The sequence below is a fragment of the Ambystoma mexicanum genome, chromosome 2p, assembly GCF_040938575.1.
Source record: "Ambystoma mexicanum isolate Mex_15411 chromosome 2p, UKY_AmexF1_1, whole genome shotgun sequence".
NCBI lineage: Eukaryota > Metazoa > Chordata > Amphibia > Caudata > Ambystomatidae > Ambystoma > Ambystoma mexicanum.
Window position 1 is genome coordinate 104,210,104 of NC_090923.1, and position 1,032,614 is coordinate 105,242,717.

The 1,032,614-nt window shown below is 45.3% G+C and overlaps 1 protein-coding gene across 1 annotated transcript; it reads left to right on the forward strand.

The window, feature by feature from the left end:
* Nucleotides 1-192,452: 192,452 nt before the first annotated feature.
* Nucleotides 192,453-974,533, forward strand: COL7A1 (collagen type VII alpha 1 chain). The gene is made up of 118 exons (XM_069646196.1): nucleotides 192,453-192,866; nucleotides 323,671-323,755; nucleotides 329,819-329,999; nucleotides 332,492-332,651; nucleotides 338,299-338,392; nucleotides 342,712-342,873; nucleotides 352,217-352,380; nucleotides 358,648-358,777; nucleotides 367,906-368,025; nucleotides 416,203-416,352; nucleotides 434,130-434,249; nucleotides 444,105-444,251; nucleotides 453,051-453,167; nucleotides 454,166-454,315; nucleotides 456,820-456,933; nucleotides 462,401-462,547; nucleotides 469,540-469,665; nucleotides 481,746-481,892; nucleotides 483,887-484,012; nucleotides 485,572-485,715; nucleotides 486,409-486,534; nucleotides 487,678-487,821; nucleotides 495,513-495,638; nucleotides 496,915-497,064; nucleotides 514,993-515,121; nucleotides 517,464-517,610; nucleotides 522,046-522,165; nucleotides 522,309-522,455; nucleotides 528,980-529,116; nucleotides 529,676-529,802; nucleotides 529,932-530,075; nucleotides 533,135-533,298; nucleotides 534,658-534,693; nucleotides 535,204-535,230; nucleotides 541,365-541,409; nucleotides 541,775-541,867; nucleotides 547,011-547,082; nucleotides 551,121-551,156; nucleotides 551,236-551,289; nucleotides 555,237-555,305; nucleotides 558,340-558,453; nucleotides 558,657-558,683; nucleotides 559,923-559,976; nucleotides 561,779-561,850; nucleotides 563,700-563,759; nucleotides 567,730-567,765; nucleotides 567,960-568,004; nucleotides 584,607-584,642; nucleotides 584,978-585,022; nucleotides 591,813-591,848; nucleotides 604,405-604,440; nucleotides 613,791-613,823; nucleotides 622,560-622,631; nucleotides 624,907-624,966; nucleotides 629,143-629,178; nucleotides 631,617-631,697; nucleotides 637,365-637,400; nucleotides 637,500-637,544; nucleotides 641,963-642,034; nucleotides 642,119-642,163; nucleotides 646,125-646,160; nucleotides 650,202-650,243; nucleotides 655,278-655,358; nucleotides 656,680-656,715; nucleotides 656,868-656,903; nucleotides 660,330-660,410; nucleotides 663,700-663,735; nucleotides 670,198-670,269; nucleotides 689,797-689,841; nucleotides 691,129-691,164; nucleotides 695,211-695,246; nucleotides 698,852-698,956; nucleotides 711,264-711,299; nucleotides 716,520-716,555; nucleotides 719,630-719,677; nucleotides 720,302-720,337; nucleotides 725,813-725,932; nucleotides 736,129-736,338; nucleotides 740,363-740,398; nucleotides 750,312-750,356; nucleotides 750,679-750,750; nucleotides 756,386-756,430; nucleotides 763,564-763,626; nucleotides 773,776-773,820; nucleotides 783,016-783,051; nucleotides 786,396-786,431; nucleotides 787,370-787,414; nucleotides 789,035-789,067; nucleotides 805,828-805,890; nucleotides 808,932-808,967; nucleotides 827,205-827,285; nucleotides 828,651-828,719; nucleotides 829,035-829,070; nucleotides 829,813-829,854; nucleotides 830,061-830,105; nucleotides 833,817-833,861; nucleotides 844,267-844,302; nucleotides 846,195-846,254; nucleotides 850,286-850,411; nucleotides 855,368-855,439; nucleotides 857,732-857,767; nucleotides 860,527-860,586; nucleotides 860,857-860,901; nucleotides 860,994-861,029; nucleotides 864,255-864,290; nucleotides 865,796-865,852; nucleotides 873,363-873,434; nucleotides 888,177-888,248; nucleotides 905,760-905,795; nucleotides 905,883-905,963; nucleotides 907,385-907,438; nucleotides 908,758-908,811; nucleotides 908,908-908,970; nucleotides 920,268-920,330; nucleotides 924,046-924,162; nucleotides 950,470-950,547; nucleotides 955,960-956,013; nucleotides 974,477-974,533. Exons 2-118 carry the CDS (start codon nucleotides 323,680-323,682, stop codon nucleotides 974,531-974,533), a joined length of 9,075 nt encoding a protein of 3,024 aa, XP_069502297.1. The 5' UTR covers nucleotides 192,453-192,866; nucleotides 323,671-323,679.
* Nucleotides 974,534-1,032,614: the final 58,081 nt, after the last annotated feature.

Below are 1,032,614 nucleotides of genomic sequence, written 5' to 3' on the forward strand. Positions count from 1 at the left end.
GCAGCGGCCACATGGTCTGTTCTAAGTAGACCTTCAACTATGCACACTGCATTGTTCTGGATAATATGGAGCCGAGATAAATCCCTTCTGGTGATGCCAAGCAGGAGACTGGCACAATAGTCAAGTCTTGATCCAATGATGGCATGCGCCAACATTGCACATTTGTTGACAGTCAAGAACGGCCGTACTTGTGCGAGCTACTTCAGGTGATATGAGGTGCCTGCCACCAGACTATTCGCCTGTGCCCTCATTGTCAGGTTCTGATCCAATCCAACATTTTACTTTGGATTGCGTTTTAAGTAGACAGCCGGCAACATCAAATTGCTGATTTGCTTGCCCTAGTTTCCGAATTTGTGGACCAGTACGACCACCATGAGTTCAGTCTTGGAGTCGTTAAGTGCTAACTTGTTCGCCAGCATCCACGTTTGGATCAGTCTGTAGGTGCTATTGAGAGAGGAGGAGTCGACATCATAATCACGGACAATGGCACAAGGCACTTCATGTCTTCAACATAGTTTGCATAAATTATGCCCGCAGCATCCAATTGGTGAAATAATGGGCACGTAAATATATTAAATAAAGTAGGAGACACGGAGGACCCCTGAGGCACACCACAAGAAACGAGAATCTCCTCTGCACAGATGTCTTGGAAAAAAACTCTGGCCTCAGATAGGAATAGGTGTACCCAGCATGACGCGGCAGCTGAAAAATGTGCTGTGATACGCAATCTATCCATGAGGATGGTATGATCAACGAGATCAAACGCCGCAGACAGATCTAGCAGCACCAACAGAGCTGTGCCCCCCTTATCAAAGATGTTTAAGATGTTGAATTTAAGATCTAACATGGTGGACTCTGTACTATAGGCCCGGTGGAAGCCAGATTGTTTATGTCCCAAAATGTGAAATTGGCAAAATAACTCTTCAGTTTGTTGTTGTGCTACTTTATACAAAATCCTTAGTAGAAAAGGGACATTAGTAATTGGCCGATAGTTCCCAGACAAATGTGCTTTCCCTGAAAGAGAAATTAATACATTTTGTGATCACCGGGACCAGATGTGGCCGCATTCCTTAATGGTAAGGGCAGGGCAAATGTCTCCCTTGCAGTTTGTGGATTTTATCTGCCTTAGAATGTTCGCAAGATGCTCCTCGCTAATGGCCTGAAAGTCAAATTTAGGGTGCGCCACACAGGTGCCGCAACGTGAGGTGGTCAGATGGTCTCCCTGTGCCTGATAGGTTTTAAAACAGATGTCCTTTTGGATATTCGTCAATTTGTTACACATGGTGTCTTGGATGGCTTGATACCACTTAGCATCCTTTGTGAGCTGCGATGGAATAGGACATTGGTCCTTCAGTTCTTTGAGAATCCTAAACAATGTCCTCGTACTCGAGGTTGCCCCTTCAATCTTCAGGTTATAGAAGCATATTTTTGCTGTTAAAATGGCATTTATGTCTTTTGCTTGCCACAGTTTAGGCGGTTTCATGTTCTGCTGCCTGGTTTTTTTCCCATTGTGAATCTCAGGGCAATACCATTTTTTGTTAGGTTGGGGTTTGAGCAGCCTAGTTTTTATTGGGGCTAGCACATGGGCTGCCTTCTCAAGTGTGTTACCAAAGGCCCGTGCCAATTCATCTCATGTATTTAAATTGGTTAGATTGTCTGTAATTGGAGAGAGAAGGAGTGTCATTGCCACCGGAGCGAGCTTGCGCAAGTTTCTATACAACGTCCATACCTTTTCAGGCTTGATTTTGTACTGCGCAGGTAGTGACATATTCCTCTCCAAGAGGAAATGGTCAGACCACAGACAGGAAGAGCTCTTAACGTTATTTATAGACAGGTTCTGTGTGAGAACCCCAGTCCAATATTCTCCCTTTCATGTGGGTCGGTGAGTTCACAAGTTGAGTGAAACCACCGTCCCCTAGGGTCAAATTCACAAGTGTGGCCTGAAAGTCTGCCTCATCATTAAACCCCAGATTGAAATCACCCATGATGAGAACCCTAGAATTTGGCTTACGGTTGGGTGAGATCTGATCACCTAGATTCAGCAGAAAGTCTGGCATGTTCTGAGGGGGTCTGTAAAGGAGGAAGATCTTCACTGTGGTGATGGGATTCATTTCCAGTTTGGTCCATGGTCATTTCCACTCTGCTATTGTGGCATTCAGTGATTCCCTGATCTGCAAGGATGAGCGTAAGATAATAGCCACTCCACCACCTTTCCCCAGTCAGACGGTCAGCCCTTGAAATGCTAAAGTCATTTGGAACAGCCAGCGTGAGAGCAGGTCCTGCTGCATCATGCAGCCAGGTCTCAGTAATAGCACACAGGTCTATTTCGCGCGAGATGATATAATCCGCTACCTCAGAAGAGTGTTTAATAAGGGATCTAGTGTTGAGCAACATACATTTTAATTCCTTGACATGAGCTAAGTTGCCCACATCCTTCACAGTCCCTGGGTGCAATTGCTCTGCATTTTGTATAGTGTGAATGCAGGCCACATTGGGAGCTTGGACCGCCAATGGCTCTGTATCAAAAATCAACAGAGGTTCACATTTTACGTCCTGCCGAACACGAGTAAGAGTTCAGGGCCATTGGATCCCTTCCGACACAAGTTCAAGCCTCCTCACACCCCTTCTTCGCTTTCCCTGTTAAGAGACAGGCCTATGTCAGGACAGGAGGTGGGGATGTAACTAAAGTCAGGGCTTCACCCCTCTTTCTTCCCCTCTGGCACCCACCGCACTGGTGTCAGGCTGCACATAAAGGTACAAGTATTTTAACGTTACCGGGTGTGCAGGGTTCAATCCTAGTGCTTGTTATTTCTGGAAGATCTCGGCAGCTGTAGTTCTCTGCACTGGTGGGGCAGCATGTCTGAGTCGGCGACAGGCAGTCAAGTACCACAACGCTGTGATCCGCCGTGTACCAGCGCTAACTGGCCTTGCAGAATGCACCGGCGCTGACGCACTGATGCCGGGTTTAAGAGCCCTAAAGGATATCGGGACATGTAGTTCCCAGTAAGCCACCTACTCTGCAAGCAGTTTTAAATCACTGAAACAGTGTGCTGATTAGCTGAGAGTACCTCTAGCACAGATACATATACAGATACAAAGCAGACCAGAGCTGCTCCCACCAGTAAACAAGCAACAGTTCAATTCAAATTTATTCTTATTCAATCCATTGACTGTAGAAGTTCTGCTGTGTGATGTCGTATAGAGGGTTATTCAATTGCTGTGTGTGAGTGCATTAGTTGGTATGTGTGCAGTCTTTTTGAGCATTGAGTTTGGGAAAGATAGTCGAGGGCCTGGTTGGCAACCTGGAGCATCTATGTGGCGTGTCCATGGCGATGTCTCATGGTGTTGACTTTCAGGTAAGGTAATTGTGAGGGGCTGTCCTGAGGCATTCTGGAGCGATCTGGCAACTCTGGCAGTGGACATCATGCAGTGGCAGCGTGCAATGGCGTACACAGGAACGAGCGGATAACGTAGGGAGCATGAAGCTTTGGGTACTGCCTAGACACTTGGAGAGAACAGTTCCGAAGGAAGTTCAGAGTAGATATTCTAGCGAGGACAAATTCCTGGAGGGCGCCTATGAACAACTCAGCATGTCAAGGTTCAAGGTGTAATATCTAGGAGTCAGTCATGTGAATTGCATTGGGCATCGGAGAGTAAAACAGATTATTGCTCAAATTGCCTTGGGCACCAAGGGACAACTCTGAGAGGGTAAAACGGACAGTGGGACACGCAGGAGCACAATTGCAGTGGGACACATGATAGCAAAACGCGGTAAAGAGAAGGAGAGTGGCATACCTTGGAGCAGTAAAGAATAAGGTACAATGTCAATTGGTGCAGCGGTTTGCGAGGGACGCAATAAATCAAGCCATATGTCAAGGCATAACATGGCATACCCTGTCATAAGGGCATGATAAGGCATTAAGAAAATTAGAGGTTGCAACAAAAAATGAAAATACCTAACAACGGGAAACATGTGAGGGTGTCAAATGTCACTATAGGAGATGGGATGAAGACCAGGTAACATGGATACAGAACATTTGGCATGATATTGTCACATGCCAACACAGGATAAGCAGACGCGGGTGAAGGACAGTGTTATTAGAGAATGTCCATACTTGACACGTGAGGGTGGCATATGCCAACACACAGGATAAGCAGATGGGGGGACCAAAGACAAGATCAGAGCACTTGAACAAACCTGACATGTGAGAGAGTAATATACCAACACAGGAAATGCAGATATGTGTGAAGAACAGAGATCACACCTATCATGTGAGCATGTCATACGCCAACACAAGGGATAAGCAAAAAAAGGACCTTGGCTATGAAGCCAGCTGTGTAGGATGCACTCCCAATGTCCACATAAGTGGCTAATAATTCTTTGCAATGTTCAATAATGAGTAACTCAATTCTTCCAATAGTGCCTTGATGTATTCGTTAATTCTGTTGGTAAATGGTTAGTGTTTCACATTTCTACGCAGATGCGTAAAAGGGCCAATGCATTTTGGACATATCTGCAACTGCGTAGAATGTTCATTATTGAACATTGCAAATAATTATTAATCACTTATGTGAACATTGGGAGTGAAGCCCACACCGCTGGCTTGATAGCCAAGGTCCTTTTTTTGCATTTTTCGTGTGCTTTCCACAGAGGCAGCTTTTCTCACTGCGTTTGCACCCCACGCAGAGACTTACACGTTTCAATTAAGGAAACATAAACATAACTATTGCTGTGTACACTCACCGCTCCGCAACACACAGGATTGATCATAAGGATTGCACACACCTGACATTTGAGGGTATCAGTTGCCAACACATAGTCAAGGCAAATATAGGTAAAGTGCAGAGTTGAAAGGGCTTGGCCACATCTATCATGTGAGGGTGGCATATGCCAACTTACAGGATAATCAGATGGGGAGGCGGCAGCGATCATAAGGATTGCATACACCTTACATGTGAGGGTGGCATATGCCAACACAGGATAAACAAATAGTGGTGAAGGACTGCGATCATAGGGCTGGAACACACCTGACATGTGAGGGTGTTATATGCCAACACATAAGATAAGCATATATGGATGAAGGGCAGCGATGAAAGAACTCGCCCTCACTTGGCATGCCATGGTGCCACCAGGCAACACAGGATCAGGAGCTAAGGGTTAAAGAGAGGGGCCAGAGACCTAGACACTCAGCACACCTGGCATATGAGGGAGTCACACACAGCTCTGCAAAGCTGCTCTTTGCCTTGAAAGGCTAGGAATTCTTGTACATTTCGATAACTTTCTAGGGTCTGGCATATGTGCCCTTAGCGCTAAGGTCTGACAACGGAACCAGGGCTTCTCAGTTCTAATCCCAGTATGGACTTGACCAGAGGTGTGAGTTTGGACAAGTCATTTCTTCTGCCTTTGGTGTGCTGCAGTGTGTGTTTAGGTGAAACTGTCACACGTCGAGTCTCTTCACACTTTCTACTCCTGAAGGAGGCGGCTTCCAGTTTATAAACTTCCTGTCCGGTGGGGCGCAGCCGTGTGCTGCAGTGTGTGTTTAGGTGTTTGGGAGACGTGGAGCGTGGTTGCCTCAGTTTGGACAACAGCCTTAGCAACTGGGATAAGCGGTTCCATGGATCAGCAGCGCTGTGGCCCCTTAATCCCATGATTGGCTCTCCGTTCTACGGTAAGCACACACCTTGCTAACAGTAGTGTGCGGTGTATTCCCCTTATTTACTGCTCGAGTTGCTGCAATCCCTGCAATTGCCATTTTTACTTTAGAACCGTGCCCTCGAGTGCTGCACTTCTACGAGGTGCTGGCATCTCTACAAAGATAAATCCATAACGGTAGCCTTCAAAAGGATCTTTTCGGTGAGGGCAATTTCCTGTGCTTTTGCCACAAACTAAGTCTTGAGTGTGGGATTACCTGTGACAAGCCTGATTGTCTTCACCTTAGGGGAGTCGCTCAATTATGCCTCCGAAAGTGCCCTATAAACAAAGAACTTACAACCTTCGAAAAGATAAAAATAAAATGCCGGGTAAGGAGAATGGCTAGAAGAGAGCAGCGACCCCGGTGCTGCCACCCCCCCTTGCGACAGACTGTGCCGGAGTACAGGTTGCAGAAAAGGTCAACACACTAGCTGGGGCCACAACGCCATGCCCGGGGCATATCACAAAGTACTTTCAATCGAAACGTGCCAAGCCGGCAAGAGTACCAGTGGAACCTGCCCCAGTGGTTGAGAGACTTAATAGGTCAACTGGAGTTCTCTCGCTGGGGGCAGTCTCTAACACGACGTTTGGAGATATTGATAACAACTCCCTCTTCAGATTATGTTATCAGATGTGCTCAGGGGGAAGTGTTCAGGTCGAAGGTGTCGACCTGCCCCAGGCTATCTTGAACTCTACAGGAATGGAACTCTCAAATAGCAGCTCTGCTACGCAGGGTGCTCTCTACACGGTCTCTGGCCACGAGCAGCCGCAACCTTGTTCTTTGCACTCTGCTTCTGCTCTTCTTCGACCTAATCCTCCTACAATGGTTCAAGTCCCATCACAGCGGCTCTCAGCCTCCCCTAACATATTTCACTCCCCAAACCCTACCTCTCAGGTAACTGGTGAGGAGAACTGGCGGTGGAAAGATCAGTTGGGAGGGGCGACTCTTCCGGTAGCGGGGCCTAATGGACCTGCCATGGGTGACCACTCAACGCAACTGGAGGTGGGTGCCTCTTGGGACGTTCTGAACTTTGCTTTTAAAATCCTGCTCATATTATTCAGCAGGATACATACTGAGGTACTAAAACAAAGTTAACATATGGTAGTACTGCAGCCCGCTGTTGAGAGTTGCTTGGATCACGCACCGCGAAACTCGACGGATCCGGGAGTTGCCCGTCAACCTGATGATCTGGCTGCTCTACCTGAGGTCTGCCCTAATATTACTCCCTCTCAAAGTATGGTTATAAACAGCAGCCTGTTGGACTGTTCGGCACACTCGCCGCTCAATTATCCAACCCGAAAGCAGAGACGACTGCAGAACAAACTAAAGAAAGCGTTCCCAAAAAAAGGCAGATCCCGTTGTGCCTGAAATTACCCAGTCCCCGCTACTTAGCTCCACTATCGTATTAAGGACTAGCCAGGGAAAATTGATGAAGCGCCGAAAGAAAAGGAATAGTCGTCAAAAGAAGAGCCGCCTGGTGAGCGAGGGAACTCTGACAAGTTGGCTACTCAAAGATGCAGAGGAGGAAATTCCGCAATTGCCAGAGCCAATGATATGCAGGCCAGTTCTGGATGCTCCCAGCATTGAGGTACCCAAAGATGCTCCGATCCAGCAGAGGGCTGATTCTAGGGTCCTACCAAAACTGACAAAGTGGCACAAAAGGATTTAGATGTCCCCCCGGCTGTAGTACCTGCTTCCATCAGATTAAGGCAGAAAAAGGGCCAGATTGGGCGTCCGTCTGGTGGGCTTGAACCGCGGTTAGCTACGAGCTTGAGTCACGTTTTTTTTCCCAGCGTTCCAGAAGGAAACGTGTTGTTGGTTGAGGTGCTACTAAAGGGGTCATCCACTGTGAAGCGATAGTTATTGATTAACATCTATGACCCTCCCAGTGGCTCCTTGATGGACGACATATTTTCCTTTGTGGACACGACGATCTCTAGCTGGGGTTTTGTTCATGAAGAGGATGGAATTATTTTGTGTGGTGATCTGAATGCTACATGTGGGGACCACCTGATCGAGGAGAACTTTTCCTGAATATGCTCCGGTAGTAGAATGGAGCGAAAGGATGCAAACAAGAAAGGGAAAAAGTGGTTAAAGTTTATGGCTGAGTGGGAACTGGTAATTCTTAACGGCAGAACATCTGGGGACATCCCGGGCAAAACAACCTGGCAGGCTGAGACCCGCCAGGCAACCTTGGACTACGTGTCCCATAATGTTGCTATGGAAATGACTGAAAAGGCATTGGTTGAAACCCAAACAGCGAGTGACCACGTGGGGTTGAGTGCCACATGGTCTCTGAGCTGACTGGGACCGTCTCCAATGGATCCTTCCAACTTGTCAGCCTCTCAGGCTGTCAATAGATTGGCTTGGACAGAATATAACGACTTGAGGGCCGGTTCTAAAATGTGGTATGAGCTTAATAAGCTAAAGGTTGCCTTGCCACAGTGGTCCCCCAACGAGATCGAGCAGTGGCTGGGGGCGAATGCCAGCACTACTGGGGTAAAGGGTGACAAGACAATCATAAAGGCAGCAAAAAGGTTTATCCACCATTAGGACCCTGAAATTAACATGGCAAAAAGAACTCTCAAGAGACAGCTCTGAGGTTTAAAGAATGCAGTTTTTCTGCCTCTTTTCTGAAACACGAGACTGCCAGGCTAAGGAACCAATACAGAAACTGGGTGAGGAGGCGGAAATTGGAAGTCCAGATTGGAAATTGGCAAAGGATGATATAGGCATTGATGAGTAAAAATGCAGGCAATATGTGGAGGATATTATCATCTGAAATAAAGTCTGCTGATCAGTCAATGCTGAATCCTATAGGTGAGAGGGTCTGGCTTGAGTTTGTAGAGGACAAAATGTTTAGCGAACTTGATTCAGTTGTGCCAGCCTGGCACCTAGCTCCCCATTGGCCTATGAAGTTTAACATCAGCAACGTTTGTGCCCATCTAAGGAAACTCAAAAACTCCAGAGCACCAGGCCCAAATGGTTTGTCAGAGGCGGTCGTTAAGGGGGACATTGATATGTGGGCTGGTGGATTTTGCCCTTTGTTTACAAAAGTCTGTTTGACCAGAGCCATCCCGGACTCCTGGAAGAAGTCAATTTTGGTCCCAGTATATAAAGCTGGGGACCGTCTGGTTCTAGAAAATTACAGGCTGTTATGCCTCCTTGATATTACTAGTACAGTGTTCACCCTGTACGTTTTGGAGCACCTACAGGCCCGGGTGAATTCCAATAACATAGTACACCCTTTTAGACAGGTTTCCGACCTGGGTCGAGCATCGTTCACATCAGGGTGCTGGACACCATTATAACTCAGGCAAAAACCAATTCTAGTACCTCGGTCTACATTGTATTTGTGTATTTCAAGTCTGCTTTTGACCAGGTTGACCGCATTCTGTGGAGCAAGAGGCAGACTTGGCTGTGTCCAGGATGGCTCCTTAAGGTCATTGTGGCCCTGTATACAGACAATTTGACTCAGAATCGACTTGGTGACATGAGTCAGCTATGTTAGGAGATGCGTGTTAGCAGGGGGGTGAGAGAGGGATGTAAGCTAGCCGCCCTGCTTTCTAACATCAACATAGCAGACGTATTAGGCAGGTTGCTGGCTGAAGCAGGCTCTACGCCTAAGATCGGCGCCATCCCTTTTGGCGGAATGCCTTATGCCGGCGATTTTGTTATATTTGTCCATCTTTTGACTGGGATAAAGGAAAGCTGACTGAACTGGGGGTATATGCTAATGAAAATCGTCTTGCTATAAATCTATCCAAACTCAAAGTAATCCAGGTGGCGCCCAAAAAAATGAATCGAACTAAGATACCGACTTCTGTGGGCACTGTAGAATATACTGACACCTATAAATACTTGGGGCTGGAGATGCCAACAACATCAGGCTACACTGACATAATTGAGGCCCAGATCAGAAAAGCAAGACAAATTATATTTATCTCCAAGACGTTTTTAGCCGAACATGTTGGTTTTACACTCAAGGGGGTTGTGGTACTATATAAACAATGGTTGTGCCCTACAATCCTACATGGGCTTGAAGCCCTGGCCTTGATTGTCTTGCGATGATTAGAGAGTGTGGAATCCTGTTTCTGGAAAGCAGTACTGGGTCTAACAAGATCGACTTTGATCGGGCATGTGCGATTAGAGTTTGGTCTCCTGTCACTGAGAGCACAACTTCTGTCCTGTACGGGATCCCTGATGCTGAAGGCAAAAGCAGCCCCTAGCTGCACGCTTTTGGGAAAATTGGGCGTGAGTTATGATCTTGGTCAGGTCGGGAAAGTCCCCCCCACAAAAGTTGAACTTTTTCGTTATTTGTGCATTGCAATCGACTGGTTTTCAGATTTTAGTCGTCGTTCCGTTTTTGCCACATTAAAACGGGCCCTTACTCAGAGGCTGATGAAATGGGACTGGCTATGCAATTGTGATCACCTTTCCACACTCAAGAGTTATAGTAGCGTGGTGGCAGTGGCACACCGTTTCTTGAAACCTGAAAGGTACTTATGGCTGTGCCCTAACCCAGCTGTCCGTAGCTTTCGACTAAAACTCCGGACTAACCAACTCCCATTCTTAGCATTGTATGGCCCGAAACACAATATACCGGTAGAAGCAAGATTCTGCAGAATGTGTAGAGTTAAGTTTAATCAAGAGATGGCCAGACATGTGCGATCACAATGCCCGGTCATGGGCTTCCTCTACATGGTGCTGCTTGCCCCATTTGTTTATGATTATAACTCCATTAAATCATCTCAATTTTGGGTGTTTTGCTGAAACACAGAATTCATCAAAGTTCTTTTGGCCTGATTTGGGGTGCAGCAAAGGATTAATCCGTTATTAAGTAAATAAGGCCTGGGCTAGTAACTCAATACAAAAATAAAAAGCACGGTGGGGCTTTAGCATAGGCTGAAAAGAAGAAACAGGTTGTCTTTTTAGATAAATGAGATTAATGTTTCGCGCATACTTGTGAATATGATCATGAAATTTGGGATTTTACTGTAAATAGATAATTTTATTGTACTGTATCTGAATATGTATTTGTTTTTTATTGTTTCCGGACATCTAATAAGTATTTTTACTGATTTAATAATTATGATTAGAAAAATTATTTTACGAACTATGTACAATTAAATATAATAAATACATTTGTTCTGCCTTTTCAATTCTCTGCGCAACAGGGCAGTGCTTAGAAAGATGCATGTTTAACACCCGAACAAGCACTTTACATCCTCAGTGGTCAGTTACATCTGGTTCCCATTTGCGTAAAGAGTGCGGCTACGAGAAAAGATTCCGCGAGACTTTCACTGAATCGAATAAAGCTTGAAATGGGAAGCACCGCATTTATGTTTCACTTCCCCCTGCACATGGGGCGGAAAGGGGGGTTTGGTCACCATTGCTTACCCTGTAATCTAGTGCCTAAGAGGCGAGATGATGAAACAATGGCGTTGCTAATTGGTTGAGGGGGCGCTTTGCTCCCTCAAACCACAAAGCAGCTGCACCAGCCCACACCTAATGTCTGTGGCAGTGAGGTCACTGGAATATGTGTCTGTGTGGGTTGGGGGATACACAGAGGACATTAGCAAAGATAAGCAGCAGGTGTTGCTGGGTCGGGAAAAGATCCGGGGCTACGCTAATTTTCGTAGTGTCGGGTCTGGGGGCTAGCTAGCCTTTTTGGTTGTAACCCCTGAGTTTATATCCGGGGCTACAACCAAAAGACCTGGTGCTATAGCCCCCTCAACCTCCTCAAAGCCCCCACCCCCCTCATTCCCCCACGCCTAGCAACACCTCTGAGTGGTTGATTGTTGCAAAGCACTCTGTTATGAACTGGGTTCATTCCCGTTTGAAATGGGATTGTCTCAGCCACCACTCCTCGCCAAGTGATTCTCACAAGGGTGGACTGGCCTATAGGGAACTCTGGAGATTTCCCGGTAGGCCTCTGCACCCTGGGCAGGAGTGGACTGGGTTATAGGGAACTCTGGAGATTTCCCAGAGGGCCTCTGTACCCTAGGCAGGGGTGGACTGGCCAATAGGGAACTCTGGAGATTTCCCGGTAGGCCTCTGCACCCTGGGCAGGAGTGGACTGGGTTATAGGGAACTCTGGAGATTTCCCAGAGGGCCTCTGTACCCTAGGCAGGGGTGGACTGGCCAATAGGGAACTCTGGAGATTTCCCGGTAGGCCTCTGCACCCTGGGCAGGGTTGGACTGGCCTATAGGGAACTCTGGAGATTTCCCGGTAGGCCTCTGCACCCTGGGCAGGAGTGGACTGGCTTATAGGGGGTTCTACGTTATTTTTCCACAGGATTTTTCGTCGCGGGACTTTTCATCGCCGTTCTTTTATAGAAAAAAACTTGTATTTTTTTTTATTATTCCCTTTCACCCACAAATATTTATTTAATTTTTAAACCCCCCCCCCAACAAAAAAAACATGATTTTTTTTCGATAAAAAACGGTGATGAAAAGTCCCGCGATGAAAAATTCTGCGGCAAAAGAACGGTATACTCTTATGGGGAACTCTGGAGATTTCCTGGTGGGCCTCTACACCCTATGCAGGGTTGGACTGGCCTACAGGGAACTCTGGAGATTTCCCGGTGGGCCCCTACACCCAGGTCCTCTTTTGTGGGGCAATCTATTTTATTTCCAAATGTTCTCATAGGAAAAGGTTGAGGCTTGCTAGAAATGTAGAATATGGGGCCACTTTGAAAAATATTTCCAGGGCTTCTTTGGGTTTCCAGTCCAGCCCTGGATTCTCAGTAGCATTTAATGAAATAGGTGTTGTTTTTTAATAGTTTTGCTGGACTGGGATAACTGCCGGCTCTGGATTTCCTTAATTGCAGGGCCTGTTGGGAGCGGATCTGATGGGTTGGGTTATTGAGAGCTAACTTATCTGTTCAAAACTAGGACATCTGCCATGGTAAAACCAGAGACTAATGCACATGGCTTTAAACACAATTCTTCTACAAAATGGCCGCCGGTGTAATGTGCTGAACTGACGCATTTGTATTTGTTTGGGTGAGCCTGTGTGCGGCCGTAATTAGAAGGCTTTGCAATTCTGTCAGTAAATATTCTGGAAAACCTACGTACATAGAAACATTCTATTCTAAAGACGGAGAAAGTCAAAGCAAGACAATAGCAAGGCCAGTGAGTGGGCGAGAGGTGTTGAAACATTCTATTCAAAAGACGGAGAAAGTCAAAGCAAGACAATAGCAAGGCCAGTGAGTGGGCGAGAGGTATTGAAACATTCTATTCTAAAGACGGAGAAAGTCAAAGCAAGACAATAGCAAGGCCAGTGAGTGGGCGAGAGGTATTGAAACATTCTATTCAAAAGACGGAGAAAGTCAAAGCAAGACAATAGCAAGGCCAGTGACTGGGCGAGAGGAATAGAAACATTCTATTCAAAAGACAGAAGAAGTAGAAGCAAGACAATAGCAAGGACAGTGAGTGGGCGAGAGGAATAAAAACATTCTATTCAAAAGACAGAAGAAGTAGAAGCAAGACAATAGCAAGGCCAGTGAGTGGGCGGGAGGAATTGAAACATTCTATTCAAAAGAAGGAAGAAGTAGAAGAAAGACAATAGCAAAGCCAGTGAGTGGGCGAGAGGAATAGAAACATTCTATTCAAAAGACAGAAAAAGTAGAAGCAAGACAATAGCAAGGCCAGTGAGTGGGCGAGAGGAATAAAAACATTCTATTCAAAAGACAGAAGAAGTAGAAGCAAGACAATAGCAAGGCCAGTGAGTGGGCGAGAGGAATAGAAACATTCTATTCAAAAGACAGAAAAAGTAGAAGCAAGACAATAGCAAGGCCAGTGAGTGGGCGAGAGGAATAAAAACATTCTATTCAAAAGACAGAAGAAGTAGAAGCAAGACAATAGCAAGGCCAGTGAGTGGGCGAGAGGAATAAAAACATTCTATTCAAAAGACAGAAGAAATAGAAGCAAGACAATAGCAAGGCCAGTGAGTGGGCGAGAGGAATTGAAACATTCTATTCAAAAGACGGAAAAAGTAGAAGCAAGACAATAGCAAGGCCAGTGAGTGGGCGAGAGGAATAGAAACATTCTATTCAAAAGACGGAAGAAATAGAAGCTAGACAATAGCAAGGCCAGTGAGTGGGCGAGAGGAATAGAAACATTCTATTCAAAAGACGGAAGAAGTAGAAGCAAGACAATAGCAAGGCCAGTGAGTGGGCGGGAGGAATAGAAACATTCTATTCAAAAGACAAAGTAGAAGCAAGACAATAGCAAGGCCAGTGAGTGGGCGAGAGGAATAGAAACATTCTATTCAAAAGAAGGAAGAAGTAGAAGCAAGACAATAGCAAGGCCAGTGAGTGGGCGAGAGGAATTGAAACATTCTATTCAAAAGACGGAAAAAGTAGAAGCAAGACAATAGCAAGGCCAGTGAGTGGGCGAGAGGAATAAAAACATTCTATTCAAAAGACAAAGTAGAAGCAAGACAATAGCAAGGCCAGTGAGTGGGCGAGAGGAATAGAAACATTCTATTCAAAAGACGGAAGAAATAGAAGCTAGACAATAGCAAGGCCAGTGAGTGGGCGAGAGGAATAAAAACATTCTATTCAAAAGACAAAGTAGAAGCAAGACAATAGCAAGGCCAGTGAGTGGGCGAGAGGAATAGAAACATTCTATTCAAAAGACGGAAGAAGTAGAAGCAAGACAATAGCAAGGCCAGTGAGTGGGCGGGAGGAATAGAAACATTCTATTCAAAAGACAAAGTAGAAGCAAGACAATAGCAAGGCCAGTGAGTGGGCGAGAGGAATAGAAACATTCTATTCAAAAGACGGAAGAAGTAGAAGCAAGACAATAGCAAGGCCAGTGAGTGGGCGAGAGGAATTGAAACATTCTATTCAAAAGACGGAAAAAGTAGAAGCAAGACAATAGCAAGGCCAGTGAGTGGGCGGGAGGAATAGAAACATTCTATTCAAAAGACAAAGTAGAAGCAAGACAATAGCAAGGCCAGTGAGTGGGCGAGAGGAATAGAAACATTCTATTCAAAAGAAGGAAGAAGTAGAAGCAAGACAATAGCAAGGCCAGTGAGTGGGCGAGAGGAATTGAAACATTCTATTCAAAAGACGGAAAAAGTAGAAGCAAGACAATAGCAAGGCCAGTGAGTGGGCGAGAGGAATAGAAACATTCTATTCAAAAGACGGAAGAAATAGAAGCTAGACAATAGCAAGGCCAGTGAGTGGGCGAGAGGAATAGAAACATTCTATTCAAAAGACGGAAGAAGTAGAAGCAAGACAATAGCAGGGCCAGTGAGTGGGCGGGAGGAATAGAAACATTCTATTCAAAAGACAAAGTAGAAGCAAGACAATAGCAAAGCCAGTGAGTGGGCGAGAGGAATAGAAACATTCTATTCAAAAGACAGAAGAAGTAGAAGCAAGACAATAGCAAGGCCAGTGAGTGGGCGAGAGGAATAAAAACATTCTATTAAAAAGACAGAAGAAGTAGAAGCAAGACAATAGCAAGGCCAGTGAGTGGGCGAGAGGAATTGAAACATTCTATTCAAAAGACAGAAAAAGTAGAAGCAAGACAATAGCAAAGCCAGTGAGTGGGCGAGAGGAATAGAAACATTCTATTCAAAAGACAGAAGAAGTAGAAGCAAGACAATAGCAAGGCCAGTGAGTGGGCGAGAGGAATAAAAACATTCTATTCAAAAGACAGAAGAAATAGAAGCAAGACAATAGCAAGGCCAGTGAGTGGGCGAGAGGAATTGAAACATTCTATTCAAAAGAAGGAAGAAGTAGAAGCAAGACAATAGCAAGGCCAGTGAGTGGGCGAGAGGAATAGAAACATTCTATTCAAAAGACAGAAGAAGTAGAAGCAAGACAATAGCAAGGCCAGTGACTGGGCGAGAGGAATTGAAACATTCTATTCAAAAGACAAAGTAGAAGCAAGACAATAGCAAGGCCAGTGACTGGGCGAGAGGAATAGAAGCATTCTATTCAAAAGACAGAAGAAGTAGAAGCAAGACAATAGCAAGGCCAGTGACTGGGCGAGAGGAATAGAAACATTCTATTCAAAAGACAGAAGAAGTAGAAGCAAGACAATAGCAAGGCCAGTGAGTGGGCGAGAGGAATAGAAACATTCTATTCAAAAGACAGAAGAAGTAGAAGCAAGACAATAGCAAGGCCAGTGACTGGGCGAGAGGAATAGAAACATTCTATTCAAAAGACAGAAGAAGTAGAAGCAAGACAATAGCAAGGCCAGTGAGTGGGCGAGAGGAATAAAAACATTCTATTCAAAAGACAGAAGAAATAGAAGCAAGACAATAGCAAGGCCAGTGAGTGGGCGAGAGGAATTGAAACATTCTATTCAAAAGAAGGAAGAAGTAGAAGCAAGACAATAGCAAGGCCAGTGAGTGGGCGAGAGGAATAGAAACATTCTATTCAAAAGACAGAAGAAGTAGAAGCAAGACAATAGCAAGGCCAGTGACTGGGCGAGAGGAATTGAAACATTCTATTCAAAAGACAAAGTAGAAGCAAGACAATAGCAAGGCCAGTGACTGGGCGAGAGGAATAGAAGCATTCTATTCAAAAGACAGAAGAAGTAGAAGCAAGACAATAGCAAGGCCAGTGACTGGGCGAGAGGAATAGAAACATTCTATTCAAAAGACAGAAGAAGTAGAAGCAAGACAATAGCAAGGCCAGTGAGTGGGCGAGAGGAATAGAAACATTCTATTCAAAAGACAGAAGAAGTAGAAGCAAGACAATAGCAAGGCCAGTGACTGGGCGAGAGGAATAGAAACATTCTATTCAAGACAGAGAAAGTAAAAGCTTGTTTTAAGGGCTGCGTGAACTTGAGTTCTATAGTTTGGATTGGAGTCCATCAAGATGGGCAGATTGCAACTCGAGTGACAAAGTCTGGGCAAGGACTTAGCAAACTAGGCCACATTTCCTTTGGCCACTTGTGTGGAGGTGCCTGAGACCATAATCTCCATTTCACTGGTGTTCTGTTGAATCATATATGTTGGCTTCTATTGGTCTGCTTCAATTATACGAGCTATGAAGTCACACAGTTCTTCCGTAGGGGATGGGCCTATCTTGCTCGACATCTGTGTATCATCATCATTGTTTAAATAGGAGATTGTGAACAGTGTTAGAACTTTAACAGTGGCTGAATGTAGAGATTAAACAAGGATAACGTTCACAGGGCAGAACCCTGGGGTACACCAGGAAAGAAGTATATAACAGAGACTGCAAGGCTTGGATTGCTACTGCAAAAGAGCATTTGTCTAAGAACGACATGATCCATTCAAGTAAGGAGTCCATTATCTCTGTATAATCTATTGACATGTCTAATGAAAGGATGGTTCCGACACTGCCCATCACTACAAGGTTCCTCATATCATTCAGCAGCGAGAACACCTCTGATTTAGTGTTGTCTGCTGTCCGACTTACGGCTTGGTATGGGACTCATTACGAGTTGGTCAGTATTCCATGGAATTACTGTTACCGCCAGTAGGTCCGGCGGATTTTCCATCAAATTATAAGTAGGGGTGGCGGTGTTAGTCCCTAATAATTAGCAATCCATAGGACTGCATTAGGGATTGTTGCTGATTTTTCAGTGGAAATTGGGAGGATTTACCTCCAGCATGGGAGGCTCGTGCCTCATTATGATCTGGGCAGTATATGATCCGGGCAGTATTCCATAGGAATCCATTGGGGATTTTGGCAGAATTACCGCCACAGTAATTCAGTCAATTTTGCTGAGTTTTCTACGGAAAGTGGGTGGGTTTACCTCCAGCATAATGCTAGAGGTAAATCCCCAACTATAGGGCGAAACGTGTTGTATGGCGGAGAGGGAAATGTGATGGTAATTCCATACCACCACTTTTTACCCCCACCGCCATACTCGTTGAAGCAGTCACAGGATTCAAACCCATTTTCGCCATTGGATCAACTATGTAAAGTATATTTCATGCAGATCAATAATTGGCTAAGACTTCTGGGTCTGAGGATTTTTAAGCAAAGGTGTCACGAATTGGAATGGTGTCACAATTCGCTGTTTCGTGCTATGTGATAAGGTTGTGATTTTAATTATGCAAATAATCAGATTTAAGAGCCAAACACGTATCTCTGGAACTTGCACTTTTTTATTAAATCTGTTTGGCAAGCAAGGCTCTACCGGGGAACCCAGGTTTCTGCCCTGAATAATCAGTATCAGATCCAGTGATGTCATCATCTCGAAGCAGCTAAGGGACTGCTCAGGGCTATGTGATTTGTCAGTAGTAATCCTCTGTGGTAATAATCTTGAAAACTATCATCAACCATAACTTGATTTGCCAAAATTGGCATTGTGTGACAAATTCAGAGCGCTAATTTTATCCCAAAGGCAAGTGGTGTCCCTTCGCCTAAACTAGCTGGCCCCCTTCGGCTATCCAGCCAGATCCATGAGCTACTCCAGGCTAGGCACTGACTAAGCTCACAAGACGGATCCATAGGTTCATGGTGTGTGGCCAGTACCTCGGCCCCACTGCTTGTAGGCAGATCCCAGGCAGATCCCAGGAAGTACGGTCACTTCCAAAGAGCTTTGGCCTGTGGCGATTTGGTGGATTTTTGGCACATGATGGAGCGGGTCATCGTGAGGTGAAAGACACCCGACTACTGCTGTACTCAGACGCCGGTGAGAGGAAGAGAGTAATGGAGCACATGCATAGAGAGGTCCGAGCTGCAAGCTGGGAACCCATCAGGAACTTACCACGACTATTACAGAGATTCGATGTCTGCCTAGGGCTGATTGGGAATGGCGACGCACAGAACTGAATCCAGAGCTCTTATTAAGAACGTGTGGACTGAGAGGGTTGGGCAGGACTGTTGTTGGATAAAAAGATGGCCATCTGGCCGTTTAGGACTTTTCAGAGCCACAGACCTACAGCAAAAGGGGCAAGTAACATTGACATATAAACTGACTAAGTGATAATGACAAACAGATTAACATTACGGGTGGTGTGGGTGGGGTCAATCTGAGCACTGGAAAGACTAAGGGGCTGTGGTATCGCTAGGGTAGGGCCAGGGAGGGAACCGGCCTCCCCTCCGAAATCCCTTGCCCCTCATTCTGCCCCCCTCCATGAGAGCAGCCCAAGAGCAGGGGGAACGCCTACTCGCCCTGCTGCCCCACCACCTGCATAGCAGGGCCCTACCGCAGCCCCTGTGGTGTGGGGGTCCCAGGGCACAAGTCAAGGAAACACACGGGGGGATGGAGTCCACCCACTTTATTCAGAGGGTGGACTCAGTCCCCCCACAGATAAAATGAGAAACATTGAATGTCCTCTTTGAATTTATGAAATAAAGCCAACCTCAGGGAGCAAACCACAGTCATCAGGTTTGGAGGCCGGACACTTCACCACTGCACTATACAGCCTGAAGAAAAATAATATTGACGGTAACACAATTAAGGTGATGCCCGTAGTAAAAACGCTAGGATGCTACCTTTACACTCAAGAATCAAGTCAACTCTCTAGCTTCCTCGACTGCCTATACCTGTAAACTTATTAGAGCCTGTAGACCTCTCCTCTCCCTCCGAAACCAGCTGCATCCCTCTCGCCAATGCACTAATAATGTCCAAAATGGACTACTGCAACGCCCTGCACCTAGGTGCCAATAAATACTTCCTAGACAAAATTCATAGGTTACAAAATAACACCCTAAGAGCAGCCCTGAACATTCCCAATAGCGAGTACATCTCCAATTTCAGAAGTGATGTCCGCTGGCTAAAATTAAACGACAGGATTCTTCTCAAAACAGTATCTCTCACATCCAAGTGTCTGAATAACATAGCACCCCCATATCTTACAGCAAGAATAAATAGGAGAACTTCAACACGTCCTACTAGATCAGCCAATGCTGACCTTCTAGAGATCCCTAGATTCAAACGAACCAAAGCAGACGGCTCCAGCTTCCCAGTCAAAGCGGCCATATATTTTGGAATGCACCCCCACCAGCCTTGAGAACTGAACAACCCTACCTAAAATTCAGACGTAATATGCTGAACTGGCTATGAATAAATGACCACTAACTCCTGACTTTATTCCGGCCCAGACCTCTTCCCGACTCAGGGATACCCTATCTCTGTTTTATTGTAAATTCCTAATCAACCTTTAGTATCACTGTTTCACTGTAACTGTCATGTGGTAACCCTGGCCTATGGCTTTACTGCAATTTTGTATCTATTGTAACCAAGTCATCAACCCCTCTGCACTATGTGACCGCGCTTTGTGCTTTGTGACCTATAGTACTACTGCATCACTGTAACCCGCACGCGGTAACTAAGGTCTATGTCCATGTTGTATTGATTGTATCTGTTGAAACTAAGCTTCAAGTATACTCGTCTCTGCTGCGCCCAGTTACCTAAGGGTTTGGTGCGCATTACCAAATAAATAAACAAACAAAAACAAACAAATAAAGGTGAAATGTCCCATTTCGGTACTGCAAGTCCCAGGGAAAACATTTGTATTGGTTCTTGGAGTTTAAAACATGCACACCTTTTAACTGTTTCAAACACACTATTAGAAGAAAATATCCTTATTCATCCCGTGCAATTTGGGTTGTTATGCAAATCCAATTTAATGGAATGTGCATATTTCACCTTGATATGCTAATTTCTGGCGACTTCACATCCCATTGCATTTGTTGATGAGTCCCCCCACTTTAATTTTTATGACTTGACCCCCAGGGGGTCCCCGCCACACCAGTTTTAGAGGGGCCGGGCCTACGATCCAAAGGCGGTGGGGGAAAGAGGCGCTCCACCTCTGGCTTCCTCACACCGTGTCATACAGGAACCAGGAAGCTCTCCCAACAGCCTGGATCTTATCTGCATGCAGCACAGCAGACCAGCGAACCAAAGCCGCACTGGCCATCAGGTAAGAGAGCTTTCTTTTGTATGTGTAATGTAAAAGTGTAATATGGGTATTTTGCGTGTGGGAGGTGCATGTAGGATGTATGTATATGGTATGGGAGAGCGACTTTTGGGTGAATGTGTATGGATGTGATTATGTGGGTGTTTGAATGTTCTAGGTGGGTGCGCAAGTGGAGAATGCAGTGTGAGTGGATGTGAGAGAAGGTAAATGGGTGAGTGACTGGTGGGTGAATGAGTACAAATGTGACTTTGTGTGTGTGTGTGTATGTTCTGGGTGGGTGCCTGTGGGAAGAAAGCAGTTTAAGTGGATATATTAGAGAAGGTATATGGGTGAGTGACTGGTGGGTTAATGGGTATGAATGTGATTTTGTGTGAATATTCGGGGTGGGTGGGTGGGTGAGTGCCTGTGTGGAGAATGCAGTGTGAGTGGGTGTGAGAGAAGATTATGGGTGAGTGACTGATGGATGAATGTGATTATGTGTGTGTGCGAGGATCTGGGAGGCCAGGGATCACTGGAGCATTTTTGACCTTTCCTTATGTGACATGGGATGTTTACTGTCATTTTCAGGTAACTCCAACTTGTGTTTCATTACATGGCTGGGCAGCTACTGTCAAGCAAGCATGATAAGTGTTATTACGTGGATAGACTGTCATTTTGGTGAGCTAGTTTAGCCATTTCCTACTGTGGCATGGCATTTATTACTGGGCATCTTTGATGAAGAAGGCATTATAAGTGTCATTACGTTGATAGACTGGTGTTTTGGTGCATCCAGCCCAGCTATTTCGTATGATGGCATGACTTTTTTTTACTGACCAGCTATGATAAAGCAAACGTGATAAGTGGTGTTACGTGGCTAGACTGGTCTACATTGGAACAATTTTGGACATGTTTTTTTATTGTGGCATAACACTATTAGCGGCCAATCGAACAGGATTATGTTCTGATACATTTTTTATAGTAAAATTGCTGGCATTATGCACAAAGCAAACATGAGTCTGTTTGTATACGGGAATACTGGCATATATTGGTGGAGCCGGCAAGGAAATGTATGGTCTCAGCGAGCATGAAAATGTTTTTTATACTGTTTATATTGCAAGGAAAGGCATTACAATGCATTGGGAAATGCTCCTGTTCACTTTTGGTGAATTGCAGCTATTGGTTTATTCAATGAGTTAACCTAAGACACCGATTGCAAACTGCATGGCCTTTTATCCATTGTTTCACAGAAGGAGACTGTACGATGCACAATTTTAACCCATTATTTAATATATTTTCTCGGGGAGGAAAGGGGGGAGAATCGCACCGACTCCCAAACCCATTTTTGTTGTTTCGTCTCGGTCGCTACGCTCGGTCACAATTGCATACCTCCAGAAAATATTTACACCCGCCAATAAAACAACTCAGGCTGGTATATTTGGGGGCCATGCACCGCCCCCTACTTTCGACGCTAGGTGAAAATGTTAAGCTTTGACTACGAAACATACTTACATCTGGCACCTAGAGTAGTGCGTTCCCCTACAGCGGCATGATCATCCTGGGCATTGCGCACACGTGGTGGTCCCGGCCAGCCCAGAAGGTGGCGTGCCCCGTGCTTTGTTAAGGAGCTTGGGGTGGGGGGGCTACATCATAGCTCACAGGGGGGGCTACATTACGTACTACAGTTGATACCCCAGCGCCAAAAGTATTAGACTATTTAATGTGTTTCGAACAGAATTGCTTGCTGTATAAATGCACGATTTTTATGTCCTCTGGGCCACTTTGCACTACTTTGCCCGCATCAATTTGGGAAAAACATACACATATTCCTTTTAGATGTTTATAAAATACCACAGGCACGAGAAGTAAGAACGCGGCGTTGGAGAACAGTGCCATTAAGGAAAAGCAGACGGAACTCGGCCTTGGAAGCTGCCAATATGCTCAGAAAGGAGACCTCAAAAGCGTCTTAAATTGGTTGCTGTGCCAGTGCTCTGTGGAACTGCCTTAGGCAAGAGCCCGGGATTGGACGTTGAGGATCTTGGCAACGGCTGCAATGCTTGCTGGGGCAAAGAGGTTTTAACTCCCTTGCAAATAGTGGGTAGGGCACTACAGCCCATATAGAATAAGAAGGGCACCATATTCCGCATAATATAGAAAGGTGGAGTGAGATATTGAAGAGCGCTATATACCTAAGGTGCTGGGAAGGGTACTATAGCCTTCAAAGACCATCAGGGCACTATAGGCCTAGATCAAGAAGCAAGGCAATACCCTTCTGGTGTGTATTACACATAGTGAGCATGGCGCTATATCCCTGCGACGAGGGCCTATCGCTATGCAGCGGCTGACTGCTGTGGCTGGAATCTGGTGCAAGCAGTGGCTGGCTGCTGTGGCTGGAATCTGGTGCAAGCAACGGCTGACTGCTGTGGCTGGAATTTGGTGCAAGCAGTGGCGGGCTGATGTGTCTGGAATCTGGTGCAAACAGTGGCGGGCTGCTGTGTCTGGAATCTGGTGCAAACAGCGGCTGGCTGCTGTGTCTGGAATCTGGTGCAAGCAGTGGCGGGCTGCTGTGGCTGGAATCTGGTGCAAGCAGCGGCTGGCTGCTGTGGCTGGAATCTGGTGCAAGCAGTGGCTGGCTGCTGTGGCTGGAATCTGGTGCAAGCAGCGGCTGGCTGCTGTGACTGAAATCTGGTGCAAGCAGTGGCGGACTGCTGTGTCTGGAATCTGGTGCAAGCAGCGGCTGGCTGCTGTGGCTGGAATCTGGTGCAAGCAACGGCTGACTGCTGTGGCTGGAATCTGGTGCAAGCAGCGGCTGGCTGCTGTGGCTGGAATCTGGTGCAAGCAGCGGCTGGCTGCTGTGGCTGGAATCTGGTGCAAGCAGCGGCGGGCTGCTGTGGCTGGAATCTGGTGCAAACAGTGGCGGGCTGCTGTGTCTGGAATCTGGTGCAAACAGCGGCAGGCTGTTGTGGCTGGAATCTGGTGCAAGCAGTGGCGGGCTGCTGTGGCTGGAATCTGGTGCAAGCAGTGGCGGGCTGCTGTGGCTGGAATCTGGTGCAAGCAGTGGCTGGCTGCTGTGGCTGGAATCTGGTGCAAGCAGTGGCTGGCTGCTGTGGCTGGAATCTGGTGCAAGCAGCGGCTGGCTGCTGTGGCTGAAATCTGGTGCAAGCAGTGGCGGGCTGCTGTGTCTGGAATCTGGTGCAAGCAGCGGCTGGCTGCTGTGGCTGGAATCTGGTGCAAGCAACGGCTGACTGCTGTGGCTGGAATCTGGTGCAAGCAGCGGCTGGCTGCTGTGGCTGGAATCTGGTGCAAGCAGCGGCTGGCTGCTGTGGCTGGAATCTGGTGCAAGCAGTGGCTGGCTGCTGCGGCTGAAATCTGGTGCAAGCAGTGGCTGGCTGCTGTGGCTGGAATCTGGTGCAAGCAGCGGCTGGCTGCTGTGACTGAAATCTGGTGCAAGCAGTGGTGGGCTGCTGTGTCTGGAATCTGGTGCAAGCAGCGGCTGGCTGCTGTGTCTGCAATCTGGTGCAAGCAGTGGCGGGCTGCTGTGGCTGGAATCTGGTGGAAGCAGCGGCTGGCTGCTGTGGCTGGAATCTGGTGCAAGCAGCGGCTGGCTGCTGTGACTGAAATCTGGTGCAAGCAGCGGCGGGCTGCTGTGTCTGGAATCTGGTGCAAGCAGCGGCTGGCTGCTGTGTCTGCAATCTGGTGCAATCAGTGGCGGGCTGCTGTGTCTGGAATCTGGTGCAAGCAGCGGCAGGCTGCTGTGGCTGGAATCTGGTGCAAGCAGCAGCTGGCTGCTGTGGCTGGAATCTGGTGCAAGCAGTGGCTGGCTGCTGTGGCTGGAATCTGGTGCAAGCAGCGGCTGACTGCTGTGACTGAAATCGGGTGCAAGCAGTGGCGGGCTGCTGTGTCTGGAATCTGGTGCAAGCAGCGGCTGGCTGCTGTGTCTGCAATCTGGTGCAAGCAGTGGCTGGCTGCTGTGTCTGGAATCTCGTGCAAGCAGTGGCGGGCAGCTGTGGTTGGAATCTGGTGCAAGCAGTGGCGGGCTGCTGTGGGTGGAATCTGGTGCAAGCAGCGGCTGACTGCTGTGGCTGGAATCGGGTGCAAGCAGTGGCTGGCTGCTGTGGCTGGAATCTGGTGCAAGCTGCGGCTGACTGCTGTGACTGAAATCTGGTGCAAGCAGTGGCGGGCGGCTGTGGCTGGAATCTGGTGCAAGCAGCAGCGGGGTGCTGTGGCTGGAATCTGGTGCAAGCAGCGGCGGGCTACTGTGGCTGTAATCTGGTGCAAGCAGTGGCGGGCTGCTGTGGCTGTAATCTGGTGCAAGCAGCGGCTGGCTGCTGTGGCTGGAATCTGGTGCAAGCAGTGGCGGGCTGCTGTGGCTGGAATCTGGTGCAAGCAGTGGCTGGATGCTGTGCCCTGTGACTGTGAGTTGCCTCATTTGCTGCTAACGGCCTATTCACTGCTCACTGCCTCATTACCTACTCACTGCCTATTCACTGCTCACTGCCTCATTAACTGCTCACTGCCTATACACTGGTTCATAACCGCTCACTTCCATTGGCGTGTCCAAACTCTTTGGACTGGGGTGGCCCAAGTGGGGCACTGACTTTTGCAGGGGTGCCATGAAGTACGAGCACCCACACACATACAATGATCATAGTTTAGGATAATGGCGTGGTATCTGGGGTGGGCAATCAGAATCCAGGGGTTGCACGTGCCACCCCAGGCCACTGCATGAACACGCCTAGGCTCACTGCCTATTCACTGCTCATTGCCTCATTAACGGCCCACTGCCTCATTAACTGCTCACTGCATACTCACGGCTCACTGCCTCATTAACTGCTCACTGCCTCATTAACTGGTCACTGCCTATTCACTGCCTCACGAACTGTTCACTGCCTATTCACTGCTCACTGCCTCATTAACTGTTCACTGACTATTCAAAGCTCACTGCCTCATTAACTGCTCACTGCCTCATTAACGACTCACTGTCTAGTCACTGCTCACTGCCTCATTAACTGTTCACTGCCTATTCGCTGCTCACTGCCTCATTAACTGCTCACTGCCTCATTAACGACCCACTGCCTAGTCACTGCTCACTGCCTCATTAACTGTTTACTGCCTATTCGCTGCTCACTGCCTCATTAACTGTTCACTGCCTATTCGCTGCTCACTGCCTCATTAACTGTTCACTGCCTATTCACTGCTCACTGCCTCATTAACTGTTCACTGACTATTTACTGCTCACTGCCTCATTAACTGCTCACTGCCTCATTAACGACTCACTGCCTAGTCACTGCTCACTGCCTCATTAACTGTTCACTGCCTATTCGCTGCTCACTGCCTCATTAACTGCTCATTGCATATTCACTGTTCATTGCCTCATTAACTGCTCGCTGCCTCATGCATGGGCCACTGGCTGGTTCATGGCAATGCCTAATTCGCTCACTGCTCAGTGTGCCGTTCTCTGCTCGCTGTCACATGCGCTGGCTACTGACTCATCACAACGTTGTCTGCCCCTGGTCACTACTTCATTCACTTTCCATTGCCTGTGTCCCTGCTTATAGCCTTGCTCACTGCTCAGCCTGCCCCATTCACTGCTCACCCTACCTCAGTCGCCACACGCTGGTCGCCGTACCTTAGTCACCAGCCACTCGATCCCAGTCACTGGTAACCAGGCCTCAGTCTCCGCTCAGAGTCTCATTCTCTCATCACCCATATATTTCAATGGTCACTTTGCTTCCCCTGGTGGCCGCCCGGCTCACTTATCTCATCCACTGGTCAATCTGCTTGTAGACTGGTCACCCTTTCTCAATTGGTGATCACACTGCCTCATTTACTCATCCCCTTGCCTTTCTCCCCGGTACTCTTGTTTCGCGTATTACTTTATTTCACCCTCATTATTCACTGGTCACCATTGCATGCAGTAGCAGAATCTCAATGGCATCCAACCGGTAGTATAGCTCAGCGAGCTGCGCGTTTGCTGCTGCAATCTATCTGTGATCTGCAGGTGGCAGGTTCGAATCCCGGCAAGGACTGGGTAGTCTTTCGTTCATTCCGAGCTTGAAAAATGAACACGACTTTTGGTTGGGGGATATTATATGTAAATATGTTCTATGTAAAGTACTTTGGCGAAAGTGCTATATATGTATTCAACTTCATTATCATGATCAGATATAGGGCTCCTTTGAAACATTACGATGGATGCAAGTTGTAGTGTTCAGGAGTGGCGTTGCTACAGTTATCAATTGGACAATAGTCCCATGCTTTTTAGGATCATGTAAGAACAATGGGCTCACATGTTCCATTTCCATTCGAAACGTGGGTGCATCACTTTTCTTAGAATGGTACAAACCTCTACATTGCTCAGCAAATTCCAGGGGAAATATTTTCAGAGAACAAAGTGCACCTCGCTTAGGATTAGGGCACCCCAACTACTGAAAAGTGACCTCCACTGTGTTACTAACACAAGTGCACCTCACAAAGGGGTGACCATAACTACAAAACTGAAACCAGAGCACCTGACAGCATCTGGAACACCATCCCTAAAAGATGACACTCCATGCGGCGCTTACACAAAAGCACTTCACAATGCAGAGAGCACCTCCACTGCAATGCTGAAAAGATAACTCTCTGTGCATGTGTTGGGAAGGAGAGAGGGTCTTCCCACCCCCCTAAGGGATTCCGAATGAGAAAAAACTGTAGGCTGCACATCGAGGCAGCAAGGGGCAGGGGGGTGTATGCATAGAAGTATTTATGGTTGCGTAGTGCATGCATTGGGATCGATATAACGGGTGTGAGTGAAACGCCATTTTATTTAGCGGCAGTCATTTTCGTAGTTAGGCCCAAACGCGGCAAAAAGCACCAAACGTGTTAGTAGTAGGTCTGCATGGCCCACACAGACATAACCCCCACCATGAGTAAGCTTCGTCGAATTACCCGCCTGCCATTATCTCAGAGGCTGTAGCCCTTGCGCCCCGGAAAGAATGTGCCCTGGAAGGCCACGAGAAGGGGCAGAGTACATCCTGGCAGTTACTATTCTGCGATACAGATAGCATGCTTTGAACGCAAGACCCCCACATACCATGGCAGCCAGGCCCAGACCACTGACCACAAAGCTTTAAGACCCCCGATCGATCAGAAAGATCAGAAAGCAAGGCTATCTTGCCTTCACATTTGGGTCACGTGATTTGTGCTGCGAGGTGCCAGGGAGGGATGAAATTATAGCTCAAAACGAGGATGGGGGACCTTGGAGGCTGCTGGCGCTTCTGGGAGTGAGTGAAGTATGCAAGTTGGTACGCCCTTGGCCCATCTCTGTACCTGCCAGCTGCACCATTACACTGATAGAGTAGCATTGTAATTGATTGATAGGCCCTGTTTTATCACGGATGATGAGTCCAGCAGCACCCACGTGGACGAAGACAGACAAGAGGGCTGCGACCAATGGCCTACTATCCCTTATGGAGTGGGCCGCCCATGTATAGGGTCAATCTAACCAGCCTCTCAGGTTTTTACTGTATACGACGAGAGTAATGACGCCAGGCGTCCTTTTAACTTGCTGAATATCCTTAATTGGGCAGAACGTTCGGCGGCGGCAGCAGAGTTCTTTGCTAATGCATTCATATTTTGTAGAAATAAATACTTGTTACCCTTGCGAGCGGTGACTTGGGCTTTCTTTCCATAGCGGGTTGTATTTTTTCTGGAGTGAACGTGCAGGGGCGTTATGTTATGTTTTTGCTCGTATGGCGCCGGCAGCCCGAGGGCATCAGGGCGCGTTAACGAACGCAACACTTAGACAAACAGTGGCGGATATTACATATCCACATATTCCCCTTCAAGCTCATAGTTCAAGACTAGACCGGACAGATTGTAAGGGCTCACCTAAACAGGAAGGTTTTCAAGTCTTTCCTACATGTGCCTTCACATGCCTGACACAACTACACCTGGCATGAAACAAGACACCACCAGTGCAAAGGTGACAATGGATGCATCACCGAAAGAAGTGTACATCACACACAGGACAAGACATCAACACTGGCAGACTGAAAGGTGCCCCCTTCTTGAATCCTGAAAGTGAACCACACAAGTGCATCTCATGCAAGGCCAGACCACTGTCATTCTGAAAGTTGTTCCTCCGGGAAGGGCATGTGCCCCACAAAGAACACAGAATTCCACCATTGCAATACTGAAAGATGACCCTTCATGCAGGCCCAAAACAAGGGGATCTAACACGAGACAGGGCCCTACCACTGTCTGTCATACTGCATGGTGAGCCTCTCTGCAGATCTCAGTCCAGTGCACCTCATGCAAGGCACCACCACTCGGTGACTATCAAAACTACAGGACACCAGCTCTGAAGCACTGAAAGGGACCTTCAGTGAAAGGCATTTGCCCTCATAACGAGCCGGAAACCACTACTATAATACTGAAAAGTGACCATCACTGTAAGACTGAAACAAGTGTGCCTTGCAAGGAACAGGACTCATACACCCTCAGTGAAAAGCTGAGACCTGTGCACCTCACAAAATTACAGGACACCATCTCTGCAACACTGAAAGGGACCATCAGTGAAGGGCATTTGCCCCTCATAACGAGCCGGAAACACTACTATAATACCGAAAGGTGACCATTACTGTAAGGCAAGTGTGCCTTGCAAGGAACAAGACTCATGCAAGACACCACCACTCGTATACCGAAAGGTGACAATCAAAACTACAGGACACCAGCTCTGAAGCACTGAAAGGGACCCTCAGTGAAGGGCATTTGCCCCTCATAACGAGCCGGAAACCACTACTATAATACTGAAAAGTGACCATCACTGTAAGACTGAAACAAGTGTGCCTTGCAAGGAACAGGACTCATGCACCCTCAGTGAAAAGCTGAGACCTGTGCACCTCACAAAATTACAGGACACCATCTCTGCAACACTGAAAGGGACCATCAGTGAAGGGCATTTGCCCCTCATAACGAGCCGGAAACACTACTATAATACCGAAAGGTGACCATTACTGTAAGACAAGTGTGCCTTGCAAGGAACAGGACTCATATACCCTCAGTGAAAAGCTGAGACCTGTGCACCTCACAAAATTACAGGACACCATCTCTGCAACACTGAAAGGGACCATCAGTGAAGGGCATTTGCCCCTCATAACGAGCCGGAAACACTACTATAATACCGAAAGGTGACCATTACTGTAAGGCAAGTGTGCCTTGCAAGGAACAGGACTCATGCAAGACACCACCACTCGTATACCGAAAGGTGACAATCAAAACTACAGGACACCAGCTCTGAAGCACTGAAAGGGACCCTCACTGAAGGGCATTTGCCCCTCATAACGAGCCGGAAACCACTACTATAATACTGAAAAGTGACCATCACTGTAAGACTGAAACAAGTGTGCCTTGCAAGGAACAGGACTCATGCACCCTCAGTGAAACGCTGACACCTCACCATAATACAGGACACCATCTCTGCAACAGTGAAAGGGACCCGCAGTGAAGGGCATTTGCCCCTCATAACAAGCAGAAAACCATTACTTTAATACTGAAAGGCAACTTTTAGAAAAGTACTGAAACAAACACACGACTGGTCATCACCACCGTAATAGTGAAAGGTGAACCACCTCACTTTTTTGTCAATTCTCTCTGTATTTTTGGCTCCTCTTCCCCCAGAATGGCAGTGGAAAAGGGGGTTATGGCAAAGAGAAGAAACAACATGAAAGGGCAGGTGCCTCACATTAAAGACACCTGGGGTGGGGTGTAAGGGACATCACATAGGGAGGGGATGACAAGTGTTCTGCAGGGGGGTGGCAGAGGCAATGGCTATTGCACTTGGAGGTGACGATGAACAGTGAGGGAAGGACACACAGAGAGCAGAGAAGGGGATACCAGTGCATCACCCCATCCATAGAAGCACAGCTGAAAAGGGGGTGATGGTGGGGAGCGGGTACAAGTCCAAAATGGCAAAAGACAGCAGGAGGGTGCGAGTGGAAGCAGCAGTGGTGTGTTTGTGGAGTGGTAACAGAAGAGAAGCATGGAATGGCTGCGCAGGAAACAGACCGTGTGGTACTCATGGGGGATGGAGTGGGCATAGCAAAACACAAGGTATGATGGCTGGAAGGTGTTGAATTCATCTCAACTTCTGGCATTGGTCTGGGCAACCCTCTAGACCATCACTCTTCAGCCTGCCAATCCTATACAGAAAGCTGAAAGGCTTGGCCGCATCTGTTCTGCACAAGCCCACACAGAGGTGCAGCTTGGGTTCCTAGGCCCAGCAGGCTTTGGACCCACATGTGGCCGTACTCGACCTACTTCGGGTGACCTAGACCAATATTGGATCATAGGGGTAAATGCAGAGTCTATCAGGCCTGTGTCTTCTGCACCCACCCTTCCTTTTATTCACTTTTCATTGCGTTCTTGCGCAATTTCCATTTTTGCACTTCTGCACCATCCCATCACTTCTTCCATCTCTTCTGCTCTCTAGTTTCTGAGCCATCGGATCTTCTGACAGCAACAAGAAATGCTTATTATACCGTCTCTGCCTCATGCAGCCTTCCCCTGCAGCTGGGACATTAAAAGCCAGGCCGTGTGTTAACGTGCTTAATACCAAGAGATTTCAAAGCACGGACCTGGGGATCGAACCTGTGCTGCTTCGCATCATCTTGCTTCCTAGACGAGCGCCGTGCCCCTGAGCTATCCTCCCGAGACAGTTCAGTCTCTGCCTCTGGTATGACTGAAGTAAGGGTGGCCAAGGACTGTGCTATGATGTTAATAAATACTGGGGAATGCTGTGTTGGTCTCTAGATGTCTGTGAGGGCCTGTCAATGTGTGCACCGCAGGGGGCGGTTAATGAGTGTAGCATGGTGTGTAGCTTTAGTGTGGGAGGGGGCTGATAAACAGCATTCGAGGGCTGCACTTAATGACTAACGAGGCGCGTGTGCAGCAAGGGTAAGGAGGGGGAGACTCATGAAGGGGGGCTTTTTCGCAAGCCTTGCAAGAATGCCATGTTTAACAGCCAAAAAAAGAGGGAGAGCCTGTACAAACAACGAGCGCGCAAACACCGACAGGACTTTGACAGGAAAAGTTCGCACCTGAAGGGTGGGGCACACAGGCTGGTATCCAGGGTGCATAAGTGAGCGGAGGGGCCTGGAAGAGGGAATGAAACAATCTCACCGGAAGTTGGGGAGGAGAAGTTCTCATTCAGGTCTTCCGGGTGTGCTCAGGTAAAGGCGCCTGCGGCTCTGGGATTCCAAGCCAACCTAAATGTAATCACTGCGCATCCCAACATGTCGACAGCCGCATTTCACAGCACATATATGTGGGGGGTGGGTAAAGTAATAATAAATATGGGGGCTCTGGAGGGATTTGGGGGGTCTCCCCCCACATATATATGCAACAAAATGCTGTAACAAATCTGCAGTGAACACACAGATCCAATGTAATGTTGTAAGGCCTGTCCAGAAAAATCATCTAATGTATTGCCATTTATCTGACGCAGGTTCGAATCCCGGCAGGGCCAAACTCAGCCTTTCATCCTTCCGAGGTCGGTAAATGAGCACCACACACGTGGGTAATAATAATAAGCAGCGCTCAGATACCTGAGGGTTCGTAGCGCTATATAAATGCTAAATTATTATTATTAGGTACATTTCTCCATTGCTTCCCGGCGCTAGATAGGCGCTCAATAAATAACCAAAATAAAATGAATATGGTGACATACCTTTGCAAGTCTGTTTTGGCATCAGTGTGCAAAGCGCGGGTGTAAAACATTGGCAAAGAGCGAGAATATTAAGGAGATCAGAGTGATCGGCAGCGTCAAAGACAGCTGCATGGAGGATGAAGCTGGAGACATTCACGAGAGCAGTTTCGGTGGAGTGACAGAAGCGGGCACCCGCCTGTAGGGGATCTCGAAGAGTGTGGATGCCAAAGAAATTGGTAAGATGGTTGAACACAACCCTTTTGAGTGCTATAGCGTGGAAGGAGAGACACCGGGCATAAGTTAGCCGGTAGGTTCGGGTCAGCCCCTTGCTTTTTTAGGAGAGACCATGGCTGTTTTGAAAATAGAGGGAAAGCAAGCAGGGTCGAAGGACAGGTTAAAAAGAGGTCAGAGGGAAAAAAAGCTCCTCTAACTAAGGAGCTCTTGCTCCTGATGTGGCACAAGAGGGGATAGCCTTCATCAGCAGAGATTTGATTTGGATATTATTTTCGTATTTGTAATGTGCATATACCATTAGGGAACCTGGCAGAAACTGCATCTGGGCGAAGATGGGGAAAAAAGTATGCAGACTTTAATGACTTGCTTTTGATTGGCCAGGGGATGTACTTAAACAGATATGTTTTCAGTTGGTTCCTGAAAATCGTTAAGGATTCAATTTGCTGTAACTTTAGCGGAATGGAGTTCCAGGCTTGAGGACCCGCAAGGGATAAACGTCTGTCCTCCAATGTAGTGATCCTGCAGGGGGAATCACAAACAGGCCTTGTACCATAGATCGTAGAGGGCGGCTAGGACGGTGGATTACAATGTTAGATGACAGATAGGCTGGGGCGAGGCCACGGATACATTTCAAAACCAAACATGGAATTCTAAACTGGATCTTCTGCTGCATTGGGAGCCAATGAAAGATTTTCCGGAACTCTGAGATAGCTGTTTTCCTGGGTAGAATAAAACTAAATTGCACCACAGAATTCTGGGCAACCTGAAACCGCTGAAGCTGGTATTGCGGTATGCCCATCAGGAGAGCATTGCAATAATCTAATTTAACTACAGTTGGGTAATCCTTCTCAGAAATGAGCAGAAGTAGAGGCTTGAGAAGTTTTAGTTGGAAGTATACAGACGTAATGATCTGATTGACCACGTTTGTTACCTTCTGAAAGTATTTGGTTGGAGTTCCAAATAAAATTTGGCATGGAACAATATGTAACACATTAGCTAGTTTCTTTTTTGGACCAAGAACGATGATCTCCGTTTCGGATGGATTCAAAGGGAGCTTATTTTACAATATCCAGCTTTGCTTTGGATTTTACATGCACATATTAAGACTCGCTCTTTACCTCCAGTGGTTGCTTTAACCGGACATAGATCTGTGTATCATCCACAGATGAGTAATAACATAAATCAAACTGGGCAACAATATTGAGCAGTGGGTGGATATATACATTAAACAATAGTGGAGACAAAGAAGAACCCTGAGGCACTCCACAGGTAACTGGTAATGAGTCAGACAGGTATGGACCTGCTTTAACCTGCTGAAAGCACTCGGTCAGAAACGATGTGAACCATTTCAGTGCTTCATCAGATATATGTGCCAGTGATGATAATCTTGACCTAAGAATGGCAAAATCGACTGTGTCAAAGGCTGTCGATAAGTCTAGCCTGACAAGAATGCGGATGTCACCATTGTCGGCAGTCTCGTGTAGGTCATCCCAGATGGAAATCAGTACCGTCTCGCTGCCATGGCCAGGTCTAAATACTGACTGGTAAGAATATAAGATGTTATGTCGTTCCAGGAAATCCTGTAGCTGCCTGATTTATGTTTTCTAAATGTTTAGCAGGCCACAGGAGACCTGCAACATGGCGATAATTGGACAGTGTTTTATGGACTTTTTTTTAAAAGAGGAGTGAGACAGGATTTATTTAATTCCATAGGCACACAACCTTGGGCTAAGGAGGCATTCCCCAATGCCTGGATAATGCCACTAAGCGGGCGTGCGTGATGTTTAGCCAAATAGGCAGGGATAGAATCATAACTGTGATTAGTAGGTTTATTGGCAATGCTTTCTGTGGCAACTGGTCAAAAGGAACATGTAGACAAGGTTGCTTGATTGTCTAGGTATACACTCTCAATAAGCACTTTGGAATGAGAGACCACCACTTGAACGTCAATTTTAGTCCTAATTAGGTCCATATTTTTTTTAAAAAAAGACTTTGAATTCATTGACCATCTTTTGAGATGCAGGAAGACTTGCATTAGTGCAATTGGGTCTGGTAAAGTTTATAATAGCCTAAAACATGGATTTATAATAGCCTAAAACATGGATTCTGCATTTTTGAAGGCATAGTGATTTTGCTAACCTGATTTCATCCTTGTATGTCTTCAAGGCGAAGTAGGACTTCTTTACTATTAGAGTGACTAAAGTGGAAGAAAGAGGCAGAGGATGATGGACGGCTAGGTGGAGTGTGGAATGGGGAAGTAGGGAGTGTGAGGTAGGTCAGGAGAGAGTATCTAATTTCGGAAATGTTTGTAGCAAAGTATTCCGCTAGGTCATTAGCTGTGAGAGTGGAGCTGATAGTCCTAGGTTTAGGTGGAGTGAGGAGTGAGTTTAGGGTGCCATGAACCAGGCGAGGATGGTTGGAGTGAGAGTCGATGAGGGTGAGGTACAATTACCCTTTTGCTCTCTCAAGAAAGATCTTGAGAGAGTACGGAGCATGCGAGTGGGTCTGACTCCATTTGCGCAGCAGCCGACGCATGTCTGCGCAGAGACAGCATATGAATGGGATGAGCCATGGCTGAGGATGCTGAGACTTAGAAGTGAAATTCTGCAGTGGGAAATGAGTGGAAAATGAGTCATGTAGTAGGTACTGGAGGCTGAAGAGGGTAGTGTTGGTGGACAAGGCATCATGCGTAAAGGAATAGAGAACTGACGGTCAGAAGGAAAGGGAGGAATGGTAGAAGGTCTTAATCTCTTTTTAGTATTAGGTAAGGCCACTGGTAAGGAGAGGTAGAAGCAGTAATAAAAATATTTATTGAGCCCTACAATGGCCAGATAAAACCAGTTTCAAGGCATTATTCACACAAACAACAAATACCAAACAACATGCAAGGCATTTTACAGATTGTAAATAAATAACATTAAATATACTATGTCAAAGGTAAAAAAAGAAAAGGAAAAGAGTCCTGGCTCACTCTATATATGGCACAGGGAAGAAACAGAGATGCTGTTTCAGGCGATGTTTGAAAGTACTCATTCTAGTGGATGTTGGGAGCATGTTCCACATATGGCAACCAAACAAATGCATCATTTTTCCTCCATATGTTGATTTGTGGAACCTGCCCTCAACCAAACGTTCTCTGAACGAGGATCTGAGAGGCCTGCTAGGAAGATATTTTTGGACCATGCAAGATAGGTACTCGGGTGCTAGCCCATTGATGATCTTTCAGATATATATTAGCATCCGTTCTTGGATGGGTGACTCAAGTGGCAATTAGACTAACACTTGCATTGCTTGTGTAATGTGGTCACATTTCGTTACACCAAAAACTACACACGCTGTGCGTTTTTGCGCTGCTTGTAATTTAGCAATAGAATTCTTGGACATGCCCAGGAACAAAATCACGCAATAGTACAATCTTGAGACGATGATTGCCTGGACTAATATCTTCAAATGGACTGAGTCAAGTAAGTATCTGCATCTATAAAAAGATGCAGATGACTGCTTTTTTACCATAGCATCAAAGTGTGGACCAAATGAGAGATGATTTTCAAATAAGCCTGCCAAATTCCTTACCACATTCACAAGAATCGGTGGTGTCCTTAAATTAGATGGCCACGAAAAAGGGAGGACAGGTTCATCAGGACATCCCAAAAGTCGGATTTCTGTTTTGTCTCCATTAAAGCAGAGGTAATTATCTTGCATCTGTTGAGGAACGGCTCATAAACAGTTCTTCACTGTATTGCATTCATTGCAATCCCCTTGGAGGTCAACCAATATGTGGGTGTCGTCAGCATATAGCTGACATTGAAGACTCCATCTTTCTATTATCTGAGCCAAGGGGTACATGTACACATTAAATGAGAGAGGTGACAGGGCTGATCCTTGCTGGACCCCACATGTGAGATGACAACTGACCGAGATGTAATTTCCCAGCTGTGCTCTCTGTTTCGTGTCACTCAGGAAGAATTCTTCAAAGACCAGAGCTGATCCTGACATATTGACCATAGTTTTGAGGCATTGAATTAAGATGTTGATCGATCGTATCGAACGCCGCCGATAGGTCAAGGAGGACCAGTGTAGTCGGGGCACCTCTATCTCTGAGTTCCAAAGTTTTTCCTGCACATAAAGTACTGTTGTCTCTGTGCTATGCAGGTGTCAGAAGTCTGATTGTACTTTAGCTAGGACTGCACCCTTTTCAAGATATTGTGAAAGCTGAAAGGATGTCCTTCCTTCCATGATTATTCTTAGGAAGGGGAGGTTAGATATTGACCAGAGATTTACTGGCTGTCCTGGATCTAAGTGAGCCATCTTTAGTAAAGGCCAGAGGGTGGAAAGGAGATGGTGGTGGAAACAATGGAGTGATCAGATAGGGATGGTGTGACAGTAGTTTTAGTGGCTGAGAAAGAGTTGGAGATGAATAGAAAATCCAAAGAGTTACTCTCTGTGTATGTGGGCAGGTTATGGATAGAGTGGAGAGCGTGGTCGTTAAGTAAAGACTGAAGATCAGATTTTTGAGAAGTGGTTGTAGAGGGAAAGTTAAAGTCACCTGAATGAGGTGATGTTTGGTGGAAAAAGAATGAAGGAGTTGCCCAGGTTCATCAAAGGATGGCACAGTGGGACCATGAGGGCAATATATGGAGATGAAGTGTACTGAGTGAGGTTGATAAATAGTAGAGATGGTGAATTCCAAAGAGGTAGGAGAGGACGGGGCATTAGAGATTTGTGAAGCATTGAGGCGGGAAGAGAGTAAGTGTCCGACGCCTCCACCTCTGCCAGACAGTCAAGGAGAATGAATGAAGGATAGTTTGGGGTTGTGTAGGGCTTCCAGGGTGGCAGTGGCAGATGGAGAAATCCAGATTTCAGTAATAACAAGAAGGTCTAGGGGAGCTGAAGTGAAAGTAATCATTGATGAAGAAAGTTTACTTGCATAAAGACTGAGCATTCCAGAGGGCAATGTCCAGTTGATGCAGTAGGGAACAGTGTAGACGTTGTGTCTCTGAGGAAGAGAGGCAAGTCGGATAGGTGTTAGGAGAGTTGTGGTTTGCTTGTCGGCTTTGTTTGAACTAAGAGTTACAATAGAGATGGGGAAGTGTTAGTTTTGAGACATGAGTTTTATGATAGGGATAGGAAAGGAGAAAGCAGTAGTGTGATTGGAGAAAGCGTAGGGAGAGGTGAGTAGGAGGAGCAGTAGGAGCCCAGCTGGGAATTCCCAGCTAACTCATTGAAAGGACAGACTGCAAAAAGATACATCTGGGAATGCCCAGCAAATTGCTAGATACATCTGGGAATGCCCAGCTGACTGCTAGATACATCTGGAAATGCCCAGCTGACTGCTAGAATTGACAGACTCTAAAGAGATAAATCTGGGAATACGCAGCTGACTCAGAAGGGACAGACCCTGGAGAGAGAAATCTGGCAATGCTCAACTGACTGCCAGAAGGGACAGACTCCAGAGATATAAATCTGGGAATGCCCAGCTGACTCCAAGAAGGGAAAGACCCTGGAGAAAGAAATCTGGGAATGCCCAAGTGACTGCAGAAGGGACAGACTCGTTAGAGAAATATCTGGGAGTGCTCAGCTGACTGCTAGAAGGGACAGACTCCAGAGATAAATCTGGGAATGCGCTGCTGACTGTCCGAAGGGACAGACCCTGGAGAGAGAAATCCAGGAATGCCGAGCTGACTGCCAGAAGGGGTAGACTCCAGAGGGATACATCTGGGAATGCCCAGCTGACTGCTCGAAGGGACAGACTCCAGAGAGATCAATCTGGGAACGCGCTGCTGACTGTCAGAAGGGACAGGCCCTGGAGAGAGAAATCTGGGAATGCCCAATTGACTGAAGGGGCAGATTCAAGAGGGATACATCTGGGAATGCCCAACCGACTGCCAGAAGTGACAGAGCCCAGAGAGAGAAAAATGGGAATGCCCAGCTGACTACTAGAAGTGACAGGGACCAGAGTGGGCTGAATGACTGAATATTAATCTCATTAAATGAGGCTTGTGTTGATTTTCTATATAAAACTTTGATTGCCCGAAAAGAACAAGACAGAATTATGGCGTTCCATCTAAAAGGGTCCAACGTTAGCATCCAGTCCCGTATTTGCATATGATATGAGAGGTTATTTATTACGCGCTTAATAACCAGAGGTTTCTAAGCTTCTAAGCGCGGAGGGGGGGGGGGGGGATCGAACCTGAGGTACTCCATGTCCTCATGTTTCCAACGCGAGCACGTTGCCCCTGAGCAATGCGCCCTTTACAGAAGCAGTTTGGTCTTTGAGGGGCGCCATTAGTTTTTCAGGATGCGCACCCACAAGGAGGCGTTAGCTTCATGGTGAAGTCTCAGTGCCAAGCCGAGGGGCTGCCCATGTTACACGCTCACTGCAGGGATTCCAGGCGGAACTGGAAAACTCACATAACTGCTTGCCTCTTTTAAAATAAAAAAATACATGTTTTACGTTGCACGAGGAACAGCACACCTTATTCCCCAAATGTGAACAACACGCCAAATGCCTGTTTCAAACATGTATGCAAGTTGTTTTCTTTTGATAATAAAACATTGATTCAGAAACTGATTTTTATTAGTAATACTTTCGGGCCCACAAGCCTTTTGTGACAGAGAGCATGAAATAATAATGAAGTATGTCCTATATAGCACTACACACCCAGAGGTCTCAGACCTGAAATAACAGATGAAATTGTGCTCTTGCGTCTCGTGTGCTAGATGGAATTACCAATAACGATCTCGGACCCAAATAAGCGGACGGACTCAAAGAATATGGCAAAATACTACTTTACTATCAGCATAAAATAAAGTAGGGCAATCTGGCGAACAATGAGCTGTAGCCCACACATTCACACCCACAATTGGTTACACAAAGGTTTTATACCTCAATGTGCGTCAGCTATGACGTTGTAGAGGGGGAGCCATCTACGTCATCAGTAAGCTCCTCCTCCTCCCCTCTGCCTTATTGGGAAAAGACCAGAGTCATACCGTGTCTGACACCTGCCATAATGCCAATACTGCAGCGAGTGTTCGAGAGACGTTTCCCATTGAGACAACCATATTGAATGTCTCCTCGAATCGATACAAGAGACATAGGCCTGGAGGAACCACTACGTGAGGATGTCCTGTAGTCAGAAGCCAGGCCAGAGTGACGTCATGAAGAGCCACGATGAGGATGCACTGGCAGAAAGGGATGAGGACATAATGAGACGATATATAGATAGCCTGAAGGCATGAAGATGTAACTCAAAGTGAATGCAAATACAAATATGAAGAAGTCACATGAAACTAAAGAAGGCAAAGTGGCAAGAAGTTTAACTGCTGTACATATGCTGAAACGCAAGTAGCTGCGAAGACATGTAGGCTTCCAAAGATTGGAAATAGGAAGTAGGCAAAGCTGCCATCATTAGAAGATGGACGTCGGATCGTATAAATTGTAAGCATGAAACTTAAAGGAGAAAGGCTGAAAGCTGCAGAACTGACAAGGACACAGGAATACATATTCTTGCAAGCACAGGAAAGGCTGTTTGGCATGGAGTCCAGGAAATCGCAGCAAGGGCGACTGTGTGCCTTCAAAGAGCAGAAGGAGGGCTCATATGCGCAGGACACATTCTTCTTAGATTAGGTACAGAGAGAACAGTGTGAATGCAAATATCGGACATTCAAAGCTCCAGAAGGGCATATGAAGATGGAGTGAGCAAGTCTCCAGAGGCTAAAATAGGTAATGGCACCTGTAGTAAATGAAATCAAATAAGGCTAAATAAGAGACAAAATGTACAAAACTGTGGTCTCTTCACATGGGACTCATAAGCTCAAAATAGGTCCTATTCATGGGGCTCCGGACGTAGATATGGTGTGTCTTCACTCCCATGAATGTCCAAGGAAGAAGACATGCAGCGAGGTCAAGAACAATGAGAATTCCTTGGTTTGAAGCCTAGGCGATGAGAGATGACTGCCTAGTTGGCTGAGAAGGCAGTTATCTAACGTGGTTCTCCCGCACCTACGTGCTGCTAACGAGCTGCATGTCTAGGATTGGTGCGAACGTGCCAAACCAATCATAAGGGCTTATGTGATGGTGGACAATACAATGTTGTATTCACCAATTAGATGCTCGTATATATGTAGACATGTCCCTTAAAGGAATGGTTCTCCCAAACATTTTTATTTCAAAAATAGATAGGCAATATAAAAAAAAACGATTGGCATTTTTTTTTTCAAAGTCCCTATGTAAAATTTTGAGCAATTCAAGCTCAAAAATTGAAAAAGCAAGCAAATGGGCGCATCCATTTTGTGAAATGGCTGCCCGCCTGTGCTGGCTTTTGCTTTTGCGGCACTAATGAAGGAAAAGCCATCCAGCTGTAGTAAACAAAAGCTACCACTGGGTGGCTTTTCCTTCATTGGTGCCGGGCCTCGGAGGACGCGGACCGCAGACTACAGGCAGAAAAGCTACAGCTGCATCTCGGTAAGTGCTATTTATTTATTTTTTTAAATAAGCACTAGCTGCGGTTTTTTTTCTAAGTTTTCCGGGCTCCTCCAGCCTGGAAAACTTAGAAATAAAACCACAGCTTTAAAAACGTTGTATTTATGTTTGCGGTCGCTTTTGAAGCGACCGCAAACATAAATATAACGTTATTGTGTTTGAAAACGCTGCGGTTTTTCTTTCTACGTTTCTCAGGCTCAGAGGAGCCTGAGAAACTTAGAAAGAAAAACCGCAGCGTTTTCAAACACAACCGCGTTATGTTTCTGCCTAAATCTGCTTTCCCAACACAGCGGCATGTAAACACAACCATGTTGTGTTTCTCTCTGCCTTTGCTTTCACTTTGGGTCTCCGGTGCTCTCTTGGAGGAGCACCGGAGACCCAAAGTGATAGCCACGGCAGGCAGAAACACAATGCGGTTGTGTTTGAAAACGCTGCGGTTTTTCTTTCTGAGTTTCTCAGGCTCCTCCGAGCCTGAGAAACTTAGAAAGAAAAACAACAGCATTTTCAAACACAACCGCGTTGTGTTTCTGCCTAAATCTGCTTTCCCAACACAGCGGCATGTAAACACAACCATGGGGAGCCCTAAAGCCCCAAATGGGAAATCAGATTTAGGCAGAAACACTGCGGCATGTAAACACAACCGCGTTGTGTTTCTGCCTGCCTTGGCTTTCACTTTGGGTCTCCGGTGCTCCCATGGGGGAGCGCCGGAGACCCAAAGTGATAGCCACGGCAGGCAGAAACACAACGCGGTTGTGTTTGAAAACGCTGCGGTTTTTCTTTCTGAGTTTCTCAGGCTCCTCCGAGCCGGAGGATCCTGAGAAACTTAGAAAGAAAAACCGCACCATTTTCAAACACAATAACGTTGTATTTATGTTTGCGGCCGCTTCAAAAGTGACCGCACACATAAATACAACGTTTTTAAAGTTGCGGTTTTATTTCTAAGTTTTCTGGGCTCCTCCAGCCCGGAAAACTTAGAAAAAGAAACGCAGCTAGTGCTTATATTAAAAAAATAAATAAATAGCACTTACCGAGATGCAGCTGCAGCTTTTCTGCCTGTAGTCTCCGGTCCGCGTCCTCTGAGTCCCGGCACCAATGAAGGAAAAGCCACCCAGAAAAGGATATCTCGGTTCCCTGTTTCAAGGAAATAGAAGGTAAAGCATCAAACTCCGTAAAGGAGTAGATTTTAAGATGAGAGACCTGAGGCAAGGCCAATATGAAGTATGCTTTACACACCCCTGAATGGGGTAAGAGTGAGATGAGGATATGCTTAGCAAGAGGATAGAGCAAGAACGATTGTAGTTGGTGGTGCACTTTTGTGTTTTGAGATTTTGTTGTTTGACACGTGTCTTCATTAATTGTGAAGTGAAGAGTGCAGAGCGATAGTCAAAATCTGACTAATTATCAAGCTTTTAGACAGTGATTGGCGCCAATCGTAGCTTGTTGCGGTGAACTATTGTCAGTTGTAAAAGAAATAAATTGTTGAAAAAGTGAATGTTTCTGGAAATGGGTAGCGATTGATGGTGTGAATCAATTAGTGTAGCATATCAAACATTGTAAAGTGAAGGAAAGAATAAACACTGAAGGATTATTAAGTAATTAATTAAAAATAAGTAGCACGATAAAGAAACGTCGCGTAAGTATCAACAGTCGAACTCGACTTTTTTTCACCATTGAGGATACTCCTCTCATACATTTATGCAATACATTACCAAGACGTGCACCCAAGAACAAGAAATACAGTGCAGAATTGGTAAAAGGCACAGTGGATAAAATGTATATGCCGTGGCCACAGAGCGCGTCATTAGCGAGGCTAATATTGCAAAATATGATGACATAATTGCATGCTGCATACACAGGGAAGAAGGTAGATAAAAGATTGGCTGTTTGAGAGTTGCAGAAAATGTATCAGGATGAGAAAGAGGACTAACCCAAGAAAGTCTGGATGCTTAGTCAGCAGGAAGGGGAGCACATAGAGCCCTCGGCTCTTGTTTCTCCTCCTGAAGACAAAAGCGCAACCACAGAAGAGCTGGGAATTTATCCTCTAAAGGAATTAAAAGCAGCAGCAGGGTTTAGTAATCTGATATATGCACCCCACCTTTTCAATAGCAAAGACAGTATGGAAGACAGTAAGACCCAAGAAGGAGTATATAGGTCAGGACGCGATAGATATGAGGAGCGCAGTGAAAGAAAGAATACATTATTAGAACTAGAAGATGAGACCCAAAAAAAAAAGGGATAGGAAAGATAGTGCCAGCGAAATGAAGCTAGTACAGACTGAATGGATCTGGATGGGAGAACAAATATTACTTAAGTGAGACGGAAGAACCATGCATTGATGAGGTCATAAGTAAAGAGAATATGGACGAACAGGAAAGGATAGAGAATCAACAGGGGGAGAGCATAAAGAAGAGAAGGAAGTAGAGAGGAAATAAGTAAAAGAATGAAGGAGATACGAAGAACTAAAGAGTCTAAAGGAAAGAAAGAATAGAGAATACAAAAGGTGTGAGGAAGAAGAAGTGAAGAAATTAAAGGAGAAGAGGATACAGATAAAGAAGGATGAAGAAATGGGAAAACAAGACAAGAGAAAGAAGATAGAATGAAGAATGGAGCATGAAGCATGAAGACAGGAGGAAGATAACAAAATGAAAAGGGAATCCAGGAAAAGAGAAGAGGAGTAAATGAAGAAAGAAGTGAGAAGACGATAAGCAGCAGAAGATGAAATAAGAAGAGAAAGACAACAAAGTGATAGCAAGTTAGATTATCCTGTTCGCAGTTGTGAAATGCCAAGCGAAGATCGTGAGCGATGGGAGAATGAGAGACGGTCACAACTGCCCTGCAGGCAGCTGCATGAGATACCTAGGGTACCAACACGGGCTGATGAAAATAAAGCAGAAGATATAGGGAAAAGGATTGGGGAACTATATAGATGGAAGCGTGAAGAAGATGGATACAAGACTAGGGGGAGCATTCAAGGATCTCAGCCAAGATAGACAGAAGGCAGATCGTATGAATTAATGATGGATAAACATAGACCACTGTCTTTTAGAAGTCTGAATCGAGATGATGAGGAAGGGGACAATAGCCATATTAGTTGGGGTATATTGATGTCAGTTGAAGAGAGAGAACAAAACAAAAAAACACAAGAAGAGGGTGCATGCAGCTTTTCAATAGACCGAAGCTCAGACAGGGAGATAAAATGGTCAGATTTGGAAGAACCAAAGGAGAGGACACCAGACCCAGTATTGTATCAAGAGCGACCATATGGACACTTGCGTAGTATAAGCAAAGTATCCACACCTTGCTTAAGTTTGATAAGGTCACTGCCAGGACGAAAGAAAATGGGCGAAATCAGCCCGCCTCAAAGACAAAAAATGCAGGTTTTGATTGAGAAGTATGTTACACACAGTTCCAATTATTGGAGAAAGGGGGAGGACGACCACAATATATGCCATGGCCGCAAATGGATAAAGATCATTTGAAATGTAAGCTGCCTAGTTTGCGCTCAGGGGCTGGTATATGGATTAGTGAGTTAGAAAGGATGAGGGGGAATTACATTAGCTATAGGTGAGATAAAAGGTCTATTAGCAGTTATTCTGGGAGAGAGAGCTGGTGACATTTGGAGGCGAGCAGGTTATGGGAGTATGACAGCACAAAACACTGGACACAATGGAGTGCCATTTAATCATTGACGAGCAGACATATGGCGAGCGCTTAGAGTACAGTAACTGGACACATCGGATATGGGTGCGACTATGACACAGAGAATGAGTGAAAAGGACCTTGTTGCATTTATTCAAGAAATTCAAGAGCTTTGGCACCAGGAGACGTGTGAGCCTTGGGATAATATAATAGCATTATTTTACCACATCTTATGTCAGGGACTACCAGAGCCAGTGCAAAGGCAGATGAAGATGCAGGTTGGAATGGAAGCAAAGCCATGGCCAGAAATAGACTTGACTATTCTACATCACTGTCAGAGAAGAATAAGAACAAAGATGAGATTTGAAAGCTTGAGGAAGCAAAGCTAGTTCAGAAGAAATTGTTAAAATTCGCTATAGAAAGAGCAGTACTGACACGTAGAAAAGGAATGACTGCACAAGAGCCATTGTACGCACCACAAACTAACATAATACACCCCATGAATCAAATAGGGTATAATTTTTGGCCAAGAGGTAGAGGAAACAGATCAAGTGGATGAGGGGGTTGATTTCAAACTACACAGGGAGGATTTAATGGGGGATTTAAGGATGGGTCCACAGGACTGCCGCAGCAATGTTGCAATTGTGAGATAACAATGCATATTGTGCACAAATGTAGAAGTAGAGGGATCATGCAACAGAACTGGGAAAATTAGAGAGGGGGGGATGAGCTATCCACCACCCTATAGCACAGAGCCACAGGAATACTATGCCCAAGATCACACGCAGTATCAACCACTGCAAGTTCCACATCCACAGCAGACACAGCAGATTTTACTGCAGTCACAAACACAGCAAGGGCAGCCGCAGCAAGCACCAATGCAAACACAACATGTAAAGACATAACAGTATGCTCTGATGCAACAAGCAGCTGTGCCACAATGGAATACAGATACATGGACACAGCAGGCACCTACACCCAGGATAGTGAATGTAACAGTGGTAGAAGGGAATCCTTCCACAGGCACAGGGATGCATTTATATCCACACTAGGAGCTGATGTGTTCAGTACTATCTGTGACACTAGACCCCCAAGAGAAACCAAGGGTTAAGGTGATGATAGGAGTCAAGACATTTTCATTTCTTGTGTCCGAGAGGGAAAGTACCCAATGCCAGGCATTGCCATGAATGTGCAGGGCTTTTCTGGGGTGACAAATTTAGTTCCATTTACTGACAATATACCAATATGGATAGGAGAACAGATATGTCTATGCCAATATTATATTCACCGCAGACACCATTTAATATACTGGCCCGTGACCTGATGACAAAACTCAATATGAACATATCTTTTACTGACGAAGGGATAGTGTGTTCCACTCTAGGGATACACTACATGAATGTGAGGTAATTCATACTAGCATTTACAGGCCAGCAAGCATCACAAGGAGTTCCTTTATACCCAAAAGGGTTTATAAATGGAGTAAGCATTTGTTGACATGGTTTCCTGGATTGGTTGGCAAAAAACTGATGGATTTTTATTTGGACCAGATGTTCCCATGGACGATGAGGAAGGACACGGTAGTTCCATATAATTGGAAGCAGCCATAGTAAGAGAAGAAAGTTTGATCATTCACTGGACAGATGACAAAGGAAGAAGATAGAAAGCAGTAATGTGTTTCAGCGAGGGGTGCAGACTGACGGATTTATCAGACGAAGAGTTGTTTAGAGATGAGTACTCAGAAAATTAGTTAGTGTTTTGATAAGCCTTATTTATTGGATAAAAATCGAGAAAAGGGAAATACTGCAGAGAATGGCACAGATTACCAAAAAGCTGCCATTTATTCAGGAAGATTTAGACAAAGTGCCAGGTGTTTTATGGACCATTAGCCCATATGATTCGGGCCTTTTAAGTGGACTAGGAACAGTTAAAATAAAGCTCAAGCCAAGAGCAATTTTGCCACATGCGAAACAATACCACTTCTCCAGAGAGGAGGATGAAGACAAATTCAAAACCATTTCTGCTTTCATGAAGCAAGGAATACTGGTACCGTCAGACTCCTCATGCAACACGGCTGTGTATCCTATTAAGAAATCAAGAGGGGGGTTGTGGCGATTCATCCAGGATCTCTGCTCCCCTAAGCCATATTGTAGAAGCAGAATTTCTGCTGGTTACAAATCTAACTAATATATTATAGTATTCCCATCTCAGCCAAATATTTTACCATTATAGATTTGAAGAATGCCTTATTTTCAATTCCCCTCCATGAGGACTTCCAAGATGTCACTTTCTTTTCATACAGAAATCTGAGATTAAAACATACAAGATTACCCCAGGAGTACTGTGAGTCCCAATCGATCTTTAACAGGGTCCTTCAGATGGATCTGGGCGACATTCAGCTCGCGAGCACAATTATACAGTACATAGATAATATTTTAATCTGTAGTGAGACAGAAGAAGAATGCAGGGAAGACTCAGTTCAGTTGATGACAATATTGGCAGGAAAAGGATACAAGGTAGATAAACAGAAATTGCAATATTGTAATTTATATAGGACAGCTGATCTCTTAAGACGGGAGAAAAGTCACTCCTGAAAGGGCAGAGGTGGTTATGAATACTCCAAGACCAAAATCAGTGGGCCTCATTACAAGCTTGCTGGTCCAGATACAACGGTACCGGTAAGCTTGCCGGTACCGTTGTATCCGGACCGAAAAACTCTGAGTTGTGCTTGCGGGTGCCTTTCATTCCGCCAGGTCTGACCTGAATGAAAGGCACCCACGGGCACAGCATGTCCGATGCACAGGCACTGTTATAAACTGTTCCCTATGGGGCTCAAATGGGAATGGGGAAGAATATTTTCCGTCACCCAGGAATGGGCAAATACCGGGTCCGGCAAGGCCATAATGACCCGGTAAATGCCCATTTCTGGGTGCCGGAAAAAAATTATTACTGGCAGCAGCCGTGCCTGTGTTACAGGTACGGCTACCGCCAACTTCGTAATGAGGCCCAATGAAGGAAATGCAACAATTTGTAGGCCTATGTAATTATTGTAGGGCCTGGGTCTTTGACAACAGTACATATATAAGACTACTGTTACCAGAACTTATGGAAGCACAAACAGGCAAAAACAGAATAACGTGTACAGATGAAATGACAGAAGGATTTGAAGAATTAAAACAGGCGGTATGCACAGCACCTGCATTAGGGATCCCTGATTATAATGAGTTTTATTTATTCTCGAATTCAAATGGAGAAGTAATGACAGCAGTTCTTGCACAGAACACAACATTAGGTTACAAACCATTGGCATATTACAGTGGGATTTTAGACCCAGTAATGAGAGGACACTATCCTTGTGAACAATCATTGGCGGCTGCCTCCTTTGGGATTGAAAAAGCTGCATATATTTCCATGGGTTGTTCAATGACTCTATACGTCGAGCATGCTCTGTTTGCCATCTTAGAGAAACCCAAAAGCACGTTGACTGCACAAAAGGCGTCTGCATATGAAGTGATTGCTTCAAATCCAGCAATCAAAATAGTGAGGTGCAGAGTAGTGAACCCAGCCACATTCATTGCTGAACCGGTAGAAGAAGGTGATCATGTACATGACTGCACAGGATATACTCAATTTCATGACGCTATTCCCTGCATTAAAGAAAACGCTCTAGGAGGGGGGAGAAATCCTATTTATTTGATGGGTCTTCAAAATTTGATTAGATAACTGGGGAAAGGCATACGGGATCAGCTGTGATAAGATATTGACTAAATGGTGAATTTGAGGTAGTGGCAAGTGCAAGATTGCCTTTGCATTTCTCCACACAGGCTGCAGAATTAGTGCCGCTTATTGCCGCACTTGAGAAACATAAAGATCTGAGAGTAACATGCACAGTGACTCTGCCTATGTGATGTCAACCACGGAAAAGGAGGGGCTACCTCCATGCAGACTGCACTCTAGTGCAACATGCATCCCCCTTGGACAGACTTATTAAGGCCCTACAACTCCCAGTGGCTATCGCAGGAATAAATGCGCCGCCCGCACTAAAAGGGCCGGCATCGATTTCTCACGGAAAAGAAGGCACAGACTTGGAAGCCAAGAGTGTAGCATAATCTCCCGATATTTCTAGCTTTGAGACGGAAGATGTTAGGAGAGTGCCAGACAGGTGTATGTTAGTGAGAGAAGGTTTTAATATGTTGTTGATTGTCCAAATGATTGTATTGCAAGACAGAGATTCACAGGAACAACAAGATTTCTGGAATCGGAGGGTGTGTTCTTTATCCCCCACCAAAGCCATATGGAGGTAAGATAGTGCTGGAAAGCCAGTGAAGCCTCTAACATTATAGAAAATGGTGTTAGATAAGCTCTACAAGCCCCCGCACCTAACAAGAGAAAGTGTTGCTGCCATGATTGCAGATGATTGGTTCTCGCCAAACCTGTTAGAGCAAATTGCACAATTTATTGTGAGCTGCATTGTGTGCCAGAAGTTCACAGCAGGGCATACCCTACGAACAGTGAGAGGACCAATAACCCCATCCAAATGGTCCCTTTTAGCATCTACATACAGAGCTTGTGGATATGTTACAGACAAGCAATGGATATAGGTATCTATCAGTGGTAGTGTGCCCCTTTTCCCGCTGGAACAAAAAGCTGGACCATGAACGCATCCCGATACCATACGCACAGCCAACTTCTTAGTGCATGAACTATTTCCAAAACGGAGTGTGTGCGAAGTGCTACGATCCGATAATGGGCCACACTTCTTAAACGAGTTGTTTGAAAAGATAAACATTTTATTGGGCATAAAGCATACGTTTTCCTGCACTTACCACCCACAAGCAAACGGGATGGTGACTGGATGCTATATGAAAGAACCCCTTGCTCCTCCCACTAGAATTAAGAGTGACGCGCATAGTGTAGCAAGTACGCTAGGAGATGAAATGCATGAATATCTTACAAATATGACTGCTAGTGTTTCTTTCATTTCTCAACAGATCAAACATAGGAGGACAGGGTTTAAGAAGAGCAAAGACAGCCAAATCACTGAACTAAGTACGTTGTTAACACAGCCTAACACAGCCTAGCCTGCACCTAAGTGATGTGAGACTCTGGTACATCCGGCACCCGTTGACATTGATGCAAGAGAAGAACGTTCAGTAACCACAGACGGTGAAATAAGAGGAGACGTCCCTCGAATGACGACAAGATCGGCAGCCATGAGCAAACAGGAGCAACAAAAATAAGGACATATTTTGAACTGTGAGCAAAGGACATTCCCAAACAAAAAAGGAAATGAAAACTCTTTTTCCTGATATTTAAAGGAATGCCTTTTATTAAAGTTGAAGCACAAAGTATTTTGAAACGTTGAACATTGCATAAAGCATGTCCTAATGACCCCTGAAGAAAATCTTATGTTCTATCGTGCTATTTTCGTGTATATATATTATGTTCTTACCCAGCGTTAATAAGAAAAGACATAGATGTTACCACCTTCTGAGGGAATCAGTGAAACTATTTGGTGAATTATCATTGCTGTATTGTTGCAGGTTTTCCAGTAAGAGCTAATATTAAAAGAAAGTGAGGAAAAGTTGAATTATTAAAATGGATGCGGCTGTTCCAATACCTTTGGGTATTACTTAGAAAGCCAACCACTCAACAAGAGATAGAAATACATTTTAAAACTATGGTGATTCTTCTTACAGTCAGGGTTATTTTGATGTGTTGCCTTTATTTTCACATGCTGATAATGTTTCATGGTATATTGGTCCATTATACAAGTGATGAATCCCAAAATGAGACAGATATTGTCACTATGAAAAGCACAAGAGCTGTTTTTCCTGATATTGTTGAGGAAATTGTTCAACTTAAAAGGGACATTGGAGAAAATCATGAAGGTATAAATACGTACCTTGATAACTCAGCACATTTAAAGAATAACATGCGGTACCAGCACATGAAAGAAGTGGGGAGGAGTACGTCAGATGACAGTCGTTTTGTATGTTCTCTCATCCCCTATGCTATGAGCACAGCCAGAACAATCATAGCAAGAGAAATACCTGCACATGATGCAAAGTGTCACAGCCAACCTAGTAGCATATATGACAAGAGGACAGTTCGAAGGGAAATCGGCGACCCTGAGGTGGAGGTCAAAGAAAATATTTCCATTTGAAGATGCTTACATAAAGACACAGAAAATGGAAAAGGATCCAGAAAGGGAGAGCAAGATGCTTTTGTATTTGCTTGATGAGTTGACTGGAGAACAAATGAGGATAGTTGAACAGAAAAGACTGGAGTGTGCAGACACATGGGAGAAGCCAGGATTCCCAGGGTGCTGGGAAAGACCTCAGATATTGGTGTATGGAAATGTTGCTACCACAACAGTGTGGGAAGCAGGAATGCTTGTATGCAGTGCATAATTATTGATGACAGCACCAGTGAGTGTACTACAAATTGTAAATGATCAATGCCTAAAATCGTGGGCCAAGTATTCAAGGAGGGTAACATGAGTGAAGTTGAAGCAGGACCCGTGTCCATACTACCCATGAAGAATATGACAGTGTGCTTCAGAAACAGAGACAAGATCAAGGTTGGGGAAAATGTTGGATGTGTGCACACAATTAATGTTCCTGGGCTGAGAAATGGAACAGCTGTCCTGATGGACCACTACTGGACTTGCAGATCCAAAGCTTACATGCAACTGCCGAAACATTGGGGAGAAACGTGTCTTGAGGTGTTGCACCATGTTCCTGCGTGGTGATCCCACAAAGTGAAATAAATATCAAAAATGGATGCACACCTAAGAAAGAAGAGGTTGTTTGCCTTCATGTTAAAAAGAAGAGCGAATGACTTTTCTGCAAAATCAGAAAACGCATTTGAGGATATTCGAGACGAACACAGACTGTTCAGCAAACAGCAGTGGTACTCACTGCCATATTCATGCCAGGACTCCAGACTGCAGTGAATGCCACATGGATACAGCTAACCCGATGGGAGCTGTTATTGACAAGCAATACAAAAATAAAGGGGTTCAATGTGATTAGAGAAGAATTAAGGGCCATAAGGCTGATGACTCTCCAGAAAAGGTATGTCCTGGACTTAATTACAGCAATGGAAGGAGGTGTGTGTGGCAAGGTTGGGCCTTCTTGCTGTACATACCTACCTGCCCATGATGAAGGGAATGGAATCTTGACAGAAGCAATAACTCTGTTGATGACATTGCATGCAAAGATTGAAGATGAAGCAGATGAATCCAAGGATGACGGTTGGTTCACAGATATGTTCTCATGGATCCCAGCATGGCTTGCAGATGCATTCAATATTCTAGGAGCAATATTATTGTTGATATTGCTAGGAATCTGTGTCATAAAGATGATAATTGGACAATGTAAGAAAACAGAAAAGAAAGCAGTTGGAATAATGATAATGATCAATGTGAATACTGCAGATGGGAAGACACAGACAGAACCTACTACTCGTGAGCATCTTAGGAAGATCCCTCTGGTACCGCCAGGAATGATGTTCTACTATCCCAGAGACCGGTAGATCTACATGGGACGTTGTGTGTTCTGCACGCCGACTGGAAGGTGTAGCCACATGACCTGGAGGGTGTAAGAACATATAAGGTGACTGGGTAACCTGAGGGGTGAGGGGTGATGAAGATATGGATAGCGAAGAAACCATCCTTTGGAGACCAAGTCAAGAAGGTTGAGGAGATCGAGAAGATGGAGACAACTGAGGAAGAGGTGGTCGAGGACTCGACCAGAGGGGGGAATGTAGAGGAGGAGCCACCTACATCATCAGTAAGCTCTACTCCCTCTCCTCTGTCATATTGTGAAAATACCAGAGTCATACCATGTCTGACACCTGCTATAATGCCAATACTGCAGCAAGTGTTCGAGAGACATTTTCAATTGAGACAACCTTATCGAATGTATCCTCAAATCAATACAAGAAACATAGGCCTGCAGGAACCACTACTTGAGGATGTTCTGTAATCAGAAGTCAGGCTAGAGTGACATCATGAAGATCCACCACGAGGACGCACTGGCAGAAAGGGATGAGGACATAATGAGACAATATATAAATAGCCTTAAGGAATGAAGATGTAACTCAGAGTGAATGCACATGCGAATATGAAATAATCACATGAAACTAATGAAGACAAAAAGTGCAAGAAGTTTAACTGGTGTACATATTGTGAAAATACACAGGGTGCTTCACAGCGTAGTCTCTAGAGATCCTGTACTCAGGTTGGCAGGGAAAGGCCATTACTTTTGGATCCCGACCTTGGGGATGGACACGCGTGGGAGGATAACCTGGGTAGCAGGTCCTCGGGTAGTGGGGGAGAAGCACCTGATAGTGAGACATGGTATCCCCCTTTTTGCACAACTCATCTAACCTCTATTCCTGCGGATTTTATGGGAAACTACAACTCCCATAATTCCTTCCCACTTCACATTGACAACACTTCTGAGCTGAGGAAGATGAAGAATGAGGCCAGGGAGATTACCTCTACTTGCAATGGCTCTGTCCCTTCAATGAGACCAGGCAGAGTCAGGCACATGATCCTAACTACACACAACTGCCTCTTGTTAACACTCCCTGTCAGGATAAAAGGTGGTGTGCACAGGCACACTCTGAGCGAGGCTAGGTACGAGAATGAGCAGCTTTTTCAGGGCTGATGCGAACCAGTCTATGGAAGTTGTAAAGGCAAAGGGGCTGATAGGCAGTTGTGAAGAACGAGAGAAAGCCAGGTGAGAATTCCACACTTTCGGGAAGCCATAAGCGTTCCAAAACTAAAACCTTCAAGGTGCTTCAAAGCAGCCCGCTACCCTCCTTGGTGAATGACGGAGTTGGGTTGGAGCAGAGGAGATGTTGATAACAGCCTTGACTGATACATGAAAGGCTTTGAAGAAAGAAGCCCAATTAACACGACCAGTGAGTTATCGAAGGCAACAAAAGCCGGTTTGTGTTAAAAGCAAAAGTAACCAAAAGTTGAACGTTGCGCATGTGCCGATAAAAAGCATAATGGAAAGGACAATTGCTGAATTGTGACGAAAGTATTCAAAGTAAGAGAGTAGTCCTGCGAGGCGGAATCGCACATTCGAAAGTCTCTATGAGTTGAAGTGGATTAAAACTGGAACCGAAGACAAGAAAGTAACCGTGATCCAGAACAAAAGTTGAATAAGTGAAAAGTAAAGTATGTGAAATCTGAATATGCCAAAAGGGAAAACTATACGAACTTTGATTGCGGCCAAGAGGGCAAAGTAAAGAGAATAAGAAACTACAAGCTCTTTCAGCTCGCCTCTTTGTTTTTCTCAGTTCAAGGATATTATCAGTAAACCAAGTTTTACCTACAGTTTCAGGTTTACTCCATTTGGTCACAACTGGTGCTAAGGCATCAATAGCTCAAGTTGTGATGTCCAGAAATGTATTGTTGAGGGAACAAACCTCATCCGAGTAAGTAAGATTATCAATCAAGGAGTGAATGGTTAAGGAACGTTTCAGAGGATATCTTATAAATATTTCTAGCTTTAGTAGAAATTCTCAGAGTGGTATTAATTGTTTCTATCTTACCAGGAGATAGAAGGGAAAAGGAGAACAAGAAGTGATCAGACAAGGGACAAGCCGAAATATCTGATAAAGTGATAGTTAGGTTAAAGGTAAGAACTCAGTCCAGGATGTGTCCTTCCTTGTGGGTAGGAGCTGTAATCCATTGGGTAAGTCAAATGGCTATCAAGGAATCAAGAAGAGACCCGGACACATGGTCATCATCATGATAAGCTCAATTGTTAAAATCACCAAGTATTAAACGGTGAGAGGAGGGTTTCATAAAATCTCCAATAAGCGACAAACAGCTGTTCTTCAAATAGGGGCGTGGACATAGGAGGTCTGTATAAGGTAAGTATTCCTATTGTGTTGTTGCAATTAACCTTTATTTTGATGAATGTATATAGACATTCATCTAAGGGTGATGTAGTTTGAGTAAATATGTCAAAGGTATCTTTGAGGATAATGGCCATACCCCCTCTTTTTCCATGTTGGCGGTCGGTCCTAAAAGATTTAATTTCTGACGGTACAGGCAAAAAAGACACATAAGAGCAAAACAGGCTTGAGCCCGGCAGAGGGAAGCCTGTGCTGAACTGTGATAAAGGGAAAAGGGGAATGTGAAAAGGGAGGCAGGCTCGAGCCCGGCGCAGGGAAGTCTGTGTTGAATTGTGACTAAATAAAAGTCAAGGACAGAACTGTGTATTTATGGCAAGGCGGGCGAAGCCTAAGGAACTGATTGAACTGACAAAAGCGTGAAGCCCATACCTGAACTGTTGAATTGTAGCAGCAAGCCAAAGTGTCCAACACTGATAAAACTGTACCATCCACCTATCCTTTTTAAGAAATTCTTGGACCCTGTGCTGCTGAACGTGGGAAGGGAGTTGTTACCTATGCCATTCTGACATTTCTTTTAAGATGCTATTTGTTTTTACTTTTAATGTATTCCCTTAACACATTTGTCATTTGAGAAGGAGGGTAAGGTTAGTTATTTTTTAGTATAGGCCTTTTATTTTGAATAGACTGACTTGCACTTGTTTGTTATTTGTTTAATGATCAAGACTACTCACATTCTAGAGTTAGCGCCAGTTAGGAATTCTACCATCCGAACAAAAATACCAAAATAAAGTAGCTGAGAAGACATATAGGCTTGCTAAATCAGGAAATAGGAAGTATGCTAAACTACCATTATTAGAAGATGGACGTCAGATGTATAACTTGAAAGCATAAAACTTAAAAGAGAAAGGCTGAAAGTTGCACAACCGACAAGGACACAGGAATACATATTCTTGAAAGGACAGGAAAGGCTGTTTGGCATGGAGTCCAGGAAATCGGAGCAAGGACAACTGTGGGTGCCTTCAAAGAGCATAAGGAGTGATCATATGCATAGGACATATTCTTCTTAGATTAGGTACAAGAGAGAACAGTGTGAATGCCAAATATCTGACAATTCAAAGCTGCAGAAGGGCACATGAAGATGGAGTGAGCAAGTCTCCAGAGGCCAAAGTGGTAATGGCACCTGTAGTAAATGAAATCAAATAAGAGACAAAATGTACAAAATTGTGGTCTCTTCACACGTGATTCAGAAGTTGAAAATAGGTCCTATTCATAGAGCAGCAGACATAAATAGCAGTGTGCCTTCACGCCCGTGAATGTCCAAATAAGAAGACGTTCGGCAAGGTCATGAACAAAGAGAAAATCCTGGCTTGAGGCCTAGGTGATGAGAGATGATTGCCTAATTGGCTGAGAAGGCAGTTATCTGGCGTGGTTCTCCCGCACCTGTTTTTATAGCTTATGTGCTGCTAACAAGCCAAATGTCTTGATTGGTGTGAGCGTGCCAAACCAATCATAGGGGCTTATGTGAAGGTCAACAATACAATGTTGCATCCATCAATTAGATGCTAGTAAGTCTACTAATTCTGTACCTCATGTTGTTTAGAGTTAGTCTGAGGCGTGCCTATTATTATGAAGGGCAGGTCGAAATGTACTAATCCATATGTGAAAATGTGTGTAGACATATATGTAGACCTGTCCCTAAACCAATCTCCCCATCTGATAGGTTTTCTATATAATGCCATGTAGGATGATATCATAGTGGACGCACTGAGGGGCATAAATCCATCAGCTGAAGTGAAGTTCTGTGAGGATGGGTTGACTTTGTATAAGGTTCGCTATGGTTTGCTGTTGAATTTGTAACTGATATTAAAACAGTGGGCCTCATTAGGAGTTTGGAAGTAGCCATGCCATTCTTTCCGGCATGGCTACACCCAAACCGGGTACCGGGTCCAGGTCCCAAAAATGGGGTATTACCGGGCCATGCCGACTTTAGCGGGCCCGGTAATTCCAGACGTGCATACCGTCATTCGTGAGGAAACCCGTAATGTGGTGGCCCGTAATGACCGGTGATGGTACCTTACCAGCAATGTTCATTCCACGGCGCCAGTCTCCTAATGATGCCCTGTATCTTTTTGCCAACTTCCTTGAAATTATCCAGTTGTTTGGGCCCAGAGTTATTTCTATGGTAATCCCATCTCACTTCTAATTGCCCTCCAATGTACTACTAAGACTACAATGTCATCCTACGTGACAAAATGTAAAATCTATTGAATGGATGGATTGGTTAAGGGAACATTTATACCTATAGTATATATAAGTGTTAGTGACACCATTGGCCGCTTCTTATTTGTTAGGCACGCCTCAAACTACCTCTAAATATGTATAATACTGAATATAGCAAACTAATGGCAGCAATTTGGTCTTTGCAACATTGTATAGCATGTGGCTACAGAGACGCTCTGATTCGTTGCCATGCTTTCCCACCCTTGGACTTTTGGCCCGTTAGCAACACGTGAGCAAAATGTACCCCAAGTGCCGAGAATAATGTCTGACTACTCCCAACTTCACCAATTAGTCCATCATCTCTCATCGAGCCGGAATCAAGCCAAGGCTTCTCCTTTGTATTTGGCCTTGCAGCCTGTTCTCTATTCGGGGTCTTTTAAGGTAGTGTAGGTACACCATTATCTTGGTCTAGAGCTTAATGAACAGCCCTTGTTTTCGATGTCGGAATCACATCTGAGGAGACCATGAATTTGTCCATTTCAACATTCTATTAACTGCTATTTGATTCAATTTTCCTGGGTGTCGTGACTCCTTGTGGCCTCTAGAGACTTGCTCACTAGACCTAGTCTATTTGCATCTTTAATTGTTCCGTACTTTGCTCTTGCAGATGTTTTTCTCTTTACTTAATCTAAGAGAAATATGACTTACATACATGGCTTATCCTTTTGATTCCCCTTGTGCCTTGCAATTATTCTTTGAAGTAGCATCCTTGATCCTAGGCCAATAGACTCCTCTTTATTCCTGACACAAAGCTGTTTTTCCAGCATCTCTTGACTCTGCATCCCTGGTCTGTCTCTGAGGTAGCTTGATTGGTTTCAACACAAGTCCGACGTCCATCTTTCCATCATTGCTACCCTAGCCGCATAATGTTTTCTTCTGTATCAAGCTTCTATATGTCTCATCTACCTTCCTTTGCTGCGTATTTACACTTATTAGTCAGCAGGTTACTTTATCTTCTTTGCATATATGATTTCTTCATATTCGATTTCTTACATGTTTCTCTTCTTACTCCAGTTACACTTTGTCCTTTCCATATAATTTCAGTGCCTCTTCGTATGTCTCCTTCATGATGTCACTCTACCTTTGTCGTATTTCACTTATAACTCTATGATGTCCAATGGTGTGTGCCGACATCCTTCCACCCTTTCAGTACAAGGGTATAGTCGATTCAGTTGTCTGAGTGCATATCAGCTCTCATACAATTGATGTGGCATTGGGATGATGCCTGGTGTCCCCCAGAGGGCCTTTCTCCTGCTATTCCAGTAGGACAGAGGTGAGGAGGCATGAGTTAGGGATGACGTGTCCACCTGCTCCTCTGCATTCCCCCCTCTGGTGGAGTTCTCGATGACCTCCTCAATCTTCTCCATCTTCTCTCCATACCATGGTATCTTTGAGATCCATATCTTTGTCACCCCCCTCAGGGGGACTGCATTATTTATATGTTCATCCACATTCCAGGTAATATGGCAGCAATCCCCTGATGGTGGACAGAATATCTAATGTCCTAAATACTTCTTGTGATCCTTAGGATAGTAGCTAAGTAGTTTGAAGGCATTTGCCAGCCCGGTTGCAATCCATGAAAACAGAGACAAAAACCAGTCATCTCCTGCTCTCTCATCAACTTCATCCTCCATCTTCCTATGCAGGGTTTTCAGCATAGTTATTGCTTCTGTCAAGGTCCCATTTTCTCCATCGTGGGAAGGTTTGAAAGTGCAACACGACGGCCCATCCTTGGTGCACACGCCTCCTTCCATTGTTGTTATTAAGTTCACGACATACCTGTTCCGGAGGGTCATAAACCTAATGGCCATCAGTTCTACTCTGATTGCATTAAATCCTTTTATTGTTGTGTTAATCGTCTGTAGCAGCTCCCATCTGGTAATCTGCAACCATTTGGCATCCGATGCAGTCTGAATTCCTAGCATAAATAAAGATGTCATTATCATTGCTGTCTTGCTGAATAATTTATGCTCATCTGGTATATTGTTATAGGCTTCTAGTGACTTCAATGAGAAATAGTTCTCCCTCTTCAGCCGGCAGAGGTTGAGCAACCTCTTCTTCCTCTGGTGTTGTTTTCATTTTTGGAAAGTCATCAATATGGAGGTCACTTTTACCACAATGGAGCACACTCCTCCACAATCTTTAGGCAGCTACATGTAAGCTCTGGATCAACAAACCCAATATCGACCCATCAGCACAGCAGTTCCTGCATTCATTCGTGGTACTTCGGGCACCTTCTTACATCCTTTATTTTATCCAATCAGAACCAGGCCTACATACTCGAAGCATATGGTTGCATTTTTTAGTGGTATTATAGATACTGGTCATGCTTCATTGTTAACACATGTAAGTAGCTTAGAGTACTTGGCCCATGAGTCTAGGCACACATCATTCACTATTTGCATTACGCTTACTGGTTCCTTCTTCAGTTAGTGTGTAGGGCAGGATAACATTCTTTCTTCCCATCCTGTACTGGTGGCAACTCACCCATACACCAATAGCTGAGGTCTCTCCCAGCATCCTGGTACTGCTGTTTTTTCCACTATGTCTAAACAGTCCACCCTCCTCATTTCCACAACCTTTATTTGTTCTCTGATCTGGGTGGATACATATGTTTGTTGCTTGTCCAACCCATCCCTTTTTTCATTCTTTGTGTTATCACATAAGTATATTCATATGGAAATGTTCTCTTTGATCACCATCATAGGGTTGCCCATTTTCCTTCGAATTGCCTCTGGTGGTGCACGCTGCTTGATGGCTAAGGCACATTTGCATCATGTGCAGGCACATCATGTGCAGGCATCTCTTTTACAATAAATGTTCTGGGTGCATTCATGGCATAGGGGATGAGATAACATATGCAGCAGCTTTCATCTGACGTTCTCTATCCCACCTCCATGTGCTGGTACCAGAGGTTATTCTTTAAATTAGCTAAATTATCAAGATATGTATTTATATCTTCATGATCCTCCCCAGTATCTCTTTTAAGTCGAACAATGTGTTTAGTAAAATCAGGAACAATGCTACTTGTGCTTTTATTGGGGCTTATACAAACTGTTTCATTGTCACCCATTGTATCTGTGTTTTTAATTGTCATAATAAGAAAGAATAGGCAAATCATAATACAGAATAAAATCACAATTATTATTCCCCAAAAAACATCGATTTTCCTGGTAATGCATCTCTCATATTCTGGAACCTTCCCATTTTGTTTTTAATTCAATATGTAATTTTATTATTTTTTATAAATCCTTACTTTTATATAAAAAAATGTCAAATAATTGCCACTATGATTCTGAAAATAATATGATTGTTTTTAGGATTGCCGAGAAATAAAACAATGTCCACATGTCGTCTTATCAGGTCTTGGTAAGACTGTGGTATATAGGTGAAAACAGCATACGGGAATGTGTGCAATGTTAATACGATGGGTAGCATAAACAATGCAGTGTGCTCCTTTTCTTTCAGCTCCAGTACATCAACACATTGGGCCTCATTACGAGTTTGCCAATCCGGAAACAACGGTACTGGTAAACTTGCCGGTACCGTTGTTTCTGGACTGGCAAACTACGAGTTCTGCAAGCGGGTGCCAGACCGGCACCCGCTCGTAGAACTCGACGGATGCACCAGCACCATTCATGACACCATTCATGAATGGTGCCGGTGCTTCCGTCCTCTCCATTCCCATTGAGTCCGATCTGACTCAAATGGGAATGGAGAGTAATAATTGTCAGCACTCGGCAATGGGGATTTACCGGGTCCGCCGGGGCCGTAATGCCCGGTAAGTCCCCATTGCCGGGTGCGGGTAAATTTATGACTCTGGCAGCAGTATTTACTGGCACGGCTACTGGTCCAGGATAGGTCCAGGATAGCTGCAAGTCCATTCATTCCTTGTTAGATATAGGAAATTCCATTTTTTTATTTAAAGGTTTTTGTTTTGCCAAAGACTATTTTTCTTTGCTCTTGGTTGCTGCTCTTGGTTGCTGCTCTTGTCTGCATGCTCAGAACTTCTTCTCTTGCTTCACTGTCAGTAGCTGCAGGAGGGGTCGAAGTTTCTCCCTTGTATGGTTTGATGTCATGCAGATGCTGCCAGGCCCGCCTTCCTTGTTATGTGATGTGATGTTATGTTGATTTATACCATGCACCGATACCAGCCTAGGGCAGTCAGTCTCCCGGCGCTCGCGTGGCTCTGCAAGAAAGAGGACGGGTTGGTTAGTGGGGGAAGAATGAAAGAATAGGTCCAGAACCAGGAGAAACTGGCATCTGTGAGTTGGCTTGCAGATAGTATGTTGCGTGCACTGGCTTGCTGTATCCGTACAGGTATGGTCCAATGACTGGGATGGTTTCTGTATGGCTGTTTGTTGTGTTGGGGTGTGCATGTGTTGTATGTGTAGATTGGCAGGCATTAAAGGTGGTGCGTACTTGCTTGTTGTGTCCGTACGGTTAAGGTCTGGTGTCTGGGTTTGTTTGTTGTAAGTGTGTGTTTAGGTATAGGCTGGCTAGCCCAGAGGGCGTGTATAATGTTTGGGTGGTGTGTTTGTGGAAGTATAAGTGGGATGTGCTTTGGCCTCTCGCTAAATTCTTCTATTTGGAAAATCTACACTGTCATATCTCTTGTGACAAATGACTAATCTCCATAATTCTATCTAAGTGTGACGCACGGTTAATCTTCATATTGCACTCTAAGTTCGATGCATGACTAAACTTCACAATTCTATTCAAGTTTGGTGCATGGATAAACTTCACAATTCTATCTAAGTGTGGCGCAACTTCACCTGGCCAGAGGGCAAACTCCTAAATTGGAGGCACAGCAGTAAATCCTAAACACATAGATTTGAAATATCTGAGATGCCTACGTCTGGGACACAACAGTAAAATAAAACCACCTAAAGGTTGGTACACAGCAGTGATAGAAATAATATTTACTAGCTGGCTAATTTTGTTCTTCTATGTCATGTAGGTAAGAAGAGTGGCAGGGCGTTTTGGAATACAATGATTGATGTACTCCCCACCCAGACCACACTTCCCTTGTCAGTCACTGTTGGTTGATGACTGGCTACTGGCTTCCCAGGTGAACACGGTAGAAATGGGCAAAAACGGACTGGAGTTGCCTCTTCGGGAGCTGCCCTTTGCCTTGGGGCCCTTTTATTTTTTATTTATTTATTATTATTATTATTATTATTATTATTATTATTATTATTATTATTATTATTATTTACATGTTTTATTGGTTAAATAATAAGAAATTTCAACCTTTAACATAAACATATATCCTCTGAAACATAATGAAACATAAGTCCGGAAGATAAGCCCTAAGAGGCCACGCTCTACTTTCAGTCTAATATCCTAATCCTTGTTGGAGTTAGAGCAGAGGAAACTGTAGGAGGAGAAGATAGGAAATGTAAGGTCAGGTTCAGGCCGAGCCAGAGGCCAAATGCGGGCATAGACCACTCTCTGACCTTCCATAGTTCTATGACCCATTAAAGAATATTAGGGAGTAGGATCTGTTCTATGAACTTTAGGGTGTCGAGTGTCCTGCCAATTTCTTTCACAGTTATCAGCATTTCACAATATTCCTCCTCTGTATTCAAGTCAATTAGACAGACATATGTTCCCAGGCGCTTTCTCTGTTGAGGTAGGAGTTTTGGACAAGGCAATGTCAAATGCCTGGTTGTTTCCAAGATGTTGGGATTTCCACAATATCGACATCCTGCGTCTATGAGTGGGTTCTGTTTTCTTTGGAATTGTACTTCTCTGTTTCGAAGGATATTTAACTTACACCGCATCAGTAAATCCCTATAGCGGGGTGAAGGACATTTCCTCAGATACAGAGGCAGGTCATTCACTGCTTTGCGCTGCCATATGATGGTGTGGCAAATTTTACTCTATTGCTTTAGAGTGTTAGAGTGGCTCGTTTCGTCCCAATCATTTTCTCGCAAGATTTTCTTTGCCTAGTCAGGATTTGTTTGTAATATCTCTTCTTTGATGTTGTAGTGCGATAGAACTTCCTGACATTTCATTTTCCAAAGTTAGAGATTTTTATCCCGCTTTCCAACCGTTATTTTTGCCATGATCTCAAAAGGGGCTGGTGGCGGGTCAATGATACATTTCCTGTAGAATGAGATAGTCTTCCTGAGCACTGTCGCTCATAAGGACTGGAGCCTGAGTGTGTGCCTTATTGTCGAGATAGACAAGCAATTTGGGAGTCTTAGGATTTTCCGCCAAAAAAAGGCTTCGACTATGTCCCAGGTTTCCCATCGAAGGTTTAACAGGCACTCCGCTGCATAAGTCAGAACCTCCACCACTTTCTGCTTGTAGAATTTCAATATTGGGATCATTGAATATGTCCCATATCTTCGATGGAGAGCTTGCCCTTGGTTTGTCAACTTTACCAGTTTTTCTCTGATAACAGCATATTGGCCTTGTTCATTTACACTCCTATTTATTCTTACCCCCAGGTAGATCGTAGAGTCAACTATGCCCAGTTTTTGGTTGTTGATGGTCCACACAAAATTCTTTTTTTTCGACTTTTGTCCCTGAGCAGAATTCATTATTAGGATAACTGATTTCTTAATACTTATCTTCATATGATTTCTATCCAAATAATGTTTTAATTCCGTGATGCGGCGCTGCAGACCTATAGCCATTTGGTCTATATAGACCACATCATCAGCATATAGGATCCAGGACAGCTTGTCATCTTCGATTATTGGTGGAAAGGCTCTGATCTTGCGCTGGAACTCGACCATGTCAGCCAGGTATAGGATAAATAAGAAGGGTGCCAAGGCACAGCCTTGCTTAATTCCCTTAAATGTCAGGATCTTTTCAGTGGTGACTCCTCCTTTGTAGTTATTATTTGAATTGATGTAACTGTATATAAATCTTGAATATCTTCAATGAGATCTACTGGGCAGTTCCAGTTCTTCAATTTTGCCCAAAGGAGATCTCTACTGACTCAGTCGAACGCCTGCTCTAGGACGATGAAGCCCAGGTAGATGTTTGTTTTTGTTTCAAGGGCCCGTAGCTTTAAAATATTCAGAATGAATGAATTCAGGGAGATTACAACTCCACTCACGAAAGCCATTTGGCGTTTGTCCAAAAGACCTTCCTTTATGGCCCACTTTTTTAGATCTCTCAGAAGGATGGAGGCAAAGATTTTTTCAATGGAGTCCAGTAAAGCAATCGGTCTTTAATTCTTAGGGTCTCCATGATCCCCTTTTTGAATATTCGGTCAATCAATGCCTTCTTCCATGATAAAGGGATGTTTTGAGTTTTCTTTATTTTGTTAAAGAGCTGTAAAATGAAGCTGGCCCAGGCGTCTCCATTTTCTTTGAGCATATGATTTGATATGATCTGGCCCAGCAGCTCTTGAAGGGCTTAACTTTTTTTATTTTCCCCAGGATATCATCATAGTCACATTCGATGTGCCAGGGAGTTTTTCTCCTTAAGTATGTGTTTGTTTCCACTGCATGGCTATGCTGGAACAGATTTGTATAATGCTTTACTCATAGATCTTTTGAGACTTGTTGAGAAATGGTTAAGGTTGGTTGGAATTCATTGCCTTTATTAATAATTTCCCATAGGCTGTAAGCGTTTGCTGTTTGAATTGCAGCCAACATCTTCTCTGCATCACATTGAGCTCTCCAAACCTTTGATGAAATCAGCCAATTTTTGTATGATTCTTTACAATTCCGCATCAGTTACTCTTTGTTGGGCAGTAAGCTTTGTCTTATGCCTCTTAATTCAGCACAATGTTTCTTTCTCTTGGCCACCAATTCGGCATTACACGCATGTTTCCTTGAGATTGATGGGTTTTATTTCCATCGCAATGTACTTCATACTCCTTTAGTAACCATTCATATTCTATTTACTCTAGATTTCTTTGTACCTGATTATTGAAGCAATGCGTTAATTTTGCAATAGCCTCCGGTTCTATTCTAAGCCGATTTCTTCCCCATGTCACTCCTAGAGTGGGAAGGGTGAGATTTGTTGTGACTCCAGACTCCCAATGGAGTTCAATCTCCAATAAAGCATGGTCACTGGCCATCTGTTTCTTAACTCTAAATGTGTTTATCCACCTTTGGGTGTTTCTGGCTACGAAGAAACAGTCTAAGAATGCACTACTTATGTTGTTAGACCACATATTGGTTCCTTTGAGATCTTCTTTCGTCCGCCCATTTAAGATTTTCATCTCTCTAATTTCCATTTCTTCTGTCCATCATTTATCTTTTCCCTCCAGCTGCGATTTTGGTTTCAGTTTGTTTTCATTATCAAGCAGCTTTAGATTCAGGTCTCCACATATAATGATAAGTTGATTTTTTTCTTCTAGCATAGATTCATCTATTGCCTCCATAATGTCGAACAAGTATTTTTCATTTTCACAGTCAGTTGGACTCCAATATGTATTAATTAAAAGGAGCTTGATATCCTGGGATTCTGTTATTTTCTGGATCTTTAAAATCTGGACACATGGATTTGGGATACGATGGCTCAGGACGTGGAGGTCACAATTACCTTTTAATAGCATCAGCAATCCAGCATGCGGTCTACCTAGCAAGCCTTTCTTTGCAGGATTCATGAACACGTTGTAGCCCTCACATAGCGGGACCGTTCTTATCCAAGATTCCTGTAGGCAGATTATTTCGAATTTCCCCAAAAAGGCACTGTCTCTAGACTAGAGGTGATTAAAGCCCCTTGTGTTCCATGAGGACAGTAGGGTCTTTTCCCACACTGCCTCAATGTTAGCCTATTGTTTCTTTTTCTCTGGTTTTAACTCATGCACTCCTTGTTTCAATCCTGTGTTTCGACCTCCTCATATTATTGCCTTTGAGTTAGAGTTATCCACCGTGAATCTAAATTTTCCCGATTGGCTATTGGCCAGTGGTCTGAGACCATCTCTCGCTCTTTTGGGATCCACAATGTTTCTATCTTCCCCTCTTGCTCTCTGAATTTCTTTCGGCCTTTGCTTAAGGTATTCCCGTTGTGACTGGTTGTAGTGTTTGGTCCGCGAGTTTGCCTTAGCAAATTTAGTTTTTGGAGCCTATCTCTCGGTAGTTTAATCGACAAGCCTTTTTTCCCTTTTACTTTCCACGGGCCTGGTTTTAAGGTGCTCTCTTTCTGGATTTTTATGATATTTTCATTGGGAATTTGAGTTCGACACTTTGGGTCTTGGTTTGTATCTTTCACTTATTTATCGTGCATGATTTTCCTTTCTTCAGCTCCCTTCAGCTGACTCTTTTTAACCTAAAGCCAGCATTCGCCAGCTTTCCCTTTGCACTTAGTATTGTGTCTTTAGTCCTTTGCGATCTCAGATGGAGTATTATGACGTCAGGCCTTTTTTCATCTGGAAATTCGACTATCACAATGTCGTCCAATGAGACCTTTTTTAGTGATGAGAGTTGGTTTAGTATAGTCATCAAGTTCTTTCTATTCAAGACTATCCTTTTCAAGTCTTTTGTTACTCTCTCCAACTTGAGTTTATATGTTCAGTGAGTGAACTTTCTTCCACCAGCATTCACCATCTGATTTTCATATGTCCTTAGATTTTTTTCATTTCTTTGACGCTAAGACTTGATTCTGGAGTCCCTCTCTCGAGCCGCTCGCGCTGATTGGAGTCTAGTCTCTCTTCTTTCTTCTAGGCAGTACAAAAAGTCCATTCTTTTTTGTTCTTTTTCCTTTTTCTTTTCCTCATTGCGAGATCGATTCCTGAGTTTGTGGGTACTCGAGTCCTCAACCTTTCCCTCCCCCTCTCAGCTCTTTTGCATATTTCGCACCTTTTCTCTTTTTTTCCCTTTCATAATGATGTGATTGGTTATCTATGGCTTGCCAATCTGACAAGCTGATGTTTTGCCAGTTTTCATCTTCATTGTTCTCTTCAATTATTTCAATTAGATCACTCCGAAATCCATTTGACTCTGTTTCACTTTCAATTTCAATAGAGACTGAATTCTTAGGAATTTCGTTGTCTTTTGATGAGTTGCATATTTTCATTTCCATCCTTGGCTTCTTTGCTGGGTGGATCTGCTCCTCACCCACTGGTATTTTAATGTTTCTTGGAAAGGATCTTGAGCCACATTCCTTCCGTTTAGTCGTTTGGTTTTTATTTTTATTTTGCGGTTTGTTTTGCGAGTCTTTTTGAGACATCATAGTGACAGTTACTGATGGTTTCTTGATCACGTTTAGTGACTCTTGAAATATTGCATAACTTGATTTAGAGCTTTCGCAGTGGGCCGTTTCCCATGTAGGTCCTCGAGGAACCTCAATAGGTAGGGTTTCTTTTCCCTCTTGATTTGTTTAAGTTATACCAAGACCCGTTCCGAATACCAAAGGGCCCCCTTTTGTCAGTCCCTGGATTTTTTTCCCCAGGGGGACCGATCTTTGTTCCTTCGATTCTTCATTTTCCCCTCTTGTATCTCTGCTTTCTTCAGTCATAGGACATTGGGAAGTGTTTTGTTGACAGACCTTCCTAGCCACTCATACTCTACTAACACCGCTGTTTAAGTAGTTGTTTGTCATTGGAGTCGCGACGTGCTATGTCGCTTAGTCGGTCTTGCCATTTGTTTGATTGATCCGATTCCTTGTCCATTCTCAGATCTAATCTTTTCATGAAACCTTCGATTTAGTTTATCTGTTCCCTTGTTTTCGAGTTTAGCGAGGGAACCGTTTGCAGGGATTCGTTGATATTTTCATAGAGCTTAATGAATGGGGCAATTGCAATATTCAGGGTCGCCATCACCACATTCTGAGTATGCACAAAGTCATCTATTATCCCCTTACTGCACAGCTCTCTTATTTTTTCCAAGGAGTTTTCGTAAATCATCATTTCCAATTCCTCTCTTGACACCGGACGAGTATCTTCACAAGTTTATTGGCAGGAGCGCTTGTGCTCATTTCCCTTTGCCTACAATGTCTTTGGCTAGCCACTGCAAAGGGGTCTTCTACGTCAAGGGCAGCTATTTTTTCTGTAATAAAGAATAGGCTTCTCCTTTTTTCCGTTGTAATTTTGCCGGTTAAATTAGATATGTCCTGAATGCGTTTCTCTGCCAGGCTTGAATTGCGTTGTTGTTCTTTTCCTGTAGTTTTCCATCCCGTTAGGACATTCCCATTAGGGGTACCCATTGAGCCCCCCAAGTCGGTTCCCACCATAGGAGGCCAAGGTGTCTCCACCATCCGGGCATTCGTTGGTGTTCTCTGTATGGAAGAAAAAGGCATTTCATCATCTGCCCCTTGTCCTTTTTCTGAGTCCGAGTTTTCACTTTTGTGCTTTCATTGTGCCTTGCGTTGTTAGTTAGAGCCAGAATCTGAGATGATTTATCTATGTCCACCCAAAAGGACTCGTCCTGCCAGGTCATTATCTCTGCTTCGCTGATTTCTCCTGTTCGACTTTCATAATGTTCATCTGATTTCCTTCAAAATACGAGGGTCTGGATCACCTAGTCCTTGGATCTTGGGTGGGCTTGGTAGAGGCTCTGGCATAAGTACATATGATTCAGAATTTGATCTGGCTTCTTTCGATAAACTGACAGTTGTTTTCTCTCTTTCAGGCACCTTCAACAACCTTGGTATAAGTGCTGGTACTGGGAGATTCCAATCCACTTTTTCCTCAGCTTCTGGGACCATTCCGGCAACGTCTTTGACTGTTTCCAAACGGTTCTATGACCAGCCCTAGTGCACATGGGCTGATCGACGGGGTGGAAACAGCATAGTCCTTTTTTCCCACTTTGTTGCTTTTAGCTAAGTTATTCTCGGGCTTCTCTACCCCATCTCCCATCCAGTTCCTCATCCGTACATCTATTGTGTCTACTTGGGCGGCATAACTGACCTCCTCAGTGTTCTCACAGGTCTCCTGTTCCCCTGAGGTTTTCATCGCAGTTTCTGATGTTTTGGACAAGTCACTTATACCCAACACCCCTTGTGAGACCTCCATGGACGATGTCTGTGGAGGGGACTGTCCACCTACTCCCACCCCAGGAGTTTCCATGTCTTTATTAGTTGTTTGGGTCGAGTCCTAGGGTTCCGTCCCCTCTTTCACTACATCCGCCCTCTCGGATGGTATAGATGTACATATTGACTCTGGGGGGGGCTGGACTCCGTTCTGTCTCCATGGGGAGTTTATCTTTGACAAATGGGAGTCGTGATTGCTTCAAAGGCGGCATGAGTTTAGGCTTCAAAGTCCTAGAGGGTGATGCGGACATCGGTAGGGCGGGGTGGGAGGCTAGCCTCTGTCTTACCTGATGTTCTGTTTTCACCACCGGCTCAGCTCCTGAGTCAGTTGGATCACTTGTCAGTCAGCCCATTAGTGAGCGTTGAAGAGCTCCTCTAGGATGGCAGCAGTTAATTGCGGTTGCGGCGCTGTGTTTTGCCCTCTTTGGATGCAGTATTCTTTTTGTGTCCTACGTCCCAGCAAAGCAGCAAACAGTCAAACAGCAGTTCTTGTTGACTGCAACTCGCCTTTTGCACACTCTTGCTTAGCGCCACAAGGGTGCCTGGGAGATTCTTTTATCCCCTTCCACTTCCTGCTTGGGCGGGACCGCACAGTGGTGGGCGGGGCCAGATAGCACTACAGCGCTCAGCTTTTCCTCACATCTTGTCCGGCTCTTCAAACAAACCGCTGATCTCAATGCCTCCGCAGCACAGTCAAACAGCAGTTCTTGTTGACTGCAACTCGCCCTTTGCACACTCGGCTTATTTGAGTATTTGTAATGCACCAGAGCATCAGTGTGCAACAATTAGACGTAGACAACAAGGGGAGAAGACAACAATTAAGGTTACTGAGACTAATCGGATACTTTTAGCAGTTCTTTGACACAGTGGAAAGGTCATTTACTTGAACAGAAGTGTTTTCAATTTTTTTCAGAATATCATGTATTTGGATTCTAGTCTTAGGGAGTTAGGTAACTCATTCCACTTGGTTGTCGCTTTTGTGGTGAATGAGCGACCAAGTCTGTTTGCTTTTTGCCTAGGCAGAGGCTTTCCTCTGGTTCCTGCATGTGAACTGTTTCCAGATCACTCAGGAAAACTTCGAGCTCCAATCACCGGCCATTGTGCAGAGGGAAAAGGCGGGAAGGGGCTGGACATCGGAGCTAGCATGGAGGGAAACAGGAAAGGAGCTAAGCAGATCGGCACTAATTAACTAAGCAAACAAGAACATAATATGAAGTTCGTAGTAAAAATAATGAAAAGGAAGTCGCAGGGCCAGGGCCTGCAGCAGTGGATTTAGCCTCTGGATGGTCAAGCAGGGATGTAGTTGCAGTTTAACAGCTGTTGTGGTAACTACTTCCACCTTGTAAGGTCCATCTGAACAGGGTTTATTCCAAGTGCGGACAACTTTAAGCACCAGAACCCGGTCCCCTGGATATATGCTAAGTGGTTTTAAAAGGCTATCTGGATCAGCTGGCTGGCTTTCTTCTTCAATCTTCTTTTACCCTCTGGTTCTTGATCTGTTGAGAAAAAAAAGAAACACTAGCGGTCATAGTTGTCAAATAATCATGCATCTCGTCACTTAACGTCTTCGCTGCACTGTGAGCATCAGATTCTAACCTGATTGGAGGAACAAGAGGTGTTCTCATTCGGCATCCAGTCACCAACTCATGAGGAGTTGAGTGGCGATCTGAGCCAGGGTGATTTTGCAGTGCATATAGCGCAAGGGGTATGCAATGTAGCCACCCCTTCTTTAAGGTGATTTTGATCTTGGCTATGCTCTCTTTTAGAAATCTGTTTAAACGTTCACAAATTTCATTTGTCTGTGGGTGATAGACAGAAAAGAACTCGGTTCACCTTCACTCCTGCTTATCCAGTATGCCTTTTGCCAGTTGTTTGAAGACCCGTCAATAAAGAGAATTTCCTCCATCCTAGAGCATTTTCTCTAACACAGAGAATATCGTCCTGAAATTCATTATACGTAGTACAGTCATGTACATAATCATCCTCCCCTACTGGTTCTACTATTAACATTGCTGTGTTCACTGATCTGCATCTAACAATCTGTATCGCACCAGCGCTTCAAGAAGGTGATCAAAACCTGGCCTTTTGACAAAGTTGACTAATGCCTTAACCAACACTGTTACTGTCTCAACATGCTGTAACTGAATGTATGTAGAAAGTATCCCTAAGTCTGTAACAAGTATTTTATAAGTAACCAACACTGTGATACCGTTGGGTTTGGGCATATGACAAATGCAATAAATAAATAAAAAATAAATAAACAATCTTAATCGCAGGGTTTGAGATAATTACCTTGTACCATGATGCTCTTTGTGTGGTCAATGTAACTTTTGGATTTCTCTAAAATAGCAGATAATGCATTGCTCAACAAACCAATGTCACTGAACACCCCATTGTAATACTTGAAGCTTTTTCAATAGCAAGTGCAGAGGCAGCTAAAGCTTGTTCACAAGTGCAATGTCCATTCATAACTGTTTATTCAATCTGACTGTAATAAGCCAATGGTTTATGTTACTGTTGTCGGGGGGAAATTCTCCCGGGGCCGGCTGGGCAGTCCGCGGACCTCCGGGCAGGGAAGCCCCAACTCCTCCCGTATATCCCAAAGAGATAGAGTATGAGACACACGCAAGAAGCAAGGTGATTCTGCTGTTTATTAAACAAAACGGCAGGGATGGCCAAGGATCGTACGCGTCCGTCCTGACACTCTCTCAGCAGCGTGGGGCTCGCAGGCCCTTTTTACCTTAGCATGACGCGCTACTTGCGTCACCTTAGCAAAATTTGCAAAAAACCTATCGCCACTCTGGATTGGTTCCCCGAGTGGTAGGGTTAGTATAGTATACATATAGAGGATGTGGTTATTGGTTAAGGGTCAGTCAGGTGGTATACTTGGGTTGTCCCTTCAGTTTGATACATAAAAATTGTTACATGAAGACCCCTGAGGATTGGTCAATGTTAATGGCGTCAGTGATAAGGGTCCCATGTTCTGATTGGTTCACCCGCGAGCCCCCCAGTCTGGGACCATCGCTGTTCCCAGCTCGCGGTGTACCTGTCATTTGCAACAATGTTTCACTATGGGTATGTGCAGACAATGTGAGGATTTATTCATAAGCAGGAAGGACGACTACTCCCACCGCCGCAGATGTCCGTTGAGTCGCTTAATTGTATCTGCCTGTGTCTTGAGACGGGGGATCCAGGCGCCTTCTTCCTCCTGGGCTTGGCACCCTATCAAGTTCGGCTTGGTCACGTGAGGTGGGGACCGTGGTTGAGGCAGAATTCTGCACAATTAATATTGCATTTCTCACTGTGTGCCTGGCATATCTAGCAGTTGCGACCTTGGCGTCGGCTTGCGGAATGAGAGTTTGCAACGTTGTGCCCTTGACTGTCTGCTTTCACTGGGCTCATTCTGCAGGGTCAGCAACCGAACCCTTGCTCATTCAACATTCATGGAAGCTTTTACTTGCGGCCTACTTGGGCCTGGTGCATAGGTGGAACCATTTGAGGCAGAGCGCTTTAGGTTATGGTATCATATTGCTCTATCCCCAGTATCGTGTCTTCGTTATATTTCTCAATATGGTACATGGTTTTGGAAGTTCATTATGCGTCTTGCGTTTCGGCATTTGAAAAGCCTATGTTAAAAATAATAAAGATGCACGTCCGTGGGTGTGTCCGTCGCCTACGTCATAGCACTGAGTATGTTCTTCGTGTGGATTGGTGTGGGAGTGTCCGGTGTGTATGTTGCACGAGTGTGCTGACCGTTAGCTAAGTCGTCATGGCATCTCTAACGATGTGTTGATTTGGTGCTGGATGGTTTAGTCAAGTTCATCCATGCTGCAGGTGTCGGCATGTGCAGGGCAGGCTGGTGGGCATGCGGGTGGGCATGCGAGTGGGCACATCCGTATGTTCTTGTACCAGGGTATTTGGTCGTCTGGGAGATGGGCAAACTCCTCTCGTGGTGGGTGTCTGGGCCGTGATCCTCTAGGCCAGGGTTGAGAGGGGATTGGTGGGAGCCTTTTATTCGCTTTTCCCACTTCAGTCCCCCCTCTGGTCGACTTGTCGACCACAAACATATCCTTTTCCTTATCTCCTCTCACTCTCCATATTTTAGTTACTCCTCCCAAATGTCCATAGTGGTTGACATGATCCTCAAACGACCAGTACGTATATACACAGGTTCCTCCAGGTGTGCTGTATACCCATTTCCCTATGTAGCTCCTTGGGTTTCTTGGGTTTTCGAGCTTCACAGATGGTGGGTCCAGGTGGTTAGTGATGATCTGGTTGCGCAGCCTTTCTCTCTCTTTTATTATTGTGCCTGTGTGTTGACCGTCATCTGCTGGCATCAAGGGGTGCATACCGACCATTTCGATCATCTCATCTGTGGTGCATGCCTTCCGGGCCTTCCAAAATCTTATTATGATAAGTGCAGCTCCAGCCAAAATAATGCATCCAACTATGATCTTCAGTCCATCTGACAGCCAAGATGGCATCCATGACCATAGCGTCGAAAACCAGCTCTCATCCTTTTTTACACCTTTACTTTCATCCATCATTTTGGAGTGCATCTGGGCCAATTGTGATACTGCTTCTGTCAGTGTACCATTGTCAGCATCGTTAGCAGGAATGAATGTGCAGCATGATTGTCCTATCTTTGCGCAAACTCCTCCTTCCATTGCTGTGAGGAGGTCCAGTACATATCTGTTCTGTAGTGCTACCATCCTCACTGCTCGCAATTCCTCTTTTATTGCGTTGAATGCATTTACTGTAGAGTTAATTGTCATCATTAGTTCCCACCTAGTTATCTGGAGCCATTTTGCGTTTGCGTAGGCCTGTAGTCCAGGATGTATTATTGAGGAGAAGAACATAGCTGCTCTGCTGAATAGTCTGTGTTCTGGCGGGATTGAGGTGAGTGCTGTTTCCGACCTTCCCCACAGGTAATTTCCTGTCAGAGGTTCTCCTTGTCTTTTCCGTCTGTTCTGGACGGTGTTGTTGCCGTTGTTTCTGTTCTCTGGCCCTTTCTGAAGCTGTGCAGATCTCTTCTTCCTTTTGTTTCCTTCATCCATTTTGGGGAAGTTCGCCACATTCACATGTTTCTGGGGCACCACTAGTGATGGTACATTAACGTGTACTATTGTGCATACACCATTCCACAGAGGGGGCAGTGTGTGGTATGCCTTGTCTCCACAGGCCCAGTAATGGTCCATTACTACTGCTGTTCCTGCTCCCCCCTCAGGTAGCTCTGTCACACTTGCACAGTTGGTGTTGTATCCTACGTCCACTTCTCCTTTGTGTTGGTAGCATATCTTAGGTGCAGTCATCGGCAGTATTGTTATTGGGTCCTCATCCTTCTCTATCCATGTTAGCATGGGTACGTACTTGACCCAAGTCATCCAACATCTGTTGTTGTGCTCTGCAATAGTTGTAGTATCTTCTCTCGTTATCATGTTGCTGCCAACCACTCCTATGTCCCATTTGTCACCCAGGTACACCTTCCATGTTATTATTATCAGTGGTCTTTCCCAACATCCTTGTTTACCAGGAGCTTCAGTGGCGTACCAATCACATGGTAGGTACTGTAGTGTAACTTTCTTCGTTTCTCCTTTTTCAGGGCCACTTGTTATGTATCTGAATGCTTCGGCATGTAAACTGGCCTTGTGGTAGCTCAAATAACTCTTAAGGAAGTTATTTTCGTACGGGTATGTGTCTCGTGATTTCCATACCAGGTGCACCGTGTTCCCTTGAAATCTCCCTTTTGTTTGGAACAGTGCCAGGTATATTATACATCGTGCTGTTTTTTCATCTATTTCCGTGGCAACGAAAGTTCGGGAAGCACTCATGGCGTACGGGATCAATGAGCAGACGTAGCAGCTGTCTTCTGTTGTTTGTTTACCTATTTTGGTCATGTGTTGGTACCACATGTTGTTAGAGACGTGTGCGAAATTTTGTATGTAGTTGTCAATATCTTTATTCTCTGAGTATGTGCTGCGTTTAACTCTATTTCCCTTGTGTGGAATTTCGCTAGTACCACCTGACGTAACACCTGTTGCAGCTGGGGGTGGGGGTATATTAGGTTTGGGTACAGCAAAAATATTGATAGCATAACTGTACCGCCATACAGAGGCAGCCACAAACCCGGTGATCATCAAAATCCCTATCATCTTTATTACAAAGGCTAGTTTCACCGGCATTTTGCTCTTACCTTGCTGCAGTCCGGCAGCTAATTCTTGCGACGTTAAAGTTGCCCGCCTGAAAATTCTCAATATGCTTGTTATTAGTGTTAGTTGTTGTTTTCAAGCTCTCCCTATCAGGTAGTCGTTCAGTGCCCAGGCGAAGAGCTGTTCCCACGCCAATCTAAGCGATCTATCTCTTAGGACAGGCAAGTATGGTTGGATGTGGGGCATTGATTGTTCTATGGCCAAGAGAAGTGCTGTGTAGTAGACACGTACCCTCCTCCTTTTCAGGTGCTTTGGCCTTTTTATTTAATAGACAAATTGGTGCGATAATTCTTCAGGGTAGTTATTGTCTGAGGGTATCATCTACTCCTCCTGGGCAGTGAACTTTGTTAGTTATCTGCTTTCTTAACAGTACAATAATACGCCGTACCTGCATGTGTGAGAGAAAAAAAAGAGAACATTCACATGTTTACATGTGTATGTGCAAAACAATGTCCTTCAGTTGGGTTATTATTGCAGTGGGTAGGGGGTCAATGGGCAGAGGGTTTGGGGTTCAACTGGTAGAGGTTTCTTTACTCTTTGAACGTGTGACCATGGGGTGGGTGGTATGGTAATTACCCCTCTTTATTTTGGTAGTTGTCTCTGGGGAATCAGGGGGGTGGCAGGGTATGGGGACACTTTGGCCGTTAGTTGCGGTAGAAGTCCCTTCCTCTGTTGGCGACGCTGTTGCTGCTCTTCCAATGGCCCTGTCGGTGACGCTAGGGCGGGTCTGGAGTTTGCAGATCTTTACGTCGTGTAGGTGATTCCAAGCACGTTTGTCCTGTAGCTTTACTGCTCTCGTTGATACCTCCTCTACCAGGTGGGGGCCAGTGAAGCGTGGGCTGTTCCACTCTCTGTTGAAATTGCGGAGTAGTACGTGGTCACCTTTGGCAATTTTGCACAGTTTCCCCTTTTCCAATTCTTCATCCGCGTCTTCTTGTTGATCACTCTTAGACCCGCCCCGCGTGCGCTCGAGCTGTTGAGACACAAACACTACACTAGTAATCAAAGAAGACACATATTGGTACATTTCATCACCAAGGACATTTGCAGTACTCTCATGGTCGGTGAATGCTCTTGATGTTGGCGTCAGAGGTAGGCGCATTTGGCGTCCGGTCACCACCTCGTGAGGGGTGAGGTGGTGGTCGGAGCCTGGTCTATTCCTTAACTCAAATAGGGCTAGCGGAAGGCAATACAGCCAACTCTCCTTTGTTGTTTGCTGTATTTTTGCAATTGCCTCTTTTAATAGGCCATTCAGGCGTTCGCATACACCGTTGGCCTGCGGGTGATATGCACATGCAAATTTATGCTTGATGTTCAGTAAGGACGTGATATGCTGGAACATTTCATTGGCGAAATGCGGCCCATTGTCTGACCGCAGTATTTCGCACACTCCCCACCTGGGAAAGACCTCCCTCACTAGGAATTTAGCTGCTCAGAATGCATCTGGGTGTGAGCAGGGCCCTGCCTCGATCCACCTCGAGAATGGGCACACAACTACAATCATATACCTATTTCCTTGACATACGTTGATCATATCAACATAGTCAATATGGATGTGTCGGAAAGGTCCCTCTGGCCGGGGTATAGTACCTTTTATCACCTTCAGCGTGTGACCGGCCGTGAACTGCTGACATGTGAGACAATTGCTGACAAAATTTGACACATGGGAATTTAACTCGGGGCAGAACCAATCTTCCCTAATTCGTGCTGCGATGACTTCCTTGCCTGTGTGGGCTGGATGGTGTAGTTGGCTCAGGGCGATGTTCAATAGTGCCAATGGCATTACCATCTTTTCAGTGCTACCCTGGCGCCATAGTGCGTCAGTTGGTGACATTGTACATCCTCTTTTTACCCATATTTCTTTTTCTGCCATTGGTGCAGCCAATAATTGTAGCTCCATTATCTGTGTGGCTGGGAGATGGGTGTACCCTTCTCTTTTTAACAGCTCCTTAGCTATTCCCCTCCCTCTCCCTCTCTCTGACTCTGGGGGGTTCCATATCTCGCCAAAATATGCAGCATACTTCGCGTGTGCGTCTGCTGCTGCATTCCCTTTTGAAATATGATCTTCTCCATTAGTGTGTGCGGTGCATTTTACCAAGGCTAATTCTTGGGGGTCATTTATTACTTCAATTAGTTCAGCTAATAAGAGGGCATGTTGCACTTGGGTGCCGTCAGCTCTCCTAAACCCTCTTCTCCTCCACTTGGACAACCCGGAATGGACAGTAGATGTGACATATGCACTGTCGGAATATATGGTCACTCGCTTGTCAAAGCTTTCCTTCAACGCCAAGATCAGTGCGACCAATTCCGCTGCTTGGGCAGAGTAATGCTGTGGTAATTGTACGCATTTCATCGCCACACACACCAGCACCTCTGTCATTTTTACCACTGCTGCCCCAGTTCTCCTAATCCCGTCACTTTGGTCAATTGTTGATGACCCATCAATGAACAAGAGATCACCTCCCTCTAGTGCATTCTCTTCAACCCTTCTAGTGCATGAATACATTTCAGTAACCTTTGTACAATCGTGTGCATACTCTCCTTCCTCAATTACTTCTGCTATACACCTTGCAGGGTTGACTGTGCTGCATCTAACAATTGATAATTCAGCTCTAGATAATATAATCTCATAACCTGACGCCCTCTGCGTTGTTAGTGTGGACTTAGGCTTGTTCAATATTGCAAATAGTGCATGTTCCACAAATAGTGTGGTTGGGCACCCCATGGTGATTGCTGATGCTTTCTCTACCGCAAAGGCAGCTGCGGCGAGACCTTGTTCGCAAGGGAAATGACCCAGCATCACAGGATCTAAGTGACCGCTGTAAAACGCTACTGGTTTGTAGGCCATGCTTGTTTTTTGAGCCAACACTGCTTTCATTACTGTTGAGTCGCAATGTGAAAATATAAAAAATTGTCGTTCATAATCTGGGGTGGCCAGTACTGGAGCGGTTGATATTGCATCTTTCAGTTCATCAAAAGCCTCTTTCATTTCCATTGTCCACCCCAACTTTTTCTCCCCTTTGTTAGCTTCTTTTAACCCCTCAAGTAGGGGTCCTATGTATGAGCTGTAATCAAATACCCATGCTCTGCAGTAGTTGCACAGGCCAATGAACTGCTGTAATTCTCTCACTGTTTGTGGCAATGGTGTTTTTAAAATTGCCTGTGCTCTTTGTGGTGCAATCTGTCTTCCATATTGGGATATGAGCTGTCCAATGTAAAGTACTTGTTCCTGACAGTATTGTAGCTTTTCCTTGTCTACTTTGTAACTTTTTCAGCCAATATTGTCAGCATCTTTAATGAGTCCTCTCTGCATCTTTTTTCGTTTGTGCTGCAAATGATTATGTCGTCAACATACTGTAACACTGTGCTTTCTACCTCAATGTTACCCAAATCCATCTGTATTACTCTGTTGAATATTGAGGGTGACTCGCAGTACCCTTGTGGCAATCTGGTGTGTTTCCACTTTGTGTTTCTGTAAGTGAAGCTTGTCAGATCTTGTGAGTCTGGGTGCAGTGGTATTGAGAAAAAGGCATTTTTAAGGTTGATCACTGTAAACCTTGATGCCTCTGCCAGAATGCCGCACCATATTGTGGCCGGGTTTGCTGCTATGGGGTATTCTGCTTCCACTATGTTGTTCAAAGGCCTGAGGTCCTGTATGAAGCGCCAAGATCCACCTTTAGCCTTGCGCACTGGGTATACAGCTGTGTTGCATGGAGATTCTGATGGGACCAATATGCCATTATTTATAAGGGCCATTATTGTTTCACATATGCCCTCATCTGCCTCTTTTGATAGTGGGTACTGTTTTACTCTGGGGAGTATTGCACCCTTTTTCAATGTTATTCTTACCCCCCCTATGCTTTTTATGCACCCCACGTCATAGGGGCTAGTAGTCCATAATGATGTGGGTACTTTTGCCATGTCTTCCTCAAAAAAGGGAACTGGGGTGGACGTGGGTGCCTCAAGTGCCATTGCAATTTTCTGTGCCACTTGTTTGTATGTCACCCTTAGCCATATTTCCACACTCATCATAAATACCATTTCACCTTCTTCCTTTTCACCTGAGAAGAGCTCCTCATCTGACACCTGGGTGAGTCTACATCCCTATGCTAGTGCTATCACTGCCCTCCACGCTCTTCCTTCTCTGTCTTGGGCATGCACTGCAATGTAATCAGCGGTTGCTATAATGCTCTCTATGTCCACTGAAATCACCTTTCCTTCTGGTTCGTTAGCTGGCATTTCTGGTCTAAACAAGTAGGCTGCTGGCCTCCTCCAGATCTTTCCCTCTATCCCTGGCATCCATGCAAATGCCATGTCTGTCCCGTACTGGAACAGTTCACCATATACTGGCTCAGCCCTAATCACTGTCTGTCCACAGTATGCCTGCATGATCTGTCGCGCAGTGAGCATGTTAATTCCTGGAGTGGAGCAAATTATGCCGTCCTCCGTAAAGGAGATCGTCATATTCAACCTGCTCATTATGTCTCTCCCCATTATATTTACTGGTGACGCCCTAGAATATAAGAGTGGGACTGACATGTCATAATCCCCTATTGATAAGGGAATGTTATCAGTAAAAGGAACCATCCCCCTAGCCCCAGAGAATCCTTGGGTGTTCATGGCTTCACCTGACATCTTAAATTTACCTTCCCTTATGCAAGACCGGGTCGCCCCGGTGTCAACAAGGAATGATAATTTTTTGTCACCTATCGTTACCTCTATGCGTGGTTCCTCCGCACTATTAGGTGTTACCGACAGGATGGGACACACCAAGGTCGACTGTGGGCTGTCCTATTGGGGGTATAATGATTGACCACTTCCCGTGTAAGGGTTGTGTCCCAGCACTGTCACCCTACCCAGTTGTGTTTGCTGTAGTTGGGTATTGGTGGAGGTTATGTTATGGTCTTGGACTTGTGCAGGTGGCTGTACTTGCTGTGCTAGGGGTTGTTGTGTAATCGCTACCTGTTGTTGAGGCAGTGGGTATGTCCGTGGCTGTTGTTGTGTTACTAGTTGTTGCTGTCCATTTCCCTGTTGCAATGTCTGCTGTTGCTGGATGCCCTGCTGTTCCTGTGGGAGCTCTTGTTGTCCCTGTTCATTCCACAACGGTGTGCCTGGTCTCACTCTACACGTACGTGACATGTGACCCACCAATCCACAAATCCAACACACCGGTGGTTCCCTGTTCTGCCATGGAAAGCTTCATGTGTTGTCCTGGTATACTGGGTGCCCGGTGGGGTAGGAATTTCTAAGTCCCCCCACCTGTTGTTGTGTGTTAAATCCGTATCCTCTCCCTCTCATTACTCCTCCCCTTCCCCAGTTGTAATTATAATACCCAGCTCCTTGCGTTGAGTATCCTCCTCCCATGTTAGTCGTGTATGGTTGGAGTGGCGGCATCTGTTGTGTTACATTCTGCGATGATTGTATTTGGGAGGGGTCTTGTGCAGCCACTACTTGTGTGGGGCTTTGAGTTATTGTGGCAGGTGTAGTTATTAGTGCACCTTCCATCGTGTATTTAGTGAGTTTCTTCTGTACTAGTTTAGCCTCTTCCGTTTTCCTATCCTCTTCCTTTTTTTTCATTTTTTCTTGCCATGTCCTGCAATGATGCACTATAGTAAGTTGTATTTCTGGCCATGCTTTTGCTTCCATCCCCACTACTTTCTTCAGTTGTTTCTGGACTGCTTCTGGGAGCCCCTGTACTAGTATATGATAGAATATTGCTGGTGTTTTGTCCCATTGTTCTCTAGTTTCCATACGCCACTTCTCTTGAATTTCCTGGATATAATCAACAGGATCTTCGTTCTCACGCATCTTGCGCGAGGTAATAGCTCCTATGTCCGATGTGTCCGGATACTGTACCCTCAGTGCCTGCCATAATGCATGTCTGCAGTTTGCGAATGGTGCCCCATCGTGAGATGTGTTTGTTATTGTTACCCCAGGGAAGCCTGCTCTCTTCCAGATGTCATCCGCAGCATCACCTAATATTGATATGAGAAGGCCCTTTACATCTCCCACTGCCAACTTCTGTCCTGCGGTGTGTTTTTCCATTTCATATATCCATTTACCCGCACCTCCACTTAAAGATGGGAGTCTGCATTTTATATTTTCCTTGTCTGCATGCTTCCAAGGGACGTATTGTGGTCTAACCCCTCCCCTCTCTAGAAGAGGCATTAAGTTGTGTCCCGTTTTACCCCCTGGGTTCCACAAAATCGAGTCCTCACACCCCTCCTCTTCTTCCGTCTCTTCTACATCGTCAGCTTCGTCCATATTTCTCCTGGTCTCTACTCTTTCTCCTCCACCACTTCCCCTTCTTTCACCATTTCCTTTATTTATTGTGGGCGTGTGTATTCGTTCTCCCTGCCTGCGTCCAGGGAGGTCTCTAAGCCTTCCTGCATAGGGTGTCAGTTCTCTTGTGAAGGGCGCTAGTTTAGATGGGCATGTTGCACGCAATGGGTGTGGGGTGGTGGAGCATGCATGACGGGACGGTGACGGCGTGGCTTCACGTGTATGGCCCTCCGCCATTCCATGCTCCTCCTCCTCACTTCTCTGCAGTTCTTCCTTTCTCCTGCAGATATATGGTGAGTCTTTATTTGTTCGGGTGGTGTATAGTTTATCTAGGCTTTCCCTTTCACTATTTCTTCCTTCCTTCTCCATTCCTTCTTCTTCCTCACTACAAAAGTCATTCATAAATGGCAACCCCCAAACTGTCTTTTTCCCCCCAATCGTTACTGTTCTTAAGTCTATTAGGTCCGTTCCTCCCTTTTCTTCTTTGCTAATCGCTCCCCTTTGTGCCGATGTTGTTGCTACTTCTGTGCCTCTATATACATTCCTCCTTACTTCACTCTCCCCCCTCCTATCTTCTCTTTCCCCTTCGTTTCTCTCCGCTATTCCTCTACCGATTTCCTCTCTTTTCTTTTTTAATTCTTCCATTACTTCACAACTCATTTTTTCCAATATCTTTTCATCTTCTTTCTTCCTTTCCCATCTCTCCCTCTCCCTTTCTATTATACTCTCTATCATCCTCCCTTCTTCGTATTTCCTTGTCGTTTCTGACAGTAATCTCCTCTTCCATATTGCCATTTCTTTTTCTTTCTCCTCTTCCTCTTTTTTCCTGTCGCGCAGTGCTGCTCTTGATACCCTTTCTGCCGCTGCCTTTAACCTTTCGGCTTCTCTCCTTTGCTCCTCAGTTCGTTCTCTCATTTTTCCCAACTCATTCTTACCTTCTTTCCTTTCCCGTGCTCTCTCTCGTTCCCCCCTCTCGAGCTGCTTTATCAGTGCATTCTGTTCGTCCCTTAATTCTGCTAATCGTTCCTCCAAGGTCTCTTCCTTTTTTCTTAACGGCTCTTCCCCCTTTCCTTTCCCCTCTTCCCCTTCCATTTCACTCTCCCTTGCATTATCCTCGTCCATTTTCCTCACCACCTCCTTCTCTTCTCCTGTTAATGAACCTCGTAATTTTAATAGTATCTGCGCAGCTACCCACTCATCATTTCCTACGTCCGTATTCTGCTCTTCTTCAGTCCTCCCCTCCCCTGCTAGCATCTTCCTATGGGCTGATCCCGTTGTACTAGTCCGCTCCCCTCCCGTGTAGCCACCTGTAGCTGTATATGGAGGCGGGCTGTATACCGGGTTCGAGTACCCCTCAGCCGCCCTTGATTGTTCTCTTGCTATTTCTCCTAGTTCTCTTAAAGGATACAACCCCCCTCCCTCTGTTTTCACTACTTTCGCTAGAGGTATATCGTCGCTCTGTTCCTTTTTTATTTCATTTTCGGTTGAGTTGTTACTCTTTTCTCCTCCCTCCTGTCCTTTCCCCGTGTACTGTGTTCCTTCACTTTCCTTTTCCCCATTCTCTCCCTCCTCCTTGATCTCCTTATCTCCCGTTGTCTCCCCTACAATGAACATTTCGTTTGGTCCTGGTCGGGACCCTTGGAACATCCTCCATAAGTTGAACACCTCCACGTGGTGCGTTAACTTCTTCCACTTGTATGTATTGTGCAGATGGTTTAATAGTGAGTGTTGGGTATATGGATCGAAGCTACCATTAGGCGGCCATGGTGTCGTCATTTTGTTGTCCGTCCCCTGTGTCCATTCTATGCTGTACTTGATCAATTTCTCTCTATGGGGTGATAGTGTTTTACATATGTGTTGCAGCGGGGTAGTGAGGGTGTTCCCCCACCCTCCCGATCCTGTCCCGTGTGACATAGTAGCGCTCCACTTGTTACCCTTCCCCTATTTGGTCGCGGTTATCTCACTAGCAGTTTACAATATACAGCCTTGTATCTTTACCTGGCCCCGTAAGTTTGGGGACTTGCAATAGTCCGCTAAGGAAAAATTAGTAAAATATAGTATTTACATTTGTATATTCTTTCCTTTAGTTTCTTCCTTTATACAACACCCTTACGGCCCCCTGCGGCCGGAGCGCACGCAGCCCCCTGCGGCTGCGTGCCCCTTGTGACGTTCTTATACCGCCGTCCTACTTTCACTTGCTCCTCCTCCCTCCTCTGCACTTGCCGTGGCCGGCGTTCTCCGTGCGCAGCCACGTACCTCCTTTCGCCTTCCCCCGATCAACTCATTACCGTGTACCTCTGTTTCCACGCTCGTACCACAGCTCTCCTCCCCGCCACTCAAAAATAAAAGATGCCTGGTTCTCGAGATGTCCTATGTAAGCCCTGCTGGTGACGTCACTGATCCCTTCAGACTACTGGTAAGTTCTTCATATATTCTTTAAGTCCAAAATACACTTGCAATCTACCCCCGTTAACCCCACAGCTGTCTTCCTGTCACTCCTGGAACAAGGTAATCAATAATATAATCGGACTGCGCACACTGCGTCGCCTCGCGTGTGATACGCCCCTCGACAGGAGGGCTTAACCAGCCAATTATCTTCCGTATTGGGCAACTAGCTAGCTACCGCCTACAGGGAAACGTCATCTATCTATCGAGTTTCCTGCTCGAACAATAGGGATCCTCATCTACTCATTGATCAATAATTGCCAAATCGTAGGAAACCGCACACACACACCCCTACACGTGGTCGCGACCTAGGCCAATCAGTGTCTATGAGCGGCCGCACATGATGTTTTCGTGCTCCGCCCCCTTTTCTCCCGTAACGTAGCGGACTGCTCTTGCACTCGTCCGGCTACCATTCATTTCATTTTCAACACTAAATTATCAAACCTTCGCCGCGCACCTGTGCAACACCTCCCACCTCCCGTATTCAATTCCTCCCCCCTCCCTCACAATTTCACATTGCTTGTTGGGCGTGGCATACTCACCAAGTTCTCTTGATGCAGGGCCGCTTGACTGCGTGCACCCCTCCAAGCGGCTCGCCACCTCCCCTCGTCTGGACTACGTCTGGACACTCGCCAACCGCGGGCGGGATACTTCTCAACCGGCTCCCGAGGGCCAATATCCGGATTGCGCTGTCCAGTCCTCTCGCAGTTCCGCGATGGTCCTGTAGTCCTCAAAAAGGGGGCAGCGGCAGAGGGGGCCGCGCCGCCGGGCCTCCTCGCAACGGGAGTACTTGGAAAAATAAAAATAAAAGCGGACCTTAAACAGATCTCAGCAGTGCCTCCAACTTGTCGGGGGGAAATTCTCCCGGGGCCGGCTGGGCCGTCCGCGGACCTCTGGGCAGGGAGGCCCCAACTCCTCCCGTATATCCCAAAGAGATAGAGTATGAGACACACGCAAGAAGCAAGGTGATTCTGCTGTTTATTCAAAAAAACGGCAGGGATGGCCAAGGATCGTACGCGTCCGTCCTGACACTCTCTCAGCAGCGTGGGGCTCGCAGGCCCTTTTTACCTTAGCATGACGCGCTACTTGCGTCACCTTAGCAAAATTTGCAAAAAACCTATCGCCACTCTGGATTGGTTCCCCGAGTGGTAGGGTTAGTATAGCATACATATAGAGGACGTGGTTATTGGTTAAGGGTCAGTCAGGTGGTATACTTGGGTTGTCCCTTCAGTTTGATACATAAAAATTGTTACATGAAGACCCCTGAGGATTGGTCAATGTTAATGGCGTCAGTGATAAGGGTCCCATGTTCTGATTGGTTCACGCGCGAGCCCCCCAGTCTGGGACCATCGCTGTTCCCAGCTCGCGGTGCACCTGTCATTTGCAACAATGTTTCTTCAATGTTTTGAGACGGGGGATCCAGGCGCCTTCTTCCTCCTGGGCTTGGCACCCTATCAAGTTCGGCTTGGTCACGTAAGGTGGGGACCGTGGTTGAGGCAGAATTCTGCACAATTAATATTGCATTTCTCACTGTGTGCCTGGCTTATCTTGCAGGTGCGACCTTGGCGTCGGCTTGCGGAATGAGAGTTTGCAACATTGTGCCCTTGACTGTCTGCTTTCACTGGGCTCATTCTGCAGGGTCAGCAACCGAACCCTTGCTCATTCAACGTTCATGGAAGCTTTTACTTGCGGCCTACTTGGGCCTGGTGCATAGGTGGAACCATTTTATGCAGAGCGCTTTAGGTTATGGTATCATATTGCTCTATCCCCAGTATCGTGTCTTCGTTATATTTCTCATTATGGTACATGGTTTTAGAAGAAGCGTGAGCAAGCCTTTTTTAGATAAGTTCATTATGCGTCTTGCGTTTCTGCATTTGAAAAGCCTATGTTAAAAATAATAAAGATGCACGTCCGTGGGTGTGTCCGTCGCCTACGTCATAGCACTGAGTATGTTCTTCGTGTGGATTGGTGTGGGAGTGTCCGGTGTGTATGTTGCACGAGTGTGCTGACCGTTAGCTAAGTCGTCATGGCATCTCTAACGATGTGTTGATTTGGTGCTGGATGGTTTAGTCGAGTTCATCCATGCTGCAGGTGTCGGCATGTGCAGGGCAGGCTGGTGGGCATGTGGGTGGGCATGCGAGTGGGCACATCCGTATGTTCTTGTACCAGGGTATTTGGTCGTCTGGGAGATGGGCAAACTCCTCTCGTGGCGGGTGTCTGGGCCGTGATCCTCTAGGCCAGGGTTGAGAGGGGATTGGTGGGAGCCTTTTATTCGATTTTCCCACTTCACTGTCCTAATGTAATTTCCTGTTTCAGGACTGCTGTCATGACCTCTCCATTTGAATGTGAAAATAGGTAAAAGTCTTCATGATAATCTCGAATTCCTAACAGAGGGGCTGTACTGATTGCCTTTTTTTAATTCCTCAAATCCTTCAGTCATTTCATATGTCCATGTTATCTTACTCTTGTCCACCTGTGCTTCTTTAAGTCCTTTTAAAAGTGGTTGAATATATGTGCTGTAATCAAAAACCCTGTTTTAGGTTCTAAGGTCTTCATAATTGCTTCTGCTCTTTTGGGTGTCACTTTTCTCCCTTGTTGAGAGATTAACTGCCCTATATACAGGACCTCTTCCTGACAATATTGTAACTTTGTCCAGCTTGTATCCTTGCTCTAATATTATAGCCATGAGCTGAACTGAGTCTTCGCTGCATCTTTTTTCTGTCTCACTGCCCACTAAAATGTCATCCATGTACTGAATTATTGCACTCTCAAGCTGTAGATTGCCCAAATCCATTTGAAGGACTCTGTTAAAGATTGAGAGGGACTCACAGTACCCCTGGGACAAACGAGTATGTTTCAGGCAGATATTTCTATATGAAAAGGAAGTCAAATCTTGTGAGTCCTCATGGAGGGGAATTGAGAAGAACATGTTTTTTAAATCTATAACTGTAAAATATTTGGCCTTGGATGGGATATTGCATGAAATTGTAGCGGGATTTAGAACTAAAGGAAACTCTGCTTCAACAATATTGTTTGGTGGCCGGAGATCCTGAACAAATCTCCACAACCCCCCAGTTTATTTCTTCACTGGACACAGCCGTGTTACATGGGGACTCTGATGGCTTCTCTGGACATGGGATATTATTTTGCTCATGGCAAAATTGCTCCTGGTTTAAGCTTAATTTGAACTGCTCCTATTCTTTTTAATAAACCCACATCATATGGACTAGTAGTCCATAAGATATTTGCCACTTTCTGCAAATCCTACTGGAAAAAGGACGGTTTCTTTTTTACCATTGCCATTCTCTGCTGTATTTCTCTAGTCTCCACTGTAATCCAATAAGTGGGATTTATGAAAAATATTAATTCATCACCTGGATACTCGTCCCTGAAAAGTTCCTCGTCAGTCAAGTCTGTCAACCTTCACTGAGGGCTATCACTGCTCTCCATCCTCTCTGCTCATCTGTTCCATGGACAACCACCACTGCTCTGACCACTGCTGCTTCTAGCTATAAGGGGATCTCTTGTCCTTCTTCATCATCCATAGGTAACTCTGGTCGGAACAAAAATTCTTCAGGTATTCTCAATATTTTACTAACCAACTTTTGTAACCACAATAATAAAACAGTCACTCCATACAAAAATACTTCTGGATCTAAATGGACTCCTCGTAATGCCTTCTGGCCTGTAAAGGCTAATATAAACGTGTTCACATTCATGTAGTGTATTGCTGGAGTGGAGCACGGTGTTCCTTTGTCAGTAAAAGATATTGTCATGTTAAGTTTTGTCCTCAAGTCATGCCCTGACATGTTAACTGGTGTCTGCCGAATATATAATAATGGCATCGACATGTTGTGTTCTCCTATAGAGATTGGTAATTCATCTGTAAAAGAAAATAAGCTCATCATCTCAGAGAATCCTTGCGCATTCATGGCAATGATTGACATTGGGTATTTTCCCTCATGGACACAGGAACGAGTTGCTCCAGTGTCTACAAGGAATGAAAATGTCTTGCCTCCTATCGTTATCTTGACCCTTGGTCCCTCTTGTGGGTCCGGTGTCTCTGATAGTACTGAACACATCAGGTCACTCTGTGGGGTGTCCTATTGTGGATATAAATGTATCCCAGTACATGTGAAAGGATTTCCTCCTACCACGTTCACACTCCCTAGTTTAGGTGTGGACAGGCCTCCAGATAAGGGTCATACTAGGCCTTCTTATGCATGAAAATCTTGCAAATACTACAGCTTTATCACTTTCCTGTATACATTTACGCAAAGGTTTAGAGCAGAGGGCAGGCCAGGTTACTTGACAGAAACCATAGCACTTCTTTTGATTTTTATCTACATGGATGTAATTACAAGCCATGGAGAAAAGCCTCTGAAAAAGATTTTGGGACTGATTCATGGAATAAAATTGCGCCGAAAAAAGGGCGCTTGCGTGCAAAACGTGCGCAAGCAACCGTGTGTTGATGCATGGAACACAATGAGCGGGGCTTACCCGACACTTGCGCTAAATCCTTGTGGGTCAAACACGTCACTGCCACACCACGAACGCCTTGCGCAAGCCTTCCAGTGAAGGTGCATACGGTCTTGCGCAGTCACCTAAAAAGGGGGCGAAACAGGTGGAATGGGGACCAACAAGCATAAATGTGGGTGTTACGTGGGAAGTACCACAGTAAAATACTTGCAAAGCCCACATGCGCGCTAACAACAGGCATTCATGAAATGTAACAAGGCTCACTGGCGCTTGGAAAAAGATGTGCCAATCCTGAAACATGTCCGCCACGCGAAAGCTGCCGTAAGAGTCATTGCACACTAAAAACAATGCATAAAAAGGGCATGCGAAAAACCAACACGGCCACAGAGCACATCTATGGGAATCACAAGCACTGGCATTACATCAACGTGCAGGTTGTATGTGATGCCAAGGGAATCATTACCTCCGTATATGCCAACTATCCAGGGTCCACACATGATAGTTTCATATTCAGAATGTCACCCCTACACCAGGCCGTGGAAGCTGGGAGGCATGGCAACACAATGCTCATGGTGAGTACAAATGGCCCTGCAAATGCATGTATGTCTCACACAGACAAACCCACACCACTGACAAACCATGTCACCTCCACAGTGGACAATGCCTACCCTCTGAGCACCATGATGACGCCAATACAGAACCCCACCACCCCAGCCCAGGTAAGATACAATGCATCCCATATTGCAAATAGGGCCATAGTGGAGCGCACATTCGGAGTGCTAAAGTCACGCTTCTGCTCCCATGACCACTCTGGTGGTGAGCTACTATAAGAACCACCAGTAGCGTGCAGGATCATTGTGGCAGCATGTGTCCTGCACAACGTTGCATCACGGTGTGGCGTACCAGTGGACATGGTGATGCCCCCACATCCCCAACCACATGCACTTGGCAAAGCTGCCCGTACCCAGCTTGTGGCACAATTTGTCACCTAAAATCTAACCCCTGCTGAGTGCATACAGCCCTGGCACTTCCAGGTGACAATCAATGATGACAAAGGGACATTCATCTGTCCCAACCTTACCACCCTGGGAATCTGTCCTTGGAAGTGCTACATTGTGTGCATCCCTTAGAACTTAAACTAACAAAAAAGGAACACATGGAAGATGGAGTGTGCCACTAACACCATGCTAAAGTACACATCCAAATGCCAGTATAACACCTAAACCTTCCCACACTTCATGTCACCGGTAGACACTCCATGCCATGGCATGCAATGTCAAAAGAGACAAAGAAATGGCCAACACATAACACTACTGTCACAAAGCCTACAACGATCAACGAAACAAGTTCAGAAATAACTCACTCTCACGCAACAAAATAATAATGTACACAGGAACATCAATTGGCCAGTACCAGAAACACAGGACCCAAGAGTGAATCTGTCTGACACTGACCATTCATAATTACACATGTGCCTCAATGTGTCGTAACATGCGCATGGCACCCTTGTATTTTTGTGTGGCACTGCTAATTTAAGGGGGCAGGGAAGTGCATACAGCAGGAAGGCTAACAATAATGGAGATAGTCAAGCTAATACATGAAGATAGAACATGAACAAAGGATGGATCTCAATGTCCAAACAAAAGGGGATGCTAACCATGCACTGGACAAACAATCATGAATCCCACTAGGGGTGTATACACAGGTCGGACTTGAGACTGCCCACAGATATAATGGAAGCCCAATGCCTCTGTGTAAGTTACTTTTACACACTGCACTCCTTGCAAGCCCATGGAAAGGGGAAGCAGGAGTGGCAAATGTGTCTGGACCCTAAGGCACAAACAAGGAGTGTACCAACACGAGACAAGCCTGCATGGGTCCAGGTGGAACCTACAGTGGATGCCCTTGGATGCCACACAAAGCAACACACTGTCACATAAATGCACAATAGACAAAAAACAAGTTAAAAAATAATAAAATGCCCATGGGGGCCCGGCGGGATGAGGGGGGGCGGGGTTGGTGGGTGTACCCAGGAGGGAGGAGGTGCAGGGTGCATGTCAAATGTGTGGATGTTGAGAAGGAAAAAAAATCCATGGGTTAATGGGCCGCACGGCTAGCATGGATCGGGAGACCTGTCGCTGCTGTAGCCTCCCCCTGGTGTAGCATCAGAATGTGGTAGTGGGAAGGGAGGATGACCACGCATAGCCATGGCCTAGTCCTCCATGGCAGTGGCCATGTGGGACTGAGATGATTGCATCTGCAACATGATGGCTCGGAGGTCCCCATGCAACACCTCAAGGGATGCACAGAGTTCCTCCGTGATGGTATGAGTCAACTGTTGCATCTGCTGTTCAGACCGTCTACTGTGGGCTGCCTTGAGTGCAGCCAGTGTAGTTCTCAGGGACCTATACTCTAACCTCAGGGTGCCCCTGTGGGTCCGACCCTCTGCAACCAGGGATGCCTGTAGAGCACTCAGATCCGCCCATCGGCTTCTGTTGCTGGCTTCCATGTGCATCCTGTGTGAGTGGCATGTAGACCGCAATGCCTGCAGCTGGTGCTCCACCTGTCTTTCTGGGGGGATCATGGAATTGGCCACCCTATCCATGTCCTGAGCCAACATATCATATGAAGCACCCTGTTGTTGTGCAACAGTATACATGGACTGATCCCACACAGTATTACCAGCTAATACACGGCCACCGCGTTGGCGGACCCCACATATGCCTGGGCCAAGAGAACCTGGCCCTTGATGTGATGGCGCTGTCTGTGGCTGCAGGACGACTGCATCCCTCCCTTGATCAGCTGGCCCAGGACCAGGTGTCAATACTGTGGAGCGTGACCCTGCAGCTGTAACCACCACAAACGGACGTACCAACACTGACTGGCCATGTGAGGGGTCCCCACCCCTTCGGATGTTTGGGATACAACAGCACCTACACTCGATGCACTCACCTGCGACAGCACAGAGGAATAAAATTCCGGTTCACCACCAGAGCCATAGGTATCATCAGAGGCGGACTCATACAGAGTGAGGCCCGGGATGGACTGTAGCACCAGTGGTTCATCATGGGCTGCCACACCACGTCCTCCACTGGTGCCTGTTTGCAGATCAGTATCCTGTTCATCCTCCAACTCCTCCTCCTCTGCATCCAGTGCCTCATCACCTGCACATGGACAGAAAAATACATGAGGACCCATGTAAATAGCATAGCCCACACACATAGGCATCACAATGTTGTCACGCTGCACATTAACCTGCCATGTCACAAACTCCTGCACGTACGCAGTGTCAATAGAAGGGAAGGGTAGCATGAAAGCAGACATAGACGTGTGTGGAATAGCACAATGCCACATGTAGTGCATGTTGCATAGCACCTGCTTCACACACGAGCACCTGACTGTCATAGTTCAGTCACCAACATCACTGATGCAAATACACAGATGCCACGTAGCATAGCCATGCCTGAACTGTCAAACTGCATGAGATGGAACTTGCCGACTACTGTCCCAGAGCCATGTACAAAGGATGTGACATGACATGTAATTCACAAACTCAAAACACAAGGTGCAACGATGCAAGGGTAGTGGAATAGAGTGAAGCCAGACACACCCATCCCATAAGGCCAGGTCACATTGAGTTCACGCAAGTGAATAGGCACGGTGAAGGGGAGACCTGGGGTTGGAAGTGGGAGTTGGCAGTGCAGTACATGGGAACGGCACCCACATAAAATACAACTACATAATCAGTAATGAAAAAGCGACTGGTGGCAGTGGAAGTGGAAGTGCAGACATCAGGTGTCAATTGCTGGTAGTGGGTTGTAGAGATACAGGAAACAGCCACTGAGTGCGGGGGTGGCAGGGAGGCAGTGCATCGGTTCAACTGGTGGCTCTGAGGCCCGTGTCAGAGATCAGAGTGTGGGCAGGTTACTAGTGCATTCTCTCAGTCATCCAGAACTCCAGCAGGGGAGAGGAGGAGAGAAAGCACAACACAGGAGGAAGCATAAGAAGTGCCTCCAGACCCGGAGAAGGTTCACCTTAAGTTCCATTGAGGCAGGGAGGCTGTACCAGAGGGAGGCCCCAGCCGACGATAGAGATTAACCACCAACTAATTGCTATGAGAAGCTACTGACCCTGGGGGAGTAGGAAAGGGATGATTAAAGACCATGAGAAGGAAGTGAATTTGGAAGATGAAGTTGAAGGAATTGCAGCCCCAGAATCCATAAGGCCTTGTGGACAATGCACAGGGTTTGGAAATGAACAGTCGTAGCCACTGGGAGCCAGTGCCATCATCACAGTCCCACAGAGATACAATACCTAGCCCCAAGACAAAAGGACAATTCCCACAGTCCAGTTCTGAATGAGCTGCATAGGGAACAGAGTAGAAGCACAGATATCTTGGTAGAGGCCATTGCAGTAGCCCACCATAGGAATGACCAGTCCTCTGGATTCAGTGAGCTGCTGGGTGAAGGAGAGGAAATGAAGAATACCTCTCAGGAGGTGCAGCTGGCAGGGTGACCTCTCAGAGACGTCAGAGATATTAGGAGAGAAGGTGAGTGTGGAGTGGAAGATTATCATAGTCTATCTGCCGTCAGAGGTTGGAGCAGGAAGAGGGCCAAGAGACGCTGGCAGAGAGTGACATGGAAGGAGTGAGAAGGTGTGGTGATGAGGACTCTCACGGTGTGAAGCACATCGTTCGTATGCAGTCTGCAGGACAACAAGCACGTGTCAGTCGACCATGACTGACTTACATGACAGTCATGTAAATGCAGGCAGAACTGCCAGACAATTACACTTCATCCAAGCAACATACACATGTCCTGGACTCACACGCAGCACCACTCAATGGACATTCCCTCACAATGGACAGGTCTCCCATGCCTTGGATCTGCTCCACATCAATCATATCATTAATGATCTCTTCATGTGGAGTGAGTTCCTCGTTCTCTCATGGTGACCCACCTCCAGTCACCTGAGTAGAGGCGTAGGCGGCCCCCAGCTTATCTTTTGGCTCTGCAGCAGAGGTAATTCCAACGCTTCACTGCCTCAGGAGCTGTGCGCCTCTCATTGCCCAAGGCATTGATTAGATCCATGAGGCCCTGCCAGTAGGCCATGCGCTGGGCAGGCGTATGTGTGCTTCCTGCCCGCACGAGCATGTCACATTCGTGTTCCCGCATGTAGTCCAGGAGGATCTGGAGTTTCCTCATCACTGAAGCTCCTCTTCCTCGACGTGTGGGTCTCATGTGCTGTGTCTTGGGTTTGAGCCTGTTCCCTTACTGCACGCTTTGCCTTCTTGCAAGGTCATGCAGCCCCTGAGTGTCTGGGACCACTTGGGTCAGTAGGGGCTGGAGCACTGGTGGCCTGGGCTGTGGCATCACCCACTGATGCTGGGACAGTAGGTTGCCTTGTAGGCATCCGTACCTGGGTGCTGGTGCCAGGACATTTCTGTGCACATCGCTTGCCCTTAGAGACAAGGACATCTGCCCATGGGTCCACTACAAGCCTGGCTGGGTGACCCTGAGCGGTTCCATGTCATTTCATCGCGGGATGTGTTTTTGCATTTTTTTACTGCTAATTTCTTAACGAAAAAACCCACCCACATCCCATATATATAATTTTGTAACCCCCCATGTGATGGTTTCTTTTCATAAAAAAAAATCACGGTAAAAAACCCTGTGAATAAAATGAAAGGACGTTGTACCCCCTGAGCCTGGGTGGTGGTTGCTAAAGCTGCCCCTGCAGCTTCCTGACCTTGGCAAGTGTGGACAGCAGATGGCAATGCTGCTCCAGGACCCTGGGTGCTGGTGCCAGGACCTTTCTCTGCACATCTCTTGCCCTTAGAGACAAGGACATCTGCCCCCGGGTCTCTGTGGGCCTGGCCCGGGACCACTACATGCCTGGCAGGGTGACCCTCAGCCTGGGTGGTGGTTGCTGCAGCTGCCCTTGCAGCTCCATGACCCTGGCCGGTGTGGACCGCAGATGACAATGCTGCTCCTGGACCCCGGATGCTGGGGACATCGGCATCAGCTGTATCTCCCTGACCCTGTTGGGTGGGGGGCATAGCTCTCCCTGAATGGCCGCGAACACCTCGGACACCTCATACACCTCAGCGACCTCGGTCACCTTGTCCACTTCGGCCACCCTACCCACTTATTGCCCTCCCAACCATGGCACTGATGGAATGGTGCAATGGGAGGCGCAGATATCAATTGTCGTGGTCAATTTCAGTGAGGGGGCAATGTACATGATGTTAACGTACCAGTGTGCTCCTGCAAGGCTCAAAGTAACCCCTGGGAAAAATAAATGGGGCGCGTAACGCACAGGCACCCCAAAAATGAAGAAACATGTGCACGATCCCTCAGTAGCTAAACATTACACAGAATGCTGTGGCACCCAGCAACACAAAAAATGCATACGCGAATGACACGTAAGGTAGTGTGATGAAATGAAAGGGGGTATGCGACGCACGGGGACACCCACAGAATGCAAATTGTGTACGCAACTCACCATCATCCTCAAAGGTACACGCGCTGAGGCAAATCCCCCACCAAAACAAAAAGCACTCACAGTCGCAGTAGTGAAGATATCGCGTGGACACAAAATCCACACGTCCGCCCGCTATAACTCGCACAAGCGTTTTCCTTCTCAAGTTCTTGCTCATCCGCCTCCAACTCCCTCAGGGTCAGTCACTTTTCCAAGCAACGAGTTGGTGGTAGATCTCTTTCCTTGGCTGGGGCCTCTCTCTGGAACAGCTTCCCTGCCCCCCTGAAACTTGAGGAGAATCATCTCCGTTTCTGGAAGCACTTCAAAATCTTTCTCTTTACTTCTGCTTTTGCTCCTCCTCTGCCCTGCTGACTCCCTGGCTGAAACTGAAACTGCACTGGTTACCTGGCCACACTCTGATCTCCGGACCAGGTGCCCTCCCCCGCCAGTCGCACACCTGCACTGTCTTCCTGGCAACCCCTGCACTGGGGGACTGTTTCTGTATCCCTACAGTCCCACTACGAGCACTTGTCACCTGACGCCTGCACTTACCCTTTACCCTTGCACTTGCCACCTCCTGGCCGTACTTTACTTATTGTTACTTATTGTTATTTATTCTATTATTCAATGTACTACACCATCCGCTCGCCCCGCACTTTCACCCTTGCCCCCTTCCCTTGCATGATCTGAATGACACCAGGCCTAGTAGGATCATTGTCTGTCTTCCCTCTGTTCCCCCTCCCTTGCCTCGTCTCGCCTTGAAACACTTGTCTACCGGCGCATTATGAATGCCATATCATATCATATCATATTATATCATATAAATTCATGGTCTCCTATGCACTACCCGATCCTGAATGCCACGTCCAATGTTCAGCGCGTGTCATGTAACTTATGAGTCATGCTTCAGGGAGTGAGGAGACTGGTGCCGCGTCAGTGACATCGGTCGCTGCTGATGAGGGGAGCTCCAAGAGGGTGAAGGTGGTGTTGGAGTCCTCGGCAGTGGGAAGGAGAGGTGAGCTCACACAGGCGCAATCCACTGCAGAAGACGCTGGGGAGTCATCCAGGTTGGCGGGGGAGGAGGAGGAGGCTGCATTAGCCCAGCCCATGGGGTCCGGCGGGGGTGATGAGGTGGATGTGACTGGTGCAGTCCAGACTCAGGGTCAGGAGGCAGTGCAGGTCGCCGTGGAGGGGCCTGTGCATAATCCTGCCCCTGGGCCTGCGACTGCACCAGTATGCACCTGCGGGCATGCCCCAGGCCGGACCCATCCGTAGGTGGCGGATGTTTCCACACAAATAGAAACACCAATGCCTGCGGATCTCGCTTTTCGAGACAGACATTGCTAGCCGGTATCATGAGGTGTACAGGCATCATTCGTGATGATGTGCAGGCTTCCAATTGTGGACTTGCACATCATCACAATGAGGGCTTGCGTCTCATCAACTGGCTAGCTCAGTTCCTGGTCTCGAGTTGGGTGTGTGGGCTGGCCACTTATGCGACCCCCTCCTCGTCTTCCTCCCTGGCGCCTTCCTGCCCACATACCACCTGTCCTGTCCCATCCCTGGCGGCTCGTCTGGTGGAGATCACATCCATGCCAGAGTCAGGAGTTGACGTAGGATCAGCTGAGGTGGTCACCACACCGATCCAGCCAACGACAGCAGCTGTGGCAATGGAGGTAGAGCAGGCACCAAATAGCAGGACGGACACGTGCACGATGGCCCCGGGTGTTGCCATCAAACCGGAGGCTTTCCTTAAGGATCAGGTACCGGGCAATTTGGCAGCAGCAGGCTCAGAGTAAGAGGCTACAAGACTCAGGGCATACCATCCCAGAGAGGCAGGTATCGGGCGTCAGGCAGGATGGCAATGTGGACCTTCGGCAAAGGATGTCTTCCGTGTTGGAGTGTTTGGGGCAGCAAATCGGGGCAGAGAGGCAGCAGGCACAGGAGGCTAGACTCACCGTAGCCAGGGCAGAGATTACACTGCGTCAGGCAGAGAGGCGGGCTGAGGTCCTCAAGGAGGCACTTCAGGGAGTGGGAGGGTATGCAGAGGACCATGTTGGAGTCCCTGCAAACCCTCAAGGAGAGAGCGGAGGCCAGCCTAGCGGAATTGGATGCAGTGTTTGATGGTGCCCTGGCCAAAACATTGAGGGAGCATGGTGAGGAGAAGGACTAGCCCAGTGCCTTTGTAAATAGTTCTTTAGAAATAGGTTTCCTTTATTTTTTTATGATTTGGAGTTTTTGGAATATACTCCACGTTTTGTACATTGTTGTTTGTGTGTGATTTCGCTTTTCTTGATTTTATGATTTGGAGTGCTATTCGGACTTTGCTCCATGTTTATTTGTACATAGTTTACTTGTGTTTTGTATTTTTTCAAATCAGAAATAAGCCCGGAATGCATTTTTGTTTCTCGTTTTGATTATTATTTTGAAACACTTTTATGGACATGGACCTCTTTTCAGACTTTTATTTTTTCATGTACATGATTGCAAGTTTAGTTTTGGACAATTGAACATTATTTTAATTTCTTATTGAACATATTTTTATTTATGATTTGCAGTTTGTATGGCTCAATATAACGGTATAATATAATTTATCTTGATTCCTCAGACTAATTGCTTCTCTGACTTTTTTTTCCAAAATGTACTTATTTGTTACTCGGTTTGGTGTTCCTGGTGAGGGCCATTGTTGCTCTTGGGTGTGCTTACTTGCCTGCATGTGTCATGTGTGCAATTCAATTGCGTGGGGCATATACACATGTGGATGACCAGTGGATGTGTGTGAATAGGGAGTTTGTGTGTGCACAGTGAAGTGTCATTTGCTTTCACATGATCAGCATCACTGTGTATTGGTCCTCACTGAGTTTTGGGGGGGTTTGGGAATGTCACTGATTGGAGTGTAAAATGTTCACCATATTTGACCAGGATTTGCTTGATGCAGTGTAACGCACATGTTGTGCTTTCACCTTCACCAGCATGTGTTTGTGCTGTTATCATTGTCTCTGGTGTTGTTGTGCATCCTGCACTGGTAGGCAATTTTGAAGTTATTTTGTTTTTACACATCGCCAGACCAATGCAGCAATCTTGGTGGGTCTGATTGCCATGTACTGAATCAAAATTTGAGTAATTCCTCTTTCATTGGGCTTGTGGTACTCCTCTGCCCTGATGAACTCATGTCTGAATCTGAAATGGTCGCCTGGATACTCTGTGAACTTGTCCAAAGGTCCCCTCACCTGCCACTTGCATGCCAGCACTGCCTCCCTGGCATCCCACAAACTTGGACTTTGTTTATGTATGCCAACAGACACCTGCCGGCACTTCACAACTGCTGACTGCACTTAGGCTTGCACTTGACACCAGCTGGCCACAGTTTGTTCATTTCCTTTCATGTTTTATTTGTTATGATATCCTTCACATGAACTACACTGCCACCCCCACACCCTTTTCTCCTTCCCCACTTCCCATGCATTGGCGCCATCCAATTGGCACCTGCAGTAACACGTTTGTTGTCTCTGTCTTCACTGTCTTCCCCCTCCACAGACTCTTTGGGCCTTTGGACACTTGTGTATATGTACATTATAAATGACATGTGATTTGATTAAATGTCATATCATTCACACATGGAAGGAACAGTGATGTGTTCATTAGGTTATCTGTTCAGGTAATGTCGCCTCATTGAGGCTCAGGCCGTGACACACCTCGGCAGTGTCTGTTCATGTGGCACACATTGAGGGTGCTTAAGAATCTGTCACTGTGTGACTATTTCTACATCGGGAATATTGAGATGACTTTGTCACATGGACTGCAAGGCCTTACTTTACCATTCACTTGTGTGATGTGTATGTGGGATATGGTTGCAGACAGCAATTGTGTTTGAGCAGCTGGCATACTCAAGGATGTGGCCCAGGTGTATGATTTTGTTTCTGTTTGCAGGATATATGTTCACCAGGAGGTTCAGGGTGGTGTCACTACATGACAGTCAAGGTGCTCAACACGCCATAGATGGAGCTAACATGTGTCACCATGTCAGCATCCAGCATGCAGGTGATGTCTGGTCTGGAGGGGGCTGTCTGCAGGGTGGCGTCATGGGTGATGGGGGCTGGGGTGTCCTATGTGTTGGGGGCTGCCTGCAGGGTGGTGTCATGGATGATGGGGGTTGGGGTATCCCATGTAGTGGGGGCTACCTGCAGGGTGAGGTGATGGGGGCTGGGGTGTCACAGGTGTTGTGAGCTGCCTGCAGACTGGGGTTATGGGGGCTGGGGTGTCCCATGTAGTGGGGGCTGCCTGCAGGCTGTGGTGATGGGGACTGGGGTGTGGGTGACCTGTCAGGAGGGGTATGCTTCCTGTGGATTTGTGCGGGTATTGGGGGTTGTTTTGGCACGAATAGGGGGCGGACGATTGGCTGTGGTGCAGATGGGGTACATGCTGTGTTTTCTTGTGATTTGGCTGGGGTGTGGACTGGTAATCGCGTAAAATCTCAGCGTGTACCCTGTCTGCACCTCAGCCAAATCATGTGAAAACCCAGCATGTATCCTGACCGCACCCCAGCCAAATCATGTGAAAACTCAGCGCATAACCCGTCTGCACCCCAGCCAAATCGAATGTAAACTCAACGCGTACCCCATCCGCACTCCAGCCAAATCGTGTGATAACTCAGTGCGTGCCCCGTCCGCACTGAGCTTTCACACGATTTGGCTGGGGGGACTGTATGCTGGTCCAGGGATGGCACAGGGGCTTGCGCCGTGTTCGGTATTTTACTTGCTTTTTACTGCTCGTGGGGGCGTATTGGGGGCGTTACTGGCGCTGCTTGATGTTCCCTGCGCCATGGCTAGTGATGCCTCGGGAAATCCATGAATACGCGTGCCACGCAATTGTTTCTTTGCGCCACGGCTGGCGCACGCTCCTTCTCGGCACACATCCCTTGTGCTTTTTCTGCGCTAGATTCTATGAATCGGCTAAATTTCTCTGCAGCATTTTTAAAAAACTGCAAACCGTTCAGCTTCTGCTCTGTTGAATGTTGATTCTCATGGAGCAAACAGAAACACTGTGCATATTTATTTCCTAGCATTTTAAGATTGTATAATTAATCAGATGGAGAACTAAGATGCAATTGAGAATGTATCTTTTGTAACAATATATGTTTTTTATTCCAGTGAAAGGAAACCATTATTGGACAATTATTTTTTCAGCATTCCTGTGCTGTGTGCATAATCATGCAGAGGAAGTTCATTTTTACATTTATAATTTAATGTACAACCTAATTATAAAAACTCTTGTGTAAAATGATGAGTATGCACAGTCTAGTTTAAATCTATTCAAACATGAGGTCAATGGGGTACATTGCTATAAATGGTCAGTGGCAGCAAAGTCTTTGCTCAAAGGAGAGTGCTTGTCATTACACCAAGCAAATGTGTTATACCCTCTCAAATCTTCAAGACTCTCTAATTGAAATGGAAACTTAGCAAAACCTGTCACTGTGATAATCCAGATAGGTATTTAACTTTACGTAGCGCTTCATGCATGGTTTGTCCAACATCTAGGCACTGTAAATATTATACCTCAGTCGATACTCAGTTTACCGACTTCTGAAGGATGTTAGCGAATGAGATAGATCAGCCGGTTGAGCACTCATTGCTGCGATCTGTAGGTTGCAGGTTCGAATCTTGGCAAGGCAAACTCAGCCTTTCATCCTTTCGCGGTCAATAAAGGCGTACCAACTTTGGTTTGGTGATAATTGTGATAAATATGTTCTATGCACAGCGCTCTGCCAAAAGTGCTACATAAAAAACCATTTGACCATGAAATTAGGTATAGAATTTAGCATGGAGTCCTTGCTCCTCTGCACTGTTGTATCATAACATTGGCATACCATTAGATAGTAATAGTTCCAGGAAATGAGGAATTTCATTAACATCATAGGACAATTGTACTATCGAACCTCAAAACACACAATACAATTCATGCTTGCTTTACCAGGTAATTGGCTAGGTTTTTGTGTTTTCAACATTTAAATATTTACAGAAGAGATCAAATGGCCAGACCATAGAGAAATAATGAAGGCTGTATTCTGTCACAATGCAGAATGCTGCCGCATGATAATGATTTCCATACAGTTTTTGTACACGTTGGTTGGATGTCATATACATTTTACTCTCTTGCAAATGAGGTAAGTCATTTCTACTATCTTGAAATCACATTTACTCTCAAAGTTTATAAAGAAGGTGTAAAAAACATCCACCTCTAAATCTTATCTAGAGCACTGGGGGTGGGTATTTGTGGGAATCCTGCATCCATGTTCCATTGTGGCACCATGGCCTGTTGTGTCTGCGCTTGCTGGGTTTGTATCTGTTGTGCTTGCATAGGCACTTGCTGTGGTTGCCCTTGTGGCGATTGCATTTGAAATGGAGCTTGCTGTGTGTGTTGCGGTTGTGGCGCACACACCTGATTCTGCGTGTGATCTTGGGCCTAATACTCCTTCGGTTTTGTATTATATTGTGGAACATAGCCTATCCCCCCTCTTGGAGCTTACTAATTTTGCTGCATACCTCTTCTACTTCTGCATGTTCTGGCTATGTGTCCTATCCTTCCACAATTCCAACATTGTTGTGGCTGTCTGCCATTAATTCCTCCTCCACCCTGGGGGTTCTGAAATCCACCTCGTCCTCCTCCCCTTGGTCCATTCCGTCTCCCTCTTGGCCAAAGCTTTTACCCATTTTGATCCATAGGGTATACTACGTTGCTTTGCTGCACTGGTCGCATCTCTTGTGTCGCGACACCTTCACTACTTATCAGTACTGCTCCCTCTATGGCTAGTTTTGAAAAACTATTCTAAACTTACTTCCTCTTGCTTTCTACTCTGAGCTTTCTTCCTATTAATCTCCTATAACAATTGGCAATGGTGCATGATAGCCAATTGTATTTGTGGCCATGACTTTGCTTCCATCACTACCTGTTTCTTCATATGCCTTTGCACTGCCTCCGGCAGTCCCTGCCATAAAATGTGGTAAAATAATGTCACTGTTTTGTCCTACCGCTCTCTCATTTCAAGACGCATTGCTCTTGAATATCTTGAATAAAGGCAACAGGATCTTCACCCTCACCCATTTTCTTAGTCATAATAGCAGCCATGTCTGATGTATCGGGATATTGTACTCTGAGCGCCCGCCATACTTCTGCTCTGCAAATGGAGATCCATCGTGTCTTGTGTTTTGTGCAGTCACACCAGCATACCCTGCTCGCTTCCAAATGTCATCAGCCCGTTCTCCAAGAATGGCTGTCAGCAGGTCTTTTATGTCACCTATGGCTAACGTCATTCCTGATGTCATTTGTTCTAACTCATAAAACCATTTCCCCGCATATGATGTCAAACTAGGTAATTTACATTTCAAATTATCCTTATCCATTTGTGGCCACAGAATATATTATGGCTGTCCTCCCCTGTTCACTAATACTGGGAATTGTGAAAACCCTGATCCATAATCGTACACAGGTGGGGCTAGTCTCGCCCATTTGTCTCCGTTCTGGTAGTGACCTTAATCCGCTTACATAAGACGGAGATACATCCCCTGCACTGTGCAATCGTGCTTGTGGTTGTTCAGTGTATGGGGTCGGTTCTGGTGTTTTTTCCTTAGGGTTCTCTAGGTCTGACCTTTTTATCCCTTTCCCTATACTTGAATCTTTTGAAAACCGCATGCGCCCTTTCTTTGCGCTCTTTCATTTTCTTCCGATTCTTCGTCTTGCATCATTATGCACCAGCTTGTATGGCTTTCGTCTCTTTCTACATCATCAAGATCTAGTCTACTTAAAGATAGCGTTCTATACTCATATTTTATGACGTCATCTGTCCTGCCTCCTGTTTACCTTAATAAAGATCCTTCGAAATTCTCTTTGGTTTTACACCCATCCTTATCATTCATTTTCCAATATAAATCCCCAACCTATTTCCCTATATCCTCTGCTTCATGCCCGTCAGCCCATGTTTGTATTCTCGGTATCCCTTGCAGCTCCCTGTGGGGTTGTTGTGACCTTCTCTCTTCCTCAGATCATTCTCGCGCTTCAATCGGCACTATGCTTCTATGAAATAGATAATATGTCTCGTCATCTTTTAGTCTACTTTTGTTCATCTGTTCTTCCCTTCTCCTCATCTCTCTCATCTCCTCTTGCCTTCTTTGCAACCTTTGTACTTTCAATCTTTGTATTTCTATCTCCTCTCGTTTCTTCTCCTCTAGTCTCTCCTTTTCTTTCCTAGACTCATACCTTCTTTGTTCTTCCTTTTGCCTCCTCTCTTTTTCCTTCTCTTCTTTGCATGCTCTCTTGTGCTCTCTTTCTTTTACAGGCTTTTCTCTTTCTTCTCTTTTTCGAACCCCACCAATGCCCTTATCATTTAACTTGAGTAATAGCTCTCCTCCTATCCATTTATTGTGTACTATCGCTACTCCCTTAACCTTGTCTTTCACTTCCCTTTGTCTCTTTGCTTCTTCCTCTGTCTCCATCTGTCTGTCCTGCCGGGCTTTTCTCTCATCGCGCTGTTTACTTTCATCGCGTGTTGACATATATTTATGTTCTCTACTTTCGCTTTCTTCTGCATTATCCTCACTGTTATAAGCGGGGTTCTCGTATACCGGATTAACATACCCTCCGCAGCTTTCAATTTCATTAAAGAATAAAATCTGTGCTCCTCAGTATCTGCGCTATTATTTTCAGAAGGGGGAAAGAGAAACTGAAGGCGTTACAGCCTCCTTTTTATGCTGCTTAAGCATCGACTCCTTCTCAGGCGGATCTTCTGTCTCACTCTGATACATTTTCAACAATTCTAAAATGGCCAAACTTTTCTGTAACTTCTTCCCCTTATATGTAGCATGCAAATATGTTGTCATATGTCACAGTACTGTTTTTGACAATGAACACTCTTGAGGCCACGGCATGAGTGTTTTATTAGTCGTGCCTCTGACCCACTCCACATAATGCTGCCTTACCTCAGATGTATATCTCGGCAGTGTCCTGGATAGGTGTAGAAGTGTCCCTCATGATGACAAGTCAATCTCGACTGTCAATACTTAACAGATGTTTTATTCTTTTATTTATTTTATCAAGTATACCAAACTGATTAATTTGAACAGGCACCATCAATCGTTGCTTATTACCAAAAAAACATTTTCTAACCACTATGCAATGTTGTTCTTTTTGTTCCTTCGTTTACTCGTTCTATCAATTTTAAACATCTCGTTGTTTCATTATTGATGTTTTACGAATCTCTTCTTTATTTATTTATTCTTCTATGTACCCTTGCACTGAAAGGTTGGAAGGATGTCAGCACACACAATTGGACATCGTAGAATTATAAGTGAAATCTGACAAAGATAGATAGGTGACAGATGAAGACGCACTGAAATGATATGAAAATACTTAATGGACAAAGTATAACTGCAGTAACAAGAGAAACATGTAATCGAATATGAAGAAATCATATATGCAAAGAAGATAAGGCAACCTGCTGACCACTTTGATGTTTTGCTGATTTCAGGCAAACGTCTCATGTGTGAAGGAGCTGAAAAGAAAGGACTGTCCAAATGTCAAGTAGACAGTATTGTCCGAGGGTCCTAACAGGTAACTATGCAAAATGTGGTGCAGATTGGTGAAACGGTGTGCAAATGTATAAGGAACAACGCTTCACCAAGCCACAAACCACAAACAAATGTTCACTTTTGCTGAAATCTGGGTAATGGGGTGGGGTGTCCAAATGTCATGTAGCCAGTAATGTCTGGAGGGTCCTAACAGGTAATTATGCAAAACTTGGTTCCGATTGGTGAAATAGTGTAGAATTATATAAGGAACAACGCTTCGCCAAGCCACAGACCCACAAACTAATTTTGACTTTTATATATATAGGTGTGGAGAAGAACACACTCATTTTTAAAGCACAGACTCTGCCTGGTTGCCTTGGAATCATTTTACAAACACACTCTACTGTGTTGTTTGTCCTTTCAGACTGAATGATATTTGATTTGCTTCATATTTCTGTCGGGGGGAAATTCTGCCGGGGTCGGCCGGCCCGTCCGCAGACCTCCGGGCAGGGAGGCCCCAACTCCTCCCGTATATCCCAAAAGAGATAGAGTATGAGACACACACAAGAAGCAAGGTGACTCTGCTGTTTATTAAACACACACGGCAGGGATGGGTCAAGGATCATACGCGTCTGACCTGACACACACACAATCGTGGGGCTCGCAGGCCCTTTTTACTGTAGTATGACGCGCTACTTGCGTCACTTTTAGAAAGTTAACAAAAAACCTATCGCCACTCTTAATTGGTTGCTCGAGTGGTAGGATTAGTATAGCATACGTATAGAGAATAATATGAGTGGACAAGGGTTAGTCAGGTGATATATCTGGGTTGTCCCTACAATTAGATACATGAGAATTGTTACATGAAGACTCCTAATGATTGGTTAATGTTAATGGCGTCAGTGATAAGAGCGCCATGTTCTGATTGGTGCGCCCGTGAGCTTCCCAGCCTGGGACCATCGCTGTTCCCAGCTCTCGGTGTACCTGCAATTTGCAACAATGTTTCACTATGGGTACATGCAGACAATGTGAAGACTTATTCATGAGCTGGACGGCCGACTACTCCCACTGTCGCAGATGTCCATTGATCCTTTCAAGTGTATCTGCCTGTGTCTTGTAACGAGGGATCCAGACGCCTCCTTCCTCCTGAGCTTGGCATCTTGTCAGGTTCGGCTTGGTCACGTGAGGTGGGACCGTGTTTGAGGCAGAATTCTGCACAATTAATAATGTTTTTCCACTTTGTGCCTGGTTTAATTTGCAGGTGCGACTTTGATGTTGGTGCACGGGGTGCGAGGTTGCAACATCGTGCCCTTGATGGTCTGCTTTTGGAATGTGGGTTTGCAACATTACGACCTTGGCTGTCTGCTTTCGCCAAGCTCATTCTGCAGGATCAGCAACCTGACTCTTGTCTGTTAACGTCCACGGGAGCTCTTGCTTGCGGCCTACTTAGGCCTGGTGTATAGGTGGAACCGTTTGGTGCACAGGCGCTTTAGGTTATAGTCTCATATTGTCTTATGACCAGTATCGTGTCTTTGTTATAATTCTCATTATGGCACCTAGGTTTAGAAGAAGCATAAGCAAGCTCTTTAGATGAGTTCATGGTGCGTCTTGCATTTCTGCATTGTGAGAGCCTATGTGGAAAATAATAAAGATGCACGTCCGTGAGTATGTCTGTCGCCTACGTCATAGCACTGAGTATATTCTTCGTGTAGATTGGTGCGGGAGTGTTCAGTGTGTATATTGGCACAGGTGTGCTATCTGTTGGCTAGGTCGTCATGGCATCTCTAACGACGTATAGGTTTTAGTCTAGTTGATCCATGCCGCAGGCATCCGCATGGGCAGGGCGGGCTGCTGGGCAGGCAGATGGACACATCCTTATGTTCCTGTACCAGGGTATCTGGTCGTCTGGTAGATGGGCAAACTCTTCTCGTGGCGGGTACTTGGGCCGTGAACCTTTAGGCCAAGCGTGAGAGGGGGAAGATGGGAGCCTGTTTTTCCATTTTCCCACTTCAGTCCCCCCTCTGGTCGACTTGTCGACCACAAACATATCCTTTTCGTTATCTCCTCTTACTCTCCATATTTTAGTTATTCCTCCTAAATGTCCATAATGGTTGACATGATCTTCAAATGACCAATACATATATTCACAGGTTCCTCCAGGAGTACAGTATACCCATTTCCCTATGTAACTGCTGGGGTTTCTTGGGTTCTCGACCTTCACCGATGGTGGGTCCAGGTGGTTGGTGACGATCTGGTTGCGTAATTTCTCTCTCTCTTGTATGATTATGCCTGTGTGTTGGCCATCATCTGCTGGCATCAGTGGGTGCATACCGACCATTTCAAGCAACTCGTCAGTGGTGCCTGCCTTCCGGGCTTTCCAAAATCTTATTATGATCAATGTAGCAACTATAATTTTCAGTCCATCTGACAGCCAAGATGGCATCCATGACCATAATAGCGAAAACCAGCTCTCATCCTTTTTTACACCTTTACTTTCATCCACCATTTTGGAGTGCAACTGGGCCAATTGTGAAACTGCTTCTGTCAGTGTACCGTTGTCAGCATCGTTGGCAGGAATGAATGTGCAGCATGATTGTCCTATCTTTGTGCAAACAACTCCTTCCATGGCAGTGAGGAGGTCCAATACATATCTGTTCTGCAGTGCTACCATCCTTATTGCTCGCAGCTCCTCTTTTATCGCGTTGAATCCGTTTACTGTAGAATTGATGGTCATCATAAGTTGCCATCTAGTTATCTGGAGCCATTTTGCGTTTGCGTAAGCCTGTAGTCCTGGATGTATTATTGAGGAGAAGAACATTGCTGCTCTGCTGAATAGTCTGTGTTCTGGCGGGATTGAAGTGAGTGCCGTTTCCGACCTTCCCCATAGGTAATTTCCTGTCAGAGGTTCTCTTTGTCTTTTCCGTCTATTTAGGACAGTATCATTGCCGCTGGTCCTGTTCCCTGGCTCCTCCTGAGATGGTGCAGATCTCTTATTCCTCTTGTCCCCTTCATCCATTTTGGGAAAGTTCGCCACATTCACATGCTTCTGGGGTACCACTAGCGATGGTACATTGACGTGCACCATCGTGCATACACCATTCCACAGAGGGGGCAGTGTGTGATATGCCTTTTCTCCACAGGCCCAGTAATGATCCATTATCCCTGCTGTTCCTGCTCCCCCCTCAGGTAACTCCATCACGCTTCCACAATTGGTGTTGTATCCTACGTCCACCTCTCCTTTATGTTGGTAGCAAAGTTTAGGCGCAGTTAGCGGCAGTATTGTTATCGGGTCTTCATCCGTTTCTATCCATGTGAGCATAGGCACGTATTTGATCCAAGTCGTCCAACATCTGTGGTTGTGTGCATCGATAGTTGAAATAGTTTCCTTTGTTACCATGTTGCTGCCAACCACTCCTATCTCCCATTTGTTGTCTAAGTACACTTTCCCCGTTATCGTCACCAGTGGCCTCTCCCAGCATCCTAGTTTACCAGGAACTTCAGTGGCGTACCAATCACATGATAAATACTGCAGTGTTACTTTCTTTGTTTCTCCTTTTGCAGGACCACTTGTTATGTATCTGAATGCTTCAGCATGTAAACTGCTCTTGTGGTAACTCAAATAAGTCTTGAGGAAGTTGTTTTCGTATGGGTATGAGTCTCGTGTTTTCCACGTCATATGCACCACTGTCCCTTGAAATCTCCCTTTCGTTTGGAACAGTGCCAAGTATATTATGCATTGTGCTGTTTTTTCGTCTATTTCTGTGGCAACAAAGGTTCGAGAAGCGCTCATGGCGTATGGCATTAATGAGCAAACGTAGCAGCTGTCTTCTGTTATCTGCTTACCAATGCGGGTCATGTGTTGATACCATATGTTGTTTGAGACGTGTGCTGAATCTTGTATATAATTGTCAATACCTTTATTATCTGAGTATGTGCTGCGTTGAACTCTATTTTGCTTGTGCGCAATTTTACTAATATCACCTGACGTAACACCTGTTGCAGCTGGGGATGGGGGTGTGTTAGGTTTGGGTACAGCAATAATATTGATAGCACAGCTGTACTGCCATACAGAGGCAGCTACGAACCCGGTGATTATCAAAATCCCTATTACTTTTATTACATATGCTAATTTCACCGGCATTTTGCTCTTACCTTGCTGCAGTCCGGCAGCGTATTCTTGCGACGTTAGAGTTGCCCGCCTGAAAATTCTCAATATGCTGGTTATTAAATGTTAGTTGTTGTTCTTTAAGCTCTCCCTATCAAATAGTCATTCAGTGCCCAGGCGAAGAGCTGTTCCCACGCTAATCTAAGCGATCTATCTCTTAGGGCGGGCAAGTATGGGTGGAGGTGGGGCATCGAGTATTCTATGGCCAAGAGGAATGCTGTGTAGTAGACACGTACCCTTTTCCTTTTCAGGTACGTTGGCCTTTTTATTTCATATACAAATTGGTGTGACAATTCTTCTGGGTAATTATCGTCTGAGGGTACCATCTACTCCTGGGCAGTGAATTTGTTAGTTATCTACTTTCTTAGCAATACAATAATACGCGGTTCCTGCATGTGCGAGAGAAAAGAGAGCATTCACGTGTTTACATGTGTATTTGTGCAAGGCAATGTCCTTTAGTTCAGTTACTACTGTAATGGGGACAGGGGTCAGTGGATGGTGGGCAGGGGGTTTTTGGGCTCAACTGGTGGGCGTGGCTTTTACTCTTTGAGCGTGTGATCATGGGGTGGGCTGTATGGGGATCACCCCTTTCTTCTTCAGTTATTGTCTCTGGGGAGTCTGGGGAGTGACAAGGTATGGGAATACTCGGGCCGCTTACTGTGGTAGAACTTCCTTCCTCCGTTGTCGATGTTGTTGCTGTTATCTCAATGGACCTGTCGGTGGCGCTGGGGCGGGTCTGTTGTTTGTAGATCTTTACGTCGTGTAGGTGGTTCCAGGCACGCTTGTCCTGTAGCTTTATTGCTCTTGTTGATACCTCCTCTACCAGATGGGGACCAGTAAAGCGTGGGCTGTTCCACTTCCTATTGAAGTTGCGAAGTAGTACGTGGTCACCTTTAGCAATCTTACACAGTCCTTCCTTTTCCAGTTCTTTATCCGCGTCTTCTTGCTGGCTTCTATTAGACCCGCCCCGTGTGCGCTCGAGCTGTTGAGACACAAACACTACACTAGTAATCAAAGAAGACACATATTGGTACATTTCATCACCAAGAACACTTGCAGTGCTTTCGTGGTCGGTAAATGCTCTTGACGTTGGCGTTAGGGGAAGGCGCATTTGACGTCCGGTAACCACCTCATGGGGAGTGAGGTAGTGGTCGGACCCTGGCCTATTCCTTAGCTCAAATAAGGCTAATGGAAGACAATATAACCAACTCCTCTTAGTTGTTTGTTGTATCTTTGCAATTGCCTCCTTTAGTAGGCCATTCAGGCGTTCACATATACCGTTGGCCTGTGGGTGGTATGCACATGCAAATTTATGTTTAATGTTCAGCAGTGATGTAATGTGCTGAAACATCTCGTTTGCGAAATGTGAGCCATTGTCTGACCTTAACACCTCGCACAATCCCCACCTGGGAAAGACCTCCCTCACTAGGAATTTAGCTGCTCTAAATGCATGTGGGTGTGAACAAGGCCCTGCCTCAATCCACCTAGAAAATGGGCATACTACTACAATCATATACCTATTTCCTTGACATATATTGATCATATCAACATAGTCAATATGGAGATGCCGGAAAGGTCCCTCTGGCCGGGGTATAGTACCTCTTATCACCTTTAGAGTGTGGCCGGCCGTAAACTGTTGACATGTGAGACAATTACTGATAAAATTTGACACATGCGAATTTAACTCGGGGCAGAACCAGTCTTCCCTAATTCGTGCTGCAATTACTTCCTTGCCTGTGTGGGCTGGATGATGTAGTTGGTTCAGGGCGGTGTTCAAAAGTGCCAATGGTATTACAACCTTTCCAGTGCCACCCTGGCGCCATAGTGCGTCGGTTGGTGACATTGTACATCCTCTTTTTACCCATATTTCTTTTTCGGCCATTGGTGCAGCCGCTTGTAACTCCATAATCTGTGTGGCTGGGAGATGGGTGTACCCTTCTCTTATCAACATCTCCTTAGCCATTCCCCTCCCTCTCCCTCTCTGTGACTCTGGGGGGTTCCATATCTCACCAAAGTATGCAGCATACTTCGCATGTGCGTCCGCTGCTGCGTTTCCCTTCGAGACGTGGTCCTCACCATTGGTGTGTGCGGTGCATATCACTAAAGCTAATTCTTGGGGGTCATTAATTACTTCAATTAGTTCAGCCAATAAGAGGGCATGTTGCACTGGAGTGCCATCAGCTCGCCTAAACCCTCTTCTTCTCCATTTTGACAACCCTGAGTGGACAGTGGATGTAACATATGCGCTGTCGGAATATATGGTCACCTGTTTGTCAAAGCTTTCCTTCAACGCCAAGATCAGTGCGACCAGTTCAGCTGCTTGAGCGGAGTAATGCTGTGGTAATTGTACACATTTCATTGCCACACACACCGGTACCTCCATCATTTTAACCACCGCAGCCCCAGTTCTCCTCACACCATCCTTCTGATCGATAGTTGATGAGCCATCAATAAATAAGAGCTCACCCCCATCTAGTGTGTTTTCCTCAACTTTTCTAGTACATGAGTACATTTCAGTTATTTGTGTACAGTCATGGGCATAATCTCCCTCCTCAATTACTTCTGCTAGGAACCTTGCAGGGTTGACCGTGCTGCATCTAACAATTAATAGTTCGGGTCTGGATAGAATGATCTCATAACCTGATGCTCTTTGCGTGGTTAGGGTGGATTTAGGTTTATTTAATATCGCAAAAAGTGCATGTTCCACAAATAGTGTAGTCGGGCACCCCATGGTGATTGCTGATGCTTTTTCCACCGCAAAAGCAGCTGTGGCGAGACCTTGTTCGCAGGGGAAGTGGCCTAACATTACAGGATCTAAGTGGCCACTGTAAAATGCTACGGGTTTGTAGCTCATGCTTGTTTTTTGAGCCAACACTGCTTTCATTACTGCTGAGTCGCAATGTGAAAATATAAAAAATTGCCGCTCATAGTCTGGGGATGCCAGTACCGGAGCAGTTGATATCGCATCTTTTAATTCATCAAAAGCTTCTTTCATTTCCATCGTCCACCCCAGTTTTTTCTCCCCTTTATTAGCTTCCCGTAACGCCTCAAGCAGGGGTCCTATGTATGAACTGTAATCAAATACCCAAGCTCTACAGTAGTTGCAGAGCCCCAGGAACTGCTGCAGTTCCCTTACAGTTTGTGGCATTGGAGTGGTCGAAATAGCTTGTGCTCTTTGTGGTGCAATCTTTTTTCAATGTTGGGATATAAGCTGACCAATGTAAAGTACCTGTTCTTGACAGTACTGTATCTTTTCCATGTCTACCTTGTAACCTTTTTATTATGTCATCCACATACTGCAACACCGTGCTTTCTACTTCAATGTTACCCAAATCCATCTGTATCACTCTATTGAAAATTGAAGGTGATTCACAATACCCTTGTGGCAATCTGGTGTGCTTCCACTTAGTGTTTCTGTAAGTGAAGCTCGTCAGATCTTGAGAGTCTGGGTGTAATGGTATTGAGAAAAAAGCATTTTTAAGGTCGATCACTGTAAATCGTGATGCTTCTGCTGGAATGCCACACAAAATTGTGGCCGGGTTTGCAGCTACGGGATATTCCGCTTCTACTATGTTGTTCAAGGGCCTGAGATCCTGTATAAAGCGCCAAGATCCCCCTTTAGCCTTGCGCACTGGGTACACAGCCATATTACATGGTGATTCTGAGGGGACCAATATACCATTATTTATAAGGGCCGTTATGGTTTCATATATGCCCTCATCTGCCTCTTTTGATAGTGGGTACTGTTTTACTCTGGGGAGTATTGCACCTTTTTTCAATTTTATTTTTACTCCCCCTATACTTTTTATGCAGCCCACGTCATAGGGGCCAGTAGTCCACAATGATTTGGGTACTTTTGACATATCGTCCTTAAAGAAAGGGACCGGGGTGCATGCGGGTGCCTCAAATGCCATTGCAATTTTCTGTGCTACCTGTTTGTAGGCCACTCTTAGCCATATTTCCACACTCATCATAAACACCATTTCACCTTCCTCCTTTTCATCTGAAAACAGCTCCTCATCTGACACCTGGGTGAGCCTACATCCTTCTGCTAATGCTATCACTGCCCTCCATGCTCTTCCTTCTCTGTCTTGGGCATGTACAGCAATATAATCAGCTGTTGCAATAATGCTCTCAATATCCATTGAAACCACCTTCCCTTCTTGTTCATTAACAGGTGTTTCTGGTCTGAACAGATAGGCTGCTGGCCTTCTCCATATTTTCCCTTCTATCCCTGGCATCCATGCAATTGCCATGTCCGTTCCATACTGGAAGAGTTCACCATCTACTGGCTCCGCCCTAATCGCTGTCTGTCCACAGTATGCTTGCATAATCTGTCGTGCCGTGAGCATGTTAATCCCCGGAGTAGAGCAAATTATGCCGTCCTCAGTAAAGGAGATCGTCATATTCAACCTGTTCATTATATCTCTCCCCAGTATATTTACTGGTGAGGCACTATAATATAAAAGTGGAACTGACAGATCGTAATCTCCAATAGATAAGGGAATGTTATCAGTAAAGGGAACCAACCCTCTAGCCCCAGAGAATCCTTGGGTGTTCATGGTCTCGCCTGACATCTTAAATTTACCTTCCCTTATGCAAGACCGGGTCGCCCCGGTGTCAACAAGGAATGATAATTTTTTGTCACCTATCGTTACCTCTATGCGTGGTTCCTCCGCACTATTAGGTGTTACTGACAGGATGGGACACACCAAGGCCGTCTGTGGGCTGTCCTATTGGGGGTACAACGACTGGCCATTTCCGGTATAAGGGTTGTGTCCCAAAACCGTCACCCTACCCAGTTGTGTTTGTGGTATTTGTGGTTGTTGTGTCATCGCTACCTGTTGTTGTGGCGGTGTTTGGGGCTGTTGTTGTGTTAATTGTTGTTGTTGTTCATTTCCTTGTGGCAACATTTGCTGTTGTGGTATGCCCTGCTGTACCTGTGCGGGCCGTGGTTGTCCCTGATCAATCCATGATGGTGTTCCTGGTCTAACTCTACACGTGCGTGACATGTGCCCCAATAGTCCACAGCTCCAACACACCGGTGGTTCCCTATTCTGCCATGGAAAGCTCCCTGTGTTGTCCTGGTATACTGGTTGCCCTAAGGGGTAGGAATTTCTAAGTCCTCCCACCTGCGGTTGGGTGCCATATCCGTACCCTCTCCCTCTCATAATTCCTCCTCTCCCCCTGTTATAATTATAATACCCAGCTCCTGGCATTGGGTATCCTCCTCCCATGTTGGACGTGTATGGTTGGAGTGGCGGCACCTGTTGTGTTGTAGTCTGTGAAGGTGGTATTAGGGAGGAATCTTGTGCAGCCACTACTTGTGTGGGGCTTTGGGTCATTGTTGTAGGTGTAGTTATTAGTGCCCCTTCCATTGTGTATTAAGTAAGCTTTTTCTGTACTAATTTACCCTCTTCCGTTTTCCTGTCCTCTTCCTTTTGTTTCATTTTTCCTTGCCATGTCCTACAATGATGCACTATAGTCAGTTGTATTTCGGGCCATGGTTTTGCTTCCATTCCCACTACTTTCCTTAGTTGTTTCTGAACTCCTTCTGGGAGCCCTTGTACCAGTATATGGTAAACTATTGCTGGTGTTTTATCCCATTGTTCTCTAGTTTCCATACGCCACTTCTCTTGGATTTCCTGGATATAATCAACAGGATCTTCATTCTCATGCATCTTGCGGGATGTAATTGCTCCTATATCTGATGTGTCTGGGTACTGTACCCTCAGTGCCTGCCATAGTGCATGTCTGCAGTTTGCGAACGGTGCCCCATCGTGCGATGTATTTGTTATTGTTACCCCATGAAATCCCGCTCTCTTCCAGATGTCATCCGCTCTATCCCCTAATATTGATATTAAAAGGCCCTTTACATCTCCTACTGCCAGCTTCTGTCCTGCGGTGTGTTTTTCCATTTCATATATCCATTTACCCACACCTCCACTTAATGATGGGAGCCTACATTTTATATTTTCTTTATCGGTATGCTTCCAAGGAACATACTGTGGTCTAACCCCACCTCTCTCCAAAAGTGGCATTAAATTATGTCTCGTTTCACCCTTTGTGTTCCATAATATTGAGTCCTCACACCCTTCCTCCTCTTCCCTTTCTTCCACATTTTCACTTTCGTTTGTATTTCCCCTGCTCATACCTCTTTCTTCTCCATCTTTTCCCCTTCTTCCATCTTTCTCTGTATTTAATGTGGGCATGTGTATACCTCTTTCCTGCCTGCGACTAGGGAGGTCTCTAAGCCACCATGTGTAGGGTGTCAGTTCGTCGGTGAAGGGCGCTAGTTTTATTTTGCGTAACGAACGTGAGGTGGTTGAGCATGTAGGGTGCGATAGGGGAGGGCGTGATGGGGATGGGGATGTTGCGGCCTCATGTGCCTGTCTTTCCTCTATTCCTTTCTTTCCCTCCTCACTTCTCTCCATCTCATCCTTTCTCCTACTGATCCATGGCGAGTCTATGTTGGTCCGGGTGATGTATAGTTTATCTAAGCTTTCCCTTTCACTGTTTCTTCCTTCATTTTCCACTCCCTCTTCCTCACTACAAAAGCTAGTCATAAACGGCACCCCCCACTCAGTCTTTTTCCCCTTGATCGTTACTGTTTGTAAATCTATCAGGTCCAGTTCTCCTCTTTCTCCTTTATCAACCGCTCCCCTTTGTGCTGATGTTGTTGCTACTTCTGTGTCATCATATACATCCCCCCACGTTCCACTCTCCCTTCCCCTATCTCCTCTTTCTCCTTCATACCTTTCCTCCATCTCCTTACTATTTTCCTCCCTTTTCCTTTTCAATTCCTCCATCACTTCACTTCTCATCTGTTCTAATAGTCTTTCATCCTCTTTCTTCCTTTCCCATTTCGCCCTTTCTTTTTCTACTATACTCTCCATCACCCTCCCTTCTTCGTATTTCTTAGTTGATTCTGATAGTAACCTCCTCCTCCATATTGCCGTTTCTTTTTCTTTTTCTTCTTCTTCCCTTTTCTTTTCCCGCAGTACTACTCTTGATACCCTTTCTGCTGCTGCTTTTACCCTGTCAGCTTCTCTCCTTTGCTCCTCAGTTCGTTCCCTTATTTTTTCCAATTCGTTCTTACCTTCTTTCCTTTTCCTCGCTCTCTCTCTCTTCTCCCTCTCAAGCTGCTTGATCAATTCATTCTGTTCATCCCTTAATTTTGCTAATCGTTCCTCCAAAATCTCTTCTTTTTGTCTTAACAGCTCAATTCACTCTCCCTGGCATTATCCTCGTCTGTTTTCTTTACTACCTCCTTCTCTTCTCCTGTTAATGAACCTCGTAATTTTAATAATATCTGTGCAGCTACCCATTCATCATTTCCTATTTCCACAGTCTGGTCTTCTCCAGTCCTCCCCTCCCCTGCTGGCATTTTCCTATGAGCCACATATGGTGGAGGGCTGTATGCCGGGTTCGAGTATCCCTCAGCCGCCCTTAACTGTCCTCTTTCTATTTCTCCCAATTCTCTTAAAGGGTACAACCCCCCTCCCTCTGTTTTCACTCCCGTTGCTATGGGTATATCATTGCTCGGTTCCTTTTTTATTTCATCTGCTTTATTATTCTTTTCTCCTCCCTCACCTCTGTTTCCCGTGTTCTTTGGGTCCTCATTCCCCTGTTTCCCATCCTCTCCTTCCTCCTTAATCTCTGTTTCTTCTTGTATTTCCCCCATAGTGAATATTCCATTTGGTCCTGGTCGGGACCCCTGGAACATCCTCCATAAGTTAAACACTTCCACGTGGTTTGCCGACTTCTTCCCTTTATATGTATTGTGCAGATGATTTAATAGTGAATGTTGGGCATATGGATCGAAGCTACCGTTAGGCGGCCACGGTGTTAGCATTTTGTTATCCGTCCCCTGGGTCCATTCTATGCTATACTTAATCAGTTTCTCCCTATGGGGTGGCAGTGTTGTGCATATGTATTGTAGTGGCGTGGTGAGGGTGTTCCCCCACCCTCCCGATCCTGTTCCGTATGACATAGTAGCGCTCCACTTGCTACCCTTCCCTAATCTGGTATCAGTTTATCCCACTAATAATTTACAATATGCAGCCTTATATCGTTACCTGGCCCCGTAAGTTTTGGGACTTACGATAGTCCGCTTAAGGAAAATTATAAAAATATAGTATGTTACATTTGTAGATTTTCCACTGCCTTTCTTCCTTTATACAACACCCTTATGGCCCCCTGCGGCCGAGGTGTACGCAGCCCCCTGCGGCTGCGTACCCCTTATTACGATCCTATACAGTCGTCCTGTTTTCACGTGCTCCTCCCCCTCCTACACTTGCCGTGGCCGGCGTTCTCCGTGCGCAGCCACGTTCCCCGTTTCGCCTTTCCTCGATCAACTCGTTTACCGTTTATCTCCGTTTCCACTCCCTTACCACAGTTCTCTTCCCCACCACTTTCAAAACGAGGATGCCTCGTGCTTGCGATATCCTATTAAAACCCTACTGGTGACGTCATCGATCTGTTAGAGCTACTGGTAAGTTCTTCATATATTCTTTAAATCCAAAATACACCTCCAATCTACCCCCGTTAACCCCACAGCTGTCTTCCTGTCACTCCTGGAACAAGGTAATCAAATCAAAAATATAATCGGACTGCGCACACTGCGTCGCCTCGCGTGTGATACGCCCCTCGACAGGAGGGCTTAACCAGCCAATTATCTTCCGTATTGGGCAACTGACTAGCTACCGCCTACAGGGAAACGTCATCTACCTATCGAGTGTCTTGCTCGAACAATAGGGATCCTCATCTACTCATTGATCAATAAATGCCAAATCGTAGGAAACCACACACACCCTTACACGTAGTCACGACCTAGGCCAATCAGTGTCTACGAGCGGCCGCACGTGATGTCTTCGTGCTCCGCCCCTTCTCTCGCGTTACGTAGCCAACTGCTCTCGCGCTTGTTCAACTACCATTCATTCTATTTCTAAAACTAAATTGTCAAACCTTCGCCGCTCACCTGTGCAACACCTCCCGCCTCCCGTATTTAATTCCTCCCCCCTCCCTCACAATTTCACATTGTTTGTTGTGCGTGGCATGCTCACCAAGTTCCCTTGATGCGGGGCCGCTCGACTGCGTGCACCCCTCCGAGCGGCTCATCACCTCCCTCGTCTGGACCACGTCTGGACACTCGCCAACCGCGGGCGGGATACTTCTCAACCGACTTCCGAGGGCCAATATCCGGATTGCGCTGTCCGGTCTTCTCGCAGTTCCGCGATGGTCCTGTAGTCCTCAGAAGGGGGCAACGGCAGAGGGGGCCGCGCCGCCGGGCCTCCTCGCAACTGGAGTGCTTGGAAAAAGTAAAAAAATAAAAATGCCGATCCTAAACAGATCTCAGCAGTGCCTCCAACTTGTCGGGGGGAAATTCTGCCGGGGTCGGCCGGGCCGTCCGCAGACCTCCGGGCAGGGAGGCCCCAACTCCTCCCGTATATCCCAAAAAAGATAGAGTATGAGACACACACAAGAAGCAAGGTGACTCTGCTGTTTATTAAACACAAACGGCAGGGATGGGCCAAGGATCATACGCGTCTGACCTGACACACACACAATCGTGGGGCTCGCAGGCCCTTTTTACTGTAGTATGACGCGCTACTTGCGTCACTTTTAGAAAGTTAACAAAAAACCTATCGCCACTCTTAATTGGTTGCTCGAGTGGTAGGGTTAGTATAGCATACGTATAGAGAATAATATGAGTGGACAAGGGTTAGTCAGGTGATATATCTGGGTTGTCCCTACAATTAGATACATGAGAATTGTTACATGAAGACTCCTAATGATTGGTTAATGTTAATGGCGTCAGTGATAAGAGCCCCATGTTCTGATTGGTGCGCCCGTGAGCTTCCCAGCCTGGGACCATCGCTGTTCCCAGCTCTCGGTGTACCTGCAATTTGCAACAATGTTTCACTATGGGTACATGCAGACAATGTGAAGACTTATTCATGAGCTGGACGGCCGACTACTCCCACTGTCGCAGATGTCCATTGATCCTTTCAAGTGTATCTGCCTGTGTCTTGTAACGAGGGATCCAGACGCCTCCTTCCTCCTGAGCTTGGCATCTTGTCAGGTTCGGCTTGGTCACGTGAGGTGGGACCGTGTTTGAGGCAGAATTCTGCACAATTAATAATGTTTTTCCACTGTGTGCCTGGTTTAATTTGCAGGTGCGACTTTGATGTTGGTGCACGGGGTGCGAGGTTGCAACATCGTGCCCTTGATGGTCTGCTTTTGGAATGTGGGTTTGCAACATTACGACCTTGGCTGTCTGCTTTCGCCAAGCTCATTCTGCAGGATCAGCAACCTGACTCTTGTCTGTTAACGTCCACGGGAGCTCTTGCTTGCGGCCTACTTAGGCCTGGTGTATAGGTGGAACCGTTTGGTGCACAGGCGCTTTAGGTTATAGTCTCATATTGTCTTATGACCAGTATCGTGTCTTCGTTATAATTCTCATTATGGCACCTAGGTTTAGAAGAAGCATAAGCAAGCTCTTTAGATGAGTTCATGGTGCGTCTTGCGTTTCTGCATTTTGAGAGCCTATGTGGAAAATAATAAAGATGCACGTCCGTGAGTATGTCTGTCGCCTACGTCGTAGCACTGAGTATATTCTTCGTGTAGATTGGTGCGGGAGTGTCCAGTGTGTATATTGGCACAGATGTGCTATCTGTTGGCTAGGTCGTCATGACATCTCTAACGACGTATAGGTTTTAGTCTAGTTGATCCATGCCGCAGGCATCGGCATGGGCAGGGCGGGCTGCTGGGCAGGCAGATGGACACATCCTTATGTTCCTGTACCAGGGTATCTGGTCGTCTGGTAGATGGGCAAACTCTTCTCGTGGCGGGTGCTTGGGCCGTGAACCTTTAGGCCAAGCGCGAGAGGGGGAAGATGGGAGCCTGTTTTTCCATTTTCCCACTTCATTTCTATGGAACATTCTTAAATATTGTTAATTTGGTTTACCTTGTGGTTTAGATTAATTAAACATAGGATAGCTTTTGAAGTACAACTATGCAGTATGGCGCATTGGTCCGCAACCACATTTGGGATAAGGTGTAGACTACACTATTACTTAAATTGAAAAATGTGTCACCAAGAAACATGAGCGCACATTCCAGCTCATTCATGCACAAAGCATGTGATCCTGGACAAATCACTTTAACGGTGTCTTGTTTACGGTCACGGAGAAGTGACTTTCTTAAATGTGTATTATAGAAAACGACTCCCTCATACATGGGTTATTGGACCACAGGGTTGCTATATCGATAGTAATATTGACTATATAGTGCATACAACAGGCTACATTTTCTCTTAACCAACTCACAGAGGGTCACTAGCCATGGCTCTCTCTGCACACAGATAACTTAAGTATTTCGGGAGGACTGTTCTCTCCGGTGTGCCCTCTCGAGCGCCCAGATCCCCTCGGACCTTAGTTAGCGCTTTATGAATACTGTTACATTACAAATACATTTACTTCGCAGTATCATTATATTACAATGTTCGGTGGGTGGACAGGTCACATAGTGAGTCACATTCCGGATTCTGGCAGGACCATGAAAGGATGGGATTGTGTCTATGGGTGTTAGAATCACTCCACTAGTGATCCATGAATATTCAACGTTCACCCGCTCAAAATTCTAGCAGCCCACAAATATTTGTGCGTCATCCCATGAGGGCGAGAACTTGCCCAAACCCTTCCCTTGCCCATTCTGATGTTTTGCCCCTGAGGGATGGTGCCAGATGGTGCCAGACTGCTGCTCAGAAATAGTAAAGTACTACTTTAGTGCCATAGGGTGCCCCCACCTGAAAAAGAAAAAAGGTCAGAGCTAGAAACAGACAAAATACCTTTTCTGTTTCTAGCTAGGGAAGGTGCTAGGAATGGGAACGATTTGTTGTTTCTATTTCTACAGCAAGCTTGTGCTGGAAAAAGATGAACGTTTTATTCTTTTTTCAATGCGGGCGGCTTGCTCTCAATATAGATATTTCTAATGCTAGGTCCTTCGAGGGAAGGGGGCCTGCCCTCCTCTGCAGGGCCCGCGTCTGCTTTGAACTCTTGACCTTTAACAATATAATAGAAGACATGAGGGCACAGTAGGATATAAATATTGATCTGTTTAAAAGTGTATATAGGGCCTCATTACACGGTAGGCGGTAAGGGTTTGCCGGTACCGGTATTTTACCGTACCGGTAAATCTTACCGCCTTACTACGAGGTCCCTTTGCGGGTTGGGGAATTTAACGCCTGCTTTTTGCAGGCGTTAAAAACCAACCCGCAAAGGGACCAGTGGAGCTAATTACGGTACCGCAATTTGCGGTACCGTAATTAGCGTCTTCCCCATTCCCATAGAGCCCTATGAGGCAAAAATGGGAATGGGGAAGGGCAATGGTGGAAGAGGGAATTACTGCCCCGCCAACCTTGGAATTGGGCGGTAATTCCCCTTTCCACCAAGGCGTTGCCGGTATTTTACCGGCAATGAGGCAGTGTAATGAGGCCCATTATGACAGCATGCCAGTGTCCAACTCGCCACACCATCATTTTTGGTTGTATGCCCCCCATTGCTTGTTCAGAAATCTCACAATCCCTGGGTGGCAGAAAATACTGAGCTTTTTTGATTTTTAGCAATAAAATGACGTGGGCGACTCCGTTTCTGAACATGAGGTCTGTTAACCAGGCCCCCCGTGGTCCCTAGTCATTGCATTGAATGTCAAACCGTCGAATGCCTTACCATAGTAAAAAATGCATCGAAAAAAAAGCATCAAATGCAGTTCCTTTTTTTCTTTAATCGGGGGTTCCCCCACCAAATCCCCCTTTTTTAACCTTTAAAAGCCATTATAATTAAAATAAACCCTTTACCATTTAAAAAAATGCATTCAATGCTTTTTTTAATGCATTTTTTCTATGATTTGGCATTCGACGGTTTGGTATTCTATGCAATGACCAGATACTGTCCCCGCCTATTACAATGCCCCATTCTTGAAAAACATAGTGCACACATGTGACTTTGCTGAGTTTGTCTAATGCCATCCCTAAGCAGCTGCTTTGTGGTCTGGACACATGGAGATCACACAGTGGCATGTACATTCCTGCCAGCGCTGTTGTAACCAAATATCCAGCGTGGCAGGATTTACCACGAGATGTAGACAATCCTGAGCCTAAATTAAACTATATAATTGTGATCCCAGGATCTGGTGGAAGATGACTAATCAGAATATAAGCCACATCTGGTTATGTCATGGTGATCTCTGTGGATTTACAATAATATTGGTCAAACCTTATTGATGTCATTTTATTATCAGCCTGGATTACTTGTGACCATCCTGGTCACAGGCTCCTGTCTATTCCCTGGGTGGGGCTGAGTTTCACCCAAAACAAGCTATTCGGGCTCTTCCTCAGCAAAAGCCTGTCCTCCCTGGAAAAGGGTTGTCACCTCCTATGACAACAGGAACTGCCCCAGGAGTCAGGGATGGGTCAGGGGCAGGCTCTACAAGGCCAAGGGAAGTCACACAGGGGTGTCCATTAATACACAATGTTGGTATAGGCAGATATAGGAAGGGGCAGGAGTATAGTAACCCAGGGGAGGACATTCCATTAGGGAGGGGTACCACCATCTTGGATTTTCATAGGGCTCCCTAACTTCCTGTACCCGTCCCCATGTGCTGCAGACAAAGCACTCTGGGTATGAAATTACAAGGTAGGAAGACCCTGAACCAGCAGTCAGGATTGGACCCCTTACAGACGGCTGTGGTTGTTTGCCCATGTGAGGGTGGAAGGCAGGGGAGTTGCTAGGTCTGGAAAGGACCCGAGGCTAAGCTGATGTCGGAACTGTTGGGACTGGGGGCTAGCTGGTCTTTTGGCTGTAGCTCCTGAGATTCTATCAGGGGCTACAACCAAAAGATCAGGGGCTATAGCCCCCTTAGCCCCCCCCCTAGCAACGCCCCTGGTGGAAGGCCCTCCCTTTAGTCGATTTGTCTGGTTATTTGGAACCTGGTTAGGAGTACTGTCTGCTCCAATGTCCTTCACTGTAGAGGTGAAGACCAAGATATCCAGGGAAGATGCCTGCTGTTCTCCCTAATCATTCCAGGGATATTTTTGGAGTGACTGCTGGTTGGACAAGACTTACTGCAGCTGAGACCCCTGGTCCCCAGGACATACTGACTACAAGTGACAGAACCCTGCAAGTGTGCTGTACAAACCGTCCTGGTTGGGAAGTGCAAAAGAAAGGGCTTACCTTCTCTCGGATGACCCAGCACGGGGTCCCCCCAGCACCCAGAAGTCACGAATCAGCTACCTGCTCTGTTTTCCATCTTCAATCCCTTTTTCAAATTAGCTCAACCGCTTCGGGATGCTTTTTGAGCCGCTGCAAGAACCTGGAGTCAATGACGGATGGTAAACATTTTAATTGGATCTATGTGATTACTACGACCCCAATAATTGTGACAGCCGAAAATGCTGGCTTTCTTCAAATTTTATTTGTAATCCCCCTTTACAGCACATACATTTGTGTGGGGAGACCCTCGCAATCCCCCCATATTACTATTACATCATATACCCCCCACATATAAATGTGGTGTAAGGAGGGGTCTTTAAAAAAATTGGAATTTCGACCGTCGCAATTATGAGGGTGACATTTTGGGTCATTACCTTTTAATTGGAGCAGAGTAAATATTTCCCACCAATATGCATGAGAGGCAGAGCGTAGTGCGGGAGCCAAACCAACCAACGGTGGTTCGGCGGAGTTCTCCCCCGAAGAAAACGTTTTGAATAATGTAATACATTGGGTAAAAAGCCAAACAGTTTGCAATCAGTTTTATAGGGTAACGCCTGAAAATATCCAATAGACGCAAATCACCAACAGGGCTCCGGAACATTTCCCAATGCATTTGCCTACAATGTATGGCAGTATATTTCCATGCTCGCTGCACTTATAGATGCCACATACAAGAACATACTCATGTTTGCTTTGCACATACTTCCAGTAATTATATAATAAGAAAACATGTCCGAAGTGGGCTTTACCAGTACATGCCAGTTCCTGCATATGGTTACCCTTTGCCATTAAAAATGCCATGCCACAGAAAGAAAATATCCAACACGTACTAACAACTATGTTTGCGTTATCAAAGATGCTGATTAAAAATGCCATGCCACAGTAAGAAATGGCCAGACTGGCTGCACCAGAAGGCCAGTCTAGTAACGCAATAACACTTATCATGCTTGCTTTAGCACCGCTCACAATTATGGGCCCAGAGTGCTCGTAAGCGGGCATCTGATTTTGGGGCACCTCCTTGCATCGCACCCCCAAATCAGAGGCCCGCCCTAGTGTAGGTAAGACAAGGCTGCAGAAGGAAAATGTCCCTCACATTGCATGGCCCATTGGGCATGTGCGGCTGGGGTATGAACTGTCAAAGGGAAAACAAATGTCCCTTTGACATTTCAAGCCAGCCCACGAGCACTTCCTCAGCTTCTTGTTAGTGTTTTCACTGGGCTGGCGTGGCAGCTCATCCAAATGGGTGAGCCGCCCCTGCCCAGCGCTGCCTTTAACTATTACTGATTTTCAGTGCACCGTCAAACTGCTGATGCGCCCAATTGCCTGCATCGATGGCGTTTCAAGATGACTCCAATTCGAGACACCGACTTGGCCATCTCTGCCTGATTTCTTCATTGTAATTCGCACCAATCATCACTACACGTTTGCATCGCCTCGTTGCACCATCTAGAGCCGGCGAGACTGTCTCGATGCATGCGATCACTGAGTTAAAAATTCTCAAGATGCTGACTCAACACATTTGAAGCACCTGAAAAACTGCCTTCATGCTACTGATCCCCAAAGATAGCGTTTGAAGTGGTCTGGTCACACTGACCCGCCTAGAAACTTGTAAGGCGCACGCTGTGCCTTGATGAAGAGATATTCAATAACTTTGCCAATTGCTGCTGAAATGATCGCCTGTGCACCTCTGTCTACAATATGATCCTAAGCCTACATTTCCTTACAAGGATTGGTTCCGGGTCTGAACACAGTGGAGCACTGCCAGAATTTTGCTCTAACCCATGGCCAGAGTCTAGCCCAGGACTCTCCCATATATGTTCCCAAAGCCAAGCTCTAACACAGGAGCAGCCCATGCTTCAAAAGACTCAACATGGTAGACTAGATGCAGAAACAGCAAAAAAAATCTCACACCCTCCTCAAAAGCCGTCAACATTGGTAGGTATGTCTTGCAATTTACAGACTTTTTTTGTTATGGTGATAACTGTGACCAATGGAAAGAGAAGAGTCTAACTTCCATTATTCACTCAAAAGGGTTTCTTGATGAATCACTATCAGACATGTTTCAAATTTAAATTTGTGGGCAGTTTTATGTTCCCATAATGCTCTTTGCTTTTAATGCAAATCCGCAGGCATGGGTTCCATGATGAAGAGATACTGTGTCCTGTGACCTGGCCTGGGGCCACATCCCTTGGTGCCACTCCCATCACCCACAACCTCACCCTCCCCAAAGAGGAGAGGGGTCCCATAGTCATGTATTTCCATTCCCAGGAATGGTGGGTTCAAGTGTTTTTGATTAGTTTGTTGGTATTATACGTTTAATTAAAGTACCCCCTTTTTTGTAGAACCTTGGTTCGACCCTCTGTTATTTTGGTAACACAGTACTATTGGTGCTTGTTGTGCTTCTGTACTAGTTCCTCCAAATCCTACCCTAGGCCTGAGCAACCCACAGAGGCCTAGGAGGTATTCTCCATTTGCACCCTTGCATTTTCTCGCAGCTTCGACACGAAACGTTCGCCTCCCGTGCAGTAGCTGTCCTTTTATAAAAGCACTATTTCATCGCAAGCGGACAGCTGGAATTCTGCTGCAGGGCCCCTGCGGCCTTTCCAGCTCCCTTCGGAATCGAGACCCGTCTTGCCTCTCAGACACTCCAGAAGGTAGCGCCTTGGGGGTGTGACTCAGCCGCGGTGAATGGGAGAGAGATGCCTCCGGCACGGGGAGGTGGGGGAGGGAGATGGCTTCGAGGGATGAATGGGAGCCCCATTCACTCAGGCTGGGAGGGGCCCCAGGCCTCTCTCACACCCCGAGCAGCTGTTCTCGTGTCAGTGCTGGTGACTCAGGCCAGCAGAGTGTGTCTAGGGGTGAGAAGGGGCAACGCTTCTCAGCCACTGAGGTCAGACACCAAAAAAGACATCTATCCATTTAGCGTGTTGGGCCCTCGGCAGAGACAGGGGCGGTCTATATGGAAAGCGGTTCTGTTCTGTAGGTTATTGGAGCCAGAATCACCCAAGCTTTAAGCTTTAGGGTCGGTGTTCCTGAAACTGAGCGGGCGGAGTCTGTACATGTCAGCCACAGTGTTTCTTAAAACCTTAATAGGACTGGGGCGGAGTCAGTCACATAAGGCACCGGGTTTTGGAACGCTCTGATTTTGTGAAGGTGCCAGCTTTTTGATAGGAGTGTATTCTACATTCTTTTTTGTCCCACTCCTGGCATTCCGGTATGAAACCCCTCAAGACACTCCACATTTCCTGTAATAGACAAGGACAACAAACATCTCCTCCACAGGGAGTGAGATGTGGGTGCAAGTACTGTGACGAGGGAGGGTAGAACTAGGAGTCAGCAAGATTACTCATAAGCAACCAGCGTATTACCCATCTTCCTTGTCCCAGTCCTTACTTGTGAAAAGTACCAGAGACCAAAGACTGACCCTCAAATACACTCAAAGAAGACACTGACCAGTCAGTACTCCAAACCCAGAGCAGTGCTTACCGCTAATGCTAGTCGGAAAGTGAGTGCAGCCTGAAGTAACCCCGTTCCGGAGGAACCATTGCCCTCCTCGGATATATGGAGCAGATAGTGGTGAATAAAAGTTCTCCGGGTGGCCCAAGTGCCTGTCCTGCAAAGCTCCGGCAGAGAGATCTCCTTGACCTCGGCCCATGGCGTTGCCATCGCCCTGGTCAATTGTACGTTAATCCCGGGAAACTGGATCTCGGAGATGGTGTAGGGAAGGGAACTTGAGCCCTCTGCTGATGGATACAGGTGTGGCCAGTGAGCTGCTCGATGTTCAATAGGAGGCCGTTCCCCGGACGGGTGACCTAACATCCAGTGATGCTGGAATGACCACCCCCCAAAGGAGAGTCGTTTAGGTTAGAGGGGAAGACAATGATCTATGAAATGTAGAACCGACATACCACCTTCGGGCAGAATGTGGGGATGAAAACAAGAGTGATTGCCACAGGGGTGATAACCAGGAATGGCGGGCACCAAGCTCAGCAGTCATTCGGGCTCAGGTGCTGGCAACTATGAGCATGGTCTTCACTGTTGCATATGTGTCCTCCGATATGTCGTGGCCTCGAAAGAAGGATCCTGTAGGGCACTGAGTACCAAGAGGAGATTCCAAGATGGAAACACGTATCTAAGCATTGGTCAGGAAATGCCAAAGCTCGGACGGGTAAAGTAATCACTGCATCACTTCCTGCACCCTCAGGGTTCGCTAAAGATTCTAAAGACCGCCCACTGAGTTCTAAGTGAAGGGTGTGCTGTTAGAAACCCTGCATTAGAGAGTGAACAAGGAGTTTCTACCACACCATGCAGTGAATGTATTCCAATGCCAGATGTAGGACTTTCTTGTGGTGGGCTGACAGGAATACTGAGTGCTAAGAGCTTCATCCACTAGAGGGTGTTGTCTTAAAACCCCTTTCTTTTAAATTAGCACTGCCACCGAAGACCATCTGGTTGGCTGCTGAGGCCCAGAACTGGAGTGGGAACTTTGTGGACTGCTTTGCTTTACAGGGGTGGAACAAAGTACCTCAGGGTCCTGAAGATAGCTTCCAGATCTCAACCAGTTCGATGGCATGTGGGCTTTCAGAGGTGACCAATAGTCCAGTATCACCTGTCCCCCCAGAGGCCTTGACCTGTCCGCCTTGACCACTGTTGGGATGGAAGGTTAAGAGAGAAGGTTTGAACAGTTAGGGGCAGCAGGGCTTTGAAATTTCCCCACAAGGAAATGGCATATGCTGGTTTTATCTGAGAAGTTACTCGCTCTGCTGCATAGAGTTCAAAATGGCATGGCTAGACTCCTGCTAAAAGTAAAAAAAACATGGACATTCCTCCCCTGGCTTAGCCTCATTGCATTGGCTGCCAAGTAAGAAGAGAATAGTGTTCTCCTGGACCCGCAGGTGCTTCTCCTGGCGAATGGCTGTGCGGTATTCAACCATCCGCACTGGCGGAGCACGCTTGCCTGGGCTTATTTTGTTTGTTTAAAAGAATGAATGATGGGAGATCAACCTCCGAAAATATGTGGGACCATTCCAGCACATATTTTCCACGCTCACCGCACAGCAGAAAAATTGTCATGTACCCAGGGAGGACACAGTTTACCAGCGACACCCTCCCCTGTCATGTGTAGCTGACACCTGACAGCCACAGGTACATCAAAAGCCTTTGGCCGTGGGCAGCCTTATTTGAATTTCAATGCCCCATGGATTTGCATCTCCATTGTCAAACATTGCTGGTGGCGGCAAATACTGAAGATTGTTAATTAGCAGGCCTCAGGGAAGGCCTGGGTACAGGGAGTGATAATGGAGACCAGACCACAACACCTCTTTGTAATGCAATGTTTCAACTTGGTATGAACACCCCTCCTTCGCATGAAAGGGCCGTGACTGTCCTGTCTGGAACCACTCCTTTCAGAGCAGGGAAGTATGTGAATTGTAGGAGACGAAAGTCTGCCTGCAACCCGCTACTTCAAAGGAGGCCCATGTTGTGATCAAGCGCTGCATAGGGCTTAGTTAATTAGGGAGACACTTTGGTGTACAGCAGACAGGAAGATGGGTGTGACTTAGAAGTATATGTTGTCATCCTTCCCCTGTATGTTGCCAAGCGCTCTGATTCTGACCTGAAGGATCACTGAAGATTGTTGGTAGAGACCCATGCTTGGCTCACTGAAGTTAGGTTTGGCCTACACCAATCCCTGGGCCCCTCACTGATCAGATCATCTGAAGACTTCACAAGGAGTAGGAAGAAGGCCTCATTTGACCCTAAGTCTACCTTACATCTTCCGCCAGTGAAGGAAGGCCAGGAGTCCCAAGAGGAAAGCAAAATCCCTCCCCTAAACATCTCCAGGGAACAGAGGGAGATACTGGACTCAGAGGCCCCATCCAGCAGCTCCAGAACCAGTACCCAGCCAGCAGATAGCGTGCCCCGCTAGGTTCTGACAGCAAACTTCCTAGGTGGGAAGTGCCAGAGAGTCTCTGGACAAAGGGCAAGGTTGTTGCCTACTAAAACCTTTCTGAGCTTTGAGCCCTCCGCCTTGAAAGGACACAAGCCCTGCGAACAAGCTAGGATGAGTGCCACACAAGCATCATCCAGTGTCCATCTTTTTAAGGATAATTTCGAGACAGTCGAGGCCTCCAACCACATCCGGCTGCATCGCTCACTGTTGTCATGCCGAAGTCACCAGAGCTGTCCCAGATGCCTGAACCAGCATTCCAGATCCACCAACCAGCACAGAGTGAATTATTCTTGGCACAGAGCCGAAAGCACTGGCCAGCCTTCAGACGTTGGTCCAGCCTTGCTTGCAAAACTGCCTGCCACCTGGTACCCGCAGCTGTCTCCTGCCACTAACTCTGTCTCACAGGCTGCGAATCCCACTGGAACCGCCTCGAGGCTGTCAAGCACCAAGAACTTCAGCATCAGGTACAAAATCTGGTTCTGCCCCCCTGGTCCTTCTCTGAAGGCACCTAGAGACAGTTACAACCCTTTGCCCCTTTGGTGTTGAAACCAAATAACCTTGAACAGTAAGACTGATTGCTTTATCAACTACCCTCCTGTCAGTATCCAGAGTGCATCCCTTTCCTTTGTGAAACTATCTTTCCTCTGTGTTCCCTTACAGTCTGAGTTGTAATTGTAGTGTGCTAGAACTGTCTGTTTGTAGTAATAATAAAGTAGATATTTTGATACAACCTTGACTGGACAGTTCCTTTTATCAGTGGGTAATAATTGGATTTTCGCTGTGTTGCAACTAACCAACGATCCACAACCTTGCAGAGATAAGGAGAGGTCTTATAATTCACTTGTATTACAATCTGTTCGGATCCCTACTGGTGTACTAACAGTGTGGGGCTTATTGATGGTTTAGAAACTGATATTCATCCCTGGACCACTGGTGCCCTGGAAGTTGATACGTCACAATGGCTCCCCACAGTAAGCTTCTTCAGGCCAGATTTATCTACAATTCAGCGCAATCGGCACTCTAATCTTTCAGCACGCTTGCCCCTCCCTGGGCCCACCTTCCTCCTCTTCTTTAGCCAGTCCTCGGAAAAGATTGGGAAGAAGCACACTTAGTGACTGAATACAGATTAAGGCGCACAGACAGTGAGCGCTGACCCTGCGGAATTAAAAGAAGGGAAGTCCTAAGTGCCTACATTCAAGCTGAAGAAGCAGGGCTGTGCAACAACGCTCTAAAGTGGTTGAGATAATTTCTCATGGACTTAGCAGAAACAACCTGGTTACCCTTCTACAGTTCAGACTCAAGCAACGTAGCCCATACTGTGCCGCAAGGACCACGTTTATCACCAATGCTCTTCACTCAATACACTCGATAGGATGAATAACGCCGATCCTCATATTCCCACACAGGGCCCTTTCTGTCATATCACTGGTTTTCACAAGCATGGACTCCACAAACAGCCTACACCTCGACAGGAGTAAACACTCCACCGGTTACCAAGAAAGAATCAATTTCACAGCACTCTGCATCACACACAGAGCCCTTCAGGTCCATGAAGCCGAACTCCTCCAAGGAAAGATTAACCGGTGCCACCCAAGAAGAACATGGACATCTCATCAATTGCCAACGGGACTACACACCTGTGTGCGCCCGCTCTTAGGTGCCCAATCTTGATTAGTTCCCATTGTGTTTTACCCAATTATAATTAATGTGCCACAGTGAGTTTGCCGGCAAGTACCAAATGTAATATGAGTTTGCCCGTATGCCCACTGCAGTCAGTATGCTACAGGAATTTGCTCCCAATGCCCAACGCAAAGTTCCATGAATGTCTCCTAGATATCGCGTGTTGACCTTGTAGCATGAAAGGTTGTTCCTACAGACTGCATCAGGATTCTACTCATTCCCTACTCTGAATCCCTACTCTGAACTCTCCCTGTGAATAATTCTCAACAACTGTCTACTTGGTGCCCACTGATGCATGTTCCCTAGGTTTCCCCTTCACCAGTGTTCCCCCACTCTCATCCAAAACCAGGGCCATCACAATCTCAACTGCCAGACATACCAGAGAACCCAGCCAATTATGCCTCTGCACAAGTACCTTACATGAAGGGCACCACTAACACATTGCCACCCAAGGGGTGCCACCACTGAGACATCACCATGGGCACGTCGGCTGGATGCTCTACCTTGCTCTTCGGGTCCTCCCATAACCTCATATTCTATTCCCAAACACACTGCACACAGACCAACTAAGCTACTTGCACAGAGCAACATAATATCTCTCCGAGCAGATTTCAAACAACAGAACATTACACCTCACATCAACCACCTCAGACACCCCGGCCACATCCATTGTATCATAGCACCTTGGGCACATCTCCAACTATCTGGAACGCAATTCCCTTTAGCATCTGCCGCTTAGGGAATCCCCTTGCTTTCCGGAAGGCCCTCAAGACCTCCCCTGCCCTGCACCCTGACGAACCCGTACTTTGGGTTATTTAACCCCCCATCAGATAGGTCGAGGCAGCAACTAATCTCTCATAGAAGGAACTGAGCGTCGGGAGGCTATACTCCAGTAGACCACAGTAAGGAATTTTCACTTGCCTATGAAAACAAGAAACCAGCCAGGCCACACAGGTACGTATCGCACTCCATGTCAATGGAAGGGAGCCGCAGGCATGGCCAACGATTACACGTGTCTGCTATCACACACTATTTGAAGACACAATCGGACAACACCTCTGCCATTAGAATGCAGCTACGCCCCACAACAAAAAATCAGTCTAGCTGGACACATAATCAGTCTCCTGCACTTGCATACACACCTGACTATCTCATAGCACCCATCCACACGCCAGCTTGACATGTGTTGCTAGCAGGGACTTGGCCACCCTTACCAGCCTTTGCATTGGCTAAAATGTACACATGCATTCTAAACTCCTCGGGCGAATCTCACATACTTTGGACTTTGGCCTGAGGGCGTTTACCTACAACCCATTGAAGCCATACCAATGGGGAAAGGTGCTATACAAATGACAAATTACATTAGAATACATTACATTAAATCTGGCCTCCACATGTGGCTTCCCTCTGGACATAAACGCCAATATGACATTCAGGCAGGACACCTAGAAACCGACCACCATGCAGAGCTCAGGGCAGTGCCAGTTTGCAGAAATCAAGGGAACCGCAAAGCTATGTTACAAAACGAATCTCCCACAAACGAACCTCATCTGCGTTCCTATTTAAGATCTGCCTGAGTCCCAAAAGACCATGCAAATGGACGTGGTGTGCGCTATAAATCCCATTAACATAACATAAGATTTTCAGCGGAGGAAACAGGTGCAGGACAGTGAGTGAGAGAGGAAGGCCTGGGCGGGGCTCTCCACATTGTGGGCAGGCCATCAACCACAGTGATCTCAGCCTTTTTGCTGTTGAGCTTCAAAAAGAGTTGCAATTCATCCAAATGGATGCTTCCAGGAGACAGGCCTGTTAGCGGGAATTAGATGTGCCATGGCTCCACCCCGTCACATGAGACGCTGTCTATCATTAGCAAAAGTGTGAAATAATCATCCAAAAGAGTGAATATGTTGAGCCAGGGCATTAGACATACAGATTCAACAAGAGGGGGTGCAGAGGAGAACCCTGGGGAACACAAGAGGGAGAAATGGGGAAGGGAAAGGGGGAAGAGATACAGCCTGCAAATGCCCCTGTGCAAAGGATGCAATCCTGTCAAGGACGGAGGAGAGCACAGGGGCAACCTGCTGGTCTTGGATGCAAGGCAACGCAGAGCAACAGAGGTTTGAATCCTGAATCTGCGCTTAGAAACCTAACTCGGGTATTAAGCGTGTTATAAAAAAAAACGATTAAATAAATAAATAAATCCAGGATCATGAAAGGCTGCAATCACATCCGGCTCCAGGCGGCTGAGAAGGATGCTTGCATCAGATGCTGCTGGCAGGTCCCGCCTCACCATTGCCAAGATATCGCCGGCATTATTTGCCCCACGCACAAAGAAACAAACCCTCCTCCTGCCTGTTTCCCTGAACACTGTCATATTACAGCCCTTACCTGGTCTCTGGCTTTACCCTGTTTTTGCTATAATCTGTCGCTATTTTTTATTCTAGACCCCATTCCAAAAGGTGGGCTAATTTACTTTACTTTAATACTTATAAAGTGCCACACGCCCGAAGGCCGCCGGGAGCACATAGAACAAATACAGACAAAGAAAGCAAAGGACAAAAAGAAGGACCCGGAAAGGATCATGAGCAAAGGACAGCTAGTCAACTCCTTTGTTGAAAAGATGTCTTCATCGATCTTTTAAAGCTAGTCAGACGAGGAATAATCCTCAATGTAGCTGGGAGCTCATTCCAAGCACAGGAGTCCAGGTATCAAATCTGACAACTCTGTACTTAGCCATGGCTGGAAGAGCAATTTGTTGTCGTTGGAGCAAAGTACTCTCCTGCATGATGCTTCCTTCGGCCGATCGGCCAAATATCGAAGTGCTTTATCAGTCAGGCTTTTATATGTCAAGGTGAGGGCTTTATGTGGAATTCTGTGCTTCACAGGCAGCCAATGAAGAGCGGCCTGGCTGCGGCAATGTGACCCTGCCTGCCAAGCCCACACACAGCCGCACAGCCCCATTCTGAATGGTCTGGAGTGTGTTCAGATCAGATGAGGAAGGCCCTACCAGCAAGCTATTGCAGTAATCCAACCTGGAGTTAATCAGAGCTGAGGCGACAATGGCTCTATTCTGATAGCAGCGTGGTGATGTAAGCACAGGAGGAGCGCAAGTGAGCAGTTTGCTCATTGAATGACAGCTGGGAGTCAAAAAATACTCCCAGAGCTTTAACATGAGGGGCCACTGAAAAAGGACAGCCGGCTATCGCAAATTGATTGTAACGAAGATCTCGTTTCCTTAACCTGAGGCCAGAACCACCCATCAAACATTCGGTTTTGTTGTCATTCAGTGCAAGCGGGTTCCGCGCCATCCAAGACTGGAACGAGGAATAGATCTTATTGATGCCTACAGAGTCCTGGGCACGATCACCCGAAAGTCCTAATAAAATCTGGGTGTCACCCGCGTTAGTTTGTGTAACTGACCCCCTGGCTGTCCAGCAGGTCAAACAGGAGCCGTGTATAGATATTAAAATGACTGTGTAGAACACCCGTTCTGTTTGCAAGGTTCCATGTGTCTCCCACTACTATCCTTCACCTCCCACCCGTCCCTTCTGCTGTCCTGGCCCCTCCTGCAGCCTTTCTCTTCCTCATACTGAATGTGTACCTTTGACCCAGGAAGTGAATGTCTCAATCAGATCTGCAGGTCAATGGGCAAAGTAGATGCACACAAAGCTCTCATAGCTTTAAGAGGGATACAAAATCACGCAGGGGGACCAATCAAGTCGAGAAACCATATTTGGGGACATGGCCTAAGAAGTGGCTGGTGCGGCTTCAGAATTACAAGCGGCTAAGGAACCTTTATAAACCACGCGGCCTATATATCTAAAGGAGTAGACTAACAGACCTGAGTACACTTTCATACATGGAAGGAAAGTGAGTATGATCTGTTTGACAATGGGTGTTAAAAAATATCAATAATTTGCAAAATGCCAGAGTCCCTCTGAGAGCAAAACCAGACAAATAACCTTTTATATTGAACTAGTATACAGGCCCATGTACCCGTTGGGCCAATGACCAGGTTTTCATAAACACAGTAGGACCACTATATATCCTAAAACAACAGCTCCCTCTAGCGGTGACAACAGGCGAAGCTATACAAATTCAACCACTGCATATCCTAATGCAAAAGCTCCCTCTAGTGGTGAGAACTGTCAAAGCTACGCAAATTCAACGCACGTATATAGTAAGGCAACAGCTTCCTCTAGCGGTGACAACAGGCAAAGCTACTCAAATTGGACCACTATATATCGTAAGGCAACAGCTCCCTCTAGCCGACCATTCTGTACGTTCAGGCAGCCTCCACTGCGCATGACGGCATCGGACAAACATACATCTGACCTTTTATATTATCTAGATGGTTCCCACTCAGGATGTTCTGCAACCATGTTTCTGTTCACTGTATCTTTCACTGAGAAATATCAATTTCCATATCAATATGACTAATACGCAGTTGAAAAAATCTACTAAAATAACAATATTCAAATATAAAATCTCAATCAAAATAGGTCAATTCAGATTCCAAAACCTCAGTCTTTTTGAAGGAAATCCGCTATTTGTACGTTATAATTGTATGAAATCATTATAATGACAAGACCTGAATGTTAGATTTTGCAAAAAAGAAATAATGTATCCTCCACATTATGTTTTCCCTTCAAAGATTCAGTAAACAAATGAACGGAACAACAAATGTATGTACCTGATGCAACCATTTCTGATAGTGACATCTACTGGGCAAGCACAGTATTGACACTCACCATCTTCTCATTGATTATTTTCTGTAGGGAAATCAGGTCAGGAAGTCAGTTCAGTTAGCCCTGCTAAGGGTGACTTCGGACACTGCTGGGGTTGAGCCCAGGCTACCCCGGCCCACTTAAAGCCCTGGGAGTGCTCCTGTTAAGCCAGTTGGGCTGTGCAGAGACGGTTGCATGTAAGTGATGGCTGTCATGTGACTGTTTCTTCCCCAGCCCTGCCTACCTTTCAAACATACTAGCCTGCCTGGTGATACCCCATTTTCCCTGAAGGCTAAGCCAGGCACACAGATGCCTAAATTTACAGCAGAGTGCGATACCCTGCCCCATCCACTTATAATAATAATAATACTTAATTTCTTATGTAGCGCTACACACCTATAGGTCTCCAAGCGCTGAAATAACAGAAGACATTATTATGCCACAGAGAGGTACTCCATTTATCGACCTCAGAAGGATGAAAGGCTAAGTGGACCCTGCTGGGAATTCCAACCTGCCACAGCAGGCTGCACATAGAAGTCAGTGCTGAGCGCTTAGCTCACTGCGCTATTTAACTGGCTCATGATGTCAGCCTTAGATTTTGCCAGGTTGTTGCCAAGCACATGGGCACTCACGACCCAGGCACTTCTGAGCTGCACCCCAATTCCTGCATTTGCCTCTCTCACTGCCCTACTAGACATCCCTCCCCCTTTTTCTTACAGAGCCATGTGCTGCGAGGCCTACGCTAGTGGCTGTAGGGCGCTACTGAAGACCACTCGTCATCACATAACCTGTTGGCACCTGTCCTTTGGACAGCCTCTGATGTTTCTTAATCGGCCAGGGCTTATCAATAGGATTACACAGATTCTCAACATGTGAAGCCCCTCTCTCTGAATGACAAAGCTACAAAGCACTGATCTGGGGCCCGCGTTTGGGGCACAGAACGCAAGAAATTCTGCAAGGATCTTGGGTTGACAATGGAATGTCAGGCGTTTTACTAAATCATTCAAAGACGGATTCAGGAATGCGCCGGCTGCCTTTCGCTGTGTCATGACTCAAGGACGGGTCTCCTTGGTCAGGGCCCTGGAATTTGGTTTTTAACAAAGGAATTCGATGCGCTTCTATCACAGCCACCTCTCCCCGTGTCCATTCCTGTGCAAAACAGAAGTGAGCCAAAAGCAGGGAAGGAAGGGAAAGGCGCGCCCATGACGTGGCATTCGCCTGTTAGCGGCCTAACCGCTCCCTCAGCGCCAAGAAGCCACAGAAATGACCAATGCTGTGCTTTGCAGGTACCACTACACATGAGCACACCGGAGCGATTCAAGTGTTTGCAGCCGAGCTGCCCCCAGTGACTTAGATGCATGTTTGACCAGCGCCACTTATTTAGTTATAACACCAACATCAGCGCTTCGAAGCCATAACAATGGCAGCAGGCGCTATACAAATAACGTAGCAAAATACACCTATACAATGCAGCCTGCAGTACCCGCATAAACTCTGGTAAACAATGTTCTTAATACAGGCTAGTTGTGACATCACTACTGACCTCTAACAAGAAAATAACATCATTACTACTCTGTGATCAGTTATTGCACTTCACTTCTGACGTCACGATGCCTGGTACTTGCGCCAGCATGGAACAGGATTCCAGCTGCCACTGCAGCACTTGATTAAACCAATGACAAGCTTTTCAAATTGGTTTCTTGTAAAGTCGCTTTCTTTGACATTTTACAGCCAGTAACTGACAAGGAACGGTGGATAGCACAGGGGCAACGCGCTGGTCTTGGAAGCAAAACCATGCAACGCAACAGAGGCTTGAATCCCGGATCTGTGCTTCGATATTAATGCATTTATTTAAAAATACAATTAAATGAATCAATTATGGCAGTATGTTCATTCTAGAGTTTAACACCTGAGAGTAAGAATATGCATGTTACTGCTTATTTTTAAAGCACCAAATGAAAGGTTTTAAGATACAGCTTATTTTGACACTGCTTAATTTACTTTTCTGAAACACAGTAGAAGCTGCATATTTTTTTTGCCAAACTGATTCGACAAAAAACATCACCTGTAGCATACCACAAGGATCAAGCTTCGCCCCACTTCTCTTCATTGTTTACATGACGCCCTATTAAAAATCACGGACTGACATTGATATGATATGTTATTTATAAAGCACTTAATACCCAGAGGTTTCTAAGCACGGACGTGGAGATTGAACCTGTGTTGCTCTGTGTCATCTTGCTTCCCAGGCGAGCACGTTGCCCCTGAGCTATCCTCCCAAGACATTGTACAACTATGCAGACGACACCCAGCTTATTTTCAAGATGACTTCTAAGACTGACCCTGGCAATGTCCTCAATAAAGACCTCACCAATATAATCGATTGGATGGCAAATAAGAACTTCAAACATAACCCAACCAAAACATCAAGAAATGAGAATCCCACGAGATGACAACCTAACACAGACATCCCTCACCTGGCCCCCATGTAAAGGAACCTGAATCCTCAACAGTGATTAAAAACGTGCACTACTCATGGACAACGGTCTCATACTGAAAACACAGGTCAATGCAATTTCAAAAAGAAATACTACCACGTTAGATTAACAAGAGGGATCCTGCTTAACTCAACTTCCCACAGCGAAACAACGTTATCATTTTCTTGGTAGTATCTAGAATAGTCAGCACAAATAGCCTCTATCTAACAATGCCCGAACACCTCACCAAAAAACTAAAATGCATCCAAAATAAAGCGGCAACACGACTCCTGAGACTAAATGGAAATGACCACATCACCCCAGTCCTGAGAATTCCACATTGGCTACCAGTCAAGGAACAAGTCAATTTCAAAGCCCTCTGCATTGCCAACCAATCACTTCACAGTCAAGGAGCCATAATCCTCCAGGCAAAAATCACCCGATACATAGCCAGAAGATCCTTAAAATCTAGCACAGATCTCCAAGTAGAAACAAGATGCTAAGAGAAAACTAAACTCAATGCCTTCTCCATTCTCATAGCCAAACTAAGGAACTCGATTGCAAAGGAAATCAGGACGACGGAAGGCCATCTGACCTTCCGGAAATGGTTAAAATCCTGGTCGTTCAACTCGTTGAGATGAAAATGGGTCAATAACTACTAGAGAACCATCTATCCTACGGAGAAGCCACTCTCGAGCAGTGCTGGATCTGTGGACCCGTTCCAGTCACAGGCCTGTGGTTTCAGCACTAAGAGCAAACCACACTCAGCAGTTGGCCTCTCTGTGTCAGAGGCCAGGTTCTGTGTGTAACTGCTTTATTCTCTGTCAGTACCGGACCTGTGGTCCTATTATAGTCACAGGCCATTGGCTCCAGCAGTAGGAGCAAAGCTTGCCTAGCAGTTGGCCTCTCTGTGTCACAGGCCTGATTCTGTGAGTGGTTTTGCTGTCTGTGCCAGATCTGAACTCCTGTTGCAGTCACAGGCCAGGGGCCCCAGCACTAAAAGCGGAGTGCTCTCACCAGTTGGCCTCTCTGTGTTAGAGGCCAGGTTCTAGCGTGTCTTTACTCTCTGTCAGTGCTGGGCTTATGGACCTGTTACGGTCACAGGCCTGCGGTCTCGGCACTAGGAGCAAAGCGCACTCACCAGTAAGCCTCTCTGTGTCACCGGACAGGTTCTGCGTGTGGGTTTACTCTCTGTCAGTGCTGAACGTGTGGTAGTGTTACAGTCACAGGCCAACGGTTCCGGCACTAGGAGCAAAGTTTGTCTAGCAGTTGATATCTCTGTGTCACAGGCCTGATTCCGAGGGACTGATACATGGAAATATTTGCACGCTGAATAGTGGCTTTGCGCACCATTCAGCAGGCAAAACCCCTTTCGTCGGTTCATGGAATTGACTTCGCTTGCCTTTTTGGGACACTGTAGGGACTTTGTGCAGGTCTGGCATGTCGCTGCGTGCGTCGAGTGCATTGCGCTAGACTCCATGCAAGGTGTGGTTCGGGCCTGCGATGAGCTTTAAATAGGGGGGAAACATGCAAATTCCCCATGCTCCACACAGAATGAGGAAGAACAAGGTATAATGGGGGTATGTTGTGGGACGACCTGCGTGAGGGAATTGTACGCCATGGACCACGCAAAACCAAGCGTATTCATGGGTCTGACCACACAACATCACTTTAGGGAAATCAGCACGCAGAGCTCCCAAGACCACCACCAGGTAAAAGTTTATGGGGGTTTGAATGCATATTTACCGGGGACTGACTACAGTTACGAAAATTGTACGCATATTGACAGGGTGCGGTAAATAGTTACGGGAGACCCCGCGTCATGTCGCTGGGGTGTGCCCTTGGTTGTGGAGGTTTGTATGGAGTACTGCTGGGGTGCATTCATTCATGGATGAGAAGGGTGCAAAGTTTGGTATACATGGCAGTAATTGCTATGCGTGGGGGCGTTTTGTGGGCGTTCTGGCCGCTACTTGCGCATAGGGGTACTTTGCGCTCAAAATTCCATTAATACGTGGAGCGCGCATAGGAAACTTTGCACATAGGGACGTGCAAAGTCGTTTTCAGGCCAGGGACTTTTTGCGAGATCAATGCACACCTTTCTATGAATCGGGCCCTGTGAATGGTGTTGCTGTCTGCACCAGATTTGGGATCCCATCTCCATCTTGGACACCAGTCCACAAACCTGCTGTGACAACTAGCTCTTCATCGTGCCATTCCATAGTGGCCCGTCAGGTCTGTATTTACTAAACCGTACCGTGATTTTTATAAGGCACTGTTCAAATCTATAGAACTTCAACACTCTCTTAAACATCCAAATATTCCTTAAAATGGAAACATGACAGAGTTCGCTGACGAAGTTATCCTTTGTTTGATGTTTAAATCTTTTCTATCTTCTGGATTTTTCCATGTTCTTCTTTTTTAGTTTTTTGTTGGAATTGTCGTTTTTGGGCTGTTTATGTTTTGGGTACTTTTCTGAGTTTATATACCATTTTTTCACTGTTGATTGTTTATTATTTGCCAATGAACCCCGTGTTTCACTGATTTCACAGCACTCCACCACCTGCAGATTAGTACTGCCCATTTACAATCCAATAAACTACCCTCTGCAACCTATGCAAACAATGCATGTTATCTACATAGCAACATACGTAACTGAACACCTTGCAAGCTACATATTGCAACGTTTGTATCCTATCACCATTGCAAACAACGCTTGTAACCAACTCTCTTAAGAAAAGCGCCTGGTTGTCTCCGGGCTTGGTGTGCTATACACGTGACAAAATAAATAAATAAATAAACGATTTTCTTTTTAGACTTTTTGATATACCAATAACCTGACTAAAAGGACCCGCGCAGCGCTTCAGGAAGTGCATTCGCCGAGCCCTTTGACATGGGGTGCCCCTACAAGAGTATGCTGTGGGTTGGGGGCAGGGGTCCAGGTGAGACCACATTACAGAAACCAGGCTGTGCATTTTAAAAGACAGATTTCTATTTAAACACATTTGCAATGTGAGGCAAAAAGAAAATATTGTTGGGTTGTAAAATCCTTATGATTTAAAAAATAGGTAAAATGCTTAAACTGTTAACCTCTCTGGTGTTTCTTCCTGTTGCAGGTTTTCTGGAAACAGAAGCTGGTGGAATTCCTGGAATTAGGAGTGCGGATATTGGGATGGATTTTGAAGAAGGATAGTCCAGCCGCTATGTTTGTGTGTGTTTTTCTAGGTATTTTCTGATAGGGGTTCATCTGGCCTTCAGTTGAACCCTAAATATGGCAAACTGTTGGGACTTGTGTGCGGGTTTCGGGTTTCGTAGGGTATAACCGTTTGCTGGTGCGCTATGGCCCTTGTCTTAGTGGTGTTGGCTAGCTGCGTTCGCCTGCATCTAGAGGTATTACCCTAACCTCGAACAATAAAAGTTCAAGCTAATGGTGTTGCGCTGGTGATTCGTGCTTTGCCACAAAGGTATTTCCTCTTATATAGTAAACTATTATTCACAGTCCGTTTAGTTGTGCTTGTGATTTATTTTCTAATTGTCAGCCGACACGTGTTTCGACACTTGGTCGCTCTTGATGGCAAGTCCCATGTGTTGGTGTTGCCTAATCCTTGCTCTCCATTGCTAGCTTACGCGACTGATGTTCAGTCCGATTTATTGTAGTTCCTTCTCAAATAGTTGTTCTTATTGGCATACCCTTCGGCCATGCAAAGCCTGTTCTAGCTCGTTTCTTCTCCTTGTTAGGTACAATCAGTGCTTCGGGGTCAATCCCAGTCACCGCGCGTTTGCCAGAACCTTGGGACTTGTGGGTTCATAGCAATCCTTGAACGGAGTCCAGTCCTAGCATGATGGGAATGTGCACCCCTTTGCTTGCGGGACATTTGCTACATTGTGCCGGCCTGCCCTATATCTCTGAGAGGTTGCCTTTAAATCTTTACTGTAAACATTCCAAAAAACAGCCGTTCAGCCCACAAGAAGGGTGATGTTTGGTTTGGAGGGTGGCGGGGAACAGCAGAGGGTTCTCTTGCTCACCTGCTGGGGCTGTCTGAGGGGCTATCATCATGTGCTAACCCTTGGAAGATGCAAGAGACAGGGAATGCAAGTTATTGTCCAATCAGACTCCAGTACTTGCCACACTGATGGCTTATCCAGGACTTTGATTGGTGAGTGCATTTACATACATGCATATGCTTATGGAGGGCAGAGTTCTGACCATACGTTTGACGGGAGGGGGCAACATGACCATAGGATAGTCATTCTCCCTGGATAGTTGCACAGGGGCCATACCCCCTTACAGGAGCCAGCAGTATCAAGCATCATGTGTACCCCCACCCATGTAAACCCTGGCTAGCTTCATGAAAGACCAAGGTGTGCGATTAGCGTGTGCCAGGGACCCCAGCTCAGGGCAAAGGACACCTCCAGGTTAGCTGCACTGGGATCTTGGAAGTCGCTGGCACCAATAGTGCCCACCGCTTCAAAATCCTGTGGGGGTGGGGGGCTAGCAATGGGTATGTTCAAGGTGACCTCACCTTACGGGATGCAGCCAGGAGAAGGTGTTCCACCTCAATGCTGCTGGAGTCGTGCTTCCTGCTTTCCTGGAAGATTGCACGAAGGGAAATGTTACTTCAAGTAAGAAGACGCCAAAGGTAGCTCGAGCCCTCCTGACCTCTGCCCCCTTGTCAGGGGAGGATTGTTGTTTAAGTGGAATCTACTGCTACTGGGATGAGGTTTCCTTGCTGAGTCTCCCCCCTGAGGACTGGTGAGCTGCATTCTTGTCAACTTCATATGCTGGCCAGGGTGCAGGGTCTCTTCACAGTTTTTGAAGGTGTGCATTCATTTGTAGTTTGCATCCATGAGTGTATCCTGTGATTCTGCAATTTTGCAGCATGAATTCTAGTTCTACTAGGTTGCCCCCCACGCTCTCTCTCTACTAATTTGCATCTTGAGGTCTAATTCTGTTGGTTTGCACTGTGAGGTTTAATTACACAGTGCAGTTAAATTAGGATGATTTGCACTGTATTACTCCTGCTAATTTGCCAGCGATTAATTCCTTGCACCGCCTGTTACTCTCCCCTGCTTTCAAATGTGCTTCTCTGCACCCTGTGACATTGTGCTGGTACCAAAATTATACCCTAGTAACATTTTCTGTGTCCTACCATAACTCGGATCAAGTCTTACAACACAACATAACACGCAACACCAAACACAACCACCAGAAACAACAGAAGGCGTTCACCCGATATGCATTAAAAGATGTGGCTCGCCACTAGCCAACAGACCATCCCACATTTATTTTATTTAATTTTATAGTTCATTTATAACACGCTTACTACCAGCGCGTGGTTTCTAAGTGAGGGATCGGGATTCGAACCTGTGTTGCTAATATAATTATTATAATGCCTTGATAATGCTCAAACGTACCAAAACAAACATGGATAGGGCGCACAAGGTGTGTAGCCAATGGACATTGGCCCTCATTACAAGTCAGGCGCTGGACCATGGTGCTGTTAGCACCATGGTCCATGCCGGATTCCGCCATAGTGGATGGCGGAATTACCGCCCCATTCCAAGGTGAGTGTGGCGGTAATTTCCCATTCACCATTTGCCCTTCCCCATTCCCATTTTTGCCCCATAGGGCATAATGGGGATGGGGAAGGCGCTAATTACGGCACCGTAAATTACGGTGCCGTAATTAGCACCAAGGTCGCTTAGGGCCTTGGACTTTAACGCCTGCAAAAAGCCTGACTTGTAATGAGGGCCATTGTCATGAAACGGACAAAAGTGAAATTGGAAAATGTGTGTCTCCCTTCTCCTGGCGATACCATATCAGTTCCAATAAGTTGGTGTGATTTCTGGGGCGCAGCGATCAGATCTAGGGCTCAGAGTAAGTGTTCTGCTACCTGTGGTAGTGGGTAGATATGCATTGAATATCAAGGACGCAGCTGTCCTGAAGCTGGTGACTAGAAGAACTGATATCGATGTTTTAGGGCTACGAGTAAGAATGTGAAACACTACTTCATGACACACTTTAACACCTGGGAGCGCAGCAGAATTAACAATACATTTGCAGGGCCAGAAATAGGCATAAAGGCATAATGGGAAGAAACCCCAAGTAAAAGAGATTGAGAAGCAGTCAGTGCAACATAAACACACAAGCCCCTGTACTCCTGGCCACAGCTGTACACCGCCTATGTGCCCCTCTTTATCCTACCCCCCTTTATAGCTGTTGTTTTGTTACCTCTGAAAATGCTCCATTATACATCTGTACTGTTGTGTACCTCTGTAAAGCGCTCTGTTATGCTCCTGTACTGTTGTACACCTCTGTAAAGTGCTCTGTTATGCATCTGTACTGTTTTACACCTCTATAAAGCGCTCCCTTATGTATCTGCACTGTTGTATACCTCTGTAAAGCGCCCTGTTATGCATCTGTTCTGTTGTACACCTCTGTAAAACGCTTTATTATGCATCTGTTCTGTTGCACACCTCTGTAAATTGCTCCGTTATGCATCTGCTCTGTTGTATACCTCTTTAAAGCTCTCTGTTATGCAACTGTTCTGTTGTATATCTCTGTTAAGTGCTCTGTTATGCATCTGTACGGTTGTACAGCTCTGTAAAGCGATCTGTGATGGGCAAGGATGCAGGGACGCCCAAAGCGAGGCAGGGTAACCACATGCCCCTCAAAGACTACATAATATCATCACTAGGACTGGTCCTTAAAAAAGAACCTGGAAAATGAGGCTAATTCATCATTTATCCTATCCCAAAGGCCAATCACTGAACAACGGCATTCCACACATGGAATCCGCAGTATCCTACACACACTTCCAGGAGGCGGTAAGACTCATACAGGAATGTGGCAGGAACGCCCTGATGGCCAAACTAGACATCGAATCTGCTTTCAGACTTTTGCCAGTCCATCCAGATTCCCAGCAATGGCTAGGTTTTACTTTTAACAACAAATTTTATGTAGACAGATGCCTCCCCATGGGGTGCACAGTATCCTACGCCCTATTCGAGCAATTCAGCTCCTTTTTCAATGGGCTTGGACACACGCCGCCCCCTGGATTTCAACAAACATGTACAAATTGCAAACCAGCTGGAAGCCATATTCTGGCATCCATACGAGATCTTGTTGTTCAAAACAGATTTTTTCTTGGCGTACTTCGGGGCTTCCCGTGCAGGAGAGCTCATTGCTTCCAGCACCAAGGCCACCAACGGTCTGGGCGTCATGGAGGTCAGGGTCAGACAGGAGAGCGTCAGCATAGAAATCCAACAATCTAAAACTGGGGCAAAAAGAACTATCAACATTTGTTGCATTGATGAGGCAGTAAACTCTCCAATCAGCATGAATAGTCGGCCACTCTTTTATCTTCAGGATGGGCCGATGGGCAGAGGAGACCAAAGAAAGGCCACCTTTCAGAAACACCATTTCCTCATGGTGGGGATACAGAGGCCTACGATGGGCAGAAATCCATGAAACACTAGCAGAGCTGGTCGCATACAGAGACCTGCCAGAATTTCTGGTCATACACCTAGGGGGCAATGACCTAGTGTCCATTGGAAGGAGAAATTTATATGAGAACATGTGTTCCTCCCTTGCAGGCATTTCACACAATTGGAAAGGAACGGAAATATATTTCTCGGCCATCCTACCCAGGAAGAAATGGCAAGGGGCCAACCGCTACAAATCTGTAGACATATCTAGAAGTAAACTCAACAGGGGGCTAGAAGAATTCTGTATAGCAAGAGGACTGGGCTTCAAAAAGCACCCAGCCATTACACTGGGTGACCCAGACCATTTTCACAAAGACGGCACCCATCTATTAAAACAGGGCATGGAACATTTCTTTCGAGAAATCACAATAACTCTAGCCTCCAAGGGTTTGCTAGGAGGAGATACTTTTGGGGGAACGCGGTCAGCCGTCAACCTGCCCACGTGTGGCAGCACGGGCCAGAGTGGGTAACCTCAGGACTTGGTGCCCAAAAGTATGTTACTATCATGATATGTGATTATTGTTATCTCCATAACCATATCTGTGCAATAAACACCTACAGCCTTTTATTGCCAACACTTGACAAACAATGTGTGAGCCAATTTTATTCTGGGTGAGGGTATGGGATCGGCAAACAAATGTATGCACGCATATGGGTGCAGCAGTTATGCATCTGCACTGTTGTATACCTCTATACATCTCCCTGTTATGCATCTGTTCTGTTGTATATCACTGTTAAGCGCTCTGTTATGCATCTATACGGTTGTACAGCTCTGTAAAGCTCTCTTTTATGCATCTGTACTGTTGTATATCTCTGTTAAGCGCTCTGTTATGCATCTGTACGGTTGTACAGCTCTGTAAAGCTCTCTTTTATGCATCTGTACTGTTGTATATCTCTGTTAAGCGCTCTGTTATGCATCTGTACGGTTGTACAGCTCTGTAAAGCTCTCTGTTATGCATCTGTACTGTTGTATATCTCTGTTAAGCGCTCTGTTATGCATCTGTACGGTTGTACAGCTCTGTAAAGCTCTCTTTTATGCATCTGTACTGTTGTACATCTCTGTTAAGCGCTCTGTTATGCATCTGTACGGTTGTATATCTCTGTAAAGCTCTCTGTTATGCATCTGCACTGTTCTATATCTCTGTTAAGCGCTCTGGTGCTTTTCTAAGCTAGGTCTGCAGTCAATAAGTATAATAATGAAAGAGCTAATGCATAATAATGCAATCCAGACCCCAGAAGGAAAGATAGTCACAAACTACCGGTGCTGTTAAAATCTGAATCAAAGGCTCACAAAATGCTCCTCAGAGGAGCAGATTCGGAAAATCGTGCACATAAAGGACATTTTGCTGAAAGTTAATATGGAAAGGTTATCCCGAGAAGACCAGGCCATTGAAGGTGGTCATGAAAGTTCCATGGCATGTTTCCAGAGATGTCCTTCATCAGTGCAAGTCACTACACATTGAAAATTAGAGAATTCCAGCAAAATTCCAAATCAACAATGGAGCTGAAAGGAATATCTCCCCAGGGCCAGAATACTGGGCGACCTCCTGGATAGCAACACACCTGCAAGAAGAACAACACACACATGTGAGACAGGGGAGACGAGAAGGGCCTGTAAACAGCAAAAATCGGTATTATGAGGGCAATTCATCGCTTCCAACAGAGCCTCACACGGGTCCACAAACCCACATACTAAAACCCCAACACACTCACGCAATTCCCAACAGATCCTCAACACCTTCAGCAGGCTTGCATAGGCCAATAAGTCAATAGGACAATGCCCAAAGGGTCGGCCGGACAGACCAATGAGGAATAGTTTTGTTGGTCGGTGTGATGACTTCGTACTCAGTGTCTCTGCTGGTATTGACGAATGATATTGTCCCAATACATTCGTAAACATATAATTTGCCTTTAATGTTCCCAAAAATGCTACCTCTATTCAGTAACATTACTCATTTGGTATTTAATACCAGATTTTTATCAATTCTAAGCTCTGCAGTAATTGTAGCCAGTTTAATTACTCCCGAATAGCACTCAATTTATCAACCGCGGGAGGATGAAAGACGAAATTGCCCCGGCTAGGGTATCATACATATACAAAATAAATATATATCGCACCGGACCAGCATTCAACCCCGTGATTCTCTGCATTCGAACCAGTGACTCTCTGCAATGCCTTCATCCCAATTGCCCCTGAGCTATCCTCCCTGCTGTAGATTTCACAGCACGGACCTGTTCCCATAGTGAGCACGTTGGGCTTTATCTATCCGCCAGTGCGCCAATAGCTTGTTGATAAAAGTCACAAACAGAAGTTCACGTAAGTGGGTCTCATTTATTTATTCGGGTCGATGTTGTCTCCTATTCCGTCCCTGCTCAGCAGAAGCACGTGCTGCCATCAACCTTGCTATCATGCACGAAGAGACCCCACTCACTTCATTGACGCCTGTTCCCTCTTTCCTTGCCTTCTTGAATGTCACCACCCCCCGCAGACCGAGGGTCGTATAACTATTATACAGGCAACTAGCGTGACATATTGAGATGGTACAAAGTAACAAAAAAGTATGCAAAAATGAAGACTATGGATAATAAACATGTAAAACACATACTTTACTGACAATAAAAGTGCTAACCAAGAGGAAATGAAAAATAACCTCCGTTTAAATATTTATTTTGAAAATGATAACATTGATTGAAACAAAAAGAAAAACACTCCCCCACAGGAGCAGAATGGTTTGGACCAAGTGATAAGGGCAGAAAAAGAGTTAGAATGGTGTTCGCTCTGGGGTCCCCCCACTTTTTCACCAGGTAAGTAGGGCTGATAAGAGGTAGAATGCTGTGTGGTCGGGGGCCCCCAGGTCAGGGGAGCTGAGAAAAGTTAGAATGTTGTGTGGTTGGTCCCCACCTTTATACCATGTCAGGGGAGCTGAGAAGAGTTAGAATGGTGTGTGGTCGGTCCCCACCTTTACACCAGGTGAGGAGGGCTGAGAAGAGTTAGAATGCTGTGTGGTCCTTGGTCCTTCCACCTTTACACCAGATTAGGGTGGCTGAAAAGAGTTAGAAGGTTGTTGGTTGGTCCCCACCTTTACACCAGGTCAGTGGGCCTGAGAAGAGTTAGAATGGTGTGTGGTTGGTCTCCACCATTACACCAGTTGAGAAGGGCTGAGATGAGTTATAATGATATGTGGTCCGGCGTCCTTCCACCTTTGCACCAGGTAAGGGGGACAGATAAGAGTAGAATGGTGTGTGGTCGGTCTCCACCATTACACCAGTAGAGAAGGGCAGAGAAGAGTTAGAAGGTTGTGTGGAAGGTCCCCGCCTTACACCAGGTGAGGAAGGCCGAGAAGAGTTATAATGATGTGTGGTCCGGGGTCCTTCCACCTTTTCACCAGTTCAGTGGGCCTGAGAAGAGTTAGAATGGTGTGTGTTTCGGTCTCCACCATTACACCAGTTGAGAAGGGCCGAGAAGAGTTAGAAGGTTGTGTGGAAGGTCCCCGCCTTACACCAGGTGGGGAGGGCCGAGAAGAGTTATAATGATGTGTGGTCTGGGGTCCTTCCACCTTTACACCAGGTCAGTGGGCCTGAGAAGCGTTAGAATGGTGTGTGGTCGGTCTCCACCATTACACCAGTTGAGAAGGGCCGAGAAGAGTTATAATAATGTGTGGTCTGGGGTCCTTCCACCTTTGCACCAGGTAAGGGGGCAGAGAAGAGTTAGAAGGTTGTTTGGTCGGTCCCCACCTTACACAAGGTGAGGAGGGCCGAGAAGAGTTCGAAAGTTGTGTGGAAGGTCCCCGCCTTACACCAGGTGAGGAGGGCCGAGAAGAGTTATAGTGATGTGTGGTCCGGGGTCCTTACACCTTTACACCAGGTAAGGGGGACAGAGAAGAGTTAGAAGGTTGTTTGGTCGGTCCCCACCTTACACAAGGTGAGGAGGGCCGAGAAGAGTTAGAAGGTTGTTTGGTCGGTCCCCACCTTACACAAGGTGAGGAGGTCCGAGAAGAGTTAGAAGGTTATGTGGAAGGTCCCCGCCTTACACCAGGTGAGGAGGGCCGAGAAGAGTTATAATGATGTGTGGTCCAGGGTACTTCCACCTTTACACCAGGTGAGGAGGGCCGAGAAGTGTTATAATGATGTGTGCTCCGGGGTCCTTCCACCTTTACACCAGGTAAGGGGGATAGAGAAGAGTTATAATGATGTGTGGTCCGGGGTCCTTCCACCTTTACACCAGGTAAGGGGGACAGAGAAGAGTTAGAAGGTTGTTTGGTTGGTCCCCACCTTACACCAGGTGAGGAGGGCCGAGAAGAGTTATAATGATGTGTGGTCCGGGGTCCTTCCACCTTTACACCAGGTAAGGGGGACAGAGAAGAGTTAGAAGGTTGTTTGGTTGGTCCCCACCTTACACCAGGTGAGGAGGGCTAGAATAGTGTTTCGGCTTCCTCTTCCTCACGGCTGGGCAAATGAAGCTGTTCTGAGTTGTGCAGGGGCCAGGTAACTTGTAGTTTGACTTTTCCCCTGATACTGCTAAATCAAAAACATTTATAAATAAACAAATACAATGGTGAAATTCATTATTTGAATTGTCTTCGTTTTTAAACTGCCTCTATTTTTACTGCTTACTTTACTTTAACTGTAAAATGAATGATTTCTTCCTCTACATTTTGACCACTTGTTCATTTGGATTTGGATAATATTTCTGGGATATTATAACAAAAAAACAATATAACATTGAATGACATTACAAAATATGGCCTATATTTTTGTCATAGAAAAACCCCTCTGTTACGCTGGGCCTCAGAAAATGACAGAATATAGTAGGGAATTGTAGTGGCTTGGGAATGTGGACAGTGCAGACGGGTAGCCGATCATTTCAATCATGAGTTGGAGAGTCACAAAGAAGTTACTACAAATAACACCCACTCACTCTTTACTTAAACTTCGAAGGGGCTATTTGATTCACAGAAGAAAGTACTATGAGTAAATCTTGCTCACTATTGCCTAAAATCTGGAGGGGAATATTCGATTCACAGAAGAAGTTACTGTGAGAAAGTCTCGCTCACTATGGACTTAAAACTGGACGGGGCTTGTAACGGAGCAGGTGGATATGTCATCTCCAGCTCCCGCCCCTCACCTCCATCATACTATTACAGCAGGAGAAGAGTTCTATGTGGGACACCAGGTATCGTCCCAGCACCATATTGAGTGTATGATAGATGATATGTACTCAGACAACCGTACCAAATGTACCCTCACACTGAAGGGGTGGAAGGATGTCGGCACACACCATTGGACATCATGGAGTTATAAGTGAAATCTAACAAAGGCAGAGTGACGTCATGAAGGTGACATACGAATATGCACTGAAACGGTATGAAAATACTTAAAAGGCAAAGTGTACCTGGAGTAACAAGAGAAACATGTAATCGAATGTGAAGAAATCATATATGCCAAGTAGATAAAGTAACCTGCTGGCTAATAAGTGTATATACGCAGAAACGTCAGGTAGATGAGACATATAGAAGCTTGCTGCAGAAGAAAACATAATGTGGCTAGGGCAGCCATGATGGAAAGATGGACGTCGGACTTGTGTTGAAACTAATCAAGCTACCTCAGAGACAGACCAGGGTTGCAGAGTCAGGAGACTCTGGAAAACAGCTTTGTGTGAGGAATAAAGAGGAGTCTATTGGCCTGGGATCAAGGATGCTACTTCAAGGAATAATTGTAAGGCACAAGGGGAGTTAAACTGATAAACCATGTTTGTAAGACATTTTTCTCTTAGATTAAACACAGAAGAAAACCTCTGTAAGAGCCAAGCATTGAACAATTAAAGATGTGAAAAGCCTATACAATGTAGAGTGAGCAAGTCTCTTGAGGCCACAAAGAGTCACAGCATCCAACACAAATATATCAAATAGCCCTACATAGAAGGTTGAGATGGACAAATTCATGGTCTCCTGACACGTGAGTCAGAAGTAAAAAAACAAGGGTAATTCAATAAGCTTTAGACAAAGATAGTGGTGTACCTACACTCCCTTAAAAATCCCAGAATAGAAAACAGGCTGCAAGGTCAGATACAAAGGAGAAGCCTTGGCTTGGGGCCAGACTGACGAGAGATGATGGACTAATTGTGAAAGTGGGAAGTATTCTGACGTTACTCGTAGCACCTGGGGTGCATTCTGCTTATGTGTTGCTAAACAAGTCAAAAGTCCAAGGTTGGGAAAGCATGCCAACCAATCAGAGGGTCTATGTAGCAACATGCTATACAATGTTGCAAAGGCCAACCCGCTGCCGTTAGGTTGCTATAATCAGTATTATACATATTTAGAGGTAGGTTGGGGCGTGCCTAACAGACAGGAGGCAGCCAATGGGTTCACTAACACTTATACATATTATTTATATATATATGTTCCCTTAACCAATCCCTCCCTCCGATAGGTTTTACAATTTGCCACATAGCAGGACATCATAGCTGACGCACATTGAAGTATAAAACCTTTGTGTAATCAAATTTGGTTGTGAATGTGTGGACTACAGCGTGTCGTTCGCCAGATTGCCCTACTTTATTTTATGCTAATAATAAAGTAGTACTTTGTATATTTTTGAGTCTGTCTGGTAATTTGGGTCAGAGATCTTTATTGGTAATTCCATCTAGCACATGAGACTCTTCAAGGTGCTAGTGCACAGGCTATTCGATTCACATAAGAAGTTACTGTGAGTAAATCGCTCACTATTGACTTAAGCCTGAAGGGGTCTATCTGATTCATAGAAGTTACTATGAGTAAATCCTGCTCACTGTTGACTTAAACCTGGAGTGAGCCATTCCATTCCCACAAGAGTTTACTATGAGTAACTCTCTCTTACCCTTGACATAAACCTAGATGGGGCTATTCTATTCACAGATGACGTTACTATGAGCAAAACCCACTCACTAGTAACTTAAACCTGGATAGGGCATTTATTTTCACAGAAGAGGTCACTATGGGTAAATCTCACATACTCTTGATTTAAACCTGGAGGGGGCTATTCGATACACAGAAGAAGTTACTATGAGTAAATCTTGCTCACTATTGATTTAAAGCTGGAAGGGCCTATTCGATTCACAGAAAATGTTACTGTGTGTAAATTGCTCACTATTGACTTAAACCTGCAGGCGGTTATTTGATTCACAGATGAGGTTACTATGTGTGAATCTCGCTCACTATTTACTTAAATCTGAAGGGGGATACGCTATTCACAGAAGAAGTCACTATGAGTAAATCTTGCTCACTATTGACTTAAAACTGGAAAGGGCTTTTCTATTCACAAAAGGAGTTACTGTGAGTAAATCGCTCACTATTGACTTACACCGGAGGGGGCTATTTGATTCATAGAATGACTTACTATGAGTAAATCTTGCTCACTATTGACTTAAAACTGGAAAGGGCTATTCTATTCACATAAGAAGTCACTGTGAGTAAATCACTCACTATTGACTTAAACCTGGAGAAACCTATTTGATTCAACTTACTATGAGTAAATCTCACTCACTATTGACTTAAACCTGTAGGGGACTATTCAATTAACTGAAGATGTTACTGTAAGTAAATCTCATTTACTATTGACTTAAACCTGTAGGGGCACTATTTGATTCAGAGTAGAAGATGCTAAGAGTAAATCTTGCTCACTATTGACTTTATCCTGGAGGGGGATACTCACAGAAACCTCTACTACTGTGAATATATCTTGCGCACTATTGAGATAAACCTGTAGGGGGCTACTCGATTCACAGAAGAAGTTGCTATGTGTAAATTCCACTCACTATTGATATAAAGCTGGAGTGAGCATTTGATTCCATAAGAGGTTACTATGAGTAACTCTCACTTACCCTTGACTTAAACCTGGAAGGGGCTATTTTATCCACAGATGAACTTACTATGAGCACATCTCACTCACTATTGACTTAAAACTGGAGGGAACTTTTCCATCCACAGAAGAGGTTTCTATGAGTAATTCTTGACCACTATTCATTTAAACCTGGAGTGGGCTATTTTATTCACAGAAGAAGTTAAAATTAGTAAATTGCTCACTATTGGCTTAACCTTGTGGTGGAGGCTGTTCGATTCACAGATGGAGTTTCTGTAAGTAAATATCACTCACTTTTGACTTAAACCTGGATGGGGCTATTCTATTCACAGAAGAAATTACTATGAGTAAATTTCTCACCATTGGCATAAACCTGGTGGGGCTGTTCGATTTTCGATTCACAGTAGAGGATTCTATGCGTAAATCTTGCTCACTATTGACTTATACATGGAGGGGATGATAGATTCACAGAAGAAGTTACTATTAGTAATTGTCACTCACCGTCGGATTAAACTTTGAGAGGACTATTTGAGTCACAAAAGATGTTAACATGAGTAGATCGATTGTATACTCCTAATTTACCCAGTGTAAGTCACTTTTATTTGTATTATTTTTATTGTTTACATGTGTTTATTTTATTATTTATGTTATATTTTATATATTTTTTTTATTTTATTGTTTAAAGCACTGACCTAGCTCGAGGGCAGCAGAGCGCTGTACAGAGTGAGGCAAGCATTATTTACCCATCATCCTTAATCTATTGCAGTATCCAACCCAAAGAAAAAGTAAGCAGTCCTACTTAGCAACCTGTAACATAAAACCACTGACTGCTGAAGAAGATGTGGTGCAAAAAATGCCCTCAAGAAAGAAATAAGATGGTTTGAAAAGAGAGCACAGTACTGTCTTCTTTTTTTAAAAAAACTATTTGCGAAGCAAGAAAGCATTGGTCAAACGTCTCTTCGTTGAATTGATAGGAAGTACAAACATCAGCACATACACATTCAAATAAATTGTTATACCACTTAATCAGTAATTGATTTAAAAGGTTAATGGTTTTCACAATGTAAGAGGCAGAAACCTCAACCATTATCCCCCCCAAGCCTCCATCAGATTTCACAATAGGAGGAATCCCTAATTTGCAAACTTTTGTGCTTCGCTGGCGCAGGCAAGCCCTACTTGCATACTGGAACCCTTTATCTCAAACCCACCCCTATACCCATAGATAGTGACGCCTTGGACCAGAAAAGGCACAAGTGCACCATGGTCTCCTCTGGTCTGAGAATGTGTGCACACCTTGATCTGTGCCTGTTTTCCTGCCCAAGCCACTACCAACTCGTGAAGAGGAGGAAAACCTAATTGCCACTTCACATGCAGCTGGTGAGAGTCTAGTGGCAATTTTTACTGCAGATAATGTTCAAAGACTTACCCCTCCTTGGCCTCAAAATACATACCACTTGAAGGCCCCAAAGTGTTACAAAGAGGCTTAGTTTTGCACCCAGGTGCTACCCATGCCTCAAGAAACCCAGACGATAAAGGAGCATCTTTACAAGCAAGCCAGGGTCTGGACTCAGCCCTCTCCAAAACCACAAAGATCCATACTAGTATCTCCAAAACACAAAGATCCATACTAGTGTTCTGGTATCGCCAAAACCACAAAGATCCATACTAGGGTTCTGGTATCTTCGAAACCACAAAGATCTATACTAGGGTTCTTGTATCTCCAAAACCACAAACATCCATACTAGGGTTCTGGTATCTTTGAAACCACAAAGATCCATACTAGGGTTCTGGTATCGCCAAAACCACAAAGATCCATACTAGTGTTCTGGGATAGGGAGCCGTTTGGTTTACTGTTAGCGTTTCCCAGACAATCAATGTCTTAATGACAAACTGATATGAAATGGGGAGGAGGGCAGTCTCAACCTGTGACACCACCTCCAGGTTTCCCATGCCAACCTCCACATCTGTATAAAAAATGTAGTTTTCAGAAAGCTCCTGAAAGGAGCTGGACAGATATCACAGACCTCAGAAGCATAGGCGGATATTTAAAATACCTTTGCCTGATAAACTACTAGGAATCTGTTCGCTACATTACCCACACGTCTTTGGTGAAATCGCAGTGAGCCCCACTGACTGCCGCTCGCCCATTGGAGAAACAAGTAGCAAAGGATGCCAAAGTCAGTGATGCTGTGCATTGGGGCAGTCATCAGAATATGTATCAAGTTACTTACCCTGACAAATCTGCACCATAAAACATCATTAGAAAGTACCCACCAAAGAGATGATGCTTTCAAAGCCAGCTCTGCATAATTGATGCTCACACTGGCACCTGGGAACTTGTAGATTTCCTCACATCCCAACTCACTGAGTTCCGCTCCACTGCTTTTTTGTAGCAATTTTTTCTGCAAAATGCGAGTGGAGATCTCCGCACCACCCTCTACTAAATCTCCCCACTCCTCCTTTCTATATGCCTAATCCCAACCTGCTGTCTACAGAGTTGCGGAAAAATTGTTAAAAAACATTCTTCAAAACAGGATTAGGTGCGTTGGGATGAGTACATTGAAAGTAGGGGATTCTTGCTGCAACGTCATTTCACCAAAATGCCAGGGCTAGCGGAGGTGACATCACATGACCCTTGACCTCTGATGACATCACAGGAAGTGATATTATTTGCCCCGACCCCAAAGTGACATCATGGGAAGCGATGGAACACGACCTTTCACCCAATGACAAAACAGAAGTGGCACCACATAGCAATTTTTCTGAGTGCACTACTATAAATATGGTTCTGATATCACTGTAAAGTGATATCCATTTCATACAAGAATGGATCACCATATGTTTCGTTAATATCAGTGTGTATACGCCGATATTATCAAATTACTGTGAATGCAAGCAGACGTCTAAGGCCAAATGATAATGATGTGTTATTATATAGCACTTACACCACTGAGCTATTGTACTCGCTATAGCCAATTAGAAAACCAGCCACTCCAGAAACAAAGAGCCACATGCTCGTGAGCCTCGATGTAAAACCCCTTTTAAGGGTATGATATGATATGGCATTTTGGTAGCAAGGGAGACCTCATGCAGGAGATAAACCTAGTGGATTTAGCAGGCGGATTGCACAAGCTGGCCGTACCGTACGTTCAGCTTCACCGATCTCCCTGTGAAATCCAGGAACCTCCCTGCAGACCTGAAAAAGCGGTAGTAAAGGTTTACTGCCACATTGACCTCCACTTTCATTCATCCGCTGGATCTGCAAGATCAGGCCCACTGGGGATTCTCCTAAATAGAGTTTGTTTTTCTCATGGTGAAGTATGAAAGGAATGCATAAGAATTATTGAACAATCTTTGCAGGTAAGTATCTTAGACCTCGTCGAATCGTGCAGAGAGAGTGAGGCAGATAGAAATCCTCAACGACATCTCGTTCGCTAGGGGTTTGAATGACCCAGGGGACTGTGGGCCTGCGGCCACAGGGTGGAATCCTTTGACCACGTGATATGGGAATGCAGTAAAGTAAGAACATTTTTGACTGAAGTAACTGAAACCACGAATATTGTCCTATTGTTAGACCTGGATTTTTATTTTCAGACCATTCATTTGGGCGAAGACGTTCTCCTGAAAGATCTGTCATATCCCCAGAAATGTTAGTTTTTCAGGGCTACACTATCTGCTAAGATGGTAAGAGTGACACTTTTGGGTGGTCTGAGGATCTTCGCAAAATGTCCTTGTTGGAAAGAGTTTGTTTGTGTAAATTGAAGAAGAATCTGTGTCAAGGTTTCTGGGGAAAGTTCGTGAATCTGCTGTAATTTGTTTCTCTAATCTCTTGTTATTTCCTGGCCTCTGCTTGATGAAGAATCAGTGTGAAGGAATCCGAGGAAAGCTCTTGAATCTGCTGTAATTTGTTTTTCTATTCTCCTGTTTTTTCCTGGCCTCTGCTTGATGAAGAATCAGTGTGAAGGAATCCGGGGAAAGCTCTTGAATCTGCTGTAATTCGTTTCTCTATTCTCTTGTTATTTCCTGGCCTCTGCTTGATGAAGAATCAGTGTGAAGGAATCTGGGGAAAGCTCTTGAATCTGCTGTAATTCGTTTCTCTATTCTCTTGTTATTTCCTGGCCTCTGCTTGATGAAGAATCAGTGTGAAGGAATCTGGGGAAAGCTCTTGAATCTGCTGTAATTCGTTTCTCTAATCTCTTGTTATTTCCTGGCCTCTGCTTGATGAAGAATCAGTGTGAAAGAATTCGAGGAAAGCTCTTGAATCTGCTGTAATTTGTTTTTCTATTCTCTTGTTATTTCCTGGCCTCTGCTTGATGAAGAATCAGTGTGAAGGAATCCGGGGAAAGCTCTTGAATCTGCTGTAATTCGTTTCTGTATTCTCTTGTTATTTCCTGGCCTCTGCTTGATGAAGAATCAGTGTGAAGGAATCCGGGGAAAGCTCTTGAATCTGCTGTAATTCGTTTCTCTATTCTCTTGTTATTTCCTGGCCTGTGCTTGTCGTGTTGTATTGTTATAAACAGTGGTTTAATAAAAATGAGAATACTAAAAAAAAAAAAAGCTTTTACGCATGCGTTTACACTTCGCCAGATTTGTCTTTTATTTGTATGGCACAGCGGCGGCACAGAGCAGGATTAACACTTCTGCTATCCTCATCCACCTGGCCATACAAATCCACAAGCATTGCCGCCAGTGTCTGATGTCTATGCTGGCGGTAATGCATGGGATTCCTGCAGAATGTGCCTGCTTTTACGCCTGCTAAAAACAGGCGGATTCCCTGGAGTTCCATTGCAAAAGCTGCCTACAGAGGAGGCAGTGTACACACAATTTGCAAAAAGTAGGCGTAAAGGTGACTCTGCCTGCTTCTGAACCCCTCTATTTATGCTTTGTAGTGCAAATGACAACAATTGCACACACGGGATCTGTTTTCAATTAAGTACAAATATAACAAGGCCCCACTATGTGTAAGTTACAAGGTTTGGCAGCCGCGGTATGCAAATGGCATTTGAAGATTGCACTGAACATGAGAGAAATCTCTCTGCAACAATGACTGGGAAATATGTAAATGTTGGTATAAAATAAATACAAACTGCTGTGAGCGAAGGGTACTTCTTTAGATGTTTAATCACCTAAGGATGTTTCATGCTGCATCCAAAGAAGGCATGGGCTTTCAACAATATGAAGAACAAACATCAAGAAAGAGACTAGGTCTGAAGGGGGCCCTTTTCTATAACACATCAACATTCCCACATGGCACTGGTCAGCAGGCAGCTCCCCTTCACACTTATTGAGGCAGGATGACAGCTCGATTTGGGACTAGAACAAACAAAAGAGGTCAGTTTGCACAAAACAAAATGGATGATGAGTTAACAGGTAGGCGAAACCTCAATGTGTGCCTACGAGTTTCCTGAATAATGGAACATAAATGAAATGAGGTGCAGGCTCTTCAAATGATTTGTCCAAGGTCACAAGATTTGTCCTACTGTTGTGCAGGGGTAAGGAGCTGAAACTCAAGGATTCTGAGTCCAAAGAGGAGAACCTAAACTGTGCATATGGCGTTCTTCAGATGAACACATCCTGCGCCGGCTGGTTGTTGTATTACCAGCAAAGTGCCCTATGCAAAGCACACAATAACAGAGGCGAATTCTATATATGCCAGACTTGTGAAAGGAATGTTGGCTATTGCCAATGGTGACCAAACATTTCACTGGTACTCTGTGGCATATGGAGAACCTAGGAACAGGCCGGTGCCAATGAAAGATCAATAGGGCTGTGCAGAGTCCGAAATCATGCATTGAAGCTGAGGAGCCCAGCAGCAGTTTATATCATTTATGCTATGTTAATATGCTTTTAGACTGTGCCACATTACAACCATAGTAGTCTCACGGCGCCTAGGCTTGTCTTTGGAGTGGCGTTCTGTGCACCCGCCAGCAGAAGTCAGACGATTGTCGGCTAGAAGAAAGAAAATGAGGAAGGAGAAAATGAGAGGATGGAAAAGTGGGAAATAGATGCTACAAACTCAGGGAGGGAGGGGTACAGTGGGGAAGAATGTTTTGTGATGGCATGCTGCGTGTCAGTCCTGTTAGGTGGACTATAGTTCTTTAAAAGGCAGGCAGCGGGTGTTGTGTCCTGTTGTGTGTTGTTCAGTGAAGTAAGGGAGATGTGTTATGTCCTGTCTAGAGTGTCTGCAGGGTCTGAATGAGGTCACATGTTGAATGTTCTGTTAGTGTTGGAATGCTGTTGTGGATGACTGTTCCACCCGTGGCAGTTAGAGATGTGGCCTGGGTGGGGGGAGCCCGTGCCCCCCACCCCCTCTCTCTCTGTTCCTGTCCTAGGTCCTTATCATCTCATGTACTCACATGAAGAATAAGAATAAAGGAACTGCCCCGTCTGACCCTGCTGCCTCGAGCACCTTCATTCGTAACAGTGGGTATGCCCGCAAGTGTTGTAATAATCAGGTTGTGATTTGGAAATAGCTTTGGAGAATTGTAAGTTACTGCACAATGTGCTCTCAGGCAATCTTGGACCTTTGGAGGTTTTGCATTTTGCCTGGGCAACTTTCTACTCTGTACTCCAGGTGAAACTTCAGAATGTTCATTATGTGACTGCCAATCCTGAGCCAAGAGTGGTGTAGTCAAGGATTCTGTGACGGTGCAGTCAAGAATTCTGTGACTGCCAATCCTGAGCCAAGAGTGGTGTAGTCAAGGATTCTGTGACGGCGCAGTCAAGGATTCTGTGACTGCCAATCCTGAGCCAAGAGTGGTATAGTCAATAATTCTGCCAATCCTGAGCCAAGAGTGGTGTAGTCAAGGATTCTGTGACGGTGCAGTCAAGGATTCTGTGACTGCCAATCCTGAGCCAAGAGTGGTGTAGTCAAGGATTCTGTGACGGTGCAGTCAAGGATTCTGTGACTGCCAATCCTGAGCCAAGAGTGGTGTAGTCAAGGATTCTGTTACAGTGTAGTCAAGGATTCTGTGACTGCCAATCCTGAGCCAAGAGTGGTGTAGTCAAGGATTCTGTGACGGTGCAGTCAAGGATTCTGTGACTGCCAATCCTGAGCCAAGAGTGGTGTAGTCAATAATTCTGCCAATCCTGAGCCAAGAGTGGTGTAGTCAAGGATTCTGTGACGGTGCAGTCAAGGATTCTGTGACTGCCAATCCTGAGCCAAGAGTGGTGTAGTCAAGGATTCTGTTACAGTGTAGTCAAGGATTCTGGAACTGCCAATCCTGAGCCAAGAGTGGTGTAGTCAAAGATTCTGTGACTGTCAATACTGAGCCAAGACTGGTGTAGACAAGGATTCTGTGACACTGTAGTCAAGGATTCTGTGACTGACAATCCTGAGCCAAGAGTGGTGTAGTCAAGGATTCTGTGACTGCCAATACTGAGCCAAGACTGGTGTAGTCAAGGATTGAGTGACAGTGTAGTCAAGGATTCTGTGACTGCCAATCCTGAGCCAAGAGTGGTGTAGTCAAGGATTCTGTGACTGCCAATACTGAGCCAAGACAGGTGTAGTCAAGGATTGTGTGACTGTCAATCCTGAGCCAGGAGTGGTGTAGTCAAGGATTCTGTGACAGTGCAGTCGAGGATTCTGTGACTGACAATCCTGAGCCAAGACTGGTGTAGTCAAGGATTCTGTGACTGCCAATACTGAGCCAAGACTGGTGTAGTCAAGGATTCTGTGACAGTGTAGTAAAGGATTCTGTGACTGCCAATCCTGAGCCAAGAGTGGTGTAGTCAAGGATTCTGTGATTGCCAATCCTGAACCAAGAGTGGTGTAGTCAAGGATTCTGTGACTGCCAATCCTGAGCTAAGAGTGGTGTAGTCAAGGATTCTGTGATGGTGCAGTCAAAGATTCTTTGCATGCTAATCCTGAGCCAAGAGTGGTGTAGTCAAGGATTCTGTGACTGCCAATACTGCACCAACACTGGTGTAGTTAAACATTCTGTGACAGTGTAGTCAAGGATTCTGTGACTGCCAAGAATGGTGTAGTCAAGGATTCTGTGACTGCCAATCCTGAACCAAGAGTGGTGTAGCCAAGGATTCTGTGACTGCCAATACTGAGCCAAGCCTGGTGTGGCCAAGGAAAGACAGCGCCTGAAGGTGAATGTTGTAGTAACAGAAGGTGGGGGAATAGAGTGGTCAAATTTATATAATTCAATTGAACAAGCCTGACATCTTGATGTCAAAATGGTTATTAACAAGATCTTGCTTGATGTCATGTCGCACTAGACTTTACTGGAAGCCTTTGGAAAATATTGGGGCAAGCTCCTGTGGCGACTGCCCCACCTCATTCTCAAACGAAAGGGAAGATGGCATTGCCACAGTGTCTATTGCGTGTATTTTATTTATGTGTATTTTAATGAATCGTGTTACTGTGTTATATTACACTGCGCTTATGCACTCCGGTGCTATGTTCGCAACAAATAAGAACCAATCAGCCAACCAATAAATAAATATTACTGGGGCAAGTGACCAGTAATATTGGTGTGCAGGTTCTCCAGAATTATCAGGCTTTCTCTGTTCTACACGACAAAGACCCCCACAGTTACCCTTCAGCCCAGCGTACCAAAGGAATTACCCAAATCTGCCACTTTCCTTAACACTGGTCAAGAGGAGCAAGATTGGACCCATCTAACACTCCTTGGAATGTGGCAGAAGGACAGGCCTCATTATGAGGTTGGCAGCCATTCATCAACATGGCCACCAACATTGATTACTGTTACAGCCACTCGGTCCTACAGAATTACTGCCAGATTACAAGTGATTGTATTGGTGGTGTAAATCCCTATATTTTGGAGTCCACAGGACTCCATGTAGATATTTGTCGGGTCTACTGTGAGCGGTAATTCCGCAGTGGTAAAACCAGCCATGTTTGACCTTAAAGTGAAGGATTTACCTCCAGCATCTTCCTAGAGATAAATCCTTCAGTTTTGGGATAATACTCATGACTGTGATTAAATGACTGCCAAAACAATTGTCTGTAATGAATAACCGCCACATCGCTATCACACCGCTGAACTTGTGGAGCTATGGCCCACTAGACGCACATATTAGTTAAACTTTTCAACCTCTTCTGTGGGGGCTCTTAATCCATTAGGAGAGAAGTGCAAGAGCAGCTGCAATGGAGTCAGCAAGATTTAGTATATACTTTTCGCATAAAGTGTAGTATATTTGTTTCGGATACACATAGGGACGTTTATTGGCTACCTATTTAAATTACACATAAATGCATCCACGTGTTCAGATTTGTGCCACAATATTTTGCTATTCTTTTCACAAAATGTTGCGTCCTGTGGGTTTTGAAAAGAAGATATGTTGAAGGAAAAGATAATTTTGGTCTAATGAAAACAGCTGACCACATACCGGGACATCTCACACTTGTAATATCAATAATGGGTGAATACAATTCTGGTACCAGAGGAACCTGCTTGGTAAAGGATTGCCATGAGGGGAAGACCACAAAAATGGATTTCAGGGCATGCTGGTGATTTTTGTAAACGGAAAAATCATGATCATTGTTATAATGACAAATTAACTTTGATGTGGAGCCCTGATGAAGACAGCGGTTCTAAATATGTTCGCCCCATAAAGTCGAAACTACAGTCAACATGTTTGCATTGCTTTTGTTGCAATCAGTGTAAATTAAGTACATATTGACCTATGTAAAATGATTAAAATTATATTCAACTTGTTTATATGGGGTATATATTTTTTCAATCTCATAATTTACTGTGTTGTACATTCACTATGGTTTGAATTTTTGTAAAATGCTCTCACTTTTTTGTCTTTTTACATCTGAACACATTTTTAAAAATGAAGTTTTTGCAAATACTCTACTCTTTATGCAGACGGATGGATTTAGGTTAATATTCATTACCCAATTTGACCAAGGAAATAACTATTTTCTAATATGTGTATGACCCTTGGTTTCGGCCTAAGATTCTGCGGTATAACTCTCTTTTGGATGCCACAAGCAGCTGCAAGAGCAGATTCACCAGGAAATGTGGTTATTGCTCTTTTCGGGTGAAGAACATGTGGTTTCTCCCTGAGTTGACAGACTTCCCCAAAGATGTAGAAGGCATGCTAATAGAAGTTGATTTAGTAGTGAGATTTTGAAAGATCAAGAGGAAAGAGCTGTAGCTTTGCAAGGTGATCAGCTGGCTGCAATTCACAGAGTCATTCCTTTTCCAGTATTCCATTCAACAAGCCAATGCTGTCTGGGAATTGTAGTCTTGATAAACTTCACCTGAACAGATTAGCAATAAACCCCTGACAGCAGCAATTTGCAAAACGAAACCACTCGACAAGAGACTTGGTTTGCCACGGAATTAGGTAGTGGGGTCGCCTAACCTTGGAGCCTTTCCACTCCATTCTGGAGTGAGTGGCCAGAGAGATCTCATTTTTACAGCTAGGATCATCTTGCAACTCATGACATGTTTCAACCGTGCTGCATTAAGAGCGCATGCGTTTAATGAGCTGCATTAAGAGCGCATGCGTTTAATGAGCTGCAACCAGCATCATGGGTCTTTACTGCAAAAAAGCATGTCTCAGGCAGAAGCGGGTGCAGATGAGGTGTGGAGGTGGGGACAAGGATGGCGTCAGGGCCTTTTAACCTTGAGTTGAAAAGGGCCTAAAGCCTCAGGGTGGTCCCCAGCAACTGCCACCATGTTGCAAGTCAGCAGTCTTATAACACGGCAATATATTCCTTTAAATATTCCTTTCGTTCTGGGGCTTACAATGAGGACTTACCTTACAAGATGGGTTTGCTGAAGCCCTTCTGGTCATCACTTCCTTGGGGTATACTGAAATGTTATCACCTTGTTGCCTTTTAATAAGGGTTCCTCCACATCAGCCACTTGCTGACAAAGAAGGATGTGTAGCTTTTCGGTGGGCATTTAGTGTTTCAGCTCCCTGCTGGCTGTCCGTCTCGTGATAATCGGCAGCTATTGACCCCCGGCTTTATTTCTTTGTTTGCATACATTTGTTAGCCAATCCCTTGCCCTCACCCAGAATAAATTGGCTCACACATTGTTTGTCAAGTGTTGGCAATAAAAGGCCATAGGTTTTTATTGTACAGATATGGTTATGGAGATAACAATAATCACATATCATGATAGTAACATACTTTTGGGCACCGGGTCCTGAGGTTACCCCCTCTGGCCCCTGCTGCCACACGTGGGCAGGTTGACGGCTGACCACGTTCCCCCAAAATATCTCCTACTAACAAACCCCTGGAGGCTAGAGTTGTTGTGATTTCTCAAAAGAAATGTTCCATGCCCTGTTTTGATAGATGGGTGGCGTCTTTGTGAAAATGGTCCGGGTCACCCAGTGTAATGGCTGGTTGCTTTTTGAAGCCCAGTCCTCTTGCTATACAGAACTTTTCTAGCCACTGTTGAGTTTTCTTCTAGAATTGTCTACAGCTTTGTAGCAGTTGGCCCCTTGCCATTTCTTCCTGGGTAGGATGGCCCAGAAGTATGTTTCCGTTCCTTTCTAATTGTGTGAAAAGCCTGCAAGGGAAGAACACGTCCTCATATAAATTTCTCCTCCCAATGGAAACTAGGTCATTGCCCCCTAGGTGTATGACCAGAAATTCAGGTGGTTCTCTGTATGCGACCGGCTCTGCTAGTCTTTCGTGGATCTTGGCCCATCGTAGGCCTCTGTATCCCCACCATGAGGAAATGGTGTTTCTGAAAGGTGGCCTTTCTTTGGTCTCTTCCGCCCGTCGGCCCGTCCTGAAAATAAGGGTGGTCGACTATCCTTGCTGCTTGGAGAGTGTCCTCCCTTCGCCTGGTGTTTCTGTATGAAGGGAGGGAGAAAGAAAAAGTGGGGGTGGCTGGCTATGTTGGCTGTGGTCTGATGTATCTTTTGTAATAATCTGACTTCCAAACCCCTATGTTGTTTAGTTGTTGAGGAGCTAAAACTCTTTGCCATGCTGAGGTGGCGGCACCTGTTCTGAAGGAGTGGGTGCCAAAACCCTTGGGGTCCCACCCTGCATTTTTGATTGCTTTCAACAGTACCTCTTTGAATTGGTTGTGGCTTAGTGCCGAGGCGTCCTTGTGGATCAAAAAACCTCCCCCCAACCTTGGGTCTTTGTGTGTAAAAGCGGTTGGTAATACATACCGGGCAGTTTACTGCCTCATTAATACAACAGATGTTGATGGTTCTTTAGACCCCCGTTTTTGATTGTTGGATTTCTATGCTGACGCTCTCCTGTCTGACCCTGACCTCCATGATGCCCAGACCGTTGGTGGCCTTGGTGCTGGAGGCAATGGGTTCTCCCACACGGAAAGCCCCGAACTATGCCAGGAAGAAAGCTGCTTTGAACAATAAGATCTCATACGGATGCCAGCATATGGCTTCCAGCTGGTTTGCAATTTGTACCAGTTTGTTGAAATCAAGGGGGCGGTGGGTGTCCACCTAGGGGCCCTCTATTCTGCCCCAAACTTTCAAAGCATAGGAAATGAGGGCACTTTGGGTGGGGTCTGAAACACCCCGTATTTTTGAGAAATATGAGATTGCAACTAGGTGTCTTTTCGCCCAATCCTCTTAGAGCCCTGTTCATGCACCCATTTTAAAAATATTTCTATGTCTTTAATCGTTATTAACTCTATTGGTTTACGCCTGTGGCTTTAAATACTGTTTGTAAGAACTTACTGTACTGTGCTCCGGTGGTGCTTGCCAGCGCTTTCCCTGCCATCTCTGTGAGTAAGCCTAGATTGTTCTTGGCCCGTCTTTGAGGTGCCTAGTTCTTGTTGGACATCCCGGCCTTGGCTCTCTGGCACTGGCGTTGATGCGGTTATTTTGTTGGCACCCGATTTTGAGGCACCTGGTTCTTGTTGGGCATCCCGGCCTGGGCTCCCTGGCACTGGCGTTGATGCCGTTATTTTGTTGACACCCGTTTTTGAGGCGCCTGGTTCTTGTTGGGCATCCTGGCCTGGGCTCTCTGGCACTGGCGTTGATGCCGTTATTTTTTGATTTCCCATAATTTTCCAGCATTCTGCCGGTATTGGGGTCATCTGTTCCCGGGCGTGCAGCGCTAGCTCCCGGAATCTTGGCCACTGAAAGCGGGATAACGCATCGGCATTGATATTATCTGCCCCAGCGATGTGCTTTGCTTTGCCCACAATGTTTTCTTGTAGTGTGAGTGCTGTGATGGCTCGTAGGACTTTTAGTACTAAAAGGCATTTGTTAGACGTTCTGTTTATGGAGCCTACTACTGCCATGTTGTCGCACCAGACCAAGAGTTCCGTGTTAGCTAGCTGCCTGCCCCAGATGTATAATGTTAGCCAGATGGGAAATATTTCTAAGAGGGTGATGTCTTTAGTCCACCCTGCCTGTTGCCATGAGTTTGGCCAGTGTCCTGCCACCCACACTGTGTCTAGTATGGCTCCAAACCTCTTGCTCCCGGCTGCATCCGTGAAAAGGACCCTTTTTGTCCATGTATTCAAAGGCGTTCGCCAAAGTGAGGTCCCGTTGAAATCTTTGAGGCAATTCCCCCAAATTTCTAGATCTTGTTTCACCTCTGCGCCTAGTCGGATGTGTGGGTGGGGTTTGGTGTATGATTTGATGTTTAGTTCCAGGCTTCTGGAAAATACCCTCCCTTGAGGGATTATTCTGGCAGCGAAGTTGAGACTGCCTGCTAAAGATTGAATTTCTTTAACTGTGCCCTTGTCTTTTGTTGTCAGGGCTTGTATTTTCACCAAGAGTTCTGCAATTTTTGTTTTCGGGCTCTTGCATAATCCCTGTGCAGAGTCAATTTCAATGCCCAGTAATATTATTTTGTTGGCTGGCTTAGTCGTTTTCTCTTTTGCTACGGGGATGCCCCAGTATGCGGCCATTCCTTCTAATTTTGCCAGGGCCCCGTTGCATTCTTCTGAGTTTGCTGGGCCCATTACCATAAAATCATCTAGGTAGTGTACTACTTTGGTCTCTGGTCTCTGTTTTTGGAATGCCCATTGGAAAAAGGAGCTGAATTGCTTGAATAGGGCGCAGGATACTGTGCACCCCATTGGGAGGCATCTGTCTACATAGAATTTGCAAAACCTAACCATTGTTTGGGAGTCTGGGTGGACTGTTAAAAGTATGAAAGTGGATTCGATGTCTAGTTTGGCCGTCAGGGCGTTCCTGCCACATTCCTGTATGAGTCTTACCGCCTCCTGGAATTGTGTGTAGGATACTGCGGATTCCGTGAGTGGAATGCCCTCGTTTTGTGATTGGCCTTTGGGGTAGGATAGATGGTGAATTAGCCTCATTTTCCTTGGTTCATTTTTGGGGTCCAGTCCTAGTATTTATATTATATAATCCTTGAGGGGCATGTGTTCCCAGGGTCCTGCAATCCTGCCTAAAAAGCAGTTATTTCTTGATTTTGGTCTCCACTATTTGGGGGTTGTCCCTGGTCGACTTTAGGTTCAAAGGGATGCTCTGCGACCCTGTACCCTTAAAGGGGATGATAAAGCCCTTGGTAAGGCCCAGCCAGATTGCCTCGCTGGTTTCCCTGTCTGGGAATTTCATGAGTGCATCTTTAAAATTGATTGGGTTGATGGGAGTTCTGCCTGGTGCCGGGTCTGGGGTTGAAATTGAATGGGTGATGCTAATCTTTAGAATTTTTGGCTGGCAGTCTGGTGCAGTTGCTTGCTGCGTAATCACCGTTGCAATTTGTGCAAACTTGTTTGTACCAGCATTCCTTACCGCAGGTGCACTGTTTTTTTCCAAAATTCCTGCATGGAATGTTGGCTTTTGCCAAGTGGTTTTTGTTCTGCCTGTGGGTATTAGACTTAGCCGCCCATGGGTGGTTCTTCCGAAAGGGCTGTTCGCCCTTTTTGTGCTTATCATTATCATTGTTTCTGGGACCTTGTGTATTTTTGTTATTTTTGGAGGAGTTCTGTGAGGCCTCTTCCTCCGCTGGAGGCTCAGTGTTTAACATATATAAGTCATTTTGGACCTCGTCCCATTCTATGGCTGGTCTCTCTGACATGTTTCTCTTAAATCTGATGTCATATGCTAGCTAGGTCTTCCCTTTCTGAGCGATTTTCACTTCTCTTATTTTATCTATGTAAGCCCATAGTTTTCTGCCATCATTGGGATTTTACTCCTCATATCTTGTTGCCAAGATGGCGAAAGCCTGTACCCAGTTGTCCCAATTCTGTTCTGGGCGTTTCTGGCTATGGCTTTCTCTTCTATTTTTTGGGATCCCTGAATGTATCTTTCCTTTTGCGTTGGGCTTTTATCAGTAAAAAGATTTCTATGAACTCTTTGGCCCAACTGGCTTCCTTGATAGTGGTGTCAATATTCCATGCTAGGCTTCCTTTATATCTATTCAGTATTTCAGTCTGAAAGGATTTTATTTTTAATTCTAATTGGGCATTGCAAATTATTGCTGTCTGTTGAGTTGCTGCTGCTTTGCCCAGTTTGCCCCGCTGGTTCTGTACTGGGGCTTAACCATGTTTTTAAAGCACCTGTTGGGTCTGCAGTGATTGCGGTTGGCGCAATTATGCTGGCAGTTACTGGCATTGTTGGCACTTGTGGCAGTGGTGCGGCTGCTGGTGTTTGGATTGATGCTAAGTGTGCTGGGTTCCCGCAATTTCGTTTGGGACCCATGTTTTCCTTTCAGCCTGTTTTGATTAAAGTAATAATTTAGCATTTACATAACGCTACAAACCCTCAGTTATCGGAGTGCGGCTTATTATTACCCACGGTGTGTGGTGCTCATTTATTGACCTCAAAGGCTGAGTTTGGCCCTGCCGGGATTAGAAACTGCGTCAGCAGGCTGTGCACAGGTGTCAAAACGAGCACTCTACTCGCTGTGCTATCGGGCCGGCTGGAAAAATATTGAAAAGGTTGTGTTTGGCCCTGTAGAGGTTTGCACCCGTGTCAGCAGTCTCTGTTAATATGTCAAAATTGAGCTTTCTAGTTGCTGCGCAAATGCAACGGCTTTCATGCACTTATTTGTGTAATAATATTGGCATTTAAAACGCTGTGAATGATGGGCTGAGTTTGGTCCTGCCAGGATCCGAACTTGGGTCAGCAGGCTTTGTACGGATGTCGAACGAGAGCTCTACTTGTTGTGATATCTAGACCAGCTGGATTTGGAAATGACGTTACCCATGATGGGTAACTGACTACTGTTGACATAAGGATTTATCCCAGTTTAATTCAAAAATAAAATGTCATGCATGGATTTTGGGAGCAGTATTACTTCTTGTGCCTAGATTCGCTTTCTTTCGCTGAACTGTAATTATTCATGATTGCCCGTTGGGCCTGGACCTTTAAGAATGTCCCAGTTGCATTATGCGAGGCCAAATTGTATCACTCTGGACCAAATCTATGCCTGCTATGAACAGTACACACAATCAACTCAGAGAGACTAGAGGTAATATTTTCTATGACCAATAGTGAACAGCCCTCTAAAAAACAAGAACTTTTAAACAATACACAATGTTCACTTGGTCCCTTGCTTCCCCAAGTCCATAGGAAAGTTTAGTCACCATTAAATTCTCATAAACTGCACCACATTTTATCAAAAATAGTTATTTATTTTTCATATTTCAACAAGTAAAAAAGCTTTTTATCTTTTTTTTCTTTTTTTCACAGCTCCATTTGTATGGAGAGTTTTTCAAGTGTTATACAAAATCACCAAATCTACAACATTGCGAAACAATATCGCTGTGTACATTTAATCTCATGTATCTTTTGACCAATTAACATTTCACAGAATTCATTTCTTAACCTGGATCTTCAAGGTGCTTACCTCTATCATAGAGCCAAGCAGCTTAGTCCGTAAAAACCTTTCACTCCATCTTCATAAAACCCATGCTTACTTTCATCCCACATTCAAACCATACGCGACATGTTTCATTCCTTCCACACTTCCACACTAATCACAAGGAAATTCTTCAGGGGTAAAAATTTAAACAACATTCAATTAAATGTACAATCATAATAGTCTTCTTATAGACTTAATCTTCTGTGGGAAACCGCTTTCTATAGGATTCCATCAAGCTTTTCTTTAGGGTCCAACCTTCACAATGGAAAAGCTGTGGGAAGCAAGTGTGGGATAGACGAAATGTAGTATTTGAAATAATGTCCCGGTTGATATTTTTATTATGCACAACCTGCTATGTATCGATCATCAGCAGAAGGGTATCATTTTTTAGATTATCACCTTCTTTACATCTAACATGGCATCAACTCCCTGCCCCTTGTAGCATCTAGGTTTGTCTAAAACACAATTCAGCAAGTTATCGACCTTTATGTCTCACAACAATGGTTAACAACATTATAATTTGCCACACTGTTGTCTCTTATGATGAAAATCTTTAACACCTCACTGAGTATCTCGCCAATCTATAGTGAGTAACCAGGTTAATACATAGGATAACAGGGTGTATCTCAATATTTTTACCTTTAATTAGCTGACTTCTTTTAGTGTGTCTTCTTTTTGGGGTCCTTCTGATTTTAAAATTCAATTTCCAAGGCCCTCTAATAGTGGAGTTGCATGACTCTCAAACGGATGGAAATCACTAGGATCACTGGGAGGCGTTCCTAATCACAAATAAATCGCTAGTGAGCCAGTTTACACACCATAAATTGGTCATTATTCTATTACCCAAAATATCATGCTATACACCCACATGCACCCCTTTATACTAACCTACTTTAGTAGTTTGGCGAATTTCTGTTTTATATCTTCATTTGCTTACGACGTGTGGCACTTCTTTTGGAACCAGTCTTCTTCCTTTGTCCCGGGGAAAACCACAACTCCGTATAGTGTGTTCTAAAGCAATAAGAAAGGGGGGGGGGGAGAAACACATCAGGTGTTTTGCCTTTAATCTATGTCCCATTTTTACTTCTAAAATGGGTTTGACATGTCCCCTGGGGTTTTCTGCTCTTACCTTTACATGGGATGCCCTTGCCCCTTGTCTTGAGTTTAGACGGCTGCTTTCCTCAGGCTGTCCACCACTCTATCTGTCGGGCCACACTCCTGTCTCTGATCGTCAGCCGTTTCCCACTATCTCCTTTGCTTTGTCCTGCTTTTTATTGGAAAAGCTTCTCACGTGACCAATAGATCACGTGATCGGGAGGCGGAGTTCTGATAGTCTCTCTCTCCTTTAAAACAGCGAATCTGCCTTCCCTGCCTCCGGCCCCCATCTGGCCCTGTCACTTACATTCGCTGTGAAAAACCACCACACGGCGGGACCATCACGATCCCCGGCACGATTGACAGTGCACCTGCCAGCGGCATCAACCGTACACGTTTCCCGCTCCGTGAGTAGTGCTGATTTTACTTGTTAGTTCCCAAAATGACAGCGCGCCTGACTTTGCGCTAACGTTCCCTTTACCTCATTCGAGCTCTATAGTTGGAATAAATCACGGTTTCATTAACAGGTCTCCAACACAGCTCAGCCTTTGCTTTGCCGACTATGCATGTAATGAGGATCTGTGTGGCTTACGTCCACGTGGGGAACGCGGCTTTTCTAAGTAAGGGAATCACCTTTCCATAGTCCATGCATCCCCCACAGAAGGGGGTACTTGTACTTGGCTCTCCCTGCGTGAAAACAAAGTGTTATCATTGTTCAAATGGATGAGGAAAGCGGCATGTTTGGATGGAGCAAATGTTTTGAAAGCTCTTCATAGGGATATATGCCAAACAGCACACTCAAGCAGTATCTCCTCCTAGGGTTATCTCAGTGCATAAAGTGACCCATATGTATCAAAATCCCTAGGGTTACCTCACTCAGCACGTCAAGCCCAAAAGTCCAATACTTACTACCGGCTTCTACTCACTCTAGGTCATGTTTCATCCTGAGTCTTCTTAGCCAAAATGTGTTTTAAAGCAGAGCACAGAGTTGGTTTTGTTATTCACTCTTTTCATTAAGTCCCAATTCTGCACTTTTTGTGAGAAAGATTAATTCTTTTTCTTTCTGGGCTAACTTCCTCCTGTCAAGATTCGCATTGTTTGTGGTTCTAACCATGTAGACCACAGACCATCGTAGCTCTTCTACGTTGTGTATCATTTCTATGAAGTGACCCACCAGAGGGGCCGAATGCACTCTATTTCTTATGCAACTCTTGTGATCTGTAATCCGGGTTTTAATTTTTCTTTCCGTCTTCCTATATATATCTTATTACAGGGGCACAGTAGCCTGTTTTAGAATTTCGTTTAAGGATTGAAATTAATGTTCCCCGGCCCGGGGTTTCCCCGTGGCCTCTGTGTTGCAAGTTGCAGCTTTACTATGAATGTGATAAGAAGGTTTCAGAGCAGGAGATTTGGTAGAAGCCAAATCCATCCAAGCTTTTCAGCCGAATTTGGCTGCAAATATATGTGGGAGTGGGTAAGGGTAATAATTAAAGTGGAGGGGCGTGCGGGGGTCTCGCTCCGCATATATTTGTGACCAAATGGCTTAAAAGAAAAAAAGAAATTAGATGGATTAGGATTCGACCAAATCTCCTCGATAAAATGACATAGAACTGCAGTAAACAACTTTACAGGTAAGACATGGAAGCACGGGTAAGACATGGAAGCGTTCTAATGCAGTAAGGGTAAGACATGGAAGCGTGCTAAAGCAGTAAACAACTGCAAAGGTTATACATGGAAGCGTGCTAATGCAGTAAACAACTGCTCTGGTAAGACATGGAAGTGTGTTGATCCAGTTAACAAATGCATGGCTAAGACATGAAAGCGTGCTAATGCAGTAAACAACTGCTTGGGTAAGACATGGAAGCATGCTAATGCAGTGAACAACTGCACAGGTAAGACAGGGAAGCGTGCTAATGCAGTAAACAACTGCTCAGGTAAGACATGGAAGAGATAATGCAGTAAACAACTTCACTGGTAAGACATGGAAGTGTGCTAATGTAGTAAACAACTTCACGGTTAAGACATGGAAGCGTGCTAATGTAGTAAACAACTGCACGGTTAAGACAGGGACGTGTGCTAATGCAGTATACAACTATTCAGGTAAGACATGGACGTGTGCTAAGTAAACAACTGCACGGGTAAGACACGGAAGCGGCTAATGAAGTAAACAACTGCTCGGGTAAGACATGGAAGTGTGCTAGTGCAGTAGCAACTGCACAGGTAAAACATGTAAGTGTTACTGCTCGGGTAAGACTTCGAAGCCTGCTAATGCAGTAAACAACTGCACAGGTAAGGCATGGAAGCGTGCTAATGCAGTAAACAACTGCACGGGTAAGACACGGAAGCGTGCTAATGTAAACAACTGCACATGTAAGACATGGAAGCGTGCTAATGCAGTAAACAACTGCATGGGTAAGACAGTAAGAATCACCCTGTATTTCTAGCGAGGTCTAAAACCATCTTCTCTGATAAACGCGCTCCATAGGTCAGCATCTAAACTTTGATATTAGTACGGAAAGGTTGGTGCTTGGGGAGCCTTCAAATTCATAGGTAGAGCCAACCAGGGACGAGCCTGAGGGTCTGGCCTGACTGTAAGGGCCAAACCCAAGTTGGACCAGGACAGTGGCTGTGAAAGACATGGCATCAATTATTTGCCATTCGCACACATATTTGTACAAACTAGAGCCAGTCCTGGGAATGCAGGTGATTATGTGCCAAAATCACAGACTGGGCTCATACCCTAGTTTACCACTTTAACCAACGTGTGATCCTGGGATAATCTTTCCAACTCACTCTATTATCTGCCAAAATTGGTAGCCCGTAGAAGTGATTCAGTATTAAAAAAGAGAGTCACATATGGTTTAATAGACAGTAGTGTTGCGCCAACTGTACATAATATTGACCTAACTTATATTGCCCACCCCAAAGTTCTCTTACTCATGGCAACTTCTTGTATCATTGAATTGCTCACACGCCTAAAAGTGTGCAGAAAGAGACATGGATGCCGCTGTACCAGGAGTTGGTGAAGCAGGGATGGGGTGGGGAACAGGGATGGGCTGATGTTTGTGTCGCGGGTTGGAACCCTCTTCCTCTCTTTTTAGGTACCATTGAGGACCATCTGCCTCTCTGTCGGGCTTTGAAAACTTCCCTTTTCTAGTCCTCTGGCTCTCTGGTTGGCCTTACCTCTGTAGCTCCAGCGCCATGATGCCCTCGGGCTTACGCTGCACTTTATACGTTCGGATAAGATAAGAAATTCAGGGTGAATTCCAGATGGGGAGATGAAATGGGGTGGGAGCGTATTTTTGGATGATGTTGGGGGAGAGAAGAAACACATGGATGGTGCTGGAACAGGGGGTGGTAAGTGGCAGCGTTTCAATAGACCGGATCTTGAAGTTGGGATGAGGGGCAATGGAGACCGGGCCAAGGTGATCAGATGTTGGTGGTGAGGGGGAAGGGGGGACAGGTGAGCACGGAATAGTGGGGTGGTCAATCAGATTCCAGAGGTAGCATGTGCCAACCCAGGCCACTCCCTAGACATACGTGCTGGGGGAGTCGCGGCGCTAGATGATGAGACGTGACACGGCCTGCAGCCAGTGGTACACCAGACTGGATTCCTACACACTGGTCCCAAAGGACCATCACTCCACTCAACTCGACTCCACGCCCACAAGCCAAACCCCTCCTGAACCAGGAGAGAATCAGTCCCAAGGAGAGCTGTTGGGTTAAAGGCAAATTCCTCTACCATCAACGTATTTATCAATGACCCGCAGACTGCCTGTCCTGCTCCAGCCAATTCTGCTTCATTATAGTGGCAGAGGGGCGCAATAGGAAGTCAGGAGGCAGTATGAGTGTGGTTGGCACTTTCCTAAAACTGGGCAGAACTTTACCTGCCAGTGGATGCAGCAAACATTTGGGATCTTAAGTCAGATGGGCAGCTAGGGTGTGGGTCCTGCGTCAGCCGTGCCTTGGGCATGAAACAGCCCTGAATGGGGGTCGGGCTAGAACCACTGTTTTGGCCTGGGCAGGCCCGAGTCACACCTGGCTCACCCAGATCTGGCAATAGGGGTCAGACAATAACTGCCCTTGCCTGGTCGCCTCCATATTCCTGTGTGCTTTCACTGCATATGGCTTTGCCCCGAAAACAGGGCCTCCTGCCTGAGGGGCATGTTTTATAAAACCCTGTAGACCGAGTGAAGAGGGTGGAAATATCTTGTGGCTGAGAAAATTCCAGGCTCACGGCCATAGGTTACCCGAGCCTGCTCCGCCCACTTGGGGTGTTGATTGCGGTCTAGTGTGACCTAGACATTTGAGCTGGACTGCTTCTTTTGGGGTGGGTCCAAGACTGATTTCCATATGGGTTTTCCCCTTCTATAATGGACAGCTGAACAACAATGGTTTGCCTGGATTATGAGAACTGCGCCAGTGGTAATGATTTTCAAAACCCTCCCTCCATCACTCTACAGCTGTTTATATGTTCAGCTGGCCAGGTGCCTAACGCCAGGTCCCCAAAGCGCTCTGTCACTTCACCCAGTTAGGTATGGGTGCCTTGGGGCAAGGCACAGTACGGTCAAGATTCCACACTCTGGATCTCTCCTCCACTGCAACACCAGACAGCAACCCCAGACTTGCCCCAACACCTCTGCCATTAGCGTACAGCGACAACCTATGACAAATTCGGTCGAGCTAGTTACAATCGAGTCTCCTGCACTAGCGTTCTGTTATGACCACCCGTCCATGTACCTGACCTCTTCAGTTGCTTACTGGAGCCTAGCCAGCACTCCTCAGTCCTAATCTCGGCCAACTGCTCACATGCATCTTAAAGTCCACTCTTAGAACATTTTCCCATACGTGGACTTCGGTCCCTGTGGGTGTTCCAACCATAAAGCGCATTGAGGCCATGCAAATGGGAAAATGGTGCTATATAAATGACGACTAAATTACAATACAATACTTCACGTCCCCTTGAAGCCTTACCACTTGCGCCCCTGCAGAGGTCTGACAACGTTCCATTTTCTTAGGCCGAAGCATTATCATTGCTTTATGTTCCTGCATCGGCACTCCTACCACCAAGCTTTGCACTTGCAGATCCGACCCCCCCCCCCTCATGCTTTTTTCTCTCCCCTCTTGTAAGGTGCTTTGGACAGACTTTGGAGGTGTGAACACTATTTACGCTACACAACAAAATACCCGGAATTAAAGACATTTTTACATTGGATAGGCCCGGCACAGGATCTCTACCACGATTCTGTGGCCTTCTTAAACAGTTGCTTTGATTGTTTCATTAAATAACATAGTGTGTACTATGTGCCAAGTGTTAAATTATGTCTTTACAACAAATTGCCTAACCGGAAGCACAACTCTTGCGCATTTGCGAGTGCAGCGGAACCATTTACATATCAGTCTGGTCGCACCCACCTGGGCAATTTTCCTCTGAGCAAGAGTACAAGCAGCAACCCCAGACACGTGTTTTGGCCTAGTCGGCCTCATCAGTGAGGTGAAGCTGAGCCTCTCTAAGCACAGCGAGCAAGAGGTCCACGTCTGGGTAACACTGGGTAACTTAGCGTGAAACCCCAAGTTCCTAGAAATTCACAAAAAGGTCTGGGTGCCCCTCTACCGAGAATTGTCTAACTGGAAGCCCAACTCGGCCGCATGTGGGAGTGCAGCGTTTTCTACATCTATGAGCCCCTCCATCCTACACTTTGGGAAGCACCCGAAGAGCCTACTCTTCAAAGCACATCTCGCCAAACACTGATCGCTCCACTCAACCCCATTCTCCCCCAGTGTTCCTCCACACGCTCCCCCTTTCCACTTCACCCCCTCTGTTACCCCTGCATCCTACCGGCAACACCCTGAGCGCATCGGCCATGTACAGTCCTATGCTGCTTCCCAGCTAAGTTTGCCCTTTATGAATACCATACATACATGCATGCAATAACATTTTTTTACCGCAAACGCGGATCGTGATGCAGCAATGAGGGCTTCCATGATCACCGGGTAGGACCCTCGTCTTTAAAGGTTTGGGCCCATTTAATAACATTTACAGCTGCATTTTGTGAAAAGTCATAAACCATGCAGAATGCTCTTTTCTACATCTTTTACCATACACATATTTATGTATTTATTTATTTATTTGCACGGCCCCTATGGCCCATCGGCATAGAGCTGCAGATGAAAAGTACAAAATGAACGACAACCTGCATATGCTGTTACCCACTGAAACGGTGTGCAGATTTGCTGCATGGAATATACCCAAGGAAAGTTTGACGGACAACAGCCGGTGGAACCGCACAGGGGGCCTCATTACAGGGTCGGCAGTAAAACCCACCAGTAGGTGTCCCATTGGACTCCATGGGAATTGGGACGCAGAAGCACCGGCACCGTTAAGCTTCAGTGAAAACACTGCCGGTAGGGGCCTGAACTCCTGGCAGGTCAGGTCTGCCGGGAGTATCGTGCCTCTGCCAGCAGACTCGTAGTGTGGTGGTCCGGAAAGGTCCGTTGCCAGGGGGGAACAACATGAAAATGCACCAGGAAGGCTGCCAATGACCACAGGTGCACGCGAGCAGAGCATTGCAGGTGGATTTTCCGCCTCCATCGAAATGAGGCAGTTGGGGGATTTCAACATTTTAAGGAATCCATTACCCAATCAGTGATCAGATTTAAGGCCCGCATTACGATTGTAACAACAGACGCTAATGAATTTAACTCCACTTTTACAAAACTGCCATATTCCGAGGGTTGAGGTAATTTGGGAGAAAAAACTTCCAGCACTCGACTGGTGGTATTTCCTGCACAAAACAGAGGAATGATCACCCACAAATTGACCACTGGTGGCAATTCCTCCAGACCGCAGAGGGACTGCATGATGGGGAATAACACGGCCTTCCCAAAACTCTTAATTTTGCAGATTTCCGGCCAACACGAGCAGCTGTAGCCGAGTTTGACAGAATTGCCACAGCTAACGGCCAAACTTGAAATGAGGCCCCAACATCTTATTTTAACAATATACCTAGTATAATGCCGTCAGGCCTGCCTCCACTGGGAACTGCTTTGTGCAAGCCTGCCCCACCCCCAAATCTGTTGAAATCAGGACACTGGGCTTTAGGTGGGCTGGGGCTAGCCGGGCCTAAGCCCTGGCAGGCTCTGAAAATTGTATCTGAGACAGGGCCCTGCTGGGTCCCCATAAGGCCCCTGCTAGCCCCAGCGCACCAGGCTGCTATACGGTACAGCTTTTTTTCTAAAGCTTGACGCTCTCACGTGTAAGCGAGAACTTCAGGGTTTAGAAAAATAAGCCTCACCTTTCGCTTGTTGTGCCGACTCCGCTGCCAGCCACCACCTTCATCAGAGATGCAGGGGTCTTGATCCCTGCATCTCCAATGAAAGGAGTGACTGGCAGGGGTCTGCGACTCAGTAAAAAGGTGATGCTTTTTTGTTTTGTAAAGCCTGAAGCTCTCATGCAATAGTTTCAGTCTTCACAAAAAAAAGTCTCGCCTTTTGATTGTGTTGCTGACCCCGTGCCAGACACCCCTTTCATTAAAGATGCAGGAATAATCACCCTGCACCACAGGTGACAGGGTGATGATCCCCCCATCTCTAGTGAAAGGTGTCCCTGGCAGGAGGTCAGGGCCCCAATAAAAAACGACACTTACCTGACCTGAATGCTAGCTGTTAGGGGCATCGAGTATGCCGGGAAAGGTTATTTTCGTCAAAGTCCCTATACTTGTAATGAGACGTTCTTTTTTTTTCCCGTCACTGAACCCTACCTCCCCAACACCCCCCAAGCCCCCTGGGTCCCTGCGGGCAAACAAAAGGCTATGCCCCTGGCCCTGGCTCTTTTGCAAAAAATCGAGCGGGGGCTCTTTGGCGCATGGCTTAATAGGCGCGGAGCCGTCCCAGAGCCATAGCAGCCTCTGCAGTCACCGCACTCCTTCTACTGAGACCCAGTACTGAGTCTTTTCATTGTGTCTATCAAGGGGGAAGGCTCTTAACCCCATCCAGGCCACAGAGCGGCCGCGGAGCCGTCGCAGAGCCATAGCACTCTCTGCAGTCTATGACAGCGACGGCAAGACGCCGAGCCCTGGATGGTGAGGACGAGGGAAGAAGTACGAGAAGCAAGAGAGCTTGCCTACCAAGTATGGAGGAGACCAGGCATCCAGTAACAACTTTGCCAAGGAAACTCAAGTGCTCTCTCTAAATCATCTTAATAGAGAACTGCATAGAGAACTGCAAGCACAACATAATCCACAACAGCCGAACAAGAACGATGTCGGCGAGCACGCAGTTGAAGTCCTGCCCCTCACCATGGAACTGAGAACTACCGCTTCCGAAGTCCCAGCAGTTAACTCCCCGCACAGGACGGCAGTAAGCCCCACAGAAAATGAAGCGCCAACAGTGCCACTGACAGCTGTGAACACACAGCCGAAAAAGTTGGAGGAGACAAAGCAACCCCAACGTGCGGCTGCTGTGATGGAAGTAACAACTTTTAAGTCCCCTGAGACTACATCAGGATCTTTCCCAACAGAACTGATACACACGCCCACCAAGGTTCAATGTTGAAAAACTATGCTGCCAAGAAATCTCACCTTGTGGGATGACTAGAGAGATCCCGCGGCGGCGCCCGTGGCGTCGGTGTGATGCTGGAAATGCATCAGAGGGACAGGGCCTCCGTATCCTTGTCCTTTACTGCCTTTTTATCGTGTGTTCTGTCGTATTTTCCACGCAGGAGTTCATGTGGGACTCCTGGCGGTGCAGCTCTCTCTCTTTTGGTTTGGTGAACAGACCCGTGGGATACCCTTATGGTACCCATGGGTGGGGGTACAACCCTGTGCCCCTAGTGTATGTTTTTGGGCACCTGTGGGTGGCCCGCAGAGCAGGGTATGGGCTGGTGGCAGCTCCATGCTGAATTTGATAGGTGCGCTGAGTATCCTCCATTTTGGGATCCCCAGGCCCTGCCATTGGAATCAGTTGATTCCTGATGGAAAACAAGATGGACCCTGTGGCCTCTTGCTTTCTATTACCTATTACCTTGTTTTCCCAAAGTCCTGGGAAGCCCTGACTCTGTCCCTTCCCCCTGCCTGACTGTTGGGTGGAGGTTCCATATATGGTGTTGTTGTGAAGTCCAGTCCAGACTGACTGGAGCCTTCCCAGTGACTTTATGTTGTGGGTACGCCCTGTGGGTGGGACCTGGGTGAATGGAGTGTGTGACCAATATGCACTTCTTGTTGTGGCTGTCTGGTTTCTGGTATGAGAGACAAAGACTGAGACAACCCTGCCCGAAACCGGCCTGAATGAAGTGTGTAGTGTTGAATGGCTGGGTACTTGTCCCAATCCTGCCTGAATGCACTGTGTGCCTGATTGGCTGACTGACTGCATGAATGCCCTTCTACATGATTGGCTGCTGAGAGTGACCCAGCAGTGTGGATGAGAGACAAGATAGCATATCTGGGGACCTCTCACCACTGAAAATTGTTCAGAAGCATTCAGAAGCTGTGTCTACACTCGAAGAATGACTGGAACTGCTGATCCTCGACGCCCAGCTGGAAGACGAAGACTTGCTGTTGCATTTGCTTCGTCCTGATCTGAAAGCTGCCAAACTCGTCAAGGACTGATCCGAGAGAGGACCTCGTAAAGCGCCCTCTTCCTGTGCTCCGAGGGACCATCGAGCACCGCTAACCTTTGCCAAAGTTCCCTGGAAATCAGACCCTCGAAAGGCTGCCGACCCGAAACGGGACCGCTGAGGAGAACGAAGCAAAGCACCCGGACTATGCCGCTGTCGAAGTCCATTGCCGTCGACCAGGGTTTGCAGGTTTGTGTAACCGCTGGAGGCCCGTTGAAGTTGTGTTGCCCAGCCATGGGGACCGCTTGACGCCGTGCCGCTGATGACCAGAGCCGCCTGCTCCTTTGCATAAGAACATTTGAATCCAAGGATTCCCTTGTCCGCAATGTCGACCGCTTTGTCCCGCCGGAGAAAGTTGAGGACGACCGACGCGCCGAGGAGAATCCGCCGGTGGGTTTCCCGCCACCTGAAGGCCACAAAGACTTTGACGACTCAACGCCCTTGTTGGGCCACAGTTCTTCTGAAACTCTTTGTGGTCCTGAACAATCCGTCGCCGAGGTGCCCCGCATACCTCATCCTCGCAGGACGTCGCTGCCGAGCACCGCCTGGATCGACATTAAGGTTTCGGCACCCTTGAACTTCTCATCGCCGCCGTCGACGACAAGTTCACCATCTTCGCCGCCTCTCAACGATCCGTGACTCCTGCTTTAAAGGGAGTCACTCAAGAAGGATCCTTCGATGCGTCTTCGAAGAACTCTACTCCATCAGGTACATGGGGGGGGGGTAAAACCGTAATAGGAGGAAATAAGGCTATTGAACAACATATGTATAGGTTGCCCAGGTGGGGGGATCTCCACACAGAACTGTGTCTATCGGTATAGGCCAGCATTCTTCCTATTGTTTCAACCATCTTACGTTCCTTCTTATCTCTATTGCTTGTTTCTGCGTTATTGATCTGTGTGACATTTTAACCGTACAGTTGATGCACTTTAATGAGATTTGATAACATTGGTGGTACCACTTTAGAATTGTATATATTTATCATTGTTGATTTCCGAGTACAAAGCATGTTATTGTGATCGTGTACATACCTTTGAATATTAATTATATAAAGACTGTGTTTTCAGTAATACAGTGTGTGGACATTCCTTTGTGGGGGTTCGGGGACTACGCTGTACTTAAGAACCAGCCTGCATCACCTCTCGAGAAGCTAGGCCTTGATTGCTCGTCCATTGCTACCGAATAGAGAATCTTGGCTGTGGTCCTCTGTGCCTGTCCTCTACCATATAGAGAGCGGAAGTACAGGCACCCCGCACCAGTATCTTCACAGTCGGCTCCAATCCTCTTGGAGGCGAGCCCCGCGATCAACCTCGTGAGCATTCTTTCCACGGTCCACTCTCACACGGAGATCGGCGACCTTGCCTCACCTCCTGGCGTGGCCTCCCCGCCTTCTCTGCTCTCGTCCTCTCCATCGCTGTCCACTACGCGGGGAGAGGGGTCCCAGCTTCGAGGCGTCTCTCTCCCGTGGTGGGGTCTGGAGGTGCAGCGGCAGCTGAGCGGGGACAGAGGACAGGCCTCCCCACTGAGTGACATCTTGGCCCTAACTTTGGGTATGGGAGGCCTGAATGCGTTCACCACTTCAGCAGTGGGGGACTCCCCTAGCAAGGAGGAAGGAATCCCATCAGGACAGCACCCAACATTGAAGACAGTGGGCAATAGTCAGAAAATGACAGCCCAAAAGGTAACAAGATCTAAAGCACCATACAGAAGAACAACTAAAAATCAAAGAAAACTGAGCGTTTCTAAACCAGCTACATCCATGACCATGCTCAAAGAGTACTTTGGCTGGGAATGGCGCCAACTGGGAGCTACCCACTAAGACATCACAGACTCTCGATTATAGAAGACACTGCGATGCACCTAACAGGCCTAAACATTCCTCCCATACTTCCCCCAAGTAAAGAAGCCCCCTCATTCCAAAACAATCCTGACGCAGCGTCACAATCAACCAGTATAAAGGTTTTATTGGGGTGCCCACGCCAACCAATGACAACAGGGGATGAGTATAACAAGACTCTCACCCCCACCAACAGCGCCTAAAACTCACCCAGGGAGTCTCCAAATGCTCCACTCGCCTCTGCAGGAGACGGCAATGGCTCTGCCTCAGCCGCAAGGACAACAGTACCCAGGCACCCTCCAAAGGACCCAAGGGACTTATTAAAATCCTACAGAGAAGAGAGGGCCCAGAGAGAGAGACAGAAAACAACCAATACGCCAACGAAGAGGCAGTCACCTCTGACGCACTTTACCTCCAGCTCGCCAATGTTTGAAGCTACAGAAAAGAGAAAAAGTGACGACAAAGCAACGTCCACAAGTACCAGAGACTTATAGTGCACACACTCCAATGGCAAACAGGCGGTTGAGCGAGATCTCTAGCAAACCGATTCAGGATTCTCCCCAAAAGAAAATAGATCAGATGACAATCCTTTCCACAGTGACAATTGCCTTGGCACCATTCGGAAAATTGTGCGAATCTCTTAATGACTCACTGAAAGATCAAAACACACTCATAGCTTTGATGCACACCAAGCTAATTTACTTAGAGGGATTCGTGATGGCTAAGTTAAAAAACCTTCAGTGGGAGCAGCCAACCAATAGAGACAAAGGTCAACACACAGTGAAACCAAGCATGGAATCTAACACCAGAGAATACGAGACCAAGACAACACGATCCCAACACACCCAAACGGAGGCCACACTGGCTCCCATTTCAAGTCCCACACCCAAAGCGGCAAATACTGCTACACCGTGTGCACCAGGCTGCACCATCAAACCCCATATTGAAGACCCGCACTCAGTCATCGTCTCATTACCTACGACCTCACAGATTGGCCAATCAGGTGGAAATCGGCCAAATCCTGGCCACAAAAAAAGAAAAGGAAAAGTGAACGCAAGCCCGAAACAGAAATCCACTCTAGCAACTTTCACCTTCACGGCTGACCACACTTTTCCTACATTCAACATCTTTTCTCATAAGGGCTTAACCCAAAAGGACTTCAAGAAGAAGATAGCTTCTAGTCAAAATATTGTAACTATCGACCAAAGGGGGACACCACCAGCCAGGAGAAGACTGATCAACATGAAATCTAAAGTCACTCAAAAGAACAAGGTATCCAGTCACAATACCCTCACGTGGAAGAACTCCCCCCTCCTCCAGGCCATGGGTGATCAAGGAGATAAGGAGCTATCAGTAGAGGAGCCCTCACAGGACTCAATCGGCTTAATGAACCTGAGTCTATATACAGTCGAAGATTCCGAATCGTAGATCCCTGAAGATCTGCAACAAAAAAGCACAAAACCATAACTTGCGGAACCTCGCCTGGCACCCAACGGAAAGAAGAGGGTGCTTTTCACAAGCACCTTGCATTCACCGCAATCACTCCGGACACAGGTCAGGAAAACGAAGACCAAAAGCACCCTAGGAGGCCCAGAGTCGACAAATTCCAAAGGCTTAAAGCAGAGACACTCCTCGTCTGGACGAGACCAGTCCCCAACTAAGCCCCACACTAAGAAAAAAACACGATTTATGTGGCATGAAGGGACAAACTAGAAAAAGACGAAGATACCCACTATCACTCAAGTGGACGGAAGGACCCCAGACGGCCACCCAACAAATCGAAAATGCATTACAAGTCACAGGTCCACGACTCCAACAAGTGTTTTAGTCCTCGTCCCCAGAAAGAAAACTCCCGGCTTGCTGACCAAAACAACAGCTGCAAACCCATACCTACCCGAACATTGAAGCTCCAAAGACGCTGAGAAGAGCACAACAATTGGACCCTAAACTATAGAGGAATCACAAACATCTTCAAGCAAGTCAAATCCCTCCAATCTTCCTCACCAAACATCATTGATATACTGGAACCCAACCCTAATAGAAGAAAGGACAGCTCTTACTTACACATCAACTCGAGCAAAGCTCAAAAACTTCTCTGGAGCACGAAAGATGATCTGAGTAACCTTAGACTAAACCTTAGCTTGGCAACAAAAGAGACGCCAACCAACAGCGAAAAGGCAAAGCAGGAGACTTTTCCTCGAAGTCCACGATCATCACTGCGAGGAAGAAATACGAGATGTCTTCCGGACTCGCTGTCACCAAGAAGACCCCCCTCAAGGCAACCGTACGGGCCCCTTGAGAGATCAAACTCATTCCGGGATGAAAAAGGGAAAATCACAGTAAAGGGAACCTGGACCAACAACGCACAATCTCCGCCACGAGACCAGACAAAAGAAAAGCAACATCACTCTGCGGACAGACACTGTCAGAGAGAAAACAGTGCGGACAAACTGGACTGCAAAAGACAACACAACATGACTGAAAGCATTTGGGACCCCAAAGGCGAAAAAAGGTGGAACCTCAGGGAGGACATGCATGCAACTCCAAATGAAAATAACAGCGACTGGTTCAAGACTCAAGTGGACAAGCTGAGAATCAAATAGCTACCACTTAAGGAAACACAAGTTCTGAGGCACAAGAAAACTTCCCGGGGAACTGATAACACATCGACACTGTTACTGGCCTCTTGGAATACAAGGAGCTTCTTCCACTTCACTTAAGCACAAAATCCGACATGCATCTACCTGACTTTGGTGTATTATGTCTGCAGGACACGTGGCTCATTCTAAAACCCTCTCTGGACAGATTCGAGCTGGCCCACTCCCCACCCACAAGGGCCCAAAAGGAAGACCACGCTCGGGTCTAATAACAACGATAAAATCAGGAAGCACCCTGACTCTGACAAAAGTCATCAAAGGAGCCAAATTCATTCTGGCATCCATCATCAACTGGTCCACCCCCTCTTCAAGTCTTAAGAGAAAGATGCAAGAGAAGATCTTAATTCTAAACATTTAATGGAACCCGTTGCAAATACCAAAAGAGAGATTTCTGACGGAGCTGGAATCGACAAACGACTTGGCCTTAATTGAGGAAGATGTCAGACACATAATGATCGCAGTAGATTTGAATGTCGACTTACTCACTCGTCAGGCAAATCCGGGTGGCCGGGCTGCATTGTGGTCCAAATTAATGGAATCAAGAGACCTGCACAACTTGCATCTTATAACCGACACAAAGCTCAGTCATACCCCAACGTGGGAGAGAAATGGGGAAGGGGCAGCCATAGATTACATCCATGTGTCCAGAAGCCTGTTGAAATACTTTATCTCTTTCAAAGTGACAGGAACAGCCCACAGTGACCATAATTTACTGTCCTACGAGTGGCACACAAACAGAAGGGAAAAACGGGTAATGAACACCACCTAAGACGTCAACTTCTATGGCACCCATCTTTGACTCCCAGATTCCGCAATCAACGCACTGACGCAAGACTACGTAGCTCGTACGACTCTAAACAACACATGCTCAAGGAACATCGCAGACTATTCGACAGCCCTGGCAGTCTTCAAAACGACTGCAAAAAAATCATCTAACCGCCCAACTTCGACAGTTCACGTCTTTAATAGACAACTGGTGGAAACAAGGAAGAACATCAGAAAATTAAAAAGAGAAACAAACAAATCAGGCTTCAAAGCAAAAACAGAGGAAGTAACGAAAGCAGTTAAACAGTACCAATCCTGGCTGAGAGCCACCAAACACCAGAGAAATCAAGACGACATAGAAACGATGCTGCAGACAATCTGCAGCAAGAAAACAAGGGACTTCTGGTCGTTAGTCAACGCCAATGCAAAGGGCGATAACCAGCTACTAACCAACAAAGTGGGAGAACTGAGGTGGATCAAACGCTTTGAGCAACAGTACAGAGCCCCCAAGAAACCTCCAGCACCCCAACCATTAACAACAAAAGTCTAATGGCAGATCCCCACGGATCGAGAAACCATCATCAACAAAATTAAAAAACTTAATGGCTCGCGTGCGGTGTGGCCGGACAGCATCACTAACTTTGATCTAAAACAAAGGGCTGAAAGCTGGGCAAAGTTCGTCAGGGAAGTATTCAAAAACTGCAACACATCGGCAGCCATCACACCATCCTGGAAGAAGGCTATAGTCGTACCATTCTTAAGAGACAATCCAAGCCACTACCGCCCTATAGCCTTACTAGACTCAATCAGGATACTTTTCGCATCATTCATTCTGGCTTGTTTCCAAGGCTGGGCAGCCAACGCCAAAAGGATCAACCCATTACAAGCAGGTTTTGTAAAAAACCTAGGGTTGCCAGCCAACATCCTTGCCGTGAGTGTCCTGAAAGCTAAAGTAATAGAGGGCCATCCTAAAATCTACATTGTGTTCATCGACCTGACTCAGGCCTTTGACTGCATGGACAGGACACTTCTATGGGAAAAATTGGACAACTACTCCTGTCCACCAGTAATCCTGAACGCCATCAAGGAACTGTACAGCAGAACACCGATGTGTGTACGACTGAACGAGCAAGGCCTACTGTCATCTTGGATAGAAACGGATCGAGGAGTGAAGCAAGGATGCCCCATCTCCCCGGCACTCTACAATGCATACATAGCGGATTACAAAGAGCAGGAGACCAAAGTTCGCACTTTTCCAGCAAGGTTGGGAGAAGAGAGAATATCGAGAATGCTATACGCAGATGATATTATCTTGATGGACCAAATGCTGATAGGCCTTCAAAGACAACTCATGGACCTTGACTCCTACCTGCAAGCCAACCATCTACAGATGAACCGAGAAAAAACTAAAATCTTGATCTTGGGAAAATGCACGAGAAAAAGAGAGAATTTTGCCTGGACGATACGAGACGAGACGCTGGAGATCATGAACAAATTGAAATACCTCAGAGTAACACTGAACAAAAATGACAAAGAAATCCCCATGTGCGAAACCCTTCTGAAAAAACTACGTCTTCTGATAAAACAGACTAGAATCTTATCCAACAAGTACGGCCGCTTCTCCCTGTCTCCCGTCCTGACATTCTACAGGATGAAAGTCATCCCCACAATAGCGTACGGTGCAGAAGCAATGCTTTACATCCTGGAAACCTTCTGGCAGAGCGTAGAAGGTCTGAACTGGCAAAAAGTACTAATTTTACCACTGTCTACACCAGTGGAGTTCATCAGGAGAGAACTAACACTTCAATCATTAAGCTCCATCGTAACTCGGAACGAGCTCCTGCTCTTTAGAAAGACGCTTCTGCCGCACCCACCATTGATACTGAAGGCAATAGATAAGAAACTAGGGCAGGAACGTGCAAGATGCTTCAACACTGGGCAGAGAAAAACAAACAACAACTAGAGTGGGCAGGCTGCTCCCAAGAGGACCTCATCTCCAATCCAGGAAAAGTAAAGAGGCGTGTGATGGAGAGAGACTGGATCCAAACCCTGGATGAAGCACAAGTGGCAAAATCTACAAAGGACGGACCTGACAATCCGGCAAAAGTTAACAGAACCAGATCCTACCTACTAAAGTGCCCATCCAGGAAGCTCTGTGAAAACTTCCTGCGTATTCGACTGAACATCCTATACACAAAGGAAATACTGGCTAGACGAAAACAAGCAAACACCAGCCTCTGCCGATTCTGCACTGAACAGGACATGATCGAAACACTCAAGCATTTGCTCTTAAGATGCAGAGGGGTGGACACGGCACGCACCCTCCACTTGGGCCGCCTTTTCGGAAATGCTTACTGTTTTGATGAAGAGGCGAGATGGAACAATCTGATGAGTGGAGAAAATACCAGATGGACCATAGCAGTGGTGGGCGGCTTCTTTGCAAGCCTAGACCTATTGAAACGGCTGGAACCTAAAAAATAAAATATACAACCTGAGGGGAACAAACTTCTTCTCTAGATGTGGGGGGCTGGTACGATCAGGATTTATTGCGAAGACTCCAGACCGAGAGACCGATCCTTAACAAGGAATCTTGTAAAAATTGTTTTTTTCGTTTTAACAATTGAATCAAGAAGAAAAAAAAAACGCATTCAGGTGAGGAGAGTGTTGCCTTAATTGAGGTGTCGACCCCCTGCTAGGCCACGACCCCTGAGAGCCCCGGTTCGAGTCTGCAGGCCACTTAAGGCACTGTGGAGATATAAGACAGGTCGCATTGAGCCCCTAAGAAAGTCATCAAATGCAAAGACTTAGGGGTTTTTCCAACATTAAGGAAGTTGATCTATGGGAATTCAGCAGTTTCTTAAACCTGTGCACATTAAATTAAATGGCAATGACCAAGGTACCCAGTTTTCAGTTTTTCCTGGTTTTTACACATAAATGCAGACAGAAATCACTCTGTTTCCTTTCAAAAAAGTGAAAGCGTGGAAATGAAGCTCTCGTACTAGATCTCCGGGTTGTCACCCACGCCTTCCAGTCCAAGGTCTCTGGAAAGTAACACAATGCAGGGGCTTTAAACATGAATTTCTTTCCATTTCAAGATCTTTAAATGGCTGAGCAGATGTTCCTCGGGTCAGCAGCAGTAGCAGGTCAGATGCTTTTTTATGGTGAAAATTGATTGTTGCTTGATGTGCAAGAACCCAACGCTGCGAGACTCCCATTACAGGCATCAAAGCACTACATTGTTTTCATTTTAATATAAATGGAAAAATACTGGTTGCAACTTGTTTTTCCACATCAATAAAATGAATCCGGATAAATACAGATGAAAATAGCAAAAAGTAAATATGGAAACATTCAAAATGAAATTTTGAAAAATATACCATAAAACCGTGAGCTTTTATATGATATGATTGTTTATTTATATAGCGCCTATACACTCCTCCTCTTCCACATACCTGCCAAAGTAGAAACTCAACAAATGCCCCCCATGCCAGCCGCTATGGCCAGATCTAGAAAATTGCTCCCTAAGGACAGAATTCCCCCCCTCCTCGAAGCATCAGCGCTAGCACTCCCACTCCCTAACAACCCGATTGAACTAATCGAGCTCTATAACACAACTCTTAGAGAATCTGTAGACGCCATTGCCCCATTAGAAAAGAAAGGATCTAAAAGTATCAAACATACCAACTCCTGGTATAATCAAGACCTTCTTAATCTGAAAGTCATTAAAAAGCAAGCCCTGAAATAATGGCAATCTAACCCCTCCGGCCCCACAAATGATGCCTACCTTATAATAGCTAAACAATACAAAATATCGATGGGAGGAGGATAGCTGAAGGCCAAGGGCGGCCCTGTAGCCGCTGAGACTGTGTGAGACCCACCGAAAGGGAAATATTGACTCTGTTAAGAGAACCCTGTCTCATGAATTTATTTTATTTATTTCACATTTATAAAGCGCTCACACAGCCCGCAGGCATCGAGGCGCTGTTACAGGAATTGTCTTTTTTGTTTTTCTTAGTTGCGTAATTGTGTGTTTTTTTTTACTTAGTTACGTATTTATAACGCGCTTCAACACCCAAAGGTTTCTAAGCGCGGACCCGGGGATCGAACCTGTTGTTGCTCCGTGTCGTCTTGCTTCCAAGACGCGCACGCTGCCGCTGAGCTATCCTCCCGGGACATTCGACGGTCCGTCTGACCATGGTCCCTGAAGCTGAGTTTGTCATTGTTATTGTTTCTTCTTTTGATTCTTTTGCTCTCTCCCCACCACTACCTTTCCCTGGCCTTTGCCCCCCCCCTCTCTCTTCCCTCTCTTCCCCCTTTCCCCCCCTGACCTCCCGTGTCCCCTCCCTGGAATGTAGAGAGATGAATGTAATGTTGTTTTAACCTTGAAAACCAATAAAATCTTTGATTAAAAAAGAAGAAACAATACAAAATATCCATTGCCGCTATCAAAGCTGCCGCCGATGATATCCCAATTGACAATGCAAAATCCCAATCTAAGGAATTATTTGCCATCTACAAGGAACTGAGCGTCCCTCCCTCATCAACACAGCAAACTGTAAAAGATGAGAAATGGTGCAACAACATCCAACATGCACTGCTTAACAAAATTGACCTATTGCAAGAAAAAATCAAAGCTAACTTCAACAACCTGCCAATGCTACGCCCCCAATAGTTAATGACCCAATACCAGTCTTACCTACCCATCAAGACTTGAAACAACCAACACCTTTTACTTTCAGGGAAGTAACCATACCTGAGGTCCTTCTAACCATGAAACGCATAAAACCATCGCTATGCAAAGGTGGCATCTGCCCAGCAGCAACACTAGCCCCCTTCATCACAGCCTTTACTAATGCTTCCTTCACTTCCGGTATTGTACCCGCCTCCCTTAAGGAAGCCTGGGTCTGGCCTCTTCTGAAAAAGCCTACACTAGACCCAGACTCCCCAAATAACTATATGCCGGTCACCACGGTGCCTTTCCTGCTGAAGATCCTGGACAAGGCTGCATACCTACAGATCCAGTCTTACCTGGAAATGCATAACATCCTGGGAAAAAGACAATCTGGCTTTTGCCCCCGGCACGGCACAGAGTCAGGTCTGCTAGACCTACAAAATAAGCTTCTACAAAACATGGACAAAGGCAAGGCTGCACTTCTCCTACTCCTCTGCCTCTCTGCAGCATTTGACCTAGTCGACCACGAGATCCTAACAAGACACCTCATACACTCTGCTCACTTCTCCCAAGAAGCCACCATCTGGATAACATTCTTTCTGGAGGGCTGGGCCATGAGGGTTTTCTCCGACCAGGCTTCAGCCAACCCATCTCCCATTGGCTGTGGAGTGCCACAAGGCTTGTGCACCTCTCCTACCCTCTACAACCACTTCACTCTACCTCTATTCAAGGACTTAGAAGAAATCGGCATAACTTTCACCAATTATCCCGATGACACACAAATTCTTCTCCCACTATCCGGTGACTACGAGGAAGACCTTAAAACCCTACAGCATATCTACGCTATCATCCAGGCCTGGATGCCAGCTAACGGCCTTTGTCTCAATGGGGACAAAACTGAAATCCTACTTGTAGGCCCCAAGGAGATATTTAAAAAACTAGACACCAAATACTGCAACTTCCAAATTGAAAGTACTATAATCCCTGCTCTAACCGCGGTGAAAACATTAGGACTCTTCCTGGACTCAACCCTCTCCATGGACAGACAAGTCAGCTATATCAGGTCCTCTGCAGCACTCACAACCAAAATTATGAATGCCATCAAACCTCTCATCCAAAAACTGCCTCAATATTGCAAGAGCCACCATAGGCACAACATTAGACTACTGTAATGTCCTCCTTCTAGGTACCTCATCCAAAAACATTAATAGACTACAAATAACCCAAAACAAAGCTCTCAGGGCCGCTCTCAGCATCCCTAAGAGAGAGCATATTTCTCAGGCCAGACAAGACGCCCATTGGCTCCCCATCAAAGAGCGCATTCTTTTCAAGGCTCTCACAATCACTCACAAATGCCTATCACAATCTGCACCACCATATCTCTCCGAACAAATCCACCAAGCACCTACCATCAGACCCAAACGTGACTTATACTCACACCAACTCAAAAGCCCTGCCTTTAACAGAATCAAAGCAGGAGGCTCAAGTTTTGAAGTGCTAGCACCAGAATCTTGGAACGCTCTTCCGCTCAGACTTAGGAAAGAAACCTCTCTCATGGCCTTCAGAAAGGCCTTGAAATCCATGCCCTTTAAGTAGACCATACTCTCTCCGCTGTTATGCCTGTAACCTCACTACTTTACTGTATAACATATATGCTAACCAACAAGTACTTAACGCGTAAATTGCATGTATGTAACAGATATACGTTATGCTTAACCTAATACCAAGACTTGCTCCCATGTTACCAGCACCTAAATAAATATTCCTGTAACAGCGCCACGTTGCCCGAGGGCCGTTGTGCGCTTTATAAATGGAAATAAATAAATGTGTTTCAAAGCGCTTGTATTGCCCAATGATCTAACTGGAAGTGGCTATATAAGCACAAGTGTCTACAAGCACAGGCCTAAAGGCTATATCACATGGGTGCACTGCATTTTCAGAACTAATAAAATATTTGCTATCATGCACTGCGTTGAAGATCCGCTCTTCTTTCTTTCTAAAGTAACACGCTTTCTTCTAAGCCAAGACAGCATAAATCTGACTCAGAGTAAAGAATGCTCGCGTGTTGTTCTTGGAGGCCCATTAAAAGGTGCCCATCAAAAAAGACAGAGAGCCGGGGGTATAGTCTGCACTCCGAATAATGCAGCAGCCCCGCGCCAAACAAACACCGCCAAGCCCCTTCTTTTCACCTGGCAGAGGCGGAGGGGAGGGCTGGGAAAAGGCTAGATTTGCATAGGACCATGACTATTGGCTGCTGGGGGGCGCCGGGGGTGGGCCGGAGGTGCTGCTCAAACTTAATTAGCCTAGCAAAGCTTGAAGCTTTTGTGCGCCTCTTGGGGGCATAAATCAAAAAGCAGTCCTTTAAGCAGTGAGGCGCAAAGCGGAGAGGAGGGGAGAAAGGAGGAAAGAAAGGAGGAAAGAAGGGGGAGAAAAGGAGAAAGAAAGCAAGGAAGAAGGAAGAAAGACAAAGAAAAGAAGAACACCAACAAAGAGAGAGAAACAAAGGAAAAAGAACAACAAAAAAGACAGAAAACGGTCCAACTTTTTAAACTCTTCAGGGCGTTCGTCCGGGACCTCTCCCGCTTCTGTAAACCAAGTACATCTCCCGCCCCCACCGTGCCCTGCAGAGGGACCAGAACACGAGCGCCGAGACGGGAGGAGGGACCGGGCACCCAGCGGCCGGCCGGGGCAGCGAGGAGGACCCCCCGGACTGTGTATTATGCTGGTGCTACCAAGGTAATTATAGCTCCCCGTGCCGGCCCTGCCTTGCGCTCCTTCCAGCACGCACCGGCGCGGGCAGCCCGGGCTCGCCTGAGCGCCCGGGGCTACATTTAAATCCGCACCGATCACATTTCACACGTGCAAGGGGGTTCTGTGCAAGGCTGCCACATGGCCTGGGTGCGGCCGGGGTGCATGCTGGGCGTGTGCAGAAAGGACCGCTTGTGATCATATAACCGCATTTACATGTCCCTGGGCTCGATAACACTCATTCATACAGTCAATCATGCTTACTTTTTAATCTAGACAACAATATTTGCCGCGGCGACCTGACAACTCTGTAAACGACAGGTGTCACGAGTTTAAACGTGCGTGTGTGTTATGTAGCGCTTAGCAATAGAAGTTAGCCGCTTTCTAAGTGCTATATGGGCGATAAGGCAACCGGGGATCGGGGACATTACGTGACTCCCACCCGAAGGAAAACAGAATTAGAGCGAATGTTAGCGCAACTCAACGGTCCTGATTGTATCTGCCTTGAAAGGATGAAATGCGGAGTCCTCCATTATCAAATAGAAATGGACACCTCTCTAAATGATGCATTGCTATTCTAATTGTTATGAGCGTATGTTATTCACATGACCAGTGCCCCCCGGACGGATTATAGCGCCAGTAATAGACTTCCACCTGCGTTGGAAGATGTCACTTACGCTTTCAATCCTGCGCTCGTTCTTTCCCGTGAAGGGTCCCTTGCCTCCTGACAGCCCGCTGGGGGCACTCCCTGCGCCCCCTGCTCCGCAGAGCCCCAGCCACCCCTTGCCCACACACGGCTAAGCCCTTCCGTCTGCACTCTGCCTCAGGGGGCTGTCTCTTTCGCATTTCGCCAGCTGTCAAACACGTTTAGCATTGGACGGCTTCCCGGCCACTCTTCTTCCCGCGTAAAAAAAAAGAAGCTGGCAGAGCGCAGAGGCGGGCACCGCAGGCTGCTGCCTTCGGAATGGTTGTGAGCGAGTGTGTGTGGCAAGCTGCCAGCCTCTGCCAGTGCAGTCTTGCTCCGCTGCGGCCACGCTACCCCCCGCCCCCCATGTTTGTAAACTGGGCTCTGAACCCGAAGCGCATCTGTTCCGTTGTTTCTCCGGGAGAGCCTCTTGGCCGTCTTTCCGAGGGAGGTTGTGACCAGAGAACAAAGCTGGAGACAGCGTGGAGTCCACGGCGCTGCAGCGATGCTAGAAGGGGCAGGATGTCTCCGTATGTTGAGCCATTTGTGCAACTTCAGAACTAGGCTGCGAGGTCTGGGCGTGGTCTCCCCCTAGAGGCCAGAGGCAGGTAGGAGGCTGGGAAGGAGTCAGTCCCGTGTGACTGACTCCATCCCAGCCCTAGCCTACTTTTTAGAGACACTGATCTGCCCACCGTTGGGCTAATTCACATTGCGCCTCATAAGAGGGGTGGGCGATGTCTCTGCCAGTCCTTATCCGTCGGTAACACCTAAATGATAATGGGCCTCATTACGCGGTAGGAGGCTACCCCCTTACCGCATTCCGGGTCCGGGTTTTCGGAATAGGGACTTACCGGGTCATTCCAACCTTGGAGGACCTGGTAAGTCCCCCTTCTGAGAACCATTCCCCATTCCCATTCGAGCTCCCATAGGGCCCAATGTGAATGGGGATGGAGCTAATAACGGGGCCAGTAATAGCGGGCCCGTTATTAGCTCCCTGGTCCCTTAGCGGGACCCGCTAAGGGACCTCGTAATGCAGCGGTAAGGGGTTAACGGCAACAGCACCCTTACCGTTGCCGTTAACCCCTTACCGCCGACCTCGTAATGAGGCCCAATGAGTTATTTATATAGTGAGTGCTTTACAGAGAACATATGTACATAACAATATCATCCAGGGGTGTTGCTAGATCTGGAAAAGATCCGGGGCTATGCAAATTTAGGGACTGTCAGGACTGGGGGCTAACTAGCCTTTTTGGTTGTTACCCCTGAGCTTCTATCCAGGGCTACAACCAAAAGACCCGGGGCTATAGCCCCCTGATCCCCCCCTAGTTGGTGCTCATGTATCGCCCTTGGAAGGATGAAAGGCTGTGTTGGCCTTGCCAGAATTCAAACCTGCGACCTGCAGATCACACACATGTCACAGCAGTGAGCGCTCAACCCACTGAGCTATCTCACCAGCTGTTGTCAAGACATTTTGTGCCAGTCATGGGTTTTCAGAATTGAGAATCAGTGCACACGGCCCACCTTCGAGGCACGCACTCATCACAGTCGCTTTTCTGGCCCTATCTCCTTCCTGCCAACACAAGGGAGAGTGTGGCGAAGGGTTTGAAGACCCTGGGAAAGATGGATGGGCATTACAAAAAAAGTGTGTTAAAAGGAGGTGGAAGCAGAAAAGAGAAATCCCTAGCTTTTTGGGGATTTCTGGTGATTTAAAAAAAAATGGGGTTCTTATATAGCACCTCTTGCCAAAGTCTACCCTCTAAGTGCGGAACCGGGTTTCAAACCTGTGCTGATCCTAGGGCGGAGCAGAGCATGTGGGAACAAGCTATAAGCACTTGCTTCTTGCTCCAATCCCAGGTGTACCACTTTCCAATAGTCCACCCTAGAGGCAGGGCTGTCGCAAGATGTGGTGCGACCCGGGGCAAAACATTTGGTGAGGCCCCCTTTTGATGTTACGCACTGGGCCAGCGGCGGCACCTTTCCAAACAGGGCACTCGAGAAATCTCCCCTTGAGTTTGTGTGGAGGAGCCCACATATGGTTTATTACTACAACTGCAAATCAACTACAGCAAAGTTAGATTTCTGTACTGAAGAAAGGTTTATGCCAGACTAACTTTTGTATCATAGGCATAAACATATTTAGGATGGCATGACGCCATGTGGTGCATGATGCCAGCATTAAGGAGCACGCTTCCCCTGTGTGCGCATCAAATCACACATCATACACAGTGATAGATAGATATCGTACAGTGGAGGCTGGTGAATTTCTGAACCGAAGTTCATAAATGGCACAAACTGCATAGTTTGTGCCAATTATGCAGGATCTACAGACCACAGTGAGGGTGCCCAAACCAAACTAGGGTTATTTGATGGGGTTTCTCACTCCAAAGAAAATGTTTGAAATACTGGGTTACAATTATGCATTTTACAGCTCTTTCTTTGTAAAATTGGGTAGAAATCCATAGTTTGCAATCGGTTTTGTATGGAAGTACATGGAAAAACCCAATAGGTATAAATCGCCAGCCGTGCAGAGGAACATTTTCCAATACATTTCATGCCGGTGTTGCACACAACATATGCTAGTGTAAAGATATATTCATGCTGGTTGTTCACATGTGGTTCATGCAGGCTGCACCAATATATGCCATTATTACCATGTACGCACTCCCAGCCAGTAAACATGCCATGCCACAGAAAGTATGCTCGGGCTGACTGTGCACCATATGTGTTATTACTGGCTCGATTGGCCTAAATTCTATGTGGGTCAATTTAGCGAAGTAGTAGGTTTGCTTTAACCTTGATGCATGGTCCTGTACAACATAGGTAAAGAAAAACAAGCATTGGAAATGCTAACAGTCTGGGATTTCATGTAGGCATGGTGAAGGCACTGCTGTATTGGTATTAACTGGCCGTTGATGGTAGCATGTGCAAACTGGTTTGAGTACCTGAGCATCTAATAGCAGTGCCTGGCAAATGCCTAATACTTATACACAGCCAAAATGGTTGGCTTTGCCAATGTTTGTTTTTAACAGGACTTCAGTGAAAAACATGTAGGGTGCAACACCATTGAGCAGATCTGGCTCTAGCCCACTCCCGAAATGTTGTGTTTTGGTGACTTGACCTGGCTGCATGGGTGGAGCCAGCCACTGGCTAGGGAGGGCTGAAGCCCTCTCACTTTGAGGAAGAAGGAATTTTTCGATGTGTCATTACTTATCCAGCAGCAGCATCAAACATGCAGAGTACACATGCCTATCCATGCGATATCAACAGACTCACTTTGATAAAGCTAAAGTCTTAACTTCCAATCTCAGTTTTTAGATGGCACACCTCTCTAGAGATTAGCTTAGCATTATGAAATTAAAGAGCCTCTGAATTGGGGTGATAGGTACAACTAGTAGCCATAGCGAAGGTGAACTAGCTATTTAGCTTTCAGGCTCGGCTCAGGGTATTGTGAGGCAAGTGGGAGCAGGGCTGGTTGAAGATGTGTCAAGGCTGGTGCTGGCCCATTTGTGTTGTTTTTGGGGCACCCCAGGCCTTACAGATTGGAAAAATAGGCCAAGGCACCTGTGGGGTGCTTAAATAAAAATGAAGTGAAAACAATACAGTGAGGTGGTTAAAAGCTGCAGATTATCAGTAGGTATCTGTGTCATAAAACTGCCAACATAGGTGCAGCTGCTTGGGGGCCCATTTCAACTGCAAAAGCTGAAAGACCCAGACGTTAACCCTCAGTGGGGAGACCGACAGCTTGTAACATTGAAGCTTCATCAGAATAGTCTCATTCTAATGTGGAAAGATGTTAGATGTGCCCACACAAGTAAGTTTGCCACCACCGCCCCACACAGGCTTTGACGTTAGCGCCCCTCCCAACATTTGAAGTGTTAGTCCCACTCCGTCACCCCCCAAAAATTTAGCCCAGATGCACCTCTGATTCCATGACCCCACCCCTTAATTAAGTGGCCCACAGGTCTTCTAAATTTAGGAGTGGGGCTGGCGCACCTACTCACATGCAACACTTTCACCCATGCATTCAACCACCAGTCATACAACTCCTTGCATGCGCGCATACAGAAAACTAAACATAGCATTGACACCAACATAAACACCAACATACAAGCACACATTCATGCACGTATACATACTCTATATATATATATATCTCAATGAAAAAACTTTGTTAAAGGGACGTTATGGTTAAGTTGCGCTACTAAAAACCTAGGAAATTCAGTAAAGAAACATTGTTAAAAGGAGGTTATGGTTACAAGTAAAATCGAAAACCCCCTGAAATTTGCGAGTTATGGTAAGCTAAGCCACCATAACTCGCACCACCACCGTGCACTGCTAAGACTAACACCCAGGACATCAAAGATGACATCACAAATATCATTGATGACATCACTGATGACATCACATGTTTAGCCCCTTCTTTTTTGTTCACTGCCATATCTGAGCCAGGTGGTTTTATTTACTGACAGAAACCTAACATTCAAAAGGTATTACATTTATAGATATTGTTATTCTCACATGTTCTCACACTACTTTCCTTAGAATTTAATCGCATCTTATGATGTACATATATAGAGGAAGACCCAGGCCTGAAACACAGCAATCATTTTTGTGCGTGAATACAATCATGTAGATTATACACAGTTGCTAATGATGCTGCCTCTTGTTTGCTTACTTTACTCTCCATATATAAGTCCCATATCTGTATGCATTGTAGTCTATTTATGTTTTGTGTGTATTAGTAGAAATATGTAGTAGGTGATGCATTATTAGTTACTTAGTACATGTTTCACAGTACGGAAAAGTCTGATACAGAACATTCACCGTTTTATTATATAGCTTTGGAAAATTACAAATGTAGCTCCTCTATGGTGTATGCTGCAGCCAATACCTACATTTCTGTATAAGTAGGTTCCTATACTAGAAAGAACACTGCAATGGAATGTTCTTTAGAACACTAAATTGCGTAATGGCGTCTGTATTTTATTACACATTTCCTGATAATCCCTGATACTTTTTTGCCAACATTACATTCACAACCCCTTGTATGAAATATGAAAAGTAAATGCACATGTGATGTCATCAGTGATGTCATCAATGATATTTGTGATGTCATCTCTGATCTCCTGGGTGTTAGTCTTAGCAGTGCACTGTGGTGGCGCGAGTTATGGTATCTTAGCTTACCATAACTGGCGAATTTCAGGGTTTTTTCAATTTTACTTGTAACCATAACGTCCTTTTAACAATGTTTTTTTACTGATTTTCATAGGTTTTTAGTAGAGCAACTTAACCATAACGTCCCTTTAACCAAGTTTTTTCATTGAATTTCATAGGTTTTTATTAGTGCAACTTAACCTTAACGTCCCCATAACAACATTTTTTACTGAATTTCATAGGTTTTTATTAGTGCAACTTAACCACAACGTCCCCTTAACAACGTTTTTTCATTGAATTTCATGGGTTTTCATTAGTGCAACTTAACCATAACGTCCCTTTAACAAATTTTCTCATTGAATTTCATAGGTTTTTATTAGTGCAACTTAACCATAACGTCCCCTTAACAACGTTTTTTCATTGAATTTCATAGGTTTTCATTAGTGCAACTTAACCATAACGTCCCTTTAACAACGTTTTTTCAGTGAATTTCATAGGTTTTCATTAGTGCAACTTAACCATAACGTCACCTTAACAACGTTTTTTCAGTGAATTTCATAGGTTTTCATTAGTGCAACTTAACCATAACGTCCCCTTAACAACGTTTTTTCATTGAATTTCATAGGTTTTCATTAGTGCAACTTAACCATAACGTCCCCTTAACAACGTTTTTTCATTGAATTTCATAGGTTTTCATTAGTGCAACTTAACCATAACGTCCCCTTAACAACGTTTTTTCATTGAATTTCATAGGTTTTCATTAGTGCAACTTAACCATAACGTCCCTTTAACAGATTTTCTCAATGAATTTCATAGGTTTTTATTAGTGCAACTTAACCACAACGTCACCTTAACAAAGTTTTTTCATTGAATTTCATAGGTTTTTATTAGTCCAACTTAACCATAACGTCCCTTTAACAACGTTTTTTCAGTGAATTTCATGTGTTTTTACCAGTGTGTGCAATTTTCTTACAACTCACTAATATCATACTTAACAAATATAACAATATTTCTGGATATTCTGTTTTACCTTGATTTTTACGATGTGGTTTGGTACATGGGGATTGGATGGTGCATTTATTATTTTCACTTATGATGGGTCATAATTAGATAAGCCCTGATTTGAGAAAGGCACCTTGCCGAAACACATGTAATCTATAGGGCAGATCAATTAAACTTTCTTATCACACAACAGCAATTGGACTTAGTCTCCAGCATAATTTTTTTTCTTGCGCAGTAATAAGGTGTGACCACAGCAGCCTGGTTTCCTAACAATATTTGTGTCCAATTTGAAAAGTGTCACCTTAAAACTCTGCCATTTCCCACCTTCTAGAATCATTTTTAACACTTCTATACCCTGTTTGCAACTATTTCAACTAGTTTTGCATCCGTAGACGTCTACGAACATCTGACTTCATTGCAGACCTTCCGGACAGTGCCACATCACCATACGCTGGTGCGCAGCATGATGACGTGTCCGAGAACCCATACGCACTTCACAATAAGATCTGTCCTTCGCGTACAGTTCGGAACTGCATTTTCTACTGATCTAGGAACTTTCAACTTCAAAATTTCCCTTGCACACCTCCTACACCTTTTCGTACTCATTATCCATCACCAATCTAGTACACAGTACATACTTGGAAGAATTTTATCAAAACTGCTATTTATCTTAAAAATGGCATCAGTTATTGCCATCCCTCTTCCCCCAGAGCCACCACCACCACCAGCTGGAGGACCTTCACAACAAAAAAGTGCAGTACTTTCAAAAACAATGAAGAGGACCAAGAAGATGAGATAGAGGAAGTGCCTACCTCTAGCACCAAGATCGAATCATGGGTGTGCCAGTTCTTTGCTACTGTTGGGAGTGTACCAAAGGCTAAAGCTACCAAAGTGAAATACACTGAGTGCAATTTTGTACTCAGTCGCAGACTACCTGGACAGTACTCTTACGGGACCACCTCCATGCGCCGCCACACCAAATCCAACCACTACAATGCTCTCAGAAAGGTTGTTCCTTTCTCAGCAAGTAGTAGGCTGTCTTCCTGCACCTCATCTTCCTCAACAAATACTGTAACCACACAGTCTGATGTCTGCGGGTGTTGGTGTGTTATGAATAAATAAATAAATAAATAAATAAATAAATAAATAAATAATAATAAAAAAAAAAATAAGGAGGGCTATGGGCCATTATCATCCATTGCAGCCCCTGAAATGGGGGATAAAGGCCATTAGCACCCCTGGTTCCCAAAGCGGGAACCCAGGGTGGTAAAACAAAGATTTTTCATCCTATAGCGGGGACCCGCTGTAAGGAGGAAGGAAAATCCTTTTCCAAGACAGCCAACATGGAAAGAGAAGGCGGGGATCTGTACACAGCCCCTCCTCCCTTGCCATGGCAGCCTGCAAAACCCTATTACCACAAGCACTTTTTTCCCCATTCAAACTTATCCTTTCAGGTCCTTGCCAATGCTCCTCACGAGTTTGCTCGAAATCCGACCATGTTTTGTTTTTTTAAAAATTGTCAAAATGTATGTACATACAATATTCATATAACTTAGTCCCCACTTGACAAAATCCATTCATTCTTTACACGAACATTGAAGGTTGGGTCTATAATCTTTCTCAAAACTTTTGTCCACATTCGTCAAATAGCAACAAAGTTATAAGCCATCTAAACATGTTAAGACCCCCCCTCTAATTTCGCCCCCTCTTGAGAAAATCCCACCAAACTTTAGAAAACCATTTATATCTAGATCCAAAATCGTTTTGCCAAATGTTGTGCAGATTCGTCAAATGACACCACATTTATATGCCTTTGCAATATAATTTGGGACCCCCCTCTAATTTTTTCCCCTCTTGACAGAATCCCACAAAACATTGCAAAACCCTAAAGATTAGTTCTAAAATAAAATTGCTAAATTACATGCAGTTTCATGGAGTGGCGCAAAAGTTATAAGCCATCCAAAAACTGCTGTTTCTCAACCCTGTAATGCAGAAATAGGTACAGATGTCCTAGGACAACTGTGTGTTCGCGAACACCACAGGACTCCCCCAGGACATCTGGAGTGTTTGCGGACTTTCGAGGGGTGAAACAATCTGTTTTTTGGCTTCTTATGGCCATATCCAATCCAATCCTCGTCCCCCCACATCCCCAGAGATTGTTTGTGAAGTCCACAAAAGCACGCTTTCGGGACGCAAATTTGGTGAACATCCGTCCAGCAGTTTGGGCTGTAGGCATGAGCAAAGTTTTTTCCCATTATGCTATGGGAAAAACAGAAGTTTTGGGACCCCCCCATATAACTTTACCCCCCGGGAAAGAGTGGGCCACATACATAACTGCAAAGTTTGATGAGGATTCGCCCATGGGGAGCGAAGTTATAAACCGCCCAAAAGTGCTCTTCCTATGGGATTAGCAACGTAACCATAACTACACGGCCCCTACTGTGGGCCGTGTAATACATATATACATATATACATATACACACATTTAAATTAAAATAAAAAACACTTACCTCACCTCCATGCACCCTTGAAAAGCCTCTGCGCAGCCACGGGGGAACGGGTGGCCCTCACTGCGACACGTAGACATGCTGCCTGACAGGAGAGGACTCCTCTACTATCAGTCAGCGTGTTCCCACTGAGTAACGTGAACACACTGACTGACAGGAGAGGAGCCCTCTCTTGTCATTCAGCATGTGCACGTTGTCAGCTGAATAACGGGAAGCAGCAGAGCTCACTTCTGAGCCCTGCTGCCTCCCATTATGTTGCTGTTTGTTGCAGAGCCAAACGGCTTCGCAACAAACAGCAAAATCATTGAAGTGGCAGAGAGGAGACAGCACAGTCCCCCGTGTGAATAATGGACACGGGTGGACTGTGCTGCCTGCTACTTAGAAGAGGGGACCGCAAGGCTCCCTGCAAGCGTGAGGCCCGGGGCCGTTTGCCCCTCCTGCCGTCCCTCATGACGGCCCTGCCTAGAGGATCCAAACACATGGTCCTCTATCACACAGCAAGGAAAGAAGTAGATGCAAGAAGCAGGTCCTAGGCACAGCTTCTGACTGTTCTCTAAGGACAGCTTATGATCAAATGGCATGAGCAGGTTTCGTCCCTCTGTCCCTGCCTCAGGGCACTGGTCTAGGGATCACGTCAGAACTGATTCCCCCATTTGAATTTCTGTGGCGCATGTCAAGATCCACACAGTAAGATTCCATGTGTCCTGGGGTTGAGCTTTCATCTGTAAACGGAGCATAGCACAGGGCACGCAGAGCAACAGAGGTTCAAATCCCGGATCCGCACTCAGAAACCAAACTCAGGTACGCTATTAGGAACGTTAGAAAAAAACAAATAAATAAATAAATTAATCGACTTTGGTTCACCCACTGGCATACTTGAAATCTAATGTGATATGAAATGCCTTATTTCGATACCAGGCGGCTCTACTCTGGCATTATGGCATCCCCAGTGATATGCCAGGTAGACATCTTAAAACTTCATGAGACTCTCCGCAGTGGTCATGCAGCCCGTCCATGACACCAATGGTGCTAGTTTGATGTCACATGCTCATTGTAATGTCAAGCCACGCAACTGTGATGTCAGAAAACAGGGAAGTCTGCACTGAATCACAATTCCACACCGTGAAGCTACGGTAGCATCGCAATGTCAGGGCGGCAAACCGCCATGTGTTGAATGTTCATTGTGACATCAATCGACTTGTCATGTCAAAGTGATGGGTGTGAGCTCAACAGTGGCAATACGGCGGCCTGCTTTGATGTGTCCAGTGGAGGCCCACTTTGGTGTGGTCAGGACACACTGTGTGGTGTGTATAATTGAGGCTCTTTGTGATGTCAGTCCTCCACAATGTGATGTGCCCTTTGGAAGCTAATTGTGAGGCCAGAACAAGCGATTGTGATGTGTCCACCGTGGACCATTGTGGAGTCAGTGAGAGGTATTTCCATGTGCACCAAGTACCAAGGGATTGTATTGTGTGTGATGTGTCCCGTAAATGCCTTTTGTCATGTCAGAGTGAAGTATTGTGATATTTGCTCTTCCTCCAGCTGTGTTCGAACCAACGTAGGGTATCGTACTCTGAGGCTTATTGTGATGTTAGCGGGAAACACAATGATGTTGTGTCATGTTATTGGTTCTTATCCTGCGCACCGCTGCAAGTGTGCCATTGAGGCCAATTGGGAGGTCAACCTCGTGATGATCTGCGCGGTGGCTCATGGTGTGAAACCATGTAGCGTCCTTGTTCTCACTACAACAGCATCAGGTATTCTGCATCAGGTATTGTGAGGCCGTTTGTGATATCAGATTGAGGTCTTTGGATAAGTGGTCGCTGGTGGGGGTCCCATGGAGGCCCACCTCGATGTCAGTAGGATGTAATGTGATTGGTCACAGACACTTTGTGATGTTAAATATTTTTGCTAAATGCTGAACTGATGGTATATTAATTGTCGAATACTAGCTATCACAGCCACATTCTGTGTAGTAAACACATACCACACAATATAGCCACCAACCAATACGCAGATGATACATGAGAGTAAATAGCATGCAGGACATCATTCGTCTCTGCGATAACCTGAACATCATCCAGTCCTGGATGTTGACTGCATAAGTCAAACGAAAACCATCCAAGACTGAATTCGTCCTCATCGGCCCGCCCACTAAAAAACAACTTGTCGAACAATTTTTTTATGCAGCGCCACTGCATGGGTTTGATGCAATTGCTTCAAGCTATGTGTTGCCAGTGCAACATATGGATATGTAAATGGTAGTGATAATATGCACCTAAAACGATATGATCCACAACTCTCTGACTCAGCAAAATCCTTAGGCTTCAGCATTGACAGCTGTCTGTCCTTCCAGAAACACATTGCCAAGAAGGCCCAAATAGCCTGGCTAGAAACTCTACCCTTTCTTAAAATGGAACACTTCATCCTGCAGCATGACTTCCGGTCCATAGTGCACGCCCTTGTCGTCTCACACATCGATGGGAGAAATGCTCCCCTGACAGCGCTCGCAGCTGATCACTTGGCATTTCTAAAAGCAGTCCACCACGCTGCAGCACGTCTTATTACGGGAGCACAGAAATTTGACAGAATTACCCCATCCCACGTGAACTACATTGGCTTCCACTGCAAGCCAGGATACTGTTCAAGACTGCATGTCTCACCTACAAAGCAGCCATGAGTAACACACCAGCGTACCTGGCGGCTATACTCCACATATCTGGTTGCACATGCTCCTCACGCAGCAAATTGACCAACCGGCTTCCATCACAACTCAACTGCAAAGAGACGACCCGCAAGCAATCGTCTCTTATCATGCACCCACCCTCTGAAACTTTATTCCCGTCTTTGGCTCGGAATACGCCCACAATTCTCTAATTTAGCAAATCTCTCAAACATGGCTCTTTCTACAACACCTGACCGAGGACTAATTCCAATGGGCACACATACCTACGCACAGACCTCACAGTACAGCGCTACTGTTAAAGGATGCCAGCTACCCACACCCTGTACAGCGCTCCACTGCTCCCCAGCTAGGTCTGCGCTTTAAACAATAAAAGAAAACAATATAAAATAAAAATATACTAATACATGTAATGAAAGGTGCCCTGACCGACGTTTCACTTTTCATTGTACAGTGTAACTTTGAAAGGTATGTGCAAATCCTAGGTCAGGATGAAACATCCTATCCTCTGAGGATGACATCATAAAGCAGCAGAGTACTGAGGTGATGAACTAAAGGGTGTGAAAAGTGCATTAGCATCAGAGTAACTACAAAAGCCCATTATGATCAGGCAATGCACCAATGTGTGTGCAAAGCGCAAAGTGAGCAACACCTCAATGTGACCTTGAGCCTATAGTGACGCAATGATGCACACATGTGAGGAGAAGGGCTTATTGTGAGCACAATGCCCACTATCAGGTACAAGCTCTCGAGTGACCATTGCACATGGTGACCTCGGCAGTTCATTACACTAGGAACTGTGGTTTTCACAGAGCGCACCACTCTTGACCTCTGATGCTCCTGGCCTTCCAAACACCACCTTCTAGCCCTTAGTAATTCCACAAAATACTAGCGTTGCTACCATCAACCTTCCACAAGACCAGGACTGCCATTCATACCACAATCATCATCCTGCAGATCATTGGACTTGGTACCCGCCACTTTCCACAAGACTGACCCTGGTATTCATACCACCATCACCCTGCAGATCATTGAACTTGGTACCATCAACCTTGCACAAGACCGGGCCTGGTATTCATACCACCATCACACCACAGAACACTGGACTTGGTACGCACCACCTTCCACAAGAATGAGCCTGGTATTCATACCACCATCACGCAGCAGAACGCTGGACTTGGCACCCTCAAACTTCCACACGACCAAGCCTGGTATTCATACCAGCACCACGCAGCAGAATAATGGGTCTGGCACCCTCAACCTTCCACAAGACCAGGCCTGGTATTCAGACCACATTTTGCTGCCAAACACTGGACCTGGCACCCTCAATATTCCAGAAGACCAGGCTTGGCATTCACCCTCAACCTTCTGCAAAACCGAGCCTGGTATTCATACCACCACCACGCCACAGAAAAGGGGACTTGGTACCCACCACCTTCCACAAGATTGAGCCTGGTATTCATACCACCATCATGCAGCAGAACACTGGGTCTGGCACCCTCAACCTTCCACAAGACCAGGCCTGCTAGTCATACCACATTTTGCTGCCGAACACTGGACCTGGCACCCTCAATATTCCAGAAGACCAGGCTTAGTATTCATACTATCACCATGCCGCAGAAAACTGGACTTGATATCCACAACCTTCCACAAAACAGAGCCTGGTATTCATGTTCCCATCATGTTGTGGAACGCTGTACTCGGTGCCCATAACCTTCCACATGACTGAGTGTTGTACTCATACCATTCAATTTTGGAGCGGAACGTGTTGTTCCCCTCCTTTGCCTCGTCGTGCTCTAGATCACTTGTGTATGAGCGCGATACAAATAAAATATCACATCATATCATAACGCTAGGATTAGGACCTACAATCTACGACAAAACCAAGTCCAAGTCTATTATATGTACACCTGCATTGCGCAGTAGAGCACTGGACTTGAATGATGCTGGAGACATCACATTTTACTCGCAGTATTCTGGAAGGCAAGATAACATGTCCTAATTCTTGCAATATTGCGGAGGGCCAGATAACATCCCACCCCCTGGTTTCTCTGCTCTCTAGCCTTGTCCTTCCCCCTATGATTGTAAATGACTCTGTTGCTTCCCAAAGCCAGTTCCAAGCTCAATACATGCCCTAATAATAATAATAATAATAATACCGTCATTCATAATATTCCTCGAGGCCAGAGAGCATCCCCTGATGCTTGTAATACTTCTGAAGGCCAGACTACATCCTGTGGTGCATGCAATATTCCTGAAGGCCACACAACATCCCCTTATACTAACTACAGTCCTAAAGACCATTTATCATCCCCTGGTACTTTCAATGTTCTGGAAGGCCAGGAAATATCCCCTGGCACTTGCAATATTCCCGAAGGACACATAACATCTCTTGATAATTTAAATATTCATGAAGGCCAGATGCCATCCCCTCGTACTTGCAATATTGTGGAGGGACAGATAATATCCCCTGGCACTTGCAATATTCCTGAAGGGTAGATAATATCCCCTGGTACTTGCAATATTGTGGAGGGACAGATAATATCCCCTGGCACTTGCAGTATTCCTGAAGGCCAGATAACATCCCCTCGCACTTGCAATGTTGTGAAGGGCCAGATAATATTCCCTGGTACTTGCAATATTCCTGAAGGCCACATAAAATTCACTCGCACTTGCCGTTTGTGAAGGGCCAGATAATATTCCCTGGCACTTGCAGTATTCCTGAAGGCCAGATAACATCCCCTCGCACTGGCAATGTTGCGAAGAGCCAGATAACATCCCCTTGCACTTGCCGTTTGTGGAGGGCCAGATAATATCTCCTGGCACTTGCAATATTCTTGAAAGCCACATTACATCCCCTGATAATTTCAGTAATACTAAAGGCCAGATAACATCCCCAAATACGTTCAGTATTCCTGAAGGCCAGGTAACATCCCCTGGTGCTTGTAGTATTTCAGAAGATCAGATCACATCACCTGGGTCTTGTATTATTCTGGAAGGCCGGATTGCATCCCCTGGTGCTTGCACTATTCAAGAAGGTCAGGTCATATGTACTCAAAGTTTTGTTACAATACTACATTTGACAGCTCCTGGTACTTACATCTCCCACAGGACTGGTATCCAACTCTGCCGATAGGGCTGCTGTTGACCCCTGAGTAACATCCCACACCTTTGCCTTTGAGCTGAGGCCATTTTACCAGATTGCAGAAGAATGAACATTGATCTAAAACTGAACCCACTGAGCTGCTGAACCAAACCCCGATGCTACCTACATGGCCAGAGTGTAAGATCTGGAAGCACTGTGCTTGCCGTGCCTAGTTCACACATTTTAGCTTTGAGGCTAGAGGATGAGTGGCTTTGCATGGTGCCCAAGGCTGCCTGTGAACAGCAAGCTGGCTAATTGTTTGGGGGCACCGACCAGTGTGTTGGAACTTGAAGAAAGATCTCCTCCATTGAAACATATCTGAAAGGCTTCATAGCATAATTGGCAATTTACTAAGTGTCTCCCGAGACACCCAATGGGCCTTCAGAATGTGGGTGGTAGACGGAATGGCCAGACTTTTACTTATAAAGGCCTCGCTGTATTTGCGTCATGTCCCGATGATGATGTGGTGCTGAATCATCAAAACAAGTGCTTTCGGGGACCCTAGCATCTAAACGACCCCACCTCAAGCAGGTGGAAGACCCCCATAATCCCATTCAGTGTTTATTGGCCCGTGGCTCGTTGGCCAACTCCAGGCCTTGATGGCCGGGATCCTGACGGGTTTTCAGGCTATCCCTCATTAATATTCATGAGGGAAAATGTGCATACACTGTTACAACTCCAAAGATAGACTTAACACTAGACCACACCTTTGCTGTACATCTGCAATGTGCAATCAGATCCAAGACAACCTCTGTATAGATTTAACGCCCCCCTTCATTCCTACAAATGGCATCTATAAATAGTCACCAATTATCCGGGAAGTATTCAAATAAGTCTTGGACCCCTAATTGCACAGGTGCAAAACAAGAAAAGACCAATTGCTCTGCATAGGTTCCCACTGGTCTAGTCGGCCTTTGACCCCAACGAGGCCCCATTTGCCATTGTACATTGTTGCATCATCATTCTGTGTTGATTGCAATAAGCTCGTGACCTCGGATTGCTTAAATCCCCATCAATTCATCGACATAGTGTGGTGGCAAATGCCTACATTGTTAATTAGTGTGGTAGTTATCTGATGGCGGCGCATTAACAAAGGAAACAGTGTTTCTCAACAATTCGTCATGGACTGGCAGACGTATGCCAACATGTTTCGGCAGTGCCCGATGAAGGTCGGTCAAGAAGCTGCAATGGATGATTATAGGGAGGGAATGGGTAGTTCCTTCCCTGCAAACGGGCACCACTTAGACCCAGCGTTTCCCTCTTTACCACCTTAACTGCACATTAACTTGCGTGACATGACTGGAGCTCCTCACCCACACACTGCTCATTAACTTGCCTGACATAGCTGGAAGTCCGAACCCTCACACTGCACATTACCTTGCCTGACATAGCTGGAGGTCCTTACCCTCACACTGCACATTAACTTGCGTGACATGACTGGAGCTCCTCACCCACACACTGCACATTAACGTGCCTGACATAGCTGGAAGTCCGAACCCTCACACTGCACATTACCGTGCCTGACATAGCTGGAGGTCCTTCCCCTCACACTGCACATTACCTTGCCTGACATGGCTGGAGGTCCTTACCCTCACACTGCACATTACCTTGCCTGACATGGCTGGAGGTCTTTACCCTCACACTGCACATTACCTTGCCTGACATAGCTGGAGGTTCTTCCCCTCACACTGCACATTACCTTGCCTGACATAGCTGGAGGTCCTTACCCTCACACTGCACATTACCTTGCCTGACATGGCTGGAGGTCTTTACCCTCACACTGCACATTACCTTGCCTGACATAGCTGGAGGTTCTTCCCCTCACACTGCACATTACCTTGCCTGACATAGCTGGAGGTCCTTACCCTCACACTGCACATTAACGTGCCTGACATAGCTGGAGGTCCTTCCCCTAACACTGCACATTAACGTGCCTGACATAGCTGGAGGTCCTTACCCACACACTGCACATTAACGTGCCTGACATAGCTGGAGGTCCTTACCCACACACTGCACATTAACGTGCCTGACATAGCTGGAGGTCCTTGCCCACACACTGCACATTAACGTGCCTGACATAGCTGGAGGTCCTTACCCACACACTGCACATTAACGTGCCTGACATAGCTGGAGGTCCTTACCAACACACTGCACATTAACGCGCCTGACATAGCTGGAGGTCCTTATCCTCACAGTGCACATTAACTTGAGTGACACAACTGGAGCTCCTTACCCACACACTGCACATTAACGTGCCTGACATAGCTGGAGGTCCTTACCCTCACACTGCACATTAACGTGCCTGACATAGCTGGAGGTCCTTACCCACACACTGCACATTAACGTGCCTGACATAGCTGGAGGTCCTTACCAACACACTGCACATTAACGTGCCTGACATAGCTGGAGGTCCTTACCAACACACTGCACATTAACGTGCCTGACATAGCTGGAGGTCCTTATCCTCACACTGCACATTAACTTGAGTGACATGACTGGAGCTCCTTACCCACACACTGCACATTAACGTGCCTGACATAGCTGGAGGTCCTTATCCTCACACTGCTCATTAACTTGCCTGACATAGCTGGAGGTCCTTAGCCTCACACTGCACATTAACGTGCCTGACATAGCTGGAGGTCCTTACCCACACACTGCACATTAACGTGTCTGACATAGCTGGAGGTCCTTACCCACACACACTGCACATTACCTTGCCTGACATAGCTGGAGGTCCCTACCCACACACTGCACATTAACGTGCCTGATATAGCTGGAGGTCCTTATCCTCGCACTGCTCATTAACGTGCCTGACGTAGCTGGAGGTCCTTATCCTCACACTGCTCATTAACTTGCCTGACATAGCTGGAAGTCCGAATCCTCACACTGCACATTACCTTGCCTGACATAGCTGGAGGTCCTTACCCTCACACTGCACATTAACTTGCCTGACATAGCTGGAACTCTGAACCCTCACACTGCACATTACCTTGCCTGACATAGCTGGAGGTACTTACCCTCACACTGCACATTAACTTGCCTGACCTGGCTGGAAGTCCTTACTCTCACACTGCAAATTAACTTGCCTGACATAGCTGGAAGTCCGAACCCTCACACTGCACATTACCTTGCCTGACGTAGCTGGAGGTCCTTACCATCACACTGCACATTAACTTGCCTGACATAGGTGGAGGTGCTTACCCACACACTGCACATTAACGTGCCTGACATAGCTGGAGGTCCTTACCCTCACACTGTACATTAACTTGCCTGACACAGCTGGAGGTCCTTACCCTCACACTGCACATTAACGTGCCTGACATAGCTGTAGGTCCTTACCCACACACTGCACATTAACGTGCCTGACATAGCTGGAGGTCCTTATCCTCACACTGCTCATTAACTTGCCTGACATAGCTGGAAGTCCGAACCCTCACACTGCACATTACCTTGCCTGACATAGCTGGAGGTCCTTACCCTCACACTGCACATTAACTTGCCTGACATGGCTGGAGGTCCTTACTCTCACACTGTAAATTAACTTGCCTGACATAGCTGGAAGTCCGAACCCTCACACTACACATTACCTTGCCTAACATAGCTGGAGGTCCTTACCATCACACTGCACATTAACTTGCCTGACATAGGTGGAGGTCCTTACCCACACACTGCACATTAACGTGCCTGACATAGCTGGAGGTCCTTACCCTCACACTGTACATTAACTTGCCTGACATAGCTGGAGGTCCTTACCCTCACACTGCACATTAACGTGCCAGACATAGCTGTAGGTCCTTACCCACACACTGCACATTAACGTGCCTGACATAGCTGGAAGTCCGAACCCTCACACTGCACATTACCTTGCTTGACATAGCTGGAGGTCCTTACCATCACACTGCAAATTAACTTGCCTGACATAGCTGGAGGTCCTTACCCACACACTGCACATTAACGTGCCTGACATATCTGGAGGTCCTTACCCTCATACTGCACATTGACTTGCCTGACATAGCTGGAGGTCCTTACCTCACACTTCACATTACCTTGCCTGACATAGCTGGAGGTCCTTAACCACACAATGCATATTAACTTGCCTGACATAGCTGGAGGTCCTTACCCACACATTGCACATTAACTTGCCTGACATAGCTGGAGGTCCTTACCCACAGACTGCACATTAACGTGCCTGACATAGCTGGAGGCCCTTACCCTCACACTGCACATTAACTTGCCTGGCATAGCTGGAGGTCCTTACCCACAGACTGCACATTAACATGCCTGACATAGCTGAGGTCCTTACCCTCACACTGCACATTAACTTGCCTGACATAGCTGGAGGTCCTTACCCACACACTGCACATTAACGTGCCTGACATAGCTGGAGGTCCTTACCCTCACACTGCACATTAACGTGCCTGACATAACGGGAGGTCCTTACCCTCACACTGCACATTACCTTGCCTGACATAGCTGGAAGTCCTTACCCTCACACTGCACATTAACGTGCCTGACAGAGCTGGAGGTCCTTACCCACACACTGCACATTAACGTGCCTGACATAGCTGGAGGTCCTTACTCTCACACTGCACATTAACTTGCCTGACATAGCTGGAAGTCTGAACCCTCACACTGCATATTACCTTGCCTGACATAGCTGGAGGTCCTTACCCTCACACTGCACATTAACTTGCCTGACATAGCTGGAGGTCCTTACCCTCACACTGCACATCAACTTGCCTGTCATAGCTGGAGGTCCTAACCCTCACACTGCACATTAGCTTGCTTGACATAGCTGGAGGTCCTTATCCTCACACTGCTCATTAACTTGCCTGACATAGCTGGAGGTCCTCACCCTCACACTGCACATCAACTTGCCTGTAATAGCTGGGGGTCCTCACACTGCAAATTAACTTGCCTGACATAGCTGGATGTCCTTATCCTCACACTGCTCATTAACCTGCCTGACATAGCTGGAGGTCCTTACCCTCACACTACATATTAACCTGCCTGATATAGCTCTGGGTCCTCACCCTCACACTGCACATTAACTTGCCTGACATGGCAGGAGGTCCTTACCCTCACACTGCACATTAACTTGCCTGACATAGTTGGAGGTTCTTGCCCACACACTGCACATTAGCTTGCCTGACATGGCTGTAGGTCCTCACCCTCACAGTGCACATTGACTTTCCTGAAATAGCTCCAGGTCCTCACCCTCACACTGCACATTAACCTGCCTGACATGGCTGGAGGTCCTTACCCACACACTACACATTAACTTCCCTGACATAGCTGGAGGTCCTCACCCTCACACTGCACATTATCCTGCCTGACATGGCTGGAGGTCCTTAGCCACACACTACATATTAACTTCCCTGACATAGCTATAGGTCCTTACCCTCACACTGCACATTAACTTGCCTGACATATCTGGAGGTCCTCACCCTCACACTGCACATTAACTTGCCTGACATAGCTGGAGGTCCTCATCCTCACACTGCTCATTATCATGCCCGACATAGCCGGAGGTCCTTACCCTCACACTGCACATTAACTTCACTGACTTATCTGGAGGTCCTTACGCTCACACTGCATATTAACGTGCCTGACATAGCTGGAGGTCCTCACCCTCATACTGCACATTAACTTGCCTGACATAGCTGGAGGTCCTCACCCTCACACTGCACATTAACGTGCCTGACATAGCTGGAGGTCCTCAACCTCACACTGAACATTAACTTGCCTGACAAGCTGGAGGTCCGTACCTTCACACTGCATATTAACGTGCCTGACATAGCTGGAGGTCCTCACCCTCACACTGCGCATTAACTTGCCTGACATAGCTGGAAGTCCTCACCCTCACACTGCTTATTAACTTGCCTGGCATAGCTGGAGGTCCTTATCCTCACACTGCTCGTTAACATGCCTGACATAGCCGGAGGTCCTTACCCTCACACTGCACATTAACTTGCCTGACATAGCTCAGGGTCCTCACCCTCACACTGCTCCGCGCAGGGACCCTCTAGTTACTCTAAAACAAATCAACTGTGTGCTTGAATTGTATAGACTTGGAATGGCTTTTTAATGTAATTAATATATCATATTTTGTAGTGGTGCAGCATAGGTAATTGGAAGGACCCTAATTACACAAGATTTAATGAATCTCATAAATAATGAAAAAGAGATTAAATTGTTCTTTCATTATTTTCATTTCTACTATTGGCTGGTGAGTTATTATCTGCTTACATTTTCAGTAGTTAATGAAAATCACTAAACATATTTAGGAGTATTAAGATATAATAACATAAAATAATAATCAAATAAATAAAATTATATAGTGATTTAACACTCATTTACTTCATTCTCTTTTCTGCTTAAAATATTAAGTATATAATTATAACAACAATTAAATAATGGATGACAGTAACCAATAGTAATATTAATACTATTGTTATTACTTCCTGCATGCTGCCTGCAGTTTATTGCTGTTAAGGGGTACAAGGCATTCAAATTTTTGTTCAAACACCAATAAATAATTGCAATGATAACTATAAGCAGCGTTAACTACAGTTAAGATAGTAACTTCATTAATCATAATATTCACATTATAACATTACTGTGGCTGCTACGATTACTAATAATAATTATTATAATAATAGCATAATTATTTAGACTTTATTTGATGCACAATTAGGTCAGAGTTCAGAAGGTCCCATCTTGGAGTCAGATACATGACTACAGACTCCCATGCAGCCCGGAATGATTGATCTTTCACACCCAGAGCATCCAGGACCGCCGCATTTTCGATTACATTTTAAACTAGAAGTCTAAGAGCCCCATTACCGTTTTTTCCGGTCTGGAAAAATTGCTGGTAAAATTGCTGGTAATTCCATCACTGCCAATTTTTCCAATCTGCCAAAACACAAGTTTGCCGGTGGGGCCACTGATTTACCCACTGGCCTGAAGTGTCGGTAAATGAAGCCCCCACTGGCAAAAAATACCACAATTACCGGTGCCGGTATTGCCGGTATTGCAACCATCCCCTCTATGGAGTCCTATAAACACGTTTTATATAGGCGCTATATAAATAAAAAATCATATCATTTATCTATGGGCCTTCATGGAATGGGGATTTACCCGCGTTGCTGCCACCTGGAATATCCCGGCAATGGCGGTAAATCAGGCAGCGGAAACGGTAGGGGCAGTTTGCTGGTATCCCACCACAAGTACTGGCGTGAAGTATTCCTACCTCCCTGCGCTTAATGCTAACCATCAAACCCCAAATTCCTGCGCATCTAGGCAGCCTCTCTTTCCGAAATCCTTAAGGATCTCATAACAAGTTGGACGGTAACGGTAAAAGAGGTTGTCTCATCCATATAACAATTTAGTAGTTATGTACCCCCGGTGGTAGCCCAGGAAGCACAGCCCTATAAAGAGTTGGGTTTTTACTCTGGAAATCCGAATATTTTTACCTGTACCCCAGAGTAGGATTTAAAAATGCTAACTAGTACTTTGACGTCTTTTTACCGTTTTTTCATATAGAGGAGTGAAAACACTTTTTGAACGGAGACATGGTAAGAGGTGAAACAGTGAGCAGCTCTGTGATTTACCCTTTATGTTCATTACCAAAAATTCACATTTGTGGAATGAATTACTATTGTACGCTATCCACACCCACCATCATATCTAGGGTGGAAATGGATGGAAAAAGACATAAAAAATACAGAAAGTGTTATTGCTGGAAGACCACTGGCAATATTCCGGCCATGCCACAACCATCACCACTGGGGTAGTGATAACCTGGAAACTGGGTGAATTTGTAGGATTACCACCAGAGACAACGGTATTTACCTCTTGCATTATTCCTGCTAAACAATCTACCAACATCATTACAATGCCTTAAATCTGACCTCCTCCCCTTCTGGCACCTGATGCTTCCCATATCAAGTGAGCCACAATGCCTTCCATTAACGTCACGCCAAATTTTCTGTCATTTGTATGGCAGAGAGGAGGGGAAAAACGCAACTTGCAATTCTGCCACCTTCCTTCCTCTCCGCCATACAAATGCTCCAGCATTTGCACCGGCATGGATTTTCATGCCAGCGCAAATGCTGGAGATCCCTTTGGAGTCTGCATTTTATGCACCAGCATAAAGCCGGCGGACCACATAGGTATCCATTGTACATGCTGCCTGTCATGCTGGAATGGCAGACAGTTTTTACAATTACAATTAAACGCTGTCTGACATGCTTGCATGTTGGGCAGCATTTCAGTGTAACTGTGAACGCTGCTTACCATGCAACCATGGTAAGCAGAGCTCACAAGTAAAATTAAATGCTGTCCAACATGCGAGAATGTCAGGCAACATTTAATTATAATTGCGAACGTTGCCTGCCATATGAGCACGGTAAGCAGCTTTCACAATTAAAAGTAAACGCTGCCTGGTATGCAACCATGCCAGGGAGCGTTTACTCCTTCTGCATGGTGGATTTCAAAAATACAGGGCAAAAGGCGGCGTACATGTGTACTCTGCAATGCAAATAACGAACATTTAGTAGTGGGTGCCTCGCTACACCTGAGTGCAAATGTACCAGGTCCCCTCTGTCAAGTTACAAATAGGAGCAACATGAGCTTCTATGTGTGTGAACATTTCCATAAAGCCCTCTTTGTACTCTCCTGTGCACTTCAAGTGTGTTACACAAAGAGAGCAGCCATCTGGCCAACACACACATCATCCTTACGTCCCAAAGACAATTATAGAGTCATGATTTCCTCACCCTCTCCCATTTTTGACCCTCGCACATTGGTGTAATTTTAGGGGTGGAAAGGGTGTTTGTTCCCCCAACTTTTTTGGCACACCATTTTGTCCCACTCATTTGGCAGGGGCTCCTTCCATTTAGATGTCAGCGACCCACCACCCCAACATTTTCAGCAAAGTTACTCCACTGCTCTCACAGATGGCATTAGACACACTCCAATCACAAACTCTTCTATGAATCCTCCCTTGCCACAGCCAAAACACCCCCAAACAGCCTGCAGCGTTGCAGTTCAATGATATGCAAAATATAATTAACATAGGATATCTTCAGTGGGGTCTCTGGGACACGTTTCCTGTGCCACCCACAAAAAAGGAAACGCGCCCCACAGAAGAGGAGGGCAAATGAATGCACCGCGGGAACAGAGTAAGGCACAGTGGCGAAAGGTAAGCACGTTAGGCAGGCAGGGTTCCGTTAGGTGTAGAAGCGGGAAAAAGAACATGGAACAGCCCAGCACGTGACTTGGGTAGAAAAAAGTGGCAAGTGTGGGCAGGGATGACCAGGGCTGGATGGGGCGGGTGAGGTAATGCTGGGAGAGGAATGCCAGGATGAGGTGGGTGTCTGCTGGTACCCACAAGAGGCCATTCCTGACATAGCTGGAGGTCCTTACCCTCACACTGCACATTAACTTGCCTGACATGACTGGACACACACTGCACATTAACGTGCCTGACATAGCTGGAGGTCCTTACCCACACACTGCACATTAACGTGCCTGACATAGCTGGAGGTCCTTACCCACACACTGCACATTAACGTGCCTGACATGACTGGACACACACTGCACATTAACGTGCCTGACATGACTGGACACACACTGCACATTAACGTGCCTGACATAGCTGGAGGTCCTTACCCACACACTGCACATTAACTTGCCTGACATGACTGGACACACACTGCACATTAACGTGCCTGACATAGCTGGAGGTCCTTACCCACACACTGCACATTAACGTGCCTGACATAGCTGGAGGTCCTTACCCACACACTGCACATTAACGTGCCTGACATGACTGGACACACACTGCACATTAACGTGCCTGACATGACTGGACACACACTGCACATTAACGTGCCTGACATAGCTGGAGGTCCTTACCCACACACTGCACATTAACTTGCCTGACATGACTGGACACACACTGCACATTAACGTGCCTGACATAGCTGGAGGTCCTTACCCACACACTTTACATTAACGTGCCTGACATAGCTGGAGGTCCTTACCCACACACTGCACATTAACGTGCCTGACATGACTGGACACACACTGCACATTAACGTGCCTGACATGACTGGACACACACTGCACATTAACGTGCCTGACATAGCTGGAGGTCCTTACCCACACACTGCACATTAACTTGCCTGACATGACTGGACACACACTGCACATTAACGTGCCTGACATAGCTGGAGGTCCTTACCCACACACTGCACATTAACGTGCCTGACATAGCTGGAGGTTCTTACCCACACACTGCACATTAACGTGCCTGACATGACTGGACACACACTGCACATTAACGTGCCTGACATGACTGGACACACACTGCACATTAACGTGCCTGACATAGCTGGAGGTCCTTACCCACACACTGCACATTAACTTGCCTGACATGACTGGACACACACTGCACATTAACGTGCCTGACATAGCTGGAGGTCCTTACCCACACACTGCACATTAACGTGCCTGACATAGCTGGAGGTCCTTACCCACACACTGCACATTAACGTGCCTGACTTAGCTGGAGGTCCTTACTCTTGTATTGAAAACACAGAACTCTCACTGGAAGAAAGTTAATCTAGGAAGGGGCAGTTTCTGGGGGCGGAGCATGGAGAACAGTGCAAGAGTGGTGCCCGACCCAATTTCCAGGATGGTACACACCCATCCCTCAAATTTCACAATGGGGTTTTAAAACTTAAAAAACTCCCTGGGCAAAGGGGCAAATACTTGGACAGTCCTGGCAAAACGGGGACGTCTGATCAACGTGGATTAGGGGCATTACAGCACTCTCAGTACAGGAGAAATCTGTGCTCTGAGAGCTTTCCTCCTTTACTGGTCTCCCAATGTGACGTTGTCTGGTGAAGCGCGGTGATTCTCGGTGAGGGGCCACACTCTCTGGAAAATCCTCTCTTTTTCTATTGATCACTTGTGACGACACTTCACTGGTGTTCTTCCTTCTCTATCCTCATCCTTCTGCAGTGCTCTCAAAGATATGGAACTATTAGTGCACAGGAGTCCCCTAGATCATTGTGAGACAGATACAGACAACTCAAGAATTGACATGGTAAATTGAATGTGTGGATCAGTGACAGTCACACCACTATGGGGGAGAAGGACTGGCTCCTATCTTCTGAATGCCCCATGGTTGCAACGGTGGGTTGGCACTAGCAGGCACAGACTTTGGGAGTCAGCTTAAATGACTGATTCAGGGTCAATGAGCCGTCTGAAGCACGCACAGGAACTTACACATGGAAATGTTAGTGCTGTGCAAGTCCATTCACTCACATAAGCACTCACTCTCTTCTATAGTCCATCAGACTCTCTGTAGCCCTGGCCTGGAATTTCCATCAAATGCAGAATTGATGGAGTTTGGCACTGTCCGGCCGGCAAGAATTCCAGTATTTAGTTCAGAATTCCGTCTGGGCGTAACAGATCTTCTCTCCCCATTCCTGCTAAAAAAGCTTAAGTTTCAAATGCTCACCCCAAACCTTTATCAGATTATGTTTTTAAAGACATAAAGCTACAAGTCTTGGGGAGGATACCTCAGGGGCAACGTGCTCGCCTTGGTAGCAAGACGACGCGGAGCAACACATGTTCGTCCCCACGTCTGCACTTAGAAACCTCTGGGTATTAAGCGTGTTATAAATAACCAATCACAAAAGAGAATTTGTTTTCTGCCGGAAACTTTGAAAATGTGGAAATTGGACAAAAGTGGAATGGCAGCGAAAAGGTACTAAATTAAGAAGGAAGAGGGAACACATCAGGCTGTTTGACAGGGAAAGAAAACACGTCAGCAGCCTGACTCCAACACCTTTTGCCCCGAGGGTACAAACTTCTCGCTGAGACACGCCAGCCGTGGGCAGGACGCGGCAGGATCCGGAGTGCTGTTTGCCTGCCAACACTGTAGAAAACGTGCTCTGCGTGAGCGCAGGAGAGCTTCTTCTTCTCATGGATAGAAGACAGCTGTCATGGGCTGGTCAGAACTCCCCCGGAAAGAGGAATTGGGAAAAAGAAGCATAAATAGGTCAGGCTATACAGAGAATTACCTCCCTGGGACGGACTGATGTTAAGGCAATTGGAATGGAGTCATAAGAGGAGCACTTGCCCACATGACAGGAAGTCCTAAAAGTAATACTAAAGATCACATGGGAGGAAGTCCCTAGATGTACCATGCCTTGTCAGTATGTTCTTCTCCCTATACTTCTCACCTGATTCAAACAGTACAGTATTTACAACCTGCCTTTGGGCCTGTCTAGGCAGGAAGTGGACCAGAAAATGATAACGAAGTAAAGTCTGAGCCAGACCTCTGGACATGGTCAGTGTTTCTGTGATAGCTCTGACCATTTAGGGTGTGGGAATACCCTGTGAAGGATCTGGTCTTTTCAGCTAGGTTTTAGAAAGCTGTATGATAGCTCACTCAGTGATGTAAGTGATTGGCAACCTGCAGGCAAAGGCAGAAATCTCGGTAGGGACAACTCAGCATTTCATCATTCCAGTGAATTTACTGGTAATACCCAAAAAGATCAAGGACGAAAACACAGAATCCCAAAGGACTGAATTTGGGATGCCCAAATTGACTGTATATATGTGGGGTGGAAAGGAAATGTTCATAAAAATTGTTGACGGTTAAGGGGATAAAGAGGGAGTAAAAAAATGTTGGTCTTTTGGAATTCGTTTTTTTTTCTTCCAGACAATTGATGGTAAATCGAATTTAGTACCATCATATTGTAAAATGATGACAGTAATTGTTCCAGCATGTAGAAACAGGAGGAATCTGGTGTGAAGCGCTATGTAAAAAATGTGAATTATTATTATCATTTTGTAATCACCAGAGATATAAACATTGTTGAGAATGTTACAGTGATGTGGCACTTTACGGTGTGTTGAGTTTGGGTGCTTTTTGTAAGTCGCCTCTTTTCTTATATATATTTTGTTTCTGTTTCTTTTGTTTTGTCCCTGGTATACGGCCCACTTTTTACCCCCTCATAACATTACTCACCACTTGTTCTTATCTTTGTGCTACTGCGCAGGCTTGGGAATGACTCAACCATATGTAAATATGTTATTGTAAGTCATTTCTGTTCGAAATTGACATCCCTGATATTCAAATACATACAAATGCAAATATTTGACTGCCATTGTTAGTATTGCCTTAGACACAGTAGCTGGAAGGCTTCCTCACATAATCTAGAGTTATATCAGCATGTTGGGAGCCCATATATGCACGTATATGATGTCCAGTGAGATGGTACATCATGTATGGGTTGCCAGGTATAGTAATAGCAACATCTAAGCATTCTGCAGTTCCTACAAGCACCATTTCATTCAGAAGAAGCAAGTCCAGTCCTGTATATTTCTTAGCATTCTGGAACTTGTAGTTCTGGATTTATGATCGCAAAATCTCTGAAATGCTAAAGTCCAGGCCTGAATTACACCTCCATAGATCATATGATATGTTTGTGCAAGCCCTTAGGATGGGGGGTGGTGCCCACGCGTGGGTGGAGCAGGCATGTGGAGGCTGTGTCACCTATGCACCTGAGGGATTTTGAGTGGAAGGTTTGAATGATGCTGGTTTGGCCGCGGAGGTCTGAGATAGAGAAAATGAATGTGGATGCCCCCTGCCTTCATTATTCCTTTGCGACATGGTGACGTGCTCTACTATTTCACAGGTCTTACATATGTGGTTAATAGATATGTAACTATGACAGATGTTATATATTATGCATTTACCCCATATATGTTATGTTATATTGCTATGCTTTTGTAATGCGCCAAATCACTGCTGTATTAGAAGCAAAGCACTGGCCTAAATTTAGGGTCTCAAGAATGTGCTTTGGCAATCTTGGCAGGTAATTAGCTGTGCCAGTTTAACATATAGTATATGTTTTACATGTGTCAGATCTGTATTTATCACATACATTTCACATATAGCACAGAGAAGATCCACATGTGAAATACACTGATTGCATGCATGTTCTACCGCAGTGTATATTTAAATATAACAATTTTCTGTCTCATGCTGCTCTAATTTGTTATCTTATTTTGGAATCATTTGTTGTCTAATATTGGAATCGCTTTTGTCTCATGGAGGGATCTTTTGTTATCTCATGTTGTGGTAGTTTGTTGTCTCAGGTTGGGATCGTTTTCTGCCTTATGTTGGAACTGTTTGTTGTCTAATGTTATGATTGTTTGTTGTCTCATGATGGAAACATTTCTTGTCTCATGATGGCATCATTTCTTGTCTCCTGTTGGGATTGCTTGTTGTCTGTGGTTGGGATTGTTTGCTGTCTCAAGTTGGAATTGTTTGCTGCCTCATGTTGGGATCATTTGAAGTCTGATGTTGCGATAGTTTGTTGTCTCAAGTTGGAGTAGTCTTCTGCCGTATGTTGGAACTGTTTGTTGTCCAATGTTATGATGATTTGCTGTCTCGTGATGGGATTTTTGTCGTCTCATATTGGGATCAATTCTTGTCTTGCATTGTGATCATGTCTCATAGGTACGTCATCCTTTCATCGTGGGATGTTTTTTCGCTGTTTTTTTACCGCAGATTATTTAGGGAAAAAAAACGAATTGAAATTTTTAGGGGGGTTAGAAAAATATATATTTGGGGTGTGGGTGTTTGGCAATATATAAAACATTAAAAGGGATGATGGGTTTGATGGGGGACACTCTCAAAAAAAATGTGATGAGTTTTTTCATTAAAAACTCTGCAGTAAAAAACATCCCACAATGAAATGACATGGAACTGTCTCGTATTGGGATAATTTCTTGTCTCATGGTGGGATCATTGGTTGCCTAGTGTTTGGATCATTTGTTGACTTATTTTGCAATAGCTTGTTGTCTCAGGTTGGGATAGTTTTCTGCATTATGTTGGAATTGTTGTCCAATGTTATGATGGTGTTCTGTGTCGTGATGGGATTGTTTGTTGTTGCATACTGGGGTCATTTCTTGTCTCGTATTGGGATAATTTTTTGTATCATATTGGGATCATTTCGTGTCTCATGGTGGGTTCATTTGTTGCCTCATGTTGGGATAATTTGTTATCTCATTTTGTGATAGTTTCCTGTCTCAGGTTGGGATAGTTTTCTGCCTTAAATTGTAACTGTTTGTTGTCTAATGTTATGAGTGTTTGTTGTCTCATGATGGGATACATTCTTGTCTCATGTCGGAAGTGTTTGTTGTCTGTGGTTGGGATTGTTTGCTGTCTCAGGTTGGGATTGTGTGTTGCCTCATGTTGGGATCGTTTGAAGTCTGATGTTGCAATAGTTTGTTGTCTCAGGTTGGGACAGTTTTCTGCCTTATCTTTGAAACCTCTTTTGTCCGATGTTATGACGGTTTGCTGTCTCGTGATGGTATTCTTAGTTGTCTCATATTGGGATAATTTCTTGTCTCCCATTGGGATAATTTCTTGTCTGGTTTTGGGAGCATTTCTTGTCTCATGGTGGGATAATTTGCTGTGTCATTTAGCGATAGTTTGTTTTCTCAGGTTGGGGTATTTTTCTGCCTTATGTTGGAACTGTTTGTTGTCTTGTGATGGAAACATTTCTTGTCTCATGATGGGATCATTTCTTGGCCCATGTTGTTTTTTTTCGTTGTCTGTTTTTGGGATTGTTTGCTGTCTCAGGTTGGGTTTGTTTGTTGCTTCATGTTGGGATCATTTGAAGTTGGATGTTACGATAGTTTGTTGTCTCAGGTTGGGGAAATGTTCTGCCTTTTATTGGAACTGTGTGCTGTCCAATGTTATGATGGTTTGCTGTCTCGTGATGGGATTTTTTGTTGTCTCATATTGGGATAATTTATTGTCTCTCATTGGGAATATTTCTTGTCTCATGCTAGGATAATTTGCTGTCTCATGTTGTGATAGTTTGTTGTCTCTTGTTGGGATCGTTTTCTGCCTCATGTTGGAACTGTTTGCTTTCCAATGCTATGATGGTTTGCTGTCTCGTAATTGAATAGCTTGTTGTCGCATATTGAATCATTTCTTGTCTCGCATTGGCATAATTTCTTGTCTCATGGTGGGATAATTTGCTGCCGCATGTTGGGGTTGTTTGTTGTCCTAGGTTGGGATTGTTTGCTGTCTCAGGTTGGGATTGATTGTTGCCCCATGTTGGGATCATTTGATGTCTCATGCTGCATCAGTTTTTGATCTCATTTTGGGATCATTTCCTGACATGTTGGGACATATTGTGTCTAATGTTGCGATTGTTCGTTATGTCAGATTTGGATAATGTCTAGTCGTGTGGTTTGATCATTTCCAGTGTTGTTTACGAATTGTTTCTTTCAAGATTAAATTGTTTTCTTCCTTATGTTTGCACTGTTTGTTGTACAAAGTTGGGATTAATTGTTGTTTCACATCTGGGATCATTTCTTGTGTTGGATTCGGATAACGTCTTGTCTCATTGTGGGATAATTTGTGGCCTCATGTTGGGATCATTTGTTGCCTCATGTTGCAATACTTTTTTGTCTAAGGTTGGAATAGTTTTCTGCCTTATGTTGGAACTGGTTGTTGTCCAATGTTATGATGGTTTGTTATCTCATGATGGGATTGTTTGTTGTTGCATATTGGGATAATTTCTTGTCTCGTATTGAGATAATTTCTTGTCTCATGGTGGGATGGTTTGTTGGATCCTTTGTTATCTCATGTTGTGATAGTTTGTTATCTCGGGTTGGGATAGTTTTCTGCTTTATGTTGGAACTGTTTTTTGTACAATGTTCTGATGGTTTGCTGTCTCGTGATTGGGATTTTTAGTTGTCTCATATTGGGATAATTTCTTGTCTCTCATTGGGATAATTTTTTGTTTCGTATTGGGAGCATTTATTGTCTCATGGTGGGATAATTTGCTGTCTCATTTAGCAATAGTTTGTTGTTTCAGGTTGGGGTCGTTTTCTGTGTTATGTTGGAACTATTTGTTGTCTAATGTTATGATTGTTTGTCGTCTCGTGATGGAAATATATCTTGTCTCATGATGGGATTATTTGTTGTCCCATGTTAGGGTTTTTTGTTTTCTGTGGTTGGGATTGTTTGCTGTCTCAGGTTGGGATTGTTTGTTGCCTCATGTTGGGATTGTTTGTTGTCTGTGATTGGGTTTGTTTGCTGTCTCAGGTTGGGATTGTTTGTTGTCTCATGTTGGGATCATTTAAAGTCTGATGTTGCGATAGTTTGTTGTCTCGGGTTGGGATAGTTTTCTGCCCTATGTTGGAACTGTTTGTTTTCCAAGGCTATGATAGTTTGCTGTCTCGTGATTGAATAGCTTGTTGTTGCATATTGTATCATTTCCTGTCTTGAATTGGCATAATTTCTTGTCTCATGGTGGGTTAATTTGCTTCACATGTTGGGGTTGTGTGTTGTCCTAGGTTGGGATCATGTGATGTCACATGCTGCAACAGTTTTTGATCTCAGGCTGGGATCATTTCCTGACGTGTTGGGATCATTTCCTGACATGTTGGAACTGTGTGTTGTCTAATGTTGGGATTGTTCGTTATGTCAGATTCGGATAATGTCTAGTCTCGTGGTGTGATCATTTACTGTGTTGTTTAGGAATTGTTTCTTTCAAGTTGAAATCGTTTTCTGACTTGTGTTTGCACTGTTTGTTGTACATTGTTGGGATTGTTTGTTGTTTCACATTTGGGATAATTTCTTGTGTTGTATTGGGATAACTTCTTGTCCCATTGTGGGATCATTTGCTGTCTCATGTTGGTATTGTTTGTTGTCTCATATTGGCGTGTTTTGTCTTGTGATTGGATGATTTGTTGTCTCATATTGGGATCATTTGCTGTTGCATGTTGGTATTGCTGTCTCGATTCCTTCATCTCAGCCCATATGATCGATGGGCCCTCCGTGTGATGTGAATGTCCTGCAGGACTCACACGATAACAATGCAGGTCTCCAAATACCAGACTGGCACACACCTCAGGAGATGCCCTTATCTCTGCTTCTCTTATACCACGTTTAGCTAATCATGCAGCCGCCGCTTGACCCTTTGAGATATATGGGTTTTTCTCTGATAACGCTACTCGGTGCAATGACTGGGGTGGTCCCTCCAAACACGAATCAGACAAAATGACTCTCACCCACAGAGTAAGAGAAAGACAGAGAGAAAAAAAAGAGAAATACAGTGCTGAGAGCTGGTTCAGCATATGATACCCCAGGTACAGCTAGTGCAGTAGTAAAGCACAGTGATTTATTTAGGAACAGAAAACCTTGTATGCTGTGAAATGCAGGGTCTCATTCAGGAGATGGAAAATAAAGTTACAAGTATACTCTTTTTGCTAGTTTTTGATTATCTGTTTCATTCAGTTTATTATGTGATTTGCACACTTTTCAAGTAATCTCTACAAAGATTGCTGTTTCAGTCCTTTATTCCCTTTGTGCAAGCCTATCACTTTTAATACATGACTCCAACCCTAACCCATAGTGCTCTAGTCATTCCCTCACTGTCCCCATACCGCAAAGCAGAATTTCAAGCCATTTTATTTTCAGTTTCCAAAGCAGCATCAACTCTATGCCTCTCTGTTATAGCATGAGTGATACCTGTTGGCGATAAGGATCTTCACAGCAGGCTAGCCGAACCAGTAACAATGCCAGGTTGCCCGCTAACTGCCAGACTATTATGCAAGTGTATGCAAAAAGGAGGAGCATACTGGTCTTTGGCACTTAAGGGGTTAAGGGCCCTCACCGTGCTCGGGCCATTACCACCAGTGGTGGCTGGGACAGCACCCCCCCCCCCACACACACGTGCTAGCGGTTATCACCAGAATAAAGTCTGTAAAAATAAGGCCTTGCATTCGTGCCATAATAAAGAGTGTGTCATATGTTGGTCCTGTGCTTGTGCAGAACAAAAGCAATGCTTAATACATGACAGCTGTACCTCACCAGAAGGGTTACTATAGATGCCCCAGCCTGTTGCTATGGTGCTGCGTCAAAATAAATGAGAAAATGGCGTCATTACAGTATGCGTTGATACTGCAGTGGCAATATCCCATGACAATGAGGGACGCATTTCGGAGAGGCTAGGCACAAAAAGGGCCTAATTCATGGAACATTTAGCACAGTGCAAAGTGACTTTGCACTGCCATCACACATGTAGAACCGGGTCTAATTCACAGAGCGGTGCAAAGGTTATTTGCTGAGCAAAGTCACTTTGCACTGCAAAAGTACTCTTTGCACACCGCTAAATGGTCCTAATTCACAAAAAAAGCACCAAGTCCACGCTACATAGTGCTTTTGTTTTCACTAGGCCCATTTAGCCCGGTGCAAAGAGTGCTTTTGGGGTGCCGCGTGACTTTGCTCTGCAAAAATACACCCTGCACTGCTCTGTGAATTAGGGCTGGTTCAACGTGTTTCTTGGCAGAACAAGGTCAGTTTGCAAAGCACTAAACCTTCCATGAATTAGGCTCAAAGGCCGCAGACCCTAAGACGACCCACAGCCTATTTCTCCTGTGCACCCGGTTCTTCGCTGGGCACAGAGTTTTCCGATGAATGGTGTTAGATCCTTCCTGGGACTGCAGCTCAGGGTGTTTCTCTGCTGGATCTTGCCTGGAGGACTTCAGCCCAACCGACGTATACTCTGCATGGGCTGGCGCTAGTGATCGTTCCTAATCTTGATGACTGTTTTGATCAGTTAGCAGGGTTGTTGGATACTGAGGCTGAGCCTCATTACTCCAATTTCTCTGGTTGAAAGTGTAGTCACGGTTTGGGTTGTTTCTTGATCTGTGCTATTTTGCCAGAGTAAAGTTGGTTTTACAGAGTCAGTTCTGTGTTGGGCTGCAGGTAGAGGTCAAAAGGATTGATCCGTGGGTTTGCGTTCTGATGCAGTCCTTGGCAGAAAGTCCTGTTTAGCTTTGCTAGATGTTCGTCCAACATCTCGATGCCCAGCTCCCTGTGCAGGTCTGCTTTTCTTGTAACAAGGTGGGCTCCAGCCTCCATCCTCAGGCCTTTGTTTGCAGCTTTCCAAGAGTCCCCTGATGTGTTTCGGCGCAGCCGCTCAATGCCAGGGAGGCATATTTATTTATTTTGCATTTTTAAAGCGCTCATACAGCCCGCAGGCATCGAGGCACTGTTACAGGGATTGTTCGCTTTTTAGTTGCGTAATTGTGTTTTTTGTCTTAGGTGCGTATTTATAACGCGCTTAAATACCAAGAGGTTTCTAAGCGTGGGCACGGGGATTGAACCTGTGTTGCTTCATGTCATCTTGCTTCCAAGGCGAGCACGTTGCCGCTGAGCTATCCTCCCGGGGCATATAGGTCATGTGGGTCTGATAATCACCTTGTAGATATTGACTTTACTCCGGATAGGCATGGACCTTGGCGCTAGTGCTGTCAACCCATGCCATATATTAATCGTGGTGGCATTCTATGTCGTCACCGCATGTATAAATGTGTGAGGGGTGCACAGCACTCCTGCCAGGCCATAACAAACAGCACCATGATTCCTGCTGCGGAGCTCATGGAGACAGGGGGCCACTTTCTAGCGATGGATTACTTCTTGAATTAGACAGCAGAATCGTTTATAAACCTTGTGAAATGGAGACAATCTGCTCGGGAAATAGGCTTTAAAATACATACTTACCTAACTCTATTTTTGACTCTTTTTATGATGTGAGTAAACCTTTTGAAACCCTCACTGATAAACGCTTGTTTGACCACAAAGGCGGCTTGCTGTGAAGCTGATCAGTTCTTCGCCACCCCCTATCACCTCGGTGAAATGACGTCAGTGACTACAGCACCCACCGTGTTTTAAAACACTTCCCATAAACATTGAAGCAAAGTCCTACTCGCTCAGCGGTCGGCTCCTCGTGGCCGCACCCACGTTGCTTCATTGGGTCATTGCCGTTATTTTAGCAGCGAGCGAAGCCAACGCTGCCATTCAGATCACACCCCCATTGTCCTTAAACAATGGGCCCAGACAAGGGAACCGTCGACCTGGAAGGCACTGGTTTATTCTGTCGGGAGCCGTCCATTGTGTTTGCAGGCATAGAGAGGGAAGAAAGACTTGTCTTCGGCGCTGGTGGGCTTCATTGAGATGGTAACTCCCAGGTCACTGAGGGCAGGGACCCCGTTGGGGGGTGGGGGGTTACTGTGACATTGAACAGTTAAGGAGACTCTGGAAACATCATTAGGGCGATTATTCTTGGGCAAGCCATGGTAAACTTCACGGACAAGGTATGGTCAACTCTGCAGAAACCACGAAGATGCCATTCAGTTAAGAAGACAATATCAGTGTCTGCTTCCTTTCAATATGCCAGTCACTTGCCCTTCTAAACATCCATCATTTGAGCAGAGAGTGTCAACAGCTCCTTCTTTTATACTAATCTTCATGAAGTTCTTTAACTCATTAACGAGGTTCCACTATGGTACAGGCAATAATGTCACGCCCTTCTTAGATGTCCAATCATAGCAGTGCAATAATACCTGTTATTAATACTCAACTCATCAACCTCAGAAAGTATGAAGGGCCGAGTTGCCCTACCAGAATCAAACGTGTGGTTGCAAGCCTTGCATAGATACCAAAAGGTAGGCAGGCAACTAACTCACTGAGCTATCTTATTTTGCCTTCAGTCGCTGTCCTGCAGTTCAATTAACCTTTGAGTCACACCGCATTTCAGAGGAGTCGAAACTCATTGAAAACGAACCATTTACAGTGATTTCCACGAAAAATGTTTGATCAGAGGCTGAAGCACTACATTGAGTGCCACCTGCCTCCACCGCAAGGCCACAAATCATACTCCACTGCCCAGCACCATCTTGTTGCAGCCATGCAGGGCAAATGGGGTAATTTTGAGTTCCGCTATACTCGAAACCGAAATAGTGTTTTCTTTATTTCTATCATGGGTTGGGTAAAGAAAGTTCCAGTATTGCTGGAACTCACACTAGAAATAGCAGTATAAGAGCTTTCTTTTGCTATTGGAGGCGTGGGTGGTGCTGACTCGAGCTCGAGAAACAGAAGAAATACTTGCCAGAAATAGTTTTCATTCCATTTCTACTTCGACTTCGGGCACACTCCTTAAGCTCCCGAATTCCACTGAGAATTTCTGGTGAGCTTTAGGAGTCACAACTGATGTGCAAATATTTGCAGGTCATCGAGTTTTGTAGGGTAGCGGGTCCGGTGGACATTCAGTGGTCGCTTTCTTAGGAGTTGGAGCAAGAATACTCATTTGCAGGCCTTCGTCTTACACCGTCTGACCAAGCCACGTGGCTTCTTTAGGCTTCCATCCGATTATCCGTACAGAAAATCCACCTTCCAATGAATGGTTTCCCTCCATTGACATCATGGAAACACTTTCCAGAAGATGTTTATGTTATGTTTTGTTAGTTGGATTTATACTGCACACCACTGACCTTAGCATGGTCTCCAGGTGCTCTGGCAGAGCTGAAAGGTTACGATTAATTCTAAACCTTCCGGCCATCAACTCTTTTGCTCTACTGTAGTTACCCCAAGTGGAACGGCATGTACAGACATGGGTCTCGTGTCTGCTGGGACGAGAGACCCAAGCTACTCCTCACTGATGAGGCCCAACAAGGCCGAAACATGTTTGGGGATGCTTGTGGTCTCCTGAAGAAGGGATGTGAACTAGTAGTTCGGGCTGAACTGCCCTTTTTGGGAGGAGACCAAACCTGATTTGCACATGGGCTTACCCCTTTTGTAATGGCTTGGCAGGTGAAGAACGATGGTCTGGAGGGTTGCCCAGAGAAACGCCAGAGGTTAAGATTTATTCTCAACCATCCAGCCATCACCTCTTTTGTTTTGTATAAGTAACCGTCAGTAGGACGGATATGCCCAGATGTGGGTGCCATGCCTGTTGTGCATAGAGACCCAGTTACTCCTCACTGATGATGCCCAATGAGGCCGAAACATGTCTGGGAATGTGTGTGGTCTTGTGCAGAAGGGATGTGACCTAGCAGTTCGGGCTGGCCTGCCCCTTTTGGGGTGGGACCAAGCCTGATTTGCATATGGTCTTTCCCCTTCTGTAATGGCTTGGCAAGTGAAGAACGATGGTCTGGAGGGTTGCCCAGAGCAATGCCAGAGGATATGATTAATTGTAAACCTTCCAGCCATGTCCTCTTTTTTCTGGCGGTGCTGAAAGACAGGTGTGGAAAAGTGGAGGGAGATGGAAAACGCAAGGTGGCTTTGATGCTGTGTTGATGTGTGCACTACGGAAGAGCTCGGGTGCTGTGTTGGGTCTGTTCTTAGGTGGTCTGTGTCAAGGGCATAGAGGCGTTTGTGTCACATGGGAGACTCGTGCTCATGGTGCTAGGATGAATGTGCTAGGGTGGTGATATTTAGCATTCATAGAGAGCGAAAAGTTGAAAAGCATTTTTTTTATATAGGGGGTGTCCTGAAGACCTAACCTGGGAGCTAATCTAGGCCATGGGGGATAGAGATAGCATGTTGCTGGTTACATAGCTCAGTGAGGTAAGTATCTGCTTTTGTAATGTATGTAAATATGTCCTATGTACGTTCCAATCCAGTCCACCAGAAATCAGCACGTGTCAACCCCTTTGTCTTACTTAACCTTAGATGACCCTTATGTACCAACTCCACCAGCTTGTCTCTCATTCCTTCTGGAACAACCCAACGATGACCCCTGAATAAGTAATCCCCCTTCCTTCCCATTCTTCCACCCAATGGGTCTCTGCCAAATCTTTGACTTTCTTGTAGACCTCCTTGTCCAGAGCACAAGCCTGAAGCCAGTCCTCCTGATTTTCACACTGCTGTACTTGAACAATATGCCTAATCTCGTAATCTCCACAACTCCCACAATCCGTTTCACCATTCTTCACCATCGACAGCCTGGACAGGCCATTTTCAATAACAATATTCTGACCAAGGATATGGGTCACTAAAAACTGCAAACCTTGCACGCTGCTCACCCACCTAATAATCCTTCTGGATACTCCCTCATGACCTTCCTCGTTCAATAAACTAGCCAAAGGCCTATGATCTGTCCTCATTAGGCCACAAATAGTTCTTGAATTTTCCTCTGGCCCACACACACATTAGCGCCTCCTCTCAACTACAGAATGCCTCACTTCTGCACTCCTGAGCATTCTGGAGGCAAGCCCAATAATGTAAATCTGTCCTGCCTCTTCCTGCATAAGGACAGCTCCCAGACCTGAATCGCTGGCATCAGTGTACACTATGGTCGTGTGATTTCACCTAAATCCTGTCAAACAATGATGCTTGCAAAACATTCAGCTTCACACCCAGAAAACCCTTCCTGCATGTCCCATCCCACATGAAATGTACTACCCTCCTTGTGAGCCTACTCAAACTCTTATATTTTTCTGACAGATCCCTACCGAATTTACTGTAGAACTCAATGAGAGCTGGAAAAGCAGCTACTTCAGTCTTATTCTAAGGTTCGGGCATGACCCGAATAGCCACTATCGCATCATGCTTGGTCTGAACACCACTCCCTGAAACCACATGCCCCAAATAGGTCACTCTGTCCCTCTTGAACTTGCATTCATTCAGTGCAGTGGTGAGCCCTGCACCTTTCAGTACCTACAACACCCTCCTAAGTATGCAATCATGTTCCTTTCTGCTCATCCTCAAAACCAGTAGATCATCCTGATAAAACATTACTCCACTCATACAGCCCATTAACCTGTACATGACGCACACTTGTGGCAGACATCAAACCAAACGGCATGCACCGGCATCGATAAAGTCAAAATGGTGTAATAAACTCTGTGAAGTTTATGGAATCAGCATGCAGTTCTACTGGATGGTACGCAGACTTAAAGTGCAACAATAAAAACATTTGCACCCCGAAACACTTGATAGCAGTTCATCGATCTTCAGAAGAGGAAATCTCTCTGCCACCACATTCTTGTTCATGCTCCTCAAATCTATACACAGCTACACAGCTCCATTGGTCTTCCTCACTACATCGATGGGGCTGACCCACTGTGATGTTTCAATGGCTTTAATTATACCCTCGTTTTCAATCCTCCTCAAATCTTGATCCAGCTCACTCCTCAAAGCCAAAGGTACCAGCATCTCTTGCCAGGTGATTGAGACTCCCACAGCGATAACATCTTCTTGCACCTGCAGCTAGTATATCTCCCCTGGGTGCTACGGTCCACCCACGCGAGTCTCCTTTAATTCCTCGAGACTGGGGGCTATCTTCTCTCTCTGTCCACCCCTTCTGTTCTATACCTCTTCTATTGGGGTTTCTTCTTTGCAGGGTCACTGCTTGAAGGTCGATTTTATTAACAGAGCTATCCTCACATTTGTTAGTTTGCGGCATCTACTAGAAGTTGCTTGATGCATCCTTCCATATGTTCAATGTTCTTGGATATTTTTATACAGCCATCAAGAGCTGGATATCTCTCCCTCTAAAGTTCTCTCTCATCTTGTTAACATCAACCGGTCGCGTATGTTCTCCTCCTGGCTATGTCCAAAATGACACTTTATGGGCAAACCCCTTAAGCTCACCTTGTTTCTGTTCCCTGACTGCAAAGTGCTAGCGTGCTAAGATCTTTTTTTCCTTCACCTCATAGTGCTTATCATGCTTGGCAAAACTCACATCAAATTGGTTCATGTCGCCCATCTCCACAGGGACTGGCAGTCTCTTCACAACCTCTTGTCTGGCAGATCCTAAGTAATGGAATAGTAATGCTTTCTTCCACCCACTGGAAGAGATGAGTCCAAATACTACCAACACGTACTTAAGAAAACCTTCTCTCCACTCGTTCCATTTGACAGGAGGCTCTCCAGGGGAGGGAAGGAATAAAATGAGGCCTAGTATATTTGCCATTGTTGACCAGAAAAATGTGTTAATATCACGTCTTTGTTAAGTCGCCTTCTTCTCCCCTCTGCTCTTTGCAGGCTTCCTATAACAAAGTGTTTTATTGTAACCATGAAGATGCTCTCCCTACCTCTCAAGAGACTGAGCAGCAAACGCTCTCTGGGTGGCTGCTCAACTCTGCAACAACTGTCTTGCTCTCGCCATCTGCGATGCCCCACGTTGCTTGGCAACCACCTGAGGCTGGGCGGCTCACCACCACATTCTGAGGTGCTTTCCTCAAATGTGTGGCTCACTCTGCTTCAGGCCGCCACTGCCACTGTGTGCGTGAGCTTCTAGCCATACCGGAAACCCTCTGCTCACCAGAGTTGTAGTCAGGATTATCTAACAAGTGGGGCCTCAAGCTAATGTAGTGGGGCTCACAGCAGTGACATTAACATCTGCGAAGGCCAGCACAGGGCTGCTGAGTGGGCATTTACAGATTTTGGGTGGCCCTTGCCCGCTCAGGCCCTACACTGTCTATGCCTCTACTGCTCGCCACTTCACCAGGGCGACCTCTCGCACTCGCATTGCTCTCTCTGAGAAGAGTTGCACCACGTGACTCCAGATGACGGCTGCGGTTGTGGGTCCATTTGGTCACCTTCTGTCCCCGGGCCATTGCTGCTCCTAGACCACTCCTCACCAGTTGTTATGTTTAAGTCACAGGAGGTCACAACCAATCACAGCACAACAGTTAATATTATAATATATTATAATATCTTTTCCTTTATCGGCATACTGAATCACCTCTCAACAACGACCCTCGGCCCTCCCTCCTTCATCTCCAACCATCAACCATCGCCCATTCCAGACCATGCCTCGCCATTCTATCGCTCGTCACAGTCTCCAGAGCTACGTCACCATTCCTAAAACGTTTCTCTGGACAACTGCAGAGATGTGCTCAAGTGGTCAAATGCTCTTTGTGTGGATCTAAATACTCGCCTTTGAATCCCGCTTACTGAACTGACCGTTCTGTGACCCTGGGCACAATGCTTTATCTGTCCAAGTTGGGAATGACCCCAAACAGAGGAAGCCTCAGTATTAACTGTCATATGGGGGGGTTTGTATAACTGAGACTGCACAAGACTAGTTCACCTACATTCTTCACCAAACCCCCTCATCACCATAGCAACACAAAGCTCCTTACAAAGATTGGCCCATTCACTGTTTTATTATGTGGATTAAACTGTGAGAAATACTAGGTCTGGAAGTAGACAAAATAAAGTGGCTTGCATTCCCAAATTGCCACTTGTGGCTATTTGTGATGAACTTAGTAACATGTGTAGGGGCTTTGGAAATGTTTGAGTCAAATGGTAACAGGGCATTAGCACATTGAGGTAAGTCCTCAAATATTGGCCCTAAAGAAACCACACTACCCTATTGGACTGGCAGTTCACGCATTGCCCTATTTCCCGATAGGCCAGTCCGAGTCTTTTTAACATAGACCGCCTGGCAATGTAGACCTCGACGCCCAATGTTGCTTTAAAATCATTTCAAAATTGAAATGACGAAACTTACCAGATACCAAAAGGCAGACACTTACTCAAAAATGCTGTTAAAGAAACTTCGACAGTTCCTGACTAAAAAGAAAAGGCCACCCCCATGGTGACATTACAGACAACAGCTTTTAAGCCAGTTCTGGAAGATATGTTTTTAACGTTGATAAGTGTCAACGTTCGGGGGAAACAGAAGTCTATCACTTCCAACCACTTCCGCTGGGAGATGATGGTAAATGGTTCCATGTTAAGTGTATGGCCACAGCCTATCACTTTGAAAGTGATATGGAAAGATGAGAAAGGTCAGGAGGCTTTGTTGTGTAAACATGTAGACTGCATGTAGCAGGCTGCCAGTGTCCCCCAGGGCTCAGCTCCATGACTGTTCTTCATTGACACTCGCCCTATAAGATCTGTCTTCGCCTCTTTTGGCCTGTCCTTCTCTGCTGGGTTCTCACAGCTCTGTATTCTCCACCTTGTGTGACTCAATAAAGTCTGCCTGTCCCTCAGTCCTACCTCTGTCAGTAGGCAGAAGCCCACTGTTCCACGGGAACCTGTGCTAAAATGTGTGTAAGGCTCGTGTGAATAGATCCTACTAACCCCAGTTGGGCTGTATGATCATTTAGATCAGAAGGGAGAATGGAATGATACATATGGGCAATAAAAAAGTTATCCTCTGTCTACAGTCTTCAAAACTGCATTGTGTACAGTCTGAATATTTACATTGCGAGTTACTGAACAAGTTCAGCGTTCTAGGGCTGAGGGTTCATTGCAGCTTCTGACAGTTCTGTGACCATTTCATTAATTCTAAGCAGGGGCGTTGCAAGGGGGGGGGCTAAGGGGGCTATAGCCCCTGATCTTTTGGTTGTAGCCCCGGATAGAATCTCAGGAGCTACAGCCAAAAGACTAGCTAGCCCCCAGTCCCAACAGTTCCGACAGCAGCGTAGCCCCGGGTCTTTTCCAGACCTAGCAACTCCCCTGATTCTAAGGCACACATAAGGGGTCATTACGACCTGGGCGCAAAGGGATACCGGCCACCGGTAATGACACTGGTGCCGGTAATCCCTTTGCGCCTTATTCCGAGGTCCCTTTGCGGGTCCCTCCCTTAACACCTGGTTTTACCAGGCATTGTGGATGGAACCCGCAAAGGGATACGAGGTCAATAACGGTACCGCAATTCACGGTACCGTTATTGACACCTTCCCCCTTCCCATTGAGCCCTATGGGGGCTCAAATGGGAATGGGGAATGGCTTTGCAAATGGGGACTTACCGGTCCCGCAATGTTCGGAATAGACCAGTAAGTCCCCATACCACCAAGTCGGTGGCGGTACCGGTATTGGCGCTAATAGCGCCATGACTAGCACCAACCTCGGAATGAGGCCCATAGTGTCATGTGAAGGACTAAGTTGTCCAAAGCCTATGGCGTTGTAAAGGTGTCGACAATGTTTCATATGTAGATTATTTAATAGATGGCCTTCTGCAGGACAGTGGACTCTACCTGCTCCATTCGCAACCAATATTTATAACATGTAATAAGGTTGTAGGTGGAATAAATAACTGTTTACATGGTGCAATGGCTCAAGCATTCATGCCCACGGGTGTGTATATATGAGTCCATCAACTGCTACAGTTGTAATAAGTGGGGTTCAATTACCAATGATTTTTCATCAAGTGTTATATTTGGACCAGCCTGATGAAAACACAGGTGATGATGCCATGCTGACTAGGGCTGCGGCTCACTCAACACCAGTCAGACACGCAAGAAGGCATGGAATGACCCTCTGCAAAAAGCAAGGTGATTTTACAATGTAATCTGTACATTTCACAATATCAAGTCAGGTAATGGTATTGAGGACAGCAACATGGTCCATAAAATATACAGGCTCATTAAAAAACACACATACACAATAAAACAATGTAAGTTCACAAAGATCATAAAATCTACTACATATACAAAGGAATATTTATAAAAACTGTTGGTAAAGTGCATAGCATTGTAGTGCACAACTTGTACATCGCTTGTAATTATTCATGATATACATACTTCCACATGTACTCTACTGAATGTATCATCACACTCTCATTGCTCAAGGACCCACATAGACCACCTTGTTCTGCCCCCAAACATGTAACTACTTCCCCATTATTTGAGCTGCTAGAAATTCATTTTTCAATGTTCAACTGCCTACGCTTTGTGGGGCGTCGAAGTAGCTGAAAAGTAGGCGGAGTCTTCTCAATGCCTTAGCGTTGATTGACTCTTTGCATTCCTACACTATTAATAGCATGCGATTGCCACCATCTTTGTCAGCAACACTGATGATGTCACGTCCCCACCCTCTGATGACATTTCATTGCTGCTCACCCAATCGTATCCCTTGCCGTTTAGGTCCGTTCGCCTGTTGCCTGGCAGCTCCTCCTTTAGATCCGTACTGCATCTATTGAAGATGATGGGCCTCATTACACTTTAGGCGGTAAGGGTTTACCGGTAAGGGCACCGGTACCGGTAAACCCTCACCGCCTTACTACGAGTTCCCTTTGCGGGACCCGACCTTGACGGCTGGTTTTACCAGCCGTTAAAGTAGGGTGCCGCAAAGGGACCTTGGAGCTAATTACGGTATGACAATTTGCGGTACCATAATTAGCGCCTTCCCCATTCCCATTATGCCCTATGGGGGCAAAAATGGGAATGGGGAAGTGCCTTGGTGAATGGGGAATTACCGCCCCCGCTCACCTTGGAGTAGGGCGGTAATTCCGCCATCCACCAAGGGGGACACAGTAAAATACCAGCGGCAACCATGGCGCTAATAGCGCCATGGTTACCGCCTACCGTGTAATGAGGCCCGATGTTTCTTAAGCACACATATTTTTGGTTAAGGTACTGGCTAATTCTTCTTGTATTGCCTCTAAATGCACCATTAATAGCAAGGCAGGTTATTTGCAAAAGCATTTTTAGCAAGATACCTCCAAACAAATCTTGGGTTGCTAAAATCTCATTGGGCCAACACCACGCATAGTGCCTTCAAGTATTTGCATATGTATGCCATTAGGCAAAAGAAAGCAGAAACCATGTACTAAATGAGCACACATTTAACATGAATTATACACAATATGTCTTCACGGCGCTAGTTCCGGGTGGCTTCACTGCCTGGACAGAATGTGAGTGCTCCATTCCACTCCCTGCACTTGTGGCATCACAGGAAGGGTCGGACTCGGGCAAAGGTAGGACTTTGGGGGATACAATTAATAAGTGGCCCAGAGTCGCGGGAAGCATTTCATTCATTTGGAGACAGACCGCCTGATTGGTACTCAAGAGGGTGTTTTGGGGTGAAATGTGCGCAATTTGTGCATTTCAAAGAATATTTGTTTAGTAACTCTAGTCAAAACTACAATGGCTGGACATTGAAGTAACTCAGCAAACTGCCCCACTTTGGGCTAGTGACTGGCCTACTTTGGGCTAGTGTAAAATAAATATACAAACAAAATGGCTGCCATGGAAATAGACAAGGGACTACACGTAGTCCCATTTCCTTTTCCATGGCGGTCAGTGGCGAAAGAACCCCGAGCTGCGGCGGTGTTTCCGAGCCTTGTCGTTCTGGTAAGGCCCGTGCGAGGGCCAATGAGCTTGCTTTTTGCAAACTCATTGTCCCTCGCCGGGTACTAATGTGTTATAGGTCACTCTAAGCCCGGTTACAAGTTATGTCAATACATATGTATTTATGAAACCCTTCTGCCTTTTTAAAGTTATTTTTTTACCTTTCAATTAAAATTCAAATATAGCCAGCTTGAGCGAGCAGCAAAGCGTGTGCCCATCAACGCTGCACATCTTATGTTTTCTACATCAGCGCCTCAAGCAACACAAAGCATAGTAAACCAAATATATGCCAACAGGGGCTAGTGGGGTAAATATTCACACCAGCAACAATATACCTCTCTGCCACAATATATCTTATTGTTGCTGGGTAGATTGCCTTCCATCTTGGCAAGTATCCCACAAGTGTTGAAATTGTAGTCAATCAGCCACATTATGAGTTTGGTGGTATCTCAGCAGTAATACCACAGAGATTACCACCAAACAGTATTACCGTTACCATCCCTTGGGTATTGCCACTAGTGGTATTACCAACGGATTACAAGTGGTGGTAGGCGGTGTTAGTCCCAATAACTTTGAGTCCACAGTATTAAAACCTCTACAGTCATAAAAAGTACCAGGAGGTCACGAAACACGCGGTAGCTATCTTCACTATGTTAACATATTCCCTCTACTGATGGACGTGCGCTTTGTTGTTACATGGACACAAAGTACATAATGTTAAAAAGACTAAAGAAATGTAACAATTGTCTTTAAAAAATTGCAAAATAACATGGCACACCATTTTTGAAAAGGCAAATTATATGTAGCAATAGAACAGGAAGACCGCAGGACCAGTCCCAATAAGTGTGCACTTTTATTCTTTCCATATACACCTAGATAGACAGGCAGACAGATAGAGAGAGAGAGAGAGAGAGAGATGGATAGGCAGACAGATAGAGAGAGAGAGAGAGAGAGAGAGAGAGAGAGAGAGAGAGAGAGAGAGAGAGATAGGTGGAAAGAAAGAAAGAAAGAAAGAAAGAAAGAAAGAAAGAAAGAAAGAAAGAAAGAAAGAGAGAAAGAAAGAGAGAAAGAAAGAAAGAAAGAAAGAAAGAAAGAAAGAAAGAAAGAAAGAAAGAAAGAAAGAAAGAAAGAAAGAAAGAAAGAAAGAAAGAAAGAAAGAAAGAAAGAAAGAGAGAGAGAGACAGGCAGATGGAAAGATAGATAGATAGATAGATAGATAGATAGATAGATAGATAGATAGATAGATAGATAGATAGATAGATAGATAGATATAGACAGGCAGATAGACAGATAGGTAGATAGATAGACAGACAGATAGACAGACAGACAGACAGATAGACAGAACACATACAGATAGATAGATAGATAGATAGATAGATAGATAGATAGATAGATAGATAGATAGATAGATATAGACAGGAAGATAGACAGATAGGTAGATAGATAGACAGACAGACAGACAGACAGACAGATAGATAGATAGATAGATAGATAGATAGATAGATAGATAGATAGATAGACAGACAGACACTTAGGTAAGACGTGTGTTTGTTTTACTTTCCTCTCCCTGGGGCCACTATAATACCTATAAAGTGGTCCTGAAATGCTGGCATGCATCTGGAAAGTACTGCGCAAGCGCATTGCAGGGAGCTGTCATCTCTGAACATTAAGAACATCCAGCCTGAAGAAGGCCTATCAAAGTGATGTGCGGGCAACTCACTGTGGACGCCCTCCTACTGTTGCGGACTAAGGAATTGTGGGTCCAACACGTGGCATTGTGCATCGAGTAACTGAAGGGAGTGGCCAGCTGCTACACTGTGGTACAACACCACAGCCAAATACTCCTGCAATGTACAGCCAACCCACATTACGCCATCCTTCATACTGATAACATCCTGAAGTCATTAAAATAGTGCTTCTCTGCGTATTCAGTCGTTGCATAATCCTGCTTTGAAGCGTGGAGATAGCAGATCCTTCGTTTTATTTCTACTCATTCATTGCAATCTCCAACTTTTCTAAATTATCAATCACCCAGCTTAACAAACCTGGCAGGGCACACTGCATTGTGGTCACACTTATCCTTTCAGCCCTTTTTGCACTAGATCTACTTTTGGAAACCCTATTTTCAATAAAGAATGACTCACGGCTGTCCGTCCTCTTTTTCTCTCCATTGGAGCCACTGATCTTTTTTTTGGAGCCACTGATCAGCATTTTGTTTCCTGTTGCCCAACACCTTGATTCCCACCTGCCTAGATTTATGGTACACTGTCAATCATTACCTCATGCGCCTGTGTGGAGGATTGTTGGACTTGTTTTAGTCCCATCCTGTTCTACTTTCCTCACCTCTACCTTCTCCTGCAATTAGCGCGGGTTTGTTTGTGAATGTGCCTTCTACTGCGTAAGGCACGGGTCTGCAACCTTTGGCTCGCCAGATGGTTTGTACTACAGCTCCCATCATCCCTAGCCAGCATAGTCAATAGCCAGATATCATGGGAATTGTAGTCCGGAACTTCTAAAGAGCCAAAGGTTGATGAAGAAAAAAGTAAGCAATATCATTGAATATGTGCTTTCCGCTCAAATAGCAGATGGCCAGAATCCAAAACACAGAAAGCATGGCCATCTGTCTTGCATCTGTATGAACAGAAATGACCATTTCACCCCTTACCCACATAATGGGAAGTGGCTCCCAGTGAGGGCCAGTACGAAAGCCAAGATTCCCTGTACCATGAGAAGTGCATTTCCGGCCTGGAACAACCCTACCTCTTCCTCAAGACTACACTCCATGCCTCTAACACACCCTTCTCCGACTAGTCAATCTAAGGCACACAGACCCCTCTGCTCCCCATTGAAACACGAACGCAGGCGCAACCAACTTGTGTATGACAAATTCTTGATAAGTACCAGCAGAAGTGACCAAACAATTGGGAAGCGGGAGAAACATATAGAAAGAGTACAATACACTGTTGATTATAGGTTTGCCCTTCAAAACCTTATAACTGCTGAACATACATTTGTTGTTTAGCTTTGTCCTGCTCACCTGGAGCTCGAGACGTATCAATTATCAAGTATGATAATTTCTACTTGTACTTCTCAGCCTTAGAATGTGTCATATGCAAGTTGTATTATTGTCTAAATATAAGAGCAAATGAAGCAGTCAAGCATTTATAAATGTTCATTTGTGTTGCCTACTCATGTGATATTAGCCTTGATAAAGCGCGGAGGGCGAAACACATGGCTGTGTTCTTGGTAATTATGTCAATTAAATATATGGCAATTAGTCAATTAGCAATTTACCTAGTCTATGACTCGTTGCTTGCATGAACTTGTTTACTGTAATATACGTACATAAGGTTATTTTAAGTAATGTAATTGATGTAATTGCTATCAAATGTGATTGAAACCAGCACTAATCGATCTTCTTGTAAAAATGCATATAGAATATATGTGATCATTTTGTACTGGAAAGATTTTGTATGAGCATTTTGATGTATTCAATTTAATGGGACAAGAATGCAGGATAAAGGATTTGGGGTTCTTTGTTGAAATACCAAATTTAAAACTACGAGGCTGAAAACCTCTTAGTCAAATTTCCAAATTGCCTTTTCTTTTTATCACTTTTTTAAATTTTTTAAATGTGTGGTGCTCCCCAAATTCCCCCTCACTTAATTTATTCTCTTACCCAAACCGCCGCCCATGTTGTGACAAAAAAAGTAAAAAAATCTAAACATTCGATTTAAAAAAACAATACCGAATTTTGCACTTGCAAAATCTAAATGACATTAGCAAAGGGCCAGTGGCAGCTGGGGTCAAGCCCCTTTTCCACATTGCCCTCCCGGCATTGGCCCAAACACTATTCAGTATGTGTCTCCCTCCCAATGGCTTCCTACTCCATAGCATTGGCTCAGAGGTGGAATTAAAGCGCTACCATAAGAGCCGAAACTAAAACCGGATGGCTCTCCGAGGCTCGGCGAGTCCGCAGACACCCCTACAAGAAATCATTAACATAACATGATGAGGTACCCTGGGAGCGCTCGTCTAGGTATCTAGAGACAAATATTTGGGAATTCCACATCTGTGGGAAGGCTCCGTGGCTTTTTTTTGTGGGGCTTTGCACATTTTTATGGGGCTGGATTTCTATAAACGAACCTCACACTGTGTAAACGGACGGTGCAGTTACGCTGGAGAGACGCTGCTGTTTATAGCTGTTTATATGTGGAACGTGCTTGCATGCTCGCCAAGCGGTAACTGATCGCCACCACCTCCTCCCCTCCAAGGGCGACACTGACCCCCGCCCTCCCTCCTTTCCCTACTTCGGAAGCCCCTCGCTCTTCTTGACTTGGGTGACCATATGCTCTCAGGTGGACTGGGCCATAGGGAAGTGTTTAGACTTCTCGCCAGGCCAAAGTCTCTGGAGAATCAGGGCTGGGGCAGAGTCGCACCTTTTCAGGCACAGCCTTAAGTCCCAGCAAGCATCCAGGTTCCTATGCTTCTTGATTTCACACATGTCAGCTTCATAAACGGAAAACCTCCGATCATCCATACTGCACTGAAAAACACAGGTGCCAGTTTAATAGCAGAGTGGGTTCTGCTCCTGCTGCAGACAGATGTGCTTAACCTGCAGTTCACTGGTTCAAATTCCTGCAGCCTTGACTCAGCCTTTCATTTTTAGAGTTCGATCAAATCAGTGCCGACTGAGAGTTGGGCAGTAATAAGGTTTCATGCGTGAGACACAATTAACTTTGATGTGTCGCTTCTATAATCGAGGAACACCACTATGCCTTTTAATGCACCCTTAATAAGTTACTATATTGTAATCAATCTCACCAGGGAAGAGGGGAAACGTGCAGAGGGGAAATGAGGTCTAGTGGCGAAGTTGTCCACTCTGAAACTAGCAGACCTGATCTCTAGTCCCAGCGCCCCAGCTGATCAAACCGTGTGATTCTGAGCAAATCCCTCCATAACCCTGTGCTCAGATCCTTCATCTGTCGTAAATAGGAAGGCTTGCAAACAGGCCAGAGACACATTGTAACATTGTGACAGTCACCGCAGCATCCACGGACCCCTTACGAATAAAGTTCACAAGATTACAGACAATGGGCCTCATTACGACCCTGGCGGTACGGAGTGAACGGTGCCGTAAAAGGTGCCGGCGCCGTTCACCCCGTACCGCCGCATTACGAGTTACCCTGCGGGACACGGTAAGCACTCCTGGGAAAACCAGGCGTGCCTACCGGGTCCCGCGAGGGGAAGAGGGAGCAAACAACGGGCCAACTCATAATGGCCCGTTGTTTGCTCCCTCTCCCATTCCCATTCAGCCCTATGGGGGCTGAAATGGGAATGGGGAAGGACTGTGTCCGGGTCCTTGGAGGGAGGAATTACGCTTCTATAATCGAGGAACACCACTAAGCCTTTTAATGCACCCTTAATAAGTTACTATATTGTAATCAATCTCACCAGGGAAGGGGGGAAACGTGCAGAGGGGAAATGAGGTCTAGTGGCGAAGTTGTCCACTCTGAAACTAGCAGACCTGATCTCTAGTCCCAGCGCCCCAGCTGATCAAACCGTGTGATTCTGAGCAAATCCCTCCATATCCCTGTGCTCAGATCCTTCATCTGTCGTAAATAGGAAGGCTCGCAAACAGGCCAGAGACACATTGTAACATTGTGACAGTCACCGCAGCATCCACGGACCCCTTACGAATAAAGTTCACAAGATTACAGACAATGGGCCTCATTACGACCCTGGCGGTACGGAGTGAACGGTGCCGTAAAAGGTGCCGGCGCCGTTCACCCCGTACCGCCGCATTACGAGTTACCCTCGCGGGACACGGTAAGCACTCCTGGGAAAACCAGGCGTGCCTACCGGGTCCCGCGAGGGGAAGAGGGAGCAAACAACGGGCCAACTCATAATGGCCCGTTGTTTGTTCCCTCTCCCATTCCCATTCAGCCCTATGGGGGCTGAAATGGGAATGGGGAAGGACTGTGTCCGGGTCCTTGGAGGGAGGAATTGCCGGCCCTTCCGATCTCGGAATGGCCCGGTAAGTACTCATTCCGAGGACCCGGACCTGATGCGATTTCGGCGGCAGCCATGCCGCCACGGCATGGTTACCGCCGAACTCGTAATGAGGGCCAATATGTGTCACTGTGAGCAGAGGAAGTAAACACACCAGCAGCCATATTACAGATCCGGTGCAAGTGCAAAGTTGCATGGTATTAACACCAGTGTAAAATGCATTGAACATTTATCTTTTTTGCACTCTGGCAATTTTTGCTTTGGTGCTTATACCATGCCAAACTGCACTTGTCATGGATACCCTCTCTTGACCATGCACTTGCTGATTTCGGCAATCACTCTTTTGACACTGAATCGTAACCCTACTCCCTTGTGCACCCACTCCGGAACTAACTTCATCAGACCCTACCTACCCTGCCAACTACCACCCTATTCCATCACCCCATTCCTGGGTAAGCTGCTGGAGAAACTGGCATTGCCCCAACTCAACTCGCACACTGAACTTGTTGGTCGTCTCCACAACCATTAATCTGGATTCCGAGTATCCGGAGGCACGGAAACTGCTCCTCTGAACACCTGTGAAGATCTGCTTGCATCCCTGGACTCCAGCTCCCCAGCTGCCCTTATCCTTCTCGAAATCTCCTCTGCCTTTGACACAGTGAACCATTTCATCCTCATACAAAGGCTCCATGATGCCCTTGGTATCTCGAAACGGGTAGTGGACTGGCTGTCATCCTTCCTTACTGACCGCTCTTCCCAAGTCATCCTGGGCACCTTCTCTTCTCCTACTTCCTTCTCCACCTGTGATGTCCCCCAGGGTTCTATCCTCTCCCTTTGGCTCTTTAACATCTACCTTGCTCCGCTTGCATGCCTCATCTCCTTCTTCTCCTCTAACCTCCAGTGTTACGCAGATGACACACAGTTCTTTTTCAAACTTTCTGCTGACCCTCCTGCACCCTCCATCATCCCTGAATGCCTATCTGCCATCCAGTCCTGGTGCACCTCCTACGATCTCTGCCGCAATGACTGTAAAACTGAGATCCTTCTCATTGGGACCCCTGCTCCCTGCTTCTCCCCTTCACTCTGGCCTTCCTCCTTGGGCTCTCCCCCTGCTCCATCTTCTGAAGCCAAACACCTTGTAGTCATCCTTAACTCCTCTCTCTCCTTCCTCTCTCACACTCAGGACATTGCCAAAAAGTCCTACTTTCAGGTCTTCCTTCTCAAAGGAATTCTCAATTTTCTCACCTTCCACCAGAGGCTCAATGTTACCCGAGCCCTGGTTCTATCTAGGCTTGACTATTGCAAGAGCCTCCTACTGAATCTACAATCTTCCACTCTGCGACCTCTCCAGCTAATCCAGAATAGGCCAGCAAGATTTATCATTGGCCTTAAATCCAGGGACTGCATCTCTCCTGCCCTAAAAAGTCTTCACTGGCTCCCGGTTGCTGCACGGATTAAATTCAAATCCCTCTGCATCATCCACAAGGCTGGGCCGGGGACCACACTAGCTTCAACTTTATCTTACTAAATACTCTCTCTCTCTAGACCACTACGTTCCTCTGACACCAACTCTTTGTGTGTAAAGCGTTTTGCTAAAAAGAGGGTAGGTGGTCGTTCTCTTTTTTCAGCTGGCTCCCTCCTATGGAACAGCCTCCCCGTCCCTCTACGCCTTGAGCAGGACTTTCTAAAATTCCGGAAGCTCCTTGAGACTTTCCTGTTGACCTCCTACTTCCCTTCTTCTCTCCTATGCTAATCCCACAGTTGCTGTGATTGGTGTCCGGGCCCTTATGCATCCTGAGGGCCCCTGACGACTTACACGCAATTAGCCCCGTTCCTGTTTACCCTCAGCACTTGCATTGGCACACGCTCCGCCCTGGAGGTTCGCACTTACACCTAACACGGCTCCAGGCCGTGTAGCTCTCAACAATCCTAGCACTTCATCTGTGGCTCACCCATGAGCTTGGACTCCCCAGCACTTACCCCCTTTGCCCTATTTCTTGCTGCACTTGCATGTTCAGAATAAGCACAAGGCATAGCAGGTTCTTTCTTGTTCCTTTTGTTCCTCCCACAGCTGTTAGATATAGTGTTTTGTAATGTATTTCACTTCCCTTGTTCCCTCCCTACGCCCTGTGGGCGCTTTGAAACAGTATTTTACTTGCTGTATAAGCTCCTAACAAGCAAACAATAGATAAATAAATAAAACGGTCCTATGAATTTGTAATATGTGGCTAATATGTGGCCACGGGCTACCCCCGTGAGCTTCCTGTGTATGTAAGATGGCATATAGGTAGGGAGTCCTGTTTTAACCTGCCTTGTAGTCAGGGTCGGACTGGTGCATGAAATTGTAATTAAAAAAGGGCCACAGTTGCAAATATCAATTCATTTCTTTGTGCCAGACTGTTTGAGTAGTACACAAAGGGGAGGTTTTTGATAGAATGGGATGCAAATTGTGCATTTCAAAGAATATTTATTCAGTAACACTCGTCAAAACTACTAGCTGCATCGTGATTTACCTTATGAAATGGCCTGCCTCATTGTCCGTGGAGTTATTAGTACCATTAGTGAGTATGTTGATCAGGAGCGAGATAACATTCGCAAAATGAAATTGGGTTCACTTGTGTAACTTGATTTTGTCCAATACCTTGGAACTCTAAATATGTATGCCATCGGAAGTGCATAGTGACAAGGACACATATATTGGCTGTAATGAGCCTTTGGCATGATAGATCATGTTGAGAGTGGATATGCCGTACTGGCATCCACTTAAAAAGGAAGAAATTATGACTCTCTAAGATGGCCGCCGGTTTCGTGACTGACTCTCACCAGTCATGTGTATCCTAAACAGGAGACGAACAATGTTTTAAATATACGGACGCGGGGCACCTGACCGGGAATGCCGGTCTGCTGCCTCGCTGCCCATGGAGCGATTACTGTACATCAGTGAGTACTGTAAACATGAGGGTGACACTGCTAGCTATATTGAATTAAGCGCAGAATTGTGACGCGATTCTTTCTAATATTATCGCATAGATGGTTTTGTAACCTTAAGGACCAGTAGAACACCTGAAGTGCCCCATGTGGTTTGACTCAATGGATTTGGGAGAGCATCCTTCTGTTCCGTTTATTGTATTTGAGTATTGTCAGCACTCAAGTAACAGCAAATCAAGTGACAGCAGAGTTTGTCTTGTTTTTTGCATATATAAAGGGTGACTCTAGGGGAACAGAAGAGGTTGGTGACATGATTTAATGCATTACTTAAGAGTGTAAGAAACATGACAATATTAGTGTAACACAGTGTTATTGTTATAGGAATAGTGAAGAAAATTCTAGTCTACTTAAGAAAAATAAGGCACTGCTATAAAGCCTTTGAAGAAGGATAAGGAGATTTATACGAAACGCACCGGCAAAATGGATAGTCAATTGTTTAATGTTCTTTTGACTCAACATATTAAGCTGTTCTACGTCTAAAATCTTTTGAGGTGAGGTATTGATGTGAAATCACAAAAGTGTTGATGACTATGTTTTTCTAACTTGAGAACTCTATTAAGTACTTGTTATATATTTGTAAACACTTACAATTAAAAGTCTTTGTCATGAAACCTGTTTATTCAACGTCAGTAATTCTCTTTGAACTTGATAACAGATTTCCAAAGACATAGGGCCTCATTACGACCCTGGCAGTACGGAGTGAACAGCGCCGTAAAAGGTGAGAAAACCAGACGTGCTTACCGGGTCCCGCGAGGGGAAGATGGAGCAAACAACGGGCCATCTCGTAATGGCCCGTTGTTTGCTCTCTCTCCCATTCCCATTCAGCCCTATGGGGGCTGAATGGGAATGGGGAAGGACCGGGTCCGGGTCCTTGGAGGGAAGAATTACCGGGCCTTCCGAAATCAGAATGTCCCGGTAAGTCCTCATTCCGAGGACCCGGACCCCGACGCGATTTCGGCGGCAGCCATGCCGCCAATAGCGGCATGGTTACCGCCGAACTCGTAATGAGGGCCATAGTCCTGTAGGAGTGCATTTGGGTTACCTGTTGGCAACACCAGGCTGTTTTGGTTAGAATCTCTATTATGTCTCCCTAGGCCGGGTAACGATACCCAATTGCACCTGAAGTATTCATGAATCTATAAAATTACATATTGCGATTATTAAGATCAAATTCATAAAAGTCTGTTAGCGCACCTCACCCCCCTTTTTTTCTAATATGTCCCAGTATTTTTATAAATAGGCCAATCTTTCTCTAGTGCTAATACCTTGCACCTTTGCCTTTGCACTGGTGCACATTTTCTTGTAATCTGGACCGTAGATATAAAGGGCCTGATTTACAGAAGTGTTTTACAATGGTGCAATCCCATTGAAAAAACTTTGTAAGTCAGGCCCAACATCTCTTCAATGCTCCATGCCTCCCTCAACATGGAAACGGAAATAACCCAGCATTCAAAAGAGCCAGGAACCTTGTTAAAATCGAGTTTAATAAAACGCCAATTGAATTAAAAACATCAAAAATGCAAAAAGGAAATATATTCAGCCTACAATATTGTGATGTTAGTGTTGCTAAAAAAATGTTTTTCACACAAATAAGTCCAAAAACACTGTATAGACCCGAGCCCTGTCAGGATGCTGCAGTGCCATGCACTTCTTTTCACATTTCACCAAGATGCTTCACTGGACTTTTCCTGACAAGCTCTAATATTAGTGCTTGACATGGCTTTGCAAGTCTGGGAGTTCTGGGGCTGCACAGGTAGGGGATATAACCAGTATAAATGGGATTCTAGCATGAGTACACATCTTGAGAGTTTTCCCACAGAGAAACAAGTTGACATTGGTAGTCTCCACTGATTGGGTGGCTGCTAAACATCTCTATCCCTTGTCTTGGCAAGACCACCCTTGAAACAAGCATCATCTTGCATGTCCTAAGATTCCCGCTAACCAGATCTCACTGTTGACTGTGTGACAAGGACACAAGAACTGAGACACCTGCCTGCTGGCAGAGCTTACATGATCTGTGACCCACACCTCGGATGCCGCTTGCTGCATCCATCCTGATCCCCTCCCTCTGCCCCGGAGCTGCACCTCTGCCGTACCTGAGGGATTTGCTATTTACCCCAGGTTTGGGAAGTCCCATCTCCTTTATTCACAAGCTGCTGCCTCACTGTGAGGCACTATGTGCAGTGAGTCCTCCTGTCACCAGTTCCCCAGCGACTCACAGAGCATGACCCCAGAGGTCTCTAATCCTAACTCACACTGGGAATTTGACAGCAGGAATCGAAAATAGCCACCTGAGCGTGTGCGAGTCGAGTTGACCCCACCAGAGAAGACCTGACTGAGAGGGGCCATCAGTAAACCACATTCTGCTTAAAAGTGTAAATCTTCTTAATTTTGTAACTATTGTTTTTTAAATTTCTTTTATTGTATTTCATATTTGGTTAATATCAAATCTTACCCTTTCAAGTAGTACACATAGAAAAGAAGAGATATTCATCAAATCCCTCACCAATAAATAATATTAAAAATCAATTGCAGCTATTTAAAATCATTACCATAGTTCCCATAAAAATATTACAATTCATCCATTTAAATAAAAGAGATCCTTAGAACTGAATCCCCTGACTTACAATTGTGATAACAGACAAATAACATCATAAATAAGTTATGTTTATCAGGATTTACCAATTTCTATAAAAATATCTTGAAAAAAAGCAACAACCGCCACAGTCAAAGATACCCGTTTGCCTTCTAATATACTCGACCACATATTTTCAGATATGATGCAGTGGTTGAAGGAAAGAATTTTCATAAATAAAAAATCCACCTCTGTACTAGTGATGGGCATTTATTTAATTATAAGACGATAAAGCATCTCCAAACAACTGGATTTACATATTCTGCATGTACGGTCGCTCCTTAATATCCCTGGTCTAGAACCCACTACCGCCAATGTGTAAAACAGTTTAAGCGAAACCTCAAGTATCGGGCCCAGGTTTTCTCTGAAGGAAACGGCATGAGATACAGCCTGAGGGATCTCTGGTTGGATTATTGGGACAGCAAGGTCTTATATAATTTCAGTCCAAACAGATCTTCTTCATCTTTAATCTTGTCCCAATTTTCATTTTCGCTGTGAGGGAATCGGCATAGATCCTATCCTCGTGCAGATTCCCTTTGCATGAGTTCCCCATGTCAGGCAGTATCTTGACTGACTTAACAGGTAATACATCTCTCGGCTCACCATACAGGGTGCCTTCCAAACCATCTATGATTTTGAGATAAGTAACCAGTCTCCGACACTTACAGGTATACCACCACGAGTGGAGACACATGTCCAACTTGATTACACTAATAGGAACTGACTTGGGGAGGCCTAAAACAGCTCTCCAAATCTTCGGTTCTTGTGTGTTGAAACATTTGTTCTTCTTAAGATCGATCAGATCAAGGTCATACATCAGGTACGGGGTAACGTTTGTTGGATACAATTCAATAAGGGCCCTAATGAATATGCACATTTCTTAAGTGTAATCATTTTCATAATAGGGATGAAAGCTGCAACCTTAATTTCTACTCTTTCTTTGGTCAATTTTATCATTGAGAGTTTTGCTATTATAAAACCCAGATATTTGAAGTGATAAACGTCCTCTACCACCTGACCATTTATTACTCAACTGGGCCGAGAGCCCTTTTTGGTCTTCTGTAGAGGTAAAGTTCTGGATTTACTCAGATTGATATCCAGCTTATTCTCGGTAATGTAGTCTACACCCCTATTTAATCTATGTTGTAGACCTCGCGGTGTTTGGTCTAGAAGTAAAATATCACCTGCATAGGCAATACAGCCCACTATAAGCATAGCAAGCCTGGGAAGAAGTATGCCTGCTCACGTATCCATGCACCACAAATCTGAGATGTATAGATTACACAAGGTCGGGCCACAAAACAGCCCTGTTTTAGGCCCCTTCCCACCATCACAGCCCTTGAGGATTCCCCCTCCTGGTTTAATCGAACTCTAATATTTATATCCTGATGGAATAATATTAACATATTGAAAAGGCCAGGGTTAATACCACCAATTATCCAGAGCAGCCCCAGGTCATCACTACTTCTCTGCACAGTGCCTGCTCATTGGTTTGGAGCCAGGACACAGCACCTGCATGCCAGTGCGCTCTTACAAATGGGCATTAACACTACTGCTGCACGCCAGTGCGCTCTTACAAATGGACATTAACACTACTGCTGCACGCCAGTGTGCTCTAACAAACGTGCATGAATGCTACTGCTGGATGGCAGTGTGCTCCAGCAAATGGGCATTAATGCACCTGCTGGACGCCAGTGTGCTCTTACAAATGGACATTGATGCAACTGCTGGTCACCAGTGTGCTCCTACCGGTGGGCATTAATGCTACTGCTGAATTCCAGTGTTCTCCTACAAATGGGCATTAATGCGCCTGCTGGACGCCAGTGTGCTCTTACAAATGGACATTAATGCAACTGCTGGACACCAGTGTGCTCCTGCCGGTGGGCATTAATGCTACTGCTGAATTCCAGTGTTCTCCTACAAATGGGCATTAATGCAACCGCTGGACACCAGTGTGCTCCTACAAATGGACATGAATACAACTTCTGGACGCCAGTGTGCGCTAATGCAACTGCTGGACAACATTGGATGCCATTGTGCTCTTGCAAATGGGCATTAATGCAACGGCTGGACAAAAGTGGGCTCCTACAAATGCCCATAAATGCAACTGCTGGACTCCAGTGTGCTCCTGCACATGAGCATTAATACTGCTGCTGGATGCCAATATAAAAATATAAAGGTAAGATAAATACATAGCTTGATAATTCAGCTAATTTAAAAAATAACATGTGGTATCAGCACATGAGAGAGATGGGGAAGAGAATGTCAGGTGACAGCTGATTCGCATGTTCTGTCATCCCTTATGCCATGAACGCATCTAGAACATTAATTGCAAGAGAAATAACTGCACACAACGCAAAGTGCCTCATCCATCTGGCAGCGTGCACAACAAGAGGACAATACGAGGGAAGATGGGCCACCTTACGATGGCGATCGAAGAAATCATTTCCATATAAAGATGCTTAAATGAAAAGTCAGAAAATGAAAAAATACATAAATTGGTATATGCTCATATATTCAACCAAGACGGGAGAACAAATAAGGGTTGCTGAACCGAAGAGGGTGGGATGTGCAGATATACAGGAAACACCGGGATTGCCAGGATGCTGGGAGAGACCTCAGCTATTGGTATATGGACGAGTTGCCACCTGCACAGGATGGGAAGAAGGAATTCTATCCTGCAGTGCACATTTATCAATGAAAGAAACAGTGGACATTGTGCAAATTGTAAACGACGGATGCCTAAAGTCATGGGCCAAGTATTACACGTTACTAACATGGGTTGATAATGAAGCAGGACCGGTGTCCATAACACCAATAAATAATGCAACAACATTCTTCAGGAACAAGGGGCTGGTTCTAGTTGGAGAAAATAATGGATGCAAGCGGATACTTGAAGTACCAGGAATGAATGGAGGAACTGCTGTGCTAATGGATCGCTATTGGGCCTCTGGATCCAGAGCTTATATGGAGCTGCCTAAAAATTGGGGAGTAATATGTTCTATTGTGGTCATACATGGTCCTGCATTAGTGATTCTCCAAAGTGACCTAAATATGAAAGAGTTCGCAAAAATGGATGTACACAAGAGAAAGAAGAGGTCGCTTAACCTCCTTCGGCTGAAGAGGGAGAACTGTTTCTCAGAAAAAATCAATAGCAGCCTTTGACGATATCCCAGCGGACCATACATTATTCAGCAAGACAGCAGTGATATTTACAGCCATATTCATGCCAAGAATCCAGACTGCAGTAAATGCCAAATGGTTACAGATCACTAGGTGGGAGCTGCTACAAACGATCAACATGAAAATAAAAGGATTTAATGTGATCAAGGAAGAACTGAGGGCAATCAGGCTCATGACCCTGCTGAACAAGTATGTCCTGGACTTAATTACAGCAGTGGAAGGAGGCTTGTGTGCCAAGATCGAGCCTTCTTGCTGTACAATCACACCTGCCCATGAAGGAGAAAATGGAAACCTGACCGAGGCAATAACTATGCCGACAACCCTGCATACGAAGATAGAGGATGAAGTTGATGAGTCAGAGGAAGATGATTGGTTTTCATCTCTGTTTTCATGGATTCCAACTTGTCTGGCAAATGCCTTCACACTACTTGGAGCAATATTAGTGTAGGTATTGCTAGGTTTCTGTATTGCAAGGATCATTATAGGACAATGCAAGAAGACAGCGATAAAAGCTATTAGGATGAAGATAATGAATGATGTGAACAGTGACCATACACCAAAGACTGAAGACACCACCCGTGATGACATAAAGAAGCGTTCGCTGGCACACCCAGGAATTAAGTTTCATTACCCAAAGGATCATAAGAACTATATTGGGCATTGGGTATTCTGTCTACCAACTGGATAACGCTGTCACATGACCTGCAGTGTGTATGAGCATATAAAGAATGCAGGTGACCTGAGGGGGGTGACAAAGGTATGGAACCCGTGGGAAACCAAGATATGGAAAAAAGATGAAGAAAATTGAAAAAGAGGAGCTGGTCGAGGACTCGACCAGTGGGGGGAATGTAGAGGAGCAGGTGTACATGTCACATGTATCTCCTATGCCCTCACCTCCATTATACAGGAACAACAGTAGAAGAGCTCTGTGTGACACAAGGTATTGTCACAATACTGCATCAAGTGTATGAGAGATGATATTTACTCAGACAACCATATTGAATGTACCCATGAACTAAAAGGTTAGTGGGAGACTTGCATGAACCACTAAGCTTTGAAGAGCTGTAAAGAAAATCTGACAGCTGCAAAGCAATGTCATGAAGAGAAAACATAATGACACACTGAAACGATATGCAAACATTTAAAGAATGAAGATGTAATTGAAGTAAGAAGAGAAACGTGTAATCAAATATGAAGAAATCATGTGCACCAAAGAAATAAGCGAGTAGAGACCAAGTGAATGTACATACGTGGAAACGCAAGGTATATGAGACATATAGAATCTTGCTGCAGTAGAAAATGTACCAGGACTAAAGCGGCCATGAGAAAAAATGGACAACGGACTCGTGTTGAAACCAATCCAGCTACCTCAGACACAGACCAGTGCTGCAGAGTCCGGAGACGCTGGAAAAATAGCTTTGTGTGAGGAATAAAGAGGTGTCTATTGGCCTGGGATGAAGGATGCCACATCAAGTAATAACTGCAAGGCACAAAGGGAGTCAAGAGGATAAACCATGTACGTAAGACATATTTCTCTTAAATTAAGCTAAGAAGAAAGTATTTGTAAGTGGCAAGTACTGGACAGTCAAGGATGCAGAAAGCTTATGTGAGGTAGAGCAACCAAGTCTGCAGAGGCCAAGAGGAGTAGAAGTGATTCAGAAGTAAAAAATAAGAGGTATTCATTAAGCTCCAGACAAAGATAATGGTATACCTCCAGAACAGGGAACAGGTTGCAAGGTAAACTATAAAGAAGAAACCTTGGCTTGGGGCCTGACTGATGACAAATGATGTACTAATTGGGCAAGTGGGTAGTAGTCTGACGTTGTACACTGCAACTGAGTTTCATTTAGCTAACATGCTGCTAACCAGCCAAACGTCCAAGGATGGGAGAGATGTCAACCAATCAGAGGGTCTATATAGCAACATACTATACAATGTTTCACAGGCAAACCTGCTGCTGTTATTCTGCTATAATCTGTATTATATGTATTAAGAGGTGGTTCAAGGCATGCCTACTAGATAAGGGGCATCCAGTGATATTACCAATAGTTATATAATATATCGTTACATATGTTCCCTTAACCAATCCCTCCCCTCAATAGGTTTTTACAGCTTGCCACGTAGGATGATGTCATAGATTACACTTGTTGAGGTATAAAGCCTTTGTATAATCAAAACTTTGGGTGTGAGTGCGTGGACTACATTTCATTGTTCGCCAGATTGCCCTACTTTATTTGAGCTGATAATAAAGTAGTATTTTGCCATATTCTTTGAGTCTGTCCAGTTATTTGTTTCTGAGGTCATTATAGGTAATTTCATAGAGCACATGAGATGCTCCAAGGTGCTAGTGCACTTTATGAAGAAGAAGTCCTAGGATCAAGGAGAAGGATGAAGGACTAGAACATAGTACTAGGATTGAGGAGGAGGACTTGGTTGATGGAGGATGGAGGATCAGGACAATGGAGGACTCCGGTGGTGGAGGACTAGAGAGGGAAGGACTGGGACTAAAGACTGGATGAAGGATTTAGACAAATGACTAAAAAAACGGAGAAGCTCTAGGATGTAGGTGATTGATTAGAGTGAAGGTGAAAGACTTGTACTAAAGATTATGATGAAGGAAAAGGACTGTAGTGAACGTCTATAACTAAGGTCTAGTTTGAAGGAAGACTAGGATGAAGGAGAAATGACTGGGAAAAAGGACCAGAATCATGTACTAGAACAAAGGACCAGGATGAAATCCTGGAACAAAGGACTAGGACTAGGAGAAAAACTAGGATGATGGATTAAGGATTTGGATGAAGGGGAAGCACTAGGACACACAAGAAGGAGAAGGACTAGGAAAAGGAGCAGGAATAAGGAGAAAGACTAAAATAAATAAATCATAAAATGAAGGCAAATGAGAAGGACTAAAATGAAGGATTAACGACTACGATGAAGGGAAAGGATGTAGTAGAAGAACCTGGATGAAGGAGGAGTAGAGAAATGGAGAAGGATTATGATGAAGGAAAAGGACAGTGACAAAAGACTATGATGAAGTACTATGATGAAGGAAAAGGACTATGCCGAAGGACTATGATGAACGATAAGGGCTTTGACAATGGACAAAGCAGAAGAACTTGGATAAAAGACTATCATGAAGGAAAAGGTTGAGAATGAAAGACTATAATGAAGGAGAAGTCCTATAATAAAGGCAAAGAATTAAGATGAGGGAAAGAGACTACAACAAAGGAGCAGAATTATGATAAAGGACTATGATGAAGGATAAGGCCCAGAACTAAGGACACAGACTATGAGAAAACAATGTGATTAAGAACAAAGTGCTGGACAAAGGAGAATGACTATGATGAAGGAGAAGGTCAAAGAAAAAGTGCTATTATAAAGAAAAGGGGAATAACTAAAATGAGGGATAAAGGAGAAGTACTATGATGAAGAACTGGGATCAGCGACTAGAAGATATAATGGTGAACAACGATGCAGCCAGCACACACCAACAACATTGCCGGTTCCATGTCAACTACATTTTCAGCTTTTCAACACCCTTTCTCTGCTCTAACAATGGTCTGGCCACAAGGGACCTCATTACGAGTTAGGCGGTAGCCATGGTGCTATTAGCACCATGGCTACCCCCTTACCGCATTCCGGGTCCGGATTGGCGAAATAGGGACTTACCGGGTCATTCCAACCTTGGAGGACCCGGTAAATCCCCATTCCGAGAACCATTCCCCATTCCCATTTGAGCCCCTATAGGGCTCAATGGGAATGGGGATGGAGCTAATAACGGGCCCGCTAATAGCGGGCCCGTTATTAGCTCCCTGGTTCCTTAGCGGCTCCCGCTAAGGGCGCCTGCTAAAACCAGGCGCCCATAGCGGGACCCACCAAGGGACCTCGGAATAGAGCGGTAAGGGTTTACCAGCACCGGTCTCCTTACCGGTGCCTGTTAACCCTTACCGCCCACCTCGTAATGAGGCCTAAGGTGTCTCTAAATCACCTCTATATGTGCCAGAATCAAAGATACAGTTCATTTAATCTATGCATTAACTCTAAGCAGCATCTTCTCCTGGCTGTACTGAGCTCCATTGGCTACTAGGTGACTCATTACACCTACAGCTGTGCGCAATAAACAGCAGTGATGCAGTGGTAACTTTGTTACCACTGCATCACTGCTGCATTAAACGCACTGCTGCACTATAACTTTGGTGGTGAGGGAGTTGAAAAACCTCCAGGAAATGGAATAATTCCACCACCTTATCTCCAAAAAACAGCCAAATTAGCGGAATTACCACTGGTGGAATTACAGCCGGTGGTAATTCCGCCAGAATCCCCATGGAGTACAAATGGGGGCTAATACCGCCATACCACCATACCACCACTTCCGACCAAGTGGAAGTATGGGTAATTCTGTTTAGACATTTTACCAGTTTAGTGGTATTCTGACAGATTTGCTACAGGAATACCACCAAATCTATGATAAGGCCCTTTCAGAGACTGTGAGTTGCACAAGGAGCAACCCACAATCATGGATATATACCTTGCATTACTAGATTTAATTGTTAACATCTTGTTGGTGAACTTCAGTCAACAGATGATGATGATAGCAGAAATGTGCCCTCTTCAAACACCTCAAACAAAGGACAAAGCATCACAGAGCATGGCATGTCGGTATGCGGGCCTTAACAAATGCATGCCTTCTGTCCCATTTGCGCTCGAGGGGCACCTTTTTGTATCTCCCTCTGTGTGCCTGCTTCTTATCGGTGGGTTCATTCATAAAAAGGGAATTCACAGACATGCTCCCTGAAAATGGGGCTGTGGTGGTGGAAATGCCTTTAGGAGGGACAGGGCCTCCTAATCCTTGTCCTACCACTTTTCTTTGTGTGTTTTCTCTATTTTTTCTGCCACAGAGGGCCAGCCTGGACCTCTGGCAGTACAGTTCCTCATGTTTTTCCTTTGCTAAACAACACCCATGGGATACCCCTATGGCACCCATGGGTGGGGGTACACCATTGTACCCCTTATGTGTGTTTTTGGGGCACTTTGTATGTTTCCTACAGAGGAGGGTATGGTCTGGTGGCAGCTAGATGTTGACTTGGCAGTGGCTCTGAGTGTCCTCCATTTTTGGGACACTCAGACCCTGCATAGGAATGAATCAATGGATTCCTGATAGAAGGCAAGATGGCCACTGTGACCCCTTGGTTTCTATTACCTTTTGCCTTGTTTCCCAAAGTCCTGGGAAGCCCTGACACTGTCCATTCCTCTTGATTGGCAGTTGGGTGGAAATGCCACATATGGCTCTGGGGCTGCCTCCTGTCAGACTGACTGGGCGCAGGGGCAGTGTGTTGTGGGTACAACCTATGGGTGGGACATGTGTGCATGGAGTCTGAAGCTAACTCACACTCTGTGTTGTGGGTGTCTGGGTCTGGTGTGTGTGACACAATGCCTGTGACAGCCCTGACTGAAACTGGAGTGAATGCAGTGTAGAGTGCTGAAAGGCTGGGTACCTACCTCAATCCACATTCTTTGTTATTGGTGTCTGGGTGGAGCGAATAGCCTGAATGCCTTTGAGCCTGATTGGCTTCCCGCCTGCATGAATGCCCTTCTGTGTGGTTGACTGAGCCTGACTCAGTCTAAGTGAATGGGGACCAAATGTGTATAACAGGGGGTCACTCACTCACCAATTTGTTCAGAAGCTGAAGTCGAAGCTGAAGCAAGAAGAAGCTGTTCCTTGAAGCCCAGCTGCAGGAGAAGTCTACTGCTGCATTTTGTATTTGTGTAGAGGACTTGCGAAGGAGCCCTCTCCCTTGAGCTACAAGGGTCCATCGTGCAACCTGCTACTCTTCATCCGTAGTGCCCTGGAAGCCAGTCCTGGGTGCCTGCCATCCGCCATAGACATCTCGAGTTCAATAAGTCCATTGGTGTCACCCAGTGTCCGGAGGAGCGCTTGTGACTGGAAGCCCATTGATGTCTACTGCCCAGAACAGAGGGAACCCTGGCATAGTGCTGCTCGACACCCAGAGCTGCAAAAGTTCCAAACTGCCAAAGAATACTTCAAGGGATATCCTTACCATCATCACTGACCACTTTTTCCACCTGGAGAAGGTCCAGGGTCGCTGAGTGCAGAGGAAGGTCCGCCGGTGGGCTTCACACCACCAGAATCCAACGAAGCTGTCCAAAGGGTCCAGACTTGGCAAGGTTCCATGCTCCACTCCACTGGTCGAGTCGAGGTTACCAAAAGCCGTCCAGATGTTCGTGCTGTGGCTGCAGCACCGAAGAACTGAATTTCCTAAAACAGCGTTATTTCCGCAACCCGACATCAAAAGTGGCCTATGCACCTGTCGCCAGCAGAACTCATTGAAGTGTCCCAGAGGTCTTACTCTTGTGCGCCAAGCCTTTAAGGAGCCCACAGCAAATTTCATCTTTCCAGGACTTCTACAGTCAGAGAAACCATTGACCAACGGAGATCACCACGAAGCGCCAAACTGCTGCAATTGAGAAAGATTTTGGTTCCATTTTCTTCATAGACCAACATCCCAGTGGCTCCTTTTCCAAGGGGGGTCCATCCTCGGAGGGAATCATCGACTGAACCGAGAAACTCTGCCACTTGGCCTGACAAGGCACCAAAGGTACTGTGACGAGGAAGAGCATCTTCTAGCCTCAGGAGTCATCCAGGTGTCCCAGATTCATCTTGGAACCTGTTCTCCGGCAGCCTCTCTGGTACTTAGGGATGGTAGAACCTTTAAGAAAAAAGCAGAGGGTTATTGCACATTTTTGGACTGGGCTGTAAAAGACAAGATAAGTTACTCCCTAACCTTTCTATTATAGGTTGCCCAGGTGGGGGGTTCGTCACACAGAATTGTGTATCTCGTCTAAAGAAAGCATTTTGCCCCTGTTCATCACTAAGCTGCCATTCTTACCTATGCTATGCTGTTACACCGACTTAAGAATGAATTCACATGCCTATTTAAAACTGTCTGCAGTTGGTGCATTTATTACTGAATTAGTTTTGTGTGGTACCACATAGAGTGCATACATTTGCCATCCTTCGAATAGAACGGCCTAAGTACACAGTGTTATGATTTATATGTATGTATAGTACTGAACCTTATTTTATATAAAGAAGTTGGGTTATCACCTAACATAGTGTGTGGACATTCCTTTGTGGAGCTTGAGGGCTCACTGTTCTTAAGAACCTTCCTGCATCACCTCCTGAGTGCTTAAGCCTTGGTTGCTCGTCCGAGCTACCATATAGAGAACCTTGGCTGGGGTGCTCTGTGCCTCTGTCCCAACCAAAACAAGAGGACAGAAGTACAGATACCCCCCTCCAGTCTTTACGTGGACAAACTGATTGTCAAGTTGCATGGTTTGTTTTAACAAATCTTAAGAACAATTGGGCACCCTGTATGTGTCACCCTGATGGTAGTGCACTGATTTTGAAGGGGGGGGCAGGGTGGCCACTGCGTTGGTGCATTTATAGACTGTGGACCTGGTCCCATCTAGAGTCAAGTCGGCTATGGCTCACTTTTTCTTGTGCGATTTCAGATTTTCGAACCAAGGGGAGGAAATCCGCTGGCTGCACTTGGCGTAGTCCCTGGTTGCACTTGGGGTAGTCCCTCTGTGCTGCACCAAGTGCAGCTAGGGACTGAATAATCCTGACTGTGAGGTTCAGCACTGACCTCCCTGCCCCCCCCCCACAATTATCAGCACAATCGACGGATCGACTAGAAGTGTAACTTCTCAGAGTTTTGTCATTTCTATGGTTCATTTCTTAAGTATTCTTGTTTCGACTTTCAACAATAGTTGGGTCTGCGAATTGGTAGAGTGAAAGCATGGGTGCCATTTTAGGAGGGGACAGGGGTATTTACCCCCACCTCCCCTCCCAACGTTTGTGGCACACCATTTTGTTCCACTCATCTGGCATGCGCCCCTTTCATTGAGATGTCATGTCCCTCCCCCCAAACATTTTCAGCAAAGTTATTCCACTGAGAGCGAGTAGTTTGAGATGAGTGTGGAAAGAGACTGTAGCATAGCAGTGTGTGAAGAGACTGCGGCATGACAGTGTGGGAGGACACTGCAGCATAGCAGTGTGAGAAAAGATTGCAGCAGAGCAGTGTGGGAAGAGACTGTGGCATAGTAGTGGGGGAAGAGACTGTGGCATAGCAGTTTGGGAGGACACTGCAGCATAGCAGTGTGAGAAAAGATTGCAGCAGAGCAGTGTGGCAAGAGACTGTGGCATAGTAGTGGGGGAAGAGACTGCAGCATAGCAGTGTGGGAAGAGACTGCAGCATGACAGTGTGGGAGGAGACTGCAGCATAGCAGTGTGAAAAGAGACTGCGGCCTGGCAGTGTGGGCAGCGACTGCGGCATGATAGTGTGGGAAGAGACTGCATCATAGCAGTGTGGGAAAAGACTGCAGCAGAGCAGTGTGGGAACATTAGGAAGGAAACATAAGCAGGATTCCCAGGAGCAGCCAACTATGCAGGATGGACCAGTGATTCTCTCCCTCTATCCTTGTGTTCTATATCATCTTTTTTGCTTTTCAAGACTCAATTTAAAACCTATCTTCTGACTTTGTAATCTGTTGGTTCCCTTCGCTTTTATTTGCTTATGTGATTGTACCGTTGGTACTTTTGTACAGCGCTTGTACACAAATGTGTGGTCTCGGGAGAACGAAGGCACGAGTCAGACTGGCAGAGTGTCTCAGTAGCATCGCCCCCTCATCAGAGATGCACGTACTCTACCTATATGTACACGTGTGTGCACGAATTATAGCAGCGGCAAGTCATCAGAATGCAGATATCCTGGCCACGTTGTGGCACGAGTGTTGAGTATATGTGTGCATGGTGCGACAGGAAGGCAGGGCTAGCACAGAGCAGTGATCTGGCAGCAGTAGTTTCAGGAGGTGTGCGGAAGTTAGAAGTAGGGTGTGTGTCTGAAAAGGAACATTCCCTTAGGGAGGGGTCCAGCAGAAGCTGATGGGTTTTCAGGCTAAGCCTCATGAATATTCATGAGAGAAAATGTGCATACGCTTATTTATTTTATGTATTGTTAATTTGTAAAGCACCTATACACAAGGGTTTCGTGGCACTGCAAGGCAAGGGGGGTAACAGGAAGGAGGAAAGTAGCGATCTTAATAGGCCATGAAACATTCAGATCGAGCAAGTGCGGTAGCGAGAAGTGCAGGGGAAAGGGAGGTGGGAAGTGCAGGAGTTGGGTAGAAGAGGGCCCATGAGAAGCAGAGCGCCATGGGGGCCAGGTGTACAGGACCAGGGGGGGGGGAGAACAGAAGGAAGGGGGGTTCACAACTAAGTGCAATGTAAAGGGGCTAGAATGCTACAAGGGTGCAAGCCGAACAGCTAAGTGTAAGCAGGGGCCTGTGAGGGCAAGTGCAGGATAAGGGTTGGGATGGTAGGGGGAATAAGTGCAGAGGTAGACTGGGCACGGGAGGGCCTGATTTATAGTCATTTGATGCAAATTTATCTCAGAAATATTAATGAGAGGTATCCTGAAAATCCGACCTGGATCTTGCTCTCGAGACCTGGACTTGGACAATGCTGCAGACTGTCTTGAGAGACAAGGCACATCCACCAGCAACTGAGACGACCAAAGTAATTTCCAAAAGTACCTCAGAGAAAGCAATTTCAACCTGTGTGATCCAAGTTGGAGAGCTAACACTGTACAATGGTACTGCTTCTCTATTTATCCACGGAGCCACCTTGAGTATATGGTGGGAAGATGAACTCAGGTGTGGACTGGCTCACAGGAAGCTCTGGAGATTTCTCAGTGGGCCTCTGCACTTTGGGCCTCTTTTGCACGTGAACCCCGGTTTTCTGCTCTGCTTCACTTCCCTTCACGCTGTCCCCCTCCTTCCAGCTCTCGGCCACATCCCCTTCCAAAATGTTTTGTGAGAACCCCTTCAAACCCAAGTTAGAGGGCTTGAGCTTGCTTGCAATATACAATATGGGGCCACTTTGGAAAATATTACGGGGCCTCTTTTGATTCCCAGTCCACCCCTTGATTAACAGATTCATTCTCAACTTTAGGTAGGGAGAAATAATCCAGGAAAAGTAACGCAATGGTAATGGAAATTCATTTGGATAAGGAAAGGGCAGGCACTGGAGTGCAGACAAGTTACATAGAGGTGGTAATGGACCAGAAATGACCAGGATCTGGGTCCATATGGGTGTGCATATAGTATTAGAAGTAGGTTGCCAAGCCATTGCGACTCATATCACACTCTACATCACATCCTTTAGAGAGCACCAGGGCTTGACCCGGTTACCTCAGGCTTGGCTTTGATAGTGCAGATAAGGTACGTAGAGGTGGTAATGGACCAGAAATGACGAGGATCTGGGTCCATATGGGTGTGCATATAGTATTAGAAGTAGATTGCCAAGCCATTGCGACTCATATCACACTCTACATTACATCCTTTAGAGAGCACCAGGGCTTGACCCGGCCACCTAAGGCTTGGCATTGATAGTGCAGACAAGGTATATAGAGATGGTAATGGACCAGAAATGACAAGGATCTGGGTCCATATGGGTGTGCATATAGTATTAGAAGTAGATTGCCAAGCCATTGCGACTCATATCACACTCTACATCACATCCTTTAGAGTGCACCAGGGCTTGAGCCGGCTACCTAAGGCTTGACATTGATAGTGCAGACAAGGTACATAGAGGTGGTAATGGACCAGAAACGACCAGGATCTGGGTCCATATGGGTGTGCATATAGTATTAGAAGTAGGTTGCCAAGCCATTGCGACTCATATCACACTCTACATTACATCCTTCAGAGATCACCAGGGCTTGACCTGCTACCTAAGGCTTGGCATTGATAGTATAATGCCATCAAGGTGCTCACCTTTCTATTGAATCATCTCCCAAGTTCCCACCGCCTTCGGTGGCAGAGATTTGAGCCCTTTGCGGTCCACACTTCTCCAGCATGAGGCATTATTGTTACAGCCAGCAGTGGCTGCATGAGCAGGGACTACATCTGTCACGCCCATGCTTCCCTTGTGGATCCCTGCGCCTGCCTTTTACCGGCCTCCGCAAGACTTCCACCTTCAAGCTCTGTCTTGTCAGAAGCAGGTTGGCACCAAAATACTGAGAACTCGCCCACAGTTTTTCTATTCCTTGACTTGTTACAGTTCATTCAAGGTCCTACTTGATCCGGGATGGTGTGCGTACAGAGCATGCAGAATACCGAATAAACATAATTCTGGTTACTTAATCATCCATGAGACATTTAAATTGCCTGAGAATCTTTGGCACCGTCTCAGGCACTACAAACATGACAATCGAAGAAAGACCTCTCCACTACCGGCTTGGCAATGACGTTTAAGGCAGGAGAAACTAACGCATCACAATGTCGGTGATTTTTGAGAATTCTCTAAAAAGTTACAGTTTTACCCTCTGCCTGCCCTTTACAGAGTCCTTATTCGTAAAATAGGATTATGGACAGAAACACGTATGACGAGGTCACCCATGATTCAATGAAGCAAGCATGTGTACCGTGACAATGTCAACACAAGTCAATAAACTCAGTCCCGGATTCTTGTGGTTTTCATTAGGGGCAATAATTAGAGATAGCTAAAGGGAGTAGCTGTGTCTATGTTGCTGTTTACAGCCAGTATGGACCACGATCTGTCTGTGTCCAATGATTGAACTAATCTATGTAGCAAGCTATTAAAAGAAAGTCAGACTACAGATTTTGGTTGTTTTAATAACTGGTTATTTGTGCTGGCATTCGATCAATGTTCATTAACATCTTGCAACATCCAGATTTTGAAAATATAAAAATATGTAGTCAGCCTCCTATGGGAAATATATTCTTTGGGATTCAACTTGACGGAGACATTCTTTCTTGTGGTGTTTCCCAGTATCTGTTACTTGAGAAAACAAATAATTTAATAAAAAGTCAATATTCCTAAAAATAATCATCCCCTCCTTTTCTAAAACAACATTAGAAATTTTGATTTCCCAGACCATAGTTGAATTATTAAACCTAACAGTAAGCTTGGTGCAACCTGGGAGATCCTGAATTTTAATCAGTGCCATCACTTATCAAGTATCTCCAGAACAAGGTTTCCGGGAGATGTCAAATCTGCTGAGTTAAGAAGGGAGTTAGGGATGTACTGGGACAGCATCCTTTGAACTCTCCTTCCCTGTTTAGTATGTTAGGTGTCCATCATTTACTCCATTAAATATTAAGATAACAGTCCTGGATGAGAGACCATTGAAAGCAGGACACCTGTGAGAGCTGGACGTCCCCCTGCACAATTGCTTCAAGGAGCACCCTAACCCATTAGAAATCTGGGGCTTCAGCTGTCCTGTTATAAACACACAAAATATCAACAACAACAGTGGCCTGATGACATTATTATGTCTCTGAAGGTCTTCCACCAAAAGTAGGACTCTATTTCAAAACATAGCCAAATAAGGGTCTGGCTAACCACGGCCTACAGAATCCCTCAGCGACAAACCTTATGTGCAGTTTAGTCAATGGTTGCGTCATTTCACGTATGGCTCATTGGCCTCACTCAAGGACGCCACACAAAACAACACAAGATATCAAAAGAAATTTTGAGAACAGAGTCTGAAGTACCTTAAAAGGATGATGTTAGAGACGGCTGTCTCACCAACAAATGTATTATTGGCTATTGATACCATTTTAAGGGGATTGGATCGATAGAATCTAAATTTGAAAAAACAGTAACAACCAAGCACTTTGATTAAACAAAAAGAAGTCCTGAACAGTGTAGAATGAATGAATACCAGAAGGGAATATCCTCTCTACGAGTCAGATATCCACACACAGAAGATTCAAATTCCTAGATGAAAATCTGGAAGATCTGGAAAAAAGATTGCAGCGAGATAACATTGAAGGTCGACTTGATCCTGATATTGCCAATGCCGGAGGACTTGATGCATGTCTGTGAGATCCTTCTCCACTCCTACTTAAAACCTCATTGCAAGAACCATGGGGGAATCACCAAAGGGAGTCTTCTAGAGTTCTTTTTAAATTAAATATAGGTGGTCATTACGAGTCGGGTGGTAGGAGTCGGACCACACGTCCCTTACGGGTCCCGTTAGGGGACTAGGCCGCTAATTACGGGCCTGCCATTAGCAGGCCTGTAAATAGCGCCTTCCCCATTCCCATTGAGCCCTATGGAGGCTCAATGGGAATGGGCAATGGTTGGTGCAATGGGGACTTACCGGTACCGCCAGGGTCAGACTAGACCAGTAAGTCCCCATTGCACCATTGCACCACACCGGACTCGGTCCCGTTATTGGAGGCAGTCATGGCGCAAGTATCTTTTTATTTAAAGGATAAAATGTACTCACCACCAATGTTGCTCCTGCCAGAAGAGCGCCCCCATGCTACAAATAATGTTGAGATCCTGCAGAAGAGACTCTGGAAAGCAATGTGTGAGCGTCTGAGAGTGCACTATGAAAAAGAGCTAGCTGTCACATCAAGCAAGGGCAGCCTTTTCCTTGTGACAGCAGCGAATCGTCCATGATATAATTGTTCGGCTATCCATCGAACGCCTAACGTTGAAGTCTATCCAATTTCTAAGTCTTCCCAATTATTTGCAGGAAAGGCACAGGGAAATTAGATGGTTTGTTCAGGATCACACAATTTGATCAAGATGGGAATCAAGTCATTACAACCAAAGTCTTCTTTTTAACTTTGGCTGAACGTGTGCAACACCACGCTACTTTGCCAAAGTATTCATATGTATATGGGTTGTTGGCTTTGTGTAAGGATACTGTTACGTTTGGCTGCAATGATCACAGCACAGGAGGTAAGTCGTCAACAGTTTTATTCAAGTTGCATGGTAAGGAGACCCCCCTCCACCACAACCAGGGCAACTGACCGGCGCTCATTGTGCAGGCACATATATATCCTCATGGAATAGAGAATAATGCGCCATCACCCCAACAACCATGAAAACATTCCTGAGCACCAGGTCCAACAGTACAACAGAAACGAAAGTAAACACACCTTTATACACAAACAATGAATATACAAATGGCCGACATACACAGGTACAACACTGTTAAACCTTATGTGAGAGTTAATGAACGCCTAACTGATCCAACATAGTTGTGCTTGCTGTGCCCTTCCTGTAGAGCAATCTTTCTATTATGTGTGCGCCCAAATCTCAGACAGTCTCCGGCACATAGTGGCTGAATGCTGCTGTCACTGAATCATAGCGCTACCTCTGGTTCCTCCTCTCCCTCCAAACCCCACACCTTGAATAAAGTGCCCCCCTTCCATGTAAAACCATCCTCCCTCAAACTGTCAAGAGTGGGAGTTATGAGGTATGAATGGAGTAGCTCGCGTGGAAGATACATGTTCGCCAGTGTGGACATATTACACACATCTTTCCTGGCATATATTTGTGTCAGGCGCACGCCTTTGACACTAATGCATGAAAGGGAGCTGGCTAAGGATTCATTTGTGATGCCGCACAGCCCCCCCTGAAATGTGCAGGTCTCTTTTGTAGCTAAGATGAGCTGGGCACTTCTAAAATGAAAGAAAATAAAAAAAAATGGCGTCCTCTGCACTTATTTCATTTGCGTTCATTTTCATGTCCCTATTGTATCATTTGCTTAGCAGGAAGTAATACTGAAATTGTGGGTACTGGTCCAACACCCTAGAGAAATTCAGTATCACCAAAGAGCTGCATTCGAGCCGAACCAATCCATCATATCCAAGAGCAGCTCAAATTCTGATTCTAACCATTTCCAGCTCAGCTCCAATTGTTTCGAATCTTTCGAACTACCATTTATAGATTCGCCCAGCTCCAATTGACAGACAATTCAGTAGGGGGTGCATTTTTGGGATCCTTGATCCAGCAGACTCCATGACGAAGCACGGAGTTTTGAACCCCACTCTTTGTTTAATCGGAAGCCACTATAGAGATTTGAAAGCTGTGCTAACATGGTCACCATTCTTTAGGAAGGGGATTAGCCAAGCTTCACTGATAAGGATAGGTTGAAGATGCTTCGCTGTTGAAATAGTCCATACAGAAGGACCTCAGCACCTTCGTCTTGTGATGGAAGTCAAGTCGGAGTGGAATAACCCTCAGAATGTCCATCTGAGGATTAAGCATCAGTTTTGCATTCAAGGTGACACCCAGGTTCCTTTGGGAGCTGGCGATGGACCCATCGACAAAGCCAGGAGGGAGGGAAACGGCATGTGACATTTGAATTCCCCATAAAAGGATTTCAGTTTTCTGCATCTTGAGGCTAAACACTACTGCGGCTCATCCAGTCTTTGAACCAGCACCCCCCGCGCCCATTTGCTCACTTTGCTCATTCCACTGGAATGCTCTTCCTCTTTCTCTACGGTCTATCAGTGTCTACTCCTCATGTCATAAATCGTTGAAATCTCATCTGATCCAGCAGGGTTGATCCCAGGCTTCTCATGTCAATTTTAATGACCTATTATTGTACCATGTATATATTGTTGCTATGTACAACGCTTTGGATTAAGGTGCTATATAAGTCTCAAATAAAATACATATACAAAGAAATACTGTCTTGTACCCTTCTTAGGTCTTGGGTTATGATTGAGGAGTTGCTGTTTCCACCTTGTAGGCGCTTCATTATTTGGGATTCATACTGAAAGGCTGTTGCATATGATAGGACAAGCGGTGTCCCCGCACTCTTGTTCACTATACTGTGTGTCGGGGTTCCAGGGGTATCCCCCGCAGCTGTTCCCGTAAGAAGTAGCAAAAATAAAGAAATGAAAGGAAAGGAAAGGACCTTGTGGCACCGGTTCCCGATCACGGAAGTGAAAGGGAACAGGCATCGCAGGGACACAGCGAGTGGGTGGCACACAGCAAAGTGTGCTGCCGCAAGGTAAGTAAAAGGTGGGGGTGAGGGCAAGGGCAAAGTCTGAAATGTTTAGGGGAGAGAAGACTGAAAGTTCTTTTCAGAAAAATAACTTTCAGTCTTTTCTACCTTGAACATTTCAATCACGGGCTTGCAACCCAAATCCGAATTCCTATGAAATCTGCCTCGCTTTGTATACCAGCTAAAGTCAGGCATGTTTTAAATGTCGCGTGCCATGCACAAATGGCAGGTGATTATTACTTAATTTCTATTATAAAGTCCCAAAAAAAAAGTTGTACATTTGATTAGACCTGCATTTATACTTCCAAAATGTTCAAATTTCACGATGGGGACCACCAGATTGTGACTTGCTGGCACTCCAGTTCCCAAGGGCAACGTTGATTGGTTCCGCTATGACGTAGAGAAACTGCATGCAAATCCATGCGGGGATAGGTTTAGGTGCATTATTTGCACTTGTACTGCACACAAGAGTAAATGCGCGTCTCGCGATGCACGCGTGGCCGCAGCATTTTACATGGATTTCTATGGGAACCGCCAGCTTTTGGTGGTGCAAAAAGCTGTCGGGTTCCATAAGAATAACCAAAAAAGTGATGGGTGGAAGGTTTTGAATTAATCTGAACCACTGTCACTGCTCTGGGCACACCACTGTTTTCTATCCCGCTTGTGCTCTTGCAAAAGCGGTCTAGCCATCTGCAAATCAGCCAAGTACTGAAGCCAATTGGTGCAGCCCTGACTGAACTGCTAGGCCAGGTCCCCTCTGCATGGAAACACAAGCAACCCCAGACATGTTTCGGGCCTACGCGTTCACGCCAGTGTCAAAATCAGATGCCGGCATAAATGCATTCTTTTCTGTAGATGGAGCAGCCGGGGCGGCGGAAACATTATTTTGGTTCCATGTGTCCGCTCCGCCTGAATTGTTTAACAAATAGTTGTACACATGCTTTAACACTCTGGCTACTTCCAAAATGAGCCCCAAGTCTTTCTAGCAAGTGAGCCACAGTCCCCCCTTTTTCAGGGGGTGAACTCCCAAATGCAGCATTCTCTTTCTTAGCCTGTAATACGGCAGCATGGTGATTCTTTTGCTGTGGGTTCGTCTGATGTTTGAGAATTTTAGCAACACCCAATTATCATTTTGTAAGACAGTACTACAATCAAGCATTGTTATAGAACCTGGGCGATCAAGTCACCTGTGACTCTGTTCCAGTGCACAGTTTGTATTTACACGACATTGCCAGCTAAGCCGTGCTCCGCGTCTTTGTGGCAGCTCTGTGCTCCGTGCTTAAGCACAGGTGTTTAGTCCTTTCTGCAAAGCCTATGTGTAATCCAGTAAAGCCCTAAGGATCAAGAGTGCTCTCTCCCTTCCAGTTGATACCAAGGCCACACACAGCCAGGTACTAGCAGGAAAGGAGCCATGGGTGGCTTTTGTTCTGTTGCAAAAGTAGGGGCAAGGGCCTGAACCGGGGTGCCTGGAAGTTCCAGAGCCCTGCTTGGAGCTATGCGGGGATGGTAATGGTGGTGTGGGAGGCTGGAGTTCTCTGGGCTCTCCTGGGAGTTAATCAGCAAAATACATTCTTGTCTCCTCTTCTCAGCCTTATCTGCTGGTACCCTGTCCTGTTGCAAGAGGGCAGCAGGGTGATGTAAGGTTTAGAAAAAGGTTGCAGAGTCTGTTCTTGCAGGTCCACATTGAGCAATGTGACCCTTTGCCTGAAATGAGTGACGCTAATGTGGCAATAAGACCCGAGGCTGCGGGCCAATACCGCTCAAGGTAATGCCCCTGCCTCGGGTCTTATTGCCATTAGTACCCCGGCCCGTTAGACCGGGGTACTAATGGCATTTGCTTCTGTTTAGAAATGCTGCCGCGTTTCAAAATAGGAAAAAAGTGAAAAAAAATGGCCACCGGGAAAGGGAAAATGTAGTCCATTTTCCCTTTCCATGGCGGCCATTGGGAGAGGATGCGCTGGGAACAAAATTGTTTCCAGCGCGTTCGCTCCCAAGAAAAGAAGAAAAAAGAAGGTAAGTGGGGTTGGGAGGGGAAAAAAAAAAAAAAAAAAAAAGTACCGCTTTGAGTCTCCACACGCCTCACGCCTGGAGGCTGCTATCGGCCTCTGCTGGAGACCAAGGGATAGAAGGTAAGTGGGGTGGGAAGGGCAGGGAGGTGGAAGGAGAGAAAAAAAAAAGTCTTACCTGAGTCACCGGCGGGGGACGAAGGCCGCCTCCAGCCATGGGGAGGCTCGGAGCGGGGATTGCCCCGTTTCGAGCCTCCTCATTGGCTGAGTGGCTGCCACGCCCCTTGCCAGGAACAGAGAACCCGGCACGCACAACATACACGGGAATACCGTTTGGTATGGCTCGGAAAAGAGCCAATCACCACATTGGATTCCCGGTGCGCCCCGCGTGCCGGGTACTAATGTGTAATATTTAATTATCTGGACTTTGTGGAGTGCAACATATCACTTTCCTGCTGCTTCGCAACCCCTGTCAGCCATGGACAAAGCGACATGACATTGCAAATACAATATAACACAACATGACTTAATATGGAATGCCATAAAAAAAATGCATCATACATGCTTGCATAAGAACACGTTGGCATGTCCACAAATGGAAGCGTGGTATAGTAAGAAAATATGCACCTCGATAAAAAAAGAAAAATTAGAAAAACTCCATTAAAAACAAAAGCATGGCATTCTGTAATAAAAATCGAAATTTGATAGAAAGAATTCAAATGAACTCAAGTCTAGAAAGGAGTGTCTGTGTGGGGGGAGGTGGTGGGGCAGGGAGGGGGTCGGTTTGAACGGGTAACACCCCCATCAAGGCAGACAAAAGGAGTCCATAAACTAACAGGGATAAAGAAATGAGGATTCTTGTTCTGAATGTAAGCCAGTGGGATTGCATTAAAACCTGTCAAAACCAACATTAAATGACCCCATAGCAGGCTCCAAGACCTGGGCACTGGACCAGCAGCAGTCTGGATGGGGAATTCGGCAGTCCAAATGCAGGAGAATCAAATCCTTTCAAAACTCTTTTGGGATAACATTAAAACCTGTGGAAGCCCAAATTCATTTTCAGCAACACACACTCCTAGAATAGGAATTTTTCAAGCAGCAAATATTTGCAAGTACCTCTTTCTTTCATGGGGTTTCCAGGGGAAGCTGGAATTATGGCAATAGTGTTTTGAGTACAATTTGAATGCATTGTTTATTCAGAGTGAATACTTAAGTGTAGCATACTACAAATAGTACTCTAGTCTGTGAGTGTAAAATTCAGAACTTCAATGGCATCCAGAGCTTTTTTCAAAAATCGAATTTAAATGTGAGGAAACAAAGATGCCGTAATATTTGAAAATGTGATTCTATGGGTTGAATAACTGTGTCTGTTATAATTGCTATGTTTTGGTATGTTATGTTATGTTACTGGGACCTGCTATAGAACACACATTGCAGTGTGGTGACAGTATTCTTTTTCACCATTTCAATTGTACACCTGTGCTTAACGTTACATAGATGACTGTTTTCTATGAGGAAAATAGTGTAAGAAATGTCGACAAATGGGTTGGTTCAACTCATTAGTGCATATAGGCCTTCTTCTGGACAGGCTTTTTGTCACATTTTGTAAAATATTTAATATATGATTATCCCATCTCAAGGCATTGCCAGCTCACTGTCCCCCGCCTTACATTAGAGGTGCTGGGTGCATCAGGAGTACGTTATCCTTTATAACGAAGCACGCATCATTCTGTGTTTACTAAGGTACAAGGTCCGAATGGGGCCACTAAAAAAGCCAAACATTCTGGTGTTCATGAGCTCTGAGCTTGATCTCCAAGAACATGGGACAATTTGGGGGCTGAAAAGCTGTGCTCATTCAATTTTGCAGGACATCGCCACAGATATGTGCAGTCCTCGTGGACATGCAGCGACTTTGGGTGGGATGTTTAAAGTTTTGTATAATGTAACTGGTCTGCAACAGCACCCTGATGCCCCAGGGTTTAGGCGCTTTACAAGAGTATTAAATAAATAAATAAATAGCATTCCTCTTGGCTGCTGCCTATTAGGGTGTCCCTGGCCGCTGTGCTGCCTTTCCAAGGATACATGCTAGCTCTGCAGAGTCACCATCTGTAAATGGAAGGTTGTGATGGTCTAGTGAAAGGCATGAGTAAAAGAAGGTGGGGACTCTTTTCATGGGCTGCACCCTCTGAAAGGCTGGAAAGGCTAAGGGCAGAGTCACATCCTGGGAAAACTGTGGTAACTATCATGGACACATCATGACCATCCTCTGGCAGGGCTCTGCAACCGGCGGCTTATCACACGTCTTGGACTACAGTACCCATGATTCCCTCACCATTGACTATGCTCTCTTGGTCTGAGGTGAGGTCTGGAGAGCTAGGGTTTGGAGGCCCCTTTCCCAGGCAAAACATCGAAAATTCAGAAATCCCTGTCTTTGTCACTAATCATAAAACCAATGCATATATGACTTCCAGTTGTGTCTTGTGAAAAGGACAGTGAGGGTAATTAGGACTCTGGTGGTAAATAGCCAGAAAAAGGAAAATCCACATTCCCATCGAGTTCCATTGGACTCAATGGGAATGGGGAGGCCTGATGCACCGGCACCATTCATGCATGGTGCCGGTGCATCCGTCAAGGTCTGCTAGCGGTTGCCATTCCATCCTCCAAGTCAGATCTGGCAGGCTGAAAGGCACCCGCTTGCAGAACTCGTAGTTTGCCGGTCCTGAAACAATGGTACCGGCAAGCTTTCCGGTACTGTTGTTTCCGGACCTGCAAAATAATGAGGCCCAGTCTCTCTTTGAGGAATGTGCACCAAAACATAGACATTACTACAGGAAAGAGGGTCAGAGCATACCTCACACCCATTGCACAATAACTTGTCTTGTGTCTCATCCAAAATGCTGTGTTTTGTGCTCCGGCGTTAATGCCAGCGTCTTCAGCCACACACCGACAATGCTCGCATTGTCTGCCATTGTCGGAACCTGTCCCACCCGTCTGATTTTCCATGCATTTACCGTCGGATGTTCCAGCATGCCTGCAAGGCTCAGCCCACATGTAGCTGTGAATCGTGGCCTCTGCATGAATGGGAGCGAGCAGCTGTGCCAAAATCCATTTTATGATTTGTTCTGTTTATAGAGGAATACATTGCGGGGCACATGTCAGCACTTCACGACTGTGCCCCTGAGGCCGGTATAGCATCTTATGAGCCCCGGCTGCTTTCAAGCCTCTTTCATGAGCATTTAATGCATCTCTGTGGTTAGCGCACATCCATGCATCAAGGGACTTTTTCACATTGTGCTTTGCAAAGAAAGGTTTTAAGTCTGTTGGTCCATTTTCAAAAACATCACCGCTTGTATTTAGTGTGATTGCCTCACAGTGGTGTTTAGATGGCGTGGGAAACCCCCAAATTACACAGAAGATCAGGAGCCAAATCAATCCAGACTCAATGACGGAAAAGTGCAAGGCAAACCCCAGCTTTATCAATATCCAAAAAAAGCAGGGACAACGTACAAGCATGTGTTAGGCAGAATCACCTGCAGTACCCTTTAGGAACACTACATACAATTAAGACTACAAGTGTAAGCACAATTTCACCTTTGGTACAAGCCTGTACTACACAGTAAAGTGGTAGTGATGGCTGAGCAGCCAGACTTATCTCAAGAGTTTAAGTGAGCAGTAGAACAAGTTACACAAAGGACCAACAAATACAGTGATTCAAATATACACTTACCCAAGGTTTCTTGGTAAAAGAATATACATTTATTTACTCAGTCAGTTCCAAAACATTACACTAGCAAGAGCAGCTCAATATCACACATTAATAAACCACAAATACACAACCAGTAAGTAAATTAACAAGTTTAGCTCCCCTGAAGTGGGAGCAAAATGGCACTTCAAATACTTACTAAAGGGGTAAAGAGACAAGGTTATAAGAATAGACAGACCAAATACATTTATAGGCAGGGCAAAGGCTTTCAGTTAAATACAACCAGCAATTCTTCTCAATAGGCCTGGGCCAAAGTCAATGGTTCAGAGTCTTTGTATAAGATAGCAGAGTTCTGGTAGATAACGGATAAGTCTTTGCCACGGAGATTAGAAGAATCTGGCTAGGTGAAACGTTTGATGAATGTTACGGGAAGGACAAGCCTTCGTAGTTGAGGAAAGTTTCATGCACTTTCTTAATGGCCAAAAAGTTTTCCGGACCGTGTTTGCACAGTACCTTGTTAATGAAGAAGAGCTGTGGCTGACGCAGTTGTACCTGGCAGTTCGAGCAGATCTCGCTGTTCCTGTGCTTCAGTCGTGGGGACAAGAAGGAGGATGGCGGGAGGTTCCTGCACTGCCCAGGGATGAGGCCAAAAGCTTTAGCAAGACGTCAGTTTATGGTGTGAGTGCCTTAAAATCCACGAGCTGGTTTCCTTCCCTCTGGCTATCCGGTTTTCAACAGCACTCTGATGAAAATTCGACCAGATGGGGACAGTGTCGAGGTGGCTTACGAGTTGGTTGTTCCCACCAAACTCAAGGGAAGAAGTTAACCTTGAAGGGCTTCTCTGTCGATGGAGTTTCAGGCAATTCGGACCTGCAGCAGGGCTTCACCGGTCGTCCAGGAGTTGCAGCAGTCTTCTTCCTTCATCTCGTCTTCAGTTCTTTCGTACCAGTGGTCGACTCTGCTTTCCAAGTGCCAGAGACATGCTTTTAAACAGTTTTCCCCCATTCATCCCAGCCTGGCTGTCACTCACACAGCAGGGTGGCTGTCCTTGCCAGACAGCCAGCCGGCCAATTACACGAGAGTGCATTCAGGTCTCCCAGGAGACTAAGCACAGGAAGTTTCGGGCACCTCCCTCACATCCTGTCCACCCCAGACACCCTGGCGCCAGCGGAGGGTTTCAGCACTGAAGCCCGCCAAAGGTCAACGAACAAAGGGACCAAACCTGGTTTGGCACGCAGAGACAAACAAAAGAAGGACCTTTCCCAAAAGAAATGGCGAAAGAAAGTCGACCGGAGTCTGTTTTTACAGATAGGTCTTGGGCGCCCTATTGAAAAACATGGCTGACCTGATTTTTAGCTACCGTTGTTAAAAATCATGGTAGTTTAATCTAAACCACTGCTACCAGCCATTTAAAGTAGGAAAGGGTATCATTTGACTGTTACATGAGTGTTTTGACTCAGGGGAAGCAAGTCAACCCCTCCAGCACTCTATAGTAAGATAGTGAGTGCTCGGTCAGTAAATTTAAAGAGACTAGTAAAGTCAATTTAACTTTACATGCTGTGGGAAACAGTAGTCAGTCCCAGAGAAGGTATTTAAACCTTGGGAAGTCTGAAAGACATCCCTGTGTCACGGCACTGAAGGTGCTGTGTGACACACAGAAAACAATGATGCCCATGGAGTTGTTTTAAAACTCCATAACCAAAGAACACAAAAGTAAAACACATTTAAAATGAAAAGTTCAAAGCCCCATAATATAGCAAAAGATCTGGAGAGCTCTAAGGTAGAGAGAATGTAGCACTTGTGTGAGAATTCCCCCTAACAGCATGCAATTCTTGATACTTTCAGTGTGCTTATCAAAAACAACAGTTTTTGTACTATGAATGTGTCATCAACAACATCATCATACATTCACAGTTACCAAAACCTATGGGTTGAGTGTATTGGTTAAGGGGATTGACTATGTATACATCCCATAAGGGTTAAACCTTTGATTGGGTAACAATAATCTGATGTCTCCTTCTGAGACCACCTATAAATTCAAAATAATAACAAGACATCATCTCTACAACTGGTTGGCCTGATTTGCACTGGGCGGCCTACCATTGGGGTTGTTGATTGGTTGGATTCCTGCTGATCAACATTGAACAACTGACAGGTCGTCAAGACATGAGCCAGACAGGAGAAGGAGGAGAGAGGTCCATGGGCTGCTTTCCCTTCATTTAACGAAAGTGCCATCCCTTATTCCTAGGCCATGAACCACAGTGATTTCTTTGTATTTGACCATGTGTTGGCCTTCATGTCTGGGAATATGTGCGAGGCGTGAGGCAGGTGCCCTATCTGTGTTTGTTACCAATGAAAAGACAGTGTTCTTCAATTATGAGCCATGTGTGATGAGACCGCATTTGAAATTATTTCACCCTGCATTTATTGGGATTTTAGCTAATATTCATGTGAATGTTATGGTTCCTTTTACCACTAGGGACACTCTTAAGTTATTCATTTGGGGTCTTCTTAGGTTATGGTCTACTTGCACCTGCCACACAACAATGGTTGACTGTGCTCTTCCATACTGTAATTAGACAGGAAGTATTTTTCTTAATGTTGGGAATTATTATCTTGTGCCTTTCCTGCAACATTCTGACCCTCCCTAATTTCTAAATAACGTTGGCTCTGATTCCTAGCTACTGCATGGGCTCTGCACAAATCTGTATTTCTGTCATTTCAACATTTTAAGTTCTCATAAAGTCTTAAGGCCTTTCATTTACATGGAAGTGTGCTACGGCTTCCATTTTGGAAAAGTTGACTGTCCATTACTCTCACGTCTCTATGTCAGTGAGCAATATTCACGTATCGTTCATGTTTCATTCAACATATACATTGCTTATGTTAGTATTCTTCATATCTTTATGGTTGCCATGTTAATATTCTTTGCATATAAATGCATATATTACCACATTGAGCGCATTTTTGCCTTGTGCCTAATGCATGCACATGTAATGTCACACCATTAGTTTGGTTTTGCTCTGCCATCTTCAGGTTATATTGTGTTCATCTCTTGTTGTACCTGCCTGGGATCAGGGTGATACGGATAGTGGATTGGTGGATCAACAGTAGCTATGGGTGACATATTCATCTGCCTCTTAACATTCCCCCTCTCTTGTTGAGTCTTCGACCACACCTTTTTTCATGCCCTCCCCCGTAAAGTGCTCTTTGGGTATCCATACTTAAAACACCCTCCTCAGGGTGTCTGTATATCTGACATGTTCGTCCATGCTCCAGGTCATATAGAAGCATTCCCCATTGGAATCACAATATACCCATTGCTCAGTGTAATTGTGAGGGTCCTGAGGACAAGTACACATTGATCCCAGAGTGACGATAGTACTTTCCAATGCCTGGTTAAGAGGCACATGATCTGTTTGGGTATGCTCATCCATGTGAGTATTCAAATGTTTAACTTTTTCCATTCCAACTGCCCCTTTGGCAGCCTTTGCACAACTGGTTATTGCTATTATTAGAACATTGAAAGCCAGAAGTTTTAATACTACTGTGGCTATTCATATTTTGAATGCATTAGCTAGCCAGGTGGGTATCCACGAGAACAGGTAGTTGAACCAGTCATCGTTTCAATCTGTTCCACCTCCTCCACCATTGTTGTGTGTAGTCCTGTCAAGGTGGCTATAACCTCTGTGAGGGTTCCATTTTCCCCATCATGGATAGGTGTGTTTGTGCAGCAAGAAGGCCCAATTATTGCACATACTCCCCCCTCCATGGCGGTTATCAGATCGAGAATGTATCTGTTCTGGAGGGTCATAAACCGTATCGCCCTCACCTCTTCTTTTATGGCATTAAAGCCTTTCACAGTTGCATTTGTTGTTTGCAACAACTACCGTTAATCCCTTTGCATTCGTAGATGCCTGAAAACCGTGAGCAAAGAAGGATGTAAAAAGAATTGCCGTCCTACTGAAAAATTAGAATATTTATAAGGCGCCCATACAACAAATGGTGTTTCGAGGTGCCAGACGACAAAAGTGGAGGTCAGGGGAGATAATAACAATAACGGTCCTACTAGGCCTTGTGACATTCGGATTGTGCATGTGTAGTAATAAAGTGCAAAAATTGCAGTGGGAAGAGAACTGCATACAATGCAGGGGGCAGGGTATAGGCAAGTGCTGAGGGGAGCCCAAGGGAGGTAAGGGCCAGGGAATGCTGGAGTTGGACCACAATCTAAGTGTGAGGAAGTTGGTGGACTCCAGAGGGGCACCCAACCCAGCAGGCTAATTAGGGAATGGGTCCCAGAAGGGCAGTGCTGGTTTGGGGGAGTGCTGGTATACACTGGTCAAGGAGGGCCTGGAACCTGTAAGACACGTAAGGGACCAGGCTGCAAGGTAGTGAAAGGAAGCATGAAGGAGAGCTGTGTGTCATCGGCTAACACTGTAACACTGGTAGTGAGGAGAGAAGTAGGAGATCAAGTGGGCCAGAGTAGATGTTGAAGAGCCACAGTGATAGGATAGAGCCCTGAGGAGCGCCATAGGTAGAGAGTGAGGTGGCAGAGAGCAAATGGCATAGTTGCACCTGGGAAGATCGATTAGATAGGAAGGAAGTCAGCCAATCCAGTGTCAGGTCGATGTTGCCAAGGGTATCACAAAGCTGTTTATTGAGGATGGAATGATTGACTGTGTCAAAGACAGAGGAAAGATCGAGGAGAATGAGAATGGAAGGAGAGCTGGAATCAAGATCTGAGAGCAGGTCTTTTTGGGTGTTCAGGAGAGCAGTTTCCATGCCTCTGGATGCTCTGAAACCAGACTGGTGTTCATGGAGACAACCGACAGATTAAGTTTGTTGGATCAATTGGGAGATGACCAACTTCTCCAAGAGTTTGCCCAGGGAGGGGGTAGTGGAGATAGGGTGATAGTTATCCGGGTAGGGAGGGTCGGCAGATGGCTTTTTTAGTAGAGGGTGCACAAGGGAGTGCTTGAGGGGTAGTGGGAAGGAGCCAGTGGCAAAGGAATGGTTACAGAGGTCAGCCGCAAGAGATTAAAGGGGCGCACCTGTTTGGAGGAGACTTTCATAAAGCGCACTTTAGAGACCTCATTCCGTGCTATGGGCAAGAAGGAGGAGAGTTTTAGGGAGGGAGCGAGGTGGGCCAAGGAAGGCCTGTAAACAGGTGGGGAAGTAGGGAGGGGGGGTAGAGGAGAGAGAGACAAGATGTCCTGTGTTTTAGTTGTGAAATGGGAGGCAAGTGCACTACAGAAAGCCTGGAATGGAAGAGCGGAGATCTAAAATGCGGAAGGATTGGCGAGTTGTGCATAAAACAATCATAAATAAGTAACTATAGGTACAGAAAATGAGAACCAGCTGCATTGCCATCCTGCAACCAACAAATGCATCAGAGACTGGCATTGGCTGATGTGATCTATATCCACATAGAGTATGCAAAATGGGTAAATTTGATTATTGGCCATAATCCATCAGGGCATTCTGCTGAAGTAGTAAACCAAATGTCCAAAGATAGGATACTATCTTAACCTAAGGTTGTTAAATTCACAGACGGAATACCACGATTAGCGATCAAACTCCTTTTTTTGGTCTGAATACAGGGTAGTCCAGAGAACAGAGTGAACATCTGGATAAACTTAAGTTCAATGGTTTAGCGTCATGAAAGCATTTTATAAGACTGTCGCATTGACAACATTAGTTAGTGGATAACTTCATTAACCATAGTCCCACTCTTACTCATCACAGTACTCACATTAGAGGTACCCACTATCCCCTAGCAGGAACTCTGAACTGTTTTATTTAAATTTCTGCTCCACCCCTTCTAGGGAAGAGTATAATATTCCCCACAGCCCATAATGCCTCAGTTAATGTTCCCAATTCAGATAATTCCATCCATTAAATGGAGGGAGAGGATGATTGTGGATACAGTGACGAGGAAGAGTATGACTGGGAATAATAAACGTTACTGGTAATCGTTTCATTACCTCCAAGTGCCTCTTCCTCATCCCAGTACTCATTTAAGAGAAATATCAAATGCTCGATAATGGTCTCAAGAAAGCCACAGGCCACCATAAATGCTGCTAGCACTCACAAATGTCAATTTTAATTACACATGAATCTGTGCATATCTCCTCCTGGATATCAGAATTCAATGTACAGACAGGTCCCTGCTAGTGGAAGTTCAAGCGATAGTGTTAGCCTAACAGGTTCTGGTCAGCCCAATTAGTTGCTCTTAAAATGCCCTAGACGGGCACTCCCAGAGCTTCTGCCCAATATGACACTTGCTACTGGTAGCTCTCTCCTTAATCTCTCCTGGCAATGAATATGCCATAGCAAAGGCCTGCCTAATCCATCGACTGATGGTAGCACCAGAAGCTCTATCCACGGACCTCCACCGTCAAAGGTTATGGACAGATTCTCTGACTGCCTGAAAGCCACCATTTTGTCTAAGTTTGTCAATACAGCCCACTTGACATCCTAGATAAACCAGCTCTTATCCTCTGGAGAGGAGAGATTCGTGAAGAAAGCCACAAGGACAACATACAGAGACTGGTGAAACGTATAATTGACATATCAAATCTAATAATTAAGGACACCGATTTGATCTGAAGAAAGAGAGATCTTCACAAAAGTTCCCCAATCTCCAATTACTGCTGAGCCGAAGCAATTGCCACCAAAGAAATGTTTAGGGTAAGCATCTTGAGGTCAACCGAGGTAAAAAGTTCAAAAGGAGGAACTACAAGGACTAAAAACCCAACAGAAGGCCCAATGGAGGAATTTCCGAGTAGATCAGTAGCTTAAAAGCAAAAAGCTCTTCTGAAGTTCTACCACGAGGGTCCTTTGCGCCAAGAGATTGGTGATCTTTAAAGTCCTGAATCGCTGGCGATTGACCCTTCTAAGAGAAAACGATCAATGCTAGATCAAAGCTCTCCTGGAGGAATTGCATGATGACCGGTACAGGACAAATAGCCGCATACTGCGAATTTCCATAACACCATGGAGCAAAAAAAAAGCCTTAAGGGTGGCAGGCCTTCCCTGAGATGAGATACTCCACCTTCCACTGTTACCTGAGTCAGGGTGTGGAGTTGGACCTTAACACTGGGAGTGTTGTGCACCAGGTCCTTTTAGCCTCGCTTTCCATGGTCGTCGAGGCCTTGATCTCAGCCCGTTAGCCCCAAGCAGATTTCACTGGGTCTGAGCCATAGTCGTCCACCAAAGTGCAGTACAGAGGGCCACTCCACAGAGACTCTGGGTGTCTTCACCCTGCATCGCTTCCTCCTGCCCTGCAGAGAAACAATGTGAGGGTAGGAGATAAATCTTTGTTCCCCCTTCTGGCTTAGCTCCAAGAGGATCTTGCAAATAGGAGCACGGTTACTTACTGGAGTGCCTGACAGCTGGCTGAGAAAATGAATTGTGGCATTATGCACTGCAGGCCTGTATTATACTCTCCACAGAAGGGGGCGGGGCAAAAATAGCAAAAATGGTTCCATGTGAGAGCTAAACTAGTGAAAACATTTGTGAGCAATTCTAGTGACACCATGTGAGTACTATACTTTTGAACCTAAATAAAAGCAGAACGCAGAACGGAAGAAGACATGTCAGAGCAGAACTCGTGAAACTATGTGAAAGCTATACTAGAGAAATCATGTGGGAGCTAGACTACTGAAACCATGTGAGAGCTAGACTACTGAAACCATGTAGGAGCTACACTACTGACACCATGTGAGAGCTAGACTACTGAAACCATGTGAGAGCTAGACTAGTGAAACCATGTGAGAGCTAGACTACTGAAACCATGTGAGAGCTAGACTAGTGAAATCATGTGAGAGCTATACTACTCAAACCATGTGACACCATGTGAGAGCTAGACTACTGAAACCATGTGGGAGCTAGACTACTGAAACCATGTGGGAGCTAGACTAGTGAAACCATGTGAGAGCTAGACTAGTGAAACCATGTGAGAGCTAGACTACTGAAACCATGTGAGAGCTAGACTAGTGAAACCATGTGGGAGCTAGACTAGTGAAACCATGTGAGAGCTAGACTAGTGAAACCATGTGAGAGCTAGACTACTGAAACCATGTGGGAGCTAGACTACTGAAACCATGTGAGAGCTAGACTAGTGAAACCATGTGAGAGCTAGACTAGTGAGACCATGTGGGAGCTAGACTACTGAAACCATGTGAGAGCTAGACTACTGAAACCATGTGAGAGCTAGACTGCTGAAACCATGTGAGAGCTAGACTGCTGAAACCATGTGAGAGCTAGACTAGTGAAACCATGTGAGAGCTAGACTGCTGAAACCATGTGAGAGCTATACTAGTTAAAGCATGTAAGGACTATACTAGTGAAACCATGTGCAAGCTATGCTGTGAGAGCCATACTAGTGAACCCATGTGAAAGCTATATTGGTGAAACAGTGTGAGCGCACAACAGAAGAGCTTGTGTCAGAGCACAGCCAGTGGAAGCATGTAAGGGATATACTAGCGAAAGTGTTTGAGTTATCCCAGAGCCTTTATAGTAAAGTAGATTAGTGAACCAAAGTGAGGTATGACAGCAAATCCATAGGAGATCTAGAAGTGAATCCATGAGACTGGCCGGTAAAGCCACATGAGAGGGTTACTGGTGAAACCATACAGTTATACTAGAGCAGCCTGGAAGAGCTACATTTGTGAAATCATGGCAGGACCCAGTAATACCATGTGAGAACTGTAATAGTGAAACCGTGTGAGCTATACCAGTGAACCAAAGGTAGAGTTATACTAGTGAAATCATGCTATGTACAGAAGTGAACTCTGGTGATAAACATACTAGTGAAGCTATGTGAGAGCAGTACTTATGAAACTATGAGCAGAACTAATGAAACTATGTAAGCATATACCAATAAAACCACACATGATCTTCATTAGTGTAACTACACGACTGCAGAACCAGTGATATACTTGAGCACTATAATAATGAAAGCACATTATTATTATTATTATTATTATTATTATTATTATTATTATTATTATTATTATTATTATTATTATTATTATTTTTGGCGCTGAAGAGAATGCAAACTGTCCATAAAAGGGAAAAGCCAACAAGTACAGATTTAGAAGAGAAAGGTCTTTATCGCTTTCCTAAAAGCTAGATGGCCAGGTAGTTTCTTTATATGAAGTGGCAGCTCATTCCATGCAATGGCAGCAGCCCCGGAGAAAGAGCAACCTCCTATCCTTGCACTTTTATATGGCGGTACCACGAGCAGATCGCCAGTGGTAGAGCGAAGCTGGTGGCTAGGGAGATAGCGCACAAAGTTGGCTTGCAAAAACTCCCAAATTGTGTATCACCCAATGGACGATACACAGAGCTTTGAATCTAATATGCTGATACACTGGCAGCCAGTGGAGGAGGCACAGAACAGGGCAGTTATGTGCTCCATAGGGGGAGCTAGTAGCTACTCTAGCTGCCAGATTTTGTAGGCGCTGTAGTCTCTGGATGAGGCCCCTTGGTTGTGCTAAATATAGAGAATTACAATAATCCAGCTGTGATAGAATAAGGGCAGCTACAACCGGGGGGACGAAGATGTTCAGAGATTAGAGGCAGCACTTTTTTTAGAACTTTCAGCTGCAGATAACCAGTTTGACATCCAGTAGCAAAATGACTCTCCATAGAAAGAGAAGCTGTTAGCGTAACACCTAGGTTTTTTACCTTCCCTGTGGGAGTGGGAAGGTTACCCAAGGATGCAGGCCAGAAAGAAGACACCCAAGTGACGGATACGGAGGACACCCCACCACCAGAACCTCAGTCTTATCTCTGTTCAATTTGAGCCAATTGTGGTTCATCCACTTACCCACGGCCATCAGGCATTCTCACACGCACAACGCCATCTCAGCCTGATCCAGATCTAAACGAATCAGAATCTGAGTGTCGTCGGCATACAAATAACACCTGACGCCGAAGGAGCGGATGAGACCGACTAATACCCAAATATAGATGTTAAAAAGAATCGGGGATAAGGAGGAACCCTGCGGCCATCCACAGCTAAAGGGGCACGGGGTAAATCGAAAAGGTGGCATAGAGAGAGTCTGGGTACGATCCACCAGGAACAAGGTGAACCATGCCAGTACTTGACCAGATATACCCATCTGGGCAAGACGGGACACCAGGATGGGGTGGTCGACAGTGTCATAGGCCGCTGACAGATCTAATAGAATCAGGGTCCCCACCCGAGTCCACCAGCCTGGCCATATCATCCTGGACGGAGGTCAGAACACTCTCTGTGCCTCTGCCAGGTCTAAAGCCGACCTACGCGGGGTCAAGAAGAAAAGATGATTCCAGGTAGGAGGAGAGTAAAGTAGCTAAAGTAGAGAGCTGTCAGAGCGAAGCAATGAAACCATGTGACAGGTGGCAGTCACTCAATCAATGTTAACATGATTTCTACACCTGTAAAGCTTCTCAGCTGGGCCTATGTGTCAGAGTGACAGATTTATATGCTATGCATTACAGAGAAAAGAGAGGCAAATTTAGAGGCAAATTTGTCTGGGGGGGAACTTGAAAGTAGGGTTGCTTTCAACGGTTAAAAATCAATTTAATCTTAAATAAATGCACACATATAAACATTTGCAAACATCCTAAAACAATTTAGAATAAAAAAGAAAAGCCATTGATTTGGTAGAGACAGCTAATGGTCATATAAACATGCAAATACAAATTCCCACTAGTGTAGCTGGGGTGTAGTTGCACACATTAATTATGAAACATTATAGCCCTCTGCTTAGATATTTCTTTTCTTAGATCAGAGGGTTTGCACAGTAGTTTGTCATTGAGTGTCTAGATATGGCAACTGTAGTGGCATTAAAGAGTAAAAAGTCTCAACATGTTTCAGTTCTTAATGGTTTGAATCAAGAACATTCACCAGGATTAGGATCTTGGTGTTTGTACAAGCGTCTCACCTGTGCTAGTGTTATAATGGAGGGGTTTCAGTGGAGTGGTTTCATTCCCTTACCAAACATATACAATAAAACAAAAAACTGAAGTGAGTTGCTAATTCTCTCTTTTTCAGTTTCACTCGTACAGTGAGTATCACTCCCAATAAAGTTGTAGTTAATTACCTGTATCGGAGTGCTTAGAGGGGGACCTTGTACGTTGTGACAAGAAGGGAGATGCTCATGACGTCTTCCTTTGCTCTAATAAATAAAAAAGCATATATCACTTATGCTTTCAATGTTGCGGCAAAACATCCCCAAAAAGGGGAGAGATCCGGTCCCTGGGCTTGAGGCCAAGGATAAGTCTTGCAAGTTCTCGTTCATGCTTCCTCAGACTTTGGCTCTAGCTCTTGCCGCACCCCATGAAACTCACATACGTTGGTCCCGGAAAGGAGATTCCATAGGTTCATTCCACATTGCCCCTCAGTATCACAAGTCACCCTGTTCATTTGCTGGTAGGCTGCCAGTCAGTTCCAGTTGGTACTTGTTGCTCCGGCTGGCCATTAGACAGATACTGAGTGCTGACCTGTGCTATTTTCTGGGCCTGTTCAGTCCATCACACCCCTTTTGGTTCATGGTGCTTTTGTCGCCATGTTCCAGGCCGCTGTTTCGTCAAAGCTTGCGCCACACATTTCCCATCTGTACTTGGTTCCTTAGGTCTGCCATTTTTCCACGTGCACACCGAGGCGTACAGCTAATTTGGACTCACTCCATCGCCTGTCGTGTGTCTCCCACGCCATTCAGGAGTCCTCACTACTTTGTGTTTCCCTTGTAAACCTTCTGGAATGCCTTGCCCATCAAACACACACCTCTTGGTACTGGCTGTTCCTAGCATGGTTGACCATTAGGGATGAAGTCCATGTAGTCATGGCACAGGGTACTCTAACACAAGTACCCTCTGGAACACGCCTCCTTACAGAGTGGCCTAATATGTCGCACCACCATGCTTCCAACATAGCTGAGGGTGCAGCCTAGATCCCAGCTTTATACAAGCTGGGGTGAATGGGCTCAGACTAGCCATTGAACTAAAAGCAGATGTAGTGAATGTAGAAATACCTCTTATAGGAATACATTGTACACTTCTTAGCCCAAAGGCAGAGAAGCCGACAGATGTTGCAGGCATTTTGTCCTCACATCCAAATTCTGTGGTGGCCCGAATGGGTATATATGGCCCATCATGACACATTTTTCAATGTTAGATGGAGTTAATGAAAAATTAAATGTGCACCAAGCCTAGTGTGCATTATGTACTGAAGCCTCATTATGAGGTTGGTGGTATCTCAGCAGTAAATCTGCTGAAATACCACCAAATGGATTTACTGTTACCACCACTTGGTCCGGGTTAATTACTGCCAGATTACAAGTGGCGGTATGGTAGTGTTAGTCCTCATTTATGATAGGACTCCATGGGAATTTCGGTGGAAATATTCCGCCGTAATGAATGTTTCTTGGCGGTAAGGTGGCGGACTTACCTCGAGCATTTTGCTGTAGGTTTTTGATCCACCTTAGCTCTGAACCCCATAGCAAACAAAGCTTTGTCACAGGCATATTTGCCAAATATAATGATCTGGTCATTCTTATGTTCCTAAAATACTCAATGATTTTATGCAAATCAACTGACAACCCTCATTTGTACTATTTGTAGCCACTCCTTTTGCATATGAGTATTTTGAAAGAGTACAAAAGGATTGATTCAGGCCTGGAATGGTAACATTGTATCATAAAGTAATGAATTTGTTTTTTCTAGTTTTTCATAAGCTGTTTCACTCTCATACTTGATGTGATCATTAGAAATGACTGGTATAACATGTTGCAAGTGCCAGTTTACAATGTTAATACAATGAAAAACGTTCTTGTTTTAAAACCTTATTTTGCATCTGTTGCTACTGCAGTACTTCTCTTATTAACCATAAAAAAAGACACAACTCAACTCCTCCCTTGAATATAGCTCACAGAGAAAGAGAAAGGGAGAGAGAGAGAGAGAGAGAGAGAGAGAGAGAGTTCGAGAGAGAGAGAGAGAGAGAGAGAGATTGGCATATGATAAACTGGATTCAGCTAGTTGTCTTGTAATTTGCAATTGATCAAATATTTTGATCCAATTCATAAGCATAGATGCTGTGCATGGCTACTCTAGCTCTCTCCCTTTCCCTCTCTACATTCTATTTCGCTTTCGGCCTTACTCTTTGCCTCTGTTTCTCTCTGTTCCTGAGACAGAGTGTCATTGTCAGGGGAAAGTTTGCTAAAGTCACCACAGCCATTGCTAACACCAGCACGACCAAACAGAGAGCAAACACCCATATTGTTAAGGGGGAGAGGTGCTGAGATTTCTATGGTTCAAAATAGAACAAGAGCTGCAGTGACAGAGGCAACTGCAAGGCGGGCATTGGCCTGGTATTCGGAGGAATACATCGTCATCATGTGGGTCCTGTAGGAATGTCGCCATCACACTGAGGGCACGTTGGCATATGGAGAAAGGAGAATGAGATGCCAATATTCTCTCTGAGGGGTGTTATGGGACCGCTGGTTCAGGCATTATGAGGGACCACCGGTTCAGGCTTGAGGGTCTACAATTCTGCTGTTATTTTCTAATTTTTGGTAGCTAATATGGTTTTTGCATACTGTAATAAATGTGCAGGTTCAGCAGCACTAACAAACAATCTCTGGCCAGCACAAAAAACGAAACATTGCCTTTGTGCTCACTGAAGAAGCTCATCATTGGTTTTAATCTTAGTGTGTCCCTTTCTACGAAGAGAGGCCATTTGGGGTGAAAAGATGCATCTTTGCTGCAAAACAAACTATTATAAAAGAAAGGAAATTATTTAATTATTTTAACATTATAAACTGGACCTCTAGAAAATGTTACAATATTCATTTCTATTGATCACTTCTAGTGCATAAGTGAGTTATAAACAGAAAATTAAGCTTGTCTTAAAGAACCAAGCGCAATATAAAAAACCGAATAACCATATACATTATTTTCTAATAGAAGGTTCTTATTCCAAGATGGACAGTCTTGTATACTCAGATTATGCTCTTTCAAAATACTCCAATAAGGAAGTGGAATGGGAGGAATAGGACCACTGAGGATTCATGCCTGCTTTGCATAAAATCAAATAGTATTTTGGGACCAGACGAATTACCACATTTCTTTATACTTGACAAATATGACTGTGATAAAAGTGTTGTTTGTGCAAATTACTAAGTACACAATACACACTGGGATAGGTGATCATTTCATTTTTGAGAACACTCAGACTAACACCGAAGTGTTTGTAACTATAAACTATATATACTCATTCAGATACCTTGATGATTGTAAGACGAGTTAGATAAATGTAAATAGCTGAAACATCTGTTTCTCATTACTAAATAAAAATGTTCCTTGTCCCAAAATCAAGACCTTTCAGAATTTTCGTAGATAAGTGGGTGAGAGTGTGCATATGGGACTGTGAGCACACCCTTCTCCCAATGCATAGACATCCTAAGAGAATTATGTACATGTAGGCTAATCTGACATTTTATGCTTACAGTCACAAATTGCAATTTCCACCCGTCTTCTGAAAACACCTTGTCTCCAAAGTCAGATTTAACTCTTCTTGTAGATAGTCTTTCTTTCAAGTTAGATTTTGTTTTAAGATGATTGTCTCTTTTTGTACTTTGTTTTTCTTCAATTTGTTATTACTTGATTCTAATGCGGCGCGCGCAAGCCTCTGCGGACATGATACGCTCCGCTGCAAAGAACTCGCTATAAAATCATTCTTGTAAATAACACTTCTACTGTACTAGGCCCTCAATTCCCTCCACAAACAACGACAATGAAAGTGCTTTGCAATTTCCTTTTGCAGCCCGCTTTAACCGTTTCCAAAGAACTTTTAATAGTAACACATTTCATTGCTTTAAAAAAAAGAAAAAATGATTGAATGAGGATTCTTTCATATCCGTAAAATTATAAATATAAAATAGCCATTTCTAAATTGTTTTATCCTTATAAATTATATCCTTGAAAATTTGACATCACAGAAAATACTAATCAACATGCAAACATAGAAAATACACCCAACAGCACTTAGCACAGAACGGAAGATAAGCACACCTAATATCGTAAGATAAGCACACCTAATAAAGTAAACTAAGCACACTGAATAAAGTAAGGTAAGCACACCTAGTGGTAAAATAATGTCCTTTTCAGATCACCATGGACCATCCGGTAAGTAAGGTTCTGATTAACTGGTTGTAGCTATGACTTACTTTTGAATTTCTCCCAAAGAGAGCTTATTCAATTCACAAAGACATCATCAGGTGTAACCCTGAGTTTCTCCTGACAATAGAAGTGTAAGTCTGGAGTTACTAGAAAGCAGAAATTAGAGCCATATCGTCCTCTTTTTTAGGGGGCTGTGTGGTGGAGGACAAGCAGCAACCTGGTGTGTTCAATTGCAAAAAGTCCCACGTTTCATGACAATCAATATATGCAGACAGAGAAATAGAGATACACATATTTTAATTCATAAATCCAAAATGATCAAGAAATTGTTTTTTAAAAAGAGAAGAAAACATCACTTACAAAAAACATCACATAAAAACATTCAATTAAAGCAATTTTTGGACCAACGAAAAAATCAACCCTTCATTGGGCTAGACACAACCGTCTTTTTATCACAGAATCGTGTCGTTAGTAGGGATGTGAGGTAAACATTTTGGTATTTCATGTATCCTCAAATCATGGTGTACTTGACATAGTCAATTATTTCGTTGGTCCAAAAATGACTTTCACTGAATGTTTTTATGTGATGTTTTTTGTAAGTGATGTTTTCTTCTCTTGCACCCCTCTTGCACTGCTGCTTCTGTGATGCAGGATGCACCCCGACCCCCGCATCGTTTCCTGGGACCAGCGAGGAATCCCAACCAAATGAGTCCCATTGGGAATAGCCCAAGCTGTGGAGCCTGCTTGAAGTTGCAGGCGATGGCTTCGGTGAACAGCGTCTGCTTCACTGGGATTTCTGAAATGTTCACATGAAGATGGGGTGCAATGGGGATGCGCAACCGAGGATGTGAAATGCCAGGAAAGGCGTCCACCCTCTGCTGTTTCTGTATTCTGTTTAATATTTTCCGGGCCTGTCCATATGTGACAAATACACGGCAGTTGCTTTGGGCAACAGCCATGAATTTCCAATAGATTGTTTTTCGAAAACAACTATGAAGCGGATCCATAAAGACTTTAGGGGTACACCAGGCATAAATTACTCATAGGTCTGGCCGGGACTTACACCCAAATACTGCTGACAAATCTATGTGACTTGCGCCTCTTTTGAAAGATGGTGCTAGCTGATCCCAGAATTGGTGGCCTGGTTGTTGGAACCTTGCTCCTTGAAATCTATTTGGTGTCAAACAAAAATAAAACGAACATTTTATGAAAGCCTTTTTTGCAATATTTTCTCACACTCCAAAAACAATTTTCCAGCCACTATTCATATTTACTCCAAACATTCAACAAATTTCAAACACTTGCATTCACAGTTATACCTCACATGTAGCACTTACACGCAGAACATTCAGATCTAGGTTAAGTGTGTTCACCAATGTTAGTAAGACAATTGTGAAGTTGTGTAGATACACGTAAAGTTAGGCTTTTATGGCCATGCAGTGCTTCCTCAATCATCAGCCACTTGACATGCTTACAACCTCGCATCATGCCCCTGGCGATGCCCACACTAGCTCTACATTATGCCTGCACACATTACGCAAAAGTAAGTAATGTAGGACAACAGCAAAGCCCTAAATCCTCTGTAAGCCCGTTTGTGAATTCATAGCAACTCACTCATGAGAGAGTCACTGCTTTGTGAACTTGACCCTACATTTTCGAATTTGAAATGACGTCATCCAAACATAGGTCTGAAAGACTGAGGGTAGCGGACGTCATTGTAGGACCCCCATTTGAGGATTACTTCTTATTACAGTAAATTGCACAATTCTGTTAGCCCAATATGAAGTATTCAAGACGCCATATTTTATATTTAAATGTGGTCCCAGTTTAACAACTTAGGTTGTATATATCCTTAATCTTCTATTGCCCTGAGCAAACCATGATGTTATGCTCACAAGGTTAAACCTATAACATGGACTCCATCTTCCTTAAGCAGCCACAATGTGTTTTCCTCATTCTCCTGGTTCACAAATCCATCCACAGTAAAGCACCACTGTAGCTACCCTCCTCTATCCAACTCCATAAGCATTGTCATGGTCTGCGCTCTGCCTCCTCGACTACCCTTGGGGCTCCTCGCCCGCCCCGTGCATCCTCTCGCTTCCGCCCTTTCTCTCTTCTTGCTCCACTTGCATGGAATTCTCCTCCTCCAGACATCCAGAGAAACAGTCTACACTGATTTGTTCAAAACCAAACTAAAAGCATACCTCCTGGCCTCCGAGTTACCCTCTTAATCTTCCTCTCACCTGCCCGCTAGGTAACATTGTTCCCTCGCCTCTAACCTACCTCTCACTTCCTCTGCCTCCATTCTAGCACTTCACCCATCATGGTCACGTCCCGAGCACAGCTGGCCGTACCGCCTACCTGCACTTAGAAATGTCTACTGTTGGTTGTCCTTAATCTATGTATGTCCACGTATGTATTGTCCCTTTGACTGTTCCATTTACTCCCATCCACGACTTGGTCAGAAAGTCCCTCTAACTCACCCCATTATAAGAAGCTCACTGCTTCCCAACAAAGGTGATTTCTTATCTATTGTACGTTCTTTTGTGAACAAAAGAGTTTTGTTCCTCCTGTGCATGAATACATTTAATAAATAAATAAACACATAAATAAATAAAGCAAAATAAGAAAAATAAATAGATGTTTATCCTGAAGCTGGAATTCACGGATTTCACTAACTCGTATCAGCAATAGTCAAGACAGTGCAGCAGGAACCCACTGACCACTTGATATTAGTGAAGTGAATGGAAACCCATTTACTTGGTTTCACTGATAGTATCAAATTTTGGCTATGTGGGTTGAGGCCATAGCAACGTTCGAAAGCGACCAATGGCGAAACTGTGGTATGGGATGGTATTATACAGGGATTTATAAAGGATGCTATCACTCAAGAACATCTTGGCACTAAGGCTGCAGAAGAAGGGGGCGGGGGCAGCATTGAGAACTGGTGGTCCGAGATGGAGCAAACCAGGTAGGCGGGAAAAAATGTGAGTGTTACGTTGGAGAAGGCTCTCCCTCCCCAGCGTCTATAATGAAAGGAAGGTTGGGAATGGCCATCAGATTAAGATGAGTAGATCAGGAATGGCAAGAGGGAGAGTGCAGGAAGGCCTATCACTGTGAAAGGAGAGCCTCCCCTAGAGAGAACATGATATCCAATGCAAGGTGGGGGGAAGGATGCAAGAATGTTGAAAGGAAGCCAATGCAATGAGCACAGAAGGGAGCGGGACATTTCCCTACATGGACATTAAGACATTACCCTATTAACTCTTACGCCTGGAAAGAAAAGAGCAAGTCAGGAGTAAGTTACAGTTCCCCCTATAAATCAGTGATTCACTTGGTATGCGTCTATTGGTGGAGATGGGTGGGGGTGCAGTTTTCTGGATAATACACGTCTCGATTTATTTCAAGCCTTTGAAATAAATGATCTCTCCCCATTCCTCCAATAGGTTTTATATAACATGATTAAATTACATAATGATGCAATCATGTAACACATAGAACAATATACATTCAAAATGTTTAAGGCCTAATTCATCATTGGCGTATAGATTTTGATTATTATTTTGAAATGGATCAATAACCAAATAGTGATACTCAATTGCCCTATTTAACTTACACCAGTATAGGTTGTTCACATGGACACCAGGTGCAACTTACTACCGTTAGAAATGTGTGTAAGTTTTGCCCAGTTCCAGAAAAAGGTTCACTTGCAACTGATAAGTAACTTACTCCATTGGCAGACAAAAAAACGACTGCTACAAAAAACATTTATAACATTTTCTTTCTCTGACCAATATATCACAAAAAATACATTTATTAATACAATTCCATTGCATATCACTGGCTACATTTCCCTGCAGTAAAGCTCATTCTCTCTGCCTGCATCACCTTTTCCTAGAAAGAAGTTGTGTGCTGTTGTGATGCTGGAAATACATCGGAGGGACAGGGCCTCTGTATCCTTGTCCTTTACTGCTTTTTATCATGTGTTCTGTTGTGTTTTCCGCGCAGGATTTCATATGGGACTCCTGGCGGTGCAGCTCTCTCTCTTTTGGTTTGGTGAACAGACCCGTGGGATACCCTTATGACACCCATGGGTAGGGGTGCAACCCTGCACCCCTAGTGTATGTTTTTGGGCACCTGTGTGTGACCCACAGAGCAGGGTACGTGCTGGTGGCAGCTCCGTGCTGAAATGACTGGTGCCCTGAGAATCCTCCATTTTGGGATGCCCAGGCCCTTTTATTGGAATCGGTAGATTCCGGATGGAGACAAAATGGCCCCCATGGCCTCTTGCCTTCCATCATCTGTTACCTTGATCTTCCCGAAGTCCTGGGAAGCCCTGCCTCTGCCCCTTCCCCCTGACTGGCTGTTGGGTGGAAGATCCGTATATGGTAGTGTGGGGAAGTGCCGACCAGACTGGCTGGAACCTTCTCAATGACCGTATGTTGTGGGTACGGCTGTGGGTGGGAACTGGGTGAATGGAGTGTGTGACGAATATACATTCTATGTCGTGGCTGTCTAGTATCTGGTGGTTGACACAATTGTTGAGACAGCCCTGCCCGAAACTGGTATGAATGCAGCTTGGAGTGTTGAATGGCTCGGTACGTGTCCCAATACACATAACTTGTTGTGAGTGTCTGAAAAGAAGAGAATGGCCTGAATGCCCCATGTGCCTGATTGGCTGCCTGCCTGCATGAATGACCGTAGTCATGGTTGGATGCTTGAGTATGACCCAGCGGAATGAATGGGAGATCAACAGTATATCTGGGGACCTCTCACTGCTAGGAATCATGTTAAGAAGCTGAAGTCCACTACGACGAGTAACTAGAGTAACTGAAGCTTCATCCTGAAGCCGTGCGGGACGAGAAGAATTGCTGTTGCTCTCCTTCACAATCTGAAAGCTGCTCTGCTTCAAGAACTGACCCAGAGAGGACCTGGTAAGGCGCCCTCTTCCCGAGCTACGAGGGACCATCGTGCACAGCTGATCTTTGCCTAAGGTCCCTGGTAGACAGACCTTTGACAGGCTACCGACCCGATACAGGGATTGCTGCGGAACTACAAGGAGAAGCGCATGGAGTGTTGTCCGCCACTGTCGCCGACCGCTGTCGCCGACTGGAGTCGCCGGGCTCCCATTGCCTAAGAACTTCATTGATCCAAGGATGCTCTTGTTTGCATCATCGCCGCTGTATCCTGCTGGAGAAGGCCTGCTCGTCGACGCGCCCAGGAGCATCCACCGTGGGTTTCCCGCTACCCAAAGACCACAGAGACATCAACGACTCGACGCTATTGCTGGGCCGCAGTTCTTCAACACTTTGTGGTCCAGAACTATCGACACCGAGGTGCACCGCACGCCTCTTCCTTGCAGGACATTTACGCTTCCCCGTCAACGAGCACTGCTAGAAACGACGCGGCCACTTCACCTTCGTAGCTCGACCTGTTCTCCGTCGGACGTTTGACGACCCGTGACTCATGCCTGAAAGGGAGGACACTCAAAAAGTGTTGTCGATTTCCCCAATGCAGGAACGCTACAACGCCAAGGTACTTTGGGGATGCAGAACTATTGGAAAGTCTAGTGTGAACAATATATGGACTGGGCTTGTATCTTTCTTCTACATGTTGCCCAGGTGGGGGGATCTCCACACAGAACTGTGTTTAATGGTAGTTAACAGTAGTCTGCCAATTGTTCAACCATCTTGCTTTCCTTCCTCTCTCTACTGCTGGTTTCCTCTTTATTTTGATCTGTGCATCATTCTGACCGTATGCACTTTAAGGAGATCTAATAACGTCAGTGGTACCACTTTAGAATTGTACATATTTACCATTGTTGATTTTCAGACTACAAAGTGAGTTATCGTGATCGTGTATATGACTTTGAATATTAATTTTATAAAGACTGTTTTAACCGATACAGTGTGTGGACATTCCTTCGTGGGTGCTCAGGGACTACACTGTACTTAAGAACCAGCTCACATCACCTCCCGAGAAGGTAGGCCTTGTTTGCTCGACCACAACTACCAATACTAGAGAATCTTGGCAGGGGTCTCTGTGTTTCTCCTCTATATGATATGATATGATATGATTGTTTATTTATATAGCGCCTATACACAATGTATTTCAAAGCGCTTCAAGGCAAGGGAGGGAACAAGGGAAAATACAACCACATTCTTACAGGCCATGAACAGTAAAGATGTGAAATTAACTATCGTACTCGGCCTGACGACATTTCAGATTGTGCAAGAGCTAAAACATAGATAAGGAAGGGAGGGGTAGAGTGGGAAGGAAATGGAAACAGACAGGCGATTACCGTACTAGGCCTGACGACATTTCTGGTAGAGCCGGAGAAAAAAAAAGGTGAGGGAGAGGGGTGCAGAAAGGGAGGGGAGGAACAAAACAAGCGACTATCATACTAGGCCTGACGACATTTCAGATAGTGCTGGATGGGTAGTGGGTAGGATAAAAACAGTAATCGGAGGGTGGAGGAAACAGACGAGGTTGCTATCATATTAGGTCCAGGGACAATTCTGATAGAGTAATTGCATAGAAGAAAGTAAGGGGAGGAGATAGGAAAAGGGAGAAGGGAAAGGAGGAGAGAAAAGAGAGTAAGCAGTCAAAAAGAGTGGAGAAGCAAGAGTGGAGAGCGAATACAATTGCAGAAGTCAGTAGTAACACATAATGTTGCAAGCCAGGATACAAGATGAAGATGGGAACAGCATGATTCAGGGTCATCATGAATACAAGATGCAAAGGAAGTCCAGCATGAGAGTTGAGAAAGAGTGACACACCGTGAATGAAATGGAGTCCATAAAAGTCAAATCCAGCATTGGCCACAAGACAGTGATAGTGAAGGAAGGCACCAGGTGGCCGGGGCTTGCTAAGTGATGAAAAAGAGCAGCAGGCAGGAAGGTACCAGGTGGGCGGGGCTTAGGCCAGGTGACCTAGATCCACTTGCACCTGCTCCCCATCTGCAAAGGAAAAGAAGCTGGAGGGCTCCTTAAGTAGGGAAACAGAGTGGCAAGCAGGAAGGCACCAGGTGGGCGGGGCTTGCTAAGTGGTGAAAAAGAGTGGGAAGCAGGAAGGCACCAGGTGGGCGGGGCTTGCTAAGTGGTGAAAAAGAGCAGCAAGCAGGAAGGCACCAGTTGGGCGGGGCTCGCTAAGTGGTGAAAAAGAGCCGCAGGCAGGAAGGCACCAGGTGGGCGGGGCTTAGGCCAGGTGACCTAGATCCACTTGCACCTGCTCCCCATCTGCAAAGGAAAAGAAGCTGGAGGGCTCCTTAAGTAGGGAAACAGAGCGGCAAGCAGGAAGGCACCAGGTGGGCGTGGCTTGCTAAGTGGTGAAAAAGAGCGGGAAGCAGGAAGGCACCAGGTGGGCGGGACTTGCTAAGTGGTGAAAAAGAGCGGCAGGCAGGAAGGCACCAGGTGGGCGGGGCTTAGGCCAGGTGACCTAGATCCACTTGCACCTGCTCCCCATCTCTCTACCATATAGAGAGCGGAAGTACAGCCCCCTCTCCAGTCTTTACAGCTGTCTATTAGAAAAAAGGACAGAGCAGAAGAGGTGAGCCTACCTTATCAGGTACTATGTATATTCGTAGTGCTCCCAGGTGTATATACATCACCAATTCTTTGTATGTGCATATAACCACAACCATCGTTCTTTCTGGAACCATTAAAAAGCTACAGCATCTACTGCAGAGTTCTAAACAGGTGTGAAATTAAACAATGGTATTGCTCCCCCTCATCTGTAAAGCAAGTTAAAAAACCTACAAAATGAGAGCAACTAAGAACAAATTACCGTCAAGTGAACCAAGGTATCCTCTCTAAATGAATTATATTCCTTAGGTTCACTATAAGGAATCCAAGGTCGACCGGTTTCAGCCTCTCATCATGTTATTGTTGCTGCATTCTTCAGGACTGATGAATTCCAAATACGCAAATATTTCAATCAATTTATCAAAAACTGGGGGTATTGATGTATCATTGACCCCAATTCATGATTGTGCACTAAATGAGTGCAAGGGTCCCCGAAATCTCCTTCCATTTTGCTTCGATGCAAGGACTGGAAAATGACACGCTTCTTATTAGTGGCATTAATGATATAGTTATCACCCTGTCGCTCCTTAGATGCCAAGGGTTCCAAAGCCTGCACACATTCTCAGGCCGGCTGTATTGTGTAAGGAGATGAGACGCAAGTTAACTGCACCTCCTAGTAGAAAGCTGCCCATCTATAATTGTATGTTTTGTATGGCTGGCCTGAGGCCCTTTAACAAACCCCTGTGCTGCCCATTATGGATCAGCATTGCAGGCGTTGTAGCGTGCGGGAATCAGGGCTTATACGCAAGATAAAAAATATCCAAGCCCTCATTACGAGTCTGGCAGATGCTGTCATTGTGAATCCTTTCTCTTATAATATGTATGTGCTCATGGGCTTTGCAACAGAAACGTGCAGAGTTAAGCTAGTCATGACTTCCCAGGTCCGCTGAATTTCAAGGGTTTTGTTGTGTTGATTCTGCACAACCTAACTGCACCTTAATTAAGGTTTTCTTTCAGTGAATTCGAAGGATTTTGTTATATGATAGCTTTGCCCCTCAGCCACGTCCACTGTACATGTTCCCCCAATATGTTTGCTTTCGACCCACGAGTTGGCCATGTGGGTGCCGCACTATAATATATATTTATATATAAAGAGTACAGGAAAGAGGGACGCAGTCTGGTTCCCTACACAGTTAACCTACTCAGCCACTGATTTTCTCCTCCTACCGGCTTCTGTGCTCTTCACATCCTCAGTGAGGCAGTCTTTGCTTGCAGCTCACAGCCAGTGCAGGTGTTATCAATCAGTGATGATTCACCAGGGTGCGCCCCTCTTTCCTGGACTGTATATATATATATATAGTGACCATTCTGCAGCAATCATATCATCACATTCAAATCCTCATACTGTCAGAATAATAGGGTTCATGGTTGTAAACATTTTAGTCTTATGGTGAGTGTTTGGAAAAAATCAATTGAGCGGCAAACTCAGTGTGCATTATGTACTTGTGATTTAAGCATACAACCCTCTTATCTAAGATAGGTTTTTCACACATGACGCTCTGTGGCCCTTTTCATGCTCCCATGATGCTTCTTTTATTTAGCACCTAGGAACACCCATTACTGCTGTTACACCCATTTCCCTTTTAAAGAGGTAATTTGAAAGAGTACACTAGGAGTGCACCAAACTTTCCATCTTGTTATGATAACCTACTTTGAGTATATAATGTATATTGTTAGTCAAGGTTTTTATAATATGCTTTGGCTCAGTATGGTGAGTGTAAAAAAGAAGTTTAGTTTGCTGTTGCCCTACTGTACAGCTTTTAACAAGTCCGGTTTGTGGCTGACCTTTGCAAGTCAGCATCAGACGCACCCTAATTAGATGGATGCTCCTCTCTCCTTCCCCTACAATCCCATACCTGAGAAAAACAGCAATTCTGCCTTCTGCTTCTTTGTCCTGTAGTCCTCTTCAGGGACACCATTTCACCAATATGCTTGGGGTAGTGGAAGTGACATCACATGACCATTGACCTCTGGTGACATCACAGGAAGTGATGTCATTTGACTCTACCCCTCGAGTGACCACTGGAAGTTATGGCACACGACCTTTCACCCCTTGACAAAACAGGAAGTGGCATTACATAGCATTGTTCCTCAGAACACTAAGAAAAACATGGTTACGATATCACTATAATGTGATATACATTTCATACAAGAATGGATCACCATATGTATCTTTAATATCAGTGCGTATAGGGCCCATTTTACCAAATTACTGTGAATGTAAACAGACCTGCAAGGCCAAAGGATGCCATGCAATGGAAAGAAAATACATGTGGCTGTTGCACGAAATGAAAGAAAGTGTGTCAGCACATTCAACCCTTAGAAACGAATCCAGAACCAAGCAAAGAACCTGTCAAGATATGCAAAAAGAAAAAAACGGATTGGAGCAGGTTATATTTATTTACTCGTTTTTTAAGTTTTCTGAAGCATTTTGATTTGTTAAACAGGTCTCACCTATTGAGTGTGACAAGGAACCCTCATTTACTTCCTCCCAAAGGCCTGCCACAAGCCCACGTTCATCACTAGCAGTGGTCCATGGTGGCTGCACAAATATGTGCTGTGTTCCCATATAAGAACATACTTATGGTTGCTTCAATGCCAGTAATGATAGCATAAGAACACATCTCCAAGCTGGCTCTGCCAGTATGCCAGTAGCCCCACATAACATACGCCTGTTGCCATCAAAAATGCAATACCATAAGGAAGAAGGCGCTTCAAGAACAGAGGAGAACAGGAACCTGTCGGGGGGAAATTCTCCCGGGGTCGGCTGGGCCGTCCGCGGACCTCCGGGCAGGGAGGCCCCAACTCCTCCCGTATATCCCAAAAAATTGATTATGAGACACACGCAAGAAGCAAGGTGATTCTGCTGTTTATTAAACAAAACGGCAGGGATGGGTCAAGGATCGTACGCGTCCGTCCTGACACTCTCTCTCCAATCGTGGGGCTCGCAGGCCCTTTTTACCTTAGTATGACGCGCTACTTGCGTCACCTGGGAAAGTTAGCAAAAAACCTATCGCCACTCTGGATTGGCTCCTCGAGTGGTAGGGTTAGTATAGCATACGTATAGAGAGCGTTATTAGTGGTCGAGGGTTAGTCAGGTGGTATACTTGGGTTGTCCCTTCAATTTGATACATGAAAATTGTTACATGAAGACCCCTGTGGATTGGTCAATGTTAATGGCGTCAGTGATAAGAGCCCCATGTTCTGATTGGTCCACTCGCGAGCCCCCCAGTCTGGGACCATCGCTGTTCCCAGCTCGCGGTGCACCTGTCATTTGCAACAATGTATCACTATGGGTATGTGCAGCCAATGTGAGGATTTATTCATATGCTGGAAGGCAGACTACTCCCACCGCCGCATATGTCCATTGAGTCGTTTAATTGTATCTGCCTATGTCTTGAAATGTGGGATCCAGGCGCCTCCCTCCTCCTGGGCCTGGCACCCTGTCAGGTTCGGCTTGGTCACGTGAGGTGAGACCGTGGTTGAGGCAGAATTCTGCACAATTAATATTGCATTTTCCACTGTGTGCCTGGCTTAATTTGCAGGTGTGACCTTGGCGTCGGCTTGCGGCATGCGAGTTTGCAACATTGTGCCCTTGACTGTCTGCTCTCGCCGGGCTCATTCTGCAGGATCAGCAACTGTACTCTTGCTCATTCAATGTTCATGGAAGTTCTTGCTTGCGGCCTACTTGGGCCTGGTGCATAGGTGGAGCCGTTTGATACACAGGCGCTTTAGGTTATGGTATCATATTGCTTTATCCCCAGTATCGTGTCTTCGTTATATTTCTCATTATGATGCATGGGTTTAGGAGAAGCGTGAGCAAGCTTTTTAGATGAGTTCATTGTGCGTCTTGCATTTCTGCATTTTGAAAAGCCTATGTGAAAAATAATAAAGATGCGTGTCAGTGGGTTTGTCCGTCACCTACGTCATAGCACTGAGTATGTTCTTCGTGTGGATTGGTGTGGGAATGTCCAGTGTGCATGTTTGCACGGGTGTGCTGACCGTTGGCTAGGTCGTCATGGCATCTCTAACGATGTGTTGATTTAGTGTTGGATGGTTCAGTCGAGTCCATCCATGCCGCAGGTGTCGGCATGGGCAGGGCAGGCTGGTGGGCAGGCGGGTGGGCACGCGGGTGGGCACATCCGTATGTTCCTGTACCAGGGTATTTGGTCGTCTGGTAGATGGGCAAACTCCTCTCGTGGCGGGTGCCTGGGCCGTGATCCTCTAGGCCAGGGGTGTGAGGGGATTAGTGGGAGCCTTTTGTTCCATTCTCCCACTTCAGTCCCCCCTCTGGTCGACTTGTCGACCACAAACATATCCTTTTCCTTATCTCCTCTCATTCTTCATATTTTAGTTACTCCTCCAAAAGGTACATAGTGGTTAACATGGTCTTCAAATGACCAATACATATATACACAGGTTCCTCCAGGTGTGCAGTATACCCATTTCCCTATGTAGCTCCTTGGGTTTCTTGGGTTTTCGAGCTTCACAGATGGTGGGTCCAGGTGGTTGGTGATGATCTGGTTGCGCAATTTCTCTCTCTCTTTTATTATTGTGCCTGTGTGTTGGCCGTCATCTGCAGGCATCAAGGGGTGCATACCAACCATTTCGATCATCTCGTCTGTGGTGCGTGCCTTCCGGGCCTTCCAAAATCTTATTATGATCAGTGCAGCTCCAGCCAAAATAATGCATCCAACTATAATCTTCAGTCCATCCGACAGCCAAGATGGCATCCATGACCATAATATCGAAAACCAGCTGTCATCCTTTTTTACACCTTTACTTTCATCCATCATTTTGGAGTGCATCTGGACCAATTGTGATACTGCTTCTGTCAGTGTACCATTGTCAGCATCGTTAGCAGGAATGAATGTGCAGCATGATTGTCCTATCTTTGCGCAAACTCCTCCTTCCATTGCTGTGAGGAGGTCCAGTACATATCTGTTCTGTAGTGCTACCATCCTCACTGCTCGCAGTTCCTCTTTTATTGCGTTGAATCCATTTACTGTAGAATGAATTGTCATCATTAGTTCCCATCGAGTTATCTGGAGCCATTTTGCGTTTGCGTAAGCCTGTAGTCCCGGATGTATTATTGAGGAGAAGAACATTGCTGCTCTGCTGAATAGTCTGTGTTCTGGCGGGATTGAAGTGAGTGCTGTTTCCGACCTTCCCCATAGATAATTTCCTGTCAGAGGTTCTCCTTGTCTTTTCTTTTTCAGGACAGTGTTGTTGCCGTTGTTTTGGTTTTCTGGCCCCTTCTGAGGTTGTACAGATCTCTTCTTCCTCTTGTTTCCTTCATCCATTTTGGGGAAGTTCGCCACATTCACATGTTTCTGGGGCACCACTAGTGATGGTACATTAACGTGTACCATTGTGCATATACCATTCCACAGAGGGGGCAGTGTGTGGTATGCCTTGTCTCCGCAGGCCCAGTAATGGTCCATTACCACTGCTGTTCCTGCTCCCCCATCAGGTAACTCTGTCACACTTTCACAGTTGGTGTTGTATCCCACATCCACTTCTCCTCTATGTTGGTAGCATACCTTAGGTGCAGACAGCGGCAGTATTGTTATTGGGTCTTCATCCTTCTCTATCCACGTTAGCATGGGTACGTACTTGACCCAAGTCATCCAACATCTGTTGTTGTGTTCAGCAATAGTTGTAGTATCCTCTCTCGTTACCATGTTGCTACCAACCACTCCTATGTCCCATTTGTTACCCAGGTACACCTTCCCTGTTATTATTATCAGTGGTCTTTCCCAACATCCTTGTTTACCAGGAACTTCAGTGGCGTACCAATCACATGGTAGGTATTGTAGTGTTACTTTCTTTGTTTCTCCTTTTTCAGGGCCACTTGTTATGTATCTGAATGCTTCAGCATGCAAACTGGTCTTGTGGTAACTCAAATAAACCTTGAGGAAGTTGTTTTCGTACGGGTATGTGTCTCGCGTTTTCCATACCAGGTGCACCGTTTTCCCTTGAAATCTCCCTTTCGTTTGGAACAGTGCCAGGTATATTATACATCGTGCTGTCTTTTCATCTATTTCCGTGGCAACGAAAGTTCGGGAAGCGCTCATGGCGTATGGGATCAATGAGCAGATGTAGCAGCTGTCTTCTGTTGTCTGCTTACCTATTTGAGTCATGTGCTGGTACCACATGTTGTTCGAGACGTGTGCTGAATCTTGTATGTAGTTGTCAATACCTTTATTATCTGAGTATGTGCTGCGTTTAACTCTATTTCCCTTGTGTGGAATTTTGCTAGTACCACCTGACGTAACACCTGTTGCAGCCGTGGGTGGGGGTATATTAGTTTTGGGTACAGCCAAAATACTGATAGCATAACTGTTCTGCCATACAGAGGCAGCCAAGAACCCGGTGATCATCAAAATCCCTATCATCTTTATTACAGAGGCTAATCTCACCGGCATTTTGCTCTTACCTTGCTGCAGTCCGGCAGCTAATTCTTGCGACGTTAAAGTTGCCCGCCTGAAAATTCTCAATATGCTTGTTATTAGTGTTAGTTGTTGTTTTCAAGCTCTCCCTATCAAGTAGTCGTTCAGTGCCCAAGCGAAGAGCTGTTCCCACGCCAATCTAAGCGATCTATCTCTTAGGACAGGCAAGTATTGGTGAAGATGGGGCATTGATTGTTCTATGGCCAAGAGAAATGCTGTGTAGTAGACACGTACCCTCCTCCTTTTCAGGTACTTTGGCCTTTTTATGTGATAGACAAATTGGTGTGATAGTCTTCAGGGTAGTTATCGTCTGAGGGTAGGATCTACTCCTGGGCAGTGAACCTTGTTAGTTATCTGTTTCCTTAGCAGTACAATAATACACGGTTCCTGCATGTGCGAGAGAAAAAAAAAGAGAACATTCAAGTGTTTACATGTGTATATGTGCAAGATAATGTCCTTCAGTTGGGTTATTACTGCAGTGGGTAGGACGTCGATAGGCAGAGGGTTTAGAGCTCAACTGGCGGAAGTCTCTTTACTCTTTGATCGTGTGACCATGGGGTGGGCGGTATGGGAATTACCCTTCTCTATTTCAGTAGTAGTCTCTGGGGAATCTGGGGGGTGGTAGGGTAGGGAGACACTTAGGCCGTTGGCTGTGGTAGAAGTCTCTTCCTCCGTGGGTGACGCTGTTGTTGTTCTTCCAATGGCCCTGTCGGTGACGCTAGGGCGGGTCTGGAGTTTGCAGATCTTTACGTCGTGTAGGTGATTCCAGGCACGTTTGTCCTGTAGCTTTACTGCTCTCGTTGATACTTCCTCTACCAGGTGGGGGCCAGTGAAGCGTGGGCTGTTCCACTTTCTGTTGAAATTGCGGAGTAGTACGTGGTCACCTTTAGCAATTTTGCACAGTTTTTCTTTTTCCAATTTTTTATCCTCATCTTCTTGTTGATCACTCTTAGACCCGCCCCGCGTGCGCTCGAGCTGTTGAGACACAAACACTACACTAGTAATCAAAGAAGACACATATTGGTACATTTCATCACCAAGAACGGTTGCAGTGTTTTCATAATCAGTGAATGCTCTTGATGTTGGCGTTAGAGGAAGGTGCATTTGACGTCCGGTCACCACCTCGTGAGGGGTGAGGTGGTGATCGGAGCCTGGTCTATTCCTTAGCTCAAATAGGGCTAGCGGAAGGCAATACAACCAACTCTTCTTTGTTGTTTGCTGTATTTTTGCAATTGCCTCCTACAGTAGGCCATTCAGGCGTTCGCATCAACCGTTGGCCTGCGAGTGATATGCACATGCAAATTTATGCTTGATGTTCAGTAAGGATGTGATGTGCTGGAACATTTCATTGGCGAAATGCGGGCCATTATCCGACCGCAGTACCTCGCACACTCCCCACCTGGGGAAGACCTCCCTCACTAGAAATTTAGCTGCTCTGAATGCATCTGGGTGTGAGCAGGGCCCTGCCTCAATCCACCTGGAGAATGGGCATACTACTACAATCATATACCTATTTCCTTGACATACGTTGATCATATCAACATAGTCAATGTGAATGTGTAGGAAGGGTCCCTCTGGCCGGGGTATAGTACCTTTTATCACCTTCAGCGTGTGACCGGCCGTGAACTGTTGACATGTGAGACAATTGCTGATAAAATTTGTCACATGTGAATTTAACTCGGGGCAGAACCAATCTTCCCTAATTCGTGCTGCAATAACTTCCTTGCCTGTGTGGGCTGGGTGGTGTAGCTGGCTCAGGGCAGTGTTCAATAGTGCCAATGGCATTACCATCTTTCCAGTGTTACCCTGGCGCCATAGTGCGTCAGTTGGTGACATTGTACATCCTCTTTTTACCCATATTTCTTTTTCTGCCATTGGTGCAGCCGCTTGTAGCTCCATTACCTGTGTGGCTGGGAGATGGGTGTACCCTTCCCTTATCAACATCTCCTTAGCTATTCCCCTCCCTCTCCCTCTCTCTGACTCTGGGGGGTTCCATATCTCACCAAAATATGCAGCATACTTTGCATGTGCGTCTGCTGCTGCATTCCCTTTTGAGATATGATCTTCTCCATTAGTGTGTGCGGTACATTTGACTAAAGCTAATTCTTGGGGGTCATTTATTACTTCAATTAGTTCAGCCAACAAGAGAGCATGTTGCACTGGGGTGCCGTCAGCTCTCCTAAACCCTCTTCTCCTCCATTTGGACAACCCTGAGTGGACAGTAGACGTGACATATGCGCTGTCAGAATATATAGTCACTCGTTTGTCAAAGCTTTCCTTCAACGCCAAGATCAGTGCAACTAATTCAGCTGCTTGAGCAGAGTAATGCTGTGGTAATTGTATGCATTTCATCGCCTCACACACCGTTACCTCTGTCATTTTTACCACTGCTGCCCCAGTTCTCCTTATCCCATCACTTTGGTCTATTGTTGATGACCCATCAATGAACAAGAGCTCACCTCCATCTAGTGCGTTCTCTTCAACCTTTCTAGTACATGAGTACATTTCGGTAGTCTGCGTACAATCGTGTGCATAGTCTCCTTCCTCAATTACTTCTGCTATAAACCTTGCAGGGTTAACCGTGCTGCATCTAACAATTGATAGTTCTGGTCTAGATAAGATGATCTCATAACCTGACGCCCTCTGCGTGGTTAGTGTGGACTTAGGCTTGTTCAATATTGCAAATAGTGCATGTTCCACAAATAGTGTGGTTGGGCACCCCATGGTTATTGCTGATGCTTTCTCTACCGCAAAGGCAGCTGCGGCGAGACCTTGTTCGCAAGGGAAATGTCCTAACATTACAGGATCCAAGTGACCACTGTAAAACGCTACTGGTTTGTAGCCCATGCTTGTTTTTTGAGCCAACACTGCTTTCATTACTGCTGAGTCGGAATGTGAAAATATAAAGAATTGTCGTTCATAATCTGGGGTGGCCAGTACCGGAGCAGTTGATATTGCGTCTTTCAGTTCATCAAAAGCCTCTTTCATTTCCATTGTCCACCCCAAGTTTTTCTCCCCTTTGTTAGCTTCTCTTAATGCCTCAAGTAGGGGTCCTATGTATGAGCTATAATCAAATACCCAGGCTCTACAGTAGTTGCACAGTCCCAGGAACTGCTGCAGTTCCCTCACTGTTTGTGGCAATGGCGTTTTTGATATGGCCTGTGCTCTTTGTGGTGCAATCTTTCTCCCGTATTGGGATATGAGCTGACCAATGTAAAGTACCTGTTCCTGACAGTACTGTAACTTTTCCTTGTCTACCTTGTAACCCTTTTCAGCCAATATTGTCAGCATCTTCAATGAGTCCTCTCTGCATCTTCTTTCGTTTGTGCTGCAAATTATTATGTCATCAACATACTGCAACACTGTGCTTTCCACTTCAATGTTACCCAAGTCCATCTGTATTACTCTGTTGAAGATTGAGGGTGACTCGCAGTACCCTTGTGGCAACCTGGTGTGTTTCCACTTTGTGTTTCTGTAAGTGAAGCTTGTCAGATCCTGTGAGTCTGGGTGCAGGGGTATTGAGAAAAAGGCATTTTTGAGGTCTATCACTGTAAATCGTGATGCCTCTGCTGGAATGCCGCACAATATTTTGGCCGGGTCTGCTGCTATGGGGTATTCTGCTTCCACTATGTTGATCAAAGGCCTGAGGTCCTGTATGAAGCGCCAAGACCCCCCTTTAGCCTTGCGCACTGGGTATACAGCTGTGTTGCATGGTGATTCTGATGGTACCAATATGCCATTATTTATAAGGGCCGTTATTGTTTCATATATGCCCTCATCTGCCTCTTTTGATAGTGGGTACTGTTTCACTGTGGGGAGTATTGCACCCTTTTTCAATTTTATTCTTACTCCCCCTATGCTTTTTATGCACCCCACGTCATAGGGACTAGTAGTCCATAATGATGTGGGTACTTTTGCCATATCCTCCTCAAAGAAGGGAACTGGGGTGGATGTGGGTGATTCAAGTGCCATTGCAATTTTCTGTGCCACTTGTTTGTACGTCACTCTTAGCCATATTTCTACACTCATCATAAACACCATTTCCCCTTCTTCCTTTTCTTCTGAGAAGAGCTCCTCATCTGACACCTGGGTGAGTCTACATCCCTCTGCTAGTGCTATCACTGCCCTCCATGCTCTTCCTTCTCTGTCTTGGGCATGTACTGCAATGTAATAAGCGGTTGCTATAATGCTCTCTATGTTCACTGAAATCACCTTTCCTTCGGGTTCATTGGCTGGTGTTTCTGGTCTAAACAAATAGGCTGCTGGCCTCCTCCAGATCTTTCCTTCTATCCCTGGCATCCATGCAAATGCCATGTCTGTCCCGTACTAGAACAGTTCACCATCTACTGGCTCAGCCCTAATCACTGACTGTCCACAGTATGCTTGCATAATTTGTCGTGCAGTGAGCATGTTAATTCCTGGAGTGGAGCAAATTATGCCGTCCTCCATAAAGGAGATCGTCATATTCAATCTGCTCATTATGTCTCTCCCCAGTATATTTACTGGTGAGGCCCTAGAATATAAAAGTGGGACTGACATGTCATAATCCCCTATTGATAAGGGAATGTTATCAGTAAAGGGAACCAACCCCCTAGCCCCAGAGAATCCTTGGGTGTTCATGGCTTCACCTGACATCTTAAATTTACCTTCCCTTATGCAAGACCGGGTCGCCCCGGTGTCAACAAGGAATGATCATTTTTTGTCACCTATCGTTACCTCTATGCGTGGTTCCTCCGCACTATTAGGTGTTACTGACAGGATGAGACACACCAAGGACGTCTGTGGGCTGTCCTATTGAGGGTATAATGATTGACCACTTCCTGTGTAAGGGTTGTGTCCCAGGACCGTCACCCTTCCCAGTTGTGTTTGCTGTAGTTGTGTATTGGTAGAGGTTATGTTATGATCTTGGATTTGGGCAGGTTGCTGTACATGCTGTACTTGGGGTTGTTGTGCTATTGCTACCTGTTGTTGTGGCAGTGAATATGTCTGTGGCTGTTGTTGTGTTACTAGTTGTTGCTGTCCATTTCCCTGTTGCAATGTCTGCTGTTGCTGGATGCCCTGCTGTTCCTGTGTGGGCCCTTGTTGTCCCTGTTCACTCCATGATGGTGTGCCTGGTCTCACTCTACACGTGCGTGACATGTGCCCTACTAATCCACAAATCCAACACACCGGTGGTTCCCTGTTCTGCCATGGAAAGCTTCCTGTGTTGTCCTGGTATACTGGTTGCCCGGTGGGGTAGAAATTTCTAAGTCCTCCCACCTGCTGTTGTGTGTTATATCCGTATCCTCTCCCTCTCATTATTCCTCCCCTTCCCCTGTTGTAATTATAATACCCAGCTCCTGGCGTTGAGCATCCTCCTCCCATGTTAGTCGTGTATGGTTGGAGTGGCGGCAGCTGTTGTGTTACAGTCTGTGATGATTGTATTTGGGAGGGATCTTGTGCAGCCACTACTTGTGTGGGGCTTTGAGTCATTGTTGCAGGTGTAGTTATTAGTGCGTCTTCCATCGTGTATTTAGTAAGTTTTTTCTGTACTAATTTAGCCTCTTCCGTTTTTCTATCCTCTTCTTTTTGTTTCATTTTTTCTTGCCATGTCCTACAATGATGCACTATTGTCGGTTGTATTTCTGGCCATGCTTTTGCTTCCATCCCCACTACTTTCTTCAGTTGTTTCTGAACTGCTTCTGGGAGCCCTTGTACTAGTATATGGTAGAATATTGCTGGTGTCTTGTCCCATTGTTCTCTAGTTTCCATGCGCCACTTCTCTTGAATTTCCTGGATATAATCAACAGGATCTTCGTTCTCACGCATCTTGCGTGAGGTAATTGCTCCTATGTCTGATGTGTCTGGATACTGTACCCTCAGTGCCTGCCATAATGCATGTCTGCAGTTTGCGAATGGTGCCCCATCGTGTGATGTGTTTGTTATTGTGACCCCGGGGAAGCCCGCTCTCTTCCAGATGTCATCCGCTGCATCCCCTAATATTGATATTAGAAGGCCCTTTACATCCCCCACTGCCAATTTCTGTCCTGCGGTGTGTTTTTCCATTTCATATATCCATTTACCCGCACCTCCACTTAATGATGGGAGCCTGCACTTTATATTTTCCTTGTCTTCATGCTTCCAGGGGACGTATTGTGGTCTAACCCCTCCCCTCTCCAGAAGTGGCATTAGGTTGTGTCCTGGTTGGCCCTTTGGGTCCCACACAATCGAATCCGTACACCCCTCCTCATCTTCCCTGTCTTCTACATCGTCAATGGGGTCCATATTTCCCCTGCTCGTAACTGTTTCTCCTCCATCTCTTCCCTTTCTTTTATCGTTTAATGTGGGCGTGTGTATTTGTTCTCCCTACCTGCGTCCAGGGAGGTCTCTAAGCCTACCTGCATAGGGTGTCAGTTCGTGTGGGAAGGGCGCGAGTTTAGATGGGCATGTCGCACATAATGAGCGTGAGGTAGTGGAGCATGTAGGACGGGATGGTGATGGTGTGGCTGCACGTGTCTGCCTTTCCGCTATTCCTTGCTCTTCCTCCTCACTTCCCTCCAGTTCTTCCTTTCTCCTGCAGATCCATGGTGATTCTCCATTTGTCCGGGTGATGTATAATTTATCTAAGCTTTCCCTTTCACTGTCTCTCCCTTCCTTCTCTATCCCTTCTCCTTCCTCACTGCAAAAGTCCTCCATTAATGGCAACCCCCAATCTGTCTTTTTCCCCCTAATCGTTACTGTTTTTAAGTCTATTAGATCCATTCCTCCATTATCTTCTTTGCCAATTGCTCCCCTTTGTGCTGATGTTGTTGCTAATTCTGTGTCTCTGTATACATAGCTCCTTACTTCACTCCCCCCTCTCCTTTCTTCTCTTTCCCCTTCAATTTTCTCCGCTATTTCTCTACCAACTTCCTCTCTTTTCTTTTTCAATTCCTCCATTACTTCAATACTCATCTTTTCCATTATCCTTTCTTCTTCTTTCTTCCTTTCCCATTTCGCTCTTTCCCGCTCTAATATACCCTCTATCATCCTTCCTTCTTCGTATTTCCTTGTCGTTTCTGATAGTAATCTCCTTCTCCATATTTCCATTTCCTTTTCTTTCTCTTCTTCTTCCCTTTTCTTGTCACGCAGTGCTGCTCTGGATACCCTCTCTGCTACTGCCTTCACCCTTTCTGCTTCTCTCTTTTTCTCCTCAGTTCGTTCCCTCATTTTGTCCAACTCATCCTTGCTTTCTTTCCTTTTCCGTGCTCTCTCTGTTTCCTTTCTCTCGAGTTGCTTGATCAGTGTATTCTGCTCATCCCTTAATTCTGCTAATCGTTCTTCCAAAATCTCTTCCTTCTGTCGTAACAGCTCTTCCCCCTTTCTTTTCCCCTCTTCCCCTTTCCTTTCACTCTTCCTGGTGTTGTCCTCGTCCATTTTCCTTACTACCTCCTCCTCTTCTTCTGTTAATGAACCTCGTAATTTTAATAATACCTGCGCAGCTACCCACTCATCCTGTCCTATTCCTGCGATCTGTTCCTCGCCAATCCCCCTTCCCCTGCGGGCATTTTCGTGCGAGCTGATCCCGTCGTGCTACTCTGCTCCCTTCCTGTGTGGCCACCTGTGGCTGTATATGGTGGCGGGCTGTATGCCGGGTTCGAGTACCCCTCAGCCGCCCTTAATTGAACCATGTCTCGTAGTTCTGTCAAAGGATATAACCCCCCTTCCTCCTTTTTCACTACCTTCGCCAGGGGTATATCGCCATTCTGTTCCTTTTTTATTTCCTTTTCGCTTATGTTGTTACTCTTCTCTCCTCCCTCTTCTCCGTTCCCCGTGTTTTGTGTGCCTTCACTCTTTTCTCCCCATTCTCTCCTTCCTCCTTAATCTTCTCTTCCTCTGGTGTTCCCCCCATAATAAACATTCCGTTTGGTCCTGGTCGGGACCCTTGGAACATCCTCCATAAGTTAAACACCTCCACGTGGTGCGTCAACTTCTTCCCCTTGTATGTGTTATGCAGATGGTTTAATAGTGAATGTTGGGTATATGGATCGAAGCTACCATTAGGCGGCCATGGTGTCGTCATTTTGTTGTCCGTCCCCTGTGTCCATTCTATGCTATACTTGATCAGTTTCTCCCTATGGGGTGACAGTGTTTTACATATGTGCTGTAGCGGGGTAGTGAGGGTGTTCCCCCACCCTCCCGATCCTGCCCCGTATGACACAGTAGCGCTTCACTTGTTATCCTTCCCCTATTTGTTAGTGGTTATCTTACTAACAGTTTACACTATACAGCCTTATATCTTTACCTGGCCCCGTAAGTTTGGGGACTTGCGATAGTCCGCTAAGGAAAATTAGTAAAATATAGCATTTACATTTGTATATTCTTTTCTTTCTTTTCTTCCTTTATCGAACACCTTTACGGCCCCCTGCGGCCGAGGCGCACATAGCCCCCTGCGGCTGCGTGCCCCTTGTGACTTTCTTATACAGCCGTCCAACTTTCGCTTGCTCCTCCTCCTTTTTCTACACTTGCCGTGGCCGGCGTTCTCCGTGCGCAGCCACGTCCCCCTTTTCACCTTCCCCCGATCAACTCATTACCGTTTACCTCCGTTTCAACTCCCTTACCACAACTCTCTTCCCCACCACTCTCAAAAATAAAGATGCCTTGTGCTCGAGATATCCTATGAAAGCCCTACTGGTAACGTCACCGATCTCTTCAAACTACTGGTAAGTTCTTCATATGTTTTTAAAAGTTCAAAATACACTTGCAATCTACCCCCGTTAACCCCACAGCTGTCTTCCTGTCACGCCTGGAACAAGGTAATCAACAATATAATCGGACTGCGCACACTGCGTCGCCTCGCGTGTGATACACCCCTCGACAGGAGGGCTTAACCAGCCAATTATCTTCCGTATTGGGCAACCAGCTAGCTACCGCCTACAGGGAAACGTCATCTATCTATCGAGTTTCTTGCCCGATCAATAGGGATCCTCATCTACTCATTGATCAGTAATTACCAAATCGTAGGAAACCGCACACACACACACCCTTACACGTGGTCGCGACCTAGGCCAATCAGTGTCTACGAGCGGCCGCACGTGATGTTTTCGTGCTCCGCCCCCCTCTCTCCCGTAACGTAACAGACTGCTCTCTCACTTGTCCGGCTACCATTCATTTCATCGCCAACACTAATTTATAAAACCTTCGCCCCGCACCTGTGCAACCCCTCCCGCCTCCCGTATTCAATTCCTCCCCCTCCCTCACAATTTCACATTGCTTGTTGTGCGTGGCATACTCACCAAGTTCTCTTGATGCGGGGTCGCTCGACTGCGTGCACCCCTCCAAGCGGCTCTCCACCTCCCCTCGTCTGGACCACGTCTGGACACTCGCCAACCACGGGCGGGATACTTCTCAACCGGCTCCCGAAGGCCAATATCCGGATTGCGCTGTCCGGTCTTCTCGCAGTTCCGCGATGGTCCTGTAGTCCTCAAAAGGGGGCAGCGGAAGAGGGGGCCGCGCCGCCGGGCCTCCTCGCAACAGGAGTACTCGGAAAAAATAAAATAAAAGCAGACCTCAAACAGATCTCAGCAGTGCCTCCAACTTGTCGGGGGGAAATTCTCTCGGGGTCGGCTGGGCCGACCGCGGACCTCCGGGCAGAGAGGCCCCAACTCCTCCCGTATATCCCAAAAAATTGAGTATGAGACACACGCAAGAAGCAAGGTGATTCTGCTGTTTATTAAACAAAACGGCAGGGATGGGTCAAGGATCTTACGCGTCCGTCCTGACACTCTCTCTCCAATCGTGGGGCGCGCAGGCCCTTTTTACCTTAGTATGACGTGCTACTTTAGCAAAAAACCTATCGCCACTCTGGATTGACTCCTCGAGTGGTAGGGTTAGTATAGCATACGTATAGAGAGCGTTATTAGTGGTCGAGGGTTAGTCAGGTGGTATACTTGGGTTGTCCCTTCAATTTGATACATGAAAATTGTTACATGAAGACCCCTGAGGATTGGTCAATGTTAATGGCGTCAGTGATAAGAGCCCCATGTTCTGATTGGTCCACTCGCAAGCCCCCCAGTCTGGGACCATCGCTGTTCCCAGCTCGCGGTGCACCTGTCATTTGCAACAATGTATCACTATGGGTATGTGCAGACAATGTGAGGATTTATTCATATGCTGGAAGGCAGACTACTCCCACCGGCGCAGATGTCCATTGAGTCGTTTAATTGTATCTGCCTGTGTCTTGAAACGTGGGATCCAGGCGCCTCCCTCCTCCTGGGCCTGGCACCCTGTCAGGTTCGGCTTGGTCACGTGAGGTGAGACCGTGGTTGAGGCAGAATTCTGCACAATTAATATTGCATTTTCCACTGTGTGCCTGGCTTAATTTGCAGGTGTGACCTTGGCGTCGGCTTGCGGCATGCGAGTTTGCAACATTGTGCCCTTGACTGTCTGCTCTCGCCGGGCTCATTCTGCAGGGTCAGCAACTGTACTCTTGCTCATTCAATGTTCATGGAAGTTCTTGCTTGCGGCCTACTTGGGCCTGGTGCATAGGTGGAGCCGTTTGATACACAGGCGCTTTAGGTTATGGTATCATATTGCTTTATCCCCAGTATCGTGTCTTCGTTATATTTCTCATTATGATGCATGGGTTTAGGAGAAGCGTGAGCAAGCTTTTTAGATGAGTTCATTGTGCGTCTTGCATTTCTGCATTTTGAAAAGCCTATGTGAAAAATAATAAAGATGCGTGTCAGTGGGTTTGTCCGTCACCTACGTCATAGCACTGAGTATGTTCTTCGTGTGGATTGGTGTGGGAATGTCCAGTGTGCATGTTTGCACGGGTGTGCTGACCGTTGGCTAGGTCGTCATGGCATCTCTAACGATGTGTTGATTTAGTGTTGGATGGTTCAGTCGAGTCCATCCATGCCGCAGGTGTCGGCATGGGCAGGGTAGGCTGGTGGGCAGGCGGGTGGGCACGCGGGTGGGCACATCCGTATGTTCCTGTACCAGGGTATTTGGTCGTCTGGTAGATGGGCAAACTCCTCTCGTGGCGGGTGCCTGGGCCGTGATCCTCTAGGCCAGGGGTCTGAGGGGATTGGTGGGAGCCTTTTGTTCCATTCTCCCACTTCAAACCCCAACCTGGAGACAAGCACTTCAAGCTCAGGGGGGACCACAGTAATGAACGCACACAAGAAACACAGCCTGAAGAGTAACTCTTAAAGACACAGTAAACCACAGCACGCAGACAAACACTTCCAGAATAGGGTCCATACACAGCCTCGCACAGGCCCTTTAGGTCGCACGAGAAGCACATCCGTTAGGACGACACTTTAAGCACACAAGATGGGCACATTTCTTGTTAGACTACTGGTAGGGGTTGACTGGAAACGAGCTATCAACACAGGCCCCAGCCCCTTTAGCAATGGACCAGGCTTCACCTTGACCGGTTAATCAGCCATGACAGCTGTGCAGCTATAACTGCAGTTGAGCAAACCAGGCACATTATGTGTTACTAATGACTACTGCAATTGTATTCACTCTCCACTCTTGCTTCTCCACTCTTTTTGACTGCTTACTCTCTTTTCTCTCCTCCTTTCCCTTCTCCCTTTTCCTATCTCCTCCCCTTACTTTCTTCTATGCACTTACTCTATCAGAATTGTCCCTGCACCTAATATGATAGCAACCTCGTCTGTTTCCTCCACCCTCCTATTACTGTTTTTTACTCCCCACCAGGCCTTCAGCACTAACTGAAATGTCGTCAGGCCTAGTATGATAGTCGCTTGTTTTGTTCCTCCCCTCCCTTTCTGCATCCCTCTCCCTCACCTTTTGTTGTTCTCCGGCTCTACCAGAAATGTCGTCAGGCCTAGTACGGTAGTTGCCTGTCTGTTTCCATTTCCTTCCCACTCTTCCCCTCCCTTCCTTATCTATGTCTTAGCTCTTGCACTATCTGAAATGTCGTCAGGCCGAGTACCATAGTTAATTTCACATCCTTACTGTTCATGGCCTGTAAGAATGTGGTTGTATTTTCCCTTGTTCCCTCCCTTGCCTTGAAGCACTTTGAAACACATTGTGTATAGGCGCTATATAAATAAACGATCATATCATATCACAATGCGATATTGCCTCTTGTCCTGGATCACACTGTCTGTCAGTGGTAAGCCTAAATAAAAAAATCCTCCAATCTTAATATCGTAATCACACCTTCAGCTCTTGCGTGCTAGTTGGTGTGTGGCAATCTCACCGTGGCATTTCCCATTTCCCACCCTCTCTCATGCAGCTGGTACATGCCATGTACTCACACTCATTTGCCGATGTCACCCTGTGCTGATTGGCACAGGACAACCCAACCCAGCACAGCACTGCCATCAATGGACCGGTGTCCAGTCAATTCGTCGGAAAAAAACTGGTCGACTGCAATTTGATCGACGCAATTTGGTCGAAAACCAAATGGTCGAATTTTTTTTTTATTTATATATTTATTTTTCGGGTTTTCGTTTAGTAAAAAAAGGGGTTTTTAGAGAAAAAAAGGGGGTTGGGGGGGGACCCCCCCAAAAAAATAAAAAAAAGGGTTAAAATAAAAAAATAAAAAAATTCGACCATTTGGTTTTCGACCAAATTGGTTCGACCATTTGTCTGGTCGACCAATTTTTTTCGACCAAATGTCTGGCAACCCAATGGACCTAGCGGCACCGCCCGCATGGCATCTGCGGGGCAGTTATATGGCAGTTCAGTGCCAAGATGTGTGTATGTTTCTGTTGATATCCCTACACATGTAGGTAATGTTGTGGGCACAGGTGTCAAGAGCCGAGCCGTGCCACCCCGTGAGAGGCTGCATCAATGTGTGGGCCTTTGCTTGTTTGCAACTCGATGCCTCTGTGTGCGGGATGTTTCCATCAATAGGAGTACGCCAGGGTACAGCTGGAGACCACAAAAGGCAATGACAATGGGGTGCCCTCTCGCTTAATATCGAGCCGGCTTCCGCTAGAGGACGCCATGTATGTGTACTGCCTTGAGCCTCCAGTCTGTGCTCCTAATGTTACGTACACCGCAATGGTGTCTATACTTGCACTCCATTGCAGCCTATAATTCTAAAATGAAGAGTTGTTTGGACAAATCTAGCCAAGGAACCTTGCACGGGCTTATTCTCGGGCTATCCTTTAACTAGTACTCCAGTGTGTTTAGGGCATCGAATCCCATTAAGCCCTTTAACGTGGAACAATTAAACTCCTGAAACCGGTTGCCAGGAATTAGTCAGCCTTCCGCTATCAAGGTTTAAGGTGGACAAGAAGACAGTATAAGATTGGCTCTTGAGAACTGATCACCCAGCATAAAATAAAGCTATCAAAGGCGGTCTTAGCAGTATGTGTGTGGCTGAAGAGCTTAATACCATCTGGGTTGATGGATGGACTCCCAAGGGAGTACAGAAGATTTTACAGAACAGCCCTGCTGGGTATCAAAGAGGAGCAACAGCGAACTTCCTGTCTGAGTGCTCTGCACAGGCTCTCCTGGAGGAAATATAAACCTGTAACATGTAAATGATGGTTGCACTCGGGAGAATTTTAAAGGGATGTGGCAAAGTAGAGAAAAGTTAGGTCTCAATGTGAGACCCAAAGAAGACAAGACCTTAAGCGCTTCACCCTTCTACCAACATGTGTTCTTATTTACATAGTAAACAGTAACATAGCAATACATCAATAAATTACAAACACAGCAAACACTGACGAGCCGACCCGAAGGCCCCCACGCCTCTGCCTTTGACCATGTCAATGTTAATGAAATGTACGCTATTAGTAGAGAATGTAAATCTCAGCACTTTGCGATAGGTATCACAACTTCTCAGTCCATATCAATAGCGGCACAGGCACTGTGGGCCGTGCGTGCCTGTGGCGGAAGCTGGTTTTCGTTCTCGAGAGTTTGCACTTGACCGGTTAGGTTTTGAACCGCTGCAACCAGTTCGGTTCTTGTATTCGATCCATCCCTTTGGCGATTGCCCTGCCTCGTCGCGCGAGCCATTGTTAAGATGGTGCCTGGCATACGTAGCTGCACGTAAGAGCAAAGCTTATCGCCGGCGGTCCGAGCTTTCAGTATTGAAAATGTGATTCTCTCTTGACACCAGGTGATCTCCCTAGCCTCTTTCCTGATTGCTTTTTGTGAAAAGTAGTGTGAATTCCATATTGTGCACACTGCTCACCACCTTAAATTTATTGGGCCATATAGTGCATCACCCTCACGCACAGAAAGATCAGGCTGGGGCAGCTCCTCAGAACTGTTCTGATCCATTGAAAACTTCGCCGCATGCAGCCACCAGCTCGATATAAAATGGAAGAGGTGCGCTCCTCCGTCGGTGGTGTCAGGGGTGAAGCTGGGTTTTTGAGGCTCAGGCAAGGCTTCCCTTCTCACCTAAGCTGTGGATGTGTGCAGCGTATGCATGCAGCAATGTGAAAGGCAGGCGGAAGGCAGCCCTGACCCTCATGGCCTCACCCTGCTGGTGCTGTGTCTGCTGGCGGCGTGGGCTCTGGGGGCCACTGGTGTGGGCTGCAGGACCCCCGGGCCCTGCTACGCCGCTGCCCACCCCTCAGCCTAGGTGCATCCAGTTTTTTGAAAACAAATGTACAAAAACATGTTTTAGGAGACCACAGGGGTCGCGCCTGTGACCCACAGGTGTTGCAGCTGTGACCCCCAGCGACCCCCAAATGACAACCACGGTTCATTTGCTTCTATGCAACAATCCCCTTTCACCAGTCTTTCTTCTTCATCACAGTCTTTCCACATCACAGTCCTGCTTGGGCATAGGTCTTCATCGTCACAGCCTTTCCTTGCAGTTCTTTGTCACCGTCCTCCATCACAGTCCTTCTCATTGGGCACAGCTCATCTCCTTTGTCACAGTCCTTCTCTTTCGTCAAACCCCTTCATCAGTCGTACTTTGCCATAGGCATCTTATTCTTCATCTTCACAGTCCCCGTTCTCCTACAACACTGTGCAACTCCTGCATCATCGGCCTCCTACTTCTTCGTCACAGTCTTTCTCCTTGATCACAGTCCTCCTCCTCCTTCATCATGGTCCTTCTACCTTATTGCAGTTCTTCTCTACGATCTCCTCTTTCATTCATTCATCGGTTCACACATATATATGCATTCACCCACCCCTTCTGCACCCTCTGTCCACCCTCTCTGCTTTCACCTCAACAAATCCCCATCTGCCTAAATGTGTCTCTGTGCATTTACTCAGAAATTATTTACACCATTGGCTTTCTGAATGCCTGTTTTTAGTAGCTTCTTTTGCCAAAATACACACCATGTCATCTCTCACATTTTCTTTATTCTAGGAAATGGTTGTGCTTGGATTAGAGTTGATGATTGGGTTCTTCCGGATGATAAAATGTGCAGCAACTTTGGTTTAAGGGAAGGAAGTTCATAGACCAGGTTGGAAGTGGGGATGGTCGAAATTTGGCTGGAGGTGTGAGTCACCTCAAGACACAGCAACTGAAGTGTCCATCACAGCTACGTGGTTCAGGGTGTGCAGACCATTGGTTGTAAGGGCAGACCCAGAGTGTAGCTATGTGCCCCAGACATCATGGTTGAGATAGCTCTACTGGGCCAGTATACCCAAATGTTCTTTGGGAAATCCCCCCGAACTACTCCATGCAGTCATACCCTAAATGCTTAAAAAACACTTGATCTGAATTTCAACAAATCATTAATTCATTAATCTTTTACTACACACACTTAACACCGGAGACCAGTCTCTAAGCGTGGGACTGGGATCTGAACCCTGATGCTCTGTGTTGTTTTGCTTCCAAGAGCTATACTTCCAGCCAATGGCCAGGCAATGGGAATTAGAACAGCACATTCATCTTACTAGACTATTTAGTGGGAGAGCTTAAATATTTCTGCTACATTGCATTTGCTATTCAAACCTCAGTTCTATTAGCATTGCCAGGTTGTGAGTCTGGAGTACATGGATCTTATCCATTCCCCCAAGGGGAGTCTGGCAAAACCATGGAAACAACTATACTTGTTTCCATGGTTCCCAGGGTTTGTTGATATCATTATTACCATACTGTTTATAGTTTAATCACTTTTCAATCCTTCTTCACTGATGCATACAATCATAACAATTAATGTGATGTAATTATGATTCACAAAAATCTAACACCAATTACAGAAGTTAGGACATCCTCTCCCCCTTCAATACCATCAACCTGATGGAACCATGCTAAAAGTCATGGACACGCCATGGTCATTATAGTCACATCATGGAGAAGCCTAGGATTACCATGGAAACATCTATGATAACCATGGATCAGTCTAGGGTAACCATGGGGAAGCCTAGGATAACCAAGGATAAGTCTGTGATAACCACAGAGACGACTAGGGTATCCATGGAGAAGCCTATGATAACCATGGAAACATCTATGATAACCATGGATCAGTCTAGGGTATCCATGGAGAAACCTAGGATAACCATGGAAACATCTATGATAACCATGGAGCAGTCTAGGGTATCCATGGAGAAACCTAGGATAACCATGGAAACATCTATGATAACCATGGATCAGTCTAGGGTAACCATGGGCAAGCCTAGGATAACCAAGGAGAAGTCTATGATAACCACAGAGAAGTCTAGAGTATCCATGAAGAAGCCTATGATAACCATGGAAACAACTATGATAAACATGGAGCAGTCTAGGATAACCAAAGAGAAGTCTCTGATACCCACAGAGAAGTCTAGGGTAACCATGGACAAGTCTAGTTTAACCATGGAGAAGCCTAGTATAACCAAGGAGAAGTCCGTGATAACCACAGAGAAGTCTAGGGTATCCATGGAGAAACCTATGATAACAATGGAAACATCTACGATAACCATGGAGAAGTCTATGGTAACCATGTAGAAGCCTAGGATAACCAAGGAGAAGTCTATGATAACCACAGAGAAGTCTAGGGTATCCATGAAGAAGCCTATGATAACCATGGAAACATCTATGATAACCATAGAGCAGTCTAGGGAAACCATAGAGAAGTCTAGGATAACCAAGGAGAAGTCTATGATAACCACAGAGAAGTCTAGGGTATCCATGGAGAAGTCTAGGGTAACCATGGACAAGTCTAGGGTAACCATGGAGAAGCCTAGTATAACCAAGGAGAAGTCTGTGATAACCACAGAGAAGTCTAGGGTATCCATGGAGAAGCCTATGATAACCATGGAAACATCTATGAGAACCATGGAGCAGTCTACGGTAACCATGGAGAAGCCTAGTATAACCAAGGAGAAGTCTATGATAACCACAGAGAAGTCTAGGGTATCCATGGAGAAGCCTATGATAACCATGGAAACATCTATGAGAACCATGGAGCAGTCTACAGTAACCACGGAGAAGCCTAGTATAACCAAGGAGAAGTCTATGATAACCACAGAGAAGTCTAGGGTATCCATGGAGAAGCCTATGATAACCATGGAAACATCTATGAGAACCATGGAGCAGTATAGGGTAACCATTGAGAAGCCTAGTATAACCAAGGAGAAGTCTATGATAACCACAGAGAAGTCTAGGGTATCCATGGAGAAGCCTATGATAACCATGGAAACATCTATGATAACCATGGAGCAGTCTAGGGTAACCATGGGGAAGCCTAGGATAACCAAGGCGAAGTCTATGATAACCACAGAGAAGTCTAGGGTATCCATGGAGTAGTCTAGGGTAACCATGGACAAGTCGAGGGTAACCATGGAGAAGCCTATTATAACCAAGGAGAAGTCTGTGATAACCACAGCAAAGTCTAGGGTATCCATGGAGAAGCCTATGATAACCATGGAAACATCTATGAGAACCATGGAGCAGTCTACGGTAACTATGGAGAAGCCTAGTATAACCAAGGAGAAGTCTATGATAACCACAGAGAAGTCTAGGGTATCCATGGAGAAGTCTAGGGTAACCATGGACAAGTCATGGGTAACAATGGAGAAGCCTAGCATAACCAAGGAGAAGTCTGTGATAACCACAGTGAAGTCTAGGGTATCCATGGAGAAGCCTATGATAACCATGGAAACATCTACGAGAACCATGGAGCAGTCTAGGGTAGCCATGGAGAAGCCTAGTATAAGCAAGGAGAAGTCTATGATAAGCACAGAGTAGTCTAGTGTATCCACGGAGAAGCCTATGATAACCATGGAAACATCTATGAGAACCATGGAGCAGTCTAGGGTAACCACGGAGAAGCCTAGTATAACCAAGGAGAAGTCTATGATAACCACAGAGAAGTCTAGGGTATCCATGGAGAAGTCTAGGGTAACCATGGACAAGTCTAGGGTAACAATGGAGAAGCCTAGCATAACCAAGGAGAAGTCTGTGATAACCACAGTGAAGTCCAGGGTATCCATGCTGAAGTCTAGGGTAACAATGGAAAAGTCTAGGGTAACCATTGAGAAGCCTAGTATAACCAACGAGAAGTCTATGATAACCACAGAGAAGTCTAGGGTATCCATGGAGAAGCCTATGATAACCATTGAAACATCTATGATAACAATGGAGCAGTCTAGGGTAACCATGGGGAAGCCTAGGATAACCAAGGCGAAGTCTATGATAACCACAGAGTAGTCTATGGTAACCATAGACTACTCAATGGAGTAGTCTATGGTAACCATAGACAAGTCGAGGGTAACCGTGGAGAAGCCTAGTATAACCAAGGAGAAGTCTGTGATAACCACAGCGAAATCTAGGGTATCCATGGAGAAGCCTATGATAACCATGGAAACATCTATGAGAACCATGGAGCAGTCTACGGTAACTATGGAGAAGCCTAGTATAACCAAGCAGAAGTCTATGATAACCACAGAGAAGTCCAGGGTATCCATGCTGAAGTCTAGGGTAACAATGGAAAAGTCTAGGGTAACCATTGAGAAGCCTAGTATAACCAAAGAGAAGTTTGTGATAACCATGGAGAACCCCAGGATAATCGGAATGTGTTAATGATCATAAATATCAGGACTCTTGCACAGCCCCCTCGAATCCATAGAACAACGTGGGGAGGGGGACAGTGAATATTTGGGGGTAGTAGGAAAGCCAAGGTTTAAGCCTATTCAGGCATCCCATGCACTCTCTCAGCAGGATTCTAATGCCCCATCTTTTTTCTTCCTCCTTCTCTAGGCTCCGACGATGAAGGCGTGGATCCTGTTATTCACGGTGCTCTACAGTGTGCTATTCTCACCAGCAGGAGTGGAAGGCCAGCGAGGTAAGGGCATGGGACTCAAGCTGGTTATATTTCCTTGATGTTAGTATGTGTTGGAGGGGTGCTCAGGGAATATTCGGGCACCCGGACACAAATGTTATCATTTTCCAAGCATTCATTTCTCCTTACATTACAATGTAATTAATAGAAACCTAGTTTATTGGGTGGCTTATTAATAAAAGCCTGCTCGAGACAGTCATAAGGCCTTTAAATATCTGTACTTTGTAGAATAAAGACACTTTCATGTAGAGTATCGTCCTTATAGATCTACAGTTACTTCAGTCCGGAAGCCATCCATGTCACGCAGGCTTGTTCCTTCAAATAAAAGGAGCCTTCTATAATTCTGATCCTGTCTCAAATTCCCTTGATAAATGTTTGGGAGAGTATGGAACATTCTTTCAAAAGAGTCCCTGGAGGAGTGAATGTCTGATCCTAAAGTTAGCAAACAAATGAATGGACAGAGATCAACCGTTGTAAATTTTGTGGAATGGTTTATGGAAAGAGACTAAAGTGCATTGCAAAATGACCAAAGACGACATTGTCGAACACCTCCTCCAAAAATCTCTCCTAGTAACATTAGATTTCCATCAGCAGATCTAAAAGTGCATTATACGTTATCCCAGCTCTCCATCCAGATTGTAAAATCTGGAGTCCTTCACAACTCTTGCTGCCTTAAAAGGGCTGCAAATTGCCTTGGCAAGAGATCTGCAACTCTGGAGGTCTCCAGATGTTTTGACTACAACTCCCATGCCTCCTAACCATTGGCTAGGCTGGCTCAGGGGTGATGCGAGTTGTAGTCCAAAACGTCTGGGGATCCAAAGGTTGGAGACCCCTGGCTTAGGGATTTTCAGGCCATTGATACAAGGCCGATAATCAGATAAAACACTTCTGAAATATCCAGCCATTCCAGACATGCCCCAGGATCAGATCTGCCTGTGAACTGCCAGCAACTCACTGTGTGAGCCAAAAGTGGCGCGGGTCTGGGCATGCATATAGCCACTGCCTGCATTGTGACTCAGATGAGAGATGCTGATCAAGCCGGAATGTGTGCCCAGCCACAGCGTCATAGAGTATTTGTCAGTACTGTGTAAATGTGGCATCAACCTGTGACATATCAAAGATCGCCCTCCTCGCTGCTTCACGGACAGAGGTTCTACAGATGTTAGCCCTCTATCGGCGTATTCATTGAGCATAAATACGATGGTTTGAAGTTTAGTGTACCACTAAGAAACATTACAGAATTTTTTGCCAGTGACCAGATACATTTGAAGGAGGGCCGGTGGTCTGGGGTGTAAGCAAATGGCCTGTGATGGGTTAGAGGATGCAGAAGACCTCAATATTGTGGTCTGTGGCTTCGTAGACCCCAAGACCCACCATGCCGATACTTTTCCTTCCACTGGAGCAAACACTAACAATCTCAAAATATCAGCTTTTGGGGTGCTGCACCGGGAGCTGCAGAATGCTCTGAGCCCGTTGTTTAGGGATAGTCCTTCGAGTGCTCCGTGCAGTCCATGGGAACAATGAGGCAGGTGCAGAAGCCTTGCAACTGTCCAAACTATTATTACTGATGATCTTGTTTCAGGTTTAGTGTCACCATCAGCACAGTGTTTTCGATCAAGAATTGACCAAGAATTCCACTAAGAAGCCTCTTCTGCTGCCCAATGTTTGACAGTGTAGGAATGGATTACAGTGGATCAGCCAAAAGACCAGAATGTAATGGAGTCACGCAACGATCGAGCCGCAGCCTTCACGGCCATAGTGAATTGTGTAATAGATACTTAATTTGAGATGCTTCATTCATTCACCCTCAATATTGGGACATTTATAATTTCTGTTTAAAGTAATCCTTGTTTGCACAAGTGTGTGGTTTTAAAGGTTCCATGTGATTTTGCTGAAAACATTTTCAATGGAACCTTTTTCAACGAAACATAAACAACGAAAAAATATAGATTATTTTTTATTTGGCCCCCCAAAAAACCCCACACTAACCCGCTCCCTACCAGTTTTAACCCCTTACCCCACCCCCCACATATATTCTTTTTAAAGTTTCACGATTTTTTCATTGTTTCTATTCGCAGACATTTTTTTCAGTATTATATATTCGGTAAAATCACTTGACACCAGTGTTAAAGGGTTTGGGGTTGACAGGCCCCGATATTGGGAGGTAAATTTAAATCGGGTGCAAGAGGCAGACGATCTGCAGGAGAGGATCAGGTATTTTCTGGGCAATGTCCAAAGAGGAAGGAGATTGGAATCTCAAATGGGAGAAAGATTAGAGTAGCTAAAAACCATGAAAAATGCAGCACAAGATTCAGAGATAACAATCAAGGTTAGACTCCAGGTCTGTGACCATGTCTAGGGTCAGGGCTACGGCCATGGCTAGGATTAGCCCATGGTTAGGCTCAGGACTAGGGCTCTTACTGTACGGGTTGATATCTAGAATCGATTTATACAGGGTTGTCCAACCTCAGGCCTCGAAGGCCAAATCCATTCCGGCTTTTCAGGATACTCTCTCATCAATATTCATGACATAAATTTGCATACAATGATTCTAAATGTATGCACATTTTCACTCATGAATATTAATTAGGGATATCCTGAAAACCCACCAGGATTCCGGTCCTCGAGGCCCAGCGTTGGACAACCTATCCTATTTGTAAAAGAATGAGCCTCAAATTGTGGTGAGGGTTTCTCTAAAGGAGAGGTTGCAAGGGTCAAGAACGATTGTATTGTGGAAGTTGTAGTTCAAGTGCCAACACTTGTAAGATAAAAGACATATAAATAGGTTGTGGCTCTACGGAACTGGATGAAATGAAGCCTCGGTTCCCTAATTCCTGAAATACCACACAGGGAACCCAAACATCAATCCCCAGAAACCAGAATTTATTGCCTTGTCTAACATCATCATCTATTGCTTATCACATAACTACAGTATGTTATAAGTTAGGTAATGTGCTAAATTCTGAACCTTACCTTACTTTATCTTTGGATGTTTAACTGGCTAGCATCTCACCAACCTTTAAGGCACAGAAACGCAGTGACAGATTGAGGGCGTACTAGTCATAGAGCCTGTAGAGTATAAAGCCCCCCCCCCCAAAAAGCTGAAACAAATGTACAGTTTTAGAAGCTCATTAAAGGCTTGTCGAATGCTCTGAAGCCGATCATTCTGCCCATAGGGTGCGATAAGGGAGGGAATGATAAGGTCGATGAAGCACAGTCTGCAGATCTTCCAAGCTGTAATGTTCTTGGAGAGCTGCAGGTCAACGGCAGATAATAAGGTCATGTTTATTAATTAACCATGTCTACACCTTCTACCAACCTACCAGTGTAATTTTTAATACACCCTGGCAGCAACAATCTGTCTCCTGCAGGTTTATCCAACTAAACTGGCAAAAACCAAAAAAAACATTTGAATTGTTCCATAATGATGGTTTACTTCTGTTTTGTCATGTGATTCATGTATATAGTGTGAATGTTTTGTCTTATGTTTTTTCTTTTTTCAATATTTCTACTAAGTTTATGTAAAAAAGATTTATAAGTTTTAAGAATTTAAATATAAAAAAACACTCTGTCTTTGTATTAAATTAAGCTTGCACTCTGAGGACGTCTCTGGTTTCATGTGACTCTTGAAGCACATTGTTCTCAACTTTTAAAGAAATAACTGCAATAAATGACAAGAATGATGATTGTCATAAGCGTGGGTATTTTGTTGTCTGTTTAATAAGTATACTCTGCCTCGTCTCACGTTTGCACAAAGGGGAACCCCTATTGCTTGTATAAATGCAGGTCATAGAATAGCAGTTCTTTGGTAGTTCTTTGGTAGTTCAGTTCATAGAATGGAACATTCGTCTAAATGAGGGAGACGCCGGGTCATAATCACAGAAAACACTTTGGAAACCTTGAGGGTGAACATGATTTCATTCAGTGAGAGGTTTTTGCAGATTGTGATTTGCATGATTGTATTGATAAGTGAGTGAAAGAAAGGCAAAGGTTACATTTCATCCATAGGTTCTTGGGATGTAAGTTGGCCATGCCACCAATTAGTTATTGGATAAAATACCGCTAATCTACACAGTTATTGATGTTATGGCATTGAACACCATTCAGCAGTTTTGGTTCATCAGAGGTCATTTTTTCTAAATGTTTGTGATAAACATTGATTGAGCACTGAGTCAGCCTGATGAGGTAAACCCCAACTGGCGGTCACTGCTGTGGATAGGTTGAGTCCCATTAAAGTCCCATTAAAGTTGTATGAGCAAGGATCTTACGTGGAGCGTACTGTGAAAAGGCAGAATCCTGGGTATTGGGTTGGACCATAGGACTCTATCTTTCCAGATCTCCGAAACTACCAGAGCCTCTCTGGCTCCTCCTTCCCACCAGGATCATATTTAAAACTGCATGTATCACCTACAAAGCACCCTCAAGGGGAACAGCAAAATACTTGGTGGCTAAACTCTACACCTCTGAGAGGCCTTTGCACCCCACACAGCAAAACTATGAAAAGGTTGGAGTCTAAGGTAGGCAGCAAAGAGAGGACACACAAGCAGTCGTTCTCCTGCCATGCCCCAAACATCTGGAACTCAATCCAGGCAGAGGCTTGAAATGACCTCACCAACTTCCAGTTCCACAAATCACTAAAAATGTGACTATTTTAACTGTAACTGCCAGACAAATAAAGTGGCCCCCTTCCCTCCACCAGCAGTGCTGTGCTACTGAATGAAATGCGCAACCCGATTTTGGACTTTTTATTGCACGTGAGCTAGGTTTGCGCTATTAGCAATAAAATAAAAATGAAATAAATGGGGAACTTTTGTGAACTTGTTGGCACGCACAGTGGAGAAAGATGGTTGATCAGCTACCGTGATTTAATAAGCCCATGGTGGCATCGTGGTTTTGCTGACCACTCAGATCCAGGGGTGGCAAGTGACTGTAATAATCCCAGGCTTTGCCTGGACTGCAGGCTGAGCGGCGTCTCACTATATTCCAATTGGGCTCGAAAGTGGATGAGCACCACCTTTTTATGAGTTCATTCACGAATAGAAAAGGAATATTTGAGAGCAGGCAATAGCTGACAAATTAATTGGAGGCCTAGTCAAATACTTTACTATCTAGTTTAAGAGATGTTAAGAAAGGAGGTGCTAGCTTTAGCATGTGTTACGATGTGGGCACGCAGTCCTGCTGGAGCGTCCTCGTGATACATTGAATGCATTGGAGTGCTCAAGGCCTCTAGGTACAGAACATGGGCAGAAAGAAGTGGGTTATCTAGATTTACATGTTTTAATGTTTCTTTGATTATTTCCATATATAGCGGCTTCTGTTCCGAACTGGGATTTGTGTAGGTATTTCCATGGCCTTCTTGCATTGGTCTAGAGGGTCTCCAACATGGGGCTCTCCAGAAGTTTTGGACTATGTCTCCCATGATCACCCACCCATTGATTCTGTTAGGAAGGGCTGATGAGATTTGCAGTCCAAAACATCTGGAGAGGTGGCAGACCCCTAGATCTAGCGAATTTGTATCCCTTCATTTTCCATCGCACTCAGAAAGTTTCACCGAGAAGTGACACGACCAAGGATCCAGTGTGCATGTGAAAGGTCCTGTAAATAAATAAATAAATAAATAAATAAATAAATAAATAAATAAGTGAATGGGAATGTTGTAGATACCAATCGTGCTAATATTGACTTAAAATGACTGGGAGATAAAGGGAGTGTAGGACTATCCCATGAAATACCAATTCGATGGGTTTGTGTAGTCTTTAGGTACTTTTGATTTACACATCCTTGATTCAATTTGCAAAATGAAAATCTCTTTGTGGGAGTAAAGCAATGGGTCTCATTTTAAGTATCTATAAGAAGGCATCATTAAACCGAAATCCAACCCTAGTCAATCTCGCAAACGTCAAAGGATGGACTATTGCAATCTCACCGCATAGTACACTCAAAAAACCTGCATCCTGTGTATGTAAGATGACAGAGGACGAGGATATGAGATGGGTCAAAGCTATCATCAATTTTACGAATTGCAACCAGTTGACTAGCCATGTTCTTCTCACCTCTTGGTTTCAGCGACATGCACCAATGTCTACTCCTCGGATGTCGTGTTCGTGGTGGACGGATCCTCAAGCATTGGAAGGGCCAACTTCCTGATGATCAAGAATTTCATGGAAGGATTGGTGCTCCCATTTGTAAACGTGGTCAGTGAGGATGGGGTGCGTGTTGGAGTGGTGCAGTACAGCGACGACCCCAGGTAAGCTTGTTAATATCTGCCAAGTTAGTGCTCGTCTTCAATGGCGCTGTTCAGTACCAGGTCTCTTCATTGACTCTAGTGAATGCTTTTGAGTTTGTGATTATATATAGTGATTATATAGTGCATCCCAGATCCCTTTGTCTCAATGAGCCTTTTTTGTACCTTGGGCCTCTGCCCCAAGTTCACTGTATTATAAATGCAGGAGGGTGGTCTAGAGTTCCTTTGGGGTCCCCATCCCTATAACTGCAACTAGACACAATATACAACATGGCCGCGACATTCCTCAGGAATATTAATCTGACCAATGGCCAGGGCTCATTCAAAACAACTAGTTGTCACACTATAATATCCCTACATCTATAGGTCTGGACAAACCACCCTTATGGTGGCAGTACTAGAGTGTACAGGGACATTGTTGCCCTGGTCTTGTTGCTATATGCATGTGGCTATATGTACCACTGACCCACAGTTTGTCTAAAAAAGCCTTGCAGGGCTCTCGGCTCTCCTTATGTAGTCACAGTGCTATACCACACAGGGACAGCATTTCCCTGGTCTTCTGGGTATATGTTCCTCTGGACCTCAGTCTGTCTAGTAGCATCTTGCAGGGCTCTCAACACTCTTCATATTTGGGAATGCCACAGTAGAGTGTGACACACTTCACAGGTCCAGAATACCAGGGTCTCTGCCTCCTTCCCCCTTACCAGTGTGGTCAAAGGACTGATGCATCCGCTGCAGTGATTTATGTGTGATCTGATGGCAGGTCCACTCAGCTCATCATGCTTCTGATGTTGATAAAATGAGTTGGATAACAATAAACACCTGTTATCAGTGCCAAGATGCCCGACTGGGGTTATCATGCATTCTATACATACAGCTGGTGGGTTTTATTCTGTGGCACTACACTAGTGCTTGCTGGAGACCGCCCATACAGAGCCACATTGAGGTTTGGGATTCACAGGCTGTCCTTTGCATTACATTTTTAGTCCCTTCCGTGTTCTGATTGACACATTCCCACTTGACAATTAATGTCCGCCATCCTTAGCAAAATACACTTTGCCACTAACCAAGCTCAGATTTCTGTTTCCTTTCCAGCTGACACCCACATTTGTGTATTATCATTTCTTGCCAGAACTAAAAGCGCACTCTTCTCCTTTCCCATCAGCCTGCTTCTATTTCCTGTGTGCCCGATTACATGCCAATGTCCAATGCAGTGCACACTTCCTGCAACAGGTTGCTCCCTTCATTCACCACTGAATGAATGTTGCTCACCTATTTTCACCTGCTTTTCAATCTCTAAACCAACCAAAATTGATCAGATCCGCTCAGCCGGAGGAGGTTATTGCACTCCTTAATTTCTCCCTCTGATGCATTCAGGATGCTATCAAAGCATTTGCCGGTCATTCAATATATATCCTGACACGTTTCTGAGATTAACTTGTACTTGGCACACAGGTGATATCAGCTATAAACCTTTCTTTGGGTGCATGATAGATCTCCTACAATAAATGGTTAAATGGATATGTACTAACTAAGGAACTAGGCGCTTCCTTTATCAAGATTATTTTGTAGACAATGTTTAGTGACTTGTTCGGCAGTAAAGAAATCAGCCCATTTGAACTCTAAACTCTTAGTAATAGTAGTAATAGTTTGGCATTTACATAGTGCCTTTATCCCATTAGTATGGCCTCAACACGCTTGTTGTGGCGACGTGCTTGGGGGAGCTCTCGTGGTAGCTGAGCATAAAGTAAATCAAGTGATGGGGAACACGGAAAGCAAACCTCCTAGAGAACTGTGCCTGCAAAACACAAAAAACATGTTATCATTTTTACAAACCTCCTGCAAAGATGTAAAATTCCTATAAATGTAAACAAAGGTGTTTACTAGTGTCAGAGAATGGCTGGATATATCATGTGTGTACATGTTTTATTAAAGAGGCTTTAATCTGAAAAATAAAAGTTCAATTAAGCAAAGAAACCACTTCCTCAGTGAAGGCAAGACGTGCAAGACAAGAAAACATATCTTTATCATGATAAAACCAATTGTTTTAAATTATTTGCCTCATTTGTGCCTGCTGGATACAGTGTATATAGGCATACAATCCACTTTTTATTTTATAGTGTTTTGATTTCTCCCTTCTGCGGTGTGTGCACATTCTATATCCCGAAAGGTGAATACATCCATGTCAGTTTTATGCATTCCTTATATTCATTGTCTGGATAGCCTCAGATCCATCTAACAACAGATTAATGTGCAGTCGATTTGTGCATTAAAATGTGAATGTCACTAGTCAACTGAGCTGACACGTATGCAGCTTGATGGCATGATTTAAACAGAAGAAAAATGTATCACAGAAGAGTCCCTGTCAGGTATTCTTTTGCGATTAATAGCTTACAACGATACATAAGAATGAGGCCTGGGGCTCAGTAATTTAGCATCATCCAGCGTTCCCTAGGCATTGATGAACAGCTGCCTGATGTTCTTTTGCATTTCAGGATCGAGTTTACATTCACCCGGTACAGAAATGGCACACAAGTGATGCAGGCCATCCGTAACATGAGCTACAAAGGAGGAAATACCAGGACAGGAGCCGGCTTGAGGTACACAGCTGATAACTTCTTTGGACCCACCACAATTCGAAGGGATGTGCCAAAGGTAACAATTTGCTTCTTCCCCATCACTTTCAGTTCCACCCAAGAGTCATTGATCCATCACATTTGGTCACATTAATACCCTCTGATCATGATGATAACATTTGGGCTTTCTTAGTGGCTGTGGAAAAAGGGGATGCGCGCTCTAGTCCTGGCTTCTTCGCTTGGCCAAACTGTTTGATCTTGGGTGCATTACAATACCTCCCCATCTCCCATTGTTTTTTTTTTCATTCCTTAGCCATAAGCTGAGACGCCTGCATGCTACCAGTACCCACCGCACCCATTGCCACCTATAATAAAACTCCTCTTTCACCTTAATGGAATTTGCTACAATTGACCAACTTAATATGAGTCAACCCGGTTTTCTTGGCGGATGCCTCTGTGGACCCTGCATCCAGGATGGTCAAATTTCTATTTTTAGCCTTTCGTAAAGCTGGGGTGGGCTTGGATGGATTGAGGGGGTTTAAGGCGTTATTTCACATAAGGGCTAACCAGCTTGGCACGGTGAAGAGATGTTCCTGTTTTACTTTCCTGGGTTGAATAAATGTGGCATCAGATTGTACAGAATGGGTCAATTTCATAATAATAATAATAATTTGGCATTTATATAGCGCTACGAACCCTCAGGTATCTGAGCGCTGCTTATTATTACCCACGGTGTGTGGTGCTCATTTATCGACCTCTGAAGGATGAAAGGCTGAGTTTGGCCCCGCCGGGAGTTAGCAGGCTCTGCACGGATGTCAAAGCAAGCGCTCTACTCGCTGTGCTACTTGACCAGCTGTGCCACTTGATCATGGCAGAAGGTAAATCCCAGATATTCAGGGCCAGGATGAAAATTGTTAAAGGAAACGGGGTGGTCAAGGTTATAGCGGGAAGGACTCATTCCCTGCTGAGAATATTTATTTATTTAATTGTTTTCTTACAATGCACCTAATACCATACCTGAGTTCGGTTTCTAAGCGCGGATCCGGGATTGAAACCTCTGTTGCTCTGTGTGGTCTTGCTTCCAAGAACAGGGCCCTGCCCCTGTTCTGTCCTCCACTCTACTATAGCTAATTTAATTGATGTGAATTACAGATAATTCCAAGAGGTGGGCTTCACCTCATGTCCCTATTCAAAATGTCCTAGGAGATTATCATGACCCCTCCCGTCTCCTCTAGCCGCTGTGCTCTTCATCTCTGTAGGAGTGGATGTGCTGTTCTTGACAGCCCTACCTCCCCTCGCAGTGAGGAGGGCTCTCACTGAGTTGATGTGAGGTCAAAAGCAGCTCTCAGCCAACGCCAAATGCATGCATTTTAAGAAACCCTGGGGCTCGTAGCTTAAGGGTACTCACGGCGGCCACTGTATGCTGTCCAACATTTCCATCAATCCCATGGTAAGTGTTGTGTAGTGCTTCCAACGCTGGAGCAGAAATGGGGATGCGTCTTTGCAGTGCCAGTGCGTTCTGTGCGCGACAGACCCTCTGCCCGCAGAGGTCCCCTATAGAATCGATGACATCTCTTTAGCCAACCAATACTAGGGTATATACCCGCTTATACCCTCAATGCTCAATGCAGACCAAATGGGATGGGGATCTAGATTGTTCATCGCCCCCAGGGGTTATTTCGTGAGGTAGAAGGGATTGTCCTCTGCACCCTCCTGGCCCATTCCTTTGCTGAGGGTCCTCCTGGCCAACACCCATGAGGAACAGCCTGGCATGAAAGATGCTCCTACACTAAGGATCCCCATCATTTGGCTTGTGAGGTGGGGTGCAGCCAGAGACTGGACTTAGGTCCTCGCCTTTGCATACCTGGGAGTCACACATGGACACCCCGGAAAGGGGTGGATACGGTTCCTGCTGTCACAGTGAGCACCCCAGATCGAACCGCCACCCCCAGCATTATTGGGGATTGGCCACAGGAGAGGGATACATGCTAATACCCAGTGCTCTATATAAGCAAGGCATGATCAAAAACAAAACTCCTCAGCACATGAAGGAGATAGGAGCTTAGCATGGCTTAGTGCAGATTCCAGGGTGTGGCAAGTGGCAACCAATCGGAATACGTGGGGGCTTCCATTAGAAGGAGGCGGGAAATGCTCATTTTGAAACTGAAATTCAGGAATAACCTTTTCTTTGATGGGCAGACCTGTTTAAGGCCATAGTTTGGCAAAAATGACCACAATTTGTGTGGAAATATACATATATTTTTTTCATCAACAGAAAATGATGTATCTTGTTTCTCGTTTAATATTTAATGTTTTTTGCTTTAAGACCTTGTTGTATTAGTGTCTCACTCGAGATTGTTCAATTAGTGTCACTATATTTTCATTGACTTCATATGTTTTTTCACTGACTTTTGCAATACAATACTTATTGAAACAAATGTTGTCCCCTTTTTTCTTCTTTTTTGAATACTCTCTTGATTGCTTCTAAAGTCGGACAGAGCCACGAAACTCGCTTTACAAGTGACATCAGTATATGAGACACTATACATCAAAAAATATTATTTTCAAAAATATTTTGACAAATTAATTAACCAGCAGTTTGGACCTTATTGTTAATGATATATTGTAGCCCCGCTCCACTGCTGACTTTGGGGCACTCCCCCTATTTTTTACTTTAAACATAGATGGGTTTCTAACAGCTGCTTTAGTTTGGAGATGTGAGTATGAAGGCCCAGGGGCATAAAAGGCTGGAGAGGATAGCTCAGGGGCATCAAGGCTACTCTTGGAAACAGTCAGTGCTAAATTGCATGGGTTTGATACCTGCTCCTGCCCTTAGAAGGAATTTCATTTAATATTTCTGAATGGGTTGGTTGGACAGTAAAAGAAAAACGTAAAATACTTTCATGTTTTACGCCTGCATGAGATTTTCATTCAGATGTAAAACCAATGGATTCCAATGGAATATGCCTCACAAATTAGCACCCGATAATGGGAAGGGCGGATTCCATGGGAATTCATTATATAACACCACCTGTATCTGCTGCCTGTCTTATATATCACTCAAAGCGATGTCACCTCGTTTAAGACTTCTGTTTATCTCTCTGCTGTGAGAGTCATGATAAATGCAAGCAGGCAACCCAACAGCACATACATTGACATCCTTTGCTAGATGAGCCGCTGAGTGATTTGCCCAGGATCACATCATGTTGGTGAAATCAGCCGGCAGGATACAAACGCCATAGTCTGTAACTTACCCACTAGAGCACACAATCTCCTGCTTAAACCTAATTACAAAATGCACCCTTGCCAATCTGTAGGTGCGTTTCCAGTCCTGGTTTTTTCTCTGCATTCTGGGACATGTAGTCCGAGTTTTAGAATCGGAAAAGTGGAACTACAAATTCCTGAATGCAAAAAAGAAAAAAAACAGACTGGATAAGCAGCTACAGATTGGAATGGCTCATGTTGGTAAGTATGACAATGTCTACATTACAAGTGAACACAGGGTCGTGGGGTTTACTTAAATGCTGTTTGGTTTGCTTTCCCTTCACTCTCTGTCAAACGGAGCCACTGGTGGACTGGAGTGAACCGGAGCAAGCTTTATTGAGGGAGTGACACATGCAAACTTTGTATCCACGGCACTTATCTGTGTGTTTGAGACATCCTGTCCAGAGCACACAGCCCAAGATCACCTCCCCACAACCATTCCTTTGGGGTGGAGAAACAAAACAGAAGGCGTCCGGTTGTGGCTGGGCCTGAGAGTCTTCATGCAATGACTGTCAATGTTGTGTTTGAAAGATTCATGGAATGCTGCCATGTTCTTCCTGAACCAAATGCAACACATGTGTTCTCCACTGGCTGATGATATCAAATCACCAATGACATAATGAGAGCAGTCAGCCCCGTGCAGTGCAGGTGGGCTGGGGGCTTTCACTGCAAGGATGGATTCACTCATACATTGAATTGTACATAGTGAGGAGGAGGACCAATAACTTGATTAAAGGTTATATCTTGGGGTAATATAAATTAAAGGGGGGCTGATTGTCCTCACAACATTTGCTTAAATGATATCTTGTGAATCCAAATAGAGAGTGATGTGGCCTGGAAATTGAGACTGGGCTGAAAATTAATGTCTCATAGGTGGGCCTTAAGTTTAGTTTTCCAAAAATAATGGTAAGACATGAGGGCGGCCACGGACACATGGCTGTTCGCTTTGGGCTGCCACCTACCAGATGGTCTGAACCACAAACAAGGCTGTGCCAGAGATCCATCCAGCCTGTCTGAAAGGCCTGCCGTCTCTGGAGCTCCTCCAAGGCACTGGACGCGGCGGGACAATTGTCCCTCAAGAATTGAAGAGATGCGGGCAGGGAAGAAGAAGCAGAAACACACATTCTGCTGTCACTCATCAGGGTAGTCGCCTCTCTCCCACACTTCAGGAAAGAACTAGAGCCCTTGCTCTTTAAGGAACACCTCGTTACCCTCACGATTGGAGTTACCGCTCCTTTTCTCCCCCACCTCCTCATCCTTTCTCAATGTATTCTTCCATTCCTTTTGTAGAGAGCTCCATCGCCTTCTAGCGACATTTACACTACATAAATACCATAAATACACATATGACACACGGGGTGATCCCATGAAGAGATTATCCTAAAGAGTAGGATTAACATTATTAGATGTGAAAAATAGAAAATCTTTAATGCATGTATTGGGCATTTAGACAAAGTTTAGCACAGGGGCAATGCGCTGGTCTTGGAAACAAGACCATACAGAGCAACAGAGGTTTGAATCCCGGATCTGCGCTTAGAAACCCAACTCAGGTATTAAGCGCGTAATAAAAAACAATTAAATAAAAAATGAAATGGTTGAATTGTCCAAGACTTAAGCTTTGTAGGCTGGGCCACGACAGCAGACCTTCCACCATATTGCAGAAAAATATTGTGTTATGGTTAATAAAAATTGATATAATTCATGTATTTGAGAAAACAGGAGAAATTTTACATTTGAGGTATTTAAATATAGCACGGACCTAGCTCCAAGAAACAGCAGAGCTCTTTATAGAGAGCATGAGCACTGCGCAAAGTGGCACTGTTTGTAGGACAGGAAGATGTATAAGGGTATGGTAAAACCAGATTACAGACCCAGCATTTTCAGGGAAGGAGGTGAGAACATATAGGGTGGACAGTAGTAGTTGTCACACTTCTAGGCACTAGAAAACAAACTGATTTTTCAAACTCAAAACATGTTTTGGGGGGTTTAGAAAACATGGTTTTAGTTTCAAAGGTCAGTCATTTATCCAGGAGACCAAGTCTCGCCCAGCACATCACGGTAGACTCAGAGTACCCACACGTCTACACTGGAGAAAAAGCGCAATTTGGTAGGGCTTGGAACAATCAAATATCGATGTCATCCTATACCCCACTCGGCCAATGATAATGTCTACTACAAAAGAATAACCTACCACTGTATTCCCTTCGATACATAGTTGGTGGCGTGAGCAAATTCTTGTTGACTTGAATCCCAAACATGCATCATCCAGTTGTTGGTTCTTAAAACGCATCTCGCAAGAGGACGCAGAGTTATGTTGAGTCAGCGGCAACTAATGAGACTTGGCTGGTGTCCATGGCATGTGGGATAGTGCACAAAGCATTTCCACATGGACCCAGCACAGGCCAGGAGGTCTGTGTTGAATGAAGCTGCACTTGACACTGTCTCTCTTTCCCGCTTTCTAGGTCGCCATTTTGATAACCGATGGCAAGTCGCAAGATGACGTGGATCCGCCTTCCCAGAAACTCAAGAGCCTGGGCATTAAAGTATTTGCAGTGGGTAAGGAGCCATCTTGGTGAAGTCAGATCCCAATCCCAATGAGTGACTTCCGAAGGTGGGTGCGGTGGCACGTCCCTGGGTCTCAGCCACAGCCCCTTTTCTATGTCTACACATGCTACTCGATATCATAGATATCATACAAACTTCCTACCAATAAGGACCGCTGCATCAGGCCAATCTGCAGTGTCCCTTTGCCTTCCTGATTTAACATAGTACACTCTGCTTCACCCACACTTCAGCCATGCATCAGCCTCAGATGTCCCCCGATAATCCTGCCGGACGTCAATGCCAGGTGTTGCCCACAGTTGCCCGAAACATTTCTTTATGTTGCTCTTCCTCGTCCCCAAGGTACAGCAACATTACGATGATCTCAGACATTGAGGAAACCCATGCAAAACGTGTGTGTGTGGCATTCCTACTCTTGCAGCATTTAATCTCCATGCCACAAATCTACACCAGAGTTCACAAGAGCAATTTGTATGTCGCAGTGGTTTGCATCATTCCGGTTAGTGCGGAATTCGTGAGTTTACACAGATGGTGCCTGGTTTTCCTGCATCGTAAAGAACCTGCCACGCTCCGTGTAAACTAAGGGGGCGATGAGGGCCACCATGTTTGCTCGGTTTGTTTATGTGTTTGCTAGGGTACCAGGCGGTGAATCCCTGATCTGTCACTGCTCTATGTGCAGACATATCAGCATGGGGGACTGGGAGAAAGTGCTTGAGCGAGCTGAGAGCATATCAGAGAAACTCTTTTATATAATATGTCTATCATCGTCAGAACTAGGCTGTAGGCCTCATATCAAGTCCTCTTGGTCTAAAAAAAGCACCGCCTCCCCTCCATTTATATATATCCTTTAGATGTCCTGTCCCCTTGTCCAGACAAGACCGAAATCAGTCCTTGGCAATCTTCTGATAATATTCCCTGAGTGGGCTTGCTGCCAGCTTGGTAGTACTCCCCAGTTCGCCTCTAGATGGCTGCAGCCTGCAGCTTTCCCGATGTGTTGGATCGCGACTCTCATGATCCACCATCATTGACCACGCTAGCTAGGGTTGATGGGTGATGTAGTTCACAGACCCTATGCAAGCCTCGTCTATCTGTTCCCTTCAGGACCTTGGTTCTACTCTTGGGGTAGTAGCCTTGGAAGCCTTTTCCAACTCTCACAGGGTCTCTGAGAATAAGGTCTGTCGTCAAGACCTCATCCAGGCCGCAATAAAACCAATATTGCCCATTTTCACTTCTGTCCAAATTTATCATGCAATATGGGTAAAAAATGTGAACATTTAGCTTCTCTTTAAGTACCACGGTGGTGATTTGTTGCAGTGCAAAAGTACATTACCGTATTACCGAGGGGCACATTTTTGTGAATGTTAGGTTGTTCTACATCTCTGCAAAAGTTCAAATCATATCACAGAAGTCCCGCATGGTTGAAACTTTTTCAAATTTGAGGGCAATCTGCAATCAAAGATGGCAGCACCCACTCCCTAAACATGTGTAAAAATAAAATGCGTGGAGAACAACAGATGTGTACAGACACGCGCACCACTGGAGAGCACAAACCCAGCCATGTTTACACTTTGTACATATTCCAGTATCAGTGTTTCCTGACAATACACCCAGCGCATCTGGGAATGTTTGAGGCGGTGGGCGAGGGGTGTAAACACCACTTCCTCAATATGCTGCTATTCATTTAAGTGATGTATGCTTTCTATATTGTACTGGAAAAAGATACATTTTGTTATGTTTGTGTGTTTCCTGTGAGGTCTCATCTCTATGGTCACAGGAAGCACACTGTCCATCTGCCTGCCTGGCAACAAGCCACCGACCTGATAAACGGGGAACCCCCCTAACTGGAGCTGGCTCTGGGGGTCTGCCAGGAGATGGGTTCACACCTCATCCTGTTAGAACACAGAAACATGACTCCATTACCCCAGCATGACTGCAATCCGAAGTATGCAGCCTCTTTCCAGATCTTTCACTAGCATGTATTAATTCAAGATGGCCGCCGCCTGGGACTAATGATGTCATTGACACTTTAAAGGCTGATGACAGAGCGGCCATTCCAGCTAACAGGATGATGCCAGTCCCTAGGGCAGTCTGTACTGTAATCCCAGAACCAAAATTAATACAGATCTACAGTAGACATCATTTTCGGTCCTCTCCCCAGAATCTCATTGGTGGTTTATGGTGCAATAGCTCAATGTTTAAACCATAGGTCTTCAAATCCGGTCCTCGAGAACCAAACGTACTCCATGTTTTCAGGCTGCCCAAACACAAAGGAAATCTGAATACAGTGAATCTTAAATGCAGGCATTTAAATAGTCAGTGATTATACTGAAAGTCTGGCGTGCTTGAGCTCACTAGGACTGGATTCAAGAGTTCTGCTGGAAGATCTGCAGGCCACAGATTGTAATCCTGGTTTGCCAATTCAGCTTTTCATCCTACCCGTGCAATTAAACGAGTACCTTTGAGTTAGGCAACAAACGCACACTTTTTACAGTACTGCAAAGTTGGAAGACTGTGAGTGGAAGCAAGTGCTTTATGCAAATGTGACCCAACATCCCGTTTGCTATCGCATATGTTCCTTGGTATGAGAATCACCATATGTAATAAAGGAGAGCATTTGCGAGACACCCCATTGAAAAAACATATTTAAGCCCAAGGTGAGCAGTAGCATATGGAAATGAGTCTTAAATTGCACCCAAAGAGAGCAATCCAGCTACATTTGCTAGAATGCATCTCAAGCTCACTGGGCCTTCGACTCAAAATGCACTTCGTCCATGTTGCGCACTAGCGGCAAAGCGTGCTGGTGATTGCCCGTGTTTCGATGCTCTGATGAGAGGGGGCAAGCAGTGCGGGCGTGAACATTCCACGTGGGAGCGGGGTCATAGCAGACTTACATGTTCCGGGATTTTATCCTCCGGATGCCGACAAGCTACAAAACAATGGGCCTCATTATGAGTTGGGCGGTATTCTAGTGGTAAATCCACCAGAAAAACACACAACGGAATTACCCTTACCTCCACTCAGCCCGGTGGAATTACTGCAGGATTACAAGTGGCAGTGGCAGAGCTAAGCCCCATTTTCTGAGAGCCCATTGGATTCTATGGGGCATTTTTGGCAGAATGTCTGCTCCCTGAATTACTGCTGCTGTAATCATGCCGGTTTTGCCAATTCACAGCGGAATGTGGGAATGTGGGCCTAATGCTGGAGGTAAATGCCCCACTCCAGGGCCATACTCGTAGTATGGTGGAGCATACCAGTCCATTACCGCCAGTTTTTTCCCACACCTCCATACTCGTAATGAGCCCCATTTAAAGGGAATGTGGCCCAGATGAATTAACCGTGGTTCTGAGATGTTATCTCACAAATGATCACCCGTCCCCCTTTGGTTATCATCATGCAGTCATGCCACAGTCATGTGAGAGAGTCACACTCTGGTTGATTGTGAGCCCAGCATTCTCAGTGCATTAACTGACAGCGAGAAGACCTTACCTAAGCAACTCAGCTTCCTATTGCTGTAACCATCACTAAGGCCTGTAACATGGTCTATTTCCTGAGGGAAAGAAAAATAGGTAGAGTGATAAGGAGCACCAAGGGACAAATAAAGAGGAACGGTGGAACAAGAAGATATATTCTCCTTTAAATAAGTGGAGGCTGAAGTGAAGGGCTACTGTTGACTCAACGCTGAAGCATTGCCCTTGTTCAGTATTCAATTCCAAAGTCAACAATTAGGGCAGGGGTCTGCTTCAAGATAAAAATTGATCATGTGGGATTTAGGTTCGCAGATTAAATGGATCCTGTGGGGTCCATGAATGCAGAGGACAGTGCTCATGTAGGATCCATACTTGCAGATGACAGGGTTCGTGTGGGATCCATGCTTGCAGATGACAGGGATGATGTGGGATCCATGCTTTCAGATGGCCATGATCATTGCAGAATAAAATTGAGTCCTAGCTTTTTTCCCCCCTCAGTAAAACAAGACTCGCCCCTACTTCCAATCGCCCGATTCCAGGTATGCCACAGTCAGTAGACCAGTGTCGGCGTGCATGCTCTTAACACACTAAAGCACAACCTTGAGCCAGGACAAAGCCACAGAACTCATTGGATCTCTATGTAAAGAGTTGGTGAGCCATAGGCAAACCGGGTTTGCATTTGATGTTCTTAATCTTGGTATTTCTGTGACCTAGATCTGCCTCTGGTGATCATGCAAGACTCCCGCATTAACTCAGGGTTAGAAATGGATGGGTCCATAAAGTCTCCCACAGGGTTCTGATCTCCTCGGCTTCCTCGGACTCATTCTTCTTCTCTCTCCTTCGCAGGAATTAAGAATGCTGACCGCCAAGAGCTCATCCGGGTGGCGTCCACACCCTCCGATGATTACTTCTTCTACGTCAACGACTTCAAAATCCTGGGGACGCTCCTGCCGCTGGTCTCTCGGAGGGTCTGTACAAGCACTGGTGGGATCCTCGTTACCGACGGCAGTAAGCACCCAATTTTTACAATTAATGCTGTACTTTGACACCCATTAAAAACGTATTCCTTATAATATTTGTTTTTTCATGCTGTCATTTTACTTTGCGGGTTGTGAGGCAAACTGTGCAGATTAATAGATTTTGTTGCAATCACATAATAAAATTACTCTGCAGTGTTTAAGATAACCTTCTGGGCCTTAAATGTGGGTGTATATTTTACTCATGTGTTGTGAATCTGGTCTGTGTGTAATGGTCATCAATGGAGGGCAAAGTGGTTTGCACCCTTAAGTGCTACAGTTTGTTAGCAGAGGAGGATCACCAGCTGCCCCCCTCCATTGGATGGTAAGGTTGAAAGGACAGCAAAGAATAGAGCATGATTTAGAACCCACCGTGGTCAAAGAGGTAGAGCAGACAGACAACAACACCCGGCCGTACCGATCTGCAGCTGCAAGAGGTGCCTTGTAGTCGAAAGATCAGTAAAGCTTGATCAGGAGCAAAGGATCAAGGAACACTGTCTGAAAATTGTCACGGTAGCTGAGAGGAATAAGGCTAGGACCAAGAACAGGGTCTAGAATTCTGACAGAGAGCAGGTGGTACCCTGAGGCAGCGCACCATATAGAATTGACTGCGACCCAAAAGACTTAGGGATCCAACAGCGGTCTCAAAAATCCAATGCATGAAGTTGGATGCGAAATCAAAGGGGGCACATCGGGCGAGGCCTAAGCACTCGATTGAGGGGCACAGGGGCAGAGAGACCAGAGGTAGCAGTTTTTTTTTTTAAGAGATCAATAGGAGAGGCGGGCTCATTCAGTTTGCTGGATCCACCCCTCCTTTTGTTTTTTAATCTGGGAGCAGACACCTGCAGTCAGCCCTTTCACCCCAGTACAAGAAAAACGTTCTGCCACAAATTGGCTCCCTAGCCTACCCCTAACTCTCCCACTACACATGTGGTCCTCTTTCCCCCTCCCCACTGCTACCCTGATGCAAAACCACCTCTTTTCCTCCTCCAAATATTATTTTGAGCACTTCTCGTTTTGGGCTTCCCTAGGGATTAACACAGGAATTGCTCGCATCGAGGAAAACAAATGGCGGATTTGCATTTCTGAAAAGCTTCACTGATGCAATGCACCTAGAGAGCTATATAAACGTTCTTCATCAAATTATTTCTGCTGCACATTTTAACCCAAACCCCAAAACAGGCCCATGTACACTTGTGGCCATATTGTTTCTTATTTGGTGGAAATCCGTCCAATGTTTTTCACGCTACGGGTGTTCAATATTGGCAGCTTTTTTTCTATGGAAATATGAATGGGAGTAGGCTTAAAACAGCTTTTTATTGTTTTCTTAATAATGTTTCAACTGTTTCACACATTTTCCCCATGATTTCAATTTTGGAGCGGCCCACCCAATACATGTTCTTTGGAAAATGTCATACACCAAAAATGTTATGGTGGGTTTTAAAAGTTTTGAAAAAAATCTTTGACCTGAAATGTGAAAGAAGGATAGTCCATTTGAGCCAAGTCACAAGGCTTACATTTGGGCTAATTTGCATATCTACAATGCCTTACTGATGTGGCTCAGAACTTGAGGTGAACTTCCAGTGATGGCTACTAGGTGCCGTGTGACTTGGTTACTATATATGGACTACCCTAGTATATAAATATTTCAGTTCGCTTGTACCGTGTTAGCCAAGAGTTGAATAGAATGTTGATGCACAAAATAAATCGAGTGGATACCTTATTTAGGCTAACAAAGTCATTTATTTTGCTTATTTGGAAGCTTTTATGGAATGTCTCCACTTCCTCAGACAGGGATAGAATTAAGCCTTTGACAAACAGCACATAACTACAGCTTACATAGCCCCTTGAAGGCACACCCCTAAACGCTCACACCAGAAAAAATACAAACCGCTAAGGGAAAAAGGCCATGAGATTCTAGCAAGGATAACAAGTATTAATTATACAAAAAATAGGAGTGCCAGAAAAGAACTATGCTGCCCAGGAACGTTCCGAGCAAAAAGGGTGCAAGCAAAAGCTTAAACGGGGACACAGCGTCATTTGTATACAGTAAAAACCTGCACGGCTGGTTGGTCCGACCCTATACATGGTCGGCCTATTCCATAGGGGATGCCAGGCCATTGGTCCCAGCCCCGTCCATCCCTCTTCGATCACGTGGGGTCAGCTGGGCTCATTGTCTCAAGGGAACCAAAGTCAAAAAGACAATTAGCTTCATTACACTAACAGTGCTAGTCTATCATTTTACAGGGCCGCTGGAATGATCATAGACTAGTACAGGGGGAGTCTCGAGGTCACTCTGACCCACACACATTTCACTCATCCCAATAGCGTCTTCTGGCTTTCAAGGCTTCCACCCTCGCCTTTGAACTATAATTTATCACTCCCCTTGCTCTCCAGTTCCACAGACCCCTTTCCCACTCAACACAGTCCCAACCCCTTCACTAACCTCATCCTCAACCATAAAAGATCTAAGATAGGTGACCATTCTCTTAGATCTTTTATGGTTGACTAGTTTATGGTCAGTGGCCATGGGGCAGCTGGTATCTCGGGAATTCAGGGGTCTTGGGACTCTGACAGTTGTAGGGGCTATAACTCGTAGTTGGCTGGGTGGGGGTCGGAGGCTTGCTCTGGCCTGTTTGTGATAACACGTGCAGCGAGGCACCTAGCACTGTCTCATGGGCTTGCATGATACATTCTTTCTCTGGATAAACGTATTGGTAACAGTTTTAGAACAAAGGAGGGTTTTTGTGGAAATTAGCAGTGTGGCCCTCTCTCTCTCATCAGCGTTTGGGCCTTTTCAGATTTCTTCACCAGGTTTGCGGCTTGTGACTACCACGCTGCCATGCAGGTCCTATGTTTCTGCGATAGCTATAAAATGACATCTGTTTATATGCCCGCACAAAGTCTAAACATCTCAAATGTGCATAATATTATGACTGTGCAGGGCCCCTTAGTACACCTTCCTGCATTCTGGCACATGCAGGTCTACAATTGGGACTCACCTAGGGGGGTGAGATGTGGTCATTCCCTTCCCAACACCGTCCTGAAAATACCCCATTATCTGCGCCCGTCTTTACTTGATTTGCAGTTTTACTCAGAGAGGCATGTATGGATATTCAATGCCTCAACACATTGCGATCTTCAATGTCTAAATGGCACATTGTGTTAAGTGGGGCAGGCGTCGGTGGAACTGGGAAGCAGGGAAAGAAAAAATAGCCCAACCTCTCAGAGTGCTCTCAGGAAGGAAGGAAAGGATGGGTTACTGGAGGGGATGGGACTGTGTTAAGTGGGGTGGGGGCGGTAGAACTGGAGAGCAAGGAAAGAAATAACAGCCCAACGTCTCAGAGTGCTCTCAGCAAGGCAGGAGTGGGTGAGTTAGGGTCAGTCATTGTATTTGCAGTCCAGTTAAACCTTGGTATGTCAGTACAGTGCCTTTACAAGATCAGTGGTAGCACAAACATCAACATATCAGGCTTGAGCCTCTAGAAGTCTGAAAAAGGGGATACAGAGCCAGTTATGTGTTAGGTTTGTGACTCATGGAGCCCAGTGTGGTAACTTTGTGTCAAACACCATATCAGGATTGTGATACATCACAATCATGGGGAAAGGGTGGGGTTCGACAAGAGGCAGGGGACCTGACAAGTCTCGGGGAAGCTTTTCAGCTGTGGCATTTTGTGGGCAGATGTGACTGGGTTTGAGGGAGTCTGACGGCGATTCATTGCCTCGAGAGGCAGGTGTGGCTGGTGCAGTGACATCTGAATGGCTTTGGAAAAAATGATGGAAAGGGTCAGGTCTGAATGTAGTGACTCATGAAGCTGCGATGTTTGTTCATGTCCCCTGCCAGTGGATTGTAAATGTGACGCATTTGAATTCATAGGTTTTCCTGGTTTTGTCAGTCCAGAAATTACGCAGCACTACAACAATTTCGAGATCTTCAAGGTTATGAATTGCTTCTGAAAAATGCTCACCAATTGCACTCTCGTTGGTGTATCGCTTGACACTCTGACGATGGCGGTGCTTGCGTTTATGTAGAAGTTGGCTCGTTTCTCTAACACAATAGTCTAATGCACACAATCAAGTAAACAATATTGCTGGATGCAGATGTATAATGCCCCATAATTGTGTAGCCCTGCCCCATGTGGGGTATCTTGATTGTGTCGAAAATGTTGTTAGGCGGGCTGGCTAGGCATCTTTGGTTTCTGCAAGACGCAGTGCCATAACCTGTGCAATTTGTGTGTAATTTGCTTCTGACCATCATTCCCTTCAGATTGGCTGATTGTCTGAAAGCAAACAGGGGCATCTCAGAAGAAACGTCTCTCAAACGTTCATCCTGTTTCAGGATGGGCTGGAGTTCCTTAGCAATCTTGTGGAGGGCTTCCAACTCAGGATTGTGACTACCAGTGGCCCCCGTGTTTGTGTCTCTTTCGGTCTGTGTTCCAAGAGGTTGCCCTGTTGCCCTGTGACTTCTGTGGTTGTATCCACGGTTTATGAAGTCTGATCTCAAAGTTTGCATGTTTATATCCCGGTCCCTTGTGTCTGAGTATATTCAATTGTATCTTAATGCTCGGCTGAATATTGTAGCATGTGTTGCGTTCACTAGGTGGTAGTTGTCACTCTTCAAGTAGCTGGCACGGCCGGTTGGTTTGCGACATACTTTGGTCTGCAGCTGGGTATTTTAAATTGTTACGGTGGTGTCGAGGAAATATACTTTTTCAGGAGTGTGGGCGAGCTTGATGTTGATGATTGCGTGGAATTCATGATATCTTCTGTGGAAGTTTAGGAGATCCTGTTCCCTAGCAGTACAAATCAGGACAATATCATTGATTATCTCATAGGTCTGCAGTAACAGGTGCCAAGGAAATCCATCTATAATTGTGCTATGAGTAAACGTGCATAATACAGCACCATTCGAGTGCATACGTCCGTCCGCATCATTTGGAGATAAGTATCAGTACCAACTATACATGTATATAGTTGCAGAACTGGTGCGCGAGCACCCTGCTAGTGCACTCCACCGCCTCCTCCAGTAACGATGCATTAATCAGCGATCAAAACCGTGCAGTACACAAATGCTTTAATAAATCCCCAGTCCAGAGTGATAAAAACAGCACAATATTTCACGTTTCTCCACAAACGTGTGACTTGTTCACATACAAAAATCCTGCGGGCTCTTTGTGTTTTCATACCAACTCTATGGTTACACCCAAAGTCATGGAAGTCCATCATTAGTGTCCATGGTTGTTGCCACATCATAGCAGGGCAGCAATCTTTGCACTTTGCACTGTTATGTTGCATGTATAGTGTCAATAAATATATATATTTACTAAAAAAAAAACTTTGTTAAAGGGACGTTATGGTTAAGTTGCCCTATTAAAAACGTATTCCATTCTGTACAAAAAATGTGTAAAAAGGACTTTATGATTACAAGTAAAATCTAAAAACCCCTGAAATTCGGCAGTTATGGTAGGCTAAGCACCAATTTTTCCCATCAGTACTCTGCACTGGTAAACTAAGTCCCCAACCCTGCCACCACCCCTGTGCACTGCTAACACTAACACCCAGACCATGAAAGATGTCATCTCAAATGTCAATGATGACATCAATGACAACATCACTTCTTTAGCCACTGTCTTTTCCTTCCCTGCCATACATATATATATGTGCATTCAGTGAAAACATTTCACTAAAGGAATGTTATACTTCACAGTGCAACCAAACACCACTGCACATTCCCCCATTATAGTAAGCTAAGCAACCATAACTCGCACCATCTACGTGCATTGCTAAGACTAACACCCAGGACATCAAAGATGACATCACAAATATCATTGATGACATCACTGATGACATCACATGTGAAAGTAATATTCCTAAAAAGTCATTTTGCAACAATATATAAGCAGTCAATAATGAGAATCGTTACTCCTGACCACGGGTAAACACGCTGTGTTGACGAATCCGTGCAGGTGGCTGCCTCAGATTCCAAAACATAGGACGCCAGTCTAACCGCCCTACTTTTGGTGGTGGCTTCTTACATAGATGCATTAACGGCTTGTTGTACGTTGCCTGCCAAGTTTCAATGTACGGGAGGATATTGGTAACAAGAATAAAGCACTGTTTCACTTTGTACCTCCACATATAACTAATGTTTACCTTTCGACACAGTGTTTCATGAAGGTATGTTTGCGGGAATTTCGGCGTTGAACACAAAAACTAAATGACCATGACGGCCGTATCAAAAGAATGCTACACACTTGACACTGAGGCAGAACCAATCGGTGAAAGCGATTCATCTTGATGTACAGCATGCCATAGATTAGCCAATAGAAATCTGCTCCACTGAGCAAACAGGGAAGTGGGACCGCGGAGCAGACATAGATATCACTACTTTTTAAACTTCTACTTTTTGATCGTTTTAAAGGAAAGTACATTATGATTTCTCACAAAATTTACAAAAGCACGCTTTGGGGAACACGCCCCTGCTGCAAAATTGAGGACAATCTGTCCAGTGGTTTGCCCTGTAGCCGAGCGCAATGTTGTTGCCCCATTCAGTATATGGGAAAAAATAAGTTTTGGGACCCCCCCTATAACTTTGCCCCCCCTGGACGAATCCTTACCAAACTTTGGGGAAGAATTCAGAGTGGCATATACTTTTTTTGCAAACTTTGGTAATGATTCGTCCAAGGGGAACCGAGTTATAAGCCGCCCAAAAAGTGCTCTTCCTATGGAAACAGCAACTTAACCATAACTACATGGCCACTACCGTGGCCATGTGATATATATATATATATATATATATCAAAATAAAAGAACAAGAACCGCTTTCTGGACGGCACTCTCCTCAATGAAAAAATCACCCAGAAACGTTTAAAAAAAGGATCTCCATAAAACGTCCTTTATTCAACAGGTACAGTGGACAAGTTGCTCAGGAGAGAACAAAACAACTACGCGTTTCACCCTAACGGGCTTCGTCTGGTTGTAAACATAAATGACAGGCTTCTCTTTTTAAACACTTTTACATACAAGAAAAAGTCCTTCTTTGCTTTTCATTGGCTAAACCTCTCATTCCCAGTACATGTTTCTGTGAGTGACATCTTGGAACGGTTAAACCATGTATTCACAAATACTGATAGAGCCAAATACTTTCTATGTTTTACATGAAATGTATGGTTTTAGAAATGTAACACATATTGACAAAGATACTGATAGTACAGTCATATTTCCCAACGTGTAAATCTTGATTGTATATTCTTATTTACATTTCTACATCAAGCATTGCACTTCCTGGATTATTAACAGTAACCCATGTTTTTAAAGAGGTTTCTCACATCATGCCCATATTGCACTTTCCATTTCGCTTAAGTGCCTAGTGCTTTCAATAAAGTGCATTATGCATTGTAATGGTAAGTATTTCCACTTTTCCAAAGTGTCTAAAGCTTTGAATACGGTGCATAGTGCACAGAGGAAATACTAGCATAACAATAAATATGTCTAATCTTGCTGGTATAGCAAATGACATGTTATGCACTTGTGAAATTTCAAACTTTAGCCATTACCTAAGGAAATGTCTTTCCTATGTCATTGCCATAATGCATTTTCCAGATTACCAAAGTGCCAAGTGCTTTTAACAAAGTGCATTGTGTGTTATAGCTGCCGGGATTCCCATATTTCCAAAGTATCTAGTGCTTTGAATAAAGTGCATAGTGCACAATGGCAATAATCATGCTAATATGGCAACAAACATACCTAATCGTTTCAAGGAATGTAACAATCATTTCTAACTCTTTGTATAAAGTGTAATGTGCATTATGGCAACAGATATTCCACAGCATCCAAAGTATCTAAGGCCCTGGATAAAGTGCATTACGCATAATAGCAGCAAATGTTCCACATTTCCAAAGTGACTAGTACTACAGATAAAGTGCAGTATATATATGTTATGGTGGGTTTTAAAAGGCTGGAAAAACCCTTTCACCCTTTCACCTGAAATATGAAAGTAGGATAGTCCATTTGAGCCAAGTTACACAATGTGTGACTTGGCTCAAATGGGCATCTTCCATGTGGCCGGTCAGATGTATGCAACACCATGTTATGCTCCATGTGGCCGGTCAGGTATATGCACCACCATGTTATGCTCCATGTGGCGGATCAAGTATATGCACCACCATGTTATGCTCCATGTGGCGGATCAAGTATATGCACCACCATGTTATCCTCCATGTGGCGGATCAAGTATATGCACCACCATGTTATCCTCCATGTGGCCGGTCAGGTATATGCACCACCATGTTATCCTCCATGTGGCCGGTCAGGTATATGCACCACCATGTTATCCTCCATGTGGCCGGTCAGGTATATGCACCACCATGTTATCCTCCATGTGGCCGGTCAGGTATATGCACCACCATGTTTGCCTCCATGTGACGGGTCAGGTATATGCTCCTCCTTGTTTCGGGGGCAGGTGTATGCATATTGTCACTCCATTTGAGAAAGCCAAGACTTGGGGCAATCACCCCTCTTGTATTTTATTCTGGGGTCCATACACAGAGCCCTTCCCAAGAAGACACATGAAACAGTCAGGCCCACCACAGGTGGACTGACCTATTGGGAAGGTGGGACTTCTCTTCACAGGACAATGCTAAGGAAAGACCACACGCGCAGGAGGAAGGTGCCAGTCACAAGCCAAACACTGCCGCGGCCTCACCACCTCTCCTGGCATTAGAGAGGACCCAGCCTCCTGGCATATCTACCGTTTTCCCAAAGGGCCAGTGGGCTCAAACTTGCTAGGTAGTAGCTTTATGGGAGCAATAGTGCCATGTTTGTTTGTTTGTTTATTTGTTTTATTTATTTGTAGAGCGCTCCGGACCCGTGGGTAGAAGGGCGCTTAAGAAGGCGGATACAGGCAAAACATATACATTACATTTACAAAGTACAATAATTTACAAAGCAAGGGTTTACATACAACAATTTACATATAATACAAGTATGGTTGCAGCTGTTATCTAATTAGAGGTGGGGTAAATGCTACTCTACTCTATGTACGTATAATGGCATGGTAGTGTCTGTGTTTTTGTGTGTGTGTGCAGACAAACTTAACTACTTATCTAATCATTGTCATTCATGCGCTAGACAAAAGTAATATTCCTTTGTGAGACTTGATGAAGTCCTCTCGTGGTAAGAGTTCTGCATTCAGGGCAGCTCATCTTTCTGAATGTTGGCCTGTACCATGTAGCCCATCTTGCAGATAGAGTACAACACTTTGTCTGCAGTGGCGGCCATTTTGGAAAGGCATTGACTCATTTTACACCAGGAATCTCAGTGAATTGTTATTTCAGCTTCAGGTACATACAAAGGACCCAGCAACCTGGTCATCTCTGAGAGCACATCCGAGTCCATGAGGATTCGCTGGACGGCGGCAAGCGGTCCACTGACGGGGTACAAAGTGCAGTACCTTCCTCTCACGGCTCTGGGGCAGCAGATCACCGCTGAGCTACAGGAGGTAAGTGCCAGAATTGGCGGGACGTTAATGCTGAGTGAATTCTTTGACGTGAGCAATGCGCTTAGTTCCTATACTTTATCCTTTAAGAGTATACAAACAATATAGAATATTGTTGCGCACCCCATACAGCCAGAGAATTTAACGGTGAATGTAACTATTTTTATGTGTATTTTATTAAATTTTATAAAGCGCCTTTCGACAAAAATGCTTTGTTTAGTGTGTATTATTCTTTGTAATACAAAGAAAGAATGTCACATTCTCTGGCGTGGTTATCCAATCCAGATGTCACTACTAGCTCATTAGAATTAGAATTATTATTATTATTATTATTATTATTATTATTATTATTAGAGTAGTTATTGAGCGTGGACCTAGCTGCGCGAAGCAATGGAGCGCTTTACAATTCTTGCATCAGTGTTCCAGCTGTCTTCAGCGCCCTCGTTCTCCACCCCGGACCTCAGGCATCACTAGTGACAGAATGACTTCACTAGTGACAAACCAAAAGAGCCTTTAATGAAGCACCCCTCCCCTGTGGTCCCTAAGTGCCCAAGCTCTTCACATACTTATTTATTTATATATTTATATATACACATTGTGTATAGGCGCTATATAAATAAACTATCATATCAAACTATCATATCATTTAGTTTTCCATTTGTATGAGTGTGCATGGCCCAAGGGGCCTCTAGGCGCTGGTTGCAGCCATGTTAGGTGCAGTTGTCTTAGATCATGTAGTTTTCAGTTAGTTAAAGAAATGGTTAGTTATATTTTGGACTAGCGCAAGCCCTACCACTTCACTGGCTGTGGTGCGGGCCCACTCCAGAGCTTCTTGCAAGTGCCTTATGCCGCGGGCCTTAAGTAGCGGTTTCAGCCCCCCGCTCCTTAGTGCAGAGTAGAAAGGGCAGGAAAACGGGTGGGCAGTTGTTTCAAGGGAGCGCAATCGCACAGATCGGACCGCATCCACCTCCCTACCGCCCGACCCAAAGGGAGAGAACCTATGTGAAAGTTGACAGAAAGGGCGCTCATTTTAGAAGGTATCCAGTGAGTTTAACGAATAAAAAACAGAGAAAGCCTTTAATAACGAAACAATAATAACGAAAAAATATAGAATTAAAAAAATATATGTGGTGGGATTAAGGGGTTAAAACAGATGGGGAGGAGGATGGTGTGGCTTTAAATACATAGGGAAACAGGAGACTTGAGGGGGAACCCCCCCAAACAAATTTCTTTTTCAAATCGATATTTTTTCTTTATAAAGGTTTCGTTGTAAAATCATTCTCTGTAATTTAATTCTCTAGTAATTTAATTCGGTAAAATCACATAGAAGCTTTTAGAATTCTATAGTTCATCCGGATACTAGCCCCATCCTAGTGAACATTTTATTTTTAGATATTGAGGGAGTCTCGGAGTTGTGAGCTCTGTGACTGCAATATGTCAATGCAACACTCATTTTAAAATGATTTCTCATCAGTCCAGAGATATTCGCATGTGGCTGTGGTGTCTTAAAATAAGCATTTCGAGCTGCTTACATCAGTGTGGGCTTTCATGGCACTGGCTAATGATATTTCGCTGCCTTGTGTAAAGTGATGCGCCTGGCATGTTCCTTCGCTCACCTTGGGTGCGGTGCCCATACTCGTCCAGCTCAAGAAGGGGGTTCCAAATATTGAAGAGCAATTAATCTGCTGACAGCAGGGAGATGCGATGAGGCGAGGAGGCCATCTTTTCATGCGGTATTACTCATATGGATGTGAGAAGCGGGGGCGACCTTGGGGCGCCTGGGCAGCAGTGGGCATGTGTCATGGGAGAAATCAGGAAATAAAGGAAGAAGGGATAAAAGAAACGAAGGGGAAGAAAGGGGGTGAGGTAAAAAAAGAGAAAATGAAAGAATAACAGGGATAAAGATAGAAAAGACAGGAATGTGAGAAGAAAGAAAGGAGCGAGATATGATATGATATGATATGATATGATATGATATGGCATTTGTAACGCGCCTATACACAGGTGTTTCAAGGCGCGAAAGATAGAAATAAGGCAAGAACTGGTCTGATATAAAATAAAAAGAAAGAAAAGTAGGAAGATTGAGAAAAAAGAAGAAAGATAAAGAAAAGACAGGCATGTAAGAAAAAATAAAGAAAGGGAGCGAGAAAGAAAGAAGGAAAGAAATGACGTGATATAATAGATAAAGAGATAAAAAAAGGAACGTAAGAAAAATTGAGATGGAAGAAAAGAGATTAAGAAACAAAATAAAGAAAAGAAACAAAGGGAGCAAGAGGAAGAAAGAAGCAAAGGAGGAAAGAAAGCAAGAAAGTAAGCAACCAAGAAAGAAAATGAACAATAGATTGAGGAGAATAAGAGCGGGAGAGTGAGAAAAATAAAAACTGAGGAGAGAAATAAATGGAGGAAGAGAAAGAACGACAGTTAAAATGATTCAGGAAGACATGAAAATATAGTGAGAATACAAAATATGGGCACAGAAAGAAAGACAGGAAGATGCAAAATGAATCAATCAGATCGAAAACAAGGACAAGGAACAAGTGGGGGCAAAAAATGAAACAAGGAGAGAGTAAGGTATATGGCCATGGCAGAAGCACAAAAAAGGCATTGAACCGAAAGAAATGGAAAAATAGGGAATTAACAGGAAATTGGCGAAGAGGGGTAAAAAGAGAAGGGAATGTCCAGATGGCTATAAGAGACGGAAAGAAAGACAAAAAAACCGCCAGTGACAGGTTCATATAGAGCAGGGGTCTGCAAACTGAGGCTCTCTAGATATTTTGACTTATGACTCCAATGATCCCTCACCATGGAATGGGGCTGATGGGAGCTGTAGTTCAAATCAGCTGGACACCTAAAGGTAGCAGATCCCTGAAATTGAGGGAATAGGCAGAAGGTGGAGAAAGGAGAAAGAGTGATAGGAAATGCGAGGAAGAAATGGATTGGGGTAAGAATTAGAACAAAGGAAATATGAAAGAAAGGGAGTAGGATAAACGCGTGTCACTGAGGCAGGGCAGGAGAGTGAGATACAGCGAAATAAAAGCAATACAGGATAGACGAAGGGACATTAAGACGAGGAGCGGAAGAGCTATCATCGATTAGGCAAATAGAAGAGGGGAGCAAAAGAAAGAGGGAAGGAGAGAAAAGGAATGACAGACTTGAAAGGCTGTGATATGTGCACACAGAGACAGGGTTAGAGTGATACAGAAGAGAAGAGCGGTAGAGAGAAACAATGACAAAAAGGCAGGAAGAGAAATGAGAGAAACAGTGCCAGGGAGAGAGGTGGTGAACAAGGGGTGGGGGTGAATACATGAAAAGAGGGAAGTGATGAAGAGAGCAGACATGGGAGAAGATGAAGCAATGAGAGGATGTCAGAGGCGGAGGGCAGCAGCAGTGGAAGAAGGAGCATTCATGGAGGCAGAGAGGGGAAGAGGTAGAGGATACAGAAGAGGAATGAGAGATGGACAGAAAGTGAAGGGAGAGAACAACAGACCAGGGGAGAAATGGATGAGAGGAGGGCAGCGGCAAAAGAAAGAATACAGCATAAACATGAGGACAGAGACTGAGTGACAAAGGAATAGGGTGGGAGAAGAGAGGAGGGAGGAAGAGAAGGAAAGAGGGGAGAGAAAGAAAAAGGGGAAGAAAAAGAAAGAAAGAAAGAAAGAAAGAAAGAAAGAAAGAAAGAAAGAAAGAAAGAAAGAAAGAAAGAAAGAAAGAAAGAAAGAAGGAAAGAAAGAAAGAAAGAAAGAAAAAGCATTCAGTCACTCATTTTCTCTAAAAGTCCGATCTATGCCATTCTGCTGGTGGAACCACGCAGCTGCACCGTATGCCAGCAGTGGCATATGCCAGGTGGAATGTGCCACTCTGTTTTTTTGTCTCCACACACCCTGGCTCCAAACGCCATAAGGTTTGTGTGCTGCTGGCACAGCTGCCTCCTGGCTCTTCCCCATAACCTACCCTTTTACCCCTGCTGCTCACCCCTCACTGCCCACCCTCACCAGTGCCCCACTCACCCTGCCTTGCAATCTCTCCGACCCTGGTGCAGGCAATCATGGGAGAACCCAGACAGTATGATTTGCTGCCTTCTCAGGAAAAAAAGCATGTCACCCTTCCCCCAACAAACCGAGTAATTAAAAACCACGTTCCACTTCTACGGTAATTTTAATTCTACACCAACTCGATTAAGAAGATCCGTACTCTATTTTCAATTCTACTCTAAATCAACTATACTTCTAATCTACACTATTCCAAACGAATTCCCTTCTTTTCATTTGCCTGGACAGAAAAAAACCCTATTGCCTCTATGGGGGATTCCCCCACTTAGTTGGGATCTAGTGCCGAGAAGAACCTTGTGATCTCGGAAGCATTAACCATCCTACGGTTCTAACCACACACATGACGTTCGACCACATACAAGCCTAAACTTGTTGAGTACGCTGCCTGGTCGAGTATGCTGGCTCAGTGAGTGTGGTGACTGGTCGAGTGTGCTACCTAGTCGAGTATGTTGGCTGAGCGAGTATGCTGGATGAGCGAGTTTGCTGCCTGGTCGAGAAAGCTGCCTGGTCGAGTATACTGCCTGGTCGAGTATGCTGCCTGGTCAAGTATGCTGACTGAGAGGGTATGCTGGCTGAGCGAATATGGAGCCTGGTCGGGTGTGCTGCCTGCCGAGTATGCTGACTGAGCGGGTATGCTGGCTGAGCGAATATGGAGCCTGGTCGGGTGTGCTGCCTGCCGAGTATGCTGACTGAGCGGGTATGCTGGCTGAGCCAATATGGAGCCTGGTCAGGTGTGCTGCCTGCCGAGTATGCTGACTGAGCGGGTATGGTGGCTGAGCCAATATGGAGCCTGGTCAGGTGTGCTGCCTAAGTCAAGTATGCTGTCTCGGTTAGTATGGTGCCTGGTCGAGTGTGCTAGCTAGTCGAGTATGTTGGCTGAGCGAGTATGCTTGCAGAGCCAGTATTCTGCCTGGTTGAGTATGCTGTCTGGCCGAGTATTCTGGCTGAGCGAGTATGCTTGCTGGTTGAGAGTGTTGCCTAGTTGTGTATGCTGGCTGAGGGAGTATGCTATCTGAACGAGTATGCAGCCTTGTTGAGTATGCTGTCTGGCCGGGTATGCTGACTGAACAAGTATGGTGCCTGGTCGAGTATGCTGCCTAGTTGAGTATGCTGGCTGAGAGAGTATGCTGGCTGGGAGAGTTATGTGCCTGGTTGAGAATGCTGTCTGGTCGAGTATGCTGTCTGAGTGAGTATGCGTCCTGGTTGAGAATGCTGTCTGGTCGAGTATGCTGTCTGAGGGAGTATGCTTCCTGGTTGAGAATGCTGTCTGGTCGAGTATGCTGTCTGAGGGAGTATGCTTCCTGGTTGAGAATGCTGTCTGGTCGAGTATGCTGGATGAGCGAGTATGCTTGCTGGTCGAGTATGCTGTCTGTGGGAGTATGCTTCTGGTTGAGCATGCAGGAGTCAGGTGGGATGCCCCGAACGTGCCATCATCACCTTTGTGTCATTTTTTTCATTGTGACCTGCCAAGGTCCTGTAATTAAGTGCCTAGGACGAGTACATCCTTTTTGTATAGACTTGCACAATAGCCTGGCAGATTAAACCTCCACATGCAGAAGGGATGTGACTTAGCAGTTCGGGCTGGACTGCCCCTTTTGGGGTGGAGTCAAGCCTGATTTGCATATGGTCTTTCCCCTTCTGTAATGGCTTGGCAGGTGAAGAATGGTGGTCTGGAGGGTTGCCCAGAGCAATGCCAGTGGTTAAGATTCACTCTAAACCTTCCAGCCATCACCTCTTTGTTTTTGCTTAAACCTCCACATTTGACAGTACTACCTCTTGCTTGCATGCAATGCTGAGTTTTTAATGTAAAGCTTTAAATAAAGCACATCCTTAGCTATAGGCAGTAAATAGCGTAACGCCGTTGCCTGCCTGCATGCAATGTTGAACAATGTCTACCCATACAAAATAGACCTACATTTCTTAAACTTCCTAGACTTGCTTTCAGCAGGTTTAGGTCTTAATGAATAGGTTGCTTGCTTCATACCCAACTCAGCTGTGCATTTGGGGTGACACTTGTGTAATTTTCTGTATATGCTGGTGAGGCACACAACGCTCACGCGCCCCTTTAGAGTCGAGCCAAAGGCTTCTCATCTGCACTACCCCAATGAAACGCTGACCACAGATCGACTTTTTCCAATGGTGTCTTTTTTTGGGGGTAAGCGGGAATTGCTTTGGCGCTCAAAGTTAATTGAAATCTACTGCTTTTGAAATCTTTCAACAGCTTAATGTCAGATCCGGAGAGACGACAACCCTACTGCGCGGGTTGAGGCCTGGCACGGAATACGCCATTACTGTGATCGCGCAGTACGCTAACAGCATCGGCGAGTCGGTGTCCGCCAATGGACGAACACGTAAGTTACAGGCTACCTGAGTGGTATGGGGGAGAGGGCATGCAGGACGTGCCTCGACAATGGAGGGCGGAAACGCTCATACACGCAATTGTGAGATTGCTGTCCGGGAAGATGGATCCGGGCCAGCATGCTCTCAGGCCATTCCGTGCAGCATGGATGCAATCCCTGGTACGGTGCTTAGAAGCTGGAGTCTGACATTAAATGTGATATAAAACACGAATAAAACAATTTCATAAGCTTGTCCAAAACAATATACACAATGATAATAAAATGATTAACAACGTAGATCGGCTTTACTTGGAATCTCTCCTTTTAAATGCTTTTGTAGGTTTCTTCCTGTGTGTTTTTTTAAATAAACCCTATTACCTTTGCTTTAACCCCTCAAGTACCTAGAAAATAGTTATAAACCCTGCCTGCTACTGTTGTCGCAGTTGCCTTCTTGGCCACCTTCCTTGTCTCAAGAGGATAGCTCAGGGGCAACGTGCTCGCCGGTGAAACAAGACGACACAGAGCAACACAGGTTCGATCCCCGGGCCTCCGTTTAGAAACCTCTGGGTAATAGGTGTGTTATAAATATCATGTTGCAGCTCTGAGTGCCTGCCACAATACACACCATTTGTCGACACTGCTGCAAAGCGAGGCAACGATCCGCTAATTCCTACACACAATACATTTCCCTTCACACTGGTTGGTTTGATCTCATTTTAGACTTGGTAAATGAAAAATGCCAAAGTTGTATGCATTACTGACTGGGCTGCTTCCACGTCTTTGTTTTCACTGTTCAAGTTCCTACACTGTTGGAGTTTTTATTGGTTGCCAATTTAGGGAGGAATTTCTTACTAGATGTCCTTAATAACAGAAATCCTTCTAAATTCCAATAAGCTGATCAAACTATCGCTATATCACGAGCTTTATAACAAGGCAATACCCCAGAACCTCGGCATAATCCCTTGCATGTCATCGGCCTTATGTTATGTTATAGTTCATTTATGTAGCGGAAGCCTAGATAGAAAGCAATGGAGCACTGCACGATAAAGGGAGTTGCACTTAGTAGGGGAGGTGGGGGAGGGGGAGTCTTGTCGGTCTAGGGACCTCATTTGTCAGTGAATTGTACCTTGAAGAGTAGGGTCTTCAGACAATAACTAAATAAGAGACGTGAGGCAATTTTAGGACATACAGATTAGACCCCAAACAAAACTATGGACATTCGAAGACTACAGAACCCTCTTGTCACTGTGTTTTCTCCTCCTAACCTGGACCCAACACTCGCTGTTCATATAACAAATAAAGAAATGAAAAACCATATCGTAAATGTAATACCTTACATTTTATTCAAATACATTGTTTACACAATAGTATAAAAACACATCAAATTTCATCCTAAATATCTAAATATCTAAAAAAAATACCATACAAAATATCACAAACAACCTTAAAAAACAATTGTACAAACAGATCAAATACCTAATGGCTATTTACAGCCAATAAAGTGCAAAACGTGTAAGCTAAGTCGGTTAGCGGATAAAGAACCACTATTAATGATGGTAACTTTCCCCTCTCATGTGTAGAGACAAGTGGGTGAATCCTTTGGCGCAAAAAAGGTTCTTCTTAAACTTAATACTTTATTACATACACTGTTTACTAATCCAGCGTTACTAAAAGCCCTAGGGGTCTTCAGACCTTTCAAGAATCACAGGTGGGAGGGAGCCAGCTTGGTGTTATGTTATGTCTGCAATGTATACAGGCCCTGCTGCCATTTTAGGTGCACTGCTGGATCTGAAAGAGGAGGGGGAGGTTAGAATAGTGTGGAGAGAAGGAAAACGCAACCTCCCTTCCTGCAACATAGACCTGCTACCTGTATGCTGTTCCAAAGCCCAATGCATGGGGTGGGAGGATTTAGGAGGGCACAATGTGGCAATACAACTGAGCTATACAGGGTTGCATCCAAAACCTTGCCTGTAGTTCTTATGTTAAACCTGAGCACAGCTGTACTTACAAAAAGACTTAATAGGCCCAGTCCAGCCGATTGCCAGAGGAGCAGCATTTTATTGCAGTTTTTGTCATTTACTGGATATCATTTTTAAAATATAAAGGCAATTGTGCTTTTTTTGGCTGATCCACACAACTGCAGATGAGCATGACCTGTTAGCTGTCAGTCCACAATTTTTGATGGCCAAACGTGTATTTATGTATGATATTTACAAAGGATTTACTGTTAGGGTGACTTTTGTTTTAAAAAACAAAAGCACAAAAAAAGGAAATGTTTACCAAACTCAGCGTGCTTTAGGTATTTAGTGATACAGTCATACAACTCTCACAGACATATATGATAGATATTAAGCTCTTTGGTCATTCTTATCTTCCCAAAATGCTCTTTGGTATGCAAAACAGCCAAAACCTCATTGGTTTTATTGGTGCCACTTTATCTTTGGAGGATAGCTTAACGGCAACATGCGCGCCTTGGAAGCAAAACGACATGAAGCAACACAGGTTCGATCCCTGGGTCCACGCTTAGAAACCTCTGGGTGTTTAAGCGCGTTATAAATACGCAACTAAGATTAACAAAAAAAGAATTATGCAACTAAAAAAAAAAAAAAATTCCTGTAACAGCGCCTCGATGCCTGCGGGCTGTGTGAGCGCTTTAAAAATGCTAAATACATTTTTAAAAAATTAATCTTTGGAGTTATTACTAATCAATAAACAAATACACTATGTTAAGCAATCACTTTTATATTCAAATACAGGGCACAGGTTTTCTCTTCAGAAAAGTAAAGGTTAAAAATGATCCATCAATTTTACAATATTAAATGCATGCCCATGCTTAAGTCAAGCACAGAGCTTCCACAGGTGGCACTAAAACAATGTTCAGAAGCTAGCACTTATTTCCATCCCCGGCCCCACATTTCAGAGCTCTGTGACCGCGAGTAAGGTGCAAGCTTGAAAAAGATCATAGAGAAGTTTAAATGGCGAAGAGTAATTCTGAAAGCGCAAGTGCATCTAGAAACCTGTGAAAGGATACCCAATGCGGTAGAAGGGTGAGAACAAAAACTGTGTGTCAGAGGTGCACACTGTTTCACAGCTGTACAGCTGTCCCGTAAAGATATCCATTCAGCCATCTTTACAGAAGCTGCTCACTGCTAAGCAGGCAAATGGCATCCCTGCTGGGTTTATCATGTGTCTTTGATGACATTCTGCTGCACGCTCACTACTACCAGGAGAACCAACTGCAAAGTATGTCACAGCATGCATGATGCTTATAAGTCATCTTTACATTAATTATATTTTAGATACAAGATAGCAATTTTACTGTGAAACAGTACTTCCAACGACAGCAGAACATCTATATCTATACCCACGAATCTCAAAATATTCCTATGTATTGCACAGTCCAAGTCTACAGAGTCAACAAACATTTTAAATGACCTGAAACACAAGCTGGCAAGACACATCACCTAAACCACACGCACAAAGGTATTATTGTGCTGGAACGTACGTTCCATTGCTCAATTTTAATTTTGGAGAGCTGGGTATTTTGAGCAATTGCACAAACAATAATGATGTAAAAGGTATGTACCACTCCATTTGTTATAAATGGTGCCTGCTTTGTGCAGCTATGAGTAATGCTGTTGCTTCCCACGCATGAATGCTCAGCGTCGCCATTATACATTACTCCACCGTGAGAATGCACAGCCAAAGAGTCCAAGAACCTTCTCCAACTGCCTTTACTCTTCTGGGGTGCTCATGCCCAGGCAGAGTTTACAAACTTCATGTGTGAATTTGCCATATATTAATGGGGTTCCCGCCCAAGGGATTGGAGGTGCATTGCTGCAGCAGGTAAGGTTGAGTTCGTTTTATTCCAAATTTTTATTAGCTGTGCCTGTACCACTTGCTTATATTTCACATGTAAACTTTACCATTTGACAAGACCGGTTATAGAAATGTAGTAATGTTGCATGGATATTACAGACCAGTCCAGGTGCTTTTCAAAGAGGGAGAGCAGGCAATTTGTGAGAGAAACCAGATATTAGCATTCCTCTAAAAGATTGTTTTCAGAGCTAAACGAAAGTAGACAATCAGCCTGTAACAATTACCTCTAGTGCACTCAACTGTAGAACACACACCCTTGGCAAATTCCTAGGCAGCAGAGGTCAGAAAACACTCTTTCAACTAACATAGCATAGAAGATGACAGGCTTGAATTAATAGAGAGGAAGCAATAACTTTCTAATCGCTGCAACCTTAATAACATCCTTGTAATGTTATGGAGACAAAATGGGGGACACAATGGAGGTAAAGGGACGCAGTTTGGACAATGCGGACAGAGTTGGTTGAAGGGGTACAATCTGGTGAAGGTGCAGAGCCCGGCAGAGGTGGAGTAAAGATAGGGGAGGGGGCACATGCACTTATTTGGGCCTAGGACATCGGAAAGCCTAAATGCCCCACTGTACCGGAGACGGGCAGAAGCGAGGACCTCCAAAGCGCTAAGGCGTGTTCATGAAGGGACCTACGTCACAGAAATGGCTCAAACCCAAGCATGCAGGTGATTATATCCCGATGAAGCCTTGCCAAAGTGCATACATCCCCATACATCCCACGTCATTCGGAAGATCTTATGCATTGCTGGATTTTCCTCAGCATCCTGGGACTTGTAGTCTGGGATTTATAATGGGGAAAAAGCCAAATGGCAACTGCCGGAATGCAAAGAAAAACCAAGGGCAGGATGAGGATCTGCCAGATGACATGTAGAAAGTTGTCTGGTACCCCAAAGTCAAAGCTCGTTTTCTAAACATTTTACAAGGCGGAGCAATTCACCTTTGCTTCGCTAGTAGGAGGGTCCTGCAAAAATTGGTTTGAGCCCCCCCGTCACATATAGTAACTTCCAGGTAAAGAAACCTCCTCAAAAGTTCTAAATCAAAACCATGAGGGTGGCAGTAACAGTTAAACAGGCAGCATTTCCTTATGCCACCTGTTTTACCACTACACCCGATTATGGGCTTCTAAACCCATTTGCAAGAAAAATCTCTGCTTGGAATGGCTGTCTAACATCCACATAAAATGATGGTAATGATAGCGGCGGTATCATCGATTATGGTAATACTGCCATTCCCCAATGAAGTCCACTAGGACTTCAGAATATTGAGTAACCACAACTCCGAAATCATTTGGACTATCCACTTTTACTGCAGGTGGTGACAATAACTCAGTTTGGTGGTATTAGCACGGTTAATACCGACAGACTCGTAGTGTGTGCCCAGGTCTCTTCATTTTGTTCCCACAATGTCAGACATAATGGTCAGGATAAACAGAACAGTTTTACAAATTGGCTCATGTGCAAACAGGCTGTAAATCATAGTCCTTTGAGTTCTTCATTGAGATAATTCAAGTGAAAAAAGGCCATCTCGATACTTTTAATTCCCTGCAGAAGAAGACAGCCATATTAACCAAAAATGAGTGATTTCAGAACGCCATCCATATTATCAAAGACACCATGGGCCTGATTTACAAAACACTTTTGAATTGGAAAACCCACTTGAAGAAGGCTGTGTCAATCAGGCCCCATGTACTTACAAAGAAAACCTGTGCAATTCAGCTGAGCACAGGAATCCTGCTAGCAATGCTGAGCTGTCAACTGTCTTTATGCTACGTTATGTTACTTGATATTTGTATAATGCTTCACTGCCAATTGTATGGCTTCAAAGCTCTTTTGGTGTGTGGCCTTTGGAAGACAGTAGTCTGGACATACGTGAAAATAAACAGAGTAATTACATTGCATACGACAATATAATTTAGAAGTACAGAGAAATGGGCAATTACCAGTAGGCATGAATAGTGTAGATACATTAAATTTGTTGTAGTGTGTAAAGTGTTTGTGATGACAGTCATTGCCTACTAGCCCTGTCTTTTTAAACAAGCATTGGCAAATCCAACGGTTTGGCTTTTTGTGTAGGTACTGGGTAGGCATTTGCCAGGCAGTGCCATACTAGTTCTACTGATTATAAGATTGTAACAGCTGTAAAATGATGTGGTTACTCGGGCATGTGATAGCAGTGCCAGGCTAATGCCTGTCTAATGCCTGTCTGATACCTAACACACGCCAAAGCTGCTGCCCTTAACAGTACTTGTTCTTAACTGGACTTCAGTGGAAGGGCATGCATACTGCTTATAAATCAAGTGGCTGAATGCACACTTCGTTATGACATGTCTATTACACAATTAGCGCATTTTTAGCTGCATTGAACTCTCGCAAGTCTGCCTTGAAATAACACTGGCAGGCACCATAAAGTTTGAAATTACCGTAAAATGATCGAAAACATGACCTACTGAAAAATGACAGAATTTCTTGATCACAATCTTTTTTTTTAATAATGTGGGGGAGACCTCTACAACGCTTCCCCCAGTTCTCCGGACCTTAACCTATCCCCTCAGCCCACCCCCATCTATTTTTAATAAAAATGAACAAAAATCCCTAACGAATTCGACCCACAAAAAATCAGTCATTTCGCATTAGGTATGTTTGTATTGGGCATTTCTGCAGATACCTGAAGTTTGATGCAACCCTTTGATAAAGGTAGCTCAAACAGATCCTAGGGGGAGCTGTATTGGGCCAGGAGGGACATAATGTGAGTGGGAATGGTCATTGGGATTAGTGTAGCCAGGGGCAGTGAATGAGTGGGTAAATACCAAAACAACACCCACAAGCTGTGTGCGTTCCTGCCAATATCCCATCTCCTTTCTAACTGTAATTAGAGCCAGTTAATCGCCAAAACTAAAGGCAGCACTTTGAATGCTTTTCATTGCAATTCTGATTTACTGTAATAAGTGTGGCGCTCTATGTAGGTCCCTGTATCCTGCTTGCTAAAAAATAAGACATTTTAGAGTTTAATATGCATATGAGTAACACACACCCAGCACATGCACCAGAACCACTAACCATGAGTCCCTAGGTTCAAACAAAAAAAAAAGCTGGGGCAGTAGCTTTCCAGTCATGGCTGCGCAACTCTGGAACTCCTTACCATCCCCCCTAAGAGTTACTCAATCCTTCTATAAATTTAGGGACAATACCAAGCGCTGGCTCACATCCAAAGACCTCGCGCACCAGTAGCACCTTCAATTCGGTCTATCTATTCACGCCTCAGTCTTACTTGTATAGATGTATTTTATTGCTGCACACTCTCTGTATAGATAACTTGTATTATGTATTATGTATTTTTCTCTGTCATGTACCATAGCTTGGAATTCCTATGGATCATAACTTGTGGGCTGCTTGCGCGCTATATACATTTAAATAAATAAATAAATAAATAAATAAGAAACTGCATATTCTTTTAGCGCCCAGATACCCCTGGGTGAGGAGTGCTTTACAAATAAACAAACAAACAAGACATTCTCCCCTTGTAGGATAGGTTAAAGGTCATCTTCTTTGAAATGGTTAAACCAATTTTCATAGTTTTTGCAGTGTGCCGATTTCAACACTGCTCCTGTGTGGTTTAACTGACATCTCGGGCAATGACAAGAAGAATATACGGTGCCAGACTTATTTCACCTGCCATATGTGGTTTCTGGGACTTGAAGTTCAATATTCTAAAATTATACGTAGGTCTAGAATCTCCAGGGCGCTGTTATTATAATTATAATTGTTCTTTTATAACGTGCTTAATACCAGCAAGTGCTTTCTAAGCACGGAATCAGGATTCAAACCTGTGTTACGTTGTCTTGCATCCACGGCAAACGTGTTGCCCCTGAGCTATCCTTCCTCCGGGATAACTGAAATTTGGCTAAATAAACAGAATAGGGTGATGGCGAGTATTATAACTTGTGACCTGTTAACAGTGCCTTACTGGCAACGTCGCGGAATTGCACATATCTCCCCTGTTCTGATCCTTGGATGTATATGAAAAATGACTTTGTATTTTGTAGCACACATGCTGTTGTTAACAACCTGCGCTCAGTCCTGCCTCTCATCTTCCAATTGCAGAGAGCGCAAACTTTCCCTAAACCCAATGCCATTCAGGCTAACTCCATCCCAAAGCCGGGAAACATTAATTACCAAGAATTTTACAAAGGAGTTCCCGTACTTATTCTACACATCATTTCTATTATTATGTAAACTCAACAAAATTCTCCCCCACCATGACACCACTTTTTGCCGGTAGCTTTGTGTTGTTAATTTTATTTTTGTATTTTTGTATTTGTAAAGCACACTGCAGCCCAAGGGCATCGAGGCGCTGGCTCGTGGGTTACAGTGAGCAGAAGCCTAGGCATAATGAACAGGAAGCAGGTACATGGAAAAATTGCAAAGTCATAACTCCTAGAATAGCCAAAAGGTTACAGTGCATGGGTACAGTGATAAAGAGAAGATGAGAGACAACAGAAATCTAGGAGGCCCCTTTATACAAATAACAGCATTTTCATGGCTTTCCTGAAGGCTGTGTGTGATCCAATGCTCCTTAGGTGCAGTGGTAGGGAGTTCCATTGAGTGGCAGCGATGAAAGGGAAGCTAGAACCTCCTGCACGAGTCCTCAGGGTTTTGGGAATGGTGACCTTGTTAGAGTAGGCCGTTTTTGTAGGTCTGTCCGGGATGGGTTTAGTAAATCTCTGGAAGAGGTACAATTGTTGAATATCTTTCCTCCGGAAATCGAGATGTTATCCAGAAGGTAATTATAGACACCTATGTTTAATTGCCATTCCTTTGTGTGTAGTTAGTTATTTAATTTTTTTTTGTGTATGATTAATTCCCTTTACATTTTTCCTCTTGTTCTACTTTTAATTTTCGGTTTTGTAATATAGTTTATTCATTTTGATACATAAATATATATATATATATATATATATATATATATATATATATATATATATATATATATATATATATATATATGTATATATTTTTTCCGTGTATCTTGTAATGCCATTTGAATGCTGTTAAACGGTCTGTGCAAAGCATTGCTGTCCTTTTTGGGTGGGTGGCCACTAAATATTAAAATACCGTCCATTCAAAGGTACAAGTGTTTCTAAAATCACAAATGTCGCGACTGACTAGAGTCCTCCCGTCCATGATGCTAATCCTTGCAGGCAAAGTCCTCGATTTTCCGAATAACAGAGTACTACTTTGTGTGTTCTTTTCTGCAGAGAGCCTGGCTGGAGTCTCGAACTTTCGCGTGGTGGAGGCGGGTCCCACCTCGTTGCGGCTGGCCTGGGCTGTGGGCGCAGAGACCCCGCTGACCTACAGGATCACCTACACGGCTAGAGGTAGGGGCTAAGAGCCAGAATTTCCAAACGGATTAACCCCCCAAGATATGGGGGGGTCTGCCACTTAGGGGTACGGGTTGGCCCCCACACTCGCTGGCTGGGTCTTTGCCTTGAAGTGGGCCTCTTCAGGGGGTTCTCAGGAGGTGGCACGAGCTGAAAGCAGCACTAAGAAGCAAGGAGTGGCGCTCTTCCACAGGGACTTGGTGGAGGGATGTTAAGCCAAGTCACAGACCTTGCCCCTAGCGACCATTGCTCTTACCCAGGCTATGATAAGTGACCAAAGCTGTCTGATTCTGGGAAAAGTATCTCCCTGTGCTTCGAATTTTGAAATGTGTATGTTTACATTTTTTTCCTTTTCTGAATACTGTCTGCCCCTGCTGTGGTGGTCAGTCATAATGTAGAATGCAATAATGTCGACAGTCAAAATGTCGAATTTTTTTTTTAGAAAACAATAATGTCGAAAACCAATAATGTCGAATTTATTCTAAATGTTTTCGAATTTTTTGAAAAAAATAAATATATATATATCATTAAAATGTGTTGAGTATGAGGGGTGAGAGGGTGGTGGGGGGGTGGGGGGTGAGTTGGGTGAGGGGGGTCGGGGGGCCCCCCCAGTAAATGATACTCTTCTTGTTTATTTATTTATTGATAGTGCTAATTGACATTTTTTTCGACATTTTTTTTTCTAAAAAATTGACTCTTTTCATTATATGTATAGGTTTTCGACATTATTGTTTTCTACATTTTTTTTTCTACATTTTTGTAAGTCACATTTTTTTTTTCTACATTATGTCTATAAACCCCCTGCTGTGATGTAATTGCAAAGGATTTTGAAATTCATCAATTGCCATCATGACATGACAGCAGGGGCCTGTGGCATTTTCTCTGCCGGGTATTTCACTTTTCATTTTTGGGGTTGTGGTGCGGGAAGGTGTTGGGGAATGTGGTCTTTTTTATGTTTTTTACAGTTGACTCATCCCTCTTCACCTGCTGCAAAGCCGGTCTATGGAGATGGCACAGAGGTTATTGCAGGGGCGAGGAGGCATACACAACACAAAAAGCTTGCTGCGATGGTGTGTATTCCAAGTGAGTCTTCTGGGTGACATGGTACACAAACCTTGCCCTGGACACTCAGTGAATGATATAGCCCCCTATATGAAAGGTATGCATCTATAATTCTATAGTTAGTGTTGTCTAGTATGGTTCTATGTTGTTTCATCCCCAGTTGTTTTAATATTTTTTTTGTGGAAACTTTTTAACCAAAATAACGAATTCAAATGTTTAGATTTGCGGGGATCCCCAAGTGCCCTTCCCCTATTATATATTTACGATTCCCCTCCCCCTACCCGTTATATCCCCTTACCTACCCCCAAGCCCCTATATTTTTTATGAGGTTTATTTTCGTTCTAAAACCTTCGGCAAAAAACTCATAGAAAAATATACTGGCATTGAAACAACTGTATACCATCTAGTACTGTCTCAATTAAATATTCACCTGCTCGCATCCACAACACCCTGGCCCTCGAGCCACACACACAGCTCCACCTCTTGTAGAGTTGCTGGATCAGCAATAATGTTCGCTGCAAAGTACTCTGCAGCTCCTCAGAACTAGTTCTGCGCTATATCAAAGACCCATCAAGGGGTTAAAATCAACATTTCACCTATCTAAAGCTCATTTTGTATTTGTATTTTTGTATTTTATTTATATTTTTTTAGTGCCTTAAGCCAAAGCGCTGTACATAGGATACAAACGGTTACAAAATAAATGTATAAATATTAAAATCCAGAGAACAATCACTCAAATGTTTTGAAGCAGATGGGAATTCAGAGAACCATGAAATAAAGATAGGTTGGAATAGAGTGAAGAGAAAGCGGAAGAGTGTTCCAATTGAGAGTAGCAAGAAGCTCAAAGGAATGAAAACGGGTCTGAGCACACTGGGGCCAAGAGTAAAAAGTAAGAAGAAGAACGAAGCGAGCGGGCAGGGATATAGAAAGATATTAGTGCAGCAAGGTAGCTGGAAGAAAGACCATGAAGAGATTTAAATACAAGACAAAAAAAGTAAAAATTAATTTGAGAGTGAAAAGATAACCAACCAAGTGTTTTAAGAGATGGAGTAATAGAGTCCCGCGATGAGAGAAGACACAAAAGACAAATGGAAGAGTTGAACATTAATTTAAGTGAGACAAGATGAGAGTTAGGGAGGCCAAAGAGGACAGAGGAGCAATAGAAAAGTCAAGAAATAATCAAAGAAGAGATTAGAAGTTTGGATGCCTGAAAATTAAGAAATGGACGAGACATACGAATATTATAGAGGTGAAAGCGTGAATATTATAGAGGTGACAGCGACAAAAACAGGCAGTTAGTGAGATGTGGTGAGAAAAGGAGAGATTTGTATGAAAATGGAGACCCAGATTATGAGCTGTAGGTGAAATTGCAAGCTTAGAAGGTTGAAAGGATATAAATGAGGGATAAAGATGAGGAGAAAGTTTGTTGCCAGGGAAAAACAGTACCTCAGTCTTTGCAGCATTAAGGGTGAGATAATGGGAGGACATCTAAGATTTGATTGCAACGAGGCAAGCAGAAAGATTAAGGTGGATTTCAGGAGAGAAAGAGGAGAAGTAAAGAAATAGTTGGGTGTTGTCCGCATAGAAATGGTGGGACAGCCCAAAGCAGGAAATGACAGCTGCAAGCAGAAAGGTTAAAGTGGATTTCAGGAGAGAAAGAGGAGAAAATGACAGCCGCAAGATGTGATGTGTAGAGCGAGAATTGAAAAGGGCCCAGAACTGATCCTTGAGGCACACAGTGGGCAAGCGAGAATGATTCAGAAGACTTGCCGGGCCAAGAGACCAAAAATGTTCTGTTAGAGAGATAAGAATGAAACCAGGACAGAACAGGACCTGAGAGGCCAAAAGAAGAAAGTGAGGCTAGGAGTAAGGAGTAATCAACCGTGTCGAATGCCGCCGATAGATCTAGACGAATAAAGAAAGAGTGATTAGAATAGCGCTCCGAAAGGAGAGGGCTCAACACCGAAAGGAGGGAAGCTTCTGCGGAATGAAAAGGATAGAACCCAGACTGAATTTCTGGGGAGAACAGAAGAATCATAAACAAAGGTGTTGATCTGAGAATAGACGTGCCGTTCTAGAAGTTTAGAGGGATGGGGCAACAGAGAAATAGGACGAAAAAGTGAAACAAGCAAAGGATCAGCAGTGGGTTTCTTCAGATTTGGAATAATAGAAGCATGCTTAAATGATTTGGCAAAAGCAGAGGGAGAGAGACAGATATTGAAGAAAGAGACAAGATAGGGTGCAAGAAAAGGGTACACCTTAGAGATTAGCATAGAGGGAATACGATCAGTAGGATGAGCTTTAGCAAGTAGGAGAAAAACCTCAGAATTGAAGACAGGGGTACAGTGAGTGATAGTGGCTCAACGTGGACCACATAATTTAAGATTCGAATTTTCAAAAATGCTGAGTAGATGTGCCGGAATCCCATTGAGACCTCTGCAAAAGAGTGTGTGTATGTGTGTGTGTTGTGCCTGGGTCACTCAATATTTCATCATTCCGAGATAGACGTAATGGGCACCATTGAGTTGAATGATATGAACACCTGTTACTTGATCACTAGAGACGGGTTTGCTGGTGGTGTGCACTTTGTCAACAGTTCACGCTATAAAAACACTTACTGTTATGCCTGAAAACAGACACCCACGTGCATATGATGTCGGTGCTAGAATATGGGTCTCGGGCATTCAACACAATGAAGCTGCGATTTTCAGGCAGCACAACAATCACCATTTACTTAGAAGAGCTTTCATGCCTCCCTGTCTGCTTCCATGACATCTACTCTTTTATTATTTAAAGTGCTGACCTAGTGGGAGAACAGCAGAGCGCTGTACAGAGTGTTGTTGGCCACTGTTTGGACTGACAGGTACAGTAGCGTAGTAATTGTAATTCGTTATTTATAAAGCGCTTAATGCAAAGAGGTTCTGAAGCGCGGACCCGGGGATTGAACCTGTGCTGCTCAGCATCATCTTGCTTCTAAGGTGAGCACTCTGCCCCTGAGCTATCCTCCCAGGTCGAGTACTGTGAGTTGAGGTCAGTGTGTCGGTATGGGTGTCCATCGGAAATAGTCCTTGGTCAGGTGTTGTTGAAAGAACCAGTTTTTGAGAGATTCGCGAAACTGGAGAATTTTGGGGACCTTCCAAGCAAAAATCAGAATTTTCCTAAATGGGACTATTTTTCTAATTTGAGTCTAGCATATGTAGGCTCCCCATTGGCTATTTGGGGAACAGTCGAAGCAACGCTGGCGCCCTGGCCTGTATCGTCTCCCACCACCCGCGGACCGTCAACCATCACTGGAACACTTTGGGCATCTACGGGAGGAGTGGAAGGAAAAAATGTTGCCTCTAAATTGATTTCAATGAAATGAGTAAAAAAAAAACTATAAAAAACGCAAGTTGCCATAAAATTGTGAGATAAGCGATCCTTTCAGGCAGGAAACTTTCAATGCATGAAACGCCTAACGACCAAAAAAGGTGGAGTACAAATTGTGGAAAAAAGTTCTGTACTCGGTGGTGGACTGGGAACCAAAAGAGGCCCAGGAAATAATATTCAAGTGGCCCCAAATTGCACATATTCAGCAAGCCCAACCCTTTCCCTATGAGGACATTTTAAATGCCACACAAAAAAGGCGTAGAGGCCTACCGGGAAATCTCCAGAGCGCCCTGTAGGCCAGTCCACGCCTGGCTGTACCTAGGATGTTGGGTGTGTACCACACAGTAAAATAAATAGGCAGCATGGGTGCGATAAGTACCATGTATGTCCCTGAAGGCAGGACCTTTGCTATGTCAGTGCTTTCCTAAAGTGGGATGCTGCCTGGTGACACCGCCAGCCAAGTATCACAGAGGCCAATCCATGCAGCCAACAGACAGGCCAGTGATTCGGGAAACACTTAAGCCCTTCTAGGACAAAATGCAAAGCCGATAGACCAGGCTTCTTGAAACACGACTGCAGACCCGTATGTCCAGAAACAGCCTTATGCTGCCCAGGGAAGCCGATAGACCAGGCTTCTTGAAACACGACTGCAGACCCGTATGTCCAGAAACAGCCTTATGCTGCCCAGGGAAACCCTTGCACATCCATATATTGTCGTCTTAGGCTAAATGCGGCATAAACAACTCAGATGCAGGCCTTTTATGCCAGGTAAAGCATATATTCCCATCTACAGCCAGCATATGCCCATGTCAAGTACCACATTAAGGAAAATGGCTCATTGATGTCTCATATAGTGCTGTTAAATTGCCATTAGGTAACGGAACTGAGCACCCGGTCAAATCTGCAGAGACGTATATTCTCATTGTGAAAATGGGTCTGTGTGTATATTTTATAATAATGATGTATTTCTTATATAGCGCTACACACCCATAGGTTTCAGACTGCTCAAATAACAGAAGACATTATACCACATAGTGGTACTCATTTTATCGACCTCGGACGGATGAAAGGCTGAGTTGATCCTGCCGGGATTCGAACTGCCACAGCAGGACTGCACACAGCTTTAGGAAGCAGTTTGCAGAGCCCAGAATCACAAGAGGCAGGGTGCCCTGGAGAGGAGGAAAGAGAAGGCGGAGGTATGGTGGGGGTGGGGTGCAGGTGGTAGTTCGGCACATATTATAACTGAAAAAGAGCATTGTGTCAGTGGAGAGGCAGCACGGGTATGTTTTCACTTCCTTGGTAGACAGGGGAGGGGAGTGTTCCACAGGACTGGAGCCTGCGCTGCAAATCTGTGACGTCGCAGATGTTCTTTGACCTTGGAACAGCTGAGAGAATACCTCTGGGGTGTCCAGAGTACTTGAGGGCCTACATCTCTTCACCCAAGCATGACTGTAGGAGGGCTCCCAAAATATAGGCCAGTTCACATACTGCAGGTGCCCCATAGCACTACAGTTCCCAGAATTAACACTTCTACTCTCATTATAGATGATGCGATTGCATGTCCATAGGACATTCTGCATAACTCGGTGCAGTGGTCCTAGTGGACTACAAATTCCACAATGCATTAGCCTTGGGAAAGACGATCCATAAGACTACATTTCCCATAATATATTCTTTCTTAACTAAGTGCAGGAGACCCAACAGGACTACATATACTAAAAGGCACACATACACACTCAGAAGAGTGCATCTTATAAGACTACTTGTCCAATAACACACTGTCTCAAAGAAGAACGGTGGACCACTTCCATGTCCTCAGTTCCTTAATCCTCTCTGCCCTACTCCTGCGCCCACACTCTTTGACTCAGGACTTGGGGTGAGTGGGTGGGTTAAGTAGCAGGTTAGGGATAGTTACAATGGTGCTGAATGACTGGGCAAGACAGGAGGCAGCGCACAACAGCTGACGGCCCCTTCCTGCCTTCTTAAACCCGACATATAGATACCTTAAAGGAATGGCATACACAAAACTACCTGAACCACCTAGCATCACGTGACTGCCTTTGTGCTCTCTAGGGTCCTATTTGATGTGTTTATTTGCTCAGAGGCATTACCTCTGGCTGGAAAGTAAATTATTCTAGACTTTATGAAAACAGAGCTCTGAAGTTGTCCCATGTCAGTCTTGAGTAGCCATCTAGTCCTGTTTTCTCATTTGCATTCTGGGACTTGTAGTTGTGCGCATATAATTTTAAATACAGATCTACATGTCACAGAATCTACAGCGAAACAGGCTGACATGGGGGACATGGGTGCTCTGGACGCCATGTGTTAGTGTGATTGGGCTGTTCGCTGTGTACCCCTTAGAACCAGGCCCTATCCCCAACGCTCCCCGCTATCCCTCATTGTGCCATCCAGCAAAAGCCCCATATCTCTTCGTTTCTAATTACTTAGAAGCAGGCCGACAGGAAAACCTGGAAACTGGGAGTATTTTACTATCTATTTCTTAATATTGGGAATAGAACTGTGCTTTGGCTAGTAGAAAAGTATTTCCCATTCAAAATGATGGTATTTTTAGGGGAGTATATTTCAGCTGAGAAACGGATTTCGTTCTGAAGCCATACTTGTTTGCACCTAGTAATTCCTGCAAATAACAGATACATGTTTACTGTGAAGCTCCACTTTGGAAGGGCCAGTAACAGCATTAGAGCTCCTTCCTGCGGCCCTTCTCAGCTAGTACCACAGATCCAAGCTGGGTGACTCGAGGCGGGGGGCCGCCTCCTGGCCACTACAATACCGGCGGTAGCCGTGCCGTATCATTTTTTTTCCGATGCCCAGGAATGGGCAATTACCAGGTCATTACTGCCCCGCCGGACCCGGTAATTGCCCATTCCTGGGTGCCGGAAAAAAATGCTCCCCACTCCCATTAGCCGTCTGGGCATTCAGAATGGTGCCGGTGCATCCGGCATGCTCTGCTCACGGGTGCCGGCCTGCCCGGCAAGCCAGTCCTGGCGTGCGAGAAGGCACCCGCGAGCAGAACTTGTAGTCTGCCGGTACAGTAACAACGGTACCGGCAAGTGTACCGGTACCGTTGTTAATTTACCAGCAAACTTGGAATGAGGCCCATTGTCTATTTGTTGTTGGGAGTATTTTTTAGGGCGTGAAAGTATCGGGCGTGCTGCTTCTCAGTGGGGCTGCTTTTAAATAACCTCGCAGAATAAACGGCAAAAGCAGAAGTCATGAGAGGCCTCCTCAGGTCCCGAAACAATCTCCTGAGGACGCCTTTTTCGGTAAATTTCAAGCGCTTATGTGCACCAACCCCATGAGGGAATATTTTAAAGGGCATTTCAAGGAGATCTGTCCACCGGCGCCTCCGGCTCCAACATGTCCACGTGCTCCTCTAGAAGTTAATAATTTGCACACATATGTTCTGCGGAAGCCCATGGACAGGTGGTTAGTATTTGGATGACAAAGCGCCTTTCTGTTTCTCATACTTCACACAGTCCCAGCGTTTCCTTCTGGCATAGCTCTCTTCCAGGCACGTGCCAGGCAGATGGAGTCCATTCAGTCACGTGCTGCACTTATGTTTGAAAAAAAAAGCTACATTAAAACCACCAGAATTCAAGATAAGAAAAAATGGGAGAAGATTCGTCACAACCGCCTGACATGGAGCTAGGTGAGAGATCCGACTTGCTCTTGTGTGATTATAAATTTGAGACGGCAGGTAGAGAGTTCAGAAAGGGCAGGGCTGGAGGAGCTACTCACATCGTGGCACTTGAAGTGCTGCACTGATGCCGGGAAAAGTAAACCTGCAGACACTAGATTCAGAAAGTTGCATGGGCTGGACCACTCACACCTGCTCTTTGACAGACGCAGATATGAGTACAAATTCTGCATGTTACAGCTCTAGAGAGAGCAGAACAATATGCGAGGGTCCAGTAGAAAGATGCATATCTAAATGCACTCATTCAGTGGGCGAGGTGTACGAAAAGAAGTAGTGGGGCTCCCCACAACCCTGCCCACCCACAATGCAAACCCCCAAAAAAAACACACCTGCTCTTTAATGGAATGTTCAGTACAAGTTTCAACTTCCTCCTACACTTTTATTTTAAAACTAAAAACCATTCCGGAGCAGTTTCTTTTTTAGATAAAAGTATAGGTACAGTACAACTAAGCAGAGGAGCCCCACTCCTGCCCACTTCGACCACTGCATTCATTCCGTCTAGAAGAAAGTGTGTTTAGTATTACATGCCTATACATTTATAGAAAGAGAAGAAAAGCCTTGGTACATTTTACAGTGTAAAGCAATGTGCTGGTTTCTCCATTGTTTGCTCCGTTTTGAAAGTCAACCTGGAGGTGAGGAGGGGGTTAAAGTTGGGAGTCGCAATCAAGTAATTAAGATTACACTATTTGCCAGGATGATCAGGCAACATGACCATTTTAAACATCCGCTAATATGCTTATGAAGCTCTTTCAAGGTTACCCATGACATGCATGAGTCATTCAGTCCAGTTTATTGGGGGGGGGATTCCGGGGTATGCAGTTTTTCCTTCCCATTTTAAATTTAGAGCTACACATCCCAGAATTCCAAGGAAAAAACAGGACATGCTGACTTCCTCACGCATGGGGAAACCCTGACAGCGCTGCGTAGAAACTGCTGTTTTTCATCTTACCTGTACACAGACTGCTGAAAAGAGGCAACATGGTATCCTAACTGGCTGCTGTATTTAAGACATAATCCCAGGACCAGACGATCAAAGCAGGAAAAATGTAAAAATACACAACTTTTGTGCTAGTGGAAAGCCAATTGCTAAACAATACATTTGACTTGGAGAGTGGGACATTACATGGGGGATCAGAGTGGCCCTCCTTAAACAATAACCAGTTATACATTTTCAAAGATATGCTTTATTTCTTTCCTTTTTTTAATTAAAACTGATATTGGGAGAGTTAGACAAATACAATATAACACATACACTCTAAGCTTCTGAGAAGACACACTAGATATGAAGGCCACCGTTAGTTATTCCGCTCATTTTCAGCAGTAAACCTCTCTTTCAACACTCACCATCAGGAGGGAAACACAGTAGCAAAGGAGGTTCAAAGGAAGCGCAGTACAGACCACACATTAAAAGTAAGCAGAATTATAACACATTCAAAACATTGTTTTAATTGTGTTACAGTCCATTACGAACTTTTCACAAATTAACAGAAAAAGCAAATATAATAATTAAGAAATAAGATACACAATTACATTCAGCAACATTCGATTAAATTCTATATATCACATAGATCTAATCAATTAAAAGGAGAATCGTATAATACAAAACATTCACCATAAAAACAGTAAAATCAACCAGTACATATTACATGATTTCATTCCCATCATTGTCGGGGCATATCGGACAGCACTACGGATTGGCTTACTACATTCCACTAATATATACTTCACAATAAGATAAGACATACATCTCTTAATAACATTTTAGCCCTGATCCAGGGTCACTCCAAATGAGGAAAAGTTAATTGCAAGGTTCCCTCCGGCCCATAAGATCAGTCAAAAAGGCCTGCCATACCTTGACAAGTCTAGCCAAGTTACATCCCGAGAGGCTGTTTAACCAGAACACTTTGCCCTGAATATCGAACCGGTCATCGGCCAAATGCACGTAGTATTTCATATAATACTTAATCGTGGATCTATATGCCGTAAGGACATGTCTGAGGGATTCAGTTATACCCTCTTCCGTAATAATGCGACAAACACGATTCTCCTTGGGGATACGCAACCATGCCCCTTTAACAGCCCTAACCGGGAGTACATTCATTCTCACCTGCATGAAGGTATGCCTAATAGATGGACTAGAAACTGATGGATGGATTTCTGCACCTTTCGATAAGGGAAATAAAGCTTATAGTACGTACACAGAGACGATAACTTTCCTATATGGCCGTGGTTCTAGGCCCAGACCCATTGCAGGGCTTTCTTTTTAAATCCAGTCCGGATTCCAGGCCATTTTAGAGAAGAACCTATCATTACTAATTCTGAACTCCGTGAGGGAGCAACACGCACCCCGCCGCATTTCCTCCCTCAACATTCTAACCACTGGTCGAGAGTCGTCACAGATTATTTTCATGATCAGATCAACTTCATTCGTACTTATGATCGTGCTGAGGCAGGTTAGGCAAAGCTCCATTTGAATGGCATGTGTTGGAGTTGCGTTAGAAAGACCTTGGATGCGGCGCCAAAGATAACCTTTCGGAATATTGTCCCATTGCTCATAGTAAGAATAAGAGCCTTCCAAAGCATATGCGATGTTGGTGACTCATTTTTGCCGGTATAGTGGAACTATGCCGATCACGCTGAATCCTGCACTATTCATTTCAAACTTTTTTTATCAAAAACATTATTGCAATTGCTTTGCAACGACATTTATTTTGGGCAATTAATTCTGTCTTGTGAGATTCGACCTCATACCCCAAGTGGAGATAGGAATAGACTCTGTGTATGGTTCCACCTGTGGTAACAATTCTCACTTTGGCCGTCACTGCTTTACCAAAATGCATGAATTTGGGTTTATCCAAGTTAAGGACCAAATTGTTAGACTTTGCATATTCCATCACTGCATTAGCAATTCTACATATGCTGACATAGGAGGTATCAAATGTAGCTGGGTCATCTGCATGTGCAAGATATCAAATGTTCGATTCACCCCCAACTTGGGTGGAAACCTATTGCTGTTTGATAGAAACTCTCCAATGTCTGACATAAACAATTTAAATAAAGCAGGGGCGGATATGCACCCCTGTTTTACACCCATTGCAATGGGGGTGGGGGCAGATAACTCCACAGCACTATTCAGCTTTACACGTGCTGTATTATTTTCATGCAACCGCTGACAGGTAGTAAGGCTATCCTTCAGCATTTTTAGAATTGTTTAGTTTGTCCCTCAGTAACAGGCTGTCAATTGTATCAAAGGAGGAGGCAAAATACACAAATAATATATACAGGGCGAAGGCAGATTTCATTTGGGCTCGCCTGATAAGAATCCCACTTGGAAACAGATTAGAATCCGATTATAACTTATCCACCTCTCAATATTCAATAATAAACATTTAGCAAACGTTTTCTAGGACCGTCTAATAATGACAGGATCCTGTAATTCAAGGGATCGTTCGTCTTGCCTCGCTTGGACATTGGTACAAAGTCAGAATGTTTCCATGAGTCTTGGATTTGACCAGAATCTTCAATTTGTTTGAAGAGTATTAACAATATATATGCCCAGAGCTCTGGTTTGGCTCTCATCACCATATTGGAGATGCCGTCCGGGAAGGGCACTCTAGATTTTTTAAGATTTGTATAATTGTCCCCAAATTCTCTTGATCAAATATCAGATTCAAAGTGAAATAAAAGGCCATTGGGAAGGGAGTTTTAATACTAGATTTGTTACTCAGGTATGATTCCCAGATTTTGCTTGCAGTAGGACCTGTGGCGGAGGGTTCCTGCTGTTAAATGTGTGTCACATCCGTTTAGTATCATGCTTTTCAAAAACCTTGCATAAATCCCTCCAAGCACCGGTACCACATGAAAGATGATACCACTTCAACCATGATCTATACTGATTTTTTAAATTTCCTAATTAGCACATATTTAATCTTCCGGTCCCTGCAATAATAATTTACCTTTTTAATCTAACTGCCTTAAAATATTTTTTTCTTGTATTATATGTTTGTCGTATGGATGAGCACACTTATTCCCCGACCGAACTGCCCTACATGACCTTCTGGTCAGGAAGCGGGTAGTGATGGAGCTAATCCAATCTATTATTTGGTTCAGGGATGTATAATTTTGTAGGCATCATCTAGATAACCCATATATTTTGTGATTGCCTCGATATTTCTATCCGACCAGCCCATTCTTTTTTGTGCATTATTCAGTTTCACTTCGCCAACCCTCTTCTGAACACATAACCTACCTTGCTGTAGACCTAGCTTGAATTTCAGAATAGCATGATCGCCAAACTCAGTAAATGTTGTCGTCATGTCATGAGCATAACTACATTTGTTGACAATTCCAAAGAAATAATCAATAGCCGGTTGGCTAGCACCGTTTGACCATGTCTTGGCTGTAGGAACGTCACCATTGATGGAACCATCAAACATTTCTAGCACTAGATCAGAACATAATATAGACCATGAACCTGCCATTATATTTGGTTTGTGGTGATTTTTCCCACTTGTTATTACTAAAACCATCCCTTTTTGTTTGCCACAAAATCTATTCATGGAGAATTGAAATCACCACCAATTAAAAGATCCATAGCTAGATTGGTATTAGTATCTGTCATAATGGACTCATAAATAGCCAATTGGAAGGCGTCAGTACTGGCTCCCCAGAGGGTTTGGGGGAGGAGATCATATAAATGTAGGACCAATATATGGTGACCGCCATACAGCTCTACACCCACCAATAGAAAGTTAGGATTATTTTCAGAGGTAAAAATCTGTCTTGCCAACTAGGTGTTTGAGCGTAGGGTCTGTAGACCCCATTATGGGAGGCCTTGGCCACCTTTTCTGCCAGGATTTGTAAAGCCTGTATACCCATCAAACATGGCCACACCAATCCGCCATGTTTCCTAGAATAGTATTATATCTGAATCTTGAAAATAATTAGAAGAGCCTCCTTTTTAAAATAGATGAGTAGCCCCTTGTATTCCAGGAAGAGATTGGTAAATGATTTTTAGGAATTTTGGCTAAGCACTGGTAAAAATGAGAGGAGCCATTCCCAATGGGAGTTTGCCAAACTATCACCAGTGTGCAGTATTGCCTGATGCTTGGGCTGCTGCAGAGATGTAGGTTTACCCAAATGATACCTAATACTCATACACTTTTAGGGCGGATTCTCGCTCAGGAGAGCTACGGATAACACACGCGGAAGATTGAGTCCTTTCATTCCCTCAGTCACTCATTCCTAGACATTAACCATTCCATTAATGGAGGACGATGGAGTGGGCTTGGTGCCATGGATGGGAGGGTAGCTGAAGAGTCGACTCATTTAGAAAGTTAGGAGCAGGTGGACAGCGGTTAACTTCCTCCAGCTGCCTTCCAACCTTTCCACTGTCAAACTCCAATGTTCCCATGGCCATATGTGAGAAAGACAACCAGTCCTGTTTTTCCCTTTGGATTCTGGGACCGTTTTTGTTTCCTAATTTAAAGTTCAGGAAAAACTACAGGTCTCGGAATTCCAAGAAAAACCGGACTGGATGGCCTTCTCACGCACGGCTACGGATACTCTGCCACAAGGACTCGTTCGTGGGTCCTGTGTTATTTTTTCGACAGGATTTCTGCCAAAGTACTTTACTTCGCTGGAATTTGCTGAAAACATACTGGCCCTCATTACAACTGTGGCGGTAGCCCTGCCGTTAAAAACAGCACGGCTGCCACCGGAGTTGCATTTTTTCCGGCACCCGTGAATGGGCAAGAACCGGGTCATGCCGAGTTAGGCGGACCCGGTACTTGCCCATTTTCGGGTGCCGGAATCAAGGGCCTCCTCATCCCCATTCTGTCCCGTAGGGCTGAATGAGGATGGGGTCATGCGATGCACCGGCACAACTCTGCATGTGCCGGTGCATCCGACGTGCTTTGTTCGCGGGTGCCGTTAAACCTGCCAGGAAAAACCTGGTGGGTGAAACGATTCCCGCGAGCAGAACCCATAGTATGGCGGTCCGGGAAGTACAGTACTGCCATGCTCGTAATGAGGGCCACTGATTTTCTTTTTTTTTATTTGGGAGAGTGGTTCCCTCCCAATCCCCCCTTTCCCCTACACTAATCCCCCTACCCCACGCACCTCGCCACCCGTTTTAACCCTACTTCCCTCCTCCCATGAACCCCCACATAATTCAATTCGTTTTTTTCGACAGAATTCTGTCGAAGTAAAAGCACTGAGGCAGAATTCCTGTCGATGAAATGACTGGATAGCCTTTCATAGAAGGAGTCACACTGAACAACCAGTGGAAATTGACGCACCACCGTCATGGCGCTTTTCTATTTTTCAAATTTTTATCTAATGATAGCTCTAGTTAACTTCTGCCAGACCTAAAAATAGTGCCAGAAAATAAATCAAAGACTTCCGTAGATGGCACAGTATTTCCAACAGGACTTCCAGTTATGAAGCCTTAGAAGTACTTGAACACACTCTGTGTTTTTTGTATGTTCCTTGAACGTCTTCCAAAGACCAAGCCCAGAAGCCAGGTTTTTTTTATAAATCTAATTGCTAATTTGGCTTCAGTGTTGCTCCCAGACTTGAGAAACAGAAGGCCGTGGAATACTGCTTGAATTCTTACCATCACATTAACTGCCATTTTTTGGTTCACTTGAGTCAGTTACTCCAAAACACTTAATTATTGTGTATTTTGACTTCACAAAAGAATTAGAAGGACTTGTAAAATGTGTAGGCATGGGATTTGAGGACTTCCTCTTACAAACATTTAAATGGCCCTCTGTGCAGAACAATATCAGGATAAATTCTGAGCTGATGGTATGAGCTTTAAATATTAGTTGATAAATTAAGTTTGTTTAAACCGCGGCATCAGGTAGAATAAGACTGCACAAGCACGGTTGCCACTCTCCGCGCATGGCGAGTGCTTCTGAAGTTCTCTTCCCTGTTGAGACAACCCGTCAAGTAAAGAGAAAATTGATCTTGTGGGCACATTGCCACACCAGAAGAACCCACCTTTATAGAGGCCAACATGAGCAAGTCCATTGGCGAGACGCTACTCCACTCCTTTTCCTATGATGAGGAAATCAAGGGATATAAGGTCCTGAATACAAAGAAAAGAGCCTGGACCGCACCAGCATCTCCCAAACGGAATGTTCGTGTTGGCACGAGAGCACTTTTCATGAGCCCAGAGCGGCCACAAACAGTGGTACCTCACAATGGTTGGAACTAGTAATCCCAGCCTTCCATTCATCACAACTACACAGAAATGCACAAATGCAGTCACTGAGCATTGCTGTGTGGTTGCAATTTTAACCAACGTGAATGGAAGCCTGGGATTACTAGTCCCAGGATATACCACTTTTTGTGGCCACTCTGGGCTTGTGACAAGCGCTCACACGCCAACACGACGGCTCCATTTGGAAGATGCTTGTCCAGACCAGCCACTTTTGTGCAATTCCCACCAGTTTTAAGTTGCAAGTTGTTGTCAGAAATAGAAATATAGGATTACTGTGAGTGCCTACTCTAGAATGACCCTTGGGGATAGAAAAAGCTATGAGACCCTCTGTACATGAGTGTCATTGTGGATGACGCTTCTTCCGTATCAATATTGACCATGTATATTTATTTATTTTATTGTTTTTTTATAACACGCTTAATACCGTACCTGAGTTCAGTTTCTAAGCGCACATCCGGGATTCAAACCTCGGTTTTTCTGTGTGCTCTTGTTTCCAAGACCAACGCTTTGCCCCTGTGCTATCCTGCGTACACACCTGCCTGCCACCAACAGGGTAATCTGTTGATGCTTAAAGCGGCAGACAGCTCAGTCTGAGGCTGCCACCATCCCCAGAGCACTCATTTCCAGAGATGCACTTTGTCATGCAGAGTTTTCTGTGCCAGGGTGTTTCAGAAGCAATCTGTGGTGTGCATGGTTCCATCTGGCGTCTTGTGCGCCCTTCTTTTCCCTGTAACCACATTTTTGGCAACGTTAGTGGCAAGTGTCATTAAACATGTACACAATACAATAATATACTAAAACACCGTAAAACTGTTAAGCTACAGGGCACTGACTGACATGTTAGTTTTCACTCCAGAGCTAGGTCTGGGATTTCCAATGCACTATGCCGCAAAAGACATGCAAACCTCCTCATTTGCATATGTACTGACATAATCAGGCGTAACGTCACAGAAAAGGACATCACAAGGAGTGTAATGAGTCCTTGACACTCAAGGGCGTCATGGGATGTGACAATACAAGAGATTACTGTGAGTAAACCAAGGGATTCATAATTTAGTGTTGTGCAATATATAAAGGTTTAATAGTCTATGGCAACTCTGTAGTCTAGTAAACCATGAGTCAGGCTTCTTTTTAAAAGCAAAAGATGCAAACTGAACCACGGAAGTGTACTCAGCTAGAGCACAGAGAGCTGTAAGGATTTTGCCAGAACCACACACTTCGGTCAAGTGGTGAAGCAATGTGGGCCCAATAAGTGAGTTAAGCACTTCAGTGGTGACCCGTCACTATGAGCGGGTAGGGGCGACCACCCCGTCTCTCTGTCAAAGTGGCAGGCCACCACCATGTCTGAGTGACAGGCAGCACAGTCCCAGTGTGCTTTATTTTCTTGGGGGACGGTGCTGCCTGTCTCTTAGCAACCCTCGTGGCACACTTTTATTTCATTTGTATGCAGAGCTCTTTGGGCTGCACAACAAACATATTGCAGAATAATGGGAGCCGGTGGGTTACAGGAATCTGGCACCGCCGGCTTTCATTAGTCTGCGCTTGCAGAATAAACACATTGCCTGACAGGAGAGGGGTCCCCTTCTGTTAGTTAATGTGTTCACATTGTGGGTCACTGCGTGTTTTTTGTTTTGCTATAATGTGTATGTATGCATGTTGATGTGTTTGTTTTTGTTAATGCATGCAAGCAAGGATTTGTATGAATGATGTGGGAATGCATGAATGAAGTGTGTGTGTGTGTGTGTGTGCGTGTGTGTGTTTGTTTCTGTCCCCACCCCTAAATTTGGCGGCCCCGCTCAGTGGGCCCAGTCTATGCATCAAGGGTAGTCTACCCACATGCTAACGCATCACTTTTGTTTGCTTTGCCTTTGATGCATGGTACTGTGTATCAAGGGGAAAGCAAACACATGATAAGTGTTGGTATGTGGGGATATTGCCCTACAACGAATGTGGGCCAGCCTAGCCAGTTAATAAAACATATGTTTGTTTTACCTTTAATGTACAAGGGTAAAGTAAACATAAGTGTTACCACTGTCCCACATTCAATGTAGGCTAGTCTAGCCAGGTAACAACACTTATCATTTTTGTGTTACCCTTGATGCACAGTAACTATGCATCAAGGTTAAGGCAAGCATACGTGTTATTACCTGTGTAGACTGGTCTACATGTTATGTAGGCCAGTCTTGTCAGGTAATAACACTTACGTTTGCTTTTACCCCTGGTGCCAACTAAAACATGCCATGCCACATTAAGAAGGCATGTGCAGACTGGCTACTACTGTCAGTCTGCATATAATGAGGCATGGCTTTTTTCTTGGTATCAAGGGAAAACAAAATATAAGTGCTATTACTTGTCTAGACTGATCTATATTAGAAGTGATAGTCTGCATTTACTTTCTTAAGGTAGCATGACATGTTTTGTTTGCCATCAATAGTAAAGCAAACATAATAAGTGGTATTACATGGCTATCTTAGCCTATGGTATCAGTGTGCATTTACTTTCTTATTGTGGCATGACATGTGTTACTTTTTACCTGCCATCAAGGGTAAAGCAAAGGTGATGAGTGTTATTACATGGCTAGACTTGCTTACATTGGTGGCTCCAGTCTAACCATATATTCTTTGTGTGTCAAGGCAAGGGTAAACGTGAACATTTTGGTATAGCCAGTCTGGACGTACTTTCTTTCTGTTGCATGGCAATTGTTTACGGAATCGGAGGCCTTATATGGTAATACTGCCATAAATTGGTGCAGCATGCTTGAACATGTATGGGAACAGCCAGCATGAACATGTTTTATATACTGGCATATGTTGTGGGCAAAGGCATCATGAAAAAGTTATTGCAAAATGGTCCTTTGCATCTATTGTGTTTTTCATGTGCTACCATACACCTCTGATTGCCAACTGTGTGGCTTTTTACCTATTTTTTCAAATCAAGTTCTGTAAAATGCACGATTTTAACCCATTATTTAAAAAAAGTTCTCAGGGGGTGAACCCCCCAAACCCTCCTGGTTTGGAGCAGGCTCCCTTGATGCACTTGGTCGCTCGCACATATTAGTCTTGTACATTTACGCCCCTCGAGTTCAAAAATTCACCAGCCAGCAGTGCACTTGAGCACATATCTTCTCTGATGTATTTCATATGAATATTTGTTTAGGTTTGGGGGTCATCAACTTTTATAAGTACGCAAATGAACTAACCTGACAATATATAAATATTTATAGAAACCTGAGGCGCAAAAAGAGTATGGCTTTAACTTTATTAGAAGTTGATAGCCTGGTCAAAGTAGTGAATTGGCCATAGAGGGTGTGGGGGGGCTTTTTGTTCCCAAAAGAGATGAATGGGAGGGCATGGGAACAGTACATAATGCAGCATCTTATGTGAAATAATGACTACATGTTTTAGCACCAGTGTTTGTCCCTAGGTCTTATCCCGGTGTTTGGGGTCATGCAGTGAAGTAGTCAGGCAAGCGCTCAGCAGTAGGTTCTGAGCTGATAGGTGCCACAGGAACAGGAAGAGCAGGGTCAATCAAGCGACATCCATCCAGTTTCCTGGTATCGCTCCCAGGACGTAGCGGGGAGATTGGTTCCACCCATCCGTACTTGCCAACGTGACCCATTCCAAACTGTAGGTGCTCATCCATTCCTGTTTTATTTCTTTGCATTCTGGGATTTGTAGTTCCACCTTTCCCATTATAAAACTCGGACTACAAGTCCCACAATGCAAAGAAAAAAACAGGACTGGACAAGCACAGATTGGAATGGGTCATGTTGGCAATTATGCACAGCTCCACCCCAAACAATGTTTGAAGGATTGTAATGATGTTATGATATGTGTTGAATTGTAATGAATAATTTGTGTGACGTGAAGTTACCCTGATTACCTGTTGCGTTTTGTGATTAAATGCACCCAAGTTATTCCAAAAGAGAAGCTGGTCCAGTGTCTTCTTGGCGGGGCCTGAAGCCTGCGCGGCTCAGTGACTATAAATTTAAAACCCAATTAATGTGTGTAGGCTCACACATAGCTTGGATGCTGACAGTGCAATCTTTCATTCAGAATGGGGAAAATAAAGCTAAAGTCATACTCTTTTTGCTCTACATATTTCCATAAATATTTATATATGTGGTCGGGTTAGTTTACATGTCATTCGTGCACTTTTCGGGGTGCACTATAACATGTATTATTAAAGCTTTTGAAACGCAATCCTAAACACATATTCATATGAAATAAATCAGGGAAGGTTTGCGCTCAAGTGGAAAGGAAATGAGGCGAGGGAATTCGATGTATAGGGACTCCGGGAAGGAGAGGAGAGGAAGCTCGGCTGCTCAGATTGAATTCCCAGCTTCTCCCAGTCAGGCGGAGCTCTCAAGCAGCCATGCACCTGGCGAGGCTCCCGCCTTCGCCCGAAGCAAACTTGTGCGTGCCTCCATCCGGCGTGCAAGGCCACACCCGGCCCAGGTAATGCAGCTTCCCAGAGCAGGAATGTCGGGCCCGGGGCGCGGCCGTGGAAACATCAGCCCTGTACCGGCGTCAGGCCGCCTAACAAAGGGCCACAGGCGTTATCCAAGCAAGGATTAGGCGGGGCTAAAGATCCCCAGAGTCTCAGATCTGATGAACGCTTCCAATAGCTTACAACCACGAACAAACAAGCATAATAGGAAGACAAAAGGGAGACTGCGAGGGACCGCCCAGTCAGCCCAGACCAACTTCTGTTACCCAAAAGTAGGGTTACCAGATGACTCCATGTCGCCAGGACACCTGCTGTGTAGTCCTGGATGTGAGTTTAGCGCATAAGGTGATGTGTTTCATCTGAAATGAACTAAGACTACAGCTCCCAGAATGCATTAGTTAAATAATAGCCTATGACTGACAATGCAGTGTCCTGATTAAATGAAGCCCCCTTCACAGGCCCTTAAATAGACGCCAGCTTTAGTCAGTTCACCAAGAACCTATAACCTATATATAGCTGCACTACTCTACTGCCTTACCTACGCACTACTAACCTACACAGTCCTATCAAAACGTATGCAGTACTAATAACCTCTGCGGTCACATTTTAGCCTTAATTTTTTTAACAGAGTAATAATACCCTGTGTGGTCACACTCCTGGTACACCCACACTAACGCAGTACTAATAACCAACATTGCCATATGTATTAATTCTCTAGCTAACTGAATACTTACTAGTAACCCCTATGGTAACGTTCAGGGTTTAGCTTACACTAGTAGCCCCTATGGTAATATGTGGTACTGACTTTACTCTAGTAACCCCAATGGTCACGTTTGGGACTTAGCTTACTGAATATTAGTAACCCCTACGGTAATGTTTGGGTCTTTGCTTACTGAAAACTAGTTGCCCATATGGTAAAATTCGGGACTTAGCTTACTCGAGTAACCCCTATGGTAAAGTTTGGGACTGAGCTTACTTTAATAACCCCAATGGTAACGTTTGGGACTTAGCTTACTGAGTACTAGTAACACCTACGGTGACATTCAGGATTTAGCTTACTCTAGTAACGCCTATGGTAATGTTTGGGACTGAGCTTACTCTAGTAAACCCAATGGTAACATTTGGGACTTAGCTTACTGAATACTATGGTCATGTTTGGGACTTAGCTTACTCTAGGAACTTGATGGTAACACTTGGGACTTAGATGACTCTAGTAACCTCTATGGTAAGGTTCAGAATTTAGCTTACTCTAGTAACCCCTATGGTAACATTTGGAATTTAGTTTACTGAATACTAGTAACCCCTATGACAAGATTCAGGACTTACCTACTCTAGTAACCCCTATGGTAGCATGTGGGACTTAGTTTACTGAATACTAATAACCCCTATGTTAGCATTTGGGATTTAGCTTACTGAATACTAATAACCCTATGGTAACGTTTGGGATTTAGCTTACTGAATACTAGTAACCCCTATGGTAATGTTCGGGACTAAGCTTACTCTAGTAACCCCTATGGAAATGTTTTAAATTTAGTTTACTCTTGTAACCCCTTTGTTAACGTTCAAAATGTAGCTTACTCTAGTAACTCCTATGTTAACGTTTGGGACTTAGCTTACTGAACACTAGTCACCCCTATGGTAATGTTCGGGACTTAGCTTACTGTAGTAACCCCTATGGTAATGTTTGGGACTGAGTTTACTCGAGTGCCCCAATGGTAACATTTGGGACTTAGCTTACTGAATACTAGTAACACCTATGGTAATGTTTGGGATTTAGCTTACTCTAGTAACTTGATGGTAATGCTTGGGACTTAGATTACTCTAGTAAACTCTATGGTAAGGTTCAGGACTTAGCTTACTCTAGTATCCCCTATGGTAACATTTGGAATCTAGCTTACTGAATACTAGTAACCCCTATGGTAAGGTTCAGGACTTACCTACTCTAGTAACCCCTATGGTAGCATTTGGGACTTAGCTTACTGAATACTAATAACCCCTATGGTAATGATTGGGACTTAGTTTACTGAATACTAGTAACCCCTATGGTAACATTTGGAATTTAGCTTACTGAATAGTAGTAACCCCTATGGTAAGGTTCAGGACTTACCTACTCTAGTAACCCCTATGGTCGAATTTGGGACTTAGCTTACTGAAAACTAATAACCCCTATGGTAATGATTGGGACTTAGTTTACTGAATACTAGTAACCCCTATGGTAACATTGGGAATTTAGCTTACTGAATACTAGTAACCCCTATGGTAAGGTTCAGGACTTACCTACTCTAGTAACCCCTATGGTAGAATTTGGGACTTAGCTAACTGAATATTAATAACCCTATGGTAACGTTTGGGATTTAGCTTACTGAGTGCTAGTAACCCCTATGGTAATGTCCCGGACTTAGCTTACTGTAGTTATCCCTATGGAAATGTTTTAAATTTAGCTTACTCTTGTAAGCCCTTTGGTAACGTTCAGGACTTCGCTTACTCTAGTAACTCCTATAATAACGTTTGTGATTTAGCTTACTGAAAACTAGTAACTCCTATTGTAAGTTTTGGCACTATGCTTACTGAATACTAGCAATCCCTAGGGTAACATTTGGAACTTAGCCTACTGAAAAATAGTAGCCCCTATGATAACGTTCAGGATTTAGTTTACTCTAGTAACCCCTATGGTAATGTTTGGGACTGACTTTACTCTAGTAACCCCAATGGTAACGTTTGGAACTTAGCTTACTGAATATTAGTAACCCCTATGGTAATGTTTGGGACTTAGCTTACTGAAAACTAGTTACCTCCATGGTAACATTCGGGACTTAGCTTTCTCAAGTAACCCCAACGGTAATGTTTGGGACTTAGTTTACTGAATACTAGTAACCCCTACGGTGACATTCGGGAATTAGCTTACTCTAGTAACCCCTATGGTAATGTTTGGGACTGGGCTTACTCTAGTAACCCCAATGGTAACATTTGGGCTTTAGCTTACTGAACACCAGTAACCGCCATGGTAATTTTTGGGACTTAGCTTACTGTAGTTACCCCTATGGTAATGTTTGGGACTGAGCTTACTCTAGTAACCCCAATGGTAACATTTGGGACGTAGCTTACTGAACACTAGTAACCCCTATGGTAATGTTTGGGAGTTAGCTCACTGTACTAACCGCTATGGTAATGTTTGGACTGAGCGTACTCTAATGCCCCAATGGTAACATTTGGGACTTAGCATACTGAATACTAGTAACACCTATGGTAATGTTTGGGACTTAGCTTACTCTAGTAACTCGATGGTAACGATTGGGACTTAGATTACTCTAATAACCTCTAGTGTAAGGTTCAGGACTTAGCTCACTCTAGTAACCCCTATGGTAACACTTGAAATTTAGCTTACTGAATACTAGCAACCCCAATGGTAAGGTTCAGGACTTACCTACTCTAGTAACCCCTATGGTAGCATTTGGGATTTTGCTTACTGAATACTAATAACCCCTATGCTAATGATTGGGAATTAGTTTACTGAATACTAGTAACCCATATGTTAGCATTTGGGATTTAGCTTACTGAATACTAATAACCCCATGGTAACGTTTGAGATTTAGCTTACTGAATACTAGTAACCCCTATGGTAATGTTCGGGACTTACTTTACTCTAGTAACCCCCATGGAAACGTTTTAAATTTAGCTTACTCTTGTAACCCCTTTGGTAACGTTCAGGATTTAGCTTACTCTAGCAACTCCTATGGTAACATTTGTCATTTAGCTTACTGAAAACTAGTAACTCCTACGGTAAATGTTGGCACTATGCTTACTGAATACTAGTAATCCCTATGATAACATTTGGAACTTAGCCTACTGAAAACTAGTAGCCCTATGGTAACGTTCAGGATTTTGCTTACTCTAGTAACCCCTATGGTTATGTTTGGGACTGACTTTACTCTAGTAACCCCAATGGTAACGTTTGGAACTTAGCTTAATGAATATTAGTAACCCCTATGGTAATGTTTGGGACTTAGCTAACTGAAAACTAGTTACCCATATTGTAAAATTCAGGACTTAGATACTCTAATAACCCCTATGGTAATATTTGGGACTGAGCTTACTCTAGTAACCCCAATGATAACATTTGGGACTTAGCTTACTGAAAACTAGTATCCACTATGGTAACATTCATTACTTAGCTTACTCTAGTAACCCCTATGGTAATACATGGGACTGAGTTTACTCTAGTAACCCCAATGGTAACATTTGGAACTTAGCTTACTGAAATCTAGTAACCCCCATGGTAATGTTTGGGACTTAGCTTACTGAAAACGAGTTACCCCTATGGTAACTTTCAGGATGTAGCTTACTCTAGTAACCTCTATGGTAATGTTTGGGACTGAGCTTACTCTAGTAACCCCAATGGTAATGTTTGGGACAGATTTTACTCTAGTAACCCCAATGGTAACATTTGGGACTTAGCTTAACGAACACTAGTAACCCCTACGGTACCATTTGGAGCTTAGCTTACTGAATATTAGGAACCCCTATGGTAATGTTTGGGACTTAGCTTACTGAAAACTAGTTACACCTATGGTAACATTCGGGACTTAGCTTACTCTAGTAACCCTTATGGTAATGTTTGGGACTTAGCTTACTCTAGTAACTCGATGGTAACGCTTGGGACTTAGATTACTCTAATAACCTCTATTGTAAGGTTCAGGATTTAGCTCACTCTAGTAACTCCTATGGTAACATTTGAAATTTAGCTTTCTGAATACTAGTTACCTCAATGGTAAGGTTCAGGACTTACCTACTCTAGTAACCCCTATGGTAGCATTTGGGACTTCGCTTACTGAATACTAATAACCCCTATGCTAATGATTGGGACTTAGTTTACTGAAGACTAGTAACCCCTATGTTAGCATTTGGGATTTAGCTTACTGAATACTAATAAACCTATGGTAACGTTTGGGATTTAGCTTACTGAATACTAGTAACCCCTATGGTAATGTTCGGGACTTACCTTACTCTAGTAACTCCTATGGAAACTTTTTAAATTTAGCTTACTCTTGTAACCCCTTTGGTAACATTCAGGACTTAGCTTACCCTAGCAACTCCTATGGTAACGTTTGTGATTTAGCTTACTGAAAACTAGTAACTCCTATGGTAAATGTTGGCACTATGCTTACTGAATACTAGTAATCCCTATGGTAACATTTGGAACTTAGCCTACTGAAAACTAGTAGCCCTATGGTAACATTCAGGATTTAGCTTACTCTAGTAACCCCTATGTTAATGTTTGGGACTGACTTTACTCTAGTAACCCCAATGGTAACGTTTGGAACTTAGCTTAATGAATATTAGTAACCCCCATGGTAATGTTTGGGACTTAGCTAACTCAAAACTAGTTACCCATATTGTAACATTCAGGACTTAGTTACTCTAATAATCCCTATGGTAATATGTGGGACTGAGCTTACTCTAGTAACCCCAATGATAACATTTGGGACTTAGCTTACTGAATACTAGTATCCCCTATCTTAACATTCAGCACTTAGCCTACTCTAGTAACCCCTATGGTAATGTTTGGGACTTAGCTTTCTGAAAACGAGTTACCCCTATGGTAACTTTCAGTACGTAGCTTACTCTAGTAACCCCTATGGTAATGTTTGGGACTGAGCTTACTCTAGTAACCCCAATGGTAACGTTTAGGACAGACATTACTCTAGTAACCCCAATGGTAACATTTGGGACTTAGCTTAATGAACACTAGTAACCCCTACGGTAACATTTGGAACTTAGCTTACTGAATATTAGTAACCCCTATGGTAATGTTTGGGACTTAGCTTACTGAAAACTAGTTACCCCTATGGTAACATTCGGGACTTAGCTTACTCTAGTAACTCCAATGGTAAGGTTTGGGACTTAGTTTACTGAATACTAGTAACCCCTATGGTAACGTTCGGAACTGAGTTTACTCAAGTAACTCAATGGTAACGTTTGGGACTTACATTACTCTAGTAACCCCGATGGTAACGTTTGAGATTTAGCTTGATGTATACTAGTAACCCCCAATGGTAACGTTCAAGACTTGCCTACTCTCGTAACCCCTATGGTAGCATTTGGGACTTAGCTTACTGAAAACCAATAACCCCTATGGTAATGTTTGGGACTTAGCTTACTGAATATTAGTAACCGCTATGGTAGCATTTGGGATTTAACCTACTGAATACTAATAACCCCTATGGTAAGGTTCGGGACTTAGCTTACTCTAGTAAACCCTATGGTGACATTTGGGATTTAGCTCACTGAATACTAGTAACTGCTATGGTAAAGGTTGGAACTTAGCTTACTGAAAACTAGTAACCCCTATGGTAACGTTCGGGATTTAGCTTACTGTAGTAACCCCTATGGTAATTAATGGGACTGAGCTTACTCTAGTAACCCCAATGGTAACATTTGGGACTTAGGTTACTGAATACTTGTTCTGACTTGATGGGTCCGACTTGATGGTCGTGCAGTTATAAAATGCCTCCGTCCCCAAATACCGCTCGAGCAGAATATAAACACTGCCCGAGCAATCTTTGAGGCCACAGGAAGGAGTGTTGTCGTCAGCCTGGTATTGAGAACGCCGGAAGGACCCCTGAGTGCTGTAAGGCAAAAGGTTAATATCAGGAATGTACTCTATAATGGCAATGGGCAATGGACAGAAAGGGTTAAACAAGATGCAGTGACACCAGCTTACCTAGTAGAGATGGAATGTAGGTAGAACACCTACGCAGGGAAATCCACGGCAGGCTGGAATGATGTAATAGGCACTCCTTCCCAGTACCTCGTGGAGCGTGGCAGGATGTGTAACAAGGCTTGAAGCAATCCGAAGGTTGCAAAACAGAAGGGCAATCCAAGAGCAAGTCCAGAGTATAACAGGGGTCGGATGTCCAGAAAATCAGAGAGCACGCCAAAATCCAAGGATAATCCAATAGCAAATCCGAAAAGAGTTCCAAGGTCGAAGCAAACAAGAGCAAGGGTAATGCGTGACAGTCCTCCGTAGCAGTTGAAGTAGCTGTGAAGCAAAGAATCTTGTTTGCCGGCTTCTTTTGAAGGGGCGAGTGGTATCACGTGACGTATCACGTGACTGCTCGCGTACGTTGCATGGCGCACAACGCGGCCAGCGATTGGAGCTGCCGGCACTTCCTGGTATTCTGATGTTGCCGGCTGTGTAAGAGGCGCCATGGCAGACGCCACCGCGGAAAAGGGCGAAACGAGGCAGAACCGCCCAACATGGTATTCCGCCTGCCGTGTTTTCCCTGCTGGTGGTGTGAACGGGAAATACTACGGCGCGAGGCGCCTGAGGAGGAGGGGTGCGAAGAGGGAAAGGCCGTGTGAGAGGGCGTGACAGAGCCCCCCCTCAAAGGCCCACGACCGCGTGGGCTGGAAGGATGCTCTCGATGAAACTTGGCCACCAGGCGAGAAGCATGAACATCCCGAGCAGCAACCCAGGAGCGATCTTCAGGGCCATAACCCCGCCAATCCACCAGATATTGTAACCCACCTCTGTGTACACGGGAACCCAGTATTCTCCGGACCTCAAAAACATCAGGAGAAGAGACAGAGACCGGAGCAGGAGGGGCAACTAATCGGGTAGGACCAGGGCAGGGCTTAAGCAGGGAGACATGGAAAACTGGGTGGATTCGCCAAGCAGGAGGTACCGCCAGACGCATAGCCACCGGATTCAGAACCTTGGCCACCTTGTAAGGACCCACAAAGTGAGGGAGAAGCTTGCGACAACCAGGAATGTGTAAATGACGAGAGGAGAGCCAAACCCTGTCCCCCACCTTGTACGCAGGAGCATCCGCCCTCTTCCTGTCAGCTGTGGATTTCATGGAAGATTGGGCCTCACGCAAATGGATCAAAGTCTGGGCATGTACTGACACTAAATCCCTAGCGCAGGCCGAGGCAGCGGGGTTATCAGAAGAGGGGTAATCTGGCAGAGGAAGAGTACGAGGATGTTGGCCATAGAGAGCGAAGAAAGGCGAAAAACCAGTAGCAGAATGCAAAGAGTTGTTATAAGCAAATTCGGCAAGATGCAATAAATTAAGCCAAGCGTCCTGATATTGTAACGTTAGGCAACGTAGGTATTGCTCCAATAACTGGTTAACCCTCTCAGTTTGCCCGTCACTCTCTGGATGGTAAGCAGAGGAATAATGAGCATCAATTCCCAACAGAGAGGTGAGGGCCCGCCAGAAACGAGAGGTGAACTGTGTGCCTCGATCGGACACCAAAACATGAGGCAGGCCAAAGAGACAGAAGACAGACTTAAAGAAATGCCTGGCCAAAACCGGGGCTGAGGGTACTCCCTTACATGGTACAAAACGAGCCATTTTGGTATAGGAGTCGACAACAACCCATATCGTATCGAAACCCTGTGTGCGTGGCAAATCAGTAATTAAGTCCATTGAGACCGTGTGCCAGGGACGTGGAGGAACCGGGAGAGGAAGAAGAAGACCCAAAGGCCGGCCCCTACGTGACTTGCCCTGAGCACAGATTGGACAGGTATTGACATAATTCTGTACGTCTCGTTTCATAGCCGGCCACCAACACCATCGTTTGAGTAATTCCAGGGTACGATGCTGCCCGGGGTGACCATTAATGGCAGCATCATGAGACCATTCCAACGCCAAATTCCTGGTTTCACTCGTGGGAAGGAAAAGCTTCCCATGTACAAAGGGCAGCCCATCCTGCATAACGGGATCCCATTCTGTTAGTGACTGTGGATATCGGGAGACCCATTGTCGTATGGTGGACTGCAATGAAGGAGATGGTGTGCAAACGCATACTACGTGAGAATCACTCAACATGGTTTCAGGGAAGGATGGTAGAACTTCCCCCCCAGGAGAGCGAGACAGGGCGTCTGCTTTCCCATGCCCTACACCAGGTCTATGTTTGACCACGAAGTCGAACGCAGCAAAGAAAAGATGCCAACGTACTTGTCGACTATTGGTACATTTCAAGGAGGCAAGGTCTTGGAGATTCTTATGGTCTGAGAACACCACCGTCTGGTGTTTTGCTCCTAGAAGGTGATGTCTCCAGGTCTGTAGGGCGTCCTTAATGGCCAATAGTTCTTTTTCTGTGACTGTGTAGTGTAATTCACTTGTTGTGAATTTGCGAGAGTGGAATGCCACCGGATGTAGCCGACCAGTGGCAGGACATGGCTGGGACAGTACAGCTCCAAGTGCATAAGAGGATGCGTCTGCCTCAAGGACAAATGGGAGTTCAGGGTCAGGGTGTTGTAACACCGGAGCAGTAGTAAACATAGTTTTCAGAGAATCGAAAGCATTTTGTTGTTTTTCGGACCAGACATAGGGAACTGAAGGACTAGTGAGCGCAGTGAGTGGTGTTACAATAGAAGAAAACCCAGCTATGAACCGTCGGTAAAAGTTGGCAAAACCCAAAAACGACTGTAACTGCTTGAGTGTGGTCGGAACCGGCCAATCGTTTATTGCCCGAACTTTGGACTGATTCATGGAGAGGCCTCCAGGAGAGATATGGAACCCCAAGAACTCAACCTGGCTGGTGTGGAAAATACACTTTTCGGGTTTAGCGAATAGTGCATTGGCTTGCAGACGTAACAACACTTCCTTAACGTGTCTGATGTGTTCATCGAGAGAGGAAGAGAAGACCAATATGTCATCTAAATACACCACTACGTATGCGTTCAGGATATCGCCAAATATGTCATCCATGAAGCGCTGGAACGTAGCAGGAGCATTACAGAGACCAAACGGCATAACTGTATACTCAAACAGCCCTTGTCGTGAGCAGAAAGCCGTCTTCCATTCGTCTCCCTCTCGTATGCGTATGAGATTGTATGCACCCCGTAGATCCAATTTGGTGTAAATTGTGGCATGAGTAAGTCTGTCCAACAACGGGGTAATAAGAGGAATAGGATAGCGGTTTTTTACTGTGATGGCGTTCAAACGCCTGTAATCAATGCAGGGACGGAGATCCCCTTCCTTCTTTGGCACAAAGAAGATGGGACTTGCAGCTGGAGAGGTTGATGGGCGAACATGACCTAGACGCAGAGCCTGCTGTATGTATTCCTGAAGGACCCGCTCCTCTGTTTGGGTTAAAGAGTATATCCGCCCCTTTGGGATAGGGGCGTCCGGGATTAAATCAATGGGGCAGTCGTAAGATCGATGTGGAGGAAGGCCTTCTGCAGAGCCTTTATCAAACACCGCCCGAAATTCATAATACTCAGGAGGTATGTTATGTGTGACCGCCCCTATCATGTGTGTGTCTGGGGAATCGGACCTGTCTTCTATGTCTAATGAAGCGACTATCCCTAGGATGCCTGCGGGACTGGAAACCTGAGGTGTCTCAAGCAGGCAGTAGTATTGACATGTTTCGGATTCAAAGAGTACCTGACCTGTACCCCAGTTAATCAAAGGATTATGCCTCTTTAGCCAAGGAATGCCCAGGATAACACCAAACTGAGGCGTAGCTATGAGGTCAAAAGCCATGGTCTCTCTATGGACTTCCTGTATGACTAATTCCAAAGGGGCTGTCTGGTGTAAGATCGGCCCAGAGGTCAATGACGTCCCATCTACTGCATGAACTGGTTCGGGGTGTTTCTTTTGGACCAGAGGTAAGTTTAGAGCATTGGCTAGCGCTATGTCTATAAAGCAACCAGTAGCACCAGAGTCGATCACTATTTGTATTGCATGGGAAACTCCTGCAGCTAGGTTTAAGGAAGCTTGCACCACCACAGGTCGAACGGGACCAAAAGTAAGATCAGAGGTATTAGGTATAGGACTCGCCCCAACCCCTGATCTCAAGGGCGAGTCTTCGGAAAACCCGGAGCTTTGTTTCTTGGTCGACGGGGACACTCCTTTACAAAGTGCCCATTGAGTCCGCAGTAGTAGCAAGCGTTGTCTGCCCTCCTGCGCTCCCGTTCGGCATGTGTAATAGGACTGCGTACCCCGCCGATCTGCATGGGTTCAGGTAAGGTGCTAGATGAGGTTGAAGGTGAGCTCTGGGAGATCCCTGCTTCCCCCTTACGTTCTGCCCGCCTGGCGTCGATTTGCAAGGTTAAATCCACCAGATCAAGATAAAGCGAGGGAAGGGAGGGCACTACAGACAAAGCATCCTTCATGGAACCACACAGACCCCGATAATAGATCACTGCCTTCTTATTCTCTGGCCATGAAGTCTCGGTGGCGAGTTGATTAAACTTGGTAATATACTCAATGAGAGTAGATCGACCTTGAGTGAGATCTAAGAGCTCCATGTCTCTGGATTGGGCTTTATATCTAGTGTCAAAAACCTTAGCCATTTCTTGAGTCAATAATTCGAAATCGTACAGAGCGGGATGATTGCTCTCCAAAAACGGATTAGCCCATGTGGCTGCTACACCCGACAAATGGGAGAGTAGAAAAGCCGCTTTAGAGACTGGATCAGAGAAAGCTTGAGGTCGGCATAAGAAATGTAGTTTGCACTGATTTATAAAAGTGCGATATTTCAAAGGATCTCCCTGGTACCTCTCAGGGGCTGCTAGAGGAAATGGAGTCTGAACCACCACAGACGGGACTGGCAAAGTAAGTGGAGAGATGGGGATGTTCTGGGATGTGGTAGCATCGCCGAACTCAGCGTCAGCAGGTAAGGGATGTCGGGTGCTTTGCATGGCATCAAGACGATGGTTCAGTGCAGTGGTGGCAGAGGCTAAATCAGTGCGGAGGGCAGTGGTAGCAACTGCCATATCTGTCCTAAGCGATGTCACTGCTTGCATTAAAGCAGTCACAGGGTCCCCGGCTGAAACATCCATAACTGGACGACCATAAGGCTTCACAGTCTGTTCTGACTTGATGGGTCCGACTTGATGGTCGTGCAGTTATAAAATGCCTCCGTCCCCAAGTACCGCTCGAGCAGAATATAAACACTGCCCGAGCAATCTTTGAGGCCACAGGAAGGAGTGTTGTCGTCAGCCTGGTATTGAGAACGCCGGAAGGACCCCTGAGTGCTGTAAGGCAAAAGGTTAATATCAGGAATGTACTCTATAATGGCAATGGGCAATGGACAGAAAGGGTTAAACAAGATGCAGTGACACCAGCTTACCTAGTAGAGATGGAATGTAGGTAGAACACCTACGCAGGGAAATCCACGGCAGGCTGGAATGATGTAATAGGCACTCCTTCCCAGTACCTCGTGGAGCGTGGCAGGATGTGTAACAAGGCTTGAAGCAATCCGAAGGTTGCAAAACAGAAGGGCAATCCAAGAGCAAGTCCAGAGTATAACAGGGGTCGGATGTCCAGAAAATCAGAGAGCACGCCAAAATCCAAGGATAATCCAATAGCAAATCCGAAAAGAGTTCCAAGGTCGAAGCAAACAAGAGCAAGGGTAATGCGTGACAGTCCTCCGTAGCAGTTGAAGTAGCTGTGAAGCAAAGAATCTTGTTTGCCGGCTTCTTTTGAAGGGGCGAGTGGTATCACGTGACGTATCACGTGACTGCTCGCGTACGTTGCATGGCGCGCAACGCGGCCAGCGATTGGAGCTGCCGGCACTTCCTGGTATTCTGATGTTGCCGGCTGTGTAAGAGGCGCCATGGCAGACGCCAACGCGGAAAAGGGCGAAACGAGGCAGAACCGCCCAACATGGTATTCCGCCTGCCGTGTTTTCCCTGCTGGTGGTGTGAACGGGAAATACTACGGCGCGAGGCGCCTGAGGAGGAGGGGTGCGAAGAGGGAAAGGCCGTGTGAGAGGGCGTGACAATACTAGTAATCCCTATGTGAGCATTTGGGATTTATCTTACTGAATACTAATAACCCCTATGGTAAGGTTCGGGACTTAGCTTACTCTAGTAACCCCTATGGTAACATTTGGGACTTAGCTTACTGAATACTAGTAACCCCTATAGTAATGTTTGGAACTTAGCTTACTGAAAACTAATAACCCCTATGGTAAAGTTTGGGACTTAGCTTACTGTAGTAACCCCTATGGTAACGAATGCGACTGAGCTTACTCTAGTAACCCCAATGGTAACATTTGGGACTTAGTTTACTGAATACTAGTAACCCCTATGTAATCATTTGGGATTTATCTTACTGAATACTAATAACCCGTATGGTAATGTTTGGGACTTACATTACTCTAGTAACCCCGATGGTAACATTTGAGATTTAGCTTAATGGATAGTAGTTACCCCCAATGGTAACATTCAAGACTTGCCTACTCTCGTAACCCCTATGGTAGCATTTGGGACTTAGCTTACTGAAAACCAATAACCCCTATGGTAATGTTTGGGACTTAGCTCACTGAATATTAGTAACCGCTATGGTAGCATTTGGGATTTAGCTTACTGAATACTAATAACCCCTATGGTATGGTTCAGGATTAGCTTACTCTATTAAACCCAATGGTAACATTTGGGACTTAGCTTAATGAACACTAGTAACCCCTATGGTAACATTTGGAACTTAGCTTACTGAATATTAGTAACCCCTATGGTAATGTTTGGGACTTAGCTTACTGAAAACTAGTTACCCCTATGGTAACATTCGGGATTTAGCTTACTCTAGTAACTCCAATGGTAAGGTTTGGGACTTAGTTTACTGAATACTAGTAACCCCTATGGTAACGTTCAGAACTGAGTTTACTCAAGTAACTCAATGGTAACGTTTGGGACTTACATTACTCTAGTAACCCCGATGGTAACGTTTGAGATTTAGCTTGATGTATACTAGTAACCCCCAATGGTAACGTTCAAGACTTGCCTACTCTCGTAACCCCTATGGTAGCATTTGGGACTTAGCTTACTGAAAACCAATAACCCCTATGGTAATGTTTGGGACTTAGCTTACTGAATATTAGTAACCGCTATGGTAGCATTTGGGATTTAACCTACTGAATACTAATAACCCCTATGGTAAGGTTCGGGACTTAGCTTACTCTAGTAAACCCTATGGTGACATTTGGGATTTAGCTCACTGAATACTAGTAACTGCTATGGTAAAGGTTGGAACTTAGCTTACTGAAAACTAGTAACCCCTATGGTAACGTTCGGGATTTAGCTTACTGTAGTAACCCCTATGGTAATTAATGGGACTGAGCTTACTCTAGTAACCCCAATGGTAACATTTGGGACTTAGGTTACTGAATACTAGTAATCCCTATGTGAGCATTTGGGATTTATCTTACTGAATACTAATAACCCCTATGGTAAGGTTCGGGACTTAGCTTACTCTAGTAACCCCTATGGTAACATTTGGGACTTAGCTTACTGAATACTAGTAACCCCTATAGTAATGTTTGGAACTTAGCTTACTGAAAACTAATAACCCCTATGGTAAAGTTTGGGACTTAGCTTACTGTAGTAACCCCTATGGTAACGAATGCGACTGAGCTTACTCTAGTAACCCCAATGGTAACATTTGGGACTTAGTTTACTGAATACTAGTAACCCCTATGTAATCATTTGGGATTTATCTTACTGAATACTAATAACCCGTATGGTAATGTTTGGGACTTACATTACTCTAGTAACCCCGATGGTAACATTTGAGATTTAGCTTAATGGATACTAGTAACCCCCAATGGTAACATTCAAGACTTGCCTACTCTCGTAACCCCTATGGTAGCATTTGGGACTTAGCTTACTGAAAACCAATAACCCCTATGGTAATGTTTGGGACTTAGCTCACTGAATATTAGTAACCGCTATGGTAGCATTTGGGATTTAGCTTACTGAATACTAATAACCCCTATGGTATGGTTCAGGATTAGCTTACTCTAGTAAACCCTATGGTGACATTTGGGATTTAGCTCACTGAATACTAGTAACCGCTATGGTAAAGATTGGAACTTAGCTTACTGAAAACTAGTAACCCCTATGATAACGTTCGGGATTTAGCTTACTGTAGTAACCCCTATGGTAATTAATGGGACTGAGCTTACTCTAGTAACCCCAATGGTAACATTTGGGACTTAGGTTACTGAATACTAGTAACCCCTATGTGTGCATTTGGGATTTAGCTTACTCTAGTAACCCCTATGGTAACATTTGGGACTTAGCTTACTGAATACTAGTAACCCCTATGGTAATTTTTGGAACTTAGCTTACTGAAAACGAATAACCCCTATGGTAAAGTTCGGGACTTAGTTTACTGTAGTAACCCCTATAGTAACAAATGCGACTGAGCTTACTCTAGTAACCCCAATGGTAATTCATGGGACTGAGCTTACTCTAGTAACCCCAATGGTAACATTTGGGACTTAGTTTACTGAATACTAGTAACCCATATGTAAGCATTTGGGATTTGTCTTACTGAATACTAATAACCCCTATGGTAAGGTTCAGGACTTAGCTTACACTAGTAACCCCCTTGGTAATGTTTGGGATTTAGCTTACTGAATACTAGTAACCCCTATGGTAATGTTTGGGACTTATCTTACTCTAGTAAACTGTATGGTAATGTTTGGGACTTAGCTTACTGAATACTAATAACTGCCATGGTAACGTTTGGGACTTAGCTTACTGAATACTAGTAACCCCTATGGTAATGTTTGGGACTTATCTTACTCTAGTAAACCCTATGGTAACGTTTGGGACTTAATTTACTGAATACTTGTTATCCCTATGGCAATGTGCTGTAGCACCTTGAAGTGTCTCTTGTGCTAGATGGAATTACCAATAAAAATCTCAGACCAAATTACCGGACAGATTCAAAGAATATGGCAAAGCACTACTTTATTCTCCATTTAATAAAGAAGGGCAAACTGGCAGACATCGAACTTATGCCTGCACACTCACACACAAACTTGATTACACAGAGGTTTTATACCTCAATATGCGTCATCTTTGACATCATCCAATGTAGCAAACTGTAAAACCTATCAACGGGAGGGACTGGTTAGGAGAACATATCGATTTATATAAATACATATCAGTTAGTACTTCATTGGCTGTCTATTATCTATAAGACATGATTCAAACTTCATCTAAATACTGATTATAGCAGTCAAAATGGCAGCGGATTGGTCTATGCAACATTGTATTGCAGGTTGCCCGATCGACTCACTGATTGGTTGGCATTCACACCCAACCTTGGACTTTCGGCTCGGCTAGCAGCATGTAAATAAAACAAAACCCAGCTGCTTGAGTCAGGTCAGATTACTCCCCACTTTCCCAATTAGTCCATCATCTCTCATCACCCTGACCATGAGCCAAGGTTTCCCATCTGTAGTTTACCTTGTAGTCTTCTCTCTGTTCTGGGACATTCAAGGGAGTGTAAGTACATCACTGTCTTTATCCACAGCTTAATGAATAGCCCTTGTATTTGACTTCTGAATCACATGCGAGGAGACTGCAAATGTGTCAATTTTCACCTCTTATTTACAGCTATTTGATTCAATTATGCTGGCTGTCATTGCTTCTCTTGGCCTCTAGAGACTTGCTCACTCCATCTTGTAGGAGCCTTATCTCTTGCAAATGTTTTCTTCTTCTTTAATATAAGAGAAATATGTCTCACGTCCATGGCTTATCTGTATGGCTCCCTTTGTGCTTAGCAGCTATTCCAAAAATTGCCTCCTTCATCCCAGGCCAACATAGACTCCTCTTCTTGCTGCACACAAAGCAAATTCTCCAAAGTCTTCTAACTCAGCACCCCTGGTCTATTTCTGAGGTAGCTGGATTGAATCTTTACACGAGCCAATGTCCATGTTCCTATCATGGCTGTCTTTGCAACGTTATATTTTCCTCTATAGCAAGCTTCTATATGTCTCATTTATCTTGTGTTACTGCATATTTACACTTATTGGTCAGCAAGTTACTTTATCTTCTTTTCCATACATGATTACTTTGTAATTTTGTAATTTTGTACATGTTTCTCTTGTCAATTCAGTTACATCATCACTCTTAAGTATTTTCATATTGTTTCTGAATGTCTTCATGCATCTTCATGCATCTTCTTATGACATCATTCTACCGTTGTCAGATTTCTCTCAGCACTACATGATATCCAATGGTGCGTGCTAACATTCTTCTACACAATATCCTTCCACTCTCTCAGTGACTCGATGCAGTATAGGCATAACACATGGGTCCCCATTTAGGGCCCTTCTCCTGATGTTCCAGCATGATGGCGTTGAGAGGTACAGTAATGAAGAAGGAAAATCGGAATGTCCCTTCCCTCTGCATGGAGCCCCTAACAGGAAGAAGCACTCCTGACATAACAACAGTCAGCCATGCGAAACTGCATCCAGCCCAACTGCTCCCAACACGAGTTTGCATCACGCACGGCACCTAGATATTAGACCACACAACCCCACAATGGCACAAGCCCTCTCCAACCTAAGCAACGACAACCAATACTGAGCCAGACATGACTATATGGATCAAATCGATTAACGTTCCTACAAGCCATGCTGCAGGTCATTAGAGACTCCATGACGACATAGCCGCGTTAGACAGGAAGCACTCGTGCAGCCTGCACAATCGGGACACTCACACATCAACCCACATGAAGAACACATACGTACAGCCCTATGAGTTAGAGGACAGTGACACCCATACCATCAGCACATTTATTGTTTTTCATATAGGCTTGTTACAGCACAGGAGAAATGCAAGACGCTAGAAGAGCTTCTGTAAATGCTTGCAGATGCTACATGCTACTAACCCTATGGATGGACCAGAGCACACAGCTCAGCATCAATTAATCCAATAGGGAGACAGGCAGCAAAGGCAGAAACATGTTTTATTTCCATAAAGCTGTGCAGAAGTGGGCCTGGAAACCAGCATCCCCATCTCGAAATTGTGGCCCCCAAGCACAGAAACCTTGCAGGTTTTATCCAGTTTTATACAATGGGCCTCTTTACAAGGTTGGCGGTAGCCATGCCGGTAAAACCGGCAGGCTGCCTCCGAACTTGCACATTTTTCCGGTGCACAGAAATGAGCAATTACCGGGGTATTACAACCCTGGTGTACCCGGTAATTGCCAATTCCCGGCCGGCAGAAAATAATCTTCCCCATTCCCATTGGGAATGGGGAAGCCAGATGCACTGGCACCATTCATGAATGGTGCCGGTGCATCCGACATGGTCTGCTCACGGGTGTCGGTACGGCCGCCAGGTCAGACTTGGCGGCCGCAAAGGCACCCACGAGCAGACCTCGTAGTTTGCCAGACCGGTAACTACGGTACCGGCAAGCTCAACGGTACTGTACTTACCAGCCCAGCAAACTTGTAAGGAGGCCCAATGAACTCCTTCCATAAAGGACAGTATGATACATTTAGTCAGTTACATTACCAATCAACTTCCTAACAGTACAACCTGGGGGCATGGCTCCACAGGACCATCTGATCTCCTGGTAAGACTGCTCAGCCAACCCACGTGGCTCAGACCACCTCCTCTCCATGAGCTTTGTAGCACGTGTAATGGTACCAAAACCAGCAGTTATAAGATCACTATTCTGGTTCTCAGGCAGCTGACCTGCCTCCATGATCTGATCCGGGCTGCGTAGGTAGGGGAACCGGAGCATCGGACAGTGGCTTACTTCATCCGGGCACAGCCTTATGGGTATTTGTGCACTTTCCATCCAATCGTCATTTAGTCCTCATCACTACCCCTTGACATGTCTGTGAGTTCTACGTCTACTGCTACAATAATGACTTCTGTTCTGCCCTTTCTGTGGCTTATGTATATCCGCTGACCTAAAGAAAAATCTCACTGGCTTCCACAAATGCCTTGGATTTGGCAGCCATCTTTGTATCTACCCGAAGTCCACTGCTAGAACATTTTGCAGATTTTAAGAAGGCCTTCCTGAAAATCTCCCAGTCTCCAAATCAGGAATCTAGTGCACAAAACCAGCTGGTGGATAGCCACAAAGGCCAGCATGGCCTGGTTCAGTATATCGGCCCCTTTTGTAAATTGGCAGCTGACTCGTTATGGCAAGACATCACGCAGCCTTCATTCTTTCGATGAGGGTTAGGGGAAGAGCACAAGGATGAATCGGATTATGATCTGGAAAATAATTCCTTGCAGGTGATTCAGAGCAAAACGCAGAAGCCGGAGCAGCCACGAGAAGTCTTCAGATGTCCACCAATGTTTTCCACCACTCGTCTTCTCACTGAGTCCTTGCCTGAGCCCAGTGCTTTAAGTGGGCCGGGGCCTGCCGGGGCCGGGCCCCGCCAGTCTCCAAAAAGTGGGTCTGAGCCGGGACCCTGCCGGGGCCCCCCGGTCCCACCACGCCATGGCAGGACGCATTATCCCGCCACGGCCGCAGCCGTGACGGGAGATGCGCCCGCCAGTGTAACGTTAGGCAAGTGGACAGAAGTCCCAGCCAGCCACAGCATCGCTGAGGCTGGCTGGCACTTCTGTCAGTCACTGTAACTTCCCTGATGACCCCCCATCTGAGGGGTCATCAGGGAAGTTACAGTTCCTTTGTTTGCCCTCGCCAGGTCACTGACCCTCCGTGAACCTGCAGGCTCCATGATCTAATATGTAGATTAGATCACGGAGCCCGCGGGTTCCCAGAGGGTGAAAGACGCCTTGGGCTCTGTGATCTCTGCTCAGAGCAGCGATCACTGAGCCCGAGGTGCCTGTCTCCTTTGGCAAATCTTTATAAAAGATGCCTTGAAATGTGTACATTTCAAGCCATCTTTTATAAACGTAGAAATATTTCTAGGTTTATAAAGACCGCTTGAAACGTGCACAGTTCAAGGCATCTTTTATAAAGCTTTGTCGACAGACAAAACCACCTTGGGTTTTGTCCGTCCTCAACGCTTTATAAAAGATGGCTTGTACGTTTCAAGCCATCTTTTATGAACATAGAAATATGTTACAAATGTCTATGTTTATAAAGGTGGCTTGAAAAGTACACAAACCATAGTACGGTAAGCACACAAGTGTGCGTAACTTACTATGGTTTGTACACTTTCAAGCCACCTTTTATAAACATAGAAATATGTAACATTGCTATGTTTATAAAAGAAGGCTAGAAAAATACACAAACCATACTAGTACGCATACAAATATATAAATGCTCTACTACATTTATATATTTGTTTGCGCACCCTACTATGATTTGTGCACTTTTAGGCCACGCCCACAGCGGATGCCACGCCCCCAAACGAGGGCCCCCCTTCAATTTCTTACCCCACTTAAAGCACTGCCTGAGCCCATGCAAAGGGAGCCCTATGAGGCTTATCAGAGGTCGAAACAAAGAGGACTTGGCAGCGTAGACACTGCCGATACTGTGGTGGCTCCGGCACTTCCACAACAGCCACTGGAATTCTGAGGAAACAGATGGGTTGGCTGATAAAGAGTGTAAATGGAATCAGCAGGCCTACTTTCCCCCGACAACCTGTAACCGGATAGCACCGATACAGACTCAATATCAACGTTCTACCAGAGAAATGATTACATGCCAAAGCCAAATCCAAAGCCACACTAATTGAGGTAATTGATAGCAACCCTTTGGCTTCAGGACTAATCATGAAGCTTTCCCTTCTACTTCTTCTCCTATTCGTGCCTTCATAACGCTTCCTACCACTCTTGTAGTGGAGCTGCCTTGGCTGGTGCATCGTAACCCATATATAAACTTGTCTTCTCAAACCCGCATCTTCGTTTCTAACTTGTGTATCATTACTTGTTGCAAGGGTTATTATTGTTCCTGAATGTCTCCAGGAACCTTCTATAACTGGTCCTATTCTGCACAAGGGGTGAATGCGTATATGAATATTCATGCTTGTTATCTGGAACATCAGCCTGTCATTTCTTATTCACAGAAACATAAATCAGAATGTTTGGTAAAAAGATTTCATAGCACCTTCCTGCTCTCCCATCATGGCTCCTCGCTTTTTTTGTATCCAAGAAAGAGGGACCCTTAGACCATGCATTGATGACTGATCGTTGAATAAAATCCTCATGAATGACAAGTGCTTATTATTCCTCATCTGAGAAATGTTAGAATCTCTACAGGTCTCTTTGGTGTATACCAAGTTAAACCTCTGTTGGGCATACCATCTTCATGAATAAAAAGTAGAGATGAATGTAGGACGCCCTTTAAAACACCTTTGGGGCACTTTGAATACCAAGTTATTCCCTTCGGGGTGTGCAGTGCCCTGGTCTTCTTCCAAGTTTTCAAGGACTTCATTTGTTTGACCTCATTACACTTTCTCTCTGCCCTTTCTGGTGTCCTTCTTGTTTCCCCTGTCTCCCTGGAAGAACATGTGGTACACATCGAGGAAGCCATGTCACTTTTCCAGCACAACCATCTCCATGCTAAAGCAGAAAATATGCATGTTCCATCAGGCCCGTGTTGGCTATCTGGGCCATGTGATCCGTGGAACTGGCCTCCCTATGCATCACAGGGAAATCCAACCCATCCTGGATTGGCCTATCCCCCAGGATCTTACATCCACACACCGCTTCCTTTGTTTCACTAATTGCTACCTCCAATTCATTAACAACTATGTCCAATTATCTGTAGAAATATTCTGTCTTCTATGAGCCTTTGATTGGGATCGCAAGCTGTAGTTGCGTTCAGTGAGCTGAATACAACTTTTACCTAGGCACATATACTGCAACATCCTTAAGATACCGTTCCATTCATAGTAGAAGCCTGTGCCTCTAACTTCACTGTTGGAAATGTCCTTTTGCAACACAAAGACCCTGTTCACACAAACATTCCGTGGCCTATTTTTGCTGTAAACTATCGTTCAGTGAGCACAATTTGGCAGTCACAGATAAATAGCTACTGGCTTCAAAAAAGGAATGGTGATCACACCTGCAGAGTGAGCCTTTCCTAGTTAAAGTTCGTCCAGAGCATTGCAACCTTCAATACCTTTGCACCTTTGCAAGCAAGAACAATCACCAGGCCAGGATGGCCTACTTATTTTCTCAGTATGAATTGATTATCATATGTTTACCTGGCACAGGGAATATGCAATCGGGTGCCCCCATCACACTCCCTTGAGTCTGCAGACAGACCTGAATCTATTGAGGAACCCCTAACAGTCAAGAAACATTTCCTGGATGTGATCATGCCTTATCCCCAATGAATACAACGAGAAACCAGACTCGACCAAGAAACACCAAAGAGACACCAAAGTTGATGATGACACATCCTGTCTCTTTTTGGGATGATCTATTATTTCACCATGGCCGTATGTACATCCTCACACTTGCTCTCAGACGGTCCATCCTCTCCGGTCTTCATGACTCCCATATAGCAGGTCATTGTGGTATCAAGATCACACTGGAACTTTGATCTCATCAAGGCTGGTGGCCTGGAATGAACAGTCAGGTAACAAGTAATATGACTTCAAGTCCCTCCCGTGCCAACGTGAAATCCCTGACAATACGATCATTTGGATCCTTGTTTCTACTGCATACTATTGCCATGGACGCCATTTTGAAGCTGCGACCTTCCTGTGGTCACAGGCTGTTTGAGCAAAATGGTGCATTTTATCCCCCTGCATGTCTTGCCTACCACTAACCAAACAGCTCAAACCTTCTTGCATGAGATCTATAAGGCCTTTCGGGTAGATCCGAAAATATTATATCTGAAAGAGGGGTTGCAATTCCTCTTACATTTCTCGACCACCATCTGCAAACACCTGGGTATTCAGAAGAAACTGAATTCTGGATACCGGACCAATGGCCAAACAAAACGCATCAATAAAATGCTTGAACATTGTTTCTCAACTTAAAACAAAAACACTATTAGTACAACGTGCCAGGGTACTAATAGAAATATTAACCTCACAAGGGGGCATTACCATGGCAGGTAATGTCCCGGGCTATCGTTAAAGCCTTCTAACTGGCCCGGTAACAGCGCCCCCCCTACTTGGGTAATATTGCTTACGTATTATGCCCACCTGGCCAGACCAGCTGACTACAGCCAAATTAGCATTAAATAATACCCAGCGAGCCCAGCATTCCGCTTCCAAGGACATCCCATTACACTGCATTTACTGAATCCATCCACGCCTACTATCTCTGATGCTGGTGTCCTCAAGCCCTGTGCTGATGATTTAGTGCAAGGATACAAGAAGTCCATCACCCAGTCCTCCCCATCCTTCAGGCCACCAATACCAAACAAAAGAAACGAGAGGAGCTTGCCAGTCCCGAATATCGAGAATGCAACCATGTGTGGTTGTATACAAAGAATCTTCCCTTGCTGCCGCAGAAATTAGCACCACGCAAATTACGACCCTTTTGCGTCACCAAATAGTTTTGACTATTGGTACCCGCTGCCGGCCTGTCCATCCCGTATTCCATTTGTTGTTACTAAAATACTATCAAACTTTCCCCAAGCATCGACTGCACAGGTAGAGCCCAGCACCTATCCCAGTAGTAGATGGCCAACTGGAATACAAGCTTGAGGTGCGCTGTGATTTCAAGCTCAGGTCATGGAGTCTGGACAGTCCCATCAATTGGAAAGGGTCCATCTTGTGCACGATTTCTATCGACGATTCCTATGGAAACCTGGGGCCCCTGCTGTCTAGTGGGAGAGCAGTGTGTTCCATTTTTCCACCGGCAGCGGACACCGGGATACTGTTCGTTGTATACTCACTGTTGTTAACCTTGCTATATGCAAAACAATGGGCCTCATTACGCGGTAGGCGGTAAGGGATTACCGGCACTGGTAAGGGCACCGGTGCCAGTAATCCCTTACCGCCCTACTACGAGGTCCCTTAGTGGGTCCCTTCCATACCGCCTGGTTTTACCAGGCGTTATGGAAGGGACCCGTTGAGGGACTTCAGAGCTAATAGCGGGCCCGTTATTAGCTCCATCCCCATTCCCATTTGAGCCCTATGAGGGCTCAAATGGGAATGGGGAATGGTTCCCGGAATGGGGACTTACCGGGTCCTCCAAGGTCGGAATGACCCAGTAAGTCCCTATTCCGGGAACACGGACCCGGAATGCGGTAAGGGGGTAGCCATGGCGCTAATAGCGCCATGGCTACCGCCTACCGCGTAATGAGGCCCAATGTCCGAAGTTTCTCTCTCTGTCGCACCACTTCCTCCACGGGCACTGCCATGTTGATACGCAGGGTGCAAGTGCAGAGGAGCGCTTTCTTACCCAATGCCTACCCGCTTTTCTGCGAAAATATTTTTAGATAATACAGATTGGAACAAAACCTGTCTGCGCCATTTTGAGCTTGTTAAGAAGGAACACGGGTGCTAAATTAATTTGCTCAATGTTTTTAAACAAGGGCAAAGTTTAGATAATCTGTCCCCAGGACAGTCTTTTAACCTCTTAAGTGCCAAGGACTGGTATGCGCGTCCTTTTTGCATAGACTTACATAATAGCCTGCCACGTACAAATAAACCTTGCACACAGTTCCCTTTTAGACGAGCGCAGGGCACGAGCGAAAGGAAAACAATACCTCTCTCCAGAAGAGATGTCTGGGCCACACAAGTGAATCTATCCTGCATGTACTCGGAGTGAGTAAGGCAGAGAGGTGTGTGGATGAGGTGCACACTGTAAACTGCCCCAGCCCTCAAACCTTGTTTTAGTGCAGTTCAGCCAAATAACACGGGGTGTGTTAGGCGATCAAGTCCTAAAAATATAAGTGGGGGCGGGGGGTTCATCAGCAAACGCAATGTGATATGACGTTATCAGATATTAGCATATCAGAAGCAATGTGCACATTTCATTAAATTGGCTTTGCATAACGACCCACATTGCACAGGACACGAATGGCATGTGCCTTTCATAAAATCAACGCACATAAAACACACATACAAAACCAAGAGAGGATATTTTCTTCTAATAGTGTTTTTGAAAACGTTAAAAGGTGTGCATGAACCAATACAAATGTTTTGCCTAGAACTTGCAGTACTGAAATGGGACATTTCACCTTTAGGTGTTTGTTACTTCTCATCAGGTTATATAGTGCAGTGGTGAAGTGACCAACCAGCAAACCTCAGGTTGGCTTTAATTTATAAATTCACAGAGGACATTCAATGTTTCTCATTTTAGCTGGGAGGAGGGGGTGGACGAGTCCACCCTCTTGTCCAACCGCGTGTACCCTCGACTTGAGCCCTGGGTGTCTTACAAACAAACATTGATAATGGAAAGATTGACTCCTTTGTTTATTGTAATTAATGTTTTCATTTCAATTATTTGTGTTTGAGATTACGACTAGATAACCTGCACATTACATTCATGCCTGGGTGCTGGTGTCAGAGGTAAGTAAGTGCAGGGGTCTGCAACCTGCGGATGTTCAGAAATTTTGGACTACGACTCCCATGATCCCTCACCATTAAGTGCTAGCAGGGGCTGATGGGAATTACTTTGGGAGAGCCAAATCACACAAGACCACTAGTGTATGGATACTCTCAAAACATGCTTGGTAGGTAGGGTTAGCAGACATCTCGGTTTAGCCGGGTTGTCCCGGATTTTGGTCCTCTACGCCCTCCCCCCCGCTCCTCCCCCACACAGGCGTCCTGATTTTTTAAAATTTAATAACACGGTCCTAGTTTTGGCCACAGGGAGGGTGACCCCTAGAACAATCACAGTTGCAAAAAGAAATCTTCACAATCACCCAAAATGTAACGTTCATAAAACAAATAAACAATTTAATAGTTTCCTAATTTTACACCACATCTCTGCTATCCTTTGATGGTCTCAAGCTGCCAATCCATTCAACAGGTAGCAGCGACATCCAGTGGCAGCTGGTGAATTTTTGCAACAGGGCATAAATATTTCTTGCAGATATTCCCTAGCAACCGAGCGTAGCTAAGGAGTCTGAACCATTCAAATTGGGGTTTGGGTGGTTTCTTCCCCCAATAATTGTTTTTAAAATAATTGATTCAAATGTCACATTTTAGAGCACACTCTGTAGAAAAATTGGGTCAAAAGCCAAACAGTTTGCAATTGGCTGTGTAGTATAACTCATGAAAAAATCCAATCGATGCAAGTCACCAACAGTGCACAGGAGCATTTGTCCAACACATTTTCATGATGCCTTTGCCTACAATATGTGCCAGTATAAAACATCACGCTGGATGTGACTATACATTTCCATGCGGACTGCACAGGAATATGCTACTTTTCCCATACAAGAACGTACTCATGTATGCTTTGCGCATAATGCCGGTAATAATACTATAAGAAAACCTGCCCATGTTTGTTCTGCCAATATATGGCAGTATCCCCACATAAGAACATACTCCACTTGGCTCTACCATCACAAATGCATGCCAAAGTATGGCAACATGTCCAAAATGCCAGTCTTGCTACATAATAACACTTATCATGCTAGCTTTATCAAAGATGTCCAATATAACATGTCATGCCATAGTAAGACATTTATAGACTGGCGGCACCAAAATGTCAGTCCAGCCATGTAATAACACTTATCATGCTTGCTTGATCAAATATTCCCAATGCAAAATGTCTTGCCACTTCAAGAATAATGCTACGGATCATGCTTGCTTTATGAAAGATGCTCAATACAAAATGTCATGCCACATTAAGAAATGGCTAAACTGGTTGTATAAACATGCCAGTCTAACTACATAATAGAACTTATCATGCCATGCCATTGTAAGACTAATACCACTGACCGTGCTTGCTTTATCAAAGATGCCCAATACAAAATGTCATGCCACAGTAATAAATGGCTAGACTGGCTGCATTAAAATGCCAGTCTAGCTCCATTATAACACTTATCATGCTTGCCTTATCATTGCTTTATTATCTGTGCCCAGTAAAACATTTAAAATGCCATGCCTGCCTTTCTGCCGCACCAGCACCTTGCACTAGGACATAATCACATTAAATGTGAATGTAATTATGTGTGAGAGCGAGGCGGTGGGGGACCAAGCGACAGATGTGTGTGAGGCCCTGGGGTCCCATGGTACAGCCATGGCATTTTTTTTACTGGGAATAGATGCCCATTAGTAAATGGCTTGCCTTCCCCCTGGGCCCTCCACACCTCACATGCACAGATAATCAAATATGTGTGCATGCAAGGCAAAGTGGGTGTTAGGGGTCAGGCATGAGATTGCATGTGAGGCGCTAGGAGTCTTAGGGGACTAGACTGACAATCTTTACCTGGCATACTCAGCAAAAAAAACAAAAAATGCTATGCCTGCCACCTGGGCACCAGCACCTCACATGCACACAATCACATTGATTGTGTGCACATGAGACATTGGGAGCCCAGTAGACAGACATTTATGATGTCCAGGAAAAAAATACCATGCCTGCCCCCTGGGTCCCACAGTGCCACAAAAGGCGATTTGATTTTGGCCAGTGGGGAGGAGGGGTTGTACAACAATTGCATTTGCATTTTTAAAATGCTGTTGTACAAACTTCACCAACCCCACTCGCCAAAATTAGCTCCACGGACCAGCACAAACACACAAATACTACACAATATTCATTTCACACACAGCATGCCCTCGCCACTCGCTCATTCACACAAGCACCATCATTATACAGTCACTCATAACACAAGCATCCATACACATATTTAAAATAATTAACGTACCTTCTGCCCGGTCGGTCCTGAAGTGTGTTTCCTCCTAGCGCTCCAGCTCCGTCGTAGCAAGAACAGGAGCCAAAGTTCTGGCTCCTGCACATGTGCACAGGATTCAGTGTTGGTAAGGGAGCTCCACTCTCTGCCTATATGTGTGGAAAGGTGCAGTTGCGCCCCCTCGCACATACAGATGTGCAGTTCTCCAGTCAGCGGTTCAAGTGAACTATGCAAAAGCTCCCCAGCCTTGCAAAGCTCATTGAGCATGTGCCGCAGGAGAAAAGAACTGTCAAAGGGAAACGGCCTTTCTCTTTGACGATGCAGCAGCGTGTTTCCCTTTGACAGTTCAGCCAGCCCTGGGAAACGCAGCGAGGGGAGCACTCAGTGTTTACAGCGAGCTGGCTCCTCAGGCCTTCCATAATGGAACGAGTGGGCCGGTAGGTCGACGTCCCCTCGCCCATTATGGACGAGCTGCCCTTGGGCGCACCCATTAAATGGTTGTGCAATAGTGGGAAATGCATTTAATGTATAGCAAGGCATGTAACAGCAATAAGGGAAAAGGCTCATTTCATTTTTTATTTTTTTACATTCTTTCATTGACAGCCAAATAAGCAAAGTTTATGAGCAGGAGCAGTGCTGGAAATTGACATTATTTATTATTTACTGTGTGAACCCACCACAATGGAAGAGGTCGTGGGACGAGGGAGATGCAGTCCTACTTTTATGTTTGTGGCTCTCCTGTTTAATTATTTTTTTTATCTTGGCACCCCGGGTTTATATTATTTATATTTATTTGGGGTGCATTGTTAAGTGCCACATAAATAAGGAACTACTTCAAAGCACTATACTTTATACATCTTTATATTTCTGTTTTTGTTGTCAATGAAGGTGATGCCCTAACCGAGGAGAAGACCCTGGGGGCCAGCGTTCTTTCCGATACTCTCAGCGACCTGCTCCCCAACAGCGAGTATGCCATCACCATCTACCCCCAGTATCTGCGGCAGACTGGCGCTTCTTCCACCATCACAGGCCGGACCCGTGAGTACTGAATGTTATAATAACCTCTCCACTAACATGTCTAGGGTGAACAGATGGGCCCATGTCACCAAGTCTCCAATTCTGCACTTTCTCAAACCAATGCATTCTATGCCTTGCACACTTGGTCCACGAATGAACCTCTTGCGTATAAGGGTCCTGCATGCAGTGGTCTATCATAGGAAAGCCCAGGACTGGAAGCAGGGGACCACCCAATCATGACGATGACCGTCAAAGAACAAGTCAAGGAAATACAAAGGGTTGATTGGTGCACTACCTGGGCGGATATATTGTGATTTATGCCCATCTGCCAGAGAGCCATTTTGTCCCCCTCCTTTACTATGGGTCTAGAGTTGATCTTTTTTTTAGTTAAAATCTTTGTCCTGGTGCACTTCCCCTGGGGGATCGCTCAGCAGCCATCTTGAATTGCCTTATTTTAGCACTGGCCCTGGGCCCTGGCTCCAGGGATGGGATTCATGGTTTCCCCTCTGGATGCACTGAGCAGCCATCTTGAATTGGTTTATTTTAGCACTGGCCCTGGGCCCTGGCTCCAGGGATGGGATTCATGGTTTCCCCTCTGGAAGCACTGAGCAGCCATCTTGAATTGCCTTATTTTAGCACTGGCCCTGGGCCCTGGTTCCAGGGATGGGATTCATGATTTCCCCTGGGGTAGCGCTGAGCAGCCATCTTGAATTGGCTTATTCTAGTACTGGCCCTGTGCCCTGGCTCCTGGGATGGGATTCATGATTTCCATGGGAATACCTCAAAGCGTAAGCAATACAGTGGGAGTGAGTCTTCCACCATAGTCTTAAGGACGTATTCCTCTTTTGAAACGATGAAGGTGAGGAAAGGTATGACTCATGAGACAACCACATATGTTACATTGGCCCTCTTTACGACCCTGGCGGTAAGTGAAAAAGATGCCGGTAAAGGATAACCGGCATCGCTTACCGCTAGGTCCTATTATGATCTGAGGAAGTGCAATTAGCGGCACCGTAGTAAACGGTGTCGCTAACAGCACCAAGGGCGCGGGCACGCGACCCCCCATGCCGTAAATAGCGGTATGGCGCAAATTGGGGAACATCATGAGTCGAGCGGACATGCTCATAACGCCCTTGCAAAGGCCGTAAAGTACCTTACCGCCATGGTGCTACCGCCGTCGCGGACCACCCATAAATGGCCATGTGCAGTGTTCCCAGCTGTCACAGGTGCACACAATCAGCACAGGTGGAGGCAATACAGACTGGCCAAGTACAAAAGGACACCCCACCCCTTCCCACACTCCACAATGATTCCAATACGACTAGCAATGTTGGGGCTGGAGGACCTGATTGCAATGGAAGCGCTACAGCAACAACAACTACTACTACAACAGGCAGCACACAGGAGACGCAGGAGGAGAAGGAGGGCAAGGCAGGGCCAGCAAGCCCCACCAGCACAGCCAGTGCTACCACGCAGGCAGCCCCCAATCCCACGCATCAGAGCCAGTCCATTCAACCTCACTGCTGAGCAGATCCACACCCTGTACCGTTTGGACCGGGACACCATCACCACCATCGTGGACAGGATACACAACAACATCGTCAGCATGATAGAAACACCCACCTTCATCCCCCCCTACTGAAGGTAGTGTACGTGCTCCACTTCCTGGCCACAGGCACCTACCAGTATACAGTGGGGCACTTGCATGGCATTTCACAACCATTATTCTCACGTACGCTCAACCAAGTGCTCAATGCCCTCCTCAAGCACACAGACGACTACATTACCTTACCACGGACTGCCCATGAGATGGCAAACACCAAAGTGGGTTTCCATGCACTGGCCGGCATACCTGGCTGCATTGGTGCCATCGACTGCATCCATGTGGAATTGTTGGTCCCACATGCCATGCAGGTAGCGTACTGCAACCGTAAGCAATACCACTCAATCAACGTACAAATGGTATGTGACTCAAACAAGATCATCACACATCGTTGTGCCCGATACCCCGGATCAACCCATGATTCAATGGTCCTGTGGAACTCCACAATGCCACGCTACATGGAGCGACATGCAGGGCCGAGATCCTGGCTACTTGGTGAGTCTCATGTCATGGCCATGGAATTGTGAAGTGGATAGGTGATTGACGTACCAATGCATGCTTTACCTGGCTGCCGGGGGGGATGCATACTTCATCTGGCTGACAGGGGGGGAGGATGCATACTTCATCTGGCTGACAGGGGGGGGAGGATGCATACTTCATCTGGCTGACAGGGGGGGGGATGCATACTTCATGTGGCTGCGAGTAGCAGAGGTAATGGAGCCAGCTCACACCCTAAAGCAGTCCAGACTTTAGCTGACACCTGACCACATAATGCCAGATGTAGGCAGCCCCACCATGTGAATGAAGATGTGTCCCAACCATGACCCAACCAAATGCATGTGCACTGTACAAAATCAGACCGCATCCACCTCAAAGAAATGCACCTACATGCAATGACTTCAGCCAATACACGGCACCAAACACCATCAACTGGAAGGGCAGTCCATCATGACTGTACACAAAGGAGCCACATGACGGACATGAACATCCAAACACCAATACATGGACACAGAGGCCCAAATGAATTGCATAACAACATTTGAAGTGCTCAGTGAGGTCATCATGAGGCTGACAGCAATGGTGCCATGATGAGAGCATTGATAACACATGGACATCGGTCAGATCACCAAAACAACCGCTATGTACTAACACAGTGAATGGGCACTCATAAGGTACTGGACCCCCCTGCATACAGTGGTTGAAGGCATGCAAAACAGTCCATAAGAGGAATACACATATAGCGGTCACATCGTGTGACTCCATTCGTGCATGGAAATGGGGCTCAAAGTAAGAGATGAATGCATGCCATGGTGTCACGTCATGATTTGAAATCTGATGTCATGACTGACACATACATTGTTGCCCACATACAGGTGATGCAGGCTATCCCTTGAGGAGGTGGCTCCTTACCCCAGTCCGGAACCCACAGAACCGGCACAAGGAGGACTTTAATCGTGCACATATGGGAACCCGTGTGGTGATTGAGCAGACATTTGGCCTCTTGAAGGCACGGTTTCGCTGCCTCAGCAGGTCTGGTGGGGCACTCCTGTACCGCCATGAGAAGGTGGCAAAGATCGTCATGGCATGTGTAATGCTACACAATATGTGCATCAGACGGAATGTGCCCCTGCCCCCTGACGCTGAACTGCAACCACCTGACGATGAGGATGAGGAGGGTGGGGATGGGGCAGCACCTCAGGGAGGAAGCGATGCACAGGAGGGACGTGCCATGCGTCAGACTCTCATTAACCAATGCTTCTAGCACACATGGACGGTGGGTGTCACATGGAGATGGCACTTGGGGCACTGTGTGTGTCTGGGACATGCACACTGTGGACTGTTCAGCAATAAAGCACACGTACACAATGAGCAATGTCCACACATGTGATTTATGCATAACCAAAAAGTGTATTGAAATTGTGATTTGAATGAACGCACCCCATCCCCCTCCCCCCTTAAGTCCCCAACACACCCCATTCCCCCTCCCCCCTCAAGTACCCAACACCCCCTAACCCCCCTCCCCCTCAAGTCCCCAACACACCCATCCCCTCTCCCCCCTCAAGTCCCCAACACACCCATCCCCCGTCCCCCTCAAGTCCCCAAAACACCCCATCCCCCCTCCCCCCTCAACTTCCACCAAAAGTGTGTGGTGTAACGCTCACCTGCTTCCCACGGGGGCGCTGGTCTAGTCTGGATTGCAGTGGCCTCTTCTAGCGTGATGCGCAGGACCCGGAACACCGATTGGACAGGACCTCCAAATCGTGCTTGTCTGGCCCATAGGAATATCCTTCTTATGGTTTGGAAGGATGAACTCTCCATCCTGCTTCTGGTGCAGGGGCGTGTGTTCGTCCAGTTACTTCACTGGTTTTCAGAATAGCGCTGGCAAAATCCACTTCACTTTCCTGAGCGATGTGCCGTACGTATGAAAGTTCAAAGTTCAAGTGAGGCCCCCTTTATGTTGTCTTTCTAACCTGTTATCTGTCCTTTATTTCAGGTGCAGAATGAAGGCGATGCGTCGAGGGGTTAAACTGCCGAGGTGAGTAGTGATGAGGGCGATCCCTCTAAATGTCCTTATCATTCCCCAGAAATGTCTCTTGTCCTTTCCCCATAGGGGCCGGGGTACGGTACCTGCCAACGGGGCGGCGCCGACCCGAAATGTGGAAGAAAAGCCGGTAAGTATTATGGCTGTTAATCAGGCTTTCCTTCTGTGTTCCTTCTGCTCACCTTTTGTTTCTTCCTCTCTCCCCTAGGTGCAGAGATGGGGCGTCCGATGCTGACAGCTGCGATGGAGCCGGGAGATGTCTCGAGGACAGGTGAGTGAAGCGTGGTGCTGCAGGGAGCAACGCGATGCTTTTAAATGGAAGTCTTTCTTCAGGGATGCTGGCGAGAAGATTCCGGTTGCAGGTAAGAAGTTTGAAATAGTCCTTGGTTTTCACCTTTCTCTTCTCTTCCTTCCTTGCAGGTCTTCCAGGTTCGAGGCGGGCGTGGCTGGAGTCCAGGAGCAGGAGCAGACACGGTGAGCGTTAAGCTGCAGGAAGCAGAACAACGCGAAGCATGAGCTGCTGTCTGGGCGTGGCTTAAATAGCCTCCAAAGAAGTCCCAGGTATGTATCCTTACCCAACTAGGTATGTATCCTTCCCTGGCCACGCCCGAGTGAAAAAATAGTCCCTATGAAAAAAGAGTCCCTTTCAGGTCTCAGGGAGGCCTGAAGCGTGCAGCATGGTCTGCATCAGGTAAGTGCACAAAACACCTCCCTTTATGAGCCTGGCGCCAAAGGCGCCAGGACTGAGTCCAAAGAGCCCCTATAAGGGGCCGCTGGGCTTTTACCCGAGGGCATGATGCCTGCTTCCGGGGGTGCTGGGCCTGGCCTGGTGCTCCGGGGATAGGCATCATGACATCACTCCCCCCCCAAGGCCCCTCCAAAGGTCGTTCCTTCTGGAGGTTTCGGTTTGTTTGGGAAATTCCGATGGAACCTTTTTACCAGCCGAGGTGCATGTACGTGATCACTGGGTTCCCAAGACCTTTCCTGAGGCCCGTACCCTTTCCAATCAATTAGAAAGAAAAGTTTTGATTTTGAGATCTTAGAATCCAAAATGTTCTTCACCTCGAATTCATGCTCCCCATCTATCTGAATCGGATCTGGTGGCTTTGTTAATCTGGTTCCTGGGTGCACTGGTTTCAAAAGTGACACATGAAAAACGGGGTGAATCCGCATGTTAGCTGGTAGATCGAGCTTGACTGCCACTGGGTTGATTATAGCTTTGATCGAGTAAGGGCCTAAATACCTTGGATTAAAAGTTCGAGGACCCTTGAGTGATAGGTGTTTGGTAGCCAACCATACTTGATCCCCTATTTGGTATGGAGGCGCCTCTCTTCGATGCAGATCCGCATTCTTTTTGTATTTCCCTTTCGCATGTTGCAAATGTGCAGTTGCATCCTTGAAGGCTTGAGTAATCGTAGAATGCAAATGGTCCACTGCGGGCATTTCAAGGCTCAGAGGTGAGTCCAAGTCTGAAGTACGAGGGTGATGTCCATATAGGGTATAAAAGGGGCTCTGACCAGTTCCAGAGTGTATCGAGTTATTGTATGCATATTCTGCCACCCATAAAATGTCCTTCCAATTACCCTCCGATTGGTGCAACATACATCGTAGATATTGTTCAAGGGTCTAGTTCGTTCTCTCCGTCTGACCATCGGTCTGTGGGTGGTGGCTGGTCGAGAGTCTTACGTCGATTTGTGCCAGTTGACAACACTTTTTCCAAAAATGAGAAATAAACTGGCTTCCCCGATCGGAGACTAGTATGGACGGGAATCCATGCAAACGGATGATATTTTCGAGGAATTCTTTGGCAAGAACAAAGGCTGAAGGTAATCCTTTCAACGGAATAAAGTGGGCCATTTTGGAAAATAAATCCACCACGACCAGAATAGTATTGTAACCATTACAAGAGGGCAGGTCCGTGATAAAATCTAGCGACAGGGTGTGCCAAGGTGCTGGTGGAATGTCTAAGGGCTGAAGAAGACCGGCGTTTCTTGTCTTTTGACCTTTGTTTTGGGCACAAACTCCACAGGACATCACGAAAGATTTAATATCCTTTCGCCAGGAAGGCCACCAGAATTGTCGTTTAACCTTTTCCTCTGTTTTGGCAATGCCAGGATGTCCTTCCATCAGGGTATCATGATGACGGGAAATAACCAGTTCTTGCAATTCCTTTTCTGGCAAAAATAAGCGTCCTTGGAAGTAAGGTAAGCCATCCTTGACTGAAAAGTTAGACCCCCTTTTGATCCAATCCTGCAAGGCTGAAGAGTCCAGGAATTGTTTCACTCGTGCTTGAATGTCTTCAAGGGTTTGTAAAGTGGTTATCCCCAAAATTCTTTGTTCGGGAATTATCGGCACAGGTTCTGAGTTTGTGTCTATTTCTTCCATTCCAATTCGGGATAGAGCGTCCACCTTACCATTCTTATAGCCGGGGCGGTAGGTGATTACAAAATCGAACTCAGCAAAGAACAAAGCCCATCGGAGCTGTCGAGACGATTGAGCCTTGGCAGTTTTTAAATATTGTAAATTTCGGTGATCAGTGATCACGGTGATGGTATGCCGGGCGCGAGGAGATAATGCCGCCAAGCCTTGAAGGCGGACTTAATGGCTAATAGTTCCTTATCGGTGATCGCATAATTTATCTCCGGCGGCGAGAACTTTCTGGACCAAAATGCTACGGGGTGCAGTTGGTTGGTTTCAGGGCCTCTCTGAGACAGGACAGCTCCCATGGCTAAGCTGGACGCGTCGGTTTCGACTATATATGGGAGATCGGGACGCGGGTGCTTCAAAATAGGTGCGGACGTGAACTTAGCTTTCAACTCCTGAAAGGCCTGTTCGGCTTCCTCGGTCCATTCAAAACGTTTATTTTTTCGCAAGAGTGCAGTGATGGGTTGCACCACACGTGAAAACTCCGGGATAAACCTGCGATAAAAGTTGGCAAAACCAAGCATGCTTTGGACACCTTTCACCGAACTAGGTGATGGCCATTTGAGGATGGCATCCACTTTCCGTGAATCCATTCGGACCCCTTTAGGTGTCAGGATGAATCCGAGAAACTCAACCTCGGTGGTATGGAAAACACATTTTTCCAGCTTGGCAAACAGTTTGTGCTGGCGCAGTTTCTCTAGGACGGCCCTGACATGCTTTCTGTGATCAGATTCCGAAGAGGAGTACACAAGAATGTCATCGATATACACGACAATACAGACATCGATGAGTTCCCGAAGGACATCGTTCATTAAGAATTGGAAGGCTGCAGGCGCGTTGCACAACCCGAAAGGCATTACCTGGTATTCGAATAGTCCATATTTTGTACGGAAGGCCGTTTTCCATTCGTCGCCTTCTTTTACTCGTACCAGATGATAAGCCCCCCGGAGATCTAACTTGGTGTATACGCAAGCGTCCTTCACCTGGTCAAGGAGTTCAGGAATCAGAGGCAGAGGGTAACGATTTTTAACAGTTATCTGGTTCAATGCGCGGTAATCGATACAAGTTCTAAGGTCGCCTTCTGTTTTAGGCACGAAGAACAAAGCTGAGAATGCCGGGGACTTTGACGGGCGAATGAAACCATTGGCGAGGTATTGATCTAAATATTGTCTCAAATGCAGATTCTCTGGTTCAGTAAGGGCGTAAATCCTGCTACAAGGGGGTTGTGCACCGGGCACCAGATCGATTTGGCAATCGTACGATCTGTGGGTAGGTAACGTGTTGGCCTGTTCCTTTTGGAAGACGTCCTGAAAGTCTTGGTACTTTGGAGGTAGTTGCACGGGGACAAAGGTTACTGATGCTAGATTAATCTTTGGATTTTCTGGGTAGCAGGTTTGTGCACAATCCGGGAAGGTTATTCTCTTCGCTCGCCAATCAATTCGAGGATTATGTGTCTCTAACCAAGGGATTCCGAGAATAAGCTGAAACTGTGGAGCCTTGATTACATCAAACACAACTGCCTCCCGATGGCCATCCGGACCTAGAAGTGTCACCTCAGCTGTGGAATGTGTTACCGGTCCAGAGGCAATTTCGGTTCCATCTACTGTGGTGATGACATCTTTGTTGGTTTTAGGACGCAGAGGGGGGTTTATCCTAGAGACCAATTCTCGATCCACATAGTTTCCTATAGCCCCGCTATCGATGTATGCATTTATAGCATGAAACCGGTTAGGCTGTTCCGGATCTACGAAGACCATTGGCACAATGAAATGCGAGGTCTGAGAGTTAGTTTTCAAGCTCGGCAAGCGGACCCCTACGCTTGCCGGGCGTGGTCGTTTCCCGATACAGAGTTTCCATGGATTTTATCAGCGGCTCCTACCACCTTCTTGGGCGGCTTAACCGGGCAATCTCGTAGAAAGTGTCCAGAGGACCCACAATAAAGGCATAATTGCATCTGTCGTCTTCTTTCCCGTTCTTTTTGAGTTAGGGGTCCTTTAACACCTCCGATTTGCATAGGCTGCGAGGCATCAGCCCCCTTGGGGTTAGCGTGGGTATTGGCCAACACCCGGGTTTCAAACTTGGACCGATCTGCTTTTCTGTTTTGCAGCCTGTGATCCAATTGTACCACTAAGTCTATATATTCAGTGCATTCTTGGGGCGGATTTACAACTTGTGCCAGGACATCTTTAAGTTCTCCGCGTAGACCTCCATAGAATAACGTGATTCTTTTATCCTCTGGCCAACCAGTTTCCACAATTAGTCTATTGAAGGTTGCAATGTAGGATAGAAGGTCTTGATTGCCCTGTCGCAGAGATAGAAGTTCGTCATCCAGAGCCTGTCCCTGGGAGTGTTGAGCAAATAACCTTTCCATGCTTGTTTGAAATCCTTGAAAATCACGAAGAATCGGGTCATCTTGAGTTACCAGTGGGACTGACCAATCGGCAGCACAGCCGCTGAGATATGACAACACAAAGGCTACCTTGGTCTGATCATTAGGGAAGGCCCCAGGTCTGCATAGGAAGTGCAAACGACACTGATTCATGAATACGGCAAATTGTTTGGGGTCCCCAGCAAAGTGTTCAGGTGGGGCCAGCGGCATGTTTCCAGGTAGATTAATCTGCACCGGGTTACTGGAAACCACAGGAGCGGGGTTCCCCCCGGAACCGGGTAAAGGAGTTTGTCCAGCTTGACCTTGCAAAAGCTGTCTAGCCAGGTCATCAGCTCTATCCTTTATTACAATCACTTCCCTCCTGAGGGCACTAGTCTCTTGATGAGCGGCGTGTACTTCGGCCCGTAATTCCCCCAGTAATTGGGCCAACTGGTCAGTTTCGGAAGTTTCCATAGCGCCTGGGTGGGAATTTGTAGGAAGGCATCGCGTTCTGTAACGCTCACCTGGTTCCCACGGGGGCACTGGTCTAGTCTGGATTGCTGTGGCCTCTTCTAGAGTGATGCGCAGGACCCGGAACACCGATTGGACAGGACCTCCAAATCGTGCTTGCCTGGCCCGTAGGAATATCCTTCTTATGGTTTGTAAGGATGAACTCTCCATCCTGCTTCTGGTGCAGGGGCGTGTGTTCGTCCAGTTACTTCACTGGTTTTCAGAATGGCGCTGGCAAAATCCACTTGACTTTCCTGAGCGATGTGCCGTAAGTATGAAAGTTCAAAGTTCAAGTGAGGCCCCCTTTATGTTGTCTTTCTAACCTGTGATCTGTCCTTTATTTCAGGTGCAGAATGAAGGCGATGCGTCGAAGGGTTAAACTGCCGAGGCGAATAGTGATGAGGGCGATCCCTCTAAATGTCCTTATCATTCCCCAGAAATGTCTCTTGTCCTTTCCCCATAGGGGCCGGGGTACAGTACCTGCCAACGGGCCGGCGCCGACCCGAAATGTGGAAGAAAAGCCGGTAAGTATTATGGCTGTTAATCAGGCTTTCCTTCTGTGTTCCTTCTGCTCACCTTTTGTTTCTTCCTCTCTCCCCTAGGTGCAGAGATGTGGCGTCCGATGCTGACAGCCGCGATGGAGCCGGGAGATGTCTCGAGGACAGGTGAGTGAAGCGTGGCGCTGCAGCGAGCAACGCGATGCTTTTAAATGGAAGTCTTTCTTCAGGGATGCTGGCGAGAAGATTCCGGTTGCAGGTAAGAAGTTTGAAATAGTCCTTGGTTTTCACCTTTCTCTTCTCTTCCTTCCTTGCAGGTCTTCCAGGTTCGAGGCGGGCGTGGCTGGAGTCCAGGAGCAGGAGCAGAGCGTTAAGCTGCAGGAAGCAGAACAACGCGAAGCATGAGCTGCTGTCTGGGCGTGGCTTAAATAGCCTCCAAAGAAGTCCCAGGTATGTATCCTTACCCAACTAGGTATGTATCCTTCCCTGGCCACGCCCGAGTGAAAAAATAGTCCCTATGAAAAAATAGTCCCTTTCAGGTCTCAGGGAGGCCTGAAGCGTGCAGCATGGTCTGCATCAGGTAAGTGCACAAAACACCTCCCTTTATGAGCCTGGCGCCTATGGCGCCAGGACTGATGTCCAACATGAGCCTGGCGCCAAAGGCGCCAGGACTGAGTCCAAAGAGCCCCTATAAGGGGCCGCTGGGCTTTTACCCGAGGGCATGATGCCTGCTTCCGGGGGTGCTGGGCCTGGCCTGGTGCTCCGGGGGTAGGCATCATGACATGTGGATGCATCATGTGGGATTGTCTCACTGGGCGGACTCTTTTGCCCCCCCTCTCCCTGCACCCGGGGCACCCCTGCCTGTACTCCGCAGGTTCCTGGCAGATCTGCGGACGGGGCTGGATGGGGCAGAACTGGCAGCCGAGGAGGTACTTGGCCCCTCACAAGGACGCATGTCCCTCAGAACCTGAACAAAGTCTGTGAGCACGTGCCGCACCGCGACTAATTCAGTACATATGTCCTTGGTTGAGGATTACCGCCTTCACTGTATCAGCACATTTTTGCATTTCGGCCCTAGCACTCCCACATTCGGCCACATGCTGGTTCATCAGTGAGGACAGTTGTTGCCGCTGGATTATCTGTTCCATTGATTCTTGGTTTCTCTGGGCCAACGAGGATGCCAGTGGCGTGTCGAATGTGCTGCTCCCCTCTTGCACAATTTCAACTGGGGATGGAGTGGCTGGCCAAGAGTTATCAGGGGATTGACCCTGTATGGCTTCATCATGCAGGCTGCATGGCGACAGGTAGGGGGAATGAAGGTGGCCAGTGGGCGGACCTACAAATACATCTGCATTCCCTGCATCATCGTCCGAGCCACCTGTGGTGGCAGCAGTCTCGCCCATTGTGCTGCTTCCGGCAAAACCAGTGCCTTCGGTGGGCAACACCTGCTGGGTGTCTGATGATGGTGCAACCATGGTGCTTGGCCTGGTGGACATCTGTGCCCCGGCCTGTGTTGTCACCGATGATTTTAGCTGATGAGGGATTTTGTGTTTTACAGCAGAGGTGGAGGGTTGCTGTGTGGGGACATCGGGCCTGGCTTCCTTTGCAGGTGTGGTGGCAGTGTCTTCATCGTCACTGTCCGAATGAGAGCCTGTGGTGGAGCAAAGGGGGGAAAGGGTTAGTGATGCCTCTGTGGACCTTGAGCAGGCATTGTGATGGCTGCATTCAATTTGATTTCTACATGTTGCACGTTGGAGGCAGTGACATAATTGTAGGTGGTATAAGCATGGAGGCATGTGTGTGGCTACGGGAAGGGTGTACATACTGCATGTGTACAAGGTGGAGGTCAGAACGGCCAGTTGGCAGTATTGTGCAGATGTGTTGTGTTAACCCTGTCAGGCTTCATTGCAATTCCCATCAAAGTGGACTTCAGTCACTTTGGCATGGCTGGATTTGAGGCACCTACCTGCGTCACATGAGGTCGGGGCTCCTCTCTCCATGTCTCTGACCCCCTCGATGCTTTTGGTGCCAATGAGTGCGGCACATGTCTCCTCCCATGGCTGCATTTTTATTGGGGACTGTGCTCCTCCACCAGTTTCCATGGCCAGGTTCCTGTTGGCAGAAAGAATGCTCCTTAGGCGGAGCCGTAGGTCATCCCATCTCTTCCTGCACTGTCGTGCATTGCAGGGTGTAGCGCCAACTGCACTTACCCTCTGTGCAACCATGGCCCATATTGCCTTCTTACGGGCTATTGCTGGCCTTGTCATCTCAGTGGAGAACACCACATCTGCGTGTTCCTGAAGTGTGTCGTCCAACATGTTCAGAAGGATTGAGGTAGAGGAAGGTTTGCCGAGGTTGTGGGGGTCAGGTGTCCACTGGTTGCGGCAGATGGCAATGTATTGTGTTTTTGAAGATGGCCGCCGTGCTCTTTCCCGTTCCTGTGCATTGACGCAACTTCCGGATCCGCTTATTTGGCGGTGAACGTTGATATCGATGGCTGAGGTGGCGGACATGCTATTTGCATGGCATAAGATGCCGGTAAGTGGTGTTTTTAGTGCCTTACCGCCATGGCGGTTGTTACATTACCGGCATGGCGCAATGCTCGTGCCCGAGAGGTCGTAATGTGCCCCTTTTAGCGTATATGGCCAGCACGGACACGTTGATTGCGCCATGCCGGTAATGTCCGCAAATTACCGCCAGGGTCGTAATGAGGGCCATTGTCTTATAAGGACTAGGAAGGGAGATTCCAATAGGTTCCATCACAGGACCTCACAAGAAGTCCCTGCACTTTAATGGTATATGGAGATGGGCTGGAACTTCAAAGGTTACATAAGGCTCGTGTGTGGGCGTTATAGGTTCACGGGTACTTATATGCATGAAGGATCATGCTGGTAATTGCAATTTTTTTAATCCTTGCTCGTAGTGTTCTAAAAAATATATGAGCACTAACACCCAAGAGCAGGTCATGGCTTTTGCAGCCAGTGAGTGGTCAATTGTGGTGGTGGGCATGGGTTGGCTCATCGAGCGGCCCACAACAAATCTCTATTGTATTTTACCCCAGCAATCACACGCTGGTGGTGGCAGAGTGTATTGCTATTTGATTAATTAATTCTTATTGATTTATTGATTTTTTTTGCCTGATGTATTTTTTCTTTTTAGGGAAAATATCACAAAAAACACTCACCAAATTTCTTTCATTTTTGTAGGACTGTGGTTTGACTGACAACCTAAGATGGAACTTTCAATATTAGAACTATAATGCACAATTTCTGAAATCTCTAAAAACAGATATTTCATGGAAGTGATTAAAACTTTGAACAAGATTTAAGATTAAAAAGCCTTGAAGTTCAGTAAAGATGATCTGAAAATATAAATGGTTTAAATTGCTAAAACAATGCATCATAAACACAAAAGATTACAATACCGAACAAGGGAAATGCCACATTAACATAATTCAAGTTTCAACTTCTGGGAATCAGGAAAATGACACCAAAAGGGCGATGTCCAAGTTGAACCATTGTAAACCCATCAATCAGAATGAATGAAGCAAACAGCGGTATACTCTGCCACCACCTGTGTGTGATTGCCTGGGTGCAAAAACACACAGACTTTGGTGGGCCGCCGATGACCAAGCAATGGCCACCACCAAAATTTAAAAATCAATAACGCTATTGTGATGACAAAAGTCCCCTGAAGAAGTTCCCATATCAAAAACTACCTGTCAAGAGGGAACGAAACATGTTGGGGTATGAGCTTTAAGTGCTACTAGATTAGCTTGATATGAATGGACTACAACCATATATAAGCCACATTGCAGTGGTCTTTATATAATATAAACTGTATAAAGAGAAGCAATCATACCACACACAATATTGTGTTATATTCAAAATCTGTTCAAATTTTTGTAAAAACATTTGATTATTAATTGAGTTTGTCACTTTATTGGGATGCACATATCACTTTGTTTGATTAATACATATATGTTTTATTTTTTAATATATTGTTTGTGAATACAAATTCCTTTTTGTATGATATTCTGGTTTCTGCCTTTTGTTGATAAAATCAACAACCTATCTGATCTGATTAAGTAAGACTTGTTGTTCATTAGTATTCTATAGTAGTACAACATCACGTTATATACTTGTAGAAAACTGCTGCATTGTTTGCTCAAGTGGGTCCACTAAGTTTATATGACCACCACAAATGACCACTGGCTGTAAAAGGTGTGAACTGTTCTTGGGTGTCAGCGCCCATATCTTCTTTTACAGCACTATGAGCAAGGCTATAAAATGCAATTACTTACTTGATCCTGGATGCACATAAGTGCACGTACACCTGCGTTACCATGAACCATGAACCTATAAACCCCTAACTCCAAAAAGCACCCTTTAAAGTGGCAGCCCTTCTCCATGCACCCTTGCATGCAAGATCTGCACCAGACTTAAATCCAAATCCGCTCAGTAGAGGGAAATGCGCATGTTGCACAGCACTGAGCTCCGAAGCCTCTGCCTTCAAACAGGCTCAGGAAGTGGATTATCAGACAGTGGGGGTCATTAGAAATTTGGCAGTATCCTGCTGGTAATTCCAGCGGGAACCCGGCAAACTGTCCTACCGTGTCCGCCATCTGATATCCCGATATTACTGGGATATTACAGGCAGTGGAAAGGGCGGTAAATCCCCATTCCGGACTCCATGAATGGGAATGCCCGTATAACTGGCAACAATATTACCAGTACCGTTAATCCCAGCAGTCTTTTGCTGGTGTGGACCTGATTTACCTCCAGCCCTTGGCTGCAAGTAAAACTCATAACAAAAAGAGGGGTATACTCCTGGTGATGCAGCTTTCGGTGGGGTACTACAATATACATACATTGGGTTTCCAAAAGTCTGCAAGCGAAATTATTATTTTGCCCACATAGTGAAATAAATTCAATTCATTTTTGTGTTGAGTATCGTTAGATATCTCAAATATTTCAATACCTTTGTAGTTGAAGTGAACAGTCTGGCTGCAAGTAAATCAGTGACCCCCATCGGCAAACATGCAGTTTAGGGTTGCAGTAAAAGTGCCGTAACGGAATTACCGGCACTTTTACTGGCACTTTGTCCGCACCGCCAAACATGTGATGACCCACTGTGTCTCCCATGTGGTCGCCTGCTTAGAGCTGCCCTGCAATTACAAGTTTCTACTGCACATGCTCAGGGTGGAGGTAAACAAAGGGACACCATTTTGTAACCTGACAAGTAAACAAATGTCATTGTGTGGCACTCAGACTTCACAGCTCCACGCGTCCATGTGTGCAGCTTTTCTCGTGCACAGCTTCATGCATGGTGAGAGAGGGATGTTTTTTTTAAAGATAACATTCAGTTCCAGGACACACATCCTCATTATTGCCACAGTCTCCACACGCATACCTCTGAAATCTGGCGATGAGAGGGAGCCAGGTCTCTTACTCTGAAACCCCTGACCCCTGCTAGTTTCTTCTTCTCCTCTTAACCTGCAAAACCTGCTCCCCTTTCAAATGGGCTGGCCACCTGGCCTGGTAAGGTAATGACCATGTAAAGACATTGATAATTCCATTGGATAGCTCCCTTATCGACGATCTGGACCATACCCTTTCCAATCGATTCAATAATATGATTTCCTGAAAATCAGACCCAGAGCTCGGCTTCCGTCATCACTGGATTATGCATAAGGACTACAGGATCTTGTGCATTCTCCCCGTCACAATCAGACATGCCCCCTCGATTCTACTGTTCAGGATCTTAAGACACTCCTCTTCAATTAATGGACCCTCCCTAACACAAACAGAACTATGCGAGTTTTCTATACAACAGCTGCAGCAGATCCCATCCCTATTACAGGCTCCTTTGTCTCCCCCACTTTGTATAACAAAGCCACTATTTGACCAACTAGACCGTCTGGGTGTCAGCCAACCCGAATTACGCAGATGACACCCAGATACTCCTCACCATCACAGGTAACGACGTCACCCGGATTAATTAAATATTCTCCATCATTCAGGCGTGGATGGCCTCTCATGGCCTCTGCCTGAATGATGAGAAAACGGAGCTCCTCCTTGTTGGCTCTCCCAACAACCAGTCTAAGTTTAATCCTAAATATAACAACATCATTATTGATGGTCATACCATCCCTATTGCTAAAAGCGTAAAAACTCCCGGCTTTTACTTTGATGCCAACTCTAACCTCATTAAGCAAACTAACATGATCGCCTCAGCCTCCGCCTCCGCCTACACCGGCAAACTTATTAGGGCCAGTAGACCCTTCCTATCACCTAATCATTGCCTCACTCTTGCCAGAGCCCTCATACAGTCCAAACTGGACTATTGCAATAGCCTGTACCTAGGTGCTAACCAATCTATAATTAACAAATTACAGGTACTTCAAAACAACGCACTACGTGCAGCACTTAACATCCCCAGGTGAGAGTACATCTCCACTGCCAGGAAATCGTGCAAATGGCTTTCCATACGTCAAAAAATGTACTTGCAAACCATCTGCCTCACATACAAGGCACTAAACCACCTAGCCCCACCTTACCTCACTAATAAATTTACCATGAAACCCGCCACCAGAACCACAAGATCCTCCAACACCATATGCTTGACATTGCCTAGATTCTCCTTAAAGAGAGCTGGAGGTGCCAGCTTCCCAGTACTTGCCGCCCAACTTTGGAACACCTTACCAATCAACATTAAAACCATTGAGTCCTTCCAGATCTTCAGGAAACATGTTATCGGTTGGCTCCTGAACAAAGAGTAGCACGTACCCCCCCCTCAGATATGTGTGCACACCTCCTCTGCCTAACTATGTTTATGAGCGTTGTAAATCATGTATATTGTAACTGTATATATCATGCCATTTAACCGTCTTCTTTAAGTGCCCTTCTGCCTCCGGGTTTGGAGCGCTATACAAATAAATAAATAAACAAACAAACAAACAAACAGAGGTCCTTACACCTCCACTGCCCACCCTATCTGAGACTGGGTGATCTGGTCCCCACTGTTTCCTCCCCTGGTCTCTTGTAGATCCCCTGCTGCCAAACTGCTCACCCTCTCTTCGTTGTTAGCTCCCCGCTCCCTTGTGCATCTGTTTCCCGTATGGTGTACTTCTTCATATACCTTGTGAAGCACTCCTTCGCTTCCCCAGGCTAGGTCTGTGCTCTATAAATACCCTAGTCATAATGATAATAATAATTCTTAATAGCGTGGGATCTTCCTTCCCATCTATTCACATACAGGGTTAGATGTTGTTTCAACAGCATCAGCATCCTCCCAGTGGGCAAGTCCTGGCAGCACTGCCCTTTCCACTTAGCAAAATGGGCTCTAGGCCAAGTCCCCGCTCTTTTTAAAGCTGGTATCTGTACGAATTAACTTCAAAGTGATCATGATTGCCCCCTTCTTGCTCGCCTTGAGCTGACTCCTCCTGTCCCATAATGCAAGAGCGGATATAGCTAGTCCTCAGGCATGTAAAGACTCTGAACTAAAGGCAGGTCCTGGCAGATCAGTGGATTAAGTGTTGAACGAGTGAAGAGGATACAGTGCCACTTATGGACTGCCCCGTCTTAAAGCAATTTGAGGGGGCCTCATACACAAGCAAGGTATAGCGGTGAAGAGTAAGCAAGGGTATAGCTGGAGACTATGCAGAATCTGTAAGTAAAATGATGACTAAAGAAATTGGTAATCTGGATGATCCTGGTGGTCATTCATTACAACTCCATCTTCAGTTTCTATGGTTTGGTCACGCTTGTTCCTGCCCGCTTTTCGCATTGACTCTAATACATGTATTTTATGAAGTCTTAATTTTGATTTTTTGGTATTTTATCTTAATTCTAGTGCGTTTGGAAGGGGTCCAAGGACTGTCTGCGCAGAACATCTCCTCCCAAAGTGCGCTGATGTCATGGAGAGGCGTGAGTGGTGCGACTGGCTACCGCATCTCCTGGGGACTATTGTCAGGTGGGTTATCCGGCAGGTGGACACTAGAGTTGTGTCTGGTAGTTCCTCCGTTATGCATACATGAGCCATGAGTCTGGTGGGTTATCTGGCAGGCAAACTCTAGTTGTGTGGCTATCACCAAAATGCCAGGGGTGGTGGAAGTGACATCACACAGCCCTTGACCTCCGATGACATCACAGGAAATGACCCCACCCTCAAGTGACATCACAGGAAGTGAGGGCACACAACCTTCAGATGTGTTTAACAGCTGTGTTTCCAGGTGCTCTAATTTGAGCCATATGTTAATGTTAATGTTAAAGGATATTTGTACCGCGCACTATCACCACCGGAGTGGTCCCCTGGCACTCTGGTGGCTCTGAAAGAGGGAGGGGAAGTGAGTTAGTGAGAATGAGCTGGAAAAGTGCAAGATAGCGGTGATGTGCTGTTTGCAGCCTCAGCCCGGTGGGTCCGTTGGCTGGGCTTGGGGTGTTATACGGTCGATAGTCGTTGTGTACTGTTGTGCAAGTCTATGTGCGGTTTGTTTTGTTGTTGCAGTGTAGTGAAGTTTGTGCGGTTTGCTACGGTTTAGGCTTGTGGTTGTGTTTGGTTAGAGTTTGAGAGGTGTATGCAGAGGGATGAAATTGATAGTGGATTGGTTAGCTGGCATTGCTGTCCTTGCAATTATGCCTAGGTGTGATGCCTGCTATCATTCACTATTACATCGGAGTGTGGCGCTAGCAAATTTTCAATATTCTGTCTAGATGTGAGGCAGGCTAGTGAGCAGGATTCCATTCTAGTGTTGCATTTGTCATCGTTCACAGTTTCATTTTAGTGTTGTAACATTCACAATTTTTGTCTCGATGCGACGCAGGCTGAGGTTAAGAATTCCATCTAAGTGTGCACATGCTAACATTCACATTTCCATCTAGATGTGACGCAAGTTAAGGCTAAGGATTCCCTCTAAGGTTGGCGCCTGCTAACATTTACATTTCTATCTCGATGTGACGCAAGCTAAGGCTAAGAAATCCATCTAAGTGCGGCACATGCTAACATTCACATTTCCATCTAGATGTGACGCAAGCTAAGGTTCAGAATTCCATCTAAGTGTGGCACATGCTAACATTCATAATTCTGTCTAGATGTGACGCAAGCTAAGGCTAAGAATTCCATCCACAGTGCGAGGGGAGATTTGTCTAGAATCACACATTTGGGGAATGTCATTTTCCAGATTCGACATGGAGCCTATATGTAAAACATACATAATGCAGTACTTCTAACAGGGTACCCAAAGTCTCTAAAGCAGGCTACAGCTAGTGTATGAAACATCTGTAGATCAATGGACAGATAAGTATTCATTATCTGTGGCATTGATGTGTTAAACAAGCCAAACAAACAGTGACCTGGGGAAGTATGCACTGTCTGTGTACCCAGGAGCAAAATGCCGCACGAGCAAGGCCTGAAAATTAAATCATTGACCAGGATTTAGTATCAACAACATTCCCTGGTTATAAATGTATCTACGAGTCAGCTACCACTACGATAGAGGAAACCTATTGTTCGAGTGTAAACTGGGACCATCTGTCTCCGTGGGCATTTATCTTTAAGTTTTGTGACAAGCAACCACATGTCCCCCACAACCCAGAGCCGAACATAACACCTTAATCTCCTAATCTTTTATACATGACTCTTCTTCAATCTTTTTTAACGGAGTGAGGTATGGGGACGGGGGAGCTGCACTTCCCTCAAGAGTGGGTCTCAATGCAGCTACGATTTTCAGAGCTGAATGTGTGAGGTGCATTATTCAATGTCCCACCCCAACCCCAGGATCTATCAGTGAATGAAGCTTCCATAAAGCCCTTTCTAAGAAGGAGCTTGAGTGGGGAGGGATGGGACACTCCATGGCTCTCTCACTTCTGAGACTCTGTGTCCAACCCTTATTTTCACAGTGTTGCAACGGTGCAGGGTCCTGGTCGTGTTTGCTGCCCCTATCAACCATTCACATCACACTTGAAGGCGTTCAAGGTGAGCAGAGCCCAATCAGTGGCATAGCACAAAATGTACCCCCCCCCCCGCGAACCATGCTGAGGGGCCTTCCCCCAAGCTCCTTAACAAAGCACAGGGCACGCCACACCCTGGGCCGGCCCGGCCCACCATGTGTGCACAATGGCCATGATGGTTATGCCGCTGCAGGTGCCTGCACTTATCCAAGTGAAAGAAGTAAATATGTTTTTTTAATCAACACTTAAATGTTTCACCTAGTGCAGAAAGAAGGGGGCAGTGGCTGGTCCCAAAATATACCAGCCACCAGTGGTGGCTGGTGAGTTGTTTTATTGCAGGGTGTAAATATTTGCCATAAATATGTGATTGCAACTGAGCATAGCGAGGGGGCCCGAACAAAAAAAAAACAGGTTGAGGGGGATCTGGGGAATTCTTCCACCTCCCATGAGAACATGTTTTGAATAATGGGTTAAAATGAGGCATTACGCAGCACACTTTCTGTGAAAAATTGGGTAGAAGGCCAGACAGTTTGCAATCGGTTTTGTACGGTGTAGGGTAACTCATGGAAAAAAGTACAATAGATGCAAGTCACCAAAAGTGCAGAGGTGCATTTCCCAAAGCATTGTGATGCCGGTCCCTTCAATATATGCCAGAATAGAAAACATTTTCATGCTGGCTGTGCCCATACATTTTCATGCTGGCTCAACCAACATGCCAACATATGCAAGCATTGCCTTATAAGAACATACTCATGTTCGCTTTGAGATGTTTCTGATATCATCATTACTGGCACGGGGCGCAAAGTTGGCTCTGCCAATATATGCCACTACTTCTATGTAAGACAATACTCCCATTGGTTTGGCCATTAAAAGTGACATGTCACAATAAGAAAACATGTCCAAACTGGTTCCAATGTAAGCCAGTCTAGATGCATAAGAACACGTATCATCCTTGCCTCCTCATAGGAATGCATCCACCCACCCAGAACACACAAACACACACTATCACATTCCTACTCTTTCACCCACCACTCACTGATGCATACACCTGCTCTCACGTACACTCACACTGCATTCTCAAAACAGACACATACCCATCCATAACATTGAAACATGCTATCACATTCATACTCGCTCACCCACCAAACACTCACTCATACACCTTCTCTTACATACACTTTCACTGCAATCTCTACACACGCACGCACCCACGCACCCACACACCCAGAACATTCAAACATACACTATCACATTCATACTCATTCACTCACCGGTCACTCACACACCTTCTCTTACATTCACTCTCACTGCATTATCTACACATGCACACACCTACCCAGAACATTCAAACACACCATCACATTTCATCGCAGTCACCCATAGCTCATCAAACATCTGACACCCACTTCAAACATGCAAACTACACATGAAATCACTTTACTGTTTTTCCAGCTTCAGCCTGTCGCTCCAGGCCACTCTCGGCTCCTTCGTGCTGCTCACAAACAGGAACAAGGAAGCTGAGAGAGCTTCCTGGTTCCTGTATATGAGCCACGAGGAAACCGGAGGAAAGGGGGTGGGGTCTGAACGTGGCATGTGACATGTTCCATATGTCACAGGCAGATCCAACCCCTGCTGAGCTCTTCCTTCTCGCGCTGCAAGGCATGGCCCAAACCTTCACCCTAATGGATGAAGAAAGCACTAGGGCACCCCCAGACCTGGGGTTTTTAGGGCTAGCAAGGGAGAACACAGGGGTCACAGCTGCGACCCCTGGCGACCCCCAAATTACGTCCCTGACTGCATTCATGGTCTGAATCCTGAGTTAGGACCTTTATTGGAGGACATGGACCAGTGGATGGGTCTTTTCTAAGCATGCAGTTCTACTGAATTGTGGCAGATTTAGAATCCTTGAGAGTGACACCTTCAAGATCAGGTATAGTATGGTTAAGGACAGGGTTACCTTTCCTGGACTATCCTGCCCTACCTGGAGGATTCTTGAAATGGATTTGAAAATATACACATTGGTCTAGATGTATGCACATTTTTCTTCATGATTTTTAAAGAGGGATATCCTGAAAACCCGTCTGGATTCCGGCCCTCCAGAACTTGGGTTGGACAACCCTGGTCTAGGATTTGCGATGAAACTATAAGTCCCAATATGCAAAGTGCTATTGACCAAAAAGCCAAGATTGGAGAAAGGGGACCTTGATGAAATGCGGCCAGTTGATCACTGTGCCTGTGTTTTGTCCTTCTTCATCTGGAATCTTGGTAATTCAAATGTTTAAGTAGTTTCCTCTTATATCAAATCATGTGTTACAGAAATAAAGGGTGGTGGTATGTCCCATGGCTGTAAAGGGTGCTCACTGAAATCATGTACATACATCTTACCAGTACGTGCATTCTGGGTAAGATGTAAGTGTAGTCCATGCCCTTTACCATTCCCCTAAAATTACACACAAGCCTCTGCACAACTCTCCTGGACAGTGGCAGAGCCACGGAAGATGGCGTGGTCGCTCCTCTGCAGTGGTGGCTGGTGAATTGTTTCAATGGAGGGGCACAAACATTTCTTGCAGATATGCCCTAGTGACAGCGCGTAGCAAGAGAGCCTGAACCAATCAACGGCGGTTCGTGGGGCTTCTCCCAGCCCAATTATTTTTTAAATAATGGGTTAAAATTGAGCATTTTAGAAAAAGTCGGTAAAAAGCCAAACAGTTTGAAATTGGTTTGTACGGTAACTCATGAAAAAATCTGATCGATGAAAGCGCACAGGAGCATTTCACCAACACATTTTCATGATGCCTTTCCCTGCAATATTTGCCAGTATAAAACATTTTAACACTGGCCATGCCTATACATTTCCATGCTGACTGCACCATTAGACCCTATTATTCCCAAATAAGAACATGCTCATGTTTGCATTGCGCATAATGCCAGCAATGATACTATAAGGAAATCTGTCCATGCTTGTTCAGCCAATATATTGGCAGTATCCCCATTGTTCAGCCAATATATGGCAGTATCCCCGCGTGGGAACATACTGCATTTGGCTCTACCATTAAAAATGCATGCCATAGTATGTAAATATGTCCAAACTGGCGGCACTATAATGCCAGTCGAGCTACATAATAACACTTATCATGCTTGCTTATCAAAGATGCTCAATGCAAAATGTCATGCCACAGTAAGAATTATACTATTGATTATGCTTGCTTTATCAAAGATGCTCAATACAAAATGTCATGACACAGAAAGCAATGGCTAGACTGGGTGCATAAAAATGCCAGTCTAACTACATAATAACACTTATCCTGCTTGCTTTATCGAAGTTGTCCAATACAAAAGGTCATGTCATAGTAAGACTAATTCCACTGATCATGCTTGCCTTATCAATGATACCCAATACAGAATATATACTACCATAAGAAATGGCTAGACTGGTTGTATTAGAATGCCACTCTAGCTACAAAATTAGACTTATTATGCTTTCTTTATCATAGATGCTCAATAAATAATGTAAAAAGGCCATGCCTGCCTCCCTGGTGCTCCAGTGCCTCACAATCAAACATAATCACATTAATCATGAATGTGATTATGTGTGAGTGCTGGACGCTGGGGGGACCAAGGGCCAGATGTGTGTGAGGCGCTGATGTCTCATTAATAAATGGCATGCATTCCCCCCGGGCCCTACATGCATCACATGCACAGATAATCAATTATGTGTTCATACGAGGCGAAGGGGGGCTTAGGAGTCAGGCATGACATTGCATGTGAAGTGCTAGGAATCCCAGGGGATTGGACTGGCATTCATTACTGGGCATACATATAAATAAATGCCATGCTTGCTCCCTGGGCCCCAGCCACTCGCATGCACACAATGAATTTGATTGTGTGTATGCGAGGCGCTGGGGGCACAGGGGTCAGGCATGATATTTTTTTACTGGACATCGACGCCCTGTAAAAAAATGACATGCCTGCCCCATGGGTCCCCAACTCCGCACACACACACACACACACACACACACACACACACACACACACACACACACACACACACACACACACACACACACACACACACACACACACACACACACACACACACACACACACACACACACACACACACACACACACACACACACACACACACACACACACACACACACACACACACACACACACACACACACACACACACACACACACACACACACACACACACACACACACACACACACACACACACACACACACAATTAATGTGATTATGTATGAAGCCAGGTGCTAGAGACACAGGGGGCAGGCATGGTATTTTTTTACTGGACATCAATGATAGATGTCCATTAGAAAAATGATATGTCTGCCCCATGGGTCCCCAACTCCACACACACACACACACACACACAATTAATGTGATTGCGTGTGTGCAAGATGCTGGCGGGCAAATGCGGCAGGTAAGGTATTCTTTTACTGGCAATCTATCATAGATGTCCAGCAAAAAAATACCATGCCTGTCCCCTGGGCCCCCAGTGCCTCACATGCATACAATCAATGTGATTGTGTGTATGCAAGGCGCTGGGAGGCACAGGAGGCAGACATGGTGTTTTCTTTACTGAACATCTATGTCCAGTAAATAAATACCATGCCCGTTCCCTGGCACCCCAGCGCCACAGAAGGGATATTGATGTTGGCCAGAGGAGGCGGGGGGGGGGGGTTTGTACAACAATGGCATTTTTGAAATGCCATTGTTGAACACATTTCCTCACCACCGCTCACCAAAATCAACTCCCTGGCCGAGCACAAACACACATACTCACACTACACAACATTAATTTCACACAAAGCATGCACTGGCCACTTTTTCGTTCACACAAGCACCCATCATCGTACGCTCACTCATAACACAAGCATACACGCATCCATACACATATTTAAATAATGAATATAATAAAAGTACCTTCTGCCCAGCAGGTCCTGAAGTTTGTTTCTTCCTAGTGCTCCAGCTCCCTCGTAGCACGAACAGGAGCCATAATCCAGGCTCCTGCACATGCACGCAGAAGCTAGAGCATTGGTTAGGAAGTCTCCCTCGCACACACAGACAAGCAATACCCCAGCCAGCCTTTCCAATGTGCTAAACAAGGTTGGGAAATCAAAACACCCCCAGCCTTGCAAGGCTCATTGAGCTTGTGCGGCTGGAGAACAGAACTGTCAAAGATAAATCACATGCAAAAAGCAGCTCAGTGTTAAGACTGGGCTGGCTCCTCGACTACTCCATATTAGGCGATAGCTGCTGCTCGGTTGATGCCCTCTCACTCATTATGGACAGGCCACCCCAGCTCCTCTAGGACATTCCTCATTGCCAGGTTCCCCAATCCCCATTTGCCTTATCTCGCTCAAAAAGAGCACTACATTTATGCACTTAAATTAGGTAAACAAAAATGACAGAATGTCATTTACAGAATGTGTGGCACAGCACACTCCCGCCCAGGTAGCTAAGCAATCAGGTTAGAACAGCTGTCACCCAGCAAGATCCTCACTTGTTCAAATTTAATCCAGAATGCCACCTACTCACAAATTGCTTCCTGCTGCCTCCGCACCAAAAATGAAGAACAAGCAGAATACCTTATAGGTACATTTTTTTAAGTATTTGTATTGTATGATGGCATGAGTGTTTGAATGCAATGCATGCAGTGTGTGTAGGTGTGTGTGTGCGCACACTAGTTTTGTGTAAGTCTGCAGTTAGGTATATCTGTATGTTACTGTCATAGTGTGTGTGTCTGTTTGTGTGTGTATGAGCGTGCAGGTGTCTAAGTATAATCATGTGAATGCAATGCGTATGTGTTTGAATGATGGAGGACCATCCTAAACGCTGTTTAGAGTCACAGTGCTGTGAATGCCATCATATACTGTGTGCAGGACATCATCAAAGCGATATACTGTCTGTGACAATGGCTGCACATAATGAGGATACTTCTGTATCTGCGTGCTATGCAGGGAGCAGCAATGCTGATATCCATTTTGGCCGCAGCTTCATGAACGTGATCTACTGTGGCCATAAAGGCATGGATAGATTGTGGATACAGTTTTGTGCAAGTGATTTACAAACTGTAACTTGCATGAAGCTGAAAGCACAGTCTGTCTATGTCATTAATGGGTGCTGTAAATCACTTGAATGAGACTGAGACAATAATCTCTCTATGCCAGTAATGATCACTATAATTCATTTCCATATATCTGTAGCCACAAACTATCTTTGCAGTAAGTGTCCTTGCAAATCACTTGCATGAGTCTGTAGCAAACATAAGATCTAATATTACAGTGCTTAAAAGCCAGAGTATTATGTTTGTGCAGATGGGCCTTTAATCACTTCAACCCAAACAGGCCCACCACTTAAGAAGAGAGTACAAAGTTGTACATAAAGCAATTCTATTGTGCAGAACTCTGGGGAGCGGTTAGATGGTGTTGCAGGACCAAACTAACCCAAGTATCAACAATACCACATCAATTCACATCTTTTATACAGTTTTCAAAACAGCTTAAACACTCCCAAATACTTTATTGCAGTCCACTCCCCAAACATGATTGGAGTGAAACCACTTAAAAGAAATTTCCTCGTTTCCCAATTCTTCAATTTTCATTGGCCAGTCTTATCTTAATAGTCATCTTCAAATAATATTCAGAACACACCTCTCCTTAGAATCCGTCCGTAGTAGGCCATGATATTGAAACATAATTCATGACTAGCAATAACAGGCCTAGGCCTTTAACTTTAAGATTGCACATGGCCTGCTTACATATTTTAGCAAATATGAGGAAGGCCTGAATAACAAGATCTTCTCTGAACGTCTGATTGCAATCTCAACTACCCAAGACGCCTAGCGCTTTTGAAGTTATACTAATTTATGAACATACAGCCTCTGGTGACATGTAAAAAAATTAACCACAGATAACCTGGCATCAGGCCCCATTTTTATTACCAGCCCAATAAATGATCAACCCCATCTACATGTTTTCAATACAATGAGCGAGAAAACATCTGTTCCCTTGCAGGACTCTTAAATCATAAACTTTGTCTTATTTGCAAGCTGTCCTTTTTACTAGATGAACTCCTTCTTCTTTCTGTCAACAAATGTTCCTGCTACTTAAACATCATGTGCAACAGCTAACCAGAGAGATTAAAATGACTGATTTACTCACATTCTGCTATCTGAAAACCTGAGAAAGTAATTTTAAAAGTCAACATGCATTTTGTAAGAGAGTCCCAACTACCACGTTTTTTGCAAAGCACCCTGTGGGTAGATTATGTTCATGTTTCATTTGGAGTTGCAATATTGTATCTGTCGACATGTATGAAGATCTAATATGTGTATATTCTAAACAACAGTAACATTAAAAGTATCCCATCCATAATTAACTGCACTCGATGCATATGAATTTGCAACATTGCGCCCAGTTCGCTGCCATCCCCTTGTCATCAATACGGTGCATGCAACATGAACCCCTAACAATCATGGGGACCCTTCCTGACCACCCCAAGAAGTCATACGGCACTACATAATAGTTGTTAGTATTATAACATTAATCCAAGCAAGGCGACACCACAGCAGTTGTCCATTCAACTCCACCATGAATCCCACCACTGGTCTACCTACAGTGCTTATGCCCCCTTCTGACCTCCATAATTTGTAGGGTGGAGTCCCACAAATTATGTGGCATGTCTCACTCTGCTGGGCCCCACCCTTTAAAACCAGGGAATTGCTCATGATTGACAAGCAAGGAATGTTCTCATAACACCTACTTTTCCTATATGCTACCCTGTCTTCTACAATGCTCACATTTCTTTTTCACCTCAAACTAATCCAACTTTAATGCTCTGTTTCAGGCCAGGATGTGCAGGACGACGAAGTCGAAGGGAACCAGAACGCCTACTTTATCGAGAGCCTCCTGCCCAGCACCGACTACCGCGTCACTGTCACGCCACTTTATGGTGCAAACGAAGGCCTGCCAGCCACAGCGGGGATCAAAACAGGTAGGAAGGGGTTCCATGATGGACTAGGACATGGCAGTGGGATGCCATGCCAGCCCCAAAAAGTGCCAGCAGTAATCAATCTTAAAGTAATGATTCTTTCTTTAGCTCGCAGTAAAAAATATCGGATTTTATGAGCTTTCAGGAGAAAACAGATGCCTTTTCAGTCATTTCTATGAACAACCGGAGTCACAGTGCATGGCTCCCATGATAAAGGTGATGATTGTGCTATCATAATTTAGATCTCCCTCATCTGGCGCGAGATGGGGCCACATGCATCCTGCCAGATGTGCATACAGTCCTGTTATTTGTTACCTTCTTGTGCTTTTTGTCCTTGAATTATCCTGGGACACACAAAACACTAAGTCCCGGAATACAAAGAAATCACACAAGCAGTTTTGGCTTTTGCCTAGGCACGGGGTAGGGGTGTGCCAGGCGCTGCCATAATGTTGCACTGTGGCAATAAGATCGCAAGTGAGTACCTGGACATACAATGGCAATGACTGGCAAATGTACCCAAAGTTGTCTCAGGTGAGGCGTGAGTGCATTTTTTGCATTCTGAGACTAAAACATTGGTGTTGCTGCTTGTAATGTTGTGCATACTAGTTACCTGGCTATCCTCTGAACTTACGGGACCAGGCTCCTGCACGACCGGTTGCACTTGCATTGCCTCTGTGTTTCCCAACCACTTAGGGACTGTATCTGCAACCCTTCATTCTCCTGACTCTCTGCACTTATGAGCCACCTCCCAGGCGGCACTTATGATATTCTTTGCACTCTCCCCCACCCTCCTCCCTCTGGCACTTCTCCCCCTCCGCCCCCCTGGTCTTGTCGTGCCTAGAAACACTTGTTTACAGGCGCGTTATAAATGACTTATCATATCATATATCATATCATGTAAATGAAGAACTACAATTCCCAGACTGAAAAGCAAAAACTGCAGTTACCAGAATACAAAGCAAAACCCAGGACTGGCTGAGCTAATCACAAATGGCTTGGGACAACTTGAGCCCTTGGTTTTCTGGCACTAGAGATGTGTCAATTCTTCTCCAAAACGGTTATTTGATGGTTTGTCTCACACAGGCTCCAGATCAGTGCTTTGCTTGGTGTGAAATTGACATACTAGCCTGTCATCATGAATGGCCAATGCAAAGCAAGATGCTGGTGCGTAGACCACGCACTGTGATGATGCTTTAGTGACATACTTGGTACCTCATGATATCCGTGCAGATTATTCAATGCGTACATTTTTCTGTGCAGAAAAATATTTGCAAAGAAAGTCACTTGCAATATATATTTGTAAGAAAGGCAATTGTGACACGACCCTAATGAGTGAGTGTGCACCGACCCGCCGGTACCCTCGCCTTGCTGCAGCTGAGGGAGCGCTCTTGGGCTCGCTTAAACTGTCATGATCCGTCTTGTGAATCTGCACTGGCAACTGGTACTTCGCTCAGTTTAAATGTGACATAAACTTTGTAAAAAAATATGGTGAGATAAATGCTTAGAATTTTTTTATAAATAAAACATATGAAAAGAGTTGTTTGGTTGGCAAATTGGCGGAAGAAATGTATGCGTCCTTTAGTACAAGTTTGCAGGGACATGGCCCGCTCGTTCTGCGGCACCATTTGGTGAATCTGAGGGTGACTGTGCACAACCTACATTGCTACTAGGATCTGAACCTCACTGTGCCAAGGGTGCTTCACCTGACTCCTGGGACCACGCCTCCTCGAGTGCTCCTCCAGAGATTTGGAATGCTGTCGGGCTTCCACATGTTTCGAATGCTGTTGCCCTTCCAGAGATTTGGAATGCCTCTACTCTTCCAGAGGTTAAGAATGCTTTTGCACTTCAAGAGTTTTGGAAAGCCATTCCGCTTCCAGAGGTTGGGAATTCTTTTATGCTTTTAGAGATTTGGAATGCTGCTGCTTTTAGAGATTTGGAATGCTGCTGCACTTCTAGAGATTCGGAATCGTATTATGCTTCGAGAGATTTGGAATGCTGTTGTGCTTCCAGAGATTTGGACGTCTGCTGCACTTCTAGAGATTACGAATGGTATTGCATTTCCAGAGGTTTGGAATGCTATTGCGCTTCCAGAGATTTTGAAGGCTATTGCGCTTCCAGAGATTTGGACTGCTGTTGCACTTCTGGAGATTTGGAATAGTGTTGTGCTTCCAGAGATACAGACGTTTGCTGCACTTCTAGAGATCAGGAATGGGTTTGCATTTTCAGAGGTTTAGAATGCTATTAAGCTTCCAGAGATTTGGAAAGCTGTTGCGCTTCCAGAGATATAAACTGCTGCTGCACTTCTAGAGATTTGGAATGGTATTATATTACCAGAAGTTAGGAATACTGTTGCCTTTCTAGAGATTTGGAATACTGCTGCACTTCTAGAGATTTGGAATGACATTGCAATTCCAGAGGTTTGGAATTCTGTTTCGCTTTTAGAGATTTGGAATGCTGCTGCACTCCTAGAGACTTGGAATAGTAGTGTGCTTCCAGATGTTTGGAATGTTGTTGCGCTTTTAGAGATTTGGACTGGTGTGCACTTCTGGAGATTTGGACTGCTGCTGCACTTCTAGAGATTTTGAATGGTCTTGCATTTCAAGAGTTTTGGAATGCTGTTGTGCTTTCAGAGATTTGGAAGACTGTTGCACTTCCAGAGATTTGGAAGGCTGTTGCGCTTTCAGAGATTTGGACTGCTGCTGCACTTCCAGAGATTTGGAATGCCATTGCGCTTCCAGAGATTTGGAATGCTGTTGCACTTCTGCAGATTTGGAATGTTGTTGCACTTCCACAGATTTGGACGTCTACTGCACTTCTAGATATTAGGAATGGTATTGCATTTCCTGAGGTTTGGAATGCTGTTGCGCTTCCAGAAATTCGGAAGGCTCTTGCGCTTCCAGTGATATGGACCGCTGCTGCACTTCTAGAGATTTGGAATGGTATTGTATTTCCAGAGGTTTGGAATGCTGTTTCCTTTCTAGAGATTTGGAATGCTGCTGCACTTCTGGAGATGTGGAATGGTTGTGTGCTTCCAGAGGTTTAGAATGCTGTTGCGCTTTTAGTGATTTGGAATGCCGTTGCACGTCTGGTATTTTGGAAAGGTGTTGCGTTTCCAGGGCTTCTGCACTTCTAGAGATATGTAATAGTATTGTATTTCAAGAGGTTTGGAATGTTGTTGTGCTTCTAAACATTTGGAAGACTGTTGCGCTTCCAGAGGTTTGGCATGCCTACCCTCCACTTTAAGACACATTCCGATGGTATGCTTGTTCCCGACTCTGCTAATTTGAAATGACGCCAGCCATGTTTTTTATGGCAGCCGCCATTTCTGATCTCTGCCATGTACGCATGGCACCGTTCCCCAGAGCTTCCACCCGCGGAGCGGAGGGAGGCAGTGAATTCCACTCCCTGCACTGCTTCATGAGGTTCAGCGGGCAGCGGAGAGAGGGCCTGACCTGCAGAACCAGATGCCATTACATTTTCTGTGATGCCCGGGCCTCAAGAAAAAATGTAAATCTTTATTCATTATTTATAAAACTTTTTTTTTTTTTAAGAATGAAACATAAGTGATTCGTTCTTCTTGGTGGAGGAGTTCCTATCAAAAGACATTATTTTTACTTTGCAATTTTTCTGAATTATTTTTCCTATGAACAGTTCTTCAGCACCATCCAGCTAATTAGACAGGAGAACTATTGACCGCCTAAAGGCATATTCGGTTTAATTATTCCTATGAATGGCCGTATTAATAGTGCCCTCATAAGGGGGAGCAATTATTCCAGCACTGCCAGAAGGATTAAAGGGATCTTTCTTTCCTTGATGGTCGTCTGGATTCTGCGGACAGCCCTCGCAAGCTTTGCGGTGAATCATTTTCCAGCGGTATCTATCCATTTGCGCTGCCTCCTGCGATGACTCTGACCCATGTCAGCGAGACAGGCAGACACATTGTTGGGAAATGGCTGATGAGGGTGGTCCGAGTATAGAAGGGGGTCTTTGTGGTCCCATGAATCATGGGGAAAGAATGCCAGAGGTGAGGCTGGGATCTCTCAGAGGATCTGCTGACCCTGTCTTAGATACCAGATCCTGCTGCCCAGGACACTGTCACATAAGCCTGAGTGTCATTCCCAGCAGGCAAAATAGACACTGTATAAAAGCAGATATTAATAAGGACAGGAGGGATCGAGGGGGGGGGGCAGAGGGACCAGCAGAGATCGCGAAAGGCAACTTTAGTGGCACATGAGTTGGACTCACAGGCAACTAACTGGTCATGGTGACATTTGATCACAGCCTATGAAGAAGCATGTGATTAACAATGTTATCAAATGCCACCAAGAGGCCCACCTTGACCACCGAAACAGCCTCTCTCGTCCAAAATAGCAAGAGCATCATCCCAAAACACAGCCAGGCCAAGGGGACAGTGCGGATCGCGACACAGTGAGGGATAAAGAAGACATGAGGGACGAGAGGCATTGAGGGACAAGTGAAGATTCAGGAATGAGGACAATTCCAATTGGGATGCATTGATGGATGATAGCCGTTGAGGGATAAGAGGAGAGCCAAGAATAGGAGGCAGCGCAGGATGGGAGACATTGATACATGAGAGAGATTGAGGGATAAGAAGACAATCAGGAATGAAAGGCAAAGCGGAATTAGAGGCATTGAAGAGTGAGAGGCGTCGAGGAATGAGAGACTTTGAGGGATAAGAGGCGAGTGAAGAATGGGAGGCAGTGCAGGATGGGAGACATTGGCAAATGAAAGACATTGAGGGATAATAGGACAATCGGGAATGAGAAGCAAAGCCGAATGGGAGGCATTGAGGACTTAGAGGCACTGAGGAATAAGAGGAGAGTGGAGAATGAGAGGCATTGAGAAAAGAGGGATTGCAGGGAAAGAGAATGTTGAAGGGTGATAGGGCAATGGATGACGAGAAGAAGATGCTTAACAACAATAAGAGGATAATGGAGGGTGAGTGGGCAATGAAGGATGGAAGGAGACTTGGGATGAGAGGGCCACACCAGCAGCAGGTTTAAAGGCATGCAACACCTCCTTCCTGTTAGCACATAGTCCTGGGGAGACTTGCGTGGAAAACGTAGGATATCCTTAGTGTAAATGGGCCTATGTATGCCACCGCTTGCAGTATACGTTAAGCTATACGGTGCGGGGCAGTGGGGGCAGACAATCACATGGATATTTTGATGTCCCTGTTGTAAATCTCTTGTGATTTTTTACCCCTGCTCCCTATATTCAGAGAGAGCACCCACAAGGCTAACTCGGTGTGGCACACTCCACTCTGGATTCTAAGCATCAGTGATGGGGCCCAAGGTGGGCCACATCATGGTTAGTTTAGTTTATCCTCACAACTATATCCTCTCAATGCAAGGACTGTTAAGAGGGCAGCCACTCTGATTACACTAGGGGATGCAGTTTGGGATCCTGTTACATCATCACCCTAACGTAACAACAAAACGTACAATATGTACACAAAGCAGGAGTCTAAGATTAATGTTATGGTATGTTAGCTAGACTTCTTATGACCTAGGGGTATCTTGGGGCTATAGATCTCCTAAGCCAGAAAAGGGAAGAGATGCCACCAAAGAAGGTGAAGAAACACAGAAAGGCTATTTAAAAAGATGCGTTTTATGTGTTTTCCGAAAGGCCAAGTTCTCGACAATGGCTTTCAATGTCAGAGGAAGTAGGTTCCACAGAGTCGGAGCTGCGACCAAAAAAGCTTGCTCCTTGATGGTAGCTATCGAAAAGCAGGGGACACACAACAGAAGTTGATTTGCTGAAGGAGGTTCTGTGTTGGGGCATACTTAATACGTTTCTCGCTGAGATAAAGTGCTCCAAAGCCATAGTAGGCCCAATGGATACGTTTCTCGCTGAGGTAAAGTGCTCCGAAGCCATAGTAGGCCCGATGGACAAGGCACAAGGTCTTAAATGTAATTCTCGCCGCCACGGGCAGCCAATGAAGGCTATGCAGTAGTAGGGAGACATGGGCACATTTATGGAGGCCAACAGCCAGATGAGCGGCAGAATTTTGCACCACCTGAAGACTCTGTATGAGAAACCTCAGCTGGGCAAGCAACGTAGCGTTGCAATAATCCAGAGTCCCTGAAATGGATGCTGACACTACCAGGCTCCAGAATTGTAATGGAATAAACGGACACATTTTCCTCAGCATACTGAGCTTTGCATGGCACGAGCTGCATCTCGCCTTAACCTGGGATGATGCTGAAAAGGATGATACGGTTTTGACTCCTAGATTTTTTACCACTGAAACCGGGGCAGGTAAGAGGCCCTGTGAAGAGGGCCAGGAGTCAGTAGTGCAGAGGGCCTGGGCAGCTGGAGAACGGCTGAGAACCATAACCTTTAGTTTAGTTTTAACCAATTTATATTCATCAAGCTGCCAATGTCTACTAGACCGTTTTTCTAGCCGAGCCACCATCATACCCTGCTCCCGATCTATTCCCAAAATAAGTTGAGTGTCGTCTGCGTAAGCGTACAACTGACACCCATGGGAGTGTATCAACTTCACCAGAGGAAGAATGTAAATGTTCAATAACGGGGGAAATGGCCCATCCCTGGGGGACTCCACAGGTCAGGATGGAGGGAGCAGAAAGAAAAGGTGGACGAAAGCACATGCGTGAAGTCAGCCAAAAAGGATCTGAACCATTCAAGGGCCGCTCCACCAATACCAATTTCCAGGCGGTGACACAGAATAGATTGGTCTATTTTGTCAAGTGCTGAGGGGAGGTCTAACAAAATGAACACGACCCAACTCCACCTTGATCCAGGTACATGGTCAGGTCACCAAGGGCATAAGTCCTTGTTTTAGAAATATGGCCAGAGAAGTATCTGCTTTTCGCCTTTAATATTGCTTTGTGATACTCAAGGCTGCAGCCTTCAAACAAAGCTTGTCGCTATCAGAGGAAGCTCGGCGCCAGTGCTACTCAGCTTGTCTATATTGCAGCCTAAGAGCCTGCACCTGGGGGAAGCCTAAGGGGCAGATGTTCTGGTAGGTTTCTTCCGCTTCTTAAAGGCAGAGGATTGTGCCAAATAGGGTCCATAGAAGACCTAATCTGATGAGCATCACGGTGTTCATAGATAGTATCGAGCAAAAAGGGAAGGTTCCACACTCGGGAGAGACACCAAGTAGGTTTACAGCTGTGCAGGGCTGCAGGGACTGAAAGAGAAAAAGAGATGACATAATGGTCAGTCCACTCAACCTGAAAAGCAGAGTGAGCCGAAGTCGCATTGTCTTCAGAAAAGATTAGGTCTAAGGTGTGGCACAAACGATGTGTCGGGCCAGCAATCTGCTGACCTAAATTTAGATCAGCCATAGCAGTCAATAGATTGACTCCAAGTGATTCAGAAGGGTCATCAACCCGTAGGTCAAAATCACCCAGGATAGTTTGATGGGGGTGTTTCAACTACTGAGAAGCTACAAAATCAGTAGGGTCTGTTCAAAAGAGAGCCTCATAAGATGGTGGATGTTAAACTATTAGAAAATGAACAGTAAAAGCAGGTAAGAGTGAAATCTGCACTAGCAGAGATTCAAATGTGTCACTCCAGGTGGCGGGGATGATAGTGCATAAGTTGCCTCCCACCGCGTGTATGCCTATCCTCCCGCACCACATGCATGGTAGAATACTCCACGGGAACGGCATGAGATAAGTCAGGGGCCGATGCTTCCGACAACCAGGTCTCGGTGAAAAACCGAAGGTCTGGGTCATAGGTGCCAAGCAGATCATAAATATCAAACGTATGCTGCACCAGTGACCGGGCGTTACATAGAAGACCGAACACAGATGGGTTGTTATTACTAGGGATAGAGGGAGAAAGCTTCGGTTGCCAGTTGCCGGCCAAACATTGACACTGGGGGGAAACTGAGTTAAGGCTTCTCTAGAGTAGGGACTTACCTCAGGAAGCACCAATGGGGGAGCCGCCCCACTCCAGCCGGAACACAGACGCACACAGGCAGGCTCCACTTTGGGGAGACTTCGGTGATCACCCGCTGCGCGTGACCGCTGTACGCTCGCTAATGTCTACATTTAACTCCACCCATTACCATACTGCCTGGGTACCCAAACAGAAACCAGCAATTTTCGGGGTGTCCAGTGATAAAGTCGACAGAAAAAATCCTGCGGCCGAAAATGGCATTAAATAAAATTCACTTTTCAACGCATATATATGCGGAGAGTGGATTAGGGTAATCTTTTATTGTCAGGGGAGTGGGGGTGCTACAGGGGTCTTGCATATAAATGTGTTGAAAAGATCACACACAAAAATCGTGATTTTAGGCTGCCGGATTTTTCCAGCAACCATATCACATAGATCCCAATTTTCCACATACCACATTCACCCGGTTGGTGACCACCATTGCCCTTTGATTTCTTGCCCTTGTGGTGGTGGTTTCAGTCTTTTGCCTCTATCTGTCAGGTAACATTTGTTCTTATAAATGTGGGGAACCGCAGAGCTCAGGTAGACAATGGTGTATGGGAGGGGTGAGGGGCATGCGCAGAAGACGGCACTGGCTAGAGTTATGGGGGAATCTTGACTTCACTCTTCTGAGCCAGAGTCACCATAATGACTGCCTCGGCTTAGGGAGTTTGAATGATGAAGAGGGGAGGAACTCAGCCACTGCCACTATGTTGACCCAAAACCTTGGGTGAAGGTGTAATAACTTGGGTTGATTGTGCACCTGTCTGTATGGGACTCACCACACAGTGTATTCCCTTGATTCCTCAATGCAGTGCCCGTAGGGTGAGCTGACAATGAATATGTAAATTCCTACTTTTTTTTACGCAGAATCTGGAATCATCCAGACCCTCCGAACCTTCATCGTTGGACCCACAACCATCCGTGTGAATTGGAACATTATTCCAGAGGCGCGGGGCTACCGGCTGGAGTGGAGGCGGGCCACGGGTAAGTGGAGTCAAGTCGCTGCGTCCATGTGCCGGTGGCATGCTGCCGGTCGCTACGCTCCACGCAGAGCCTGCCCTGCAGGCCTTTGCTATTTATTGTTGATTTAGAAAGGCACTAGCTGGAAGGGCCAGAATTCTTCATGGCGCCCCGCATATTGGTGTTGGCTTTGATTCTGGGGGAAATCCCTGCATAAGGCACTTGACGCTGTGTGCCCTGAATGTGGGGTGATCTTTCCCAATGTACATTGCGGTGGAAGCACTTAACATGCTTTGGGAGGCAAGGTAATAAACCAAGGAAAGGTACCCCCATTTCCCAAACATTGGACACAAACATGAAAACTCTCCCCTAATGATCTGGCACACTGTTAGAGGGAGAACATGCTAGTGCTCACGGTTGAAAAATCTTTTTTCTTTTTTAATAGCAGGTGTCATTTTATATTTCGGCATCCTGCAGCTACTTCCGGGTGTATTCGTTCCTTAACACTGTAGCAGGAGTGACATGGTTGTTTCCTTCTTTTTTGGAAATTCACTAACTGCTGAGATTTGATCAAGTCTATGCAAAAAGGACGAGCATACTCCTCCTCGGCATTTAAGGGGTTGATATGTGTATTGAGTAAGTAGCATGAGAGCGGTAGACACATATGAACATTGCAGAGAGTCACTCCCTCCAGAGCCCACACGAACAAAAAACTATAATCTCCCCAAAAATACAATCTCTTCCCTTTTCTCCCTTCCTGATAATGCCCACAAGTTGGTTTCTTGTTGGAGACTTTGTTGAACGGGTCTCAAGGGGGTAGAAAAGAAGTCTTGAAGACAAAAAGGGGCGCGAAGGTAAGGCGGGAGGCAATATGTGTTGGTCATGGGGGATAAAACATTTATTGAAACACAAATCGAAGTTAATGTTGGAAGAAGGGAGGGAGGCAGACATTTGACATAGAGAAGATCAGGGACCAAGGACCCATGACGCCAATGCTTTCTCCTCTTGTGTCTCCATCTCAGGCTCAAAGTCACCGCAGACTGTTGAAATGTCGACCAACACAGACAGCTATGAGATCACTGGCCTGAGGCCAGGCACAGAGTACCGAATCACGCTCTTCACCTTGTATGATGGACGGGAGGTGGCCACACCTGCAACAACTTCTCCGACAGGTAAGATGGTCCCTGCTACAAGACTACTCCAGTAGGTGTGGAAGAGCTGGATTTTATATAGCAGGACTTAGCTGTGACGCGACAGAGCACTCTGCAGGAGGATAGTATTTTATTTTATTTTTTCTTTTTTACATTTGTATAGCGCACAAACAGCCCTTGGTCATCGTGGCACTGTTACGTATGGGGAACTTAGTTACAGGGCAAGTAAAGGTTGGGTATATATTTAAATGTTATACATTTATACAATTTGAGCACAGGTTATACATACATTTACAGGTTAAATAATGTTTACAATATGCAATCATGTGTGGTTAGTACAGGGGTTGGTCAGGCGAAAAGCATGGTTTTCGTAGCCTTTCGGAATGTCATGTGTGATTCATCAGCTCATAGTGGTGGTGGTAGGGCATTCCATTGTCAGGATGCTAGATACGGGAAGCTAGCGCCACCTGCTCTAACTCTTTTTACCAAGGGCACAGTGAGCATGTTTGAGTATGGCGTTCTGGTCGGTCTTACAGAGGGGGAGGGGTAAATCCTTTGTGACAGGTAGACAGGTGCGGTGAGGTGGATGCACTTGTGGGTCAGTGCAAGGGTATACACGCATTTCATCGACCACTTTTTCATCGTGGGACTTTTCATCGCCGACCCTTTCATCGCCAACATTTTTTTTTAAAACATTTTTTTAGGGGGGGGGGGTGTTTGTGCGGGTTGGGGTATGATTATTTAAGTAAGGGGGAGTTTGGGGGGGCACAGCCCCCCCATAAATAAAAAAAAAGAAATAAATAATAATGTTGGCGATGAAAGGGTCGGCGATGAAAAGTACCACGACCAAAAATAGGTCGGCGAAATCACGTAGAACCGTGCCAAGGTTTTGAATATTACAGGTTCTTTTATTGGGAGCCAGTGGGCTTCTTTCCTGGCGGCAGTGCTATATTCCCTTTTGGGGATGCCTATAGCTGCACATAGTGCGCTGTTCTGGATGACTTGCAATTTCTCAAGGTTTTTAGCAGATGTCCCTAAGAGTACATTGCATTAGTCTAGCCTTGAGCCGGTGCCTTGGAGAGGAATGGTCTAGCTGCATTCAGAAGCTTGGCATGGTACGCTGCCGAGGAGGCGATCGCATGAACTTGCCTGGTCATGGTTAGGTTGGAGTCCAGGTAGACTCCCAGTGTTTTCACTGTTTCCGATACTGGGATTCTGATGAAGTGGCAGAATTAAGTGTCAAGATTCTTGAGTGTGTCAGTGAATCCTACCAAGAGAAGTTCAGTCTTGGCTGAGTTCAGGCACATTCCATTGGCCGGTATCCAGGCTGGATGGTGTTGTAGATGTTGCTGAGGGTTTTAGAGTCCGTGTCATAATTGCCTGTGAGTGTGAGGAGGATCTGAGTATTGTCCGTGTAATTGGTGTAGGGTACAGTAATGGGGATACACTTAGAAGCGTAGACTTTTAAGGGTACACGTCGAACGTCATGTAAGGAAGTGATACAGAGGGTTACAGGCAGACGATGCACGCTAAGGAGGCTATGAGGACTTAGTCACAAGTAATTAGTTAGTGGCACTGCAGCGGTGCTCTCCTTGAAGCAAGCTTCACTCACTATGACTATCCTAGGGTTTCAGTTGAGTCTCCAGGTCTGCACCAGAGATTCACTCTCTTGACTTCTTCTGCTTGAAAGGTTTCTGACCTCAAGAGGAAGCAAACCCTCATTCAGAGGAGGCCCTGTCCCATGAACTTATTCTGGATTTTCCTTGGTCACTTTTGAACTTTAATCTAAGATCCCTGGACTTCTTCTGCTTGAAAGGTTTCTGACCTCAAGAGGAAGCGAACCCTCATTAAGAGGTGGCCCCGTTCTGTGAACTTATTCTGGATTTTCCTTGGTTCCTTTTGAACTTTACTCTATTAGAAAAGGTGTAAATATCCCAAGACAATTAAGCTCTTGACAGATTTTGTAATACTGCAAAAATGGATTACATGAGCTTAGTGGGGCATCATTTAATCCATTTCCATGTGAACAGAGGAAACCCAACCTAAGGGAAAACATGGCTAATTTGCCACGGGCAGGTGTCTTTTGTAGGCTCCACCACAGCTAGTCGCATGTGAGACAAGCCACGCATTTATCCCACCCTGGAACCTTACTAGTGTCCTGGTGGTCTTGGCTATGTCACCAGGAACCCACGCCTTCACCTTTCTCTGAATAATTGTCTATAACAAAGCCGTACAATTTGTCGACAGGTCAGCCCACCTATACTTTTGAGTTCTGAAGAAGAGGGCCCGCGCAATAACGCACAACGCGTTACCAGGAAACGCCTACTTGCTGTCAAAGTAGTCAAAAGCACTATGATCAAGGCAGACTTCATCCCCCGCCCTGCTTTCCTCTTCATATTGTGTTTTTACTTACCGATTCCTACTCACGCTGCAACCAGGAATATATTTTGGTGCATTTTACATGAAAGATCACCAGACGACACAGAGGTGTCATGTGAGAAATTAACCTCTTCTTGTCGTTGCAGTGGGTATCATCACCAACTTCCGAGTGACAGAATCGGTGGGCAAAAAAATCCGCCTTGCATGGACCGGGGTGCCCGAAGCCAACGAGTACAAGATTGTGATCCGAAGCGCAGATGGTAAGGTTCTCTTTTTGTATGTATTTAACAAAAAAATGTACATAATAAGTAGCGCATTTTTCAAAGCTTGGACATTTAAGAGGGGAAAGTTATTGCAGAGATCTTCGAAAGGACCCCAAAAGGTTGAGTTTTGTGGGGAGGCCCTAATAATCGATTTATTTTCAGGCAAACCGTGTGTTCATATTGTCCAGTTACTTGTTTAGATGCTGCATAGGTACACACAGCTGCTAATGGCTCATTTGTCCTCCAAACCAACACAACTGTGAGAAACTAAGTGGCGACTTAGTTTGAAGTGAGCGCTTAATACGTGGTCCATCCATACACATGACCCAATATTGTAAGATAACAGAGAGGAGCTGTGGTTAAGATACATCTGAAACCACAGTAGCAAGGAAGAGCCTGTATCCCCCTTGTAAACTGGCTCAACTCATCACATAGTGATGCTGTATTTCGATTGGCTGATGATTAGCCAATGTTCAGCAGGACATGGCTGAAGGCTGCTGCATTCGTAGGACCCCATCTCCTCAAAGCATGCAACACTCTCTGTTTTCGCAAAATACACAGAGGGGGGGGCTTTCGTTGACCGGCGAGCAGTGCAATGACTTACCAACAGCATCAGAGTAAAGTGACCTTGTGTTGCCTCTGTACTTAACTTTCTGTTTCACAAGAGCTAAGGCGGTCAGTGTATATAATAGCAGAGTGTATACTGACCACAGGAAGAGCAGCTTCCAAGGCACTGGTTGGATGGACGTTGTGTAGGCATTGCCTCGTCATCCTTGTACCTCTTGCCATTACACCGGTCCATAACTAGAGACTTGATCTTCCTTGGCAAATATTGCTTACCTATAATATGGAGAGGCATAGGTGTGTCCAGGGAGTGGCCTGGGGTGGCACGAGCTAACCCTGGAATCTGATTGGCCACCCCATTATCCTAAACTATGATCATTATGTGTGTTTGGCGCGCTCGTACTTCATGCCACCCCTGCATAAATCAGTGCCCCACTTGGGCCACCCCAGTCAAAAGAGTCTGGACACGCCACTTTGGGGAGGTGAGAAAAATGTTCAAGGTTATAAATAAATGAAATGGGTGATAATGATCAAACTGTCGGTTGCCATGAATGTGCCCCATCACAAATTGGATATACCGTAATGCTTTCACTCCTATAGGGGCTATGGGGACTACAGCAAGCCGTTCCTGGGTGGCCCACATGGCTTGCAATAGTGCTATTACATTCTAGTTCATATCAGCACTCATGAACAGCCGCAGTACATATGTGTTTCCAAAATGGTGTAAGTCAGAAAAAGAGGTTTGAAGAAATCACTTCAAGGGGTTCTGGGTGGTCTTTCCTCTTTATAAAGGCAGTGCATCAAAAAGACAGATTTATTTCCGCTGCTTTGTGCGCGGCCTTCAAAAGCAGAAATGGCACCCTAGAACAGGGGGTGTCACCCTCTGCAATGCCGCTCGGGAAGCCGTTCGTCTGCCCACCTGCACCCCAGTCACAAAGGTCACGAGGCAATCCCCACAAACTTGCATGCACACTCACGTTTACCTGCTCCACCCCTCCCTTTCACATGCCACTCAAGCCACAAACATTCCTCCGCTCCTCCACAGACACACACATACACACACACACATCAAAACTCCCAAAAGACTTACCTCGGGCACCCGTGTCTCCACTCTTCCAGCCGGTCATACCTGTCAGCCCCTGTAGACACTCATGTGCGTCGCAGGGGCTGACCGTGCCCTTTAGAAAGACCCGTCAGAGCAGTTTTAGAGCAGTCTTTCTAAATCAAAAATTCACTCCACACCCAGTCAGGTGTCTGTATTATGTAGTGAACAAGCTGCATCACTGTACCCCCATGCACTGGACTGCACTGGACTGCATCTTTCAGTAGACTTCCCCAACAGGTGGCTGCTGTGGGCACATACAATTCAGTGAAGACTATGAGTTGGGGCACAAAATAGGTTCCCCTACACACTGTTTCAGGATAATTAACAAAAGCTGAGAGATTGACAGGGTAAGTAGTTCAGTTCAAGCCTTCAGTTCAGTGAAGTCTCTTTGAAGTGGATCATACAATTGTCAACAACAACCCTTCAAGGTATGAACGATGTTAATTTACAGGTCTCAATGTGATCATAAATTGTCTGTTCGTTTCCCTGTTGCATTTTGTAGGGAACAGGAGGGAGAGGGAGCCAAGTTCCACTTTTCTTACTACTTGCTGTCAGAGTGAGTGACTATACATATCTATATGTGTGAGTACATATGCATATGTATAAGAGTATCAACAAACACTTGAGTCTTTCCAAGCATTTATACCTGCCCTGGTTTTTATTAACAAGCCTGCATCTTCTCCTGTTCCTTACTTGGACTCAAGTTCGAAAATTTAAATTACAAAATCGTATAATTCAAAAATTAAAGTGAGGAAGATTAATAGTTCGAACCCTTAAATGTCACGTGTGCAAGAGCATTTTTTTTTTAAAACGGGTACATCAGGCAGGTGAGAGCGGGGGTAGGGAGGAAATGGGGTTTGTGGACCCTTCATTAAAAAGAAAAGGCCCTTGGTGTTGAGGGCAGAAAGAGAGGCGGGTCAGTGGGGCAGCAGGGTGTAATGGGGACAGTAACCCAAACAAAGCAAAGTAAGGGGCCGGGGAGCAGGAATAACAAAACAAGATGTGGAAGGCACAGGAGTGCCAGGAGGCTTCAAAGCACAGTAGTGACAGGTGGGCTGCAAGGCACAAGGAGTGTCAGGGGGCTGAAAGGTACGGGTGTGACAGGCGAATAATAGGCTCGGGAGTGACAGTAGGCAGCTAGACAAAAGGAGAGACAGGTGGGCTGCTAAGCAAAGGAGTGACAGTAGGCTGAAAGGTACAGGTGTGACAGGTGGATAGAAGGCACGCGAGTAACTGTCGGCTGCTAGGCAAAGGAGAGACAGTAGGCTGCTGGGCGAAGGAGTGACAGGTGGGCTGCAAGGCACAAGGAGTGTCAGGGGGCTGAAAGGTACGGGTGTGACAGGCGAATAATAGGCTCGGGAGTGACAGTAGGCAGCTAGACAAAGGAGAGACAGGTGGGCTGCTAAGCAAAGGAGTGACAGTAGGCTGAAAGGTACAGGTGTGACAGGTGGATAGAAGGCACTAGAGTAACTGTCGGCTGCGAGGCAAAGGGCAGACAGTAGGCTGCTGGGCGAAGGAGTGACAGGTGGGCTGCTAGGAAAAGGAGTGACAGGTGGGCTGCTAGGCAAAGAAGTGACAGCAGGCTGAAAGGTACGGGTGTGACAGGTGGATAGAAGGCACGCGAGTAACTGTCGACTGCTAAGCAAAGGAGAGACAGTAGGCTGCTGGGCGAAGGAGTGACAGGTGGGCTGCTAGGAAAAGGAGTGACAGGTGGGCTGCTAGGGAAAGGAGTGACGGTAGGCCGAAAGGTACAGGTGTGACATGTGGGTAGAAGGCACGGGAGTTACAGTATGCCGCTAGACAAAGGAGTGACAGGTGGGCTGCTAGGCAAAGGAGTGACAGGTGGGCTGCTAGGCAAAGTAGTGACAGATGGGCTGCCAGGGAAAGGAGTGACGGTAGGCTGAAAGGTACAGGTGTGACAGGTGGGTAGAAGGCACGGGAGTTACAGTAGGCTGCTAGACAAAGGAGTGTCAGGTGGGCTGCTAGGTAAAGGAGTGTCAGGTGGGCTGCTAGGGAAAGGAGTGTCAGGTAGGCTGCTAGGCAAAGGAGTGACAGGTGGGCTGCTAGGCAAAGGAGTGACAGCAAGCTGACATGTACGGGTGTGACAGGTGGTAGAAGGCAAGGGAGTGACAGTAGGCTGCTAGACAAAGGAGAGACAGTAGGCTGCTAGGGAAAGGAGTGTCAGGGTGGGCTGCTAAGCAAAGGAGTGAGAGGTGCGCTGCTAGGCAAAGAAGTGACAAGCATGTTGCCAGGCACGGAGTGGCAGGTAGGCTGCCAGGTACAAATGTGATAGTGTGTTGCCTGGCACAGGGGTGACAGGTAGGCTACAGAGGCAACACATATTTGAACTAAAACTGCTCAATAAACATGCATGAATATATAATTTTCGAACGTCTGGCAAAAAGAAAGCAAAGCTGTAAGTTCAAACTTTGAGGTTTGATAAAATATTTTCGAACTTAGGTATAGAGTAACTAATGTTTTCTCGTCTAACACCTATAAATCTACTTCAAGTCCATATATTAGACTGACTAGAAATCTAGACATATTGCAGTAACAATATGTCCTCGGACACGAGAGGGTCATTAACTTTAGCCCCTTCCCACTCTATCTGATCTGGAATGAGTTAGGAAACTCAAGGGTTAAGCTGATCATCACCTCTTCTGATCAAGACTTTCATGTTAGACCTCCAAAATGGCCGATCGGATTGTCCAATCAAAGTCCTGTGGATAGTGCCCTTTCTAGTATATCAAGCTTAGACCTTTTCCCATCTAGTCCCTCTGCTTTATTCTATCCTGGGGTAGGAGTGCAGGGTTTCTGGTTCTGTTGACTTGTAAGGCCTATGCCCACCTTCTCTGACTAACAGACTCCCCTCTAAGATCTCCTACCACTTTACACTACACACACAAACCCCCCACACGTCAGCACTAACCAAGTCACGACTAAGCTCTCCTGTGTAGCCCTACCATACTCGCAAACATTGGCAGCGAACCAGACCCAAAACGCTTTAGTCTGTCAGATGGGGCTCTTCACTATGGATAACATACTCCCAGGTTTCCCTGCAAACCCCTAAACAGCAGATCTGCACACAGGAACTGGGTACTTCTGACATGCATCCATCAACACCACACGTTTCTCCTCTGCCTTTGCCACTGTCCCTCCCATGACCCCCGATTCCTTTTATTTTTTACAGCACCACGTTCAGACAGGCCACTAGTAGTGGTGGAAGGCCACCATACAAGACCACTTACATAGATGTAGCCTGAAGACTTTAGCTTGGTTCTAGTGACAGCCAGAGCCCTGTCCCTGTACACTCCATGTATGATATGATAGGTTATTTCTAACGAGCATAATACCCAGAGGTTTCTAAGCGCGGACCCGGGGATCAAACCTGTGCTGCTCTGTGTCATCCTGCTTCCAAGGTGAGCACGTTGCCCCTGAGCTATCCTCCCGGGTCAGGTCTGATATGCTCCCATGATATATGAAGGGTTTATAGGCGCTATAAAAATAACAATAATGTGACATTGAAATCGCTTTTGTACACTCATACCCTCATTCTAAACTAGTTGGATGCGGCTAAAATGTTGGTTTAAAGGCCTTCCCTGCTGTTTAATTCCATATGACACTCTATTTCCTAGCTCCGGCACCTGTGCAGAGAACCCGCCCTTTGGGAGCAAGTTGTCTCTATGAGAAGAATTTGATAACATTTATACTAATCCTGTCTGATAGCCAGGGTTAGCGCACCACAGAGATTACAACAGACTTGCAGAATGATAGCACCTTGTATGTTCTTTTTAGGTACTTTCGAAAGGACGAGGAGGATCCCGGGATCACAAAACACCGTTGAAATTGACGACCTGACCGAGGAAGTGATTTACACCATACGAGTGTCTGCTGTGGTTGGGCGGAGAGAAGGCGATGCTGTTCCCCTCACCGTGCGTATAGGTATGGTCCGGACCATCGCTGTAAAGACCACCGCTATTAAACTCTTATACCTTCCGTAAGAAAGCACGACGCTGGCTCGGAATAGATTGATGGGCACTAATATTATAACTAGTCACTGTGAGCGTGAGTTATTTAGTCATTGAGTAAGTGAGTCATCTGGTCAATGAGTCAGTCAGTGAGTGTGTGGTTGAGGGAGCGAGTGTGTGTGTCAGTGAGTGCATAGGTGAGTTGGTTATTCTCTTCTAATCTCTCCATTCGCTCATACTCTTGCCTCTTGGGCTGGTGACACCACACGTTTTCTCCCCTTGAGATCTAGGGTCCCACAATCTTTCGTCCTTCTCCCTTTGTCATTCTCTCTCTACACCATTCCTCTCGCTTGCATTATTCTTTTTTCCTGCTCACACCCTCACTTTGATGCCAATAATTCCGACAGCTTGATCCACCTTTCCCAATTAGCAGCACTCTTCTCTCTCTCACTCTCTCGGCCCTTCCGCATTAAGCCATTGTTGCTTAAACACTCTCTTCATCTTAACTCTACTCACACTCTACTCAAACCAACATTCCTTGTAGTGTGCCCTTCCCCTCATGACAGCCCTCGTTCTCCCTCTATTTGTTTTCCTCTCGGCGTTCCTCCTCTGCCCAGGATCTTTGTGTCACTTTTCACCTCTCACCTTACTTTGCGGACCTCTCTTCTTCATTAATAAAATCTATCCTTCTCCCACCGGCTCTGATCCTAAAACTCTTACCCTCACACGGCTTATGACTGCTCCTCACTCCTCAGGGGCCTCCCTGCTATTGCTCCCCCATCTTCAGTCTCTTAACTTTGCCATTTCTTTTCCTTCCTCATATCTCCCCCTTCTTTTACTAGCTTTATTTCTCTGCCCATCTCCCCACTCTTGTTTCTTTTTATTATTCTAGTCACCCACCCTCGTCTCTTCATTTTCTATTTCTATTGACTGTCCCGTATACTCCTTGTGCTTAATTCTGCTTCCGCTCTTTTCTCTTCTCTCCCCCAAACTCTAGAGTGCCCTTTATCTCAGCTCCCGCCCTGCTTCCTCTCACTCTCTTTGAAAGCTCCTCCCTGACTTTATAATTGTTTTTTTATAATAAGCTTAACACCGAAGATGTTTCTAAGCGCAGACCCAGGATTCGAACCTGTATTGCTCTGCGTGGTCTTGCTGTACTACCCGTGCCAGGGGATATTAAAAATGGAGCATATGTTGATTGTTTTTTGTTGATGTTGATTGTTTTTTAATTGTCACCGCTGATTTTTCTCCCTTTTATTCAAATTTGCCATACAGCGCCTTGGTGAAATTAATTTGAATAAGTAAATAAACCGAGACAGTCAGTCATTTAGTAATTGAGTGAGTTGTCGAGTCAGCCAGTAGGATCAGGAAGGGGGGCTTAGAAGTTTCTTGGCCACTGGTTGCTCTATCCGGTTTAAGGTGATCCTTTTCATGGGGAACAGGTAGGCCTTTGAAAACTGTTCGGTGAGAGCCTTGCTACGTAGGTGTGCGTTAATCCAGACCTTGAGAGATTCACCACACGGCATCTCTCGCTCCAACCTTTGTGATTACCAGTGAGTATGTTCATAAGGGTAGGATATTCCTTCATTGACAGTGTTTGTTTAATGTTTTTTTTCTGAATTGTTTTTTTCTGAAAAAAACTCATCAAAACAGATAGGGGTTATGGATAAGGTGGGGGGTAGGGTAAAGTGTAAAATTAATAGGGGAGGGCGGTTGGGGGGAATCCCCCAAAAATAAAAATGTTCAATGAGTTTTTCAGCAAACATTTTTTGTCAAAACACCCATCGAAAACAACACAGTAGATGAATGAACATAGAACCGTTCAAAAGTAGGGGCTGGAGCAAAGCAGGTCTCTCGGAGGTGGGCAGTTGAATTCATTATCAGCTGGGCTCGTGCCGGCACAGCTGCGCTGGCGCAGCTTTTCTGTGCGCGGCACAGCTTGTCCATTATGATCCTGACTCTGACCTATGGCCATTGTTATCTTTCTGGAACAGGCTATTCATGGTCTTGGCTTTTTGCACCAGAAGCTAGAGTGAAGACAGCATGTTCAGTGTCTTTTCAGAAGTCTCCCCAGTTGGTATTTGAGATGCCTGAGAAGAGGTAATTGGCATACCTCAGTTAGGCTTTGGGTTTGTTGCAGCCTACTAGTGGGGGTTGTTCAGGGACAGTGTAGGCAAGAGTGTCCCTGAGTCAGTAAAAGGTTCCTGTCTCTGTTGAACTGATGTTCAGGTCTCTGTAGACTCCCAAGTTCTCGGCAGTGATGGAGAAAGTGATAGGTTGGCCAGAGCGGGTGCTCGTGGAAGGGTGCTGATTGCGGGTGCACAGTACCTAGCATGGGCTGAGCAGAGCAGCCTCTGTCATTGTAGGTCACCCATACCCATTCATTGCTTTGTGGTGGCCAATGCTTGCAGAACCTCTCAGAAGGAGTCTTACGGACTGAGGACCTTGGGGTAAATCTGGATGCCGTCATTGAAAGGGTGGTAGGTGAGGCCCAGGGTTTCAGTGTTAGCTGGGTGAGGAATGCATATGTCTAATGGGAAGAGGGAAAGTGGAGAGCTTGCAGCCCTCCACCGGTGACTGGTAAAGGTTTGGCTAGTCAGCCACCTAGCTTGACCCGTTGTCATCAACATGAACAAAACGAGCAGAACCGTTCGAGGGGCATGCCTGTGACACCCATGGTGTTCTGCATTCTACCTGGCATAGTGGGCTGAGGGACAGTTTTGAAGACGGCAGGGTTAGAAAGGAGTGCCAGTATGCATAGAGAGTCGCTAGGCTATGCTAGCATGTCATGTGGGAAGTGTGTTTTACATATGTGAGTGGGAAGTAGTATTGGTATGTGTTGAGGCCCTTGCACGTTTTGAACACTTGGTGGAGAGTGTTCACTGAGGTTGGGAAAGGTCAGTAATAGGGCAATAGTTCTTGAAGAATCCTGATTTGATTGGTGGTCTTTTGAGTAGGGGAGTGAAAGTAGAATGGCTGAAGGCTTGGGTGCATAACCTTTGGCTATAGAGCAATGGAGGTGTGAAATAACATTGGTGAAGTGCTTACCCATTGATGGATGGGAATGGCTGTGATTCAGAAGGTTTTCAGTGGGCATAGGGCAGTCTCCAATAGAACAGTGTTGTCTGAGTTGTAGAACCATTAGAGGGGATGAGCATCTGGAAACTGATACTAATCTGGTGGGTTTGGGAGTTGATATGGGACCTGTCAACAATATATAATTGCCAAAGCCCCACTCCTATAATGGTGCTTGAGCCAAAAGAAAGCCATGAGACCTGTCCCAATAGTATATGCCAGCATTGCCACTAGAACATGTACGTTGCTGCTGCCTGAGTTCCAAGCTGACAATGAGGCCTGTCAACAATATAATTCAGTGCAGCTATTTTCATTCTGGCTGTGACAAAATAACATCTTTTGGCTTGCCACAGCAAGATATGCCATTGCTGACATGAGAACTGTCCCAATAGTATATGCCAGCATTGCCACGAGAACATATATGTTCCTGCTGCTTGAGTTCAAAGCTGACAATAAGGCCTGTCAACTATATATTCCAGTGCAGATCCTTTCATTCTGGCTGTGACAAAATATAATCTTATGGCTTGCCACAGCAAGATATGCCAGTGCTAACAGCAGAACTGTCCCAATAGTATATGCCAGCATTGCCACGAGAACATATATGTTCCTGCTGCCTGAGTTCAAAGCTGATAATGAGGCCTTTCAACTATATATTCCAGTGCAGATCCTTTCATTCTGGCTGTGACAAAATATAATCTTATGGCTTGCCCTAGCAAGATATGCCAGTGCTAACAGCAGAACTGTCCCAAGAGTATATGCCAGCATTGCCACGAGAACATATATGTTCCTGCTGCCTGAGTTCAAAGCTGATAATGAGGCCTGTCAACTATATATTCCAGTGCAGATCCTTTCATTCTGGCTGTGACAAAATAAAATCGTATGGCTTGCCACAGCAAGCTATGTCAGTGCTGACATGAGACCTGTTGCAACATAATATACCAGAGCAGCCTCCTTTCATGTAGTCTATGCACAAAACAAATCATTAGGCTTGTCAGAACAATTTATCGCAACAGAGAGTATGGTGGAACCAGCACAAAAGGTGGACAGAACAGGTCATGTTAGCTCCATGATCTGCATGGACGCATCTGGCTTGAAACCGGGGCAATGCTGGCATATATTGTTGTGACAGGCTTTGAGGTTTCCTTTGGGCTGACCAAACCTCACATTTTGTTGCAAAATGCTACTGCGTAATGTTGGTGATCCGACATGTACTATATTGGAGTATTTCATATGTTCACCCTACATAACTAATTGTAAATTCTATGCACCTTTTCACCCAATATTTTTATTTTTAAAAGTCTGGAGGGAGGGTCCAAAAGGCATCTGAATTTGGGAGAATCGTTTACACCCCACCACTTTTTTAGCCACATCATGGTATTGGCCGGTCTCTGAGAACCCTGATGAGCAGAAAGCCGCCATCTTGTCTACTGTGTGACTATATAGCTTCGGCCACCCCTCTTCCGCATTACCCCAAGCACCACCCCTCTTGCACACTCCCCCAATTCGACCTACTGCGAAGATGCTCCACTCAGCCTGTAAGGTCTTTGCCTATCCCCTGGTTACGCTCCAGGTACTCCTTCCAGCCGTTCCGCTGACCACCGTGGAAAGGAAGAAGGGACTATGAGTATTTCCCTCCTGATTTTTTCTTTGGTTGGCATTTTCAATTGCTGAACGGCATGCCATAGTTTTAATAGCTATAACCTCCTCTGAGAGGGGGTAGGGGGCATTACCACTAGGTGATGGTGTAGGGGCCCACGCCAACCTGGGGCCCAGGCCATTATGTGGCAAGAATAACCCCTCTCCCCCCAGCTGGGGTGGGAGGGCCAGGAGGGTTCTTGTTTGAGTCTGGCCATTAGCCTATGAGAACATGCTCATTGGCAGGAATCGACTTGCTCTGATGGCTTGAATTTAAAATAAGGTGCACGTGACTGTCTTTCTGCCTGACGTGTTTGGTGGCCGGTATGTGGAGTGGGAGCATAAGGAGTACCTTCTGGTGGAGTGGGAGCATAAGGAGTACCTTCAGGTGGAGTGGGAGCATAAGGAGTACCTTCTGGTGGAGTGGGAGCATAAGGAGTACCTTCAGGTGGAGTGGGAGCATAAGGAGTACCTTCTGGTGGAGTGGGAGCATAAGGAGTACCTTCTGGTGGAGTGGGAGCATAAGGAGTACCTTCAGGTGGAGTGGGAGCATAAGGAGTACCTTCTGGTGGAGTGGGAGCATAAGGAGTACCTTCTGGTGGAGTGGGAGCATAAGGAGTACCTTCAGGTGGAGTGGGAGCATAAGGAGTACCTTCTGGTGGAGTGGGAGCATAAGGAGTACCTTCTGGTGGAGTGGGAGCATAAGGAGTACCTTCTGGTGGAGTGGGAGCAGAACGAGTACCTTCTGGTGGAGTGGGAGCATAAGGAGTACCTTCTGGTGGAGTGGGAGCATAAGGAGTACCTTCTGGTGGAGTGGGAGCATAAGGAGTACCTTCTGGTGGAGTGGGAGCATAAGGAGTACCTTCAGGAGAGCCTGCAAGCAGCAGTAGAGGCAGATGGGTCCTCAGTGGCAAATGGAGCATAATGACACCCCGTGACTCAGAAGTGTGGCAAACAGACCGTCATTCAATGCTCTCTCACTATGTTGTGTCTGTTCTATAATCACTGGCCTATTTCTCACTCTTGATTTGTATTTTCTTGCTAAAAATTCTGAAATAAAAGGTCACATTTCTCATTTCGCTTGAATCTGATGGAAGCTTCACAACACTCAGGGACGTCATTTAGGGGTCGCCAGAGGTCGCAACTGCAACCTCTGAGGTCTCCCTTGCGATCTCTGTGGTGTCCCTTGCGACCACTAAAAAAACAAAATGTTTTTTTTTTGGGTTTTTTTTTGGTCATGTGGCCAGCACCATGTGGCTCTTTACGTCTGGAGTGGCTGGCTTTCTTGTTCAGGCCCTTTAAAAAAAAGAAGAAAATAAGAACAGGAGTGCCACAAGTCTAACACTTTCAGCACTGACCCTAACTAAGAAAGCATAGGAATACCAAATAATATGTCTTTCTGGAATTCTATACAATAATTGCTAGACTCATTAAAGGTTTATTTCAAGCACACTTGAGAGGGCGAGTCACTGATTTGGTCTGCTCTTAAACGCCTCAACTCAGCCTTTCATCCTTCTGAGGTCAATAAATTAGTACCAACACAGGTTGGGTGATATTGGGTGTATATATTTTCTATATAAAGCGCTTAAGAGTAAGTGCTATATAATAACACATCATTACCATTTGGTCATGGACGTCTGCTTGCATTCACAGTAATTTGGTAATAGGGGCCTATACACCCTGATCTTAACGATACATATGGCGATTCATTCTTGTATGAAATGTACATGATATGATATATGATATGGCATTTATAACGCGCCTATACACAAGTGTGTTATAAATGGCTGTGTGTCCACATTATAGTGATATCGTAACCATATTCTTTGTAGTGTACAATGGTATGTGATGCCACTTCCTGTTTGTCAACGAGTGAAAGGTTGTGTTCCATCGCTCCCCGCAATATCACTTCCGGGTCCGGTCAAATGACATCACTTCCTGTGATGTCATCAGGGGGTCAAGGGTTGTGTGATGTCACTTCCGCTACCCCTGGCATTTTGGTGAAATGACCTCCCTGACAACACTTCTGGCAGTTAGGAAAGCTGTTCTCTAAGGTGCTTCAGGAAAATAACTTTTTTTTGTTTTTCTTTACACAGCTTTCCATAAAAGTAATATTACACTGCCCCGACACATGCAGTTGCTTGTGAATGCACTTTTGTCCTGCTACTGCCCTGCAATGGCAACGTCACCTTGTTCTTCTGAAACACGCCATTTGGTGATAACGTGTCATGGTCTCTCTTGCCGCCCCCATTGCAGAGCCGTCCCCCATAGGGACAGTGACCAACCTGCGGGTGCTGGACATGCGAGGGGGCCGGATACGCCTCTCGTGGAACGGAGTGGCCGGCGCTACAGAGTACTTGATCGTGGTCCGAAACACAGTGGGTAAGATGGCATTTGGGGGGTGGGTATGGCATCATCTGGTAAGGCGCTTTACTGACACATTTTATCATTTTGAAATGTTTTCCCTAAAACCTTTTTTTCCACATTTAAGATCATACCTAGCATAGAATAAAATTATTATTTCGGGTAAGTTGACTCAGCTGCTTAAAAAAATAATTTGAATATTCCCTGCCAATCAAAATAGCTAAAAAAAACATCTTAGTCGAGTGGCCCACAGTTTGCCACTGAACCTGTGTGAGAATGTTATGTTGTTACTATGGTTACATCTTCGTGTATGATTCCAGAATGTTGATGGGATCATACACGAAGATGTGGCTTTGTTGAGAAGGCCCGCTCGGGGGCTCCTCCGAATAAATCTACCAATAAGAGAAAGATACATCGATATACGTGTGTCATTACATTAAACTAAACACTACAATTGGCGACGAGGATGCAGCTAAGTGGAGGGAGCCCCCGGACATGAGTAGGAGAGATGTGTAGCGTCACGCGACGTGTGTGTCGATGAAGAGCGAGTCGCTGAGCTGAAATATATATGTATGGCGAGGAACAGGTGAGCGGCATGACATTGAGGAGAGTAATAAAAAAAAAAAAGAAAGAAAAATCACCTGGCAAAGCTACAGTGGGCTGCGCGCGAGTGTGGATCAACCGTCGTTGAAGGTTAGAGGAAAGGACCTTCGTGCGTGAGATACGTGCCGCCATTTTAGGAGGAACAAAGCTGATTTCGTACGTTTCACGCTTACGACGAACAGCTGTTTGGGTTTACATCAACGATGTATGTAAAGGAGATAAACAAACGCTAATATGTGTTACATGGAGAAACTGACATTGTGTTTCTTGAGTGTTTGATTTTGCCGGATGCTCGAGGAGTTTAAGTGACATTGTGAAGCATTAGATAAAAACGGTTGTGGAAGAGCAAATAAAATAATTATATAAAGGAGCGTACAAACGACCTACTGGAGCATACCACATATGAGTAGGACATTGCATACTAACCAACATCAAGCTCTAGCCATGCAAAACACGGCTGCTCCAATAAAATTCTTACCAGCTCCTGGGAATCCAACATGCCCTTGGGAGCAGTGGCAAGACAATTTTCAAGTATATTTGAGAGCGATAGGAGGAGCAAAATTTAATGATGATCAGAAGGAAGCAACTCTGTTGCACTGCATTGGTACAGAAGCATTGAGAATATTCAGATCATTGCCCGATCTAGAGCAGGATGAAGAAACATGGGGTGAAGCATCGAGTGGGTCAAGGAAGTATGATATAGCAGTCGCTAAATTGTATAAACATTTTGGAAATAAGTCCAACATTGTATTGGAAAGATACAGGTTTTTCACAAGGAAACAGGGCAAAGAGGAGAGTATTGATTCATATTTGGCTGCATTGAGAGGATTAATGGCCACATGTGCATTCACAGGTGTTACGGATGAATATTTGCGTGATCAGATAGTGTTGCATGTGGCTGACCTGCGCATTCAGCAACGACTATGGCAGGCGAAGAATCCTACATTGGAAAAAACTGTTGGGATAGCCAGGTCAATTGAAATGGGTGAAAAATGTATGAGAGAAGTTCAAAGTAAACCGGAGTACACTGGAATTAAGTCAGTCCAAGAGATAGATGATGAACAGCAAAACAACCAAGAAGAAAAATTGATTGCCATGGTCAAGAGAATGGTCAGGTCAGATGCATCTGGTGTATACAGACAAGACGGAGGAGGTGCATTCAAGCAAAGTAATAAATGTACATATTGTGGATGGTATAAACATGAAAACATGGAAAAGGAGTGTCCGGCATTCTCGGCAGAGTGTTTTAGGTGTGGACATACAGGACATTTTGGAAAGATGTGTCGCAGCAACAGAGGAAGAGGCAGATATAATGGCAGATTTGGTAGAAATACTGGTCGATTTTATAGAAGCAGAGGTGTAACTACAATGGGCGTGAGAGCTGTGGAGGAAATTGCTGGTCCCAGTAATTTGGTAGCAATAACAGATCGAGCGGAAGATAGAGTCCAGATACTTACTGTCACACCAAGAGATGATGGGGTAGGATCTTGGGTTCCTATGGATATTGATGGTATAACTTTACAAGTGATGGTGGATACAGGTTCCCCATATACTATGGTTGATGTGCAGACGTATGTCAATGTTTTAAAGAAGAAATGGAAGATTTACAGATGACAAACACCAGAGCAACAGGTTATGGAAAGACACCTATCAATATTATAGGTTGTGTTTGGGTGAAATTGAAATTTGAAGGACGCAAGACCTACTGCAGGTTGTATGTGGCGGAGAATGGTTTTTCAATAGTAGGATGGTGGGAGCAAGCTTCATTGAATATCAAGATTCATCCAGGAGAGAGTGTACCCATTCTTTGCATTTCTGAGAAGGTGTGTGACAATGCAGAGAGTTTGGCAAGAACTTTTCCAAATGTCTTCAATGACAAAATTGGTTTGCTTAAAGGATTTGAGCATCGCATCATTCTCAAAAGAGGTGTGACACCAGTTGTACATAAAGTGAGAAGTATACCCATCGGCACCAGGGATGCATTAAAGGCTGAGTTAGAAAAACTATGCAGGCAAGATGTAATAGAACCAATTGAAAGTTCGGAGTGGTTATCGCCTATTGTATTAGTTAAAAAAACAGATGGATCTATCAGGATGTGTGTCGATTTAAGAGATTTAAACACCAACATATGGATAGATCGACATCCTTTACCGAATATTGGAGAGATGTTGTCCACCATGAGTCCTGCGAAATATTTCACGACTTTGGATTTATCGTCGGCCTACCATCAGGTGGTACTTGAGGAAGGATCGAGACATTTGACATCCTTTGTGACGCCGTTGGGAGCTTTTAGGTACAAGAGAATGCCGTTTGGGTTAGCTTCGGCTGCTGCAGTGTTCCAGAGGTTAATGCATCATCTATTTGAAGGTCTACAAGGAGTGTATTACTTCCAAGACGATATCTTGGTGTCAGGAATGTCTCAAGAGGAGCATGATGCAAAATTGTTAGCTGTTCTGCAAGTGTTACAGCAGAAAGGAATGACACTCAAAATTGAAAAGTGTAAAGTGAAAAAAAATGAAGTGACATACTTGGGACATCGAATAAATGCCAAGGGCATCATGCCTAAAGAATCTTTAGTAGACACCATTCTCAAAATTCCAGAACCAAATAACAAAGACCAGCTGAGGAGTTTTTTGGGTCTCACAGAATATTATTCCAAATTTATTGATCACTACTCTGATAACACTGAAAGTATGAGGAATTTAATGTGTAAAGGAATGAGATATGATTGTTCGGAAGAATGCAAAAAGGAATTTGAACAGATAAAGACTATGATTAATAGGGCACCGGCTTTGAAAATGTTTGACTCAAGTGCCAGAACAAGGATAGCAGTTGATGCAAGCAATGTAGGTTTAGGTGGTGTTTTAGAACAAGTTCAAAATGGTGAAGTTGTTCCCATAGCGTTTGCATCAAGGACATTAAGAGGTGCTGAGCGAAGTTATTCGACAATAGAAAAAGAAGCCCTTGGAGTGAAGTGGATATTAGAACATTTCAAGAGTCTCATTTGGGGTATTCCTGTAGATGTCAGAACAGACCACAAGCCTCTTGTTCATGTTTTGAACTCGAAAAATTCTCACATGATGTCTCCACGCATAAGAAGATGGACTTTGATTATTATGCAATTTAATGTGACCATAAAGTACACTCCGGGAAGAAACAATGTGGTTGCGGATTGTTTCTCCAGATTGCCATGTGAAGATGGTGTAAAGGACTGTGAGGTTGAACAAGTGTTCATAGAGGAACAGAACATGGATTGTATTATAGCTCAAGTGCATCCCAGTTTCTCAAAAAAAGATTGGATAGAAGCAAAGGACAGTAACATTGAACAAGAAATGTTGAGAAAGGCTATTGAAGCTGGTTGGAGAGATACTGATGACAAGTTAAGGCACTGGGAAAGATTTAAGGATGAATTGTCCAGTGATGAAATATGTGTTTATAGAGGAGATCGTATAATACCACCGACAACTTTAAGAAAGAGGATCATGGACATTGCACATGAGGGCCATGTGGGTAGAATGGTGACTAAAAGAAGAGTAAGAGAGGCTTACTGGTGGCCCAACATGTGGAGTGATATGGAAACCTTGGTTAAGAATTGTACTGCTTGTGCTGTAAGCGATAAAAGCAAATCCATACGAGCGACTCCATTACAACCTGTGAACATTCCTGTTACCGTTTGGACTAAATTGGCTATTGATATAGCTGGTCCTTATGAATCTTTGGAGTCTCAGAAGATCTATCTTATTGTGTTGGTTGATTATACATCCAAATGGGTGGAATGTGGCATAGTAGAAGAGTCAGTGTCAGCTGTTAAAGTTGTGAAGTTCTTGGATGAAATTTTTAGTAGAGAAGGAGACCCGCAAGAAATTGTATCAGATAATGGAGCCCAGTTCTTGTCGTCAGAGATTCAAGGATTTTTAAAGGACAGATCTATTAAACACAGTACTACCGCATTGTACCACCCAATGGGAAATGGGCTTGTAGAAAGAATGAATCGTTTCATTAAAGGAATTATACAGTTAGCTTGTGTAAATGGGTTACCATGGAAGGAGACACTTAAGGAAGCTCTCACTACATATAAAGTCACGCCGCATTCAATAACCGAGGAGGTGCCATTTACGTTGATGAGAGGGAGACTTTTCACCAATAGGTTGAGGCCTGCTTGGATGATGAGCAATGAGAGTAAAAAAATTAACATGGATGACATTGTTGACAAAGTGAAAAGGAAACAAGAGAAGTATAAAAGTTATTATGACAAGCAGAGAAATGTTCAAGAGAGTAAAATAAGAGAAGGTGATCTGGTGAGAGTGAGGGAACCAAAACGTGTGATGAAAGGGGAGTCTAAGTTTCGTGCTCCTCAGAGAGTAATGGAGTGCTCAAGAAAGTCCGTGATACTAGAAGATGGCAAGAAATGGTCATGTGATGATGTTGTTTTGGCAAAGGAGAAGGAAGTGATGAGATATGGAGGAGATGGATTAGTTGAAGTTGAGAATTTCAAGAATGGTCTTGATGAACCCAGAGTATTGGTCAAAGGAAGTTCACAAGGAAAGAATGTACAGGAAAGTTCTATTGAAGGAAGAAATGACAGTGTTCAGTCAGGATCAAAATGTAGGAAAAGAGTATGGAACTACAAACAAGACTATGTATATTATTGAAGAGTTCGACACGGTGACAGGTTCCAACACTGGCTGTATATTCAAAAAGAAAAAAAAAACATGGAAGAAATTGTATCCTTTATTGGTTGTTAAGATACAGTGTTATGTTCATTTCATATATTATTAAGTGTTTTTAGTTAAAGTTAAAAAAAAAAAATGTTTTATACAAATTGTATTGGATTTGTTTAGATGGGGAGATGTGAGAATGTTATGTTGTTACTATGGTTACATCTTCGTGTATGATTCCAGAATGTTGATGGGATCATACACGAAGATGTGGCTTTGTTGAGAAGGCTCGCTCGGGGGCTCCTCCGAATAAATCTACCAATAAGAGAAAGATACATCGATATACGTGTGTCATTACATTAAACTAAACACTACAACCTGCTCCATCGAGTTGTGTCTAACATGCAGATGACAACTTTGAATCGCTTTTGCTTGGCTCAGCCTTTCATCCTTAAGGTTAATAAATGGGTAGGCACAATTGCGTCGGTTAACCCGTTCCTTCTCTACAAAGTGGCAAGAGCAGGTCTGTAATTCATTCATTAATGCCCTTTTATAATACCACCGTAGTGAACAGAGAGCAACACATGGATGAGTTACTGTGATGGTGGTGGAAAACCCTGAGCTCCACCTTCCATATTACAGACTATTTATGACCTCAGAGGGGGCCTGTGACGTCACAAAGCCCCGTGGGATCTATGGTAGATCCACCACAGAGGCAGCGCTTCGGTGCTTGGACACAGAGAGGCCTGTGCTGGCACTGCAGGAGCTCTGCCATCTGAAGAAAGGAGGGCGTGAGGGCATAAGAAAAAGAAACAGGACATGAAAGTGGTAAGAGATGAAATGCTGAAATGGTGGCAGACCTACAAAAAGAAAAGACTGGAAGCGAGCAAAAGAAATGGAAAGGGAGGCAAAGGCAGGCAAGGAGAGACGGACAAGAAGAGCAACGTTTAGGCGAAAAAAGCAGAGCGATGGCGGAAAAGGAGGGAAAAGAAACTTTGACAGGAAACAGATAAAGGGGGACAATGAGGGAAAGAAGACAGCTCTGCAAAACGAAATACAACAGATGGGAAAAGCAAAGAATCAAAGAAGAAAAAAACTGTGGCCAAAAGAAAAATTCAGGTACACAAATTAAAAGCGGGATTTTCTTTTGGGGATTAGTGGCCTGGACTCTTGTGGCGTATTTATCACCCATATGTAATTCCCAATCACACACCATACATAAGCGTACTGTTATTATTAGCAGTAGCTGAATTTCACTGAACAGTGGGGCACACTGGACCATTGTGTTTGCCAGCATCTCTCCTGCTCACAGACCCCTGCCATATTACAGATGTTGCAGTGGAACTGCTGTAAATGTGGGCCACCGTTTCCTCTCGCTAGAACAAACATCTTACCCATGGCAACCCAGTCCCCAGTGGCCCATGAAACAGCTGGTAAAGCCTGAGCATCCAGCAATGTGCTATTAAGCCCACCCACCCACAGTCAAACCATTCCCCCACATCACCTGGCCTGCACCACCAATAAACCTCAGACATCAGCCTAACTGCGGTCAACAGTCCACCATCCCATCTCCCACCCTACTACCTGGCCTCCAATACACGCTCCTTGACATCTAATTGGCCATCCTTCCCACCCAATTCATTAAAGTTCTTAGAACAGACTTCTTCATCGTCGAGACCTGTCCGGCACCTGATAGCGCCCCGGTTATTCTCTCCAGGCTTCTGCTAGATACTGTAAAGAGGCACCCCACCTCTGCAGGGACCACCACCCCAACATCTGCCGCATTGTAACCTGACGTAAACACCTGACGTAAACACTGAAACCCTGACAGCCGGGATCCGCCTCTCCCTCTTGTCATTCGGACACACAATTGTTAACTCTATATATGTATATACTGCTTGCTTTCCTTCATTATTACTGTGTATATGCCTTGTATATATTTTACTGTCTGCAACTAAGTTTCGCAAATTCTTGTATCTGCTGCGCCCTGTTACCCTAGGGTATTCCGGCGCATTACAAATAATAAACAAACAAACAAACCCTAAACACTGCAGAGTCCCCCACTTGCCATCATATCTTGGGATACTGCTTCCAAGATGCTGGTGGGTCTTCCCCCTTCTTCTCTGACCTTGTACACCACTTGATCCACACCAATGACCATATACTGACTGCAGATGCCTGAACCTAACACACAACCCCAGCTTCTCCCCCCCACCAATCAATGAACCACTCTCTCGGAAGATATGAAAACCAACTTGCAACCTTTGCTTTGCAACGCAGGCCTCCAGGATGTGTCTGGACTACACTCTCATCGTCTTTTCCACCATGTCCATCCCCAAGGACATGTAACCTAACAAATCCCAATTCGCACCAGAGGCAACAATGTTTGGCACCACATCAAAGCCGCTCTTGCACACCACTTACTCACCAATACCCTCCAACCACCTGCAACTCCACTGTCTCTGATCCTCTGATATGCCGTGTGTGAGGGATCTAACCCCATTCCGTACCCCATTTCTTAAATCCATTCCGGTTCTAGCCGGACCTAACCAAACCTATATATGTAAGTGGCATACAAATGCAGGGCGCTTTGAAACACAATTCCTTGATGTATAAGAGCGTTACAAATGACAATAACTAAATAAATAAATAAACATAAGAGTTAATGTATGTGTACATGAAACTACTCCTAACTGGAACCCCTAATCAACAAGCCATCAGAGCAGCCCCTCTCACGTAAGCAAAGAGTCCCTTTTACAAAAATGTATTTTTATCAAAAGCAAAATCAGCCGATCTGTGGACGTGCCCCATAAGCTATCCGAAACCGCTCACTAGGACTACTTCTCAAACTGGTATTAGTGAATCCCTCCCCGCACCTAGCTTAAACCATCTTCAGTGAATAAGTAGGGGATTCAATTCAAAAGGCACCTGGGGAATGCAGTGACTTCCTATTCCACAGACTGAGCAACTCTTTTGCACCCTATTTCCCCCACGCATCCGGCTCAACATTACAGTGGGTCTAGCCAAAGAACTTGTTAAAAATCCAAGTCTCCATCTCAACATTACAGTGGGTCTAGCAAAAGACGAGTGAATGCCCCAAGCATCCAACTCAACATTACAGTGGGTTTAGCCAAAGAACGTAGAACGTGTTAATGCCCCAAGTATCCGGCTCAACATTACAGTGGGCTTAGCCAAAGAACGTGTTAATGCTCCAAGTATCCAGCTCAACATTACAGCCAGTCTGGCCAAAGAATGTGTTAATGCCCCAAGTATCCGGCTCAACATTACAGTGGGTCTAGCCAAAGAACGTGTTAATGCCCCAAGCATCCAGCTCAACATTACAGTGGGTTTAGCCAAAGAACGTAGAATGTGTTAATGCCCCAACTATCCAGCTCAACATTACAGTGGATCTAGCCAAAGAACGTAGAACGTGTTAATGCCCCAAGTATCCGGCTCAACATTGCAGTGGGTTTAGCCAAAGAACGTGTTAATGTCCCAAGTTTCAAGCTCAACATTCCAGTGGGTCTAGCCACAGAACGTAGAACGTGTTAAAGCCCCAAGTATCAGGCTCAACATTGCAGTGAGTCTAGCCAAAGAACGTGTATCCAGATCAACATTGCAGTGGGTCAAGCCAAAGAACGTGTTAATGCCCCAAGTATCCGGCTCAACATTACAGTGGGTCTAGCCAAAGAACGTGTTAATGCCCCAATCATCCAGCTCAACATTACAGTGGGTCTAGCCAAAGAACGTGTATCCAGCTCAACATTACAGTTGGTCTGGCCAAATAACGTGTTAATGCCCCAAGTATCCGGCTCAACATTACAGTGGGTCTAGCCAAAGAACTTGTTAAAAATCCAAGTCTCCAGCTCAACATTACAGTGGGTCTAGCAAAAGACGAGTGAATGCCCCAAGCATCCAACTCAACATTACAGTGGGTTTAGCCAAAGAACGTAGAACGTGTTAATGCCCCAAGTATCCGGCTCAACATTACAGTGGGCTTAGCCAAAGAACGTGTTAATGCTCCAAGTATCCAGCTCAACATTACAGCCAGTCTGGCCAAAGAATGTGTTAATGCCCCAAGTATCCGGATCAACATTACAGTGGGTCTAGCCAAAGAACGTGTTAATGCCCCAAGCATCCAGCTCAACATTACAGTGGGTTTAGCCAAAGAACGTAGAATGTGTTAATGCCCCAACTATCCAGCTCAACATTACAGTGGATCTAGCCAAAGAACGTAGAACGTGTTAATGCCCCAAGTATCCGGCTCAACATTGCAGTGGGTTTAGCCAAAGAACGTGTTAATGTCCCAAGTTTCAAGCTCAACATTCCAGTGGGTCTAGCCACAGAACGTAGAACGTGTTAAAGCCCCAAGTATCAGGCTCAACATTGCAGTGAGTCTAGCCAAAGAACGTGTATCCAGATCAACATTGCAGTGGGTCAAGCCAAAGAACGTGTTAATGCCCCAAGTATCCGGCTCAACATTACAGTGGGTCTAGCCAAAGAACGTGTTAATGCCCCAATCATCCAGCTCAACATTACAGTGGGTCTAGCCAAAGAACGTGTATCCAGCTCAACATTACAGTTGGTCTGGCCAAATAACGTGTTAATGCCCCAAGTATCCGGCTCAACATTACAGTGGGTTTAGCCAAAGAACGTGCTAATGCCCCAATCATCCAGCTCAACATTACAGTGGGTCTAGCCAAAGAACGTGTATCCAGCTCAACATTACAGTGGGTTTAGCCAAAGAACGTGTTAATGCCCCAAGTATCCGGCTCAACATTGCAGTGGGTCAAGACAAAGAACGTGTTAATGTCCCGCATTATCGAGATTTCCAAAAACAGCCTTTACATCCAAGTCCTTTCAACTGCCAGTACTCAAATACCTAAAAAAAATCTGTGGATGCCACAACCGTAGTACATGACTGGCCCATCACGAGCACCCTAGTTCCTGGAATGTAAGCTCATCCTCCACCAGTGGCAAGCCGACATGGCACAGAAACCGTCCAATGAGCATTGTTGTACTATATTTCAAGTCTGGCCAATGCCCGCTCCATTTCTGTTTTCATCCACCTTCGGCCTCTCTGCTGCCATCTCCTAAAACACCCGCAGGGAACAGCAGGTGAGCATCGCTAGTGTCAGTGGACCCCACCAGACTGGAGCACTACTTCCTGAGTAATCCGACAATATCAGGTTGAATTGTCGACTTCCTTCTAGAATTAACCAGGGTCACATGAGGAGTGTTATACGGTTGAGAGGTAGTCTCTTGAAAGTCCCCTTGTTACGGCGTGTGCAGCTCCGTCCGTACCTTGGGAACACAGTATACAGGGGAATTAGAAATGCCACTGAGTCCACACTTTAAATGATAAATAACGCAATATTTTACCATGTAATCACTTTTGCCCCAAGTAGTCCAAGTAAGGATACATTACGTTGGCCCTCACACCACTGAACGCAGTACATTTGACTACATTTTGCAGCAAGACCAATTGCCGGGATTACGACACTTGAGCATGTATCCCCCAAGCTTAGCAATATGCATTGGCCACCATTACCAGCCTAGATTACCTCCAAAGCATCTTGCATTGCATTCAGGGCAAAGACATCACAAGCTCCACCTCACTTACCTAGAAGCTAGCAATTTGCAGGGATCGCCCCATCTCTAGAATGGAAACCAAGAAATGCTGTAAAATGAAAACAAAGAAACAGGACTTCTCCTTCTACGTGCCATCACTGTGGAACAATAACCCACCAGAACTCTGTACACTTCTAATGCTCCTAGAGTTCAAGAAAGAATGGAAACACTACTTTGTAAACGGTTCCTCAACTAGTGCTGTTAACATTAGTTCAACGGTCACCGTACTGTCTATCACCTGTTGCTTCCCATTCAGGTCTGCGCTTTAGAAAACCTTTACATCTATATAGACAGTCGTAGAGTGTTGAGAAAGGTGTGTGTTTGTTGGTTCCTCTGTTGGACAAGTGTATCGAGTTCCCTGAAGAATTCTTCAGTTCTACAGATTGTGAAATGTATCTGGTCTGGCCTCATTCATTCCTACACTTCAGCAGGATGTGGGTATTCTATCTCGTGAACTGCTCTGGGCTAGGCCTTTCCTTCACTTAAAAGGTCCATGGGCCATGAGGCCAGTTCCCTCGCAATTCCCTTGCCTTACACCGAATGGCACCAAGACCAAGGTTGGGCAACAGCGATTGTCACTCAAACAAGGACCAAGTTAATCTATCAAAAGCCTTTATGGCATTCAGCATGAGCCTATAGTGCAGCAACTCCAGAGGTGCCAAGGAGCATCGGGCAGGATAGAAGCGAGCTTAATAAAAGGAGATTCTGTCCCTCACCCCTTGTGGAATCTCCACTGGCGAGATGGGGGTTCAAGTTTCAACTCCTCTGCATAACATACCAATGAACTTACAGGACTTTTGCATCTGCAAAGCAAGATTGTGTCATGCACACCCAGTTACACCTTGCTGGCTGCCAAGACCTTCTACTGTCCAATGCTGTCTTCAGGTTCATGTGCCAGTCTGACCATCTAAGCCCCATTATTTTGCATTCCACTCGCCCTAAAAAACATCTTGGAAACTAATCTTTGGCATCGTCCTGCCCCATTGCCTTCCTCCTCTTTGTCTGTGTGTGCCTAGTAAGGGTTCGATTGAGTGCAGCCATTATGATCTCTCCACCAAAACATTTAAATGGACTAACCTTGGATCCCCAATAACATTCAACACAGCCCAGCACCATGTCCTCGCAGATAGGTTCTTTGTCTCTGACTTAGTATTTTCCCGAACTGTCCCTTGACTCGATGTCTGTGTTTTTTGTTCTCTTTCGCAGATGGCTCAGAAGTGACCAGCCGAGTCCGGGGCGATCAGACCCTCTTCGACCTCCAGGATCTGAAGGAAGGTGTCCTTTATAACGTGAGACTGACCGCACTGGTGGGCACAAGGGAAGGGAACGCTGTCACCATCACTGTCCGGACAGGTAGGCAATCCGCCAATCGAACACAATAGCACATGCTAGTGCAAAAACAAAGGCTTCCATTGAAGGTGTCTCAGGTATAAAAAAACGCCCGATTAAATGTGAGCCCCATTTCTAATGTGCTTTGATTTCGCCAACAATGTTTCCATGTAATGTTTTATTATTATTTTTTAAGAAAACTGCTTGCATGGAATATTGCTAGAACCAATTTCTTTTTTATTGAAATGGACCAATACACCACACACATGTCAGTCCCTGCAGTAATTGTCAACAATTGTAATTGGTTATTTATAACGCGCTTAATACCCAGAGGTTTCTAAGCGGGATCGAACCTGTGTTGCTTCGTGTCGTCTTGCCTCCAAGGAGAGCACATTGCCCCTGAACTATCCTCACGAGTAGCATGGCTCTTGGCAAACAGGAAATCAGATCAAACATCATTCATACCTAGTGGCGCTAACTGCCTCTTGCTAACAATCCACAATGCGTTCAAGAAGCATTGTGATGTCCTGTGTTCTTTCAATAGCTCTATTTCTATGACCAGGGGCCCTGGCAACTATCAATACATATTAGTATTATAGAAGGCATGGCAGAAAACAAGTGCAGGGTCATGGATAATACAGAAAGTAATACATCTGAAACTGTGGAGTCTTTGAGAACCTTGCAGAATTTTGTGTTGCAATTTGCTCAACTCTTGCAGATCTAAGGAGCAGGGCTACATATGGGGGAAAAGCCGAGCCCGTGCATCAGGGCCAGATAGGTGTCCCACAATCACTCCATCTGCCCCGGCAATAATGGATGCCGCGGCCTGTTGGCTAATTTCCATCTCCTCAAGAATGTGGCCAGTACTTTGCTTTCCTCCCTTGTACGTGACGCAACGTTGAAGAATCAGGGAGGCAATTCATGTCACATTGTCACCTGCACTAAATCATATGGGTTCCCAGTGTTTGGCCCCAGCTGAAAGGGGCATTGATAAAGTTCAAGGTCCTGGCCTTTACTATAGCGCTTTCTGACCCTTTGGATTCCATGCATACATTTCAGAGGTGTTCCGCAAAGAGAGTCTCGCTAATTTATTATCATTATTATTATTATTGGGGTATTTATTGAGTGTGGACCTAGCATCGCAAAGCGACAGAGCACTTTACTCTGTTCCCGGCGAGGGGCGTGGCAGCCCCTTAGCCAATGAGGAGGCTCGAAACAGGTCAATCCCCACTCCGAGCCTCCTCATGGCTGGAGGCTGCCTTCATCCCCTGCCGGGGACTCAGGTAAGTTTTTTGTTCTCCACTCCCCTACCAAAAACTATCCCCTCCCCTATCCCCCAACCCCACTTACCTTCTTTTTTCTTCTTTTCTTGGGAGCGAACGCGCTGGAAACACTTCTGTTCCCAGCGCGTCCGCTCCCGATGGCCGCCATGGAAAGGGAAAACGGACTACGTTTTCACTTTCCCGGCAGCCATTTTTTTCACCTTTTTTTTTCTGTTATAAGACCCCAGGGGCATTACTTGCGGTGGTATTGGCCCGCCGCCTCCAGTCTTCTTGCCACAATTAACTGTTTCTTTGATAGCCTGACAATATGCTCCAAGGTCATGCAATATCACATCTTGTGATCTCATCGCAGTCTTGAAGGCAGGTGATGTGAGTTTGCGGCTACCCCTCGGATGTTGGTGCCACTGCAATTTTCCTTCAACAGGAGGAGCGATTCCTAAGCCGTAAAATGTGCGTTCACCCTAGCCGTTGGCAGGTGGCAAGTAAAATAGGGTGTGCTCTGTGCATGTGGAGAGCTGGCATTCATTTCAGGGGGCGAGTGACCTGAATACTTGGCTATTAGCTGGCAGCTTGATAATGACCACCTGTTTTTGAAGTTGCTCTCTAGACACTCACTCCCCTTTCCAAGTCAACGCACCAGTAGGAGAAATCGCTGCCTGCCACATCTACTGTGTATTCCCAGTATTGACCCTAATTCCTGAACTGGTCTGTTTCTACTCTATTATCCCTCTACAGAAGAAACCGCTGTACCTGTCATCAGCAACTTGCGCGTCGTCAATGCAGAAGCCAACCGCTTACGAGTTACGTGGACCGGAATCGCCCGGGCGACTGGTTACAAGATCATCTGGCGGCACAGTGATGGTAATGTTATATAATTGTGACCATGTGGACAGCCTCTTGGCGATATGGTTTTTGTAGCTCTAAACATGCATCCAGCAAATGTCGCATAGAGTAGATCATTCGAGTGATCAGACCCGAAGTGCAACGCTTACAGTCCTGATCCCAATGTTTCACACATGACGTTTACGCCACGTCCTTCTAATTTGTACCGATTGACACAAGAATGAGATGTATATCTCGGCCTTTTTTCATTTGTGCTCATTGGGCAAAATGTAGTATTGTCTATTGGCCAATGGGATGTGTGCACCGTTAGGGGAAGAATACCTAGCCATTTTTCGGCAAAAAGAAAACAGGGGCTGAATGAAAATAGAACCGTCTATAGCAATTCTAATGCGAACGACCTAAAATAATTTCACTCACACGTATTCAGATTTATCAAAGATAATTTATCCCAAAATATATTATGGTGCCTTAGTTGCAGCACCATAATTCAAGTCAGTGGGCCTCATTACAAGTTTGACGGTACAGCAACAATGGTACCGGTAAGCTTGCCGGTACCGTTGTTATCGTACCAGCAAACCACGAGTTCTGCTCGCGGGTGCCTTTGCAGCCACCAGGTCTGACCTGGTGGCCATACTGGCATCCGTGAGCAGAACATGACGGTAGCACCGGTACCAGTATTAACAGTACTGCTGCTACCACCCTCCCCATTCCCATTGAGCCCTATTGGGGTAATATTTTTTTCTGGCGCCCAGAGAAGGACAATTACCGGGTCCGACAAGGTCGTAATGACCCGGTAATTGCCCTTTTCTGGGTGCCGGAAAAAAATGAATACCAGCGGCAGCTGTACCTGTACTACCGCCAGCCTCGTAATGAGGCCCAGTGTTTCCATGTCAAACCCTCTTTTTGGAGTTTCTAAAGATTTCTCCATCTTTCACCAATCACCATTGACTTTTCCACTCACTTTAAATATTAGATAGTTTAGATCTATACTACATTTGAAGGGAGTCTTTCGAAGTTGTGTAGTGTAAGATAAATCTGTTCTGCAACCTGTTGCTCTACGGATATTTGAAACAATGGCTCCCATGATCCCTCGCCATTCACCCTGCTGGCTAAAGCTGATGGGAGTTGTAGTCCAAAACATCTAGAGCCAAAAGTTACCGAACATTACTTTGTAGTGGGATCTACTTTATTTGTATTAAGATATCATTTGATTTGAACTGAATGTTTGAACCCTAATGTTGGCAATCCCAAGGCTTGTAGATGTTATTTTTTTTTGTTGGTTCAGAGTTTTGGTAGTAACCTTAATGTTGGCCTTCTCAGCATTCGTAGACTTAAACTTTTTATAGAAAGTAAATGTAACTGTATTAGAAGAAAAAGGTCCACAGATATACATATGGTCCCTGAGGGCGGCTCTACCTTGTTCTTTCAATGTAACATCATGTGTTCTTATGTACCCCATGTAAATGGTAGTCACTACATAACTATGTTATTTCCCCCCTTCGCTAGTTCCATCTGATTGATTTTACTGAAGTCATGTACTGTTTTATAATTGTTTTGTTTTTCTGGGTTACGACCAGGACGCGAGTTTTCCAGATTTTTGCCGGCTGACGCCTCCACATTTGACATCGAAGGCCTGGAAGCCAACACAGCCTACGCGATCGCCGTGTCTGCTCAGATTGGGAGCAAGGAGAGCTCGCCTGTCACTATCACAGCCAGGACAGGTGAGGGATAGCCGTCACGACATCTGGCCTGTGGCGCCAACCAAAAACACCTGGGGGAGAGTCTGATATATTAAGGAAACCCTGGAGAAGGGTTCCTGCACCTCTAGTGGTTGTACTTCCTTTCATTAGATTCCATTGCATCTACTGACCTGTCTCCCCAAAGAACATTCAGAAAGACCAACTATGGTCCATTATAAATTATTTATAAGGCATCGTGTAAGGGAACTACCTAGGAGTAAAGGCGGAGCAAGGATGGCTCTGGAAAGAGCTCAAGGTGGTGATGTAGAAAGGCAGCCGCTCCAGAGTTTAGAAGCAAGGAGTATTAATGATGGTGGACTCGGTTAGTATGAAGAACAGCCCAACCCACCGCATGGGCAGCAAGAACAGAATCCAAAGAGGGGAGAACAAGCAGGGGGCAAACTTGAAAACAATACGGATTCGAGGAAACTGAAGATGTTCTTCGAATAATAAGTAGCAGAGACACACACGTGTGTTGTTGTTACACACGTGTGTCGTTGTTTGTAGTGGCGGCCAGTTTAAAGAGCAGACCAGAGGCGGAAATATAAATAGACTGGTGAGGGGGCAGATAGAGGGGGCATGGTGCAATGGGCAAGATGAGAAAAGACAAGAGTGACAATGCAAGTATGTTATGTCTTGGAAAGCTCAGAAGGGATGGATTTTGTGCCCACTTAGGTGATGTGGCTGTGGGCCGAGTTACCAATCTGAGAGTGACCAGCAGCGAAGACACCAAGATCAGGATCGCGTGGGCGGCGGTCCCGCGGGTCACGGGCTACAGGGTCACGTGGAGACGCAGCGATGGTAAGCAACACTTCTTGGTTGTTAAGGTTTGATGAAATTGTTGTATACGCTGAAGCCTTTGGACATGTATCGCTCCTGCCTGGTGGGAGTGGGAGGAGGAGGTTGAAGGAACAGGATGTCCTGTGTTACTGACTAACCGACCCCTGACCTGTTGAATTTATCCGGCATCGGTAGGAAGAGGGGTCTTTTTTTAGAGGGTTAATTGCATCCTAGCAAGAAACTGGAAGCAGCAATTTGGTAACAAACAGAAACTAAACACAAAATGGATCTACTCATTCCTAATGGATTCCAACTGTGCAAGACAAATGAAATAAAAATCAAACAAAGCTGGTATAGCAGGGCACTATGTCAAAGCTGGTGTAGCAGGGCACTATGTCAAAGCTGGTGTAGCAGGGCACTATGTCAAAGCTGGTATAGCAGGGCACTATGTCAAAGCTGGTGTAGCAGGGCACTATGTCAAAGCTGGTATAGCAGGGCACTAGGTCAAAGCTGGTATAGCAGGGCACTAGGTCAAAGCTGGTGTAGCAGGGCACTATGTCAAAGCTGGTATAGCAGGGCACTAGGTCAAAGCTGGTATAGCAGGGCACTAGGTCAAAGCTGGTATAGCAGGGCACTAGGTCAAAGCTGGTGTAGCAGGGCACTATGTCAAAGCTGGTATAGCAGGGCACTAGGTCAAAGCTGGTATAGCAGGGCACTAGGTCAAAGCTGGTATAGCAGGGCACTAGGTCAAAGCTGGTATAGCAGGGCACTAGGTCAAAGCTGGCATAGCAGGGCACTATGTTATTTAATCACACACATTTGAAATTGGTAAATTTGGTTGACGTAGATATGGTTGTTGCTTGTTGTCCTTTTTTCTTTTAATAAGGGGTATCCCAATGCCCCTCTGCCTCAGCCCTGCCCACCTTCCCACCCACCCTTCTCACCCCCTCTAGATATATATATTTTACTGCCACAACCAAATGTAGGTTGACCACATATGTTGCTTTCATATTTGTGTCAATGAAAGCATCATATTCCGCATAGCAAATGCTCCCATGGTGCCTGATACCACCAAGGGCTTCAAAAACACCGCCCTGACACCCGGCCAATGGCACGCCTGGTTCAGCGGAAGATCTACCTAACTGCTTCTCTTTGCATCTTCAGGCGTTGAGGTCTCAAGGACAGTGACGAGCGACATCCTGACGGCCGACCTTGGCGATCTGGAGCCAGACACCGCCTACACCATACGGGTCGTGGCGCTGGTCGGAAGCAGGGAAGGAAGTCCAACAACCATCAATGCCCGCACAGGTAGGCCCCGGCGCCCGGTCTAGGAGAGAACGTCATTCCATTTGGATGTAAGAAAGAGCGCCTGACATGATTGAGACACTTGCTGCCAGAATGAGAACTGAGAATTCTCAGTATGAAGATCAGACATGTAATCAGACTGTTAAGATTCCTTTATCTGTTCACTGCCCATCAGCCTGAGGTGGCAGCATATCCTGGTGTCTGAAATGGAGTTTAATTCAGTACTTTAGGTGCACCTGCCAAAGGACTCCAATTAAATAATTCATCCTTCCTCCTGCTCCGGTAGATAACTGGGAGTTAATGGGTTAACCCCACAATAATTTCTTTCTTTATTTATTTAATTTATTATTTATATTGCAATAGAGACAAAGCCCAGAGGCATTAGAGCGCTAACAAGACATAACAAAACACATAACACGACCTAACTATTCCAGTCCATAATACTGCACGGTTCCCTTCATCAAATAGCTCTCCACCTACCCAGGGCCCCCATATTGCCGCTACATGTAGGGCACTGGCCCACAGCTTTTCTTTCCATGCAGTGTAGAGGTGGAGTCAAACGTGGGGATGAATGTGTATTGCATTGCATTAAACCACACACATGACAAAAGATGGTGTTATATATTTGCTTAATACAAAAATGTTAACCTGGTGTGTAGAAAAGCTCTCTTCCAACAACTGCCCTTCCTTAAGTGGTGTCTTAAGAAAACCAAATATACTTATAGACAGATAGTTGTTACTATAATAGCATATAATAGCATGTAATAATTTAAAAAATGATTTATTCTAATGAATACATATAAACATGATTACATTCATTCTGAATTCTGTCATTGTTTGTACCAACATGTAAATTGCAAACACCAAGTAATTATGAGAATTGCTTGCATCCGGATACTGTGGATCCTTGCACCCTAAAAAACAATAATGTCAAAATTAATAAAACTATACAAAAATTGCTAACATAGAAAAATAGGAACTGTTGCATAATATTGCAAGGCACAATTGTGTGATTGAAAATCCTACTACACTGCCCGACATGTTTCAATCCCCAGATGGTTGGTGGGATTTTCTTCAGGTGCTCTGATAAGCTGGTGGTGCAAGGTGCCTCTCTGGGCTGTCTATCCACACAAGTGGTGATGGGGTGGAGTATTCACCTCTAATTCTGGCAGCGGCAGCCATTCATTCCCAAATTAAGGTGGGACCATGAGCAGAGGCTAATGTCAGCTGCAAAGTACTGGTGTGCAAAAAATGAACGAGTCTAAGTCCCATCGGATACAGAGGACTGTGTGTTGTCCTTGTAGCCGAAGGGCCTGTTCTATTCGAATAAAAATTGCTTGTCTGCTTGCTGTGAATATATCGCCAATTGTTGCTTAGCTACTGACATTTATTCTTTGCTGCTGTTTCAGCGGTCCTACATTTCTTATGTGTCTCCCATTTCTTTTGATTCTTTTTCTGTTATTCCCTCTGTGCTACATGGGACCCAGGAGTTAAACACCAAACACATGGGTGGAAAAGATTAATAAATTGTGCGCGGAGAGAAACATGTATTTCCTACAAAGGACAAATCTATGTGTATTTACTTTTGCATTGAAGTTGTACGTGCAGAGATGTACTGCAAATCATGGTAACGTCATATATGTAATTCTCTTTGAGATCATGCAATGATTTACTGCAATCATGGAGTCCAAAGAAAGAGGCTTTCAGCTGTCCCAGATCTCCCTTCAAATGGAGCAGGGAGCAGGGTGTCAACGGGAAAGGCCTACAAGTGCATTCTATGGGAGTGATGAACATTTTCTAGAGCCTGTAAATAAACATATAAGCAACAGAACCTGAGGTGGGGGGCATTACTGGTGGGGTAATGCCCCTGTGGCTATAGTTAGAAGCCCAAGCGAAGCAAGGTCTTTAACATAGCTGCAGGGGAATTACCTGACTGCTAATGCCCCCCCCTCCTTCGAGGGTTCTATTGCTATTAGTAGCCCCGGCACGTACTAATGGCAGTTTTTCTCGAATTGAGACACAGCGCTGCAACCGTTTCTCAACTCGAGGAAAAATGGCCCGCAGGGATCAGGGAGAAGGCATTACATGTAATCCTTTGTCCCTTTCCATGGCGGCCATTAAAAACATAGGGGAAAAAAGTAAACAAACAAAATGGCCAACATGGAATAGGGAGAAGGGACTGCTTGTAGTTCCTTCTCTCTTTCCATGGTGGCCTAACGAGAAAACAGATGGAACCGAGAAGGACGCAGAGTGGCAAACTTTCAGCGTTGAGTCTTTGTGGGCCTGGTAACAACCCGGCAAGGGCCAATCAGATTAATTGTTGCAATCTGATTGTCAGTCGTCGGGTACTAATGAATGATAAATTGGGGCAGGACAGAGCCCTCTTGTACTGCCCAGCTAATGGAGTGTTAGCAGATTCAAAGGGCTCAGAGTGACTGCATCCCACTGCAGAGAAACGGTGAAGAGTGGATGCAGAGCAGAGTGGATGAAGAGTTATCTCTCTCTGGGAGATAACTACATCCTGCCCCCATAGCTCTTTAACACCACTCTCTTCTTGCTGAACTCATCTCTTCTTTGTCCTGCTCTGACCACCATGATCTGGTGGCACCCAAATCACCTTCATGTTGGCTGGAGACTCCTGATTTCATCCTGCATCTCGATTAGCCAGGTGTGGATGTGCGATGATAACCTGTGTCGCAGTGCCTCGAAGACTTTAACCATCTAAATATGCCCACCATCCCCCCTTTGCTAACATTTCTGTGGCCTCCTATAAGGGGCTCCCTCCCATCCAGGTTCCTTCTGCAACCAACATGGGGGTTATCTTCACTAGCTCTCTAAGTACTCCCATTTACAGCTTCACCTCCTCAAGTGTATTCTGCCTTTCCTCGACTTCCTTCATAAGGTTGAGGTGACCAGGGCCCTAGTTCCCCTACGGTTTTACTATCATGATAACCTCTATCTTGGACTCCTGAAGTTCCTACTTTAAATGCTGCAGGTCATCAGGAACAAGGCTGCAAGGTACAACCTTGGCCTCAGACCCAGAGAGCACATCATTACAACATCGCCACTGCCTTCAATGTGCTTTGTGTCATTCACTAGGCCTGTGACACGTCATCAAGAACAAGGCAGCAATGCTCATTCCTGGCCTCAGACCCAGACACCACATCATTACAATATCTCCATTGGCTCTCTGTTGGCGCCATTAGATTCTTCAACGTTCTGTGTGTCATTCACCAGGCCTGCGGCAGGTCATCAAGATCAAGGCGACAAAGCTCAGCCTTGCACTCAGACCCAGAGACCACATTTCCATTGGACTTCAATTACGATTTATGTTATTCACCAGGCCTGCTTCGGTTGTAGGGAAGGAGTGGCATATCTCCATAGGAAGGTGTCCAAATACCACCTGTCTAGGGCCTTAAGCTTACTTGTCACCTGGTGGCCAAAGAAGAAAAGTTAGGGGTGACACCCTTGGAGCTGCTCAAGCCCTTCTCTGGATTCATTTACCTGTAGCTCTGGGGGAAGAATAAAATCTCCCCTCATTTTAGGAGGCTACTCAATACTATCCTAAATATTGTCTTACTCAAAGGACTTGTTGACCCATAGTTCTGGTTGCCTGGTCCGAGGGCGTCGTCCTCGGCGGTGAACGGCCTGTCCCAGAAGTGCTCCTGGTATTGGCTCTCTCCTGCCACCTTTTGATCTGCTCTTGCCCTTACCCCTAGGCACGGGCTAGCTCCTACTCTATTTGGCCTTCTACCACTGTTATCTTAGGTACCTGTACGTTTCACTCTTGCTGTCGATCCGGCGTCCCTTACAGCACTTCCCCACCCTACAGTACTTGGTTCCTTCCACTGGTGGTAACAGCCTTATAAATGTACTATAAATAAATGAATAAATATATCTCCAGTGTACCGGTTTATCAAGCAATACATTATGTAAATACTATTATAATTGACAGGTGTCCGGACATTTCGTCGAAAGACATTTCGTCGAAAGACATTTGGTCGACGTAATTTGGTCGAAAACCAAAAGGTCGAATTTTTATTTTTATTTTTATATATATTTTTTAGGTTGTAGTTTAGGGAAAAAATGGTTTTTTAGAAAAAAAGAGGGCTGGGGGGGACCCCCCCTAAAAAAAAAAGTGAAAATAAAAAAAATAAAAAATTCGACCATTTGGTTTTCGACCAAATGGTTTCGACCAAATGTCCTGTCGACAAATTTTTTTCAACGAAATGTCTGGCAACCTAATGACACATACTCATTCCTCAGCCCAGTGTTAGCCCATGTCACTCTCCTGTACCCCTCCAGTTTCCCCGCCTGCTCTAACATCAGAACAGTCCCTCCCTCTCTCGTGTGGCTCACAGGAGGGAGTCAGGCCCATGCTATTTGTCATTAGCATGAGGAGAGACTCCCTTCCTGGGCTAACAAAAAGTGGGAGGGGACCTGTGTGCCCCAAAATGGTCCCATCAGGAATGATTTAGGGATGTGCACACATTTATAACACTCGTTTTTTTTGTGTGGCACTGTGTGCTAGTAAGTCAATCGGAGCAACCCTTCTGGTTCTGATGGCCCGTACACCAAGAGCTCTGCACGCCCTCAATTCGGAATATGCCGTCTTTATGGAGGGGTTGAACCTGGTGGTAAATGCAGCGAAGTCGGCGGTGATGGCATGCTGGAAGGGGAGACGGAGGATTACATTTAGAGCCATACACTGTAGGAATAGTGTTACCCCCGGGGTGGATTAGGCGCCGCGGCCCATGTAACCAAACAGGCCTCAATTCCTTAAGAACCTTTTGGGGCTACCAGCTTCGACTCCAAACTTTGGAGTACATATGGAATTGGGTTATACTCCAATTGGGGACATCGGGCCTCATTATAAGTATGGCGGTACAGTAACAACAGTGCCGATAGCATTACCGGCACTGTTGCTACCGTACCGCCATACTACGAGCTGTGCTCGCGCGTGCCTTTCAGCCCGCCAGGTCTGACCAGGCGGGCGAGCGGCACCCACGAGCACAGCAAGTTGGATGCACCGGCACCGTTGTAAACGGTGCCGGTGCATCTGACGTCCACATTCCCATTGAGCCCTATGGGGCTCAATTGGGAATGGGGATGTACCGCTTCCGGTCCCCGGTAATTGCCCATTCGCGGGTGCCGGACCCGGTTGGGAGTTTGGAGGTAGCCTTGCCGGTTTTACCAGCAAGGCTACCTTCAACCTCATAATGAGGCCGATGGTCTTACTGCAGCCAGTATTGCACTGCCTCAGGTTATGGGGTAATGGTAAAGTGTCACTCACCCATGAACTGATATCTTCCTGATAGACAAGGGCTCGAGGGATAATGTCCCATGGCTGTCTCACATTAAGGAACAGCTGAAGGTGATCAATACTACGCATCTGTTCCCACCCAGTTGTATGCTCTCTCGGGGAGAAATTAGCAGATGGATGGCATGCTTTTGTGAATCTGTGAGAATGGACAGAGAAAGTATGGAAATAATGAAGCCAAAGAATCGTGGGCTGATGACAATTATGTACCCGGGTGTCCAGCGCTATCTGCTGTGGGCAGAATTCCCTGTGAACTGTGTCTTCGTATCCAGAGCAAGTTTCAACTGCATCCACCTACGGGCTGTTGTGGCAGCATGGTCCGGGGTGGGGTGTGGGGGGCGGGGGGATGCAGATCACTCTTATCCAGGGTGTGAAGCCTCATATGAGGACCTAGAAAATGTGATTTTCTTTTGCCCTGCCTATGCACAAGCCAGAAGATGTCGTATATGATCCCTATTGTAGGAACTGGGTTTTGTACAACACCGGCCTGCCCTAATATATTTGCTGTGGGTGGACTCACCACATGTGGGTTGGTCCTTACATATCTGAAAACAGCACTTTATCTCGGGAAAAGACTGCTAAGTATACTGCCCTGAACTGAATTTCTGCACATTGTTTTATGAATTGTATTTGTAAACCTGTTTAGCTGTTATCTTTGGTGAGGTTTTTTATGATCATATGATTACTGTGTAATAATTGATATGCATTTTGTATTTTGTACTGTTTTTATGGATTGTTTTATGCATATCCGAAATAAACACGATGATGATAGAATCGTCATTTATGACATTCTCAGAAATAAACAAAAAAGGTTATGTTAAATCTAGTACAAGTCAAGATTTTAATAATTCATAGAAAATCTCACAAAGATTTTGTTTTACAAAAAACAAATCAACAAAACTCATACATACAAACACAACAATTATTTACAGAAAAGTAGAAGTCATGTCTAAAACACATAATGACAAATTAAGGACCAATGGGTCCTTAATATGTTTCCTAGCAGGCTTTATATATATCAATATGTAATCAAATACATCTGTAGGACTTTGCAGATGCATCCGCTGCTAACTCACCGGGCCATATGTTTCGGCGGGTTGACAAATGACTCCACCTTCTTCAGGACTGGACAGGAAAAACCTGGGGACAAATGCATTTGGTATCTTTTAAAATGCTACAACAAGAGTAAACCTACACAAGGTTGCAAGCAAACTAACACCAACTAGAGTGAGACACTGCCCGTTACCATAACACCCATAAATACTATATGGAGTTGTCTTATCACCAAAGAGTGAAAGGACAAAAGTCCTAAGTCAAGAGGAAAAAGCTCATACCACACGAACAGGAGGCAAACAACGTACCCTATCCACTCACTAATGAATCATGTTGTGTAAGGGATCGACCATGGTGATGTGGAAGTTGCGCCTAGGTTCCCAGGGAAGGTACTTAAAGAATTAACTTTGACCTGTAGATAATACAAATGGTGTCAATTCAATCTCTTGCAATGAATCGGGTATCTCATAGTCCCCGGTTAACAAGAATGTGAGTGACATTTTCCCTCAATAACTACCTGACACTTTTTAAAGAGTTATTCAGGAGGGAAAATGTTGTTTATGAAAATAGTCTTCAAAATCATCATTGTTCACTGCTGTGTGGGTTCTTCAATTTTAATTGTTTGTAACACAATGTGCTTCTCTCAGTCTGAAGGCCAGCACTGCATTTAGACTGTTCCAAGCTCTAAGAATGATTGACTTACTATTTAGAGAGAGTCCGCCTCTCTAAAAACCTAGTTCTCTTCTAATTTTGGATCGCTGCTATGAGACATCTTCCATTACATCTTAAGGACTCTCGGCCTGTGAGACATTGTCCATCTCCTTTCTGTTAAATGTTTGAATGTGCCTTATATTAAATGATCAAATAAAATAAGTAATATATTGGTTGGCTGCTTGGACAGTCCTTCAGTAAATTGTATTTGGTAAATGTGTGTATGCCCAAAGAGATAGTGAACTCGTACAACAATGGTTGTGTTTCTCTTCCTTTCATCGTCTCATCGCACGTCAAATTTACATTACGGTCTGACTTTATCTCTTGTTGACCTGTTGTCTCCCACAAGCCTTCAGGGATGGAGAGCTGTGATACGGGTATGTATGTATGGATGTTGTGTCTGAGGGAGTGGTGAAACGAGGATCGAAGAGATGATTTGTTCCGACACCTTCTGCGGATCAGGGGACTTTCAATGAACAGAGAGACCATGTGCTCCTTTGGTGTCTCTGCAGCCATTGGGTGTTGACCTAACTGCACCCGCTCCCCCTTGCTTTGCTCCTGTATGTAAATCTTTGCACTCTTCTGCACTTCCACCCCTGTTCCATTACAGGTTTTCGAGAGGTGGGCACTGTCAGCCGGCTGCAGATCTTTGAGTCGACCAGAAATCGTATCCGAGTGACGTGGATTGGGATCCCTGGAGCCACGTCCTACAAGATCATATGGACCCGTGCAGATGGTAAGGATGCATCCAACTCTGGCAGGGGAAGTTTGATGACTGATGGAGCGCGAGGGCGCGCACTCTGCACATCCACACCGTCAATGAAGAAAGGCTATAGCTATGGCATTCCTTGCTGTCTGTGCGTGTGAATGCCTCCATCAAGCACATAATACATTAAGCATGAGACACACGCAGCACTGTTTCAATCTGTTAATGTTGCTTCCTACACTAAACACATGCTATGATATGAGAAGTGCAGTGTTTACAGTTTGTAGGTGTGTTTGCTTACTCTAATTTCAGGATGCCTATAAAGCAGTGATAATCTGTCTGCTTGTTTAAATTAAGCATGAGACACGCAAGGCACTGCTTCAATCTGTTAATGTCCGTTCCTACACTAAACACATGCTATGATATGAGACGTGCAGTGTTTAGAGGCAAGTGTCTGGGTGCACTAATCGTATGATACAAGTAGTGCATGTTTGCTGCCGTTGTCCAGCTTACACCAACCGCATGATACATATAGTCCAGTACTTGCAGTCTGCATGTTTGCTTTAACTAATGGCATTAGGCAAATAGTGCAGTGTTTACATTCTGTGGGTTTGCTTAATTTAGTATTATAATTAAATCAGTTCAGTATGTATAGCCTGTATGTCGCCACAGCACTAATCATATGATACGAGCATATCAGGGTCTTAACGGCTCATGCACTCACCACAATACAAATAGTGCAGTGTTAGCAATCTTTCTGTGTATCTACCTATGTAAAGAGCATGACACAAATAGCTCTCATGGGAAGATTTGTAAAAACAAACATCACCCAGTGGCTTTCCTCAATGCTTGCTGCTATTGCCTACACAATGTTAAATGCATGCAAGCTGTGCATGCACACACTATGCACAATTTTAATAGAAAGGAAAGACTCCTGCAAATCATTCCATATCATCATCATCGTCCGTCATTGGTATTGCCCCTTTCACCATTGGTATGGTCCCAAGGTGCTGTAGGTTGAACGCCCTTGAGGGACCGAAGTCCAGGTATGGGAAATTGGTAAGAGGGGTATAGAATGCGTGTGTGCATTTTAGCCAATATGAAGGTCGGAAGGGATGGCCAAGTCCCTGCTAGATACCCATGTCGATTTGGCGTGTGAATGGGTGCTGAGAGGTAATCTGGAGAGTATGCGAGAGCAGGAGATTCATTTTGTGTGCAGCTAGCATATACACAATTTAATGTCTACTGCCACCAGTTGCTCACCTGCCTGACTCTGCCATCTATTGTCCTCTTTCTGTTTCTTAAGGGGTTGGGACCGAAAACACTGAAGAGGTACCCGGGAGCATCAGTTCCTTCGACCTGGTCGACTTGGATGGAGGCGTGAACTACATAGTAAAGGTCGTCGCAGTGATTGGGAACCGAGAGGGAAACCCAGTCTCCATCAACGTCAAGACACGTGAGTTCTCAGCACTCCTTATGGGCGCAGAATATGTTTTTCGGCCTCGTTGTTTTGTGTGGAATTTCAGTTACACTATCACGGATTACTTTTATTGTTTGAAACCAACGAAAGCACGGTAACTAAGATATCATCTTTTCATTTAGAGAAGAATCGACCAGTTACGGCACACAGAAGCAGAAAATACATATTATTGGATATCTGTTTGAGTCTATAATACAGCGACTTCTCATGTATTCCTGGCATTTTTTTTCCATCAATTTCCCTTTTCGTTGGGAGTGAAGGGCTCATAAGTGGTGGGCTCATAAATCACACGACTGACAGTGCCACAGGCAAACAGGAATTGCTGAAAGCCAAGCTCCAGCCTAGGTTGCAGCCAAAATATCTCATAGATCTTCTGAGCTTAGTCCAAAGTCAAGTCTGTGCCTTTATTCTGTCATTTGCCCAAAAGAAAGAATTCTGGGAAGTTGTTGAGATCATGTCTCACTCCATATTTTCCCTTACAGTCCGCAGGGGCCATCGGCTGAGCACCATCCTTAAAGGTCACACCACTTAGATCAGGTCAACATATAGCAGAGAACTCTGTAGGACACCAATGCCAGTCTTCACGTCAGGCCCAAGAGGCTCAGCACGGGTGATGTAGCATTCCAGCAGCCAATGGGTCCCAGGATGGCTGCCATAAGAGAGCATATTTGGAGAGATGATGAGGCCAGACCATCTGGCCCTTATTCCGTCATAATCCTATGCCACAGGAGGGAAAAGGAATGCTTTAGCTGACTGGCAAGAGGCAGGACAGTTGGTAACAGTTTAAAAACAGCAAGACAATAAAGCACTATCTTGCTTCAACTAAGTAAAGATGGAAAGTGAGACATGACAAAACCAACCCACCATCAAAGAACTCTTCGAATCCAAGCAGTCGATCGAAAGGAGGATCTAGTTATGAAACAATTACGGATCCAGCTTTGGGGAGAACTGGAGAGAATATCAGCAAACTCTATAGTTGAGTTGCAGTCCAGTTGCTAGCAATACTTTCTGTTTGAAAATTCGGCTCCCCTGGATTTGATGAAAAGTTGTCCTGGCGGTCTTCATGAGTGCATGATGGGATATTTGGAGGAATGTTTTGACCCTGTACTGTGCACAAAATTTCAAGGATAACTGAGGAATGGGGACCGAGAGATAATACCAACAAGATCTCTGGACAATGAGCTAGCACCAATCCAGGAACTTATTGAAGGAAGATGGCCCCACTGTCAACCAGGCACAAGGCGAAGCAATCTGTAATTCAGGCCTTGGTCCAAACGCTGCCCGTACTCAAGATCGTATAAAAGGGTACGTCCTGAACATATCAACATACATACCAGCAGAAAAACCGCAAAAGCAATAGCCACAATGATCCTCTCCAGCGAATTTGAGTGATTATATATAAGAAGCAGTCACAGGCCCGGCCAATGGGTAGATCCCAGCTTTCTGTGCCTGTTACCTCTCCAGGCTATGGTATGTTATGTTAGTAGGCATTTGCATTGATCCCATCACCAACTCATTGATTTAATGTTATGTATAACCGGAACCAAAATTCTGAAAGCATTGTACTGTACTCTGTAAGAATTCTTCTGTACTCTGTAACAGCGCTTCGATGCCCAGTCTGTGGTGCACTTTATAAATGAATAAAAGAAAATAAACAAATAAATAACTAATGCCTGAGGGTTGTCGAGATAGCAGTGCATTTTGTCCCCAACTGGGGTAAACCAGACTGCGGTCTGTGGGGAGAAAGGTAAAGGTGAAAAGGGGTCCAGATCCTGAAGAAATCCGCAGAAGCTGCTGGCCCCTTTGAAACCCCTGAAGTGTTTAGCCCACTGCCTAATATAAACAGACAGTGCGCTTCCCACCAGGGAAAGGGGAATGGGATAAAATAATAGACCAGGTCCACGTCTTCTACACTCCAGAAATACTCTGAAGACCTGAAATGAGAAGGACATTACATTGTGAACTGTCCTCAACTCTTCTTCACAAAAACCGTTTCCCCCCTTACTGTTCTTCCATACCCGAAAACCCCTGCTGACTTGCCTAGATGTTAGCAAAACAGAAGGGTGATGGCTGGAAGGTTTTGAATTAATCATAAGCACAGGCAAAGCTCTGGGCAACACTCCAGACCATCGTTTTTCAGCCTGCCAAGCCATTACAGAAGGGGAAAAACCATAAGCAAATCAGGCTTGGTCCTACCCCAAAAGGGGCAGTCCAGCCAGAACTGCTAGGTCACATCCCTTCTGCACGAGACCACATGCATCCCCAGACATGTTTCAGCCTTGTTGGGCGTCATCAGTGAGGAGTAGCTTGGGTCTCTAGGCCCGGCAGACTCGGGACCCACATCTGGGCATACCCGTCCCACTTGGGGTGACTTTAGCAAAACAGAAGGGTGATGGCTGGAAGGTTTTGAATTAATCATAAGCACAGGCAAAGCTCTGCGCAACCCTCCAGACCATCGTTTTTCAGCCTGCCAAGCCATTACAGAAAGGGAAAAACCATAAGCAAATCAGGCTTGGTCCTACCCCAAAAGGGGCAGTCCAGCCAGAACTGCTAGGTCACATCCCTTCTGCACGAGACCACACGCATCCCCAGACATGCTTCAGCCTTGTTGGGCGTCATCAGTGAGGAGTAGCTTGGGTCTCTAGGCCCGGCAGACTCGGGACCCACGTCTGGGCATACCCGTCCCACTTGGGGTGACTTTAGCAAAACAGAAGGGTGATGGCTGGAAGGTTTTGAATTAATCATAAGCACATGCAAAGCTCTGGGCAACCCTCCAGACCATCGTTTTTCAGCCTGCCAAGCCATTACAGAAGGGGAAAAACCATAAGCAAATCAGGCTTGGTCCTACCCCAAAAGGGGCAGTCCAGCCAGAACTGCTAGGTCACATCCCTTCTGCACGAGACCACAAGCATCCCCAGACATGCTTCAGCCTTGTTGGGCGTCATCAGTGAGGAGTAGCTTGGGTCTCTAGGCCCGGCAGACTCGGGACCCACGTCTGGGCATACCCGTCCCACTTGGGGTGACTTTAGCAAAACAGAAGGGTGATGGCTGGAAGGTTTTGAATTAATCATAAGCACAGGCAAAGCTCTGGGCAACCCTCAAGACCATTGTTTTTCAGCCTGCCAAGCCATTACAGAAGGGGAAAAACCATAAGCAAATCAGGCTTGGTCCTACCCCAAAAGGGGCAGTCCAGCCAGAACTGCTAGGTCACATCCCTTCTGCACGAGACCACAAGCATCCCCAGACATGTTTCAGCCTTCACCTCTTTGTTTTTGCTTTATCACCCCGAGTGGGACGGGTATGCCCCGACGTGGGTCCCGTGCCTGCTGGGCCTAGAGACCCAAGCTACTCCTCACTGATGAGCCCCAACAAGGGTGGTCTCGTGCAGAAGGGATGTGACTTTTGGGGTGGGGCCAAGCCTGATTTGCATATGGTCTTTTCCCTTCTGTAATGGCTTGGCAGGCGAAGAACGGTGGTCTGGGGGGTTGCCCAGAGCAACGCCAGTGGTTAAGATTCATTCTAAACCTTCCAGCCATCACCTCTTTGTTTTTGCTTTGTCACCCCGAGTGGGACGGGTATGCCCCGACGTGGGTCCCGTGCCTGCTGGGCCTAGAGACCCAAGCTACTCCTCACTGATGAGCCCCAACAAGGGTGAAACATGTTTGGGGATGCTTGTGGTCTCGTGCAGAAGGGATGTGACCTAGCAGTTCGGGCTGGACTGCCCCTTTTGGGGTGGGGCCAAGCCTGATTTGCATATGGTCTTTTCCCTTCTGTAATGGCTTGGCAGGCGAAGAACAGTGGTCTGGAGGGTTGCCCAGAGCAACGCCAGTGGTTAAGATTCATTCTAAACCTTCCAGCCATCACCTCTTTGTTTTTGGCTTGCCTAGATGTTGCCTTCAAAAGTCTTCACTGTTCTTCAAAGTGACTAAGTTCTCTCTTCTCTTCTAGAGAACATTCATGTAAATTGTCTCCTTTCTTCTTTTTTGGTTCTCTCCTTAAAAGAACTGTCTTTTTAACTTTCTTTCTATATTTTGCCAGATTTTTTTTTAGAAAGATTTTATTATGTATTGCTGTGTTTCTAAACCTGCATGTAAAACCCTACCTATTTAACTTAAATGCAACACTGAGTCTTCGTTGAGTAACTTTAAAAGGGAAATAACGAATTACAGACTTTGCCTCTCTACATGCTTCAGTGTTTATTATTTTACTTTAATTTTGGTCTGAGGCTTTTCTGGGTAAAGTTTGTGACATGTTTTCTAAACAGCTGATGCAGCCTTGGGCGCACGTGAGAGAATGCTCTCTTCCTTTTATTTAACTGAAGAGATGACACGACACTCCTCGCGTTGAAGCGGTTGCCTTCGATTCAGAGCATATGCACGCGGGAAGACCTTCCTTTGTATAGACGCGCGGACGCTGGGTCGCGTCGGGAAGAAACTAAGCTTCTGCCCCGAGTCAGTGTACTTGCGGAAACTAGCAATCACTCCAGTTCGCAAATTGCCAGCTCACGCATCTGCACTGCACTCCTCACCCCACCGACCCCTAAAGTGGGTTTATTTCAAAGGTCAATGCACACGCTGTCTCAGATTAGGACAATGTTATATACAATGGTGCTTTCATGGTTGCACGCTCCTTCACACATGCGGCCAAGCTCTGTTACCTTAATAACAAACAAAATTGCAAACAGAATTATGCTGGGCTCTCTGTAATTCACAACGCTATCTCCAAATTCTAAATTAGAAAATGATTTACTTTGAACACCTAATTACCAGACTAGACTAGAACTTTAGGAAATACTTAAAGTTTCTCCTTAGTAAAAGTCTCTTTTTACAGCCTTGCTTTTAAATCAAAAGGAATCTTCCATCAAGCTGCTTGATCATGTCCCAGGTAGTGCTGGTGTTTCTTAATTGGGAAATAGGTCTAAAACTGGAGCTTCTTCAAAACAGGTCCTGCCTCTTGGTTTTCAGTCAATGAAAGGCAGTTTAGAAAACTTGACAAGAATCTAAGTAGCCTCAGGATTCCAGACTGACCTCATCATTAGAATCTTCAATTGCTCCTTCCATCTTGCCTTTGGCTCAGCACATCTTCCTGAAACAATCAATTAAGGACAAAAAGGGGAAAGTATATCTGCCTAGCTTAACCATAATAATATATTTAAAGGGAAAAAATATGATTGTTATAGTAGGGGTGCATGTGAAACCATTTGGTAGTGGAGCAACCAAATGTTGAACGTGAAAAGAGAGAATACAAACCATTCATGATTGTAAAGACTGGAGGAGGGTATGTGTACTTCTGCCTTCTATATGAATGGTACAAAAAAGCACAGAGCACCCAGCAAAGGTTCTCTCTATGAGATCTTGGACGAGCAACCAAGGCTTAAGCACTCAGGTGGTGATTCAGGCTAGTTCAGAGTCCCCAAGCCCCCCACAAGGAATGTCTACACACTATGTTAGGTGATAACCCAACTTCTTTATATAAAATAAGGTTCAATACTATATATACATATAAATAATAACACTGTGTACATAGGCAGTTCTATTCAAAAGAATGGCAAATATTTACACTCTATGTGGTACCCCTCACAACTTGAATTCAGTAATAAATGCACCAACTGCAGACAGTTTTAAATAGGCATGTGAATTTGTAAGTGAGGTGTAACAGCATACATTAGGGTAAGAATGGCAGGTTAGTTGTGAACAGTGGCAGAATGCTTTTTTAGACTAGATACACAATTCTGTGTGACGATCCCCCCACCTGGGCAACCTGAAATGGAAAAGTTAAGTAGTAACATATCTTCTCTTTTACAGCCCAGTCCAAACATGTTCAATAACCCTCTACTTTCTTTTTAAAGGTTCTACCATCCCAAAGTATTTGAGAGGCCACAGGAGAACAGGATCCAAGACAAATCTTGGACCCGTGGGTGACTCCTGCAGTGGAAAGATGCTCTTCCTCGTCACAGTGCCTTTGGTGCCTTGGCAGGTGAAGTGTGCAGAGTTTCTTGGTTTCACTGGATGATTCCCCTTGAGGATGGACCCTCCTTGGAGAAGGATCCACTGGGATGCTGAGTCCAAGAAGAAGAATGGAACCAAAATCTCTCTGAAGTACAGCAGTTTTACTCTTCGCGGTGCTCTCCGTTGGTCGATGATTCCTCCCACTGTAGGAGTCCTGTTAAGATGACACTTGCTGTGGACTCCTAAAAGGCTAAGACCCCTGGGGACCCTCAATGACTTCTAGCGGCGACAGGTGCAAAGGTCACTTTTGTTGTCGGGTTTCAGAATATTGTGGTTTTCCACCTTCCGGTTCTTCGGTGCTGCAGCCGCAGCATGGACCTCTGGATGTGTTCTGGCAACCTGGACTTGACCACTGGAGTGGACCACGGACCATTACCAAGTCTGTCCCCCCGGACATCTTTAGATTCTGGTGGTGGGAAACCCACTGGCAGACCTTCCTCTGCACTCAGCGATCCTGGACCTTCTCTGGCAGGAACAATTGGTCAGTGATGATGGCAAGGATGTCCCTTGAAGTATTCTTCAGCAGTTTGGAACTTTCACAGTTCTGGGTGTCAAGCAGCACTATACCAGGGTAGACTCTCTTATGGGTGCTACACTGCAATGGGCTTCCGGACCCTGGGTGACACCAATGGACTTCTTCGACTTGAGATGTCCAGGCACCTCTCTTCTGAATTCACGAACACCCCTTCTCCGGATGGCAGGCACACAGGACTGGCTTCCAGGGTACTTCTGATGAAGAGCAGCAGGTTGCACAGTGGTCTCCCATAGCTCGGTGTTAGGTCTCTTATGCAGGTCCTCTATTGGATCAGTCCTTGGTGCAGCACAGCTGCTTTTGGCTTTCAATGAATAGTGACAGCCGCAATCTTCTTCCTCCTGCTGGACTCCAGGGATCAGCTTCGACTTCAGCTTCTGAACAAATTGGTGAGTGCATGGACCCTAGATATACAGATGTGTTCCCCATTCACTCAGGCTGAGCCAGGCTCAGTCAACTAGTCATGCAGAAGGGCATTTGTGATTGGCAGTAGCCTGTCAGGCTCACAGGCATTCAAGCCATTCACTCCACCCAGACACCCATAACAAAGAATGTGGAGTGGGGTAAGCACCCAGCCTTTCAGCACACTACACTGCATTTGTGTCAGTTTCAGTCAGGGCTGTCTCAGGCATTGTGTCACACACAGAAACCAGACACGCACAACGCAGATTGTGAGCTCACTTCAGACTCCATTCACACAGGTCCCACCCCAAGGATGTACCCACAACACACAGCCTCTTGGAAGGCTCCAGTTAGTTTGACAGAAGGCAGCCCCAGAGCCATATTTTTGGTATTTCCACCGAACAGCCAGTCAAGAGAAAAGGGACAAAGGCAGGGCTTCCCAAGACTTTGGGAAACAAGTTAAAGGCAATAGAAACCAAGAGGCCACAGTGGTCATCTTGCCTTTCTTCATTGAGTCCTATGGCAGGGCCTGGGTGTCCCAAAAATGAAGCACACTCAGAGTCGCTGCCAAGTCAGCATGTATCTGCCACCAGCCCATACCCTGCTCTGTGGGCAACACACTGGTGCCCAAAAACACACCTAAGTGGTACAAGGGTGTACCTCAACCCATAGGTGCCATAACGGTATCCCATGGGTGTTGTTCACCAAAAGGAAAACAGGATGCTGCACTGCCAGAGGTCTAGGCTGGACCTCATTGGCAGAAAACATAAAGAAAACACACCTAGAGAAGTGGTAGGACGAGGACTAGGATGCCCTGTCCGCCCCAAAAGGCATTTCCAGCATCACAATAATGCTGCGTCACTTTTAGTGTAGACCACTTCTAGTGTGTTTATTCAGTGGTACTAGTGTAGTGAGCACAATATGTCAAGATTGCAGCAATAATGGAACTCATTGTGAAATAACATGGTCGCTGCCATTACAATTGATCCTCATGTACTGCGCCTGCAAAACATTCCAGTGCAACGAATAAGTATCACGTCCATCTACAGGGATCAGAATACTTCGAAGGATTCAGATTTCCTCTATAGCGCAGGACAACTTGCTGTTAAACATCAGATCCGAGAACCCTCTCCATATGAGAAATTAGGTTGGGGTGGTCTCCTCTTTATGGGGTATCCTGGAAGCCTTTCAGACAAAACAAAGGAGCAGATCAGTCTCTTTCCACACTGATAACCATGTGTGAGCTTGGGCCACTGTCGTCTTCATGGAGTAGCCTGGCCATCTTTTCAGACATCACAGAGGAGTAAACCATTCTATTTACTGATGGTATTGGTCTGTTCTCATCTTCATGGGTTTGCCTGGCTGCCTTTCAGAGGTGATGCAGGAGTACATCATTATCATTCACCCCTGCAGTCAAATGTGCTTTGGGGGTGGTCTTATATTCACACACCAGCATGGCACCCTTCCAAACGCCACACAGGAGAACACAAGTCCTATTCACAGATGACTGTGCTCGGGGGTATGTCTCACACTGGTAAAGCTGCCTGACAGCCAACAGCGGTTCACACAGGAGCACACACCCCTCATCTGCTGCTTCTCACACCTCTGCCGCCGCCGTGTGTGGTCTGGTGCAGATCCACCTGCCTGGCAGCCAACAGCGGTTCACACAGGAGCACACACCCCTCATCTGCTGCTTCTCACACCTCTGCCGCCGCCGTGTGTGGTCTGGTGCAGATCCACCTGCCTGGCACCCAACAGCGGTTCACACAGGAGCACACACCCCTCATCTGCTGCTTCTCACACCTCTGCCGCCGCCGTGTGTGGTCTGGTGCAGATCCACCTGCCTGGCAGCCAACAGCGGTTCACACAGGAGCACACACCCCTCATCTGCTGCTTCTCACACCTCTGCCGCCGCCGTGTGTGGTCTGGTGCAGATCCACCTGCCTGGCAGCCAACAGCGGTTCACACAGGAGCACACACCCCTCATCTGCTGCTTCTCACACCTCTGCCGCCGCCGTGTGTGGTCTGGTGCAGACCCACCTGCCTGGCAGCCAACAGCGGTTCACACAGGAGCACACACCCCTCATCTGCTGCTTCTCACACCTCTGCCGCCGCCGTGTGTGGTCTGGTGCAGATCCACCTGCCTGGCAGCCAACAGCGGTTCACACAGGAGCACACACCCCTCATCTGCTGCTTCTCACACCTCTGCCGCCGCCGTGTGTGGTCTGGTGCAGATCCACCTGCCTGGCAGCCAACAGCGGTTCACACAGGAGCACACACCCCTCATCTGCTGCTTCTCACACCTCTGCCGCCGCCGTGTGTGGTCTAGTGCAGATCCACCTGCCTGGCAGCCAACAGCGGTTCACACAAGAGCACACACCCCTCATCTGCTGCTTCTCACACCCCTGCCGCCGTGTGTGGTCTGGTGCAGATCCACACCTGCCTGACAGCCAACAGCGGTTCACACAGGAGCACACACCCCTCATCTGCTGCTTCTCACACCTCTGTCGCCGCCGTGTGTGGTCTGGTGCAGATCCACCTGCCTGGCAGCCAACAGCAGTTCACACAGGAGCACACACCCCTCATCTGCTGCTTCTCACACCTCTGCCGCCGCCGTGTGTGGTCTGGTGCAGACCCACCTGCCTGACAGCCAACAGCGGTTCACACAGGAGCACACACCCCTCATCTGCTGCTTCTCACACCTCTGCCGCCGCCGTGTGTGGTCTGGTGCAGACCCACCTGCCTGGCAGTCAATCAGACGCAAAACACGAACACATTACTCGTCTTCACCAGAACACCATAGGGGTCACTTTCGAAACCCACGGGAAGGAAACAGCGGTGGTATAAGTGGCAGTAATCATTATGCCACTTTAACGATCTGTGGGTTTCACATGATTTTGCCAGGTGGACTTTGCATGTCGACCCCTCCGTTCAAACGCCACCTGGCAAATCCGTCAGAATGAGATTTTAATGCTGCCACTAAATTAATGAATTGCAATTGAATCTGGCTGTTTTTACCACTTGGTAAAGCAGGCGGATTACATTGGGATCCACTGTAAATGTCTGCCGCCAGCGATGACGGCCGCATGCACACACAATCATTGGTATTAGAAAGTGTAAAAGAAAGGTGTAAGAACATTTGTGCCTATTTGTACACCATTCTTAGCAGAAGAGCTGTGGAGACTGGAATATAGGAAACAGCATAGTGGATTGCGCTCTGAAACAATCTCTCGACTTCCATGAGTCTGTAACAACAAACAAAGAAACAATGCCAAAGGTGGACCAGATTGGGCTATCTAAGTACCCAACGCCTGCTTGCAAGAGAAGAAACATAACAATTTCTATTCTCAGGCTTTCATTAAGAAGAAGCACAGTAATTGCGAGCCTCTGAAGCTGAATTGAGTGGGCCTCAGCAAGAAGGAACAGAGCAATTGCAAGCCTCTGAAGCTTCACTGAGCTGGCCTTCATTAAGAAGCACAGTAGTTGCACGCCTCTGAAGCTGAATTGAGTGGGCCTCAGCAAGAAGGAACAAAGCAATTGCAAGCCTCTGAAGCTTCACTGAGCTGGCCTTCATTAAGAAGCACAGTAGTTGCACGCCTCTGAAGCTGCATTGAATGGGCCTCAGCAAGAAGAAACACAGTAATTGCAAGCATCTGAAGCTGCACTGAGTGGGCCTTCAGTAAGCAGAAACACAGAAATTGCAAGACCATGAAGCTGCACAGAGCAGACCTTCAGTAGGAAGAACAAAGCAATTCAAGCCTCTGAAGCTTCACTGAGCTGGCCTTCATTAAGAAGAAGCACAGCAATGTCAAGCCCCTGCAGCTGCACTGAATGGGCTTTCAGTGAGGAGAAACACAGCAATGGCAAGTCTCTGAAGCTGTACCAATCTGGCCTTGAGTAAAAAGAAACACAGCAATTCCAAGCTTCTGAAGGTGCACTGAGTAGGCCTTCAGTAAGAAGGAACACAGCAATTGCAAGCCTCTAAAGCTGCACCGAGTGGGCCTTTAGCAAGAAGAAACACAACCATTTCAAGCCTGTGAAGCTGCACAGATCGGGCCTTCACTAAAAAGAAACACAGAAATTTCAAGCCTCTGAAGATGCACTGAACAGGCATCAGTAACAAGAAACATACCAATTGCAAGCCTCTGAAGCTGTGCTGAGCAACTCTATTTAAGAAGAAGCACAGCAATTGCAAGCCTCTGAAGCTGTATCTTGTGGGCCATCATTAAGAAGAAACACAGCAATTGCATGCATCTGAAGCTTCACAGAGCGGCCCTTCAGTAAGAAACAACATAGCAATTCCAATCCTCTGAAGCTGCACTTGTCGGCCTTCAGTAAGAAGGAACACAGCAATCACAAGCCACCGAAGCTGCACTGGGTGGGCCTAAAGCAAGAGGAAACACAGCAATTACAAGCCCCTAAAGCTACACCAAGCGAGCTTTCAGTAAGAAGAAACAGAGCCATTGCAAGCTTCCGAAACTTCAGTGAGCAGGCCTTCAGTAAGAAGAAGCACAGCCATTGCAAGCCTATGAAGCTGCAGCAAGCAGATCTTCTGTAAGAAGAAACACAGCCTTTGCCAACCCCTAAATCTGCACCACGTGGGTTTTCAGTAAGACGAAACACAGCAATTACAAGCCTCGGAAGTTGCAGCGAGCGGGCCTTCTGTAAGAAGAAATAGAGCTATTGCAAGCCTCGGAAGCTGCACCCAGCGGGCCTTCAGTAAGAAGAAACACATCCATTACAAGCCTCTGAAGTAGCACAGAGATGGCCTTCGGTAAGAAGAAACACAATAATTACAAGCCTCTGAATCTGCGCTGAGCGGGCCTTACTGTAAGAAGATATAGCAATTACAATCCTCGCAATCTGCACTGAGTGGGACTTCAGTAAGAAGAAACCACGCAATTGGATGCCTTTGAAGCTACACATAGCAGGCCTTCAGTAAGAAGAAACACAGCAATTGGGCACCTCTGAAAGTGCACCAGGCTGGGCTCCAGTCACTTGGGAGAAGATCATTCTGCCATCACTTAGGTGCTGTCCTCCGACACGCTGATTCATCTATAAGATGATGGCTCTGTGATGCAACCAGAGCAACCCTAGGCACGACCTCTCAGATAGTTCCCGAAAACTGAACCCTGGGTAATGATGAAAGTAATATTACTCTGCAGATACGTTATTTCCCACTGGTCTTCCAGGCTCCAGCACTGGTGAACGTTATGGCCATGTCCAGTCTACTACTAGCAAGGTTTCTCACAAGAAGGCCTAACATGGAGTAAAAGAAACACAGAACCGATTGGCACTCTGGAGAGCAAGAGAAGCAGACAAACACAATATAACAGACCTTTGCTTACATTTCTACAGCAGCGGCTTGTTTATAGGCATCTCCTACAATGTTTGCATTCAACAAAATATAGACATGCAACACAACCATGGCCACACAGTGGCTTATTTCCAGGGCTCTAGACCAGTAATGAGACCGACCCAAGACCAGTAATAAGACCGAGCCATGGCCACACAGTGGCTTATTTCCAGGGCTCTAGACCAGTAATGAGACCGAGCCATGGCCACACAGTGCCTTATTTCCAGGGCTCTAGACCAGTAATGAGACCGAGCCATGGCCACACAGTGGCTTATTTCCAGGGCTCTAGACCAGTAATGAGACCGAGCCTTGGCCACACAGTGGCTTATTTCCAGGGCTCTAGACCAGCAATGAGACCGAGCCATGGCCACACAGTGCCTTAGTTCCAGGGCTCTAGACCAGTAATGAGACCGAGCCATGGCCACACAGTGCCTTATTTCCAGGGCTCTAGACCAGTAATGAGACCGAGCCATGGCCACACAGTGCCTTATTTCCAGGGCTCTAGACCAGTAATGAGACCGAGCCTTGGCCACACAGTGGCTTATTTCCAGGGCTCTAGACCAGTAATGAGACCGAGCCATGGCCACACAGTGCCTTATTTCCAGGGCTCTAGACCAGTAATGAGACCGAGCCATGGCCACACAGTGCCTTATTTCCAGGGCTCTAGACTAGTAATGAGACCGAGCCATGGCCACACAGTGGCTTATTTCCAGGGCTCTAGACCAGTAATGAGACCTAGCCATTGCTGCACAGTGCCTCATTTTGGGGTCTTTAGAAAGGTGACCTTTACGTGACTGCACAGTGCATCATTTCAAGGGCTTTAGAAGTGGGACTATCTATGTCAGCACTTGCATAATTTGAAGGGCGTTATCAATGGGCCCTAGCCTGGGCAGTGCAGTGCAGCATATCAAGGGCTTTAGAAATGGGAATATCCATAGGCACACAGTGCATCATTTGAAGGGGTTTGGAAAAGGGACCTATCCATGGCCGTGACGTACCCATCCCAGGGTGTGCATCATTTTACAAGCCTTTGAAGTGCGACTTTTCATGGCCATGAAGTGCATGCATCATGTAAAGGGTTTTTGAAATTAGTCCTATCCATGGTCCTGCAAAGCATCATTGCAATGGGTTTAGACGTAGGACCTATCCATGGCGGCAGTGCTTCATTTCACAGGTAATGAAATGGGACCTATCCTGGCCGCACATTGCCTCAATTCAAGGGCTTTAGACATGAAACATACCTATGGCTGCACAGTGCTTCATTTAAAGGTCTTAGAAAACTAGCTCTAAACTTGACTACACAGTACATCATTTCAGGGGCTTTAGTAGTTGGACCTATCCATGGCGGTAGAGCTTCATTTCAGAGGCTTTAGAAGTGTGACCTATCAATGGCGGCAGAGCTTCATTTCAGGGGCTTTAGAAGTGGGACCTATCCATGGCGGCAGAGCTTCATTTCAGAGGCTTTAGAAGTGGGACCTATCCATGGTGGCAGAGCTTCATTTCAGGGGCTTTAGAAGTGGGGCCTATCCATGGCGGCAGAGCTTCATTTCAGTGGCTTTAGAAGTGCGACCTATCCATGGTGGCAGAGCTTCATTTCAGGGGCTTTAGAAGTGGGACCTATCCATGGTGGCAGAGCTTCATTTCAGGGACTTTGGAAGTGGGACCTATCCGTGGCCGCAGAGCTTCATTTCAGGGTCTTTGGGTGTGGGACCTATCCGTGGCGGCAGAGCTTCATTTCAGGGGCTTTAGAAGTAGGACCTATCCATGGTGGCAGAGCTTCATTTCAGGGGCTTTGGGTGTGGGACCTATCCATGGCGGCAGAGCTTCATTTCAGGGTCTTTAGGTGTGGGACGTATCCATGGCGGCAGAGCTTCATTTCAGGGTCTTTGGGTGTGGGACCTATCCATGGCGGCAGAGCTTCATTTCAGGGTCTTTGGAAGTGGGACCTATCCATGGCGGCAGAGCTTCATTTCAGGGGCTTTGGGTGTGGGACCTATCCATGGTGGCAGAGCTTCATTTCAGGGGCTTTGGAAGTGGGACCTATCCATGGCGGCAGAGCTTCATTTCAGGGGCTTTAGAAGTGGGACCTATCCATGGCGGCAGAGCTTCATTTCAGGGACTTTGGAAGTGGGACCTATCCATGGCCGCAGAGCTTCATTTCCGGGTCTTTGGGTGTGGGACCTATCCATGGCGGCAGAGCTTCATTTCAGGGGCTTTAGAAGTAGGACCTATCCATGGTGGCAGAGCTTCATTTCAGGGACTTTGGGTGTGGGACCTATCCATGGCGGCAGAGCTTCATTTCAGGGTCTTTGGGTGTGGGATCTATCCATGGCGGCAGAGCTTCATTTCAGGGGCTTTGGAAGTGGGACCTATCCATGGCGGCAGAGCTTCATTTCAGGGGCTTTAGAGGTAGGACCTATCCATGGTGGCTGAGCTTCATTTCAGGGACTTTGGAAGTGGGACCTATCCATGGCGGCAGAGCTTCATTTCAGGGTCTTTGGGTGTGGGACCTATCCATGGCGGCAGAGCTTCATTTCAGGGGCTTTGGAAGTGGGACCTATCCATGGCCACATACAGTGCTTCCTTGCATGGGTTTTGGCTGTGAGGTCCAGTCATGGCTGGAAAGTACAACATTTCAAGATCCGTGCAATCTTGGCCACAACACTATTGGGCAAATTGGGCTCCAGCCTCCCTGCCCTAGCCCTCCACCCCTGAAATGCTCGGCCATTCATATGGGACCTGCTGACCTTCAGTCATGAGCAGGATGAAAATGCAGGCAGTCAACAGAGTCCAGGTTTGATAAATGGCTTTCCTTTTATTCTCAGCAGTGCTGGTCCAAGGCATGCATTTTTAGGCAAAAGGAACTGCCATGGGGCATTTCCAACTGAAAGACCCCCATTACAGCTCCAATCAATTAGCAATTCTGCGTCTGCTTCTAAGACAAAGGGCCGGATACAAAAGCGTTTTCAAAGGGAAAAATGCTTTCATAATTCAGGCTCAATGGGTGCACAACAAAAAAGCGACCTTTTAAATATTAGATTGTACCCATGATGTTGAATTGTTGGAAATGCATCAAAAGGGGGGCGCTTTTATGTGAATATGAAATGTTCTTAACATCCTGTATTACAGCAGCTAGCTGGAGGTGTGTGACATATACTGGGTGAATTTTTTACACAACTTCTTTTAGAGTGGGGTGCATGTTTCTTATGACGAAGTGCACAAAGCATTTATAAAATGTATGTTTTTTAGCGCGGCCGTGATTTCTTTTATTTGTTTGGCGCAGAGGGCGCACGGAACGAAATTGCTTTTTCTGAGGCCTTCATCCTCTCGGTCTTACAAAGGCAAAAGCACTTACGCCAGCATGAGATTTACCTGCTACCGCAAATGCTTTGAAGTGTTATGGACTCTAACTGCTTTTTACACCAGAGAAAAGCAAGCTGATTCCAAAGGAATCCATTGCAAACACTGCCTACCAGGCATAAAGGGCTAGAGGTTTTTCCTCAATTTCCACTACAACGTGAACAAACCAGGCGTGCAGGCGATTACGTCTGCGTTTACACCTTCGATTTGCACCTCATAGTGCAAATGACTAAACGTGCATGCGGGGGACCTGTTTGCATGTAAGGGAAAATGTGAAAGGTCCCCTCTGTGCAATTTAGATTTTTAAGTAAAACGACCACCTGCTTTTTCAAGTGCTAAAAGCACACAGCTGTGCAATAGAAGATTTTTCAGGATAATATTGTTTTGCATTCTAGGACTTGTAGTTATCCATTTATGTGGACATAAAAGCACAATGATATTCTTTTCTTTATTATTTATTTATTTATAGATTTTTAACAACATCATAACAAGCAATAAGTAGAAAATGAATTACAGCGCAGATGCCATTAAATTAAATTAAATCACTATATTGAACAATATGACCCTACAGTTAAAAAATAAGATCATAAATTCAATGAGCTGGATAAAATATTCACAAATAGAAACAGAGATAATGAAGAGAAAAGAAGAGATAAAAGAGAGAAAGAAGAAAGAAAAAATATAAATACACAAATACATGAATAAAGTGAAATGTTTTATAAATATTTGTTCCTTTACTATGGAATTTGCGTATTTTTTAATTCAACATTATAAGACAATATTACTGTAGTCCTTGAAAGCTAAAAACTAAATATATGTAGCAAATTGAGCTCAGAAGGTATTTGGACAAAAGCCTAATGTGCAAAGGGGGTTAAAATCCCAGGTTCACTGCTTAAACATAGTGCGTAATCTCACTGTGACTTAACTGCAGAGAATGGAGCCCTTAGAAGTGGTTTAGTTCACACTATTAAAAAAGGTCTGTCTTACAGTGGGGCATAAATACTGATTTTAGGGACAAAACGGTGTCTTCTTGTGCACCTCCATTAGCAGTCTCAAGACTGCCACCTAGAATTGTGTTATTGCTGCGGTGACCATCCCTCAGTTCCCATATAACTGGATTTGACAGGAAGAAATGTATTCTTCCCAGCCCTTCACAGCCCAAAGAGTGTAGCATCGCAGACTGGCATTCATTTCCTGCCCTCTTGCTGCCAGTCACCTAGGTTGCCTGGGCCACTCAGTGTTCTACCACAAATGAGAATGAGTGCAGCTCTTGGCTGTGCCCGGTTGTGCTCTGTTGTTGAGTCTTACACACCTTCTCCCTTTTCCACGGTTTCCTGGAGCTTCAGGATCTGTAAGGCTTGGGCTATGGGAGTAAGACAGGGCAGGGCCAGGATGCCTTTTTGCAATGTTGATCTGGGCAGATGTGAAAAGATAAGGATGTCTACAGTGTGTAAGCTTAAGCAAGTTTGTCGAAAGAATTGGCTAATTTGTGCTTCAGGTTGCTAACGTACGTTGTTTGTGTGGGTGACTGACAGAGTGGTGTTTAAGGAGTGGGGAGAGTTGTGTTGGTTTATCTGTGGTGGGTTAATGTGGTGTTAGCGAACTTTAGTGCAGACATTGGCCTACATTGCATTGGGTTACCTTTGTTGTATTGCTGCTGGAATTGTGTGTCGAGATGTGCTGTGAGGTTTGGGAATCTATGTCAGATAACACTATGCCATGACAAAAATTCAGGGACCACATTAACTAGTCATTTTCCTGGGATGGCCCACTGATACCTCAAAAACACTCAGTCTGATATGGTACGATGCAGGTGGATATGCATCATGAACTAACTGACTAATCCAACCATGCACCACAACACAACCACAGCAATCCCATGTATGCAGATACCATCAAGATGTGCATTTAGTATTCAAGTAAATTTGCTCACCCACACAAAGTCTCTGAAGGTAGCCCTTCCCCTACCATGTGACATGTTAGTATCCCCACCCAACCAAAGTTACGGTTTAGTTGCACCCCTGAATGCAATTAAGATGAGCGATGACGATCAGTGGAATTAGGTCGCGCACAATTGTAAGCGTATGCAGTTTATACGCAAACCTTGAGGTGCCTCAGGTGAGATGTTCTCAATAAGCCAGCGTATGTTCATTGGTTTCCTCTCTGCTATTGGCGCCCCTCTAAATGATGTCCGCGCCCCTTTCCCTTCTTCTCTTCTCTCTCTTTCATGTTGGATGTCCCTGCAGCGGAGATCCCTCAAGTAAGCAGCATTGGGAATCTGCGCGTCACAGAATCATCCGGGCAACGTATACGGCTCACGTGGACCCCGGTAGCAGGAAGTTCTGGCTATAGGGTGAGCTGGCGATCGGCTGAAGGTAAGTGTGTTTACAAAAATAGCCTCTCACATGTTATGTGTACATGGCTTGCTTTCCACATGTTTCATTGGGTTTTTATAATGAGTGGAGACAGTATTTCCCACTCTACCAACTTGATGTTGTCATTAAAATGTCTAATGTGCAACCATATGCTCTGAATTCAATGAACAAACGCCAATAAACATCTTACTAAGACCCATGGCAGTATTCTAGAGCTTTAAACATGCTCTCTCCCTCTTCTCTCAACCCCTGCCCCACTACCCAATGACTTAGAAACCGAACTCGGGTATGGTATTAGGCGCGTTATAAAAAAACAATAAATAAAATAAATAAATAAACAACCCAGGTCCCTCCTTGCGAACCAGTTAGCAACGGAACTTTGTCTTATCCAACACCCTGAAGGTATGTTACTAATTTTTTTACAAAGCATGCCCAGAAAAATTGTAAGCATGTTTGGCCATGTGATAATGGTTATATTATTTGGAGAAATGTAATCACATAAGGTAAAACTGATGGAAAGAGGAAGCTCGTGCATGTTGCACAGCCTCCACTCGTCTTGCTGCCCTGCTTTCCTTCCTTTCCAGCCCACTCTATCTTTCCACTTTCATTCTCTTCAGCCACAGACTTCCTGTCCCGCTTTCCTTTCAATCTGTACAAGTCTACTTTCACTGCTTTCTTTCTCTTTCACCAGTCTACAGTACACTTTTATTCTCCTCTGCCCAAGTCTGTCTGTCCTGCTTTCCTTTGCATGTGCCCAGTCTACCTACCCCAGTTGTCTTTCAATCTGCCCAAGTCTGTCTGTCCTACCTTCCTTCCCACCTGCACCAATTTGTCAGTCCCTGATTCCTTCGCATCTGCCCCAGTCTGTCTGTACCACTTTTCTTCCCACGTGTCCGTCTGCCTGTCTTGGCTTATTCCCATGTGCCCCAGTCTGCCTGTTCTGCTTTACTTCCCACCTACCCCAGTCTGCCTGTTCTGCCCCCCATCTGTCTGTCTTACCTTTCTACCCATTTGCACAATGAGCCCGTCCCGCTTTCCTGTCTACTTACCCCAATATGTCTGTCCCAGCGTCCTTCCCATCTGCCCCAATCTGGCTGTCTCGGCTTATTCCCATGTGCTCCACTGTGCCTGTTCCACTTTCCTTCTCGCCAGTACCAATCTGCCTGTCTCGGCTTATTCTTTTGTGCCCCAGTCTGGATGTTCCATCACGCTAAGTCTGACTGTCCTACCTTCCTTCCCCTCTGCACATTTTCCCTGTGGCGCTTTCCTTCCCACCCGCTCCAATCTGTCTATTTTTCTGCTTTGCCATGTTTGTACCATTCTTGCTGCCCTCTTCACCAACCCGTACCCTCATTCTATCTCTTCTTTCCCTGTTCATCTGAGAACGTTCTGTTCAGAGGGCGCCATCCTCAAGAATGGTGTGAGGTTAACAAGTCACCCTCCAAATATGACTGCTACAAGCTGACCATCCCAAAGGTCGACTGACCACAACTAATCTAATAGGCAGAGGTTGGCCATTGCAACAAATTGGAGTTCGGAGTTGGCGGCTATGGTTAGATGCAGGGTGTTAGAGGTTGTACCTAAATGCTAGGGTGGTTGGAGCACAATGGTTGAGTAGTCAGAGGGTGTGGGTGGAGGGTGAAGTTGGGGTAGAGGCTGGAATTTAGAGAAAATAATCTGAGGTTAGAGAATAGGGGTTAGGATAGGAGCCGGGAAAGAAGAGAAGCAAATAGGGGAAAGAGGTGTGCGGAAGAAAAAGGGGGTTAGGAAGTAGAGGGTCCCTCCATTTTAATACGTTTTTCTTTTAAAAATTATAATTTGATAAAACAATCAATCTTCAGAAGTCGACTACTAAGAAACTTACATTATCAAACTGTAATTTCGATTTTGGAGGAAACGAAGACTCACAATCGAACATCAAGGCCATGTGAGCAGTGTTTTCTTGGGTAATGCTAGACTCTTGGGTTATGCTAGACTCTTGGGTTATGCTAGACTCTTGGGATATGCTAGACTCTTGGGTTATGCTAGACTCTTGGATTATGCTAGACTCTTGGGTTATGCTAGACTCTTGGGTTATGCTAGACCCTTGGGTTATGCTAGACTCTTGGTTTATGCTAGAGTTGGGTTATGCTAGACTCTAGGGTTATGCTAGACTTACTTATTCAGATTAGTTGACGCTTGAATCTAGTCCTTTCAGTTGTCCCCAGTCCTTTCTAATAAGATAACTTGCCTAGCTGCCCAGCAAGAGAGGGGTGAGTTCTGTATGGGCTGTGATGAAAGTAACATGTACACACCATGTGGTCAGCTCTCCAGTGAAAGCCATACTTGTTCTTGTTTGGCAGGTGGTCCTGAGACAACGCGTGAGATTGGTGGAGATTCCAGCTCCTACGAGATTGGTAGCCTTCAGTCTGGCGGTCGTTACGTGATCCGTATCGTAACCCTGCTTGGAGGCAGAGAAAGTGAACCCGCGTCCATCACCACCACCACTGGTAAGTATGAACTACACAGCAGAGCAACATTCTGCACCCATCCATTAATATCATGGTGTAGGCGTTCTCGTTTGTTTAGTAGTTCTTGCTGCTCAACAAAACCCTCTCTCGCCCCTCCTTTTGGGGTGCTCATCCCAAAGAGAGCAGGGTGACCTGAGGTCTACAGCAGGGTAGTTTGAGGGAAAGGATCTGCACCCTTCTGTGTAAGGGAAAGAGTGAGTGATCCTCCTCTGTTAAAACAGGGGGACTTTACATGGTGTGGCCAAAGGAGATGGGGGTCTGAGCAATAAATCTGTTAAGGAATGATAGAAACACCTGGCCTTCCCACTCGACACCACATAACCCAATAAACCGACCAGTGCAATAACCTAATCTACATTGTAAATACAACAGAGAACCCAGTTTTCACAATATCTATAGGTAATGCATGAATTAGGAATGAGTACAAACCATATGTATAGACTCGGAGAGGTGATTCTGTGTTTGGGGAGGTGGAAGCTCCTTTTAAACTATTCCGGAGTCCCCTATTCTTTGAGGAGCGCATTCCTCAAAAGGCCATATTGGTGCTTCTCATTGGCATGGCAGAGAGTGGTGTACGCTCTGGTAGAAAATTGGCTACAAATGTAATGACGGTGGCAATGATGTTGAAGAGATGACTAGCCACATCCCACATTTTCAGTGGTGGGTGTTGTTGACAGGATCTGATGTGTCACCACACACGGGGCAGCCAATATAGTGGCAGAAAATAACTGTTTTAGAGACAACCTCTCCCTTCCTGAATGACAAATAGGTTGGGACTGTTGTGTCCCCTGTAGGGACCTGTACTGTGGAGCAGGGACCTGTCCCCGCAGGGGACCCATAGACAGGAAGAGTGGAGCCAATGGACCGTCATTGTCTTCATGATTGAGAACAGCCTGTGCCCTGTGGTGTATGCAGAAAGGGATTTGTCTCCTGAGTTTTACCCTGAGTGCCAGCCAATAGCTGGCAACAAGGGGTATTTTTTACCCACCACCTGTTGCCAAAGATTCCTATTGTGGCTGATATTCCACAGGCGTAGTTTGGGTCAGAGTTGCCACTTGTCCCACGCCAGACACCGGACACAGCACCTCCTGATGGTTCGAACACTGTTTGTTGTGCTCCATCCCCCCGTACCAGACAACCTAAAAGACAGTCCTGGTCCACTGACAAAAGTTCTAGCATCATCTTACTGTGTTTCCATGTCATGGCCTACTAATCCCCTCGCAAAAACAAGGGGGGTTCTGGGAGTTTCTCTACTACCGCCCTATATCCTGGGTCAGAGTATCAACCAGAGTTTTTAGCTCACCATCCTTTCACAGAAGAGAAATGTCCACTACATATCAGTCTTTGTCCTGCCCAAGGGCAGTCAAGCACCAAAAATGCCTGGCAATTCTCTTCTGCACAAGAGTACCAACAGCAACCCCAGACACATGTTTCAGCCTGGTTGGGCCTCGTCAGTGAGGTGGAGCTGTGCCTCTCTAAGAACAGCGAACAAGGGTTCCATGTCTGGATTACCCTCGTAATTTAGGGAGGAAACCCAAAGCTACTTAATACGCAAAAACAAGGGGTGTTCTGGGAGTTTCTCTACTACCGGCCTATATCCTGGGTCAGAGTCTCAACCAGAGTCTTTAGCTCACCATCCTTTCACAGAAGAAAAATGTCCACTACAAATCAGTCTTTGACCTGCCCAAGGGCAGTCCAACACCAAAATGCCTGGCAATTCTCTTCTGAACAAGAGTACCAACAGCAACCCCAGACACGTATTTCGGCCTGGTTGGGCCTTGTCAGTGAGGTGGAGCTGTGCCTCTCTAATAACAGCGAGCAAGGGTTCTACGTCTGGATTACCCTCGTAATTTAGGGAGGAAACCCAAAGCTACTTAATACACAAAAACAAGGGGTGTTCTGGGAGTTTCTCTACTACCAGCCTATATCCCAGGTCTATATCCCAGGTCCCCTCCCCACCCGCAGATAGATTCTCTGGCCTCTGTTTCTGACCACCAGGTAATTAGACAGTCTCCTGCCTGCTGTGGAATAGCCACGCCCATAGAAAAGAGGCCTTCGCCTGCTGCCAACGAATGAGTGCCTGCCCCGCTCCTCTCATGCAAGTTCTCTAGGTGCCGCTCTACTTGCCGCCAAAAGTAGCCTTTACTACCCACATCAGACCACAATCTCCAGAATTCAGCAGGCCGAGAAAATGCCCCTCACTTTAAATACAAATGTAAATGAATTATCACAGTGAACAACATGTTTAAATAGAGCCTTACTAACACCTGACACCCGCCTACATTAACTATTCACATATCTGGTTTCTATTGGTCGTAGTGTCAAGCTCTTCCACAGTCCCTTATTGTTTGCCACCTGCTAGGAAGAGCACTCTACTGCAAGCCAGGCGGTTTCAAAGCCAACTTCCATGTCGGATGAAGAAATATCTACTGGAGAAGCGGAAGACTGGGCTAAATCTTCCTGGGCATAATTCGATGAATATCCTCTGCCAGTCGATATGGCATATCCTCAAAACAGATGGCCAAGAGGGGCAGAATGGACAGAAGAATTTGAAGGTGTTCAAAATGTTTCCACAAGAGAAGAACCTCACAGCACAGCTAGGAATCCAACTAAACATGGTTGGCAAAGCCATCAAAATAGTTATTGAAACCCTACCCTACAGTGACATCCAATCGGTATGAAGTGATTGGACAAATCTCCTATTGTTACAGTTAGCACATTTGATATTGTAGCCTAATGAGAAACCCTCATGAATGACGGGAGATTGGTAACTGGCATGAAGGCATGCATTACCGAAGAGTTAATTAAGCTGAACGCTAAGTATGCGAGCAGATGTCCAAGTCCATGACATTGTAATTGCAGGCAGGCAAAGTGAGGCAATCTAGCTTTAAGCAAGATATGCAGGCACGCTTGGTGTGTCTCCCTTGCTTAATGGCTCAGTATGCAATGCAGAAACAGTTAAGTGTGCAAATTCTTTGCCACAGTTTCGGGGGTGGATTTATGAGAATTACTGTTAGGGATCCAGAGCACCTTCCTTTAATAAGTACTGGGACAAGGAAGAGTAGGACAAGGAGCAGTGACGATTACCAGTAAGCAATCCAGGCATCAGTGCCCAAACTGTGCATGAAACCTTTGGAGTCCAGTCACTCCGAACACACAGTTGGCAAAGGGGTATCAGCAGTGGCATAACGTGTCCCATGGCTGAGCGACATAACGGGAAGGGAAATCACATGAACTTTGACCCGAGTGAAATTATAGAAAATGATACCACGTGACCATTGATAGGCCACTCTCTTTTTTTTGTTTTTTAAAAGCCTTATTGAAGGCTGATTGATGGAACCTTTTGAAAAGAAACACTCAATTACAAAACCAGGAAACTCTTAGGATAGTGAGATTGGTTAAACCACAAGTCTTCCCAGAAAGCCAACCAAGGTTACAAGCAGCAATGAAGCAGGAGTGATCACTAGCACTAACTAACTTAAATTCTACCAACCGCCATGTTGCATACGATTGCACATGTTTATATACATTTGTGAAGGTTACACACGGTCCACCTATAGCTGTTCCTTTCCTGAACGCTCTTGGAATATGAGCTCCTTTCCCCGACTCTTGCAGACACCTGTATAACTAACTGCGATATCCCTTTGCTAGGAAGCAAAGCTTCAGGTCAGCACTATCACTCCAGAGTAAATTAGCCTGGGTGGAAATGAGTACCCAAAGTAGAAGCCGTACCTGATCTTTCATCTGTACCAGGATCCTGCTGTAAAGCCCACATCCTGTACAATGCAGCAATGTTTTACAAACCACATTCCACAAATTGCCAGCTGGATCCTGCACCAGAAAGACACTATCCAATAGAATCAAGAGATTCATGCTCTGGAAATCAGTTGGGAAAATTCCAATCCTGATGGAATTCAAGAGCTTAAGGTTTCTGGGAAGATTTCACGTTATCCCAATTAGTTCATTCCATGGATAATTCAGGACAAAAAAGGAAATTGATTGCAGTCTCAGGTGTGATCTTCCCATGCCCGCTCTCCCATGAACTCATATTGCAACCGCTTGGTGACTCCATTTAAGAGACACTACTAAAGTAATTTAAATTGACAGAGACTTTTAATATCAGTGTTTTTTATTTATTTCTGGAGCAGGGCCAGCAACCCGCAGCTCTCCAGACTTTTGAAACTCCGACTCCCTTGATCCTTCATCATTGACTATGCTGGCCAGGGACAATGGGAGCTGTAGTCCAAAATGTTGTGAGCTCCACATAATGAGTAATCATGTTAGAGTAGCAGCACTCAGCAGCTTTGGCATCTTTATAATTGGATGACAGTGCATGCTTTTCAGAGACATATGCATTAACTATGGGAATGTAGGTGTAGATGGAAGCATTCATTTTTGGTTGACTCCCTCTTAGCCCAGTTGCTGCCAGTGACCAACCTCCGAGTAACAGAAGTTCAAAAAGATGCTGTAACACTGACCTGGACCCCAGCGGCTGGAGCTACAAACTACATCCTAACATGGAAACTCCCAACAGGTAACGCGTGATATAACTGGTGTTCCAGATGGACTGATCAGGGAGAGCACCAAGTCCTTTACCAAGATGCTGGTGCAAAGCTCTGAGCAGTAGCAGCTTTACGTCTTTACTCAACCCCCTCCGTTGCTTTCTTTCTTACCCAGAGCGAGAAGAGACCCAGAGGACCCTGTCTGGAGCGAGGAGCTTCTACCAGGTTACAGGCCTTCGACTGGGGCGGCAGTACACCTTCACTATCCGCCCGGTCTATGATGGAGGGCGAGGCCCAGAGTCATCGGTCACCGAGCGGACAGGTGAGCAGAATGGAAGCTTGACAAGTGATAATTAGCTCCTGCTCCCTCATTGGTCATCATTCCATTTTGTATCACTTGGGGACCTTGTCACTCCATTTCACATACTGTTAAAGTCAACCTGAAGGCCATCCAGATTATGGGATGTTTTCAGTGGGGTGTTTGCGGGCCACAAGTATAACAATGGAACATCAGACCATCATGGCTCTTAGGCTATGGAAAGACTGAACATGCGTTCTATTCACGTGCTGCCACTTGTATACAAAGAAATGTGGGCACGATTTGGTTATATGGAGCGCTGTGTTGTCACTAGCACTCTTAAATGGCCTGCGTGTTTCTGTGTTGCCCCTGTAATGCTTTTGCAGTCATTATCGTTTCCAGCTGCTCTTCTCCTTCTCTGATTTGATCTCCAGATATCCACGATTTCGCCAAATAACTTCACTAATTTATTTGAAATTGAACGACACAAAATTCTAGTTCGGCCTCCAGGCTGTCCAGAGATTGGATCTAAAACTTTGAGTTTTATAACTCACACATGTCATGCATTCAACACTGTAAATGTCACTGTTGTACCTTGAAATTCTCATGCAACCTATCTATTCCACAGATTGTCACTGGTATTGCATAAAATGATTTCCCGGATAGACGTCATCCCTCATTTTGTCTCATTGGGTCACTTTAATCTTTGGGATAGTTGTGTATCTCCAGAATGACACTGCTCTTTCCCTTGTGCAACTCCTGTGGAAGCATTTGTGATGGATTAGCAATTCTCACGTACCATCCCTTTCAGTCCCACAATAGGGACACCCTCCTATTGGATGAAAACGGACCGGGTGGACTAACTACTGTTACACAGATGTAGAATTTAGAATAATTTGTTTCAGAGGTCTGAGCTGGTCCCGGGGCACTCCCAAACTATGTCGATAACAAGGATCTGTCTACCTTCTTTCTAATCCAACTTCCTACAGTATAAACCCTAGTCACTGATTTAAGTGAGATATACAATCGATAGGGCGGCCTTTAACAAGAGGGCGTAGCCTAAATGTTGGCCTTGCCTAAATATATATAGGTTGGGGCTAACCAGGGGGCCACCTGAGTAAATAGAAGAGTGTGTGTTCTCCTGGTGAGCATCCCATGAACACACCTAGACAGTGCAGAAGGGCATCAGCGCCTGTGTCTAAGGTGCCATACAGCCTCTGCAATACGCCTTATCATGGACATTTGCCCTCCTAGGGTGTTGCTCTTAATGTGAATGTGCCCTTTGACCTCGCAAGATTGCCATTATATGACAACTTCACCTCTAACTTCACCATCATACTGCACTCCAGTGGCTTATTCACCAATTCTCTACCTACAAGGGCGACACTTGTCTCTTCTCCACTCAAGGCCAGTCTGGATTGCTCAGAGGCAGGGAGATACCTGTTGTCAAAACTCTACTTTCAGTCCCCCAGCACTCATTCTGCACGCATCTAACTTTTGGTTCTTACATGTCTTTCCGGGGGTGCAGCTTTACCCGTCCCTCCCGGCTATCAGCAGGAGGGACTCCAAGTCTCGGGAGTATAGCCCAGGGGAAACACACTCGCCTTGGACGCAAGACGTAGTGGAGCAACACAGGTTCGATCGGCAGGTCCGTGCTTAGAAACCTCTGGGTATTAAGCGCATTATAAATAACCAATTATAATAATGTCGAGTTATTACACCCCGTTATTGCGAGGTACACTTGAGCACGTCTCAAGGCCATCATCACGCACCCCCAACATGATTTAACATAATATCGCCACCACACTAGTAATTGATCCACGTAGGTTCTGCTCATTAAGTGAGGCTTCAGAGCAATCATGGCTGAGGGCAATGTGGACGCCTTGGCATTTATCCTCAATGGCATATCTATAACTAACAGTCCTCCTTCCTATCCTTTCCTGAACTAACAGTCCTCCTTCCTATCCTTCCCTGAACTAACAGTCCTCCTTCCTATCCTTCCCTGAACTAACAGTCCTCCTTCCTATCCTTCCCTGAACTAACTGTCCTCTTTCCTTTCCTTTCCTGAACTAACAGTCCTCCTCCCTATCCTTCCCTGAACTAACAGTCCTCCTTCCTATCCTTCCCAAACAGTCCTCCTTCCTATCCTTCCCTAACAGTCCTCCTTCCTATCCTTCCCAAACAGTCCTCCTTCCTATCCTTCCCTAACAGTCCTCCTTCCTAACCTTCCCTGAACTCACAGTCCTCCTTCCTAGCCTTCCCTGAACTAACAGTCCTCCTTCCTGTCCTTCCCTAACAGTCCTCCTTCCTATCCTTCCCTAACAGTCCTCCTTCCTATCCTTCCCTGAACTAACAGTCCTCCTTCCTATCCTTCCCTGAAATAACAGTCCTCCTTCCTAACCTTCCCTGAACTAACAGTCCTCCTTCCTATCCTTCCCTGAACTAGCAGTCCTCCTTCCTATCCTTCCTGGAAAACATTTTGCAACTTCTTTTTCCAACTCCCACCTTTTCAATATTCGTACCATGTAAGGCGCTCCAACACGCTCTGGGTAGGGCCAGCGCTAAACAAAATATTCAAGTAAATAAACAATCATTAGCAAGGCCAATACACCTGGCTCCGCAAATATAGGAAATGCACCTTTCTTGTGCAGTGTGTGCTTTACTGAAAGGTCACACCCTCTACATTTGCAAAGCCGGGTCTATAGGCTTTGGCAATGCTTGTTCCCTATCCAGATCTCTGAGACTAGTTGTGCTTGTGCGCTATTTTAGGGCACTTGCCTTTAACGTAGGGGGGTGGAGCGACAGCGCAGTTTTCAGAGGAGTCCCGCAGCATCCTTTCCCCTGGTCCCTCAATGCCATGTTGGACTTTCACTCGGCCTGGACTTCAGGGATCGACATATCTAGGATCTGGGAGCCAAAGGTCCTGTTAGCTTAATACAGACTGCTACCCGACAATATGAGTGACATCAAGACCACATGTGGCAATAACATACGCATACATGTCACATTATACCCCTGTTGGGCCTTTGGAATTCCCGTAAAGGTGCAGCTTAATCACATTTCTAATTGTGGTTACTTCTAAACTCTGCGCAGTGATGCAATATGATTAATGGGCTACTTTGTGTCTTCATGGAATACACAGTTCCTCATAATCACCTGGTAATCATAGACCTAATACCGATCCGATGTTGATTCTTTCTCTCAGTTTCTACAGCGCATACTCTTCCCTTCGCTTTTTCATCACTGCCTTTCGAGTTCTCTGTGTCCATCTCTCTGTTGTCCCACACGATGGAGTAAAGTGCCATTGCTTAACTCTCAAGTGACGCCCGATTCTTTATACTGGGGAATGTCCTATACACCCGAGGCCCTCCTGCATATCAACCCTTTCTTGTGATCCTCGAGGGACTGGACAGCGATGCCTTAACGGCGGGACCTCCAGCATCAGCACCGGTACAGACTGGCAGCGGTCGCTAGGAATGCGCTCATAAGAGCCCATTGCCTGCTGCATGTGGGAAGACTACCTGAGTGGTGCCAGTCTACAGTCAAGTCACACTTGGCAAAATGCTGAGAATGAAACCAAACCCATTACAAAACCTGCCCCCGCCCCCGTAGGCGTGGTTTGCTATTTTCTTCCACGCGCGGCTGGAAAAAACGGCTGTTTGTAATGAATAATATATATATATATATATATATATACATTTTTTATTAAGTATTATACAGTTATAATAAATAACTTTTAATACATGCCATATCATCAAAGAAAAGATAAAACGAAGTCCCTCAGGAACAGGAATGAATAACATTGCACATAAGCTAGGTGTCGTAACCTTTGGCTCTCCAGATGTTTTGAACTTCACCTCCCATCAGCCCTACCACAGCCAATGCTCAGCTCGACCCAGCACAGCCAATGCTCAGCCCTGCCCAGCACAGCCAATGCTCATCCCGACCCAGCGCACTCAGTGATATTCACCTGCCATCAGCCCTGCCCAGCACAGCCAATGCTCAGCCCTGCCCAGCACAGCCAATGCTGAGGGTTCATATTCACCTGCCATCAGCCCTGCCGCGCGCAGCCAATGCTCAGCCCTGCCCAGCACAGCCAATGCTGAGGGTTCATATTCACCTGCCATCAGCCCTGCCGCGCGCAGCCAATGCTCAGCCCTGCCCAGCACAGCCAATGCTGAGGGTTCATATTCACCTGCCATCAGCCCTGCCCAGCGCAGCCAATGCTCAGCCCTGCCCAGCACAGCCAATGGTGAGGGTTCATATTCACCTGCCATCAGCCCTGCCGCGCGCAGCCAATGCTCAGCCCTGCCCAGCACAGCCAATGCTGAGGGTTCATATTCACCTGCCATCAGCCCTGCCCAGCGCAGCCAATGCTCAGCCCTGCCCAGCACAGCCAATGCTGAGGGTTCATATTCACCTGCCATCAGCCCTGCCGCGCGCAGCCAATGCTCAGCCCTGCCCAGCACAGCCAATGCTGAGGGTTCATATTCACCTGCCATCAGCCCTGCCGCGCGCAGCCAATGCTCAGCCCTGCCCAGCACATCCAATGCTGAGGGTTCATATTCACCTGCCATCAGCCCTGCCCAGCACAGCCAATGCTCAGCCCTGCCCAGCACAGCCAATGCTGAGCGTTCATATTCACCTGCCATCAGCCCTGCCCAGCACAGCCAATGCTCAGCCCTGCCCAGCACAGCCAATGCTGGGGGTTCATATTCACCTGCCATCAGCCCTGCCCAGCACAGCCAATGCTCAGCCCTTCCCAGCACAGCCAATGGTGGGGGTTCATATTCACCTGCCATCAGCACGACCCAGCACAGCCAATGGTGGGGGTTCATTTTCACCTGCCATCAGCCCTGCCCAGCGCAGCCAATGGTGGGGGTTCATATTCACCTGCCATCAGCCCTGCCCAGCGCAGCTAATCCTGAGGGTTCATATTCACCTGCCATCAGCCCTGCCCAGCGCAGCCAATGCTGAGGGTTCATATTCACCTGCCATCAGCCCAGCCCAGCGCAGCCAATCCTGAGGGTTCATATTCACCTGCCATCAGCCCTGCCCAGCGCAGCTAATCCTGAGGGTTCATATTCACCTGCCATCAGCCCTGCCCAGCGCAGCTAATCCTGAGGGTTCATATTCACCTGCCATCAGCCCTGCCCAGCGCAGCTAATCCTGAGGGTTCATATTCACCTGCCATCAGCCCTGCCCAGCACAGCCAATGCTCAGCCCTGCCCAGCGCAGCCAATTCAGAGGGTTCATATTCACCTGCTATCAGCTCTGCCCAGTGCAGCCAATGGTGGGGGTTCATATTCACCCGCCATCAGCACGACCCAGCACAGCCAATGGTGGGGGTTCATATTCACCTGCCATCAGACCTGCCCAGCATAGTCAATGGTGGGGGTTCATATTCACCTGCCATCAGCCCAGACCAGTGCAGCTAATCCTGAGGGTTCATATTCACCTGCCATCAGCCCTGCCCAGCGCAGCCAATGCTGAGGGTTCATATTCACCTGCCATCAGCCCTGCCCAACGCAGCCAATGGTGGGGGTTCATATTCACCTGCCATCAGCACGACCCAGCGCAGCCAATGGTGGGGGTTCATATTCCAAAATATATGAAGAGCTGCAGGTTGTGGATCCGTGCCATAAGCTTAGTGGAATTGTCCCCTTGGGCCAGTGTTTCTCAGACAACATCCCACTAAATACACTCGCAAAATGTCCTAAATTGTGAACCAGGGATCTCTCTTTGCATTATAATATTTGTGAAAGGCTTGAAGCCATGGCAGTCTAATTCGTCTTAAAATAGGTGATTTGAAAGAGTGCTTTAATGCGCTAGGCTTCTACCGTGTTCACCCTTATTAATCTATTCAATTTATTAAACTATCCATGGACTTGCCCCCACCTCACGTAGCTTCTGATCTCACTCCCTACTCTCTCCCTTGCTTGTTATGATCATCCTCGGTACACCTCCTTCGCACCACTCGAGCCCCTCTGTGCTCCCTCGCACATCTGCTCCCCTCTCTCGTCATCTCCCTTCTCTGGAATGCTCTTCCTCTCCCTCTCTGTGCTACTCCAACTCTCCCACTATTTAATTCCAAGCTCGAAGCCCTCCCCCTCCTCCCTTCTGAAGAACCTGTTTCCTAGCAATGTATGAATTTATTTATTTATTGTCTGCTTGTTAGGTGCTTATAGAGCATGTACATAATGTTTCAAAGTGCACCAATCTTCATTGCACCATCACCCTGCTTCCCAGGCAATCCTACAGCACTTTTCCGTCACCCTCCGCCCCCTTGTTAATTTAGCACGTCCTCCATTATCCCGTTCCTATGTTTTTCTCTCCTGTTCTCGTCCCTAGTTTATTTTTCCACCTTCCCCTGCAACATCTGGTCTTCAAGTCACATTCTCTCATCCGATTGTCAAGGATCCATGTCCTCTGCTCTGTTTTCAATGTTACATTTTATACGTGTTTTTGTGCCAAAATGCCTTGCTTTCCTGTGATTTCTATAAAAATATAAATAAAATAATCGGTATTTGTCTCTGTACTTCTTTCAGTCTGTGGCAAAGGACGGTCGGATATCGTCTTTCTAGTCCATGGAACCCAGGACAATTCCTATAATGAGAATGCCATGAAGTCCTTCCTCACCAATGTAGTGTCTGCGTTAGGGAGACTTGGGCCGGACGCTACCCAGGTATATGACCGTATGATTCCAAATGTGTTTCACTGTCCTTGCCTTTCAGTCTTCAAAACCTCTCCTCTGTCTCCATAAAACTACTCTGCTTGTATGAAATTTACTTTGCTCAAGCTACACTCCATTGTGGGCTGATGATACTAGCCAAGACATTTACTTGGATAAACCAGGTGGATGTGTATCACCACGGGGCATCAACGATATTCTGGTGGTCAGAAGTTATCACAGACCAGGGGCATCATCCTATCCATTCTCAAATCCTACCCACTACTCTGAATCCAAGTTTCCGTATGTTCTCAGTGTGATTGTCCATTTGTCTACATATCTCTCTCTGTGCTTCTATAATCTCTGTTCTTACAATACTACTCCCATAATTCTTTGTTCACTGATGTTTTGTGCAATATGAGGAGTGCAATATGAGGAGTGCATCTGCTTATCGGAAAATCTCCCAGTTTCACTGTTTACCGGTCTTCCTCTTGCCATGTCCCTCTGATGGCAACTGGTATCCTGTCCTTCATGGGCAGTTATCTCAATCTGTACCTGCCTTGGTCTCACACAGGTAGGCTTGGCCGTTTACAGTTTCCGAGCCCGCCCGTGGATCCTGCTGAACCGCTCCAGTGAAATAAGTACTGTTTTGCAGCAAATTCGGACCATCCCATTTCAAGAGCCCAGTGGAACCTCTATGGGTAAGACTATGGAAGGCTCATCTAAAGGACCTCATCTGTTTGTGGTATGATGTGTAAGGGGATGTATTTAGCTATGCCGCTCCCACATGCCTAGATTGTGTGCAATGGAATTTGCTTTCTCCCCTTCAGGTGTGGCTGTGGACTTTGCGAAGAATTTCATGTTTACTCCCAGCTACGGCAGGAGGGCAAATGTGCCCGGAATACTGGTGATCCTCGCCGATGGACCCTCCGGGGATGACGTCTTCGAACCAGCAAGATTGATAAAGGCAACTGGTAAATTGACTCTGCCTGCACAAGTCTTTGAACCGCATCTAGCATCTGTTATTGGACTGTACTAGCAAGGGGACTGGGTATAGGAACAGACATAAGTGGAACGTTACCACTCTTGCACAGTTGCACGCAGGCACACTTGCACAGTTGCACACTTACACACTTGCATACTCTCATGCATTCACAGAGGAACTCCAGTTTTGAATACCGACAGATTCTATACTTTGCTCAGAGCCTTGCTTTCATCAAACCCTGGCTGAACTCTCTTGTATATTTCTGTTGATTTCTTGCATATGGGCTCTGGCCTCTTCTCCTACTAGGATGCAATAGATCAAGGCAACTGCCTTCATGTGATTTTTGGTAAGAAGAGACATCCTGGCCGGTTTGGTAATAGGGACATTTGTCTACGTATTAGAGCCGCTGAAAGGCCAGCAGAGACACATGTCAAGTGATCTTTACTTGGGTTATGAGAGAAGGTGTATTTTAATGCTAAACTGTTAAGACTAGGGTGCTCGCCCTATTATGTCAAGTGGAGGAAGACTGAACTGTCTTGAAATCAGGAGAGACCGCCTCAGGCGCTCACTGTCCCTGACAGGCCATAGAGCAGCTGGCTTAGAGCCCCCTGAAATCCATCACAAATAACCTAAAAGGGAAAAGGATCTAGGCCTTGAACTTATGTCACAACTGCTTGATGATGTCAGATTTTCGAACTGTAAGTTTGATGATCTGAGACCAGCTGCAAAGGTTGCATTTCTAGTGCCGCGCCACACCTGGCATAAATGTGTAAATTGGATGACCTAGAACATGTTTCTCTCGGTGTCAGTACTGATGTCATCTCACGACCTGTATGATGCTCTAAATTGCATGACTCGTATGACAGCCCCAAAAACATATAGGGATTAATCCCAGGCAGATCAAGAATCATTCTACATTCAGGAGAGTGGCACACACCTTTCTCTTCTCCAGCATGTAGTGCTGTCCAGCTCAGTGTAAAGAACAGTGCCTCCAATCTGCTCACTCTGAAGTGTGCCCTTTATTCATATCCTCACTTACTCTCTGTCTGCCCTTGTGTAGTGCTTCGAGTTTAATAACTTACAAGTTGTTGCAAAGGTTGCCACTCAGGATGCCGTCACACACTTTGTATAGTGTACCAAATTAGATGCCTCGGGAGGATAGCTCAGTGGCAACGTACTCCCCTTGGAAGCAAGATGACACGGAGCAACACATGTTCGATCCGCGCTTAGAAACCTCTGGGTATTAAGCACGTTATAAAGAGCATATCATATCATGCCTAACATTTCTAGTAGCAGTCACCATTCCTGATGCCAACGCACACATTATATTGGATGGCCTCTGGAACAAGTTCCATAGGTCACTATTTCTTATTACTGGTGATATCCCCCACACGTTGTATAAGGCTTCATATTGAAGAGCCAAGGACCTGTTTTACTGGGGAACATTTATGAGGTCAAGCTGCCCCTTTTATAACACTTTATGTTGGATGACCTGAAACCTTTTGTCGTGGTTACCGTTTTTGAAGTTCGGACTTCCTATATGTCTTGCTTTCGTATTAGTAGCATAGAGCATTTTAAATAGGGCGCCATGTCTAAAGTCAACACACACACAGAAACATACGCAATGCACAATGATTCATTGGAAGACCTCTTGCATGAGTCACAACGCAAATAACAAGGGAGGTCCTGGGAAGTCCCGCTGCCAGACATTAGTCCTGGTTACGAGAGACTTACCCAGAGTCTTTAGCTCACTATCTTTCACAGAGGAGAAATATCCAAAACATATCAGTCTTTGTCCTGCCCTGGGGCAGTCCAGCACCAAAATGCTAGGCAATTCTCCTCTGAACAAGAGTACCAACAGAAACCCCAGACACGTGTTTCGGTCTGGTTGGACCTTATCAGTAGGGTGGAGCTGTGCCTCTATAAGAATAGTGTGCAAGGGGTCCACGTCTGGATCACCCTGGTAATTTACGGTGAGACCCAAAGTTAATGTATGCAAAACAAGGGAGGGTCTGGGAATCTCTCTACCAGCACGAACACAGCCCAATGACCTATTCTTCGGTGAATAACCCCTGGGAGAGACTCTACCAAGTCTTTAGCTCACTGTGCCTTTTACAGAGAAGAAAAGAAATGTCCCTGCATATCAGTCATTGTACCTAGGGGCAGTCCTGCACCGAAATGCTAGGCAATTCTCCTCTGAACAAGAGTACCAACAGCAACCCCAGACATGTGTTTCGGTCGGGTTGGACCTCATCAGTAGGGTCTAGCTGTGCCTCTATAAGAATAGTGTGCAAGGGGTCCACGTCTGGATACCCCTAGTTACTTAGGGTGGGCCTCCTCATGAGTTGGGCTGAAGCCCTTAAATGCAGCGATAATGGTATTACCACTGCATTTGAGGGCTGGCCCGATCACAAGTTGGGTGCTAAATGGGCTGTTTTACCTCCAGCTTTTTTCTGGAAGTGAAAATCACATTTAGCGCCCTGCTTTCGGTGCTATTAGCGCCGAAAATGCCCCATTGGATCCAATGGACCCAATGGGGAATGTAGATTTACCGTTCGTGCCCAACCCGTGATCTGGAAGTAATACCGCCGGACTGGTGGGCGCTAACCCAATTACAGTTGGGTGGTATTACAGCCCGGATACCGCCCAACCCGTGACGAGGCCCATAATGTCTAATATCGCTCAATTTGTACAATACTTTACATTGAAAGACCGAGAATTTGTTGCAAGCCACCATTTTTGATGGCACCACATATTGTGAGCACATTTGAGGGCATATAACCCGCTATATTGTTCACCAATCCCGATGCCACCCCCCAATTATATTTTTTCTTTCAGCTGAAAGACCTGCAACATGTTTCACAGGTCACCATTTTTGATTTCTGATTCCAATTGACACCTTGTATATTTCAAGCACCTAGAACATATGCCATGATGTATCCTCATTTCTGTTGCCATTACACACTTAGTTCTCAGGACTGGAAAATAAGATATGAGTGTTATTCTGAATACACCTATGAACTTTTTATTTTGTTTTTCGGTGGTCAGGAATCCAGGTCATGGCAGTGGGAATGGATGGCGCAGACCGGGAACAACTTCGCCGGATTGTCACCAACCAAAATCAGCGATATGTCTTTTTCACCCAGAATGAGGACCTGTCGGAGCTGGAGGACGGCCTCCTAGATGCTCTATGTAGTGCCATGACGTCACAGGTAAAGACAAGGCTCACCGTTCGGAGGTGCCGGCATGATGCCAAATACCAACCAATAACACCGACACACGAACACTCCCTCTCAGCATTTCTCTTGCCTGCTTGTACATCCCAACATGCCTTCGATCTTCCACTGCCCTCAACTGTCTATTCGCACCTCTCCATTTATCTCCCTCTCGTTCACTCTCCCCCGGCACTTCACTGTCTCCTTTATCCTCCCAATCCAGTACTATCTCAGTTCATAGACCTGTGCTTAGTTGGGGTGGCACAACGTCCGCCCCTCGAGAGCCCCAACCCCACCAGTATTTCATAATAACCACTGACCAAATAACTCCCATTTGCATCTTGCAAACATGGAGTGGATTTGACTGGACTTGGAGACTCCTAATGGACAGGAGAACGTGTCTGAAAAGCTTCTTCATGGTCAGGCTACCCCTGAAGCATGACGCAAAAATGCACATCTAGTTATTTACATCCACATTAATGTGAGGCCTGCAGGCATGTGTTTCTTACTACTGCACCATTCCCCCTATAATATGAGCGTCAAATCCAGGCCTCGTGGCTGGATCCATACCATGTTTTCAGGCTGGCCCTCATTAATATTCATTAGATACATTTCCATACAGTGGGCCTCATTATGACTCTGGCGGTAGACGTGCGGCTGCTGCCGGAGTCGTTTTTCTTACGGCGTCCGGGAATGGGCAATTACCGGGGCATTACAACCCCGGCGGACCCGGTAATTGCCCATTCCCGGGCGCTGGAAAATATTAGTCCCCATTCCCATTTGAGTCCCACTGTATGGAAATGTATATCCACTGGACTCAATGGGAATGGGGAGGTCGGATGCACCGGCACCATTTCTGAATGGTGCCGGTGCATCCGACATGGTCTGCGAGCGGGTGCCGTTCCGCCCTTCTGGTCTGACCTGGCGGGCGGAAAGGCATCTGCTCGCAGAACTCATAGTTTGCTGGTCCGGAAACAACAGTACCAGCAAGCTTACCGGTACCGTTGTTTCCGGACCGGCAACCTTGTAATGAGGCCCAGTGATTGTAAATGCATGCCCATTTTTCCTCATGAATATTAATGAGGGATATCCTGAAAACCCATTAGGATTCCGGCCCTCGAGGCCCAGAGTTGGACAACCATAAACGAAAATGGATGCTCCTGAGTGGATCACCAGAACCACCTCAACTGCATGGTTTGAGGTTAAGGAAAGCTGCTGCTCTCTTCCCTGCATCCCCAAGCTCATCCAAGAGCACCCCAACAGGTTTTCACATATAATGGCCTGAGGACACAGTATGATCCCCTTTCTTGTGCCACTTAGAACTAACATGTTTTGTCTTCTCTCTTTCTTTTAAAGACTGACCAGCAGGGCTGCACTGTCCAGTGTCCAAAGGTAAGTCTAACTCTTCCTACTAAATTATTGTGCCTGTCCCTCCCATTGTGAGTGTAATTCTTGCAGCGTGCAATTATATACTTTATTTCCATTATCACTGCACTTTGTTGAGGGTCTGGGATTTTGGAAAGGCGAGGGACGGATAATCCAGAGCTCAGAGAATCCTAGCGACCAAGTCCTCATCTCCCGTCTCCAGCCATAATCTAGACATGCACATGGCCCCCCATACCAGGCTTGACCATGTATTATCTCAGCTTTGTGAGGGTGCGTCTTCAGATCTTGGACCTATTGGATGTTTGCCTCTAAGCATCACATGTTGCCTGTAAACAGTACATACCTAATGACCTGCATGCATGTTGGGTGGTCACCCATGAGGGAAAGGGAAGAGGTCCTCTCTAGGGCACTCATGGCATAGCCAAGAGACTACTAACTCAAGCAACGTTTTACACATCATTGATGGTACAAACATGAGAAATCCTATTAATTGGTTCTTGTATTTCTGCATTTCAGGGAGACAAGGGCGCCTCGGGTGAACCTGTGAGTATTTTCTTGCCTCGCTTGCTGCCTTGATGCAGTCTGTTTTCAGTTTCCATTTACAGTCATGTTATGGGAAGGAGTGTGTGTAATCTTGCATACCCGAGTGTGAAGCTTTCTCTATGTGCATGGGGCTTAATATGCAGGTTTTGAGGGATACACCTGTGGTTACCATAGTGATGACCTTTAAAAGATAGGGTGTTGAGGTAGACGTCAGACGAGGAAAACCGAGGTAAGTGCAACTATCAGTGTCAGAGTGAGTGAGCGAGTGAAGAAGTAACGATTGGACGAGTGACAAAGAGTGTCAGTAACATAAGAAGTGAGTGAGTGAGTGAGTGAGTGAGTGAGTGAGTGAGTGAATAACAGTGTAGAAGTGTCGCTTGGTCCAAGTGTTTTTATTGATCTGCCTTTTTTTGGTTTGATAATGCGCCACAAGCCACACACTTCGCTTCAGAGCGCCAAGAAAAACCAGGGGGTGGACCAGGGTCGGTGCTAGAAAGGGGTGTTTGGAAGGGAGAAGGAGGACGGATCATACTCACACAAACAAAAACTATTGTGTGAGACAAGCACTCACAACCGCGTACAAATTGCATTCCCGCCTTTAGCAAACGAATTGTTAAAGTCTGTATTAATCACAGCCATGGAAGTCATTTGGTGGAGAAGGATTGGTGGAAGGTTGATGCTGCACATCCTGCCCATTCAGTGATCGAAGTGAGTGGGAACGGTCGGGAGCGGCGTTCCACTATTTTTATTTTTTTCTGTTTACCATTCCTCTACTTTTTACGACCATATTCACCATTCTATATAGAGGATGTCTCCATTCATGTCCATTTGCAAGTGTAAAGCTGTAATAGGAGCCTGTTACTAGTCACTTAGACTATTGCAATGCCCCGGCCGCAACACCTTGTCACATTGTGCACTATGCTGCTGACTACCCTCGCCCCTGCTGAGACCACAGTTCCACTACTTTTTTCAGTATACTTCTACCACTATTTCCATTGAACCAACACAATTAGCATTTCCCTTTCAATAACAGCTATTTGGGTCCAGCCTGCCAATACCCTTGATATAATATGATATTTTATTTATATCGCCCCTATACACAAGTGTGTCAAGGCGCAACGAGGCAAGGGAGGGCTACAGGGGGGGACAAAACAACAATCTTACTAGTCCAAGTGACATTGCAAGTGCAGGGGAGGGGGCCGTGGAGGAGTGGAGAGTGCTGAACACGTGATTGAAAATAAAACAACAGGTGGTGCAGCCAGCAAGTGGTAAGAATCAGAATTAAGCGCAAACATCGGGTGACCATAAGTGCAGGTAAGGGGACTGTAGGGTTGCAGATACAGACCCAAGTACAGCGGTTGCCAGGAGGTAGTGCAGGTATGCGGCTGGGTGGGCAGGGGTCTGTGCCCGAAATCAGAGGGTAGCCAGATGCCCAGTGCAGAAAACAGAGATCAGCAGGGGAGAGGAAGAGAGAAGGCAGAAGCAAAGAGGAAGGTCTTGAGGTGCTTCCAGAACCGAAGATGGTTCTCCTCACATTTCAGAGAGGCAGGGAGGCTGTTCCAGAGGGAGGCCCCAGCCGAAGAAAGAGATCTACTGCCAACTTGTTGCTTGGAGAAGCGACTGACCCTGAGGGAGTTGGAGGTGGACGAGTGAAGGGCTCGAGTAGGAAGGTATTTCCTAAGGGAGTGTTAAAGATATTGTGGACCCAGGCCCAAGAAGGCCTTGTGGACAATACAGAGGGTTGTTGTGGAACTCTGTGTTTCCTTACTTCCTTTGGCTATCTCGAGGAACCTGGTCAGTGGCCCAGAAATGTCGGGGTGCTTGTCCTTTCAGGTCCTCCAGGACCTGTCAATGGTTCTCTTGAGATGCCTGTCATACTTGCTCATGAAGGTCAACATTCTCCAGTCCACTAATAGGGTGTCTGCTATTTTATTATCAGTCATGGGGCTGAGGCATTGGGCTGGCCACTTACTCATCACCTCTTTCTTTAAGGGCAACCTCAACTGGCTGCAGAAATAGTCTGCTACTCTCTGCAATGTAACCCATTTCAGAGACCAGTATGAACACGGGCATCTGGGTTGAACTCATCTCCTAGAGGATACCCCTCTACCGGGTCGTTCATGGGTGCTGAATCAGTCTTGGCAACTTCTTTTACCCACCCTTCTCAGTTTGTCATCATTCCAAGCATCTTTGTTGCCATTCAATTGAATCATTGATACCCATTTTATCTTGCACCAGACAGATGGTCAATGGCTGGATTCTTGGTCACAGGCCAGGAACGCTGCTGTCGTCTTACTCAAGGGATCCACAGCCTTTGGAGGGGTTTGCCTCCTGTTGTCATTAGTACCTAAAAGGGTTGAAGAGAATTTGTTCTTTTGAGCTAGTTTCCTGCCCACTAGATATACCCCATTTTCCAGGTTTCCAGGCTTTCCCCTCAGTGCAGTGCTCTGTGCTACTGACCTGATCTGAGGATATGATCCAGGCGCCAATAAAAGCAAGCTCAACTCTCATGTACTCCAGACCTACCAAAAGGCGTCTGTGCACTTTTTCATCCACTGATGGGCCAAGAACTCTCTTAAAGCTTAGCACAGGTCAATCTCCGATTCCGTCCCCTGGTCATACAAGCCCTGACGGCATATAGCGCGTGATGGGTAGATCCCACCGCACACATGCCCCAACTGTCCAAAAATACTGCATATGATATGATAGGTTATTTATAACGTGCTTAATACTCAGAGGTTTCTAAGCGCGGACCCGGGGATCGAACCTGTGTTGTTCCGTTTCGTCTTGTTTCCAAGGCGAGCATGTTGCCCCTGAGCAATCCTCCTGAGACAAAACACAGTTACGCATGCTCAGCTCTGCATTGCTTTCACTGTGCATTTGTTTCAATAGTAGTGGAGTAGCCTGTCGCATGCTCCTCATCTCTGGCAGGTTTATCATGCAGCATCTCTCTCTACACCCAAGTAGCTGGTGCCCTCAGAGTCAGCTTCCTGGCCAGTAGAGTCTCTGCCATAAGCTTTCGATGACTTTAGTTTAGCCTGTGTGCCACCTCCTGCTGCTCTCCACTCTGTCACCACATAATAGCAGAACCGGGATTGCGCATGCTTGGCTCCACTCCGCGCACCGGGCCCGGTTCTCTGGGTCCTTCCACCGGAGCCGCAGTCGGTTCCTGGAGCTGGCACTGCAGAAACAATCAGGGGAACCCCACACTCACAGGGCCAGTGGAGCAGTGGAAGATGAATCCACTTTTGCTGTATTCACATGCAAGGGCAAGCTCGGGTGCAGTTTGTCCCATCCACCAGACCAATCTGTGGCACCATGGTGTGCTCAGCTTGTAGTTCTCATCTACCTATATTGCTGGTGAGATAGCTTAGTCGGTTGAGCTTTTGTTTCTGAGATCTGTGTGTGATCTGTAGGTCACAGATTTGAATCCCGGCAAGGCCAGCTCAGCATTTCATCCTTTCGAGGTCGATAAATGAGTACAAACTTCGGTGGGGTGGTAATTGCATGTACACAGGTTCTATGTGCAGTACTTTGGCAAATACATCAATATCATCTGTAGCACCTTCCATACCCGGGCGTCAATCCGTTAACGGTGTGGCGTGTGTGCTAACTGTGGAACTATACTATGTATAAGCGCTTTGGCTTAAAGAAGTGCTTTGGCTTAAAGCGCTCTATAAATGTAATAAATAAATAAATAAATAAAATGTATAATGTGTGCTCCAATTTGTATCCAAAACTAGTTAAATGGAGACTGGCGACACTGGCAATTCGTCTTTTTACGGCAGCTTGAGGCTGGAGGTACTATCCACTGGGGAAAATATTGGCGCAGGGAACCCCCGACAGTGGTGACGGGCACACTAGACATGTCTATTACTTTAATGTGTTCATTTTGCACCATATCTTACTTTAATCCACATTGTGTACTAAAATCAGAGTCAAAGAGTGCATGACGTCACTTCGGGGGTTAAGACAAGATTTAAAGGTTTTTTTGTTGTAACTTCCTGTGATGTCATCTGGGTCCTGTGATGTCATTGCCGATGCTTTCACTCGTGCTGATGTCATCACAGGGCCAAAGGTCTTGTGATGTCACTTCCACTAACCCCAGGATTTAGGTTAAACAACAGCACTGGTTGTACCCGTCTGGCGAGTATCTGCTCAGGCTCCTGGGCTCACTATCCAACTCACCGGGAAACTGTCTTTTTTCTGGGCATGTTTTAGCTCTTTTTTGTAGACTATTTTAAGGAGTGGTTCAGAAACATCTCAGAAATGCACTTTTGTCACACAGTATGATTTTCGGGGGACACTGGTCTAGGTTGCACCTTTGCGAATGATGTCTTCTGCTTTGTGGCCGGATTGAGAACTTCATGAAAATAAACTATAGAGTGACGCTAAAGAGGTCAAGCAACCGCGACCCTCCTTTCTCTTTTGAAGTGACACTGAAAACAGGTGTTGCGAGAGGGTAGACAATCACATTGAAGCAAAAAAAAAACATGTCAGTTATTGGCCAGGATACCTACTTCATGCGCCTTGATCCCAATGCAGAATTAAAAATAAAGAGAAATCTAAACAACTAGCTAGTATCTGGAATTAAAAAACAGACTTGCGGTGTTCTTACATCCCATGATTCTTAACGTCCACACAGCACTCAGTGATACTCTGCACATAACTTAGTTGTGGTGTGTTGTCCTGCCTGGATGCCTGAGTGAGTGATGTCACTGGAGGGATGTTGAGTGAGTGCTGACCATGTTTGTATGTGAAAGGGGTTCCGCACCCAGGCAGATGGAGAGGTGAGCCTGGGTGGAGGGAGCCAGTGGGCTCCTGTCCCGTACCCTCTTACCCTGATATCTACCTGGCACGTTCCTAACCTCATGTGGCCTGAACCTGAATTAAGGAACCTCTGATGCATTTACCTGCTGCCTCCAGGACTCTCACTTCATTACAATAGTCCACTCAGCATAACCATATGCCCACAGCACATTGCTGCACCGCCATTTTAGAGAAATGCACAAACATGGCTGGCAGGGGAAGTCAGCCCTGTGTATACATTTCATTGTGATTTGTAAATGCTAGTTGACCCTCACAAAGATGGGACCTAAGGTCAGGCATAACTGAGCAGACATGCGCCATAACCTTTATCAAGGTGTCATCACTCGTGCCAAGCGAACGTAAAGGAAAGAGAAGGACTTCTGGTTCGAGTTTAATAAAGGGAAATAAGCGGACGGGTGATTTAAATTACTCTTAACTAACTATGCGTTACTTTTATGGTCAAGCTTCCTACTCGCCTTACTTAGCCATATTTTGTAAAGGTTTTGGTGGGACTGGAAACGATTAACACTTATAGTTGGACAAATGTTAAGCATTTATTAAATATTTATTAAAATAGATCAATAAGTGGGTCTCAATTCATACAATGGAAGATGGATACAGTAGTTTACTTCTGTGATTAGCAGATGGCACTAGCCTGAGCAATGGTTATAGCTGATAATGAATCAAGTCCAACATAGTGATGCTATTCACAGAGTAATGTAGGGATCCTGACCTTAGTCTATGGAAACATGATAATTGAGATTATTCATTTAAAGAGAAGGCTGGGGTGGTTGGTAGAAACGGGCTTTTATCAGAAGAAATAGCAGGTTAGATATAACCCAGGATTGCTAATGACGAATATCATTTCTCTTTGTCCCTTGTCTGGCGGTAATTCCATTTTCCTGCACCACCAAATTATATACTTTGGGGAAATTACCACCATTGGAATTGACAAGTAGTAATTCCACTGATTTTTGGAGGAAACATAGAGGATTTACTTCCATTGAGAATCAGTGGAATTTCCACTTCATAATTCCACTGGTGGTAATTCCACCAAAAATCCTGATTGGAGTCCTGGGGACTAACACCACCCTACCACCACTTGCAATCCTGTGTTAAACCCAAGGGACCAAGTGCCAGTAATGGTAAACAATTTTGGTGGTATTTCGTCCGGTTTTACTGCAGAAATTCCACCGAAGAATGTGGCCTGTCTTAATCATCATGCGCCATAAGTTCTGAAAGGGTACGGTAGCGTACGAGGATGGCTTGCTCTTGGTCTGAAAAATAGCTCACACATTGACGTAACTCTGTTTTTCTCTTTCCAGGGACCACCTGGACGAACAGGGTTGGCTGGCACCAAAGGAGAGCCTGTACGTTTTTTCTTTACACAATACCCGTTTTTTGTGTATTTGCGTTGTAAACAATATTAGTTTGGTCTGAAGGTGCCTTGAAAGTGAAATGAGAGCCCTGTCTGCATGGTCCATAAGGGAATGCCACTTTTATTTGTTTTTTTCAAAGGGAAATAAAACAAGGTGTTTGTGGTGGTGAGAGTGGGGTGGGGAGTAGAGGTTCCCCCACTCCGACCCTACTCTGAAGATGATAGTAAAGTAGTAGGCATTCACAATATTTACAATATTACATTCCACTCATCTTGTATGTTTCAATTCTACACTTAAAGAGTTTCATTATCTATTTGCCATATTTGAAGCAAGTGTGTGATCATTTATTATTTCAGGGGCGGAATGGCTTACCCGGACCTGTGGGTCCAGCCGGGCCACGCGGTAGCCCAGGAGAAAGCACTGTGATTCCGGGGCAGAAGGGCGAACGGGTAAGTACCCCCTGATGCACAAGTCCTCTTTATTATCCCTGTTACTGCCAATCTGTGGAGGATGCCAGACTTATGGGGGAGTTGGGATCTTCCCAGATAGGCACATTCCTGTGAAAAGATGGAGGGACTGGAATAGTGTCAGTCGTATATCGGGAAAGTCAGTAAAAGCGATCAAGAAAAACAACCTATGCAATCTGCGTGTCTGGCGAGGATCTAAGGCTCCAGCTGGTTCAAACTTTTTCAAAATAAAGAATGCTAGAGGTGCTTATATTGCTAACAATAATAATTAGTCACATTGCCAATGATCTAACCCTTCATGTATATCATCTACTCTGCCTCGTCCCCTAAATTGGCCAATGAGTTCAATTCGTTTTTCCTGAATAAAGTCAACATGCTTCGAGTAAACATTGATGTGCGTATCTATATCTCCCAAACCTCTATACCTGAGATGACTCCCACAACATCCTCAAATGCTCATACTTTGAATTGCACTCCATTTACCACCGAGGAAATATTTACTTTAATCATGACACTGAAACCCACAAATCATAATTACAACTAATATACCTGAATGCCTGGTCAAACACCATGCATCCGAGTTCAGCGAATTTATGACCTGCTTTGTTAATCTTTCCTTTTCCCAGGGGACCATCCCCAAAGGAATTAAAGGATCAATCTTAACCACTTTGCTAAAGAAACCCTCACTGGACCATAATGTACTTCAGAATTATCTCCCCATTGCCGGCCTGGCATGGCCTGCGAAGATTCTTGAAAAAAAGTAGCTACTGCTCCATAACAAAAGTTTCCGGAAGAACACTGTCTCCTCGATTCGTTTCAATCGGGTTTCAGGACTCGTCATGGAACAGATCCAGTACCTCGCACTGTCTAGGGTGACATATTGAGATCAGCCGCCGAGGACGACCTCAGACTGTTGGTCCTGCTCCACCGCTCTTCGGCATTCGACACAGTTGATGCTTAAATCCAGATTGTGCAAGTGTCATAAGATTCTTTAAAATTGTTCACTTCTTTTCTATCTGAGCGAAACCAACAGTTAAAGATACAAACCTATTATTCCAGCTCACTGCCGGCCCTTGTGGCGTTCCACAGGGCTCTCCCTTAACGCCTCTGCTATTTAAAATCTAGATTCGCCCACTTCTGTGCATCAAATTTGATTTAGATTATCACTCTTACGCCGATGACACACAGATCTATGTACGTGTAAACAATTGTTCAGATACTTTCAAACTGATATCTGACTGTTCACTGGAAATAAAAGGCTAGATGTCGTCCACACTCCTCCAATTGAACCCTTCTAAAACAGAGGTTATTCTCCCCAAACATCTCTTGGCTCATTCACCTCAATTACCTCCATGCCCTGCTTTATTTGATCTCCCTATGTCTTACGCACATGAAATCAAAAATCTTGGCTGTATCTGGCAGTCCAATTTGGACTGCGATCAGCAAGTCAGTGAAACAGGGAAGTCCATTTACTACCGGCTTAAACTCCTGCAACCAATTCTTCCTCATATCTCAGAGAATGACTGACCGGTAGACTTTGGTTTATTGGTGAATTCCAAACTGAACTATTGTAATTATATCCTTTCATGGATTCCAGCAAAACAAATTCACTGCTTACAAAAAGCCCAAAATGCAGCTATTAGACTTCTTTTTCATGTGCCAAAATCTGTATCTATTGCTAATCGCGAATACTCCATTGGTTGCCAGTGCAGTAGAGTATCCTCTTCAAGATCCCATGCCTTGTTTTTAAGTGTCTGCATGGCCTAGCCTCTACCTACCTCAAAACGATGCTCACACTCTAGCCTCCGGTACGATCTTTACGATCTTCCAATCAACATCTTTTCTCATTGCATCTCATTTCATGCACAGAGTTGACAGGTGCTTCTCCGTGACGGGTCCCCCGAACTTGCTTCCCTCTGATCGTCGTAAAACTGATTCCTATTTTTCATTTCGAAAGAAGCTCAAAACACATCTTTTTCAATGACCTTCAGAACGCTATTGCTCATTGTTAAAAAATCACTTGCGCCCAGATACAGTTTCTGTTCGGCTTTCCTCATAAATGAGGAAATATACTCATTATAAATCAACAACTCAGATCAAATGTGACACTGGACATGTGTTTAGAATGCAATCGTGTAATAGCCAAGATGCGCAAATCACTTAGAAAAATCATTCAGTACCCCTCAAAAAGTGTTGTTAGGAAGGTATGTATTTTTATGTGTCCATCACAAGAAAGAAACACATTAATGAACTCAGTGCTCATACAATCAGTCAGACAGCTAATACGTATTCCACGCTCCTTGGCACAATTTCATGGCAATATATATAAACAAGAAAAAGCAAATAGCGATACGATGCGTACCACGTAAATAACTCTCTAGGAATAACAATCGAAGAATAATATGCAACTGTCAAATGGCTAAACGATGCATACCACGTAAATAACTCTCCAGGAATAGCAAGCGAAGAATAATATGCAAGTGTCAAATGGCTAAACGATGCATACCACGTAAATAACTCTCCAGGAATAGCAAGCGAAGAATAATATGCAACTGTCAAATGGCTAAACGATGCGTACCACGTAAATAACTCTCCAGGAATAGCAAGCGAAGAATAATATGCAAGTGTCAAATGGCTAAACGATGCGTACCACATACATTACTCTCCAGGAATAGCAAGTGAAGAATAATATGCAACTGTCAAATGGCTAAACGATGCGTACCACATAAATAACTCTGCAAGAATAGCAAGCGAACAATAATATGCAACTGTCAAATGGCTAAACGATGCGTACCACGTAAATAACTCTGCAGGAATATCAAGCGTAAATGATGCGTACCACGTAAATAGCTCTCCAGGAATAGCAAGTGAAGAAAAATATGCAACTTAATTAATTAATTAAGATTTAAAAACCTGTGTATTCTTAGAAACCATTTCTCTTTTCAGCTTCCAGATACCTGGGGGCCTTCAAACAGTCAACAACAACTTATTCAGCTGATTCCCCTCATTAAAGAATTGAACATCTAGATCTCCAATAGGGAGTTAGCGAGTAACACATGCCTTACAAATAAAATTCCATTGTGTGAATTAACTAATACATTACATAAACCTAATACATTACATAAACATGTGTGCATTGTATTCAAAAGTGATCACCAAACCTTTTTCTTATGCAACAACAGATTTCCATCAGAATGTATTCATCGTTATCTGCAAGAATTAAATAGCCTTTACATTCATTGCTGTGCTTCTAAGTAGTAATTGTCACTGATTCTTTTTAATGATAAAGATTCTGCTTTCGAAAAATGTGGATGATAGATTTGTCTCGTATCAGGTCTACGGTAACTGCTTCAAAGACTGTGTCAAAGTGGCTACCATGGACTAGGTTTGGTGTCAATGTACTTTTTCTATTAAGATCGTTCTCTCTGCCAGTCTAGTAGCCTGTATTTAAGCCTGTCCCGATGTCCTCTGCCTTCCGCACTTAGCGATTAAGGTCTGTATGTGTCCCATGTTTGTTAAGCTGATGGGGTATCCTTACTCTCAACGTGTGCTTCTCTCTAGATTACTTGGTAGGTCTTTAACACATTTTTTTTTTCAAATTTTCTATAATATTTTGCTGCTATCTGCAAGAGTGAAATAATCTTCACACATGTTTTACTCTGATTCTAGATTGTAAAGAGATGCATTATCTCCTGGTATTACAAAGAGGGGACATGTTCCAATAATCCTGATGTAATTAACAAGCTGACTACTGAATCTAAAATCAATCATTACAAAATCTGTTCTTCCTCTTACTGTATTGGACTGTAAATACACAATTGTGCATGTCGAAGTCTTAGACTGGACAGGACTAAAGTGCTAGTGATTTGGATTTAATATTGAACAGAAAATATGCGGCACTTGAACTGGCCCTCACAATTGGCAACTCATACCTTGAAAGATACTTAGAGGCTTGTGTTCAGTATCCAAGGAAATCCCCAATTGGAAAACTGCCTGAAATCTAATCGCTACTTGTGTGCCAGAGAATGATCGAGGAAACACACCAAGAGAAACAATCAGCCTTGCTGTACTATTGTATGTATTAGGAAGAAGCATACTCCTAAAAATGTTTTATCATAGCCGGCAAAACATGTCAGAAACTATAGTTAAGGAGGCCTGTCAGCTCTGTCTGCCTGGCACATCATGAATGGCAGCTAATGGAAATTCCTGCACTAGCTTGTACACCATTTGAAGGTGACTATAGGTCAGTGCCATGGAAAGAGAAAAAAGATACATTTCTATCTAAGGGCAGCCATCTTAGGGTTGAGTGCCTGCTGTTTAATAATTTGGTTTTATTTGCTAGTGATTATGGTGATTGTTGTGCTTGGACAGCAGTCCACATTTGGTCCAAGAATAGATATTGAAGTGCTTAAGTAAAGGACTACAAAAAGATATTTAAGAGCTTAACTCTCTGAAATGTCAATTGATAAAGATTCCCAAGTTGATTGGTCCCCTTATTACTTAACAGTTATCGTCATTACTCCTAGCCCCACTCTTCCTCATCACAGTACTGGCATCAAAAGTAAGTATTGGGACGAGCAAGAGGGACGTGTGGGTAATTACCCAATGTCCCCCCTCAGAGACAAACTCTTGCCAGACTGCCAATTGTGTATGCGTGTTTATGTGTGTGTGTTTATACAATCAGCAATACTGGCGAAGATCCTGCGCTGCATTAATTGGGCGCTAAATAGGTGTTACAAGATAACAACATTAAACTCAGGTTATATTGTATTGGGCCAAGAATACAGCGCAGGCCAGACGGGCCTGTATGGCAATATGGATGTCTAATAACAGGCCAGTACTTCTGCCTGGTAGGTCTGGGACAGAGTCATTCACATGTCAGAGGCATTGGGATGTCAGGCACTGTCCCAATTTCCTGATAGGTCACTGCACTTTGTTGACCACGAAACATAGGTTTGCATATTTGACAGTTCACCTATTTCCCCAAAACTCTCTCCTTCCCCGCCACATCCTGATTATCTTGCTTTCTTCGACTAGCTCTTCATTAGTGTGCACTAACTATAAGCTTGTGAGCAATCATTTTGAAGCAACTAACAGTTGTATGTTCCTATATTTTCCCTTTTAGGGGGATCCAGGAGGAGATGGCATTCCGGGGTCCCCCGGTCGGCCTGGTAACCCGGGCACTTCAGGCCTGCCGGTGAGAAATTGATCAGCTGCATGCAGTCGAAATGACATTCACAGCATGCATTCCATTATTGTATTATTATTATTATTATTATTATTAGAATTGATACTATTTTTAAATGTTTCAGATCATTAAGTGTTTTTGATATACGTATGGGTGGCGGATACCTCTCAAGTAACCGAAATGAAATGGATACGTTTCCGATGAATAGTTCGAACACCAAATGGCTGAAAAAAGGCTGCATCAGGGTGAAACTAAACTGAGTTTTGGGAAACTGGTCAAATTCTGAACATTAAAACATGATTAGTGCCATGCCCATTAAAAGAATAAATGTAGATGATTGGTTAAATAGCCATGAAAACTGAATAGTGAAAAAAAAAAATGCAGTTGCTACAAATCGGGCATCATAAGCCAACATGAAGTAACCCGGAGGATAGCTCAGGGGCAACGCGTTTGTCTTGGAAGCAAGCCAATGCAGACTGACACAATAAAAGGCCAGTTGTATGTTTGTCCGATGCAGTCATGCGCAGTAGAGACTGCCTGCTTCGCATGTTGTCACCGCTAGAGGGAGCTGTTGCCTTAGGAATAAATTAATGTATCTTCAGCAACGGAAACTTCACAAAAACGATGATGGGACACCTCCATCAAACACAACTTTGGCCGGTGTACACAGGCCTTTCCACTAGTTTGTGATACAAGCTGAATCAATTCAGTGCTATAATGCTGGGCATTTCAGGAGCGCCTCCTGGCCCACTCCTGAAAACACCAGCTACACTTTTGTTGGAAAATACCCCAATATCGAGTTGAATATTTAAATATGAATACAATGTAGGCCCTTATTTATTTATCGTTTTCCAATGAGGTTTGGCCATTATAAAATGCTTTTGTGAATTAGGCATTTATTGTTTAAAAAAAATGTCTATAGAAACACACTTAACTATGAATTTTCCTGTGAAAAAATCCCATCTGAAATGTGATCACACAGAGGTGTGTTTTAGAGGGCGTCGGTTCTCGCATCATTGCCCTTCCAAACAAAACACCCCTCTTTGTTTCCCCCCGATCTGAATAAATATTAGGAAAGCCCTCATGTTGCCCAAACCCACTTTGCCAAGCCCCTCTCTTTTCTAACATATGAGTGGTCAGGCATTTTAATTTCAGCCATTTATCTCCAAGCTGTACCGTTTCTAAGTGTAGGCCTGTACTATTTGACTGATAACTTGAGTGACTGATTTACACAGCGCCCACTGCAGACTAATCTGCCTTCAGACATTGATCCCGTCCATGGCCCCAGTTGAACTAGAGAACAGAGCATTGGATGTTGTGCAGATGGGCGCTGGTGGTAGTTTACTCTGAATTCAGCGACTGGGGGCGGGGGGTTACACTGCAAGACTGCTAAGAGTAAACCAAAGGGAGTTCACTCTTAGCACACGATTAGGATGTCCTGTTACTGTTTGCTACTTTTCGTGAATAACGTATCTCATTGAAAAAGGAGGGTGCCTATTGAAAATGCCTCAGTTACATAGTTCTGGGGATTTTTTTAGACAGCTAAGCATAACGCCCAGATGTGGTGCTACAGAAGTAACTTCATACTTGCCCTTAGTCGGTTTCACCAGGAGGCATCTGTCTGAGTCCTTCCACCCACCCCCTCCTCGTCGAATTGCAGTCTTAGAAATGGTAATGGGCCAAAATGTCACCCTCAAAATCCTGACTCTGATTTTTTTTTTTAGACCCCCTCACCTAACACACAACATATATATGGGGGGGGAGTTTATGGGATATCATAGTAGTATGAAGGGGTTTAAAAAGAAAAAGTCACCATTTTCATACTCTGAAATTCTGGGGGTCGTAGTGATCACATAGATCCTAAGAATTGGGACTGACGAGCCCTCCGTTTCTTTCTGCAACGTGGAAAAACCTATGGAAGGATGTGTGGCTTGCTGCATTTGGCTCTCGCAACCCCTGAATATTGTGCCAAACGAACAAGAGGAAGCTGCCTCGACGCTCTCTCTCCTGCCTCATCACCAATCTATGCTGACTCAACCTCCACTGTCTCATCATGAGGAAGCAGTCTCTCCTGTCTCATCACCAATGATGCTCTCTCTCCTGCCTCATCACCAATCGATGCTGACTCAACCTCCACTGTCTCATCATGAGGAAGCAGTCTCTCCTGTCTCATCACCAATGATGCTCTCTCTCCTGCCTCATCACCAATCGATGCTGACTCAACCTCCACTGTCTCATCATGAGGAAGCAGTCTCTCCTGTCTCATCACCAATGATGCTCTCTCTCCTGCCTCATCACCAATCGATGCTGACTCAACCTCCACTGTCTCATCATGAGGAAGCAGTCTCTCCTGTCTCATCACCAATGATGCTCTCTCTCCTGCCTCATCACCAATCGATGCTGACTCAACCTCCACTGTCTCATCATGAGGAAGCAGTCTCTCCTGTCTCATCACCAATGATGCTCTCTCTCCTGCCTCATCACCAATCGATGCTGACTCAACCTCCACTGTCTCATCATGAGGAAGCAGTCTCTCCTGTCTCATCACCAATGATGCTCTCTCTCCTGCCTCATCACCAATCGATGCTGACTCAACCTCCACTGTCTCATCATGAGGAAGCAGTCTCTCCTGTCTCATCACCAATGATGCTCTCTCTCCTGCCTCATCACCAATCGATGCTGACTCAACCTCCACTGTCTCATCATGAGGAAGCAGTCTCTCCTGTCTCATCACCAATGATGCTGTCTCATCATCTGCTGTCTCATTATTGTGAGGAAGCCTCCTCAGCTGCCTCATCACCAATGGATGCTGCCTTGATCATCCACTCTCTTGTTGTGAGAAAGCAGTCTCTACTGTCTCATCGTCAATGGATGTTGTCTCATGATGTCTCACCATCGTGAGGAAACTGCCTCTGCTGTCTCATCAGCAATGGATGCTGCCTTATCATCCATTGTGTAATCATCAGAAAGCAGCCATCTCTGCTGTCTCATCATCACTGTGTCATTGTGCAAATGCCGTCTCTGCTGTCTCATCAGTGGATGATGTCTCATCCTCTGCGTTCTTGCTATTGAGCAAGTCGTCTCCACTGTCTCATCACCAATGGATGATGTCTCACCGTCAACTGCCTCATCGTGAGGAAGTTGTCTCCGCTGCCCCATCACCATGAGGACACTGTCTGCGCTGTCTCATCACCAGTGCTTGCTGCGTTAGGTCCCTGGCACAGCTTTTTCATTGCATCTGCTCATGTCAGTGACTGCAGCCTCAGCGAGCATCTTATCTAGCTTTCATCTTCTGACAGCAACACACCTACACAAACACAGTGCAGCAGGCAGTTTTGTACTGCATTGTTTTCTTTGCTCATATATTATATGTCAGGATAGACACAAATGCTTGACAGCATTTACAATAATACAAGTTCCTGCCTTACATTCTGGCAAGGTAGCATCAGCCGGAGCAGTGTAAGTTCAGTGAAGTGGCAAGACTGCTGTTGCCAACATTTGGCAGTGCACATTTTCTACAATCCTTGGTCATTGCAGCTTGATTTGGCAGCATAATGACAGTGGAGGAGAGATGTCGGTCTGATCAGCTGCAGATGTATGACTCTTGCCTGTGGGTGGGGGCAGTTAGTGTTGCCTGCGCTCAGCTCTCCAGTGAGGAATGGATGAACTTGAAACTGCTGCAGGTGTACGTCAGAGGTGTGAAATCTTTGGCCCTCCTGATGTTCGGATGTCTAGTCCTTGATAGAATAGTCAAGGCTGAAGGAAAATTGGAGTCGCAGTTCATAACATTTGGAGAGCCACACGGGTTGCAGACGCCCGGTCTAGGGGGGTAATAGGGCTTCACCATATAGTGTGACGTGAAGTTCAAAAGTGGGAGTGAGTGGAGAGATTGAAACGCTTTTTATTGTCTTTCAATATGAAGTTCTCTAGCGTTGCTCGAAAGAGAAGATGCAAGAAAACATTCAAATTAAACGAAGTAATTGCACTCTGTTGTTACCAGCCATGTATTTCCTTTCCTGATCTGACCATACACTATTTGACTTCCAGGGCACTCAAGGTAAAACTGGTCTGAAGGGAGAGCCGGTGAGTACATTTGACATTTCTAAAAGATCCACTTATCCAGTGACAACACAATGTTTACTGGTTCTACTTCTGCTTTCAGGGAGAAGATGGCCGCCCAGGAGTTGCCGGCCCGAAGGGAGACCGGGGGCTGCGGGTAGGTCCCTCATTACCACTTTCTCATCTCTCTCCATTTTGCATTCTTCCTGTAGCTGAAGAAGTCATTACAACATGTGGTGTTTTCCAAAATGAATGTATTGGTTGTCTAACTCCAGGCTTCGAGGGATGGAATCCTGATGGGTTTTCAGGATATCGCTCATTAATATTCATGAGGAAAAATGTGCATACATTTAGAGTCAATGTATGCAAATGTATTTCATGAATATTAATTAGGGGTATCCTGAAATCCCGGCATGGATCCTTCCCTCAAAGCATGGAGGTGGACAACCCTAGAAGAGAAAACGATTATTATGATAGATATAATTTGCATATTTAATGGTCATTCTGGAAAACCTGACTAGATTTTACTCTTTGAAGTCTTCATGAGCCCAGACACCAGCTGTTTAATATTTAAATCTCCAGCCAGGTCCATAAGTGGTCACTTGAAAATGGTTACACATACAACAGGATTGTTTTACACATGGAACCAGGTCAAGGGTGGGTAGATGAAGTGCAATTAGGTGGAAGGGGGTGTGCCCGTCACCATGGCCTTTTTGAAGTCAGTAAGCACGCCGCTGGGACATGCCTTGCGTTGTGTGGGATGATAGACCACAGGACATGTAAGCCCCTATCCCCAGGGATTGCTCCGGCGTCTTGATGTTGTTCAGGGGGCAGTGCGCGATGCTCTGTGGGAAATGTGCATGTCTGGCCAAACCGTTCCTTCACTTCCGTAGTAGCCACACCCACCAGGTAAGTCACGCTTGTCTGACATGTATGTAGGTTGACAGAGCTGAATAGCTTTCTGAGAGATGCAGACTATTTTGAAAACAAAACCTACATTAAAGTCAAGGAAGTGTCTGGTGGAAGTAGTAGTAGTAATTGTCATTTATATAGCGCCTTTTCCCATTTGTATGGCCTCACAGCACTTTGTGGGAGAAACGCTCTTGGGCACTGCAGAACAGAGCATGGGAACATTCTCAGAAAAGGTTTAGAATGCTTGTGTGCATTTGGTCAAGATTAGGAATTAGGTGGGCTGGCCGGGCTCCAGTAAGCAACCGAAGAGATCGGGCATGTGGATGGGTGGAGAGGGAGGTCACGTGCAATAGACTCAAAATGTGACTCACCAGACCGAAAAATGTCACGGATTGTCACTGTATCCTAATGGAAGAGGTGCTGAGGCAAGTCTAGTGCAAGGAGGCGAAGATGTAAGTGTCCAGCTAGACCGAATTGGTCGTAGTCGTAGCTGCAGTCTAAAGTGTGTGGATGGATAGCCTGTGGCAGATGTCCACTGAAGTGGTGCATTTGTACCGACAGTAAGCTCAGATGGATCTTATATTTGATCTCGCTTTGTGATCCGATCGTCTGTATCCATCACTGTGCCCAAAAGCCACAAAAACATCGTCTTGTTGAAGTGATGCAGCATTTCCGGTCTCTTGGAAATGGATTTCCTTGGTGGAAATGACAACAGTGTCTTTAAAGAATACCTGCATTAAAAGGGCAGCTCATGCACTTAGGTCAAGAAAGGAAAGAAGTAAAGGACGCATCTGGTGGCAGTGATGAGGTGTGTGGCAGTTATGCAGTGCGCAGCAGAATTTTGGGTACATTGGAAATGGATGCCTTTGGTGGACTAGACAGCAGTGTATTTATGGTGTCTTATATCGAGGAAAAAAAGGGCCCAGGTAGTTGGTCTGAAGTCAGAGAGTAACTTGTGGAAGCTTCTCTGGGTTTTATTTTTTTAAATCAGCCATTTTGAAAAGTCAATTTTGCATAAATCCATAACCTTGCTACACCATTTGCAGTGCAACAGTTATTGCAGTGCATTGTTATCTGACTACGTGTTTGCACTGTAATTAATGGATGTACGTTGTAATATTGTATCCCAAAATATCTAATTACAAAATCACGGAGCTCACTAGCCTGCATTTTGTAATTCGGTCTTTTGGGATTTTGTCCGTTTGTCCCCTGCACTGCCTATAATGTATGCGGGTGACACCCCCACAACCTCCGCAGCCGATAATACCAAACTGGATGTGGGGGGGACACCCTCGCAACCCCTGCACCCATGTTCAGTGTTATGGGCTTAGATCTTATCTACTATGACGAATATGCTCTAAACGTGCATTCAGCATTTTAGATACAATCTTTTCATGCAATTCCGTATTTACTTGCATTGTGCTAAAGGCCTTGTACTGCGTGGCACTCATGATGATATTAGAACATGTACCTCACTGGTTGACCAATCCGCATGCTTTGAATGAGTTAACTAATCTTGTGTTAAACCACGTACAAGCGGGCTTTACCAGCTAGTAGCTGCCCTCCAGCCAGAAAGCTCAAGGTAAGGGCCCGACTGACGGCTCAGGGCAGTCATTTCCCAGCACAGCCAGCCAGACTTGGATTATAGTCATTAACACCCCAAGCTAACATGCGGGCACATTTTTTAAAGACCAGAGATTACGCGAAGCCAGCGACTTGCTTTTGCCCATCACAAAAAAATATAGACATTCAAGTTAGAGGCCTTGGAAATGAAGGTTCCAGCCTGAGCTCTTTACCCAATTCCTTGGCACCAGAGAAGGCAGGAGCAGAGAGGCAGAGGAGAAAAGGGAGCAGTGGCAGTGCAAGCTAGGAGTTCAGTGCTAGGGTATTTAATAGCATTCATTACATTTTTCAGAAGGGGCTAGGAGTTGTGGTCACAGGCAGACACAGGGGTGATATGTCGGGGCAACTGGACGTACGCATGCAGCTATCAGATTGCTCCTCGTGCAGAATTTTACTCGTAGGTATAGCCCACGCTTGGAGCAACCATATTGGTTCACATGCCCACCTGGGTGCTAACAGGTTATAAAGGCCTGCTCCACCAGGTACTTTTAATCCTGTGTTTTCTGTACCTAATGAAATGGGACATTCCACTTAAAAGCCAGTTGCCTGTTAAATGTATAAGTGGATGATCCACACCCTATGTCATCTTTAATTATGTTTCATTGAATTTCTAACATAACTATGTGTTTGTTTACCACAATGGACATCATGTACTGTCATGTATATATAAAAACTTAAATACTCTGCGAAAAGAAAAAGCATCAGCTAACTAATAATTAAAAGCTGAGATTTTCATATGAGTTTGAGATATGTGTTTGTCAGCAGCAAGCATGTTGTTTCCAACAACGGTTGCCCCAGTTGTATGGGCACCCTGAAGGGTCTAAAAACCCTTGATTGACTTTGTGCACTTCTTTGATTCATAGAGGGTAGGACAACCCCCTTGTTATAGCTGCTCCACCAGACAATCATAAGATGTCTCCAGCCTCTGCTGATGCATAGCTCACGTGAAATGACTCATTCTGTCACCTCACTACCTACAAACTAATATTGCCTGGTTATTACATTATGCAAAACAAACATATATGATCATTCCTTGCCCTTGTTAGAGCACTGAGCCTTTGGCCTGAGACTCCTCACTTAATCCATGGTCATTTATTTCATGATAAGCAGAGTAATCATTAATGCTATGCTAAGGAGCTAGCTGGGGGTCGGGGGGTCATTCACTTCTTATGATATGTGTCTATGATTCTGCTTCAAGGCAAGGATGTCACCCACATGCCACCATTTCATCTCTGTTTCCACACTGAGAAAGAGGAAGTCGTTCAAAGTTAAAATGGTTGTCTATGCCCCATCAACCCATACAAGGGACACTTGAAAATTCGAGGACTAACCAGCAAAGGACAGCGGAACTCGATCTTGTAGCAGAGATCCAGGAAGCCTATGTTCTAATCCCAGCTTCCCCGCTGGGGCTCGTCAAGTGATGTTCGGCACTTTGAATCCTGTCCCTAACCCCCACTCAGTCAGTTTAGGGGCCGAGTAAGTGCTCATTACAACCCTGATCATGAAGAAGGTGGTATCTTGACGGCAGACAATGTTCTGAGATGTAACTGACCTTTTTTTGCTTTTTAGGGAGAGCCTGGCGAAGTGGTGACCACTGAAGGGGGTCTGCCCGGGAGGAAGGGGGAGGCTGGAGATCCAGTAAGTGTGACTTCTGTTCCTCCGTATCGTCTCCTTAATCCTTCTGTATGCAATGTGTTCACCCCCTTTGGTCTACACAGATCCCCTGAATTTGCCAATGGAATATTTGTGCTTGGAGGAAGCTGATTAACTGGTCCCTACTTTAGCAGAGCACAAGTTCTGTTTTGTGCACAGCTTTGGGTCAGATGCCTGAGGGCAGTTGTGCGCTCTATAAATGCAAATAAATAAAAAATAAATACAATTTCTAAGATGCACGGGGCAAGTTGGCGAGAATCAAGCACATCAGTGTTTGGTTATAGCCTGAATTGTAGTGGCCTGGCTTTTCTTGGCTTAGTGTTAACTAGTTTTAGGGATTGTTGCAGACATGCACACTTGTGTTTGCGCCTTATTTTTTAATGAGTGTGTTGGGTCCAGGCTCTGAATAATTAATATAAAATTAACAACAAATTTTATTCATGCCTATTTCGATTCGGGTGGAGGGAATTGTGGAGTGGATCCAGTTTGCATATGCGTACCTGTCTGGGATCCACTCCATGGGATTCTGATAATGTCCATGTGGAATGGATGATGGTGTTACAATAAAAGGGTTCCCTGGGTGTCTGTGCCACCTTCTGCACCATGTGGAAAATGCTCCAGGAATGTGTGAGCATTACGCTGGCCGGAATCAGTGGCAGCCATTACACAGGATTACTACAGGCTCGGGCTGCTCTTCTGTAGGGCAAAGAGAGCAGGCAGAATTTGCAGGCATCCCAGCCGCTCCGTCTGCATCAAAATTAAATACGGGCTGAGACGTTGGCGCATTCCCTGCCCTCAGCGGGGAAATGCATGGAAGGGATTTCCCTTTCATTCTGCTCCGTGCAGGGAATCCCACTCAAAATGGCGTGGCGGCACCAAAGCAAGCTGAGAGGGTGCTTCCACATATTCTACCTCCCCTGGCCAATGGCAATGACCCCAGCTTCGGAGCAAAGATGGCTTCTTTCAAAGGCAGCATGTCGAGGTGTGCACCCAATACAAAAAACGCAATTGTAACTTATATAAAAGTTGACATTGCCTGGTAAATGGTTATAAACAATCATCAAATATATTTCAAATATACCAAAAAGTTTTAAATCATTTTAGCTAAAAGAACATGTAATTATAAAATATATTAAAAAAAATATGGCTATTCACAGCTGGAATATCAAAATCATATATTTTAACTAGCTCAGGAAGTGCATTGCATAGATCAATCTCAGATCCTATGTTAGCTCATGAAGTGCAATGCCTACATCAATCGCAGATCCCATGCTAGCTCACTAAGTTTAATGCATAGATCAATCCCAGATCCTATGCTACCTCATTAAGTTCAATTAATTGATCAATCACAGATCCCATGCTAGGTCATGAAGTGCATTGCCTACATCAATCGCATATCCTATGCTAGCTCACTAAGTGCAATGCATAGATCAATCACAGATCCAATGCTAGCTCATGAAGTCTAATACATAGATAAATTGCAAATCCTATGCTAGCTCACTAAGTTCAATGAATAGATCAATCACAGATCCTATGCTAGCAAACTAAGTGCAATGCATAGATCAATCAAAGATCCTATGCTACCTCACTAAGTTCAATGAATAGGTCAATTGCAGATCCTGTGCCAGCTCACAAAGTTCAATGTATAGAACAATTGCAGATCAAATTCTAGCTCAACAAGTGCAATGCATAGATCAATCACAGATTCTATGCTAGCTCACGAAGTTCAATACATAGATCAATCACAAAGCCTATGCTAACTTACAAAGTACAATGCACAGATCAATAGCAGATCCTATGCTAGCTCAACAAGTGCAATGCATAGATCAATCGCAGATCCTATGCTAGCTCACTAAGTTCAATGCATAGATCAATCGCAGATCCTATGCTAGCTCACTAAGTTCAATGCATAGATCAATCACAGATCCTATGCTAGCTCATGAAGTGCCATGCATAGATCAATCACAGATCATAAACTAGCTCATGAAGTTCAATGCATACATCAATCACAGAACCTATGCTAGCTCACAAAGTGTATGTATAGATCAATCGCAGATCCTATATTTCTTTCCTTTTAATTTTTGTATACAAGGAATTTTAAAACCTTTTCATCAAGCAATGCAAACTCTTCTCTTAAAATGATTGATGGCGTTGGTAAACAGTCAGCTTTAATTTAGAGGGCACTACTACAAGGGAAAGGGAGATTAATCTTTTATCGGAGGTATTGTCCGATCTTCCTGGGCATATTCAATTAGGTGCCATGTAGTAGGCGCATGAGACAGGAGCTCCATTCAACTCAATTTTGGAAGGAATATGGATGGTACATCAGAAAACTTGTTAATGTGATGCTTTTTCTGTATTTGTTTGCATTGAGATGTGTTCATAAGAGTGTTATTATATATTTTAGTTCAAAATAAATGTTTTAATATAAAAAGCAACTACTTATGTTTTATTTTGTATTGTTCATGTTGGCTCATGGTTTTTCAACAAACAACTTTTCAAGGTTTTTAAAATTGTGAGAACTTTCATGATTAGTACATTTTGGCACTGTTTTCGTGGTAATTCGAAATCTATCAGTTTTAGCGAGATTGTCATGACCGTTTCAATCCCTCCTTTCAGGGCAGCTCCAATCCCATATGAAGTTTAATTGTTTAAATTTCATTGGCTCCTTCCTTGCTTTCCATACGTTACAAGTAGATTTCAGTAGCAGACTCCATTTCACTGTAATTACCCCTCTTAGGCATCCCAGGTAAGACGTCACTTACGGAGGTACTTCTGGGTTTCCATGCAGGTATTAAATAAGTCAACATGCCATGTCTTGTGGATAGAAATGCATAGCCTTTCTCGTGAAGATAATATTTTTTTTTGTATGATGTCATTTTAAGTTTGTCAGATAATTGCAGTAGAAAGCAACATCATTTCAAAAGAGTGCAGTCTAAGGACTACTCTTCAGTGGTGGGCTGTTAGACTTCTATATACGTTATGTTTGACCACTGAGAGTCTCTTTCTTTATCTACAGGGAACACCTGGTCAACCTGGAAATCCAGGGCAAAGAGGATTCCCGGGGCCAACTGGGCTCCAGGGGCCAGAGGGCCGTGTAGGCCCCACCGGACCACCTGGGCTGTCAATCAAGGTACCCTGCTGGATGCATCTAAAGCATATGCTGTCTCTATAGGAATGTCTCAAATTCCATCGTAGTCTCTTGTTCTTCACTTTTTCTTCACTTTCATTGTCTGTAACCAAAAGTTATTGTTTTTTTAACGACTCTGGTACGAATGTAGATGAAGGTATTGACTTTTTGGGCCATATCTCACCAGCTATTTTTGTGCCTTCTAGGGGGAGAAAGGAGAACGAGGTGAGAGAGTAAGTGTACTTCTTGCTTCTATTTCTGTGGCAGCCTTCTAAATCACATGATCTCGCTGGATCCTCTGGATTAAAGAATAATGGAGAGAAATGCCTGGGTCAGCTAAAGCCCAGGCAGATTCAAATTCCTGATTCTACAATGTAATGTGGCCAGGCCAGTGCCCCCTCCCTGTGGTTTAAACTCCTTCCTTAGAGAGATGATGTTTCTGAGGTAGCTAAATATGCCAGAGTCATTGTGTCCCTTCATTGTCGCAGAAATCCCTATAGAAAAAAACATATTTTTCACAGAATGTAATGTTCATTGTGATGTGCCATTCACAATCAGTGAACATTTAGGGTGCTTGAATATATAACATTGGCCTTTTTCCAGTTGAGACTGGTTTAAAATTTCCAGCGGTCTCGCACCATGCCTGAATCATATTGAGAAACCATTGGGTGGAAAGCTGTTGGATAACATTTTCTTTTCACCCGCATTAGCTCTGCTGTTAAAGTTTTTTTCTTTTTCTCTTAAACAATGTGTGTATGGAAGAGCAGATTTACTGCTTGGCCAAAAGCTGGATAGTTGGACAAGCATTCAGCCTGGCGGAATAGCATTTTTTTCATAACTAAACTTCAAAACCTCATAAGTACACACTTTAGTGAAGCACCTGCCTTGATTTCCGTGGCACTGGTGGTCTATTCTTCTTATAAACTAGTGTCACTTCTTATGAAATTAAAGAACAAAAGCTAAAAAGTACCAAGTTATCAACACAAAACAGTATGAGTTCAAAAAGACCAATTCCTGAACAGAAGTCAGTTTGAAGTATTCAGGTTTGGCTAGTTAATTAATCATGGCTGTATTTGGCCAAATATCTCAGAATTGTCTACATTCTGACTGATTAGCTGTTGGAAAACGTCCCTGCGGCCTCACTCTAGAATTGGGATAGTATGAACATCTGGCGTGTTTTCTCCTTCAAAGACCCCTTCAGCGTATCCGGCAGCACTGGTTCTAAGTTACTCAAGATGTCCACTGTCTCAATATCTCCACACTAAAGTGATGTCAGTTTGTAATAGAATAGACAAGAGACTCCCAAGTCAGTGTTTCTCTAGACAGATCAAGAAACTGGATTCTTCACACTATTCTCAAGGCCACGGTAGCAAAGTCCAATGAACGCCTTGGATGTGGGTGAAATAATCTTTTCACATTAGGCTTCAGATCGAGCACAAGTCTAATGCTGCCTCCTTCTACCCACATTTTAGGGCCTACCAGGTCTGGTCAATGGGGTACTCACGAAAGGGGAGCGCGGCAGCCCGGTGAGTATATATACCGTCAATGTGCCAGATTCACTGGTGCTATACATGTATTTTTCCATTTTCTTCCGCATTTTATTGAATTAAACAAATTATTCATTATAACAAAGTCTGAATCATGATAGCAGAAACTGAATCACAGGCATAATCTTCTCCAGAAACCCTGTATATTACATAGAACGTAAGGTCTTTATAAGAAATATAACTGTGAATGTGTATGTATATGATTTCTTATGGTTAAGATTACACTAACAATATAAAGCTCAAGTCTATCAAAATGGGAATGCCAGGGTTAAGATCTAAGCTTTTATTAACATTAACATAAACTAAAACCAACATTGTTGAAACGTCAACTCACCCTTTTGTTTTGGATTGTTATTCATGTGTGAATAGTATTTGTATTCCATTTGTGTATTGCTTGTGTGTGGGGTTGTATTTAGCAGCATGTGAATGTTAGATATTGTTTGTTGTGAAATCTGGTATGAAGATGTAGCAAGAGAGTTTGTTTTGTGAGATTATTTTGTGTAAACGAGGGTGTATGTCTTTGTGTTACTTAATTAAAGGTCTGTAGTAGGACTATTGTCTACATTGTAATTCGTGTTTGTAGGATGTAATGTCTATTTTCTGTTTATCTTGGTAAGTTGTTGGAGTAAATTAAAAAGATACACCTGATGATCCTACATTTTGACCTTTTATTTTTGAATAAATAACAATTGGTTTTATTTTATGTTGAGTGTTTAAGACTAGGTTTAACCTAAACATTGGCATTCCCAACATGTGAAGTCATTAACTTTTTATAGGTAGTAACCATACTGTTATTTAAAAGAAAAATGTTTCCACTGAGAACATTGTTTGTGAGCTAAATTGAGGAATTTGTGAGGGGTTTGGAAGATCATCTTATGTGTTTTGCAGTATAATTTTCATCTAATTTTGTACTGTGTGTTGGGTGCAGCCAATCATCTTGCGCTTTTCGGGAAATCTTTTGGATTTTGCAGAATGTTGTTCATTGGGTTTTATACCTTTCGACCCTGCTATGCATGTACGACAAGCCTGCTGTGTGTTGGGGGTGGGTAATTATCTTGTGCATTTCAAGAAACATTTTTGTTTTTAAAGATTTTATTTTTAAAGAATATTTTTCTTTTCATTTTGACCCACGGATCCTACTCTGAATATATTGCAGCCCTGCAGCATTTGGTAGAGGCCAACAATTTTGTGTATTTTCGTAAACCAAAAATCATTTTGCGGTACATTTGTGTGTGTGTTTGGGATTGCAGATGTTTTTCTATGCTTTTAATTGTCTTTTTGTCCTGCGGCGCCTGCTGCGAATGTACCGATATAGAGTCGTTTTTTTTCGGCGTAAGAGGCTACTCTCTTGAATATATCAAGCTGGGCTGATCCAATTTGACATGTACAAATTCACGATAAGAGTTATGTGTCTGCCAACAATCTCCTAAAATCTTGCAAGTCCACTTTTTTTAATGATGCTTATTGAAAACGTTTTTCTTCCGCCACGTTTTGGGACTGCGCTTTGGCCCTTGCATGTGTGATTTCTATTTTATTTTAATTTACCTGCCAGGAACAATCTGTGACTGACACACTCTACTCATGGCTTGACATTTCTTTGTGCCTTTTGTTCTACATTGGAAGGCATGATATTTTGGCTTTCTGAGAGTTGTTGGTAACTATGTGTCTAATTCCACATTTTTGTGGAAAGATACACCTTTGAGAGTTAATTTAACAGAGTGCCATGCTCTCTGATACCGATGTCTGAAGAACTGGTATCATACTGTTCACATGTTTTTTAGGGCCTGCCTGGCGACCCTGGAAGCCCCGGACCAAGAGGGCCAGCTGGACTTTCCGGACAAAAGGGAGACAAGGTAAGCTTAGAGAAAGGGGTCAGCCACAAAGGCCGGGGCGGCGGTGAGGCCAGGATTCTTCAATGCTTTGCATTCCATAAGTCCTTGCTGATTGCACCTGACTATAACTGAGTAACAGCGACATTCAGCAACTTGCACAAGATCACACATACTGTGCCAAAAGCCAGCCGCTGACTCCACTCGGAGTGTCTTAAGCGAACACTAAACTACTACTACTGCCCTTGAAGGACATATCTATCTTACCTCTCAAGGAAGAGTGGCCTCTCCAAGGAACATCAAGCTACCATTGCTGGTGAGTCCCCTCGATCTCCCTTCATGAGAAACCTTACAAAAAGGTTGCGGGCCGAATTAGTCCTAGTCACATGCCAGGCTCACCTGAGATAGGCCCGGTTTAGCCCGGGCCTTACTTACCCTTCAGAGCCATAGGCCTGGTTTGGAAACCTCCTGGTTTGTCTAGCTGCCAGTCTGCTTCCATTAGGTCTAGTGTGTTTCTGTAGTGCTTCCAGAGGTGGGTCAAATCGCTCCCTAACATGTGTGATATCCTAATGCATGGAGTATCGTATGGCATGAATGGAGTCCTGTCATACCTTATCATTTTATTATCAAGGTATCTGGCTAGTTATTTCGTTACCATGCCAGACGTCAACTTGGGATGGTGGCGGGTACCAATGCTGCTGAAGTAGCCACAGGGCGAGCCCTATAGAGGGAGAGTAACGACTGGCATTAGGTGGGGGGAGGCCATGGGACAATTGATTATGAAGGGGGCGTATGTTTAGAGGACGACATCTGGATTTTGTCACCAAGGGGACTAGTGAGTCTTGGTGGTCTTTTGGAAAAAATTTGGGGGAAGAGGATGGATCCTTATATTAAAGATTTTGTCAGGTGAATGAAGGGGTGCGACACTAGGAATTTGGGTTTAATGGGTATGATACTAGTGATGCATGGGCTACTATAACGGTTAATGTCATTTCCCCCAAAATAATTACTTCAAGGTAATTTACTTCGCTTTGATTACTTCAAAATTTTAGTTAGATTTTTTATTTTTTTCATATGGGGGGTCCCCCACTTGTTCCCTTCTCCTTCACTGCCACCCCTTCCTCAAACTCCTCCCCACCCCTTTTTACCCCTTAACTCAATTACATATATTTATCGAAGTAATTTTGAAGAAATCACTTTGGAGTACATTTCTTCGAATTAATGACCGACATTGAAACCACGGGATACGACCATAATATGTACTTAAGGAGAATGGTACAAGGCACCTCACCTTTCTAAGAACGTATGAAGGCAGACAGCCTGCCGTCTCTAGCATATATATGGTCACAGACTACCTCAGTGATTTGCTACTGCCTAATTTCATAAATGTGGGGGCGCTGTATCCCAGACATAGTATCTACCTCCCTAAAAAGCTTTGAGTGTTGTGGCCATAGTCACAATAATAGTCTCTGTGGTCTAATGTCAATGGTGTTTGCAAACGCGTCACACGTGTCCATTTTACAACACCTGAAAGTCCCATTTCTCAATCACTATTCACCGAGAGCCGGGGGCATTGGCATCTGCAGGTTTGACTCTTGAATTGAATGGTGTCGCGAATCACGGGGACCATTACTGACTCTGGATCATTTGACCTAACCCCAGAGGTTCTTGGGGTGTTCCTCATTTGCCTTGATTCCACTGTGTGGCCTGGAGTATTTTCTTCCTCGGTTAAGGTCCACTCCTACATGCACAAGACTTGAGGTCCACAGTTCCACCCGCTGAGCTCTTAACTGTCAACATACCCACATTGTCAGACTGTCTCCAAAGGCAGCCCTACCACCTAACGTTTGAATCGCTCTCTTTCACTTTGCAGGGCGAGGCAGGAGAAGGGCTGCCTGGTCCCGCCGGGCGCACGGGAGATCCTGGTGATCGGGTAAGTTGTCCAACCAGATGACTACCTGGCTAGGTTTTGCACTGCTATTTCTGAGGACTATCACAGCTTAAATATTAATACCAGCAGCATTTAAGGGCAGAGTGAAATACAGTAACGGTGAAATGATGGGAATGCAGGGTTCTGCTCAGTTGCGCCCATGGGGAGGTTGGCAACCTTCGGCTCTCCAGCTACTTTTCACCACACCTCCCATCAGCCCTATCCAGCACAGTCAATGGTGAGGTATCCTGGGAGTTGTATTATATAACATATGGAGAGGCAGAGGTTGAAGGCCCCCTGGTTTTGTGCATCTTTTCAACACTGTGTTGTAGTAAAGAACCCCAACCCATGCCATGAAGTGCTTACAAGCAAATCCTGAAAGCCCATTCTCAGAAGCACGCTCAGCTAGTTCACAGATGCCAGTGGCAACCAATAGACTTTCCCGCAGTGCCCAGTTTCCGTGGTGTACTTTTACACAATGCCACCCAATATAGTTATTTACTGGGGAGGTTAGTCTAAGAATTGTTTATGTGTAATGTGTTTTTTGCGATAATAGAGAAATGTGGAAAAGAGGCTCCTGCGACTAACAGTCTTATGTGCCCAGGATAGTTTGATTTCTTCAACAAAAAATAGTTTTTAATACAGGGAAGGTTCCGGGCTCTCCACGTAAATCCCCTCTTTTGAAGTGTTTGCATGGGAGTTGTGATTTCTCATATGTCATGTCAACTCTTCTTTACATCCTTCTGACGCTCATACATTGAATACCAGGAAGGAGTGTTGCATTAACGCCTGTTATTCACAGCACCTCTGATATAGAGGCGTAATATGAAGACGCATTACCAAAGCCAATCGTTTTGACTTTTTGCTCTGTCCCTGGTCTATGTGCCACTTGTTGACACCCTCATAAACTGGCTTACCACTTGTTCTCATCATTGTGCTATTACACGGGCACCCTTCCAGAGAATGTCTCCGCCATCTGTAGATGTGTTATTGTAAGGCATTTCTGATCAAAACAGGCATCCCTTTTCTTCAAAGAAATACAAATAGATTAGGTCCAATCTGCAAAAAGGGGCAGAACAACTTCTAAACTGCCTACAGAGCAATCTCCTTTTTAGCTTCTATTTCAAAAGTATGTGGGAAAACTGTTACCGGGAAGACTGCAGGCTTGGATCGTGGAAAAAATATCACCTGGGACTTTCAGGCAGATTATGAAATGAAGACTGGGACTCTTGAACTCATTTTCAGCCTGTATTTTCTGGCTTCAGGTGGGAGACACTGACAAGCCGCGCCTCCTCATATCCTTCATAGATGGATAGAAATTGTGCGGTGTGCCGATCGACCTCTGCAAGGAGCAGTATGTTATAAGAGCAACCGGTGATCAATATGCAGAAGCACTGCACTGGAGCGCTATGTCTGAGGATGAACCATGAATGAGTATCTAAAGAGCTGTCAGGGATATGTCATGAGTCCCGTTCTGGTCAACCGATACTCTAATGGTGTCGTGTATGCCTGGAAATTGAAAACGGCAGACATCCTGCATGAATCGGTCGGAGAAGGCCCTTATTCCGCTATTTGTTTATCAATGTGTATCATTCTATTTGTGTATCATTCTGCTATTTGTGTATCATTGTGTATCATTCTGTTTGTTTATTATTGTGTATCATTCTCCTATATGTTTATCATTGTGTATCATTCTATTTGTTTATCATTCTGCTATGTGTGTACCATTGTGTATCATTCTATTTGTTTATTATTGTGTATCATTCTGCTATGTGTTTATCATTGTGTATCATTCTGGTATTTGTGTATCATTGTGTATCATTCTGCTGTGTGTTTCTTATTGTGTATCATTCTGCCATTTGTCTATCATTGTGTATCATTCTATTTGTTTATCATCATGTATCATTCTGCTATTTGTGTATCATTCTGCTATTTGTTTATTATTGTGTATCATTTTGATTTTTATTATCATTGTGTATCATTCTGCTATTTGTTTATTTTTGTGTATCATTTTGATTTTTATTATCATTGTGTATCATTCTGCTATTTGTGCAGCAATGGCTACTTTGAAAACGGCCTCTGATTGTTATGCTTCTATTAACTTTTGTGTAGATAAACTCCAGTGCAGAAATGTGGAATGAAATTGATGGTGGAATTGGGAGCTTTACTAACTGTGTGTAGACAAAATACATGGATATATGATATGATATGATATGATATGATATATAAGTAATTTATAACGCGCCTGTACATAAGTGTTTCTAGGTGCAACCAAATCCATATGGTACAAAGGGTTTCACCAAATCCATATGGTCTTGCTTATGTCAAGACAAATTTAAAGTAGCTGGGATTCGGTTTGCATTGGGACAATCCAACATCAATAAACAAGCAATCGCTTCTATTAAGTAGGTAACTGTCTTTGATTGCCCGATAAGACCGCATTCAAGTTCAGATCGAGAACCAAATTCCACAAGCCCCAGGCAGCCAACCTCAATGCCGCTCATTAAGAGAGGATACAGGAGCCCTAAGTAACCCAGAGTAATCCAGACGTGGACCCCTTGCTCACTGTGCCTTAGAGAGACTCAGCTTCACCTCACTGATGAGGCCCGATTAGGCTGAAACACATGTCTGGGGTTGCTGATGCTGCTCGTGTTCAGAGGAGATTTGCCTAGCATTTCGGTTCTGGACTGCTCAGGTGGGTGGGGCCAGACTGATATGCAAATGTATATTTCTCCTCTGTGAAGTGTGCACTGAGCTAAAACGTGTTTGTAGACCCTCATGATAGGAGGAAATTCCATGGAACAGGGTATTTGACCCATGTTCGTTCTCAGTAGAGGGGCTCTCACATCCTTGCTTAATTTGTTAAACTTGGGGTTTCACCCTAAGTTACCCAGGGTAATCCAGACATGGACCACCTGCTCACTGTGCCTTATAGAGGCTCAGCTTCACCTCACTGAGGAGGCCCAAGAAGGCTGAAACAAACGTCTGGTGTTGCTGATGGTACGTTTGTTTAGATGAGAATTGTCTAGCGTTTTAGTGCTGGACTGCCCTTGTGGGTGGGACCAGACTGATATGCAAATGTATATTTCTCTTCTGCGAAGGTTGCAGTGAGCTAAAACTTGGTTGTAGACCCTCCTGAGTGGAAGAAATGCCATAGAACACAGGGTATTTGACCCATGTACATTCCCAGTCGAGGGCCTCCCACACCCTTGCTTATTCAATGCCACTTATATAATGCTGCTGGCACTTCGTTCCGCAGGCGACATGCCAGGGGGCCTGTTATTTCCAGGGTAGTATCCTCGCACCCACTTTGGCCTCCTCGCCATCGCATGGCAACCTCTCCGGGCCCAGCCTGTCAGTAACTCCATCTTCATGCCTCATCCCCTTAACCCCACTTATCTCAGGACCCTGTAGTGCCAACTGCCATGACGTGTGTTCTGACATTATGCGCAGCACCAACGTGCTCCCATTGATGTTCACTGTGCTTCAAAAATCTTCATGTACCAGCTGTTTCCAAAGTAAGGAGAGCCTAACAATTGAGGCTTGTCTAGCCTAGGTGGTGCCCGTTGTGCTAATCAGCCTGATGCATACACGTCTGCGTGGACCACACTGTGGAAATGACATGCCTGATGGTTGTTGCCATTCTGACAGAGTAGCCAGAGAAGGATTGCACTTTCCTTTTGTATTCCCCAGGCACCGATTATCAGTGGTGCTCCTCGAAGCAGGTCAGAGCACAGACAGTCCCCTGGCAGTAGGGAAACTCCTAAATCTCTCTGAGCCACACCTGCAAGAGGAGGTCTTCCATTGCCAATCCAATGCATACACTGCACGATGGTGCTTGGTCAAATATTGTGATAGAATTGTTTCGAATAAAAGAATATTGATTGACATTGACATGATTTTACTCTGTGGAGGAAATTTGTAGTCCATGCGAAATGAAATGTTCTCTAATTTCTCTTTTTTATTACACTAGGGTCCGAGAGGTCCTCCGGGTGAACAAGGCACCAAGGTGGGTATTAGGCAGAATTTATTTAGGGGGGGAAAGGCTGCACACTGGCAAAAGTAATTGCTTGTATATGCAAGTAATTTTATCAGATTTTCTCATTAAATTCATGTGCTTTGAGTGCATGTGAGTAGATGGCCCTGTAATGGCGATTGGGATCGGATTGTGCTGTAAGGTAAAATGTGTGGTTTTTTTTGCAGGGTGACCGGGGACTGCCTGGAGAGCTTGGAGAATCAGGAGAAAAGGTGGGATCCCATCCAAGCAAGGAGTAATTGAGAGAGTGGTATAATTATTGAACAACTAGGATCCGGGAAAGGGGATCTGAAATAGTGTCATCCTGCAGGTTTTGGGGATTCCTCCCCTACCTCTGTTCTATCCCTGCTCTTTTGACTACTTCCCACAAGCTACCACAAATTGCATCCTAACTTCGACCCAATCATTTTGGCATGTAGCTCTTTCAAGTGTTACGTTAATATGCTTTTTTGCTGCAGCAAACCCCCAATGGAGTAGTTGCCAGCAAAGTCTTCAATTCAGAGGCCCACATAGAGTAAGATATTCAGGCAATTTAGCTCACATTCCATGCATTGCAGCATGGATGGCCACCGCACACATGCGCTTGCCACGGACATGTGCAGTAGTACTTAGAAGATGTTGGATGCATGGTGATTCCGGGCGCCATGGCACCAGTGCACTCCATCTGATTGTGTCCAGTGTTTTCTTCTCCAGCTAGGCGCAGTTTCAAGAAATACATTGACAAGTTGCAAGAGGTCGCAATTGCAATGGCGTCCACCATTGCACTTCTCCACCATGTGCAAGTGTGGGTCATAGCTTCTCCACCATGTGCAAGTGAAGGGTATAGCTTCTCCACCATGTGCAAGTGAAGGGTATAGCATCTCCACCATGTGCAAGTGAAGGGTATAGCTTCTCCACCATGTGCAAGTGTAGGGTCTAGCTTCTCCACCATGTGCAAGTGTAGGTTCTAGCTTCTCCACATGTGCAAGTGTAGGGTATAGCTTCCCCACCATGTGCAAGTGAAGGGCATAGCTTCTCCACCATGTGCAAGTGTAGGGTCTAGCTTCTCCACCATGTGCACGTGTAGGGTATGTCATCTCCACCATGTACACGTGTAGGGTATAGCTTCTCCACCATGTGCAAGTGTGGGGTATAGCTTCTCCACCATGTGCAAGTGTGGTATATAGCTTCCCCACCATGTGCAAGTGCGGGGCATAGCTTCTCCACCATGTGCAAGTGTAGGGTATGTCATCTCCACCACGTACACGTGTAGGGTCTAGCTTCCCCACCATGTGCAAGTGCGGGGCATAGCTTCTCCACCATGTGCAAGTGTAGGGTATGTCATCTCCACCACGTACATGTGTAGGGTATAGCTTCTCCACCATGTTGAAGTGTGGGGTATAGCTTCCCCACCATGTGCACGTGTGGGGCATAGCTTCTCCACCATGTGCAAGTGTAGGGTCTAGCTTCTCCACCATGTGCAAGTGTAGGGTATAGCTTCCCCACCATGTGCAAGTGAAGGGCATAGCTTCTCCACCATGTGCAAGTGTAGGGTATAGCTTCCCCACCATGTGCACGTGTGGGGCATAGCTTCTCCACTATGTGCAAGTGTAGGTTCTAGCTTCTCCACATGTGCAAGTGTAGGGTATAGCTTCCCCACCATGTGCAAGTGAAGGGCATAGCTTCTCCACCATGTGCAAGTGTAGGGTCTAGCTTCTCCACCATGTGCACGTGTAGGGTATGTCATCTCCACCATGTACACGTGTGGGGTATAGCTTCTCCACCATGTGCAAGTGTGGGGTATAGCTTCTCCACCATGTGCAAGTGTGGTATATAGCTTCCCCACCATGTGCAAGTGCGGGGCATAGCTTCTCCACCATGTGCAAGTGTAGGGTATGTCATCTCCACCACGTACACGTGTAGGGTCTAGCTTCCCCACCATGTGCAAATGTGGGGCATAGCTTCTCCACCATGTGCAAGTGTAGGGTATGTCATCTCCACCACGTACATGTGTAGGGTATAGCTTCTCCACCATGTGCAAGTGTGGGGTATAGCTTCCCCACCATGTGCACGTGTGGGGCATAGCTTCTCCACCATGTGCAAGTGTAGGGTCTAGCTTCTCCACCATGTGCAAGTGTGGGGTATAGCTTCTCCACCATGTGCAAGTGTGGTATATAGCTTCCCCACCATGTGCAAGTGCGGGGCATAGCTTCTCCACCATGTGCAAGTGTAGGGTATGTCATCTCCACCACGTACACGTGTAGGGTCTAGCTTCCCCACCATGTGCAAGTGCGGGGCATAGCTTCTCCACCATGTGCAAGTGTAGGGTATGTCATCTCCACCACGTACATGTGTAGGGTATAGCTTCTCCACCATGTTGAAGTGTAGGGTATAGCTTCCCCACCATGTGCAAGTGTGGGGCATAGCTTCTCCACCATGTGCAAGTGTAGGTTCTAGCTTCTCCACATGTGCAAGTGTAGGTTATAGCTTCCCCACCATGTGCAAGTGTGGGGCATAGCTTCTCCACCATGTGCAAGTGTAGGTTCTAGCTTCTCCACATGTGCAAGTGTAGGGTATAGCTTCCCCACCATGTGCAAGTGAAGGGCATAGCTTCTCCACCATGTGCAAGCGTAGGGTCTAGCTTCTCCACCATGTGCAAGTGTGGGGCAAAGCTTCTCCACCATGTGCGAGTGTAGGGTATGTCATCTCCACAATGTACACGTGTAGGGTATATCTTCTCCACCATGTGCAAGTGTAGGGTATAGCTTCCCCACCATGTGCAAGTGTGGGATATAGCTGCCCCACCATGTGCAAGTGCGGGGCATAGATTCTCCACCATGTGCAAGTGTAGGTATGTCATCTCCACCATGTACACGTGTAGGGTATAGCTTCTCCACCATGTGCAAGTGTAGGGTATAGCTTCAGCACCATGTGCAAGTGTGGGATATAGCTTCCCCACCATGTGCAAGTGTAGGGTATAGCTTCTCCACCATGTGCAAGTGTGGGGCATAGCTTCTCCACCATGTGCAAGTGTAGGTATGTCATCTCCACCATGTACACGTGTAGGGTATAGCTTCTCCACCATGTGCAAGTGTAGGGTATAGCTTCCCCACCATGTGCAAGTGTGGGATATAGCTTCCCCACCATGTGCAAGTGTGGGGCATAGCTTCTCCACCATGTGCAAGTGTAGGGTATGTCATCTCCACCATGTACACGTGTAGGGCATAGCTTCTCCACCATGTGCAAGTGTAGGGTATAGCTTCAGCACCATGTGCAAGTGTGGGATATAGCTTCCCCACCATGTGCAAGTGTGGGGTATAGCTTCTCCACCATGTGCAAGTGTAAGGTATAGCTTCTCCACCATGTACACGTGTAGGGTATAGCTTCTCCACCATGTGCAAGTGTAGGTTATAGCTTCTCCACCATGTGCAAGTGTAGGGTATAGCTTCTCCACCAGGGGCAAGTGTAGGGTATAGCTTCCCCATCATGTGCAAGTGCGGGATATAGCTTCCCCACCATGTGCAAATGTGGGGCATAGCTTCTCCACCATGTGCAAGTGTAGGTTCTAGCTTCTCCACATGTGCAAGTGTAGGGTATAGCTTCCCCACCATGTGCAAGTGAAGGGCATAGCTTCTGCACCATGTGCAAGTGTAGGGTCTAGCTTCTCCACCATGTGCAAGTGAAGGGTATAGCATCTCCACCATGTGCAAGTGTGGGGTATAGCTTCCCCACCATGTGCAAGTGTAGGGTCTAGCTTCTCCACCATGTGCAAGTGTGGGGCATAGCTTCTCCACCATGTGCAAGTGTAGGGTATGTCATCTCCACCATGTACACGTGTAGGGTATAGCTTCTCCACCATGTGCAAGTGTGGGGTATAGCTTCCCCACCATGTGCAAGTGTGGGATATAGCTGCCCCACCATGTGCAAGTGCGGGGCATAGATTCTCCACCATGTGCAAGTGTAGGTATGTCATCTCCACCATGTACACGTGTAGGGTATAGCTTCTCCACCATGTGCAAGTGTAGGGTATAGCTTCCCCACCATGTGCAAGTGTAGGGTATAGCTTCCCCACATGTGCAAGTGTGGGGCATAGATTCTCCACCATGTGCAAGTGTAGGTATGTCATCTCCACCATGTACACGTGTAGGGTATAGCTTCTCCACCATGTGCAAGTGTGGGGTATAGCTTCCCCACCATGTGCAAGTGTGGGATATAGCTGCCCCACCATGTGCAAGTGCGGGGCATAGATTCTCCACCATGTGCAAGTGTAGGTATGTCATCTCCACCATGTACACGTGTAGGGTATAGCAGCTCCACCATGTGCAAGTGCGGGGCATAGCTTCTCCACCATGTGCAAGTGTAGGGTATGTCATCTCCACCATGTGCAAGTGTGGGGTATAGCTTCTCCACCATGTGCAAGTGTAGGGTCTAGATTCCCCACCATGTGCAAGTGTAGGGTCTAGCAGCTCCACCATGTGCAAGTGTAGGGTATAGCTTCTGCACCATGTGCAAGTGTGGGGTATAGCTTCTCCACCATGTGCAAGTGTAGGGTCTAGCAGCTCCACCATGTGCAAGTGTGGGGCATAGCTTCTCCACCATGTGCAAGTGTGGGGTATAGCTTCCCCACCATGTGCAAGTGTAGGGTCTAGCTTCTCCACCATGTGCAAGTGTAGGGTCTAGCTTCTCCACCATGTGCAAGTGAAGGGTCTAGCAGCTCCACCATGTGCAAGTGTAGGGTATAGCTTCTCCACCATGTGCAAGTGTAGGGTCTAGCAGCTCCACCATGTGCAAGTGTAGGATATAGCTTCCCCACCATGTGCAAGTGTGGGGTATAGCTTCTCCACCATGTGCAAGTGTAGGGTCTAGCTTCCCCACCATGTGCAAGTGTAGGGTCTAGCAGCTCCACCATGTGCAAGTGTAGGGTATAGCTTCTGCACCATGTGCAAGTGTGGGGTATAGCTTCTCCACCATGTGCAAGTGTAGGGTCTAGCAGCTCCACCATGTGCAAGTGTGGGGCATAGCTTCTCCACCATGTGCAAGTGTGGGGTATAGCTTCCCCACCATGTGCAAGTGTAGGGTCTAGCTTCTCCACCATGTGCAAGTGTAGGGTCTAGCTTCTCCACCATGTGCAAGTGTAGGGTCTAGCAGCTCCACCATGTGCAAGTGTAGGGTATAGCTTCTCCACCATGTGCAAGTGTGGGGTATAGCTTCTCCACCATGTGCAAGTGTAGGGTCTAGCAGCTCCACCATGTGAAAGTGTAGGGTATAGCTTCTCCACCATGTGCAAGTGTGGGGTATAGCTTCCCCACCATGTGCAAGTGTGGGGTCTAGCAGCTCCACCATGTGCAAGTGTAGGGTATAGCTTCTCCACCATGTGCAAGTGTAGGGTCTAGCAGCTCCACCATGTGCAAGTGTAGGGTATAGCTTCTCCACCATGTGCAAGTGTAGGGTATAGCTTCCCCACCATGTGCAAGTGTGGGGTCTAGCTTCTCCACCATGTGCAAGTGTAGGGTCTAGCAGCTCCACCATGTGCAAGTGTAGGGTATAGCTTCCCCACCATGTGCAAGTGTAGGGTCTAGCTTCCCCACCATGTGCAAGTGTGGGATATAGCTTCTGCACCATGTGCAAGTGTAGGGTATAGCTTCTCCACCATGTGCAAGTGTACGGTCTAGCTTCTCCACCACGTGCAAGTGTGGGGTATAGCTTCCCCACCATGTGCAAGTGTAGGGTCTAGCTTCCCCACCATGTGCAAGTGTAGGGTATAGCTTCTCCACCATGTGCAAGTGTAGGGTATAGCTTCTCCACCATGTGCAAGTGTACGGTCTAGCTTCTCCACCACGTGCAAGTGTGGGGCATAGCAAAGCGCGCAGTGGGGATGTCATGGGAAATCATGCATGCATTCAGTAACCAGCGCATGCAAAAAAGGGGGACCAGCAATAGTGTGTGCTTAAACTTCAACAACCCCTTTCCCTCTATCCAAGGAGCGGTGTCGCCATTATCTTCTCAGATTGACCCTGCTCTGCTTTTGCAGAGTGTGTTCAAGCAGAAGCAGGTTGATGGGTCTTGACATTGGTCAAATAGCCGCCTCAAGTCAACAGACAATCACTGTTCATCTGCTCTTGGCTTGGTTTGCTCGTGACAAGGAATGTTATTGTTTTTCCCCAGAAAGGGGCTAGTTTGCTCTGAAAATGTAGGCATGTTCCCCAATGCCAGTCCTCTGAAATGCAGCTTAGTTTACTTCCGTTTACTTCTCATATAGCGCAACACGCCCGCAGGCCTCAGTGCGCTGACAACAGAACACACATACATGGTAACGAACATCACATAGAAATCAAACAGTGTGATTGGCCAACACAAAAACAACGGAATATAAAAGAAGAAAGCGGGAAATCACACAGATGTCATGAAAAAATAAGTCAGTTCAAAATAAGTCTCACTTTGGTAGGAGAGGACATGTTCAACAAACTTTTGAATGCAGGGTGCATTGAGGTATCTGCCAGTCAGCCAAGTTGGCATGAAGACCAGTCTACCTCAGCCTATCAACCAAATACGAAGGGCCCTGTTAAGGGTGTTGCGCCAGAGTCTATTACAGTTACAGCTTGAGCACCAATGCGGTAACAGCTTGAGTCCACATGCTTAAGAGCCATGCAGAACCATTCGTTATCACCCCTTTTGAAGTCCCATTGGACTCCATTGGGGGCATGGGGCATCCCTGCAAGGGTAATAGCACATGGGTTACTGCATCCATTGGGGGCATGGGGCATCACTGCAAGGGTAATAGCACATGGGTTACTGCATCCATTGGGGGCATGGGCCATCACTGCAAGGATAATAGCACATGGGTTACTGCATCCATTGGGGGCATGGGGCATCACTGCAAGGGTAATAGCACATGGGTTACTGCATCCATTGGGGGCATGGGGCATCACTGCAAGGGTAATAGCACATCGGTTACTGCATCCATTGGGGGCATGGGCCATCACTGCAAGGGTAATAGCAGATGGGTTACTGCATCCATCGGGGGCATGGGGCATCACTGCAAGGGTAATAGAACATCGGTTACTGCATTCATTGGGGGCATGGGGCATCACTGCAAGGGTAATAGCACATTGGTTACTGCATCCATTGGGGGCATGTCCATCACTGCAAGGATAATAGCACATCGGTTACTGCATCCATTGGGGGCATGTCCATCACTGCAAGGATAATAGCACATCGGTTACTGCATCCATTGGGGGCATGGGCCATCACTGCAAGGGGAATAGCACATGGGTAACTGCATCCATTGGGGGCATGGGGCATCCCTGCAAGGATAATAGCACATGGGTTACTGTATCCATTGGGGGCATGGGCCATCACTGCAAGGGGAATAGCACATGGGTTACTGCATCCATTGGGGGCATGGGGCATCCCTGCAAGGATAATAGCACATGGGTTACTGTATCCTTTGGGGGCATGGGGCAACACTGCAAGGATAATAGCACATTGGTTACTGCATCCATTGGGGGCATGGGGCATCACTGCAAGGGTAATATCACATGGGTTACTGCATCCATTGGGGGCATGGGGCATCACTGCAAGGGTAATAGCACATGGGTTACTGCATCCATTGGGGGCATGGGCCATCACTGCAAGGATAATAGCAGATGGGTTACTGCATCCATTGGGGGCATGGGGCATCACTGCAAGGGTAATAGCACATGGGTTACTGCATCCATTGGGGGCATGGGGCATCACTGCAAGGGGAATAGCACATGGGTTACTGCATCCATTGGGGGCATGGGGCACCACTGCAAGGGGAATAGCCCATCGGTTACTGCATCCATTGGGGGCATGGGGCATCACTGCAAGGGTAATAGCACATCGGTTACTGCATCCATTGGGGGCATGGGGCATCACTGCAAGGGTAATAGCACATGGGTTACTGCATCCATTGGGGGCATGGGGCATCACTGCAAGGATAATAGCACATTGGTTACTGCATCCAATGGGGGCATGGGCCATCACTGCAAGGATAATAGCACATGGGTTACTGCATCCATTGGGGGCATGGGCCATCACTGCAAGGGTAATATCACATCGGTTACTGCATCCATTGGGGGCATGGGGCATCACTGCATCCATTGGGGGCATGGGGCATCACTGCAAGGGGAATAGCACATCGGTTACTTCATCCATTGGGGGCATGGGGCATCACTGCAAGTATAATAGCACATCGGTTACTGCATCCATTGGGGGCATGGGGCATCACCGCAAGGGTAATAGCACATCGGTTACTGCATCCATTGGGGGCATGGGGCATCACCGCAAGGGTAATAGCACATCGGTGACTGCATCCATTGGGGGCATGGGGCATCACCGCAAGGGAAATAGCACATGGGTTACTGCATCCATTGGGGGCATAGGGCATCACCGCAAGGGAAATAGCACATGGGTTACTGCATCCATTGGGGGCATGGGGCATCACTGCAAGGGAAATAGCACATGGGTTACTGCATCCATTGGGGGAATGGGGCATCACTGCTAGGGAAATAGCACATGGGTTACTGCATCCATTGGGGGCATGGGGCATCACTGCAAGGGTAATAGAACATCGGTTACTGCATCCATTGGGGGCATGGGGCATCACTGCAAGGGTAATAGCACATCGGTTACTGCATCCAAGTGGGGCATGGGGCATCACTGCAAGGGTAATAGCACATCGGTTACTGCATCCATTGGGGGCATGGGCCATCACTGCAAGGGAACTAGCACATCGGTTACTGCATCCATTGGGGGCATGGGGCATCACTGCAAGGGTAATAGCACATGGGTTACATCATCCATTGGGGGCATGGGGCATCCCTGCAAGGGCAATAGCACATCGGATACTGCATCCATTGGGGCATGGGGCATCACTGCAAGGGAACTAGCACATGGGTTACTGCATCCATTGGGGGCATGGGGCATCACTGCAAGGGTAATAGCACATGGGTTACAGCATCCATTGGGGGCATGGGGCATCACTGCAAGGGGAATAGCACATGGGTAACTGCATCCATTGGGGGCATGGGACATCACTGCAAGGGTAATAGCACATGGGTTACTGCATCCATCGGGGGCATGGGGCATCACTGCAAGGGTAATAGAACATCGGTTACTGCATTCATTGGGGGCATGGGGCATCACTGCAAGGGTAATAGCACATTGGTTACTGCATCCATTGGGGGCATGTCCATCACTGCAAGGATAATAGCACATCGGTTACTGCATCCATTGGGGGCATGTCCATCACTGCAAGGATAATAGCACATCGGTTACTGCATCCATTGGGGGCATGGGCCATCACTGCAAGGGGAATAGCACATGGGTAACTGCATCCATTGGGGGCATGGGGCATCCCTGCAAGGATAATAGCACATGGGTTACTGTATCCATTGGGGGCATGGGCCATCACTGCAAGGGGAATAGCACATGGGTTACTGCATCCATTGGGGGCATGGGGCATCCCTGCAAGGATAATAGCACATGGGTTACTGTATCCTTTGGGGGCATGGGGCAACACTGCAAGGATAATAGCACATTGGTTACTGCATCCATTGGGGGCATGGGGCATCACTGCAAGGGTAATATCACATGGGTTACTGCATCCATTGGGGGCATGGGGCATCACTGCAAGGGTAATAGCACATGGGTTACTGCATCCATTGGGGGCATGGGCCATCACTGCAAGGATAATAGCAGATGGGTTACTGCATCCATTGGGGGCATGGGGCATCACTGCAAGGGTAATAGCACATGGGTTACTGCATCCATTGGGGGCATGGGGCATCACTGCAAGGGGAATAGCACATGGGTTACTGCATCCATTGGGGGCATGGGGCACCACTGCAAGGGGAATAGCCCATCGGTTACTGCATCCATTGGGGGCATGGGGCATCACTGCAAGGGTAATAGCACATCGGTTACTGCATCCATTGGGGGCATGGGGCATCACTGCAAGGGTAATAGCACATGGGTTACTGCATCCATTGGGGGCATGGGGCATCACTGCAAGGATAATAGCACATTGGTTACTGCATCCAATGGGGGCATGGGCCATCACTGCAAGGATAATAGCACATGGGTTACTGCATCCATTGGGGGCATGGGCCATCACTGCAAGGGTAATATCACATCGGTTACTGCATCCATTGGGGGCATGGGGCATCACTGCATCCATTGGGGGCATGGGGCATCACTGCAAGGGGAATAGCACATCGGTTACTTCATCCATTGGGGGCATGGGGCATCACTGCAAGGATAATAGCACATCGGTTACTGCATCCATTGGGGGCATGGGGCATCACCGCAAGGGTAATAGCACATCGGTTACTGCATCCATTGGGGGCATGGGGCATCACCGCAAGGGTAATAGCACATCGGTGACTGCATCCATTGGGGGCATGGGGCATCACCGCAAGGGAAATAGCACATGGGTTACTGCATCCATTGGGGGCATGGGGCATCACCGCAAGGGAAATAGCACATGGGTTACTGCATCCATTGGGGGCATGGGGCATCACTGCAAGGGAAATAGCACATGGGTTACTGCATCCATTGGGGGAATGGGGCATCACTGCTAGGGAAATAGCACATGGGTTACTGCATCCATTGGGGGCATGGGGCATCACTGCAAGGGTAATAGCACATCGGTTACTGCATCCATTGGGGGCATGGGCCATCACTGCAAGGGAACTAGCACATCGGTTACTGCATCCATTGGGGGCATGGGGCATCACTGCAAGGGTAATAGCACATGGGTTACATCATCCATTGGGGGCATGGGGCATCCCTGCAAGGGCAATAGCACATCGGATACTGCATCCATTGGGGCATGGGGCATCACTGCAAGGGAACTAGCACATGGGTTACTGCATCCATTGGGGGCATGGGGCATCACTGCAAGGGTAATAGCACATGGGTTACAGCATCCATTGGGGGCATGGGGCATCACTGCAAGGGGAATAGCACATGGGTAACTGCATCCATTGGGGGCATGGGACATCACTGCAAGGGTAATAGCACATGAGTTACTGCATCCATTGGGGGCATGGGGCATCACTGCAAGGGTAATAGCACATCGGTTACTGCATCCATTGGGGGCATGGGGCATCACTGCAAGGGTAATAGCACATGGGTTACAGCATCCATTGGGGGCATGGGGCATCACTGCAAGGGAACTAGCACATCAGTTACTGCATCCATTGGGGGCATGGGGCATCACTGCAAGGGTAATAGCACATAAGTTACTGCATCCATTGGGGGCATGGGGCATCCCTGCAAGGGTAATAGCACATGGGTTACTGCATCCATTGGGGGCATGGGGAATCACTGCAAGGGAAATAGCACATGGGTTACTGCATCCATTGGGGGCATGGGGCATCACTGCAAGGGTAATAGCACACTGGTTACTGCATCCATTGGGGGCATGGGGCATCACTGCAAGGGTAATAGCACATGGGTTACTGCATCCATTGGGCGCATGGGGCATCACTGCAAGGGGAATAGCACACTGGTTACTGCATCCATTGGGGGCATGGGGCATCACTGCAAGGGTAATAGCACATGGGTTACTGCATCCATTGGGCGCATGGGGCATCACTGCAAGGGGAATAGCACATCGGTTACTGCATCCATTGGGGGCATGGGGCATCACTGCAAGGGTAATAGCACATTGGTTACAGCATCCATTGGGGGCATGGGGCATCACTGCAAGGGTAATAGCACATGGGTCACTGCATCCATTGGGGGCATGGGGCATCACTGCAAGGGTAATAGCACATGGGTTCCTGCATCCATTGGGGGCATGGGGCATCACTGCAAGGGTAATCGCACATGGGTTACTGCATCCATTGGGGACATGGGGCATCACTGTAAGGGAACTAGCACATCGGTTACTGCATACATTGGGGGCATCCATTGGGGGCATGGGGCATCACTGCAAGGATAATAGCACATGGGTTAGTGCATCCATTGGGGGCATGGGGCATCACTTCAAGGGTAATAGCACATCGGTTACTGCATCCATTGGGGGCATGGGGCATCCCTGCAAGGGAAATAGCACTTGTGTTACTGCATCCATTGGGGGCATGGGGCATCACTGCAAGGGGAATAGCACGTCGGTTACTGCATCCATTGGGGACATGGGGCATCACTGCAAGGGAAATAGCACATCGTTTACTGCATCCATTGGGGGCATGGGGCATCCCTGCAAGGGAAATAGCACATTGTTTACTGCATCCATTGGGGGCATGGGGCATCACTGCAAGGGTAATAGCACATGGGTTACTGCATCCATTGGGGGCATGGGGCATCACTGCAAGGGTAATAGAACATTGGTCACTGCATCCATTGGGGGCATGGGGAATCACTGCAAGGGTAATAGCACATCGGTTACTGCATCCATTGGGGGCGTGGGGCATCACTGCAAGGGTAATAGCACATCAGTTACTGCATCCATTGGGGGCGTGGGGCATCACTGCAAGGGTAATAGCACATCAGTTACTGCATCCATTGTGGGCGTGGGGCATCACTGCAAGGGAAATAGCACATGGGTTACTGCATCCATTGGGGGCGTGGGGCATCACTGCAAGGGTAATAGCACATGGGTTACTGCATCCATTGGGGGCATGGGGCATCACTGCAAGTGTTATAGCACATCGGTTACTGCATCCATTGGGGGCACGGGGCATCACTGCAAGGGGAATAGCACATGGGTTACTGCATCCGTTGGGGGCACGGGGCATCACTGCAAGGGTAATAGCACATCGGTTACAGCATCCATTGGGGGCATGGGGAATCACTGCAAGGGTAATAGCACATCGGTTACAGCATCCATTGGGGGCATGGGGCATCAATGCAAGGGTAATCGCACATGGATTACTGCATCCATTGGGGACATGGGGCATCACTGCAAGGGAACTAGCACATCTGTTACTGCATCCATTGGGGGCCTCCATTGGGGGCATGGGGCATCACTGCAAGGGAAATAGCACATGGGTCACTGCATCCATTGGGGGCATAGGGCATCACTGCAAGGGGAATAGCACATCGGTTACTGCATCCATTGGGGGCACGGGGCATCCCTGCAAGGGTAATCGCACATGGGTTACTGCATCCATTGGGGGCACGGGGCATCACTGCAAGGGTAATAGAACATGGGTTACAGCATCCATTGGGGGCATGGGGCATCACTGCAAGGGTAATCGCACATCGTTTACTGCATCCATTCGGCATGGGGCATCACTGCAAGGGTAATAGAACATCGGTTACTGCATCCATTGGGGGCATGGGGCATCACTGCAAGGGTAATAGCACATCGGTTACTGCATCCATTGGGGGCATGGGGCATCGCTGCAAGGGTAATAGCACATGGGTTACTGCATCCATTGGGGGCATGGGGCATCGCTGCAAGGGTAATAGCACATGGATTACTGCATCCATTGGGGGCATGGGGCATCCCTGCAAGGGTAATAGCACATGGGTTACTGCATCCATTGGGGGCATGGGGCATCCCTGCAAGGGTAATAGCACATGGGTTACTGCATCCATTGGGGGCATGGGGCATCCCTGCAAGGGAAATAGCACATTGGTTACTGCATCCATTGGGGGCATGGGGCATCCCTGCAAGGGTAATAGCACATGGATTACTGCATCCATTGGGGGCATGGGGCATCACTGCAAGGGTAATAGCACATGGGTTACTGCAAGGGAAATAGCACATTGGTTACTGCAATATTGCATCCATTGGGGGCATGGAGCATACTGCATCCATTGGGGGCTGGGGGCATCACCACAAGGGTAATAGCACATCGGTTACTGCATCCATTGGGGCATGGGGCATCACTGCAAGGGGAATAGCTCATGGGTTACTGCATCCATTGGGGGCATGGGGCATCCCTGCAAGGGAAATAGCACATGGGTTACTGCATCCATTGGTGGCATGGGGCATCACTGCAAGGGGAATATCATATCGGTTACTGCATCCATTGGGGGCATGGGGCATTACTGCAAGGGAACTAGCACATGGGTTACTGCATCCATTGGGGGCATGGGGCATCACTGCAAGGGTAATAGCACATGGGTTCCTGCATCCATTGGGGGCATGGGGCATCACTGCAAGGGTAATCGCACATGGGTTACTGCATCCATTGGGGACATGGGGCATCACTGTAAGGGAACTAGCACATCGGTTACTGCATACATTGGGGGCATCCATTGGGGGCATGGGGCATCACTGCAAGGATAATAGCACATGGGTTAGTGCATCCATTGGGGGCATGGGGCATCACTTCAAGGGTAATAGCACATCGGTTACTGCATCCATTGGGGGCATGGGGCATCCCTGCAAGGGAAATAGCACTTGTGTTACTGCATCCATTGGGGGCATGGGGCATCACTGCAAGGGGAATAGCACATCGGTTACTGCATCCATTGGGGACATGGGGCATCACTGCAAGGGAAATAGCACATCGTTTACTGCATCCATTGGGGGCATGGGGCATCCCTGCAAGGGAAATAGCACATTGTTTACTGCATCCATTGGGGGCATGGGGCATCACTGCAAGGGTAATAGCACATGGGTTACTGCATCCATTGGGGGCATGGGGCATCACTGCAAGGGTAATAGAACATTGGTCACTGCATCCATTGGGGGCATGGGGAATCACTGCAAGGGTAATAGCACATCGGTTACTGCATCCATTGGGGGCGTGGGGCATCACTGCAAGGGTAATAGCACATCAGTTACTGCATCCATTGGGGGCGTGGGGCATCACTGCAAGGGTAATAGCACATCAGTTACTGCATCCATTGTGGGCGTGGGGCATCACTGCAAGGGAAATAGCACATGGGTTACTGCATCCATTGGGGGCGTGGGGCATCACTGCAAGGGTAATAGCACATGGGTTACTGCATCCATTGGGGGCATGGGGCATCACTGCAAGTGTTATAGCACATCGGTTACTGCATCCATTGGGGGCACGGGGCATCACTGCAAGGGGAATAGCACATGGGTTACTGCATCCGTTGGGGGCACGGGGCATCACTGCAAGGGTAATAGCACATCGGTTAGAGCATCCATTGGGGGCATGGGGAATCACTGCAAGGGTAATAGCACATCGGTTACAGCATCCATTGGGGGCATGGGGCATCAATGCAAGGGTAATCGCACATGGATTACTGCATCCATTGGGGACATGGGCATCACTGCAAGGGAACTAGCACATCTGTTACTGCATCCATTGGGGGCCTCCATTGGGGGCATGGGGCATCACTGCAAGGGAAATAGCACATGGGTCACTGCATCCATTGGGGGCATAGGGCATCACTGCAAGGGGAATAGCACATCGGTTACTGCATCCATTGGGGGCACGGGGCATCCCTGCAAGGGTAATAGCACATGGGTTACTGCATCCATTGGGGGCATGGGGCATCACTGCAAGGGTAATCGCACATGGGTTACTGCATCCATTGGGGGCACGGGGCATCACTGCAAGGGTAATAGAACATGGGTTACAGCATCCATTGGGGGCATGGGGCATCACTGCAAGGGTAATCGCACATCGTTTACTGCATCCATTCGGCATGGGGCATCACTGCAAGGGTAATAGAACATCGGTTACTGCATCCATTGGGGGCATGGGGCATCACTGCAAGGGTAATAGCACATCGGTTACTGCATCCATTGGGGGCATGGGGCATCGCTGCAAGGGTAATAGCACATGGGTTACTGCATCCATTGGGGGCATGGGGCATCGCTGCAAGGGTAATAGCACATGGATTACTGCATCCATTGGGGGCATGGGGCATCCCTGCAAGGGTAATAGCACATGGGTTACTGCATCCATTGGGGGCATGGGGCATCCCTGCAAGGGTAATAGCACATGGGTTACTGCATCCATTGGGGGCATGGGGCATCCCTGCAAGGGAAATAGCACATTGGTTACTGCATCCATTGGGGGCATGGGGCATCCCTGCAAGGGTAATAGCACATGGATTACTGCATCCATTGGGGGCATGGGGCATCACTGCAAGGGTAATAGCACATGGGTTACTGCAAGGGAAATAGCACATTGGTTACTGCAATATTGCATCCATTGGGGGCATGGAGCATACTGCATCCATTGGGGGCTGGGGGCATCACCACAAGGGTAATAGCACATCGGTTACTGCATCCATTGGGGCATGGGGCATCACTGCAAGGGGAATAGCTCATGGGTTACTGCATCCATTGGGGGCATGGGGCATCCCTGCAAGGGAAATAGCACATGGGTTACTGCATCCATTGGTGGCATGGGGCATCACTGCAAGGGGAATATCATATCGGTTACTGCATCCATTGGGGGCATGGGGCATTACTGCAAGGGAACTAGCACATGGGTTACTGCATCCATTGGGGGCATAGGGCATCACTGCAAGGGAAATAGCACATCGGTTACTGCATCCATTGGGGGCATGGGGCATCACTCCAACGGAAATAGCACACGGGTTACTGCATTTGCATAGAAGCCTCCACGCAAAAGCTGGCAGATGTTCACGATTTTATTAGCAAAACTCAGTTTGGTCTAGTGGTAAAACAGGGGGTATTTCCAAGCACTGTCTGTTTGTTACCATTAGCACCAAACGTGCAACGAGGTAGTAAGACTGCGTCCGACAGTCCGAAGAATTGTGGAACACCTCGTTAGATGCTTCTGCATAAAGTGTGTGTGTGTCTGAATGTGTTGTGACAGACAGAGAGCGATACTACCTGTACATTGAGATGCAATCAGTATACACGTTTCCTCTTTTAATTATTATTTTATGTCCCTTTGTAGGGGGATCGTGGTCTACCAGGGCTGACGGGCCTGAAGGTAAGCTCATATGACTGAAGCAAGCCATTGGGCAATGGGGGATATTTTTGGGTCCGGCCAGTGGCTTTATAAGGTTGTTCAGACCTGCATAGCGTTAGGCACTAGCTAGGGCACCACCTGATAACTGGGAAAATGTCATCACCAGCTAAGCTCATTGTGTCCCAGCATGCAACAGGAAAGACTGAGGTTTGCTGGAAAAGGAGGTGAAACTTACCAAGAGCACCTTCTAAGATCCAGCTCCTCTCATGGGACTAGCCAATGGCATTACACGTTTAATCTGACCGGACTTGATTGGCCGGCGATATGCACTGACGTCTTTTCTTTTGTCATTTCAGGGCGTTTCAGGACTGATGGGTCTGCCTGGTCCTGCCGGGCCTGCGGTAGGTGCTTGCTTCACTCTACTGGATTATGATGTCTTATCACTGATAGGAGGCATAGCTTTAAAGAGAATGGCACATGCCAGAGTACAGCATGTGGAACCAAAAGGGCATTTGGATGATTGACAATAAGATAGGTATATGTCAGTGACTTACTGCCAGAAGTGGCTCAGAAATAAACCACTGACAGCAGAGTGTAGGGAAGTGGGAGCTTCCACTATAACTGCTGTCACTGCTGTTTGATAATCATTCATTTATCGAGTGATAGGTGTGCTTGGTCCTATAGTTGCCCGCCCAGAGTGGGTGGGTGCTAATCCAGTGGCCCCAGTTTACATCTGATATCTCAGATGCTACCTGCTAGTTTCCCAATTCATTTTAAGACATGGCTATTTAAGCAAGCCTTTGCAGTCCCAAAAACCCTCTGATACTAGCTTCATGAAACGATGGCCACTTCTCTCAGAACTAAACTGGTTCAGGGTTACGTAGGTTGTCATTGTAATGCATGCGTATACTTGGGTTAATTGGTTATATTCATTATTATCTACCCTGAATGGTTTCTGTTCTTACACTTATGTACCCATCTGGTATTCTTCCCCCGCCTTGCATTCCCTTTTTACCCCCACGTCCTCCCGCAAAAGAAAACTAGGCAAATGCCACAGTATGAATCTCCAACAATAATTGGAGGATCCATAGAAGAGTATGAACGGTAAGCCGTAACTGTAATGACGGACACCCTAGACGTCTAGGATCAATATGAACGTTGATCCGTAACTGTGATGATGGACACCCTTGACGTCTAGGATCCAAATGAACGTTGATGCGTAACTGTGATGATGGACACCTTAGACATCTAGGATCCACATGAACGTTGAGGTGTAACTGTGATGATGGACACCCAAGACGTCTAGGATCAATACGAACGTTGATCCGTAATTGTGATGATGGACACCCTTGACATCTAGGATCAATATTAACGTTGATCCGTAACTGTGATGATGAACACCCTTGACGTCTAGGATCCAAATGAACGTTGAAGCGTAACTGTGATGATGGACACCTTAGACGTCTAGGATCCACATGAACGTTGAGGTGTAACTGTGATGATGGACACCCAAGACGTCTAGGATCAATATGAACGTTGATCCATAACTATGATGATGGATACCCTTGATGTCCAGGATCAATATGAATGTTGATCCGTAACTGTGATGATGGACACCCTTGACGTCTAGGATCCAAATGAACCTTGATGCGTAACTGTGATGATGGACACCTTAGATGTCTAGGATCCACATGAACGTTGAGGAGTAACTGTGATGATGGACACCCAAGACGTCTAGGATCAATATGAACGTTGATCCGTAACTGTGATGATAGACACCCTTGACGTCTAGGATCCAAATGTACGTTGATGCGTAACTGTGATGATAGACACCTTAGACGTCTAGGATCCACATAACATTGAGGTGTAACTGTGATGATGGACACCCAAGACGTCTAGGATCAATATGAACGTTGATCCGTAACTGTGATGATGGACACCCTTGACGTCTAGGATCCACATGAACGTTGAGGTGTAACTGTGATGATGGACACCCAAAACATCTAGGATCAATATGAACGTTGATCCGAAACTGTGATGATGGACACCCTTGATGTCTAGGATCAATATGAACGTTGATCCGTAACTGTGATGATGGACACCCTTGACGTCTAGGATCCAAATGAACGTTGATTCGTAACTGTGATGATGGACACCTTAGACGTCTAGGATCCACATGAGCATTGATCCGTAACTGTGATGATGGACACCCAAGACGTCTAGGATCAATGTGAATGTTGATCCGTAACTGTGATGATGGACAACCTAGACGTCTAGGATCAATGTGAACATTGAGCCGTAACTGTGATGATGCACGCCCTAGACATCTAGGACCAATATGAACGCTGTGCCATACCTGTGAAGATTGACACTTCAGCCATAGCTCTATAGCCAAATGAATGGTGGCCACTAGCTATGATGAATGACATGCTAGACTTCTAGGAGTCATACGAATGCTGAGCCCCAGTTTTTAAGACTGACACTGTAGTCCGTTAGGATCCCTACATGTATGTAAACATGTTCTATGCACAGCGCTTCAGCCAAAGCGCTATATAAATAGGAAATCATTATGAATACAGAGACCTACCTGTACAAACTGACAGTCTAGTCCACTAGGATCCAGTCGAATTCTGAAACCAAGCAGTACACATTGACGATATGGTTCTCTTGGATCCATATTAATGCTGCGCCCTAGCTGTAAAGACTGACACTCTAGTCCAATAGGATCCAGACTATGGTTGAGCCCTAGCTGTATCCATATGAATGCTGTAGCCTAGCTGTAAAGACGGAAACTGTTGTCCACTAGAAGTCAGACGAATGATGAGCCCTAGCTGTAAAGATTGACACTCTAGTCTACTAGGATCCAAATGACGGTTGAGCCTTAGCTGTTTAGATTGACCTTCCAGTCCACTACTTTCCATATGGATGCTGTGGCCTAGCTGTACAGACTGACAGTTTAGTCCGCTAGGATCCAGACTAATGTGGTGCCCTAGCTGTCAAAAATACTGGCAACATAGTGCACTAGGATCCAGGCCAAAGATGAGCCATAGCTGCAAAGATTGACACTCTAGTCCACTAGTATCCAGATGAATGGGGAGCCCTCATTGTAAAGATTGACACTCCAGTTCACTAGTATCCAGACGAATGCTATGCCCTAGCTATAAAGATTACAGTTCTATGCCACGTGGGTCTAGAGGAATGCTGACCCCTAGCAGTGACAATTGATACTCTAGCCTCCTTGGATCAATAGGAATGCTGGGTCATACCTGTGAAGATTGACATTTCAGCCTTAGCACTATATCCTTATGAAGGATGACTATTTCCCGTGATGACTGATACGATAGTCTCCTATGTTTTGTGCGAATGATGAGCCCCACATACTGGTTGATGCTCCAGCCCATGCACTAGCCATACAATTGATGAACCGTAGCTATGATGATTGACAACCTAGCTCTGTAGAGTCGATATAAACATTGAGCCCTAGCTGGGATGATTGACACTCTAGTTCTCTGGAAACCATATGAATGGTGAGCCCTAGAAGTGATGATTGATACCTGCCTTTCTAGGATTCACAAGAATGCAGAGCTCTAGATGTGATGACTTCCTCTATCACATATAAGTGATGACTGACCCTCACTTGAGCAGAATGCGATACATACGAATGTTGAGCCCTTAGGGCATGGACTGATACTTCCGCCCTAGCACTAAATCAATACAAACACTGAGCCCTAGATTTGATGATTGGCCGTCTAGTGCTCTAGGATCCATATGAATGCTGAGCCCTACCTGTGATGTCTGACACACTAGTCCTCTAGGATCCAGGCAAACAGTCCTAGGTGTGATATTTGATATTCTAGCCATATGGGAGCAATATAAACACTGAGCCCTAGCCTTGATGTCTGACACACTAGTCATCTACAATCCATTCCAACACTGAGATGTGATGATTGATATTCTAGCCCTCTAGGGTCCATGTAAACACTGAGCCCTAGTTGTGATGACTGATAATCTAGCCCTCTAGCATCCATATAAATACTGAGCCCTAGCTGTGATGATTGATAATCTAGCCTTCTAGGATCCATGTGAAACACTGAGCCCTAGCTGTGATGATTGATAATCTAGGCCTCTGCGATCCATGTAAACACTGAGCCCTAGCTGTGATGATTGATAATCTAGCCCTCTAGCATCCATATAAATACTGAGTCCTAGCTGTCATGGTTGATAATCTAGCCCTCTAGGATCCATGTGAAACACTGAGCCCTAACTGTGATGATTGATAATCTAGCCCTCTGCGATCCGTGTAAACACTGATTCCTAGATGTGATAATTGATACTCAAGCAATCTGGGATCCACATAAACACAGAGCCCTAGCTGCCATGTCAAAGCCACTAGTCCTCTACGATCCATGCCAAAACTGAGATGTGATGATTGATAATCTAGCCCTCTAGGATCCATGTAAACACTGAGCCCTAGTTCGGATGATTGATAATCTAGCCCTCTAGGATCCACGTAAACACTGAGCCCTATCTGGGATGATTGATAATCTAGCCCTCTAGAATCCATGTAAACAATGAGCCCTGGCTGTGATAATTGATAATCTAGCCCTCTAGGATTCATGTAAATCCTAAACCCTGGCTGTGATGATTGATAATCTATCCCTCTAGGATCCACGTAAACACTAACACCTAGCTGTGAAGATTGATAATCTAGCTCTCTAGGTTCCATGTAAACAATGAGCCCTAGCTGGGATGATCGATACTCTAGCCACCTGGGATCCATGCAAACACTGGTTCCTAGATCTGATAATTGATACTCTAGCCATCTGGGATCCATATAAACACTGAGCCCTAGCTGTGAAGTCTGACACACTAGTCCGCTACTATCCATGCCACCACTGAGATGTGATGATTGATAGTCTAGCCCTCTAGGATCCACGTAAACACTGAGCCCTAGCTGGGAGGATTGATAATCTAGCCCTCTAGGATCCATGTAAACACTGAGCCCTATTTGTGATAATTGATAATCTAGCCCTCTAGGATCCATATAAACACTGAGCCCTAGCTGGGATGATTGATAATCTAGCCCTCTAGGATCCACGTAAACACTGAGCCCTATCTGGGATGACTGATAATCTAGCCCTCTAGAATCCATGTAAACACTGAGCCCTTGCTGTGATAATTAATAATCTAGCCCTCTAGGATTCATGTAAATCCTAAACCTTGGCTGTGATGATTGATAATGTATCCCTGTAGGATCTATGTAAACACTAACCCCTAGCTGTGACGATTGATAATCTAGCTCTCTAGGTTCCATGTAAACAATGAGCCCTAGCTGGGATGATTGATAATCTAGCCCTCTAGTATCCATGTAAACACTGAGCCCTAGCTGGGATGATTGATAATCTAGCCCTCTAGGTTCCATGTAAGCACTGAGTCCCAGCTGGGATGACTGACACTCTAGCCCCCTGGGATAAATGCAAACACTGATTCCTAGATGCGATAATTGATATTCTAGCCATCTGGGATCCATATAAACACTGAGCCCTAGCTGTGATGTCTGACACACTAGTCCGCTATGATCCATGGCAACATTGAGATGTGATGATTGATATTCTAGCCCTCTAGGATCCATGTAAGCACTGGTCCCTAGATGCGGTAATTGATAATCTAGCCCTCTAGGATCCATGTAAACACTGAGTCCTAGCTGTGATGATTGATAATCTAGCCCCCTAGGATCCATGAAAACACTGAACCTTAGCTGCAATGATTGATAATCTAGCCCTCTATGATCCATGTAAACATTGAACCCTAGCTGTGATGATGGATAATCTAGCCCTCTAGGATCCATGTAAACACTGAACCCTACCTCCGATGATTGATAATCTAGCTCCCTAGGATCCATGTAAACACTGAGCCCTAGCTGTGATGTCTGACACACTAGTCTTTTACAATCCATGCCAACACTGACATTTGATGATGGATAATCTAGCCCTCTAGGATCCATTTAAACACTGAGCCCTAGTGGGGTTGATTAATAATCTCGGCCCTTAATCCATGTAATCACTGAGTCCTAGCTGTGATGTCTGACACACTAGTCCTCTATGATCCATGGCAACACTGAGATGTGATGCTTGATAATCTAGCCGTCTAGGATCCATGTAAACACTGAGTCCTAGATGTGATCATTGATTCTCTAGACCTGTAGGATCCATATAAACACTAAATCCCAGCTGTGGTGTGGGTGGACATTGCACTTTCATTAAGTACATACATATCTACCCTTTATTTATTTATTTATTTTGCATCTGTAAGGCACTTATACACCAAGAATTCCTTTGAGGAGGTGAAGTCGAATGTGGGACTTCTTGGCAAGGTCCTTAATGTGAGGGATGAAGGTGAGAGATGAGCTGAAGATAACTCCAAAGTTTCTGGCTTCAGATGAAGAAGAAGGGGGAGAGCCCATAGAAGATGGCCAGAGAGAGGGAGAGAAAGAGGGCGCATGAGTCGCGATAGGAAGGATCACAGTCTTACTGGCATTGAGGCAGAGATCATAGGAAGTACACCAGGACCATCTCTCTGTTGAGATATATCTAAGTTGTGCATGTGTACTCCACCAAAAGTGCATACAGTCATGTCCTCCTTTTCTCTGTCCATCAATATCTTAGTCATGTGTCTGTGTGTGTACATTTCACTGTCATTAAGTAGGTACATATCTACTTTCTCTCTGTTGAGCTATATCTTTGTGGGTGTGGGCGGGGGGGGGGGGGGGGGGGGGGTGTGTGTGTGTGTGTGTGTGTGTGTGTGTGTGTGTGTGTGTGTGTGTGTGTGTGTGTGTGTGTGTGTGTGTGTGTGTGTGTGTGTGTGTGTGTGTGTGTGTGTGTGTGTGTGTGTGTGTGTGTGTGTGTGTGTGTGTGTGTGTGTGTGTGTGTGTGTGTGTGTGTGTGTGTGTGTGTGTGTGTGTGTGTGTGTGTGTGTGTGTGTGTGTGTGTGTGTGTGTGTGTGTGTGTGTGTGTGTGTGTGTGTGTGTGTGTGTGTGTGTGTGTGTGTGTGTGTGTGTGTGTGTATATATATATATATACACACATTGAACCATGTCCTCCTTCTGTCTCTGGGGCTATAGCTTAGACATTGGCCTTCAGTGGCTGCAGTTTGATGACCTCTCATTTGGCACCTGGTTTGTGTTTTGAACAGGGAACCCCCGGAGCGGACGGCGCACGTGGCGAGAAGGTGGGAAACACTGTAAAAGTGCTCTTGCACTGTTACACATTGTATTTATTTTACTGCTGGGTTTTGCACTCACTCAAAAGAACTACAGAACCTAAAACAGGTAAAGTTTCATTTCTGACATCTCAATTCAATATCAATCGAGGAAGTGTACAGAAGCCCAGAAAACCGAGGCCCCATAGAAACCCTTTTTGAAGTTCAGTGGAGGACTGGCCAAGAACAGCAGATGACCAGCCATTCCTTGAGGCACCCAGACATACATCCTGAAATGCTCTGCTCATTGGGTCCTCGATCCTGTACATCTCTGAGGACCCACTACAGCAGGAGAATTCCTCTTAGGTGTGTGTGGGGGACAGGGGCGTGAGGGATCAGGCCTGATGGTCTGGTTTCCAGATTCACCACGAGATGCATCCAACTGCACGATGCTCTCTCTGGACCTGTTCCAAGACTGCACGAGAAGTACTGCACCGACTCACCCACATGTATAGAGAAATGCAATGGCAGGTGAAGACCATGAAGCACATGTGGTCTTTTTGTTACCTGCATGGCCTTAAAACACATACAGAGGCATATCTTCAGCTTGACCCCTTCTTACTTTACATTCATACTGGTCCAGTTTTTTATGTTTTATTCTTGCTAATTTTATGACTAATTTTCCCTATTTTATATTCCCTCCATCCCTCCCTTCGACCCTATTGCAGCTCAAGTCTTGCACCATAGTTGTCTGATGCCTCAGACGTGCCTCCAATCCGTCTCTATACCTTGAGAGAAGGGACCTTTTGAAGTATACAGTCCTCTATACTAGGCCTGACTAGTTGGCAGTGTTCCTGACAACACTAAACCCCATCTGTAGGATTTATATCTCACTACATTACAGTGATGAGCAGTACATAGAAATGAACTCTAGCGAATGTTAAGAAGTTGGTGTGTTTTTGGAGTTCTCCTAAATGATGGGTGTCTCCAATTCCCAGCTCTCATGGGGTATTGGACGACTCTGATGATCCCTCACGATTGACTATGCCGGCATGGAATTTATATTTCAAATCATCTGGACAGCCAAAGTTTGTAGACCTCTGATAACTGATCTCTATAATATTTAGTGATCTCTGGGACCTCACGCCCCAGCATGCACCATTCTTTTGTAGTTTTTGTACATTATCTTTTACTTATTTTCATTGAAGCTTAGCTGACTTCTCACAGAGCTTCAAGCTTTTCTCAATAGTATACCTTTTTTGACCCTGTCCCTTTGATTGTTCAACCCGTGTGCGGCTTTTCATCTAATTTGCAAATCGGTACATCTGATCTTCCATATTCTCTTCTATGTGCTTTAGCGAGCCCATCGCAATAACTAACCGCTTTGAAACACCATTCATCACTGCCTTTTGCTTCGGAAAGAAGCCTCTTTGTGAGACCCTTGTGAACATGTCTTTTGCTAAACCAGTTCAAAGTTTAATTTACCAGTGTTGATACCTGTGCCATGGATATGTAAGTTGTCTGCAACTTTCCTACATTTAGCAGTATTGGAATCTTTGCTGGAGATTAGGAAGGAGACCTCCCTTGCTCACCCTTCATTTAATCTCCTGATCATCCAATCAAAACACTCACATTAGCTTTGTCTGTTTGACTTTGCCCTACATTGACTCTGTAACCCACTGTTTTCAAGTTGATGGGACTATTTTTTATTATTAGTGATTTCATTTCTCTCTCGGCCACAGATGTCAGCCTCCATCCTCTTATGTGGCATGAGACCACAACTGCCTTTCTCACCATGAGCTGTGGAGACAATGTGTGGCTTTGCTTGTCTTTAAGACTGAGGCACTGGGGTTTCCCTCGCCTAGTTTCCACAGGATAGGTTAAGCTGCCTCTTTCAGGGTGCTTAAATCTCCCCTATCTGCAACCCCTTCACTCCTTCTTTGCTCTAACCCTCCTCTGGGCCACGCTATGTGGGTTGAACCCCATCAGATCAAGGTCTCACCCCTCCACTTCCGTGGGTGTGCCTTTCTGTTCTTGCTAGCAACCACCCTGCTAGCCTCCTACACTTCCTTCCACTTCTTCTCTCCCTCCTCCTCCTGATATTCCACACCAACCTCCTCCTGATATTCCACACCAACCTCCTCCTGATATTTCACACCAACTACCTCCTGATTTACCACACGAACCTCATCCTGATATTCCACACCAACCTCCTCCTGATATACCTACCACACAACCTCCTCCTGACATACTATACCAACCTCCTCCTGATATACCACACAACCTCCTCCTGATATACCACTCCAACCTCCTCCTGATATTGTACATTAACCTCCTCCTGATATAACACACCAATTTCCTCCTGATATTCCACACCAACTTCCTCCTGATATGCCACACCAACCTCCTCCTGATATTGTACATCAACCTCCTCCTGGTATACCACACCAACCTCCTCCTGATATTCCACACCAACCTCCTCTTGATATTCTACACCAACCTCCTCCTGATATACCACACAACCTCCTCCTGATATACCACTCCAACCTCCTCCTGATATAACAAACCAACCTTCTCCTGATATTCCACACCAACCTCCTCCTGATATTCCACACCAACCTCTGCCTGATATTGCACATCAACCTCCTCATGATATACCACACCAACAACCTCCTGATATTCCACACCAACTTCCTCCTGATATTCCACTCCAACCTCCTCCTGATATACCACACCAACTTCCTCCTGATATTCCACACCACACTCCTCCTGATATGTACCTCACCAACCTCATCCTGATATTCCACACCAACGTCCTACTGATATTCCACACCAACCTCCTCCTGATATTCCACACCAACCTCCTCCTGATATTCCACACCAACGTCCTACTGATATTCCACACCAACCTCCTCCTGATATTCCACACCAACCTCCTCCTGATATTGTACATCAACCTCGTCATGATATACCACACCAACCAACTCTTGATATTCCACACCAACTTCCTCTTGATATTCCACACCAATCTCTTCCTGATACACCACACCAACCTCCTCCTGATATTCCACACCAACCTCCTCCTGATATACCACACCAACATCCACCTGATATTCCACACCAACCTCCTCCGATATACCACACCAACCTCCTCCTGATATTCCACACTAACCACCTCCTATTATTCCACACCAACCTCCTCCTGATATTCCACACCAACTTCCTCCTGATATTCCACACCAACCTCCTCCTGATATACCACACCAATCTCCTCCTGATATTCCACACCAACCTCCTCCTGATATACCACACCAACCCCCACCTGATACACCACACCAACTTACTCCTGATATTCCACACCAACCTCCTCCTGATATACCACACCAACCTCCTCCTTATATTCCACACAAACCTCCCCCTGATATACCACACCAACCTCCTCCTGATATACCACACCAACCTCCTCCTGATATTCCACACCAACCTCCTCCTGATATTCCACACCAACCTCCTCCTGATATTCCACACCAACTTCCTCCTGATATTTATTCCACACCAACCTCCTCCTGATATACCACACCAACTTCCTCCTGATATTTATTCCACACCAACCTCCTCCTGATATACCACACCAACTTCCTCCTGATATTCCACACCACACTCCTCCTGATATACCACACCAACTTCCTCCTGATATACTGCACCAACCTCCTGCTGATATTCCGCACCAACCTCTTCCTGATATTTCACACCAACCACCTCCTGATATACCACCCCAACCTCCTCCTGATATTCCACACCAACCTCCTCCTGATATACCACACAACCTCCTCCTGATATACCACTCCAACCTCCTCCTGATATAACACACCAACTTCCTCCTGATATTCCACACCAACCTCCTCCTGATATACCACACCAACTTCCTCCTGATATTCCACACCAACCTCCTCCTGATATTCCACACCAACCTCCTCCTGATATTGTACATCAACCTCCTTATGATATACCACACCAACCACCTCTTGATATTCCACAGCAACTTCCTCCTGATATTCCACACCAATCTCTTCCTGATATACCACACCAGCTTCCTCCTGATATTCCACACCACACTCCTCCTGATATGTACCTCACCAACCTCCTCCTGATATTCCACACCAACCTCTGCCTGATATTGCACATCAACCTCCTCATGATATACCACACCAACTTCCTCCTGATATTCCACACCACACTCCTCCTGATATGTACCTCACCAACCTCCTCCTGATATTCCACACCAACGTCCTACTGATATTCCACACCAACCTCCTCCTGATATTCCACACCAAGCTCCTCCTGATATTCCACACCAACGTCCTACTGATATTCCACACCAACCTCCTCCTGATATTCCACACCAACCTCCTCCTGATATTGTACATCAACCTCGTCATGATATACCACACCAACCAACTCTTGATATTCCACACCAACTTCCTCCTGATATTCCACACCAATCTCTTCCTGATACACCACACCAACCTCCTCCTGATATTCCACACCAACCTCCTCCTGATATACCACACCAACATCAACCTGATATTCCACACCAACCTCCTCCGATATACCACACCAACCTCCTCCTGATATTCCACACCAACCACCTCCTATTATTCCACACCAACCTCCTCCTGATATTCCACACCAACTTCCTCCTGATATTCCACACCAACCTCCTCCTGATATACCACACCAATCTCCTCCTGATATTCCACACCAACCTCCTCCTGATATACCACACCAACCCCCACCTGATACACCACACCAACTTACTCCTGATATTCCACACCAACCTCCTCCTGATATACCACACCAACCTCCTCCTTATATTCCACACAAACCTCCCCCTGATATACCACACCAACCTCCTCCTGATATACCACACCAACCTCCTCCTGATATTCCACACCAACTTCCTCCTGATATTCCACACCAACCTCCTCCTGATATACCACACCAACTTCCTCCTGATATTTATTCCACACCAACCTCCTCCTGATATACCACACTAACTTCCTCCTGATATACTGCACCAACCTCCTGCTGATATTCCGCACCAACTTCTTCCTGATATTTCAAACCAACTTCCTCCTGATATTCCACACCAACCTCCTCCTGATATACCACACCAACTTCCTCCTGATATTCCACACCACACTCCTCCTGATATACCACACCAACTTCCTCCTGATATACTGCACCAACCTCCTGCTGATATTCCGCACCAACCTCTTCCTGATATTTCACACCAACCACCTCCTGATATACCACCCCAACCTCCTCCTGATATTCCACACCAACCTCCTCCTGATATACCACACAACCTCCTCCTGATATACCACTCCAACCTCCTCCTGATATAACACACCAACTTCCTCCTGATATTCCACACCAACCTCCTCCTGATATACCACACCAACTTCCTCCTGATATTCCACACCAACCTCCTCCTGATATTCCACACCAACCTCCTCCTGATATTGTACATCAACCTCCTTATGATATACCACACCAACCACCTCTTGATATTCCACAGCAACTTCCTCCTGATATTCCACACCAATCTCTTCCTGATATACCACACCAGCTTCCTCCTGATATTCCACACCACACTCCTCCTGATATGTACCTCACCAACCTCCTCCTGATATTCCACACCAACCTCTGCCTGATATTGCACATCAACCTCCTCATGATATACCACACCAACAACCTCCTGATATTCCACACCAACTTCCTCCTGATATTCCACTCCAACCTCCTCCTGATATACCACACCAACTTCCTCCTGATATTCCACACCACACTCCTCCTGATATCTACCTCACCAACCTCCTCCTGATATTCCACACCAACGTCCTACTGATATTCCACACCAACCTCCTCCTGATATTCCACACCAACCTCCTCCTGATATTCCACACCAACGTCCTACTGATATTCCACACCAACCTCCTCCTGATATTCCACACCAACCTCCTCCTGATATTGTACATCAACCTCGTCATGATATACCACACCAACCAACTCTTGATATTCCACACCAACTTCCTCCTGATATTCCACACCAATCTCTTCCTGATACACCACACCAACCTCCTCCTGATATTCCACACCAACCTCCTCCTGATATACCACACCAACATCCACCTGATATTCCACACCAACCTCCTCCGATATACCACACCAACCTCCTCCTGATATTCCACACCAACCACCTCCTATTATTCCACACCAACCTCCTCCTGATATTCCACACCAACTTCCTCCTGATATTCCACACCAACCTCCTCCTGATATACCACACCAATCTCCTCCTGATATTCCACACCAACCTCCTCCTGATATACCACACCAACCCCCACCTGATACACCACACCAACTTACTCCTGATATTCCACACCAACCTCCTCCTGATATACCACACCAACCTCCTCCTTATATTCCACACAAACCTCCCCCTGATATACCACACCAACCTCCTCCTGATATACCACACCAACCTCCTCCTGATATTCCACACCAACTTCCTCCTGATATTCCACACCAACCTCCTCCTGATATACCACACCAACTTCCTCCTGATATTTATTCCACACCAACCTCCTCCTGATATACCACACCAACTTCCTCCTGATATACTGCACCAACCTCCTGCTGATATTCCGCACCAACTTCTTCCTGATATTTCAAACCAACTTCCTCCTGATATTCCACACCAACCTCCTCCTGATATACCACACCAACTTCCTCCTGATATTCCACACCACACTCCTCCTGATATACCACACCAACTTCCTCCTGATATACTGCACCAACCTCCTGCTGATATTCCGCACCAACCTCTTCCTGATATTTCACACCAACCACCTCCTGATATACCACCCCAACCTCCTCCTGATATTCCACACCAACCTCCTCCTGATATACCACACAACCTCCTCCTGATATACCACTCCAACCTCCTCCTGATATAACACACCAACTTCCTCCTGATATTCCACACCAACCTCCTCCTGATATACCACACCAACTTCCTCCTGATATTCCACACCAACCTCCTCCTGATATTCCACACCAACCTCCTCCTGATATTGTACATCAACCTCCTTATGATATACCACACCAACCACCTCTTGATATTCCACAGCAACTTCCTCCTGATATTCCACACCAATCTCTTCCTGATATACCACACCAGCTTCCTCCTGATATTCCACACTAACCTCCTGATGATACACCACTCCAACCTCCTCCTGATATTCCACACCAACCTTCTCCTGATATACCACACCTACCTCCTCCTGATATTCCACACCAACCACCTCCTGATACTCCACATCAACCTCCTCCTGATATTCCACACCAACCTCCTCCTGCTATTCCACCTCAACCTCCTCCTGATATACCACACCAACCCCCTCCTGATATTCCACACAAACCTCCTCCTGATATACCACACCAACTTCCTCCTGATATTCCACGCCAACCTCCTCCTGATATACCACACCAACCTCCTCCTGATATTCCCTACCAACCTCCCCCTGATATACCACACCAACCTCCTCCTGATATACCACACCAACCTCCTCCTGATATTCCACACCAACCTCCTCCTGATATTCCACACCACCCTCCTCCTGATATACTGCACCAACCTCCTGCTGATATTCCACACCAACCTCCTCCTGATATTTCACACCAACCGCCTCCTGATATACCACACCAACCTCCTCCTGATATTCCACACCAACCTCCTCCTGATATACCACTCCAAACTCTTCCTGATATACCACTCCAACCTCCTCCTGATATAACACACCAACTTCCTCCTGATATTCCACACCAACCTCCTCCTTATATACCACAATAACCTCCTCCTGATATTCCACACCAGCCTCCTCCTGATATACCACACAACCCCCTCCTGATATACCACTGCTACCTCCTCCTGATATAACACACCAGCTTCCCCCTGATATTCCACACCAACCTCCTCCTGATATTCCACACCAACCACCTCCTGATATACCACATCAACCTCCTCCTGATATTCCACACCAACCACCTCCTGATATTCCACACCAACCTCCTCCTGCTATTCCACACCAACCTCCTCCTGATATTGTACATCAACCTCCTCATGATATACCACACCAAGCACCTCTTGATATTCCACACCAACTTCCTCCTGATATTCCACACCAACCTCTTCCTGTTATACCACACCAACTTCCTCCTTATATTCCACACCAACCTCCTCCTGATACACCACACCAACCTCCTCCTGATATTCCACACCAACCTCCTTCTGATATACCACACCAACGTCCACCTGATATTCCACACCAACCTCCTCCTGATATACCACATCAACCTCCTCCTGATATTCCACACCAACCACCTCCTGATATTCCACACCAACCTCCTCCTGATATTCCACCCCAACCTCCTCCTGATATACCACACCAACATCCTTCTGATATTCCACACCAACCTCCTCCTGATATTCCACACCAAACTCCCCCTGATATACCATACCAACCTCCCCCTGATATACCATACCAACCTCCTCCTGATATTCCACACCAACTTTCTCCTGATATTCCACACCAACCTCCTCCTGATATACTGCAACAACCTCCTGCTGATATTCCTTACCAACCTCCTCCTGATATTTCGCACCAACCACCTCCTGATATACCACAACAACCTCCTCCTGATATTCCACACCAACCTCCTCCTGATATACCACACCAACCTCCTCCTGATATTCCACACCAACCTCCCCCTGATATACCATACCAACCTCCTCCTGATATACCACACCAACCTCCTCCTGATATTCCACACCAACTTCCTCCTGATATTCCACACCAACCTCCTCCTGATATACTGCACCAACCTCCTGCTGATATTCCGCACCAACCTCGTCCTGATATTCCACACCAACTTCCTCCTGATATTCCACACCAACCTCCTCCTGATATACTGCACCAACCTCCTCCTGATATACCACACAACCTCCTCCTGTTATACCACATCAACCTCCTCCTGATATTCCACACCAACCACCTCCTGATATTCCACACCAACCTCCTCCTGCTAATTCACACCAACCTCCTCCTGATATTGTACATCAACCTCCTCATGATATACCACACCAAGCACCTCTTGATATTCCACACCAACTTCCTCCTGATATTCCACACCAACCTCTTCCTGTTATACCACACCAACTTCCTCCTTATATTCCACACCAACCTCCTCCTGATACACCACACCAACCTCCTCCTGATATTCCACACCAACCTCCTTCTGATATACCACACCAACGTCCACCTGATATTCCACACCAACCTCCTCCTGATATACCACATCAACCTCCTCCTGATATTCCACACCAACCACCTCCTGATATTCCACACCAACCTCCTCCTGATATTCCACCCCAACCTCCTCCTGATATACCACACCAACATCCTTCTGATATTCCACACCAACCTCCTCCTGATATTCCACACCAAACTCCCCCTGATATACCATACCAACCTCCCCCTGATATACCATACCAACCTCCTCCTGATATTCCACACCAACTTTCTCCTGATATTCCACACCAACCTCCTCCTGATATACTGCAACAACCTCCTGCTGATATTCCTTACCAACCTCCTCCTGATATTTCGCACCAACCACCTCCTGATATACCACAACAACCTCCTCCTGATATTCCACACCAACCTCCTCCTGATATACCACACAACCGCCTACTGATATACCACTCCAACCTCCTCCTGATACTCCACACCAGCCTCCTCCTGATACACCACACCAACCTCCTCCTGATATTCCACACCAACCTCCTCCTGATATACCACACCAACGCCCACCTGATATTCCACACCAACCTCCTCCTGATATACCGCACCAACCTCCTCCTGATATTCCACACCAACCACCTCCTGATATTCCACACCAACCTCTTCCTGATATTCCACACGAACCTCCTCCTGATATACCACACCAACTTCCTCCTGATATTCCACACCAACACCCTCCTGATATTTCACACCAATCTCCTCCTGATATTCCACACCAACCTCCTCCTGATATTCTACACCAACCTCCTCCTGATATACCACACCAACTTCCTCCTGATATTCCACACCAACACCCTCCTGATATTTCACACTAATCTCCTCCTGATATACCACACCAACCTCCTCCTGATATTCTACACCAACCTCCTCCTGATATACCACACCAATCTCCTCCTGATATACCACACCAACTTCCTCCTGATATTCCACACCAACCTCCTCCTGATATACCACACCAACCTCCTCCTGATATTCCACACCAACCTCCCCCTGATATACCATACCAACCTCCTCCTGATATACCACACCAACCTCCTCCTGATATTCCACACCAACTTCCTCCTGATATTCCACACCAACCTCCTCCTGATATACTGCACCAACCTCCTGCTGATATTCCGCACCAACCTCGTCCTGATATTCCACACCAACTTCCTCCTGATATTCCACACCAACCTCCTCCTGATATACTGCACCAACCTCCTCCTGATATACCACACAACCTCCTCCTGTTATACCATATCAACCTCCTCCTGATATACCACACAACCTCCTCCTGTTATACCATATCAACCTCCTCCTGATATACCACACAACCTCCTCCTTATATACGACTCCAACCTCCTCCCGATTTTGTACATTAACCTCCTCTTATTATAACACACCAACCCCCTCCTGATATTCCACCCGAAAGTCCTCCCAATATTGCACACCAACCTCCTCCTGTTATTGAACACCAACTTCCTCCTGATATACCACATCAACCTCCTCCTGATATACCACACCAACCTCCTCCTGATAACCACACCAACCTCCCCCTGATATTCCACACCAACCACCTCCTGATATACAACATCAACTTCCTCCTGATATTCCACACCAACCTCCTCCTGATATACAACATCAACTTCCTCCTGATATTCCACACCAACCTCCTCCTGATATACTGCACCAACCTCCTGCTGATATTCCACACCAAGCTTCTCCTGATATTCCACACCAAGCTTCTCCTGATATTCCACACCAACCTCCTCCTGATTTTGCACACCAACCTCCTCCTGATATTGCACACCAACTTACTCCTGATATACCACACCAACCACCTCCTGATATTCTGCACCAACTTCCTGCTGATATCTTCCAACCTCCTTGTGATATTCTACACCAACCTAATATCTACTGTTTACTATTTCGTTGCTCCTGCTCCTCCTCTATGTCATGCCATGTGGGTTGACAACCTTCAGATCAGGGTCTCGCCCTCACTCTGCCATGGCCATGCCTTTTAGTTCTTTCCTGTTCTCACTAGCTACCACCCCGCTAGTCTACCCGATGACTTCCTACCTCCTCTTGATATTCTAATCAAACTCCTCCTGATGACATCCAAATTCCTCTTTTGACTCCAGCAACCACCTTTCAATCCAGTCTTTCCAAGAACTACTGTCCTAAAACCGCCCACTCACTCCAAAAGCCTGCTGCAACCTCATTCTCTAAACATCCACACAATTGTGCTTTGAGGTGGACTTTTTATACTTTGTGTTCTCCTCGCTATGTTGGCGATCTGGTTTTGGCATTTGAACCTGTGCACGATAATGTGTGGATCCCCACATTTAATTTCCGCTGCATCGATTTCTATATTGATATCATATGTCTCTGGTAAGATAGCTCAGCTGGTTGAGAGATCACTCCTGTAATCTGTGTGTGATCTGCAGTTCACAGGTTCCAATCCGGGCAAGGCCAACTCAGCCTTTCTTCCTTCTGAGGTCCATAAATGAGTACCAACTTCAGTTGGGTCATATTGCTTGTATATATGTTCTAGGTAAAGCACTTAGGCATAAGCGCTATATAAATAACTCATCATTTAATTGTGTATTGAAAGCACAATGAAGTCGGCGCACCACTGCTCCGTAAAGCCAGGCAGCCATCTTGGATTCCTTGCTTGCGTCTTCAGAGGGACCACTGGGAAGTGTTACAAGTACTTTGGAGTAATCACAGCAGTTTCTGGTGATGCCAGAGCCTGCATTTCTCCAAACCTGCCTCAGGGATGGCGCACGTCCCTTTTCTATGCTTTTCAATGCTCTTAAAGGGCTCATGGTATCGTTCTGTATTATGTGGCTGTACTTTGCCTAATAACAGGGCCAAAGTGAGTGTGACCAGGGATCCTCTCCGTACTGCCCACTGGGTCTGACTTCCACTGGCTCAAAGTCTCTGGCTCCATTGGTCACACTGGGGATTACATATTCTGGGACATGCCCCGAGTAAGGTCCCAGAATATGTAATCCCCAGTGATGTATTGCATATTGCTCAATTACCTTATATTACCTGTTAAGAGTCTTCTTTTGCCAATGTGTGGTGTGCACCCTTCCATATTTCTTGATGTAACACGTAGATATTTCATTATTGTTTCTTTCTGTTGTTGATGGTTGCTTTTCTTGTTTCAGGGAGACCGGGGAGCACCGGGTGAACCTGGAAAATCGGTGAGCGGCGAGTTGGGTGGTTCTTGCACAAGCTGGGAGTGGGAAGGAAATATGTAACAATTGACAAATCTAAGAAATAATTTAAGAGAACAATAACAAGATCGAACCCTATAGTTGGATGCAATGGTGCGGCCACATTTGCCCACGTTCACTGATCTTATCCTAAATTATCTTGTCCATGGCCAACCCAAGACAATGGGCCTCATTAGGACCCTGCAAGTCACGAAAAACGGATGTCGGTAAGTTCACTGGCACCGTTGTTTCTGGACCGGCATATTACAGGTCTGCCTGCCAGAGCCGCTGTGCCCGGCAGGTCTGACCCTGCCGGGAACAGCGGCCACAGTAGGCAGAGCGGTCACGGCAGCACCGGCACCATTAGCAACGGTGCTGGTGCTATCATGTCCCCACTCCCATGGAGTCCTATGGGACTTTATTGGAATGGCGACTTACAATTTACCTGCGCCTGATTTTCCAGGCTGCCTGAGTTGTAATCTCCTGGTGGCACCGGGAAGTCAGGCGCTGCTACATTTTTACGGGTCCAGTGGCAAACCCGCGGGTAGCACTGGCAGGGTTACCTCTAGGCCCGTAATGAGGCCCAATGTCACCCTTTATCAAGCGCAGAGAACCACTGGGGCTGCCGCCAAATATCACGCCCCCTGGAGTCCTTGTATTGTTATCCAAACATCTCCGGCACTGCATGTAAGGTAAATTCCCTAGGATTTCCGCTTTCCTTGATCCTGATCCTGAGTGTTATTCCTAGTCTGGTCCCCGTGGAGTGAATTATGGACCACTGAACTCCATGCTAGGTGTGTCAATATGGTCATATTGTAGGGTGGGATACTTTGGCTAATGGGACCTAGTGAAGTAAAAACTATTGGCATAAATATATAGCAATACACATCTGCCTATGTAATATTCCCTCCTGCACTGTGAAGTCCGGAAAGATGCACATTGCGAGTGCCTTACGTGCAGTTGCTTGCCTACTATAGAACTACCAAATAGAATATAAAATAGGCCGTCATGGGTGCAATACGCCAAAGGTAAGGGTCAACGCTTTAAAGCTACTACAGTGGGGATTCGGCACTGTGCAAACGCATAGTAACATAACAAGACATGTAAACATGTAAGTTAGTACATCATGATAATACTATTAAATATATGAATACACATGTATAATGTGAACACAGATTTATGATATAACTAGACATATCAATGTTAGAATATATTTGATTATTGATTGAAATACATTATCTTCTGGAATTGAATTTTATGTTTTTCCTTATAGTGCATAACTAGCTCAGGAGCAGTAGAGTGCTTCACAACAGGAGGGTGCGAGCATTGGGCTTAGCATTTTATAGGGTTCTGCAGTAGTGTTGGAGGAGGGAGAGATAGATGTTGTTTTGTCAGGCAGGCATTGTTGAAAGAGGCATGTTTTTTAGCATTAGGAAAGTAGTGAGCCAGGCTAGGGAGTGTTTCCTCATCTGTCCACTCTCCCAGATAGGCGATGCATCAGTGCCACACTAGGGATATCACATTCCTAGGGACAGTGAGCTTTTTCTCTGTATAGGGACATTTAGTTATTTGTAGGGACTAAAGCGGAAGGTTTAAATATTTTTAAAAGTGACATAATTGATCCTGCTCATGATGTGTTAACCACAGTATCCAGTTATAATATGGAAAAAAAAAGTCGAATGCAAAAATGTCGAAAAAAATAATGTGAAAAAAAAAATCTGAATATGTTTTTTTTTATTTGTATGTCTTTTTGGGTTTAGGTAGTAAAAATAAACAGGGGGTTGGGGGAAACCCCCCCATTAATTTAAACATTCCAAGTTTTTTTTATTCTACATTCTTTTTTTCGACATTTTTACTATAAACCGTTAACCAGACGTTTTTTAGGTTATCATGGAACTGGAAGATGGTGGTGGTATTTCAAGCATCTGCCAGGATTCAGTCCCAGATAGTGAGGGCATGGCAGGTGAAGGGCTGCTTGCAGGTCTTCTCTTTGGAGGCTAGGTGTGGTGTTTAGCTGCCACTTATGTTGGAGTTCCCTTTGAGAGTGCTTTTTTAGGTGACATATCGCAGGAATGGGGAGCCAGTGAAGCTTGCGTAGTCTTGGAGACATACAGTCAAATGTATGGGCACCTGTAATGAGACAGCTGCAACGTGGTAGGCTGCCTTGGAGGGGGCACGTGTGCAGCTGAAGCCTAGTAAGGAGGTCATTTCCCCCATCAACGTGTTAGATCACGAGGGCATAGACCCCCCCATGTCGAAGTCACAAAGCGAATTAGTGTTTGATTTTGGGGAGTGTAGACATCTGTAGCCATGTGGTTTGTACCTTTATGTTTATTTGCTTTTGGAAGGAAAGTCTGCTGTCAACAATGAAGCCCACGGATTTGGCTGAGTTTGAATCTTTTGAGACACATGTTGTCCAGCCATTGTTGCACAAGTTAGTGTTTGATGGGAGTTGTGATGCGGATGACACAATTCATATGGTGGGTTCAGATTGAAGTAGGTGTTTGACATGCATGTTTGGAGGGTAGCCAGGCATTCGTGGAGTTGCGCGATGGCCTGGGAGCAAATCACCTTAACCTATAGCTATATTGGGGTAATTCAGAAATGTTCCCAATAGTTTCCTGCATAGAATGAAGATGATGGGAGATAGGATGGGACCTTGGGGCACCCCACACTTGACTAAGGGTTGGATCTGAATGAGCCCATCTGTACAACCTGGTGTTTGCCAGAGAAGGGAGTGTTAGAGGGTCAACTATATGGAAGGCATCCAAGCGGCCTATGAGGACTAGAAGGCACAAGTCTCCTGTGTCAGTGATTTGCAGTGTATTATCCACTCCTGCATGGTAATGGTCTCGGTGCTGCATCTGGGTCACAAGCTGGATTGGAAACTGCAGGGGAGGCTAAACTGGTTGTTTTTGTCAAGTATTTTGGTCGCAAATACTTTCTCAATAAGCATCCCGATGTCTGAGAGGTTTGTGATGGGTTCGTGTTTGGCTTGGCCCTCTGGGTCAAGCAAGGGGTTTTTGAGAAAGGGTTGTATGAGACATTTCATCAATGTGTCTGGGAATGCACCTTTGCATGAGAGAGGCGTTCACAATACTGCAGAGTGTGTTACACACTGGGCCACTGAGTAACTTAAAGAGGGAGGCAGGAGGAAGTTGTCCATGTAAGCAGTAGGTTTAATGGAAGCGAGAGTGTCTGAGAGATCATTAGGAAAGGAAGGTGTAGTATGTCCAGGAGGGCAGTGAAGAATGTTGATGGGTAGCAGAGCTCTGACTGTTTTTTTAGGCACCAAGACGACCCCTAACCTTATCAATTTTATTAATGAAGGAGTTGCTGGGCCCGTCACATTTTCTTTGTAAAGCCGACACCTCAGGGATGGGAGTGGGTTTGACGCAGTGCTTAACTACTTTGAATAAGGCTTTTATCCTGTAAGAGGCTGCCTCAATGGTGGGGGTATAGAACGCCGACTTAATCTCAGAGATCATGTGTATGTGTTTCGTGGGCAGGGTTTTGAGGGATGAGACATCCTCTTAGCTTCAGTCCTTGAACCATCAGTGTTCAAGGGATTTGAGTGAGGCATTTGTTGGCAGCGAGCTCGGGTCTGTACCAGAGTGTGAATGGGTTGCTTTGGTGTGACTAGACTTTAGAGGTACGTGGGTTTCCACTAGTTATTTGGTGGAGTGGTTAAATGTGTCCAGTAGGGCTGAGGCATTTGCTTTGGTGGGGAATCTTATGAACTTTGCCTCTAGTGTGTCTAGCAGGAAATTCTTGAAGGAGCAGCACTCAATCATTGGGCGTTTAGCCTGGCATGTGTGGGGCACCTAGGTGTGATATGGGAAGGGGATTGTAGAGTGCTTGGTCCAGTCAAGGGGAAGGGAGTTGAAGCATGAGACGAGCATGGAGGAGATGAAGTTGAAGTTGAGCGTGTAGCCTTTGACACGCATGAGGGAGAGTAGGATCGATCTGTTTAAAATCCATGTAGTCGGTCAGAGGGATTAGGGAGTCACAAAGGTGTTTTGCTGTTTGGAATGTTGGGACATTGAAGTTTCAAAGTACAATGTTATTAGAGTATGAGACTGTTGCAGAGGAGAGAAAGTTAGAAAGATCATCAATGAAGTTACCACTCCTTTGGGGGGGCTTGGAAATAAGGTGGAATGTAATTGAATCTTTGCTTCAGAAGGGTAATGGGCGTGAGAGGGATTGAAAGCAGCTGTGTGCAGAGGTCAAGATTACCCTGCAGGGCCAGTCGATGTTATGGATGACTGCAACACCATCTCCAGCTTTTTCCGTGCAGTCAGTATGTTGAATATTGACGCTGTGGGGAAGAATAGAATTCAATATGAATAAAAGAAGAAAACACTAAACACAAACACACATAAAGAGGGGGAGAACTACAAAAGGAGAGCATACCAGAATGGTGAACATTAAGCCATGTTAGCAAGCACGTAAATGGGTGTAAAATCATGCATGTTACATTATGCTTATATAATACGCCAGATTACCACTGCAGCAATATCACAACACTTACGCTTGTCTGTGGAGTGACATACTCTGACCCTGCCAGAGGTATCCAGACGGTAGTCTGCAGAGGAAAAAACATGAATGATGGTAGATTAGAGGATGGAAAAGCAGGAAATTTATTCGGCAAACACGAGGGAGCGTTGCAGGCGAGGAAGAATGTATTGAGATAGCACGGGTGCAAGCCAGTCCTGTTGCGTGGACTAGGTTTCGGCAAAATGGTGGAGGTAGATATGCCCTAATATATTGTTATAATTGGGTTGTGTTATCAAGGCACATTTGGGAAACAGCAAGTTAGTACACAAAGTATTGTGTGATGCATGAGTGGCTTGAGAGGGTGTTTGGGCAATACCGAATGTTTGGGAGCTTACTGCATCAGGCCTCTTTATATGTCATACCTGAGGTCAAACTCCAGAATGTTAATTCTGTGGCTGCAAAGCCTGAGCCATGGGTGGTATAGTCAGGAAGAGAATGTGTATGAAAGTGATTCTTGATAATAGAAGGTACAGGAATGTAGTGGCCACACTTTGGCACGTTGATGCCAAAAATGTTGTTATTAAAGGGCCAATTGTGATTCTACCATCTGTTTGGGGCACGAAAACTAGACACATGTCTGGAGGTTTATAAGCTGCAGGTTGCATCTCTACTCCTGTATGGTAGCAAAGTGGGGGGCCACCAAGACTGTCAAGTTTTGGAGGCTGTTCAGAATCATTTTCTGAGACAGCTGCCCGGGCTACCACCGGGCTGTCCAAGGGTAGAGCTAGGACTTTGAGGTGTTAACCTTTTAGTACAACCGGACTCCTATCATATTGGGCAAGAGCCAAACTAGGTTTTGTTGCTCATGCAATAAAATATTAGCCAAAAAAACTGCCCTTCATAAGATCGCTCTTGCAACCCAAGAAGCCATATTGCAAGAACTTGCTAACAACCAAACTAAACCACCTAACCAATTCACATTCAGTTCAGACTCTACCACTGAGGTGGATAGCATCATTAAATCACTCAAACCCTCCCAGTGTCTCGGGGATACCTGCCCAGCACCTATTATCAAGGAAGCTGCAAAGGACCTAACTCCCTTCATTACCACCTTCATTAATTCCTCATTCAAATCATGCTCTGTTCCCACCACTCTCAAAGATGCATGGGTACTACCACTTCTAAAAAAAACAATCTGGACCCCAGAATCCTGACCAACTATAGACCAATCACAACAGTACCGTTTCTCCTTAAAATCCTTGACAGAGCTGCCTATCTCCAGATCCAATCCTAAATGGAGATCAATAACCTACTAGGCACTCGACAATCTGCTTTCAGGCCAAGACATGGAACTGAAACGGCCCTCATCAATCTCAAGAACCAACAGGACGACCGGAAAAACATAGGTGAAATCTCCATGCTCTTACTACTAGACCTCTCCACCGCATTTGACTCCGTTGACCATAAAGTCTTATGTAACCACCTCAAATCAGCTACTAACTTCTCCAAAGAGGCCTCCACATAGATAAAGTCCTTCCTAGAAAACAGAACTATAAGAGTCTTCTCACCCTCGACATCAGCTGACCCATTACCCATCACATGGGGTGTTCCACAGGGGTCAGGCTTCTCTCCCACTTTGTATAATATATTTACACAGCCTCTCTTTGACATACTCGACAATCTGGGTGTCTCATACACTAATTACGCTGACGACACCCAGATCCTCATCCCTATTCAGGTAGACTACGACAAAGATGTAGGACTCATCAATAAAATTTACCAAATCATACAAACCTGGATGGCCACCCATGGTTTATGACTTAACGACAAAAATACCAAACTCCTAATCATAGGCTCCCCTAACAGACTGAACAAACTCCCTCACCAATACAAATCCATCACCATTGACGCCATCCAGATTGTAGTAGCTAAGGAAGTAAAAACCTTAGGTTTTTACCTGGACCTAGCACTCAACCTCAACAAGCAAATAAATGCCACAGCCTCTGCAACGAGCTACACGTGTAAACTTTTCTATGCTTGTAAACCTTTTCTGACCATTGATAGCTGCATTACGATTGCACAAGCACTAATCCTATCGAAACTGGATTACTGCAATGCACTGTATCTGGGCACTAGTAAGCACAATATGAACAAACTCCAAACCCTCCAAAATAACGCCCTAAGAACTGCATTAGGTATCCCGAAAGCTTATCCTATATGCCCAGTGACCTCTGATGTCCTTCTATATGCCTGTAAATTGTAAATTGTAAATTGTTCACTGTATATTATTAGCTACTGTTTCTGTTTATCTGCCTCCTATGTACCTGTAACCTATGTAACTCTAACCTAAAAGCTTTGCAAGCGCCCAGAAACTTGACGGCCTGTTGTGCTCTATAAATAAATAAACAATACAATACAATACAATGCTAGCATGATAGCTGGATTTCTAGAGATGGAGGCCTCGCTGAGCGCGCGGAAACGTGTGGTTCAAAGCAGGGAGCAGTATGGGACAGGAGCTTCAGTCTGGAGTAGGGGAAGATTGTGAGCTGGGCACAGTAAATGATGCCACGGCTAGTATTCTTCCCTTATCAAAGGGGAAGGCCCTCAACTCTAAGGCTTTACATTGAAAATCCCTCTCGTTGCTGGCCTGACTCCGATATTAAAATGTTTAAGCTGGGGCCAGGCTCAATTACTAAGATAAACTCTCCAGCAGGCAGAAGGCTTCTGATTCTAGCACATTTAAACCTATTGCCTCTGTCTAAAAGGAAGAGCTGAATGTAGGGATCTTGTAAATGTGGCTGTAAGACCGGGTGAGATGAGGATTTGGTTCACGTTCTCTTCATCTGCCCACATCTGCCCACAATATCAGGACCTGAGGAAGGAATGGTTAAAACCACATTTTAAGAGTAAGCAGATTAGAGTTATTAAGGAAGCAATGTCTATGGTCCTTAACTCGGAGGGTACTTTTTTCCTGTATGACTTGGCTGGATTTTAAAAAAAAACGTTAGAACTGAGAATGCATGCATATTTTGCACAATGTGTGCAACTAGATTAATTTTTTTTTATTGTTATAGTTGTTAAACAACTTTTCAATAAATTCTTATTATTTATATAAATTCATATAAAACAATAAGGTCATAAACATAAATACTAAATTACAAGGATACAGACTACAGACTGCAAACGACAGTGAAACAACAAGGCTACACAACTATTACACATACTGGAGCTTAATCACAACTACTCGGTCAACATGTTAGGACTTAGTCACATCGTTGCTAGTTGATAATCAAATCGAAAAGACAAAACAGAAAGCAGAACCCCAATCATTTGCATCATTGTTGATCATCAGCATCAGAAAGTTTAGAGAGAGGCGGTGACAATGAGCCTCGCCTGCGAAAATGTCAACATCATGATTACAAAACGACGGACTGTCTATAAGTGTTATTGACAGCTTTAGTTTAGAGACATTTTCCAGGTTCTAATTTGAGTAAGAGTATGTATTTTGCAATTGCAATTTGCAACTGCACTACTCTTGTATGGTACAATCTCTTCCAAAGATCTTCGGCAGTTATAATGATCTGTTCTTGGAAGTGGGGTTTAAATAACGTCATGCGTTGTTGTAGCAATGCAGGACATACTGTTAATACACGCTGAAGGGTTGGTTACAGCAAAATGTACAGACATTTGCTTGCAGCAGGATTTGTTGCATCCGTGCTCGTAATTCTCTCGTTGAAAAGAGTCTTAGACGGAATCTTAAGAATGTGCTTTGTAATTTTTGGTCGGGAAATTTCAACAGATATGTTTCTGTTATTCTGAATCTCTTGCCCTCTAAGGGATTTTTTCTGCATATTTTATATGCTTTACAGATAAACAATGGTATCGATCCAGTCCAACCGCCATAGGTTGTATTTTGCTTTTGTGGGGTTTGTTGCCAATAATAGTTCTGAGATACTTGCTGTAGCCATTAAAGATTTTACAGACTTTCTCCAAGCTCGTGGATAACAGTGGAGAGATTCCAGCATATACTTCGCCTTCCATAAGAGTCCAACATTTCTCACTTTTCAAAGGTTTGGTTTCACTTCTGTATAGAATTACGCTGTTACTTTCTGCATATAGAAAGTGATCGCTGGTTGAAATGAGAACTTCCCATATTTCTTTTGTATAAGCATCGCTTGTGAAGTATTAGCAGTCATCTTTCCCTTCAAATCATACACGTATGCATCATCATTCTGATCATTGTTAATACTAATCCCAAAATATCTATACTCATCAACAGTTTTAGTATGTCCTTATCTAGGGACCACTTAAAGAGTGACGATTTAGGTGATCTTTTAATTTTGGGACACAGAATCTTGGTTTTATTTGTGTTCATTTGTAGACCATTTATTTCAGCGTACTGCTCAATTTATTGTCCCGAAATGTATTAGAATGTCTGGTTTTTAAAATGTATGTTTGAAGTTGGAAGTTTTATGATGTTATATTTGTGTTGTTTGAAATGTGTGTTATTTGTGCATTGTTAATGGAGAAATCCTAAATCTAATTTTGATTGATTGATTGTTATTAAGAGTTTGTTCTGTGTCACATCACATATGCTAGAGTTTATTTTAATTCACAGAGAGTACACAGTGAATACAATGAATATATAAATATATCACCTCCAAGTGTTCGAAATTATGCTATTTCCATAGATATTATTAGTAAGGTAACGGTAATTTGTTGACAGTAAATCATCTACAGTTGTGTTTCTTTTGAGTTTCTGTAACTTGTGGTTTCCTGATTTATGTCACTCCATAATGTTCTGCTGATTTTTGATTTTGATCTCCCTGTGATTACTTTAGGTTTCCGTTTCCGGAGGATACAAAGGAGATAAGGTAAGAGATTAAGGATCCAGAACCATCAGTGATCTCTGGACAGAGTGTGAGTGTGTGAGACGGAATCTGACCATGAAGGTGAGGCAACACAATATGTCATTGGAACAGAGAGCTTGGTCATGGTTTTGCCAGTCAAAACCTTACACTATTTACCGTTAAACATTTCACAATGACACTTGATTTTCAATAAAAGTACAGAATAAGAAAAAAAGAAAAGTGCTAAGGAATAAAAAAACACATTTTGAAACACCTTATCAAGGGGACTAGCCCCCAAATCCAAACTCACTAGCATATTTTACTATTAGTAGTTAAAATATCATATTGACAAAAGTATGAAGATAGAAAAGACTTTTTCAGTAACTGTCGTCAACATTTTTCTAATGAATGAATGTTTCCTTCAAATATGCTAGTAAGGCTATTGTAATTGAGATCCGTTCTCCCCCCAGCAGAAGGGCCCACCAGTCCTCTACACTTATCGTTTCAAAGTGAGTTAGGAACCCTCCAAGCCATCGGCATCTTTGTTCACGCAAACATGGGCATATTATTGTCAAGTGCAGTAGGGTCTCTCTTTGTACCTTACAAAGTCTACAGTCAAACTTCCTTTGTGCTTTGTTCCTACGTCTTACTTCCATTATTGCCCTTGTGGGAAGTAAGTTCATTCAAAATCTCATAAATTGCTGTCGAAGATGATGATTGGGACAGAGAGCTTTTCAGTGGGTTCCTGTCCAGCTGATGGGCTGGTTCCATTTCAAGACCAATGTGAGAAGTGCTCTGTAAACGTGAGTTCTGTAAAGGGCGGCCATGTTTTGTGAACAGGCGGAAGTGGATGAACGAAGGACTGGCACCTCCTTATGTACGAGGGAGATTTAAGTAACACCAACAACACCCAGGTGGTTCTATATTTAGGTACACACTATTACACACTTGCACAAAACAGGACAAACGTGCACACAATTACTCAATCACAATATCAGTATACTCGTAGTTGTACACATGGACTCCCATAACAGATAATGCACTCAGGGCTAGTGTTATTTTAAAATGTATTTGCACCTGAGCAAATATTGTGATATTTAAATTTGCATTAAAAAAAGATGTAGTTGTACTAGGGTCATTTTTTGCCTCCAGAGAATATGCCATGAAACGTTGCTCTTGCGCCACTGGAAATGTTCTGTTATATGATGCATAAAGTCCCTTAGTGTATTGACAAGGAGTACAGGTCTGATGGAGACATAATGCTAGAGAAGGGCAAAAGAAACAGTGTGAGAGTTTCAGGAAGCAAGGAAGTGACTACTTGCTAGCTCGGTTAGTACTCACCACTGGGTGAAGGACCTACTGGCTGTAGGAATCCTGAGCACACAGAGGTTATTTATTTTCCATTTGGACCTCTGGGTCTTCAGAAGTGGCCACTGACCTACCGAATGTGTTTTCTTATTGGAGTCACATACATACAATCCGAGTGTACCTGTTAGGAATCAGGCCATGTTCTATCTGTGTGTCTGATGCTTCACGGATAATTCTTCTGGAGCAACCTCCGACATTGAGGTTGTTTGCTGATGGATGAACAATTTCTTTATGTTTCCATGCTTCAGTTCTTTTTCTGTCATTTTGATTTTTCCTGTGGTTGGAGCTCTGTCTATTTTGTCAAATTGTACTTGACACACTAAATCTATGTGTTCCCGTTCCAGTGGTCATTCCCCCACTATCTCATAATTGTTTGTTGGAGGTTTATGGGCCATTGTGGACTTGTCTAAAGAGAAAGAAGGAGGTATGCTGTCATAGCTTCACCTTGGGGTGTCCAAGAGTCACTCCTATTTCAGGTGAAAGAACATGGGATTAACTCTCCCCCACCCGTACAGCTTCAGAGACTCCAGCCTGTCTGGATCTATACCAGTTCTCCTATGCCTAGCAGCTTCAGAGACGTCAGCCAGTCTGGATCTCTGCCAGATACCAATCTCTAGAAGTTTCAGGGACTGCAGCCAGTCTGGATCACTGCCAGTCCCCCCATCCCTAGCAGCTTCAGAGACGCCAGCCTGTCTGGATCCCTACCAGTTCCCCCATCTCTACAGCTTCAGAGACACCAGCCTGTCTGTATCTCTACCAGTTCCCCATCCCTAGCAGCTTCAGGGAATCCAACCTGTCTACATCTCTACCAGTTCTCCCATGCCCAGCAGCTCCGGAGATGCCAGCCTGTCTGGATCTCTACCAAATACCCATCTCTAGAAGCTTCAGAGACTCCAGCCTGTCTGGATCTCTACCAGATACCCATCTCTAGAAGCTTCAGAGACTCCAGCCTGTCTGGATCTCTACCAGATACCCCATCTCTAGAAGCTTCAGAGACTCCAGCCTGTCTGGATCTCTACCAGATACCCATCTCTAGAAGCTTCAGAGACTCAAGCCTGTCTGGATCTCTACCAGATACCCCATCTCTAGAAGCTTCAGAGACTCCAGCCTGTCTGGATTTCTACCAGTTCCAACCTCCCTAGCAGCATCCGATACTCCAGCCTGTCTGGATCTCTACCAGCAGCTGCCCCATCCCTAGCAGCTTCAGAGACTCCAGCCAGCCGTCTGGATCTCTACCATTTCACCCCATCCCTAGCAGATACTCCAGCCGGTCTGGATCTCTGCCAGTCCCCCCATCCCTAGCAGCTTCAGGGACTCCAGCCTGTCTGGATCTCTACCAGTTGTCCCATGCTCAGCAGCTCCAGAGACGCCAGCCGGTCTGGATTCCTACCAGTTCCCCCGTCTCTACAGCTTGTGAGACACCAGCCTGTCTGGATCTCTACCAGATATCCCATCTCTAGCAGCTCATGAAATGCCAGCCTCTCTGGGTCTCTACCAGTACCCCCATCCCTAACAGCTTCAGAGACCCCAGCCTATCTGGATATCTACCAGCTACCCCATCTCTAGCAGCTTCAGGGACTCCAGCCTGTCTGGATCTCTACCAGTTCCCACATCCCTAGCAGCTTTTGCGAGTCCAGCCTGGCTGGATCTCTATCAGTCCAATCCATCCCTAGCAGCTCCAGAGATGCCACCCTGTCTGAATCTCTACCAGATACCCCATCTCTACCAGTTCCTCCATCCCTAACAGCTTCAGAGACTCCAGCCTGTCTGGATCTCTGCCATTCCTAACAGCTATAGAGACTCCAGCCTGTCTGGATCTCTACCAGTTGCCTCATCCCTAGCAGCTTCAGAGACTCCAGCATGTCTGGATCTCTACCAGTTCCTCCATCCCTAACAGCTTTAGAGACGTCAATCTGTCTGGACCTCTACTAGTTCCCCCATCTCTAGGAGCTTCAGAGAGGCCTGCCTACCTGGATTTAAACCATTTCTACCCTATCTATCAGTTTCAGAGACCCCACCCTGTCTGGATTTCTACCAGTTCCAACATCCCTAGCAGCTTCAGAGACTGCAGCCTGTCTGGATCTCGACCAGTTCCCCCATGTCTAGCAGCTCATGAGATGCCAGCCTCCCTGGGTCTCTACCAGTTCCCCCATCCCTAACAGCTTCAGAGACCCCAGCCTATCTGGATCTCTAACAGATACCCCATTCCTAGCAGCTTCAGATATTCTAGTCTGTCTGGATCTATACCAGTTCCCCCATCCCTAGAAGCTTCAGAGACTCTAGCCTGCCTGGATCTCTGACGCTGGTAGGGATGGGGAACTGGCAGAGACACCAGCATGTCTGGATCTCTGCCAGCTGCCCCATTCCTAGCAGCTTCCGAGACTCCGGCGTGTCTGATCTCTACCATTTCACCCCATCCCTAGCAGCTTCAGATACTCCAGCCTGTCTGGATCTATACCAGTTCCCCCATCCCTAGCAGCTTCAGAGACATCATCCTGGCAGGATCTCTACCAGTTGCCCCCTATCCCTAGCAGCTTCAGAGACTCCAAACTGTCTGGATATCTACCAGTTCTCACATCCCTAGCAGCTCCAGAGATGCCAGCCTGTCTGGATCTCTACCAGATACCCCATCTCTAGCAGCTTCAGGGACTCCAGCCTGTCTGGATCTCTACCAGATACCCCATCTCTAGCAGCTTCAGGGACTCCAGCCTGTCTGGATCTCTACCAGATACCCCATCTCTAGCAGCTTCAGGGACTCCAGCCTGTCTGGATATCTACCAGATACCCCATCTCTAGCAGCTGCAGAGACTCCAGCCTGTCCGGATCTCTGCCAGCTCCCCAATCCCTAGGAGTTTCAGAGAAGTCAGCCTGTCTGGATTTCTCCAAGTACAGAGACACCAACCGGTCTGAATCACTACCAATTCCCCCATCCCTAGCAACTTCAGAGAGGCCAGCCTGTCTGGACCTCTACCAGTTTTCATGCAGTCCTGCCCAACAGCATTTGCAGCTAAGTCACAAGGTCATCCCCCTGAAGAAGCTACTTCTCACATGAAGCTGAGCGATTGTTTCCCTCATTCGCTCCGTCCATCACTACTTCCATCACTCACTTGACGTGATCAGGGGATTGAAGATCCTGCTCAAAGCTGCTCAGAATGTTTCCTTCTCAAGTTAGAATAGGCCAACTGAGCTAACAAGCCATACATGCCACGATGTCACCCGGTAATTCAGTGTTGGCTCAGTGCCAATGAGCAATGTATTGTGGATCTGCAATAGCTAAAAAGCATGCATTTTGCTCCAGAAAACTGTCTTTCTTTTCTCTGGAGCAAAATCATGAGCTAATTGTCATACCCATGATGCATTGCTCAATGGCTTTGAACTTGAGGTAAACTTCCAGTGATGTCTACTGGTAGGCGTTGTAACATGCGTGGCTTTTAAGCTCAAATGTCCCATTCTACTCACACATTTCAGGTAGAAGAGTTCTTTGGTGCATTTTTAAACCAACCATAACATTGACAGTGTTTGTTTATCAAGTTAGACGCCGAATGACGCGTGTACTGGTTTCCATGTCAGCATTCATTTCTACTCCTGCATTTATTAAAGGTCTGAGTTTGTTTAATGGCACAGTTCCTCTTATATAAAGTAGCATAGTAATCTCGAAAGATATCATTGATCTCTCCAGGATTAAACGTGACCTGACCATCCTTAGCTTGAACCGAAGTTATTGATCTCTCAGATTCCCTCTTTTTCAGCCAATAGGCCAGCCATCTATCGCACTTTTCTCCATATTCATAATACACACATCTCTGATTATGATACCTCTGTTCTGTTTGCTCATCAAATTCGAGTCTAAGTTCCCTCTTCAACTTCAACAAGACCCTAGTACCCTCTAAGTCAGTTGGGTCCATCATAATTCTTATAGACAAGTCACTAACTCTCTTCTCAAGATCTTTTAGCTTACTAGTGCGCTTCTTCTTCAGGCCACACGTTAAACCAATCATATAACCATGCATAGCACATTTGAAAGCTTCCCACACAATTCCAGGTTTGATGCCATCCTTATAATTCATAGACAACACCTACTGGCTGTGGAGACTTTCTGGAAAAGGCGCAGTTGACCAGGCTCTCTGAGTCTGATTCAAAATTACTTGATGGGGACTTGGCTTTGGATGACATTAAAAGGGCAATTTTTAGGTTGAATGTTGGGAAGACGCCAGGGCCAGATGGCGTCCCAGTAGAATTCTATACATTATTGCCAAACTCGGCGCTTGAATTGCTGAAAGATATGTATGTGGCTTCTTTGAGGGAAGTCCTTCTACCAACTTCCACGAGACAAGCGTCGATAACAGTACTTCCTAAAAAGGGGAAAGATGAAACGCTTCCCATGAGTTATAGACCGATCAGTCTTCTCAACACAGAAAACAAAATTTTGACGAAAGTCCTAGCTATCAGACTAGAAACTTTGCTTCCTAATTTGATTGATGTGACCTAGTCAGGTTTTGTGAAAGGCAGAAAGACTTCGAGTAACATTCGGAGGCTATTACACACGATTTCTAAGGCGTCTGATTCTCTAGATGCTGCTGCTGTCTTCTCGTTAGATGCAGAAAAAGTGTTTGATCGTGTAGATTGGAATCTCCTCTTTTGTGTATTGGAGAAAATGGGTTTTGGGGTAAGGTATAGATTGTGGATTAAACTGTTGTACACAGATCCTATAGCTGATGTGAATACTAACGGCAGGCGCTCAGACCCGTTTAGACTAGAGAAAGGGACTAGACAAGGGTGCCCTCTTTCACCGCTACTGTTTGTTATTGCTATCGAACCCCTGGCAGCGGTGATTAGGAAAGATCCGGAGACTTGCGGAGTTTCATGTTGGGGGTTGCAACAGAAGCTATGGATGTTTGCAGATGATATCCTTTTGGTTCTCCGGGACTTGGAGTAAACTTTACCGGTTCTTATGGAGATTTTGGCAGAGTTCCATAATTTTTCTGGCTTTAAAATTAATTGGACAAAGTCTGGTGATTGAATGCTATATCTCGGAATTTGGATTACTCCCAATATCAGTGGATGGGTGAAGGAGAACATGAACATGATTGTTCTGACTCTTAGAAATGACCTAGAGAGGTAGGGACTATTGAATCTCTCGTTGTGGGGAAAGTTAATGCCTTAAAAATGGTTTCGGCTCCCAAAATCAATTATGTTTTAAGCATACTCCCACTTAATATTGAGAATCACTATTGAAAGGAGTTGGATAGGCTTGTTCAAGGGTTTCTGTGGGATAGGAAGCCCCCTAGGCTACGACTATGGAAGTTACAACTGCCCCTAGAGAAGGGTGACTTAGGTGTCCCTAATTTCAGGGCCTATCATCTTGCATATATTTGTGATTTCATTTTTGATTTCTTGTCACCCTCGACCGACAATTGGGTTAGGGCGGAGACGAGTTACAATGGCCCATTATCACCAAGGGCATTACTGACTTCGGAATCAGGGGAAGGAATGCGAAGGATCCACTGGCGGCTTGCTTGAGGAGCTCGTGGTCGAAGCTGGCTGGATTCTTGGGTGTGGCTGCGTACAGGAATCCAGATGCTTCCATTTGGCTGAATGCCTCTGTTAAGTTGGGAAATAAATCATTGTTCTGGCCGGATTGGTTCTTGGGGGTGTTAATTGGATTAGTGACTTGCTCTCAGATGGTAATTGGATGACTGCCAGAGAGTTGCAACAACAATTTAATATTGACAACTTTAGGATTTCAGTCTATAAGCGATTGAAGGCTGCTATTGGTGGGCTTGTTCCTCAGGAGAAGGTGGATTTGAACTTCCTCACTAGGAAATCAGTGGTGGGTGAGAGTGGCCGGGCAAGCCGGATGTACAAACGGATTGTAGGTGAATATAAGGGCAATGATGTGCTGAGAGACGAGTGGATTAAGAGGCTTGGTGTATGATAACGCTGGATACTTGGACAAGGATGTGTGTGATAGTCAGTCTGTGTTCCATGAGCCTTTCTGCAAGAACAAGACAAATAAAGATTCTAAATATTGTGTACTGGACCCCGGAAATATTGTGGAAGAGGGGTTTGAGGGATGGGCTGGAATGTTGGACATGTGTTGTTGAAAATGGTACTTTCGAACATATGTTCTGGACTTGCATGAAAGTTAAAGGATTTTGGAGTGATATAGGTGGTGTTATGGAGAGTGTCTTGAATGAGCAAGTTTGTTTGGATTTTGAAACGCTAATTCTGGGGAATGATGTGAACTTGCAGGAATTTACTAATTGCCAGAAAAAATGAATATTTCGGGGTGCCTTGATGGGGGAAAAAAATCATCCTACGAAATTGGAAATCTAATGTAACACTATTGAAGGAAGAATGGTTGTGGTTGAATGAAATGCCCAATCTTGCAGCAATTGAGAAATGTAAATACAGGAAACATGGCAAAGCAGGATTGTTCACAAAGATTTGGGGTGCATTTCTGGCAATGTACCGAACCTGAATTTTGAGTACTTTTTAATGTGAACTGTTTACATACTGGGGAGTGGGGGTGAGGGGGTGGGAGTTTGGAGTGTTATTATTCTTGTAATTTGTATATATTTGTATCTATTATCATTATTGCTTAAACTGTATGTAAATCATAAATAAAAAATGGCACAGTTCCTCTGTGTCACAATGCACCTGCCACGGCCATCTGTTTGCAGCTTAAACATCAAAGGTAAAATTCAGTTAGGTGTTGACCAACGCTTTGGCTGGCCTGCAGTACCAAAAATGTATGGATAAAAGTCACCAGGTAGGCGCTTTTTTCCCTGCACCCCTAAAAGCCTTCTCCCACATATTCTAGGATGGGTATTAATTACTATGCTTACTCCAGTCCTATAATATTTGGGGAAAGGGCTTGATTTTCGTGGGAGTGTAAATTTGAGGAAATGGGCCCCCTGGCGACCTTTTTCCCAAGCGACCTTATCGTTGGATATCACAAATAGTTGTGCTGTAAACTTCGACATCTAGCAGGGGCTACTTGGACAACCTACTACTGATGTCAGAATAGGTTCCATAGCATAACCAGGCATCATCAAAGGGCGACATTCTGGAATCTTTCTTGTTGAAGATGCAGGGTCGGCTGTAGAGACCTGGCTCTTTTCTTTCAGTAAAGTGTCTGGTAGACGTGCATCTGTAATAATTAACCGCTTGTCGTGGGGCGTCCCACTGTGGATATTTTGAGGAACTGCAACTCCGGAAATGATTTTTTTATGGACCGTTTCACAATTTGGTCCTTTTTCCATCAAAATACTGCAAGAAGTACGAATGCTGTGTTTTCTGGGGCACAGAAAGGGCAAATTAAATGTCTGCTTTATGACCTTCAATGTCGTGACTATCTCATGCTCTGTTAACATCATGTGCTCCTTTTAGGGTGACATGGGTCTCCAAGGGTCGGAAGGGCCCAGAGGTGCCAGAGGAGAACCAGGAGACAAGGGAGAACGTGTGAGTACTTATAATACGTGCGTGTTACATGTATTGTCGAAGCTTCGCCGCTGTGCACCACACACCATTGGGGGCTCAAGGAAGGTGTCCGGCTGAACTCTCAACAGCTGAACTGGATGAAGAGCGCCCCGATGTGTCCTCATGGATCATGGCCCAAGTGTAGCCTTTCCGACAACATATAAGCAATGCTAACGACCCCCTTTAGGCAGTAGCAGAGAGATCGCGGATGGCGCTAATTAGTGCCTCCCTCGTACGCCACCTAGCCATGTGCCAGGTGGCAACCACTTAACGTGATTATATGTCCTCAAGTGTGTTTTCCCGAGTGCTCTTTAAATCTACAGTGATCATTCAACGTCACCTGAGGCTAACGGTGGCCAGAAAAGCTCTGTTCGGATGCGGGGCTTAAATTACATCCACTGTTTTCTAGTAGCGCTTAGAAGTGCACTGAACAATTGGGAGCTATTCACAAATAGGAATACGCATGAAAACAAATCTATACTGTACAAGTATGTAATCAAGGTTTCATGTTTCCAAAGACAGTAAAGGCCTAATTCATGGAACATATAGCATGGTGCAAAGTGACTTTGCACGGCCAAGGAGCACGTTGAATCGGGCCTAATTCACTTTACGGTGCAAAGAGTATTTTGCAACGGATTGACTGCCTGATTCATGGAATTATTTGCGTGAAAAACCCAGATTTGCGCGCCTTTCTGCCCGAAAATCCCCATACTTCAAACAGGGATTTTCGTCCAGAAAGGCGCGCAAATCTGCGTTTTTCACGCAAATAATTCCATGAATCAGGCTATGAATCGGGCCTAATTCACTGAGCGGTGCAAAGTGTATTTTGCAAAGCATTGAATCGGGCCTAATTCACTTTGCGGTGCAAAGAGTATTTTGCAACGGATTGACTGCCTGATTCATGGAATTATTTGCGTGAAAAACCCAGATTTGCGCGCCTTTCTGCCCGAAAATCCCCATACTTCAAACAGGGATTTTCGTCCAGAAAGGCGCGCAAATCTGCGTTTTTCACGCAAATAATTCCATGAATCAGGCTATGAACCGGGCCTAATTCACTGAGCGGTGCAAAGTGTATTTTGCAAAGCATTGAATCGGGCCTAATTCACTGAGCGGTGCAAAGTGTATTTTGCAAAGCATTGAATCGGGCCTAATTCACTGAGCGGTGCAAAGTGTATTTTGTAACGCATTGAATCGGGCCTAATTCACAGAGCGGTGCAAAGTGTATTTTGCAACGCATTGAATCGGGCCTAATCACAGAGTGGTGCAAAGCGTATTTTTGCGCATGCAAAGTCACTAAGCACTGCAAAAGTACTCTTTGCACCGCGCTAAATGGGTCAAATTCACAAAAAAGCACTAAGTAGCGCAAACTATTTTGTATTTATTTTTTTCTTTTAAGTATGCCCATCACTGATGTGCTCAGCGGGGCCTGCGGCCCGAATGTGTTTCTCAGGTCATCCTGCCCTCAGCTTTTTGCCAAATGCATGTGGATAAAAGCATGCATACAACCTTTCAACATACCATATCGTTTTAATGGATTTGTGTGGTGGAGTAACAGAATGTTACGGATTGTAATCGAATCTGCCACCCCATTCGCTCCACCCTACAAGTCCCACAGCTACTCCACCAGCCTCAGATGTTGATGGGGTGGACATGCTGTGTCTTCCCATACAATCCACGGGCTTTCTGCACCTGCTCAGCGCATCCATTTTGAATTGTAACCAAGCAAGGAAAGCCGCGACTAAACAGACTTCAGGGCAAGCGAATCGCTTGCACCTTGTAGTACAAACAATCAACATTGCACGGAAGTGAACACGTTCCCAGTCAACTCCATGCAGCCAATGGCATTTCAGTTGGGAAGTGACTGCGTGTGCAATGTATGCGTGCAATGTAGACATAGTTTATGCATAGACTCAGCCATGGCGTCAGTTACCCATTTACTTTTGTAGCTTTCTTAATAAATCGTCTTTGTGGTCATGAATTCGATAATTCCTCCAAGAAGCCCTAATCATTGCGATTATTTTTGCTACCCACATTTAAAACTTCTTATAGCAAACAGAGCATAACACACATTTTGTTGGGTTATTGGTTTTCCTTTTTAGAGATGTTCCATATGTGTTTAGCCCTCGATCCTTTACATGTGCACACTCTGGCCTCGTAGAGGCCAGTCCTGAGTGCCCAGGCCCTCCTTCTGGACCATACCATCTGTGCATGTTTCCTTATCTTTACACTTTTCTAACCTTATTGCTTTCCACCGCAGGGGACCCCAGGTTTTGGCACCACCGGACAGCCAGGGGGCAAAGGGGAGCCTGGCGAAAGGGTGAGTCCTGGAAGATTTCCTAATTTATCTACGAATTTAAGATGTTAGTACAGAACTACTTCTCTGAAAGCTATTCACAAATAGGCACTCGCATGAAAACAAATCTATACGGTACAAGTATGAAATCAATGTTCGGCCCGCTTCATTATCAGTAAGAGACATGAAAAAAAAGAATAGATTTCATTACAGCCAAAATTATATATTCGCAAAAGCGCTACATAATAACTGCAACACATAGGCGTGTCGCGAGTTAGGTAGGTTCTTCGATGTCGAAAGAACTTCCATGATAGTGTGAGTGGCAGAGGCGTTGTTAGCGGGGAGGGGGGGCTGAGGGGGCTATAGCCCGGGGTCTTTTGGTTGTAGCCCTGGATAGAAGCTCAGGAGCTACAACCAAAAGGCTAGCTAGCCCCGAGTCCCGACAGTCCAACATTAGTGTAGCCCCGGATCTTTTCCAGACCTAGCAACACTCCCAGTGAGTGGTGTGGCATATGAGGGTGGTAGAGGTAGTACCAGTGTGAAGAGGTGCATGAAGGGAAATTCTTCATAAAAGTCTAATAATTCTTTGTAGCTCAGCCGCACACTCAGGAGCATGTCCATTGATTACAGCTATTTCTATTTTTTAAATAGATCTTTTTTTATTTAGCTCACACAATATGCTTAATTTATAAAACCATGCAGCCCACACTCATCAGCTTTCCATTGTATCTTGTGCAGGTCTGTGCTGCACTCATCCTCCTGCTGCATCACAAGATAGCTTGTTCCCTCACCCTCCCTCCCTTGCCCTTTGTTTTTGGGCCTGGACCACTCCCTTCTCTTGCGTGGTAGAGTGGAACAGTCAAGGCTTAGTCTCCGGAAAAGTGGGAGAGTGGTCTAGGCTACAATGAGTCCACACAGAACACCCAGTGCCGGATTATGCATCAGGCCAATGGGCCCCACACCTTTTAGGGGGTCACGCACAGCAGTGCTTAATTGGATGTTGTATTTAATTTGGATTTAATTTGTAGTCTTGGTGTCGCCCACAGGCTGCAAAAGTCAGTGCTGTGGTCTTAGGGCCCACATGGGGAACAAGTCCATGGCCCCTACCCCGCAGGAACCAGCATCAGTGATGGGGTCCTAGTGTACCCTTAAGTGGTGATGGGGTCACAAGTCTCATTCCGAGGGCTGCCATGCACGGAGCATGATTAGCATTGATGCCCTGAATGCCCCCGTGCAATGGGGACTGGCGATGGTCCCGCGGCTCTCGCAGGGTGCTGTAGTCACCCATTGTGGTTCCTGGTGTGTACTGCTGGCATCACTGGCATGTGCTTGGACCTTGCCCACCAAGGGGTGCTCGGGGCAGGCTCCCTGTAGTCCCCTGCAGGTGCACTGGGCTGTGATGGTACCCTGGGCCACTTGCAGAGAGCGTAGGTCTGTGACTGGCTCTGACACCCCCGATAGCTGCACGTGTTGGTCTTAGGTACTATGGGGTTCCCCCGGGCTGCACAGTGACACAAGGTAATCAGCATGTAGATTATGAATTAGGCCTTTCTAAACACACTAAGCATAAACTTCATAGGCAGGTATTGTACTCAAAAACGATATATCATATATATATATATATATATATATATATATATATATATATATATATATATATATATATAAATATATTCAATGAAAAAAACTTTGTTAAAGGGACATTATGGTTCAGTTGCACTAGCAAAAACCTATGAAATTTAATCGAAAAACTTTACAGGCATGTTATGGTTACAGGTAAAACCAAACCCCCCCCAAATTTCGACAGTTCTGGTAAGCTAAGCAACCATAACTCGCGCCACCACCGCGCACTGCAAAGACTAACACCCAGGACATCAAAGATGCACATGATAGATTGCAAAATGAGCAGCCACTGCACAGTGTTTTCCATTCACTTTCAGTCAATGTATGTCGAACTCCCCTAAAACCTGCACGCTGTGCCTCGTGAAACACACAGCCATAACCGCACCCTTTGCATTTCTGTTGACAGTCTGTGCATACACACCACGCCCAGAAACCTTATTGCCCAATCCCGTAGCCTCTACAGGCCCATTTCTATGGTAGTCACCCGCAAAAGGGGCGTATGTAACACGTGCCACCCTGCAACTATCGCGATATTCGCGGACATTTCGTGCTGTGCGCGCGCAGGAGTGGGAGAATAATTTTCAACCAGGGTAGCGGACGTCGTTAGTTGTGGTGGCTCTTAAAAGAGCCTTTGTGGGGTTTTTTGTTTTTTTTAAAGGTGCTTCCCTAGAAACACCTTTTTTTGCTGTTTTCATAGGTAAATTTGTGTTTTCAACATCAGCTCACATTCTTACAATAGGATCTTCAGTGCAGTGTGTAGCATGTGAAACAAAATTTCATTGCCACTGGTCGACAAAGACATGCCATTTGCCTTGAAAAGGTGTATATATCGCGAACCAATGTTCTCATTATCACAGGAGAACATCCCAGCAGCACTCAAGAAGTCACACATGCTTCTGTTGATGAGACCCCTTCCGATCTCTGGCTGGCGACAGGAATCATTGGAATACTTCCACACTATTCTTGGGGGTATACATGAGAAAAGCACCTTGGCAGAAGGAAAAATGCACTGCACTGCTTTCATCATAATCTTCAGTTAACGGTACACACGGGAACAAGGCATGTAACCCAAAAAGAAGGCTCCAAAGTGGAGCTCTCACAACATGGTTTGACTGCTCTGTCAATAAATATATACCCCTGCCCTAAGCCCACATGTATACAATGCACGCTCAACCTGTGTGACATTTTAGCAGACAACTGTTTCCAGGTAAAATTCACTATGGTTCAGGAAGGAGGCAAAGCCATCGGGGTGTAGGGCTGCTTTTGCTAGAACTTTCTGGACTACCGCATAAGAGTGTTGCAAAGAGTCCCACCTTCAGGGAAGCCACGAAGATGCGCTTCTTCCAGAAGGTCTTTTGCACGCAAGCTATGGACAAACCATATCTAGACCAAGACCTCCATCGGAGCATTCGGCCCATCCAATCGAAGAGTCTTCCCCTGCCTGCTCCGAGTCAGACAATACCCACCGGTTGGGCACTGTGTCCTTTTCTATTTTACTCCCCCATCACCACTGGAATTTGTTGAACTTAGCGTTATGCAGTGGCTAAAAGGAAGAATATCAGAGCTCAATGAAACGCCAAAATAATTCAATAAAATATCTTCTTTCAATGCCCATTATGTTTGGTTTTCCTGAAAGTCTATAGGATGGCAGAGCGAACCAAGCACTTATCAAGACCTTCACTCTTGCTACCGTATGGATAGGAGATGAAAAATGCAAAAAAGAACCAGGGTCCACCTGTTCTTGTGTGTGGTTACCCGTGCCGGTCGCTTAGCGTGGGCATGCGGACACATAACATTTGGATTTGCAGACTAATGACGAGCCTGCTGTCAACTGAATCGCCAGCTGAAGAGCATTTGGTACACCATGCTAAGACCTGGCATTATTTACATACATGACCACCGGTCAGGCCATGTGTAACCTCATGCTTTGGTATGCACATAATGCACAAGAGCCTATGACACAAGCAGTAGATAAACCAGAAATTACTGGGAAAAGCTGTAACCTTTGTCAACAGCCCAAGCCTCACATCCGTAACCGCACACTTTCGAAATGGCTATATATGTCTCATGATTTACTGACACTTTTTTGTTAGGTTGAGTATTTTACCAACTGAATTGAGCAGAGAGCCCAGTGTTAATCACCTGCTTAGGAATTCTTCTTGAATCGCTATCACAGGCATATTTTAAATATACAATTGTGTGATCATTTCTAGGTTCCCACAATGCTCTTCACTTGTATGCAAATTGTAAGGACTAAGTCCCTCGTGCAGGTTTCACCCACCGGCACTTTATCATTCCTATTCGATCACAAGCTGGCGCTCTGCCCCTCACTCACGCCACACAACACTGACTGCCCCCTTCCATGCACATATGGGACAGTACATTTTGTCAATTTCCAACCCTGTTCATCGCACTGTCCCTGGGAAATCTCGCTGAAGCATTAGAATAGGCACAAGAAGAATAACGATGGTGTGTCCAATATCCTTTCCAGAGCATGCAAAATGTTTCAGAAAACTGGTGAGAACTCGAGCAAATGCTGCTAAGAATTACTTGCTTCTTCTTTTTTCTTTCCACCAGGGGGTTGCAGGGCTCAGTGGCAAAAATGGTGCCAAGGTAATTTCTTACATTTCTTTAAATAACAACTATATGCATCTGTTTTCATCTTGAGCGTGAGAGGTGCGTGTTTTTGTGAATTTACATTCATAGCTAGAGGGGTTTGCTATGTGAATTATTATTTTATTATTGTTTTTAATTTATTTTTGTCTTGTAAAACAAAACAAATAGCAAACCTTGGAAGGCCCCATCAATATATGCATTGTAAAAATCATGAATATTCACAAGTATTTTGAAACATCCCTGAAAGTTCTCATTTTAATGGGGATGGGGGTGGCCTGTACTATCTGCAAGTCAAAACCGTTTCAAGATTATCTGGTCATTAGAATATACATAACAAGAGGAACCAACTGGTGGAAAAATATCAACACAAATGAACAGTACTGTCGGCAATGAGCCCTCAGTACTAGGCTTACTCAAAGCAAACCTCGACACTACGTATTTTCATTTTGTCACTATGTAAAAGCCCCCTTCGAATGCTTCCGATGAGGCTTTAGTGAGTGGATGTCTGGTCCTGGTGAATCTTGTCCATAGCAGCTGCTGAACCCCACAGACCCCTCAAGATGTCTGATCAACAACTGGAAATACACAAAGCTGAAATTCAAACACCCTCAAGGGAAAGGGGTAGTGGAGATAATAACAAAGAACAGATTGCCTTCTTTGTGTGGAATGGACATCTGCAGAAAATGAGAAAACAAATAATACTACATCTGATCATGTGCTTGTTGCCCCTTTAATACTCACTCCCCTTTCTAAAACTGTGAACAGTACTTGTGTTTTCCTCTTCGAAGAGCAGAGAGGAATTATATCCCAGTAGGGTTCAGTTATTTCAAATCTCATAAATGGTTGCACTGTCTTCCTTCACTGCTGAGGGAATTCACTGAGGATAAACCTTCTTAGACTGAACGTTGAGGTTACAGGAAAATGTTCCTTGACTTCCTTGTATCTTTCTTATTTAACTTGTATTCCTGAGCAGGCCTCTGCTTAAGAATTTATCACAATGTGTAATTGGTTTAAGTTCATAAAAGTCTCTTGCCCAACATGTTCCTGACTTTTTAAAAGGAAACCGATTATTGATACGAACACTATTATTGCACATGCGGGATTCTAGAAAGACTACTTATAATCAGGCGTTGTCTCAACCTGGAAGAACTAGTCTTGACCGGGCGCGGCACTGCGCAACTGTCGAGTACTAAACACTAGGTAACACGAGCAGTGTGAATGCTCAGTTACTTCAATGTATCGGCGTACGCTCCTGGGCATAGACTCCCTTGCGCACACTAAAGCTTGCTGAGGAAAAGATTCCAACGTCTTTTCAATACGGATGAATGAAGCGGAAGCGCTCTCTTGACATCGGCTGAGGAGTTCCTTTAACGTTGTGCTTCGTTGCTTTTGCGGGCTCGCACACAATCAATTGTTTTTAAAACATTAAAACTAACGCTTTCTTGTACTGAAGAACGGAGCAGAAGCGCTCGTATGCAATCACCAAGAGTTCTTGAGTAAACCTCAATACCTAACTAAAAACCTAAAACTTGAAATTAATTATTAAAGATTAGAAGTCTTTTTTACATTTAATCTCAAAATCAAAGCTTTGCATTCCCCAAAGATACGCAGCGCTCCCACCAGAAGGTTTTCTTGTCCCACGCTGTGCTGAGCTTCTCAAACGATTCTTGCTGCTGAATTAAACAGGAACGTTTTCAGAATGGGGCCTAACCTGGAGTTTAACAAAAACAGGACCTTCCTGATAGACTTGGGACAATGAAAGACAGTTTAGAATGCCTGTGAAGCCTTGAAGAGCTCCTTTCCACCAATCAGTGTTCAGTTCCATCTCCACCATGATAGATTGGGAAGCTGTCCTTCTGATATATTGGAGCTAACGTTAAACAAACTACAGAATGTTTTTCTTCTTACTGTTTGCTACTCCAAGACTAAATCACCCCCAACAATTGACAGAACATAAATAAAACATACTCTAACCCAACCTAAACTGATCCAGATCTGACAGTGCAGAACTCTGCAGCCTGTATGCTGATATTACATCTACACCAACTGTTGAGCAGAAAGATTATGGATTTGTGGCACAGCCACCATAGTGGCTCATGCCGCTCTTTACCTGCTCCAGCTTGGTCATATGCCAAACCAATTAAGCCGTCATGTAGCTGGTAATCCCTTCATGTGCCTTCCATCAAATCTAGAGGCTTTTCAAAGGTTTTGAACTCTCTGCCTAAGAGGTAATCGATTGTCTATTGGTTTTGTCCCCAGTGAATGACCTATTTTTGTCAAGTTTCTCTTTAATATTTCTCCAATTTTATCCTGTGGTCCTGTTTTTTTATACCTTTTATTGTTGTCAGGCAGTAGAAAATGCACAAACCTTTGAGGTTGACATGAATATGATCTTAGAGTCCTAATATGTGTGTTTCCTAATATTTCACCCTCAGGGCGACCAAGGCGACCCAGGAGAGAAGGGAGAAACAGGCAAAACAGGCCCACCCGGACAGATCGGCCTGCGCGGAAAGGAGGTAATTTGTTCAAGACATCTGCCCATGCTCTGGGAATTATCAGAGCGGAGGGTATCATGCACGCCATGTGTTTTTGCTATAACAATCATGCAATCATGATGGAGGAAGGATAGCTCAGGGGCAATGCTTGTGTCATGGAAGCAAGACAACGCGGTGCAACTCAGGTTCAAATTCTGATCCCGTGCTTAGAAACCACTCGCTGGTATTAAGCGTGTTGTAAAGGAACAATAAAATAAATAAATTAAACAGAACAATTCATTCTGCAATGGTAGGGTACGGTACACAGAATGCATTATCCTGTACACTACCAGGATATGGTACACAGAATGCATTTTTCTGTAAATACACCGAATGCGTTGTTCTGCTTAATGTATTACATGAGCTAGATAGTTATAGCAAAAAACACATGGGGTGTATCGGTTTAGGTAGGATATTCAAGATAATTGGGTTACATCTACCTTGTGTCACCTATGTGGAGCACATTCAAAATGGCACACAATAAGATCCAGCTACCCCTTTTCGCCAAAACTACTGTTTCTCCACACTTCGCCCATTCAACTCTACACCCCCCTTTCCTTTCTACCCCACATACCTCCTATTGTCAGGTCCTGCCTTGAAAGGTCTGCAGAAGCTGCTGAACCGCACAGACCCACAAGGGTGTTACACTCTCAAATATAATGTTAACAATTGAGCACGCCACCCCCCCTTCCCTCGACCGAGGTAAAGGGGAATGGGACAAAATAGCAAACTCATATTCCGGCTCCTCTACACATGTGGAGATCTGCTGGGGTGAGAAAGGAAAACAAGGTGAGACAAAACTTCCCAGTCTGCTCCCTACCCCCGTCACTCAACCGCATTAATAGTTCAGTACCTGTATGCCCTCTGAGAGAAGTCCGTAGGGATGACAAAGAAGGAGGCTCTGCAAACTTGGCCTTGGATTCTGCTTTCCTTTCTCCTTCTCCAAACCAAACTGAGGACTTCTACCTACTAACCAGTGGATTTCCCTGCTCTACTCTGTCTAGGATATTATAAAATGTCTGCGACTTTAAAAAAAATGTTTATTCTATAGTTGTCTTATTAAGTCACTTCTTACATTAAAATTAAATATGGCATGAAGGCGTTACAACTATTTTCATGTGTGACTTTGCACGAGAAAGACTTCTCTCATTTTGACTGTAACTCTGCAACCGCAGTGTAGGTCCTGACTCCTGCAGTCACTGCTCTCCTGAGCCTCAAATCAAAAGTTTCATGAAACCTAGTCACTGTGCGCTCCTGAGCTAAAAAAAGAAATAAACTCCAATCCAGCTTTCACCGGGCTCACGCGCCTCCAAGCGAGCGTGGCTTCGAAAAGCAAACACTGTGCTACCCGCCCCATATATCCACGCTGCTTCCTGAACCAGCAAGGCCTCTCAATCCTCTGGTTACCAAGGCAACCGTTCCTATTGCCTTCGATGCTCGTGATGCACAGCGGCAGAGGCGTTGTTAGGGGGTAACTGAGGGGCTATAGCCCCAGGTCTTTTGTTTGTAGCCCTGGATAGAAGCTCAGGGGCTACAACCAAAAAGCTAGCTAGCCCCGAGTCCTGACAGTCCTGACATTAGCGTAGCCTCGGATATTTTCCAGACCTAGCAACACCCCTGCAGAGAAGTACTTTCTGCTAGTTCACTGGCACTCTATTGTAGACCCTGCTACGGTTTCTGCCACGTGCACAACTGCTCCTTTAGTTTTAAACTTCCGATGTCCCATTTTAGCAAATGGAGTTCCGGTAAAATCGGAAACAATTCACTTATGAACTCAATGAAAAAATACACATATAAAATGATATTGCCGCAGACTCAAAGCTGCGAAGTTCCATGCAGTTATGCAGTTATGTAAGGATGTGCCCTTAGCTTGAGATGAACTGCATTTCCACCTGCTCTCCTGGATTCCCTAAAGTCCTGGAGGCATTATCTTTGCCCTGGCTGCTTTGTAAAGTTACTATTCCTAAAATTAAGGCCTTGAACTGGAGAGCTACTTGCTTACAGAGAAAAAACAAATGAGAGGCAGTTTAGAATGTCCAGCAGCTGCCCTTTGTCTTCCTTTAGCCATAAGAAGACTCAGGTTCTCTTCCTCCATCTTTGCTTGGGATTACTTCCTGACTCTGAACAGCATAGGTTAAGGACCAAACCAAAGTCAAAACGAACAATGAAAACTGTAATTCAATCTCTCCTAATGTGTCTCTGTCACCTTCCCTGTTCCTCTTTTACTACCCCTGACTCCTAATATGAGTCCCTGTCACCTTCCCTGTTCCTCTTTGTACAAACCCTGACAATGTTTTGCGCCACTGGCCTCGCCAGCCCTACACATGCTCCAGTAAAACTCATGAGCCATCCTGCAGTGAAATGGCAGTGGTGGGATGGGGAGATACTCAATGCAAGGGGGTGTATCAGGTCTGCACACTGTCACTCAGTGGCTTATTGCTGGCAACACAAGTCGTTCACAGAAGGAAAGGCTCTCCTCCTAGCTATATGGGTCGGCAACCTTTGACTCTTGTCGTTTCGTACTACAAGTCCCATTAGAACTTGCCAGCATAATCACTGGTGATGGATTATGGGAGTTGTAGTTTATAACGTCCGGTGAACCACAGGATGCAGACTTCTGTTGTAGCATCATGGTAGGGAGGCAGCCCACCTAGCCCCCACCTACTTCCTGTGAAAAAAGTAGTATTGTTGTATGCAGATATGAAATTACTACCTAACTGTACTAACTGTATTAACATTTGGAACAAGAAGTTATGCATAATAGGTATTATAACACAGACCAAGTTTGTCTATAGTAGTTAAGACCAGCATGAGAGGCATGCAAAATATTGAACAGAAAACCTATAAGCTCCTTTCTGTGACATAAAAAAGTGAAATTATAATTTCAAGCAAAGGACTGTGCTTACCTGTTGGGATTTATTGTGGTACCTTGAAAACCGATTGGCTGCCAGTAGCCTTGTCACTTGATGTGCAGTTCAGACGATATGCCAATATTAACCCGTTCCACGGGCTACACCGGGGCGGGGGGTAATGCCACGGCAGCCCGAGTTAAAGGCCCAAGCAGTACGAGGGTGGATAATGAGGGATCTGGGACATTGCCTCTCCCCCCAGTGTAGCCCGTGGAATGGGTAAATAGCGCCATTAGAACCCCGGGCTACCAAAGCAGTAAAATCAGCTTCTTAAAAAAAAAGGTATTTTCATTCATTGAACGGGACGCTGCATCCCATTCTCTGAATGGAAATACTTTGCTAAGATGGCTGCCATGGTTGTAGAAGGTGGGGCTCCATATGGAGCACCTCTTCCATTACAATGGCAGCAAGAAAAATGTGAAACAGTGAATCAGGTAATTGGGGTTGGGGAAGGGGCTTGGGATAAAATAAAAAAGGGAAGTGCTGGGTGGCTAGAAAATGGCAGAACGGGTGGGGGAGGCAGCCGGCGGGTTCCACGAAATGCGGGCTGAGATAAGAGGTTTCAGACCACCTTCCATGCAACCTGATTGGCTGCACCCTCCCCCCTGGGTGCTAATAAACAGTATGAAGTCATGGCCTACCATGCAAGTGATTGTAAAGGGAAACATTATCTGGTGTAACATGCCCAATCGTCAGCCTTCTAGCAGCTGACATGCTCTGAATATAGGGGCGGGCAGGATGAAATAGCAATGGCAAGGGAGGAAGAGAACATTTCAGTACAGGGAGTAAGGACCAGTAAAGTTTAGGGGGCAAATAGAACACGGTAAAGGAGGCCAGAGTAAAGTGGGTGGAGGTGCTAAAGTACAGTAGCCAGTCTGAAAGAGAGCGAGCATAGCAGAATAAATTATTAGAAGCGGGTAAAGTAAAGTGGAATACAGAGAAGGTGGTTAAACTAAATGTGTGACGCGATGGCAGAGAATACTACAGTACAGGACAGGCGTAAGGAATATCTAAAAATAATACAGGAGGCTAAGACAGAGCAGAGTGCAAGAGAGTAGAAGGGTAGTGTAGAATGCAGTATTGGAGAGTTGGGTGAAACTAAGGAAGGTAGAATAGGCTGTGACAAAGCACCTAAGGGAACAGCAGATAGCGGGTAGGAGAGTACAGCACAATGAAGTTGAGGGTGGTACCGCTTTATACTAGCAGGGTAGAGTGGGGTAAAGTACAGAAGAATGCTGTGAGTGAGGTACAGTGCAGTTTTGTACAATTCAGTGTAGTCGGAGAGAGTAGAACTCAGGGAGCAGAGCACAGCACAGTGAGTAAAGTACAGTAGAGGTCTTTACATTGGAGTATGGCAAGGAGCTGTTGAATCCAGCAGAGTACAGTGACATGGAGTAGAGTTCTTTACCTTGGAGTATGGCAAGGTGCTGTTGAATCCAGCAGAGCACAGTGACATGGAGTAGAGTTCTTTAGCTTGGAGTATGGCAAGGAGCTGCTGAATCCAGCAGAGCACAGTGACATGGAGTAGAGTTCTTTACCTTGGAGTATGGCAAGGAGCTGTTGAATCCAGAAGAGAACAGTGACATGGAGTAGAGTTCTTTACCTTGGGGTGCGTACGTAGTGTAGAGTCCAGTAGAGCCCACCATAGTAAATTGGAGTTTAGAACGGTACTATTGAATAGAGCAGGTCACAGTAAGGTACAGCAATGTTCTCTAGCATCAAGTAGGTGGCGTCCGGTACAGTACAATAGAGTTCAGTGCAGCAAACACGAGTAAGCCGCAATAGAGTTCTGTACATTGGAGTTAGGCAGAAAACGCAAGTAGAATGAGGTAGGGTTGTATACATTTCTGTATAGTGGGGTAGAACAGGAAAGTAGAGTGAGGTATAGTAGATGTATTTACTTTGGAGCATGGTAGTGTGCAGTAGAATCCATCAGAACACGGCGCAGTGAAAGGAAGTGGAGTAAGGCATAGTAGAGTCCCAAATCATAGAGTAGGTCAAGTAGGGTGCAGTACAACAGAATGCAGTGCAGTGCACTAGAGTAAGCTACAGTAGCATTATGTATACTGTGGTTTGTATTGTATAGTCTAGCATAACACTGCACAGTGAAGTAGTCTATGCACGTTAGAGTACCTTTGAGTTTGTTGAGTTTGGTTGAATTACCAGAGGTAATATTGGAAAACTCATAACCAGGCCTTAAAGTAGCCATTATATAATTGGCTGTAACTCTGAGGCACAGGTCATATGCACTGTGCTTCTGCCCATGCTTTTGGACTGCATGACTGCATCTGTAAGTGGTCAGCTAGTGAAATTCCCACTTAAAACCTCACTCCTCCTTATAGTCACTGGGCGTCAAACAGAGTTGGGCTCCTCTGGGTGATTCCTGGGCTACTAAAAGTCTGTCAAATGTCAACCATGTCTAGGGAACAGACTCTACCCCAGCCCAAACACGTCAATGGCCTGTTGATATATCACCAGACCATTCAGCATCTAAACCCAATCAGAAGCCAGTTTCTTCATTTGAGGGAAGCACCTTGCCAGCCTAATTATTCCTGCTGTATTCTATTTTGGCACCCACACTATCTTCTGGGCAAAATGATTTCATGAAGAACTCGTGATTCCCTGATTTGTTTACCTAGTGAATATCCTCACACCTGTCGACAATATGTCACGGTTATGTGCCTGGAACAAACCTATATGCTCACTTCTAATATATCTGTATATGTCATCCCTAATGCAGGGCGAGCGCGGGGACAAAGGGGATGAAGGGACTCCGGTAAGTGTCGCTTCATCACTGCTTTCAGGATTTGACCAGAGGATTCTTAACACACTTATTACAATTTTCATTTCTACATGTTTCTATCTCTTGGCACAGGGGGAAGCCGGACTGCCAGGCAAAAACGGGGAAAGAGGACCTAGGGTAAGTATGGTTTGCCATAAAACAGGCTAGAGTATGGCAGTGGCTCCTCAGACCAGGCAGACAAGCAATGCATACAAAAGTAACAGTAATGGTGTACATTTTCTCCAATGTTCTGGTATTGCCGGCAACAAAAGACATCGCCAGACTTCAGAATCCATACACAGACCAGAGGATGGCAACTGTCGGGTTAATGGACGAGTCCTACCATCCATGACCCATGATGATTCCTGAACACAGCTACCTCCTTCCACTCATTTCCTGATATAGAAGCTAGGGGTATTACCAACAGTCATGCCACAGTATGAGCTTGGTACCCATGGCCAACCCTCCTGCCACAGCAAGATCCTGGTCTCTATAACCAACAGTCATGCCACAGCATGAGCTTGGTCTCCATGACCAACAGCAATGGCACTGCATGAGCTTCATCGCCACGGCCAACAGTTATGCCACAGCATGAGCTGGGTCTCCATGGCCAACCATCCGATCACAGCAAGAGCTGGGTCTCCATGGCCAACAGTCATGCCATAGCATGAGCTTGGTCTTGAAGGCGAGCGTCCCCCGGTAGCACAATCCTCCCTCACAATGAAAGACAATAATGGACTCTCCCAAGATGGGAATAAGGCTAAGACAAAGTGCGGGTGAGCTTAATGGGAGTTTATATAAGTCAAAATAGGGCATGCAAAGGACTCTGCAAACTCCGAGAGCGCTCTGTCTGACACTAGCAAAGACAGGCGTATATATTTACAAAAAGCGTCATAAGAACATACACACTATAGGGGGCACATTCTCGTGGGGATTGGGTGGCGACGGTTAACTATAGGTGCAGCTGTGATGTGGTGCGCCGTGGTTGGTGGACGTCACTGGTTTCCAACGTGGGCCGGGCAGGTCAGCTGGGCTCATCCGGGCGGTGCTGTTGTGCCAGGCGGGCCATTGTCATTGACAAACGTCTTCCTTGGCTTTCTACCCTAAGGGCCACGCACACCCCATTCATTCAATACTGCAATATTATCTTTCCCTGTAAATCCTACAATAGGTTATTCTACAGGTTAATGCAACACAGGAGGAATGCACCTAGAGTGGGGTCCTTCGGTAATTCATAAATACATGGTTACCATCATCCTGTTGGCCGGGTATCATAGGTCATGAGGTTGGGTCTCAGGGCAAGGGGTGAGCTGTCAAAGTTATCATGTCTCGTTAGAAGTCATTATGAATGTGTTCCTACAGTGTTGCTATAATATTGGGCGTCCTAATTTTACAGGGGCCATTAACCTGGGGTGAGCTGGTGGGTCGTGGGGCCTAAGAAAGGGCACCTTTTGGCCTGCGTTTATGGCCGGGGTTTACTGCTGGGTTGTAAATAATTCAGGTGGCTGGCCGTGGCCATGTGAGCTGCGGGGGTACGTGAATGCTTGAAGCGGCTCCAGCCGAATTGGGGGAGGTGAGGCAGAGCATCGCGGTCCTCTGCCTTTCATCTGGCAGGCTTCAATGGGGAGGGAGGGGAAATGGCCTTGGATATGCCCACAATGGTATTTTCCTCGTGTGTTTGCAGGTTATACAAAAAAACATAATAATTCACATACAGTACAATACTCATTGAGCTTTTTCTTCAAAGCTTACATGTCTACTTTGTAAGTGCCTTTATATGGCCATTAAAAAATGTGTTACCTATACCAATGTTGCTATTGTAGACTATATGTTAAGTATTTAACAACCACGACATTTTGTTACACTCTATGCATGCACGATAAACGAGGTAGTATTAAGGTTGGTGGAGCACGCAGGAACAACTGGACAATGGGACTGATGGTAGTGACACATGGTGAGCTTGAACTTTCAAATACATTCTATGCGTTTTCTTACACAAGTTACATGAGCTCCCAATGCGGTTGCACTTGTTGTCCGTTGCACTCTAGCAGCATTAGTTCAGTTATGGCATAGGGCCTTGGAGTACATTCTTCTCGGAGAAACATATAACATAAAACCCAGGACACTTCTACCATTTGCACATAGCTACGGGGATATGGGTATTTCAACCAGAATTCCACATTAACACACATTCTTCCATCTTCATGGAGTTTACATAGTTATCAAAAAGGTCATGGAGAGAAGAGTTTCATCACAGGCAGTTTGCTTATTAGTATTTGGGGTCTCTACTTTTGTCGGGAGACCATTTTACAGTTCTTTTCCACCCCGGCCCTGCTGGCCGGGTCATACTGTGGACAGTGATACACTACGGAAGGTGAATGTTACAGTGTTTGTTTCTAGCACTAGCTCATGTCCGCCTGTTCGTGGGAACGGGCTCTCAGCGGATCTCCCAGGGAGCTGCGGCCGCGGGGACAAGTGAGAACTCTCCAGGGGTGGGGGCCGTGCTGCGGCGCACAGGGGCTCATGTCATTCTGGTTTCACAAAATGGTTTCCAGGGCCTAGCTTAATACAGCACGTTTGGTCAATGTTGCAGCCAGTGGTCCACCCGCCACCTGGGCCCTGGTGGCAGGGGGGACCCCCGACGAGCCATGGACTCCACAAGCTGGGGGCTGCAGGGGAGGGGGGTCTCTTGGACCTATCCTCCCATACAGTCTCCATGGCCAACAGTCATGCCACAGCATAAGTTGGGTCTCCATGACCAACCATCCTACCACAGCAAGAGCTGGGTCTCCATGGCCAATCGTTTCACTACAGAAGGAACTGGGTCACTATGTCCAGCTGTCCTCCCACTGCAGGAGCCTGGTATCTATGGCCAACAGACCTCAAAGTATTCAGACCACCCCTGCCCACTACCTTGGGATATGAAAATAGTCTTCTTAGTATTCTTGATGCACAGGTCCGAGTCACAGATGACAAAAAAGATCCCTTGCCTTCCACCATACCACACAACAGAACGAGATCAAAATCAGACATGGTCGATCACTGATCACTGCGCCAACAAGACTAATTCAGAGCTTTACTTTCAAAGGAAAACCTGACACCTGGGCAGGAAGGAACATAGCAGCAAAAAGGAAAGGCCATAGCTGGGTTTAAATCTGTTTGCCCATGCTCCCAAGCCATTCTCCATTCTACTTGGGCACCCCCCACAACGGTGGTACCAGAAGTCCACGTCCCTGCCCTTCCATTCACTCTACAATGTGAGTGTATCACAATTAAAAGGAGGACATGGATGAAGTAGAGAGACAAGATGAAGCTCATCCACCGATTGGATGGGCTTCATCTCGTCCGACAGGATAGCACATTTGATGAAGACCTTAAAAAAGGTTGGATATCCTTGCCATTACTAAGTTCGCCTTGACAGCTTTCCTCTATCTATTCTTACATGAACCGAAGTACATTGCCTTGGGATCTTCACTGCTACTATATCATAGAATGACCCTCATCACATCACATACACATTTAGATGTGCAGCCAAACCAGACCTAGCCAGAACAAATGTTGACTTTTACTGCCTATCTCCCATACTAGAAATGTCAAAACTGAGAATGGAAAACCACACACCCAGACAACCATGAGAAAACTCAAAACATGATCCACAACTAACATCCGAGAATGGCACACCACACACCCTGACAACCTTCAGAAAAGTCAAAACGTAGTACATAAGCAACCCCCCGAGAATCAAACACCACACACCCAGACAACCACCAGAAAAGTCAGAACATGGTCCATAACTAACACCCGATAATGGAACACCACACACACAGGCAACTACAAGAAAAGTCCAAACCTGGTCCATAACTAACACCAGAGAATGGAACACCACGCACCCAGACAACCACCAGAAAAGTCAAAACTTATTGCTTAAGCAACACCAAGAATGGAACCACACACCCAGACAACTACCAGAACAGTCAAAACTTGGTCCATAACTCACACCCAAGAACGGAACACAACACACCCGGACAAGCAGGCAATCCGGGTCTTTCTCACATCGGCAAAACACTCAAGACAGGTCTCCCTACCACGTAGGCTCAGGCTCCTTAACAACCATGACCCATCACATTTCACACACACACACGTCTCTGCTCTAAGCATTGCCTCAGGGTGAATCACTATTGTTTCAAGAGCAACAATGAGCAAGACCAGCCTTTGGTCCACCCACCGATCCACAATGTAATTGGTTAACATGTTTCTGGCATGGTTGCTATTTAAACTATGGTACTCTGGTAACCAGAAACTAATATTATCCGTAAGCCATGAACACATTTACATAATAATTTCCAACAAAAGCTGCTTCATTCACTGAAGTGTTGTATACTTGTTGAAGCCATCAGTCTGGTATTTGCACGTGGGCATTTGCTTCTATCATCACCAATCTCCCTATTTTGTATATATGAGTCCACCGGGGTTAGCGGTCATCTCCACAACCGCTCCCTCCCTGCGAAGAACCTATTTGCTTTCAGTCTGTCCTTATAGGGTCTCTTTCATTGCAGGGTCTTCCAGGAATGCGGGGTATCGTTGGAGAGAAAGGGGACGCGGGGGAGCCCGGCGAGGCGGGTCGGAATGTAAGTGACTTGATCCTTATGTTTGTTGCGGCCCTGACAGGCGTCCTTTGTCTGTTTCACCGTCTCCCGTTTCTACCCTGATAGGGCGGTCCAGGAGCAGCTGGGGCTAAAGGCGACAGAGGCGAGCAAGTGAGTACATTCTGAACCTTGCCTGTGGATTAGGGCAGTTTCTTTCTGGCTCATAGAAATGTGCTTCATCCCATCGCTAAAAATAGAATATTGTTGGACTAGTTTGTGCTTCAAGAAAGCATGCTGTTATCAGGGGTCAAGTCCTAAAAAAAAGTGGGGGGCGGGGGCTCATTAACATACCAATTGAATATGACATCACCAGAAATTAGCATATCAAGGTGTTCTCTGAAAAAAGTGGGGGGACTCCTGAAAAAAGTGGGGGGACTCGGTCCACCCGCATGTACCCTCGACTTGAGCCCTGGCTGTTATGCATTTCCCTGATACAGGGAAATCTTTATTAACCGGAAACCTTGTTAAGCCGGAGGCTCTAATGAACGGCTCCTCCATTGCCGGTTATAGTATTGGTTCCAGTAAAGAAACGCCAGATAAGACATACAAGCCAATGAGCCTGGTTATCTAGACGTTTTCTTTATTTGGCTCGGACAACCAACATTTAGGGGACTGCCTTTTCAACTATCCGGCCCCCTGGAGTCCCAATGGTGCCAGGTAATCATGTAGATATCCCTGTTATCACGTAGCGCTCTGGAAGTGGCTCGTGGCACCTCCGAAAATCACCAAGCAATTCTTTATTAAATAAAAAAAAGGAGTTGACCACAGTTTACTGGGATCAGTAATATCTGAAACAGCAGCAACATGCCATGGTTATTTATTATTATATGGGTTAAAAGTTCTCTGTCTCACCTTAGAAACATGAGCTATCCCTGTGTGGCACAACTCAGTGACTTCTGACAGGGGGCTGGGCTGTTACCTGAGGTACACAGCATTACCTCAAGCTTCTAAGATGTCCCTGAAGTTACACTGCTCTCAGTAATGACTGTGTCAGCGGAGCTATCGTTCAAGTTACACCTCTCTCAGTAATGACTGGGGCAGCAGATCTATCTCTCAAGTTACACTGCCCTCAGTAATGACTGGGGCAGCAGAGCTATCGTTCAAGTTACAACGTCTCAGAAACGACTGGGGCAGCAGATCTATCTCTCAAGTTACACCACCCTCAGAAACGACTGGGGCAGCAGATCTATCTCTCAAATTACACTGCTCTCAATAATGACTGGGGCAGCAGATCTATCTCTCAAGTTACACTGCTCTCAGTAATGACTGGGGCAGCAGGTCTATCTCTCAAGTTACACTGCTCTCAGTAATGACTGGGCCAGCAGAGCTATCGTTCAAGTCACACTTCTCTCAGTTATGACTTGGGCAGCAGGTCTATCTCTCAAGTTACACCACCCTCAGAAACGACTGGGGCAGCAGATCTATCTCTCATGTTACACTGCTCTCAGCAATGACTGGGCAGAAGAGCTATCGTGAAAGTGTCCCCCGCTCTCAGTAATGACTGGGGCAGCAGACCTATTCTCAAGTTACACCGCTCTCAGAAACGACTGGGGCAGTAGATCTATCTCTCAAGTTACACCACTCTCAGTAATGACTGGGGCAGCAGAGCTATCATTCAAGTTACACCACTCTCAGTAATGGCTGGGGCAGCAGAGCGATCTCTCAGTCACAGAGCTCTCAGTGGAATCATTTATATGTGAGCTATCTTTTATTTGTCCTAAAAGTCCTGAGGAAGCTAAATTATCCATCTGGTTACATAGCTCTCAAGAATGCCGAAACAGCAGGGCTATACCTCAGGTCACCCAGTTCTTTAGTTTTTTCAATATAAGGAAGCAGCGCCTAGTAGTGTGATACACGTTGTGGTTGTTTTTAAATACATCAATAAAAACCTTTTGCACAGGTTAATAGGACTACCTCTTGATTATGCATAGCGATTAAGGATATCTTTACTATAAATGTATTACTTAACTAAACAGAGCTCTTGGCCACTAAAGTTCTATAATCTGCCAACATCACCTGATGGACACCTGAAACAAGAGGACTATAGCCATAGATTATAGCCATGAGTACGCGCTGGGCAAGCTGAGAAGGTGTTTTAAGCAACCTTGGTATTGTCGGATTATAAATCTCGTCTTGGTAAATCGTGAAAAACGAGGATTTATCCATTACACATGGCTTTTTAAATTTAGTTTTTTAAGATGGCATAAATGTATGAAATGATATAGACTTAAATATGTAATTGATGAATATAACTGTATGTGTAAAAAATGTAATTGTAAACTGTCAACACACTTTAATAATAAAAGAAACGCGAGAACTGGCTTTCGAGTTACACAGACCTACTGTTCAAATCTAATCGAATTCAACCCATCACCGTCTAAGGTCAGAACACGAAGTCCTATTAAACTTGGTTAATATGAACACCTAGCAGCACTAAGAAGCCAAAGAAATGTGTCATGAAGTGCTATATAAAACACAACACATTATCCTACCCTATATATGTAGCACACAAAGGGTGCCTGTTCAATGTGGGCTTTGTGATGGGATCCTGCAGGAGGTGGGAGAAAGCATCCTTTAAACTGTGTGTCTTCAAGAAGGCTTTTGCCCTGTGCGTTTAGAGAGCTTCTTTTGCTCATCTTAGCGCTGTATCCATGTTGCTATTCCATAGCGCTGGTCCTACTGGGCCTATATGTTCATATTCCTGACACATGGCCCTATGTGGTCCCTGCAGTTCTTACTGGTCTGCATAGCAGTGCACTTCAGCTACCTCTCATGTTGCACAGCTCTCAGTAATGTCCCAGGTTGTCAATAGATGTGCCTTTCTAGACAAGTGAGCTTTCTCTCAGATTGTAAAGTCCTCAGAAACACCTGAGACAGTGAAGCTGTCCTTCATGTTTCTGAGCTGTCAAAATCACCAGCGAAGGGGGGTGGGGGGGACTCTCCTTCAGGTTACATAGCTCTTAGTCTGGAGTTACCCTTGATATTTGAATAGGAGATCATGTACTAAAATAAGGGTGCTTCGTATTTTTGGCTTTTAGTATGTATTCGTCTGAATTTCGGTTGAAAACCAGCTGTTTGGCTTCGGCTGAATACTTCCTGGAACACTTACTCGAAGCAGCTGACATCCAGTCCACTTTCTATGATTACTTAGCTCCCTCTGATGATAGCTGGATATCAATTGTTTAGGTAAATCTGTATCAGGTTGTCCAACACCAGGGCTCGAGGGCCAGAAACCTGATGAGTTTTCAGGATATCCCTCATTAATATTCATAAGCAAATCGTTGCATACCTTTAGAACCATTGTATGTAAATGTATTCCATGAATATTAATGAGGGGTATCCTGAAAATCCGACATGGATCCAGCCCTCGAGGCCTGGAGTTGACAACCCTTAGCACATCTGGCTTTGAGTAACAGACATCATGTCAAGTGTAACAATTGAGAACTGTGTGGTTTCAAGAGGAGAAAGAGTTCTGGTCATACCAAATGTTACCTCCTGTGCCACACCACATCAGAGTGTTGCAACATGTGATCAAGATCTGTTATCAAGTGTGACTGAAATTCCATTGTGCCTTCTTGTCTATCGAGTAAGGGTAATTACTGAAAACCTATAACCTTTTGGCAGAAGGATGAGAGCTATTTTGAGTGGTGACTCTAGTGGAACACATTTCCTCTGCTTTAGTTTCTGAATAGGGGATCTGAGCACCTTTTCATGAGGCCTAGCAGCCATGCTTGTTGTGTCCACTATGATGCGGATCACAGCCTCTCTGCTTTCTGTGCTTCTGGCCATTAGGCTGAGAAAGGCCATGGGTATTTTGCATATAAGGAGCATACAAAACCTTACATTTTGTGGTCACTGCACATGGAGGCGCACACTTTCACTGTTGACTCTGAATTTAATACTCCAACATTACATTCAAATGTGTCCCAAATGTTTTTTTCGTAACACTGATTTCATTTCCATCTTAGCCTAAAGAAAACCCTTTTCCACTCCAAGTAACATTGATATTTTGTACAAAATGGCATTCTTTTAAACTTCAATGATAACATAAATTTTCTTTTTTTGTCGGCAGGGACCGCAAGGCCCCCAGGGCCCACCAGGGAAAACGGTAGGTTGCATGGTTCCTTTTGGTGTCTCCCACTGTCATGGGATTGGGCTCCAATGTATTACTCCTAAACCACACATATCTTAGAATCACTGCCCCCTCCCACTTCCGGCATACACCTTCCAGCATCCCCATTATTTATTTTTAAATCATGCTCATGTCAGTCCTTGAAAGTATTGCACTTAGAGACCATGCTTTTGCCTTTTGCTGAATTGCATTCTGATATGTGTAGTTTCCCAGTCAACATGGGTGGGAATAATGCCACAATCGTTCACTTTTTGTCTAACATAGTTTGATAATGATTTGTATTTGAGTGACACTATAGTATGTGTACTTTTCAAGTTATCTTTATAAAGCAGATTATTGTTGAAAGCCAGACATGTGGGTGAGGAGGGGAAAGGAGAGGGCAATTAAGTCATGAATATGTGCCAACGATGTGGCAAGAGAGTTTTCAATCCTGGACATTGGTGCAGTTGTTCTCCACTGATTGTGGTTGGGTTTCAGAGCACAAGTAAAGGACACATGTGGGTGAAGAGCGCAGCTTTTTTTCAGAGGGTGGCACATTCCCTAGCCTTTATTTGAGGTGGGCAAGCTTGCTCCAAGTGTTTGGTTACCAGGATTTTACTCAGGTTGTCATGTTTCCAATGCAGACACTTACCCGAAAGCACTTGTTTTGTATTAGGATTTTGGTTTCCAGGGAATATTTCACTACAGATTGCTGGGTTTAAAAGGTGAGCACCTTTTATACTTTCCCAGCATATTTATTGGAACTACTCCTCGCTCAGGTTATTGTTCCTGGTGTCCATAATTTTTTTTTAAAGTTCAATGCTATTTTGTCTTGCGCACTTTCTTCTAAGGGGAAGGTCAAGTGAACTTCATTTGCATATTTCATTTTAAGGTATATGTTCACTTACTGTGCGTATATTCATGGGTGCCAGCTTTTGTTTTTCGCTATAGGGCCAAAAGTACCTGGGCATATGCTATTCTTGCAGACGGTCATTTGTTTCACTAATATGTGGTGCTTAAAAGCAGTTAGTTGGGGCCATGCAATGTATCCCAACAGTCACCAAGAGACCGGCCATAAAACAAGGGTCTTGTAGCACTCTACTTAACCAAAGTGTGTGATCCTCAGCAAATAATTGAATCATAAAGGATATGAACTAAAAACATTGGGAGTTCTTGAAGCCTGCAATCTTTTGCACATAACAATACCACTGTCAAAACAAGTCAAAATCAGTTATGGTAGATGGATGTCTTTGTGCGATGGGTTGCAGGTGCCCACTGACCACGGCCGAAGTGGCTAGTGGTCTGGTAGTGTTCCAAAATCTATGGAATGAAATAAATCTTGAAATTCAATGAAGAAACTTTAGTTGAGTTGTAGGGACGTTAAGGTGAGCAATGCATTGTAACAAAACATTTGAAATTCAAGGAAAATGCTTTAGTTGCAGGGAAGTTAAGGTGAGAACAACAAAACCCCTGAAATTCAGCTAACGTCACCTTAACTTCGCACCCCCTGTTGCGCTGCATATGACCACAATGAAGACATCAAGGATGACATCACTGGTGACATCACTGATGACATCATATATGCCAGCACAGATGGTTTCACGGATGGCATCACTATGGCTTCAGTGGTGACATTGCTAATTGCATCATAAATGTCATCAATGACTATTTAGCTAATGGCATCCTACATAAGATCACTCTACTATTTGCCCATATTTAGACCACTCTTACGTTTCGACAAATGTGATATTTACGTTTTAGAATAGTTCATAACAACGAGTCATTGTTTAAAACATTAAACAGCTACTATCACTACTTGCAAATCTTTCCTTTGTAGTAAGTTGGTAAAAGATGATGTCTGAATTATAAATTTCACACTGCTTGGAATATTCCTGTTTGTGCAAAATATATCTAAGCCATGTTCATTATAATACAATCTGTATATACATTTACAAACAAAATTAGTACAAATTATAAATACTCAATTGTTTTATTGTAAGAAAAATGTGTACACGTACCATTTTCTAAATTATATTAGAAGTGCTTTAAAACAGGGAACAACTAAGTATTAGGATATATTTGAAGAATTTTCATACTTGCATATAGAACAGTTTTAAAATTCAACATCTGCTTGAAAACATGTACATAGATGTATATTTCTCTCTGGGTGTCTTTTGTAAGTGATGAACATGTTAAAATGTATATAAAACACATACTAAGTAAAAGTAATGTGTAAATAGTATCCAATTTTTTAATACATTGGTCCTCATTACGGATCCGGCGGTAATTCTGCCGGTGCTACTAGCGGTTTGCCGCCAGACCCGTAATAATTTACTGGCGCCTGACTTCCCGGTGCCACCTGCTCATTACGAGTCCAGTAGCCTAGGAAGTCAGGCACCGGTAAATTGTACGTCCCCATTCCCATAGAATCCTATGCGACTCTAAAAGAGTGGGGACACGGAAGCACAGGCACCGTTGCTAATGGTGCCGGTGCTTCCGTGACCGCTCTGCCTACTGTGGCCGCTGCGCCCGGCAGGGTCAGACTTGTCGGCACAGCGGCCACGGCAGGCAAACACGTAGTTTGTCGGTCCGGAAACAAGGGTGCCGATGAGCCTACCAGCACCCTTGTTTCTGGACCGGCAACATTGTAATGAGGCCAAATGATTGTTGTGTATGTCATAAATGATGTCAATAGTGTGGTCCTAAACTGTGTAATAGGGGGCATGAAGTTAAGGTGGCTTTAGCTGAATTTTATAGGTCTTGTCACATTAAGTTCTCACCTTAACGTCCCTTAACAAATGTTTTTTCCATATATATATATATATATATATATATATATATATATGTTCTAAAATTCAACATTTGGCAAATTTCACCCAATCTGCCAATTTCACCCACACAGCAGAATATGTATATATTTCGCCCTTTTTCTTTTGTGTGTCTGTGACCACACAAAAATGACATTTCGCCGAACACCAAAATTTAAGCCACAATAAATAACATTATTGCCAAATTTCATCAATTCCCTTTTGCCGGTGCAATTTTTACCCACTCCTAATAGCAATTAGCAATTAAAAAACAAAACCCAGCCATGCTGCTTCGTTTGCAGCGGCAAGGGAGATGTAAGTAAGTGTCATAGTTGTCATGGAAATGGAAGGCGGAGCACCACTCGTAGGCCCTCTTCCATTTCGATGGCTAAAGCGGCGTGGCCCTGGCTGAGGAGCCGTGCCGGGAGCTGTGTTAACATAAGGAGAGTGGGTGTGGTTGTTGAGGGGCTCGAGATGTTGGAGGAGGCAGGGAAGTAGGGGGAACAGATGGCACCTGGTGGAGGGTGAGTGCGCAGATGACTCCAGTTGCTCCGAACCCATGCTTGGATCGTTAGATTAAGCCCGGTTTTGGAGCAACCTGATTGGATGCGCACCCGCTAACGCTTCTAATTTAACTTTATCCCTGTTTAACGCTCCACATTTGACAGACAAGTGTTTGGATACATCATTTACATCTAGTAGTTTGTTGTATTTCCTTTAGTTCGGTTAATCGCTGATAAGTATACGTAGCCTCCTTAACTTAAACACTGGTCACTAACCAGTGTGTCCTATTTGTTACAACTGCACAGTTGATGAGATAGCACAACTGTGGGTTAAGTAGTGGGCATATCTGTTGTACTTGCAGGGAGAAAATTAGGTTCCCAGCAGCTACAATTTTCATTCGTCCAAGGTTCATAAGATGTTTGCCCTTGAGTTTGCTATTAGTAACCCGGTATTCGAACAAAAGGCAATCCTGTTTGTTCTGTATCTTTATATACATTAGCAATTGCAACGTTTTGTTGTATTTAAAATGCAATTCTGCACTTTTAAGTTGTTGCCTTGCTTCTGACTGGAGCCCCCTTCCTTAGCAGCACATTAGGGACCCCACACAAATTGTGTGTCCTGGTAAGGGACGGGGGGAGGTGGGGGAGAAATGAGTCTGGAGGAACATCAAAATAAATACTTGATTAGTCAATTCTTTCATTCCAGTATTTTTTTCAATATTTTTCAGATCTTTACTGAACGTGGAGGAGAAGGCGCAAAAGGCGACAAGGTAATCAAAGTTATTAAAGTGGTTATTTCGGTTCCGGTAAGGGATTCTACCCTGTAAAAGAAGACGACTGGCAGATGTTTGGAAGCAACAATTATTTTAATTACGATTGTCATGTTCATTTGTATGCATGCGTGGCACCCAAGCATTGAGCCACAAGAGGTCCTCACTATTCATTGGTTGTCTACGACTAAAGAAAGTTGGCCACCATGGTCTTCAAGCAGAACATGTTTCATTGTATTGTCAACTTGTACACAAGCACATATCCATCACAAACCCACTTCAAGGCACAATAAAGGAGCGAGATGGTAGGGAAGAAGCGAGGGGGTGTAACGGAGTAACCGGAGAGGGAAGAGGGTGAAAGAAAACCTATCACAGTATCCTAGATTAATCAAAGTGCAAATCACATCGGGATAAACGAGCTGCTAGTAAAAAGAGGTGCAAGTGACGCCAGATAGTAAGCGATGATCGATAAACGAAGTGCAAACTCGCCATGGCCTCATGATGGGCGATGGAGACAAGAGAGCAGGGGAATGAGGCTGGCTGCAAAGTTTGGATTTAAAAGGTTTTATGAATCGTTTGTAGTGAGGTTCGTTTCTGAGGATTGGGATCAGGTTGTTCCAGAGGATGGAGCCCCGAGCTGAGAGGAATCTTCCTCTGTGTTTGAGTCTTTTGAACTTACGGTGGCGTAATCTACCAAGAGAAACCGGTCTTAAAGATCTTGAGGGTGTCTGGTTCTGGCATAGCTGGGACACGTGTTCAGGGTTGCGTCTCGTGGTCGCTTAGTGAATCATGTTGGGTGACTCTAGATACCTTCTCTGCTTCACCGGGAGTCGGTTTAGAGCCTTCAAAGCTGGAGCGACATGGTTGTGTAAATTTAGATGCCGGGTCCTCCTTGTGGCTTTGTACTTCAGTAGTTGTGGATGGTGTAAAACCTTGCTGGAAGACCCAGGAAGATGCTGTGGCACAGGGATGCATGGCTCCGGTGAGCACTCATGCGTGTGGCATGTCAAGAATAGGGATGAATGTGTTTGGGCCTGTGGGGATGGAAATAGCATTCACCTTGATCGGGAAGAACAGGTTAGACTTAAATATTACTTTGAGGACCTTGGATTTCTTTTATGCCTATGGGATGTGCAACCACATGCCTTGGCCAAACTAGCGGGAGAAGAGGAGTGATATGAGTGCCAAAGAGGAGCATTATTTAAGGTTCAGAGCCGTCCAGGTAAATGTGGTTGCCTTTCACCCAGTCTTGGATGAGGGAAAGGCTGTCTATGAAATGTCACCATGATTAATATCCATTTGAAAGGATATCTGGGTGTCATCCATATCGAGGTGCAGAGCAGAGGTTCTAGGTTCCACGATGTCAGCCAAGCATTTCAGGCAAGTGTTGAATAGCAACGGGGAAAAGGAGCAAGCCCTGTGGGACTCCACAACTCATATTGTGAGACGTGGACTGAAAGGTGCCTAAACTGTACAGAGTTAATCTCTTCATTAGGAAAGATTATTTATGGAAGGATATGTCTTGGCAAAACAAGGCGGTGATGGCTGAAAGGTTAAGAATTAATTTTAAACCTCTGGCAATTGCTCTGGGAAACCCTGCAGGCCATCGTTCTTTGCCTGCCAGCCATTATAGAAAGGGAAAACACCATAAGCAAAGGAGGCTTGGGTTCCACCCCTAAAGTGGCAGTGCAGTCTGAACTGCTAGGTCACATCCCTTCTGCACGAGGCCAAAAGCATCCCCAGACATGTTTCAGCTTCATTTGGTGTCATCATTGTGGAGTCGCTTGGGTTTCTAGGCCCAGCAGGCACGGAACCCACTTCTGGACATACCTACTCAGGGTGACAAAGCAAAACAAAGAGGTGATGGCTGGAAGGTTTAGAATTAATCTTAAACCTCCGGCAATTGCTCTGGGCAATCCTCCAGGTCATCGTTCTTCACCTGCCAAGCCATTGCAGAAAGGGGAAAGACCATATGCAAATCAGGCTTAGTCCCACCCCCAAAAGGGCAGTCTGGCCCAAATCCCATCCCTTCTGCACCAGACCACGAGCATCTCCAAACATGTATCGGCCTCGATGGGTGTCATCAGTGAGGTGTAGCTTGCGTCTCTTGGCCCAGCAGGCGTTGGCCCACGTCTGGGAATACCCGTCCCACTCGGAGTGACTACAGCAAAACTGTTGTACCAACTGGTTGCTTGCCTACCCTCAGAGTTTCACTGGCTACCATGCTCTTTCTTGAGCAGTCACTCTTGCACTGCTTACGGGCCTACCACGCACTTAGGGGCTGTAACTGTAACCTCCAGAGGCCCTCGCTCCTTGCACTTACCCACTTACCCAGAGCCATGCTACCCTGGCTCCACTTACTCAGAGCAATGCTGCCCTGCTTTCCACTCCACTCTCCCTGGCACTCTCCCCGCCCCCATTGTCCCCTTGCACTTCACGTTCTCGCACTCTCACGATCAGATTGGCACAAGGCTTAGTAAGATCGTTTGTCTTCCCTCCCTCTATCTCCCCTCCCTTGTCTTGTCGCGCCTAGAAACACTTGTGTACAGGCGCGTTATAAATGACTTATCATATGATATGAACAGAGGTGATGTCTGGAAGGTTTAGAAATATGGGGTATGCCTTTGCCTCACCCAGGGAACCGAGAAACTCTTGCTAGGTGACAAGAGAGATGAAGCAGGTTTTCCATTGCAGCATCACCTCCTCTGTTCATTTCTCACCTGCTGATGATAGTACATACAGTAGTTCGCTCTCCATGGCATGTGATTCTGCCTCAGCCCTCCTGCCCATCAGGAGACAGCTGCCTGATGGGACACCTGCTGATTACTCTAAGGTCCAATGCATGTCTAAACTTGCCTACTCCCATACCTTAACGCGGACTCTTTTCACTATGTACCAGTCATGGCCTTACAATGACGCGCTCCACATGCCAAGAATGCCTGTGCTTCATTTCTCCTGTGCGCTGAGTTTATCAGGGTGTGTTTCATTTACATGCACAGAATGGAGCCAGAAATTCAGCATTCAATCTGTTGAGTTTGTTAAAATAAAGTATCTTTATCAATCAGTGCTACCATGCAAGAAATGGTCCCTAAATAAATGTTATTATAGAAGTACCACAAGGCGCCTTCCTCCTGTCTCTTCCCCTCTGTGTCATTGCCCTGGAACCTCTGGCCACCAGGATTCGAAATGCCCGTGAATCTGCTGCTGTTGATGTGTTGCTGCAGTTGTGCAGCTACTGCTTTCTCGATGATCTTATCGAGGAAGGAAAAATCAGTGATGGGGTGATAGTTACCTAGGATTTCGGGATCCAGAGTGGGTTTCTTTAGTAGAAGGGGGATTTGTCCTGTTTTTAGGGTCAATGGGAAGGTGCCTTGAGTTAGGGAGCAGTTGATGATCCCCAATTAGGGAGGGAGAGCTTCTGCAGGCAGGGTCTTGAGGATGGATGCTGGGCGGATGTCATCTGTATACAATGTGGCTTTGGGGGGGGCCAGGGTATTGACCAGAGTTTTGAGATTAAGATATTTTGTACTCAATCTTTCTGGATCCATTATGCTAATATTTTGGGTCTTGTGAGAAAGAATGAATATTAAGTGACAGGAAGGTAGGACTTTTAGTGAAGAATTGGTATAAGATAGTTGTAAGTTTGTATAGGATTAACTGTGATGAATTGTACTGATGAACTGTTGTACTGTACTAGTTAGGAATTGTTTTTGTATGATCATTTAAACTTTTTTAGAATGATAATAATGTGATTTATTTTTCTAACATGTTTTTGTGTGAAAAGTGTATTTCTAATGTAAACTATCACACACAATAATACCTAAATGAATAAATATTAAAAGTACTGGCAATTGCAAGGGGGTGCATCTTTCATAGTTTCCAATAGGAAGTATGATAAATGCATGGAAATGCGGGTGGTCCCGTGTATGCATTAATTACTGGCTCTCTTTAGTGCAAACAAGTGTAAATGCATCCTGCCATGTACGCTTTGCGTAGGCATTTACAATGGATTCGTATAAAATCCACCAGCCTTTATCAGGCGCTAAATGGTGTTGGATATCATCAGATTTCTATGAATTAATGGCAGCCTCAAAATCAGATGGGGCAGGCGGTTCTGTGCCTCACCTCTACTTGCTAAAAACTTCAAAATCTACCAGAAGGATAACACATGTGTAAAAACATGTGTAAACCTTTAGACGTGTTTTCCCACACTATGGTGCCAGGAAATGACTGACCCCTTTGTTTTTTTCCCAAACTATGTAAAAGGGAAAGAAGGACTAAAGGAGGGCATTCTATGCAACTTATTTTAATTCCCGTTTCACAGAGCCTATTTCCACAGACTGTGATGTCAGCGATCTCTTTATGGCACCACAATTTCAAGCAGTTTAGGACTCTGCCACAGATCTACTCCTGTGGTTGTGTCTTCACAACGCTCAATGTCCTGAAAGCACACCGAAGGCCTTTAAACCTTTACACATTTTTGACACCGAGATTCTTTGACAGTGGAAATCACACGTTCAACAATTTGGACAAGATGCTGTCACCAGTGAATTATCCCATGACTCACCTCCCTTGCTGCAGAAATCAGCATTTTCAAGAAAAATTTGAAAAGGGCACTGCGTCAATTGTTGTTTGTCACCTGCACCCGTAAGAGGAAGTATGGTAAATGGTTGATAACAAACCTTTGAAAAACTCCATAATTGTCTATAGCAAAAGGAGCACCAGTAGATGAGACCTTGGGGGTCATTCTTTGTTTTTGAAAAAGTATTTCAGTTTAAACTGTATACAAAGTTCCATATAATGAACACACATATATATATATATTTTAAAATATATTGAATACATCTTATAATGTTAATACAATAAAATCAAATCCTTTTCCCCCCAAAGTTCAAGGTGGTCACATTTGTATTCAATCACTCAGTATAATGTAAGAAATGTACCCCAAATCTTTTCAAGCAATGCAATTTTCTTTTCTTGCGGGCCATTCTTGTATGTCATTGATTCTGAAATATGCCCCTTTTCTTTTCCCAGGGAGATGCGGGAGACCCCGGCGAAGACGGAGCAAAGGGTCCTAAAGGAGAAGCTGGGTTATCTGGTGTGACCGGAGAAAGGGTAGGTGCCACCCGTACAGAGAGTGCAACGGTGAGAGGTCCGTCTTTAGTGCAGAAGTGACAGGAGCCACAAAAAAGGTCACAGAAGAGCTGTGGTTTTATGGCAAGAGGTAACAGGTGCATGCACAGTGTCAGGAGGACAGGTTAAGGCAGGGGTATGCAACCATTGGCTCTCCAGACGTTTGGACTGTAACTCCCATCAGCTCGAGCTATCATAGTCAATGGTAAGGGATTATGGGAGGTATAGTTCAAAACATCCGGAGAGTCACAAGTTGCAGACCCCTGGTTTAAGGTAATGTCCCTTTTCATTATTATGATTATTAGTAGTAGGGTATTTATTGAGCCTGGACCTAGCTTCTTGACGCAATAGAGTGCATTACAATTGGAGCGGTAAGAACACAGAGATGGAAGCAGAGAAAATGTCAGTGGGGATAGGACAGTGGAAGGCGGGTAATTGGCACAAGTGATCTACAAGCAATCAGGGGAGGAAACAGTGAGGAGCAGATCACAAGCCTCAGGTAGGGTGGGTAGTGGAGGGTGTCTGGACTAGGTGTTAGCAAGGGGTGGGGTGTGTAGCCCTCGAGGTGCATATCAGTGAGCCAGGTTTGGATGTCCTGGTGTTGGGTGCTGTCGGCCAGCAGTAGGACTTCAGTCTTGCAAGGTTTGAGCTTCAGGTAAGCACTGGACATCCAGGACTGGATCAATGTAACGCAGGTATTGAGCAAATGGATGTCTTTGATAGAGGACACTTTCCAGTCTTGGCATGATTTAGCATTTAGTAAGAGAACACTTTTACCCAAAATTGCAGATTTGGCACATTTCGCCCTAAGAACAGTGGGTAAAATATCCCCTATCCAACATGTCAGAAATGTTTGGCCCTCCAGATATTTCGGACAAGAACTCCCATCACCCCTTGCCAGTGTAGTCATTGGTGAGATATCGTGGGAGTCTTCATCTCAAGCTTGGCAGGTTGCATACACCTGCCTCTGACCTGGTCATAATGGTTCTATCCCATATCATCGACAGACATTTTGACGACGGGTGTTTTTACGAAAACATTTTGCCGGAAAAAGTCATTGCTATTTTTATTTTTTATTTTTGGGGGGTTTCCCCTCAACAGCCTTAACTGTTCCCAACACCCAACCCTTTATCTGCCTTTTCTCACCCCCCCCAAAATATTTCTATGAGTGCTTTCGTAAAAACCTCTGTCGAAAAAATAACTGTCGATGAAACGACATTGTATCCTTATAACAGATTTTGTTCATTAAACATAATTGACATCATCATTATATGAAGTTCATCAAATGTTTCCTTTTTGACAGGGAATTGAAGGGCCAAGGGGACCCCCCGGAGCTCGGGTAAGTCTGATTTCATTTTTCAAGTTCTGAAAGCAGAGTGGCCATCTTGTGCTGTTTCACTCACTAACACTGTATTTACACTCACAAGACCTTTGTGTTTTTTTTACGTCATTTTGTAATATTGTGACGTTCTCTGTGTTTGGCATTGACAGGGTGACACAGGAGACAGAGGTCCATCGGGAGAGAAGGTGAGAGTTCAAAGCCACAAGGCGCATGTCTTGTATGTGCTTCTGCTTGCAACAGCATATTCATTTAGTTGCCATAGTCTGCACAACGCTTACTCTACGTATACAAATGCCATTATTTTGAGTAGTGGCCAATGGATAAAACATTGATAATCACCCCTCCCCAAATTGGAAAATTCTTCCATTTTAGAACTTTCCTTTTTATTTTTATTTGTTTATGTGTTTTTCTAATAACAATAATAAAATCACTTTCTACCATTCAGTCTGTATGCTTCATCTATTAGCAATGATAATAAGTGTATATTTTATACTGCTGCTAATAGTTGTTTAACGATTTTGTACAATTCTTTATGCTTTCCTATTTTGTGTCCTTCTGTTCTGTGCCATGTTCCAACATCCAGCGTCATCAGATAAACCATTTCTTAATAATGGAAAAGATATATTGAAATTGCATTTTACTTATTGGGCCTCATTACGAGGTGGCCGGTATTGGTGCCAGTGCCGGTAAACCCATTCCGCCCTATTACGAGGTTCCCTTGCGGGTCCCGCTCAGAACGTCTGGTCAGACCGTTGTTAACGGGCCCGTTATTAGCTCCCTCCCCGTTCCCATTGAGCCCTATGGGGGCTCGAATGGGAATGGGGATGGGTTTTTTGAATGAGGAATTACCGGATCCTTCAAGGTTGGAATGACCCGGTAATTCCTCATTCAAGAATCCCGGACCCGGACACGATTTTGGAGGCAGCCATGGCGCTAGTAGCACCATGGCTGCCTCCAAACTCGTAATGAGGCCCATTGTGTTTAAAAGAGCACCCATGTCCCTGGTAACCGGCTCCAGGATGCTGGATGTGCGTTTTACAGGGTGCACCGTATTTTAGTGCAGTGCCATATATAACACTAGACAATGGGGTGTGACATTAACACTTAACATAACAGTACGTATTTAGATCTTTTAAGAATTGGAGACAGCCACAGAGATGTGTTTGTCACAATTTAGCATCTCCTGCTGTTATTATTCATATTCAGGAATACGTCATTATAGGGTCATGGCTACGAGAACTGAAATGTAATTATAAAAGCAGGAGAGAATAGGATAACCCACATGTACTATTTGACATCTGTGATGCTCTTGTGAACAGCGTATGTGGACCCATAGGCTTCAGGTGTCTGAGCTCAAACACTTCTTAATGTAAAGGATTTCATATCATATATTTCATCCATCAGTTCTCTTTCCATGTTTGGGCACTGTCTTAAACTGCACAGGTATGCGCTCTCCTCGCCTGTGTTAGTCTGTTCTATCCTATCCTTTCTTTTGGTTGTGCTGGCCTGTTGTTCATCACCTTCTTATCATTACCTTCCATGCTCCTCCTCTGGGCGTATCTGCCTGTCCTGCGCTACCCTCTGGCCTGTGACAGTTTCTCTATCCGATCACTCAGGTTCCTCGGAACACGTTCTTCTATGCTCCTCCTTTGGGCGTGTCTGCCTGTCCTGCGCTACCCTCTGGCCTGTGACAGTTTCTCTATCCGATCACTCAGGTTCCTCGGAACACGTTCTTCTACGCTACTCCTCTGGGGGTGTCTGCCTGTCCCACGCTACCCTGTGGCAGCTTCTCTGTCCTATCACTCAGGTTCCTCGGAACACGTTCTTCTATGCTCCTCCTTTGGGCGTGTCTGCCTGTCCTGCGCTACCCTCTGGCCTGTGACAGTTTCTCTATCCGATCACTCAGGTTCCTCGGAACACGTTCTTCTATGCTCCTCCTCTGGGCGTGTCTGCTTGTCCCACGCTACCCTGTGGCAGCTTCTCTGTCCTATCACTCAGGTTCCTCGGAACACGTTCTTCTATGCTCCTCCTCTGGGCGTGTCTGCCTGTCCCACACTACCCTGTGGCAGCTTCTCTGTCCTATCACTCATGTTCCTCGGAACACGTTCTTCTATTTTCCTCCTCTGGGCGTGTCTGCCTGTCCCACGCTACCCTTTGGCAGCTTCTCTGTCCTATCACTCATGTTCCTCGGAACACGTTGTTCTATTCTCCTCCTCTGGGCGTGTCTGCCTGTCCCACGCTACCGTGTGGCAGCTTCTCTGTCCTATCACTCATGTTCCTCGGAACACGTTTTTCTATTCTCCTCCTCTGGGCGTGTCTGCCTGTCCCACGCTACCCTGTGGCAGCGTCTCTGTCCTATCACTCATGTTCCTCGGAACACGTTGTTCTATTCTCCTCCTCTGGGCGTGTCTGCCTGTCCCACGCTACCCTGTGGCAGCTTCTCTGTCTTATCACTCATGTTCCTCGGAACACGTTGTTCTATTCTCCTCCTCTGGGCGTGTCTGCCTGTCCCACGCTACCCTGTGGCAGCTTCTCTGTCCTATCACTCATGTTCCTCGGAACACGTTTTTCTATTCTCCTCCTCTGGGCGTGTCTGCCTGTCTCACGCTACCCTGTGGCAGCTTCTCTGTCTTATCACTCATGGTCCTCGGAACACGTTGTTCTATTCTCCTCCTCTGGGCGTGTCTGCCTGTCCCACGCTACCCTGTGGCAGCTTCTCTGTCCTATCACTCATGTTCCTCGGAACACGTTTTTCTATTCTCCTCCTCTGGGCGTGTCTGCCTGTCCCACGCTACCCTGTGGCAACTTCTCTGTCCTATCACTCATGTTCCTCGGAACACGTTTTTCTATTCTCCTCCTCTGGGCGTGTCTGCCTGTCCCACGCTACCGTGTGGCAGGTTCACTGTCCGATCACTCAGATTCCTCGGAACACATTCTTCTGCTCATTGAACCTCATAGTTCAGCCAATATGGCAGGACTATGCACACCCACATTCAAAAACTAGGTTGCTTTATTAAATGATAAAACAATATGAAAATAATCACTTTAAAAAATCCTTATGTGCAAATTTGTTTCACGCGTATTCAATGTGGGTATCCTGAAAAGTGCACAGAATGTTACTATTTGATTTTCAATGAGCCTGATGTATTGCTACCTCTTCTTCTTTCCACAACCTCTCAGCATCTTAATGGGTCGTCAAGCCAAGCTCTGACTTCGGCTCATGAATGACAATTTTACAATTAAACATCAACATTACCACTGGTGCCAGTGGGCCTTGGCTGTCACTGTGATACCCTCCCTGCGTCTCTCTCATTTGGGTCCACCCCATCAAAGGCCTTGTACCCTACCAAGCTCCCAATATCTCTGCGGCGATCATGGGCCCTGAGTGATGTCCTTCATTCCACCGGATCCTGTGCAATGTCATCCAGATTCCCAGTGGGATGAAGCTCATTAACGGAGCCAAAGCGCAGCTGCTGCCAGTCTCCGCCAACTCTGCCAGGGACCCAAGTTTGACCTGGCTCCATGGGAAAGCAGGCCCTGCAAGGTCCATCTGGAAGTGTCCTTGTCTCTCTTGTGATCCCACTTTTATACCTTTACCCTTTTCATTACAGGGGGATCGAGGCCCACCAGGGGTCGATGGACGGAATGGTTTGGATGGGAAGCCTGGACAGCCTGGAACGCCTGGGCTGAGGGTGAGTGCTGTGGGGGCGGGGGAATATAAGCAGTGTGTTAATACTAAATGTGATAATTACTAACACTAATGTTGAATGAAATCATAAGATAGTACAAGAAAGGGCTTGCCTGGATCCTAGCCTGGCATTATGACACCCAAACCACCTATAGCCTGTCAGTAAAAGACAACATCCTTTTGTTTAAGCATAGATCACTTGAAAGAGCTCTCCAGACAGTTACTTGAAAGGGGCAATCAATGCGTGCACTCACTAACTCACTCCCTCACTCACTCTTCCATTGCATGAATCGCTAAATATCCACCCGATATGCTTGCACACCTGCTAAATGGGGATGATTAAAAACAGGCTAACTTCAATATATTTAGGATCTGCAGTAGTAAGCCTGTAGTTATGATTAAAATGGCTTTCCCATAGGAAAGCAGTTTGTGGGTGGCTTATAACTTTGGCGCTGTTTGACGATTCTGCACAAAACTTTGCAAACACAAAATATATACCCAACTGTGAATGGAACTGCAAAGTTTGTTGCCGTTTCATCAAGTGGGGGCAATGTTGTAGGGGGGTCCAAAACTTTTTGAACTCTGGATAGATGTGAATGGCAAAAATGTTTTGCTTGCGACCACGGTTCGGACCGCTAGATGGAGTTGGACCAAAATTGCATGAGGAGCGGCAAGCTGAACCTGAAAGGGTGCTTTTGCAAATTTGGTGTCAATCCGTCCAGCAGATTTTTTTAAGAATGGCCAAAACAGAAAGTTAATAATATCTCGGTTCAGTCTGCTGACATACTTCCTGATTCGGTGTCCGCGGTTACCTCTGCACCAATCAGAAAGCCACATAACATTTGTGGACATTGAGTAAATGTGCTGATTGGTCAATTCAGAATTGTGAGGTGTGTCAAAACATTTGAAACGGGCGCCATATTGGATTTGTAAACTACAGCCATAGCCCGCAAACCTTGCAGTACAACAATATTAAGGGGTCACAACATTACACTTGGCTTAGAAATTAAACAACGTCTGGGGTTTAGAGGGGAGGTAAGGAGGGATGGAATATATCCAGAAAAGGCCAAAAATCAGGTTTATTTTCTCTTCCAAAAGTCTACGAACATCTTAGATGTTCAAGGGCATTGCTGTGATGTTCGCATACTTGAGAAATGTTTGAGGACATTCATGCATATGTATAGCTGGCTTTGGGCGGCTTATGACTTTGGCGTAATTCAACGTATTTGCATGAAACTTTGCAAAAACAATAAAGACCCACCTCTCAATTGTTTAGTCAAGGGGGTCAAAGTTGTAGGAGGGGGTCCCTAAATGTTCAAAATCTGGATAAAGTAGAGTGGGAAAAAAAATTGTTCACAGCTATAGCCCAACTGCTGGACGGATTTGCACCAACTTGTGCAAGGAGTGTGCTTTTACAAATCTGGTGTTAATCTGTCCTGTGTTTAACTTTTTTAAAAGTTCCAAAATGTAGGTAGAAAAAATAGTGGTATAGGTTTGGTGCCGACAATATAGCTACTGGCCACCAGAGACTGGCTATTCTGAGATGGCTAGAAGGGCCTGCACTATGGCTGAATTCCATGCCTCAGGGATTCTGGCCACTGGCCATGGCTATAAGGCATGGACAGTGGCCCGCAGTGCCATTTTTGAGGAATAGTGGCCACTGCGTTAGGCTACAGGCCATGGCCAATGTTTTCTGTGGGATGATTCTTGGGCATGAAACATCGCTGAATCTTATGGCCTGGGAGTATGGGCAGTAGCCGTGGCCGCAAGTCATTGGCAAAGACCACAATCTCAAAATTGGGCTATGGTGACCACTGGGCCGGGCTGCACGCCTGGCACAATCTCTACTGCGGGTTACTTTGCCGGGCCGGCAACGTCTCTGAAACCCATGCACCTGGGTTTGTAGCCATGGGCCATGGCTTCCAGCCATGGACAGTGGCCCACAGTCCCATAATGGCATAGCGGGAACTGCACCATGCTGCAGGCTATATTCCGTGGCTATTGTGGGGGAATTGGTAGGGCCGGGGTCTTGGTTGAGCCTCATGCCCTAGGCAGTTCATCCATGACTTGCATTCCCACTACGTGCTGCTCAAAGTGGCACATGTCAGTATGCACGTCAGAAAGAATTTGGTTCGTATAGCTCTTTTGTGTTAATTAATAGTGGAATTATTAATAACTTACATACAGTGCTGGGACATCATGAAACTTTTTTAGTTATAAAAATCATTGAAATTCAGTGAATAAACTTTATTAAAGGTACCTTAGTGTTAAGATACTATAATAAAAACCTTTAAAATTTAGAGGAAAATCTTTATTAAAGAGACATTATGATTGCAGCGCAAAATCAAAAAACCACAGAAATTTGCCAGTTCTGGTAAGCTATGCAACCGTAGCTCACGCCCCCCACCATGCACTGCTCAGACTAACACCCATGACATCAAAGATGACATCACAAATGGCATCATCCTTGACATCACTGATGACATCAAATATCCTGGAAGTGTTTTTTTGTTTTTGTTTAGTGACCCTTAGCCTCTCATCACTGCATAGCACCCTTCTTTCTGATTCTCTCCACTTACTCCTGGGATTCGTCCTACTGAATCCACTCGCTCTTTGGACTCTTGTCCTGCAAAGCTCTGCTTTACTTTTATTTTGGAACTACAATCTAAGGCAGGCAAGATGCAGTTGGCTTAAAAGCCTAAACTGGATAAAGACGATGAGCATGAAATACACTGTGATATCTGGCAGGTTTGGTATTAGTATCTTTCATATCACCTGGTGCTTCCACGGTTACAGCCATTGAGCTATATTGTGGCTACAGTCAACCAGAGGGAAGCTTTCCTCTAGGAGCTATGGTGGTTTTGGTAGGTCAAAAGAGCCAAGGAAGACCCAGTCACATGTCAGTATACTCCATAGGAATGGCATATTACTCTTGCTCTGCCAGACTAGTCTTTTAAAGAGCTTCTACTCCATTAGGAATTTTCTGTAAGCCAAACGTTTGGCAGACATTACATGTATAATGTCCTGACCTTCTGGGGCCTGTGTTAGTGTATCCTCCTAAGAGGGCATAAGATATGAGATCAAAAGTTTCTCCTATTGTTTAGCAGTAACCCATGTCTTGAGATGGTGGTATTTATTTAATGAGATGGGCACTGGTGGGAGTCTATAACTGCAATAGGTTGTTGCTTAATGTATGCTTCCCCAGTTCAACTTATTTCATTTTATCGAAACTGAAATCCTATTTTAAGCTTGAAATTCTTAATCCACGTGCATTTTTTTCTTCTCTCGATTAGGGGGACTCAGGAAAGCAGGGCGACCCAGGACGAGATGTGAGTATTGAATGGGACGAGTCATGTTCCAGTTACAGATCCTTCTACTTCAGTGTCATGGGTGCATGTGTGAATTTGTGTCTCAGTGGTGGACTTGTAATTGAAAGTGGAAATATCACCAAGACATCACTAATTTGGAAACGATCAACATTTGCTGTATGGATGTAGTTCTGCATAGAATTTCATGTGATCATTCTTGAGTGCATACTTTCTAAGCATGTGGCAGTCCAATTTGAGCACAATGAGGTTCTTTCCAATTTGTGTTCTTTATGAGACTAATTTCCTACTAATTATCCAACAGACCTCTTCATAGCGCTTGGCAACTCATTTCAATTGGACATTTACTTCACGACTGGAGATTTAGTTCAATGTTTACCAGTGTTTTTCTTGCTTTCTAACCAGTAGCTAGAATTCATACTGTTTTGTGGTTAAGCCCCTGCATTGTTACGAGCTGGTGCCATATGGGAATGGCAGATTACGGCACTGCAGATTTGCTCGAAGAAGAATTTGTCACAATCTGTTTGACTCATTTTGCTGCATATATATGTGGGGGTGGGTTTAGGGAAATCATTATTGTAGGAGAGTTAAAAGATGGATGCAGGGGGTCTCCCACCTCATATATTATGCAGCAAAATCAACCGGTCAAACAAAACAAAAATTCGACCAATTCTCTTTCGACCAAATGTATTCGATGTAATCACCCTAAACCTGCGATACCACTCGATTCAAAGATGTGTGTGCAACCTGAAGTCACATGTTTGAATACTGGTAAGGCTGTCTAACCCTCATCTTAAAATGTGGGATAGGCCAGCCCTTAGAAATGCTTAGAAGGAAGCAGAGTCTGGAATAAAGTACTATTTCAAAACGCAATATTGTTGGGTTTTTTGGTGGTGATGGGAGCCTAATTCTATTTTAATATAGAAAAAATATTTAAAAGATCTGCTTTTCATAGTTCCTATTGAGATGCTTTATTTGTCAACTGTATTTAAGAATGAAAGTATTTGTTTATTTTTTTGGGAGATGTAACATCCAGAGCACTTTAGAGGGATTAAGAGCGTTGTTGATCGAAAACCCTTCTCCACAAAACAAGTTAGGACATGCCTTCCTAGTTTGGGCAAAGATGCCAAATAACTTCCACCTAGTCACTTTCGACACTTTGCGACCGATGGACAGGAGGCACTCCCTTACAAGGGGGGCAGGAGGGCTTCCAATTCTCTGATGCAAAGCAATTGTTTTCAAGATGTGCCCATATGGGTAGGTTTATGTGTAGCTGGAGTGTTACTATGAGCTCAATAAACGAAGCGCTACAACCGAGAAGAAGGCAGAGACTACCAAATTCCTTTGGCCTATTCACACAGGACCGTCATTGACTGACGTAATTGAAATTGTTTATTTTTACTGCGCTTATACACAAGTGAACTGCATCAAAGCGCTTCAAGGCGGGAAGGGAACAAGGGATTACAGTTTTCATTCTTGGGCCTTGAAGATTCCGAATGATCTAACAACAATAACTAGCATACTAGGCCAGAGTGTACTAGTGTAAGTGCGTGACAAAGAGTGAGGGGAGAAGGGAGGAGAGAGGGAAAGGAACGTGCAGTACAATAAACTACAGTACTGGGCCTGGCGACTGCTTGGTGGTTGGTCATCCAATGCGCCTATACATGAATATTTCCAGCACCATCAAGCTAGGGAGGGGAGACAAATGGAGGACCGGACAGACAAACTTGCTAGGCCAGTACATACAAGGTTGTGCAAGTGTGCAGAGACAGGAAGTGCAAGGTAGGTGGAGGGGGACAAGTGCGGCCAGTCCAGCAGGAGCCAGGGTAAAGTGCAGAGTGGTTACCCCATTCGTGGAGCAAATGTGGTAGTGACAAGCAAAGTACAGAAGCCAGAGGCAAGTGCAGGACTGGAGATGGGAGCCTGGTACCTGTAGGGCCCTGGAGGTGCACCAGGCGATCAGTCAGCGAGCTGAGCAGGTGGGAAAGAGGAAGAAGGAGGGAAAGAAGTGAGGAGAAAGGAGGTTAGCAGGGAAGAGGAAGAGAGAGAAAGAGGAAGAGAGAAGGAAGGCCTTAAGGAGTTTCCAGATCTTAAGGAGTGTTTCACTTGGGTACCGAATCGTAAAAAGCTCATACCACAGTACCAGTGTGTTCTGGCATCAAAAGGATGCCAGGTGGGCCCATGTCATGCACAACATCTTGAGCCAGTCATGATTTATCACTTTGCTTGCCAGGCCTTTTGGGTCCAGAGTTACAATGGGAAAAATGAAACTACACATGCCTGCATGCAAAGGAGAAGCCAGAACTAGCTGGAGATTGGCATACATGGAATGCCACCACGATTCCTATCCATTTACTTCACCGCCGGATTTCTATGTCCCAAATAGTGAAGATGTTTGAAGTCTCCTACTGGTTCATGGAACAGAGCCATGAAACATTACATTCCTCTGACACGTGCTCCTGGTCGCAGATCTTCTTGTCTCCTGTCAGGGAAACATGAAATAAAATAGAATTGTAATAACAGTCTACTGAAAGGGAATAGCTGGGAAGTTAGTTTAAAACAGGAAACTGGAACGAAAGGTCATATAGTAATAATAGTATTGCATCTTCAAAAGGCAGCAATCCCGAGGAGGTGAAATTCTATCACTGGGTAACTGGTCAAGATATATGGAGACAGAGGCACTTTAAATGGTCACCTTCTAAAATTTGCTAATTTCAATCCAATTTCATAGCCTCCTGAGCTGTGAAGTTTTTCTACTGAAAACTGAGACTGGTCAAAGACTAAAAACTTGATAATGATGATGGTTAAGTTTATATTCTGTAAAATCTGGGAGAAAAATGTTACACATTTCATCTGCATTTGTTCATTGTATGGTAGACCTAGAAACCGCTGTTTACCAATCATAAGGTAAGGACTATGGCAGATGTCCATTGGCTAATTAAAATGAACTTCCCGAAATAAACCTGCAAGTGGTGCTGGTGCACTTTCAGAAAGGAATTGTGACGAGCTGAAAGATGGAAGGTAGAAGCTGAGGCCCATTCGCCTCAGTGATTAGAGCCGCTGGAAAGCAGAGCACAGCCCTGAATGAGAGAGCAAAGACCAAAGAGTAACTCATTTCCACAAGATGGCGGGCCATCCATTCCTCTACCCTGTGATGCTCAGTTGCACCTTTCATCAGGGGCGTTGCTAGGGGGGGGGCTAAGGGGGCTGTAGCCCCTGATCTTTTGGTTGTAGCCCCGGATAGAATCTCAGGAGCTACAGCCAAAAGACTAGCTAGCCCCCAGTCCCAACAGTTCCGACATCAGCTTAGCCCTGGGTCTTTTCCAGACCTAGCAACTCCCCTGCCTTTCATTGCTACGGCTCAGCTAAAAGGGGATCCAGCAAGCTGTTAACCTCTTGTCTGTCTATGGCCCTCATTAAAGTTTTGGGGGTATCCCCCCAGTAATACTGGTGGCATACCACGGAATGGAAATAGCATTCCTGCCACCTGATATCCCGGTTTTACCAGGATATTACAGGCAGCAGGAATGCCGGTAATTCCCCATTCCATGCAGTTCCATAGGACACCATAATAACCCGAATAACCGTCATGGGCGTTACTGGTGCCGGTGATTCTGGCAGTTCTTGGCTGGAGGTAAATCAGTAACCCCCACAGGTAAACTTGTTCTTTCCCGGTGTGGGAAAAGTGCTGGCACTTTTACAGGCACTTTTCCTGCACAGGGAACATTGTAATTATGCTCTCTGTCTTTAATAAGTGAACCTTGGCTGGGAGATTGGATTTCATGGGGTTTCCCCATCTGAGAACAGTCATGGACTTGACCAGGCTGTTAGACCTTGCCCCTTCCACACTTCAGCACACTTTTAGAACACTCATCATGATGAGGGCACTCCATCCCTCTGCATTGGGACGACGATTCCCTGATCCATCGCCCCATGATACTTGCACTCAAAAAGAGGAAGCGATTCTCCTCAGGTGATAGTCACCTGTTCAACTCAATGAGCCCAAAAAGCATCCACTCACTGTTGACCCCTTAACACTTTCCGCTCAGATTATAATGGGGTCTTTTCTACCGCAACTCTTGGCTTCCTACGGAGGCAATATTTCGTAAAAACCATGATGATATGGCTGTCTTTTTGCAATGGGAGTATTCAATTTATTGCAATACTGTTGTGAGGAGCAAATGTTCCTGATACCTTAGTCCCTGTTCCAGAAAACCGCAGCTTCTACCAATCCAGCCATCCCTCATCAAGCCATACTGAAAACCCCAAATGTTCTGTTATGTTACTCTGCTTTTGTACTGTACTGCACAGCATCACCATTATAGTCATTTAAATCGGTGTCGCCTTACCTTAGTCTGCTGGGAAGAATATGAAGCATGAGCAAGGGTGATCGAAGAGGAGGGGGATCAGGAAAGGAGTTTGCAGGTACATGGGGGAGCTAGGTATGACTTAATGCTTGTATTTGTATCTATGCGTGTTTATCCACGATATATAGGCTATTTGTCTAGGGGGAGGTGCCACAGAAAGGTATGTGTTGAGTAAATGGGCACACTGGGATCCCAAGGCAGTTTTGTAGAATTTTCAGAAATTGGAGGTAAAAATCTCCCCTTTCCGCCCATGTTCGGAGCTATTAGCGCAGCGCTAATTACACCAGCGCTAAAAGCACCAAGAAACCGAATGTATGTGATTTCTTCGAAAATGTTTCCGCTAATGGAGATTTCACTTAATCCATTTCACTGACAAAACAAAATCTACTTTTTTTTATAATGCAGAGGGAGACCCCCTGGAACCACCCTCACCCCTCCCTACCCTAACATATACCCTAACCCCACACTCCTCCTATTATGCATTCCACATGTACCATTTCCCCTACCATTTTTGGTGGCATAAATTCAGTGAATTCTCATTTAGTGAAATGGTCTTTGAAAAAATCTACGGTAACGAAGAAAACCCCTTGGGTCCAATGGAACAAATGGGAATTGGGATTTAACTCCCCACGGCAACTTTGGATCCGGCGCAAACTGTGCCAGGCCGAGTAGCAGTAACTCTAATAGCCTTGGGCGGTATCCCGGTGCAGTTAGCGCCGGGATACCGCCCAACTCCTAATGAGGCCCTGTGACCCTGAAGACACCTCCAGGCTACCCTAAAACGACTGCCCACGCAGTCGTCGTGTTAAGCCAGAAAACATTTAAGAATGCCTGGGTTATTGTTGGGAATGGGCCTCTCTTAGGGTTTGTTTGGTTACTCTGGAACAATAGGCATATTAACCACCCATTTCCAGCCCCATCTGCCTAAGCTGCAGTTGCCTAGATAGAGTCCCAGGACAATGGAGATACTGGGCTTGACAACACACATGAGTTTGCTCCATAAACAGAGCCACAGGCAAGAGAAATGGAAATCTGGTGATTTTATGCACTTGGAACCGCTTTAAAAGCAACATGCGAGTTTGCTTTAAAACCTGTCATAACTCAAATGAGTTTACTGCAAAACTGATACTCAGACCTACGCCCTTTGCCAGCAGCAGGGTACATGGGGGGGATGGTCAATAGTTGAGCTGGGAAATCCTTCAAAAAACCCATTCAGAACCCTGTCAAAACCCTTTCAAAACCCAGGCGGGATTCCACTACTAGCCTGTGGATTTGCCGCAAAGAGAAGAGTGTTTCAGTGCACGCATTAAACGTTATTCCTTAATACCTCTTCCTTTGAGGCGTTTCCTGGGAGCTACTGGGAGTATGCTGTCTGCTGTGTAATTAGTGGAGGAGGTAATTGGCTAATGTTTATTTGAAAACAATATTTTTATACTTTCAATTATCACCAGCACTTAAATGTGTGATCTCAAATCATCCCAGATCGGATTCATGTAATGCCTTTGCCTCTCCTTATGGCTTGTGCTCAGTTTCTGTATCCTCGTGGCAGGAAATGGGTTGACTGTGGTGGGGGTCAGCGTGGCACTGCCCTTGTTGAGGGGTGACTGCAGGTAAAGTGCAGTGCTCCAGATAACACCTGGGAGAGCCTCCACTCTCCTTTGAGAATGTGTATTCTGGAACTGCATATGGCACAATATAAAAATATAAGAGTATGTGTATGCGGGAGTTGTGAGGGGTTATGTGTGATTGGGGGTATGTTATGAAGCAGGGGATCGATGACCTTATATAAGTTCATTATATATTGTATTGTTCTGCTCTAGGAACGTGACATGGCTCATAGTATGTTAAATGGATACACTGGAATCAACAAACATGTTTTAATCACAGCTACCCCACTTGACACAATGGTGGGATTTTGGAGCGATCTGCACGTCTCGCTGTTCATTTCACTTTGCAGCAGATCTTAGTTTCTGAAATTAGGAGTGCTTGGAAACTGGTCAACCATCAGTATTGGCCCTTCAACTTTCAGTTGTGCATCTGATCGGTAAAGTTTACTTCTCCACAAATGATTGAAATGTTTCTGTTGACCTTGTTTCAGGGGCTTCCCGGCCTGAGAGGAGACCAGGGACCTCCTGGACCAATCGGGCCAATCGGGCCACCAGGACAAGCTGTGAGTAGTTCTGCCTCTTTGTATCTTTTTACCTTCACATGGATGGTGGAAGAAGGCCTCTTTGTCACACGCTTTTCCTTAAATAACTGAGCATATGAAAGTCTTGGATCATAGCTGTCTACTGGCCCAATGTCATGGTGGTCAACTTTAGCCTATCCCGTGTATTTAGACATCAGCACTTGGCATGGTGTAGCTTCATATTTATAATGATAAATGTGAAACTACAAACCCAATAATCTAATGGGTAGTTGGCTAAACGGCTGGGACTAGCGGATGCCAACCCTGAAGACATAGATCCACTTGGCAGCCATGGTGGAGTGTTACTTGGGATTAGACCTGCATACCTGAACTATGTGGTTCGCACGAGGAAGCCAATAATCTGCTACTGTTTTTTAGGAACTCATCCTGCCATGGGTGTGGGCTCCATTAGGGCAGGGACAGAGTCATCCGCATGGCATGTGAGCCTGCCATACAACAGACTTTACCAAGGGTCTGAAATCTACAAGGTTTTCTACTACAACTCCCATAATCCTATGTACCTGATGTAGGTCCCTATAAGAGGCAAACGCCCCATCTTGTATATACCCACTATCTGATTTGGACCTAATATGTACCTGATGTAGGTCCCTATAAGAGGCAAACGCCCCATCTTGTATATACCCACTATCTGATTTGGACCGAATATGTACCTGGTTTCGGTCCCTATAAGAGGCAAACGCCCCATCTTGTATATACCCACTATCTGATTTGGACCTAATATGTACCTGGTGTAGTTCCCTATAAGAGGCGAACGCCCCATCTTGTATATACCCACTATCTGATTTGGACCTAATATGTACCTGATGTAGGTCCCTATAAGAGGCGAACGCCCCATCTTGTATATACCCACTATCTGATTTGGACCTAATATGTACCTGGTGTAGTTCCCTATAAGAGGCGAATGCCCCATCTTGCATATACCCCCATTGTATGCGTTCTTTGTGTTTTCTAGGTGATCACCCCCTGTTATTACCCCTAACCATTTTCCTCTTTGTTTGCCGCCTTCTCTAACCATTTATGGCACTTAATGTATCTTGTCTTAAGTTAAGCGCCGAGATGCCTTAGGGCTTTGTGCGCTATAAAAATAATAAAACCAAACCAATCCCTTGCCAGCTCTGGCAGGTCAGAAGAAGGACTCAGACCAGTGGACATGTTTGTACAGATTTTGTTTAAATAAAAAGGGAAAAGGCCTGTCTAAACCTATTACTAAAAGGGAGTTCCTTTCCTAACAAAAACTAAATTATGGTGCTCATCTAAAGTAAAAAATAAAAATAGTCCTCTGTCCAAACATAACTCCTAAACTGGCCCTACGACTTAGTTTAGTTTAGTTTAGTCTCTTTATTTATAACGCGCGCCGTACCCTGGGGTAACTGGGCGCCGGAGACTTAGATTAGGTTACAACATAGTTTATATATATATATATACAGTAAAAATAACAGTAAGTGCGATTGACCAGGTTACATGATGGTCGACAGTAGAAGAGTACATTTAAGAGGAGAATCAGATGGCGGTGTAATTCTTGTTGGCGAGCCAAGCTTTAGTTTTGACTCTGAAGGTCCAAAAGGAGGGCTCTGCTCTGATGTTCAGTGGTGTGACGTTTCACGCTTTGGCGGCAATGACCGGGAAGGTGGAGCCGGCGGCTTTTTTTTGGGAAAATTTGGGGATGGAGATGCAGTGTGTGTAAGGCGTTCTAGTTGGTCTGGTAGAAGAACATGCGCTGTTTGGATGAATACTGCCAAGTATTTGGGAGCGTCATTAAAGATGCATTTGTGGACAATAACAAGGGATCTGAGAATGATTCTGTCTCGTGCCGGGAGCCAGTGAGAATCTTGTCTGATGCTGGAGATGTGTGCGTGTCGTGGATGCTCAGTGCCGCTCTAAGGGCGTTGTTCTGAAGCACCTGTAGTTTGTTCAAATTGCGGTCTGAGGTGCCGAGAAAGAGTGTTACAGTAGTCAATTTTAGAGAGCACTAGCGCTCTGGCTCGGGTGATGCAGCCTGTATGGAGAAAGGAAGGGTTTGCAGGTGTTGATGAGCTTATTTGTATAAGCCGTAGCTGAGACTGCGGCGTTCATCTGTCTTTTCAGTGAGAGCGTGGAGTCTAAGTAGACCCCGAGAGTTTTAATTTCTTTAGCCACAGAGATTTGGTTACCGTCTATGTTGATGGACGTGTAACGGGTGTCCAGTTTGTTTAGCCGTGGTTGAGAGCCGACAAGAAGGAGCTCTGTTTTCTCATCGTTTAGGCACAAGCCGTGCTCTGCCATCCAGGCTTGGATCTCCAGGTAAAGATTGTTGATCTTAGTCGAGTCCTCCTCGTAGCACCCTGAAAGGGAGATGAGAACCTAGCTCTCATCAGCGTAGTTTGTGTACGTGACGCCCAGGCTGTCAAGCAATAGCTTGATGAAGATATTGTATAAGGTTGGGGAGACGCACAAACCTTGTGGAACGCCACAGAGGATAGGGATAGGGTGGGCTAATGCCCCCGGGGAGAAGACCCGGGTGGTACGATTGGCTAGGAAGGATTGGATCCAGACAGTCGCCTGGCTAGAGAAGGCAGCTGAGGTCGTCAGATGTTCTGTGAGGATCTGATGGTCGACAAGGTCAAAGGCTGCTAAGAGATCAAGCAGCAGGAGAGATGGCTAGCTTGCCCTTGTCCTTAGCCTCGTCCATCTGGATTTTTAGGTCCAGGAGTACTGTCTCTGTTCCATGCCTTGGTCTGAAACCTGATTGTCTAAGGCCCAGGTGGTTGTCCTCTTCCAGATGCTTCTGGATTTGCAGGTAGGCCACTCTGTCCAGAATCTTTAGGATGTAGGGAACGGTGGTGATAGGCCTGTAGTTAGTGGGGTTGTTGGGGTCTAGGTTGTTTTTTTGACCCAGGCCTCCTTGAGGCTGCTAGAGACTGAGCTTGATTTGAAGGATGCATTGATAAGTGTGGTTATGAAAAGGGCCAGATTGTTGGTACCTTCCTGGATAATGGTGGCTGGGCATGTGTCTCCTTCGCATCTGGAAGGCTTGAGACCTTTGATGATGCTTGGCACTTCTTCAGTAGATACCGAAGAGAAGGAGAAGGAGGGGGATATAGGGGTGGGTGCTTCAGGGGTGGGCGGTGGTGGAGTGTTAGCTTTTTTGGCTAGACTGAGCCTTTTCTGTTTGATTTTGTTTTGAAGCATGGAATTTTGTCTGCCAGGGCTTTTTGGATCCTCTCCCACCAGTTTGCATCTTTCACGCAGGTTTCTGAGGGTGCTGATGGCGACTCGAGTTCTCTGAGGATGGTGAAGCGCTCCTTAGTTTTAGATTTGGCGCTCTCAATTCTATTGTCGTAGGTCTCTTTTTTGGCCCTGAGGATGGATGTTTTGTAGGTGGAAGCTGCTATTATGAGTTGTGTTTGGTTAGCTTGGTTAGGAGTTTTTCTCCAGGTGGCTTCGGCAGCTCGTTTAGTATTCCGAAGGATTCTTAACTCCGATATGAACCATTTGTTCAAGTGGGCTGCTGGTTTACCTTTGGTGAGTTTGATGGGGGCGATGGTATCTACTGCTGATTCTAGAGTTGTATTGTAGAGGTCAGCAAGTTTCTCCGCATCTAGGTTGGCATAGTTTGCAGGGTTGAGGATGTTGTGGATAAGAGGGTGAAGGTTCTGCAAGGTGATGTTGAGATTGTTCCTAGAGAATGTTTGCAGGACGGTGGCTGGGGGCGGGGGGGCTGGTAGGTGGTGATTTCCCTTGGATGGAGAAGGAAATGGCGTGATGGTCTGACCATGCAGTATGCTAATTCTTGAGGATTGCAGTGGAAAAGTTGAGATCTGCTTACCAGTCCAGGGTTCTGCCTTTGATGTGTGTTGGGGCTGTAATTCTGTGCTTGAATCCTAGTTGGGAGATTGTATTTTCTAGGGAGAGTGCATTGGCATCATTCGGATCGCCGAGGCCAAGGTTAAGGTCTCCTAGTAGGATGATTTGAGATCTTGTTTTGGTGTTAGTGGTCAGGAGGTTGGATATCTCTTCCTCGAATGATGAGATGGGGCCTGGGGGTCTGTAAATGAGGTGTAGAAGTATGGTTTGTGTGGCAGAGAGTTATAGTTTGGCCGACAATAATTCTGCAGAGCGGAAGCTGAAAGGTGGGATTATTCTGAGGCCAAGGGAAGTTTTAGTTATAAAGGCTACTCCACCTCCTTTACCTGTGCCCCTGTAATTCCTGAGTATTGAGTAACCATCTGGGATGGCGAGGGATAGAGCTGGGCCACCAGCCTGGTGCAACCAAGTTTTGGTGATAGCCAAGAAGTGGAGGTTGTTGGCGAAGATGAGGTCTGCGATGTCTAGCGCATGGGCAACTAGGGGGCGGGCATTGATGAGAGCACCTGTGATCAGGTGGTGTTCGGTGATGCCAGAAGGGGCTGTTTGGGCGATGTCCAGGGTGTTGGCTAGAACTTGGTTGTGCAAGGGATGGGGGTGTTTTTTGGAGAGTGATTTTAGGGGTAGGAACCGAGAGCCGAGTCTCCGGTTTCTGTCCTTCACTGGGCAAGGGGTCCAGGGCGTGGGTGGAGCAGTAATGCGGCAGATCCATTCTAGGGGGCTGAGGGCATAATTTTGCTGGTCAGTGTGTTTAGATTTGGTGTACTCCATAGTCTCCGAGGTATGTGTGGAGAGTTGAAAGGCGTTGAGGTGGAGCAGGGCGAGAGTTGCCATCAGGGTGAGAGTGGTGAAATGGAGGTATGCCATGAACAGGCAGTTTTGAGTCTAGGGATGTTGTCAGGCGTGGTTGGGGTTTGGGAGAGAGCAGGGGGGTTCGTGATGGACAGGTCAATACAAATTAGGCCAAGTGGTCTGCAAGAAGGCTGGGTTGCTGTATCGAGAGTAGGCACAGTGGCGAGTTGCAGGAAGAACGTAGGCTATTACAGAACAGGCAGTGTAGGCAGCAGATAGGCTAGTTCAGGGTTAGGCACAGTCAATGGTAAAAACAGGCAACAATAGGCTATTTCAGAACAGGCACAGTGGGCAGCAGCTAGGCTAGTTCAGGGTTAGGCACAGTCAAAGGTAAAAACAGGCAACAATAGGCTATTTCAGAACAGGCACTGTGGGCAGCAGCAAGGCTAGTTCAGGGATAGGCACAGGTATAGGCAAAGTAGGGGATGCATTAATGGACTTGACTAATCGGCAGGTTCTCCAGGCAGTATGTGTGTGGGTGCTAAAGTGATCAAATAGAGCAGACGAGGAGAGGAGCGCTACAGACAAGGTTGTGACAGCTAATAAGCTTGCATGGCGGTCAGTAGCAAGGCAGGCAAACAGGCGAGGGAGGCAGTAGAGTGTGCTGAGATCCCTTGTGAGGTCGAGTGGAAGTCTCTCAGGTACAGGCTGCGGCTCAGTTAGTGAACGTATAGGCGCTTGCTACTTATATCAATGGTTATGGACACAGTGAGCATATTCCGGTTCAGAAAAAAAAAGCCATAATTAGAATGCAGACTTGCGATGGTGGCGGTCTGCTACTCGAGGTACCATTTGTTGTTAGGTAGTAACCCCATTGTGCAGATATGAAGATGCATGATAGTGGTTACTGAATTAGCGAGATGCAGGGCGGCAGCATACGATGATACTAAATTGGGCAGTGCACGAGAAAAAAAGTAAACAGGCACAGTAATCAACATGAGCTCAATGTACTGTGATGGTGGGCGTGAGCAGGGGGCGCCGGAGGCACGGTGGTGCTGGCCGAGGGTAGAACACTGTGAATAGTTGTCGGGGAATGCTTCGCAGAGTTGTTGGTGCGGCATAAAAGGAATACAAAATTCGGGTATGTGACAGTACCTTGAGTGAGCGCCGCAGTGCTATGGCCTCACGAAGTGATTCCGGTCAACTTAGATCAGGGTCCCTGGCTCACGGCGAGGACGGCCAAGTGCTTGTGTGCCGGCTTACGCCTGCCGGCTCCTCATAGGTGCATAAATTGCACTCGGGCAGCAATCAGGTGTCTGGCTGGCTACTTCAGCTGGCAGTTAGGCATCAGTTGAGGGCAACTGGTGGGGGGCGGCCATCTTGGAGTGACTTGCCTCGTAGTGCACAGAGTTTAGGGCACAACTGTAGAAACTCAATATCCTGGCACTGGCAGTGTGGATCGGCAGATTGGCAGAATTATAACAGTTCTTTTCGTCGCGCTTTCTACAATTTTCACGTGGCCGTAGGATGCATCAGGCTGAGACACGATCTTACTGTGTGTGTCAGGCTGCTTGCTCATGCCTTCCTGAGGATAGGGGTACTGCTCCTGCAATACTCCCGGCTCTACTGCTCCTCCGGTGAGAAGCTGGACTGGAAGTCAGGCTAGGACAGGAGATAGCCTTAGTTCTTGGGCCTTTGTGCTTGTGGGCCGGCTTAGGCCTGCCGGCTCCTCCTAGGTGCATAATTGCACTCGGGCTTGTTTGTCCATTCACATTTGCAAATCCCTTAAAATACCTGTGCAGCTAGAACTTATACAAAATAGCACTCACATGTGTTCTCTTAGGAATAATACACAAAACAAAAAAGCTTGTTTCACTGCACATCAAACCCTGTTGCCATTGTTAGTCTGTAATGCTTGGTATTTATTGTATAGCAGTGTTAAAGGATTATTTGCGTGTGTTGAATGGATGAAACCCATCATATGTTCAATAGGCATGTCAATCAAAGTTCCTGTAAAGCCTCGGAAGACAACTGGACCAGAGACTTGTATCCCTTGGTGTTAGGAAATTGTGCATCATATCAATGAAGCTTTGCACTTCATTAGTCCAGAGCGTTTAACAAATCACTCTTGCACTTTTTGGGGCATCAATCACCAGTCGGAACTCGCGGCCTGCACCAATGGCCAGCGAGATGGGCGAGGGGGGTCTCCTACCAGTTGTGGTGGGGAGATGGAGGCCCTCTACTCGCTCCGCGGTCCCGGAACTGCAGATCCTCGGAGTTGGGCCTCGTCTTTTCCTTGTTGGGGTCCTGGGGAGAGTAAGGCTCCCGGCAGCAAACCGTAAAAGAAATATAGAAAGTGCCTTGTACTCTTGAATCTTCACAAAAGAGAAAAAAAGTTGCTTTAATCTTTTTTAAGAATCCCTCCACGGTCTTAGATTAATGTTAGAATTTCACCAAAGTTCCTGCTAGGGAGTTTTACAAAAGTCCACCTTAGGTAAGACTTTAGAAGACTCCCACTTGGGACACAGGGCTCCAACTTTTAGTATAGGCCTGAACCACACAAGTATGTTGGTAGCAATGGCTGAGCAGCCAGGCTTATTTTAGGAGGGAGACCAGGGCTGTAGGAGGTAGAAAGAACTTTGAGTATACCATTAGGCCAAGGAAACACTGACACGCTAAAAGTTATATTAAATGATGGTTTATTTTATATATAGACTAAGGTAAATACACAATAAGCAACTTTAGAAAAACGAATGCATTATTGACAGTAAGTAAACCACTTTGTAATACGTTTTAGAATGGCAGTATGCAATTCAAAGGTAAGTAAAATACTTTCATGTGAGATAAATGAAATGAAACCAGCACTAGGTTAGTAAACACTTGCCAATAACTTCACAGAGGCCTAACACTTTAGAAGTCCATCCCTAACTAGTTATGAGTGCCTCAGAGTCAGTTTGGAGGGCAAAACAGTTAAGGCAGAACCGTAGAAAGTTCAAAAAGTGACAGTTGTTAGGCCTGGGTGAACGTGTATGAGTAAACTCACAAACGCACAAATCAGCATTCGAGCAACACAGGAGCCGCAATTCAGCTCTAGATAAAATCTACCGAGAGTCTAACAGTACCTTAGGAGTGAAGAAGAAGTTGCAGCATGATGCCTCCACGATGCAGCGGCAGCAGAGCCAGTCACCATATTCTTGGTCAGGCAGACAGAAAAAGGGACACTGGAGTGGATCTCGCAGCAACAGTCAGGGAAAGAGGCTTCCAGCAAAGGATTCTTCTGTTCTTCTCATGGCTCTGTTGTTTTGGCCCCCTTTTCAGGATACCAGATGAAGAACGGCTGTCACCGATTGATTTGCCTCGCTTTCTCGGTTGAGCACTCTGTTGAGGGGACTTCAAGGAGTGGAATCTTGCCACTTGAGGTCCAGAAGGAGTCCACCAGAGTTTCGGGAGGATTCAATCTTCAGAAGATGATGCACTGTATGATCGTCCCAGGTCCCAGTGTATTGGCTGTTTGCATCCCAGGAAGGTTGCAGCTCATTGTAGGCTGGCTCCAAATACAGGTTGTCTCAAGACTGATTGGTCTCACCATTCTAAAGGGGAGTACCTCCTATTCGGAGTTCTCCTGATGCTTGACAGAAGGGGTCGAATAGCAGTGGTTACTCAGAGGGATTTTCAAGTCATCTGTAAGTGGCTGCGGACTTCTTCTCCTCTCTTCCTCATCAATTCTTCTATTCTATGGGTCGGCGTGTCGTCAGCCTCAGGATCCATACCTTTGATGCCGAAACCCAGCCAATCAGCACCCATGCACCATTCAAACTCTGGGTGGTGGCTGTCCTTTCAGGGCAGCCGGCCCCCGAGTTGAAACTGGCTACAAACAGGCATAACATAAGATGAAGAACAGCAGAGTTTCAGACTCCTCCTCCGTTTCCTGTCCTGAAAGTCACGCTGGAGCCTTGGTAGGCTTCAGAAAGGATACCCGCCGTCTACAAACATCAAACCAGGACCACCCACACCCAGCATGTCAGACAAAGGACCAAGAAGGGACAAGTAAAAGAGAAAGGACGAAAAAGGAATACAGCCACCATTTTGCATCAATGTTGACCCTTCTGTGCATTACTGCGTCTGTGAGTACAGCCAGGGAGTAAACATATACAAAAGTAGGTAGGAGAAAACCACTGCAACCACTGCCACCAGCCATTCAGATGTGTCTATCACTGTAACTAAAAAGTTACAGGAGCAGTAGAAAGGGGATACTATGTAACCCTTCAGCACGCCTCATAAGGTGGTGTGTGCTGATCTCACAATATAAAAGTTAGGAAGGATAATTAATATCCCCCTGCCCTTGGGAACATTAGTTCGTTCAAGGAAAAGGACAGAAAATGACACATAGGGCTGTGTGTAGCAAAAGTCATTGACAGAAAAGCATTTCTCCAAGAAATAGTTACAAAAAGAAATACAAAAGTATCCCAAAAGATAGGGTAAAAGGCTTAGTGAGTGTGGAAAAAGGCTCCCACTCACTCAGGGGAACAGATCAAAAATCCATAAGTCCAGCAAAAAAGTGCTATGGGATTCACATGTGGAGGAAATTATGCATACAAATGAAAATCTACTCTAACAGTTCCTCTAAAAGAATACAGTTCTTGTAACTCTATCACAAAGTTCCTCAAAGATTCCCAAAAGTCTCGAAGAAGTCTCAACATCCGAACAAACAAAATTTCAAATCTTCCTTAGATGGAGGGATATTTCCCTGATCCATTTCCACCACCTTGGTCGATTTATCCACACCTGGACCAACTTCTGGGTGCTTTTGTGCCCCCTGGCACTTTCTGGTAGCTCTCTTTATTTTGCCCTTGTGGCTCGTTTGGGGTCCACCACCCCAATTTATCTCTTGGCTCGCTAGGGTCTTTGTGACCCCTTTTTAGTTTGGTTTCTCATATTCTTCCAGGGTCCCTCTTGGGTTCTCACAGTGCTGGACACACCTTGGACGCATTCTTCTGCAGAGACGGACTCTCTACCACCGCCCCACTGGTACAGAGGATATCGAGTGTTCACCACCTGATCCCATTCATCGTCAAACTCCCATCCCACATACTGCCCAGAAACATAATACTGCATGCTACTAACAAAAGAAACTGGAAGAGTCTTGACCCGGAAGCCTTAACAGCTCTGCTGGAATCAACTTAACCAAACATCTCTGAGCTAAACAGAATGACCCCCAGGCTCAGTGGGAATGAAAAAGGACACCTGGATGACAGAGGCCCTAGGCCAATTAGAACCTGCAAAAGAAAGGCAGCAAGGTGGTTCGCAGAAGAATTGAAGGAACCCAGAACATTTTACCGTAAACTGGAAAAACTATGGAGAAACCATTTCAATCAATATGACAAAGTAAAATACCAACCACAACTCAGAATATACAAATCAACAGTCCTTAAAGCGAACAAAACATAGTATGCCACAAGAATCCCATCAGCAACAAACCCACAAAAATAACTTTTCAAAATGAAAATAAATGCAGACAATAGTACACGATCTGCATTCATACTACTGGACATATCAGCTGCGTTCAACACCATCAGATGAACAACACTGCCCGAGAGACTGGAGGAATGTGGCTTAAAAGACTCTGATTTACCTACCTACAACTATTTACTTCTAACACCAAAACATCTCCTGTGGCATACCACAAGGCTCCAGCTTCTCCCCACTCCTCCACAACATATACATGCCCCCCCTTAATGAAAATCATTTAAAACCATGGACTGACTGCCTACAACTACGCAGATGATACCCAACTCATCGTCAAGACAACCTCAACCCAAGACCCAAACAAGACCCTCAACAAACGCCTCACTGACATATACAGCTGGATGACAATAAACAATTTCAAGCTAAACTCGACCAAAACAGAAATAATGATCTCACCCGCAGAGGATAACGGAACAGACACACAACTGAACTGGCCACCTGCAATGGGAAGCCAACCAGAAGCATCTGCTGTGATAAAGAATCTAGGAATACTCATGGACAATAGACTCTCACAAGAGTCACGAGGCAATGCAATGGCAAAGAAATGCTTCTACCTCCTGTGACTAATTAGAGGGATCTTCCCCTACCTCTCCTTCCCACACAGAATCCTCGCAATCATCTCCGTAGTATTATCAAGAATCGACTACGCGAACAGCTTCTACCTTAGAATGCCAGAACGGCTCATAAAACAACTCAAAAATACTGCAGCAAGTATACTCCTGAGGCTAAACAAAAGATACCCCATCACACCAGCCCTGAGAAGCCTACAACTGGCTCCCAGTAAAAAAAGACATTAATTTCCAAGCCCACTGCATCGCCCACAAATCACTAAATAGAGAAGGAGCAAAAATCCTCCAAACCAAGATCAACAGCTACTAACTAGGAAGAAACCTAAGATCAAGCGATGACCTCCAAATGGAAACAAAACATTACAAAAAAGTAAACTTCGTAGGAACCACATTCTTATGTCTAATTGTCAATCTATGGAACTTAATCCCAATGGAGATAAGAACGACAGAAGACCACCTCAACTTCAGAAAATGATTGAAAACCTGACTATTCAACTCCCTGTGATTAGCATAAAACAGCCATTGCCAGCAGTATCAACGGGGACCCGAGACAATCAAATGACAGTACGGATTCAGGAACCAACAATAAAACAAACATGCCGTATCAAACACTAACCAGCCATGCTTCTCTCTAGCATACCCCACACATATCTCACACAAACTGGCGGGCCAGTCCCACCTTTCACAAACACACCTCTGCCATAAGTACCAACGACCACAAACAAACAACCCAGTCACTGGACATTGCACTTCTGGACACGACAACCCCAGTGCGCACAACCCAAAAACACTTAGAAAGCCGACACGCACAGATGCCAGTTTCTCCTGGTTCTACAGGCACAAACAGAAAACCACATCCTCTATCCTTTCCCCTCTTCCCTCACTAACCTTCCAACCCACTTTCTTACAGAGCCACGTGAGCACCTGGAGACCATGCAAATGGTAACAGTGCGTAGTAAAAGTCAACGTAGCATAGCATAAAATAACCCCTTGAGTCACCTATCTCTCTCTGAACATTCAGGTCCCTGTGACCCTTACATGGGGTTAGGGTATTTCTCAACTCTCCCCTGGTTGGATTCACTTCTTTCCTCCTCCCTCAAACCCTGGTAACCTGTATACCTCACTTGTTGCAGTTTTTACCCCAGGGAGGGTCTGTCTTGCATGCAGCCTGGTGGTCTTCGCGTCCCTATTGCCTCAGTTCACCTCAGGTCGCTCTCGCTCTTCGTCGGCTCTCTGATGGATAGCGGAGGGTGTAGTCCTCCATTCGTTTCTGGGTTCGACGTCCATTTGCAGGCTGCAGGCCCACCACGTCCTGTACGTAGTTGTGCCTCCAGGAATGCCTCTCAGCGCATGGCCTCTGCTTCTCTGGCCTCACGTCTGGGTCTCGTGTCTCCATCTCACCGCACTCCAGCTGACTCTGCTGGATTACGTGACCCCCTCCCCTTACTGACGGCCTCACGTCTCGACCTAGCCTCGGCATTGGGACTCTCCTCCTCCTCCACTCAAGTGTAATTGGCCATTTATTCTCGTCCTTCGGAACAGAGGGGGCATGTTGTTAATCACAAGTTGTCAAATGGCTGCAAGATTGAGCATTAGCTTGAGCCAAAGACATAACTATATTGTCCTCTAGTTTTACTCTCATATATGCAGAAAGTACATTGGGTGTAGGAAGTTTCCCATGGGAATGGGAGCCCTTGTCCCCCAAAGGGGGAGACACTACCAATGAGGTCCCACTTGCCCAACCCACTAGGTAGGGCTTTGTATCACAGTCTCACCTCCTTAGCCTCAAAGGGGGTTGCTTCTTCTTGAGAAGAAGGGACGAAGCCTCCAGATTCATCACACAGCATAGTCAATGGTGAGGGACCATGGGACTATTGGTCCAAAATATCGGGAAAGTAACAAGTTGTAGACCGCCCGACTATAAGCACTCCTTCCGGCTTTGCAGATGGCATGAGGTGACAATGTGCCAATCAGTCTCAGCTTCATCCTATGAATGTCTGCTGTAAAACATGTTGGTTGTTCGGTGTGCTCTCCAGTCCATGTGGGCATTTCCCCACATCCTTTCATAATCCGGAAAACGAGTGCAGATGCCATTTGGTTACCACAAGTGTTGCAGCGGTGTATCCACAGAATTACCACCAAAATCATTTACTGGTACCGCCACTCAGTCCCATGGACTTGCCATGGGATTACGAGTGCTGTCACAGTGGTGTTAGTCCTCGTTTTTGAATCCACAGTACTCCAGCAGGGGGGAATTTTGAGAATTACTGCAAGCAGTAACTCTGCTGCGGTATTTCTGAGGATTTTCGCCACTGAAGTCCTACGCTTTACTGCTAAAACTCATATTATGGTGCATTAATGTGCCAATCTAGTTGGTAACATAATTACTAGCAGTTTACTGCCATTTTTTACTGCACAACCAAACTCGTAATGAGGCCCTATTTACCACACCATGGGCCTCATTATGAGGTGGGAGGTAAGGGATTACCAGCACCGGTAAGGGCATCGGTGCCGGTAATCCCTTACCTCCCTACTACGAGTTCCCTTTGCGGGTCCTTCTTGAATACCTGGTTTTTGCAGGCGTTAAGGACGGGACCCGCAAAGGGACTCTAGAGCTAATAACGGTACCGCAATTTTCTAGGCGCGACAAGACAAGGAGGGAGAAACATAGGGAGGACAAAACAACTATCTTAGTGCGCCCTGTGTCATTCAGATCACGCAAGTGCAGGGAAGAGGAAAGGGAGAAGGAACGGGATGAAGTACAATCATTCTGTCCAAAAGAAAATAACGTTAACATTATTTCACCTATTTTACTAGAGGTGGGACCTGCCTCCTAAGAGCAGGAGTCAGGGATAAAGACATCTGAAAGAGGAATTTTTTCTTAGTACACTCATTTCACTTTATATCCTCTTTGCAAAAAAACTTCTTTTGCAAATGCTGCCCTTTATTCAACTCCCCATAGTAACTTCCTGAACGCCTTAGTTTCTGTGTGATACTGTGTTATACCAGCACCTGATGTCAGAGCACGAAAGGGGACACATGTAGTACATCTAGTGCACACACTGCTGAATCACCTCAGAGAGTTTTAAGATAAGTGCTTGTGTCAAGTTTTAACTAAAGTGCCTGTGTCAAATGAGCGAGAATGAGGACCCGGAAGCTGTAACCTTCCGTGGCAGAACAATGTCCCCATGACATGTGCCCAGGGCCCTCACACTGTCTGTCCATTTCCACAGGCTGCATAGGTTGTTCCGCTTGCTTCTCAGGCTACCTGCGCATGTTCCCAGGGTAATCACTCTGTTCAGGTGCCCTGAGATCCTCAGAATGCATGGCCATATCCCATTCCCCTGGCACTAGGGCCCACAGCCCCCATGCTCCTCCCACTGGTTTGAAATCTTTACCATTGTCTTGCCTGTGAGGTTCTTAGCTCTTCGCTCTATACAAATGAGCTTAGTCAGAGAGTCTGTCAATGTCCCCATCACCCACATGCCCTTGGCACCTCATAGTCTTCCCATTTGCCAACCACTATCTCAACCTGTCTGTGTAGCTACCAGGTCCTCCTCTGAGAGTCAGGTCGGGACCGTGGCGCGTACAAAGCAATGCAAAACCTCCTCTCTCCAGGTTCCCCAAATCTCACCAATGAGCAGGGATTTATTTCCACATCAGAACTGAGCAAACTCTGAAACGAATGTAGCCCTAATGATACAGAGCAAGCTTGTAGTCCCTTATCTTGGCCACCTGACATTTAGAGAAGCATGTGGCAATTGTGTCCAGTCCTACAAATTGTGGTTCTATATTTTGTGGGATTTGAAACTTGATGGCTTTCTCCATTTAAATTTGACCTTTAGAATATGTGCCTGACATGTTTTTTTATACTGATACTCAATGAATTAATAATTAGACATTTTACCTGAGATTATGGACAAAGGTTTAATTACCTTTTGTTTCCGACACATTTAATGACCACAAAATTAAGCTTTCCCCCTGAGATTAAACAGGTTTGGCCTTTAAAATTGCAGGAATAATACGATTTTGTGATCCACAGGAATGTCCATGGACCCATGTGAGTTCTAGAACTTTTGGGCTATTGTACATTGACCAGGTCCCCTGCTTTAATGTACATGCTGACAGTGTGTGGGGCAAAGGAACCGGGTGGATCTCCTTACTCTCCAGGATGGTGGCCCCAGAGGAGGTGTAAGGAGGATCTCCTGAGACATTGCAATGCGGATCACTCACTTAGTAGGGGGCCGCCACAAGAAGACTATGTCACGATCCCCCTGTTTTGCACCGCCCCACCTAAATTACAAAGACACATACTTTACCTTCCTGTGACCTGAATCCCCATAGAGCCAAAGGCACATGCCCCTGTCCCTCAGGGAATTCGCCCGGTTCTCTTTAAATCCAGAGTCATCAAATGGAAAGAGATTCCACAGACCCATTGCCACATCGGCACAGCCATAGTCGGTGAGGAATGTACAGCCATGTGGGATCCAGGACCCTGCTGCCGAGTCTGTGGACCGTAGAATTCACAAACTTTAACACACGAGACCAAAGATGGCTGCCCCTTGTTTCCTAACGCCCCCGACAAGTTTGAGTCGCTAAGGCATTTGTTCACAGTTAGTGTTAGGAACTGCAACATGCAAACGGTGAGTACAAACCAGGGCAGAGACCGCCGCCCTCTGGTATGGCCTCTATCTCACTATGCACCCCCCTGGAGGCGGCACCAGAAGCAGGACCATGCCAACATAGAGTCCCTAGGATCCAGGCGCAAGCCATCAGCCAGAGAGCCAACTTAGCGAGGGGCCAAGACACTATATGACAAGACACATAGACCCAGACTAAGGGTAGGTTGTTGGAGCAGAAGAAATATAGCATTTGTAGAGAGTTGGCGAGCAAGAGTAGAAAGGGGTATAGAGATTGGAGGAGACCGGAGGAGCAGAGTGTGGGGATTGAGGAAGGGTGGGGAGCTAGAAAGGAAGATGTCTTAGATTGGGCCACATCAGGAAGAGTTGCTTGAGGAGGAGTGTGGAGAATTATGAGAGGAGGTTGGCAACCATTAGGCAGCCATTAGAAGGAGTAGGTTGGAGATCTGATGAATGAGGGTGGAAAACTCTTGCAGGAGGTAGTAAGGAGCTAGTAAGGAGGATGGAGAGCTATTGGAAGTGATGAAGGAAATCCAATGGAGCGGAGAAAAGAGGAGGAGCAGGGCTTGGAGATAAGAGGAAGAGAGATTAAAGAGGAGTTCAGACCTGAACTAGCCAGAGAGAGGGAGGAACCGAGGAGGGGAGGTGCTGGTTTAATAGGGAGACCCCCCTGTGGAGGGGTGGATCACTGAAGAGGGTGGAAGACTGAGCACATGGCATAGTGGTGAGGCAAGTGGTCATGGTCCTGAGCAAGATGAAGACAGGTCAAAGTCTTCTCAAGTTGAGGGACTCCAAAGCCAACCACCCCAGCTGAGGAGCTCGTAGGTTCTCACTCATCAGGAAGGTCTTTATGAAGAGTTGGTGCTGGAGACCAAGCTGCATGGACCGATTGGAATGACAGCTCACGAGAACAGCACCCTGGACAGGAGGTCCAAGAGGACTCTTACTAGAGGTTGAGATCCCTTGTGCAGACCCCTGTTTATACTGGAGAAATTGGAACCTTTGTGTTTTGAATAGACCATCTGTAGAGAACATCCCTTGCTTGCCCTTACTGTCTGTCCCTTTTGTGGATCAGATCCCGCCTTCACTCGCCCTGAACAGTACCTGGGCAAATGCTCACGAAGGCAGGGATCAGATCAGATCCTGCCACCTACATTTATCAGCCCTAGGAAGAAACACTTTCATGAGCATTTCTATCATTAACCATCAACCCTGAAAAGGGTTTAAATGGAAACAAGTTGTTGGCAATGATAGGTCCTTTAAACCCCATCACTGCTTATGTGCACCTAACCTTTCTCTGTGGTATTGTATTGTGATTGACATTTGTAAAGCGCCTTTTACCATTGTATGTTCCCATCGCGCTGTTGGTTGAACGCCCTTGGGGGACTGAAGTCCAGGTATGGGAAATTTGTCAGAGGAGTTTAGAATGCGTGTGTGCATTTTAGCCAATACGAAGGTGGGTAGGGGTGGCCAAGTTCCATCTAGCTACCCATGTCTAGCTGGCATGCGTTTGGGTGCTGAGAGGTGGTCAAGAGGGTATGCAAAAGCAGGAGACGTATTATGTGTGCAACTAGACTATATTTTTTGTCGTGGGTGCTATCTGCATTCTTATTGTAGGAGTGTTGTGCGATGTGTAGTAGTGTGTGATAGCAGATGCATGCGGGTGGGTGGCCATGCCTTCGTCTATGTTCCATAAGCATGGAGCGTGATACGTACCCATGTGTCCTGGCTGGTTTCCCGTTTGTTAGGAAAGATTTCGTAATTGTAGGGAATTTTCCTTCCATGTGGCAACCCCTAAACTTTTTGCTGTTGTTTCTAACCTTGTTCTTGACTTTGACAGAGAAGTACAGCCTTCTGCCGCACTTCTCTGGGCTTTCGCTCCTTTCTTACGGGGAAACTGACATGCCCTTAAAACAGTCAGTACCGGGGAACGTGGTTTCCCGTAGTTTCTTTTATCGTGTTGCGGCTTTAGTGCAACATGACACAAGAGGGCACTGTAAGCTAAGTTACAGCTCTCTTGGGTCTCTAGCCTTCTACAGGCCCTAGATACTCTTTTAGGATGGTATTTGATCGGTGCAAGTCATTCAGGGACTGGAATGGTGGCAGCGATCGTTTTGTTTATTTTGAGCTCCTTTTGGCGTTCTGAGCACGTTTTTGCACTGAACCCAAAATGGTGGCCTGGCTCCCAAAATGGCCAGGCCGCGAGGCTCCTTTGTCCTGTCCACTGTCCGTCTTGCTCTCTTCACCTTCCCCAGGTCCGGCGACCCGGGGCCTTCCTTATTTGGGCATGTACTTTCCCGCGAAACGCAGTTGCTTTCGCGGGCTTCTACATGTCGTTTGTGTGCCTCCAGGGTGTGGGCTGGGATGTCTGGTCCCAATACACATCCTGGGTGCCAGAGAGTCTAGGGTGGTGTGAATGCCTGGGACCACCGTGGTCCGTGATTGGTCCACGTATGGTATGTGTTTTGATGAGCGGATCTCCCATTGGCTCCCCTCCGTTTTGGCGCGAAGGGAACCGTGGATAAGAGGGGGCTGGAAACACCACTACCAGGTCGATCTCCTGAGTTCTCACGAACGAAGGAATACAGGAGCCAAGTATCCTGCAACTACGAGGCTGGACCGAGGAATCGCTGGTGACCCGCTGAAGGAATCCTCCTTTGCACTGCTGTCGTCCGGAGAGCCCCTGTCCTCCTTTGATCGAACCAGAAGGCCTGTACTGGTGCTTCGACCTTTGGAATAGCAGGAACAGCTATTCCCGGCATCTTCAACCATCTCCTGCCAAGTAAGCCTTCGGAAGCGTCTCTGGGCCATCCAGTTGACTGACCAGCTTACAAAGGAGTTTGGCTCTGCAACCGCCGCCAGGTTGTGTTGTATTGCGAGTCCTTGTCCCTCTCCCACGCTTCGTACGCTTGGCGTCCCCAGGCCTGAAGGGAGGAGGGTTCATTTGGCTCGAATAAACACGGCCGCTCCGTTGTCCTGTGCGGCAACAAAACTGTGCCGGTTTCGTCGATTGGGACGTCTTTTTGCTCTACACGACTACAAAGCGTTCCCTGCTCTTCTGAACCTGCCAGCTGCTGAAACTATCGTGGAGAAGCCTGGGTCTGCTTGCTTCGGGGACCGGTGAGTAGTATATCTAGGATCTGGTCGCCCTCCTGCAGTATCCCATTGCTTTTCCCTGCTGTGTAAAAACAGCACCCTTTTGCCGCGCTCGCGCTCTGCTTCTGCCCGCTGTGGAGGCTGCGCTTGAGTTGCGGAACCTGTTCTTCTTCTGCTGTGCACTAACGTGAACCGCCTGACTTCCTCCAAAGAGCTTCCCCTTGTGCCCGTCGGCACCGGCGTGGCAGGTACTTTGAGCACAAGGCTCCACTCTTCGCAGGGCTCGGACTTCCATCTAGTTAGGTGCCTATGAAGGCGAACTGAGTCGAAAGCATTATCGCACTGCCTGTTTTCCTTCCCTGGCAGGTGGACTACATATTTCGTGCTTTAAACGCTTGCGACTGTGTATTTGTATATATATTGTGTTGATATGGTATGTGTTGGTTTAATATTGTGATATTGTGATTTTCTCGCTACGGTCATTATTTTAAAGGCCTTAAAATAAATGTGTATCTATTTTTGATATAACAACTGTTTGGAGTAGTTTGTTAGCGCTCTTGCTTTGTGTGCTCATTGCGGGCCTTCAGTCACCCTCACCCCTCTTGAGACCTAGTCTTGACCGCCGCGATCGCTACCTTGATTGGTCTGGCTTGTCCAGAGGTTACCCTGTTCCAAGTAATTAGGTTGGCCTTCTGAACTTCTGAGCCACCAGGACAGAGTTCAGAAATCCGTCTTAACACCGTTTTCATAGGTGAATCTGGGGTAAGCCCCACATTTCCTACCCTCTGATAATGATTGTACACTAGACAATGGCTGCTCTTTACCAGCACCTAAAATTCAGTACTTTGGCTAAACTCTGATATTCACCTAGATTCAATACATTGGTCACCCTCTAAATGCACTTATGTTTAATGCAGTTGTTTACACTCTCAGTCAATTGACTACGCTCTGATATTCACCCGGATTCAATTCATTGATTGGCTGCATACTAAATAACGAGTACTGTTTCTGATTTCTTGTAGGGCAAGCCTGGAGATGATGGAAAACCTGGACAGAATGGAAAACCTGTAAGATTTTCATAACTGCTATGAAGCTTGTGGGTTGATGTGTGGTTTTTTCCAGTTTACATTGGTCTTTAACACCTAGGCCTCCCCCACCGCCTCCCCACTTCCCACCCAACCTGAGACTGGGCGATCTGCTCTTCCATGTTGCCTGTCCTGGCTGCTTGTAGATCCCTTGCTGACACATTGCCTGCCTTCCTCCCTCCCCTGTTAGATCCCCGCTCCCTTGTATTTATGTCTTGCAATCAGCTTTTCAACCTGTAACTTGTAAAGATCTCCATTGCTTCTCGAGGCTAGGGTTATTTTATTGATTGGGGGGTCTGACTTTTGAGGAATCGTTTAAGAATCATTGATGTAGCATGTAATGTCTAGAAATGTGTCTTATGGGCTGTGCATCCCTCTATCCATCGTGGCATCACGCCCGCCCCAGTCAGACCCCACTTTTGGAATCCAGGGATAAGGCCGACGGCACTGGCTGGCAGTGAACCTACATAGGTGAGAAGCATGGTGATGGCTAGCACAGTCAGGTGTGCCTTTGTAAATGCAAGCTCGGTATCTCTAAATATAAAATTAGATATACTCCTCAGGGACCGGCAGAGCACATCATATAGCATTGTAAACGGGAAGTCAACAACTTCATGGATGTGATCCACTGAGATGCTCTGAGTGACGTCTAATGGACAACAAGAGAGAAGCTCGTATTATCTATGATGTCAATTAGAACTCTGAGATGGAACTCACCCCGTAGGTGAAAGGCACCCATCTGTAATGAAACTGCTGGGAACTATTTAGCTCCTGCTCCTGCCTAGGATAGCCTGTTAGCTTGAAACCAGCCACTCCCAGGAAGGATTTTGCCTCCCCAGACCATCCGGTACCTTACAAACCAGTGTATGTAACATTAACTTTTGAGAATTTGATAAAGTAAATACATATGAATTAAGACACACTTTCACGTAATCAATTATACATAATGGGAAAAAAAATAAAGTTTGCCTCTCCCAAGAGTTTTACACAATAAATATCTGACACCAATTGTCTTATGATGTTTGTTAACCTGGTGATCATGACATCTACTGGGGATGATCAGTATTGCCACTCAGTATTTTGCGTTGACTTGTAGTGCGCAGAAAAAAGGGCGGTGAGCCCCAGCATGAGGGCAACTTGTATACCCTTCTTGACCGTGCCCCATTACCCCTGGCACGCCCAGCAGTTCACTTTTCTGGGGTTATCATTTCACTCACCACAGCATATCCCTGAAAATCTAACGTCTGCAACTCTTTGGTTTTGTTATAGGGAGAAGAGGGAATCCCAGGAGAAGATGGCAGAAAGGTACAGTACCAACTGATACAAGTGTGAGTCAGGTTTGTGTGTGCGCGTGTGTGCGCGTGCGCATGTGCACACGTATGTGTCTGTGTGTAGACCACCCCTTCAGTCATTGTTAGTGAGGCCAAGAGTATGGCTGTTGAAGCTTAAAGACCAAGTGCTCTGCCCGGCCCTGGCTGCCTTTAACAACCTGATGTGGGAGTAAGACAAGGCTAAAGCAGTACACAAAGGCTTGGGTGCATCTTCCATGCGCTCCCTGTGCTCTTTCTGGTTCTCCAGCCTCGCTGCATTAAGCACTGGAATATGGGAGGTGGGTGGGGAAAGCAAAGGGAGACATGCACAGCTTGCGTTCTGTCTCCCTGCCTTGCCCACCTTTATCTTGCCATTGTCTCTGCCAGTTTTCGGGCCAACTATATTGAGCACTATACAGGCAAGCGGAGCATAGGCGGTAGGAGCCACCTGCCCCGCCTCCCTGATGACACAAGATTGGGAAGCCCTTCTTTATGCTGCTGTCCTGGTTCAACATAGCTACCAAAGGGACCAATGGCATGTATTGTACTTTCTGTGAGTCTAGACGCTGCACTTTGCATGCTTGAATGTATTCACTAATACTTATAAGAGGTAAAAATGTAGAGACTCAGTAAAAAGACTGGACTTTATCGAGATGTCTCCCATAGTATGGGGACACAGTGGAGCTATGGTTTAACATGAGCAGCGAGAAACAGCACGGTTCATCACATCCTTTCAATGAAAGAGGCTTGATGTTTGGCTTCCCTAGTCATGACATAATGGAAAGAGAAGTGTCACTACCAGCCTTATTGCATCAGACAGATATACTAAAAATGCATATGACAAAGATCAATATCAACCCAGCCATTGAATGCAGAGTTGGTGCAAATACACGTTCACAACAGGAGTGGCCAGGCTTCTTGGCGTCCCAATAGTGTGTGACATTCAGCAAAATATTTCTGGAAAATATGTCCTTAAGATTTCAATTTGCCAACTGAAAGGACAGTGCAGACATTCCATGGTCTGGCTCCTGTGAGCAGCAGACTGCAGTACACACAAGTGGATGCATTCTGCTACCTTGAGATGTTTACATGAGCTGTAGTATGGCAGGTCTGGACTAGGTAGCACAGAGGTTGCACCAATCACACAGACAGTCAAAGGGGCTCATTATTAGTTCCCCGGTCTGGAAGAAATGCCAGAAAAATGCCAGTAATTCCGGCACCAGCATTTTTCCCGTACTAGGGACCCACAAGTTTGCCGCTGGGGGCAGTGATCTACTGGCAGGCCTGACCTGCTTGGAGTTTAGGCCCCTAAAGGCAAATAAATACCGGAACTACTGGTGCCGGTCGTTCAGTAATTCCAGCAAGCCCATCCCATGGAGTACTATGGGACTCTAATGAATGAGAACTTACCAAAGTCTCTGCTGTCCGTAATATCCCGGTAATACCAGGATATCAGACGACAGAATCAGTAAGGCTGTTTTGCCGGTATCCTGCCAGAATTACCTGCTGGACACCGGCAAAATTGTAACGATGGCCAGAGTATTACACATTTCTGTAAATCTCAATAATGTACTATCGTCTGCCTGACATTGTTATGGTATGGTACGTATGGTAAAGTATTTGTATAATGCACATCACCTTTACGACATCGTGACCGCTCCGCCAGCCTGGAATGAAGCAAATTACTCACAATCGGACGGAAATTGATCGTCCCCCCAGCAACACGCTGCCAGGTCCCAGTATCACATCTCTCGTGTGGTACAGCCGAACCCAACTAGTCCATATTGAGTGTCCTGCTTGCCCCCCCCCCTTATTTTACAGTGACATGCACTAAACCCCTGTGGGGAACGGGGAAGTGGATAAAATAGCAAACTCCAGGTAGCGTGAATGTCTTCATTCTATCTGCTTGACTATCGCTGAATGCCTGCATGACACATACGATTATTTTCAAGACAAATACTTTTTTCACTTCTTGTCTTACTATTCGCGTCTTAGTTTCATCTCTTTACCCGGTTCTCTCTGCTTTGAGGCTTAGAGACCTTTGTTTTCTGTCTTTAAATTATCTTAGTTGCTACTACTTTTGTTTCCAATTTTTTCCTCGTAAACACGTTTCTCGTTTTCTTATTAAAAGCCGACTCTTATTCTAAGCTCAGGGCACCTACTATCTAACTTTGAACCCCAAATAAACTCGAATAAGTACCACCATACCTGTTGCCTTTTTTTCTCAGCGCAGCACTGTTTATCACTACTATATCCTACCGTCTGACTGACTAAAAGTGAATATCAGTCCCAGTTAGCCCGCTGCAGCAAGGATAGAATTACAGCGCATGTACCCCAATATATGACACAGAGTGGCGCACAGGCACTATATTCGCTTTACCTCCACAAACTTATTCTAAAATACCAACTTTCCCAACACTAACCCTAAACACTACGCTACGTCTAATTCTTTTCCTAGAACTTACTTTTCTGTTGGTTAAGTATTTACAGATGTTTCTTTCTTGTTCTTCTCTTTTACTCATTAGTACATGTTTTGCATTAGTAGAATGATGCTTAGTCACTCTTCATTCTATTTACACCCTTCAATGGTCGATTGAAATGTGGGCGCCCATGAAGCAAAACATAAAATCCATGTTAGTTAACCCATTATCACGATCAAAAATATTTTATTGACTTGCTGATAACACAATTAATCACATGTATCTTCAACCATTGTCCACCCTTAGTTTGGCACACTACACTAGCCCTATTTGATGTATTTCAGTGTCACTACCCACGTTTACCAATCCAATATTTACCAAATTAACAAGCATGCACAATGCCAACAGTTTGTGCAGGCTTGGTACAAGCATCTGCCAGGCACTGCCGTAATGGTACCACATGTCCATAAAGGGTTGCAGCTAGCTGTGCATATAATAGCAGTGCCTGGCAAAAGCCTACTACCTATACACGAGCCAAACTGTTGACTACGCCAATACTCATTTTTAACAGGACTTCAGTGAAGGGCATGTATGCTGATTATAAATCAAGTGGCTGAAGGCAGACTTGGTTAAGATATTGTTATTACATCAGCAGCCTGTTTACAGCTCCAATTGACATTAATCCTCCGAAAATAGTTTTGAAATAAAACTGGCAGGCACTTTGAGCACACAGTTTGTTGTTACTGCTTGATAAGCCTAGCTCAAAGAGATTCCTGGAGGATTTATTTTGGGCAGGATGGGGCAGGAAGTGTGTGAAAATGGCTATAGGAGTAGCATGGTCATAGGCAGTCAATGGGTGGGTAAATAACCAAACAAAACGCACAAGCTTTGTGTCCCCCTCATATGCCATCTCTTCAAAGATGTACGCCAATACAATAGTTTCAGCGTTAGCGCCATCTAACAGCCATAACTAAAAAGGTGCCCTGTTCTCTGTAGATCAATCTTGGGAACATGTCACATTTCACAAAAATGAATTTAACAGATGCATTCTGGGATCCAAAGTTTATATAAACAACGTAGTGTCACTCCTAAACTGTGCCTACACTGACACATTTACCCCATGGAATAGCATCATTCACTCATAAGGCAGCACAAGTCGTTGTGTCTTGTACTCTTGGCAGTAGAATGGGGGCTACTGTGGGGAGTACCTAGAGGGTGATGAAGTTGACATTGTTCTGTAGATCACAATTGATCGATTCAGAAGAAAAAGACATGTTCACTGGACATTCCATCATTTCTTGGTTCTCTTGCCCAGCATACGCAGGCAGGTCTGTTGTCCTGGGGTCTCTTTGAGCTAGCTTTATCAAGCAATAACGTCAGAAGATTTTCTGCCACGTTGGTCTCACTGGAATCCTGCTTCCCCCAGAACTTTGTTGCAGGGAGGCCTCTAATTTTTGCTCGAACCCCAAGGCACCACTTCCCACTAGAGTATTGAGATTGCATTTGATGCGTGCCCGTGTATTTCTTGTGAGTGTCTGTTTTAGCGTTTGGACCTTGTTCTTTGGTGAATGGATGCCACCTAAATAAATTCTAACTTTTTCTTCTGTTCTTTGATCATTAGGGAGAGAAGGGAGAGCCGGGTCCCTCTGGAAGAGATGTAAGTAACGAAACATAACTGGAACTCTGCTCCATGGATCTGTATTGTGGGCTGAAAAAGGGCCGGTGCGAAGCCTCCCTTTGACGTCTCTAAATTTGTGCTAAATCAGCACAGCTGGGGAATGTGAAGGTGGATTCATTTTGAGGGCTCAGCTTCATGTTTGTTGTAGATGGAATTAGTTGTTTACAAGAAGAGCGAAATGAAGCAATTGCTACTACCTGTTGCCCGGATGTATGTGTTTACTTTACTTCTTATGCACTCACTTCGCCATACACTCTAAGTGATTCCGCTTAACCGAGGTTGGGTTCTTGCGGTTGTGTAATGCAAGTAGGGTCTGTCCCCTGCCTCAGCCACAGCTGTCTCTATAACAGAGAGAGCCTAGGGTTTGAGGGGAGGACAAGCCTACTAGGTAAAATACTCCAGGGAGGAAAAACCTGATGAAAGCTGATGAAACGACCACAGAAAGATGAAGGATCGAGCTAAACCAGGTCTCCGGTGTGAATCGACGGATGTGAGGCAAAGTAGGCACCTAACGCCGAAAGAGCCACTTAGAGAACAGCGGCAAGGCAAAGTAGAAGCAGGAGAGAGAGGGTACAACCAGGTAAGAGAAGGAGCGAGGCAGAAGTCTGAGACAAGGTAAAGGAAAATTGTGAAGCAATGAAAGAGAGAAGCACAAGTGCAACGGAAAGAAGAGTTGTGATGCACCGAGCGGAATGTCTCTAGCCCGGATATTACTTTCACAAACTTCCTGGTTGAGCTGAACGTACACAATGCGCCTGGGTCGGGATACGTGGTTGCCGGCCATCTTGAAATGGTCGGATCTGGCTTCTCTAGCACCAACATCGCCATAGCGTACATGGATGTGCTCGTCCTGGCAGTCGCATGACATACACTAACTTTATCACTTTTACCTCCCCACCTATTTAGTTCTTCTGTCTCTTCTTCTAAAATGCACTTTGTAAGAGCAAGGGGAGAACCCTGTAGCCTGTAGTCCTCTACATTTAAAACCCATAACCTTCTGCCGGCCCCACCCATGACCACATCCCCAACCTTACAGTAAACTGTAACACTATCACTTGCCTTAAGCCCACCCCTAGCCCTTAACCCTTAGATCTTTCCTTATACGCCCTTATACCTAACCCTTAACTAAAGGCTTGCCCATATCTTGACCCTAATCCTATCTCTAACTTCAAATCTTTTCCTAAACTAAACCCTTATCCTAACTCTAACCCTAATCCTAGCCCCATCGCCCTCTTCTTCTAGCATTCACTTCGGCATTACAATGGAGAGCCCCTGTAAATCCCTCTTTCCTTTCATACCCATATACCTCATTACCCTAGCATATTTTTCGACCCATACCTTTAAATTTAAACCTTAACCAACGCCTTACCCTAAACCTAATGCTAACCCTAATCCTTTCCCTAATCCTAAACCCAAGCTTGACAATGGTAAAATGAAGATGAAGCAAAAGCAAGAAGTAGATGTCTGAAGATGTGAATGTAGACGAGGTAAGTGTTGAAGTGGGTGAAGGAAAGGGCGGGGATTGCTGAGCCTTACTAATGTGTTCACTAGGTGCTGGATTCGATCTCGGACGGGTAAAACATTATGAGGAAAATAAGACATTGCTAGCTCTGACAGACCTGATCTCCTTAATCAATGTGTTGTGTATGTTAATATAATTGTAATCAAAGAGAATAAAATATGCCTTGCTTGAAAATTTGAGAGATTTATACTGTTTGAAACTTTAGTTATATTTCAACACACATCAAATGTCGCTTGTTTTGCAGACCCGTGCTTCCATTCAACAAACAAGACACATTTTTATGTTGAAAAACAAATACTTCCTTTAACAAATAATTCCTCTAACAAATACTTCCTTTACCAAGCAAGATATATTTCTGAAATAGTAAGGGCTGCATTGAAGACTATGTTGTCTACATACAATGGCAATCGTCCATATTAGCAGTCATTGCACGTTACATTAGACACTCTTCCAGGTTCTGGGCTCAATGTCAGCCCAGTTTGTCTCAGTTAATCCTTCTCCGGTCCAGCAGTATGGCACTGCCCTTTCACGCACTGTTCACATTTAACCCAGATCCTGGCATTTCCAGGTTGGTCAGAGTTAGAAAGATCATTATCTATTAAATCCTCCAAGATTAGACAAGTGCAATCAGCACTTAAGTTTCTATTGTCAGCCCCAGATTTGCTGACGGCCCATAAAGTGTATTTGTACACTGACCAGGCACTTATGTTACGTAGGCAATTTTAGTATACTTTTGTGGACTACATGATTTTGATTCTATCTAATGTTTTTATTGTTGTCGCATTTTTATTGTCTGTTCTTTGATGGGGATTTACATTTCCGAAATAGAAATTGTATCACTCACTCTCACTATTTAATCTGGGCTTAAATAGAACAATTTATAAACCTGAGAATCGTTTTGCCATGGGGGGAAGAGACCTTCGTTAGGAATTCAAATCTCCATCAATATTAGTTGGACTATAATCTTATCGCCAGCACCCATACCGATTCTAGCGTGAGGCAGTTGGTCAGATATCTGGATAAAAATGTCCCATAGTTCTGGTTTCCAAGAAGTTAGGAAACAATCGCGACTTGTTATCATGCAATTGTCTTCTCGAAGCTTCTGTTGAATTATTTAAAAAGGTGTATTGCATCGTTCATACAGAATGACTTTAGGACTTTACCTAAAAGACAATGCAAGGCTATACTTGCTATGAATGCTCACAGCCTGATCTTGAATTTGTTGGTGCATAGAAGACTTTTTCAGTGAGCAAGGCACAGGAATAGCTCCAGGTGGGGGTGGGGCATGTGTGTAGTGTTCACTGAAATGGGCTATTTTACTCCCACACTGCATGTTAGAACTTCCTTTAATCTGTTGTTAGTTTCTACCACTCCATTATCATTTTAATGAATTTTTGAATGAGTTGTTGTTGGTGGAATACAACTGAAAATGAGGAACATTTATTTTGCTGCGTTTTGCAAATTCTTAAATGGGGGAGAAAAAAAATGTAAATTAAATTGGTCCTCAAACCAATAATTACAATTCACAGAAGTACTTTCAGTAATAGCTGAAGAAGTAAGGATAACCGGCCACCCATTTTAATTACACCCAACCTGGTAACTAACATCAGATGCTAATCCTGGCATATGAACTGCTAAACCCATTTCAGTGCCTGAGGGGTATGCAACCTGCTGCTCTCCAGATGGTTTGCCTGCCTAGAGCTGATTTGAGTTGTAGTCCAAAACAACTTGAGACCCCCGACTAAACATGCCATTATCGTTTTGGGGTGAAAGAAATGTCCCTACAGTATTAATTAAGACCGGAACAGGAATTGGCATTAGCAGGCACTCTATAGCATCTTATACTATAGAGGCTGGTGTTACCAATGTGTGGGGTAGAACTACTCTGTGCACCTAGCCTAATTCTGTATCTACCGATCGTATAGAAACAACTAACCTGTTACATACACATATCTACTAGTATGATCAAACGCAATATACTAAACTATCCAAGTGATCAAGCCGCTTTTCTGTGCAATTGTCTACCAACAACCAATCACATTTGCTTTGTTTTGAATCACAGGGGCGAGATGGATCGAAAGGTGAACGAGGTGAAACCGGACCCTCTGGGCCTTTAGGATCTCCTGGTGTACCAGGCCTGCCCGGGCATATTGGACCCCCTGGCCAGGTGGGTGAAACTTGAGTGAATCATCTTTGAAGTGAATGTGGACACCCGTTACCTATGTATTTGTTAGAACGTGGAGTGGGGGCAAATGGGTGGAAGGCATCCTTTTATATTTGGTGGACATCTGTAGGAAAATTCCAGTTTTTTGGGCTACTGCAAAGTCAGTCGCCTACATGTTAAGGGGACCGACTGATTGGCATCTAGCAGGGGTTTCGATTCCAATGTCTAATGTCCTGCGTAAAGGGTCTTAGTATGATTGGTGTTGTAATAAATGTGATCATACAGGTCTACCCTAAGGACAATTTCCCTTAGTGTCGTTTTGTATGATATCTCCAGTGTATAGAGCACTTTTCACCTGTAAGGGTGTCTTGGCATTGAGTGGAAAAGGAACACATGGTCCGTGTCTAAAACACTCAGAGTTATTTTGTGAAGTTGTGGCACATTAGGTGGTCCTCAACGGAAATCAGATCTAGACGAAGCGAATTTCAAAGTTGGTTGCGACCGGTGTGCATCAGGGCCTCAAGGGTTGCGTACAGGCAGTCACTGGACGGGTTAAATATGATAATTGGAGCGTCATGGAGACTTTACAGCAATATTGATTGTGGAAAAGTAATTTGTAAGAACACATTATCAAGATGCATAGACCATATGCTCCTTCAATACGCCTCAATCCTGCACTGGAGAAATACCTCAAGCAGGGCAATACGTGCTACCTTGGCGCTAGTCAATAGATGTTTACGAGTATTTAATGCCAATTTCAAGGCTACTATGTCCAATGTGGACAGGTGCCCTCTGTTAAGTCCACTTATCACTCCACAAAGGCAGCCATTTCCCAGAAGGCTATAACTTCGATGAGTGCCAAAATTGAAATGATTATTATCCCTGAGCCAAGCACGAGAGGCAACGTCCAATTGGTAACATCCGAGTATGTTTACGCCTTGCCTGACACATTCATCAGATCTCCAGTTATGCCTTCTCTTGCTTTGCTCCTCTCAGCAATGAACTAACCTTTGCACTCTCAGCCCCGACCCCCTACACATGGCCACCTCATGCCGGTGCTTATCTATCCAAAATCACTTGCTTTTTAAGCTCCTTCTCCTTGTCTGCAAATCTATCCATGGACTGCCCTTTCCCCGGCCCTTACCTGGCTTTATTCTAGTGCTCCCTCCCGCTTCACTCCCAGGCACTTCTCAACCCTACTATCCATGGCCACCCTGCACCGCCTCTTTCCTCCGCCTCCTCGCACCTCGAGTCCCAATCTCTCTTTTGTAGAAAATCAAGCTCTTCCATCCAGACAATAACCTCCACATTGCAGGCCCTTGCTCTTTCTCACTTGGATGGTGGAAATGCTCTGTTCACCGGCCTTCCCATCTCCACCCTGGCACCAATGGGATGCGGCCTCAATGCCACAGCCTCCCAATTAAAGGCCCCCACATAATGCCCACACTCATTGAACTACATTGCCTTCAAGAGCAGCTGCACCATTTACAAAGCCGTCACTTTGCATGCTCCCTCCTACCGAGCTGACAAGGTCATGTCACTTTGCATGCTCGCTCCTACGTAGCTGACAAGGTCACGTCACTTTGCATGCCAAGGTCATGTCACTTTGCATGCTCGCTCCTACCTAGCTGACAAGGTCACGTCACTTTGCATGCTCGCTCCTACCGAGCTGACAAGGTCAGGTCACTTTGCATGCTCCCTCCTACCTAGCTGACAAGGTCACGTCACTTTGCATGCTCGCTCCTACCGAGCTGACAAGGTCATGTCACTTTGCATTCTCGCTCCTACGTAGCTGACAAGGTCACGTCACTTTGCATGCCAAGGTCATGTCACTTTGCATGCTCGCTCCTACCTAGCTGACAAGGTCATGTCACTTTGCATGCTCGCTCCTACCGAGCTGACAAGGTCAGGTCACTTTGCATGCTCCCTCCTACCGAGCTGACAAGGTCATGTCACTTTGCATGCTCGCTCCTACGTAGCTGACAAGGTCACGTCACTTTGCATGCCAAGGTCATGTCACTTTGCATGCTCGCTCCTACCTAGCTGACAAGGTCACGTCACTTTGCATGCTCGCTCCTACCGAGCTGACAAGGTCACGTCACTTTGCATGCTCGCTCCTACGGAGCTGACAAGGTCGCGTCACTTTACATGCTCCCTCCTACCGAGCTGAGAAGGTCACGTCACTTTGCATACTCCCTCCTACCTAGGTGTCAAAGTCACCTCACTTTGCATGCTCACTCGTACCGAGCTGACAAGGTCACGTCACTTTGTATGCTCCCTCCTACCGAGCTGACAAGGTCACGTCACTTTGCATGCTCCCTCCTACCTAGCTGACAAGGTAACGATCTCTGGTGGCCACAAGAAGCCAGGTCCTGTCCAGATTATAGCTGCAAAAATGGAAAAAAGAAAATAATAGGAAACCGGCTTTCTGGAACTACACCTCAGACCGGTCAACATGAGACGCGTACCCACTCTCTTACAATACATAAAGGTGTCCAAAACCCTCTTCTTTAAGGAGCACCGTAGACACCCACAATCCCACCCGCCAGCCGATTCCACCGCACTCCTAATAACTGCCTGCATTCCTAGAAACCCATTTTCCTAAAGAGCTCCACTGATTCTCGAAACAAGGTCTGTGCTCAATAAATACTCACAATAAAAGAATGTTTTGTCCTGCAATGTGCCCATTTCCGGTTTTACACCGCTCTCTATCACGTCCTGGGTTAATAGACAACCCACTCGTCAGAGGCCTTGCTAGGGGGGGTTACGGGGCACTAGCCGCAGGTCTTTTGGTTGTAGCCCCGGATAGAAGCTCAGGGGATACAACCAAAAGGCTAGCTAGCCACAAATTCCAACAGCCCTGACATTAGCATAGCCCCAGATCTTTTCCAGACCTAGCAACACTCCTGCCACTCGCATCGCTCCTGTGCAAAGCACCCTAAAAATTGAATGCTATAGATAAAATGCCCCTGCAGTGTACTTCCAGGCAAAGTACTCTCCACCACCATTAACGAAATGCAAAGATGCAAATAAAATCAGTCTGCAGAAGCCAGCTTGTTTTCGAGTTTGGTTTGAAGGGTTTGAGAAGAGAGCAGCTGTGCTGCAGACCTCGGTTAGGCGCTCACATCATCTTTACTTTGCATTGTTTTCACTGTGATCTCTATTGTGTGCCAGAACTCTAAATATCTCATGCCCAAGCCATACTGAGGTCCCAGGTTATGGCATTTTCTGGGTATGTCCAGACGTGGGTCTCTTGCCCGTTGCGCCATAGGGAAACAAGCTGCACCTCACTGAGAAGGCCCAACAAGGCCGAAACATGGCTGAGGCTGCTTTTGTTTCCCGTGCAGATGGGACCTAGCCTAACAGTTCGGACTGGGCTGCTACCATTGGTGGCAGTACCTGACTGCTTTGCATATGTCTGGACCCCTTTTGCAATGGCGCAGATGGGCTAAAAAATGGTAGTGTGGAAGGTTGACCAGAGCAATGCCAGTGGTTCAGATTCATTCAAAACCTTCTACCCATCACTTTTTTGGTTATAGTTTGTTTCACTATGTGAGAGAGGGTATGCCCAGACGTGGGTCCCTTGCTCACTGCACCTCACTGAGGAGGCCAAACAAGGCTGAAACATGTCTGCGGTGGCTTGTGTTTTCATGCAGAGGGAACCTGGCCTAGAAGGTCAGGCTGGGCTGCTACCACTGGTGGCAGTACTTGACTGATTTGCATATGGCTGGACCCCCTTTGCAATGGGGCAGACAGGCTAAAACACAGTGATGTGGAAGGTTGTCCAGAGCTATGCCAGTGGTTCAGATTTATTCAAAGCCTTCCACCCATCACTTTTTAGGTTGTAGTATGGCATTTTCCGTCCCATACCAAAAAACCCAATCCGTGGTCATTATTTTCAGAGTCGGTAAAAATACAGCAAAACCTCATACTCGCCACTGCGATAGAACAGCATTTTAATTAATTGCCTTGAACATCTCAGTTCAGCCTGCAGGGTATCACGGCACAATGACCCGGCCCATGAACCTTACGCTTAGAAACTAGAGGGACCTGATGCAAAGCGCAAAACATGACCTTCTTGTTTTGTGATCAAGCATTATTTCTCGGATGGTCTTAGCTAATGCATCTATAACCATAGAAAACCTTTTAATTTTTAGTTATTTGATGCACAACAAATCCTGCCAAAATTAAATGTTAAGCACTTCGTAGCATAAAGGTACTTCAACGCTTTATTTAGTAGAACATTGCCCCCAAATGCACACTTTTGTTAATGCAGGCTATGTAGTTGGCGTCCGGGATTCATAAAAGATCTGCATACTGTGCGTGATCTGTGTTTTTAATTGCTTGGTTGTTTATGCAGCGCCAACTGTAAGCAGAGAGAAAACGGAGCATAAGAAGGGGATTCAGAAAATACAAACTGTTGCAGCAAACAAGATGCACCACACCCTCTTACATGCATCGACTGAGCACTGGCAAGGCCAAATAGCATTTTCCATGGGATGGAGTCCACTCAGGAGGGTCTGGAATCCAGACATAGACCCTTAGTCTCTGTGCCTAGAGTGGCGAGACACCAAAGCCAGACCTCTGCTCAGAGGAGAACTGCCTTGCACTTCAGTGATGGACTGCCCTTGTGCGTGAGACTAAACTTATATACCAATGGGTATGTGGGCGTGCTCTGGATAGCTTGTATACATGTGATGGCTTATAAAACACCAAATAAATAAGTGTTCACCTTTGGTGATGCACATTGAGGTGAAAAGACAGATTACCGTTATCAATTTAGGGTAAACCCCAAAGCATTTAAGAACTTGTCATAGACACAAGGAGCAAGGCACTCGCCATCCCACAGAATAGGTTATTTTGGCCCTGTTCGTTCCCAGAAGAGGGGTTCTACCAGATCATTGCTACATTCAGTCTAAGGGACTGCTTCATAGAAGATGCGCAAAACTCCTGCAATGTCCCTGGTGCCAAAAATGACTTGTGGAATTCAATGGGAAAAGTAACCCAATGCGCAAAGAAACTCGATTTACCTCTGGAACTCCCCAACACACCCCCACGCGAAGTGAATCCAGCCACATATACCAACCTTTCGCTGTCTTCATCAGCAAAAAAATCAAGTACCCCAGCAATATTGCAGGCCATCCCCACGAAACCAAGGCAGCACCCCGGCAACACTGCGTATGGGTCCCATAACCCAAGACTGCACCTTGACAGAATGCGTACCATTTTCCTTAGCTCAAGTCAGCCCTTAGCAATTCTGCATGCAAACCCCCATAAATCAAGCCTGCACTTGCTAATCTGCATACGAGCACCCCTTACTGCTATCGGCACCCCAACTGCGTGCATGCACCCCTAAATTCCTGATCGTACCTTACCTTTGCGCATTGATTTCTATGAGATTGGTACTTTACGCGTCCTTTCAGGTGGCGGTGTGATCGCGAGCTTTGGGTGCTTCTTTCCCCACGTGACATAATACGTCATATCCATGAATATGCTTGTGTTTGTGCATTGCTGGCATACAATGTCTTTGCCTAATCCTTCCCTCGACACGCCCATGTTATTCCTTGTCCTTCCTCATTCTTCTTGGGGAATTGGAAATATGCATGTTCCGCCACCTATTTATTTCCTTGCATTGGCTCATCTCACACTTTGCAGGGAGAGTCGCACAGAGCACCCCACAGCACGCAAAGACATGATGGATCTGCGCTAAGTCCCCGCAAGGTCCCGGAAAACCATGCAAAGTTGATTCCATGAAGCGATGTAAGGAGTTTGGCGTGCTGAAAAGTGTGCAAAGTCACTTTTTGGCACGCAAAACATTCTGTAACTCAGGCCCTAAATGTCTTAGTTCCCTCCTATGAAAGTGTAGCTGTTAAGTCTTATTTTATATTTTATTTATTTATTGGTCATTTATATAGCGCCTATACACTTAACAAACGTTTCAAAGCGCTCCAACGCAGGGAGAAGGAGTAGTTAAGCAAAAATTAACATTCTTAATAGGCATTGGAACATTCAGAACGGGCAAGTGCTATGCATTTATAGGTAGAACATGGAACAAGGAGGAATACAAAACTGTTTACAACATATTACATAATTAATGTACAGGCCGGGCGATCATTGCAATAATGCAAGAGCTATACATAAAGGAATGAGAGAGGGGGCGAGGCAGTGGAGGGTAAGACGAACAGAGCAATGTGACAATCGTACGTGCCTGACAGCGAACGTTGCTGATCGGGATAAGTGCATGAGGCATGTAGAAGGAAAGGAGATTTCCCTTTAATTGAAAACATGTTTCACATGACAATTAACAGCCTATACTATAGATTCCGAACAAGGTGCTGATAGCCATCTAGATTGTTTGAGCTGTCATCATCGCCTAGGATAATTGCTCCTCTCTTGTGGTTATTATCCGAGATAATGAAATTCACGCTGTGTAGGATGCTGAATTGTGCATTTCTAGTGGGGGTGTATAGATGTCTGCTTGGGCAGGGTAGTTGGGGATGCAATATGTTCAGGCTGTTTAGAATGCTGATTTGTGCATTTCTAGTGGGGGTGTATAGATGTCTGCTTGTGCAGGGTAGTTGGGGATGTAATATGTTCAGACTGTGTAGGATGCTGAATTGTGCGTTTCTAGTGGGGGTGTATAGATGTCTGCTTGGTCAGGGTAGTTGGGGAAGTAATATGTTCAAGCTGTTTAGAATGCTGAATTGTGCATTTCTAGTGGGGGTGTATAGATATCTGCTTGGGCAGGGTAGATGGGGATGCAATACGTTCAGGCTGTGTAGGATGCTGAATTGTGCATTTCTAGTGGGGGTGTATAGCTGTCTGCTTGGGGAGGGTAGATGGGGATGCAATATGTTGAGGCTGTGTAGGATGCTGAATTGTGCATTTCTAGTGGGGGTGTATAGGTGTCTGCTTGGGCAGGGTAGATGGGGATGCAATATGTTCAGGCTGTTTAGAATGCTGAATTGTGCATTTCTAGTGGGGGTGTATAGATGTCTGCTGGGGCGGGGTAGTTGGGATGTAATATGTTCAAGTTGTTTAGAATGCTGAATTGTGCATTTCTAGTGGGGGTGTATAGATGTCTGCTGGGGCAGTGTAATTGGGGATGTAATATGTTCAGGCTGTGTAGGATGCTGAATTGTGCATTTCTAGTGGGGGTGTATAGATGTCTGCTTGGGCAGGGTAGTTGGGGATGTAATATGTTCAGGCTGTGTAGGATGCTGAATTGTGCATTTCTAGTGGGGGTGTATAGATGTCTGCTTGGGCAGGGTAGATGGGGATGTAATATGTTTAGGCTGTTGAATTGTGCATTTCTAGTCGGGGTGTATAGATGTCTGCTTGGGCAGGGTAGATGGGGATGCAATATGTTCAGGCTGTTTAGAATGCTGAATTGTGCATTTCTAGTGGGGGTGTATAGATGTCTGCTTGGGCAGGGTAGTTGGGGATGTAATATGTTTAGGCTGTTGAATTGTGCATTTCTAGTGGGGGTGTATAGATGTCTGCTTGGGCAGGGTAGTTGGTGATGCAATATGTTCAGACTATTTAGAATGCTGAATTGTGCATTTCTAGTGTGGGTGTATAGCTGTCTGCTTGGGGAGGGTAGATGGGGATGCAATATGTTCAGGCTGTGTAGGATGCTGAATTGTGCATTTCTAGTGGGGGTGTATAGCTGTCTGCTTGGGGAGGGTAGATGGGGATGCAATATGTTCAGGCTGTGTAGGATGCTGAATTGTGCATTACTAGTGGGGGTGTATAGCTGTCTGCTTGGGCAGGGTAGATGGGGATGCAATATGTTCAGACTGTTTAGAATGCTGAATTGTGCATTTCTAGTGGGGGTGTATAGATGTCTACTGGGGCGGTGTAGTTGGGATGTAATATGTTCAAGCTGTTTAGAATGCTGAATTGTGCATTTCTAGTGGGGGTGTATAGATGTCTGCTGGGGCAGTGTAATTGGGGATGTAATATGTTCAGGCTGTGTAGGATGCTGAATTGTGCATTTCTAGTGGGGGTGTATAGATGTCTGCTTGGGCAGGGTAGTTGGGGATGTAATATGTTCAGCCTGTTTAGAATGCTGTATTGTGCATTTCTAGTGGGGGTGTATAGATGTCTGCTTGGGCAGGGTAGTTGGGGATGTAATATGTCAGGCTGTGTAGGATGCTGTATTTTGCATTTCTAGTGGGGGTGTATAGATGTCTGCTTGGGCAGGGTAGTTGGGGATGTAATATGTTCTGGCTGTTTAGAATGCTGAATTGTGCATTTCTAGTGGGGTTGTATAGATGTCTGCTTGGGCAGTGTAGTTGGGGATGCAATATGTTCAGGCCGTTTAGAATGCTGAATTGTGCATTTCTAGTGGGGGTGTATAGATGTCTGCTGGGGCAGTGTAATTGGGGATGTAATATGTTCAGACTGTGTAGGATGCTGAATTGTGCATTTCTAGTGGGGGGTGTATAGATGTCTGCTTGGGCAGGGTAGTTGGTGATGCAATATGTTTAGGCTATTTAGAATGCTGAATTGTGCATTTCTATTGGGGGTGTATAGCTGTCTGCTTGGGGAGGGTAGATGGGGATGCAATATGTTCAGGCTGTGTAGGATGCTGAATTGTGCATTTCTAGTGGGGGTGTATAGATGTCTGCTTGGGAGGGTAGATGGGGATGCAATATGTTCAGGCTGTGTAGTATGCTGAATTGTGCATTTCTAGTGGGGGTGTATAGCTGTCTGCTTGGGCAGGGTAGATGGGGATGCAATATGTTCAGGCTGTTTAGAATGCTGAATTGTGCATTTCTAGTGGGGGTGTATAGATGTCTGCTGGGGCAGGGTAGTTTGGGATGTAATATGGTCAGGCTGTTTAGAATGCTGAATTGTGCATTTCTAGTGGGGGTGTATAGATATCTGCTTGGGCAAGGTAGTTGGGGATGCAATATGTTCAGGCTGTTTAGAATGCTGTATTGTGCATTTCTAGTGGGGGTGTATGGATGTCTGCTTGGGCAGGGTAGTTGGGGATGTAATATGTTCAGGCTGTGTAGGATGCTGAATTGTGCATTTCTAGTGGGGGTGTGTAGATGTCTGCTTGGGCAGGGTAGTTGTGGATGTAATATGTTCAAGCTGTTTAGAATGCTGAATTGTGCATTTCTAGTGGGGGTGTGTAGATGTCTGCTTCGGCAGGGTAGTTGGGGATGTAATATGTTCAAGCTGTTTAGAATGCTGAATTGTGCATTTCTAGTGGGGGTGTATAGATGTCTGCTTGGGCAGGGTAGTTGGGGATGTAATATGTTCAGGCTGTTTAGGATGCTGAATTGTGCGTTTCTAGTGGGGGTGTATAGATGTCTGCTTGGGCAGGGTAGTTGGGATGTAATATGTTCAGACTGTGTAGGATGCTGAATTGTGCATTTCTAGTGGGGGTGTATAGATCTCTGCTTCGGCAGGGTAGTTGGGATGTAATATGTTCAAGCTGTTTAGAATGCTGAATTGTGCATTTCTAGTGGGGGTGTATAGATGTCTGCTGGGGCAGTGTAATTGGGGATGCAATATGTTCAGGCTGTGTAGGATGCTGAATTGTGCATTTCTAGTGGGGGTGTATAGATGTCTGCTTGGGCAGGGTAGTTGGGGATGTAATATGTTCTGGCTGTTTAGAATGCTGAATTGTGCATTTCTAGTGGGGTTGTATAGATGTCTGCTTGGGCAGTGTAGTTGGGGATGCAATATGTTCAGGCCGTTTAGAATGCTGAATTGTGCATTTCTAGTGGGGGTGTATAGATGTCTGCTGGGGCAGTGTAATTGGGGATGTAATATGTTCAGACTGTGTAGGATGCTGAATTGTGCATTTCTAGTGGGGGGTGTATAGATGTCTGCTTGGGCAGGGTAGTTGGTGATGCAATATGTTTAGGCTATTTAGAATGCTGAATTGTGCATTTCTAGTGGGGGTGTATAGCTGTCTGCTTGGGGAGGGTAGATGGGGATGCAATATGTTCAGGCTGTGTAGGATGCTGAATTGTGCATTTCTAGTGGGGGTGTATAGATGTCTGCTTGGGAGGGTAGATGGGGATGCAATATGTTCAGGCTGTGTAGTATGCTGAATTGTGCATTTCTAGTGGGGGTGTATAGCTGTCTGCTTGGGCAGGGTAGATGGGGATGCAATATGTTCAGGCTGTTTAGAATGCTGAATTGTGCATTTCTAGTGGGGGTGTATAGATGTCTGCTGGGGCAGGGTAGTTGGGGATGCAATATGGTCAGGCTGTTTAGAATGCTGAATTGTGCATTTCTAGTGGGGGTGTATAGATATCTGCTTGGGCAAGGTAGTTGGGGATGCAATATGTTCAGGCTGTTTAGAATGCTGTATTGTGCATTTCTAGTGGGGGTGTATGGATGTCTGCTTGGGCAGGGTAGTTGGGGATGCAATATGTTCAGGCTGTGTAGGATGCTGAATTGTGCATTTCTAGTGGGGGTGTGTAGATGTCTGCTTGGGCAGGGTAGTTGTGGATGTAATATGTTCAAGCTGTTTAGAATGCTGAATTGTGCATTTCTAGTGGGGGTGTGTAGATGTCTGCTTCGGCAGGGTAGTTGGGGATGTAATATGTTCAAGCTGTTTAGAATGCTGAATTGTGCATTTCTAGTGGGGGTGTATAGATGTCTGCTTGGGCAGGGTAGTTGGGGATGTAATATGTTCAGGCTGTGTAGGATGCTGAATTGTGCGTTTCTAGTGGGGGTGTATAGATGTCTGCTTGGGCAGGGTAGTTGGGATGTAATATGTTCAGACTGTGTAGGATGCTGAATTGTGCATTTCTAGTGGGGGTGTATAGATCTCTGCTTCGGCAGGGTAGTTGGGATGTAATATGTTCAAGCTGTTTAGAATGCTGAATTGTGCATTTCTAGTGGGGGTGTATAGATGTCTGCTTAGCCGGTCAAGTGGCACAGCGAGTAGAGCGCCCGCTTTGACACCCGTGCAGAGCCTGTTAACGCAGGTTCGAATCCCGGCGGGGCCAAACTCAGCCTTTCATCCTTCCGAGGTCGATAAATGAGCACCACACACCGTGGGTAATAATAAGCAGCGCTCAGATACCTGAGGGTTTGTAGCGCTATATAAAAGCCTAATTATTATTATTATTATTATTATTATAGATGTCTGCTGGGGCAGTGTAATTGGGGATGCAATATGTTTAGGCTGTGTAGGATGCTGAATTGTGCATTTCTAGTGGGGGTGTATAGATGTCTGCTTGGGCAGGGTAGTTGGGATGTAATATGTTCAAGCTGTTTAGAATGTTGAATTGTGCGTTTCTAGTGGGGGTGTATAGATGTCTGCTTGGGCAGGGTAGTTGGGGATGTAATATGTTCAGGCTGTGTAGGATGATGAATTGTGCGTTTCTAGTGGGGGTGTATAGATGTCTGCTTGGGCAGGGTAGTTGGGATGTAATATGTTCAGGCTCTGTAGGATGCTGAATTGTGCATTTCTAGTGGGGATGTATAGATGTCTGCTTGGGCAGGGTAGTTGGGGATGTAATATGTTCAGGCTGTGTAGGATGCTGAATTGTGCATTTCTAGTGGGGGTGTATAGATGTCTGCTTGGGCAGGGTAGTTGGGGATGTAATATGCTCAGGCTGTGTAGGATGCTGAATTGTGCATTTCTAGTGGGGGTGTATAGATGTCTGCTTGGGCAGGGTAGTTGGGATGTAATATGTTCAAGCTGTTTAGAATGCTGAATTGTGCATTTCTAGTGGGGGTGTATAGATGTCTGCTGGGGCAGTGTAATTGGGGATGTAATATGTTCAGGCTGTGTAGGATGCTAAATTGTGCATTTCTAGTGGGGGTGTATAGATGTCTGCTTGGGCAGGGTAGTTGGGGATGTAATATGTTCAAGCTGTTTAGAATGCTGAATTGTGCATTTCTAGTGGGGGTGTATAGATGTCTGCTGGGGCAGTGTAATTGGGGATGTAATATGTTCAGGCTGTTTCGAATGCTGAATTGTGCATTTCTAGTGGGGGTGTATAGCTGTCTGCTTGGGCAGGGTAGATGGGGATGCAATATGTTCAGGCTGTTTAGAATGCTAAATTGTGCATTTCTAGTGGGGGTGTATAGATGTCTGCTGGGGCAGTGTAATTGGGGATGTAATATATATTTTCTTTTTCAAACTGTGGTGTATTGCCTTGTTGGTTGAGCTGCAGGGCTGGGAAATATCCTTCTGAACTTGTAATTGCTTAGAGTTAATGACGTGCCTTGCAATCATGAGGATCAATGATGTCTAGGTATGAAGTATGAGAGCTGGTTCTCACCTGCTTGAGATCTGACCGACAGTAATTGTATTTTTTGGTTATTGCAGGGTATCCCAGGTTTAGCTGGCTCTCCGGGAGCAAAGGTAAGAAACTGTATTTTAAATAAAAAAAGCAAATTATGACATTTTGGGAATTGGATGGAACGAAAATATCTCGGCGATTAGGGTGCTATGGCCTATTTTAGGCCTGGTCTTGTCTCAGATGAGTGCCAGTGGGTATAATTAACTCAGAGCCTTCCATCCATCACTTGTAGTCGATCTCAGGGTCTCCTAGCTCTACAGGCTGGGATACTATATTGTTTCCTATGTGGTGTTGATTGTGCAGAAGACATTCTAAATGTTGCCTGACAGGTGAGTACCATGAAGCTTGAGCAGTCTGGCACGTGTCAGCTTTTTCCTGGCACGTGACTGGAGGCCCTGTAAGGCCAGGAGGGTTTGAAGAGTCAGTCACAAGCCCCATATTGTTCAATAATAGTTTGCAGTCTATGGGACAACTGATGGCGAGCTGGTTAGATAGAGATGTCCATTTTTTTATTTGAGATAAGTTGGGTGCTGCTTAGAAATGACTAGATTACTCAGACTGCAGAGTGTTACAGGAACTGGTAATGAATCAAAATTTCTAGTCACTAAATCTTGCGCACCTTACAGTGTTTTTTCACAACAATGGTTAATAAGATACTTCAAACTTGATATAATTGTCAAAAAGAAACCAGTTTATTTACTTCAAAAGATATTGGAAGCAATAGGCGTATGGAATTTGCCACTGGAAGAGAGGCCTCGTTACCTCGCAAAGCCTTGGGTACAGGAGGTCAGAGACTTGTCAAGCATGTTGAGCCAGTTTAGCAGTCGCCAACATGTCCTTTGAAGCACAGGCATGCTTAGAAAGACGATTGAGTCATGAGAGCGCCCAACATTGTGCGAGAAGGCCAACACCTTTACACGAGATTGCAGAATCGGCTCCATTTTCACTGTGCTGAAGAAATTAGCTAGTATATGTAAAAATGGCTGATCAGCCGATGAAAGATCAACTCATTTTGCACTGCTATGACTCCAAAATGCAAGAAGCACCATGGCGAAGAACATTCCATGCACTCAATGATCAAAGACACCCTGGTGCTCCGATGCTGTACAGCGCACATCTCATCTTGCCAATACACAATTCAACGAGACAACACGTGAATGTTTCCAGTGTAACTGTCTTGTGTGTTGTTCCGGGGGCAGTGACTTATGCAGGGTTGGCATGAAGTACGAGCACACACACACATAATGATCATAGTTTAAGGTAATGGGGTGACCAATCAGATTCCAGGAGTACCACGCGTCACCCCAGGTCACTCCCTGGACACACCACTGGTTCCGTGGTTGAACAACTTACTTGTTATTTGCACATTACATTTTCGAACAGCGAATCCTCCACTTTCATAAAGTGTGTGATGCCTCGCCTGGCGGAATGGTAACTGCCCTAGTGACCGCTACGTCTCTTGCCAGTACAGAGCAAAGGTATTCTGCTCCTTTAGCTTCCTGTTTGCTCCATTTTTCTCAATCGCGAAAGCCTGACACTCTGTGAGGTACCGTTCTAGGTGCAAAGAGGTGAAGCGGTGCAGTGGCGGCGAGTGAGGTTTGCCGGCTCAAGGTGGGGTGCGGCTGCACAAGGGCTCAGCAAATAAAGGGCAACTTGCCTCCAGCTCAGTGTCATGCCCGGCGTGATTCTTTAATAGGCGATGGGCTAGACCGATATTTAAGTTTTCATGACAATGAGCTGGTCCTTAAACACACTTACAAGAAAAGCAGCGGAAGAGCCGAACAGCAAATGAGACCCCTGCTGTTCCGCATTTGTGGTGGGTTGGTGCGATAAGTGACGGTCCTGAGTCTAAAGACTCAGGGATGCTCACAGGCGAGCAATGGGGTCACCTCCTCTGTATTTATCACAGGTGCTTTCCAGAAGCAGCAGGGTGGCAGTTATATGCCAGGCCCATCTCTGCCCCCCACAGCCCCTCATACATATAGCACTGTTTACGACGACATCCGCTAATTAGCCAGCTACATGAAAAATAGCCGAAAAATCATCACTAAACCTAAAACCCAGTTTGCAAACCTCTGAGGTAGGTATGGCAACAGAGCTAATTTCAAGGTATTGTTTATTACATTAGAAAAGTACATATTCTGAGAGTTTTTACCCTCCTAAACATTTGCATTATAGAAGTATTTCTAGGAAGCATTCTATAATGCGGTCAGAATGTTGGGGAGGGTGGAGCGGGGCGGATGAACCGAAAAACCTCCCACAGGGCGCTGGCAAACCGGGCGCCGGCATTAAGTGGAGCATTGAAGTGGAGGCTAGAGTGGAAGACAGGACTGAAGCCCTATCCCCAGATTTGCTTTTGGCTTTACAGCAAAAAGCATTTTTAAGATTCAAAAAATGTGTCAGCGACAATATCAAAGATGTGTCAGCAACAATACCAAAAATGTGTCGGCGACAATACCAAAAATGTGTCAGCGACAATACCAAAAATGTATCAGCGACAATATCAAAAATGTGTCAGCGACAATACCAAAAATGTGTCTGCGACAATATCAAAAATGTGTCGGCGACAATACCAAAAATGTGTCTGTGACAATACCAAAAATGTATCAGCGACAATATCAAAAATGTGTCAGCGACAATACCAAAAATGTGTCAGCGACAATACCAAAAATGTGTCTGTGACAATATCAAAAATGTGTCAGCGACAATACCAAAGATGTGTCGGCAACAATACCAAAAATGTGTCTGCGACAATATCAAAAATGTCTCGGCGACAATACCAAAAATGTATCAGCGACAATATCAAAAATGTGTCAGCGACAATACCAAAAATGTGTCAGCGACAATATCAAAGATGTGTCGGCAACAATACCAAAAATGTGTCGGCGACAATACCAAAAATGTGTCAGCGACAATACCAAAAATGTGTCTGTGACAATACCAAAAATGTATCAGCGACAATATCAAAAATGTGTCAGCGACAATACCAAAAATGTGTCTGTGACAATACCAAAAATGTGTCTGTGACAATACCAAAAATGTGTCGGCGACAATACCAAAAATGTGTCAGCGACAATATCAAAGATGTGTCGGCAACAATACCAAAAATGTGTCAGCGACAATACCAAAAATGTGTCTGTGACAATACCAAAAATGTATCAGCGACAATATCAAAAATGTGTCGGCGACAATACCAAAAATGTATCAGCAACAATACCAAAAATGTGTCGGCGACAATACCAAAAATGTGTCAGCGACAATATCAAAAATGTGTCGGCGACAATGCAAAAATGTATCAGCGACAATACCAAAAATGTGTCGGCGACAATACCAAAAATGTGTCGGCGACAATACCAAAAATGTGTCGGCGACAATGCAAAAATGTATCAGCGACAATACCAAAAATGTATCTGCGACAAGATCAAAAATGTGTCAGCGACAATACCAAAAATGTATCTGCGACAAGATAGAAAATGTGTCAGCGACAATAACAAAAATGCGGCGACACATTTGTTAAAGAAGGATAATATTGCCATGCATCCGAGTGGCAACGCAGCATCTCGGGCCACTCCGTGCCTCTTGTGTGTGCTGAGCAGCACGTATCTCTCCGCCGCTCCTCCTGCCCACAACAGAATGGCATGGCTGGAAATTGGTGGGCAGCCCATTGGCATTGCCTTTCAGGTGCCATGGGGACCAATATCAAATACCCATGGATAGCTTACCCAGTGAGCAAAATAGAAACTAAAAGATCCTAAATATTAAGAATGCATGTCATGTTGGTAAGTGCATGGTTAACTGTCGGATAGTATAGATTTCTTGAATGCTACTATCATCCTTGATTCATGTTTTCAAATTCTTTTACTGATGTTCTCATATTTGCTTTTAAAGGTTAGTGTATGCAATTGTGAACTGGGCTGTAATCGAACCCTTGAATGTACTTATCAGCCTGGTATTGTATCTGTGCTAAAATATATAAAGAGCCTTTACAGCCCAGGTTGCTGAAGTACACTAGTGCAGCCCTTCCAGAAGCTGCGGAGATGCACAAACACTGTATACGAGTCATTCACTGTAAGGACTGCACCTGAGCTGGGGGGACTGCTTTCTCTGCATCATGGGGGGATGGGGCAGACACGTGCATGACGCTTCCCCTGCCCGTCCAGCTTTACAGGATCTGTTGATTTCTACATGAGCCGGTTCGAAAGGACTGAGTTATTTAAGTATTTATTTTAGCATTTCCAGCAGCGCACCAAGCCCTCGGGCATCAGGGCGCTAGTTACAGTATGTGCAAGTGTCATTATTCAAAGCAGGAATACGCATGTGGTTACAGCATGCAAGGGGTTCCACAAGCATAATCAGGCAGAGCGATGCCTCACATTGCGGGAGCCACATCAGGTGTACATATATGTAAAAGACAATCAGATAATTGCATACTCTGGCAAAGCTGCGCCTCATGGTGCGGGGGGCTACATCGGGTATACATGGGTGCAATATGCAAAATATGTCAAATCAGGTCGGTGCATAATCTGGCAAAGACACTCCACATGGTGTGGGGGGGACTACATCAGGTATACATGGGTGCACTAGGCAAACCAGGTAAAATCAGGTAGGTGCATAATCAGGCAAAGCCGCGCCTCATGGTGTGGGGGGCTACATCAGGTATACATGGGTGCACTAGGCAAACCAGGTCAAATCAGGTAGGTGCATAATCTGGCAAAGCCGCGCCTCATGGTGTGGGGGGCTACATCAGGTATACATGGGTGCACTAGGCAAACCAGGTCAAATCAGGTAGGTGCATAATCTGGCAAAGCATCACCCATGGTGCAGGGAGCTACATCAGGTGCACATGGGTGCAATAGGCAAACCAGGTCAAATCTGGTAGGTAAATAATCTGGCATAGCTGCGCCTCATGGTGCGGGGGCTACATCAGGTATGCATGGGTGTAATAGGCAAACCAGGTCAAAATCAAGTAGGTGCATAATCTAGCAAAGCCGCGCCTCATGGTCCAGGGGGCTACATCAGGTGTACATGGGGGCATTAGGCTAACCAGGTCAAATCTGGTAGGTAAATAATATGGCAAGCCACGCCTCATGGTGCGGGGGCTACATCAGGTCTACATAGGTGCAATAGGCAAACCAGGTAAAATGAGGTAGGTGCATATTCATGATTGACCTTTGGAGTGCCAATGTTCTGCTATGTTAATGTGATTTTTACAGCACACCGCTGCAATTTGCATGGTCTCCAAGTGCTCTAATGTCACCTTTTCTTGTATTTTGATGTTTTAGGGCGAGAGAGGAGATTCGGGACTCAGAGGTGAACAGGTACATTTTGAGAGAGATATATATACTGTGTTCTTTCAGCCTCCCATTGCTTTCTAGGCATACATCACACTGCAGACAGCCCCAAAATTTATGAAAAGTGCTTGTGATTCTTGACTTAATATAGCAATGCAAAAGTTATAATTACTCACGTCGGCTCATGGCCTCCTGTGGAGCTGTCTACATCGGAGGGTCTATCCCCTCCGACGGGTGCTTGTACCACCTGCACCGGATCTGAGAGCCGTGCTGGGGCCAACAACATCATCGCCTGTCCCTCCCACTTTTGCAGGACTGGAATCTTGAAATATTGTTTCTGGGGCGAGTCAGGCAAAGTCCTGACTCAGCTGTCTGCTGATGGGACCAAATTCTACTCTTTCGCCCATCTTGCATCTTGAATGTCTTCTATGCCTTCCTCACGCTACTCATTCTTTTCCTGGCGGCCCCCATCTGGCCAACTTCAATCTTCACTTGTGCCTATTGCCTCTTCATGTATTGTCCATTCTTTGTTTAGAATCTTGGCGCTTATTAATTCAATGTTTTGTCTGCTGATAGTTGTTTCCTTTATTCCTCCTGTTCTTCCGTCTTTCTCTATTCCTTCTCACTCTTCTTACCACCCACCTACTATCCATTCTGCTACTTGAAATTCAGCCAATCTTAATTTTCCTCTTGCTCCAGCGCTTAGCCAAGCCACAAACCCACAAACACATTTTTGACTTGTGATGAAATCCGGGAAACTGGGTGGAGTGTCCAAATGTCATGTAGCCAGTAATGTCAGGTGGGTCCTAACAGGTAACTATGCAAACGTTGGGGCAGATTGGAGAAACAATGTGGAATTGTAGAAGGAACACCGCTTTGCCACAAACCCACAAACAAACGTTGACTTTTGCCAAAATCCGGGGAAAGGGGTGGGGTGTCCAAATGTCATGTAGCCAGTAATGTCCGGAGGGTCTTAACAGCCAAATATGCAAAATGTGGTGCAGATTGGTGAAACAATGTGGAACTGTATAAGGAACAATGCTCTGCCACAAATCCCGCCACAAACAAATTTTGACTTTTATATATGGAGATTATTGCACATAAGAGATTATTTGTTTACGTTCCGTCTTTCTTCCGTAATATGTAATTATGTGATTATTTCTTTTTTAATTGTTGAAATTGTAGGAGAACAAAAGTGTACAACTATATGTCAATACAAGTAAGAGAATGAGAAGGAAAAGATCAGTCCAGGCAATGAAATTATGATCCTATTTGTATCATTGGTCTTTGAGTTAGTGGCTGTAAGCATCTAAGCAGTTTGTCGACCACTTCTTTCTCTTATTTATGATGTAGTTATAATAACCATCAATATATGAGATGAGAGACACTTGGTAGCAATGTTTTTGGTGTTGATTAATTGAGCCCAATATTTAAATGTAAGACATAATTAAAATTATTCTTAGGGTATTTAATGAACGCAGACCTAGCTTTGGGAAGCAATGGGGCACTTACAATCTCAGGTGGAAGAACACTGCAGAGGAGCAGACATACATATCCACAGGAGACCCTACCCCCCTACATCCACTGTATTGGAGCCATGAGACCATGCCCTGTCTAACCTTAGCTACTGTAACAATAGCACAGCGAGCATATGGAAGACGGTATCCATTAAAATGAGCATATCGAATGTACCCTCGAGTTGATGAGAACCTGCAGGGGGAATTTCTTGAAGGAATATGAGAAAGAGCTAAGAAAATGAACTGATGATTTCATAAGAAAGTGTGCACGACGTTCTGAGATACTGAATGAAGACGATGTATGGATCCTAGAGGAGAAATGAAGAAGTAAAGAATCAAGAGAACCTTAAAGTGTAAAAAAAGGGGATTACATGGTAAAAAGTGCTGCAGAAAACCGAAGTATGAAGAATGTATGTATGCTGCAATGCAAGATAGATCAAGTCATCATATAGGATGGCTACACGTAGTAAATAGTATGTAGGCGAAGCCGACATTGTACAGGAACTGGGCATTGGTATCATGCAATAATAAGCCAAAGAATCATTAAGAAAGAATGAAAGGATGTGTCGCTGTAGGATAGCAGGTTAGTAGTGCTGCGTTGGGAAGCTGTCTGGCCTGAAGTCAAGTACTGAGAAGTCGAGGTCAGCGATCTTCGATGAAGAGGAACAAGTGTGCGGAGGATGACTCCGCTCATGTTAAGGTGCAAGAAAGAACACAAAGGATGCCAAGTCTTAATTCATTTAAAGCAATTAAAAGCTTGCAGAATAAAAGAAATCATGGGCCCTCATTCCGAATTTGGAGGCAGCCATGGCGCTATTAGCGCCATGGCAGCCTCCAAAATCTGTCCGACTCCGGTCTGGTGAATGGAGTAATTACTGGTTGAGTCCGAGGTTGGCGGGACCGGTAATTCCCCATTTACCAAAGCCATTCCCCATTCCCATTTGGGAAAGGGGAAGGTGCGAATAACGGTACTGCAATTTGCGGTACCGTTATTTGCTCCCTGGAACCTTTGCGGCTCCCGCTAAGGCCGCCTTTATAAAAGCAGGCAGCCTTTACGGGACCCGCAAAGGGCCCTTGTAGTAGGGCGCAAAGGGATTACTGGCACCGGTGTCATTACCGGTGCCCAGTATCCCTTTGCGCCCAGGTTGTAATGGCCCCCATGGTGTCTCGTCACGCGAGTCGAGGATGGAAATAGGGTGTGAACTTGGAGTTCCAGACACGATAGCGAGTGCCCTCACTCCCGTTGCATTCCCAGGGCGAGAATAGTCTGCAAGGCCAAGGACAAAGAGAATTTCATGGCAGAAGGCATGGGTGATCAGAGAAGCTGGGCTAATTGGGTGGTAGGGCCGCCTCATGTCCTATCTACTTGCACCTGGGACCCAGCTTTACGCAAGCAAAGATGGAGGAAAAAATATTGCAGTGCAGAAGTGTGAGCACTAGGAAATGGCTCTGAAAACTGCCATTACAAAATGGCCACATATTTAGTAGGAATATTGTATTAAACGTCTTAGTGAATCAGAATGTCTGTGTCTACGGAGGCACCTTGTCTTATCTTTCTTCTCTTTCTACCTTGCCTATTCACAGGGACGGCCCGGAGAGAGCGGCCAGAAAGGAGAACAAGGAACTTCAGCTGTGAGTTGTGTTTAAAAACATTGCTATATCACCATCTTATAATAATAAAACCTTGCTTTTTAGGTGCCTGCACGTGTACTCAAAGTCATCAGCAGATATTGATATCTTCATGCATTGATGGACACAAACTCTATTGATCCTTGGACATTTGCCATCAGTTTTTCACAGCATCAAACTCCAGGTTTCGACACCACACGTGCAGGTGTTGACCCTCCCACTTTGCGGTGGTCCACACTTCATGGACGTCTTGCGACTGTAGATGCTTTTTCCATGATTGTCTCCCTCCTTCCCACTTGGTACCAAGCCTGCGCACCACCCTTTAGCAATCTGCAGCTGCCATATGGAACAATTTTCTTTACAAAGTACATGAAAGGTTCATGAATGTAATTTTTGCCACTTTCTGGGGCATGGTACCCAAACTTCACCCAGCTCCCAAAAAGCATCACTGAACAACAATGGCACATCTGTTGAGTGTTGTTCTGGTTCTCAGACCCTCAGGGCACAGGGCCTTACTCAATACTTAATGATTATTGCAACAGTTTAACTCGTGCACCTTCTAAACCAAGACCCTCCCAAAATAATAACCTGGTATCTGTGAGCTTACCCTCTTATTTTATTTTTCAGAATGTCGAAAAATCTCTCGAACTCCTGGGCATTAAGGTAAGCACAGAAACTGCTCAGCTTTGCCTTTTCTATTCCCCCCCTCCTTGTCTCTCATGTTCACCCATTGTGGTTCTCTCTTTCGGTTCATCAACCTCCAATTTCATGTCTCTTGTGTGTATCTCACTGATTGTGCCCATGTTAGAGCTTTCTTCACTTTTTATGATTTTCTGTGCATGTTCCCCCTTCCTCTCTCTATTCACTTAAATCCATTCTCTATATTATCTTCAGTTTATCCCACTGTTCAGTTTGCTTTTTTACAAAACATCCATTATCTCTAAATGATTTCCCCCATTGCCCATCCTCGGCATTAGCCTAAGCCACGTGGAACATGTAGGCTAAACATATTAACATAAAGCCACCCATTTTCTCCGTGTGCCTGTTTCATTGACATGCTGGTGTGGCCAAGGGGCAGAAGGACGCTGGGCGATTGTTACATGCCCATGTACCTTTCAGCCACCAGTGTGTCATCCTGTGGGCTGTAATGTAAGGTCACCCCCTACAAACAAACCACAGGAACACCAGAGATCATTAAGCGCTTTGAAACACATTGTGTATAGGCGCTATATAAGTACATTATCCTATCAAATCATGACAGCCCCCACTGATGTCCACCGTGTGAACTGTGACCCATCAGCACCACTTGCTTGAGATCAGGACATACAGATGGTGCATCGTAGCTGTTCTAGAACCCGTATCGGGCAAACGCGCCTTGCCTGCTGATGGGGCATCTGCATTGTGTGAAAGGCTTGTTAAAACATCTGTATACTTCCTACACCTTCATGTCGGCACAGAGGTGCCGACATAGCTGGTCTAAAGAAGTCATCATTAAGGCCACCAATGTCATGGCTTTGCATCACCAAGATGTTCATCACAGACATTTTTCTCCAGGTGCATGCAAGGGGACTATTATATTATCAGGGCTGTGTACCATTGTATGTGCATTAAAGGGGACTATTATATTATCAGGGCTGTGCACCATTGCATGTGCATTAAAGAAGACTATTATATTATCAGGGCTGTGCACCATTGCATGTGCATTAAAGGGGACTATTATATTATCAGGGCTGTGCACCATTGCATGTGCATTAAAGGGGGCTATTATATTATCAGGGCTGTGCACCATTGCATGTGCATTAAAGAAGACTATTATATTATCAGGGCTGTGCACCATTGCATGTGCATTAAAGGGGACTATTATATTATCAGGGCTGTGTACCATTGCATGTGCATTAAAGGGGGCTATTATATTATCAGGGCTGTGTACCATTGCATGTGCATTAAAGGGGACTATTATATTATCAGGGCTGTGCACCATTGCATGTGCATTAAAGAAGACTATTATATTATCAGGGCTGTGCACCATTGCATGTGCATTAAAGGGGACTATTATATTATCAGGGCTGTGTACCATTGCATGTGCATTAAAGGGGGCTATTATATTATCAGGGCTGTGTACCATTGCATGTGCATTAAAGGGGACTATTATATTATCAGGGCTATGCACCATTGCATGTGCATTAAATGGGACTATTATATTATCAGGGCTCTGTACCATTGCATGTGCATTAAAGGGGACTATTATATTATCAGGGCTCTGTACCATTGCATGTGCATTAAAGGGGACTATTATATTATCAGGGCTGTGTACCATTGCATGTGCATTAAAGGCGCTATTATATTATCAGGGCTGTGCACCATTGTATGTGCATTAAAGAAGACTATTATATTATCAGGGCTGTGCACCATTGCATGTGCATTAAAGAAGACTATTATATTATCAGGGCTGTGCACCATTGCATGTGCATTAAAGAAGACTATTATATTATCAGGGCTGTGCACCATTGCATGTGCATTAAAGGGGGCTATTATATTATCAGGGCTGTGTACCATTGCATGTGCATTAAAGAAGACTATTATATTATCAGGGCTGTGCACCATTGCATGTGCATTAAAGGGGACTATTATATTATCAGGGCTGTGTACCATTGCATGTGCATTAAAGGGGGCTATTATATTATCAGGGCTGTGTACCATTGCATGTGCATTAAAGGGGACTATTATATTATCAGGGCTGTGCACCATTGCATGTGCATTAAAGAAGACTATTATATTATCAGGGCTGTGCACCATTGCATGTGCATTAAAGGGGACTATTATATTATCAGGGCTGTGTACCATTGCATGTGCATTAAAGGGGGCTATTATATTATCAGGGCTGTGTACCATTGCATGTGCATTAAAGGGGACTATTATATTATCAGGGCTATGCACCATTGCATGTGCATTAAATGGGACTATTATATTATCAGGGCTCTGTACCATTGCATGTGCATTAAAGGGGACTATTATATTATCAGGGCTCTGTACCATTGCATGTGCATTAAAGGGGACTATTATATTATCAGGGCTGTGTACCATTGCATGTGCATTAAAGGCGCTATTATATTATCAGGGCTGTGCACCATTGTATGTGCATTAAAGAAGACTATTATATTATCAGGGCTGTGCACCATTGCATGTGCATTAAAGAAGACTATTATATTATCAGGGCTGTGCACCATTGCATGTGCATTAAAGAAGACTATTATATTATCAGGGCTGTGCACCATTGCATGTGCATTAAAGGGGACTATTATATTATCAGGGCTGTGTACCATTGCATGTGCATTAAAGGGGGCTATTATATTATCAGGGCTGTGTACCATTGCATGTGCATTAAAGGGGACTATTATATTATCAGGGCTATGCACCATTGCATGTGCATTAAATGGGACTATTATATTATCAGGGCTCTGTACCATTGCATGTGCATTAAAGGGGACTATTATATTATCAGGGCTCTGTACCATTGCATGTGCATTAAAGGGGACTATTATATTATCAGGGCTGTGTACCATTGCATGTGCATTAAAGGCGCTATTATATTATCAGGGCTGTGCACCATTGTATGTGCATTAAAGAAGACTATTATATTATCAGGGCTGTGCACCATTGCATGTGCATTAAAGAGTGCTGTTATATTGTCATGGCTGTGCACTATTGTATGTGCATTAAAGGGGACTATTATATTATCAGGGCTGTGTACCATAGCATGTGCATTAAAGGCGCTATTATATTATCAGGGCTGAGCACTATTGTATGTGCATTAAAGGGGACTATTATATTATCAGGGCTGTGCACTATTGTATGTGCATTAAAGAAGACTATTATATTATCAGGGCTGTGCACCATTGCATGTGCATTAAAGAGTGCTGTTATATTGTCATGGCTGTGCACTATTGTATGTGCATTAAAGGGGACTATTATATTATCAGGGCTGTGCACTATTGTATGTGCATTAAAGGGGACTATTATATTATCAGGGCTGTGTACCATTGCATGTGCATTAAAGGCGCTATTATATTATCAGGGCTGTGCACTATTGTATGTGCATTAAAGGGGACTATTATATTACCAGGGCTGTGCACCATTGCATGTGCATTAAAGAGTGCTGTTATATTGTCATGGCTGTGCACTATTGTATGTGCATTAAAGGGGACTATTATATTATCAGGGCTGTGTACCATTGCGTGTGCATTAAAGGCGCTATTATATTATCAGGGCTGTGCACTATTGTATGTGCATTAAAGGGGACTATTATATTATCAGGGCTGTGCACCATTGCATGTGCATTAAAGAGTGCTGTTATATTGTCATGACTGTGCACTATTGTACGTGCATTAAAGGGGACTATTTTATTATCAGGGCTCTGTACCATTGCATGTGCATTAAAGGGGACTATTATATTATCAGGGCTGTGCACCATTGCATGTGCATTAAAGAGTGCTGTTATAGTGTCATGACTGTGCACTATTGTACGTGCATTAAAGGGGACTATTATATTATCAGGGCTCTGTACCATTGCATGTGCATTAAAGGGGCTATTATATTATCAGGGCTGTGCACCATTGCATGTGCATTAAAGAGTGCAGGTTGCCACTGCTAGACCATAATTATTTAATGGTGCCTGACTTCATGGTGCCACTGGGAGAATATAGCCCGGCAGCCCGGAAAGTCAGGCGCTGGCAAATTGTAAGTCCCCATTCCCATAGAGTCCTAGGACAATGGTGACAGTGATTCCCTGACGGGTTACCTACCGTGGCCGCTGTGAGACCTGTTCGGCGCGGTGGCTACGGCAGGCAACCCCGTAATTTACCGGTCCGGAAACAACGATGCAGTAAGCTTACTGCCACCGTTGACCATTGTTTCCGGACCGTCAAACATAGAATGAGGCCCATTGTATCTTGAGGCCATTATTTACAGCCAACGCCACATCCATGTAACAGGGCTCCCCTCCCAATGGCATACCCTCTTAACCTACCTCCGATCTGCCTTCTGCTAATATTTTTCCCTCGCCTCTAACCCTCACTTACTCTGCTTCCACTCTAGCACTTCACCCATCATGGTCACATCCCGAGCACAGCTGTCCGCACTACCTACCTGCACTTAGAAATGTACAATGTTGGTTGCCCTTAATCTATGTATGTCCACTTATTTATTGTCCCTGGTGACTGTCCCATTTACTCCCCTCCACAACCTGGTAAGAATGTCCCTCAATCTCACCCCATTGTAAGAATCTCACTGCTTCCCATCAAATCTGATTTCTTATCTATTGTACATTCCTTTGAGATCAAAAGAGCATTGTTCCCCCTGCTTTAGCACATACAATGACTGCCACCCAACCAGCACCTCCTGCCTTCATGAGAGCACACTAACAGGGTGGGCTGTTTTTTTCATTTTTTTTCCCTGCTCTCCACTTTTACTGACCCTTGCCCTAGTTAACACAGTGTAGCGTTTAGGCATTGAGAAATTACATTTTGCTGCACCCTGGTATTGGGGAGATCTTTGATGCTTGTAGAGATACTCTGGCACACACTTTAGGTGGCGCTTTAGACATCAAACTATTCATGAACATTTTGAATATTTCACCACCAGTTATATGCTGGCAGATTTCCCTTACAAAGCTTTGAGCAATGTGTGTATTTTTCAACCTGAACATTTTCACTGCACATGTTACATCAATCATCCTCAGACTCTACTTTCACTTTTAACTTTTTAAAATTTCATTTTATTGTGTTGGCACGCAGTGTTACATCATCGATTTACATATCCAAGTGTGTGACAGCCTGAGACACAGTGGTCCTTTAGGATGTTAGTTGATTTGCTTGATGGAACAGGACCGAGGCATAGCCAATCGAATTCAGGCAAGCTGTTCTTTCCTCCCTGGAATAGGACTATCCCCATGAAAGATGGACTAATGGGTGTGTCCCATTTTTACTCACTATTTGAAAATAGAAAACTCTGTGATACTCACAATGAGCAATTTGTTTCTATGACACATATTCTCTATATCGTTGCCATATTTTAATAACTCAAACTCTTGTTCTCCCTGCTCCCATACCTTTGTTTTAGCATAGTCTTCTTCTTTTGCAGACCGCCATCTTGAAAGACATGATTGGCTTTTATGATGAAACTTCAGGGATATCCTCCATAAAGAAAACGCTAAAAGGAGAAGCCGGCGAGCCCGGAGCAAAGGGATCTCCTGGAAAAGATGTACGTTAATGGTTTCAACTGCTAAAAGTATTGTGATAAAATGAGGGGGCGGGGGGAATAATGTTTTTTAGATTTCTGAACCAAAACAAAGCTGATGTAAATTAAAGTAAAATATTTCTCTGTAGAATCACGTGAACTATAGTGAGAAAAGCGTATTACTAGGCTTATTCTACGAAGCAGGACATGTTGCCATGGTGGTATTACTTTGAATACCACCTTAAACTGCATTAAATTGCATGCATATTAAATTCTGCACTTGTATGAATTTGTAGATTTGTGCAGGCGAGCACCGGGCATGTGTGTATGAGTGCGAGTATTGTAATGTGGCTCAGATTCATCTGCAGAGATTGAATGTGTTTGTACTGGTAATTATTAAGTTCCGTTGTCTTTCTGAAGGGAGTTCTCAGTAACATACATACACACACACACTAAGCGAGTCATCAGTATTGACCCCGTGATTTTGAGAGTATAAAATGTAAGCCTTTTTGAAAAAGTGGGGTTTGTATAAAGGCCATATTCCATAAACAATTTTCTTCTGTGCACAATTTGTATTTAGCTGTAATTGGCACTGTGTGGGTATGTTTAACCACACATCTTTTCCCAATGCTAGTTTTGGGCAGGTATTTTATGGTTTCAAGGACCTCAACATTCCATTCTTAAATTGTCTCTAAAAAGATATGCGCTCAAAACATTGCTTTTGCAAATTACTGCCAAGCAAATCTGTTCCACTGGCCATAAATGTTACTGTACTACAGCAGTAAATGGGGGAACGTGTTGCTTTAGTTTCTGCAGGGGAGGAAGGAGGAAAGAAGGGAGTGGAGTGTTAATAAACCACACACGTTTTCCTCATTCATCCTCACACAGTGGAAATGAGAAAAGCGCTTCAATAAGCTTCACCAAGTCTGGCACGAGGCTATAGCTTAGTCCCATCTGTTTGCTTTTCATTAGAACGTGAAATGCTGTCCTGTGTTCTAATTCCCTGCATGATGTAGAGCCCACTAATATTGCTGATCCAGACATACAGGCCAAAATTGAGATCCAAACTTAGCATTTGATTGGTTGAGATTCGAGAATGTCGGAATGCCTTCATAAGCAGTCATAAATCCTTGCACCACTTCAAAGATCCAATGTAAAGGTTTGTAATAAACTCTGTTTGGCATACATCTGAAGTTTCCTGCCACCAGACCATTGTGCTAAATGAGTGCCAACCATGATGTTTTGGCCACATTTTCACAGTGGAAGTGGTTCTATTGCCATGGTATATGCAAATTCACTCTGGAATATGTTGATCATTAAAAGGGGTTCGCGGATGTCACCACAGATCCCAGAATTCCCACTGTTAAATTATGCAAAAAAACACTCTGCATAATTCAGAAGCAGCTGGTACTGCCACTATTGAGTTATGTGAATTTCTGCACAATTTAATAGCGGGACCCCTCTGGGCAATATACACATCATGCCCACGTAGGCACAGATGTGCGCTATTCATGTGGTGTGTGAGTGACACAGCCGTAACAAGCATGATCCATAGGGTCCACATGTCCAATGAGTCTTACAAGCATTTGACAGCTAAGTTAACTGTGTGACCCACATGTTTCTTAAATGGCACACATGTGGCATATATGATGCATGTCATTGTCCTCATACCTTCCACTTACCCACCTTCAGCACCCAGTTGTATCGCACACACGCTATCTCTGCATCATGCCCTTGCTTGCCATGATTCAGCAACCTTTTGTCGGCCAACCACCCATAGGCACTTGCCCCACCTTTGTCTCTATAGATTCAATGGTATGTGACTAGGTTAGCATGGGGACACAGGACATTATTGTTAATAAGTACCATTATTATTTCAAAGTCTCCATTTTTGTATTTTAAGTTATTTGATGGGTAATGCTTTTTACTGCTTTGCTCATTGTTAATCAGCCTCATCAAGGACACACAATGTAAATGTTCCCCTGGGAGAGCGTAAGCCACTCAGGGTGCCACAGAGGCACTGGTTTCCCTGTGACTGTTTCCTCCCACGCTGGCTATGCAGGATCCACTGGTATGGCACAGCCTTTTACACATTGTAGTGGTATGCCGTCTACTCTGCCCTGGATGGAGGCCCTACTGGGAATCCTTGTGTAACTCCAGTACTGAACCCAACAGTTGAAACTTCCAATGGGTGAATTAGTGGAATACTGATGGATCTGTATATGGTCATGATCACTGCTTGCCCCGGAGAGGGTCTTCACTTGCCAGAACAAGGCATGACCTGTTTAGACCTGGAGAGAATGCCTAGGAAGTAGCCAATAAAAGTTGACTGAGGCAGCCCGAATGATTAGGTAGGTCCCAAAAGTTAGAGTGATGCAACCCAGTGATTAGGAGCTGAGCTCTCACACAGCCTTCAAATTTACTATTTCATTTGAGGTCTACATCCTTATCTTTTCCACGCTGAGGATGACTCATAAATCCTAGAAGAGGATGTCAGTCTTAGGTGGACTTGGGAAGAAGCTCTGCTGATCGGTGCACTCTTCCAACACCCGACCTGATAGAGGAGCTCTGCCCGGTGTCGCTGCCTGCTATATTTCTACCACCCAACGGTAACGTCAAGGATCACCTGCTCCACAGTCACTGTCTAGACCCGAAATAGAGGCAGAAGCATTGGACACTGAGACACTGGTAACCTACCAAGCCAGAATCCTATGATAACAACTTGAAAATAAAGTTACATCAACAACAAAACAGGAAAAGGACTCTGGTAGACCCACCTCTAGCCTGAACTGCTTCTGTTGGACTTTGCCTGCATAGTCTGGCACCGGGCCGGTACCAGCAGTGCATCAGACGGCTGCTCCGACAGCTCCAGCAACTCTCTATATCTCTAAATAAGCAGAGATTCTCTTGGTCCTCACCAGAACCATAACAGCATTACCGGAGCATGGGAGCTTGTAGTCAGATTCCTTCCGAAAAGGGCTTCAGTGTTTCTGATGGCAGGTCCTGTTGTTAATATTGGGCCGGTCTTTAACATTGGGCCCTATACTTAACATTGGGGGAAGGAGAACACAGCACATAGACCAGTATCCCACTCTGCCAATCAGAAGTCAGTATTTCCTCTCATTAATTCCTGAAAATGACAGCTCCCCAATTGAGCCAACGCAAGTCCAGAGGTATGACCTGCCACACTTAATTACCTTTTGTAAAGTCATGAGTATTTTCATGACGTTACACTGTGACCATTCCTTTATTCATAGTAATCCTGTGTTACCCTGTATCCGAACAATACTGCTCCCTTCCCAACACTTAGAGGAACCTATGACCTCTATTGAAAGTATACTCCAACTTCCTGAATTCAAGGTTTTAGGGCATAATTTCCATTTACACGGATACTAGTTCCACTTTTAGGCCGCTAAACCTTCTGCTTTTTCCCTATTTTTATTTTTGGATTGCAGATCTAATTTTGGTGGTCAGAGGGACTTCTACTGAAGTCCCCCTGTCATTGCGACCCTTTATAGGTCTATCGCACTACAAAGGTTTTTGGGAGTAGGTTGGCAGAGGCTGTAATTGAATTTCGCTTCACCAACGGTGCAAGCGATTTTACTTCATTGGTAGCCCGATGTCCCTTTTTGGTAGCCAATGGGGCACCAATTTACTTTGAGTCCTGTTCTCTGCCGTTTTGTTTTAGGAGCTGCCTTTGTTCTAGGGAACCACACAGTCGTCCTAAAATTGATGTTTAGCACACAGGGCTCTTTCTGAGCCCACATGGTAGCCTCCATTTTGGTTTGTATTAGTTTACACCAGTATACACCTGTTTGAGGCTGCTATGGGTTGAGTGACAGTCCTAAGCGCCAACCAGATTGGTTTGCAAAACAGACCCCTTTCTCTGTGGCCCCCTGTTGTGATTGGGCAGCTTGCTTTGGTCAGCCCCCGTGAGTGGTGGTAGTTATGGGGAAGCCCTGTGCTTAAGCTCAGTCTTGTGGCTCGATTTTCAGAAGAAGCAGATTTACTTACTGTGGTAAGTCAGACATTGGAGCGGGCCACAAAAACATTTTAGGGTTTTGACTTTACTTTATTAAAGAAATCAAATACCTACCCTAGCCCTATTGCTAGTGGCAGTGGTTCCTTAGGCTAAGAAAATAATAGATGGTACTTGTCAGGAAGTCTGCAAAATAACACTCATCCCCTATCCGAACCTACTCTATCCTATGGCATGCCCTACCACTAACAATAAGAAAACATACACCACCTGCGTACGTGTTCTCACCCCCTCTTGATATGATATGATATGATATGATATGATATGGCATTTATAACGTGCCTATACATAAGTGACTTGTGCATGACCTCCACCTTTACCAGTTGCAGTTCTTTTGCTCTTCTCAGGTTACAATCTCAGTCTCTGATGATGTCTCAAAATAAAAAAGTCTGTTTCTTAGGTATTTAAAAGAATAAAGGTCTCCTGTCTCCCTCAATCAATTATGGACACAGCTCCAAAGGAAAATCAAACAACCTCTGAGTTCTCATGGCACTTTGCTAGTGTTGAACTCCAAAGAACTTCAGAATACTCTCCTGAATGCAGTCGTTATTTTAATTTTCTTCAAAGTTCTGTTGCTGCTCAGTCTCTCGTGGGCTACTGATTCTTGCTATCTGTATGCTTATTAAATTGGTTTCACATCATCCAGGGGTTCTGGTTCTCCCAGCCTCTTCTAGGTTGGATGGCCTCGCTGGCCGTGTTTGAGATGCAATGTCTACTTCCTCTTCAGTGCTTTTGGTCCGCTCAGCCTCTCGTGGGCTGCATGTCCTCGCCGGCCATATGTGTGTGGCAGGATCTCTAACCCCTTCAGGGTTTCTGACTTGTTCATCTTCTACTGGACTGCTTGGCCCCGTCAGCCTTATGTGTTCACCAATGTTCTAACCCCTTCATGGGTACCTCAGAGTTCCACCACTGCCTTTACTTTCTCCTTGCTGGCCCGTACTCGTATGATTGCAGCATCATTTGGAAAATGTGCTGGTGACTCCGGTACTTTCATGGCCACACCCTCGTGTCCGTCGGCTCCGATGCAGCTTCCCCATCTTGTCTCAGAGCACAAGTGTGTCGAGTTTCTCCTGCGCCAGTCTCCTCCTCTAGGAGACCTCAGATCATCGGGTATCAAACCTGGTCCTGCCTCCAGGGTTGATCCGCCAAGCATTGCAGCAATGGCGCTGCCTGTATGCAGGTTCCTTCTAACTTCCTGCTCCTCTCACCCAGGGACCCTCTTGTCTCCTTTTGTCTTCCCCTGTATAATGAGATGATTAAGTGGTTTCGTTCATGTGTTTCTTGCACAGAAGTCCACAGAGACGGGTCAGCACCCAAGCTCTTCTCAATTAAAGGGCCCATAGCCTCATAATATGGTTCTCCTCACATTTAACCCATAAACAGTGTCTCAAAGGAGGATGTCATTACATCTTGGTTTAGGACCGCCTTGTCCTCTTAGGAGGGTGGGGGGTCACACCCAGGGAGATCTTGCTTGCTCTGTCCCCTAGTGTGTGTGTATTTTGTAGCTGGCTCACCTCCCTAGTCCCAAAGGGGGTGACTCCCCGTTCAGGAGAAGGCACATATTCCTTGCATTCGTCACATTCCCTGCTGGAGAGGTTTCTGCGATTTTAGGTTCACATTTGGCCTAAAAGGGTGAATGCAGTGGCTTGGGCACATCCCTGGATAGGGTTTTCTGCTCTGCTGGACGTCCATCCAGGGCCTCCTTCATCCTCCTGCTGAAACCACTTATGTGCAGGGTCAGGCCATCCGTGCCGGGACTGCTTCCAGGTCATTTTACCACTGCTTCCCTTCCCACAGTGTACAGACAGCCATTTCCTCTCACCCAAAGGGTATTCTGATATTAACATCCCAACGCATTTGCTCCATGGACTCCCACCACTGCCCCTATGCTGGGACCATTGTTTGCTAGATTGTTTCTTCTTTTTGCAAGCTGACCCCCCAGACTCCTCTTTGCCATGGCCCCTTGCCAACCTTGAGTGTTCGTCGCCATTGCTTTGGCTTTAAACTTGAGGGGCCATTTGTCCTTCTTTTCGGTCGTGGGGACCTTTGTTGGCCCAGGTTTCAAGTCCCTTTGAACCGGATCCTTTAAACTGCATCTGAAAAGAAGTCCTGTACTTGCCGGGTTGTTTAGCCGTCTGGGAAACGACGTTCTGGAAGCAAAACCTTGGAGCTCATTTTTTATAATGTGCATATATTGCCCGGGGGAAAAGGGGACAACTTACATTTGCGCTGATGGGCAAAAAGGTCCGCTCTGGGCAATTATCGTCATTTGCACTGCAGAGAAGTGCAAAAGAGAAGTGTAAAGCGATGGTGGAAGCCTCTTTATGCCTCTCTTTCACACTCCACAGTGCAAAATGAGTAAGAGTTGTCTGCCAAGTATGTGTGTCAGGCAGCGCTTACAACAATTTCCTATGTAATCTACCTGCTTTTTTGGTGGTGTAAAAACCAATCGGATCACATAGGAAATCATTGGTTTTACGCAAGCATGAAAATCGCATTCTGGTGTAAAAACGCATTGCTTTAGAAGGCAGAGAGTAAAAGAGGGGCAGAAACGGTAGCTCCTGCTTCACCCCCACCCTCTTCCTTTAAAAACCAACGACAATACCGCGGAGCAGGAATGGGGGCGTTAAGCCCGGCGTAATACCTTTACACCTGTCTTTTGCACCTTCATTCATGCACCGGGGACTTCGAAAATTAGACCCTGTGTGTACATATTTCTGGGTCCTGGGGGGGGTGATACTCACCCTGTGAGATCCCTCTGTTCTGCTGTCGGGACTTTTTGGAAGCGAGCCTGCACAGCTTCTTTGGGGTATCCTCTGGTCCTCCCATGGGTTGTTTCCCACACAAATCAGCATGTGTGGTGATAAAGTGTGACCTTCTTGCATTTCCCCCATACATGTGTGTGGCGTATTGACTGTGCCTTTATTTTCTGTGGCACTTTCTATTCACCTTGGAGCGTTCCTAAAGTAACGCTGGGGTAGATACCTGCCCTGGGGCATTTCTCCTGTTCCCCGTTGGGGTTCAGGCAGTTTTAGTTCAAGAACCAGAATGTTAGTACTTATCAGTGATTTTCTATGTATTTTGAAAGTCATGCTCTCCACTTCTTGAAATGTGGCACTGTGTTCACTTTAATAGCAATGTAATTATTTGCCCATGAAGGGTAACTGTTGTTAAAGTGTATCTAGATGTGTTGGTAGCCCTGACTGGAATTGTGTTCCACCTTCTGGCACTGCCTTTGGCTTGGATGTGTGCACTTGCATTTTCCAGATACTATGCCCCAGAGGACCAGAAATACTGTATTGTGTGGATGTCGGCCTAGGGATCCGATTGTGACTCTTCCTCTTAAGTGCTGAGGACGATTATGTTCGTCCTATTTGCATAGACATGTATGTGCTGTGTGCCTGTCTGTATGTGTTGTGTGCCTGTCATCAAGTAGTGGGCCTACACAATATTGCTTGGGTGGGTTGTGTCTTTTAGGACAACGTACTGTTTCTGGGCCAGCCCATAGATATTGTGTAACTGTATGTCACAGATGTCTAGTTCCCTCCCCCCTCCAGTAGTGTCATTATATGTTGTGTACCTCTCCTTAGATAGTGGACCCACGTTGAGGTACAAGGGTGATGAGTGTCCTAATTGAGTTTACTGTTTTCATAATATACTGTGTATTTTCATGCTGTGTGTGTTACTTGCTAGAACTTACAGTGTTATATATGTGTAACATAATAAACGTGTATGTTTTTCAGTACAGCCATGTGATGTATTTCCTATGTATACGTGTGTGGGCTGACTGTATCTTTATGACAGCCTCCTTCCCCTTGCTGAGAGTTAAGGCTAATGTTTCGGTCACTCTGCCTGCCTGTAAGAGAGGTTTGGCTTTATAATAGGTATGCTTTGTATGCCCCACCATAGACACCACCCACAAGAGGCTCAGGGTGCAGAGGCCCACGGGGAAATCTCCAGAGTACCCTGTAACCCAGTCCACCCGTGGGTAACCCCGCACAAGAGGCCCAGAGTGCTGAGGCCTCCCGGGAAATCTACAGAGTTCCCTATGGAACAGTCCACCCCTGGGTAACCACACACAAGAGGTCCAGGGGGCAGAGGCCCAACGGGAAATCTCCAGAGTTCCCTGTAGGCCAGTCCACCCCTGGGCAATCACACACAAGAGACCCCAGGTGCAGAGGCCTACCGGGAAAGCTCCAGAATTCCCTATAGGCCAGTCCACCCTTGGGTTACCAGACACAAGAGGCCCAGGGTGCAGAGGCCCACCGGGAAATCCCCAGAGTACGCTGTAACCCAGTCCACCCCTGGGTAACCACACATAAGAGGTCCAGGGGGCAGAGGCCCAACGGGAAATCTCCAGAGTTCCCTGTAGGCCAGTCCACCCTTGGGTTACCACACACAAGAGGTCCAGGGTGCAGAAGCCCACCGGGAAATCCCCAGAGTATCCTGTAGACCATTCCACCCCTGGGCAATCACACACAAGAGACCCCGGGTGCAGAGGCCTACCGGGAAAGCTCCAGAGTTCCCTATAGGCCAGTCCACCCTTGGGTTACCACACACAAGAGGCCCAGGGTGCAGAGGCCCACCGGGAAATCCCGAGAGTATCCTGTAGACCATTCCACCCCTGGGCAATCACACACAAGAGACCCCGGGTGCAGAGGCCTACCGGGAAAGCTCCAGAGTTCCCTATAGGCCAGTCCACCCTAGGGTTACCACACACAAGAGGTCCAGGGGCAGAGGCCCAACGGGAAATCTCCAGAGTTCCCTGTAGGCCAGTCCACCCCTGGGCAATCACACACAAGAGACCCCATGTGCAGAGGCCTACCGGGAAAGCTCCAGAATTCCCTATAGGCCAGTCCACCCTTGGGTTACCAGACACAAGAGGCCCAGGGTTCAGAGGCCCACCGGGAAATCCCCAGAGTACGCTGTAACCCAGTCCACCCCTGGGTAACCCCGCACAAGAGGCCCAGGGTGCAGAAGCCCACCGGGAAATCCCCAGAGTATCCTGTAGACCATTCCACCCCTGGGCAATCACACACAAGAGTCCCCGGGTGCAGAGGCCTACCGGGAAAGCTCCAGAGTTCCCTATAGGCCAGTCCACCCTTGGGTTACCACACACAAGAGGCCCAGGGTGCAGAGGCCCACCGGGAAATCCCCAGAGTATCCTGTAGACCATTCCACCCCTGGGCAATCACACACAAGAGACCCCGGGTGCAGAGGCCTACCGGGAAAGCTCCAGAGTTCCCTATAGGCCAGTCCACCCTAGGGTTACCACACACAAGAGGTCCAGGGGGCAGAGGCCAACCGGGAAATCCCCAGAGTATCCTGTAGACCATTCCACCCCTGGGCAATCACACACAAGAGACCCCGGGTACAGAGGCCCACCGGGAAATCCCCAGAGTATCCTGTAGGCCAGTCCAGTCCTGCATAGGGTTAATGGTTGTACAGCCCTAACAAATTGGACATAATTGAATATGCAAACACAAAAGAATATAGATGTGCTTATTTGTTAAAAAGGAACATGAGCATGGGGCTTTTGAATTAAAATCAAGTTACAATCAACTCATTTTTGAATCAGGAAATGGATGGAACATTGTTTATTTGTTAACAGCGAACTAACAGGGAACACCTAGGTGGCTTGACCGGTCAGAGTGTATTTATAGATTCTTGATAAAATAAACAATTTTACTCTAATTGACAACTGTCCAAATTTAGTTGTGTTCATTTGTTGACTAATTGCTTCATATATGTTAAGCGTGTTGGCCCAGTTGATTCATTTTGAATTAGTTATAGGTGCACTGCAGTTTGCATTCCGATAGCGGCTAAGTATTCACAAAAACAATTTAGGAACCACTGCGGGAGTCCTATCAGCATCTATCTACACTATTTGGCTTGCCCTAATAAGGCGGTAGTACACACCTGCCTTAAAACAGGGTTTGGTGGATCCTCCCTTACAAATGAAACTTACATGAGCCAGATGCTTTTACCAGTATATCAGTCCTCATACAGGATGTCTGTCAACACCTGAGAGTGTTACATCAGTATCAGGATACCTGGCAGTGCCCCGTGGCATCCAACCTACCCAGTGTGTGTAATGGTTCTTCAATCGGTGAAATATTGCAATGTGATGTTGGGGCAGCTTTGGCTCGTTAAATAACACTCCATTGGTTCTTCCTTTTAGGGAATGGTAGGGTTTCCAGGAGAAAGAGGAGAGCGAGGGGACAAGGGAGACCAAGGGGCCCCTGGCCCTCAGGGACCCATAGGTCGTGCCATTGGAGAGAGAGGTCCAGAAGGTCCTGCTGGGCAATCCGGTGAACCAGGCAAGCCGGGCATTCCGGGGTTACCAGGACGTGCTGGAGAAATCGGAGAAGCTGGACGGCCTGGGGACAAGGTGAGTGCAATTTAAGATGGAGTGCTAGTGTATAGAATAATGATGGATCAACTCTCAATAAGTTTGTACCTTGACACCGATGAGCAGGAAAAAGCGAACATCTTGCATCTGAACGCATTGATGAAGTAGCACTTGCCTAATAAGGTTTCCCACGAACATACATTCTACAGAAATATGCCACACTATCAGGCAGAGCTGTTTAAGAACATCTCAACGTTTTTTGCAGATGTTGCTGTTTCTAGAATGATGTGGTACGGCGAAACCACGAGTCAGCTAATATATAGCACTGCTTACGCAGCACCACAGTTACCATTGCAACAGTATGGGGTGAGCAAAATAATATATAATCAGCAGCTAGAACAATAGAACAGGCTGTAGGTTGTCTCTGGAGAGGGTTCTAAGGGTTTGCTAAATGCTAGATGATTTCTTCCTTGTGGAGTGGACTCCAAAGCTTTGGGCCCGGAACAGAGAAGGGTTGGGTTCCTCTTCTTGTTTTCTGGAGCTGGGAATGAAAGCAAGAGTTGGTGGCCATCTACTAACTCTCTCACTGATGGGTTTTAGTCACTATCTGTGACAAATTGACTTCTACCCTGCAGGAGTGCAGGGATAAGAAGGGCCTAAAGCGCCTACTCGGCTCTCACACTTCTACAAACATAGAGTGAACCTAATTATAAAGCTAAAACAGGCACAGTGAAGAGATTTACCTCCATTGACGTCTGTGGTAAGGTGGCCAGAGGGAAGGCTAAAGGGATTGCTGTTTTCAGTGTTTGTTTTTCCAATTCTGCTGGTGTTTTTCCAGGGTTTTCAAAACATTTCAAAATCTGTATGCATCTGTGATTACCCATTGGTCCCCTCAAACAAATCACAGACAATGGTGTTTTTCTAGTGTAGGCATACATATATCCTTTATAGTTATGTATTTCTGCATATTCCTTTTAAAGCTACCTCTCTGCATTCCTGGACTGTCCTAATTTCATAATGCAAAAGGAAAACCACACCTACAAAAATGCAAAGAATCAAATAATACTTGATGGGCTCCGGTTACCTGACATGAGGCAATGTAAGAGCCGGAATTAATGTTGCAGCGATCCCTGAGAGGTGCCCTGTGCAAACATAATAGAAATCATGGTGTTCGAGAGAGGATGGGCTAAGTGCAGGAGGTACAGAGACGGGTTCAGTTTCTCTGTATAGTCATTTAAAAGCTGCATAAGGTCAAAGACCTGAGAAACCTTTATTATTTAAATTTTTTAAAACGGTTGCGAGGAACTAAGCTTCTGATCACAGAGATTACAACAGAGCCCTTGGTAAACATAACAAGTTATGCATATTTACTAACCTAATGGCTAAATAGATTCCCGAACCATACAAAAAGAGCTGGATATGTAATTTAATGGCAATTATGGATTGCAAATGACAGGCATAGCCCTGCTAACCTTTAACTGAACTGTACAAACAGATTTGACTGGCTAGCAGAGAGGCAGGTGTTGCTCCAGCAGCAGGTCACCACCAATGTGCCCTGGGGATGGTTAGAGAGCAGACCCTTAGTCTTCACCCCTGGCTGAAGGATTTGGAAACTCAACTCTCCTAACAGAGGTCCAATTAATTCTTCCTTAGGTGTTTGTTCCAAAGTGAATCAACGAAGGAGTGGGCAACCCCTTCTTTTGAAGGCAAGAGTACACAGGTGGTACGACCAAAGCAAGCCTGCTTTGAGGGTCCAATCCCTGTTTTGAGACAAGGGGCCTTTGCCTTCTGACATAATGCCCAAAGTGCTTTGTGCTAAAGTGGAGGAGAAAGGAAAGATAGATGTGGAAAAAAAGATGGTGGGATATTTTCCCTGCTGTACTGAGCTGCCTCTGTCTCCACTAACTCAGACCCATTCCTTTGTCAATAGCATCAGACACACTTTTGGTATCAGCACCCTGATGTGAGGCTATTCCTCTTCTGATGGGTGCGCCCCTTAATTCCTGTTTCCCAGGCCAGCTCCTATTGGGAGACTGGCTCAGTGGAGGAGGATGTTACCCAACCATGCAAACGATCAAAAGGAGAGGCATAGCAATCCAGTTTCCTGCCCTGACACATGGCAGGGACAGTCAGTCTGACCAGACTAAACATAACCCTTCGACATCTGAGCTGAGCTCACATGGATTGCACATGTATGACATCAAATTGATGTTGCTTGGATAATTATGAGAGATAATAGCCACCATAATAGCCACCATACCTTAAACCCAGGTATGACTTAAATTTACAATTTAAAGTGCCACAAGTATAAGAACTCTCATAGTTATGTGTCTTCGGAATAGGGGTGCATGTCTTAAATGCAGCCCCTACCCTGAAGAGACTTGGCTTTCACTGCAGCTGTCAAGGGGGTGTGCTTAACCCCTGAACCTGCTCTTTGCCACTGAGAGCAGGTGCTGCAGATCAGGGCACTGATTATGCATGTCACAGGTGTACACTATGCTTTTGGTGTGGAGCTCAGGAAAGGGGATCTGATTAGCAGACATCCAATTCTGAGATGGAAGTATCTGCATCATTTTATTAATTCATAAAAATAAAAAAGCCAGAGTCCTTGTCAGATGGCAGTTCCTCACACTATCACAGGAAATAATAATGCTAGTGCCATGACTATCCTCAGTTGAGGTTGGTTTACTTTTTGGCATGAAATTGAGTACAAATACTTTGTCTGAAATAGCGTCAAATGCCAATAAGTGATCACTCTGACGAAGTTAAATGTCTCTTTCTTTTGTGGCATGAAAGTGGCAAAGGTTATAATGTAGTTTTTACATATCTTCTAAGAGAATCAAAAGAAAGTTGAGCCCTATGTAGCTATATTACCAGGAGACCTTTGAAAGTAATCATTGTCCCAACCCTACAGATAAGGGGTTTATTAGCCTCTTTTACTCCCAAATAATAGACAAATACTCCCAAAAAATAAAAATCGGGAGTAAAAATACTCCCAACAAAAACGGTAAACAAACACATAGGAGCATGTCCCCCCTGCTTTCATACACAGCTCCATGGGTATGTTTCAACCAGTGGCACACAAAGTGCCACAGGAAGAAGCACTTCTATTATTGCTTCCTTATCCGAACAGGTAAAAAAAGGGTCTTTAATATATTTGAATAACTTGGTGCAAAGTAATATTTCATACAACAATTACTGTTTTTTTCTGTTAAAACTATTTTTACTCACGTATTAAATACTCACACTTTGGATATAACTTTGTTACTTCCTAAAAAATCAGCTTACTCCCAACTTAAAAAAAATAGGAAGTTAAATACTCGCCCTTCAAAATCTTATCTGGAGCACCGATGTTTGCCAGTTTCTTTGGCATGATGTTTGATGGAGGTAGATTATTCCAGAACAGGTTGTCATTGGGCGCCTTGAAGAAGAGAGGGCGGAAAAGTGGAATGCGTGTTGTTGCATTGCTGCCAAATTGCCCCCTCCCCCACATTGTTAGATCCCTTGTATTGATCCCTTGCGATCTGCTTCTGTTACCGTGCACTTCCACTATGACTTCTAAAGCACTGGGTTGCTTCACGAAGCTAGGCCCGTGCTCAATACATCTAATCATAATAATAATAATAATAATAATAATTATAGGCTGTGATGCATTTTGTGCATATGTTAAAGAAAAGGCTGCCGGGTTCTGCACTCACTGCAGCAGTTTGAGTTGCCACTGTAAGACCCTCGTGGAGGCTGTTCCCATAGCCCAGCCTGTACAGTAATTGCATGACATGTGACTGATTCTCAACAGCGCCCCATGTGGCTTTGTAGAGAGTAGTCAGCCTTTAACTTGCCTGATTCCCCTGTAAGCCTGCCCACCTGTTTCTGACGAGCTTCTTTGTTTATTGTTGTTGATTTTTGCTTCTCGTTTGGTAACTTTGTGCACATCCTATGTGGTCACATCAGTGGTTGCAGTGACTGCGCTAGCAACGGCTGCAAGCTCCAGAATGCGGCAAGAGCCTGGATCACTACTCACTAGTCTAAATGTCCTACTACTCTTCTTGTGTTTGTTCTGCAGGGAGAAAGAGGCGAGAAAGGAGACAAAGGCGACTCGGTATGTTGTGCTTCCCTTTTATCTCTTATTTTAGAATGTTAATCAGCACGCATATTAGCATATTATAAATCTGAAATGCCTTGGCAGAGCATCATACAAGATATGACACAGGTGGAATTGGCACAAATGTATGATTTATGAGTTGCGTCACCACAAACACGTGTTGAAGCCTTGTCGTTGGCGTTGCAGCTAAATCGTAAATGTGTGCCAAATCAGCCTCTACGATGAATTGCATATTGTACATGCATACGGTCACGAGATCCCACTGGCGACGACAAGTAGTCCCAAAAATGCCCACATTGTGCATTAGACCGCATATGCCCAAAAAAGAGTTGCGTACCTGGCCTACTCTGTGTTACGTAGGGCTGTTTTTAAACATTTTTGTGTGGTTTGTGTTTATTCGGGTTACATAGCTCCTACCTGTCCACTGTCCCCACCCTTATTCCTCCTAAAAGGCACTTAACTGGGTTACCAGTCAATTGGTCGAAAACATTTGGTCGACGGGACAACTGGTCGACACCATTTGGTCGAATGCCAAATGGTCGAATTTTTTTTTTTTTTTTTACCCCTTTTTTGTTTTTTTGGGGGGGGGTCCCCCCCAACCCCCCTTTTTTCTTTTTTTTTTTTCCCCCACACGAAAACCCACAAAACACATATATAAAAAAAAAAAAAAAATTCGACCATTTGGCATTCGACCAAATGGTGTCGACCAGTTGTCCCGTCGACCAAATGTTGTCGACCAATTGACCGGACACCACTTAACTGCACATGCAATAAGAAAAGACAGCGCTTCTATTCACTGCACCACATAATGGGCCTCATTCTGCCCTTGGCAGTAGAGCCTCCTCGATACCCGCAAATGCAGTTACTGTTTCTGGCACCCGGCGGCATTACGGGTGCCGGAGTGACGGTGTAAATCCCCATTCATGGAATCCCATAGGACTTCATGAGGGGATTTGCCGTCATCACTGGCACCGGGTGCTTGTAATGGCAGCTTTCTTTGCCGGTAGGGCGTCTGGCTTACCTCCAGTTCAGAGCTGGAGGTAACCCAGGTGCCCCACTGGCAAACCCATAGTCGGCCGCTCCGGTAAAGTGCCGGTATTTGGAAATACAAGCACTTTTTTACCAGACTTGCCGATTCGGAATGAGGCCCATTGTCATGAAAGACGTGGGTGAATTGTCAACTCATTTTAGATGGGTCGAGACGCATAGTCAACCATCTAACATGGTCGTCTCACCAGGGAACAACTGGATCTTCCCATTTGTGCAGGCCTCAAGAAGAACATTCACATTAATTGAACAGAAATAGAAATTGAAAGTCACTTTTTCTGGCTATTTAAATTTGAGAAAGCTATTGGGACCTGCACAAGAAACATTACATAGTTAAGTTTATGCGTATTCAATGTGCAGGAAATCTAGTCAGCGCTCTTTAAGAGCCCCAAACACTAACAACTAAAAAATAAGCAATTTGTAATATGTTTCACATGTAATCAGCATAATTTCAATATGGCGGCTATTTTTTTGTAGAGTTCTTTCAAACAAATTCCGATATCTGCAGTGTAGTTTTTTTTAGTTCGGTGTATATTTTGAAAGAGACTCATTACTAAATTCGAAAGTATAAAAGCATGATATACAAAAATACTATATTAGTACTTTTCGTGTCTATGGATTTTATTCTAAATATTCTTTGTCTTTTATTTTGTTTTCTAAAAAGTATGTCCTCTTCAACAAACTCACTAGGAATCCTTCTTTTGTAAGTCACAGACACTGTACGTTAGTTGTTATAGCCCCTCTGCAATAGTCCATAATAGAAAAATACCACAATTCAAGTCTGTGCAACAAACACATATTATAATTATTTTCCAGAACAACTCATTACTATTCATTTAACGCCTTTGTATGCATGTATAATATCTTTAACCAAAATTGTATCCAATGTCCTCTTTACTACATATTTGAGATTAGAAGTCAAGTCCCGTTCTTACTAATAGTCTACTTCCCATTGCTTTATCACAGGAGAAAATGTAGCATCAGCTCGGATCCATTTCACTTTTTCCCCCCTCCCATGTTGTTAGCTCCTTGCGTCCATGCATTCATCCCATGCAAAGGGCTTCCCTCATTGTGTGCTGCCCCCCATGACAGGGGTCTGCAATGTTTGGCTCTCCATATGTTTTTAACTATAACTCCCAGATGCCTTCGGCAGCATAGTCAGTGGCGAGAGATCATGAGTCATAGTCAAAAACAACTGGAGAGATGCAGGTTATAGACCACTGCCCTATGACATTTAAAGCATTCCGTTGCTAGACCTGCAATCAAAAAATGCATAATAATAATAATAATAATAGTAATGTGCAGAGACAAATACTTTTTGGGAACTCATTCCTCATTTTTCCAAAGGTCCTATCAGACTTCCACATAAACAAACACGTTTCTGTGCAACGAGAATCCACTTGTCAAGCACTAGCTCTTTCATAGATTCCCATTCTTTAGGCTGGGAATCCTCAGTACATATACATGGCATAGCAGTACATTACACAGACGACATACAGCCATGGAACATGTTCTTACCTTACAGCCTATCCACCTCATTTTGGTTCATTTTGCCCTTAATCCATGAGGTGGTAGGCTCTACCCAGGGCCGTCCTCTTCAGAGTTTTCACCACACCTCGTGTTCTAATGAGTCCTCTTAAACTCACTGAGATTGTTCAACCTTTAAGAACATTCTTTGCTGATGTTGCTTAACCTGTTGCCCTGACTCCACACTCCTGGTTGTGTTACTCAGGGAGATTACTCTTTTGCTGGCTCTTCTCTTTGGAGTATTGCACCTGCAGCCCTCACCCTCTCCTGAGATGTCTGAAGAAGGTAGGAGTGGAAACTGTCCCAAAAGTAAGAATGAATGTGCAGTCTACAAACTCAACATCTGCAGTGTCTTTACCGCTTGCACCCCCCCCCCTAAGCCCAAGGAATGTAAGGAGTTCCAAGGGTTTAACACATAAACCCTTCTGGGGCAGGCAGCGAAGGCTTATACGTTTTCTGTAGGAAGATAAGAAGTTGTCTTCGAGTGAGAATGCCCTAAGCCTCCTTACAATGGGTCAGAATGCCAGATAGGCTGGCTCCTCAGAACAGGAGAGCAGTCTCAGTGGAAGGGCCACTCCTATACCAAGACTGATGTCCCAGATACAAGTGATCCTTGCCCGGGGGGTTCCTAGAGAAGAACAGAGGAACCCCACAATATGCAAGTCTACGTGTCATAAAAGTGTTTATGCTGAACCGGTGTCCCCCCCCCCCCCCAGAAGGAGCCTGTCAACTGCCTCATTATCCATGCATGTTGCTTCAATGGATAAATCACCTAAACCATTCAGAAAGCCACTGTCAATGGACAAAATAGACCCTGTCAACATACAAAACACACCCTATCAACGGTCAAACACCCATCCATGGTCAAGAATCCATCAACAGACAAACCTCCATCGATGGACAGACATTCATCTGTGAGTCAAATACCTATCGGTACAGCATTCGTCTATTGAAGACGGCTCGTTGCAGTCCATTACAGCATCTCCCTAATTTCCTGGGTCATTGATGGACCTTTCACCAATGGGTCTTAACAAAATAATAGATGAAACAACTGATGATCTACCAATTCACATCTTACTGGAGGATTTGCATCTGTCCCAACAGGAAGAGGAAGGCACTTATCCCATTTTCTCTTTCTATAAAAGATACTAGAGAGCATCCAACTCTTCCACTGATTGTGAAAGACCCTGATGACTTCAATGGGCAAAACATCCTGTGGGCATAAAAACAATCAATTATATAATATAGAATGCTGGGTTTAGTTTAGTTTAGTGTATTATTTGTATAGCGCCGCCTGGCCCTGGGGCATCCGGGCGCTTGACATGGTTACAACGTAGCAAAGAGTTGCAAGCATAGTCAATAGGTAAGCAATACAGATAGTATAGACATTAAAAGACAGTTACAGGTAATGTACGTAATATGACATAATTTACAAGGATTGAGGTTGTGCAGATTGTGCAGGCAGTATGTAAATTTCTCAGGTAATGATTAACGTTCTAAACTTCTTTGGCCAGTAGCCAAGTTTTGGCACTATGTCTGAATCGGTAAAAGGATGATTCGGTTCTAAGATCGACTGGTAGTGAGTTCCAGATTTTCGTGGCAAGCACAGGGAAGCTTGAGCCTCCTGCTTTTTTGTATCTGGGGATATTTAGGCAGTGTGTTTGGGCTGATCTGGTTGGGCGAGATGGGGTGTGGTGTGTGAAGTTGTCTGAGAGGTATCTGGGTGCTTGGTTGGATAAGCATTTGTGAGTGAGCGAGAGTGTTTTGTATTCGATTCTTTGAGGTATAGATAGCCATTGGCAGAATCGTCTGGCGTCAGAGATGTGTTTGTGTTTGGGAATGTTCAGAGCTGGTCTTAGTGCGTTATTCTGGATAACTTGCATCTTGTAGATATTCTTTTGGCTGGTACCCAAGCAGAGAGCGTTGCAATAGTCGACCTTAGAGAGAACTAGTGCTCTGGCTAAGGTGGTGCACTTGGAAGACGAGAGATAAGGTCTGCTGGCATTGATGATCTTACATGTGTGCGCAGTGGCGGATGAGATGGCGTTGATCTGTCTTGTCAGTGTAAGGGAGGAGTCAAGGTAAACCCCAAGAGTTTTGACACTGTTGGAGACGGAAATGTTATTGCTGTCTATGGTGAATGTCTGGTAATGTTTGTCAAGTTTATTGAGTCTGGTTTGGGAGCCTAGGAGAGGAAGCTCAGTCTTGTCGTCGTTGAGGCACAGGCCGTGTTTGGCCATCCATTCTTCGATAATGGAATAAATGTTGTTGAGTACTTTGTTGTCTGTGGAATATTCGCCTGTTAGTGGGATGAGTATTTGGGTGTCATCTGTGTAATTCGTTTAGATGACACCCAAGCAGTCCAGTATGTCGAAAAGAGATTTTGTAAATACATTGTATAGTGTGGGGGAAACGCAGGCGCCCTGGGGGACGCCGCATGTGACTGGGGCTGGTTTGGCAGAGGCTGTGGGAGCAAAGACTCTTGTGGATCTGTTGTTCAGGAAGGACTGAATTCATGCATTAGCTTTGTCAGAGAATTTAGCTGCTGAGGTTAAATGTTTGCAAAGGATGTCATGGTTGACCAGGTCAAAGGAGGCTGACAAGTCGAGGAGGAGAAGAAGGGCTAGTTTGCTGTTGTCTTTGATGTTGTCCATTTGTGTTGAGGTCAATCAGGGCAGACTCAGTGCCGTGTTTGGGGTGGAAGCCTGATTGTCTTAGTCCTAGAAGGTTGTTTTTCTCAAGGTGGTTCTGTATCTGCAGGTAGGCAGCTCTGTCGAGGATTTTTAGGAGGAAGGTCACAGGCGTAATTCGTGGGTATACTTGAGTCTAAGGTGGGTTTCTTGAGAAGGGGTAGAACCCAGGAATCCTTTAAGTTGTTAGGTACTATGCTGGATGTGAAAGATGAGTTTATAAGGGATGTGATGAAGGGAGGAAGTTGTTTGGTCGGGTCTTTGATGACTGGTGCCGGGAAGATATCCCCTTGGCATTTGGATGGTTTCAGAGAGTTAATTATATCTTCAACCTCTTTGGTCGTTATGGTGGTGAATTCGAATAGGTATTTGTCATCCATTCGTGGGGTGTGGGTGGAAGGGGTTGGATTATCAGTGAAAGTGAGACTTTCTTTCTTTGACTCAATTTTGGCTTGTAACATAGCAATTTTGCCAAGGAGTGCTTCTTGTATGTTGGTACACCAAGAGATGTCTTTGGTACATGTGTCTGGGATGAGGGAGGGGGACTCAAGGTCTCTCAGGATATTGAAGAGCTCTTTGGTGTTGGATTTGGCGTTGCAGATTATTTCGTTGTACATGTTTTTTTGTAAGGATGATTGCTGCCTTGTAGGTATTGGAGGCTAGTGCGTAGGATGTTTTGTTGTTAGCGGAAGGAGACTGTTTCCACGCTAATTCAGCTTGTCTTTTATTTTTGCAGAGAGTTTTTAGTTCAGGAGTGAACCAGGAGTTGAGATGTGCGCGTGGTTTGGCTTTCCGTAGTTTGAGTGGTGCTACAGTGTTTATGGCCTTGAGAATGGTTGCGTTGTAGAGATCTACTAATTCAGTGGGGCTGGTAATGGTGGGTCTGAGGTCAATGATAGGTTGGAGTAGAGGGAGGAGTTTCTCAACTGTGATATTTTTGCTGTTTCTTGTGAGTGAAGGTGGAGCATTGGGAGGGGAAACAGGTTGAGTGTCTTTGTTGATGGTGAAGGTGATGAGGTGGTGGTCGGTCAAGGCGCATGGTGTGTTGGAGAGGATGGTGGTATAGCAGTTGAGGTCAGCTATCCAGTCAAGGATGCAGCCTTTGTTGTGTGTGGGTTGTGAGATGTGGTGGGTGAGTCCTAATTCTGAGATAGTGTTAGCGATGGTGTTTGCTTTGTCATCTTTGTCGTCATTGAATCCGAGGTTGAAGTCACCTAGGATAAGTAATCGTGAATTGGGTTTGGTGTTGTTAGAGAGCAGGAGAGCTATATCGTCATTGAATGATAATATGGGGCCTGGCGGTCTGTAGATGAGGTGGGTGGTGATTGTGCTTGTGTTGGTTGTGGATAGTTTGATGGTGAGTAATTCCGCCGATGGGAGTGACTTGTTTTGTATGTGTCTTATATTGAAAGAGCTTCTTGCAATGATGGCTACACCGCCGTCTTTGTCTGTCTGCGCGGTAGATGGTGTAGTCATTAGGTATAGCTAGCGCTAGCGCGGGGCCAGAGGCTGCGTGAAGCCAGATCTCGGTAATAGCTATGAAGTCTAGATCATTTAGGGAGATGATGTCAGCTATGTCTAAGGCATGGGCGACTAAAGATCTTGCGTTGATGAGTGCGCCTTTCATTGTTTCGGTGGTGGTTTGGAGAGGGTTTCTGTTGAGTGTGCGGAGGGAGGAGACATTGGAGCAGGGAGTGATCTGGTCAGGAGATGATATTGGGTGTGTGAGGTGAGTGGCTGGTTTGGGCTTGGTTTTACTTTTTCTTAGGCCTGAGTTAGTAGAAGTCGAGGTGGTGTGTGTCCTAGATCTGAGGCGGTCGAGTCTTGTTGTGCCTGTGCTGGGGTAGGAGTTACTAATAGTGAGGTTGTTAGGGATAGGAATGCAAGGGATAGTGGCCCGCGTTGCTTTTTGGATACTGCAGGTGTCTGCTGTGGGGTGAGACTCAGAGAAGACAGGTTGGAAGGAGTTGTATTGAGTAGGAAGGGGGTGGGACAGGGGATGGTGTCTTGGGCATGCTGGTCTGCTAAAGGCATTGGGGTGGGAGAGGAAGTGAGGTCCTGTGCAAGGGAGGTCGTGAGGGACCAGGTAGAATGGAAACATGATGATGATGGTCCAGATTAGCATAACTATTGTTGGGATGGCCTAGTGGGACTTGAGAGCTAGACCTGGCAGTGCATAACTTGCGCTGCTGCACAGACCCTAAAGAATGCACTGGCCTCTTGTGTGAATGTGTTACTCGCCCAATTCTCAGAATCCCATGCGTCTGCACTCGTTTGACTAGTGGGGGTATTTGTGATTTGAGCTGAATGACTTAGGTCAAAAGATTTTTTTGCTACCAACGGCAGAAAAATGCAATTGTTTCCAATGCCTCTATTATGTGTATGGGGTGGCTCCAAGCCTGATTTTCACATGGCCTTTCCCCTTTTGTAATGGCTTGGCAGACGAAAAACGATGGTCTGGAGGTTTTGCAGAGCAATACTAGAGTTAAGATTAATTCTAAAACTTCCAGCCATCACCTCTTTTTTGTTTTGTTTTTTTATAGTCACCCCGATTGAGACGAGTATGCCCAGATGTGGGTTCCGCCCCTACTGGGTCTAGACACTCAAGCTACTCCTCACTGAGGAAGCCCATCGAGGCCGAAACATGTCTGGGGATGATTGTTGCCTCGTGCAAAAGGGATGTGCCCAAGCAGTTTTGTGCTGGACTGCACCTTTTGGGGTGTGACCAAGCCTCATTTGCATATGGTCTTTCTCCTTTTGAAATGGCTTGGCAGGTGAAGAACGATGTTCTGGAGGGTTGCCCAGACCAATGCCAGAGCTTAAGATTAATTCCACACCTTCTAGTCATCACTGCTTTTGTTTTCCTATTTCCTGTTGAGCCTTCCCCCTGTGTTTGAAACACTATTAAAGCATGGCCTCCTCCAACAGGTATCGCTCATGTGGTAGAACGACAGTGTCATTTATAATTCTTCCGTGTACATGCCTCTGTGTTACGTCATGGGTGATACAGCACACCCTATGCAGGATGTCAGCTCCATAGGCTGCGCATAGTCTGACAGGTCATTGCAAGTAGTATTTTTGACAGAGCTCTATTAAGGTTTTGAGAGCTTAGGGGCACATGATTACAAAGCATTATTAGGTCTTCCTGGACAGCTTTACCTTTCTTACAGAGCTTTAGCAGCAGCATGTAGAGGGCCATAGTGTACAGCTTTACCTTTCTTACAGAGCTTTAGCAGCAGCTTGTAGAGGGCCATAGTGTCAAACAGCTGCTCCTTGGTGCAGAAGGAGTGCATGTCAGGGTGAAGGCTCAGTCATTTTGTTTTGAAATGCTGCTTTTAAGAGCTTCTTTCTGCTTGATACACTGATGTTATTTCCAATGTTGTGCTGCATTAGGGTGTGGTTAAAAATATAACAGCAAGGTCCCCATTCCTTACCAATGATCTGCTCCTTGAGGCAGAGTAGCAATCTTTGGGCCATTGCATCCTAGCAAAAGTCGTTTTTCACGGGTACAATCTGGAATTGGTAGGGTATGCCAGAAAATGTTCTCATTGTGTGTGTGGCGGGCGGGGCCAATGTGCCATAGCTCGGTTCTAATGTTTCCATTCAGCGTATATTTTCCATGTGTGTGACGACCTCAAGCTGCAGCATGTAACGCACATTAGCACCCGTTGCGGGTGTGGATGCCAATCAGGTTGCTCCAAACCCGGGCTGAATCATTCTATGCAAGCCCGGGTCCGGAGCAACCCGAGTGGTAGTCACACCCGGTGCTGTTTTCCCTCCACCCCTGCCTGCCAAACCAAATCCAGACCCTTAAAGCCCCCCCATGCCCCACCAACTCCTCACCTGAAAAAGGCTTCACCGCCGGGGCTGCACCATCTGCCAAACTTCCTTGTCATTGCCATGGAAATGGAAGAGGGGCTCCGAGAGGAGCCCCTCTTCCATTTCCATGGCAATCCTGACTTTCCCCAGCCACTGCTTTGAACGAGCCAGCGATGGGAGATTTTTGAAACATTGCTATTACCTCCTTGAGGGTGTGCCTCAGGCTGCGAATAGCAATAATATAATGTTCTGCAGGCTCCACCGGCCCGGTAACAGCACCGAGTCTGGCATTAAGGGGCATGCGAACTTGGGCGCTGTGCCGCTGCCGGACGGTGAAGCCTGGAACAGCTTTTAAGCGTGTTACAAAATTAGAATCACGTAGTGTGTGTGTGCGTGCGTGCGTGTGCGCGCGCGCGCGTGCGTGCGAGAGTGTCGAAGCAAATGAGCCCTGCAGATTTTTGTGGATTCTGAAGTGGCAGCATTGTGAATTCTCTTCAGTGATACATTTACAATAACCATTATTGGCAAAGTCTGACTTTGCAGATATAAAGGCTCTCCCTTGTTTGGTTCCGCAGGGCTTTACAAGACAGTCATACGTTCATTAGTTATAAAGTTAGATCTATTTGCTTTTCTAATGCTTTTTTGTTTGCTTTGCAACTACTTCTACCCCCTCCCTTATTAAGTAACAAAAGGGTTGTAGGAATAGGAGCTTCGCAGAGCACCTTGTATGCTTTGGTACTGCAAACAAGACTGTAGCGTGTGAACATTTGCGATTATGCATACATTTAAGTAAATATGTATATTAACATAACATTTCTCCTCCACAGGGCAAAGATGGTACACCGGGCCCTGTAGGTCCTGCCGGTCCAAAGGTAACTGGTTTTCACAGGTGTAGTTTTAGATATGATTTCCAAACAAGCAAGATGATCGAATCACTTTGCTCTTCTGAATTCTGATAGGATATATATGACGAAAGTGGTTGGTACCTCTGAGTGTCTGGTTGAGTTGTGGCAGGATCTTGTGCATGGCAGGCTGCCAGGTCAGTGGCTAAAAGGCTTCTGGAGGTCCCAGAACCCTTTTAGGTTCACTGATCTTGTGATCAGTTTCCTGTCCGCCTCGTGGGTCATAAAAAAGAGAATGGTCCACCACAGTCAGAAGTCACCCTTACCTATATTATTTTTGTTTTTGTTCCAGGGAGAAGTAATAGAACTGAGTACGCCCGGGCTACCTGGTGAGCGAGGCGTCATGGGACCGAAAGGAGCCAAGGTTAGTGTCACATGACAACACTGACGAGAAACTTCCCAAAAGAAGAAACCTTTGGGCTATGTCTAAAGCATGGAAAATACATTATCAGTGACCCATAGTACATCGAAATGCATTTTTTGTGCATATTAATGTGGAGAAATCACAGAAAAGCCTTGCAGTTTTAGCACAAAAAAGTTTGGCACAAAAACGTTTACAAATGTTAACATTAATAACAGAGTGCAGAACATGGGTCCTTGACAATGGGGTTGGAGACTGTGACTTGAAGACTAGATGTTGCAGATGAAGGTGGAAACATAAACCTGGGACGAGAACAGGACAGAAAAACATAGGAACGGGATAATGGAGGAAGTGCTAAATTAAGGATGGCGGGGGGACGGAAAAGTGCTGTAGGATTGTTCGTGAAGCTAGGTAGAGAGGTAAGCAGGGTGATGGATTAACGTAGAGTGCTAGGAAAAGGGTTCTTCAGAAAGGAAGAGGGCTTTGAGGCTGGGTTTAAATAGTGGTAGAGTTGGAGGAGCATGGAGAGGGAGAGGAAGAGCATTCCAGAGTAGGGGAGCAAGGAGAGTGAGCGAGCGGAAATGAGAGGGAGCACAGAGGGGCTTGAATGGTGACAAGGAGGTGAGCTGAGGATGACCATAATGAGGGAGGAGGAGAGTAGGGAGTGAAACAAGTAGATGGGTATGGTGGGGCAAGTCCATGCATAGTTTTGAAGATGATGAGAAGAAGTTTCTACTTAGCTCTTTGTTTCATGGATAGCCAGCCAATCTCGCGATGGGTAGAGGAGGTAGCGGTAAAGCAAGAAAGGTTGAAAAGTATGCAGACTGCAAAGTCGAGGACGTTGTACAGAGGTGAAAAAGCATAGTTGGGAAAGCCATGAAGGGAGCTGTCACAGTAGTCAGATCTTGAAAGGACTAAGGAGGGGAGTAGCTGTTTAGCAGAATTAAAAGGAATATGACAGATTTTTCAGATATTGAGGAGGTTGAGTCTAGCTGCAGGGGCAGGTTTGGAGACGAAGAGCGAGATGTTGTGAGATGGGTCACCAAGGTTATGAGCGGAAGCAGAGTAAGGAAGGTAGTCAGGAGAGAAGAGAAGAGAAGAGGAGGGAGAGAAAGTGATAGCCTAGCTGGAAAGTAGAGAACCTCAGTCATAGTGGAGAAGAGCATCAGCGAGTGAGATGCTATCCCATATATGAGGGCCGAGAGACAGTTTGAAATATTTGACAATAGCTAATTGGATAAGAAGGGAAAGGAGAAATAGATCTGAGTGTCATCAGCGAAGAGTCGATAGGAGAACTGTAAGAGGAGATCAGGGTGCCAAGAGCTGAAGAATAGAGAGTGAACCAAGCACAGACCTTCTGAAAACTCCAACAGAAAGAGGGGTGAGTGGGGAGACAAGGTTGTTCCAGGACACCGGAAAGTGTCTAGGGGCAAGGTACGGAGCAAATATAGCAAGGGCTTTATCTTTGATACCAAGGAGAGATAATGCAGAGAGAAGGTCTGAATGGTCGACAGTATCGAAGACAGTAGAGAGTCCAAGAAAAATAGGAATAGATTAAAGGTTTGCATGACGTGTGGAAGAGAGGAAGTTGCTGACATTCAGGACAGCTTTCTCTATAGAATGCCGAGGTCAGAAGCCAGATTGAAGAGGGTCCCAGAGGTTGTGAGTATCAAGAAATTCAGTGAGTAGATTGAACACCACTTGCTGTGGGGATTTTGGAATAGTGTGATAGAAGAGAGACAGGAAAGAAGGACAGTTGGGATCGAGACCAGGTTTCCTAAGGAGAGGGATGACAGTAGCTGACTTATAGGATGAGGAAAAAGCTGTGTTGTCAAGAGAGGAATTGAAGAGGGAAATACGATGTGGAACAACACTGGGAGCTATGTATTTCACAATATTTCACAATATAGTTGGTCAAAAGGGCACAGGAAGGTTAGCCATGAGGAGTAGGGCAAGAATCCCATCAGGGTTGGGGGGCGCAAAGGAAGAAGTAGCAGGAGTGGAGGGCAGGAGTGGTGGAGGAAAGTGAGCAGGCAGAAGGGATAGAAGGAAAGTAGCGATGGTGATGCGAATGGTTGACATTTTAGAAGCAAAGTAGAGAGCAAGATCATTTGCAGAAAGGGTGGAGCAGATGGCATGGGGTTTAAGAGTTGAGAGAATTGAGTTGAGGGATTTTTGGAGGTTCCTAGGTTGGGAGGATTGAGATAAAATGAGAGAGAGATAGAAGTCATGTCTGGCATAGTCAAGAGCTGAGGAGTAGTTTTGATGAGCAGTGAGGTAGAGTTGGAAGATTGTCTTGACCTTTGCCAAGTGCAAAGCTTTTACCGCATTGTTGTTTTCAGGGTGCGGATGAGAGGTGTAATCCATGGCCATGGAGGGGAGGATTTAGGATTAAATATGGAAAAAGAGTAGCAAAAGGAGAAGGGAGCATAGAGAGCAGTGTTCAAGTTAGTGAAGGCTTCTTCAGTGGATGGAAATGTTGGTTCAGCATTGGAGGAGGGAGAGTGGTGTAGGTCAGAGAGGTAGCCAGGAAGATTGGAGGAGGGAAACCTGTGCTTAGTAATAGTTGTAGTAGATGGAGAGAGTGAGGACAAAGCAGGAGTAGAGGTTGAGGCAAAGACGATAGAGTGATCGGAGGGAGAAGGAGTGCTGAAGATATTAGAGGCATAGAGTTGACAGGAGATGTGAATACGGTCATGGGAGTTTCAAGTTGAATGGGTGTACAGAGAGTGGACAGAGGCCAGTGGGCCTCATTACGAGTCTGGCAGTAGCTGTGCCGGTAAAACTGGCAGGCTGTCGCCGGACTCGTGGGGATTTACCGGCTCCGGACTTGCCGGAATTACCAGGCATTACAGCCCCGGTGGTCCGGTAATTCCGGAGCCGGCATTCCATTACTTCCCAGTCCTGTGGAATCCCATAGGGAATGGGGGCCATGGAAACACCGGCACTATGCGGTAATGGTGCCGGTGTTTCCACGTCCATCTGCGCCGGTGGCGTGACGCCCGCCAGTCAGACCTGGCGGGTGTAACAACACACGGCCACAAAACCCATAGTTAGCCGGTCCGGAAAACAGTGCTGGTGTGGTTTTACCGACACCGTTAAATCCGGGCCTGCTAACTTTTAATGTGGCCCAGTGAGTGGTTAAGGAGTGGGAGTTAAGGTCAGTGGATAGAGCAGCAAAGAGAGAGAGGGGAGGTTAAAGTCACCAATGAGAATTAGGTGGTGATCGGGAGGGACAGAGTCAATTAGTTGAGAGAGGTGCTCGACAAATTGACCTACAGTCCAGGAGAGCGGCAGAGATAATATGTATGGCATAGGGGGCAGTGATTGTGGAGCGAGTTTATTTGAAAGAAGGAAATTTAGCGGGAGATAAGGGAGTAGGAGAGATAGGCAGGTTGGAAGATGAAAACAGTCCTATTCCACCACCCCTGCCAGTGATGCGGGAAGTGTGGGTGAGGGTGTAGGTATGGTCATGAAGGGCATCAAGGGCTGCAGAATCAGAGGGACAGATCCAGGTTTCGGTAAGACTATTGAGGTCAGGAGAAGGAGAATGAGAAAGGAAGAAGTCTTATTACAGACAGACTGTGCATAGAAAGAGAGTGAGATGTAGAAGCATAGCGACATTGAGTCTGAGAAATAGGGAGGCGCTGGGGGTAGATGCGAGATGAGGAAGTGTAATGAAAGCTAGGATTGGAGCTTGTTTTGTGAATGGAGAAAGGAGTGGAGTGAGAAGAGGGGTGGCGTCGAGGAGAAGAGATGATAAGGATGAAAAGTATGTAAAGATAGTTTTCAGTAGATATTTTTTCAATGTGCGTTTGGTTATTTTAATTCTCCTTTGAGTCTGCATGTTTTTCTTTGGTTTTTGCTTGACCACCTAGTTCTTTATTCATTTATTTCGGTTCTGTAGCTCATTTGCGCTTGAGCTCCTAGATATATAGAAATACAAATGAAAAATTAAAATCATAAAGCATGCGCAAGTGGCAAAGACTAATCACCATTTTCCATGATTGCTTCTGTACATTGTCATTTTGTTGGTTGTTCAGGGTTTATCCTTCTGCAAAGGAGTGCATGCAGCTAGAACTACAGCCCTCCCAACCATGCCACTAGGTTCAAATTCCCGTAACCCACAAGAAATATGGTGGCGGAAAATATCGAGCATAGTTAGGAGGGCTGTGGAGAAGAATGCTTAGGCAGTGAGCCAGGCTCATTACAGGTCTGATGGCATCTCAGCGGTAATACCACCAGGAAACCACCAAACTGTTACTGCCTCTTGGTCCAGTGGTATTACCACTGGAAGTATTACCTCCGGGGCTAATACCGTCAGATTACAAGTGGGGGTTTGGTGGTGTAAATCACCATTTTATGGAGTCCTTTGCAGATTTTTGGCGGAATTACTACCGCTGATGTAGCAGGATGTAGAGTACATTCCTGGGAATGTACTCCTGTAGGGATGTGGAGTATATCTGCAGCAGGATGTAGAGTACATTCCTGGGAATGTACTCCTGTAGGGACATCTGTGAGACATGAGATAGCCTGCATCGGAAGAATGTGGCCCTGTTGGAACCTCTGTGCTGATTGAGGGAGCATGTATTCTGGGCATGGGGCTTGTGTCTTGAGTGAGTCATGAGAACTGGGATTACTGTATTGAAGGCTGCTTCCCTCTCCCACAACCGCCATCTTCCCCCCACCCTACTTTATCTTTTATTTTCCCGTTCCTCCCCACCCAGTAGTCGAAGTGGGCGGGAGCTGTCGGGAACGGTGCTCCTCTACTTCTTTTAATTACGTTTTACCGTTCCTATACTTTTATTTTAAAAATAAACCGTTCCGAAACGGTTTCGTTTTAAAATAAAAGTGTAGGAAGAGGTTGGAACTTGCACTTTCAGTGCACTGCACAGGACGTTTCCTTAAAGAGCAGGCACATGTGTTTTGGGGTTTTTATTGTGCATGGGAGGAGCGCGGCGATGGGGTCAGTTGGGAGCGGTGCAGGCCACTACTTCTTTTCGTACACTTCGACCACAGCACCCACCACTTCCCCACCCCCTTACTTCATTTCTTCGGTGGCAGAAATAGAAGAGCCTGGCCTTTTAACTCAAGCCCCGGGCCGTTAACACCCATTCCAGACCTTGGAACGGGTGCTTAACGCTATAATATAGACTTTTTTGAGCATATATTTCGAGTGAGGCGCAGTGAATTCTGGAACTTGTGGTTGCCTCTGTACTGAGTAGCAGCATACTTAGAGGCATGTAGTCAGCCCTGTGGAAGTGAGGTTTGAATTGAGTAAGGTGGAGTGCATTCTGAGCCATGCACCCCTGTGAGAACCAGGTCTACGGTGAGTGAGACAAAGTGCATTCTGGGATATTTACTCCTGTGAATTAATTGCTACTGGCTGAGGCAGAGTGCATGCCAGAACATGTAGCCCAATTGTGCTGCCATTATGTATCCATGTGATGACAGAGGTAAGGGGATAATTGGGGGGCCATCTGCTGTGACAATGGCCTGACGTAGGACCCATCATCAACACAAATGGATAACTGGCGATACAACCAATGCTACAGCCTAACCTACTGTCATGTGTGCTCACCCTACTTCCTGTCCTAGGCTCCAAAGCTCACTGTCTTTTCTTCTTCTTCCTGTGCAGGGCGACTCTGGAGCAGATGGAGAAAGAGGTTCCAAAGGAGATAAGGTCTGAGTATAGTAAGTCCTTTGGCACACCCTTTGCCTTCTGTCTGTGGCCAATAGGAAGCCATCTCTTGGGCTGTTCCGTGCTCCCTTTTTTGCACATACTTCTTCTTGTACATTTCAAAGGCTTGTAGTTAGACCTATAATTCTTACATTCTTCACTTGGGGAAAACAAACATCTGTTATTCATCGGTAGCCAAGGATATGATTTGCCCAAGATCAGCCAAGGTGGCAGTGGAAAATGCCACCTAAAGATCCAACCCCTAAAGAGTGACTTGTCCAAAAGCCATTGTGTGGGATATTTAAATGGATATGGAATTTGTAGTGCACCCTAGCGCCTACAGTATTATGGGGCATACTGGTAGGGAATGACAGAAAGAGGATTGTTTTCCGGATGGAATGGGAAGGATTATGAGAATTCCCTAAAGATCGAAGTGTCTGTGCATGTGCAGGACCCACAAGCAAAACAAAAGAGGTGATGGCTGGAAGCTTTTGAATGAATCCTAACCTCTGGCATTGCTCTGGGCAACCCTCCAGACCATCATTCTTCGGCTGCCAAGCCATTACAGAAGGGGAAAGGCCATATGCAAATCAGGCTTGGCCCCACCCCAAAAGGGGCAGTCCAGCCTGAACTGCTAGGTCATATCCCTTCTGCACGAGACCACAAGCATCCCCAAACATGTTTCGGCCTTGTTGGGCCTCATCAGTGAGGAGTAGCTTGGGTCTCTAGGCCCAGCAGGCACGGGACCCACGTCTGGGCATACCCGTCCCACTCGGGGTGACAAAGCAACAAACAAAGAGGTGATGGCTGGAAGGTTTAGAATGAATCTTAACCACTGGCATTGCTCTGGGCAGCCCTCCAGACCATCGTTCTTCGGCTGCCAAGCCATTACAAAAGCAGAAAGACCATATGCAAATCAGGCTTGGCCCCACCCCAAAAGGGGCAGTCTATCCCAAACTGCCGGGTCACATCCCTTCTGCATGAGACAAGCATCCCCAAACATGTTTCAGCCTTGTTTGGCCTCATCAGTGAGGAGTAGCTTGGGTCTCTAGGCCCAGCAGGCACGGAACCCATGTCTGTGCATACCGGTCCCACTCGGGGTGACTATAGCAAAACAAAAGAGGTGATGGCTGGAAGGTTTAGAATAAATCTTAACCTCTGGCATTGCTCTGGGCAACCCTCCAGACCATCGCCTGCCAAGCCATTTCAAAAAGGGAAACACCATATGCAAATCAGGCTTTGCCCCACCCCAAAAGGAGCAGGCCAGCCAGAACTGCTAGGTCACATCCCTTCTGCACGAGACCTCAAGCATCCCCAAACATGTTTCAGCCTTGTTGGGCCTCATCGTTGAGGAGTAGCTTGGGTCTCTAGGCCCAGCAGGCACAAGACCCACGTCTGGGCATACATGTCCCACTCAGAGTGACTACAGAAAAACACAACAAAAAAGAGGTGATGGTGGAAGGATTAGAATTAATCTTAACGTCTGGCATGTGGGCAACGCTCCAGACCATCGTTCTTCGCTTGCCAAGCCATTATAGAAATGGAAAAGACCATATGCAAATAAGAACCTGCATACATTGCATCTGCACATGCCCTAAGGTGCAATTGCAGACAATCCTCCACATTCTGGCCACGAATGAAGGCGCTTGGCTGTTTCTTTTATCCTACATTAGTGAAGTGCTATACAGAATTGGGTGAAACTATTATGCAAAAGAACACATAATGAACGTTTCAATCATTTTGCTGTAGATGAAGCAGAAAGGACATTAGGTCAGTTTCTGCTGTTTCCATTCCCAGGCATAACATTCTGCCTAGACATACTCCAAAAAGAAACCTAATGTCACCATATTATTGGAACATGAGCAGAGGCCATGTTATGTGTCCCCAAGGCATTTACACGCGAACCACCATGTGATCATGGGAAAATCATGCCTCCCTACCAGAGCTTAACTGAAGTGCTTAGAGGCTGCCTCGCATAGCTTGGGGCCTAAATAAGTATGTGCGTTGCTCCATGCTTTGCCACTCTGTTGCTTCATTTCTCTCTCTGCATCTGCCGTCACTGATGTCACAACTAAACCTGGAAGCTTGTTATTCACTCCTGAATGTTTGGCTGTTGTGTTCTTTTCAGGGGCTCTGAGTTCTGTTCCTGATCATGTACTCACTGCTGGATTCAGTGGGGCCACTCATGTGAATAACTCTTCTTCACTGTCTGTGGGACAACACCTGGTCCTCTTCGATAGCACATGCATGCACCAGCAGTGCAGCTCGAATATCTGTTAACCATATATACACCAGGACCAACTACACATCACTGATGCTGAATTAGGACTTTAGAGGACAATTCACCAAAGGAAAATGTATTCTAAAAAGTATTTACATCTGCTAAAGATAAGCAAGTTGCACTTTATTCAGAAAGTAGGATTGCAAATTAGGTGTCCGGACATTTCGTCTGAAGACATTTCGTCGAAAGTCATTTGGTCCACGGAATTTGGTCGAAAACCAAATGGTCGAATTTTTTTTTTATTTATATATATATTTTTTAGGTTTTAGTTTAGGGAAAAAAGGGTTTTTTAGAAAAAAAGGGGGTTGTGGGGAACCCAACAAAGAAAAAAAAAAGTGAAAATAAAAAAAATAAAACATTCGACCATTTGGTTTTCGACCAAATGGTTTCGACCAAATGTCCTGTCGACCATTTGTTTTCGACGAAATGTCTGGTAACCTGCAAATTAGATGCCTTAATGTGAATCCCTTATACTTATTAATAATAATAATAATGATAATGATGTTAGGTTTTTATGTATCGTTTCATGCTGGAGTCCTCCTGCTTCTAAGGGCCTCATCACGAGTTGGGCTGTAGCCCTTAAATGTGGTGGTAACGGCAATACCGCTGCATTTAAGGGCTGGCCCTATCACGAGTTGGGCGCTAAATCGTCTGTTTTACTACCAGCTTTTTTCTGGAGGTGAACATCCCATTTAGCGTCTTGTTTTCAGCAGTATTACCACCGGTTTATTAGCGTGCGGCATTACCACAAAAATTGCCCTATTGGAGCCAATGGACCCAATGGGGAATGGGGATTTACTGTTAGCACCCAACCCCTGGACCAGCAATAATACTGCCGGACCAACGGGTGCTAACTCTATTACAGTTGGCCGGTATTACAGCTGGTGTACCGCCCAACTCGTGATGAGGCCCAAAGTGCTGGAATAGTTACTTGTGTTGTTGCCCCAATTAATGGCCCTCAGTTTATCCACATATGAAGGATATTATATGGCTGAGTCTGCTCTGCCGTGGATACACACCTATGACTGCAGATTGCACACAGGTGGGCTAGGCACGCACCTAACTCATTACCCATGCATAACCTACACATATGAAAAGGTGGGCATTGCCCATGCAATACCGAGGAAATTACTATGGGAAAGTAATGGAGCTAGGAAATGACAAAGTAGGTTCGATGCACACGAAATGCTCCAGGTGTTCATGTTAGTAAAGGACTCTGCATATTTATATTTATATGAACTTGTAAGGCAAACCATCCCCATATAGGTATCTTGGCACAGAAGAAATGCACATAGCGGGTAACCGTGTTTATAGTTAGCTGCCAGCGCTAGTCAACTGAGCTGCAAAACAGAAGAAATGGGTCATAAGTGTTAGTCAAGTTGGAAGGTTTTGATTTTTTTTTCTAAGAGTCAGTAAATTCTATGAAAACCTAATTACAAATGGAGATTTGTTCTATATCCCAGTGTCTGTGCCACAAACGAACGGCACCTAATTTAGATTTGTTTAAATGATAGGGGGTTTAACAGCAAGGTGTTAGCAGCATGTGAGCTTTGCCCAGGCTTGCGCAGCCACCGCTTACTTTTGGAAAATGAGGGTGTTCAGAATGTATGGCTGTGAACACAATGCAAGCCACTTCGTGGGCATTTCTTTTCTCTTCTGCCACCAGAACCAGGTTCTCAAAGCTCGCGATACGAGATCAAATGTTCCCAGCCCTAGCAGCTTTCGAACAGCTGCATTTTGCAAACTTTGCAGACAATGTATTGCTGTCATTGCTAACCCAGCAAAAGACACGCTACAATAATCCAATCATGCAAAGAGACAAGTGTTTACAAGTGTAACTTGACCACAGAGGTTCCAATAATCACGAATGTTGCTCAATTTCTTTAAATGGAATAAACCTGCTTGGGGAACTGAAGAGATCTGCCGGTAAGAGTTACATGAGAATCCATTTTTACGCTACAGCTCTTGACCACTTGGGTCAAAAAGGTGCCAGAAATCCAAACGCCAGGCAGTCAATAATGTACTTGGATAAATGTTAGGAAAGAATTCCAGGTGTTGTTTGTACTAGATTTTCCTGAAAAATGTAATTTTTTAAAATCCGGGAAAAACATGAAATAATGTTCATGTGCAAAATCCCCGCTCACGACTTGTATCGGGGTCTGCGCCCAAACGTTCTCATTGTTTCTGTCAGTTGCATACATTTGCTTGCAATTTACACCCCCCATTATTTACTCACATAACCCAAGGACATCTATGCATATTAGGAAACATGAGATGTACATTTAATATGAAACATGTTTCCCAAACTAAATGAGTCCTGAAGGTTCTACTCTCTCTGACTGGCTACTTATTGCCTCCATTGAGCAATAAAGTTACCCTCATTGAAGCCTTCACATTAACTTCCCAGCCATAAGCCAATGGGCCTCATTACGACCCGGGCGTTAACCATGGCGCTATTTGCACCACAGTTGCCACCGGTAAACTACCGATTCCGCCATGGTGAATGGCAGAATTACCGCCCCATTCCAAGGTTTGCGGGGGCGGTAATTCCCCTTTCACCATGGCCCTTCCCCATTTCCATTTGAGCCCCCATAGGTATCAATGGGAATGGGGTAGGCGGTAATTACGGTACCGCAAATTGCGGTACCGTATTTACATCCAAAGTCCCTTTGCGGGTTCCGTCCTTAACGGCTGGTAAAATCAGCTGTTAAGGGAGGACCCGCAAAGGGACTTTGGAATTGGGCGGTAAGGGATTACCGGTACCGGTGCCCTTACCGGTACCGGTAATCCCTTACCGCCTGGGTCGTAATGAGGCCTAATGTCATTCAAATCTGCTTCAATCCCACTAATGCACCTGGCAACACGCCAATCACCAAATGCTTACTCAACAATCAGGAGTGGGCAGCGGCCTACAACCTCTGCCTCAATCCTAGTGGGACCAAAAGCCTCTTCTTTGCTATCTCCCCTTGCTTCCATCCTCTCTCTTATGTGGCCTGAGTCCATGGGATTCCCCTCAAATCTAAGTAATGTGCCAAAATGGGGGGGGGGAGTGGTGGGGCGATCTTTTGTCCATTCCTTCTTTTCACAAAAAAGAAAACCTTGAAAAGCCCATTTCCAACTTCTTGTGATAAGGAAAATCATATCCTATAAAGAAATGTCCTAGAAAATTGACTTGACCCTAGCCATGTCCCTCCCAAGTCTTGCATTTTGCAATAGCCTCTACTCGGGTCAAAGCAAGTCCACCACTTAGATACGCTATATGCCTCAGTGGTCTAATCATTAATTTGTTGGTTGTCCCCACAGCCATAGTTTCGAATCCTGTCCAGTTCAATAAAATGCGTCCCATTCAGGGTAAACATGAACATCTGTTATCAATGCAAAGATGCCCCATTGGGTGAACCTGTGCTCTATAAACATTATCGCCTGCAAATAATTGAAATAGACCAGCCAAAATTATCCAAGGCCTGAACCCATGCAATCATATATCAGTAGGCTTAAAAGTGCTCAACCTGCTCCCCCTAGACTCCGTGATAGCCTACGATTCATTAAGCAGGGCTCAAAATGTGCACTCGCCACTTGCCATTGACTGGTTTAATTGGCTCCTGGCGAGTAAGAAATGCTGTGTCGCGGTGTATGTGTAGAATTGAGATGGCAAGTGCCTTTTTCATGGCTGGCTAGTAGCTTGTAACTTGACCCCTGCTCATGTACCGCAACATCTTCTCCACATACCATAAATAGCTTAATCTTTGCCTAAAAACCTACCAAACCAACCCGCCAGCATTTTGAGATCCTTAGGCGGGAACACAATGATCCCCAGCAACTTCAAGAAAACTAGGGCACGGAGAGGCTCTTTGGTCATCTGTGCCCCCACTCTCGGAAATAAACTGCATATCCACCTAAGAACCAATTATAACGACAACCATTTCAAAGGAAACCTCACACAATGGTTGTGGGAACATGATGGCCCTCCCTCATGGCAGACACTTTTCTACCCCTGGCTTTACTGCCAAGTTGATCAACTCGAACCTTCTAACACCTTAATCCCCATCTGACACTTTCTGAATGACTCAGAGGATGCCTCAGAATTCTTAATTAGGATTCCAGAACTGCTACCTCCTGGAATACATGCATTTGGGCTTCCAGCTTTTCCGTTACAGTGGGGTTGCCCCTCCCCCCCGAAACTGTAAATTGAATAACATGTTAATGAACGTTTGCATTTAGTTGCCTGTACATGGCCTTTCTTGCTCCTTCTTGTTATATGTTGAGCAATTATGGGTGTGTGTGTGTATTATTTTTATGTTTTTGCTTTAAAAATGTGTGTTTCTTATCCAGTATACAGGAACGAGCCCATCGTTTTGCATGCACTCCCCTCTCCCTGTCTTGTATCCCTGCCCTTAGAAGAAGCCATGTTTGCAATTTGGAAAACCATGATATGATATGATAGGTTATTTATAACCCACTTAATACCCAGAGGTTTCTAAGTGCGGACCCGGGGATCGAACCTGTGTTGCTCCGTGTCGTCTTGCTTCCAAGGCGAGCACGTTGCCCCTGAGCTATCCTCCCGAAACCAAGATAAAACAGCACACGATATAAGTTTTGTCCACCATTTCCTGCATACAATGATACATTTATTAAACGGGAAACAATTCAGGCACCAAAAGAGACCATCTGGTGCAGAAAATATGCTGTACAACACTGGTAAAGTATAATACGTGACGTGCTTCTCGTGGAGAGGGTTTGTTGTGACCAAGTACATCCCTGATAATTTGGTGGACTTGCCACGAATAATGCATCTATATGTTAGTGTTTCTTTTGTGCCTTACATGTGACTCTGCGAAAACTCCTTGTCTTACAGGGTGGAGAGGGGCAGAAAGGGGACCGCGGTGACCCTGGCGATAAAGGTCGAGACGGGGCTTTGGTAAGCAGTTCTTACCCTAATAATCAAACATTTACTATTATTCAGGTTTTCTGATGCTATTTTATGTTGCTGGGTCTTATATAGCGCTACTTCTATCATTTGCATGTTCTCTTTTTATAATTATTATATTGGTTATTTATAACGTGCTTAATACCCAGAGGTTTCTAAGCCCGGACGCGGGGATCGAACCTGTGTTGCTCGCGTCATCGCGTTGCCCCTGAGCTATCCTCCCGAGGTACTTCTGTGGTCGTAAACATCTGTATGTGGCAGAGGCCACCATATAAACCAACAAAACCCAACACAGTTCCAAAAAGCTTTATTTCCAAATTCACTCAAATAAGAGCTACAACGTATCTGAAACATATCCTGTGAGGAGTGAGGGTCAGCACTTTGGGCTGTGAGGGTGCCGTTGGTTCCAGGCTGGACTGATTTTCAGAGGTTGAAGATCAGATGGAGTGCTGCTCCCGACGGAATATGTGCTATGCTATCGCTTTCAGCAGTTCTGAAATGTTAGCACGCGCATTTTCACTACATTTGAGTGATGTCCATGAAGGGTTCTAGGTGCTGTGGTCCAGATGTGGACCTCTGCCAGACTGTGTTTAAGGTAGGGGTATGCAACCTGTGACTCTCCATATGTGTTGGACTACGTCTCCCATGACCCCCCACGGTTGACTTTGCTGGCTGGAGCTGATGGGAGTTGTAGCCCCATGTATTTGTAGATCCAAAGGCTGCAGACCACCGATCTAAGTAATACAGGTCCCTGACCAATCAAAAGTAAATAGAAATGCTTTATAGGGCGCAACTGGGTTGAACATTTTCTATCTCTTTGGCTGTGCTTTGGGAATGGAATCTGTCACTCCAAATGCAGTGTTTCTCTATCTCCCAAAATGCAGCATGACGGTTGTTTTACTTTGATCACACTTTTGGACTGTACTCAGTCTCCTAAAATGTAGAATTGTCCATACTTTCTTTTTCTGAATTTTGATATCATTTTGGGATATAACTGCGTCTCACAGAATAAAGTGCTTCCTTTTAGCACTTTGCGTGCTTTTGGAATTGTAGTCCATCCCCAGATAGGAGGGCTTCACCTGTTTTCTTTCTCTTCATTTGTGTGCAGTTGGGATCGTGCCCCATCTCCCGGAATGCATCGTTTCATTTGCTTCCTTCCTCTTATTTTAGTTATGTTTTAGACTTGTAATCCATCTCCCAGAACATTGTCGTTAACTTGATTTATTTCTCTTCCTTTCCTTACATTTTGGGTTTTTAATCCATATCTCAGAATATAACCTTCTCTCTTTCTCTTTGGTTATGCTTTGGAGTGTGTGACAAAGCCCCATTCCTGGTTCTGAGAACCACCAAGGTGTTGTCTCTGTGGCCAGGTACCGGCCCGAGCAGGTAGATGCTGGACCCTGGAGTGGAATGAGGAGGAAACCCTGATTACCTTAACTTGTTAACAGGAACATTCGAGGTGATGATCACATGACCTCAGTCGTAGGGATCCAGTCCCTAACCCACGCCACTCACCCACTAGGGTCAACGAGCCTTGGAGGTCCAAGCCCTGACCTAAACCCTTGTAGTAATCTGTAAAGTTATGAAAAGGCACCACCTCTACAATTGAAAGCCTAAAGCTTGCCCTAGCCAGACTCACATTTCCAAAATAAAAAAAGAATAGCTTCTCCTTTAGGAAGTCCTTGCTGTATAACCAACAAAGGTAGCATGTACTTTGCTACTGGTAGCAATTCATCCGGCAAATTAGATTTGACGGTCCGCGAGAACCGCAACACATACAGCAGTTCCAGGAATACAATGTTTCAAGGCTAACACTTTGCGGACGACATGGAAACTGGCACAGAAAACAACATTGCAACACCAGTACTCCCAAGCAACGGGATCTTAGACTGGGGAACGGAAGTATCATGCGCCTCACTCGACCAAAGCTACGATAGATAGATTGATTTTGTTACAATTTCGACTGATCAAGCCTTTCGTGACAGAAAAGTAAAATAATAAAAACATGCACAAAATACTGTCAAATTCAGAATAAATACAATACTCTAAAAGTCAAGATGCAGTAGACTACAAAACAAAATACAGCCAAAAACAATAATATCACCCAGGCAAAATGAAAACATTCCCAAACCTGTCCACCGTCATAGTACAAAAACTATTTGGAGCTGGATGATTGAGTATGCCACCAGGGGAGAGGTAGAAAAAGAAAAAGGAACATTGAACTTCATCCCTCGCAGCCCTTGGTGGTCAAGATGCCTATAGGTCAAGGGACTTCTTAGGAAGTCCAACCCTATCCTAGCTGAGTCTCACAGAGCCAAAGGGGAGACTGGAGGTCCAGTGACCAAGAGCTGAGTGAGAAAAGGCAGAGTCTATGAAGAGTTCTTCAAGTTTACCGGTGAGTATCAGTTAGGTTTCTTTGGTAAGGAGCATAATGGGTTGTCAAGCTTAAGACCTTGCTAACCTCACAGACTGCGCTCAATCATACATATGCCACATCTATGTGGTATTGGTTTGGTAGAGGTTGGGATTTTAAGAAAATAAGGAAGTAAGTAAGAGAGACACCTGGTAAGTGTTTAAAGAGTCAGGTTTCTGTATTTCAAATTGAACAAAAAAAGGCAAAGATATTATTTGCATTACATTTCAATTTTAACCAAAGAATAGGGTGATGCATAAGAGGAACTTGATCATACTTTACATATGTGCTAGATATGCATTCTGGGTTGTCCACCACAATGTAGCTCAATGTAGGCCTGGGGGGGGCTTAACTGAAGCACAGGACCAACAAAGCAGGCCCCACCTAAGTTCAGGACTGAACAGTACCTTGTAAGTAAAGAAGCTGGTGCAGCAGGAGGGTCTCCAAAGCGGCGACAGCAGACCCCGGTTCAGGATTCTTGGCCTTGGCGACTGAAGTGAAGAACTGCCGATGGATCTGGAGGTTGCTCTCGAGTATTTGGATGCCGAGCAGATCTTTTCAGTACTGGCTCGTTGGTGCCATTGTCAAGGCTAGGTTGAAGGGTGGTTGTCATGCGGTGGAGTTTGAGCACTTTCTTGGTCCTTGTCTTGGCTGAGGGGACTTTCAGGAGTGGGATCCAGCCACTGGAGGTCCAGAAAGATGGCTATCAAGTTTCACATAAAACCAAGCTTCAGAAGGCGTTGTACCGCAGAATGTCACAGGTCCCCAGGCATTGAGGAATTTCATGCTGTGGAGGTCACTGCTCTTCCAGGGATGGCGCAAAATTAAGTTTTTTTATGGGACTGGTTAGGCCCATCATTCCAAAGAATGCACAGAAGTTGAGGTCAGGACTGCAGCGGTGACTCAGGCCGGCTCTGGTGGCTGCTGGTAGTGACTGCGGACGTCCTCCTCCTTCTTCTTCTTCTTCTTCTTCAAATCTTCCGTTCCAGTGGTCCACTCATAGTTTCAGCTCCAGGACTTTCGTCTTTTATGTAGGAAAACTGTTTGAACCCACAAATCACCAGACATTTATTGATTCAAACTTGAGGAGTCGCATTCCAATGGGAACAGCATGGCTGCCCAATGGTGACAGCCAGCCTCTCATCACCAACTGGTTACAGCCAGGCCTACGGCAGGAGAAAGACCAGGGGAGTTTCGGTCAACTCCCCCACTTCCTGTCCTTTCAGGCAGTCAGAAAGGCTTGGCGGGCTTTCCAAGGGCAGCCCGCCAAAGACAAAAGACCCATCAAGACCTCCCCCACCAAGGCAGGTATAAGAAGGCTCAAGAAAGACCAAGTCCCCAAGAACAGGGCTTAAAAAAGTACAGCCACCCACCATTTTAGGCAGATGGTGTCCCTTGTGACCCCTACTGCAGCTGCAAAGACAGCATGAAGTAAAAGTGCACAAAAAGTAATGCAAAAAGGTACACGGCACCAGCCTATTCGATGAACTTGGAACAATAACTAAATGTTACTGGCAAAGCGAAAAAAAAGGGAGCCAATGTTTACCCTCAGCACTGCTCTTAAGGTGGGGTGTGCTGATCTTGCAAAATAAAATAAAGGTGGGACAAAAAGTATCCCCCTGCCCTGATAACATGTGTTCACCCAGGAGAAATACAAAGAGAAGCTCAAGGAGCCTCCCAGCAGCACTGCATAGAAAGCGTTGTGTGCGACAATAATACAATGTAGATGCCGGAAAAGATGGAGGAAAGCATAACTCCATTACAAAGTATCAAAAAGAGTTATAAAGGGTTCCCATGGTCAGAATAAAAGAATGAATGAGTGTGGAAAAAGGTTTACACTCACTCTGGAGAATTAGTCCATAAATACAGTGAAAATGCTGGGGTACTCACACAGTGGGGAGGATTTCCCGCAAAAAGGAAAATCTACCTAACAATCATCACGCTAGAATCTCACTTTATGAATAACTTACATAGATATGTACATTCTCATGAGGTAAGGTTTCCAGTGGGAGATAGCAAAAAGGGAGGTAGCAGAAGTGGAAGGCAGGGGTGATGGGGCAGGGAACAGCCAGATTGAGCAGGGCTTTAAATTGCAGTGTTCAAGGTAGGGAGTAAAGTTATGTTGAATTACCCAGGCTGGAGACGGGGAGGGAGGAGGCACAGCCATGGACGGATTTGAATCTGAGGAGGAATTTAAGAAAAAAAGCTCTGTTTTGTGCCGAGAGCCATCCTGAGCGAAGGCATGTCACTCAATCATCCTCTCTGCATTCCTAGAATGGGCTGCAAAGTAAACACATTTCTGCTCAGTGATCAGCAGCATCTCTGGGATGGGCTGACGAGTCGCCTTTCCCTTTCTCTCACACTGCTAAAATAGACACCTTGAAAATGTTCATCCTTGACCAAGTTCGGAATTCTTATTCCAGCTTGTTGTCTGGTTTTTTGACTGCCGGCGAATCTCAAACTTCACCTGGGTCAGGTTCCAAACCTTGTGCGGATTGCCTTTCTGTAGATGTCAGTATCGCACCCACACAGGATTTGTCTTTACTGCATGGGCGAAGACCACAACATCCAGGATTGTGGGTCGTGCCAGTCCATGCAGCCAAAGGCCCTACGGGAAAGGATGGCAGAGATCTCCAGCTGCGTCCACAAGACTAAAGGTGAAGTCGTACGGCCCCGTTCGAGGTTGCATGGTGTGGAGCATTGACCCGAGGTATATGATATATGATATGGCATTTATAATGCGCCTATACACAAGTGTTTCAAGGCGCGAGGTGAGGTTGTACCCGTTCAAGGGAAAAGGGAAATATAAGAAGAAGCATCGCAAGAGATCTCACTCCCCAAGCGGATCCTCACACCGCCATTCCTCTTCATTTAAAAAGAAGAGCTACCGCTGCAGGGAATCCCCAGAGAAGGAGGCTCAGGTATCTGTTCTGAGCCAATCTTCCACCCTGGACGAATCAGAAAATGTTCGCCTCAAGATGCTTGATATCTTTGCCAAGGCACCGGCAGCTTCCTCTCCGGTGCCGACGGGTCCCGCCCTGTCTTTTGGGACTGGCATGGTACCCACTGGGCATCCTTCCCCCATACCTATGGGCTCCGGTCTGGGCCCCAAAAGGGACAAAGTCCCCCGCACTGTAAGTCTCTGCCTTTGAATGTTGAAGTCTCTGCGCTGGCTCGGACTTCGTCCTCGGCGTCGATCAGCGTTGTGGGAAGCAGAGCCTCTCTGGAGTATACTCCTCTTCCTTTGAAACGCTTCATGTCAAAGATGTATGACATCTTTAATGAAGAGGGAGACCAGGCGCCCTTTGGGTTAGAACCTTTGGTCTCCAGAGAAGAGAGAGAGACTTCCCGGAGGGGTTCTACGAGGAGGGTGAAGACGTCCAGAGGCTGATCTCAGATCTACAGAAGGCCAGTGGTGTGGACAACTCCTCTGAGCTGGGCATTCTTGCAGAGCCCGCCTCTGGTAAGCCTCACACATCTTTGCAGAGACTGATGGCTAAGGTTGCTGATACTCTTGGGGTTTCTGCTCCATTCAGAACCAAGATTCAGTTTGAATTGACAGACTTCCTGGATGAAGGCCCCACAAGAGAAACCCTGCTACCCTTAGATGTAGCAGTGGAGGCTCCCATACTGGAGGTGTGGGAAAGGCCCGCCTCTGTGCCTGCGGTTGACAGAGAGGTGGCTAAGAAGCAACGTCCTGCCCTTGCGGATCTGGCCTTGTTCACACAAGCCTCCCCTGAGAGCAAATGAGAACCTGCAATTATCCACCTTCCCTTCTCTTACACCTGACAGGGAGAGTAAGAGGCTGGGTGCCTGGGGGAAGAAGGTCTTTTCATCAGGAAGCCTTGTCCTCTGTGAAATGAATGCTTCTCATACCTTGGTGAGATTCTTTTCTGGTCTATGGTCTGCAGTGCCTGACCACATCCCTGAAAGGGAAATGAGAAAGGGCTTCAGTCTATGGTCCAGGACAGCAGAGAAGCCTCTCTACAGAATCTGCAGTTAGGACTAAACTAAGCTGTTTGTGTCGGCAGTTCCGTGGTCATGAGTACAGTGGTCAGTCGTCAGTCTCGGATGAGGACGTCAGGCTTCGCTCAGGATGTCCAGGCTAAGCTTTGGGAAATGCCTTTGATGGATAGAAACTGTCTGACGCACAGCCTTGCTGCTTCTGCTGTGAGTGGTCAAAGATTGTGTCCCTCAGCCTCCTACTTCCCACGTGGTCAAAGTCAAGCAGTCCCACAAAAACTGTAGGGCCAGCACCACTTCCTGAGGGGAAGATCTAGAGTTGTCCTCAGAGCTGGTGAAGCTGCGGCCACCGTCCCATTAGCGCCACAAGTTGCAAACCTCTTTGAGAGTTCCTGCCATGAATCCCCTTTGGAACAGTGACTTTCCCTGTTCAGCTCGGAATGGTCCAAGACCACGTCGATGCTTGGGCCTTACAAGAAATCCAACAGGCTATTGTCTTTCTTTCGTGCAGCATCCCCTTGGCCATGGCCCTCACACCAGCACCTTGCCTCCGGATCCCATCCTTTTGGAGGAGGTTTGTCAGCTTCTCTTGAAGAGCATGATAGAGCTGGTACTGCACTCAGAACAAGGTAAGGCTTAGCATTCCCCCTATTGTCTATTTCTGAAGGACGTCTTTTATGTCAGATACTGGATCTGCATGTGTTCTGAATGTGTTCCTACACAATGATAAATTCAAGATGGTTACACTAGTCCAGATAATATAAGCCCTCGATCTGCATGACTGGTTATGCATAAAGGAGATTGAAGCAAAGAGGTCTACATGAGGAGTTCCCCGGAAGGAGAACATCTCATCTAGAACTTCCTGGCAGAGCTCCCATTCATGGGAGGCTGACATTTGTGCCTCATGACATCCGCTGTGACATTTTCTCTTCTAGCAAGATGAGCAACTGTCAGAGAGACGTTGTTCTCCGGAGCCCAGAACCACAGTGCATTGCGTCTCTGTATAGCGGCAAAGAACCCACTTCATCTCGTTTATTGAGGTAGTGCATGGCCACTGTGTTGTTTTGTCAGGATCAGCACAGTCTGCGCTTCACTGAGTGGATGAAGGCAACTAGGACAGCCTGATCACTCACAACTCCAGCAAATTGATAGATTCCCAAGACTTCCAGGGAGACCACAGTCCGCTCACTGTCAGTTCTGATAAGTGAGCACCCCAACCTGTCTGAGATGCATCAGTGACCACCGTCACTTGGGGCCAGGGTTTACAAAACAAGCGCCTCTCAGCAAGTTGTCTCTCCAGGTCCACCACGCAAGGTCTTGAGGCAATTGGGTTTAAACCTACACAAGATCTGACATGTGGCCCTGAAATTGCGAACATTGGCAATGGAGGAGCCACTGAAGCAATCTTATGTGCAACTGGGCCTCCAGAACCCCTCGGATGCAGGAGGCCATGAGTCCTAGTAGACGCATAAAGGCTGAGGCAGGGACTTTTCCCTGTGACTGTAGGATATAGACCATCATAGATATTTTTGCAAGTCGGTCATTGGCCGAGAATCCCCTCCCCAGGCAAGTGTCCAACACCACCATGATAAATGGAGGGACTGGGACGGCACAACCTGGGATTTTTTTAAGTTCATGGAAAAGCCCAAGCTGTGCATCAGACTGCATGTACAGAGACGGTCCTCTGACACTAGATCGGATGAGTGAGCTCGACGAGCCAGTTGTCCAAGAAGGGAAAGAAATTAATGCTATCCCTCCTGCTAGCAGTTTGGTGAAAATCCTGGAAGTCAAAGATAGACCGAACAGCAGGAGTGGTAGTGATGCTGGCCCATCACAAACCTCAGATACTTACTGTGCTTCCGATGAATGGGCACATGGCAGTAGGCATACTGAAGGTCCAGTGATACCAACCAGTCCTGCAGATCAAGGGCTTGTAGTATATGGGATAGAGTAACCATCTTGAATTTATCTGGTATAGGAACAAATTCTGTAGCCGCATTCTGAGTGCGGTACCAGATCTATCATGCTCTTTCGAGAGAAGCTGACCGACACTCTCCAAAAAGATGTGATCCGGAAGCAAGGTGTTGGTGTGAGGGCCATAGTACATGGGACAATGCACAAGAGGAAGACAATAGCCCTGTTGGATGACCTGCAAGGCTCAAGCATCGTATATTGTCCTGGACCATTCCGAGCTGCACAGGGAAAGTGTCCCTCCCACAGGGGATTTATGGCAGAAGCTCTCACAGAGGTTTTGCACTTTGAAACTGGTTGCACAAACCCTACAAGAACATTGTAACTGTGGAAAATGTGAAAAACGAGCTGTTCTGGGGACCTCTTAAAAACTGAAACAGTGATGAGGAATCCCTTTACAGTGCTGATCAGCAGGCACAGCAAAAATGCAAAACAGGAAATAATGGAAAGGGTCCACGGGGATTGTGAAAACGATCCCTGCATCCCCCTTCACCCGTTGGTGTAGGAACAAATCCGAAGAACAACTGCGCTGTGGATAGGATATCATAGATGTGGAATCATGGGAGGTACATCCATCAGAAAGAACATTACTGAGAGATAAGTAATTTGTTCTTCGAAGGTACAGGAAGCACTCCTCACAATTGGAAATTTACAATCCAAATGGTACTTATTCCAGTAACGTCTGAGTGATTAAGGACCCCATTATGAGTGTTTAGCATGTGATGGACTAAGACTAAACCCAAAATCAATTTTAGAGATAACTGCCTGCATGCACTCACCTTTCTATATTATTAGCAATTTGAATGATACTCGTGTGTTACCAGAAGAATCATGTAGGGCTGATGTGTGAATAAACAAGCCCAATTCCTGCTAGCCTTTTTGAGGTAATCCAGCCAGCTATGAACTTTCTCTATTGTAAAATGAGTGACCTCAATGGTACTTCAGTAACCAAATTCAAAGGGAAGAAAGATGACATCATTGTTTATGACTAACTCCATCTCCACCCTATAGTCTAGAAGAGGAGCCTGCCTGCCTGCCCTTATTGCTTTTTACAATGATACTCATTTTACTAACCTCACAAGGATGAAAGGCAGACCCTGGCATGCCTGACATGGGACTTACCGGCCTCAGACCTACATAGGCGTAGGCCTGCTGTGAAATCTCATAGTCACCCACCTCAATAGTACTTATTTGATGAACTTCAGGATTCTAAAATGCCAAATTGTTTGCTCCCGAAGTCACACCTATGAACTACAGAGGCACAGCAATCTAGTACACGTAAAATAGTCCAGGTAAATCCATTACAGGAATACAAGCTTACCCTGCACTTTCGGTTATCTCTCACTGTCTAGACCTAAGCCCCACGGTCATATAGTATGCTTCACTAATGAGTAACTAAAGAACATGAAAATAACATATCATGTTTTCTCCCTCACTCCCCCACACACAGGCAGTTGTAATGCTTTGTGATACTTTTAATGTCTGCAAAGCCAGAAGTGACAATACAAACAATGTGTACTCTTTTCTTTTGCTCTTGCGATTCATCGTCACAGTTTGTAGCGGACGAACACACAGTAAATAGATAATACCATTTGTACTAGGTCCAGGACCTTCGCAACCCTTTTGTAATAATCTCGGATCCGAGGTTGGTAGTGAGCACGGCGGCTTGGAATACCACTTGTGTTGACCCAGTGCTTTCATCTTATGCTGTGCTGTATGTTTTATTATTACAATGACTGCATTATTGGAATAGGACGGTTGATACAGTGTGTTCATTGCTTCGTTCTATCTAGGGCCCTCCGGGAGAAAGGGGACTCGGTGGACCAGAAGGAAAACCGGTGAGTGACGATATGAAGATTATTGTGAACTGGGTACAATGAAATCACACTGTTGCAAGACATAGGGGCTACATAGCAATGTATAGTTATTTATACCCTGTCAAACAAACAGTCTGTGGTGAACCCCTTGTGGAAAGGGATCATCTGTAAACGCTTCGCCTTCTCCTAAGATTCTTGTTTGGAAATTGCAATACTGGAGGAAAACAATGTTTCTCAAAAAAACGGTATTAATGAAATAGCTCACAGCAAAAATAATATGGCCAATAAATAAATTATTAAAGGAAAAATAACTTTATAAGAAAGAGTATCTAACATCATGCCAGAGAGTTCTTGTAAATAGTTAATTTGATCAGATAATTAGCAGAACCCTCACATGAGCATGTTGAGTATACAATAATTAAATATCTTACTAACCATACAAATCTACTTTAATGTAACCCCAGGATCCAGGTTACAGTCAAACAAATGACTAACTAGTCTTGTTGATCTAGTCCTACTTCGGCTAATCCCTCACACCAGCCATGAACATCACATTCCCTCTAATTCTAATTTTACGAATACTAAACATAAACAGCTAATCCTTTAATCCCACTACACTCAGGCTTGGTATAAACATCTTTTTCATTGTTCTTACCCAACCCAATAACACAAAATGTAAAGAGGATGTTTATTCATCGGTAGTTGTGTTTATTTTCATACATAACATCTTGTATATTGAAATGAATCCATTTTAGTAAAGCCTTCACATTAACTATGAGTAAATATCACCTTCATTCCAAAACGACTGATGTTCACTGTAGACAAAAACATCACAAGTCATCTAAACCCTTGCTGCAACTGAAGTGCAGAGCACAATAATCATTACACTAATACTTGCCCAAATGACTCTCCCATTAACCATGTAAGGAATTCCTAGCACAACTAACCCTCAAACTAACTACAAACTTCACCTGTGACCTGACCCTCACTCTACTAGTGCTCACGCCAAACATAAGCATCCACTTTTTCTAATGCACCCCTTGCACTAACTGGAAAAAACATTACGCAACCCAAATCCCCCATACTCATAGATAGCACGAGACAGCAAATATGTCACGTTAAATCTCAGCCGCCGAAAAAAACCTTGCACACTGTCTGTGCCGCTTATGCTCGCTATCACCCTAAACTTTACATTCAATTTAATTTAAATAACCGACAGTGTAAATGTTCATATCACTCAACTCATAGGAGGTTGGCAGCCATGTTTTCGCAGGACCCACTAAACTGCAGGAGCTTCATGTACGCTACAGATTACAGCTGCAGTTTAAAGGCTACTCTGACGCTAACACATCGTATAGCACATTTACTGTAGAATGTAACCTGATCAAATTGAACTTGCAGTAAACCGCACCTTAAGTTTTACCCAAATAACCCTAGTAGTAAATATTGCTTTTGAACTAACACTCACTGTAGGAAATGGCATGAAATCAGACCCAAATATCTCCTACAGTCCCATGAACATCACATTTAAAGTAATGCAATGCTCCATCTACCATAAGCACCTCCTTTATTTCAACCAAATGTAACCTTACAGAGTCAGTAGACATTTACCTTTAATCCAACCCTATATCCAGGACTGGTGCTTCAATGAGGCAGGTCTACCCGAAAGCTGGGCACCACAAACAGAGGGCCAACAAGGGGTGCGCCATGAGGGATTCTAGCACATGTCGACCGCAATTTCAAAGCTGGGTGAGTCAAAACCGCATTCTGCTTGGGGTAGAGTCTTTCTTGCTGCAGGCCCTGTGCACTTGACACCAGGCTTGACACATTGACAGACAAAATGGTTTTACTAAGTTTGAAATCCCCAAAATGATTTACCTACACGTAGTACCTGCGTATAGGTGTAATCATTCAGCTTAAAGACTCTATTTCTAATCCTCACCCCTAAATTCATGTAAGCGTTTGTTTACATTGAATGTCTGCCCAGAACAATCTGCAGGACTAGTTCTCTTTCTAAATGCTTTACTTTCCTCAATATTCCCGTCTTCAGGAAGCCATTCCTTTCGGTTCATTCTCCTATCTGTGGTGCTTGGGCAGTTATCCGGTGAAGGAGCCTGGCACTGAGAGAAGGGAAACTGGTTGAACTGAAGGCTGATGGATAAGGACATGTATATGCCATCTGATGTTAAGTAGTCTTAGGATAAAAAAAACATTCTCCTGGTTCCTAGGATTTAATGTGACCTGTGCATGTATGAATATGAACTTATAAATGTATGTTTTCCATGATTTTTTAATTCTGTTTTCTCTTGCTCTCTAGTAGACTGTCCCGTGGCCTTTGTGTTATGCAGCTGGGAAGTATGGGTGCTTGTATTTGACACTTTTCAGCCTGTTTGCACACTTGGGACTCATTCCAAGTTTGCGGGTCTGGAAAATAAGTGGCGGTTATAACGTCTACCAACACTTTTCCGGACCGGCAAACTACAAGTTTGCCGGTGGCGCACCTTGGCTGGAGGCAAGTCGTGTGCATTACAGGTACCGGTGCAGGTGATACATGCAAATTCCCCTATGGAGCCCGATGGGATGGAGATTGACCTCCCTTACCGCCGGACCAAGTGGCAGTAGCGCTAAATCCGTTTGCCGGTATCCTGGCGGATTTTCCGCCAGGATACGGGCAACCTTAGAATGAGCCCCATTGTCTTGTCATCGCTCAAATGTTTCACGCTTAAATGCAGAAATGTAACTAAGTCTGAATGGAGATGGTTGGCCTGGATTAAACTGTGTGAAAATCAAAAGCATTTCCATCAGTGTAAATTCGCTGTGAAGGCTAGTAGGGCCCCGTAGTCACTCAGGATTATTACATCCCTGACTACAGGCTTTAATGGTTGTTCCTCAGTTCACCATTTTATGTCAGTCACTGCCACACCCTCCTCTTGCTTGTTTTATTTTGGTAAAAGCCATGGTGCTGAGGAGCGCAGGCCCTTGCTGTCGATGCACCCCAAAGGGGTTCATGAGAGGACTGAGAGGCTTTACTTGGCCTCTACTATAAAGACCACAGCGGTGAAGACTTCCACACCAAAGTCGGTTCCTCAGACACACATTTCGAAAAAAAGAGGTTGGAGCAAAGCGCACAAAAAAGAAAATGAAATTGACTTTGTCACAATCTCTGCAGTGAGTTGATGTCCTGTAGAGCAGACACGCCCTCTTCCTGTAAAAAAACAATACGCACAGGTGCAAATCTAAGAAAATAACTGTGGCTTGAATCTTGAACACCATCCCCCTATTTCCATCTTCTTCCCCAACTCCAGAAAAATGGTAAACCTTTAATGGTAGTGGACACATTTTCTGAACAACCCTCAGTGGTTCCTGCCATTTCAACTGTGCCTTGAGACTGGAAAAAAGTGAAAAGCCTCACTCTACATGCCAAAACGCTTGATCTCAGAGACGGCTCTAAAGGAGTCTGTGGGTTGACGTTACCCATGCCGGCACAGAATAAGACAAGCCATGACGGAGCCAAAAGAAAAACATTCAGGGCACAGCACAGGATGGAAGGGAAATCTCTTTACATACTCCAACTCCTGCAAAAATGTCTTCAGTGTTGGATTTTGACAGAAGGAAAACTCGATTGCAAAGATGTGTAGGTATTTTCAATACTAAGGATGACATTAAGAGAGGGATCACTCGGAGGGAATGTTATTTCAGCTGTGTGTAGAGCTCATGGTGGCAGTAGTCTGGAATCATCCACTGACTGCTGTGAAAAAGCTGTGGGACCAATTCAGTCAATGGGACCAATCGCTGGGTCCTACAGAACCCTTCTAAAGAAGTCTAACCACACCTTAGGCTTACAAGCGCCCACATAGGGAGTGCTGGCACACCATAACATATATTCTGGAGCAGAAATAGCTGAAAGCTCCAGTGCACACCCCTTGGGGGGCCCTTACGCATAAACTGCTGCCATCATAGAGAAGGCCAGATTCTGCCCCTTCCATGGATAAAGATTTGGTCCAGAAACACAGGGCATTTCAGACAGACCCTATTTGTCTAATTTTCTACCCATGTGCCCAGAGTAATTGCAAAGGCTGCTACCACGAGACCAAGGCGCGTGGCTTTCCCCACTATTCATCCTGATAGGGAACCAGGAAAATGAGACGTCTAGGGACGGGATGTTTTTGAGTCATGCAGCCTACATCTTCCTACTCTCAATGTATCTCAATTGTAAATGTAATTTTAATCACACACTATCGAGATATTCCAAAGCATTGCAACAAGCAGCATAGATGGCAGGGAATCAACTACCCTCAGACAGACAGTAGTCTTTTCAGAAGCTGGTAGCATATGGAAAAGATACCTAATCTCCAGAAACCTGCAACAAATTGGCCTAGACAGCACTCCATGGGGATTCTTGCAGTCATACAGAGTCATACAGAGGCCCTTGTGGGCATGAACCACAAACATTCGAACTGATGGACATGGCCTTTGATGGGTCAGACTTGTTTGGACCAAAAGGCAACAAAAGCCAAGACAGCTTAATCTTTGGGGGTATCGGCTCCTACATACACATACTCTTTGTTTTAAGGCAGGGCCGGGTATAATCCTTACCACTGTCCTCCCAGTGACATATGCGCAAACCAACAAGGTCAGACACAACAAACTCACAAGAACTGTAGGTGTAACAGAGGAAAAGGCGGTGGTAAACCAAAAGACGTGGCTTCACGGCCTTCTAGCACTCCATACATGGCTTCAAGACCCTTCTTGTCTGTTCCAAACATGTTTCATCACGAGTCGCCTGCAGGGATATGATGATTTTCAGAAACATGGCACAGGTTCACAATGGACAAGTGCTTCATGAAAGTGTTGGAAGCAGGCTACGGATACCCATTTTTGCAAAAGCCATGTTAAAATCCGCCACTTGCCTCTGTTGGAGAAAGTGACTCAGCTGATGCTGAAGAGGCCAGTGGCAGAGGAAGTCGGGACAGGGTAGCATTCCTGTTAGGTCTTCATACCCAAAAAGAATGGAAGGCTCAGACCCATCGTAGATCTGAGACTCCTTAAAAAGCCCCTCCATATAGACCCCTTCAGGATGGTCACCCCTGAGCAGATCCTCAAAGCTCTGAAGGTGCATAACTGAGTCCTGTCTTTGGATCTGCAGAATGTGTACTTTCATGTCCCCACCCGCCCCATCATACCTTTATTTTGTGGTAAGAACCATTCATGACCAGTTTGCAGTGCTCTCAATAAGCCTCACTTTGGACCAGTGTATATTTTACAAAAACCATTAGTGGACTTCAGGAGTTGTCCCACAAGCCACCAAAAAGAGAACAGAGAACCAAAAAAGACAGTGCGAAATGTAACAGGATGAGGTGCCCCAAACAGTGATTCTAGAATCCCCAAAAAAGGAATTCTGGCTCAATATAAACAATACAGGAGAAATCTGAGTTCCTTCTGCTATTGGTTATTTGAGAGTTTCACCCTGTCACATCCTCTAAAGGCCCTTTCCTCTGTCACATCTTCTACATGCCCTCTGCTTTGTCACATGCTCTACAGGTCCTCTGCTCGGTCACATCCTCTACAGGTCCTCTGCTCTGTCACATCCTCTGCATGTCCTCTGCTTTGTCACATCCTCTATAAGTCCTATGCTCTGTCACATCCTCTACAGGCCTTCTGCTCTGTCATACCATCTAAAGGCCCTCTAGTCTTTCACACCCTCTACAGGCCCTCTGCTCTGTCACATCGTCTACAGGCCCTCTGCTTTCTCACATCCTCTATAGGTCCTCTGCTCTGTCACATCATCTACAGGCCCTCTGCTTTATCACATGCTCTACAGGTCCTCTGCTCTGTCACATCCTTTACAGGCCCTCTGCTCTGACACACCATCTACGGGTCCTCTGCTCTGTCACACCCTCTACAGGCAATCTGCTCTTTCACATCCTCTACAGGTCCTGTGCTCTGTCATGCCATCTACAAGTCCTCTGCTCTGTCACACCCTCTACAGGCCCTCTGCTCTGACACACCATCTACAGGTCTTCTGCTCTGTCACACCCTCTATAGGCCCTCTGCTATTTCACATCCTCTACAGGCCCTCTGCTCTGACACACCATCTACAGGTCCTCTGCTCTATCACACCTTCTACAGGTCCTCTGCCCTGTCACATCCTATACAGGCCTTCTGCTCTGTCACACCCTCTACAGGCCATCTGCTCTGTCATATCCTCTACAGGCCCTCTGCTCTGTCACACCCTTTACAGGACCTCTTCTCTATCACATCCTCTGCAGGTCCTCTGCTCTGTCACATCCTCTACAAGCCTTCTGCTCTGTCATACCATCCACACGCCCTCTGGTCTGTCACACCCACTACAGGCCCTCTGCTCGTTCACATCGTCTACAGTCCCTCTGCTCTGTCACACCCTCTACAGGCCCTTCACACCACCTACAGGCCTTCTGCCCTGTCACACCCTCTACAGGCCCTCTGATCTGTCATATCCTCTACAGGCCCTCTGATCTGTCACACCATCAACAGGTCCTCTGCTCTGTCACATCCTCTACAGGTCCTCTGCTCTGTCACACCATCTACAGGCCTTCTGCTCTGTCACATCCTCTACAGGCCCTCTGCTCTGTCACATCCTCTATAGGCCCTCTGGTCTGTCACACCCTCTACAGGCCCTCTGCTCTGTCACATCCTCTACAGGTCCTCTGCTTTGCCACACTCTCTACAAGCCCTCTGCTCTTTCACATCCTCTACAGGCCTTCTGCGCTGAAACATCTACAGGTCCTCTGCTCTGTCACACCTTCTACAGGTCCTCTGCTCTGTCATGTCCTCTACAGGCCCTCTGCTCTGTCACACCATCTACAGGCCTTCTGCTCTGTAACACCCTCTACAGGCCCTCTGCTCTGTCACATCCTCTATAGGTCCTCTGCTCTCTGTTGTTTCTGATCTTCCCCACTCAGGTAATAAGGGGAACTGTGTCTTGCTAGCCCTATTTACCAGACATTGGACAATGTGCAGCTCTCCAGAACAGTTTACTTCTGTGCAGAGTGTCGCAAGGAAACACTTTGAAGGACTTGTTCGCCCTTTCCATCTACCAGAAAGGTGGTACTTAACTCCCTTTCTCACAGGCTCTTCGAGCCAACGACTTCTCCGGATATTAGAATGCTTACAAGGAAAATAGCTTTTGGGGTCTATTATTTCCGCTTGCATGGTCAGTCAGCTGAAGACCCTCTTCACTGAGGAGCCCTGCCATGTGTTTGACGGAATGATCATTCTGTATCAAGGGTTCATCCTCCATTCCTTCTGAAAGTGGCCATGGACTGCAATCAAGAAATCTGTTTAGCTATGCAATTCCTAGTGTTATTTTCGGACTGAGAAAGAATGTTACAAGGGTCAAGGACGACTCAATACATCATTGCACTTTTGCTGCATATTTATGAGGGGCTAGCACCCAAAAATGCTTTTGCAGAACGGGCGAAAAGGCACCCGCACCCGGAACTTGTAGTTTGCCGGTCCTGTAGTCTGGGGACCTTGTAATGAGGCCCAGTATCTGTTAATAGGCCACGTAAACTGACTTGGGTTTCCAATGATGGACAATTTTGTTATACTTACCTTGTTTTATTGTATGAGCTACGGCTGTGTCTAAAAATGGAAGCTGTAAAACTGCCACAGTAAATTATTTTTTATAGGGGCGCGAGTTATCTCTCCCCTTCGTTGTTTAGATTCAATTGTATAGGTGCCCTCCGAGCCTTTTCATACCTGGTTTTTATCTTCAAGTCACGTTATTTTTCGCTCCCATGCATCAGTGACGAGTTTGTATGTATTGTATATATGTTTTTGAGTTCATGGCATATGGTGAAGAAAGTATGATGATTTATTGAATGATTGATTGATAAACGGCTTCAGCACCCCCACCACCTCCTCACCCCCCCATGGAACCTTGAACCCAAATTATGCCTTTCTCCCGCCACCAGCTAAAAAGGCAGGAGAATAATGCAGTGTAGTAGTCCTTAAGCAAATGTGGTGAAGCAGCTGTGGTGAGCTCGGCAGGTCCCTCGTACATAGCATCGATATGTGTAGAGCTATTCAATCCTATCCGGAGAGGTCTAAGGACGTTTAACCGTCTTTTCATTTATTTACCACTGTTGATGCCTCTTTTCCCGATAAGTAGCGACCAATGCATTTGCGGTAATTGTAATTTGTAATTATTTATAACGCGCTTCATACCCAGAGGTTTCTAAGTACAGACCTGGGGATTGAACCTGTGTTGCCTCGTGTGGTCTTGCTTCCAAGCCGAGCGCGTTGGCCTTGAACCCTCCTCTCGGCCCAATAGCCCTCCCGAGTATTTTGGGTTTCGTCCTCCTACTACATGAATCCAGAGATCTGCTTAATAGTCAAGACAACCTCCACTGCCTACCCAAGGCACCTCCCGATTCATGCAGCCTTTAAAGCTGCCGCCTGGGGGGCTGAGTACGCCTTCTGCAGACTCTATGTGCTTGATGCTCTAGGGCCTAGGCTCAGTTTGGCTAAACCATGCCCAATATCACTTGAGTGAGCCCATTCTGATCACTGTCTGCCAGCCCCACTTTCATTCATCTTCCCAAATTATAGAACTAAAGGGGAAAGGACAGTTAGTACTTCCTTCCTAGACAGCCAACCTCCTTCTCCTCAACTCCCATCTCCTGTAACATATTATCACCATAACTGAGGTGATAGGCTCTGGCTGGGTGTCAAGAGGGACTGGGAGCATCCAAAGCCACCTCATCTCAGAACTCAACCAGTTTAGTAGACCAAACACAGATTACAAGTGTTATGACTCCTTTGCTCACTACCATCCCCTAAATCGACTGATGGATCTGAAGGACTATATACAGGAGTTGCAACGGTGAGTAACCTTTTCTAATTTTACTATTCGGTAGGTCGAGCGGCTGAACCCTAATAGGAACCTACGTTTATGAAGCCACAAAGTCGAGCAACGCTTAGGGTGACACTGCTGTGTTTTAACACGATGATGTCATAATCATCAGTCCTTTTGTTTTTTGTTCCTGCAGTTATTGGAAGCATGAAAAAGAAATGTTTATAAGCACAGTCTATATCATCAAATATGCTAGCACTTTTCAGTGTAGCCCGTCCCATTTTTTATGTAAGACCGACCTCTTCTAACCCAATGAACAAAGCAAGGACAGTTCTGTCTTTTGATGTCTTGCCATTTTGTGTCTGTTGCCTTTGATCTAGGGCGAGCAAGGGTTTAAAGGGCCACCCGGCCCAGCTGTAAGTAACCCAATGAGAAGGGCTTGTACCGGGGTCCTCTGTAGGTGGCTTCACTGTGCTTTTCCTGCCTGGTTGGTCTTCTTGTGTATCTCTCTCTCTCTAACTCTAGTGGTCTTGCGCGGCTTTGCCTTGTGCCACGGCATCGGCCGGGCAGGCATGCGCCAGACTGGGCGGTGGCCCCTCCTTTCCTTTCTAATCTTGTGGCTTGAATTAAATATTTGCAGGGTTTGCCAGGCTTTCCTGGAGTTCTCGGACGACCGGTAGGTGTTTCCACTCTTACTAACTTCCGCTCTTTTCTGCAGTTTGCATGCAGTAGTTTGGCTATTTTGGAATGAATGCCCTTTTCCTGTTCAAATGAATTCTGATGGCTTTGAAACAAGGCTTTGCATGCTGTAAAATGTTGCATGTTTTGGGGGGACAATATGACTGTACAGCATTGCACGCATGTCTGGACACCATGGAGAAGTAAGGCTCTGTAGGGAAATGGGGAGATTTCTTGATGGTCCAGTGCCTGGAGCAGCGCTAGTGGCATAACTGCCCTGGGCGTCTGGCCTCTAGAAAGCCCTCCTTTCCCTGTCTGCCAGCCCACCTTTGCTGCAGATCCAAGAATCGTCAGATTTAATCAGCAGTGAGTCAATATCATTCCCCTCATTGGCAATTTGGGTTCATTTCTGAAATCATTTTCCAGTAGACAGGTGCCAATTTAAGAGAAAAGCACAAACACTACTGACGCAAATTTGAACAAAGGCCTATTGGACGTATTCATTTTGAAACATCAAAGTTTGTACGTTTTAAAATTAAATCTCGAAAATTAAGCTTTGAAAATTCATATTTGTATACACTTTCCATCAGTTAATGGCTCCTTTTCCCAACCAGCAAACTACAAGTCTGCCGGTAGGGGCTGTGAAGCATCGGCTGTCCTGACTTTCCGGTAGTTCAGGCCCCTACCGGCAGAACAAATCACTCACACCCCGGCACCGTTACAAACCGTGCGGGTGCTTCAGGGTTCCCATTTCCACCGGAATGGGAACTTACCGTTCCTCTGTCTGTAATATCCCGGTAGCACCGAGATATCAGGCAGCGGAAACAGTAAGGCGAGTCTGCCGGGGCACAACGTCCTTTCATCGACAGTCGTTCTATTGAAGGGTTTTTTTAACAAATATTTTTTAACGAAAAAACGAATCGAAATGTATAGGGGGGGTTGGCAAAGTGTATATAAGGGGTGGTGGGTAGGGAATAGTGAAAAGACAATAGGGGCTTGGGAGTGCCCCAAAAAAATCAATTTTGATTAGTTTTTTCCGTATAAATATATTCGTTAAAAAACCTGTCGAAATACCAACTGTCGATGAAATGACATATAACTGTCTGCTGGTAACCCGCCGATAGCGCCCGCGGGTTAACGGAAGACTCGTAATGAGGGCCTTTGTCTTTTAAATATATTTGTTCAAACGTTATCCTTTCAAACCTGCATCAACAAATCATTGATGCATAGCTGCCCTGTTGGGGATGATAGAATTAATGTTTCCAGTGCGATCCAACCCACACCCTAGCTGCGCGTCCAGATCTTGCACTGAAATGCTGGCTAGGTCCTATTGGGACACCTCTCCACAATATGCACTAACTCCTAGAGAAAGCATAGTTAATATCATGGTCAAATGTGCTCCTCTAAAGTGGACAATGGAGAACCCACAAGTAACCGAGATTTGTCAATGAAGCTAGCCGATGCCAATACCCACTGAACATGGCATCACTCTCCTGGAACCCTACAGATTTGAATCCCCCATTTGCTTTGAGGAGGAAGTTTCCAAAAGGACCCCACTAATTGGTGCTGAATTGACCTCTGGACCTCATGAGCCGCTCTAAGGTTCAGACACGTATGAGGTTGCTAGTTTCGGGGTCCTATGTTATGTAGTTGCATGTGGAACTGCACACTGGCCACTGATTGGCATCACTGGACCAGCATGAATCAGAATGGCTATTCTATGATGGGTTGATGGTGAACTGAGCAAATGCTGACCTAGCAATACACTGAAGGAGGTTTTGAAAGACACTATACTAAATGGCATCTGGTAGCCTAAGACAACCCATTAAAACCAAACAAACTTCTGGTGTGCTTTGTGTTGCAAGGCAGGCAACACAAGCCCATAGTTAATCAGGGTAAGGGTGCTACCGTTGAGGGAGTGCACACAGTCACTAGAGGGCAAAGACGTTCCACATACAGTAAAAGTCATCAGACCCACAGGAAAGTGCCATCACTGCACACCCACCCTCTAAGGCAAACGGCGGACTCCAACATTTATTAACCTTCCCAGTACACTGGGAATCTGTCTGCCTCCTGTTGATGCTTCTTCTGCCACCCCTCTATAGTCCTCTCCATTTGCTACACCTCCTACTATTGGATTCTTCCCCTGACCTCCTAAAGCTCCTGAAGTGCAGTACTGTGTCCTGTTAATTGCTTCTTCCATTACTCTCTCACAGTCCTCTATGCGTGATACTGCCTCCTACTGATGGCTTCTTCTGACACGCCTCTATAGTCCTCCCCATATGTTAATGCCTCTTACTATTGGCTTCTTCCATTGACCTCCTAAAGCTCCCTAAGTGCAGTACTGTGTCCTGTTAATTGTTTCTTCCATTACTCTCTCATAATCCTCTGTGTGCAGTGCGGCCTCCTACTAATGGCTTCTTCTGTAACCCCTCTATAGTCCTCCCCATATGTTACTTCCTCCTAATATTGGCTTCTTCCATTGACCTCCTAAAGCTCCATAAGTGCAGTGCTGCATCCTGTTAATTGTTTCTTCCATTACTCTCTCACAGTCTGTGTGTGCAGAAATGCCCCGTTATTTGTTTTTTAATTATCCTCGTGTAGTCTTCTGTGGGCATCCCCTATGCAGAGTGCTGTGTCGCTTTCCCAAGTAGGGTTTTACATTCTACATCCCATACATGCATGCATTCGTACATAGACCCCCACATGCACTGTGGATTCCTGTTATTTGCTTCTGCTACTGGCCCTCATTGTCCTCCATGTGCTTTAGTGCCTCCAATTATAGATTCCTTCAATTAACTAACTACAAGTGTCTAGATGGGCAAAGCCAAAAAGATATTAACTGCTAATAATAACGTGTTTGTAAAATGTGCACATTGCCCTTACTTTTTTAGGTTCTTCCCATAACACGCATCCGTTTTCACATTAGACTTCCGGGTCAGCTGTTTGCCCAGAAGTGTCTTGAGATGTCAGCAACTGACTATGCTCAGTTCAACATTTAACTCTTTCAGATGCACTCATGTCAACTCTTGGCAAGCGAGTTAGATGTCTGATGTTTGTATTGTTTTTGTTTCGATTGCAGGGCACCCCTGGAGAGCCAGGTGCTCAAGGGCCGCCTGTAAGTAACATGCATGTTTATATTCACTCATATCAGCCCATACTGGCAATAGGAATCGTCACAGTGTGCACCAAGAGATCTTACCTTCCAGTCAGGGTTGATAGCATAGAGAAGACTGGCGACTGGTTATGATGCTTCATAGAAAGATAGCAAAGAAAGATTGTGAAATAAATAAGGAATACAAAATAAAGGGTAAGGAAATAGTGATTAAAGAAAGAATGAAAGAAGGCAGCAAAGAAAGAAAGGGGATATGCATAGGGAATCATGAAGATACAAATGAAAGAAAGGCAATATGAGAAGGAGGAAAGAAAAGAAAAGGTAATTTAGGAATAAAGATAAGTATGAAAGAAGATAGCCGTAAAGAGTGCACGAAACAGGGAGAGTAAAGAAAGCATGGAAGAAGGACAGAGAGTAGGAGCAAGCACACAAAAGGGAGGAGAGTAAAGAAAGAAAGCATCATGAAAGTAGGAGAGGCTAACAGAAGAAAACATGAAAGCATGAAAGAGTAAAGAAAGAAAAACAAAGCATGAAAGAAGAAACGATAGTAAAGAAAGAATGAACCAACGAAAGAGGAAAGGAAGAAAGTATGAAAAAGAGTAAAGAAAAGAACAAAGCAAGGAAGGGGGAATCTCCCTCCCCTATGGTCACACATTAGAAACCCATATGAGGCTCCAAATGTATTGTACTGTATATATTGGCATTATATTTTATTTTTTCACTTATTTGGCTTTTTCAGCCTTTGGTATTCAAACAGAACCCATGTCTAGTCTCCAGTATTTCATAGTTTTCGTGTTTGTGGCGAATGCTTGCACTGTCACGCCTATTGCTCCCCAAAGAGCTGGGGTACACAACATGTTACAATTGGTTGAGATTTGATAACCCTCACATGGTGATTTGTACATATTGGACAGGTGACATTCCTCTGTTTTCTCCTCCAGGGTCTCGCAGGATCGCAAGGCCCTCAGGGACCCCCAGGAATAAAGGTAGGTGTGAGATATTACAACTTCCTGACCACAGATGACTGCTCCATGTCAGTGAGTAGTATGTGCTATTGGCAGTGAAAGAGCGTACATGTACTGCCCATTTCTCCTTCTGTGTGGACGTCCCAAGAGTATGGATGAAATTGGCGTCTGGACTAAGAGTACAGTGCGTAACCTTGTTCGTAAGCGCTCATCTACAAGGCCTGATCCAGTGACATTTGTATCCAACTGAGAAAACCTGCTTGACAACACTGCGTTTAAATATTTATGGCCGCTAAATATATTTTCTTTTTCATTTTTATTTATTTATAATGTGCCGACAGCCCGCAGGCATCAGGGCGCACAATTACACTAAGTGGACAAACATATAGACAGGAAAATCAAGATCCCAAAGGGACCCAATAAATTAATTGGGCGATCAGTTATTTGAAGAGATGAGTTTTTAATGCTCTGCAGAAAGCCCTTGTATTCTCTTCCTGTCTAAATTGAAGTTGGAGCGCATTCTACAATGTAGCAGCACAGACTGGTAACGATCTTCCTAGGCCATTAGAGCGTTTAAATCCAGGGCAATTGACCTTTGCCAGGTTGGAGGAAAACAAAGATCTGGTTGGGTTGTAGAGGGAGACTAAGGACTTAAAGTAGTGAGGGACAGTCACAGATAGGCAGTGATGCATCAGAGTTACTACTTTAAAGTTGATGCGGTTCCGCACCGGCAGCCAATGGAGATCTCTCCTATAATTGGAGCTGTGTTCTCGCCTCTGGATTTTCTTAATAGATCCCATTAGACCTACAATTGATAACTCGCACTATTAGTGAAGACATGATAGACATATCTAATGTTGGTCAGCAGCGGTTACATGTCTTTCCATTGTATTTTTTCCATCGAAGGTAAGTACCATCAAATTTTTTCCAACAAATAGTGCATCAAATGCATTTTTTTCTTGGTTTTTTGGGGGGGGGTCCGTCCCAACCCTATGTTTTTAACCCTTAAAAACACATCCCAAACAAAATTAACCCTTTACCCCACTAAAATATGCAAAAATATGCATTCAATGCACATTTCTTCGTTGGAAAGAATTCGATGGAAAAACCATTGATTGAAAAAAAAATCGATGGAAAGTCTGCATACCGTCAGCACCCCTCTCAGTTATATTCCAACTTTATTATAATGATGTTAATGCTGCATATGTCCTGCACGCACCTGCCGAATTCTAAAACAACTGTACCTCTTGTCCTACTCTTGAAAGGAAATGAGTCTGTGGTTATAGGTTTGCAAAAAAACATGGATCACTCAGAATTAGCACTGATAGAGATAGGTAAAAAAAAACGATAGAGAAATGAGAACTCGCAAACCACTAATCAACTCTTTTGACCAGGTGTAGCAGATCCATCTTTAGACCCCACTCCTCCTCCATGTGTCGGTGGAGGGGTAAGGAGGCTGGCACTATAGTGTGGCGAGGATTGTAGTTAATGTTTATTTTCCACTTCTGATCTGTCTGTACCACCCCCACCTTTTCATTACGCTCCCCATGGGCTTGCAGCCTTATTCAGAATGGTCAGCGGCACCGAAGATGTTGTGTTCGTTATGGCTTGTGTACTTAAACTTGCCTCTTCTGTCTGCAGGGTAACCAAGGTGAACCTGGCCCCAGTACGAGGGTGAGTACCAATAAGTGTCATGGCATTGTTATTTCTTTCAATCCCTGTGTCTCTCATTTCCCCTCGTTAACCTTGCTCCTTTAGTGACAATGTACATATAGCAGGGGTCCCTGTGATCACAGAATAACAGTGAATATGTGGAGCTTTGCACATCCACCCACACATTTCCGAATATATTGCTTTCTGTATTTTAGATAACTGGGGCCCGATTCAGGGCCCGATGGAACTTTCAGCGCGTTGCAAAGTGACTTGGCACTGCTGCGAGAGTGGCAAAAATACACTTTGCACCGCTCTGTGAATCGGGGTGTAGGTGTGCTAAAAGTTCCATGAATCGAGCCCCTAGTCTGAAGGAAAACTTCAAAAGTAATTAAGAGTGTATTGACAATAGTGAATTCTTTGCTCAAATGTAGCCGATCAGTTTAAACCGGGTCGCCAAATTAATAGGGGGTGGCAGCGCATTGTGCACTTTCAGTCTGTGCGGTGCTTGAATGGTGGTCCTAAAATGCCCAGTATTTTGAATAGGCCAAGACCTCACGCAAAGGCCAGAGCAGATGGTTCTTTGATAGTTCCTTAATCCTGAGTGTTGTTCGTCTTGGCTGATTGCCACCCTCCTGCCTCTCGCTGTCTCGTCTGCCTGCACCCTACCCGGTGTCCTTTGCCTAGTGTCCCCTCTCCCTTGCACCTCTCTCCTCTCCCCTCCTACTCTATGGTGCTCTCTGTCGCTCCGATCTTTTCTAACTGCTTCTCTATTGACTATCATGCCCTCCTCACGAAATCTGGTAGGAAGAAGTTTAAAAAGGATATCCTGGTCTCCAACCCAGGCCTCCCTATCGCTGACACCTATACCAGTGCCTCCTCCAAGGAAACTCTCACGGACATCCTCTTTGTCGTTCCCTCGCCAGACCTATGGACCCTACATATGGTCTCTGTGCTCTCTCCTTTCTCTTCTTCTCCCATTAATGTTGGAACCCGGTGGGATGCCCTCCTGGCCTCCTTCCACTCCTCTAGGGTCATCATTAATGTTTATTCAAATGGGACCGTCCTGGTCCAAGGCCCGCAGGCTAACCTTCACCTCTTTGATAGATGCTTTCCGCACCTCATCAATTTCCTCTCCTCTCCCCCTGTCCCCTCTCCCCCCTCCACGGCTTCCTCGCCTCCCCCTGCTGCCCACCCCTTGGCTACTTTGCCCTCTCATTCCCTCTCTGCCCCCACTCCGGCTCCTTCCATACCTCCGCAGGGCGTACCGCTGATCTGTACCCCTCCCCGGAAGTCCTTCAAGGGTGGCAAACTACTCCACATTGCCACTCTTAACTCTGGCTCAGCTGTCAAACACTCCTCCGACATCTGCCGCCTTCTGGAAGAACTTGACCTCGACGTCCTCGGTCTCACTGAGACATGGTTTACAGCCAGCTCTGTCACCAGCTTTGACACACTCCTCCCTGATGGCTACAAGATACTCTCCGCACCCAGGTCCATCCGCTCCGGAGGGGATGTAGCACTGATCTTCCCCGAGTGGATTCCTGCCTCTGTCATTCCTACGCAGGCCTACTCCTCTTTTGAATGCCTCGTCTGCAGGCTCTCTCTCTCCCCTAGCTATTCCCTTACTGTGGCTACTATCTATCGGCCACCTGGTCAAAGCTCCTCCTTCCTCTCTGAGTGGGCGGACCTCTCCTCCTCACCCCTGGCCTCGACCACTCAACTCCTCCTTCTTGTAGACTTCAACATCCACTTGGATGTTTCCTGTCCTTCCTCTGGACTCTTTCGTGACCTCTGCGACTCTCTCTCACTCACTATTCTCCCCTCTGGCCTGACTTACTCTGCAGGGCACACTCTGGATGTTCTGATCTCCTCAGACCTTCCCCTTTCTGTCCCCCTCACCGCTCCCCTCTCCTGGAGTGATCACTTTCTCCTTTCCTCCCATCTCACCCTCTCTACCTCTCAGGCCAAGCCACTTCCATCACTGCCACCCACCTTCTCGGTCATCCGACCCATGAAGCGCGTATCAGTTGAGGCTTTCGCTGCCACTTTCTCACCCCCCATCCCTTTGGCTGACTCTCACCCTGACACAGCCCTCTCCACTCTCCACTCTGATATCTCTGATACTCTTGATATCCTTGCCCCTGTCATGAGGATACACCTGAAGCACAAGGCCAAGTGCAACTCCTGGTATGACTCAGACCTCGTCGACCTTAAACGCAAGTGCAGGGTGGCTGAGAGGACATGGCGTGCTTCTTGTTCATCCTCTGACAAAATGGCCTGTCGCCTGCTCCAAAGGCAATACTGGCTCTCTGTCCCCACCAAGAAGAGAGCTCATATCCAAGCCCGCATCTCCGCGGCATCTAACAACTCGGCTGAACTCTTTAAAATCTGCAAGGAACTGGCCAATCCTGCCGCAGTCTCTACCTCTCCTGTCGCTTCCCAGGCCCTCTGCACGGCACTGGCGTCTCACTTCATCTCTAAAACTCAGGACATCCTGTCCTCACTCGCCTCCTCTCCCCTCCCTATACTCCCTGTTCTTCCTCTGGCTCTTCTGCAGCCACCTCTCCTCCCGCCTTCTCCGCCTTTCCCCTGTTCTCCGCTGACAAGGTTTCTAGACAAGTCCGATCTATGAAAGTCTCGTCAAAACAGGTTCACCCCTGTTCCTCCAAAACCATCAAGGACCATATTGACACCCTTGTCCCTGCCCTGGCTGAATTCTGCAACCACTCCTTCGCCACTGGAGTCTTCCCTTCCCCCCGAAGCACTCCCTTGTGCACCCTCTTCTTAAGAAACCCTCTGCCGATCCCTCTTGCCTGGCTAACTATCGCCCAATCTCCATCACTCCCTTCCTGGGCAAGCTCCTGGAGAAACCGGCCATCTCCCAGCTAAATCTCCACACTGAATCTGTTGGTTGTCTTCATGACCATCAGTCTGGCTTCAGAGCTGCCAGAAGCACGGAAACTGCTCTCCTGAACATCCGTGAAGACCTGCTCTCCAACCGTGACTCTAACACCCCGTGTGTTCTCATCTTGCTTGATCTCTCTTCTGCCTTTGACACTGTCAACCATGCCATCCTGCTTAATTGTCTCCGTGCTAACCTAGGTATCACCGGTCAGGCCCTGGAGTGGCTGACTTCCTTCCTCTCTGACCGACCCTCCCAGGTCCAACTTGGATCCTTACTCTCCGCTATCTTCCTCTCTACCTGTGGTGGCCCCCAGGGGTCTAACCTCTCTCCCTGGCTGTTCAACCAATACCTGGCACTCCTTGCCCACCGCATTGCCGCTCTCTGTCCCAACTTTCAGTGCTATGCGGATGACACTCAGCTAATTTTCAGGCTACCTTCGGCCACCTCTTCTCCATCCCTCATCTCTGACTGTCTATCTTCTATCCAGGAGTGGTGTGCCGCCAATGACCTCTGCCTTAATCCCAGTAAGACTGAGATTCTCCTCATCGGCACACCCACTCCCTCCTTCCTTGTAGCTCTCTGGCCGGCCTCTCTTGGCCCACTCCCCGCTCCCACCTGCAAGGCTAAAAACCTTGGGGTCATCTTCGACTCCACACTCTCTTTGTCGCCTCACGTCTCTAAGAAGTCACACTACCAGCTGCACCTCCTCAGAGGTATTCTTCCTTCCCTCTCCTTCCCCCAGAAGGTAACTGTCTCTAGAGCTCTGGTTCTCTCTAAGCTGGACTATTGCAACAGCCTCTTTCTAAATCTGCCTGCTTCCACTGTACGCCCTCTGCCACTCATCCAGAACAGGACTCTGAGACTTGTCCTTGGCCTCAAGCCCAGGGATCGTATCTCTCCAGGACTGAAATCTCTGCACTGACTCCCGGTGGCTGCGAGGATTAAGTTCAAAACCCTCTGCATCGTCCACAAGGCTTTCTGGGGACTGGGGCCTCAATACCTTCAACTCTCTCTTCCTAGATACCTTCCCTCCCGAGCTCTTCGCTCATCCGCCTCCAACTCCCTCAGGGTCAGTCGCTTCTCCAAGCAACGAGTTGGTGGCAGATCTCTCTCTTCAGCTGGGGCCTCCCTCTGGAACAGCCTCCCTGCCTCCCTGAAACTTGAGGACAACCACCTGCGGTTCCGGAAGCACCTGAAAACCCTCCTCTTTGCTTCTGCTTTCTCTCCCCCTCTCCCCTGCTAAAGTCCTGGCTGTTACTGAAACTGCACTGGTTACCTGGCCACCCATCTTATCTCGGGCCCTAGCCTTGCCAGTTGCACGCCTGCACTGCCTCCCTGGTAACCCTTGCACCTGTGGACTGTTTTCTGTATCCAGACAGTCCCCCCACTAGCACTTATGTTCTGCACTCACCCTGCACTTGCCACCTGCTGGCCGTTTATTTATCTTGTTATTCTATTATCCCATGCACTGCACTTTCCCCCCTCCCCCTTCCTTTGCACTTGCGCGATCTGAATGACACTTGGCCTAGTAAGATCGTTGTCTGTCTTCCCTCAGTTCCCCCTCCCTTGCCTCGTCGTGCTTTGAAACACTTGTGTATAGGTGCGTTATAAATGCCACATCTTATCATATCATATCATATCATATCATATCATATCATATCATACTTTGCATGTTAAAGGGGCTCACTTTGGGTGTGGGTAAATATGGAATGTAGAGGAACAATTGGTTGAGCTAGATGGTGTATACACAGCTGACTGACAGCTAACATGGCCTATCAATTTCCCAAAAATGCCAGGCTGTGCCGGCGTTTACCTTTTATTTAATCGATCCCCCACCACCACCCCTACCCACCGTGTGTCGCTTAGCCCGGCACCATTAACAGTAGAAACATAGGATTCGCCTAATTTCAACCTGTAGAATTACTGCTAAAATGTAAATTATTAATTTAAAAGGAATCAACTAAGACTAGCTGTGCCCTCTTTAGGATGAGCCGATCTAGCTCTGTGGCTGTGTAGTCTGTCACTCCTGGTGGTGGTAAAAGTGTACCAAAAAAGTAGTGTCACTCCAGCGGGGGACAGAGTGGGAAGGAAGGGAACCACTTACAACATATTTTTCAAGGGGTGCAGTCATGCTGGTTGACAGCCAATTGAGTTGCAATAGATTTCATTTCAGCTGTAACTGATATCCGGTGGTGAAGTGGCAAAGTGTGCTTTAACTTCACAAAGAACAGTTCCAGAATGGGAAAAATTATAGCACAAAGTAATGGAGCTGTTAACAGTAAAAAAAAAATAGTAGTGCAACTCTGCTCCCGACAGTTCCCGCTCACCTCGACCACTGCTCTCAGGATGAGTGCTGTGCTGTGAGGTGCGCTCTTGCTGTTGTTTCGCTCTCTCTCTCTTCCTGTCATTGCAGTCTGGTATGCTCTCATTCTTCCTCTCATTCGTCTTATGTTTCTGTGCTTCTGCTGTCTGGCGCTCAAGCCTCTTTCTCTCTCTCTCTCTCTCTCTCTCTGCAGCCTGGTTTGCACTCTTCTCTGGTGCTATATCCAGGCCCGGCTGAAAATGTGTAGGAGCCCATTTCAACATGATGGTTGGCGGGCCCACTTGCTTAGTGCGGAAAACAGTCTGAGGCACCTGTGGGTGCATACATTATACTGGATATAAAGAAATACAGCCAGAAGTTTATTGTCACCGAGTATCACGAGATGGCAGCCAGCAGGGAGCTGAAACACTAAATGCCCATTGAAAAGGTATACATCCTTTGATGTCAGCAGTTGGCTGATGTAGCGGAACCAGTGTTAAAAGGCAGAAAGGTAGACCCTGAGGGAAGAGATGACCGGACGGGCTCCAGGAAACGTAGCTTTTACGTGAGCACTGCAAAGCACATATTTTAAGCCCCAGAACAAAAGTAATATAGAAAGGCATATATATAATACTGCTGTCAACATGGGGGCAGAGGCTTGAGGCCCATTCCATCTGAAAAGCCTGAAAGGCCATGACGCCGTCCTTGGCTATATCGCGCTGTCGGTGCGACTGGCGGCTGGAATATAATGAGAGTCATTTGTGAGATGGCAGAGCGCCTGTGGGACGTTAGGTACGCTTGTCACCAAAATGTAGTAATGAAAAGGACTACAATGTATCAGGATACACAAGTAGATTTATTTTCATGTTTGGTGACACAGGAGCTCCTTTGTCAACCTCCTCTCTGCTTCCTCTTCAACCATTGAAGTGGAAGATCTGAATGTGGCCCTCCTGACCCCCACCGAGCTTGCAGCTCGAAGACAGAGAAATGAGAGATGTAGATCACTCCTGGGACCTTCATCACCATCAGTGATGTATCACAGATGTGAGAAACGCTATTCGCTCAGACAGCCATTCAAACCATACCCAAATGACAATATAGAAGAGATACAGTTGCCATCGATCAAACACGTTGACTGACTATAACCTTGAGAAGCTGATGATGTCACTACTGACATCAAGACGTAGATGCATTAGACATGAAGCATATAGCCATCCATGCACAAAGCTAACTAACACTTTAGTTTATTGCTGTTGGACACGAAACAAATGCTTATGACTCATAGTAGTTGGATGACTGACACACTTACACCAGTATATCCTTTGCTAAGCAGAAACAGCAAGATGCCAAGAATAAGTACAACTAGCTTGCACATGCCTAATTGTGACTAGCATGGGCGGCCATAAAAACAAAGATGGTAGCTATAGGTGCATTGAGGTGAATGGGGCAAGCAAGACGAACTTCAAATACATGGAGAGAATGGTAGCCTGATTCAGCTAAAGGCAGATGGACAGAGCTTCCAGCACAGACAGGGTGCACCTCCTTGACAAAGATAAGCAGAGATGGAAAGTGTCCGGTTTACCAAGGCAACAAGGCACCTGCAAATAATGTAGACTAAAATCCTCATATTTACAGACAGGAGAGCTCTATTTCGTGGTCCACACACACGTGACCTGGAAGAATAAGACAGTGCCTATTTATTCGAGGTAGACAGAGGAAAATCTGTTCCCATTGAACCAAAGGTGGAAAGATACAAGTATTACACAGGTTCAAAGCCTGTGGTCGCACGGCCTAGGCGATCAGAGATGGCAACTTATTGGGAACACACAGCACCTTCGTGATCGTTCCCATAGCCTTGAATAGGTGCACTCAGCCTGGTAGCTGTCCAAGGTCCCAAGGCTGAGAAGAACTGTCCTGCCCACTCCCTAGCTCCTTTCACGTTAGGGTACACTAAGCTGCATGAACCACTTAATTTCAGGCTAGCCTGCAACATTGTATTTGTTACATTTAGAGGTGTCCTAGGAGGAACCACCAGATATGGCAATCCAATAACCAGACTAACCCCTATGGATTACATATATAATTTTGCTTGGCTAACCAATCCCCATCCCTGATAGGTTTTTGGGATGTAACTGGTTTTTATGATGTCACTGGCCTTTAAAACGCAGTAAGCCACGTTTGGAGGACGAGAGCTTTGGAAACAACATGCTGTGATCCCTGTCATTTTGATCTGTAAGAAAGACAGTAAACTTTGCCCTATGGTTGAGTCTTCCATTCTTGCAGTGGGGATTTTGTCGGGCCCAAGTACTGTCTTGCTGGTAATCGGGGTGACTGCTAAGAGCACCCTGCGGCTCCTATACACCATCTCTCCTGCCCCCACATTCCACATACTCTGTTACCAGATTCCATCTTCTTGACATCATCACTCTCTCACTTTTTGTCCCACTTTGTCTCTCGCTCTCTCTGTCCTGCTTTGCCTCAATCTCCCCGTTTCTCTTTCTTCTTTAGCTCCATATCCCTCTCTTTCTCTCCCTCCACCCTTTACTTTTCTTTGTGACTGTTGTGTGCTGCCTGGAATTGGGGGTGTAGCCTACATCCCTTTAGGACAGGGCTGAAGTGTACCATGCACCTGTCTGTAAAGACGACATTTAAAAGCATTCCAAAAGCAAAACTGGCCAATGGGGTTCGGGCATGTTCCTAAATCTGTCTTTGTTTACAGTGTGTACTTCTGGTTGTTAGAACAATATATATCCTTTAGCCGTCTCAATGGGTTGTAGGTGAAAGGATCGGAAAAAAAGGATCGAATGCCCTTTTTTTCAAAACCAAAAGGACCGAAAAAAAGGTTCGAATTATTTTAAAATGTATTTATGTATTTTTTATGGGGGGTTCCTCCCCCAACCCGCCGTTTTCTTTTTAACATTTTTTTTATGCATACCAAACTAAAAAAAAATATAAAGAAATAAATAAAAAACCATTCGATCCTTTTTTTTGAGTCCTTTTGGTGTCAAACAAAAGGCATTCGATCCTTTTGTTTTAGATGCTTTGGCTGGACACCGTCTCAATGCCCTAGAAAGCTGCCAAGTGTGGATGTTTCCTCAACAATATAAAGTCACACTGCCCCTCCATGTTACCTGTTCAAAAAACACCATCCTGAGGCTTGCCAGCACTGCCCCCTATTCAGGTGTGCTCAAAGAAAATTATAGCAACAATAATCATCTCTAAGTCATTCTTCCACCCAACCTAAGCAGCAACACATTTTTAAACATTTCTTCACCACTGAAACAACAGATGTTATGTTAAATGTCTTTCATACTATGTCAATCACCACCATAGTGGTCTTACGATAGCAAAACATTGTTCCATAAATAGGGGAAGTCTGACCCCGCCAGAGCAAGAGGGGTAAGAGGTTAAACAAAACAATAGAGACAGAAATAATGATGTGAAGAGATACACTTAGACGTAAGGGGATGAGCACAATGGGGAAGAGGTGGTGCCATTATCTGCATGTCTGAGTATTGTGCAATGTTGGATGATTCTTCACAGAAACAATTTTTTCCCACAAAGGTAGTTTTCCAAAACTTCAGAGAGAGATGTTTAGGAAATGAGTGACGCCTGTGTGTGTGATGGACCCAAGAAGTGGTTGGAAGTTCCCCATTAATAATAGAAGAACTGAACGAACATCACCCCAAGACACTTATGTCTACACTAAAAGCCCCTTAGCACCACACCACCCCAATAAAGATGTGGCAACTTAAACTCCACTCAACCACCTTTCATATCCCTGGGCCAGTCGCCACAGACAATCACGTGCAATTCACATCAGCAACCAGAAGCCGACATTAAAAACTGCTCCAGATGACTTGCAAAATACCTTAAATTTACACACCGCACAGATCCCTACCTTTTCAGATCTGCACATATTAACACTGAAATAAAACAACCTTGCCCTGTCACTTACACTTCTGCATTAGTGCACGACCTCACCTCTTGCGCTTGCGAATGCTGAAGTGTCAAAACACCATAGAATGGGTACATTTGGGCTATACGAGACATAATACCAGCATAATTACAACACCAATAGTTTCTCATTCTACTATGAGGTAGAGGTCTGCTTGTCCAAGCTACTCTAGTGACTGGCAGCATCAGGGGAGAAAATAAATGTTGATTCTGCTGCGATCAGTCCAATATAGTAGAATATCTAGTGCTCTGACTGACTGGTGAGACCCAGTCAGGCATCCAGCTGCCAAATAAAGTGATAGGTGGCAAGGTATGCTCAGTGCTACACTGATGCAAGCCTGGGCAAGAGCCTGTGGGTCAAAGCTAGCCGAGGCAAGGCTAGGCAACAACCTGTGGGTCAAGGCTAGCCGAGGCAAGGCTAGGCAACAACCTGTGGGCCTGCTAGCCGAGGCAAGTCTAGGCAACAGCCTGTGGGCCCGCTAACATGGGCAAGTCTAGGCAACAACCTGTGGGCCCGCTAACATGGGCAAGTCTAGGCAACAGTCTGTGTGCCCACTAGCAGAGGCATGTCTAGGCAACAGCCTGTGGGCCCGCTAACATGGGCAAGTCTAGGCAACAGTCTGTGTGCCCACTAGCAGAGGCATGTCTAGGCAACAGCCTGTGGGCCCGCTAACATGGGCAAGTCTAGGCAACAGTCTGTGTGCCCACTAGCAGAGGCAAGTCTAGGCAACAGTCTGTGTGCCCACTAGCAGAGGCATGTCTAGGCACCAGCCTTTGGGCCCGCTAACATGGGCAAGTCTAGGCAACAGCTTGTGGGTCCGCTTGCAGAGTCAACCTGTGGGTCCGCTAGCAAAGGAGCACAAGGGGGCATTATTATTATCCTAAACCATCAAATCCGCTTCATTGTAATGGAGGCTTTTTATGAATCCCTTCTAGTTTCGCCTAATGTTTGTAATGTTTGCAGATAAGACACAGTGAAATTAAATTATTTGCACAGGATCACAGACGTTGGTAAAGTAGTGAAGGCAAGATTGTAACCTGCTCTGTTATTTAGGCACTTGACCATATACTTCAGGACTCTAGTTAGTACACATAATTATGTTTTGGCTTGTAACACCTACAATAATGCTGTCTTATCTTGGGCTTTTTCCTATATATAACATATTCCAAAGTCACTTCGCTAAACCCATAGAAAGCAGATTGGCACACAGGAACTAGGTACTTCCCACTATCCCACTAATGACCCCCCAGACCTCCTTGTTCGCTTTTTCTCACAGAGCCATGAGCAGCAAGGCCAGCAATATTGGCAGAAGGGCACTATACAGACCACTTATTTTACATTACAGAGAATGCTTACAAATCACATAAAATTCATTGTAGACCACTGTTAAGCCAAATGAGAATTTGTGTAGCTTTTTCTGAATCCTGAATGGACGACTAAGGGCGCCATGTTCGTTCTTATGCGAATCAGAAAAAAGTGGCAGTCAGTGTGCTACTGACGTTTTTTTCCGATCTCCCATATTTTGCTACATATTTATGACAACGTTGCGGGGGCAGGGCTGCCATAACATCTCCCCCCTCCACCATCACATGTAGGTGCATTAACGAGAGCATGGATTTTCATGCTGGCTTTATTGTAATGGTTTCCTATGGAATCTGCCTGAAATAACTACTTGGGAAAAGAAGGTGGACTCCATAGGAAGCCATTGTAAATTCTACCTCAAGGTGTAATTTGCACGCAGCATTTTCAATTTTCCAATAATGCGAAGGAAAGCTGAAGAGTAAAGGCCAGCTCCCCTCTGTTTTACTCTGCACTTTTCCACCAGTAGTGGAAAGGAGGAAATCTTAACGGGTGGGCATTTTGCACAAAGGTGCAAATACAGCCAGTCCCCTCTGGTGTAATTTCATGGAAATAAAAATTACCCGTTAGAATTTCAAGAGGGCAAAGTATTGCAAGTGTGAGCAGTCTCCTCTGTTTTGTTGTTTTGTACCACATTAAGTTCAGCACTTAGACAAATGAACCAGCTTAAGGGAAACTACAAGTCCTAGAATTCCTAACAAAAAAAGGAGTGAATGGCTTTCTCATGCACGATCACAGGAAACCTGAGAGCTCTCTATTCTCAAAAAAGATAAGCTTTTTTGTGTGTAAACATAGCAGCTGTCACGGGTATACACAAGGGCCTCATTACACGGTAGGCGCTAAGGGTTTACCGGTACCGGTATTTTACCGGTACCGGTAAACCCTTACCGCCTTACTACGAGGTCCCTTTGCAGGTTGGAGAATTTAACGCCTGCTTTTTGCAGGCGTTAAAAACCAACCCGTAAAGGGACCAGGGAGCTAATTACGGTACTGCAATTTTCGGTGCCGTAATTAGCACCTTCCCCATTCCCATTATGCCCTATGGGGCAAAAATGGGAATGGGGAAGGGCAATGGGGGAAGGGGGAATTACCGCCCCACCAACCTTGGAATAGGGCGGTAATTCCCCTTTCCACCAAGGCGGTGCCGGTATTTTACCGGCATGGACCCAGGTGCTAATAGCATCTTGGTCCACCGCCGTCCGTGTAATGAGGCCCTAAGTTTTACAAAAGGTGATTTTCGTTTTGACTCACTCTGTCTTAAAAGAAGGCTCATATTTTTCTCCTGCAGCCTTTCAAATAGAAATGCCCCATCACCGTTTCCCTCATCTAAATAGTCCAAACGTAAGAAAAGGCTGTGCTGATAAGAGATGGGTGGTAACTGGGTAATTGACGGACCTTTATTCAGGTGCTGCCGCTGTCCTTCTGCGTGTCCATATGAAAGCTCTGAAGGCAGAGAGGTAGGAAAGAGGCTGTGCGAGGGCTACATGTGAGCCCAAATAAAAGATACCCCTGGAGAGCCGCTAGTGCCACAGACTATGGCCGTGTGAGAATGTGGGGAGTTCTCTGCCGCAGCATTTCGGAAAGCTGCTTTCTTAATCTTGTAGACAGTTGCAATCAGTCAGTGGCACTGGCGTCTCTAGAAATCTATATATATATATATATATATATATATATATATATATATATATATATTGTGTTTGTTGTGCATTTGGTTAACAAAAACCTTACACATAATGAGTAACAAACATTGATCATAAAATTCATCAGAAGTATATAGAAACATATAAAACACATAAAACTCATATAAGTACATTCAAAAATCATATCTACAAAATTCTACTTCATAAAAAGATACCTAAAAAAGTTAATTTAGATATTCTGCAAGGTGCTATAATATAACCATCATAGCTTTTTTTCCATATATATAGAAGGCGGATGTGGTAATAACAACCAATTCTGCACAATATATCTTATTCCAAAATTGATCAGGATTGATCAAATCCGTATTTGCATTCTAAGGAACCATGGCCTTTCTCATATCCTTTAGGCAGGTTCCCACAAGCTGTAAGTATATGTCTTATGTTTCTATGTCAATCTGGCATAATCTGCAAGGTCGTTCCATATAGGGGGTACCCGTCCACCTACCGATATATTCTTTAGTAGCGATATTAAATCTTAAACATGCAACAAAACGTTTTATTCGCAGACTACCTGCTTTGATTAAGTAGCTCTGAGGGAAATTAAAACAGAAACATCGAGTTGCGAATGTGACATCATTTCTTGTGTGATGCAGGTGGCAGAGGCTGGAATGTATGGTCCATGTTATGGTTTTCATGTCCTTAGCCACTGTGGAAGAGGTAACCAAGCCCTATTTCAGACAAATAATCAATCACAGTTGCCTGTATTTCTGAAAGGTGGGGGCAAGAAGATTGTTTCAAATATTGAAGAGCTATGAGACCTAACAATCTATTATGGTGACTATAAGTCAAATAAAACGAAAGAACACATTTCCCTTGCTGTAGTAACCATAATGATCTAAGGCATGGGAGCCCAAACGCCAGCTGCAGCGCCTGCACCGGCACAGACGAGGGTACTCCGATAATTGAACAAAGTAATTTGCCCTCCAAACACTCCAACCATGTCATTTGGGATACTAGGCACCATGATCTAATTGAGTCCTCATGGCAACACCAAGATTCGTATAGTTGTTTACAATTTCCAGAGGGACTTCATTAAGTTTCCAGACAAACGTGTTCTTAGTACTGATAGTATGACCAACTATTAAGACCTTGGTCTTAGCCACATTGATTTTTTTGATTATTTTCTTTAGACTATAGGGGTCTGGTCAAGTAACACAGTATCTACCATCTGCGTATCCAAGGCAGAGAACATGTTCACCCCCCACTTTGGGAGGGAAGTTACGCACTTCTCTCAGAGCCTTGGCCATATCTGATACATAAAGGTTACATATCTAATGTTGAATTCTTTGAAGATAGAACGACATGTCCTAAAGTAGAAAGCTAGCAAGGTAGCTCAGCAGGTTGAGGGAGTGTTGCTGAATGTTATTTGCTTAGAGCTGGCTGTAAATCTGCATTATTTGGCCGGAGAGCAGTCTGGTTGGACTGAACATGTGCTAATATTCAGGGCAGGGGTGAGGTAATCTTTGTCACCAGGGTTTAAATGAAAGGTTGACACCCATGAACACATTGATAGTTTCCCAATAACTGCTGTCAGCACAATGGAAGCATTCCTTTTCTATGTAGCAGTTTGGCAAGCAAATACATCTTTAGAGGTACGCCCATGCTCAAACTCAATGGCAGGGACACACAAAGCACAGGGGAGGGGTAGCCCCCTGTGCCTCCTCCTAGGGACGCCCATGGTCAGTGGTGCTTGTGGATAGCGAGGCTGTGCCGCATAACTCCATTTCCTCGGGTTGAATGTGCAGCCGAGGCGTTTGCTTTATTTCTATTCCTGTGCTATGTTGCCTCAGTAGAGTTGGTGTCCCACCGTCAGTGCCGTGACAACATTAACGAGAGTGAGGTGCATGCACGCCCACCTTTTGGATTGCCTGGGGGGGGGGGGGATTTCGTCACCAATGCGAGAATGAATTTTCCCCATCGGTCTGCGTTGGGATTAGGGATTAGGGATATTTTAGGCGGTCGAAAGTAAAACAGCATTTTTGAATTCGGAAGTCTCGCGCCTAAATCGGTGAGGCTTGGCATGTATGGAAGCAGAGTGGGACTACTACTGGGACGTGGGGTGGTGCCAACGCTTTGCTTGAGAGGGCCTGAAACCTTCCCACATGGTGGAGGTTGCAGGCAGAAGTCAGCACTCTGCCGTGTCACTCAGCCCGGGCCTCAGATGGGAAAGGGTTGTCGCTGCGAGAGCCTGTCCAATTTCTCACCTGGGAGAGGTGAGGATTTACGTTTAAACAATGATTAATGACTGGCAGCAGTAGCAAACACACAGAGGCAGATAACGAAAGGCCTGCCCAGGTGATATCGTTATACTCCTATGATGAAGCCAAAGGTTAAACTGCTGAGCTCAGCTTTTAGATGTCCTAGTAATTACCATCTCTTTGGGAAACTAAATAGCTGCTAGATTAAGATGCATCCAATGAGTGAAAGGAAGGCATAATAGCTATTTCTCTCTGTCACACGGTTGCGTGTCTATTTATAGACTACAAACTGCTCACCTGTTCTACTGCTGGACCCCAATTGCTCGCCTTTTCGCCCCCTATTATTCCCTATGAGCAGTTGTTGCGTATTGCTCGATCATAAGCGCTCAAAATAATCAACTGCTCGCCCGCTCCCAAAAATAAATCCCCCCACCCAGGGCTTTAAGTGGCCTAAGAAATTGAGAGGGGGCCCTCATTTTGGAGCAATGCTTGCGGGATGGGAGTGGCCTAAAAAGGTACACAAACCATAGTAAGATTCGCAAACAAATATATTAATGCATGTAAGCATTTATATATTTGTATGCGTACCTTACTATGGTGGGTGTAGTATGCAAGCCATCTTTTATAAACATAGAAATATGTTACATATTTCTATGTTTATAAAAGATGGCTTGAAAAGTACACAAACCATAGTAAGGTACGCACACAAATATATAAATTAAAGCATTAAATGTGTACTTTTCAAGCCATCTTTTATAAACATAGAAATTAACACAGAGTCCCCAGGTTCACCGAGGGTCAAAGACGCCACGGTGACCTTGAAGGGGCGGTGAAACAAAAGGACAGTCACTTCCTCTTGTGACCCCTAGCGCAAGGGGTCATAAGTGGAAACTGTAGCTGGCTGGTACTTCTGTCAACTTGCCTGACTCAAAAATGGCGAGTGTATCTTCTGTCATGGCTGCGGCCGCAGCAGGCTAATGTGTCCTGCCAATGTTGTGGTGGTACCGGGGGCCCCGACAGGGCGCCGATTCAGCCCACTTTTTGGAGACTGCTGGGATCCGGCCCCACTTGGCCCCAGCCCACTTAAAGCACTGCCTCCACCTCCAGTTCTGCCCCTTTATTTTACCTGTTTCCCAATACCCTCACGCATTCCCTGTTCTCTACCTTTCAGGGGGATCCCCCAAACCACCCTTTCCTACCCTCCAATCGCAACACCTGGACTCCACATTCCACCATGGGTGCCTGCTCATCACTAAGTGGTTGAACAGTTGGAGAGGTCAACCTATTAAAAGGGTCTACCAGTCCAAACTGGCAACCAAATAATGAAGAACAACTGGAGGGGCAACATGTTAAGGTCATGCAAAAGACTTGGTACCGTGTCACACTTCCCTTCTCGCAGCGTCATTTTGTAGGTGCGGTTCTTTCCCCCTCGTTTGTCCATTTCTTCGCAATGGTGGAGCTTGATTAGAATTGATTTCATGGGTGCGGTGGGCGCATGGAAATCAGGAATTCACCCGGGCTTGTGCCTTTCACCGACTGCATGCAGAGAATACAAGGCGGTCTGAGTCATGCACACAGCAGAGATTTGCATGGGTGGAATGGTCATTGCCTAACAGTTCGGGCTGTGCTCTTTCTATTTCTATTAAAGGTAGGGCTAAGACTGACTTGCACAAGGCGAGTCCCCTTCCAGAAAAAGTGCAGATGGGCTGAGAAACAATTGTATGATAGGTTGCCCATAGCAGAACTCTTCCATCCATCACATTTTGGTGTCTCCTGCTCACTGCGACAAAGGTCTGTGCAGTCCAAAAAGGTAAAAAGAAGCCTGGGTGTTGCTGTGTAAAGGGGATGTGGTCTGGCAGTTCAGGCTGGATTCTCTCACTTCTGGCAACACCAATTGACTTCAGTATAGCTATTTTCTTTCTGTAATGGCACAGCTAGGCTACAAATAATGGTTTGAAACTGTTATGGGAAGTGTGATTGTTCCAAGAGACTTTTTATGTACGTGTGTTAGTTGAAAATGTTGGGCCGAAAGGGAGTTCCAGTGATCGCTTTTATTGCGGGGATTGTTAATCAGGATTCAGTGCTTTAATAAATCAGTTTAATGTGAAGATGTTTTCCTTCTGGCCTATGTGGGTGCTGACCTATAGGCTTATTATTTTTCTTGCAACATTAATAAAAGAGAATTTAAAAAGAAATCCCAATAGTTTGGAGGGATGTTCCTAGTGATGCCAGTGGTTATAATTAATTCAAAACCTTACATCCATCACCTTTTGGTTTTAGGAATTCTAACCTCCAAAGAATACAGGTGTTGGGGGCATTGACCAGTCAATTAAATATGTCTTCCTCAATGTTCTTTTAGGGTTTGCCAGGTGCTCAGGGCAGCGTGGGACTTCCAGGACCTACCGGTCCTCCCGGTGCCGTGGTAAGTACATCCCACTTGATATTATTAATCTTTTTCCATCTTTTAGCTTCGCAGTTTCCATTCTAATTGTCTTGTGCAGGGGCGTTGCTAGGGGGGGGCTAAGGGGGCTATAGCCCTGATCTTTTGGTTGTAGCCCCAGATAGAATCTCAGGAGCTACACCCAAAAGGCTAGCTAACCCCCAGTCCCAACAGTTCCGACATCAGCGTAGCCCCGGGTCTTTTCCAGACCTAGCAACACCCCTCTCTTCTGATGGTTATCCTATGTTCCTTGCAGTGCTCTTGAAATCGCAGGGTTGCCTGGCATCATTTTTGTTTAGTGTAATAATTGGTTTTCTTGTATGCTGCGCTTGCCCGAGTTCATATTGTGACTTTTAGGTTTCTTTTATATTTTAATGATGTTTTACATACCAACGGAAGATGTCCACCGCGCTCCTGAAACCACCCTGCGTAGGTCCTGATTGGACCAGGTGTGGTCTGATGGCCAATCCATGCATTGATTTTAAGCAGCAGCACTTTCTCTCTTGCTTGAGGTCAGAGACAGAGCACACCCTTGTGTATTGAACCCTCTGGCTGTATTCTTGTATACTGTCTTGGTTGTTATCCTAAGATCCTTGCAGTCTAATCACACTCATTCAATCATGTTGCCCCAGCTACAAGAGGCCACTCAATGCATAAGTGCATTACAAGTTTGTGTAACATGATATAGGCTAGGCCACACATACCAGAGTATGCATCATTCACTATATCCCTGGTACTGTTGATATTGTAGGTATCCCTGTGGGTATGTAGAATAGCTGGAATTTATGTTTTACTTGCTTCGAAAATTATAATTGTGTTATAGGGAAACACTACTTCATATATATGATTGTCACCCAAAGACAGGCAGCTCTCAGGCAGGCAGACAACTGTGTGGCCCTCGTAAGCGATCATCAGGCTGTCATAGTATGAAATGCTTGTGTTGGATTATTTGGGTATGTTTAGCAAACACCACCAATGTTATCTTAGGTTTAAAAAAGCATTTAAAAAAACTTCTATAGCAAATGTGACAGTAGACTAGGCTATGTCAGCTAAGCCACATATGCCACAGCGCCACCCAGTGTCCATCCCTGGAAGATCACTTCCAGTGCAGAGCCACTGAGCAATTCATTGGGGGTCATTACGACCCTGGCGCTAAGGGGTTAACGGCGCTGTAAAAGGCTGCGGCGCCGTCTGGACTCTGATAGGGTGAAATGGCATATGATGAGGGACACACAGCTTATAGGGGTTGTTTGGTTATATACCCACCGATTCACTGCCCATGCCATGCTAATCCCCATGGCCATTCCTACCCAGTTCCTACCCTTCCCAGCCCAAAACATCTCCTTTTAGGATCTTTTTGACCTCGCTTTAATCAAGCCTTATAATCAAATTTGCACTCGAAGTGCCTGCCAGTGTTTTATCAAAGCAGTCTTCTAAGAGTTAATGGGCCTCATTACGAGCATGGCGGTATGGTAACAACGGTGCCGGTAGAGCACCGGCACCGTTTCTACCACACCGTCATGCTCCGAGTTGTGCTCGCGGGTGCCTTCAATACCGCCAGGCGAGCCCTGGCGGAATGGAAGGCACCCGAGAGCACAACTCGTGAATGCACCGGCACGGCTATGAACGGTGCCGGTGCATCCATGCTCCCCATCCACATTCCGCCCTATAGGCATTAATTGCCAGGCATTGCTATTAAATGCCCAGGTACTCAAACTATTTTGCACCTGCTACCATCGATGGCCAGTTAATACCACTAAGGCAGTTCCTGGCAAGTGATTTTCACTTGCTTACACACAAGCCCAAACTGTTGGCATTTCCAGTGCTTATTTTGCTTACATTTGGTTATGTTAATTGTAATAGTTGATTGGGTTTTCACCAAAACAAGTGAAGATGCCGAGTTTGCCAGTACACCAACTACTAATTCAAGTATGGCACCAATCTATCCTGAAGGTTTTGCTTAGTGCGTAGGCCAGGTGTCCTATTAGCACCTGGCAGGGGGTTGGGGAGAGATAGCCAATCAGGTGGCTAGGAACATGGGCAGAACTGCAGGTGAAAGCCTGCGTTCCATCTCACCTGACGGCCGCCTTCCCCGCCGCGATCTTCCCCCCACCCTCTGTACCATTTTGTTGTTGTTTTTCTCCTCCCACCTCTCACTTACCGTATATCTGCGACAGCGGCACTCCCCGCCGCCCTTCCTCTCCGCTTCTGCACGCCACCATGGAAAGCGAAGAGGGTCTGTGCATGGAGCCCCGCTTCCCTTTCCATGGTGGCCATCTTGGAAAAGTATTTCCCTTCGTACAACGGACTCCACATGCGCCCCGTTGTATGAAGGAAAATACTTTTTTAGCACCCCAGGATACCGCTTTGGAAACACGGGGTGCTAATAGGCTTAATCCCCCATTCCAAGGGGCACAGGGGTAACGACCCGGTGCCCGCATTATCTGGCCTCGCTTTGCTCGTGCCGATAACTGGGGCTGCCAGCCCATTACCGCTCGTTCCAGCCCTTGGAACGGGGGTTAACGTCATATTGAGATTTGGTATTTTTGTCACCACCCTAAATCTATGTCTCCTTTACAGAAATTTGCGTATACTTTAAGAAATATTCAGCATGGGCTGTAGATTTCCTTTGAAACGTTTTGTGTAGTGTTGTCAACAGGTGCAAAAGTTACAAGCCTCTCAACATTGCCTTTTCAACCAACACAACAGAATTCCTATCACTGATTTCCTGTAACCATACACCCATCCAACCCCTCCTCTTAAAGTCACTAGTATTGCCTATCAGTATTGTATATGGATTGCTGCTGTAAAGCTGCAACTGATGATGGAATAGGGGCAACACGCTGGTCTTGGAAGCAAGTCCACGCAGAGCAACAGAGAATCGAATCCTGGATCTGTGCTTAGAAACTGAACTCAGTTATGGAATCATGCGCGTTATAAAAAAAAACATTAAATAAATAAAATGAGATAGGATAGCCAATGATCTGTTCTGCAATGACACCTCTTATTTTTTTCTCCTCCAGGGACCACAAGGACCCCCAGGAATCTCAGGGCACGCGGTAAGTTCTTCAGTTTCATTACAACCCATAAACCTGCCTAATAAACCTGGTGTTTCAGTACCCGGCCAGGGCAGTACAGTATATAATTGGCTATTATCTGTACAAACTGTAAATTCTCCAGTTTGTATATATAAATGATTGTTGTGTGCAAGGAATGAAACAATGGGCCTCATTACGACCTTGGCGATAGCCATGCCGCTGAAATCGCGTCCGGGTTCCCAGAATGGGGAATTACCGGGCCATTCCGAGTTTGGAGGGCCCGGTAATTCCTCCCTCCAGGAACCCGGGCCCGGACCTTCCCCATTCCCATTTCAGCCCCCATAGGGCTGAATGGGAATGGGAGAGGGAGCAAACAACGGGCCGATTACGAGTGGCCCGTTGTTTGCTCCCTCTTCCCCTCGTGGGACCCGTGAACAACGCCTTGTTTTACTAGGCGTCCTAACCGGGTCCCGCGAGGGGACCTCGTAATGTGCCGGAACGGGTTTAACGGGTCCGCCTCCTTTTGCGGAGCCCGTTAATCCGTTCCGCCAGGGTCGTAATGAGGCCCAATGGGGCTCATTACGAATTTGGCAGTGCAGAGAAAAAGTGTAGGTAATTTAATTTACCTCAATTTTTCCTGCACTGCCAAAAATACAATTTTGGCAGTATTACCTCAGGTGGAATTACCAGATTTTTGGAGGTAAAGTGGAGGAGTTACCTCAAGCTTCAAGCCAGAGGTAACTCCTCCATTCTACCTCTGGAGTTAATACCACCAATATTCCCCAATGGGGATTTACACCACCAAACCAGCACTTGTTATCCGGTGGCATTACTGCAGGAGGCAATACCTCCAGTGGTAATACCGCCTGACCAACTGGCAGCATTGGTAGTTCCGTTTGGTGGTATACCGGCAGATTTACCAACAGAATACCGCCAAGCTTGTAATGAGCCCTAATGTATGTTGCATGAGAGAACGATGGTGGTTGACAGGAGGAGGACTGTGGTATCTTAGGTTAGGTATTCCCTTTGAGCAATAGGGAACCAAGCTAATAGGCTAACGCCATCCAGGGAGCAATTTGGGCATGAGAATGAGGTGTAGCTTGCCAGGGGATTGTGACGCCTTCTCGGACCAGATCCCGAAAAATAGACTTTCTTAGTGTTGCTGGAGAGCAGTAGCACTAGACAGAGGTCATGGCCCTTAATCAAAGTCAGGAACTTGCAGATAGTGGAGACATGACTCCCTTTTATAAGATCGTGGGCTGAGGATTTGTTTTCCTGGATAGGTTTGTGGAGTAAAATGGGGTTCCACTAAATGTGGTATTGAAAAAGGTCTGATTAGTAGACATTATGGGGGGACAGATTGAAACTGTCTCCTCTCTTTGCCTTCACATATATTGGGCCTCATTACACGGTATGCGGTAACCATGGCGCTCTTAGCGCCATGGTTGCCACCGGTATTTTACCGTGTCCGCCTTGGTGGATGGCGGAATTACCGGCCTACTCCAAGGTGAGCGGGGCCGGTAATTCCCCATTCACCAAGGCACTTCCCCATTCCCATTTTTGCCCCCGCAGGGCTCAATGGGAATTGGGAAGGAGGTCTTTACGGTACTGCAAATTGCGGTACCGTAATTAGCACCAAGGTCCCTTTGCGGGCCCGTTCCTTAACGGCTGGTAAAACCAGCCGTTGAGGTCAGGTCCGGCAAAGGGACCTCGTAGTAAGGCAGTAAGGGTTTACCGGTACCGTTGCCCTTACCGGTACCGGGAAATTCTTACCGCATACCGTGTAATGAGGCCCACTGTCTTTTAACATGAAATAAGAAATTGTATAAAGAGAAATGCAGAAAAGTGCATGTGTGTAACCTTGAAGATAGATGGGGAGAAATACTAGTGTCGGGGTGATCTCCCGGGGGCCGGCAGAGCCGTCCGTGGATCTCCGAGGCTGGGGAGGCCCCAACAACTCCCACGTCCCAAAAGGAGTATGAGGCACACACAAGAGCAAAGTAATTACTGCTGTTTATTATAGTAACAGCAGGGATTGTTCTCAGCCCGTATGCATCCGGGGAGACGCTCTCTCGTTCTTAGTGGGGCTCGCAGGCCCTTTTTACCGTAGTATGACGCTCTACTCGCGTCACCTGGAAAAAACGTAACAAAACCTATCGCCACTTCGGGTTGGCTCCCCGACTGGTAGGGTTAGTATAGATGCCTATATGGAGGAATATTAGTGGATAAGGACGGGTCAGGTGGCACACTTGGGATGTCCCTAACACTTGCTACAACAGATTGGTTACATGGGGACCTTGGTGATTGGCTAACTGAAATGGCCTCAGTGAGGAGCCCCTTGTACTTTGATTGGTTCCCTCGTGAGCCCCCAAGCCTGGGACCATTGCTGTTCCCAGCTTGCGAGGTACCTGGTGTTGGCAACATTGTGCAACTATGTGTTAGTGGCGGACAATGGACAGGTCTTTGCTAGTGGCTGATGATAATGCCTTTCCCATCGGTGTAGGTGTCCAACTTGTCTCTTCATTGTTGCAACCTGTGTCCCAGGCGTGGGACCACGGCGGCTTTATGTCTCGTGAGCTTGGCATCTTGTCAGTTTGGCTTGGTCACGTGTGGAGAGACCGTAGCTGGAGTACAATTATGATCATTTGATTTGTTTTTAGGCCCAGAGGGGTCACTTGGCGGCGGCAGGTGTAACCTTGGCACTGAGAGCTCGGCATGTGGGTTGCAACATTGCGGCCTTGGCTGTGGGCTCTCGCTGGGACTCGTTCTGCATTATCAGCGCATTGCTTTTCATCTCAAGAGGTTTTTCGTCTTAGAGGCTCCTGCCTGAAGACTCTTGTTTGCGGCCTACTCGATCCTAGTTTTCTGGGAGGCGGTATATGATCCATAACATGGGTGCCGCAGGGCGCCAGAGTGTCACAAGTAGCAGTGGATATATATGATGGCATCTCTATGGGGACAGGTTAGCATGAAGTGTCTGCAAGCGTATACATGAGCTCCTCAGGCATCTTGCGGCTCTGCGGTGCTGTAGGAGGCCTATGTGAAAAATAACAACGATGCATGTCCGTGGGTGTGTCAGTCCGCTACGTCATAGCACTGAGTATGTTCTTCCTGTAGGTTGGTGTATGAGTGACCAGTGTGCATGGTGGCACCTGTGTTCTTGTCTGTTGGCTATGTCGTCATGGCATCTCTAACGATGTTGATACTCCGTGGCTGTTGTTTTGGTCGATCTGGTCCATGTCGCAGGCGTCGGCTTGACCAGGGCATGGTAGTGGGCATGTTCCTTGTGCATGTGGGCCACGGACACATGGTACCTTGTCATCTGGTAAGGAGGTGAGCGGGTCAAACTCCCATTTTCCCACTTCAGTCCCCCCTCTGGTTGACTTGTCAACCACAAATTTATCCGCTCTCTTGTCTCCACGTGGTCTTCATACTTTTGTTATTCCTCCTAAGTGTCCATACTGGTTCACATGATCTTCAAATGACCAGTACATATACACACACCCACCGTCGGGTTTACAGTAGACCAACTTTCCAACATATGTCTTCGGGTTCCTTGGGTTCTCTACCTTCACAGATGGTGGGTGCAAGTCTGTTTCCAATATTTGCTTGCACAATCTCTCCCGTTCCTTTATTATTATATCTGTGTGTTTGTCGTCTTCTGCTGGCATCAGGGCGTGCATGCCGATCATTTCCATCATTTCATCAGTTGTCTGTGCTCTCCGAGCTTTCCACAACCTTAATCCTAAAAGGGCAGTCATACCCAATATTATGCACCCAGCTATTATTTTAAGACCATCTGACAACCATGATGGCATCCACGACCACAAGTAGGAAAACGAACTGCCATCCTTCTTCACTCCCTTAGCTTCATCTTCCATCTTGGCGTGCATCTTGGCAAGTTGTGATACTGCCTCAGTAAGCGTACCGTTGTCTGCGTCATTGGCAGGTATGAATGTGCAGCATGATTTTCCAATTTTCTGCACAAACTCCTCCTTCCATTGCAGTAAGGAGATCCAGCACATGCCTATTCTGGAGTGCTACCATTCGTACTGCCCTCAATTCTTCTTTTATGGAATTGAATCCATTGACGGTGGAGTTTATTGTCATCATTAGCTCCCATCTTGTGATCTGGAGCCATTTTGCATTTGCATACACCTGCAGTCCTGGATGTATTATTGATGAGAAGAACATTGCCGCTCTGCTAAACAGTCTGTCCTGGTGGAATGTCACTGAGGGCTGTTTCCGATCTTCCCCACAGGTAGTTTCCCGTCAGTGGTTCTCCTTGTCTTTTCACTCTTGACAACATATCTGTGCCGTTATTTTCTTTTCCTCCTCCAATCTTCACAGATCTTTTCTTCCTCTTATTCCCTTCGTCCATCTTAGGGAAGTTCCCCAAATTGACATGTTTCTGTGATACCACTAAGGATGGTACATTTATGTATACCATTGTGCATAGTCCATTCCAAGATGGCGGCAAGCTGTGGTATGCCTTATCTCCGCAGGCCCAATAGTGGTCCATTAAAACCGCTGCACCGGCACCCTCCTTAGTTATCGTTACTATCCTTTTGCAATTGTTGTTTCTTCCAACATGGACGTCTCCGTTGTGTTGATAACATAGTGTTGGTGCAGTGAGTGGGAGTATTGTTACAGGGTCTTCATCCTTCTCTAACCACGTCACCAGTCCAGTACTCTTGATCCATCCATTGTAACACTTGTTGTTTTCTTCATCTATTTTCGCCATATTTGGTTTTGTCAGTGTTACCGTGTATACTTTCCCATATATTAGCAACAGTGGTCTTTCCCAGCATCCCATTAATCCAGCAACTTCACTTGCGCGCCCTTCACATGGTAGGTAATTCAACATTACTTCCTTCGTCTCTCCTTTGTCTGGCCCATCCGTCACGTACTGGAGCCCTTCTGTTAGTTGCCAGTAGTGATTGTACATGGGGAGTGTCTTGATGAAGTTATTTTCATACGGGTATGTGTCCCTTGTCTTCCACTGCATCATTGCCATTCTCCCTTGGAAACGTCCTTTTGTCTGGAACAGGGCCAAGTATATCAGGCACTCTACTGATGTTGCTGGTACTTCAGTAGCCACAAATGTTCTGGAGGCGCTCATGGCACATGGGATCAATGAGCACACCTAGCAGTTGTCCTTTGTTGTCCGCTTACCAATTTTGGACATGTGCTGATACCACATGTTGTTTGAGACGTGTGCGGACTCTGTAAGATATGTGTCAACCCCATTACTGTCAACAGATGTGCTACGTTTAACCCTCTTGCCGTTTACTCTTGTACCACCTGACACTGTACCTGTTGCAGCCGTGGTGGGAGTTCATTAGTAGGGGTGCAGCCATAACATGAGAAGCATAGTGTGTCTGCCAGACAGTGGCAGCAAGTAGACCAGTGATAAACAACAATCCTATCATTTTTATTACAATAGCTTATATCACTGGCATTTTCCTCTTACCTTTGCTGCGGTCCTGCAGCTTATTATTTTTGGTGATATAGATGCCCGCCTGAAAATTTCTAAAAATAAGCATTAATTTTGTTAGTTTTGTTTATTCAAGCTCTCCCTGTCAAGTAATCGTTTAATGCCCAAGCAAAAAGCTATTCCCACGCGTATCTTAGCGACCTATCTCTCAGGGCTGGTAAGTCCTCGTGGAGATGTGGGAATTATTGCTCTATGGCCAAAATGAACGTGTTGTAATACACACGTATTTTTCTCTTCTTTAAATATTTTGGTCTTTTGATAGCGTGTACAAATTGGTGTGACAGTGCTTCAGGGGTGTCGTTGTCCGTGGGCAGCATTTACCCTTGGGCAAAACGCAGCGTTAGTTACTCCACTTTTCTTTATACGTAAACAGTTATGCACGGTACCTGCATGTGCCAGACAAAAAGAGAAGGAGAACATGCACGTGTCTACAAGTGTGGTGCAATATGACATTTTGTTAGACAATGGGCCTCATTACACGTTAGGCGGTAAGGGTTTACCGGTACCGGTAAGGGTACCGGTACCGGTAAACCCTTACCGCCTTACTGCGAGTTCCCTTTGCAGGACCCGACTTTAACGGCTGGTTTTACCAGCCGTTAAAGTAGGGTGCCGCAAAGGGACCTCGGAGCTAATTACGGTACCGCATTTTGCGGTACCGTAATTAGCACCTTCCCCATTCCCATTATGCCCTATGGGGGCAAAAATGGTAATGGGGAAGGGCCTTGGTGAATGGGGAATTACCGCCCCGCTCACCTTGGAGTAGGGCGGTAATTCCGCCATCCACCAAGGCGGACACGGTAAAATACCTGCGGCAACCATGGCGCTAATAGCGCCATGGTTACCGCCTACCGTGTAATGAGGCCCACTGTCCTTTATTTAGGTAGTGGTAGGGGCGGGGCTTGCCTGAGCTGTGGCCGGCAGGGAGTGGGCAGTGTCTTTCTTACTCTGGGATCTCGTGACCATGGGGTGGCCTATGGGCGATTGTCCATTTGTGTCCTTGGAGTTTGTTAGGGCTTGGGAGGGGTCAGGGGCTTTGTTGCCATTGTCGTTTGTTGCTGCTGCATTGGCCCTGTCGTCGACGCAAGGGCGGGTCTGATCTTTGTAGGGCTTGATGTCATGCAGGTGAGTCCATACTTGTTTATCCCGGAGCTTTACTACTCTAGGAGCTACTTTCTCGATCTGGTGGGGCCCAGTAAACCTTGGGCTATTCCACTTCCTGTTAAAATTCCAGAGGAGGACGTGATCCCCCTTTCTTACTGTCCACTGTGCTGCTTGTACCTGTTCTTCAATTGCTCTTTCTTCTTGTTGGGTGTTCTTCGACCCACCCGCGTCTTCTCGAGCTGTTGAGAGTTACGCCACTAGTAATAAAGGAAGAGACGTATTCGTACATTTCATCACCAAAAACAGTTTGAACTGAGTGGTGATATGTTATAGCCCTTGATGGTGGTGTCAGTGGGAGGTGCATTTGGTGTCCGGTCACCACCTCGTGGGGTGTGAGGTGGTGATCCGATCCTGTCCTGTTCCTTAACTCAAATAGGGCTAAGGGGAGACAGTAGAGCCAGCTCTTGTTGGTTGATTGCTGTATTTTTGCTATCTCTTCTTTTAGAAGGCCGTTGAGGTGTTCACACGCCATTCGCCTGTGGGTGGTATGCACATGCAAACTTGTGCTTCATACCAAGGAGAGCAGTTATGTGTTGGAACATTTCACTGGCAAAATGTGGGCGATTGTCTGACCGCAATACTTCGCACACGCCCCACCTTGGGAACACCTCCCTCACCAGGAGCTGCTTTAAAGGCGTCTGCATGGAGCATGGACCGGCTTCGATCCACCTTCAAAATGGGCATACTACCACAATCATGTATCTGTATCCTTGACATACATTGATCATGTCAACGTAGTCAATGTGGAGGTGCAGGAAGGGTCCTTCCGGCTGGGGTATAATACATTTGATCACTTGCAGCGTGTGACCGGCCGTACATTTTTGGCAAGTGAGACAATTGCTAATGAAATTTGCAACATGTGAATTTAGCTCGGGACAGAACCATCCCTCTTTTATTCGTGCTGCAATCACCTCTTTTCCTGTGTGTGCGGGATGATGTATTTGGGCCAGGGCTGTTTTCAATAGGGCTAGCGGCATCACTATTTTGCCTGTATAGTTTTGTTGCCATAATGCGTCTGTGGGGGACATTGTGCATCCCCTTTTGACCCATAGCTCATTCTCTGCCATGGGTGCTGCTGCCTGTAAATCCATTATTTCATTATCAGGGATATGAGTGGACCCATGCTTCATCAGCATCTGTCTTGCCCCCACCCTCCCCTTATCTTTTTCTTTTTCTGGGGGGATCCAAATCTCCCCGTAATACGAAGCATGTTTAGCATGTGCGTCTGCTGTTTCATTACCTTTGGAAATGAGATCATCCCCGCTTTTATGGGCCTGACACTTCACCAATGCTACTTCTTTGGGATCTTCTATCACTTCAATTAGTTCAGCAAGTAGTAGGGCATGTTGCACTGGGGTGCCGTCTGCCCTTCTGAACCCTCTTCGCTGCCACTTAATTAATCCAGAATGTACAGTTGATGTGACGTATGTACTGTCAGAATATATAGTTACTCTTTTGTCATTGCTTTCTTTTAGTGCTAAAATTAGGGCCACTAACTCTGCTGCCTGGGCACAGTAGTGTTGTGGTAACTGAACACACCTCATTGGGACATATGTCCAATCCTCTGTTAATCTTACCACTGCTGCTCCTGTTCTGCGTATCTCATCACTCTGGTCAATTGTTGAGTACCCATCAATGTACAGTATTTCTCCCCCCTCTAGAGCGTTTTCCTCAACCTTCCTTGTGCTAGAGTATGTGTCAATAGCTTGTGTGCAGTCATGAGCTTGGTTGCCATCTTCTACTACCTCTGCTACAAATCTCACTGGGTTCACGTTGATGCACCTTACAATTGTTAACTCAGGCCATGACAAGATAACTTTGTACCCCGATGTCCTTTGAGTGGTCAGGGTTGATTTTGGTTTGTTCAGTATTGCAAAAAGGGCATGCTCCACATAGTGTTGTTGGGCAGCCCATTGTTATTGATGATGACTTTTGTACCGCAAAGGCCGCGGCAGCCAAGCTCTGTTCGCACGGAATTGTCCTAACATTACAGGGTACAGGTGCCCACTGTAGAAAGCTACTGGTTTGTGCCCCATGCTAGTTTTTTGTGTCAGTACTGCTCTCATCACTGCTGAGCTGCAATAGGAAAAGATGAAAAACAGTGCTTCATAATTTGAGGTGGCTAGTTCTGGTGCTGTGGATATGGCATGTTTTAGTTCCTGGAATGCCTCTGTCATTTCTGTGGTCAATTTCAGCTTCTTTCCCCCTCTCTGTGCTTCTTTTAGTGCCTCAAGTCGTGGTTCTGTGTATGAGCTGTAATCAAAAACCCAAGCCCTGCAGTAATTGCACAGGCCCAAGAACTGCTGTAGTTCTCTCACTGTCTGTGGCTGTGGTGTGTTGGCTATGGCCTGCGCCCTTTGTGGTGCAATGTTCCTACCATTTTGTGAAATGAGCTGGCCTATATAGAGCACTTGTTCTTGGCAGTACTGTAGCTTTTCCTTGTCTACCTTGTACCCCTTTTCTGCTAACACTGTGAGCATTTTGACAGAGTCTCTCCTGCACTTCTCTTCTGTGGTGCTGCAGATGATTATGTCATCTACATATTGTAGCACTGTGCTTTCCATCTCAAGGTTTCCCAGGTCCATTTGTATCACCCTGTTAAAGATGGATGGTGACTCGCAGTAACCTTGAGGCAATCTTGTGTGTTTCCAGTTTGTGTTGCGGTATGTGAAACTTGTCAAATCTTGAGAGTCAGGGTGTAGAGGTATTGAGAAAAATGCGTTTTTGAGGTCAATCACAATAAATCGTGATGCCTCTGTTGGTATCCCACATAGTATCGAGCCTGGGTTAGCTGCTATAGGGTATTCTGCCTCTACAATGTGGTTGAGGGGTCTTAGATCCTGGATGAAATGCCAAGACCCTCCCTTAGCTATGCTGTTAGTGTTGCATGGAGACTCTGATGGTACTAGTATACCTCTGTCTATTAATATTGTTATTGTTTCATATATTCCTTCATCTGCCTCTTTTGATAGTGGGTATTGCTTTACTCTCGGCAGTATGGCCCCTTTTTTTAACTTTATTTTCACCCTTCCAATGCTTTTGATGCAACCCACGTCATATGGACTGGTGGTTCATAGAGATGCAGGTACTTTCACCAGATCCTCCTCATAAAATGGCACAACTGTAGCAGCTGGTGCCTCTAGCACCAGTGCCACCCTTTGTGCTACATCTTTGTATGTCACTGTCATCCAGATGTGAACGCTCATTTCAAACACCATCTCCCCTCACCATTATCGTCCGAGAAGAGCTCCTCATCAGATACCTGTGTTAGTCGGCAACCTTCTGCTAGAGCTATTACTGCCCTCCATGCTCTCCCTTCCCTATCTTGGGCATGTACTGCGATGTAGTCTTGTGTTGCCACAATGCTCTCAATGCTCAGGGATACCCTTGTCCCTTCCCTCTCACTGGTTGGTGTTTCTAGTCTGAAAATGTAAGCTGCTGGCCTCCTCCAAACCTTCCCTTCAATTCCTGGTAGCCACGCTATTGCCATGTCTGTCCGTCCTATATTGGAACATTTCTCCATCTACCGGTTCTGCTCTTGCTACTGTTTTGCCACAATAGGCCTGTAATATTTGTCGTGCTGTGACCATGTTTATGCCTGGTGTGGAGCAAATTATTCCCTTGTCAGTAAAGGAGATGGGGCCTAATTACGACCCAGGCGGTAAGGGGTTTACGGCAGCGTTAACAGCGCCGACCCTTACCGCCTGAGTACGAGGTTCCTTAGCGCCATGACGCTTTTAACACCTGCTTTTAGCAGGTGTTAAAATCCATGGCGCTAAGGGACCATGGAGTTAATTACGCCACCGTAATTTACGGTGGTGTAATTAACGCCTTCCCCACTCCCATTATGCCCTATGGGGCAAAAATGGGAATGGGGAAGGGTAAATGGGGATTGGGGACTTACCGCCCCGCCAAGGTCGGAATGGGGCAGTAAGTCACAAAACCAACATGGTGTAAACGTAGTTTACGCCATGGTGGTAAAGTCACGGCCCAGGCGGTAACTTACCGCCTGGGTCGTAATGAGGCCCATGGTCATATTCAATCTGCTCATTATGTCTCTACCTAGTATTTTTACTGGTGACTGTTTTGAGTATAGCAGTGGTAGTGACATATCATGATCACCTACAGATAAGGAGATGTTATCTGTGAAGGGAACCAACCCTCGAGCCCCAGAGAATCTTGTGTGCTCATAGCTTCACCTGACAGTTGAAACTTTCCCTCTTTTATGCATGACCTAGTGGCCACTGTGTCAACTACGAAGGACATTTTTTTGTCACCAATCGTCACCTGTATGTGTGGTTCCTCCGCAGGGTTATGTGTTACTGATAGGATGGGACACATCAAAGACATCTGTGGGCTGTCCTATTGTGGGTACAGTGACTGTCCGTTTCCTGTGTACGGTTTGTGGCCCAGTTTTGTCACCTTTCCAAGCTGGTTTTTGGGCTACAGGTGTGTCAGTAGATGTTGCATTGTCCTGTATTTGTGTGAACTGTTGACCAGTTTGGACCTGTGCTTGCTGTTGTACACTTGGCTGTTGCTGCGTTTGTGCATGTGTTTGTATGTGTGGTTGTTGTTGCTGTTGTGGCATCTGTGTCTGTTGTTGTTGTTGTAGTTGTGTTCGTTGTGATGGTAGTTGTTGCTGTATCCCCTGTTGTTGGTAAACCTGTTGTTCCCCCATAGGCCCTTGCTGTCCCTGCTCCCCCCAGGCTGCCTGTGCTGGTCTCGTCCTACATGTGCGTGACATGTTGCCCCACCGTCCCACATATCCAACATGTCGGTGGTTCCCGTGCTTGCCATTGGAGTCCCCCCACATTGTCGTGATACCCCTGCATTCCCTGTTGATTGTAACCCCGGAACCCTCCCCCTTGCTGGTAATAGGGTGGGCCATATCCTCTCCCATCCATTTGTCCGCCCCTCCCTCTGTAGTTGTTTGAGTATTCATTTCCCATTTGCATATAACCTTCTCCCATTTGTTGTGTGTATGGCGGCGGGTGGGGGCATTTGCTGTGTCACTACTTGTGCTTGCTGTGATGGTGCTACCTGTTGTTGTGTTGTGTCTTGTGTCACTGTTGCCTGTGGTCGTGCGGGTGCTGTTATCAGTGCTCCTTCCATGGCATATTTCGATAACTTCTTCTGCACCAATTTTGCTTCCTCTGCCTTTTTATCTTCCTCCTTTTGTTTTATATTCTCCTGCCACATCCTGCAATAGTGTACTATTGTCAGTTGTATTTCTGGCCACCCTTTAGCTTCCATCCCCATTAACTTCTTTAACTGTCTCTGTACTTGCTCCGGGAGCCCTTGTATTAGTATATGGTAGAAAATTGCTAGTGTTTTATCCCACGGTTCTTGTGTCTCCAAGCGCCACTTCTCCTGAATCTCCTGGTTGTATTCAACAGGATCTTCATTCTCACGCATCTTGCGTGATGTTATTGCTCCTATATCTGAAGTGTCTGGAAATTGTACTCTCAATGCTTGCCAAAGCGCATGTCTGCAATTGGCGAATGGTGCTCCATCATGTGCTGTGTCATGTATTGTCACCCCGGGGAATCCTGCCCTCTTCCATATGTCATCAGCAGCACCCCCCAGTATGGAAATTAGGAGGCCCTTCACATCTCCCACCGGTAATGTTTGTCCCGAAGTTTGTTTTTCCATCCATGGTTATGTTATTATATTCATTATCTTCCTCCATGTCTGGTAATTCTTCAATGCTGTCAATGTTACAGGACCTTACCCCTTCACTTTCTATACCCCTCCTCCCTCTCTGGTTGCCTTCTGTACTTAACATTGGCATGTTTGTTCTGTCTTCCTGTCTACGTCCTGGGAGGTCCCTAAGTCTGCCAACATATGGGGTGTGCACGGGGGTTGTTGTCATTGAGCGTGGTGTTTGTGCGGGTGTGGGTATTAGTGGGCGTGGCATCTTTCTTATTGTTTCCTTTATCTTTGTTTCCCCTGTGTTTTGTTCTCCCCTTCTCTCGCATGCCCATGGTGACTCACAATTAGTGCGCGTTATGTATAGTTTGTCTAAACTCTGCCTATTTCCGTCTCTTCCACTGGTGCTGGAACCCTCCTCTTCTTCGCTGCAAAACCCATCAGCAAATGTCAATCCCCACTCTGTGTGTTTCCCCCCCACTGTCACTGTCTTTAAATCTATCAAATCTACATCTGTGTACTCACCTCCTTTATACTCGGCTACCTGTGTTGATGTTGATGCCATTTCCTTGTCCTGGCGTGTGTATTTCCTTGCTCCATGTTCCAACCTTCTATCTCCTCTCTCCTCTACCTTCTTCTCCACTAATTCACCACCTATTTCTGCTAGTTTTCATTGTAGTTCTTCCAATACTTCTGTACTTGTGCATGGAACGGATGGGTATGCATGGAATGGATGGATGTGCATGAACGGGTTGGAGAGCACAGAATAGCGTAACATTCATAGAAGGGTTTGGAGGACATGGAACGTCTAAAAGAGCTTTGAAAGGAACGGTCTGAGTGCTTGAAACGGCCGTAATGCACAAAACATTCAGAGTACAAGGAACTGATGAAGTTCATGGAACTATTGGAGTGGCGCGATCTCAAGCACCTACAGTAAATCACCATTTTCACATCCCCACGCCAACTCTCTTCTTTACATCACCACTCAAATAGAACACAGCGATACTATGACACCATTCGGTATAGCTGTTCTCATACCAACGTCTAAACCATCTAAACACTGCTGGTTAGACACCCCCCAGCCAGGCGTTCTCCTCAGGCCCAACGCAGCCACAATCGGTCTGGATAAATCCTGCCAGAACGAACGCATACTATTGACCTCCCAACCACCACACCTACCGCTAAGAAGCAGCTATTTCACAAAGCCACACCAGCTGCACACATACCCGGTGCTCACACGCGCCTTTGACTCTCTCTACTGACTTGAACTTCGGTACCCAAGGGCGTTCAACCTACCAGCGCCTTCAGACCATACCAATGGTACATAAGGCACTATATAAATGCAAAATAACATAACATAGCATAACTTACTTTTGCTAATATCCTTTCCTCATCTTCCTTTCTCCCCTTTATTCCCTTCCCTCCTTAGTATGCTTTCTATTACCTTCCCTTCTTCATACTTCCGTGCGCTTTCAGCTATAATCTTCTTTTTCTACATTCCCATTTCCCTATCGTTCTCTTCACTCTCCTCCTCCTTCCTTCTCATTTCCCTTTGTTCGGCGCGTGCCATTCTTTCTGCTATTGCCCTAATGCGCTCGCCTTCCTTTTTCCGTTCTTCCGCCTGCACCTTCATTCTCGCCATCTCTTCCTTATGTGTTTTCTTTTCATTCTGCTTCTTCTGTATTTCTTCCTCGAACTGCCTAAGCAAGGTGCTTCGCAAGTACCTCAATTCCGCCAACCTTTCCTCCAGGATCTCTTCCTCTTCTTGTGACAGCCGCCCTTCTCTTTCTCTACTTACCTCGAACCCTGTCTGCGTGTTTTCCTTCTCTTCCTTATTTACCTGTTTCACTGCATCCTCTTCTTCCTTTGTTAATGTTCCTCCGAGTTTCAGAAGCACCTGCGCTGCTACCCACTCCTCTGGCCCTATGTCTGCAAACCTCCCCAAGGCCCTCCTGTCATCCCACTTCCCTACCGGTGTAGTTGTTGAATCTACCGTACCTACCTCCCACGTCCTTTTTTTACAATCGTCTGGGGGGGTGTATGGCGGGGGCTGTATGCGGGGTTGGAGTAGCCCTCAGCAGCCATTAGTTGCTGTCGGGCGGCTTCCCTAAGTTCTGTTACTGGATACAACCCCCCTTCCTCCTTCTTTACTACCTATGCCATCGGCATGTCTTCTGTCCCTTCTGGGCGGGTTTTTTTGTTTCTTATCTCCGGCCCCTCCTTTCATCGTCTCTTCCTTTACCTGTTTTTCCTCCTTTATTCCCTTCTCCTCTTTTACCCCCTGTACTGTATCCATACCTGTTTCTCCAGGTCTAGTTCCCTGGAACATCTTCCAGAGGTCAAAAATGTCTAGGTGGCTTGCTAATTTCTTCCCCTTGCATGTATTGTGAATGTATGTTAACAGACTGTGTTGTGTATACGTATCGAAGCTGCCGTTGGGTGGCCACGGTACCCTTACTTTGTTGTCCATTCCTTGTGTCCACTCGATGCTGTATTTTATTATTTTCTCCCTGTGGGGTGTCAATGTCGTACAGATGTGCTGGAGTGGGGTGGTTAACGCGCTTCCCATGTTCCTCCACCCCGCTCCTGCCCCAGATCCGTAGTACAGTGCCATGTTACAATTTTACTTTTCCCAACGTCAACCCAACGTCAACCTTTTACCTGGCTCTGTAAACTGAGGACTTCGACTGACCGCTGAAAAGAACACAATTTTGGTGTTACACTATCACTCTTTTATTATTCTTTTCCTTCCAATATTGTAACTACGGCCCCCTTCGGCCGTGGCACACAAAGCCACCTGCGGCGATGTGTCCCATGCGGCGTGCCTCTAGGCTGCCCCACCTTCCCCTTCCTCCTATACTGTTCACACCTTCAACTTAACTCCTCCTCCTCCCCTTCTCCGCTCTCTTCTCAAACCACACCCTCTATTTTCACAATCCCTTGTCGAGCGCTGCTGCCGTTCTCCGTGCACGGCCGCCGCTCCTTTACACCTCCCCGTCGCTCCTTTACACCTCCCCGTCTGGGCGCAGCCGGCGTTCTCCTTGCGTGGCCGCCGCTCCTCCCTTTGCACCTCCCCGCCTGAGCGCGCTCGGCGTTCTCCGTGCGCGGCCTCCTCTCCCCCTTTGAAATGCACGCTATTTCTCACACTCTTATCCCCCATTAACCCCACAGCTGTCTTCTCGCCTTATCTGGAACAAGGTAATCAACAATCAATTTACTTAATATAATCGGTTTGCGCACGCTGCGTCGACTCGCGTGTGATACGCCCCCTCTCCAGAGGAGCTTAACCAGCCAATTATCTTCCGCACTCGGTAAACAACCTCGCTACTCCTTGCAGGAAAACGTCATCTACTTAACAAGCTTCAACACTCACATAGTAGGGAACCTCATCTACTCATTGATCTATAACGTCAACTCACAGGAAAGCCACACCCCCCTCTTACACAGGTGTCCGTGATCTCGGACCAATCCGCGTCCCCAAACAATCACACGTGGGTGCCTGAGGACCCCACCCAACCCACTTCGTTATGCTGTAGGGGACGGTCCTCGTGCCTGTCCCGTTACACCTCACACCTCTATTGCCGTGAAATAGTCAAAATCAATTTACAATTACACACACTGTGACAACCGCCCTCCTCCCTCTTTACAACTCCTCCCCCCTCCCGCACAACATTACGTTGCTGGTTGGGTGTGCCATACTCACCAAGTCCTCCTAAGTCGGGGCTGCTCAACTGCAGGCACCCCTACAAAGCGGCTCGCCACCGCCCCTCGTCTGGACCACGTCTGGACATTCGCCAACCGCGGGCGGGATACTTCTCAAGTCGGCTCCTGATGGCCAATGTCTGGATTGCGCTGTCCGGTCTTCTCCCAGTTCCGCGATGGTCCTGTAGTCTTCAAAAGGAGGCAGCGGCAGAGGGGCCCGTGCTGCTGGGTTGCCTCGCTGCAGGAGGCCTGGTTGTGATGCTCTTAGGGCAGGTTAGGTAGACCTCAAACAGATCTCAGCAGTGGCTCCAACTTGTTGGGGTGATCTCCCGGGGGCCGGCAGAGCCGTCCGCGGACCTCCGGGGCTGGGGAGGCCCCAACTCCTCCCACGTCCCAAAAGGAGTATGAGGCACACACAAGAGCAAAGTAATTACTGCTGTTTATTATAGTAACGGCAGGGATTGTTCTCAGCCCGTATGCATCCTGGGAGACGCTCTCTCGTTCTTAGTGGGGCTCGCAGGCCCTTTTTACCGTAGTATGATGCGCTACTCGCGTCACCTGGGAAAAAACGTCACAAAACCTATCGCCACTTCGGGTTGGCTCCCCGAGTGGTAGGGTTAGTATAGATGCCTATATGGAGGAATATTAGTGGAGATGGATGGGTCAGGTGGCACACTTGGGATGTCCCTATCCATTGCTACAACAGATTGGTTAAATGGGGACCCTTGGTGATTGGCTAACTGAAATGGCATCAGTGAGGAGCCCCTTGTACTTTGATTGGTTCCCTCGTGAGCCCCCAAGCCTGGGACCATCGCTGTTCCCAGCTCGCAAGGTACCTGGTGTTGGCAACATTGTGCAACTATGTGTTAGTGGCGGACAATGGACAGGTCTTTGCTAGTGGCTGATGATCACGCCTTTCCCATCGGTCTAGGTGTCCAAACTGTCGCTTCGTTGTTGCAACCTGTGTCCCAGGCGTGGGACCCCGGCGGCTTTCTGTCCCGTGAGCTTGGCATCTTGTCAGTTTGGTTTGGTCACGTGTGGAGAGACCGTAGCTGGAGTACAATTATGAGCATTTGATTTGTTTTTCGGCCCAGAGGGGCGCTTGGCGGCGGCAGGTGTAATCTTGCAACTGAGAGCTCGGCATGTGGGTTGCAACATTGCGGCCTTGGCTTTGGGCTCTCGCTGGGACTCGTTCTGCATGATCAGTGCATTGCTTTTCATCTCGAGAGGGTTTTCGTCTTAGAGGCTCCTGCCTGAAGACTCTTTTTTTGCGGCCTACTCGGGCCTAGTTTTCTGGGAGGCGGTATATGATCCATAACATGGGTGCCGCAGGGCGACAGAGTGTCACAAGTAGCAGTGGATATATATATGATGGCATCTCTATGGGGACAGGGTAACATGAAGCGTCTGCAAGCATATACACAAGCTCTTCAGGGATCTTGCGGTTCTGCGGTGCTGTAGGAGACCTATGTGAAAAATAACAACGATGCATGTCCGTGGGTGTGTCAGTCCGGTACGTCATAGCACTGAGTATGTTCTTCATGTAGGTTGGTGTGTGAGTGACCAGTGTGCATAGTGGCACGTGTGTTCTTGTCTGTTGGCTATGTCGTCATGGCATCTCTAACAATGTTGGTACTCCGTGGCTGTTGTTTTAGTCGATCTGGTCCATGTCGCAGGCGTCGGCTTGACCAGGGCATGGTAGTGGGCATTCTCCTCGTGCATGTGGGCCACGAACACATGGTACCTTGTTGTCTGGTAAGGAGGTGAGCGGGTCAAACTCCTCTTGCGGGGGGTGCTTGGGCCGCGATCCTCTAGGCCAGGGTCTGTATGAGAATGGGGGAGGGTGTTTTCCCATTTTCCTACTTCACTAGGCTTAATTAAACAACTCGAGGGTAAATACATCATAGGAAGTCAGTCTATTCCAGAAAAGGAAATATGAGTTAAAAAGGGCAAGAAGGTGCTGCGTGGTACCAGGAGGCCATTCCTCCCAAAAAGGATGGTAAATGTACAGAATGACCTGCGACAGGAGTGTAGAGGCAAACATCATTGAAATAATGGCAAAAGGGCCATGCACTGCTGTTTATTCATAGTGTGAGAGAAAACACAGAGCTGGGGACTATGGAGAGCACTCCATTTTCCAGCAGGGAGGGAATGGGCAGACTGGATAGGACTGGCGTTCCATATTTGGCCACGTCTGTGTCATAGAATAACTAGCCATATTCACTATCATGTTGTTTTTCTATTTCTAGGGTGAATCTGGAAAACCTGGAGTGGCCGGAAGAGATGGAGTGCCCGGCAAAGATGGCGACATTGGTTTACCTGGAAAAATGGTACTAGAATGATTTCCATGTTTGTGTTCTGCAGCGCTGCAAGTGTACTGCGGTTAGCTAGGTGATTGATGGTTGTTTGAGACAAAGAGACAGTGAGATGATTATTGCAAGGACTGGATGACTAGGGTGGCTTCCTCCTAGGAGGAAATAGAGCCATACATCCAAGAAAAAAGGGGGCACGTGACTGACAGGGATGCACCAACGAGAGCTGGGGCAATGTCAGTCACATGCCGGGTGTGCCTAACACAAAACAGACTCTGCAGGATCTAGCGATTAAGATGTGAACTTGTGAGCTAAGTAGCATGTTAGGATGTTTCATGGGCTTAATATGATCTTACTACATCTTAATCGTGGTTCACTATGCAGCCTATTGGAGGGGTCCAAGGGTGCTCCGCGCAGCTTTTTCTCTAATGGTAATTATATCTAGGTGAAGGGGTCGAAAGTGAGATTTGATGAGTGGGAGCTAAAAGCCGCTCCTGAGTACTGGGCCTCACCCAGTAGGCAGTAGCGGTCTCCATAGTACCAGGAGCTTGCACACAGCGGACCCCAAATGAGATGCAAACACTAATGTGTTTGCCATGATGTATGTTTCTTTTTGTTTTAAATGTGCCCCAGGTGTGTCCTTTAATCACCTTTATTCATATTACCAAGCATACAGACTTAATAACACATGTGTATGTTTTTATGGCACCTGTTGGCCTGGGGAGTCAAACGTTACTCGTGTTAACTGTTGGTTTTAAGCTAACCAACCTCTCCTAGGTTAGAGGCAGGAGCTTACTTGCCCCCAGCTGCCAGCAATTTCGAACCCCGAGGGATCACTAACTTAGCGTTGGTGCTAGATCTGAGGTTCCTGGATGGCTTGTAATGATGTCCTGCTATAAGCTCCCCCATGGCGTGAACTGTGGAGGGCTTTCGTCTGAAGGTAGTTACATCTAGACATCACTAACTTGGAGTTGGTGCTAGTTCCGGGGTTCTTGAATGCCTTGTGGTGATGTCCTGCCTGATGGACATATCCAGCTGCTGGGTGGGCCACTGTGTCAGCGGGCTCCATGTATTGTGCAGAGCACCCTCATAGCTGCGACCAGGGAAGATACCTCAAGGAGAGCCAGAACTACTGCTCAGCTTAAAAGCCATAGATTTCGCCAGATGCGCCAAGGAATGATAAGGAGCATAAATTGAGGCGCTAGGGATGCACAATGCTTTTTTTTCTTAAACAGTACGGTCCACGCAATTATGTTGGACAGGCCATGAGATTTACAATGTTTGCACATTTTACGGAATAGCTAACCATGCAATGGTTTGACAGTGGAGAACAGTAGGTTTGTCCACTGATGAATGCCTACATATGTCTGTTTTTTTGTGCAGGGTATTCAAGGTCCACCAGGCCCTGCTGGCCCCAAGGGCATGATGGGGGATTCCGGACCACCCGGTGAGGTAAGCAGAATTCTATGCTGCAGTCTCCTGCCATTATCACCTGGAAGTGTTGTCCTTACTGCATGACTGAAACCATAAAACATTCGAAATGATCACTGTGTTCATGAGTACACAGCCACCTGTGTCATTCTTGTGTATCCATATAGCCGAATAGTGAAGGAGATGGGGGGGCTGTGGAATGCATTTCTTTAGTCAGTTTCCTCTGCTGCTCAAAGCATGCACTGACAATAAGAAGCCAATGTTTTCTTGTGCCACCAATTCACTGCCAACATATTAATGATCACTTTATTTTTTTCATTTTCTTACCATTCCTAGTTTGTGGTCGGCCCACCAGGGGGGAAAGGTGAGAAGGTAAGCACAGCAATTATATAGAACAAAATTGCCACCACTAGTTCCCCCACAGGGGGTGGGGCACTGGTCCTCAATGTTAGGAAGCTCCGAACTTTCAGAGATGGAGGCCCTTTTTTCAGTGTCACCCAAATGCCTGCTAAGGCTACTGGAGGAGTACTGCATATGTGCCTTAAGGTTGCAAAACCTTTACAGGTGTTTTTATGGTGGCTCCATGAGACTGTGGCAAGTGCATTCTGCATTGCAATACACTTACTATTTCCTAATGGTGCTTGCCAATATCTGGCCAGGACGTGGAGGGGTAAAATAACACTTGAACTTGACCTGCCCAGACTGGACCCCTCAATATCTTGATCAATATCGTGATCACAGGCACCATTTATAAACTGTAAAACGTTTAAGTCGCTTCTTTTCTACTATCCTTGTACGTTCTTTGATTTATAAACTAACTAAAAAGAAATCCTTCTGTGGTCTGATTTTTCATTTCTCTTGATTTCATTTTCTATAGCCTGTAAGTGCCATGTAAACATGCTTGTCCATGTGTCGACTTCAATAATAGACATTAAAAGGGCGGGGTGCAAGGCTTTGAATGATTCAGGACACATGTAGATGTTCTTAAGAGTCCATGTGCACCTACTTCTGTCTTTTCTATTTGCAGCAGTGTACTTGAAGTAGAAAGACCTTCTTTTGTAAATTGAAGATTGTTCCCTATTACCCTTAAAAACGTATTTTTCTTGCTTTTCAGGGTGCTCCGGGCACACCAGCAGAGGTCCTTCATGCCGAACGTGTGAGCTATAACTTTATATATTATTTAACTCGTTCATATAATTCCCCATGTGCTAATTGTGCAGCTATTGCTTTCCGAGAAGCTTTGTGCAATAGGATAAGGGGCAATACTTACAAGAGGGTGAATTTTCTCGGTTTGAGGGGTGCTGACCGTTGAGGAAAAGGTGCCTCAAATAAGATAATTAACCATTCACTTTTTGATTTTAGGGTGAAAAAGGCGACAGAGGCGTGCCAGGCCCCAGAGGAGAAAAGGTAACAAGATAATTGTGCTCTGTATAATATTAATAATGTATTTCTTATGTAGTGCTACACACCCATTGGTCTCAGAGGGCTGAAATAACAGAAGACATTGGTATCCCACAGACAGACACTCAGTTTATCAACCCAAGAAAGAAAAAAAGTCTGAGTTGACCTTTCCGGGATTCAAACCTGTCACAGAGGCTGCACACAGATATGGGGCAAGCACTTAGCTCGCTGTGCTATCTGACCAGCTGGATATATTTCCATAGATAGAATATGGGTACTTCCCAAAGCTCGCTGTGCTATCTGACCAGCTGGATATATTTCCATAGATAGAATATGGGTACTTCCCAAAGCTCGCTGTGCTATCTGAACAGCTGGATATATTTCCATAGATAGAATATGGGTACTTCCCAAAGCTCGCTGTGCTATCTGACCAGCTGGATATATTTCCATAGATAGAATATGGGTACTTCCCAAAGCTCGCTGTGCTATCTGACCAGCTGGATATATTTCCATAGATAGAATATGGGTACTTCCCAAAGCTCGCTGTGCTATCTGACCAGCTGGATATATTTCCATAGATAGAATATGGGTACTTCCCAAAGCTCGCTGTGCTATCTGACCAGCTGGATATATTTCCATAGATAGAATATGGGTACTTCCCAAAGCTCGCTGTGCTATCTGACCAGCTGGATATATTTCCATAGATAGAATATGGGTACTTCCCAAAGCTCGCTGTGCTATCTGACCAGCTGGATATATTTCCATAGATAGAATATGGGTACTTCCCAAAGCTCGCTGTGCTATCTTACCAGCTGGATATATTTCCATAGATAGAATATGGGTACTTCCCAAAGCTCGCTGTGCTATCTGACCAGCTGGATATATTTCCATAGATAGAATATGGGTACTTCCCAAAGCTCGCTGTGCTATCTGACCAGCTGGATATATTTCCATAGATAGAATATGGGTACTTCCCAAAGCTCGCTGTGCTATCTGACCAGCTGGATATATTTCCATAGATAGAATATGGGTACTTCCCAAAGCTCGCTGTGCTATCTGACCAGCTGGATATATTTCCATAGATAGAATATGGGTACTTCCCAAAGCTCGCTGTGCTATCTGACCAGCTGGATATATTTCCATAGATAGAATATGGGTACTTCCCAAAGCTCGCTGTGCTATCTGACCAGCTGGATATATTTCCATAGATAGAATATGGGTACTTCCCAACTTTTTGTTTACGGGCGACCCATCTTGATCAGGGAAGACCCGAAATATACTGTGTAAGGCGTGGACATCGGTTACCCCTCCTTTACACTTTCACATCAATGTGATTGATGACAGATGACTAGAGAATATACCTTTGTCCAGCCCCCTTCGCCCCGTTTTTTCCATAGCGGACACTGCAACATGGAGGTCCTCACACCACAGAAACTGTATGTCTGTATAAAGTCACCCTAGGCCAACTATCTGACTAGGTCATCTCGTTTTATTTTACCTCCCGTGGTGGAGGAACAGACTACAGATGTGGGAATTGTTGTTTTTTATTTATGAAAATGACAAAGCAAGCTGTTTAGACCTACTTGTAGAAAACAGTGCACCAGAAATGTTTGAAGTCACTGGGCCCGATTCATGGAATATTTGCCCGGTTCCATGTGAATTCACACTGGTGAAAAGTGACTTTGCACTGCCGACACAAACCCTGATTCATGGAACCGTGCAATGGGCCTCATTCCGAGTACGGCGCTAACCAATGGCGCTATTAACGCCTTGGTTGACGCCGTACCCGGACCGGCAGCGCCTTGGTGGATGGCGGAATCACCGCCCCATTCCAAGGTTGGCGGGGCGGTGATTCCCCATTCACCAAGGCTCTTCCCCATTCCCAAATGAGCCCCCATAGGGCTCAATGGGAATGGGGAAGATGCAAATAACGGTGACCGTTCATTACGGTCACCGTTATTGGCTTGGAGGCCCCTTTGCGCCCTCGACTTTAACACCTGCTCAAAGCAGGCGTTAAGGGCGAGGGCGCAAAGGGAACTCGGAGTATGGCGGTAAGGGATCACCGCCACCGGTCTCGTTACCGGTGGCCGCTATCCCTTAACGCCATACTCGGAATGAGGCCAAATGTGTATTTTTGCCTTTCATAGACAACACCAACAGTGGGGCTCTAGTGATGCCATTTTGGCTGTGAAAAGCTGGGGCTGAAAACATAAAAGTAGACGTGTGTAAATGTAAATTCTGACGTACTTTCAGACGAAGTTCATAATGTTGTGAAATTATGAATTCATTTTCCAATTACACCTCTTGCAAAATGTCTGGAAAATAATCTGTGCATTAACAAAACAGATTTATGATACACAGATACTTTGCATTCTGGAACGTGCCGTCCTGGGTTTATAATGTGGCAATCCAGGACTACAAGTTCCCGAATGCAAAGTTAAAACCTGAATTCGACTAGCGTCTCCAGAATGAGATAGATAATGTTGGCGTGTATGTTTCTAAGGTTATTGGCTGTTTATTGTGCTGCAATGAAATACAAAAAGAAACTAGAAGAGCGCTCTTGCGAGCTCTTACATCCGTCTTTGTTGATTTCTATCATCTGCAGCAGAGTCGTCGCTTGGGGGTTTCTGTGGCGGCTATAGTGCCTGGTCTTTTGGTTGTAGCCTTGGCTAGTAGCTCAGGGGCTACAACCAAACGGCTTGCCCGCCCCGAGTCCCGACAGTCCTGACAGCGTAGTCCCGAATGTATCCCAGAACTAGCAACACACCTGATCTGCAGTGCTGGTGTGTGGTGGCCTGGCCAAGAGCTTCTAACTTCCACTGAGTTGGCCACTGAGGAGACCATTTTTGACTGTTTCAGAAACCAAGGAAATCCGGCACAGCTCCAGCACTGCCTGTAAAGAAAACTGTGCCAAAATGCTCTATCGGGCATAAGTGGGTAATGGAAGATTGGGGGCATTATAGGACAACTTCCTAGGGGTCCATAGTCGGTCTATGCCTCTCTGTTTTCATGCTCTCCAGAGAGTATAAGATACATCATTCGGCTACCTCCTTTCCTGGTCATGGCCGCCTTCCTGGGTAATAATGCTGACAGTGCGCGCATTGGACAGCATAGTCTCTCCCTGCGCTTACCCCCTGTCCCACTGCCTTCAGCATGTACGGCTCTGCTCAGAGCCTGGAAAGAGTTCAGTTGAGGGAGCGATATATGTGATGATGCCAGTAAGTCCGGGCAGTGTTCTGATCTCCCTGATTGGCGGTCCGCACTCAGCATTGCACTGAAAGCACTGGTATAGTCTAATACGCATACCCCGTACGCCCACTTGGCAGTACTGGGAGCATCTCGATTCACCTTAGCTGGAGAAAAACAGGACTCAGTACCCTGGGTAGCCCTGACCTGCAGCGCAGTCAAGTACACCGAGGTCTGTGCAGTGCAGTGCAGTGCTGCTACCTTAGCTGAACAAGACCCTTCGCCATTACTATGTCCCTGCCTCTGAGAGATGAGAGAAAGACCGAAGAGGCAGTTTGAGTCTTGATGAAGCAGATGTTGATCACCAAAGAATTTGCATAACCCCTAACCTTGGAAATTGACCCTTTAGAAGCAGCCTACCCTGCCAGCCAGCCTTCCAAATGTGCTGATATGTATGCTTCTCTAATCTGATCTCTGTTTAACAATGAGCTGAACTATTGTTAATTAATAACTCTTTTTCTTTTCCACTAGGGAGAAATTGGAAGAGCTGGTGAAGGGGGAGACCCCGGAGAAGATGTAAGTTATGTGCAAGGGCTGGAGAACAAGGGACAGAGCACCTGATCTAAAGTGACATATTGCCTCCCCACCCCTGAGGCTCATTACGAGTTTGGCAGTGCAGGAAAAAAGTGCAGGTAATTCCATTTACCTGCATTTTTTCCTCACCACCAAACTACAAGTTTGCCGGTATTACCTCCACTTTACCTCAAAGAATCAGTGGTATTACAATCCAGTAATACCGCCGAAAGTAATAACAGCAAAATTCCCCAATGAAGTCCTATGGACTGCCAAACCGCCACTTGTAATCTGGCGGTATTACAGCCGGAGGTAATACCTCTAGTGGTGATACTGCCTAACTAAGTCGCAGAATTGGTCATTCCTTTTTACGGTATTCCCTGCGGCTTTACTGCCAGAATACCGGCAAACTCGTTATGAGCCCAAATATTTCCTGCTAACCTAGTAATGCTGGCACTCCCCTAGCGGCACACTAGGTAGCTTTCAGATCTTTGCTTGCCATAGATCGAGCTCAGCATTGAGTCGATGCGGCTCATTATGAGTTCCCCGGTATCCGCTGGTAATTCCGGCAAGATACCGGGGAACTACTCTACCGTCTCCGCGGGCCGATATCCCAGTGTTAACGGGATATTACGGGCGGCGGAGACGCCGGTAACTCCCCATTCTATGGAATCTCATAGGACTCCATGAGATGGGGTTGCCCGAACCATGGTGATTCAGGCATTTATCTGCCGGTAGGAGTCTGATCTACCGACAGGTCAGGCCTGCCGGTAGTTCAGAGCCTCTACCGGCAGACATGGAGTTGGCCGGTCCAGAAAGGTGCCGGTATACGTTGTTACTCGCACTATTATTTCCAGACCGGTCAACTCCTGTATGTCTGCAGACTGGCATGAGCCATATATGAAAAATTACCTTCATGGTGATTCAGGTTCTCTTAGTCCAGGTCTCCCTCCTTCAAAACTGGTTGGGGAACAACTGCATCCGCAGGCGGGCCGGGAAAAGCTGGCTGCAAAAGATAGCTGTCACTTTAAGAAAATTGAAGGCGTAGGGCCCACGTCACACACGCGTCCTTCCGCTCGCTGGCCCCAGACCCCACTCATACGCCAACAACCTTACACATCCAGTTCCTGTGGTTCCGCTGATTAGTATATGCTTACTATAGTTGTGAAGGACGGAGAGCCTGGACTAAGAGAACCTTTATCACCATAAAGGTAACTTTTCATTTCTCTTTCGTCCTGGCTCGCCCTCCTTCCCAACTGGTTGGGACCAGGCTAAAAAGCCTTTTAATAAGTAAGGGTGGAGGAGTCAGCCTGTACGGAATTCAGGCAAACAAGTTGCGGAGCACCTCTTGGCCACATTTTGCATACTTTCTACAGAATGTATCCATAGCATAGTGCTTGCAAAAGGCAAGAGGGTAGCACAGGTAGCAGCTCTACAGATTTGTACAATGGCAACATGGCTGGTGAAGGCTAACAATGCTGCCTTGGCTCTTGTGGAATGAGCCGGAAGTCACGAGCCCTTTCATATCATAAGCCTTGGAGATACAGGGGACAACCCATCTGACAATGGAAGCTTTAGCTGCTTTATTGCCAGGAGAGGGGCCACCGTAAGTAATGAAGAGCTGTTCTGCTTTCCTGAAAGGTTTGGTCCTTTCTACATACAATTTTAGAGTTGTTACAACGTCTAGGTTATGTAATGTCTCTGCGGCCTAGGAAGACAAATAAGAAGACATATTTCTTGATTAAAATGAAAATTGGAAACCACTTTTGGTAGAAAGGAGGGGAACGTACGAAGGACTACTTTATCCTGATGGTAAACTACATAAGGTTCCTTAGAGGAGAGATCTTGGAGTTCTCCAATTCTTCTAGCCGAAGTAATGGCTAGTAAAGTGCTGTTTTCCAGGTTAGAAGTTCTAATTCGCATGATGCCATAGGCTTGAATGTTTTTTGCATTAGAGCTGACAAAACTACGTTGAGAGCCCATTGAGGTGGTGGTTCAAGAACAGTGGGATATAAATAAGAAGGTCCTAGAAGTGCCTGCAAATGGCTTTGTTTGAAAGAGAGAAAGACTTGTATTCCCTGTTTAGGTTTGCTCCAATAGCCGATAGGTAATGTTTGCAAGTGTCTACTTTTACACCTGTGGAAACTAGATAAGACATGAAGGACATGACATTATCAATAGAAGCTTCTAGAGGATTAAGGTTGCGGTCTAAGGCCCAGTGACAGAACCGTACCATTTGCTACGATATTCCTTCTTAGTAGAAGCTTTTCTGGAAGCTGACATGATGGTAAGATTTTGCTCTGACAATTGTAAGTGGGTGAAGGCTAGTTTTTCAGGAACCAGGCCTTCAAGTTCAGCAATTGGGATGAAGCGCCATGACTCGAAGCACTGAGGCTCTTGCCAGTCTATGAATAGCGAGGCCCTCTGAGAGTGTGCTACAAAACTCTACACCTCGCTCCGTAAGAGGACCCTACTGAAGTCACTGGTTATGAACCTTCTTCTACGAAGGCTGAGGTCCTTCAGAAGCAGCCTGAAGGGGGACATTTTTTGGATGCTGGCTAGAATTACAGGAAATAAAAGAAGCATCACACTTCTTCAAGAAAGAGACGTATTCAATCTCACATCAGAAACGCTGGTGATACTCGGAGGAATCATCACATGCCATCGAGGTGCCTTTCCACACTAGCTCTTCCTTCCTAGAGCAGTCAGGGAACTTCAGACACCAGATGCTTGACATCTTCACCAAGGCCCCTACACCAGCATCTTCTGCCCCGGCACAGGTGGTGGAGCCAGGGACAATTGCTCATGTGCAAGCTAGATTCCAGCCATATCTATGGAGAATGCTGCCCTCAAGAGCCGCTCACCTTTACCATCGGGAATCAAAGTGGAGGTGATGGGTTTGTCGGTGTCAGAACATGTTACTGTAGGATTCTGCAGGAGTGAAGCTGGCCCTCCAGACTCCCGAAGCCTGCCAGCCCAACAATCCTGTTACTATAAAACTACTGGACTGGCAAACCCAAGGGGAAAGGGAAATGGAGAAAATAACACACTCAGGAACTTCTACTGCTGATTTTTTCCGTCGGGCTTCACTGGAGTGTTTTGTTCAGTAGAGGTCCTAAAAAGAAAATGCAATCTTTTTAATTATATTTTCTCAGTCTAAACACTTGACTAAAACTCTCTTTACAGTTACTTTTCTTGTTACCTGTAGCCTAAGCTTGATTACCATTAGGCTGCTTCTATTTGTGTTTTAGTTGCTGGTTGCTGAATACAGTTAATGATTTTCACGACTGGTACTTGCAATGTTGAAATTCCTTTAAACTTCTTCTTCTGTTCATTTTCACTTTCACTCTGTCTTAATATCACGAAATCCTTAAAATATTTTGCCCAGAAAAGATTTACTGTTAATATTAATCTTTAGTAAAATGTGAATCTTAGTGTAATCCTTCTTAACATCTTTTCTTTTTAAAATACCTCTGCTGATAGTGCTTGAAGGTTGCTTTATCCGTTAAAGACTGCCTTTGATTTCAAAATTCAAAACCACTCATATCACCCGAAAATGTCTTTTTGTCAAGAGTCTCTCGTTCCGAAATGCTACGAAGGAAAATGAAAAAAATCGAGTGAAATCCAAAATGGCCGCAACGCACGTGCGGCATCATTAGGTCCTTTTCTGTAACTGCACGCAATCTAATCCAATGCACAATACGCGATGTATGATCGCGTCTCGCGCCCGTAACAAAATGGTAACTAATGTTAGTATGATCGTATTCGTTTTATTAAATGTTAAGAACACAGCGATTTTGTACTGCACGCCCTGTTAGTTAAAAATAAGTAAAACATATTTGCAGTAATACATTTTGAAGATACTCTACTGACTTGGTTTTTTCTTTGAAAGTTCATTGTAAATCAAAACGTTTTCTTTCTCAAAATCAATTAAACTATATTTACAGTTCTATATTCAGTTCTTAGCTTATTTGCTAATTTCTGGTTATCACGAGTCTTTAGCTATCGATAACTGAAAGTCCTTAAAATCACTTAGCTTAGTCTGTTTTCTTGTGGACAGGATAACGCAGCTGCTCAGCAATCAGGGTCTATTTGGTTTTCTTTCTTCTGCTGCTGTCTCCACAAACTAAATACTGAGCTACTATACTGAGATGGGGTTAAGACTATACAGTCAAATAACTTACACCTTAAAAATGGAAACTTATAACTTTATTTACTGGAGCTAACAATTACATGACCTACTCAGAGGAAAACATTAATGAAAGGCAGTTTAGAATTTTACTGAAGATTCTAAGTGACAGCACAATGCTGACTACACTAGTCTGAACCAATCACTGTTGAAAGGTGGTTCCACCATTTTGGCTTGGGAAAATTACATCTTTCTGAATGAATAACAGTTAAAAGAAAATAAACAAACTTTAATCTGTAAAACTGCTGCACTCAAACAAACTCAAACTAGTACTTAAACTAATCTCCCCTTCTAGTTCTCCAGAAAGAATGTCTGAAACGCCCAAGTTTCCTAAAGCTCTTGAAAATGTGAAGAACATAATGTGGGAACCTGACAGTCGGCACCATCGCAAACACCCCTCCTGAATTTGGACCAGCTTTACAGAGTCAGTACATATACAATGTTTAACATCATCGAAGAAGGTTGAACCCTTTGATTCTGGTGAAGAGGTCCACAGCCAAAAAGGGTGTCTGGCTCTACTGGCCTTAGACTTGGTGGATGTCGTTGGGTTGGACACCTATCTGGAACTTGGATTCATGCTTTTTAGGCCTATAGCAGACTTCATGCTGCATGCCAAAAGACCATTGCCAAGGCTGCGGGTTGTCTGTGCGCATGGCGCCTCTGGTCCAGTTTGACCGTATGAACATCTTGTAGGAAGGTCCACTAAAGGAGACTCTTCTCCACTTTAACCTAGTGGTTAGTGCCCATGTCATAGTCGCATGGTTGAAAATGTCATTCCAGTCCACTGGTGGGCCGTCCCTGGTTAAAAAAACATTGTCCAGCTCCCCCCGATCTGGGGTTTATGTCCACCTACCTCGCAGCCTGTGTTGCAGGTCTCCACTAAAGGGTAAAAGTCAGCTACATTTCCCTCTTTACCCCCAGACATTTAGAGCAGTAATCCTGACACCATGGATAGCACAGTGTTTTGCTTCTGAAAGACCAGCCTTGAGGCTTGTGAGTGCCACCAGTAACCTCGACACAATGGGGTGTATTCGCTTAGGCTACAGACCACCTCCCCATGCAGGTGATGAAGCACACCAATCCTATATATATATATAAAACAAAGTTGTGTTTGTGGGTTTTTTATGTGACGTTCTTGGGGACGTTACTCCTCATGAACGGTGAGGTCTGGAATCGGTGAGGAATATTATATATTCCATTTCTGAATTAATGTAACTATTTCTGGCTCGATAGGTCCTCCCGTTCCCAAGATAATTAATCTTTTTGGTTTTTCGGCGTTGTTTTCGGCATTACGTTATGTGGTGTTAAACCGCCATCTACAGGTAATTTGTAGGAAGTGCTCATCATCACACATCGAAGCTGAAACATGATCAACATTCTGAAGGAAGATCTCAAGACCATGAAGCTGATTGTTACGCTCACCTGATTCCCACGGGGGCGTCGATCTGGACTGGCCTGGTGCCACGTAGAGCCGAGATGACTGACTGGACAGACCCACTTAACTTCGTTTGACAGCTCGTATGAATATCTTTCTGCAAAGGAGAAAGGGGGATTAACCTCCCGCAATTTGAGCGTTAACCCACCGTCCACTCCCGTTGTCTGCCCACTGACCACTCCTGATGTTCCCTCTTAATCTCACCTGATGGTTTGGAAAGATGAGCTCTCCATCCTGCATCGAGCGCAGGGGCCCGTAGACGACCAGTTACTTCACTGGCATGGAGGAATTGGTGAGTTCCAGTATTGACTCTAGAATCCAATAGTTTGTAAGAGTTCAAATGTCTGATCTTCACTCTTTCCGATTCCTTGTAGGTTGCCGCTTTGACACGTACCAGATGATATGCCTAGTTTAGTGTATATACAAGCGTCCTTCACCTGGTCTAGTAGTTCAGGGATCAAAAGCAATGGGTATCGATTCTTGATGGTTATCTGATTCAGACCGCGGTAGTCTATGCATGTTCTAAGGTCGCCTTCCTTTTTAGGTACGAAGAACAAAGCTGAAGATGCAGGGGACTTGGACGGGCGAATGAAACCATTAGCAAGGTACTGGTCAAGGTACTGGCGCAAGTGGAGATTTTCGGGTTCCGTAAGGGCATAGATTCTGCTGCAAGGTGGCTGTGCTCCCGGTACAAGATCTATTTGACAATCATACGATCTGTGAGGTGGTAAAGTATTTTCCTGTTCCTTTTGGAAGACATCCTGAAAGTCTTGGTATTCAGCAGGTAATTGCATGGCAGCTGGGATTACTGGGGTAGGACTGAGTTTAGAGTTTTCTTTGGGTAGCAGGTGTGAGCGCATTCTGGGAAGGTTAGTCTCGTCTCTCGCCAATCAATACAGGGATTATGTTTTTCCAACCAAGGTATTCCCAGTATCAGTTGGAACTGTGGGGCCTTGATCAAATCAAACACCATAACCTCTTGGTGCCCATCTTGACCCAGCAATGTCATCTCTGCAGTGGAATGAGTTACGGGCCCAGAGACAATTTCCGTTCCGTCCACTGTGGTGACGACATCGGCAGTGGTCTTTCGGGTGAGAGGTAGATTCATCCTGGAAGCCAATTCACAGTCCAAATAGTTTCCTATGGCTCCACTATCAACGTATGCCTTTACCGCGTGCATGCGTGATGGCTGCTCTGGATCTACAAGGACCCTGGGTATGGTGAAATGCAAGGTCAGAGTGTCCTTCTTTAAGCTCGGCAAGCGGACCTCTACACTTGCTGGGCTTGGTTGTTTCCTGAGTCAGGTTCCAAATGGTTTTCGTCTGCTGCTCCTATAGTTTTCTTGGGTGGTTTTACAGGGCAGTTCCGAAGAAAATGACCAGTAGTTCCGCAATAGAGACATAATTGCAGTTGCCGTCTTCTTTCTCTTTCCTTCTGCTTTAGGGGCCCTCAACCCCCCCCCTCCCGAGTTGTATAGGTTCTGGGGCATCTACTCCCTTGGAGCTTACGTGGGTTTTAGTCAACACCCTATTCTCAAACTTGGTTCGATCAGCCTTTCTTTTTTGAAGTCTGTGATCTAACTGGACCACTAAATCTATATATTCAGCACAGTCTTGAGGCGGGTTCACGATTTGGGCCAAAACATCTTTGAGTTCTCCTCGAAGCCCTTGATGGAATAATGTGATTCGCTTGGCTTCAGGCCATTCGGTTTCCACTACTAATCTGCTAAAGGTTGCAATGTAAGATAAAAGATCCTGATTACCTTGCCGTAAGGATAAAAGTTCGTTATCCAAAGCCTGACAGCACGAAGGCCACCTTGGCCTGATCGTTCGGGAAGGCTCCAGGTCTACATAAAAAGTGCAAGCGGCATTGATTCATGAATATAGCAAACCTTTTTGGGTCTCCGGCAAAGCGTTCAGGCGGAGCCAAGGGAACGGCTCTAGGTAGATTTATCTGCACCAGGTTACTCAGTGGTACAGGAGCTGGACTTGCCCCGAGTCCTGGTAGAGGTGTTTGTCCAGCCTGGCTTTGCAATAGTTGTCTCGCCAAATCATCGGTTAGTTCTTTTGATACTATCAGTTCTCTCCTGAGGGCATTAGTTTCTTGGCGGGCGGAATGCACTTCGGCCCTTAATTCCCCTAATAATTGGGCAAACTGATCCGTTTCCGAGGTCTCCATGACGCCCAGGTGGGTATTTGTGGGTAGGCTTCGCGTTCTGTTATGCTCACCTGATTCCCACGGGGGCGTCGATCTGGACTGGCCTGGTGCCACGTAGAGCCGAGATGACTGCCTGGACAGACCCACTTAACTTCGTTTGTCGGCTCGTATGAATATCTTTCTGCATACGACTTGTCCTTGGTCTCAAGCCCAGGGACCGTATCTCTCCAGGACTGAAATCTCTACACTGGCTCCCAGTGGCTGCGAGGATTAAGTTCAAAACCCTCTGCATTGTCCACAAGGCCTTCTGGGGCCTGGGGCCTAAATACCTTCAACTCTCTCTTCCTAAATATCTTCGTTCCCGAGCCCTTCGCTCATCCATCTCCAACTCCCTCAGGGTCAGCCGCACCTCGAAGCAACGAGTTGGGGGTCGATCTCTCGCTGTGGCAGGGGTCTCCCTCTGGAACAGCCTCCCTGAAACTTGAGGACAACCATCTCCGGCTCCGGAAGCACCTCAAAACCTTCCTCTTTGCTTCTGCTTTCTCTCTCCCTCTCCCCTGCTAAATTCTCGACTGAATCTGCACCGAATCTGCAACTGGGCCACTCTCACCGACCTCGGTCCTGGGCCCAGCCACTCTCCTCTTGCACTGCCTCCCTGGCAACCCCTGCACTGAGGGACTGTCTCTGTATCCCTACAGCCCCCCCCTTTCCCAGCACTTGTCTGCACTTACCTTGCACTTGCCACCAGCTGGCCCTATTTATTTACTTACTCTACTTACTTGTATTGCACTTCCCCCCTCCCCTTCCCCTTGCACTTTTCCCTTCCCCCTACCCCTGCACTTGCGCGGTCTGAATGACACCTGGCCTAGTAGGATCGTTGTCTGTCTTCCCCTTGTTCCCCCCTCCCTGCCTCGTCGCGCCTTGAAACACTTGTGTATAGGCGCATTACAAATGCCATATCATATCATATCATATCATATCATATCATAAAGGAGAAAGGGGGATTAACCTCCCGTAATTTGAGCGTTAACCCACCTTCCACTCCCGTTGTCTGCCCACTGACCACTCCTGATGTTCCCTCTTAATCTCACCTGATGGTTTGGAAAGATGAGCTCTCCATCCTGCATCGAGCGCAGGGGCGCGTAGACGACCAGTTACTTCACTGGCGTGGAGGAATTGGTGAGTTCCAGTATTGACTCTAGAATCCAATAGTTTGTAAGAGTTCAAATGTCTGATCTTCACTCTTTTCGATTCCTTATAGGTTGCTGGTTTAACCACCACGAAGAGTCCAAAAGGCAGTTGGTGAGAGTCAGGTAAGTCTATATTGGTTTTCCCCTTAGGGGCCGGGGTACGGCGATGATGCAGAGTTAACTGCACCGACCCGAGATGAGGTGAGTACCCCGCTGCGGTAAATCAGGTAAGTCTTTGGGGGGTAGCTTGTAATGTCCAGTGGTTTCCCCTTAAGGGCCGGGGTGCGGCGGTGATGCTGAGTTAACTGCGCCGACCCGAGATGAGGTGAGTTCCCCCCTGTCAATAATCCGGTAAGTCTTTGGGGCGAAGCAGGTGCGGATGTCCGGGCGTGGTTTAAATAGCCTTGGAAGAAGTCCCAGGTAAGTATTCTTCCACAGCCCCCACCCGAGTAGAAAGTAGTCCCTTAGGTAAAATAGTCCCTCCTAAACCCCATTTGGCTTGTGGCTTCGTGCAGCATGGTCTGCACCAGGTAAGTATGCAGCATGGTCTGCATTAGGTAGGGTTTCTGTAATGAGCCAGGCGCCCATGGCGCCAGGACTGACTTTATCCTTATGAGCCTGGCGCCTTAGGCGCCAGGACCGCACCCAAACAGCCCCTAACTGGGGTTTTAGGGCATGCTCCAAATGGCATGATGCCTGCTTCCGGGGTTGCTGGGCCTGGTCTGGCTTCCCGGGGGGCAGGCATCATGACACTGATAGAATTCAACATGCTTTGAGACAGAAAAATGAAAGTGCTGAAGAACCTCAAGCAAGACCCACTGATCAGAGAATGTGTGCTACTAAAAAACACTGAAACTGCTGAAGAAACCCAAGCAGCATTTACTGACCTGAGAATTGGTGCTGCTAAAAAACAAAGCAATTAAACTGCTTAAGAATCTGAAGTGAGACTTATCGATCAGAGATTTAAAAAACAGCTAATTGAAATCCCGGGCGAAGCCGGGTAGTTCAGCTCGTGCGTGCATACGATGAACTACTGCACATTAAATCTTCTGAATTACTCTAAAGTATTAATGCCATTGCCAAACATTGACGTCCCTGGCCTCCACATTACTGTCACTCATGCACAGATTGTGCATTATTTTGTTTCCACAAGAACATTGGCATAGTTGATGACATCATCAATGGCATCACACATCTATCACACCACACTTTTCTTTGTGTCAGAGCTCATTAAATAACATCTGCTTGAGCGATATGTGTTTTACTCTTCCCAGGCAGAATAACCCAAATCAGATAATCACATGGCATCTCTCTAGTTACTCGTCTCTGATCTTTGAGTTTTCAATGAAGATCCATTACTATGTCATGCTGACTTCTAGAGATGTCAGTTTTTTGTTTATGAATTTACATTTGTGTTCTCTGGTTTCCTATTTTCAGGGTGCAAAGGGGTCTTCTGGAGCCAAAGGTGATAAAGTAAGTGTCATATTCTTACAGTGTGTATATTTCTTCTTGGTTGCATGGGTTGACAGGGATACAGTTCTTTTGTATATATTATCTTTTCTTTATAGTTTAAGGGGGCTATCTAGTGAAAGCAAACTTTACTGGCTCTCTTTATCGCTCCTTGCACCATCAACTGTGACCAGGATGGAGGATTCCGGCATGCCTCTCCATTTGGCAATTTGTTGTTTTTGAGCCCTGCTGTGGTCTCATTCACAGGATGGTTCCTTTTTCCTAACTATTTATATCTTTTGTTATCGGATTCGCCTTCTCACAAAAGTAGGGTAAGGGTTACCGTCATGGTTATGGGGAAAAGTTAGTATTAGATAAGAGTAAGGGTTAGGGTCAGAGTTAGCCTTAGGGTAGGATTTGGATTAAGATAAGAATTAGGATTAGTTCAGGTTAAGGGTTAGGACTGAGGTCAAAGTACTTGTTGTGATCAGAGTATGATTTAGGGTAGCATTTAGATCGGCCCATAACCTGTACTTGCCACTAACCATTGGCTAGTGATAATTGACTTTTGGCAATTGGGAGACGGTGTGCTGTGTGTATGTTGAGAATTGATCGGGTGGCTTTTATGCCTGGCTAGTAGCTTACAACTTCAAATTTGTATCTATCCTAATTGAGAGCAAGACTAAGATAAGCATCTGGATAAAATTAAATTAAAATCATATTCTGATTCAAAGTAAGGGTTACGATCAAAGTAAGGCTTAGGTTAGAGTAAAGATCAATATTAAAATGAAAGTTAGTATTAGGTTAGAATTAGTATTAGGGTTAAGATTGGGTTTAGGGTCAAACTAAGGGCTAGGGTAGGGTTAGGATCAAGGTTAGGATAATAGTGTTGGTTAGCATAAGAGCTAGTGTCAAGGTTAGAGTTGATGTCAATCAACTGGGTAGAATCCGAGAGCTTATGGAATGGTTTGGATTAAGTTTAGGATCCAAGTTAGGATTACATAAGGGTAACAGTTCAGGTCAAGGTTAGATTTGAGTAATGATTAAGGTCAGGCTAAAGGGTTCCATTTAAGTGAACATCTGGAAAAGCACTACAGATAGGGTTATGTTTGAGCTATGATTAGGAGTACCTTGTAGTTAGAATGAGGGTTAGGATTCAAGAGTAATGCTATTCATTTTTCTTTGGTGTCAAACAAAGTAATAATGTTTTGGTATAAGGGACGTTTTTAAGTCAATAGGCCGAAGTGGTTTAAGTCTCTCCCCAACTGGCGGTGATAAGCAGATTTGCCCACTAGGCCTTCAATGGCAACCATAGCTCCACCACTGAACAGCCCCCCCGAAGAGTCAATTTCCAGAGATGACCTCATTCAGGAAGACACTAAAGATGCTATCCTGTGTGGCCTATGTTGTATGAATAATTTTGCATCCTTAGGTCACTCATTTGTTCCTCACTGTTAAAGGTTATGCAAAACCTGGGGTGAAATGCACAGGAATTGTTTGCTGCAAAAATTCTCACCTGTTTGTTTGGAAAACTCTCTCTTATGCTCTATGCTCTCTTCTCGCCACACCTTTCACTCGTACTGCACCAAAGCAGTGTTGTATGCTTGAAGTATGCTACAAAACCTAAAATAAATAATTCTAAAATACATAGTTTGCAGTAAACTGTTGTAAATTCAACTGCCACAGCCCTCCTCTTCCACAAACACAAGCGTGAGCAACGTACACCCGCACAGTGATCAACATTTACAAAATAGGGCCCAGTTTCAATTGGAGACAAATGGTGACTGCAAAGAGTTGAGTCTTGATATTCCTGAGAATGAAAACAGTAATTTTGATGACCTCTGTTTTGCAGGGGCAGTAGCACTGACAAAACTGTAATTTCTTTTTTATTTTATTTTTTATTCTCACAATCATAGGGCGAAGCTGGGGTTGGATTGCTGGGGCCACCTGGACAAATGGGACCTCAGGGACTGAAGGTATGTTCTGTTTCAAATTCTCTGTTGTTTTTAACTCAGTTGTTGTGCGTGTACAAGAAAACATTCATCTTGAGTAGGAATCGCTCTCAGGTTAATATAGGGCAGAGGCCCCTTCAAACAATTAGTTCTGTGAACATACACATCAGTATTAGTTAATATTGGACTCAAAGTCAAGCAGACAATCATATAGATCAGTATGAGTCATGGTCGATGATCTGGAATGGCAATCTTTAATAAATATATGCCATTTATTGTGCATCCATCGACACATGTATCCAGACTACATCTCTCATTCCTGCAGAGCAGAGTGAAGTAAATCGTCCTTCAACCAGTATATTGTCTTTGCAGGACTAAGGTCAATTCTCCAAGAGACATGACCAACACTCTTGCCACCCTCAAACCTACCAACTGCAAAGACCATATTCTTCCCTCCTCCTTGAAGATCATCAAAGGTGAAGCCCTGACACTACTTCTCAACATCATCAATGCATCCATTAGACAAGGCTTAGTCCTAGATGCACTGAAAAGAGATCAGATCCTCCGGCTGCTGAAGAAACTCACACTCTAACTCATTGCATGAAAGGATCACGCAGCACAAGCTTCTACAAGACTGCAAATCAACGTTATGACAACGATGCAGCAGAGAGACTTCTACCATACAAATTATCAATGATGCTCTATACATACTCGTCATCCTCAAACACTCTGCTCCCACAAACATGAAGTTTGACGGAACAGTCCTGCAGGGGTTCACCTCATACCTCTACAAAAGAGATGCACTCATCCAGATGTGCCCACAGAGGTCCCAGTCAGACCCAGTAACCTATGGCGTACCACTAGGTTCTATCCTGTCCCCTATCATCTTCAACCTCTACCTCAGGCCCAGTAACCTGTGGAGTGTTACTAGGCTCCATCCTCTACTTGGCCGAGAGACTCATCATCTTTAGATATCATCACAGTACTAGAAGCCACAACATTGCCAGGCTAACAGCAAAGAACTACAAGAGGGAAAAACAGAAATCAGGCCTTTTCCTTTAATGCATCCACCCTGTGGAACGAGTTACCAACTCAGAAATGACTGGCACCCTCCATTCGAGAATTCAGGAAGGACCTAAAGCCCATACTCTTTCATGACTATCTTGCCAACTACTGATTGCTCCCGTCAACCCTTGCACCACCAGCCCCACAATTTGCATGTGCTACAGACCCTACCTCCTCTGCTGTCACTGCATCCTACTTGTACCCTGAATGCAATCCCTTTGGACGGTGTTTCGTTGCTTCCAAACAAGGTTCACCCTTTAAAAATTCTATACATGCTTACAATGAGAGAAGAAGGCTGGTTGAATGTGTGTTGGAATGCAGTGGGTGAGTTGATAAACAGAAGCTGATCCACAGAGTACATTGTGCGCATTGGCCAGAATTATGGCTTGTAGAGTGAGTAATAAAATATTGAGCATTTAAGCACAGAGTTTTTACAATGTTATATTTGAACTAGTCTCAATGAGATGGTTATATTGGCAGTTCCTCACTGCAGCAGTGTGTCAAGACCGTCAGCCTTCTGGCAATATGGAACATTTTTCAACTGTCTGTGGCAGATTCTGCTTGACTTGTAGCTGATCTTGTCTTAGTCTTACTGCCATTCCAGAAACACTAACCTATCAGGATATTACTGTTCGCCTGCATAAACAACCTACTTGCAGTAAATGGGAAATAAAGGTTTCACTGTGTATGCCTGCCCTTTGGGTGGCAGCCCTGCACCAAATAGGAAGTGTGCTTATGCTGACAAGTACCATTTCACAAAAAGCACTGGATATATTTTGTCATCCCCCGCCCCCCATAATTTGGCGAGTGCAACTCTCCCTGTAGTTCTAGTGGGATTTTTAAGAATATGCAAGGTAATAGTTCCCTGGCCATTTTGGAGATATGTGTACGCTTATGGCATTTAACATTGATGAATGCCATGCTACCTTTGGCAATTTTTTCTAGGCACTCACGGAACTGCTTTATAATAGTAAATGCTATAATGGCCTCGGAATTAATTACAGAGTGGAGAATACCCATTCCAGCATTATGAGTTGGGTCTTCATTTAGCATTGCCTAGGAGAGGGTTCTGACATGGAAAAATACCGTAAAGAATAATATGAACTGTCCTGTTTTCATGTGAGTGGGTGGATCGGCAAAGTTGACATGGACCACATGCGTGTCCACGCCTCCCAATATTTCACATTGCCTACAAGGAGCTGATGGTTACCTTCTGCCATGCAAACATTCACTACATTCCATGCTAATAATCCTCTCTGAATACCTCCATGCTCATGCATTCATGGTGGTGATCAGTAATGGTGGCTGCCATTTCCGTACACCCTTAAGGACTTCATCTGCACACACACACAATCATCGTGCGAATAGTCTTATAGACCCACGTCTCTCCCCTCTGCATCAAAGTTCTGATGTGCGCGTGGACATTTGCTGGTTCCTTGCCCCAAGCAGGGAAGCACATCGGGCTACATTACGAGTTTGAAAGTAAATGGGCAATACATTTACTGAATTGATTACCGTTCCCCCAACTCTGTCCATCGAAATTTACCACAGGAGTACAAGTGGTGGCAAGGTAGGTTTAGTCTCAATGGGGAATATTTCTGAATTTCTTTGAGCAGTAATTACGCTGCAGTAATTCTGAAATGTGTTGCCGGTAAGGTGAATGCTTTACTGGCAGCTTTTTGCTGGAGGTAAATCCACCACCTTACTCCCAAAACTCGTAATTGAAGGGTGCAGTAACGGGAGCCTGAAGTGGTGGCAATGGAATGCAGTGCCACTTTTTTCCACACTGCTGTACTCGTAATAGAGGGGATTTTCCGCTCCTGTAGGGAATGCTAATCCACATGGCCCAGATGCTCTGAACAAACAAAGTGTGTGTCTCCATGTTTAATGGCATCTGGGCCATGGTACAGGCCCATCAAAGTTAGCTCATAACGTTTTCTAAGGAAAACAGTCAAGAAAAAACAGACGTTTCAGCACAGCCTACCTCAGTTCCCTTGAGGTTACTTGCGGCTTCTGTCCACATTCTCCTGGAAAAGCAATGAATGCAGCATTTACATTGTAGCATATATTGTCTAGCAGTGCACTCCAAATGGTCTGTTGTGTAAGCATTATCGGTCTAGTTGATGAGCCATAATGTTAGTAGTGGCGAGATCAACAGAGGAGAGATTGTTAGATGACATCATTGTAACATTGCATTTAAGAGGGAATTTCCGAAGGACCTTAGCAGTCAATAACGGAGCATCTACGTGCTCTGCTAGTTCCCAGACCTTTCCTCAGGAAGTTCCCCTTCCAATCAATGAGACAATGCATACCCCTCCGTCCCTTACGTGGATCTAGTATTCCTCTTACTTCATAGTCCTCCGAATCCCCCTGCATGACTATTGGAGGCGGTGCCTTCATCAAACGAGTACGCTCTTGAAAAGGTTTTAGTAAACTTGCATGAAATGTTGGGTGTGTTTTCAACCCTGGGGGAAGTTTCAACGTTACTGCTATGGGCTTAATTATTTTCTCAACAGGAGATTGCGGGGGCTGAACTTGTTCTTCCCCGCAGATTAACATGCCGTGTGGATAACCAAACTTTCTCCCCCACCTGATACCCGGGAAAAGGCGGCGTCTCTGATACACAAAATCCGCAAATTGCCTTTTAATTTCCTGTAATGCCTTAATTGCTCTAAACACTTTCTCTTTCATCACCCTTAAACTCTCCTCCACATCTGGATTGCAACATTCCTTTCCCACTTCCATATGTAGAAATCTAGTGTGAAAACCTTGATTAGCCCTGTGTTAAGAAGTGCATTTTTGAACATTGTATCTATGAATTCCTTCGACTCACATACAGCTGGAATAATGTAACATTCTGATGAGTTTGTTTAGCATACTCAGCAGCTTCCAATAATAGCCTACTTTTGGAAGGGTAATTTTTATCCTGCAATGTCTAATAGTTCTAACATGTCTGCATTCTTGATTGTTATTTGTGCTTAATATTTTAGGGTGACTCCGGTTTACCAGGTCCGCCCGGCCCACCTGGGGTTCCTGGTCTCGCTGGAACCCCTGGACAGCCTGGCCCGAGAGGAGAAAATGGACAAGCAGGCAGCCCCGGAGTGCCAGGCGAGAGGGTATGAATTCTTGTGTTTCCTTGATATCCGAAAGTTATTTTATGTTAAAATGCTTTAATACTGTGACAAATCGCCACTGTAGTAGTTACAGTGCGTCCGTGAATGTCCATGGTGTGGCGTGCTAGGCTCCCGCCAAGGATATCAAGACCTTATTTTGCTGGGAGAAAGAAAATGAGCGAGGGGAAGATAAGAGGATCAACAAAGTTTCTTCCTTTTTGCGAATTTTACGACGGGATAGGGGATATGGAGTCTGGGGCCTCCCTATACCCTATTCCAAAGAAGACTTCTTAAAGATGGCAAACGACTATAACCTGCTCCGTAAAAACAATGGGAGTCGTTCAGTGTAACATGGAACACATGCTGCAAGAGATGGAGCGCAGTTATCCTGATCAGCGCATTGGTGTTTTGAGAATGATGGTTCAAACTACTAATTCTCTTCTGTACTTGGTTTTCATCTTAGAAATATCACTAGCTGCCAGATTGGGTCACTGTGGATGCTATCCGTATCAGGTGCTAGCAGTCAAAAGGTATCCCTAGAAATGCACCTCGGTATTCAGTGTCATCCTGTTGGCAGCGGCATCGAACATTTCCAGTGAAAGTGGGTATTATTGGCCCAACCTGCACCCTTCCTTGCCCATCCTCATGTTGTGCGCTAGCTTCTTAGGATCTTCTCAAATGAGATCGCCGAAGTTTGACAGTGCAAGTGTTAGACTTACTCCAGCCCTTGGTGCCTTCGAAGCTGGTGCTAAATCAATCCCAGAATTAATGAGTCGGGTATCAGTTTGCTGGAAACAAAGTTATACCACCTTTTCAGTTTTTCTAGATGGAAGCATATTCCTCCAGAGTACAACTTCTTTTTCATTGCACTAGTGGCGAAACGAATGCATGTAAAGCTTGTGTGCCTAACACATGAACCATATAAGGGTCAGGCTCATGAATGCTCGCATAACCACAATGAAACACAAAGGCGGTGGTTCAACTACAAAACATACTGCCTATACATACACACAAAAGGTAACCTGTTACATTGCCTGCTCTGCAGGCAACATTCAGTTAATGTTTATGTTAAATAAACTTGTAAAGCGCAACTAAAACCCAAAGGTATCCTGGCGCGGAGTCAGGCCTTCCAAACAAAAGGCCAGGCAACCAGAGAAACAAAAACAAAAAAAGTGACAAAGGAATCAGCAGCAGAGGGTCAACAATTAGAAATATAAGTCTTCAGTGCTTTTCAAAAGGAAAAGTGATCTGAAATAGCCTGAACAGACAGGGGTAGAGAGTTCCACAGAACAGGGGCAGCGCCGAAAAAGGATAAATAACTCACCCTTGGGGAACTCCACAGATAAGGGCAAAAGGGGCAGAAGAAAACAGAGGTAAAGAAAGAGACTGTGTTCGGTCCTCCCAAAAGGTTTGCAACCAGCCAAGAACAGTCGCACCAATTCCGACCTCTTCCAGGCTTTGGCATAAAATAGCATGGTCCACTGTGTCAAACGCAGCGGAAAGCTCTGGAAGAATGAGAACACCTACTATGCAATGGTCTAACATAAAGAGTAAGGTCATCAGTGACAGAGACCAGGACTGATTCTGTACCCATTAACTGGTGAAAGCCTGATTGAAATGGGTCAAAAATAGAGTTGGACTCAAGAAAGTCCCTCAACAGAGGCGTCACAATGGCTTCCAAAGTCTTCATAAGAAAACGAAGGAGATAGGGCAAATGTTTGCCTTAAGGATCCAGGGATGCTTTTTTCAACAGAGGAGAAAAAACCACATGTTTAAGCAACTCCTGTATTAAGCCAGTCTGTAAAGAATGATTGAACACTCTAGTGTGAAGTGATACCAGACAAGGTCCAATAGACTTTAGTAACCAGAGTGGAATCGGGTCAAGAGGGGAGGCGGATCTCAGTGTGCTAACAATTTGATAGACTTGATCCTCTTCTATCCGAGAGAAAGTAAGAAAAGAGTGCTCAGCCTGCGGTAAAGACAGCAAAACAGATGGAGCAGAAGCATCATGGGCTACATAAGAATCTGATATATTAGTGCGTACATGAATGTTCCTCTGAACACACGAGAATGCTCCAAATGCTTAACTGTATTCTTTTTCCCAACTAACAACTAAGAGAAGCAAAACACTTTGTGCCTCATTGCGAGTTTGGTGGAATTAGTGATAACACTAAACTGAATTACTATTACCAGTGCTATCAATGGTCCCTCCACCTAATTACGAGATTGCAGCTACTTACTATTTTGAAGTGCTGTTGCCCTAAATTGGGAATGTTGGAATTACCACCAATGGCAATGCTGCACGCACCATTACCGCCTTTTTCTTAAGCTAAATCTGCTATGAACTTGGGTTCACAAACTCATAATCAGGTCAGCTGGTAAAACAGGTGGCAATGGTACTACTGCTGAATGAATCTATGTTAAAACATCGAACAAATCACTGCGAATCACAAAACATCAAATTTATTTAATGAATTATAACACAGTTCAGTGAAAATAAATGTGGGGGGAGTCCCCCAGCAGGCCCCACCCCCACATCTCCCCACCTTAGTCAATACCCAACCCAACCCCATCTATATATTTGATGAACTATGTTAAAATCTGTTATAAAAAAATGTGATGTTTTGTGATTCTCAGCAATGGTCTTCAATGTGTTGGTATGATACCCTGCTGAACTGTTAATAAGTCCATGTAATGAGTCCCTTTATGTGGTCCTTTTCAATGTTTGGAATGTGTTCTTTTTCTCAGGAATCAGAGTACCCAGCCAAGGTGCTGCTTAACCCAGAACGCTCGTAGATGAGCTAATCATAGTGAACATTATCTGCAGACCATCTCCATCTGATCACTCTCTATAAACATTATCCTCGCAGTCACTGGTAATATATATAGGTCCATGCCCATCACTTGCTTTAGTTGTGGCATCACTCCACCAAATTTTAAGGCGTAGCGTGCATGACATCAACCCATCGCTTTATTTCACATGGCCTTACAGGAAATGGCATCAAACAAATTTCGTCAACAACAATGTTCCATTGAACTTTTTTATTGGCAATCTTTACTGAAGCTCCAGGCTGTATCATGTTATCCAGGAGTAATAACGGGCACAAACATCCAACTATGAAAGCCAGTAAAGCTGAACAAAAGATTGAATTTCAATAGATCCATTGTCTGATTCTTTAGAAGTAGCCGACATGAAATACATGCAGCAATACAGCACACCTGTAATTACGGTACTTGTGGATGTTCAAGAAAGTAAATAAAATAGGGCCTATTTAAATATGATCACGTAAAAGAGGCACAGTAACGTCACTCACTAAATATCCTTCACATTTCTCCCGCTGACTCCCAAGCACCAATCTAGATACTGCTCAGGAATACAAAGTGCTATGCGTCAGGGCCCGCTCCCCAATTCAATTATTTTAGGGCCAAAGATGGCCTCTTACTAAATCGTATCAGTGTACAGACCTGTCTCTGATTAATGCGTGTTACATATCCAGAGGTTCTGCTGACCATCTATTGTCTATTATTAAATCAGACCCTCCTTTTCACCATTATTTAATTAGAAGTAGTGTCTTCTTTTTGTACAGAAAATTAATTAATAATATTAATATTAATATAGAGCAGATGGTGGTTATAGTTTTCCACCATTCACGCCCTAAGAAACCCAGCGTCTGATTAGAAGGCTTCCCTCAAAAGCAAGTCCGTAGATTTGATTTCTTAGGGGTTCTCTTCCAAACGCAGTCACCTGGTGGGACCAATTTAATAAGAGTGAACAAGTCCTGGCCAGGCGAACAAGAGCAGTTAGGTCTTCAAGCTACAAATTAGGAAGCAATTTGCTTATGTTTTCGGTATAGGTATATCACTCCCAAGCAGTCCCTGCTGCAACTTACAGCAGGCAAGTATGGGGTGTTCAAGCAGCTGGTAATCTACCAAAAACTGAAAGTAGATCTGTGACACAAATCCTTGTCCTACCGCAAATCTGTCCCATGGTGGATTTGTTTTTAGAAATTGAAAGTATGCCAATACATTATTTTAGCCTTGATTTTTATTGGCTTTGCGTACAATCTACAATGGAACTGTGCCTCTTTGGAAAAGCTCACAATGGTATAATCATGTGAAGACTCTTTTAGACTGTATCGGTCGGAGCGGCTTACTCCAAGGATCTAGTGTTACTAGTAAGGACCTATGTGATGTAAAAGGAAGTTTTACTCCAAGGATCTAGTGTTACTAGTAAGGACCTATGTGATGTAAAAGGAAGTTTAAAAATCCTACATCTGCATGGCTCATCTGAAAAATTGGGATTACTGTCCAGATTTGAAGGATATATTGTTTATAAGATCTCATTCTTTAAAGAACAATATCTATCTTAATGAAATCGTCTCGCCTCCAAGAAGAATCATGTATTTAAAATACCGCCTCAATATCCTTCATGTGGCTGAATTTACAAGTAAATCAGTCAATATTTTGATCTTTTTGATCATAAGCAACTGAAAATGAGATCCACTTCATATTATTTGCCCATGATACAGCAAGATAAAAAGAAAATGCTTGAACACATTTTTATAAAATATAAAGTTAATTCTGCAATGAACGCTTATGTCCTATCCAAATCAACAGAAGATCTTGAAGTTGTCATTGCAGTTTCTGGCTATATGTCAAAGGCATGGAAGTTGAGAAAGAAAACATGTGTTTTACAAACTGTCCGAATTGCTGCTAACTTTTATTGGTTCTATTATACAATTTAAGTCGATTTTATTATTGAATTGCTGTGAATTTGCATCGGTTTGATTACATATTTTTAAGTCAATTTTACTATCTGTACATGTAAGGTTGAGAGTCAATTGATATGTTTTCTTTTTATCTAAACAGTGTTTGTTTGCGTGTGCTTTTATGGGTAAACTTACTGAAATAAAGTGTGATTGAATTCAATATTCATTGGTCAATGTCTCTCCCTGCTAGGGTTTGATTGGTTTTCCTGGCAGAGATGGGAACCCTGGACCGCAAGGCCCTCCAGGCCCCGCCGGAGTGCTAGTGAGTATAGAGCACCATATCAGCCTGGTCCAGCCATCTCTCCTGTCTCGAGATGTGTTTACATTATACAAGGGGCAATAGATGACTCGGGAATGACTGCACCTGTCCCCTAAGTGTAATAACGAAAAACTGAAATGGTGTTTTTAATATTATTTAAAGAGTAGACTATATTTCAAATCTCTTCTCCTGGGCATTTCGTCAGAAATAATGGTTTCAAATGTATTATCACACTCTTATGCCAGGCCCCTTTTCCTCCATACTCATGGGTTGTCCCGAACTATCAGGAGAAGTGTGCAGTCCCCATTTCTCGAGACACCCCGTGAGTACACAGGAAAGGGGCTATGAACCATTTGTACAGTAGCCACTATGGTTCAAACACTTTTGTATAGGCGCGTTATAAATATCATATCATATCATATGTTGAGTTACTTTTTTTTGTTATAATAAAAAGGCTAAGTATTTGTGGTCTGAAAATATCAATAGCACTAATAAAGGTATTAATGAATTCATCAGGACGATACAAGTAAATTATATAATTCACGGATAGGGCAAAATGTTGCTAAATGACAGGTTCTTAAACCATTGATGTCTGTGCAACATTAATGTATACATACACCTATATACAGTCCCCCCCACACACACACTCACACTCACTTGCCTGCCCATCTCACCAATGTTTGCTACCCCAGACCTCAACTCACCAGCACTCTGTTGTTTCACAGCTAGGTTCTCACTTAATAGATCCTACACATACATGCTTGTACTGGACTTTAGTCCATTCGAGCTTGCTACACCACCCCTCAACTCACTCGCCCGAGGTGCATTCCCCGTGTAGAGCACTCTGTTGTTTCCCTGCTAGGTGCATACTTAATAGATCCTACACATACATGCTTGTACTGGACTTTAGTCCATTCGAGCTTGCTAGCCCACACCTCAACTCACTCTCCTGAGGTGCATTCCCTTTATACAGCACTCTGTTGTTTCCCTGCTAGGTTCATACTTAATAGATCCTATCATGGATGCTGGTACTGGACTTGAGTCCATTCGAGCGTGCTACCCCACACCTGAACTCACTCGCCCGAGGTGCATTCTCTTTATACAGCACTCTGTTGTTTCCCTGCTAGGTTCATACTTAATAGATCCTATCATGGATGCTGGTACTGGACTTGAGTCCATTCGAGCGTGCTACCCCACACCTGAACTCACTCGCCCGAGGTGCATTCCCTTTATACAGCACTCTGTTGTTTCCCTGCTAGGTTCATACTTAATAGATCCTATCATGGATGCTGGTACTGGACTTGAGTCCATTCGAGCGTGCTACCCCACACCTGAACTCACTCTCCCGAGTTGCATTCCCTGTGTACAGCACTCCGTTGTTTCCCAGCTAGGTTCACACTCAAAAATCCTATACATGTATGCTGGTACTGGACTTAAGTCCATTCAAGCTTGCTAGCCCACACCTCAACTCACTCTCCTGAGGTGCATTCCCTGTGTACCGCGCTCTGTTGTTTCCCTGCTAGGCTCACACTTAATAGATCCTATACATACATGCTGTACTTGACTTGAGTGCATTCGAGTTTGCTACCCCACACCTCAATTCACTTTGCGGAGGTGCATTTCCTATGAACAGCACTTTGTGTTTTCCCTGCTAGATTCATACTTAATAGGTCCTATACATGCATGCTGGTACTGGACTTGGGTCCACTCAAGCGTGTTACTCCACCCCTCAACTCACTCTGCAGAGGTGCATTTCCTATGAACAGCACTTTGTGGTTTCCCTGCTAGATTCACACTTAATAGGTCCTATACATGCATGCTGGTACTGGACTTGGGTCCACTCAAGCGTGTTACTCCACCCCTCAACTCACTCTGCAGAGGTGCATTTCCTATGAACAGCACTTTGTGGTTTCCCTGCTAGATTCACACTTAATAGGTCCTATACATGCATGCTGGTACTGGACTTCGGTCCACTCAAGCGTGTTACTCCACCCCTCAACTCACTCTGCAGAGGTGCATTTCCTACGAACAGCACTTTGTGGTTTCCCTGCTAGATTCACACTTAATAGGTCCTATACATGCATGCTGGTACTGGACTTGGGTCCACTCAAGCTTGTTACCCCACCCCTAAACTCACTCTCCTGAGGTGCATTCCCTGTGTACAGCACTTTGTTGTTTCCCAGCTAGGTTCACACTTAGCAGATCCCATACATGCTGGCAATGGATTCCGTGCATTCGAGCTTTCATTGTGTTTTTGATGTCCTTCCTTAAGAATGTTGCATCCTTGTTTTCCAGGGATCTCCGGGTCCTCATGGTGTGAAGGGCGACAAGGTAGGTATCCATTTTAGTGTGTTTATAATCTCAGCATCTGTGATAAACTAGCTTGTTAATGCCAAAATAAGAGAGCTACTGTTCACCATCCATAGACTTTCGGCTCATAGCCTGATGCCTCAAATGTGTGATAAAAGACAGAGGGTACTTTTCATCAACATAGTGTGCAAAAATCATAGGATCCCAGTGAATGGTCGACACTCGTACATGAGGGGAGGCATTCATCATTAGGTTAATGTCATGGTGTAAAAACAACAGAACCCCACTTTCCTATGCATGATTACCACCTCGGTATTGACACAATAACCGGGCAATTCAAAATGAGACCCAAGAGGTTTTGGGAAGTTCCAGCATGGGCAATGCCTTCATAGCAAACGGCTCTGTATAGTTTGTGCACAGGTGATGGCTTCATAGCAAAGGGTTCTGGATAGTTTGAGCACGGTTTATGCCTTCACAGAAAAGGGTGCTAGATATTTTGGGCATAGACAGTGAACTCACAACAAAGCGTTCGGGATAGTATGGTCACACGTGATGACTTCATAGCAAAGGGTTGCAGATAGTGCAAGGCAAGGGTGAAAACTACATAGTAAAGGGTTCTGCATAGTGTGGGCACCAATGATGATGCATGGTAAACGGTTCTGGATAGTTTGGGCACGAGTGATGACTTCAAAGTAAAAGATTCTGGATAGGTTGGGCACCAGTGATGACTTCATAGTAAAAGTTTCTGGATAGGTTGGGCAGCAGTGATGACTTCATAGCAAAAGGTTCTGGGCAGTTTAGGCACCAGTGATGACTTCCTAGTAAAGGGGGTCCCAGATGGTTCAGCATGTGCATTGCCTTCCCTGCAAAGGGTGTGGTATGGTTGGCATGGGCGACAACATCATAGCAATGCATTCTGGGGGCCTTCAATAGTGGGTGCACTGGAGACACTGCTTTGATACCAGCGCTCTTCTGCTACCCGTATTTGCGGCTCTGTCTGGACCCAATGCTACCACTCCAAGCAACCCAGAATGGCATCTGTTCACCAGCGAATTACACTTAATTCATTTTAAATGAAACAAAAAGGAACCTCTATTCATTGGGTGTTACTATGGTACTTGTGTACAGAGCCAATATAGGGTTGGAGCCTCAATTGCCCCTCATCCCCACCATTTGAATAGGAAAAGCTGACACTTGTGTCGTTTTACACCGGAGTTGAACTGTCTGTCATGGGTAATGAATGGCTGGTGTTGGCCAAAGGAAAAGTAAGTGATAGTGTGCTAAGCAACCAGTTAAACCACCACTTCCCAACCTGTTGCAGGAGCAATTATTACAAACATGGCAGAAAACAGAAGGCTGTAGGAGTGCCAGCCTGTTTACATCTTTGCAGACACAAACTGAACGCAATCTCTGAATTGCTTTCCAAGGACAGGATAGTTGCATCCAGGAAACACTGACATTCCAGATTCTTCTTGAATTTAATTTGGAATTCCCTGACTGCGGTTGTGTCTTGACGGAACCATTGAAAATCAGGCGTCATCTTTCATTGTTTAACAGGCTTCTTCCTCCAGTGCAAACAAAGTGGAGATCCACCAATGGGATCAGATTTAACCATATGCTGTTCAGAGGATTACTGGTCCAGCAATCGTATGTTGAAATCTCATTGCTCCAGGAGGGTCACATAATAGCAGCGTAGATAAAACAATAATGATAAACAGTTTAGTTAAACCTTAAGCCTGATCCTTGATTGACACATTTGTGCAACATGACTCCCTTCACCAGACACACAAAGATGGTGCTGGTGAAGGCAGCTATGAAGAACTCATATAATAAAGACTTGTTTCCCGTATATGCTTGCTCCCACTGTATGTATGACTGTAAACAAGCATTACTGTTACTCAATTACATGGCGATGTTCATTGTTTTGCAGTCAAAGTTGTGTAAGGCTGGGTTGTATCCTCCAGGATTTTAATCTGTGACTTGCCGCCTGAATTAAGAACTGCACAGTCACTGCCTAACTCGATGAGCTGTCGCAATAGTTTAGAGCTTCAGTTCACATGAAGATGCCCAAGCGTATCTGATCTAAACATTTTCCTGTTTAGTGTGTCGCCAAGTTAATCTTTGCTTTCCCAGTACCACTGGCCAGCCCCGGCTGCCAGCAGCACCTTTCATACCAAATCCAACTTTATTGGCAATGATGCCCCTCTGTATCCAGGATCAGAAACAGGTATTAGGCCTTAAAACTTAGAAAATGACAAACATATGATCTCACGACCAAGCTTGGTTATGTAGTGGCCGTTAAGTGTACGCAGTGGGATAACGCATTAGGCAAAGGATGTCTTCTGGTCCCCTTTTTAAACATGTCCCTACTCCTTTCCGGCATACGATGCTCAGAATGCTGCACAGGTTTAAGGTTTTAATAAACTAGAAACAACTCTTGCTCCAGAGATTGTCTCTGCGCAAATAACGTGTGGATTCCCTGTTCCATGCAGATGGTTTCCAAACATCACAATCCTGGGTGCACTGTAAAGGAACAAACATCGAGCATGACTTAGTTCCGGAATCAGTTTCCATTGAGAAATCCATATTGAGCAGTATTGCCACTAATGGGTACCACCAAATATTTGAGTTAAAGTCAACCCAACATACGTTTGGTCCTAAACTAAACTTCTGATAAATTAAATATCAAGCAGAACCAAGAAAAACACAAGCAAACGCATCACTCGTTTACTAAGGTTCTTGCTGTTGGATCGATTAACTTGTTTTCTCTTGCCTTGTAGGGAGATCCGGGGGTTGGACAGACAGGTTCCAGAGGAGACCGGGGAGACCCAGGTCCAAGGGTATGTTAAGGTTTTCTGTTGTTGTCATGATGTACTAACCCCCTATTGGTTACACCCTTAAGTGGTAACCCTATTGTGCTCCTTCTATTTTCTTCTTCGTTTGTTGCCAGTGTTCACTGTTGGCCATTCTGTAGATCTCTCGGCTCCTTTGCCCTTTCTCTTCCATCTGCTTTATCATCCTAATCTCTCTTCCCTCTCTGCATGAAGCATCCAGTGGTCCCTGATTTCTACTCACCAGCTGTTATTCTCATTTTTTGCTGTGGATTTTAGGGTGAAGACGGACGCCCAGGACTGGAAGGGGATCGTGGACCAGCTGTAAATAATTTGCTACATTGCTTGCTTTGATGTCGTTTTTCTATGATGGGTGACTCTCTTTTTCTATAGCAATATTTCTGTTTTCGTTACAGGGTGTTCCTGGAAATCGTGGCGAACGCGGCGACAAGGTAAGCAACATGATCATTGGTTGCACGCTATGCACCGTGACGTTACAAGTGAGCAAGAAATAATCATTATGTATTTAAAGACCACCTTTTTTCTGACCGTCTAAATGTTTGGCTGGTATGTGCGTTTTTACTAATGTATCTGAAGGGGGCACAGTCTTCGTTATTAACCTTGTACATGTCCCGCTCCAAATGGAGCCCGATACTGAAATGAAAAGAGATTGGCATTCCAGAAGCAGAAAAGTGTCTTCTCCCTCGCCATTCTCACTTAAGGGTAATACATCTACTTTTAGGACATGTACATGTCCCAGGGATATCCAATGAGTAGGTCTCATTTTAGTCTGTCATGCATTCTTGCAAAGGCCAGTTCCAATCCTCTCATTAATGAGTTTGAAAGCCCTAAATTGCATCGCTGGCAAGAGTTGAGAGAATGTTGGCATTTTGTTCTAACTGGTTATGCCAACGTTCCCGTGATTAGTCCTACGCCGCAACAGGGATGAGAATCCGGTATGTGCCTTTGAGAAATCTTTGACCTTTCAGGGATCACAAAAGGTATCCAGTTTCCGGTGCAAATCTCCATGCACAGTGGTTGTGTGCTCAACCGGATTGTCCACAAGCTTTTTACCTCTTTATTAATCTTTGTGTTGAAGAAAAAATTATTTTAAGGGATACCAAGGTTTCAACCTCTGCAGAGGTAATGGGGAGCCGGCCAAGGTACTCAGACCAGAAATTTGTGGGCCAGAGGTGGATATTTAAAAACAATGCTCAGTCTGTTTTGCGTTCATCTATTGCTCCTTGGTGGTTAGAAATAGATCAAAAGGTTTTCAGGGACTTGGGCATAGCTATAAGACGTTACAGATATGAAAGCAGGACCCATTGGAGCAGATGATGCAAGCAATGGTTGAATAAAGATGCTAGACAAAATATAGAGCAATGCTGATTCCTCAGGGACACCACGGGCTGAGGCTGGGCTGTATGAGGTGGTTTGGCTATGTGCATTTGGATAGGAAGGCCCAGCATCAAGACACAGCAATGCCATATCAAAGAGAGCTGACTGAACCAAAAAGAAAAGAGTGGAGGCTCCGCCTTTGTGCTATTCAAGGCTAATATCATCACTGGGGTGCTTTCCTCTAATTTGCTTGTCGCATGCAAACAGTCGCGGCTCGGGCACAGACTTTAAACGTATATCCAGTGCAAAAAGGGCATAATCAGCTAATGTGCCATGGCCCAAATTTCAGTATGGCCCCACTGGCCTTGTGAGCAGTTAAATGCACGCTTGTTCATGCAGAGGACTCAGACGTGAGCGGATCGAAATTCCAGGATGACGTAGCTGGAAGGCAAGCAAAGCTCATTGCCAAATATTGTGTCAAATGTCCATACTTAAAAAGACGTAATCGAAATTGTAGCTGTCATCTTGAAGTGCTTTTATTTCATTGAGCAAGTGCCATTCAGTTACAGCATAGCAACATCAGTCCTCCTCCTCTCTTGACCTCCATCTTATGCCTACTTTCTAGAACATCAGGAGAGAATCCTCCTTACACAGAAGTCTATCATTAAAAAAACATAATGCAGAGGCTTAGTGAAATCAAGTCATTCACTTTCTGGCCTTTTGGCAGACAGAACGATTTAATCAGGTTGATTCTGTGAAGTTAAAAATGAACAGGTGAAGAGAAAGGCTGGGCAAAACATGACACAGGCTGTACTCAGATTACTGAACCTACAAGGCCTGTGGCTGATGTATTATGCACTGACCTTTCGGCATTCAACATACACAGACAGCCGATGGTATCCTGCTCCCAAATGACTGAGGACGCTAGAATAGCGTTAAGAGTAATCAGGGTGTGAACAATGACTCTATACTGTCTTCAATACATCGATTACTGATGATCCAGAGAAAAACGTATCAAACTTGAGGGTAATCAAACACTGAAATAACAGGTTTAGGCATTGACTCTGAGAACCCATGTGCCTAAATGACTACAGAGGGCCAGGTTTTAAGGTAGGCCCAATTTTGGTAGGGGAGAGGTACCTGCGCAGACTGTGAAGAGGACACACTAGAGAATGGGAATAAGAGTTGTCCGCCTACAACACTAAAAAGAATCTGCAAATATGCATGATCTCCACACTGAAAAGGGAAACAGACATATAGATCGGAGTCGGTGGCCAAAAATTCCTGTAAAACAAAGCTGACCCCAATTTGGTTTGAAATACAGAATGAAGAAGACCAGCATACAGAGATGACTATGGATAATTCTGCAGTGAAGTATAATCCAGAAGTAAGATTCCTAGGAAAGGCATTAAGCAAATGTCAACAATTAAATCACATGTTGACCTGTTCCTCACTAAGAGCTGTAGCTTCCAGAGCAGACCTGGCATTTTTGAGAGGGAAGAAAAATAACCTTTGCAACAAGGGCAATAATAGGGCCCAGAACTGATAATTGCAATCTGATGCTCCTGGGAGTGACTAATGAGTCTTATGTGCATCTCTCAAGCATTGAAACGTTTTAAAATGATTATCAATATTCGGATATTTAGTGAGAGCGGGTCTATCTTAGTGAAGGAAAGAGACCACTTTACAAGTCCTAGAAGGAAACTGCTCCATTGGTTGCCGACATCAGCATGCACACCATTCAGAGGGGCCCTCATAATGCTCAGAACATTTGGAAGGGTGGCATCGAAACACTGGACAGGCAAAAGCAACTGGTAGATCCCGCAGAGAGATGGTTTCTAGATCCAGGTGAGCAACATACGGAAGGAAATCATTTGTAATAGTAGACGTGCATGTCTGCAATTCCCAACTCCTCACTTTAATGGAGGAATGGAACAACTTGAAGACCTAAAGACTTGTATGCTAGACTCCATTCAGGTTTTTGGAATGACTACCACACATGTAACTGCACTTCATTGAATGAATTGTGTTCTCATACATATTCATTGTAGATATCTTGACATCCTGACTGTATTTCGATATACAGTGGATGGAAGAACCAGTCTATTCTTGAAGTGCTTAGATACCTAGCAGTTTAGTCGCTATTGGAATGAGTTGGAATGCAGTGTATTCCATAAGTGGTGCTTGGAACTCTGCATGAGGGTTGCTGCAGCATTGCACGTATGTTGCACTACAGTAGCCACTCATTATAGTCTGCTGGATGTAAAGATAATATTTTATTTTTTAGAAAATGTAAGGGACTATGAACATGTTTTCACATGCTTTTTCTTTTAAAACAGGGAGAAACAGGACTTGCAGGGCAGAAGGGTGACAAGGTGAGTGACATGTCCACTACTACTATGGATTAAATGCAGCCTTTTGGCAAGAGGCAGACTGGCCTTGGGAATTCCTCACATTCTGCTGTCTAATAAAAATCGCTAGGACTAGGGCTAAATCTGTCAGTCCCACGACATTCTTGTCTGAAGAGAGAGAGAGACAGAGAGAGATAGAGAGAGAGAGAGAGAGAGAAAGAGAGGGAGGGAGAGAGAGAGAGAGAGAGAGAGAGAGAGTGTGTGTGTGTGTGTGTGTGTGTGTGTTTTGTGATTGAGCTTGTGGTTGAAGTGTGAATGATTTTTTAAGTCAGATTATAAAGGAAGCACGGAACTATGGGCTCTGTTATATGCCAATCGAGTGGAATAACTTGTCTAGGTTAGTGAGTAAATGAGGATCAGTGAGCAAAGGGAATACCTAGCGGATATGTGGGTAAACTAATATGAGATCTTGAGGGCATACTACGCTATGAAGAATCTAGTATTGCCCGATCACACTCTTGAGCCCCTCAGGTTTCCAACTTTGCTTTGCGTACTAACTTAAAATTCTCCTAAGCAGCCTCGAAAACACAACCCAGTTACTGCAAGACTTTAGGACATGCCCTCCTCCTCCCGCGTGCAGAACCATTGTCCACCTAAGAGAACTGGCATGCACTCAGGCTGTCAGAAACCATTCTTCTTCATTCTCTCCCTCGGTAGCACCTCTTCCCCTTTTTCCCATTCTTTTATCTTTCATGCTGCTCATGGTATCTCCTCCATCAGGCCTAGTTCTGAATACCCCTGGCTGGGCACTGTATGTCACTCCAGGGAAATGCCAGGGCACTCGAAATCTACAAAAGTGGAGATTTGGCACAGTATGAAAGCAGATTAATATAACATAGGCATATGAATGAACTATTTATTGAGAGAATTAGTGCCCACAGATATTCATTACTAATGCTATGTTTATAAGGCAGTCTGTTGTCATTTGCATCAAGTTGAATCAGGTGTGTCCTCTGCCTGGTGCACACTCTCAGCTCACTAGCCTACCTATATCCATGCTGCCCATAAATGCATATCATTTGTTGTGACTGTATTTCCTTCACTTTGTTATTGTGTTTGGTACACTTGTTCATTTACAATGTCTGAAAGAATGCTGAAGTGGCTGAAAGCTGTATGTTGCTTCAATACAAATCACAGAAAACAATACTGATTGTATTTGATTTGTCACCCCTTTCTTCTCCTACCTTTCTCCCTATACTTAATTACATTCATTCCTACATGCCTCTGTCTACACTTAGCCAATGTTTATCCGCACTTGTTTCCTCTTGGTTCTCCCTATCATTCCTACTATCCCTCACATGGTGTTCGGCACCCCTCTCTCTTCAGGGCTTTGCTCTGAGGTAGGCTTGCGGCAACATGTTGGCACCAGGCAAGACACTGAAGCAATGTATTGATTTCTGTTTGCAATTGCACAAGACTATGCTTGCTTCCGATTACTGAAGTTGCTGCATGTTACTCACTGTTTGCAGGGTGACACTGTGACAGTCGAAGGACCTGCAGGAGGCAAAGGAAACCGCGGAGAGCCGGTAGGTGTGCATGACATGCGGGAATTCCTATCTGTCTCACTGTCTCAGATAGGGTGACCTATTTCTTTGTTGTTTAAATCTTTTTATTAGGCTGAACAAATAGGAAATGACACAGAGAAATCATCTATGCAGATATAAAGCAACACGTGATTTAAAGTGAAGGTGTTACTAAATAGTCCAAGCCTCCAAAATAGTTAGAAGGCCCACTTCAAACACAAAGAAGGAAAGAGGGATTCATGAAAAAGATGGAATGTGGGGGTGCAAAAGAAAGAAATGGGGGAAGGTCAACTAATAGAGGTGGGAATCCACAGAGCAAAAGGAAAAGATCAACGGGACACAGAGGCGTTGCTAGGGGGGTGGGGGGGCTCAGGGGGCCATAGCCCCAGGTCTTTTGGTTGTAGCCCCGGATAGAAACTCAGGCCTAGCTAGCCCCGAGTCCCGAAAGTGCCAACACTAGTGTTGCACCGGATCTTTTCCAGACTTAGTAACACCCCTGATAGCACAACCTCAATGAAAAGCTCTCCATCATCATAACTTTTCAGAGTGAAAGAATATCTATTACAGCCATCTTGATAGTACTTTAATGAACACAGAACAGAGAGTCCTCTCCACCGCACCCAAGTGCAGACAAACCCACCAAAAAACAGGCCTCGGTCTCATCCGCTTCTGTAAAGATCTGTCACATCCCCCTGTATTTGCCCTTTAGGGTTTGCCCCAGGGATGCTGCCACTCCACGCACTTCTTCTGCAAGTGCCACACATTCCGATACTTGGTCATAGATGAGGCATGCTAATGCAGAAATAAGAAGATCCAATGGTTCAATGGCGGCGGCCTTCCCCAAGGGCTTCTTCAAATATGCCTGAGTATTTAACTCCATCGGCCCAGCATCCATGCCTTGGGATGACACAGCCCACCTCATAGAGAGGTGGAAATCCTGTAATATGTGAAAAGACTTACCACTGTTAAAATAATCCACCATTATGTTTAGAAAAGATTGTTCATAGCAGTTAAGACAGAATTCCTATTTTGGAGATTCTAGGGCCACTTCTTACGACCCCAAAACATGTTGCCTCCTCCTTTTCCTTTTTGGATCTCTGACATCATGTTGCTGGCCGGACGGACTTCTGCTGAAGTCCCTCTGCCACTGCACACGTTTTCACTCTAGTAGAGTATATGGTCCTAGGTTGGTCATATGGCTCCCGTCACAAGTGTGCTCCGTAAGCACCCAATTTTTGTCCTAGGGTAATTCTATCACCCTACGGTGGTTTCATGGCATAGTCTGCTGGGAGCCTATTGTGGATCACTGTTTCTGAACTCGTGGAGAATTGAATCCAAGAGAGAATACCGAATTCTGATGATTCCCCGCAACAAGGAGCTACTTAAAAGAGACAATCATCCCAACAATAAGACTTACTAGATACCTAACCATAAGGTATTAAGGTTAGTCCATTAAAATAGTCCTTATGGTTAGACTAATATAAACCTCCTGATGACCCACTGAACACACAGTGGTGACACACGTGTTGAGGATAAGACTATTACCGTTTCAAGATATGCACCATATTTGTATGCAATGAGAATAAAAGTTAAGATTTAAATCAGATCTCAAACTGAAAAATTGGATACAACTAAGCACCTTTCCAAAGGGAATATATGTGATACAATCAATGATACGTCATTTGGATTGCATTGCCAGAATGGAATAACAAAAAGGCAACGTAAAAATGAATTAAAGAGTTTACATCACCCTTATGAATTAAAGTGATTTTTTGAATCATAAAAGCTGGCGCAAACTGCATGATCGTTTTTGAGCAAAGATGTGTAATGCAGTTTTTTCTGCGCCAAATATGAAAACCATTTTACTGCAATGAGCCTTTCTGGTAGCCATTATGGTATACCAATGTGCTTTTCTTTTTCCTGCCCCCATCATTTTTATTTTGTGGCTTCCTTTATTCTAGAGAACTGCAAGGTAAGCTTAGAATTACTGTTCTGCCCATGTGAGTTCTTCAAGGCCCACATGGCAGCCTTCATATTCGTTTTGACTGGTTTAGACCAGTCTAGATCCCTGAGGTTCCCCTCTCACATTGTGTGGGGGTGGTCATGCTGAATGGCAGTTCTATTGGCCAGCCAGAATGATTAGTCATCTGACACGTGTGTCCCTTTTGTGATTGGTGGACTGGCTTCAGAGTAGACACTTAAGGGTTCTCTCTGGTCCTGCTGCTTGATATTTCGAAAAAGCAGGTCTTCTGACCACTGGCGGAGTTTCCAACAGAGTTCCGCCGTTTGTGCATTGGGCTCCCATCTGGCTATACTGGCTGGTTGCAGTGGGTTAGGCACATTGTGATTAGGGTTTTCTGGTGCTGCCAGTCTGGGCCAGGCTTCCTGTGTTCACCTGCTGACTACACTTCGTTGATCAGCCATGCCGTCCTTGCTGGACCATTTCAAAGCTGTTTTACCACCGCTGCCCGCAGTTTTCCGACAGAGTATTCCTCCTTGCTGCTGGCAGTTTATCATTGCCTGGACAAGAAGTGGGCCTCCACTGTCTCAACTCATATGCTCCTTGGTCCATCATGCATCTCCTCCACCCATTATCCCCATGCTGCGATCATTCATTGCTGGGCTGTCACCCTCCTTTGTCCACTTACCCGCAAGCGTCTATATTCACAGGCTCCCTTGCTTTTCTCGAGTCCTCCTCAATGCTATTTTCACTGCTGGCTCGTGTGGCCCAGTCGTGGAAGTACCTTTGTTCTTCTTTTCTGTCATGGGGTCCTTTGCCCCAAGGTTCAAGACTCTGGGCACTGGATCCTGTAAACCACACCTAGGAAAGAAGCCATGTACTTAGTGGGTTGTTCGACCTCGCTAGAACCAAATTTTAGGGGACAAACATTGTGAGAACCCACCTTGGGTCCTGGGGTGTTTATTTACTTGAGTTACTTGCCCTCAGGAGCCTTACTGCTTTGCTACAGGTATAGGGTCTAAAAAATATAACAAGAGTGGGTTGTGCCTTTTAGACATTGCACTGTTGTTGTGCAGGCACTAGGGATTTTTAACTGTATGTTTGAATGTCTGTTTCTCTTTTTCTCCCTTCCCCGCCCTATCCTGCTGTGCACCTGTTTGTGATAGTTGACCCACATTCAAGTATATACAGCATCTTTCCTCCCCAGTCCGCACTCTGTCACCACCTGTCGTGCTCCAAATTTGGGCTTATTCATCTCCAATCAGGACAAGGATGGGGAGCAACATCAGCAAAAGTGTTGTGCCTTATGTTAGGATGCACACTCCTCCCAACCACAGCTGATAAAACCACAGCTGCCATTTAATCCTATGGGTGGAGGGATGCCATGTGTGAGGAGGTAGAGCGCTAGCTGCGGACACATTTTAAGAGCTGCTGCATCTGGAGGCCAGTAAAGGGCTTGAGGTAGAGAGGTGTGTGTGCATGGGTGTGTGTGTGTGTGTGTGTGTACATTTTAGGGTCTCAGCACTACTACATTAAGCCTCTTGGTGAACTGAAGCCTTTTTTTAATGTTTATTCTTACTATAATACTATACCTTGCAAACATTACTAAGCATTCAGATATATTTACGTTGCATATGGGCATTGTTTAATCACTCTCAAATTACAACACATTTTGAGATGGAGGTGTTGCTGCATGAGGACTCTCGCTCCATAACAACTTTATTGTCACATGTTGGTCTATTGCAATTCAAAAGTGATTCAACGCATAATACGAGGTGTCCTGGCAGACCCTCCTAGAGTCATACATGTCAGTGATAATATTTGCATCGCTACATTGTCAGTACAAGAACCCTTGACAAGGCTTGCAGGGGTGTTCAGGCAGCTGAGGGAACATGGGCTTACTCGAGGTGTTCAAGCAGTGGAGGGAACATGGAATTACTCAAGGTGCTCAAGCAGCTGAGAGAACATGGGTTTACTCGAGGTGGTCAGGCAGCTGTGAGAACATGGGCTTACTCGAGGTGTTCAGGCAGCTGAGGGAACATGGGCTTACTCGAGCTGTTCAGGCAGCTGTGGGAACATCGGCTTACTCGAGGTGTTCAGGCAGCTGAGGGAACATGGGTTTACTCGAGGTGTACAAGCAGCTGAGGGAAGATGGGTTTACTCGAGGTGTTCAGGCAGCTGAGGGAACATGGGTTTACTCGAGGTGTTCAGGCAGCTGTGGGAAGATGGGCTTACTCGAGGTGTTCAGGCAGCTGAGGGAACATGGGTTTACTCGAGGTGTTCAAGCAGCTGAGGGAACATGGACTTACTCAAAGTGTTCAAGCAGCTGAGGGAACATGGGTTTACTCGAGGTGTTCAAGCAGCTGAGGGAACATGGGTTTACTCGAGGTGTTCAGGCAGCTGTGGGAACATGGGCTTACTCGAGGTGTTCAGGCAGCTGAGGGAGCATGGGTTTACTTGGGGTGTTCAAGCAGCTGAGGGAACATGGACTTACTCAAAGCGTTCAAGCAGCTAAGGGAACATGGGTTTACTCGAGGTGTTCAAGCAGCTGAGGGAACATGGGTTTACTCGAGGTGTTCAGGCAGCTGTGGGAACATGGGCTTACTCGAGGTGTTCAGGCAGCTGAGGGAGCATGGGTTTACTTGGGGTGTTCAAGCAGCTGAGGGAACATGACTTACTCAAAGTGTTCAAGCAGCTGAGGGAACATGGGTTTACTCGAGGTGTTCAAGCAGCTGAGGGAACATGGGTTTACTCGAGGTGTTCAGGCAGCTGTGTGAACATGGGCTTACTTGATTTATTTTGCTACATCTTGCAGAACTTTGGCATCTCTGCTATCTCTGAAAAGGTTTTCAATATCTAGGCGACATCAAGCTTCTTGGGTATGCTGGATTTATTTTTGTGGATGCTTCATACAAGATCTGGAGGCAATAACTGAGCCTGTCCGGCAGCTGATTCACAAAGTCTGCACACCGGAGTAGCCGGGAAAGAGCAGGTAGCTTTTGAGAACACAAATTTGGCTGTGGCACAGAACACCATAATGACGTTTTTTAATCCATCCGTCGTAATGGAAGTAGTGGTATATGCCAGGCCATCCGGATTGGGTGCTGTGGTGGTACAAATAGATGAGGCGGATGCCGTCGTCCCCACTGTGTATGATAGCAAAGCTTTCAAACCTACAGAACAGAGGTATTCCCACATCAAGAGGAACGTTCTGGCAGTGCTGTGGGGATGCAAACATTTTCATTTGTACATTATTGGCCATCTAGTCCAAGTGGTTATGGATCACAAACCCCTTCTCCCTATAATTTCGGGATCTGCACCTGTGCATCTGTGTGCATTGAACGCTGGTTGTTGCAACTAATAGAAATCAGAGTGTCTCTGATATATCGGGCGGGCACTGACAACCCAACGGATTGTCTTTTTAATGTATCTGGCAGAGCACTCTGAAACTAAAGGAATAACTGAAGAATGGGTTGAGCAACACATAAACTTCATGGCTCAATCAGCCATACCATTGTCGATGTCATGGCTTGCCATCGCCAAAGCCATCAAGAATGTTGAACGCCTGCAACTAATCATGGCCAACCTGGAAATACTTTTTGTAACAGATATCACCCTGCACAGAATATGTAGAGTTCCATCAGGAATCTTCAGAAGGCCTCCTATTATGTGTTTCTAGGATTGTGGTGCCCTTGGCATAGATCGCCATGGCAGTCACCAACAGGAAGTCAAAACCAAGGCCTGCATGAAGGAGAAGCCGTGCATTTCCGGGGTTGGCACAAAAAGTGGAGGAGGCCACTGCGGCACATATGTGCTTTTAGGCTTAGACAGAATTACAGCGTCAGCCCTAATCCTCTCCTGTGCACAGAGCGAGGGATCATGGCAAGATATAAGTATAGACTTTGGTGCCAAACTTCTGGTCCAACACATTGGTTTTGTCATAGATAGGATTTAGAGATACCCAGAGACGGAACTCCTCTCTTGCACTTCTGCAGCGGTGCTGCTACCCCTGCTGGACAGGATGCTGCTGGTAGCTTGCCTGGCACACTTTAGTCAGACAATGGGTCCCTGTTTCAAAAAGCTGAAATGAAAGCCTTCTAAGAGGCCCATGGAATAACTCATAAGCATAGTACATCATGCCAGCCAAGAGCCAATGGCAATGTGGAACGCTTCATGAGGATTGGTAGTAAAAGCTGCGCAGCCAGGGTGAACTACTTGTGGCACATTGTGCAGGTTTCTGACAGGATACGGCAGAAATCGGCACTTGGTCACCAGGGTGTCCCCAACTCATGCCTTCAGGGGGAGGCAAGTGTGTTCCATTGTCCCAGGGCATACCTTGTGAGTGCCCCCACAGGTGATTAGTGTAGCAGTATGACAGTGGAAGGGTAAAGAGGGTACATGATGAGGAATGCTTGATCCAAAGGCGAAGATGGGTGATTCTGTGCTGATCCAATACAGACACCCCGCCCACCCATTATGTATGCCATTCAAAACATACCCCTGGACGGTAACATGCATAAATGGTACCATGGTGACTCCCAAGGTTGCAAGGTACAAAAGCTGGCTCCACAAGGTGCCCAGCATGGTAGGCTACCCGCTGCAAGAGGATGATCACTTAGAGGCATCTGATGAAAGCAACACCACTGCAAAGAGGGCCTGCCAGCAACAAAGATCTGAGGAGGTGATGCAATCACGGCTGTCCCGCAGTCGCCCATCAACCAAAGGTCCCACCAAGAGCAGGATGATCCCAGAAATGAAGTTGCAGGAACTCGGCTCTCCAGCAAATTGTCAAGGAAAACCCCCAAGAGGACTGTAGGAGTATATGTTGCTATATGACTAATAATAAAGGTAAACAAGTGTTTGCTGAATTTGGAGGGATGGTGTGATGTAAGACAAAGACATTCTATGTTATGAACATCACAAGCACATTGGATACGCAGTGACGCGGTCAGCCACACTGGGTATGTTTGAATACACAGTGGTAACACAGAGGGGCATACAATATCTCTGTGTTGTGTGGGTCTTCTGTAGCAAGCTCTCTTAGGTTCCCCTTCAGGGACCACTGCATTCAATGATAGGCTCAATAGAGCTACAAGAATATCTATAAAGTGTTGAACTGCAGGGTTGCTCCATCATTTGAGCGTAATTGTACTTTACAGTAGAATCACACACACACTTACCTCCTTGTCTGCGTGAATCAACTAGATCATTCTACCATTTTTGGGACTCAAAAGTTGGCTCTCAGGTACACACGTTTAACTAAAATTAGGCATGAGGTCTAACTCCAGTCATCTGGTTTAGTCCAACAACATAGCAGCTTTCTGTTGCACTTCTTGTGGAACATCTTTCTATTTAATGTCCTGTTTACCTTCCTATCTCACTTCCTGTTTACCTTTCTATATAACTTTCTCTGTAACATTCTGCGTTCTTCCTGTTTACCTTTATGTACAGCCACCCATCTAGTTTCCTGTATCACCCATGTCCACCTTCCTGTGTATCTGACCCTTGACCTTCCTGTATGAATTTCTGTGTAACTCCATTTTTGCTCTGCAGGGAGAGCGTGGATTGAAGGGATCTGAAGGAGAGAAGGGAGACAAAGGAGACCAAGGAATTACTGGAGAAAAGGTAAGGACACCAACGTAATAAACATTAAAGTGTAAACATGGTTCATGCGGCGTCTCTTCTCGTCGATATGGGGGAATTGACATAATAATTGAAAATTCAGACACCAGATGATTATAATTAAATATCAGGGGATCCTATGTGGTTACAAAAGTCATGTACGTTGAGAGATGAGCTTTAACATGTGTGTCCATTGGGGTATCTGGTATAGGAAGTGTACATCCTCTGAACTTCTGGAATATACATAACTTACTTTAGCACAACTTTTATCGATTGAAGGTCCTCGTGGGTTTTGGAGAAAGCTGCCAACATGGGTGGATTCGTGGGAGCATCAAGAGCAGAGCAGGGGTTGCTGTTAGTGTGGCAGACTGCTTTATCTTTGCTTAGTCCATCTGCTTTGTGTGCATGTGCACTACCTTGGTACATCATTCCTCATTGGTTACACATGCAGATGCCCCATCAGTTCCACATGTAACTTGGCACCGATTGTCATTGATTGTATATGTGACCTGGTGCAAGATTCCTCATCAATTGCACATGTAACATGACAGAAGATTCCTCACTAGCTGAACATGTAACATGACACAGACCCTCACGTTTTGATACAATATTCCTCTTTGGTTGCACATGTAGAGACCCCATTGGTTGAACAGATAACTTGGCACATACCTTTACCGTTTACACATGTACTTAGCACCAAATTCTTTAATCAAATGAACATGTAACTGGTAACTACTTTGATTTCAAACTTCTCTTTCATATGGTTACTCTTTCATTCCTTTTTGTTCTCTTTGTGTCTTATTTTACTTGTACTTCTCTTTCTCCTTTCACAAGGTAACTGTCTCCAACACTTAGGATTGTCCCCTTGACTTCCTAGGTTCTCAATATCTATTTCACAGTCTCTGGTTTCACTTTGGGCTTGGCCTTATTCTCTGTTTCAATCTGCTCTTCAGGTTTTCCCCTTTCACAATATTTCTCATCTGGTAATGTCTCAGGTTTTTCTCCTTGTCTACTTTGTGTAATAACCTTCCAGTAAGGATTATCATTCCATGTTAATGCGTTATCTCGACTGGGAGGAGTATGAGCATTCCAGTAATGATTCAGTAATGATTCTCTTTCTCTTCATTCAATTTCAATATCTAATCTCGACTGGGACGAGTATGTGCATTTCAGTAATGATCTTCAGTCCCCTTCCCCGGTTCCCCTTACCTGTCGTGCTCAAGGAAAACATCACCAGGTTTGTCGACTGGCTGGGACCTTCTCTTCAACTTGGTTAGGTTGGCCTCTCAGCATGAGGGTAATTTTAGCAGGGGACAAGTGTGTTTGTCCCCTCCAACTTTTGTGGCACACCATTTTGTCCCCCTCATTTGGAAGGGGCCCCGTTCCTGTAGATGTCATGTCCTCCCAACATTTTCAACAAAGTTACTCCACTGCGTCTCGGAAGTCTTCCGGTATTCTTCTTTCCTGTTGTATTATATACTCTCTTCCCGGGTATCTCGTTTGCCGATATGTTCTGTGTTGAGTCAATGAAAGTGGTGTTGGTGTCGTTCGCGGACCCACTGCTCCACCACTGTTCTTTTGTGGTCACGCCACCACTTAGCTTTCGTCTGGGATATGGAGGCCTCGCATCAGTCTTAGCTTCTCTCCTCTCTTCACCGTCCCTATGCTGTGCATCTGAAGCTTCACTCTGTTTCCTCTCAGGTACAGGATGCTGCGTTTCCATCTTCTCTTGAACATACCCCTGTGAGCAAATTCGTAAATCGCGGGCTCTGTCCCTTCCCAGACTCTGCCTCTTACATTTCTATGGGACCTCGCCGGTGCAGTCTCGCAGTCCTTTCTCTCTGTTTGGTTTATGCTCTTTATCCCTCCATAGACCTTTTTCCTCGTCACAGTACAAGGTTGTTTTTCCTTCAAAGGGATAATCAGAGTTTCTTGATAACAATAACTTATTTTGGTATGTTCTTCATACCTTTATTCACTGGATGTTTATGGAGCTTTATTTATATTGATATGTTTCTCAGGGGGTTGCTCATAGGAACAGGAGTCCTTGTCCCCAAAGGGGGAGTCTTTCCCGGTGAGGTCCTGCTTGTCTCTACTCCTTAGGGAAGATATTATGGAGTGGGCTCACCTCCCTTGCCTCAAAGGGAAAGCTCCAGCATGAGAAAAAGTGACGGATTCCTTTGATTCGTCACAAGGGCCAGTTGATCTTATGGATGACTGCCACTCCACCTCAGGTTTTTCGTGTTTTGTCAGTTTGTTGGATATAGTATGATGGTTTCTGTGCATGTAAAAGTGCATCCCGAATCCACAAATGGGGTGCTCTTTTAAATGTGCAGAAATAAGGGTCTTGCCCCTGCGGCTGTTGTGACCAGGTGCAGGGGGATGGGCAAATCATGACAGAGTCCTTTCTGGCCCTGTCCTGATTTGTTTTTGAAGCATGACAGCCACCGTTTCAACAGCGACTGTCACACTTAAATTTAAATCGTCCAAAAAGGGACGGGAATGCTTATTTTTGCCAGACATTTCACAGAGACGGAAAGTTTAACGGCCTGTCTTGGTGAAATGCAATCCCTGCAACCACGTGGTCGCTGGGAACCTGTTACACACACTCCTGACACTAAGGTATCCAAGGGGGCTTGACAGCACCTCTTTGCGCTACAGTCCAGCCTCTCCAGGAATGCTCAGGTCCCCTTTGTGAATAAGTTGACCTGGGCATGTCTGAAAGCTGCGCAAATTAAACTAGTGCATTATCTGTTTTTTGTGAATCTGGCCCACGGTAGCCACACAGATACAGCAACAGTGCCTGTCAATTTAAACATAAACAAAGAATAGAAATCAGCAAATCTTCAGATGCAGTGAGGTGGAATTGTTTTCTCCACTAGGAGCTCTATGCAAGTGGCCGGATCTACACCTGTATGCACCACCTCACTCAGAAGTGTTGTCTTTGCCCTCAGGGAGGCTCGGCCACAAATAACTGGCGTTGATGGTCGAAACTTAAGTTCACGGCAAATTAACATATTAGAACATATCTGTTACTGTTTATTAATTGGAAATAGTGGACTAATATGACACCAGCCAAACAAAAATGAGAGCATCGGTTAAGACTTGGTTTCTCTCAAGATGCAAAACTACTAATTTGTTGCGTCAACATTATTTGTCAAAACAAAAAGTTGATGGCTGAAAGGTCTTTAATAAATCAGTGGGACGGATATGCCCAGACATGTGTCCCTTGCCTGCTAGTCCTAGAAACCCAAGCTACTCCTCACTGATGAGGCCCAACAAGGCCGAACATTTTCCGGGGATGCTTGTGGTTTCCTGTAGAAGTGATGTGATCAAGCAGTTTGTGCTGCACTGACCCTTATGGGTTCGGACCAAGCCTGATTTTTATATGGGGGTTTCCCCTTTTGTAATGGCTTGGTAGACAAAGAACGATGGTCTGGAGGGTTGCCCAGAGCAATGCCAGAGGTTAAGCTTAATTTTAAATCTTCCAGCCATCACCTCTTTTGTTTTTCTCAAAATGATTTGTCATCATATGTTTGTCTAGTTGTGGTGATTGGTAACACTGGGATAAGTGTTGGGTTTACACATGGAGTGATATGAGTGTGCGTGTAAGATCGATGTTACATGTTTAACAACTATTTCACCTCTGTTGAAGCATTTTTATATGTATGATATATGTGTGAAGATTTTTTAATTCATGTTTACTAATAATTGGACCGTATTAAAAAGTATGTTTGTCCATTTACTGTGTATTAAGGGTTTCCGCTTTTTTCAGAGCTATAAGTAGGCTTTTCTTTGAGGCTATATTTCTTTATAAATTCCATTGATTTAATCCATTAGATCCTCAGTTCATTCACTATTTGGGCTGCTCACTTGTGCCAAGATACATAAGCACCTAATGAGGCATCTTGTGCCATTCTACACATTCAACATAAGAGGAATACTGTGCCATGTTAAATATTCAATTGATGAGGAATTGTGTGCCAGGTTACATATGAAACCAGTGAAAATCTGTGCCAAGGTACATGTGCAACCAATGAGGAATATTGTATCAAGTTACATGCACCAACAGCGGGGATCTGTGTCATGTTACATGTTCAGCTAGTGAGGAAGCTTGTGCCGTGTGTGAAGGCATCATGAAGCAAGACACAGACAACAGACTCAAAGTTCAAAATGAAATGCTTTATTAACTCAGATGTCAGGATGGTTGAACTAACTCGCCCTATGCTAAGGTGGGATATCCCTAACTGAATAAAACTAAGGAAAGTGTGAGTCAGTAAGTTCAACTTAAAAGTATGTGTCAAAAACCTATCCTTGCCCTCACAACTAAAGCTACACAATGTGTAAGGATGGCAACAATAAAAGAAATGCTGCTCAAAACAAATTCTGAGCTTCTTCCAGCTCCCAGCTTCCCTCTCAGCTTCCCTTCCCCCAAGTTCAAGAAAGTTTCCAAAAAGTCTCGAGATTACCTTTCTCAAGTTCAAACCATTCCACCAATCCTTGGGGCTCCCTTCCCCAAGTACAAGGCAGCACAGTTCCACAAATCATCAGCGTTCCTTTCCCCAAGTTCAAGGTAACACAGTTCCAAAGAAAAGGGTATTCAGGCTTCCATCCTGAAGACAGTATTACAGTTCATCAAGTCTCAGGGTTCCCTTTCCCAAACCTTCAACTTGCCAAATCATATTTAGTTGCAACTTTTCAATGTTCAGCACAACTCCAGATCAACTTGACACTCCTTCTGGATTGAATTAACAGTCTACTGGAACCATTCTTTTTGGGTTTTTTCAACAATGTCTTTATTTTTTACAATTGAGGGTTCCCTGCTCTAGGCGGAGTTGTCAGACCATACAGTCCACCCATTACAGGTCACACAACCAGGATCCCTAGGCTCTTCAGCCCACACAGGTTCTTCTGTATGTACCCCTGTGTACAGATTCACACTCACTCACCTTCTCCTTGTCGGGCTCTTGGCTTTATGTGTAAGTTCATACTATCTTGGCTTCTCCTGGTTTGCCTCTTGGCTTGGCCACAATGTGTCACATATCCTTCGCCAATCATGGCCTTGCCGTACTGTATTCATGAATAAAGTGCACTTCATGGTGGTTTTATTTCGTCCCCACCTTTCCGTCATGCTCTTTTGGAAAACCTTCACACTTGCTCTCTAGTTTCGTATCTTGCTTTCATATGGGCACTTTCACATTTATCTTTCAGCCAATCGTAGCTTTGCCCATAAGGTTTTTCTTCAGTTCTGTATTAGATTTCATTCATTTAGTATTCAATATTAGCAAAGATTTATTTTCTGCTGAATTTCCATTTGACTCATGGATTTGGGTTTATTTCACTTTGTACGTTTCATTTGCTTAATTCGGCATTCGCCTCACTTCTAGGCAGCCCTTAGGAGCGCCCCTGGCTTCGAATGACATTCCCTTTCACTCACTGGTCTTCCGCGTTCCTCTCGGGCAGCTGAATCCCCCCTCTTCTGCTCCGCCTGTTGGTTTGCTTGTGACCGTGAGCCTGCTTGCACTTCATATGCTTCTCTGCACTCGTCGAGAGTTCTGCTTCCCTTCCGCAGACGCTGGCAGCAACTTTGTTTCTTCTTCTTGACCCGCAGCTCCAGCTGTGGATTCCCAACCACAGAGGCTCCCAAACCTGTGGAATCCGAATGGCCCAACTTGCTCTAGGGTGCACAGGTCTTTGTGATCTTCTGCCAGCATTCTGGCCTCCCTGCCAGGCCCTTCACGGCTACCTCCTTTCGAACAGGATCCCCTGCTGGTCCCTCCCACACAGGCCTCCCTACTTCTCTTCCTTCTGCGCTTTTACTCTCTTCTGATACACCTGCACCCCTCCATGAACTTAAACAGATCGTACTCCCCCTACGCATGTGAAAGGTCACACGCTTGGCCTAGTCCTCACTTCTTGCCCGATTCACTCATGCTCAAACCCCCTGCCCCTCGATTGGACAGACCATGCCGCAATTCACCATCTCATATCGCACTCAAGGAGCCCATGCAAATGTCAGGCCAAATGCCTGCTTAATGTGCACCGATCCTTCAAGCATGTCCCACTAGACACGCTAGAGGCAGTGTTCATAACATTCCCCACCACTGGGAATGCCTCAACCCTTTAACCACCTTGCCAAAGAAAACTTCTAAAGTCTAGTCGCACCAAAGTTAACGCGCCAGCCCTCGGCTACACAACCAAGCTCCGCTGCCATCGAGCTAGGTTTACGCTGTAAGCAATAAAATAACTCTCCCTTATTTACACAAATGCGCAAAGGGGTAAAAAAAGGGCATCTCAATGAGCGCATCTAAGATGAATTGGGCTGCTACCTTTTTTGTTGCAATTGAGATGTGCTCGCCCATTTACTATGTCCACCCTTGCAGTGTAAAATGCTGAATTCGACTCCTTGCATATATGACATGGTATCAGATTGCTCATCAATTATGCATGTAAACTGACGCAGTAGTACACATTAGATTAACATGTAACATGGCACAGATCCTTACTGTTTGCACATGTAGCTTGGTACTAGTTTTCTTAGTTGCACCTGTAGCTTGTCACTGGATTCTTCATGAGTGCATCTGTACCTTAAAGGCAGATTTTTCTTTATTACCTAGACACAATATATGTTAGGAGATTTGGAATAAATTCATTCAATTTGGCAGGGATTTGGAAATAGGTATGCACCATTAGGAATATGGGGTACCTATAGGAACTTATGTTGTAGATGTTAATGCTTTTAGGGAGTTTTTTCTAGTCAGCAACTTTGTTGTATTGTGGAAAGCCAAGTGGTACTCGCCAGAAGGTTAAGAAGAGGTCAGGCTTCCAGAAAGGGCCAGGAAATAAGGAGGAACATTATGTAGATTGTATTGTATAGTTGCACACCTATACAGAAAAGATATTATGGTGGCATGCTCACAGAACATAACCTCTTTGTTTATTACAAAGAGGAGCGTGTTCCATCTGGCGGCTTCTTCTTTCCATGAAGATTTTAGATATTGTTTCTTCAATTTGGAATATAGGGGAAAAGCTCTGATGAGGAGATTGGGGTCACTAGTCGTCTTCCCGCAACCCCTTTTTCCACTCCCGTTTCACCCTCCCCTTTTACTGTTTGAGAGGGGTCATTTGTCACCCCAACCATTTCACAGGGGGAGGGGTACTCGCTTCACCCAAAATCCTTTACTTCAGAAATGGTTCTGCCGTAAACTGACCCGATCCCACAGCGAGATCATGTTATTAACTAGATTCTCTATTTGAAAGTATTTGTTATGCATTTCATTTTGATGCCGCTGACAGTAATATCACCATTAATAAATATTTAGCAATGTATTTCTTCTATTCTATTTATTTAATACTTTCTCCCAAAGCACAGAACATATTTAACAAATAAAAAATGATCACATGAGCATGATGTAAACATTCTAAACAAAATTATTATTGGGAGACAATACAAAAGCTTACTAATCATACAAATGATTAGAGAAAGCAGTACAAAATCAGTTGTATTTCATTATTTAATTTATTGCGCCCATGCAGGAGAAGCACTAAAGAGTAGTTAACAAGGGGAAGAAGATGGAAAGGAATAGATAGAGTGAAGGAAGAGCGATGGAAAGGGAGAATGAAAGACAAGATGCTCAATTCAAGCGCCCAACACGTAAAGCTGATTGGGATTTTTGGTTTTAGAATTCAAGGTTGAATCATTGTCATTTTAGTTTCCTTTGGAATAGTACATTATTTGTTTAATCCCTGATGGTGGGTGGAAAGTATTCAAGAGTTTCCGGGCTTGGTAGAACAATTGCGATCTTCAAAACGATGCTTGCGAAATTTATTCCCATTGAATAGTAGAGTTAGACAGTCTGGGCTGAGTTAAATGGGTGTATCTCTTGATTTTGTTTTATAAGTAGATTGGTACAATCTTGCACAGGGCTTTTAGGTTAATGGTGCGGATTTGAAATTTGACCCTAGAATCGACTGTTCAGGGCTTTCAAAGCAGGTTTCGCATGGTCAGAGGGTTTGATGTTGACAATCAGTGTTGGCTCTGTAGTGTGGATGCATTTGTGGCTTTGATATGTGGGTAGATTGTGCCGTTGGAGTGACTTGGTATGCTTTTATATTAAATATATCTCGATCTAGCACATGGAGGCGTCCACATTAAAGAGTTTTCCCGGGAGAATGTAAAACGTGATTACCATATAGGTAATCAGAAAAGATGAGTAAAAAGGAGTCAGGCCACTGATACCATTAAATACATACAAGTTACAGAAGATAGAACTGAATGGGAACATGAAATGGAAGCCAAGCCAAACAATGGAAATTTGACTGGGAGATTGTGATGTGCAGAAAAATGGATCAAATAGAAGAATCTGAAAACTGCAAGAACATAGATGGGTCAACCAACTAGCAGAAAGAAGAGAAATATAGGTGGGACGATCAAGTATGAGGGAGAAGAACAAGTTACTACCAACTGGTAACGTTCTTTTGACTGGATGTTCCTCCAATCCGTTACATGTCCAAGATGTGGAATACGTTGGATGACAAAATCCATTCGAATAAACGTTTATGTGGCGTGTGAGATAAATAGGTTGCCATCTCTGCATATTACTATTAGAAGAGACAGGTGCGTGAAACAGGCGCGATCTGAGTAGTTTGATGGGTTAAAGATAACACACATATTTCAGACGTAGGATGACATTGGAGGTGGAATGATGGCGGGAAAGAAAATGGTTTCAGGAGCTAAAGAGACCTGTGTCTGAGGGACAGAAAAGAATAAGGGCGCAATTACACGTTTGGCGGTATCAACTGCACAAGACTACCAAACTGAATTAATGTTACCACAATCATGCTGTTGATTGGGATTTGGATGGAATGATTCAGAGCCCAACGACATGCTATGCAGTTAGCAGAATCCATGGAGCTGCAGCAGCTTATTGAATACGTGAACATGTACCAGGTTGTTCATGCTGAAGGGAGGACGCGTTAGAGAGCACTGGCAGTCCTTGAGGAGAGTAAGTTGTGAGTGCAAATGCAGGATAACTTTCATACCTGTCACAGAGTGAACAAAGTTTGTAGAACGTCAGATATATGCACACTGCACAATCATGTCTCCTCGAGGAGAAATACAAGATGGTTTTGGCAAGTTATGTACGTTTAGGGTCTGTTGCCCACGATCTATATACATCGTGGGCACAGAAGGTTATAAACGAACAGCCGAGGGGCTCTGAGGCAAAGCACACCCCACACGAGAGTGCACAGGGGCTGACAGGCACAACCTTGAGCGCAGCCCATATTCGGACGATGCCGAAGGTGGGACACCAAAGGAGGTTTCATGGGTGATACCTCCCAAGTACACGTAAATGCTGACAATGCGGGAGGGGATGGGCGAGAGGATTCAGCGGGTAAAACCCCCAGAAATGGCGAGTCTCCCACCCATTGAAAATAGTCAAACCCTGCCAAGAGTGGAAGATGGAATGAAAGATAACCTATGCCAAAGAAGGTGAAGGATTAGGGGAGGGAACAAAGTCTCACATACCCACAGAGGCAGTTGTTGTCTAGATTAGAAAGGAGATTGAACAGGAAATGCTGTAGCGAACTGAGCCTAAGCTCCTAATAGCACTTGAACCTGAGAGATACTGAGACCCTGAGAATATTCAAAGCCAAGGGGTGCTGAGAACCTGACTGCACTTGAACCCAAGACATTCTAGGAATGTGACTGCACTTGAACCTGATCGGTTCTAAAAACCTGCAAGCACTTAAACCTGATAGGTGCTGAGAACCTGAGAGGTTCTGCATCCTGAGAGCACGTGACCCTGAGAGATGCTAAGAAGTTAACATAATTTGAACACTGGAAGGAACAACCAGAAAGGTACTTGAACCCTGAAAGCTGCTAAGAAGGCGTAACCACTTTAGCATTAAGTGGTTGTAAAAAACAGATTTACAAAATATTCGAAGCAAAACCACATGTTGGGATTTATGGAGATCCAGTGGAAACATGGAAAAGACTCTATTATCCAGTAAAGTCCAAAAAGTACAGATCGAGACCTTCTGCCAGCTTCACCATTCCTTTTCCTTCTAGGCCTCTTGGCATTCTGCATTTTTCAGGTGCCAGAAGCCTAGCTGAGGATGGGGCCGCTACAATGGCTTCTTCTTTCTCAGTGGTCCTAATTCAGACCTGCTTCGAATCACAACTCCTGTTGCACACAGTCTATTACGGTGGGCTAGTTGGGACAACATGAAGGTAGAGGAGCGTTTTGGCACCCGTGGAAGGAGGCTATGATAGTCACAGTTGCTTCCCTTAAATGCTATGGGGGACCATCTTGGTGTCTCGCAGTGTGCAGAGATCACGTTGCACATCAGCCTTCTAGAGCTGCAAACAATCAGGCTAGGCCAGGGGAACATCCTTTCCTCCATTTAGGGAGAAGTGTCCCAATCCTGACAGACAAAAAAGTGGCCATGCATAACCTCAAGAAGAGAGGGGGTGTGGGGCCTCTGCCCCTGTGCAGGGAAGTGATACACCTTTTTTCCTGTCAGCAGCCAAGCTCGTCATTAAGGAGAATGTGGTGGCAGACGCCCTAAGCAGCCAAGGCTCAGTCTCCCATGAGTGGGAGTTGCGCCAGGAGGTTTTTGCTCTCCCTCATTCTTGTTCATTGAGACTCTTGATTCTCCCAAATAATTTCAGATGGTCATTGTCTAGAATAGCAAGGGAGTTAAAGATATTGTTGATAAAACCACCTTATCAGTTTTTCTATAGCAAGAAGGTTAACTTGAAGTTGATGCCCTCAATTGTTTAGCTTCACCTGAGACTGAAGATAGCCATTCCCATCTTTTGCCCACCTCCCCACTGTTAAAGGAAGTGGAAAGATTCCACTGACATCACCCTAAAAGGGTCCATATCTTAAAATTTCAGGAAGGACGGCCAACATTTCTGGCAGTTGCTTGAGCCGGGAAGGACTCTGCAGTCTCCAAAGAGACCTTATCATGATGGATAATTCTCTGCATCTTGGAGCACAACAAATTGTCCATTAAGGGCATACCTAGAGACCGTAAGGCCTACTCTACCTGGTGAGGGAGGAGTAGTAGCCATCTCAGTTTACATTGGTGGTCCCAGACTTAAACATCTGTCAGGCGGCTACCTGGGCATCTGCTATACTTTCTGATAGCCTTAATGCCTGGACTCAATGGCCTCTCGTGATGCTTTGGAAGAGCAGTCGTGCAGTATTATTTTGTTGGAATATGCTTTTGCTTGCTCCATTAGAGGAATGAAATACCTACCTGCGGTGTATGTGCTTTCTGATGGATTCTCTTCCCACGGAATCCTCATTGCCCTCCTGAACTACTCCACATCGAGAGAACTTTCTGGCGCTTCAGGAGAAGGTGCATGTGCCTTTTGGGGCTTTCATTACAGTGCCTCAGCTGCTGAGCAGGAGCTAAAAGGTGAAACTGGGGTTATGGGCATTGTGTGCCCTATTTATGAGCTGAACGCTGTCACTTCTGAAGTTAAGGAGAGGACCGTCAAGGAAAGTTGGCGGCACACTGCTGGTGCAAGTTCTTAGGTACCAGTTGTAGCTGCATATGATATATTTAAGATGAGGAATATGTCAGATAAGAATTGATCAGAAAGAACATGTAATAAATGTGTTATTCTCTGTCTGTTTAGTTATTTCCTTGGCAACAAATCGACCACAGGGTATAATGACCTAATCAAAGAGTAACATTCTTCTGCTTGTGTTGTTTCTATTGAATGTCTGCCTTAGGCTAACAACAAAAGCAGTGACAAATTTTGAGTATGACGCATGCCCTTGCTTCCACATGTGAGGATGAAATATGGAGCATACCTGATTTACACATTTACATATTTCCTGTAAGGAAATATCTACTAGCAGTTACTATTGCAAAGACCATTTACACGTATGGTGTCAGTGACTGTAATGGCTGCTGTAAAGATGATTACTCTTAACACACCAGATTTAGGAAATCAGTAACGCAAAGTCATATTGATAATATTTTGGTGAATTTGGAAGCATGGTGTAGCATCTCCTTAGTAATTGAATACTTGGACAGGGATCGGGAATCCCTTACTAGAAGTATTAAAAATATAAGGCATCAGTCCTGCTGATCCTTCCAATATCTCTGGGATGCCCACATGCCACTGTACAAAATGTAAGCTGGTCTATAATAAGTAGGAATTCTACTCTCCCAAACTTTTATAATGACATAACACCTTTCTTTGAGGACTACTCCTTGCAAACATGTCATCTGAAGTCTTTACAATTTTAAGAAACTTTAGCTGCAATACGTTTACCTGATTTTATCAAAAACACAATGGCTACAAATACTATTTACAGACAGTCTGGTAAATGGTATTAAAAACACTGTAAGCTTATAAAGTAAAGGTTATGAGAAGAACTAACAACAACTAAAGACCCGAGCAGGATCGCTGAAAAAAGGTGGTTTTATAAAAGGATAGTAGATCAAAAAAAGAAACAAAATATACTCACTTTATAGCAAGCTTTAGAAAATGCAGTAAAAACTGACAATCAAAAGGAATTCTGGTATATTATGACAAGAGGATCAAATCCAGATGCAATCCGAAGGAGTAATAATGTAAGTGAATCTAATTGATTTGAGAGTTTCAAAAACCTATACAGCGCTGATCGAATTAATGAGAACACAAAGGATGATCCCCCTGAACCTCTATCTTGCTGCCAGGTACCTGCCCTACCGGTTCAGAACACCAGGACCTCTACCTTGACTAAAGTATGTGAGGCTATTTTAGCCCTGCGTTACAATAAGGCTCCTGGACCAGACCATCTACCAGCAGATCTATTTAATAATTATCTTATTATATGGGCTCCATGTCAGCAAATACCTTTTAATGAAATTGTGGCACGCAATCCATTTCCGCATCAGGGTGACCTTATCGTACCAATTTACAAAAAGGTTGACTGCAATAAATCAACAAATCGCTGCCCAATCTCTTTATTAGACTCATTGGCTAAAATGTATTCCCAAACCATCCTGGCAAGGCTCGAGACCTGCTGTGAGATCAATCATGTAATATCTGATGCTCAGGCAGGTTTTAGGAAAGTCTGGTCAACTGTTGCGCAAATTGAGAAAAAGCGCATTAACTTTAACAAGAAAGGGAGAGGTTGTAAACAATTTCTCAAAACAGGATGGGGAAAAGCCATCTCACATGCCCCCGAGATTTACAGACCCCAATCGGTTCCTGGTGCAACCTATGGAGGTGAGATATGAGGTTTAAGTCTCCAAATATGTTACAGATAAGTGAGAATAACATTTTAAAGAGATTACTGGGCTTAGCCGATAATTCTGCAAATTACCTAAAATTTGGTAAAAAGGCCATTTGTGATACTATTGGGCTGAACCCCCTTTTATATTGGCTGAAATTATGCAGCACACCCGAGCTGAAGTTATTTTGTGACACTCTAGCCGATGTTCTTGAACATTAGGGTTCTATGAACCTCAAACGGCTGAGCTATGTCAACAATATGTTCATTAAACTGGGATTGCCAAATGTATGGGATGAGACCAGTAAAATAGGGAAGAATTATAAAACAATTTTACTTACAGCATTTGGTGATTGGGCACTCAATTTACAGTTAGATATATGTGGTCAGCAGACGGTATCTCATGGCAAAAATGTCCTTTACTTTTGAAAAATACCTGGACTTTCCGGAGAAGAAGCATGTGAAATCACTGTACACTAAAATGCATTTTAGAATTCTCCCCTTCGCTGCTTACTTGGCTCAGTGTGGAGAAAATCGGTTGCTGTTATGTCCTCGTGGGCACATCAAATATTTTTTATTTTTATGCAAAGAGTACGAATTAAATGGCTACAACCAATTGTGGTCAACCAAGAACGTAGAAAGATGGAAAATGCACTAACTGATCATACAGGTAGTTTACTTTAAGCAGTTTTGACATTTTTAAAGCATGCGTTGATTATCAGATGACCTTTTTTTTATCTAGTATGTAATGAATGATTGGTAGAAGTCATATTTAAGTTTGCTTAGTGGTTTTATATATTTGAACAGAAATCTTAGTTTTATTTAATTTTGTTGAAAGAAATGTTTCTTTCTACTTGCACAGTCTATGTATCTGTTATTGCGTTATAGCGACACAATCTTACGATGATTGACTGTTTCGATGTAATGTATGTTATATAGAATGATTTTGCTTTTATGGCTACATCTGAAAATAAATTAAATTTGATTGCTAGATTGATTGACGTTCTTCTGCTAATTGAAGAGAGCAACTGTGGGAAGAGCATAGGCAGAAAAGAAGAGGCAGATCAGAAGGAGAATGTGCTTTCCTTCACTGTGGCTTGTACTTCAGAAGAAATTTTGGGCGCAACAGAGTGAGGGAGGGAAAGTCTATTGAAGAAGATTTGAATAATTTAGTGCTTTCAAGCCATAGGGTGAATCAAGGGAGCTAGAGATCACAGAGGAGGAAATAGCATATATACACTTAGGCTAAGAGGAGTAATGTGCGTCCACGATCGTTTATCTTGTGGTGACATCAGATTCAGTTTGAAGAGGAATGTATCGCAATGGGAACTGGCAAGGCACAATTACACCAAAGTCGATGCCTAGAAATTGAACTATTTAAATATGCATTTACACGCTGTACATCATACGTTGTCTATATCATATGCCACTTCTACATTGAAAGATAAAGGAACTCAGTTGGATTTGCCACATCTAATGTTTTTTGCTTTTGGCTTTACAGGGACTGAAAGGCGAGCAGGGGGAGAGGGGGTCTGCTGGCTTCCCTGGGGCTCGAGGCCCTGGTGGGCAAAAGGTAAGAGTGTTTGCCTAACGATAGATGACCCTGCTTGCAATTGTGCAATCACAAATCATAATACAGCCATTGTAAACATATCTGGGTATGTTTTGTAGTCATACAATGTCTTGAGTAACACTGCATGCCCACACAATATAGTGTGAAACACGGCAGCCCTAATGGTAATAAGGTCATGCATAGCATCTGCAAACATGTGAAGTTCCTGAAGTGCACTATTCATTCTGATGAGCTTCCAGTTATGCTGCTGATCCTGCGGTTGTGGAATAACTAGATGACATCTGCTTAATGTTTTGCCAGGTGAAATTGAATTGCTGTGCAATCAAAAATAGTCCTAACAATTCTATGGCGTGTAGATTTTTAAATACCTACTAAGCACCTAGGCAGATTATTGGGCACTAATAACACATAAACAAACTAACTGTTGAAGGCGGGCGTCCCCAGATAGCACGATCCTCCCCACAATGAGAGACAATAATGGACTCTCCCAAGATGGGAATAAGGCTAAGACAAAGTGCGGGTGAGCTTAGTGGGAGTTTATATAAATCAGAATAGGGCATGCAAAGGACTCTGCAAACTCTGAGAGCGCTCTGTCTGACAATAGCAAAGACAGGCGTATATATTTACAACATGCGTCATAAGAACCTACACACTATAGGGGGCACAAGTTCGTGAGGATTGGGTGGCGACGACTAACTATAGGTGCATCTGTGATGTGGTTGGTGGACGTCACTGGTTACCCACGTGGGCCGGGCCGGGCAGGTCAGCTGGGCTCATCCGGGCGGTGTTGTTGTGCCAGCCGTGACCAGTGTCAGTGATGAACGTCTTTCTTGGCTTTCTGCCCTAAGGCCACGCACACCGCATTCATTCAACATTGCAATATTATCTTCCCCGGTAAATCTTCCAATAGGTTACTCTACAGGTTAATGCAACACAGGAGGAATGCACCCAGAGTGGGGTCTTTTGGTGATACATCAATACATGGTTACCATTGTCCCGTTGACCGGGTATCATAGGTCGCGAGGTTGGGTCTCAGGGCAAGGGACGAGCTGTCCAAGTTATCATGTCCTGTTAGAAGTCATTATAAATGTGTCCCTACAGTGTTGCTATAATATTGGGTGTCCTAATTTTAGAGGGGCCATTAACCTGGGGTGAGCTGGTGGGTCGTGGAGCCTAAGAAAGGGCGCCTTCGGGCCTGCGTTTATGGCCAGGGTTTACTGCTGGGTTGTAAATAATTCAGGTGGCTGGCCGCGGCCCTGGGAGCTGCAGGGGAACGTGAATGTTTGAAGCGGCTCCAGCCGAATTGGGGGAGGTGAAGCAGAGCAGCACAGACCCCTACTTTCCGTCTGGCAGGCTTCAATGGGAGGAAGGGGGAATGGCCTTGGATATGCCCACAATGGTATTTTCCTCGTGCGTTGCAGATTATGTGGAAGAGACATAAACATTCATATAATGTACAATACTCATTGAGTCTTTTCAAAGCTTATGTTTTCTACATTGTTAGTGCCTTTTACATGGCCATTTCAAATGCGTTACCTATACCCATTTTGCAATTGATAACTATATGTTAAGTATTTAACAACCACAACATTTTGTTACATTACTATACATGCGCGGTAAGCGAGGTAGTAGTAAGGTTGGTGGAGCACGCAGGAACAACTGGCCAATGAGACTGATGGCAGCGACACATGGTGAGCGTGGACATACATATTGTGCATTTTCGTGTACCATTTACATGAGCTCCCAATGGGGTTGAATTTGTCTTCCTTTGCACTCTAGCAGCATTAGTTCAGTTATGGCATGGGACCTTGGGGTGCATTTTTCTCGGCGAAACATATAGCATGAAAACCCCGGGACACTTTTACCATTTGCACATAGCTACGGGGATGTGGGTACTTCAACCAGAATGTCATATAAACGCACATTCTGCCATCGTCATGGAGGTTACATGTTTTGGTCAAAAAGATCATGGAGAGAAGAGTTTCGTCACAGGTAGTTTGCTCATTAGTATTTGGGGGCTCTGCTTTTGTCGGGGGACCATTTTACAGTTCTTTTTCCACCCCAGCCCTGCTGGCCGGGTCATACTGAGAACAGTGATACACTGCGGAAGGTGAAATGTTACAGTGTTTGCATCTAGCACTAGCTCATGCCCGTCTGTTCGTGGGAACGGGCTCTCAGCGGATCTGCCAGGGAGCTGCGGCCACAGGGACAAGTGAGACTCTCCAGGGGTGGGCGCCGCGCTGTGGTGCACAGGGCTCATGCCATTTTGATTTCACAAAATAGTTTCCACAGCCTAGCTAAATACAGCATGTTTGGTCAATGTCTTCGGCCAGTGGTCCACCCGCCGCCTGGGCCCTGGTGGCAGGGGGAACCCCTGACGAGCCATGGACTTCACAAGGGGGAGAGGCTGCAGGGGAGGGGGGTCTCTTGGACCAATCCTCCCATACATTTCCTCCCTTTCGTTACTTATGTAACGAATACTGTAACTCCTTCAACCTCTTGCATTCTTCTTCTTCAGCTACAGCCTCATCCCATGCAGGGGTGCCTTTTATGGGCATCCATGCCCTACACACTCCTCGCAGGCTTTATCCCCTTCTAGCATACTCGTCCGGGGTGCAGGTCAGATATATACAACCTTCATCCTCATCCAAATCCATCCACACCTCCTCATACCATTCAAGTACATGGGGCATATGTTGTATCGTAGCGCGAGCGTTGCCCATTGTCACCATCATCATTGCACCGTTTGGTACTGCGTTTGCACAACATCGAAGGCCCACCTAGCACATACAAAAAATAAAAAGGAGGAACACTACTGTCGGCATCAAAAATTTAACAGTCATTCCCAGCCATGATGGGACCCAGGAGAAGATGTTGTCGAACCATGTGCTGGCTTCTGCTCCACCTTCCATTTTCATTCTTTCTCCTAGGTTATGTACGGCTTCGATCAGGTGTGATAAGGAACCATTATCTGCGTCTTCGGAAGGTACGAAAGTGAAGCAGGCACTTCCAATTTTTCACCAAACACCTCCGTCCATCGCTGTTAACAGGTCCATACCTATTTTGCATGGTCATTAGTCGCAGTGCTCGCAGTTCCACTTTTATTACATTGAATCCTTCTTCAGTGTCGTTCGCCAGCTGGATCAGCTCCCAGCGTGTAATTTGGAGCCATTTTGCATTTGCTCGTGCCTGGATGCTAGGGATGAGTGAGGCAAAGAAAGTCTCTGCAGAGCTGAATAATCAATATCTGTCCGGGATCTGTGCCAGTAGCTCTGATGATGCTTTTGATATGTAGTTTGATGATCGTCTGTTTCGTGACAGCATCTCCCCCTTGTCACCGGAAGACAGGACATATACTTGTGACTCTGCAGTTGGCTGGGCCTCATTCTGCTGTGGGGTCTCTTGCTCCCATCAATATGGCTTTCCGGTATCACCATTAGTGCGGAATGTAGGGTGGCCAATGAGCAGCTGCCACTCCAGGATTGTGGGAGGTGCAGGTATGCCTGGTTGCCACATACCCAATAAGTGTCCATGAGGGCCGCTGTTCCTTTTCTCATATCCGGGATGGTGAGGGTCTTGTTGCAATTTTTGTTTACCCCCATGATAGCTTTCCCGTCTCCCTTGAAAGACAGTTCATAGTTTATTTCTTTCTGTAGCTTGAAGGGCTTTTCAATGGCCGTCACCCAAGTCAATTTTGAGATGTGCTCCTTCCGTACTGGTGTGCATGTTTTCTCTATCCACTGCAGTTTCTCTGGTGCCACACCTCGCAGCGCTTCAGCTTTGCACATTATTTCTTCATCTTTCCACTTATTTTCTGAAAATAATGTCCCTTGTATTATAAAGAATGGTTCTTCCAAACATATCACTCCTTCCGCTTTCGGATAACAGGTCTTCTCATTCTGCAGCATTTTAAAAGTTACCTTGTGTGCCTGGAAGGTGTTCTTAATTCTGCACAACGTGAGATGAAGGAGACATTGGGCATCGACAATAGGCAACTCTTTTGGCAGCAATACTTTGGGTGTACCTGAAGCATGGGGAATGAGGGAGCAGACATAACAGCTCTCACTCATGTCTGCATACCATTTATTTGTCTGGTGGGGGTGTCGTGGGTCTTCCATCTTGTCGAGTCCCAACCCGTAATACTCGTCGTATTTTCTCCTTCCCGCCTCCCTTTTCCTCCTATTATTTCTAAGATATCTCCCAGCTTCATGGGCGAGGAGCAGTGTAGGTCCCCCTTCCTCCCCCCCCTTTCCCCATTCATTGTATAATGCTTTGTATCTCACTGTCATCTCTTCATTCTCTTTCTTTATACTATCAAGCAGTGTGTTTTCTGTTGTGTGGGTGGGCACGCTGGTGGGGGTGTTGTACAGCCATGATATAACAGAAGGGTTGCGATCATTTAAACTGTGGGCATTGTAATTAGATGCTTTTGGCGGGGAAGTTGTGCTGTTTCGCATTTTTTCCTGCAGTCTTTCATTTGGCGAGGTAGCAACATTGGGCGGTGTCGTGTAATATCCCCATACAAGTTTAGATCCGTCCCACACCAAAAAATCACCTTCTTTAGTATTTACAGTTGTGGTTTGATTTGTTACATTAATCCCGTTATTCGCTCCCCCCTCATTCATCTCGATAGAGATGAACGCTATAAACCAATAAGTAACCAAGCCAAACAGTATTGTAAAAAATAATATAATGCATACAGACAACCCACACTCATACGAATATCTACATCTTTCAGCTAACACTTCTCTATATCTAACCAATCTATTCGTTGCAGGCTGTCCGTTTGTTGCCATGGTAGTTCCTGTTTGAGATATAAAAGTGCATTAAGTGCGTGTATGTAAACATTTTTGTTGGCACTGTATGTACCAGGCGGTCGTAAAAGGGAGATGGGATGGGGGGGCCTGGGGTGAATTCACAGAGAAGGGAGCAGACAATATATATATTTTTGACACCGTTATTTTCACTTAAACACATTTTTTTTTCATTTATCTTGATCAATAACCTGTTTTACAATTCTTCCGTTAACCGTTTTATCTATCAGTTACACTCTTCCATTCATTTGTTCACGTTCGCTCATCATTTTCATTACTTTTGTTTGCTGTTGTCTGTGCCTCCCTATCCACCTCTTCCTGTACACTATTATATGCCTTTCGCACATCTGTCAAATGTATCCAGTATTTGAGCCCCTTTACTTTTACAGCTGTAGGGGTACAAAATACCACTTCGTACGGCCCATGGAACCTTGGGGCATTCCACCGGCGCACAAAGCTCCGGACATAAATGAACTCTCCTGGCATTAATTGTACCTGTGTTTCAGGTTCCGCAAGGGACACTGTTGTGTTCCCTTCTTCCCTTGTGAATGGTGGTGAGAGCTGCCTTGAGATTGCACGCGCTGCCCTAGTTAGCTTCTTCAGGTATTCTGTGAATTCATCTCCCAATATGGTGGCGCTTCTGTGTGCATCTGAGTGTTGGCGTAGTGGGGAATGTGCTGTGTGCATCCGTCTCCCTGTCACAATTTTGTGCGGGGACAGATGGTGATCCTTGCTCGGCTGATTCCTCAGCTCAAACAGTGAAAGGGTAAGCAGTAGATCCAGTTTTTCTTCAACGAAAAACACAATTTAGACAATCTCCCTTTTAACAGACCGTTCATCTTTTCGACAACGCCGTTACTTTGAGGATGATAAATCGAGCACAGTTTATGCTTTATTCCCAATAACGCGGTCACTTCTTTGAAAAGCTCGTTCACAAAATGAGTGCCGTTGTCTGAGCGAATTACATTGCAAATTCCCCAGCGCAGGAACACTTCCCTTACTAAGAACTTTGCAGCGCTCTTAGCATCAGGTCGCGCACATGGACCCACTTCCACCCACCTAGAAAATGGACATACAACCACTATCATGTAGCGTGCCCCATTACACCTCTCCCCCATGTCTGCATAATCAATGTGCAGTTCTCTGAAGGGCCCTGTTGGTTTTGGAATTGTCCCCCTGAGTGTCCGTAGCGTCATCCCAGAGTTATATATTTGGCACGTTGTGCACTCCATTGTCAATCTAGATATGTGTTCCTGGAGACATGGCACAAACCAGTCTTCCTGTATCTCTGCTGCAATGTGTTGTTTAGTGTTATGCGCTGGAAAGTGTAATTGCTGAAATGCTATCTCTAACAGTTTGATGGGCACTACTACTTTTCCTGAGTTATTTTGGCGCCATAATAAGTCTGTTGCTGATTGGCTGCACCCCCTTTTTTCCCACACCATCTTTTCATCACAACTGGCCCCTTCCTGCAGCTCTAGTATTTGTGATATGGGCATGGCATTGTATCCTTCTGGGAGCTCTTCGTTCGTCTTGTGCTGCAATAGGTACTCGCCTGTTCCATGTCTTTCAAAATACAAAGCCTCCTTGGCAGCAGCGTCTGCTGTCGCGTTCCCCAAAGATACAACGTTGGTGTTGGACGTATGTGCTTGGCACTTCACTATTGCTACCACTGTTGGATCTTTTAGGGCCTCAATCAATTCCTTCAGCAGTTCAGCATGTTGCACTGGGGTCCCATCTGCCCTTCGAAACCCTCTCCGCCCCCACCGGGCTAGACCTCCGTGTACTGTCGTCGTCATGTAGGCTGAATCTGTATATATTGTTACTGCACATCCTTTAGCTGCATGTAATGCTTCTATTAGGGCGATAAGTTCTGCTGCTTGGGCTGAGAAATGGGACGGAAGGCGATACTGTACTAGTACTTCATACTCACCTTCTTCTAGCCTCACTACTGCTAGTCCCACATGTTTCTTTCCTGTATCCATGTCAATTGACGCTGACACATCCACAAAGTACACCTCCCCCTCGCTCAGGGCATTTTCACACACCACCGTGCACTCCCCCATTTCTCCTGTGTATGTTGCACAATTGTGTTCTTGCATGTCCTCTAGTGTGCATGGTTCTGTGATGAATGTTGCCGGGTTTACTGTCCTGCACCTTACCACATGAATATTGGCGCTGGACAATATTATCTCATAGGCAGTTGCTCGCTGTGTGGTCAGTGTGCTTTTTGATCTTTCAAGTATTGCAAATAATGAGTCTTCCAAGAACAATGTGACAGGGCACCCCATTACTATTGTGGCACTTTTCTCAATGGCGAACGCGGCGGCGGCGAGAGACTGCTCGCACGCGAAGGCGCCTTGCTTCACTGCATCTAATGTGCCACTATAGTAAGCCAATGGTTTGTGTCCTAGGGAAGTCTTTTGTGTCAGTACAGCTGTCATAAGAGTTCCCTTACAATGTGAGAACAGGTAAAATTTGCGCTCATAATCAGGATTGGCGAGTACTGGAGCACTCGAGATCAGCTCTTTTAGCGACCCAAACGAGTCACTCATTTCTTTTCACCACTCTATTCTCCTGTTCTCTTGCTGGGCCTCTTTGAGTGCTTACAGTAATGGCCTGGTGTAGGCTGCATAATCTAGTATCCATGCTCTACAATAGTTACACATTCCCAAGAATTTCTGCATCTCCTTCACTGTGGTTGGTTCTCTCACTGACCTTATTGCTTCTACTCTGTCAGGTATTATTCTTTTCCCGTCTTTTGATATCAGCTGTCCCAGGTACAGCACTTCTGACTGACAGTATTGTAGCTTCCCCTTGTCCACCTTGTACCCTTTATTCGCCAGCAGCGTTAAGAGTGTTACTGAGTCTCTCCTGCACGTCTCTTCACTCTGTACGCAGACGAGCAAATCGTCTACGTACTGAATGATCGTGCTTTCAACTGATAAATTACCCAGATCTTCGTGTAGTATGTGGTTGAATATGCTTGGACTTTCACAGTACCCCTGAGGTAGCCTGCAATGCTCGTATCTCTTCCCCCCTAATGTGAATGCTGTCAAGTATCTGCTTTCTTCTGCCAAGGGGATGGAGAAGAATGCATTTTTCAAATCAACCACTGTGAAATGTGATGCCGTTTTTGGGATGCTGCATCGTATGGATGCAGGGTTCGGGACCAAGGGAACTCTGTTTGTATGACGTCATTTAGGGGCCGTAAATCTTGGATCATCCTCCAAGCCCCTCCCTTTGCTTTTTTGATCGATTTTGGTAGATACAGGTGTTACATGGGGAGTTTGAGGGCACTATTATCCCCTGTGCTAGCAATGCATTTATTGTCTCTTTTATCCCTTCCTCAGCTTCGCGGGACAATGGGTATGGTTTGAGTTTTATTACCACTGGTGTCACTCCATGCAACAGACCTACATCATGGGGGCCTATTGTCCACAAATTGCTTGGCACCAGTCGCATGTCATCATCAAAAAAGGACGGTGGCGTTCCCACCACTGCCATCAACTGGACGGGTACTTGTCTTGTCTGAATCAAAATGTCACAGGGCATTGCTATTTCCAGTATTATCTCTCCATCACCATCCGCATCAGAAAAGAGATCCTCATCAGATAAGTCTCGTAGGACAATATCAGCATTGATGCACAGTACAGTGCGCCATTCACACCCATCTATGTCCATCCCAATTACTGCAATCCTTTTTGCTGATACCTGTACAGCATGCAGGTCTAAGGATACCACTGACCCTGGTGCTATGTCTGGGCATACTATTGGGCGGAAGATAAATTCTGCGGGTATTCTCCACACCAACTTTTTTAGCTCGGGAACTACTTGGGCCAGTGTTTTTAAACCTATGATGAACATTCTTTCGTCCACTGGCATGCTGCGTATTTCCGGTGCCGTTGTCCGAGCCTATACCACCAGCATTACGCGTAATGGGCATATTCCTGGGGTTGAGCACACTATCCCTCTTTCTGTAAATGATATTGTCATGTTAACCTTGCTAAGAAGGTCCCTTCCGAGCAGGTTTATTGCCGATTGTTCATAATACATTAAGGGTGTCTTTACCGTTTTACCCCCCACTGTCACATCCAACCCCTGCGTCTCTAACTTCCGGTTTGATAACGGAAACCGGCCCTCACGGATACATGATTTCTCGGCTCCCGAATCCACCATGAATATGAACTACTTGTCTCCTATCTGCGCCCCTACCAATGGTTCCTCCACTGCATCGTAGGTGGTAGATAGAACAGGACACGCAAGTGTTCTCTGTGGGCTGCCCTATGCTGGTTGTCTCGTTGTCCCCCCCTGGCTAAAGACGCTTCCTGAAACAACTGACACATCACTATAGGGGGCTGGGGCTGGTGCTCCATTGGCATTCGTTGCGAAAGGGTTGCCTGGGGTGTAATGCATAGTATTGTTGTTTTGTGGGTGATTCTGTGTTCTGTAATGATGCGCTTGCCTTTGCTCTATGTACCCCTGTTCTTGTTCCCTCTGTTGTCGCCCCATTGGAAGGCCATATGGGCTTCCCGGGTAAGGGTTGCCATAGTGTTCTATCTCTGGAAATCCGTTGTTTGATCTATTCCTGCACTCTTTGGAAAAGTGCCCCCACCTCCAGCAGTTCCAACAGCTTCCCTGCGCACGTCTGGGACCTTGCCATCCATTTCCTCCATTTCCCCCATACCCTTGTCCACCCCCTCTTTGACCCCTGTACTCCCCTCGTCCCCCTCAAGGGGCCCAATCTTGCCACTGCGGACCTCCACTCTGCTCCTGCTCGTTCCACTGTCGTTGCCCTGCTCCTGCCCAATTCGTTGCCATCCTCCCCTGTATTGCTACCAGCCCCTCCTCCTCCTCTTCTCCCTCCCTGCTGTGTCAGAGCATGGCTACTGCTGCAGCGACCTTCACCAGTTTTGTTTGTACTAACTTTGCCTCGTCTGCCAATCTTTTTTGTGCTATCTCCTTTTCCCTCTCTTTTATTCGTTTACAATGGTGAACTATTATGCTCTGTATTTCGGGCCACACTTTTGCTTCAATGCCTGCAATTTTGTCAAGTGCCTTTTGTACCTCTTTAGGGAGCCCTCTCTTTATTATAAAGTAAAATAATGATGTTGATTGATACCAGGGTGTGCCTGTTTCCGTTCTCCACATCTCCTGGACCTGAAAAATGTAATTCATAGCATCTTCCCCATCATTTATCGTACATTGCATGACTGACTGCAAATCTGGGTTTCTGGGAATGTCTCTCTTAATGCATCCCACACCCTTGCCCGTACTGTGTTAAAAGAGGCACCATCATGGCGATCGCAGTATAACGTTACTCCCGGGAAGCCAGCCTTTAGCCATACTCTGTCAGCCTGATCCCCAACTGCTGATACTAGCAGACTTTTCACATCACCTATTACTAGAGGTACCCCGGCTGTGTGTTTCTCAAATGCATATATCCACTTGCTTGCCCCTCCTGATAGTGGTGGTAATAGCTTTAACAGATTGGCCTTATCCATCTGAGCCCAGGGTATGTAATTTGGCCTCCCTCCTCCCCTGTGTATTAGTGGGAGTTGTAACTTCCCCTTTGTTGTCTTATCTGTACCCACCTTCATTCCGTTCTTTCGTAGTGGCGCCATTTTCCCCAACCTATTCCTTAGTCGTCCTGTCCACTCTTCTTCCATGGTTCTCCCTGAACATGCGCCATCCAACCCCTCACTTCCTCCTCCCATTGCCATGCTTAAGCTTTCACTTTCTTCTAAGTCCTCTTCTATATCACACAATAGCTCCTCTCTACCTCCTGTGGTCCTTATCTCACCGTCAGTAGGCTCCTCCCTCTCCTCCAGTTCAATTATTCGGACTGGTTCTTCTTGTATCCTAAACAATATCTCCCCCTTCTTCCACCCTTCCTCAATGGTCTTATCATGACTCTGTGCTCTTGATGTGAGTTCTGACCTAGCAGCATTAGTCGCAGTTTGTTCACATATGCATTTTATCCTCGAGAGCTCGTCTTTTGCTACAGAGAGCCTGGACTCTAGGTCTTCTGTTAGTTTCTCTATGTTCACTATTGGTGTACTTACCTGGTCACGCTCTCTATGACTCTCATACGGTGGGGGTGCTGTTGGCCCTCGAGTCGTAGTGACTGTTGTTGGGGGTACATATGTTGGGTCACTGTATCCTTCTGCGGGCACTGGCTTATTTAGTATTGGGTACAACCTAGTTACCTCTACTGGTGACTCCCCTTCTGGCGACACCTTGTCGTCTTTTGGTATCAGCAATGGGTTGTCAGTGGTAGATGGCAGATCAGTACCTAACTCCCTTTTCTTGGGTGGTGGTACTTCTTCAAACAATCTCCATAGGTCTAATATTTCTCTCCTATTATGTAACTGCTTCCCCTTGTATTTTAAAAAAATGCATGTAGCTACCATATCTAGGACACTCTTGTCAAACGATCCCCCTTCTGGCCATATTTGGGGTAGCCCTTCCCCCTTTAGCTCTGTAATCCACTGATCGTGATATTTCTTAATGCGTTCAGCATACCCAGGTAGATTCTTACAAATATGGGCTAATGGTGTTTCTGCCCCCATAGTTCGTGGTTGCTCGATACGGATGTATATCTATATATATATATATATATCTTTATATAGATGTATCACCAGATTTATCTAAGTGTTTGTGTATCACTGCGTGTGGGGACCTGCGTGTGTTTCCGCCACCTGAACAATATAAGAATGGCTGCGCACCGCCTCTATTCTGTATACTTTTAGGGGGCACATACAAAAGCAAAACCACCCTTCGCACACCACCAATATCTTCAGCAAATTTATCCAAAAAAAAAAAGGATAACCTAAGTAGAAATACAAGTTTATATCAAAACTACAAGACAAATTCATATCAGATTAAGAAAGAAAGGGACAGCTAGCAAGGGAGGAAAGGGATTACAAATTGAGCTGTGAATAGAGTGTTGCCTATGGGTGTGTACGCATCACATGTGCCAGAACATATTTGTTACGATGGATGTGTAAAGATGGTCATAAGTGCATAATTATGGTGTGGCGGGCAGCCTTCCGGAGCCGGCGCACCGTGCGTATCCCTTTTCGACCGGAGATTTTCTTGCAAAAGGGGAAGGTAGGGATATGTATGTTAAGGAAAAATAATCATCACGCTGTCGGGGTCACCACTGAAGGCAGGCGTCCCCAGATAGCACAATCCTCCCCACAATGAGAGACAATAATGGACTCTCCCAAGATTGGAATAAGGCTAAGACAAAGTGCGGGTGAGCTTAATGGGAGTTTATATAAATCAGAATAGGGCATGCAAAGGACTCTGCAAACTCCGAGAGCGCTCTGTCTGACAATAGCAAAGACAGGCGTATATATTTACAACATGCACCATAAGAACCTACACACTATAGGGGGCACAAGTTCGTGAGGATTGGGTGGCGACGACTAACTATAGGTGCAGCTGTGATGTGCTTGGTGGACGTCACTGGTTACCCACATGGGCCGGGCCGGGCAGGTCAGCTGGGCTCATCCAGGCGGTGTTGTTGTGCCAGCCGTGACCAGTGTCAGTGATGAACGTCTTTCTTGGCTTTCTGCCCTAATGCCACGCACACCGCATTCATTCAACATTGCAATATTATCTTCCCCGGTAATTCTTCCAATCGGTTACTCTACAGGTAAATGCAACACAGGAGGAATGCACCCAGAGTGGCGTCTTTTGGTGATACATCAATACATGGTTATCATCGTCCTGTTGACCGGGTATCATAGGTCGCGAGGTTGGGTCTCAGGGCAAGGGACGAGCTGTCCAAGTTATCATGTCCGGTTAGAAGTCATTATAAATGTGTCCCTACAGTGTTGCTATAATATTGGGTGTTCTAATTTTACAGGGGCCATTAACCTGGGGTGAGCTGGTGGGTCGTGGAGCCTAAGAAAGGGCGCCTTCGGGCCTGCGTTTATGGCCGGGGTTTACTGCTGGGTTGTAAATAATTCAGGTGGCTGGCTGCAGCCCTGGGAGCTGCAGGGGAACGTGAATGTTTGAAGCAGCTCCAGCCGAATTGGGGGAGGTGAAGCAGAGCAGCACAGGCCCCTGCTTTCCGTCTGGCAGGCTTCAATGGGGAGGAAAGGGGAATGGCCTTGGATATGCCCACAATGGTATTTTCCTCATGTGTTGCAGATTATGTGGAAGAGACATAAACATTCATATAATGTACAATACTCATTGAGTCTTTTCAAAGCTTATGTTTTCTACATTGTTAGTGCCTTTTACATGGCCATTTCAAATGCGTTACCTATACCCATTTTGCAATTGAAAACTATATGTTAAGTATTTAACAACCACAACATTTTGTTACATTTCTATACATGCACGGTAAGCGAGGTAGTAGTAAGGTTGGTGGAGCACGCACGAACAACTGGCCAATGAGACTGATGGCAGCGACAAATGGTGAGCTTGGACATACATATTGTGCATTTTCGTGCACCATTTACATGAGCTCCCAATGGGGTTGAATTTGTCTTGATTTGGGTGCTTCAACCAGAATGTCATATAAACACACATTCTGCCATCGTCATGGAGGTTACATACCAAGAACGGGAGCTTTAAACTGGTAGTGGGTACAAAGTTGAAATGGCTAAGTGAACAATCGAGATGAATTATAAACATAGAATGCCGACAATAACGAATAACAGATTTACACTAGAGAAACTTGTCACACAAAAGGACACTATTTATAGAGCTGTAAAATGGAATATTCGCAGGGTCTGAGGGGAGCAATGATGTTGGATGACAATATGTGTGTCGGGAAGGTGTCTTTTTAAGGTTTTAAAACCCTGCAAAGTAGAAATATTCTTGGGAGTACAGGTGGAAGGCGGCCAGCAACTACATCGATGGGTTTATTATTAATATTATAACTGTTCTTTTATAACACGCTTAATACCAACGAGTGGTTTCTAAGCACGGGATTTTGACTCGAACCTGTGTTGCTCTGCGTTGTCTTGCTTCCAAGACGAACGTGTTGCCTCTGAGCTATCCTTCATCCCCTTTAAAGAGGAGACATTTGAGAATCGATCACTAGTATATAGACAGCCACCCTGAATGCAGACGGTGAATGGAGGGAGGTGAGCATCTCAGGGCGGCGTCATGAATGGGGCGCAATGGCATAGATCATTTGTTGCATGAAGAGAAAAGCCCACCCTCAGTGCCACAGGGAAAGAACCTGGTGTTCTGGCTACATCTTATCTGTGTTCAGAGCTGTATTTGGCAGCTTGGATTTAGAGTTGAGCCAACGGCATGATCAACCCTAGCTGCATCCACAGCGGGAGTGGAGCTAAATTAGAATGACGGCAACCATAAAACAGATGAAATGCCATAACTGGAAGGATGTCCCTGATGCATTCCAACTTCCTAGGATGGATTCCCAAGGGTAATGTTAGGGCGATGGGTCAACATTTGTGGTGGACTTTAACCTCTAAGTAGAATCGGCAGGAGCAGTGCTGTCGGGAGCTGGAAGGGGAGGCAGCCAAAGGCTAGGCCAGGGTATCTCAGTGTTCAAAATGGGTTACAAATCTAGCCCATACAAACGGATTTGGGGCTCCTTTTATTGTGCAAATGAACTATTGAGAAAGTGACCAAGTAGCAAATGTACAGAAGCTGTACCAACCTGTTAAACCTCTTTAGGGAACCTCTTGCAAAACCTCTCTTCCAGGAAGAGCTTCCAATAGGCTGTGCCTTGGTTGAATAAGTGGAAGGACACACCCAGGACCTCAAATCCTTCAGACGCACGTGAAATACAAATTGTATGGTCCTGGGACTATTTCGAACTGAAAGTCTACCCCAAACAATGCTCTCTATGAGAACCATGTCATTGGTCAGGAGCATAGATTAAAAGAAGGCAGCTTAGATGCAATTAGAAAGCTAAAGCCAGAGTTTAGCCATAACAGTAGCCAAAGCACTGAAGTCATAGATGGAGCTTTAGACTAGATTAAAGACCTATCGCTGTACCACTAAACATCTTCCCCATTCTGTGACAGTGACTGCTGTAAATTAGCGAAAAGCAACATCTGAGCCACACAACCTCCATGCAAAGCCTCTTGCACACAGCAGAATCCATTTTAGGATCATGCGCTTTTATGTAATAGAAATGCTAAACCGCCCACATATGCATGGGGCACCATTTTTTAAACCAATAGCTGCACAATGCAGGACTCCATTTGTGAACTGTGTCCCTCCTGCCATGACTGCAATCTTCATAATACTGGGCCATGGCAAACTCTTATGAGCCCTCCATTAAAACAGGCTGTCATGCGCATGATGGTGGCGGTTAAAGCAGGCGGGATTTGGAAATACAATCTGATTTTACCTCCAGCTTCATTATTGGCCTGGTGGACATCTGATAAGATTTCTGCATGAGGTAACAACCACTATGTCATTAGGCCAAATAACTAATTTCTATACTCCAATTTCTGTAGGTGAAAGTTTTAAAAACTCTCCTGAAGTTTGTAAAACATTCCATCCTCTAAATGAGGGTGGAAATGGATAAATACAAATTCAAATGATGCATGCAGAGTCCTAGAAATGCTGGGTGCAGTAGTTCTGAAAAGCTGTTTCCGACAGCCAGGTGGGTAAGTCCCAGTTAGGTGGATTTCCAGAAATACTGTTATGAGGTACATGTTATAAAGTGAACTTCTCCAGTAGAGGACATCAGAACAGATGGCTCTAAACTCCATGGTGGAAAGGTACATAGCTTTATTTGCATAGTTACATGTTCCAGTTACTCTTGTATGTTGGCCGCAGGGGCACGCCCGCCAGCCATCCTCAGGAATTTCCAGTCCAGGTCTCAACTGATAGCTTGAGAACCCTCATGCATCAACATTCACTGAGCTGTCACTCATAGAATGCCTCAGCATTCTAACAACTCTCAGGAATGACCCGCAGGACAACTGCTCAGAACATATAATATAATGCATTGCAACCGAGACAAGACACAGCAGTACAGTGTATGGGAGGATTGGTCCATGAGGCCCCCCTCCCCTGCAGCCTCTCCCCCTTGTGAAGTCCATGGCTCGTCAGGGGTTCCCCCTGCCACCAGGGCCCAGGTGGCGGGTGGACCACTGGCTGAAGACATTGACCAAACATGCTGTATTTAGCTAGGCCCTGGAAACCATTTTGTGAAATCAAAATGGCATGAGCCCTGTGCACCACAGCGCGGCCCCCGGTCTCACTTGTCCCTGCGGCCGCAGCTCCCTGGCAGATCCGCTGAGAGCCCGTTCCCACGAACAGACGGACATGAGCTAGTGCTAGATGCAAACACTGTAACATTTCACCTTCCGCAGTGTATCACTGTTCTCAGTATGACCCGGCCAGCAGGGCTGGGGTGGAAAAAGAACTGTAAAATGGTCCCCCGACAAAAGCAGAGCCCCCAAATACTAATGAGCAAACTACCTGTGATGAAACTCTTCTCTCCATGATCTTTTTGACTAAAACATGTAACCTCCATGACGATGGCAGAATGTGTGTTTATATGACATTCTGGTTGAAGCACCCACATCCCCATAGCTATGTGCAAATGGTAAAAGTGTCCTGGGGTTTTCATGTTATATGTTTCGCCGAGAAGAATGCACCCCAAGGTCCCATGCCATAACTGAACTAATGCTGCTAGAGTGCAAAGGGGTACAGTGGAGAATCCTGATAGCAATACTGACAGAGTGCTTGGGAACTAGGAATAGTGTCTGTTAAATCACTCTTCCCCCAGCTCAGTTGCTATGGGCTAGAAGTATACCCCATGTTGCCATGATTGTCCTTGCAAGGCATGCCTTTTAGCAAATCGTGTATTAAGGGATCCTCTTGCCTCTGTGTCGTGTGCCAGTCTGAGGCCTTTTGTGTAAGGGAATCAGTCCATCACTCAATATTGCTTCCATTCTATTTGTCCGACTCTGAGGATGTAATGACACTATTACCCAGAGGCATCACTACGGGGGAGTCTGGGGGCGGCTATAGCCTGGATAGGCCTGGATAGAAGCTCAGGGGATACAACCAAAAAGCTGGCTAGCCCCGAGTCCTGACAGTCCTGACATGAGCGTAGCCCCAGATCTTTTCCAGACCAAGCAACACCCCTGCCTTGGGAAATTGAAAACAAAACCAATATGCTCCCAATGGATGTTTAAAAATAGAAATAATAAATAAATGACTGTCGAAAAAGCAACAATGACGAGCTCAGTATTCTGTGGTAATTATTGGGGGACTGCCATCCTGCACTGCATGAAAGAGAAGACCTTGAGTTAGAACATGGGTTGTTCATGTCAGTGAGACATTCTTTAATCCATTGTTATGTAAATGTGTCTTCCCTGAGATTCAACTTTTGAGATTACAAAGGCAGTGTTCTTTCCAAAGGCTGCACATACACAGGCATGACATTTAGAATGCTGCCTCAGCAAATCTCCTTCAGCGATGGAAAGATGACATGAAGACTGGTCTCTTATCTGATGATAATGGCTTTCTGTTGACGGTTGATATTAGACAGTCAGGTCGGGGAGAAGAAAGCAAAGTTACATTGGGCTACAGCCTGAAGTTGCTTAGTGCGTTGAAAGGCTCCACAGTTGTGACCTTGTCTTCCCACTGCACACCGCCCCACTCGAAACTCATATTCAGAGCTAGAGCATTCCACCTGAGTGTGTAACTCCTTTCTCACCATCTGTCGTCTTGTTTGCAGGGGGAGGTTGGAGAGTCTGGAGTTCCCGGCGAGCCAGTAAGACCCTTTCCTAGCTCAGACCCATCGCTTCTGCCATATGAAGGCATCAGGCACTCATGCTCCATTCATTTCCCTTTTTTTTAGGGTCTTCCCGGAAAGGAAGGAGTACCTGGCGGTCGAGGAGAGAAAGGAGATTTTGGGCCCTTTGGCATGCGGGGACCTAAGGTAAGCCACCCACCTTTACCGGGACTTACCTCTCTATTACATTTGGGATCACTGCAAATTCCTAGATAGGCCGTGCACTGCGATATTTTAAAATGCCTGTCTGGAGACTGTAAATGAAATATTGTATATTCTAACATGCAAGTTCTTACTTTTCAAATGAATGCTCATTGTCCATTTGGAATGTCAGCGAGCCATTGCAAACAACTGGTTGGCAGGGGGCCTTAACCACTGTTACAGAGCTTGTTGTTTCTCTCCCAACATTTTGCCTCAAATTTCCGTGGCTCCGTCCACCAATATTTCAGTACAAGGTCTGTGCACTTTCTCCAACTACTTTCTGACATTTCTGATTTTTAACCTGTTTTTGTGCTTTTGCTCTGTTATAAAAGCATGACAGTCATGTTGGGAGCGCAGTCACAAGTGTTATCATACCTTCCCTTTGTGATGCGTCTTCAACTGTTTCTCTGGCCCGCAGCTTGTGTGTGGGCCGATAACACCTGTTATAGCCCTTCCCTCATAATACCACCTATAGTCTCATCTGCTCTCTACCATCAGAGAGACTAAAAAAACAGTGTGACAGGGGAACATGGAATGTGACATGATGGTGATACGAGGACACTGGTTGCAATTGCAAAGAGGTTGGCAGCACTATACACTGGCTGCAGATGTTAGAAGCCACAGGGACTAGGAGATCTAGGAACACTGACAGTGGGGCTAGATCATGAGTGGCCATGGGGCACTAAGATAACACGCTCTAAGGGCCTAGGAATGGCTGAAGAGATGGGTACATTTGGATGGTGGTAAAATAAAGGGAATAGGGGGCAGTGATACATGGGCATGTAGGAAAGTGTTCATGACAAATAGCATGACTGGGACTTAGGAACAGATAGGTGGCTCCATCACGAGAGAGAGTGAGGCTCTGAAATTCAGTCTTAAATTAAATGCCATCGGTATGGGGGCCACAGGCAACTGCTGATGAGGATTGTAGGAGCAGTGGAGTCAGGAAAAGTATATGGTAGAAGGGCATATGGGCACAAACATACATGAGACATAACATTGACATATCCATATCTATAGAATTGACAGGGTTATGTATATGGTCTGAGTAAATGGGGCAGAATGAAATGTACAATGTGTTATAGTCACGACAGAGCCTTTTAACATCTGCTGTCATGACAGCACATTGCGGAAGCAATGATCACTGGCATAGTACTACCCTGTGCACTTCCCCCTAGCTCACTGGATGGCAGTCTATAGTCTCCACTGAGAAATGCTATATGTTGCTGCTCTGATGTCCTGCTAGTGATGAATAAAATTATGTTCCACTGGCTTGCTCACATGTTCGGAATACAAGCTACAAATGCAGACATGCCTGAAGATGTTCACAGCATTGCACAGCGCATTGATGATCATTCTGTTTTCAGGGAGAAAGAGGGATGAAAGGCGCCTGTGGACAGGACGGCGAAAAGGGTGACAAGGTAAGAGCGAGGATGCAGTCGTGCGCATGACTCCTGAGTGCTGCAAAGACCTGCTTTACTCCTGCGTTGACTCTGTCTCCTGGAATAAGATGGCGATTTCTCTGAGTGATCACCTACATTACTGGCTAATGTGTAGTAGGCAGGAGGAGAACCTAATCCCCCTTGTTCATCTTATCCCGGCCATGCTTAGATTCTGGACAAACTTATAACATGATTGCATCCAGTGGCAGATCAGGGGTGGGGTGCATGATAACTTTTGGGTGCTCCTTTCAGATCCAAATGTACTATCATTGCTGCCCACGACACAGTGAATTGGTATTGACTGTGCCCAATAAGCCCTTGGCACCTACTGGCACCAAAGCCTCCACCCGGCACTGATGGCACCTTTTGCCCTTCTCCATTCGTAGCTCCTTAGAAGGTGTTGGTAAAGTGTCATCTAGTCTGTCTATTTCCCTTCCTTTTCATACCCTCCACTCAGGTGCGTGGCGGCAATGGTGATTAGGGGCAGTATTTCTTCAGCCACCTGTTCTTACCATACATAGTCACTTGGAGAAGTAAGGTATTGACCTCATGCCACATCTGGCTATGTGATCAATACAGCATGCTATTCAGAATCCCACACAAAATACCCCTTAGGTGGGAGTGGGAATATATCAAGAGATTTGCACTGGGCCCACCTCCAAAATAACGTGTCTTCACAAGTTAATGAATGCACTGCTGCATCACTTCCCCTGCCCGAAGGGTGTAGCCTCCAAAGGCTATTGCCTTACCATATGTCCAGACTGTGCAATGCACAGAAGGGTCGCTACTGACCCTTCCACACATGTTTTCAGTTATTCCATAAGCATCCTTATTCCTCAAACAGGGATGGGAATGCCTTTTCCATTTTTTTTTAACAGGCATGGGTTATCCATGAATTCCCGCAAGTGCCATTTCAGAAATGGCTCATGTGCAGCATTGTTTTACCACCCTAGCTGTGGTAAAACGGGTTACCAATTGTGGTAACCGTAGACCTTCATGCTGTTTTCCTGCGGTATGCCTAGTGAACCGCTTAGTAGCACGCTCTTCCAAGGCTGTCATGTCTGTTGAACTGTGGAACGCTTTGTGACACCTTTATCCATATGTAGCACCCTATAGAAATCCCTTATATTCCATGTTGTCCAGCAAATTACTAACAATAACTCACAATAAGAATGTTGGATAACCGAGAAGGTGTAAGGGCGGCTTTTGGTCATGGCATTGCAAGGGGCTCTCTGTACTGTGCATAGCCTGATCCTGGGTCATGCTAAGCAAACTTGTTCCCATTTGCTTCTTATCAGGGAGATGCAGGAATGCCTGGCCGGACGGGACTTCAAGGAAGGAAGGGAGACACGGTAACGATACATCATCAATTCCATGTGGCATCCCAACCAAGTGCAGAGATGTGCCACTAGGCTTATTAAACCATGTGAAATGTCTTTCTTTTCTAGGGAGAACTCGGAGTCCCTGGCCTCCCGGGCACACCGGGCAAGGAAGGTCTCATTGGACCCAAGGTGAGATCGCTTTGTGTAAAGCACTAATTCAAAGTCACAATTTGCCTCTGGTGTGTGATGGTGTAAGACACAAAGGGATAAGCAAAGCATGTAATTCTTTGTTGAGATAACGAGAGATGTTAACAAAAATAAAGGTAGCCTGTGAAGTGTAATTATACGGATGCATTTTCATACTAACCTTCTATTCAAACCTGAGAAATGTAGGGAACACCATTTACTCAAATGTAAACACCTGAAAGATCGTCATTTAAAGTGCTCAAATAAGATATGACTTGTATAGCCAAGGAAGAATGCAGCCATGTGTATTTCCCCGAAGGTATCATAGTGATGTTACCGAACAGAAAATAGAGAATAACATGTTTACCGAAACTGGAATAAAGAAATAAAATCGAATTTGTAATTAAAATGCATTTGGGAGCTGGGGTAAAGAGAGGTGGGGAACGGTTTGGAGAGGGTTTAGAAGCATAGGGAAACTGGTGTTTAGGGGCAGAACCCCCCCGAATAAAAAATTAAAAAACTTGATGTTTTCAGTTAAAAAAGTTTCGGTAAAAAAGTATTCCGTGAAATTTCAATTGGGTAACATCACCTAGATTCTACCGATTCACTGGTTAGAGAAGCAAAGGTTGTGACTCATATCAACTCATAAGTGGATATATAAGTGAGTAAGGTGATAATATGTAAACCTCACAGCGAGGCTTAACAAATCCTCAATGCCATGTAGCTCAAAAAGAAACTTTATCAGGAATTCGGCCTACGTGTTGATCATTGCTTCCGAAAGAGTCTAGTTGAAAAGGCTTTCTTTAGGACAGAGAGAAAGGTGCTTGGAGTGCACCAATGGAATGCATGACAGGACGTGGGCAGTGGTGCTGTGTATTCATTGCCACAGCTTCACCCCTTGCAGCTGTGGCAGGGGCTGTGACCCTAGAAGCACTTGATTGGCACCCCACACAAGGCATTGGTTACGAGCTGCGTCTTCTCCATCACCGTTCCTTGTCTTAAATACTGCCCTGCCTTATTGCTTGGCCCCCCTTCTTCTCACTTGGCCCCTCTTCCCTCCGTCTTTAATTCTGCTATTCCTCTTCTCTTCCATCGCCCCTCACGTTTCCTTATTACTCCTTCTTTTCTCTCTGCTTCCTTACTTTCTTTCGATATCTGTCTTTTTCCACTTTTTTTGCATCGTCTTTAAGTGTCTTCATGGCCGTGCTCCTTCCCATCTGCCTTCTCTAGTCTCCTTTTACTCCCCTGCCCACCCCCTGTGCTCCCAATCCCTCCGTTTTCTCTCTGTTCCTAAACCCCTCTTTCACTTCACTGGATCCCATCATATACGTCCTTCCACTTCCCTTCACGGCTGTCCGACCCGTTTTAAAGGCCATCTTCTTCTAATACTTACATCTACGTTATCCCTGGTTTATGATATGCAATCTTATTCCTTATTTTGTACCGTTGTTAACCCCAGTTTGTAACGCCCCTGGGCGCAAGAACCCTATAGATTTCAATAAATACAAACACAATTCGTTCACAGCTCATGCAGAACAAGCACTCTTGGTTAGTCACTGGAACACAGCTATTACTGGGTCTCGTGGTAATCAAGTATCCCGGTGATCATCGGCCAACGTCCATAAAGGGGTAGTCTGTAATTAGAACAGGGCTGTTTACCACATATGTGTGGTTTGAGCTCAACATGTCAAATTCTGCTCTTGGTGGGTTCTTCAGTGTTACTGTTCAATTCTCCTGTCCAAGAACAATGAAGGTGTGCTTGAACATCTGCAGAGAGTCACAAGGAATGGCTTTATAAACTACATTGCCCCAGCAAAGTGAGTGCCCCCATGCACACACCGACTGGCGCTTCGAGGTCAGAAGTATGTGTACAGTGGTCACACATTACACATGTTTATCCGCAGATAATGTACACCTACACGGATCCGAATATAACTAGTTCAGACTCACGTACAGCAACAATGCATAGAGAACAGTTTGATAATGGAACTCACACACTTAATTAACTATTTGGTCAAGATTCCAGGTGTTTGAGTTTCACACACAGACAGTTTGGGGATTGGAATGCATGGGTCTTGATGACACTCGTGCACGAAGGTCAAAATGCCAATGGTGGCTGGACCTTCAAGGCACCAGTAAGATACATTAAAGATATCCCCTTATTTAGAATGTTCACTTATCTCAGTCATCTTGTTGTTTATCACCAGCATCAACATGAAGGAGATTGCTGTGCCTTCAGCTTATAACCCAGAGTCAACAGCATGCTGAACATATCCATACCGTTAAGGCGCCAAACAACTGCAAGTTACGTTACCTGCTCATAGCCAGCAATGTGGTGTGGGTAGCTGGCTGAATATCTGCCACTACAAGGTATACACTCACACCTATGGCAAGCTATCTGGCCTTACAATGCCCACGCTCACATTTACAACTTGGGTGAGATAGAATGTGCCTTCAGGACATGCACTCAGGGCTATGTATATGGCTGCAATGCCACAGCGGCGTAAATAGCTGTGCATTTGGGACACACACAACCAAAACCACGTATACATTGTTGGGTCTTTAATATAGTGTCTCTGAGCCACCAACTTGAATGAGTAACGCGGGTTACAAATACACTCATATACACCCACTTACATTAATGAGGATTCAGGATCTTCATGAACCTAGGACATGAAGATACATACTCACTCACATCCATTAACCTGGCATAGATGGGTAGGCCGCTGAGGTGTTCCCTCACGACATGGCTGAGATAGACAGACCTTCATGGTGCCTATCAGGAAAGCTTTTCTTTTTGCTGCTTTCCTCCCATTGACTTCATTGAGACACCTTTTCTTTTTGCTTTTCTTCGAACCCTCCTCTGACTTGTTAGAGGTACGCAAAGCATTATGCTTTGCTTCTCTTGCCCTTTTGGTCATTCTTATGGGAAACTGATCAGTCTATATGACTATCAGTACTGAGAGACTATGGACTTCATTATGAGTATGTCGGTCTGGAAAAAGGAGCCGGTAACACTGTGTACTGGCACCTTTTCCGGAATGGCATACTCCAAGCCTGCCAGTAGGGACAGTAAACTACCGGCAGGCCTGAAATGCCGGTAGCTGAGGCCTCTACCAGCAGGCAATTCACTGAAGTATACGGCACTGTTAACAACGGTGCTGGTGCTTCAGTGGTTCCCACCCCATGCAGGTCTATTGGACCCCATGGGAATGGGAACTTACCGTTGCTCTGCCGCCCGTAATACCAGGATACTGCATGGTGGAAACGGTAAGCCGAGGTTGACAGTAAGCTGCTGGTACTACCCGAGGCTTACCACCAACCTCGGAATGAGCCCCTATGTCTCTCTTTGAGAATTTCTTTAATTGTTACAATTGCATGCATCACTTTAAAGTTAAGTGTGGTTAGGATACTTTGCATCGTTACAACTTTTTCTATGCTGGATTTTTGGTATGTTTTACAATATGCTGGTGGCAGCAGTTATTTTTCTACCATTTTTGTAACGTTTTACTTGTGCACTTTTGCAATGACTGCAAATGGCTACTAAAGGTGGCTAGCACTCTAAGATGGCCGTAACACAAGGTTTTCGCTTGTCCTCTGACTATTTTGTTCTTTGCCTTCTTCCAGCCTTCTCAGGTCGGAAATACCACCAGGCAAAGGGGCGGTTTGTTTGTAAGTGTGAATGTGGGGGCTGGGACTGTCTGGTCCAAGTATACATCCTTGCGACTGAATGTCTGTTGCTGGGGAGATGTTGTGGTCAGTGGCTATCCATGGTTGGATAGTCACAGCCAGTTTGAATGGTGCAGATGCCATTGGTGGGCGTTTGCAAGCTCCTGCAGCCATTCCACAGATCATTGTTGGAGCCATGACCCCTACAAAGAAGAGCAACCAGCTGACGACGAAGAAGACTCGTGTAGCTGACAAGTATTGACTCCAGTGCTGACCCCTGGACCGGTGGCAACAACAAGTCTCAACTGCTGCTCTAGCCGTGCCTTCTCTGCCTTCGGAAGTGTCCCTGGGACCAACCGACAGTGCCGTGCTGGCCTAGAGGGAATTCTAAGAGCACCCAGAATTGTTTTGATTGCTGCATGCAGCTAAGATGTGATTTTAGCTTGAAATATAAGGCCACCTTAGAAAAACAAAAAAACTATAGAGCCACTTTTGGTTCCCAGTCCACTCCTGCCAACTAGTGGTATGACCAGCTCTCTCCTGGGATACATTGCTGCAGCTGTCGCCATTTAGAGTGCATCATGGAACCTGGTGGATCTTCAACTTGCGTAATAAGATGCCCTCTTTGGCATTTTCATCTTTCTTCAATTAACAGAAGTTGTGCCCAATCTGCTCCTTTATTCTTGCATTGAAGATTGCCTGCCAGCACATGATCGCAATGACTCCTGTTGCAACTCTTTTTCATCGCTCCCTGGAGGTGTCCTGAAGTAGTCTGCTCTGCAGAAGTCTGCATCTTTCCTTCATTTTGGTGTTCTGTTGGAAGCTGTGAGGAACTGATTCCTATATACCGTGACTGACCAACACTAAGGCCCTACCAGCAACCTCGGCTTACCGTTTCCACCATTTGATTTCCCGGTAATACCGGGATATTACGGGTAGATGGCGGAACAGTAAATTGCCATTCCCGTGGAGTCCAGGAACGGTGCCGGTGCTTCAGTGAATTATTTGCCGGTAGGGGCCTGAACAACCGGCAGGTCAGGCCTGCCGGTAATTCACAGCCCCCAACGGCAGACTCGGAGTGACCTGATCTGGAAAAGGTGTGGTAACCATTGTTACCGGCACTTTTTTCTGGACCGGGTCACTCATAATGAGTGCCTAAATCTTTGCACTCACGATCACTGGGCCTTACTCGATGGAACCAAGCACAGAAGACTGTGTCCCCAACAGAATCCAGAAACCCAGCAAAGATTTCGGGAGAATGCAGAGCCAGGGAGGTAAGTTAACATACCTGTTTCTGCACCCCTGTCTTCCATTGGGTTACATTGGCATAACGTTCTGTCCCTAAATCAGCCCTTCCCTGAAATAATTAAGCATTAGGGGAGCAATTTATTCTGAAGAGTCTACATTTCATGCATATAAGTACTTAACTTTGTTTAATTGGTTAAAGGAGTATTGGCTTTCTTTCTTCTCCTAATGGTGAATGTGTATATATATGTATGTATTCACAGAAGAAACTTTGTTAATTGGACGTTATGGTTAAGTTGCACTAATAAAAAGCTATGAATTTCAGTGGAAAAACGTTGTTAAAGAGGCGTTATGGTTACAAGTAAAACCGTAACAGAAAAACAGAAATTCGACAGTTATATGTGATATGATATGATATTTTATGTATAGCACGTCCATACACCAGGGTGCGATGAGGCAAGTGAGGGGAACAAAGGAGGGAAAAAAACAATGTTACTAGGCCCAGTGCCATTTAGATTGCGCAAGTGCAGCAGAGAGGCAACGGGAAAAGTGCAAGGGGATGGGGAAAAGTGGAAGGTAATCTAAGCAACCATAACTCACACCACCACCGTGTACTGCTAAGACTAACACCCAGGACATCAATGATGACATCACAAATGGCATTGATGATATCACTGATGGCATCACATATCTGGGTGACTTGTTTTGTTCACTGACATATCTTAGCCAGGATGTTTTGTTCACTGACAGTCAGAATATGAACATTTAAAAGGTGCTATATATGTAGATGTTAACCTTCTTGTATGTTCGTAAAGTACTTTCCTTAGGGTTTGGTCTCAGCTCATGGTGCACATACATGGGGCAATAAGCAGGCCTCAAAAACACAATTAATTTGTATACATGATGATGAATTTTAATGTTATTGACATTTACTGGTGATGTTGTTTCTTTCTTCCTTACTTTAGTTTCCCTGTATGTACCTCTGATTTGTATGTATTTTGGGTCTTCATATGTATTGTTTGTACTAACACATAGTCAATCTTGAATTATTAGCTATTTATTCCATGTTTAAAATTCCTCAAAACTCTGATAAGGTACCATTCATTATTTTACTATGTAAAATTACTAGATTAAAAATAGTGTACTTCTATGGTGCATGCTGCAGCCATTGCCTATGTGTATGTATGATTAGGTTCCTGTATTAACAACAACAATCCAATATAATGTTTTGTTTAGATGAGTACATTCTTTAATGCATTAAGTAGTACATGATAGGTCTCCCGATCACCCCTGACATCTTGTTACCAACATTATAAACACAACCCTTTGTAGGGACTTTTCATCAAAATTCATTTCATAAGTGATGTCATCAGTGATGTGATCAATGACATTTGTGGGTGTTAGTCTTAGCAGTGCACAGTGGTGGCGTGAGTTATGGTTGCTTAGCTTACCATAACTGGAGAATTTCTGTGGGGTTTCGGCTTTACTTGTAACCATAACGTCCCTTTAACAAAATGTTTTCATTGAATCTCATATGTTTTTATCAGTGCAACTTAACCATAACGTCCCTTTAACAAAGTATTTCTGTGACTTTCATGTGTTTTAATGCGTGAAAATGTTTCATCATGTTACATCACTGTATATAAGTTATTAATAATTCCTCTTTTAACATATATGAAAGAACTGTAAACCTCTTTTAACAAAAATGTTTTGCAATGCATACTGATGTGTGTCGTTATCAGCAGCGTAACCTGGGGTTGCAAGTCATGGTTGAATTGCCTAGGGCATGAGGCTCGACCATGACCCCAGCCCCACCAAACCATCCCCGTGATATATTGCACCTACCTTGCATCCTAGTTCAGTGTCCACTATACCCCTCATAATGTAACCAATGCCCAGTGCTCATGGCTTGCAGCCATGGGCAGTTTCCACAATCCATGTGGCATGGGCTTTGCCCATGCCGCATTCCCCAATAGGCAAATCAGCGTAGACATTTGTCCTTGCTGAGGGCCAGGCCCACGGCCCAGGCAGCAAAATTTTATCACTATTTTTTGTACTTACCTTTTGATACTTTCAAAATAGTGAAACACGGGACAGATTTGCAAAAGCATGCTTTCAGGTCCTTGCTGATGCTCTGCGCACAGGTTTGTTGTAATCCAGTGCAGCACTTCAGGCTGTAGCCGCAAGCATAATATTTTTGACCATTCAAACCTAGGGCTTCGGCCATGCTGCATGCCCCAATTATCAAATCAGAGTACACATTTGTCCTGGCTCAGGGCCATTGCCCAGGCACCAAAGCTATTTCACAATTTGTTGTACTTTTTTTGACACTTTAGAAAAAATAAAACACAGGACAGATTTGCAAAACCATGCTTCAAGATTCTTGCTGATGCCCCTCGCGAATGTTTGCTGCAATCCTGTCCAGCACTTCGGACTGTAGCCACGAGCAGAATGTTGTTTCCCATTCAAACCTATCCAGATTTCCAAAAACTTTACCACATAGCCGGTCCCTGGTGGCCATACCCACTTTAACCCCATCACTGATCCCGCGTGGTCTAGGCCAGTAGCCAGATTGTCTAGTTCATGAAGTTTAGCCATGACCCAGACAATCTGGCCACTGCCCATAGCCACAGGCTTATACCTCAGTCACCAAAGGTAAATCACAATTTTGTGTACCTACATTATGACACTTTTCAAAAAAATAAAACACAGTCACATTTGCAAAACCATGCTTTCAGGTCCTTGCCAATGCTCCTTGCACGAGTTTGCTGCAAATCCGTCCATGTTTTATTTTTTGAAAAGTGTCAAAATATATGGACATAAAATAGTCATATCACTTAGCCCCCCCTTGACAAACAATGTACAGACCCCACTCTATTTTTGCCCCCTCTCGACAAAATCCTACCAAACCTTGCAAAAACATTCAAATATGTGTCTAAAATGGTTTTGCAAACTGGTGTGCTTATTCGTCAAATGGCACCAAATTTATAAGCCTTTCAAATATTTTGGGAACCCCCCACTAACGTTGCTCCCTCTTGGCAAAACAGAACCGGACTTTGCAGTACCATTCAGAGTCAGGTCTAGAAAGATATTGCAAAATGTCATGCAGTTCCATTGAGTGGCACCAAAGTTATAAGCCATACAAAAACTGCTTTTCACCAACCCTGTAAAGCAGAAATATGGATGGATGTCCCCGAACATCTGAGATGTTCGCGGGCATCACAGGACTGTCACCGAACATCCAGACTGTTTGCAGACTTCAGAGATGAAAAACACTAGTTTTTTTGGCTTTTTATGGCCTTATTACATCCCATCCTCATCACCCTCAACTCCCCAGAGATTGTTTCATTAGTTTGACAAGTGCAATGTTGTCTTTTTAACATGTTTTTACCGCGATGTCCGCGGACAACAGCTGCTGTCCGTGGCAAAGCCAACATATCGACCGTTTCAAAATATCTGACACAGCTCAAGTTTTTCATCATCCAATCAGCAGGCGTGTACGATGTCCGCAGACATCACGCCGGACCCTGATTGGTCTAGGGGGTATCCCCGTCCCGAATAGGGAAGTGATTCCGCAGACCAGACCCAGATATCCCAAAAATATGTTTTACATACTTATTGGCCGTTTTTTGAAAAAAACGACTGGACAGATTTACACCAAATTCACAAAAGCACGCTGCTCCTGATGCAAATTTGGTGAAAATCCATAAAGCGGTTTGGGCTGTAGGGGTGAGCAAAACCTTTTTTCCATTGCGTCTATGAGGATTTCCACACATTTTGGTACCCCCCTATAACTTTGCCCCCCCCAACACCTTGGACAAAACCATTCCGATGGGGCAATATACCTTTTTGCAAAGTCTGGTGAGGATTCGTCCAGGGTAAGCGAAGTTATAAGCCACCCAAAAAGTGTTCTTCCTATAGTGTGAGCAAATTAAGCATAAGCTTCTGCCGCAGGTCCTGTCATAGATATGTGTTTTATAGAAGGTGTGTGACAGTATTTCACTAGAGGATTTACTTGTTTTGTGTGTATTTGTAAGGCCTAATAAATGATTGTACATGTGTATACTTAGCTGTCTAACTTGAATTATTAGTGTTGTGTTACGTAGCTCTAGACCACTCTCACAGCCCTCCCGGGTCTTGCTGTTCTTCTGCCTTCCTCGATTGGGTTTGGCTAAAATCTCTGTTTCTCCATGCTCATCATATTGGGGGGGCCTCGCAAAACCTACCCCCAAACAACTGAACACCGCCAACCCACAGCAACAACATGGCTGATATAGATGTGCCTTCTAGACACTCACATCCAGTAACATGGCACAGATGGATGGGCATTCAAGGTCTTCATACACATCTACGCCATAGCTGAGATAGACAGGCCTTCATAGTGCCCACCTGAAGCAACACCAAAGCATAAATAGACGGGCCTTCAAGATGTTCACTCACAGCTTCATAATGGCAGGCATAGACGGCGCTTCATGGCCCATACAACTAGCAACAGCATGACATAGTTTGCAGAGCCATCAAAACAAGAAAAGCACATGGAGGAGGTAGCTGGGACATCAAAAGCACTCACAGCCAACGATATGAGTGGGATACCTCAGCGTTCTATCTTAGCCTTCAAGGCATTTAACACATCCCCAGCAACAAGGCAATTGCTCACTGCCAACAACACATCTAAGATATTTGGACCTTCAAACCAGTCAGCATCACGACTGACATATGTGGGTGCTCCGTACACTCCCATGCAGCCAACAGCAGGAATAGGTTGTCTGGCGCACAACATACAAGATTCGTGAGATACAAGGGCCTTTAAGACATGCACCTGAAGACAATGGCATGACCGGGTATCCAGGTCTTTAATACAATGACACGCAACATACAACAAGGCTGCGTTATATATGTCTTGAACAAGAATACTAAGTCAACAAAACGACTGACTGATGTAGGAGTTTCTTAAAGACACTCACAGAATGCCAACAGCATGGTTACATATATGTATTAGTTTTTACAATGTTGTATGCTGTGCAATCACAACTGATTGGGTATTAGAGCGCCTTACAACAAAGACACAACAACAGTGTAGCAGCATGTATCGGAATAGTAAGATCAGTCCAGCCAGGTGCAGCAATTCAATTTTAGAGAGAGGTATGTATCAATTTAAATCGAATTAAAGTTATTGTAGCCTTAGCTCAGACTGCTGCATTTGAAGGCTGGTTAGGGCCTGACTTCAGGACCCTGAACTGAATTTGCTGGCTAGAATTCAGAAATCTTCTATTACTGGTATACCCATGCCGGCCTCCAGTGGTGTTGCTAGGTCTGGAAACGATCCGGGGCTACGCTAATGTTGGAACTGTCAGGACTGGGGGCTAGCTAGACTTTTGGTTGTAGCTCCTGAGATTCTGTCCGGGGCTACAACCAAAAGACCAGGGGCTATAGCACCCTTAGCCACCCCCTAGCAACGCCTCTGCCGGCCTCTGTCCTACTGCGTGGCCCATTGCCATATTTCCATGTTCCAGGGCAGCCTTCTATTTACTGCAGTGAAACCAAGTTTCAGTAGCGCCCGACTTTATGGGAGTGGCAGATAATTGGTTCCGCTCCTCCTACCTGCCTCAGAGAGAAAGAGAGAGAGAGAGAGAGTGAGAGAGAGAGAGAGAGAGAGAGAGAGAGAGAGAGAGAGAGGGAGAGAGAGAGAGAGGGAGAGAGCTCTAGTTCACATGTATTGAACTTCCACAAATGTCCCAGTACCTACAATCCTTCAACTTGCAACCCGGAGAAAGACACTGCATCAAAACCAGAAAACTCTTAGGCATAGTTGTCAAAAATTGATCTTACTATCCTTCTCAAGCCGTGTCTATGAAATATTCATTATATAGAATACAAAAGTAAATATTAAAGGTAATACTTCATGAGGATTGTCGCCGTCAACAATTTTAAATTACAGCGCCAGAAAGCCCCACAGTCATCTCTTTTGCACAACATCAGAGTAAGGTTCTACCCTGTCCCTCAAGCATGAAGATCCCCCGCTCCAGTCTCTGGTTTAATATTATTGCAAATACCATCTGCAGTTTGTATTCAATATTTGTGCCAACATTCATTTCGTTGAGGCGAGGCGTGCGAAAAGCTTGCTGCTCAGAATAAAATGTGACCTACTTGCCGCAAACATCACACCTCTGCAGTGATCTTCTCTGACAGCTTATATTCCCCAGTGTAAATGGCGCAATGAATACAAGCCCACCTGCTTCATGGCGGTTTTCCAAACTGGTTAAAGACATGTGGCTTTTAAAATACTTAAGATCCAGATGCAGTGTGCGATGGATTATTTAGTAAACTGTGATGTGAAAATGTATACCAAGCCTAGGTCCTGCCATGACGTTTTCATCTTTCCACAGGGAGACAGGGGATTTAACGGCCAGCAGGGGATCAAAGGCGACCAGGGAGACAAGGGAGACCGGGTGAGTAATACTGTAAAGGAGGGGACGGTTGACCATGGCATGCATGGTGTAATCCATCATCGTCGTGTGGCTTTCGGCCCCGACACAAGCACGGTTGCATAGGCTTCTCAGCGGTCATGCCAAGGTGGTACTCCAAGTGAAGAATTGTACATTTGTTGTTTGTTGTTAACGATTATCCGGTCCTCTCAAATGATGGGGCATAGAGCACCGATTTCTGTGGCTGGGGTAGAGGAATTATGTGGCACACCATTGGCAAATTATGAAGTCAATAATGTGTCAGGATTTTGATTCTCTGCATATGTTTTGAATTTACGAATACAGCCTAATTGTGAGTTTTTCATGTCACTTATTAGGATGGCTGAAAATACCTTTCCCTCTTCTTTGAGAGGGTAGATTAAGCATGTTATTAAGATGCTTAATGTTCTCATCATTACCTCTCTAAAAATCATAATTTCAGTACCTGCCATACTCCTTTAAACTTTAAGGTTTGTGATTTGCTATCGTCTTATGTCCTCTATTTTCATTATCCCCTTATTATCAAGAGTTTAAAACATTAATTGGCCATGATCATATTGATTCTGTTAGTATTTGTTGTATATTTATCAAATAGATTTTGTAACTTTTGATCAAGTTGATCTCAAAAGTACATTTCTTTTCAGGAGATCATGTGCATGCAATGTATTATCTGGACAATTTTCAAAGATGTGTTACTGACTCTGACAGTGGGCCTAACTATAATGGCTATGCAAAGAGTAGAGTTATACTGGAAGATGTACGTTATCTTATTTATCCAATGAAACTCACCCAAATTATGCACCAAGCAAAACCTTTTCGGTCCCTTGTAGTAGTTCCCCTTCCACTTCTCAGCCCCACCCCCCTCTGTAAAATGATTGAAAGATAACCTGATATGTCTATGTTAAGCGAAGAACAATTATTCAAACCACAGGAAGGCTTTTGTTTGCAAATTAAGAATTCCTACTGCTGACCAACAACACCAAACATCCTAACATCCGGACCTGGCTCACCACTGTGAACATCACGGGCGTGACACGCCAGTTTACCACTGACAACAAGTCCCTTGGTTTCTCCATAGACAGACCGCTCTCCTTCAAGGAGCATAAAGCAAGGAAGACACACACAGCTTGGTAAAAACGTTCCAACTGCCAACAGTCAAGCCTTTCATCTCAGCAAAGAACTTCAGATCTGCTGTCCAAGCCTTGGACCCCTGCCTCCTGGATGGAGCCAATACCCTCCTGGAAGACATTGCTGTGACCACTCTGGCACCCATGACATGTGTTCTAAATGCTGCAAGAGACTCTGCAACTTTGACCACATCACCCTGGCCCTCATCGAACTGCACTGGCTCCCGCTGCCAGCATTTATTTGACTTCAAATCCTGCTGCGTCATCTACAAGGGTGTCGCCAAGCTACCTCACGGAGAGGCTCAACCTCTCCAGAGGCCTATGAATCACCAAGAGGCCAGGACACATGCAGACTTAAACCCTGCCTGTGCAGAGGGAAGAACCCAGAAGACAGGCCTTCTCTCTCTGCACAGCATACTATAGAACCTCCTCCAAATCAACATGAGCACCCCTCCCGCCCCCCGTTTCTTTGCTTGTACATATTAATAAAAAAGCTCAAGACCCTCTTATTGAAGAAATGGCACCTCCTTAACACCTAGTTCCGCACCCATTTCACTCCCCACCTATCTTAAGACTAGGCTGTCTGCTCCAACTCCCCCGTTGGTAGCTCCCCACTCCCTTGTATTAATCTCTTGCAATCTGCTTCCTCACCATGTACTTCCCACTATGACTTTTAAAGTTCCCTGTTGCTTCCTGAAGCAAAGTCTACATTCCATAAATAGGATTACAAATTTGAAGTTGCAAGCTACTAGCCAGCCATAAAATGTCACTCAGCACTTCAATTCTGCACATACACAGGGCACCCCAATTTATACTCACCAAGAGTCCATTTTCACTAGCCAATGGCCATTGGCGAGAGCAGATTTTGCACCCTGGAAGTATAATGCATATTTTATCTATTATCTCAATCCCATTGCTCTAGGTTTTGACAACTAGTTGGCCATGGGGGAAGACATGGACCATGCCTGCAGGTAGATTAAATTCTATGGGAAATAAAGGAAATCTAGTAACGCATGTAAGGGCAGAACCTCAGTTCCGACACTGTGTTAAGTAGAGAGTTCTACTCAGCATATGTGCTATGCATAGATTTTTACAGATTGTACAGCAAAGGAGGACAACTGGAGCTTCTTCAAAAAGATTTCGCAATTTTGTAATAAGCAGAAACCCTCATGATACTGGCCAGTGTCCCTTCCCAAAGAGGGAAGGACCATAGAAGGAGTGTGGCAGGAAAAGGTTAAGATATTGTGAAGTATAGAATCGGAGAAGGTGTGCAACCGGAGTTGACATGTGGAGAATATGGACTCTTAAAACTTCAATGTGCATAAAGAAAGATGAGTGTAACTGTGTGCCTCCTTATTCTTTGCTAATGAGATACAGCCTTGACAATACAGATGTAATCTTTGAGAACACCACATAAGCAAACAGCTGGAGAGAAACATGCAACAGCACAGTGGCAGTATAATCACAGCAATTAAAGCCTTTAAGCAGGTATTCCTCTCTGCCCCTAGCACTGCAGCTGGTATGGGCCTACTGTGGTCTCGACAGTGCAGCAAATAGACAAGCAAGCTAATGCACTAAGAAATACACAATGGAACCTTCATGCATAAGCGAACTTCACTGGCTGACTTCAAATGGAAAATAATGTTGAACTAGACTATAAAAGGCAGTGCCCACCAAGCAACAAGCCACACCATGGCCAATTTGGTGTAAAAGGAATATGTAGGGGTGAAGGTGATGGAGTGAAGATGTTAGCGTCTTCATCGTCATTTCATACTATGGAAGACTGATATTCTTCTGTGAAGCTAAAAGCAGATATAAACAGATGTAAAGTCAACTGCATCCAATTCCTCAGAAGACAAAGAACTCCCAGCAGCAGCATTCCAAGAACCAACACTGAATGACATTAGCCCTGCATCTTTGAAATCGAGAGAAACATTGACTCTGTAGCTACATGTGTTGCTCCTCATGCTGAATGCAACCAACTTCTCTCTTCATGACTTGGCCTTGATGGCTGAACTAAGCTCATGGACAGTGAAACTTATTCCAACAAGGCACCAATGAAGTCACAAGTACGAGCCATCTCTCAGTAATGAAAGTCTCTCAAAAGCAAGGAACCTTAACACACCTACTGCTCGTGGACTGTGTGGCCGCAGCACACGCATCAGATGTGCAAGACATCATACGCGCGTCATCAGCTTCTCCATTCACAGCCATATCATATAGAATTTGTGTCAGGTGTGTCCTGTCTCACAAACATTCAAAACACGTTGATAATCTAGGACAGGGAGCAAAGCCTCACTGCACGCAACTCTTCCTGTCTTTAGGACAAAATGTTGCTCATTATATTCTGGACAGAAGCACATGGCCATTACACAATAGCGAGGAACCACTGATGTGTAACGCAAACATGAGATATGGAAAGTGCAATGTGTTATATACTTTATTCTTATTCTCCTATCATAGAAGCTGTGGCTTTGATAAGCTTGACACTTGTTAGGATGTTTGCATGCAACATGTGTGGATTAGTCACATTTTCTCATCACTTATAGAAGACCCTTCTATTCTTTCTTTAGGGTGTGGCAGGTGCTATTGGAATGCCAGGCCCTAGAGGAGTTGATGGAGTGCCTGGTCCACCTGGTCCTCCTGGCCCAGTTGGCTCTAAAGGCCCTGAAGGTATCCAAGGACAAAAGGTATGTTATGTTATGTTATGTTAAAGGTCACTTATACCATGCACTATCACCACCTGCCTGGTTCCCTGGCGCAACTGTAAGGCAAGAGGGTGAGGGTGGAGGTTAGTGGGACTGACCAGGAGAAAAGAGCAAGAGAGCTGTGGTGTGCTGCTGGCAGCTTCAGTTCGGTTTACACAGGTGTGTTTTTCAGTTGGTAGCCGTCATATGCTGTTGGTATCCCTACAAAATATCCCCACCAAAAATATCGCCGTACATACGGCCGTTTGTCTCGCCATAGGTGATATTTTTGGGGTGGATAATTTGTGGGAGCGCGGTTGCGGGGGTATCCCCTGCACATTTTAAAATAATGCAGGGGTTGCAGGGGTGGCCCCCGCAAGGCCCATGGGTCAATATCGCCGCAAAAATATGGCAATATTTTTGTATTGCAATATTTTTGTGGGGATATTAACACATGGAACAATGCTGTTGTGTGAGGCTGTGTGTTGTTTGTATTGTTGTTGTAGTGCAGTGAAGTGCATGCGGTTTGTTGGGCTGTAGAGGTATGGTTGTGTTTGGTTCAGAGTTTGAGAGGTGTATGCAGAGGGGCAAGTTCTTTTTTAGTTAGTAGGGTTAGCAAGTGGAATCACTGTCTACATGTGACGCTTGCTAACCCCTTATAATTCTACCTGATGCATGCTGATCTCCACAATTCTATGTAACAGTGACGCATGCTAATCTCCAGAATTCTGTCTAGATGTGATGCATGCTAATTTACACAATCCTATCTAAATGTGACGTATGCTAATCACAATTCTATCTAGATGTGACGCATGCTAATCTACACAATCCTATCTAAATGTGACACATGCTAATCTACACTATCCTATCTAAATGTGACGCATGCTGAACTACACAATTCTAACAGTGACGCATGCTAATCTCCACAATTCTATCTAGATGTGACGCATGCTAATCTACACAATCCTATCTAAATGTGACGCATGCTAATCTACACAATTCTTTGTAACAGTGACGCATGCTAATCTCCAGAATTCTGTCTAGATGTGATGCATGCTAATTAACCCAATCCTATCTAAATGTGATGCATGCTAATCTACACTATTCTATCTAAATGTGACGCATGCTGAACTACACAATTCTATGTAACAGTGACGCATGCTAATCTCCAGAATTCTGTCTAGATGTGATGCATGCTAATTTACACAATCCTATCTAAATGTGACGTATGCTAATCACAATCCTATCTAAATGTGACGCATGCTAATCTACACTATCCTATCTAAATGTGACGCATGCTGAACTACACAATTCTATGTAACAGTGAAGCATGCTAATCTCCAGAATTCTGTCTAGATGTGATGCATGCTAATTTACACAATCCTATCTAAATGTGACGTATGCTAATCACAATCCTATCTAAATGTGACGCATGCTAATCTACACTATCCTATCTAAATGTGACGCATGCTGAACTACACAATCCTATCTAAATGTGACGCATGCTAATCTACACAATCCTATCTAAATGTGACGCATGCTAATATACACAATCCTATCTAAATGTGACGCATGCTTATCTACACAATTCTATCTAGATGTGACACATGCTAATCTACACAATTCAATCTACATGTGACGCATGCTAATCTACACAATCCTATCTAAATGTGACGCATGCTAATCTACACAATCCTATCTAAATGTGACGCATGCTTATCTACACAATTCTATCTAGATGTGACACATGCTAATCTACACAATCCTATCTAAATGTGACGCATGCTTATCTACACAATTCTATCTAGATGTGACACATGCTAATCTACACAATTCAATCTACATGTGACGCATGCTAATCTACACAATCCTATCTAAATGTGACGCATGCTAATCTACACAATTCTATCTAAATTTGACGCATGCTAATATACACAATCCTATCTAAATGTGACGCATGCTTATCTACACAATTCTATCTAGATGTGACACATGCTAATCTACACAATTCAATCTACATGTGACGCATGCTAATCTACACAATCCTATCTACATGTGACGCATGCTAATCTACACAATTCTATCTAAATTTGATGCATGCTAATCTACACAATCCTATCTAGATGTGAGGCATGCTAATCTACACAATTCTATCTAAATTTGACGCATGCTAATCTACACAATCCTATCTAAATGTGACACATGCTAATCTACACAATTCTGTCTAGATGTGACACATGCTAATCTACACAATTCTATCTAGTTGTGATGCATGCTAATCTCCACAGTATACACAAATGGCTGATGGAGCTTTGCTTGCACGCACTAAAGTAAATCCATTTACAAAGATCTTCCGGGCTTGTGTGTCTAGAGTCCCAGACCAATCCGGTTCTGGTGGGTGAGCAGGGGGTGAGGAGGCTGGGAAACAGGTGAGGAAAGCAGGAAACCCTGGCAAACGTGTGAGAAATGAAAGCTTACTAAGAACAAAAGTGCACAAATCCAAAAGCTTACCAACAAGTTGCTGCTCTATGCTTTAAATGCGAGATATGGCTAACTAACACAGTTGGCCTAAATGGCAGATATGGCTGTCATAAAACCGTGGGATATGTGTATCATACTACAAGATTTTAAGTAATAAGAGTGGTGTGACAGTTTAATGGAGAGCAGTAATGGCTGTTCCCTCTGCCCGGGCCACGTTTACTTTGTCAGTTGCTGCTGGTTGATGGCTGCGCTGTAGGATCCACCAGCAAACACTGGCAAACACGGTCTGCAGCTTTTTATGCAGTAGCTGCCATTTGCTTTGGGGTACTTCGCCAGAGGGGCTACACGGGCTGCCCTGACGGATCACGCTACATGGCCCACCTAGCCAATCACGGGACTGAGGAGGACCTGGGGTTGCGAAGCAACACAGAGGACTGGCAAGGAGAGGAAGGGGAATAGCGTTCGATGCACAACAAGGTTAAATGCACTGCAAGTCAACATCTTAATGTTCCTCGTCTCTTACACTGCGCTAAACAAATAGTTCTTTGACACTGAAAGAGTTTCCACAGCATACTAAAGTGCTCATTATGAGGTTGGTGGTATTCTGGCAGTAAATCTGCTGGAATGCCGCCAAACAGAATTACTGTTACAACCACTTAGTCTGGCAGATTGACTGCCAGATTACAAGCATGGTAGGTGGAGTTAGTCCCCATTTTCTGGAGTCTGTAGGGCTCCCTGGGAATTTCAGCAGAATTACCACTGGCGGTAATTCTGCCGAATTTGCAGCAGAAAGTTGGAAGATTTACCTCCAGCATGATACTGGCGGTAAATCCTCCACTCCAAAGCCAAACTCGTAATATGGCAGAGCGGTAAAAGTGGCAGAATTTCCGTTACTGACACTTTTTCATCACTGAACCATTCTCATATTAAGGGTCTTAGGGCCTCATTACAAGTCCAGCAGTAGCCATGCCGGTAAAACCGGAAGGCTGCCGCCGGACTTGCAACCTTTTCCGGCGCCTGGCTTGCCGGAAACATCGGGGGATTACTACCCCTTCCTGGAAGTCAGGCACTAGAAAAATGTAAATCCCCATTTCCATTGAATCTGATACGACTCAATGGGAATGGGTATGACGGAAGCACCGGCACCGTTAATAACTGGTGCTGGTGCTTCCAAAAAAGTCTGACCCACCCTCAGCCTCGTACTTGCCGGTCCGGTAACAACAGTGCCGGTAGGCTTACCGGCACAATTGTTAACAGACCGGCATGGTTGTAATGACCCCCTTAGTGTTTATTATAACAGTTACTATAAAAACAAGCATTGGCAATGCCAACAGGTTGGGCTTTTTGTAGGAACTAACATTTGCTCTTCAAAGAAAGGACCAACATTCTAAAAATACAAGCAACCCCAAGAGCCATTGATCACCTATAAGAACATCCTAAAAACACCCCAGCCTTCAAAAAACACCTGCACTCCCCACAATATGCATCAAATGTTTAGCATGATGGTGTCCAGCCTCTTGCACAAGACAACCACTCCGCTTCCCAAACATCTTTGAATCTGTTTCCCTGTGCTTACATAACATGCCCAGTATTCCTTCAGTCAGTCCATGGTATAGAGGGGTCCCTCTGCAGGGGACTGAATAGGTTTGGGGAGGGTGAATTGTTATATTCTGCATTTGTTCTGTTTACTGACCTTCTCTTCTTTCTCCTTGTAGTTCTTGCTTTGTTACTTTGCACTGCCTTTACTCAGGAAATTGGTCCTCAACATTCTGTGCTCCTCCTCTATCGATGGCTGTGCATCGCTATAGCCTTTGTTACGCTTTCGGCATGGCTTACGGTTCTTTCCTTTATTCTAAAAGCAGAGTTCACTGCACATGACCGGTTTTTATCTCTCAGTGGTTAGAGGTCGAAATCGCGATGTGCCAGTGGATGGGGGAATGGCCTCACGCTGGCAACTCTCCCTTTTGGGCGATCACCTTGTGACAGCAACTTTTATTTGGGGCGGATTTCCGCCTCAGTCTGCCTCCTTTGTTATGAGGGGCACTTACCAAAGTCTGCTTCGGTACCCCAGACACCCCTTTGTCTGCATTCCTTGTACTTCAGTCGTGTATTGTCCACGGTGAGGATTTCATATCCTGGATAGGCTTCCATATCCATCCCCAATCGCCAATTTCTAAGGATCAGGGTAAGACTCCCATTCTGTTTGTTGTTTATTGTATAATCTCTTTCAGTGCATGAACATTGCTTCCACCTTCCTCTACCAACCTCAACCATTTTTCCTTGAACTCCCCTCTCATTCCACGTTCTTTACACAACAACTGGAACTCACATACAACACTAAAGAGGCCCTAGAAATAATTTTTAGGAGAAATTCTGCTCCCTCTTTGATTTGATGATGAGCCTACTGATTTCTCAGTAATTGAAAGATCTTTAACTCAGTCTTCTCAAGTAAGGTGGTAGGTGTCCTACATGTTGAGAAAAACAACTTAAATTTAAATTCAACTTTCAACAACCACAGAGAAGTATGTGTTCAATTATTGATGGTAATGCAGATTATGGCTTGATCTAGTGCAAGCGTATCATTACTATCTTGTTTGCTATGTTGCGGTTATGCACATTTATGGTCTACTTGATTAAAACAAAGATACAGTAATATTTTTGGTATCCGGGCAGAGATTGACTTGCAGTCGTGCTATCGTTTTACATTCCCAGCTGCAGTTCTTATCCGCAAATACAGAAACTAGGAGTGCAATCTACAGATATCCCAAAGGTTTCCTGTGCTCTCATCTGCTTGGAACATTGTTGTCTTTTATTAATCAGTAAGCACTTGTTGTCTATGTTTCCATTTTAAAATGGGTAGATTTCTAAATCTTACTGACTATCCCTAAGTCTGACTAAAACAATTATTATTATTAGGAGCGAAGGGCTGACAAGGAGAGCTGTTGGGCTGTGGCGAGTGCCTTCTTCTGTGCTGTTACTTAATATCTACCTTGGAAAACATCAGACCTGACGGGAGGTGCGTGTGCCTACCCCTTTAGCCCCATAGCTGCCTTGTCAGGTGGTCAGCTGGGTCAGGGGTTGACAAGGAGAGCTGTTGGGCTGTGGCGAGTGCCGGGTGACGGAGTGCCCCCGCTGACGGTGTCCATCATGAGTGTGACGGACAAAATACAACAAACACAAGTAAAAGGTACGCCCTGTCATTTGATGTTGACAACTCGGGCACAAAAGCGACGTGAGGTTAATGCAGACAGCACTAAAATTCTTGAGTCACAGCTTACCCATGCAAGAAAAGAAAGTAACTACCACTCGTGTACCTCCACATGCGAGGTTACAAGTGAACTGACTGCTTCCCTTTTTTTACCAAATACACACAATTCTTCGATAACACTGTCACCATTGCCACAGTCAGAGTTGGCTTATGTGGCCGATGACGTGTTTGTTAGAGCACCTACGGCTAAAAATGATAACCCCACTGTTTTGCATGACTCCCCGACAAAAAGCAAGGATAGATGCACACAAAATAGGATTACACAATTTGATTTTGATCCTGATGAAGTTATGCCTAGACTTTACAATGATATCCATAAGACAGCATGCAGGGAAGTGGTATCGAGTGATCACGGAATGATAAATCCATCACAAAATCCAGCAAAGTCTACCTCTGTAGCTTCACAATCACCGGTCATTTTACCTCTGGAGTGTGTCGGTGCTGAGGTGGTGGCGGGGAGAGTGGACTGCCCTGCGGAGCCCGGAGGGTTGCCGTGGGAAGTCGTAGAAGCCGTGGAGCCCGGAGAGACTCGGTGCGTTGGGGTCGAGCCGGCGGACGCCGGATCTTTGTCGACGCTGTACGAGCCACCTAGGTGGGTAGTCGTGGGCGTCAATCGAGATGGTCTGATGACTGAGACCAAAGCTGCCGAGTGCAGCATAATCGATGGAGACTCCTGCGTCGAGCTTCCGTTGGAGACGAGTTCTCCTGGAGTCAACTATCGAGTGGTCCCACGGCTACCCGTTGATCCGGAGACATCTGTAAGATCACCACTAGACTTGGTAAGAACATCTAAGCCCAATTATAATACTACTACTGGTGAAGAGTGGTGCACAGACATGGTCGCCGACTTAAACAAAGGGATGTTATCCGACTCGTTACCATCTCCAAAACCACCTTCAAAGCCCAATATGGGACGCGATTCATTGGAAATCGCAAATAATGTTTTGAAAACTTTATTTAGTCTGACTAAGGGCAACAAAAATTCTGCGAGTGCCGCCACACCTCTTATTGATGAAGAATGCTCAAAAGCACTTTTGAAACGGACTAATAATGTTTTAAGTGATCCATGTGAGATGACCCTGGTTGATGTTCCCCTTAAACGTGCAAAAATGTTGAAAAAACGAAACATTGCCTGCATATGCTTATGACACTTCAGGTTTACCATTATCATCTCAGAAAAGGCTGCATAATGGCAAGCATTGTGCCTCTCGCAGAAGTTCAAGTATAAGTAATGCAAATGGATCCGTGGTTCCCAATGCTGATGATTCTGATGGAGACGAGACAACAAACTCGTCCTTCATGGAACGACCATTCCCTAAAATTAGGAGAAAAAGATGTAGTAAAGATCTATTACCCGAGTGTACAAAAACACTGCCACAAGGTCCCGAATCAAGTACTGTCATGACTTCTTCAGATTTACAATCATTGATTTTGTCCTCACTAGCTATCTCTTTGGCCCCATTTACAAAGTTGTATGAACACCTATATGATGCTACAAGAGATTTAACTACGGTAGTGGCTTTGCTAAATTCGAAAGTGGTAGAATTGGAACAAATTTGTGCCAACACTAACCGCTCAATGCATGAGGGTTTTGGAAAGTGCAACGAATGGCACAAGCTGATACAAGATCAAAAAAAGAATGATATAATTGACAAAAAATTGTTTGCCGAGGTCGCAAAAGAAGCTTTTGCCTTGTTCAAAAAAGACACAAGTGGCCTTCAAAACTGAGAGTTTAGTGAGAAATCTGAGGGCAGTGTACATCCTGCTTTCTACAGCAATACGAAAACAATGGAGACTTCGAATCTTATAAACAAAGTATTCAATCCTGAACTACATTCTGAACAGCCCTTACTAAAAGTTAACATCAAGGCTCCCAACAAATGTGTACCTAACTTTTTTTTACAGACTGCAAACTTGGTGACTCAGGATAATCAAGTAGAGTCCGACGGTGTAAAATCTAATCTTCAAGAGTTGTCTACCCGGCAGTCAGATCCGATTTTAACCATAGATGAACCAGAGAATAGCGCAGCAAGGGTCTCTACAAGGTTGATGAGTACAGGAAATTTGGACCCGGTTATACTGCCGATTGAGGAAATTGTTGATGTGTCCTTCCACACTGCGTTTGAGCAAGCACGCAGTTCAGCAAATCCGGCACTTGAAATTACTCGAGACGAATCTACGTCTAATAGTAATATTGAACGGAATAAAGTTGGCTTAGGTGACAAAATAGCGATCTCAAATCCAGCGCCAAAGTTATTTCCATTATTTGAAAAAGAAGCTGCGAAACCACCTATTATGGGACCTGCAAAAAAGCAGATTGTTCAGCAGTGAAAAAAAACAAAAAATCAACCAGCGAAAAAGAGAAAAAAAATGCACAGGGCCAGAATATTTTTAAGGAATATTAAAGTGGTAAACGTACTTGCTAATGGAAAGCTTGAGTCTGTCTCTACTGAACCTAAAAAATCCCTCATTATACCCACGAATGAAAGCGTGACGAAAGGAGGCTCAAGTGATGAAATCATAGAGGTGTCTGAATTATCATCCGAGTTGCTAAACATGTCAACTTATAACGATCCTGAATATGAAGATCTTGAGGAGCCAACTGTTCTTGTCGGTAAAGCTCAAAGTAATAATAAAGAGAGTCCTAAAGCTTTCTTCCTCGAGAAAGATCGCATAGACGGCAGATTTGTCGTTTTGCAAAAAGAAACACCGAAGGTACAGATAACTGCAGCAAGTCAGGGGGCAATAGTGCAGTGTGCTGATAGTGCCTGTCATACCAACGAAACGGCAATGCAATCAGCGAATATGACTGAGAAGTTAAAAAGTCCAATGTTTTTGACCTTACAAGAAAAACGTAATAAGTTACATGGAACCTGCCTAAAGCACATGCCGGCCGTCATGTCAAAACCAGTTCAGCTGTTCAAAAGGTTGGCTAGTAACAACGAAGCGAAAACAGCATTAACGTTGATAAACAGAAATTTAAATAACGTGACCTTCCTGACTATGCAGGAAAAAGGGATAAGAAGTCTTGAACCTGTCTTACAAACTCTGGAAGGAGGGGGTCCTATGACCGGACTGAGATTGAACTATATGAGAATCAATCATGTAGACAGGTTAAATTTCAAGAAATGCAGCTTGTAAAGCAAAATGACATGCACAGGAATGATCGGGCTAAACATACAGCTAATGAATTTGATACGGGTGTAAGGAACAAAGCCCTCATGGCCAATGGTCAAGTGCCTCAGGTCAGATTGATGGTTCAGAGGTTAAATTCATCTGACAGGTTGATTTTAAACAGGCGTAACATTATTAAGTTACTTCACCATGTACCGAGTTTACGTGCAGTTACCACTGAGGATTTAAAGATTGTGGAATTTCCAGATGAGCAAAAGAATGATAAAGTGGTTTTACAAATCACCTCGTCCTTAATAGCTACTTCCATTTTGGAGGCAAATGTGTCACTTTTTTCATTGGGATTTGATGTCTATAAAGTAGACGACGTGGATTCTGGAGCTCATTGCGAGACCAAGAAGGTGACGGAGCCTCAAGCCTCCCATACCTCTATCTTATTAAAACCGTCAGTCTTATCAACTGAATTAGCCAATACACGACTGATTGGGCCAACTACGACAAGACATAACATGCCTGGCGCATACAGTGCTCAAAACAGGGCCTCAAATTATGAAAAAAAAGGGGTCTTGTTGGATGAAAATAAAAAATCTGGCGAAAACATTGCTCAAAATAGGACCGTAAAGCACGGAAAAAAAGGGGTTTTGTCGGATGAAGATAAAAAATCTGTACCCGAAGGTGAAAGCGTGAAACTCACTATAACAATACAAGGTAAAACGCAACAAGGCGTCTTAGAGCCCAATTTCCCTACAAATATCTGCAATCAGGGCGAAACACTTGAATGGCAATGGTTGGCCGGCACGTTAAATAATAGCTGTGAACGATAATGCCAGGATGCTGACGCCGTGAAGCACTGTGTATTAGGCTCTTGGAACTCACGCGACTTTACTCATTTGATGAATACTGAGTGGTTGGGAGGTTTGGACATAGTATGCTTGCAGGAGACTTGGTTAAGCAGTAGCCCTGTTGCATCAGATTTTGAGATAGCTATAAATCCAGCCATAAAAGTAGCGAAAGGCCATCCTATGGCTGGTCTTATAACTCTAGTAAGACGATCATCCGGATATAGCATTGAAAAATCGATTAATCACTCACCTTTCATCCAAGAGTCTACGATTGTCAAACTGGCCAAACATTCGAGTAGTAAAGAACAAACGACTATTTTGAACTTATATTGGAACCATGCGAGGGCTGGAACCAATGTGTTCATTGATGAGGTTACACGTCTCATCGATCGCCTATTGGTTGAGCAAGAGGGAGCCAATATAGTCCTTTGCGGCGATCTGAACATGGATTGCTTCCAGTCGAAATCCCGTCAGATAAAGAATTTGGCAACTAAATGGATGAAAGAAATGGGCGCAAGAAATTTGCAGGTGCTTAATGGTTGTACGTCAGGCGATATACCGCCGGCTTTGACTTGGAACCGTGGAATTCAGGGTTCTACCATTGACTATATATTTGTCACTACCGATTTCCATCAACGGGTAACTTCATTAAAAGTGCAACGAAATTCAAACAGTGACCATGGTATATTAAAGATGAAATTCATAAGTACAAATGTAAGTGCTAAACCAAAATGGCAGGTGAAAGTCGACGTGGGAGCAAGTAGAGTCCGCCTGTGTTTAGCTGAAAAGGACGTTGAACTTATAACAAATAAATTCAATAGCGACGCTGCGACATTAGAATATGCTCAGCTATTGGCAAACTTTAAAACCAAGAATGGCGGCTCTAAACATACTATGTTGAACCGAACGCATTGTTTTGATTTGGCCGTCTTTCAACAGAAACGGGGTATGAGAAGGATAATACGGCAGGCACGATCTGACGCCCCAGAGATACGTTGCATGAAGATAAGAAAGGCGAAGCAACATTACAAAAACTGGCTTAAATCTTATAATGTGATTATGACCCAAGGCGATTTGGAATGTATGTTAAGAAATTTGCATAATAAGAAGTCCCGTGATTTTTGGAAGCTTATTAACAACACACAGGCATCCCAGTCAGCTTTACAAGCTTCTATGGTATCTGAAACAACATGGATTTCACACTTTAAAGAACTATATAAGGACACTGGAGGTGATGCTAACCCGGACGATCACTGTGTTGCAAGCTGGTCATTAACTTTCCTGAGAGAGGAGATCGTGAGTATAATCAATAAAGCCAAAAATTCCAGGGCTCCTGGTCCCGATGGTTTGACTAACTTTACGATCAAGCAACACCCAGAGCTATGGGCAGATTTTTGTGTAGATCTCTTTAAGAGAGTGAATCTCCAAAGAAAGACACCGCAATCCTGGAAATCTGCGGTGATCGTCCCCATATTCAAAAAAGGGGACAGAACATGCCCCAAAAATTATCGGCCGATCGCCTTGCTCGACGTCTTAGGGAAGGTGTATGCCACCATGTTATAGCATAAGCTATTTAAATCGGCAACTCACTCGAAACATGTAGATGTTAGACAAACTGGTTTTGTCAAGCAGGTTGGATGCTTGTTGAATCTATTGTTGTTAAATATACTTAAACTGGAGGCAATTAGAACCCAAACAATGGTTTATCTTGCTTTCATTGATTTTTCCCATGCATTCGACACAATAGATCGAGCACGGCTATGGAACAAAATGAGAGAATGGGGCTGCCCGAAAGACCTAGTTGCCGCTATAAAAGAATTACACACTGGAACCTCTATAAGGGTTTGTTTGGACCAAACTGGTATGTTGTCTCAACCAATTAACACTTTTAAGGGAGTCAAGCAAGGCTGCCCGCTGGCGGCGGCATTATTTGGGTTGTTCATTTCTGATATTGGATACTCCATTGAAGGCTTAAACACCTTTCCGCCGAAGATACATAAATCCTGGCTGAGCTGGATATTGTATGCAGACGATCTCATACTGTTGGATTTAACACCGATCGGTTTACAGAGGAAAATCAATGCAATCCAGCAATATGTGATCGAAAACCATCTGTCTATTAATATAAAGAAGTGTGAAATATTGGTCTTGAAAGATCTAAAAAGTGGCAAAACTAGGCTTGCAAAAAATTTAACATGGTCATTAAACCAAGAAAAGCTAACGATCTCGCCTAATGTGAAATACCTTGGAATGATGCTCAGTTCCAGCCTCAGTGACGAACCATGGAAAATTGAGATTAAACGTAAATGCAAACAATTGGCGTGTCAAGCGCAGGTGATAAACAATAAATATGGGAAATTTTCTCTGAAAGCAGTCTTACGTTTTTATGAGCAAAAGGTGATACCTATACTTACGTATGGGGCAGAAAACGCATTGCGTTGTACATGGGAGATACGGTCTACTCTTGAGAATATTTTTTGGACCAAAGTCCTCAAGTTGCCAAAAGGAACGGCTACGTCCTCTATAAGATATGAACTATCATTGATTTCAATTCATGCTAGAGTTTGTTGGAATCTGTTATCACTTTAGCGGAAAACGAGAACTAGCGAACAGATTGCGCAATTTGGTGTACTCCATGGTGCGACATCCTCCGGACCTGCGGTCCTGGCTTTGTGGATGAAACGCTGTGAAGCGCTTATGTCTGAGTATGACATTAAGCTCGATACTCTCCAAGGAAACCCGAATGCAGCAAAAATAAAAATATGGCGTGAGGATTGGGAACTAACATGTTCAAAAAGAACGTCCTCTAAAATAATGTGTGATGTTCCAACTGGAGCCCGGGCATATAATAACCCACAAAAATACGTTGAACTGTTTCCGGACCCGCACGCCCGAAGACTGTTCATGTGTTTCAGGCTAAATGGGTTCAAAACGAAAGAGCGGCTACGGGCTTGGTCAACATATGCAAATTTAGATCCAACTTGTCGTTGCTGTCTACAAGCACCTGAAACTTTGAAACATTTGATGCTTTTCTGCGTTGGGCTAAGAACGGAAAGAACTCGTCTTTTGGGCCCTTGGAGCGACTCCCACCCGTCAATGGATGCTGAAGATTGGTGGCAACAACTGTTTAATGGAAGTGATATGAAACTAGTCTTGCCTGTAACACATCTTTTAGCAATAATTGAAAACCGACTGCTGACCCCTAATGTATCTGTAAATAATGACTGAGGATGTGTTACATCCCTTGGGATAGTGGGAAACCATACTTCTGTAGAATAATGAGGGAAAGGGAAATGGATGAATGGATGAATGTTGTTTGTCTGTTTTGTAACATTTATGTATTTTAAAGGTTTAATTACAAACCAATAAAATTAAAAAAAAATAATGCTTTATTCAGATAAATCAATCCATAAAAGTTCATACACAAAGAATTAATCACGAACACAAACATGTTTCCAAAAAAAGTGAATGTTACAATAAAACAAACAAATATCTCCTATATTATTTATAGATCTACCCCAGGATAGTTTCAGAGCCTTGGATAGCATTCCCTTCTTGCATGGTTTCCCCCTAATAAGACATTTTGTATGCCTGGATAGGGAGTCGAAGGGCTTCAATGAAATGGCCCCAAATGTGTTCACCAGTGGGTCTTGCAGTTTGTCAGTGCAGTCACCATTCTGGGTCGTTACCAATTTGCCCTTTGCAGGCTGTTGAGAAGTTCCTTGACCAGCTGCCAGTGGAAAGCTGTGAGGCTATGAGGGAGTTAATGTTAGATGGTTTTGTAGGCAGTAGGCACATAATACAGGCTTGCTTGGACACAGTCGATAAGGTGACTAGAGGCATAGCAACATGGGCAGGTTTAGATGCCTTCAACGGTTGAGCCTGTCTGATTTCTTGTCTGATGTCCTGGAATACATTATGGACTAGTCTTTTCAGACTGGCAAACTATTTGGAGACAAGGTGGATCATACACTTGAAAAATTCAGCCACCAGATGGATCACTATTTGGGTTTTTCACAGCTCAGCAGTATCCGGTAATGCCTGCCACACTGCAGATGCCGTGTTTCAGCAAAGCTACTTCAGCGAAGGGCCAATCATCCTAAGTTACCTGGGGGAACCCAGACGTGGACCCCTTGCTCACTGTGCTCTGAGAGGCACAGCTCCACCTCACTAATGAGGCCCAACAAGGCTGAAACACGTGTATGGGGTTGTTGTTGGTACTCTTGTTCAAAGGAGGTTTGCCTGGCATTTCGGTGCTGGACTGCCCTTGTGGGTGGGACAAAGACTGATATGCAAATGGCTATTCCTCCTTTGTGAAAAGTACAGCAAGATTAAAGCGATGGCTGCAGACTCTCACAGTGGGTAAAAACCACAGAACAGGTTATCATGCCATGTTCTTTCGAGGGAGGAGGCGCCTGCTACCTTTTTTCCAACCCTACAGGAAGCATTCATGAGGTATGGGCTAGTGGAAAGTAGCCACCAAGCTAGAGGAATCTTTGTGGGGCAGCCCTAGGGAAGCTGCTTTGATCTGTTCTCTGTCCGCGCAACGCCAGTGGCGGTATGCTGGGAAATCTTGTTAAAGAGTGGAGAGCTGTGACCACACACACCAGTTGGTCCTACAGATTATAGAAACATGGTACATCCTCTCTTTCTTGGCATTTTCCCTGACTGCCTTTCACATCAGTGAAGACCAGAGTTTTACCATGCAGAGCTGTTGTTGGAAGATCAGATGGTTAAAAAAAATGGCCATAGAAAAGATACCTGATGGGGAACACCTAGTAGGTTCTACTCTTAACATTTTCTAATCCAGAGAAGAGAACTCGGCAAGCGTAGGGTCATTATAGACATACGGGGGGTCTCAACAAATACATGAGAAGTGACTAGTTCATGATGCTGAGCTTTGGGTCCATTGTGCCAGTGTGACTGGGTGGAGTCCTTGGACCTCTGTGATGCATATTTTCCCAGGCCTATCCTAACAATGCACAGAAGTACTTAGAATTTGTGTTTTCCGGCCGTCATTGTAAATTCCAGCTGTTACCCTTCAGCCTAACATCAGCTCGGACGGTCTTCACCACAATAATGGATCTTATGGTGTCCCATTGGCATGGGTAGAGGTATTCACCAACGTTGACGATTGGCTGTGAAAATGGTCTGGTCGGGAAGAGGTGCTGACAGTGCCGCATCAGCCATTGGGGCTGCTCCACACTCTGGGAACTTCAAGAAGCCAACCATGAAGCTGCATTTATATGGACAGTGCTAGACAAAGAGCTAATGAGACCTTCCCACAGGCTATCGATTTGACTCTGAGATAGTTTGGGTTAGGTGCCATGCTTGCAGGTCAGATGCTTCTGATTGCCTCAAGCATTCTTCGCATTCCTCGTGTGAGGCTTCATATGGGGAGGCTCAAGTGTGAACTCAGGTTAAGTTGAACACAATCCACTCTATCCCTGGAAGACATGCTAGGAATGAACACTGGCTTTGTGCAAGATTTGAGTTGGTGTTCCAGAGAGGGCAATGTCACAGTGAGCAAGCTATTTGCACGACCCAGTCTTTCAGGCATAACCCATCATGGATGCAGGGGATCCTGCTCTGCAATATGGATATAAGAGAGAGATATTTGGGGGGGGCGTGAGCTTGACATAATCTTCCGGAGCCGAGAGTGATCTGCCTTACTCTGCAATCTTTCCAGTCTTAGTTATGTCATTATGTGAACAGGTGCAATAGAGTGGCCTCCCTCCAGTTGTGCACTGAAACTCTGTGTGGTTGATTGCCACGGGCATCTTGATTGTGTTTTCCATCTGGCCGCAGAGAGCAATATGATGGTAGATTCTCTCAGCAGGTGGCAGTTGGTGCCACATGAGTGGTCCCTCGACCGATCACGGGTGTTCCACATTTTTTAGATGTGGGGCTTGCTGGGGTTGGGTCTATTTGCAACCCATGTCAAAAAGAAATGTCGAGTGTATTGCCCCAGAGAGGTGCCTACGATGAGCCACTGAGCGAGGTCTCGCTGATTCTGTGGAATTTCACATAAATGTACACGTTCCCTCTAATTGCCCTGTGTCAGGCTGAGAGGTCCTGTATCCGCGGAAGCTGCTGAACCCCCGACAATCCCCCTGAGATGTATTTCCCAGAACTAGTTTTCAATACAGCTCTGTAAACTACACCCCAAAGGGAAAGGGGGAATGGGACAACAAAACAACACCAGGCAGACTGCGTCAAGGCTAATCAGTGCTGAACCTGCAGAGGATAGAGAATAACATATACACTTCCTTAATTCACTTACTTAACCTTATGAATGGGAAGTCATTAATCCTTAACTAATAATTGAGAATCCTACCTGGTTCTTCTCTTGAAATTTCTTAGAGAAGCGGATAAGAAGCTGAAAATCTCTCTTACTTGCGGTACTTGAAATTCCCAGCAACTTCTTACATTAGGCAAAACTGGAAGTCTTAGTTCTTTGTTTGTCTTTTTTCCAACATGCAATGGTAGTTCAATTAGATTGTCTTTAAAATGTTCTTTCTTGTCATTTCAAAACTTTTCAAACTATTTATAATTATCTTGAGTCTTTGAATCCTTGAAGAAAGAGGAAACACATGCTAACTGCACACGCAGGTTATTTCCATTAAAATTATCGATGAACTTCACGTAGAAATCTTCCTGGTTGAAGAACACGCGCAAACGGATGAAGACGCGCGATCAAAATAATCCACACGCGCAAAAAATCCACACGCGCAATAATTCCCACGCGCAATAGTCCACACGCGCAATAATGTTCTCCTGCGAGACACGCGAAATAAGAACACCCGCGCTATTGAGTTCAAACGCAACGAAGTGATTCTCACGCGCACAATCACTCGCGATGGAAAAAACACACGCGCACTCTCATGGCACGCGACGAACAGATTTCTCGCGCTTAGTACCCCCGCGCTAAAAATCACACGCGCTTTGTATTTCACACGCGCTTTGTACACCCGCGCTAAAAATCACACGCGCTTTGTATTTCACACGCGCTTTGTATTTCACACGCGCTTTGTACACTCGCGCTAAAAATCACACGCGCTTTATATTTCACACGCGCTTTGAATTTCACACGCGCTTTGTAGTTCTCACGCAGCGTATAACTTTTCGCGCAAAGGATCACCCGCGCAATAAAACACACGCGCGTTCAAAATGGCACGAGACCAACCTCTACTCGCGCTCGGAATACACACGCTAGAAAGCACGCGCTCACTTGAATACGCACGCGACAGTCAAAATCTCGCGCTAAGGAACACCGCACTGGAAACACAAGCGCACTCCGATAGTTCAATAGTTTTAGTAGAAACACTACTTTTAACGAATTTTCAAGGAGACTGTTATTGAGATGAACAGATTTACAGTAGAAATAAAGTCACTTATCTCCTGAGCGAATTCACAAAGGTTTCCTGCTTTTCCTATCTTCAAAACGAATTCATGCCAGCTGAAGACTTCTCCTGAACCCCCAAGAAAGTAGCCGCTCAACTGCTGAGATCTGAAGGATAAAATCCACCAGGCCTAATACTAAAGCAGGAGCAGCCACTGAACACGTCCTCTCAGATGGGGTTTTGATGATGAAAGGCACAGAATGACAGTTTAGAATGTTCATTGTTGTTCAGCATTGTCTTCCAGCCAATCAGAGCTGTCACTGTGAGGCTCCATCTTGCCTTGGGTCAGAACCAGGATTCTGAATCAACAAGTTAAGGCCTAACCAACTATAATGGAAAACTTCCCACCCACACAAAGCTAATCTGAAAAGGATAATAATAAAAAGGAAACTTGAATAAGAGAAGGAAACCTGACAGTACCCCCCTCCTAATGCCCAGTCTCTGGGCCTATCTTGTGTGGGTTTTTAGCATGAAACTTAGCCACTAAACGGGGGGCATGTACATCAACTGAATCTTCCCAAGATCGTTCCTCCGGTCCATATCCCTCCCAATCAATCAAATACTGCAATCTTCCCCTCACTTTCCTAGAATCCAAAATTTGTTTAACCACAAATTCCTCAGATGAATCCTCCAAAATCACAGGGGAAGGTGGTGTTCTGAATCTAGTTCCTGAACAAACTGGTTTTAAAAGACTAACATGAAAAGTAGGATGTACCTTCAACTGCTTGGGTAATTTCAATCGTACTGCCACAGGGTTGATGATTTTCTCTACCTCAAAAGGGCCCACAAATCTTGGACTGAACTTATTCTTCCCCTTAATTTTCAGGTATCGGGTAGAAAGCCAAACTAAGTCTCCCACCTTATATTCAGGTCCAGTTTTTCTTCTCAAATCGGCATACCTCTTATATTTCAACTTATTTTCTCCCAGAACCTTTTTTGCTCTATCCAAGTTATTTTTCATTATCAACAAACGATCTTCCACTCTAGGATTCCCTGAATCTTCCTCCAACACCTCAAAACTCAGAAAACGAGGATGAAACCCACGACCCAACAAGAAAGGGGACATAGAAGTAGCATCTTTTCCACAATTGTTGTAAGAGAATTCTGCCAACCACACCAAATCCACCCATTCCTCTCTAGCTTGTAAATAACACCTTAAAAACTTCTCCAATTCTTGATTTACTCTCTCCACTTGTCCATTACTTTCCGGATGATACCCAGAAGTCAAACTAACTTCCACTCCAAGTTTCTTACAGAAGGCCCTCCAGAATTTTGAAATAAATTGAGATCCCCTGTCAGAGATAACTTGACTTGGGAGTCCATGTAGTCTAACTACACCTTGCAAAAAACTATGAGCCAGTTTTTCCACGGTAACCTCTCCCTCTATTGGTAAAAAATGTGCTTCTTTAGTAAGAAGATCGACCACAACAAGAATGGTAGTACAACCCTTATCTTGAGGGAGATCAACTATGAAATCCATAGAAATTGTATGCCAAGGACGAGGAGGAACAGGTAATGGCTCCAATAAGCCATGCGGCTTCCCAACTTGACTTTTCTCTTGTGCACAGACTACACAAGTTTTAACAAAATTCAAGGTGTCTTGACGAATTTTTTCCCACCAAAAATTCCTTCGAACCAGTTCCAGAGTTTTTCTGAACCCAGGATGTCCTGCTAAAATGGATTCATGACAATTTCTCAAAACCTTTTCTCTCAACTCATCAGTAGGTACATAAAGCTTGTTATCAAAAAAAGGAAGATTGTCTTTCAACTTTCTAGCTGGATCCAGTCTCACCCACTCCTCCATCTTCTGCAAGGACATATTTTGACGAACTTCATTCAAAAAATCAATTTCTTTAATGGCTCCAGCTAACAAAAAACGTTCTGGAGCAATTATAGGTTCTGGTTCTATAATCTCTTTGTCTTCACTTCCAGGAAATTGGCGAGATAACGCATCAGCTTTTTTGTTTTGACTTCCGGGTTTAAAAGTCACAATGAAATCATAATCTGCAAAGAACAAAGACCAACGAAGTTGGCGTGGAGACAAAGTTCTGGCAGATTTTAAAAACAATAAATTTCGATGATCAGTAAGGACCGTTACTGTATGTCTTGCTCCTTTAAGAAAATGTCTCCATTCTTCAAAAGCGGACTTTATTGCTAACAGTTCCCGATCAGCAATTGTGTAGTTCACTTCAGCAGCAGAAAACTTTCTAGAAAAGAATGCAACTGGATGTATTTGACCAGTAGTTTCATTCCTTTGAGAAAGCACCGCCCCCAACGCTAAATTTGAAGCGTCCGCCTCCAAAAAAAAAGGTTTAGAAAGATCTGGATGAATTAGAATTGGACTAGAAGTAAATCTTTGTTTTAACTCTTGAAAAGCCTTTTCTGCTTCAAGGTCCCAGTCAAATTTCACTCCTTTTTTCAAAAGCCTCGTTATAGGAGCAACCAGCCGAGAAAAACCTTCTATAAATCTCCTATAAAAATTGGCAAATCCTAAGAAACTTTGTATTTCCTTAACCTTAGTAGGAGGGGGCCATTCAAGAACGGCTTGCACTTTTTTAGGATTCATTTCTAAACCCTTAGGTGAAATTATAAAACCTAAAAACTCCACAGAATCAGTATGGAATTGACTTTTTTCCAATTTGGCAAACAAATGATTTTCTCGCAACTTTTGTAACACCAAGCGCACATGTTTCTGATGTTGATCTAGGTCAGAAGAGAAAATCAAAATATCATCGATATAAACGACAACAAAAATATCCAAGTATTCTCTAAAAACCTCATCAATGAAAAATTGGAAAGCCGCTGGAGCATTACATAGACCGAATGGCATAACTTGATATTCAAACAGCCCAAATCTGGTCTTAAACGCTATCTTCCATTCGTCCCCTTCCTGCACACGTACAAGATGGTAAGCTCCTCTCAGATCTAATTTTGAGAAAATATTTGCTCCTTGTATTTGATTAAGCATTTCTGAGATGAGAGGAAGAGGATACCGGTTCTTAATAGTGACTTTGTTAACGGCTCGATAATCTATGCAAGTTCTAAGCGAGCCATCCGGTTTAGGTACAAAAAATAAAGGAGAGGCCGCAGGTGACTTAGAATGACGAATAAATCCTTTGGCCAAATTTTCTGACAAATATTCTTTTAAATAATCATTCTCTTTCTCAGTAAGAGCATATACCCTACTACTAGGCAAAATTGTTCCTGGCTCCAGTTCAATTTTACAATCAAAGGATCTATGGGGTGGTAATTCTCCTGCCACTTTCTCATCAAATACGTCCCAGAAATCTTTGTAACACTGGGGAAGTTGACCCACTACAGCTCCCACATCATGACCTCCAATTCCAGTCTCAGCCAGAAAACTAGACACGGAATTACTTTGTTTTACCTCTTCCTCTAAGAGACTTCCTGAAAAGCAATTCTCTTTACAAAAATCGGATTGCATGTCAATTGTCCTAGCACTCCAATCAATTAGGGGATTATGGAGAGTAAGCCAAGGCATGCCCAAGATAATCTTCAACAAAGGGGCATCAATTAACTCAAACGAAATTATCTCTTTGTGACCTCCTGATAACTCCAAAGTTAAAGAACCAGTTCTATGAGTAATAGGACCAGAAGATAAACATGTACCATCAACAGCCCTAGCCTGCTCTACAACCTCCTTCAGAATAATTGGAATTCCCAACGATTTGGCCAGACCCCAATCCATGAAATTCCCAGTCGCACCCGAGTCAATCATTACAGGACCATTTCCCTTACACTCCAAATCAAAAAATAAGGATACATTTATGGTTATATGAGGAACCGCTGTCTGCACCGTATTAGCGATCTGTTGTACCTTGACTGCTGAGGAAGAAGTCTTCTTGGGAGTGTAAGGACAGTTTCCTAAAAAGTGCCCACCTCTTCCACAGTATAAACACAGATTATTATCTCTCCTCCTAGTCTTTTCCTCCACTGTTAACGGGCCTCTGATTCTTGGAGATGAATTATTCCCTTTGGGTTTACTCTCTATTTTAGGTCTATCTACTCTAAGTATAGACTTTACATCACTCTGACCATGACGTCTCTCTGCCTTCCTTTCACTCAAACGGAAGTCCAATTGAATAACCAAATCAATCAGACCTTCACAAGTAGGAGGGCGTTCTACTACTCCAGACAAAGCATCCTTTAACTCATCTCTAAGGCCCCGATAAAACAACGAGGCCTGTTTAACCTCGGGCCACTTGCTTTCTAACACAAGGGACTTAAATTGTGTTATATAAGCAATCAAGTCTCTATTACCTTGTTTTAATTCTAAAAGTTCACCATCTACTTCCAGAGATAACTGTCTTCTATCAAACATTTTTCGGAATATCTCTAAAAAACTGGTATAATTTTCTAAAACCGCACTCTTTTGACTCACCAACAACCCAGCCCAAGCAGATGCCTCCCCAGAAAGATATGACAACATAAATGTTATCTTAGAAGCATCCAATGGAAATAATTCTGGTCTACTCATAAAATGTAATTCACATTGTGTTAAGAACACCCTAAATCTCTTGGAATCCCCATGATAACGTTCTGGGGGCGCCAAAGGAACTGGCATAATTATACTCCTTACCCCTTCTGCCACTGAAGGCGCCCGTTGTATGTGTGGTAACTGATCTTCTCTTTCTAACTCAGGTGGAGAACCTGCGCCCCCTGAAACCTCATCCTCTCTCCTTTCTCCCCTCTGTTGAATTTGTGTAACTTTAACACTTAAGTCATCTACCTTTTGACTAAGTAAGGCATTTTCTTCTCGAGAAATTTTCAACTCCTCCCGTAACTCCCTAATCAAAGATCCTAACATCTCCATGGATTCGTCGGGGTTCATGACAGCTCGGGCGGACTAAATTATTGGCCTTTCATTCTGTCAGGCTGAGAGGTCCTGTATCTGCGGAAGCTGCTGAACCCCCGACAATCCCCCTGAGATGTATTTCCCAGAACTAGTTTTCAATACAGCTCTGTAAACTACACCCCAAAGGGAAAGGGGGAATGGGACAACAAAACAACACCAGGCAGACTGCGTCAAGGCTAATCAGTGCTGAACCTGCAGAGGATAGAGAATAACATATACACTTCCTTAATTCACTTACTTAACCTTATGAATGGGAAGTCATTAATCCTTAACTAATAATTGAGAATCCTACCTGGTTCTTCTCTTGAAATTTCTTAGAGAAGCGGATAAGAAGCTGAAAATCTCTCTTACTTGCGGTACTTGAAATTCCCAGCAACTTCTTACATTAGGCAAAACTGGAAGTCTTAGTTCTTTGTTTGTCTTTTTTCCAACATGCAATGGTAGTTCAATTAGATTGTCTTTAAAATGTTCTTTCTTGTCATTTCAAAACTTTTCAAACTATTTATAATTATCTTGAGTCTTTGAATCCTTGAAGAAAGAGGAAACACATGCTAACTGCACACGCAGGTTATTTCCATTAAAATTATCGATGAACTTCACGTAGAAATCTTCCTGGTTGAAGAACACGCGCAAACGGATGAAGACGCGCGATCAAAATAATCCACACGCGCAAAAAATCCACACGCGCAATAATTCCCACGCGCAATAGTCCACACGCGCAATAATGTTCTCCTGCGAGACACGCGAAATAAGAACACCCGCGCTATTGAGTTCAAACGCAACGAAGTGATTCTCACACGCACAATCACTCGCGATGGAAAAAACACACGCGCACTCTCATGGCACGCGACGAACAGATTTCTCGCGCTTAGTACCCCCGCGCTAAAAATCACACGCGCTTTGTATTTCACACGCGCTTTGTACACCCGCGCTAAAAATCACACGCGCTTTGTATTTCACACGCGCTTTGTATTTCACACGCGCTTTGTACACTCGCGCTAAAAATCACACGCGCTTTATATTTCACACGCGCTTTGAATTTCACACGCGCTTTGTAGTTCTCACGCAGCGTATAACTTTTCGCGCAAAGGATCACCCGCGCAATAAAACACACACGCGTTTAAAATGGCACGAGACCAACCTCTACTCGCGCTCGGAATACACACGCTAGAAAGCACACGCTCACTTGAATACGCACGCGACAGTCAAAATCTCGCGCTAAGGAACACCGCACTGGAAACACAAGCGCACTCCGATAGTTCAATAGTTTTAGTAGAAACACTACTTTTAACGAATTTTCAAGGAGACTGTTATTGAGATGAACAGATTTACAGTAGAAATAAAGTCACTTATCTCCTGAGCGAATTCACAAAGGTTTCCTGCTTTTCCTATCTTCAAAACGAATTCATGCCAGCTGAAGACTTCTCCTGAACCCCCAAGAAAGTAGCCGCTCAACTGCTGAGATCTGAAGGATAAAATCCACCAGGCCTAATACTAAAGCAGGAGCAGCCACTGAACACGTCCTCTCAGATGGGGTTTTGATGATGAAAGGCACAGAGTGACAGTTTAGAATGTTCATTGTTGTTCAGCATTGTCTTCCAGCCAATCAGAGCTGTCACTGTGAGGCTCCATCTTGCCTTGGGTCAGAACCAGGATTCTGAATCAACAAGTTAAGGCCTAACCAACTATAATGGAAAACTTCCCACCCACACAAAGCTAATCTGAAAAGGATAATAATAAAAAGGAAACTTGAATAAGAGAAGGAAACCTGACACCCTGTTGTAGACAGCACTGATGACATTCGGGTACCACAGGGAGACAATGATTTTGATGGCTTCAAGATTACCACAGCGGGTCTGGTATGCAGATTTGCAGAATCTGAGCAGCTGTGCAGGTTGAAGGATTGCAGTGTTCCTATGTCTGTGACACAGGAGGTTGGCAGGGTCTTCGATTTGAACTCAGTAAGTCTTCATCTTCACCCCCCAACCCCCATCACCAGATGCCTAAGGTTTTAGGGCATTGACCAGTCTGATAAGCTACATGACTTTATGGTGAGTGGCAGGAGGCAAAATACATGCAAGCTCTACTCATGTAGGTGGATTTTGTATTATCACTGGTAAAGGAGGGTTTGCAGAGGTCCTCTGTGAGGGAATACCTGGCTATTCATTCTTTTTTTATGCGCCAGTGCAAATAAGGTTTTTTCTTTGAGATACCAATAGTGTTCCAGTTCTTAGAGGGACTGCTAATTTGCTCTCTGCCAGTAATGTACATCCAAGCTGAATTTGGTCTTAGCACAGTTGATAGCTATGCCGTTTGACCACATGCATAGCTGTGATTGTGCGTTTCCCACTTTAGGCATTGCTTTCTTGGTGGGCATTACATCAGACAGGCGAGTGAGTGATCTGCAGGCCCTGTTGGCTGTCAGGCTTTAAACAATTATTTTCAAAAGACAAGATAAGGCTTTGGGAGAAGCTGTCCTTCCTGCCTAAGGTGACCAGTGAGTTTCAGAATAACCAGTCTAAACAGCTCCTTCCTTCTTTCTTCCTCCTCATCCTTCCTAAGGGGTGGGTGGCCCGTATCTACTATATAGTTTGGTCAGATAAGTAATAAATGGGCAGCCAGCTGTTTGTAACTTTTGGTAAGAGGTCTGGGGCGGGACGCCGGACAAGCAGATCATCTGTAGATGGATTTTGGAAGCATCAGGAGTTGCTACAAGGCAGTGCACAAGGCTTCTCCTCCTGAGGAGATCATGGCACATTCTTTGCAGGGCAATTTGGCAACTACCGCTTTCTTGAATGGAGTCCCAATTCAGGAACTCTGAAGGACAGACAATTGGTCCGTGCTGCATACTTTAACAAAGTACTTCTGCCTGGACTTGGACAGAGAGGCTGAGGTCTTGTTCGGTATGGCTGTAGTGCAGCACATCTTTGATGAAGTTCTCTGTATTCTTATCCTCGTCGTTAGCAATGCTGGATACATCTTTCAAAGATAGGGAATCTGCAGAGAAGATAGTATCCATTACAAGAACAAGCTACATGCCCTGCGGCTCATATTGCTTCTGCTGAGTAAAATGCCTTCTCTGAAGATACCGTATCTGCTTGCATTCCTCCCCTAAGTTGCTTTAGAATGCAGCATGTCTCCCTGTGGATGGAAGTATCTGGGTAACTCTTGGGCTTGATGCATGTGGTGCCACTTCTAACCTGGGCATTGTCACTTCTGCTGGAGGCTGCAAGGACACCCTTAAGGTACCCTGTGTAAGGGTTGTGCCATGTGAACGCAAGTCAGATTTCCCGGGCTCCCAGCCTAACGACTGGACCTTTCAAAGATCAGAACACTTGAAACACTTGTGTATAGGCGCATAATAAATAACAAATCAATCAATCAAGATATCTGCAGAGACGATATCATATCCATCAGAAGCAAAGTTAACTGCAAGGTATGTAACATTTCTCTTCAATTTTGGTACATGTTTGCTCATAGATTAGATGCTGCTCTGTTTCTACTATTATTCGTGGAGCTCTGGAACTGATAACCTGGTCCAGTGCAGGATACAATGAAGACGTTTCTTATTCCAGTGAGAACATTAGAGGCTCGTGACAAAAACTTGAAGAGGCTTAGCATGGCCCACTGTCAGTACCTCACCACCTCTGGGAATTATATTGCTGTGAAATGTATTGTATTTAGTTGTGTCTGTCCACACGGTCTTTTGATATTGTTTGACGCTATGTCAGCCCATTTTTTAAATCACACAAAATCCAAGTGTTGAAACCTTTGATTGCACTCACTGACAATATTATATTGAGATGATGCAGTGCTTGAGCCATCAAAGTCCCATTCTTTGGCATCCATCTGTTGAAGAGTTATTTGGAAACTTAAAGGATCATGCCTTCTGCAATCTAGACACAACACTTTCATTTAGCTCAATTAAAGGTATCACAACTTGATTTAGTGGGATCTCGGTGTGTTCTTGCCCTTCCAAGCGTGTACATAACAATGTAAATAAGCTAATAGTACGATCCACAAGGAAAGGAGGAATTGGACTTCAGTAAAATTTGGTAAAAATTGTTTTTCAATTAAACCAAATAATAATAAAAAAATAAGCTAATTATTTTCATGAATATTGCACCAATCCTCTTTATGGTTCATATGCTTCCCTGATGAATGCTTGAAGTATGGACTATGTCTTAACCATGTTTTGCATATCAAAATATACACAGATATAAAGAAAGAAGGTGGCCATGTTTCATCTACTTGTACTGGTGAATGATGGCAAATGTGCTCATCTCTTTACTTGGTGTTCCCACACAGGGTGAACGAGGGCCTCCAGGAGAGACGGTTGCCGGACCCAGGGGGATCCCCGGCGTGCCGGGAGAGAGAGGAGACCAGGTACATTGACATGTGGCGAGGTGCAGCTATAACATAAACATAATCGCCAGTCAGTGGTTGGCAGGAGAAATGATGGTGCCACAAATACATGAATGAATGACATAAGTATTAGTGATTTATTTAACACCTTTTGTAATTAAATCACCCCAGGGAGCTACAGCGTTTCAGACTGGTTATATGAAGTAATGTGAAACCGTGGATTTCACATGTTTCCCACGTACGTGGCCTATGTGCAGAGGTTCACAGGGGAAATATGCTGAGAGGCACTAACGTCTCTTCAGGCTGGTAGGGGATGGTCAAGGGACCTGGAGTGCACTTGAGCTGAATGAGCGCATGGATCTCTCTGGCATCTATTGTTGATCTTGGTTATGGAGGTGTGTTGAGGTGTGTTAGTGCCATGAAGGTGGTGACATTGGTGACAGGGAACTAGTGCACTGATCCCAAGATGTTCTGGATTACTTGGAGAGCGGAGGTTGGATGTGTTGAAAGGCTGATGTAGAGTGAGTTGACCTTGCTAAGAATGGAATAGGCAACAATTCCCCCCTGCTACTAGGAGAGACTCTCTAAGAGGAAAGTGTGATAGGCCAACCACAGATCTACTTCAGGCTTCAATGGTTATTTTCTAGTCGAGGTTTAATGAAAGGTCCTTCACCATGGTTGATTGATTTTCCTGGAGGTATCTCCCCAGTGTGCGTTTTGGGTATGTGTTTAGGAAGAGTACAGTGGCTAAGGGAACCGTGTGTTACAGAATTAATTGATTAAATAGATGTTAGGATAATCGTGTCTGTTTGCAGTTTTCTCATCTGGTTTAATCGGACTCTCATCATATCTGTAAACTATTTGTGTGCCCCTGGACTGATTTTAGGGAGTGAGATATTTTTCTACGCTTAACTAATTTCGTTTATCATATTGGGGGCACCAGTCAATCCTTAAAGCTACCAGTGAAGGAGGGGCACCCCCTCAATTAAGTCTATTGTAGCACTAATAACCTCCTTACCTTGTTTTCCAATTCAAATTTTTGTTCGAGTGTGGTCATTTTTGCCAGGCAGTGATTCCTTTATTTTTTTTTGGGGTGAACACCTGTGCACCTTCCCTTTTTTAGCACATAGCAGCTAATTCAATGCACTGCTCAAAATGGCTGGTCATGTTGTTTGAAGCCCCGTCTTAGTGCTCCACTGTTCTTTTGGCTGTCTTTCTCCTGGGCATGGGTGAAGGGTGGCATATCTGGGCACCCTCTTTGCAGGTTCTAGCCAAATCCCAGGGTGTAGCTTCTTTGGATGAATTGAACTGTTTGGACTGGGTAGCTGCTGCAGATGGCCCCAGTGCAAATTTCAAACCTTGAGAGGGTCATGGCTGTACCTAAGCTGCCTCTCCATCATTGGACAGCCACCCACAGAGGTTTGAATGTAGTAGTTCCACTGATATGTTGGTCAGGGACCCCCCTGCATACCCCAGTGCAGAATTTCTGGGCAGGATTGGGAGCCATTCTTTAGTCGACCACTGAAGCCAGGAATCTGAAGATGAAGAGGCTCCACAAGGATGCCAATGGACTGTTGCTGGCACTACCATTGGCCAAGCCACCCACGAAATGTTGAAGCTCGGCACTTCAATTGACAGATGAGACCATCCATGGTGCCTCCATCCTTGGAACCAGTGGTCCTCAATTAATATAGTGCATAGAGCAGTTAAGGGCCAAATTTACCTCTCTGTTGATAAAATGATTTGTTTCTTTGCATTATCCTAAACATATTGCTGATAACAAAAAGAATGTGTGATACATAGTAAAGTGCAAAATTCATGTATATCAGATCTAAACAAAAAACCACTCAGAGTCCTGAATTGCTGAGCTCATCCTCTTGGATTTTTGAGGAGTCATGGTCCTCTACCTGAAGCAGAACATCTAAAGTGGGGGCTTTTCCTGGTGCCTGGCTCGTGGGCATGTGTCCCTGCTGCTCTGCTACCTCTCCAAGAAGGAGGGTCCTGGTGGAGCCTGTTCCCTGTGCTTTTTCATCATTTTGCCTACAAACAATGTATTGGAATTATTTCAAGTGTGTGTCGTGCCTGACGTTGCTTGTGGGTTTTGGGTGAGTATGATGTCACTGGGTGGGGAACGTAGGCTTCTACATGTTTCATTGATGGTAATTTTGGGGATTGCTTTTAAAGGTAAAGGGAATGCCAAGACTTGTCCGAGTTTCCTTGTTCATAGGTTTCGGAGGGGATTTCAGTGTAAAGCTTTGGATTGTGTAAACACTGTCGACAGTCGCTGCTCAAGTACTGGAATTTCATTAGCTAGAATTTCGTACTTAAATGCAAATGCCAACAAAATGACTTCCCGTTATTCATAGAAATGGTCTGGCATTATTTGAGGTCACCTGTGATTGGTGAACTGCTCTGCAAGGATTCAGCTAATTTCTCTGCAGAGATGAGCAGATAGTAGGATGCTGTTCTTTAATGTAGGATGAGGCCTGGAGATATTCGGCATTGTTTTCAGATGATGTAGTCTTACGAGCAGTAGGATTCTGCTGGTTCACAATGTGAGCCTAGACTTCAAATCAATGACATATTTTCAACATTGCTTCTTTGGCTAATACTCTGTAGGGCAAGAGTTTCTGAATTGATGTATGTTGTTTATGTTGTTTGCTTATAGTTGTGAATTTGAGTTTCTATGACAGGTAGCATTGGTTGTTGTTAGAGTTTGGTGAGGATTCAGTGTGGCCTGTGAATGACTGGCTAGCCAAGCTTGCTTGCTAAGTATGCTAAGTATGTGGCTTCCTGGGCTATCTGCCGTAGGTCAGTTAAAATTATATTGTAGTCCAGGCTAAAGCGTTCTATTGTCATTTTTGTTGGTGTCCCTAGGACAAATGATATAAAAACCAAACAAAGAGGCAGTATGGTGAGACAGATAGTCTAGTGCGCATTTGTCCGGCCTCCAGCCACAAGGCCACAGCCTTGTGCACAGTACCTCGATAGAGGCTCCTCTAGCTGGCATCAGGCATCATGTTTCCATTTGGCTGGAGAATGCCAGGTTTGTTCAACTGTAAGGAGAAGAGTGGAAGACATCTTGCACATTGCTTGAATGTTACCAATTCTTGTCAGAATCTTAGTGTCCGCTTCAGAATATTTGTATGTGTAGTGGGGCTATGTGATCCTTAGTAGTATCACAGAAACCTGTCTTCCGATAAGCTTCCGGGCTGGTAGGATGTAATATGGATTGGTGAAAACCTCTTTATTCTATCAAATTTTAAACAACCAGCAAAACAGATGCTAAGTGCACTAGTTACATTTTTAGCACTTGTGCAAACATTAGTTAATCTGACTCAAAGTACTTGCCAAATTACTTCTATGATGTGTTTGCATCCTCTCCCAAGCAAATATTCCACATTCAAGGTACTTGTCAGTTCAAACGCTTAAATATACACATTACAAAATTAGAATGCATATATGCTAAACAGCTATATAAATTGTAAAATGTTGTCAATTTTAGTATTCGTTGACCGTGCCTTAACACATTTATGTCTGTGTTTGGGCCCTATTTTACAAAACATAGACTATGTCTAAGGGTTTACATTAAACCGTAATGTTTCATTCATACTTTGAAAGTTCTGACACACTATATAACTTTTAATTTGTCAGATCCAATATTCACATTCACACTGTGTGCTTATGTCGGTTGTATACTAATTGACCTTTTCACAATTGACTTCGGGAGAATTGACCTCCCGAGAATTGACCTACTTTAGAAGGTCAATTAGGACATATATGCGGGGGGAAACCCCTGTAGCCCCCACCTAATCCAAAACCCCATGCAACTCCCCACCCAATGCCCTTATATCATTTATAATCCAAAACCAACCCAATACATATATAAAATAACTAAAATAATACAAAGGTCAATTGTGCAGAAGGTCAATTAGGACCACTATAATTAGGTCAATTGTGCAAAAGGTCAATTGTAAAAGGTCAATTTGGGTAATACCCTTGTGTCTGCCTCTTTTATCGCTACAATAACTGCCATTCCCAATTTGGAGGCACATTTATTAAGTCAAATCGGTGAAATGACTAAACAATGTAAACTTTTAAAAAAACATTGTTTTGTGCCAGTTCTGCAACCCATTAGCTTTCAAGAAAAAATATTTAATTTGGCATGAGATTGAGATAACAGAGGCTGCTTGGGCCTGGCTAATTACACCACATTTAATTTTAATGTGGCAGTGGATTTAGATAACAGGCTTTTTTCATAAGCTTTCCTTGTTTGGATTTTCCACGGCATTGATGTATAACTCTTTAAATGCCTAGTGTGTCACATAGCAAGTTCCTTACCATTACGTTATATTTATAGAGGTTACATCAAAGTTTCATCTCTGAGCCAAAACAAGAAAACAATTGAAAAGCTTTCTGCACTCCTCAAAGTTTTGTCCTCTCCCCGAATTACCGCACAATCCTTTACTACAAATTCATGAAAACCAGTCACTGGACGCCTTAAGCAGTGCACTGAAGGATCAGTACTGACCCTTCACTGCAGTATTTAAAATGGTACAGAAGTTGTATGATCTGCTAATGAACCAGATTCATTTCTATCCTCAAAATGTGGGTATAAATAGATTTTTCTTTTTTTGAATAATGATTGAAGATTTTCTGGAATACTGCATGCGATATTACAATAATTCTGAATAATTTACCACTGTACCAGCAACATTCATATAATGGGGCTTTTTACAGCATGTTTTAAAGATAATTACTGCATGTGGTAAACCAGGTCACAAATCCACCCAACTCATAATGAAGCCTTAAGTATTAGAAGAAAAATGTTGCTGGGGGTATGGTGAAGTGACCTTCCGGTCATCGTCAAATAAATAGCTAAGAAGGATGATTGAAGAGTAAATGTTAGAGAAGGGAAAATACACAAAGACTATATTTCAGCCGGAGAAGAGACTTTTGCTTAAACAGCAGAGAATTTTGGTTGAGCCTGGGAGACTTTCATTAGAACAACAGAAACCTTTCGTTGGAACTCCAGAGACTGTTATTTGAACATTGGCATTTAGACCCAAGGAGAATACCATCCTGTACATAGTTGGAAGGACTCTTGAAAACCTCCCACCAATCAAATCTTAATAAACATCTTCCAGGTGGCATACTATTTTGTGTCATTGGTTGTGGAAATTCTCTAAAGCAATTCTTTCTCAACTGCATTCAGTGTATCCCCCATGTTGCAGCATGGTTGGCGCTATGAGATGAATCAATCCATGACATTTCCTTGATTCACACATTCACTTCCAGGCCACTGTATTAATATGTTTGTTGTCAGGCATAGAGGAGGGACAAGCAACATTATCCAACGATCATGATAGAAAACCTAGTCTGATTGATCCTCTTTAAAAACTGTAAAAACATGTTTTATTTTTATATTTTCAGGGCAACATTGGACCAGATGGTAGCAAAGGAGACAGAGGGGTGCCAGGCATGACGGTGAGGAATTACTTTTTGATGTGTGGGATGAAACAACTTATCATTGGATAAGGGCAAGGACAAAAGATTTGCCATCAAATTGTATATAGACTGGATTCTGTCTTGAACCCCTCCCTCCACACATAGGGGTGTCGTGGAGAAAGGGTGCCAGTCACCACTGCCAGGCTTTGGAGTTAGGGTTGACCAAGACAGTGCATTTCATTTTTTCAAAAATATAACGTTCTCATTATGTTGTATGCTGCTGAACGAAGCTGTGCTTGATTGGTCAGGCTAGAGTGTGCTGCACCATGTAGCAGTGTTACAAATCATGTTCCTGCTACACAGCAATATTCGTGTTTAGAAGGAGTGATTATATTACATGCATGTTAGGCGCAAACAAGTTGAGTCACCCACATATGATCTTGAAAAGAAGTGAGCGGAGGATAGACTGGCCTCTTCATCCCCAATCTCTACTCCCTCTCTCACTTTGCTCCCACCTGCCTTGAAGAGCTGATGCCCATATTCCACCTACCCTTTACTCCCATTGGCCGCTTTGCACCTCAGAGGATTACAGAACTTGGTCCTCTCACTCGTGCTTCCCTCTCTCTAATCCTACCTTTCTCTGCTCTTCAATCTCTCTCTACTGGCATCTTCTGAGTGTCGTACATTGTGGCCATAGTTATTCCCATCTTGAAAAAATCTACTACTGCCCTAACAGCTATCTTTCTACCGACCTATGTCTCTCCTGCCACTCCAAAATCTTCTAGAGGGTAGTCTTCAAATACATTATCAACTACCTTGAGGAAAACTCATTACCCAGCCCCCTCCTATTTGTATTTTGCAGCAAACACTTTTCTGGAACTGCTCCCACATCCATCTCTAGCTTTCCAAGCATTGCCTCAAATGTTCCACCTCTATTCCATCCAAATTCTGTTAAATCTTAATGCCTGCTTTGACACTGTTACTCATCCTTCCTTCCTCCAAACCTTTTCCCCTATTTGATTTCAAGGACACCTTTTCTGACCGGTGTTAAGATGGATTTCTGAACTCGGACCTGGAGGGGCAGAGGTTCAGAAGGCCAGCCTAGTTTCTTGGAACAGGGTAACCTCTGGACAAGCCAGACCAATCAGGGTAGCGATGGCGGCGGTCAAGGCTAAGGGCCTCATTACGAACTGGCGGAAGACCATGGCGCTATTAGCACCATGGTCCATGCCGGTAAGTTACTGACTCCGCCATGGAGAAAGGGGGAATTACCACCCCATTGCAAGGTTGGCGGGGCGGTAATTCCCCCGTCCTCCATGGCCCTTCCCCATTCCCATTTTTGCCCCATAGGCCTCAATGGGAATGAGGAAGGCGCTAAGTACGGTGCCGCAAATTGCGGCACCGTAATTAGCACCAAGGTCCCTTTGCGGGTCCATACTTTAACGGCTGGTGTACACCAGCCGTTAAGGTCGGAACCCGCAAAGGGACCTCGTAATTAGGCGCTAATAGGTTAACGGCGCCAAAGCCTTTTACGGCGTTGTTAACCCATTAGCGCCTGGGTCGTAATGAGGCCCTAAGTCTCAAGAGGGGTGATGGTGACGGAAAGACCTCAATGAGCACACAAAACAAGGACACTTACAAATTACTCCAGCCAGGTGTTATATTAAAAATATAGACACATTCATTACAAGGCCTTTGTAACATCGACCATAGCAAAGAATCACAATAATACTAAAGTAAACCAACACATCACAATCAATACAATATATATACAAGACCGAGGGGTCTAAGGAGTTAGGAGCACGTAATATGTAAACCACCTAGATGGGGAGGAAAACAGGCAGTGCAAGTAATCATTAGACCCAGTTCAACATCTGAAATACACCTAACTAGGAGGAAGTCCGAGCCCTACTAAGAGAGGAGCCTTATGCTCAAAAGTACCTGCACGTGCTGGTGCCAATGGACAAAAGAGGGCCTCTTCAAGGATATCAGGCAGTTCAGGAAGGTGAATGAAGCGATGCAGAACAAGTCCCCACTACTCAAGCAAGGCCTCCACTTGTGGGCAGAGGCAGGGTGAGAGTTCGGGATAGAGTCGCTATTTCACAACAGCGGTAGAAAAGAAATGGGCTCCTGCGCGAGGGGCCACCGGTTGGGGTATGGACTACTCACCGGTCCCCGACGCAGGCAGACCCAGACTTCTCCAGTTCAGTTCACGTTGCTGGCAGGTTCAGCTGCGATGATCAGGACGTCTTGACACGTGTAGATTCTGCGTAGCAGGATGCAGGGTCGAGGGTGTCCCAAATGCAGCGGACGTGCACAGGTTGTTACCACAGCAGGGCAACACGGCAACCGCGTTTACTCTGGTCCGGGCGCACTCGTTTCACTTCAGACCTGGGAATGCCAAGTGTACGAAATTCGGTGTGAGGGTGCTGTGGACGCACAGCAAGCAGTAAACCAAGTTTCGAGGGCTTCCCCGAAACGGCGGCGGTGACAGAGCAAAGCGTCCTGCGTAAACTGGTCAGCCCACTGGTTGGTCCAGGGACACTTCTGAAGAGGCTTACTTGCAGGTTTTGATGAAGGTGCCGGGAATAGTTGATCCCACTATTCCAATGGGTCAAAGCGCCTTCGCAGACCTTCTAGGACGATCAGATGCAGAGGGATCTTGTAGGACGACAGCAGTTCAGAGTGTCAAACCTTCAGCGGGTCACCAGCGGTTCTCGACTCAGCTTCTTGTTGCAGGATACTTGGCTCCTTATCCCTTGTTCGGTGTGTACTCAGAAGATCGACATGTGGCTCCTTATCCCTTGTTCGGTGTGTACTCAGAAGATCGACATGGTAGTGGTGTTTTCAGCCTCCTCTTATCCAAAGTTCTCTTCACGCCAAAACAGAGAGGACCCAATGGGAGATCTGCTCACAAACACTCACACCATACGTGGACCTATCACGGACCACGGTGGTCCCAGGCATTCAGGACACTCCAGACTCTCTGGCACCCAGGATGTGTATTGGGACCAGACATCTCAGCCCACATCCTGGAGGCACACACAAGGCATGCAGAAGCCCGCGAAAGCGTTGTGTTTCGTGGGAAAGTCCATGACCAAATAAGGACTGCCCCGGGTCGGCTCGACCTAGGGGAAGGGGAAGGGGCAAGACGGTCAGCGGACAGGACAAAGAACCTCGTGGCATGGCCATTTTGGAGCCAGGCCACTCATTTGTGCCAAAAGCGGTAAGCGCGGATAACATGGCGAAAAAGGGTTCAAAACACAAGAGAAACGATAGCTGCCACCAGTCCCGTCCGTGACACACTTGCACAGTTCATAATAAGTCCAGCGAGAGTTTCTAGGGCCTTTGGAATGACTAGAGACCCAAGAGCGCGGTAATGTAAGTTACAGTGCACTCTTGTTTCATGTTGCACAAAAGCTGCAACATGAGGAAAAGACTAAGGGAAACAAAGTCTCCCAGTACTGACTGTCTTAAGGGCATGTCAGTTTCCCCATAAGAATTGAGCGAAAGCCCAGAGGAGTGCGGCGGAAGGCTGCGCTTCTCTGGCAAAGTCTAGATCAGGGTGTAAATCAACAGCAAAAAGTTTGGGGGTTGCCACATGGAGGGAAAATTACCTACAATTATGAAATCTTTCCTAACAACCGGCAGCCTCCTATCTCTCTGACTGCTTCTTCATCTCTTGAAACTCTAAAACCTCCTCTCTAAGGTTCTTTCCAGTGGATGACCGCCAAGGATACCTCCTCAGCCAACACCTCTTCTCCCTCTACACCTCCTCCTTGTGTAATCTCATATGTCATTTTGCCTCCATCACCACCTCCTTTCAAGTAAAACCGAGATCTTATCTTTTACTTCCTCCAGCCCAGACATCTTGGAGCATACCGCTAACTGCCTCTCTGCCAACGGCTATATCCTACACTGCATGATGCTCAACTCCTCCAAGACAGACGTCCTCTAGCTCCCAGCCTTCAAGGCATACCCCATTCTCTCTCTAAATTGGTGAAATTTGCCAAACCCACCCTCTGTAAACTATGCAGATCCTCTCCCACCTCAACATACCACCACCACACTGGAAGGCTCTCTATGCAAAACCACTCCCTCTTTAAGTTTCCATTCAACATTCACGTCCCTACCACTCGCTGACCACTCCATTTCTCTTGCCTATTTGATTCTTTCCTCCCATAGATTCCTAATTTTAGATATATATTATCAGGCGCCAGCTGTCATCTGAAAAATGTTCAGCCACCAGGTGGCACAATGAGGCTCCGCGTCAGCTCCGCTTGGCACCATTATGCCCAATGTGACATCAGCAGTAATATACATAAAGGGTTCCACGTCATTTCATGACACAAATTTGAAAGTGGTACATTTGGTCATCCTAAATTTGTTTCTTCCATTTTATTCTTTTAATTCAGGGATCTCCATAACACCCATCCCTCTATCTGCCGTGGACAAACCTCTGGCCCCCTTCTCCAACCAATTCCTTTATTTGCCACCAGGGGGCGCATTGCATCTCCACATCAACGCTGATAGATGCACCATGCTGAACATGTTGTTTGGGGCCAGTAAATATGGAGCCGCCATGTCCCGTGACCACTGTCTTATTTTTCCATGCACTGAGTACGCTTCTGGAACACTCCACTAGATTTCTAGCTTGCTTCATCATGCCTAACCCTCCGAATGTCTCGGGCTCCAAGTCCTGCTCTGACTGTGGGGGGCACGTCTCCATGTTTTCCCAGCACAGGGTGTGTTATAGTGCCTTGGGAAGAATCATGACATTTATTATTGCAGCCTTTGTCAGCCTCATGTACTCCAAGGCCCTTATGGAGCATGCCACAAAACATTTCACATATTGCCTCAATGGTTGAAAGCCTCCAAGTCTCCAGGAACTTAGCTAAGGAAAGCAACAGCTGAAGAAACAGAGCATACCCCATCGAAAAAGGACAAGAATAAACAGCATAAGAAGATGTCCAGGCCACCTAGTGACTCTTCCAGGCACCACTCTACTTTGTCCTCCAGGAAGCTGGGCAGTTCCTTTCAGAGATTACCCAAATCTTAGATGAGGAAGTTGCTATCATCCTTAGGTATCTGGAGCAATTTTACTTCAATGGTGCTATGGGTTTCCCCAAAGGAGTTCTTTGAGGAGGGGGAAGGGTCTTCTGGTCTTGGCTGTTTGGCTATGTCTCATGAGCTGGACATCCTTCAAACATGTTTACCTGGCAAGCCTCACTGTTCTTTTCAGAGGACCAGTGCCAAGGTTGCATAGAGTTTAGGTCTGTCTTCTCTTACAAACACTTCTGCCCTTTAACTAGCACTGACAACTCCTTTTTTGCCAGCTTGGGAGAAGCCACATTAGTCCCAGTGGTGGATCACGGCCTTATCCTGGATTTCTCTCAACCCCTTGCTGGGTCTTGCATTGATGGTGGTCAACGGCACATGTGTGTTGGTAAAGCATGCCTGTGATCTGTGGTGTTTTATATCCATGACAGCCGAGAACTTGCCTACCTAGGAAACGGGAGAGTGCCAACACTCTTGTTGGTGATGTGAAAAAGGCCACCTGCCAGATCCTGAAGTTCGGTGTGTATACTGCCGACTAAGTGACCCATTCAATGGGCACCGGGTCTATTACATAATGGCATTCCTGGATGAAACCTCTGAATTTGCTCCCAGCGTTGAGTCCAAACTCTTGATGGGGACACCCCGTTTGCTACACAGGCAGATTAATTATTGAAGAATTTCCAAGCCTTCAAGAATACAACTTAGTCCTTGGTCCTTTAGTATCCTTCTACCTCTATGCAGAAGCATCCTTTCCCCACTTTCAACCACAGTAACAGGGGCAGGCACCCTCCAGTAAGCAGCTGCAGGGTTGTATCCACCACAAGCATATACAGGTGCCCAGAGAGGTGGCTTTATGTTCTCTGCCAACCGTACACTGGCACCGATGTGGTAAGCCACTATGGATTGCACTCCTGTGGGTGGGAGGTTGACTCTGTCCATCAAAGAGTTGCATTGCACCACCTCTAATGCATGGACCTTCCAATGTGTACAGCAGAGTTTTTGTTTCCCTTGTCTCCTGTATCCAGCAGACCACCTTGCTTCCTCTCCTACTTGCCTCCGGATCCTCCCCTATTGAAAAAACTATGGAGAAAGGACCCCATTGAGATGGTGCCTCACTCAGAATGAGGGCGGGGGTTGTACTCTCTTTACTTTCTGGTTCTGAACAAAGACGGGGCATGAATCTCATCATGGATCTGAGGCTCTTGTACTTGTACCTGGTCAAGGACCAATTTAAGATAGTTACCCTGTCCCAGATTCTCCAGGACCTCGAAATCCAGGACTGGTTGGTATTCCTGGATCACCAGGATGTCCACTTCTGTGTGCTGATCCATCCCCTGCACAGGAAGTACCTGCGGTTCATAGTTGGCAAGGCCCACTACCAGTTCTGAGTCCTGCGTTCAGTTTTTCCTCAGCACACAGGGTCTTCACCAAACTGCTGGCGGTGGTTGCAGTTCATCTCAGGGGGAAGAGTGTTCATATCTTCCCCTACCTGGACGATTAGCTCATTTCGGCCCAAGCTCCGGAACTGGTGGTCGGAACATCTGTACTGCATATGCAGTTTCTTGCACAGATTAGGCTTCTCCCTGAACTTCTACAAGTTCAATATCTCACTATCCCAGTCCCTCTGATGTATTGGAGCGGTCTTGGATACCCGCGTGGCTAGCGCTTTACCTCCCGAGGATTCGGTGTTGAACATCTTTCAGATGATGCATGTTTTCCATTCCCATAGGCTGGTCCCAGCCTTCACCTTTCTGCATCTTCAGAGCTTCATGGCCTCCTGCATCATGGAGATGCCAGAAGCCCGGCTGCACATGCAGTCGCTTCAGTGGATGCTCCATTTTCTGTGCTCTCAGTTCAAGGATAACATGTTAGACCTTTTGCACATTTCAGACAATTTGTTTCGAGATCTTGTGTGGTGTCCCCGTGCAATCCCAGCCCGATCCCAGCAGTAGTCAAAGATGCATCATTGAAGACCTAAGGTGCTCAACTGCCAGACCTTATGGTAGGTGGACTCCTGACAGAAACTTGAGAGAACACCAATTTGCTGGCGGTACAGACAATCAGGCTGGCCCGGATTGCCTTCCTCCCATCTGTGCAGTGCACTACTTTAACAGACAACATGGTGTGGTTTTAATGCATGGAGTTTAGGGCTCTGTTCTCTGGATGGCGTGTTTCTAACGGTGGCCCATCTTGCTGGGACACAGAACATCATAGCAGATGCATTGAGTTGACAGACCTTGACCTCCCACCTGTGGGATTTCTGAAAGGGAGTTCTGGAGGAGATCCTCTTGTTTTTGGGCCTCTTCATAAGGATCTCCTTGCTTCCAGTGGGAACAGGAAATGCAAGTTGTTCTGCTCCAGAGAGTTTCCTTGACATGGATCTCTGGGAGACACACATTCCTGCAAATCCCTGTAATTCCACTATTTCTGAGGAGGCTAAGGTTGTTCAGGTCCAGGTTCATTTTGATCGGTCTGGACTGGGCAAGAGGATTTTGTACCCAAGCCTTCTGGACATGTTCATCTGACCTCCCTGGTGCCTCACAGCAAGGTTTGACCTACTTTCTCACTTTGGTGGGTCCTCTATCCAACCACAGAAGCCTGAATATTTATGCTTGGCTCCTGAGAAGCTAAGATATTAGTAGTGGGGCGTGTTGCACAGCATCCTGAATGTGTTCCTTTCTTATTGGATGCTATCCACCAACTGCATTAATGACTGCAGTTTGCATACATGTTTGGCTCTGTGTCAGTCCTCCTTTCTCTGTAATGGACTTCCTGCTTTCCTTTGCCCGGAAGGGCCTGCAGTTTGGCACTGTGAATGGGTACCTCGCTGCCATTTCACTCTTTAATAGGACCCCTGAGCAGGGCTATCTTTTCACAATCCCAACTGTCCTCCAGTGTTTGCGTGGTTTGTTCAGTCTCCCCACACCATTTTGTGTTCTTGGGTAGGATTTAAATTTAGTTCTAACTTTTCTCAAGGCATCCTTTCAAGCCCATCAATTCATATTCATTAAGGTTGCTCACCCTTAAAGTGTTTTTCTGATGCCCATCACTTCCTTAAGACAGGCATAATCAGTAGAACCTCCCTACTTGGTAATTTCCAAGCAGGAGGTAACTGAGGATGAGACAATGCTTCCTACCCTGGGTTGTGTCAGATGTTCAACTCTCTCAGAAGATCTTCCTGTATGTTTCCCTCCACCTCACCATTCTAAGATGGAGGAAGGAATCCTTTTGGCTGGTACAGATGCCGGCTCTCAGCTAATAAGTCCCATTGGTTGAGGGACATCAGGACAGACCACCAGTTCTTTGAGGTTATGCTGGTGCTCGTGCTGGCAGGGCCAAGGTGGATCATTCTCTGCATCTCAGAAGGCTATTGTACTCTAGCACCTTGAAGCGTCCTTTGTGCTAGATGGAATTACAATAATAAATCTCAGACCAAATAATCAGACAGACTCAAAGAATATGGCAAAGTACTATGTTATTATCAATTCAATAAAACAGGGTCAACTGACAGACATAGGACTGATGCTTGCACACTCAGAACCAATTTTGATTACATGGAGGTCTTATACCCCAACATGCGTCATCTACGACGTCATTCTACGTGGCAAAATACAAAACCTATCAAGGGAAGGGATTGGTAAAGGGAACATATCTACTTATAGAACATATAAGGACTAGTGCATCATTGCCTACCCCTTCTCTGTAGTGCACACCTTGAACGCCTCTAAATATGTAAAATACTGATTAAACGTATGCAAGGTGCTTTTGCTCCTATGGCCTCTAGAGACCTGCTCATTCATTCTCATAGGAACTTTGTACACACTTTTAACTGACCAACAGTTTGCCTCTCACAGATGTTTTCATCTTCTTTGATCTATGAAGAATGTCCCACAATCAGAGGTTATCCATATACCCCCTTTGTGCTCTGTGCTTATTCTTTGAAAATAGGTTTGTTAACTCAAGGCTTAACGTTGATTCATCGTTGGCTCTGCACACAAAACTGTTTTCATGTGTCTCCTGATTCTTACAGCCTCAGCCTGTCATGGCGGTCCTTGCCACATTATATATTCCGCTTCTGCGGTCTTTCTACCTTGCATTACTGCATATTTGCAGTTATTGGTCAGTAAGTTACTTCATTTTCTTTAGATCCATGAGTACTTTAGCTTTAGGTACATGTTACTCTTAGTGCGTCAGTTACATCATTAATTCGTATTTTCATATTGATTCAACATAGGTTCATATATCTCATAGCTTCATGACATCACTTTGTCCTATTCAGATTTCATCTTAAAGTACGTCCATGATGACCACAGATGCATTTCCAAATCTTGGCAGGCGACATTCTTCCGTGTAGCATCCTTCCATACAACATCCTTCCACACTTTCAGTACGAGGGTACATTCTATATGGCTGTCTGAGTGCATAACGTCCCTCATACACTCAATGCAGTTTAGGAACGATGTAGAGGGTCCCATCTATGGCTCTTCTCCGACTATACCAATATAATGGCGAATGGGTGGGTACTGGCAGGATAGCGTCTACATGCTTCTCTACACTATGATCTGGTCTGTAAGGATGTGCCTGACAGTCTCAGGACTCATTCAACTAAAGGGCTGTTTGCCACCAGTACCCTGGACATATGTCTGGTGGAGACATGGGCTTCCGTGCACACATTTGATAAACATTACTGCATGGATTCCATGTCAAGGTAGGCCCCTCACTTTGGCTGAGAAGCCCTCCAGAGTTTTCCTGTGTAGGTGGTGTTTTCTTGCTCTCCTCCCTTCTCCAGCTTTCCATACTGCTATGGGAGTCTATCAATGATAAGGAATCTGTGGGAGGAAGGTATCTATTCCTCGCCTTCTCTCAACTTGCTCATGTTGGCGGAAAACTCATATTCTGCATCTGTTCTGTAGTCTTCCGCTTCTAGTGGGAAATGGCAGAACTGAGAGCCATGGGACGCAACAGCACACTATATACTGGCCCTAATGTCATGTATGGTGTGGGGTGCACATTGGCACCAGCCAGAGCCAATGCTGAACCTCGATGCATCCTCTGCTCAGAAGACACCTAGGGCTGGAGAATTTGAAAAAGGAGGAATCAGCGCAGAAAAATTATTTGGAAAGAACATTACCATGAAGTAAGAAATGTGTTCTTTTCTGCTGCAGCCAAATGTATTCAAAGCAAATTTACCACTTTCAAATTTGTATCAGCAAAACACCCTATACCATATGATGTCATCAATGCTCAGTGACATTGGGTCTTTATTCTGCACACTCTGTACACTTTTTTTTGGAAAGCCTTGGACTTTAAAGTCCTGCACATATTGCGGGAGGCAAATATTTGTGCCAGGTCACCACAAGGTTCTCCCTGCCTTATTGCGTCGCATGAGTAATGGGGACCTTGCCAATTGATGTAATCTAAGGCTCTCCAGGAGTCTAATACAAAGCTATATAGCTTCCTTCACAAGGGAGTGAAGAAGACACAGTTAAAGGCACCAGTATCAGGGCCTTCTTTGATGAAGGGACGAGTCCTTGATGAGCAGCCCAAAGAGAGATTCTGACAAAAAGGACAAGAAGAAGGGTATGTAGAACTCACGTTCTCTCAGTGGCACCTTGAGATGCCCCTGCTTTCCACATTCTTCCAGAAAAAGGATCATCATTTCTGCTTTGGGGAAACTACAGCAAAATGTGCCTTTCCCCGATAGCTCCTCCATCCCAGAGCAGTCAGATAACCTCACACGTCAGATGCCTGGCATCTTTACCAAGGCACGGGAAGCTTTGATCTTGGATGGTGTAGCCAAGGCCCACTGCGCTTCTTGGAGATGTCAGTCACCTCTGGCCCGCAAACAACATGCCTGCTGACTCCATTTTGACCATTTCAGTGACGACTTCTCCCCTCCAATGCTGCTTGACTCTACCGCTGCTTTTCTCAATGCCGGTGCTGAAGGTGCCAGGCCCTCACTGTAGTATTCTGCAGTTTGCCTCAATCAGTTCATTTCAAAGTTGTGCCAAATCCTTGATGAGTAGGGTGAAGCCATGGCTGATGTTTTGGTGTGCTTTAACTCTGTTGAGGAGGAGAACTTCCGTAAGGAGCTCTACAGCCAGGATAAGGGTCTGGCTAAGAAGGCCTCTGAATTCTGGAATGGCAGTGGTTTGGAGACCTCCCCAGAACTTCACAGCATGTAAGCTTGAACCTATTACAGGTCTCATGGTTCCTTCCAGAAGAACATTGCCAATAATGTGGAAAACCTCGGTCTGTCTGCTTCCTCAAAGCCCATGGTCTAGTTAGACCTGACAGACACATGGACAGGGTCCTCCTAGGGAAACCATTTCCAATGTTAATCCAACTATTTCTGCCGCTGTCTTGACCCTTATTGTCAGAAAATAGCTCCCACTGTGGTTGTGGACTGGGACCTTGTTAATAAGAATTGACTGGTTCCCTTGGATACAGGGTTTTTGTCCACCCACCCCACACCTGAGAGCCTGGCTGTGTAGGCCTCCACTGTTGGTTCAAAGACAAGCATGTTTCTCTTGCTGCCCATTGACAAGGAGAGCAAGAAGCTGGAGGCCATGGGACACAGGTATTCCCTTTTAGCAGTCTGGCTCTGAGAGCTGTCACAGCCACTAACGCCCTGGGCATGTACACATATGTGAGATGGCTGAGACCTTGGCAAACCATTAAGTGTAGCATGGGTGTGCCTCTCTGGCGGAGGATGAATTATTCATTCTCCTGTCATATATTGGGTGGGACAATATGGAAAATGCATCAAGCTACCACTAAATTCAATGTCAATATTACCTGGACAAATTAGCAAGGGGGGTCCTGGGAGTCCCATGCCAGACATTAGTCCTGGTTACAAGAGACTTACCCAGAGTCTTTAGCTAGCATTTCGGTGCTCGACTGCCCCAGGGCAGGACAAAGACTGATATGTTTAGGATATTTCTCCTCTGTGAAAAATAGTGAGCTAAAGACTCTGGGTAAGGCTTTTGTAACCAGGACTCATGTCTGGCAGAGAGTCTCCCAGGACCCCCCTTGTTATTTGCATATTTCAAGTAACTTTGGGTCTCACCTTCAGTTACTAGGGGAATCCAGACACGGACCCCTTGCTCACTATTCTTAGAGAGGCACAGCTACACCCTACTGATGAGGTTCAACCAGACCGAAACACGTGTCTGGGGTTGCTGTTAGTACTCTTGTTCAGAGGAGAATTGCCTAGCATTTCGGTGCTGGACTGCCCCAGGGCAGGACAAAGACTTATATGTTTAGGATATTTCTGCTCTGTGAAAGATAGTGAGCTAAAGACTCAGGGTACAGCTCTTGTAACCAGGACTCATGTCTAGCAGAGAGTCTCCTAGAACTCCCTTGTTATTTGCATATTTCAAGTAACTTTGGGCCTCACCCTCAGTTACTAGGGGAATGCAGACATGGACCCCTTGCTCACTATTCTTAGAGAGGCACAGCTACACCCTACTGATGAGGTTCAACCAGACCGAAACACGTGTCTGGGGTTGCTGTTAGTACTCTTGTTCAGAGGAGAATTGCCTAGCATTTCAGTGCTGGACTGCCCCAGGACAGGACAAAGACTTATATGTTTAGGATATTTCTCCTCTGTGAAAGATAGTGAGCTAAAGACTCTGGGTAAGGCTCTTGTAACCAGGACTCATGTCTGGCAGAGAGTCTCCCAGGACCCCCCTTGTTATTTGAATATTAACTGGACAGAAAGTATAAGCCAATAAAGTAAGACCTTAAAGAGGATGTGAGGTGTTATTACACAACAGATAGGCTGGCAAGACTGATTGAAGCTCATACTTAATTAGGTCTGTGAACTTGTTGGCATTGTCAGACTGGGGCTGATGGTGTGTTTTCAAAAGCAACTCTTCAGATATTTGCATTTTTGGAAAGGCACAATAAAGCAGTTAATGGGCCTCATTCCGAGTGTGACGGCCCGGAAACAAGGGTGCCACAAAACTTACCGGCACCCTTGTTTCGGGACCGCCACACCACAAGACTGCCTCGAAGAGTCTTCACTGAAGCACCTGCACCATTAGCAACGGTGCTGGTGCTTCCGTCTCCCCACTCCCATGGAGTCCTAATGGGGAGTTACCGAATCTGCCGCCTGACTTCCTGCTCCGCCGGGACCTGTAATGTCCCGGTGACACCGGGAAGTCAGGCAGTGGATTCAAAGTTTCGGGGTCGGCGGCAACCCGCCGGTTGTACCGGCGAGTTACCGCTGAACTCATAATGAGGCCAAATGTCTCAGAAAAGGAAAATGCAACAGAGCAAAGTTTTGTACTTGAAACATGGGTGTTTCTGATTGACTTGTTCTTGTGCTTTAGGAGCTGGTGTAGCCAGATAATGCTAATAAGCGAAAACTGAAAAAATCCCAGGGTTCCACTGCAAGCCCTTTTGAAAGATTGCTCGCTGTGCATTATTGTGGTTGGAAAAAAGCATGAGCAAGACTCAAGATCAGGACAGTAGTAGCAAAAATGCTTAAAGCATCCATAACTAGTCAGTCCACACCATTGAATTACATCTCTGAAAGACCCAGCGCAAAGGTGGAAGAGTATCTTTGTCCTTCCACCTATGTCTAACTGTGGCGTTATGCTGGTCCTTCTCCTCCCTATCATTACATTCTCAAATCGCATGTGCAAGCCGGGACTCAGACAGGTCCCCACCTTTATCTTGATCATCATAATCATCATCATCACTGTCCTCAGACTCCTCATCAGTGGAGTGGGTTTTCATGAAGGAGACGAGGATAATCCCACAATATGCACCTCTGTACTTGTTTGTCTCGGATACACTCTGTAATGTCTTTTCCACTTCTGTCTCCGACAGTGTGACAAACCTCCTTCCTCACTCTACCCGGGGTGCCCATAGGTTTCTCCAGACATGTTGGCAGTAGAAATAGTCACTTCTCTGTAGACACAAGAAGATGGCATTATGTGGAGACATTTACACTCAGCTGGTCTCCCCTACACACGCCAAAGAACGCATCCTAGACTGGATCTTCACCACCAACACCAAAATTGACATCTCAATCAGTCCTGTAGCCTGGACGGAACACTCCCTAATATAGTTTGGACCCTCTCATTCCAAACCATCACCTATCCCTACACCCTGTGATAGCCCAATATTGTTCCGCAACACACACAAGATAATTGGACCCACTCTCAAATCTCTCCTCACCCCCTTACCATCAGCAAACAAAGCCCTCAAGACTTAGACAACTTCTAGCAACAGATCCTCCTCCACACCATGGACCTGCATGACCCCCTCAAAACCAAAACACCCAAACCACACAAAGCCTCTCAACATATGGTTCACTGAAGAAGGCATGATATTGATTTAAATAATTTTGGATGAATGAAAAATACTGACACTACTGATACCTGTATGAAGTAGATTACGAGATGTAAATTAAAAGAAACATCAACACGTTTCTAAAGTATGACAAAGGTATATTAGGAATGAATTGAGCTCCACAGGAGCAATTTGTGAGCACCAGTTGCACTCGGGTGTTTCCCACTTGTGTATCACTGATGAGCTTGTCACACTCTGCAGAAGCAAAAGAGCCCTAGAACATCTATGTAGGAATCTCCCCACCTTCCTCAACTACATACACCTTTCCAATGCTACTAAGACCTACATAAAAGTTGCAATCACCCAAAAAGCTAATTCCTATGACTGCAGAATCTCCAATGCCAGTTCCAATGCCAAAGAACGCTTCACTATTCTAAGAGAGTTAGAAAACCCAGTCCTCTCTAGCACCCCGACTCGGTCCGACAAAGGCTGGTGCTCCACCATCCTAGCCACCCTCAACAACTAAATTGTCTCACGACGCAACAAAATCATTGAGAAATAAGCTCAACTAGCTACCAAACTCCCATCACATGACACTGTTGTGGTCCTAGCCCCTCCTATACCCCCGCTGCTACCACACATTACCTTCCCCCATGCAAATGTCCTGGAAATCATCTAATCACTGATACCCCCCAATTGTAAGGGAGATTCCTGCTCTGCTCACATTGTTAATCTCTGTGCTACCACCTTGGCTCCCATTATTATGGAATTCCTAAAGGCCTTCTTTGCATCCATTGTGGTCCCCATCAGCTTCAAAGCAGCTTGTGTTACCCCGCTCCTCAACAAAACGTCACTAGACCCGTCCCTGCCCACTAATTACTGCCCCATCACCACCGTCCCTTTCTTGCTTAAAATACTTGACTGTATGGCCTGCTCCCAAGTCCAATGGTTCCTTGAACATCACCACCTTTTAGGAGCTTGACAATCCGGCTTCAGTCCAAAACACAGCACTGAGACAGTCTTGCTTGACCGCAAAATCCAAATAGATATCACTGGGGATTCAGGTAACTTGGCCATTCTCCTGCTGCTCAACCTTCCACAGCGTTTGACCTTGTGACTTTCTATGTCATCACGTCAGCTCGAATTTCTCCTTGGGGGCATCCACCTGGGTCAAATCCTTCCTAAGTGATCGCACCTCGAGAGTCTTCATCGGAGATGCAGCAGCCAGTCCAATCACGGTTCCACTGGGTGTCCCACAGGCTCCTGTCTCTCACCCTCTATAATATCTACAGTAAGGCTCTATTTGACCTTCTTGACGCCTTTGGTATTTCCTACACCAATTTCGCTAATGACACGTAGTAGATCCTCATCCCTATTAAAGGTAATCACACTTGTGATACTATCAGTATAAACAGGGTGTATAGTACTATCCAAAGTTGGATGGCTACTCACACTCGAATAAGAGTTTTAGCAGCAGAGCAGAGAAAGCACAAAAAGAATGCTGCTAATGTTGTAGAGATGAAAACCAAAAGACTAAGCAAGACAAGAAATGTGATCCTTAAATGTTATAGGAGTGAAAAACGACCTCGAAATTCTAGGCGTAAGAAGAGAGAAGAAGAGGATTAGAAGAACAATGAATAGAGGGAGGGGTGGAACAGTTGTGAGATGAAGGGCATGGAAGACAAGAATCACAATTTTAGAAAGGGTCTGGGAAGAAGAGAGAGGGTGACCAAACTGAGCTTGAAAGCAGACAGACAGCCAGAAAGGGTAGTGTGAAGTTGATTGGAATGTAAGTTTATTTTAGCCACTTTTTAACCCCAGTCCGATTTTTAGGCAGAGCAGGTCGGTATAAATGTTATATCAGGCAGGTCAGGAGAGCTTGGATGTTTGATGGGTACGTTGTCCTTTTACCGTAGCTGAGTTTTTACAAGGTATATTGAACCATCTATTAGTCAGGGAGCAGGGCTCCAGCAAGAAGGAACGCGGTGGGGTCCATTGGAGTGTATCACAAGTGAGGCAGCATGGGGCAGAGCGTCAAGGCAGAGTGTGTTCTGAGGTTAGGATTGTTCGCACTCAACTTACATATCCACCTTTCAACAATTCACCAGAGATGGGAGGATGTATCCTATGTCTACCCGCCTACACCTTCCTTTTTCTACAGTCTGCGGTAATGTCCAGTACCACCAGGCGGCTGATTCAGTAATGCATGTCTGATACGTGCCACTTCCCAGGTAGATACATGAAGCAGTAGAGGCAGAAAAGAGATAATTGGCTTGCACTAATCATGCGCTGCAGGTCGCCAGTTATTAAATAACTCAGGGATAGTGTTTCAAGACTCAGCAGAGAGCTTCATGGACTAGTATACCGGGATCTAGATTAAAAAAATGAAAAAGGAAAGTTAACCAGAGACAAGAGTCAATGCCTGCTGCACTGTATTTATCTTAGAAAGAGTAATGAGGATATCAGATTAAGTAGGAAAGGGACAGGTGAATAGGGAGTATAGGTTAAACCAGTCTGCTGTTCCTTCCTTTAATAAAGAAGAGCCCTACTGAAGAAGCTTTTCTATGAGGACAACAGGTGAATTACATAGTAGAGGTAAGAGGTGTTGAATAAATAAACATTGGATAGCACTGAAGATTTAATGAGCTTCCCCCCTTGGTGTTTTGTGCCCCAGATGTTGCTCCCTGTTATTTTATCATCAAATCCATTCCCGCCTAGTCCCGTGCAAAGAATACAGATGTTGCAATGCCATCTAATCCTGTCTGCATCAGATGCTGTTTAAATGAACTAGCCCTGTGGGAGTGTTGTGAAAGGCCATCCTAGTTAGTGAACAGATTAATGAACAGATGGAAAAACCACATCCCACAGTGTGAGCACCATTTTTTCACCACATAATTGTAATTACCTAATCCTCTTGACTATCTATGGGTAATGTCACTTTTCAAATGACTTTAGTGGTTTGTAGGTCATGAGGAAAAACCCCATTGTAGTGGTGTTTCTTCACCCTAATTGTTTACTCACCATGATATCTGCAAGCATCTATTTTTTCACTGCACCGTCAACGTGACACCGAACTTCCAACAACTTGCAACAAAGTGAAAGCTAAAACATGTAGAGGCGTCATTTACATTACACCCAATGCATGCTCATTTTAAAACTCCTTCAGATCAGCGAAGCTCACACTTAAAATGCTTATCTTGTTATGTAAATAATAAAAAAATAAAACTACAGGTAATTTACGAACACGTTTTGTCAATTTGCTTTCCTTACTATTAAACAAATGTTTTTTTCCTTCACCAGAATATCAAAACCTATTTATCTATTTGCACTATGCGCGCATAGCCTTATCGACTTGGGGATCGGGGGTCATTATCGCTTGTGGATAATGACCATTAACCAACATACCTTGGGGTCGGGTCATTATCCTGCAATAATGAAGCCTCTCCCTGTCTAAGGAAATGAAACTATCTATACCACATAGGATGACCAGCCTTGTTGTTGTTCTGAGAATATGAAGTGTAGTCTATGTCTCAGATGTCTGTTCTGCTCTTTTCCATTTTGTAGTATGAGTATCCGCACTCTCATCAGAGCACTAAACCAGGCCCGAATAACATACCTCTAACTCATGGCCCAAATAAATATACAAAAATCCCTCTTATTTTCTAAGGGCCAGATGATAAGTGCAATGTTTTACCGTGAAAAAAGTGTTACTGATTCTAATCTCTTGCTTGGGTTTCACATCTCTGCTGGATCCACAGGGTGAAAGATATAGGGAGGTGGAATGAAGGAGGACTTCCAAGATTGCTGCCACTTAGAGCACTGAACTTTGGCTCCAATAGGGATCCTGGACCCAAGGAGGCCTAGCTCACTTAATGGCCTGACAATTGGCATTCACATCCCACCAAGCAACAGTTATCTCTTCTTCAATGTGAGAATTTGTTGTTAAGTCATTTGACATCCCCAGAAAATATCTCTAATGCTTGGCTTTCCAATAGGTAGAGCCTGTCTTTGATGTACCCTTCAACATGGCATCTTCTGTAAATTGCGAGACCAGTGAAGGAGAGACATGTTTGCCATTCTCAAACACTTCACTGTGTGCTTTGCCATACTTACGCTTATTCTCTCCCTTTACTTCTGGCAGGAAGATGAAGTCCGAGGGTTCGTCAGGCAGGAGATGAGCCAACACTGCGGTGAGTGATTAATGAATTCATAAATGAATGCAAGCTCAAGCCACCTTAACAGTGAAGATATTTCTACTAGTTAAATTCCTCCCGCAATGTTCATTTTTCTAAATATAACAAGGATGCTGTCATCCCAGGTAAGTTGTCAATAGCCAGCAGGTGGCACCATGCAGATACGTGGATGTCTCCATCATGACTTCTTGGGGCCCGCTCTTTCTGTATGGGATATCATCCACACATGCCTGAAGCCGCCATTACAATTTTTTCTCAATTCCATAATGTTCAGGAATGTTAGGCACTCGCGTCCCAAGTTAGGTTTCAAGGCTTGCCGGGAGTGTGACCCGTCCACGGTTTTGATCAATCCACACACTTCGTGTTGTTTTATGTCTTGAGAAAGACCATTTCAGGAGGGATTCTACCTATGTGCCCCCATTCTTCCACTTCTCAGTATAGCCACGGGAGGCACCATCCTGGGTCAAATAATGGAACAATCTACTCTTGTGGCATGGGGGTCTTTAAAGCAAGCCATGTTGACAGTATTCGAGCAGGTGTCTGAAAATGTAAAGCAAACTGTCCTGGCTGCTGCCTGAAAGAACAGCTCTGATAAAGTATCCTCCTGCAAGCTTCTGAGATCAGGGCCAGTGATCAGTCTGGGGGGCCAGCACTGTATGCATGTTCAGCACCAATTCCGTGTAGTTGGGAGCCTTCATCCTCAGCAGTCTCTCAGGCACCGACCCCTTCTGAGTTGGCACCATTGGCACCATTATACTCAACGCCACTGGTGCTGTAATACTCAGAACCATCGGGTACACTTAGACATACACCTATGGTCCCAGCACCAAGGCTATTGGTTCCTATGGAGCCAGATATTATATTGTGCCCTCGAAAGCGACACTCAGTTTAAGAGGTTATGGACATTTTTTTAACATAAGGAAGACCAGGAAGAAGACAACGACATCCCCTGCGATCTCTGATCCCAGAGAAGGAATAGTGAAAGGGATGGTACTGTAGAAAAAGACAAGGACTACCTCCCATCTTGGACTTAAGACTCCTCAACAGGTTTTTGAGGAAGGGTTACTTCAAGATGGTGACATTGGTCCAGATCCTTCAAGCCCTGGGAAGCCAAGACTGGCTAGTGTCCAAAGACCTTCAGTATACTTATTGTTATGTTCCCATGCATCAAAAGCACAGGAATCTGAGGTTTGTAATTGGCGAGACACATTGCCAATTTCTCGTGCTCTCTTTCAAACTTACCTCCACCCAAATGTCTTCAACAAGCTCATGTCGGTAGCGGCAGCAGAGCTCAAGAAGAAGAAGTTCCACGTTTTCCTCTACCTGGACGACTGTGTCGCGATCGTCAAGTTCCCAAGAAGTCCACAAGGATTGCCCTATCCACCTTCCCACCGCACCTAGGGGAGCTCTGGACAGAGCATGGCACCTGAATGTGAACGGAGGATTGCACAGGGGCAAGGTGCTGATCTTGGAAGTAAGACCACGCAGAGCAACAGAGGTTCGAATCCCGGATCTGCGCTTAGAAACCGAACTCATATCAGTATTAAGCGCAGTATAAAAAAACAAAAACAAATAACCAATAAAGGAAGAATAGAAAGGCAGGAGGAAACCCTGTCACCAAAAGCGAGCGAGGAACGCCAGATGTAGATGGAAGTAAGAAGGGGTAGGGGGGGCATTGAGAGCAGGTCCGACAACAGTCAGAAATGTGAGAATGCACCTACATAGGATATTGTAGATGGAAACAGTAAACCTAATTGATAACAGGATGCCTCCCTGGGCAGTGAGTCCATAGGCCAGGAACCTGCACAACAAAATGAAGTGCAACAAAAGAAAAATAGCAGAAGTGAGGGACCTGTCCCACCGAAACACAGATGTACTAAGCGGGACGAAGAAGGGCACAAAGCAGTCTAACATTCCAAAGGCTTGCAGGGGAGGTTGCAGCAGAGCATGGAACACACAGGGTCTTGATTGCGTGAGACGTGGGTTACAGGAGATCAAAGCCCAAAAAAATCCAACAGCGACATACCAAATCTGAATGCAGTTTCAATCCGGTAGGGAAAGCCGAAGTCGGGCCCAGGTAGTCACCTATATGAGTGGAGAACAGGGGAGGAGGATCCGAACGGGAAAGAGAGGAGAACGAACAGTAAATACAGGACTTGAAGACAACACAGTAGAAACGGGGAACATGAGGCACAAAGAATACAGCATGCTACAGCCCACAATAGCCATTCTCCACTTATACTGTTGCAGAGCAAGGTTCTGGCAGCCCGATCAGGGTTATATCCTCCAAAGCCTTTGTGTTTGGCGCGTCATCATAGAGTCAGCTAACCAACGTGACGTGCCTTGCGGTGAATGTCGTCACGAGGAATGCTAGGAAGTGTACTTTTCCCATGCATATAGCAACTACGCTAGTAAGTGTACTTTTCCCATGCATATAGCAGCTACGAAATGTTCCATCGCTGTGCATGCGGCAGATGTCACTGCAGTATGTACGTCCTGACAGACTGGCTCACCAAGGTGAGATCCCTGGAGCAAGCAGCTTCCTACCTACTTCTACTGTCCGCCCTCTGCAACCCATCCAGAACAGGACTGCAAGACTTGTCCTTGGCCTCAAGCCCAGGGAGCATATCGCTCCAGGACTGAAATCTCTGCACTGGCTCCCAGTGGCTGCGAGGATTAAGTTGAAAACCCTCTGCATTTTCCACAAGGCCTTCTGGGGCCTAGGGCCTCAATATCTTCAACTCTCTCTTCCTAAATATATTCATGCTCAAGCTCTTCGCGCATCTGCCTCCAACTCCCTCAGGGTCAGTCGTTTCTCCAAGAAACGGGTTGGTGGTAGATCGCTTTCTTCGGCTGGGGCCTCCCTCTGGAACAGCCTCCCTTCCTCCCTGAAACTTGAGGAGAACCATCTCCAGTTCCGGAAGCACCTCAACACCTTCTTCTTTGCTTCTACTTTCTCTCCTCCACTCCCCTGTTGAACGCCTGACTGAATTGCACTGGTCAACTGGCAACCCTCTGTTATCGGGCCCAAGTCCCCTCCCCGCCAGCAGCACACCTGCACTGCCTCCTGGGCAACCCCTGCACTTGGGGGCTGTTTCTGTATCCCTGCAGTCCCCACCAGCTCTTGTCACTTGATGTCTGAACTTACCCCTGCACTTGCCACAAGCTGGCTGCACTTTTTACCTATTGTTTCTATTTATTTTATCATTTATAGCTGTTGAACATGGGTACTGCACTGTCCCCTCCCCGTTGCCCCCTGCACTTTCCCTTTCTCCCCTCCCCTGCACTTGCGCAATCTGAATGTCATCCGGCCTAATAAGATTGTTGTCTCTGTCTTCCCTCTGTACCCACTCCCTTGCCTCGTTGCGCCTTGAAACACTTTTGTATAGGCGCATTATAAATGCCATCTCATATCATATCACACCTAGTCCATACATGCCACCTCCTTCAAGAAGTCTCAGGTGACACCTTATAAGATGCTCCTCTTCATTTGACCTGTATTGGTGGCTCGCTCGAGGAAGTCTTTTCCTCCTGAGGACAGGGTAGGAAATAATGTGCAGATAGTCAATCCCTTCCAGAACTCTGAGTTCCTGCCATCATTGGCTTTAGGGCACCTTCTTGGCCTGATGGCATCCTACAAGTTTGTTTCTGGTACCAGAGAACCGACTTTAGGTGACAGCTCTCAGTGGTACCCCAATCCCAATGGTCTCAGTTCTCGTGCAATATGTAGGATCGGCTCTGGTTTTCTACTTGAGTAGACCAGGAACTGTCATGGTGGTCCCGAAGGGACAATTTGCTAGAAGGGGATCCAATCTGGCAGTTATACCCAGAAGAGACAATTGTGACGGATGATTTTTTTAAATGCTGGGGCACCCACCTGAGTGATATCTAAGTGAGCGGGTTGAGATCCTTGGCAGAATCCAGGTTGCACATCAACCTGTTGGAGCTGCGGGTAATCAGACGTGCCCTGAAATTGTTCATCAGGTTCCAGTGAGGAGAATAGTGCCCTTATGTTGAAGAGCGCACAGTGGAAATGCACTACCCCAAGAAGAGCAAGGTCTAGGGTCCTTGCCCCATTGTAGGAAAGCGATGTAGCTTTGGTTCTGGACATTGGAGTATCGTATCTCCTTGACGACAGCCCATTTGTCTGGGAAGGAGAATGGTGAGGCAGGGCACCGTCTCCCACAAGTAGAATCTGTCACAGGAGGTCATTGCGGAGATCTTTGACATTTGGCGAGCCGTACCAGGTGGATCAGTTCGCTTCCAGTGTCAACAGGAAGTGTGAGCAGTTCTGCTCCAGGGAATTCCCCTGAGAGGGGCACTGGTGATGTATTCTTAGTGGACTAGACTTTCGTTGTCTTCTATTCATTTCCAACAATTCCAGTCATACCACAGATTCTATGGAGGCTTAGGAGATTCAATATCTCCTGATTGGGCGAGCAGGACGCACAGACCCCTTCGAAACAACCATCTGTCCTCCTTGACACCTTCTGATGAGGGCGGGCCTTCTGTCTCCGTCAGAGTGACAGATCTTTCTTCCAGATCTCAGCCCCCTGAACCTCCATGCCTGGCTCTTGAGAGGCTGGGTTACAGGGATTGGGATCTGTTCAAAGATATCGTGAAGGTTCTCCTCTCTGCAAGGAAAGCAGTGTTAGAACAGTTTTTCTGAAGTTGAAAGGACTTAGTAAAATCATTCAACTGAGGCAGTACAAGACTCCACTCTTAGTGTAAGGCTGTACCACCTGAGATCAGGGTAGCGGAGACAGGGAAGCCAGGCTTATTGTAGGAAGGAGAGAGGGCTGTAGGAGCAGTACAAAGAAATTGTAATACAAGTGGTCCAAAGAAACAGTGAAACACTATGTATTGTACATTTAAATGGTTTAATTAAATACAAGTAGGCCCAGATGAATCTTGGGGGAAATACGTACTATCACAGATCATATAAACACATTATAGAAAAACACAACATTATGCTTGAAGGTACACAAGCCAAAGCACATAACCTAATCTGGAACACCTACCAGGAATTCTAGGGAAATCATACCAATAGTTACTTTTTAGATTACTTTCAGTAATATAATGGTAGTAAACCCTAGCAGTTGTATCGTGATGCTCAACAAGAAATCGCTAAGTAAACCAACTCGAGAATATACTTTTTGTGACTAGCGGAACATTGATTATAGGTACAGTAAAAACCTATAACTCCTTTTCTGATAACCCACAGTTATACTAGGTGAGTAAAACCCAAGGATGTAATATTCTATTAAAGGTGCTTTTGACATCAGTAGAACACAGATTGACATAAGCAATAACTCTTGTAACTTATTTTAGGATGGCAAACAGCTACCTCAAGGTAAGTAAAACATATACACGTTTCAAAGGTGCTATCAGCAACTTAAAGGCAGGTATAAACCTTAGACTATTTTTGTATTTGTCAAAAACAGACCAGGGAAAGCAAAAACGAGTGTTACACATTATGAATGACTCAAAGTTAGTCTAGGTAGGTAAAACCTAATATAGACTTATTCTGAACAGGCTAACAGCAAGTCAGGGGAAGCAAGACCAAGCTGGGAAACGTATACACCTATTCCCTAAAAGAAATAGTTAGTGAAGCCAACAGCATTACTTTTGGGAAAGAGCCCCAGCCAATTTACAGGTGAAAAAAAGAACCTTTCATCTACTTTCTATTAGAATCGCGAAACAGTTTCTCTGGCAGTTTTCCACAACTGAACACAGTCCAGTACACATGGATAATGTTTAATGCTTTTCATTCACACTGTCTTCCAAAACCTTGAATACTCTCTAGGTGTGGTGCTATCTCAATTAAGGGCCTTTCTATTACTGAAGCATGCATCTTGTATGCCCTTACTCGTCCTCCACTGTGTCAAATGTGGACGGGTGTAGTAAAACTCTTTTTGTTAACGTGCCTTTATATACAAGTGAGCATTTCTTTTGTAAACTATAATCTATGATACTGCTTGCTTTGGTCAAAATGTATTGATCTGATATTGATGATTAAATTATGTTATTTGTTTGTGTCTCTTTTCAGCTTGTGGAGGTGAGTTTCGTTAAGGGGGATCACCCGAGTGCCAGGTCTTGTATTGTTCAATTCTGTTACTCTGCCATGGCTAGTCTGGGGCAATCGCAGCATGCAGTATGAAATTACTGGATTCCCACGGTACAGCTTTGATGAGATCCCAAAATGTTATATACCGCGTAGATGTCATGAACCTCAACAAAATGTCAAGAAAAGATTGGAATCAGTTTATGCTACATGTTTAATTATTAGATGCACTAGAGTTACACATACACAATGAGAGTTACATTTACTCTTTCCAAATGTCCTCAATGGCCGCTACCCTTTGACTGTTTCTACAGTGCCATCATAAGCAGGTATGTTCGCTTTCTGGCCTACTCTACCATACATTTGTTGATATTTTCTAGAGTGACCCAGCATGCTGGCATTTTCAGTTTTCAAAATGTTATGCATGTGTATATTGTTTGTTTTTACTCGACCCCATGTATACAGGTGTGTTGCAGTATGCAGTTAGTTTTCACGTTGCCCCACTATGAGAGTATACCAGTTTCCAGAGTTGCTCTGTAAGAGTATATGCTGACCGTGTTCACAATGGGCAGTATGCAAGAGTAACCAGATTTCACACTGGGCAGTATGCACATGATTGTCAGTTCCACAGTGCCACACTATTTGAATAGTATTTCTATTCTTTCCTATCACTCCATTCCTCTCCCTTCAGCAGCTCATTCACACCAACATGCAAACACATATAAACATTGCACACATGCAAATGGAAGAGTGAACTCAGATACACGAACACAGGCATTCACATGAAAAGTACAGAAATGCACGTGCACACACGCACACACTGTACACACACCTAGAGGCAGCGAAGCATGCAGAGGGACAGAGACTATGGGACTACAAGCTGACTGGTCGATAGGAAATTCATGAGACTTTCATACATGCTGACACTTCTAAAGGTAATTTAAAACAGGGGCATGTCAGTTGTGCCTAAAATATGACTTATTCTGCCCTCAGATTCTACCGCCCTTTCAGAGAAAAGGATTTGCTGATCGGCTAGTTTGCTACTAATCGCCATGCACAGGCAAGCAATACAGAACAATTGCTCACTCGTTTATTTGGACAAACAAGAGAGGTTTTCATTGATTCCTAAAGCTCAGCAAGCTTTGACATTGCATCTGGAAAATCTATGACCAGAGCTCGCAAAATCTACTCGCCCACTCACACAGTCGAAGAGATTTTATATAGGTTGAGTACCATTTCGATGTTACTCAACCTTGCTAGGGGGGGTTTGAAACGTTTATTTGGCATTCACAGCAAACAAATTCTGTTTGCAGTAAATGGCAAATTCAAGCTACATTGTGTGTGGCCGCATTGTGGCAAATATGCACTGTGCTTATAGTGATATGCACCATTTTACAGACAGCACAGATACATATTGTGTCACCTATCACCATGGGGCAAGTGCATTTCTCTTAGGTCATGTATGTAAATTAAGGAACTAGACATGCAAACCTAGTGGGATTTCTAAGAGTGTGCAAGGCTAGTGCTTGAATAAAGAAAGTTGCCACTCCAACCGTTCAATAATTAACAACTCTAGTGACTCTATCCCCATCAAGCTGCCTAGCTATAGCTGTAGTACTGTAGTAGTCGGAATCAATTATGAAGGATTTTGATATTGATCTAAACAAATGGTATCTGGTATCCCTTTAAAATTTTAAAATTGCCTAATTTCTTTATTCTGTGACTCATGTTTTTTTTAATAATTTCCTGCATTCTTTGCATGTTTTAAGAAAACTTAAGTGATATGTTTCAAACCTGTGAATTGTTGTTTTAAAATGATTGTATGAAGTTAGCATTTAAAACCTTCAATGGGGGGTTCTTTAAACATCTGTGTAAGAATCACTTGAATAATGCAGTTCATTTGAGGACTGTGAAAGGATAGGGTCCTTCACAAACGAAACATGATCTCCTGTTCTGCATTGCATTTAGTGGGCTAGATCATGTATTAAGTTGCATAAACAGGTTTTAAAGGTGCTTTATAAGTTTACACCAAAGACCTTTGCTGGGTGTCAAACCAGGCTGTGATTGGTCAAAAAGAATGGCATTTACCTGAAAGCCAATACACTGCTAAAAGGTGACAGTCACTGTCAGCTGTACCTCTGTTGTCATTAGTAGCAGTATACCAATATATAAATTCAACCAAAGAAGCAAGGAACATATGTTTACAAAAAGAAAGCAACGTCTCATGACAGTCATCCCAGAGTAGGCAACCGTGCAGGAAAAAGGGTGCCCGTGCCTCTCAAAGGCCAGCAGTCATAGATTGGAGTCAGTCGCATGTGGGGTGCGGTCTGGTATGCCTTCAGCAACTCTGTTGATCTATAGAGGCCAGCAGTGTACAACTCTCCCAATTTCCCAAAGGCCACTGATGCTCTACGAAAACTGCCTGAAGCACGATCGGCAGTTCTAATAATATGTACATTATGAATGAAGAACACAAACTAGTAGGTTTTTTAACAGCAAGACCCAAACATATCTTTTCGCCCAAGAATTAAATGCCCATGTCCCTCCAGGGCTGCTCAGGGGGCTCCAGAATCTTAATTTAGAAATCAGTCGCGCGCATTCATCGCATCGCTGCAAACATTCACTCAATAGAGACAATTAGAGCGTAAAGGTTGTGGCGGGGCCCATCCGCAAGATAATATATCCAACCAATGTGTGAAGTTGCCAGGCTTGTATTTGGTAACTTAGCTAATTATAGGGTCTCAGGTACATATTTAGATGTGATTTGGTACAAGTTATCCTGTTATTTAAAGTGTATATTATGTAATAATTATGGCATCTTTAAAAGTGAAGCATAAACTAAAAGAGAGAAACATGTATTTTGTGCAATTGTTCAAAATTATGGTTTCATGGCTGCCCTAATTTTTATGTTCCCTTTTTGAGTACAGATGAATATGCCACGAATACAAGCTGTGTAATGCCATGAGGTGGTTCTTACAGCTAACAATACATCAAGATTATGTACTTTTACATAGGGTCTACTCCAACCCCTAATAGCTAACATACGTGACGCGTCACATATTTTATCAACTCCCTTCTTCAGACCTTCCTCTCTTGTTAGTCTGATTAATACAGTGGGTCATCCTAATACTGCAAAGGCTCTGTGTATATTGCTGGAGGATTTGGGGATTGGCCTTTTATGGACTGTTCTTGAATATGCATGTGGGCAATTAACAGTGCATGGTTGATGTCGACGGGGCATGCTGGTTCTGCCAAATGCTTGGCTTCGTAAGTCATTGCTGTGATCTCCGTCTGAATTCTGTGTTGTATCCTTACACCTCCCAGGTCTTCTCCCCAACTATCCGTCCTCCCCATCGTTCCCGTCTGTTAACACTCGTCTAGTCCCAGTTCTTAAGTTCTCTCACAATGAGGATGATGAGGGTGAGTTCTGTCTTGCAGGTTGTTTTGTTGTGGGGTAAATTCTGAATCGTTTTGTCGTTATAGTTTTAACTTAAAGATTAATAATTTCTTCTCAACAAGTACCTGAAAGTATGAATTGTTCTGCCATTAGCCTTATAGAGTAAACTTGTTCTAATATCTGATAGGTCCATGGCATTGCAAACGTTTAGATACAACTTGGTCAACAGATATAACATCTATGTCTGCAATGACAGTCTTATAACCTGTGGCTCTGACCTGTTCTCCACCACCTTTTGCTTGGCTAATGAATGACATTTAATTATACCCACAGTTATGTTTGGTCAATGCTGTTCATTGATATTTCACCCCTGTCGTATGTGTATTGATTCAACTCCTTCCTAATTTGTGTCTACCAACTGTGGCCGCATTGCTGAATGGGAAGTAGAGAACAGGGCTATCACCATGTGTAAGTATTTACTGTACAACTAGCGAGACAGTAATTCTTCCATAAAGAAGGTCCTTGTGTTCAACCTAAACCCTAAACTATTAAGAACAGCCCCTCTACATTGGTGTTATGTGATAAACCAACTACGTTAACATTCCTGTCCATAATGATGTATGTCCAACCTTAAAGTTATTTGAACTGACCATGATGTGTTTTTTTAGCCAGTCCAAACCCTGGAGTTTATTGCAAATAAACCCCTGCTGTGATGTTGCCCTGATGTTGTGGCACTTGATACTGAGGTTTTTTGGTGCAATCTTGTTTTGCAAGACTCTGGCAATGCTTAACTGTGTCCCTGATGCTGCGTGACCCACACTGGACTAGGCCGTTATTAAAATGATAAAGAGTATGTTACTTGAAAACAGTGGAGCCAGCACTGAGAGTTGTTAGCCTGTTTGGCCCAGTTTAATCATAGTCCTGATAATATAGTGCAGATATCACATCCTCGGTCAGTTGCTTGCATCAACGATTGTTCAAAGTGTTCATTCAGTCTAATACTAACTGTGTATTAATTACAAGCAAAATGTTTGTGTTTGGGTTTTCTGTACTTGCCTTCTAATGGCTTTTTCCAATTACCTCAAACTTAATAACCTACATACTTTGCGCATGTCTTACATTTCAGTGGAGCAGATGAGCAATGAAAAACAAAGCAGACTAGAAATAAATCCCACCAATTAGAATTACTCCGATCTAAAATTTCATTTTTGTTTTTATTTCCACCGATTTGAATGGTTCATTATTCTTATTCTTTCATAGCAACCTTTAACTTATCGTTACTGTGTCCATCAGACTAGTCACATCTCAGTTAAAAGCTTTCCAAATACGCCTGTTTGCCAAAACCTTCATAACAAAATAACTTAATTGCAAACTTCTCACCCAATATCTTTTTACATTAAATCCCACACAATAATCCGAGTTCAGTATATATTAATCACGTTTACCTTCAAACACCCCTTTGATTCTACTGTGGCCAGAGCTCCAGATCAGATTTTGAAGTGGCAGTATTTTACTGCCTATTTTTTAAAGTTAGGAGTAAAAAAGGTATGTACAATTCCAAATGGGAGTATTTTATAAGCGAGTACAAATGCAAGTGTAAAGAAAATAAATGTGTAATCTATATTTCTTTGCACCTAGTTTTTCTTGCACTTAAAAATGTGCATGTTTACCTCTTCAGTTCAGGCAACAATAATAGCAGTTTATTTCCTGAGGAACAAAGTGTGCTACTGGTCCGATACATATCCACAGGGCTGGGGGGGGGGGGGAAGCAGAACGATAGGCACTTTGGACCTGATTCATGGAAGTGTTTTATATTGGCGCAGTCACATAGGGAAACGTTCCATGAATCAGGCCCTTTATGTGTAAGTTTCCTATTTTATGTCAGGAGTATTTTTAATCCCTATTTTTATTATTTGGGAGTTCTGGCCTAGTTTTAGGAAGCGAAAGTGGCAGTGGATACACCTCTGGTGACCTTCTTACATCATTGTGTATTCTATTCTCCCTAACTGGCACTTTATACATGTAGCCCAAGCAGAATATTAAATAGCATGAAGCACTGCTGCTAAATATGAACTTCCTAATTGTCTGCGTTTATTAACATTTTTGTTGTGGAAGAGAAAAGGGCATTCATCCAGGTTATGGGAAAGGGTTGTTTAGAATCCCAAGGGGTAATGTGGCATGACTCTGGGTTTCTTTGTTTTCTATTTCTGCCCTTTATAACAGCTCTATGTCGCATTATCACATACACTTAATTGTTCGAGTAGTAATTGTGAAAAGTACCAAAATGTTGGCACAGGGTACAACTGTACCTCTCTTTGTTATGTTATGTTTATTGAATTTATATAGCGCTGGATGGCCCGCACATCTTCTGCACCTTTGTTGGTAGTATTTACATTTCATAGAATATCTGGTGCATAGCTACCAATCAGAAAGCTTGTTACGCGGGCCGTATCTTCTGGCACAAGACTACAATCTGAGATGTTATCAGCTGCTTCACCCTGACTATTTGCCCTATGCTCCTTTCATTGTTTTCACTTACCCTGGTTCCATCCACTGATGGCTTTCTACATCCACATCTTCATGCTGCAATGTTCCTTCTTGACCTTCTGTCCCCTGCCATAGAAATAGAAACGTGGCTGTCTTATTTGTAAGCAATCATCCCTTCTATTTATTGATCGTGCCTGCCATGTTTGCATCTTTAGTAAAACTCAAACATGCTATGTTTACAGCAAACCTGAATGTACCGCACATACCAATTGGGCCAGCATGTCCCGAATGCTTGGCTCGCTACTGCTGTTATTTGGCCCGCACCTGTTGTGCTTCACCCACTGCCTAATGTTGTTTGCCTGTGACTGAAGTTTATTTTTCGTTCCCTGATATCATTTGGTCCGTCTCTGATGGTGTTTATCCTAATTCATAATGTTTTTTGACCCACCCAGGATGTTGTTTACCAATCCTCTGATGTTTCTTGTCCTGCATGGGTGATGCCTGAATCACCTTTGCCGTTTATAACATGCCAGATGTTGTTTGGACCATCTAAGATGTTGTTTAGCTAATCCCCTTTGTTAGTTACTTGATACCTGTTGTTACATACACCCTGGTGTTGTGTGGCCCGCCATTATGCTCTTTGCACATCACTAATGTTGTTTGGCCCACTCCCTGATAATGTTCACCACTTATCAGATGCTGTTGGCCTTCCCTAATGTTGTTTGGAGCACTTCCTGTATCCACAATGGGCAATATTGTTTTGTTGGGTACATTTTCGCTGGCATGGTCTGACCCTGATATTGTGTGTACAACCATTAATTTTGTTTGACCCACTCGATATGGGATGTACCGCATTCCTGATGTTATTTTTCACCTGCCTTTCACAGCTGAAATATTTAGCCCCAATCCGTAATAACGTTTATCCACCCAGGATGAAGTTGCCCAATCCCTTCATTACATATTACATGTATGCACTCCCGGATATTTTTTCCCCAACCTCAATGATTTTGATTTTGATCCACCATTGATGTTGTTCAGCTTGCAACTGGCGTTGCTCATCCCATAGTTTGGCCTGCTGCAGATGGCTTAAGTCTCATCCCTGATCATTCTTATCCCACCACTCAAATTGGCTTTGTCCACCCATGATGTTGATTGGACAAAACTGGATGCTCTGGGCCTGCTACAAATGTTTGGTCATGCCCTAGATTGTGTTGGGCTGTGCGGTGGCTGCTTCTGATTACTATTAATACTATAACTTTCTCTTGGTGCTATATCGCATTTCTTGTTGGTTTTCCCACCCAGTTACTTGTTGATATTAAACCTCACTACATTCACAGATGTTATGTTGTGCTATCCTATTATCTGATGCTATTGTCACACTACAAATCTATGTTTTTTTCATTTTTCAACTACCGTTTACCTAGGTCTTAAATAGCACCAAAATAACAGTACACATTATAGAGACACCAACACTCCATGTCCCTGCAACCAAGACATACAAGAATGCCAGCTTGTCACTATCAAACCAACTAAATAAACAAGAGGTGCCAACATCGGGCGCAGAAGCAATCAAAATTGCGCAAAAGGCATACATAGCATGACATGGTACACTTCAATCACAACTCAAAAATGAAGAACCCAGTGACTAGGCACACTAAAGCCACACTCTCATGCAACCAAAGCTCCAAAGGCCACACGGATAGTAATGCGCAGCACATCAACAACGCCATACCAAGACGCACTACACAGACCATTATTCATTCTCACACAAGCCAGCACAACAATAATGTGTTGCTCTTAACACTATTATACATGATAAGACAAAGTTTATAAAACTGCATATGGTACAAGCATTGTTCATGCTCTCACGCACATGCATACGTCCACGCACACACCATAGTGGAACCTTTTTGCAAACATTATAGTACCAACGGCTATATTATTCTGAAGTTTTGCTCTCCACCACCGCTGGCCTACACTACAGCAAAGAACACTCTCACAGTCCACAAACACCCACACTGACAAAGGGAGCACTGAATAGTGAACAGTCGGCACCCATTCCCTCTGAGAACCATAACTTGAACAGACCGATTCTCAGAATTGTGCTCCATACACACAGAAACACACTTAGACCCCAATTCTACACACTATGATACATATAAATACCCTCCTAAACATACACTGTGCCGTAGTACCAACACCAGGCCACCATGCCACAACTGGGAAACTAAGAAAACATCTCCTACATAGTGAAATAACGCGACTCACACACTGCACCAACCCCAATACTCAGACCGAACATTCACATCTGACCCACAGATGCCAACATTACTCACCTCAACTCCACATAGCAAGTGGGCTCAATGTACACAGTCATGTGGCCTCTCGAACTACTGCCATTAAGGACTGACCTACCAGTATCATATAACCCTTCCCAGACCCGACTACCCAGCCTTCATCATCCAGTCATCCACATTATATATGCTTACATATGCTCGTAACCCCATGTTGTACCACAATGTAATGATATACTCTATGTACTAATGTACCCTCAGATAAAAACGTAATTCAAATCTCAATGTCACTACTAAGCCTTCCCTTGTAACCAGCAATGTATGTACATGTAACAGTGCCACGATGCCCCAGGGCTGTTGTGCGCTTTAAAAAAATATGAATACATAAATAAATGAGTATTCACCCACCCAGCAATTACAAACTCTTACCCACCATAACCAACAGTACTGAGTCAAGACATCATCCTGTGCTCAAAACCCCATATGTCTCCTGACACACACAAGCCTGAAGACAGAGCACAGGGCTGAACTAGCTATGCGCTCTGGATTGTTAGGAATGGTCTGAAGGCCTCATCACTGTTTGGCAATATGCACACACACACACACACACACTTCAATATAGATCAGATTACTTTACCACCTACAGAAACACAGATGTGAGGAAGATAACAACATCTGGCCCTCCCCATGAGGTTCCTTCCATATGACAAGCCACAATTTGCAGACAAAAGCCATCCGTGCCCAGAGGTTGTGTAAATGGTAGATGGTGCACTTTATACATGATATGTTCACTAACATGAGATACATGTGTCACCTGCAGACCATGGTGTTTTGTTTAACCTTCCTTAACTCATTTTGTTTGTCCCAACTCGGTCCTTTATGTTGTTTTATCATACACCTATTTCTGGTTTTTATTCTATGCTTATTTCTTTGGCCACTCACATTTCGCAATGTTATTTGGCCCCTCTCCATTTTCTCATGTTGCTTGGGCCCACTTCATTCTCTTATTTCACTTTGTCCCACCGCCATTTCCTAATGTTACTTAGCCCCACTTGTACATTATTTCCCATTATTGGTGTTGCACAGAAAATCTACAATGCTGAAAAGGAGACCACAACCTATTATGTGATCAGTCTAAGAATGCTAAAATAAACTGTATTTCTAGTGGATTGCATCTTCCCACAGATTCCTAATCTTGAGGGATATTCTCTAGTGATAGCTGTTCTCATAAATGTTCACTAGTTGGCATAGTGTATTTCGACGACTGGTACCCCGACAACAGGCCCTCAACGCTGCGCATGACATCTCCTCGATATAAGTCAATCACACTAGGCCTTGTTACCTCAGTTCCTTTTTTCAGCTTGCTCAGCATGCTGATATATTGACAAAACTTTTTAAAAGATTTTGTTTTTGCACCAATATCCCCGTCCCAGGATTCCAACACTACCATGACTGCAAAACCAAGATGTGCCTCACTGACCCCCACAACATTTGTGTGTGGCATCTACGGGTGGATCATGGTGTAGAGCAGTGCGGTCCCTGCCAATCAGTGAATCCTAGAGCACTCAGGGGATGAGATGCATTAGGTTGTTTCCCATCTAAGGCCCCAGCTTTGTCACTTCCAAAATCTTTGGAGGCTATCGAGGCTTACAAAAGAGGCAAGAGTGGGAGAAAAGGAGGCACAAGGAGTCAAAGAATTGTTTGCATGAGGGCGAGGACTATTCTGACTGAAGCCAACAAATGTTAGACATCTTCTCCAAAGTCGACGTGTACCACTTGGGCCTCAACGTAGATGGCAGGATTGAAGTCCACCATGCCTGAGTTGGTTGGTAGTGACAATTAGGAGGGTTCACGTACCCTCTCCAACAGAGCTCTGATACACCCCACCTAGCTTCTCTTGTTGGCGTCGAGGCTTTGATGCCGACAACAGGAAACTTAATGGTGAATTTGCTAAGTGCCTCACATACACTTACTAGCTATGTTTCTTAGGTTCATGCAGTTCATCTTTGATAACAAGGGGAATCTCTTTTCCAAACTGAACAGATTGTCATGTAGCCACTTGGTCCTCTCTGCATATTTTCTCCAAAAATGATTGTCTAGAGTTGCTGGCAGGTCGAGGCGCCTGCTTTGGCAGAGCAGATTTGTGTAATTTCCTGTTGTGGCTTTCAACCATTCTCCTTCTGTCTGTACTGCTTAGGGGTTTATTAAGATGAGGACTTTGCAGAAGGTTGCAATCCATTCAAAGGAAAAATGACTTACTAGTAACATTCTTTCTATGGATTCTCACTCCTACAGGTTCCTCTTCACCCTCCCAGCCTACCAACAAATAGTTTGTTTATTCATTGACCCTTTGCCAAAGCCTGTTCCTGCTCTAAATTCCTACATAGTGCTTCCCTCGGCTGTTGGGCCTGGGGCAGGGGAAGGGCTGTGAACTGAGGCAATGGGGCGTAATGTGCCATATTCATACCAAGCCAACATCATATGCAGAGTTGTGGCCCCAGTTGTCGGAGATGTCAGTCGTCGAGCTTCACTGTGCCCCTGGTGAACATTTCTGAGAACCGCTGGCAGTAGCTTACATCTATCAAGATGTGAAATCTGTGGGTATAGAGTTCATAGAAATAACTGTACTGGTAAGTCATTTTTCCTTCAGGGGGAAAACAGAGGTTGTACTTTTTGGGGAACTAGGGTTAAGTTCTGAGTTGAGTCCTTGGTCTCCTTTACACTGACAGTGTGAGCTTGGGTAACAACCCTCATCATACTGTGCCTCAATCACTGTAAAGTCGAAGTCTTGAAGTAGAAACATAATCTTCAGTAACATTTCAAAACTTTGTGACAATTAGCACAGATATCAAGGCACAAAATAATGACCACAAATGGCATTTTCTTTACTATGTATTCACAGATAATCCTCAGAACATCTGACTCCAAATGTAAGAAGTAGGACCATGTTGGTTAAAAAATAACACACCCGTAGTTCAGATAGTCGACAGACTTCAAACAAAGATGATATCCATTTTGTGTAACATGTCTTTTAAAATGTCTTCTTCCATTTTAAGCTTTGTGTGGCCTGTAGTGTAGTGGCCATATTGAGAACCTGGGTTTGTTAATGATATCTCAATTGTAGCCTTCCCGCCACTCTCTGCACTGTAGAGCAGGTGACCAGTCAAAGTATTGAGATGAAAATAACATAAGCCCAAATACTGCAATATTTAGTTTAAAATATTGAAAATTATAATATGTCATCTGGTCCAAAAATATAGTAATGAAATATCTATTTAAAATAAAAACTGTACTACTAAATTAGTATAAAAAGGTACAAAACATTGTTAAAAGGCATTGGTAAACTCAGAGCTGGGCAATTGCAGCAGCCTTTTAGCTGGCATTCCGGCTAAACAAGTTCAGCAACTTCAAAAGGTGCAGAACGCTGGCGTGAAGACTGGTGTTCGAGTAAGGAAGTTCACCCCCATTTCTGGCTTACACCAATCTCTGTATTGGCTGGCCGTGGAGGATAGAATTACATTTAATATCCTATGTTATACAATATATAAGAGCCTGAACCATCTGGCACCTGCATATTTGATGGACAAATTGCATTTTTATCAGCCAACAGGGCACTTCGATCACAGGATAAACTCCTTCTGGCTCTTCCTTCATCTTACTGTGTATATAGAGGTGGCCACAGATTCTCTGTGTTCGGACCTAAAATATGAAACAGTCTCCCATGGTGATGGAGTCTTTTCCTCCGGTTTGGAAAGCAGTAAAAACGTATCTGTTTAAATAAGCACAGGGGTCAAGACCAGACTTTGCCTGGAAATTGTCAGTGCACCTGTATCTAATCCAGCCAAACATTGTGTCATCTGCGCCGAGATACAATTAAGTTTGTTATGTAGCGCGATATAAAACCCTCAAATCAAATCAAATAAAAGCATGGCATAACTATTTGTACCTGCAAGAAAAAAGAAAACAGTTTATTTAAATGAAATGAAAAATAATGGTTATTATTGGGCACTTCTTTCTGCTCATAATTAGAGAAAATTTAAGAAAAAAGCTATCATGATCCATGAAGGAGGCTGGAGTGGGCATTCAAAACCATTATTATAAGGAAGAGGTTAACAAAGCGTATATTCTTCTGCTCAAAAACATAATGGGAAAATGTTCGATATTATGACATGATTGAATGTATTTAAACAGAGTATTATTAGGTTTTTATCATGATGAGTAGACTGAATGCATTTTGATATCAGGTACTTGACCCGGGTACCGGCCCCGTCGCCTTCAATGACAGATGAATAGTGCCTGAGAGAGTGGAGGGGACAGTAAGTCAATGTACCCAGCTAAACTACATCCATAAAACCGTGGATGTGCAGACAACAAAAATGCAAATATAATAAAGAACAAATTGAAGCGAAATCTTGGTCAAATAGTTCATAAAAAAGGTACTGTACTGAGCATCATTTTTCCATGTAGTCTGTCCTTTACGTCCTTTATAATCATGCTTCAAATTCCATCCTTGAAATCTGACTTCCATTGCCCATCAACTGGAAAAGTAAATGATGTATTTCGTAGGCATTGCCTTTTCATTACCCACGCTAAGGTGAACATTTGAAGGACAAAACTCTGGTGTATTCATGTTTAAAGAAGTAGCATATGTGGAGCACAGAACATACCCTCGGGGCTAATGCAAAACATCTGCTAGTTGAACAAGACAGCTACACATGCCAGAGAGAGTCCCATCAAACCATTTAAACAGCCCCTGGAAAAGGGATCGGTTTCTCTGCTGGTCAGAGTCGATAAACATAACTTACACAATCAGCCAACACTGTTCGTGCAGTTCATAACGTGGCCCGTCTTCCCTTCATGAATGCATTTATTGCGCTATCCGCACGTGCAATGATCTTCATGTGCCTAATTCCTTTTTTGCCTTTTTTGCACCGATTATTGCCATTAATAAGCTTAGAGTCTTCTCCGTTTCGTAGGACGTGAGCTGAGAGTGGTCGTGAATACCAATGATCCAGAGTATGAACATGTCTACACAGTGGAAGACTACAACGATGGCACAGAAGATGGGACTGAGAGCACCATTCTGGGTGATGGTGAGTTTTCTGACACATATGCAAACTTTTCATTGTTGGCAATGAAAGATTGGTCAGTGGGATAATGGATACTGGGTATTTAGAGAGTATTTGATATAACTTGCTTCATACGAAATGGAGACTTTTCCAGTCAAGTTGTAAATTGAGGTCTAAAAGAGCCACATGTATGCCCTATAACTGCAAAGTTTCCCCAGTCGTCCTGCTATATATGTAGTCCCCTGCAGATATGGTGGAAGGGTAACACCGCAATTCCCAGAATGCAAAGTGTTGTTGCCTGAAAGATAATGCCTAGGTAAAATCTTTATATAGGTAATAATCCACTTGGCAACACCTCTAACATACCTAAGAATTAATGGTGTTGTATTGTCTAGCACATTAAGAGAAGGCTTAGTAAATTGTAGAATAAATGAAACGATTAATATCTGCATAGACATGGGCAAATACAGGCTGGCAGTGCATAGCATGTTGCTGAGCACCCCTAGTAGATATATCAGTATCTTACTGCAATCACCCAGAAATATGATTTGTTTATGCTATTTATGTTGCTTGTATTGCACACATTATAAACTGTCTCAAATTGTTCCCTGAGTGTTGGAATGTCTGCATGGTTCTATATATTTCACATTTGTTTCATTGTTGCAGTTTGTTGCCTCATACCAATCTGTTACATCATGCCTGCTTGTTGCATCATGCTTGCTCGTTACATCATGTCTGTTTGATAGCGCATGCTTGCTTGAGATGTCATACACTTTGCTTATGTAGAGCCTGCTTAAGTCATATTTGTAGGGTGACACCACATTCACTGAATTTGCAAGGGGCTTGCTGGCCACACAGGCGTGCATGTTACATCTTGGCCAAATATCTCAGCCTTCGATGTGGACATGGTGATATTTATACCCCATAGATCGGTGAATAAGAAGGGTCTTAGGTCCTTGATAAAGGTGAAGACGATAAGAAATCCAATCAGGAGTGGGAGGTTGCACCAGACTCAGGAGGCTTCATTGGGAAGCATCCATGTCCCCTGCTCATGCGTTTGGAAAGTGAGTGTCAGAGGATGAGGTTGGTGGAAATTGCGGCCGGAGGCAACGGGGGATGTGCCTTCTAGATCTTTGCAGGTGATGCTGATGTATGTTTATGGCGGTTTTCTGACCCTCGCCATGACCCAGTGCGGTCTTTGAAGAACAAGGGCACTTTGCTTCAGGGGCAGTCAGAGATTTTCAATTCGAGTGTTGACCATCATTTCCAATACCATGACATGTATTTATGGGTCTTCCATAGTTGTCCAAGTCGACAAAAACGGCTCTTTAATTGTGTGTCATAATTATGTTTCTGACTGATGTAGTGAAAATAAATGGGTGGCTGAAGGAGGGGGAAGATGGTGGCCGATGAGTAGATGAACGGAGCTCGAGTTGTGAGAATAGCATGAGGCCCCTGACTTGCCTTCGTTGAGTCCAGAAACGAGGAGCTATGGGTCTACTGACCTTGTGCTCTTAACATTTTCACTATTTGGTCTTTTAAAGAACCCGAGTGCCATGTTAATCTAATGTATGGCTGTAGGTAATAGCGACCCAGAACATTCAAATCCCCTCTACCTCCTCAGATTTACTACATGTATATACATCTGATGGGCATTAAATGGCTTAAAGGAAAACCAGCGTCATACACGTAGGAGTGGAGGTAGAGGTTGCGTAAGCTCAAGAGAGCATGGAAATATTAAATAAGGGTAGCAGATGAGTACAGGTCCAGTTAGACATGCTGTTCCTCGTTGTTCAGGAATGACTTGACCTATGTGAGTGTTTATGGGGAGTTAATGATGGATCCGTGAAACATATGTGAAGGTAGACTTCGTCAAAAGTGGCTAAGAAGCCTAGAAGGATTAGTATGCGTTTGCTATCAACAAGGGTGTCGTCTCAGATGTCCACCTAGGGCGGTTTCCATGTACTGTCTGGGACACAAACCCAATTAGCAGGGGTCCTGCTCTATTTGACACAGTTCGAAACAACAACCTGTATTTTACAAATTTAAGGAAGAGATTTCCACACCTATTCCCATCTTTGCCAGATGCCCGATATGACCCTCCAATGGTGTATGCTTGGATTTTGCAGTGGCCGGCTGGTGACTACTCCTAGCACATTCCTAATGTAAATTAAAGGGACCTCTGAGATGCAACAGTCATGTAACTGGCATCATTGTTTTATGATACTGTTACCCATAATGGCAGCAAATTCTCTTGTGGCACGTCACCTGGATCAACATTCCCTTGTGCATTGTCTGGCTGATGTGTGTACGTGCAACATAACAGTGCAATGCTACTAATATCTCTCCTGCTCCAACTCCTCAAATCTTTCTTTTGGATCACCAATGCCTTGTATTCTTTCTTGTTAAAAACTATTTTATTAAGTGTTTTAGCTGCTTTTTGCACCAAAACACTCTAAGCAAGTAAATACTTACAAAATAGCCCTATGACAAGCATGCATCTCAAACAGAGGAAAAATAGAAAGTGATATTTAACCTGCCTGATGGCGTAAAGTCATTTGCCCGAAGTGATCCATTAACCAAGCTGTTTAATTACTCCCTTAGCCTCCTAATCTTTTTTCCATGTGGTGACTCAGCTTTAGGGATCTTCCCTATTTCAAACAGTGACGTCATAAATGACTGCTTTGCTCCCTGTTTGTAGAGGTGATCATCCCAACTACGGCTGCTCAGCATGGACGGCATAAGAGAGAAAGCCCTGAGGAAGGTAAGAAAAAGCTGCCTAGTGACTCCCATGTTAGAGTGAGAGTCGGGTATCCCTTTATTGCCCATTTCCCTCTCCAAGCATTGTGAATACTACACCTTTCAAAAGCAGAAGCCACATGTGATTCCAATGAAACTCTTCATACCTCTCTGGAAAACCAGACAACAGATGTACAGCTACGTCTTGCCCGCCTTCAACCATACTTGCAGGAACGCCTGCCTACGGGGATGGAACTGGGGCACTCGGCACAGCAGGAATTTGAAGAAAGACCTTGGACACACCTGCGCACCAGCACTTACACGTTACATGCTCCAAACCGCCGATAACTTTCCGCACTCGGAATGCAAAGGAGCACTTGCAGTACTTGGTTTCTATAGTTACCACTTTTGCATCAGATCTTTTTCTAAGGCTGACCCACATCATCTTTGTTACTAGTGCTTTGGTCTGGATTTTTCTTGGACCCATAGTGCACTCTGTGACACGTTTTTGCTTCAGTCCCTTCCGGTTTGACTCCAACACTCAAAGGAGCTATTTCATTGCACTCCAGCGGCAGAGCTACTCGACTTTATGAAAGGTAAGGGAATAGTTTCTTACCTGTAACTCCATTTCTCCAGCATTGGTATCTTTCATGGATTCACATGCTTAGAATATTCCCCGTCGTCAGACTGGGATGGGGTCCCAGCCTGACGACGGGGAATATTCTAAGCATGTGAATCCATGAAAGAGCCAATGCTGGAGAAGCCTTTCTTTTTTCTCAAGCACCTCTTAGGAGAACATGTTCCCCATGCGGTCACCTAGCAGGAGAGACTCATCGGGCGCTTTTACCGCTGATACTGTGTAACCAGAGGCAATACCAGGGCACCCAGGTGAGCTGAATTCCACTGCTGACCCTTCCAGGGTTCAACCAGGGATGTTGCTTTGGTGATCTAAGTCTAGCTCTATGACGGAAGTATTGAGCCCCTAGAACCTCCCCGGGTCACAAGGAACTTCTCTCTTGTATCCCCCGCCCACTTCTGCCACAGTTTGCTAGTTTGTAGCGTTGTAGTCTCCACACAGTCACAGTGACTCATCAAACCAACAGATTTGTGTCATAGATAAGATAGGGAGGACTCTTCATTAAATAAGGTAGTGTCATGTTGTGACTGTATCTGTTACATGTACAAATAGATAAAGTGATTGTGGGAGAGTAGAACGGTCTATCAAGTGGGGATAGATTCCAGCATGAATCTGGAATGGAGAGCGTTGGGGCCTGGACGATCTGTGGAATGAGCTGGTGAGAGAGGCAGTTGCTGAGGTAGAAAATAGGAGCAGGAGGCGACTGAGGACCCCATTCCCCAAGCACTTTTGTTACCTGGACTATATCAATAAAGACATTCTCACCACAGCAGCGTGTGGTCACCCCATTTCAGTGGCAACAAGCCGAATGGAGGGGCCCCCAGGCAGCACTCTCTGTGCCCAGGTGGCAACAAATTCCACTGTGGCGTTGCGGTACACTAGTGGACTGAGTGCATGAGCAGGTCTCCGGCACAGAGCTGTGCTGTGAGGTATTTCTATTTAGATTGGCGCTGGAGAAGAAGTATGGAAGCAGTCCGATCGCTTAGGAGGTGAAGGAGTAAAGGGCGATAGCAGAGGCATAGCGGGAGGTGCTGCTGCCTGGAAAAAGAAATAATACATGGTATGGCAGGAGTGCCACAGATGGTCTAGGCAACGGTGAAGGGAACACAGACTGAGTCTCCGGCAGCAATGGGATACTGAGTCTCCCTCCTCCCAAAGGGATATCCTTAGCCCATGAAGAGGAGAGGGCTGATACAGCATTTGTCTTGCTCACAGTTGCTAGAATGAGCAGCAGCGGCCTTTATGAAGTTAGGAACACCGAAGATGTGTCTGTTCAGTAGGTAGAGCGGCCATGACGGAGTCAGGTACTCCCACTGGCATGTGTTACAGGACTATACAGGAATGTATGGAGCATTCGAAAAGAAAGGAAAAAACATCAATTAATAAAGGGCAAGGATACAAAATTAAGGCAAAAGACTGCACACTTACCACCTTAATTTCTCTCCAGTCTTGGTGAGCCTATGGTACAATGCGATACTTGAAAGCAGGATTTCCAAGAATATGTACTTCCCATCCATGGCCCATCTTTTATTGTAGATAGACGACGTTCGCGTCTAATGCACAGCTTAGGGTTTGAAAGGTGTAGGATTTTAAAGAATGTCCCAGAACCAGGGGATGTCTCCTAGTGGGGAAGGAGGAAGGACAAGCCAGTGGGGAGACACTGAATGCCTATGAGGTCATTTTACGCAAAATGGATCTTCACTTTCAAAAGAAGTCTAGTGTTATTCACGAGAGATATTAATTCTGCATTCGTGCAGGAGAGCCCATTGAAGATTTCATTACTGGATTGCGAGAATTGACCAATAAATGCAACTTTGGTACTACATACAACGAACACCTTAGGGATCAGTACGTTAAAATTTTGAGAAATAAAATAAGGGAGGAAATATGGACAAAGGTGGAACCCAGCCTGCATGATGTTCTGCACTTGGCCAAAAAGATGGAACCCTTGATGGCATTTGTTAAAGAGTTAGACAACGAGGGGTGTCTAGGCTCAGAAAAAGTGTGTGCAGTAACTGGTCACTAGGATCTGAAGAAAACCACAGAAGGCAGGGGGTACCACAGAGGGAAGAGCTTCCGCACTTGAGATGTTTCACGTGTGGTAGCAACTTTCATTTTACCAATCCAGAAAGGTGTTCAGGCATCAAGGCAGAGGGCCACAAGTGTGGTAAGGAAGGGCATTTCCCCCGATGCTGTGAACACTTCTCACGTGGGGTTGTCCCGGAAATTGCAGGACACCCTGAGGAGAATGAACAGGTGAATCATCAAACTGATAAATGTAAGGAGTTAGCTAGTCGGTTAGCAAAGTGGGATCCAAACCAAAGTGGGATCTCAACCAAGGAAAGGCAATAAACCCCAGGCAACCGTCAGCGTGACTGAGAATGAAGTTCCAATGTTGGTAGACTCTGGTTCTGACAATACCATCACTGAAAATCAGGAGAGCAAACAGATAAAAGGGGCACAGTTAAACCCACCAGATGGGATAATGAATGGCTATGCAGGAGCTCACATTGAGATATTCCGTTCGGCTTCCCACCTAATCTCTTATGGTTATTTAAAGCATATGTATTTACAATCAATGTGGTTTAGGGTGCTGAAGATTTTCTTGAAATATTTTCGGAAAACTGATTTTGGAATTGAAATGTTAACTGCCCACAGGAACAGTAATTAAGGTGTGCAGGGGCCTAGAGTGGCCATAACTAAAGGACACTTTACTTTCTTTTCTTATTGCTGCAGTAGACAGTGAGATGAACCTTGAAGAACATATTAAGTATTTTTTCCGAGATAATGGTACGACCATAGGATGCAGATTAAAAAGGGTGTATGGCAATAGTGGCATGGATCAAGAATATTCCCATTTCCCTGAGGGATGAAGCAAAGGAGGAGATACGCAAGTTGGTCAAGGAAAGTGTGATAGAGGCAATAGAAACCTCTTTCATACTACATCCTGATGGATGTAGTATGAAAGAATAATGGTGAGGTGAGGTTGTGTGTGAATCATAGGGTACTTAATAGGGTTGTGGTGGTAGATAAGTTTCTCCTTCGAAACATTGGGGAATTGGTGAGTTTAGCTGTGGGTGCCACAGTGTTCAGTACTCTTTACTTGGTCTCGGCTTAACACCAAGTTAGACTTCACCCAGACTCAAAAGACTACACTAGGTTTGTCACTCACAAAGGACCTTTTAAGTTCAAAAGGATGCCTTTCGGACTAGTGTCTTCTGATTCCTTCTTCCAGAGGGTGATTCATAGCCTCCTTAAGAACATTAAAAGAGTAGTATACTGTCAAGATGACATCTTAATTGCTGGGAAGGACGAAGTAGAGCATGATCAACGATTGTGGATGGTATTACAGGTATTGTCCCATGCTGGTCTCACTCTTAAGAAGTAGAACAGATGGTTTTGGATGGCATCGATTAAATAGTAAGGACAATAGCTGAGTAGCAGTAGGCTACACCCAAGAGAGGAGTTGGTCTCTGCTATAGTGAAATTAGAACACCCTCCCCTTCGCCCCCAAGAATAATCAGGGAGTTATGTCATTTCTTGGTCTTGTTGAGTATGACTCGAAATTTGTCAGACACTTTGCAGAGAGGTGTAAGGTCATCAGAGAACTGTGCCAAAAGGGATGTGAGATTAATTGGAGAAGGCGTGCCAACAGAATTTGAAGACATTAACGTTACCATTGTCAGTGCGCCAGCATTTGGGAATTTTGACAGTGCTTATGAAACTAGTGTTATGGCAGATGCGAGTGATTCAGGTTTGGGAGCAGTCCTGTTGCAGAATCAAACGGGCGCACATATAGTAATTGCCTTTGCATAGCAAGTTATGGGGCGGGGGATGGTAGGCGGAGGTTAGATACTCCATAATTGAGAAGGAAGCACTCCATGTAGGTTGGGTGGGAAAATAGTTGACAGCATTCCTGTGGGGTAGGGCTTTTACAGTTTATACAGACCAAAATACCCTGGAGTGTTTGAGTAAAGGACTGGTTGGGGTGTCAAGGAGAATAATGAGATTGGTGACGTCAACGCAGGAGCGTGAGTCAAAAGAGTTTGGCTTTGAATAATTATTCCCTGTTCCAGGCCGAATTTAAAAAGATGTTTGATAAGAGACAGGTATCTTTAGAGGTAGATGGAGAACTACTGGAGCTGCGTCAGGGAGGAAAGGAGTTGATTTCTTATATCACTCAATTTAGAACTTTAATTTTAGAGAGTAGATGGCCAGAGGAGAAGAGGGCTTCCTTATTTTATCGGGGCTTAAAAGATGAATTGAAAGATGCTTTGGCTGGTGTTTTGGAACGACCAACTACTTTAGATGCTCTAATTGATTTGGTAGTTTGGTTAGATTTTCGTTTAACCGAAAGACGTTTAGAGCGTAGACGTTCTCAGGGAGAAGTTAGGTTTCCAGGAAGAGTAGAGAGATCTAAGGTTGAGGTGGTGAACAGGGAAGTTAAGTCAAAGGTAAATGAGCTGCAGAGTCGGGTGAGAGGTCCGTTGTCAAAGGAAGAGAAGACAAGAAGAAGGGAGAATAATTTGTGTCTATACTGCGGTAGGAGTGGTCATTTCCTTGAAAACTGTCCTTTTACCTCCAAGAAGATCTTCAATTCTTCAGGCAGAGTACAACAAGTTGCTAACACGATACAGACAGCTGTTCCTCACATAACTGTGAACGTATCCTTAATGTTTGAAAAGAAAATCTTAGGTTCTGGGCCAATTATTATTGATTCAGGGGCTACAGGAAATTTTATGGACAGAGGATTGGCAAAGATTCTAGGTGTTCCTTTAGTGGCTAAGAAAGAAGTGAAGCAGGTAAGGGCAGTTGATGGTACATCTCTTTCTTCAGGTCCAATCACTCATAATACAGAGGTACTTGAGATGGAGTTAACTGGAGGTCATAAGGAAACTATCTCTTTTGAATTAATTGACGCTCCAATCTTGAAAATAATCTTGGGTATGCCCTGGCTTACTCTGCATAATCCTAGAATAGATTGGAGTGCAAGAATTGTATCCCTAGAATCAACATTTTGTAAGGAACATTGTTTCTTAGGAAAAAGTCTTGAAGAGGAAGAAAGATTTGTGAATTCAGTTTCGTTTTCACTTGCAGAAAGAGGGGCAATAGGTTTTGATGTTGGAGCAGTAGTGGGTGAACTTCCTACTTGTTATCAGGATTTTTGGGATGTATTTGATGAAAAGGAAGCTGGAGAGTTGCCTCCTCATAGACCGTTTGACTGCAGGATAGATTTGGAGCCTGGAGCTATTTTACCTTGCAGTAGGGTTTATGCCCTGACAGAAAAAGAGAATGACTATTTGAAAGAATTTTTAAAGGAAAATTTGGCTAAGGGTTTTATTCGGCACTCTCAATCGCCGGCTGCCTCACCATTGTTCTTTGTGCCAAAATCTGACGGTTCCCTCAGAACAGTATAGATTATAGGGCGGTAAATAGAATGACAGTAAAAAATAGGTATCCGCTCCCTCTCATCTCTGAGATGTTAAATCAAATCCAAGGTGCCACCATTTTTTCTAAATTGGATTTAAGGGGAGCTTATCATCTTGTACGAGTTCAAGAGGGGGATGAGTGGAAGACGGCATTTAAGACCAGATTTGGCCTGTACGAGTACCAAGTGATGCCATTCGGTCTTTGCAATGCCCCAGCGGCTTTTCAATTTTTTATCGATGAGGTTCTCCGGGAATTTCTTGATATTTTTGTTATCGTTTATATTGACGATATTTTGATTTTTTCCCAAAGTTTGGAGAAACACAGAATTCACGTTCGACAGGTCTTGAGAAAATTGAGAGAGAATAATCTTTACGCTAAATTGGAGAAGAGTCAGTTCCATACGAATTCGGTGGAATTTTTAGGTTTTGTGATCACTCCTTGTGGTCTGGAAATGAATTCGAAAAAGGTGGAAGCGGTTCGTGATTGGCCCACTCCAACGAAGGTGAAGGAGATCCAGAGTTTTTTGGGATTTGCCAACTTTTACCGAAGATTCATTGAAGGCTTCTCCAGTTTGGTAACTCCAATTACTCGACTTTTGAAGAAAGGAGTTCCTTTTGTTTGGGACGTTAAGGCTAATGAGGCTTTTAAAAAATTGAAGGAGAAATTCATAACTACTCCTATCTTGATTCATCCTGATACTTCCAAGCCATTTTTTGTAGAGGCTGATGCTTCCAATGTGGCAATGGGAGCAGTGTTGTCGCAGAGGCATAATGTTACTGGACAATTGCATCCAGTGGCCTACTTTTCTAAGAGGTTCTCACCAGCGGAAGAAAATTACACCATTTCAGATCGCAAGCTTCTTGCTATCAAAACAGCATTTGAAGAATGGCGACATTTTTTAAAAGGAGCACGTCATACTGTGACAGTATTAACTGATCACCGAAATTTACTTTTTTTGAAGACAGCAAAAACTCGGACACCTCGACAACTAAGGTGGTCTTTATTTTTTGCAGATTATGATTTTATAGTTACTTTTAAGCCAGGAAATCAAAATAAGAAAGCAGATGCACTGTCACGGCAATTTCCAGAAAGTGAAGTTAAGTCGGTCTGTGAGTCACTTCCTCTGATCGCTCCAGAACGTTTTGTTCTTGCTGGAATTGAGAAAGAAAACGAAATCTTCAAACAAGTACGAGAATCCATTTCTGAGACACAACTTGAACATTGGGTTTGTTTGGATCCAGCTCGCAAGATTAAAGATGGTTTGCCTTATCTAGACGACAGACTCTATTTACCATCTATTGAACTTAGAGAAAAGATTTTGAGGGAATGTCACGATTCAGTTCTGGCGGGACATCCTGGATATCGGAAAACACTAGAGTTGGTCAGAAGACATTTTTGGTGGGAAAAAATTCGACAAGATACTCTTAATTTTGTTAATACCTGTGAAGTTTGTGCTAGATCCAGGAACCTCATTGGAAAGCCTTCTGGGCTATTGGAACCGTTGCCTGTGCCACCGCGGCCTTTGTACTCAGTGTCTTTAGATTTCATCACGGATCTACCACTAGATAAGGGGTGTACATCAGTATTGGTTGTAGTTGATTTACTCACTAAAGAAGCACATTTCATTCCAATGAAGGGAGAGGTTACTGCCGATAGTTTAGCTCACAGTTTCTTGTAAGAAGTAGTAAAACTGCATGGAATTCCCAGTCAGGTCATCTCAGACAGAGGGTCTCAATTTATTTCTAAGTTTTGGAGAGCTTTTTGTAAGAGATTGGGAGTAGAGGTATGTCTATCATCCGGTTACCATCCCGAAACCAATGGGCAAGTGGAAAGGATAAATCAGGAGTTGGAGAAATATTTGAGGTGTTATCTACAGACAGGGGAAGAGTGGGTAGATATGTTGTGGGTGGCAGAATTTGCATATAACAACTGTAGTAAGGATGCCACCTCAATGTCTCCATTTTATTTGGGACAAGGTTTTCATCCTCGTTTTCTTAGCATAGAGACCAATAATGATGATGGAAACCCGGAAGTGGAAAAGAGACTAGAAGTCATGAAAAGAAATTTGGAGAAGGCAAAAGGGGTGTTGGTGGAGAGTAAACAAAAATATAAAAGATTTGCGGACCTTAAAAGAAAGACTAGTCCCCAGTATAGGGAGGGAGATTTGGTATGGTTATCAACCAAATTTTTGAGAATTAAAGGAAGAAATAAGTTTTGCCCTCGTTTTGTAGGACCGTTTGTTGTTGAAAGGGTGATCAATCCAGTGGCTGTTCGCCTTAGATTACCAAGACATATGAAAACTCATCCAACTTTTCATGTTAGCTTGTTGAAACCTGTGGTTAAAGGAACTAGATTGACACCTACTCCTTCAGCAGTTGTATTTGAGGAAGATGATTCAGAAGAATTTGTAGTCAAGAAAATTCTGGACTCTAGAATAGTGAGAGGAAAGCTACAGTATCTCATTGATTGGGAGGGTTTTGGTCCTGAAGAACGCACTTGGGAAAAAGCAAGTGATGTACATGCTCCTCATTTGGTTGAAAGATTCCATAAGAAATTTCCATTGAAAATAGGCCCAGGGACTGGGCGTTAGAAGGGGGGTACTGTCAGGTACTGTCAGGATACAGTGACATATTCTGAATTACATTAGGTATGGGGAAAAGTAGTATAGAAAGGTTTTTGGAAGTTATGATGAGTTTAATTTTAAAACAGCCAATTTTGCCCTTAACATTCATTGCAGTCTATGGAGAATGCCCCAAGCCAAGATGGAGGTCCTCAGTCTAAGTTCTGATTGGCTGGTGATTGTTTATAGGGAAGACAGTGAACATTCTAAACTGCCTTTCATCGTCTTTGCCCAGCTGAGAGGTCGTGTACTAAGCTGCTCCTGCTTAACTTGTTCAGGGGTTTCAAGTTCAAGCAGTCGAGCGGCTTCTTTGGAAAGTAAACCGTAATCTTTGTGGAGTTCGTTTTGGCACAGGACAGGAGTAAGAAGATTTCAAGTTGCCTAAGAAAATAAGTTTCCAAGACTCTTCACAAGATAAGTTCTTTTAAAACTCAAAACTCTTTATCTAATGTTCTTGTTGAAGAGTTAAATTGATTTTCAGGTTCATATGAAAACATTTAATAAGAACTGTAGTGCTATCGTATGTTTGGCTTTGCTACGCTACGTTATCTATCGAGCGCATGGTTTTTCCGTTAACAGAAGCCTGCGCGTGAAAGTCTTGGCTTGAGAATCTAGCGCAAGCTCTTTGGTGTCGCGTGATACTATTGTGCGTGTGTTTTTTCTACCCGCGGTTGGTTTTCAGCGCGTGTGCGTGTGCTCGCATCTTGGACAAAGCGCGTGTGGATTTTTCCCGCGGTTTCGACTTCAGCGCGTGTGCTCGCATCTTGGACTAAGCGCGTGTGGATTTTTCCCGCAGTTTCGACTTCAGCGCGTGTGCGTGTGCTCGCATCTTGGACAAAGCGCGTGTGGATTTTTCCCGCGGTTTCGACTTCAGCGCGTGTGCGTGTGCTCGCATCTTGGACTAAGCGCGTGTGGATTTTTCCCGCGGTTTCGACTTGAGCGCGTGGTCGTGTGCTCGCATCTTGGACTAAGCGCGTGTGGATTTTTCCTGCGGTTTCGACTTCAGCGCGGGTGCGTGTTCTCGCATCTTGGACAAAGCGCGTGTGGATTTTTCCCGCGGTTTTCGTTTTCAGCGCGTGTGAGTTTTCTCGCTCCTTGGATAAGCGCGTGTGGTTTTTCCCGCAGTTTAGTCTTCAGCGCTTCTACGTTCTTCGCGCAGTTTGGATTTTTATGCACGTTGAAGATATTTCCACGTGAGAATTTTTGTTGCAAGTTTCAAGAACAGTTTTATGAAGTAAAGACACTCTAAAAAATAATAAGAAGAAATATAAGTTCTTTCCAGAAACACTAGAACTTCCATTTACTTTTAATGAACTTAAGACTTTGTTCAAGCTTCTTGAGTTTAAAGAAGATTACCTGCAAAGTTAATTTCACATTCATGGACCTACTAAGAAGGCTGAATGATCGTTGAGATTCAAGTCAACTAGTAAGGAAGTCTAGTCAGCTTATCACTTCTCTGGGCATTTTGTTGAGAAGTTCCAGGTGAAGAAACAGCTAGCCTTTAGCTTCCAGCCTGGTGTTTGTTAATTTGTCCCTTCCCCCTTTCCCCTGGAAGTGAGGTAAACTGAGCAGTTTATAGTATCAGCTCAGAGTGCCACATTTTGGGTGGATTGTCGGGGGCTCAGCAGCTTCTGCAGACACCAGGATCTCAGCCTGACAGGTAGGGCTTTTACAGTTTATACAGACCAAAATACCCTGGAGTGTTTGAGTAAAGGACTGGTCGGGGTGTAAAGGAGAATAATGAGATTGGTGACGTCAACGCAGGAGCACACGTTTTTTTTGGAACACGTTTCCTTCTAAGGAGAATATTATTGCTGACATTTGTTGTGGGAGAATTGTCAGTTTCAGGTAGAGCAAGATGGAAATGACTGCAAAGAGGTTGGCTGGGTCAAGTGTTCTTGGTCTGTGAATGAACCATTACAGAGTCGGAATGGGCATAGGACGCATGGCAGGACTCGGATCTCAAACAGGTCATGAACTACATGAAGACTGGTTGGAGAGGGTGGATGTTGGCTAATGGCTTTTCAGTGTACTATATGGTCAGAGGTGAATTGAGTCTAGAAGGAGAGTACCTATGTAAGGCAGGGCGTTTGGAACCGCAACAGGGTGTCAGGAGGAAGTTACTAGAGACAGGCCATGGTAGCCACTTGGGAATGACAAAATCCAAGGGAATACTGAGGGGAGATTATTGGCGGCCCGGACTAGAGGCCAGAAATTGAGCAGCTAGTCAATGGATGTACCATTTATCAGGAGGTAGATAGAGCGCTCAAGAATTGTGTGCAGCCGTTGAACCCAATAGAACTCCCTAGTATGCCGTGGGAGTTTGAGGTGCTTAACATTCTGGTTCTGATAAATGGTGAGAGGGGTGTGAGTAAATATATCATTGTGTTTACTGGCCTATATTCTAAGTGGGTAGAGATTGAGGTGGTTCGTGAAGCTGAATCTAGGGCTGTGATGGAATTTTTGGACAGTGTTTCAGAGGGAAGGGGTTTCCAGGAAATTGATCACTGACAATGGGGTTCAGTTGACCACAAGGGTCATGGAGACATTTATGGATGGCATAGCGGTGCACCTTATCGCACCTCGTTGTACCACCTTGAGACCAATGGGGCTGTAGATCTCAATCACACACTGATGCAGGATGTCAGAATGACAACTGAGCCCGGCAAGGGGTGGGAGGACATTATTGGTAGAGTGTTCATGCCTACCACTGCACAATACCATGGGACTGATCCCATTTAAGGTGTTAAGGAAAAAGAAAATACATATAACAAACAACCCACCGTGATTGGGGAGGGCATGCTGTGTGGAATGAGAGAGAGTATCTAAAAGCAAGAGGAGAATAAAGGAGTTAAATGATGTTCAGAAACATGTGAAGAGGGTCGTGAGTAACACAGTATTTGCCAGAAATCCAGGACCAGTACCAACGTGTGATTGAAGGTTTTGGGGAGCACAGAACATCAGAAGAGTGTTGGAGGACGCTGTGGTGCTGGAGGATGGCAGGGTATGCAACAAAGACGAAGGGGTGTGTGAGTAATGTGGCAGGTGGACTCAAAGGAAGAGTTTGCCACCTCAGAGAGTAATTACTTTTATATGGTTGGGAGGGAGGTGTGTTATGTTGTGACTTAGTATCTGTTACATTTATAAATAAAGTGCTTGTGGCAGAGGCGAACTGTTTATCATCAAGTGGGGGTATATCCCAGCATGCATCTGGAAGGTAGAATGTTGGGGCCTGGACTATCTGTGCAATAAGAGAGAGAGGCAGTTGGTGAGAGATAAAACAGGAGCTGAAGTTGGCTGGTGGCCCAAATAATCATGCACTTATGTTAATGGCCTATACCAATAAAGACGTTCTTACCAGAGCAACGTGTGGTCTCCCCATATCAAGGAGGTAGGCCTGTTTCCACGCCAATCACCTTCTCAGGCATGGCTCTCGGTCCACTGTCATTGCACCCTTCTGTTCTACCGAAGATTAAGTCTGTTATCATGGAAGGCTTTGGAGACCCCCTCGCTTAATGACATTGCAGATGTCAATGTTTTGGGTTAGGGGCCTTCCTCTTGCTGTTCAGGGAGGCTCTTTCTCAACCTCCATTTTACTCTGCCAGCTTCCGGTCCTGATTTGGATTCTTTTGTGGAAGTCTGTCTACAAGCAGTTCCTCCCTTTGTGAACAATATCTTCCGCTAGCCCCACACAGCAGATTGCATCCGAGGGACGAATCATCTTATCCAGCATTTTATCCAATGGAAATAAAATTACAGACTGTCACAATACCCTGTGGCAGGTTAGACATAGGTGATGGACAAGAGGCATGGTTTAAACTTATTAAACATATTAGTTTAATTTAAGAAAAGAATGTCTCTCTTATCCCTGCTACTATGAGTATGTTTTCCCTAAACTCCCAAGAAAAATAATAAACTTGTACTCGTCATGATGTCTTACAAATATTCCTTCCTTTGTCCAAACCTATTCTAACCTATCATTTGACCCTTCCACTAATGAAAACCACATACATTTCTCCAAGTAAGATTACTCTCCCTTTCTTGGCTTGTGGTGGCTGGTTTCTGACCTTCGTCCAGTTGTGTGCTTGGTTCTCTCTTTCACGCCCCAGCTGCTGCTACAGTTCAGAAATAGGCCCTTGATTCTTCCTATAGAGGTTTACTCCTGACCCCCAAGCAAATGTTCTTATCAGTTTAAACTGTTCAACTCCCAATTGGAATAAATGGTCTTGTGAGCCTGCTCTTTCTTTGATACAACGTGTGTGAGTCTCTCTTGGTTGGTCTTGGTTCACCTGGAAATGTCTTTTGCCCAGGGTCGGGTTTTCTGGCATCTTGGTATGTCTGGAAACTGTATCTTGTTCACCCCTGCCGGGTGTTTCACCCACTTGTAGGATTTCATATGTTTTAGCCCAAAGCGGGTTGCCTGCATTTTCAGCCTGTCGCAATTCCCTTTCTAAATTCTCCTTGCTTTCAACCCCTTTTGGGGTATCTTGCTGCTAAGCCCGGCGTCGGCTATTTGGCCTCTTAAGCCGACTAGGCTTGGTATCGCTTTCAACTCCTCATGGGGTATCTTGTGGCTTAGCCTGGCGTGGGCTATTTGGCGTCTGGGGCAGCCTAGGCTTGGTATTGCTTTTACCCCCTTGCGGGGTATCCCGGTGCTTCACCGCCCTCCTCCCGCTTATCTCTGTCATTCGAATATCTGTCACAAGCCTCAGAAAGGGGAACTCAAGATCTTGCCCCTGTTCGCCAGATCCCCCTGGTTGGATTCCTAATGAGTCAAGAAATCACTTCCTCAGAGATGTCTTCCTCTTCCCGTAAGAGGGCCACCTTCTTTATATCCTAAAATACCTGTTATTGGGAAATTGGTCCACAAGCTGAGGTATTCTCCTTGCCACCACATGTAGGTAGCTTTCCTATGGCCGTCAGGATATTGGCACTAACCTCATACTATTTTTTAAGCCCTCCTGAGCCAACAGGGTTTGCGTGATCTCTACTCCTCACCATATTCACCAACTTGTGGAGTATCATGCAATTAGTATTGAGATGAGTCAGTAACCCAAATGTAATGTTAACAAAGGTTTATTAGGTGTATTTACAAAGATTGGCCACAATATAAAAAGGAAAAAAAAATCATCCGAAACAACAACTTCTCCTCAAGGAGAACAGTTCAAATCATAGTCCAGACAGATGGTCAGTCTGCAGCCACTCACAGTCCTGGGGGTTTCAAATGTCCCCTGCACTTATTTCTCATCTCTTTGCCGACAAGGACTGTGGTAGTCTGCTTCTTCTTGTCTCTTGGTCTGGAGAACTTGGCATCCTTCTTGTCATTAATCCTGTGAAGACCTGCTTGCTCTTTGAGTACACATATGCCATAGGCTAAACGCGTATTATGGCAGCTGCTAGATAGAGATGGCTAATATCTGGCAAATCCCCAAAGCTTCTAGCATAAGGCTGGTAACCTGAGATGTCCTGGTATAGCTCACCCTCCACTTCTTGTCACTTCTCACTTCCCCAGGAGCCCACCCATACCCTCCTCCTCAACAGTCCCCCATGCTCTCATACCTGAGGCTAATGCCTTTGGACCTCATGACCTCTCCACTACAGATTGTCTCTAATGTTACACTTACAGCTAAGCCATTATCGTGCACTTCTACCTCTCCCTGGCCCACCCACACCTATGGCATTCCTGGTGTTCACCTTGTCTACAATGTCAAGACCCCACCCCCCCGTTGTGTTCTTTCTTACTATACCGCTCTCCTTCGCTCTCTCTCCTTCTACCTCTCTCATTGTCTCATTCGCACTCTTTCTCCAACTTTCTCCTACATAGTTCTTTCCTTCTAACTTGGGGTCTCTCCTGAGCATTCCTTTACTTCTCGTTTGGGTTCTCTCCCCATCCTCAGTGTCTCCTGCAACCTGCTATCCAGGGGAGTTGTTAGGTCTGGAAAAGACCCGGGGCTACGCTGATGTCGGAACTGTTGGGACTGGGGGCTAGCAAGTCTTTTGGCTGTCTCTCCTGAGATTCTATCCGGGGCTACAAACAAAAGTTCAGGGGCTATAGCCCCCCTAGTCCCCCCTAGCAACGCCCCTGCTGCTATCTACCTCTTCTTCCAACTTCTTCTTTGGTTTTCTTTATCCTTTCCTCTGCAATGTTTCTCTGAACCTCTTCATTCTCCATCCAACGTCCTGTAATGTCACCTTACAACTTCTTCCTCCTCACCCCCCCTTTACCTCCTTCGCCTAAGAACTCTCTTTGTCCACTCTCCTCCTCCCTCCTCCTATTTGATGTTCTCTCCACTCCCCCTGTATGCTCCTGTAACAACCTTTCTGCCCCTCTTCTCCATTTCCTCTCCTCTCTTCACCTCCTCTCCTCCCTTCTGCAAGCTTTCACCCAGAATCTCACTCTGCCTTTAGCAGGTATCCGTAGAAATGATCGAAATTAGAAAATAGAAAGGAAAAATGATGGCATCTTTTTACCGATTTTTATAAAAAATTTGAGACATTTTTCTAAAATATAGGTGTGGGGTGTGGTAACGGTAATAGTTAAAGTGGGCCTTCCCCCGTAATATTAAAAAAATTAATGCGGTAATTTCTCCATTCAATCTTTTCATTGACATCCCCTCTATCAGCCTCTAGAACTAGCATGCAAACTTCTGTCTTCTACATTAAACCCAACTTCCATTTCTTTTTATGAAGGCCTATTCTCTACCACCGGCCATTTCATTCATAATTGTTGACACCTGACAGCCCTCTCTGGAGCACGGACATGATTCGTGTTTTACGTATTTCTAATTTCCCCAGACTGTGGTTGGTTTCTTCAGCAGCACACCGTGCCGCAAACCAAGCTAATCTCAAGCCAGGTCAACATTTTGATTTTCCATTGCGCATCCAGTACAGTGCTGAGTGGACGACCCTCATGGACTTTTTTACTGCAGGATGCCAGCTGCTGCACTGCTTCTATTCCATGCATCTCCCATCAGATCGCCACAAGGGAGGCCTGTCCTAGTAAGGCTGCCTAGTGACTTTCCTCTTCTCTGCGCTACCCAGAGAGACCATGGGCCTCATTACACGGTAGGCGGTAACCATGGCGCTATCAGCGCCATGGTTGCCGCTGGTATTTTACCGTGTCCGCCTTGGTGGATGGCGGAATTACCGCCCTACTCCAAGGTGAGTGGGGGCGGTAATTCCCCATTCACCAAGGCCCTTCCCCATTCCCATTTTTGCCCCCATAGGGCATAATGGGAATGGGGAAGGTGCTAATTACGGTACCGCAAATTGCGGTACCGTAATTAGCACCAAGGTCCCTTTGCGGCGCCCTACTTTAACGGCTGGTAAAACCAGCTGTTAAAGTCGGGTCCCGCAAAGGGAACTCGTAATAAGGCGGTAAGGGTTAACAGTCACCGGTAGCATTACCAGTGACCGTTAACCCTTACCGCCTTCCGTGTAATGAGTCCCCATGTCTACTATTCATCAAAATCCTCTGCCTTACGCCTATGGAAGGGAGGAATGGTCCCGGGGTTCCCAGAGTACCTCCTCTGAGTCCAGCATCACGCAAATCGCACGTGTTGTATATCTTCCACTCGTCCTCAGTACAAGAGGACGTGTTTGCTTTTTTATTGATTGCTTTTTTATTGATTGCTTTGGGAAGACCTATCAATCCACTCCATGATGTGTGCTATCTTTTGTTTCGCAGTTCCTGGAATAGGGTCAGAAACTAGATCCTTGCTGAACCTCCCTCTAAGCATATGTACTTATTTTTCACTCTACTGTTAACTTGTACCTCATGCAGAATTTGATCACAGAATTCCACATCAATCAGGAAATAGTTCTCCAGGTGTTTTTTCCAGATCTTTCTGATGAATCAGCAAATATCTTTCCTAATCTAGATGTTAAATGGGTGCTCATAGTGGTCTTTGATCACCCTGAACAGTTTCTTTCCTCCAGCAGGTTCTTTTTCAAGATTGAGTCTGAACTCATGACAAGCATACTTGAAAGGTGATGGATGGACCGTATGCTACGAGTTAATAAAGCTGCCTCCTCCAAAGGGAATACATGCACACATATTTAGCACGAAGACATCTTCTATAGCCTTCCAGCGGCACAACCCACTAGAGGAGATTTGCAAGATCTGTTCCTGGCCTACTGCACATCCTTCTGCAAATACTATGTGCTCTACTGCAGTTCACAAGCGGTTACAGGGGTTTGCCAGACCGTCTGTATACCGCTTTTGACTGATCATACAGATCACAGATTGGTTGCTACTCTCCCATTTACTACATTGCTTGGTAGTCTCTCCTGCAGGTATTGAGGAAAGGGAACAGGATGTAGGAGCAAATTAAAGTTACTTGCCATAGTAACTACTATACTCCTAGTCCATAGTTCCCTTTCCATCATGCAATCCTCCCTGTATCCCTGATAATAAATTCCCTTCCTGAGTTACCACATGCTGCAAAAGAGCCAGGTGGGCCAAAGGGGGGTAGGTGACAGAGTGTGGGTGTGTTCTACGCATATTCCCTGTCTCGTTCTTAAATTAATGCTGCACAAAGTGCTCTGGTCTCCTCTCCACAGAGATGGTATCCTGCAAGTATGGAGGAAGGGGCACTATGGACTAGGAGTACAGTAGTCACTATGGTGAGTAACATTAATCACAATATCTGTTATATAAACACCATTGAGGCACTTTATAAATTATCCAACTGGTTCTGTGTATTAAAACTACAGTTCTAGAATCGAGTCAGAAACAGAAGCTGCAGCAGTGATTATACTGAGTTGACCAAGTGTCGAGGTCTAGTGTGGATTTACAGGGTTTTACTAATGTAGAATTGACAGCCATTAGCTATAATATGATTAATAATGTCCCACTCAAGGTTTAGTGTTGATCCCATTACTGTAAAGCTTTCGTGGGGTGTTGGGAGCAACCCCTAAAATGAACATTTAGCAACAAAGAACACCCTCCCAATCATCTTGAAATTCCATACACGGCATCCCCTAGTGCAGGGTGAAAACATTCAGATACAAACTACTAGCCAGCAATAAAAAAAAGTCACTTGCCCACTTAATTCTATACATAGACATCACACCATTTCTTACTCACCTAGCATAAAATATCACAAGCCAATGGCTAGTGAAGCGTGTGCATTTTGCACCCGGCCCTTGGGATTTACAGACTTAGGTTTCCCTTGCCATGGTGCACAGGTTCTAAATGTGGTAGTTGATGTTTTGCACATTCCTCTGAAGCCTCATGTTCATAGTTTGGAACGTGTGGGGCCTCTACTGTGCCTCTGGTGACCAGCAGCAAACCACCATGGTCAAGGGAGAGCAGACATTCGGTATCACCTCCATTCATTCTGTTTCAGATTAAGTGCTAAAGTCTTGATCTGTGTCAATGCTTCTAACACATTTCTCAGATTCACCTAATTTGAACTGTAACAAGGCTCACTTATTACGAGTTTGCTGATATCCCGCTGGTAATTCCGGCAGGATACCGGCAAACTGCCGCTACCGTTACCAGCGCCTGATACCCCGTTATTATCAGGATATTCCAGATGCCGGCAATGGCAGGAAATCCCCATTCCATGGAGTCCCATAGGACTCCATAGCGGTAATTGCAGCATTTATTTTGCTGGTGGGGGTCTGATTTACTGGCAGGGCAAGTCTGGAGGTAGATCTGCGGCCTCCGTTGGCAATCTTGTGTTTTCCCAGTATGGTAAAAATTCCAGTGCAGGAATTACCAGAAATCTTACCAGAATTTTTACTGTACCTGGTAAACTGTAATGAGGCCCACTATCTTCATCTTGCTACTTAGTCAGTGTCTTTCTTTGACTTTAGCAGACAACAGTAGTCTGACGAGACCCAACTAATCCTTTAAACGTATTCTCAGAATTCTGCGCTACTTGAGGGATTATAGATTAAATATCACTGGGTTTTTAACAAAGGTGAACCTGTCCGTAATGAAGAGACACACTTCTCATTTGAGAATTATTTGGTTGCAAAGTCTACCTTTACTAGGTGGAACTTTTATTGGGAACTAAATTGGCTTCTGAGTTGATAGTTCCCACTAAGCATGCACATGCTGTGTGTCACCCTCTGCTGAACCCAACCTTTCTTGTAAGTTGGCAGTGCTTGGTGATGCTATATCTGCTGAGCTTGCTAATTTGTAAATGCCATTTTAAGGTGAACGAGTTACGAGACCACACCATTATGCTCATAAATGCCATGTCAGTTGTCAACTGGGACCTTGCAGTGGATAACACTTGGGGTATTTTACCCTGAAAACCAGAAATTACAAGAACATGTAAGATAAAAAGAAGTGCATCTGTTGTGTTCTTTCTTTCTGTACTGGCCTCCTTCACCCACTATGGTCAGCTGATGTGTTGCCCAATGGACATAGATTAGGCTTTATACTTTCCGTAGCTGTCCAAACACCAGAGTGGCCAAGGTGACCACATCCATTTTGCTGACCTTGACTCATAAGTGGATGACCCTTCAGATATTTTGACAGCTGACGTCATTGACACAATCTTATCCAAAAAGATTTGTCATTTAGTTCATGATTAACACTTGATTATGGGTACATGTTCAACCTGATCTTGGTCCTAAAGAGCTTTTCTTAGGACATCATCTTTCTATCTCCCCAGTAGCCAGCCAGACCACATCAGAGGCAGTCCATCAGCCTTCAAAAATCATGCAGGCTCAATGGCAACTATGATAACGTCGTTTAAATCAAGCTTTTAAGGCCGGAGTATCAAAATGATGTTATTTCCTATGGACTGTGACCTCCCACAGATTCCTGCTCTTCGATATATTCCCAGTGCTAGCTGATCTTCGGACATTTCTACCTCCCATGGAGCACAGTGCAGATCTACCCCCGAGGGAGCACAGTGCAGCCCTGCACAGGTTCTTTTCGGCGCATTCAACCCCAAAGCTCTGCAAGTGACAGCATGCTCAGTATATATTAAGCACACCATGCCCCATGATCCCAGTTCCTTTTTTCCCTACTCTCAGCACGTTTGTGAACAACATTTCAACAGCGTTTCAGCAGCTCAAGCACTCATTTAGATCTGCTCCAGTCTTACAGCACCCAAACCCGGAGAAGCCTTTCTTGGTTGAGGCGGATGCTTCGGCCATTGCTATAGAAGTGGTATTGGCCAAAATATGCCCTGTAAATGTGTTTCTGCTCCCCAGTTGTTTATTTTTACATGACATTTACCACCACAGAACAAAACTACACCGTGACGGAACGAGACCTCCTTGCAGTAAAAGCTGCCTGCCAGGATCAGCGTCATCGCTTACTAAGGGCACTCTGTATGGTGACAGTATATTCCAATCATTGAAACTTACATGCAGTTTTTTGCCATGTTCAATTATGTCATAACGTTTTAACCATGACGTAAGCATGGAAATGCACTGTCCCGTCAATTCGGACAGACAGAGAACCCTGCATGTCCTGATACCCTACTGCTTCCACACCGCATGATTTGCTCCTGCACCCCCCGCCTCTCCGATGGATATGCAACATAAACTTGAGATTTGCTCCTGCCCACGGAGTGCTTGCAGAAACAGGCCATGCAGTGGTGTCATGACGCTCGGATTTTAGCACACCCAAGCAAAAAACGACTAGCGTGTTGGCACAATGGTGTTGTTAGCCTCACATGCCCCACGACATCAAGACTTACATACGTGATTATTCAGTATACGCACAAGGCAAAAACTCAACTAGCAAATCAAGAGACCTTCACCAATCCTTACCCATTCCAAACTGTCCTTAAAGCATTGTGTCCATCGATTTTGTGGTTGAATTGCCTCTGGTAGACATGTTTGATGCTGTCCAGTCATTTGGTCGACAGACAAATGGTCGACAGACAAATGGTCGACGCAATTTGGTCGAAAGACAAACGGTCGAATTTATTTTTTATTTATATATATATTTTTCAGGTTTTCGTTTAGGAAAAAAAGGGTTTTTTAGCAAAAAAAGGGGGTGGGTAAGGACGCCCCCCAAAAAAAAAGTGAAAATACTAAAAAAAAAAAAATTCGACCATTTGTCTTTTGACCAAATTGCGTCGACCATTTGTCCTGTCGACCATTTATTTTCGACCAAATGACCTGTAACCATGTTTGATACCATGTTGGTCATAGATTGTTTCTCCAAATTAGCCCGTTTCATACAATGTAAAATGTTTCCTACGACCCCTTTATTATTATTATTATTATTATTATTATTATTATTATTTTGGTATTTATTGAGCCCGGACCTAGCTTCGAGAAGCAACGGAGCGCTTTACAGAAGTGTGCAATAGAGAGACACAACAGAGCGCTTTACCGAGGTATACAACAGTACAGATGCATAACGTAGCGCTTTTCAGAGGTAACAACAGAACAGATATACAGTGGTGGATACAGAGGGGCAGAGAGGAGGGGGGCAGCTGTACAGGGTGGCTGGGCGTAAATGAGCTGGCGCCATCTAGTGAGTCAGGTGGCTGGGGCCATGTGATGGCCTAGGTGTTGAGGAGGAGAGACTCCTTGAAGAGGTGGGTCTTGAGTTCTTTTCTGAATTGTAGGAGCATGGGGGCGAATCTGATGCTGACGAGGAGGAGGTTCCATATTCTTAGGGCGCAGGCAGAGAAAGCTTGTTTTCGGGTCCTTTCCCTTTTGCATCGGCGGATTTCAAGTCTGTATGTATCCTGGCTTCTGGTGGTGCACTGTCTGCTGGAGATACTGAGTTTCCTTGTGAGGTAGTTGGGTGACTTGAGGGTGGGTGATTGCCTTATAGATGATGCAGCAAGACTTGAAGGGAATTTGTCCATGCATTGGAAGCCTTGATAAGGCATGCAGGCACACGTTGGACACTTCTCAGTGGCACAAGGGAGGACGAAGGGAGGCTTCGAGGAGGGCAATGCCCCCCTCCAGGTGGGATAGGACCAGTGCTTGAACAGTGGATCTCAAACGTCCGCAGGGAGGAAGCATCTAGTGCCATACTTGACATGGCTGTTGAAAGGATAGCCTCATGGACTAGGGTACTCCATTTATTTACAAACTCCTGACTGGTTTAAATAAATCGTTGTAAATAGATACCCACTGGACCCATAACCCCAAACAGATGACTTAATGTAAACTTCCTATCAATTTCTAAAGAACGTTCTGTAGAAATTGGTTTGGGAGAATTGGAGGAATTGAAGTGAAATATTACCTCGGGCTCTCTTTGCTGTATGGAAAATTCTGCAAGATTCCACCTTCTTTCAAACTGGTCTATGGAAGAGAACCCTGAGATGCACTTGATATTCTGAAGGAAGGATGGGAAGAGAAGGCTCACAGGTAGAAAGACCAGAGTGTGTGGGATACACTGGCAAAAAGACGGGCAAGGGAGTAACAAAAAAGACCATTTCAATATGGATTGTATTATGTGACCCTGAATGCTTTTCTATGGATGGAATAAACATCCCCGAAGGCTTCAGACTGGATTCAACCAGGAGCATAACTGCTACATCAGCACTACAAAGAGGCGTCCCTATTAAGGATATTTTTCAGGCTGCAACGTGGGCTCCTATACACATGTTTGTAAAACAATACTGCCTGGATACCTGTGTACATTGTACGGTCAGGATGCTCACTTTGCCAGACCAGTCCTGCGGCACATACCTATCTAACACCAACAGAGTTCACTCCTTCCTCCTCCAGCTTTATGGTACTGCTATGGGATTCTATCTAATCAGTGGGAGGACACAATCCATTAGGAGAACAAATTGCTGGCCTCCGGTAATGTTCTTTCCCATGGATAGCCCTTCCACGATTCCTCATCGACCTCCCAGCCTGCCCCTCATTCTGGGTGCCCTCCCATGTTATCTCCTTCAATGCTGTAAGACACCTCATATAAGTTTTGATCCCCTATTGCAGCTGAGCATGGGGCAAAACATGTAGCTGAGGTCACGCAGGAGCGGAGTACAGGCTATTTGAACTGATGCTTACATTAGGTCCGTACACAACATCGACAGCACTGAGGATCTTCGATGCAGCATATTGCCCCGCCCTCCCGCCCGGCTGTCACAGGTTCTCAGATCTGCTGCCACAGGAAGACTATGGGGCTCATTACAAGTTCGCCAGTATACGATAAAAGTGGCAGTAAATCCGGTTACCAGCACTTTTACCATTCCGCCGACTAAGAGTTGGCATCAATACTATTGCCCGTGTTTCCAGCACCAGTATTTCCAGCTCTGAAAATAACAGCACCTGTAATACCGGCAACGGAATATCCAACGGCGGAACAACAAGCGCCAGTATTACCAGCACAACGGTATTACCGGCCGATTAGGAGTTGGGAAATGGCAGTAATAACACTGCCATTTCTAGTCGGTAACACCGGCAAGAACAAGGCAGAGATACCTACACTTGAAAGCAGTCAGTAAATGCCTACATGTGATGGAAATGAGGCCACAGGCGCACCCAATGCACCCAGGTGCACCCAACTGACACAGGGCGAGAACAAAAGGGCCTCACTTCCCCAAACACTTCCGTACACCTACATTCTGCCACTGGTCTCTGTCAGCATTGACATGCAGCTGCTCCAGGCCAACATACAGCTACAGGGGATGGAGGACCACCACAGGGAACATGAGGCAGAGGAGAGGAGAGGAGGAGGATGAAGGGGAGGAGGAGATCCCACACAAGACGTGTGCCCATACCCTGAGGAATCCCCAGACACCACAGGAGGTGGCATACAATCAGGCACATGTGCAGACTAGGGTGTCTGTTGAGGGCACCTTTGGCCTGTTGAAGGCTTGCATCCGATGTTTACACCAATCTGGCTGTGCGCTCATGTTTAGGCCTGACAAGGTCGGACTGATTGTGCTTGCATGTGCAATGCTGCACAACATCTGCATTCGCCGAAACTTTCACCTGCCCCTTGATTTGGACATGCCACCCCCTGAGGAGGATGGCGCAGTGCCTGCTGGGGCCATGCATGCACACACTGAGCAGGTAGAGGCCAGGGACGGGCGCCTGGGTCACCAGGAACTGATTGCATTTCTTTTTTGAAAAAGCCATCACATTGCACTCGCCTTGCACCTTTGTAAAGATTTTTCTCTCACATTATACACTTGTACACAATAAGCAATGTCCTGTCATTGCTGCAAGTGAGAATAATTTTTATTTAGCGACGTGGAACGACCTTCACCAGAACAGTTTTCCCCTCCCCAAAAACTCACCCTCATAACACTCTTATATTAGGAATCTGAGGGCATCCTCACTTCTTTTCCCAAAATCACCTCTCATTCTTTGGCCAGGGAAAGGACGTCGCTAGCGGATCCTGACCCTGGGGGTGGATATGCGAGGGAGGATCACCAGGGTAAAGGGAAGTTGGGGAGTGGGAAGAGGACATCCTTAGGTGAGACATGGTATCCCCCCATTTTCTTTTCAGAATGAACCCTCTATCCCTCAAGCCTTTGTAGGCTACCGTCGGCCATTTCCCTTTTCTTCCCTCCAAACTGTCCTTCAGAAACCTTATCTCAATACTGGGACGAGGCAGAGACCAACTAGGAAGACACATCCTCATTTGGGTGAGACAAATGCATATCAGCTTTGTATTGTTAATACAGACACACATCAGTCAGGTACCAAGACGAGGAAGAGACTACACAGAGTTATACACCCTTCCTTTACTAATTCAGACAGCCCCAAACACCACTCTTTTACTGAGACGAAGAAGAGAGCTATGGAGGTATACAGGTGAAACAACCAGGCACATCCACCTAATAGATTCCACCATGGTCAGGCAATTAGACTTAATGATCCACACCTGAGGTCACTCAACCTTCCGAATGGATATGAAAATCCTTGCCGCATAGCACAAGGGGGAACGGGCTGGAGAGAAGGGAGCTGGTGACACATGAGCAGGAGAGAGAGACGCAGAGACTGGCCACAAGAGTGTCTGGAAGTCGTGCTAGCCTCCTTATCTGGCACACACAGCAGGAGCTGTGGTATGCCTGAAAACCTCAGCCGCAGCGAGAAACCAGGAGTGCGAGCGGTGCTCTCTGTGGCTAACGCGAAGGAGGCGAAGCTCGGGGAAGCTGGAAAGCAGAACGAGGAGTGAAAGAAACAGAAGGGAGCTGCCGTATGCAACCGGTGAGTGGAAACAAGGGAACACTCATAACGGGGCGCTCTGGGCACTTGAAACAAGTACATTTGAATATAGAACAAACTGAAAGTTATTTTAAGCACTTCTGAATGCCGAAACAAGTACTTTTGAATACCGAACGAACTGAAAGACATTATAAGCACTTTTGAATGCTGCACAGAGAAAAAGCAAGTTTTGAGCACTCGTCAGTGGAGTGAAAGAAATGTGCTGCATGTAGCAGATACCACAGAATTAATTGTTTGAGACACAAGTATTGGGAAAGCCAAGAGAATACCAAAAAGGGTATGAGATGACAAACCAAGTATTGGCCAAAGCTAAAAGAGTTTAATGAACTGCAAGTTAAGAGGAAACCTGTATTGGCAAGAGCCAGAAGAATACAGAAAAGGTTAGTAAAGTGCATTGTGGCCAAACAAGCCACGATACCATGTTAGAAGAGTGTGACACTGATGAAGAACCAAGCTTAACTGTCAAAGGAAGGCAGTGGCCAAATGTTGATGGAAAGCAGTAAAGAAGGGGTATTGGTTGCGTGACCTGTAATGGGTGGACTGTGTGGTCCGATAACTGGGCCTTGACCGAGTGCCCCCCTGTATGGAAAAGCCAATTAATGTATCCATAAAGAAGCGTGTGGTTTGCAACAGCCACTTATGTGATTTTGAAGTTAGGAAACAAAACGACTCATGTGAACCAGTGAAAAGTACCTATGTCAGAAGATCCAGGAAGTGTCCCAAGAAAATGTGTTGTTTTGAAAAGCTGGAAGATTTGAAGGGACCTCAGATACCTTGTGAACTGTTTGAACTTGGGGAAGGGGAAGCTGATTACAAGCCAAGAGCTGGAAGAAGCTCTGAACTTTATTCTGAACACTATTCATTTTGATGCTGACATCCCTACACATTGTACACAATTAGTTGTGAGGGCAAGTATATATTTTGGACACAGACAGACGTTTGATTTGGACTTCCTGACACAGACTATCCTTAGTTTTCTTTAGGTAGGGAAATAATATCTTAGCATAGGGCACGTTAGGCCTTACTTGCCTTTTCAGTTAAATTAAATATTGGGAACCTGTTGTCTGTGTCTACTTCATGATGCCTTCACACTCCCCACCCTCATAACACCCTCCCCAAACACATACCCTCAAAACACCATGGCAGTGTCCAACTGCCACTTTCTTTGCCTCTTGGGCATGGGGCTCTTCACCGGGTCCTTGCCAATGAGGAGGCGCTGTGAGCGACAACCTTGGGGTACCAAGTAGGGAGCCCTCTGTGGTTGTCACTGAGGTGGAGGCCTGACTCCTGGGCCCGCATTAACAGAAGGGTGAGCTGCATGTGTTATTGCAGGGTCTAGTAGAGGCAGAGCTAGCCTTTGTGTGCTCCCGCGCCCTCTGTCCCATTGCAGTCATGGTGGTGGTGGCATGGCGGAGTGACCGGCCATCCTGCGGCTGCAACCCTGCATCCACTCATGCATGGCCCACATCTCCTGGTACTTCTGGCCTGCCAGATCCTCAATGGAAGCTTGCCACTCCTCAATCACACGCAGGCATGCACTCATGGCTGACACATTGGGCACCAGCAGAAGTAGTGGGCTGAGTAGAGGCAGAGCTGAAGCATGGAGATGCACCTCCCATCTCGTGCTCTACCTTATCCCCCTCATCCTCCTCTGTGATGTCCACACAGGCCTTGCCACGATGGGCCAGTGGCTGCACTGCCCATGATGGGGAGGAGGGCGTGTTGGAGCACCAGCGTCTTCCGGACACAAAAGGGACAGCAGCACTGTGTCCCATGACAGGTGCTGGCTGTGGCATAGTGGTAGCGGCTTTAGCGACTGCTGTGTCACCTGCCTGGCCGGTGGAGGGGTCACTGAGCACTAACATGGGGATTGTGTCATCCTCAGGACTTGGTGTTGTGTCCACAGCGTTGGTGGTGGTGGCCCGGCAGCCCTGCCGGCAAGGGGTCTGGCCTGTACAGGGGTGGGGCAGATGTTTTGCCTGCAGTGGAGGGACCAACCGCATCACTGTCCGTGTACTGTGTTCCTTTTGGGAATAGAATGACATGATGTTAGTCATCTAGCAGACATGTCTACGGGCTTGCATTACACTCATGAGACATTATGTGTGCCCTAGAGATGCACATTTCCTGTGGTTGGCTTGGGTGGTATCGCTCCAATGATTGCTGCTGCTACTAGGTGGTGGTATTGCCTGCTGAGGGTGTACACGGTGCATGCATATACACATTGCCTGATGGTCTGCTAAAATGGCTTGCTGTGGGTGCGGTAGGGCTTCACTTGCTGACATGGACTATCTTGGCACACATGGGTGCTTCTCATGTGCCCATGTGTTGGCATGCACGTTTCAACTACAAATCATTTGCATTGCTACATTTACCCGCCTCCCCTGAAACGTGTGTGTGATCACTGGCCATTTTCTGTGACTGCCATGTATTGAACCATTCCTGTGCCCATTTTGGGCATCTCTGCTCGGGGATGCATGCTTTTGGACACTACATTCACATGTACTTACCGCCATCGCCATGGGTACCCTGCTCCAGCCTCTGCGCCCTCTATCCCTTCGATGCCCTTCATGTGGAGTATGGAGCTGGCCGTCTCTTCCCAGGGCCTTAGGTGGAGGAGTTCCACCATGCCTCCTCCTGTGACAGCAATCCCCCTCGTGTGTCTAGCTGTAAGGCTGGGAGCCCTCGCCTTTAGGTCGTCACAGTGCTTCCAACAGTTGCTGGCACTATGGGGTACAGTTCCCACTGCTGTCACGCTTGCCTGTATGTCGGCCCATTTGGCTTTCTTTCTCTGGGCAGAGTTTTTTCTCTGCCTGCTGCCAAATAGGGCATCAGCATGCTCCACCACTGCATCTGCCAATGCAGTTAGCTCAGTCTCTGGTAATTTTGGCTTCCAGAGCCGGAGATATGCTTTTTTTCCTGTGACATTATGTTGCCACAACTTTAGGGACTGGATGCCAGCGGGAAATGGGTGATTCCGGGTGGATTGAGTTTTTAAAGATGGCTGCCACCGGGTTTGCTGTTCCGGCAATTACACTATTTACGACGCCGGTAATACCAGCTGGTATGGTGGCGGAAACGGTATTACTGCCTTTATTTTGCCACTATTACTGGCCGATGGTTGTTGATGCTGGTAATACCTCCAGCAGGTATTACCATTTTCAGCGGGGATGTGCACGCGCACCCGATGACACCTAATACAGCAGTAATTTCGCCGGTCACCCCATCAGTATTGATAACACCACCAGACCGGTATTACTGCTGTTTTACCAGAGAACTCGTAATGAGCCCCTATATTTAAGGTGAGGAATCCATGGGAAGAACAATCATCAGTAAAAACATCACCATAATGTGTTCTTCTTCTGTGCTCCTGTTCACGATATCAGTAAAGTTGCATGCTAGTTGTCTTGCACTAAATCATTACTGGGTAATTATGGTTTACTGCACACAGTGGGACCTGTGATTGCAATCCTCACCATGGATCCTGATATCAGTCTGTTACCTAGAGCACAAGCCTAATGGTGATTATAGTTCAACAAATGATGTAGACAAACAGTATTTGCACTATTTGATATGATATGATGTGGCATTTATAACACGCCTTTATACAATTGTTTCTAGGCGCCACAAGGCAAGGAGGGGGAAACAAAGGGAGGACAAAATAATAATCTTACTAGGCCTTGTGTCATTCAGACCGCGCAATTGCGGGGAAGAGGGAAGGGGAGAAGTGCCAGGGGGACGTGCAGTTAACTCACAAGTGCAGCCAGCAGGTGGCTTGTAAGTGCAGAGAGAAGGGACTGTAGGGTTGCAGATACAGACCCTTAAGTGCTGGGAAGCCCGGAGGTAGTGCAAGTACAACTGGACATACAGGAGCCTGGGACTGAGTTCAGAGGGTGATCATTGCACAGAGCAGTCAGGTGCATCAGCAGGGGAGAGGAGGAGAAAATGCAGAAGCAAAAAGGAAGGTCTTGAGTTGCTTCTGGAACCAGAGGTGGTTCTGCTCAAGTTTGAGAAAGACAGGGTGGCTGTTCCAGAGGGAGGCCCCAGCCGAGGAGATAGATCTGCCCCCAACTCTCTGCTTGGAGAAGCCCCTAACCCTCAGAAAGTTGGAGGTGGATGAGTGGAGAGTTCGAGAAGGAAGATGTTTTCGAAGAGAACGTTGGAGGTAGAGCGGTCCCAGGCCCCAGAAAGCCTTGTGGACGATGCAGAGGGTCTTGAACTTGATCCTTGCAGCCACGGGAAGCCAGTGAAGAGATTTCGAAGCTGCAGAGATACGATCCTTGGGCTTGACGCCAAGGACAAGTCTTGCAGTCCTGTTCTGGATAAGTTGTAAAGGTTGAAAAGTAGAGGCAGAGAGATTTAGAAACAGGCTGTTGCAATAGTCCGGCCTAGAGAGGAACAGAGTTCTGGAGACAGTGAGCTTCTGGGGGAAAGTGAGAAAAGGAAAAATGCCTCTGAGGAGGAGCAGCTGATAGTTTGACTCCTTAGAGACGTCTAAGATGTGAGGAGAGAAGTAGAGAATGGAGTCGAAGATAACACCAAGGTTCTTAGCCTCACAGGAAGGAGCAGGAAGAGGGCTCAGAGTGTGCGGCCATAGAGAGAGAGAGAGAGAGAGAGAGAGAGAGAGAGAGAGGAAAGGAGGGAGAGAGTGTCCCAATGAGGAGGATTTCAGTCTTACTGGCATTAAGGCAGAGATCATTTGCGACATGCCCAATCATTTGCCATGCCTAACCCTGCTAAAGCCTCTGGTTTCAAAACATGTGAGGATTGCCGCAGGTAGATTTTGGTGTCGGATTCCAACAGGATTTGCCGTGACTGCGGTTCAAGCCAGTCCATGCTTCCAAAGGCCCTCTGGGAATGGGCGGTAAAGGTCTTCACCTTCATCCGTAGGGAAAAATATGAAGTCACTCTGTCGCGTTTGAGGTCGGGGAGTGCTGATCCGAGGAGAGATCGCCCGAGTGCAAGATAAAAGAAAAGAAGATGAGGTCTTGTTCCCGAGTAAATCTTCACACCGACATTATTCTTCTTCATCAAAGAAGAGAGTCAATATTCCAGGGACTCCCCAGAAGTGGCAGCTCAGGTTCCATTTCCCACCCAATCCACAACCCCAGAGCATGGGGAAAACTTCTGCTTCAAGGTGCTCGACATATTCACCAAGGACCTGGTGCCTGCAACTCTGGCACTGACCGCACCATTTTCTCCAATGGGATGTACCGTGTTGTTTCCAGCCAGCTGAGCTTCCATAAGAGAACTCTACTACGTGCGCTGCACTCCTGACTCAGACCTGATACCTAAAGCCGATGATGCCACCCAGCCCCGGCAAGCCCTGCCTTTGGGCATCAAGGTCTTGGCGGCGGCTCTGCCCTCGACTTCACCGCCAACAGGCCGGTGCTCCTCTAGAATACACTCCTCTCCCTCTGAAACCCTTGATGTCCAAGATGGGTCCGATTTTCAATGGTGTTGTTCAAGTCTTAGCCCAGGACCTCAGAGAGGCCAGCGACCTTGACACCACCCATGAGCTTGACATTTTGCCTGTGCCTGCCTCAAGTGGCCTCCCAGAGACTCATGGCTAAGGTCACTGTGGCTCTCAGTCTCTGTGCCCCATTCAGGCCTAAGGCCCAGTTCAATCTGACTGGCATCCAGGATGAGGGCACAAAAATGAGACATTTCTGCCCTTTAAGGCACCTGTACAGCCTTTGGTGTTAGAGGAGTGGGAATGTCCCACCTTTACACCCTCTGTGGATAGGAAACTTGTGAAAAATAATCGCCCAGCCCCCTCGGATCCCTTCAAGTCGACCACTGCCTCCTTCGAGAGCTTGGTGGTACAGGCCGCTACGGCCAACTTCAAGACATTCACTCTCCCTACTCTTCCAGTCACAAAGTAGAGTAAGAAGTTGGACGCCGACGGCAAGAAGGGGAACACTTCCTGTGCCTTGGGTACATCTTCCTTTGTCCTTTGGTCTGAAGCTGCCTCAATGGCAGACCGCCTCACAGGGGGCGATTTGAGGGAGGATTTCCTGAATCTCATCCAGGATGGCAGGAGGCCTCATGCCAAAGGGCCTCATTATAAGTGGCCCGGTCTGGAAAAAAGTACCGGCAACAACGGTTACTGGCATCTTTTCCAGACCGGGTCACTCCAAGTCTGCCGGTAGGGGCTGTGAAATACCAGCAGGCCTGACCTGCTGGTAGTTCAGGCCGCTACCGGCAGATTCTTCACTGAAGCACCAGCACTGTTACTAATGGTGCCAGTGCTTCAGTGTTCCCATTCATATGGGACTCCAAAGGAATGGGAACTTACCATTCCTGCGCTGTCCGTAATATCCCAGTATCACTGGGATATCGGATGGTGGAAACGGTTAATTGGGGTTGCCGGCAGACCGTCGGTACGACCGGCGCCCAACCGGCAACCTCATAATGAGGGCCAAAGACTCCAGTATGGACTGGAGACAGAGGGGGTTGTGTGATGGCCACAAGCACAGTGATCCATCGCCACTCCTCATTGCGAACTTTGGGCTTTGCCCAGGATGTTCAGGTAAAACTTCTCGATAGCCCCTTTGATGGGATCAACCTCTTTGTTGCAAAGGCTGACAAAGCCTTACAGAGGTTCCAACCAACCAAGGTCACAGCTAAATCATTGGGCTTAGCTGTGCAACAACCCACCGCACAGTCCAGCAGGGGTGGAGGTTTTCACCCTCTGACACCTGTGTTCCACGAGTGGGAGGTCAATCCACCAAAGGAAGTTTCCAGGGCAGACGCTTCCCAAGAGTTAAAGGCAGAGGTGCCTTTAAAGGTAGCCCAGCAGCCGCTGTGCCCTCGACCACCCAGGTTGCAAAACGCCTGTGCCACACATTTCCAGTGGGAGGGAGAATTCCCCTGTTCAGCACGGAATGATCACAACGGAATGATCACAAATCCATGCCCAAGGCTTGGGCCTTATAGGTCGTACATAAGGGAAACGGACTCCCTTTGCTTCAGCGTTTTCCAGACCACTTTCTTCACACTACCTCTTTACCTCCATACCCCATACTCCTGGAGGAGGTTGTCAGCTTCTCTCAAAGAGTACAGTGCAACTGGTACCACAGTCTGAACAAGGCAAAGGGTGGTACTAGTCTTATATTCTGATTCAGAAGAGGCAAGTCATAAAATAAGCAGTGCTGCATAGCAATTTGCTATGCAATTCTGTAGGCTTGCTAATCAAATGGTCACTTGTGTAGCAAAGTTAGCTATTTAAGTTGCCCTCTTCAATGAAAGCTCAACTCACCCTGCATTCCTCGCTTGCCCTTGGTGCTCATTTCAACCTCTTTTCTCTGAGCACTTCAAGTACTAATGGAGAGAAAGTGCAGCAGTAATAACTTCGTCCACTCATACCAAAGGCATGTGTGGGCGTGCTAGGCAAGAATTTTTCTTTTTGAAATAATTGCAAACCAGAAGTAACCAGGATGATACTTTTACTAAGCTTTCTATATCCTGTCTGGCAAAGACCAGTGTGTGCTAACTTTATATTTCTTTAAAAGACAGTCATGCAATTCCTTTACTAAAATGTAGGTCGTTAATTAATGCATAATTACAGTATTGATACTGTAAAACTCTGCATCATCTCCATGCTTTACAGAAAAGTTTAGGTTAGTGTATTTAAATTTCATAGCATCAACTATCTTTCAATTTGATGGGCAAGATGCATCTTATTGACAAGTGAACAGTTTTGAAAATTAACATGATCAAATCCTTTTGATGGCAAACCTAGTTCTGTAGCCTGCAGGTTGCATTCATCTTGCAACTAGTGCTCAACCCATGAGCGAACCTATATTCCATGAAATTCTATGGGCCTCATTACCCGGTAGGCGGTGAGCCATGGCGCTATTAGCGCCATGGCTCATGCTGGTAAAATACCGGCACCGCCTTGGCGGAGAGGGGATTTACCGCCCCATTCCAAGGTTGGAGGGGCGGTAAATCCCCCTTCAACCATTGCCCTTCCCCATTCCCATTTCTGCCCCATAGGGCTCTATGGGAATGGGGAAGGCGCTAATTAGGGCACCGCAATTTTGCGGTGCCGTAATTAGCTCCGAGGTCCCTTAGCGGGTTGGATTTTAACGCCTGCAAAAAGCAGGCGTTAAATCCCCCAACCCGCAAAGGGACCTAGTAGTAAGGCGGTAAGGATTTACCGCCATCCGTGTAATGAGGCCCTATATCATTTATCACCCAGTTGCTTTATACCAGGTACCCTGAAAGTGAGATGACCACAAACTACATTACAAATAGTTTGCCCAGTTCCCTGCCTGCTACGCAATCCACTCTGCTTAGTCTCTTTCTTAACTCTTACATAGTGAATACACAAAGCATACTAGATGCTTATGCGAAGTAGTGATGAATAGTTCCATCCAGTCTGTACATATACAGATCTAATGCAATACCAAACACTGTAGCTAGCCTCCAGAGCTCACTTTGCTTTATGATTATGATTGTATTATATATTACCACCTGCAGGAGACAGCTGGACAAACTGTTTTCAGAGCCTTTATGTCCATTTATGCAGCTAACATTTTACAGAAACTCATCTATGTCTCGCAAAGTCTTTTTGCCCACTTGTATAGCGAGTAGATTTTTATAAAGGGTGAGTAGCATTTGCAAGAGACGTTTGAAACTTTTATTTAAGCATCTACTTTGCAGTAAATGTCAAATACAAGTTTCACTGTACATGGCTTGCCTTTGGGTGGCAGCAGTGTGCCAAACATAGTGACTTTGTAGTGACATGCACCATTTTACAGAAATCCCATTATAAATAATGTGTTGTCCTCCGTTGCTATGGGTCGAGTGCATTTCTCTTAGGTTGAATATGTAAACTAAGTTACCCGACCTGCAGGTCTAGCTGAAGTTTAAAAAGTGTGCAAGGCCCGATGCTTGTGACTTATGTCTTATTTCAGCAGAACACAAAACTGCTGTATTGTTGCTTGTTTCATGTCTTGGGTACAACTAACTTCTGGTGACATTAACAATTTTAGTACAAACTTGCTAATCAAATGGGTCAGTTTGCTAATCAAAAACATTTTAATTAGCAAACTCTGCTAATCAATTTTTTAAAACTAATTTATGCCTTGAGAGGGACAAAAGCTTGGGTCCGATCCAGGTTCTAAAATTATTGAATTTGTAGCTGTGAATGGACAAGTTCAAAATGGTAACACTGGACCTTCAGGATGCAAATTTCGATGTACCAATCCATCAGAAGCACAGGAGATACCCGATGAAGGTTGTGAGCCAACAACACTACCACTTCAAAGCACAACTGTTCGGCCTTTCTTCAGCAACCAGTGTTTTCACAAAGCTGCTGGCAGTGGTGGTGGCTCACCACAGGTGGGAGGGCATTCTTGTCTTTCCCTATCTCGACGTCTGGATCGTCCGAGCTTGCTCTTCAGACCGTGTGATGGCACATCTGCTCCAAACATGCAGTCTGTTGCACAGCCTGGGTCTTCCATGAACTTCAAAAAGCCTCAGGTTTCACCATCATAGTCCCTCTGATTTATTTGGGTGGCCGTGGACACTCGCCTAGGCAGGGCGTTCACCCGCAAAGACTGTGTGGTGAACATCTCTTTGATGGTCCACGTCCTCCAGTCACAAGGAAAAGTTCCTTGCTCAGCCTTTCTGCGTTTGCTGAACCTCATGGCCTCCTGCAATCTGGTGGTTCCACACGATGTCTGTTCAAGGATTCCTCCATTGCCAGTGGTCACAATTACTGAGTCACATGTCATATTTGCTGCAGGTTTTGAGCCAGGTGGTTCAGAGCCTTGCATTGTGGTCCCTGAGAGGCATCCCGCTGAGGGAAGCATTGTTTCGTCAACCTCGGTCACAAGTGACAGTGGTCAATGCTGCATCCCTGACAGGTTGGCAAGCTCACCTGTCAGATTTGGCAGTGAGCTGGCTGAGGTCTACCTCAGAGTCTTGGAGCACATCAATTCGCTGGAGCTGAGAACAATCAGGCTGGAACTAGTTGACTAGTTTCTTTCCTCCAGCTGTACTGTTCCTGAGGGACAACACAGTGCCCATGCACTACTTCCTCAAACGAGGTGGTATAAGTTCCTTGCCGCTATACAAATAAGCAATACGACTGTGGTTCTGAGATCTGGAGAAAGATGTCTCTTTGACGGCTGCCCTTCTTTCCAGAAAAGAGAATGTCACGACAGATGCTTTGGGAAGACAACCTCGGCCTCCTACTATTTTCCAATGAGTGGAATAGAGAACAAGTTTCCTCTGTGCCATTTTGTGCTTCTGGTGTTGAATTTGAATTTGGTTTTCACTTTTCTTATGGCTGTTCCGTTTGAGCCCCTTCACTCTTGTTCTATTAGATTGCTCAACCTGAAGGTGATTTTCCTGGTCGCCATTACTTCCACTACATGGGTGATTAAACTCCAGGCGTAACCTTTTAAACCTCCCTATTTTGTTTTCTCCAAAGGAGGGGTGCCTTTGAGAATTAGGCCCTCATTTCTTCCGAAAGTGGTCTCAGATTTCCATCGCTCTCATTAGAGCCATCTTCCAGTGTCTTTTCCTCCGCCAAATCCGCAAAGGCAGATGAACAATTTCATCGGCTGTCCCCGGTGCAAGCTCTACTACGTCTCTTGGGCAAACAATGTCATGAAAGATTAACAGTTTTTTGGCGAGTTATGCTGGTGCCTGTGCTGGCAGGGCTGTGATTAAACAGACCCTGTCAAGGTGATCATTCTCTGTATCTCGGAATGCTATAATCGGACTTGAAATGATGTGCCTGATGGCCTCAAGGCTCATTTTACAAGAGTGGCTGTCATCTGTGCCCTGGAGAAGGGAGTTCCTGTCTTGGACATCCGTCAGGCGGCAACTTGGGCTTCACTGCACAGGTTTGCAAAGCATTACTGCTTAGATTCCCTTTCAAGACTGGATGCCACCTTCGGCATTCTCTTTCTGGTTTTCTCTAAGGAGAAGGATACTTAAAAGGATTAGGCACCCACTTCATTTTGAAGGGGGTGTTGTTTCCCTTGTGGCAAAAAATACATCTTCTGGTGTTCTTTCCTTCGTCAGATCCATCTATGATGGAAGAATGGTTTCAAACATTAGGCTTGACTCTAAGATGGCCTTTACATTCTGCATTGCCCGAACCAAGGAGTTCTCTGAGCAATCAATCAGTTGGCAAACAAAGACGTTCCTAAGTGCTTAAGGGCCAAGGCATTGAGTTGTTCCCCTGATGCACATTTGGCAGGTG

Bases quoted from the DNA above. Each gene is read 5' to 3' on its own strand.
- COL7A1 (XM_069646196.1), top strand. From the start codon at position 323,680: ATGAAGGCGTGGATCCTGTTATTCACGGTGCTCTACAGTGTGCTATTC. The intron at 740,399-750,311 runs GTATGTTGTGCT...TCTCCTCCACAG, and splicing joins AAGGAGACAAAGGCGACTCG to GGCAAAGATGGTACACCGGG. The intron at 805,891-808,931 runs GTAAGTACATCC...TTTCTCCTCCAG, and splicing joins CCGGTCCTCCCGGTGCCGTG to GGACCACAAGGACCCCCAGG.